Below are 1,153,433 nucleotides of genomic sequence, written 5' to 3'. Positions count from 1 at the left end.
GCCATAACATTAAAACCACCTCCTTGTTTCTACACTCACTGTCCATTTTATCAGCTCCACTTACCATATAGAAGCACTTTGTAGTTCTACAATTACTGACTGTAGTCCATCTGTTTCTCTGCATGCTTTGTTAGCCCCCTGTCATGCTGTTCTTCAATGGTCAGAATCACACAGGACCACAACAGAGTGGGTATTATTTGGGTGGTGGATCATTCTCAGCACTGCAGTGACACTGACATGGTGGTGGTGTGTTAGTGTGTGTTGTGCTGGTATGAGTGGATCAGACACAGCAGCGCTGATGGAGTTTTTAAATACTGTGTACCTAGTTGGTCCACCCTGTAAATGTAAAGTCAGAGACGATCGCTCATCTAGTGCTGCTGTTTGAGTTGGTCATCTTCTAGACCTTCATCAGTGGTCACAGGACTCTGCCCACGGGGCACTGTTGGCTGGATGTTTTTGGTTGGTGGACTACTCTCAGTCCAGCAGTGACAGTGAGGTGTTTAAAAACTCCATCAGCATTGCTGTGTCTTATCCACTCATACCAGCACAACACACACTAACACACCACCACCATGTCAGTGTCACTGCAGTGCTGAGAATGATCCACCACCCAAATAACACCTACTCTGTAGTGGTCCTGTAGGGGTCCAGACCATTGAAAAACAGCATGAAAGGGGGCTAACAAAGCATGTAGAGAAACAGATGGACTACAGTCAGTAATTGTAGAACTACAAAGTGCTTCGATATGGTAAGTGGAGATGATAAAATGGAGAGTGAGTGTAGAAACAAGGAGGTGGTTTTAATGTTATGGTTTATCGGTAGAACAGGAATCTGGGCTGTAGTGGACACAAACATAGCCACCAAAACTAGACAGTTAAAGATGGAGAAAAATGTTGTGTGGTCTAATAAAACTTAAATTTTGCTGCACAATGCAGATAGTGAATTCAGATGTTGACATAAACAGCAAGAATCCATAAACACAGCCTGGTTTGTATAAACAATTTAGGCATTTGGGGGTAATGTAGTGTGCATTATCCCACTGCCTATTTCTGCTTATTTCTATAGCCACAGTTTACCCATCATATTAGGGCTACTTTTAGCATGACAATGCATCATGTCACAAAGCAAAAGTCACCTCAAACTGGTTTCCTGCAGTTGGAACAGCTGTGGCACTAAAATGCTGTCAAACTGTCCCCTCTTAAAGTACTGCAGAAGTTAAGAAACAAAAATGAAAATAATTGCTCAGAGTTAAAGTTGCATCCAGCAAACAGCACATAGAGGGTATCACCTAAACAAAATAGCTTATTATTTAAGCAAAATGCAAATCCTCCTTACAATCAGTCACATTATAGTACACAAGCTCCATATGCAATAGACACATGCAATGTGCACACTGTTTCATTCTGTTCTCTTATACTCCTAAATAAACTAAAATGTTTAAATTAATTGTCTTTCTTTTCCTTACAAATATTCACTGAATATAAATGCATCCATAAGTACAGCCATAACTACCAGTCCATGTGTCATCTTACTATACTGAAACTTGTGTTACACCTATTATTTCTCCATGGAAACCATCACTACTTACAATTCTAGATTACCCCTGTCCACACAGCAAGTGTATTGTTTGGTCATGTTAGTGATAACAATGCCTGTCCATTTAGAAGAAAGGTGTGATTGGTCAACTTTACTGGCATTTAAATTTGGTTCTTCATTAAGTTGAACTGCTTCGGCCCACTGAAAATAAATAGCTGAAGTCAGGCGTCTTTGCATTTACATTTTTTTTTTTTTTTTTTTTTTTTTTTTAATTTTCCCCACTTTTCAATTACCCTGATTGCGTCCTCTATACTGATTCGACCCTTCACCGCTGACTGAGGACGCCTCTCAACTGACAAACACCCCCTCCGGGACGTACAGTCAGTACAGACTGCATTTTTTATCTGCACGAGTCGAGTTCATACACTTCACGGGCACTGTGTATGGAGGGCCTGTAGGCTTTGGAGTTGCTTGTAAGGTCAGGCTAACGCAAGGGCCTGTCTTGTAAGCAACATTCCAATTTATCTGAAAAGTGTTCATACCAGTCTTGTTAAACTTGTTAAATGTCAATATGGCCCCCGCTTTGTTGTTGTTGTGTTGTGTTTTATCGCCATTATAAGCTCTGTACTTAGAGCCATCTCTATGGCGTGCCATTTGTATGTTCCCCCGCTTTGTAAACAGTCATGCTCACACTGGCATTTAACTTTTAACACATTGTGTTTCAGCCACTGCTAAAAGTTAAATGCCAGTGTGAGCATGACTGTTTACAAAGCGGGGGAACATACAAATGGCACGCAATTTTGCATGCACTCTGTCCTTATAAATACTTTTATTTTTGGTCCTCTAAAGTGTGTAAGACTTTGCCAAAACATCCCATTGTTCTTATTTTAATCTAAAGTGCTTTTTTTATTAGCTTTTTAAAGTGCTTATTGTGCAGAGCTAAGACTCCATTAGAGATATAGATCCAGCCAGATGTGCGTAGGCACAATACTCACTTATGGTCTTAGTGGCTATTAATAAAACATATAATGTCTGTATACCTTACTGTACCACTGCCAAACAGGTTAATTCGGTTAAGTGTTTAAATCAAAATGAGTGGCTTCGTTTAATTACAAGCATCCTTTGTTCAGTCAGTAAAGAAGAGTGTGTCTACGAAATACACTGCCTGGCCAAAAAAAAGGTCACCACCTGGATTTAACTAAGCAAATAGGTAAGAGCCTCCCATTGGATAATTACTGCATGGGTGATTATGTTTCAGCTGGCAACAAGTTATTTAACCCTAACTGATGCAGTGAGTAGCTTCTCATTTGTTAAACAACCATGTCGAAAGACACATCCTGTGGTCGTGGAAAATATGTTAATCTGTTTCAGAAGGGTCAAATTATTGGCATGCATCAAGCAGAGAAAACATCTAAGGAGATTACTGAAACTATTAAAATCGGGTTAAGAACTGTCCAACGCATTATTAAAAAGTGGAAGGACAGTGGGGAAACATCATCTTCGAGGAAGGAATGTGGTCAGAAAAAAATCTTGAATGATCATGATCGGCGATCACTTAAACGTTTGGTGAAATCAGATCGTAAAAAAACTACAGTAGAACTCAGGGATATGTTTAATAGTGACAGTAAGAGCATTTCCACACGCATAATGCGAAGGGAACTCAAGGGATTGGGACTAAACAGCTGTGTAGCCTTAAGAAAACCACTTGTCAGTGAGACTAACCGGCAAAAACGGCTTCAATTTGCTAGGGAGCATAAAGATTGGACTCTGGAGTACTGGAAGAAGGTCATGTGGTCTGATGAGTCCAGATTTACCCTGTTCCAGAGTGATGGGCGCATCAGGGTAAGAAGAGAGGCGGCTGAAGTGATGCACCCATCACTTCTAGTGCCTACCGTACAAGCCTGTGGGGGCAGTGCTATGATCAGGGGTTGCTGCAGTTGGTCAGGTCTAGGTTCAGCAATGTTATGTGCCCAAGAATGAGGTCAGCTGACTACCTGAATATACTGAACGACCAGGTTATTCCATCAATGGATTTTTTCTTCCCTGATGGCACGGGCATATTCCAAGATGACAATGCCAGGATTCATCAGGCTCAAATTGTGAAAGAGTGGTTCAGGGAGCATGAGACATCATTTTCACACATGGATTGGCCACCACAGAGTCCAGACCTGACCCCCATTGAGAATCTTTGGGATGTGCTGGAGAAGACTTTGTGCAGTGGTCCAAATCTCCCATCATCAATACAAGATCTTGGGGAAAATGCAACTCAGAAATAAATGTGTGACATTGTAGAAGCTTGTGGAAACGGATGCGTGCCGTAATCAAAGCTAAAAGCGGTCCAACAAAATATTAGAATGCGTGACCCTTTTTTTTGGCCAGGCAGTGTATTTTAATTTGCTTTTTCTATTTTCTCCAAAGGAAAATCCTGTTTGACATAAGCAGCATTATTAATGTCATTATATAGAACAAAGTGAATGATCTTATTGTTCCAGCATATAGGTCATAAAAATAAATGCCAAACCAGTAGACAGTATAACATGACGTACAGTACAAAATGCATTGGAAGGGTTGAGTGGTATATGCCCTTTGGATAGGCCTGCAGAGTTTTGGGAAACAGTTCTATAGTGTGATGAATCAAAACTGTAACTGTTTGGCCATGTGGATCAAAGGTTTGTCTGGTGCAAGAAAGGCAAGAATTCCAGAAGAATTCTATCCCCAAGTATAAAGATGGGTTTGAGATGATGTATGAGTGTGTTCCTGCTGCAGAAACCATCAATCTTGACCCAGTGGCTGGTATCATGGATTCACAGAAATACCAAGGCATTTTGAGAGGGAATGTTATGTCTTTGGTGGTGAACATGAATCTTGGTGATATTTGGACTTTGTAAGATAATGATCCCAAATCAACCAAAGTTTGGTTAAGGAATCAGTCCTGGAATGGCCTTTTCAGTCTCCAGATTTAAATCCCATAGAAAACATTCGGTGGAATTTAAAGAAAGCAGCTGCAGAATGAAATCCATCAAACCTCAATACACTGGAAGCTTTTGCGTGAGAAGAATGGAAGATTTCACAAGAGGAAAGAAAGTAAGTTCAACCAAGTATTGAGGCTGGGGGTTGAATAATAGTGCACATGCACATTTGTCAAGAGAACTTGATGTTTTTTATTTAAAATAAAAAAAATTCAACTAATGTCATGGCTCAGTGGGTAGCACTGTCGCCTCACAGCATAAGGGTCCTGGGTTCGATCCCCAGGCGGGGCGGTCCGGGTCCTTTCTGTGCAGAGTTTGCATGTTCTCTTGTGTCTGCGTGGGTTTCCTCCGGGAGCTCCTGTTTCCTCACAAGGTCCAAAAACATGCAGAGAAAGCAGTTCTTAACAGGCTTCTAGGGGCAGAGCTGAAATCATGCAAAGCTTAAAAAAGCTTTTAATCAATGAGAAGCAAGAAGAGCCAGGAGCAAAAGATTGAAAGGATCTGCCGGACAATGCTCGATGACACATAATCAGGGTGTAGATGGAGGACCACCAGATCAAGAATCTGTCGAGGCCAGCCAAATCTCATGTGTGATCAAGAGGAAGATGGATGGTCACAATCCATCAAACACAGCCAAGCCGAGTTTTTGCACCAGGAGGGGTATAAAGTCGCCCAATGTGAAAGACAATGTGGTGGAGAGCATGCCAAGACTCATGAAAGCTGTGAATAACAATTGGGGTTATTCCACTAAATATTAATGTCTAAACTCTCTGTAAGTTAAAACAATAGTAATGTGTTCTTCAGGAGTAAATGTGAACCTGTTTTCTTGCATTATATAAAAACACGGCATCTTTTATTGTCTTTCTGACCACTTCTCATTTTCACCAATTAAATGCTCAATATGACTATTTCTATTTGAAAAATCTTGTCAGTAGTTTAAAGAATGAAACAGAAAATGTGAAAAGGTTCATTTTTCTAAAACACATACCTATAAAAACCCACACACGAAGGAACTGCAGTGATCTCTTATTTTCTAAAATAAGATCTAAATATACAGTAAAAATGGACCTCTTTACCTTTGCTCATAACTTTGGCAAATGGTGATGAATTTTAAAAATACTTAAAGATGAACATTGCTTGTAAACAGCTATGCAATGTTAAATTTGGTAATAAATTGACGTTTTATTGCTCACAATGAAAACTGTCATTTATCATTAAAATGAAAATATCTTTGTAAAAATTTATCATTTTACCAGATATTGCAGTAAAGTAAATAGCAGTAAAAGAACATATATATATATATATCTATATATATATATATACAGTGTATCACAAAAGTGAGTACACCCCTCACATTTCTGCAGATATTTAAGTATATCTTTTCATGGGACAACACTGACAAAATGACACTTTGACACAATGAAAAGTAGTCTGTGTGCAGCTTATATAACAGTGTAAATTTATTCTTCCCTCAAAATAACTCAATATACAGCCATTAATGTCTAAACCACCGGCAACAAAAGTGAGTACACCCCTAAGAGACTACACCCCTAAATGTCCAAATTGAGAACTGCTTGTCATTTTCCCTCCAAAATGACATGTGAAATGTCGTGTTACTAGGTCTCAGGTGTTCAATTTAGTAGTACAGCTCTCACACTCTCTCATACTGGTCACTGAAAGTTCCAACATGGCACCTCATGGCAAAGAACTCTCTGAGGATCTTAAAAGACGAATTGTTGCACTACATGAAGATGGCCAAGGCTACAAGAAGATTGCCAACACCCTGAAACTGAGCTGCAGCACAGTGGCCAAGATCATCCAGCGTTTTAAAAGAGCAGGGTCCACTCAGAACAGACCTCGCTTTGGTCGTCCAAAGAAGCTGAGTGCACGTGCTCAGCGTCACATCCAACTGCTGTCTTTGAAAGATAGGCGCAGGAGTGCTGTCAGCATTGCTGCAGAGATTGAAAAGGTGGGGGGTCAGCCGGTCAGTGCTCAGACCATACGCCGCACACTACATCAAATTGGTCTGCATGGCTGTCACCCCAGAAGGAAGCCTCTTCTGAAGTCTCTACACAAGAAAGCCCGCAAACAGTTTGCTGAAGACATGCCAACAAAGGACATGGATTACTGGAACCATGTCCTATGGTCTGATGAGACCAAGATTAATTTGTTTGGTTCAGATGGTCTCAAGCATGTGTGGCGGCAATCAGGTGAGGAGTACAAAGATAAGTGTGTCATGCCTACAGTCAAGCATGGTGGTGGGAATGCCATGGTCTGGGGCTGCATGAGTGCAGCAGGTGTTGGGGAGTTACCTTTCATTGAGGGACACATGAACTCCAATATGTACTGTGAAATACTGAAGCAGAGCATGATCCCCTCCCTCCGGAAACTGGGTCGCAGGGCAGTGTTCCAGCATGATAATGACCCCAAACACACCTCTAAGACGACCACTGCTTTATTGAAGAGGCTGAGGGTAAAGGTGATGGACTGGCCAAGCATGTCTCCAGACCTAAACCCAATAGAACATCTTTGGGGCATCCTCAAGCGGAAGGTGGAGGAGCGCAAAGTCTCGAATATCCGCCAGCTCCGTGATGTCGTCATGGAGGAGTGGAAAAGCATTCCAGTGGCAACCTGTGAAGCTCTGGTAAACTCCATGCCCAGGAGAGTTAAGGCAGTTCTGGGAAATAATGGTGGCCACACAAAATATTGACACTTCAGGAACTTTCACTAAGGGGTGTACTCACTTTTGTTGCCGGTGGTTTAGACATTAATGGCTGTATATTGAGTTATTTTGAGGGAAGAATAAATTTACACTGTTATATAAGCTGCACACAGACTACTTTTCATTGTGTCAAAGTGTCATTTTGTCAGTGTTGTCCCATGAAAAGATATACTTAAATATCTGCAGAAATGTGAGGGGTGTACTTACTTTTGTGATACACTGTATCTATATATATACAGTATATATATATACAGCGATCAGGCATTACATTCCTAATATTGTGTTGGTCCCCCTTTTGCTGCCAAAACAGCCCTGCAACTGTGATACACTGTGTATTCTGACGCCTTTCTATCAGAACCAGCATTAACTTTTTCAGCAATTTGAGCTACAGTAGCTCGTCTGTTGGATCAGACCACACGGGCCAGCCTTCGCTCCCCACATGCATCAATAAGCCTTGGCCGCCCACGACCCTGTCGCCGGTTTACCACTGTTCCCTCCTTGGACCACTTTTGATAGATACTGAGCACCCCACAAGAGCTGCAGTTTTGGAGATGCTCTGACCCAGTCGTCTAGCCATCACAATTCGGCCCTTGTCAAACTCGTTCAAATCCTTACGCTTGCCTATTTTTCCTGCTTCTAACACATCAACTTTGAGGATAAAATGTTCACATGCTCCCTAATATATCCCACCCACTAGCAGGTGCCGTGATGAAAAGATAATCAGTGTTATTCACTTCACCTGTCAGTGGTCATAATGTTATGCCTCGTCGGTATATATAAATATGAGGACCACTACCTCCAAAATCCAAATGGTATTTAATCTTCTATTAGGCAGCCTGCTAGAAAAACCTTGTATACCTTTATAGACTTTATTTAAAATTTACTGATAAACATTGTCTTTACTTATTTATTCTTTTTTACATTTCATTGCTGCCACATAACCAGCTGTTTAAATAATGCATAAATGAGCAGGTGTATGATAAAACTAATAAAGCTTCATTGACTTTATGTACATAATCAAGTCCCGATTCTGAGAGCTGATATATTAAAACAGGTAAGTATGTTTCAATATAGTAAAACACAACATGAAGGCAGAACATAGTCTGCATGTATGACTGAAAACATTGCATCCTGTTTAGAGAGACAGGACCACATGAGCACTGCTGCTAATATGCTGTGCAGTAGAGCCTGATGTGATATAGCCATATAGGGTAAATTCACCATCAGAGTAAAGACTGGGGAATAAGACTGTCTTGTGCATATCTACCTTATGAATTTTTCTCCATTGATTTTACATTTCAGAAGTGATCTGATTTTCTAATCCCGCCCTTGGCAACCTCATATGATGCTATAAACCCTGCAGCAAAGCTAAAGTAACAGGAAAGGAATTTTATTTACCTACAACCAACCGGGAATGTGGTATATATTATAGAACTCAGTCCCAAATTACCAAACTGTGCAGAATGAAACAGGGTTTGCTTTGGTGTCTGACTGAATATAATACACAAGTCTACTTGAATACACATATTTATGTATATCTTTGTATAGATGAAAAACCAAACGTTGAAAAAATTACTTCAACATCTCAATCAACGAGAAGACCCTAGAATGTGTGGACCACTTCCCGTATCTTGGCAGCATCCTGTCCACCCAGTGCACATCATCTAAGGACGTAGAGAACAGAATCCAAGCAGCACACCGAGCCTTCGGAGGACTCACCAGCCGTGTCTTCCATAACAAGGATCTGACCCATCAAACAAAACTTATGGGAGCGAACGACTCCCATGGGAGCGAACGACTCCCATGACGGATCCTGTTTGGTGAACTCGCATCGGGGAAGCGGCCCCACTGAAACGCTACAAAGATCAATTAAAGCGAACCCTAAAATCCACAGGCATCGACCCCAAGACCTGGGAAGCATCGACTCAAGAAAGACCTCTGTGGAGAAGAGCGGTCAAACAAGGAATTACACTCTTTAAAGACAACAGAAGGAAGCGGATGTGGAAGCGAGATGACAACGAAGGAAGGAAAGAGCATGGCAACCTCGAGCTCTTACAATACCCTGTGAAAAATGTCCAAGAATGTTTGCCTCAAGAACTGGCCTCATCAGCCATCAGAGAGCCAAACACTGACGGAGAAACAAGCATCGCACTGGAGATCTATCCTCGGACTACGAGGGGATGCCATCATCATAGATGAAAAACATAATGTCATATAAGGTTTTTCATCCATAGATATTTTAATGCAAAGAGATATAACAATATTCAGGTTAACAAATACATTAAGGATTAAATGAAACATTTAATGACTAAAATATACATGTTGTGTGGCACTAAATGCTAAACTGTTGGAAAATACACAATGTGCAGACTCCTCAAAAAAATAAAGCAAACCCTCAGCATTTTTTCATCTTCCATACAGCAGGATTGTGCATTACTGTGTGGTTTGGGGCGGTGCTGGGGTCTGTAGGGGGGTTCTGGCTTCATTAAGTGTAATGCATTTTTACTGCAGCTGGTGGGTAAATGCATGAGAAATGTATGAGATCAAGCCTCACCACCCTGAAGCCCATCTGCTGTTCTGTGACAGTAAATAATATGGAGCAAATGACTGGGTTTCAGGGACTTTTGCCAAGTCAGTCGCACTGAAGAACGTACGATGTACACGAACAACTGAACCAAATGAGTAAAGTCAATATGGAATAGCCAACGGCCTATTCACCAAACAACAATGTGGATAATGTTTATTTAGACATCTACATTAGATATCCTTTGCAAGAACAATAAGCCTAATGCCAAGTATTGTTTTAGATATACTGCCTTACACTTTTTTATTTCTGTTCACAACAAAGTGCCATTTTCTTTTACCAAAACCATGTCACTAAAACCATATAATTTCAAAAACACTACATAAATCCTAAAACCCCATCAGGTTGTAACGTAAGTAAAAACAAAGCATATAGATGAACCCAGCTGAAGAGCATTCAGACCTCTTGGCTTTTTGCAAGCTTTATTGTGTTGTGGATTTAATTTTGAATTAATGTAATTGCCATTTTAACAATTCAGTATTCAGAACCTGTATTTAATACTTTGTATAAACACGTTATACAAATTACGTCTGCAAATCTATCTGGATATGTCCGTGTAAAGCACACCTGGATTTAGGCAGTTTATACCATTCTTCATGGCAGATCCTTTCAAATGCTATCTGATTGAATGTTGATTGTAAACTGATTGTTTGTAAACTGTCATCTTTAGGTCTCTCCACAAATAATTGATGGTGTTTTCAGTCTGAGATGGACATTTACAGACCTGCACCAAACCACTGGTTGCTGTGTTTGGCTACATTTCTCCATTCCTCAGTTAAGAAGAAGAATGTCTTTGTTTGTCATATACACCGATCAGCCATAACATTAAAACCACCTCCTTGTTTCTACATACACTGTCCATTTTATCAGCTCCACTTACCATACAGAAGCACTTTGTAGTTCTACAATTACTGACTGTAGTCCATCTGTTTCTCTGCATGCTTTGTTACCCCCCTTTCATGCAGTTCTTAAAAGGACAGGACTCTCCCAGAACCACTACTGAGCAGGTATTATTTGGGTGGTGGATCATTCTCAGCACTACAGTGACACTGACGTGGTGGTGGTGTGTTAGTGTGTTGTGCTGGTATGAGTGGATAAGACACAGCAGCGATGATGGAGTTTTTAAACACCTCACTGTCACTGCTGGATTGAGAATAGTCCACCAACCAAAAATATATCAGCCAACAGTGCCCCGTGGGCAGCGTCCTGTGACCACTGATGAAGGTCTAAAAGATGACCAACTCAAACAGCAGCAATAGATGAGCGATCGTCTCTGACTTTACGTCTAAAAGGTGGACCAACTAGGTAGGAGTGTCCAATAGAATGGACAGTGAGTGGACACAGTATTTAAAAACTCCAGCAGCCCTGCTGTGTCTGATCCACTCATACCAGCACAACACACACTAACACACCACCACCATGTCAGTGTCACTGCAGTGCTGAGAATGATCCACCACCTAAATAATACCTGCTCTGTGGTGGTCCTGTGGGGGTCCTGACCATTGAAGAACAGGGTGAAAGCAGGCTAAAAAGATATGTAAAAAAATAGATGGGCTACAGTCAGTAATTGTAGAACTACAAAATGCTTCTATAAGATAAGTGGAGCTGATAAAATGGACAGTGAGTGTAGAAACAAGGAGGTGGTTTTAATGTTATGGCTGATCAGTGTATACTGTACATAAACACATGTACAGTACAATGAAATTCTTTTTCCGCATACTGGGAAGCTGGGGTAATAGCACGGTGTCAGCCATTGTACAGCACCCCTGGAGCAGACAGGGTCAAGGGCCTTGCTCAAGAGCCCAACAGTGGCCGCATAGCAGAGCCTGCATTTGAACCGACAATCTTCTGACTGGTAGCTCAAAGCTCTACCTACTAAACTACTACTCATTATTACCAGTCTCCCTGTTCCTGCTGCTGAAAAGCACCCCTATAGCTAACGCTGTAACCACTTTTTTTTTTTTTTTACAAAAGGGATGGTATTAGCAAGGTGATGTGCAGTGTCTGACAGCATGTCTGCCTCTTTGGGCTAAAACAGAGTTCTCTACACATGCCATTTTTAGCAAACTCCAAGTGGGCTGTCATACGCCTTTTCTCAACAGAGGATTCCACTCTTTCCCATAAAGGCCTGATTCATGGAGTGCTGTAGAGATGATTTCTGTCCTTCAGTTTACCTATCTCAGTACAGGACATTTGGAGCTCTTTTAGAGTGACCAGTGGGTTCTTACTTACCTCTCTGACTGCCCATTTTTACACTGAAGGCTAACTTGGTTGTACCAAGCTTTTCCATTTCAAGATTTTTGAGGCCACTGTGATTTTGGAAACATTTAAAGCTTTTGATATTTTTGGAGACAAAAAAGGCAATTGAATCCATGTAATACGAGGGATCTTCAAAAAGTTTCCACACTTTTATATTTTCATTGGATACGGTGAGGGCAGGAGGAGTAGTAATTGGTCGTGTCTGAGAGACGCTTATAGTCCGGATTTAGCGCCACCTGATTCTCACTTTTTTGGACCGCTCAAAGAAGCTTTTAGGGGAAGAAGATTTTCATGTGATGATGATGTGAAAGCAGTGGTGCATCAGTGGCTACCAGGTTTATTATCGTTAACGAACGAACGAACGAAATAGCGAAAACTGAAATTGAAAAAAACATTTTCGTTAACTGAAATAAATAAAAACGATAATTAAAAGAAAAACAATAACTAACTGGAACTGTATTATGCGTTTACAAAACTAACTAAAACGTACAGAAATTATAGATAGAATACCCTTAGTTTTTGTGCTTGTCAATTTATTTATAAGCCTTGTGAACTAATATGAAATAAAAAAATTTCCACTCGAGCAGTTTTACGTTAGCTGCCGGCACCGTACGGTACCTCATGGTCCCTGACGGCATTTCTTGTTTACAGTCCATTTCTGCTCACCACGCTGGCCTGCAAAATGACGACAGCAAAAGTTGGGAGAAAGCGCCAAAGTCCTATATGGGATTTCTTTGAATATGACTGCAAGAAAGATAAAAGCAAGTGTCTTGTAGTGGAAACGGGTGATAAAATATGTGGAATACTTCTCAAGGGGAAAAATCCTACGAATCTCAAAGTCCATTTGAGAAGCTGGAGCAGCGTGTTTTCCTCAAAGTCAACAAGAAAGTGTTGATTGACTGAAGTACACCCATACCTCTATCTCTCTCTCTTTGTGTGTGTTCACTTTCTGATGTTATATACAACATGCAAGGTACAGTATTGTTAGTTCTACTGCACTGATATGCCAAAAAGCTGTACCTGCATCTAGTGCTGGGCATTCCACTTCCTAATTTATTTTTGAGTTGGTAATTTTGGTCAAAAATTTATAAAACCTGTAGAGTTCATTGGGTTTTTGAGTTTATGTTTTTCTCAGACTGATCTCCCTGATGTGTGTCTCATAAATAAGTTTATATGCAGTATTACACACATTTTGCACTTAAGGCTGCTATCTTGTGGACTGTTACAGTTTTTGTGGACAGTTGGTTGTTCAACAGTAATTGAATACATTTTTTAAATGGTATCTTTTGTTGAGTTTTTATTACACAATACTTACTCTGACCTTTTTGAATCCTGCACCTGAAAAAAACCCAAAGTATGAAAAAACTAAAACTAATACTAGAACAAATGAAAACTAAAATAAAACTAAGCATTAAAAAAATAATAATAACTAATAAAAACTAGCAAACCCACTCTAAAAACTAATTAACACTAACTGAACTAGAGAAAAAAAGTCACAACGAAATTAAACTAAACTATAATGAAAAATCCAAAACTATTATAACCTTGGTGGCTACGCGATCAACCAAAAACATTTTTTGCTGATGGCTTAAAAAGTTGGTACGACACTGGGAAAAATGCATCAGAGGGTGACTACTTATATAGAGGAGTGATGTCATTTGTTTTAGAAATTCCTAATAAATAGAGTTGTAAAAAGTGCGGAAACTTTTTGAAGAACCCTCTTACAATAATACATAAGTTTGTATAAGAATTTGGCTCATAAATGTGATTTGTTCTGCAAAATGTGTTGTTTTATCACAGTGTGTGGAAAACTTGTACTGTTACCAACTTTGACTGGACCCTGGAAACAGCAGCATGACTGTACGTCTACCCAGCACACCAGTCACTTTCTAAACCACTTATCCTAATCAGGGGTGGTGGGGTAGGGTGCGCCTATCTCAGCTCTTAATCACACACACATCTAAGGGCATTTTTTTAGCATCTTCTATTAACCTGACTGCATGTCTTTGGACTGTAAGAGGAAAACTGAGCTCTCCAATGAAACCCACACAGACATTAGGCGAACATGCAAACTCAACAAAGAAAGGACCCGGACCGCCCCACCTAGGAACAGAATCCAGGACCTTCTTGCTGTGAGGTGACAGTGCTACCCACCGTGCCGCCCTGTTACACTCATCTGTAAAGTACTAAATCTTGCCCCATTTAGAAACTACAAGGCTTCTACCAATATGCATTTTTAGTATGGGTAAGCATTGGAAGAAACTAAGACTGGACACACATTGCACAGACAAAATACTAGCCTATTAGTTTTGACCCACATTTAAATTGATAATTATTAACAAGTATATTTATTATAATTTATTGTAAAACCCTAAAATATTTTCCTTTGGGATTATTAAAGTAAACATCCATTCATTCATCCATACAATCTGCAACACTGAAACAAATAAGGTTGCCAAAAATGACATATGGATTGCAAATTGGACAATCTATTTAGCATTCTTAGAATACATGCTAGAGCTTAGCTGGGGTTGTGTGCATACCCTGTTGAAGCTTGATCTTTCTGTTTTCATTATTTGCAACTATGTTCTGTGATATACAGTGTATCACAAAAGTGAGTACACCCCTCACATTTCTGCAAATATTTTATTATATCTTTTCATGGGACAACACTATAGAAATAAAACTTGGATATAACTTAGAGTAGTCAGTGTACAACTTGTATAGCAGTGTAGATTTACTGTCTTCTGAAAATAACTCAACACACAGCCATTCATGTCTAAATGGCTGGCAACATAAGTGAGTACACCCCACAGTGAACATGTCCAAATTGTGCCCAAAGTGTCAATATTTTGTGTGACCACCATTATTATCCAGCACTGCCTTAACCCTCCTGGGCATGGAATTCACCAGAGCTGCACAGGTTGCTACTGGAATCCTCTTCCACTCCTCCATGATGACATCACGGAGCTGGTGGATGTTAGACACCTTGAACTCCTCCACCTTCCACTTGAGGATGCGCCACAGGTGCTCAATTGGGTTTAGTCCATCACCTTTACCTTCAGCTTCCTCAGCAAGGCAGTTGTCATCTTGGAGGTTGTGTTTGTGGTCGTTATCCTGTTGGAAAACTGCCATGAGGCCCAGTTTTCGAAGGGAGGGGATCATGCTCTGTTTCAGAATGTCACAGTACATGTTGGAATTCATGTTTCCCTCAATGAACTGCAGCTCCCCAGTGCCAGCAACACTCATGCAGCCCAAGACCATGATGCTACTGCTTGTCTTCAGCAAACTGTTTGCTGCCTTTCTTGTGCGTCAGCTTCCTTCTGGGATGACGACCATGCAGACCGAGTTGATGCAGTGTGCGGCGTATGGTCTGAGCACTGACAGGCTGACCTCCCACGTCTTCAACCTCTGCAGCAATGCTGGCAGCACTCATGTGTCTATTTTTTAAAGCCAACCTCTGGATATGACGCCGAACACGTGGACTCAACTTCTTTGGTCGACCCTGGCGAAGCCTGTTCCGAGTGGAACCTGTCCTAGAAAACCGCTGTATGACCTTGGCCACTATGCTGTAGCTCAGTTTCAGGGTGTTAGCAATCTTCTTATAGCCCAGGCCATCTTTGTGGAGAGCAACAATTCTATTTCTCACATCCTCAGAGAGTTCTTTGCCATGAGGTGCCATGTTGAATATCCAGTGGCCAGTATGAGAGAATTGTACCCAAAACACCAAATTTTAACAGCCCTGCTCCCCATTTACACCTGGGACCTTGACACATGACACCAGGGAGGGACAACGACACATTTGGGCACAATTTGGACATGTTCACTGTGGGGTGTACTCACTTATGTTGCCAGCTATTTAGACATTAATGGCTGTGTGTTGAGTTATTTTCAGAAGACAGTAAATCTACACTGCTATACAAGCTGTACACTGACTACTCTAAGTTATATCCAAGTTTCATGTCTATAGTGTTGTCCCATGAAAAGATATAATGAAATATTTGCAGAAATGTGAGGGGTGTACTCACTTTTGTGATACACTGTATCGCTGCATAATACCTTAAGATGGTTTCAAAATTAATCTCTTAATAAGGCAGCAGATGTTAACACACAAATGTTTAGACCTTAATGTTAATAAGAGATTAGTCATAGAGAAGCCTGGCAGACATGCCTTTACTGCAGTCTAGAGTCAGGAGCTGTTTTCCCCCCAATGTACTCTATCTTGGAACATATCCGATTTCCATTTAGAAACCTAGTGCGGCAACATATTTATTCAAAACCTGTCCACAGAAAACAAATTCTTCAGTGCATGGGCTACAATCGGAGCAGAGAGGCTGTAATACCCTGTGATCACAGTGATTTGAAGTCAGGAGAAAAAAATATTCATACACACACAATTCAGAAACTCGTTTGCAGTAAAACACATCAGGCTTTGCTACATGGCAAAATAACTCTGCATTATTCATCAAAAAAGCAGTTAGAATATAAAGAAATAGCCCTGGGTTCATAATACCTGTTTCTGATGAATACGTATAAATCAATGCTCTGATCTGAATGAACTTTCGCTGTCTGTGGTCTTCTTAATCTCGTACACCCAACAAATTCTGTAAAAGAGAGAGATAGAGGAAGTGTTAGTAGAATATTAGTGTTTCATTAATTTTGTAAGGTATTATTATTTGACTTAGCTTTCACTAATTCTCTTTCTAATTTTTGTACCTGCCTGTGTGGTTCTGTGCTTCAGTGTGGGCTTATTACTGTTGTTTGTGAGGCAAATTTTCGAGTTAACTGGCAACAAGGTCAAGTAGTAGCGAACAAAGAAATGATGACAGAGGAAAAAGAGTAGAGTGATATTATCAGAGAGCTACACTTTTGTCTGTTTTTTTTTTTCAAAAGCAAAAATACGGGCCTAGAGGGCTGGTAGGATTGTGTATCTTAATCCAATGTGATTGGGAAATAGCCAAAAAAAAAGCCCTCTTTTGCCCTCTCTCTCTCTCCCATTGTATTCATTTACATTTTCGGGATTTAGCAGACACTTTTATCCAAAGTCACTTACAGTACTGTGACAGTATACAGTCTAAGCAATTGAGGGTTAAGGGCCTTGCTAAGGAACCTAACAGTGGCAACCTGGCAGTAGTGGGATTTGAACCAGCGACCTTTGGATTACTAGTCCAGTACCTTAACAACTAGGCCACAACAGTCCCTATTCAGACTATTAGCACATTTTAGTGTAACGTTTCTGAAACAAAGTCTCCATTAGAGTCATTACTAACTAATCATTTAGTAGGTAGCTCTATTCAGCCAGCTGGTGCCACATACATTGGGACTGACAGATCTTGAGCCGAGAGACAGTCAAGTCATGTTGGGGTTGCAGGGTTACTTCTGTATTCAAGTCTCAGAATTACAGCTGAAGTATAATGTATGAGATTGGGTTATGGTACCATTTCACAGCCTTTTTAATAGTGACTGAACACAGGAAACAAAAGAATTGTATACTCAGAATAGCCCACCAATAAAAGAACTGTACACTGATCCTTAAATAAAAACTGTACCATATACACTGGAGCACAGATAAAAATAAATTAAGCAAAACTAATAATATTTTAAAATGTTAAAGCTATGTAATTCGATCACACATGGAATTATTAAATAGTAGTTTGATGAATAAATCACATTCAAAGGGGTTTTATATGGTTAACATTTCTGACAGTGGAGAAGAAGCATGATGTAAAAAGTCGTATCACTAAAACATCTGTTTTGGGAACGGCTATTTTAGTTGATTTAGTTGATTTTATTTGTAAAAATACCTGTTAAAGAGTATTATGTAATAGGTTTACAACAAAGCCATGCTTGCTAAATGGAGTATGTTTCATACGATTCAGACTCCATGCTATGTTTAAGTATGAATAGTATGAAACTTGCTTGTTTTGAAATTGTAACATAGTATAACATTGCTAACTTGCAAGCAAGTATAGCATTTTAAGCTTAATATCAGTGGAAATTGTTGTATTTTTACTTTTTTGTTTTCCTCCAATTTTCCTTCCAATCTAGTCATATCCAAGTACATGATTGCATTATGCTTCCTCTCTACTGATGTAGACCTCCACTCTGATTGAAGAGAGCCGTGACTAACACATGCCTCCTCCGTGTGCAGTACCATCTGCATCGTTTCAACTGCACAAGGCGAGTTCATATGTGGATCAGCTGTGTGTACGTAGAGTCACACCCTGATCCCATTATCCCTCATCTTTGTGCAGGCACCATTAATCAGCCAGCAGAGGTTGTAATTGCATATGTTCTAAGGAATCCTCTCCGGCACTCTCCTTTTAAAAACAAGTCAATCGTTGTTTGTGTAGGCGCTCAGCCTGACGATAGCAGAGCTGAGATTCGAACCAACGAGTTCGAGATGTCAACTCTGGTGTTTTACTGCTGCACCACCTGAGCGCCCACTTTTTTATGTATATTAGTTTATTACTAGACACTGTTGACACCTTCTCTGCCATGCTTGTGCATTTGCTGTCCCACTCTATGTCATATCAATAAAGCCTTTAAGCAAAGTAGGTTTTCACTTTTTTTACATTAAGCTCTCAAAATATCCAGAAGGAGGATCAGATGCTCTAAATTGCCGCCAGGTTTAAAGTGTGGGTGTTTCGCCGCAAGGCGGACTTTGAAGTCATTACTGACACCTTTTAACAATACTTTGAGGATTTAAAAATGGTTTTAAATTCAATAAGCCAACATCTGCTATTATCTTTTTAAAATCCCAGGAACTCATTTTAGCATAGCAACCCAAGAGATCCCAGGAGAGAACATAATACAGAGGCCAGATGATCCTTGGTCTGGAGGATAAGCACACTTAAAGATATGATAATGGACCTTATCTAGATTGTTGTTTCAAATTGGCTGTACTTTTAAGAGATTAAACAAGCTATTGGAATAATGAAATTTATACACATATTTAGTATAAAATAGATTTTCACAGTTTTTAACACTGTTAGGGTGAGAGGCATGTCTTTATCGGATGTGGCTCTTAAGGTATCTTACATTATCCTTTATAATTGGTTAAATAGTCATTTATTATTAAAGCATAGGAAGCATAATACATAAAAAAGTCACTGTCCTAGAAGAGTCACCACTGACACCTTAAGGTTTTGATAAATAATTCAGAATCCAACAGTTGTACACGTGTCATTATCCATGTTGGTTCCCAGACACTTGAAGCTTGCACATGATTCTGCCTTGGCCTAGTTAGAGGACAGACAGGCCAGGGCAAAAGACAGGAAGTGAAATAGACAACGTGATTGTTACAGCACCAATTTGTGTCTTTTCCTGTAGATCATTTTTTCCATCGATGCACCATGACCTGCTCTTCAGTTTGCACCAATCTTCCATTCATCAAGCCCTGCATATCAACCCTTCATCCTGAATCCCTGACGCAATCTCTCTTCCTCTTCATCCATGTCCTGCCCTCCCCCTCTCCTTTTCATCATTGTTTGTTGCTTTGTTCTCTCGATGCTCTCCTTGCCAATCATGCTCCTCCTTGGCAACAGCTTCGGAGGGGCCGCAAGGATGGAGACGTCCACCGGGGCTTCCATACTTTAGCACATCAGAGGATTTAGGAACAATGCTGCCTGACTAAAACGCCTGTGCATTTGTTTAGACTGATCACTCCAGAATAATAGCAAGGCGATGGAGGTGTCTCAGGGATAAGATAAACATTTGTTACTTAAGGTTTGTTGTGGATGCTAATAAGCATGTTTATTATCTCAATGAAATTAAGCAGCTGAGTGAAAAGGCAGAGCTGCGAGTGATTAAATGCATGAGACGCATCAGACCAATTACAAAGGGAGAAGATAAGAGTTGAGCGCAAACAGACGTGCACATGCTCGCAGCACCACTTCATTAATAAATAAAAATAATGTATGCTAATGAATTTACTGAAACCATATAGTTGGACCTCACTTTGCTTTTAACAACTCAACCTCCACTTACTCATCCACTTCTGTCTGATGTGTGTAATGTTAAAACACTGTGGATCTGAACTGTATTCTGGAACTCAACCATCCCTGTCGATTGCCAACTGGCTGTTCAAAGTGTTCTTTCTGCACGCAGCTGGAGGGGGTAGGGTTTAAATAATCAGAGCCTATTACATGACATTCCAAATCTCAGAACTTACACTTCATGACTCGCTTGCAATTAATCATCTCTTGATCATATTATTTTATTTAAGCCGTACTCCCCTACCTCAACTAGCTTTTAAATGGTGTTTGCTATAGTTATGCATTAACAGTTCTTCAATGTTACATTAAGGTTGCTGTAAATCACCACACACTGTTGTCTATGAATAAACATGTATAATACAACTAACAGTTTAACTACAATACAAACAGTATAGTTCATTATAATACAACCCCAATCAGAAAACAGTTGGGACAGTATGGAAAATGCAAATAAAATAAAAATGCAGTGTTCCTTACATTTACTTTGACTTTTATTTGATTTCAGACAGTTTGAACCGAAGATATTTCATGTTTTGTCTGCTCAACTTCATTTCATTTGTTAATATACCTCCATTCCTGCATTTCAGGCCTGCAACACAATTTAGAGCTAGTAATGAGGTGAAAAAACTAAATAATGATGTGATTCAAAACAGGTGATGTCTACAGGTGATTGTAATCATGATGTAGTACAAAAGCAGCATGAAGGAAAGGCTGAGTCTTTGATGAGTAAAAATGAACACAGGATCTCCAGTTTGTCAACAAATGTGTGAGAAAATGATTGAAATGTTTAAAAACAATTTACCTCAAAGAAAGATTGGAAGGGATTTGCATATTTCTCCCTCTACAGTTCATAATATCATTAAACGATTCCAGGAATCAGGAGAAATTTCAGTGCGTAAAGGCCAAAGGCGCAAGCTTAAGCGTAATGCCCATGATCTTCGATCCCTCAGACGGCACTGCATCAAGAACCGCCACTCAACAATAGCTAATATAACGACATGGGCAAGGGATTACTTTGGCAAACCTTTGTCAAACACTACAATACAGAGTTACATGCACAAATGCCACTTAAAACTTTACTGTGCAAAAAAAGAAGCCCTATGTTAACCATGTCCAGAAGCAGCGTCGACGTCTCTGGGCTCAGAGGCATCTAGGATGGACCATCAAAAAGTGGAAACGTATATTGTGGTCACATGAATCAGCGTTCACATTACAAAGACATGGCTGCGGAAAAAGAGAGTACGCATACTGGACTGGCCTGCCTGCATTCCTGACCTGTCCCCGATAGAGAATGTGTGGAGAATTTTGAAACAAAAAATGCAACAATGATGACCCCGTACTGTTACACATCTTAAGATGTGTTTGCAGGAAGAACGGGACAAAATAAAAGCTGAAACACTAAATCACTTGGTATTCTCTGTGCCAAAACATCTTTTAAGTGTGGTGAAAAGAAAGAAAAGTCAAAGTAGTAAGAAACTGTGTGTTTTTATTATTTGCATTTCCCATGCGGTCCCAACTTTTTCTGATTTGGGGTTGTACATAAAAGATAAAAACTTAAAATATAAAATTAGATGTTTTAGTAAAGAACAAATAAACAGCAAATCTATGTCCATTGGAGCCACATGCTACTAAGTCTGTTACCAAGTCCAAAATCATTTTCTATTTTCTTAAGAAAAGAACAATAAATATGCACTGTGTGTGTGTGTGTGTTTTGCCCATATAGTTTCTCAGTCAGACATTTACCTCCACAGTACTCACAAACTGTTTTAATAGTCTGGGGAACATGGGTTTTAGTGTTTTGAGGAAGAATTAAATGAATTCCCCCCTGCCAGCATTGACAGACCTCACAACAGGCGACCGTAAGTGATTATCATCACTGCTTGCCACTCAAACCAAGCCTGCCAACTACTTACATTTCAACAGACAGCATTTACTCACTGGCAAAGCCACTCAAAACCATTTCCTAATGCACTTTATGGTGTGCCCCCATCACATACAAAACTGAAAGCATACCAAAAGGCATGTGATCAGACCATTTCAGCTCATATTCAGCTTTTTCAAGTGCAAATCTTTTTATCAATAAGCCACATTAAGTCTGTTGCTAATCTATTTCCGACTTAACCCTTACAACTCAACACTCAATAAACAGCTTTTATGGATATGCAATATGCAAAATGGGATTTTTATTGCAGGATGTTCAGTGTGGGTTATCAAGTGATGGTAAAAGAGTGGCAGGGTAGGAATGGATTAGCCCTTTCAAACACAGTTTGTAAATCCATGGTATTATCTGAAAGAGGCTCTGTGATCTCCTTGTCAGCATGAGACAACTACTAACTGGCTGTGGGGACAGATTTAAGACTGAGACTGGCTCGTGTGAAGCCAATGTAGCAATCTTACTCAAAATAGTCTATGAATATAAGTCCCAAATGAAAGACAGTGTTTTTGAGCTGATAGACGTAGAGCAAAATGTCCCAGCACCATGCATTCTGCTTTTCTCTAACATTTGCACTCACAAAGTCCTCTTTGGTGGCCAAAAAGACAATCCGTTAAAAAAAAAAAAAAAAAAAAAAAAAAAATAAATAAATAAATAAATAAATAAATAAATAAACACTGTGGCCTAGGACAGTAAATGCATTTAGCAAGAAAAATGGCATTCAAGTCTGCTGTTAAGTGTTTGACAAGCTTAAATTTACACTTAAAGTCAGATGTTTTAAAGGATGTCATAGTTTGTTTGTTTACTTGGATTTAAACATGTTTTACTTTTTGGTTACGTTCATGACATGACATAAATTATCAGTTCAAGTTTAACGTCAAAGACCGTCAAAGGCAGTTTTGTATCTCCAATTCACCTCACTTGCATGTCTTTGGACTGTGGGAGGAAACCAGAGCTCCTGAAGGAAACCCACACAGACACAGGAAGAACATGCAAACTCCAGAGAGAAAGGACCAGGACCTCTCCACCTTGTAATAGAACCTTCTTGCTGTGAGGCAACAGTGCTACCCACTGAGGTGCGCATATATCATGGTAATGGTTGGGTTTCAATTAAACTAAGAATCTCTTCTAGTAATACCTCTTACCAACAAACATTAAAGTAATAAGTCAGTCCTTGAATACGTTTGATGTCTACACGTATATAGCATTGAAATAATGAAATGTCTTATCAAGGTATTAACAGCGGGTTAACAAAGATGTCAATCACACAGCTTTGATAGGAATTACAAAGCGGAGCTGTTCAGGACCAGTTTTTATTCTATTCGAATTCACTACAGAATTATCCTCAGGGCATTAAAGAAAGCAGCTATAAGAGCAGTGCCTTTTGATCTAAGCCTTTCTGTTTCTTGTGTTGATATCATGCAGGTGTCTGGGTATCCACTTATATACACCTACAAGCTTTAAAAACAAATGCTCCATGCAATACACATTCTATTAGTTTACTTGTAACGGTAGTAAGAATGTTTTAAATGCTTGCAAACCTGTCTTGAACTTACATTCATTGATTATTTTATAATATACCTACTATACAGACTAGGCGGAACGGTGGCTCAGTGGGTAGCTCTGTCACCTTACAGCAAGAAGTTCCTGGGTTTGATCCCGAGGTGGAACAGTCCAGGTCCTTTCTGTGTGAAGTATGCATGTTCTCCTAGTGTCTGCGTGGGTTTTCTCCGGAAGCTCCGGTTTCCTCCCACAGTCCAAAGACATGCAATTGAGATGAATTGGAGATTGGAGCGCTGCTGGAGTTTTTAAGTACCCTGTCCACTCACTGTCCACTCTATTAGACACTCCTACCTAGTTGGTCCACCTTGTAGATGTAAAGTCAGAGACGATTGCTCATCTATTGCTGGTGTTTGAGTTGGTCATCTTCTAGATCTTCATCAGTGGTCACAAGACGCTGCCAATGGGGCGCTGTTGGCTGGATATTTTGGTTGGTGGAATATTCTCAGTCCAGCAGGCACAGTGAGGTGTTTAAAAACTCCATCAGCATTGCTGGGTCTAATCCACTCATACCAGCACAACACACACTAACACACCTCCACCATGTCAGTGTCACTGCAGTGCTGAGAATGATCCACCACCCAAATAATACCTGCTCTGTGGTGGTCCTGTGGGGGTCCTGACCATTGAAGAACAGCATGAAAGGAGGCTAACAAAGTATGCAGAGAAACAGATGGACTACAGTCAGTAATTGTAGAACTACAAAGTGCTCCTATATGGTAAGTGAAGCCGATAAAATGGACAATGTGTGTAGAAACAAGGAGGTTAAGCTATAAGTATACAACCACTAACTGTAGCTGTACCCCATTTATTAATCAAAAGGGACCCCCAAAGAACCCCCACTGACCAGATGGTCAACCATTCTAAGCATTGCAATGACACAAAAATAGTATGTTATGGTAGTGTGTGATTTTAAATGCCCTCTTTATTAAGAACACATGTCCAGTTTGCACTTGTTGTAGCTGTATATTTGAAGCCTCGGGCTATTTTCTTTTTTCGTGCATGAAGTGTTAATCTTCCTCTAGTCTTTTAATCAATAGACACTTTCTGATCACAGTACACTGTAAGCTTGTTTATTTGGTTGGATCTTTATTCTTCTCTCTGCACATGTTGATGGCCATATAATTATTGTAATAATAATAATATAGTTGGCTAGGCATCTATACAGACATGATTTGATATGTCTGAGAGGGAGGGGGGTCACCGAAGCCCTGTGATGGATTGGAGCTCTGTCCACGTTTTTTCTGCCTTGTGCCAAGTATTTCTGGTGGAATCAGACCTGCTGTGACCCTGACCAGAATAAAGTGGTTGATTAAAAACAATGAAACAATATATTTATTATTTATTTAATTACGTATACTTAATGTAAGACAAATAATGCAATATGTAGTATCTTTTTTCCCCTAAATTTTTCTCCAATTTTTCCCTTCAATTTTAATCCCTAGTCTAGTTGTATCCAATTACCCTGATTGCATTATGCTTCACGTCTACCAATACAACCCTCCACTGCTGACTGTGGACGGCAGAGCTGAGAATCAATATGATGTATTCGAAATCCCAGCTCTGGTGTGCTAGCGTGTTTTACCGCTGTGCCACCTGAGCGACCTAGTATGTATAATTTTAATGATGCTTTACTCGAGTCTTACATCAAAGCAATCAAGAACAGAAGAAATAACTTGATAGTACATAATGCCTTAGACACTTCCCAAAGATTCTCAATGGGGTTCAGGTCTGGACTCTGTGGTGGCCAATCCATGTGTGAAAATGATGTCTTATGCTCCCTGAACCACTCTTTCACAATTTGAGCCTGATGAATCCTGGCATTGTCATCTCGGAATATGCCCATGCCATCAGGGAAGAAAAAATCCATTGATGGAATAACCTGGTCGTTCAGTATATTCAGGTAGTCAGCTGACCTCATTCTTGGGCACATAACATTGCTGAACCTAGACCTGACCAACTGCAGCAACCCCAGATCATAGTACTGCCCCCACAGGCTTGTACGGTAGGCACTAGAAGTGATGGGTGCATCACTTCAGCCGCCTCTCTTCTTACCCTGATGCGCCCATCACTCTGGAACAGGGTAAATCTGGACTCATCAGACCACATGACCTTCTTCTATTACTCCAGAGTCCAATCTTTATGCTCCCTAGCAAATTGAAGCCATTTTTGCAGGTTAGCCTCACTGACAAGTGGTTTTCTTAAGGCTACACAGCTGTTTAGTCCCAATCCCTTGAGTTCCCTTCACATTGTGCGTGTGGAAATGCTCTTACTGTCACTATTAAACATATCCCTGAGTTCTACTGTAGTTTTTCTACGATCTGATTTCACCAAACGTTTAAGTGATCGCCGATCACGATCATTCAAGATTTTTTTCCGACCACATTCCTTCCTCGAAGATGATGTTTCCCCACTGTCCTTCCACTTTTTAATAATGCGTTGGACAGTTGGATTTTAATGGTTTCAGCAATCTCCTTAGATGTTTTCTCTGCTTGATGCATGCCAATAATTTGACCCTTCTGAAACAGATTAACATCTTTTCCACGACCACAGGATGTGTCTTTCGACATGGTTGTTTAACAAATGAGAAGCTACTCACTGCATCAGTTAGGGTTAAATAACATAATCACCCATGCAGTAATTATCCAATGGGAGGCTCTTACCTATTTGCTTAGTTAAATCCAGGTGGTGACCTTTCTTTTGGCCAAGCAGTATTATAAATAATATGTATTATAAATAATAATAAAACATTTTTTTTACCTCTTCTACGAAGAGAAAATGCTACATGTGTATTTTTAAAATGTGGCTATTATTTAAATGATTATATTATGTAAGGTTTAAGGTTTGCATTTGAATAGTGGAAATAATACTTTGGATTCCTGTTGCTCTATGTGTAAAATGTCCTGGCTCTTTTTGTTCTGTAAATGCTACTTTCCAAATATACGAAAACACAACAGTTGGTTGTTCAAGTTTAGAACTTTGAACTTTAAATGTCAAGCTATGAGCAACCTAAGTTCATGTCTGATCACCAGTTTCAGATATTTTCATCCTTCACCCCAAAATATCACACAGCATTTTTAGAAATGCCCAAATTTCCAGAAAGCAGCAGCTTACCATTGCTCAGAGAATCGAGTTACGTCAGGAGTTACGTCAGTAGTGGAGAGTGCAGAATATACCCACAGCTGCCATCTTCTCCGAACTTTAAATTCTGATTCACACATCACTGCCTACTGATTATTTTAGTCTTTATTTCAATAAAAAAAAAAAATGGATTTGCGCAGACATAAAGAACGAAAAATAAAGCAGGGCAGGCAATTAACTATCTTTTTTTACAACAGTAAGGCCTGTCTGCTATTTATTCAGTACATCTTAATAAAGACAACAAATTGTTGAAAAGGCTTATTTTATTAAAAAAGAGATAAGACTTCTTTTAGCTGTTTTAGCCCTCTATTTAGTGAACTTATCCAAGTAGTAAATGTACATGGGTTATTATTAATATAGCATAGTTTTTTAAGTGATAAACAGTTTTTGGCTGTATTTGAAGGGGAATAAGTAAAACTTTATATTTATGTTTATTTATATATTTTTTATAAAGTAATACCCTGACAATGTTCACCAAATGTGCATAGTGGATCAATAAAAACTTTTTAGTATAGCTTTTTTTATATTCTTTCTGGCTTGGTTAGGACATTGAAATATATTTAAAAACTAATTAGCACAGTAGACTGTATACAGTGTAATGTATCTCAGTCACAAGCTTTCCCTATGCAGATCAGAGGGCAACAACAGGGGCAGCTCCTTACACATTCACAGGAGATAAACCTCAGTAATTTGTCACCTGGTAATGTGAACGCAGATGTAAGAATTAGGAAAAGTACAGGGGATGAGATATTTTATTTATATGGCACTCTAGCTAAATACGATTAAAATGTATTCTGTAAATATAGTTTGTGTTGTAAAGATGTAATACTAAGCAAAAATATAAAGCAAAAAAACTATATCTTGATGTACAATTACAGTAATATATAATCACATATAAATTATAAATATAAATTAAATATAAATTATATACATATAAGATTCAACTGTCAAATTACTGTGGTTTTTTTGGCATAATGGATGACACTGACTATGAGCTGCATGATTCTTTATAATATGGTACTTTTACATGAGTTAAAATCAGTTACTTTTCCATCCTTTATTTTTATGTCGTTTGGTGTTTTAAAACAGTAATTCAATGACAAATATGTTAAAGATTGCAACAGATTTAGTTTTTATTCTTTTTTATCTTTGCTTCAGAGATTAGTCAATCATTATTTCCCCTTTTTCCTCACATTGTAGTCATTAGTAGTAATTTTCTTTTGCCGCTGCACCATTCCTGCCCTGTTCCAGAAGAGCTGCAGATTATTACTTTCCTCCTCTGACACACTTGCAGTTGTTGGCTGCTTCGTTTGACAAAGTCATTCAATGCTGTCTGTAAATCTTTCATCTCTTGGGCAGGCATCTCAACCAGACAGTAGAGGCTGCAGTTGCAGCTGAGTAACCCCTTCAACCTGCCCTCTTTGGGTACAGCCACCTGTGCCTGTCGGACACCCGGCCAGGTCAATAACACATCAGAGATTCAACCTCGAGGGTTTAAAATCTCGGTGGTGGTAGGATAGGGCATTGGATTGCTATGCCACCTGAGTGCCCTCTAAATCATTCATTTAAACTAACTGCTTTATCCTGATCGATGCATGCTGCTCTGTAGGCACCATGAAACACTAACAGCAAGATGTGAAAACACACTGGTCAGGGCATCAATCTATTGAATGGTGACAATCACAAATTTACTCACTAACACATACCTAGGAGCAGTTTAGTGCAGACAAGTTATCTTTTGCATGTTTGAAGTTGGAAACCAGAGTTCTTGGAGAAAAAAAGAAGGAATACTTACTCTATGGAATAATGTTGCTATGAGGCATTCCCTCTACTAACAGCACCACTGTGATGCTAAACTAATTCATGATTCATTATTTTAAACACAAAAGAAATCTATTTTATATAATGAAAGCAAAATTATGTAACAATGGACAGTGGAAACCAAAATCCCTAACCCATTTAGGTCCAGATTCAACATCATACAGATAAAGATAAATTACAGGCTGATCAAATTTGCATGACTTTCATCATGGCAACTCAGCTCAGTAGAGTGTATGGCCCTCACATGCCTGTATGCACTCCCGGCAATGTCTGGGCAATGGTATCCTAGGGGATCTTCTTCCAGACCTGGACCAGGGCATCATTGAGCTCCTGGACAGTCTGTGGTGCTACTTTGCAGCATCGCATACACTGATACATAAAGTCCCAGAGGTTCTCAACCAGTCATAATTTCCTTCATCATCCTGAAACTGCCTTCAGCACCCTGGCCACATGAGGCCGGGCATTATCCTGCATGTTTACATTTATTTACATTTGCAGCACTAAGAGGACACTTTTATCCAAAGTGACTTACAATTGTGTTTATACAGTTTAAGCAACTGAAGGTTAAGTGTGTCCTGCTCAGGGGCCCAACAGTGGCACCTTGGTGGTCGTGGTGAGGCTTGAACTGGCAACCTTCTGATTATTAGTCCAGTACCCTAATCACTGAGCCACCACTGCCCCTTCACTTCATGTGGAGGTTTGTGCAACCCTCCAGGGATATGCCTCCCCAGATCATCACTGACTCACCACCAAACCGGTCACATTGGATGATGCTGCAGGCACCATAACATTCACAAACCATACCTAAAACTAGAGAAAAATGTCTGTAAGTCTGTAAGGATAGGGAGAGAGTAATTGTTTGTGGCCACCACCTGCAATACCATTCCCTTTTTGGTGGTCGTCTTGTTGTTGCCACTCTAGTGCACATGTACACCAAAGCAGGTGAAAATAATTCACTACCACAATCACTTTTGCTTAATAACTGGACAGACTGATATTGCTGGAGTTTAACTGACTTTGTGTTATACTGTGTATATCAGTGGTCCCCAACCACCGGGCCGCGGACCGGTACCGGTCTGTGGGTCATTTATTACTGGGCTGCACAGAAAGAATAAATAATTAGAGATTGCTACCAGAGCAATTAAATTTCCAACATTCTTCGGGTGTTAATGTCCCCAATCACCACTAGGTGGGGTCAACGTTTCGTTGCATCAAAAAAAGCTCAGGATTTACACACATTTCCCATTCTATAGTTATTCTATTTTAAATCCTCCTGCCCCTGCCGGCCCATGAAATTATATCTTACATGAAACCGGTCCGTGGTGCAAAAAAATTTGGGGACCACTGGTGTATATTTCCTTTCCATGTTCAATTACTGCTACCCTGGTCAGAGTCGCATAGGGCTGTCTTCCTCAGAATCACCAGGCCGCAGTGCAGCAACACAACCCACCAATTCATTGCAATGCTATTCCTTCCCACAGACATAACCAATCATGTCTGTACGTAGACGCCTGACTGGCCAAAAGCACTATTATATGGCTCATGTGTACAGAATTTTCCTATAATCCAATTCGTAAAATCATTTAGTTCAAGTACATGTTTTAAATTGCAAATAAATTGATAACCATTCATAATGGTTTTGAATTCTACATACACCGATCACGCATAACTTTAAAACCACCTCCTGGTTTCTACACACACACTGTCCATTTTATCAGCTCCACTTACCATGTAGAAGCACTTTATAGTTCTACAATTACTGACTGTAGTCCACCTACTTCTCTACATACTGTTTTAGCCTGCTTTCACCCGGTTCTTCAATGGTCAGGACCCCAACAGGACCACCACAGAGCAGGTATTATTTAGGTGGTGGATCATTCTCAGCACTGCAGTGACACTTACATGGTGGTGGTGTGTTAGTGTGTGTTGTGCTGGTATGAGTGGATCAGACACAGCAGTGCTGCTGGAGTTTTTAAATACTGTGTCCACTCACTGTCCACTTTATTAGACACTCCTACCTAGTTGGTCCCTCTTGTAGATGTAAAGTCAGAGACAATCGCTTATCTACTGCTGCTGTTTAAGTTAGTCATCTTATAGACCTTCATAGACGCTGCCAACAGGGCGCTGTTGGCTGGATATGTTTGGTTGGTGGACTATTCTCAGCATTGCTGTGTCTTATCCACTCATACCAGCACAACACACACTAACACACCACCACCATGTCAGTGTCACTGCAGTGCTGAGAATGATCCACCACCTAAATAATACCTGCTCTGTGGTGGTCCTGTGGGGGTCCTGACCATTAAAGAACAGGGTGAAAGCAGGCTAAAAAAAGTATGTAGAAAAACAGATGGACTACAGTCAGTAATTGTAGAAGTACAAAGTGCTTCTATATGGTAAGTGGAGCTGATAAAATTAACAGTAAGTGTAGAAACAAGTAGGTGGTTTTAATGTTATACCTGGTCGGTGTATGCTAGCCTTTAAAACTACATACACATTTATTTTATGTCTTGTTCCCATGCTGTGCTATAGAAGTGCTACATTATGCTCTACAAGAACATAAGAAAACTGACTTCCATAAAAATGAATCCCACATCTGTTTTAAATGTCTTTTTTTTATTTTTATCATTTTTGCTACTGTGAACAGCATCTTAACATGGCAAGCTTTTCCTCATTTATGACTTAATGACTTCATAGAAGCATCTATTTAAAATCTAGCTCTATCTCAACAAATTACCATAGCAACATTAACATGACATTTATCATCTTGGTTTGTCTTGGTTTGCAGCCTACCTCAGTGGCCCTCAACGATTGTGTATTAATGAATGGTACGAACGAATGGAATATGAGTGTTAAATGTTAAGTGCTATTAGGGCTGTTCACCTTTCCAACCTGCTTTTTCACAGTATCAGGCTTACACAATGTTTCAAAATGGTTTAATAAAGGGTGAGTGGGCAGGGGGTCATGGGTCTAGCAGAGGTGGTAGTAATAGATGAGGAGTAAGGTATGGTTAGCAAATTAGCAATAAAATGCAGCAGGAAAAGAACAGATATTTTAAGTGGTGAGTAAAATTGTTAAGGTGGTTTGGGAGTGTGGAGTCTGCTGCAGCTATATGGTCGACCTAAGTGTTCTTACAAAAACAAGAAACATTTTCTTTTGAAATCAGAATTAAAGTGCTAAAAACACCAAATGCATTGCAATCTCCAGTGCATTTTAATGTTGTTATATTCACACTGTTTATATTTCATATAAACGGTATTGTTTGTATGTTTATTAGGATTTTAACGTCATGTTTTACACTTTGGTTAGATTCACGACAGGAACGGTAGTTACTCATTACACAAGGTTCATCAGTTCACAAGGTTATATCAAACACAGTCATGGACAATTTTGTATCTCCAGTTGACCTCACTTGTATGTCTTTGGACTGTGGAAGGAAACAGGAGCTCACGGAGGAAACCCATGCAGACACTGGGAGAACATGCAAACTCCACACAGAAAGGACCCGGAGCGCTCCACCTGGGGATAGAACTCAGGACCTTCTTGCTGTGAGGCGACAGTGCTACCCACTTAGCCACCATGCCGCCATATAAACAGTATTGTGGTAAAATTAGTCAATATGGTTTTTTCATTACTGAATACTTTTCCCTCCTTATTCAGTCTCTTTTAATGACACACTAAATATCTTATTACAAAACTTCCACCAGCCTGTAGGGGTGAAGGCTAACACATGCTTCCACCAAGATGACGACACTAAGCTCTGAGTTTATTTATTCATTAGGATTTTAACATAATGTTTTACACACTAACATTCATGACACACTGTAGTTACTTGTTACACAAGATTCATCAGTTAGTTTAATGTCAAACACAGTCATGGACAATTTTGTATCTCCAATTCACCTCACTTGCAGGTCTTTGGACTGTGGGAGGAAACCAGAGCTCCCTGGGAGAACTGGGAGAATATGCAAACTCCATAATCAAACCCAGGACCTTCGTGCTGTGAGGCGACAGTGCTACCCACTCAGCCACCGTGCCTTCCCCTTCCATACATTAAAGCCCATTTATGCCTACCTTGACTTGCTTGTGATTGATAGAAATGTAACCCCACCCATCTAGAAAACAAAACTTATTACACTGTCCTAGACTTCTAGGAACTGGTAGCTATGGCATTGCTGGAAATAAACTCACAAGCTTTGACAGGATACACAATTAGCTCTTGTAACAGGCAGGAACCCCCCAGTAAGTAGGATTTTTGACAGCTTCATGATCAAGTTTTGACAGATTTTTTTCCAAGAACCATGGTACTTTAGTTAATAAATATTATTAAATGTAATTTTAGATATGACATTTCTTAGTAATTTACGAATATAGAAAACTGTCAGTGTTAACTAAGTCCTATTTCCACTCTCACTGCCTTTACATTGTATTGACATATCCCTTAAGAGGTAACTGTCAGCTAGCGTATTCATTAGTCTCAATCAATAGACCCTTACATAGCAGAACAGTGCAAAGGTCTTTGACACCCATACTGTTTTTATTGTTTCAACCACTTAAATGGCAACAAATTAGATATATACAGTCCAATTTTACACAATCCTAGTGTAACATTTTTTAAACTATAAATCATTAAATTTTTCAGAGGAGTTTTTTAATCAGCCACAACTAGTACCTCTATATTTGGTGATCTCTGAGGAGCAAAATCAATACAGAGTACACAGTACACTCTGTTTTTTGCTTTAAGATATTTTAACAAATCATAATGATGAACTGCCCAAATAATCAGTAATTACCCCCACCAGGCAATAACACACTAGATACAAAATGTTACACTGGTAAAGAACATGTACTTTTTCAGTTCCTCATATACACATCTTATTTTCTTTGAGCTAATTTACTATAACACTTAATAAAGAATTACTTCTGTTAAATAGCCATGTTCGTCTTATTTAATATTAATTTTGGGGCATTTTTACTTGGGTGCAACATAAAAGAGGGTTCCATTGCAAAAAAATTCATTGAGCACATATAGTGTGATTAAGTCACACTCATTATTTTAAATAACAGAAATGATGTGTATATTACCCTTTAATGGTCTTATCAACAAAATCATGTTAACTTTTTTTTTTTTATTTAATTAACAAACAATTCATACGTTTTTACTAGTGCACAAAGTATCTTTAATGAGTTCTATCAAACAGTTGAGGTGATCACAAAAATGATGAACTTTCATGGATGAGTTTTCAGCTGGAGGCTGTAATTTCACATGTATGTGTCTTAAAACCATCTATCAATATTTTTAAATTTAACACACAAACAATTAGTATATATGGCCCAAATAAGATTATTTTAAATACAGCTTATTTTTACCCAAATGTTTAGACTCAAAGTAAGCTCAACCAAATGATTGAGCAGACCATTACAGAGTTAATACAAGAACCAGTTAATAATCTGATGTACAAATTGCACATTAGCTGTGATTCGTGTGGTAAAAAGAATATGATGTAAATGAATGTAGGGAAGAGGTGTAAAAGCTGTCAATGGATTTTTCCAAACGCTCACATTTTTTACGTAAACACATAGTCCACAGTTCAGCTGTATCCTACTTTTGCCTGCAGTAGACCAATGAAATGCATTTTAACATAATATTAGACACTAGATAATATAGACTCAGAAAGCTAATATAAACAGGTATTGTTGTGTAGAATATTATAAGATCATGTTGATATCCGTTTTCTATAACAAAATTAAAGGTCAGCATAATGATAACAAAGACCTAAATTATGGGATTGCGCAGTATCAGTGTTAGTGTTCAGACTGCTTTCTGCTTTTTCAGCTCTCATTCTTCTTTATTCTACTATCAGTAAAAACAAAAACACAAACCACAAGTATACAAAGCAAGGGGATGCTCACTGAGAGTGCAGAAACCTTTACCAAATTCTCCTACTAATATTTTGTTAAAGGACTGGTTTGGAATGACAAAATAAAATCATAATATTAACAATAATAAATGATAGTTAAATAGATTTCTTTCCTTCCTCATGCATTCAGTTCTAAATGTCAGTGACCATGTATCAGACAATGGTCTTGAATACAAGCACACAGAGAGGCACAATAATGTGATTAATAATAGTCATTAAAGTGGAGTAGACTTGCTGAATCTTATCAGCCATAGTGTACATTCACTGCACCTAAAACACAGATATGTTGGAAGCACAAAGAAGAAATCTGTCAAAAAGTCTCAGCAGGGTGAACAGTCCTGTAACGTTCAGTTATTTAATTGAGTCTCACACAGTGCATTGTGGCATTTTGTTTCTTTTATATACCAACTGAAACAACACAAGATGGAGAATAAATTAAATGTCTGGTTAGGGACTGTGAAATTACTTAAAAAAAAGAACATAAAAAAAACATGGTAAACATGGTAGTTTTAAAGGGTAAAACAGTAGTTGTTTTTTTGAAAGAGCTGTTAGCAATCCTCTATGACTTTGCATAATTCAATGATAGACTTGATTTACATAATATTATAATATTATCGCAAACTTTTTACTGTATAGAAAAATATAAAGAAGTAAAACAAAAAGAGAGAAAAAAGAAAATGACAAGAACATGAAAAGCAAATACCAAGAACCACATCCAGCAAGAAAAGAACAGTCCACACAAACCAGATTAAAACCTATGGAGGACTTTCTTATCAAAAACAACTATAAGTATATGGGCAGTATACACCGATCAACCATGTCTACCATGTCTACCGATCAAGTAGGCTAAAAAGTATGTAGAGAAACAAATGGACTACAGTCAGTAATTGTAGAACTACAAAGTGCTTCTATATGGTAAGTGGAGCTGATAAAATGAACAGTGAGTGTAGAAACAAGGAGGTGGTTTTAATGTTATGGCTGATCAGTGTATGTTGCATGTGAACAAAAGCTATAAATTGTCTTGAAGTCTATGTGTATTACCTCGTTGTTTAGCATCACGTAGAAACAGAAGCTTGCAGAGAATCAGCTTGGTTACTATAACAATGCCAGTATAGTGAATGTATCAGCTGTAGGCTAACACTCATATTCCTGGATTAACTCATCCAGAGTCCTTGATTATTATTCTCAGGAAATATATTGCCTATATTTTATTTGCATTTATTTTATGTGATTTGAACATAACATGTTATAAGCATCTGTGATTGTTAAAGAAATGCAAGAAGCATCTCTCACTAAACTGTGACTCTTTTTAAACAGGTTAATTTATGTAATGCACTTAATAATAATGTGGTTTGGATAAGACCCTGAGCAACCAGGTTTTACCATGTTCTGAACATCAGATCTGATTTTGGTGAATTCACAATCATATGTAATTTTTCAGCACCAACAGCACAACTACAACTGGCCCTAGAATTGGCATGATTTCCACAAATTTGAATCACACATTAATACACATTGATCCAACATAGAGGAAACACTTACTAAAGCTGAATACCAGCTGAGATTTAATACAATATAACTTAAACTGACTATATTTCACACACATGTAGCAGTATGGTCTGCAATCAGTCAAGAGGCTAAATTAAATAAATTAGAATGTGTGAATGTTGTATTTTATTGTTTAAGGGCTAATTTAGTTTACTAACAGCAACTTGGACAGGTGAGGTTGATTGTCAACAAACTCTTTATTAAACTTTGTGTACACAAAGGGTCGTTCAAATTACTTTACTTTAAATTACTTTTACAATTTACTTTTATAAGACTGCAAAACCAAAACTATAAGTTATGCATGTGTAAAAATTATAAAGCACTGTTAAATTGCTAACTATACTATACTGCTGGATGTTTTTGGTGTTAATCTTTTCATCTCAGTCTATGCACACCAACATGGCAAAGCAGAAAGCAAGTTGATGGCATAAACTGGGGCTTAAGCAGGTGTAAAGAAAGCACATGTAGAGCGTAGAGCTTTCTGTTTTGTTCAGGCTTCTGATTTTAAAAGAGCTGATGAGAGTTATAATCAGGTCAGTCCCTACTGAGAGGCAGGGGTAATGCTCTCAGTGGAGTGGCTGCTGTCTTCACTACTTATTACAGTTAGAATTTTCAGTATCCACAGGAGGTATTCTGTGCTCTTTAAAGTTCAGTTTGCAGTTTCATTGTAAACATTTAATGTATATGTTGTTATTTAAGTGTTACAATTACAATTAAGTGTTACAATATGGCACAGCTGGTATATAGGTGCTGCACATAAGTCTCCTTGAGTCCATGTCTTTTTTTTTTAGGTACAATTTTAAAAAAAAAGTTTAAGTGTATATACACCATTTAGCCAAAATATTAGGACCACCCACCTAATACCCTGTTAAAACAGTTCTGATGTCCAGTTAGATTTCCTTTGTGCCCATGGAAGGTGCTATAATGGACAAAAGTTAACATGGGCACTTTGACTGGCCTGTGATTACACAGCCCCACACACAGAAGGGTACAATGCACTGTGTTGTGACACATTCACATTATCACAAGTATTAAAATTATCTGCAGTTTAAGTCACAGTAGTTTTTCTGTTGGTCCATACCAAACACCATAGCCTTCATGTCCTCTGGCATTTTAACGTTCTTAAAATCTGTCAGCAATTTGTGGCTTGTCCATCTTTTGACCACTGTCAGCGAGTATTCATCCCTTGCTGTTTTGAAGAAACTACAACCTAGCTGTTTGGCCATAATTATTTGACCTTGATTAAATGCACTCAGGTCTTTGTGTCAGTCTTTATCTGCTGTGATTAACAAATGTAAAAGTTACTACCATCAGCCTAACAATTAAATATTTATTACATTTTTTACATATACATTATTTTTAACAGATCAAAACATATAATTCACAAAATTATTCAGACCATTTTATTGCAGTTCAATACTTTGTAGAAAAGTATTTGTCTCCAAAAGCTTTGCACACTTGAATTTGGTTAGTTTATCACATTCTTCCTGGCAGATTTTCTTAAGCTCTGGTAAACTGGATGGCATGCGCCTGTGAAGTGCCATCTTGAAGTCTGTCCATAGATGATCAATAGGGCTTAAGTCTGAGCTTTGGCTGTGGCATTTAAGGACATTTAAGAAGTTGCCCGTCTGAATTTAAGTGTGAATGGGAGAAGGTTTTCTTCACAGATGCTCCTATATTAATTCATTTTGCAATTCCTACCAGCCTTCCTGTCCCTGCTACAGTGTTATGCTGCTATCACCATGTTTCACCATAGTGATAGTATTAGGCAGGTAATATACAGAGCCTGTTTTTTACAAGAGTTTTTTTTTTTCCTCATGTTTCCAGAGTCCTTTACATGCAGTTTAGCAAACTTCAGGTGGGATGTCATATGCCTCTTCCACAGCAGTGACCATTCTGTAATTAAGACCTAATTAATAAGATGCTCTTATCTCTACACAGGATTTTTGGGGCTATTTTAGAGTGACCATTGGGTTTTTTTTACCTCCTTGAAGAAGGCCATGAATGTGGATATTTAATATGGCCAGACAGTCAACTTTAGGAAGGTTTAAGATTGTGCCAAGCTTCCTCCATTTCAAAATTATTAATGTCACTGTGTTCCTGTAAACTCTTCAAGCCTTAAATATTGTTTATATATATATATATATATATATATATATATACAGTGGTGTTAAAAAAATAGCAGTGATTAAAAAAAAGTGAATAAAGTGCAAAATCATTATAATAACTTTTATTTCCATAAATGCAAATGCACTGAAAATACTACACTTTAAATTCTAGATCAAAACATTAACAAAATGTAGCCAGTTTGTGTTCATCCTTTACAGAAAGTTAAGAAAAATAAATATTAGGCTGTTAAAAAAAAATAGCAGTGCCAGCATTTTTCTTTAAAAACTCAAAAAATGTATCTATAAACTGAAAATGTTTGAGGTTTCACTTTACTTTAAATTACTGAACTAATATTTAGTGGCATAACAATTGTTTCCGAGATCTGTGTTGCATGGAGTCGACCAACTTCTGGCACCTCTGAACAGGTATTCCAGTCCACCAATTTTGGGTTTTGACTCAAAAAAACATGTTTCAGACGTCAGCCCACAAGTTCTCTATGGGACTGAGGTCAGGGGATTGGGCTGGCCACTCTATTACCTCAGTCTTGTTTGTCTGTAACCAAGATGTTTTGGGTCATTTTCATGTTAAAACACCCTCTGACATACCGTCTACGGCCACTAGACGTAAAAAGAACAATTTTGCTTTCACCAGTCCACAAAATGTTGAGCCATTTCTCTTTGGACCAGTCAATGTGTTCTTTGGGAAATTTGAACCCATTCAGGACATGTCTTTTTCTTAACAACGGGACTTTGCAAGGAGTTCTAGCTGGTAAATTGGCTTCATTTAATCATCTTCTGTACTCACTGGTAACTTCAGATGTTCCTTGATCTTTCTAGAGGTGATCACTGGCTGAGCCTTTGCTATTTTGGCTATTCTTCAATCCATTTGAACAGTAGTTCCACACTTCCTTCTGCGTCTTTCAGGTTTTTGTTGTCACTTTAAGGCATTTGAGATCATTTTAGCTGAGCAGCCTATAATTTGCTGCACTTCTCTGTGTTTTTTCCCTCTACAATCAACTTTTTAATCAAAGTACGCTGTTCATCAGAACAATGTCTGGAACAACCCATTTTACCCAGTATTTCAGAAGGAAATGCGCTATGACCAACCTGTGCAACATTTGCCACCATCCTACCTTAAATAAGGACCAAAATTGACACCCGTTCTTCTGCAGAATGAATGACTTCACCAATTGAACTCCTCACTGCTATTATTTTGAACAAGCCCCTTTCAATCAATGCTTCAATTACTCAGAATGAGCAGCATGCATGTCCTAATTGTTGGTAGAATATTTTCTACTAAAAACAGTGATTTATTAGGTTAATGGTGTTGGACTGCTATTTTTTTTGAACACCACTGTATATATGTATATATATATATATACAGTGTATCACAAAAGTGAGTACACCCCTCACATTTCTGCAAATATTTCATTATATCTTTTCATGGGACAACACTATAGACATGAAACTTGGATATAACTTAGAGTAGTCAGTGTACAACTTGTATAGCAGTGTAGATTTACTGTCTTCTGAAAATAACTCAACACACAGCCATTAATGTCTAAATGGCTGGCAACATAAGTGAGTACACCCCACAGTGAACATGTCCAAATTGTGCCCAAAGTGTCAATATTTTGTGTGACCACCATTATTATCCAGCACTGCCTTAACCCTCCTGGGCATGGAATTCACCAGAGCTGCACAGGTTGCTACTGGAATCCTCTTCCACTCCTCCATGATGACATCACGGAGCTGGTGGATGTTAGACACCTTGAACTCCTCCACCTTCCACTTGAGGATGCGCCACAGGTGCTCAATTGGGTTTAGTCCATCACCTTTACCTTCAGCTTCCTCAGCAAGGCAGTTGTCATCTTGGAGGTTGTGTTTGGGGTCGTTATCTTGTTGGAAAACTGCCATGAGGCCCAGTTTTCGAAGGGAGGGGATCATGCTCTGTTTCAGAATGTCACAGTACATGTTGAAATTCATGTTTCCCTCAATGAACTGCAGCTCCCCAGTGCCAGCAACACTCATGCAGCCCAAGACCATGATGCTACCACCACCATGCTTGACTGTAGGCAAGATACAGTTGTCTTGGTACTTCTCACCAGGGCGCCGCCACACATGCTGGACACCATCTGAGCCAAACAAGTTTATCTTGGTCTCGTCAGACCACAGGGCATTCCAGTAATCCATGTTCTTGGACTGCTTGTTTTCAGCAAACTGTTTGCTGGCTTTCTTGTTCGTCAGCTTCTTTTTGGGATGACGACCATGCAGACTGAGTTGATGCAGTGTGCGGCGTATGGTCTGAGCACTGACAGGCTGACCTCCCACGTCTTCAACCTCTGCAGCAATGCTGGCAGCACTCATGTGTCTATTTTTTAAAGCCAACCTCTGGATATGACGCCGAACACGTGGACTCAACTTCTTTGGTCGACCCTGGCGAAGCCTGTTCCGAGTGGAACCTGTCCTGGAAAACCGCTGTATGACCTTGGCCACCATGCTGTAGCTCAGTTTCAGGGTGTTAGCAATCTTCTTATAGCCCAGGCCATCTTTGTGGAGAGCAACAATTCTATTTCTCACATCCTCAGAGAGTTCTTTGCCATGAGGTGCCATGTTGAATATCCAGTGGCCAGTATGAGAGAATTGTACCCAAAAACACCAAATTTAACAGCCCTGCTCCCCATTTACACCTGGGACCTTGACACATGACACCAGGGAGGGACAACGACACATTTGGGCACAATTTGGACATGTTCACTGTGGGGTGTACTCACTTATGTTGCCAGCTATTTAGACATTAATGGCTGTGTGTTGAGTTATTTTCAGAAGACAGTAAATCTACACTGCTATATAAGCTGTACACTGACTACTCTAAGTTATATCCAAGTTTCATGTCTATAGTGTTGTCCCATGAAAAGATATAATGAAATATTTGCAAAAATGTGAGGGGTGTACTTACTTTTGTGATACACTGTATATAATTTTTTTTTTTTTTTTTTTTTTTTTTAATGCATTTTCTCCCCTTTTTCTCCCTTTTTTAGCACGTCCAGTTGCCCCATTGCATCATGCTTCCTCTCCACCAATGCCGATCTCTGCTCTGATTGAGGAGAACGAAGCTAACCCACGCCCCCTCCAACACGTAGGCAGCATGCCGTATGCATCTTATCACCTACACTTTGACGAGTGTAGCCTAGCTGCGTGTACGGAGGGACACACCCTAAGAGCACTCTTTTCTCATCTCTGTGCAGGCACCATTAATCAGCCAGCAGAGGTAGTAATTGCACCACTCATGAGAGAGAGACCCATATCCGGCTTAGTCCCACCTATATGAACAACAGGCTAATCAATGTTCACGTGGCCGCTCAGCCTCAGCCAGCAAGGCAGAGCTGAGATTCGATACGATGTATTCGAGATTCCAGCTCTGGTTCCAGCGTGTGTTCTTACCGCTGCGCCACCTGAGCGGCCTAAATATTGTTTTATTCCTATGCCCTGATCTATGCCTTGTCACAATTTGACCATGGAGTTCTGACAATGCAGTACAAATGGTGGAGACCCCGATGTGTGCCTTTCCAGACTATGTCCAATTAATTCAAATTGCAACAGGTGGACTTTAGTTGAGTTCTAAGAAACATCTTAACATCTTAAGTAGAATTAAAGCAAACAGGGTGCACCTAGCCACAATTTGGAGTGCCACAGCAAGGGTCTGAATACCCTCTTGAATGAGAGATTTCAGTTTTTTACAAATTTTAAAAAACTCAAAAACAAAATCACTTTGTCAGTATGGGTGATTAAGTGTAGATTGCTTGGTAAAAACGGACACCCATCGGAACACCAATGACAAGATCTTATTTGGGTGGTGGGCTATTTAAAGCACTGCAATTACACTAACATGGTAATGGCCTGGTAGTGTGCTGTGCTTGTATAGTATATTTTGAAACTTTTTACTGTCAATGCTCAGAGAAAAATGATTCCAACCAAAAAATATAAAGCCAACAGTGTCAATGTCATCAGAAAGTGTCCATTGATCAAGATTAACACACACTGTGCCTGAAAAAGGAAAGAAATCTCTAGGCTTTAGACTCTATACAAACAACAAATGCCAACAAACATCATGTTTGTAAGAAGGACTTTTTAAGGTTAATATGATGTGACAGTAAAGTGATAAAAATAGTTACCAGAGAGAGGCAGGCTGACAGTATATGACATAAAGAGAATATGGAACAGACAGAACTAAAGGAGATACAGAAACAGAAGAAGAGAGAATAACTAGAACAAGGGAAAAACCACAGCAGTAGGAGAAAGTAAGACTAAGCAAGATGTTTCAACCTACTATCATAACAGTACTATTTAATAACAATACATTTTTTATCATTATTTGTTTACTCTTAAATAAATATAGTAAAGGGAAGAATGTAACCACTTTGTCTTTAATATTTAATGTACTTTTATTAAAATAGGCAAAGAACTACTTGTCCAATAATCTCAGTTGCTCAACTCTGCTAAAATGCACAAAGATTTCAATCTAAATGTGTACACAAGCATTCAGACAAATCTGAAAAATGATCAGATAACAGAATGTAGGAGCTCCTAGCCAAAAAAAATTAGTTATAATATTCAGAAAAATAAGTTTTGGGCCTTCAGTCCTAACAACATCATAGTGAAGTAAACAATAAAAAAAAAAGTATTGCAAAGACAACATACATTTACAAATGTATAGAGGCATATTAGAAGAAATTCAGAATGGTTTCAAAAAGGTCCATATGGTGCTTCGGATATAAGAAAATTTTTAAAAAATGTAACAGTGTTATGAGAAAAGCAATTAGCTTTTGAAATGGGAATTAGCTCATAGGATTTAACCAATATAGTAACCCATTAAAATGTTTAATTTATTTATAACTGCTTTGTTCTGGCCAGGATCATAGATGTTAAGCACTGGCCAAAAGGACATGACACCAATTCATTGCAGGGCAACACACTTGAGGGCAATTTGCAGCAGGGAAAACTTAGTCACGTATAACATACCAAATGTCGTACAAGCAGTGACCAAGACAATAAAATCTAACCCAGCTTGTTAAGTCCAGTGTTACTGTGACGCACTCAGTATGGTGGTGTGACTTTCAAATGAATTGGAACATTGATTAGAAGTCAGGCACTTTTTTTGTGTGACAACAGTGCCTTAGATTACAAAATGATTGGGCCCAAATTCTCACAGGAACACTACAAAATGTTACAGTGAGCCATCCAGAAGCGTGGAGGCTGTTATGGCTGCAAAGGCAATGTGGGCAGGACCATATTAATACCTATGCTGGTGGCCAAATACACTTTTGGCCAAATATTTTAAATACTGTGTTAAAGTATCGGAGGAAGAGCTTTTAAAATTGGCCCTTGTAATTGTCAAGGATTGTATTTTCGGTGTACCAGGAGATAATGCCAAGCATCCAGCTCATAGACGCTGGTCCATTTTGTTCAGTCCTTTAAATGGGACGTGTTCTCAGATATACTATGGTCCTGCACACATCCATCACTGCTGTGTTTGATCTGAAGTAACAGCTATACTGAGACTAGTTTTTAATTTGATTGAATTTTATAAAAACATATCGGTGAAAGAGTGCATATACTGCGCATATGATCGGAAATACACCACCGATACCCAACAGCATTAAAGCGCACAAAGCAGCGCTCTTTAGCACATGGGATAACTTCAAGAGAGCTAAATGCACATTGCGGCAAATGAAACAAAATGCAAAAAGACCACACCTGACAGTCCAAAGCTCAGATTTCTCTAATATCCTCCAGTATCAAACACATCAATGATTGCAACAATGGTTAAGCTAGAAGTCCTATGTCGAAAGCAACCCGCAGGAACACTTACCTTACCCTGCATTTGCGAGGTCAGGCTAGTATCCGAGCTGTGAATGAGTAAGTGAATATTCCTGTAGGTGCAGAAATGTGTAAATTGATGTAAACTGAGCAGCAGAGAAATCCGCAGAGAAGCGCAGAGTGCTGCAGGTTGGTTATGTGCGGCTGCTTGCAATGTTAAGCGCACAGGATTCCCCTCCGTCCCGAAGCTGCTGCACGCTGATTGGTTCACAGCTCTCTCCTCTCTTCTTACTCACGGTACCCAGAGGAGGAGCAATGAGGCTGTTCAGAACCTCAAGTCCGATGAACATTATTAGAAATTTAGAAATGCAAACCACATTTGCAGAAAAGTTGGGACATTTTGTAAAATGCAGTAAAAAGAACTACACTCTAAAAAGTCATGTGTTAAAAACGACACACACTGTGTGGAATTTCAACACATGTACGGAGTGTGCTCAGGGACGACACATACTGTGTTGATTTAAACACAGTGAATGTGTCATCCTGTTTTTGCACACCCACCGTGTTAGGGTACTTAACACACACAATGTGTTGTTCTCACACAATGTGTGTTGATTATGTGTAATCAAGAAAATGGGTAAAATAAAGACTAATACAAATATAGCCATTTTATTTTACTGTATAATATTACAAATGTTTAAATAACATTCTTTTTTTTTTGTGACAATACATTAAAACAAGATTACAAACAGTTTAACAGTAAATGTACAAAATATATCTTCCTTGAACTTTCTTTTCCATTCTTAAAGATGGTTGCAAAAACTCGTAAAACGACTGCTCCTCTGTCCTAAAAGAAAGACAAAAAATATCATTACAAGGTACTGTGTAATCACAATACAAAATATTAACTAAGACATTTACAACATTTAATATTTTGAATAACATTCTGATTAGTCAACCAACCAAATGAGTAATCAGCTAACTACTAATATTCCTCCAAATTTGTCATCAGATGTCTCTGATTATTCACATAGGCTGTTAAACAAATTATTAAACAAGTCACCTGAAAACTACAGTTACAGAATACAAGCTAAAATGTTTCCTTTACCAGAATAAAGTAAATCGGATGATGAATTTTGGAAGAGTTGTGCTTTACCCTAAATACGTATATCCACCACTACTACTTTAATGCTAATAACAATAAGCAATGTTTCTAACGATTCGATTTAAAGAACCGATTCTTCCGAACCGATTCTGCACTTCGGAACCAACTGCATTAGGACCACTAATGAATCAATCGATTCAGTTTTTCGATTCGTTTGAACGGATGATTTAAAAGAACCGATTCGGTCAAACGAACTGAGCTAAACTAAGCTAAAACAAATGTTAAAATGATTAAAATTCGCTTCTCATAATGACATTTAACTTAAATAATGTTACTCAATCACTGTAATCACACAGTCCCAATAGGTCAGTTAAGTAAGTTACCTTGAGAAAACGAAAAACACAGAGGGTTGCTGAGGTAACCTTATCCACAGTCATTCTGTTGTGGCGCCATTTTGACCAAACTAAAAGTCCAATTTACGGTTAGCCAGTTAGCTAACGATAAATAATACCAATAAAAAGAAAGACTAGTCAGGTTTAACAGAACATTTATTACTGAATAGGAACAGAAAAGCAAACTTAGGTTTATATTAATGTAATTCAGTGCCTCCTTTTTTACTTAACTAAGTCAATTGTGAGTCTATTGTAAGTTAAAACAGGTCACAAGGTTAAAACCTACTTTTTATAGCTTTGCTTGACTTCATAAAACACACAACAAAACACTGATAAACATGAACTAAATAAAGATTAATAAAACATACTCAATACTAGACTATTTTGAAACCCCACTGCTTTTGCAACTTACCAATAAGGATGAGTCCTACTCCTTTCCTTGCATGGTCCAAAAAGAGGGAATCAACCATGAAACACAGATATACTTGATAGGAGAAATGTGATTGGTTAACGCATATTTTTTTATTTATTAATTTATTTTTAATCTTCCATGGGAAATAATCTATGTTTCTAGTCAGAAATGTCATTATTTTATCCAACAAATTTAAGTAAAATTGAATAAATATATTTTTTTACACAATGTATTTTCTCACAGTTCTACACATAAATGTGTAGAATAACTATTAGAGTTACTTTACACGTGTCTGTGTAAGAAGTGGCCAGAAATGACACAAAACATGTTACAGACCACAGGACACAGTAGTTGTGTAGAAAAAATGACACATTACTTTTTAGAGTGTAGGGCTGGCTTGATACCACTTTTTTATGTCCGATACCGATACCGATACTGCAAATTGAGTATCTGCCGGTACCGATCCGATACAGTCATTTCTCGCCTTAAACAACTAAGCAGTAATAATACATGTCTCAATGCACCATGGTTAAAGTAGCTTTCTAAATAACAATGCTCAGACTGTGAAACAAATATTCTAAAGGAATAAATAAAGCATAATACGTGCAGCCAATGGGGGGGCAGTGAGGTGGGTGGTTGAGTTCATGTCATGGCGGGCCCCCCCCTGCCATGGACCCCAGTGCACCTGCCCCCCCTGCACCCCCTGTAGATACGCCAATGAATACAGAACCTACAACATCACACTTATAAAAAACTGCTGTTTTTATTTTACCTTTTACACACAGAACATTTAGCAGCATTTTTGGTTTCTCTTACGTTCGAGCTGTTGTTCACATGACACATCTCGCTTTACGGCGTGTCATCCAAAGTGTCTACAATTGGAAGATGTGGATGTCAATCTAATGCGATGGACCAATTAGAATTGACACAGAGTTGAGATTTTCCGTTAGTTCTGTCACGTTTTTAGATTATTAAACCCTGCTGGATTTTGAAGAGGACGTCTGTGGCTAAACGGGAAACAGTGTAGTTTGTTTTATTTCATAACACTAATGGATTAATCGTTGAGGATGTGAGAGATCTCCAAGCCGTGACAAGATAGGTTTTCTTTATCTCAGGTGAGCGATTTATCATTTATAAAGCGATTTTTATTGTGTTTAAACAGTGTTTTTAGATGTGGCAGTAGTAGATTTTTTTTTTTATGCTAAAAGTTTAAGTAGATCAGTGTGTTTTAATTTCTGAATGGCTGTTGCAGATGAGTTGTAAATCAGTGGCACATATGTCATATATGTTAATGATGTCATCAAGATGCACCCTGTTACGGCAGTTGCTGAGTGAGCTGGCAATAAATGGCACTCTGTTGGAACGTATCTTCATGTGTTATTTGCTTTACACACAAACAATGGCCTCATTTACATTAAGTGTTATTTACATTAAGCAGTAGTAACAGATCGGATTACACGTTTTTTGCATTCCGATATCCGATCCAGTGATTTGGGCCAATATCGGACCGATACCAATACAGAGTATCAGATTGGTGCCAGCCCTAAAAAGAACAATCTGTGAAAACCTTGAATCTTTATTTAACAGAAAAAAGCAGAAAGAAGATATTTACAGTATTTTTACTGATCAACTTAATAGCTGGCAGTGCTAGCTCAGTGGTTAAGGTACTGGAATAGTGTTCAGAAGGTTGCTAGATCAAGCCCCACCATCAACAAGTTGCCACTGTGGGCCATAAGCAAGGCCCTTAACCCTCAATTGCTCAAACTGTATTCAGTCATAATTGTAAGTTGCTTTGGATAAAGGTGTCTGCTAAATGCTGTAAATGTTAATTGTATTTTATGAATATATGCGTTCAACACTCTCAGAAAAAGTTGGAACAGAGGCATGTATAGCACTGAGTTCCATCACCTTTTAATCTTTAATCTAATCCTATTAATCACACTTTTGAATTCTGTTTGGGAACAGATGACACTAATGCAGTTTTGCAAGTATAATTTTTCTTGTTTGATACAAGACCTCAGCAGCTCAGTAGTCCATGGTTTCTGTGTGTTCACAGCACACGTTTCCACTGTCCTTCTTTCCATCTGAGATGAGCTCTGGCCCAAAGAACTTGTCTTTGTGTAAAAGAGTTTCAGATTGCATGTCTTGATGCAGCGGTAGACTTTGTGAAGTGACAACAGTTTTTTGAAGTAATCCTGAGTCCACGTGGCTATATTTATCAAAATAGCATGATGGTTTTTCATGCAATGCCATTGCATCATTCCTCGTAAAGACTGACCATTTGGTTATCCCATGTTTATACCCAGTCATGATTCCTTTAACTGTTACCAATTTAGCTACTTATTGTGGATTTTTCAAAACACTGTAACTTCAATATTCTATTAAATACTGTCCCATCCAGTATTTTTTTTGTTTTTTATTTTATTGCAGACAGTATGAGCCCAAAATGGCATGTTTTGTCTGGTCAACATTGTTTCATTTTTTAGTATACATGCATACCTGCATTTCAGGTCGGCAACACATTTCAAAAAAAGTTGGGACTGGCACAATTTAGGGCTAGTATGAGGTTAAAATATAAATAATGATGTGATTGCAAACAGGTGAAGTCACGTGACAGGTGATATTAATCTTTCCTTAAAGAAAGATTGGAAGGGATTTGCATATACAGTGGGGCCAAAAAGTATTTAGTCAGCCACTGATTGTGCAAGTTCTCCTACTTAGAAAAATTAGAGAGGTCTGTAATTTTCATCATAGGTACACTTCAACTATGAGAGACAAAATGAGAAAAAAAAAAATTATTTGTAAATAATGGTGGAAAATAAGTATTTGGTCACCCACAAACAAGCAAGATTTTCTGGCTCTCACAGACCTGTAACTTCTTCTTTAAGAAGCTCTTCTGTCCTCCACTCGTTACCTGTATTAATGGCACCTGTTTGACCTCGTTATCTGTATAAAAGACACCTGTCCACAGCCTCAAACAGTCAGACTCCAAACTCAACCATGGCCAAGACCAAAGAGCTGTCGAAGGACACCAGGAAGAAAATTGTAGACCTGCACCAGGCTGGGAAGAGTGAATCTACAATAGGCAAGCAGGTTGGTGTGAATAAATTAACTGTGGGAGCAATTGTAAGAAAATGGAACCAAAGTAACAAAGGCTACCATCAGTAACACACTACGCCGAGAGGGACTCAAATCCTGCAGTGCCAGTACATGTCCAGGCCCGTCTGAAGTTTGCCAGAGAGCATATGGATGATCCAGAAGAGGATTGGGAGAATATCATGTGGTCAGATGAAACCAAAATGGAACTTTTTGGTAAAAACGTCGTGTTTGGAGGAAGAAGAATGCTGAGTTGCATCCCAAGAACACCATACCTACTGTGAAGCATGGGGGTGAAAACATCATGCTTTGGGGCTGTTTTTCTGCAAAGGGGACAGGACGACTGATCCGTGTTAAGGGAAGAATGAACGGGGCCATGTATCGTGAGATTTTAAGCCAAAACCTCCTTCCATCAGTGAGAGCACTGAAGATGGAACGTGACTGGGTCTTCCAGCATGACAGTGATCCCAAACACACCGCTTGGGCAACGAAGGAGTGGCTCCGTAAAAAGCATTTCAAGGACCTGGAGTGGCCTAGCCAGTCTCCAGACCTCAACCCCATAGAAAATTTGTGGAGGGAGTTGAAAGTCCGTGTTGCCCAGTGACAGCCCCAAAACATCACTGCTCTAGAGGAGATCTGCATGGAGGAATGGGCCAAAATACCAGCTACAGTGTGTGCAAACCTGGTGAAGACTTACAGGTAACGTTTGACCTCTGTCATTGCCAACAAAGGTTATGTTACAAAGTATTGAGTTGAACTTTTGTTATTGACCAAATACTTATTTTCCACCATAATTTACAAATAAATTCTTTAAAAATCCTACAATGTGATTTCCTGGATTTTTTTTTTCTCATTTTGTCTGTAATAGTTGAAGTGTACCTATGATGAAAATTACAGACCTCTCTCATCTTTCTAAGTAGGAGAACTTGCACAATCAGTGGCTGACTAAATACTTTTTGGCCCCACTGTATCACCCTCAACAGTGCATAATATCATTATCATTAATATCAATAACAATTTAAGAAATCTGGAAAAAAAATAAAGGTCAAGGGCACAAACCTAAGAGGAACACCCATGATATCTGATCTCTCAGACTGCACTACATCAAGAACCGTCATTCATCATCAATAGCTGATATAGTCACAAGGGCAAGAGAATACTTTGGTAAACCTTTGTCAGATACTAAAATATGGAGTTATATTCACGAATGTGCAAATAAAAAGCCTTATATCATATTATAAATACATTTTCTTATTTACACTTTGTTAAGCTTATAAACAGACTTAGAAAAATGGTAAGTGTTAATATGGTCAGACCATGCTATTTAATGTGTATACCACAGGTCTAGTAGATTATACAAGTCTAAAGCTTTAATAGACTCTGTTATTTACTATTTATTCACATTTCACGAGTATGGTGTTGACACTGCTGAATGAATGCCAGAGTAAAATGAGGTTTGTCAGACAAATGTGATTTTTCTGCTCTGTTTCTGTTCATCCTTCAAGCTGTAACCTAATTTGGATTCAATGCCAGCTGCCTCCTGAGACATCGGTCCAGTATAACTGAACACAACGGGTTCTCATTCCCAGACATAGGCAGCCTATTTTCTACCAATAATTAACACTTAAAAGCTGATAAGTAATAAGATCTATGCTGCAGTCTTCACTGAAATGGCTCAAAGAGGCTCTGCTCTTTTAAAACAGAAGTCTGAAAGTTGGAAAGTCATTTAAAAGCTTTCAATTATTCTACAATATTTAAAAGCACTGCCAATATGACTTAGTGTTGTTAAACAAAAAAAAAAAATAGATATACTCTCCCAGAAGACACACTCCCACACACATGGACACATACAATTTACCTGAATTGATCATGAGTAAACTCCTTCTTATTCATTCATTCATTCATTGTCTGGTTTACCACCACATTATCCTATTTAGGGTCTATGTGGGTCAAATTCACTGGGCCAAATGTAGGAAACACTCTAGACAGATCGCCAGTCCATCACAAGGCAAACACGCACACACAGGGCAATTTTGTAGCTCCAAATAAATCTAAAACTACACAGAAATGGTTTAAAAAATAGTGTATTTTTAAATTCAGAATTTTAAAAGAGAGTTTTCAGGCACAAATCCTATTTAGATGCTTTGACATTACTTGACATGACAGCAGAGAACTGTTCATGCAGGAAATCCCACATCAGTCAAAATGTTGAGTGTTAGCAAATCTGATCTGCAGCCAAATGTAACACATTGAATAAAGACATTAAAAATATTTTTTTAGGTAGAATGCGTTTGTCTATTACGACTCAAATAAAGATGAGTGTTTATTGCAGAAATCTACTGTATTCGGAAGGATTCACTGATGTATTCCTGCAAGTGTAATCTAAAAAATCAATAGATAATGATTTTTTGGAAATGTGGCCTTGTAAATCTCCATCTGTTAAACAGAAGTATGAAAAAATACTGATATTGTATGTATGTAACTAGAACTAAATACAGCCAAACCAGTCCCAAATGACTATATAAGAAAATACACTGATCAGCCATAACATTAAAACCAGCTCCTTGTTTCTACACTCACCGTCTTTTTTATCAGCTCTACTTACCGCATAGAAGCACTTTGTAGTTCTACAATTACTGATTGTAGTCCATCTGTTTCTCTGCATGCTTTGTTAGCCCCCTTTCACCCTGGACTCTCCCAAGACCACTGAAGAGCAGGTATTATTTGGGTGATCATTCTCAGCACTGCAGTGACAATAACATGGTGGTGGTGTGTTAGTGTGTATGGTGCTGGTATGAGTGGATCAGACACAGCAGCGCTGATGGAGTTTTTAAACACCTCACTGTCACTGCTGGACTGAGAATAGTCCACCAACCAAAAATATCCAGCCAACAGCACCCCATGGGCAGCGTCCTATGACCACTGATGAAAATCTAGAAGATGACCAACTCAAACAGCAGCAATAGATGAGCGATTGTCTCTGACTTTACATCTACAAGGTGGACCAACTAACAGTGAGTGTCTAATAGAGTGGACAGTGAGAGAGTATTTAAAAACTCCAGCAGCGCTGCTGTGTCTGATCCACTCATACCAGCACAACACACACTAACACACCACCACCATGACATTGTCACTGCAGTGCTGAGAATGATCCACCACCTAAATAATACCTGCCCTGTGGGGGTCCTGATAATTGAAGAACAGGGTAAAAGCAAAGTGCTTCTATATAGTAAGTGGAGCTGATAAAATGGACAGTGAGTGTAGAAACAAGGAGGTGGTTTTAATGTTATGGCTGATCAGTGTATATCACAGTAACACATAAAAGCAGAACTGAAGCCCACTCTTAATTCTTGGTTATTTACTAATTTAGTATTTGTATAGTATGTGTATTTTCTTAGCAAGCAGTACATCTCCTTATAAATTGGCATGACATTTTCTCAGCCAATATTCACCACCTTAAGTGACAAAATTCTCAGATGTTGTGCAAATGAATGCAGCACAGAATCACAGACTGCGCTACTGTACGCACACACATTTATTAGAAAATCTTTATTATATTTTATAGTCCTTAACATTTATTTAGAATGGAAAATTAAAATACATATGGTCAAAAGTATATGGACACCCCTCATAATGAGCAACTTAAATAGCTGTTCCTAAGCTACATCTATTGGTAACATGTTCATGAAAGATATAAATACCCATGTTTTTGGAATGAGATAACCAAAAGCTTATGGACAGGTGTTCACATACTTTAGGCCACATAATGTGTTTTTGTTTAAATGTGCTCACAACATGTATGGAAAAACATATGGTCTATTTAGGTTTTGCACCTTGGCCAGCAACCAATCAAACAGCAGCTACAGGGACGGTAAGCTGTGGCTGCATTCCAAGCCGAATACTGCTTAACTAAACTAGTACATAGTACACCAGTAACTTTTATTAGAATAATCATATTATTGGCTCCTTTAGACTTAAACGACAGAGAATGGTTAGTGCCAATATGGCCAGACAGGAATGCTAGGTCCCACCCTGAGTAAGACTGTGTAGTTAGACTAGACTAGTTAGACTCGCTTGGACTCCCAGCCACAGTTAGCTATATTATCTTAAGATTTTCAAGCTGACTATTTAATTCTCATTTTTCTTTGCATGTTTACCCTTTTCTCCCAATCTAGTTGCTTTCCATTGCTTGCAACTTCTCTGGAACGTGTACCACCAATACCTTGACCAAGCAGAGCTGCAGAATAGCACGTGGCCCCTCTGACTGGCCACAAGTCACACTATGCTTTCTGTGAGCACCTAGTGGCATTTTTAGTGTATATAGTGTTTTTTTAGGCATAAAAAGAAACTTGAGTACCCAAATGCTTTGTGGCACCAACACTTACTATGCCTTCCACTACCACAGTTCCAGAAATCAGACATGAAGCAGTTTGTTTATCATTCTAAGCATCTCAGAATGCCCTTGTGTTCAAATTTTGATGCACAAGTGCCAATAAATATAAAATGTTTTCATTTGTTATAAAAAACCACATTTTTTGTTATGGATCCTTTGCTCAGAAGTGGCCTTTTCTCCATTATTTTCTTGAACAGCAAACAGGCCTGTTATATGAGTAACAAACTCATATACATTTGATAAAGAAACACCCGCAGTCTTTAAAACAGACTGCAGCTCAGGGTAAGATACCATCATCCACCCTGTACTTGCATGCAATTAAAGTATTCAACAACCTACTCAACCTAATCATCAATCATTACATGCTTCAATTTCGTTTCACTCATGCATGCTTTGCATAAGGTACACTATATTGCCAAAAGTATGTGGACACCCCTTTGCAGAGCATTTGTGAGGTCAGGAACAAAATGTCAACCAACGTTCCAATTCATCCCAAAATTTTTCACTGTGCTTGAGATCAGGACTGTGCGCAGACCACTAGAGCTTCTCAACATCAAACTTTTCAAACCAGGTCATTATAGACTCTGATTTGTGAATATGGGCAAAATCATACTTCCCCAAACTGTATCTATATACTATATACATGTATCTATCTATATATTTTTTTCTGGTAAAAACTATGTGTGTGGCATAAACACACTCAATAACAGTTAAACACCTGAACATAATTAGAAGGCATATTTACACAATTTTGGTAATATGGTATAGCATTCTAGTCTTAACACTGCAATTTAATAGACTTAAATTAAAAATAAAAGTAATATATAGTTTATATATATATATATAGTAATATTTAGTTAAATATTCTTGATTAATCCCTTTAAATTGCAAGAGAATTATTAAAAAGGTATTGAAAGGTATAGAAAACTTTTAAACACATTTTATAAAGATTTATTTGAAAATTTTAGACCTTAGATACTTAGATTTTTGCCCACTTTTCCCCCCAATTTTTCTCCCCTTATCTAGTCGTGTCCAATTACTCTGATTGCGTCCTCTATACTGATTCGACCCCTCACCGCTGACTGAGGACTTGATACGATGTATTCGAAACCCCAACTCTGGTGCGCTAGTGTACTTTACTGCTGCGTCACCTGAGCAGCTATATGCTACTATTTTTAACCCTGAAAGATTTGAAGTTGATTTCTTGCACAGATATGAATTTATTTGAATTAGTGTAACAATAACCCTGTACTTTGATAATTTGATATGATTTTGATATACTTATTTAGGGATATAAAACTTTTCTGCCTTTCTGGCAAAAATTTGTCACTGCATGCAATTAGCTTAAAATAAACTTGATGCATGATGTCTGAAAAAACAGATGCTGCTTTGAATTATTATTTTAGGCTTTCCTAAAAAAAACTCACTGCAGCAAGAGCACTCTTGTATTAATTATCTAAACGTACCTATTTACATTATATGGTAAAAAGTATGTGGACACCCTTAATTATTGAGTCTAGGAGTTTAACCATTTACAGAATAGTTGGGACATTTAGTAACATGCAGTACAAAGAAGAATCTATAATTTGTAATTATTCACTGATAAATTCTTTTGTAGTTTGTAAATAGAAACACATTTAGAATTAGATTCCTGCAGCACACTTTAAAAAAAGTTGGGACAGAGGCAAAATTAGAGTTAAAAGTTTATAGAATATTGAAGTTACACAATAAGCAGGTGAATTGTTACCCAGTGAGGGAATCATGTTTGGGTATAACAGGACGATCAACCAGAGGTTTAGTTTGTACAAGCAGTGATGTGTTGTGGCTCACCACTGTGTTCTAAACTTTGTGAGAATTGTCAGTCAGTTCAAATGGAACAATTCTTAATGAAAGATTGCAAATGATTTAGGTATTTAGGTCTATATCTCTATTAAATAAAGAGAAAGCCATCAATTTTATACAGGAAAAGTTATCTGGGCCTGAGCTCATCTAAGATGTTTCAGCTTGTTTTCTGGAAAAAGGGCATTGATTTCTCCCTGACAGAGACAAAAAGGACCACCCAGACTGTTATTAGCAAAAGATGCAAAGCAATTGTTTATTGTATAAAGCTAATTCTATAAAATTAATGATATGCTTGACTGTGCCCCTGTGCATAAAACAAGGTCCATAAAGACATAGCTTGATGAGTTTGATGTTTGGGTAATCACCAGACCACATACGTGCTTTTTGTCTGAAGGCACAAATTACCCAAGACACAAAATATCATGGAAAGCCTTCCTAGAAAAATGGAGGCCACAGGGGCCACAGTTGCTGTTGTCAACATATTTATGGCCATATACTGCAATTTAAAATAAACTAAAACAAGAGTCCACTGTATGTGGTCTTATATAAGGGGTTTCTCAGAACTTTAAAAAGGTATCTCTGAAAATCTGGTCCCAGAGAAGGGTTAACATTGGAACAGTGATTCAGAATATATTAATAATATGAGGTGGCAATATTCTTTCCAGCAGATAGCTAATGGGCAATAATATGTGTACATGATAATGGCGTGATGCACCAGAGAGAAGATAAAGGATGATCACTGCAGCGGAAGCTGGAATAATGATCACATGGGGGAGGAATAATTGTTTAGACTGCAGTGATATAGACTGCACAAACCATTTTAATACACTATGCCTCCATAAACACACACATACTCACGCTCACACGACCACATTTTCCTCCCCCCACAAATCAAACTGAGCTTCATGACAAACAGACCATATGATTTATTTAATTACATGCAATACATGTCCAAACAAATATGGAGACCAAAAATCATTTATATGTGTAGTTTAATCATTTTCCCCCAAATAGTGGGCATTAAAATTAAATTGTTTCAGCTTAGTTTAACTTAAGTATTGCAATAAAGCACAAGCGCATTAGTAAAATTAGGCACTTGCTTACTTAGCATTCCAATTAGATGAAAAAGTGTTGGACTGGGGAGAGATCTTTCACAACAAACCCAACAACTCATTTCTTTGTAGGTATCAGCTGTACACATACTAAAATACCTTCCCTAAACTAATGCTACGCAATAGCTAAATATCATAAAAAACAGCCCATAAACTTCACACTTACTTATTTTAGCAAGTACCATTTTTCTACCATCTGTCAAACCCAGATTTATCTACTAGGCTGTCAGATAGAAAAGGGCATCATAATTGTGGAGAACATGTTCTACTGCTCTTTAGTCCAACAGTGATGGGGTTTACATTTTAATCAACATGTGTCTATATACTGTTGGTCATAGGTCAACAAGTTTTTCTTTCTCATGCCCTTATAAAACCCTTATACCTTAACTATTCTGTCCAAATACACCTGGACTTTCACACCTCACACACATGACAAGTTTATAATTGGGAAAAAAATAAATGAAACCTCTTGAGGGCTCACGTCTGATCCTACTTAAAGGTCACTTCTGAATTTATTGCACAGCCATGTCCTGTTCCTCTCAGTCACTGCCTTGTGGACTACAAAGCCTTCTAAACACAAAAGAAAATAAACAGCTGTCCTGTTAAATAACCCTCTGCTGTTCTGTTTATACCTGGATAACTATAAAAGATGATGTATTTACAGGTTACTCTCGAATATGTATCATTTATGAAGATGGACTAGCAGGCATCACATAATTATTTCAAATTTTTCATTTCCTCATAAAAAGAACCTCTATTTTCCTGCAAAGAATGGCCTTATAATGACAACCTGCAGAGTGAATCGGATTGATTCACTGCCAAGTGAATCTGCAGTCACCTCAAATGCGGCCATTCATATTCAAACAAGCTTAGCTATTGACATTTTGATGATGAGTTATTGAACTTATAGGCAACCTGCTACTGTAAACATTTTTTGTTTTGCAAAATCACCAAGAAACATGACATTTGATTGGAGCCAAAATGATGTCTGAGAAGGTTATGACAAAACTTCTTTTACACAGAACAACACAGAAAATCCAATTATCACTAAACGGTAAATCCAACAATGCATGGAAAAATAATCAGCCTTTGAAAATAATAAAATTTGAACAGTTGAAATTTGAGTTAATACATTAGTGCCCTTTCATGGCATGTTAGATAAAACATTCAACCTGTTATGTTTCATATGTTCAACATGTTCACCAAGCATAAATCTATTAATTTAATGTACATGGTTAAAATAATGACTTTTAACATGAAGCACAACCACAATATATTTTAATATATATTTAAAAAACCAAATGTCCTCATATCTGTGCAAACAAATACAAAAGTAACATTATTTGCAATAACTGTTTCTATAAATAATACACTTACTATCAATTAGGAGGGCGGCACGGTGGCTAAGTGGGTAGCACTGTCGCCTCACAGCAAGAAGGTCCTGGGTTCGATCCCCAGGTGGGGCGGTCCGGGTCCTTTCTGTGTTTGCTAAGGCTGAGCGACCACATGAACAACAATGGCCTGTTGTTCAGATGGGTGGGACTAAGCCAGATGGGGTCTCTCTCTCTTATGGCTGGTGCGGTTGCAACTTCTGCTGGCTGATCGATGGCGCCTGCACAGAGATGAGAAAAGAGTGCTCTCGGGGTGTGTATCTCCGTACACAACGCTGAGCTGCACTGCACTCGTCAAAGTGTAGGTGATAAGATGCATACGGCATGCTCCCCACGTGTCGGACGGGGCGTGGGTTAGCTTCATTCTCCTCAATCAGGGCAGGGATCGGCATTGGTGGAGAGGAAGCATGATGCAATCGGGCAATTGGACGAGCTAAAAAGGGAGAAAAAGGGGAAGAAATATATATATATAACTGTCCATAAACTACAGCTTATAAATATTGGGCTATTTAGCAGAACGATGATTTAAAATGCAAAAGAAGGTTCCTTCAAATTCAAAAAAGAAGCTTTGGTGTGGCCTAGTCAACGTCCTGACTTGAACCCAAAAGTAAAGCTATAGCAAGACCTTAAATGAGTATTTAATTGCTAAAAGCCAGCGGTATGTTTGATTTAAAGGTGTACTTTCCCTTAAAGTAATGTAAAAGACAACTATAAAATTATAAACATTATACATTTTAGACATTATACATGTTACTGGGCTGCAACCATCACTTAGATGAATTAATTGACTTACCAAATAAATAACAATAAATAACTAACAAGATGGAAATTACTTTAATATTTTTTAAGGAGGAAAAGCACATTAGAGTAACTTCGGTCCTTCAGTTAACTGTCAGCTCCATCCTGCATTAAATGTAACATTGTTTGGGAAATTGAAAGATGTTTTCTTTGGTTTGGTAAAACGTATCTGTCATGGTTTTTGTTTTGAGTGCGCCATTAAACAGTTGTGGCCTAGCGGTTAAGGTACTGGACAAGTAATCCAAAGGTTGCTGGTTCAAGCCTCACCACTGCCAGGCTGCCACTGTTGGGCCCTTGAGCAAGGCCCTTAACCTTCAATTGCTTAGACATTTTACATTTACATTTTCAGCATTTAGCAGACGCTTTTATCCAAAGTGACTTACACAATGAGCGGAACACGATGAGCAATTGAGGGTTAAGGGCCTTGCTCAAGGACCCAACAGTGGCAACTTGGTGGTGGCAGGGCTTGAACCGGCAACCTTTTGTTTACTAGTCCAGTACCTTAACCACTGAGCTATCACTGGCTTAGACTGTATACTGTCAAAGTACTGTAAGTCACTTTGGGTAAAGGTGTCTGCTAAATGCTGAAAATGTAAATGTACTGTATATTAAACGCTGATGTTGGGTAAATAAATGAATCCAGAGCGACACCTGGTGGAAGATTAATGTTATGCATATTATGCAAATACATCTTTCCATCAAAACCTTGAGCACATGTAATAGTTAGTATAAATAATAATTAATTACCCACCGCTTTACCCTGGTCAGGGTCGCGTGTTGTTGTGAGTCATGTGTTGTTGGATTTACCCTTTAGTGATGGTTGGATTCTTGAATGATTGTACTGTGTAAAAGGAGTTTTGTAATACTTTTTAATAACCTTCTCACACACATCGGTTTTTGGCTCCATTCAAATGTCATGTCTCTTGGTGATTTTGCAAAACAAACAAAAAAATGTTCACAGTAGCAGATTGCCTATAGTTTCAGTAACTCATCATCAAAATGTCATTGGGCGAAAGAAATAATAATAATAAAATGTTATTAAAAATGAATTTACATTAACAGCATTTAGACACTTTTATCCAAAGCGACTTACAATATTGCGCCTGCATACAGTCTAAGCAATTGAGGTTTAAAGGCCTTGCTTAAGGGCCCAACAGTGGCAGCCTGGAAGTGGTGGGGCTTGAACCAGCAACCTTCTGAATACCAGTCAAGTAGCTTAACCGCTAAGCTAAAACTGCCTCATGAATGAATAAATTGTTTTTTTTTAATTAAATGACTTGTTAAAACTGAACTGATGTACCTGTCTTAAAAAAACACAGCATTACACATGAATAATAATAACAAAGCTTACATTCCCCAATAACAACATAACAGCATAATGCTCACATTTAAATTGACTCTCTAAAACAAACTGTGGCTATATTAGTGGTCCTCAAAGAGGTAATTACATCACTATTACTTTTTTTCTTTCTTTCTTTCTTTCTTTATTTATTTTTTTTAGGTTTACTTAGGGCACTTCAGTTTGATTCTTCCTCCCTACAGAATTACTTTAAGTAAATGACAAATTGCCTCTACTATTTGAATTGCTTCTAAAATGTTTCTACAATTTTAGTGTTACAGTGTTAGCGTGATGCAGTGATGGACTAAAATAAACTCTTGGACCGTATGTCATTAAAATCCTAATAAAAGAGGTGACAGAGAAGGTGCACAATCAAAAAAGGACATCACATCATTCAATCATTCAGTATGATTCATCATTTTAGATGTTCTTTTGTTTCCAAAAACATTTTACTGCTTAGTCCAATACCTTGTCAGTGTTGTCTGTTGTCTGTGACTTTTTCTGAAAATATTTGTGCATATAAATGGAGATTTGCTTGCCATTGTAATATGTATTAGTCTTCCTATAATCAGAAAAATATATATATATATATACAGTAGACCCTTGAGTTGTGAATGGTTTACCATACGAACATTTTGGGTTACAAACAATCTGTTTCAACTTAACGTTCGAACAAATTTCAGATTACGAACCAAAATTCGCGAAACACGTGACGTCACGAACAAGTTGACTCCAAGCGTCTCTCTCTCTCAATATATATATATATATATATATATATATATATATATATATATATATACATACCGTGAGCGAACATTCGGACAGCGGACAGTGTTTTTTCGGTGTTGTCTTTATATTTTGTAAAATTTAATATTAAAATGGCCCCAAATAAGGTGCAGAGGAAGCGCAGTGGTGAGAAAATGAACAAATCTATTACATGTGTTGTTGTATAATTACTCCTGCCAGTAGCTGTCACTGTGTATCAGGCAGAGGGGACAGTGAGTGAGAGAGAAGAAGGAAGTCCACTGAGTAAAGTATTCTTTCTTTCGCGCAATTACACCTACAAAATACAACACTATTGAAATAAAGAGAGAAATAATAGAGAAATATGAGAGTTATTGTTGTTTCTGGTAAATACATTTTATAAAAAAGAAGGAAATGTATTATGGTGTATGATACAGCACACGTACTGTACTGAAATTCGATGTGTGTTTTTATGTACAGTACTACTGTGTATTGTTGTTTATTGTCATTTATTACAGTATTATCTATTCTATAATTTAAGATTTAGGGAAAATATACTTGTATTTATAACAAAAAAGACCATTTAAGACATTAGAAAGGTTAGGTAAGGGGGTTTGGGAGGTCTGGCACTGATTAATTCTATTTACATTATTTCTTATGGGAAAAACTTAGGTTTAACTAACGAACATTTTGACTCAAGAACAGCCCTTCGATGCTTGTAAAGTTAAAAGGAACAGAGATAAAATGTGAACCTTCTCACCGATATTGAATGATGCAAATACTCACCAAAAAGTTGAAAGTTAATTTGTAATTATGTTCTGTAAAAATATACATTTTTTGTTTTCAATAATTGATAATAATTTTAATAATGATTCACAAATAACTATTAAAATTCTTTTTTTGTTTGTTTCTGCAAACATACTCTTCTTCACTCACATGAATACACACATACACACTTAGCTCTAAATAACTAATCATGTGCATCTTTTAAGTTTGCTCCACAGGGTTTTAATGTCTGGAATAGCAAATACTCAATACTGATACAAACAAATCTTGTTTTCAACCTCTAAAATTGACAATACATAAGGATTAAAACGAAATAATGCAAGTTTCTTCTGTTGATCACAGTGAATCAGGGGTTCTGAACATGCAGGGCTATCTGTGGCCTAAAACATAGAGGTACAGTGTAAACTTTTTATGTATGAATAGATGTATGCAGCCAACAAGACTGTGTCAAAAAGAAAAGAAAAAAACACTTCAAAAGATGGTTGGCTTCCTGAAGTAAAATCCCATACCAAAAAGAAAAAGAAAGTGCATTTCTTTTAAATTAGATTAATCAGGGAGAAAGTTGAGCCTAAAACTGAAAATGAAAATCAGGAGGAATCAGGAGACTTGGTGGGGGTGGAAAGTGCACATGGCCTAAGGGTTAAAACTCTCCATAATGACGTTGTGCCTATCCAGAGTTTTCAACTTAGTAAAACTGGGCTATTTTTGAAAGCGCCCACCCCTTTTCCTGGACCAGGTTCCTGTGGGAGGGCTTGGGAAAGTTCCTCTCCACCCGTTTTCTTTTTCCTAATAAGAGAAATCAATAGGCATCATAACGGTCCAGTAAGCTCCAGAACGGAGACAGTTATACAGGACCTTAGGATTAACAGAAAACAACCAGCCAGTGACAGGTAAGAGAGCATGGGTATAACTCTTAAACAGTGGTAAATCTACAAAGCTAAAATGCATAAAACTAACTAATAATGGCTTCCAAATATGCCACACTGAAATGTCTATCAAACACTGGATGTACCTCAATGTACAGCACTGTCTCTAACTGCTTCTGCACTGTTACACAAAAAAAGGAATAGCAAAGTATCACATGCGGTCCATACATTAGAAAACCCAGCTAGCAGCAGTTAGAAGATTCACAATTCTGTATGACTGTGATAACTAGATTTTGTGAGAAATGGTTTGTCTAATCTAATGGACAATAGATTTAAATACTGAAGCACCATTCACACATAAAGATTTTACTTTAACCCAAATTAATAAACATACAGTGGCCAGTGGCAATCAAATAACCCTTTTTTTTTTTTATATGTATTTAGATTAATGTCTTAATGTGCTCTAAAATCAAAGCATAGATGTACCAACAAATGGACATTAAAAAAAATCATGGAGCTGTTTTGTTAAACAAAATTTATTTAGATTTTTTTGGCTTACAAACCCAATTTTCAGAAAAGTTGGGACGTTTTGTAAAATGTAATTAAATAAATAATATCTTGAATCTTTATTTAACTGAGAGAAGTACAAAGAAAAGATTTCCAATGTTTTTACTGATCAACTTTATTGTGTTTAGAATTTGATGCCTGCAACACACTCAATAAGTTGGGACAGAGGCATGTTTAGCACTGTGTTCCCACACCTATCTTATTAATTAGGCTTTTAATGCTTTAGAAATCGAAGACATTAACTGTTGCAGTTTTGCAAATTGAATTTTGGCCCATTCTTGCTGTATACACAGGGTATCTGCAGGTATTGGGAAATTAAATTTAAGACTTTTTAAGACTTTTTAATACCACTCTGAGACAAAAATTAAGACCACTGTTGCAGTAACAAAGCAGCAAAAAGCACACATCAACATTATGTTTACAGACTTTATTGTAAGCATGCGAGTGCTGTATTTTCTGTTTAACCAATATTTAATGATTTAAACTTAAATGAACAGTTTTGTATAAACCAAAACCATTTATACTTATATTTTGTATAAACCAGAACCGTCTGTACACTGAAAACGGGGTCTCAATTTTCTCAAATTTTTCAAATACATACACTATATTGCCAAAAGTATTCACTCACTCATCCAAATCATTGAATTCAGGTGGTCCAATCACTTCCATGGCCACAGGTGTATAAAACCAAGCACCTCGGCATGCAGACTGCTTTTACAAACATTTGTGAAAGAATGGGTCACTCTCAGGAGCTCAGTGAATTCCAGCGTGGTACTGTGATAGGATGCCACCTGTGCAACAAGTCCAGTCATGAAATTTCCTCACTACTAAATATTTCACAGTCAACTGTCAGTGGTATAACAAAGTGGGATTCGGAACGACAGCAACTCAAGCCCCGAAGTGGTAGACCACGTAAAGTTACAGAGCGGGGTCGCCAAGTGCTGAGGCGACTGCATAAAAGTATCGAACGCTCTGCTGTATAACTTGTAGCCAAACTGGGCTTACATTTCAAGCTTAAAAAAACCCAATTAGAAACACAAAAGTAATTAAATTGCAGCATTCAAAAAAACACGTTCTCTGACTTCACTCGATTTCTCAGCTCGGGAATAATCTGTCCTGTTACATGTTAGCATAATTAAACAAGTTTATTTCTTAATTATTTGTCATTATACTAACAGCACTGCTTATTTTCTGCATGTTCTATCTGTAGCTCCGTTACGTCTCTCTCTCTCTCTCTCTCTCTCTCTCTCTCTCTCTCTCTCTCTCTCTCTCTCTCTCTGTGTGTGTGTCTCTCGCTCGCTCTTTATTATGACTCTCATTATGACTGATTAATTCCCTCTACTGATGGAAGCTGAATGGGTGGATTACAGTCGATAAGAACTGCGCAAAAATAAAAAATACACCTAACGGCTCCCAGAGGCACGACTCAGTTCCTTTCGTTCATTTTAAAGAGCCGTTCAATAGAATCGGATTGTTAGCGAACGACCCATCACTAACACCCACTGTCTCTTCGGGGGACGGGTCACACATGAATACTGGCAGATCGCACTCACACACTAGCTGTCGGTCGCGAACGAGCTCTTTGAGCGAACTATTTTTTACGTATACAATGGGAGCCGACTCCCGTCCAAGAGCCGTTACTTTCTTTATTTCCTTTTGTAACTTAAAACAAGGCAGAATGTTAGGGTGATCTCCGCGGCACGGGCAGGCACGGGCAAGCACTCCACAGGCAGAAGTGGTAAAATTGAAGAGCCGTTTTGGAGCAGAAAGAGCCGGCTCTTCTCGGTGAGCTGAGCCAAATGGCTTACCAAAAAGAGCCGGAATTTGCATCACTCTTACACACAAGAGCAAGCAAGGTGCAGGTGGAGCAGTTTTCATTTTAGGCTCTGCGACTTTTTTATTTCTCTAATAAGCGAACTATTCGGTCAGATAGCTATTTGTAGTGAAAGAAATACTGTTACGATTTCAAGCATTTTCAAGCACGCGTACGAACCCTGTTATTAAATTTACACTTCCCCATGCCAGCAGTGGCGTTTAACAAGTAATGAGCGTAAGGTTACCTCAAATTAGCGCCCCTCGGAACCATTAAGACTGCCGTTGGCTCCGCTTAGTTCAGTCCGCCGTTTAAACAGTTAAACAATTTGCAAACGAAATCTGGAAATTACGAGATACAATTTGCGAAAATAAAACCAAAATTATATTTACACTCTGTGGCATTTTTAAGACCAGTGGCAGATGAATTTACCCTCATTCCATGACAGATAACAGTGATAACAGTCTGAATGGTTACTTTAATTTCTGGCACAAAGAACTTGAAAGTCCTTTTTCCTCATCTGACCACAGCACGTTTTAACTGTCTTTTGGACCATCAGAGATGAGCTTGGGCAGAGAGAACTTAAAGGAGTCTTTGCAAAGAATTGATGTATGGCTTTCTCTTGTGTGATAGAGTTTCACTGCATTTCTTGATGCAGTGGTGGACATTGAGTAAAGTGATAATGATTTTTTGAAGTACTCCTGAGCCTATGTTGCTATGATGCAATGCTATCTGAGAGCTCAAAGGTCATACACATTCAACAGTGGTTTCTGACTGTGCCCTACGCTGACCAAGATCTCTCCAGATTTGCTGAATGTTTTAACGATATTATGAACAGTAGATGGTGAAAGACAATTATTTGCAATCTTGCATTGACCTTGCACTGATTCTCTCACAAAGTTTGACACAAAGTTCTAAGCCACAACCCATCATCAGGTGAATCTTCCTTTTAAATCCAAAAATTATTCAATTTACCTGCTTATTGTGGATTGCTGTAACTTCTATAAATGTTTCACTCTTATTCAGCCCATGTCCCAACTTTTCTGAAGTGTGTTCAGTCAGTAAATTCTACATTTGTGTATATTAAAAAAAGTCGATCACTTAAAACATTGGAAATATTTTCTTTGTACTTTTATAAGTAAAATAAAAAAATTCAAGATAATTAACCAATAATAGATTTCTCTTTTTGTTGCATTTTTCAAAAGATCACATCCATTTTACTGAAAAAATGGAACACCCTCAATGCATTCTTTCTACATTACAAATCTAATGTCGTTATTGTTTAGAAAGTTCTTCATAACACTGGTGCAGAAGTTCACACAGATGTGCCACACTTGTAGGTTGTTTTGCTTTCACTCCTCTGTTCAGTTCATCCTAAAACAGCTTGGTGGGGTTTAACTCACAGTGCTGATTAGTACCTACCATCTTGTTTTTGTCCTTTAAGGTAGTTCAGACTTTGTCTGGATGTTTGTTTTGGGTCATTGTCTAGCAAATGAGTCCCAAATCACCACACTTCCTCTGCCATATTTCCTAACAAAACGAGGAACCACTCTTATGCCTACTTGGTGACATACTAATGACTAATAGAAACATTTCTTCTGACGTTGTTGTGGCTAGAGACATGTTAAAGACAATTAAGGTGGCCTGCCTCTCTTCTTTTGTCTTTTTCATGCCCTTATAACAGCAATATAGTACTATATGCTGCAGTGCAATGTTGTCTGCACCAGAGGATATAGGAAGTAGGAAGTTTATTTATTTATTTATTTATTTATTTTTTATTAGGGGTGGTTTAAAACTTTTGACCAGTAGTATATATGCAGTGTTGCAGTATATGCAGTATTCAGACAACTTTAACTTTTTTTTTACTTTTTCCATTTTTTTTTCACTCTATTGCCATTTAAATCATTACTCTACATTTACTTACCCATAATGATGAAGTAAAATACATGGTAAAACATGTTATTTGAGTTTTTCTAAAATTAATAAAAAAACATGCTGTAAAATACGCTGGAACACAAGAGCTGGGATTTCTAATACATCGTATGGAATCTCAGCTCTGCCATCCAGCTCGGCTGGGCGGCCACATGAACAATGATTGGCTGTATGTATGTAATTTAGACTCTTTGTTTATTTACTCCTTGTAAAAAATATTTGGTAGCAATTACATCTGAAAGGTTTTCTCAGATACATTTCTACAATCTTTGCATGACTATATTTGGGCAGTTTATCCCATTCTTCATGGCAGCTCCTTTCAAGCTCAGTCATGTTTAATGGCGAGTGTCTGGCAGCTGCCATCTATAGGTCTCTTCACAAATGTTTGATGGGTTTTAAGTCTGGGCTTTGGCTGGGCCATTTAATTTAGAGACTTGCATCAAAGTCATCTCAGCATCAGTGTCAATTAACTGTACACCCAGCATTAATTGGTGTATGCTCTGGAGGATAGAATAGAATAGAATGCCTTTATTTGTCATATGTACATATATAGATGTACAGTACAACGAAATTCTTTCTTTGCATATCCCAGCTTGTTAAGAAGCTGGGGTCAGAGCACAGGGTCAGCCACTGTATGGTGCCCCTGAAGCAGACAGGGTTAGGGGCCTTGCTTAAGATCTCAACAGTGGCTGCATGGCAGAGCTGGGAACCTTTCAGTTGATAGCCCAAATCCCTACCCGCTAGGCACCATAGCACCTCATGAGATTTAAGTTAAGTAATTTCAAAAGCTTAATTTTGTTTCTTTAGAGCTATTCAGGAGTAAACTTGCTTGTGTGGTTTGTGTCATTACACTGCTGTATAATCCGCAACCTTGAGCAAGATAAAACAGTGGTGAAACAGACAATGAATGAATGGGTTAATGCATATATATATACTGTATATATATATATATATATATATATATATATATATATATATATATATATATATACAGTGTATCACAAAAGTGAGTACACCGCTCACATTTCTGCAAATATTTCATTATATCTTTTCATGGGACAACACTATAGACATGAAACTTGGATATAACTTAGAGTAGTCAGTGTACAACTTGTATAGCAGTGTAGATTTACTGTCTTCTGAAAATAACTCAACACACAGCCATTAATGTCTAAATGGCTGGCAACATAAGTGAGTACACCCCACAGTGAACATGTCCAAATTGTGCCTAAAGTGTCAATATTTTGTGTGACCACCATTATTATCACTGCCTTAACCCTCCTGGGCATGGAATTCACCAGAGCTGCACAGGTTGCTACTGGAATCCTCTTCCACTCCTCCATGATGACATCACGGAGCTGGTGGATGTTAGACACCTTGAACTCCTCCACCTTCCACTTGAGGATGCGCCACAGGTGCTCAATTGGGTTTAGTCCATCACCTTTACCTTCAGCTTCCTCAGCAAGGCAGTTGTCATCTTGGAGGTTGTGTTTGGGGTCGTTATCCTGTTGGAAAACTGCCATGAGGCCCAGTTTTCGAAGGGAGGGGATCATGCTCTGTTTCAGAATGTCACAGTACATGTTGGAATTCATGTTTCCCTCAATGAACTGCAGCTCCCCAGTGCCAGCAACACTCATGCAGCCCAAGACCATGATGCTACCACCACCATGCTTGACTGTAGGCAAGATACAGATGTCTCGGTACTTCTCACCAGGGCGCCGCCACACATGCTGGACACCATCTGAGCCAAACAAGTTTATCTTGGTCTCGTCAGACCACAGGGCATTCCAGTAATCCATGTTCTTGGACTGCTTGTCTTCAGCAAACTGTTTGCTGGCTTTCTTGTGCGTCAGCTTCCTTCTGGGATGACGACCATGCAGACCAAGTTGATGCAGTGTGAGGTGTATGGTCTGAGCACTGACAGGCTGACCTCCCACGTCTTCAACCTCTGCAGCAATGCTGGCAGCACTCATGTGTCTATTTTTTAAAGCCAACCTCTGGATATGACGCCGAACACGTGGACTCAACTTCTTTGGTCGACCCTGGCGAAGCCTGTTCCGAGTGGAACCTGTCCTGGAAAACCGCTGTATGACCTTGGCCACCATGCTGTAGCTCAGTTTCAGGGTGTTAGCAATCTTCTTATAGCCCAGGCCATCTTTGTGGAGAGCAACAATTCTATTTCTCACATCCTCAGAGAGTTCTTTGCCATGAGGTGCCATGTTGAATATCCAGTGGCCAGTATGAGAGAATTGTACCCAAAACACCAAATTTAACAGCCCTGCTCCCCATTTACACCTGGGACCTTGACACATGACACCAGGGAGGGACAACGACACATTTGGGCACAATTTGGACATGTTCACTGTGGGGTGTACTCACTTATGTTGCCAGCTATTTAGACATTAATGGCTGTGTGTTGAGTTATTTTCAGAAGACAGTAAATCTACACTGCTATACAAGCTGTACACTGACTACTCTAAGTTATATCCAAGTTTCATGTCTATAGTGTTGTCCCATGAAAAGATATAATGAAATATTTGCAGAAATGTGAGGGGTGTACTCACTTTCGTGATACACTGTATATATACAGTGGGGTCAAAAAGTCAGCCACTGATTGTGCAAGTTCTCCTACTTAGAAAGAAGAGAGAGGGCTGTAATTTTCATCATAGGTACACTTCAACTATGAGAGACAAAATCAGAAAAAAAATCCAGGAAATCACATTGTAGGATTTCTAAAGAATTTATTTGTAAAATATGGTGGAAAATAAGTATTTAGTCAATAACAAACAAGCAAGATTTCTGGCTCTCACAGACCTGTAACTTCTTCTTTAAGAAGCTCTTCTGTCCTCCACTCGTTACCTGTATTAATGCCACCTGTTTGACCTCGTTATCTGTATAAAAGACACCTGTCCACAGCCTCAAACAGTCAGACTCCAAACTCAACCATGGCCAAGACCAAAGAGCTGTCGAAGGACACCAGGAAGAAAATTGTAGACCTGCACCAGGCTGGGAAGAGTAAATCTACAATAGGCAAGCAGGTTGGTGTGAATAAATCAACTGTGGGAACAATTGTAAGAAAATGGAAGACATACAAGACCATTGATAATCTCCCTTGGGGTCAAGATCTCATCCCGTGGGGTCAAAATGATCATGAGAACGGTGAGCAAAAATCCCAGAACTACACGGAGGGACCTGATGAATGACCTGCAGAGAGCTGGGACCAAAGTAACAAAGGCTACCATCAGTATACACACTACGCCGAGAGGGACTCAAATCCTGCAGTGCCAGGCGTGTCCCCCTGCTTAAGCCAGTACATGTCCAGGCCCGTCTGAAGTTTGCCAGAGAGCATATGGATGATCCAGAAGAGGATTGGGAGAATATCATGTGGTCAGATGAAACCAAAATGGAACTTTTTGGTAAAAACTCAACTCGTCGTGTTTGGAGGAAGAAGAAAAACCCAAGAACACCATACCTACTGTGAAGCATGGGGGTGGAAACATCATGCTTTGGGGCTGTTTTTCTGCAAAGGGGACAGGACGACTGATCCGTGTTAAGGGAAGAATGAATGGGGCCATGTATCGTGAGATTTTAAGCCAAAACCTCCTTCCATCAGTGAGAGCATTGAAGATGGAACGTGGCTGGGTCCTCCAGCATGACAATGATCCCAAACTCACCGCTCGGGCAATGAAGGAGTGGCTCCGTAAAAAGCATTTCAAGGTCCTGGAGTGGCCTAGCCAGTCTCCAGACCTCAACCCCATAAAAAATTTGTGGAGTCCGTGTTGCCCAGCGACAGCCCCAAAACATCACTGCTCTAGAGGAGATCTGCATGGAGGAATGGGCCAAAATACCAGCTACAGTGTGTGCAAACCTGGTGAAGACTTACAGGAAACGTTTGACCTCTGTCATTGCCAACAAAGGTTATGTTACAAAGTATTGAGTTGAACTTTTGTTATTGACCAAATACTTATTTTCCACCATAATTTACAAATAAATTCTTTAAAAACCCTACAATGTGATTTCCTGGATTTTTTTTTCTCATTTTGTCTCATTTTGTCTCATTGAGAGAGAGAGACTGGTGCAAATTCCTATTTCTTAGAAAAGACACTTAAGCGATGTTGAATTTACATAGAGAAGGGGAAACATCTCAATAATACAGTTTCCCCAAATGACCCTGTCTAAAATTAACTCAATGTCCCTGTAAACCCAGTTCTCTCCTGATGTTTTCCCTGAGGAAAATGATGTATATGTAAAATTTAGAAACAATTTACATGCACCCTCAGTGTTGAAGCTGTCAGACCAACTATGTACATCAGTTTTGTTTCTCTGCTGCTGGGCTCTTCTATTTTAAACATACAGTTAAACATCACTTTAGTGGAATTTGCACTCTTTACTTGGTATTTATATCACCTTATTTGGGCATATAAATCATATTCTCTAAAACAAAGCACAGCAGATTAATTCTATTAATGTTTCAAGCTTAATATTTTAGTTATAATGTTTATTAGTCCATAAACACAAATCATGTATTTAGTAAATCTAAAAACTTAGTTATTGGTTTGCCCATAGTGTGCTTTTTTTATTTCACAGTCCAGTGTAGTAGTTGCGTGCACTCAAAACATTTTGCACAAATGACGCAGTTCCTCAGGACAGAAACATCTACAGAGATAAGGCCACAATGATAATGACTTAGAACAGAGAATGTTTACACAGATGCAAATCATAGCAAACACTAAAAAAAAGAAGACTCTTGAGTTCATGCTAACCCCTTAGAGAAAACACACTAGTTACTGTTGCTGTTCCAAATGTCACTTTAAAATACATCAGTGAAATGCAGACCAGAAAGACAGAAAAACTTTAGGATAGAGGTTAAAATCAATGCAGCAACAATGGCAATTTTGTAGAATAAAAAGGTTTAGGTTTTTATATAGAGGTCTGTGATGGTGTCCTGTCTGAGATGTGTTAATACATTGCGCCAAGTTATTTCGGGTAACGCGGACCCACCATGACTATGACTAGGAAAAATAAACAAACAAACAAAAGATCCCATCAAGGATGCAGGTTTTAGATGCAACTTGTTACTGTGGTTAATCTAAAATGACATCCTCTGTAATATAATAATATCATTAAGGCACTTAGGTGGTGCAGCGGTAAAGCACGCTAGCACACCAGAGCTGACATTTCGAACTCGTCGGTTTTAAACTCAGCTCTGCCATCCGGCTGGGCCGGGCGCCTACATAAACAACGATTGGCTGTTGTTCATACAGGGTGGGAGCTGGATAGGGAATCGTCATAACTGAGGCAATTACGACCTCTGCTGGGTGATATATGGTGCCTGTACAGAGTCGATAATGCATTAATTGGGTGTGGCTCTCCGTACACAAAGCTGATCAACATATGAACTCGCCTTGTGCAGGTGAAAAGATGCAGTCGGCTACTGCACACGTGTCGGAGGGGACGTGTGTCAGTCTCGAGCCTCTCAATCAGGGCGGGGATCAGCATCAGTAGAGAGGAAGCGTAATGCAATTGGGTAACTGGATACGCTAAAAGTCGGGAGAAAAGGGGAGAAAATGCAAAAATAAATAAATAATAAATAATATAATATAATTTAAAGTCATAATAAAGCTTGATGGTGATAGAATGGTATGTCATACCTGGTAGGATGAAGATTTTCTTTACTGAATTTACTGGATGATTTTTTTTTTTACTTCAGGGTACTTTTGGGGGGAAATTTTAATTATTAAAAAAAAAACTTCAGCTGAAAATAATGTGTTGGAAAATGAAAGAAATATTACAATGTTGTAATAAAATATTAATAAACAAACCAAGTAAATATATATGAATATTTGCCCACTATAACCAGTCAAGATTTTTTTTCAATAAATAGTGTCTCTGCCTATGATAGAGCAGATAGAGCATTTAATAGTGCATTTTTAAAGTCAGGCACTGATGTTAGATAGTGTTGGAAGGCCGGGTACACATTTTAAGAATTTGTTTAAATGAGGTTGGGAATTAATGCTCAGTGCAATGTATTGGAACTCCTTCACATTAAACTTGTCAACCAATGCCTTTATGGACCTTGATTTGTGCAAAAAAGCGCAGTCCATACCTTCCTTAAACCGTTGCTACACATTTAAATTTACATTTTCGGCATTTAGCAGACGCTTTTATCCAAAGTGACTTACAGTATACAGTCTGAGCAAATGAGCATTCAGGGCCTTGCTCAAGGGCCCAACAGCAGCAACCTGGCAGTGGTGGGGTTTGAACCAGCGACCTTCTGATTACTAGTCCAGCACCTTAACCACTAGGCTTTGGCTTGCTTCTACACAAGTAGAAGTATATAATTGATTTTGAGGATAGCTCTTCACCCACAAAATAACCCTAGATATTTAAAACCAATTTCTAATAAACCAGCCTAGATTTAAATGCTTATAGAATTACCACAGTCATGGCTAAATATCCTAGTTAGTTAATTTATCTTCTTTGTCAACAAATTCTTATTTGGTGTCTTTGTGATTTAAAATATGTAGAATATGTAATACGTGAAACATGAAACAATAAATAAATAAATAGAAATTATGTTCTGTAAAACTTTTACCACACAAATATAGACAAATTAAACTTTCTGTGTCTATTATTTTCATATTACCCACTGTTTCTACTGTAATTGACTAGACTGTAATTGCAACCATCTGCAATAAAATAATATGCAAATAATCAGAACAAGGGTGATAACAGTAGGACAAAACAACGTTGGAAACAGGAATTACGCTGAAGAACAACTAATAAACATTTGTAAGAACAATAACTTCTTTATTACTTATACATGCTTCAATATACATGGACCTGAACATCACCAGATAGAGTTTACTTAAACCAAATCAACTACATTCCTTGCACCAAGAAATGAAAAGCTGACATTTAATTAACTGGTCTAGAGCATGAACTTCTACTGTGCAAGCTCTGAGAGAAGCTGAGGAAAAACGGTCAAGCCAGGCTTTCAAAATATAACCTGGAGTACATTACACATGTAATCAAGTAAAACATCAGGAACCAGAGAGGCTATGGATGGAAATCAAAGAGGTCATCAAAGAATCAGATAAAAATCTGAAAGAATGAAAAGGATATAATTAGATGACCAATAATATGGTGGTCAAACTTTTAGGGAAACCAGATTGTTAATTCCAATAAGCTGCAAGGAAGGGCAACACCTGTAAAGAGAGAAGAGAGATCAGAAATACATATGAATTTCGAATTTGTATCTAAGGGATGTCCATGCCTGGCCAAACAAATAAATGGACAGAAGATCTCTACAAACAAGACATCAGTTACTAAGACACTGAGGATGAAGTAAGACAGGCCTTAAGATCACTGCAAAAAGATAACCACAGGAATCAATAACATTACAACTTCTTCTTCTGAAGAAAAAGATTTGGTTAAACTGATGATCAAATTATGACAACAAATCCTGAAAGCAATTCAACAACTAGCAGATTGGAAAAGGTCAGTTTATATCACAATATCAAAGACAGGAGACAAAAAGGGTGCAAAAGGTCATGCAGTTTATTCTCGTATTACACAGCAGTAAATTTATGCTGAAGATTTGTCATTGCAATGCTTTAAATTGAAAAAAAACTGTCAGATGTGCAAGGAGAAGTCAGAGGAACAAGAGATATCAATGCAGATGTATGCTAGATCATGAAAGCCAAGGAATTCAAGAAAGAAATCAACATGATCTTTATTGACTACAGTAAAGCTATTGTCCACACAAAATTATGTAATGCCCTCAGGAAAATAACATAACATTTTATTGTTCTAATGAGAAATCTCTAAACAGACTGAATCCACAATGGCGAAGAGATACAGTGCCTTGCAAAAGTATTCAGCCCCCTTGAACTTTTCAACCTTTTGCCACATTTCAGGCTTTAAACATAAAGATATGAAATTGTAATTTTTTGTGAAGAATCAACAACAAGCGGGACACAATCGTGAAGTGGAACGAAATGTATTGGATATTTTAAACTTTTTTTAGAAATAAAAAACTGAAAAGTGGGGCGTGCAATATTATTCAGCCCCCTTGCGTTAATACTTTGTAGCGCCACCTTTTGCTGCGATTACAGCTGCAAGTTGCTTGGGGTATGTCTCTATTAGTTTTGCACATCGAGATACTGAAATTTTTTCAGTAACAGGTTTTCTTCCAGAATGGTCCTGTATTTGGCTCCATCCATCTTCCCATCAATTTTAACCATCTTCCCTGTCCCTGCTAAAGAAAAGCAGGCCCAAACCATGATGCTGCCACCACCATGTTTGACAGTGGGGATGGTGTGTTCAGGGTGATGAGCTGTGTTGCTTTTATGCCAAACATAACGTTTTGCGTTGTGGCCAAAAAGTTCGATTTTGGTTTCATCTGACCAGAGCACCTTCTTCCACATGTTTGGTGTGTCTCCCAGGTGACTTTTTATAGATATCTTTGAGAAATGGCTTTCTTCTTGCCACTCTTCCATAAAGGCCAGATTTGTGCAGTGTACGACTGATTGTGTCCTATGGACAGATTCTCCCACCTCAGCTGTAGATCTCTGCAGTTCATTCAGAGTGATCATGGGCCTCTTGGCTGCATCTCTGATCAGTCTTCTCCTTGTTTGAGCTGAAAGTTTAGAGGGACGGCCGGGTCTTGGTAGATTTGCAGTGGTCTGATACTCCCTTCATTTCAATATGATCGCTTGCACAGTGCTCCTTGAGATGTTTAAAGCTTGGGAAATCTTTTTGTATCCAAATTCGGCTTTAAACTTCTCCACAACAGTATCTCGGACCTGCCTGGTGTGTTCCTTGGTCTTCATGATGCTCTCTGCGCTTTAAACAGAACTCTGAGACTATCACAGAGCAGGTGCATTTATACGGAGACTTGATTACACACAGGTGGATTCTATTTATCACCATCAGTCATTTAGGTCAACATTGGATCATTCAGAGATCCTCACTGAACTTCTGGAGTGAGTTTGCTGCACTGAAAGTAAAGGGGCTGAATAATATTGCACGCCCCACTTTTCAGGTTTTTATTTCTAAAAAAAGTTTAAAATATCCAATAAATTTCGTTCCACTTCACAATTGTGTCGCACTTGTTATTGATTCTTCACAAAAATTACAATTTTATATCTTTATGTTTAAAGCCTGAAATGTGGCAAAAGGTTGAAAAGTTCAAGGGGGCTGAATACTTTTGCAAAGCACTGTACACACACTGTCCATTTTATCAGCTCCACTTACCATATAGAAGCACTTTGTAGTTCTACAATTACTGACTGTAGTCCATCTGTTTCTCTACATACCTTTTTAGCCTGCTTTCACCCTGTTCTTCAATGGTCAGGACCACTACAGAGTAGGTATTATTTAGGTGGTGGATCATTCTCAGCACTGCAGTGACAATGACATGGTGGTGGTGTGTTAGTGCAAGGGTTTTCAACCTGTGGGGTGCACGAGTACTTGTCTGGGGGGGTACTAAGCAATTAATTTTTAATTTTTAACTAAAGCAATTCATTTTTCACCCACGGGAGACATATTTGATTAGTCTCACTGACCACGCACACACGCACGTTTAATGTTATTCAGTTCAGTTTGATAAAAACCTTCAAAATAGAGCTATTAGCAAAGATAAACCGGTGACAAAAGCAACGACCGCTGTTATAGGACGTGTGTGTGTCTTTAAGAGAGAAGCTCTGTTCACAGTATCGATATTAGTGATTCAGGAGTCGATTCATTTTAAGCGCAGCGTAAGTTTCTTTTCTCAGTCATCTCTCTGTTTTTACTGTTATAATGAATGTTGCGGTTTTAAATAAACACCAACTACTACAGACAATTTTGTGTGACTCGCTTACCTTAAAAAGCTCAGGCTTAATTAAACTGGTTATTCCCACAGAGCGGGAGCCGACTCAGACTCGTTCTGTCTGTGGAGCTAAACGTTTTCTGTCAGTCAGAGCAGATGATCCTGAACTAACCAACTTAGTAATTGATGAACTTTTGTCTATGCTTGACTCTGTGAAGTAACGTTTTCTGCTCTCATCTACATCAAAAAGCAAGAACCGCTTACGTTTTACCAAAGTGAACCATGAATTTATATAATGTGCTGATAGAATCGGCTCAGATGGGATCGGGAAGTTTTATCTTTTTAAAGTAATATTTTCAATCAACAAAATCATATGTATGATGTGTACAACGTTAATTACGTTTTTTTAGCTTGTCAGAAGCTTTCTCAATGATTTCTGTGCGGTGGTTGACGAAGGGGAGGGGGCGTGGCACAAGTTGGGGGGGGGGGGGGGGGGGGCACACGAAGGGGGACGCATGTCCAAAAAGGTTGAAAACCCAACCCCTGTGTTAGTGTGTGTGATGCTGGTATGAGTGGATCAGACACAGCAGCGCTGCTGGAGTTTTTAAATACCGTGTTCACTTACTGTCCACTCTATTAGACACTCCTACCTTGTTGGTCCACCTTGTATATGTAAAGTCAGAGATGATCGCTCATCTATTGCTGCTGTTTGAGTTGGTCATCTTCTAGACCTTCATCAATGGTCACAGAACGCTGTTGGCTGGATATTTTTGGTTGGTGGACTATTCTCAGTCCAGCAGTGACAGTGAGGTGTTTAAAAACTCCATCAGCGCTGCTGTGTCTGATCCACTCATACCAGCACAACACACACTAACACACCACCACCATGTCATTGTCACTGCAGTGCTGAGAATGATCCACCACCCAAATAATACCTGCTCTGTGGTGGTCCTGTGGGGGTTTGACCATTGAAGAACATGGTGAAAGCAGGCTAAAAAGGTATGTAGAGAAACAGATGGACTACAGTCAGTAATTGTAGAACTACAAAGTGCTTCTATATGGTAAGTGGAGCTGATAAAATGAACAGTGAGTGTAGAAACAAGGAGGTGGTTTTAATGTTATGCCTGATCGGTGTATAATCAGAGAAGAAGGACTGAAAACATGTCATTGAGGATTCAAGATTGGTGGAAGAAACATCAATAACCTTTGATAGCAGATGAAAACACTCATAACAGGAAATCAGGAAGACCTAAAGGCCCTTTTATAAAAAACACAAAGAAACAGGAAACAAAAGGAAAAAAAACACTAACCTATTACAATTCATGGACAAGATTTTTCAAGTGGTGGACTGCTTTTGCCTACTTAAATATTTTTATTACAGCAAATGATTCAGCAGGAAATGACACAGACTGGCACTTGGGAAAACAAAAAATGAAGAAACTGAAAGATTTTTAGATGTAACCATTTGTCTATAAGAATTTTCCTTATTATGTTTTTTTTTTTCCTGTGGTTCTTTAAGGATGTCAAAGCTGGAAAATATAAAAATGGAACAAGAAGAATTTCAATGCCAAAAGAACCAAACTGAAGCTCATTTGAGCTTATTTTAGACACATTAGAAAATCAGTTCATTGGAAAAGACTTGGAAGAGTTGAATCTAAATAAAGAAGAGGACTGCCAGAATCAGCCAGTAAGAAGCCCCAAATAGAAGACAGGATGTTATGGTTGTCACGAGTCAAGTTTGACTTGACGGCACTTAATACTTAATAATAAATGCAAATGTATGGGTTTTGTTTGGATTGCACAGTGATCTATTACACTAGCCCACCACTCCTGAGATCTAAGGGTGTGTTCGAAAACCTAGTGAGCTCTCTACATAGACAGCATTTTACTTCACCCTACGCACACTCTCGAGAAGAAGGCTGTCTAAATTCTTAGATGCCTTAAAATGCTGCCTGGTAAGATACCTTAAATTTTTATGGTATTTTGACTGAATAATGAAGGAGCATTTGATCCTTCCTTAGCGCTGAAGTCAATCTCAGCATTCGGTGCGGCACAACTTTTTTTCTCACGGATGGCGGATGAATGTGGAGCAACAAACAGAGTTACTTTTAAACGTAAATAAATGATCACTGATATTTAATTTGTATAAACTTCTACAAGTGTATTTATTTGTAAATTCAGGCTTGTCAACGACAATTTAACCATTTTCAGTACACGGAGGGAGATATTAGTTGACATGCTAGCTGTGTTGTGCCACCTCATCCCATTGGTTTGAATGGAATGAGGCTAACTGTGTTAGATTAGTAAGCGAAAACTGATGGACTCGCTGTAATCGCTGTCTAAGTAGCGCGTCCGATGACTTGTTAGAATCCTCTCTATGTAGGCAGTAGACAGCAGAGTAGCTCACTAGGTTTTCGAACAAACCCTAAGTTTGAAATTCAGCAGTGCTATCGGCCAACCAGGTGTTCTACGGGCCCTTCACGACCCTGCCTAGGATAAGATATAATACAGCCTAATTGAAATTAAAAGTGCAATCTTTATAAACTGCTTTACTGAGAATGTGCTGCACATGTCTCATTTTAAAAGTATAATTCAGTACAGAATTAATAATAATAAAAATTATTATACATTCACATTCTTTTAAATTGTTATTTTTTTTCATAGGATTTTCTTATTTATTTATGAATGTTTTATACAGTTTAGGTTTCGGCAAGACCCCAAAACAGAAGCAGATCTTAAAAAATAACAAAATGCTTCATTGTTTAAATTAAGTAATGGTATTAGTGTCATTTTATTCATCAACCACTTTTTCCTGGTCAGGGTCGCCCTAGGTCTGGTTCCAGTAGGACACACTGGGTGCAAAGCAAGAATATCATGAACAGGGGTACCAGTCCACTGGCTTCAGCCATCCCTCTTTAAGACATAGCCAAACATGTCTGTAAAGATGCCCACCGAGGTTGGTAGCTGAGTGGAAATTCAACCCCAGATATTATACACTGTTTAGGGAGAAATATGCAAATAACTTCCAATCTTTATTTAAGGAACATAATTTTTAAATATTTCAATATTTTCTTGCACATTTCTTGACAAACTATAAATCCTCTGCCCATATTAGTGACTCAAAAGTGTTTGTGGATATTGCTTTTGTTCCAAATCAGGATCACAATCAACTGTTGACATCACATCATTACTAGCCCTAAACTGCCCCTGTCCCAGCTTGTGTTGCAGGCCTGAAATGCAGGAATGGATGTATATTAACAAATGAAATTAAGTTAACCAGACAAAACATGAAATGTTTTGGGTTTATCATGTCTGCAATTAAATAAAAGTAAATGTATGAAACACTGATTTTGCCCTCCATACTGTCCCAACTTTTTCTATTTAAAGTGCATCTTGTGTAATACAAATGTCAAGAGTATTGGCGATAACAAGAACAGTGAACATATTACTAATTACATTAGTTATCTGTTTGTTTGTTTATTTACTTAGTTATTTATTAATTCCTTTGTATGCATGTGTGTGGTTGCAGGTACAGAGGATGTCAAGAGCTGACTGGGGTTTTTTGGAGCGCCTGCTAGAGGAAGGTCAGGAGTACTCAACCAGCATAGGACGTGTGTGGCTCACTGTGCTTTTTCTCTTTCGTATGCTCGTTCTGGGCACTGCAGCAGAGTCTGCATGGGACGATGAGCAACTGGACTTTATCTGCAACACCAAACAGCCAGGCTGTGAGTCTGTCTGTTACGATAAGGCTTTTCCTATCTCACATTTCCGGTACTTTGTTCTGCAGGTCATCTTTGTCTCCACACCCACTATTTTTTATTTCGGATATGTGGCTCTTAGGGGCCGCCAGGAGGCAAAGTCGGAGAGTGTGGAAGAGGAGCGTCATGAGAGACCAAAGGTTAAAAAATCCACTGAGATGAATCTAGAGGTGATACAGGAAGAAGATGAAAATGAAACAAAAGAAGTAAAGAAAACGAAACTTCCAAAAGGTCCTCCTAGACTTAAAGGGAAGCTACTGGGGGCATACGCCACCAGCTTAGCCCTGAAAGTTGTACTCGAGGTGGGCTTCATTGTTGGACTGTGGTTTCTCTATGGATTTGTAGTTCCAGCCAAATATGAATGCCAGAGAAGCCCCTGTCCCCACACGGTAGATTGCTTTGTCTCCCGGCCCACCGAAAAGACAATCTTCACAATATACACTCAAATTGTTGCTGCCATTTCTGTGTTACTGAACATTGTGGAGCTATTTTACCTTCTTCAGTTGGCCATCACACACCACCTGGAGAAGAAGTACCAGAACCAGGAACTAGTAATAGCAAAGTCTCAGACAAAATTGCAACCGAGTGAGCTTCAGGATCCAACATACCAGAACGGGCATCCTTTACCCTTTGAAAGAAATGACAGCTATACCCAGTCTACTGTTGCACAGACGGAGACGGACCATGCTGACAACACACTTCCTTCATATGTAAACTGTATTGGTGTCAGGACTCATAGAGGTTACCACCACAAACAAATACGCACCAAACACAATAAGAGTAATTCTACTGAGAAACACTCTACAGAAAAACATTATGTGTAAATGGAAGAAAAAGACAAATTTGGTCCAGTGTCATGGATCCTGTTTTGGAATCCTGTGTTGTGTAGGTCTCAGTGAGTTACTGTGAGGAAATTCATGGTGCTATAAGCCAAACTACCATTTTTTCCACATAATTTATAAAAAATAAGGCTATTTAAATGAAAGACTGTGCTTCAGTGCTAATTAAATGAATATTTCAGAGATTTAAGGTTATTAACTGTCCTAATGCTTGCTGCCACTGAGCCAGTATGTTTTGTACACACTTCATATACAAAACACTCAATTATGTGTTTTTTTTTCCCCTTGACTCGCTTTTAGCCAACTGATTATAACATTCTCAACTCCTACCCATTTTATGCAACATCAATCTCAAATGGTAAGATTTTACAGATGGTAAGATGGATATTCCAAGATGTGAAGCCAGCCATGTGGAAATCAATGCAGGATCTTAAACTGTTTTCTTCAACACTAATGACCCCTCCGACACACAAGATTGTGAAGCCTTGCTTTGATTGATAAGGTAATAAGAAATGCTATTCCTTCCACGCAGAAGAAGGGCCAAAAATAATCCCTTGGATTTTTGATCATATGTGGTTATGGCATAGTTATGGACCAAACACACATTTACATTTTCGGCATTCTAAATGAGCTGCAAGGGTTTAATAGTGGACATGGGAGCACCTGCCAGGAGGGAGTTGCAGTAGTCCAGCCGTGAGATTACAAGTGACTGCACAAGAATCTTAGTAGCTTCCATGGAGAGAAATGGCCGAATCTTCCTGATATTGTAGAGGAGGAACTGGCACGCTCTCGTCATGTTGGCTACATGAGGAAAGAAGGTCAGTTGGTTATCCAGGACGACACCAAGGCTTCTTACATTATCAGTCTGATTTGAGGTCTGAGGTCTTTGTAGATATACTCTTCCTCTTCCATAAGCACCAATACTAGTGTGATCCATACTACTATGATACATACTAGTATGATCACAAACATACTTTAAAAGCACTTAAACCATGAGCAATTTAGTTTTTTTGGACTCCTAAGAATTATAAATTGTGGCAAAGTCAGTAATTGAGCTCACAGTTTCCCAAAGTTAAAAGTCATATTTTTGTGCAATTTTGCGCAAATTGTTTTGTTACTTGACAGTAAAATGTACTGGTTATGTTAATGGACTAGTAATCAGAAGGTTACTTGTTCAAGCCCCAAATCTTAAATTGTATTCAGTCCTTATTGTAAGTCGCTATGGGCAAAAGCATCTTCTAAATACATAAATGTACATTTCATTTACCCCCAGTATCTTATTTTCCTTATATTTACTGTAATATTTATTTTCAAATGTTACCTTAACAAACAGCAGAAATAACTGTAAACTATGCACCAAACGTGAATTTAAATAGATGTAATTTATAAAGATGTATTTAATTTATTTTTTTGTGCTAATAAACTATTTAATGCAGATTGCCTTTCCATGTAAAGTGTTTTTGTCATACAGCCTCATTAATAAAGGGAAATGCCAATCCACTACATACTATAAAGGTACAATAGAAAATGCCTGACAGTGAACGTGTGTGCTTATTAATTTTACTAGTCTGCAGAGGTGGAAAGAGTACAAAAATATTGTACTCAAGTAAAAGTACTATTACTTTAATGAATGTTTACTTACGTACAAGTAAAATTACTAGTCTAAAAATCTACTCAAGTAAAAAGTAAAAAGTAACTCAGTTAAAATGTACTCAGAGTAAACGTTACTTAGTTATTTTTTTAACAGAAGGAGGGGGGGAGGGGTCTCTCCTGTGCAACAGGACAAGTGGATATAAATCTCACAATAGTTATTTTTAATTAAAATATAATATAAACAAACATGTTGATACAACATTTAAAACATTTAGGGATGTGTCATTTTAGTACAGACCATCCCATAAAACCTTTTCAAACTTTATAACCACTGAAGTTGGCATTAATTGTGGACGCTATAGACCAGCCTTCTTTTCATCACCAACAAATACCAAAAAAACAGTCATACTGCAAATCAAGTCAAGGTTACAAGTGTTGTGACTTTCACTAAACGACCCAAAGAAAACCTTCAAGATGTAAGATAAAACTTTGCCATTCTTTGACATCAGACTATGTTATCAAATAACAAAACATCAAACTCCAAACATGTTAAACTTTTAAAATCACCTTTCCCTCCCTACTCTATACCTAGATTACAGCTCCTTTATTTTAGTACCCGTTTATTTTCCATCGCAGAATTCACTGCAGCAGTTTCCCAGACGCGATTTTTTTACTCAGTAACGGATGTTATTTAAAATGTAGCGAATTACAATTCTTAAAACTACGGAGCCCCCTACAATACAATACAGTAATCCCTCCTCGATCGCGGGGGTTGCGTTCCAGAACCCTCCGCGAAAGGTGAAAATCCACGAAGTAAAAACCATGTGTTTATATGGTTATTTTTATAACCCGATTCCATCGGCTTTAGCATCTTGTCATTAAAACCAATGGATTGAGGTAGCACAGCATGCTAACGTCAATATAACATTTCCCTTCATGTAACGATAACGGTTACATTTCCTGACAAGCCTGAACTTGCAAATAAAAACACTCGGTACAAGTTTATACAAGTTAAAAATCAGTAATATTTTATTTACGTTTGAAAAGAACTCCATTCGTTTGTCCGCACCGTCAGCCATGTTTGAACAGCCTCCTTATCAGGAGCGCGCACAGGATGACGTAAAATGCGTCTATTTAGAGAGAGAGCTAGCTTTTCGAACACACCCCCCTTGTCTGCAGAACTTTATCAAGTTCTCTCTCCTGTTTGTGTGTACGCTGTCTGTGCACGCCACTACGCATCTTGACCAATCACAGAAAAAAAAATGGGAAAAAAAAGGGAAAAAAAAACGAATCGGCTCCCAACCAGGAGCCGAATCCCATCGTTCACTTTAAAGAGCCGGCTCTTAGAGCCGGATCGTTCGCGACCGACCCATCACTAGCAGAAATCCGCGGTTTATATTTAGACATGCTTGCAAATAAAATCCGCGATAGAGTGAAGCCGCAAAAGTCGAAGCGCGATATAGCGAGGGATTACTGTACTCAACATCTACTTGTATTTATAGTCATTTTACAGCCAGTACACTTTAATATTGCAGATTTGTAAAATGGGTATATTTACTGGTATTGATTTTTTTTTTCATTCATTTGCGACACAACCCAGAAATGTGTCAATTTGCTACAATTTAATTTGAGACTGAGACAGTTTCTTGGACTTAGTTTATGTAGTTTTTGTCCTGACAATTGCAATGTGAATGGTAATAGAATAAGTGTGTTCCATTCCAATCTATGTCCAATCAATTCAAATTACAACACATGAACTTCAGTTCTAGAGTTCTAGACACATCTTAAGGATAATTCAAGCAAGCAGGATGCATCTGAACACAACTTGAACTTCAGTAAATTGGACTTTTTTGACTATTTTGACTAGCCTTGGGGCTTTGTTATATTTGTTCAATCATCTTATAACTATCATTATACAGTATTTACTGATGATAAGTCATCCACTAAGTTTTCTATTTGGTGAAAGAGATCATTTACTAGGTGGACCAGTTAACTACACACTTTTTATACATCCAACCTACCGGGAGAATATCAAAGCAATGAATGCTAAAAAATAAAGTGTAAAGAACATCAGCAGTTTATTTATTTATTTATCAATTTATTTATTTTTAGCATAATAAAGAGTCTTTGCATTGTGAAGTTTGCAGCAGTTGTCTGGAACGGAAGTGCTTTGAGAGTGCCCCACAGGATGAGGTCAGCAAACAGTTGGCAAAACAAAAGTTAATAATAATAATAATAATAATAATAATGGATACTGAAAACCTAGGTTTGATCCCCACTGTCTGTCATTTTTTGTGAGGAGTTTTGCATATTTCCTCAGTATTCACATGAGTTTTAGTCAGAAGCTACACTGATCAGCCATAACATTAAAACCACCTCCTTGTTTCTACACTCACTGTCCATTTTATCAGCTCCACTTACCATATAGAAGCACTTTGTAGTTCTGCAATTACTGACTGTAGTCCATCTGTTTCTCTACATACCTTTTTATCCTGCTTTCACCATGTTCTTCAATGGTCAGAACTCCCACAGGACCATCACAGAGCAGGTACTATTTAGGAGGTGGGTCATTCTCAGCACTGCAGTGACAATGACATGGTGGTGGTGTGTTGGTGTGTGTTGTGCTGGTTGTGCATGTCCACTCACTGTCCACTCTATTAGACACTCCTACCTAGTTGGTCCACCTTGTAGATGTAAAGTCAGAGACGATCGCTCATCTATTGCTGCTGTTTGAGTTGACCATCTTCTAGATCTTCATCAGTGGTCACAGGACGCTGCCCACGGGGCACTGTTGTCTGGATGTTTTTTTGGTTGGTAGACTATTCTCAGTCCAGCAGTGACAGTGTAGTGTTTAAAAACTCCATCAGCACTGCTGTGTCTTATCCACTCATACAAGCACAACACACAATAACATGAACCACCCAAATAATACCTGTTCTGTAGTGGTCCTGGGAGAGTCCTGACCATTGAAGAACAACATGAAAGAGGGCTAACAAAGCATGTAGAGAAACAGATGAACTACAGTTAGTAATTGTAGAACTACAAAAAGCTTCTATATGGTAAGTGGAGTTGATAAAATGGATGGTGGTTTTAATGTTATGGCTGATTGGGGTAGATTGGTAACAGCCCACAAGCTGATTTTTAATAAACTTAATTGTATTGGTCAGAAAACAAGTGGGACATCAACATAAAAATCTTTTTGTATTTTTACATTTATAGTATTTTTATAGTAAAATGTCAAAATATGTATGCTAATCAGGCTACTGGCATTGTTTACAGGCAGAAAGTTCTGGAGTTGCCAGAGACTTAGTATTCATGTACTGATTGTTAAAACATCAGAGCAAATTAATTCATAATTTTGAGCTTAGATAGTGATCACTCTCGATGTATTGCTGTTTTAAACAGAAAAATAATTTTTGCTCTATTATAATTTATCTGAGCCCAAGAACAACCAAGAAAGATATTTCTACATTAATATTTGGTTATATTAATTGTATGGTTATTGTATATTGGGTACCCATAACATACTTTTTTTTTCTGTCATAGCACAAACTCATGTGTCATATTTCCTGTATCCTGATTTGGTTGTACTAACTGCTAATGCATTTCCCTCTTGCATAAATGTACTTTCTAGACATCCAGCCAAAGGAAAGAGGCAAATTTCTAGTCTGCCAGAAAAAACGTATTCCAAGCCTTGGCTAAAGTGATCAAGCTGTGTTGGGTTTGGGTGTTCCAAAAGTGTCTTCTGAACAGATGGTAGCTCTAAACTGTTAGTCATCCTGCTCCCAGTGAGATTTGAACACCAGTATCAGTCCACTAATGGTGATGACTCGGGAGGGTGCAGTTCCTAACTAAAATACCTACATGCCAACATGTTTTTTTTTAATCTTTTTTTTTTTTTTAAACAGCAGCATCCAGCTTATGTGCCATCCAAATGTTTTTACAGAAAAAAGCACTAAGATTATTATTAAATTGTAAAAGGGGGTTATAGACAAGTGAATGAATGTATGTTTACCTACATGATACATTATATTTTTAGTAATTATCTTGTAGCTAATACATTGCAAGCTCACTACGCTAGCACACATGTATTAAATACATTCTGATCCTTTATAATTAAAATATTTAATTTAAATGTTAAAATTAAATATTATATTTTAACAGTTTTCACTGTTAAAAGAAACCAGGTAATTAAAAATGCTTCACTTATTTACATCACCTCTTCAGGATCTCTGGGCAAGAATGCACCACAGACAGAACACTAGTCCATTGCAGTCACCACACCCACACATTTATGTCTGCTTACATCTGCTGAAAGTAAATATCCATACTGAGATCATTTTGGGAGGGTGAGGAAAGCACAAAGTACACAAAGCAACTGGAGGTGAAAATCAGAACTATTTTTGGACGTGGTCTTAACGTCACCCGCTGTGCCACCATACCCAATTTCTAATAATCAAAATCTCTTAATCAAAATGGGTACTTTTTAGCACAAAAAACAAAATAAGTTTTACCTCTAGACCTCATTTAAAGAAGGCAGTGCAAGACATCTAATGCAGGGACCCTTGGGTGGGTCGTGAGCCAAAAAAATGGAATGCAGATAATAATAATAATAATAAAAATAATAAGAATAATAATTTTCTTTTTCTCTATTTCCCCCTCAATTTTCTCCCTAATTTAGTCCTATCCAATTACCCTGATTGCGTTACACGTCACCTCTACCGATACAACCCTCAACTGCTGACTGAGGAGCTTTGCAAATGACACACGCCCTCTCCGACACGTGTCTGCACGTCTGCATCTTTTCACCTGCACGAGGTGAGTTCATATGCGGATCAGCCTTGTGCACGGAGAGCCATGATCAGCATTATTCCTCAACTCTGCTCAGGCACCATCAATCATCCAGCAGAGGTCGTAATTGCACCAGTTATGAGGAACCCTGGTCTAGCTTATCCCACCCTGTGAACAACAGCCAGTCGTTGTTCATTCGATACGATGTATTCGAAATCCCAGCTCTGGTGTGCTAGCGCATTTTACCGCTGTGCCACCTGAGCAGCCTAAATAAATGAATTTTAACAGGCACATAAACACAAAATGAACTTGTACACGAACACCCCCTTGTAAACCACGGTGGGACCAGATTGCCACCAATTTTATTAATTAAGTAAATTTCGTTTTGTGTTTAGTTTTGATGCATTGTTTGTGATGCACGAGTCGCAGTAAAAATCACGGACAAAATGTGGGTCACTTGGAAAAAAGTTTGATAAACCCTGTGCAGTTATTTCATAAATAATATACAACCCAAAATATACAAAGGGGATTAGAACAGCAGGAATGAGGGCAAATGATAGATTGTATTTTAGAAATCTCAATCAGAAAGGACACAAAAATACCTTGTTGCGTGAGCTATTGATAAGACACTAATAAAACCTAACACACTCAATAGCCTTGGTGTTATTAATAATATTTCCTTCTATATTTTTTCAAAGGGTATGCAAACTTCTGTATTTAATTGTAATATCAAATATTAAACATATGAACTCTTGATTCAGGGCATATTTATTATTTACAGATTTACTTATTAAAGTCCTTAGTTTAGACAGTTAAGAGGAAATGCTCTTGTGTCTGCTTCCTGACTTCAGCGTTTCTCTCTCCAGGGATTGGTACAGAGAATTGTTCAGCATGACAATGAAGCAGAGGTGGGCATTGTTAAAATGTTTATAATGAACTTCCACCAGCACCATTGTACAACTGTCAAAGCAAACTCATCAAAGGCCTGTGATGAATAAATCTGTGGGAAAGTGAATGAATATATCAAACACATAAAAATGCTAAATTGTTTTGTAATGCACTTGTGAAAAAGAACATTAGGTCAGCACTCTAAAGTTGTTTAAAGGGTTGGCAAACAGTCAACAAAGGGCCAAATCCATACCTGTTTTTTTTGCTGTTTCAATAAGAATCACATTACCACACATTTTGTCCAGTTACTTCACTGACAATTTTTACACGACAGTAGAATCGTTCTTATGTCAACCAACCTAGGTGGTGAGAGGGGATTGCACCTTCTTCATCCAAGAAGCATGATGCTAGCTTACACCTTTTGAACTCTTCATGCAACCCTTTGGCAGCTCGCAAATAGACCCAAATACCCAAATAGACCCAAATCCCATTGGCTGGGATGCCAGAGAATAGGATTGGTAATTTTATGTACGGAGGCAATGTTTAAAGTCATAGGCTGTGTTACATACAAAGAGATTGAATTAGTGCCTATTATAACTTAAGACTGAGGTGTTTAAATGTACCCTCTACTCAACAATCAGATCAAAATCTCAGTTCGCATGCACAGTCCAAGTAATCCAATCCAAAATGACATGCAAAATGAGTACCATTTGATGTTTGTTACCATGATACCAGTCAAGAGTAAGAGGAGCAATAGTATTTTACCTGAGTTTTCAGTTGGTTTGTTTGTTTAAGCATTTTGGCAGACTCGCTTATTAAAAAAGGGGAGAGAGACACCTAAAACTAACACCTAACTGGTGATAAGTGGAGTCTTCCAACACTTGATTGCACTTGTGGATAGTGACCTCTGCCGTATAATGTTCTGGCACACCTCTGAAGTTGTGTGGTTGATTTAAGTCAGCATTGCTATTCTCTGTTAAGTCTGAGTCACTAGAATGGTTGGATCTTTACATGTAATTAGTTTGTCACTAACTCTATTGTTGTAATGCAACACAATGAGTAGGAGGGTTCTTTGATTTACAGGAAACAGTGTTTGCCTTTAATTCTCATATAGAACATAAAAAGTAAAAAGAAGAAATGCTAAAAGCACTTATAAAGAACTTTAGGTGGTCATCCATTATCAGTATCTTTCCCTCAAAACATGCCACTGTACTTTATATTTTATAGGTAGTATTTGGGTGGTGGATCATTCTCAGCACTGCAGTGACACTGACAAGGTGGTGGTGTGTTAGTGTGTGTTGTGAGTTTTTAAACACCTCACTGTCTCTGCTGGACTGATAATAGTCCACCAACCAAAAACATCCAGCCAACAGCACCCCGTGGGCAGAGTCCTGTGACCACTGATGAAGATCTAGAAGATGACCAACTTAAACAGCAGCAATAGATGAGCGATTGTCTCTGACTTTACATCTACAAGGTGGACCAACTAGGTAGGAGTGTCTAATAGAGTGGACAGTGAGTGGACACGGTATTTAAAAACTCCAGCAGCGCTGCTGTGTCTGATCCACTCATACCAGCACAACACACACTAACACACCACCACCATGTCAGTGTCACTACAGTGCTGAGAATGATCCACCACCTAAATAATACCTACTCTGTGGTGGTCCTGGGTTGGTCCCAACCATTGAAGAACAGGTGGAAAGCAGGCAAAAAATTTATGCAGAGAAACAGATGGACTACAGTCAGTAATTGTAGAACTACAAAGTGCTTCTATATGGTAAGTGGAGCTGATAAAATGGACAGTAAGTGTAAGTCGTATATAAATACACATTTAAAAATCTTCTAAAGAATTTAGGACATACAATCAGACATTTATTTAATACTGTAGAATCCCTAATCCTAAACTGTACTTGGGTCAACGGGACAGTAATGAAACTCTAGGGAAGTTTGGAGATGAATCCAAGTCATAAATCCCCAAACAAGTTCAAAGCAGGACAGTGTATCAAGCTGTGGGAACCAAACTGTACAGCCCATGGGAAAGGGGAGGATTCCAAGCGCTGCTCGATTGTTTTTGTGGCTGATGGGAATCTTGGTAGTGAATAATCATGGCGACATTGTGCACTAGATTTGTATACTTCCTGGCTGAAGAGACTTTAACAAAGCCGACGCCGTCGCTCCCTCTTCCCATTGCTCAAAAACAATGGAGCAGCCCAGTCTTACCTTTTCATGCCAAACTCCTTGTGTACTTTACCTGTACTTTCACCTATCTGCTCATGACCATATTACTACAGCAGTTCATGAACCTTCTGTGTTGGTCATGTAAACGGCATCATCTGATAACTAAAGCAGATGTGTGGCTGTTCACCAATTTCGAGAAATCTGATAAAGAAAGCTGAATTTTATGCCAGTAAGGTACTCAGTGAATGTGATGTCATTTGGTCAGTACTATAAGTTCTCAGATAAAATCACTTGTAGTAAAGCTTATTACTGTATAGTAAGGCTGGGCAGTATGACCAGTATATTTATCACAGTAGTTTTCACGGTATATCACGGTATGTTTGATTTTTTGTATGACTGGGACTTTTTATATATGTATCTGTGGCTGTCATAAGTACATAGAATATAAAAAAAATTTATTTCACCATGTACAGTATATAATGAAGGTTTTGAGTACTATAAGCTTTGCTTGTCCCCACAAAATAACACAATATATGATAGAATCAGTATGCATGAAACAGGTGCAATGTTTATTATTAATATAATATTTAAGTATTGAACAATTACCTTTAGCTCTCCCTTTAACAAATAAAACCATGGTTGCAGTCTCCCAGTCACCACTAATGAAGTGCACAGTTATACTGTTATACTGAGGTATGACTCCACTGATTGCACAACCTGATCACAGGTCTGTTGTAGAAAAGTGGATGATTTTACAAATTTACGCTTCCAGCTTGCTTCGGTGTTGTTGGTATTTCGGTATAGCAATTAAACTGAAGCATTTTCGCCCCAATAGTAACGTCACTTAACCGTTTGCTTTTTGCAACAACCGTGCCCTGACAAACCGTACAGTACATAGTGTTTTAATCTGTCAGAACAAAAAAAACTGACACAGCTCATTTCTTTGCTGTTTTTGTTTATTTTTTTTCCACCATATTGAGAAAACCTCTCTCATCTGTTAACACTGGTTAACACTGGCAGTTGTAGCCAGCTCAATAAAATTGGGCTGAACAGTCATGTGCTCATACGCCTAAGGAACTAACCTGATCATGAAGCCACAACAATAAAAGCCTCAAACACGGTTTCAGTGGGTGAACATTACAGCACAGAGTCTCACCATGTACTGAATGACAGAGTGATGTAGATCCACAGAACATACATAACCAGTCAGAATCAGTCAACACTTTAGATAAGTCCAAGACAAGCTAGCACTTCTTTGGTCGATTCCTCTCCAGCAATGCCCTTGGGGTACACTTAAGTTTGTCTTTTAGACTCAGGACTTGTGTGCTGTCCTGACCCACAAGCTCCTCCAATTTCCAGTCCTCATGAAGCTCGGCAATGCCCTTCTCTTCTCTGGGTGTTTTCGGGGTGCCCCTGATAAACCACTCCAGGTGATACTGCCGCCCCATGCTGATAAAATGGACAGTGAGTGTAGAAACATGGAGGTGATTTTAATGTTATGGCTGATCAGTGTAAGTAAACAAACTAAAATGGAAACTATGAATTATTACTAACATCTGTCCAATTCCCTAGCACCCCACCTGGAAACAAAATATTTTCTATAAACAAGACCAACAATGCAGATATTTCCAGTTCATGTTCATTTATTACCTGTTATTATTCTGATGCACAAACTAAAATATGCATTTAGACAAACACGTGTTTTCAAAAATAGTCCAATTATAAATAGACAGCATTATCACTTCAGTACCACTAAACAAAATACACCAAGCATTCTTGTCAAAGTGGGAAAATTACATATTCTGAAAGACTTTCCCCATGTTCCAGTCCCTTTTACATCAGAGTTCGCTTCTACATACTTTTAACTGGTCACGCATTAGACAAATGTGGCCTTTCTTTCATGGTGGGTCACATGAAAGTAGATGGGACTGCATATAAACAGAAGCTATTAAAAGTTTTTTACCAAATTGGGCTGAAAAGTCATGAGCTCATACGCCTAAGGGACTAACCTGATCATGAAGCCACAACAATAAAAGCCTCAAACACGGTTCACAGCACAGGGTCTCACCATGTAGTGAATGACAGAGTGATGTAGATCCACAGAACATACATAACCAGTCAGAATCAGTCCAAGACAAGCTAGCTCTTCTCTGGTCGATTCCTCTCCAGCACTGCCCTTGGGGTAAACTCAAGTTTGTCTTTCAGACTCAGGACTTGTGTGCTGTCCTGACCCACAAGCTCCTCCAATTTCCGGTCCTCACGAAGCTCGGCAATGCCCTTCTCTTCTCTGGGTATTTTCGGGGTGCCCCTGATGAACCACTCCAGGTGATAGCCAACAGCACCCACTACGAAGGCCACAGGGAAGGTAACGTAGGGTGCATAGGCACGCATGGCGGTCCACATAACTGGCCACATGGTGGTATTCTTGACCCAAAGTTCAGACTGTTCAAATAAAAAAAGATGATATGAAATAGGTGATTATGCATGGACTATAGTGTTAATGACAAATATCATTAAAAAAAACTGTCTGATTACCAATAATTGGCCAATCTGTACAAACCTTAAACTATTTTAGTAGGTACACATAACTGAAATCAGCCAAAATTGGCTAGGTTAATCTTAAAATGTTTTAGATACCAGTACCTGACAAGTTTACTCAGAATCTAAAGCTACTGTTGGCATTTAATTTATTTATTTATTAGGATTTTAACATCATGTTTTACACTCTTTGGTTACATTCATAACAGGACAGGTAATTACTGGTTACACAAGATTTATCAGTTTAAGTATTTAAAGTCAAACACAGTCATGGACAATTTTGTATTCAATTCACCTCACTTGTAGGTCTTTGGACTGTGGGAGGAAACCGGAGCTTCCAAAGGGAACTCATGCAGACACGAGGAGAATGTGCAAACTCCACACAGTGCTACCCACTAAGCCACCGTGCCGCCAAAAAAATAAGCCAATTAAACATGCCTATATTTGTTTTTATACCTATATAAAAACAAGTATAGGCAATTAATACATACATATATCTGAGATTGAAGCCCTGTAGAACTTCAATCTCATATTTATCCTAAACGTATTTAAGCAACCACCTTAAAGCTTCTACAGTACCACTATACCACAATCCAAGACAAATCCACAATAAAAGGAACCAACTGTTAACAATCAGAAGCATTAACATTGACCTTTCATTTGCAAACAACTATCTTGATCTACAAACCTTTGGTGATAACACTCTTTGGACAAACAAATTAAATATGAATCTTTTAGACAAACTGGGTCTATTATTACTAAACAAGTGCAATTGTGGTCAGTTGTAATTAATGATGTGTAATTAGCAGACATGATATGCATGTACTTTTAATGTAGTTAGTTAGCTTTGTTTTTCAGGGTTGCTGTGGTGTAGCCGAGCTACATTATTGTGTAACTGTTACTTAGATAACATTTCAAAAGTAGCTTATCCAACAAAGCACAACAATACAAATACACATAAAAATCGTCAGTCTACAAACATTGAACGTTGAATTGTACATATTTTATGCACTGATAAAGGAGAAAAAAAGCTGTATATTATAAAGTATTTTTGCATTATTTTCTAGAGAAGCCAAAAAAAGAAAATTATATGTATGATGATATGGACTAAATATATATATATATATATATATATATACACCGACTAGACATAACATTATGACCACTGGTAACACTGATTATCTCTTCATCAAGGCACCTGTTAGTGGGTGGGATATATTAGGCAGCAAGTGAACATTTTACCCTCAAAATTGATGTTAGAAGCAGGAAAAAAGGACAAGCGTAAGGATTTGATCGAGTTTGACAAGGGCCAAATTGTGATGGCTAGATGACTGGGTCAGAGCATCTCCAAAACTGCAGCTCTTGTGCCGTGTTCCCAATCTGCAGTGGTCAGTATCTATCAAAAGTGGCCCAAGGAAGGAACAGTGGTAAACCGGCGACAGGGTCGTGGGCGGCCAAGGCTCATTGATGCACGTGGAGAGCGAAGGCTGGCCCGTGTGGTCCGATCCAACAGACGAGCTACTGTAGCTCAAACTGCTGCAGGAGTTAAGGCATCTTACAGGAGTTAAAGGATCTGCTGCTAACATCTTGGAGCCAGATACCACAGCACACATTCAGGGGGCTAGTGGAGTCCATGCCTCGACGGGTCCGGGCTGTTTTGGCAGCAAAAGGGGGACCAACACAATATTAGGAAGGTGGTCATAATGTTACGCCTCATCGGTGTATATATAATGGTACATTTTTTTTCTTAAATAGTTTGTATATGCTAATTGTGTTTCTTTCACAAAAGCTATGGCATTAAATACCCTTTGTTTGCTTTATAAACAATCGAACGTCACTGTTTTAGTGTATTTAATTTTGGCTAACGTGAGATTTTTGAGGTCACAGTGTTTCGTACATCAAATTGTGGTGAAGATTCCATCAAACTTTCTAATGTTTCGTCTAATTCGTGCTGAATCACATCAGTGATTTAGATGTTATAACAATAAAACGCGATGATTAAAGTTGTATCACGTGGTATAGGGAACACCGTAACCTTACTGTATGACCCAGTGTAGGTAAATGTGACTGTATAAGGACATGCGTCTAATACATTAGAACTACGCAACAACCGTATAATTTCTATTAGTAACAATCCAACATATCTATACAACATTAAAAATGTACTACTACTAGTTTTACCTACTAGAGGTGAATTAGATGTTCACAGCTCTCTCATCATGCTGATTTCAGATGTAGCATCAATAAACATCACTTCCTGCTTCTAAATACCGCCCAATTCTGATTGTCCGAAATCCCACCCTATTCACTATGTAGTGCACTATTTTTTTGTGAGGTCAGGCTAGAACAAGTGATTCAAACTTGTTTCGATTCGTTTGAAGCGCAGATCCAAAAACAAGAGCTTAATGTACTATACTGAAAAATACAACTAAACAAAAGGCTAGATACATTTATGATACAGGATTTTACATTTTATCGTACGACTTGATTGTTTTAATAGTGCTTAATCCATTACTTAAAATACGCCCGACTCATAGCGATGGATATATGGATATACTGTATATGGATAGTGCTTCTCCAGAACATTCTGTATAAAACAGTAAATAAACAAACAAACATGCATACAAATAAAGAACATAATGTAATTTACCGTCTATAATTAACTAGCGATTCATTACATTTACATTTTGTAGTTTCATTACAGTTACTCTGCGGTTAACAGGGCTGTGTGATTGTGGCGAGTCGAGCGTTCGATTCTTTTTCCGATTGAATCGGTTCACTTAATTTTGTTTCTCAAAAGCCCTGTTCTTTCTTTCACTACTACTTGAGGAGATTTCTTCTCTTTATTGCATAGCATACCAGAAAATACCTGTTATAAGTACGAACGCTGTAAGGAATATCTATCACTGCATATAGTGTTTATAGTGGATAGTGAGTAAGACGCGAATTGAAACACATCCAGAGTCGCATTACTGTACAATACCAGTCCTAAGTACGAATTGTGTAAGGAATAGCTATCAGTGCACGGTTTTATAGTGGATAGTGAGTAAGACGCGAATTGAAACACATCCAGAGTCGCATTACTGTACCATACCAGTCCTAAGCACGAACGATGTAAGGAATAGCTATCAGTGCACGGTTTTATAGTGAATAGTGAGTAAGACGCGAATTGAAACACACCCATAATACCACTACTGTACCAGAGCGGTAGAGAGAACAGAGTGGCGACACTCGCATAGGGAACCGTTGGAAAGGGGGCGGGATATTTTTTTGCGCAGCTTCCGGGTTGTGAAGCTCTGAAAAGTTCCAAACATCCCATAGAGCCCCATTCATTTTCACTACTAAACAAGCATTTTCAGCTGTATGTTGCTTTGTTTAAAAAAATAATGAATTTGATGTCATTAATATACTTAATACTGTTATTGTTTAGCATTTGCTCAGCACTAAATGTTACATGTTTATCTTAATTAATAGGTATAACCGAATTTAGCTTAGTCGGTTAAGCTAAATTAATGACACACGAGTCTTTTCACCTAAAATGAGTTGATTAATTAAGAGTCTTGTTACAGAAATGATAATTAAACATTAGAGCCATAAAAAATCATGCTACTTTTACTTTCATACTTAAGTACATTTGAAGGTAAATACTTTAAAAGTACCTCCACTTTTCAAGTGGAGGTAAAGAGTATTTTTACTTTTACTACTACTTTTACTCAGCTACATGGTTTGTGTACCTTGTCCACCACTTGCATTAGACAAAATGAACTAGTGCATATTCATAATGAATTCATTAATGTATTACATGTAGGAATCAATGATTAATCACTCATGAAATAAGACATGAATTAATGCTTTTTCATGTACCTGCACTACAGTATAATGTTAAAGGTACGGTAGTGTGTTTATGAATCTGTTCATTCAGTGCAGGTAAACCTTATGAATCCAGCCACATGGCTTAGTGTTTAACCAAAATGATTATTATTATGAATCCTCAGGAAAGTGAAGGGAGGTTAGTTTATGTAAAAAACAAAACATAAAAAACTTTAATCTCTGTACTGTATATTGTCTCTACTACTTAATGATATCGCATTATGTAATGTATGCTAATATAATGTACTGTGTGTTAACAAGAACGACCTGTTAACAAGTCATTATAAACATCAATATTCCACTTCATATACCAAATTGACATTAAAGTAGATGCAGTGAATGTAAAGGCAGTTGAAAATACCCAGAAATTGTACAAATGTTTATTATTTAGCGTTTAATATTTCATTCACTGCTGCCTGTCCCATATGAGAACATGACAGCGCCGGGTTTGTTTGGAACTATTGGAGGGTTACATGAACCACGTGACCGCGTAGCGGCGAGATCAAGGAGTGTCGCAACTCTCTCTATCTATGGCTCTGTACTGTACCATTTAGATTGACTGGCATTGACGTTACACTTTCTCATTCGTATAAAATGCTGTCAGTTACAGTGTATCATTATGACATGACGACCTGTAGTGTTCGCCCTGTATAACAAGCCTACATCGCCCTCTTCAGTTCTGTTTTAAATGGCACAGATCTCTATGAGGGTGATTCTTCAATTGGGGGAACTTTTACGTCCCTAGGTTATAAATTTGTGTATTACAAAACAAATATTTTAGGTATTAAAAAGATCATTCATTGCATCACTAAAAAATTACATACCAAAATAATTATGATTTCCATTTTTTATGATGATTTAAACATCAATATTTTGCTTCTTTGGCCATGTCCCCAACCCAGACTTTAAAACTTCTCTGCTCTAATAAAATGCTAAAAAGTGAGCAATTCATTATAAAAATCACAATATCAGTTTTATAATAACTTAAAAAGAAACTTTTTCATATTTGTACAACCTATGCATATTTTTGAGCAATATATTACTGTCCCCAGCATTATCGTCATTACCGCAACAGTGTATGGTTTCTGTAGGGAATCATTTGAAGGTAACACTTGTTTATGTTGTAACCATGGAAACAAAGACTTGCAAGGAAGCACATGCCAGCCATGAGAGAAGATTGACATTTTAATGTCTGGAAATCTTAGTAATTTAATAATGTATTCCTCCTGATCATAGAGTATATTTATTCAGCGTCATTATCATTTACATCAGTATGGCAGTACTTCACCAAAAAAAAAAAAAAGTTTACACATTATTTATATGTATTTAAAGTGCATCTTGTACTAGCTGTTGACTAGCTTTAGCAAATCCATGGCCTAGCTAGTTTTTTTCTTAAAAAAAAGTAAAATGTCATTACCGCAACACGTCATTACCAACACATAATGACGTTTTGTTATGCCACTTCGCAAATAAATATGAAATATTAAAATTCTATGTAAGCTCAATTGTGGCCATCATTAAGTCTTTGCTCTAAAACATGCATTATTTTGACATAATTAAAACTAAATTATTACTAATTTTATTTTTCAAAAGTTAAGATGGTAAAAAGAGCCCGCAATTGAAGAATCACTCATGAATGTTTTGTGGCGTTGTTTTAACCACCGTACACATTCACAGAGCACGTTATGTCCAGCCATGTGGTATGCACATTCATTCATTATTTTTGAAACCTCACCTACCATACAGAGCTGGGATTCGAACTCTCAACCTTTCAGTTGATAGCCCAAAGCCTAGTGGGAAGGGCTTTGGACTATCAACTGAAAGGTTGAGAGTTCGAATCCCAGCTCTGCCATGCAGCCACTGTTGGGCCCTTGAGCAAGGCCCGTAACCCTCTCTGGCTCTGGCTCTGACTCCAACTTCCAAACAAGCTGGGATATTCGAAGAAAGAATTTCGTTGTACACATCTGTATATGTATATATGACAAATAAAGGCATTCTATTCTATTCTCACTCACTAACTTTCTTAATTGCTTATCCAATTAGGGCCGCGGGGGTGCTGGAGCCTATCGCAGCTTTTCAATGGGCACAAGGCACACAGTAACACCCTGGACGGGGTGCCAGTCCATCGCAGGGCAAACACACACATAACACACACACACACACATATACACACATCCATTCGCCTATAGGGCAATTCAGTGTCCCCAGTTAACCTGACTGCATGTTTTTGGACAGTGGGAGGAAACCGGAGCTCCCGGAGGAAATCCACGCAGACACGGGGAGAACCAGACCGCCCCACCTGGGGATCGAACCCAGGACCTTCTTGCTGTGAGACAACAGTGAGCCGAGCCACCGTGCCACCCCTATTCTATTCTATTCTATTCTATACAGATTAACTTCTTGATCATATAATTATTGACTGTAGCTCATCTGTTGCTCGGTACACTGTCCCCTGTCCCATTTATTAATTAAAAGCTTATAGAGGCCACACTTGCCAGATGTTGTTTGTATGGTGGATCATTTTCAGCACTACAGATTCAATGTGCATGTACAAATACGCACCAATAAGCCAAAATATTCTTCAGTATGCCAAACACATTTCAGTTGGCGGCTTGGCTAATTAAAATCGTCATGAATTGTGAATAAGTGTGAACAAGGATTGCGTTCCTGCTATGAACTGGTATCCCATGGCTTATCAATAATGGATTCATGAATATAAAGTATTTTTTAAATTCACAGTTTAAAATTGTTACTGTCAAGAACTGTTCCTAAGATTTTGAATAATGATAACCACATGTGAAAGAAAGTTAATCACAAGAGAGAGGTATTGGCACTGAGATCATTTTTGTACCTGTAGTGACCAGTTATATTACTGCCATGCACTAATGACAACAAAGGGCTAATACTAAGCCCTTTGTGCCCAGTTAAAGACTGAATTGGGCTGTATTCAGCACAGAAGATCTCAGTTGTCAGCAACTTGCAAAGTGCGCCTTTCACCTTAATAGCTTGGCAAAAAAGAAAAGATTGTGCAAAAAGTGGAACGTCAGCTAAAAAAGAAAAAAAAATGTTAAAAAACAATGGAGTTATTGGATGTGTGCCTCAATACATATTCTGTTTCATTTATTAAGTTCTAACGATATGTTCGTCCACCTGTGGAAATCAGTGTAAAGACATCTGCAGCCAAGTTGCTTGGAGCAGTTGCCAGGTCCCTTTTTATTCTACAGATTTTTTTACTTCTTGGAGTGGAGCTTGGCCGATTTAACTTGCATTATATTAATTAACTGGACAATATAAAATTCATACGGGTTGCAAGCACATGCTGCAGTCACAATCTCACATTCATAACTTTGTCCATTTGGTCCTTCATTAAGTTTGCACACTCACTTAACTACACACACAGTTTATGCACAATAACAACTCCAAATCAGAGAAGTTGGGACAGCATGGAAACAGATTATTTATATGTTTTTGTGGGGTTTTTTCATATTGCAGATTTCATTTCATTTGTTAATATGCATCCAGGCCTGCAACACATTCCAAAAAAGTTAGGACAGTAAAGCTTTACCACTTTGTAATGTTTCCATTCCTTGTCACAACACTTTAAATTAGAATCAGGCTTTATTGGTCAAGTATGCTCACACACAGAAGCTCACAGTGCATGAAAACACAACACATTTATAATGTGTGCAGCATGTGGTTTTCCATTGTCTTGTTGAAAAAAGCATGGCTGTCCCTGGAAAAGAGATCTACTTGAAGGCAGCATAGGATTCTCTGTTATGTACTTGTCTGCATTAATGCTGCCATCACAGAAGTGTAAATTACCTTTGCCAAGTGTGGGTGTTCAACTTAGGTTTGCACCTGCTCTTTAAGCACTGAAATTTCTCCACATTCCTTGAATCATTTAATAATATTATGCACTGGAAAGGAGAAATATGAAATTCCCTCCAAGTATTTCTTTGAGGAACCTTGTTTTTCAATAAACATTTAAATAATTTTCTCACACATTTGTTCACAAACTGGAGATCCTCTGGTCATCGTTGCTACTCAAAGCCTTTTGTGGATAATACTCTTGTACCAAATCATGATTACAGTCACCTGTTTGAAATCACATCATTTCGTTTTTTCACCTCATTACTAGCTCTAAATTGCCCCCATCCCAGCTTTTTTGGAATGTGTTTCAGGCCTGAAATGCAGGAATGGATGTTTATTAATAAATGAAATAAAGTTAAGGAGATAAAACATGAAATATCTCAGGTTCATCCTGTCTGCAATCAAATAAAAGTCAAAGTAAATGTAAGGAACACTGCATTTTTGGGATTGCATATGTATATACTGTACATTTAATATATTGCCCCAGCCCCAACTTTATTGGAATGTTCTTCTGCTTTGGGGTTGTAGTTAGTTTTGTTCTCTCTTGTTGCATCTGTAGGTCCTGAAAGAGCAGTGTTTCATTTTAAAATTTACTGTACACACTGTAGAAGGGTAAAATGACAATCAAAACCAACTTGACTTCATTTTTGGGTATTACTAAAATTGAATATAAGGAAACTGATTATAAGTAAATATAAGAAAGTCAACAGAAAATAAATTGAAAATGGTTTTTACACTTTACAATTTTTATGACGATGACTTGCTAGCTACAATTTTCAAATCATGACAGGCACACTTCAGGGTGTATTCATGCCTTGCAGTGTGAGTCTCTGACCAGAATAAAGCAATTACTAAAGATAAATAAATAGACTTTAAAAGCTGTTTAAATTTGCATTTCACACAGTACCATACAACGATTCACCAGACAAGATATGTGGGCATAAATAAAGTTGTACTAATCAAAAAGCAATAATATACAAACATCTCACTAAATCATTTTTCTTTTTCACCAGCATTCATCTTTTTATTTTTGGCACTTTAGATTACAGCTGAACACTTTTATTATAATTTTAACATAAATGTGTAGTACAAAAGCTTAGTTGTGCATAACCAGAAAAAAAAAAAGTGGCTATAGGTATTTGTGGCACTTTGTTACTGAACATACACAATACACATCGAGTTTTGAATTCATGCCCACCCAAGAAACTCTTCTGTGTACTTTAGTACTAGAAGTGCTTTACTATAAGCAAAATATTTAGTAAGAGCAGTTAAAATATCAAATAATATTTATAAAAGGCCCCATGAACATAATATTGCAACACAGCTTCATATTGCAACTCCATAACTAAGCCTCTTAATAATAAATTCAAGCCACTTTTCAAGTTCCACTGGAATGCTTCTTGTTAGCATGTTTCCACAGGTTTTACAGACAGGTATATAAACAGCCTTTTGATATGTCCAGAGAAAGGCCAGAGGAACAGGCGCAGCTGTACAGGTCATTTGGCGTGAGTGAGATGCACTGCGGTTGCAGCTTGGTCCTTGGCATCAACAGGCAGACGACGTCTTCCACTCATGAAATCATTCTGCCACTGGAACTGCAAATCTTTACATGAGTCGTGTGATGGTGCTGGACAGGAAGTCCTCATAGCTTACGCGGATGTTGCCGCTCATGCTGGTGTCCTTCTCCCGGAAAGCTTGGGTAATGCTTTGCAGTTTAGTGCACACCTGGATGAAAGAGTCGAGCTGGAGGGTGTTACTCATACCACTTCCGCCGTGGCTGGTCACCAGGCCTTGAATGAACTGTGGGCTCAGGTTATAACCCAGCTGAGAGAGTGCTGAGGGTGGAAAAATAAGAAAAGGATTATGGTAGTTAAATATAATGATATGAATATGCTTAGATAAGCTCTTGGGAGATGCAGCCGACAATTGCACTAGCCCACAACCAACTGGATACCGTAACTGTAATGTAAGTTGCTTTAGATAAAGGCGTCTGCTAAATGCTGAAAATTAGGGATGTCCCGATCCGATCTCGAAGATCGGGATCGGGGCCGATCAAGGCATTTTTTAATTGATCGGAATCGGCTTTACTAAACCCGATCTTAATCCCGATCTTTTGTGTTACGTCAGCATGTCCGCTGTGTGGAAATAGTTTCAATTGAAAAGTAAAACAAGTCCAACAGTGAAGTGTAACGTCTGCAGTGTGAGCGTTTCACGAGGCGGTGGGAGCAGAGCTGCGTTCATGTGTGAGAGTGTGTGTGAGTTAAGGATCACACCGGTTTACAAAACAACGTAGTGATGCACTCTAATAAAGAAATAAATGCACGGTATATTCACATATTGTCGGGAGCAGATCACTTTATTAACTTCTGTTACGGTACCGAATAGCCGACAGTTGAGTCAAGCACGCTATTTCATGTTCTATGGAAGGCCTAAAGGGTCAAAACACACTCACTTCGTGTACAAACGTCCATCAAACCACTGTCACAATACAAGCACTTTAAGAACTGGCTTTCCTTCATAACAAAAGAGCCTTTCCATTTTATTTTGGTATTCAGGTTTTACTGTAATGCTTTTAAGTAACTTTTTTTCTTATATTCAAGTTAAGCTGCTACACAGATTTCTGTTCATTTTTAGTGCATCACTGCATTAAAAAAATTTTTTTTCTTTGAATGTAAAGTTTAAAGTAAAACTAATTATCTCACTCATTTTGATTGATTTTGTAAAAATACAAAAACATTAAGCAATAGCTTGGATGCAGCATTTTTCCCTTCAGCACTGCAGAGATATTCAGTTGTTAAACATATACACTGGATTAATTTGAATAACTGTAATGTACTTGAAGTGTGCACTGTGTGAACAGTATTATCTAGTTCTTATCTAGACAATATCTAGAAAATACAAGTATCGGTTTGAGAATCGGTATCGGATCGGGATCAAAATTAATGATCGGGAACAAAAAAACGTGATCGGGACATCCCTACTGAAAATGTAAATGTAAAATCTATAATGTAAATGTAAATGTATTATCTATATACAGACATGATTGGTGTACATGGGGACAGTGACAAATATACTGGACTGTTGAATTAAAGGTTACTAGTTCATGCTCCACCACCGCCAAGTTGCCACTGCTGGGCCTTAGAGCAAGGCTGTCCCTTAATTGCCTGCATTGTATTTAGTCACACCAACTACTGTAACTGCACTTAGCAAAAGTACAGAAAGGGTTACTGGGACAGAGCATCTCTACAACCAAGCATAATTGCACCTTGACAAAACAGCAGCATAGTGTTTTCTAAACAAAGAAATAGATAATTAAATAAATAAATATAGCATATATCATGTTTTGAATTTTAACACGCTCTGTTTAAATATGCGCTCCAGTCTTTGGTTCTTTAATGAGCATCTGTCAAAAGTGCTATTAGGCTAAAATTACTGCTTTAGTTCTGTAAGGATAACTATGATGTTTGTTATTGAAACGTAATTTACGCGCCATGCACTCTAAATCTGCTCAATTAAACACAACTTTATGGATTTACCTTGTTTACACTTAGTTAATTACATTGCTGTGCAAACAAAATGTCTTTGGACAAGCACATTGGAGGATTTATTTGCCTGTTGAGCCAGCTAAATAATTTCTAGTATGGTCACTGCCATACAAATTCTATTCTATCTGCCAATCAGGGTCTCTACACAGCTTTTCAAGACCCCACCCACATAGTCCAGTCATCCCGCCCTAGCAGAACCGTGTCTGCTGCAGGCACTGCCAATTATGCCCGATAGATGGCGCCCAGCCGACCGGTGGCAATGTCGAGTTTCGAACCGAGGAGTTCAGAATCTCTGCGCTGGTGTGCTAGAGGAATATCCCACTGCACCACCTGGGCGCCAATAATTTTATACTTGTGATTTTATTATGTTGTTTCTGAACATAACTGTCGCCTCACAGCAAGAAGGTCCTGGGTTCGATCCCCAGACGGGGCGGTCCGGGTCCTTTCTGTGCGGAGTTTGCATGTTCTCCCCGCGTCTGCGTGGGTTTCCTCCGGGAGCTCCAGACACTGAATTGCCCTATGGGTGAATGGGTGTGTGTATGTGTGTGTGTATCTGCTCGGCGATGGACTGGCGCCCCGTCCAGGGTGTTACTGTGTGCCTTGCGCCCATTGAAAAGCTGGGATGGGCTTCAGCATCCCTCCAGCATTCTTTTTTTTGCAGTCATTTTTTCACACACTATTTTTAGCCCTTTCCATGCCTTACTCACCTTGATGCAGCTCACTGGTGTTGATGGAACCTGAACGGTCACGGTCAAATTGGTGGAATATTGCCCTCCACTGCTGCAAAAACATCCAGAGAGCTGAGAAGCCATAAACGTCTATGCGGCCAGTTTTGGTCTTATCGAACATATCTGGGGGAAAATAAATTCAGTCTGTCAATAGCTTTGTATGGTTAGTGGAATCAACCACTTTTGTTCATTTAAAAACAAAAGTCGAATCCCACATTTAGCATCAGAGTTGGAAAACAAGAGCAACAGGTACTAACTGAGCATCATCAGGCAGGTCTCATCATTAAAGGCTGAGTTGTTGGAGTTGAGAAGCGCTTGCTTCAGCTCGTTCAGACTGATGTAGCCACTGCGATCGGCATCAACAGACTGAAACCACTGATGGGCTTCTGGGTTAACTCCTGGTGGAGTGTTACCTACAACACACAATAAACATACTTATTTACTTGTAAGACTCTGTGGTCATTCAGCTAACAGAGCATTTGTGACTTCACAGGAAGGTCTGCCTCACAATCAGTGGATCCATGTGAAACTCATTAAACCATGTCTTATGAAACTAGAGAAGGCCTTCCCAAACCCAAACTACTACAACAAATTTAAAGGCAAGTAATAATTTTTATACACCTGTTGGCAATCATTTATATTATTATTATTTATTAGGATTTTAACTTCATGTTTTACACTTTGGTTACATTCATGACAGAAACGGTAGTTACTCATTACACAAGATTCATCAGTTCACTAGTTTAATGTCAAACACAGTCATGGACAATTTTGTATCTCCAATTCACCTCACTTGCACGTCTCTGGACTATGGGAGTAAACTGGAGCTCCCAGAGGAAACCCAAACACACACAGGGAGAACATGCAAACTCCACACAGACAAGACCCAGACTGCTCTACCTAGGAATCGAAGCAAGGACCTTCTTGCTGTGAGGCGACAGTGCTACCCACTGAGCCACCGTTCCGCCACGCAATCATTTCATAAATTGGTGAACATGTACATTTGTGGTATTAGCACGTCTGACATGTACATTTTCCAGGTATTGAACTCCTTTTTTGGCCTGAAGCATCCACAGCTTTAATGTCAGGTTTGCATGGAGCCCTAAATTTACATTCAGTTTATAACAATTTATTGACTAATCTTAACTAACCACTTCATCCTTTGACTCAGTAAATCTTGTGCAGTAATACATCCTGTACAGGGCAACACACTAGGGATGGTAATGATTAACCCAATAACTGACAACCATCAAGGAAATCACTGTTTGTTTAATGCTGGCGGTTAAAAAATTATTCCAGTACAGAGCACAGCTACAAGAATGCCAGGTTGCCAATTTGAAACTCACCCATCCACCAACTGGCATGTTTTGGAGGGGGGGTAGTCGGTAAAATTAATACTGACATGAGATGATCATGTAAAACTTTTGACAGTGACTAAAGGCAAGATTTGAACCCAGGTGTGAAGAGGCCTGAGCAGCACTACATTACTACAACATCCCTTTGATGCTGACAGGCTAAACTGAAGCATAGTATTAGTCTTGCTGATATGGCGCCATACCCGCATGGTGCTTGGTTTCAAAAAATTCTTCAATCTAAAGAATGTTGTTGAATTTCACCCTTGTATTAAAAATGACTATAGAAATCAAATAATGAAATTTGATCTGAATCATTAATCCCCAAACAGCTAAAGGTCTTTTTAAAAGGAGGACATTTTAATTATGTGCACTACTACACCCATTTAAGTCAAGTTAGTTTGTACTACTTAACACGTCAGTATTTAGTATGTAAAGAAATGAACTGTTTATACTGTAAGCAACACTGCATATGTCCAAGAATATACAGGGGTTGGACAATGAAACTGAAACACCTGTCATTTTAGTGTGGGAGGTTTCATGGCTAAATTGGACCAGTCTGGTGGCCAATCTTCATTAATTGCACATTGCACCAGTAAGAGCAAAGTGTGAAGGTTCAATTAGCAGGGTAAGAGCACAGTTTTGCTCAAAATATTGCAATGCACACAACATTATGGGTGACATACCAGAGTTCAAAAGAGGACAAATTGTTGGTGCACGTCTTGCTGGCGCATCTGTGACCAAGACAGCAAGTCTTTGTGATGTATCAAGAGCCACGGTATCCAGGGTAATGTCAGCATACCACCAAGAAGGACAAACCACATCCAACAGGATTAACTGTGGACGCAAGAGGAAGCTGTCTGAAAGGGATGTTCGGGTGCTAACCCGGATTGTATCCAAAAAACATAAAACCACGGCTGCCCAAATCACGGCAGAATTAAATGTGCACCTCAACTCTCCTGTTTCCACCAGAACTGTCCGTCGGGAGCTCCACAGGGTCAATATACACGGCCGGGCTGCTATAGCCAAACCTTTGGTCACTCGTGCCAATGCCAAACGTCGGTTTCAATGGTGCAAGGAGCGCAAATCTTGGGCTGTGGACAATGTGAAACATGTATTGTTCTCTGATGAGTCCACCTTTACTGTTTTCCCCACATCCGGGAGAGTTACGGTGTGGAGAAGCCCCAAAGAAGCGTACCACCCAGACTGTTGCATGCCCAGAGTGAAGCATGGGGGTGGATCAGTGATGGTTTGGGCTGCCATATCATGGCATTCCCTTGGCCCAATACTTGTGCTAGATGGGCGCGTCACTGCCAAGGACTACCGAACCATTCTGGAGGACCATGTGCATCCAATGGTTCAAACATTGTATCCTGAAGGCGGTGCCGTGTATCAGGATGACAATGCACCAATACACACAGCAAGACTGGTGAAAGATTGGTTTGATGAACATGAAAGTGAAGTTGAACATCTCCCATGGCCTGCACAGTCACCAGATCTAAATATTATTGAGCCACTTTGGGGTGTTTTGGAGAAGCGAGTCAGGAAACGTTTTCCTCCACCAGCATCACGTAGTGACCTGGCCACTATCCTGCAAGAAGAATGGCTTAAAATCCCTCTGACCACTGTGCAGGACTTGTATATGTCATTTCCAAGACGAATTGACGCTGTATTGGCCGCAAAAGGAGGCCCTACACCATACTAATAAATTATTGTGGTCTAAAACCAGGTGTTTCAGTTTCATTGTCCAACCCCTGTACATGTAAGTATGCTTGGTAAGCATCAACACAAAGGGAGCATAAGAACTCGTTGCTATACTGCAAAAAGCCAGTGCTAAACATAATTAAATGCACATGGTGAATTAAATGACAGACTGTATTCTTGTCACATCATGGCCCACACAGGCCTATCATTTTGGGATAAACACAGATGGACCATGTCCTTCTGGGAATAAAGAATCACTCTGTTTAAGAGCAATACTGTGATTTAGGGCCTGTTGGGGACTATAAAAATCACAGCACATTTTTATCAACTCACTCACACACACACTATCATAGCTATCAGGTTGATCCCCAAACCTGTTCCAGCTGAAGATACTTATAAAGTTCCTGGACACCAGTCAGTCATCAGTCATGAAGTGAAGGACATATGTCACAGCAGCTTTAAAGCAGAAGAGAAGACCTTGTCTACAGAGACTCATAAATCCCACACCCCTAGGCCATTGCAATACCTGATGCAGAGCCTACAGCTCAGTGTCCATGCTAATGAACTAGGGTGATACTACTATAGGATATTGCAATACATTAGCACACTGATACACTTTTCTCTAATCTGTTTGACCAGCCATACAATCAACAAAAATTAAGCAGGCTTTAACAATATAGGATGTGCTTGTTAATACCAGGTAGAGGATATGAAAAACTAAATAAAGTATTTAACTACAGTTGTATCTTTTTGAGGCTAATACCAATTTTCCTTTTGAAAGATCCAATTGTCTACATCTATTTCTAGATTCAGGGTTGAAAAATGCAAGGGAGAGATCAAAGTGTTGCCAAGTCATAAACATTTATGTTACATTCATGTTCTATTACACTAGCCCATCATTACTGAGATCTGGGTTCAAATCTCAGCAGTGAGATTTACATAATATAAATGCATAAATTAGTGCAGGTGCACTGTACATGGATGGTGAGAGTGATTCAGAAATGAACAGTGCTCCTGCAGTCTCTATCATTTAAAGACAGAAATGTTTTGTTACCTCCAGGCATATGCTGACCGTACGGTCCTCCTTGAGGCTGTCCATATCCTCCATAGGGGCCTCCGGGAGCCTGACCCCCTCCATAAGGTGCGCTAGGGCCACCAGGACCTCTACCACCTGGTGCAAACTGACCGCCAGGACCAGGAGTTCCATAAGATCCATACTGTCCTCCATACTGCCCTCCTGGTACTCCGCCGTATGGTGTACCGCCAGGTGAGGCGTGACCACCATATGGTCCTCCTGCTGGTGCACCACCCCCATAAGGATTACCTGGAGATGGGTTTTGTGGAATGCGGCCTCCTGCTCCTGGATAACCCTGTAAATCAGAAGAAAAAAAATATAAATTTTCTGTTTTATAAATGCAGATACTAAGTATTGGTAAAAATGCTGAATTGATTCTTCCATTTTACCTGTATTAATAGAACATGTTACCATTACACTGCAAAGTATGCATGCATGCATGCAGGGACCACTGACCTTCTGAGATCTGATATTACCTGCAGTTTAATTATAGCTTTGATTTTTTTGTGGTTTTAATAAGATTTTCATTTCTTATTTGATTTTCAGCTTAGTTGTAGTTATTTGTTATTGTTCCTTTGTTAGCCTTCGTTTTTTTAGAGACTGTTTAAATGAATTACAACTATATATTAACTATAATTGTAAAAGGTTTTTGACAAATTTGTACAGTAAAATAATAGTTACAAAAGTCCCAGGACATCTATTAAATGCATGTCCCTTATATTGGTGAAGGCAAGCTTTTAACTTATGAACGAGTCCTATGAATTACCATTAAGCCACAACCTGATTACACAATGTCACCATGAAAATACTGTAAATTACCTTTAATATTTGATTACTAACTAATATTAACACATAACAATAAATCACTGGTCAAACTGAACCAGTATTCAAACCACTACAACTATGTATTTACAGACTTAAAGACTTTACTTTAACTCTTGAGTAAAATCTGTCATAGTAGTCTTTAGATTTTAATGACTTTTGAACTGCTTTTTTTTTAGACTAAATAAATGAAACACACTCCTTGTTTCATAACACAACATTTATGAATTTTATAAATGTAATGTGGGTGTTGAATTATTTCACAACCACATCTTTAGTAGACAAAAACAATGGGTCGCAGAGAATAATAATAATAATAATAATTCAATAAACTTGTACGCCGCTCAGGTGACACAGTGATAAAACATGCTAGCACACAAGAGCTGAGATTTCAAACACAGTTTCGAATCTTGGCTCTGCCATCCGGCTGGGCTGGGCAGCTACATGAACAACGATTGGCTGTTGTTCACACAGGGTGGGCAAGCCGGACCAGGGTTCCTCATAACTGAAACAGCTACGACCTCTGCTGGCTGATTGATGGCACCTGCGCAGAGTCGAGGAATAATGTGGACAGGGTGTGGCTCTCTGTACACAAAGCTGATCGACACATGGACTCGCCTCGTGCACGTCTCGGCGGGGGCGTGTGTCAGTTGCGACGCTCCTCAGTCAGCAGTGGAGGGTAGTATTGGTACAGAGGAAGCATAATGCAATCAGGGTAATTGGATACGACTAGATTAGAGACAAATTAGGGGGAAAATTGCAAAACATAAATAAATAAATAAACCTGTACACGAATGCCTCCTTGTGGAGGCTTTATGTTACATTTTGTATAGAGAGAGTATTGCCTTGGTCACGTAAAAAAAAAATTCATGGACAAAATAAGGGTCGCATGAAAAAAAGTTTTAAAAAACCCTGTAGTATAGTATGATTATGCTTCCTTAGTTATTTACAAACAGGTAAATGTGGTAAATAAATATGCTATAACAGCTGGAAAGGCTTTGTACAAGATTGTGTCTATGTGGAAATTTTTGCCCATTCATCCAGAAAAGCATTTGTGAGGTCAGACACTGATGCTGGACCTGAGGGCTTGGCTCACAATCTCCATTCCAGTTCTGTTACTTTATGACTGAGTTGATGTGATTCCTAAACGCTTTCACATTTCAATAATACGATTGACAGTTGCTCGTGGAATATCTAGGAGGGATTTTTAACGAACTGATGATTTGTTACAGCCGTGGCATCCCATCACACACAGTACAGCGCTAATTAAGTGAGCTCTTTAGAAAGACTCATTCTTTCACAAATGTTTGAAAAAGCAAAGACCTGTGGCTTTGTGATTAAAATGATTAAGAGGTTTAAGAGCTGTGTCCCAATATTTTCTGTCAATATAGTGTGTATATATATATAAACATTACATGTGTCAATCAAATACGTTGAGCGGCATGCTAGCACACCCAGCTAGCATGATATGTATATTAGCTTAGGTTTAGTTTTAGTATCACAACTTGGTTTAAACAAATGTAAATTTCTCTATAAATAACCAAACCACACTAACAATAGAACATACTAATATTAAAACAAAATAAACACAAAATTCGCAAACCCGGAAGCTCTATTACCTGCCCGTAGAAACTCATCTCTCGGTGTGTATACTTTGGTTGGAGTGCGTCGCGGTCAATTGAGTTTGTTCAGTCCAGCCCCTCGCTGCTGATTGGTCCAGGTCGATGTTCGTCAAATACGAAATTCTCTCATTGGCTGTAATAATGGAAAGTTTCTGCATCTGAGTACACGAGTCATGTTCAGCAATGGACACACCCTTGGTGACAAGAAGTTCGAGTCACAATAAGCATTATTTGTAATTTATTAGGATTTTAACGTCATGTTTTACACTTTGGTTACATTCATGACAGGACAGGACAGGTAGTTATACTCATTACACAAGGTTGATCAGTTCACTAGTTTAATGTCAAACACAGTCATGGACAATTTTGTATCTCCAAATCACCTCACTTTCATGTCTCTGGACTGTGGGAGGAAACCAGAGCTCCCGGAGGAAACCCACGCAGACACGGGGAGAACATGCAAACCCCGCACAGAAAGGACCGCGAACCCAGGACCTTCTTGCTGTGAGGCGACAGTGCTACCCACTGAGCCACTGCGCCGCCCGAGAAGCATTATATGTACATTCCTGGTTTGATTTAAATCTATTTTGAAATGCAATTTAATATATCATTGACTCTTTCAAACCCCCTGCAATGCATTCATGAACCTCAGAGAAATCCCACCATAAGATGGTTTCTTAACCGCTTATCCAATTAGGGTCGCGTGGGGGTGCTGGAGCCTATCCCAGCTTTTCAATGGGCGCAAGGCACACAGTAATACCCTGGACGGGGCGCCAGTCCATTGCAGGCCAGACACACATACACACACACAGGGCAATTCAGTGTCTCCAATTAACCTGACTGCATGTTTTTGGACTGTGGGAGGAAACCGGAGCTCCCGGAGGAAAACCCACACAGACACGGGGAGAACATGCAAACTCCACACAGAAAGGAGCCGGACCGCCCCGCCTGGGGATCGAACCCAGGACCTTCTTGCTGTGAGGCGACAGTGCTACCCACTGAGCCATTTAAAATGCAATTTAATATATAATTGACTCTTTCAAACCCCCTGCAATGCATTTGTGAACCTCTAGAGAAATCCCACCATAAGATGTATTTACATTTACATTTTTGGCATTTAGCAGATGCCTTTATCCAAAGCAACTTACATTACTGTACAGTATACAGTCTAAGCAATTGAGGGTTAAGGGCCTTGCTCAAGGGCCCAACAGGAGCAATCTGGCAGTGGTGGGGCTAGAACCATCAACCTTTGGATTACTAGTTCAGTACCTATTACCACACAGTAATACCCTGGATGGGGCGCCAGTCCATTGAAGGGCAGACACACATTCACACACACAGACACACCCAATTACCTATAGTGCAATTCAGTGTCTCCAATTAACCTGACTGCATGTTTTTGAACCGTGGGAGGAAACCGGAGCTCCCGGAGGAAACCCACGCAGACACGGGGAGATCATGCAAACTCCACACAGAAAGGAGCCGGAGCGCCCCGCCTGGGGATCGAACCCAGGACCTTCTTGCTGTGAGGTGACAGTGCTACCCACTGAGCCACCGTGCTGCCCATAAGATGTATTTATTTTATTTTTATTAAGTGTTAAGTCAATTTCCAATCAACTTAATGAAATTATAACTTATTTCTGCATCTGGTGTTTAAACCACTTTTGATGTTTTATGTAGGCCTACTTTACTGTTTCCTGTCCTATGGAACCGTACCAACCATGACCCTGACAAGAAGAAAGCAGTTGATGAAAAACATTTGATGCAAAATTATAATTGTATTTCTTTCAAAGTGTGTAGACAATTTAAAGGCATTCTAGCATTTTTTATTACCATACAATACACTCATTTGTTTGGTAATTTTCACATTTTCAAAACTTGTAGGCTACAAAAGTGGCTTCATAAATGGATTTAGTTATGCTGGTTTTGAGAATTAACAAATAGGCAGAATGGTTGGTGAACCCATACTTATATGAACCCACAAATTTTTTTTCAGTGCCTTTTATTGAAATTGTGAGTATTATATCAAGAAGAACTTGATATACTGTGGGTGTCCTTGTGGTCATCTACAAAAGGGGAGTATGTACCTTAAGAGTGAAATGGGAGCAATCTTGACCAAAAATCTGCTCACAAATCTAAAAACACTGACCACATACAAAGATGACACTGCTATATGCTTACATCATACACTACTACCACTACTACTACTAATAATAATAATAATACAGAATTTCTTTTTGATGCTTTGTTAGGTAGCAATGCCTGACTGAAGGTTAGACCCAATGACCTGCCCAGGTTTTCCCACCTTTTGGTTTTTCCCACCTTTTAATGTGGTTTCCCAGGAACTCAGCCTGTGGTGTGGTATACTGCTTTTTTGATGTAGCCATCATGAGAGAATCATCCTGAATGTAATCTGCCTCCAGAAGCAGTGATGCAGCATATCCTGCGTGCAGCTTTCACAGGAAACCCGTCCTTCACGTTAGTGGTCAAGTGATGGTGTGACAGTCTTTTTTTCCCATTTGCTCCCATCTAGTCATCTACAATTCACTCCCACTGGAATCATGCACCGCTTGACCGAGTAGAATCTGTCACAAGCTCCCTCTGACACCTGCGTAGATGCCGAGTGCAATTCTTTACCTGCAAGCAATGGAGTCTCAGAGACAGCTGCATCTAAGTTCTTCAGATCATCCAATGTTAGCGCCAGCACCTTGACCAGACAGCAGAGGCCACAATTGCCTGTATGTGTGTGGCCGATTTTTCCATATTTTCTAATGGCGGCAGCTGGTTTTGCTTTTTTAGATTTTTTGTGATGTAATTATCATGACTAAGCATATTGTATTTGTCACAGGGTGCCTTGCACCTTGCTGTGGAGATGCTAGGTGTAACCCTGCACTTGTGATGTTAAATAGAATAGAACCATACTGCAGGTTACTTAGCCAAGGCAGAACCCTGTGTCCATGTATGTTTCTTTTGGTTACTCCCAAAAATGTTGTATTTGATGCTCTGTAACAGGCTGTGTCCTGTTCATGGTGAACCTTTAAGAATAAAAAAAAACATCCACCACAATGTGAGATCAGGAACTAATGTTAGACGAGATGACCCGAAGAAGACAATTTAATAAACCTCAGAGGTTTTTATTAAGACAATCGGCACTAATACATCCAAGTTGGAAGTATTACTATTAAAAACAATGTTTTTTGCATCCTTCATGGCAAGCTTTTGCTCACTAACCTAACAACAAGTTGAAAACCCTTATTTTATAATTATATATTTATAATTTATATTTTTGCCATCCACATAACTCAGTGTCTCATAATGAATGTGTTGCACATTTTACAAGTTGTATAATGCAGTTCCACTAATCACAGTATTTCATGTGAAAAAGATTAGTAGTCCCTGATAGCTCAGTTACTATAACTAAGTTCAACAACCGTCTCCTTCTTGTCTTTGCAAATGCTTTGGGTGGAGGAAGCAGTAGGATCCACCTTAAATTTACACCTCGATCTAGAAATCCCAAGTTCATGCCTCTCAGCATATCGCATACCTTCTCGCTTCAAACGCTTATGGAATGCCTTGCTGCAACACTTACAAACCAGGTAGATTATCTCAATGATACACATGAGGATGCACAAGGCAGATGTGACAACCATAAAGAAAGTGAAGATCTTCTTTTCTGTGGGGCGAGAAATGTAGCAGTCTACCACATTGGGACAGGGTTCTAAATGGCATTTTATGAGACGCGGCATGTCATATCCATGATAAATATAGTACAGTATGTAGAGGAAGCCAGTATCAATGACTGCTTTGAATATCAGACTGAACAAGTATGTCCACCATAGCCCACCACGTTTCTTGCCTGGGTTGGCATACACCTTCTGTTTCTGATTCTTTTGTTCACGGAACTTCACATGTCCCATTACCAGGAAAGAAGGGCAGGTTACTAATATGAGTTGCAGGGCCCACAGACGAATGTGAGAAATGGGGAATGTATGGTCATAGCATACACTACTGCAGCCAGGTTGAACCGTGTTACACACAAAGTCCTTCGTCTCGTCTCCCCAAACTGGCTGCGCCGCAACCACGAACACCAGCACACGGAAGATGAAAACCATAGAGAGCCAGACACGACCAAAAGCAGTGGAGTATTTGTTTACCCCACTGAGGAGGGCCTCCAAAGATATCCAGTTCATCTCTGCAGCTGCCAGTTAGCTCACTCACCAATGAAGTTAGCAAACAGCTCCTACAAACAGATTAAGATGAATGATTAATGATCTCTTATACAACAGTTAACAGTTATACAACAGCCAATCTGATGATTCAAATGTTCCAGCTGTGCTGTTGTTTTCAACCATACACTTATGACAACTGGTAATGGTAATGGCCCTCTTACCTTTGGAAAACAGTTTAACCATCAGTTAAAAAATAGATAGACTAAACTGTGTGGATTGTTGTGCACTGTAGTTTGGTTATACTGCAAAGAAAAATGTACTGTTAGTAGGGTAAATTTCTGGCACACTGTTAAATTACACTAGCCCATTACTACTGAGATCCAGGATTCGATCCAGCAATGTTATCGGTTGGGCATTTACATACAGACATGGAGGGGGGTATGGCCAAGTTTAGATGCTTTTTCGTCAAAAGTATTTTTATAGGAATTACTGCAGGTAAATTCACAAATAAATTAATTAACTACATTTAAACAAATCAGTCCATAATTTTGTAGTGTCAGTATTTCTCTCAGTGGGATGCTAGTTACGCTCTGGACAGGGTAGTACACTCTGTCTAAGGATTTTATACCCTCACATGTATAAATTTATATACTGTATATTTGGAGGCAGAAGAGAGCATGAAAGTGAAAGAAGATAACCCACTTCTGGGGACCTACAGCAGCCCTACAAACTGCTTTGTGTAACTGATCCACCTGCTGTGAAAATCAGTAGGGGGGCACAGAATCATGCCGATCTGCCATACCATTTATAGCCAGCAGACAGGGCATAGGGGCACAGATCATTGATGTGCTGGTTTCTCTTAACTGGCAGTCACCTATGTATTGTTGGCATAGGTTTTCACCTAGCTCCCCTGGCTCCTTTGTTGGCAAACTGCCTTTTTGCTTGGAACCCAGCTTATTGGCACTTTTTGGTCCTTTTCTAAGCAGGCCTCATCCAAAGAACTGCATTGGGCAGTCCTACTTAGTTCATTGCCCTGCCCAGTTTGGGTTTCGAAAATTGGTTGTCACAGGATTGTGGGATGAGCCTTAGTGTGACAACCACTTCATTCTTAATATCTCCCTTTTCTATCTATTTCCCTGCTGCAGATTGTGAAAGTTTTGCACTTTTAATTGATTACTTTGTTTCAGTTATTTTGGCCACTTCCCTATTTACCATTGCCTGTTCGTTTGTGGCTTTTTATCACCATCGCTTCATTTCAGTTATGCAGCACATTTCCATTGCTCGAGGATGCTTTACAACCAAATAACATAAACACATTAAACAGACATACAACAAAGGATACTATTCAACTACAGTAGAAAACATAATGTAAAGTACACCATTAAAACATAATGTAAACAAGTAAATCTTTAACAGAGATTTAAATGAAGAAAAAGAAGAGGCATCACATATAAATTCAGAGCATTCCACAATTTAAAAGCTACAACACTAAACAATTGACCACAGTATTTTAGCCACAGTCCTGTTCTACCTTGAATAAGCATCCTGCAAATTAGGTTCATTTTCAGTTCTTGCTGGTGCGGGGCTACACCTGGCACCTTAGTGGCGAGGCATGACTCACACCCTTACACTGTGCCACCTTTATCTATAATGTGTAATTTATAATTTGATTCTGATGCATTACCTCAAGACTGTTCATGCTTCTTTTTCCTGTCTTGTTTGATATGTTTTATGGATTTACTTGTATGTATTTTGCAACATACATTAAGGGCACATGATTTAATTAAAGCTTTCTCAGAGGGAAAGTGAGATGTTGGTTCTGGATCATCTAGCTTTCTGTTTTGCCTCTGCATTGTATTAGCACTTGATTTCCCAGAGGCTAAGACAGGGTATGCTGCTTTACCAGAAAGAATGAATGCAGAATTGTTTTCTCCTTATTTCTCGCCTTATTTGTGTTAAACGTGTATAGATTCGTATACTGCTTCTATTGACTGTTTTTTAGTGTAATAGTTGCTGTGCAATTTTCCAATCATTTTGAATATACATTTCAAATAGAAGTTGTTACAGTGTAGGTGTTGTTAGCTGTTGATGAACCAAGACTGAGGGCTAGATGTAATAAGGAGTGTACTTCTACATCTTGGAGACATTGATCATTTAGACCTACTGCAGTGGGCAGTAACACTTTGAATCCACATAATTCCACATATACATGCATTAAGCATGTTGATCCCTACCGTGACATCACATATTATGAAAGGTGCATAACAATTGTTATTAGTGGTGATAAAATATTTAGTATTCTGCTCAATTTCTTAGGATTGGCAGTGTTTGCATTTGATTTTTGTAACAGGCCCAGTTGCTGAATAGACTGATGGGGGCACTGATTACAGTATCATTCCCACCTGTCATGCCATTATGGCCAGCAGGGGTCACAGATGATGCTAATGAATGCAGATAGCTAAAAGTGCTGGCTTTTTTCCTTATCTAAGCATTCTTCATCTATTGCTAGGGAACTCAGCTTAGAAATAGATAAAGCCATTTTCACTTTTATAGCAACTGCCAATTAGTTGAGTTTCCTCTCTTCATTTTATTTTTTATTTTTTATTTTTTTGGAAACTTGGGTTGTCACATTCTTATAGATTGAGTAGCTGGTATTAAGTTGACGACTATATTCTTATTCTATTACTTCTGTCCTACACTTTGTGCTGCAGTTTATAATTTTGGTTTCCTTTGTTTAAGCCTTGTTACTTTTAGTATTAGTATTTTGTTATTAGTTTTCCCATTTCTTCTGTAGTTTTTTAACCACTGCATTGTTTTTGCCCTGGTTGAGTATCCTGCAATTTGGCTCACTTATTCCAATCTTGCAGGTGCTAAGCTGCACCTTATGCCACATGGTGAGGCATGACTCTGTTACAATTTTATTTTGTGTAGAGACAAAAAAAAAAAGAGAAAACATTCTAATTTTTACTGTAAGGTAAAGAATATATGATAATTTGTGGCTGTTTTTTCTTTTAAAATTCTTGAAATCCTTGTTAGTATGCATGACATCCTGGACTCCATGAAGTAGCATGAAGAGATTTTGTTTTGGGCAATGACCTAATACAGAACTCTTATATCACTAGCTTTTAAGCTGTATTGGAGATTTCTCAGTGCTGTTTCGTTGACAAAGAATGTTTGCACAAACTAATGCAACTGTGCCAATAATTGTGACCCATGGTTTCCTTAAAAAACTAATTGACTGTATAAAAATTATTAAGATAGACTGAGTTGGACAGGTTAAAATTATTAAGATAGACTGTTTAAGTATCAGCTTCCAAAACAGCATAAAATGTCCAATTTGTAATACAGAACATGGCCCCATCTTAAAGTAAATTATTCCTTCAGTATTGTAAAGAAAACATTGTGAACTTGATGAAGGCCTGGAAATTTGACACATTTTATTCAAATTATATCTATTTCTTCGCACAGTTGAAATGATTACTATTTCTTCTCTCCCTGACAGCTCAATGTTTTTCTTAGAAAGCAAAAAGCTGTAAAGAATCAATTTTCTCTAACACAATGTCCTTCTCAGTACAGCCCTGCTTTTACTTAAACAAGCAAACAGCAGCACAAAAACTTCTGCTTTAGCGGGAAAACAACATTATAATTATAATAGTTTATAAAACATTTATACAGCATAACTTAGTGTATATAGCTAACAACTTTGTGGAACCCCGACCTCGACCCCACAGAACATCTTAACAATTCATTGAAAGAACATACACCGATCAAGCATAACGTTATGACGACCTTCCTAACTGACTGGTCTTCGGCTATGCAGCCCCATACGCAACAAACTGTGATGCACTGTGTATTCTAACACCTTTCTTTTAGAACCAGCATTAACTTCTTCAGCAGTTTGAGCACCAGTAGCTCGTCTGTTGGATCGAATTATGCGGGCCAGCCTTCACTCCCCACGTGCATTAATAAGCCTTGACCACCCATGACCCTGTCGCCGGTTTACCACTGTTACTTCCTTGGACCACTTTTAATAAATACTGACCACTGCAGATCGGGAACACCCCACAAGAGCTGCAGTTTTGGAGATGCTCTGACCCAGTCATCTAGCCATCACAATTTGGCCCTTGTCAAACTCGCTCAAATCCTCACGCTTGTCCATTTGTCCTGCTTCTAACACATCAACTTTGAGGATAAAATGTTCACTTGCTGCCTAATATATCCCACCCACTAACAGGTGCCGTGATAAAGAGATAAGTTATTCACTTCACCTGTCAGTGGTCACAATGTTATGCTTAGTCGGTGTATGTAAACCAGACCTGCTCCTCTAACATCAGTGCCTGACCTTCTTAATTCTCTTTTTATTAAATGGACAAAAATTCAGACATACACTCTTCTAAAGCTTGTAGAAAGCCCTCCCAGCTGTTATAGACGCAAAGGAGGTAGAGGCATATCTTTAATTGTACACATATAATGTTTTTGTACTTGTATAAATGTAACTATTGTTAAATATATAAAAATTTTGATAAGTAGCAATTACAATCATAGTGTGACATGCAAGACAATGTGCTTCCAGACTAATGATATGAAAGGTTAAAGAGAAGCCAGAAGTGAAAGCTAATTATTTCTTATGACACACATATTGAAGCTATGATAGCCAAGGGCTTTGCAACAAATGACTAGCATTTATAATCTTTATATAATTATAATCTTATAATCTAAATTATTTTTACATATTTCCTTCAAAACTATATACTTGTTCATGCTTATTAATTTATACATAGTCGAAAGATGTACATTAAACTGGGACGTGCAAGAAACCTTAGTAATATCTGATGCACATACTTACATTATATATGTTATTACATATACTTACATATGTTATTACAAATACTTACATATGTGTTTGAGGTAGTGTACACCCATTTAGCAGATGCTTTTATTGAGAGCAAGTTATAGTAGGGCTTTCTTAGTAAACATTTACTTACTCTAGTACAAGTAGACAACAGTCTAAAAACACAAATCTGCTGATACCATGTTAGAACAAAAGTATAGTTAGAAGTGTTTTTATATATAGTGTAGTCTGTTTGTTTGTTTATTAGGATTTTAACGTCATGTTTTACACTTTGGTTACATTCATGACAGGAGCGGTATTTACTCATTACACAAGGTTCATCAGTTCACAAGGTTATATCGACATGGACAATTTAGTATCTCCAATTCACCTCACTTGCATGTCTTTGGACTGTGGGAGGAAACCGGAGCTCCCGGAGGAAACCCCCACAGACAGGTGGAGAACATGCAAACTCCACACAGAAAGGATTCGGACTGCCCCACCTGGGGATCGAACCCAGGACCTTCTTGCTGTGAGGCGATAGTGCTACCCACTTAGCCACCATATAGTGTAGAAGATTAGTAAGTGCAAGTTATTTATCAGTTTACATGCTTAGTAAAGAGGTGGGTCTTTTACAGACGGTAAAATAATCAGTTGTTTGAACAAACAGGGGAAGTTAATTCCACCACCTGGGTGCTGTACAAAACACATTTTGTTTGAGCACATTCTGCAACAAAAACATTGATGCTCTATAACATATTTTAAAATACAGAGTGTAAAGAATAGTGAGTTATAACATTTTGTAACAGACTAAACAAAAATTAAGGGCAACAATCAAATTGATATAAAAATCCTCCCATCCCATATGATTTATGCATTTAATCTCTTAATTTCCCTAATTTTAAACATTAGTACATGCATAAGTAATGATTAATAATCATATATTTTAGTAATTAATGTGTGCCTTATGCATTTTCCAAGTTAATTACCCTTCTGACGAGTTGCTCCTTATACAATTTTAGTTATTGACATTTCATATCACCTTATATATATATATAACCTTAGTGTTAGCAGTTTAATTTAGTAGTAGATCAAATCTTACCTTTACAGTTCTTTAGAGAAGTGGAACAGGAATTTGGAAAGCATGGATATGAGGTTCTCCCTTTAGTTCACATTTCAATTTAAAGTGATATAATAGAAAGCTTCCAGGATGCATTCTTTACTGTAACCACAGAACAGGTGGGTGAATTCTTAGGCAGCCGGTTAGACAAGTCAGAACAACTACAACAGTTCTATAAAAGCATGAAAGATAAATTAATAAACTTAGAAAAAATAGAAAAGAAACACGTTTAACAAGATAAGCTTAGTTCTGTCATATCACTATCAACTGCACAATATTTATTATTTAAATGTCACTGGGCACAGGTCTTGTTAATATCAGACTGGTCTTTTACACCGATCAAGCATAACATTATGACCACTTCCTTGTTTCTACACTCACTGTCCATTTTATCAGCTCCACTTATCATATAGAAGCACTTTGTAGTTCTACAATTACTGACTGTAGTCCATCTATTTCTGTACATACCTTTTTAGCCTGCTTTCAACTGTTCTTTAATGGTCAGGACCCCCACAGGACTACTACAGAGCAGGTATTATTTAGGTGTTGGATCATTCTCAGCACTGCAGTGACACTGACATGGTGGTGGTGTGTTAGTGTGTGTTGTGCTGGTATGAGTGGATAAGACACAGCAACACTGATGGAGTTTTTAAACACATCACTGTAGAGCCGCTCAGGTGGCGCAGCGGTAAAAAGACACGCTGAAACCAGGGCTGGATTCTGAGTACGTAGTGTCGAATCCAGCTCTGCTTCACCGGTTCGAAGCTGAGTGGCTGTATGAGCAACGATTGGCCGGTTGCTCAGTTGGGGGGTGGGACAAAGAATCGGATGTGGGTCTCTCTCTGTCAGAATGCGATTACGACCTCTGCCGGCTGATTAGAGGCGCCTGCACAAGAGATGAGGAAGAGTGCCATCAGGATGTGTCTCTCTGCATCCAACGCTAGGTGGCGCCAAACTCATAAAATGTGTGGGTGGCAAAAATGCATCCGGCTGCTGCTCATGTTTCGGAGGGGATATGGGTTAGCTTCGATCTCCTCGGTCAGGGCAGGGTTTGGCATAGACAGAGAGGAAGCACGATGCAAATTGAATAATTGGATGCGCTAAAGGGGGAGAAAAGGGGGAAAAATTATAAAAAACAAACAAAAAAAAACAAAAAAAAAAACACATCACTGTCACTGCTGGACTGAGAATAGTCCACCAATCACAAATATATTCAGCTAACAGCGCCCCGTGGGTAGCGTCCTGTGACCACTGATGAAGCTCTAGAAGATGACCAACTCAAACAGCAGCAATACAAGGTGGACCAACTAGGTAGGACTGCCTAATAGAGTGGACAGTGAGTGGACACGGTATTTAAAAACTCCAGCAATGCTGCTGTATCTGATCCTCTCATACCAGCACAACACACACTAACACACCACCACCATGTCAGTGTCACTGCATTGCTGAGAATCATCCACCACCCAAATAATACCTGATCTGTGGTGGTCCTGTTGGGGTCCTGACCATTGAAGAACAGGGTGAAAGCTAAAAAGGTATGTAGAGAAACAGATGGACTACAGTCAGTAATTGTAGATCTACAAAGTGCTTCTATATGGTAAGTGGAGCTGATAACATGGACAGTGTGTGTAGAAACAAGGAGGTGGTTTTAATGTTATGGCTGGTATATGCCTTATTGCTTACATCTTTACTGGCTTTCCATTTATTGAATTATGAGCCTAAATTTTCTCATGTAAATACAATGAACGCAACAATGGATATACAGTCAGTCAGTCACAAAGAGATTACTTCACATTCCCAGGCAACGCTTTGTGTTTTAAAAGTGGTGCTGCATTGTTAGAAATAATGTCCCATCCCATATTTCATTGTTGAAGAACAGGGTAATAATCACTGAGTTGAACAATAAAATAAGATGAAAACAAAAAAAACCGGACAAAAACACATGGCTTTAAAAATGCAATATACTGTTTATATTATGGCCAAAATATGTGGATACCAGACCATGAGCATGTTGGACACCCCTTTCCCTATGCCAATTATGGGCATTCATTCACAAGTACCATGATAAGAAAGGACCTTTCTCTACATGTTGCCACAGATATTAAAGCATATATTTCATTTTAATATAATTGATATATACACTATTAGCAATTATTGCGGCTGAAATGCCTAAAGGTGTTTGCATACTATTGCACAAATAGTAGACAAAATGTAATAATGTCATACAATTGTCATCTAATCACTGTATAATAAATAAATAAACACTTATCTGAATGATAAATAGATTTTCATAAATTTTCATTTAGTTTAAATTAAAGAATCTGAGCTGCACTGACCTGTTAAGTGGGCCAGAATATCTACTGCCACCCCTTGCCTTTACCATGCTGCTTAAAGGTAAGAAAACCTGAAGCTGCTTTCGATTTTATGTAGTGCAATCAGACAAGTTAAAGGCTGTACAAATCTGACCAAAAAAAAAATGCAAAATAGTGTATTTGAATTAAGGTGTGTGTGTATGTGTTTGCATATGTTGCTCAGCGTGAATGAATTGTGTTACCGAAAGTGAGTAAGGGTAAAATATGTCCTTTATCTATCTTTTGTTCAAGTCTAAAGGAGTGTTAAAATAAAACCAGACCACACACACACTTATATATATATATACAGTGTATCACAAAAGTGAGTACACCCCTCACATTTCTGCAGATATTTAAGTATATCTTTTCATGGGACAACACTGACAAAATGACACTTTGACACAATGAAAAGTAGTCTGTGTGCAGCTTATATAACAGTGTAAATTTATTCTTCCCTCAAAATAACTCAATATACAGCCATTAATGTCTAAACCACCCGCAACAAAAGTGAGTACACCCCTTAGTGAAAGTTCCTGAAGTGTCAATATTTTGTGTGGCCACCATTATTTCCCAGAACTGCCTTAACTCTCCTGGGCATGGAGTTTACCAGAGCTTCACAGGTTGCCACTGGAATGCTTTTCCACTCCTCCATGACGACATCAGGCGGCTGGCGGATATTCGAGACTTTGCGCTCCTCCACCTTCCGTTTGAGGATGCCCCAAAGATGTTCTATTGGGTTTAGGTCTGTAGACATGCTTGGCCAGTCCATCACCTTTACCCTCAGCCTCTTCAATAAAGCAGTGGTCGTCTTAGAGGTGTGTTTGGGGTCATTATCATGCTGGAACACTGCCCTGCGACCCAGTTTCCGGAGGGAGGGGATCATGCTCTGCTTCAGTATTTCACAGTACATATTGGAGTTCATGTGTCCCTCAATGAAATGTAACTCCCCAACACCTGCTGCACTCATGCAGCCCCAGACCATGGCATTCCCACCACCATGCTTGACTGTAGGCATGACACACTTATCTTTGTACTCCTCACCTGATTGCCGCCACACATGCTTGAGACCATCTGAACCAAACAAATTAATCTTGGTCTCATCAGACCATAGGACATGGTTCCAGTAATCCATGTCCTTTGTTGACATGTCTTCAGCAAACTGTTTGTGGGCTTTCTTGTGTAGAAACTTCAGAAGAGGCTTCCTTCTGGGGTGACAGCCATGCAGACCAATTTGATGTAGTGTGCGGCGTATGGTCTGAGCACTGACAGGCTGACCCCCCACCTTTTCAATCTCTGCAGCAATGCTGACAGCACTCCTGTGCCTATCTTTCAAAGACAGCAGTTGGATGTGACGCTGAGCATGTGCACTCAGCTTCTTTGGACGACCAACGCGAGGTCTGTTCTGAGTGGACCCTGCTCTTTTAATACGCCGGATGATCTTGGCCACTGTGCTGCAGCTCAGTTTCAGGGTGTTGGCAATCTTCTTGTAGCCTTGGCCATCTTCATGTAGCGCAACAATTCGTCTTTTAAGATCCTCAGAGAGTTCTTTGCCATGAGGTGCCATGTTGGAACTTTCAGTGACCAGTATGAGAGAGTGTGAGAGCTGTACTACTAAATTGAACACACCTGCTCCCTATGCACACCTGAGACCTAGTAACACTAACAAATCACATGACATTTTGGAGGGAAAATGACAAGCAGTGCTCAATTTAGACATTTAGGGGTGTAGTCTCTTAGGGGTGTACTCACTTTTGTTGCCGGTGGTTTAGACATTAATGGCTGTATATTGAGTTATTTTGAGGGAAGAATAAATTTACACTGTTATGTAAGCTGCACACAGACTACTTTTCATTGTGTCAAAGTGTCATTTTGTCAGTGTTGTCCCATGAAAAGATATACTTAAATATCTGCAGAAATGTGAGGGGTGTACTCACTTTTGTGATACACTGTATATATATATATATATACATATATATATACCGATCAGCCATAACGTTAAAACCACCTCCTTGTTTCTACACACATTGTCCATTTTATCAGTTCTACTTACCATATGAGCACTTTGTAGTTTTACAATTACTGACTGTAGTCCATCTGTTTCTCTGCATGCTTTGTTAGCCCCCTTTCATGCTGTTCTTCAATGGTCAGGACTCTCCCAGGACCACTACAGAGCAGGTATTATTTGGGTGGTGGATCATTCTTAGCACTGCAGTGACAATGACATGGTGGTGGTGTGTTAGTGTGTGTTGTGCTGGCATGAGTGGATGAGACACAGTAGCGCTGCTGAAGTTTTTAAACACCTCACTGTCATTGCTGGACTGAAAATAGTCCACCAACCAAAAATTAATCCAACCAACAGCGCCCTGTGGGCAGCATCCTGTGACCACTGATGACGGTCTAGAAGATGACCAACTCAAACAGCAGCAATAGATGAGCGATCGTGTCTGACTTAACATCTACAACTTGGTAGGAGTGTCTAATAGAGTGGACAGTGAGTGGACATGGTATTGAAAAACTCCAGCAGCACTGCTGTGTCTGATCCACTCATACCAGCACAACACACACTAACACAACACCACCATGTCATTGTTACTGCAGTGCTGAGAATGATTCACCACCTAAATAATACCTGCTCTGTTGTGGTCCTGAACATCAAAGTGCTTCTATATGGTAAGTGGAGCTGGTAAAATGGACAGTGAGTGTAGAAACAATTATATATATATATATATATATATATATATATATATATATATATATATACATATATATATATTAGGGCTGTCGAAGTTAACGCGATAATAACGCATTAACGCAATCTCAATTTAACGCGATTAAAAAAAATAGTGTCGTTAACGCAAATTCTAGTTAATGTTGAGACTTGACTGGTAGAACAAACGTTTTAATGTCGGACTTGCCACCATTTTTCATTTGCGGTTTGTTAACATAATGTAATTATAACGTAGTGATGCACTTGCATAATAAAGAAATAAATACACGCTATATTCACAAGTTGTCGGGAGCAGAACACTTTTATTAACTTCTTCTGTTACGGTACCAAATACCGGAAAGCTGAGTCAAGCACGTTAGTCCATGAACTATGGAAGCCCCAAAGGGTCAAAACACACTCACTTCGTGTAGAAACGTCCATCAAACCATTGTCACGATACAACCACAGAAAAGTCTGTTACAATAACTACGCCTTATCCCACCTAAAGCACCGCTGATCTACAATGTTTGCTGATGGAGAAATTTTAACCTACAATCTGACATTTACTGCCTAGTATGTGAGTGAATAAAACTCCCTTACAGTTTTCTCTTGTTCCAGCAGTTTTTAACATAAGGACATTTAGCATAAAATGTGTTCACCATTTTAACTGTAACATTTCACTTAAAAATCCTTGTTTTCTATAACATTTACACAGATTTTTTTTATGCGATTAATCGCGATTAACTATATGAAATTCTGAGATTAATCGCGATTAAAAATTTTAATCGTTTGACAGCCCTAATATATATACATACAAATAGACAGAAAAACCTATAAGCCATTATCAATTCTCAGTATTCAAAGGGTACACCACAATAGAGCTGGTGGCCATGACAGGAATGACGTAGCACGGCAGAGGACTGAGCATTTCTATTTTTCCGCTGCATCATTTTCCACTTCATGCTGCTGGTGCCATGGTTACAGCAGAGCGTGTGGTGAATCAATACCTAGGGATTATTGTCAACTGCTCCACTGATTCTTCTAAGCTGTAATTGGGTGAAAATTTTACCCTTCCGTCACAGGCAGGTAGTCTTCTATAATAAACTTTGTCATCTTTGTATCAGTCTGACTAAAACATACTAAAAAATGTGTATGTAAAACAAAGTGTTGAATTCACTTTCAACAAAATAGGTTTACTATAGAAAATATAGCTTTTTTAAAACAACTTCTGTTAAACATAAAAAACATGATTTGTGTAACATTTTTGAGCTATGACAAGACAAGAGGGGCGGGCACACGCAGAGACATTTTACAAAGTTTAATAAAACACAAGACAGGGTAACTAAACAGATTGCCCTAACACCTTGTGAGGAAACCTAATATCATATTTTACTGAAAATGATGTCGGACCCTACATTTGTAAGGTGTTTCCTCTATTCTCCTTTCCTAGCTGCACTTCCGTGGAGTGTCGTGGTTGAGTGTGCTCTTATGTTCACTCGCTGTTGGAGGGTTTTATAGTCCACTCCCCCTCCGGAGTGGCGAGGCGGAGTGAGTAGGGAGCGGATTGAGATTGGGGGTGAGAGTGCTCCCAGAGAGAAGGGTGTGGCACATAGGAGCACAGGAGCTCCAGCAGGAGCACACAGAGGCTGGATTCGTGACAATTTGTAATTGGTTAAATTTAAGAAGTTTATCTGAATCTGTAAAAACACAACTGGTTCTGATTCTAATTCTAATTTTTTACCATATTGAAAATTTTACTATTAAAATATTTCATTATTGAGATGGGAAAACACAAACACACAATTTTTTAAAGTGTGTCTGGGGTAATTTGTGTTTATTCATATAAAAAAGCATTGTGTAAGTTCAGGCATTTCCAAAAGCAGCTTGCAATAAATCCATCAAATCATCCCAAAAGCTATTCAATGATGTTAATTTCAGGGCATTGTGCAGTCCTCATCAAACACACTATATCACACTAGTGCATATATGCGTATCAGCCTTGTGTACCACAAAGTTGCATATTATTATTTTTCTTATATATATTATTATTTTTTATATATATATTTTATATATATCCCGACTTTTTAGCACGTCCAATTGCTCGATTGCGCCATGCTTCCTCTCTACTAATGCCGACCCCCGCTCTGATTTGAGGAGAACGAAGCTAACCCACGCCCCCTCTGACACATGGGCAGCAGCCATATGCATTTTGTCACCCACGCTAGGAGAGTGCATATATGTGAATCAGCCTTGTGTACGGAGAGACACACTCTGATCCGGACCCTTTCCCCGCCTCTGTGCAGCTGGCATCAATCAGCCAGCAGAGGACGTAGTGCGTGAGTAACGAGGAGTCCCTATCCGGCTTAATACCCCACCCTTATATGAACAACAGGCCAATCGTTGTTTGTGTGGCCGCTCAGCCCAGCCAGATGGAAGAGCTGAGATTTGAAACGATGTATTTGAAATCCCAGCTCTGGTGCACTAGCGTGTGTTTTTACCGCTGTGCCACATGAGAAGTTTACAATTATCTGAATGTGTAAAAACACAACTGGCTTTGATTGTAATTCTAATTTTATACTGTATTGAAGAAATTACCATTACATTAATTTCATTATTATATTATTATACTCTCCAAGGAAAAACATAGACAGTATATAACAAATTTGGAGTGTGTTTGGGGTAATTTGTGTCCATTCAGTCAATAAAGCATTTTGTAAGATCAGGCATTGATAAAAACAGCTTACAGCCAATGCATCAAATCATCCCAAAGGTATTCCATGAGGTTAAGGTCAGGGCACTATGCAGTCCTCATCAAACTTTTGGCAAGACACAGACTCAGTACAAAGCATATTATTTGTTTTATTGCATTCACTTGTTAGCAATAGATCTTTTTAAAACATCTGGCCACACAGGGTAGCAACCACTGTTTCCAGGACAGACATCCAGGTCACAGAGACTGACAATAAAGAATTAAATGGAGGATCAAATAAATTCTGATTAGCACGTGTAATATGTTCCCTTCATGTTCTCCGGCTGATAAAAGCTGTGCCATTTGGCAGCTACACTGTCTTGACTACCTTTAAGTCTCATTCTTTCTCTTGCCTACATGTTTTATAATAGGGGGGCAATTTGAATTAAAATTCTGAAGGGCATATAGCTATTAAACTTGCTGTCAACTCTGTCATTTTGAGGGATGATACTGTCTGCAGAAAGAAACAAAAAAATCCTATCAGCTTTCTTTGTTAAAGTCACCACTAGGGAGGCCTAAAACTCAACTCAGCGTTCTTAGTGGTGTCTTTGAAAGGACCTGGTTACTGCTGCAACTGTGGTGGACAGACAGAAAGCTTTTTTCTGAGGCTAAAACTCCTTCACTGCTAAATAACTCTATTCCCTGTGGTCACTATTATCAAAGAGAACCAAATGGGAAAAAACACAAATAGTTCACATGCGGTATGAATAAGCCAGAGACAGCAGCAGTCAAAACTATGGACTTGAATGGTGATAGAATAAGGCATCTCCAGAAACATCTGACATTGTTAAAACCATCATCACATCACAATTTGTTGGATGTTACCCACATCACATCTTCAATTTTTTGCATTGTCTGTAAAGTTTTTTTTTATGTATTACAAGAATCACATATTTTAAACTAATATAAATTATTAAACCAAATAAATTTAAGTGTAGGGTCACTCAGGTGGTGCAGCAGTAAATTATGCTAGCCCACTACCACTGGGATCCATTATTCAAAACCCCAGCACTGCTATCAACTAGTTGGGCGTTTTTATACAGACATGATTGGCTTTGTCTGAATTGGGCTGTTGGTGTCCGAGGGCCAGCAATGGATTGGCGTCCTGTCTGTGGTGTGTTATTGCATTGTGATTTTGGGGAGACCCACCATGACCTTGATCGGCATAAAGTGGTAGTAATACATGCAGTGAGGTTTATTAAAGATAGTAAAGTCCCCCTGGGTATGAGGGTGTGTAAATGTGGTTATGAGCTATTTGCCCGGTGAATCAGACCCACTGCGATCCAGAATAGGATAACGCAGTGATTAAACAGGCAATAAATAAATGAATTACTCCCTCTCTCTTTGCTAATGTCACACTGAATGCTTTTATTACATTAAACAAAAACATGTAAATTCAACAAAGGAAACTTTGATTAAAGACACAACACATGGCACTCAGGTGGCACGGTGGTAAAATACTCTAGCAAATCAGAGCTGGGATTTCGAATACATCTTATTGAATCTCAGCTCTGCCATCACAGGGTGGGAAAAGCCAGACCAGGTTCCTCATAACTGGTGTAATTACGACTTCTGCTGGCACAGAGTCGAGGAATAACGCTGATCAGGGTGTGGCTCTCCGTACACAAAGCTGATCCACATATGAACTCGCCCTGTGCGGGTGAAAAGATGCAGTCAGTACTGCACACGTGTCCGAGGGGCGTGTGTCAGTTGCGAGGCTCCTCAGTTAGCAGTGACGGGTTGTATCGGTGGAGGTGAAGCATAACACAATCAGGGTGATTGGATATGACTAGATTAGGGGAGAAAATTGGGGGGGGGAGTTGGAGAAAAGTAATTGTACTCATAGCACTCTTGTGAAAGAGTACCCCACATCTAACTCAAAATACTGATGCACCATTTGTAGCAGCAATCACTGCAAATCAGATAACTTGACAGTTTATTTTGCCTTTTGGATAATCTTCTGTTACAGCTACAGCTTATGGACATATAACCTTTCATTTTACACAATAACTTTCTAATATATTATGAAATTTAACCTCTGAGATAATCACTTTTTCACATGTCAGATGGTCTTGACGTCTCTCTTTGTTGGCTTTCCTCCTTCCTACCATGCAATAAACCCTATTTTGTCTCATTTGTATTATCTGCTGAAATGAGCATCTCCACATATTAATCAAATTCCCTGATTGTCATAAAGTAAACTGCATGCTCTGCAGTTGTTGGGAAGAGGTTGGGATAGGGAGTTATTGCTTTATTAGTCCGAAATGATATGTTCTGTAAAGAAAATAAAATCTAACCAGTCAGCACAAGGGGGTGCTGTAAGATGGGGGGTGGAATTGTCCTGTTTTTTTATTATATTATTATTATTTTTTTATTAAGACTTAGTTAGCTTCAGGCACACTGTCCAGGGTAGATTCCTGCCTTGTGTCTAGTGTTTATGTAGTGTCTGGCCTATTTTGACATTAATCAAAATGAAACTGAAGAAGTTTTAAAGTAGTTATTAATAAAGTGTGTCCTCATTTCTATAAGTTGACATAATAGTCACCTATACTGGCTGATTAAGAAGCACCAAATATGTTACCCAACGGTAGGTTGCATAAGAAATCAAGCCTGTTGATGGAAAAGGTGCTAACATAATAACTCTTAAAGAATAAAGCATGTGGCATATGATATTCAAAGTGCAAGGCTTGCATACTGATAATTACACTGTTCAGCTAATCTCACTCATCAGAGAGCAGTGCAGATGTTTCTGATTAGCTGCCATAAAACAATATAACAAGGTCCAGTTTGAAGACTCTCTGACTTTTAAAAGGCTAATTGGGTTGTAGAAAGTGATGAGTAGGTGCATCTGGTAAACACCACCTTGTGATCGTCCCCTCTGGGTGCTTACTAATAAAAATACAACAGAATATGCTACTCTATATCATTTCAGATCTGATCAGGGATGCAGCATTTCCTCAGTCCTGATCTCACTAGCTGTTAGATGATCTGTATTTAGGAAATATTAAGACACTGCATGTTGCCTGGCAACTGCGTGCTTAGCTTTATATGAGGATCTTAAGTTAACCAGTTCAGGATCAAGCCTACTTAGTAGATTGGTTAAAATAAGGGATTTCATTAGTGTTAAAAGCTGCATAAGCAAATAGACCAAAATGCATTGTCTTTGTGTATAATTAAAAGCTGTAATGGTAAGTGCTGGGTTTTTACAGCACACTAGGGGGCAGTCTTATCCTGCCAGCTGGTTGAAAGAAAAAAATGGCAAAATAAAGAAGCCCTGTTGCTAATATAAGTTAATCTTTTTGTACCATTACCTGCCATGTTTTAATATAGCTTGTACTGTAGCATGTACAACTTTGAAGGAGATATTTGGGGACATAGAATATGTGGTTAAGGTGGTTGAGGTGTTTTGCCACACTTACTGCTAATAGATAAGTTATATGCTATACAACATATGCATATAACAATGTGGCAACAGCTTGGTAAACGACCTTATCTGTTCTACGATAACTAAACCATTGGGCAAATTTGGTGTGGAGGAACTCCAGGGGCCTGCATGGGGCCCTGACATCAGCACCCTTTGTTAGGAGAATTGGATTTTCAGCCAGGTTTTCATTTTCAATATCATTGCTGGATTTAACAGATAGAACAGCAAGCACCATATCAGTTGAAAAACAGACAAAGCACATTCCCTGACCAATACCATCCCTACAGTGGTGGCAACATCATGCTGTGGGGGTGCTTTTTGGGAAAGGAGGACAGTAAAAAACGAAAATCCTCTCCAGAGCTCACACAAACTTATGTTTGTGTTGTAAAGACCATGGCAATAACCCAAAGCATACAGTCAAACAACACTGGACTTAAACCTCATTGAACATGTGTGGAGAGACCTAAACATCACAGTTCACAGATGCTCACCATCCAATCTGACAAAGCTTGAGTGAATCTACTCTGAAGTATGATTAAACTGCCTAAATCCACTTGTTTAAAGCTTGCAGAGTCATATCTAAGAAGATAAGTTGGAATTACTGTCAACAGGCTTCTATACTCTTAACGATTTCACATTGTAACTACATCTTCTGTTGTTTTACCCCGAGGTGGTTCTGACGGAAACCTGTTCACCCTCTCGAGATTAAAGACTGCAAGTCGAGACTGCAGTGCCAACAATGCTGCTTCTACTGGATGTGACAGGGACCTGGCATGTTTGCACAAAAAATGTCCAGAACTTACAATGGACTTTATCACAGACTGGACTGAATAATGAAGAATACATGCGAAAGGTAGGAATACAACCTGGACAGGGTGCAACACAGTCATTTACTCGTGTAATGAATTTAATCTCATTCATGTTGCAGTAAATGAAAGGATGAAATTGGACTACCTAGAGAAAATGTACATAAATAAAGAGATTTTATTTTTGTTTCAACTATAAATTTAAATTGGCAGCACGGTGGCTCGATGGGTAGCACTGTCACTTCACAGCAAGAAGGTCCTGGGCTCGATTCCCAGGTGGTGCGGTCTGGGTCCTTTCTGTGTGGAGTTTGCCTGTTCTCCCCGTGTCTGTGTGGGTTTCCTTTACAAAATTGTCCATGACTGTGTTTGACATTAGAACTTAAACTGATGAATCTAGTGTAACCAGTAACTACCTGTCCTGTCATGAATGTAACCAAACTGTGTAAAACATGATGTTAAAATCCTAATAAAAATGATAATAAAGAAATACATTTAAAGTTGTTCTTTTTTATTGTAGTATTGCTTTCATTTTATTTATTTATTAGTTATTATAATTTTTTAAAAACATATTTCCACAGCAGCACCGGCATCAGCATTGGTGTAATGATTAAAAACATCAGGCTATCCCAGTTGAAGTCAAAGTTGTGTTTCTATTCCAGATAATTTTTCTTCATCAGCGTAAGTACATTATGTAATTCACATAATACTGACTGGAAAAAAATGATAAAATGAAGTCAGATTCAGCTACAGGCAGGCCAAAGCCAATTAGTAATTTCTAAATGGTTTTTGAGAAGTGAATGCCACTTTAGCAATTAACACCAATACCAACACACTTAACACGTTTAATCTCTGTCTAATGGTGAAAAACAACATTTACCCTGGTAGGTGAGCTTGAGATAATTAACACAAAGTACATAATAAAAAAGCCAAAAGAAAAAAAAAAAGCCTCTTTTTTTGACTTACATTAAATATGATATCAAATATGTACTTAATTAGGGCCAGTAGAGGTGAAGGAGAGGGAAGTTGAAACCATTGTGACCTAAAAAGCTTATAACGATGTTGAAGCAGAACTCACCTCTTTTCATATTGCCACAGTTCTAAGGATGGAAACCGAGCCTCTTATCTGCTGTTGGCATGACCTGAGAGTCATGATGTAGCTGGGATAAGGAAAATGACTGCAGACTGTTAATTATGTATGTGTTCTGCTACAGGGACTGAGAAAAAAAACTAAAGATGATTAATGGATAATGACTTTTTGCTGTCACTCTGTATCCACGTGAATCTCCTGACAGAACATAACATTAGGGCCTGTGTTCTCCTTAGTTTTTTCTGTAGTTTTAACTGGTTTAAATACCCATGCCATCATCTGTCATTACCATCAGCTAGGCTTACATTTTTTTCACTCTATTTAGACTGTAGAGATGGAAAAACAGTAGACAACATATATTATATATTAAAAAGATTATGTTTAATTATAATTTTTTATACAACCCTAATTTTAACAATGCCAGCCTGGCAAGCAAATACTCAAGTAAGAAGAATCTATCTGTCTGTCTGTCTGTCTGTCTGTCTGTCTGTCTGTCTGTCTGTCTGTCTGTCTGTCTGTCTGTCTGTCTGTCTGTCTGTCAGTCCGTCCGTCCATCCGTCAGTCTGTCCGTCCGTCCGTCCGTCTGTCTGTCCGTCTGTCCGTCTGTCAGTCTGTCCGTCCGTTCGTCCATCCATCCATCTATATACCGATCAACCATAACATTAAAACCACCTCCTTGTTTCTACACTTATTGTCCATTTTATCAGCTTCACTTACCACATAGAAGCACTTTGTAGTTCTACAATTACTGACTGTAGTCCATCTGTTTCTCTGCATGCTTTGTTAGCCCCATTTTATGCTGTTCTTCAATAGTCAGGACTCTCACAGGACCACTACAGAGCAGGTATTATTTGGGTGGTGGATCATTCTCAGCACTGCAGTAACACTGACATGGTGGTGGTGTGTTAGTGTGTGTTGTGCTGGTATGAGTGGATAAGACACAGCAGTGCTCACTGTCACTGCTGGACTGAGAATAGTCCACCAACCAAATATATCCAGCCAACAGCGCCCATGTGCAGCGTCCTGCGACCACTGATGAAGGTCTAGAAGATGACCAACTTAAACAGCAGCAATAGATCAGTCGTCCCTGTCTTTACATCTACAAGGTGGACCAACTAAGTAGGTGTGTCTAATATATATAGGGTTAAGGGCCTTGCTCAAGGACCCAACAGCAGCAACCTGGCAGTGGTGGGGCTTGAACCAGTGACCTTCTGATTACTAGTCCAGTACCTTAACCGAGAAAAAAACAACAACAGGTGTCCGTTATTTCATTTTATAAAAATGGAATAAAGTGGTACTAGTCATTTAGCAGCATAGTTGTTTTATTAAACAACAAAATATTGATATGATTTTATGATTGGGTTTTAATTGGGTCTCTTGACAAACCACTCCAGTTTTTTTATTTAAGAAGCATGCCGCTATATTAGCAAATAAAGAACATGCCATTCCAGTGGTTTATAAGCACCACACACATTGAGGTATCTTAAGAAATGCCATGGGTTGTTAGCATTAGCATTTGCATGATGCCAACCCCTGGTGTTTTCTATTTAATTTAAGCCAATGGCTGCACTAAAATCACCATGTGACACAGAACATGCAGTTTACACTGTCTATGGGTAAATATACTTTTCATCCCATTTAGCCCCGAGGACTAGCAGGGAAAGTCTGGCACCATCTGCTGGTAAGGCAGTGATATTGCTTGTATTGTATAACGTTTAAAAACCTTGTTTAAGAAGCCACTGTGTTGTGTATTATGTAGTGCACAGATTATGTAGTGCACAGAAAGCCCTGATATGTACAGTATCAGTATAATGTTTATTTATATTTATTTTTACATACAGATATTTCATTAACGACAGCACAAAGTAAATATTTATTTGTTTGCTTTTACAATCTTAGTTGATTTTAGTAAATCTATTTTTTACTAATCTGATGCCTGAAACACATTACAGAAAGTTGGAATGGGGCAAATTTGTGAAATGTCAAAAATCCCCTGAAAAACGTCCAACATTTTAAGAACAATGGTTCTCATGCGTCCATTTAGATAACCTCTGTCTTGGGGAAGACCCTACTTGTTTCAACAAGACAATGTCTAGTCACATTATGCATGCGTTACACAGCATGGCTTTGTAGTGTTTGTTTACATAAATGTTTACAGAATGTTGCAAACAAACAAAAAATACAAAAAGTGACAAATTTATAATTAGCTTACATATGAAAAAAACAACATTGTGTAATGTAGCAGCTGCTATATGTAGTTCGGCAGCTGACTCATGTTAAGAGTCATATCCATCTGCAGTGTCGCAGCAGAAAGGGCATGGAGGTGCAGATGATTGTGCTCCATTGTTGGCACACTTGCTTTTCTCTACAGCCAGGAAGCTGGGCCGCCTGCTCCGGTCTGGTCTTTTGCTGGTGTTTAAACCCAGCATTCTTTTTGAGCCACACTATGGAATCACCCTGGGCGAGTGGATTGCCCTATATATATAATATAATATATATATATATATATATATGTTATATAAGAATTTCAAAAACAGCGCCGTACCAACTTTTTAATGCCATCAGCAAAAAAATTTTTTTTGGTTGAGCTTGTAGCCACTGATGCACCGTTGCTTTCACATCATCATCACATGTAAATCTTCTTCCCCTTAAAGCTTCTTTGAGCAGTCCAAAAAGGTGGAAATCAGAGCGCTAAATCCAGACTATAAACTCATTCTTAGTCTCTCAGACACGACCAATTACTACTCCCCCCTCCCCCTCACGAAAATATAAAAGTGCGGAAACTTTTTGAAGATCCCTCGTACTTGGTCCGAGTAGTAATTGTATGGACTGAAGTGTTCTCTGAAGTGGTAATAACCAGATTGTAAGCCCTCAAAATACAGAGAACCTAATGATTAGATACCTGACATTCCTGTATTCTTTCTGCAAAATTGACCTCTGTTTGTTGATATCTCCAAGTTGGCACCTATAAGTAGTTCATATTTTGTTATGCTGTCATATCCAATTAACAATAAACAATAATCAACAATTAACATCTCCTGCAACTATAAGCCATTTCTGAATAAGACAGGTGAGGCTGATTTGTTCCATTCATTAGTTTCCCTGGCTTTCCAATGTCTCCCCGTGCCCTTGTGCATGACTGGTAGACTTTGAATGAATCTCCCTGCGGCACCACAAACCTTTATTAGAAACGTACTCTATCAGGTTATCAGTGCTTTTAATGTGAAAATGCAATAAAGTCATTTCACGGCATGTTGAGCAACATCCACTCGTTATTCCAGGCCGTGTGTGAAATGACCTTCTCTTCCGCTGATAGCCTTAGCATTTCCGTCATTTAATAGGTGAGTTTACACATAACACTATAAGAAATTAAGAAACTCAGGTTTTCAATTTGAAAAGATTATAATGGGTATTTTACCGTTTTGTTTGTGGCCATGTAGCATAGCTTTTAAACATAAAGGCATTATAAGAAGTAAAAAAGTGGTTAGAATTAGGCATTATTTATTTTAATGGGATGTACTCACAATATCTACACTCCTACTCTTTATTTAAAAGAAAAAAACATAATTAAAGCCAATACATTTGCATTTCTGTAATATCACATTAGACATGCATGAAGTGTAATGACATGAATGTTTTAGCTGGCCTAAAACAAACAATTTATTGTAATAAATTAAATAGATTAAATGAAATAGATACAATTTACTTAAATAAATTGTTCTGCCAAAGCATTTAGCTAATCATCAGTGTAGATTTAAAAGATTTGCTGAACATTTTTTTTAAATCAGGGAATAACCTGCAAGCATGTAAGTTTTGTTGTAACTGACATTTTGGTCAAAAGCAACATAGGGTGATGCAGTATTACCAAGTAAAATATAGTGAAATATCACATTTAACAACAATAACATGAAACCAGTTCTATATTTTGTGAGCTTTTTTGACTAACAAGAATAAGCTTATACAGATAAAATCTAAAAACTAATAAAAACTGCTGCCTATATGGATAAGGTAGAGATCTAATCAGACCCTTCCATATTGCTAACCGAATCCCATAAACCTGTTTCAGCTCCTGTGTCAATCATACAAAGTGTATATATATATATATATATATATATATGTATATATACAGTGTATCACAAAAGTGAGTACACCGCTCACATTTCTGCAGATATTTAAGTATATCTTTTCATGGGACAACACTGACAAAATGACACTTTGACACAATGAAAAGTAGTCTGTGTGCAGCTTATATAACAGTGTAAATTTATTCTTCCCTCAAAATAACTCAATATACAGCCATTAATGTCTAAACCACCGGCAACAAAAGTGAGTACACCCCTAAGAGACTACACCACTAAATGTCAAAATTGAGCACTGCTTGTCATTTTCCCTCCAAAATGTCATGTGATTTGTTAGTGTTACTAGGTCTCAGGTGTGCATAGGGAGCAGGTGTGTTCAATTTAGTAGTACAGCTCTCACACTCTCTCATACTGGTCACTGAAAGTTCCAACATGGCACCTCATGGCAAAGAACTCTCTGAGGATCTTAAAAGATGAATTGTTGCGCTACATGAAGATGGCCAAGGCTACAAGAAGATTGCCAACACCCTGAAACTGAGCTGCAGCACAGTGGCCAAGATCATCCAGCGTTTTAAAAGAGCAGGGTCCACTCAGAACAGACCTCGCGTCGGTCGTCCAAAGAAGCTGAGTGCACGTGCTCAGCGTCACATCCAACTGCTGTCTTTGAAAGATAGGCGCAGGAGTGCTGTCAGCATTGCTGCAGAGATTGAAAAGGTGGGGGCTCAGCCTGTCAGTGCTCGGACCATACGCCGCACACTACATCAAATTGGTCTGCATGGCTGTCACCCCAGAAGGAAGCCTCTTCTGAAGTCTCTACACAAGAAAGCCTGCAAACAGTTTGCTGAAGACATGTCAACAAAGGACATGGATTACTGGAACCATGTCCTATGGTCTGATGAGACCAAGATTAATTTGTTTGGTTCAGATGGTCTCAAGCATGTGTGGCGGCAATCAGGTGAGGAGTACAAAGATAAGTGTGTCATGCCTACAGTCAAGCATGGTGGTGGGAATGCCATGGTCTTGGGCTGCATGAGTTCAGCAGGTGTTGGGGAGTTACATTTCATTGAGGGACACATGAACTCCAATATGTACTGTGAAATACTGAAGCAGAGCATGATCCCCTCCCTCCGGAAACTGGGTCGCAGGGCAGTGTTCCAGCATGATAATGACCCCAAACACACCTCTAAGACGACCACTGCTTAATTGAAGAGGCTGAAGGTAAAGGTGATGGAATGGCCAAGCATGTCTCCAGACCTAAACCCAATAGAACATCTTTGGGGCATCCTCAAGCGGAAGGTGGAGGAGCGCAAAGTCTCGAATATCCGCCAGCTCCGTGATGTCGTCATGGAGGAGTGGAAAAGCATTCCAGTGGCAACCTGTGAAGCTCTGGTAAACTCCATGCCCAGGAGAGTTAAGGCAGTTCTGGGAAATAATGGTGGCCACACAAAATATTGACACTTCAGGAACTTTCACTAAGGGGTGTACTCACTTTTGTTGCCGGTGGTTTAGACATTAATGGCTGTATATTGAGTTATTTTGAGGGAAGAATAAATTTACACTGTTATATAAGCTGCACACAGACTACTTTTCAATGAGTCAAAGTGTCATTTTGTCAGTGTTGTCCCATGAAAAGATATACTTAAATATCTGCAGAAATGTGAGAGGTGTACTCACTTTTGTGATACACTGTATATATATATATATATATATATACAGTATATATATACAGTATATATATATATATATATATATATATATATATATATATTTATATATATATATATATATACACCATAAACCTGTTTCACAGGAGCTGAAACAGGTTTATGGGATTCGGTATATACATTATGACCACCTTCGTAATATTGTGTTGGTCCCGCTTTTGCTGCCAAAACAGCCCTGGCCCGTCGAGGCATGGACTCCACTAGACCCCTGAAGGTGTGCAGTGGTATCTGGCACCAAGATGTTAGCAGCAGATCCTTTAACTCCTGTAAGTTGCGAGTTGAGGCCTCCATGGATCTGACTTGTTTGTCCAGCACATTCCACAGATGCTCGATTGGATTGAGATCTGGGGAATTTGGAGGCCAAGTCAACACCTCAAACTCGTTGTTGTGCTCCTCAAACCATTCCTGAACCATTTTTGCTTTGTGGCAGGACGCATTATCCTGCTGAAAGAGGCCACAGCCATCAGGGAATACCGTTTTCATGAAAGGGTGTACATGGTCTGCAACAATGCTTAGGTAGGTGGTACGTGTCAAAGTAACATCCACATGGATGGCAGGACCCAAGGTTTCCCAGCAGAACATTGTCCAAAGCAATGAAATCCCAGCTCTGGTGTGCTAGTGTGTATTACCGCTGCGCCACCTGAGCGGCTTCCTTGGACCACTTTTGGTACAGATACTGACCACTGCAGACCGAGAAAACCCCACAAGAGCTGCAGTTTTGGAGATGCTCTGACCCAATCATCTATCCATCACAACCCAAGGGCTAACCCTTGTCAAACTCGCTGAAATCCTTACGCTTGTCCATTTGTCCTGCTTCTAATACATCAACTTTGAGGATAAAATGTTCACTTGCTGCCTAATATATCCCACTCACTAACAGGTGCCGTGATGAAGAGATAATCAGTGTTATTCACTTCACCTGTCAGTGGTCGTAATGTTATACCTGGTCGGTGTATATAAATATGTATATTTGAGCGCATTGCTGCACTCATCCATCTATTTGCTAATCCTGTACTGTCCCTCATTTCTCAGTTGCAGGTTATGGACCTTATACTGTATTTTGTATTGTTATTTTTTTTGTTTGTTTCTTTGTATTTATACACTCGCCATTTTGCTTTCCAAATTATCCGACTTTTAGTTTGTTATTCAGCCACAGTATTATTCAACCTTAAGATTCTGCATAATGGGTTTAATTTTTTATCTACTAGGTATGTGGAGATTTGCCCTACTCGCTCTTTAGTGAGGCGCCTCTCTCCAAAGTACAGTATGGTTGACTAAAAATGATGTGGTATTTTGATGTGTATTGCGGCAACATCGGAAGTTAAAGAAGAGGGGGGCGGCACGGTGGCTTGGTGGGTAGCACTGTCGCCTCACAGCAAGAAGGTCCTGGGTTCGATCTCCAGGTGTGGGTCCTTTCTGTGGGAAGTTTGCATGTTCACAGTCATTGTCCATGACTGTGTTCGATATAACCTTGTGTAAACTGATGAACCTTGTTTAATGAGTAACTAACGTTCCTGTCATGAGTGTAGCCAAAAGTGTAAAACATGACATGCTAATAAACAAACAAACGAACTAAAGAAGAGCATATTTGAAATTTGTTATATATTTTATTCTTTATTTTATTAAATTCAATTTACTTAATTCATATTGCAGGTAAAGGTGAAAATAAAGTCCAAAACAACAGAACTACAGTACCTATACAAATGAATAAAAATGATGTCTTGTGTTTGCAAACCATTTCCTTTTAGCCCCCAAAAAATGTAAAGACCTGTTGTTAGACCTGCACTCAGCTACACCTTTGTTTTCCAGATCTTGGCCCATTAGCAGAGTATTTACCCCCTTCAACCTGATCAGAAGATTTACTGAAAACATAGATTCAAACAGACAACCTGGCAGCGCTTTTTAAGAGCAGGCCAAAACCAGCCCTTTCCCAGGGGTGTACCCATGGCTGTTTTTCAGACAGCAAGGAACTGGTACTGCATACTGAGCAATGACACTAGCAGGCATGTTTCCAGAGGCCAGAAAAAAAGGAACATGATAGCTTGAAGCATAGATTGGACTTCAGTTCATGTCAATGTCTTGTAAAAGGTAGTATTCCATTTTCAGAGTTACATTTTCTCTCCCATTTCACTAATAGCATACATTTTGTTATGGATACATTTGTGCATTAGCATACTAATATTAATGTATGAATGCGTTTGGCAGTTAATGTTGACATTAATGTATGAATCTTAACTAATATTTATATCTGATTTTAAATGTACAGTTTATTTTCAGTTTACAACCTTTCTAATTTCTTCTGTTCTTCTAATTTTGTAAGTCAGTTGTAGCCTAGCAGTTAAGGTACTGGACTAGTAATCAGAAGGTTGCTGGTTCAAGCCTCACCACTGCCAGATTGCTGCTGTTGGGCCCTTGAGCAAGGCTCCTAACCCTCAATTGCTCAGATTGTATACTGTACTGTAAGTCACTTTGGATAAGGCCGTCTGCTAAGTGCTAAAATGTAAATGTTTGCATAGTAAAAAGTGGTAAACCTTCCCAGGAGTGGCTAGCCTAACAAAACGTCATCAAGAATAAATCAGCAACTCATTCAGGAGATCACAGAAGAACCCAGACAAACATCTAATGAACTGCACTTGCCTTACTTGCCTCAGTTAAGGTCATTGTACATGACGCCACAATAAGAAAGACTCTGGGCAAAAATGGCATCCACAGGAGAGTTGCAAGGTTCAAAGCAATGCTAACCAAAAAGGATTACAAGGGTTTGCTTTTTACGGAACAGCTAGGAACAGCTAGGAGCGTCAAGACATTTGGGACAATATTTTGAGGACTAATGAGTCAAAAATGGAACTTTTTGGCACTCATGGGTCCCACTACATCTGGTGTCTACATCTACGCACCACATTCCACCATAAGAACGTCATACCAGGGCGCTCAGGTGGCACAGCGGTAAAACACGCTAGCACTCCAGAGCTGACATTTCTAACTCGTCGGTTCGAAACTCAGCTCTGCAATCCGGCTGGTCTGGGTGCCCACATGAACAACGATTGGCTGTTGTTCATACAGGATAGGAGCCGGATAGAGACCTAGTAACTAATGCAATTACGACCTCTGCTGGCTGATTGATGGCGCCTGCACAAGAGTCGAGGAATAATGCTGATCATGGTGTGGCTCTCTGTACACAAAGCTGATCCACATATGAACTCGCCTCATGCAGGTGAAAAGATGCAGTCGGCTACTGCACACGTGTCGGAGGGGATGTGTGTCAGTCTCATTCTCCTCATTCAGGGCATGGGTCGGCATCAGTGGAAAGGAAGCATAACGCAATTGGGTAATTGGACGCGCTAAAAAGTCAGGAGAAAAAGGGAAGAAAATGCATAAAGAAACAAAAAATATATCATACAACAGTGGTGTTAGTGTGATGGTCTAAAGCTGCTTTGTATTCGCAGGACCTTGACAGCTGATGACTGGTTACTTATGTTACAAATACTTTTTAGGAACATAGTTAGAGCACTAGGATATTTACAGGCAGTTCTTTAGACATTTTTCTTGGAGCCCTTTCTTGGCAGCATTTCAGCAGGTTGTTTACTCCTGTGCAGATTTACCACTGTTTCCTACATTTGAAAATAATGGGTCTCACTCTGGTTCTATAATTCACAGGCCTTAGACATGGCGTTGTTGCCTTTTTCAGACTAATAAATTCAGAACAAAATCTTCAAGGTTGGAATCAAGCTTAAGTTTTTTAGCTAAATTGGCCCACCTATAAAATTTGGTGAATTTCCTGGTTAAGTAATAAAGAGGACGGTTACACTATATGGCAAAAAATATCTGGACACCTGGCCACGAACTACACAATGTATTTTAAACTTGTTTTTGTGGTCATGGTTTGTTTCATGATTATTACCTATTTAGCATAATAAATAGGCAATGAAAAAGGCAACCAGGAGGAGGACTTTTATTTTTTTACATTTTACTCTTAACAATTTCACATTTTAACTATATTTTCTGTTGTTTTACCCCAAGGTGGTTCTGACGGAAACATGTTTATCCACCCGAGGTTGTCGAGACTACCATGCCAACAATGCTGCTCCTGCTAGATGTGACGGTTACCTGGTGTGTTTGCACCAAAAATCATGAACCCACTATGGACTTTATCACAGACTGGACTGAATAATGAAGAACTCCAGTTATTATTTGCTAGTTATAACTTTTACTCCCGCGGGTTGGGCTGCTGGCCTATCCCAGCAACCCAAGTGCAAGGCACACAGTAACACCCTGGACAACGCGCCAGTCCATTGCAAGGCAGACACACATACACATACACACACACACACACATACACACACCTTTTTTTCCTATAGGGCAATTCAGTGTCTCCAATTAACCTGCCTGGATGTTTTTGGACTGTGGGAGGAAACCGGAGCTCCCGGAGAAAACCCACGCAGACACAGGGAGAACATGCAAACTCCACACAGAAAGGACCTGGACTGCCCCAGTCCAGGGGATCGAACCCAGGACCTTCTTGCTGTGAGGCGACAGTGCTACCCACCGAGCCACCGTGCCGCCCAGTTATAACTTTTAGTTTAATTTAATTTTGTGTATGTATGATTTGTGTAGATTCTGTTCATTTAAGTTGTCCTCCAGCCCACCCAAGGAGGATGGGTCCCTGCTGAGTCTGGTTCCTCTCAAGGTTTCTTCCTGTACTTTTAAGGGAGTTTTTCCTTGCCACTGTCACCCTCGGCTTGCTCAGCAGGGGTTTTTGGTCTGTTGGTCCTGGAGTCTGTAAAGTTGCTTTGAGACAATGTCCATTGTAGAAAGCACTATACAAATAAAATTGACTTGACTTATTGACTATATTGACTTACTGACTATAGTAATTGACTACTTTTTCAATACAACACACAGCTTGCACAGTTTGGTGATGCACAGCTTCAGCATCATTTGGCTCTCTTCACTGTCTGTGACTTCATCTATAGCAGATTTGAAATGTTTTAAAAACACCTGAAATCAACACAAAAAGACAGTAGATGCTGATGCCAATTCCCAAGCAGACTTCTAAGTGATCATCAGTGAGTGTGGACTGATATTTGGATGTAATTTGTTTCACGAGGGAAAAGGATGATTCACATAAGAAGATTAATCCAAAAATGAAAATAAGTGACACATTTGTGTCATATGTTTGAATACTTTCCTTCAGCCAGCAAGTTCCAAAATTGTCCAGCAGAGGCCCTTGACGTCATATAAATGTCAGAAGGCAGGGTTAAAATTTCATCTTCCAGAGCAGATGGGTCAATGTGGAACAACGATGCAGTTTATGAAGCTAGCACATCAGCTTCAGATGTACAACCAATGGAAAGCTTTTAAATGTTGCAATCGGCTCAAGTAAACTAAAATCTTGAAAGTGCTGTTTAAAGTCTGATAGCACATTTTGAATTTGTTTAGTGTACCATGCACTTTTAAGGTGTGTGCAAGATGTTCTCTGCTTTTCCAGCTCCGGTGACATCTTTTGGAGAGTCTGTAAGTTGTGATGCTGCAGCTTTTTGGAAAGGTTTTGTCTGAAAGTGTTTACAGAGATGATCATGTCCATCACACATTTGTCTTTCCTTTGAAGCTCTAAATTAAGCTCATTCAACATGTTAGTTAGATCTTTCATAAATGCCAAATCTAAGAGCCACTGTTTGTCGTCCAGCTGGCTGTATTCTGTACTGTTCGAGACGCAAAGAAGCTCTTTGATATCAGGTAAAAGATCCTAAAAACTCTTAGCCATCTGACATCTGTATGTAGCGTAAGATCAGAATACTGTCCGTCAGCTTATTCAACAATATAAATGAAACAGCCATCTCTTAAGAGGTCTTGCCCTAATTGAAGAGGCATTTTTTGTTAATGCATCCATCTCTTGCATGTTAAACATTTTTGAACATACTGCATGTTGGTGGACTATACAGTAATAAATAATGCTTTGTCCTTCCTGCATTTGGCGATAACACCCCCCCCCCCATCGGGCAGATGCCATCAGGAATAACAGATACAAGTTTAGACACTGGCAGCTGTAGTTTGTCAATAAACTTACTGAATACACAAAAAATGTCCTAACCTGTGTGTGTTTTCCAAAGGTAAAACTGCAAGAAGCTCCTCTTTAGCTGAAATGTCATCAAATATCTCTTGATGCATGCTCAAGAGATATTTGAGCAGGTTCACAAGGTTGAATTAGTTCATGTGGACACAAGTTTGTTGTAGAGATACGTTTCGACACTCATCCAAGTGACCTCTTCAGTCTGAGCTGGTGTTCAATAACCCAACCTTATATGCAGCCATAACGACCGATCACAGCCCATTGCATTACAATGGAATCGGTGATCAGGTCTATATGCAAATCACAATGACCATTAATTACAATGGCCATGTGTGCCTTTCACATATGATTGGGGTATAGCTCCTATCACAGCGTTGTAAGATGGTGAAAGATGTACTCGGTTCAGGGATGGTCGTTCCCTCTTAACTACCTGCTCAGACTGAGGAAGTCACTTGGATGAGTGACGAAACGTATCTCTGCAACAAACTTGTGTCCAGATGAACTGATTCAACCTTGTGGGTCATCAAATATCATTCTAATAAAAACTGTACAGTATTGATAACCTGTTGACTCGTCGAATCTGAGTAAAAATCACATGCATTCGTCTTTTTTCCAATGTCATCACTGTGCAGTGTGTAACTGCCCAACACATGAACATATAAAAAACTGAAAAATCTCTGTTTTGTTTTTAAAATTCTGAAATAATGAGGTTTCTTTGACCATTTCCTCATCCTGAAACAATTTCTCGATAGCCTGACTCACACGGAATGATGCTACAGTAGCAGCTTTTATTTTTGAGCTGGGCTTTGTGAAGCTCAACTTCTGGTCAATTAATTGCGATTTCCTGAGTTCACATTTACCTGGGAATTCATTGTCATAGTTTCTGTGTATAGTTTAAAAATGCCTCTTGACATTCCCCTACTTCCGAAGTGTGATGGCTACCTGGCAAATCAAGCAGATGCATTTGAAGTTTGACGTTATAAAAATTTGTCCTTTTCCTGCATAAATTTGTTGGTTTCTTTGTGCTAAGTCTCACACTCTTCTGTGTAGATTACAAAAAGGCACCACGCGAATTTGCTATAACGGTCCTATAAAGGTACACACACACATACACACACACAACAGTGCTTTTGGCAGGATGTGGCATAGCTATGGTAACAAACAGTAAATAAAATAGACAGTGACCTATCCTATGGGTCGATCACAATCAATGTATTAGGCAACTCTTATCTATAGCCTCCTTTCCACTCTCCAAAAAATGCAAGAAGGTGCAAAAAGGTGTTCTCCGTCATTCATCTATCTTTGATAACCAGTTTAACCTGATCAGACCTAAGGATCTAAGGTGTTTCAAAAAGAGGGAAGGCTGGATGGAAATGTACTGTGTGTGGTGCATTTGGCAAATAAACTGCAGTGGCATACTGGGAATAGCTAGTGGGACCATTTCTGAAGGACACAGAAGCACTATGCCAAATTTCATGTCAATCAGACAATCTTTGTTTGCGTAATATTACCCTGTTTGTTAAGGCAGCACCTAGCACCACAGGTACCCCATTTATTTGCCATAGCCTAACAACCCCTATGCTATGTGCTTTCAAAGTTTTGTGACAATCTGTGCCATGCTTTCTGAGTTTGAACAGTATATGTGTGCTTTATGTGTGTCTTGCTCTACCCATGTTTTTAACTCCCATCTGTCAACAACACTGTATAGAAATCCAACATTTCTTTGGTAATTATTAAAATTCAAGTTCTCACGGTTCCTTTAATAGCACATTTGTGTTTGTGGAGTGAATATTCAGAGACTAGTTTGCCCCTTAAAAAATTGTTTGGTTTCACAATTATAAAAATTAATTTACAATCGAAGTGGACAGGATTATATGGTTCTTGAGGCTTTTGGTAGGGCATGAGATAAGTAATTGGGGAGAAATTTTATCTCTATGTCATACAGGATAGGAGTTACGGACCTTAAAGTTTGACGCTATGCTACAGCACCACAATCAGGCCAATCAGGCTGAGCTTGAATGTCTGAGTAGCTGGAGGGACTACTACATGTTGACCAAGTCTCATATCTGTACAACAAAAAAAACTCAGACAGATTCAAGTCAGGACTTTGACTAGACCAGTCCAAAAGGGCAATAGAGTATAAAAATATTTATTATTTGTTATGAGCAGTGGAAAAACAATTTAAAAAACCATAAACACAGGGTGCACGGGTGGTGCACTGGTCTAACACACTAGCCCACCACTGCTGGGTTCCAAGTTTTAATTTCCCTTGTGCTATAAACAGGCCGGGTGCAAACACAGATCAGTTGTGTCTGGCAGAAAGGGGCAAAGAGATTCCTCATTACTGCTGCAACTGCAGTCACGCTGGCTGGATGAAGGCGCCTGCACAGATATAGTGAATAATGGAGAGCAGTGTGTGACTCTCCTTACACAATACTGCTCTTTGTGTGAATCTGTCTCTAGCAGGTAAAAAAAAAATTGGTTAGCAACTATGTATCGGAGGGGAGCGGGAGTATGTCTCTCCTCTGTCTGGATAGGAGTAATCAGCAGTGAAGCAAAGATACAACAGGGTAATTGGATATAGCTGGTTCACGACAAAAAGGGGAAATATCCAAAACACAGATAAATTATCAGTTACACTGAATGTGCTCTTTACCTGTTAGATGAGCAGATTCATTCTAAAACACTTCTTAACAGAGGTATAAATCGGCAAAAGAATTGCACTGCAAGCATGCTAAGTGATCGGTATTTAAACATTGAAAAAACCAAATACTTTTCTTTTAAATGAAAAAAAGCAAAATAAAAACTGCTTGTCCTCTTAGAAAGAAGCAAATATTAGCCTCAGTCATTTTTAGAAATGTTTAGAAATTTTGTAATTTGTTAAAAAAATGAGCATTTTAAGTCATCCATCTTCAGAGTCAGGACTTTTCTATTTCATTATGGTCTAATTGGACCACTGAATATTTATAGATATTTATAAGCAGAAAAAAAACATTACCATGCCTATTCATTGGTCACCCCTTTGGGCCAGCCTCCATTCCACTGGGAGGATATTACACATTATTTTGGACCCTTTTCTAGGACTCTATGCCCATTCAGACAAAAGAACACTTGTAAGATCAGACAGTTCCTCCACACAAAGAAATGGCTTCATGAGGTGCTCAGGTGGTGCAGCAGTAAAACACACTAGCACACCAGAGCTGACAATTTGAACTCATCGGTTTAAAACTCAGCTTTGCCATCCGGCAGGCTGGGCGCCTACACGAACAACGATTGGCTATTGTTCTATGGGGTTGCTGGACAGGACCTGATAACTGATGCAATTATGACCTCTGCTGGCTGATTAAAGGCAACTGCACAGAGACAATGATAATGAGGATCAGGGTGTGGCTTTCCACACACAAAGCTGATCCGCATATGAACTCGCCTCGTGCAGTTGAAAAGATGCAGTCAGCTCTCCTCAACCAGGGTGGAGATCAACATCACCAGGGTCATTGGGAAAAATACAAAAAAAGAAATGGCTTTATGGACCTGGTTTGTGTATCGGAGCCCAGCAATGATGAATCAAAAAAGGGACCTCCTCAAACTTTTGCCACAAAGTTGAAAGCCCATAATTTATTTTATGTAATTGATTTTATACACATTAGCAATGTGTGACTAAAACACCTGAACTGAATAATTTAAATGAGTGTCTAAATGAGTGTCTTAAATTAGTGTATTACTAGGGATGTAACGATGCACCACAAGACATTTAAAAATCGGAGCACATGTGCCACGATTTGAATCAGTTATTTATTCAAATTGAATCGATATTCATTTTAAACAGCAGAAGGCACTGGTGCTATATATTTTTTAAAAAGGGCATTCATTATTTAGATAAATAAAAGATAAGCACAAATACATTATTTTATTTTATTTTAAAGAGAAATAATAAAAGGAAACTGTCATAATTTGTCTTCAATTTCATTTTGTTTAAAAAATCAGAAAAAAATTGCATTGTAAATCCAGTATTGTAAATCGTATCGCATTGTGGGTAGAGTGTATCGTTACATCCCTATGTACTACTGCTGCAAAGAAAGTAATACTAAAAACCTCCACACAGTGAGTAACAAGCAAGGTAAAGGTGATCTAAGGGATGGAAGCTACAGAGCCATACAAAAAACCTCAATTGGGAAATTCCTGAAACTCACTTAATAAGGCAGATAACATGCAAAGACAATTGAAAAGCACATACATGTTTCACAGTCTATAAATTAAAGGTATAGATTTATCAGCACCAATTAAGATGGAGGAGAGACAGGAGGGAATAGAAAAAAAACCCCAGTAAGATTCCAGTATTGTGCAATTACATGCTTCTTGCTTCTTATCGAGCAGATCCACTGTTCCTGAGCCATGAGAATTTATAGTTGTCCAGTATGGTATTGGGGGCATTTGGAGGTAAGGTGTCAGTGATGCTTAACAGCTGTGACCATATGTAACCATTCAATATTTATGAGTACCAGACCCCAGAGAAGTGAGATGCAGAGAGAAAAAAGACAGATTGAAATGTTATAGTGTAATCCTAGCACTGTACATTGGGTAGAATATGATCAGTCATGTAGTTTAAACCTATAAAAGTGGGATTAGTCAGTTCAAAAAAATGTTCAAAAAATCTTTAATTTTAATAAAAATGCAAATGAACCTGTATTTCCAATAACCCATTGTTTTTCAAAAATTGTACAATGATGAGAAAAATAGCAGTAAAACGTGCATAGCTATGAAATTTATCAAGTTGGATTATACAAACCAAACCTTAATGTTGGGTTGAGTAGTAGATGAAAAACTGCTATTGAGAATAATTACTATGACCGATTTGGACTGGTCTAGTCCAAGCTTTGACTTGAACCTTACTAAGCTTGTTCTTTTTTTTTGTAAATTGTAAGTTGTACAGATTTGGGGTGTGTTCGAAAACCTAGTGAACTCTCTACATAGACAGCATTTTTTCCCTTCTCTTTTCATTTATTATTATTATTTTTTTTCTTCTTCCTGTTGTCTGTTCATTCTGTTTCGTCTTTAACTTCCGCTCTCACCCCCCTTTTTCTGTTTGTTCATTATTTTGCTTATATTATTGTTTCCTTATTATATGTAATGTATATCTTCCCTCTGCATAATGACCACACTTACTAGTACTTTGTATTAACACTAATAAATAGGGATGTCCCGATCACGTTTTTTTGTTCCCGATACCGATCCCGATTATTAATTTTGATCCCGATCCGATACCGATTCTCAAACCGATACTTGTATTTTCTAGATATTGTCTAGATAAGAACTAGATAACACTGTTCACACAGTGCACACTTCAAGTACATTACAGTTATTCAAATTAATCCAGTGTATATGTTTAACAACTGAATATCTCTGCAGTGCTGAAGGGAAAAATGCTGCATCCAAGCTATTGCTTAATGTTTTTGTATTTTTACAAAATCAATCAAAATGAGTGAGATAATTAGTTTTACTTTAAACTTTACATTCAAAGAAAAATTTTTTTTAATGCAGTGATACACTAAAAATGAACAGAAATCTGTGTAGCAGCTTAACTTGAATATAAGAAAAAAAGTTACTTAAAAGCATTACAGTAAAACCTGAATACCAAAATAAAATGGAAAGGCTCTTTTGTTATGAAGGAAAGCCAGTTCTTAAAGTGCTTGTATTGTGACAGTGGTTTGATGGACGTTTGTACACGAAGTGAGTGTGTTTTGACCCTTTAGGCCTTCCATAGAACATGAAATAGCGTGCTTGACTCAACTGTCGGCTATTCGGTACCGTAACAGAAGAAGTTAATAAAGTGATCTGCTCCCGACAATATGTGAATATACTGTGCATTTATTTCTTTATTAAACGAGTGCATCACTACGTTGTTTTGTAAACCGGTGTGATCCTTAACTCACACACACTCTCACACATGAACGCAGCTCTGCTCCCACCGCCTCGTTAAACGCTCACACTGCAGACGTTACACTTCACTGTTGGACTTGTTTTACTTTTCAATTTAAACTATTTCCACACAGCGGACATGCTGACGTAACACAAATGATCGGGATTAAGATCGGGTTTAGTAAAGCCGATTCCGATCAATTAAAAAATGCCTTGATCGGCCCCGATCCCGATCTTTGAGATCGGATCGGGACATCCCTACTTATAAAGTTTAATTGGTCCCCCGAAGAGGGGGGGTGGTCATCATACACACTCTAAAGAAGAAGGCTGCTTGAATTCTTAGATGCTTTAAAATGCTGTCTACTAAGGCACCTTAAATTTGAACTGTATTTTGACAGAATAACGAGGGAGCATCCTATGCTGTCTTAGCAGTGAAGGCAATCCTATTATTTTCTCACAAAAAAATTTTAAAATATGGTGGACGGTGCAGAGGCACGAACGGAGTTGTTTTCAAACATAAATAAATTATCATAGATTTTTAATTTGTATAAATTTGCACAATTGTCGTTTATTTGCAAATTCGGGCTTGTCAGTGACAGTTTAACCGTTTTCGGTACACGAAGGGAGATGTTAGTTGACATGCTAGCGCATTGTGCCAGCTCATCCCATTGGTTTGAATGGCACGAGGCTAACTGTGTTAGCTTAGTAAGCGAAAACTGATGAAATCGCTGTAGCATGTTCGACTAACCTGCCTTATAAGTCGATAACTTGTTAGAATCCTCTCTACTTAGGAAGCTGCCTATGTAGGCAGTAAGACAGTAAGGCAGCTCACTAGGTTTTCGAACACACCCTTGGTCAACAGGTAGTAGTCCATCCAGCTACTCAGGCATTCGAGCTCAGCCTGACTGGCCTGATTGATATATCATTGATACAAATTAGAGCAATGGTTCAAAACCTTTCGTCAGCTGTGCTGACTATTTGTGGACAGCATCAGTATTTGACATACTGCCTTGTAAACTATACACTGTGTAAAGGTATTACCTAAAATAAAGTTGTGCAGGTGAAACATTTACATCTTATAGCCACAGGTTGAGAATCTCTGCATTATAGACTAGCATTACCACGAGACAGGGTCAGTTAACACAGTTAAAAAGGTATCTAAATACTGTGAAATATTCCAGTGAAACAGGTGGATTCCAGTGCAACGGCACAATTGTGTAAAGGGACAGGTTGCGCCTCACCTTTGAACCACAAAGTGGTTGCTGCCTATGATGTATGCTTGTAGTTATGTGTAGTCTTTACATAGCAGTGCATTTTTACAATCTGCTGGTAAGATCTGAAAACAGACTTAAACTGTTAAATATGTTATTGTTGGTAAGAAAGATCACAGTTAAGCGGTTATAAGCCTTATCTACAAAGCAGTTTATCTACAAAGGCAAAATTAAAATTTGAACGATGATGCTTTAGAATGGTTATATCATAGCCATTTTTTAAATCAAGGAAACAAAGTAGACATTAAAGGGCAACAGGAACAGAACCAGAAGCAACAGATAAGTTAATGAAGTGACAGACAGAAGCAGAGATAAGTGAGAGACACTGGACAAGAAGTGCGGCAGGGGTAGGGTCAAGTTGACAGGTAGATGAATTAGATTTAGCTATCAAATCAGAGATAAATGCAGGTTTAAGAGAAGTGAAGGCAAACAGAGGTTAAACTGCAGATGTACGTAAGAGATGTACTGCTAGAAAGAGGTGTAGAGGTGGCATTTATTAATACACATCCACTTCTGCATTTCAGACCTGCAACACATTCCAAAAAAGTTGGGACAGGGACAGTTTAGGACTAATAATTAGGTAAAAAGACACCAAATAAATATGTGATTTTAAACAGGTGATGTGGAACAAAAGCAGTATTCACAAAAGGCTGAATCTTTAAGAAGCAAAGATGGGCCCAGGCTCTCCACTTTGTCAACAAATGTAAAATAAATAATTACAATGGTTAAAAACAATGTTCCTCAAAGAAAGATTAGAATGGATTTCATTGTGTCTCCCTCTACAGTATATAATATCATTAAATGATTCAATGAATTTAGAGGAATTCCACTGTGTAAAGGGCAAGGGCGCAAGCCTAAGCTGAACACCAGTGATCTCTGATCCCCCAGACGACAGTCCATCAAGAACCGTCATTTATTCAGTCCATCCAGGCTGTTTGCAGCAGCAAGTCCAAAAGCCAAGGTCTGTCATGGAACGGGTTTTTGTCAGTGCCCTTGGTAAAGGTAATTTATCTGTGATGGCAGCATTAATGCGGAAAAGTACATTAAGATTTTAGGTCAACATAAGCTGCCTTCAAGACGACATCTGTTCCAGGGACCTCCATGTAAAACCACATGCTGCACAAATTACAAAGGCATTATTGTGAAAGAAAAGGGTACAGGTACTGCAATGGCCTGTCTAGAATGGGACAAAATGGCCTTGCTCAGGTCAGGAGTGGCAGCATGGTATAGGGCTTGATTCAGGAATGTTCTGATTAAGTCCAGGTAGTTGCATGGTACATGGTAGTTAGTGAAATCTGTGGTGTTATTTGTTACATTTGCAGGTGGATATAAAATGATATCTTAAAGTTGTTTTAGCCAATTTTAAGATGCCAATGGTAATAAACTTATACGTATACAGTGTACTGATATACTTATTCAGTTCCCTTTTGTTATTCAAAATCATTCATCATGACCTGCTTCAGCTTATCATCTATGCAGCGATAATGTAACCACACTCAGGGAAGAAAAACTAGAAGCACAATTGCTTGAAAATTAATTACAGTTTAATATTTCTGTAGGCTAAATATTCTTGTGTAATATGTTATGTTTATCTCTGTGAAGTATTTATTGCTTTTATTATCAAGTGCTATATAAAATGTATCATAAGTATATTATTATTCCAATTGTCTATACTAGAACATAACCATAGACTACATTTAATGTATTGCAGAAAAAAAGGTTTTTAAAAAGCATAGATTTTAATCTGTTTCAAATGTACTGTGAATTGCTAATACTTAAGTTAAAGAATGTAACTTTTTGGTAAACCATTTGAGAAGCAGTATCACTGAGCCAGTGAATGAAAAAAATCATGTCATAACACAAAGTCTGGCAGTACTTAAATGTGTATAGCACACTTTGTGGACTACATTAGGTAATCATTTATATATTTTAAATATTCAGTTATTAAACATTGTATGTACTTGGCAAAAGTGCTTTTAAGGAAACAGTGACCGCTTTTGAAAGTGACATTTGACCACCATTTATTGTGATGTAATTAGCTAAGTAATGAAGACATAAAATACATTAATAAACCAAAACAATACCTTTTCCGTATGTTGTTATGGTATGTCACTTCTTGACCAACTAACATCAGCCAACATTAAATATATCTCTGCAAATACATGCAAAGAGATAGTCCAACACACTTCAAAAAAGTTATGAGGCAAAATAATGGTGTAATGCTCATACAATATTCAAGGTACATCATTCTACAATTAGCAGCCTTATTGGTTACAGGTGATGGAATGATTGGTATAAAATTTTAACCACTAGTCCATCAGTCTTCACAAGCAATGATGGGTCATTGCTCACCACTTCGTACAAAAGCTCAGAAAAGAATGACAGTAATGTGAAAATCAAGACATCTGGAGGAATCTCAGTCTGTGTAGGGCAAAACCAGAAACCACTGCTGAATGGGTGTGACCTTTGAGTTCTCAGATGGCATTGCATGAGAAACCATCATGCTACTGTGATAAATATAGCAACATGGGTTTTGAAGTACTTAGAAAACCACTGTCACTTAACACAGTCCGCTGCTGCATCAAGACATCCAACCGGAAACTCTATTGCACATAGAGAAAGTCATATATCAGTTCTATGCAGAAACACCTCAGAACTCTCTGGGCGCGTGCTCATCTAAGATGGTCCAAAAGACAGTGGGAAAGTGTGCTGTGGTCAGCTGAGTCCACCCTTCAGTTTTTTGGTAAAAATAGACATTGAATTATCTCTGCCAAGGTTGAAAATGACAATCTAGTCTGTTATCAGTGAAAAGTGCCAAGGCCAACAACTGGAATGGGGGTGCTTCAGTGCCCACTGCATGGGTAACTTGCATATGTACACATAAACACACTCACACCCACACACGCACTTGCACATGCACATACTGTACATACACACACTCGCACACACACACAACCACACACACACAACCAGCTTGTTCCCTGGACTCTGACAACTTCAACACATACAACTACTTGCGACTGTATTACTTGCATATTTGCACAATTTCAATTTGCACAATATTCCATTTTGCACCTTGCTGCTATAAAAACCATACACCTTTTTTTACCTTACCTATTATTTACTCAGTACCATGTACTGGCCAACACTTGTCTCTAGTCTTGTCTCCCTTAATTAGTTTTTTTTATTGTAGGTCTTTCTGTATTTATTGTACTGTTGTTTAGCTACACTGTTTATATAGTATTGTCTTGCACTTTTTGTTCTATGTTGCACCCTTGTCCTGGAGGAACGTTGTTTCATTTCAATATGTACTTGTATATAGCTGAAATGACAATAAAGCCTCTCTTAAACTCTTGATATGTGTGAAGGTACTATTGACATGGAGGTAAATATTGGGATTTTAGAGAGACACAAAGGAAGTGCCTTTTTCTGGGAAGTCCACAACTATTTCAGCAAAATTATGCCATGCAAGCCTCATTTTGTATGTGCTACAACAGCAACAAAATGTGTGTGCTTCTGCTCTTCTCTGTTCTCTGCAGAACAAACAATCCTTGCTGGTTCACATAACCTGGTGATAGATTGTGTAGTGTGTGATCCCCATTGCTGATCAGTCGTGTAGTTTGAAACCACAATGACTTAAAAGACTCCTGATTACATTACATTTTCATTTTCAGCATTTAGCAGATGCTTTTATCCAAAGCGACTTACACGATGAGCTGAACACAATGAGCAATTGAGGGTTAAGGGCCTTGCTCAGGAACCCAACAGTGGCAACTTGGTGGTGGTGGTGGGGCTTGAACCGGCAACCTTCTGTTTACTAGTCCAGTACCTTAACCACTGAGCTATCATTGCCCTACAAGAGATTACAAGAGATCAAGTTGTGTAGTGTGAACTGTACAGCGATCTAAACACTTTGAAAGTCATGTAGAGTGAACTTAGCGTAAGTGTATGTACAGTGCCTTGCAAAAGTATTCAGCCCCCTTGAACTTTTCAACCTTTTGCCACATTTCAGGCTTCAAACATAACGATATGAAATTGTAATTTTTTGTGAAGAATCAACAACAAGTGGGACACAATCGTGAAGTGGAACGAAATTTATTGGATATTTTAAACTTTTTTTAGAAATAAAAAACTGAAAAGTGGGGCGTGCAATATTATTCAGCCCCCTTGCGTTAATACTTTGTAGCGCCACCTTTTGCTGCGATTACAGCTGCAAGTCGCTTGGGGTATGTCTCTATCAGTTTTGCACATCGAGAGACAGAAATTTTTGCCCATTCTTCCTTGCAAAACAGCTCGAGCTCAGTGAGGTTGGATGGAGAGCGTTTGTGAACAGCAGTTTTCAGCTCTTTCCACAGATTCTCGATGGGATTCAGGTCTGGACTTTGACTTGGCCATTTTAACACCTGTATACGTTTATTTGTGAACCATTCCATTGTAGATTTTGCTTTATGTTTTGGATCATTGTCTTGTTGGAAGATAAATCTCCGTCCCAGTCTCAGGTCTTTTGCAGACTGCAACAGGTTTTCTTCCAGAATGGTCCTGTATTTGGCTCCATCCATCTTCCCATCAATTTTAATTATCTTCCCTGTCCCTGCTGAAGAAAAGCAGGCCCAAACCATGATGCTGCCACCACCATGTTTGACAGTGGGGATGGTGTGTTCAGGGTGATGAGCTGTGTTGCTTTTACGCCAAACATAACGTTTTGCATTGTGGCCAAAAAGTTCGATTTTGGTTTCATCTGACCAGAGCACCTTCTTCCACATGTTTGGTGTGTCTCCCAGGTGACTTTTTATAGATATCTTTGAGAAATGGCTTTCTTCTTGCCACTCTTCCATAAAGGCCAGATTTGTGCAGTGTACGACTGATTGTGTCCTATGGACAGAGTCTCCCACCTCAGCTGTAGATCTCTGCAGTTCATTCAGAGTGATCATGGGCCTCTTGGCTGCATCTCTGATCAGTCTTCTCCTTGTTTGAGCTGAAAGTTTAGAGGGACGGCCGGGTCTTGGTAGATTTGCAGTGGTCTGATACTCCTTCCATTTCAATATGATCGCTTGCACAGTGCTCCTTGAGATGTTTAAAGCTTGGGAAATCTTTTTGTATCCAAATCCAGCTTTAAACTTCTCCACAACAGTATCTCGGACCTGCCTGGTGTGTTCCTTGGTCTTCATGATGCTCTCTGCGCTTTAAACAGAACTCTGAGACTGTCACAGAGCAGGTGCATTTATACGGAGACTTGATTACACACAGGTGGATTCTATTTATCACCATCAGTCATTTAGGTCAACATTGGATCATTCAGAGATCCTCACTGAACTTCTGGAGTGAGTTTGCTGCACTGAAAGTAAAGGGGCTGAATAATATTGCACACCCCACTTTTTAGTTTTTTATTTCTAAAAAAAGTTTAAAATATCCAATAAATTTCGTTCCACTTCACGATTGTGTCCCACTTGTTGTTGATTCTTCACAAAAAATTACAATTTCATATCGTTATGTTTGAAGCCTGAAATGTGGCAAAAGATTGAAAAGTTCAAGGGGGCTGAATACTTTTGCAAGGCACTGTAAATGTGTGAATCTGCAATGGATTAGCGCAATGTCTAAGGTGAGTGTTTTCCTGCTTTATAGGTGGCTTAAAGCCAACACAGTCTTGACCAGGATAAAGCTGTTAGTAAAATGATTTATTAAAAAATACTTTACTACTTTAACTCTGCATATTTACTATATGGCTAAAATAGGATGGCTTTAGGATATTCTTAAAGAGAGCAAAATCCATGGTTTAATTAATTATAACCAGACCATCACACTAACATTATGTTTGGATGTTGTTATGATAATCTTATAGTAGAATGCAAAGTGTTAGCTTTATGCCAGATGTAATGGGACTCATGTCTTCCAAAAAGTTCCACCTTTGACTTGTCATTCCTCAGAGTATGATCCCAAGTCTTGGAGTCATATAAATGTTTCTTGGCAAATGCAAGATGAAACTTTGTGTTCTTTTTGGTACAGCAGTGGTCTGTGCCTTGTACATTTTCAGTGGAGGCCATTTTCAGTGTATTTCTTATCATGTACATTGACTTTAACTGAGGCAAATGAAGCCTGCAGTTCTTTATTGTTTATCTTGGTTCTTTTGTGACCTCCTGAATGAGTTGTTAAAGCGTGTCTGGTGAAAATCTGGTAGGCCAGTCACTCCTAGGAAGGTTCACCTCTCTTCCAAGTGTGTGGATTATGGTTGTCACTGTGGTTTGCTGCCTCAGAGTCCAAAAGCCTTAGTAATAGTCTTGTAACCCTTGTAAACCCTGGTAGATTTTAGTGATTTGTTCACATTTGTATGTCAATCTCTTTAGAACATGGCATCATGTGCTGCTTTTTGGACATGGTAAATGGTAAATCATGATGTTCTGTACAGTCAGTTCCCTATTTTTTTTTAAATAAAACAGGTTATAGACATTAACACAGTCTAATGATATGGGAGAAATAACAGCTAATTACTTTAACTTTGTTATTTCCAAACTGAAAGCATGCAGAGTGACCTTGTCTATGACTTATTGCCTAGACATACGCCTCAGGCACTCCAGGCATGAAGAAATCAGCTTTGTCTATGAAATCTCATCTAACCATTGAGACGACATCTAAAAGAAAAAGACCAACAGCAACAACAAATTCTGGCACATTTGGGAGTCACATACAATTCTAGGTATTTGGAAGCATTCATTTAATTCACTGGCAGATATTTTACTGTTTTATGTATTGATCATTTTTTTTTCTCTTTTTCTCAGATCCCCCCCCCCCCAATTTTCTTCCCTAATCTAGTTGTATCCAATTATTCTGATTGCGTTACGCTTCACCTCTACCGATACAAGCCTCCACTGCTGACAGAGGAGCTTCGCAACTGACACACGCCCCCCTCCGACAGCCTTGTTCACGGGGGGCCACAGCCTGATCAGCATTATTCCCCAACTCTGCGCAGGCGCCATCAATCAGCAAGCAGAGGTCGTATTTGCACCAGTTATGAGGAACCCTGGTCCGGCTCATCCCACCCCTGAACAACAGCCAATCGTTGTACATATAGCCGACCCAGCCCAGCCAGATGGCAGAGCTGAGATTCAATACGATGTATTCGAAATCCCAGCTCTTGTGTGCTAGCGTAGTTTACCGCTGCGCCACCTGAGTGGCCTATGTATTTATTATTTAAAAGTGACATTTCTTGCCCAAGACTAAATCTCATAAAATATGTGAAATATATGACAAATTTTCTTATATTAAAAATGATATTACTTCCTAACAAAATTGCTAGGTTACCTTTAGTACATTGTAAGCCAGTAGTTTAGTAACAATGATACTGAGAAAAAAATACAGTTTATCATAAACAGTCTTAACTGAAATATAATGAAATGATTATGACATAATTAAGCATAATTACATGCATGTAGGCCTGCAGTATCCAATCCTCTAAACCGTACTGTGTAAAAGTGTTAAGCCACCTTTAGATTTATGGTTTTACCAATAGTGTAACAACCATATGTATTTATTACTCAGTCTCTTTATTATAATACAATCTAAATCAGTGTTTGTCTTACTATTTCATGTCAAAATTACTACTATAAAAAAGGTATTTTGCACCAGGTTTGAACAGGACATGCTTAAGCATTACATACACATGTTGTATGAGTTTAATTTATTCAAGCTTGCCAATATGTATAAGAACAACTTTCAATCACATCATTCCACTCAAAATGCCAAAGATGACAGAATTTCAAAGACATAAAATCAAGCATCAGCAAGGTCACTCTCAAAAGGAAATAAGTAAACAAACTGAATACTCAAGATAATGTATTCAAACTGTTATGAAAATTTTTTTTAAGAGTTAAAGGACAAAAAAGGACTGGAAGGTCAATAAAACTTTTAAAATCTAAAAAGAAGTTTTTCAGAGTTTCGTCTTTGAGAGCATAGATGAAATCCAGCAAGGACCTGGCTCAGCATCTGGCAGCTTCATTGGTATGCCAAGTTTAGCTTTCTACAGTCCGAAGTAGCTTAAACAGGTATGGTCTTTTTGATAGAGTAGCAGCTGAGAACCACTTTTATGGAGGGGAAACAGGGTGGAAAGGCTAATATACACCGATTAGGCATAACATTAAAACCACCTCCTTGTTTTTACACCCACTGTCCATTTTATCAGCTCAACTTATCATATATGAGCATTCTGTAGATCTACAGTTACTGACTGTAGTTCATCTGTTTCTCTACATAGCTTTTTAGCCTGCTTTCACCCTGTTTTTCAATGGTCAGGACCCCAACAGGACCACTACAGAGTAGGTATTATTTGGGTGGTGGGTCATTCTCAGCACTGCATTAACACTTACATGGTGGTGGTGTGTTAGCGTGTGTTGTGCTGGTATGAGTGGATAAGACACAGCAGTGCTGCTGGAACACCTCACTGTCACTGCTGGACTAAGAATAGTCCACCAACCAAAAATATATCCAGCCAACAGCGCCCCATGGGCAGCATCCTGTGACCACTGATGAAGGTCTAGAAGATGACCAACTCAAACAGCAGCAATAGATAAGAGATCGTCTCTGACTTTACATCTACAGCGTGAACCAACTAGGTAGGAGTGTCTAATAGAGTGGACAGTGAGTGGACACGGTATTAAAAAACTCCAACAGCGCTGCTGCGTCTGATCCACTCATACCAGCACAACACACACTAACACACCACCACCATGTCAGTGTCACTGCAGTGCTGAGAATCATCCACCACCTAAATAATACCTACTCTGTGGTGGTCCTGTGGGGGTCCTGACCATTGAAGAACAGGGTAAAAGCAGGCTAAAAAAGTATGTAGAGAAACAGATGGACTACAGTCAGTAATTAAAGAACTATAAAGTGCTTCTATATGGTAAGTGGAGCTGATAAAATGGACAGTGTGTGTAGAAACCAGGAGGTGGTTTTAATGTTATGACTGATGGCAGAGTGGCGACGAATCCATGTTTAAAATGTTTTGGTCCAATGGTCGATAATATGAGAAGAAGAGTTGGAGAGAGATGGAGGAATAAGTGCTTGCGGCCTTCAGTAAACTATGGTGAAAGGTTTGTCTTGGTTTGGGCCAGCGTTTCAGCCAGTGGTGTTGGCGACACTGTCTAAACTGATGGGATCATGAATGCTGAAAAAACAAGCAGGTTTTAATTCATCATGCCATTCCTGTACCTAAATGGGAATGGTTTTACTTTTCATGTTAACATGTTAACAAAGCCTGGTATAAGATACCAGAAGATTACGTTAGAAAACGTCAGGACAGTCTTCCCAAAAGAGTTCCCACATGAGTTCCAACTAAATACTTGCCTGTAAAAGCCATTTTGTTCTGATTTTTCCCTAATAAACATTTTCCTGTATTTCTGTGTGTATCTTAATAAAGAGATTGAGGAGTAAATATGGATGGTCATTAAAAGTTAGCTAAAGCAACAAAGTTAGTGATGGCCTAAGACTTTTGCACAGTGCTGTAGCTGTGAGTCTAGGATAACAGGTTCATGCTGATTAGATATAAATATGTGATCTCAGACCTGTGTATGTGCATAAAAAACAAAAATATACTAGCAGTAAATATACAGATTTGGTAATGACGGACGTCCTCCGCTGTAATAAATAATCTCTGATGGTAGATAAGAACAGAAGTTGTGCTGTGCTAACAGAAGTCCTGCCTCGTCAGGCTAGCAGATATGCAGCTCAGTCCTGTGCAGGTAATGAAGATCAATAAAACAAAGGATAAGAACAGGCTGTGATCCAGGAACTGTCTCATAGTTGAAGGCCAAGGCACTATTGATCATACTGGCACCAACACCATCTGTTAAAGAGCCTTTTAGGTTTCTTGTGTGATGGGGATATGGAGGACAAAAGCTAAGCTGAATCAATGTTTTTCAGTCTCCACCCTCTTTCATGTATATATATATATATATATATATATATATATATATACAGTGTATCACAAAAGTGAGTACACCCCTCACATTTCTGCAGATATTTAAGTATATCTTTTCATGGGACAACACTGACAAAATGACACTTTGACACAATGAAAAGTAGTCTGTGTGCAGCTTATATAACAGTGTAAATTTATTCTTCCCTCAAAATAACTCAATATACAGCCATTAATGTCTAAACCACCGGCAACAAAAGTGAGTACACCCCTAAGAGACTACACCCCTAAATGTCCAAATTGAGCAATGCTTGTAATTGTCCCTCCAAAATGTCATGTGACTCGTTAGTGTTACTAGGTCTCAGGTGTGCATAGGGAGCAGGTGTGTTCAATTTAGTAGTACAGCTCTCACACTCTCTCATACTGGTCACTGAAAGTTCCAACATGGCACCTCATGGCAAAGAACTCTCTGAGGAGCTTAAAAGACGAATTGTTGCGCTACATGAAGATGGCCAAGGCTACAAGAAGATTGCCAACACCCTGAAACTGAGCTGCAGCACAGTGGCCAAGATCATCCAGCGTTTTAAAAGAGCAGGGTCCACTCAGAACAGACCTCGCGTTGGTCGTCCAAAGAAGCTGAGTGCACGTGCTCAGCGTCACATCCAACTGCTGTCTTTGAAAGATAGGCGCAGGAGTGCTGTCAGCATTGCTGCAGAGATTGAAAAGGTGGGGGGTCAGCCTGTCAGTGCTCAGACCATACGCCGCACACTACATCAAATTGGTCTGCATGGCTGTCACCCCAGAAGGAAGCCTCTTCTGAAGTCTCTACACAAGAAAGCCCGCAAACAGTTTGCTGAAGACATGTCAACAAAGGACATGGATTACTGGAACCATGTCCTATGGTCTGATGAGACCAAGATTAATTTGTTTGGTTCAGATGGTCTCAATCATGTGTGGCGGCAATCAGGTGAGGAGTACAAAGATAAGTGTGTCATGCCTACAGTCAAGCATGGTGGTGAGAATGCCATGGTCTGGGGCTGCATGAGTGCAGCAGGTGTTGGGGAGTTACATTTCATTGAGGGACACATGAACTCCAATATGTACTGTGAAATACTGAAGCAGAGCATGATCCCCTCCCTCCGGAAACTGGGTCACAGGGCAGTATTCCAGCATGATAATGACCCCAAACACACCTCTAAGACGACCACTGCTTTATTGAAGAGGCTGAGGGTAAAGGTGATGGACTGGCCAAGCATGTCTCCAGACCTAAACCCAATAGAACATCTTTGGGGCATCCTCAAGCGGAAGGTGGAGGAGCGCAAAGTCTCGAATATCCGCCAGCTCCGTGATGTCGTCATGGAGGAGTGGAAAAGCATTCCAGTGGCAACCTGTGAAGCTCTGGTAAACTCCATGCCCAGGAGAGTTAAGGCAGTTCTGGGAAATAATGGTGGCCACACAAAATATTGACACTTCAGGAACTTTCACTAAGGGGTGTACTCACTTTTGTTGCCGGTGGTTTAGACATTAATGGCTGTATATTGAGTTATTTTGAGGGAAGAATAAATTTACACTGTTATATAAGCTGCACACAGACTACTTTTCATTGTGTCAAAGTGTCATTTTGTCAGTGTTGTCCCATGAAAAGATATACTTAAATATCTGCAGAAATGTGAGGGGTGTACTCACTTTTGTGATACACTGTATATATACAGTGTATCACAAAAGTGAGTACACCCCTCACATTTCTGCAAATATTTCATTATATCTTTTCATGGGACAACACTATAGACATGAAACTTGGATATAACTTAGAGTAGTCAGTGTACAACTTGTATAGCAGTGTAGATTTACTGTCTTCTGAAAATAACTCAACACACAGCCATTAATGTCTAAATGGCTGGCAACATAAGTGAGTACACCCCACGGTGAACATGTCCAAATTGTGCCCAAAGTGTCAATATTTTGTGTGACCACCATTATTATCCAGCACTGCCTTAACCCTCCTGGGCATGGAATTCACCAGAGCTGCACAGGTTGCTACTGGAATCCTCTTCCACTCCTCCATGATGACATCACGGAGCTGGTGGATGTTAGACACCTTGAACTCCTCCACCTTCCACTTGAGGATGCGCCACAGGTGCTCAATTGGGTTTAGTCCATCACCTTTACCTTCAGCTTCCTCAGCAAGGCAGTTGTCATCTTGGAGGTTGTGTTTGGGGTTGTTATCCTGTTGGAAAACTGCCATGAGGCCCAGTTTTCGAAGGGAGGGGATCATGCTCTGTTTCAGAATGTCACAGTACATGTTGGAATTCATGTTTCCCTCAGTGAACTGCAGCTCCCCAGTGCCAGCAACACTCATGCAGCTCAAGACCATGATGCTACCACCGCCATGCTTGACTGTAGGCAATATACAGTTGTCTTGGTACTTCTCACCAGGGCGCCGCCACACATGCTGGACACCATCTGAGCCAAACAAGTTTATCTTGGTCTCGTCAGACCACAGGGCATTCCAGTAATACGTGTTCTTGGACTGCTTGTCTTCAGCAAACTGTTTGCGGGCTTTCTTGTGCGTCAGCTTCCTTCTGGGATGACGACCATGCAGACCGAGTTGATGCAGTGTGCGGCGTATGGTCTGAGCACTGACAGGCTGACCTCCCACGTCTTCAACCTCTGCAGCAATGCTGGCAGCACTCATGTTTCTATTTTTTAAAGCCAACCTCTGGATATGACACCGAACACGTGGACTCAACTTCTTTGGTCGACCCTGGCGAAGCCTGTTCCGAGTGGAACCTGTCCTGGAAAACCGCTGTATGACCTTGGCCACCATGCTGTAGCTCAGTTTCAGGGTGTTAGCAATCTTCTTATAGCCCAGGCCATCTTTGTGGAGAGCAACAATTCTATTTCTCACATCCTCAGAGAGTTCTTTGCCATGAGGTGCCATGTTGAATATCCAGTGGCCAGTATGAGAGAATTGTACCCAAAACACCAAATTTAAGGGGTGTACTCACTTTTGTGATACACTGTATATATACAGTGTATCACAAAAGTGAGTACACCCCTCACATTTCTGCAAATATTTCATTATATTTTTTCATGGGACAACACTATAGACATGAAACTTGGATATAACTTAGAGTAGTCAGTGTACAACTTGTATAGCAATGTAGATTTACTGTCTTCTGAAAATAACTCAACACACAGCCATTAATGTGTAAATGGCTGGCAACATAAGTGAGTACACCCCACAGTGAACATGTCCAAATTGTTCCCAAAGTGTCAATATTTTGTGTGACCACCATTATTATCCAGCACTGCCTTAACCCTCCTGGGCATGGAATTCACCAGAGCTAAACAGGTTGCTACTGGAATCCTCTTCCACTCCTCCATGATGACATCACGGAGCTGGTGGATGTTAGACACCTTGAACTCCTCCACCTTCCACTTGAGGATGTGCCACAGGTGCTCAATTGGGTTTAGTCCATCACCTTTACCTTCAGCTTCCTCAGCAAGGCAGTTGTCATCTTGGAGGTTGTGTTTAGGGTCGTTATCCTGTTGGAAAACTGCCATGAGGCCCAGTTTTCGAAGGGAGGGGATCATGCTCTGTTTCAGAATGTCACAGTACATGTTGGAATTCATGTTTCCCTCAATGAACTGCAGCTCCCCAGTGCCAGCAACACTTATGCAGCCCAAGACCATGATGCTACCACCACCATGCTTGACTGTAGGCAAGATACAGTTGTCTTGGTACTTCTCACCAGGGCACCGCCACACATGCTGGACACCATCTGAGCCAAACAAGTTTATCTTGGTCTCGTCAGACCACAGGGCATTCCAGTAATCCATGTTCTTGGACTGCTTGTCTTCAGCAAACTGTTTGCTGGCTTTCTTGTGCGTCAGCTTCCTTCTGGGATGACGACCATGCAGACCGAGTTGATGCAGTGTGCGGCGTATGGTCTGAGCACTGACAGGCTGACCTCCCACGTCTTCAACCTCTGCAGCAATGCTGGCAGCACTCATGTGTCTATTTTTTAAAGCCAACCTCTGGATATGACGCCGAACACGTGGACTCAACTTCTTTGGTCGACCCTGGCGAAGCCTGTTCCGAGTGGAACCTGTCCTGGAAAACCGCTGTATGACCTTGGGCATTATGCTGTAGCTCAGTTTCAGGGTGTTAGCAATCTTCTTATAGCCCAGGCCATCTTTGTGGAGAGCAACAATTCTATTTCTCACATCCTCAGAGAGTTCTTTGCCATGAGGTGCCATGTTGAATATCCAGTGGCCAGTATGAGAGAATTGTACCCAAAACACCAAATTTAACAGCCCTGCTCCCCATTTACACCTGGGACCTTGACACATGACACCAGGGAGGGACAACGACACATTTGGGCACAATTTGGACAGCAAGTTAGCAGCAAGTTAGCAATCCTAGGAAAACACTAAATAACAACAGGCAATGGTAATACAGTAAAGGTTTAGGGTTCCCAGTTAATGTTCTTTGTTTTATATATATATATATATATATATACAGTATATATATATATATATATATATATACAGTGTATCACAAAAGTGAGTACACCCCTCACATTTCTGCAAATATTTCATTATATCTTTTCATGGGACAACACTATAGACATGAAACTTGGATATAACTTAGAGTAGTCAGTGTACAGCTTGTATAGCAGTGTAGATTCACTGTCTTCTGAAAATAACTCAACACACAGCCATTAATGTCTAAATAGCTGGCAACATAAGTGAGTACACCCCACAGTGAACATGTCCAAATTGTGCCCAAATGTGTCGTTGTCCCTCCCTGGTGTCATGTGTCAAGGTCCCAGGTGTAAATGGGGAGCAGGGCTGTTAAATTTGGTGTTTTGGGTACAATTCTCTCATACTGGCCACTGGATATTCAACATGGCACCTCATGGCAAAGAACTCTCTGAGGACGTGAGAAATAGAATTGTTGCTCTCCACAAAGATGGCCTGGGCTATAAGAAGATTGCTAACACCCTGAAACTGAGCTACAGCATGGTGGCCAAGGTCATACAGCGGTTTTCCAGGACAGGTTCCACTCGGAACAGGCTTCGCCAGGGTCGACCAAAGAAGTTGAGTCCACGTGTTCGGCGTCATATCCAGAGGTTGGCTTTAAAAAATAGACACATGAGTGCTGCCAGCATTGCTGCAGAGGTTGAAGACATGGGAGGTCAGCCTGTCAGTGCTCAGACCATACGCCGCACACTGCATCAACTCGGTCTGCATGGTCGTCATCCCAGAAGGAAGCTGACGCACAAGAAAGCCCGCAAACAGTTTGCTGAAGACAAGCAGTCCAAGAACATGGATTACTGGAATGCCCTGTGGTCTGACGAGACCAAGATAAACTTGTTTGGCTCAGATGGTGTCCAGCATGTGTGGCGGCGCCCTGGTGAGAAGTACCAAGACAACTGTATCTTGCCTACAGTCAAGCATGGTGGTGGTAGCATCATGGTCTTGGGCTGCATAAGTGTTGCTGGCACTGGGGAGCTGCAGTTCATTGAGGGAAACATGAATTCCAACATGTACTGTGACATTCTGAAACAGAGCATGATCCCCTCCCTTCGAAAACTGGGCCTCATGGCAGTTTTCCAACAGGATAACGACCCCAAACACAACCTCCAAGATGACAACTGCCTTGCTGAGGAAGCTGAAGGTAAAGGTGATGGACTAAACCCAATTGAGCACCTGTGGCGCATCCTCAAGTGGAAGGTGGAGGAGTTCAAGGTGTAACATCCACCAGCTCCGTGATGTCATCATGGAGGAGTGGAAGAGGATTCCAGTAGCAACCTGTGCAGCTCTGGTGAATTCCATGCCCAGGAGGGTTAAGGCAGTGCTGGATAATAATGGTGGTCACACAAAATATTGACACTTTGGGCACAATTTGGACATGTTCACTGTGGGGTGTACTCACTTATGTTGCCAGCTATTTAGACATTAATGGCTGTGTGTTGAGTTATTTTCAGAAGACAGTAAATCTACACTGCTATACAAGTTGTACACTGACTACTCTAAGTTATATCCAAGTTTTATTTCTATAGTGTTGTCCCATGAAAAGATATAATGAAATATTTGCAGAAATGTGAGGGGTGTACTCACTTTTGTGATACACTGTATATATATATATATATATATATATATACTGTATATATATATATATATATATAAAACAAAGAACATTAACTGGGAACCCTAAACCTTTACTGTATTACCATTGCCTGTTGTTATTTAGTGTTTTCCTAGGATTGCTAACTTGCTGTGTGCTGTGGTTAAGAGGTTGAGTGTAAACCTAAGAGTGATACAATCCTGGTAGAGTCACCCTTGATGGTCAGGTTAAAAAGGAGGTTCCAGACAAAGAGCTATCACAACCCCACCCATGGGGAATTAGATCTGTGCGTTGCAGTGCAGTTCTTAAAAGCTTCTAGTGTAAGTTTTTAACACCAAGTCGCATTCTGGGTCAACCTAGAGATTGGGATGCTGACAAGAGATCCATCAATATATTTGATCCCACAAAGCACAAATAAGTAGTCCAAAAAAAATGCCATACTGGCTCCAATGTTGCTCAGGTTAAAAAAAAAGTCTGTGGTACCCACTGTGAAATGGTGGGCTTCAGGTGTACTACTGTCTTATCAACATTTGCAAAAGAGAGAAACAATAAATCACAATAGAAAGATGATGCAAAGACCAGAAAGTGAAAGATGCAGAGATGCACAAGTGAAAAATAAGATTTTAATGCAAGAGTCAAAGAAGAAATGAGGTTCTAGGGAAATATGGTCACTGTGTAAGAAACGATAGGGGTCAGACACTGATGGGTTTCTTTGCTGAACATTCTTTGCTGTTGAGTTGAGTTTTCCTCCTCACCAGCTCACCTTGTTGCACAAAAGAGACCTGTTTGGTTGGTGGGCCATTCGTAGCATTGAAATGACACTAACATGGTTATAGATGATAAAGTGTGTTGTTTGAATGAGATTCAGCAGTTGTTATGATTTTTTTTTACCTCACTGTTGCTGGGAGGAAATTAGAGTGCCAACCAAGTTCTAACATGAAGAGGCTTGTGTGTTTAACATCACAGCTGTACCTGATACACTCATTCAAGAAAAGCAGACCTTATAATTACAATATCAATGTCACTGCAGTGCTGAGAATGGTCTACTAGTCAGTAAGTCTCCCAAGGTGGTCTCTTTTAGTAGAATAACAAAATGTACAGAGCAACAGATGAGCTACAGTCTGTAAGTGTATTCCCACCTAGGTGTAGCTTCTAAATTAGAATGTTTGACACACACGCAGAGATGTTCAAACAAAAGTTTTCAATAACAAAAGACACGACAGGATTACACAAGACGGGTTAGAACAAAACAAGACAAACAAACGATCTATTTTAAATGCTAACTGCTAACTAAGCTAAACACACAATGCTAAATCTAAACTAAGCTAAATGCTAACATTAATGCTAATCTAAACTAAACACACAAACAAAGCTGAACAGAGCTAAACAGAGCTAAACAGAGCTAAACAGAGCTAAACAGAGCTAAACAGAGCTAAACAGAGCTAAACAGAGCTAAACAGAGCTAAACAGGACAAAACAGAGCTGAACAAGCCTAACAGAGCTAGACAGAACTAAAAGACAAACGCAAAAGCAAACTAAATCAAAATAGTCTCCGATGAGCCTGCCCCAGCTCCCCTCTTAAATGCCCTCAGATGTGGGACAGCTGGGGCTAATTAGCAGAGTGGACCAATCATGAAAGGGGGCATTGGCTCAGGACTGAGAGTGAGAGAGGGGCGTGGCCCCTCTACAATGGAGCACAGGGCTGAATCCGTGACAGTGAACTGGGTTTGAGTAATTTAAAAATACCAGTTAAAAAGGGAAAGATTTATTCACTATTTGTTTAGGTGAAAACATAAAACAGACTTATTGAGAATTCATTACATTTTGTTTAAATTTTATTTCACTAACTGCTTTATCTTGGTCACTGTTGTGGCAGGCATATGCCACGTGGTAACACTATTACCAAAATGGAAATGTACCCTGATATTAGGAAATGTAAATTTGATTTAAAACATGCCTGTTTTGATGAAAGTGACTTTCTAAGGACACAGCTATGCGTATGCAAAAATAAGAAAGGCATAATAGAGTTTCTTTGAGTTATTATAATTTGTTCATTTATTTCTATACAAATTAGTGTGAGCTTTTACATCAATTTCAAAAGGTTTATCTAAAAGTCATTTCTGTGACAAAGATTTGGTACGTAAATACTAAAAGCCAAAGAAATGTCATGGCTCTTTTGCTACAAAATTGAATTAATTGAGTCGAAATTACAATTAATGACTAAAAAGCTATTTAGTGTGAGCTGTATAGTCGACTAATGTGAACTCCGCCAAAAGCTTGTAAGTGCTGCACGTCTATTTGATTAATTGGTCTAATTAGTGTGGTGGCAATCTCAGGAATGCTTTTAGCCAGAGGTGATGCTGTTCGCTGTTGGCTTGTATTCGTAAACAAAGAGACTGGAGGGTGAATATTACTGCAAGGCAGAATTAATGCTATTAGCCCGTGTTCCAGGGCATCAGATTCTCTGTCTAATCCCATTTGAGTGGAAATGCAAACCAAAAGATTGTAGCCAAAAAACGACTCTGTTCAACATTATCTGTGTTCCTAAACATCAACCTTGATGGTAAGAGATGTTGCCCCAATAAGTGGGTGTCTACAGGTGGGCTGGGGTGGGCATTACCCACCCAGAGTTAAGAATTGCCTACCCATCCAAAAAAACACTCGAAGGCAGGACAGAACTAGCTATTGGAAGTACTGGTACAAATCCACTGCCACTGATAAAGAAAAATAGAATCTGATTTAAGTATTCTAATATTGAATTGTGCATTGGCCCACAGTATCATCAGAGCATGACTATCAGCCACTTACAAAAACGCTGCTTCCCTCAGGATAAAACATAATCACAACAACCGGGAAAGATTTCTGAAGGACAGACTTTGGGCTGGATATTTTTGCTGAGTCTGGCAACCCAAACCACAACACTACCTTGTTGTTTGCACATTGTGCAATTGTTGTTGCACACCTAAAAAATTCAAGTGACCACCAAACATGATGTCCTATTAATGCATCTGGCCCCAATTAAGACAAATAATTTTTTTTTTACAAGATTCAACATATGACATGTCCAGTCGTCCTGACTTCCACAACGTCATGTTAAGTATCTTTTCTATAAATTTATTAGTTTAATGTTATTTATCTGCTCCCTGAAGCTTGTTTAAATATCTTGAAAGCATCCTGTCAAAAAGAAGTACCCAGATTACTAAATACAAACAAAAGTGGTTAAAATTTATTTTGGATCCCACATTTGCACAGGGCATTCTGTTCAGAGACGAGGCCAATTTTTATGTCAGTGGTGAGGTCAACCGCTAGAACGTGAGGTACTGGAGTGACGAAAACCCTCACTGGATGGCAGACACCAAAGTCATAGGTGATGTGAAGGTTATGGTGTGGTGTGGAATATGGGGCACCCGTGTAATCGGACCCATTTTCATCGACCAGACCCTAAATGCTCAGTGCTACCTGACAATGCTACAGGAAACAGTGTTCCCATCCATTCTGACTGAAGATGGCAGTTTCCCCTGTTATTTCCAACAGGATAGGGCTCCACCACACTACGGAGCAGGTGTTCGTCAGTGGCTGGATATTCAATTCCCTGGTCATTGGATTGGCCGTCGTGGTCCTGTGAAATGGCCGCACAGATCACCTCACACCACTCGACTTTTATCTCTGGGGTCATCTCAAACAAATTGTGTATGCTGAGAAAATCCGCAACAAACATCACCTTCAGCACTGCATCGTGGAGGCTTGTGACAGCATTTCTCCAGAGATTCTCAAGCCAGCATGCATGTTCTCCCTGTGTCCATGTGAGTTTTCTCTGGTGCACTGGTTTCTGTCCACAAATCCAAAGACATGCAGTCAGGCCAACTAGAGTTACTAAAAAGTGTGTGTTTCTGCCTGTGATGGACTGCCGACCTGTCCGGAGTGTTTCCTGCCTTTCTTGCCAATGAATCAGACTCACTGTGATAAAGGAGTTGTAAACAGACAATAATTGGATAAAAATAAATCCTTAGCTAACTGTACATGGATTTTAATAACTAACATTTTTATTTAATTCTGAACCATGGTACCCAGGACAACGCACAATATTAATATACTGCATGATTTCAATGTGTAATCAGTAATTAATTCTATATGAAACTATTATGTTATTTCTGCCTCCTTGAGGAACTCCATCAGCTACTCCACCATTCAGTCTTTAATAAGCCAACAGAAAAAAATCGGATTGGGCTGCTTGTTGTTTGCTTTCATTGCACCAGACCTAATGCAGGATACTGCTCCACATCCATACTAGATCTCATCCAGCACAAGCCATTCCTTGGGCAAGGTAACTGTGCATGTCACAGTCAAGGATATATAAAATTTTGGAGGTAGCAGATATGATCAGGCATAAAGACCTGAGTGACTTTGATAAGGGCAAAATCGTTATGACCAGACTGTGTTAAAGTATCTCTGAAACAAAAAGAGCTGCAGACAGCTGTGGTGAGTGCCCACTAACAGAGTTTAAGGAAGGGACAAGCCATGAATCACAGATGGGTTATTGGGCGGCCAAGACTTACTGATGCCAGAAGGCAATGGCATCTGGTACAGACTGACAAAAGAGAATTTGAGATGGCTTAAATTGTAGCTAGTTTTAATAATGGTGGTGAGGTGAATGTATCACGACATACTGTATATTGCATCAAATCTTTTGACTATGGGGCTGCCTATTTGCAGACCATTTAATTCCTGTCCACCACCAAAAAGCACCTACAATGGGCATGTAGGCATCATGTACATTGGATCAGTAGAAAAAGGTTGACTGGTCACACAAATCTTGTTTTCTCCAATATCATGTGCTTAAAAATTCCTTTTTAAGCCCCTTAAGTCCCTTAAAAAGGGCTTAAAAAGATGCCTTGTGCAGTCCATGTTTTAACAGGTCAGAGCTTTTTTTGTCAAAATTTATGTGAGCCATAACATTAAAACCACCTCCCTGTTTCTACACTCACTGTCCATTTTATCAGCTCCACTTACCATATAGAAGCACTTTGTAGTTCTACAATTACTGACTGTTGTCCATCTATTCCTCTGCATGCTTTGTTAGTCCCCTTTTATGCTGTTCTTCAATGGTCAGGACTCTCAGCACTGCAGTGACAATGACATGGTGGTGGTGTGTTAGTGTATGTTGTGCTGGTATGAGTGGATAAGACACAGCAGCGCTTCTGGAGTTTTTAAACACCTCACTGTCACAGCTGGACTGAGAATAGTCCACCAACCAAAAATATATCCAGCCAACAGCTCCCCGTGACCACTGATGAAGGTCTAGAAGATGACCAACTCAAACAGCAGCAATAGATGAGAAATCGTCTCTGACTTTACATATACAAGGTGGACCAACTAGGTAGGAGTGTCTAATAGAGTAGACAGCAGCGTTGCTGTGTCTGATCCACTCATACCAGCACAACGCACACTAACACACCACAACCATGTAGAAACAAGTGAGTGTAAAAACAAGGAGGTGGTTTTAATGTTATGGCTAATCAGTGTATATAATATGTGGTCCTAATATTTTGACTGATCTGTAAATATGCACTGATACACCAAAAAACTATGGCCTCCAACCTAATATGCTGTCAAAACAGCTCTGATCTGCCAAAACATGGAAGATATCTTGTGGTAACTGGCATTAGGATTAACAAGCAACTCGGTTACATTCCAGTCATTCGGTGCATCCTAGTACTTTTACGGCATTTAGCAGATGCTGTTATCCAAAGCAACTTAAATTATGACTGAATACAATTTGAGCAATTAAGGGTTAAGGGGTTTGCTGCTGGGCCCAACACAGAAGTGGGGCAAACCAATTGCCTTGTTGTTGCCTTAGCTATGATTTATGGTTACTATTTTCTATTTTCTATCAGCGTCTGGTGGAAAATGCTGAGTAGTCACAGAACATTTAAAGGCCTCTTTTCTATTGCACAGTACCCTTCTGTACAATACGATATGCATTTAAATCCAGAACTGTCTGTACCTACTACGAACTAACCATACTAATGAGCTAATATCAGTTTCCAATTGCACAAGGGTACTCATGAAAGTAGGAGAACTTTGCTGAAGGTGACTGCATAACTGTTATCAAATAGACATAGCCACTTGCATTTTTGTAAGGTGGTCATATTGTTTTTCTCATTAGTGTATAGTTTAATATTAATACTTGTAGTGTATACTGGTTCATAAAAGCTGGGTTAATTAAATGTTTATATATACACACACAGTCAAGTCACATTATTATTATTATGACCACCAGCTTATATCCAGAGTAACCGCCGTGTGCAGCACGGACAGCAGCTAGATGGGCTGGAAGTGACTCAATAAGGTCCTGGTAGGTTGTCACAGGTATCTGGAGCCATGCTGGCTGCAGTGGATACCACAGCTGCTGAAGGGTGCATGGGGGAGGATCCATAGAGTGAACACGACGATCAAGGTGGTCCCACAGATCAAGTCTGGGGAATTAGGGGGCCAGGGTAGTACTTGGAAATCTTGGTAATGCTCTTCCAACCAGTGTCGGACATTTCTAGCCATTTGACATGTCGCATTGTCTTGCTGGAAAATCCCTTCCGCCCCTGGGGAGAGAATTTTACCCATGGTACTTTCACCCATGACAGCAACGAGGGATATATGTGCATCTAATAAAACAAAATTTTGTGTTAGGTTGCTTTGGCTTAAAACATGCCTGGTTCCTTATATTTGTCCCATAGTACAACATACTGAATCTCAGCAGGACAATGTGTTGTGCATTTTTACAGTCCACCATGGTTTCACACTAAATGCAGGTGTCAGGGCTGTTGGGCTCTGTAACCTCGTGTAATATTGTTCCAGTGTCTGAAAATGGGTTTTATTTTGGGCTGACAATGAGATAAGCCAGTGTCAAGAATGCAGAAATTCATCGCTGACATTCGCTATGGGTTGTTATAATGGAACAGTTTTACATTCTCTCACTCTCCCTTCTTCATCTCCAATGTACAGAACCCTAACCTTCTTTTTCATCTGTTCTGCTTCTTTATCCCTCTCCATTTTATTTAGTTTAGTACCATATTTCCACTCATTTCAATTTTCATTTTTCACAAAATCTTATTACATCTTTGCCTTTTATGTCCTATCACTCTTAGCATATCTCAGCCCAAATGTTTATCTTCTCATTTCCTTTCTCCATGCCAGTCCTCCTGCATGGCTCTAGCTTTGTGCTTGCTGTTGTAACAATAAAATATGACAACCTCAGAAAATTTGCTCTTTTTATTGCATTCCTTGTACCTGCAGAAAACCATCAGTGCTTGATATAAATGTATCAAAAAGAACAGTAATGTGAAAATTATTCCTACAATTGCTCTTAGATCTCAGTATTGGGTGATATACTTGATTTGTTTTTATTAATTTTTTATTAAGTTCTCCTCTTATTGCTATACTATAATATTGCTATACTAGTCTATACAGCAAAAATAAAAAAATAACCTAACAAGTTAAAGAATAATGGCCAAACACTAAAATATTTGGATCATCATAGATCTAAACAAATGTACAAATTTATTTTGTAATAATGCATAATTTATTTATTGATATTTATTGACCTTGAATGACTTAAACTGGCCCCAAAGGTTACATAACTATACATAACTATATACACAGTGTGTACAGTATATATAGTACTATAGTACTATATATAGTACTATATACTATATATACACACTGATCAGCCATAACATTAAACCCACCTCCTTGTTTCTACACACATTGTCCATTTTATCAGCTTCACTTACCATATAGAAACACTTTGTAGTTCTACAATTACTAACTTTAGTCCATCTATTCCTCTGCATGCTTTGTTAGCCCCCTTTCATGCTGTTCTTCAATGGTCAGGACTCTCCCAGGTATTCTCAGCACTGCAGTGACACTGACATGGTGGTGGTGTGTTAGTGTGTGTTGTGCTGGTATGAGTGGATCAGACACATCAGCGCTGATGGAGTTTTTAAAACACCTCACTGTCACTGCTGGACTGAGAATAGTCCGCCAAACAAAAACATCCAGCCAACAGCGCCCCGTGGGCGGCGTCCTGTGACCACTGATGAAGGTCTGGAAGATGACCAACTCAAACAGCAGCAATAGATGAGCGATCATCTCTGACTTTACATCTACAAGGTGGACCAACTAGGTAGGAGTGTCTAATAGAGTGGACAGTGAGTGGACACGGTATTTAAAAACTCCAGCAGCGCTGCTGTGTTTTATCCACTCATACCAGCACAACACACACTAACACACCACCACCATGACAGTGTCACTGCAGTGCTGAATGATCCACCACCTAAATAATGCTGCTCTATAACACATAATAAGTATAAAATATTGATGCTGGATACAAGGTTGGACCCAAAAAATTTATAGACATTACAAGATTGGCATTGATGTGCTATGCCTAATGGCAAAGAAATGAGGCACTCTGTAAAAGGGTCACACGAAGATTGCAAGTGACTGATTTCTACAGTTTCAATTAATGCACACATAAAATACAACTAATAGAAACATTTAAACTGTAAATCTGTTTGTGTGTAAGGAATAAACTTTTAGCTCCTTGTTGAAGAATTAACTTTTATTTGTTGGTGCTTTAAATTAAACAATTTACTGTTTTGGGATCGACTAACAACCATTTGTTTTGGTACATGTGCTAACCTAAGTGTACAACTCCAGCACTGAATAAACTGAAATGTGTGTGTTGTTGCCTATGGGATAATAAGTAGGACTATTGATTTTAATAGCACATCATGTAGGTGTAGTGAAGTCTGATTTAATTTCATGTCATGGTAAATGTTACAATATAGGCATGTTAACTACATGAACATGATCGAGAGCGCTGGATGTAAGTTCAGGTGTTGTGTACAGACCCCAACACGAACCCCCTAAAGCTACAGTTGTTGCTATGAAAAGGTCTTCATTATGTGCTTTTGTGATATTCAAGCTGTGCACTTGTTTTTCCCTTCAAATCTCTCTGTCTTTTCATGTCTGAGAGAGCGTTTAACTTGGCTGACATGTCAGGAAAGGATTAATATGCCATTCTGCCTCAGAGAAAGCAATGGGAAAAGAAAGAAGGAGTAAGAAAGGGTAAGTAGGTATGTAAGTAAGAGAGTACGTAAGTAGGAGAAAGAAAGAAAGAAAGAAAGAAAGAAAGAAAGAAAGAAAGAAAGAAAGAAAGAAAGAAAGAAAGAAAGAAAGAATACGAAAAACTCTCAGGCATTTTGCAGTTGATATGCTGGTCAGCTCCGTTGGCCTTCACTAGCTTCAGATCTGTCAGGATTTTTTTTCCTTTAGCCTACGTTCTCACTATCTTCTATTTATTTTTTCACCTTGTGGTATCAGTGTTGCATAAAGGAGATGTGATGTGCGTTTTAATCACACTCCTGAGGAGAAACAACTTGGTGGTTGCTGTGGAAACACCTGTTGAGATAAGTAATGGATTTTACTTCCCAGCTTTGTAACTGACAAAATGGTCTTTTGTTTATTGATTTTGGGAAATATGTTCACAGTTGTAGTTAAAACTGTGCATATGCTCAGAAGACATTCTTTCAATAACATCTGCAAATTCAATCATTCTGCAAATGTTGTTATTCTCTGACTTATAGCATGGTGGCCCAGGGTCCAGGGTTCGATTCCCAGATGAAGTGAAAACATCAGAAAAAATTGGGACAGCATGGAAAATGCTAATAATAATAATAAAAACGTAACTTTTATTCTATTGCAGACAGGATGAACCTGAGATACTTCATGTTTTGTCTGCTCAACTTCATTTCATTTATTAATAAACATCCATTTATGCATTTCAGGTCTGCAACACATTCCAAAAAAAGTTGGGACAGTAAAGCATTTACCACTTTGTAATGTTACCATTCCTTTTTACCACACTTAAAAGACGTTTTGGCCAGTCCAGTATGATTTGGGCAGTCTGCAGCCATGCCTTCTGCCCCAGTCCCATCTTTTTTTGTAACGTGTTTCAGGCCTGAAATGCAGGAATGGAGGTATATTAACAAATGAAGTGAAGTTGAGCAGACAAAACATAAAATATATTGGGTTATAACTGTCTGCAATCAAATAAAAGTCAATGTAAGGAACACTGTGTTTTTATTTTATTTGCATTTTCCATGCTGTCCCAGCTTTTTCTGATTTAGGAAGCTCTTTCAGAACGCCACAACACAAGCAAGTGCTAGCATATCACACAACGTAAAAGTCTCCCACATACAAGCAGGACCAGGACCCAGTATGTAAATAGTTGCACTGCATCTTAGGAACTTACCATCTTTAAAAGTTTATATCATTCTAATAGTTTTGTTACTGTTGTTAAACGCCACCTGCAAAACATTTGGTGTCAGAAGTGGGATCCACTCAACTATTAAAAAACGCAACAGCGAAGCTGCCACTATGACGAAAGCTTGATGGGTTATCTCGAGTGGCAGAGGGAGGCAATGCTTGTGGAGGAATAAAGAACACCATCCATAAAGAACCAGGTTAGACTTCCTAGGAAAGGGTATGCTTTCCCCAAGATGCCACAAGCAAACAGCAAGCCGAAGTGAAACATGGGTGACCGCTGGGTGCCACATATCTGCATTCTCCTTAACATGCTCAATGTGCTTAGAGAAAGTGTCTCTCCCCACTGAGAGGTGGATATTAAGACATTTAGAAGTGTGGTTGTCCTCCAGCACCTGTCAGCATCATCAGCTTTTGCCACCATCACCATCACAAAAGTGCCAGAGGTACTGAGATACAATAGTAGCAGCAATTGGCCATTTTAACGCTGTGAAATTTTACTGGTGGCAACAGTGATGAGTTGGAACAGTGATACAGGCTCCCATAGGGGACAGTCATACAGGCTCCCATAGAACTTCTGCCAGAATGACGCATGTCATGGAAGCAGCTAACAGAAAACTTGCATCAGGAGTGGATACTAGACCTCAGGCACCAGCTGCTATTATGCCAACACTAGCAAGAGGAGAAGCTTGGCTGCCTTACAACTGACATAGAAAGTATAATTGACAAAGCATACCAGGAGTTTTTGGGAGCCACCCCTAACAATCGGCAGATTCCTCCAGGAAGTCCAACCTCAAAAGCTACATGGACATGCTGTCAGAGTCCACCTGGTGTGCCAAAAATGCCATTTTCATTAGCCAAGAAACTGTGGCAATTTGCCACTTTACTATATAACAGTCTAGCAATCTTTGAGCAGTTAATAGAGAAGGTTCTGAATGGCACAACCCCAAGTTTATAGTGTATCTTGATGATATTCTGGTACACAGTACCAACTTTCCCACAGTCCTACAGAGACTTGAATCAGTGCTTTGTCAAATTAAGTGTGCTAACCTGTCTCTAAATGATAAAGTCCTTATTCAGTGGGAGGTGGAGTTTCTTAGTAATTTGATGTGCTCAGAGGGGATATCCACTGACCCAAAAAAGACCAAAACACTTATGAAATGGCCTACCCTCCCCACCACCAACCAGGTTCAGAGCTTTCTAAGACTTGCCTTCTACTACAAGCCATGACCAAAAATATTGGCACCCCTGCATTACCTTAAGAAAAAATACCACAAAATACATTTGCAAATACAAATGTGTTGGTATTCACATGTTTATATATTTATTTATTTGGGACGGTGGTAGCCCAGTGGATAGGGCTTTGGGCTATCAAACCAAAGGTTGAGAGTTTGAATCCAGGCTCTGCCATGCAGCCACTGTTGGGCCCTTGAGCAAGGCTCTCAACCCACTTGGCTTCAGGGGTGCTGTACAGTGACACTGCGCTCTGATCCCAGCTTCCAAACAAGAGGATATGCAAAAAAAATCATTTTGTTGTACTGTACACATGTATGACAAATCAAGGCATTCCTCTATTTGTTTTTGATTCAGTTGAAACAACACAAAAGGTAAAAAAGTCAAATCTAATATCATTCTACACCAGGGGTCACCAACCTTTTCGAAACAGAAGGCTACTTTGTAGACTGAGTCAGCCGAAGAGGATACAAACTTCCTTACAAACGTACTGCCGCTGTCTGCCGTCTCCAGTCGTCCCGCAAATAAAACACACACTTTTCCTACCAAACACTGAAAATATTATGTTTTTGTTTTTTTTCACTTTTCTGACTATTATTTTTTTTGGGGGGTAAAACCCACATCTCGCTCCCCATCGTAGCTGTGCTTGCTTGCTTGTGCCTCGCTCAGGATATAAAACCCTGCACCCAGACAAGATCAGAGTTCATATAAACATAAAACATGTTTGTTAAAATGTTATATTCAGTATTGTCATTTTCAAATGTACATCAATGCAAGTGTTATTGTTTCAAAAAGATCAGCAACACAAATATAATTTTTAGATTGAGCTCTACGGTCACTAGTGCTGTTTTTAGAACAATGTAGAAATTGTACTTGCAGCCAGACCAAAACTTTGTTTCAATCTCTGTGTTTTTATTAACCCCACAATTCTTAATCTTATTCCAAAAAATTCTCTAAGGAAGAAAACCCCGAAATTGGGCAACAGCATGTACAAGCTACAAGTCCATCTCCAGAGAACTAAAATGTACAGCCAATGGCACTGCAAAACCACAATTAACCTTCTAACAAAATCTAGCTGACCTGCAGAGACAGTGTACAATAGTGTCAGAAAGCTGGGTCTCTGTCAGAGGTCATGGGTCTTCCAGCAGGACAATGATTCAAAGCATACTTAAAAAGCATAAATAAATGAAGACTTTATGCTGGGGAATTCTAGAGTGGCAAACAATGAGCCTAGATTTAAATCTTATCAAACACCTACATCTAAATCTTAAAACAGCACTGATACACTGATACAGCACTGATACACTTGGAGCAGTTGTGAAGAAGAATGGTCTGACGTTTCAGTAGACAGTTGTAAAAAAACTCATTCATTTTCAGGGAGATTGATTTCTGTTGCTGTTTCCAAAGCGTGTGCTGCAAAAAAAAAGTTAATGATGCCAATTATTTAGTTATTATTAAGCACATGCTTTATTTTATTTTTATTTCCAGCTTTAACAACCAACAGTGTCTTGTACATTCAGTCAACATGTTTCTTGGAGACAATTTCACTGCCATTTGCGCAACACTGTCTGTGTTTTAGTTGAAAAACACTCAAAGACAGCATTATGGTTTCAGTGGATCACAAAGCATCGTTCTGCGATTTAATGGCACACCGCTCATTTTTATACCTCTCATTAGAACAACTTGTGTTTTGCCTTGTGTTGCTAATGGCAACACCCCATTAACAACTTCACATACCATCCAAGGTCATGGAAGATCAGCAGATGGTTGCACTAATGGTCATTATCGGAGAGATATCAGTTTTCCGGCTTGAAATAATAATTTGAACAAACAAGTGCTATTATTCAAACAATAGCTAATTGGACTACTGTTGGAAAATATGTAATGGCCACACAACATCTTACCTAGCAGTGGCAAGTTTTATTTCATTCTTATGCTTTATGCTGACTACAAAAACACAGTCATTTTATGCCTTCATTTAAATTCTGTACTATTTTAATGCAGTACAAAAGGCTGACGCTACTCTTACAGTTTTCTGCAACAATTATAAAAATCTACTTATGTCATACACAAACACAAAACATGCATTCTTTTATTTGTAACTGAAGTTTATAAAGCCTATTCCATACCGTAAAACAACTTTCTGTCTTCTTTATATGTACAGCTTTTTATAGCTGCTGTTATTCATTTCTGCTGAATAATTGCATATATTAGTATATGCAACAGACGCTTGGGTGGTGCAGCGGTAAATCACACTAGCCCACTACAGCTGGGAGCCAGCCGTTTGAGTCCCCAGGGGTGCTACTGGCCAGTCGGGTGTCTACATACAAACATGATTGGCTATGTTTGAGGGGTATGACCATGGCCTCACGGTGAATTGACATCCTGTGTTGCTGTGTTGATAAAGTGGTGGTAAAACATTAAAATGAAATGTCTGTCTTTAATAAATGTATAAATAGTACAACAAAATTAAAGCTTCATAGCTTTATGTGAAAACTTTATAGCTATAACATTTCTTCTGTACTTTACACCAGTTTTACTAGTAGAACAAATGCTATGGATGGTAATTTAAGGCTTAAAATTATACATAATTATTTGGACAAACTTTGAGAGTGGGCACTACCATAAAACATTATTAGTGCTTAAATTCTAACTGTGAATCATAAAGCACACAGAAACTCTGTAAATAATTCTCACAGAATAGTTTCTGTGTAAATGCCCAAGCAGTTATTAAATACAAAGCATATTCTCTTTTTAATGTGTACAACTTTTAAGCTTTCACTAACATAACTGTATTCTGAATATGGTGCATTATGCTATTTTCCTATTTTGTCAATGCATTTAACTTACAATAGTTCATAACCATATTAGAGTTTAATAAAAGCTGGTACGTAATCACAAGTTTCATAAAAGTGTTTTACAAGAGAAAGAGCAATTGCTTTGCTTGCATAAAAATATTAACAATAATAAATAATATATGTGTCAGACAAATGTGGTCAGACGATTCTAAATTTTTTAAAAGGGCCACGGTGTGCTTCAAGACAGCATCATTTCCAGGGTTCATTCATTTTTCACAAGACAATGCGAAACCACATGCTGCAAAAATTACAAATCTAGCCCATGCTTTCTCTGACAGCCTCCTATTTATACAAAGTTTACAAATCCTCAGGTTTAGCAGGTGCTTTCTCCTATCTAAGTTTTGGCCAAATGTCTATGCCTTCAATTTGGCTTCAATTTCTGATGATAGACTGAACAATTTTCTGTTGTCCTGTACTGTAAGTATGATAAAAAAAAAAGAAAAAAAAAAAAAAAAAAGAAATAAACTCACGGTAGGTGAGACCGAGCCTCCATATCAACCTGCCTTGTGCAGGGGAAAAGATGCAGTCAGCTACTGCACATGTGTCGGAGGGGGTGTGTGTTAGTCATGACTTTCCTTGGTCAGAGTGTTTCAAGTCAGCAATAGTAAAGAGAACGCAAAATGCAATTGGGTAACCGGATACGATTAGATTGGGAGGAAAATCTGGAAAAAATGCCAAAAAACCCAATTAATAATAATAATATAGAGAGCATGTGGGCATAATGAGGAGGGGAATTACAATGATACTAATTAGAAGGAGAGTGGTCATGTCTTATTTACAGCCAATGCCAATAATGCATATAAATTCTTATTTACAAATACCAACTGGTAAGAGTATATTCTGAAGCACTGTATATTTTCCAATTCGATGACACAATGTGACTTGAGGTGAACATTAGTAGATTAATTAAAGCCTGGCAACCAGTTAAGTGACTAATGTTTTCAATAAGTGTACCTTCACCCACTGATGTATGAAGGACTTTTTTTCCATTCATGGTGCCCCAGGTCAAGCTAAATTTATTAGCCTTCATTTTTGACAGAGATCTAGCTTCTCGGGTCTGTTAGCTGTTTTGGTAATCATACATAATGAAAAATATGACAATAAGGAATGACTTGAGAAAAAAGTCAGATTTGAAAACTGACATTCCTTGGCCTGGTACTGACCTTATTTAGCATTGATTTGTCTTTGGTATAATTATAAGTGAAATAAGAAAGAAAAATGCAAAAGCAATTCAACATAAATCAATTTTAATTTGAGAGGTTTTATCAGCACAGTCAGCTTATCATTGCTGTGGCATTGCCTTGTCTTCATCTTCTTTGCTGAAGGTGGAGCACATCCAGCATGGCCTTTCATCAGAATTTCACATACAGGAGCATTATTTTCCCCACTATCGGATTTGGGGACATATAAGTCAATGAGTACCATTCTTCATATGAAGACATCGGCTGACAGCTGCCATGGTCTCCTGAGTTGTGTTCCCACTTTATTTAAACTGCTGGATGTCATGCTTCAACTAGACTGCCAAACTCATAGTGCTTGGTTTTTCATGTTTACATTTCTGCCCTCTGGACCAATGCACAAGCTAATAATATGTGGGAGACCTACATGGCACCACTGGGCATTGCCTAATGGGAGGTGCAGTGGGTGTGAAAATAATGCATCAGCCCATTGCAGTTGTTTCTTCTCTCACAGCTGCACTGCTTCTACTATGAATGGTTGGCTGGTAGGTGGACTGGCTTCTCTTCGATATTGTGACTGAGTGTGAACAGGTATGTGTATGTATTGAAATTTGTTTGGATATTGTGTTGTTAGAGCACATATTTTCATTAAAATAAAGACAGATTTACATATAATTGCCACATGGCCCGCCGACCCCAACCTGATTCGTTAACCGACTCTCTCAACTAACCCATGGGATTCTTCGAATCAGGGTCTACATGTCCCAGTAGTCTACTGAGGGTGACATGACACCACCGACAGCTAAAGATACCAACCAGAAGGCTTTCAAGTATACCACATCACCATAGTTCCTTATCGAACCTGTTTCTTATCAGCTTGTTTGCCTTTTTAATTATACACAGTCGAGTAACATTATTATGACCACCAGCTAAGAGTAACCGCTGTGTGCAGCACGGACAGCAGCTAGATGGCTGGGGGTGACTCAGTAAGGTCCTGGTAGGTTGTCACAGGTATCTAAAGCTATTCTGACTGCAGTGCATCCCACAGCTGCTGGAGGGTACATGGGGAGGATCCATAGAGGTGATCTCACAGATGCTCAATTAAGTTCACGTTTGGGGAATTAGGGGCCCAGGGTAGTACATGAAAGTCTTGGTCGTACTCTTCCAACCATTGTCGGACATTTCTAGCCGTGTGACATGTCACATTGTCTTGCTGGAAGGTCCTATCCGCCCCAGTGAAGATTTGACCCATGGTACTTTTACCCATGACAGTAACGAAGGATATATGTGCAGACAGCCTATCGCACACCATATATACCCACCAAGCCAGCTCACAAAATTTGACTTTGTTCATGAGCTACGTGTTGCCGCCTTTGAGAGTAGTAAGTGGTCATAATAATGTATCGACTGTGTATATACTCTGTTTATATTTAGTTAATTCTAAGTATAAGTATTTCCTTGTAAGTAGCGTATTGATTGTTCTGTTGTTAGTGAATTACAGTGTAGGACCTTTTTCTGCTCATGGACTTGCCCTGTTTCTTACTCATGTGAGCGTGTTTGGAATTCCGACCATGTCTGGCTTTTTATCGACTACGTTTGGATCTCACTTAATGTAATGTTCGCTGATTGTTATTAAACTGCTGAACTAATTTCCCAAGCACTTGGATTTCTGCACACTTTCTGACAGAATACTTCACCATCATTTTATCAGGAGTGTCTAGTCAGGGACATCTATTAGGAGAACACCACCATATTGTGTTTTTTTTTTTTTTTTTCTATTCTATTTCTATAATTTCAAGAATTCCATTTTAGCTACCCCTTTCTTTTGAGGCAATGTAAAAAATTTATAAAGTGTGGGCAAAGCTTCAGACTTAATGATTTACTTACAGTGCCTTGCAAAAGTATTCAGCCCCCTTGAACTTTTCAACCTTTTGCCTCATTTCAGGCTTCAAACATAAAGATATGAAATTGTAATTTTTTGTGAAGAATCAACAACAAGTGGGACACAATCGTGAAGTGGAACGAAATTTATTGGATATTTTAAACTTTTTTTAGAAATAAAAAACTGAAAAGTGGGGCGTGCAATATTATTCAGCCCCCTTGCGTTAATACTTTGTAGCGCCACCTTTTGCTGCGATTACAGCTGCAAGTCGCTTGGGGTATGTCTCTATCAGTTTTGCACATCGAGAGACAGAAATTTTTGCCCATTCTTCCTTGCAAAACAGCTCGAGCTCAGTGAGGTTGGATGGAGAGCGTTTGTGAACAGCAGTTTTCAGCTCTTTCCACAGATTCTCGATGGGATTCAGGTCTGGACTTTGACTTGGCCATTCTAACACCTGGATACGTTTATTTGTGAACCATTCCATTGTAGATTTTGCTTTATGTTTTGGATCATTGTCTTGTTGGAAGATAAATCTCCGTCCCAGTCTCAGGTCTTTTGCAGACTGCAACAGGTTTTCTTCCAGAATGGTCCTGTATTTGGCTCCATCCATCTTCCCATCAATTTTAACCATCTTCCCTGTCCCTGCTGAAGAAAAGCAGGCCCAAACCATGATGCTGCCACCACCATGTTTGACAGTGGGGATGGTGTGTTCAGGGTGATGAGCTGTGTTGCTTTTACGCCAAACATAACGTTTTGCATTGTGGCCAAAAAGTTCGATTTTGGTTTCATCTGACCAGAGCACCTTCTTCCACATGTTTGGTGTGTCTCCCAGGTGACTTTTTATAGATATCTTTGAGAAATGGCTTTCTTCTTGCCACTCTTCCATAAAGGCCAGATTTGTGCAGTGTACGACTGATTGTGTCCTATGGACAGAGTCTCCCACCTCAGCTGTAGATCTCTGCAGTTCATTCAGAGTGATCATGGGCCTCTTGGCTGCATCTCTGATCAGTCTTCTCCTTGTTTGAGCTGAAAGTTTAGAGGGACGGCCGGGTCTTGGTAGATTTGCAGTGGTCTGATACTCCTTCCATTTCAATATGATCGCTTGCACAGTGCTCCTTGAGATGTTTAAAGCTTGGGAAATCTTTTTGTATCCAAATCCGGCTTTAAACTTCTCCACAACAGTATCTCGGACCTGCCTGGTGTGTTCCTTGGTCTTCATGATGCTCTCTGCGCTTTAAACAGAACTCTGAGACTGTCACAGAGCAGGTGCATTTATACGGAGACTTGATTACACACAGGTGGATTCTATTTATCACCATCAGTCATTTAGGTCAACATTGGATCATTCAGAGATCCTCACTGAACTTCTGGAGTGAGTTTGCTGCACTGAAAGTAAAGGGGCTGAATAATATTGCACGCCCCACTTTTTAGTTTTTTATTTCTAAAAAAAGTTTAAAATATCCAATAAATTTCGTTCCACTTCACGATTGTGTCCCACTTGTTGTTGATTCTTCACAAAAAATTACAATTTCATATCGTTATGTTTGAAGCCTGAAATGTGGCAAAAGGTTGAAAAGTTCAAGGGGGCTGAATACTTTTGCAAGGCACTGTATATATAAACCACCATGCCAACATTTAGGAAGGTATGTAGAAAAGCCTTAATCCTATCCAGTCAATCTATCCACTGACTATTCACTATTTTTGCATTACTTAGTAATTAGCCTTGGCATTAAATGAGTCTGCTTGTCCAGTAATCATAAATAAAATTTTATGACTCTGGTGCACTGATTCTAGTAAAGCTTGCTCTTAAGTTTAGCCATGCCACAATACATGTCGGCCTGGGCTTTTGTGGAGTCTGCTTTTCTAGAGGTTGCAGGTAGAGTGGGTTTTGCTATGGTGTCCCCTTCTTGTAATGATACATGCTGAGATTACAAGGAGATTAGCTAGGCTTAAACTGCTGAAGATGTAGGCTGATGAAAGTTCAATACAAGCTCACACCAGAGTCTCAAACAACCCTGAGGTTAGTGATCAGTGGTCCTGAATAGACTATCAGATGCTCAATCCACATATTTTTGTAACTGTTTCAAATTTTTACTCCTAGGTGATGAGTTTTCAGAAAAGAAAGCAGATGTTGCTTATTGGTCCTGGCTGGTCCTGGTTGACAGGGTTGAAATTACATCACCCCCTTTCATAGGCAGATAGAGGAAATATTAGGAAATGCATTTGTATTATTACTGTGTACACATATAAAATCAGTTTTAGAAGGCATTTAAAACCAATCATGAAAAATTGTCACGAATCAAGCCTCTTTGTGCTCCTGGTGCTCATGTTCATGTTCCACATCCATCTCTCCAGGAGCACATGTTGAAGGTGGTTTGTTTGTGTTTTGTTATTATTAAACGTTGTTCAACATCTCTGCGTGTGTATCCGCCCCCTCTTGTCACGTTATCCCATTCGTTACAAAAATGCATTGCATTTTCTGAGCATTTGAAACAGAGAAATTAAACAACTATAAAATACTATGTATATAAGTAACATAAAGCATATGGTCTTATAAATGTCCAATAAAGTTCTTAGATCTAGATGTATAAAAAAGTGCTTAGTTTTTAGAGCGCTAAGATTATTATCTTTATGGGTCAGACAGAGGAGTATACCTGCTTGAGTGTTTGTTGATTAATGGGTGACATAGCATGTATTCTTACTTTGACTCTTTGTAAGAGTACGCTGCTGGCAGGTAAAAAGAAGTGGCCATTGACTGCACAAATGTGAAGGTGGCGTGTATTAGTCCACAGCTCTCCACAGTGTCACGCTTCTCAGTTCCTCTACAGACTTATCCGCTGTAACAAACTCCAACTCCCAAAATGCACCAGTCAGTCCCGTGACTCATCCAGCCAATCCAAGCTTGATTGCGAGATCAGCCTCACCTGAGTTCTACTGCACTTCCTGTATGAATACCTTTTTGTTTGTGAAGCGCGTTGCAACTGTTATCCAGCTGCATACTGAGCATTCTTTCTCTGTTTGTTGATCTCATGCATTTACCCGTTTTTGTATATCCACTTTGATTTTTGGCTTGCTCTTTTGTACCGTATTTTCCGAGTGATCGTCTCTGGTTTTCGATCCTGTTTCTGTCTACTGTTAATCTGACTTTGACACGCGCTTGTACTTTGACTACGATTTTTGGTTCAGCCCTACACATTAAAGTCTATTCCATTTTACACCGCAAGCATCTCGTTCCAGTCTGTAAAGTTACACACAGACAGTACAAGAATGGTGCATGTGACAGAGGAATTGGAATTGGGAATCAAAAAGGCTTATATTGGAACAAACGGGAAAATAATTAAATAAATAAATAAAACTTTGGAAGATAAATAAGTTATCTTCCAAAGTATTTTGATGTACTTAGCTATGGCTACATGACCTTTTTGGCTGTTTCTTTACATACAGTTAATTAATATTATCCCTTCACCATCAATCTGTTTATGGATGTTATTAATTTTTTTTTTTTAATAAAAGTGGATGACATAAAAGGGTATTTTATCTTTATTTATATTTTGTCTCCTAAACCCCACCTCATTACATGTTATGGATAACTGATCGCCAGTGTAAGGAATTAATCATTATTTTCTGTGGATGACTACAATACTGTAGCGTTTCTACGGCGTCGAAGACGAAATGGGATGGGAAATCAGCTCTTTCAGTGACCATGTGGACAAACATCCATTCACACACATAGACATTCATACCACATATACATAGCCACACAGCTAATAACTGCACAGCCCAAAACCCAAAGCCATCTGCTGCATTACTCAGCACAGCCAACCCCATTCCCAGTGCTGAATAACACGGTCACGGTGGATCTTGTAACCATAGCCGCAAGTCCTTCTGGGTAAAGCTCCGCCCCCTTCTCAGCCACAGCAGCGGGTCGCTACAATACTGTATACAGTGTATCACAAAAGTGAGTACACCCCTCACATTTCTGCAAATATTTCATTATATCTTTTCATGGGACAACACTATAGACATGAAACTTGGATATAACTTAGAGTAGTCAGTGTACAGCTTGTATAGCAGTGTAGATTTACTGTCTTCTGAAAATAACTCAACACACAGCCATTAATGTCTAAATAGCTGGCAACATAAGTGAGTACACCCCACAGTGAACATGTCCAAATTGTGCCCAAATGTGTCGTTGTCCCTCCCTGGTGTCATGTGTCAAGGTCCCAGGTGTAAATGGGGAGCAGGGCTGTTAAATTTGGTGTTTTGGGTTCAATTCTCTCATACTGGCCACTGGATATTCAACATGGTACCTCATGGCAAAGAACTCTCTGAGGATGTGAGAAATAGAATTGTTGATCTCCACAAAGATGGCCTGGGCTATAAGAAGATTGCTAACACCCTGAAACTGAGCTACAGCATGGTGGCCAAGGTCATACAGCGGTTTTCCAGGACAGGTTCCACTCGGAACAGGCTTCGCCAGGGTCGACCGAAGAAGTTGAGTCCACGTGTTCGGCGTCATATCCAGAGGTTGGCTTTAAAAAATAGACACATGAGTGCTGCCAGCATTGCTGCAGAGGTTGAAGACGTGGGAGGTCAGCCTGTCAGTGCTCAGTTATGAGTTATTTTCAGAAGACAGTAAATCTACACTGCTATACAAGTTGTACACTGACTACTCTAACTTATATCCAAGTTTCATGTCTATAGTGTTGTCCCATGAAAAGATATAATGAAATATTTGCAGAAATGTGAGGGGTGTACTCACTTTTGTGATACACTGTATATGGGTGAGGAATATATCGCTTGTTGTATCTTCTACTGGCAACTTTCAGATACACAAGGACCTTCAGAGCTGTGCTTCAGAGTCGGCTAAACACACCATGGAATTTCAAATCACTGAAGAGAGCTGACTCAACCAAAGTAACACACTCAATACATTGAAAAGATTACAAACAGTGCCTTTTTGTCATTTCATACTCCAACAGGCACTAATCTTGTTTATGTTTTCTGTGTTTGCTTCAAATAATCCATGGCATAACATGGCTGAGATGAGGTAGTATTGCATCAGTGCCAAAAATTCCAAGTTAAGATTTTGTTCTACATGTGGGGTGGAAAAAGCAAAATGCTCTCTAGTATTCATTCAACATGTGCTTTTGATTGAGGATTTATTGGGCAAAATGTCAAGGTTGATTGGATTTCCAGATTTATTAGGCAAAGATTAAATCCAGGCGTCCGATAGCAGATGACATTGCCCTTCTTTCCAACCCCAGTAGGCTATCACTTTAATGAATTCATAACACAGTGCCAATAAGATGTATTCAGAAAAGGAAAGGAAACTTAAGTCATCAGATCTACAAGCAGATAACAGTTCTGCTTCCCTGCAGGGCATTAAACGAAATATATAGGCTATTTATTTCAGACAAAAAACTAAAATCATACTCAGCTGACCATGTATTAGGTTTATAAGCTACCAGGTACAGATAAACCTAACATCTAGGTCTTCTTTCCTAAAGAGCTTTAGCCTATTCAGAGAAGGTTGATTTAAGAAGGTGTTTTTTTATATATATTATATTTAGAATTCAAAAATAAACTTGGGCATACTGCAAGGTTCAATTCTGGGTTCCTTATTTTATATGCACACTGTAACATAGGTTTAAATATATGCATGTATTAATACCATGGCAAGTAGTCTTATTATAGACAAGGCAAATAAATGTAACAAGCATAATTAATGTTACGAATACAACAAAAGAAAACAGGGGTCGACACAAAGTCATTCCAAACAACATATCATAAATATCATACAAAGCATAGAGGCTACTGCACTTATTAGCACTAATGTGCCACACCTGAGCTCACTATAAAATGAGCTCACTATAAAATGAGGCTCTCAGATCAGTGCGGTGCTGATTCTTTGCTTTATGTTTGACTAAAGCTGGTAAGGTAGACAGCCAGTGTAGCATTTACTTTTCTCTTTAAGAAATCTCAAGTAAAAATTCTAATCTCAAGCATTTACCTGCCTATAGGTATATGCAATTCCTATTCCCTTTAAAGTTAGGGCACAGGGCAAAGTAAGAGTGATGGGTATTATCATCAAGCGCAATGCAAAGCGTCGGATGCAGTGGTGTAAAGCACGCCACCACTGGACTCTAGAGCAGTGGAGACATGTTCTCTGGATTGACGAATCATGCTTCTCCATCTGGCAATCTGATGGACGAGTCTGGGTTTGGCGGTTGCCAGGAGAACGGTACTTGTCTGACAGCATTGTGCCGAGTGTAAAGTTTGGTGGAGGGGGATTATGGTGTGGGGTTGTTTTTCAGAAGTTGGCCCCTTAGTCATTCTGACAGAGAGAGTCCCACATCCGGTTCTTTGTCCCACCCCCCCAACTGAGCAACCGGCCAATCGTTGCTCATACAGCTGCCCAGCCTCGAACCGGGGAGGCAGAGCTGGATTTGAAACAATGTACTCTGAATCCAGCTCTGGTTGCAGCGTGTGTTTTTACCGCTGCGCCACCTGAGCGGCCGTGACAGGAATTCTTAATGTTTCAGCATACCAAGAGATTTTGGACTGATTCATGATTGATTTCATGCTCCCAACTTTGTGGGAACGGTTTGGGGATGGCCTTCCTGTTCCAACATGACTGCGCACCAGTGCACAAAGCAAGGTCCATAAAGACATGGATGAGCAAGTTTGGTGTGGAAGAACTTGACTGGCCTGCACAGAGTCCTGACCTTAACCCGATAGAACACCTTTGGGATGAATTAGAGTGGAGACTGCGATCCTTCTCGTCCAACATCTGTGTCTGACCTCACAAATGCGCTTCTGGAAGAATGGTCAAAAATTCCCATAAACACACTCCTAAACCTTGTGGAAAGCCTTCCCAGAAGAGTTGAAGCTGTTATAGCTGCAAAGGGTGGGCCGACATCATATTAAACCCTATGGATTAAGAATGGGACGTCTCTCAAGTTCATCTGCATGTGAAGGCAGACGAGCGAATACTTTTGGCAACATAGTGTATGTATAACGGCTCCCAGAGGCGCGACTCGGTTCCTTTCGTTCATTTTAAAGAGCAGTTCAATAGAATCGGATCATTCGCAAACGACCCATCACAACAAAGTAATGGTAATATTTGTTTGTAGCTTACTCTGTAGTTCATTCGACTCAAATGCCACCATATCAAATCCCACCTCAGGTTATTGAACTATTTTTTTTACCCTCCTTTTGTTTTTGTTGGCTGCTTTTTGTCTGTTTCTGTTCACCCACTCCAGCCAGCAAGCTCTGAGCTCAATTGTAGGTAGTATCCATTCCAGGGAGGGGGACCTGTGACATAAAAGAAATTTGCTTCCCAGACCTCAGGAGTTTTTCTAAAAGCTACTCTTGTTTGGTGGGGGCCTTTGTAAATTCCAGAGTTTTATTGACACTGCTGTGGCCAGGGCCCTAAACCTGCACACAAAACCTTGGGAGGTCCCACTACCTACAGTATATCGGTCATTACCAGCTGATTCTTGGGATCTGATTACTTGGATCGGTGAGCTTTTGACAAAGTTAAGAAACCATCAAAGGCCTAAAAAGTTCTTGCATTACCAAAGTTTCCTTTAGCAAAACACACTGTCAAGATACTCTTAGACAAGATACTCTGTGTCCATGGCTTACCCGTGTCAGATCAGGGACCCCAGTTCACAAGCCAATTCTAAAAAGCCCTTTGCTGGCTCTTGTGAGCCTCTGCCAATCTTTTCTCTGGATGTTTCTATTTTTGCATCAATCAGTTAGTGTAACACTTGCCTGATGCATTCTATATTCTTTATCCTTATCCTTTTGTTTCCACGGTTTTGGCGATGTACTACTGCGTTCCCAATGGGGAAATCTTCTGCTACTCTAAAATACTACATCATTTATTTTCTTTGTTCATTTGCTGTATCATTAAACTTATAGAGACACTCAAAGGAAAATCAAGCTCTGCAGAAAAGTTTAGGGTTTAAATCCTTATTCTTATCCTGTGGGGGATTAAATAATTCCATTGGCAACTGTTTATCATTAGCATGTTTCTAAAATTACCACTTCCTTTTAAGTTTGTATTGAAAGTGGAATTCTGATATTAAGCTGCTTTTAATGTTTAATTATCAGACCTAGCAACCAAAACCAGGCATGAAATAAAATCTAAATGGCTGCAAATGGGATATATTTCAATCTATGTTTTATGTTTTAACATTATGTGAATTAAAAACAACCAGATGGCAACGATAAATTCAAACAAAATGGGCAGCAGATGTTTGCCCAAGCTGTACATGTATAAACACAAAGATTTTACTACTATTTCTACCACTACTACTACTACTTCTGGGCGGCACGGTGGCAAGAAGGTCCTGGGTTCGATTCCCTGATGGGGCGGTCCGGGTCCTTTCTGTGTGGCGTTTGCATGTTCTCCCCATGTCTGTGTGGGTTTTTTCCGAGTGCTCCGGTTTCCTCCCACAGTCCAAAGACATGCAAGTGAGGTGAATTGGAGATACAAAATTGTCCATGACTGTGTTAGATATAACCCTGTGAACTGATGAACCTTGTGTAACGAGTAACTACCATTTCTGTCATGAATGTAACCAAAGAGTGTAAAACATGATGTTAAAATCCAAATAAACAAACCTTCTACTATATCAATTACTAATTCTACTAGAGGTAGTTCTATTAGTGCTAGTTTTGGCACTATTGCTATTATGACTATTTACTATTTATGAGTGTGTACTGTATTTATCACTACGATTTCTATTACCACCACTACTTTCTCATTTGTTCTCTCATTGTATTGTTCTTATTATTTATTTACTGTCTGTTTTATCACTGCTTTATTCAGGTCAGGGTCACTTTGGGTCTGACTCAGGCTGGACAGGTTGCCAATCACTTCTCACAAAATCTAAAAGCAGTGAAGCACTTCAGGTGGTTTTTTTTTTTGTTCCATGCTTCCTGCAAACATGTCTCAAAGTGTGCAACGGTAAAGGATTGTCATTGTCGCATACACAGTTCCTACTAGAGTAGACAGGCTGGCCATTCCAGTACCCATACTTCTTCTACAGCCATTTCTTTGTAATGTGTGCAGCATGTGATTTTGCATGTTTTTGTTAAAAAAATGCATGGACGTCCCTGGAAAAGATGTCGTCTTGAGGGCAGCATGTGTTGCTATGAAAACTATATTAACTCATGTATTTACGGTGTCACCTCTGTCAAGCATGTGAAAATCTATGGTTCAAGTTCGGTCCCCTTAATTAGAAGCCTTGGATGAATGCTCAGGTTTGCTCTCTGTTTAATGCAAGAAACTTTGCTTTCAGATCTGCAGACACAGCTCAAAGGCCTTCTGCTCAGCCAGCGCAAACTTAAACAGGAAGGACCATCTATCTTCTCAAATTCTCACAAACCTTTACCGCTTTACCATCAAGAGCACACTGACCAACTGTGTGACAGTGTGGTTCGGCAGCTGCAGGAAGGCCCTAAATAAGGTGGAGAAGACTGCTCAGTGCATCATTTGGCACACAGCCCCCTACCATCTGAGACCGTTACCACCTAAACTGTGTGCACAGAGCACACGACATGATCAGGGACTCCTCACACCCCAGCCACACACTTTCTGGTTACAGGGTATTACAGGGAATTTAAGGCCTTATACCAGCATGATTATAAAATTACAAGTGTATTGCGTTTTGATATGATCCTAGAATCAGACAGTCATTTTGCTAAAGTAGAGGTACATTAACGCATAAAGAGCCTAAAAACATTAAGTAAGGACTGTAAATCAAACTAAAAACATCAATCCAAAACCTGTCAAAGAGCTTAAATAACACATGTAATATAAAGCTTTATTTTAGGCTACCTGCCATAAAAAGTATAAGCACACCATCAGCAATGGAAAATCATCAGTCTTTAGACTTTGAAACTGTGACGACTACATGGATTTATCTATTAGAAATACAACATAACATAAAATAGCTTGTATGTTGCAGCGATGAACTCAACATGACAGTTTGCTACAGGATGAGAAATTATCCTAAAGCATAATTAACTTGATCCTGGGTGTTGTTTTTATTAATCACAGATGTCTTTGATCAAATGCCTTTGAATCACAGCTGTTATTTCTTTTAAACAATCCTAGTATTATAATAATGTATGTCTTATTAAATAAAAGAGGACTTTAAAGTTATGTTGGTACACTACATAAGAAATAAAAAATAAATAAGAACTTATTACACACATTACAAGCAAAATTAAAGACAAAATAAAATGCAGTATGATGTGGCTGGTAAATTCTGAAGAAAAAAACAGTACAGCATCACTGCCTTTTTTATGCAACAATTCATTTGTATTTTGGTTTTATGATTTTGTAGTAGGTAGTGCTGAAAGTAATAGTTCAATCTTTTCCATTAGGCAAATGCACTGAATTATAAACTGAAAAAACAAACAAACAAACTTCGGACTACCCTCTTACTCTTAAAGAATAATGGAATAAAATCCATATTTTGGCATGAAGCAGTCAAAGGAATTAAGTCTAAAGCGATTAACTGATTGTATGAACGTAAAATAATAAAGCTTTATAGAACTTTATTCTGACCTACAAAGTACAAAGTTAGACCCTGATCTCAGCTCTTCTAAACACCTTGATAAATTGTAACACCGATTGCAAACCAGACCTTCTCGTACAGCATGAGTGCCTCACCTCACCTCACCTTCTATGATTTTTTCAAATTTGGTATGCAAAAAAACATTTTTGAATGCACAACATGTCAAACTTAAAATTGATGGGTTACAACATCAGAATACCAAATAAGGATTATACACTTATGCACCAGTCCAGGGTACTGTAAATTTCTACTTCCTTCAAAATGACTTTTAATAACTGCTTGCTAAATTCTGCTTGTATTCTTTAATCTACAGTTAAGAATAGTCAGTCTACCTACTGACATGTTTTTGTAGGTGTTAGGAAAGAGGAGTATAAAACAGGCAGTTGTTGAAAGGTTAAATACGTATATCTCTATTGTCTTTTCTTTTTTACTGAAATGTACAACTTTGTTTTGGATATTGACTGGTTAATGATTTTTTATAATGACTGGGGTTATTTTAAATTATTGGGGTTATTTTTTTTAATTATTTTTATCAAAGTTAGGAAAGACTTGTTTACATTTATACTGTAATCAGCAGCACATTTTTATCTACCAGAAAAAAGAGGAGACAGAAGAGACTTGAAAATGAGCCCATGTATACTCTACTCTAGACTGGTTCCCTTGCTGTATACACATGAGGAAAATGTTACTGTAAAATGCCACTGATTTTACTGTGCAAGGTATCTGAACTTGAATGAGAAGCTACACAACATAAACATTGGCTGCATTCGAAATCGCATACTTCCATACTGAACAGTACACGAAAGCAGTATGCGAGAGCTGTTAGTGTCCAAATATATAGTATTCATTAAACAGTATGCGAAAAGCACCCGGATGACCTATTGCCTGGGCAGCCATTTTTGAGTATGCAAACAATGCACACTTACAATCTGATAATCTATCCCATAATTCAGCTGAAGCGGCAAAGGTGTTCGTTGAAAGATGGCGGAATGCGGAGTAAGACAATCATTAAAAATGTTATGAATAAATACAACCCTGAATAACGTTATCAGTAGCTTTGTGGAGAATGACTGAATGAATTTTGTCCCATTTTAAAATTGTTATAACTGTGACGATGAGACGTCATGCATCACGTGGCATTGGTAAGATGGCGGACGTACAGTAGTACGTACAAGGTTGTGTGCATACTGCACACTTAAGTACTGAAAGAGCTTACTGCTTTACCGGCTAAGCAGTGCGCACTGCCTCGAATCTAGTACGTTCTGTTTAAGTATGCGATTTCGGATGCAGCCATTGACTAAGGTTTTCTTATTTCATAATTTTAAGAATAGCTAGGCTGCAGGTGGAAGTCACAAGCCCTTAGTAAATTAGGACCTATGACATTTACTACTGACATGGTAAAGTACTTATAACAAGGCAATGTTATGCAATTCTATTTTTTATGTTTTTTGGTTCTATCAATGTGTTGCATACTACACTCATAACCATGACACTGATACATTGCACTGACTAAATTATATCAAAGTTTGGCCCCCTATATCTGGTTAAGCAGGGGTGGGACACATGCCAAGGACATATCATAGTCTAAATAAAGGACATAGTTATCACTTCCACCTCAGACTATAATAAAACTACATTGAATTGGGTAAAGTATAAAGCAGGTGTGGGCAATACAATTTTCCAAGGGGCCACATAAGAACCTGGGACTGTTGTGGAGGGCCGGACTACTAGGCTGAACTTAATTCTGCTCAATATTAATTGTATCTCTTTATAAAATGTAGTAAATTGTACAGTTTTAATAAGCTGTTACTGTTTAGAGTAGATGTTACAATCAGGCAATACAAATTTTTACTCAGGCGGAGTAAAAACCACATTATTTCACTATTTAATCATAATTTAAACTTTTTTGTAAATAGGTGTGAACAAAATGTGCAGGTTTTAAATAAACTACACACAAAGTGCTATTGCTATTTTTTAAATTACCTTATTTTCTGTTTTTCCAGTCATTTGTTACTATTGAATATTCTTTTTGGAAATCACAAAGCTGATCTTGACTGCTCCAGTCCTGAATGTGTAAAACTTAATTAAAAGTCCTTGTTGTTTTTTACATGTTTGCATGCAAAGCTGATGTAAGCGTTCTGCATCATTCTTGTATTTCTCTGTGTTTAGTTCCGTAATGGTGATTTAAAGCCTAGCTTTAAATTGTCATCCTTAAACAGCTTTACATCTGACTTCAGTAAAGAAATACTTAGAAGTTCATGTCATGATAAAACTTTAACGTTTCTATCAATGACGCACAGTTTTGTTTGCCAAAACTTTACTGTGAAGCTGGATACACTTGCACAAATGTAAATCAAAACTTGCATAAATTTAAAGAAATAGCGGTCGCTTCAAAATAAAAACAATCCTGCTGTATTGCATGTGTGATGTTACGACGATGTATTAGGGCCACTGTAAAAAAATATTTTTAAGTTTTGATTTCGAGAATAAAGTCGTATAAGTTTTGATTTTGAGATTAAAGTCAAAATATTATGAAAATAAAGTCAAAATACTATGAGAATAAAGTCGAAATTATTTCGAGATTAAAGTCAAAATGATTATGATAATAAAGTCGAAATATTATGGCCAAAGAATGTGCAGCCGTGGTAGGCTTGTCAGTTCAGAGAAGCACCGGTCTCACTACCTGGATCGGCATGCAAGCGCCGAGGGCAGCTTATAATGATTGTTTATGTGGTTATCCAATAACCCGCAATTATTTTTTTGGTGGCTGTTTGTATTGTACACTTCCATCCACATGACATGACGACTATACTGTACATGTCAATGCAACCATTTATAGCGATGCCATACCACTTTAGTCTATCGTACTAGTCCATAAGGCTCGGTTGAAGTACTGCTGACGCCGCAGACGCCGCACGTTCTTCTAAATAAACACAGTTTATTGCAAAGCCATTTCATCGTCCTTATACTAATAACAAACTGGTGCTGATGTGCAGGAGATTGGGGATTTCTTTATTTGTGAAACCAATATGAAAGTATAAATCATGAACATCCCTCAATTTAACACAAGGAGGTTGCTATGGCCATAATATTTCGACTTTAATCTCGTAATTATTTTGACTTAAATCTAGTAATTAAGCTTAAAAAAATCTTTTTCTTTAAAGTGGCCCTAATACGCCATCGTAGTGATGTACATTTATTTATGTCTGATTTTGAATTGCCAATGACCTCATGCGGGCCGGTTGTGGACAGCCAAAGGGCCGTACAGTGCCTAGGTCTGGTATAAAGCATGGGCTACACATACACAGAGCCTACTTAATTAATATCCATGTTTAGATTTTCTTTGCTTGGGCTTCTTTAGCTGTTTGTAGAGCTGTCACATTTATGATTCTTCATTCCTGTTGATGATGATGTCTATTCTTCATGATTAATTTTATGTGCCCCTGGTTGAACAGAGCTGAATTGAGACAGTTGTTTAAGTTTTCCAAAGAGTCAGCATGAGGTTGTGAATTAGTGTACCATTAAAAATACATTTTGGAAAGCTGGTCAAATTTTTGATAACACAGACCAATTATGTCTTTTTCTTTAGCTCCTCTTTAATCACTCAGTTACATTTTCAGCAGTCTTTTAACTTATAATGCATTAACAGCATTTGATGTTTGCTTGCGTCAAGGCTGAATTCACTATATTTGCACTATATTTCATTTTTTTACTCACAATCTAAAAATAACTAGAAGTAGAATGGGGATATAGTAATGCATTTTGACAACATGTGTATGGGTAAACTAAACATTATTTTTACTTCATCAAAATAACAGATCAGCAAGTGTACCAAGGACACAGTTGTAATTCCACTTAATCACAAAAAAATGGATAGAGCAAGGTCATGGCTGTGCATAACACTTAAGTTCTTTTACACAAACTATTTTGGACTTTTTGGACACTAATTTGTAGCACATGTGAAGAGAAGAGAATTGGTGCCAAATTGAACTGAATGAATAGCTAGACAAATTATTTTAAGATTCTTTTTGAACTCTAATTTCTGCTAATATTATTGCCATAGCAACCATAGCCTCAAACTGCATTCTTTAGAATTTCATTTTTTCCCCCAGTAACATTAGCTTTCCTTTTAGCTGGAAATATGAGGGCTAGTCCATACTTCATGAGAAGAAGTAGCACCTCAACCATTAATTAAAGCAAGATGTCCCTACAAAAGCCAGGTAGTTTAACAAGATGCTATAGATCTTATTTACATTGCTCCAGAGTCCAATTGTGCTGTGCTTTACATCTCTCTAGCAGATACTTAAGATTGCATATAGTGAGCTAAGGCTCAGGAGAGGCTGGCTGTCTTTGAAGCTCAGCCTATTAATGCCATGATAAGCAGTTTGTAAGGCACTTGGGAACTAAGTAATGAGGTCTGCAACAGTGCACAGTCATTTTTATGTAATAATTGCTTCTTAAGATTTTAGTGTTACAATAAGAGCACTTTTTTTATTATAAGAAAAATATGTGGAGCTTATTGACATTCAATGTCAGATGATTACTACTTCTGGGCAGGGGGTGGCCAATGCCCTGTGATGGACTGATGCCCTGTACAGAGTATGCCTGCCTTGTGCCTAGTGTGTCCTACTAAAGTAGGAGACACTATACTATATCACACTCTGTAGGAGACCTGTGTTCTTTCATTGGTGCAACTAAATATCTTTACAAAGGAAAGGATCTATATCCAAAGAGATAGACATAGAAACAATACATCGCCAGTTATTTTTATCATAACACTATAGCAGTTATTCTGTAAAAACAGTATTTCTTGAAAATTAAAGCTGCCATTTTGGTAATCTATGGTGTGTATTTAGTGAGCAAATGAACACAATTGAAGAAATACAGAGTTAATTTAAGGTGCATACATACACCACATGGCTGACTCAAATGAGACTCATTAAAATACCTCGTTAACAATAAGTGTCTTTTTATTATCATCCAGGCAGGGAGTGTGAAAGTTACAGAATAATTCTTTAGACAGGAAAGCAAGTAAAGAATAACTTTTTTTTTTGTATTTTTTGTGTACTGGAACTTTTTGTGAGTATTTTTTTAAGAATTTTACTTAGACAGGAAAATTAACAACATTAAAGTTGTTAAAGATGTTAATGTTTTTTTAAGTAAAATTCTTAAAAAAATACTCACAAAAAGTTCCAGTACACAAAAAATACAAAAAAAAAAGTTATTCTTTACTTGCTTTCCTGTCTAAAGATGTTAATGTTGGGGTATTTTTAGTTCAATACATATACAGGGCTTCCAATACCCTTGACCCCAACTGTACCATGTTTGTATTAAATCTCACATTAAGTTGATAAATAGGTTGTATTACGAGTGATAGGAGTATTAAGGATGCCATGAGAATTATCAATATAAGCCCAGGGTTACTACGTTTCATGTGTCTAGCAATCTTCAATACAAACCTATGGCTGATGCCATTTTTCCACACCAGGTGTGTACTATTTAAGCAGTTTATTTAGAACCCCGAAATTGAAAAGGTTGGGACAGTATGGGCAAATAAATAAATTAGTAAATAGTTAATACACATCCTTTTCTGTATTTAAGCAACACATTCCAAAAAACAAAAAGATTAAAAAAGTTGGCAGAATTTGTGAAAAAAAACCTAAAAATGTTTAAAAACAATGTTCCTTAGAGAAAGATTTGTATACTTCTTACACTACAGTGTATAATATTATTAAACAGTTTAATGAATTTGGAAGAATTGTAGTGCATAAAGGTCAAGGGCACAAGCTTAAGCTGAACATCTGTGGTCTCTGATCCCTCAGACGGCACTGCATCAAGAACAGTCACTCATCAATAGCTGATATAACCACATGGGCACGGGATTACTTTGTTAAGCACTACAATACAGAGTTACATTCACAACTTAAAACTTCACTGTGCAAAAAAGAAGACCTGTGTTAACCAGAAGCAGTGTCGAGTTTTCCAGGCTCTGAGGCATCTGTGACTGATCATCACAGAGTGGAAATGTGTATTGTGTTCAGACGAATCAGTATTTAAAATCTTTTATGGAAGAACTGAATGCTGTGTGCTCTGGATCAAAAATGACTATCATTTCTAATAAACCCATAAGCAGTTTAACATATTTAACAAAATTTCACAACCACTTCAAATACTCTTGCTTTTTGACTTTATTTTATTTGTGGATCCATACTGATTTATGTCTGGTGTAAAATAGGCATGATAAATTGATTTTCTTTGCAGCAAGTGTTTACGTTAACCCTCCAGTTCTGAGTAAACACATCATCTTTTCTTTCTCTATATCCTAAAATGCCATTTGACTAATAAACCATTGATAAATTTTCCAGTACCTTGTTTTTACCAGATTGTGATTTGCTTTTACGTGTGCTACCTACATTTTGAACAGTGACTTATCAATTCTAAGCTTTCATTAATCAGGCGGGTGTTTTTGCAGAGCTTCTGAATAACCTCATGGCTCCTCAGTGCCCCTGCTGTAATAGCTCTAATTAAGCTTGTCCTGCCGCATTAGGTTGCTTTGAATTTTCATCCCCTCCAAAATTCCCTTGCTTTCACCTTGGAATTTTACTTGAGGCTACACCTCCACACTGCAGCCTATTTTTTTCTTTCAAACTTTGGCCCCTGTTGGGGGGGGGCACAAGAAAGAAACCATGGTGGCCTTAGTAAAATGCTGATTACTGAAACACTATTATTAATCAAATAATATATATTTATTGCCAGATAAATAAATAAGGACCATATTTTTTCTTTATTAGTATATTATATGTAACTATTTATAATAATATTTAATATTATAATGTTTTGTGGAAATAATAATTAGGCACTAGAGAAAAAAAGTCTTAATGAATGTGTTTAGAGCAGGTTACTTACACCTCCGTCAAGCCTCTCCTGCTCCACAATGTACATTGTCCTTCATTCATCCCATTTTACTAACTGTCCTCAAATTCAAGGGTAATTTTTAATCACTTGGATAATGAAAGTTTTTAATGGCAATCTCAATGATCGATATATGAGTTTATAGGAGCTGACAAGAGACATTACACTAGCTGCATCACAGCTGGCATACTGTCAAACAGCACACTGGAAAATGCTCAAGAAGCTAAAGAGAAGAATACAGAGGAGCTTTGCTCTAGGTCCTTGGCCAGTGGACAGGTCCAACCTGCAACCCATCCAGTCAGTCAAATTATACTGGAGCGGAGAGGATGAATTAGTCTGATGAAGGGAAAAAAGTCAATTAAACAAGCTTTCTTAAATTGCCAGATGGTAATTACTCCAAAAATGTTTGTGTTTGTGAGGTGTGTGCTTTACATCACTCCTGGCAAAATTTGGCATTGCAGGCTTGTGTCTAGCCATTCTGTCATAGAAACCTAACAGCTGATGCTGCACTTCAAAATCAATTTAGAACCAAACATCAAGTGATGCAACTAAGAGTAATTTATTTTATGTGCTAAATGCTTTTATTCTCAATGGATTAATCAGTTTTCTCGTTGGCCTACTTCTTAACAGTAGCTGTTGTTGTTTTTGGACATTTTAGTTGGCCTACGCAAATCTGGCAAGGCAGAAATTTGACTAAATATATTGCTGACATTTGACCATGCTTCATCATGCATTTACTAACCAAGGGTCTCTGTGGTTCAGAAACTATACACCATGGGCAGGGTGCACATTCAGTCATAGAGCCCACTTACTTGCGCATACTAAAAATACAACTTAAGAGATGGCAGTCCACCTTCTGCATGTTTTCGTGAGTTGGAAGAAGACCCATGCAGATACAGGAAAAAGTGTCAGGTGTGAGAGTCAAATCCAGGTACCCAGCTGTGCCACCATGCTCTTCTGTGACTTGCACTTATCACAGTCAGCGCTTAATTCACCCACGTTGAGTTATTGATGGCTGATGCTGACACAGGCCATCTTTCATTTTCATAGATTCTGTTGTAGAGAAAAAATAATTGGACAAGATCATTATCTCTGTGTCTCCTAAAGATGTGTGCAAACAAGCAATAAAGATTGTGCCCTGTTCCAAGAGTCCACACAATGCACTCACATGCAGCCATACAATGACAGGGAGCTTTGAATGAACCCACAGAAATACTATATAATTAATTTGAAAGGTGTGGGAGCTGGACATATCCAAGATAAACTGAAGACCTTTTTAAGGTCATTGATAACCCTAGAAAAACACTGATTAGACAAAACATTTTGACGAACAACCTAATATGGTTTTAAAATCCATGGACTCCACAAGACCTCAGAGGATAGCCTGTTGCATCTGGTTTCAAAGCTGTACCAGCAGTTTTTGTACATTGTGAGATGGATCTGGTGCCATTTCTTGCCCAGATAACATTCCTCTATCACCAGTCTTAAAATAATCTGCAATCTGGCCTACAGTAGCCCTTGCCTTACCAGGAGCAATAGCCTTTGTTGTTACCTAGCATTTATAAGTCTCGTCCGCTCAACACCCTGTTGGCAGTTTGTTGTTTGTTCCCTCTCAAACTATTGTCAGTAGGTAATAACCATGGCTTCCTATGAGCACCCCATGCTGGGGAGAGTTGTTTGCAGTTAGCAGTGGTTTGCTAGATTGCTCATTGGCTTATTATCTACAAAGAGATCTTAGCACTGACATTTTTAGTTAATAAAGTGGATAGACTCATGATTTAAGAACGTGTCGTGTAAACAGATACTATCACTGTATGAATACTGTACTGTAACAGGGTGGGTTATGCATTGCGAGGTGCCAGGTATAGCCTAGCATGTACAAGAATTAAAAATAAACCCAGTTTGCAGGATGCTTAACCAAGGTAGAACAATACTGTGGCTAAAAGCCACAAAAGCCAAAATAATGGGGACAAAGTTACAAGCAAAAAGAAAAACAAAATCTTTCACAGCCTGCAACAGAGAAATGGAATAGAAAAGGAATAGCACAGAAATGAAAACTGATCACTGTCACACTATGGCAAGCTGCTCAGAGCGACTGCAACAACCAGGTTCTTGGAAAAACAGTAAAGGGGGCCGGCTGGAACCAGCTGAAATGAAGAACTGGATTGATGGATGATGGTCCAAGTAGGCACCGGATGCCGAACGACATTCACAGTGACCACTGGCTGACGCATGGACACTGGGAGCCAGAGAAGAATGGACTCTGGGTGGCAGGCAATGTCCCTAGCAGGCACTGGAAGCTAGGCAACTCCAGAACCAAACTCCAAAAAAAGAGCCATATCTGCCAAAAAACGTCTTTATGCAAGTGGGCAGCATATAAGGTTGGAGTATTCACCACAAGCTCAGACTGAATGAGTCACTTGGATGAGTGACAAAACGGATCTCCACACCAAACTCTATGTCCAGATGAAGTGCTAACGCTTATGCTAATAGCTGCAAAACAAGTAAGAGGTAAACTCCAGACAAACAGTAAGTGCTAATCCATATGCTAAGATACTTAATGTAATATCACTTTCATAACATAATAAAATATCAGCCTTTCAACTGTAATGAACATGCTTGACCAATTTTCCATTCCATAGACTACAATTTCGCCCCAGATGCCATGTTCAGTCACTCTCGAATACAAGTTCTCTCAAATGCTCTAGATCAGCTTGTTTCCCTTAGAACATGTACTGTGACCTTGACTCGTTCTGCTTCTTTGTTTAATTTGCCATTTGAAATCTACTGGCCGCTGACTAAAATGCTTGAATGAAAAACTGGCCTTACTGTCCATGCTCTTGGCTACAAAGATCATATCTTGTGAGGCACTTGAGAAAGCCAAGACTGACCACTACATCACTGTCATGGTAAGTAATCGTCATGATAATCCTAGAGCATTTTTCTCCACTGAGCATAAACTGTTGTTTTGACCTGCTAACAGTTTTCCACTAACTCCCTCACCAGACCTTTGTTATACATCTCTGAAATAATGAAAACATGTATATGCAACTTCATAAATCTTTGATCCCTGCAAATAATTCAGAACTTTTCCTACCACTGGTCAACAGATATTTTTCTGCTTTTCGAGTTCTAGAAAAGAGTTTAGCTTCTGCTTGTCAACTTGATCCCATGCCTATGTCTAGTGGTGGATGGATCGATCCAAATATCGATATTATCGATACCAACGTTGGTATCGGAATTGGATCGATTCTAGCTTGATGGGATCGATACTTTAGTTTCATTTTTTTCTCTGCTACATTCAGTACGTTCCTCCCGTTTTATCCAAAAGTAGACGTGTGTGTGTGCGTGGGTGTGTGCACACAGTTTGCTCCTTCTTCTTCTTCTTCTTTTTGGTTTACTGGCGGGTGACATCTCTTTGGTGCATACCGCCACCTACAGTACAGGAGTGTGTAACGGGACTTCGCAGGCTATGTTTTTCTAGGTATTAGATCCTTTTAATTAAACCTGTATCATTAAGGAAAATAACTAATGATTTTATTGTCATACTGTATCCCTTCTTCTTTAAGAATATTTTCTATTCCATTCCCTGCCTCCCTTTCTTGCCATTGGTGTCTATATTCTGTGTATTTATTGCAGCTAAATAAGACATGATCTACATCCTCTTGGACTTGACATATATTACATAACCCATTGCCTTTCCCTATTACACCTGTGTGACCCAACCTTAATTTACTATATACAATCTCTTCCCTTCTGTTGAGGCCTAGTGATGTTGTCCTTTTCCCCCATAACTTTTCCTGGATTGTACGATATTGCCTGGCATTATATTCTGCTTCCCATTCAGTTTGCCATTTCAGCAGAACTTCAGTTTTGGCTTCCCCCTTCCCTATTGGAATATTAATTCCTATATGTTCCTTTTCTAGTGCTTTTTTTTAGCTAATTTGTCAGCCACTTCATTTCCTTTAATACCAACATGTGCTGGAACCCAACAAAACTGAACTATTATTCCAAGATTCTTCAGATTCAATAAAATATGTCTAGCTTCTATAACCAAATCCTCTCTTACTGATTTTCCTGTTTCAAAGCTTATCAAAACTGCCAGTGACTCAGTACATATAACTGATCTTGGTATCGGATCGATACCAAATTTTGCAGTATCGCACACCACTACCTATGTCTCTTCTTTCCTCATCATGTCCACTTGTAACAATAACAGTCAATGCTTTCTTAGCTCTGGCATAATCCCCCCTAACCTAAAACTAGCAGCATTCACTCCCGCCCAGACTGAAAAGCCTGGACTTGGCCATGAAGAGCTAAGCAATTGGTTTATTTCTAACCTTCCTTTCTTGGGCAAGCTTCTTGAGCGTGCTGTTGCTACACAGCTCAAAAAAACATCTTTCCTCCAATGATTTGTTTGAAGAGTTCCACTCGGGGTTTAGGGAAAGTCACAGCACTGGAACTGCACTTGTCAGGATTACTAATGACCTGATCGTGGCAGCTGATTGTGGGTTATTGAATATCCTCTTTCTGTTAGACCTGACTGCTGTCTTTGATATAGTATGCCATAAAACACCTCTGCAATGACTTGAAAAAGCTGTTGGCATTTCTGGTACTGTCCCTTCCTTTTTATAGATAATCTCTGACAGACAGCAATTTGTCTTACTAGACAGGTTTAGGTCAGATTCATCTCTACTTTTCTGTGTTTTCAGTTTTTGGCCCATTGTTATTTATTATTTACATGCTCCAATCCACTTGTCGTGTCATCCAAAAGCATGGTGTGCAGTGTTATCAAGTCAAAGTTGCTTTATTGTCAAAACTGCAATATGTACAGGACATACAGAGGATTGAAATTGCGTTACTCTCTGACCCATGGTGCAACATAAAAACATTAATTAACAATAACCTAGAATAAAAGAATATAAAATAGAATAAGGATAAACACTCTCTGAAGCGCAAATATACAGTGTATCACGAAAGTGAGTACACCCCTCACATTTCTGCAAATATTTCATTATATCTTTTCATGGGACAACACTATAGACATGAAACTTGGATATAACTTAGAGTAGTCAGTGTACAGCTTGTATAGCAGTGTAGATTTACTGTCTTCTGAAAATAACTCAACACACAGCCATTAATGTCTAAATAGCTGGCAACATAAGTGAGTACACCCCACAGTGAACATGTCCAAATTGTGCCCAAATGTGTCGTTGTCCCTCCCTGGTGCCATGTGTCAAGGTCCCAGGTGTAAATGGGGAGCAGGGCTGTTAAATTTGGTGTTTTGGGTACAATTCTCTCATACTGGCCACTGGATATTCAACATGGCACCTCATGGCAAAGAACTCTCTGAGGATGTGAGAAATAGAATTGTTGCTCTCCACAAAGATGGCCTGGGCTATAAGAAGATTGCTAACACCCTGAAACTGAGCTACAGCATGGTGGCCAAGGTCATACAGCGGTTTTCCAGGACAGGTTCCACTCGGAACAGGCTTCGCCAGGGTCGACCAAAGAAGTTGAGTCCACGTGTTCGGCGTCATATCCAGAGGTTGGCTTTAAAAAATAGACACATGAGTGCTGCCAGCATTGCTGCAGAGGTTGAAGACGTGGGAGGTCAGCCTGTCAGTGCTCAGACCATACGCCGCACACTGCATCAACTCGGTCTGCATGGTCGTCATCCCAGAAGGAAGCTGACGCACAAGAAAGCCAGCAAACAGTTTGCTGAAGACAAGCAGTCCAAGAACATGGATTACTGGAATGCCCTGTGGTCTGACGAGACCAAGATAAACTTGTTTGGCTCAGATGGTGTCCAGCATGTGTGGCGGCGCCCTGGTGAGAAGTACCAAGACAACTGTATCTTGCCTACAGTCAAGCATGGTGGTGGTAGCATCATGGTCTTGGGCTGCATGAGTGTTGCTGGCACTGGGGAGCTGCAGTTCATTGAGGGAAACATGAATTCCAACATGTACTGTGACATTCTGAAACAGAGCATGATCCCCTCCCTTCGAAAACTGGGCCTCATGGCAGTTTTCCAACAGGATAACGACCCCAAACACAACCTCCAAGATGACAACTGCCTTGCTGAGGAAGCTGAAGGTAAAGGTGATGGACTAAACCCAATTGAGCACCTGTGGCGCATCCTCAAGTGGAAGGTGGAGGAGTTTAAGGTGTCTAACATCCACCAGCTCCGTGATGTCATCACGGAGGAGTGGAAGAGGATTCCAGTAGCAACCTGTGCAGCTCTGGTGAATTCCATGCCCAGGAGAGTTAAGGCAGTGATAATAATGGTGGTCACACAAAATATTGACACTTTAGGCACAATTTGGACATGTTCACTGTGGGGTGTACTCACTTATGTTGCCAGCTATTTAGACATTAATGGCTGTGTGTTGAGTTATTTTCAGAAGACAGTAAATCTACACTGCTATACAAGTTGTACACTGACTACTCTTAGTTATATCCAAGTTTCATGTCTATAGTGTTGTCCCATGAAAAGATATAATGAAATATTTGCAGAAATGTGAGGGGTGTACTCACTTTCGTGATACACTGTATATACACACTGACACAAATATGAAAATATAGAAGTAAAAATTACCACTTGAAGAATTTTAAAAATAGAAGTCCCAATATAAAAACACTAAAGTGGCAGTGCAGATTATGAAGTCTTTATTAAAAACCAGTTTAATTACGACGGCAGTGCAAAAACGATTATGTTATATTGTAGATTAAAGTGATATGTGCGTTGAAAAGATAAATGGGGATGTAAGTTATGGTATTGATGGGGGGGGTTTAGGTTCGTGAGAGGGGGGGCAGAACAGGAAGCGAGTTGAGGATCCTGACCGCCTGGTGGATGGTGCTGTCCCTCAGTCGGCTGGTCTTGGCCCGGAGACTCCGCAGTCTCCTTCCTGATGGCAGCAGACTGAAGAAGCTGTGCAGTGGGTGGGTGGAATCACCTGCCATGCAGAGGGCTTTTCGGGTGAGGCGGGTGTTGTGAAGTTCGTGGAGGGTGGGGAGAGAGGTGCCAATGATCTTCTCAGCTGCTCTCACGATGCGTTGGAGGGTCTTGCGACAGGACGCGGTGCAGGCGCCGTACCACACAGTAATGCAGCTGGTCAGGACACTCTCGATGGTACCTCTGTAAAAGGTACACATGATGGGGGCTGGAGCTCTGGCTCTTCTCAGCTTGCGGAGGAAGTAGAGACGTTGATGAGCCCTCCTGGCTAAAGATGTTGTGTTATTAGTCCAGGAGAGGTCCTCAGTGATGTGCACTCCCAAGAACTTGGTGCTGCTCACCCTTTCCACAGCAGCACCGTTGATGGTCAGAGGAGCATGTTGTGTGCATGATCTTCTGAAATCCACAACAATCTCTTTCGTTTTTTCAACGTTTAAGGAAAGATTGTTGTGTTTGCACCACTGGGACAGGCGACTCACCTCACTCCTGTAGTTTGTCTCGTCATTGTTCTTTATGAGACCCACCACAGTCGTGTCGTCCGCGAACTTTATGAAGAGGTTGGAGCTGTGCAATGGTGTGCAGTCGTGGGTCAGCAAAGTGAATAGGAGAGGGCTCAGCACACATCCTTGGGGAGCCCCCGTGTTCAGAGTGATGGTGTTGGATGTGTTACTGCCGACCCGTACTGCCTGTGGTCTTCCAGTTAGGAAGTCTAACAGCCAGTTGCACAGTGAGGTGTTCAGCCCCAGCCTGTCGAGTTTGAGAATGAGCTGTTGGGGGATGATCGTATTGAATGCAGAGTTGAAGTCTATAAATAGCATTCGTACATACGAGTCTTTAGAGTCCAGATGAGTAAGGGCTGAGTGGAGGACAGTGGAGATGGCGTCATCAGTCGATCGATTTGACCGATATGCAAACTGAAAGGGGTCCAAAGAGGGGGGAAGGACCGATTTGATGTGTTGCATGACTAGCCGTTCGAAACACTTCATGAGGATGGGGGTGAGTGCAACAGGGCGGTTAAACAGGAGGGCGACGCCTTCTTCGGGACAGGGATGATGGTGGTGGCTTTAAAGCATGTAGGAACAACAGCCTGACTCAGCGAGATGTTAAAGATGTCAGTGAAGACGTCTGCAAGTTCCCCCGCACAGTCCCTTAGCACACGACCAGGAATGTTGTCAGGACCAGGAGCTTTACATGCGTTGATCCTGCTGAATGATCTTCTCACGCTGTCCGGGGACAGCTTCAGCACCAGGTCGTCAGGAGGGGGTGGGGATTTCAGTGCAGGCGTGTTGTTGAATGCTTCGAACCGAGCGAAGAAGACGTTCAGCTCGTTCAGCAGAGTGGTGGTGCTGTCGCAGGTCTGCGAAGGGGGCTTGTAGTCCGTGATGGTCTGAATCCCCCGCCACAGGTTCCGCGTATCTCTGCTGTTGCTGAAGCGATGTGCTATTCTCCTGGAGTACTGCCTCTTGGCCTTTCTGATGCCGTGGGATAGGTTCTTTCTAGCTGTCCTCAGCCCCTCTTGTTCTCCAGCTCTGAAGGCAGCATTTCTATCTTTCAGAAGTCCGAAAACCTCCCCTGTCAACCATGGCTTCTGATTGGCCCGAACGGTGATGGTCTTAAGGTCCGTTACGTCATCAACACATTTGGTGACGTAGGCACAGACAGTATCTGTGTATTCTTGGAGGTCAGTGGTGTTGTAGGTAGCAGCTTGTTTAAACATATTCCAGTCTGTGGTGTTAAAACAGTCCTGAAGTGCTTCTGAAGACCCTTCTGGCCACACTCGTATCTGTTTGCGAACTGGTTTGGTAACTTTAACCAGTGGTCTGTAGACTGGCATTAGCATAACAGTGATGTGGTCAGAGGCGCCGAGGTGGGGGAGGGGGAGGGCTTTGTAGGCTCCATTCTGGGTAGTGTAAACATGGTCCAGTGTGTTGTCACCTCGTGTTGGGAAGTTTATGTGTTGGTATATTTATGTTATAGTTATGCTGATGATACTCAGCTTTTTATACAAACAGAGTCGTCAACAACATATCTCCTTCTTCTCTGGTTTATATGACCATACAACAAGATAATGGATGAGTGCAAACTTATTGAGGCTAAATAATAAGACAAAGACTTAGTCATTGTTAATTGCATCCCCAGTCACCTTAAAGAAAATAAAACATCAATCCTTGACCATCCCAAACTTTATAACATCCATCCCAATACAGGTAAGAAGCCTCTGTGTCACCTTGGAATTCTTCCATTCCATTCTCACATTAAAAACACCACCAAAACAGCTTTCTTTCATTTTAAGATCTTCACTAGACTTTACCCCCTTCTTTCCCTCTCTGCTGCAATTAAACCTGTCCATGTGTTTGTCACATTTAGACTTGATTAATGCAACGCTGTACTTCACAAACTCCTCGCTCAGAGTCTGAACAGGTTACAATATGTGCAGAGCTCAGCTGCTAGAGTTCTTACTTACACTAGACCATGGTAACAAATCACTTCCTCACTCAGACATCTATACTGGCCCCCAGTTTGTTTCAGAAACAATATAAAATACTTTCCCTGCATGGCCTGGCCCTTACCTATTTTTTCAGTCTATTCCAACCATATTTACCTGTGCTCACTCTCCCATTCTCTGACACTTTTTTTTTAGCTGTTTCTTCTTTTAGCTCACACACTTATAGAGACAGGAATGTTAGCGTGGCTGCCCCAAAACTATGGAACTCATTTTTCTTTTCTCATGCGGTCATGTACCTCTTTTTCCCACTTCAAAACACATCTTAAAACACATATTTTTTAGTTTGCTTTATACTGATTAATACTGTCCTTTCTTCTTTTTAATTCGAAATTCTATATATATATTATATTTCTACAGCATTTGCATTACTATTTATTACTTAATTCTTTTAATTCTTTTTAACTGTTGATTTTTCCGAAAGAATTAAGACACTTTCTAGAAATACAATAAAGACTGAAATCTGTAATTTGCTTTCATCCTGTTCTTCAATGGTCAGGACCCCCACAGGACCACCACAGAGTAGGAGTGGATCAGACACAGCAGTGCTGCTGGAGTTTTTAAATACTGTTTCCACTCACTGTCCACTTTATTACACACTCCTACCTAGTTGGTCCACCTTGTAGATGTAAAGTCAGAGACTATCTATTGCTGCTGTTTGAGTTGGTAATTTTCTAGACTTTCATCAGTGGTCACAGGATGCTGCCCATGGGGCGCTGTTGGCTGGATACATTTTTGGTTGGTGGACTATTCTCAGTCCAGCAGTGACAGTGAGGTGTTTAAAAACTCCAGGAGCATTGTTGTGTCTTATCCACTCATACCAGCACAACACACACTAACACACCGCCACCATGTCAGTGTCACTGCAGTGCTGAGAATGATCCACCACCCAAATAATACCTGCTCTGTGGTGGTCCTGACCATTGAAGAACATCATGAAAATTCTATTATTATTATTGTGTTTTTATTATGCTAATTAAAATGTCATTACAAATAAATTGTTAAAGCATGGTTGGTACATGGAAGCTTGGATCATTCACCCTGCTTTAACTTTAAAATATACCGGACCTATTCTGGACAAAATACAAAGGCTTGTTAATTTCTGGGGCTATCGTTATATAATTACAGGGAAAGAAATATCTCCTCATTCAGTGACTTTCCCCCTTTCATTTCTCTGTTCTTCAGCCTCAAATTTATGACACCCAGCTAATTTGCAAAGTAATTTAATGAACCAGAAATTAACCTGGCCAGATAGCCATTTCGGCTTTACTCTTTCCCAGATTGGCTCGATAATGTAAAAGTATCAACACTCAAGAGCTGTGGATTTCAAACTGTGATGCCTGCAACACTGCTGTGAATTAAAAAGAGGGATGACAACCAAATTACAAGCAATTACAATCAGGTAATCACATTGTCGGCATGTCCATTTCCACCCATTGTGCTTGTGGGTAATTGAAACAGGGTTCATTAGAATGGCTAGTCACAAGATCTCACTGAACAAAAGAGATGCACATTCCATTAGTGCACTGATTTATCCTACCCCTCTCCAGCAGTGGTTCTTTCTTAAAATACCTCACATTCAAATCACACCATATTGTTAACATGACAGGACATTTTATGTTGTATGTTTTAAAATATTACACACATCTTGTTATATGCCTCTGCAGACATTCAAAGTCCCATCCATCTGTGTCTGCATATTTACACACACACACACACACACACACACACTATCAGATGTATTTACTTGTACTTGTGTTACCTGCTAGCTCTCCGTTTTAGTTATACTGTAACTATTAGGGTGGCCAGAGTCTCATTCTATTCTCTGCAAAACTGATATTTTACTCTTAACGATTTCACATTTTAACTACGCTTTCTGTTGTTTACCCCGAGGTGGTTCTGACGGAAACCTGTTTACCCATCTGAGGTCGAAGCCTGCAAATCGAGACTGCCGTGCCAACAATGCAGCTCCTGCTAGATATGACAGGAAAATGTCCAGAACTCACTACAGACTTTATCACAGACTGGACTAAATAATGAAGAACTAATTGTTTACATTATTATTATTATTCTTGCTAGTTATAACTCACTCACTCTCACTGATGCCTATCCCAGCTTTTCAATGGGCGCAAAGCACACAGTAACACCCTGGATGGGGCGCAGGGCAGACACACTTACACACACACACACACATAGCGCAATTCAGTGTCTCCAATTCACCTCACTTGCATGTTTTTGGACTGTGGGAGGAAACCGGAGCTCCTGAAGGAAACCCACACAGACACAGGGAGAACATGCGAACTCCACACAGAAAGGACCCAGACCGCCTGGCCTGGGGATCAAACGCAGGACCTTTTTGCTGTGAGGCGACAGTGCTACCCACCAAGCCACCGTGCCTCCCGCTAGTTATAACTTGTAGTTCAGTTTAATTTTGTATCTATGATTTGTGTAAATCCTATTTAAAGCAAAATAAATCTAAATAAATAAATAAATAAATAAATAAATAAATAAATAAATAAATACATAAATAAATAAATAAATAAATAAATAAATAAATAAATAAAAACAAGCACAATAAATCCTGTACTGACCCATCAGATTTAATTTTGTGGTATACCATATGCACAACACTCATTCATAAAACATTCATCTTTACTGTCAAATACTAATTCATGTAAATATCCACTGTAACATTGTTACTGAATTTGCATGACGAAAAAATCGCAAACATAGAACTTGACAGTATAAACACATGCTACCAAAATATGATAACAATTTTGTGCATTGTTATCTAATGCAATTTTTGAAAGTAAGTAAAAATAAATAAGTATTTTGCTGAAATAAGTTCTAAAGGGTTGGAAAGGAAGCCATTCTCTGTACTATTTTAGTAAAAATATTAAATTAAATAAGGAAATGAGAATTTAAGGTTTAATATTTATAAAAGATTTACATGAATTAATGAATTTAAAAAATAATAGCAATGAAGTAATTAGAATAACTGCAGTGACTCAGGTTTGAGTTCATCATACTAACTATGTTAAGTATTATAAATAGCACGGAAATGGTAAAATGGTTCATATCTTGTCAGATATGTGCAAATACAACCAAGATGTCATTATCAAATCAAGTACTCAAGATCCACTTCTGAAAACTAGCCCCGACAGATTTCCTTTAATAAATTTGTCAGCACTAGACATTAGGCACTTAATCCAAGTGATATGCTGACAAGTGGCCTTTTAAAACAAAACCCATTGTCCTAATTCTCCTTTAGAACGGCTATTACTCAAATCACTGCTGCCAGTCTGTCTTTAATATATGTATAGTTGGCTGGAGTTGCGAGTGGAAAAAAAGGTCTTTCTTTCTCCTGTGCCCTTATCTTTATTTTATGAATAGTCTGTTTTAAATTTGGCATCATTCTTAAGTAAAAGTAAAAGCTTAATTTAAAGAATTTAATGTAAGCAAATGTGGGAAGTAAAATTAACCTAGGATCTAGTCAATATAAACCAAAGTTTAAATTAAATGGTCAATCTAACAACCTATTATTTTAGAGTAAAAATGTTTGGTAAAGGAAGATTTTTTTTTCTTCTCAGACCTTGACCCTTATACTTTAGGTCATAAATTATACACTTTAAATTAATTTTAAAAACTGATTTTTTTGTTGTTGTTGTTTATGCATTTTCTCCTCCTTCTCCCTTTTAGCACATCCAATTGCCCGATTGCATCATGCTTCCTCTCCACCAATGCCAATCCCCGCTCTGATTGAGGAGAACGAAGCTAACCCACGCCCCCTCCAACACGTGGGCAGCAGCCGTATGCATTTCGTCACCTATACAATTTGACGAGTGCAATGCGGATCAGCACTGTGTACGGAGAGACACACCCTGACAGCAATCTTTTCCCCGTCTTTGTGCAGGTGCCAGCAGAGGTTGTAATGGCAATAATTATGAGAGAGTCCCTATCCAGCTTAATATCCCACCTATCTGAACAACAGGCCAATCGTTGTTCATGTGGCTGCTCAGCCCAGCCGGCAGGCAGAGCTGAGATTCGATACGATGTATTCGAGGTCCCAGCTCTGATGTTCCAGCCTGTGTTTTTACCCCGGCGCCACCTGAGCGGCCTAAAAACTGATTTTTTTATATAAAGTCCCCTCCACAATTATTTGCACCTGGTAAAAATGAGTAAAAAGGGTTATAAGAAATTCCCCTTTTGGTTAATTAGCTTAATTTAATAAAAAACTAATTTGTAAACCTTTTTTTGCCAATAAAACAGCACAGTCCACTCCTATAACATGGACAATCTTTATAACGCTTTGAAATAGTCACACAGACTGAAGTCTTTCAGCATGGGCCATTTTCAGGAGCGACTTCTTTCTTGCCAGCCTACTATACAGACCAGCTTTGTGTAAAGCTTGTGAGATTGAGGTGTTGGTGAAGCCATACACTCAGAGGTATAGTTAAAACCAGTGAAATATTTTTGCCTCCTCTTAACTTGTGTTTTTCCACAACTTTATCTCAAGGGCCTGTTGAAATCACTTTCCACCCAAAATAACTACTAGTAGTGCATTTCTAAAGGATCAACTGGTTTTACTTTATTTATGTATTAATTTATTGCAGCTATTACTTCTTTACTCACATTTTCAGTTACTTAGAACTTTACATACATGTCACCGTTGCTTAGTTGTTCCAACTTTGGTAAAACATTTCAGGTAGCCTTCAATAAGCATCCAACAATAATTTGCCCATACTTTTTCTACAGGATTGAGGTCAGTGCTTGTTAAAAGCCACTCCATTACCTTCACTTTGTTGTCCTTAAGCCATTTTGCCACAACTTTGGATAAAAAGTTTAAGCCATTGTTGGAAGACCCATTTGTATACCCATGTTTTAATTTCCTGGCTGATTTCTTGAGATGTTGCTTCAATATCTCCACTTTTTTTTTTCCCTTATACTGTAATGTCATGTTTTAGTTGTCCACCAAAGCACTCCTGATACTGCCTTATGGTTGGGATGGTGTTATATGGCTTGCAATACTCCCTCTTTTCTCTCTACACATAATGATTATTATGGGCAAATAGGGGACATTTCTCCAAAAAGTAAAATCTTTGTTCCCCATATGCAGTTGCAAACTGTGAACTTTCTCCCTTATGGCTGTTTGAAGCAGTGGATTAATTGCTAAATGATTCCTTGCTGAGTGATCTTTTAGGACATTTCTATATAGGACATGCTTTAAAGTTGATATAGATAATTTTTGTACCTGTTTCCTCCAGCACCTTCACAAGGTCATTTGCTGTTGTTCTTCAAATTATTCATATTTTTGTTACCAAAGTACATTCATCTTTAAAAGTAAGGACATGTCTCCTTTCTAAACAGTATGATGGCTATGTGGTTCCACGGTGTGTAAACTTAAACATACAACCCCAAATCAGGAAAATGTCCAGAAGCGACATTAAGTTCTCTGGGCTTGGAGGCATCTGGAATGGACTATCACACAGTAAAAACATGTATTGTGGTCAAACTAATCAGTATTTCAGATTTTTTGTGCATCAGAGCAAAGATGAAAATGACCATCCAGACAGTCAAAGCCAGGTCATTAATGCTGAAAAGTACATTGAGGTTTTAGAGCAGGGATGTCTAAACTACGGCACGCGGGCCCGTTACCATTTTTAAAAATAAAATTTTTGAAATAAAATTATAGTTGGCCTGCTTGAACTCTGGGTGTCGCTATCACATCTCCTCTCCCCCTCCTTTACACCTACGTTAATGTTCCCGAGTTTTAGACAAACATGGAGGCTTATTACATTAAATGCTCCATCAGTATGTCATTTCTTAGATGCCACTTAGATTATAAATTCTGTTCTCTTATGTGACATATAGTTTAAACAGGCAAACAAAATATAAATGAGCAAAGTTGGAGATTATTTAAATATTTTATATTCTGGTATTTGCTTTAAAGCCAGTTCTTATTTTTCTCTTGACAGCCACACATACATAGCACCACATAGTTAAGAAGACAGAAAAATAAATTGTACATTTAATGGCAAAATGTGTTATGACACGGCTGAAACACAGTTGGGCCGAAGCACAGTTCATGTCCTGACAAATCTACATAGTGTATGATTAAGAGAAGAGTTCTGAGCCATTAAACTTGTTCCAGTTCCCCACCCTCAACACTTTATATAATAATTTTAGCTTACTTTAAATTTTTAGGAGGGCACTTTGGGATATTTTTTGCTTAAATGAATGAACTATGTCAAATAAAATACTCATTAACTAATTTAAACAGTGCAGCCCATTTTTCTTATGACACGCTAAAAGCTAGAACGATATGACCTTTTAGTAATGACACCCCTTTGATAAAGGGATACCCTGTACACTAAGTACATTTAGGCATGCTAAAATACTCTATGGACTAAACTAGAACTTGCGTATGAGCCCAAAGGCACACTTTATGTAACAGGTACATGGCAAGATGCAAATGAGATCTCTTTACCACATACACATCCAAAAAGGAAGGATAACACAGAAAATGCAAATACAAGAGTAGATTTACTGATAGTATGAATTATTACATATTCCATTTCAATAACTAGGGTTTGGTTAATTACTGTAGTGTGGCTACATTCCCATACCTATTCAATTCTTATCATTAGCTCTGAGCTTTTATGTTGATATATACATGTTTTAAATTTTTTTAAATGTATGCTTGTTCTGTGGATAGTAGCATTTTTTTTAATTGGTAGAAGACCAGTTATGTGCATTAAATTAGTTTATCAGCCATGTCAATGCTCCTCACACATACATATACACATATCAGCCATAACATTAAAACCACTTCCTTGTTTTTACACTCACTGTCCATTTTATCAGCTCCACTTACCATATAGAAGCACTTTGTAGTTCTACAATTACTGACTGTAGTCCATCTGTTTCTCTGCATGCTTTGTTAGCCCCCTTTCATGCTGTTCTTCAATGGTCAGGACTCTCCCAGGACCACTACAGAGTAGGTATTATTTGGGTGGTGGGTCATTCTCAGCACTGCAGTGACACTGACATGGTGGTGGTGTGTTAGTGTGTGTTGTGCTGGTATGAGTGGATAAGACACAGCAGTGCTGATAAAGTTTTTAAACACTTGTCACTGCTGGACTGAGAATAGTCCACCAATCAAATATATCCAGCTAACAGCGCCCTGTGGGCAGAGTCCTGTGACCACTGATGAAGGTCTAGAAGATGCCCAACTTAAACAGCAGCAATAGATGAGCGATCATCTCTGAGTTTACATCTACAAGGTGGACCAACTAGGTAGGAGTGTCTAATAGAGTGGACAGTGAGTGGACACGGTATTTAAAAACTCCAGCAGCGCTGCTGTGTCTGATCCACTCATGCCAGCACAACACACACTAACACACCACCACCATGTCATTGTCACTGCAGTGCTGAGAATGATCCACCACCTAAATAATATCTGCTCTGTGATGGTCCTGTGGGGGTCCTGACCATTGAAGAACACCATGAAAGAGGGCTAACAAAGCATGCAGAGAAACAGATGAACTACAGTCAGTAATTGTAGATCTTTAAAGTGCTTCTATATGGTAAGTGGAGCTGATAGAATGGACAGTGTGTGTAGAAACAAGGAGGTGTAGACGTAGACGTGTTTAAAAATATATCTATCTATCTATATCTATCTATCTATATATATATATATATATATATACTGTATATATATACAACCCCTGGCAAAAATTATGGAATCACCACTCTTGGAAGATGTTCTGTCAATAGTTTATTTTTGTAGAAAAAAAATAAATCACAGACATGCCACAAAACTATCATTTTTCAAAATGTCAACCTTCTGGCATTAAGAAACAATAAAAAAAAAGAAACAAATATAATAGTTGTGGTCAGTCACAATTGCTTTTTTTAGATCAAGTAGAGGAAAAAAATATGGAATCACTCAAATCTGAGGAAAAAATTATGGAATCACTCTGTAATTTGCAGTTTAAAAACAAAACATCTGCAGCAGATTAGATTTGCTAATTATTCTTCAGTTTAAAAAGAGTGCTTACACCTCGGAGAGCTGTTGTACAAAGCAGATTGTCATGAATCATGGTTCCAACACAAGATATGTCAGTTGAAACAAATGAGAGGATTATAAAACTATATAGATATTATAAAGATAAATCATTGTGGAATGTCGCAAAAGATGTTGGTTGTTCCCAGTAAGCTGTGTTTAAAATCTGGACCAAGTACAAACAAAATGGGAAGGTTGTAAAAGGGAAGCATACTGGTAGACCAAGTAAGACATCAAAGCATCAAGATAGAAAACTTAAAGCAATATGTCTTGAAAACAGAAAATGCACAACAAAACAAATGAGAAACAAGTGGCCGGAAAGTGGAGTCAATGTCTGTGACTGAACTGTAAGAAATCACCTAAAAGAAATGGGATTTACATACAGAAAAGCCAAACAAAAGCCATCATTAACACCTAAAAAGAAAAGAACAAGGTTAAAGTAGGCTAAAGAAAAGCAATCGTGGACTGTGGGTGACTGGATAAAAGTGATCTTCAGTGATGAATCGCGAATCTGCATTGGGCAAGGTGATGATGCTGGAACTTTTGTTTGGTGTCTGTCCAATGAAATTTATGAAGATAACTGCCTAAAGAAAACATGTTAATTTCCACAGTTGTTGATGATATGGGCCTGCATGTCGGGTAAAGGCACAGGGGAGATGGTCTTCAATAAATGCCAAAGTCCACATTGAAATTTTGGACGCTTTTCTTATTCCATCAGTTGAAAGGATGTTTGGTGATGATGACTTCATTTTTCAAGATGATAATGCATCTTGCCATAGGGCAAAGGACGTGAAAACTTTCCTTCAAGAAAACATATAATGTCAATGGCATGGCCTGCAAATAGTCCGGATCTCAATCCATTTGAAAATCTCTGGTGGAAATTGAAGAAAATGGTCAATGACAAGGTTCCAACCTGCAAAGCTGATCTGGCAACAGCAAGAGACAGTTGAAGGCAGATTGATGAAGAATACTGTTTGTCATTAGTTAACTCCATGCCTCAGAGAGTTTAAACCATTATAAAAGCCAGAGGTGGTGCAACAAAGTAATAATGGTGCAGTGTTTTCTAATGATTCCATAATTTTTTCCTCAGATTTGAGTGATTCCATATTTTTTTCCTCTACTTGATCTAAAAAAAAGCAATTGTGACTGACCACAACTATTATATTTGTTTCTTTTTTTATTGTTTCTTAATGCCAGAGGGTTGACAGTTTGAGAAATGATAGTTTTGTGGCATGTCTGTGATTTTATTTTTTTTCTACAAAATCTTCCAAGAGTGGTGATTCCATAATTTTTGCCAGGGGTTGTATATCAGTGGCGGCTGCTGGTCTTTCAAAGAGGGGAAGCTCATTGTCGGCTTACATCATAAAATTTGTCAATTTATTTATACATAAATTCTGCTCTCCGTTCCTTTTCAAGAAAATGGCCTGAAATGGGTTGCAGTTTGTCTTTCGACTTCACTCGCAAAATCCGCGATGGGACTGAAGCTCCCAGTGATTAAGTGACTAATGAAGTGTATTGCTTTGGCAATATGAATGTCCCTATTTGTCATGCCAATAAAGCTTCTTTTGAGTTTGAGAAGTGACGGTGTAGCGCTCAAACTAGCTGTCAATCAAAACGGGATTCAGCCTTTCCACTGATCCTCCAATCATCTTGCAGAAGCTCAGCGTCCAGACCCGCCCACAGCCCCATTCACCCACAGAGACGCTCAGCGTCCGGGGGAGGGACAAAATCGAGGCATTTATCCAATGACCGGCGAGTTTCGGAGCATTAAAAAAAAAACCTCAACGCAGTCCCATAGAAGTGAAGAGACGCTCAGCTTCTGCGGGCAAATGCATTGACGCTACGGGAATGTATGAGTTAAGTTAAGAAAATCGAGTCGATTTGTGATAATTAGCTGATTCTGAACGAACTCGTCTTTGAGATATACGTGTTCTAACGCATTTGTAGTCAATGAAATGTTAACACAACTGTACATATTTGACCATTTAATTTTGGACATTTTAGGGGAAGCTGAGCTTCCCTTGCAGTCTTAGAGAAATCGCCACTGATATATATATATATATGTTTCAATCACATTTAAAAATAAATTACATGCTTTAAACTTTATAGCAATAGTAAAAGACTCTTTCCTGTCCAGAAAAGTGAAGCCTGCTATTGGACAAAAAGAGGTGGGTATTTTATAAAATTGAAAGCAAGGTTATGTGTATCTTGATAAGATATTTTGCTAACTTGTAGTTTTATAATAGTGGTAACTAATGCAATTTTAACATATTTTAATCATTTAGGAAGTGTATAACATTTACAGCAACATTAAACAGATTTCAAAATCAAAAACATATAAATTCATTTAAAGTTCAACAGGATGCACTCTACTGTAAATGGCTTTTATGAGATAGGACGTGTACAGGAAAGACAACCACCTGATCCTGACACTGGCAGGAGAGATAAGGGTGACTTGATTAGTGTTTTACTGTCTCATTTTCAGATTCCTTGTAGATACATTAACTTTAGCACTGATCTCTTGCAAGAGGCAGAGTGCAGCATCCGAGAAGTCACTATTGGATATGGATGTGGGTTGTTTGCCTGGAACAGCTATGGAGTAATGGTGGTGGTGGAGATTACTTTTGTTTGATATAGGATTTAAGTGAGCGGAGACTGCATTAGGCTGTCCCAACTGGACTGGACAGAACCTCCATGCCCAACAAATGCTTTGTTTGACTATATGGCAGCGTTCACATAAAAAAAGAAAAAAAAAAGAAATAATAAATAATGTTAATATATAAAATAGTTGCATTCTTTGCCCAAAGATACCAACACTTTATTTGACTATTTGGCAGTGTTAACACTTAAATAATACAGTGGAACCTCAATTTAATGGACTACAAGGGGGAGCACTGGTCCATAAAATGTGATTGTCCGAAACAGCAAGGTTTTTTTTCCAGAGGGTGCAAAAATTTCATTTACCTTCTGTGGTGTAGGAGATGTTTTTTTTGCTGTGATCGTATAGTGGGGACTATATATAGTGGTGGCTACTGGAGCAGTGCTGGTGCATAACTAACCACTAGAACTTGCAAAGATTAAGCATAAAACACAGAGAAAAAGGCGAGAATGAAGTGAGCCTCCCAACAAAATAAAGCCTATTACTCATGTAAACAGAGAGATGTGCGCCGCCTAGCGGACAATTTCTGAAGTACTGGTCTTGGTACGCTTCTCGCAAGAAGACACTTGGTCGGACACTTGGTCGGACACTTGGTTTTCCAGATTTTGTCAGTTAAATCCGAAATTCATAAATGAAGGTCTGTTAAATCAAGGTTCCACTGTAATTAACTAATTACTTGTTGCAATGTTAGTCTTGCTTCTACAAAGCATGTCTGTTACTGGCTTGAGAATCCTGGTTGTTTTTTGTGCATCCATTCAAAATTCAAAGTAAAAAATGAATAGCAGCACACAACCGGCATAAAGAAAAGATACATCACACAAGGTTAATCAGACATACAGTGTATCACAAAAGTGAGTACACCCCTCACATTTCTGCAAATATTTTATTATATCTTTTCATGGGACAACACTATAGAAATAAAACTTGGATATAACTTAGAGTAGTCAGTGTACAACTTGTATAGCAGTGTAGATTTACTGTCTTCTGAAAATAACTCAACACACAGCCATTAATGTCTAAATAGCTGGCAACATAAGTGAGTACACCCCACAGTGAACATGTCCAAATTGTGCCCAAAGTGTCAATATTTTGTGTGACCACCATTATTATCCAGCACTGCCTTAACCCTCCTGGGCATGGAATTCACCAGAGCTGCACAGGTTGCTACTGGAATCCTCTTCCACTCCTCCATGATGACATCACGGAGCTGGTGGATGTTAGACACCTTGAACTCCTCCACCTTCCACTTGAGGATGCGCCACAGGTGCTCAATTGGGTTTAGTCCATCACCTTTACCTTCAGATTCCTCAGCAAGGCAGTTGTCATCTTGGAGGTTTTGTTTGGGGTCGTTATCCTGTTGGAAAACTGCCATGAGGCCCAGTTTTCGAAGGGAAGGGATCATGCTCTGTTTCAGAATGTCACAGTACATGTTGGAATTCATGTTTCCCTCAATGAACTGCAGCTCCCCAGTGCCAGCAACACTCATGCAGCCCAAGACCATGATGCTACCACCACCATGCTTGACTGTAGGCAAGATACAGTTGTCTTGGTACTTCTCACCAGGGCGCCGCCACACATGCTGGACACCATCTGAGCCAAACAAGTTTATCTTGGTCTCGTCAGACCACAGGGCATTCCAGTAATCCATGTTCTTGGACTGCTTGTCTTCAGCAAACTGTTTGCGGGCTTTCTTGTGCGTCAGCTTCCTTCTGGGATGACGACCATGCAGACCGAGTTAATGCAGTGTGCAGCGTATGGTCTGAGCACTGACAGGCTGACCTCCCACGTCTTCAACCTCTGCAGCAATGCTGGCAGCACTTATGTGTCTATTTTTTAAAGCCAACCTCTGGATATGATGCCGAACACGTGGACTCAACTTCTTTGGTCGACCCTGGCGAAGCCTGTTCCGAGTGGAACCTGTCCTGGAAAACCGCTGTATGACCTTGGCCACCATGCTGTAGCTCAGTTTCAGGGTGGTAGCAATCTTCTTATAGCCCAGGCCATCTTTGTGGAGAGCAACAATTCTATTTCTCACATCCTCAGAGAGTTCTTTGCCATGAGGTGCCATGTTGAATATCCAGTGGCCAGTATGAGAGAATTGTACCCAAAACACCAAATTTAACAGCCCTGCTCCCCATTTACACCTGGGACCTTGACACATGACACCAGGGAGGGACAACGACACATTCGGGCACAATTTGGACATGTTCACTGTGGGGTGTACTCACTTATGTTGCCAGCTATTTAGACATTAATGGCTGTGTGTTGAGTTATTTTCAGAAGACAGTAAATCTACACTGCTATACAAGCTGTACACTGACTACTCTAAGTTATATCCAAGTTTCATGTCTATAGTGTTGTCCCATGAAAAGATATAATGAAATATTTGCAGAAATGTGAGGGGTGTACTCACTTTTGTGATACACTGTACATGGGCAATCTAAAGTTTTTTTATTTTTGTTTTGCTACCACTCAACATAGGAATACTGTTTGTATTAGGGTTAATTCTGGGGAAAACAAAACCATGTGCAAATACGTGAGCCACACCGACCAGATGAGGTTGAGGAGATGGACTATTCTCAGGCAATGTCAATGAGTCTAACATGGTAACACTGTCATGGTAGTGCATGCCCTGGGTGTAGTAACGTTCAAAAAAAGTATCATCTGCTGATTGGTGACTGTGTTTGGTGTACTATTTTGGGGCATAATGGTGCTATTCTGTTTAGGAAGGCTTTGCTTGATCAAAATCAGACTCTACCACGCTGGTTTCCATTTACATTTGCAATGCTTTTTTGCTGTGGTTAAATGAACGTTGAACCTTTTCTTCTTTTCAAGAATTTCTTAATTAGCCAACACTGAACAGAAATGTCTTTTTTAGAAGTCTTATGGATTATGCGGACCCCTAATGTGTGGCTTCTCACTGATCTTTTATACTTTACATCTGTAACAGATTCCATTGTTAAAATCCTAAGCATTATAAGATCTAAGCCTGTGTGCTTTACTGTTTGAAAGGAAGCAAGCTGAACAAAGTACATAATGCTTCATTTCACTTATCATGCCACATTTTCAAATATTTCTCAGCAAAGTAGTTGCTATGATATTTTAAATATAACTGGTTTTTTTTCTGTTTTTCCCCACTTTTTCCCCCCAATTTTTTCTCCCCTAATCTAGTCGTGTCCAATCACCCTGATTGCGTCCTCTATACTGATTCGACCCTTCACCTGCTGACTGAGGACGCCTCTCAACTGATATACGCCCCCTCTGGCACGTACAGTCAGTATAGACTGCATTTTTCACCTGCACGAGTCGAGTTCATACACTGACAGGCACTGTGTATGGAGGGCCACACCCCCATCAGCATTATTCCTCAGCCCTGTGCAGGCGCCATCAGTCAGCCAACAGGGGCCGCTGTTGCACCAGTTATGAGGACCTATGATCCAACTTTTTTACCCTCTAACCCTGAACAACAGCCAATCGTTAATCATGCTGCCACCCAGCCCAGTCGGAAAGGCAGAGCTGAGATTCGATACGATGTATTTGAAACCCCAACTCTGGTGCGCTAGCGTACTTTACAGCTGTGCCACCTGAGCAGCAAAATATTACTGTTTTTTATCTGTGCTTGATGAAACGTACAGAAAAAAATCTACATAACAATTACAGAAGTCAGTAGGGTAGTGTGCCAGACACCCAAAAAAGACAAATTAGTAAACCCAAATAGTAAGTGGTCCTTAGTATAGATTAATAAAGACTGTCATGTCCAATGGACATTGCCATAAATAAAGTAATTTAAAGAAAGCTAGTAGTAGGAGGTGATGAAGGACATCCATTCTAGAAAAGATTATCCCACCTATAAGAGCATTGGCATGAAATCACTTGGCTCTGCTTAACAGTCATGGAACAATGCTGTGTAATTGGGTGTAGCTGTGCCTATTTTTTACTCAGCCATTTTCCTGTGATGTAATTTGAAATCAATTTTCCTCCCCGGTATTTTGTTCTTTTTATTAATGGTAGGTCATCAGTGATATTGTGATTCATTCATTCAGTCATTTTTAGTAACTGCTTTATTCTGGTCAGGACTGTGGTTAGTCACAGAAAAAACTATAAGCCAGGTTGGAATACTTAAACAGGTTAGTGTTATTGGATGCTCATAATTAAATATATTACAATTAAACATCAAATAGCCTATAAAGCTCACATACGTAAACCTAAAGTGGAAGATATGATGTTTGTTTGTTTGTTTATTAGGATTTTAACGTCATATTTTACACTTTTGGTTACATTCATGACAGGAAATGGTAGTTACTCATTACACAAGGTTCATCATTTTACAAGGTTATATCAAACACAGTCATGGACAATTTAGTATCTCCAATTCCCCTCACTTGCATGTCTTTGGACTGTGGGAGTAAACCGGAGCACCTGGAGTAAACCCATGTGGACACGGGGAGAACATGCAAACTCCACACAGAAAGGACCCGGACCGCCCCACCTGGCTTCTTGCTGTGAGGCGACAAAGATATGATGTAGACAAAAAGTAATGCACAAACAAAAGCAAACAGAAAATTAAATAAAAAATAATAATATAAATTTTAATAAGAAGAAGAAGAAAAAGAAGAAGAAAATGGGTTTTCAAATGTGGGTAGTTGTAGTGGTTAAGGTACTACATTAGTATTCGAAAGGTCACTGGTTCAAGCCCCACCACTGCCAAGTTGCCACTGTTGCCTTAAGCAAGACCCCTAACCCTCAGTTACTTAGACAGTTAGACAGTATACTGTCACAGTACTGTAAGTCGCTTTGGATAAAAGCATCCACTAAATGATGAAAATGTAAATGTGGGTAGATAGGTATGTGTCCACCTAAGGTAAGATTAATGACTTCTACAATCATTTGAAGACCCTTATAACTCAATCCATACTACGAAACATAATAGGATAAATGCTCCATTTACACCGTATTGTCTTGTGCATTTATAGTCAAGGGATTGTTGAATCATATTATGCATTGCATCATAATAGTAAATGCTTTCATTATTTCCATGGTCCAGACATAAGACATGAAAGTGGATAGGGTATTCACATTGCTCTTATCAGATAAAGAAGGATAATTAGAAACTCAGCGGTGTGTTTAATTGAGCAAATGAAAAATGCTACCACTTACTGTGTTCCTGCGCTATATCCGGCCCACATGTCTTTCTGTACACTGTGCTATCCTAGATCATCTCTTTTTTACTTTTGAGTGTGTCAGCATGTCTCTCTCTCAGAGCTGCTTATTCACAGTGAGACTGTGGTCAGGTATAGAAGCAAAAATGAGTGACTAGTGCAGACAGTTTACATTTATTTACCAAACTGATAAAATGCTGGCTTATTTCTTTCTTTTTGCATATAGAATGTTATAAAATATTTTCATTTAATTATTCCCTAATTATTTTGTTTATTTATTTATTAATTTGTCATTAGTTAATATTTATTTATTTATTTAAATCCAGAAGTGTATATTATTATTATTATTATTATTATTATTATTATTATTATTATAGAATAGAATGCCTTTATTTGTCATATATACATATACAGGTGTACAGTACAATGAAATATTTTTTGCATATCCCAGCTTATTTGGAAGCTGGGGTCAGCCATTGTACGGCGCCCCTGGAGCAGAGAGGGTTAAGGGCCTTGCTCAAGGGCCCAAAAGTGGCTGCAAAGGCAGAGCTGGGATTCAAACTCTCAACCTTTTAGTTGGTAGCCCAAAGCTCCAACCTCTAGACTACCATTGTAGCTAGGCTATCACTGTTATGTGGTCATGTGCAGCTTTAAGAATGTACTTGACTGGTACATGATTGGTCAAAACAGTCATGTCAGGTTTTATACCAGTGTTATCAGTGATTGCCAGGACAGCCTTTATAATTAGTGTTATCTTATAGATTATGTCAAATACTAAAAAAACTATGGTATTATGGTATTACATATTATGAAAGCTGGTAGGAAATTTCCAGTACTTATAACACTCTTAGTGTAAAGGGGCTGGACATAGCAAGAAGAATCCACACACACACACACCTTCAAGGATGGAAACAGAACCCACGTTGCAAATGTTTAATAAAAGTGGGATAATAATGTGGCTAAAAAGGCACTAACAAAAAGTTAAAATAAATAAGCTCCCAAATTAATAGAAATCGAATATAAATGTAATAGAAACTGAACAAATGAAAGACACAAAAATATACCCTATTAGGATGCCTGCGATAGCTGGTGAACGACTCCCGGGTTCCCAGCGAAGCAGGCGTTACAGAGCTCAGGAAACAAAGGCTTCATATAGGAAGCCATCTAATTAGTGCTGATCGCCCGCAGCTGTGAGCTGGCTTATTTAAGCCAGCTCTGCGCAGCAGCGGGCGTCGCACCTTTTGTTCTTTTCTCTCTCAGTGGCAGTTCGCCCACGCTCCTTTTTAGGGTCAGCAGGTATCCCCGGGTGGCAGTTAGGCCAGTCGGGTGTGTAGACTGAAAGGTCGAGGTAAATAGCGTTGCTTTTCTCTTCTAGGGCCAGTGTGGTGCGACGCCGTGCAGTCCTCGCACTGCTTTTGTTTTTTCTCGTGCCGGTTTTGCGCTAGCGGCTTGGCTAACCGTTAGCACCGTGTGCCGGTGAAAGCCTCTTTTAATAGCGTATAACCGATATTGTGTCCCGATCTCGCAACCGCTGGGTGGCGATGCCGTAAAGCACTCGGCTGACAAGCCTTCATCCCCGGATCGAATCCCGACCTTAGCTGTGTCTGTTCTCGCTATTTAACTTTTTGTCTTTTTCAGATCGGCGTGTTCCCCGGCTGTGAATTCCAGCGCTGTGACCGCCGATCGCGTTCCGCCCAGGCCAACAGAGTGACCGGGGCTGGCTCTCTACGAGCCTTTCTTTTCTTCGTGTAGCGGTTCACCGCAGCGCTTAATAGCGCCTTCTCTCTCTCGCTCACCCACGCTCAGATAGCGCGGTGGTAACGCAACCGGCTCGCGTCTCCGCGACCCGGATTCGCGCCCCACCTTGTTGTTTATTTTTCATTGTCAGTTTTTGTTGCCCGCAGCGCCCGCGGCTTCCATCGGGGTTCCCGATTGGTTTTCGTTTCTAGTTTTTTTTTTCCCATTTTTGTTATTTTATTTGCCTTAATAAATAAAATTATTATTTCCTTTAAATCTGCATTTGAGTCCTCCTTCTACCACGTAACATACCCAGCTTGCAAAGGATAGACGAGGGATAGTGCAGACCTGAGAACACACAATATGACAGGTTGCTCTAGCCATCTGCGACAGGCCAAATGTACATAATTTATATATAATTTATACATAATGTATATAATTTACAGATAGAGTCTGCTTGATGAAAGGGACACACCTCATCTGCTATATATCTGTCTACCATGCAATTTCAGTCTTTAGTTAAATAACTAGTTTGTATTTAATAGCACATATATAAAAGTAATCTTTTTCAGTAATCCCTTCAGTAATCTTTCTATTCTGGTCTGAATCACAGTGAGTCAGAAGCCTATTAAAGAAACTCTGGCTATAGACTTGCAGTCCTCTACAGGCAATTACACACTTATTACACATTATACATTTACTTTAACTCCCTAAGCACAATTTATATATGGCATGTTTATATGATATAGGAAAAAAAACAGTTCAAGAGTACCAGGCAGACAATAACTGTAAACATGTAAATGAATATGGGGGCATGTATATGAGGGTGGCCTACTAAGCTTTACTGTGCTAAAATTCAGGTAGGTCTCATTACAGAGGTAATTTTTTCAGTACATTCCTTGAATAATGGGAGATGATGATAATGATGTTTTAATGGCTTGCACAGTGCCCGGTGGTAATACCTCGATTTGCCTTTGCAGCTTGGTGAGAGGGAAGATTAATAGAAAAGAGAGCACCATTATATCGACGCGAGAAATCAAATCAGATCACAGTACCAATCTCAGATTTTTCTTTCTATCTCTCACCCACTTGCCCTGGCTCTCTTTATTCATTTCTCATCTTCCAGAACATCCGTTCTCCTCTCTCTGGTGCTTTTTTTTTTCTGGTATGTGTTTCCCTCTTTATACAGCAATTCTATTTCAGTTCAGATATCAAAAGATGCTAGTAGATTGGATTTTATTTGAGTTCCGCTTTTAATGGGTCGAGGCAAAGGCAGTAGAAGAAGGGAATCAATGTTACTCAGCTAAATGTAGGATGAAAATATGCAGATTAAATTGACGGTAGTTTTGAGCAGGTATCACATGATACAGCCTGAACGTATGTATTAACGTTTTAAACAGTTTTTCAATTGCATTGTGATTAGAGGAAAATAAGGCACACTATTATATATGTTAGGCACACCATATATGATAGGAGCCACCTTTTTGGAAAAACTGCATTAATTATTTGTGTCACATTTTTCACAAAATTAAATAGAATACAATAGAATGCCTTTATTTGTCATATACACATATACAGGTGTACAGTACAACAAAATCCTTTCTTTGCATATCCCAGCTTGTTTAAAAGCCGGGGTCAGAGTGCAGGGTCAGCCATTGTATGGCGCCCCTAGAGCAGAGAGAATTAAGAGCCTTGCTCAAGAGCCCAACAGTGGCTACATGGCAGAGCTGAGATTCAAACTTCAAACTCTCAACCTTTCAACTGATAGTCCAAAGCTCTACCACTGTCAACTGTGGGCTGCCACTGTCCCTCTTTTTTGAATACATTTGTAAGACTTGGTTTTAGATCTAAACTATTTGATCTTTCTATTAGACTCAGATCTGGTGATTAAGAGAGGGCACCAATTGGTAACCTCAATTACCAAACAAGTGGAATTAATAAAACACAGTAACACAGTTGTAAACATGCACAAATCCATTTTTTAAGCATGTTGCAGGCATCAAAATTATTAATCCTTTATATATACAAAAACAATTAGGTTGGTCAATGAAAACATTGGAAAAAGTGAAAACATTGGACACTGGCATGCTTTAGCTGAATTAAAGATTTGTAGATCTGCAGTGCTGAGAATGATCCACCACCCAAATAATACCTACTCTGTAGTGGTCCTGTGAGTGTCCTGACCATTCAAGAACAGGGTGAAAGCAGGCTAAAAAAGTATGTAGAGAAACTGATGAACTACAGTCAGTAATTGTAGAACTACAAAGTGCTTCTATATGGTAAATGGAGCTGATAAATTGGACAGTGAGTGTAGAAACAAGGAGGTGGTCATAATGTTATGCCTAATCGGTGTAAATAAGCATTCAAATTAATAGAAACAACTGTACAAATGAAAGACACAAAAATATTCACAGCCTGCAATGGTAAAAAAGTATAGACCAGGGATAGTGCAGACCTGAGAACTTGATGTTGCAATATGACAGGTTGCTCCAGCCATCTGTAACAAGCCAAATGTACATAATTTAAATATAATTTATACATAATGTATATAATTTACAAATGGGGTCCACTCATGAAAAGGGGCACACCTCCTCTACTATACCACCTGTCTACCATGCAATTTCAGTCTCAAGTTAACTAAAAATTTATCTGAAATATAAGCAATTTATTTAATAGTACATATATAAAAGTAATCTTAACATTCACAAATCCATTTTTAAGCATGTTGCAGGCATCAAAATTAAAAAATCCTTAATATATACAAAAACAATTAGGTTGGTCAGTGAAAACATTGGAAAAGTTGAAAACATTGGACACTGGCATGTTTTAGCTGAATTAAAGATTTGTAGACTTTATGCAGATGTTATTATTACACTACTTCATTAGTTTAATTAGGTGTTTAAAGTCACTTTAATCTTTCATGTTTGCAGTCACCAATGTTTGGTGGCAAATGCCAGTGAAACACCCACCTATTTCTACAGCACATCTCTTTTCCACTTTATTTTAGAGCATTTTTCACACTGAATGCTGTTTGATTTTATTATGTCTATAAACGGATTGATTTGATGGTTAAAAAGACAGATCTTATTAAAACCATATGAGCGTGATGTGTGATAGTGAACCACAGATCGTATAGCACCTTTGCTCTATTAATTCTTACTAATCATCTCAAATGTACTCCCCAGAGTGCAACTCACAGCTCTCAAATAGACTGTAATATGTGAATAACAAAAATACAAGAGACAGAGCTGCAAGTATTATACATATATTAATCCAGATTGTTTGTTAAACCCACAAAATACAACCTTTAAAATGAATTATAAAAACGTTAATGTGTTTTTGATGATTACATTTTGGTTATCACAATGGCTGAATCAGTGTCATCACTGTGCACAAACTGTAACGAATGGGCTAACTTGACAAGAAATGGGGCGGACACACCTGCACAGATGTTTCAGGACAGGTTTGCACAAGACACACAAACACATGACCTATGCTATTAGCTAATCAGAATGCTAAATGCTAAGCTAACTGCTAATGCTAATCTAAACACACATGAACAATACTTACGTTAAACATGAACCCTATGCTACTGTTAAACATGAACCAGACTACCACAAGACATGAACAAGACTAAACCAAACAAGACTTTTAAGCAGGAGCATGAGCAAGAGCATAATTTAAAACCATAAGTAGCAAAATCAGGACATGACAACCAAACCCCACTACATGAACATGAAAACCAAAGACATGACAAAGTCAAAATAGCCTCCGCTGAAGGATCCACAGCTGTGGATTATAGCTTCATTGACCAATCAAAATGTGGAAGTGTAGACATAAACAAAAGCCTCCCCAACCATGTGCTCCCTCAGACCGGGGCGTGGCACATACACAAACATCAACTCTGGGAGCACAGAGAGGCTGGATTTGTGACATAAACTTTGACTTTGATATGTTGGACATAGCTTAGAGCTTAGAGAGTCTATAGAACTTGATTACGCTTAAATTAGGTCCTTGTCAGTTAAAGTATACATCAAATGAACAAAGAAAGTAAATGATGTAGTATTTTAGAGTAGCAGGATATTTTTTTTTAATACTGCCTAGTCACAATTATGCAACCCCTACAAAATATTGCTTAGTTTAAAACCTACTGTCTGTATGACCTAAAGTTGTGTTACAACATGATTACACCACTGAGAACTCAAAAAACAACCCCTAATTTGCTTCAGCTGTGACATATAAACATCACCCAGAGATTTGAGTGTGTTGCAACCATGGTAAGAATTAAGGAGCTGGCATAAAAGCTGAAAGAGGAGATATTTTCATTGCATCAAGAATACAATGGGTAGACCTTAAACATTCCAAGATACACCACTGGGAGTATTGTCCGGTATCTCCAAACTTATGGCGCAAGAACACATAAAAGCTAAAGCACAAGCACTGGGATATTTTACACACATGAAAGCGGGCGGCACGGTGGCTAAGTGGGTAGCACTGTCACCTCACAGCAAGAAGGTCCTGGGTTCGATCCCCAGGTGGGGCGGTCCGGGTCCTTTCTGTGTGGAGTTTGCTTGTTCTCCCCGTGTCTGTGTGGGTTTACTCCGGTTTCCTCCCACAGTCCACAGACATGCATGTGAGGTGAATTGGAGATACTAAATTGTCCATGACTGTGTTCGATATAACCTTGTGTACTGATGAACCTTGTGTAATCAGTAACTACCGTTTCCTGTCATGAATGTAACCAAAAAGTGTAAAATATGATGTTAAAATCCTAATAAACAAACAAACAAACCAACATTAAAGCAAAATCACAAAAACACTGTTTGTGTGTGTGTGTGATGAATTTTTTAACATGCAAGTCCAATGAACTGTCTATGGATCTCTGAGATCAAATTGTGGCAAGGCATGGATCAAAGCAAGAATATTAAAGTCTTTAGTGTATCCAGACTGATAAGAATTGGCTGCTGGATGAATGCAGCCAAATACAGGAACATTCTTGAAGAAAACCTTTACAAGTGTGAAAGCAAACTCAAAATGGCAAAAGAACAACAATGATTCTGTAAAGGGGTTCTATTTTCTTTTCTTCAGGTGTGTCGAGATGCACGCGCCCGAATGCTCTTGCACTGAGGCACGTCTGCCTGTTTTCCCCGTTACAATCAAAATCACAACACAATAAAGCATAGAAATAGTTAAAGCTCTAAATACTTTCTGTATCCATTGTATTACTGACACTGAGGGGGTTTTGATGGTGGTTTTGATCGACTTAGATGACCTGAGGAAATTAAAATGACTGACGAGGAATATTAGAAACCAACACAGTTATTCCAGTATGTTTTCCAGCAGGTTAAGCAATCTACTTTTTGTTTCTGAGTATCATGATCACTGATGCCTTTTTGCTTAGCCCACTACTAAAAAAATCTGTCTTTATTATACAGACATTACCCAATCTGCTATTACAACTGTTTAAACAGCCTTGGTATTACTACCTAGTTTCATCAGGATATACTTTGCTCAGCACTGTTTTAAATGTTGTCTTGAAGGCAGCATATGTTGCTCTAAAATCTCAGTGTACTTTTCTGCATTAATGCTGCCATCACAGAAGTGTAAATTACTTTCGTCAAGGGCACTAACACAACCCCATACCATGACAGACCCTGGCTTTTGGACTTGTTGCTGATAACAGTCTGGATTGTCCTTTTCGTCTTTGGCCCGCAGCATGTGGCATCCATTTCTTCCACACAGATCTGGAATACTAATTCATCTGACCACAATACATATTTCCACTGTGTGATGGTCCATCCCATACATACCTCAGAGAACAGGGAACTCAACACCACTTTTGGACATGGTTAACATAAGGCTTCTTTTTTGCACAGTAAAGTTTAAGTGGAATATGTAAATGAAAGGTTTGCCAAAGTAATCCCTTGTCCATGTTATTATTTCAGCTGTTGGTAACTGATGGTTCCTGATGCAGTGCTGTCTGAGAGATCAGAGATCACAGATCACAGGTGTTCAGCTTAGTTTAGCTTGCATCCTTAACCTTTCCACACTGAATTCCTCCCGATTCCTTGAATCATTTAATGATATTATGCACTGTAGAGGGAGAAATATGCAAATCGCTTCCAATCTTCCTTTGAGGTACATTGTTTTAAACATTTCAATGATTTTATCATGCATTTGTTGGCGAATTGGAGATTCTCTGCCACTCTGTGCTCCTCAAAGACTCTTTGAGCCTTTCCTAATCATGATTACAATCATCTATTGACATCACCTGTTTAAAATTACATTGTTATTTAGTTGTTTATCTCATTACTAGCCCTCAATTGACACGTTTTTGAAACGCGTTGTAGAACTGAAATGCAGGATATTAACAAATAAAATGAAGTTAACCAGACAAAACATGAAATATCTTGGGTTCATACTTTCTGCAGTAAAATAAGAGTCAAATTAAGAGTAAGCAAATGTAAGAAACTGTGCTTTTTTATTTGCGTTTTCCATGCCGTCCCAACTTTATCTGATTTGGGGTTGTATTAATATTGGTTACTTAAAAAACTATTATTGTTTACAGAAGGCTAATGGTTTAGCCCAAAGGCATTATTGTAACACACTAACCATTAAATACCGCCATGTCCATTGTTTTTGTCCAAACACTGACTGTACTAACAGCATGTGTAGTTACCACAAAGGACACTTTTCTCTCACTGGGTATACTGCATGCATCAGATCCATCTAATTAAGGCACTAATGAAGTTGGCAGGATGCCTGCTGTTAACACCAGTGACCTCTATGCCTTTGGGGACTGGAACCTTATCCGTCTTCCCATACATTACAAAGTATATTAACAATACTCTAGTTAGCTAGTGGAGACTAAAGCATATAGCTAAGATTAAATTTAGATTAGAGATTCACTAGCATTTAGCATCAAATTCTTCTGTCACGATCTTGTAATTGTCATATTGTATGTTTTGTATATACTTGAATATGGGCTGTTATTAGTATAATGGGTTTAAATGAAAATGGCCAAAATAGAGTTGTATTATCACTTTATTAGAAAAGCAGAAAACAAAATTAATCTGTCCTGCCTCTAACTTAGAAAAGTCATATATCAATAAGAAAAGTAATATACAAGTGACACTAATAAAATGTAAATTTTAGACATATATTTTCATTTTATGTGACATAACTTAGTTGCACAATAAGGCCTCTCCCGAGCACTTTCTGACGTACTTGTGGTTTATGGCTTTGTGGTCAGAAAACCCTGCTATAGATTAACTTTCTTACTTAACATTTAAAGTCGATATGTTCATGTAAACTTATTTTGTACGCCGATGATTCAGCACTCTTATTTTCTGATAAAGATAAAAGTATTATTGAACGTACATTGAGTAATGAATTATTGAAGGTTAGTAGGTGGTTGTCCCGAGAATAGGTTGTCACTTCATTTGGGGAAATCAGAATCAATTTTATTTGGTACAAGAGTGAAATTAAACAAGAACTCAGTTTTTAATGTGGTAGTAGGGGACATTGTGCTAAAGGCTAGGGATTCAGTTACCTATTTAGGATGTATTTTAGATAGGTATATATATCAGGCAGGGGTCAGGCAGATAAGATTTTAACTAAGATTAATCAAAGAATTAGGTTTCTTGCAAGAATTCCAAAGTTCTTAGATAGAAAAACTATGATTACCTTGTCCGGGGCTTTGGTTCAGCCTTTTCTTGACTATGCCTGTTGTTCATGGTATAATGGCATTGCAAAACAGATTAAAACTAGGCTTCAAACATCTCAGAATAAATTAGTTAAAGTTATTTTAAATCTCCCAATGAAAACTTATTTGGAAATGAATCATTTTCAAATGATTGGGTGGTTAAAAGTTCAGAATAGGGTTGCTTTGATAGAATTGTGTAATGTGTACAAGATGTTCAAGATGTCCAGGATGTTCATGGTTACTTTACAAGAAGATCATCCACAGATTTAGTACTTCCATGCTGTAAAAGTAAAGTGGGTAGGGATTCTTTCAGGTTTATAGCAGTATCGTTGTGGAATCGATTGCCAGGACATTTTAAAATATGTGATATTTTGCAGCTTCTCAACTTCTCATAGCAGCCAGTGCACAGGCTGAATTAATAAACTGTAGAATATGCGGATAAACATAAGTCTGGTTGTAATTGTGTTAGATCTATCCGTAATGTGTATAATGATGTAAGTTGTGTTGTTTCCTGAGTACTTGTTTTTATTTACTGTTTTCATGTAATTAGCTGTTTTTCATAACCCTAACTGTGTAAAAGTCAGTCAAAAACAGTTGTCAGTCAAAAATAGAGCATCTTTTCCTTTACCCAAATAAAAATTTGGCCATAAATAATATTTTATATTATTATATCGTTAAATAATAGGATGTAAATGATTTCATGGTGTTCTGTATGTGAAAATGTTTAATTAAAAGTTAGAATAAATAGTACATACATAGCACAATAATACAGTAGGTTACAGGTCGACACTTTTAACAAACACAAAACACATATCACTGGTTTTGAATGTAAATGAATGTGCAATTAAATAATTAATCACGGTGTTTAATGTACATATTTGTAGTCTTGCAAACGCTCTACCACTCAGCCAAGCAGGCTCTGTAGATAGTGCCTTCACTCAGGTCGGTTAAAACCCAATACTCAAGAACACACAAAAGGACAATACTAAAAACCACCCTTGTTGGGGAAATGTTTGAGCGGAAAAAACGGAACAAAGGACTGCCAGGGGAAACACTCGCCACCTCAAGATTCAAGAGGAAAAGAGGAAATTATAACAAAAGGTTTTCCCAACAGAAAAGTACAACTACAATAAATTAACTGAGAGAATAAAGATCTAATATTTTAATATTTACTAACTAATATAAATTTATTCTCTTTTCTTTTGCAAGAGAGAGAGAGAGAGAGAGAGAGAGAGAGAGAGAAAGAGAGAGAGGAACTTGAGACAAGAGATAAATAAGGGTTACCATTCAAAAGCTTTACATTACTTAAAACAAAGACATTTCTACATTAAGCTAGATAGACAGATTTTTGGTTTTACATTTACATTTTCTGCATTTAGCAGATGTTTTTATCAAAAGTGACTTACAGTAGAGTGACAGTATATTGTCTAAGCAATTGAGGTTTAAGGGTCTTGCTCAAGGGCCCAACGGTGTCAACCTGGCAGTGGTGGGGCTTGGACCAGCAACCTTTGGATTACTAGTCCAGGACCTTAACCACTAGGCCACAACTGCATAGGCATAATACAAATTTGGATTTACTTCATCAGTTATGACAACAATGTTTGGCAGTTTGCACATCTTTGGCTCTACCAGGTGTGATTATTTACTAAAAATTAAAGAGGAAAGTTCTATGTAACACACATATTTTAACATGTTTATACTTAACTAAATGTACAAATCCTCTAAAACAATCAAATGTGTGCAAATATACAAACAAACAACACACCACCAAATAAGAATGTGGCCTGAAATAATTTCAATCAAGTTTATCCTTTCTCTAACAACATTCAACCAGTCAAAACTAACACAATCAGTAACATCTGGTGTATTAAATGTCATAGCACATCATCAGTGTAGAGCTAACAGTGAACACCACCAAGCATCTGCTCCAGAATGACAGTAAATGATTAATGTTATCCTTTCTGTGGTGTGAGTGACATGGGGGCACACATTTCAGATAATCAATGTCAGTCTGCTGACGGATCGCAGATGAGTGAAGCACCAAAGATTGCTTAAGCATTGATTCAATTTTTTTTGCCTGCCCTCTGTCTGAATTGTCACTCTTTTTTGGATGGTTTAGCAGATAGGTCAGAGACACATGCGGATGCAAAGCCACAGCTTCAAAACACTCTTTGAGTATGGTAAACTTTTATTGCGTATTTTTTTGCAGTGCTTTCAAAGCTTTGGAATTAGAAAGGCATGATTGCTACTAAATAGCTTAACATGACTATTCCTTTTTTAAGAGATAATTAAATAAAACAGGAAGAACTAAGATTTAAAGAAGTACTTAGTGTCTTGGTATGTGTGTTACTCATTTAAATTATATGTTTATCATTAGTTTCAGAGAATAATAGTTCTTAAAATGCTCACACTGTGTGTCAGGTTATACAGTGCTGTGAAAAAGGATCTGTTTCTGTCCCAATTTCTCATATTTTTGCATGTCACAAATATGACTTAGATCATCAAACTATGCTGTTAAACAAAAAAAATGCAATTCAGCCCTACCTGTCTCTATGAGAAAAAGTAATTCTAATAAATCAACCAATTAACCAAATTCAATTAACAGTATAGTTTAGTGTCACTTCAGTCTAAACATCTAATAATAGAACCTGTGTGAAGCAGACTAAAAGGTCTCAAACACCAGTATGTGATGCTTTATTTTAAAGAGATACAGATCAAATACAGATCACTGAAATCTACCAGTCTGTAAAGTATTACCAAACAATTGCTAAAGCTCTGGGAATTCAGCGAACCACTGTGAGAGCCATTAAACACAAATGGAGAAAACTTGTAACAGTGCTTAATGTGATCAGGAACACATTGACTACTGATCTAGAATTTAAAGAACTACAGGCCTTACTTGACTTAAATAAAGTCAACTATTACACACACCCAAAAAAAGGTGTGCTAGCGTAAATTTACTGCTGTGCCACCGGAATGGCCTAATTCTGCTGTCTTCGAAAAAATCCTGAAGGAGAATGTCTGCTTGTCAGTTTGTGACCTTAAGCTTAATTACAGTTAGGTTATGAAACATAGCAATGATTCCAAGCACACAAGCACATCCAACTCTAAATGGCTTGAAGCAGAGTTTATTATACAGTTATTATTATTATTATTATTATTATTATTATTATTATTATTATTATTATTATTTTAACTGAATTTGATGGTTTTAACTGAATTTTATGTATGTGTTTACACTTACAAGTGTGGTATAACATTAATTACAATTAAATTGCTTTGATTCTAACTTTCTGCCTAAAAATCTTCAGTTAATTTTAATTGATCCACACTTACTGGATAAGTTGTATAATTTGTTCTGATATTTACCTCTACAGTTGCACCAGAAACTTTTAATTTGTTAAACCACTTTTCCCTTTTTCCTGACTCATTTACTTTTACACAGTGTAGCTTCAAGATGAGCTATAAATCCTGAGAATGCAAATTCACTGCTTTAAAGTATCGTGGTGTAAAAAGAATTTTTGAGTCCAGGCAATAATGTTTAATGAAAATATGCCCCATGGTTGACTATCCAATATATCCCAAAAATGTTTAATGGGATTGAGGTCAAGTTCTTATTCAAAGGCACAATCAAACTGGAACAGGAAATGCAAGTCATTTTTTTATATAATTGTTTTATTCACATATTAGCAATCTGTGTGACTAAAACATCTGAACTCTATATAGAAGTGTCCACATACTTCTCCACATAGCTTACATATACTGTAAAGCATTAACAATACTTATTCAAATTTATCACAATTGTCAGGACAGCTTTTCAAATTTTGCTTTTTAGAAAAGGAGCCTGAACAGAAGAATTTTGAATATGTGTATGTGTGTGAGAGAGAGAGAGAGAGAGAGAGAGAGAGAGAGAGAGAGAGAGAGATCCTGGGGAGCAGAAAAAAGGCAAGGCAGAATGATAGAGAAGGTGTAATGAGGGTCCTCTTCAATTTTCTGTTTCTCTCCTCATTTCTTGCCACCCTCCAGCCCCAGCATTTAACCCTTTTCTTTGCCATGCACAGATGGAGAACCAGTCACACTAACAAAGTACAGGGCAAACCTTACATGCTATAAGCAGCTGTTGTGTACTGTTTATCTGTTCTAATATCTACCCATTTTTACAAACTACCGACTACTGACAGGAGGGAGCTGCATTAGTAAATGACTAGAGACTAAACGGTAATATAAGAGGCTTACATAAAGAGGATGGCTGAACTTTTCTGATGTTGTAGAGGAAGAGCCAGCATGAACGGGTCAGCTGGCTATTCAAGACATCAACAAGGTCTCATATATACTGTGTGGACAAAAGCATTGGGCTTGTTGGACATCCCATTCCAACAATATGGGCATTTATATTAAATTGCACCCTTTTTCCTTTGCAGCTTTAAGATTCATCCACTCTTCTGGAAAGTATTTCTTTGTGCCCAGTCAGTCAATAGAGTGAAGTCAGGCACTTATGTTGGAAGAGAAGGTATGGCTTGCACTCCAGGTTTAATTAATTTCAATAGTGTTTATTTGGTTTGCATACAACTAGTCAAACCATATCGTTTTTGGGGCATTTTGTTGTTCTTGGGGTTAAAATCATGCTAAAAGAGAATTTCCCAAACATCAGGTACTGATGTTGAATAAGCAGACCTGATTAACAATTACTGTTTCAGATCATTCCAAAGGTGTTTAGTTGGGGTTGAAGTCAGGGCTCTGTGCTGGCCACAAGTTTAATCACACCAAACTAACACAATTAATGTGACTAAAAACATTTAAACTTAGGAAGTAAAAATTTCTCATTTCATTTTTTTTGTGTATATGTAGATGTGTATGTGTGATTTAATGATTGAAACACCTACTTTTTATGGTAGATACTTTCATGTCATAATAGTTTACTGTAGCTTGTGACATACACCGATCAGGCATAACATTATGATCACCTTCCTAATATTGTGTTGGTCCCCCTTTTGCTGCCCCATACACAACAAACTGCAATGCGCTGTGTATTCTGACTGTGTATCTTTTCTATTAGAACCACCATTAACTTCTTCAGCAATTTGAGCTCCAGTAGCTCGTCTGTTGGATCAGACCACACAGGCCAGCCTTCGCTTCCCACGTGCATCAATTAGCCTTGGCCGCCCATGACCCTGTTGTCGGTTTACCACTGTTCCTTTTTTGGACCACTTTTGATAAATACTGACCACTGCAGACCGGGAACACCCCTCAAGAGCTGCAGTTTTGGAGATCCTCTGACCCAGTTGTCTAGCCCATTACAATTTGGCCATTGTCAAACTCGCTCAAATTCTTACACTTGCCCATTTTTCCTGCTTCTAACACATCAACTTTGAGGATAAAATGTTCACTTGCTGCCTAATATATCCCACCCACTAACAGGTGCCATGATGAAGAGATAATCAGTGTTATTCACTTCACTTGTCAGTGGTCATAATGTTATGCTTGATCGGTGTATCTGTGTCCGTATAAACAAGACTAGTTTAAATAAACACATTAAAAAGTAAATGAAACATTTCCCTCTTCCAGAATTGGGTAGAGAACCCAAAGTCACAATATTCGGAGAGAAAACATGTTAATAAGGTTTAATCCGGGTTCATTTAATCCAAGAACCACCAAAAAATAGGTCTTAAAGTTGGAGGCTGCTGAATCATGGATAAATGTGTACACAAGCAAGCAAGTGAATTTTGAAAAAAAAGGAGAAAAGTAATGTGAAACATTGTATTTAATAACTACTTTTTGAATAATCGTAATTTTTAAGTGCTGTTAGTGTACATTTCAGATTCTCCATCAGCTGGCCTATCACTTACAATATGCACTGTATGATTAATATGAACCGTTTCATAGCCTGTGCCTGACTGCTGTTAAAAATATTCCTACGCATACTGTGGTGCTTTTTCCTGTGCCAGTATGCCAGTGCAGAATAACAACATCGGTGCCAATCTTCTAGAATGCAAAAATTTGACAAGTGCCAGGGCTTTCTTCTTTTTTTTTCTTCCCCTCCTTTTGGGACTTGTATAAATAGATGGGCAATGGGCCTCAATGGCTGACAGTCTTTGAATAAATTTACACTCATTTTACTCTTTTATTGAAGTGAAATGCAGCATGATGATCTAGTGTTCTTTATTTTAGGAGAAATTATTAATTAGTAAAATTCCTTTATTACATCATTTTAAAGATTTGATTTACAGGCTGACTGATTCATTAGTTCTAAGTGATTTTACACATCAGTCCTTGATGTGTGTATGAGAGGAAAAAAAAAAGTCTAGCTGTGGTTATGAAAAGGGACAGGTCATGGTTGATTTCAAGGACAAACACAGTCACATTTATTGCAATACAACAACTGAAATAAATGCTTCAGATGCATGGGGTGTTTGCCTACCTGTAAAGCATGCTATTTATTTAGCTATTTCTTGCCCAGACACCACTGTCTCTTGAACTGTTACAAACTGTAAAGGAATATGTAAAAAAGAGGGAGGAAAGTGGGGAAAGGTTAAGGCTCATCACACAATATGGATGACTGAATACGTGAGGAGAGGCAATTCCCTCTAGTTGCGTGTCTAATGCTTTAAGTGCAAGGCTAATGCTCCTGCACATCACTGTTTCTGTTCCATGTCAGAGTGCAGGTGCCAGGAGCAACCAGGTGTAGGACAACGAAGAGAGGGAAAACTGAAGCAGAGAAAATTCACAGTAGACATTATGGAGGTCAAGATGGCAGTGTAGTTTTTTCTTGTTTTTAATTCATGGAGAAAGGTTAACACCTCCTGGAATGCCTCAATAAGCATTTCATCTCATATTGTGCAACACTTAACAATCACCTCCTCTATTGTTACTTAATCTTTTTATGGATTCAGATGAATAATTTACACTGGGAATTAATTATCGTGTAGGGAAGCTGTATTAGGCAAAATGCAGTTGAATTTACTGACTATAATGATAAGGAGCTTTAAGGCATGACCAATATTTAAAATACACTAAATGTTATTTGACATTAATATAGTAGTGTTGTTGTTTGATTGTAAGTATTAAAATATATTAGCCTTATTACAATACCACATGGTTTGCTATAATTATCTATCTATCTATCTATCTATCTATCTATCTATCTATCTATCTATCTATCTATCTATCTATCTATCTATCTATCTATCTATCTATCTATCTATCTATCTATCTATCTATCTATCTATCTATCTATAGCAATATGAATGCCTTGTTGTCAGTAAACTTTATAAAACAAATGTTTTGTATTTTTGTAAAATGTGATCATAATGTGATCATCACAAAACATAGAATAATTATATTCTACATTATTTTAAATTGTATTGACTAAAACATCAATTTAAATACTGTTTCTAAAGTACACCGACTAGGCATAACATTTTGACCACTGACAACCGACGTGAATAACAACTGATTATCTCTTCATCACAAAACCTGTTAGTGGGTGGGATATATTAGACAGCAAGTGAACATTTTATCCTCAAAGTTTATGTGTTAGAAGCAGGAAAAATGGGCAAGCGTAAGGATTTGAGCGAGTTTGACAAGGGCCAAATTGTGAGTTGTTGGCTAGACAACTAGGTCAGAGCATCTCTAAAACTGCAGCTGTTGTGGGGTATTCCTGGTCTGCAGTGGTCAGTATCTAACAAAAGTGGTCCAAGGAAGGAACACTGGTAAACTGGCGACAGGGTTATGAGCGGCCAAGGCTCATTGATGCACCTGGGGAGTGAAGGCTGGCCCATGTGGTCTGATCCAACAGACGAGCTACTGTAGTTCAAATTGCTGAAGAAGTTACAACTGGTTCTGATAGAAAGGTGTCAGAATAAACAGTGCATCACAGTTACAGGGCTGTTTTGGCAGCAAAAGGGGGACCAACACAATATTAGGCAGGTGGTCATGATGTTATGCCTCATACCGATATATGCAATATATATATATATGCAACATATAAAGTCAGACATTTAGACACCTGACATTTGTAATAAAAATCACTTTCTCTATCAAACCATCACATCTTGCATATCTGTATATCAGGTAATGGCAGTATTGATCTGTTTACACAGATAATAAAAGGATCTTCTGGAATGATCAATTTGTGTGCACCCATATAACTTAAAACTCACAAAATAATAAATAAATAGATAAAAAGTAAAAACAAATCCTTCATCTAGTAAGTGTGGAAGAAAATGGCTTATTGATTATTTTTGAATCCTACTGAATTGTGATTTTAACTTTTTAAGTATCATTTAAATGTTACTGACCATAATATTTGTTTAAAAAAAAAACTAATTTTTTTTTTTTTTTTTATTCACTGGTGTAACACACAATAACTTATTAACACCTCAAATTGGCATTTCACAGTTATGAATAATAACAGTGTTAACTGTTTAAGATAATGATTACTTGATATTTAGAATATACAGTACAATCCTACATAAACAATTATGAAATTAACATCTTTAATTAAGTAAATAGTTTTGTTAATTAAATCAGTATTGGCTGCAAATTATAAGTCAGTTATTATTTAAGATATATATTTCCTAGAGCTCCTACAGAACATGTTTTTTTGCTGTGCTACTCCCACTTTACCAGCTGCTCTACCACACTGCTCTTATAATATAATATAATTATATATAATATAATTAATTTAATTGATATTATACAATTATACATTATTATACAATACCTATAAAGCATGTCTTAGTCAGAGATATATTACATATTGGGCTAATGAAAGTTATTTATAGCATGCATGTTGAATGCACAAATAGGCAACCTGAGTGACTTTGATAAGGGCCAAACTGTTATGGCCAGACAGCTGGGCTGAAGTATCTCCTAAACAGCAGGGGGTGCTCATAGGAGCAAGAGGGCTTCTGGTATGGACCAACAGAGGAGCTACTGTGGCTCAAATGGCAGATATTATTAATACTGGTGATTGAATGAAAGTGTCACACATATTGCACCAATTCCTTTTGTGTATTCCTTTTGTGTATAGTAGCAGACCAGTCAAGGTGCCCTTGCTAATTCCTGTCGACTGTTGAAAGCACCTACAATGGGCATGCAAATATCTTAACTGGACATCGTAAACATAGAAGGTCAACTGGTCATAAAATTGTTGTTTTCAAGATCATGTGGATGGCATCAACATGCACCTCACACCATACAAAAGTTAAAAGACTCGCGGGGTTGTGGGTTAAATTCAGTGATATACTCAGCTCACCATATGTTCAGAGCAGTGATATTTTTGAGTAATGCTGGCACAGTGGCTGATGCCACTTAAGACACCATGTTTTATTGATCAGCATCAACCAAGGATGAATTGTAAACTCTCCACATGCATAACTGCACACACAAGCAAATACACTTTTGCTGGACTGAACCGAAGTAGTTGTAACAGTGGTTGTAATTCCTAAAGTGCCTATTAAACAGTGTGTAAAGCTCACAGAGCTTGAGAGAGATCATTAGCATCGTGGTAGCTCCTCACAGGCACTATTATCTTTCATTAGAGCACTTGATAGTAAGCAGACTTTTCTGTGAAATCTAGATTTGGCTTATGCTCAAAATGTCATGTTTCTGTTCACAGTGTGATTACTATGAAATACCATTTTTACACACCTGATGCAGGCATTGCAATCAAGGCTGAGATAATAGGAAGGTCTTAATCATTCCCTCAATATTATAATCTAGGGTAGAATGAATAGGCAATATGTGTGTTTTGGGAATGGCCTATAGGTCAATCTATTACATTTAATAATTTTTCAATAATATAAACTTAAATTGTCTTACATTGCAGGTACTCGGAGTGAAAGAATGTGTTGTGTTTTAAAGGCATCCTTTCTGTGTGTGTGTGTGTGTCTACATGTCTTTTCAGTTGTCTCTGTAAAGTCCTAGATGCTTAACCAGGGCACCGCCATAACCCCCACCTGATCAGGTGAAGCCAACATGCACCTCCACCACCAGCTGGTCTAAAACTCAGTCATAGACTATTTATTGCAATATCATTTGATTGTTCTTAGTTTGGAAAGACACACACTTTGGTCTACAAGGGTCCACAATTTAGACTGCATTGACAAGACAAAACCATAACCAAGCCATGTAGGAACTGTCAGACTGGGGTTACAGTTCACCCTTCAACCCCACAATGACACATCACATAGTATTATTTTGGCTGTATGCTTCAGGTAATACCTGTGTTAAAAAGTAAACTGGCACAGTCAAATTTAAGGTTTTCTTTCATTTTACTGTCTCAATTCTTACCAGTTGCCCTGATCCTGCTGCTGAGAACCACCTCATAACATGCTGCCACTACCAACGTTTCACCATAGGGATGGTATTAGCCAGGTGATGTACAGTGCCTGTTTTTGCCAGACTGAATGCTTCATGTTCTGCCCAGAGAGTTCAATTTTCAACTCATCAGACAAGAGAACCGTTTTTCCTCATGTTGCCAGAGTCCTTTACAAGCCATTTAACAAACTCCAAACAGGCTGCCATATACCTTTTAGTTCCTTTCTCTTGACATTCTTGCTTAAAAAGCCTAATTTATCAAGTGTGACAGAAATGGTTGTCTGTCTAACACTTTGTCCACATAAGACCTTTAAAGCTCTTTTAGACTGACCATTACACTCTTTCTTACCTTCCTGACTGAAGCCCTTCTTGCTTGTATGCACAATTTGCCAGATGGCAAACAATTATAGTACCTAGGTTTCTGAATACACATAGAACCTATTCCTATGAAGGAATATAATCATAATAATAATGTAGTGTGATTTTGCCAATTTGGTTACTTAACCCTTGTGTGGTGTTAGGGTCTGTGGGACCCGTTTTTAATGTTCTCAGAGTCCTTGTCTTTGGCTCATTTTGTGTGAAGAACATATAAAATATTATGTTTTTAATGAGTTTACACTGTACACCCCTACACTGTACACCCCCCCTACACATTTATATTACACATGAGGTGCAGGTCAAGGTATAAAAGTGTGTCCCTTTACTCTGTCCTACTACATGTCCTGCTGTGAGTGTGCGTGTCTCTGTGTGTGTGAGAGAGAGAAACAGACAGACAGAAAGACAGACAGAGAGAAACAGACAGAGACACAGAGAGAGAGAAACAGACAGACAGACACAGCATACATGCATCAAACTAATGTATGTAACACAAACACAGTAAAGCTGACCTTAATATGTGTTGTACAGGCTAGCATGAATAGACTGTTCAGTGGGACTGATGTGTAGACTGATACAGATACTGTATCTGTTCAGGCTGGTGTTTCTTACACTGATAAATGTTTGTCTGGAGGTTGTTTAATTTTGATTTGTTCAAAGTAAACACGTTTTTCCAGCCATATTTTGATAGTGATTTTTCCTTTTTTATATTTTATCACAACAAACGGACAGCACTGTTATTTATAAATATGATCCAACATAGGTCAATAGTAAATGTTAACCAAATATGCTGTCTTTATTGGTTGTAAACATGATTTAAAAACACAATATTGCAGTGGGTCCACCAGACCCGCAAACATTGGCTGAGTAACAAAACTACGAACACCACACAACGGTTAATTTATGACTAGATTTATAGACCTTCCAAATTTTTTGTAAGTTGTTGACAAGGACTCTTTACAAGCACAGTAAAAGCAGTAACTTCTCAGTATATGGCAATCTATTTAACAAACTAATGCTATATAACATAAGGTCAGTGAATAATAAAACAAGCTATTGTGTTTAAAAGCAAGCTTTTTTGTGTTTCTCAAAAAAAAGTAGTTTGACGTGTTACACTGTGGTGATAAAATATATTCTACATTATGTCACAACTTAAGCACACTATTCTACTGTATACTGTATATACTGAGTTTAAACTCTTGCATAAAGCAAGAATTGCTGCCCACAGATTTTACAGCAAAAAAAAAAAAGAAAATAATAAAATGCATTGCTGTACAAGATTTATCCTTTCTTTAACGACCACTGAGACCTCTGAACAGACAGTAATTGATGGCCTTCAAGACAAGTTTTATATTTGTAGAAAAGAGCTATTATGTAACCCTAAGTACACTGTAGTCAAGCTTTTCAATATGTCTAATGTGTTTCTACTGTGATGTACCACTGTGTTATTCTGGTTAGGGCTGCTGTGGGTCTGGCTTCCCCTGAATCAGTGAACTCAATGCAGTAACACACCCCGGAAATGCCAAAATGCCAAACTATGGCAGCAGACAATATTATTTGCATTTACATTTGCGTCACTTGGCAGGCGCTTTTATTCAAAGCTTTTTTTTAGCTTTATCCTGGTCAGGATCGAGGTGGGTCTGACGCCCCTGAAATCACTCAATGCAGTAACAATCACTCACAGGCCACTATACAATATACTAATTAATTACTACATAAATAGCAATTAATATTTAATTGATTAACATTTTAATTGATTCCCAAAATAACATGAAAGGTTCATGAGGAGATCTTCATTTTAATTTAATTATTATTATTATTTTCATTTATCGCTTAATCCTGATCAGAGTTGTTGGCGGTCTCATTACACTAGATAACACTGCACTTCTCTCTAGTTGGGCCATGAAATGGGCCACCATCATTTGGAAGAACCTGCTGGATCTCCTCTATATTTGGAAGGGGTGACACACTGTATCCGTATACACTATTGATTTCCGCACTCGAGAAGCCTAGAGTGTGTGGAGTTCAAGGCTGTCTTTTAGAAAGGGTTGTCTCAGGACCTCAGATATGCGTTATCCACTAGAGACCCACCACTATCTTTGTAGTACCTGTATGATCTGGTCATCCAGCTAGACAACCACCTTCAGTCCCTGCATAGACTACTGTGATTTCAGCAAGCTCACTGTTAGAGACTGCTACTCCCTGACACTTGTAAGCTCATGTTTGAGTCACTGCAACAGGCCTCAGTTTTTACCAAACTGCACCTGTGCAGCGCTTATATTCTGATTGGGGTTAGGCAGGGGGATAAACGAAAAATGGCATTTACCAGCCCGTCAGGCCATTACAAGTACAGGGTATTGCCCTTTGGGCCTCATGAATGTCAAAGCATATTTTTTAATGAGGTACTTTACGAGGCACTGGGGTGCAAGGCAGTCATCTACCTAGATGGCATCCTAATATTTAGTAAGACTTTGGATGAGTGTGCAGCATTTCTATCATTCTTCATCCCTTCAGGAGCCTGACCCTGGTACTAGCACACTTGGACATTATTTGAACCTTCTTCCATTAGAACAGTGAGGACACTCTTCCCCTTTGCCATAACAACCAAGGGACAACCATGTGCTGACATTTTTGGTAGCCAAGGATGGACAAAGATGTAAGCAGGGCTATGTTGCCTGCCAGCTGTGCACCTGCAACAGGGAGCAAACAGCTTACTGTACCTGCTGCATATGCTATTTCAACACCATAATTCTAGTCATTTTGGGCATCTGTTCAATGTTTGCAAAGTCAAGAATGGGTCCCAGTATATGAGTGTTTGGAAGGGATATGGCCCTGAAAAGGTAATATGACTCACAACTCATTTGTTAGTTTCGCTGCAGCCAAGCAGCACAAAAGGGTACTTTGGGAGCAGGTCCTAAGGCTACTGTAATGGGTCAACCTGAGCCGAACATCATACAGCCCCTCCTCACCACTATCTAACAATTTCAGTGTGAGTCACAGTTTGAATAAATTTATTAAGATATTTATTTTATCCTAGCAAAATCATGTTTTACATACTTCAGAAAAAAATCAGTTTAAAACAGACTAAAACATGTACAATTTAGCCTTTAAAAACACACAGAAGGGTATTACATAGTATGCTAAACTACCTGCTGTTTTTTGCTATTGATTTTATGATATAATAATAATAATTTTAGTTTATTATTTTTTATTATTATTATTTGTGCCATGGTAACTTATTGGATTTAATAAATTATTGAATTTAAGAAAAAGTTCAAGGGTACTTAGAAAAACCCAGTGATGCCATGCAGTATAGAAACCTTCTATGCCACGCAGTATAGAAAACTATGTTTAAATAAATGAAATTAAGGCATGCTTTGAGAGTTTATGATGAAACTGTCATCTCTTGGACTACACCCCACCATCTGTGACTGGCTTTTAAACTTCCTGACTGGTAGGCCTCAGTCTGTTAGGATTGGAAACAGGACATCAGCCAGCATAATCACCAATATTGGTACCCCGCAGGGCTGTGTCCTCAGCCCTATCCTCTACACCCTGTTTACCCACGACTGTGTCGCCTCCCACCCCGACAACATCATCCTGAAGTTTGCTGACGACACTGCTGTGATAGGTCGTATCACTGGAGGAGAGGAGGCAGCCTACAGGAGTGAGGTGAACAGTCTGGTTACCTGGTGTGTGGACAATAACCTTACATTCAACATAGACAAGACCAAGGAGATGATAGTGGACATGAGGAGGGAGAGGAGACCTCATCAGCCACTGTTTATCCGGGACCTTGAGGTGGAGAGGGTGAACAGTTTTAAATACCTAGGGGTCCACATCAGTGATGACCTCACTTGGACACTAAACACCACACAGGTGTTAAAGAGTGCTCAGCAGCGGTTGTATTTCTTGAGGAGGCTGAGGAAATTTGGCATGTCACCCAAAATACTCAGCAACTTCTACCGCTGCATCATTGAGTCCATCCTGACCAATTGCATCACCGTGTGGTACGGCAGTTCTACTGTGAAGGATCGCAAACGCCTGGAGAGAGTGACAAAGACTGCTACGAAAATCACCAGGACGGTACAACCCTCTCTCCAGAGCATCTACCATCACAGAGTCCACAGGAGAGCTGCGTCCATCATCAAAGACCCCACCCACCCCCAACATGGACTATTCACACTTCTACCCTCAGGCCGGAGATACAGAAGTGTGAAATGCAGGACAACAAGACTAAAGATCTCTTTCTTTCCCACAGCTATCAGACTCTTAAACAGCTGAGCTGATTATTCATAGACACTATCACACTTGCACACAATACTTGCACTATACCACATATGACTGTTTACAGGTCTACATACAGCTGCACATGTATGTTTACACTACTGTCTTTACATTTTGCACATGTAACTATATTGTCTGATGGCAATATATCTGCTCTTTTCTTGCACAATGTACATAACTTATACTCAGCGTGTTTTTTTTACTATATCTAACTTTTATTTCTTAATTTGATTTGATTTTATTATTATCTTTGTACTTTGTTACATCATGTGTGGACAGCAAAATAAGAATTTCATTTTACAGGGAAACACGTTTCCTACTGTACATATGACAATAAAGCTTTGAAATTGAAATTGAAATTGAAATTGAAGAGCTTGAAACTAATTTAAGTGCACAAAAGCCAGTTGTTACCATAAACTACTCTCACAGCCAGGTTTAAGCTTTCTTTATTTGATCAAGCATCTCAACTGTTCCATTTCTCACTCATTAATGAAAAGATCAATAAGCCATTTATCTCTGTGTAATTTACTGATAAATAAGTTAAGTCAAAGACTACTTACTACTGCAAAACAAAGTAATACAAGGGAAAAGGCAAAAGAAAGAGACAGACAGACAGACAGACAGACAGACAGACAGACAGACAGAAAGAAATTAAGAAAGAAAGAAAGAATTGTCCAAAGACGTACAGTCAGTCCAATGGTGCTAAAAAATTTTTTCTAAGCATGAATCTGTCTGTATCTTTGCCCTCTGATGGACTGCCAACCTGTCCAGTGTGTTTCCTGCCTTTCGCCCAATGAATCAGACCCACCGCGACCCTGACCAGATTAAAGCTGTGGTAAAACAGACAATGAATACATCAATTAATGAATAGTAGAGTGTTAAGACAGAAGGAGTATGACACATTACTTATTTACACTTTTTGTAAGGTACTCTGACAACATAAGGGAAAAAATTCTCTGGTCTACTGAGATAAAAATGTAAACTTAAGGGCAGAACTATCCCTATGGTAACACATGGAGGTGTCAGCATCATGCTGTGGTGGTGCTTCTCAGCAGCATGGTCAAGGATGAATGAATTCAACCAAATACACAAACATCCAGCCACATACAGCCAACACTGAAGTGGCTTCAGGACAAGTCTTTCAGGAATGTACTTCAGTGATCCAACCAAAGATCAGACTTAAACCTGTTCAAACATCTGTTAAGGGGTCTTAAGATCACAGCCTCTTACTTTTCAATCTGACAGATCTAGAGATAATCTTCTATGAAGAATGAGTTGAAATGCTCAAATCCAGGTGTATAAAGCTTGTAGAGACATGCATTCTAGCTGAAATAAATAGAAGATTTTATCATGTTGAAGTAAAATGGGCCAGCTACTTTTCTTAAGTAATATTTTTTTGCATTTTCCTTTTCATTTTAAAGATCATCATGCGCATGATCATGAAACATCCATTCTTTTTGTAAACAAACTGAAAAAGCTGAAATATAGACCTTTGCTGAGGCTGCTGTGAGGCAATTAGCGATGCAGACATTCATCACTAATAATCCAGCATCAGGAAGCATTAATGCTAAAGTGTAATTACTGAACATTTACTCTGCACTTATGCGACCAATTCTTTCAGACTCTAAGAGCGGTCCACTAATGGCTACTCTACTGAGCTTTGACATGAGTTACAATTATAGTCATTACTGCTTATTTCAGCATTACATGTGTTTGGGCTGCAACAAGTAGTGATCAAAATCGATTAGAATCAATTATTCCATATAAAACATGGCTAAATAAAAAATTCCTAAAGTTTTGCTTATGGTCATGCAAGATTAAGCAAATTCCAAGTTCATTTTTAGTATGTACCATCCACACTTTGTGGTATAATTGTAATGGGTCCAGCTTGGCCTGGATGCAGAATCTGGCTTCATCTGCCATGCCAGTTATGGCCAGCACAGGGTTCATTTGGTTGACATGTCAGTTTCTTCTTAACTGACAATTCATTGGTGCCTTGTGAGCAATAATACACTGTGAATGTGAAATTGTTTCTATAAATCACGTTTTTTAACTTGCCAGGTCCTCTGTTAGGGAAACCTGCATTCTTGAAAACCTTTATATAGTCTGGTTTTCCACTGACATGCCAGGACACGTCAAAGCAAAACTGCCCTGGATGAGCAAGTTGCCACAGAAGCAGCTACCACCTGAAAATCCACATAGATTGGAGGGCTCACGGTGCAAGAACTGGGTTGTCACAGAGCAGTGGGTAGTACTGCTGGGTTTTATGCCCAGGTGGAGCAGTCTGGGTCTTTTCTGTGAGGAGTTTGCATGTTCTTGCATGTTTCCTCCCACAACTAGGTTGGAGGAAATACACCTCCCACAGTTAAGTGAATAGGAGATACAAAATAGCCTATGACGTGTTTGATATTAAACTTAAACTGATGAATCATGTGTAAACTAACTAGTGTTCTATCATGAATGTAAACAAAGTGTAAAACATTAAAATCTACAAAGCAATGTTATTTACACTCTAAAAACTCAAAATGCTGTAAATTCAAAATACAGCAGTGGCTCAATTAAATAAATAAATAACACAACATTTTACTGTGTTATGCCAATTGCTGATGACATTACATTGTTTCAACACAATATTTAAAGTATGGTCAATTAGCTTTTCATCTATGATAAAAAAGAATTTTTAAGTAACATACACTTGATAACTGTCAACATGAACAGACGTTTTCAAGCTAACTGCATCAAGTTACAGCTGGAGCTGTCACATACAGCTGTAGCCCACGATTTCTACAAGTTAATTAAAATGCTCATGTTGACTAGTTTCTAGCTTTGCAATGTTCGTATTATAAATCATTTTTCACCCCAGGGTGGGTTTCATTACATCTGGTGTAAAGTTGATAGCGTATTCCACTGTTAAACATTGGTGCTGGTACTGTGATGGTCATGAACTGATAAAACCATAAATTCTGCTCTCTGTCAGAATAATCAGGAGAATGTCTGTTTGTGACCTAAACGGTTTGTGACCTAAAGCTCAAGTGCAATTGAGTTATGTAGCAGAACAATGATCCAAAACACACAAGCAAGTCCACCTCTGAATGGCTCAGAAGAAACAAAACAGGACTTGGCTAAGTGCAAGTTCTGACCTGACACCTATTGAGATGCTGTGGCAAGCTCTCAATTAATACAGCTCTCAATTAACCCTCAGATGTTTTCAGTGCTTTGAATTTAAACTGAATTGAAACATTTTTTTGAAGCTAAAAGCCTAAAAAAAGAGTTAGCTGTCTTCATAAGCACCTGCTAGTTGTATCTCTGTCACCCCAGCTTCTTCTCTATAGTTTTTTTTACAACTGACAACAAGCCAATTTAACACCAGCACCACATCAATGACGCAGGTTGTATTTGATTGTAACAAGCCATTGTTATTTCTGTTTTATGTTCTATTGTTTTTATTATAATAATTAAACATCTTTTACATGAGCATCTAGGCAGGATGCTGTCAGGATTTTGGGATTTGTGGCCATGCATTCCAATTAAATCTAAAGCTGTTGAATGGGGTTGATGTCAGGACTCAGCAAACCTGTCAAACAACGTCTTTATGGACACAGTGGCACAGTCACGCTAGAAGAGGACATTCCCCAAATTGTTGCTACAAAGCTAAACATTATTTTATTTATTTGTTTTTACGTACCTGTTCTCAATGAATTGGATAAAATACATGAACTCAGTTGTTGGTATAATGTGTCTACATACTTTCGGACATATAGCATAGTTTCTGACCATGTGCATACTTTTGATATCCTTTAAGCTTAAAGTTCTTCTAGTCATAACTACACTTATTTCAGTCTGTGAAAAGGTCAGTCTATAATGTCTCAATTGAAACAGAGAAAGTTGAGGTGCCTTTCTAACGCATGAAAGAAAATGGAAAATGTCTAAGAACTTAATTTGACATTTGTCAGGGTTCAAGTTCAATTCCCTGGGAAGGGATGTTTTACTGTGACCATTTCAGTCTCATTAAGTGCTTCCTGTGAGAAATGACTTCTCCTGGCCGGGTTAGTGACTCCAGTCATAACATTATGAGTTTGATTAAGAATTGCTGGGTGAACATCACATGGTGATGGAATAAGAAGGAAAATCTTCACAAATCGGCCAATATATCATGCAGGCTAGGTTAATTAGATGCTATTATGTAAACTAGCCATGTGCAAAAATAATCATTACACTTCAGTCAGGCAGCCCTCTTTATCTAAATTTTCAGTGCAATGTTCTTACTTTGTTATAGCTTGTCAGTGGAACCATTAGTTTCTGATTTTTACACTGTTCATGAAAGTTATTCCAAAGAGATTTAAAAAGTAGGTATGACTTTGGCCAGTTAGCATGAATACAGTATTATATAAATAAAACATTAGGGTCAGCATAACAAGGTAATATGTTTTTCATATCTACTAATTGGCAGCACAGTGGCTCAATGGTTAGCACTGTCGCCTCACAGCAAGAAGGTCCTGGGTTCGATTCCCAGGTGGGGCAGTCCGGGTCCTTTCTGTGTGGAGTTTGCATGTTCTCCCGTGTCTGCGTGGGTTTCCTCCAGAAGCTCTGGTTTCCTTCCACAGTCCAAAGACATGCAGTCAGGTTAACTGGAATTACAAAACTGTCCATGACTGTGTTTAACATTACACTTGTGAACTGATGAATTCTAATAAACAAATACATAAAATAAATATCCAGTAATTACACTTTTTTTGTGTAAGTTATCAGCCACTGATGACTCACTTTATGCATCCTATCAGTTATGACAGTAAATTTGAAAAGACTAATAATACAACTAATGGAGTTGTTTTGTTTTTTTTGTTTTGTTTTTTTTGTTGGGGGGGGGGGGGGGGGGTATACCCTCAGTGCATTTAAAACACTTGTCTTTTTTTTTTCTTTGCATTCATAAATGATTGACATTTTGCAACCTCTAAATGTAGTTTTTTTGGCTGATGAAATGAGTTTCTTCTTTATTATATTAATCATTGCATTAATTTTTCCTTGTAATAACATCTAATGCTTTAATAGTTTTGGCATAGAAGAAGCCTAATATCGTGATGCTCCAATTTTAATATTTTATTGTGAGTACAATGTTTTACAATTAATCTATATGAGCTTATATAAATACTTCTCTTTTTTGACCATTGTTTGTATGTACAGTGTATCACAAAAGTGAGTACACCCCTCACATTTCTGCAGATATTTAAGTATATCTTTTCATGGGACAACACTGACAAAATGACACTTTGACACAATGAAAAGTAGTCTGTGTGCAGCTTATATAACAGTGTAAATTTATTCTTCCCTCAAAATAACTCAATATACAGCCATTAATGTCTAAACCACCGGCAACAAAAGTGAGTACACGCCTTAGTGAAAGTTCCTGAAGCGTCAATATTTTGTGTGGCCACCATTATTTCCCAGAACTGCCTTAACTCTCCTGGGCATGGAGTTTACCAGAGCTTCACAGGTTGCCACTGGAATGCTTTTCCACTCCTCCATGACGACATCACGGAGCTGGCGGATATTCGAGACTTTGCGCTCCTCCACCTTCCGCTTGAGGATGCCCCAAAGATGTTCTATTGGGTTTAGGTCTGGAGACATGCTTGGCCAGTCCATCACCTTTACCCTCAGCCTCTTCAATAAAGCAGTGGTCGTCTTAGAGGTGTGTTTGGGGTCATTATCAGGCTGGAACACTGCCTTGCGACCCAGTTTCCGGAGGGAGGGGATCATGCTCTGCATCAGTATTTCACAGTACATATTGGAGTTCATGTGTCCCTCAATGAAATGTAACTCCCCAACACCTGCTGCACTCATGCAGCCCCAGACCATGGCATTCCCACCACCATGCTTGACTGTAGGCATGACACACTTATCTTTGTACTCCTCACCTGATTGCTGCCACACATGCTTGAGACCATCTGAACCAAACAAATTAATCTTGGTCTCATCAGACCATAGGACATGGTTCCAGTAATCCATGTCCTTTGTTGACATGTCTTCAGCAAACTGTTTGCGGGCTTTCTTGTGTAGAGACTTCAGAAGAGGCTTCCTTCTGGGGTGACAGCCATGCAGACCAATTTGATGTAGTGTGCGGCGTATGGTCTGAGCACTGACAGGCTGACCCCCCACCTTTTCAATCTCTGCAGCAATGCTGACAGCACTCCTGCGCCTATCTTTCAAAGACAGCAGTTGGATGTGACGCTGAGCACGTGCACTCAGCTTCTTTGGACGACCAACGCGAGGTCTGTTCTGAGTGGACCCTGCTCTTTTAAAACGCTGGATGATCTTGGCCTCTGTGCTGCAGCTCAGTTTCAGGGTGTTGGCAATCTTCTTGTAGCCTTGGCCATCTTCATGTAGCGCAACAATTCGTCTTTTAAGATCCTCAGAGAGTTCTTTGCCATGAGGTGCCATGTTGGAACTTTCAGTGACCAGTATGAGAGAGTGTGAGAGCTGTACTACTAAATTGAACACACCTGCTCCCTATGCACACCTGAGACCTAGTAACACTAACAAATCACATGACATTTTGGAGGGAAAATGACAAGCAGTGCTCAATTTGGACATTTAGGGGTGTAGTCTCTTAGGGGTGTACTCACTTTTGTTGCCGGTGGTTTAGACATTAATGGCTGTATATTGAGTTATTTTGAGGGAAGAATAAATTTACACTGTTATATAAGCTGCACACAGACTACTTTTCATTGTGTCAAAGTGTCATTTTGTCAGTGTTGTCCCATGAAAAGATATACTTAAATATCTGCAGAAATGTGAGGGGTGTACTCACTTTTGTGATACACTGTATATACAATATGTATATGATTTTATAAAAGGTTTAGCCATTCATCTTGTTTCGCAATAGACCTGCAATATTTTTTATTGACTGATCGCTTTCCTTTTACCTACATCATCATACATCTACATCATCATACATCTACACCTTTCCAAGCTTTTAAATACATACTTTTGTTTACAAAGACAAATTAGATCATGTGTGTAAATAAAAGTGGTACCTTGTAACTCAACATCCCCTAAAATCAAAACCTTTGAAACTCAACGCCTTTCATCGAGAAATTTGTACCCTTGAACTCAACTTTTCCCTTAAACTCAACGTGGTCAGATTGTTTTTTAAAAATGTATTTAGTTAATTTCAAATTAACAGTGAACAGTCGCTTTGTTCAGCACTCGGCTTAAGTGGTGTGGTAATTGTCATCAAAGTGTGCATATGAGACGAATCTGCATTTGTGTGAAATAACCACCAGATTCACTCAGTGTCCACATGTATCAGTGTTTTGCTGGATTTTCCTCACTGTTTCACTTTTAAACTTGTGTTACAGGTTGGGGTTCTGAGAAATTGTAAGAATCAGCTTTTTATTTCAGTGTTTTTATATTATATTTGTGTTTGTGTATTTTCAGTATATAAGTGTCAAAAACAACCCCCCTATTTTACATTAGCCTAAAATATATGCAGTTCCATGGGACCATGAAACACATTAACAGGTTTCCCATACATCCTTATGGGAAAAAAATACCTTGAAACTCAGCGCATTTTAAACTCAACGCCACTCCCAGAACCAAATGACGTTGAGTTTCAAGGTACCACTGTATATGAATTAAAAGATCAGAATAATTTTTATTTCTATCCAGCGTGTGGAATGTGCTTAATTCTTGCACAATTGTGTTCGGGTTCTGAGTCCGAGTGCAAAAACATTGAAAATAAATATAAAATCTTTGTGTAAAACAAGTCAAAAATTTGCCAGTATTTGCTTAATATGGAGGTAAAATGTTTAATATTTTACTTATATGACCTTTCAAAGACAAAGAATTTTGTCACAAAAACAAATGCTTTATGTGTCAACAGGCAACATTTGCAATTTAACACTCTCAGAATACAACACACAGAGGTGGTTCCAATGATTTACAATAATATAGGTCAGTTTTATAATTTAAAGCAGAATGACAAAGGTCACAAATGTATTTTGTCAACTATTGTTTAACAATATTATTACAGTTAGCTGAAGCAGGTGTAATTTCAAACACAAGTGAGGTGGCTGAATACTCTTCTAGCATGCTGAGCTTACAGTATGTACGCTTTCCGTTACCACAGAAATAAATAATGCATATACATGAAAGCAAATCTTCACTTAAAAATTTGAAAAGAGCAGACACACCTACAGATGTAACGGGACCACCTTCCATGAAGATTGGCAACTGGGCATTGATATTATGCCCAGTTATATCCCTCTATCATGCCAAGTGTTTCTATTTATCATGGTTTCTTCCCTACAGATTTGCCAGCTCCCTCTGGAAACCTTCCTGTTTTCTTAAAACCATGATGCCAAGCTTGATCCGGTCCAGTTTTCGGCTGGCATATGATACCGGAACTGTATATCTTTTCCTGGGAGCCCTTTCTTTGACCCTTTTCAGGAGCAAGCCCCATGTTTGGACCCACACTGGTAATGGGCTATGGCAGTTGGTAGGATGGTGTGCCATTTATGCATTGCCATTACCAGCTTGTTCTGGGTTCTGAGGAGCTTGCCATATTGTGACAACCAGTTTTCTTTTATTTCTGTGCTGTTCCTTTTCTATCCACTTTCTTAATTGTAGGCTGTATCTGTCATTTATTTCTGTTATCTTAGCCACTGCCTTTATTTATCTTTTTGTTTGTTACTACAGTATTGTTCTACCTTGGTTAAGCTTCCTGTAGTTTGGATTCATTTTCATTTGCAGGTGTTGGGGCTACACTTGGCACCTCTGTGACGAGGCGAGACCCACTCATTACAGCTGGTATGTTTTCGGAATGTGAGAGGAAACAAGATTTCTAAAAGAAACCTTAGCAACCATGGCTAGAACATTCCAGCACACAGGTGTAAACATCACATGTTGGAGCTGTGAAGAGGAAAAAAAACTTGAACTTATGCAGAGAAGACCCTAGCAAGTAAACACAAGTAAACAAGAGATAAGAGAAACAGATAGCAGAAATAGGCTTGTTAAATGTGCTTCTTATTTATATTTACCAAATTAGGATTTAGTCTACCGGCAGGCTCCACAAAGCCCTAAACATTATTTATTTTACATAATTTATTATTTTAACAGCATTTGTGTTACATTATTATTGGGTGTAAATTTTTGCCCACTTAATTTAATTGAACATTTAATAAAACATTTATTCCAGAGGTGCGCATACTTTCGAGCTTTGAGATCTACTATTTTCAGTCGACAGGTCATCGCAATCTACTTTTTAAAAAAAGCTTTGTAGCTTTTTAAAATGTGCTTCAGTTGCCTATATTGATATTCAGCATTACCGGGCAAGTGACTGAAAAAAATCACACTAACCTTATTCTGATGATTTGCACTGAATGGTGTCAGCCAGGTTTATGTAGTCTGGACAGTAGATTCTGACGCCAATTCTCAAGCAGGCTTCCAAGTGTTCATCAGTAAGGGTGGACCGATATTTAGACTTAATCATTTTCATGTGGGAAAAGACTGATTCTCACAAGTAGGTTGATCCAAAACATGCTGTCAAATATGTGGCACTTTTTCTTATGTTTGGATATTTTTTCCTCTGCCCTTGACTTCATATGAATGTCAGATTGTAGGGTTAAAATGTCATCTTCAAGAGCAGATGGATGCATGTGGAAGCTCCACTAACCTTATTCTGATGATTTGCACTGAATGGTGTCAGCCAGGTTTGTGAGTAATGCTATGGGCTATGACAAGACAAGAGGGGGAAGACACACACACATAGATGTATTTAATAAAAGAGTTTAATAATAACAAAGACTAGACAAACGACAAGGTTACACAAGACAGGTAGGAACAAGACAAACTAACAAGATCTATGCTAAATGCTAACCTAAACTAAACATATATAAACGATACTGTTCTTGAATACACCACTAGGTGCTACTTGGACACATCATCAGTGATGAACCCGAGGTCCTTGGGTGTTTCGGGTCTTTGATCATCAAACACCCTCGCTCGGGCGACCCAGCCGGGGGTGATCAGCCCCCAACTTGTGTCCAAGTGGCCTGCTACTCCAAGGGTCCCCCCTCCGGATCCATAGCCATCTTGAGGCTTTCTCCGCAGCCTCTATGATGTTCCTAATGGCTTTTCTGCACAGCTGACCCTTAACTCCAAGGAGCTTCAAGGTGCGGGGTAGAGACTGGCCAGCAAAACCCCTGCACCCCACCTCGACTGGTTCGCATCGGGCTTTCCAGCCTTTGCTCCGACACTCAGCCACTAACTCAGAGTATTTGGCCCTCTTACGTTTATTGGCCTCCTCAACTCTGTCTTCCCAGGGAACAGTCAGCTCCACCAGGACCACTTGCTTTGTTGACTCCGATGTCAACACCACGTCTGGGCGGAGTGCAGTGGCCAAGATGTGCTCTGGGAACTTAAGCTGTTTCCCCAGGTCGACTTGGAGTTTCCAGTCTCGTGCTGTGGTGAGAAGCCCTCCAGAGGAACCTGGCTGATTTTGTGCCTGCTCTCCAGCTCTGACGAAGGTAATGAGCTTCTTTCGGGGGATCTGGTATCTGCAGTTGGAGATTGCTATGCTGAGCGTATCTGCCAGAGCCCTAAGGACCTGGTCATGTCGCCAGCGATAACGCCCTTCCCCCAAGGCCTTCGGGCAGCAACTGAGGATATTCTCTAGCGTGGCTCTCCTCTCACATAACTGGCATGCCGCGGTGTCTGCCATACCCCAGCGCTGCAAATTGGTTGGGCTTGGAAGAACGTCATACACGGATAGGATGAGAAACTTGAGGTGCTGGGGCTCCAGTCTCCAGAGCTCTGGCCAGGTAATTTTCCGCTTTTCGGCGTGTTCCCACCTTGTCCAGGCGCCTTGTTGGTACATAGCCACCATCTTGATCCGCCGATTTTCCTCCACTTCTACTCGGATCTCATCCTGTACCATTTGACGTCTCTCCATTCTTCCAGCTTTATCGTAGCGACTTTTAGAGAAGCTACCAAGCCCAGCCCGACCCACTGCTGTGTTACCCACCAAGATGTTGTGCTGCAGCCGTGCCTCAGCTCTGTCAATGGCTTCGTGGGCCTTCCACTTCCTCCCCGTTTTCACTTGGATTCCTGCGGTGGTGACTTTTTTGTCAGCGGAGTCCCTGTACATCATCAGCTCCCTGGAACGTGTGACCATAAACTCCTCTGACAAGCCGCTGATTGGAAGCTGCAGCATTGTGGAATGGCCATACAACGCGATGCTGCTAAGGGATCGGGGAAGCCCCATCCACCTGCGAAGAAACTGGCTGATGGTTCTTTCCAACGTCTCCACCATTGTTATGGGCACCTCATAGACAAGCAAAGGCCAAAGGAGTCTTGGCAGGACTCCATGTTGGTAAATCCAGGTTTTGAATTTCCCTGGCAGCCCCGACTTGTCTATAGCTGCAAGCCATGCAGTCAGGTCAGCCTTAGTTTGCTGGAGTGCACCGGAGTCCCTCAAGGAGCTGTTAAAGACCTTGCCCAGGCTCTTCACAGGTTTGTCAGTCACTGATGGAATTGCTGTCTCTCCTATGGCAAAGCGAAACCGATCGACCACCTTGCCTTTCTTCAAGACCAAAAACCTGGACTTGGCGGGCTTGAAGCTCATCCTTGCCCACGAGATGAGCCGCTCAAGCCCCTGGAGTAGCCATCTACAACCGGGCACAGAGGTTGTGGTGACTGTGAGATCGTCCATAAATGCTCTTATTGGGGGCTGCCGCGTTCCAGATTTTGACAGAGGGCCTCTGCACTCCACCTCAGCAGACTTCACAATCATGTTCATAGCCAAGGAGAAGAGTGGCACCGAAATGGTGCAGCCTGTAATAATACCCTTCTCCAGGCGTTGCCAGGCAGATGTTGATGATCCTGATGTTACCCTCAACTGGAAGTTGTTATAATAGTCCAGGATGAGGTTAGTGATAGCTACTGGCACATGATGTCTTGTCAACGCTGTTTCCACGAGTTTGTGGGGGATGGATCCATAGGCGTTCGTTAGGTCCAGCCAGAGTGTTGCCAAATCCCCTCTGCTTGCCTTTGCCTCCCGGATGAGCTGCGAGACCACACCCGTGTGCTCTAGGCATCCTGGAACACCAGGGACTCCACCCTTCTGCACTGAGGTGTCAATATAACCGTTCTTCAAGAGGAAGTCAGTCAGCCGTTGGGACACTATCTTAAAGAAGATCTTCCCTTCGACGCAGAGCAGCGAGATGATGCGGAATTGGTCGATTTTACTCGCGTCCTCTTCCTTTGGGATCCAGACTCCCTCTGCAGCCCGCCACTGGGCGGCGACCTTCTTCCTATGCCAGATCACCTTTAAGATCTTCCAGAGTCGCACAAGCAGCTTGGGACACTGCTTGTAGACTCTGTATGGGACCCCACTAGGGCCTGGAGAGGAGCTTGATCTTGCAGCCATCACTGCGTCTTTGACCTCTTTCAGGGTAGGCTCTGCGGTATTAAACTGCACCACGGGCACTGGTGGCTTTACCAGGGCCTCACATGGGCCTAGATCTTGCTCCCTTAAAGGATCGCTGAAGGTGGTTTTAAGGTGGTGGTTAATATCCTCTACCGAACACTTCAGGGTGCCACTGTTCTTCTGCCCCAGTAGACGCTTAGTGAAGCTGAATGGGTTGGTGATGAATGCCTTGCGCTTCTTAGCCCTCTCCTTCCCCTTCCTCCTGTGCCATTCAGCTCGCCCAAGTGTGATTAGCTTGCTCCTCAAGATCTGCCTGAGTTCGGACAAGGCACCTCTCTCCTCCTCGTTTGCTGCCCTGAACTGACGTTTCAAAATCTTCAGTTCTTGTCTCAGATGGCTGATCTTAAGCTCCCGTCGGTTGGGTCTCGATGTTTGCCTGCTCGCGGGCCTTTCTGTCACCCCAAACCGCTCTGCACCGATTGATGTTATCAAGGTGCACATAGCCTGGAGTTTATGGTCCACACATCGCCCTTCACAGTCTCCAGGATCTTGTCTAAGTCCATATCCAGGTGAAGCCACTCCTTGTTGTTTGCGGCAGGCCACTTAACCCGGTGATGTTCTGGTTTTCCACCCTGCGGGGGGACTGATGCAGCTTGGAGGTTCCGGACACTGTGGGGTAGTTCCGGGCCCGGCTCCTCCTCCGTCTGACCAGGGTTTGTGACTGGCACTTTATCTATAGTGCTAGCCACTGCCCCTGAGCGTCGCCCAGGCAGGCCATCTTGGTCTGATGGATTTTGAGACCTGTCGGGTTTTTGCACACCTTGCCGCAGATGCAGACTGTGCTCTTTGTCGATTGTCCATTTGCTAGGGTCAATGCTGGTAAATCAGTCCGATTGGGATTCTCATCCTCCCCCCCTCTCGGGAATCCCTGGGGGTATGATTCAGAAGGGTTCATCGTAGCTTACTTTGGGTGCTCCTTCACAGGAACTGCAGTTCGGGGTGCTAGCCCTTGCTGCCCCGGTTGCCGTCTTCCCGCGCTGCCAACTGTCTCTCCAGTCGTCACCATTCTATTCATGGTCGTCATCCGGTCTTTCCCGATGGTCACTGGCAAAGCCAGATACGTCAGTTCTTGAATACACCACTAGGTGCTACTTGGACACATCATCAGTGATGAACCCGAGGTCCTTGGGTGTTTCGGGTCTTTGATCATCAAACACCCTCGCTCGGGCGACCCAGCCGGGGGTGATCAGCCCCCAACTTGTGTCCAAGTGGCCTGCTACTCCAAGGGTCCCCCCTCCGGATCCATAGCCATCTTGAGGCTTTCTCCGCAGCCTCTATGATGTTCCTAATGGCTTTTCTGCACAGCTGCCCCTTAACTCCAAGGAGCTTCAAGGTGCGGGGTAGAGACTGGCCAGCAAAACCCCTGCACCCCACCTCGACTGGTTCGCATCGGGCTAACCCTAACCCTAACCCTAACCCTAAGCTATACTAAACCCGAAGATAAACAAGAACTACATGTAGATTAAGACAAACAGGAACAAAACTAAACAAGGCGTGAACAGTTACTAACAGACAGGACAAACAGACAGGGGATAACAGGAGCTAAGAGCAGAATTACAAAACAGAACTAAGATAGAGGGCTAACACACAGAGCTAAGGCTAACAGACAAAGGCTAAACTGACAGACAGACCTAAAGTAAATTCAAGCTCGCCTGTTCCCCAGCTCCCCTCTTAAATCCTCTGAAATGAGGTGCAGCTGGGGCTAATTAGCAGCAGGGACCAATCACATTAGGGGCGTTGGCTCTAACATGTGCTCCTGGACAGGTGGGTGTGGCAGGTGCACCTGAGTTCCAGGAGCACATAGAGGCTGGATTCGTGACATTATGTAGTCTAGACAGTAGATGCTGATGCCAGTTTTCAAGCAGGCTTCCAAGTGTTCATCAGGCTTGGTTGTGCACTCATCTTCACAAACAGTGTAGGTTACAAAAGGAAAAATGCAAAAATGGCACAAACTGGCTACTGATAAATAAAAACTTTCTAGATTAGCAGTGCTGATTACAGTGACATCTGATTTTCCATCTGATCTGCCATGAACACCTGATGAAGTACTGCATAGATAATTGTCCATTCAGCATGTTCTCCCAGGGCAGGTCCACACTCACAGCCTCAGATATAGTTATAGTCCATTTCTTGATTCATGCCCTGCCACAATTTGATCTCAGATAGCAACAGACTGACTTTTGTCCTGACAATGCAGTGTAAGTTGTCTGCCCTTATAGACCCAGGTGTGTGTCTTTCCAATATGTCCAATCAGTTCAAATTGCAGCAGCTGTACCCCAGCTAGAACTCCATGACACATCTCAAGCATAATTAAAGTAAACAGCATGCACCTGTCACAATTTGGGGTGGCACAGCAATGGCCCTATATTCTGTTGTAAATAAAAGCGATTAAAAAAAGATTGTATTGAAATCTATTGTACAGATAGTTTCTTCATTTTAAATATTTTTAAATGTTGAAAAACCTCTGAAAACAGGTTCATCGTTATGAGTGATTAAGTGTAGGTTGATGAGTAAAAATGACAATTATGTCAATTCAAAATCAAATCCATAACAAAACCTACATGGAGTGGTGGAGCACCACCATCTGAATCCAGATAACAAGCAGGTAATACAAAAGAGGCTATTAAATGTCAACATTGGCTATTAAATCATTTAATTATAATCTGTCTGTCTGTCTGTCTGTCTGTCTATCTATCTATCTATCTATCTATCTATCTATCTATCTATCTATCTATCTATCTATCTATCTATCTATCTATCTATCTATCTATCTATCTATCTATCTATCTATCTATCTATCTATCTATCTATCTATCTATCTATCTATCTATCTATCTATCTATCTACACACCGATCAGCCATATAATTAAAACCACCTCCTTGTTTCTACACTCACTGTTTATTTTATCAGCTCCACTTACCATATAGAAGCACTTTGTAGTTCTACAATTACTGACTGTAGTCCATCTGTTTCTCTGCATGCTTTGTTAGCCCCCTTTCATGCTGTTCTTCAATGGTCAGGACTCTCCCAGGACCACTACAGAGCAAGTATTATTTAGGTGGTGGATCATTCTCAGCACTGAGGTGACACTGACATGGTGGTGGTGTGTTAGTGTGTGTTGTGCTGGTATGAGTGGATCAGACACAGCAGCGCTGATAGAGTTTTTAAACACCTCACTCCCACCAACTAGAAGTGTCTAATAGAGTGGACAGTGAGTGAACACAGTATTTTAAAACTCCAGCAGCGCTGCTGTGTCTGATCCACTCATACCAGCACAACACACACTAACACACCACCACCATGTCATTGTATTACCGACTTCACCATGGCAGACCTTCACCTCAATTATTCCCTGTCACATTGTGTACACAGAATCAATCAGCCAATATAATTTTTTTATGAAATGTACCTTTTAAAACTTTTTTTATGTATTTTTTTGGCTTTTGTAAATATCACTGTTAAAACTTTTTTAAACAATACTTATTGTACAGCAAAAAGGATTATTGCAACTAAATAAAGGTTATGACTATAACTGTTTCCCTAAACACTATGCCATTTAGAAACTTCTTTTTCTAAGATACATTTTCTCAAAATGCCTGTTATATAACCCCAAGCAGCTTAGAAGCTGTATACACACACTATAATCAGCTTCAGCACTTTAATAGTGCACAATATACTGTACTGTAGTTAAAATGCCTTTAGCAGATCGAGTCAATCAGTATCAGCTGTCTGTCTGACTGAAGAACCTGTGAGCCCTCTTGACACTCACTAGTGGAGAATGCTGTTGTGTCCACTTTTGGTAAACAGAACAGTGCACGTTCAACTCCATCAACAACTTTAGGAAAGAAGTGTCAATCATCCCTGAGGCAGACATCCACTTTACACCCTGTGCCACAGGTGAAGGAAGGATTTGAGCTTGTTGTGCCTATGTAGGCTTTTTGTTGAAAAGTATGTGTTTTTAAGCAATCTTGGGACATTTTACCTGCCAAATATAGAGGCAAATGATAAATGGTGATGATACTGGCACTACTAGGAGATTTGTTGAGACTGCACTTGAGCATGTTGTGGTGTGAGAAGAAGGCTTCCTGACAGTAAAAGGTGATAAATGCATGTAATAGGATGGTACAAATCAGTTTTTTTCTGTAGGGATCATTGAATTATATACATTTTGATATGTCTTCTTTTAACATGCCCAGGAGAAGCAAGAATGTCAGCAGCACTACTTCTAATCATCTCATTCCCATTGTGCCAATTTCACTCATTTTTATCCAGCATTTTTTTTTCTAAAAACACATTTTAATTAAGAACACAGAATAAACATTATAACACCACATTTTTAAGAAGAATAAACATCTTGAATTTCATTTTAAATTCATGATACTGAAGATCTAAAATGTAGCTAAACATAGACTCATAGACATGTTATGGTATCTAAATGTACACCGACCAGGCATAACATTATGATCACTGACAGGTGAAGTGAATAACACTGATTATCTCATCACGGCACCTGTTAGTGAGTGGGATATATTAGGCAGCAAGTGAACATTTTATCCTCAAAGTTGATGTGTTAGAAGCAGGAAAAATGGGCAAGCGTAAGAATTTGAGGTAGTTTGACAAGGGCTAAATTGTGATGGCTAGACGACTGGGTCAGAGCATCTCCAAAACTGCAGCTCTTGTGGGGTGTTCCCGGTCTGCAGTGGTCAGTATCTTTCAAAAGTGGTCCAAGGAAGGAACAGTGGTTAACCAGTGACAGGGTCATGGGCGGCCCATCCAACAGACGAGCTACTGTAGCTCAAATTACTGAAGAAATTAATGCTGGTTCTGATAGAAACGTCTCAGACTCCATGCCTCGACGGGTCAGGGCTGTTTCGGCAGCAAAAGGGGGACCAACACAATATTAGGAAGGTGGTCATAATGTTATGGGTAATTGGTGTATTTACACATCACTACTACAAAAATCAGCAAACATCCTTTATATTCCTAAACACGTTATGGGAAATTTATTGTGAGTAAACATTATGTATTAAGTACACATAGCAGATGCTGCTGATAGTGCCATCAGCATCTGCTGTTGTGTGTTATTTGTACTCTAGGGTGTTTGCAGGACTACTACACTAATTAGTTTCTAAGAATTGCCTTTACCCTGGTGACAAAGTGTCCTTACTTTCATACAAATAAGCACTATGTAGCATTGGTATTTGCATGCTTACAAAACATCCAGTAATACTGGTGATCATATCTTTTTTTTTATTTGATTCATGGTGCTCTTGTCTAATATTACATATTTTAGCATATGCATAGACCTCTAACCTAGTAGTAGTAGTAGCAGCAGTAGTATATTTGTTTTTATAATTTCTTATGTGGTGCATTTGTGGATTTGTCACAAATCCAGCCTCTATGTGCACATGCCATGCCCACCTCTCCAGGAGCACATGTTTAAAATGTTTGTTTTCAGTGTTAAGCCAAAGCCCCTTCATTATGATTGGTCTACTGCTAATTATCCACAGCTGCACCTCATCTCAGGTAATTATGCTTATGGCATTTAAGAAGACAGCTGTGGATCCTTTGGTGGAGATTATTTTAATTTTCCCCAGCTCATGGCTTTTGGTTAGTTTGCTTGGTATTGATTGTTTGGTTATCATGTTCATGAGTATTATGGTTATCCTGTTTGTGGTATCTTGTCTTGTAGTCTGATTAAGGTTTCTATTTGGAAGTCTTGTTTAGTGATTACTGCTGTAGTATAGTTTAGTGATGGGCAAATGAAGCCTCATTAAAGCTTTTGAAGCTTCTTCCTGATTGCGCTGAAGATGATTTGGAGCATTGAAAGTGGACATCAGAGCAGAGTGACACCTGGTGGCTTTAAGAATGTATTGCAGCCTGCAGCTACTCAACACTGTGAAACATACAAACCCTCTGTGGTTTAATGGACAGTTGTAGCCTAGCCTAGCGGTTAAGGTACTGGGCTAGTAATCACAAGGTCACTGGTTCGGGCCCCACCACTGCCAGGTTGCCGCTGTTGGGCCCTGAGCAAACCATCAATTGCTCAGACTGTATACTGTCACAGTACTGTTAGTCGCTTTGAATAAAAGCGTCTGTTAAATGCCTAAAATGTAAATGTAATGGATCACCAGGTATTTGTTTTAATCTGCAAATAATTATATTTACTTATTAAAGCATCGTGTTTAAATTTTTCATTGTTGATTGATGAAACACTATTATTATTAATATTAAAGGGGTTTGACTGTCTCTTAAATAGTCAGTGAGATCAGCACCAAAGCTTTGACTTGGTTACGCCCATTTCTGGTGGTTCATTGACGTTTCGAAGCTTCCGATGTCATTGTCATGTGAGGGTAAGGACTTCAATTCAAGCTACGATACACTGAGTCAACTCTGCGATTGTTACAAAAGTGAAACAAGCTACGAAGCCTCGGTATCGAAAGTCCCATCCCTAGTATAGTTCATGTTCTTTGTTAGCATGTGTTAGCTTAGCTTAGGATCTAGTATAGTTCATTTAAGTTTCTTGTGTGTTTAGATTAGCGTTAGTGGTTAGCTTAGCATTTAGCTTAGTTCATGTATTTGTGTCTGGTGTTGTCTTTTGTACCCTTGTCTTGTCTTTTGTTATTGTTAAACACGGTTAAAACATCTCTGTGTGTGTCCGTCCCCTCTGTGTCCGCAAAAACATGAGGTGAATGAATAAACACAGATAAAATTTGTCCATCTCCAGGGACTAAACAGCATAAACTGTTCTTTTAAATCTTAGGGCTGATAATAATAATTTGATAAAGCCAACTCGATTTTAGTCTGCTTTAGCTATTTAGTGCATGTAGTATCTACAACTGCCCTTAACTGAGCTATGACATGATGATTCTAGGCTTGTGTAGAACTGCTTGGCCTTAAAAACCAAATTTATGAAGCTCATGATAACCAGTTTTTGTGCTGAGTTTGCTTTTTATTAGCAATGTGGAACTTTGTACTAAGTGACAAAAAATGTTCCATTGCAGAGTACTGGAAGCACCACTCACAGCTGACATACATACATTTGGCTATGCAGTGTAGATACAGAAACTTAGATTACTAATTTGCTGGTGACAAAGTTCAATACTGACTTTATACTTTGTGGTATGGTCTTTTCTTTTCTTATTAGTGATTATAACTGACTATCTCAAACAACCTCCTAGCTGACTCTCAATGTAGTGCACTGATCAGCCATAACATTAAAACCACCTGCTTGTTTCTACGCTCACTGTCCATTTTATCAGCTCCACTTACCATATAGAAGCACTTTGTAGTTCTACAATTACTGACTGTAGTCTATCTGTTTCTCTGCATGCTTTGTTAGCCCCCTTTCATGCTGTTCTTCAATGGTCAGGACCACCACAGAGTAGGTATTATTTGGGTGGTGGATCATTCTCAGCACTGCAGTAACACTGACATGGTGGTGGTGTGTTAGTGTGTGTTTTGCTGGTATGAGTGGATCAGACACAGCAGCGCTGCTGGAGTTTATAAATACCGTGTCCACTCACTGTCCACTCTATTAGACACTCCTACCTAGTTGGTCCACCTTGTAGACGTAAAGTCAGAGACAATCGCTCATCTATTGCTGCTGTTTGAGTTGGTCATCTTCTACACCTGATCAGTGGTCACAGGACGCTGTCCACAAGGCTGTTGGCTGGATATATTTGGTTGGTGGACTATTGTCAATCCAGCAGGGACAGTGAGGTGTTTGAAAACTCCATCAGCGCTGCTGTGTCTGATCCACTCATACCATCACAACACACACTAACACACCACCACCATGTCAGTGTGCCATGGCAGTGCTGAGTGACAAACCACCCAAAAAATACAGTTACAGTTGCTCTGTAGTGGTCCTGTGGGGGTCCTGACCATTGAAGAACAGCATGAAAGGGGGCTAACAAAGCATGCAGAGAAACAAATGGACTACAGTCAGTAATTGTAGAACTACAAAGTTCTTCTATATGGTAAGTGAAGCTGATAAAATGGACAGTGAGTGTAGAAACAAGGAGGTGGTTTTAATGTTATGACTGATCGGTGTATATGGTCTATATATCAAAGTATATGGTTTCCAAGTCAGGACAGTTGTCTGTAATTTTCTCACTTTATTTTCATCAGTTCAGTTCTATCCTGTTTTAAAAAGTGCCAGACATAAACAATTACAGCCATATTCATATATAGTTAATGACCATATCTAAATAGATTCCTGCGGGCTTTTACATTATCTTGTATTTGAAGAGCTGCCATATTGAGATAAATAACCACTACAGTCTCCTTCCCGCTGCTTGCTATCTATCTCTTCTTTATTTCCTGTACCCTGACTCCTTTGTCTAGATGACTGATAACCTAATTTTATTATGCATCTTAAGTGATGGACACATTCAAAGTTAATGTCTTTTTGACTGTCCAGACATTTGGTCTAACAGAACCCTGCTGTGTCATGTCTTATTAATTTTCCTTACTCTGCTGTGCCCCTTGTACACAGATTAAAAAGTAATTAACCTTTAAAGTTGGATGCTGGACAGACATTAACTATTTTCAGCACACCACAGTAAGCACTATTTTCAGGTAAAAAGAAAAAAAAGTTAATTACTTCATTACAATGCAGTCTGACAGTTGGATTGTGCCAACTTTTATGTTTGGTATAGTTACAATCATATATAGTGCAGATTTTTTTGGGATGGGCCTTTTAGTTTAAGGGAATGTTTATTCTTAGAGCTATAACTGAAATATTAGGCAAATGTTTGCATAAAAACACTATCTTGTGGCTAAGTATTGTGCAATATACTGTACCTTATTAATTCATCAATTCCATTATTTTTACTACCCACTTCATCCTGGCTGCAGTGGGTTTGGCACCACCTGGAAGCACTGGGTGCAAAAAATAAATGCACTGTAGAGTGGGTGCCAGTTCATCACAGGGTGCAAGACACTCATTCCTTTATAACATCAATAATGCTTTTTGTTGGCAAATGGCAATCTATTGCACCCATTCACAAAGTTGAATCAGTTCATCTGGACACAAGTTTGTTGTAGAGATACGTTTCGTCACTCAATCCGAATGACTTCTTCAGTCTGATTGCACCCATTCTGTCTTTTCTGTGTTGCAGGTGAATGGCATGCGCCTTTAGTGATTTTTTTTTTCTCTCATGCACAAGTTTAATATGTTTATATTTATAATTAGGACAGTGGTAGCCTAGTGAGTAGAGCTTTGGGTTTTCAATTAAAATGTTAAGAGTTCAAATCCCAGCTTTGGTATGCAGGCACTGTTGGGCCCTTAAGCAAAGCCTTTAACCCTCTCGGCTCCAGGGGTGCCATACAATCCCTGGTAAAAAATAAGTAAACTAGTATACTAATCTTTAATATGCCACAGTGCACTATAGTGTATTGTTGTCACTCCAGTGATCAATGCACTTAAAAGGTGCTAAAATGGAACAATTATTTTAGTACTTATTATACTTTAATTGTACAAAAATAATACAAAAGCTCAACTTTAATTGTATAAAGTGTACTAAACTGTACTAAATTGGGACTGTTTTGAGTATATTTAATTCAACTTATAGTACTGTATACTACAGCATGTGTATTTCACTCCTTGTGTCACATGAACTTTTAGTCAGCACATTTAATCAGTATTTCAGTGCACTTGGAGTACATTTACATATTTTAAAGATAGACTTCAAATATATGTGCTCTAGAGTAAAAATTACTTCCACTTCTTAGACCGATTCTTTGTAGTGCATAGTAATATACAGTGGGGTCAAAAAGTATTTAGTCAGCTACTGATTGTGCAGGTTCTCCTACTTAGAAAGATGAGAGAGGTCTGTAATTTTCATCATAGGTACACATCAACTATGAGAGACAAAATGAGAAAAAAAAATCCAGGAAATCACATTGTAGGATTTTTAAAGAATTTATTCGTAAATTATAGTGGAAAATAAGTATTTGGTCAATAACAAACAAGCAAGATTTCTGGCTTTCACAGACCTGTAACTTCTTCTTTAAGAAGCTCTTCTGTCCTCCACTCGTTACCTGTATTAATGGCACCTGTTTGACCTCGTTATTTGTATAAAAGACACCTGTCCACAGCCTCAAATAGTCAGACTCTAAACTCAACCATGGCCAAGACCAAAGAACTGTCATACTACACCTGGAAGAAAATTGTAGACATGCACCAGGCTGGGAAGAGTGAATCTACAATAGGCAAGCAGGTTGGTGTAAATAAATTAACTGTGGGAGCAATTGTAAGAAAATGGAAGACATACAAGACCATTGATAATCTCCCTTGGGGTCAAGATCTCATTCTGTGGGGTCAAAATGATCATGAGAACGGTGAGCAAAAATCCCAGAACTACACGGAGGGACCTGATGAATGACCTGCAGAGAGCTGGGACCAAAGTAACAAAGGCTACCATCAGTAACACACTACGCCGAGAGGGACTCAAATCCTGCAGTGCCAGGCGTGTCCCCCTGCTTAAGCCAGTACATGTCCAGGCCCGTCTGAAGTTTGCCAGAGAGCATATGGATGATCCAGAAGAGGATTGGGAGAATATCATGTGGTCAGATGAAACCAAAATGGAACTTTTTGGTAAAAACTCAACTCGTCGTGTTTGGAGGAAGAAGAAAAACCCAAGAACACCATACCTACTGTGAAGCATGGGGGTGGAAACATCATGCTTTGGGGCTGTTTTTCTGCAAAGGGGACAGGACGACTGATCTGTGTTAAGGGAAGAATGAACGGGGCCATGTATCGTGAGATTTTAAGCCAAAACCTCCTTCCATCAGTAAGAGCATTGAAGATGGAACGTGGCTGGGTCTTCCAGCATGACAGTGATCCCAAACACACCGCTCGGGCAACGAAGGAGTGGCTCCGTAAAAAGCATTTGAAGGTCCTGGAGTGGCCTAGACAGTCTCCAGACCTCAACCCCATAGAAAATTTGTGCAGTCCGTGTTGCCCAGCGACAGCCCCAAAACATCACTGCTCTAGAGGAGATCTGCATGGAGGAATGGGCCAAAATACCAGCTACAGTGTGTGCAAACCTGGTGAAGACTTACAGGAAACGTTTGACCTCTGTCATTGCCAACAAAGGTTATGTTACAAAGTATTGAGTTGAACTTTTGTTATTGACCAAATACTTATTTTCCACCATAATTTACAAATACATTCTTTAAAAATCCTACAATGTGATTTCCTGGATTTTTTTTTCTCATTTTGTCTCTCATAGTTGAAGTGTACCTATGATGAAAATTACAGACCTCTCTCATCTTTCTAAGTAGGAGAACCTGCACAATCAGTGGCTGACTAAATACTTTTTGGCCCCACTGTATTTATCAGCCACATATTGATCTCTGTTAGTCAGTTTATACAGGCTACTATTTAAACTCTGCAATTACACTAAATAAATATTTATGTAGTGAATTCTTTGCAATTATAATTACAGCAACATGTGGAATTTATTAATTACATGCAAAGTAAAAATACTTAACAGTATTTTTTTTTTAAAGTACTTAAATGTGTTCTTTTATTAATTTATTTTTCATATTAGAATTAGATAACACTGAAATATAATAATTATTAACTTAAATTATTATAATATATTATAATATATATTATAATATAACAAAAATTGCAAAAAAGTTTTACTGTTGTACCAATAACTAACTTTAGGAAAACACTGCTCTTAAGTAAACCTTTGTAAAATGTGTTAAAAGTGTGCTTTAAGTAAATTACTACAGCGGTTGTTTAACATACTTTGCAAAAATATATCAAACAACTATTTAAAAACAAGTATTTAAGAAATATATTAAATTAAATGAAACTTAATTTTAACTAAAAGTTTACTTTTTATAATTTTCGAATAGTATTATAAAAGTGTACTTGCAATCGTTTGATAAAAGTATGACATTAATATATTTTAACATGTTTGAAATAAGTACAGACATATGCTAGTTTATTTATAGTTTATATATATTTTAAATACACTTAAGTGCTTTTTTTTCACTGCACTCTGACCTCAGCTTCCAAACAAGCTGGGATTTGCAAAAAAATTATTTTGTAGTACTGAACACCTGTATACACCGATAAGGCATAACATTATTACCACCTTCCTAACTGACTGGTTTGCAGTTATTCAGCCCCATAGACAACAAACTGTGATGCACTGTGTATTCTGACACCTTTCTATCAGAAGCAGCATTAACTTCTTCAGCAATTTGAGCTACAGTAGCTTATCTGTTGGATTGGACCACACGGGCCAGCCTTCGCTCCCCACATCAATGAGCCTTGGCCACCCATGACCCTATTGGCAGTCCCTGTTGGACCACTTTTGAAAGATACTGACCACTGCAGACTGGGAACACCCCACAAGAGCTGCAGTTTTGGAGATGCTCTAACCCAGTTGTCTAGCCATCACAATTTGACCCTTGTCAAACTCGCTCAAATAGAAGCATTTTTTTTGCTTCTAACACATCAACTTTGAAAATAAAATGTTCACTTGCTGCCTAATATATCCCACTCACTAACATGTGCCGTGATGAAGAGATAATCAGTGTTATTCACTTCACTTGTCAGTGGTCATAATGTTATGCCTAGTCAGTGTATGTATACTGTATATAACAAATAAATGCATTATATTCTATTCTGTTCTTTTCTATTCTATTATAATCTGTTTTGGTTCTTAAACCTAAAGCCTTCCAACCTTCATTGAAAAAAAAGATGCTGGTTATGTGTCCTTCACATCAATGCACTGCTTTACTGAATATCATTATCATTTTTATGATATTTATAGTGTTCACATACATCACTGTCAATGGCTTTGACACATGCATTATATTTACATCATGTAAATCTCAATGATGTGAATTTAAACCTGTGATTTAACCAAGAGCAAGGTCTGCACTTTTCACACTCATATCTAAGCATTTTCATTTATACATGCACCGTGATCCACAGCTCATCTAACCCTTGGTACAGGTATTAATCATTGTGTTTATTCATTGAAAACATTTTTAACCTTTCAGATCAGCTATTAAAACAGGTAAAGCTTAGACCAAATGAAAAAAGGATGTTATATAAAAAGACTGTGTAACTAGAGGACATATTAGAAAAAAAGACCTAAGGGAGACAGGATTCCATGTTTTAGCATCATGATATACAGTATATGTAGTGTGTTTTCCAAAAGGTTCTGGTGAGAATGAAATATCAACATCACTTTTTTATATGGACTTTATGTAGTGCATCTTTGTAATGGCTTATCTTTGAGATTTGTTATCCAACCCTGCAACCCACTCAGTAAAATTAGCAATTCACTCATATTGTGCCGACAAATTATGATTGGGTTATTTTTTGTGCATGTGCAATGTTTAACCTTACCTTCAGAAAGTTCAGAAAAACTTTCAATGGTGTAAAATTGTAACAAAAAAACTCTACAGCTTTGATATTAACTCATACGATAAGGTTGAGACTTATACGATAGAGGTTAAGGGTGTAGAATATATTTAATAATGAAAAGTAATTCTCACTCCTCTCCTTCATGCTAGAATTGTTACAAATGTTCTAAAGATTGACCTTTAACTCATAATCTATTAATTACACACCTACTTAGTGATTTCAATCAAATCCACTTTACATGGGGTGTTATTTCTTAATTAGAGTAATAAGGCAATTAATAACAACACTCGTAAGGTCATAACCTCCTGGCACTCAATGGCCATTTAACAATCATGGGGACAACATAAAACACTTAGAGGCCATAATGTGTATCTCATCTGTGCTCATCCCACATCTCTTCCTTTTCCCCACCCTTTGGGCTGAATGACGGAGTGCCCTTGCTGGGTAATTATATTAGGTTTGGTGATGCTGGGTCGTAAAACTTAAAGTAGTCTACCTGGAAATTGGCTTTCAGTAGGGTTGTGCGTCTTGCTGTCATGTTCTCTCAGCTCAGGGTCTCTCTCCTCATGCCCTGTAAATATCACCATCATGCTAAATAAATAGAAGGCAAAACAACTAGCACTAAATCATCCACCTTACTAGAGCAATGCCAAGCATTGCTTAGTTTTTTCTTTTTTTCTTTTTCCAGGTATCATGGTCAAGGGGATAATGCCCACCTTACTGCCAACATAAACATTTCAAACAAATGCCAGGCTCTTCAGCACCCCTGCTTTTAGAGATAAGAGAAACCAGTCATTATCACATTACAATCAATCAACTATTTCGGTATATTTAATAAAAATATATGTATGAATGTATACACCAATCAGCCATAACATTAAAACCACCTTCTTGTTTCCACACTCACTGTCCATTTTATCAGCTTCACTTATCATATAGAAACACTTTGTAGTTCTACAATTACTGACTGTAGTACCATCTGTTTCTCTACATACTTTTTTAGCCTGCTTTCACCCTGTTCTTAAATGGTCAGGACCACCACAGGACCACCACAGAGTAGGTATTATTTGGGTGGTGGATAATTTTCAACACTGCAGTGACAATGACATGGTGGTGGTGTGTTAGTGTGTGTTGTGCTGGTATGAGTGGATCAGACACAGCAGCGCTGCTGGAGTTTTTAAAATACCTAGTTGGTCCACCATGTAAAGTCAGAGACGATCGCTCATCTATTGCTGCTGTTTAAGTTGGTCATCTCCTAGTCCTTCATCAGTGGTCACAGGACGCTGCCCACGGGCGCTGTTGGCTGGATATATTTTTGGTTGGTGGACTATTCTTAGTCCAGCAGTGACAGTGAGGTGTTTAAAATTCCGTCAGCATTGCTGTGTCTTATCTCATTCCAGCACAACACACACTAACACACCACCACCATGTCATTGTCACTGCAGTGGTGAGAATGACCCACTCCCCAAATAATACCTGCTCTGTAGTGGTCCGTTTACACAGACAGAAAAAAAGCATTACATTTAAATGTTAACAATAACAAAAATGACACATAGCAATCAATACATCTCAGGAAGAAAATCTTGTGGTTAACTAATTTTTAAATCACTGACAAAATTTTGGGAGCTGTGTGAGCCTCCCCACTTAAACTCAAACTCAAAAGAGATGCAATTTAACAGGGTGTGATCACAAAGACTCATTGTCTCATTGATCACTTAAAATCACTGGCATCTGTAATAGAGTGTGAACAGCCCAATTAAAGTAGAACATTAAAATATTTAAAATATTCAGTCTAAAAATGTGGACACCATTCATACTTATTATGTCTAGGTGTTTCAGACAGACCACTTGATAAAAGATTGTATAAAATAATATACATTAAATTGTGTTTCCAATTTTATTACAACAGTTTAGTAAAGACCATTTCTTTTATGACTGTGCCTAAAGTAGACCTCAGTCAGTAAGTTTTTAGACATTAACATTATGCCATAAGAAATACCAAAAGATTTATTTAAAATAATAATAATAATAATAGTCTGTAAAGGGTTACAAAGCCATTATGAAGTTTTAAAACTACAATTACAATCAGCCATTAGATCCAAATTGAAAAAAACGTCTAAATGACCAAATATCAAGAATGTTTTGGCAGATTTTTTTCTATCATCCAAAGACAGACTCTGTCTGTCGCTGTCTTAAAAAGACGATTAAAGACCCACCTCTTCACTAAACACTTAGGCTGAGCAATAACATGCACTTACTAACCATCTATAGCATCTTTTTTGAAAACAAAAAAAAGACCTTTGTTCTAACAGTGTTTCAGCAGATTTGTTTGCTTGAACTGTTGTTGACTTAAACTAGAGTAAGGAAATGTTTACTGTGGAAGCTCTTCTGTAAGTCGCTCTGGATTAGAGCATCTGATAAATTCCAAAAATGTAAATGTAAACAGACAGACATACATACAGACATACATAATGCTAGAAACCAACACAAGTCTACATTTGAATATTTGGGGAAACTAAATTATAAAGCATTTTAATGATGCAATTTTATTCCATTTTATATCGAGCCCTACATTTTTACAGACATTTTGTGCACTAAAGAAGAAAAATCTAAGAAAAAAAATGCAGATTGAAGTGAAGTGGTTATTAGCTTTTTGCTCAATCAGAATTAAGGAGATTGAGGTTCATGTTTAATGGTTAGAGAGGTAGACGGTAAAATTTGTACTTAACTTGTGTCGTGCTGGGAAGCCTAACAACACTACAGTTACATATTAATATTATATATATACAGTGTATCACAAAAGTGAGTACACCCCTCACATTTCTGCAGATATTTAAGTATATCTTTTCATGGGACAACACTGACAAAATGACACTTTGACACAATGAAAAGTAGTCTGTGTGCAGCTTATATAACAGTGTAAATTTATTCTTCCCTCAAAATAACTCAATATACAGCCATTAATGTCTAAACCACTGGCAACAAAAGTGAGTACACCCCTTAGTGAAAGTTCCTGAAGTGTCAATATTTTGTGTGGCCACCATTATTTCCCAGAACTGCCTTAACTCTCCTGGGCATGGAGTTTACCAGAGCTTCACAGGTTGCCACTGGAATGCTTTTCCACTCCTCCATGACGACATCACGGAGCTGGCGGATATTCGAGACTTTGCGCTCCTCCACCTTCCGCTTGAGGATGCCCCAAAGATGTTCTATTGGGTTTAGGTCTGGAGACATGCTTGGCCAGTCCATCACCTTTACCCTCAGCCTCTTCAATAAAGCAGTGGTCGTCTTAGAGGTGTGTTTGGGGTCATTATCATGCTGGAACACTGCCCTGCGACCCAGTTTCCGGAGGGAGGGGATCATGCTCTGCTTCAGTATTTCACAGTACATATTGGAGTTCATGTGTCCCTCAATGAAATGTAACTCCCCAACACCTGCTGCACTCATGCAGCCCCAGACCATGGCATTCCCACCACCTTGCTTGACTGTAGGCATGACACACTTATCTTTGTACTCCTCACCTGATTGCCGCCACACATGCTTGAGACCATCTGAACCAAACAAATTAATCTTGGTCTCATCAGACCATAGGACATGGTTCCAGTAATCCATGTCCTTTGTTGACATGTCTTCAGCAAACTGTTTGCGGGCTTTCTTGTGTAGAGACTTCAGAAGAGGCTTCCTTCTGGGGTGACACCCATGCAGACCAATTTGATGTAGTGTGCGGCGTATGATCTGAGCACTGACAGGCTGACCCCCCACCTTTTCAATCTCTGCAGCAATGCTGACAGCACTCCTGCGCCTATCTTTCAAAGACAGCAGTTGGATGTGACGCTGAGCACGTGCACTCAGCTTCTTTGGACGACCAACGCGAGGTCTGTTCTGAGTGGACCCTGCTCTTTTAAAACGCTGGATGATCTTGGCCACTGTGCTGCAGCTCAGTTTCAGGGTGTTGGCAATCTTCTTGTAGCCTTGGCCATCTTCATGTAGCGCAACAATTCGTCTTTTAAGATCCTCAGAGAGTTCTTTGCCATGAGGTGCCATGTTGGAACTTTCAGTGACCAGTATGAGAGAGTGTGAGAGCTGTACTACTAAATTGAACACACCTGCTCCCTATGCACACCTGAGACCTAGTAACACTAACAAATCACATGACATTTTGGAGGGAAAATGACAAGCAGTGCTCAATTTGGACATTTAGGGGTGTAGTCTCTTAGGGGTGTACTCACTTTTGTTGCCGGTGGTTTAGACATTAATGGCTGTATATTGAGTTATTTTGAGGGAAGAATAAATTTACACTGTTATATAAGCTGCACACAGACTACTTTTCATTGTGTCAAAGTGTCATTTTGTCAGTGTTGTCCCATGAAAAGATATACTTAAATATCTGCAGAAATGTGAGGGGTGTATTCACTTTTGTGATACACTGTATATATAATATATATATATTAGTGAGGGAATATTATGATAAATTAAAACATCCTTTTTTATTATTTAAAAAATGCTTTATAATAATGGGATACACAATTAAAGCAGTGTGGCAAGAACTATGACTTTATTTTTTAGATTCTTATGTAATTGCTCCAAGACTGTGTGTCTCAAGGGGGTAAAGGAGACAACAGAGGTGTAAGAGATTCTTGCTCTCTGCCAGTCATTCAGTCTTGTTAGACATTGCTTCATGAAAAGAGACAGCAATTACATTAAAACACCTGCTGCTCCCTGGAACCCTCAAATACCTTCCTGAAAGAGCCATGGCTTTAATCCCGAACTATCAAACTCTGTCTTCAAAAGCCTGTCCTTTTTTTTAACTTAAACTGCAACATATCAGAAACTGATTTGCAGCAAAATGTTAATGTTTCCAAGATTTGATCATAACTCCACTGTATTTATTTTAACAACATTCACAGTCTGTGTTTCTTTAAGCTTTGACTGGCATAGAGTCATTTGTTACATCTGAAAACTGGTTCTAATGCATTGTCTGCCCAAAGACACCATCTGAATTGATCCCAAATGCTATTATTTTAACATAAAAATCACCATCTAAATATGTTTTACAGGATTTTTTACAGGTGCAATGCTTAATTTACACTACACATGGTCTGCTGACAAAGAGCAAGATATAGTGTTTGAGATAAGAGTATTTTTTAAAAATACTGTAAATGTAAATTTAAACTTAAATTCTAAATATAATTGTTTTAGTATGGGGTGGCACTGTGGCTCAGTGGGTAGCACTGTCGCCTCACAGCAAGAAGGTCCTGGGTTTGATCCCCAGGCGGGGCGGTCCGGGTCCTTTTTGTGTGGAGTTTGCATGTTCTCCCCGTGTCTGCGTGGGTTTCCTCCGGGAGCTCCGGTTTCCTCCCACAGTCCAAAAACATGCAATCAGGTTAATTGGAGACACTAAATGGCCCTATAGGTGAATGGGTGTGTATGTGAATGCGTGTGTGTGTGTGTCTGCCCTGTCATGGACCGTCCAGGGCGTTACTGTGTGCCTTGCGCCCATTGAAAAGCTTGGATAAGAGGTTAAGAAAGTGAGTGAGTGCGTGTTTCAGTGTGGACAAGATCTAAATGACGTCTGTTTAATTTACTGAGCGTATGGTAATTTTTCAAGTTGAAAATACCATGCTTTTATGTCAACAAATACAAACCATGCAACATTCAGTTTACTGTGGCTGGTTTGTTCAACATCATTGTACTTGTACAAGGTTAAAAAGCAGTGTAAAGCTGAGAAGGAATGAGTAGTACACATCACTTTTAATTCACTGCTTGCTGAGTAAAAGCTTATCACCACAGGCTTCTCCTACTTTTCTTTTCTCACTGAGGATCATAGGACCTTGGACATTTCTAATAGCAGTAAATTATTCCCAAGAGCCATCTTACATACTATTCTGACTGCTAATCTATGCTATAATGACCTGCATGGTTGAGCATTTAACCAACAGGCTGAATAAATACATTTAAGCTGGTACATGGGGGTTATCTTTTTCACCTTATAGATAATACATTACTCAAAATATCTTTAATTTCACATTGTAAATTGTGAAATTTCACATTGTGAACCACTAAAACCACTAAAATACTGTGGTAATTTTGAATTTTACAGCAAATTGCATATTACGGAAAACAGTAGTAATGACCAATGATAATTAATTTATTAAAAAAGATATTTTTTTTCTTCCACAGTAATTGGCAGTTAACATTTAGAATGTAGTATAATTACTAAATTACTTAATTAGGTAATTTGCCCCAAGTCTTACATTATATTTAAAGCACCAAATATCCTCCAAATGTCCTAATTAAACATACGCGGTAGCATCCGTACCCTCACCATTCTGTCTCAGAATGTTTATTTGATGTTGACGTCTTCCCTTTAGTGTGTAATATAATCTTATTTCGTCTCAGCACTTTATTCCCCCTGCAACCTGTGCATCAAATCGCAAATGTGCATTAGCAGACCACACTCACAGAACCTGTAAGACAAAAATGGAGAAGATGAAATGAAATGAGCAGGATCCAAAAATATATGTCTATCAACCATCTGCTTTGTTATGAAGTTGGATGGGAGCCTCTGCTTTAGAAAGACTGCAAGAAAATAACATTTTAAACAACCCCATGTCCCAAATGTACATGCTTTTTAAGCCATTGGATATTGCAGTCTACTTACTGGATAGGGCGGCACAGTGGCTAAGTGGGTAGCACTGTCACCTCACAGCAAGAAGGCCCTGGGTTGGATCCTCAGGTGGGGCGGTCCAGGTCCTTTCAGTGTGGAGTTTGCATGTTCTCCCCGTGTCCGCGTGGGTTTCCTCCGCACACACAGCGACTTCAGACTCGACTCGGACTCGTTTCAAATGACTCAGACTCGACATACATATACATATATATATATATATATATATATATATACAGTGTATCACAAAAGTGAGTACACCCCTCACATTTCTGCAAATATTTCATTATATCTTTTCATGGGACAACACTATAGACATGAAACTTGGATATAACTTAGAGTAGTCAGTGTACAACTTGTATAGCAGTGTAGATTTACTGTCTTCTGAAAATAACTCAACACACAGCCATTAATGTCTAAATAGCTGGCAACATAAGTGAGTACACCCCACAGTGAACATGTCCAAATTGTGCCCAAATGTGTCGTTGTCCCTCCCTGGTGTCATGTGTCGAGGTCCCAGGTGTAAATGGGGAGCAGGGCTGTTAAATTTGGTGTTTTGGGTACAATTCTCTCATACTGGCCACTGGATATTCAACATGGCACCTCATGGCAAAGAACTCTCTGAGGATGTGAGAAATAGAATTGTTGCTCTCCGCAAAGATGGCCTGGGCTATAAGAAGATTGCTAACACCCTGAAACTGAGCTACAGCATGGTGGCCAAGGTCATACAGCGGTTTTCCAGGACAGGTTCCACTCGGAACAGGCTTCGCCAGCGTCGACCAAAGAAGTTGAGTCCACGTGTTCGGCGTCATATCCAGAGGTTGGCTTTAAAAAATAGACACATGAGTGCTGCCAGCATTGCTGCAGAGGTTGAAGACGTGGTAGGTCAGCCTGTCAGTGCTCAGACCATACGCCGCACACTGCATCAACTCGGTCTGCATGGTCGTCATCCCAGAAGGAAGCTGACGCACAAGAAAGTCCGCAAACAGTTTGCTGAAGACAAGCAGTCCAAGAACATGGATTACTGGAATGCCCTGTGGTCTGACGAGACCAAGATAAACTTGTTTGGCTCAGATGGTGTCCAGCATGTGTGGCGGCGCCCTGGTGAGAAGTACCAAGACAACTGTATCTTGCCTACAGTCAAGCATGGTGGTGGTAGCATCATGGTCTTGGGCTGCATGAGTGTTGCCGGCACTGGGGAGCTGCAGTTCATTGAGGGAAACATGAATTCCAACATGTACTGTGACATTTTGAAACAGAGCATGATCCCCTCCCTTCGAAAACTGGGCCTCAAACGACCCCAAACACAACCTCCAAGATGACAACTGCCTTGCTGAGGAAGCTGAAGGTAAAGGTGATGGACTAAACCCAATTGAGCACCTGTGGCGCATCCTCAAGTGGAAGGTGGAGGAGTTCAAGGTGTCTAACATCCACCAGCTCCGTGATGTCATCATGGAGGAGTGGAAGAGGATTCCAGTAGCAACCTGTGCAGCTCTGGTGAATTCCATGCCCAGGAGGGTTAAGGCAGTGCTGGATAATAATGGTGGTCACACAAAATATTGACACTTTGGGCACAATTTGGACATGTTCACCGTGGGGTGTTTACACATTTAGACATTAATGGCTGTGTGTTGAGTTATTTTCAGAAAACAGTAAATCTACACTGCTATACAAGTTGTACACTGACTACTCTAACTTATATCCAAGTTTTATTTCTATAGTGTTGTCCCATGAAAAGATATAATAAAATATTTGCAGAAATGTGAGGGGTGTACTCACTTTTGTGATACACTGTATATATGATCCAACATCATTCTGATCGTATCATTTTCTGCTCTCTAATAACGCACGCAATGGGTAAATGTTCCAGCTTCCGGCAAAGTGATGAGGCGTCGCTCCCTACTTAAAATGGTGGAATACCCTACGTAGTGTACTTCACAGTAACAGATGATGTGAATGGAACACACCTACAGAATTGGCGCTAATGATTTTAAGAACCGTTTTCTAAACCAATCAGACCATCTGATTTTAATTGTTGGTAAGATATGCTGTTATTGCATGTATTTAGTTTCCAGCGTCACACAGATGATTGTCAATGAAACGCTTAATTGACTTTCTAACGAGTTCGTGTTTTACTTCACAACCGGGAAAAAGGTTTTTAATTATTAGCACATTTACAGAATAACGGATTATATTTCTAATGGGACACACGGTTATAAATTTAATAACATCTGGAACAAGGTAAGGTAAGCAGTATTATGGATTTTTTGCTGTGTTTGGAATTTTGGCCACTGTGCCGTAATTTGCAATAAAAACAAAAAATCCGTTTAAGCTTTTAACTGGTACCTAGGAAGGTAAAACGGCAAAATACAGTTGCTAATCTGTTGTTGTTTTTTTATCTGAATTTACATATTATTTGTTTATTTCTAAGCTACACTTGCAATATATGTTTTGTGTAGATTATATTGACTCGTGACTTGACTCGGACTCTAGCCTAAAGACTCGTGACTTGACTCGGACTCTAGCCTAAAGACTTGTGACTTGACTCGGACTCTAGCCTAAAGACTTGTGACTTGACTCGGACTCGTATTTTGTGACTTGTGAACATCTCTGGTCCAAAGACATGCAATTGAGGTTAATTGGAGACACTAAATTGTCCAACACTGTGTTTGATATATACCTTGTGAACTGATGAACCTTGTGTAACGAGTAACTACCGTTCCTGTCATGAATGTAACCAAAGTGTAAAACATGATGTTAAAATCCTAATAAATAAACAAACAAACTTACTGGATACAATGCACACACCCACACATTATGTGGATGCCACAAATTGTTATAAAGACAAGTGTTGAGGTAAGAGCTCTGTGCAGTTCTGTCTTATTCAGCACCCAGAGTGACAAGCTATTTCTTTATTGACCAGCAATTAAGACAAAGCATTTTTAATAATACAGGGTTCAAAAAAATACTTTACACCAATTTAGCCAATCCAGCCTTAGGTCTGAGTCTGGTTCCTTGGCCATGTAAACTTATTTTATGAAGTTCAATTCAATTACTAACAAGTGCTGGAATTATGGATTTGACTGCACTGGATCATCAGGTTTAGTGATTTTGTTTTGGTTATTGTTTTACAGTTAACCCGTTGTTCCTTTTAGATGTTTTTATTTCACAATAACAAAACTACATAGCATCTTAGTAACCCCCTAGTGACCCATTTAACCACCAGTGCTGGTCTATGTTTTGATTTGCAAGTGTTCATTTAACAGAAGTTCATATTGCAAGACATCTTACACATCTGATCATCAGCTATAAAGTTTTATCACTGACACAGATGTAATATTTTGCACAGGGCTGAGTATTCAAGACTGCAATGGTAAGAAACTGTCACGTTCTGGTATTTGAGCGGAAAGCAGCAGCACTCATACTAATAAGGTGCAGGCCAGAGTGAGCCAGCCAGAGGATTTATGATCCAACCTGGATGTTGTCCAATCAGTTATACATGCTCTGCAGAAAACATTTGATGAGCCCCAAACAACTGCCCAGGGTTATGACTTAGTCACTTAAGAACTGGATTCACTACTTTTGGAGTATCTATGCCTAAATATGTTACATTAAAATGCAGAAAGTAAGTAAACCAGTAGGTAGATTTATCGTTCCAGGGACATCTCACATCTCTAGCATCTTCTCCAGGAGAGTTGTTTATAAGTTGTCTAAGAAATGACCAGCTGAACCTCCATAATTAAATACCACATCAAATTGAATCCAGACAGCGCCCTACAGACATCACCTCACAATGTATGCGAGGCTTGGAAAGACTGAAAGGCAAAATGAAGAGAATTAGACAGATGGGCATTAACAAGGAGTTCATCAACCAATGGTCCATTCATCACTGGCATGATTCCAAAACCCTATGGCAGCTTCTGATTTGTAATGACCCTGGGATCTTCCAGTGTCTAATGGACATTTTACTGCAGCCTATCTTAACATTATTTGTCATGGTGGCAGAACTGGCAGAACACCAGGTTCACCATTGAAAGTTACTGGTCACTTATGTATGGATGTCTCTAAGCTGAACTGAGTGAGCCAATAGCTCGATTTACTGTTTTTAGACTCTTATTTTTAATGAAGTTCTGAGGGAATATGTGGCAAATGGTTTGTAGGTCTGTATGTGTGGGTAGTAGGCTGTACTGGGCTGTTCTATTTATTTTTCACTACACTACCATAGTAACCTTTGTAATAAAGACATGGGTCATTATTTTCTTCTGTGATACTTCTGTGACATGACTTACAGTTCAGTTTTGCCACTATAGAACATTACAGTTCACCATGGTAGAAGGTAGATGAACTGCTAACCTAACAGCTTTTATATAGCATATCCATAAGGAAGCCATTCATTGCCCTTGTGTTTGGATGAATGTTTTATTACACTGCTAACATAAACATTATGATTAAATCCTGGCTGTCTCTTTTTAAGCATAACCACCTTAGTTAAATTAAAATATTTAAAATAAATGTTAAATATAATAAAAAGTGAAATAAAAATAATAATAAAACTGTTTTTTACAAAATTTAAGATCACAAATGTCATTCCTAAACAAAACAACTAATATACACTTTGGACTTCAAATATTTACTTAATATTAACTTAGGGCTCTACCCATACAACTATTTTGCACTATGCACTTTACTTACTTGAACTAAATCCACCACACCATATAGCCATAGTTGTATATAATTTATATCCTGTACATCTTGAACTTTATAATAATTTCTCTAAATTTTAAACATTTACACTCCTCATTCCCTTTTCCTAACCACGGTCCCACAGTACAGCATACTGTAATTTTTGTACATCTGTACATTATTAGTTTAACCTGTATATATATTGAACAGATGGTGCCAGTGTATGTACTGTAAGTAAATGTGTATATTTTGTATTTAATATGTTTTACAACTGTGAGGGACTATGCACCTAAGATTTTTACTCACCGTTCACACCTGTGTAAATGTAACGTGACAATAAAAGTGATTTGCTTTGATTTGAAGATTATTTGTTTAAATTTTTAATTAAAAAAAAGATAAAATCACAGACAGACGGTGAGTATATGTATAATGCGATATAAATTTGAAAAGTTGCACTTTTAATATCATTTTTTGGCTTTAAAATTACATTGAAGGTATGTTCAAAAAGGCTGTTCCATTTCAACTTCAAAACAAGCCCTTCAGGGTCTTTACTACAGAGAGTTTCCTTTCGATGAATTGGGGCACAGTGATGATCACGTTATAATGGATTGCAGTCCATATGAAATTTGAATAATGGGGTCAAACTTCTTGAATATGGTTAACATTTTGGGCCAGCTGAAACTTTTTTAGTGACACCTAAATATACCTGAACTAGAGTAAATAAATCGTTAAATCATAAATGAATTATATCTATATTTGGCTATTTAATGCTAGTGAGAAAAAGATGTTACATTTTCTATTATTATTTTTTTTTTAAATAATTTTTCCCACTTTTTTCCCCAATTGTCTCCCCTAGTCTAGTCGTGTCCAATTACCCTGATTGTGTCCTCTATACTGATTCGACCCTTCACCGCTGACTGAGGACGCCTCTCAACTGACATACGCCCCCTCCGGCACGTTCAGTCAGTACAGACTGCATTTTTCACCTGCACAAGTCGAGTTCATACACTGACACTATGTATGGAGGGCCACACCCCCATCAGCATTATTCCTCAGCCCTGTGCAGGGGCCGCAGTTGCACCAATTATGAGAACCTATGATCTGACTTTTTACCCCTAACCCTGAACAACAGCCAATCGTTGTTCATGCAACCGCCCAGCCCAGTCGGAAGGCAGAGCTGAGATTCGATACGATGTATTCAAAACAACAACTCTGGTGCGCTAGCGTACTTTACTGCTGCGCCACCTGAGCGGCACATTTTCTATTATTAAATTAAAAAAGGAAACACTGGGAATAGGATGTGATCTAATATTATCCAAACAAATTTAGCTTATTGGTAAAAGACACCAGAGTGAGTTTACTGTCAAAAAACATGCAAGCTTACAACAACAATGCAGTGATAGACTTATTGAAGCATAAAGCACACAACGTTTGAGCAGAGTAAATACTCTAATTTCATGTGTGGCATCTGAAGCAATCATTGGTTAATTAATTAGTTTATATGAGCCAGGTAATTACAGAATAAATGTATCAGGGTAGAAAAAAAAGCCTCCACCTGTGTTTAATGCTAAATCACTATTAGCCTTTAAGCACGCTATACATGACACAAAATTACCTCTACAGAGTCCCATTATTATTCATTCATAAACACACTTTCATAATCGCCTCATTCATTGTATTACTGTATTATGTCAGCATTTCATGCCTTTATCAAATATTCTTCAAATTTAATTTATGATAATAAATAATGAGTGCTGGGGAAATGCGATTGATCATCACCTCCAGTCACTTAACATCTGGGAAGTTTGGCATGTTCTACCTTTCTAAAGATAAAACATGCCCCCCATCGCAGACATCCACCTCTACGATGAAAGGTACCTCAGGATCGAGCAGTTTCAGCACTGGGCCTGTCTTTACCTCGTTAAAAGCTTTCTGGGCTTCCAAAGTCCTTTCTATTTAGGGCAGTTAGAGGGGCAGTACTAAAATGCTAGCTAGTGTGAGAAGCTTAACCCAGCTTAAACCAAAGTGGAAGGAGACCATTCATTAAGGACCTTTATCTTGGCTGGGTCCATTTGCTGACATGTGCAACTCCTGGAAACCACAAACACAAGGTAGGCCACAGAGTTGGTGGGAAACTGGACTTCTAGAGTTTGACATACAGTTGTTTTTTTCAAGAGTAGTTGCAAGATATGCATAATGGAAAGTGGGAGAAAAACTCTGCAGTGATCTGATTCCCCACCATATTATACAGGAGCTGGTAGCTGAGGTTTGAGGCAGGGAATGGTGGGTTGACTGCTGACTGCAGCCTGAGGCTTACTAGCCGAACTGACAGTGTGGGGGGGGGGGGGGGGGGGGGGGGTTTGGGCAGGGATGGTGTTCTGGGAACTGAACAAAATTTGAAATTGGTCCACAATCTGCTGGAGGGCTTGCCAACTCAGAATGGCTCCCTGCTTTTGTATGACCTCCTTAATGCTGTCCAGCACTGCTGGGTCTATGTTAAGCTGAGTCATTCTGTAACAGGACAGGCTGTTACAGCAACAACTCACCAGTGCACAGGTTCTGGACCCAAGGGAACCAAGCAAAAGGACCAGGCAAAAGAAAAGAAGCAACACAAAAAGGTGTCAAGATAAACCTACACAGACAAGAGTGTGCATATGAAGAAATGATGGCCCGACACAAAATCCAATACCTCACTGTAGACTATAAGACATTTGTGTGTGTGTCCAACTTGCTATGTTATTTTAGTTTATTTGCTAGATAAAAGTACCCAAAGATTATTTTATTATTTATTATGATTTTTTTTTCTTCATAAGGATGTTAATAATTGTTAGCATAATTATGGTCCAGTTTATTTCAGCCTATACACACATTTTATTATATAAGTAGAGCAATTTATTTTAACTGAGTTTAAACTAATATTTAACTGTTTAGTAATGATTCATTCAAAACAATGACCATTCAAATATTTTATTATTTTTTATTTATTTTTTATTTACTTATGGTTACTTGATGATAATGAAATATCTATCGAATAGTAGAAAGACTATTTCTATATACACCGATCAACCATAACATTAAAACCACCTTTTTGTTTCTACCATATAGAGGCATTTTGTAGTTCTACAATTACTGACTGTAGTCCATCTGTTTCTCTACATACCATTTTAGCCTTCTTTCACCCTGTTCTTCAATGGTCAGGACCCTCACAAGACCACCAAAGAATTATTCAGGTATTATTTAGGTGGTGGATCATTCTCAGCACTGCAGTGACAATGACATGGTGGTGGTGTGTTAATGTGTGTTGTGCTAGTATGAGTGGATCAGACACAGCAGTGCTGCTGGAATTTTTAAATACCAAGTCCACTCACTGTCCACTCTATTAGACACTTCTACCTGGTTGGCCCACCTTGTAGATGTAAAGTCAGAGATGATCGCTCATCTATTGCTGCTGTTTGAGTTGGTCATCTTCTAGACCTTCATCTGTGGTCATAGGACATGGGGCACTGTTGGCTGGATAATTTTGGTCGGTGGACTATTTTCAGTCCAGCAGTGACAGTAAGGTGTTTAAAATCTCCATCAGCGCTGCTGTGTCTTATCCACTCATACTAGCACAACACACACTAACAAACCACCACCATGTCAGTGTCACTACAGTGCTGAGAATGATCCACCACCCAAATAATACCTACTCTGTGGTGGTCCTGGGAGAGTCCTGACCATTGAAGAACAGCATGAAAGGGGGCTAACAAAGCATTCAGAGAAACAGATGGACTACAGTCAGTAATTGTAGAACTACAAAGTGCTTCTACGTATATGGTAAGTGGAGCTGATGAAATAAACAGTGAGTGTAGAAACAAGGAGGTGGTTTTAATGTTATGGCTGATCGGTGTATAATCTAGATTATTTCTATATAGATATTTAGATATTTGCTTTATGAAAAAGATTACTGGATAATGTATGGATGATTTAAATCTTCAGTTTTATTAAAGCATAACAAGATGTGTACCATGCATTACATGTTTGTATGTATATAAGAGAAAACAAAATATGTTTTGATGTCTTGATGAAACTATCAGATTGGGGTCTTAAGTAGAACACAAACAACAACAGAAAGGAGACCTAGATTAGTTTTGGTTTTCCAATCATTCATGGGTCTCCTACCATATTGATTAAAATCACAGAACCCTCTGTGATTCGATCCCCTCTACCCAACTCCCTCCTTCTTGGCACCTGCCTATTCTCAAGAGAAATAACACATAATCTCTGTCTTACTATCAAAGATTCTCTGACAGAAAGTCCATCATCCTGACCTTAACGTTGAGCCTTTAATTTTTATAAAACCTATCAATCACTTGAAGAGTGTGGAGAAAAAGGCTGTATTATATTTGCAACTAAAAGAAATTGCCTTTAAGCTGACATTTATTCTCTACAGTTGAATGTTTTTGAAAAGGTTTGTCATGAAGAAATTCAATAATTTGGTAAAGAAGAAATTGGTAAACACACATTGTAAAGTCACATTTAAGGAAGATTGCCTCTTCAAGGTTGTATTAAGGTTAGCAGTTAGCCAGTGGCAGATGCCAGTATAGAAACGGGACCTTGTTTCTCAAAACATAAGAAATAAAAGAAGCAGCTTAACCACCTACTGCACAGACTTCCCAGTACAGCATTAGTAAGTTTGGGCTCTGATACTGGGTGATAAGGCCTGGTTCAATGGCTGAGTTTGCATGCAAGGATCTTTTACTCACTCACTGACATTCTTAATCGCTTATCCAATCAGGGTCTCGCGGGGTGATGCTGGAGCCTATCCCAGCTTTACAATTGGCGCAAGGCGCACAGTAACACCCTGGACAGGGCACCAGTCCATCGCAGGGCAGACACACATACACAAACCCATTCACCTACAGGGCAATTCAGTGTCTCCAATTAACCTGACTTCATGTTTTTGGACTGTGGGAGGAAATCAGAGCTCCCGGAGGAAATTGTATCTGGAATGGCCTCGATCTGACTAATGTACGTATTACGATTGAGGTGTATACATGTATGTGTTCTATTCCGATTTAGCTGTTTTTTAAATTTATTTATTTATTTACTTATTTACTGTGAATCTGAGGGGCCACCCAAACCATCACAACTGGCCCCAGATCATTACATTTTACATTTTCAGCATTTAGCAGATGCTTTTATCCAAAGCGACTTATACAATGAGCTGAACACGATGAGCAATTAAGGGTTAAGGGCCTTGCTCAGGGACCCAACAGTGGCAACTTGATGCTGGCGGAGCTTGTTTACTAGTCCAGTACCTTAACCACTGAGCTATCACTGCCCAATACTAATTCTACACCACACTTTAAAAATGACACTAACCATTCAGCTAGTGCTATTACAGCATCCACTCATTATAAGTTTGTTAGACACACTCTTAGATGGTAATGCATGAATTGTCCCTACAGAAAATGTGTGAGCCCAGTGCCAGTGCGCCTTACACCACTTTAGCCAATGCTTAACTTTGTAAATGGTGATAGCATTCAGTGAATGCTTTTATCTAAAGCAGCGTACAATTATGACCAACTACAATCCAAATAACTGATGGCAAAAGGTCTTTATTCAATGGAAACTTGGCCATGGTGGGGCTTAAAGTGGTGACTTTTCGATTACAAGTTTGGTACCTTAACTGATAAGCTACCATTGCCCATATTAGCAAACAGATCACTAAACAATAATTGGAAATAACAGTGGGTCCAAAACTGATTTATGAAATGAATGATGCAAGCTTCTATATTTAAAAGCATATTTATTTTAATGAGCTACTGGAATGTCCTCTTAATGCTAGTGATTATAATAAATGAATGAAGTGCTCCAAGGAGGGCAATGAGGAAACAATTGTTAGAAGGGCTTTACCAGCAGGGAGGCAAATTTTCAAACCCTTGACTCCTTGGTGTTAAAGGTGTCAAATGTGTGTCAACATCCCTTGCACAAACACACACGTACACACATAAAGATCCTTGAATATTAACCTCATTAGTTGTATTTGCATTTGAGTTAAGAGGAAATTAAGGGCGCAGCAGTGTAGGATTAAAAGAGCACAGCGGAGGGTGGAAAAACTGATGGTCACACCAGCAGTTTTCTTATTCTTTGTTTATGCACTGCAGCTCCAGTCGAGCTTATACTTTAATAGAAAAATGCAGGAATATGTTTTAATGTTTCAAGGTCTAATTCTACATTTACACAGCTATACACAAACCATTTTATTTTTCTTTAACTAACAAACATGTTCTTACTTGCTGTTATACACATCCTGCATAGTTTGTGATGGAATTTTAAAGCATAATTAATACATTTAGATTAAATGTTATTAAGTTACACTTTTTAGTCTGCAATCCCCACTAGACCATAAAGAAAGGATTTCTATTTAGGTAAATAAAGTCCATCCATACATCCAGATAGATAGATTAGATGGATGGATGGATGGGTAGGTAGGTAGGTAGGTAGATAGATGTTTAAATCTGCTAATTTGAGAGGCGGTTGGAGCTTAATTTCATCATAGCATCTATCATCTACCATTCTTAAATATTTTTAGCAGTTTAGGGGAACAATATTGTCCGGACAAATTGTCTGCAACATAGTGTGCACCTCATGCTCTGAAATGATATATTATTTAGTAGCTGTTATAGAACAATGCAAATCATCCAAGAGAATGTATGACTTTATTAAATGGCTGTAATTATCTGTATGTATTCCTCACAGTTCCAAACAATTGGCAGCAGATATTCTATGATTAAATACATCATTTTGGCTTCACTCAAAGACAAATCCAGTTAGGTGTCGAAAATACAGTAAAAGTTACAGTAAAATCTAACCATCTTACCAATAATGTTTTATTATTATTATTATTATTATACATTTTAGGGCTTTGTGTGGACTTCCACACTAAGCTTAGCAAACTATCTAATAATATACTTTATCATGCATAGCAGCATAATCATGCTACAACACCAGAGGGCCTATTCTATGTTTAAATGCACAGATTCTTAGAATATACAGTATACTGTGTTACTTTATTTATTTATTCATTGATTGACTGATTGATTTGTAGCATCCTTTCATTATCAGTTTGTTAAACAGACTATCAGATGGTAAGCATGATTTATTACTTTAGAAAACGTGTGAGCCCAGTGCATGTAAGGGTGCAGCAGTGTAGGATTAAAAGAGCACAGTGGATGGTGGGAAAACTGATGGTCACACCAGCAGTCTTCTTTTTCTTTGTTTATGCTCTGCAGCTCCAGAACTAATGTTTTAATAGTGAAATACAGAAATATGTTTAATGTATCAACATCTAATTCTGCAGTTACACAACTACACACAAACGATTTTATTTTCCTTTAACCAACAAAAAATGTTCTTACTTGCTGTCATACATGTCCTGCATAATTTGTGATGGGATGTTAAAGCATTATTTATAAATCAGGATTAAATGTATTTAGGTTCCACTTTTCAGTCTGACCCTGGAAGTTCAATCATGTTTAAATCTGGTAATTTAAGAGGTTGCTGAAGGCGCCTAATTTAATCATGGCATCCATCATCACCATCAAACAACTTTTAAATATTGTAGCAGTATAGAGGGACATTTGTTGGCTGTTATAGAATGACACAATAGCATAAAACATATGACTTTAGATACCTGCAACTATCTTTATGTATTCCTTAAAGTAAAACAATTGGTTGCAGATATTCTGTAGTTAAATGCATCCTTTTGGCTGTATTTCTGTATTACATCCTTTTGGCTGTATTTCTGTATTACATCCTTTGGCTGTATTTCTGTATGACATCATTTGGCTGTATTTCTGTATGACATCATTTGGCTGTATTTCTGTATTACATCCTTTTGACTGTATTTCTGTATTACATCCTTTTGACTGCATTTCTGCATTACATGCTTTGGCTGTATTTCTGTACTACATTCTTTTGGTAATCTAGTAAAAGTTACAGTAAAATCTAGCCATCTTATAAAAAAAAAAATTCATTGCAGAGAGAGTACATGGAATGCATGATATCTGGATGAAGTGGTGGGGACCCTGTGTCTTTAGAAATAAGAGTCATCTGCCAACAGTGTTACACTGCAGCTACTGCAATCTAAAATAAAGCAACATGGGATTCTGACTATAAACCTTTGCATTACCAGCATATAAATAAACCTATTTTTTACCAAGAAAAGTAAAAGGGACTATTTACAGGACCCAACTTTATTCCCTCAGGTTTGCACATTTATTTGTGTAATACAATATAAATTGAATCATTTTAATATTTTTTTTTAATGTCTCCTATGTAGAATTGTAGACCTGTAGTATATTATTTTTACTAAACTCAAATTAAATAGCGTGAAGGTAATGTCACATCGGGTATTTGTCAAATATTTGTTCTAGAAATGTATATTATTCCAGCCTATTAACACATATACTGTAGGTACTCTATTACCTATTCACCTGTTCATGAAAATTAATAAATAAATACATGTCTTTTATGTTTTAGGGCATGATCTTTAAAGGTAACACTAAAGGAGAGTTTAATTAGCCAATGATTTTCCTTAAAATGTTCCCTTTTGAGAGACACAAGCAAGGTTTTTTTTTATTTATTATTTTATTAAAGTATTTATTTTCAATAAATGTTTTTATTTAATAAATAGATTTTAAATGTATTAAACTTTAACTTTTAAATTTGTCTCATCAACCAATTTCAAAGCTGTTTTGCTGGCTTGCCTTCTGTACACTGGGTTGTCCTTTGTGCAGACTTTTACACAGCATAAAATGTGTTTATTGAATAATTTTTACTAATTGATTAGCTTTTTAGTGTTGTGCTGGGTCCAGCTTCACTTGAAAATACTGGGCACACAACTGGGAATACACTTTGTAGTACCAATCCATCGGGTAATAACACTAACATATTTACTTACTTACTCAAACCAAGGTGTGATATAAAGCAGCTAATCCACATTGTTTTGTGAAGGGAAATCCAGAGGACTTATTGACACTGAAAACTAAAATTGCACCCTGATTCTCATAACCCAATATTATAACAAAGTTCATTCAAAACAAAGGAGGCTCTAACTTTAGTAGTGTAAATTACGATAAATGAACCAGCACTAAATTTCACAACTGAAGGACAGTCATGCCAAAAAATGACATTCCTTTTTAATTGTTTCAGACTTGCAACCCTAACATTTATATTTACAGTGAATTGGGGAACTATTTAGACCCCTTGATTTTTTTAGCACTTTATAGTGCTGTGAATTTGATGTAGAGCAAATATAGTGGCAAATATAGTGGCAAATGTAGTGGCAATTGTAGCCTAGTGGTTAAGGTACTGGACCAGTAATCAGAAGGTTGACGGTTCAAGCCCCACCACTGCCTGGTTGCCACTGTTGGGCCCTTGAGCAAGGCCCTTAACCCTCAATTGCTTAAATTGTATACTGTCACAACTGTAAACATGCTAAATGGCAAAAATATAAATGTAAATAAAGTGAAAACATCGATCTCGGTGTGTATTAAACTGGCTACTAGAAACTGATCTCAATACACTTGATTTCACTGATAAAGGCTTGATAATTAGCTCTATTGGATCCGGTGTGTTGGAAGAGGAGAAAGTTTGGTTAATCTTCTACAATGGAGTAAAACATTAAAAATATTAATCAATCAATTAATTAATCATTACATTAACAGTAAATACATGCTGCTCTGCACAGTGATAAAGCATGGCTGGTTTTTTAACAGTTGTGTTTTTTCAAGTATTCCTTTTACAAAGTCAAAATGTATTACATGGTTTACAATCTATGGGCAGGGTTTGGATTCCATGTATTTTTATTTCAAAATACAATTTTCAGAACATAATGTCCTTCTGTTGCTGTTTTAACAGAAAGAAAAAACTGTTTTATTTAGCAATTTATTTAGCGATTGTAAATGAAAAATGTGTAGTTATATGTATAATTAAAAAATAGCACAATGGTACAGCTGGTAAATAGCCTGCTGCACACATACATAATAAGTTACAGCCAATTACCACATTTGTCTGGTTCCGTAGTGTCTTTTGTTCCCATCCACTTCATTATGTTCTGAAAATGTCCTTTGTATTTATTGTAGTTTTCTTGTATTTATTACACATTTTGTCTGCACTGTTTATATTGTGATGTTTGCACTTTTTGTGTTTTGTAAAACTACAATTTTCTACATAGCTGTAAATAATAATTAAATAAACTGTACAGCTGTTAAAGTGTTTTGAGAAGCAGGTGTGAAGGATGCTTAACATTATCAACAATACATTTAAATGTGACTAGACCCCTTCATGCACCTATATTCAACATTAATTAGTAGCACTCAAGCAGTTACAAGAAAAGTGTCAAAAGGATTTCTCCTGAATTTGTTCCAAATTGATCCACATTAAAATTTCACAGCATTTAATTAAATATCATGTAATTACCCTTCAGTTTCATTTCAGTTTGCTTAAGGTGTTATCCAATTCCTGCACTGCAGTGTAAATAGAAATTGATTACAACCTTAATGTGAATTTAACACTAAACAAGGGCTTCAGCAGAAGCATTGGTGCGTTGGCAGTGCTTATAAAACTTACTTCTTTCTGGGAGAAAAGATGGTGCACAGTCACGTCTTCACCCATACTCTTTTATGTGCAACTCCAATTCCAAAAAAGTTGGGACGCTTTGTATAATGTAAATAAATGTAAATAAAAACAGAATGCAATGATTTGCAAATCTCATAGATTCATAGATTCATGTTTCATTCACAATATAACAAAGAACATACACTGACAAGGCATAACATTATGACCACTGACATGTGAAGTGAAAAACACTGATTATCTCATTATCATGGCACCTGTTAGTGGGTGGGATATATTAAGCAGCAAGTGAACATTTTATCCTCAAAGTTGATGTATTAGAAGCAGGAAAAATGGAAAATATCCATGACCGCCTGCTGGCAACATGCAATTTTTATTCAACCAGGGCATGGTTCACATCAACCAATATTTCCCATGAATGGATATTTGTTCTTTACACACATGTAGCCTTTGTTGTAAAGTATGTCATAACAATTAGCTGTTCTTTTCTGCTGGGGAAACACACTAGCCTTATAAAATCAATGCTGGCTCTAAATAATTATGATATTATGTAACACAGAACCAGACTGAAGTAGGAAACCACTGAGTACCAGTGCATGCTTAGTTTTCTAAGAAGCTGTCCCCAGAGAAAGAATGAAAAATGAAGCTATTCTCGTATGGCATGATCTCTGCCCTTATGTTCTATCCCTCCCAGCATTTAAATTGTCTAGACTGCTTGGTCTCTGGAAACTGACTTTAAATGAACATCTATGCGTGTGTAATTAATGCCTAAGGGAGTGAGTGATCATTCAATAATTCTAATTTGAATAGTGTTTGTCTTATAGGATGCAGCTTGGGAAGCAGATATTGGCAAGCATAAAAACCAGAGTGAATTTAATGAGAACCAAATTGTTATGGCCAGATAACTGGGTTGAAGTATCTCTGAGACAGCAAGTTGTTACAGGCGTTTAAAGTAGGAAGAATTGGCCAGCCTAAAGATCAGAATGGCTCGTTGGTCTAGGGGTATGATTCTCGCTTTGGGTGCGAGAGGTCCTGGGTTCAAATCCTGGATGAGCCCAGTTCTTAATGGATAGTGGTAGCCTTGTGAGTAGAGTCTTGGGCTACCAATTGGAAGATTGTAGGTTCAAATCCAGGCTCTATTATGCAGCCACTGTTGGGCCTCTGAGCAAGGTCCTTAACTCAGTCTGCTCCAGGGGCACCGAACAACGGCTGACCCTGCGCTCTGAACCAGAGATGTTCACGAGTCTTTAGGCTAGAGTCCAAGTCATGTCACAAGTCTTTAGAGTCTGCGCGATAAATCACGGCACAGCCGCCAAAATCCAAAACACAGCAAAACAAAAAAAATCATAACCACTGCTTACCTTAGCTTATGTTCTTCCAGATGCTATTAAATTTATAACCGTCTGTTGTCCCATTAGGAATATATTCCGTTATTTTGTAAATGTTTGCTTATAATTAAAAACCTCCAAACTTTTCCCGGTTGTGAAGTAAAATACTAACACATTAGAAAGCCAATCAAGCGTTTCATTGACAATCATCTGTGTGATGCAAACTGAATAAATGCAAATAACAACATTTCTTACAAAAAATTTAAATCAGAAGGTCTGATTGGTTCAGAAAGCGGTCTTTCAATCATTAGCAACAATTCTGTAGGAGCGTTCCAATCACCCCAGTTGTTCCTATGAAGTGCACTACGTAGGGTATTCCACCATTTTAAGTAAGATTCCAATCCAAAGGTAATGAAAATGTTCAAATGAAGTGAACTTCAAACTGTGTAGGGAGTAGGGAGCGATGCTTTATCACTACGCCGGAAGCTGGCTGTAACATTTACCTATTGCGTGCGTTGCGGGTTAGGACAGCTGAAGCGTTATTAGAGAGCAGAAAATAACACGATCAGAAAGATGTCGGATCGACGTTTCATTCATCTTTAATAAAAACTAGCAGTAATGTGAGAATAACCAGTGAACGTCCAGAAACGCTGCACAATCCACCAAAAACGCAAATGTACCTTGTTAACTTTTACACCGTTAATTACAAACAATAAAACACCACGTGATGACATCACAAAGTGGCTGTACGATGATAAAATCAGGTTTATTCCCAGATGACATCACAATATGATAGACGGCTGAGCTTCATTAGTTTGATAGTTTAGAAAGTAAAGAAATGCTCAAACGCTCAAAGAAATTTCGGTACCAAGACGCTGTCATGTACTTGATGGTGTTGAATTTGAATTTGTTTAACCTGCTTAAGGTCCCATAGGCAAGATCACGTGATCAGTGTATAGGGAACACAAGGGCACTCAGTAGAGACCATGTGGCTAGGGACTCTTGTTGTTGTTTTTGCGATCATGAGTCGAGTCCGAGTCATTTGAAATGACGTCCCCATTTCTGCTCTGACCCCAGCTTCCAAACAAGCTAGGATATGTGAAAACAGAATTTCATTGTACTGTACACATGTATATGTAAATATGATAAATAAAGGCATTCTTCTTCTTTATTTCCAAAATGACAAGTCTTGTGTGGTGTTCTTGGCTTGCAGTGGGTATAACTTAGCATTATACAATTATTTATGCATCTTTGCTGATTATTCAACTGTGGCAGACCTTTAAAATGCTGTGTCTCTTTTCAAAAAGTCCCCTTCTGATCTAACCTGTTCAAATAAGATCATAAACAGCTCTTAAGCCAGAGAATTATTCGTGTATACAGGAAAGAGTTGCACAAGCGGACAAAATTACATTTGGCTAAATTAAATCACAAAATTTTATTAACCTATTTAGAGCAATTAATGTTTAAGTCAATTACTGTCAGCAAGTTTTCCTAATTAAATATATACAAATACATTTCCCTTTTTAAACTCAATAATTTTACTTCCTGTCTTTCAGACAACATATTATTGATTTTAAACTTTAGATTGTTAAGGATAAAGAATTAACTAATCTTTCTGAACCTTTTAGTAAGTTAACAATTACCCAAAAGGAAATGCTGCATGCAGCATAAATATTCATGGATAAGTGAACTAGCTGACATGGCATTGAGAGCATTGTACATATTTATTAAACTGTCATAATAGTCTATGTAGTGTTCCAGCTTTATATTAATAAGAACTTTGATTTGCTCTTAAAAACACTCAGTATAGGGCTTTTTGCAGATGATGGCTCATCTATTGCTGCTGTTTGAGTTGGTCATCTTCTAGACCTTCATCAGTGGTCGCAGGACGCTGCCTACGGGGCGCTGTTGGCTGGATATTTTTGGTTGGTGGACTATTCTCAGTCCAACAGTGACAGTGAGGTTTTTAAAAACTCCATCAGTGCCATGTCAGTGTCACTGCAGTGCTGAGAATGATCCACCACCTAAATAATACCTAATCTGTGGTGGTCTTGTGGGGGTCCTGACCATTAATAAACAGCATGAAAGGGGGCTAACAAAGCATGCAGAGAAACAGATGGACTACAGTCAGTAATTGTAGAACTACAAAGTGCTTCTATATAGTAAGTGAAGCTAATAAAGTGGAGAATGTGTGTAGAAACAAGGAGGTGATTTTAATGTTATGGCTGATCGGTGTATAGTGCCCTACAAAAGATGGACAACCTGTGTGTTTTCAAGTAGAATCAAAATTTTATCAGGATAAAACGGTACAATAAACATCTTTAGATATAACAATTTGCCTCTCCAATCAAAGATCAGACCTGTCTAGACTATGGTCTTATTATTATTTTTTTTGGTTGTGAAAGCTGGACAATAAAAAAAGCATGACAGGACCAATATCAATGCCATTGAACTTTGGTGATGGAAGAGACTTTTGAGAATATCTTTTATAGCAAAGTACACAAATGGATTCATTGACCAAATCAAACCCAGACTTTCACATGAAGCCCACATAACCACACTAAGCTCCCATATTTGGACACATTATGAGAGAAAACAATTAATTGGAACAGACAATTATGCCTGAAGATCAAAGCAAAAGAAGATAGCCAGCAACTAGGTGGATCAATATAATTAGAGGAATAACAAGCAAGCATAAAGACCCAAAAAGAAGACAGAATGTTTTGGAAAAACAGTATCCATATGTCTGTGTAAATTAAGTATTTAGTCCTGCAAAGCACTGTGAACTGCTGATGTATGATTTTGTTCATTGTTTTTGATCATTGTACTTTGTAAATATAAAGAATTAGAATCTGATTATTATTATTATTACAGTGGTATCTTAAAACTCAACATCAGTTGGTTCTGGGAGTGGCGTCGAGTTTAAAAGACATTGAATTTTATGGTATTTTTTAGCTGTTAATGCATTTTATGGTCCTGTGGAACTGCATATATTTAGGCTAATGTAAAATAATGGGGTTGTTTTTGACACTTATACACTAAAAATAACACAAACATAATATAAAAATACTGAAATAGGCCTACAATATAAAAACAGTTAAATACAATAAAACCTGCATTTAACCTTTACTTCTTTGTTGTTTTCTTACGCTTAATCGTCGAGATGTTTGATCTTGGAATATCGTATTCCATTCAGTAAGCGGCAAAACAGCTTTTGCGATGGCTGTGCCGTTATTTTCTAGTTTGTGTGGCGGTGCACTAAACTTATTGTTCTAAACCAACGAGCAAGGATTTTAATTAGTGTAAAGAACTTATGAGCAGTAATAATTGAGAAGTTTAGTGTCTCTATGTCGTTCTTTTAATGTATTAAGTCACGTTAAGCTTTTTTTTAAAATGATAAGCATTTTAGACTCTCTCAGAAAAGCTGATTCTCACCATTTTTTAGAACCCGAGCTATAACACAAGTTTAAAAGTGAAACAGGAGAAAAATCCAGCTAAACACAGATACACGTGGACGCTTTCAGAGTACATCTGATGGTTATTCAACACAAATGCAGATTCGTCTCATATTTGCACTTTAATGACGTTTACACTGTTTAAGTTGCTCAAGCGCTGAACACTACAGCAGTCGCACACACAACAATTTTAAGGAAAACGTCGAGTTTAAGGGTAAACATTTCTCAACAAAGGGCGTTGAGTTTCAAAGATTTTGAGTTTAGGGGACATCGAGTTACAAGGTACCACTGTACCTAGTATTATTATGTTGGCTTTTGGACACTTTTGCTAATAACAGTTTGGATGGTCCTTTTCATCTTTGGCATGGAGAACTCCACCTCCATTTTTCCAGAAATAAGTTCTAACCAATCTAACCACAGCTCATATTTCTACCGTCTTTCAAACAAGGTGACATGACCTCAGGCACAAAGAAATTGGCAACATTTCTGCATTTATGGCTCTCTGATTTATGGCTCTCTCTTTGCATACCAGAGGTTCAGGCTGCACTTATTGTGACATTTCATGCTGTGGTAGTTGATAACAGTTTTCCAAAGTATGTACTAGCAATCTCATGTGGCAAAATGTATCACAAAAACATGATGGTTTCTCATGCAATGCTGTCTAAGAATGTTCAAAGGTCATGCATAGTCAAAACTGGTTTTTGGCCTTGCCCCACACAGACAGATTTCTCTCCTTTTTCTTTTTCCCCACACATACACCTTCCTACACATACCACATCTGTTCTACCATCAAACTGACAAGGACAGAATGAAATAAATGGTAGTTCATGTAAATATAAATCTTTAAGCTGACAAACAACCAGACAAAATGCTATTTAAAGAGCACCAATAGCAACTCCTACATAATAAAGTCTGTATTGCAAATGCTAAGTTTTTTTCTCTATACAAATGTGAGATAAACAATAAGATTTGAGACCCATCATACATAGCTGAAGGAAACACAGCACATCTCAGATCAACCCCTTCTTATCTGAAAATTAACACCAACAGATCAATGTTCTCAGCTCAAATCCAGTCTTCGCCAGCCAAAGGACTCAATGCAATCACAACATAAAGTAATCTGCCTTTAGCCAGTGCAAGCCATGCAGTCCAAGCTTGGAAAAAGAGCAATTTTTACTGGCAATGGTCACCAGCAAAATAATTTGAGAGCAATATCACCATTATGAAAATATTAACTGCAGTTTTTACATAGTCTGCTCTACAGTAGCAAATCGTGACTCTTGAACCTATCCCTCTATCCCCTAAACAAAATAGCTAATTTCTTCAGCAAAATGCAAATCCACCTGATATTATCAAACAAACAAGCTCCAAGTTCAAGAGAGATTGGACGGTTAAAGCAAAAGCCCACCGATTTAGAGGAAACATGATATTCTTTTTTACATTCATTTGAAACTGATCTTTTAAAAAGTTTAATTTATATAGCGCCATTCACATACTCAAGGATGTTTTATAAAAGGAATCGTGAAGGAGCAAAATAGCACAAACTGAGACATGGAGGAAGAAGAGTAATAAGCAGTAAAGAGTTTTTAGTCAGAAGAGATGGAAAAGCAGTCACAAAGATATTGTGAGTTTGGGGAAAGGCGCAAGTCTAAGTACATGGGACAGCCAAATGTCCAGAGCCAGAGGATCTGAAAGAACAGTTAAGAGAAAGAAAGAAAAAAAAAAAAATAATAAAAAAATAAAAAAAAAAATATATATATATATAGAGAGATATATACAGTATATATATATAGATATATATAGAGGTAGGTAGGGGCGAAGCCATGAAGGGCTTTAATAGTAAGTAAAATATTTTACATTTGATACAGGAAGATACTGGTAACCACTGGAGCTAATGGAAGAAATGTGGCCAGAACACTTAAGGACTCTGGCTTAATGGGTTTAGCAGACCATTAAAAAAAGAGTAGCAAAAATCCAAGTGTAAAAATATGAAAGTGTTTACCAACAGTTTACCTTCGTCACCACAGAGCACAAGGGGAAGGCATGCAATATTGCATGGTAGAAAGCAGTCTTAGTGAAAGACTTGATTTGTGGCTCAAATGAAAGAGTCGAATTAAATGCTACAAGTTGTAGCCCAGCGGTTTAGGTACTGGACTAGTAATTAAAAGGTTGCTGGTTCATGCCCCACCACTGATAGGTTGCCACTGCTGGGCCCTTGAGCAAGGCCCTTAACCCTCAACTGCTTGAGCAAGTTGTAGCCCAGTGGTTGAGGTACTGGACTAGTAATCAAAAGGTTGCTGGTTCAAGTCCCACCTGTGACAGGTTGCCACTGTTGGGCCCTTGATATCTAGCTTGTCAAATATCTGTATTTGAGTTGGCTGACTGGCAATGAGTGCTATGTCGAACAGCCAATGAGAACGCAAGATACACACAGGGGAGAAGTTGTAAAAATGTGGGACAGGGGCATAATATAGTTTATATCAGAATACATCAACACACACACACAAGTTTTACAGTATTTCTGATCTTATTATTCTCTACAAAACATAACACCAACGTTGCATTGCAAAAATAATAATAATAATAACCTCCAACTCACTATAGAACAATCCATGCTGTCCGCATAGCCCAATCGACTCAGAATTTTGATCGCTCGCTACTTGTTGACGTGCATTTTTGGACATAGTATAGTTAAACCCCTCGTCACTTCTCGCGTTTGTTTTCGTGACAAAACGTAGTTTGGGAGACCAGAGAAGCTCGCCTGTGATTCCAGTTGATGATAGACTGTGTAGTGTGAAACCCCTTATCGCCGATCAGAAATGCACACCAACTTGAAAGACTCCCGATTACAAGAGATCCAGGTGTGTGGTGTGAACTGTACAGCAACCTGACAACTTGGAAAGTCGTGTAGTGTGAACTTGGCATAACACACGCCTTCTTTGACACGTTTGCAGTAGCCTTTTGTACCAGACAGGATCATATGGAGATCTAATTTACTTATGGACAGTCAGCACTGATTTCCATTATCCCCCATCTATGTGCAAGCACCATCGACCAGCTAGCAGAGAGTGTAATTGCAGCAGTTATGAGGAATCCCTCCAGCCCCTCCTACTGGACAATAATTAGACAAGCCAATTGGACAAGCCAGTTATTGTCCATTTAGTTGCTCGGTCAGTGCTCATGTTAGCCCAGTGATCTGCAGGTCATGGCAGAGGTCAAGATTTATCTGACCTGATAACATTTCTCCAATCCTCAACTGTCCTCAGCTAACAGGAGAGGCACCTGATTTTGTACTTACAACAATATGTTGAGTTCTGATGGGTGAATTAAGATGAGTCACAGTGTTACCAATATCTAAACTGGTCTAAACTGCTCACCAGTAATATGATTATATGGTTATTTAAATCACCATAGCCTTTTAATCAGCTTGAACCAGTCTGGCCACAATGCCACAACTGGCTTATTGGATTATTTCATGACTAAGCAGGCACATATCTTCTTTTTTCCATATCTCCATCACTTTTGCTCTCTCTCTCTCTCTCTCTCTCTCTCTCTCTGTCTCTCTCTCACTCACTCTTCCTTTCTCAGATACTCATCAGTAAGGTTTGCAGTGAGATGTTGAATAATGTATAGGCCGGCATGAAGTGCACACAATGCAATCACACACAGTGCTGTGCACAGTGCACATGTTCATGTTGGACTGTCAACCGGTTCTGTGCAGCCAGTTCTATTTATTATCAGCCACAGTGATTTTTTTTAAGGTTTTTACTTAGCTGTACTAAAATCCCCTGACTCCCACTTAACCTCAGATTTGCTCACATTGCCTCCATGCCCTCTCATATAAATGCTTTCCTGTGCACGTAGCAAGAATGCTGTACAATTATGATCTAAGTCACTTATTTTTATAACTGTTTGTGGACATCCTTGCCGGTTATTGAGCGTACTGTGTATACCTCTGACTTTGTGACAACAATTCAAAGTACGTCCTTTTCTGATCTAGCATTACCACTGCTCTATGGACACAGCAAGGTGCAATCCAGAGAATACGTACATTTGATATGAGTTGGAATACTGATTGTGAGGCTAGCTTTCTGGTCTGACATCATCTCTGACCTCACAAAAGTACTTTGGTCTAAATGTTCACATATTACCTCAAGCACTTCCAAAATTCTTGATAAAAGCTTTCCTTAAACAGTGGAGTTCACTGGAACAGCAAAAGAGGTATAAAGGAGGCCTATACATATGCCCATGGTAAAAGAAAACAAAAAATACTGCCTTTTTTTCTGACCACCTCAGTTACAGCATCACTGAAAAAAAATAAAAATAAGCAAATTAATAAATTAATTAATACATCCATACATAATAATAATTATTATTCTAATTGTTGTTATTATTATTATTGTTGTTGTTATTATTATTGTTGTTGTTGTTATTATTGTTATTATTATTGTTATTATTATTTTTATTAATATTGTAATTATTATTATTGTAAATCTTTATTTAAAAAGAACAACAAATTTATCTAATAACAACAAAAAAACAACAACAACAACAAAACAATAATAATAATAATAATAATCATTTTAAATAAATACATTAGCCCACTTTTTGTTAAACTGGTGATAAGGTATAAGGTTTAAATAAGGTTTAAGCCAGGACCAGGCAACTAGTCCTGCAAAAACCCTTTTTACTCATTTTTATCGGCTGTCATAATACTTATAAAGGTTATGAATTTAGACTGTGAAAGATAAATTATCAGGATGTTTTTTTGTTGGATTTTACTACTTAATAGTCTATAATAATAATAATAATAATAATAATAACATATTATATATAATATATTTTTTTTGTATTATATTTATGCATTTGCTCCCATTTTCTCCCAATTTAGCATAGTTAATTTGTCTCCTGCTGCTGGGGGATCCCTGATTGCAGTCGAGGTGGGTATATTTCTGCTCACGCCTCCTTCGACCCACGTGCAGCCCTTAGCGGAACCCTTTTTCACCCATGCACTCTGCACAGGTGCCTCTATCTGTCAATCAGGGTCCTTACTCAGTTTGAAGACCACACCCACATAGTCCCGTCATCCCGCCCTAGCAGAAACGTGTCTGCTGCAGGCACTGCCAATTATGCCCGCTAGATGGCGCCCAGTTGACTGGTGGCAATGCTGAGTTTTGAACCGAGGAGTTCATAATCTCGCCACTGGTGCACTAGCGGAATATACCGCTGGCCACCTGGACACCCATAATAATTATTATTTTATTAAAATGTACATTTTTTTGCTACTTTTTGCCAACCAAGATAGCTGATCATTCTGGGTCAACTATATGACTTTAACTTTACATTTCTTTATTTTCTTTTTGGATTTCTTAAGATCGGCTTTTGGCACCAACACACTGTTTTAAAAAGGTAAGTGTGTTAAAGAGAAAGATTCAAATAGAGCTATATGTTTGACAGAAAGACAAGTTCCCAACATTGTAGTGGTCTTTGATCGAGTAATTGTGTTCAGCTTCAATGCCTCTTTTATTTATGGGTATAATTCCAACAGCTTATTTGAACCATACTGTGTTTTACACCAACCAGCCCAGTAAAAGTGTGTTACTGGGATCACTGATGTGCTTCAACATGCAACAACCTTTCCTAATCTTAATACCAAGGTCAGGCTTGGTAATCAGCAGTTCTTTCACAGAACAGCTGCAGATAAGCTTTTAATGTAACACCAGCAATACCTTCCTGTGCACACTTATACTGTACACTTATACACCTGATTACACACACATACACACACACACACACACACACCATTCTGTGAAGAATAAAGAATGTGAAAAGACATTTAGGGGGGAAAGGCAAATGTGGACTTATCAAACTATACCAGTTTTTGCCATGCACTGCCTAGGGATGCATCATTCATTTATTCATTCATTCATTCATCCATCTAACTCTTATACAGTACATGATCTTTACCTTGTGGATAACAATAGATTTATTATGATTTAGTTTAAGTATAGTCTGTGCAAGAACTCCAGTGCAAAGAGCAGTAAACAGAGCCCTGACCTTAAACACCTTTGGGACGAACTGAAATCTTATTCAACGTTAGTGCCAGACCTCAAAAAGTTCATTTTAATTTTTTTGAATGAACTGGCACAAATTCCTACACACATTCCATAATGCTATTGAAAATATTTCTAGAAGAATAATAGCTGGAATTGTAACTTCATATTATTCATAGTGTCACCAAGCTTTGGAATAATGTCCAACAAGCTTACAGTGAACATTTACATTTTCTGCATTTAGCAGACGCCTTTATCCAAAGCGACTTACAGTACAGTTACAGTATACAGTTTGAGCAATTGAGGGTTAAGGGCCTTGCTCAAGGGCCCAACAGTTGCAACCTGGCAGAGGTGAGGCTTGAACCGGCAACCCTCTGATGACTAGTCCAGTACCTTAACCACTAGGCTACAGCTGCCTCTGTCTAAGCTACTAAGGATTAAGGGCCTTGCTCAAGGGCCCAACAATGACAACCTGCCAGTGATCCAGTGATCCTGGCAGTAGTCCAGACCTTATCCGGTAGGCTACAACTGCCCTTTTTACAGCTGCCCACTGCACCTAAGACATCCATATTTTTGTCCATAACATGTATCACGTATGGGTACTATGGTTGGTATACAATTAATGGACTGTGGTTCAGTTCAGCTGTTAGCTAAACATAGACCAGCATTTGTCCACCACTGACCAGACTTATTTAGCTAGAGGGCCATTTTTGCAAAGCAGTGACACTGGCATAAAAGTGATGTATTACTGGCATAAGTGTACCAAACTCAGCACTTTTGTAGTTTGTTTTAGAAGGTGGTAAAAAGTGATTTGCAAAAAAAGGGGCTGACAAAGTGGATTGCTATAAGGGGCAACAATTAATAGAGTAGCTGTTGAAATATATATTAAACATATTTATACAACTGGGTGGAGCGGTGGCTCAGTGGGTAGCACTGTCACCTCACAGCAAGAAGGTCCTGGGTTCGATCCCGAGGTGGAGAGGTCTGGGTCCTTTCTGTGTGGAGTTTCTGTGTGGGTTTCCTGCGGAAGCTCCGGTTTCCTCCTACAGTCCAAAGACATGCAAGTGAGGTGAATAGGAGATACAAAATTGTCCAGGACTGTGAACTTGTGAACTGATGAATCTTGTGTAACGAGTAACTACCTGGTCTGTCATGAATGTAACCAAAATGTGTAAAACATGACGTTAAAATCCTAATAAATAAATAAATACATAATATTTACACAAATAAGGTATAAATCGATATACACTCTATTGAAAGGATTTTCTACAATATTTTGGATACACTCATGTAGGCAGTTGTAAGCAGTGTAGCCTACTGTAGCCTACTGTAGCCTACTGTAGGCAGTTGTAGCCTAGCGGTTAAGGTACTGGACTAGTAATCAAAAGGTCTGTTGGGCCCTTGAGCAAGGCTCTTAACCCTCAATTGCTCAGACTGTATACTGTCACAGTACTTACACAGTAAGTCGCTTTGGATAAAGGCGTCTGCTAAGTGCTGAAAATTTAAAATGTAGATACATAATCCGTGTGTGAGCTTTAGCCAGTTTAATGAATGCTTTAACATAATGTGCAACATATATTTATATGTATCTATATTTTTCCTCCTGTGGCATAGCCGCATGGTTTAAAATCCACCAAAAACCTAATGGACTTGACTTGACCTGTGGATGGACTGTCTGAAACCACTCACTCACACACATGCCCCTCCACACACAGTTCTAACACCCTGTCTGGTCCTAAGCACTCAGGCACTGCTTTTCATCTCCCACTGCTGATAAAAATGCAGCTTCTGGATTAGAGATTGGGACAGTTTGTCTGGCTCATATTTCCCTGGTGTGCCAGGATTTAGGATTCAAACCACTCAACCTTAACCTCTGTCAAAGCTGTAGATACAGTGTGGGAAAACAAGCATTAAAACACAATATTGTTTTGATTATTTAACATACTTTCTGTGCATATATCCACTATGTATACAAAATGTCTTCATTTTTATTGGTTGAACATTTCAGTGGTTTGAGCACTTTTTACATTGTTTAAACCCAGGTTCCAGGTCCCTTGAGCTGTGCAACACCCATACTACCTGCTGCACCAAACTGCCACCCACTACTACTGATATTAATATTACTATAACTACAAATGTCTGACCAATACATTATTAAAATATAGTAGGTGCTCTACTAGGTTTAGACCTGGTGACTAGTGCAATTAAATATAGTAAACCCTTTGTTATTTCATTTACATTTTTGGCATTTATCAGATGCCTTTTATCCAAAGCGACTTATATTACAGTATACAGTCTGAGCAACTGAGGGTTAAGGGCCTTGCTCAAGGGCCCAACAGCAGCAACCTGGCAGTGGTGGGGCTTGAACCAGTGACCTTCTGATTACTTGTCCAGTACCTTAACCTCTAGGCTACAGCTTGTCCCTATTTCATCAAATCCATCTTAAATTATTTTTTCCTCCCAGTCTAGTCATAACCAGTTACCGACCTGTAACTTTCTTCACTGCTCCAGACCCACACCTTGATGAAAAAAAGTCACAGACTATGATGCACCCCTCCGATATGTGGCTAGTCCTCAAACACCTTTTTTCACCTGACAGAGGCAGGCTCTTTCAGAGATCAATGCTGTGTACCAAACCTCATAATCCGTGAATCAGCCATCTCTTGTGCAGGCGTCTCCACAAGCCAGCAGTTGCCACAATTGCAGCAGAATTGAAGAACCCATTTTACCATTTTATCACATGTAGCAGAAGGTCCTGGGTTCGATCCCCAGGTGGGGCGGTCTGGGTCCTTACTATGTGAAGTCTGCATGTTCTCCCCATCTCTGCGTGGGTTTCCTCTGGGTGCTCCGGTTTCCTCCCACAGTCCAAAGACATGCAAGTGAGGTGAATTGGAGATACTAAATTGTCGATATACAGTGGGGTCAAAAAGTATTTAGTCAGCCACTGATTGTGCAGGTTCTCCTACTTAGAAAGATGAGAGAGGTCTGTAATTTTCATCATAGGTACACTTCAACTATGAGAGACAAAATGAGGGGAAAAAATCCAGAAAATCACATTGTAGGATTTTTAAATAATTTATTTGTAAATTATGGTGGAAAATAAGTATTTGGTCAATAACAAAAGTTCAACTCAATACTTTGTAACATAACCTTTGTTGGCAATGACAGAGGTCAAATGTTTCCTGTAAGTCTTCACCAGGTTTGCACACACTGTAGCTGGTATTTTGGCCCATTCCTCCATGCACATCTTCTCTAGAGCAGTGATGTTTTGGGGCTGTTGCTGGGCAACACGGACTTCACAAATTTTCTATGGGGTTGAGGTCTGGAGACTGGCTAGGCCACTCCAGGACCTCGAAATGCTTTTTACGGAGCCACTCCTTCATTGCCCGAGCGGTGTGTTTGGGATTATTGTCATGCTGGAAGACCCAGCCACGTTCCATCTTCAATGCTCTCACTGATGGAAGGAGGTTTTGGCTTAAAATCTCACGATACATGGCCCCGTTCATTCTTCCCTTAACACAGATCAGTCGTCCTGTCCCCTTTGCAGAAAAACAGCCCCAAAGCATGATGTTTCCACCCCCATGCTTCACAGTAGGTATGGTGTTTACTCAGCATTCTTCTTCCTCCAAACACGACGAGTTGAGTTTTTACCAAAAAGTTCCATTTTGGTTTCATCTGACCACATGATATTCTCCCAATCCTTTTCTGGATCATCCATATGCTCTCTGGCAAACTTCAGACGGGCCTGGACATGTACTTGATTAAGCAGGGGGACACGCCTGGCACTGCAGGATTTGAGGCGTAGTGTGTTACTGATGGTAGCCTTGTTACTTTGGGCCCAGCTCTCTGCAGGTCATTCATCAGGTCCCTCCGTGTAGTTCTGGGATTTTTGCTCACCGTTCTCATGATCATTTTGACCCCACGGGATTGGGGGAGATTATCAATGGTCTTGTATGTCTTCCATTTTCATACAATTGCTCCCACAGTTGATTTATTCACACCAACCTGCTTGCCTATTGTAGATTCACTCTTCCCAGCCTGGTGCAGGTCTACAATTTTCTTCCTTGTGTCCGTGGACAGCTCTTTGGTCTTGGCCATGGTTGACTGTTTGAGGCTGTGGACAGGTGTCTTTTATACAGATAACGATGTCAAACAGGTGCCATTAATACAGGTAACGGGTGGAGGACAGAAGAGCTTCTCAAAAAAGAAATTACAGGTCTGTGAGAGCCAGAAATCTTGCTTGTTTGTTATTGACCAGATGAATCTAGTGTAACATGTAACTACTGTTTCTGTCGTGGATGTAACCGAAGGGTGTAAAACATGACAATAAAAATCCAAATAAACAAACAAACAAACAAATCACATGTAGCTATATTATTACAGTAGCATGACAGTTTCTCTTACTTATGAGGGCTTGAAAGCCATGCAAATTTAGCAGTAGTTTCTGACCTTGCCCTACATGGACTGAAATGTGTTTGTACTCCCTGAATCTTTTCACAATATTATGTATGGTAGATGGTAAAATACCTAAATCATTTCAATCTTGCATTGATATACTTTTTAACTGATTTAATAATTCTCTTACAAAGTTGGCACAAAGTGGTGAGCCATGATCCATCTTTGGCTGCAAAGACTGAGCCTTTGGTGGATCTGCCTTTTATGCCCTTATCTGTTATAAATGTATCTGCCTATTGTTACAAAATGAAGTAACATAAATTCTTTACAAACTTATCACACTTATGAGGGTTGGAGGCAGTTAAAATTTTGTTTATATTTTAAAATTACTGAAAGTCTTTTTTTACTTTTAGTTAGTTAAATAAAGGGGTAAGAGAATCAAATAATAAATAGATTTGTATAATAAGTGTGTAACAATTACACACTGTTACACACAGAGTTACACACTGTTAAATAAAGTTAAATACTGTTATTTAAATATGGGTTTAAGTTTATCATAAATTTGCCTTACAATAAATCTAATGACATTAAACACTATAAATTAATAATGTTATTATAATTTATGAAGGAGCCTGCCTAGTAGTAGATTTCTGCACCATTCACACTCCTCAGCTTATGTTAGTCTTTAAACAAAGTGCTAGCTAAATGAAGCAAATTGACCAACACTTTCCAGACAGTCTATTAGGAGATTGAAGAAGTCTCACTCATTAAGGGGCCAAACCTATTCATTTGTCTATTTCCTTATCACAGGTAGTTTATCTTGTAGTAACTGAGACCAAAAAGTCAATGCTACTCTCTTTCCTTCTTTCTCTCTTAGCAATCTTTAAATGTGTTTCACGTCTAGAACTGAGTATAAGGGAAGATAGCAAATCAATTGCTTTTTCACAGTACTGGAGGACAGTGTAGTGGAAAAGCAAGTGTGGGAATCCAGGGTACCTGGATTAGTGCAGCCGATGACCCGTTCACTGTCCTTTACTCTAAAAGCCTGTCATATCTAGCCGTAGAATGTCCTGAGGTAATCCAGATGATATTTACAATTGGTAAAGCTCACACCTTAATCTTTGTCATGTTACACGAGTGATAAATAACCTGGCTGCCTTTTCTCTCTTTCTTTTCTTATTTCTTCGCTCTCTCTACTGTACTGATTTTAGACTGAAATGGCAGAAACGGTCAATTCTGCAGCAATTATTTAGATCACAATAATCACAACACAATATTTTATAAATATTTAATCTCGGTACCAATTATGTCCTTTTTTCAGTCATAAACTCATTTGGATGAATATTTCTAAGGCGTGGACTCCTGCTAGATTAGGTTACTTGCAGCTAGCATAATTTAACTGTTTGGGGTCCCTGTGACCCCAGAGCCTCTTTATCAGCTCACAAAATATCCAAAGTTTTTATTTTTAAATCAGCTTGATATCTGGCATGACTTTTCCTAATGTTATGGAAGCCTGAAGATTCTTTTTTTTTTTCTTTTTTTTGTGTCTGTTGTTGAAGGTACAGCTGACTCTCTCTCTCTCTCTCTCTCTCTCACACACACACACACACACACACCACTTTACAAAATCCTTCACGTCTCTTTCTTGCTCTCCCATTTTAATTTGATTAATTTTGAACTCAGTGTCATTTTATTTTACCCACTCAATACTAGTGTCTCTGGGACCCCAAAGAATAAGGCAGGAAAGTCAGTGTCAACAGAGCACAAAGCAAAAGTTAAAGCAGCCAATCCACACTCTGCATATGCAGAGTGTTGCTGTCCCCGAAATTTGTCCACTCTCTGAAATAAGTCATTCTATTACATTTGATGTTATTTATGTATTTATTGTTATTTTGTAGCCTGGCTATTCAAGAAATTAGACTAAAAGACTACAACACCTTTTAGTTTAAACCTGGAGATAAGGGGAACTCCAGTCCAGGACAAGAAATACAATTTAAATGAAAAAGAAAATCAATATTACATTCGTTACACAACAGTAAATAGCAACGGTTCCTTCAAATTATAAAAATCTTCCCTTAGCTTGCTGTAATCAAAGTAAAGAAGCAGCTCCACTAGTCCACCCCTAGCAAGAACAATCATACCAAAGTACCAAAACATACTCCATTCACGGCATCAAAAAAATACTCTATTGCACTACAAATCTCCAAGTCCAATACACTGCAAGACCACTACACAGTTGAACATCAGATCAGGAATATAGTAAATTATTCCCCCACACACTTCAATGTTTTTTACTTAGGGTGGAACCAAGTTGGAGCTACCCACTTTACTCTGGAAGTGGCTTTACATTTATAATGAATAAAAAAAAACACATTAAAATGTTGCATAAGTAAACTGCAAAGTTTAAAAATACAGTAAAAGAAAAAAGAAAGAACAAAAAAGACAATGGGCAAAACAGAACAGTGGCTGACGACTCTGTATCAAGCAGCCTTAATCACCGGTCAGTAGCTTTTGGGCTACAGTTTATGGATGCACACAAACAAATGAGTCCCAGTTGTATTCGCTTCACGCAGGATGAACACAAATGAGTTATATTATCAGTTATATTCACGTCACGCACACAAAAACTTCAAAATGTTCACCATATAGAGCCAGTCTGCACCACATCAAAACACCTCATTCAATCTAGGCATTTCACCCAATCTGAACTCTGCAGAGCAAATATGCTATATAATAAATATAATATAAATATAATATCATTTATTATTCGCTGGCTTTTTTATACCCACACCTTGGGTCAATAATGCCCCTAGCGATGAGGCCACTCACTACAATTTTAATTTTTGAAATATGTGACATATTATATTAACCAAAAATACATACAGCAGATTAATTGATTAACTGTTGGTGTAAGAGAATTGATCATCTTATTTAAAGTGGCTTTGACACATTTCTTGTGTGAGTAATCATGATTCATTATAGCTAGTAACTTAGTGTGTTCATATAAATAGGGCTAGATTGATTGGACCCACTAAAAAGTACATGGAACAGTGGTTTCTTACCAGAGTCTGGGAAAATGTAAAAATTTATAATAATTATTATTATTATTAAAACTCTGTTGAGTCTTTGAAAGTGAGTTTTTCACACAAAATGACAAAATCATTAAGTAAAAAAAATAGTGAATGATTTATTATTATTATTATTTATTTAGCATTTTACCCCCTTTTTCTCCCAATTTAGCGTAGCCGATCTGCTGCTGGGAACCCCAACCGTGTCCAAGAAGGGGGTGTCTTGACTGACACACACTCCCTCTGATGTGTGCGTAGTCTTCCCTTCTTATTCACCCACACGTCAGTGAATTTGTGCGTTTGGTCGGCTTCGCGCATGAAGAGCCACGTCCCGACCTCTGTGCTTTTCCACTTCTGTGCAGGTGCCCTAAGCAACCAGGGTTCTTACACAGCCCCACCCCTTTTTTTAATCCGGTCATTCCCACCCAGCAGACTGGGGGCTAATTTTATCTGCTGCAGGCATTAGCCAATTATGCCTGCTTGAGGGCGCCCAGCTGACCGGTATGTTAAATGATTTATGGCCAAAAATGTATTTATTTAAAATCGAAAGACAATCATAACATATATGTCTCTTTTAAGTGTATCCAAATTTTCACTTTAACTGTAACTATAAGAAGGTCTCATTTGCTTTCTGTTCCAAACTTACTTGAAATGCACCACCCACAGAGAAAACCCAAAAGTGATTGAGACTGAGACAGCAGGGATCTGATTGAGCAAGGATCAAAATTACCCATCCTGAAACAGTTTTGTTCTTTTTATGCGTCTGGAAACTTCCAACGTTAGTTACGCAGCCAAAGCACATTTCAGAGAACACCACTGTCAAAGAAAAAAAGATCAGATTCTTTGAGATTGCATTTCGGAAATATAGAGAGCAGTTGATTGTATGTTGACACAAAAAGTAATAAAGAGGCTGAAAAAGTGGAAATGGAGAAAACTCAGACAACTTGGCATAAACACAAATCCATTTCAGATTTATTTCTCTGCTCATCCAGCCTCCGCTATTCTAATTGCCCTTCAGCTTTGATAATCATCAGAAGGATAAAGCTACATTCAGTAATGCAGTCAAGAGATCATCAAATCTGCACCAGAAACAAACAAACAAGATGGCTTCGACAGGCAAAGTAAGAAACTTCAACAGTAAGTATCTAGTGAGACCTGGAACTCTTTTTCTGATGACTACCCTGAAGTTTTCTGAAGTAATCTTTTGGTATATTATAGCAGGCTTCTTTCGGCACCTCTAGGAGTTCTTCTTTAGATTTAGACACTCTTTTATGTCTTTATGCTAAACTGCCTATACCGATCCTATGCTTTTTTTATCAACTGTTTTTCATTGGGCTTGTTATTATACTGAAAAATAAAACCATTCCCAGTCAGGCATTCTCCAGAAAGAATGGCATAATGAACTAAAACCCGCATGTACTTTTCAGCATTCATGATCCCATCAATTCGGACAATTGCGCCAACACCACTGGCAGAAATGAAGCCACAAACCAGGACACCCCTTTCACCATGTTTCAGTAAAGGCACCAAGCACTCATTTCTCCACCTTTCTCAAACTCACATCTACTTACATATTGTTGACAATTGGACCCAAACATTTCAAACATGGATTTGTCACCCTGTAATACTCTTTTTCACTGATCTTCATCCGAATGCTTTAGAATATCTTAGCCTTTTCACCCTGTTCCCCTTCTGTAAAAGTGTTTTCTAGGCTGCTACCCTTCCAAAACGACCATTCCTGATCAACGTTCTTCTAAATGTAGAAGAGTTAACTTGGCATCTTAATTAAGCTGCCAGATGCTGAGCCAGGTCCTGGCCTTAAAGAAGAAACTCTGAAAAACTTCTAGCGCCACTTTACTGCAGGCAGAGAACCTTGTTGACCTGCGGCATCACTCAACTTTGGTCCAACTTCTACTCCTAAGAAATGGGCGGGGGGGTCTTCATGTATTGTTGTTGTTTGTTTATTAGGATTTTAACATCATGTTTTACACTTTGGTTACATTCATGACAGAAATGGTAGTTACTCATTACACAAGGATCAGATTCTTTGATCACAGTCCTGGAAATTTTAGTATCTCCAATCCACTCCATGCAATCACTTGCATGTCTTTGGACTGTGGGAGGAAACCGGAGCACCTGGAGGAAACCTACACGAACAAGGGGAGAACATGCAAACTCCACACAGAAAGGACCCGGACCGCCCCACTTGGGGATCGAACCCAAGACCTTCTTGCTGTGAGGCGACTGTGCTACCCACTTAGCCACCGTGCCGCCACTTCATGTATTGAATGGTTGTCATTGTTTATGCTGTCTCACTTCCCTGTCAAACTTTAAGCCCATGGGCATGGAGCCGGCCTAGAGGAGGCATTGGGCGAGGAGGAGGGCAGTAGTTCTGCACCTAATGTCCCTGTCAGTGCCGCTAATATATATGTAGGGGAGGGACGCCACATTCCTCCGCCCAGAGTGTCGCTAACTGTGTTTTGAAGAGCCATAAGTATGTGCCATGACTGCAGTCAACCTGTATCATGATATGAACCAGCCATAATCCACTTCTTTTCTTCAGATCCCACATTATTGTTACTTCATTACAGCATGTAAGCACTTTTATCATATTTTGCATTTTATTTGTTACGTACACAGCTCTATACAGTATACAATCTACAGTGAAATGTAAAAATGGTCCAAATCTTTAGACTGTGAAAGAATGAGCAAAATTAAAGACATAATAATAATAATTAATAAATAAATAAATAAATAAATAAATAAATAAATAAATAAATAAATAAATAAATAAATAAATAGGTACATAATGGGAAAAAAGAGATTCGATGAATCAGTTATGTTGAGTACAATACTACACCGACTAGGTTAAGAGGTTAATGCTGGTTCTGATAGAAAGGTGTCAGAATACACAGTGCATCACTGTTTGTTTCATATGGGGCAGCAAAAGGGGGACCAACACAATATTAGGAAGGTGGTCATATTGTTATGCCTAATGGGTGTATATTGTGTGGAGTGTGCAAACATTTGACTTTAACTGTAGAAATACACTAAGATGTGAAGTTCAAAAGGTGCATGAACAAGTGCTGAGTCTTCAAGTTCTTAAAGGTTGTGAGCGTGCCGTGTTAAAAATGCTGGTCAATTATTCAAGCGTTGCTGAACTGGCAGTATAAAAAGTCTGTTTTTGGATGGAGTGATGGTGTCAATGTTAAGTCAGACGAAAACAATCAAGAAGGAACATAGGCCCAGATGCTTCTTTTCCATAAAAGCAATTATTTAAGACACCTTAATGTGTTAAATTTGCAACCACTCAACAATTAACTTTTTCCCTCTCCTCTGTTATCCTTGTGGTCTGCTTTTGCAAAATATGCCAGTGTGTTGGTCATTAGAATAATAAACTAGGCAGCACCAGTTTATCCTTATTAAGCAGTTTCCAGATTTGAAGTTCACTCTCTGCCCGTCAGGATCTCCAGCCCACCAGAACAAGCCAACATTTTCCACAGCACTACTGATGTATATCTGACCTTTGATGTTGTGGTTCTGTGCTCTATAGCCTGAGGCCTAATTAAAACTAACAGCTCGTGAATCCACTGCAGCACTGCATCCTTGCTACACATGTTATCCACTTCCTGCTCTGATTCAGGCATGACTAAAGGACAAACTATACCTCTGCTGTTCCATTAGCCCAGAAAGCCTAATATAACAGTAAGTGGCAATGTGTATCAAGGTAAAACAAAGGTATGTGGCATTAGTCTTACCCAATGTCATTTCTCCCAGATACATTCTGCTGCCTGTGCACTTACAGATGTGCGACATTGAGATAAATTAAAGAAGCATAAAAGAAGCAATCAGTGCATAAAAAGTATTTACATTTTTAAAGTATTTAGAAGCCCTTGCCATTTTGCTCAATTTATTGTGTTGTGGATTTAATTTTGAATAAATATAATTGTCATTTTTACCCATCATTCTACACTTAATCACCAGTAAAACATGTAAAAGATCCCAGACTGTTTAACTGTTTACCTTTTAACATGACAATGACCCAAAGCATACAACCAAAACCACACTTACGTGGCTTCAGGGCAAGTTTCTGAATGTCCTTGAGTGACCCATCTGTAGAGTGAAACATATGTAGAGATACCTATTTAGCAGTTCACAGATTCTTATCATCCAATCTAGAGGAGTTTAAGGAGATCTGCCATAAAAGATTGGATAAACTGCCCAATTCCATGTCAGAATGCTGCGACACTGGGTGAGTTCCAAGAAAGAACCAAGTGTGTTGGCATTGCAGACCAACAGAAAACTGAACCAGACCAAGCATCCCAGTATCACACTTTCAGAGAAAAGCATGTTTGCCAACGAAGAATCGGGTAAATCTGAGAGTAAGAAACCACAATATATAAAAACTCCTATAGAGCAAATTAACACTCACAAGGCACAGGTGATTGTCAATTAAGAGAAACTGATACATGAATCATCTGTGCCTTCATGCCCTCTCTGCTGGCCAAAACTGACAAAGCAGAAGGACACAAATCCCACATGACTCACTGACGAACTGATTCAGCAGCTGAGCCACGTTACAGAGCTCCCTTCCAAAGGGAACAGCTCAAAAAGTTCCCAAATCCCTAACAGAGTTTTATTTAGAACACTTCAGAAGCTGAACATTCACCTATTCAAGGCAAGAGTGTGCTCCGGGACACATGCCTATCAGCTGCTCTTGCAGGGGCACCTCCTGAACATGTGTGTGTTTGTTTACTGCTGGCTGCAAAAAAGATGTGTGCAAACAAAAGAAAAAGATGTGTGCAAACAAAAGAAAAAGATAACTTTTGATGGGAAGTTGGCAGCTCACCTTGGTTAAACACTGCTGATTTCATGTACTGGCTAGCTCCATCTGTAACAGGGTGGGTCGCGCCTCACAAGTAAAGTTTTCACCTGCAAGAATGAAAAAGCCAAGAGCAAAAATGCTTAGCTGAGGTAGAACAATACCGTGGCTAAAAATGGCAAAGCAGAAGGACATAACTCACATGTGACCTACAGCCAAACTAACTTTACAGTATAAAGCAATAAGCCACGAGAGGCCGTACGTTACTGTGATTTTAGCACGGGGATGACTTCTTTCCCCGTGCTAAAATTATAACAGTAACGCACGGTCTCGAGTGGCTTATTGCTTTTATAAAACGGCGGTCAACATAAAATATAATAAATACAACAATGTTTAATTCATAAATGTATTTATTGTGTATAAACTTACAATAAAGCATTCTTCCGCGACGCAAGGTAGTTCGATTAATAGTGTTGCTAGGCAACATGAGGGCGAAAATAACATTCACTTGTTCTTTTCAGTGGCGTATTAATATGGAATGATGTGAGGTGGTCGTAGGTGTGCGTTTATCGGGGATTTTACAATGGCTTCAAACGCGGCTCAGCCAATCAGATTTTAGGACCGGAACTATCCGTTTTATAAGAAGAATTTTATTGACCTGCATAGTTACCTTAAACATTCCACTTTTATGCAAACGTCAACTTTTAAGCAAACTGAAGTGCAAACTGCAAGCAAGTTTTTTTTTACCTAGCACCTGTTATGAATTCAGCCCCTCTGTGCTCCCAGAGCATGTTTAGTGTGTATGTGCCACGCCCATGTCTCTGAGAGTTTATGTTATAAAGTTTTTGTTTATGATGTCAGGCCAATGCCTCCTTATAATGATTGGTTAATGAAGCTAATGATCCACAGCTGCTCGTTGCAGGTAATGCTCATTTGGATCCTTCAGAGGAGACCATTTTAGCTTTGACTTTGTTTAGATATCTTGATCGACTTTGTTTAGTTATCTTGATCGACTTTGTTTAGTTATCTTGATCAACTTTGTTTGGTTATCTTAATCGACTTTGTTTGGTTATCTTGATCGACTTTGTTTGGTTATCTTAATCGACTTTGTTTGGTTATCTTGATCGACTTTGTTTGGTTATCTTGATCGACTTTGTTATCTTGATCGACTTTGGTTATCTTGATCGACTTTGTTTGGTTATCTTGATCGACTTTGGTTATCTTGATCGACTTTGTTTGGTTATCTTGATCGACTTTGGTTATCTTGATCGACTTTGTTTGGTTATCTTGTTCGACTTTGGTTATCTTAATCGACTTTGTTTGATTATCTTAATCGACTTTGGTTATCTTGATCGACTTTGTTTGGTTATCTTGTTCGACTGGTTATCTTAATCGACTTTGTTTAGTTATCTTGTTCAACTTTGTTTGGTTATCTTAATCGACTTTGTTTGGTTATCTTGATCGACTTTGTTATCTTGATCGACTTTGGTTATCTTGATCGACTTTGTTTGATTATCTTGATCGACTTTGGTTATCTTGATTGACTTTGTTTGGTTATTTTGATCGACTTCGTTATCTTGATTGACTTTGTTTGGTTATTTTGATCGACTTCGTTATCTTGATCGACTTTGTTTGGTTATCTTGATCGACTTTGTTTGGTTATCTTGTTCGGCTTTGGTTATCTTAATCGACTTTGTTTGGTTATCTTAATCGACTTTGTTTGGTTATTTTGATCGACTTTTTGGTTATCTTGTTCGGCTTTGGTTATCTTAATCGACTTTGTTTGGTTATCTTAATCGACTTTGTTTGGTTATTTTGATCGACTTTTTGGTTATCTTGTTCGACTTTGGTTATCTTAATCGACTTTGTTTGGTTATCTTAATCGACTTTGGTTATCTTGATCAACTTTGTTTGGTTATCTTGTTCGACTTTGGTTATCTTAATCGACTTTGTTTAGTTATCTTGTTCAACATTGTTTGGTTATCTTAATCGACTTTGTTTAGTTATCTTGTTCAACTTTGTTTGGTTATCTTAATCGACTTTGTTTGGTTATCTTGATCGACTTTGTTTGGTTATCTTGTTCGACTTTGGTTATCTTAATCGACTTTGTTTGGTTATCTTTATCGACTTTGTTTGGTTATCTTGTTCGACTTTGGTTATCTTAATCGACTTTGTTTGGTTATCTTTATCGACTTTGTTTGGTTATCTTGTTCGACTTTGGTTATCTTTATCGACTTTGTTTGGTTATCTTGTTCGACTTTGGTTATCTTTATCGACTTTGTTTGGTTATCTTGTTCGACTTTGGTTATCTTGTTCGACTTTGGTTATCTTGATCGACTTTGTTTGGTTATCTTGTTCAACTTTGTTTGGTTATCTTAATCGACTTTGTTTGGTTATCTTGATCGACTTTGTTTGGTTATCTTGTTCGACTTTGGTTATCTTAATCGACTTTGTTTGGTTATCTTGATCGACTTTGTTTGGTTATCTTGATCGACTTTGTTTGGTTATCTTAATCGACTTTGGTTATCTTGATCGACTTTGTTTGGTTATCTTGTTCGACTTTGGTTATCTTAATCGACTTTGTTTAGTTATCTTGTTCAACTTTGTTTGGTTATCTTAATCGACTTTGTTTGGTTATCTTGATCGACTTTGTTATCTTGATCGACTTTGGTTATCTTGATCGACTTTGTTTGGTTATCTTGATCGACTTTGGTTATCTTGATCGACTTTGGTTATTTTGATCGACTTCGTTATCTTGATCGACTTTGTTTGGTTATCTTGTTCGACTTTGGTTATCTTGATCGACTTTGGTTATCTTGTTCGACTTTGGTTATCTTAATCGACTTTGTTTGGTTATCTTAATCGACTTTGTTTGGTTATCTTGAAACACTGTAATGTTCAATGTAGTGTTTAGGGTATAAGGCTACTAAATGGAAAGTTTAAGGCAGAAATCACCCCCTTCCCCCACCACCACCAAGCTGCGGTTTCCAATGTTGGGCCCTTAAGCAAGCCCCTTAACTAATTTGTTCAGACAGTATCACATTTCCCAACTTATATTAAATCTGTACTTTTTTATTTTAATAATAATAAGTAATATAGTAATACAATAATCTCCCTTTTTTTATTGTGCATTTTGCCATTTTTTCAATTTTCTTTTTTTTATGTATTATTTACTGAATTATTTACTTGATGTATTTGCATTTAATAGACTCTTTAAATGTTTAACTGTACAGTCTTTTGTAAGCACTGCAGTCAACTGTCCCAGCCTAGGCACATCTCAACCTGCATCGTTTTTAGCTGCCACCAGATGGCATTTCTATGCTGTGAGTGATATGGGAGTCTTGAGAAGTTTGTAAAGTCGAAGTTTGATGTACAGTGCTGTGTGAAAAGCATTTGGCCCTTCTTAATTTCTTCTACAACCCCAAATCAGACAAAAAATAAATAACTTATCCAGAAGGTCACAAAAGAACCCAGATGGACATCTATATAGAACTGCAGGGCTCACTTGCCTCAGTGATTTGACTGTAAGAATACACTGGGCAAAAAAGGGAGAGTTGCACAACCAACTGCTGACCAAAAGATCACAAAGGCTCATCTCACATTTGCTAAAAATCATCTAAATGTCCCCAAGACCTTTGGGATAACATTCTGTTGACTAATGAGTCAAAGGTGAAACTTTTGAAAAACATGAGTCTAGTTAAATCTGGCTTAAAGCTAACACTGTACACTATAAGAACATCATAACAACAGTCAAAAATGATGGTTGGTGGTAGTGTAATAATCTGGGGCTCCTATACTTCTGCAGAAACTGGACGATTTGTCTTAATTGATGAAAAAATGAATTATCCTCTCTATCAGAATATCCATAAGAAGAATGTCTGTCAGTTTGTGGCCTAAAGCTCAAGTGCTGTCAGGATATGCAGCATTGGATCATGATGCAGGACATGCAAGTACACAAGCAAGTTCACCTGAATGGCTCAAAAAACAAAATAAAAAAAATCCTGACTTGAATCCCATTCAGATGCTGTGACAAGACCTTAAATGGGAAGTTCATGCTCAAAAATGCTCAAATGTAGCCAAAAAAAATGTGAAGAGGGCCGAAATTCCTTAAAAGTGATGTTAAAGACTCATCACAAATAACTGCAAACAGTTTATTGCAATTTCTACTGCCATAGGTGGGACAGTCAATTATTAGGTTTAGTTGCAATTGCATTTTTACATGGGTGATATAGGTTTTGAATAAATTTTTATCTTCAATAAATGGAAATATCATTTAAAAGCTGCAATTTGTGTTTACTCATGCTGTCATTATCTTATATTAAAATTAATTGGAATATCAGAAACATGTAAATATGTAAAATATTGGTAGGGGCAAATACTTTTTTCACTGGACTAGGTATTGTATATTTTGCATCATAGTATACAGTGGTAAATGTGAGACTAACCTAGTACTAAAACAATGGCACATTTAGCAAATGTCATCATATTGATCAGTTAGTTGTTTTGTTCCCAAAATAATGGAATGAAAATGCTAAAAAGTCAAAGCAACAACCAATACAATTGTATTAATAACTACTCTGTAAACTGCAGACTAAAGCAATCATTGCAGGATTACTAGTGTGGGACAAGTACACATGAAATAGAAACAAGAATGTTCATATAGCCATATTAACTCAATTTTTGACTGCATCCTGTGTGGTTGTTTAAAATTATTTTAATATAATTTAATCAGGCCGCTCAAGTGGCGCAACAGTAAAACACTCTAGCACACCAGAGCTGGGATTTTGAATACATCGTATCGAATCTCAGCTCTGCCATACAGCTGAGCTGGGCGGCCACATGAACAACGATTGGCTGTTGTTCAGGGTGGGATGAGCCGGACCAGGGTTTCTCATAACTGGTGCAATTACGACCTCTGCTGGCTGATTGATGGTGCCTGTGCAGAGTTGGGGAATAATAAGTTGATCAGGGTGTGGCTCTCCGTGCAAAAGGCTGATCTGCATATGAACTCGCCTCGTGTAGGTGAACAAAGGCAGTCGGTACTGAGCATGTGTCGGGGGGGGGGGGCGTGTGTCAGTTGCGGAGCTTCTCAGTTAGCAGTGGAGGGTTGTATCGGTGAACGTGAAGCGTAACGCAGTCAGGGTAATTGGATTCGACTAGATTAGGGGAGCAAATTGGAGAAAAAATTCGGAGATAAAAAGAAAAAAGAAAAGTAGTACATTAAGATGTGTTTCAGTTAGTTATGCACAAATTAGTCCATCCACCCATGGGTAAATTCACTACTGTTTCAAGATTCCACTCTTTTAACATTGTGTCTTTCTTTCTGACTTACAGTGGCAACTGTCAGAATATAAAAAAAAGCTATAAAAGTCATCACCAAATATTTTCTGTAGTTAAAAAGAATAAATTGTCTTTTTTGTGAATTTGCTACAAGGCATATGATTGAGCAAACAGTTTGTTGTTTGAGATTTACTCAATAACAGCTAAATCTTTAAATGATCCTCAGTCATTTAAATTTACTTACAGAATTACCATTTTTAACATAACTATCAGACTGAAATGCTACCTTTTTTGTAGTCCCTGTTCGCTTTTTGTGTTAACATGTTTACTTTTACAACCTTAGAGCAGAAAAATGGTTTCTTACATTTACTTTGACTTTTATTTCATTACACACTGTATGAACCCAATATATTTAATGTTTGATTAATATACATCCATTCTTGCATTTCAGCTCTGTAATGTAATGTAATGCTTGGGGCAGCACAGTGGCTAAGTGGGTAGCACTGTCGCCACACAGCAAGAAGGTCCTCGGTTCGATCCCTAGGGGTGGTCCGGGTCCTTTCTGTGTGGAGTTTGTCTGTTCTCCCAGTGTTCGCGTGGGTTTTCTACTGGTGCTCCGGTTTCCTCCCACAGTCCAAAGACATGCAAGTGAGGTGAAATGGAGATACTAAATTGTCCATGACTGTGTTCAATATAACCTTATGAACTGATGAACCTTGTGTAATGAGTAACTACTGTTCCTGTCATGAATGTAACCAAAGTGTAAAACATGATGTTAAAATCCTAATAAACAAACAATGTAATGCTAGTAATGGAAACAAAAATAAATAAATAAATAAATATGTAATGTAAAAAGCAGTATTCATGAAAGGTCATGAAAATTACTAAAATGTTTAAAAACAGTGTTCCTTAAAGAATGAATCTGGAGGAATTTAACTGTGTAAAGGGCAAGGGCACAAGGCTAAGCTGAACACCCATGATTTCTGATTCCTCAGATGGCACTGCATCAAGAAACATCATTCATCAATAGCTGATATAAACACATGGGCAAACATTTGTCAAGCACTACAATACAGAGTTACATTCACAAATGCCACTGAAAACTTTACTGTGCAACCATCTGTTAACCATTTCCAAAGCAGCATTAAGTTCTCTGGGTTTGGAGGCATCTGGGATGGACCATTACACAGTGGAAACTTGTACTGTAGTTAACTGAATCAGTATTCAATATCTTTTTTTGAAAGAAATTGATGTTGTATGCTCTGGACCAAAGACGAAAAAGACATTTCAGACTGTTAGCAGCAACAACTCCAAAAGCCAGGATCTGTCATGGTATGAGGCTATGTCAGTGCCCATGGCAAAGGTAATTTTTACTTCTGTGATGGCAGCATTAATGTACAAAAGTACAGTGAGATTTTAGAGCAAGAAATGCAAAACCACATAATGCACGTTACAAAGGCATGGCTGCCGAAAAAGAGGGGATGGGTGTAGGACTGTCCTTCCTGCAGTCCTCATCTCTCCCAAATCTTCTTCTTTTCCTTGGCCTTTTGTCCCGTTCGGTTGCGGGGTCGGCTCTCGGTGGATCATGATCCGCGCATCGATTTGGCACAATTTTTACGCGGGATGCCCTTCCTGACACAACCCTCCCTATTTTATCCGGGCTTGGGACCGGCACTACAATGCACCGGTTTGTGCATCTGGTGGCTAGGTGTCTGTAGCAGGGGTTTTCAACCTTTTTAGGCATGCGCCCCCCTTCGTGTACCGAGCACGACTTGCGCCCCCCATCGCACCACGCCCCTCCCCTTGGTGGAACAGCACTCTGTCGCGTGTACCAAGCGCTGCTTCCGCCACGCCCCCCTCCCCTAGATAAGGCACAGCTCGAGCACGGATCCCAGGCACGGTTTACGCCACGCGCCCCTCCCCTTAGTGGACCACGGCTCAATCGCGGATGCCTGCCACGTCCTCCGCCAGTCTCGTGTGCCACCGGTTCATAATAATAATCTCGTAGTGTCACCCCCCCCCCCCCCCCCGGACAGCCGCTCGCACCCCCTCGGGCACGTACTCCAATTGTTTCCAATTAGCCTGGTGGTATGTTTTTGGACTGTGGCAGGAAACCGGAGCACCCGGAGGGAACCCACGCGGACACGGAGAGAACATGCAAACTCCGCACAGAAAGGACCCGGACCGCCCCACCTGGGGATTAAACCCAGGACCTTCTTGTTGTGAGGCGACAGTGCTACCCACTAAGCCATCGTGCCGCCCCCTCATCTCTCCCAAATAATGTGTGGAAAATTTTGAACAATACGACGTCACAGTGGCTCGGTGGGTAGCACTGTCACCTCACAGCAATAACGTCTTTTAAGTGTTGTGAGAAGGAATGACATTACAAATTGTCTTGTTGTCCCATACTTTCCCAACTTGTTTCTGATTTGGTGTTGTAGTAAATCAGGGACTAAAAAGATTTAAATTCTGTAGAATAATTTTTTTAGATTTAGTGTGATAATGGTAATCTAAACTCCAGTATTGACTTTCAGTGCTGTCTGCAGAAAAGGACACAGGTCTAGGTAAACTGCCTGCACTGGTGGTTTGAGGGCAAACTTTGTGTTATAATATATCCACACAACCTTTTTGTTGGTGACCCAGTGGTGCATTGTGAGATGATGCAAGGTTTTGCCTTGGGACTGTGAGAGGGCTGATTTATAAAGATCAACCCTTGGTGTGGCAGAAGCAAACTGTGACAATCTGCTTTTTTAGGAAGGTGACACACCCCAGCACTGCGGCAGTAGGGAACAGGGGACATGCCAACTTTCTTACAGAGGCACATTTCATTTAGAGTACTCAGTGATCTTGCGCAAATATATAGTCATATACTGTATATCAAAATGCAATTGTTTAAAACATTAAAAATTAGATTACAATGACTACCAAATGTTAATAATATAATAGATGTATTTCAGAGATAGGGAATAAAGTATACATACTTTTGTTAGTGTATGTATGTTTTAAAAAATATTTGTTGCCTGTGTTGACTAAAGTTAATCTATATACACTGGTCAGCCATAACATTAAAACCACCTCCTTGTTTCTACACTCACTGTCCATTTTATCAGCTCCACTTACCATATATAAGCACTTTGTAGTTCTACAATTACTGACTGTAGTCCATCTGTTTCTCTATATACTGTTTTAGCCTGCTTTCACCCTGTTCTTCAATGGTCAGGATTCCCACAGGACTATGGTCTATTGCTGCCATTTGAGTTGGTCATCTTCTAGACCTCATCAGTGGTCACAGGACGCTGCCTACGGGGCACTGTTGGCTGGATAGCTTTGGTTGGTGGACTGTTAGTGTCACTGCAGTGCTGAGAATGACCAAATAATACCTACTCTGTAGTGGTCCTGGGAGAGTCCTGACCATTGAAGAACAGCATGAAAGGGGGCTAACAAAGCATTCAGAGAAACAGATGGACTACAGTAATTGTCAGTAATTGTAGAACTACAAAGTGCTTTTATATGGTTAGTGGAGCTGATAAAATGGACAATGTGTGTAGAAATAAGGAGGTGGTTTTAATGTTATGAATAAATACAACCCCAAATATGAAAGTTGGAGCAGTGTAGTAAAAATCTAACATTTATTTGGACTTTTATTTGATTGCAGACACGATGAACCCAGGATATTTTATGTTTTGTTTGCTCAACTTCTATTTATTTATTATTAAACATCCATTCCTGCATTTTAGACCTGCAACACATTCCAAAAAAAGTTGATACAGTAAAGCATTTACCACATTCTATTGTTGCCATTCCTTTCCCCAACACTTAAAATGTTTTGGCACAGAGGATAGGAATTGTTTCAGTTGTTATTTTGTCACATTCTTTACAGGGTGTCATCGTCACATTTTCCAGTCCACACATTACCCATACCTTCTTCTTCAGAAGCCATTTCTTTATAATGTCTTTATAATATAGTGGTTTTGAATTGTCTTGTTGAAAAATGCATAGACATCCTTGAAAAGGTAGTGGTCCTGAAGGCAACACATCTCAATGTACTTTATTAATATGCGTTAATGCTGCCATCACAGCAGTGTCAATTACCTTTGCCAAGAAAATAGACAAAACCCCATACCACGACAGACCCTGGCTTTTGGACTTGTTGCTGATAAAAGTCTGTGTCTATTTTGTTGATTGTTGTGTATTGTTCTGACCACATTTTGAATGCGTGATGGTCCATCCCAGATACCCCAAAAAATCAATGCTGTTTCCGGACATGGTTAACATAAGACTTCTTTTTGCACAGTAAAGTTTTAAATGGTAATTGTAAATGTAATTTCATATTGTAGTGTTTGAAAAAGGTTTGCCAAAGTAAGCCCTTTCCCATGTGGTTAGATCAGCTGTTGATGAATGATGATTCTTGATGCAGTGCCATCTGAGGCTTGTGCCCTTGCCCCTTACACATTGAATTCATCCAGATTTCCTGAATTGATTAATAATATTATGCACTGTTGTAATGCGTTAGGGCTCGGACAAGACACGAGAAGAGATGTATAAACAAAAGTATTTAATAATAACAAAAGACACAAGGTTTACACAAGACGGGTAGAACAAGACAAGCAAACAACATATGCTAAGCTAAATGTTAATCTAAACATGCATGAACAAAGCTAAGCTAAATGCTAACACTAACTAATCAAAAACTAACCAAACAATGCTAATGCTAAACTAAACATACAAGAACTGTCACGGGGTGCACTGGTGCGCCAGATGGTGGGAGGCTCACCAGTAGGGGGCTGGACCCAATTGCAGGGAAGGAGAGTGCTTGTGCAACAACAGAAGTGAACTTATTACGTGGATGAAAGGTAAACTCCACCAACCTCTCACCGTGGTAGGCCACGAAAACAGAATAAGAGAAATCAGAGAGCGCTAGGTGGAACCATAACCATGGTCAGTACCCCAGCTACTCAATCCACCAGGATACCAACACACAGTCGTGGCCCCAGTGCTTCTCTTCTATTCTAATCAGAAAACAAAAGTAAAAATCGCGAGGGAGTCGATTACGGTATCGACTCCGAATCGATTCGCGCAAAACGACTCCGAACTAGGAGTCGACTCAGCAGCGGAATCGCTTGCGCAGAAAAAGGACTTCCTAAATGCGGAAGTGAACGCTAAACGCATTCGTATCTTGCGAGCGTTAACAAACCGCTGGCTTAAGTATAAAGTTACGGAAGTAAGGAGGAACGCACACCGGCCAACTACCTTACCGACTGAGTATGTCTCAGCACTGATCGCGTGGCTAAGGATCTCTTAAATAGAGCGCGATCAGGTGCTGCCAATTAGCGCAGATTGGCGCTGGCGCGGCTCCTGGGATTTGCAGTTCCTTTAGGACTACAACGAGTCGACCTGCGCTTCCGACTACGTGTGGAAATGGCCGCAGGTAATCGACCCGTTACAAGAACAAATGCAAATCTAAACCCTAAGCTAAACAAGAACTAGACCAAGACAGAAACAAGACTAAAAGCATGAACAGTAGCAAACAGACATTGACAAAGACAGGAGCTAACTAATAGAAATCAAACAAACAAACCAAAACAAGGCAAATGCAAAACAAAAGGTAAGCAGACAGACAGACAGAGTAAAAGTCAAAATAGTAAAAAGGCAAAATCCAAAAGCAAACCGAAATGACAGGACAAAGTCAAAGGCAAAAGTCAATCAAAATCCAAACAGAGTTCAAGCGCAAAATAGTCTCCAAAGACCACCACTAGTCCACCAGTGGGCTAGTCCACCACTGCCTTCTTTGATGTCCTATGCTTCCCCTTAAACGAAGTGCAGCTGTCGGTAATTAGCAGCAGGGGACCAATCATCATAAGGGGCGTTGCTTCACTGACAACAAGCTTTACATGTGCTCCTGGAGAGGTGGGCGTGGCAGGTACACCTGAGTTCCAGAAGCACAGAGGCTGGAATCGTGACAACTGTAGAGAAAGAAATATGCAAATCCCTTCCAATCTTTCTTTCCAATTTGTTTTTCAATATTTTTTTCAGGCATTTGTTGACAAACTGTAGATCCTCTGTCTATCCTTAAAAGACCACTTAAGGATACTGCTTTTGAACAAATCATGATTTCTGTCACAAATGGGTGGCTATGGCGAGACAGAGGGGCAGACACACGCAGAGATGGACCAAAACTTAGATATTTATTATAAACAAAAGACAAGACACAGGAAAACAAAACTAAACACAGATAAACAATGACAAACTGGCTAACAAGGCTAAGGAACTAAGGAAAACACGGCTAATAAAGCTAACTAAGGCAAACATGGCAAACTTAGATAACACCAAAAACTAAACATGAACAGAAATCCAACATACCAAAACACATGAAGCATGGAAGCATGGCACAAGGAAGCATGGCACAAGGAAACATGGAAGACAAAACAGTTCACCATGTGTGTGCTCCAGTGCACCTCTTAAATGGAGGGCAGCTGGAGCCAATTAGTTCAAATGAACAAACAGAAGCGCCGTCGGGGGGCGCCAACATGGAAACAGAAGCGCCATCAGGGGGCGCCAACTCAGGAACAGAAGCGCCGTCAGGGCGTGCTAACATGGAAACAGCAGCTGCGTGGAGCCTGGCGAAGAGGCTTCCGGAGCCAGCTGCGTGGAGCCTGGCGAAGAGGCTTCGGGAGTCAGCTGCGTGGAGCCTGGCGAAGAGGCTTCGGGAGCCAGCTGCGTGGAGCCTGAAGATTCGTCTTGAATCAGTTGCTTAGAATCTGAAGATTCATCTTAAATCAGCTGCTTGGGACCTGAAGAGGCTTCTTGGATCAGCTGCTTGGGACCTGAAGACTCGTCTTGAATCAGTTGCTTGGAATCTGAAGATTCGTCTTGAATCAGTTGCTTGGGACCTGAAGATTCGTCTTGAATCAGTTGCTTGGGTCCTGAAGATTCGTCTTGAATCAGCTGCTTGGGACCTGAAGATTCGTCTTGAATCAGCTGCTTGGGACCTGAAGATTCGTCTTGAATCAGCTGCTTGGAACCTGAAGATTCGTCTTGAATCAGTTGCTTGGGACCTGAAGATTCGTCTTGAATCAGTTGCTTGGAACCTGAAGATTCGTCTTGAATCAGTTGCTTGGAACCTGAAGATTCGTCTTGAATCAGTTGCTTGGGACCTGAAGATTCGTCTTGAATCAGTTGCTTGGGACCTGAAGATTCGTCTTGAATCAGTTGCTTGGAACCTGAAGATTCGTCTTGAATCAGTTGCTTGGGACCTGAAGATTCGTCTTGAATCAGCTGCTTGGGACCTGAAGATTCGTCTTGAATCAGTTGCTTGGAACCTGAAGATTCGTCTTGAATCAGTTGCTTGGGACCTGAAGATTTGTCTTGAATCAGTTGCTTGGGACCTGAAGATTCGTCTTGAATCAGTTGCTTGGAACCTGGTGGCGGCAGCATCAGAGCTGAAGGAGAATTGTCTGTAGTAGACTGTGGCTTGAACTCTGCAGACTGGAACATAAAGCTTGGAACTTTAACAGGAAACAAAACTAGAGAGAACTTGGAACTGTTTGACTCTGCCTGGGCAGCAGGAGGGCCTGAAAGTAGACAGACCATCTCTGAAACCCTGACCTGCTGACTGACACCTATGACCGACAGAGACAGACGAACAAGGAACAGGACTAGACAAACTAGAACTCATGGAACCTGACTTAGAGACATGACTTGAACAGACGGACAAGACATGACAGGCTGACTGACCTGAACCTGAATACCTGGAACTGGCGAACATGACATGAACTGGCAGGGTACGGCCATGGACTTTCTTAGACATAGACTTAGGCTGACTATGAGTCAAGGAAACAGACGGGACCAGCAGAGGACTCACCTGAACTTGAGTACCTGATACTGGAGCCGATGAACAGACAGAAGGATCCCTGGAGCCATTGGGATCTTTACAAGGAACATGACTAGACAAACTAGAACTCCTGGAAACTGACTTGGAAACATGACTAACTTGAACAGACGGACAAGACATGACAGGCTGACTGACCTAAAACTGAATACCTGGAACCGGCAAACAAACAGAAGGACCCCTGGAGCCATTGGGGTCTTTACAAGGAGCATTACTAGACAAACGATCCTGACTGGCTCCTAACATGGACATGGGATGGTCACGAGCATTAATAGCGGGCACTGACACCCGAACCACATCAGCAGTGGGCACTGGGGGAAATTTAACATCCCCAGTGGGCACTGGATGCTGGGTATAAGCTGCAGTGGGCGCTTTGCTGCGTGTAGCGTCTCCAATGGGCATGGGGCGGTCACGAGCATTGATAGCGGGCACTGGCACCCGGACCACATCAGCAGTGGGCACTGGGGAAAATTTAACATCCCCAGTGGGCACTGTATGCCGGGTATAAACTGCAGTGGGCGCTTTGCTGCATGAAAATTTGGCTCTCATGAGGCCCTCAAACACCTTAACCGAGTTCAGCACAGCTCCCCTGTCAGACCACAGCTGCCTGGCCCACTCACGAGCGGCACCCCTCAGTCTAGACATCATGAATCGTACCTTCTCGATTTCAGCTGGCTGGGGGTCCAGAAGGTGCTGCAGATAGAGCTGGCTCTGCAGAAGGAAGCCATCGACAAATGAGTCGCTTCCATCATATGGAGCTGGCCTACTAAGCGGTAGAGTCTGAGGAAACCTCATGGAGTTAAACTCCGGGAAGACATGAACAAAAAACATCTCGCTGTGTCCTTAATTGGTGAACTGTTATGTCACGAATGGGTGGCTATGGCGAGACAGAGGGGTGGACACACACGCAGAGATGGACCAAAACTTAGATATTTATTATAAACAAAAGACAAGACACAGGAAAACAAAACTAAACACAGCTAAACAATGACAAACTGGCTAACAAGGCTAACTAAGGAAAACACGGCTAATAAAGCTAACTAAGGCAAACATGGCAAACCAAAAACTAAACATGAACAGAAATCCAACATACCAAAACACATGAAGCATGGAAGCATGGCACAAGGAAACATGGAAGACAAAACAGTTTACCATGTGTGTACTCCAGTGCACCTCTTAAATGGAGGGCAGCTGGAGCCAATTAGTTCAAATGAACCAATCATGAGCTTGAGGCGTGGCAGGAGACAGAGTGTGCTCCTGGAGCACACAGAGGCTACAACTGTTACAATTTCAATCACCTGTTGACATTACCTGTTTGAAATCACATTATTTATTTATTTACTTATTTATTTATTCATTTATTTTCTTTGCTTTTTTAACCTTACTACTAGCACTTTATTACCTCTGTCCAAACTTTTTTGAAATGTGTTGCAGGTAGAACTGGGCAGTTCCTGAATCCAGGTTAATGATTCGATTCTTCATACTGAATCAGGAATCACGAGTCCCAGGTCTCAATTAACCCCGATCCTATGAGTCCTCTGACTGGCTTATAAGTACACAAGGCGAGTGAGCAGACTCACTAAAAACACCGCAGACTTAAGATGATTTGGCTGAACCGGCTTCACTCCAGTCCGTGAATCTAAGTAATAAGTTAAATATTCTAATAAAAAAGTGGTTAAACACGCTGGTGTTTGTTATGTGGCTGATTTTATGTACATGCTATTATTATGATTAATTATCAGTCTTGACTGGGTCAAGTTACCATGGCAATTTGTTGTTGACCATCCCCCTTGAACCATTGACCCATTAATATACCAATCTGGTTGGTAGGTGAGTCCACCCCCTTTCCCCCACTTCTTGTCCCTATCCCCCATGATCAAGATTCCACTTAGAAAAAAGTGTCAATTTGTCACTGACAAGAGAAGTGTGAGGTGATGAGAATTAAGAGAGAAGGATTTATTTACAGAAGATGAGTGCACAGAAGACAAGTGATATGGATGCATTTTCATTTTGTGTTTGTTTATTGGTGTGTGGAATTTAAATTATATATTAAAAAAAAAAACATCTGAAACCTAATAATGTGTCTGTGGATCCTTACAGTTGTAATTTATTTTATGTATTGGACGGGTGGGTGGGGGTGACTCAAGTGACCCAAGTGACTCAAGTGAACCAGATCACATTACTGAGTGACTCAGATTAACCCAGAGTCCTTTAAATGAATCGAATTTACCACCACTACTTGCAGGCCTGAAATGCAGGAATTGATGTATATTAATAAAGTTGACCAGACAAAACACTAAATATATTGGGCATTATTATATTTATTATAGTTGCTTTATTATTGTTGCTAATTAATTAATAAATTTATCGTTTGTTTGTTGTTTGCATTTTTTTTAATTTTCCACTGTCCCAACTTTTTTTCTAATTTGGAGTTGTTGTCGTTCATTACTAAATTAAAGCTAAATATCATTGTCTTCATACACAGCCACTTTGTTCACCCCGCTGCTATAGCTGATCTTTGACAGGTAAAAATTAATGTGTTTGCACATTAGTATTCTCAGCGTTGTCCTGATTTGACCAAACCTGTCTTCTCAGTCAGTCTAATGGGGGTGCACAGGGTTTGGTATTCTCAGCATAGAAGCCCACCTAAACCACTTATTCATATTTGAAATGCAAATCACTAAGGGCAGATTGTTCTAATGACATTGGGAATCACAGATAAATAGCACACTGGCAATGACTTTGCCTGTCACCCAGATAAAAATCATTATGATTTATTGTTTATGCGTACACTTTACTGTCAACATTCAAGCAAACTGTTGACCACAAGGGGACAAAATTACATCAGATATTAGGTATCAGAGAAAATGTTTACCACTTTACCAACCATGAATATGAAAAAAAAAAAACAGTGTTCATGCACCTGTAGATCCACAGATAGCATTATTATTTGCATAATTGTGACTCATTATGACATAATTATAACTGGTTGAATCAACCCAAGTTTTTACAAATCTGCTAATACATTTATTAATCCATTTGTAAGATGACTAATCATAAAAGTAATTAATTTATCAAATTATGGTTATTCCTTCTACAGGTCAAAAAGTCCAGATAGCTTAAATCGAAGTTACACCACAACTCATAATTGGAGGGATTTACTGCAATTTATCTGAAACAGAATGGTAAATGATAAATCTACATTATTTGGCAAGTCTGCTGACAGGAAATTAGCTAGCAAGCTGATACAGAATGCAAGAAATCTAATTTGTTTACGTAAGACTTAATCAGTGTGCCCATTACATTAAGGTCCATATGCAAGTTAAGGTATTTTCTGTATCATATATTCTCGATAAACAAAGTACTATTTGTAAGCTTAGAATGCCTACTTTTTAGCAGTTTAAATATTTTATTTATAAGTTGCCTTTAGTACCAAGTACATTGTGATAAATTATAGTATTTGTATTTTGTAATATTACAAAGCTGTTTTTGTATTACTACTGATAAGTGTTTATATATACAGTGGTACCTTGAAACTCAACATCAATTGGTTCTGGGAGTGGCATTGAGTTTAAAAGGCATTGAGTTTCAAGAAACCTGTTAATGCGTTCCATGGTCCATAGGCTTATGTAAAATAATGGGGTTGTTTTTGGCACTTTTACACTGAAAACAACATGAATATAATATAAAAACACTGAAATAAAAAGCTGATTCTTACAATTTCTCAGAACCTTGAGCTGTAACACAAGTTTAAAAGTGAAACAGTGAGGAAAATCCAGCTAATTATAGATGCATGTGGATGCATTGATTGTTATTTCACACAAATGCAATTTCGTCTCATATGCACACTTTGATGACATATTACCGCACCGCTCAAGACAAGCACTGAACAAAGCAACTGTTCTTTGTTAATTTGAAATTAAATAAATAAATTTTTTTTAATAAACAAACTGAACACGTTGAGTCTGAGGGAAACGTTGAGTTTAAAGGTTCAAATTTCGAAGGGAGTTGAGTTTCAAAAATTTTGAGTTTAGGGGACGTTGAGTTACAAGGTACCACTGTACCTAACTTTTTTTTCTATAAACATGTGTGCTCTCTTCCTCATCTTCCTTAGCAAGGCCACCGAAAACCTTGAATTTTCACCTGTCAACTCTGCACTCTTTCCATAGCGATATTGTAGCCAGACAACAAGCCCGCCCCCATCCCCCCCTCCCCCCCCCTGGTTACTAGTCCAGTTCCTTAACCACTAAGCTACAATGTCCCAAATGTTTCGGTAGGTGTGTTTTCAGTTTACAGCAAAAAAATGCTGTCATTATTATTTGGTTACTATTATTTGGCTGTGCTTCAATTTGGCATAATATTTATTTTATTTAAAGTTTGAGACAGTGCATTACTGCTTTGAATTGTGTTCATCTAATCAGCAGAGACAAAGGTCCACCCTCATTTATTTATATGTCCGATGGTCAACCACTTAAGTGAGTGGTGAGTCTGAATACAAAGTGAGTTTTTTCATCTTCTTTATACTGTTTAAACTTTACCGTAATCCATGCTTTAGTATGTCAGGAAAATGTCTAGCTGATTGATGAGCAAGAATGAAGAAAAGAAACGGGGTGAAATCCAAAGCAATACTTTTTCCCCTGTGTCTCAAAAATTTGGTGCACTCTGGGGATTTGAAAAACAGCAAACTGTTTCCAAAAAAAATAGGCTGGGGTAGACTGTGGGAGCATAAACAATATTGATATATCTATATGATAAGGAAAAATGGCATGATTGATGGTAGCATAACAGTGCAAGGATAAGAAACTGGCACAAGACTGCTGAACGAGCATTAGGGAGCCATGTAAGAGGAAAACCAATAATGAAGCATTTTATTTACATGGATACATCAATGTATTTAACCAGGTAGGTGGAGGAAGGTGGAGAAGTTAATGAGATTATGACAAAGTTCTCAGACTTTATAGCGGTCGAAATGAAAAGGAAAATTTTCCAAGGCTAAAACTAATATAAAATATAAACACTGATGCATCAATGTGGTTGGGATGTTTAAATACACTTTAAATGTCAGAGCTTATCTTGGATTAATCACAAGACACTGGAAATGTGCTATGGTCTAGAGTCCACGTTTCAGATTTTTTTTGGGGAAAAAATAGACTCACAGTGCCTGTTAAGACTGTTAGCCTCTAGGCATCAGCGGTAGGGATGTGTGAGTGTGTTGTGACTCAGTTTAGATGACTTCAATTCCCATGATGCACCAGTGATTGACTGGCTAAACCAATCAGGAGAAAACAACTCAGCAAAGCGATGTTTAAATACAGAGAGGGCAGTAATCATGGCCGTGATAGGATGTTCATATGCATTACGATTGTGGTGGTAAATGAATTGGCTGTGTTCATCTGCAGGTTATCTCGGTTTATTGGTTATTTGGGTGTTGGGTAACTCCTGTTTTGGACAGTTAGTAAGGTTTAGAACTGTTTTTAGATTAGCTTGGGTTTTTTTTTTTTTGTTACAGTTAGTTGTAGCTAGTTGAAGGTATGACCCCAAATCAGAAAACGTTGGGACAGTATACAAAGAAAAAAATGTCTGGTCAACTTCATTTTATTTGTTAAAATACATTCATTCCTGCATTTAAGGCCTGCAACACATGCACATAAGGCCTTGTATTCATGGTAGCTAAGGAGGACACTGCAGAGGTAAAGCAACTGCAACGGTGTGGCTGAACTGAGGCCTGCTCTCTCAATGCAACCTTTTGATCCATTATCTTCCAGTTCTTTTGGATTAAGGCTATGAGTCTTGTCTAGCTTGTTTTTAGAAGGAAGCAGATGAAAAGTCAGTGGAAATGAACTTTTAATTGGAGATTGAAAGAATAAATAAATCCGGTAACTGGAGTTAAAGGCACAAGGAATAGTCTTTACTTTTTCTTCCTCTGTCCCAGGTTCCAGTCCAGCTCTACCCATTTTTAAGTAAACAGATGATTATTGTACTTTATGTTTTGTGAATCTGAATGTGAAGTAGACAAGTAGACAGATATTTTAGTGCATTTGAGAAAATGAGGGAAGAAAGGCTGGTGTGTGAGAACAATCTGGAACGACATCAACAATGGAAGAAACTTGCAACCCCAAAAAAGCGGGATGTCTCATAAATACTGAGGGGACATATGTAGAAATTTACATTATTTAGCAGACGCCTTTATCCAAATCTACTTACAGTACTGTGACAGTATACAGTCTGAGTAATTGAGGGTTAAGGGCCTTGCTCAAGGGCCCAAAAGCAGAAACCTGGCAGTAGTGGTGCTTGAATCAGCGACCTTCTGATTACTAGTCCAGTACCTTAACCACTAGGCTACAACTGCCCTATGAAAACTATAACCTGAAATAACTATAGAAAACTATAACCTGCCATTTAATAACCCTTGGGTTGAAATGGCATTAAACCATACCACCATACCATACCACACCTGGTGATTCTGGATGCATCTCTTCATCCTATTCCAGCTATTGATAAACCATTTGAGCAGGTGAAGTTAAATTGTGTGGTTCCTTTACTTAGGTCACAATCTGGTATTCAGTTTTTACTTACTATAATGTGTATTGCTACTCATTTTTCTAGGCTATTCTATTGAGGATAATAACCGACAGATCCTTTTTAAAAGCCTTTACTAAGATTTTCATAACGTTTGGTTTTCCCAGAACCATCCAACCAGACCAGGGAATTAATTTCCAGTCTAAAGTATTTAAGCAAGTGCCAAACTCATATGGTATAAAGTCTTCACAATTCTATCAAAGTGCACTTCAGAGTGCATTAGCCATTAAATCCATAATTCATAAATATTGTCTTGAGTCAGGAAGAATTTGGTATACGCTTGTGAAACAGTACAAAAAAACCTTGGGATTCAGTCCTGCTGAACTGGTAGTTCATTTAGTTTATGTCTAAACCCTCTAACCCTGATACTAATGTCCTTTACTGTGTTAGTAAATTCAAAGAACGGCTTCATTATACTTGCTTCTTAGCCAGAAAAATGTCTGTTTTACAGAAGTCCATGAAACAGTAATATGACTAAAAAGCACAGGCTCGCTCTTTTAAAATTGGTGATAAGGCTAGGATTATTTACTTGGGATTGGTTTGGCAGTACCCAGTTTTGTGTGTGGAGCTTGCCATGGCTTTTAGAGATAAAGGTGATGGCAGTCCAAGATTTTTGCACTGACTACTATAAGGTTAATGCAGTTAGAATCCAAGATTCTTACCCTTTGCCAAGACATAAAACAACTGTTTTGACATTTGGGTACAGCTAAATATGTCAGTAAACTTAATCTGCTGAAGGGGCACTGGCAGATTTCCACTGAATCGCTGAGATTCCACTAAATTGCTGATGTCTTTTCAGTACACATTCATAAGGTTTGGCATGTGTAATGCACCTGCCACCTTTCAGTGGTTGGTTGATGAAGTTTTAGTTGGATTTCCTAAATGCAGTGCATACCTAGATGATCTTATTATTTATTCGCGTACATGGTCTGAGCATTTAGATTCCCTTAGGTTAGATTGAGCCAACACAACATTTACATTTTTCTACATTTAGCAGACGCTTTTTAGCAGACTTACAGCTGTTTTTTTTATATATATTTTGTTTATGCATTTTCTCCCCTTTTTTCTCCCTTTTAGCACATCCAATTGCTCGATTGTGTCATGCTTCCTCTCCACCAATGCCGATCCCTGCTCTGATTGAGGAGAACAAAGCTAACCCACGTCCCCTCCGACACGTGGGCAGCATGCCGTATTCATTTTATCACCTGCACTTTGACGAGTGCAGTGCAGCTCAGCGTTGTGTACAGAGAGGACTCTTTTCTCATCTCTGTGCAGGCGCCATCAATCAGCCAGCAGAGGACGTAATTGCACCAGTCATGGGAGAGAGATCCCATCCGGCTTAGTCCCGCCCATATCTGAACAACAGGCCAATCGTTGTTCATGTGTTGTTCAGCCTTAGACGGTAGGCAGAGCTGAGATTCGATACAATGTATTCGAGATCCCAGCTCTGGTTCCAGCGTCTGTTTTTACCGCTGCGCCACCTGAGCGGCCGACTTACAGTACTGTGACAGTATATTGTCTATTATCTTAGAGATTAAGGGCCTTGATCAAGGGCCCAACAGTGGCAACCTGGCAGTGGAGGGGCCTAAACCAGCAACGTTTCGATTATCCAGTACCATAACCACCAGACTACAACTGCCCTTTAATTTGGCAAAATGTGATTTTGGTAAATCCACAGTTACATACCTGGGCAGAAACGTAGTACAAGGTGAGGTGTGTCCTGTAGAGACAAAAGTTGCTGTGATAGAAGACTTTCCTGTCCCCACCACCTACGCCGCTTCCTGGTTATGGCTGGAAACTACCAGTGTTTTTTTCTATTAAAATTTTTCAATGTTGTTAATCTTTCAACCAGTCTGCTCAGCCCAAAAATTAAATTGCCCGAACAGCCCAAATGCCCAAACAGCTTTTGAAAATGTTTTTGCTGGCACTAACTCAATTATTGAACCATCGAGAATGAAGCCTTGGTTTTGGATTTTTGGATTTGCTAATGCACTGTCCTGTGTGTAGTTAGCTCTTTAATAAACCCTAGGTATTTTCTTATGGGGGTGGCAGGAGGTTACGGCTGTTCAGCAGTAGGGATTTGTGAGGGTGCTGTGACTCTTTTCAGATGACTACAATTTTCATGAGTAGCAGGATATTTTGTTAATATTGTCACATCACAATTATTTAACTCGTACATAGTATTGCTGATTTTAAAACCTACTGTCAGTCTCTATGACCTAAAGTTGGCTTACAACATGATCAATCCATTGGAAACTGGGCGATCAGGTGGTGCAGTGGTAAAACATACTAGCACAAGAGTGTTGGTTCGAAACTCAGCTCTGCCATCCGGCATGCTATGCGCCTACATAAACAACGATTGGCTGTTGTTCAAGGGCAGGGTACTGAAGAGGATTTCTCTTAACTGATGCAATTACGACCTCTGCTGGCTGATTGATGGCGCCTGCACAGAGTCGAGGGATAATGGGATCAGGGTGTGGCTCTCCGTACACAAAGCTGATCCACATATGAACTCCCCCTTTGCAGGTGAAAAGATGCAGTCGGCTACTGCTCACGTGTGGGGGCATGTGTTAGTCACGGCTCTCCTCAACTAGGGTGGAGATCAACATCACTAGAGAGGAAGCATAATGCAATAGGGTTATTGGATACAACTAGATTGTGTGTTATTTAAACACCACCCAGAGATGTGTTCAAGGTGTGTTGCAACAATGGTGAAAACTGAAGAGCTGAGAGAGGAGATCATTTAATCACATCAAAAGGGCAGTGAGTATATTAAGATTTTTATCTCCCTAGAGATCCCTAGAAACACCATTGTGAGTATTGTCGGGGAGTTTCAAACTTATGACACAGCAGCAAATCTACATGACTGTGGAAGAAAGCCCAAAATTTTGTTCAGATGCCTCTCTTCAGGACAGTGTTTTACTTTAAAAGACTTACAGAATGACATAACAGAGGCTGGGACACGTGTCAATGGCAGTCATAATAAGATTATTTAACAACAAAGAACGTAATGGTGGTGGCATTTTATATACAGTGGGGAAAATAAGTGTTTGATCCCCTGCTGATTTTGTAAGTTTACCCCCTTACAAAGACTTGAACAGTCTATAATTTTTATGGAAGGTTTATTTTAACAGAGAGAGACAGAATAGCAACAAAAAAATCCAGAAAAAAACATTAAATAAAAGTTATAAATTAATTTGTATTTAATTAAGGGAAATAAGTATTTGATCCCCTACCAACCAGCAAGAATTCTGACCCCCACAGACCGGTTATGTGCCCATGAGGCACACAAATTAGTCCTGTCCCCGTATAAAAGACTCCTGTCACAGAATCAGTTTCTTCCGTTCAAATCTCTCGACCACCATGGGCAAGACCAAAGAGCTATCAAAGGACGTCAGGGACAAGATTGTAGACCTGCACAAGGCTGGAATGGGCTACAAGACCATCAGCAAGAAGCTTGGTGAGAAAGAGACCACTGTTGGTGCGATCATTCGAAAATGGAAGAAATACAAGATCATAGTCAATCACCCTCACTCTGGAGCTCCAAGCAAGATCTCACCTGGTGGGGTAAGAATGATTCTGAGAAAGGTGAGGTCAGTCCAGAATTACACGGGAGGAGCTTGTCAATGATCTCAAGGGAGCTGGGAGCACAGTCACCAAGAAAACCATTAGTAACACACTTCGCCGTAATGGATTGAGATCCTGCAGTGCCCGCAAAGTCCCTTTGCTCAAGAAGGCTCATGTACAGGCCCGTCTGAAGTTTGCCAATGAACACCTGAATGATTCAGAGAAAGCTTGGGAGAATGTGATATGGTCAGGAGGAGGAGCTTGTCAATGATCTCAAGGGAGCTGGGAGCAGAGAAATGCTGGATATGACCCCAAGAACACCATCCCCACCGGGCATTTCTCTGCCTCCAAACACGGCGAGTAGAGTTGATGCCAAAGAGCAAAATTTTGGTCTCATCTGACCATATCACATTCTCCCAAGCTTTCTCTGAATCATTCTTACCCCACCAGGTGAGATCTTGCTTGGAGCTCCAGAGTGAGGGTGATTGACTATGATCTTGTATTTCTTCCATTTTCGAATGATCGCACCAACAGTGGTCTCTTTCTCACCAAGCTTCTTGCTGATGGTCTTGTAGCCCATTCCAGCCTTGTGCAGGTCTACAATCTTGTCCCTGACGTCCTTTGATAGCTCTTTGGTCTTGCCCATGGTGGTCGAGAGATTTGAACGGAAGAAACTGATTCTGTGACAGGAGTCTTTTATACAGGGACAGGACTAATTTGTGTGCCTCATGGGCACATAACCGGTCTGTGGGGGTCAGAATTCTTGCTGGTTGGTAGGGGATCAAATACTTATTTCCCTTAATTAAATACAAATTAATTTATAACTTTTATTTAATGTTTTTTTCTGGATTTTTTGTTGCTATTCTGTCTCTCTCTGTTAAAATAAACCTTCCATAAAAATTATAGACTGTTCAAGTCTTTGTAAGGGGGTAAACTTACAAAATCAGCAGGGGATCAAATACTTATTTCCCCCACTGTATGTATTTTTTATTTATTTATATAATTTATTTTTCCCCCCAATTTTTATCCCCCAGTCTAGTCATGTCCAATTACCCTGAATGCGTTTTCTATACTGATTCGACCCTTCACCGCTGACTGAGGACGCCTCTCAACTGACATGCTCCCCCTCCGTTAAGCACAGTCAGTACAGATAGTGCATTTTTCACCTGCACGAGTCGAGTTCATATACTTGACAGGCACTGTGCACGGAGGGCCACACCCCTATCAGCATTATTCCTCAGCCCCGTGCAGGCGCCATCAGTCAGACATGATCTGACTTTCTTACCCCTAACCTTGAACAACAGCCAATCATTGTTCATACTGCCGCCCAGCCCAGTCGGAAAGGCAGAGCTGAGATTCGATATGATGTATTCGAAACCCCAACTCTGGTGAGCTAGCGTACTTTACCGCTGTGCCACCTGAGCAGGTGGTGGCATTTTAAATGTGAACGTCCTTTATTGGCAAATCTATTATTTTTAATAAGAGATTTTTTTATTTTTTTTATTTCAATTTTCTGAACAGATATTTAAGCAACACATAATAATAGCTGCCCAAAATTATGTGTTGCAAATAAAATGTTTGGGGGATGTAGGGATTAGAATACACAGGCTGTTTAAAATGCCAAATTATCAGATATGTAATTTAAAACACAGAAAACAGAATGGTATTTGTAACAGAACAACTTCCATTTGCTCTATGTGCAGTCAAATTTCTGGTCTTCTAATCAATCTCATCAGGTTTATATTTCCATTCTCTATGAGAGAGAGTTTTTCCCTCTATTTTTATATATACTCATTTATTTATTTATTTTTTTCTTCAGGAAAAATTACTATTTCAGAAATTAATCAAACAAAATGCTAGAATGTAAGAAATAAATAAGCCGAGCAGTGTGATGCACATTCCACTAAGCTGGTGGGTGGCTTTGATTGTTCTGTCTCTGACTGATAGACAGAGGTGTAAGATTATGCACTTATTGCTTTTCAGCCACTTCACTATACAGTTCATTCTGTTCCCAATGGGAAAGTGTTGTTTGATGTGTCTAACAGTGTTTTATTATTCCATTTGATCAAGACTTCAGTGAGGCATTTAAGACATCTAACAAGACTATTTAATCTACCTGCTTAATAATAATAGTAATAATAGTAATAGTAATAATAATAATAATAATAATAATAATAATAATAAGAGCTTTGTTTTTGCCAGATAACGCTCTGCTGATGAATTGTAGCATCCTAGCAGTTGCAGTGTTGTGCCTTTTAGACCCATATTCAGAACAGCAAATTGAGTAGGTTTACTATAATGACAATGTCTCTTTTTATGAGTATTTAAGCAAGTAAGTATTTATTAAGCTGCAGTATATAGTTGCTTCTGATTGATGTGGCAACACTTTGGTGTAATATGTGCATTTTTAAGTTTTATTTAGATGCTATTACTTTTTGCTATATTGAAGCTTATTTAAACAAATGATGATGAGAATTATAATAATAATAATAATAGGGCGCTTAGGTGGCGTAGTTGTAAACGGGGCAAAAGGGAAACGTAAAATGTAGAGCGAATGATTTGAAAACTTCTTTGCTGTTTTTTTTATTAAAAACAGCACAAACAAAAGATAATGCTTTAAATCAGCTTTATTAAATCATGGCATTAAATTGGCATAAAATATTAAATTGGTAATCTTTTTATTGACACTAATTCATTAATCAGAATCATTATACATAACAAGGGTCGTGAAACAGTCAGAGAAAAAAAACTCATTTATGATGTCATTAAGTAACAGTTAATGTCAGGATTCTGGATTTTAATATTATGAAATTTGCCAAAAAGTTGTGGTTTCATATGTAATAATTTCCACACAGTCCACTTTTGATAGCGGTATGATTTAAAGACAGTTTTCATTTACATAAAATTTTTTTTTTTAAATAGACGTATCAGGTTTCAAACAGCATTTGACATGTCTCATTGTCTTTAATTGGGGTCAAGTAGCTCAGTGTGTGAAGGGACTACAATTACAACAAACACCATAAACGCATGCTGCATACAAATGACAAAGGTTGTTTAGTTTACAGTGACACTTCTGATTAAAGAAAGTGAGATGTCAAAAACCTCCTTTCTAACTTCTTCTCTAGGATAACCAAAATCAGAATCAGAATCTTTTTATTCGCCAAGTAGCAGATGTACAAGGAATTTCTTTTGGTGCAGGTGTCAACATACATACAAGTTAAATAATAAAAGGTACACTATATCTAAACGTATAATAAACAATAAACAATGTAACAGCAGCATGAACAATACAACATCAGGCAAAGTGTGCACTGATGGTACACTGACAGAGTAAGTAAAAAAATAAAAATAAAAAATACAAATAAATATGGATGCTTTGGATGTTTGTTGTTGTCAAAGGGAGTTTTCAGTCAGTGAGCTTTAATGATGTAAAATCTACAATTATATAAAAAAAAAAACTAAATAAATAAGTTTACATTTTAAACATGAAAAATAACATATTATTTTGATGCTAAACCATTTAAACACCCAATAAACAAATGTGTGGTATACTTTATTTATTATGGCTTTTAAATAAGGGGTCAATAAATAAATAAATGAATGAATAAATTTATGAATGGATAAATGAATAAATAAATAAATAAATAAATTAGTTAATGAATAAATAAATGAATGAATGAATGAATGAACGAATGAATGAATAAAAAAATGAATGAACGAATGAATAAATAAATAAATTAATTAATTAATGAATAAATAAATTAAAAATGAATTAGTTAATGAATGAATGAATAAATAAATAAACATATTGTTAGATAACAGCACAAAAAATAGCACACATGTACACAATTAGGTAGTCAAATAAAAAGCCCTCTATGTAAATGCACCATTTTGTTTCAGTTTATACAAAAAAGTAATAACTCTTTTAGCAAAACTTAATTCAATTTTTTTTCAGGTGACATTACTTATAAATATATGATAAAATCTGCTAAAAAAATTAATAATAATAATAAAAGCATATGATCCATTCACAGCAACTCATAATGTGACTCAGTAGTGTATATGGCTCTCATATGCCTGATAACGTCTGTCCACGCTCTTGATGAGACTGCAGATGGTGTCCACATACTGTCACCTCAAACAACCAGTGGCAAAGCCTAAAGTCAAAGGCGCCCACAAGCTATCAGTGAACCGCTATTTGGCGAGGTGAGACAGCAAATTGCTGCAGGTGTGAACATCATATAAGCGAATACAAGGCATTCAAAAAATCAAACCTGAAAAACAGTCAGATGAGACTGATCTATCTCACTGTGTGATTGAAGTAATCTGTTTTCTATCTGATCTCTCTGAAAATTAGGCTGCACTCACACAGTCCTTGTTATTTCATGCACAAAGGTTGTGATTGCTGTTAGTGCTGTCACATCTCTTGAGTAGCACTTCACTGAAAAATGCTATGAAAGATGCTATGAAAATGTCTGTGGTTTTCTTTCCCATTACAAAAGAAATATTTATTGTTCTTTATAGCTGAAAAGTTTTATCTGTTTAAATTCACATGTAGTAAAAAGCATGATTTACTTTTTTCTTTTCAAATCAGTTCATTCTTGTGCTGGTTTATCAACTACAAAAATGTATTATAACATGGCAGATTTGCCATGCTACTATAGCTGCAAGAATTAAAAATTCAGTGGATTCTTGGATTATCAAGGATAGCAAGGATTATCGTCTTGCTGAAACAATTATGGAATTTTCTGGAACAGAATGTCCTCTTGATGGCAGCAGGTGTTGTCCTAAAATTTCCATTATAAAACGGATAGTTCCGGTCCTAAAATCTGATTAGGACGTGACTGAGCCGCGTTCGAAGCCGTTGTAAAATCCCCGATAAACGCACACCTATGACCACCTCACATCATTCCATATTAATACGCCACTGAATAGAAAAAATGTATGTTATTTTCGCCCTCATGTTGCCTAGCAACACTGTTAATCGAACTATTTTGTGTCACGGAAGAATGCTTTATTGTAAGTTTATACACAATAAATACATTTATGAATTAAACATTGTTGTATTTATTATATTTTATGTTGACTGCCGTTTTATAAAAGCAATAAGCCACTCGAGACCGTGCATTACTGTTATGATTTTAGCACGGGGAAAGAAGTTTTAGGCACGTGTCGTGCCAAAAAGTCATCCCCGTGCTAAAATCACAGTAATGCACGGCCTCTCGTGGCTTATTGCTTTAATATACACCTTTGGGTCAATGGTTCCTTCACACATATGCAAGTTACCCATGCCATGGGCACTGATGTACCCCTATACCATGACAGATCTTGGCTTTGCACCTTTCACTGAAAACTGTCTGGATAGTCATCTTTGGCACAGAAAACTCAACGTCTATTTTTCTTATCTGACCACGGCACATTTCCACTGTCTTTTGGACGATTTGAGGTAAACTCAAGCCAAAATAACTAGGAGACATTTCTGCATAGAACTGATGTAAGGCTTTCTTTTTGAGTAATAGAGTTACAGGTGGCATTTCTTGAAGCAGAGGCGAACAGTGTTAGGTGACAATAGTTTTGTGACGTACTCCTGAGAGCATGTGGCTATATTAATCATTGTCATATTTATCAGCATGGCAGTATCTCAGTTTCTTTTTTAGAAATGGGGTTCGTCTTGCAAGATTGCAAATAATTTATATCTTCACCATCCACCACACCTGATATTGTGAAAAGAAATCTATAGAAATCCTTGTGCATGTAGGGCAAGGCTAAAAAGCAATGTTAAATATGTGTGACCATTTAAGTCCTCAAACAGTCATGCCCTTGTAATACAGCCACATTAGCTCAGAAGTTTGAAAGACTGTTGTCACTTAATGCAACTACATATCTGCATAATCCATACTATGCTGTGATCAGAGGAATCCAATTTCATCTTTCCAGAAAAAAAAAGTTATTGTGTCAAAGATGAAAAGGACCATCCAAACATCAAAATATGCAAATGGCAACATCTGTTATAATAATGGGGTGAATCAGTGCCCATGACATGGGTGACTTGCAGTTGTTTTAATGTACCATTGATGCAGAGGCATACAGTATATATATATAGTATATATAGTAGATTTTAGAGAGACATATGTTGGCATCAGAGCAGTGTCTTTTCCGTAAGGGTACATAGTACCATGTTGTGTCATAAAGACAGAAGAAGTGTACTTCACTGATCTGTCTGCTGCCCAAATCTGCCTATTATTGAAAATGAACAAGAAAATCAGACAATGGTATGCATTGAACTGTTTAGCAGATGAAGCCTTTAATCAAGCAAGAATGGGAAAAAATTCACTTGTAAAACTGCAAAACAATTGGTATCCCCAGCTCCCACCTGAACGATCAAACAGTGCTAAACTATGTAGACGCCCAACCACCCTACTGCAGGGAATCATTACTGCAGACTGAAATCCACTAATATGTGCATTAAAGTTTTACCCACATAGTGGTAGGAAGAGAACATTTGCAAAATGCATACAATTTAGTTTTTTTTACTTAATTTGTGCTGAATACACATTTTCAATTGATTATAGTTGAAACAGCAAAAGTGTGTTGTAAATGGGATAACACTGTTAAACTTTTCAGTGCTACTGGTATCCAGAACCTTGACAGCACCCACCAGAAGTATACAAACAATGAAATAGCAAATTATGCCAAAGACAGAAGCGAATTATTTGTTTGGTATAAAACCATGTTCTTGTGTTTACTGGAGATAACACTTTCTGCGTTTCACTTTGCTATTGTCCTAAAATAATACAATCCTGATTTTTCTGTGTATTTTGGTCACAAGCTGAGGAAAGAATTTTAACACAAAGGGCCTTGATTGAAATCTGACTTAAACCAACACAGACACAACATAATAAAGGCCATTATAAGAAACAAATCCATTTCTCTTTGTTTTGATTTGAATTGCAGGTAGTTCAAAGTGTTCTATTATGTCTGCTTCACTTGTAGAGCTCTGTGAGTGCTAGGTAATCAAGGTTTTAGGGTCTGTAAGACTAAATTGTATTGAAATTGTAAAGCAGAGTTTTACTTGTTTCAAGTCAGTGTAACAATATGACAACAAACAGTGAGAAGGAAGTTTAAAATTGCTAGAAATATTAGACAAAGAAGTGCAAATATTCATGCAATTAATAGTCCAATTAAAGGAATTAAACAATTAATAGAAAATCCCTCTTAAATTGCACAAAAAGACATAATTTTAAGGTTATTACTTTAGATAAGCATTTGCACCCAAAGGATACTTTCAGAATACAAATGTTATTTATTTATTAGGATTTTAACGTCATGTTTTACACTTTGGTTACATTAATGGCAGAAACGGTAGTTAGTCATTGCACAAGGTTCATCAGTTCACAAGTTTGATGTCAAACACAGTCATGGACAATTTTGTATCTCCAATTAACCTCACTTGCATGTCTTTGGACTGTGGTAGGTAACCAAAGCTCCTGAAGGAAACTCATGCAGACACTGGGAGAACATGCAAACTCCACACAGAAAGGATTGAACCCAGGACCTTTTTGCTGTGAGGCGACAGTGCTACCCACTTAGCCACCGTGCCATTCCAGAATACAAATGTTTTTGGTATATAAATAAATTTTTTGTTATTTTGGTGTTAAGCAATGCATTACATTCATCTACACTACTGGATTAAAACACACCCTTTTTTGCTTTAGTTTTATGCAGATCCATGTTTTAATGTAAAAAAAATAAAATAAAGTAAAATATGGATTTATTTTATTAAACAAAACTGAACCCATTTTTTGACTTCCACCTTCCACTGAAATGACACCTGAACACACTTGAGGCATTCTTTATGCAACACAAATCTAATATTGTTCACAAAGTTCTTTCCAACACTGTTGCAGAGTTTCCACAAAAATGTTGCACTAGGTGGTTACTTTGCTTTCACCCTTTTCCCAGTAAATTCCAAGCCAGCTTGATAGGCTCAAAGTCTGAATACTGTGCTGGATATTCGATGTTTGTAGCAACCATCTCGTTTATATCCTCTGAGATTGTGCTGGCATTGCCTGAAGGTAAGCTTTGTGTTGTGTTCATTTTATGTTAGAGGATAAACCTCTGACCAAATGATGTAGACCAGGAGCTGCGAAAAGCTGTGGTAGCATCTGGTTTCAGCGACTCTGGTTTCAGCAAAAGAGCATGTTTGACAATTGGTATTATACGCTGAGGAACCATCCTTTTACCTAATTGGCAGCATACAAAAACCTTACTTAAAAATCTTCTGTCAAAATACCTTCTACCTTTCATTAAGAGTCCACTGGAGGTGCTGTTTGGCCCATATGCGGCTTAAAGAAATGGGTTTCTTACTGTCAGTCGGTCAAGTCCTTTCTTCCCACTTGAAACTGAGACTTGCTTACTTTGGTTTTGTCCCTAGAGCTCTTAAGATGGCACTTACTAAGAATCCACACTGGACACCACAAACATATACAGCTACAGAGCAATATCACTTTTCTTTTTTCTGTTCAAAATTCACGAATGGGCTGTCAATATCAGTTATCTTTGCCAGAATGTCCTCCAAGATCACAATCAGTTTGGCTTTAAGGCAGCACAGTTCAAAGGAATAACCCTTGTTGCTGTTATTGAGAAGCCTCATGCTGCCAAAACAGCAAAACTGTAATCAGTTCTAATCTACTTTGATTTTTCTGCAGGCTTTGATACAATAAATCACAGCATTCCTCTGCCCACCCTCTTCAACCTTGAAAAAAACTGGTTCAGCATGGCAGTGGATGGCTTCCTAAATGAAGGGGTATTATTATCAGGCAATCTTTCAACTGGAGTCCCACAGGGTTTTGTACTTGGTCCTCTTCTGTTTTCCATAGAGATCCGAGTTCTTGGGAAAGTCATATCCTCTCACTTGTCTTTTCATTCCTATGCTAATGATACTTAATGATTCCCTCCTTCAGACACTCATCTACAACATTAGAAAGATAAGCCACTCAGATTCTTGTTTAGTCACTTGTCATTTCAAAGCTGGATCATCACTGCAACGTCCTCTTGGCAGGTCTTCTCATCAAACCCCTGCAAATGATTCAAAATGCAGCTGCCTAGTTTGCTACTCACACATCACACCACTGCTGTGTTCTCTTCACTGGCTTCCAGTAGCTGCCCGCATTCAATTTAAAACAATAATGCTTGCCTAAAACTTTCAAAGCTTAATTTACTTCTATTGCTGCAAAAAGCTGTACATTGTTATTAACTTATATGTTCTTGATGATTCCCTTTTGCTATAAAATAATGAATTGAAATGTATTTACATTTACAGCATTTAGCAGATGCTTTAATCCAAAGCAACTTACAGTCATGAATGAAAACCATGCATAGGCATCAGAAATTTAGTAATGACCATGCTTTAAAGGTATACAGTAGACAAAGTAATTAGATTCCATAGAATTTTCACTGCTTTCACAAATCTCATAAAAGGTAAAGTCCCTGTGCAGAAAGTCTCACAGATTTATAAATAGTCCTATTTTGACCACTGCTGTTTTTCTCTTTCACTCTAGCTGCGCTCTTGTCTGAAATATCGAGGTTACAGTGGGGCCAAAAAGTATTTAGTCAGCCACTGATTTTGCAAGTTCTCCTACTTAGAAAAATGAGAGAGGTCTGTAATTTTCATCATAGGTACACTTCAACTATGAGAGACAAAATAAGAAAAAAAATCCAGGAAATCACATTGTAGGATTTTTAAAGAATTTATTTGTAAATTATGGTGGAAAATAAGTATTTGGTCAATAACAAACAAGCAAGATTTCTGGCTTTCACAGACCTGTAACTTCTTCTTTAAGAAGCTTTTCTGTCCTCTACTCGTTACCTGTATTAATGGCACCTGTTTGACCTCGTTATCTGTATAAAAGACACCTGTCCACAGCCTCAAACAGTCAGACTCCAAACTCAACCATGGCCAAGACCAAAGAGCTGTCGAAGGACACCAGGAAGAAAATTGTAGACCTGCACCAGACTGGGAAGAGTGAATCTACAATAGGCAAGCAGGTTGGTGTGAATAAATCAACTGTGGGAGCAATTGTAAGAAAATGGAAGACATACAAGACCATTGATAATCTCCCTCGATCTGGGGCCCCACGCAATATCTCATCTCGTGGGGTCAAAATGATCATGAGAACGATGAGCAAAAATCCCAGAACTACATGGAGGGACCTGATAAATGACCTGCATAGAGCTGGGACCAAAGTAACAAAGGCTACCATCAGTAACACACTACACCGAGAGGGACTCAAATCCTGCAGTGCCAGGCGTGTCTCCCTGCTTAAGCCAGTACATGTCCAGGCCCGTCTGAAGTTTGCCAGAGAGCATATGGATGATCCAGAAGAGGATTGGGAGAATATCATGTGGTCAGATGAAACCACAATGGAACTTTTTGGTAAAAACTCAACTCGTCGTGGTTGGAGGAAGAAGAACGCTGAGTTGCATCCCAAGAACACCATACCTACTGTGAAGCATGGGGGTGGAAACATCATGCTTTGGGGCTGTTTTTCTGCAAAGTGGACAGGACGACTGATCCGTGTTAAGGGAAGAATGAACGGGGCCATGTATCGTGAGATTTTAAGCCAAAACCTCCTTCCATCAGTGAGAGCATTGAAGATGGAACGTGGCTGGGTCTTCCAGCATGACAATGATCCCAAACACACCGCTCGGGCAACGAAGGAGTGGCTTCGTAAAAAGCATTTCAAGGTCCTGGAGTGGCCTAGCCAGTCTCCAGACCTCAACCCCATAAAAAATTTGTGGAGGGAGTTGAAAGTCCGTGTTGCCCAGCGACAGCCCCAAAACATCACTGCTCTAGAGATCTGCATGGAGGAATGGGCCAAAATACCAGCTACAGTGTGTGCAAACCTGGTGAAGACTTACAGGAAACGTTTGACCTCTGTCATTGCCAACAAAGGTTATGTTACAAAGTATTGAGTTGAACTTTTGTTATTGACCAAATACTTATTTTCCACCATAATTTACAAATAAATTCTTTAAAAATCCTACAATGTGATTTTCTGGATTTTTTTTCTCATTTTGTCTCTCATAGTTGAAGTATACCTATGATGAAAATTAAAAACCTCTCTCATCTTTTTAAGTAGGAGAACTTGCACAATCAGTGGCTGACTAAATACTTTTTGGCCCCACTGTATCTCTTATCAACTTATTCTCAATAAAGAAATTATGATTCCCTTTGGTCAGTGCTACTGTTAGCCTCTGAGGAAGCTGCCTGCTTTGTCTCTGACATTTGCTTTTTTGACACTGCATTCAGCTTAGATAACTAATAAGCATTTCATCAAAATCCCCCTAAAGCACTAGGCACTGACCATCGCAGCACATCTCTAATCTGCACCTTCCAATTTTAGCTCTTCATTAAACCCCACAGCTCAAGTGTCAGGCTCACCGCTGCTTTGGGGGTCACGCATTGAACAGTGTATTCCCTAAACAGCAAACCACACGTCTCTATTATTTCATTATCAGTCAGATGAATAAGCATTGTTCCTGCCTGGGCCCGAAGCCCTTGAAAAGAGAGAGTGGCTTTATATTGGAAACTGAACAGCATGGATGCACACTGTGCCTAACACTTAGCTACACCGCTTCTGCTCTAAACAAAGTCAAGGCACATCATTTGTTAATTCCATCTTCACTGGCAGTCACCTTGCTCTAACTCAGGGATAGGGACATGAGGAGATGGAGGGAAGGTGCTAGCTTTAATTGCTGGCCCTAGAACAATAGAATCCTGCACAGAGAAAATTCACCCAGTCACTACCAAAACCCCAACATTCCACTTGGTGTACACTCGATTATCAAATTAACAAATAAGTAAAAATTATATATATATATACTGTATATATATTTATATATATATATATATATATATATATATATATATATATATATATTAGGGCTGTCAAAGTTAACGCGATAATAACGCATTAACGCAATCTCAATTTAACGCGATTAAAAAAAAAATAGTGCCGTTAACGCAAATTCTATACAGGAAAAATTTACCTATACAGGCAGTGAGTGCCATGTAGAATTACATCACGAAGACCCGCATTGTTATGTTTTGTACTTAACCAGGAAATACAAATGACACTAGTTATGTGGAGAACGTGTTTGTCTTTATTGCTTAATCCACAACTTGGAGCATCACACTTAAACATAACACACCGTTACCCGCTGGTCACCTGATACACATATCAGCTCAGTGACGTACAGTGGTAACGTGATGCGCAGATCACATAAATGATATACTGTATATTACACGCATGATAATAATAAGCTTTTTTCTCTCTTAATTTTCCCTGACAAGTGAAAAACCAAAATATAGCAACCTTAACATTAAGAGGAAGAATTTCAAAGATATTCCTTTGCAATACTTTATCATTTCAAGAATATGATACAGACTGACCAACACTATTAAGCCAAATCAGCATTGAAAACTGACTTTACTTTTAATAGCCTTCTACAATGCTGGTGCTTCTTAAAACTGAATATTTTCTTTTAAACAGAAGTGTTATTTAAATGCTATTAAATTGTTTTCCAACAAAATCCGTCCAATTTGGCGGATAACCACCCAATCTGGCAACACTGGAACGCGTTGTTATTATTATCGCGTTAACTTCGACAGCCCTAATAAAAATTTATTCTGATATCCAGTTAGCAGCGTAGGGTTTATATAGCAGCAGGTAGAATAAGGTGAGAATAAGGTGCAAAAACAATGCAATATTGTGCAAAGATGCAAGTAATATAGTCACTAGTATGAGTTGTCAGAACCCAGGGAACAAGACTGTGTTGATTGTGAATGAGTTTTTGTGTGTTAGTGTATGTACATCGAGCAGCCATAACAATAAAACCACCTCCTTTTTAAAATTTTTTTTGATTAATCGCGATTAACTATATGAAATTCTGAGATTAATCGCGATTACAAATTTTGATCGTTTGACAGCCCTAATATATATATATACTGTATATATATATATATACAGGTCCTTCTCAAAAAATTAGCATATTGTGATAAAGTTCATTATTTTCCATAATGTAATGATAAAAATTAAACTTTCATATATTTTAGATTCATTGCACACCAACTGAAATATTTCAGGTCTTTTATTGTTTTAATACTGATGATTTTGGCATACAGCTCATGAAAACCCAAAATTCCTATCTCAAAAAATTAGCATATCATGAAAAGGTTCTCTAAACGAGCTATTAACCTAATCATCTGAATCAACGAATTAACTCTAAACACCTGCAAAAGATTCCTGAGGCTTTTAAAAACTCCCAGCCTGGTTCATTACTCAAAACTGCAATCATGGGTAAGACTGCCGACCTGACTGCTGTCCAGAAGGCCATCATTGACACCCTCAAGCAAGAGGGTAAGACACAGAAAGAAATTTCTGAACGAATAGGCTGTTCCCAGAGTGCTGTATCAAGGCACCTCAGTGGGAAGTCTGTGGGAAGGAAAAAGTGTGGCAGAAAACGCTGCACAACGAGAAGAGGTGACCGGACCCTGAGGAAGATTGTGGAGAAGGGCCGATTCCAGACCTTGGGGGACCTGCGGAAGCAGTGGACTGAGTCTGGAGTAGAAACATCCAGAGCCACCGTGCACAGGCGTGTGCAGGAAATGGGCTACAGGTGCCGCATTCCCCAGGTCAAGCCACTTTTGAACCAGAAACAGCAGCACTGGACTGTTGCTCAGTGGTCCAAAGTACTGTTTTCGGATGAAAGCAAATTTTGCATGTCATTCGGAAATCAAGGTGCCAGAGTCTGGAGGAAGACTGGGGAGAAGGAAATGCCAAAATGCCTGAAGTCCAGTGTCAAGTACCCACAGTCAGTGATGGTCTGGGGTGCCATGTCAGCTGCTGGTGTTGGTCCACTGTGTTTTATCAAGGGCAGGGTCAATGCAGCTAGCTATCAGGAGATTTTGGAGCACTTCATGCTTCCATCTGCTGAAAAGCTTTATGGAGATGAAGATTTCATTTTTCAGCACGACCTGGCACCTGCTCACAGTGCCAAAACCACTGGTGAATGGTTTACTGACCATGGTATTACTGTGCTCAATTGGCCTGCCAACTCTCCTGACCTGAACCCCATAGAGAATCTGTGGGATATTGTGAAGAGAAAGTTGAGAGACACAAGACCCAACACTCTGGATGAGCTTAGGGCCGCTATCGAAGCATCCTGGGCCTCCATAACACCTCAGCAGTGCCACAGGCTGATTGCCTCCATGCCACGCCGCATTGAAGCAGTCATTTCTGCAAAAGGATTCCCGACCAAGTATTGAGTGCATAACTGAACATAATTATTTGAAGGTTGACTTTTTTTGTATTAAAAACACTTTTCTTTTATTGGTCGGATGAAATATGCTAATTTTTGGAGATAGGAATTTTGGGTTTTCATGAGCTGTATGCCAAAAGCATCAGTATTAAAACAATAAAAGACCTGAAATATTTCAGTTGGTGTGCAATGAATCTAAAATATATGAAAGTTTAATTTTTATCATTACATTATGGAAAATAATGAACTTTATCACAATATGCTAATTTTTTGAGAAGGACCTGTATATATATATACAGTATATATATATGGTCAGGACGGGAGCATGCCTTTGGGGGTAGCACTGTTGCCTCACAGCGACAAGGTCCAGGGTTTATTTTCGAGGTGGAGTTTGCATATTTTCCCAGTGTCTGCGTGGGATTCCCTGGGTTCTCCTGTTTCCTCACACAGTCCAAAAACATGTAGTCAGGTGTCAGGTTAATTGGTTAAAAGTCCCTTAAGGTATGCATGTGTGTTTGTTCTGTGATGGACTTGCAATCTGTCCAGGGTGTTTTCTGCCTTTTGCTCAGTGAATCTGACCCCATGTGACCCTAAATAGAATAAAGTGATGATGAAACAGGCAATGCATGAATGGGCAGGATTTTTAAAAATTGTACTAAGGGGCTGAGGCTTATTTATTTGGGAACTGACACTAATTGTTGCAGTTTTGTAAGTGGAATTTTTGTCCATTGATGCTTGATACAAGTATACATCATCTGATTCACCTCTTCATGCTGTATCTTTCCAGATCTTTTTCACAATATTATAAACAGTAGATGGTGAAAGACTAAATTATTTGCAATCTTACATAGATATATTTTTTTAATTGAGTAGCAATTTTCTCCTGAAGTTTGGCACAACGTCTTGAGTCATGACCTGTCATTGGTTGTGAAGACTGATTCTTTTGTGGATACTTCTTTTATATCTAATCATGAAACCTTTTATCTGTTACCAATTCACCTGCTTGTTGTCGATAGTTGTAGCTTAAATATTTTATAAACCTTTTACTCTTATTTTGCCTCTGTCCCAACCTTTTTGGAGTGTGCTGCAAGCATCAAATTCTAAATGTGTTTATATTTATGTAAAATAATTTATTTATTTATTTATTTTTTTTACTTTTATCAGTTTTCTATTTTCTACAAGTATTCTTATATAAACTTTTTTTTTTTTACAACCCCACTCATGTCACCTACCATTCAGTAAGTCACATTATATTCAATCACAAATCTTGAATCTTCTATTTAGCCACATAAATAAAATATATATATATATACAGTACAGTCGACCCTTGACATACGAACTTAATTGGTTCCAAAGGGCTGTTCTTAAGTCAAAATGTTCGTTAGTTAAACCTATTTTTCCAAAAAGAAATAATGTAAATAAATTTAATCCTTGCCAGACCTCCCAAACCACCCCCTTACCTAACCTTTCTAATGTCTTAAATGGTCTTTTTTTGTTATAAATGAAGTATATTTTCCCTTAATCTTAAATTATAGAATAGACATTCCTGTAATAAACAATAATAAACAACAATACACAGTACTGTACATAAAAACACACACATCACATTTCATACATTAAAATACACCATCACATACACCATAATACATTTCCTTCTTTTTTTATAAAATGTATCTACCAGAAACAACAATAACTCTCATATTTCTCTATTATTTCCTTCTTTATTTCAATAATATTGTATTTTGTAGGTGTAACTGCATGAAATAAAGAATACTTTACTGAGCCGAATTCCTTCTTCTATCTCACTCACTGTCCCTTCTGTCTGATACACAGTGACAGCTACTGGCAGGAGTAATTACACAACAAGAAATATAGTGACGCTCGGAGTCAACTTGTTCGTGACGTCACGTGTTTCACGAATTTTGGTTCGTAATCTGAAATTAGTTCGTATTTTAAGTTGAAAAAGATCGTTTGTAAACTGAAATGTTCGTATGGTAAACCATTCGTAACTCAAGGGTCGACTGTATAGGAAATTAATAAAAACAGCTGTAAGACAACAAGTCTTGGGAAGTGTCTTTATTTCAAAAGCCTCTCTAGGCAACTGTCTATACTCACTAGGCCATGTTGGCCCTGCCATTCTCACAGGAATAAGACATATATGGGAGAAAGATACAACAGGACAAACAAGAAAGACAGAGGATTTCTGTAAAGAATGTAATGTCTTTAATCATGGGGAAAGCAGGGCCATGCCACCCTGCTGAAATCAGACCCAAAAGGAAAATGCTTTTCCCAAAAGAAAACCAAAATACTATCTAAGATAAAGATCAGTGTGGCAGAGTAGGTTAGTGTACTCTATAGTGTGTTCAGGCTCTATTGCTGAGAGCTTGCTGGCTCCTAATGGATTTGTTATGATAAAGCAGTGAACAGAGGTGGAAAGAGTACTAAAATATTGTACTCAAGTAAAAGTATATTACTTTAATGAATTTTTACTTAAGTACGAGTACAATTACTAGTCTAAAAATTTACTCAAGTAAAAAGTAAAAAGTAACTCGTTTAAAATGTACTCAGAGTAAACGTTACTTAGTTACTTTTTTAGCAGGTGGGCGTGTCTCTTCTGTGTAATGCAAACAGGACAATTGGATATAAATCTCACAATAGTTGTTTTTAATTAAAATATAATAGAAAAAAAAACACGTTGATACAACATTTAAAACATTTAGGGATGTATAATGTGTAATTTTAGTCCCATAAAACTTTTTCAAACTGTATGACCACTAGTGATGTGTCGTAGAATGATTCGATTCTATTGAACGGCCCTTTAAAATGAAACAAAGGAACCAAGTCGCGCTTCTGGTAGTCGTTTTATATACAGTGTATCACAAAAGTGAGTACACCCCTCACATTTCTGCAGATATTTAAGTATATCTTTTCATGGGACAACACTGACAAAATGACACTTTGACACAATGAAAAGTAGTCTGTGTGCAGCTTATATAACAGTGTAAATTTATTCTTCCCTCAAAATAACTAAATATACAGCCATTAATGTCTAAACCACCGGCAACAAAAGTGAGTACACCCCTTAGTGAAAGTTCCTGAAGTGTCAATATTTTGTGTGGCCACCATTATTTCCCAGAACTGCCTTAACTCTCCTGGGCATGGAGTTTACCAGAGCTTCACAGGTTGCACTGGAATGCTTTTCCACGACATCACGGAGCTGGCGGATATTCGAGACTTTGCGCTCCTCCACCTTCCGCTTGAGGATGCCCCAAAGATGTTCTATTGGGTTTAGGTCTGGAGACACACTTGGCCAGTCCATCACCTTTACCCTCAGCCTCTTCAATAAAGCAGTGGTCGTCTTAGAGGTGTGTTTGGGGTCATTATCATGCTGGAACACTGCCCTGCGACCCAGTTTCCGGAGGGAGGGGATCATGCTCTGCTTCAGTATTTCACAGTACATATTGGAGTTCATGTGTCCCTCAATGAAATGTAACTCCCCAACACCTGCTGCACTCATGCAGCCCCAGACCATGGCATTCCCACCACCATGCTTGACTGTAGGCATGACACACTTATCTTTGTACTCCTCACCTGATTGCCGCCACACATGCTTGAGACCATCTGAACCAAACAAATTAATTTTGGTCTCATCAGACCATAGGACATGGTTCCAGTAATCCATGTCCTTTGTTGACATGTCTTCAGCAAACTGTTTGCGGGCTTTCTTGTGTAGAGACTTCAGAAGAGGCTTCCTTCTGGGGTGACAGCCATGCAGACCAATTTGATGTAGTGTGTGGCGTATGGTCTGAGCACTGACAGGCTGACCCCCCACCTTTTCAATCTCTGCAGCAATGCTGACAGCACTCCTGCGCCTATCTTTCAAAGACAGCAGTTGGATGTGACGCTGAGCACGTGCACTCAGCTTCTTTGGACGACCAACGCGAGGTCTGTTCTGAGTGGACCCTGCTCTTTTAAAACGCTGGATGATCTTGGCCACTGTGCTGCAGCTCAGTTTCAGGGTGTTGGCAATCTTCTTGTAGCCTTGGCCATCTTCATGTAGTGCAACAATTCATCTTTTAAGCTCCTCAGAGAGTTCTTTGCCATGAGGTGCCATGTTGGAACTTTCAGTGACCAGTATGAGAGAGTGTGAGAGCTGTACTACTAAATTGAACACACCTGCTCCCTATGCACACCTGAGACCTAGTAACACTAACAAATCACATGACATTTTGGAGGGAAAATGACAAGCAGTGCTCAATTTGGACATTTAGGGGTGTAGTCTCTTAGGGGTGTACTCACTTTTGTTGCCGGTGGTTTAGACATTAATGGCTGTATATTGAGTTATTTTGAGGGAAGAATAAATTTACACTGTTATATAAGCTGCACACAGACTACTTTTCATTGTGTCAAAGTGTCATTTTGTCAGTGTTGTCCCATGAAAAGATATACTTAAATATCTGCAGAAATGTGAGGGGTGTACTCACTTTTGTGATACACTGTATATACGGCTCTTTAAAAAGAACCGAGCCAAAAGATCCGACTCCCCATCGCAGAATTCACTGCAGCAGTTTCTCTAACGCGATTTTTTTTTTTTACTCAGTAACGGATGTTATTTCAAATGTAGCGAATTACAATTCTTAATACAAAACATACTTAAGTAAAAGTAAAATTACAGGCTGTAAAATCTACTTTAAAAAGTACAAGTACATTTACATTTACATTTACATTTTCAGCATTTAGCAGACGCTCTTATCCAGAGCGACTTACAGAAGTGCTTCCAAAGTGAACATTTCATTTCTCAAGTTTAGGTAAACAACAGTCAAAGAACACAAATCTGCTAAAACCTGTTAGAACCAAAGTGGTTTTTTTTTTTTTTTTTTTTTTTTTTTTTTTTTGGAAATGGAAAAGGATGGAACAAGATGTTAGTAAATAAGTACAAGTCAGCTTAAGTGCTTCATAAAAAGGTGGGTTTTTAAACAAGTACACAAAAAAACTACTCAATTACAGTAACGCGAGTAAATGTAACTCGTTACTTTCCACCTCTGGCAGTGGATATACTGTTCTGTACACTCCCACTGTTCTTCACACCCACAGAAGCATTACTTTTTCTCCAGGACTCCCAGGATTCGGTTGCACACAAAGCAAATCAGTTTTAGGACATTTACACTTACAAGGACATTTTTGTTATCCGTCGAAATGCACTGGTACCGTTGTTTTCAATGAGAGACATGCATTAACAGAGCATACACAGCAACACATGAACATTCTGTTAAAAGATGCACCCAAGTTAAACCTTCATAAGATATCAAACATTTACAGATTTAGTCTTTGCTGTTAGTACAGAATATTAATGGAAAATAAATTACATTAAACTGTATTAAATACATAAAAAAGTAGAACAACATTTATTTACAAACCTGAGAACTTTCTGAAAAAGTTGGGACATTTTGTAAAATGCATTAAAAAAAAATCTGTGATTTGTTCATTTTATCTCAATTTTTATTTAACTGATAAAGTAGGAAGAAAAAAAAATCCAATATTTTCACTGATTAACTTAATTGTTTTCGCAAATATAAACTGGCGTTTTTAAATACCGTGCCCACTCACTTTTCACTCTATTAGACACTCCTTCCTAGTTGGTTCACCTTGTAGATGTAAAGTCAGAGACAATCGCTCATCTATTGCTGCTGTTTGAGTTGGTCATCTTCTAGATCTTCATCAGTGGTCACAGGACGCTGCCTACGGGGCGCTGTTGGCTGGATGTTTTTGGTTGGTGGACTATTCTCAGTCCAGCAGTGACAGTGAGTTGTTTAAAAACTCCATCAGCGTTGCTGTGTCTTATCCACTCATACCTGCACAACACACACTAACACACAACCACCATGTCAGTGTCACTGCAGCACTGAGAATCATCCACCACCCAAATAATACCTAATGTGTGGTGGTCCTGAGAGAGTCCTGACTATTGAAGAACAGCATGAAAGGGGGCTAACAAAGCATGTAGAGAAATACAGTGTATCACAAAAGTGAGTACACCCCTCACATTTCTGCAAATATTTCATTATATATTTTCATGGGACAACACTATAGACATGAAACTTGGATATAACTTAGAGTAGTCAGTGTACAGCTTGTATAGCAGTGTAGATTTACTGTCTTCTGAAAATAACTCAACACACAGCCATTAATGTCTAAATAGCTGGCAACATAAGTGAGTACACCCCACAGTGAACATGTCCAAATTGTGTCGTTGTCCCTCCCTGGTGTCATGTGTCAAGGTCCCAGGTGTAAATGGGGAGCAGGGCTGTTAAATTTGGTGTTTTGGGTACAATTCTCTCATACTGGCCATTGGATATTCAACATGGCACCTCATGGCAAAGAACTCTCTGAGGATGTGAGAAATAGAATTGTTGCTCTCCACAAAGATGGCCTGGGCTATAAGAAGATTGCTAACACCCTGAAACTGAGCTACAGCATGGTGGCCAAGGTCATACAGCGGTTTTCCAGGACAGGTTCCACTCGGAACAGGCTTCGCCAGGGTCGACCAAAGAAGTTGAGTCCACGTGTTCGGCGTCATATCCAGAGGTTGGCTTTAAAAAATAGACACATGAGTGCTGCCAGCATTGCTGCAGAGGTTGAAGACGTGGGAGGTCAGCCTGTCAGTGCTCAGACCATACGCCGCACACTGCATCAACTCGGTCTGCATGGTCGTCATCCCAGAAGGAAGCTGATGCACAAGAAAGCCCGCAAACAGTTTGCTGAAGACAAGCAGTCCAAGAACATGGATTACTGGAATGCCCTGTGGTCTGACGAGACCAAGATAAACTTGTTTGGCTCAGATGGTGTCCAGCATGTGTGGCGGCGCCCTGGTGAGAAGTACCAAGACAACTGTATCTTGCCTACAGTCAAGCATGGTGGTGGTAGCATCATGGTCTTGGGCTGCATGAGTGTTGCTGGCACTGGGGAGCTGCAGTTCATTGAGGGAAACATGAATTCCAACATGTACTGTGACATTCTGAAACAGAGCATGATCCCCTCCCTTCGAAAACTGGGCCTCATGGCAGTTTTCCAACAGGATAACGACCCCAAACACAACCTCCAAGATGACAACTGCCTTGCTGAGGAAGCTGAAGGTAAAGGTGATGGACTAAACCCAATTGAGCACCTGTGGCGCATCCTCAAGTGGAAGGTGGAGGAGTTCAAGGTGTCTAACATCCACCAGCTCCGTGATGTCATCATGGAGGAGTGGAAGAGGATTCCAGTAGCAACCTGTGCAGCTCTGGTGAATTCCATGCCCAGGAGGGTTAAGGCAGTGCTGGATAATAATGGTGGTCACACAAAATATTGACACTTTGGGCACAATTTGGACATGTTCACTGTGGGGTGTACTCACTTATGTTGCCAGCTATTTAGACATTAATGGCTGTGTGTTGAGTTATTTTCAGAAGACAGTAAATCTACACTGCTATACAAGTTATACACTGACTACTTTAAGTTATATCCAAGTTTCATGTCTATAGTGTTGTCCCATGAAAAGATATAATAAAATATTTGCAGAAATGTGAGGGGTGTACTCACTTTTGTGATACACTGTAGATGGACTACAGTCAGTAATTGTAGAACTACAAAGTGCTTCTATATGGTAAGTGGAGCTGATAAAATGGACAGTGAGAGTAGAAACAAGGAGGTGATTTTAATGTTAAGGCTGATCGGTGTATATTGGGATTTCAAAGAGACACATGTTGTCATCTAGGCAACATTTTTTACCCCCAAGTCTATGATTATTTCAGCAAGATGATGCCAGGCCACATTCTATACACACTGAGCAGTCTCATAACAAGCAAGAATGGCCTAAAATTTCACCTGCAAAACTGCAATGATTAGTGTTTAGTGTTTCCTAACCCTTTAAATGTCATATTAATAGGAGAGGTGATGGAACAGGAGTAAACACATATCTGTCCCAACTTTTTTGGAGTGTGTTGCAGGCATCAAATTCTAAATGTAATTGAATAAATGTAAATGAAATTGATAAGTAAAACCTTTGAAATATTTTCTTTCCACTTTTATCAGTTAAATACATGTTTAAGATAATTAACAAATCTAGACTTCCCAATTTTTCTGAAAAAAGGAGTTTGTAGTTACTATATTAAATTAACACTTTTGGTATGTGGTATGAGACATGATTTTCAAGTGATGTGAGAAAATATTCTCCACCCACTACACCATCAACACAACAGAGTATTTTCAGATGGATGCCACAAATGTTTTTAAAGCATTTAGATTTTATCATTCATTATTAAATAGAATGGCGCCTATTAATAATTACATCAATACTTTGCGTTAACTCTGTGGGGATTTTTGCAAACTCTGTCAAAGCACTTGTGAAGTCAGGCACTGAGAAGGCCTAGCTCAGAGTCCAATGTTCCATTTAATCTCAACAGTGTTCTTCAAGTTCTCTAGGGCTGAGCACACGGAGGCCCAACAAAGGCCCTTTCTCAAACTGTTGCACAAAGTTGGATGCATGTTATTAATTTTATTGATTTTATACACCAGATACCTGGGTCTGGCTGAAATACCAGGACTTAATAGCTACAAGGGCTGTCCACATACTTTTACCTGTATAGTGTATTTATTGGTGTTTTTATTTATCTAATTTTCATTTTTAAAGAAATACAGCCCCTGGTCTTGTTACCACAGAAACACTAGTAATGAGCCTCTGAATTACAACAAAAGGTAGCAACCGCATGAAAGTGAACGTGTGGTTCAACATTAACTTGCTCCCAGAGATTTTTGCAAAGTAGGTCAAAAACAATGCTGACAAGCAATATAATGACACAGATCCAAATGTTCAAAGCTATTTCAAAGGCTTTCACAAACACACTGCTACAGCCATGGCTTAGCTAATAGTCGCTAATTAATGCAGGGATCACCATAAACAGAGTCTTACTACAGAGTGAATCCCTCTAGGTCCCATAGGCAAAAACAAAGAGACTGTGAAAAAAGGGGGTGGGATAATACACCAGCGTACATTAACAAGCTTGACAAGCTCATTTAGATGCAGTTCTGATAAAAGGAATTCTTGACTTCATCAGATGTAAAGCACTTGAAATTTTTGACAATGAATTGCATCATATTGAAGAACCACATGACACTGAAGTGGGCAGTATCATACTCAATAAGAAAATGCTTTTTCACAAGGGCATGTCATTCACCTAACAAGACCTTTAATCTTAAAATCAACATCTGACAACACATGAAAAACTCTCCATCATCACTAATCGTTATTAAATAAATGACTTAATCAGTCCTGACCAGACTGTCAAACCTTGTTGCTCAAAATGATCCCAACAGTGTGATGCCACTGGGGCAGTGGTAGCTCAGCAGCTAAGGAACTGGACTACTAATTAGAAGGTTGTTAGTTCAAGCCCCACCACTACTAAGTTGCCACTGCTGGGTCCTGGAGCAAGGCCCTTAACCCTAAATTGTTTAAACTGTATTTATTCATAACTGTAAGTCACTTTGGATAAAAGTGTCTGATAAATGCCACAAATGTGTATGCTACCACTGCCATGTTTTACACTGGAGATTGTGAAAACCTGACTAGCCATTACACCCTGTCAGAAAACCTACCCTTTTCACATTACAATCTAAAAATGTAATTAAAAGAATTTTTCCAGCTGCATTTAACACACACTTAAAGTCAACATGAACACAACAGAAAAACTACAACTACAACTAATTATCAAAACTAAATGAAGGGCTTTAAAGGCTTAAGAAATCAGTCCCTTAAAGTAACCATTGTAAACTTGCTCAGGTATAAAGAATCACCTTCCAGATCACACATCAAAATAATTGGTTCCAGCCTGACATTAATTGCAATGATTATTACTACTCAAGAATAAAGCTTTCTGTTTGTTACCTTTGGTTAAGTTTTAGTCTGACCTTTTAAAACAAAAAGAACAGTAGCTAAATTGTGTAACAAAGATGACCAAATGTGCTTATAATAAAGACATGAAAGGTGTAATAGCTTTTTGTTATTATTGTAGGTGTTTTTTTATGATCACCTGGAGAAGAATCAGACCTCCTTGTTTCTACACTCACTGTCCATTTTATTAGCTCAGCTTACCATATAGAAGCACTTTGTAGTTCTACAATTACAGACTGTAGTCCATTTTTTTCTCTGCACACTTTTTTAGCCTGCTTTCACTCTGTTCTTCAATGGTAAGGACCCACCACAGAGCAGGTATTATTTAGGTGGTGGGTGATTCTCAGCACTGCAGTGACAATGACATGGTGGTGGTGTGTTAGTGTGTGTTGTGCTGGTATGAGTGGATCAGACACAGCAGCACTGCTGGAGTTTTTAAATACCGTGTCCACTCACTGTCCACTCTATTAGACACGCCTACCTAGTTGGTCCACCTTGTAGATGTAAAGTCGGAGATGATCGCTCATCTAATGCTGCTGTTTGAGTTGGTCATCTTCTAGACCTTCATCAGTGGTCACAAGATGCTGATGCAGGGTGCCACGGGGCACTGTTGGCTGGATATTTTTGGTTGGTGGACTATTCTCAGTCCAACAGGGAAAGTAAGGTGTTTATAAACTCCATCAACATTGGTGTGTCTTATCCACTCATACCAGCACAACACACACTAACACTTCACCACCATGTCAGTGTCACTGCAGTGCTGAGAATGATCCACCACCCAAATAATACCTGCTCTGTAGTGGTCCTGTGGGGGTCCTGACCATTGAAGAACAGCATGGAAGGGGGATAACAAAGCATGCAGAGAAACAGATGCACTACAGTCAGTAATTGTAAAACTGCAAAGTGCTTCTATATGTATAAGTGGAGCTGATAAAATGGACAGTAAGTGTAGAAATAAGGAGGTGGTTTTAATGTTATGGCTGATCGGTGTATATAATTCCAAAAGGTTCACAAAGTTTACATGTATAATGTATAACAGTTTGTGGTGCAGTTATAAGCTACTGTTTAGGTATTTGTCAGACATCCAATAGTGTGGGAAATTGTTTTCTACAAATTATATTTTAATAGGTATCATTTATGTTCTTAGATTTCTTACTCCCACTCTACTGATGAACATATCTCATTCACTCGTCCTCTGCAGTGTTTCTTTAAAACGACAGTGCCAGGTGGCATCAGGGGCACCATGGGCCAAGTGAGGTGGTGCAGATGGCATCACAGGTGTGAAACTGCCACCACATCAAGCCTAGTGATTCAACTCATCTAAATACAGACTGTCTTACCCCTCCTCCATCACTTCACAAACCTCCAGCCAAAAGAACAGACATAAAGTTTCTCTGTAGCTAATTACCCCCTGCTGGTTTAGGGCCTCTGCTTATATTCTCTGTTAGCACAATGGGAAAAACATAGACAAATAATTTAACCAAAATTAGAAAGGGACGTCTGAAAACATCCTTATATTCAATTTCATGGCTCATAAGCTATAACAGAGTGTGTGCATACAATGCCTTGCAATGAGTGAGATACATGTACTGTCTTAGTGACTTATGGGAACTAGTCAGAGTGTGCATTATCACACAGTCATGGTGTTTTATAAAATCTATGTATGAATAATAGAACAGGTACATCACATCTAATGTAAAATATGACATAGGGTTCCGCTATTCCAGTCCTGTGACCAGGTCTGTTTGGTAGTTTGGTGATTTCCCCACTCTAACACAATCTCCCTGCCTCTGTCCAGAACTCGGACACAGTCTCAATGTTCAAGTCTAGATTGAAAAGATATTTATTTACTCAGGCTTTTGATTAGTCTTCAGACTAAACAAGCTAACTTAGTTATGCTGTAATAATTAGGGGTGCCGGAGTCTAAAGCTACTCTCTGTAAAACTGACATTTTACTCTTAACGATTTCACATTGTAACTACGTCTTCTGTTGTTTTACCCCGAGGTGATTCTGACAGAAACCTGTTCACCCTCTTGAGATTAAAGACTGCAAGTCGAGACTGCAGCGGCAACAATGCTGCTTCTACTAGATGTGACGGTAACCTGGCGTGTTTGCACTAAAAATGTCCAGAACTTACAACAGACTTTATCACAGACTGGACTGAACAATGAAGGACTCCAATTATTTTTTGCTAGTTATAACTTTCAGTTCAATTTAATTCTGTGTTTGTATGATCTGTGTAAATCCTATTTATTTAAAATATCCTCCAGACCACCAAAGAAGGATGGGTCCCTGCTGAGTCTGGTTCCTCTCAAGGTTTCTTTCTTTCTTTCCTTGCCACTGTCGCCCTTGGCTTGTTCAATAGGGGTTTTTGGTCTGTTTGTCTGATTCTGTAAAGTTGCTTTAAGACAATGTCCATTGTAAAAAGCGCTATATAAATACATTTGACTTGACTTGACTAACAAATAAATTATGGGTGATAATTACCCAGAGAGTTGGTACCATGGATGTATTGTGGCTCAGCTGCTGTCCGTGTGCATTGCCATTTTTAGCCGGCAGAGGGGGCATGGAGGCGCAAATGATTGATGTGTCAGTTTCTCTTAATTGCACATTGTTAGGGTAAGATTAATCAAAAAATACTGCAGAGCAAAAATACACTCTGGATAAGGTTCAGATAAATTAATTAATTGTTGTCAAACGTGTGTGTGTCTGGGGGGGTGAGTAAAGGTACACAGGGATGCAGAGTTGATGTACAAAAGAAAACTGAAAAAAATTTTTTTGCAAAAGTACTATGCGTTTGGTTACTTAGGTGTTTAAGGTGGTTCTGGATTTGATTCCCAGGTGGAGCGATGCAGTTCCTTTCTGTGTGAATGTTTGCATGTTCTCTCCATGTCTGTGTGGGTTTCCTCCCACAGTCCAAAGACGTGCAAGTGAGGTGAATTCGAGATACAAAATTGTCCATGACTGTGTTTGACATTCAAACTTAAACTGATGAATCTTGTGTAACCAGTAACTACCTGTCCTGTTATGAATGTAACCAAAGTGTGTAAAACATGTTGTTAAAATCTTATTAAATAAATAAATAAATAAAATATTTAGGTATTTATAACATCTGTGTTTTCTAGCTAAATTTTTCTCTGGACATTCTTGGGAATTGCAGGTGATGAAACTGAGTTTGGGCCTGAAGCTATGTGAGTGTTTATCAGCTATTTAATTTGGGTAGATATCATTCTCTTGCTGAATTCTCTTGGTGAATGCAATGCTAATTATATAGTTTCTTTTTTTTAGTTGCCACACTGGATGCAAGGCAGCAATATTAATCTCTTAGGGCAGGGGTGTCAAACTAATTTTCACTGAGGGCCACATCTGCATTATGGTGGCCCTCAAAGGGCAGATTGTAATGTATCCTGCTGTGATTGCAGTCTGCCTTTTAAGCCTTGGACAATTAGTTTTTTTTTACCCTCACTCACTCACTTTCTTAACCGTTTATCCAATTAGGGTCATGGGGGGTGCTGGAGCCTATCCCAGCTTTTCAGTGGGTGCAAGGCACACAGTAACACCATGGATGGGGCCCCAGTCCATCGCAGGGCAGACACACATACACACACACACACAAACACACACCCATCCACCTATAGGGCAATTCAGTGTATGTTTGCATGTATTTGGACTGTGGGAGGTAACCGGAGCTCCTGGAGGAAACCCACACAGACACGGGGAGAACATGCAAACTCAGAAAGGACCCAGAACGCCCCGCCTGGGGATCAAACCCAGGACCTTCTTGCTGTGAGGCGACAGTGCTACCCACCATGCCACTCTTGTTGTTTTTCTTGGAGGCTAAATTCTGTGTTTGGTGTCAAAATGCCAAATTTATACTGTATATTTATAATGTATATCTGCATTTATATTGTGCTCCTTTACCACAGACATGGCCTCACAGGAGACGTGCCGATTTTACTTCTTAAAGCACAAACTTGTATTCACGTTCCCATCTTTCATTAAATTACTTTCCTTCTGCGTCAATTTTCTCTTGTTGTACATTTTTAGATTATTTGTAAATATTTCTCAACATCACTTGTTGGAAAACTGCCTCAGCTAAATGCTATTGTGGAAACACTGCCATCTAGTGGCGGGATGCAGTCACTTTGCGATCGGCATGCATTGTGGGAGATGCAGTTTATGTACCATTTTACAATGCATTTTAAGACAATCATACATCTTTTAAGCTCTTGCAGGCCACATAAAATGATGTGGCAGGCCGGAGTTTGACACGTGTCTTAGGGTAACTCACACTTAAACATTCACTCACTCCCATACTCACTCATATATTGTTTAGAAGCAGACACTACATGTATACTTACCATACTCTCAGATAGAAACAAACAAACAAAACAAATAAAACATACTTCTATTTTGTATTTTATTTTCATGATTTACCACAGCTTTTATTATGGTCAGGGTTGCAGTGGAATCGGTTCCCCAAAAGCACTGGGTGCAATGTAGTAACACAACCTGTACATGCTGGGGATTCAAAGCCTGGATCCAAGCAGAAGAGGAGACCTAGTGTAATTTACAGTTGCTCCACCCCAAGTGCCTTACATATTGCCTATGTTACCTACTACACATTAAGACCTGAAAATATGATCTTACATCCTGAATGCTTTTCTAGGTGTTTCTAGCACATCATATTACAAAATTCACATCCACAGTGGTCCAGGGCTTCATTTGCTGTCAGCCACTGCAAAAATGATTTTTTTGTCACTATTATAACCCATTACGCTGCCAGCTTATGTAAGAATGGTGTTAATGGATTAGTCATCATTTAATTAGTATTTTCCCATTATTCCCAATTAAGCTAAAATAATGTATTAACCTTGCCTCATTGCTAATTTGAATACACAAATGCAATTCTCAAAATTGTAAAAAAAAACAGTTACTGTTTTATTTATTTATTTTCATGCTAAAAACTCTCAGACAAGACCTCTAAAATCTGAGATAATGATGACTGCACTCTGACAACTCCATCAACCAACCATTTAATAGGGATTTACTTGGGTTAATGTATTCTGTCAGATGTATTTTTGTGATTAAATGACAGAATAAATACCTCAATGAAGGCATTTGCATGATCTTGTAAAATTACCACAATAAAAGCTTTTCAAAACAAAATAAAAGTGCTGACAGTTATAAATAATATTAATTTCAAAGTTCAGTTTTTTTCAAGGGTGGCACAGTGGCTCAGTGGGTAGCACTGTCGCCTCACAGCAAGAAGGTTCTGGGTTCGATCCCCAGGCGGGACGGTCCAGGTCCTTTCTGTGTGGAGTTTGCATCTTCTCCCCGTGTCTGCGTGGGTTTCCTTTGGGAGCTCCGGTTTCCTCCCACGGTCCAAAAACATGCAGTCAGGTTAATTGGAGACACTAAATTGCCCTATAGGTGAATGGGTGTGTGTATGTATGTGTGTGTGTGTCTGCCCTGCGATGGACTGGCGCCCTGTCCAGGTAGTTACTGTGTGCCTTGCGCCCATTGAAAAGCTGGGATAGGCTCCATTTATTTTGCAATGCATACTGTTTTACTGTATTTTTGTTATTCCTTTGTATTGTGGATATAACCTGCCATTAGCCTTGCCACTGAAAAAAATTTTTAATTTACCCTTACAGTGGATGACTTGTCATCCTCCCACATACACACCCCTCCCCATCCCTTTACTGCTCCTTCCCTTAACACAGTTGCCCATTCGGTTTTATCTTCCTTTGTGTGCCATTGATTTCATCGATTGGTGCAGATGATGGCTGAGCATTGTTTGCCATAAGATAATTGCTCCATCATTGGCTTGGTGATGGGTGCTTGACTGCTCTGTCTTTATTTATTTATTACAAGGGTAAAAATAAATGTGCAGTGACTTCTTACACATTATATGCTTTATTTGGTAGGAGCGATAAGTAATGCATACAAGATATCTGTTATTTATTTATTTTTAATCAAAATACAAGTTAATTTAAAGGCAGTAAAGGATTGTAGTGCACAGCCACATAGTGGAGCAGTGAAATCAGGTTATTTATTGGTAGATTAGAGCTCCAATCAACTACTGCAGCGTCATGGAGTGAAAACTGTGACTTTCATTTAAAGCTCCCAAATTGGACCTGTGATAGTTTTTGTTTGATGCACTTTCTAAGCAATGAGGGTGGGGAGCAGCCTTCTGGATAAACACTGTTCTAAATACAGCACTTAAAAGACACACACACACACACACACACACTGTATTTGTATTGTATCAGTTCCACTTACCATATAGAAGCACTTTGTAGTTCTACAATTACTGACTGTAGTCCATCTATTTCTCTACATACTTTTTTAGCCTGCTTTCACCATGTTCTTCAATGGTCAGGACACCACAGAGCAGGTATTATTTAGGTGGTGGATGATCTCAGCACTGCAGTGACACTGACATGGTGGTGGTGTGTTAGTGTGTGTTGTGCTGGTATGAGGGGATCAGACACAGCAGCACTGCTGGAGTTTTTAAATAGTGTCCACTCACTGTCCACTCTATTAGACACTCCTACCTAGTTGGTCCACCTTGTAGATGTAAAGTCAGAGATAATCGCTCATCTGTTGCTGCTGTTTGAGTTGGTCATCTTCTAGACCTTCATCAGTGGTCACAGGATGCTGCCCACAGGGCACTGTTGGCTGGATATATTTTTGGTTGGTGGACTATTCTCAGTCCAGCAGTGACAGTGAGGTGTTTAAAAACTCCATCAGCATTGCTGTGTCTTATCCACTCGTACCAGCACAACACACACTAACACACCACCACCATGTCAGTCTCACTGCAGTGGTGAGAATGATCCACCTCCCAAATAATACATTCTCTATATGAACTGTTTAATGCTAAGTGCTGAGACTAAAATAGAAAAAAGGTGACTATTTCTTTATTTTCAAAGTCTAATAAGTAATAAGATCTAATAGCTAGTAGTTTTTCAGGAAACAAATTCTTTGTCTTTTGAAGGATATAGAAGAGACAGAGCTGCACTCATTCCAACCTTCTGTTACAGGTTGATTATGTTTAATTCTGGTAAGTGGCAAGGCCATTAGAAGAGCTTAATCTTATTCTGGTGCTCCTTAAACAGCTATTGAACCATATTGGCAGTGGTTACAGTAGCATTATCATTACAGAATGTCATAAGGCACCATAAGGTGAGGTGCATCTGGCTCTTCATAATTGCCTTGTATTTCTTAGCTGTTAAATGAACAAGTAAAACAATTATTGGGCATCATGCACAGAGCCTTGTTGTTGTTGCCTTGTTGTCAAATCTAGTTCCCAACCTCACAGGTTTTTACATTTTCATAGTCACTTTTTAATCTTGTAAAAAGTCTAGAAAGCCTGTTGTAGTTTTAAAGAGGAGGGGCAATTCCTTATTAATGCCTATAGTAAAGTGGCTGCATATCTTTGGTCATATAGTATAATGGGAACCTCTATGTATGAATAGCTAGTGATTATTTCTGTTACATAGTATTAATTAAGGTATGGAACTAGTAATCAGAAGGTTGCTGGTTCAAGCCTCACCACTGCCAAGACGCTACTGTTGGGCTCCTGAGTAAGACTCTAAAGCCAAAGTTGATTATATTGTATTAGGTCAGCTTTGGATAAAAGTATCTGCTAAATTTAATTGGCAATGTAAACGAATGCTGGGCACAAGGCATGAATACGCCATGAATACACCATAGGGTGCTCATACCTCATGGGGCAACACACAGACCTACAGGCCATGTAGTGCATGATTTTATGCAACTCCACAGAAATGACTCCATGATTTTACAATTATTGAAGGCAAAAATCCAACCCAGGTCACATAAACCCATATTTCTGCACAGCACCCACCTTGCCTCCCTTCAAGTTTTGAAATGTAGTGCAGGCAAGTTTTAGTTTAAATTTAAAGTCTCCTTGTAAAAAGAGCATTTTAAAGTAATGTTGGTATATAACCTGTGTTTGCGTTTTCCTCTGTGTGTGTCCACTATCCAAACCTTCACCAGGACATGCATTTATTTCAAAGTCTTGTCAAGCCAGCCAGGAAAAACTCGATATTCTGTTATATCAGCAATTCTTCTCTGACTTTGTTCCCATACTAAAATTTCAGTAGAACTCTAAGCAGCACTTTTTTACACCACCTCATGGATTTACTGAGCCCTCAGACACTCAGCCAAATAAGGTCCTTGCACTTTTACCCACAAACTGAACTTTAAGTGGAGTTTGATTGTGAATGCCACTCAGAGTCAAAATCCCTAGGAGAGTAATGAAGAAGCTTTATGTTTAAAGACAAGTACAGTTTACAGGTAAACTAGAAGCAACACTAATCAAAACTAAAACATTATTTGTAAAGTATTAATAATGTATTATAGGGTTTTTGGTTTTTCAGTCCTGGATGCTGTAAAGTTGCTTTGAGACAATGTCTGAGTGTCTAAAAGCACTAAATAAATAAATTTGACTTGATGACTTGACACCTTCTGACACACTGACATGTAAAGTCTTTGTTTTATGGTGGAAGATTTCAAACATCAGTACAAAAATGAACAGAAACTACCAGAGGACATGTCTGCAAATTGAAATGGGTCAAAAATGTTTGCAGTTCATGCCAATGATGAAATTCCACCAAATCCGTTCTATATACAATGTATGCCATACCACAGTGGTCCCCAACCACCGGGCCACGGACCGGTACCGGTCATTTATTACCGGGCCACACAGAAAGAATAAAATAATTAGAGATCGCTACAAGAGCAATTAAATTTCCAAAACTCTTTTGAAGTTATTGTTTCCAATCACCACTAGGTGGTAGCAGCGTCTCATTGCATTGGAAAAAGCTTGGGATTCGCACTGATTTTCCATTCTATAGTTATTCTACAGTATATTAAATCCTCCAACCCCGCCGGTCCATGAAATTATATCTTACATGAAACCGATCCGTGGTGCAAATAAGGTTAGGGACCGCTACCATACCATACATCAGTGGTTCTCAACCAGGGCACCTAGGCTCCATAGAGGGCCTCAGTGAGCCTAGAGGGGGGTCCCATTGCATTTAATTGAGAAGAGTAAAAATGAATCACACGTGATGGGACAAGAAAATCAATAGGCTGTTGACATGTAGAGGATTTCTTGTGATGTCATATAGATCTATTTTAAGCTGCCTACGTTGGGTCTTGAGAATGGACACATATGTAATTTGCTCACCACAAAAGTGCAAAGGTCAGTGGTCGCTCAGTGGTTAAGGTACTGGACTAGTAATCAGAAGGTTGCAGGTTCAAGCCTCATCACGGCCAAGTTGCCATTATTGGGCCCCTGAGCAAGGCCCTTAACCCTTAGTTGCTCAAACTGTATTCAATCACAGTTGTAAGTCACTTTGGATAAAAGCGTCCAATAAATGCTGCAAATGTAAATGTAGGTCAATAGACGGCGACTATGAAAGATTCCGATTCAGTTGTTGATGCAGATCCCACTGAAGTAGACCCAGATACAGACACTCCACCACCAGTTTACCAGAAGTAAACCCACTACACCAATCAAAATCAGAAATTACCAAGATTTATATCTTCATTATTGATTCATCAAATTTCCATGAGCAAGAATAGAACATCTTTTGTCATCTTTTTGGGTCTAGGAGAAAAAAAAGGTTGAGAACTGCTGCCATGCATTATGGATTTCACATGTTAAAAAGTGGGGCCTAAACCAGCGATGTTTTGATTGCTAGCCCTGTACCTAAACTGCTGAGCTATCACCTTCCAGTACATTTCCATATTTGCAGAAAAAACATATACACCGATCAGCCATAACATTAAAAACACCTCCTTGTTTCTACACTCACTGTCCATGTCATCAGCTCCACTTACCGTACATAAGCACTTTGTAGTTTTACAATTACTGACTGTAATCTATCTGTTTCTCTGCATGCTTTGTTAGCCCCCTTTCATGCTGTTCTTCAAATGGTCAGGACTCTCACAGGACCACTACAGAGTAGGTGTTATTTAGGTGGTGGGTTATTCTCAACACTGCTGTGACACTGACATGGTGGTGGTGTGTTAGTGTGTGTTGTGCTGGTGTGAGTGGATAAGACACAGCAATGCTGATGGAGTTTTTAAACACCTCACTGTCACTGCTGAACTGAGAATAGTCCACCAACCAAAAATATTCAGCCAACAGCGCCCCGTGGGCAGCGTCCTGTGACCACTGATGAAGGTCTAGAAGATGACCAACTCAAACAGCAGCAACAGATGAGCGATCGTCTCTGGCTTTACATCTACAAGGTGGACCAACTAGGTAGGAGTGTCTAATAGAGTGGACAGTGAGTGGACACGGTATTTAAAAACTCCAGAAGGGCTGCTGTGTCTGATCCACTCATACCAGCACAACACACACTAACACACCACCACCATGTCAGTGTCACTGCAGTGCTGAGAATGATCCACTACCTAAATAATCCCTATGTATGTGGGGGTCCTGACCATTGAAGAACAGGCTAAAAAAGTATGTAGAGAAATAGATTAACTACAGTCAGTAATTTTAGATCTTCAAAGTGCTTCTATATGGTAAGTGGAGCTGATAAAATGGACAGTGAGTGTAGAAACAAGGAGGTGGTTTTAATGTTATGGCTGATCGGTGTATATAAATCACACATTTACCAATGCTGGGCTTTTAAAATATTTTTAATAGGGCATTAAATAATTATTTGAGAATAATTGTTACTAAAGAGCAATTATTCATATTATTTTGCTGTACAGTTAGGATGTACTATTGTACAGTTTAATGTACTGTATGTAAATGTTTTCTACCCAGAATGAATGCTTTGTCTAATGAAGCACCCTGCTGGTTGCATCCTCAGCTGTCTCCACAATGACAGGTTTTATTGCTGACGGGTTGACAAAGGAAAGACAGAAATAATAGAAATGTAAGTGACTAAAATGATTAAAAAATATGAAAAAGAGCAGAACGTGTGACATTGAGTGAACAGGTAAATGATAAATACCTTAAGACAAGGTGCTGCTCTTGTTCTGGTGTGTGTGTGTGTGTGTGTGTGTGTGTGTGTGTGTGTGTGTGTGTGTGTGTGTGTGTGTGCATGTATGGTGACAGCCAGTAATTGGGTTCAGCAGACAGACTCGATAGCCAGGGCTGATAGTTCACAGTGATAGGTAGCAAAGGGTGCAGTTTTTCTGGGCATTGATGGATGGAGTTTCTATTGGTCCTGATTGAGGTGAAAGCCAGTCGATGAACAGCTTTTTGGGTTTGGTCGGACAACCAAAAGATGGTGGTCAATATCAAACAGGGATTTGTGACATAGCTTTTGTTCTCACAGTGACATTTTACATTTAAACAAATCATTCACTTTCTCGGTTCACTTTCTCTCTGTGATACTATCAGTCTGGATGCTCTGCCACTTATCACGATGATGTTCTTGAAGGGAAATTGTTCCAGCCATTTGCTTCAACTAACAGTGCAATCTTTTAACCAAACTAATCAATCTGACCACGTTTTAGACAAAGGGACCCTGTCTCTTCTAGCCAGGTTTGTTAAAGGCATGGTTGATATTATTTCTCAGTTAAATAAAGGGAATAAAATTATGAAAGTGCCATTTAAAATACCGGGTGAGTCAAAATTATGTTAACACTAATGGATCTATTCCCCACGAAATGTGTGTCCGGGCTTTAAATTGTACTGTTGCTGTTTTTTGTGTATTGAACATGATGGCAAACAGGTTGAGACTGTCCTGTAAATCATCTTACACTTATACATGAAGTTTGTTTCGTGAATAAATGGTTTCCACCATTCAAGTGTAAACATAATTTTGACTCACCCGGTACATTTACAAAGCATCTTATTAGGTAAATCTAACTGGTACGAATGAACTTTGTGGGTAAACAATTACTGACTGTGGCCAAAACATAGTTCTAAAAACTTTTTTTTTTTTAAATATGTTTGTTTATGCATTTCCCTTTTTCTCCCTTTTAGCACATCCAATTGCCCGATTGCGTCATGCTTCCTCTCCACCAATGCCGATCCCTGCTCTGATTGAGGGGAACGAAGCTAACCCCACGCCCCCTTCAACATGTGGGCAGCATGCCATATGCATCTTATCACCTGCACTTTGACGAGTGCAGTGCAGCTCAGCGTTGTGTATGGAGAGACACACCCTGAGAGCACTCTTTTCTCATCTCTGTGCAGGCTTCATCAATCAGCCAGCAGAGGTCGTAATTGCACCAGTCATGGGAGAGAGACCCCATCCAGCTTAATCCCATATCTGAACAACAGGCCAATCGTTGTTCATGTGGCAGCTCAGCCTTAGCCGCCAGCGTGTGTTTTTACCTCTGCGCCAGATATGTATGTATTTTAATCTGTGTTCTTTAAATTTATCCAACTATTAGAATGTTTTGTTTTTTTGTTTTTACAGCATTCATATCAGGTGGCATGGTGGTTCAGTGGGTAGCACTGTCGCCTCACAGCAAGAAGGTCCTGGGTTCGATCCCCAGGCGGAGCGGTCTCGGTCCTTTCTGTGTGGAGTTTGCATGTTCTCCCCGTGTCTGAATGGGTTTCCTCCGGGAGCTCCGGTTTCCTCCCACAGTCCAAAAACATGCAGTCAAGTTAATCGGAGACACTGAATTGCCCTATAGGTGAATGGGTGTGTGTATGTGTGTGTGTGTCTGCCCTGCAATGGACTGGCGCCCTGTCCAGGGTGTTACTGTGTGCCTTGCGCCCATTGAAAAGCTGGGATAGGCTCCAGCACCCCGCGACCCTAATTGGATAAGCGGTTAAGACAGTGAGAGAGTGAGTGAGCATTCATATCTTATACTTAATTAACTTATAGATTACTGTTTATAAATGCCTTTTGCTTTGAATTTATAAGTGAAGTTAAAGGCATTGTATGTTAATTTAAAGTGGATATACAACATGCAACAGACCTATATTAAATATGCTTGCTTTCTAAAAAATATAACAAAACAATTAGATAACATCTTTACCCAGCTCTTAGACAGATGCTAGAATAAAATGTTTCTCGGATGTGTGATAGGTACAGTAAAGAATGTACTTACTTCAAAACTAGTAAATGTAATGAGGTGGGGACGAAGGACCCAAGGATGCAGAGGATAGCAAAAACAGGTTTATTAAACAAATTATACAAGACAAAATACAATAAAAAAACAAGAAATAAGGAGAACAAATGAACCTCGGGGAATCCCGAAGGCAGCCGCTGACGTCAGGAGCTAGGAAGGAAAAAGAAAAACACAAATAACAAAAACGGGGACCGCGAGGCACGAACCCTGGGCACTTAGTTCCTGGCTGGGAGCTTAAGCGTCCTGCCACAGCGGGGCTGAAAGCGAAATCGCTCCCAGCGCTAAAGAGGCGAAGCGCGGGTTCGCGAGGTGGAGTTCCTCGAGGCGGAAGGACGGAGAGGGAGGGAAACACGGGCTTTTAGGAGCCCGGGTGGCACGATCGCCAGCTAGAATTGCTGGAAGGGAACCGTGTCATTTAGAGAGCGCGAGTTATTAGGAACGCAGCACTGTCACCAGCGGGCATGGCTGGGAGGGGACCGCGTCCCTCTGAAAGCGCAAGGGAAAAAAACGCAGCGGCGCTGTTACCAGCCGGCATGGCTGGGAAGGGGCCGCATTATAAAGGAACGCTATGGGGAAGGACAACGGTGCTGTCACCAGCGATCATTGCTGGGAAGGGGCCGCGTCCTTCTGCGCGCGTGAAAAAGGAAAAACGAGCTGGCCAGGTATTTAAGGCCAGCTCGTATCTGCTCTGTAAGGCCTGTGGCGTCAGGGAAAGATGGTATATTCCCCAGACGCCACAGAGCCTAACAGTAAACATATAAGCTAAAGCTCTGACTTTTGTGCACTTTGCAGTACAATTGTTTATGAATGTTTCTGCACAGGTTTTAAACAGCAATATCCGTGCTATACTGCATTTTTACTCAAATTATTTGAAACATAACTCTCTTAAATATAACTCTATGATTTGAAATTAATACTATGATTGATCGAAAAGTGTTGACGAGATTAAAAGCAGCTGCAAGACAGGAACTTGGTTCACACAGAGAAAGAATGAATGACAGGTCTTGCTGTGTAATGAAAATGGTAATTTTGTCATCAAAGACCTTTGAATATACAATTAAGTGCAAAATAGGTTCAATTAAACTATCGATGTTTGTGCAGATGTTTTTAACATAAAAAGACTGTGTTGAAATAAATCAATGGGTACTTTTCTTAAATTAAGTGACATATGTGGATATATGTCAGGCTGTTTTACAATCAGTGATTATTACTTTTGACAGTATTTGTTATTCATTTATTTCCACTAACTACTTCATACTACTTCTGAGTGACACTGGGTTTAGTGCCATACCAAAAGCACAATGCAGAAATACACCCTGAGCTGGCGCAAATTCATCATTGGAATGTCCACTCCTATTCATTTATTTATTTACACCAAAGGACAATTTATTTTCAATTTTTTTAAATTTTGTATAATAATAATAATATTAATAATAAGTTACACTTATATAGCGCCTTTAACCAAGCTCAAGGACGCTTTACAGAGAAAGTTCTACACAGGCAAATAAAGTAGAAACAAAGAAGCATATGAATACGTGTACACACATACACATACATACACATACATGCACATACATATACATATAAGCACACACAGAGGGATTATGAAATGTTCAGAAAAGAGATGCATTTTATGCATTATCTCCCAACTTAGCATAGTCAATTTGTCTTCTGCTGCTGGGGGATCCCCGATTGCAGTCAAGGTGGGTATAGTTGTGCTCATGCCTCCTCTGACCCGCATGCAACCCTTTTTCACCTATGCAATCTGCACAGGCGCCTCTCTATCTGCCAATCAGGGTCCTTACACAGCGTTTGAAGACCCCACCCACATAACCCGGTCATCCTGCCCTGGCAGAAACATGTCTGCTGCAGGCACTGCCAATTATGCCCGCTAGATGGTGCCCAGCCGACAAGTGGCAACATCGAGTTTCGAACCGAGGAGTTCAGAATATCGGCGCTGGTGTGCTAGTGGAATATCCTGCACCAAAGGACAATTTAGAGTAACAAATCCACTTACTGCCATTCTGTATTTTTGGCTAGTGGCATACATGGGGAGAACATACTGTACATATATTTTCTCATTAACAGGTTTTATTGCCTCGCTAACCATTCTTCTCACATGGTTTGGGGACAATGTCCTTTTTCAGGCTGTTTTAATACAGATCCAGTTGTTTTAAACCACTAAGTAACCTGTCCGCAATTGATAGGAATGTACTGTAAGTTGCTTTGGTTAAAAGTGTCTGCTAAATGACAAAAACATAAATGCATAACTTGCAGTATGTTGGTCTCTGTGAAAAAAACAGTTGCTAACTAATTATTTAGTCCAGAAATTACCACTTGAAGTAATGTGGTTACCTTCTATTGTTAAATTGTTGTCTGTATCATGCTTAAACACTGGACATAATTGTTTTTGTGTAAAACTGTCATGTTTTAACCCTCTTTTTTTTCCCCAAAGCCCAAAGTACACATATCATCATTGATTTCATGCAGTACAGGAAGATTTTAAATTTTATTATTATTTTTTTAATAACAGAACTTTGTAATGATGTCTGTTATAAGTACTGTAACTTCTAAGACATTTTGAGAATCCTGCCCCTAGATTGTAGATTTCAAAGTGATGACCAACTCTGAACAGCATGGTAAAGTGGGTGGCACAAAGCAATATGAGATTTGTGTTTGTTCCTAGTCTTAGGTCATGGTCTGTAAAGAGTTTTGCATGTTTTCTCAATGTCCACCTTATCAAAAAATGCAGAAGGTGAATGAAAGTGTCAGTAAGTGTGGCCTTGCGGTGGATTGATGCCCTGTCTAGGCTGTGTTCTGCCTTGCACCCAGTGTTTCATAAGGGCACCGAATCCACTAAATTCTGACAAGGACATTGACAAAAAAAAATAAAATAAATAAATGACCAAGCCTGTCTCCAGTCTAAACTCTGCTGTGTATATCTTTAGATATTAAACAATTTGTAACTATTTTTATTGCTTAAAAATGCTGCTACTCTCTCAGACAGCCTCTTAAATCACATCTGATGTTTTTCTTTTAGGCAGGATAGAAATGAAATTTTGACTTCCAATTTTCTTTCATTTGAGACTACTCTTTTAAAAACCTGATAATGATAATGGTTTTTGAACAGTGTGTATTGTAAGTATTATGTTTGTTTATTAGGATTTAAACGTTATGTTTTACTCTTTGGTTACATTAATGACAGGAACAGTAGCTACTCATTACACAAGATTCATCAGTTCAGTTCAGGTTATATCGAACACCGTCATGGACGATTTAGTGTCTCCAATTCACCTCACTTGCATGTCTTTGGACTGTGGGAGGAAACCGGAGCACCCGGCGTAAACCCACGCAGACACGGGGAGAACATGCAAACTCCACACAGAAAGGACCCTGACCGCCCCACCTGGGGATCGAACCCAGGACCTTCTTGCTGTGAGGCGACAGTGCTACCCACGTAGCCACCGTGCCACCCGTGTATTGTAAGCATGTTAAAAAAATTTTAATACTGAGCAAATGTAGAAGACATATTTATCTATCCAATATCAGTGCAAAAAGATTTACTCCTAGATTGAGTTCTGAAAATGCTGTGGCTGTATTTCTGTGTGATCGAGAATATTGTTTGGCTTATATGTGTTGTGAATATAAACAAACAAAATTAAGTTGATCAGACAAAACATGAAATATCTTATTATTATTATTATTATTATTGTTATTATTAATATTATTATTAATATTATTATTTTCCACACTCACCTTTTCAGATTTGGGGATGTATATTGAATTATGACAGGTGTCCAAAAAAATAAAAATAAAAAAACCCTCTGTATAGTAGCATTACTGTCTGCATGTACAGTATAAATATGTTAATGTGCCCCTAACTACTAGTGCATCCTAATTTATTTACACCCCCCATTAATTAGAAGGCTGTTTGGTTTAGAGACCTGATTGACATTTATTGACATACTCATTGACATACTCGTAGTGTTTTTTTTCTTATTATAGCAAAATGAGTCATTAATTAATTAATTTATTTATTTGTAATTGACCATAACTTACAGTAAATGACAATTGATACAAAATGACGATACATAAATACATATAGAATTGGGGTTGGTTTTAAAGAAAATAAACTGAGGTAAGGCAACATTGTAAGGATTTTGTTTAGTGTAAAATTAAGAATGTATATACACCAATCAGCCATAGCATTAAAACCACCTCCTTGTTTCTACACTCACTGTTCATTTTATCAGCTCCACTTACCATATAGAAGCACTTTGTAGTTCTACAATTACTGAATGTAGTCCATCTGTTTCTCTACATATCTTTTTAACCTGCTTTCACCCTGTTCTTCAATGATCAGGACCCCCACAGGACCACTACAGAGCAGGTATTATTTAGGTGTTGGATCATTCTCAGCACTGCAGTGACATTGACATGGTGGTGGTGTGTTGTTGTGTCTTGTGCTGGTATGAGTGGATCAGACACAGCAGCGCTGCTGGAGTTTTTAAATACCGTGTCCACTCACTGTCCACTCTATTAGACACTCCTACCTAGTTGGTCCACCTTGTAGATGTAAATTCAGAGACAATTGCTCATCTATTGCTGCTGTTTGAGTTGGTCATCTTCTAGACCTTCATCAGTGGTCACAGGACACTGCCTACGGGGCGCTGTTGGCTGGATATAATTTTGGTTGATGGACTATTCTCAGTCCAGCAGTGACAGTGAGGTGTTTAAAAACTCCATCAGCGCTGCTGTGTCTTATCCACTCATACCAGCACAACACACACTAACACACCACCATTATGTCATTGCAGTGCTGAGAATGACCCACCACCCAAATAGCTCTGTAGTGATCCTGGGAGAGTCCTGACTATTGAAGAACAGGGTGAAAGGGGGCTAACAAAGTATGTAGAGAAACAGATGGACTACAGTGAGTAATTGTAGAACTACAAAGTGCTTCTATATTTTAAGTGAAGCTGATAAAATGGACAGTGAATGTAAAAACAAGGAGGTGGTTTTAATGTTATGGAATCGGTGTATGGTATCATTGCTCAGTCTGGCAGTGAGCCACATTAGTCATGTCCTTCTGGATTTCAATGTAATGCATGGAGGCATTGATTTGTTAGTTTCTTTTAATTGACAGACACCTGAACCTCATCAAGAAATCATTTGTGCCAGGTGGGAGTTTTTCTATATATCACAGCTTCTCTCTTTCAGACTTGGCAGTTTGTCAGACTGGCAAACCTGCTTGTTTCTCTAATACTGTGATTCCAGGTTTATATTTCCTATTTTTTACTTATTTTTTTTTATTCTTGCATATGTGGGGCTTCAGATCACACTTCACTCATAATGCACAACCAGACTTGTTACATATATAATTTTAAAGGTTACATTTATTATATAAAACTTATTTAGCTGAAAATAAATATAAAAACATGTGTGTGTTCTTTGGTGGACTCTGCAATGTTAGCGTTAAGTGATGTAATTGTTTCACTGTCCTTAAATAGTGTGATTGGTGATAATCAGCACCAGGCTAAGTGGAAGCTTTGGGCTTTGTCAGAAAAATGACAGAAGAAGTAGAAAGGTTAAAAATGCTATTGCCCTCTAGAGAGAAAGCAAAATGCCATTAAAATGTCATTCGTCTTTGTGACTTACTTAAGCAGAGCAGAAAGACACAGATTTGTCAAGAGATTCTTCTCCACATGCACACACACACACACACACACACACCCTGCTTTAAAATCTTCAGTTTACCCTCAACTGTAGTTTGTTCTTGTCTTGCAGGGACTTGCACGTCAGCCTCTAAGCCAAAAGTAATGTAGTAATGTACAACTTTGTTGATTGTGCACAGTGCCTCCTTACTTTAGCTTATTATTATTTATAGCATACCTGATGTTGGTACAGTCAACCCTTGAGTTACGAACGGTTTACCATACAAACATTTCGGGTTACGAACGATCATTTTCAACTTAACGTACGAACAAATTTCGGATTACGAACCGAAATTCGTGAAACACGTGGCGTCACGAACAAGTTGAATCTGAGCGTCTCTCTCTCTGTCTCTCTCTCTCTCTCTCTCTATATATATATATATATATATATATATATATATATATATATATATACAGTGAGCGAACATTTGCACAGCGGACGTTTTTTTTCCGGTGTTTTCAATATAAAAATGTCCCCAAATAAGGTGCGGAGAGAGCGCAGAGCTGAGAAACATTACATTTGTTGTTGTATAATTACTCCTGCCAGTAGCTGTCACTGTGTATCAGGCAGAAGGGACAGTGAGTGAGGGAGAAGAAGAAAGTCCGCTGAGTAAAGTATTGTTTCTTTCGTGCAATTACACCTACAGAATACAATACTGTTGAAATAAAGAAGGAAATAATAGAGAAATATGTTATTGTTGTTTCTGGTAGATACATTTTATAAAAAAAGAAGGAAATGTATTATGGTGTATGTGATGGTGTATTATGGTGTATGAAATGTGATGTATGTGTTTTATATACAGTACTACTGTGTATTGTTTATTATTGTTTATTAGAGGAATGTATATTCTATAATTTAAGATTTAAGGAAAATATACTTGTATTTATAACAAAAAAGACCTTTTAAGACATTAGAAAGGTTAGGTAAGAGGTGTTTGAGAGGTCTGGCACGGATTAATTCTATTTACATTATTTCTTATGGGAAAAATAGGTTTAACTAACGAACATTTTGACTTAAGAACAGCCCTTTGGAACCAATTAAGTTCGTAAGTCAAGGGTCGACTGTAGTTGTTGTATTACCTATGACCAGATGGAGTATTTTCCTTCCAGCAGCTGATGACTGTTTAGTTTTTTCTTTCTGATCCTGGTAAGATGTTACATGTCCCATGTACTTTTTAAATGTTGTGTCAAACTAACCTTATTTATATGAGCACAAATAAATTACCAGCTTCATTTAAAGAAATGCAAAGTCCATGCTATAACGTTACATACATACATTTTTTTTTCTTTTTAGCATATTGTTTTATACCAACACATTTAGAAATAAAAATTCCATCTAAAAACTAGCAGTAAACATATAAAAGAACTTGAATTTGTGGACAGTGTCTCTTTAAATAATTTAGTCACAGAAAAAAACAAAATGTGGAATTCAAAATCCCAAGGCATGATATTCATGTTCCTTACAAGTGCATGTAAACCTTTAATTGTATCTATTGTGTAAATAAATCTCAAATGATGAAAAAAGACTAAATGAGTATAGTATGCTAATAGTTGTGAGTGCTCATACTGAAACTGCAGTGAGGATCAAATGCTTTATATCTTACAGCGCTTGCAGAAGTGTTATAAAAGTGCTATCCTTCCATTTATTGGTCCAGTGGCATGTGGGCTTGATAGACATATAGACCTAATGGGTCTGTTCGAAAACCTAGTGAGCTGCCTTGCTACCTACTGCCTTCCTAGCCAGCTGCCTAAGTAAAGAGGATTATAATAAGACACACTACTTAGACAGCGATTACGACATTTACATTTTCAGCATTTAGCAGACACTTTTATCCAAAGCGACTTATAGTACAGTTACAGTATACAGTCTGAGCAATTGAGGGTTAAGGGCCTTGCTCAAGGGCCCAACAGCTACCTTAACCTCTAGGCTACAACTGCTCTAGGCTACAACAACGATTATGTCACCGCTGTTTTTGCTTACTAAGCTAAAACAGTTAGTTGGCCATTCAAACCAATGGGCTGAGACGGCAATACACACTAGCATGCCTCCTAACATCTTGTTTTGTGTACCAAAAATGATTAAATTGTCACTAACAAGCCTGAATTTGGGGCTGCTCAGGTGGCGTAGCGGTAAAAACACACGCTGGAACCAGAGCTGGGATGTCGAATACATTGTATCGAATCTCAGCTCTGCCTACCGGCTAAGGCTGAGAGGCTACATGAACAACGATTGTCCTGTTGTTCAGATATGGGCGGGACTAAGCCGGATGGGGTCTCTCTCCCATGACTGGTGCAATTACGACCTCTGCTGGCTGATTGATGGCACCTGCACAGAGATGAGAAAAGAGTGCTCTCAAGGTGTGTCCTCTCCGTACACAACGCTGAGCTGCACTGCACTCGTCAAAGTGCAGGTGATAAGATGCATACGGCATGCTGCCCACGTGTCGAAGGGGGCGTGGGTTCGCTTCGTTCTCCTCAACCTGATTTATTTGCAATTGCCCCTTGTGTGTTTGTGGTTTGTTTTATATTGGACCAGCTTCCTGCAATTGGGTTCATTTTCACTCGCTCCGTTACTGTACTCGCTCTGTTACACATGTAGTGCAGTGGTGTAAGCACTGTTTCTGCCTCATTGCTTCAGGGTCTAGGGTTTAACCCTGAGCTCTGTTTGTGTCTAAACTATTTTTAATGCCATAAAAACCTTCCAGTTTCCTTTTAAATTGGTAAACCATGATGCGAGTGTACAGGCTTCTGAGCGGAGAAATGGCAAAGCTAGAAGAACGGCTGCTGAACAGCAATATGCACCCTAAGGAACTACTGTCAATACTTGACTCTGGTTATTTATTTATTATTTTAAGTTTTGCATGTTCTTGTGGTCTGTCTGACATTTCTTTATGTACTCTAAATTTCCCCCACCTCTAAAAAAAGATTCACAAGGTGGACTGACTGCTCTGAATCACCCAGAGGAATGAGTGGGTGAGTGAATATGTGTGTGGTGCTCAAAGATGGATTGGTGCCCTGTCCAGAATTCATTCATGCTTTGCATCTGGCCCACCACGTTCCTGACAAGGAATTAGTGGTTAGCATCATGAATGATTAATAAATCTACTGGCTTCTCTAAATTGCCCTTGGGATTAAGTAAACGTATGTGAATGTGTGATGTCCTGCAGTGGACCTGAATATCAGCCAATCTAGCTCACAGTGAAGTTATTTTATTAAAGGCTTATCAGTATACTGTAAAAGGAAAGTGCTGATAACTAGGCACTAGAGAGCATTATGTCTCAAGGTTATTGGACCTAATGGGTTCTCGTGAGAATATTGGTGTGTGCATCTTTAGAAAGCAATGAGGTAGGGCTAGACCTTTAGATAAAGCTATACATGCACTAGCCTACACTGACTCTCATGTTGTATACATAAAAAAGACGTGTTTGGTTTACTGTGCTAGGAGTTTTTGCTTAAAATCTGGATTTAGTCTTTCGAAAATAATAGAAACAAATACAACCCAAAATCAGAAAAAGTTGGGACAGTATGTAAAATGCAAATAAAATAAAAATGCAGTGTTCCTTACATTTACTTTAACCTTTATTTGATTGCAGACAGTTTGAACCCAAGATATTTCATGTTATATCTGCTAAACTTTATTTCATTTGTTAATGTACCTCCATTCCTGCATTTCAGGCATGCTACACATTCCAAAAAAAGTTGGGACGGGGCAATTTAGGGCTAGTGATAAGGTAAAAACTAAATGATGATGTGATTCCAAACAGGTGATGTCAACAGATGATTGTAATTATGATTTGGTACAAAAGCAGCATCCAGGAAAGGCTGAGTCTTTGATAAGCAAACATGGTCATTAGAGTGTGTAAATTATTAAATTGTTTAAAAACAATGAACCTCAAGAAAGATTGGAAGGGATTTTCTCCCTCTACAGTGCATTATATTATTAAACAATTCAAGAAATCGGGAAGAATTTCAGTGCGTAAAGGCTAAGGACGCAAGCTTAAGCTGAACACCCATGATCTTTGATCGCTCAGACGGCACTGCATCAAGAACCACCACTCAACAATAGCTGATAAAACCACATGAGCAAGAGATTACTTTGGCAAACCCCTGTCAATCACTACAATACAGAGTTACTTACACAAATGCCACTTAAAACTTTACTGTGCAAAAAAGAAGCCTTATGTTAACCATGTCCAGAAGCGGTGTCGACTTCTCTGGGCTCAGAGGCATTTAGTATGGACCGTCACACAGTGGAAACGTGTATTGTGGTCAGATGAATCAGTATTCCAGAAGCATTCCAGTCTTTTTTGAAAAAAATGGACGCTGTGTGCTCTGGACCAAAGACGAAAAGGACCATCCAGACTGTTATCAGCAACAAGTCCAAAAGTCAGGGTCTGTCATGGTATGGGGCTGTGTCAGTGCCCTTGGCAAAGGTCATTACACTTCTGTGATGCAGCATTAATGCAAAAAAAGTACATTGAGATCTTAGAGCAACATATGCTGCCTTCAAGACGTCATCTTTTCCAGGGACGTCCATGCATTTTTCAACAAGACAATGCAAACCACATGCTGCACACATTACAAAGGCATGACTGCGGAATAAGAGGGTACGGGTACTGGACTGGCCTGCCTGCAGTCCTGATCTGTCCCCAATAGAGAATGTGTGGAAAATTTTGAAAGGAAAAATGTGACAACGACAACCCCGTACTGTTGCACATCTTAAGACGTGTTTGCAGGAAGAAGGGGACAAAATAAAACCTGAAACACTAAATCACTTGGTATCCTCGGTGCCAAAACGTCTTTTAAGTGTGGTGAAAAGGAATGGCAACATTACAAAGTGGTAAATGCTTTACTCTCCCAACTTTTTTTGGAATGTGTTGCAGGCCTGAAATGCAGGAATGGATGTTTATTAATAAATAAAATGAAGTTGAGCAGATAAAACATGAAATATCTCAGGTTCATCCTGTCTGCAATCAAATAAAAGTTAAAGTAAATGGAAGAAACTCTGTGTTTTTTATTATTTGCATTTTCCATGATGTCCCAATTTATTCTGCTTTGGGGTTGTAAATGAAACAAAAGGTGACAACTAAAAACCCACAGCCCAGTGAGGAAAAATAAAAGAACAGATAGATAAGTGCATTGGTGGAGTAGGGGGTATCACACTCAACATGCTCACCCAGAAAAAAGCAACATTTGCTTTACAGGGACAAAAGGCTACTCTGTCTCAGGTATTGACAAAAAACTCAGTTGGCTGTGCACTCATCCAAAAAAGCAACAACAATAAGCCCCTGCAAAATGCACAACAGAGAAAAGTAGGAAAATTAGATGAAAATTGAGTTATCCTAACAGTAGACACTTGGTCCACCAGCATATGATAACCTAGAAAAAGACATAAAGGTAAGAAGAACTCGGTACAAAAAAAGGAGCAGAAGAAAGCCATCATGGTGCACTTCCTCCAGGGGTGGATTTTTGTTTTTCTTTTTCTTTGAGCAAGAAGTGCCGAAACAATAGCAGAGTTCCTCAGAAAGAAGAGCAAAGAATGTTAACATATGAACCAGTGGAAAAAAGTACCATGCAGATGTCAAAAAGACATTGACACCATACAGCACCCAGCAGCAAGGAGACTGTCATTAAAGAAATCATCACTGAGAGTCCTCTGCTCCTCCATGCACCCTGCTGAATATAAATTCATAGCTGGTGGGCATTATTCCGCAACTTGTGCCACATTATGATCTCCATGGCAGATGAAACTGTTACACCTTGGTGTTTGTGCTTTACAATGTTTTGATGTTTTAGATCATTTATGTCATGAATCAAGCCTCTTTGTGCTCCTGGAGCTAATGTGTATGTGACACGCCCGTCTCTTAAGGAGCACATGTTGGAGGTGGTCTTGTTTTTAGTTTATTCGTAATTATTGGTCAATGAAGATAATGATCCACAGCTGCTCCTTGTTTCAGGTGTAATGCTCAGGGCATTTAAGGGAGCAGCTGCGGATCATTCGGTGGAGGCTATTTTGACTTTGTCATGCTTTTGGCTTGTCACGGTTTAGACTTTGTCATGGTCTATTGATTGAGAATTTTGATATTTTGCTCTTGCTCATGTCCATGCTCTTGCTCATGTTTAGAAGTCTTGTTTAGTGTTAGTCTAGTTCAGGGGTGGGCAAACTTTTCGGCTCAAGGGCCACATTGGGTTTTAAAAATTGACAGAGGAGCCAGGTGGGTGTGGGGGTGGGGGTTTTGAACTAATTTATTTTCGTGATTAAAAGGTGAATTTTTGAATAGAAATGAAATGCCAGACTCATCCCATTATGTGCACGTTTACACATGCGTGAATGTGATTTTTAATGTATTTTTTTATTATTTTTATGTTTGTTTCTACTTGGTGTATCGTCGTCTAAACAAAACCAATTCCGCGTTTAAACCAACCAAGTGGTTAGATCACGCTGGCGTGATAGGGGACTCCAGAGGGATAGCAGGGCTCGGTGCGATGGCAAATGTGTAGACCAGATAGACTCGGCTTTAGCAAAGATCGGTAGTGTTTGGCGTGCGCCATCTATTGGAATCAATTGAAACGCAGGGTATTGCAGGAAAAAGGTGAAATTAATGCAGTTTTAGGACAATTTTGTAAACAGCCTAACAGCCTGTATGTGGCCCGCGGGCCGTAGTTTGCCCACCACTGGTCTAGTTCATGTTTTGTGTTAGCCTCTTAGCTTAGGGTCTAGTATAGGTTAGTCAGGTTTCTTGTGCGTTTAGATTAGTTTTAGCATCTAGTTTAGTTCATGTGTTTGTGTCTGGTCTTGTCTTGTGTACCCCGTCTTGCCTTTTGTTATTATTAAATATTGTTGAAACATCTCTGTGTGTGTGTCCGCCCTCTCTTGTCAAGTTAGCCCATTCGTTACAATTTAGAACTCAATCCTTTCTTTGTTCAAACAAGCAAAACACCCCTACAACATTTGTTCTTAACACTGCATGGGCACCTCCTAATGATTAAGTCCATGTGTGTTTTTGCACACCTATTATTAAGAGGTATACAAAATCAGTTTTGCTTTCCAGTTCTTGGAGCTCCTGTGCACAAAGCAAGGTCCATAGAGACATGTGATGTCCAACAGGCTCATGGTCTGGTGTCATATATAATCTATACCATATAGTATAGATTATTCTGCTTAATATCTCAAAGGTTAAATCACACCGAATTGGGGTGAATTATTTAATGTATACTTCCAACAGCCACTTTTCAAGACTCACTGTGCTGTGGTAACTTTAAGAATCTGGCTGTTTATCTTGTCCATTATTGGTTTACACATTGACCTTTAGTGTAATTAGGTATTTGAGAGGCTATCAAATGAGCCCTGACATCTCATCGTTGCACACCAGGATGAATATATAATAGTTAAATGTTAATAACAGGCAGTAAAACTATGCAAATGAGGCATTAGTCATTTCCCAGTGGATATCTGGAGCACTGGACCATACTTTTTAGGTTTTCTATCACTTTTGTACGGAATTTTGTCTATCACAAGTTAAAGAAGCTGGTGCTAATGTCCTGGTACATGTCCTTTTTCTGATAATTTATTCAGGTACAGAAATGCCTAATAAATCTTTATTTAAAGAGGGAACATCTTATATAAGCTTTGTTTATTTATAATTATCTGAAGAGTACTCTTAAGCATCAGTGTAAGTGACGAGTGGCACTTAAGTCTTAGTCTGAAGAGATGTTATAGGGAACTATGCTCACAACATGCAAATACACCTAAACATGAAAACCCCTTTGCACACAAACACACACACAGAGAACACTAGGCTCTTGTGTATTTGATTTTCATTTTTTTACTGAAATGAAAAAAAAGGCTCCCAACCCACAGGTCATGCCCATCTGATGTATTTTAAATTGTGCTTTTATCTCAACCTTTAAAAAAACTGTTCCATATTCAACCCTTCTTATCTGCTTTTAATTTTAATTAAAGGCATAATGTTCTCATACTGGTCACATGACATTTCAAATGACTATGCAAATCGAAATATAATTGTGAAATGAGACTTTTGTGTAATATTACTTGTTATTAGTTCAGTTCCCATGTTATTCGATGGTAGAATTTAATTGCTGAGCTGTAAATCTTTACATGTTAGTTTCTGGTGAGCTGGGCAAAACACCTATTAGGTCACACAAACAGGTTCCAGATGAGCTTTAAAATGATTCAAATGATTGATCTAGTATTCTTATTGAAAATTAGTTTTTATCCTTTTATTGTTACTTGTCATTTTATCTTAATAGAAGTGATAATAAGTCTGACATACCTGAAAATACTAGTCACAAAGAAAGAATACAATGTTGACAAGGTATCACAAGTTTACTCATTCACCCAATCAGAGGCAATTCAGAGAAACCAATTCACTTTCTAGATAATTTGAGGTGGCAGAAGAAAACCAAACTATCTGGTTAAAACCCATGCTGACACAGGCAGACCATGCCAAACTCATGCAGAGAGAAATCAAAAGTGAGAATCAAACCCTGGTCCCCAATACCTACAGTATGTTGTTATGTGCCACGCTGCTGCAACACTGATAAATAGCTTATCTGCTAATATTGCCTGTTGGCTGCACAGCAGTAAAAATATGATTTTATAAAGCATGTATTGTTAAAGAGAGTACTGTATGAAAATTATTGAGAAATGTATCCTGATCACATTAATCCCCAACTCTGCGCAGGCGCCATCAATCAGCCAGCAGAGGTCGCAATTGCACCAGTTATTAGGAACCCTGGTCCAGCTCATCCCATCCTGAACAGCAGCCAATCATTGTTCATGTAGCTGCCCAGCCCAGCCAGAGGCAAAGCTGAGATATGATGTATCTGAAATCCCAGCTCTGGTATGCTAGCATATTTTACTGCTGCGCCTCCTGAGCGGCAATCCTGGAACATTTTTTCAAAACAGTGGTTGTGTGTGCTACCTGGAGCAATGCTTGAGGAATTATTTCATATAGTGCTGCTGACCTTAAGTAAACCAACTCAGTGGCAGCCTGTGCCAGGATTATTATGCAACTACTGTACACTCGGTTGTTAATTTATTAAATACAGTATATCTAATAAACCTTGTCTGCCATGTTTGTAATTTTTTGCGAGAAAAGTTGTGCAGCACTGAATGCTGGGGATTGCCTTCATCAGTAAGGAAGCATCGGATGCACCCTGGTTATTCAGTCAGATTATCACTTCAAAATAAGGCACCTCATAAGGCAGTATTTTAAGGTACGTATCTAAGAATTTAAACAGCCTTCTTCATGTGAGCATGTAGGATGATGTAAAATGCTGTCTCTGACCCATAAATGTTGGTATACAGCTACTGACTGTAGCCCAGCCTCTCTTTACCCATTCATGAATGGAAAGAGGACACTAATAGACCACTTTATGACCAGATCTTATGAACAGATAATCATTAATATTAGCACAGTGTTAATACTCACATGGTAGAGTCAGCATTATTTGTAGTATTTGATTCAAGTCTGTACACATACTGCTTAAACTAATAAAACAAAAAGAAATGTCCTTATTGGAATGTATTTTACTGAACGTTTTATTAACCGTGCAGTCCAGGATGAGAAAAAGTACAGTATGTGAACTACTGGATAACAACTTCAAAAGCATGGTGTTCTAGTCAGTAAGATGAGATGCAAGGTGCAACAAAACATTCCCAGAAGTCTAAATATTCTGTTTTCAGGATCCGTTGATGTAAATATTCTCTAATCAAAAATGTCAAAAGGCTGTAGATAAAGAATGTTGTGTGGATATAAAAAGTGGTGTTCATTATTTATTTATTTATTTTACTTTTCTTTACTGCTTGATCCTGGCTGGTGCTGCAGTGGGTCTGGCACCACTCAGAAACACTGTGTGTAAGGCAAGAACACAACCAGAGAGGGTGCTAGTTTATTTTAGGGCTACACCTTTATGCACTCACTCATTCATTCATACCTGTGAGCTATTTAGTGCAGCCGTACAAAATGCAGAAATCGTGGTCTTTGGAAAGCAGTGACTTTTTGCTTTGTCAACCATGACCATAACCAAGTGTTATAGTGGACAAATGAACAGAGATTTTTTTCAGATTCAAAGATTTTTGGTGGTCATTTGCCTTTGAGCATTGGTGGGATCTGTGTCCTTGAATTTGTAGTACTGAATATTCTCTCGAGTCAAATTTTTACCCAATTGCGTCATGCTTCCTCTCTACTGGTGCTAACACTCGCCCCGATTGAGGAGAGCGAACTGACACATGCCCCCTCCGACACGTGAACAGTAGCCAACTGCATCTTTTTACCTGCACAAGGTGAATTCATATGCCAACCAGCTTTGTGCATGGAGAGCCACACCCTGATCAACATTATTCTTCTTTCTGTGCAGACACCATCAATCCAGTAGAAGTCATAATTGCATCAGTTATGAGGTCCCTATCCGGCTCCCTTCCTTGGATGAACAACAGCCAAACGTTGTTCATATAGCCGCCCAGCCCTAGGCTGTATTCGAAATCCCAGCTCTGGTATGCTAGCATATTTTACCGCTGCACCACCAGAGCAGCCTCATTAAGAAGTTTTTTAATTTTTTCCACATGTCCATGTAGATTTTCTCCAGGTACTTTAGTTTCCTTCCACTCCCTAAACACTTGTTGAAGGTGAACTGGCTGAAACAATTATCTCTTTTTATTTTTTTATTTATTTCACACGTACAGCTTCATTGAACTTCTGATAAATAAGATTTGCTTACAGTCATCTACGATACTGTCCTTGCAGGTTTTAAGAAAAGACAGTGTTTTGGATAAAGTTGTGCAAAGCTTCTACCATTTGCAGAGAATAATAGTGTCGCAATCGGCAACAAGACAAACAACATGTTAAGTGCAACTGAATTAGCTAAATTACAATAGCTTAGTCGATGTTCACAAATTAGCAATAAACAGGGGTTGCAGAGGAAATCTATAAACCTTTACTACAACTTACTGAACTGGAACAATGCCTCATTTTATTGTTAATAGGAAACATAACAAGACTAGTATTAAGTGTTTACATGCTGGCATTGTTTTAAAGCTTTTTGCTTTACCCTTTAAATTAACATATTTTATGATCAATGTACACTGATCAGCCATACCATTAAAACCACCTCCTTGTTCCTACACTCACTGTGCATTGTATCAGCTTCACTTACCATATAGAAGCACTTTGGAGTTCTACAATTACTGACTGTTGTCCATCTGTTTCTTTACATGTCAGTGACACTGACATGGTGGTGGTGTCCAACCAAATATATACAACCAACTTGCCCCGTGGGCAGCGTCCTGTAACCACTGATGAAGATCTCAAAGATGACCAACTCAAACAGCAGCAATAGATGAGCGATCGTCTCTGACTTTACATCTACAAGATGGACCAACTAGGTAGGAGTGTCTAATAGAGTGGACAGTGAGTGAACACGGTATTTAAAAACTCCAGCAGCGCTGCTGTATCTGATCCACTCATACCAGCACAACACACACTAACACACCACCACCATGTTATTGTCACTGCAGTGCTGAGAATGGTCCACCACCTAAATAATACCTGCTCTGTGGTGGTCCTGTGGAGGTCCTGACTATTGAAGATCAGCATCAAAGAGGGCTAACAAAGCATGCAGAGAAACAGATGGACTACAGTCAGTAATTGTAGAACTACAAAGTGCTTCTATATGGTAAGTGGAACTGATAAAATGGACAGTGAGTGTAGAAACAAGGAGGTGGTTTTAATGTTATGGCTGATCGGTGTATGTAGTACTTTCAATGTCCCATGGTAAAAAATTAATTAATTAATTAAATTAAATAATATCACTAAAGCAGAAAGACCCTGCTACCTAGAAACTCTTAGTAATCGTGATTGGTTAACAAATGTTGCTCCCACACATGATTTGATAAAATGTGTAAGGAAACATCACTATCAAACAAGATATGTTAAAAATAACCAAGAATAGGGCATATACTTATCACTGCTAATTTTATTCTTTTGATATTTGAAACCATTTCAATCCCCCCATTAGCATTATTATAACTTTGTAAAGCAAATGAAAAGGGTATGCTAATCTGAAACAGAATACAGCGAGTGTGTTGGAAAAAGATAAGAATTCGGCACAAATGTGGTGAAGGGTTTAAAGGAACAGATTTTAGGCTTAAGGGCTAAATCAGCAGAATAAAAGTAACAGATAGTACAGTTGCTGGGAAGGCAGGAAATGTAAGAGACATAAGGGGTAGAAAATTTAAAGGGTGTCTGTGGGAGTTTGTGCTTATTCAGACAAAAGTGCACTTGTGAGGTCAGGCACTGATGTTGGATGAGAAGTACTGGCTTGTCATTGACATGTTTCATGGGGTTGAGGTCAGGGCTCTGTGCAGGCCACTAGAGTTCTTCCTTACCTAATTTATCAAACCTTGTCTTTACTAACCTCGGCACAGTGGCACAGTCATGCTGGAACAGGATAGAGCCTTCCCCAAACTGTTACCAGAACATTTCGAGCATATTGTTTATTTTATATAATTATTTTTTTTGTCCAACACCTTTTAGCAATTAGTGTGGCTGAAACACCTAAACAAGCAGCACAGTGGCTCAGTGGGTGTCGCCTCACAGCAAGAAAGTCCTGGGTTCGATCTCCAGGTGGAGTGGCCTGGGTCCCTTCTCTGTGGAGCATGTTCTCCCTGTGTCTGTGTGGGTTTTCTCCAAGAGCTCCGGTTTCCTCCCACAGTCCAAAGACGTGCAAGTGAGGTGAACTGAAGATACAAAATTGTCCATGACTGTGTTTGACATTTCAGACTTGAACTGATGAACCTTGTGTAACCAGTGATTACCTGTCCTGTCATGAATGAAACCAAAGCGTGTAAAACATGTCGTTAAAATCATAATAAATAATAAGAAACACCTAAACTCAACAATTGGAAGGAGTGTCCACATACTTTTTGGGCCCTAAACTGTACAAACGTACTTGATTGTTCATAATTTAGCACTCCTTGTCTGAGAAATACTAATACCCTAAATAAACATTGCTAAATCCTTCGTGCTATTTGGCTTTCTTGCATAGTGGTTGTTACACCTGTGACCATATATTGACTGCGGATGGTAGCACTCAAGTTTCAGCAGGTCTATTTATTATTATTATTATTTTGGTTCTTAGATTACAAATCTTACCATCCATACAAATTTAGCCTCAGCATATGGTGGTCTTGAGGTTTTTTTTTCTAACCTTGGCAGAGGACTACTGATCTATCTACTTTTTAAACTAACCATATTTATACAAAAAGGTATAGTCTTTTATAATTATATTTGTGGTCAACATTATTGACCCTTCTGAATATTAAGCACACCATGTAAACAATCTGTTTGGTAGAACTGTTTTGGTGTAAATAAACACAGATGTCTGATACAGAAAAGCACAAGAGAGAAGAAAATAACAAAATAAAACTCTAGAGTGCTGTCTGACCAAACCAGCAATGCTATTTTCACCAAACACAAGCAGTCTAAAAGGTACAGAACCATCTCCAAAGAAAGGTGCACCCTACATACAGTGAAACATGGTGGAGGATCCATAATGTTATGGGGCTGCTTAGCTGCCTTTTGAATTAGAGGCCTTAAACATGTTACAGGAACAATGAAATCAGAAAAGGTTTGAGGGTTTGAGTCCTACAGAGGGATAATGACCCAAAGCACACATCCAAAAGTACACAAGAATGGTTAAAAAATTATAATTTGGACTAAAGTGTGCAAAGTCAAGTGGTTCTTTCTAAATCCAATGCATGTGTCCTTTACAAGTGTTTGTAAACTTTTAATTATATTAAACATTAAAATGAAATGACCACTTCACATTGGTATGGATTGTTAATGCCCATTAGTCAATCAGGTGATTGTGTACAGATAGCTGTGCGCTCCTGCAATTCTTTATGCTCATATTCATGGTCTCACGCTCAATGAAGCCTGTAGTTTAGCTCATAATAAAATGCTCTCTTCACCCTGACACTTGCTTCTCTCCTACACCCGATGCCCAACTCTCACATACACATCCTATTGGCACAAGCATTTGCTGATGAGTAATGCACAGAGTGAATACTCTTCACCACTGCACACATTTCAAGTCTTTTTACAATCTATATCTCATGAGCAGGTTAAAGCCACTGACATTAAGTGGGCAGTGCTGAGTTTTTTTTTTTTTTTACTTCCCTAGTCTTCAGTGTATTCATTCTTAACCCTTGTATTCATTCAAAATTACACATTGTGGTCTATTAAAGGTATGTGTTTGTTAAATGGAAAATGTGTCTATTTAAATGACGTGTGTATTAAAATGAAAAAGAAGCCTGGTAACAGGACTATCAGGAACATGCTGTAGAATGTGGGACACTGCATGTTTTGTTTAACTAATTGGAGTACAATTGACAACATAAAAAGTATGAACATCATTCAACGTAGGTTTATCTTTTTTAGGGGGAAAAGGGAGGGAAAAACATGAAAATTGTGTTAGTTTAACAGGGGCACCAAACATACTATAAGCAGCACTTACCAGAGAATACACTGCTTAACTGACCATTTTCATTACCACTGTCCATCAGCATTCTCCTAAGAGGTGGATGTTGCCTGTTAACGTAACTAGCCTCCACAGCTAGTACGACAGGAGCACACAAAACAGTGTGGTTTTTATGAGCCAAATGTCCCAAGAGCAAATAAAATAAAGAGCAGTGGTTTGTATAGCCTCTTGAAAATAATGACTGCATACTGAGTGATGACTTCAGGCTGGACTATCTATCGATCGTTCTAGCTATCAGAAAATCAGCCAGGACTGTCTACTGATCAAATGGCAAAAAATATAAGCAACTGACATTATACAGAAATCCTAGCAGATAGGCAAAGTAATATCTTAAAAGAAGATTTACATTAATTGTAATCAGAGGTGGAAAGTAACGAGTTACATTCACTCGTGTTACTGTAATTGAGTAGTTTTTTTGTGTACTTGTACTTTTTAAAGTACATTTTACAACCTGTAATTTTACTTTTACTTAAGTATGTTTTGTATTAAGAATTGTAATTTGCTACATTTTAAATAACATCCGTTACTGAGTAAAAAATAAAAAACTCGACATTAAACCGGCCCGTTAGGCTGTTTGATCCGGCCCGCTGAGCATTTACGAAATTGTTCTTCAAAGTAGGGCTTGAGAACTGAATCACTGAGTTAACGAGTCAGAAACGACTCACTCTGTTTCATTACGATGTTGTGCATAAACAACTCCATGAGTCGGTTCATTTGGTGAAGAGAGTCAGATGTATAAACCAATCAGAGCTTCAGAATTCACATTCTGGGTGGAATTTCAATCTTTTTCTTCATTGGTTGTTGTATAAATGACAGTTTAGTGAACGAATCACCAATTTAAGCTTTTTACCGGGAAAGCCGAGAGAATAAATGATCCACAATAGTTTTCATTAGTTAGGTGGATAAAACAGTTGGGTATGGATTTATATATTCTGGAAACATACAAGATGGTCTTATATAAAGTGGATTATATCCCTAATGGAACAACACATGGATATAGATCAGGAAAGCAGATAAGTGGTTATGATTTTCTGCTGCTGCTGTGTGATTGATCTGGGTCGCGGTTCTGCTGTTTACGGTATGCTTTCATTTTGCAACGATAGCAAAGCATTATCAAATATTGTGATTTTTTTTATGTTCATTTATTTCAGTATTTATTTAAGTAAAACGGACAGCATAAATGTGATTGTGAGATTCTGCTGGTTTGTTTTTGATTATGTTCCTATGACGGTGTAAGACCCGTTATATTTTCTATAAGTGCAACCCTAAAGGCCTACCCCCCCCCCCCCCCCCCCCCCATTTTAGAATAGTAATTTTACTCGTACCTAAGTAAAAAATCATCAAAGTAATAGTACTTTTACTTGAGTACAATATTTTAGTACTCTTTCCACCTCTGATTGTAATAGTAATTTGAAACACAAAAAAGGCCACTGTAACAGGCCCACCTGCTGTAGAGATTGGCTGGAGGCTTTGGTTAGAGAACCATGCCCACCTGCCAAATCATTGTATCTAGAGGGGGGTATGGAGCTGCGGATAACTGGGAGTGGTGATATTTTTAATTGTGTAGAAACTGCACCTCATCGGTGTTTATCTGTCGCAGCTGGAAGAGCCAGCTTCGTTGGTCACACCCAAAACCAGGACCTGGCGTGTTTGCACCAAGAATGTCAAGAGCTCACTACAGACTTTATAACAGACTGGACTGAATAATAACTCTATTGTTATTTATTTATTTATTGCTAAATCTTATTCATTTAAAGTATCCTCCAGACCACCCAAGAAGGATGGGCCTTGCTAAGTCTGGTTCCTCTCAAGGTTTCTTCCTGTAATTTTAAGGGAGTTTTTCCTTGCCACTGTCGCCCTCGGCTTACTCAACAGCGGTTTTTGTATCTGTTGGTCCTGGATTTTGTAAAGTTGCTTTGAGACAATGTCTATTGTAAAAATCGCTATATAAATAAATTTGACTTCACTTCACTTGACAAATTGTCACGGCCGTGAACAGAATAGTCAGACACTCGCGGATAGTGTTATTAAACAGTTCAAAGCACAAGAGGAGATCCAAAGAGAAGTCTAAACCAGGCAGTAGGTCAACACATAATTCACTAATCCAAACACAGTCCAAGGGGAAAACCGAAATCGTCATCGTAATTCAAAGCACAAGGGTCATACACTGAAACACCATAACACATTCAAAACGCTCAGTACGCAAAAGAAACTGGCAATACCTCGTGAAGTTGCCAACACGCTTATATTCATTCATAAATTGGCTTCAGGTGTGTTCATTAGTAAGCTGGTGACGCAGACTCCTGCTGCGCTGTCTGATTGGCTGCTTGTTCCACTTGATCGCCCACTGTCTCCTGGGGAATGCAGTTCTCCACATTACAGTCAATGGTATCACTAGGAACCGCAGGCAGTGTGACACAAATTAAAACATTGCAGACTCCCTTGCTAAACTGCTTTTATGAAAACACACTGTCCATGTAGTTAATTTTGTAACCACTAGAGGCAAAATTCGACACTGTGCAACTTTAATAACATTACCAATAATATTAAACAAATCTAATGTCTGGACATGTTATACTGTAGTACACTGTTACTGTACAGCCATCTGTGTCAACTATGCTTCTGTAAAGTTATTCCTTTTCTGTAATGTATATGTTGTTTACACCATTATAGATAAAGCAGTCTAACTGATAGCATTACGTAGCGAGTGATACTATAGATGAATGATGTGTGCACTTTGGAACTCTGTGAGAAAATCATTTTCATTCTTGATCTTTCCCAGATCTAGCAGCCTCCCTGATAACGTGGCACATATGTCACTGATCAGCATTAATGTATTACTTTAATGATGAGTTTAAATATTTCAGGAACTTTAAATCAGAAGGAAACGTGTGTTATGGCTGTAATATGTTTTTAGAATCCTGCCAAGAGGTGAGGTTATCAATTTACTTTGCTAACATTTCCTAGCCAGTATTCATAAAGCTTTATGATTTTTATGTGCTTATAGTTCTGTAATTTACCAGCAATGGTGTGTAAGCATTTTTATTGCCACATAAATCCCCAATAAAAAAACTATAATCAATTGATGACTTCAGTAAAGACAAAATGGAATTACATTTTGTACATAGGGAGTGCATATTCAGATTGGCTTGTGAACAATGTTCAGAAAAGAAAATACAGTAATTATACTATTAAATACATAACTTGACTTTATAAGACATTTGAGCTTATAAAATTGCTGTTGATTGAGAGCTGAAAGGCTCAGCAATGGCAACCTTGCAGTGGTAGGGTGTGGGTCGAAGCTTTTGATTAATAGTCCAGTACCGCAATCACTGTATGTCATGGCAGTCTTGAGGTTCAATTATTTCCGCAAAATAAAATTTTTCTTTGAATAAATAATTGGAACCACATTTTCTGTTAACCACCACTTTCCTCTACCTGTCTAAAGTACATGTCTAGTCAAGGTTGGAAAAAACTGTTACCTTATGCTGACAGAAAATGTGTCTGGATGGAGAAATGTAATTTAAGAACCATAAAACTGGTCTGCCATGAATTAGAAGTTGCTTAAACATTGATGACACTGTCCACAGCCAAGCAAGATTTACATCGCCTTTGCTGCTTTCTTCTTTGACTAGCAATGAACTTCTTTGGTTATACATTTTCTTCCTTTTTTCTCCTGACTTTCAGCGTATCCAATTACCCAATGGCATTATGCTTCCTCTCTACTGATGCTGATCCCTGCCCTGATTGAGGAGAGTGAGACTGACACAAGTAGCCCACTGCATCTTTTCACTTGCATGAGGCGAGTTCATATGCGGATCAGCTTTTTGTACGGAGAGCCACACCCTGAATCAATACTTTATTCCAACGAGTTTGAAATGTCAGCTCTGGTGTGCTAGCTTGTTTTACCGCTGCGCCACCTGAGCGTCTACTTCCAACCTAGCTTTGTGTACGGAGAGCCACACCCTGAATCAATGCATTATTCCTCGACTTTGTGCAGGCGCCATCAATAAGCCAGCAGAGGTCGTAATTGCCTCAGTTATGAGGAGTCCCTATCCAGCTCCCATCCTGTATGCGCAACAGCCAATTGTTGTTGTTGAGTTTTGAACCAACTAGTCTGAAATGTCAGCTCTGGTGTGCTAGCTTGTTTTACCGCTGCACCACCTGAGCGCCTACTAACAACAAACTTAAGTCAAGCTTTAGGTTTTACTTTTGGTGCAGGGGCTTTTGTTTTAATTAATTATATATATATATATATATATATATATATATATATATATTAAATATATACTGTACATGTACAGTAATTACATTTACATTTAAGACATTTAGCAGATGCTTTTAACCAAAGCGACTTACAATTGTGACTAAAAAAGTGTTTTTAGGGGCACAAAAGTGGAAACTTGGTAGTGGTGGGGCTTGAACCAACAGCTTTTTCATTGCTAGTCAATAATTTAACCATTAGTCTACCAGTGCCCATAACTATTAATTTTATGCAGTCTTATTTTAGAAGCAAAGAACATGTCCCTATTTGCACATCAGTGCTTGATCTGACTGGCTGCAATTACAGTGATGTTAACAACTGTTTTAACAAATTTTGAATTTAAAGAAGATTGTACCCAAAATTCATAGAAGCACCCAATTATTTATAACAGGCCTCATTTATAATCAAAATTAATAACACCGTAAAAAGTGCTTTTTAACAGTTATTCAGTTGCTTAATCTAAGGCTTTATTAAAAATAAAGGGGACAGCAAATGAGGCAAAAATTAAAGTTTTGTTTCATTTTAAAGTGTTAGCAGACATGCCCACGTTTATACGTAATGCCTCTCTTGGTGGTACAATGTAAAAATGGCATATTTAAGAAAGATACAAATTTCGCACACGAAATAGCCTAAAGCTATAACTGATGTCTATATTTGAATGTCTTTCTTATATTCTGCTTTATTTGGTCGATGTTTCATTTCATCTTCTTCCCACCTGTCTTTATATTGTGATCTTCTTATCAGTATGACACAGCTTACTATGGAAGATTTAATAGATTCTGTGCTCAGGTATCTGAAATAAAGGAAGTGACAAATTGATTTTATATGAGATAATAAACAAAGGTAATAATAACTCTCATCTGAGTACTATATGACTTTATAGCTTGAAGCCTAAAACAGAATGAAGTAGGACGATCTATATTTAAATTCAGTTTTTTAAGCAGATGCTTCTATTTAGAGCAAGTTACAAAATGTGGACTGGAATGACTGGAGCCTGTATGAAAATCTAAGCAGGTCATGTGGCCAGAAAATGATGTACTCTTGTAATATTTTGAAATAAAAATCAGCAGGATCACCTAGGTGGCACAGTGGGATATTCCACTAGCAAGAATAGGAATAAGGAGAATATGCATAAGTAAATAGAAAAAAATCAGCAGGATCTGGTGGTTAAATTAACTAGAACGCTTACCAGAATCACACAAAGTTGCTTAGTTCTACTTTCTGAAGAAACAGCAAAGCTTTCAATTTTGATTTTTTTTTTTTCCCAGCTTGGTGCAGATTTAGTTTCAAGTACTGTGTCATCATCTTGGAAGATGTCCAAAAGACACTTTTGTGACACATGAAAAGTGAATAAAGTGGGTTTTCATTTATCAAGTCAACATTAACAAATACAGTTTGTGCCTAGTTTAGTGTGCATTACTCGGATTAGATGGCAAATAAAAGACAGGTTTTAGATTGAATGGAGCCCGTAAAGTCACGTTGCTGATTCAATATAAAGTCACCAAGTTTACCCCATTCTTTTAACACTTGTACCATAATCAAGACTGCAACCAACACAAGCTGGGTGGATTCACAAAGGGAACATATATATATATATATATATATATATATATATATATATACAGTATATATATATATATATATATACTGTATATATACAATGGGGAAAATAAGTATTTGATCCCCTGCTGATTTACAAAGATTTACTTGAGATCATTGACAAGCTCCTCCCGTGTAATTCTGGACTGACCTCACCTTTCTCAGAATCTTTCTTACCCCACCAGGTGAGATCTTGCATGGAGCTCCAGAGTGAGGGTGATTGACTGTGATCTTGTATTTCTTTCATTTTCGAATTATCGCACCAACAGTGGTCTCTTTCTCACCAAGCTTCTTGCTGATGGTCTTGTAGCCCATTCCAGCCTTGTGCAGGTCTACAATCTTGTCCCTGACGTCCTTTGATAGCTCTTTGGTCTTGCCCATGGTGGTCGAGTGATTTGAATGGAAGAAACTGATTCTGTGACAGGTGTCTTTTATACAGGGACAGGACTAATTTGTGTGCCTGATGTGCACATAACCGGTCTGTGGGGGTCAGAATTCTTGCTGGTTGGTAGGGGATCAAATACTTATTTCCCTTAATTAAATACAAATTAATGTATAACCTTTATTTAACGTTTTTTTGTTGATATTCTGTGTCTCTCTGTTAAAATAAACCTTCCATAAAAATTATAGACTGTTCAAGTCTTTGTAAGGGGGTAAACTTACAAAATCAGCAGGGGATCAAATACTTATTTTCCCTACTGTATATATATATATACACCAATCAGCCATAGCATTAAAACCACCTCCCTGTTTCTATACTCATTGTCCATTTTATCAGCTCCATTTACTATATAGGACCACTTTGTAGTTCTACAATTACTTACTGTAGTCCATCTGTTTCTCTACATGCTTTGTTACTCCCCTTTCATGCTGTTCGTCAATGGTCAGGACTCTCCCAGGACCACTACAGAGTAGGTATTATTTAGGTGGTGGATCATTTTCAGCACTGCAGTGACACTGACATGGTGGTGGTGTGTTAGTGTGTGTTGTGCTGGTATGAGTGGATAAGACACAGCAGCGCTGATGGAGTTTTTAAACACCTCACTGTCACTGTGGACTGAGAATAGTCCACCAACCAAAAATATCCGGCCAATAACGCCCCGTGGGCAGCGTCTTGTGACCACTGATGAAGGTCTAGAAGATGACCAACTCAAACAGCAGCAATGGATGAGCGATCATCTTTCACTTTACGTCTACAAGGTGGACCAACTAGGTAGGAGTGTCTAATAGAGTGGACAGTGAGTGGACATGATATTTAAAAACAGCACTGCTGTGTCTTATCCACTCATACTAGCACAACACACACTAACACACCACCACCATGTCATTGTCACTGTCACTGTCACTGCACCATAATACCTGCTCTGAGGTGGTCCTATGGGGGTCCTGACCATTGAAGAACAGGGTGAAAGCAGGCTAACAAAGCATGCAGATAAACAGATGGACTACAGCCAGTAATTGTAGAACTACAAAGTGCTTCAATATGGTAAGTGGAGCTGATAAAATGGACAGCGTGTGCAGAAACAAGGAGGTGGTTTTAATGTTATGGCTAATCGGTGTATTACATTAATATTCTTTATTTGGAAAGAAAAAAATAATCAGCGCACATGTTATGTAAAAATCCTTAATAAATCCTTCGGGCTCAACTATCCTCATTTCATTTCATTTCAGCTGATGGTTTGACCTTTTTAAGTATGCCCACATAAAATGGAAAGCACACACACACAGTGTAAAGTTCTGTTAATAATATTGTTCAATTATTGTTTATGCAAGTCATGCACTTATTCTGTCTTAAATGAATAAGACAATAAGGCATTTTGAAAAAAAAAATCTTTATGCCTCAAGACAATTCTGACCACATTAAATCCTCACATTAAGAACAGGACCCCCCTTCCCCTTAGGTGTGCGGTTTCCCTCAAAGAACAGAAGTGGTAAGCTTTTTAGTGTGGTACCTAAAACACAGCTTGTTTGCTGATTGTGGATTTGCAATGTCTGGAAACTTGGAGAAACATAAAAAGTCCATAATTAAATGTAAATGTTATCTATGGAAAACAAGGGGCACCCCTGACTGGTCCCCAGAACATCACAGGGCAGACACACACACAGTTACACTTTTTTATAGTTCACAAATTTTATACTTCCAATTGGACTGACTGATGTTTTTTGGACTTGTGAAAGGAAATCGGAGCACCCAAAGGACACCCCCTCGGACACAGGGAGAACACTTAAACTCCACATAGAAATGACCCTGTTTAGCAAAGGAATCTAACCCAGACAGAGAGTGGATAGTAAAAAAAAAAAAGCTGTGCCATGGCAAGACTACTTTTAATTCCTGATTTTTCTTTATAATTTGGTTTTAAGAATTACATTATGTAAAGACAGCTGACAACGTTCAGATAAAAACGATACTGTTTAGTATATAAAATTTAAGTCTATAAATTTCCTTTGGGATTCCTTAATTACCTTCGGGATTAACAAAGTATCCATCCATCCATCCATCCATCTATCTATCTAAAATATTGGGCCATCACAAGTTGCCAGACCATCTTTAATGCAGCATTGCATTAATTATATTAGTCTTTGCAGTGGTGTTTACAAGATGACCCCTAAACAGCATAATAAAACCATTTATAACAGAGTCTTTTACATTATTGTGGATAATGTTTTGCCCAAACTTCTATGCAGAATGCAAGGTTTACATGCATGAACTGCTTGTTTTATTCCGTGCCATATAAACTCACCCAACTGGGTTTAAGTTAAGAAGTTGGCTAATCCAATTAAAATGGTTATTAATCAGTTATGCTTAGCATTTGCAGAATGAATTTTCACACACTAGAACCATGTTTAACTGGTGCTATTACTGACTTACTCACCTACTTTCTTAACCGCTAATCCAATTAGGGTCGCTTGTGGGGTGGAGCTATCCCAGCTTTTTAATGGGCGCAAGGCACACAGTAACACCCTGGACGGGGCACCAGTCCATCACAGGGCAGACACACACACCCACCCATTCACCTATTCAGTGTCTCCAATTAACCTGAATGTTTTTGGACTGTGGGAGTAAACCGGAGCTCGCGGAGGAAACCCACGCAGACACAGGGAGAACATGCAAACTCCGCACAGAAAGGACCCGGACCGCCCCACCTGGGGATCGAACTAAGGACCGTCTTGCTGTGAGGCGACAGTGCTACCCACCGTGCCACCGTGCCACCCTACTGACTTACTATGAAATACTATATTTATTTTTATATGATGGGGCTAGTTGTCAAAAACCTTGACTGATGTTGGAGTGTCACAGAAGATTTGGGTGTCATACAGTTTAAGATGAGTTATAGCTTTGAAATTATTTCCAGACAAAAACAATACAATTCTTAAATTGTGACATAATAACCCTGCAGAAACTTGAAGATTTATCTTACTAAGCTGATTAAAATTAAGCCTGGCTTAGTTTTAGCCTGGCAAATTAAAATAACTTGGGACGGTATGGAAATGCAAAAGAAAAAAAAATGTTTCTTACATTTACTTTGACTTTTATTTCATTACAGACAGTAAGAAGCCAATATAATTCATGTTTTGTCTGGTCAACTTCATTTCATTTGTCAATTTACAATGGCAACCACATACTGTTGCACAGCTTAAGACGTGTTTGCACGAAGAATGGGACAAAATAAAATTTGAAACACTAAATCGCTTGGTGTCCTTGGTGCCAAAACATCTTTTATATGTTGTGGCAAAATTATAAAGTGGTAAATGCTTTACCGTCCCATTTTTTAATTTTTTGCAAGGCCTGAAACGCATGAATGGATGTATATTAACAAATGAAATGAAGTAGACCAGACAAAACATGATTTTTTTAAAATATAAAGTAAAAGTCAAAGTAAATGTAAGAAACACATTTATAGACTTTTGAGATCCTAGATGCTGGATTAAAAAATGCTTAACTTATGTCAGTCTTTTCAAAATAAGCAGAAGAGTTACCTGTTATGGTAAGGGCCGTCGGTGAGCATCTTTATGAGTGAAGAAGGGCAGAATGGGGAGCACTGGGGTCACAAAAGACACTGGTATGCACAATGGTGGCGTCACACCACAACTGAGCCATAAGGAGACCATCGCCACACTCCGTGGGCTTAGCTGTGGAATAATGGGAAAGAACATAGTATAATATTTTAATTATAACTATATTTATTTATGAAATAATTATAATGTAACAATAAATATAGTAATAGATATTTACTGAAGACACAAACTTTAAAATCCAGACTAAAAACATTCATATTTCAGCAGTTTTAGTCAATATTATTGGGTCTTATGAAGGTATTTTGGAGATGGGCTTAAATTCTCCTAGAATTCTGGGACACAAATAGCTTAGAATTCTGGGACAAAAATCACATGCAGATTTTTAGTGTTTTACTTGTGTTTTTATATCTACTGTTTAATTATGCTGTAATCATGTTTTTTATATACAGTCGACCCTTGAGTTACGAACAGTTCACCATACGAACATTTCGGGTTATGAACGATCTTTTTCAACTTAACGTACGAACAAATTTCGGATTACGAACAGAAATTCGCGAAACACGTGACGTCACGAACAAGTTGACTCCGACCGTCTTTCTCTCTATATACATATACAGTGAGCAAACATTCGGACAGCGGACAGTGTTTTTCCGGTGTTTTCTTTATATTTTGTAAAATTCTATATTAAAATGTCCCCAAAGAATGAGCAGAGGAAGCGAATTGGTGAGAAAATGAAAAAATCTATTACTATTTGTTGTTGTATAATTTCTCCTGCCAGTAGCTGTCACTGTGTATCAGACAGCAGGGACAGTGAGTGAGAGAGAAGAAGGAATTCGGCTGAGTAAAATATTCTTTCTTTCGTGCAATTACACCTACAGAATACAATACTGTTGAAATAAAGAAGGAAATAATAGAGAAATATGAGAGTTATTGTTGTTTCTGGTAGATACATTTTATAAAAAAAAGAAGGGAATTTATTATGGTGTATGGTACAGCACACGTACTGTACTGAAATGTAATGTAATGTGTGTTTATGTACAGTACTACTGTGTATCGTTGTTTATTACAGTAATGTCTATTCTATACTTTAAGATTTAAGGGAAAATATACTTGTATTTATAACACAAAAGGCCATTTAAGACATTAGAAAGGTTAGGTAAGGGGGTGGTTTGGGAGGTCTTGCACGGATTAATTCTATTTACATTATTTCTTATAGGAAAAATAGGTTTAACTAACGAACATTTTGACTTAAGAACAGCCCTTCGGAACCAATTAAATTCGTAAGTCAAGGGTCTACTGTATTCTTTTTTCATCTTTTACAATTTTAATAGTTGCCTCTGTATTTTCTAATTTGCAAAGCACAGCATATGAAAGGTGCTATATAAATAAACTTGCCTTGCTTTGCATTTATTTATTTATTATGATTTTAACATCAGGTTTTACACACGGTTACATTCATGACACAACAGGTAATTACTGATTACACAAGATTTATCAGTTCAAGACTTTAATGTCAAACACAGTCATGGACAATGTTGTATCTCCAATAAATTTGCACTTGTATGTCTTAGGACTGTAGGAGGAAACCAGAGCTCCCCATGTAGACACAAAGGAGAACATGCAAACTGCACACAGTGAGAACACGGACCGTTCCACCGGGGAATCAAACCCAGGATCTTCTTGATGTGAGGTGATAGTGCTACCCACCAAGCCACTGTGCCTCCCAAATCAAAAGAAAGGTTTAATAGAACGACATGAGAATTACAATAAGAATTAGTACTTGAACAGGTGTAATATATTCTGAAACGATGAATAACATAATATATTCCAGATCAGGGATTATTCTCACTTCAGCCTGCAAGCATTCTCTATTTTCACCCTGGTTCTGTTTCATCCAGAATATTTCTCAGCAAGAAAAGATGATGTTCCTCTGTTCTTCACACTGTGTGGCACATTCATTTTCCTTCTCAGCTTTTAAATTATATTTGAAAGGGCATGGATGTGTGACAGGACATGAAAGAGGCATGATCGGAGGCAATCTACCCGTCTACATTGTGTGTTAGATCTCACATGAGTCATACAGCAGAAACAAAGACTCCACTGCATACATGTACATGGCACGACAGCATGAACATAGTACACACTGTTCATAATGTGATTTAGGAGTGAGTTCTGTGAGATTAATTCTAGCTAGTGTTAACTTGTTTATTAGGTCTGATAATTTAGGAAAAACAATGGAAATAACACACACACACCTACCAATAAAATAATTAATAATAACAATAATGGAAGTGTCCCCCAAACAAATAATAAAAGACATTTATTCATTTATTCATCCATTCTTTGTTTGTTTTACCACTGCTTTATCCTTGTCAGGGTTGTGGTGGGTCTGAGTCATTTGCCGAAAGGCAGGAAACACCCCAGACAGGTCGCCAGTATATCACAGGGCAAACACATACACACACACTCACTCACAATTTTGTAGCTCCAATTGGCCTGACTGTAGGAAAAACAAAGCAAAGTGCACTCACACACACCCATATATACAGTATATATAAACTCTGGTTTTGTCTGAGGAGGGTATTTTTGCCTGCCTCACGCTACCTCCGAAGCGTGCACAGTCCACCGACCCCTTCTTATTCGCCCACACATTCTGTGAATTCGCACGTGAGAGCTCCTTGACTTTCTGTACAGGCACCCCGGGCTACTAACCAAGGTCCTTACACAGCATCGAAGAGCCCACCCATTTTTCAGTTCGGTCTTTTATCCTCTTGGCAGACTTTTAATGGCCAATTTTGTCTGCCTGGGCGCCCAGCCGACCGGTAGCAGAGCTGAGGTTTGAACTTGGGAGTTCATAATCCCAGCGCTGGTGTGCTAGTGGATTATCCCGCTGTGCCACCTGGGTGCCATATGTTTTTAATTTTTGATAGTCAACAGGAGTACCAATACCAATAGAGTAAAATACATCAAAAATTAATAATAATAATAACAGTAATAATAATTGGGGAGTCCCCCCCCCCCCCAAACCTTGTTGCCAAAACGTTCTTCTTTTCCACCTCTCTACCATCGTCCACCTTCATCACCTAAACTCAAGTAATGAAGATGATCATTTCTACTAAACTGAATAATGCAAAGTGACAGGGTGAGAGTCAGTTAATATAGGACAATTTGTGCTCACCTGCACTTGTCTTACCCAGCTCTCATCATTTTAATAATTTCTTGATTTATTTAAAAGCCCACACACATACACACACAAACACACACTGCCCAGTGAACACACCACATGCACAAAATCTACTAAGTGTTTGGGATGATGAATGAATGCAAATTATAAAAACAAATGGCCATGTGCGAGTGAAAGAAGACTAATAATTCACTATAACCAGCGTGCCTTAAACCCCGACTCACTGAGCCTAAGCACCTCACTAAATAATACAGCCCGATTAGAGCAAAGTGCTGATTCATTTCGACAGCCCCGAGGCCCTGGGGTTAAGTTAAAACATACACCTCCACTACCGCTCAGGTTTAGGCACTTCCAGTCATTACATTTAGAACAAGGACACAGATTCTGTATCTCAAGGGCAATGCATCAGATTTCTTTTTCTTCCAGTCATTTCAGCCACGAGTCATGGTCAGACAGAGATGCATGTGTCTGCGCACTCGTCAAAACACTGTCTTGTTGATCTATGATCAGCGGATAACAGGAAAAGCAAGCTGAATATAAGGTGAAAACAAATGACGCTGAATGAAGCCAACGAGAACGGCAGCATGAACAGATAACAGATGTCTAAAGAATGATCCAGAATCTCCTCACGCTTATGAGGGGCATCCATCACTGACGACAGTCAAACAAACAGCATCTCCTATATTCAATTAGTTCTGCCAGCAGGCTATGTACATGTTCGTCAATTTGGGAATTTTTGAAAGTACAGATTACATTCACATCCATATTTGGATGAATGTACTAAAATATAGAGAAGGAAATACAAACCCTGTTTTTACAAAAGTTGATATACAGTGGTACCTTGAAACTCAATGTCAATTGGTTTTAAAGCCGTTTTAAAGGAGTTTCAAGGTATTTTTACCCGTAATGAGGTAAAAAAAAAAAAAACTAAATAATGATGTAATTCCAAACAGGTGATGTCAACAGGTAATTGTAATCATGGTTTGGTACAAAAGCAGCATCCAGGAAAGGCTGAGTCTTTGATGAGCAAAGATGGCCAGAGGATCTCAAGTTTGTGAACAAATGTGTGAGAAAAAAAATAAAAAAATTTAAATGTTTAAAAACAATGTACCTCAAAGTAAGGTTGGAAGGGATTTGCATATTTCTCCCTCTACAGTGCATAATATCATTAAACGATTTAAGGAATCGGGAGGAATTTCAGTGCGTAAAGGCCAAGGGCGCAAGTTTAAACTGAATGTCTGTGATCTTCGATCCCTCAGCATCTGAACCACCACTCAACAATAGCTGATATAACCACATGGGTGAGGGATTACTTTGGCAAACCCTTGTCAAGCACTACAATACAGAGTTACATGCACAAATGTTGCTTAAAACTTTACTCTGCAAAAAAGAAGCCTTATGGTAACCAAGTCTAGAAGCAGCGTCGACTTCTCTGGGTTCGAAGGCATCTAGGATGGACCATCACACAATGGAAACCTGTATTGTGGTCAGATGAATCAACATTCCAGGTCTTTTTTGAAATGTGTTGCAGGCCTGAAATGCAGGAATGGATGTTTATTAATAAATGAAATGAAGTTGACCAGACAAAAAGAAATAAATGTAAGAAACTCTGTTTTTTTATTATTTGCATTTTCCATGCTGTCACAACTTTTTCTGATTTGGGGTTGTATATACACTACAATCTGCACTACAATCCTTTTTATCCTTTTTTTGCTAGGTATATCATTGGTACATACCTCATACCTCATTTGTACATAAATTCCATATATACCGTAAACATCTGTTGACCATGTCATATATATACATTCCTCTATCATGTCCATAGCACCTTAATCTGTATCACTTTAACCTGCATAGCACCTTAATCTTAATCTGCACCTTCATCTGTATATTGTTTTTAGCTGTATATCTTGTTTATAGTACATTCAGTAATATATTCAACTTCATAGATCTTGTTCATACCACTACTATTTACCCACTGTAAATAATGTATATCATAGATACTGTATATCCTGCACTTTTTGCTTATTGCACTTCTGGTTAGATGCTAAACTGCATTTCGTTGCCTTGTACTTGTTTATGTGTAATGACAATAAAGTTAAATCTAATCTAATCTAATCTAATCTAATATAATATAATATAATGTAATATAATATAATATAAAGTAAAGCCAAAAATACATTAGGTGGATCACCTAGTTCTACAGTACATAAGGAGGATAATAAAAAGCGTTTTTGACAGTAATTTATTTGAATGGGGACATGAGGGTTAAATACTTTCTTAAGGCACTGTTGGTATGATAGCAGTGCACTGAAGTAAAAAGCTTTGCAAACTGTCCATGTCAAAATAGAGAAATGGATTAGCGTAATCTGTCTATTATGACTTAAATGGAAGTCTAATGGCACATGAATGTGAGATAAATGAGGGCCAAAAAAATCCTTTAGAGGGTGGGAGATTGCCAGCCAGACAGCATGCCTACAGAGACAGCAGGACTTGGGCACACACACACACACACACACACACACACACACACACAGATCGACAGGATGATGGGGTAACTATTTATCCCAAATCCTTTTCCACATAAATGATTGTGACAACTTGTGTTGTAATGTTTATATGTGAGATGCTGAATATAATTAATTCTGATGTGAATATAATTTTAAGTACCAGTTACATTACCATATAGCCGTTAATATATAGAGCTCAGAGGGTGGGGCTAGGCCTCTTCCTTCATCTCGCCACCAGCAGAGCATGTGCAACGGCGGCACAAAAGGATGTGAATGCGGGCAATATGTTAAAGAGACAAAAGTAATACCTTCATTGTGGTGTATGTCTCATTCATATACCACAACACATTCAGGTAATAATTTGGTCAACACACTTGTGATTGAATAGTCACACACAGGAAAGCTGCATATATGTCTTGATATAAGAAAACCATAAATCAACCTTTTAATTCACTACCAACACTTAGAGACAAAGCAAAAGCTGCTAGTAGCATGGTTGGTTCTTCAGTGTTGTAGATGCAAGGTCTAGCTAGTGGGCAATCAAGCTTTCTAAAGAATCATGAAAGCTGATGATATTTAATGCAGTTTTCGATTACTACCAATTTTTCCATGTACCATTTGGCATTATATCAGCACAGAAATTTCAACAGAAAATCATGAGATATATGAAGGCCTGAGTAGTGTCACAGGGATTGTGGATGACTTTATATTTCCCCACAAGACTAAAGGCAAGCATGACAGTAACCTATAAGGTCAGTTACCTATACATGTGCTTACAGCTAAGGTTGTGAAACTGGACCCAGCACAAAATGCAGCCAACTAAAGACAAAGCTGAGATGGAAACAGTTCAAGGTCTGTTCAATTAATTAATTTGCTCCATGTCTGTCTGAGATAAACATCCTACTATGCAAACTCTTGAGAGTCAAGAGTCAAAATTGCATTCAACAAAATAAAATATCAGTCTACTGTAACCTCAGCAAATAGCTTTAGCTGAAGGTTGATGGTTCACAACATGGCCTGGAACCCATGCTTCTGCAAGAAGGCAAGCCCATTGATAATGCATCCAAATCGCTTGCAGACATGAAGATCAACTAGGCGCAAAAAGTAAAAGAGCTATATGTTGTACTCAGCCAATGTGACAGTCTAAATGAAGGCATGGACATAAAAAAGCATTGCTTGTTCAACAGTTGCCAGTAAATGATGCCAAACCAGCTGAGATTTGAATGGAGACAGTAAATGATGTGCAATTTACAACCTTAAAAATAAACCGTTTAAAACAGATGGCTTTAGAAAAGAAGATAATATCCCCATTGTGGAGTTTTGGAACCAGATTTATCAACTGACAAAAATTTATAGCTTTTTAATAGTGAAAAAACTTTCACATTACTAATACTAATATTACTAAATGATCATGAATTCATACTGATCACATAGGAATAAAAAAGGTAACAGGGCAGCTCAAAATATTCTGGCCAGACATGAGATAGAAAATTGAAGACACGGTTGCGAAGTGTGCTGTCTGTATTGAACATCCTTAAATACCAAATAACCAAAACACTGCCACAAAATCCCTGATAAGCCATGGCAGATAATACCAACTGATTTGTTTACTTGGAGCAATGACAACTATTTGTTGACTACTACAACACCACATCTTCTACTGTAATATACAAGCCAAAGCAGCTTTAGCACAACACAGCATAGACCTTGATATACTTTCAAGGTAAGTAGTGTTGTGCAACAATTCTGAAGTTTTAGTAAAGATGTTTAATGAGGTTTAGATTAAGTTGAGATTGAGTCTGGCTGGGCCACTAAAGACAATTTAAAGCCACTTGTTTTGGGAGTGTACTTATGCCAAAATTAATACATATTTATATCTTAAATAAACCTAATGTCACAAAGTTTAAAGCTTTTTTCCTAATGAATTTCATTCACCTGTTAACAATGGGTGTGACTTAAACCACTCAACTATTTATTAATTGTCTATATGTAGTGTATACAGTGTTGGAGGTTTTTACCTCCCTAACCAAGGTTCTTCTTGCCCAGTTTCCCAATTTGGCAAAATGGCCAGCTCTAATTGTGCCAAACTTATTCCATTTCAAAATTATTTTGGCCATTTTGGTCCCGGGAACACTCAAGCCTTAGATAATGTTTTATTTTTTTTGTCCTGGTTCATGCTGTGTGATCACACAGTGTGATCACATAAATCCACAGACAGTTCTTTGGACTATATACGAGGGATCTTCAAAAAGTTTCTGCACTTTTATATTTTGGTTGGAAACAGTGAGGACAGGAAGAGAGTAATTGGTCATATCTGAGAGACTGAGAGCGCTTATAGTTTGGATTTAGTGCCATCTGATTTCCCACCTTTTTGGACCGCTTAAAGAAGCTTTAAGGCGAAGAACATTTTCATGTGATGATGATGATGTGAAAGCAGTGGTGCATCAGTGGCTACATGCTCAACCAAAAACATTTTTGCTGATGGCATTAAAAAGTTGGTACGACTCTGGGGAAAAATGCATCGGAAGGTGATTACATAGAGGAGAGATGTAATTTGTTTTTGAAATTCTTGATAAATAGAGTTTAAAAAAAGTGCAGAATCTTTTTGAAACAACCACATAGCTTGTTTTTTGTCCTGTTAATGAAGTGTAAATTGTATGCCCTTATAGAACCAGGTTTATATCTCAATATTACAAACAATAGCTGAGGCTTTGAGTGTTCCCAGGACTAAATGAAATCTAAATCATTTTAAAATAGCATAAGCTTGGCACAAACTTGAACTTTCTGAAAGTTGTCTATCAGGCCAAATTGGAAATCAGGGCAAAAAGAGCTTTGGTCAGGGGGAACACAACAGTTTTTCTAAAAAGGTAGCAAAACTATTGTGCCGAGATGATCATGCACCTGTTGGTCAGACAGCCATCTCTGCAGCCAATTTGGCTCTATAGAAAAAGTTCGGCTTTTTATGGCAGAGCTGCAAGACAGAAACCACCGTTTGCTAAATGCCATGTAAAGGAAACATAATGAAAAAGATACAGTGGTCTGATGAGATGAAATTTAAGCTCTATGTCTAGTGAAGAACAAGCACCTCACATTACAGAGTTATTATTGTCCATACAGTAAATCATGGCTGTGATGGCATCATACTGTGGGGGTACTTCTCAGCAGCAGTGACAGGGAAACTAAAGAATTGAGGAATGGATGCAGGAACATCCTTAAAAAAAACAACTCTGACTGGGACAACAGTAGCTTCCAGTATGACAGAGTGTTGCATACAGCCAAAACACAACTACAATAGTTTCCAGGTTACCCCGTCAAACATCTGTGGAGAGATCTGCAGATGGCAGTTTACAGATGTTCACCATCCACTCTGATGGAATTTAATAGAATCTGCCCTAAATAATGTAATAAAATGCTTAAATTGTTATGTGCAATACCTGTAGAGATGTATCCAAAAAAGACTTGTAGCTGTAATTATTGCCATAGGGGCTTCCACAAAGTGATTATTTTGTGAATTTAAAATGTGTGAAGTTTTGCGCAAAAGAAAACAGGGTATTAGATCTGTTGTATGCTTATTTAAAGGATGCATTAAATCCCTTAAAGACTGTACTGCACAACTGGATACATAAATGTTTTGGTTATTTTCCATCGTACCCTCCAAAAAGATTTGTTGCTTTTCCTATATTAACCTAGCATCAACAGTGACCTAAAATCTCCCATGAAAAGAGAAGAAATAAAAGATAGAGAGATGATAAGGAGAGTTCAAAAAGGTGATATTTAAAGAGAGCAAAAATGAATACAGGATTAAACTGGAAAAACTGGAACAGAGAAATGTTTGTGATGTTTGAAGATGTATCACAGGCATCACAGGGCACAATCACAGCAGCTTAAATCCAGCAGAAGGTAGCAATGAATGTGCAAACAAGCTGAATGACTTCTTCACACGCTTCAACAACACTCCTGCTCCTGCATATTTATCCTTTCCACTGCCTCCCCCACAGGCTTACACCTCTGAACTGCAGCTGACACAATCCTCAATGTCCCTCTAGGCCCATCTTTACTATAAAGACCAAGAAACAGCTACTACATTTCACAGACTTAGACTTAACATCAGCGCATACTTTACCTCTTCAATCACAAACTACCTGTCACAACACCAGACTGACACCAGTCAGACAGACTATGTGCTGATAAACTGACTGCATTCCTGATCTTCAATCCAACTATCCAACTTGCAGCCTGGAAAAGGTTCCAGCTATATAGAAGACATCATGTGTGGTTCCATTTCCCCAAAGAACAGCAACATAAAGTCTTAAAATGATTGTAAAGTGGTCCTCACATCACACATAATGAAGACCATTAAGAGACTGATACTAGCTAATCTGCAATCAATGGTCAAATCATCAGGATGACATAGGAGTTAAAAATGTTATCTACCTCTTAAACAGAGCATACACCCATCTACCCACCTTTAACCTTCATTGCATTTAACATGAGAGTATTATGTCTATGCTTTTGTGGTAAAAGCTTTGGGCGATTCAGGATGAAGCCATCATCTTATGGATTATGGTCTAGCTGACTAGCAGACCAGTTTGTGAGGCTGCAGGACTGTATGTCAGACATGGCTATGTGCAGCACAAGAGCAAAGAACTGCAATTACTCAATTTCTGTACACCACAGATTTTGCACACAAGACTCATTTTACCTGCAGTTTTCAGATAACAATTCTCGGATGACAAGTCCATTGTGGGTTTTATTAGAGATGGTGAATACAGAACCCTGGTGAAGGACTATGTTGAGTTGTGTAAAAGAAACCAGAAACCCAAGGGGATGGTGGAGGACTTTAGAAGGTCTATGCCTCATCTATCCCCAATCCCCATCAATAGTATGGTTGTCAAAATGGTAAGAGCATTCAGATATAACCAATAGACAAGACTGTGTGTGCAAGACTGCTGTGTTTTGTTGTTGCCAGTTTACTGTTCTGTGATGTTGTATGTTGGGGTAAAAGCATCACAACAAATGCAGTAAACAAAATTAATGAAATAATTAGGAAGTCCAGCTCTGTCATAGAAGTCAAGTTTGATTTCCTAGAGGCTATAGCACTGCCAAGGAGTGAGGTCATTTTTACCCACTGCCATAAGACTCTATAATGAGTCTCCATAGTTTAAAAGGTACAAAGTTACTGTCACACCTTCTGCTGAGGAAGCTCTCTCTCTCTCAAGCTAATTCTGAGGAGTCACTGTACTTTGATTTGGACTCAAGTTCCCAGAAACCCACAAGTGGTCACATGACTCCTCCTTCCTCTCCTACATCCAATCAAAACTCAGTCATGCTCTCCAGATCACCTGAGTTTTAGAACAGTTAAGTATTTAAGCCTGTGTTTGGCTGTGCCTCTTTGCGAAGTATTGCCAACCTTGCTGTTGCATACAGAGTGTTATTTGTTTGATTTCTATATTTTGTGTAGGACCTGTTTTCCCTGTTTAAGAGTTTTGAGTTTTGGATTTCCCTTTTGGTGCTTTTGCTTGATACTGTATATTCGCTCTTCCGGTTTGTTGGATTTTGAACTGTTTGTGGATTCCTCTTTTGCTGGATTTTGTATATTCTTTGTGGGTTCATTTGTTTGCTGTTTTTGACTACACTGCTCTTAGTGTTGTTGTTTGAGTTATTACAGTAAAGCTTCTATGTGTTTTTATCTGCTAGCGTCTGATTTGTTCCTCCAGCGTAACAGTTACCCTTATGCTGGACTAATGATTACAAAACTGTACTCTTCGATACTCTCTCTATTTGTTGTCTTTAAATATGTACACCTGCTGTCCTTCATTGGATTTACCCTATTACATTTAGACAAATATGTTTAAATATGCTCTCTTGTACCTGTAATTAAATTTAATTGTTCTTGGACATACAGTGTATCACAAAAGTGAGTACACCACTCACATTTCTGCAGATATTTAAGTATATCTTTTCATGGGACAACACTGACAAAATGACACTTTGACACAATGAAAAGTAGTCTGTGTGCAGCTTATATAACAGTGTAAATTTATTCTTCCCTCAAAATAACTCAATATACAGCCATTAATGTCTAAACCACCGGCAACAAAAGTGAGTACACCCCTAAGAGACTACACCTCTAAATGTCCAAATTGAGCACTGCTTGTCATTTTCCCTCCAAAATGTCATGTGACTCGTTAGTGTTACTAGGTCTCAGGTGTGCATAGGGAGCAGGTGTGTTCAATTTAGTAGTACAGCTCTCACACTCTCTCATACTGGTCACTGAAAGTTCCAACATGGCACCTCATGGCAAAGAACTCTCTGAGGATCTTAAAAGACGAATTGTTGCGCTACATGAAGATGGCCAAGGCTACAAGAAGATTGCCAACACCCTGAAACTGAGCTGCAGCACAGTGGCCAAGATCATCCAGCGTTTTAAAAGAGCAGGGTCCACTCAGAACAGACCTCGCGTTGGTCGTTCAAAGAAGCTGAGTGCACGTGCTCAGCGTCACATCCAACTGCTGTCTTTGAAAGGTAGGCGCAGGAGTGCTGTCAGCATTGCTGCAGAGATTGAAAAGGTGGGGGGTCAGCCTGTCAGTGCTCAGACCATACGCCGCACACTACATCAAATTGGTCTGCATGGTTGTCACCCCAGAAGGAAGCCTCTTCTGAGGTCTCTACACAAGAAAGCCCGCAAACAGTTTGCTGAAGACATGTCAACAAAGGACATGGATTACTGGAATCATGTCCTATGGTCTGATGAGACCAAGATTAATTTGTTTGGTTCAGATGGTCTCAAGCATGTGTGGCGGCAATCAGGTGAGGAGTACAAAGATAAGTGTGTCATGCCTACAGTCAAGCATGGTGGTGGGAATGCCATGGTCTGGGGCTGCATAAGTGCAGCAGGTGTTGGGGAGTTACATTTCATTGAGGGACACATGAACTCCAATATGTACTGTGAAATACTGAAGCAGAGCATGATCCCCTCCCTCCGGAAACTGGGTCGCAGGGCAGTGTTCCAGCATGATAATGACCCCAAACACACCTCTAAGACGACCACTGCTTTATTGAAGAGGCTGAGGGTAAAGGTGATGGACTGGCCAAGCATGTCTCCAGACCTAAACCCAATAGAACATCTTTGGGGCATCCTCAAGCGGAAGGTGGAGGAGCGCAAAGTCTCGAATATCCGCCAGCTCCGTGATGTCGTCATGGAGGAGTGGAAAAGCATTCCAGTGGCAACCTGTGAAGCTCTGGTAAACTCCATGCCCAGGAGAGTTAAGGCAGTTCTGGAAAATAATGGTGGCCACACAAAATATTGACACTTCAAGAACTTTCACTAAGAGGTGTACTCACTTTTGTTGCCGGTGGTTTAGACATTAATGGCTGTATATTGAGTTATTTTGAGGGAAGAATAAATTTACACTGTTATATAAGCTGCACACAGACTACTTTTCATTGTGTCAAAGTGTAATTTTGTCAGTGTTGTCCCATGAAAAGATATACTTAAATATCTGCAGAAATGTGAGGGGTGTACTCACTTTTGTGATACACTGTACATCTATTTCTATACATTTTTTAAAGGCATGTATTATATGATGTAATGTTTATAATGCTCCATGTTATTACTGCTGTAATGGCACAATATCCATCCATTCAATCCATCCATCCATCCATCCATCCATCCAATCCAATCATCCATCTATCCATCCATCCAATTCATCCATCCATCCAATCCAATCCAATCCAATCCATCCACCTATCCATCCATCCAATCCATCCATCCATCCGATCCATCCATCCATCCATCCATCCAATCCAATCCACCCATCCAATCCATCCATCTATCCATCCATCCATCCAATTCAATCCACCCATCCAATCCATCCATCTATCCATCTATCCATCCATCCAATCCATCCATCTATCCATCCATCCATCCATCATCCATCCATCCATCCAATCCATCCATCCATCCATCCATCCATTCAATCCATCCATTCAATCCATCCATCTATCCATCCATCCATCCATCCATCATCCATCCATCCATCCATCCAATCCATCCATCCATCCATCCATCCATCCATCCATTCAATCCATCCATTCAATCCATCCATCCATCCATCCATCCAATCCATCCATCTATCCATCCAATCCATCCATCCAATCCATCCATCCATCCATTCCATCCATTCCATCCATCCAATCCAATCCATCCAATCCATCCATCCATCCATCCATCCATCCAATCCAATCCAATCCAATCCAATCCATCCATCCATCCATCCATCCATCCATCCAATCCAATCCAATCCATCCATCCATCCATTCCATCCATCCATCCATCCAATCAATCAATCAATCAATCAATCAATCAATCAATCAATCAATCAATCAATCAATCAATCAATCAATCAATCAATCAATCAATCAATCAATCAATCAATCAATCAATCAATCCTGGCTCTTACATTTACATTGATGGCATTTAGCAGACGCTTTTATCCAAAATGTCTTACATCTTACAGTGACAGTATATTGTCCAAGCAATTGATGTTTAGGGGCCTTGCTCAAGGGCCCAAAAGTGGCAACCCTGGCAGTGATGGGACGTCACCAAAATACTACAGTCCACCAAAGCCGGCCTAACTACATGACGACTGGTCTCATCTAAAAATTCACTTAAGGAAACATGAAACAATGCAAAATGACCAACAAATAACTTGTTTCCTAAAAATCCAAGTCAGCATCTTCAGAAATTGAATAATTCAATGTTACTTCCATCCACTTTGAATATGACAAACCAAAAGGTTAGTGAATATAAGTGCCTCTGCCATTCTCTTTCTGCTCTATCCGCATTCAGATGGGGAAAAAAAACAATGACTAATGTACCGTCATGGCCAAAAATACTGGTACTCCCTCACTTCTGTTAGAATATGCATCACTTCTCCCAGAAAATTGTTTCCATTACAAGTGCTTTGGAATTCACATGTGTATGACTTCAGGAATCAAAGTCAAATCTAATATCGTTCCACACAGATTTTCAGAAACTGATTGGATAAAATTATTGGCACCCTCAATGCAATATGTGGTAGCACACCCTTAGGAAATATTAACTAAAATCAATCAAACTACACCCCTCTCCTAAATGTTGGACCACTCTTCTATTGGCAAGTCTCTCAGATTTAAAAGGTGCCTTCTCCCATTTTCTGTTTTGAGATCTCTGCAGAGGTGTTTAATGTGATTTAGATCTGGACTTACTGCTGGCCTCTTCAGAACTCGTCAGGACTTTATTTCTGGGTGCATTTCTAGGTACTTTTTAAAGTATACCTTGGGTCATTGTCCTGCTGGAAGACCATGAGCTCTAAATGAGATCCAGTTTTCTGACACTGTGCTCTAAATTGCACTTCAAAATTATTTGGTAGTCTTCATATTTCAAAATATCATGCAAGTAATCAAGGCATTCAATGCCAGAGGCCAGAGTAACCCCATGATATTATGGTTGTCCTCCACCATAATTCTTAGGTTCAAACATGGTAAATGTCCACCATGTTTTATGGACAGTGTTATTTATTTATCTATTAAAGGCCTAATATTATTTTCTGTAAATGGTACACTAATTTGCTTTACCGAAAAGGAGACATGGTACATTTTCTAAAAAAAAAAATGCAGGGATGCCATTATTTTGAACATGACTGTATTTGTTGGCCCGAGTTTAAATTTATTCCACTTACTGAAATCTAACAGACATATCAAATAAATAATTCATGATACAGTAATTTCAACACTGATTGTCCAATATAAAATTATTCTCACACGATGGCTGCAGATAAAAATGTTAATTGTCGAAGAACAAGGGGCGTTTGTAGCCTAGCAACAGTACCCAGCCGTAAAAATGTGATTGATCCAACTGTTGTATGGACAGCCTGAAGTCTTCCTTTATAACCATTTATTTTTCAAATTACTCATGCCTGAGCAATCCAAGATCAGACTGGACTATTACACATTTGACCCTTTTAACTCTTATCTGCATGCTTCAGTGGTTAAAGCAATCTGATCTAAATGATTCCATGGCTTTTTATTCTACTAAAGTTATAAAGATTCAGGGCAATGGAACTGAAAGATAAAGAGATTTGTTACGTATAGAGGGTGGGCAAATTAAAGGAAACATCACATACAACACCAAATCAGAAAAAGTTGGGACAAAATAAGCAATGCAAATAAATTCTCTATTGAGAACGGATCAGGACTGAGGGATGCCAGTATTCAAACCCTCTTCTTGCGCAGCAATGCCTTTGTATTGTGTGCAGCATGTGGTTTTGGATTGTCTTGTTAAAAAATGCATGGATGTCCTTGGACAGCATATGTTGCTCTAAAGTCTCAGTGTATTTTTCTGCATTAATGCTGCCATCACAGAAGTGTAAATTACCTTTGCCAGGGGCACTGACACAATGCCATACCATGACAGACCCTGGCTTTTGGGCTTGTTGCTGATAACAGCCTGAATGGTTCGTTTTCACAGCACACAGTGTCCATTTCTTTCAGAAAAGACCTGGAATACTGATTCGTCTGGCCGCAATACATGTTTCCACTGTGTGATGTTCCATCCCAGATGCCTCCAAGCCCAGAGACTTTGACTCTGCTTCTAGACATGGTTAACATAAGGCTTTTATTTTGCACAGTGAAGTTTTAAGTGCCATTTCTGAATGTAACTGTACTGTAGTGCTTGACAAAGATTTGCCAAGGTAATCTCTTGCTCATGTGGTTATATCAGCTATTCTTGATGCAGTGTCATCTGTGGGATCAGAGATCATGGACATTCAGCTTGCCCTTTATGCACTGAAATTCCTCAAGATTTAATTTAACATAATATAATTTAATGATATTATGCACTGTAGCGGGAGTAATTTTTCTCTTAAAAATCCTCTGAATTGAAAGTTTCTGTAATATTGGTAACACTGTCCATGTTTATGATTTATGTGAGCTTGATATTGCAATAGCTTTAGAGACTGCAATATAAGAAAGAAAAAGAAGTTCCTGCTATATTTTTATTTTCATTTTAGTAGGGATCTTAGATGCCAGTTCTGTAAAAGGGGCTTGTAGTGTAGGGCACTAACTCACTTTTAGAGGTAGCTTAGAGCAGTCAATTCATCTTGGGCATATTTTAAATGTGGTGGTGGGGGGATGTTCCTGGAGAAAATCCATGTGGATATGAGATGACCTTAAGTGCTATTCCGTCAAATCCTGGTGAACAAAGCTTCATTTTGGTTATCTGCACCAAGGGTCCATTTGTCTTCATTATTAACCAAGGTATATTAGTTATTACTAGCACCAAAGTCCAAAGACATCAATAGTCTTCCTGTCCCACTTTTAATTGTTCAGCTTTAAAAAAACCACAGAGAAAATTATAATCTGGACGATTCTAATATTTGTCTTCTTCTGTGTCAGTGCCAGTCTGTGTCATATTCCCTGATAGCTGGATCATTTGTTGTTGGTGCAGTGGGGTCAGTGGTAATGTTAATTGGGTCTTTGGTAGCCTAGTGGATACAGCTTTGAACTATCAGTCAGAAGATTGTCAGTTCAAATCCAGGCTCTGCTCTGCAGCCACTGTTGGGCCTTTGAGTGAGGGCATTAACCCTGTCTGCTCCAAGGGCACTGACCCCAGCTTCCAAACAAGTTGAGATATGGAGAAGAAGAGTTTCAATGTACTGTACACCTGTATATGTATTTATGACTAATAAAGGCATTATTTTACTTCATCTAATAACTGATCCAAGTAGGCAAAAGCTGTCCACCACTCTGACAAGTTATTGGTCTTTCCTGTTTTCATGATCTTTGTCTTCTTCATATTGAGCTGGATTCCCATCTATTCACTCTGTTCTTTAACTTTCCTTATAAGGGTGGACTTTTAATAGTGATTCAACTAAATCACACAGACTTGCTTGGGAGACATTCTGTAATATTTAATAAGGTAAGGTAATAATGATCAAAACATGACTGTGTCAAATGTTATGCTGATACTTTAATAGTCTCAACTCGAAAAACAGAGGAAAAAGGGAAATATACGCTCATTGAGCATTTTATAAGGTACAACATTAATTGATTATATTATAAGCCACACCTACCATATATGGTATTAAATTACTGACTGTAGCCAATATATACTTTGTATACCACGCATAGGACCCCTCACTTATCAGATATTATTTTGGCACTGCACTGACACTAACATGGCAATGTGTTGTACTTGTATAAGTATGAAAGGTGCAGCTGGTTTTTGGTTTTAAGATACTGTATAACTTACTGGGCACTTCATCAGGAACACATACCTTGTTTGCACTTGTTATGCATTTAAAGACTTTTCTTTTGTTGTCTTAATTTCAATGCTGGAAGGAGAATAGTGCATTAACCAAAATACTAGGAATCTTCAAAAAGTTTCCACACTTTTATATTTTCATTGGAAGTGGTGAGGACGGGAGGAGTAGTAATTGGTCATGTCTAAGAGACTGAGAGAGAGCTTATAGTTTGGATTCAGCACCATCTGATTTCCACCTTTTTGGACCGTTAAAAGAAGCTTCAAGGGGAAGAACATTTTCATGTGATGATGATGTGAAAGCAGTGGTGCACTCAACAAAAACCACATTTTGCTGATGGCATTAAAAGTTGGTATGATGCTGGGAAAAATGCATCGGAAGGTTACTGTAGAAAATTGATGAAATTTTGTTTTTAAAATTCTTAATAAATATATTTTTTAAGAACCCTCTTTTAAACTGTATAAAGCTCCTTTTAAAAATGTACTCTGAAAAAAAGAATAGAGAAAATTTTAAAAACAAAAAAAGAAAACAGCTCTGGTCTCTAACTGAAGAACAACACTGCTGTACCTTATTTAATCCTACCAAAACAACACACACCTCTTTAAACAATAATCAATGAATGTATTTACCCGGTAAGTGTACTGAAGTGCCTAGTGGTTATGTGTATAAATTGAAGTGAACTGCTTACAGCATATAAAATAGATAGAAACAAACCTGTATTTTGCAATAATACATGTAAAACAATGACAATAATAATTGTGTAAAAATGTAAGGCACATTTTGGAAAGTTGTCATTGTAACAGTAGAATAACAGTAATCAAAAAAAAAAAAAAAAAGGTCAAAGCCTCTCAGGTGGCGCAGTGGTAAAATACACTAGCGCACCAGAGCTGGGATTTCAAATACATCGTATCGAATCTCAGCTCTTTCATCCGACTGGGCTGGGCGGCTACATGAACAATGACTGGCTGTTGTTCACAGGATGGGTAAGCCGGACCAGGGTTCCTCATAACTGGTGCAATTACAACCTCTGCTGGCTGATTGATGGTGCCTGCGCAGAGTTAAGGAATAATGTTTATTTGTTTATTAGGATTTAAACGTCACACTTTTTGGTTACATTCATGACAAAAACAGTAGTTACTCATTACACAAGGTTATATCGAACACAGTCATGGACAATTTAGTATCTCCAATTCACCTCACTTGCATGTCTTTGGACTGTGGGAGGAAACCAGAGCACCCAGAGGAAACCCACGCAGACACGGGGAGAACATGCAAACTCCACACAGAAAGGACCCTGACCGCCCCACCTGGGGATCGAACCCAGGACCTTCTTGCTGTGAGGCGACAGTGCTACCCACTTAGCCACTGTGCCGCCCCTGAGGAATAATGCTGATCAGGGTGTGGATCTCCGTGCACGAGGCTGATCCACATATGAACTCGCCTCTTGCAGTCAGTACTGCACACATGTCGGAGGGGGCATGTGTCAGTTGCAAAGCTACTCAGTCAGCAGTGAAGGGTTGTATCGGTAGAGCTGAAGCGTAACGCAATCAGGGTAATTGGATACGACTAGATGGGGGGGGGGTTGGAGAAAAAGAAAGAGAAAAGTCAAAAACGGAAAACACAAATGGAAAAAACAAGGCACGGAAAAGAAGAACCACAACACCAGGACATAAAAACAAAACAGAACACAGGAGAAGCATTGCCATAGGGAGGGCAGCGCCAGAGGGGAGATCAGGGAGGATGATACAAAATCACTTTTGACCAAGCAGTTATATAACAGAAAAATCTATTTTAGGGTGATTAATAGCCTCATGAAATCACACCATCTAGTTGGTGATTATATTCTTTAGCAGCGTGTTCCCTTGTGTTTTTTACCTTATGCTTGCTATACATTGTATTGTGCATTACGATTTTAGAGGCCTGAGAGCAAAAGACAAGTGATTTATCAAATGTTAATGGACACTTGCTGATGCATTGACCAGTGGTTTCCAGCCGATATTGTCAGAATGGAAGATAAAACACAAACTATCAAAACAGTTTGCCTCTTATTTTTGCTGATGCCTGGTCGTTAATGTTTTATAAGCTGACTGAACGCTACATAAAGGTTGAGAATGAGGCTTGCATTGGGTGAAGGTGTAAATAATATTAATATGCACTCCAGAACAGTGTTAGAGAGGCAGAACAGCTCACTCAGAGAAACAGATGATTAATTTTTATTCAAAGTACTTACTTCAGCTGTTTTCTGCCACAAGTAAATCCTTTACAGGGTTTCTAAGGCCTTGACATCATATCTTGTCATCCCTTTCTTATTTTTTTTTATGTTCTTTACCTAATTCTAAATTCACAGTAGGTAGAACAAGTGGACCCTGCCATCCTTCTAATAAATAGTTTCATGCTTAAGTTGTAAAACATGGGTGAGTGTAATTAAAAACTGTACAACTAATACTGTATTTTTTATTAAATAATGTATGTCACCTTCAAATATTGTAATAATTTAATCATTTTAATACAGCATAAAGATAACACATGTAAATAAAATGCAGCTTTTAAATGATCATTCCATTTTATGAAGATAAAGATTTATTCTAAACCCATATCACCCATGTGAAAAAGTAATTGCCCCCCTTAACCTAATCACTGATTGTGCCACCCTTGACAGTAATGCAATCAAGTGTTTGTGATAGCTTGTGACAGCTTTCACATTGCTTGGTAGGAATTAAATATATATATAATTTTAATTTATCTGTGTTGGAAGGTTTTCAAGCATTACCTGCCTGTTTAAGGCCTTAAATATTCTCTCAAAAATCCTGTAAGTTACAGTACCTACATGATGTTATTATTGGTCAGCTGTGTTTTGCGCCTTGCAACCTTCTCATGGATGCCATTTTTGCTTAGTCTTTCTTACTGTGGAGTCACATACACTGAACTTAATTGAAGCAATTAAGAGGCCTGCAGTTTCAAGATGTTGGCCAAGGTTCTTCTGTGACCTCCTGGATGAGTTGTCCACTAGCAAGTTTTCTCTTCATTAGTGGATAACTGTTCTCACTGTGGTTCACTAGAGCCTTTGCAAACTTTGTTTACATTTGTATTTGACTCTTTGTTTTTTGCTTGTTGTTTGCTTCACCTTTCCAGATAGGTTCTATTTAATTGATGTTTATATTACACACACCTGTTTACTAAATTTAATTAACTGATTGATTTATGGGGCATATACTTTATCACAGGGTGATATAGGTTTTGAATAACTCTTGATCTTTAATAAATGGAAATGGAAAGATCACTTAAAAGCTGCAATTTGTGTTTACTCATGTTGACTTTATTTATTTATTTATTTATTTTATGAACTGGAAGATCTAAAACATTTAAATGTGACAAATTAGTAAAAAAAAAGGGGGGGCACATATTTTATTTTAAAAACTAGATAAATAAAGGTGTTTTTTTTATTTTGTAAAAATTAATAAGTATACATAATTAAGTAGTCCTCCATGTCATCCTGCTATCTCATAACAGAAGGGAAAGTTAAAAGTACTAAGTATGACCCATGTGTGTTTCAAACCACAAACTCTAAATACACTAAATAACACATCAAATTCTGTATACAGATACCTGACAGGTGGACTCAAAGTTGTTATTCCAATGGGCTAGTGTAATTTTAGCCCTATGCCTCCCAAGTACCTAAATTCTTGATATTAGTTATCAAAATTTCATTTTATGTATTAGTAGCCAAAAATGTTAAATACACCTAATAACATAATTTAATATGATAACATGAGCACACTGGTAGCAAGCTGGCTAACAAGAAATTGTATCCATCTGCAACAGGCACAAAACATGGAGGCAGGACCCCAAAATTTCCAGTGTTTACACTGATCAACTTTACTGTGTTTTGTAAATATAAACACATTTAGAATTTGATGCCTGCGACACACTCCAAAAAGCTGGAACAGAGAAATGTTTACATCTGTGTTCCATCAACTTTTAATGGTTAAGGAACCAAAGACTGATTCTGGTGTACCTTTTGATGTTTGCTTTGGGTCATTATCCCACTATAAGACCACTTTTGTTTGCCTCAAACCTAATTTTTTACACTTGTAAGCACATTTTGCTCTAAAATGCTCTGATAATCCTCTGATTTCATTGCTCTTGTAACATGTTCAAGGCCTCCAGTCTCAGTGCAGCAAAGTAGCCACACAACATTATTGATCCTCCAATATGTTCCACTGTAAGTAGGGTTCCTCTTTATAGGCTTTATTTTGTTCTCAATAAACCTCTGGTATGCATTGCCAAAGACTTCTAGTTTCATTTCTTCTGTACATGAAACATTGCCTTAGAATGATTGTGGCTTTTTAAGCATCGGAAACATCCTTGCCATTTGCCCATAGAGCCCTATTTTTATGTATGTATGTATGTATGTATGTAAATCATATTCAGTATGCAGCGTATGTTATTGGTCGAAACCATCACTTCAGGTGTCTCCAGCTCGGCCTGAATTTCTGTGGATGTTGTGCATGGTTTCTTTGCCACATTTTGAACAACCTTTTGTATGGTTTTCTCATTCATTTTCCATAAGCAGCAAACTTCTTGTTAAGGTCTTTGGAGATAATCGTGTACCCTTTGGACTGCTTGTGCTTGGTGATAACAGCATTTCTGGTCTGGTCAGACAGCTATCTTGTCTTTGCCATTGTGAATAAGGACCTTTTTAAGCATCAAAGCCACCATTCATATGCAAATAAAAGTCATCGCTGACAGTGATCACCTACAAGGTGAGTCTAATTTCTAATTAAATACAGCTAGGTCTGATCTTAGTTTAAAACTAAATAAAAGGTAGTAGTAATCATGTATTTTTAATCTTTCTTCACTTTTTGTGCCTTGTGCATATTTTATATGGTGTACTTAATATTCAGAGCATTTTATGTACGCGGGATCTTCAAAAAGTTTCCGCACTTTTATATTTTTGTTGGAAACGGTGAGGGCAGGAGTAGTAGTAATTGGTCGTGTCTGAGAGACGCCTATAGTCCGAATCTAGCACCATCTGATTTACACCTTTTTGGACTGCTCAAAGAAGCTTTAAGGGGAAGAAGATTTTCATGGTCTGATGATTTGAAAGCAGCAGTGCATCAGTGGCTACACACTCAACCAAAAACACTTTTTGCTGATGGCATTAAAAAGTTGGTACGATGCTGGAAAAAAATGCATTGACTATGTAAAAAACTGATGCCATTTGTTTTTAAAATTCTTAATAAACAGAGTTAAAAAAGTGCGGAAACTTTTTGATGAACCCCTATATATTTATTTACATTCATACATACATACATGCATAAGTTTCTTTTGTAACCTCTTGTAACAGGGATGAAACATGCCTTAAATACCCATACATCTGCAAGAATAAAAATAGAACCCATTTGCAACTATAAGTCCCCGTGTCCCATCTGGCAGCGAGAAGAATACAGGGCAAAGGTTTTGTCACATGGAAAACGTTTACAAATCAACACGCTACTGTGCCTCCATGCCCCAACTGCTGGCCAAACTAGTCTGTTAAGAGGGACACGAACTTGGGCGGCTGCCACCATGTTACATCTTATAATTAAAAATGCCAGTGCATGGCAAACTGGTAAATAACCCTTCCACCATTCCACCCACACCTTTTTTCCTTCTCTAACTTAAATTTTGTTTCCGTTTTAGCATACCTGAGGTACATTAAAGCCTGGTGGGGGGAGTACGGGCCGGGGATAACTTGAAGCAGGCATGCCAATGACTAGAGCATAGGCCCGAAGATCTGGTGCTGCCAGCTTCTCTGGAAAACACCTGCTGCTCATCCCTGACTCAACCTTCTTATGCTGGCCGGCATGTGTCTGGACCCTGGCCATATGTCCTGCTTGAACACCTGCTAACAGTAGGTACACAAAGATTGAAGAACGAACTCATTAAAAAGCCATAAAGTTCATCTAGGTGAGAAAAAGAAAAAGAAATAGAGAGTAAGAGATGGAAGATATTTCACCTTTATCACCATCTGAACCTCGGGTCTTCCTCCCCACCACTGTTACATGCTCCTGGAAGAGGTGGCTTTTGGCATATTTGGGAGAGCCAGCTGCCTTCCGCACACTCTCAGTGTCAGCGCCAGCCGTTTTGTGTGTTACACAAGCACCATCTGCACCAGTGCCCTGTGGCCGAACTCCACCTTTAGGAAGATAAGACAGACACTCGGATGAACAGAGAATGTAAATTGTTTCATGTGGTTGGATTACTTTGGATTTCGTAAGAAAGTGGTGAAAAAAGATTAAACTTTTTTTTATCCCTAACCTTAACCCTTTGTAGGTTTTACAGTACCTGTGGCTCTGACTTATAAGAAGACAGAAATACCACGGTTTTCACCCAGACACCAGGACCCATGATGCTTGCTGGGAGACCCAGTCACAAATTTATAATGCAAAGTTTTACAAATTTGCTACTGTGATATGTTTTCTACTGTGAAGTACACCGATTAGGCATAACATTATGACCACCTTCCTAATATTGTGTTGGTCCCCCTTTTGCTGCCAAAACCCCCTGACCCGTCGAGGCATGGACTCCACTAGTCCCCTGAAGGTGTGCTGTGGTATCTGGCACCAAGATGTTAGCAGCAGATCCTTTAACTCCTGTAAGTTGTGAGGTGGGGCCTCCATGGATCGGACCTGGTTGTCCAGCACATGCCACAGATGCTCGATTGGATTGAGATCTGGGGAATTTGGAGGCCAAGTCAACACCTCAAACTTGTTGTTGTGCTCCTCAAACCATTCCTGAACCATTTTTGCTTTGTGGCAGGGCGCATTATCCTGCTGAAAGAGGCCACAGCCATCAGGGAATACCGTTTCCATTAAAGGGTGTACATGGGTTGCAACAATGCTTAGGTAGGTGGTACATATCAAAGTAACATCCACATGGAACATTGCCTCCGCCAGCTTGCCTTCTTCCCACAGTGCATTCTGGTGCCATGTGTTCCCCAGGTAAGCGACACACATGCACCTGGCCATCCACGTGATGTAAAAGAAAACATGATTCATCAGACCAGGCCACCTTCTTCTATTGCTCTGTGGTCCAGTTCTGATGCTCACGTGCCTATTGTTGGCACTTTCGGCGGTGGATAGGGGTCAGCATGGGCACCCTGACTGGTCTGCGGCTATGCAGCCCTGTACGCAACAAACTGTGATGCACTGTGTATTTTGACACCTTTCTATCAGAACCAGCATTAACTTCTTCAGCAATTTCAGCTACAGTAGCTCATCTGTTGGATCGGACCATCAATGAGCCTTGGCCGTCCATGACCCTGTCACCAGTTTACCACTGTTCCTACCTTGGACCACTTTTGATAGATACTGACCACTGTAGACCGGGAACACCCCACAAGAGCTGCAGTTTTGGAGATGCTCTGACCCAGTCATCTAGCCATCACAGTTTGGCCCTTGTCAAACTCGCTCAAATCCTTACGCTTGCCCATTTTTCCTGATTCTAACACATCAACTTTGAGGATAAAATGTCACATGCTCCCTAATATATCCCACCCACTAACAGATGCCGTGATGAAGAGATAATCAGTGTTATTCACTTCACCTGTCAGTGGTCAGAATGTTATGCCTCATTGGTGTATGTGCCATATTACTTTCCTTGCAGCTGGCTAGCTAGATTGACTCATATCTTCATATCTTTAAATAAACAAGAGTATGTAAATTATTAAGTAGTATATAAGCTAATGAGGATACAGTATAATTAACTTGACATTTTGTAGATAATGTAAGCACAAAGCAAACAGGCTGGTACCTAACAGCTATTCTAGCCCAAACAAAATTTGGAATTTTTAGCATTAGTGCTTTAAGTTAGATAATTGTATCCTTGATTTTTTTAGTAGACTACATATAAAGTAATGTGATGTCATGCTCAGGAATATAATAATTGTTGCCTAATGGAAGCTAGTATAATATACACGTTGAATTCAGCACATACGGGCAGCAAAAAGATCTGAGTAAGTTTGATAGGGGCCAAATTGTTATGCTAGATGAGTGGGTTGAAGTATCTCCGAAACAGCAAGGGGTGCTCAGAGGGTGGCCAAGACTTTGGCAGCAAAAGAGATGGCACCAGGATACAATGTCCACAGGATGCAACAATCCACCTCACAACAGGCCAGAGGAAGCTTAATGGTTAAGGTAAAGTCAAGTAGTAGTCAGAAGGTTCCTAGTTTAAGTCCAACATCTGTCAAGTTACCAGTGTTGGGTTCTTAACCCTCAATTGCTTGCATTGTGTATGGTCATAATTGTAACTCGCATTGGATAAAAGCATCCACTAAATGCCATAAATGTAAAGCAATGTGCAGATGTTAAAGGCCATACTGCTAATGTTCTGGAAACAAATACCACATGACACTTTCATAAAAAAATATCTTATAAAAGCCATGTGTCTGTCAGCCAGAGCTGTCAGCTGACAGCATATTAGGCATGTGGTCCTAATGTTTTGCTCATCTGTGCAAAATACCATAACTAGGAAGCTAGAACCTTTAGTAAAGTAAGTTAACTGCATGTGCTAATTTTGCAGCATGCGTTTTGTCTCAAAAACTTATTGTAACAAAATAAATTGTGCATCCTATACAGCTTAGCCTTTAGGATACAGAAGTACAAGGTAACAACAGAGAAAAATGCAATTGAAAATTGATCGTTTCAAGTCAAATTCCATTACAAATCGCCCCATTACTAAAAGGAAAATAGCCATATTGATTTGACCAATGTTCTCTATTTCATGTTTGTTTTTCTTTCATTAAAAAGTGACTACTGGAGTTTGTCTATTGTTCCAAGACAGTAGTTGAGAAAGCACTGTCCATTGATCTTTTTCCACAAATATTTTCTGCACAGTCCTAATGTTTATGATGCATCAAAATCTTGATGAATCTTTATGTATACTTTAAATATTAATCAATGTTGACAACACTATTGACTTTCTGATGGTGATTTTTATTCAGCTACTGTTCACTGTTGCCATTTACATCAATGGCCATTTGCATATGGGCCAGTGATAGCTCAGTGGTTAAGGTGCTGGACTAGTAAACAGAAGGTTGCCGGTTCAAGCCCTGCCACCACCAAGTTGCCACTGTTGGGTCCCTGAGCAAGGCCCTTAACCCTCAATTGCTCATTGTGTAAGTCGCTTTGGATAAAAGCGTCTGCTAAATGCTGAAAATGTAAATGTAAAATGTGCACCTGAACTTTAAAACATTGTCAAAAGTATGTAGACACTGAAACTGGCTATTTCAGCCAAAACTTAAAAAAACAAATAAAAGTGATGACCAAAATTGTGACCAAAAAAGTGAAAAACGCAAAAACATCTGCAACCCACAACAGAGAAAGTGGATAAAACAGGGATCGTGCTGAACTGAGAACTGGTTGTCACGATTATGCAGCTCACCAGCTCAGGGTGGTTTTAAGTGTGACAACCTCCTGTGATGCAGAATCTGAAAATAAATAAAGTATATATATATGGTCAGTACCACCACAGAGTAGGTATTATTAAGGTGCTGGATCATTCTCAGCAATGCAGTTACAATGACATGGTGGTGGTGTGTTAGTGTGTGTTGTGCTGGTATGAGTGGATCAGACACAGCAGCACTGCTGGAGTTTTTAAATACCGTGTCCACTCACTGTCCACTCTATTAGACACTCCTACCTAGTTGGTCCACCTTGTAGATGTAAAGTCAGAGACGATCGCTCATCTATTGCTGCTGTTTGAGTTGGTCATCTTTTAGACCTTCATCAGTGGTCACAGGACGCCGCCCACGGGGCGCTGTTGGCTGGACATATTTTTGGTTGGTGGACTATTCTCAGTCCAGCAGGGACAGTGAGGTGTTTAAAAACTCCAGCAGCGCTGCTGTGTCTGATCCACTCATACCAGCACAACACACACTAACATACCACCACCATGTCAGTGTCACTGCAGTGCTGAGAACCCACCACCCAAATAATACCTACTCTGTAGTGGTCCTGGGAGAGTCCTGACCATTGAAGAACAGCATGAAAGGGGGCTAACAAAGCATGCAGAGAAACAGATGGACTACAGTCAGTAGTTTTAAAACTACAAAGTGCTCCTATATGGTAAGTGGAGCTGATAAAATGGACAGTGAGTGTAGAAACAAGGAGGTGGTTTTAATGTTATGGCTGATCGGTGTGTATATACGTCTGTAAACTTGAACTGGACTTCAAGCCAAGTTTTTCTGTCCAGCATTACCCTGCTTATACACTTGCCTTACTGCTTTACAGATGCTCAGTGTCTAAATGAAATCGAATTCTAATAGTCTTGTTCCAAGTTGCAATATATGCCAAGATTGTTGTCTAAAGGGTTGAATTGTAAAACACTGTATTGCATCAATACACCTGACTAAATGACTAAATGACCTAAATCTACATTGTGTGGATGTACAATACGAGGACACTCATCCTAATTATTAGGTTTAGGTGCCACACTAATTGCTAACAGGTGAATAAAAACGATATAAAAGAAGAAAAAATATGCTTTTAACAGCTTGGAGAAAACCATTTTCTGTTCTGTAATGACTGTTACTATAATTATCACAACAAAAAAAGTTATAATATAATAATAATAGTTTAGTTGCCACACTAATTGTACATTTGTGCAACCAATTGTTTTGTTCAACCTGATTGGAGATTGATTTACAGAATTGGAGAATTGTGAACCTTAGGTGGTGGTTCTGTAAAAGTCCCACATGCCATGGAGATCAACAGGCGGGAACAAGTTAAAGAATCATGCTGTCTGCCATGTCAATTACAAAAGGAATTGAAATGACTATAATGAGACTGGCTTGATAGTCAAACATTGGTGGCTTAACTATTGCTCTTATGACTGTGGAAATGAATGCTTGCAGCTGTGTTTTAAAATCTAGTAAAAAGCCTGTATTCTCTTGTGTAGGCTTTGTGAATTCACAAAAAAGTAAACACAAAGTCTTATTAGAGCAGGTTGACTAGCTTCAGTGGTAGCTCAGATGTTAAGTTAATGGACTAATGAATGTAAGGTTGCTGGTTGAAGCCCCACCACTGCCAAGTTGCCATTGGTGTGCCCCTAAGCAAGGCCCTTAACCCCAAATTGTCTGAATTGTATTTGGTAGCAGTTGTCACTTTGAATATCAGGTGTCTACATATTTTTGTCCGTGTAGTATATACACTGAAAGTAGAAAAGCTTATCATAGCCCAAAATAAATAGTTTGATCATGTGACTTATTTCAGAGATTAATGTTTATGCTCACAAAGTAGGTAAGGTAGTCCAATCCTCAGTTCTGCTTTTTCTATCTGGAATCTGATATGGTTTCTCCCAATTATTAAATAAATGCCATGGTTCAGATTGGCTACTCTAAATCTTCTCTAGGCATGAGTAAGTACAAATGCCCTGCGAAAGACTGGTGCTTTGTTAAGGGTGTAATTTGTCTCATGCCTAGGGGTAGCCTATTGGCCCGCCACAACCCTAAACAATAAATAAACAAAAATAATTATGACCAATTATTATAATAATGCACTAGTAAATTAAAAAATTTTCAAAACTGACTCACCTCCAAGAGTGGACTCTGCAAACACTGGCATTTTGGAATGCCCATGCTTGTTTATATGCCGGCCATCAAACACAGAATCTTTAGTGAACGTCTCTACGGTATCTGATTCCAGGTTTGGACCCAGCAGCTTGCTGCAGAGCTCATTAAGGGCTTTGGAGGACCGAGTTGCTTGAATCTCCTCTATTATCACTGCTTCAGTGAATGCCGCAGGATTGGCCCTCTGGCAGTTTGACCACCTTTTGCTCCTCTGTGCCTCTGAACCCATCAGGTCATCAAATGCTTGGTTTATAGAAGCTAAAGGGTGGATATTGGAGGAAAAGTCTTCTTTAATGAGGGCTCTCTTAGCTGGATTGTCTTCCCTTGGTAAGCTGGTGGAAGAGAGTGGGGAGGAATTGTCTAGTGGGGATACCTGGGAAGCATCCTTCATTTTGCTTTGTTCTTTTGTGATAAGGGCATCCTTGAGGAACTTTTCAATACTTTTTAGATGTGCCTCCTTAATATCCATGATATCATGTGAACTTTTAGGATTTTTTCCATCGGAACATGTGATTGTCGTAGAAGAAACAATTCCGCCATGCTGCTGAAGGATATGCTGAATTTCTTTCTGGACCATTAAGTTAATCTCATCCACCCCTTGCTGATTCTCATCACTAGGAGCAGAGAACAAAAAGCAATGTTAATATAAGCAATTTATTAGGTAGACATACTGTATCTGTTCTGTCCATTTGTTGATTAGTTTATTTTATAAGCTTCATCCACCATACAGATGGTCTATGGTAAGTAAACAAGTACTGATTGCTGCCCAGGGGGATAGCTACTATTATTAATTATCATTAATAATAATAATTAATTTTATAACTTTTATGTGGTAATACTTATAGTAATAGTCATTACAGAACAGAAAATGATTTTCTTTTTTCTTTTATATCAATGTTTTATTCACCAGTTGGCAATTGGTGTGGCACCTAAACTTAGGATGTGCCCTCATATTGTACATCCACACAATATCCAGTCAAGTGTATTAATGCAATACGGTGTTTTACAATTCAACCCTTTAGACAACAATCTTGGCTTCTATTGTAGCTTGGAACAAGACTGTGAGAATTCCATTTCATTTAGCCTCTGAGAATCTGTAAAGCAGTAAGACAAGTGCATGAGCAGGGTAATGCTGGACAGAAAAACTTGGCTTGCACTCCTGTTCCAATTTATTTCAAATGTGTTGGATGGTGGTGAGACCAAAACAATGCAAGCAGGTCATGTTCTTCCCCACCAAACCTTGCTTTATTTTATGGTCCTGACATGCTAAAACTGAAAAGGGCCTTCACCAAACTGCTCCCACAAAGCAAACAATTATATTAAAAGAGACTCTGCCATTATGATCCCCCTATAACTAAAATGAAAGGCCCAGGAAAAGTCATTAAAACATTCACAGACGATTATTGCCCCCATTATTGCCACTCCATCACAAGTTATATTCAGCACTGTTTAGGCAGAATGTAGTCTTCTTCGTCTCATTGCCCCCGCCAAACCCGGATTTGTCTGTCAGAAAGCCATATGGTAAAATCATAATCATCTATTCAGAGAGCACATTTTCCTTATTTTAAGGTCCAAATACAGTGTGCTCTACACGTAGACAGATCAACTGTATTGTTAATGCTCAGTACAAGTTCAAGGCAACAATGTCTGTAGCTCAAGGTTTTTCAATTTTTTTTCATGTGACCCCAATTTTTTGTCCATGATTTTTACCGCGACCCAGGAAACACAAACAACGCATCGAAATAAAACTCAATGGTGATTTACATTTTCGGCATTTAGCAGACTTCTTTATCCAAAGCGACTTACATTACTGTGACAGTATACAGTCTAAGCAATTGAGGGTTAAGTGCCTTGCTCAAGGGCCCAACAGCAGCAACCTTGCATTCGTGGGGCTTGAACCAGCAACCTTTTGATTACTAGTCCAGTACCTTAACCGCTAGGCTACAACTGCCCTACAACTACAACTGTGATTTCTGTGGTTTACAAGAAGTTCCATAGTTTTCACAAGGGGTGTTCGTGCACAAGTTTATTTTGTGTTTATGTGCCTTTAAAAATTTGTTCATTTAGTTATTATTTTTCTCTGCAACCTATTTTTTTTGGCTTGCAACCCACCCAAGGTTCGTGACCCAGGGTTCTAGCTCTAGCTGACACTTACATTTGTGCAAGTCAGTTTAAGGTTTGTGTTTGGTACTTTGGCCATGGAATCCCAAATCTACAAAGCTCCAGATGAGTAATTATTGTACATTTGGGGCCATTTTGAACTTGGTAGTAAGTGTTTCAATTGAATAAAGATATTTTTTATATAAAAAAGTAGTGATGTAAAAGTTTACAAATACTGAGAAGCTTGTGTGATAGACTCTCAAGCTCATTTCAGAAGCTCAGTTATGTTGTTTACAAAAAACCTTTTGGGTTAAAAGTATACATACATGAACTAGTGATTGACTACAGCTTGTGACTTCTTTGAGTCCATATAAATAGGGCTAATTTGTCTTCCTATTACAAAAAAAGAGAAATATTTAAATTTTTATATTTCAGGAGTTCATGCAACTTCATGCTGAGATGAAATGTAATCATAAAATAATTAAAACAAGTCTGGAATTAATTAGAACCTGTTGGAACAAAACAAAACACAGTCCACAGTCAAGTAGGCATTATGCCGCTTTGTGTTTAGCATCTACCATGCAAGAAAAAAATCCCTGCTCATTCCATTGCTAGCGGATCTCTATAGCATTTGCATTAAAGGATGCTTTACTATGGGTGTGTTCGAAAACATAGTCTCTACAGAGACAGCACGTTACATCATCCTATGCACACTCCAGAGATGAAGGCTGTTCGAATTCTTAGATGCTAGTAAGGTACCTTAAATTTGAACGGTATTTTGACAGAATAATGAGGGAGCATCCAATGCTGCCTTAGCGGTGAAGGCAATCCCAGCATCCAGTGCGGCACAACTTTTCTCACAAAAAAAAATTACAAATATGGCGGACAGACGTGGAGCAACGAACAGAGTTATTTTCAAACGTAAATAAATTAACATGTACAAGTGTATTTATTTGCAAATTTGGGCTTGTCAGTGACAACTTAACCATTTTTGTTACAATTTAAACATTTTTGTTGTGGTTTTGGAGATGTTAGTTGACATGCTAGCGCATTGTGCCACCTCATCCCATTCATTTGAATGGCATGAGGTTAACTGTGTTAGCTTAGTAAGCGAAATCTGATGGAATCGCTGTCTAAGTAGTGCGTTTGAATAACCTGACTCATAAGTCAATGACTTAGAATCCTTTCTACTTAGGCAGCTGCCTATATAGGCAGTAAGACAGCAAGGCAGCTCAATAGGTTTTTGAACAGACCCTATATGTACCTTATTTTAGGACAAGCCAAATTAATTTAAACGAGAATTCTATATTGGTTTAATAAGTATTGGACCCCTATTGTAAATCTACTGTACCTGCTGGTATTTTAAGAGTTAAATTACTGTGATTAAGCTGTAACAGGTCTGGCATTAAGAGCCAAAAGTATTTAGTCCTTTATAGCTACTTTGTTCATAGTCTGAGATATGGCATATTATAAGGAATTATTCTGCACAGTGAGCTAAGCACTTGAGCCTTGTGCAGCTGCCAAGAGGTTCTGTGTGGGCCAAGCTGCAGGACATAAAGCTGTTGTAAGCAATATTTTTAAAAACACTTTCGCAAAGCTCTCTTTAAAATCTTACCTTTATCAAAAAGCTTTATGAACATAGACATTATAAAGGCAGAAATAGCATGAGAGTTGTGTTTTGTAATATATACATGTTTCCATGTTATTCAGCTGTGTTCGGCTTTACCCCCTTTGTCCTGGTATCTCCTTTATGCTCTTGAGGCTGTGCTGGGAGATACAGGAAACCTTCTTATGCATCTACCAGTAGTGACAAGGAAACTAGCATAAACACAAACTAGAAAAGAATCAGTCAGGAAGGATAAGGGGAGAGGTATAGTCTGTGGCCACCACCTGCAGAATTACCCCTTTTTGAGGGTTGTCTTGCTGTTTCCTTTTCAGTTCACCTGTTTGTCATATATATATATATATATATATATATATATATATATATATATATATATATATATATATATATATATATATATATTAGGGCTGTCGAAGTTAACGCGATAATAACGCATTAACGCAATCTCAATTTAACGCGATTAAAAAAAATAGTGCCGTTAACGCAGATTCTAGTTCATGTTGAGACTTGACTGGTAGAACCAACGTTTTAATGTCGGACTTGCCACCGTTGTTCATTTGCGGTTTGTTAAAATAATATAACTGAGCGTCGTAGTGATGCACTTGCATAATAAAGAAATAAATACACGGTATATTCACAAGTTGTCGGGAGCAAAACACTTTATTAACTTAATCTGTTACGGCACTGAATACCGGAGTCAAGCACGCTAGTCCATGAACTATGGAAGCCCCAAAAGGGTCAAAACACACTCACTTCGTGTAGAAACGTCCACTTTTCACATTTCACTTAAAAAACCTTGTTTTCTATAACATTTACACAGATTTTATTTAATGCGATTAATCGCGATTAACTATATGAAATTCTGAGATTAATCGCGATTAAAAAATTTAATCGTTTGACAGCCCTAATATATATATATATATATATATATAAAGGGTGTCCCAAAATTCACGCAAGAAGTAATTTTGATAGAGAACACAGGTTTTTAATTACAAATTGTAAATTTTTAATTGATTCATAAAGTATACAGTATAGGGTTATGTATGGAATAGCATATCGGGTAAATGGCCTAATGTTATGGCTAAATGTGACATACAGATGAAAACCATAAAAATAATTGCTTATAATAATAAGCCATCAAGATGAAAATTAGCCTCATCGCTAAAGATGACTTTGTTCTAAAAATCGGCATCCACTTGTTGTTCCAAAATCCATTCAACGAACTCTCTTCGCTGTGCGTGGTCAGTAGGCTTCAGTTCTTGACTCAATTGAACTTTGTAAGCATGAAGATGCAAATCTTTCGTGAGAATACACTGTAGAGTGCTTCTGGAAATGTGCCGAATTGATGTGCCGAAACCACGGTGCCGAATTGATGTTCCTGGACTCTCAGTAACACTCTCATGAACTGCTTCGATGTTTTGTGTTGAACGACTTGTTGAGGGACGGCCAGAGTGTCTAAGATCACTAACTGATCCAGTCTCCCTGAATTTTTTAATTAATCTCTTCTTAAAAAATTCAAATCTTGCGTGAATTTTGGGACACCCTGTATATACAGTATATATATATATATATATATATATATATATATATATATATATATATATATATATATATATATATATACGAGATATACATATATATATATATATATATATACAAAATATGTATTCAAGCTAGCAACTATTGCACTAGTAAACATAACAGAAAAAAACATGACAGTAAATGTCACATGACGTGATTTAGCCTCCCACTGTAAACTGACTGCTAATGAAATCAAATAATCAAAAAAAAGTAAGCACTTCCCATATTTTGGATAGTGTGTGTTGCAATCTGTTTACAAGTTAACATAGTACAAGAATAGTAGAACAAGCCAAACAGATGTACCATTGGGCAACAATAGCAATGTGTGTGTGTGTGTGTGTGTGTGTGTAACCTTTTTCTTTTTTTTCCCCTTTTTCTCCCACTTTTAGCGCATCCAATTTCTGCCCGTCAATCATCCTCTTACTAATGCTGGTCCCTACTCCTGATTGGGGAGGACGAAGCTGCTCCACGCCCCCTCCAACACGTGCACAGCAATAGAATATCATATCACCTACACTTGACGAGTGCAGTGCAGTACAGCGCTGTGTACAGAGAGCCACACCCTCTACCCCACTCCTTTCCCATCTCCGTGCAGGCGCCACTAACTAGCCAGCAGAGGTCGTAATCGCACTAGTCTGAAAGAGAGTCCCATTCCGGCTTAGCCCACCCCTATCTGAACAACAGGCCAATCGTTGTTCATGTGGCCGCTCAGCCTTAGCCGGCAGGCAGAGCCGAGATTCGATACGATGTACTCGAGATCTCAGCTCTAGGGAACAGCGTGTGTTTTTACTGCTGCGCCACCTGAGCGGCAATGTGTTACCTTTTTCTGAATTAAAGTTCATGCTGTTTTGTACAAAAATGTAACTTCTAAGAATGTAATTCCAATACATCCACCATTGCTTAATGAAGCTGCAAAATGTTTCTGATAATATAACATGCTAATATGACTGGGGCTGAAATCTCCTACAGAGAAGGCTGACATTAACCTACAAATTCTGTAAAATGTTGGCCTGCAGGACCTGCAGGAGTCAGTGGCAACACTGATGCAACTGTACAAGAACAACGTGTCACAGACAATAGTCTCAGAAAGAGGTTGTTAGTGATATTAGATCTATGAGACTAGGCAATCTATATTCCCCAATCCCAAACAAGTTGCAGCTTCCCAGACCAATAACATCTGTGGAAATTAGTAAGCAAACTGTGAATGCTAGTAAAAAATAATAAGGGGTGCCAAACAATGCATTCAAACCACAAAATAAAGAGTGAGGTTAAACTAACAATTCCAAACCAAGTGTGACAGTGACCATGGGTTCATAGACAGCAAATACATTCAAGCTATGTTTAAAAACAAATAAGCCATGGTGTTCAGAATATAATGCAAAATGTGAGAGCTGTGGCAAGAAAAGTGACTTTGCATTGGTGTCCTTGCCTAGCAATAACAATACAGAAATAAGACACATAAAAACATGAGGTGCTGTATTTACTGACAGAATACATACTGCAGACAATTGTACACCAGGCTGAATTGGAGAGCACAGCATGATCAGTTCAATTTGGGCACTGCAGTGAAGTGAATGTTCTGCCCAGAGCCTCAGCGGACAATTTGCACATGAATCTTAAAACAGCAGTTCACTGTAAGCCAAGGGGAACTACTTTGATAATAACGAAATGTCAAAATGTCTACAGTCGGAGACCCAAGTTTGTGAGTCAAACCAGTGGTAAATGGTTACAGAAAAAAAAAATATAAAAAATTAGTGTAGAAACAAAATGAGAGATATAGTCTTTTTCAATAAAAAATGATACTAGCAGAAAAAAAATAGAAGATCTGCTAACCTATATGCTTTAAGTTTTCCGTATCAGATCCAGCAAGGTATTGCACCAAAGTTATTAACTGTATGTATATTTTTGGCAATACAATTACTCTAGCTTATCTGTTGTTACTCTAGATTATCTGTTGTTCTGTACACTTACCCCATTGAACAATTGTAAATGAACATAGGACATAGGACGCCCAGTGAACAGATGTTTTTTTGGGATCATTCTCAGCACTGCTTTGACAATGCAATCCCAACAACACTGCTGCACCTGATACACTCATACCAGTGAAAGTTTTATGGTGGTCTCTTTTGATTGCTAAATGGTGTACAGAGGTGTAAGGTATACAGAGCAACAAATGGGCTACAGTCAGTAATTGCATACCCACATATACACTGATCAGCCATAAATTTAAAACCACCTCCTTGTTTATACACTCACTGTCCATGTTATCAGCTCCACTTACCATATAGAAGCACTTTCTAGTTATACAATTACTGACTGTAGTCTATCTGTTTCTCTGCATGCTTTGTTAGCCCCCTTTCATGCTGTTCTTCAATGGTCAGGACTCATCCAGGACCACCACAGAGCAGGTATTATTTGGGTGGTGGATCATTCTCAGCACTGCAGTGACACTGACATGGTGGTGGTGTGTTAGTGTGTGTTGTGCTAGTATGAGTGGATCAGACACAGCAGCGCTGCTGGAGTTTTTAAACACCTCACTGTCACTGCTGCACTGAAAATAGTCCACCAACCAAAAATATCCAGCCAACAGCGTCCTGTGGACAGAGTCCTGTGACCACTGATGAAGATCTAGAAGATGACCAACTCAAACAGCAGCGATAGATGAGTGATCGTCTCTTACTTTACATCTACAAGGTGGACCAACTAGGTAGGAGTGTCTAATAGAGAGGACAGTGAGTGAACATGGTATTTAAAAACTCCAGCAGCAATGCTGTGTCTGATCTACTCATACCAGCACAACGCACACTAACACACCACCACCATGTCAGTGTCACTGCAGTGCTGAGAATGATCCACCACCTAAATAATACCTATTCTGTGGTGGTCCTGACCATTGAAGAACAGGGTGAAAGGGAGCTAACAAAGCATGCAGAAAAACAGATGGACTACAGTTAGTAATTGTAGAACTACAAAGTGCTTCTATATGGTAAGTGGAGCTGATAAAATGGACAGTGAGTGTAGAAACAAGGAGGTGGTTTTAATGTTATGGCTGATCAGTGTATATGGTAGGTGAAACTTATATACCGTACACCTGCTTATTCATATAATTATCCAATTACCCATTCATGTGGCTAGCGGCGTACTGTAAAAAGTCAGACAGAAAGGACCATGGTTGTTGGACAGTCTAGTTAAGTACCTAAAAAAGCCTTAAAGATATGTCAAAGAAGCGTTGTCAGATTGGTTTGAGCTGACAAGAATCCCCACCAGATTTCTATAGTCCAAATTTGTCATAAACAGCATAAATGGACCTAACCTGTTTTGTCTCTACAGTACAGACTTGTGGTGGTAATGGTGTAAAGAATGTTTTCTTGGCACACTCTGGCTCACCAGGAGAGCACATGTTTAAGAAAGTACTCCAAACGCTCTATCTATGTCCTTCTGTGTCATTAAATCACCCAGCCATAATTTTAGATCTCCCCTATTTGAAAGGGTCAAATAATTGCTTGGATCATTGTCACTAGTACCAGTGAGGCTCTACAACCATCAAAAGTCCCCATATACTCATGTGTATCAGCATTTATTAGAAGTATTTAGTGAGAACTGAGCCACCCAACTTTCACCAGACAGATCATGGCACTGTCCCATCGATCTTCTGCCAAGGCCCCTTCTTCCCAAATATACCGTTTATCACCAAAGAAATCCGCAGACATAAAAGAAGATATTCAAGAAGGGTCCTAGAGCTGGGTGTCATACAACCCTATGAATCACCCACTTCTGCAACCTTATGGGAGCTTCAGACTTTCTTGGCTTCTACAGGACGCAGATGCTTATCTCCCTGCCAGGCTAGGCGGGTCCTCCTTTTTACTCCCTTCAACTTTATCATATCTTACAGACCCAGATCCCTTGAGCAGAATCCAGCCTTACCCCTTTCTAGTTCTATCTGGGATACCAGCCAACCTTATTATACTGGAAACTTAACTACAAAGAAGTCCCAGCAGTGGACGAGTAGTAGCAGATGCAGTAGGGGGGGAGGTGTAGAAGTCAGAGTATAAAAAACTGGAGAGGTCCATCAGATGAAAGAAAACCAAAGCCAGTGATCACTACAGATAAGCACCAGAGTGTCAGTCCGAGGAAAGAGTCTGCCTATCAACCAAAATCCTACAATTCCCTTTCCACAAACTCTCACCACATGAGATGCTTCAAGATCCTTTGGCATATTATCATTTCTTAGGCCTTTGCAGGAAGCAATTCCCTCTGAAATACCACCACCCACCTTTATGGTCGACAGAGCTCACACCTATGCAACAAGGGCACTTCTGGACTTACTCAGGAGAGGGAAATGGACATTTAGCAAAGGAGGTTCTTGAGCGCATCCAAAAATTAAATTTCCACGTTCACCGATCTGATCGTCCAGCACCAGATAGAAGATCAATGGGCTAAACTTGTGTTGCTTCAGGAGCAGCCCCTGGGAGAGTGGTTTTAGTAAAGAACTCCACTTCCCAAGATGCAGATCACCTTACAATAGCAGTTTGATAATCTGTTTAAGTGTCAGTCCTTATAATAACCCTTTGGGCTATTCAGTAGACAGACAGACACCAGACAGAAACATATAATGCCAAGTTCACACTACACGACTTTCCAAGTCGTCAAGTCGCTGTACAGTTCACACCGCACAACTGGATCTCTTGTAATCGGGAGTCTTTCAAGTCACTGTGTATTTCACACTACACAACTGATCGGTGATAGGGGGTTTCACACTACACCATCTATCACCTACTGGAATTGCAGGCGAGCTTCTCTGGTCTCCCAAACTACGTTTTGTCATGAAAACAAATGCTAGAAGTGACGAGAGGTTTAATGATACCACGTGCAAAAATGCACGTCAACAAGTAGCGAGCGATCAAAGTTTATGATCTGATGTGCAGCGTAAATCACTGACAAAAAATAAACAAATCTGAGTGGATTTGGCTACACGAACAGCATGGATTTTTCTATAGTGAGTTGGAGGTTAATAAATATTTTTGCAATGCAACATTGGTGTTATGTTTTGTATAGAATGATAAGGTCAGAAATACTGTAAAACTTGTGTGTGTGCCGATGTATTCTGATATAAACTATATTATACAACAGGTAGTTCCGACCTTACAATCTTATTGGTTGAGAAGCGTTCTAGCCGTGCTGATATTCGTGACAACAGCACGGTCTTTTCACACCACAATGGTATTACTCCGCTGACGCGTTGCCATTAACGACAAGCTTCATGCACACAAACGCGCACGCAGGCGACACAGACTTTTTTTCCCGGTCACGTTTTAAATCCGTTATCTGATATACAATCTAGCGCACTGTGTAGGGAACATAACCAATTGTCTAATTCACTATCTAGTGCACTATGTAGGGAACATATATCCATGATCTGATACACAATCTAGTGCACTATGTAGGGAACATATATCCATGATCTGATACACAATCTAGTGCACTATGTAGGGAACATTAATGTGTTTGTAACGCGAACAGTTAGCTTAATAGCCCTGTTAGCAGCATCTAGAAGGTCTGTTTTCACCTATATCCTTTGGTGTGTGCGAGAGGTTTTTTTATTTCTTTTTTTTCCTTCGGAAGTTCTTGACTTCTTCTTCTTGTTGTTCTTACCTCCCTGAAATGAGTTTTTGCAACTTGGGATGTCTGCTTTGTAGTGTTAAACTTTATATTCGTTGTGGAACTACTTTTTGGCGGAAGGTATTGTCAATATTAAAGCATATTTATTATGAAATTCAGGGCTTCTTTGATTTATTTTCTTTCTTTATTTTGTAAAAACTGTTGTATAAAAGCAATAGAACACTCGAGGTTGTGTGTTATGTGTGTTATTCGCAATAACACACTCCCTCTCGTGTTCTATTGCTTAATTATGCCCCTGTCCCACCTTTTTACAACTCCTCCCCTGCGTTTCTCCTCACCCCGTATCTTGCGTTCTCATTGGCTGTTCGACATAGAACTCATTTTCAGTCGGGCAACTCAGATCCAGATATCTGACATTCTAGAAATCTCGTTTCGGATCGAGTTGTTGAGTAGTTCACACATAGTGATTGAGAGCCGAGTTTCGATCGCAGAGCGAATGCCGAGTTGCTCCCGAGCCGGCAAATCTAGCGCCGACCAGTCGGCGAGCAAAAATCAGGGCAAATGCAGTGTAGTGTGAACTAGGCATAAGGGAAACTAAAGTACACGAGGTAAGCCAAGTCTCACATGGCCCTGCCATATAAAATATGTTTATATAGGGTTTTAAATCAATTTTCAAATGGCCTAAAATGTAAATGTTTTATTTTGACATGTAATCTTGTTTCCTCTCACCTCACTTAACTTTACCAGCGTGTATTAGTGTTTTGTTTCTGGGATTTGCTCAAGACCCGCTGTAGCCACATATTTTCAGTCTGCTGCATGTTGTGCCTCTACAACAATTAATTAGTTCTGAGTACTTAGGAATTCATTTATTTTCTTATCATCATAATCCATTACAGTACAAAGGATTTCATGATTAATCACCAAAAAAAAAACAGCAAGGTGGGAAGATGACAAAGAAAAATGAGTAGCCAAGCAAAGAAATCAGAAAAAAATCAGACTGCTTTTACAAAATAATGTTTAAAAAAATGACCTATGATTGATGAGGGAAGGCAGTGGGCTGTGCTTAGTTGTGGGGTTTGTCTTCATTTGATGGCTGTGTAGCAAAAAGTAATTTAAATATTAAAAACAACGTTAACGGTGTCACACAACACCACAATTAATTAAACTAAAAACTGGTGCAAGATTTAAAAATAACTTATTCTTTCAGTGGTATTTTTTGATATTTCGTTTGTATAGCTTAGATACAATTTTAGATGTATTATTAATATATTTTATATTCAGTTTTAACTTTATTTACAGTTTTGTTTCTCATAAAAACTATCTGAATTTTTTTTTGGGTGGCATGGTGTCTTAACAGGTAGCATCAGAGGCCCAGGACCGGCTTCAGTCTAACTTTATTTCAGTCTGTAAGGAGTTTCTTTGTCATGTTTTCCCTATGTCTGTTGTTTCCAGGTATTTCAGTTTCCTCTTAGGTCGAAGCATATTAACATTTACAACCCCACATCAGGAAAAGTTGGGACAGTTTGCAAAATGCAACATTTTATGTATTTATTTATTAGGATTTTAACGTCATGTTTTACACACTTTGGATAGATAGATAGATAGATAGATAGATAGATAGATAGATAGATAGACATTCATGACAATACATTCATGACAGGACAGGTAATTACTGGTTACACAAGATTCATCAGTTCACAAGTTTAATGTCAAACACAGTCATGGGCAATTTTGCATCTCCAATTCACCTCACTTGCATGTCTTTGGACTGTGGGTGGAAACCAGAGCTCCTGAAGGAAACCCATGCAGATATGGGGAGAACATGCAAACTCCACACATAAAGGACCTGGGGATCAAACCCAGGGCCTTCTTGCTGTGAGGTGACAGTGCTACCCTCTCAGCCACTGTCCCGGCCCGAAATGCAAAAGCAATAAATAAAAAATAAATAAATAAATGCAAATAGTATAAACCCAGGGCGGCACGGTGGCTCGGTGGGTAGCACAGCCTCACAGCGAGAAGGTCCTGTGTTCGATCCCCAGGTGGGGTGGTCTGGGTCCTTTCTGTGTGGAGTTTGCATGTTCTCCCTGTGTCTGTGTGGGTTTCCTCCAAGAGCTCCATTTTCCTCCCACAGTCCAAAAACATGCAGTCAGGTTAATCGGAGACACTGAATTGCCCTATAGGTGAATGTGTGTGTGTGTCGGCCCTGCGATGGACTGGCGCCCTGTCCAGGGTGTTACCGTGTGCCTTGCGCCCATTGAAAAGCTGGGATAGGCTCCAGCACCCCTCTGCAACCCTGATTGGATAAGCAGTTGAGTGAGTGAGTGAGTGAGTGAGTATGAAGTACAAAGTTTGTAATCGTTAGTCAATATACAGACTGCTCAAGTATAGACACACATGATTACTGATAGATAAAGTGCACAGGTGACTTACACTGGTGTTGAAGTCTCATCAGCGAGGTTCTTCTGTTTGCTGGTAATGATACAATCCTGCATTATCGGATCATCCATAAACCTGTGAGCATTTTCAGCCAGGTGTGGCCATATAGATCCCTGTGCCAAAACAGAGCGCCTCCAGATCCTGAAACACACTTGATCCAGCTGATCCTCAGGGGTGTCGGAATGGATCCACACTGATCTGGGGAAAGGTCCCAATGCAGACCTCCTCACCCGCTTACTGTCCCTATTCTGTCTGTCCAAGTGAGCGTCTGTCATTCTTTATTACTAGTTATAATTTAGTTAAAAACATCCAAATACTTTATCGTTTTTCAGTGTTGCTTTATAGAGTGATTATCTATGCTGAATTCCTGGGTTGAGTCTGATGAAGTAATACATTTTGAAAATAAACAAAAACAATTAGGCAACTTCAAATCAAAGCAACACTATATGATGTCATGGTGAATTTATGGTTTCACAACATCTTAGTCCATCTCACGCTTTCACACTTTTTATTTCTCAGTTTGCTTTAGGATTTTGCTCAAGCACTTAATGTGAATTAAGGACCCAGGGAATTAAACAAACTGCACTAACTGTTAAGATTGTCTCCTGTGTGGGTTTCCTCCAGAAGCTCCGGTTTTCTCCCACAGTCCAAAGACATGCAAGTGAGGTGAACTGGAGATACAAAATTGTCCATGACTGTGTTTGACATTAAACTTGTGAACTGATTAATCTTGTGTAAATAGTAACTACTGTTTCTGCCATTAATGTAACCAAAGTGTGTAAAACATGATGTTAAAATCCTATAAATAAATAAATAAATCTCAGTCCCCCTAGAGGTTTAAATATTGCTCAGTATGGCTCAATATTTCTTCTATTAGGCTGGCACGGCCAAGGCAATCAGCATTTTGGATCCATTGTTTGTTTGAAGGTGATTTAAAAAGATGAACTTTAAACTGTAAAGAAACTTAAATCTGCAATTAAAACTAAATGGGTATTTGTGTTCACAGGGCCCGTGATGACAAAATCTAAGGGTGTGTTTGAAACCTAGGGAGCTGCCTTGCTGTCTTACTGCCTACATAGGCAGCTGCCTCAGTAGAGAGGATTGTAATAAGTTATTGACTTATAAGGCAGGTTATTCGAACGCGCTACTTAGACAGCGATTCCATGGGGTTTCGCATTTAGCATCTTGCCACTCAAACCAATGGAATGGGGTGGCACAGCGTGCTAGCACGTCAACTAACATCTCCCTTCTTGTACCGAAAACGGTTAAATTCGCTGACAAGCCCAAACTTGCAAATAAAAACACTTGTGCAAGTTTATACAAGTTAAAAATCAATAAGAATTTATTTACGTTATTACAGCCATGTTTTTTTTTAATTTTTCTGTGAGAGAAGAGCTGCCGCACTAAGGACGCTTCCAATGCTCACTCATTCTTGAGTCAAAATAACATTGAAATTTTAAGATGCCTAACTAGACAGCATATTAAGGCATCTAGGATTTCGAACAGCCTCCTTCTCGGGAGTGCGCCTAGGATGGCGTAAAATATCCACCACCAGCTCAGACTAATGAAGTCATTCGGATTGAGTGACGAAACGTATCTCTACAACAAACTTGTGTCCAGATGAACTGATTCAACTTTGTGGATTTGTGTACCTGGATTATTGAGCATGCATCAACAGACCCTAAGATCTGTGCCAACCAACCCATCTTTTTAAAATTATGCACTACATCGCATTATTAAAAAAATGCGTATACAGTGGTACCTTAAAACTCGACGTCAGTTGGTTCTGGGAGCGGCGTTGAGTTAAAAAGACGTTGAGTTTCAAGGTATTTTTCCCATCAGGATGTATGGAAAACCTGTTAATGCGTTCCATGGTCCCATAGTAAACTTCTCATGTACTTCTCCCTAACGCGTACTCCTTTGTTTACCTCGCACGCATGTCAAGTTTAAGGGAAATGTTGAGTTTAAGGGTACAAATTTCTCGACGAAGGGCGTCGAGTTTCGGGGACGTCGAGTTACAAGGTACGACGACTGTATAGGCTAATTTGTGCGATCGCGCGTGCGTATGTGTGTTTGGGTGAGCGAGAGAGAGAAAGAAAGAGAGAGAGAGATGCTCTGGCTTTCTGCAGTTGGACTTTCAGCGGTGTTCAGACTACTAATTCAGCGCCTAGCCTGAACCTGACGAAGCCTGAAGAAGCTGCGGTCCCGGAATACCTTCCCCCTCCACTTCCACACCTCACAACCATCCAGCCGTTCACTGAAGCTCCACACTTGTGTGCGGAGGTGTCGGGTGCTGTGTGTGGTGTATGATTCATGCCTTAACGAGTCGCTAATTAATTGAAAACAAAACGAAGGGACGCCGAGCTGAGCCCTGCCGAAGGGAGCGCAGGTGCTGGTTTCTGCATCCTGTCTGCCTGGCTTTCAGACCTGACAGTCATTTTTTTGTGGTTTAAAACACTATGTAAATCTTTTTGGGCTGTAGAGGGAGAATTCGCCGTTGTAGAAGCATCTTCCTTCTAGGTGCTGTTGCTGTGAAATCGTGCTGCAGCGTCATTGAACCCCGCTTTGTGCTCGAGATGGTTCAGTCCGCGTGTGCGAGAGCGCTCTTGACGCGTGGGGATTTTTCCGAGCGCCGACGCGAATCCAATCTTCCCGCTAAACGCGAGTGATAAGAGCGATCGCCGCCGATAATAAGAAGAATACAAATCCCCGCCATGGGCTCCACTTTGAATTCGGACGTAACGGGACTTGGAAGGACTGCATGTGAATGTACAAGGAAATCAGGGGGAATACGGCTTTTGGTGTTAATGAAGGCGGGAGTATTATTGCGTCCATGGAGCCGGCTTCTGCTCGTGTATTTTGCGCTGATCGGCGCGTCAGTCAGCGGTAAGTTTTGCGCTTTGCGCACGCTAAAGCGATGCATGCTGTTGTCTCAGTACCATATTCCGATATGCACAGCTGAAATGTATTCTGTTCCTGCTGCCAAGCAGGTGCTTTTTTACGCATTCTGGCTTTGAACCATTTATTCTTATATATATGATATTATTGCTTTCTTTGTTTATTTTCCTTTTCAACATGAGCTAAATGACATGGAGTTTTTTCGAATAAGATAAAGATGCTTTAGGTAGTCTGTTGCTGTTTGCAACCCGTTGGATTTAAAGACAAGCTATACGTGCTGTGTATTTGAGTGATTGTAAATGCTCATTAACATCACCTCCAACTAAAACATACAGTAAAGTGCCCACAATGTTTAATTCAACTGGTTTCGATCGGGTTTGTATGTGCGTATGCGTGCCTGTATATGTGCGCCAATGTGTGTGTGTGTGTGAGGAGGCGAGAGAGTTTAGGACGGAGGCGTGTATGCGGGGGCGTCTGGCATTAGTCTTACAAGCGGGCTAAACTACATTCTAGTCCTAACTTCATTCAGATGGCTAAATCCATCACACATTATTAACCACAGGCCAATTGTGAAATCGTTGTTCTGCGTTAGCAATGCATGGGCAAGAGCATAACAGACCAAAGTTCGGATTGTAAGACCAACTTTTGAATGGTTATTTAGAACATGGATGAAAACATAACAGCAATGCATTTGAATTAGATCAATTGTACCCCTTGTGCTACCTGATTTCTCAAATTCATTGACCCAACTAGTTTCAGGTGAGTCCAATCACGCACAATCACTGCAAACTATGTAGCCCATTTTTGCACTCATCAATGATTCATAACTAAAACGCTCAGATTAAACCCACTAGTTTAACCCCGTTACCTAATGTCTCACAGCCTGCATAGTCATGCTGTTTTACATCACCCGGGTTTTGCCAGTCGCTCAACAACTGCACATTTCTCATATTAAGTGTTTTGTGTTTGGTGTTCCTCTTCCGATTGGACCGAAGCAAACCAGCCCCCAAGCAGTTGCCCTCCTTTCCCATTGAGCGGCACCAAAGCTTCACCATACCGCAATAAAAACAGAAATAAACCCTTATATTGACTGAGTTTATATACCTAACCCTCGTATAAAGAAAGCCGGCGATCTTAATAGGAACGTTTGAAGCAGAGATAACACAGCAAGAGTCCAGTACAGTTTAGCGATTTTCCTGCTGTAGTAAACCTACCAAACCAAGTTATTACCTGGTTAGTTGAATGAGGTGTTTTTGAGCAGGAAAATTACCAAACTGTATTGAATTACCAAACTGTATTGAACTGTCGACATCCCGAACAGGAGTTGTGCCTGGTTGCCTGGTTTAACGTGACTTGAATTGACCAGCGGTGATTCAGCACCATGGACAGAGACGTTTGTGGTTATTATAATGAACCGTTAGTGCATGGTGATCACATTTCTCAAAGCCAAAGAAAATTCAATACCCATCACCTTGATTTAATCAGAAATGCATATTTTAAATGCACAGCTAATAATTCTAAACACATGCTAATCCCTAACACTCAACTACGGCCAAGTAATTATAGTGGTGATACGTGTTGTGCTATGTATCTGTCATTAAGCTATTTGAACTTGTTACACTGTTTTTTTTTTTTTTTTTTATATACAGCTCATTACATTTTACTATTTATAACTGTTTTTGAACGAATTTACAGCAAAGATTCGATGACGTTAAATGTAAATTATATTAAGTGTTTCTATACTTTTTTTGTTCACATTATAAACTGTTTTTAAGCTTAATTTGAGTTAACATTTAACCAAACCGAAGACAGACAATGTAGTTAATGTAGGTAATATTTTTGCAAGCAAGTAGAAGACAAATAGTCTTAGTAGTGATTCAGTTATGGTGAAACCAATACAACAACATCTTCCTTGGATGATCTTTTTATTATGTACTTAAAATAGATCTGGAACTAACAAGAAAACAGAACTTCAGTTGGTTACGAATTAGACACAATTATTTATTTAATTTATTATTATTATTTATTTAATATCTATTCACTTTTTATGCTAGTAGTTGTATCATTTAATCATTTAAATCAGGACCCACAGTGTTATATCTTGCACATCTTATTAATAAAACATGCCTTAATTAAATAAGCCAACAAGTTAGACCTGTTAGTCATGCAGCTTATTAGAAGACCCTGCTGAGTTTCATTTCATGAGGCTTGAAAAGTATTGTAGAATAAATTTTAGTTTTGTATCTGGCTGTTTAAAGCAATGTGGGTAGCAGTCCAGAACCCTTACTGGAGTTTGGTCACTGGCACATTGCCCCACAGGGAGTATTGGTTCTGGGTGCTAAGAGCTTAGGTTAACAAGTGCTTTTGTTGCTGTACACATGATTTAAGACAGTGATCTATGTCCCAAATGTCATAATTTGCGATACTCATATTATTGAATGCCTGATGTTTTTGAAAGCTTTATGCCGGGACCAATGCGAAATACTGTGATATACACCAACAAGGCATAACATTATGACCACTGACAGGTGAAGCGAATAACACTGATTATCTCTTTATCACGGCAACTGTTAGTGGGTGGGATATATTAGGCAGCAAGTGAACATTTTATCCTCAAAGGAAAAATGGGCAAGTGTAAGGATTTGAGCGAGTTTGACAAGGGCCGAATTGTGATAATGAAACGACTGGGTCAGAGCATCTCCAAAACTGCAGCTCTTGTGGGGTGTTCCCGGTCTGCAGTGGTCAGTATCTATCAAAAGTGTTCCAAGGAAGGAACAGTGGTAAACTGGCGACAAAGTCATGGGCGGCCAAGGCTCATTGATGCCCGTGGGGAGCGAAGGCTGGTCCGTGTGGTCCGATCCAACAGACGAGCTACTGTAGCTCAAATTGCTGAAGAAGTTAATGCTGGTTCTGATAGAAAGGTGTCAGAATACACAGTGCATCGCAGTTTGTTGTTTATGGGGCTGTTTAGCCGCAGACAGTCAGGGTGCCCATGCTGACCCCTGTCCACCACCAAAAGCGGCAACAATGGGCACGTGAGCAATGGAAGAAGGTGGCCTGGTCTGATGAATCATGTTTTCTTTTACATCACGTTGATGGCCGGGTGCATGTGCATCGCTTACCTGGGGAACACATGGCATCAGGATGCACTATGGGAAGAAGGCAAGCCGGCGGAGGCAGTGTGATGCTTTGGACAATGTTCTGCTGGGAAACCTTTAGGTCCTGCCATCATTGTGGATGTTACTTTGACATGTACCACCAACCTAAGCATTGTTGCCGACCCTGTACACCCCATTCATGGAAACGGTATTCCCTAATGGCTGTGGCCTCTTTCAGCAGGATAATGCGCCCTACTACAAAGCAAAAATGGTTCAGGAATGGTTTGAGGAGCACAACAACGAGTTTGAGGTGTTGACTTGGCCTCCATGATATGAAATATTTAATTGGCTGAAATTCAATGTCAATAATTGGACTTTTGCTTTTATGTTCTGGGTTTTTCACATATATTCATTATGTTTATATTTAGTTAGGTCAATAATACAACATTTGGCATAAAGACATTGCTTTATTTGCATTGACCTTGTCATCAGAGAGAAAAAAAAAACAACTTAATCATAATGTATGATACCCCATTTAGTGCACCTGATCAGCCAGTTACTCCAACACCCCCCACGGCTTAGTAAGAGTTTTATATTAGTAGGCTATGAAAGTCAGTCAATTTATGACATTCTCTTCTGCAGATGCTTTTATTAACACACTTCATATTATATTTTCAAGGTTTCAACAGTCACTTAAAGAATGGTTTGACAGATAGTTTTTCTAGTGGTTGACACATTAAAGTGTGGCCTGCACTTTAATAATGTAGATCTGTTATTACTGTACATTAATTGCAGACTATTACATACAGATAATGCAATCCTATATACAGTGTATCACAAAAGTGAGTACACCCCTCACATTTCTGCAAATATTTCATTATATCTTTTCATGGGACAACACAATAGACATGAAACTTGGATATAACTTAGAGTAGTCAGTGTACAGCTTGTATAGCAGTGTAGATTTACTGTCTTCTGAAAATAACTCAACACACAGCCATTAATGTCTAAATAGCTGGCAACATAAGTGAGTACACCCCACAGTGAACATGTCCAGATTCTGCCCAAATGTGTCGTTGTCCCTCCCTGGTGTCATGTGTCAAGGTCCCAGGTGTAAATGGGGAGCAGGGCTGTTAAATTTGGTGTTTTGGGTACAATTCTCTCATACTGGCCACTGGATATTCAACATGGCACCTCATGGCAAAGAACTCTCTGAGGATGTGAGAAATAGAATTGTTGCTCTCCACAAAGATGGCCTGGGCTATAAGAAGATTGCTAACACCCTGAAACTGAGCTACAGCATGGTGGCCAAGGTCATACAGCGGTTTTCCAGGACAGGTTCCACTCGGAACAGGCTTCGCCAGGGTCGACCAAAGAAGTTGAGTCCACGTGTTCGGCGTCATATCCAGAGGTTTGCTTTAAAAAATAGACACATGAGTGCTGCCAGCATTGCTGCAGAGGTTGAAGACGTGGGAGGTCAGCCTGTCAGTGCTCAGACCATACGCCGCACACTGCATCAACTCGGTCTGCATGGTCGTCATCCCAGAAGGAAGCTGACGCACAAGAAAGCCTGCAAACAGTTTGCTGAAGACAAGCAGTCCAAGAACATGGATTACTGGAATGCCCTGTGGTCTGACGAGACCAAGATAAACTTGTGTGGCTCAGATGGTGTCCAGCATGTGTGGCGGCGCCCTGGTGAGAAGTACCAAGACAACTGTATCTTGCCTACAGTCAAGCATGGTGGTGGTAGCATCATGGTCTTGGGCTGCATGAGTGTTGCTGGCACTGGGGAGCTGCAGTTCATTGAGGGAAACATGAATTCCAACATGTACTGTGACATTCTGAAACAGAGCATGATCCCCTCCCTTCGAAAACTGGGCCTCATGGCAGTTTTCCAACAGGATAACGACCCCAAACACAACCTCCAAGATGACAACTGCCTTGCTGAGGAAGCTGAAGGTAAAGGTGATGGACTAAACCCAATTGAGCACCTGTGGCGCATCCTCAAGTGGAAGGTGGAGGAGTTCAAGGTGTCTAACATCCACCAGCTCCGTGATGTCATCATGGAGGAGTGGAAGAGGATTCCAGTAGCAACCTGTGCAGCTCTGGTGAATTCCATGCCCAGGAGGGTTAAGGCAGTGCTGGATAATAATGGTGGTCACACAAAATATTGACACTTTGGGCACAATTTGGACATGTTCACTGTGGGGTGTACTCACTTATGTTGCCAGCTATTTAGACATTAATTGAGTTAACATTGTGTTGAGTTATTTTCAGAAGACAGTAAATCTACACTGCTATACAAGTTGTACACTGACTACTCTAACTTATATCCAAGTTTTATATCTATAGTGTTGTCCCATGAAAAGATATAATAAAATATTTGCAGAAATGTGAGGGGTGTACTCACTTTTGTGATACACTGTATATATACTGTATATATATATATATACAGTATATATATATATATATATATAGTATATATATATATGTAGCTCATGAAACTTGCTTTTAGTTTGTGTTATAGAGAAATGAAGTATATATTACATTAATGTTAGTGCTATAAGGACTAATGTTTTCAGAACAGCTTTATTACTTTTTGAAATTCTGCCATGCAGGCTCTTAATGCCTAGTGCTGGTATATTAAAGCATTTATATGAAGGAAGACTAATATCTTATAGATAGATGAAGGAGGTAAAAAGTTACTTTACAATTTGCAATACAGAACTCTTTTTTTATCCGTTTTCCATTGTTTTCCATCTTGTTCACCCAATCCAGTCGTGTCCAATCGGAGCTTATTGCTCGCCACTGCTGCAACCCCCTCCTTCAATCAAGCAGGACTGATGCTGTCACGCACCCCATCCAGTCATCAATCGCTTTTCACCTACCAGGGATGGGGTGCATACTGCCATCTATGATCAGCCACCTTACTGCAGGTGCCTTGACCAGTCAGTGCCAACCAAGTGCCTCAATCTATAACTTAAAATAGAGACTGTTAGTGATGTTTAATTCTTAGTGAGGTTTAACTCTTGTGATTGCAGAGCCATGAATGGTGCTTTGTCTTCTTGAGGTTATCAAGCTATTTCAAATACCAGTAGCAGTAGGTAGGTAGATATTGTTGACCTAAAATTTGAAAACATTATCAGGAAGGACTATTTGCACTATAGTGTGAATGTAATCCTGCAGATCTGTAAAGCTGAAGTATGAATATGCAATAGTTTCCATAGAAAACTGCCACTTCAAAGATAGATAGATAGATAGATAGATACAGTGTATCACAAAAGTGAGTACACCCCTCACATTTCTGCAGATATTTAAGTATATCTTTTCATGGGACAACACTGACAAAATGACACTTTGACACAATGAAAAGTAGTCTGTGTGCAGCTTATATAACAGTGTAAATTTATTCTTCCCTCAAAATAACTCAATATACAGCCATTAATGTCTAAACCACCGGCAACAAAAGTGAGTACACCCCTAAGAGACTACACCCCTAAATGTCCAAATTGAGCACTGCTTGTCATTTTCCCTCCAAAATGTCATGTGATTTGTTAGTGTTACTAGGTCTCAGGTGTACATAGGGAGCAGGTGTGTTCAATTTAGTAGTACAGCTCTCACACTCTCTCATACTGGTCACTGAAAGTTCCAACATGGCACCTCATGGCAAAGAACTCTCTGAGGATCTTAAAAGATGAATTGTTGCGCTACATGAAGATGGCCAAGGCTACAAGAAGATTGCCAACACCCTGAAACTGAGCTGCAGCACAGTGGCCAAGATCATCCAGCGTTTTAAAAGAGCAGGGTCCACTCAGAACAGACCTCACGTTGGTCGTCCAAAGAAGCTGAGTGCACGTGCTCAGCGTCACATCCAACTGCTGTCTTTGAAAGATAGGCGCAGGAGTGCTGTCAGCATTGCTGCAGAGATTGAAAAGGTGGGGGGTCAGCCTGTCAGTGCTCAGACCATACGCCGCACACTACATCAAATTGGTCTGCATGGCTGTCACCCCAGAAGGAAGCCTCTTCTGAAGTCTCTACACAAGAAAGCCCGCAAACAGTTTGCTGAAGACATATCAACAAAGGACATGGATTACTGGAACCATGTCCTATGGTCTGATGAGACCAAGATTAATTTGTTTGGTTCAGATGGTCTCAAGCATGTGTGGCGGCAATCAGGTGAGGAGTACAAAGATAAGTGTGTCATGCCTACAGTCAAGCATGGTGGTGGGAATGCCATGGTCTGGGGCTGCATGAGTGCAGCAGGTGTTGGGGAGTTACATTTCATTGAGGGACACATGAACTCCAATATGTACTGTGAAATACTGAAGCAGAGCATGATCCCCTCCCTCCGGAAACTGGGTCGCAGGGCAGTGTTCCAGCATGATAATGACCCCAAACACACCTCTAAGACGACCACTGCTTTATTGAAGAGGCTGAGGGTAAAGGTGATGGACTGGCCAAGCATGTCTCCAGACCTAAACCCAATAGAACATCTTTGGGGCATTCTCAAGCGGAAGGTGGAGGAGCGCAAAGTCTCGAATATCCGCCAGCTCCGTGATGTCGTCATGGAGGAGTGGAAAAGCATTCCAGTGGCAACCTGTGAAGCTCTGGTAAACTCCATGCCCAGGAGAGTTAAGGCAGTTCTGGGAAATAATGGTGGCCACACAAAATATTGACACTTCAGGAACTTTCACTAAGGGGTGTACTCACTTTTGTTGCCGGTGGTTTAGACATTAATGGCTGTATATTGAGTTATTTTAAGGGATGAATAAATTTACACTGTTATATAAGCTGCACACAGACTACTTTTCATTGTGTCAAAGTGTCATTTTGTCAGTGTTGTCCCATGAAAAGATATACTTCAATATCTGCAGAAATGTGAGGGGTGTACTCACTTTTGTGATACACTGTAGATAGATAGATAGATAGATAGATAGATAGATAGATGCTTTATTTATCCTGGAGAAATTATGAAATTATATTAAAAATATGGATCCTTTACTGTCTTTACCAGTTGATAGACATTAGTAGGTAGTTCAATAGTAGGTCCAGATATAGGAATGGTGAAACTTGACAAAGTATTATTTTTTTATTGTATAGAGGTCCAGATTTTGTGTCCTTATACTGAGTTATATCTTCTTACATCAGCAAAATGCTTTCTGAATCACAACTCTGTTTGTGAATCTCATTATGTAGTGATTATTGAGACTTATTTATGTGAATGCAGTTTTGGGTCTGTTAAGTGCCCATCTAACCCTGTCAGTGACCTTGTGACCACTTTTTTTGACATAGACACAGTGCCATGACTTCTTTTAACATTCATTGACTTAGTTCCTTGTGATGTTTTCACCTGCAAATCTGGCTTCCACTATCTGGCTTCATTAGAAGTCTGTTAGTTGCCTTATGTTGATGCAGTTGCACGACTTTTAGAGTGCAGGTTGTAATGCCAGTATCAACAGTTGCAGTCTTTAGTACAACGGACAGCTCTTTCTTCAGGGGGTTTTCACAGCTGAATGTCAGTGCTAAATCCAAAAGGCTTTAGGGGCCAGCGCGGAGATCCAAACTGTGCTACACAACTGGTGGTAGAGATCTGTCCTGACAGCCGTACAATGTTGTCCTCACTAGGAGAATTAACACCTGGCCCTGTGTTTGTTCTCAGTGGAATGGTATAGAATACTAAACAGGAAAAAATACTGAATCAGTCTAATCTGAGATGAGCTTTATTCATCTGACATTCCCAATTGTATGAAAGTAACCTTTACACAGCTTAATCACTCTTGTTTATTTTAACCTTAAAGCATTAGGCTGAGTTAATTAAACGCCTAAATTTGCCATGTCAATGACAAAAAGGCAATACGTGGACGTGGGTGTTTCTATAATTTAGTAATAGGCATATACTGAATACTATACTGTTTTATACTGATTGTGCAGTGATTTGTTTCACCATTCATGACTGGTCAAAAGCTTAAACAGCTGATTGTAATGAAGTTAATTCACATAATTTATAGAATAGAATAGAATGCCATTATTTGTCATATACACATATACAGATGCACAGTACAACAAAACTCTTTCTTCTCATGTCCCAGCTTGTTTGGAAACTCGGGTCAGAGCGCAGGGTAAGCCATTGTATGGTGCCCCTGGAGCAGAGAGGGTTAAGGGCCTTTTTCAAAGGCCCAACAGTGGCTACATGGCAGAGCTGGGATTCAAACTCTCAACCTTTTAGTTGGTAGCTCAAAGCCCTACCCACTAGGCTACCACTGTCATTTAATTGAATAAATGATTGTTTGCGAACAAATACAGCATATGTAAGAAATTTATGACTGTTAGGAAAATATTCATGGTTAAATATAGCAAATAGCTTTTGTCTTTGATTTTCTGCTGCAATGGCACATGCGTGATGCGCACACATACACACAGTTGCATAATATGGACTACATGGAATTCTTATTTATTCATTCATTTATCTTCATTAGATCTTGCTTAGCATTGTGTTGGGATATGAACCTACCCAAAAACAAGGAACATAAGATGGAAACACATTCTGGACAGTGCCAGTTCATTACAGGGCATCACATACTGAACTATTAAGCCAGGAAAAATGGATAAAGGGCCTCTGTCACCCAGTTAAGGGACTATTGTCCCCTAATCTAGTCATATCCAATTACCTTGATTGCGTTACGCTTCACCTCTACCGATACAACCCTCCACTGCTGGCTGAGGAGCTTTGCAACTGACACACGTCCCCTCCGACACGTGTGCAGTACCAACTGCCTCTTTTCACCTACATGAGGCGAGTTCATATTCGGATCAGCTTGTGCACGGAGATCCACACACTGATCAGCATTATTCCGCCATCAATCAGTCAGCAGAGGTCGTAATTGCACCAGTTATGAGAAACCTTGGTCTGGCTTTTCCCACCCTATGAACAACAGCCAATCGTTTTCCATGTAACCGCCCAGCCCAGCCAGATGGCAGAGCTGAGATTCAATACAATGTATTTGAAATCCCAGCTCTGGTGTGCTAGCATATTTTACTGCTGCGCCACCTGAGAGGCTCATTATTATTATTTTTGAATTAGGCAGGTAATTAATATCGGTTTTGTATTTAAAGTGATAACCTAGCAACAGCAGTGAAAGTGAGACCAATAATAACAGATTTTTTTAAATCTGTATTTGGAAATGCAATAAAAAGTAAGGCATTATTTTTACTATTTTATTTATAATGTAGAAAATAAATTAAATAATGTAAAACCACATTTAACATTTTGAGCATTAAATACTATATTTTTACTATAATGCAGTTACCATTATCAACTTTAATGGTCAGCATTATTAACAATAAAACCCTGACAATGAGGCTGACTTGATACACTGATAGACTTGGCCCTAGTCACCATCCGTAAGAAGTTTTGCATGTTTCCCCCCCAAGTTTCCATGGATTTCATCTGGGTACAAATGCAGAATGTGAACTGGTGACCCTCATATGGTCCCATGTGTGAGAAAGTAAGTGAATATGTCAGTGCTTTTGTTCCTGCCTTTTGCACCCCTAGTGTTTTTGAGTGGTAGTTAGTGAGAATAGATGAATAAATGATTGACCCTAAAAGCTCTACACATAACTATATAACAGTTTGCTGATTGTGCTCTGCGTAATTGCTGTTGTGTTTACTGGGAAATGATGATGACATAGTCATTATGCCAAAGTGGGTGTGTATATGCAGAGATTAAACCTAAGGACAGTCCTTTCACAGCATTACAAATACCTTCTGAATAATTCCTAAAGATAACAGCATCATACCCTGAGCTTGTATTATTCCATATTTGGTTTTTGGTTTCATCCTGTCATTTCCTCTCAACTTTCACATTTTGCATAATGTAGAATGAGTAAGGTCTAAGTGAACCACACTGTGAACTAACCAGCTTAATGGTATTTTCATATAGCCTTTGTAAAAAGAGAAAAAGCAAGGTCACTTTTATTGCTATGTGCCTGTGCTGCACAGAGCTCTGACTTTAACCACTGAACACCATAGTGTGGAAATGGAATGTTGATTGCAGGCCAGGCCATCTTGTTTGATGTTACGGCCTGACCACAAATGCTGAACCAAAGCTTGGGTAAGGATGCCCCCTTTTATATAATGATGAGTTTTTTGGAATGAGATTTCTAACCAGCTCATGACCAGGTGTCCACATACATTTGGTCATGTGTATGTTAGAGTACACTATTTATTTCATCATGATTGTCAAAGCACAGGGATGCTACTGGGAAAATAAGTGCTGCACAGTAACATTGTTTCCATTCACATCTCCAGTCACTGACAGGGCTTTGCATGTTTTTTCTGCCTCTGTGTAGGTTTTCTGTAGATACTTAAAATAAGCTACTCTTGATGTAAGTGAGTAATTCTGACAGTTGCCAGGCAAAAAGTCGTCTTTCCAGTGTTTCCAGTTAGTGCTGGGCCAAACACATCCTTGGACAAAATTTCTGTTAATAAAGTGGTCTTTTTTATAAAAAAAAAAGACCTGGAATGCTGATTCATCTGACCACAATACATGTTTCCAATGTGTGATGGTCCATCCTAGATGCCTCCGAGCCCAGAGAAGTCGACGTCGCTTCTGGACATGGTTAACATAAGGCTTCTGTTTTGTACAGTAAAGTTTTAAGTGCCATTTGTGCATGTAACTCTGTATTGTACAGTAGTGCTTGACAAAGGTTGGCCAAAGTAATCCCTTGCCCATGTGGTTATATCAGCTGTTGTTCAGTGGTGGTTCTTGATGCAGTGCCAGATCACTTTGGCCTTAACGCACTAAAATTCCTCCCAATTCCTTGAATCATTTAATGATATTATGCACTGTAGAGGAAGAAATATGCAAATCCCTTCTAATCTTTTTTTTGAGGTACATTGTGTTTAAACATTTCAATAATTTTCTCACACATTTGTTGACAAACTGGAGATCATCTGACCATCTTTGCTCATCAAAGATGCTGCTTTTGTACCAAACCATGATTAAAATGACCTGTTGATTTCACCTGTTTTAACCTCATCACTAGCCCTTAATTGCCCCATCCCAACTTTTTTTGGAATGTGTTGCAGGCCTGAAATGCAAGAATGGAGGTATATTAACAAATGAAATAAAGTTGAGCAGACAAAACATGAAATATATTGTGTTCAAACTGTCTGCAATCAAATGAAAGTCAAAGTAAATGTAAGAAACACTGCATTTTTATTTTAATTGCATTTTCCATACATAAACATAACCAGCTTAGCTGCATCCCAAACCAAGCTGTGTACTACATTATATGGTATAATAGTAACCACACTACTAGAGCTGGCACAGCAGGTAGTGTAAGTCCTGTAAAGCTCCATAGGTGTGAATGAGTAATTGAATTGGTGAGCGTTATTTACTGTAATAAATTATTTTCCATTTCATTGGTGTTTCTGGGTAGGCTCTAGACCGGGGGTGTCAAACTCATTTTCACCAAGGGCCACATCAGCATTATTGTGGCCCTCAAAGGGCCGATTATAACGTATTCTGCTGTGATTGCAGTCTGTTGTTTTTCTTGGAGGCTAAATTCTGCATTTATATTGTCCTCCTTTACCACAGACACAGCCTCAAGAGACGCACCGTTTTCTCTTCCTGAAGCACAAACTTGTTTTCATTTTCATTAAATTTCCTCCTTCTGCTTAATTTTCTTACTTATCTTCTTGTACATTTTGGGATTATGTGTAAATATTTCTTAACATCATCTACTGGCGGTATGTGTCACTTTGCAGGTCACAAAATCAGCATGCATTTTGAGAGATGCAGTTAATGTAGGCTTTTACAGTGTATTTTAAGACAATTGTTCTGCCCTCACTAATAGTTTATCCCCCTTTCTCAGCTAGACAGACAGACAGACAGTCCCTTCAGAAGCTCCCTTCAGAATACAGTCGGTTTTATTTGCTTCCCAGCTGTGTGATACACTGTGTGCACCGGAATGAAGTAAAAATACAAACAATAAAAACAATAAAGAACTTAATACAGTACAAGCACACAGCTGTAGACACTAATATACTATATAGTATACTAATTGCTATAGTAACGGTAACAATTGTATTTAATTACGGTAAATTTGTAACTAAAACGCTGTGATATACTCACTAAACATTTACAAACAACTGAGAATATAAACGCCACTACTTACAGACGATGCTTTGGTATTATATTACAAGATAATTATTTATATTTATTATTATTGTTTACATTACTACCCGCGTTCTTTTGCCGTAAAAGTCACATGGCTTCTCAGCGAAGGTCAAAGTTAGTTGCCATGACTACGATGTCACGGTTGCCGTTTAAAGGCGCAGGTGTCCTATTAAATTATAAGTGCGTCTCTGTAACGACTCGAACCATCACAACAATCATAGTCCTTTAAGCTCTCGCGGGCCACATAAAATGAGGTGGCGGGGCGGATCTGGCCCGCGGGCCGTGAGTTTGACACCCCTGCTCTAGACCCACTGTGACCATAATGAAAATAAATCATAGTATTAAATATAGCATAATATGCAGCACAATGTTTTGGTCACCTTTACATATTATACAATGGTAAAATATCTAAAATGTGGTTAAAAAAATTAAATAAATAAATAAATAAATATATGCTGCCGGGAAAGATTGGCAGCAGTGATTTCAATTGGCCCTGGGGCTTCACCAGTCTTTTTAAACACACTGATTTACTGCTTTTTATCTTTGATCTACTGTGATTAGATTCGACTACACATTTAATCCATTTGTGGCACCACCACCAGTACATTTTTTTCCTGTCTTCTCTTTAGTGCTGAAATTTTCTATCCCTGCTAATTAGCTTCACATTAATTATTGTACACTTTAGATATGCCCAGTTGTCTCTGTGATCATTTATTTCAAAGGCATGCATTTTCATGTTTCATATGAATTCATGTGTAAATCACGGCCAGGCAGCACAAAAAATAGAGATAGAAATAAGTGGGTATTCAGTAAGATAGAGATAGAAATAAGAGTGTATTCAGTTATGTGGAATGGACAGGAGAAAAGGCAGCCGGAGGAAACTGGCTGTCATGTTTTAGTTGGCTGGCTGGAGCAGGTTGTTAGCTGCTCTAATCCCTGTCATTGCCGAATAGCCATCACGATCTTCATGCCTTAAATTCCAGATGCTCCTTAGTAGAACTTTTCAACAGATGAACATCATTGTCCAATCTTTACAATAAGATACCATAAAAATGGCTAAATACAGTCAGGCTGTTTACTTATTTACAACATTTAGCATCCAAATTAACTACTTGCTGAAATTGCTGGTCAGCATGTCTGGCAAATACATTTGCTTAAATGTAACTAATTTCTCAGGTCTTAAAATGGTCATTAAATTGGCTTAATGGATTTTATGAAATTAATTTAAGTGCCTTAATGCAATTATGACTGAAATTGCCATTGGTGTTAGATAATGTATGAAGCCCTTTTTTCAGTACAGTGTGGCACATAATTTAATACTCTTTTAATATGACTATTTTTATTTAAATTGGCTACACTATGTTAACATTAGAATATGCTTATAAATGAGGTAAATTATACATAATTTGTTTAATATTGCCATATAGAACCACTTTGAAGTTCTACAATTACTGACTGTAGTCCATCTGTTTCTCTACATACTTTTTTAGCCTGCTTTCACCCTGTCCTTCAATGGTCAGGACCCCCACAGGACCACCACAGAGCAGGTGTTATTTAGGTGGTGGATCATTCTCAGCACTGCAGTGACAATGACATGATGGTGGTGTGTTAGTGTGTGTTGTGCTGGTATGAGTGGATCAGATACAGCAGCGCTGCTGGAGTTTTTAAATACCGTGTCCACTCACTGTCCACTCTATTAGACACTCCTACCTAGTTGGTCCACCTTGTAGATGTAAAGTCAGAGACGATCGCTCATCTATTGCTGCTGTTTGAGTTGGTCATCTTCTAGACCTTCATCAGTGGTCACAGGATGTTGCCCACGGGGCACTGTTGGCTGGATATATTTTTGGTTGGTGGACTATTCTCAGTCCAGCAGGGACAGTGAGGTGTTTAAAAACCCCATCAGCGCTGCTGTGTCTTATCCACTCATACCAGCACAACACACACTAACACACCACCACCATGTCAGTGTCACTGCAATGCTATATAGTCTATATAGTTTAAAACTCATTTAGCCCTATTGCTATAAACTCCTAAGTTAATTTTGGTGCAGCTAGTCGTTGGCAGACATCACATGATTAGTCAAATAGGAGCTACTTGCTTGTAACAATCGGGTCTTAAAAGGTCTAAAAGGAAATACATCTGCTTTTAAAGGTCCCAGAGTTTGTTGCATAGTATAACTGAACAAACATCATTAAGAACAATGAGCTCAAAAACAAGTCCAGAAAAAAATATATATACAGTGGTACCTTAAAACTCAACGTCAATTCTGGGAGTGGCTTTGAGTTTAAAAGGTGTTGAGTTTTAAGGTATTTTTTTGCATAAGGATGTATGGGAAACCTGTTAATGCGTTCCATGGTCCCGTGGAACTGCATTAATTTAAGGCTGATGAAAACTAACACAAGTATAATATAAAACACTGAAATACAGTTAAAAACAGTTAAAATCAATACAAATACAAAAACTGCACTTTATCTTAACTTCATTGTTGTTTTCTTATGCTTCTTAATTAGTGGATAGAACTTATGAGCAGTAATAATTAGGAGACGTTGAGTGTTTTTTAAATTTTTTTAATGATACAATTTTTTGACTCTTTCAGAAAAGCTGATTCTCACAATTTCTCAGAACCCCGAGCTATAACACATAACTCGCGTCTTCGCGAGCTTACAAGCTGGCATACTTCTAGCGGTTTCGTTTTGCCTGTCGCGTCTGCTCCACAGCTGCATGTGACGCGGTGACATTTATAATGTAAAGACAAATTCATGTAATTTAAATTTAGTAACTACCGAAAAACGATGGCTGTGTCCAAAATCGCATAGTAAATAGAGGTAGTGTGCACTGCTTGGCCAGTACAGAAGTAAGCTCTTTCAGTACGCAAGTGTGCTGTGTTTGCATACACAAAAATGCTGCCCAAGCAGTAGATTATCCAGGTACTTTTCGTGTACTGTTTAATAAATGCTTAATGCTTAATAATGATTAATAACTGCATACTGTTCAGTATAAAAGTAGTGATTTCGGACGCAGCCGATGATCACAGTTGAGACGCTCCTCAAAATCTGTGTTTGTTTTCATGACACGCCTCTTTTTTTAACCGACCAATCACAGGTGTTGTCGCGGCGTGACGTCGTCCGCGGAGTTCGCCCAGCTTCCATGTGTACGACAAGGCGAGCGAAGCCTCTGCGCGACGTCCGCGGGTGTTCGTTTTCTCCGCGATTACGTCACATCGGTCGCCGAAGCCAGGCGAACGTCGTTTCCGCATGAAGTATGCTGAGGCCTTAATGCAGATTCGTCTTGTATTCGTACTTTGATGACGTTTTACCTCACCACTTAAGCCAAGCACTAAACAAAGCAGCAGTCACACTTGTTGAGTTTAAGGGAACTGTTGAGTTTAAGGGTACAAATTTTTCGATGAAGAGTAAAGTTTCAAAGATTTTGAGTTTAGAGGATATTGAGTTACAAGGTACCACTATATAATAATTTAAGGCTTGGCAATTAAGACGTATTTCAACTTTTAAACATTCCATAAAATAAATTAAATCCATTATAAATGACGAAATGATAATAAACAGAATATAGGTCAGCAGCAGCTCCGCTTTAAGTAGCTGTCCACAAAAACTCAGGGTAAGAAGAGGATTAGCCAGAAAATCAGCCAAAAGAAACTGAAAAGGAGCTGAAGATATCTGCAGCTTAGATGAGAGAAGCTCATCGGAGACTGAGAACAATGACAGCCAGAATACTCCATAAATCTGGGCTTTATAAAGCATGTTGGAGAATCTGCATACATGGAAAAAGTCTCTCTGGTCAGTATGAGGGATGGTTGAATCACAGATAGTGGTGTACTATCTACTAAGACTCATCTTACATTTACATTTTTAGCATTTATCAGACCCTTTTATCCAAAGCGACTTACAGAACTGTGACAGTGAACTGTCTAAGCAATTGAGGGTTAAGGGCCTTGCTCAAGGGCCCAACAGTGACAACCTGGCAGTGGTGAGGCTTGAACCAGTGACCTTTTGATTACTGCCCTACAACTGCACCATCTTTGACAGATGAAACCAAGTGGTCAGTGACTGCTTACGTGTTTGTGGGCAAGATAAAGTGTGGCTCTACTCGGTCAGGGTGGGGTTCTGGAACAACAGTGAATGTTACAGTTGGGGAATTAGACAAGATTATTTATTTATTTATTTATAAACATTGTGGTTACATTCATGACAGAAACGGTAGTTACTCATTACACAAGATTCATCAGTTCACAAGTTATATGTCAAACACAGTCATGGACAATTCTATATCTACAGTTCACCTGACTTGCATGTCTTTGGATTGTGGGAGGAAACCGGAGCTCCTGGAGGAAACCCACGCAGACACAGGGAGACAAGATTAAATTGGGAGGAAAAAAAGCAGTTTCTTCTGCCTAAAATGTAGCAATATGTTGCAAGTTAGTCTCCAAAATGAAGATGTAGTGGTAGATTAGTGTAGTAGATAATCTATCTATCTATCTATCTATCTATCTATCTATCTATCTATCTATCTATCTATCTATCTATCTATCTATCCATCCATCCATCTATCCATCCATCCATCCATCCATCCATCCATCCATCCATCCATCTGTCTAACCATTTATGCATCCATCCATCAATCTATCTAACCATTTATGCATCCATCCATCCATCCATCCATCCATCTATCTATCCATTAATGCATCCATTCATCCATCCATCTGGCTAACCATTTATGCATCCATCCATCCATCTAACCATTAATGCATCCATCCATCCATCCGTCTAACCATTTATGCATCCGTCCATCCATCCATCCATCCATCCATCTAACCATTTATGCATCCATCCATTCATTCATCCATTCATCTATCTAACCATTTATGCATCCATCCATCAATTCATTAATCTATCCATCCATCTATCTATAATGGCCAGTGGCATTAGTCTTGTTTAGGGTCACAAAATAAAATCTGGAGCCACCCAAGAACACTTGCATGCGGGCTGAAATACACAATGGACTGCAAGTCTTTTGCAAGGCTTTACACACTTATTCATTTACCTAGGGGCAATTTAGAACAGCCAACCGAATTTCTGAAAGTTTTAACAAGATAAAAGAACACCAGAGTACTGTGACTGACAGCCAAGGTTCCAACCCAGGTCCCCAGGACCCCGGTGCTGTGTGGCATTGCAATACCTGCTGCACCGATGTACTACTCAACAGAATATAAAACTGAATATATTTAGGACAATGTAGTCAGTATTCAGCTATGAATGCTTTTCTAAAGCTATTCTACCCATCCCTGGTGTTAGTGCAGCCTTCTTAGATGAGAAATGAAGATGAGAAAATAGAATGGAATAAGCAGTGTGGCAAAGCTGGTGATTTTGTGAAAAAAAAAGAGAGAGAGAGGGAAAATCTAGTGCATTTCCTTATTAAGATTCTGTCCTCTACCTCTTCCTTTCCATCCACGTTGTCATGGGGATGCCATGAAAACCTCTTTGGCCTGAGCAGTCAACAATAAACAAACAGGGCCACGGTGGTTGTTTTTCCCCTCCTCTTCTCCGACCCCTCGGCCCTCGTTTTCAAGGAGTGGGAGGATTATTTAGAAAGAAGCTAAATAAACTTGCTCACAAACATGACCTTGCTCCAAGCAGGGAAAAAAGCCTGTGCTCTACATGGCTATGAGAAGCATGCAGTCTCAAAGCAACAAAAAATACTGTTCAGGAGTAAATTAGTTAGATCCCAATGAGTATACCATTTTGCCGTAAGCTTGTGCACACCTCTTTTAATTATTTAGTTTAGGTGCTTTAGCCACACACACTGGTAGCAGATGCATAATTTAAATTCTTTAAAATAAATGATTCCGTGGCAGCAGGTTGGGGAGGGTCCAGTGGAGGAACACCAGTGGCCTGCACAAAACGCTGACTCCATCCTAGTGCTAGGCGGTATGACGGTACATTCGGATTTTTGGAAAACCGCCATACCAAAGCATAGTTAATACAACAGCTGTGGGCTTTGAATCCTATAATACTGTTCGTCGCTATGGAGTGCTGTGCAGATTAGATACAGCTCACAAGTTAGCCAGGTAGTGTTAGCATGACAGTGTTAACAGATGAGAGAGGTTTCCTCGATATGGTGAAAAAAAATAGACAAAAACAGATGGAGGATGAAGAGAGGAAGACCAAATATGCACCAAATATGAACCTGCCAAAGAAATGAGGCAGTTTAGAACAGACTAAAACACTATATACTGTATACCGCTGTCGCAAATTATGAACGCCATTATGAACGCAGTAACAATCCACATATGCAAGAACACGATTTATCTACAGAAAGTCGAGAAAGAAGCTTTCAGAGCAATACTTAAAACACTGGATTCCAGGTATGTCTTACATGGTGAAAACACTTCAGGTCAGTTGCTAAACCAACGTTATAAGCAAACTGGAAGCGGAGATATATAAAGTCGTCCACTTTACTACAACAGACCAGAGGTCAGGACCCCCGCAGGACGGCTACAGAGCAGGTATTATTTGGGTGGTGGATCATTCTCAGCACTACAGTGACACTGACATGGTGGTGGTGTGTTAGTGTGTGTTGTGCTGGTATGAGTGGATCAGACACAGCAGCGCTGATGGAGTTTTTAAACATCTCACTGTCACTGCTTGACTGAGAATAGTCCACCAATCAAAAATATCCAGCCAGCAGCGCCCTGTGGGCAGTGTCCTGTGACCACTGATGAAGGTCTAGAACAGGGTTATTCAACTAAAATTTAAAGAGGTCCAGTTAGAGAAAATTTCTTAAAGCAAAGGTCCGGAATGTTTAAATATATATATATATATATATATGATTGTCAGGTGTCCGCATACTTTTGAGCACACAGTGTGTGTCAGAAATGAAATGTCAGATTCACCCCTTCTTAGAAATTCTACTCTAACAAAAAAGCTCAATTCTTTTAAGTTCCCCCTGTGAAATTAATTTGCGTATATCCGAATCACCTTGACATGACTGACATCATTTGCGGTTCAGATGCATACTGATATAAAGCATTCACCTCATGTCGGTAAGAGTGTATCTGATTAGCCGCTCGACATTGTGGATGCATAATTAATGTGAACCTGGTACAGAGGTGTCTGAGTTAATGTGTGTGTGTCTGTGTGTACATGGATGCGTGGTAAATTAAATTATACGGAAGATATCGAGTTAAACCATTAGCTGCAATGCAAATACTTTTATTGTTTTTTTTCTCTTGGTGTGTGTTTGCCCTATTAGCCACCCAATTCACTGGAAGAAAATGACACCTCACTGAAGTACAGCCAATATTTTGCCTTTCCACTGCATTTGCCATGCTATGCTATGCTATCACTTGCCAACACCATTACACAATACACATTAACTTAATGTATAGCCTAGCACTGGAAAGCTGAGCTTGCTGATATTCATTCTAATGGTAAACATTCTTGGGCTAATCTTAGAATAATGTAGTTTGGAAGTAAATGTCCTGGCACATTGATTGGCAAGTAGTTGTACTCAGGAAGATTTGTGGTCTTGAGTAGGTCATTCCTTTCCCTCGGGATGGCAGATTTGGATCCAACTTGCCTTTTTGGATTTGGCCTGTTATAGTGGGAAGCAACTGAACTGAAGGTCATCGATTGCTGAGCGTTAAAAAGTAGAGACAAGACAGATGGAAAGCACTTGGGGACAATTGTCAATGGCCATTTGCATCAGGGTAATAACTAGAGAAAGGACTCCAAGGAAAGACATTACTGATAAGTAAATACGTCAGACAAGATTGGTTTGTGCTCACTATTTGGCACAGAATAACAGGCTGCTATGGTTTTGTCTTTGGAAACCAAAGTAATTAGAGAAATGCCCTTAAGACACTGGGTAAACATGTAAAAACCTGGCACAGTGACAAAGACAGTGGGTGCAAGTGGGGGGGTAGAGTGGTACCCCAAGACTAGCTGGTGAAAAGACACAAGGAGAAGATGTGTGGTGAGGCTCTCCTTGATCAGACTGAGGGTTGTGCAAGCGGCAGCTCATTCACATTTGGGAATTGGAAATAACTAGATTGGGAGATAAAGGTTGGGGGGGTGAGGTCTAGGAAACAAGCTTCTCTAAAACAGCTCCTTTAGATGTCTTTTTCCCCCCAGTTTTCTCCCATAATCTAGTCATATCCAATTACACTGATTGCGTTTCGCTTCACCTCTACCGATTCAACCCTCCACTGCTGACTGAGGAGCTTTGCAACTGACACACGCCCCCTCCGACACGCGTGCAGTACCGACTGCATCTTTTCATCTGCACAAGGCAAATTCATATGTGGATCAGCTTGATCACACCCTGATCAGCATTATTTCTCAACTCTGTGCAGGAGCCATCAACCAGCCAGCAGAGGTCATAATTGCACCAGTTATGAGTAACCCTGGTCCGGCTTGTCCCACGCTGTGAACAACAGCCAATCGTTGTTCATGTAGCCTCCCAGCCCAGATGGATGTCAGAGCTGATATTCGACATGATGTATTCGAAATACCAGCTCTGGTGTGCTAGCATATTTAACTGCTGTCTTGTGAAGTCCATGTTTCAGTGGGTCAGAGTAGTGTTGACAGCATTTTAGGCAGGTGGTCTTAATGATTAAGACCAATGAAAAATACCAAGAGGTCTGGGAGAGCATAATATACTGACATGTCAGATATGGCTTTTTGCCAAAGTCAGTCCACTCATCTGATCATACCGGTCCTTCATGCCATCTTAAGAGTGAAGTGAGCATGAAATAACAGAGCAGCGACTGAACCGAGAGACTAACTTTAATATGTTGCCTTGGTGAGAGGATTCATGGATGGAAACGCAATTTTGTCTCATGAATCTTATTATCTGAAAAAATCTCTCGCAGTGCAGTACAGATTCTGAGTCAACATTGGCAGCGCTGTGTTTTGCAAATGGATTATTTAGGTGTGTGTGCATAGAGTTTAGAGATTTATCCAGGTCAACAAACCAACATGCCACCCCCGTAGAGTGGCGTTCTCCTACAGTGAATGTCTTTGTGTTGAGTACTTTGGCATAAAAAGGGTTGACAAAACACAAGCTGTTGGAAACCCATTAATTTAGTTAGCTTATTATTTTTCCAGCCATTTATTTATAATCTCACCACTTTCTAATAATTTCTACATATCTCTCTCTCTCCCTTTCTGTCTCGCTTTGCTCCGAGTCCTGGCCGTGGACACTCTAAAGGATTGCTGTCCTGCCGGTGCGTGGCACGGCAGCGATCGATTCATCAAAGTGTCATGCCAAGACGCTGCGAGCCTGTAGCAACAAAACAACAGCAGAAGCAAAACAAACATGATCAGGCTCTAGAGGTGGTCTCAAAAGTCTCGCTGAGCAAGGTCAAAGTGCTCCCTAGCATTCACTGCAACGGCACTTACAGGTTAAACATCCAAACCCATGAGTGACCAGCATGCACTCATGACTCTTTTTTTGCCACACATACACTATATGGCCATAATATTTGGACACCTGATCATGAGCTTGTTGCAACCATTTTAAAAACAAATTATACTGAAGTAGAATGAACTCTGTGTTATCTGTTTAGCAATAACAACAGCTCTTCTGAAAAGGCTTCCCACAAGAATTTAAAGTATGTCTGTGTGTAATGTGGCTCATCTGCTGAATGAATTGACAATGAGTCACATTAAGAGTCATGTCCTTCAGCTGACAGAGGGACCATGGAAGCGCAGATGATTGATGTGTCAGTCTCTCCTGATTGACAATCATCTGCGCCTAGTGAGCGTTCATTCGCCCCAGTTGAAAGCCCTTCTATATATCATGGCTTCTCCCTTTCAGATTTGCCAGCTCCTTTGTCTGGCAAAGCTACTTTTCTCTGCTGCCGTGCGAAACCAGCATTGTGTTTTTTTTAGGAACTCATGCTGGGGTCAGAGCGTTTTGGGCCTCACAATGGATTTGTCCTGGGAGAGTGGATTGCTCCAGACACGGTGTGATGTCTCATTTCCCTTAAATCCACATTATGCACTGGATGCACCAGTTGGTGGGGTTGGGGTTCCACTCGTGCATTGCAAGAACCTGCAGGTTCTGAAGGTTCCCTGAGGCAGATGGTTGGAGCAGCCTGTCATATTGTGAGAAACAGTTTTTAGTTCTGCACTATCCTTGTTTTATCCACTTTATCTGTTGTGGGCTGCGGATGTTTTTGTGTCATTTGTATGTTGTTTTGTTATTTTGGCCTCCTTATCTTTGTGGGTGGATTTTGGGCCACCCTACCTTGATTAAAAATCTACCACTTGGGCTCTTTTTATTCTTGCATGTTTGAGGCTTTCCTTTGCACTTCAGTAGTGAGGCACGACATAGCATGTTACCCTGTGGGAATTTGTGTCCACTCACTGTCCACTCTATTAGACACTCCTACCTAGTTGGTCCACCTTGTAGATGTAAAGTCAAAGACAATTGCTCATCTATTGCTGCTGTTTGAGTTGGTCATCTTCTAGACCTTCATCAGTGGTTACAGGATGCTGCCCATGGGGCGCTGTTGGCTGGATATTTTTTTGGTTGGTGGAGTCCAGCAGTGACAGTGAGGTGTTATCCACTTATACCAGCACAACACACACTAACACACCACCATCATGTCAGTGTCACTGCAGTGCTGAGAATGATCCACCACCCAAATAATACCTGCTCTGTAGTGGTCCTGGGAGAGTCCTGACCATTGAAGAACAGCATGAAAGGGGGCTAACAAAGCATGCAGAAAAACAGATGGACTACAGTCAGTAATTGTAGAACTACAAAGTGCGTTTATATGGTAAGTGGAGCTGATAAAATGGACAATGTGTGTAGAAACAAGGAGGTGGTTTTAATGTTATGGCTGATCAGTGTATACTTTCAGCTTTAACACAAATCACTTGAATGTGCGGTCTAATTTTAGAATGCATCACTTCTGGTTGGGAATAATTTAACTTGCTTGGCAGAGGGAGTCAGTCACTTAATCAGATGTTAATGCATGCTTTCTCTTCACAGACTTTAATAGCTGTATTACTGTGTGTTACCTGAAGCCTACATAATTGTCTAGACACTTTCATATAAATATTACTTGCTATTAAATGTCAAGAATCTTGCAGGTTGTCTTCATATAACAGCCTTCACTTTTCTAGGAGGGCTTTGTAAAAGACCATGAAGTGTCTCTGTGGAAATTTGTTCAGTGAAAAGAACATTTGTGACGTCAGACAGTTATATGGGACAAAAAGACCTAAATTGCAATTGATGTTCCAGTACATCCCAAAGGTGTTCATAAAGGTTAAGGTCAAGGCTCTGTGCCGCACACTTGATTTTCTTCCACACCAACCTTGACAAACTCACTAAAAATGTTTTATAGATTTGATCCCAAACTGTTGTGATATTGATTATTTTATACACTTGAAAGCAATGTGTGCCTCATCTTCATTGTTAGCAGGGGTGTCTATATACTTTTAGCCACATAAGACAGCTTAAACAAGAGTAAGTACAGTGCCAGTGAGTCTAATAGGAGACTAAATAATAATAATAATAAAGTTCTTCTTTGTTCTTATTATTATTTACTCTCCCATTCTGTAAGTTCACATCCCATCACATCCTATATAGCAGCGATTCTCAACTGGTGGGTCGCGACCCAAAAGTGGGTCGCGGACAGCTTGTAAAAAATAAATACATTAAAAAAAATTTAAAAATAATTAATGCTCATCTGATTTTGTATTCGTCTTTTATCTGGAAAAAAAAGAGACAGAGAGAGGCACGCATCAGACGTGCACAGCATTCTCGTTGCCATGGTAACCACCATTCGTTTGCCGGTTACCCTTCTCTTTAAATTTGTGATGATGTTCGGAGGCAAGATGGCGAAACGCAAATATAACCCGGAGTATTTGAAATGTGGATTTTCGTTCATTGAGGACAAACACGGACAGAAACCCCAGTGTGTTATTTGTAATGCTCTCATGCTGGCACATGAGAGCATGAAACCATCCAAACTAATGCGACATTTACAAACGAAACATCCCGCATGTAAAGACAAGAAGGTGGAGTTTTTTCACAGACGACTTCATGAGCTGAAGGTATCACAGAAGTGTCTGACAGCATCTTGCTCCAAACAAGAACATGCACTCCGGGCGTCTTACCTATCTTTGTGAAAGTGGCTTTTCTACCTTGGTCCAGCTCAAGTCAAAGCAGAGAAACAGGTTGAACACTGAGCATGATCTAAGAGTAACTCTGTCTACTGTCACCCCAGACTTTGAAACTCTGATCAGAAGTAAAGTACATGCCCAACTGTCTCACTGACTTCCACAAAAGACAGGTTAGGTGAAAGCATCTTGTTTTGTAGCCTTATTTATTTTATGCAGTTTTGATATTTAAATTTATTGTAGTAACTTTTATACATGCAGTTGGCATGGTCCTTCTCAGTTTCTTTAAAAAAATGCTCTTAAATTCACTTTGCATGCATATGTACAGTATGTTTAAATGTGTTTTTGAAGGCTATTTTTCAAAAATAATTTTTTTTGGTTTGTATTCTATAAAAGTGGGTCGCGACTTAATGACCATGAGAAAATGTGGGTCCCGGGCTGAGGCCAGTTGAGAACCCCTGCTATATAGTACAGCTATGTTCTGCCTGAAAAATGAAAAGATGTACATTTTCAGCATTTAGCAGATGCATTTATCCAAAGCAACTTACAGTACAGTTACAGTATACAGCCTGAGCAATTGAGGGTTAAGGGCCTTGCTCAAGGGCCCAACAGCAGCAACCTGGCAGTGGTGGGGCTTGAACCAGTGACCTTCTGATTACTAGTCCAGTACCTTAACCACTAGGCATACAGTCATGCTTGTCAAAAAAGAATGGATCAAACTGCAGCTTAGAACTTTAGTCACTTGTTAATAATTGGAAGGTTTAGCCGCTCAGGTGGCGCAGCAGTAAAACATGCTAGCACACCAGAGCTGACATTTCAAACTTGTCGGTTCGAAACTCAGCTCTGCCATCCGGCTGATCTGGGCAGCTTTGTTGGGCTTGTTGTTCATGCAGGGTGGGAGCCAGACTCTGCTGGCTGATTAATGGCGCCTACACAGAGTCGAGGGATAATGCGTTGATCAGGGTGTGGCTTTTCGTATACAAAGCTGATCCGTATATAGACTCGCCTTGTGCAGGTGAAAAGATGAGGTCGGCTACTGCAGAAATGTCGGAGGGGGCGTGTGTCAGTCTCGCTCTGCTCAATCAGGAGTGGAGATCAGCATCAGTAGAGAGGAAGAGTAATGCAATTGGGTAACTGGATATGACTAGATTGGGAGAAAAACTGGTAAAATGCAAAAAAATATATAATAATTGGAAGGTTTTAAGTTCATGTTCCAGCACTGCCAAACAGGCACTGTTGGGCTTCTTAGCTTTGCCTGGTTTGTATCCTGCTGCTTAGTGTAAGAGTGTCTTGCCAAAATAATACTTCCCAACTTCAAGCTAGATTCAGTTACTACTTCTACAGCCAATGACATATTCTACAGCCTTAAAATAATTAAAAATGCACATCTGGCATCTACTGGCTCAACAGTAATTGCTAGTGGAGGGAAAAAAAATCACTTTAACACTCTCTATGATTGAAGTAACCAAAAACTGGACTGCCATAAAATAGAATTCATTAAAACATGGGTAACACTGTCCCAAATCAAGTAAGCTTTACATTTCCTTTGGCTTAGATGATCTCATGCAAGAACTACACTTATGCTTTAAAATCTGCATCCCAAAACACATGGATAAGAAAACCATGGCAATGAAGTTGTGGTAAGAGTAGTTGCTTACTTCAGTCATGTGCTGAGCTGTCAGGATTGCAACTACTTTGTGACGCAGAGGAAATTGTTGGCCATAGTGGAAGCCATTAAGTAGTTCAGGTCCTTTCTGTACAGTCAACATTTTACCCTCCGCTTGGGCCACTCTTTGCTTCGCTGGCTGCTGAGTTTTAAATCACTGGTGGAGCAGCTGGCAAGATGGCTGGAGGCCTTGAAAGCCTTCCAGTTTGACATGGTACACTGAGCGGGCCAAAAGTATCCCAACACAGATGGCTTGTCTCGGCGGCCGTGTCTGACTGAAGGCTGCGGGAAATGCATGAATAGCGTGCAGAGGGCTGCAGAAATTGCCCCAGTGACAGAGGTGTCTAAAGCTGTACTGGAGCTCTTGAGGGGATGGGGCTTAGCTGAACTGGTGGCAGAACAGCACTGCCAGTAATAGGCTGGGTGGTAAGGTAATTAGAACAGCATTAATGACCAGAGTGCTTCAGAGGACCGAGAGGGTTGCTCCAGCATGCCACACAAATTCAGTGCTGGTAAGATCCCAGTTTGGTAGTCCAGACAACAAAACTGCCCACTTTAAAGACTTTGTGGGGGACTGGACAGTGGCGAGGGTTCTGCCTGAGACTTGTGGGGGGCAATTTAGGATGTGTGTGATAATTCCACACCCCACTCAGACTCCATTGGTGTATATATATAGTGTATATTGTTGTTTGTGGATAACGTTAGCTTCTGCAACTTACCGTTTGTGTGTTTGGCTGTAGTTCTATTTAGTCTTTGTGTGAGTGTTTTTCTTTTATGTTTTTGGCTTTCCTCCTGCCACAAAAGAGCACCTTTCTTCCCTTTGCTCAATAAAAGCCTTTAAATGGGCAATCAGACCCTGACTTTGCCCAATCTATTTGCAACCCCACATTATAGCCTTTTAAAGTTTGCTTTTCTTTGTATTGGAAAAAGGGCACTAGAAGATTAAATGTGACAAATCAACAATTATATTTCTACACATTCAATGATCCATGACAAAGCACAAATCTTCCAGCAAAGCCTTTTCTTTCAAAAGAAAAGTAAATCTTGTGAAGCCTAGTAGGCATGAAAGTTGTATCAGGTGGCATAATCATGACCACTTTTGATGAGAAAGAATGCAGACAAGCGCACAAGTTGACAGAGGGAAGGCAAAATTAACATTCAATTCAGAGCTAACAAGGTGTCACACAAAGTAAATGTCAAGTCGCATATGGGTCACATGGTAATGCTGGGTGGTAGCCATGGACAGACATGGTGTAAGTGATAATAAACATGCTAGCTAACTGACAGGAAAGATTCTACAATTAGACATGGTACTTTCAAAATCAGGTACATCACCATTTAAAACCATTTTATTTTATTTATTCGGTAATTAATATACACTGATCAGCCATAACATTAAAACCACCTCCTTGTTTCAACACTCACTGTCCATTTTATCAGCTCCACTTACCATATAGAAGCACTTTGTAGTTCTACAATTACTGAGTGTAGTCCATCTATTTCTCTACATACTTTTTTAACCTGCTTTCATGCTGTTTTTCAATGGTCAGGACCACCACAGAGCAGGTATTATTTGGGTGGTGGATCATTCTCAGCACTGCAGTGACACTGACATGGTGGTGGTGTGTTAGTGTGTGTTGTGTTGGTATGAGTGGATCAGACACAGCAGCGCTGCTGGAGTTTTTCAATACCTTGTCCACTCACTGTCCACTATATTAGACACTCCTACCTAGTTGGTTCACCTTGTAGATATAAAGTCAGAGACGATCGCTCATCTATTGCTTCTGTTTGAGTTGGTCATCTTCTAGACCTTCATCAGTGATTACAGGACGCTGCCTATGGGGCGCTGTTGGCTGGATAGATTTTTGGTTGGTGGACTATTCTCAGTCCAGCAGTGACAGTGAGGTGTTTAAAAACTCCAGCAGCGCTACCAGCACAACACACACTAACACACCACCACCATGTCATTGTCACTGCAGTGCTGAAAATAACCCACCGCCTAAATAATACCTGCTCTGTACTTGTCTTTGGAAAGTCCTGACCATTAAACAACAGCATGAAAGGGGGGTAACAAAGCATGCAGAAAAACAGATGGACTACAGTCAGTAATTGTAGAACTACAAAGTGCTCCTATATGGTAAGAGAAGCCGATAAAATGGACAATGTGTGTAGAAACAAGGAGGTGGTTTTAATGTTATGGCTGATCAGTGTATGTTTCAAGTTTGTGATACAATGTCAAATTAAATTAAATATCAATGTTAAATTAGAAAAAAAATACAATATACATTTATTTTATCTTCTTTGTCTTACAAGCTACTTTAAAATAATATAATGAAAAAAATAATAAAAATTGTAGTACTTGAAAATATAGCAAAACATGTAGATGCATTACATTCTATTTGAAAATACTGGAAAGCTCAACAGTATTACAACTGACTTTGTTTGTAGGGCAGTTGTAGCCTAGTAGTTAAGGTACTGGACTAGTAATCAAAAAGTCGCTGGTTCAAGCCTCACCACAATCAGGTTGCCACAACGGGGCCCTTGAGCAAGGTCCTTAACCCTCAATTGTTTATACTGTATACTGTCGCAGTACTGTGAGTCACTTTGGATAAAAGCGTCTGCTAAATGCCGAAAATGCAAATGTTTAATTTACTGGACATCCAGAATGTTATAGCCTCTTTCTATATTTTTGGCAGCACTGTTAAAGATGACTAAAAAGATTATAAGAAATTCACCTTGAAAATGACAGAAATCCAACCATGTTTGCTTGCCAGATGAAAATAAAAAGAGCTTTTTGGCAACAAACACTTAAGCTGGGTTTGGTGTAAACAGAAGTATGACTAAACTGAAAAGAACCTGATGCCCACTGTTAAGTATGGTGAAGGATCGTTGATGTGACGAGGCTGTTTTTCCTACAAAGGACCTTGGAACTATGTTAGGGTAGATAGCATCATAGACATGAAATACCAAATCAAATGGGCATTTATTAGACCTTCCAGCAGGAAAGTGATCCAAATATATGTTCGATTCAACACAAAAATGGTTTACCTAACACACATTAAAGTGTTATGGCCAGCTCAGTCCCCTCATCTAATCCCCATAGAAAACCTGTGAAATAAGCTAAAGAGGAGAGTGCACAAGAGAGGACCTATGACCCTGAACAATCTGGAGAGATTATTTAAAGATGACTGGTCTCAAATTCCCTGCTCTATAATCTCCAGTCTTATGTTATATGAGAGGACTAAGATTGCTCAAAATATTGAATGCCGGGGTGCCAATAATTGAGGCACATTTATTATGTGTTTACTCTCATAAATGAAACACTCAATTATTATGTTGTAAGAGAGCCGATCTATGATGGAAAAACTGAGTGAGGATCAGGGATTTGTAATGCAATAATGGAGATTTATTTATCCAAGTCCAATGACAGGGTGCACAATATCATACATAAAGAAAAACATAATATAAAAACTCAAATAAGGCCTAAACTTATTAACAAATTTTAACTAAACACAGGCTAAAGTGCTCTCAACTACAGCACCACATCTCTGTCTTTACATTGGCTACAGTCTGCTCCTTAAATACTGGTATTGGTATTGGACAAAAGCAACTATACAGTGTATCACAAAAGTGAGTACACCCCTCACATTTCTGCAAATATTTCATTATATCTTTTCATGGGACAACACTATAGACATGAAACTTGGATATAACTTAGAGTAGTCAGTGTACAACTTGTATAGCAGTGTAGATTTACTGTCTTCTGAAAATAACTCAACACACAGCCATTAATGTCTAAATAGCTGGCAACATAAGTGAGTACACCCCACAGTGAACATGTCCAAATTGTGCCCAAATGTGTCGTTGTCCCTCCCTGGTGTCATGTGTCAAGGTCCCAGGTGTAAATGGGGAGCAGGGCTGTTAAATTTGGTGTTTTGGGTACAATTCTCTCATACTGGCCACTGGATATTCAACATGGCACCTCATGGCAAAGAACTCTCTGAGGATGTGAGAAATAGAATTGTTGCTCTCCACAAAGATGGCCTGGGCTATAAGAAGATTGCTAACACCCTGAAACTGAGCTACAGCATGGTGGCCAAGGTCATACAGCGGTTTTCCAGGACAGGTTCCACTCGGAACAGGCTTCGCCAGGGTCGACCAAAGAAGTTGAGTCCACGTGTTCGGCGTCATATCCAGAGGTTGGCTTTAAAAAATAGACACATGAGTGCTGCCAGCATTGCTGCAGAGGTTGAAGACGTGGGAGGTCAGCCTGTCAGTGCTCAGACCATACGCCGCACACTGCATCAACTCGGTCTGCATGGTCGTCATCCCAGAAGGAAGCTGACGCACAAGAAAGCCCGCAAACAGTTTGCTGAAGACAAGCAGTCCAAGAACATGGATTACTGGAATGCCCTGTGGTCTGACGAGACCAAGATAAACTTGTTTGGCTCAGATGGTGTCCAGCATGTGTGGCGGCGCCCTGGTGAGAAGTACCAAGACAACTGTATCTTGCCTACAGTCAAGCATGGTGGTGGTAGCATCATGGTCTTGGGCTGCATGAGTGTTGCTGGCACTGGGGAGCTGCAGTTCATTGAGGGAAACATGAATTCCAACATGTACTGTAACATTCTGAAACAGAGCATGATCCCCTCCCTTCGAAAACTGGGCCTCATGGCAGTTTTCCAACAGGATAACGACCCCAAACACAACCTCCAAGATGACAACTGCCTTGCTGAGGAAGCTGAAGGTAAAGGTGATAGACTAAACCCAATTGAGCACCTGTGGCGCATCCTCAAGTGGAAGGTGGAGGAGTTCAAGGTGTCTAACATCCACCAGCTCCGTGATGTCATCATGGAGGAGTGTAAGAGGATTCCAGTAGCAACCTGTGCAGCTCTGGTGAATTCCATGCCCAGGAGGGTTAAGGCAGTGCTGGATAATAATGGTGGTCACACAAAATATTGACACTTTGGGCACAATTTGGACATGTTCACTGTGGGGTGTACTCACTTATGTTGCCAGCCATTTACACATTAATGGCTGTGTGTTGAGTTATTTTCAGAAGACAGTAAATCTACACTGCTATACAAGTTGTACACTGACTACTCTAAGTTATATCCAAGTTTTATTTCTATAGTGTTGTCCCATAAAAAGATATAATAAAATATATGCAGAAATGTGAGGGGTGTACTCACTTTTGTGATACACTGTAGGTAACTCAGCATTTCCATAAGTTCACCATTAACGATCCAGAATAAACCAATACATTACATAATTACATTAATTAATAACTTCATATTAATTGCCTTAAGACAATATCACTAACACAACATACAAATGATAATTTACAATCCCCCCCACATACATTCAAAATAGTACATTCCCAAAATGGTACAGTCCAAGGACTTCAAATACCATCAACCATTAATGCTCAGGTCCTTTGACTCTCAGCACAGCTTCACGCATGCCTGCTGAAAACCTGTAAGTACCAAACTTAAAATTATCCACACTTTCAGTTGCATTGTTTACCAAGCTAATGATTCTGGTGTTTGTACATTGCAGCGGTCAAACAATAGTGTAGGGCAGAGGTGGGCCACATGAGAAACTGGGACTTTTGTGGAGGGCCAAACCAATAAACTGAACTTAATGCTGCTCAATATTACTTGTATTTCTTTATAAAAAGCAGTGAATTGTACCAAGTTGATGAACAGTTACTGTTAAGTCTTGATCCAATCAGGCAATAAAATGAGAAGCAGGCAGAGTAAAAACATCAACATTATTTCATTTCTTTTTTATTTATATTTCCCCCCCCAATTTTATCCCCCAGTCTAGTCGTGTTCAATTACCCTGAATGTGTCCTCTATACTGATTCAACCCTTCACCACGGACTGAGGATGCCTCTCAACTGACTTGCGCCCCCTCCGGTACGCACAGACGCACACATTTTTCACCTGCACGAGTCGAGTTCATACACTTGACAAACACTGTGCATGGAGGGCCACACCCCTATCAGCATTATTCCTCAGTCGCACCAGTTATGAGGACCTATGATCCGACTTTCTTACCCTCTAACCCTGAACAACAGCCAATTGTTGTTCATACAGCCGCCCAGCCTAGTCGGAGAGGCAGAGCTGAGATTCGATACGATGTATTCGAAACCCCAACTCTGGTGAGCTAACGTACTTTACCGCTGCGTCACCTGAGCGGCCATTATTTCACTATTTAATCAACTTTCACAAAAACAGGCATGCACAAAATATGCTGGTTTTAAATTAGCTTAATTACACACAGTCCTGTTACTGTTTTGTTTGGAGTTTTACCTCATTTGCTGTTTTTCAGTTCTTGTTGGATATTCTTTTTGGAAATCACATATCTGGTCTTGACCGCTCCAGTTGTAGATGTGTAAAACTTAATAAAAAGTAATTTTTGCTTTTGCAGTTTAGCTAGCAAAGCTTCAGATGTTTAAGTTCTTGTGTTTCTCTGAGTGTGTAGTACTGTAATGGTGATTTAAATTGTAATCCTTAAACACAGCGATCTCCTCTCCACAAACACAACACACAACTTTAATACTTAGAAGTCCATGTCTTGTTAAACTCCGTCTCCATCAATCACACTCAGTTTTGTTCGCCACAACTTTACTGTGAAGCTGGATACACTCGCTCACACAAACATAAATTGAAACTTGCGTAAAATGATAAAATAGCAGTCAGCTCTAAATAAAAACAGTGCTATTGTATAGCATGTATGATGTACACCTATTAAGATCTGTTTTCTAATCAATCAGGGACAGCCAAAGGGCCGGATGTGGCCCGGGGGTCATGCAATACCCAGGTGTGGTGTAGGGGCTGTGTCTGTTTTCTTTCCAGCTTGTTTATACCATAAAAAGGACATTAGCTCTGTTACATATTAGCATTACTCAATAGCATTACTCAATATGTAACAGAAACAATATTTCCTACACTGGACATAAAAATGGTCTTTTAACAAATATAAATTATTTAAGGCCTTTAATCAAAGGAACAGTGAAACATTATGGATATTGACAGAATATACAGTATGATGGTATATTAGATGACAAGACCATGACTTCTTTGTATAAAAAGGTGCGTGATAGGAGGGATTGTGATAGAAAAATAGAATAAATGTGCAATTGAATAGTGTCAAGTTGCTTAACAAGGTTGAGTCAATATGTATATGAGTGTATTGAGTCATAATGCCAAAGAGTTTGCAGGCAGACAAAGGCAGTGAAAGTGATCAAAAATATGCCATCCTGACAGCAACTGACGGCAAAGATCTACAACACCCAATAAGTAAGACTGATTATCTGACAAAGTTCTTACCAAATAAAGGACAGCACCCTTGAGAGAAGCTACTGAGAAGATATTGTGTAGATTTGTTCTCATAAGCATTAAATGCATATAAAGCACATTATCAAAAAAGACTTGGAGCTAAGCTGTTACAACTCTGGATAGTGTTTAAGGATAGTCTTGTTGCATATATTGATAAAGGCTGAGCATGAACAGTTTTTATAGCTTCACTGTAATGTTTATACTGTATTATTGCAATTCTAGGCCATAGCATTTTGTTAAAACCATATTTTGGATTTCAGATACAAACAAATTTAGGAAAATAAACATTTGGGTATACGTCGAAGAACCATAGGTAAGAGATGCAGAAAGGCACTTTGGAAGCGTTTTTGGACCCATCACCATCCAGTGTAGTCGAGATGTCTTGATAACTAGATGACGGAAGCAGCATTTCCCTAAAAATCAGAGCACTGCCAGGCTGTCTGACACTGCCATTTACGTAGTTTGGAGTGCCTATTGTATTGAATCAATATCTGACAAAACAGCTAACACAGAAATGTAATTATAATTTATGAATTACAGTGGTACCTTAAAAACTCAGCGTCAGTTGGTTCTGGGAGTGGCGTTGAGTTTCAGGCAATTTTTTTTCCCTATTAGGAAGTATGAAAAAACTGTTAATGCGTTCTATGGTCCTGTGGACTTGCATATATTTAAGGCTTATGTAAAATAATAGGGTTGTTTTTGACACTTATACACTAAAAATAACACAAGTATAATATAAAAATACTGAAATAAAAAGCTGATTCTTACAATTTCTCTGCACCCTGAGCTGTGACACAAGTTTAAAAGTGAAACAGTGGGGAAAATCCAGCTAAACACCGATACATGTGGATGCTTTTAGACTGTTCCACACAATTGCAGTTTTGTCACACTTTGAGTTTCAAAGATTTTGAGTTTAGGGGATGTTGAGCTACAAGGTACCACTGTATATAATATAAATTACCAAATGCTCATATATTTGCCAGTGCTGAGATGCAACTGGAGTTTTTCATGAAGTTGTGTATAAATAGAAGGGAAAGAGACAATGGCTGTAGTAGTCTCCAGAAATCTATTTGTGGTAGTTGTAATATTATACATCATATAATCATTACCAAACAGTACAATTAGGAAAGTGACCAATGATTATAGAGAGTTTGGGCTGAAAACCATATTTATGTCTATATGGCAAACCAAGAGTTACAAAAGTAAATACTGACTTTCTTAAGCACAGCTGATCCTGGTACCATTGCGTACTTTCACAAAAACAAAAGTAGCTACGCAAAAAATATTAACTTCGGGTTTAATAAAGTATCCATCCATCCATCCATCCGTTTTTCTCCATACATCACAGCTTGTTGATGTTTGAATCAGGTTCAGGGTCTCTGAGGCAGACAGGGTAAGGACATAACAGTGGTTGCTTGATAAATCCTTGATTTCAACACACAATCTTTCAATCTAGTACTCTGGTTTTCTCCCACCTTCCCAAATATTGCCTGTAAAAACCAGTGGGTTGCCTATGACTGTTGGTAGTAGTGACACAAAATAATAAAATGCAAGTAGGGGCCTGTCAGATTTAGGATAATCAAAAAGGTGAAATATTAAAGTGAAGTGTCTTGGTAAGGTGCCATCATGAGCCAACATGCACCACAGCTTCAATGCTCTTTGGCAGTTTTATAAGCCTTTGCTGTACTACACAAGTAAAACACCATTCTGTTAAAATATATTCCTTTATGTAGTATTTTGATGATGATGAAGATGAGTGTCTAGTCCAAAATCGTACATGGGTGTAAGAATACCAAAACCTTTTTTTATAGTTATCAAATCATTCATTATGAGAATGATACTGCCACCCAGACAGAAGCCTATCCCCTGAGGACCTAAATTTGCTTTGTATTGATCAGGTGTTCATTTACTGTGACCCTTTTCTCTAAGAAAGTGAGCATGTGGGCCAAACCCTGAAATCTCACCATAGAACCTTACACTGGATGGACCACCTCGCTGTATGGAGTTATTTAGATCTTTTTCTTCAGCCAGCTTAATACAAAATTAGGGTTAATTTAGCCTGTTTGTCATCGCAGTGGTAGCTCTGTGGTTAAGCTACTATACTATTGATTGGAAGGTGTCTAGTTTAAGCCCCACCACTTTCAAGTCTGGGCACAGAACAAGACTTTTAATTGCTTGCATTGTGTATTCAGTCACAATTGTGATTTGCTTAAATAAAAGTGCCTGCTAAATGTCATACGTAAATGTCAAATGCACAGAGCACAGTAGAATGACTGCTTTACTGCATCATGCACAGAAGAATCTGGACTCACTATAGTTAACGCCCTTTTTTTTCTTTCATTGTCTTTTTTTGTTTGTTTGTTTGTTTATTCTATTTTCAGTTTTAAAATGATCCTTACTTATTTTCCAATAGCTAGTCAGAACACTCAGTTATTACATTCCGATTGACAAATCCTGTAAAAAATGCTCTATGGATCTTGGCACAGTAAAGAGGTTTTCTATTTTTTTTTAATGCATTTTCTCCCAATTTAGCATAGTCAGTTTGTCTTCCCCACTGGGGGGATCCCTGATTGCAGTCAAGGTGGGTATATTGCTGCTCACGCCTCCTCCGACCCACGCACAGCCCTTAGCGGAACCCTTTTTCACCCATGCACTCTGCTAATCAGGGTCCTTATACAGCGTTTGAAACGTGTCTGCTGCAGGCACTGCCAATTATGCCCGCTACATGGCGCCCAGTTGTCTGGTGGCCGAGTAGTTCAGAACCTCGGCGCTGGTGTGCTAGGTATATCCTGCTGCGCCACCTGGGCGGCCGCCAAAACCTTTTCTGTGTGCAGTTTGCATTTTCTCCCTGTGTCCGCATTGGACCTGTCCATGTGTTTCCTGCCTTTTGCATAATGAATCATACCTACCATGACCCTGACCAGGATAAAATGGTGGTAAAACAGACAATGATTGAATAAATAATAATTTAGTTTTTTTCTTTAAATGTTCATTAACCACTCTACTCTGACGTTACATTATTGTTTTGTACGTCGTTTGTTGTTGCTGTCCATCATTAAGATAGGGGTAGACATCAAAGTTCATTTCTGTCAGAAATTATGCATTTAAGTTAGATGCTTTCAAAAAGCAGACACGCTCTGCAGTCAGTCTGACATGGACAGCACAAAAGAGAATTGTAAACGCTTTGCCAGTACTTTCTGTTGCAAGCAACAATAGGCATAATTCTGTTATTTACTCACTTTATAGATTTTGCACTTGTGAACTAGATCTGCTAGATCTGTTTTTTTTTCTTTTCTTGTGTAGATGTGATGTTGCAGACATGTGGGCTTCTCTCTGTGGTTAGATATGAAAGTACATTATAAACACATGGTTTTTTGGAATGCATTAATCCACAGGGCAATTTATCTAAAATAAAAAAAAGCAACTTTATAATGTGACAATTTTGTCAGGTGCACATTTCAAGTGTAAAAGATAACATGCACTAAAAATGTATGACTTTCCAGTCCTTGGATTTTAATTTCTACAGCTGTTTTTTCTGTGACTAAATGATTAACCCAGGTTTCCACCTGCAACATCATCAAAAACTAGACTAATGACGCTCGGGTGGCACAACGGCAAATCACGCTAGCACACCAAAGCTCTGCCACCTGGCATACTGGGCGTCTACATGAACAATGATTGGCTGTTGTTCATACAGGGTGGGAGGCTGATTGATGGCGCTTCTCCGAGTCGAAGGATTCGTTGATCAGGGTGTGGCGCTCCGTACACAAAGCTGATCCGCATGTGAACTCGCCTCCTGCAGGTGAAAAGATGCGTTCGGCTACTGCACGTGTCGGAGGAGGCATGTGTCAGTCATGGCTCTCCTCAACCAGGGTGGCGATCAGCATCAGTAGAGAGAAAGCATAATGCAATTGGGTAATTGGATACAACTAGATTGGGAGGAAAATTGGGCAGAATGCAAAAAAGAAGAAAAAAACTAACTTTACTTAAATTAAAATTATTAAATGCATTAGATACTATTGTAATGCAAATTGAGGCTCTGGCATACACCTGCCATAGTATGTCATTTTAAACATAGTTTTTCTTTTGTTTTCCACCCAATTAAAGCATATCTTACTGTTGTAACAAGCTTTCTTGTTTTTTTTTTAATGGGCCATTTTTTAATGGGCCTGTGGTAGCCTAGTGGGTAGGGCTTTGGGCTATCAACCGGAAGATTGGCGGTTCAAATCCAAGCTCTGCTATGTAGCCACTGTTGGGTCCTTGAGCAAGGCCCTTAACCCTGTCTGCTCCAGGGGCGCCGTAAGTTGGCTGACCCTGCGCTCTGACCCCAGCTTCCAACACCAGCTGGGATATGCGAAGAAAGAATTTCATTGTACTGTACATCTGTATATGTATATATGACAAATAAAGGATATCTTTCACACTTCTCAGGTGACCTTCTTTTTGAGCTGTAGTCTTTCATGGTACTAGCAGAAAATAGCCACTGTTCTCATAAAGTGTCTGTGTACAGAGGTCAAATGCTCTTTTGGTGCTGATCCATGCTCACTTCTGCTTGAGATAGACTCTCCCGCAGGGTCAGGTGAAAATATGATGGATTGCTTGTAGCTAGCTCACATGGCATTGGAGAAGGTTTGCCCTTTTGTTCTGGTCTGAGATCAGCTGTATTCAAGCCATACATTGAGTTGAATTTACTGAGGGGTCATACGAGTTAAACTTCCTAACACCCACAAGAAATGTCCTGTTAATTACCAAAGAAAGAAAACTAACAAAAAAGAAAACATTTTGTCCGTTTTGTGTGTTTGCTATAAAATATTTGCATTACACATTTCCAGGGTGTGTGAAAATATACACAGCGCTAAGGTCTTACAGCACAAAAGTGCTAAACATGTACATATGATAAACAGTAAAATGAACAACCTAAATAGATATGTAATTATGTAATAAAAAAACCTGTAAATAAATATTAAAATCGGTGTACTGTACTTTTTCTGAAAAGTGACTACGTCTGAAGCACTGCTGGTGCCTACTGGAGCAGTGCTGGTACATAACTAAGCACTAGAACCTTCAAAAATTAAGCATAGAACACAGAGAAAAATGTGAGAACAAAGAGAGCCTTCTGACAAAATAAAGCCCATCACTTATGTAAACAGAGAGACATGTGCCGGCTAGCGGACAATTACCGAACTGATCTTGGTACGCTTCTTGCAAGAATTTTAAACTACCGGACTGGACATTTGGTTGTCCATTTATTGTCTGTTAAATCCGAAACCCGTTAAATGGGGGTCTGTTAAATTGAGGTTCATTGTATTTACATAAAAAAGTAAATAGAAAGCAGCCAACAAGTGCTTAGCTTACACCGATCAGCCATAACATTAAAACCACCTCCTTGTTTCTACACTCACTGTCCATTTTATCAGTTCTACAATTTTTGCAGTTCTACAATTGCTGACTAAAAAACAGGGTGAAAGCAGGCTAAAAAAAAGTATGTAGAGAAACAGATGGACTACAATGGTCAGGACCCCCACAGAGTAGATATAATTTAGGTGGTGGATCATGCTCAGCACTGCAGTGACACTGACATGGTGGTGGTGTGTTAGTGTGTGTTGTGCTGGTATGAGTGGATAAGACACAGCAGTGCTGATGGAGTTTTTAAACACCTCACTGTCACTGCTGGATGGTTTTGGTTGGTGGAGTATTGTCAGTCCAGCCAACAGCGCCCCGTGGGCAGCGTTCTGTGACCACTGATGAAGGTCTAGAAGATGACCAACTCGAACAGCAGCAATAGATGAGCAATCGTCTCTGACTTTACATCTACAAGGTGGACCAACTAGCTAGGAGTGTCTAATAGAGTGTGTGGACACGTTATTTAAAAACTCCAGCAGCGCTGCTGTGTCTGATCCACTCATACCAGCACAACACACACTAACACCACCACCATGTCAGTGTCACTGCAGTACTGAGAATGATTCACCACCTAAATAATACCTGCTCTGTAGTGGTCCTGTGGGGGTCCTGACCATTGAAGAACAGGGTGAAAGCAAAAAAGCATGCAGAGAAACAGATGGACTACAGTCAGTAATTGTAGAACTACAAAGTGCTTCTATGTGGTAAGTGGAGCTGATACAATAGACAGAAAGTGTAGAAACAAGGAGGTGGTTTTAATGTTATGGCTGATCAGTGTATGTTTGAACTACTTCAAAACTTAATGAAAGAATTCCAGGCGACCATATAAATCAGGTTTAAAGAATTTGGAAGCTGATATTAAGGTGTCCCTGTTTTAAAGAATTTAAAAACCATGTTTTTGTTTAGTTTCTCATTAGGTTATTTATTCATTTATTACATTTTTATTTTATTTATTACATATTACTGACCGTCTACACATGTATGAAAATAAATGAGTACTCTTTATATGAGATCTTGGTAAATCATGGACTCGGTTGTAAAAGTGAGATTGTAGACCCTGGTGCAGGAACAGCTTTTCAAATGTGAATTTCGCTCAAAGTACTTTTCCCTTTGTCACAAATACTAATCATCTTTTGAACAACTTTGAGGTCTGTCATGCCACGCTTGAGAAAAGCTCAATTAGTTTTCATCGAAGAAGCTTTTATCGTGGACACCATGACTGTGAAAGTGTTGTCATTTTTCAAAACATTAGTAGTTCATTCCTTTTTAGTTCAGGACTGTGCACAGCATTTTGCTGCCAGCCAGAAAAGGATTATCTAAATTACACTCCACAGGCAGTTTTATACTAAATATAACTTCTATAGGAGAAATTCTCAGATAAAATGCGTCGGTATTTACTCATAAATGTTTTAGTTTTGTCCATGTTGGGCATTTTAAAACAATAGCACTTACATAGCACTAAGCTGGCTTTGAATTACCTCTAGTTGTAAGTGGGTGAGTTAATGTGTAAGCGAGTAACCATGTCCAGGGTGTAATTCCCTCCTTTTTCCCAGTGTATTCAGGTGGTAAGCACTGGTAGGTAATAAAAATAAATGATATGCAATTGATGAAAAATGCTAAAGGTTCAAACTAGTAATAGAAACTTCTCTATAACTCTTGTATTTTGACAGTCATTTTCATTTCATATTCATCAACCTCAAAATCCACCTTATTCCTCATCCACATTACCCTGACAGGGTGCAATTCTATCGCAGGGCTTTGAAAATACACCAACGAGGCATAACATTATGACCACTGACAGGCAACGTGATCAACACTGATCTCTTCATCAAGGCACCTGTTAGTGGGTGGGATATATTAGGCAGCAAGTGAACATTTTATCCTCAAAGTTGATGTGTTAGAAGCAGGAAAAATTGGCTAGCGTGAGGATTTGAGCGAGTTGAGCGACAAGGGCAAAATTGTGATGGCTAGACGACTTGGTCAGAGCATCTCCAAAACTGCAGCTCTTGTGGGGGGTTCCCGGTCTGCAGTGGTCAGTATCTAATAAAAGTGGCCCAAGGAAGGAACAGTGGTAAACCGGCGACAGGGTCATGGGCGGCCATGGCTCACTGATGCACGTGGTGAGCGAAGGCTGGCCCATCTGTTCTGATCTAAAAGACAAGCTACTGTAGCTCAAATTGCTGAAGAAGTTAATTAATGCTGGTTCTGATAGAAAGGTGTCAGAATACACAGTGTATCGCAGTTTGTTGTGTATAGGAACTGGACCACGGAGCAGTGGAAGAAGGTGGTCTGGTCAGATGAATCACGTTTTCTTTTTCATCATGTAGATGGCCGGGTGCGTGTGTGTCACTTACTTGGGGAACACATGGCACCAGGATACACTATGAAAAGAAGGCAAGCCAGCCCACATCAGTGTGATGCAGTGTGATGCTTTGAGCAATGTTCTGCTGGGAAACCTTGGGTCCTGCCATAATGTTATGCCTGATCGGTGTATTAATCTCATTAGATAATAATGTACTAAATGTGTCAATTAATTGACAGAAATGTGTTAAAGAACTTAAGAGATGGAGAAAGTAAGAAGTAAAGAAAAAAGTACTAGTTTTAAAGAGAGATTTAAAGAGTCACAAAGAGATTTTGGGAGTGTGTTCCAGAGTTTGGAAGCAGTAGAACTGAAGAACCTGTCACTCATTGATGCAAGTGGGGCAACCAGCAGTATGAGACAACCAGAAGTATAGTCCCAGAGGATTTAAGAGATTCTTACTAAGATATATAGGGGTAAAACCATAAAGGAAGGTAAGCAAGATAAGTTTGTACTTGAGAGAATCCTGAAAACCAGTGAAGCTGATGGAAGATGGGGGTGATCTGAGCAGAAATCTTAGTAAGTGTGAGTTGTCTTGCTGCTGAATTTTGAATGAATTCTAGCTGGTTCAGTAGTTTAGCTGGGAGACCATCAAATAGGGGGTTGCAGGGATCTTGTTAAAGAAAAGGGAAGGTATTTACCAGCATTATGGCATCATTACTGTGCATGGGGTGGAAGTGTGAAATATTGTGCAAGCGATAAAATGCAGTCTAAGTAATACATGTGATGTGTGGAGTAAAAATGAGGCCAAGGTTTTTAACTTCTTGTACAGGTTTAACAGACTAGAGAACTGAGAAACCAATGTTTTGGGGCAAACTAACACAACTTCAGTTTTGTCTATATTAAGTACATGCAATTATTAGTTAACCAGTGTTTTAAATCAGTAATGCATGCTGGTGTGAAACTGTGCATCATATGTGCATCTGTGTAAAACTTCAAGCCATGATTATGAATGATCTAGCCAAGCGGAGAGATGTGTAGTATAAATAGGAAGGGTCTGAGGACAGAACCTTGTTGCACTCTGAGTAACTGTAGCAGTAGATGAGTTGTGAATATCAATAGTGATAAACTGTACCTGTTTCTGAGATAAGTGGGTAGCACTGTCACCTCACAGCAAGAAGGTCCTGGCCTTGATCCCCAGGTGGGGCAGTCTGGGTCCTTTCTGTGTGGAGTTTGCATGTTCTCCCCATGTCTGAGTGGGATTCCTCCCACAGTCCAAAGACATGCAAGTGAGGTAAATTGGAGATACAAAATTGTCCATGACTGTGTTCAATATAACCTTGTGAACTGATGAACCTTGTGTAATGAGTAACTACCGCTCCTGTCATGAATGAAACCAAAGTGTAAAACGTGATGTTAAAATCCCAGTACACAAACAATAAAACCTGTTTCTTAGAAGACCAGAACCAATCAAGAGCTAAACTTGAAATACCAAATGATGAAAGTCTGGAAGTACTACAATGTCTGCAGTAAGGTCTAGGAGAATACGGATATTTAGCAACCCATCATCAAGTCCTGAAGCTGTGAGGCCACAACTCTTCCCATGACCTTAGCTACGAAAGGGAGGTTGGAGATGGGCCAGTAGTTTGAAAGTAGTAGGGTATAAAACTCAGGGATTTTTTTTTTTTAATGGGTGTAACTACTGTCGTTTTAAGAGCAAGGGGACAGTTCCTGGGAAGAGACACTTATTAATTACTGGGTTATTGAAGATGAAAGGGCAGACACTGGCTTTGAGTAGAGCAGTAGCAGCAGGGTCAAAAAGACAAGAGGAGAAAGAATAATTTAAAATTATCTCAACAATTAATGTTGAATAAATCAGGTTGAAAGCAGACAGATTTAGCGCTGTGAGGTTGGGTTGATTGGGAGACTAAAGGTCGTGCTACAAAAGGGAAATGCTGGTAGATGCAACTTATTGTATCTGGGAAGGATATAATATTTTAGCCCTGAAAAGGGCCTGACATATGTGGAAAGAGATGCTTTGAGAGGTTGAAGATGTTTATGTATGGCCCACAAGGGAGTCCTCAGCCTAGAGCTGCCACATTTTATAACAGAGGAGTAGTAGGCAGAGTGGGCAGTGTTAAGGGCATCCCTAAAAGCAGACATGTTCCCTAAAGAGTAAATAATGAGTAGTGATTCCTGTTTTTTGTAAAGGTGCTCAAGACATGTTCCTGGCCCTTAGCTCAGACGTGAACCATGGGGAGGTTCTAGAAGCAGGGACCAGTATAGCTTTAAAATGGGCATAAGTTCAATATAATGCCATTGTAAAGTAAAACCATGTCATCAGGGGAGGAGTTCTTGAAAGTTTAAATTAAATTATGTCTGAAGGGAGTTGGAGAACAGCTGCAGATCAATAGGCTTGGAAGTTGTGGAAAGAGACGGAGGTTTTCTCAAGAGCTTTGAGTGGGGACCTAAGGTGACATTCAATCAGCTTATGGTTGGTGAAGCCAACATCAGGACCAGTAACTAACATTATTCAGTTCAGCAGAGCATAGCAGATTCAGCATTTGACCATTATAATGCGTAAGAAAACCAATAAGCTGAGCAACACTGAAACATTCAAGGACTTCCAGAAACTTATTAGAAAGTGAGCATTTGGTTCCAACATTTACTGACTGTAGTCCATCTGTTTCTCTACATAACTTTTTAGCCTGCTTTCACCCTGTTCTTCAATGGTCAGGACCCCCACAGGACCACTACAGAGGTATTATTTAGGTGGTGGATCATTCTCAGCACTGCAGTCACACTGACATGGTGGTGGAGTGTTAGTGTGTGTTGTGCTGGTATGAGTGGATCAGACACAGCAGTGCTGCTGGAGTTTTAAATACCGTGTCCAATCACTGTCCACTCTATTAGACACTCCTACCTAGTTGGTGCACCTTGTAGATGTAAAGTCAGAGATGATCGCTCATCTGTTGCTGCTGTTTGAGTTGGTCATCTTCTAGACCTTCATCAGTGGTCACAGGACACTGCTCACGGGGTGCTGTTGGCTGGATATTTTTGGTTGGTGGACTATTTTCAGTTCAGCAGTGACAGTGAGGTGTTTAAAAACTCCATCAGCATTGTAGTGTCTTATCCTCTTAAACCAGCACAACATACTCATTACACACCACCACCATGTCAGTGTCACTGCAGTGCTGAGAATGATCCACCACCTAAATAATACCTCTGTAGTGGTCCTGTGGGGACAGGGTGAAAGCAGGCTAAAAAGGTATGTAGAGAAACATATGGACTACAGTCAGTAATTGTAGAACTACAAAGTGCTTCTATATGGTAAGTGGAGCTGATAAAATGAACAGTGAGTGTAGAAACAAGTAGGTGGTCATAATGTTATGCCTGATTGGTGTATGTATATATGTGTATATATATATATATATATATATATATCTATATATATCTATATATATATATATATATATATATACTGTATATATATATATATATATATATACTGTATATATATATATATATATATATATATATATATATATATATACTGTATATATATATATATATATATATATATATATATATATATAGATATATATAGATATATATATACACAGTGTATCACAGAAGTGAGTACACCCCTCACATTTCTGCAAATATTTTATTATATCTTTTCATGGGACAACACTATAGAAATAAAACTTGGATATAACTTAGAGTAGTCAGTGTACAGCTTGTATAGCAGTGTAGATTTACTGTCTTCTGAAAATAACTCAACACACAGCCATTAATGTCTAAATGGCTGGCAACATAAGTGAGTACACCCCACAGTGAACATGTCCAAATTGTGCCCAAAGTGTCAATATTTTGTGTGACCACCATTAATATCCAGCACTGCCTTAACCCTCCTGGGCATGGAATTCACCAGATCTGCACAGGTTGCTACTGGAATCCTCTTCCACTCCTCCATGATGACATCACGGAGCTGGTGGATGTTAGACACCTTGAACTCCTCCACCTTCCACTTGAGGATGTGCCACAGGTGCTCAGTTGGGTTTAGTCCATCACCTTTACCTTCAGCTGCCTCAGCAAGGCAGTTTTCATCTTGGAGGTTGTGTTTGGGGTCGTTATCCTGTTGGAAAGTTTTTGAAGGGAGGGGATCATGCTCTGTTTCAGAATGTCACAGTACATGTTGGAATTCATGTTTCCCTCAATGAACTGCAGCTCCCCAGTGCCGGCAACACTCATGCAGCCCAAGACCATGATGCTACCACCACCATGCTTGACTGTAGGCAAGATACAGTTGTCTTGGTACTTCTCACCAGGGCGCCGCCACACATGCTGGACACCATCTGAGCCAAACAAGTTTATCTTGGTCTCGTCAGACCACAGGGCATTCCAGTAATCCATGTTCTTAGACTGCTTGTCTTCAGCAAACTGTTTGCGGGCTTTCTTGTGCGTCAGCTTCCTTCTGGGATGACGACCATGCAGACCGAGTTGATGCAGTGTGCGGCGTATGGTCTGAGCACTGACAGGCTGACCTCCCACGTCTTCAACCTCTGCAGCAATGCTGGCAGCATTCATGTGTCTATTTTTTAAAGCCAACCTCTGGATATGACGCCGAACACGTGGACTCAACTTCTTTGGTCGACCCTGGTGAAGCCTGTTCCGAGTGGAACCTGTCCTGGAAAACCGCTGTATGACCTTGGCCACCATGCTGTAGCTCAGTTTCAGGGTGTTAGCAATCTTCTTATAGCCCAGGCCATCTTTGTGGAGAGCAACAATTCTATTTCTCACATCCTCAGAGAGTTCTTTGCCATGAGGTGCCATGTTGAATATCCAGTGGCCAATATGAGAGAATTGTACCCAAAACACCAAATTTAACAGCCCTGCTCCCCATTTACACCTGGGACCTTGACACATGACACCAGGGAGGGACAACGACACATTTGGGCACAATTTGGACATATTCACTGTGGGGTGTACTCACTTATGTTGCCAGCTATTTAGACATTAATGGCTGTGTGTTGAGTTATTTTCAGAAGACCGTAAATCTACACTGCTATACAAGCTGTACACTGACTACTCTAAGTTATATCCAAGTTTCATGTCTATAGTGTTGTCCCATGAAAAGATATAATGAAATATTTGCAGAAATGTGAGGGGTGTACTCACTTTTGTGATACACTGTATATATACTGTATATACAGTGTATCACAAAAGTGAGTACACCCCTCACATTTCTGCAGATATTTAAGTATATCTTTTCATGGGACAACACTGACAAAATGACACTTTGACACAATGAAAAGTAGTCTGTGTGCAGCTTATATAACAGTGTAAATTTATTCTTCCCTCAAAATAACTCAAAATACAGCCATTAATGTCTAAACCATCGGCAACAAAAGTGAGTACACCCCTAAGAGACTACACCCCTAAATGTCCATATTGAGCACTGCTTGTCATTTTCCCTCCAAAATGTCATGTGATTTGTTAGTGTTACTAGGTCTCAGGTGTTCATAGGGAGCAGGTGTGTTCAATTTAGTAGTACAGCTCTCACACTCTCTCATACTGGTCACTGAAAGTTCCAACATGGCACCTCATGGCAAAGAACTCTCTGAGGATCTTAAAAGACGAATTGTTGCGCTACATGAAGATGGCCAAGGCTACAAGAAGATTGCCAACACCCTGAAACTGAGCTGCAGCACAGTGGCCAAGATCATCCAGTGTTTTAAAAGAGCAGGGTCCACTCAGAACAGACCTCGTGTTGGTCGTCCAAAGAAGCTGAGTGCACGTGCTCAGCGTCACATCCAGCTGCTGTCTTTGAAAGATAGGCGCAGGAGTGCTGTTAGCATTGCTGCAGAGATTGAAAAGGTGGGGGGTCAGCCTGTCAGTGCTCAGACCATACGCCGCACACTACATCAAATTGGTCTGCATGGCTGTCACACCAGAAGGAAGCCTCTTCTGAAGTCTCTACACAAGAAAGCTCGCAAACAGTTTGCTGAAGACATGTCAACAAAGGACATGGATTACTGGAACCATGTCCTATGGTCTGATGAGATCAAGATTAATTTGTTTGGTTCAGATGGTCTCAAGCATGTGTGGCGGCAATCAGGTGAGGAGTACAAAGATAAGTGTGTCATGCCTACAGTCAAGCATGGTGGTGGGAATGCCATGGTCTGGGGCTGCATGAGTGCAGCAGGTGTTGGGGAGTTACATTTCATTGAGGGACACATGAACTCCAATATGTACTGTGAAATACTGAAGCAGAGCATGATCCCCTCCCTCCGGAAACTGGGTCGCAGGGCAGTGTTCCAGCATGATAATGACCCCAAACACACCTCTAAGACGACCACTGCTTTATTGAAGAGGCTGAGGGTAAAGGTGATGGACTGGCCAAGCATGTTTCCAGACCTAAACCCAATAGAACATCTTTGGGGCATCCTCAAGCGGAAGGTGGAGGAACGCAAAGTCTCGAATATCCGCCGGCTCCGTGATGTCGTCATGGAGGAGTGGAAAAGCATTCCAGTGGCAACCTGTGAAGCTCTGGTAAACTCCATGCCCAGGAGAGTTAAGGCAGTTCTGGGAAATAATGGTGGCCACACAAAATATTGACACTTCAGGAACTTTCACTAAGGGGTGTACTCACTTTTGTTGCTGGTGGTTTAGACATTAATGGCTGTATATTGAGTTATTTTGAGGGAATAATAAATTTACACTGTTATATAAGCTGCACACAGACTACTTTTCATTGTGTCAAAGTGTCATTTTGTCAGTGTTGTCCCATGAAAAGATATACTTAAATATCTGCAGAAATGTGAGGGGTGTACTCACTTTTGTGATACACTGTATATATATATATATATATATATATATATATATATATATATATATATAATTCAATTGCATTTTTTTTATTATTTTGTAAGTTACGATTTTTAAAGCAAAATGTTTGTCCAAAGTATAATTATTTTCTTATTTTAATTACTAAAGTCCAATTGCTGTTTGTTTCTTTTTTTATTATTGTTATGATAAAAAGGTCCCATTAAACTTAAATACCTCTGGGAGCAGTCGTCTTGTTCCCTGTTTGTCAAGGGAATTGCCTAATGGCATACAAGCAAAAAAAAAAAAAAATTAAAATGTAAGCATGGATCTGACCGGAACAAATCACTTAAGGACAGGTTTTCTCTGATGGATGGAGGCAAACACAGTTATTAAAATTTCACACGGGGAACAATATTTTACAAGTGGCCATTGACAAGTGCGCAGAAGAGAGGTGCAATTAATGTCATGGAGGGAAGTCAGAGCTGTGGGCAATAGGAAGTTATTAAAATTACTGGCATTAATAACCATCATGCTTTCTCTGCACCTTGTGTTACTGTGGAACATTTTGACCAGTGAAACAAAGACACTCTGGTTCATTTAGCTGTCAAGGCTTTATCCTGTTTAGTGAATTTACACAAAACAGAAATCAGCACTTAGTAATTACATTTCTTTGTGTGCTGTGTACAGTGCTTAAAAATCTCTTCATTTCCCAATGCATTCACAAATTATTTCACCCTGATGTTTGTATTAATTTTATTAGTGAATAATTAGGCCCAACTGTTTCTTTTAATATTGGTTTAAATATTGGTTTGTTGCTGATCACACTGACAAAATAAAAAAAGGCTGGAGAATTGGTTTCTTTCTTGCATAATAACCTTTAAACCTGTGCCAACATAAAGTTCCCTTGACCCTTAGTGGTATTAACCTTAAAGGGGGACATGAAACACGAGATGAAGTTAGCATTAAAAACACACAAGATTAATTTACACTAAATCACAAAATCCTTACATTTTGTCCTAACCTAGCATGTGACAGCAGCATGTTGGTTGTCTTGGAAAACCTACACTAGTTTACATTAGCTTGAATTGCATTTGATTATCTGGAAAAATTCTCCTTCAGCATAACATGACAGTTTGTGTTTTATTGGTAAAGAGAATACTTCTCATGTACATTGTAATAGGTGCAGTCAAACTAGTCACAGAATGATGACTAACACGGATTTAGGAGGCCACATGCCAAAAAAGTGACACATGAATGTATGTAAAATTTCGACAGCTCTACACTACACTGTAAACCAACAACCCATGCTAACAGGGTATATGTTTTTAATAAACCAAGTTTAAACAGTATTTAACAATATCAATAAAACTGCTGGACCTAATACACTTATACCAGAACATACATTAGCACATACTTACCATGTTAGTGTAATCTGACCCAAATAACATGTGGTCAGTAGGGGACCAATACGTCTCCCTTTTGATTGATAAATGAGGTACAGGGGGTGACATACTGAATAGAGCAAAAGGAAGACTACAGTAATTGTATATCCACAAAGGTTACCTGTATGGTGAAAGTGGTTTGCAAAATATTTAATGAATGTACTTACCAGAAAGGTGTACCTAATAAACTGCCTAAAAACTGCAGTTGTCTAAATGAATAAATAAAAATTAAGAAATATAGAAGAGGACTGAACATATTGTAAATAAGGTTTATTTTTGATTGCTGGGGTAAATAGTCAGATTTGTGCACGTTCACGTGAGTTTCTCTCCTCAGTCAGCTCTCCGTTTTTACTGTTATTAATGAATGCTGCGGTTTTAAATAAACACCATCTACTACAGAACATCAAAAGCAAGAACCATTTACGATTTACGACTAACTGACAATCAGCAAAATTGCAGTGTATGTATGATGTGCACATCGTTAATTATATTTTATATTCTAATGTAATATTATTATACTGTTTATTATTTTAGCTTGTCAGGCTAATAAAAGCTAAGTTGATGGGGTCGTATGGCGGGTTTGTGGGGGTTTAGGTTGGGGGGGTGCAAGTTCAAGGTCGGCACACGGAAGGGGTATATAGTATAACCCGTGACCCTGTGTTAACTTGGATGATTTAAGCCTGTTATTCCAATATGTGTACCTAAAGGAGATTCCATGACTAATTATATACATTTTCTCTTTCTTCCTCAGCTCAAAACTGTAGTTACACACTATATAGTCCAAACGGGACGATAGAAAGCCCTGGATACCCATATGGATACCCAAACTATGCCAACTGCACATGGGTGATTGTGGCACAGGAGCACAACCGGATACAGCTGGTATTCCAAGGGTTTGCTTTAGAAGAGGACTTCGACATACTATCAGTCTACGATGGGCAGCCAAGCCCTGGAAACCTCCGAACCCGGTAAGTAGTACTGCTCCTTATATGTATTATCCATACTGTATAGGGATGTGTAGTGTAGGGTATGTAGATATCCATACCTAATTATCAAGTGCAGCAAATTCACCTACTTCATGTTTTATTTGAGGTAAAATAGAATAGAACATGGGCACAGGGAGAACACACAACATTTCCTACCTGTCTTAGTAAGTTTCCATTGGTTCCCCTTGTAATACGGTTATGTGTATCAGGGGCTTGGTGTTGATGAGTGGCTTAAGTGATTTTTTTTTCACAGTGTTTACCTACCATGTGCCACTTCCTAGCACAGGATAAATTTACTCTTATCATTTATGTATGTGCCCTGTCATGTCCAAGCATGTTTTAAAACATTCATGCCACACACCCGGTGAAAGCTATTAACTCATTCACTGCAGTAACTTTTGTAGACGCTGGTGAATAAGAAATATTTGTTTTGTTGCTTGTTTGTACTGATGTTAGGGGATTTGTTGGTGAAGCAGCTTTGCAAAGATCTAATAGCTCAACTGTGGGTTAGACACAGTGCTGTGACTGAAATGCTAAACTGCATCTCTTAGTTGACACTATCTCTGGAATTGCAGGTTAAGCACTGTAAAGGTGAATGACATTAAATATTTGGCTTTAGTAGCTCTAGCATTTACACGGCAATTAAAGCAATAAATTGAGATGATAGCCATGATTGACAGTAAAGTCTGCCATGTTTGCATTTGTAGGAGGTAAAGTTGTGAATGGTGCTAATGGCTTTTCGAGAGGAGTCTATGGCAGGACTGTATTACATGACGTAAACAAGACAGACCTTTCCTATGTATTTCAGTTGCTGGTTCTCATGCCTGTGATGAATTTGGTTTAATCACATTGCTTTAACAATTTAACATTTTATTTTTTATAATTAAGGGATTGTTTTAGTTAAAATTTCTTGTTTTATTAAGAGTACAGCAAATGTCTTTCTTTGGATACTTGTGAAAGCAAAAAATATTTAAATGGTAAACATGCTAGTACATTTCCAGCGCCGTGCAAATAGATCAAGGGACTGAAATGGCCATGGCAGATGGTCCTGGCAGAAACGTAATTTTTAGTCTTGTGTTTGTTCTGAGGACGTTTTTGGATCACTGTCTTGCTGGAAGATCCAGTGAAGACTCTTTTCTTGATCGCTGACAGTTGTGATTATGTGCGTATGTGTTTGCTGTATATTTGCTGAAGCAAATAAATAACTATATATTTATAAAAATAAAAAATAACTAAATAATATACTAACAAACTGATGCTGCTGTGCCAGGACATTTAGTATTGCTTAATTTGTGAAAGTATAACATATAACACATTGGGTCTGTTAAAAAACCTAGTGAGTTCTCTACATGGACAGCATTTTTACGTCATCCTACACACACTCCAAAAAAAAAAGGCTGTTCTAATTCTTAGATGCCTTAGAATTCTGCCTAGTAAGGTACCTTAAATTTGACCAATATTGGGCATCTGATGCTTCCTTAGCAGTGAAGGTAATCCCAGAATTGTAGACACCATACCTAATTATCAAGTGCAGCAAATTTACATACTTCATGTTTTATTTGAGGTAAAATAGAATAGAACATGGGCACAGGGAGAACACAAAACATTTCCCACCTTCTTTAGTAAGTTTCCATTGGTTACCCTTGTAATACGGGTATGTGTATCAGGGGCTTGGTGTTGATGAGTGGCTTAAGTGATTTTTTACCTACCTTGTGCCACTTCCTAGCACAGGCTAAGTTTACTCTTATCATTTATTTATGTGCCCTGTCATGTCATTCAGTGAGGCACAACTTTTCTCACAAAAACATTTTTTTAAATGTAAATATTTGGTTTTTTGTTTATTAGGATTTTAACGTCATGTTTTACACTTTGGTTACATTCATGACAGGAACGGTAGTTACTCATTACACACGAGGTTTATCAATTCACAAGGTTATATCCAGTGATGGCATAGTTACCTTGAAAAAGTAATCTGATTACTGATTACTCTTTTAAAAAGTAACTTAGTTACTTTATTGATTACTTGATTTTAAAAGTAACTAAGTTAGATTACAAGTTACTTTATTAGTTACATAATGCGGTCCGCTAAAGTATCCCATAATGCAACTGGAGCTGCGTAGGCGATTGAAGCGGAATAAGAAACAAGAAACATAGCGGAGTCCTTTGTTCACAAGTGTAAGATAAATAAAAAAAAAATTTTTAAAGACAAATAAATAACAAAAAGATAAATGATAACTATCCAACATTTTGGCGAGTGGGGTTTGTAATGAGTCTGTAACTATGGTGATATTACGTCATCACGTCCCCACGTCATCACTTGACGTTGGTAAGATGACGGATGTAGTACTTTTTTACCGGCCGAGTAGTGCATACTTACTCCAATCTAGTGCATACTCTGTAAGTATGCGATTCCGGACGCAGCTCGTGACTTAATTGTCGCATAGGCCAGACGTCACTCCCCGAGACGCAAAAAGAAAGCAAAAATATATCTTTTTACTAAGGAAAATGACAAAAATAGTAACGCACAGTAACTTGGATAAGTAACTTTAATCTGATTACTGGATTGGAAATAGTAACGCGTTAGATTACTTGTTACTGAAAAATGTGGTCAGATTAGAGTAACGTGTTACTAAGTAACGCGTTACTGACATCAGTGGTTATATCAAACCAATTCACCTCACTTTCATGTCTTTGGACTGTGGGAGGAAACCAGAGCACCCAGAGTAAACCCACGCAGACACGGGGAGAACATGCAAAGTCCGCACAGAAAGGACCCGGACCGCCCCACCTGGGGATCAAACCCAGGACCTTCTTGCTGTGAGGCGACAGTGCCACCCACTTAGCCACCGTGCCGCCCAAATGTAAATAAATTATCATTGATTTTTAATTTGTATAAACGTGTACAAGTGTCATTTACTTGCAAATTCGAGCTTATCAGTGACAATTTAACTGTTTACGGGGGACGGAGGGAGATGTTAGTTGACATGCTAGCACGTTGTGCCACCATATCCCATTGGTTTGAATGGCATGAGGCTTAGTAAGCAAAAACTGATGGAATTGCTGTAATTGCTGTCTAAGTAGCATGTCCGAATAACCTGACTTTATAAGTCAATGTCTTATTAGAATCCTCACTACTATGATAGCTGCCTATGTAGGCAGTAGACAGCAAGGTAGCTCACTAGGTTTTCAAGCAGACCCTTTGATTTCTTCTGTTCTCTTATTCTCTAAACAGAATGGATAATTAAAGCAATTTATTTATTTATTAAAGTATAGCCATAATCACTGTGTGTGACTTCCATATACTCAAACTTGTGTTACACTTGTGTGAAACATACAGTATATAACATATGTGTATTCGTTTTATTCTGTATTTTGGGGTAAAAATTAAACATGTTCTACTTTCTGAAACCACCAAAAACAGGTCTGCTTTGAATTGGAAGTTTATTTTCTCAACATAAGGTATTACTCCCAACATATGCCCAATGTAGCCATATTTTTTTCTTTAACCTTGTTTATTGTACTTCCAGTTGTTTTGACCTTTAGAGTTTGAGTCCCATTAGAAGTGCCTTGGTTTTTATTAAAGATATTCATCTGAAATTACTAGGGGGCATTTTGTGTGTGACTGGGTATATGTAGTAGCTCTGTAAAGAGAGAGAAATGAAGCACAAACTCTCAACTGTGCGTCATCTCTTCTGCGTCTTTATGGCAAATTAAGAGACACACAGCGAGAGCCTCCCTCTTGGCTAAAAGAGGCACAAGTAATTGATATTTTCAGTCTGGTATAAGCCAAAAGAAAACACATAAACTTTTACAAGTACAAACGTGATATTTTAGGTCAAATTAATTTTAATATAATCTTCAATTTTAAAGCTAATTGCAATACAGACATCAAGGGATAAATATAAGTCACACACATACATTTTTTTTTCAAGGGTGTCATTTTTAGGGTTAAATGTTCAGCTGGTTACATTTGCTCTCTGCTACACTTATTATTTGTCACAGTGATGCTTAATTTGGATTGGAACAGAAGCACTGTCCTTACACTAGATGGTTGCAGCTCTTTGTAGCACTTGCAAAGTCATGACCCTAAAATATTCTCATCTGCATAGCACTAACACTCCGCTCTCTGTGTAAATGAAGTGCCTTTGACATGCAAGCACCTTAAAATTGGTGCTGGTTTCATGGAGGGTGACGTAGCAGCGAGTGAGCTTTACAAGGGAAGATTTTTAGCTGGAGGGAGTAGACCAAATGAGGCGCCAATGAAGCATCGCTACATAGAGCTCAGCCTCGGTGCTGGTTTTATGAGAGCTACTTTATGAGAGGTACTTAGTCAATAGAGTAGCATTGACTTGATTATGCCAAAATGCAGTGCTCTTCTCTGTACAGTTTGTTGCAGAAATAGTCCGTATTCTATATCACATGCTATCAATTAAAAAATTCATCATTTTTATAGATGAACCTAGCTAAAGCCCATCTACCTTACTTTATAACATGTGATGAAAAGTTTTAAAAGCTTCTGAGTGCTTTCTATGATAAAAACTTCAATTAAAAAGGGTGAGTGGGAGAGCTGGATTCTGGTGTTGAGGTGTGTAGGAGATATAGAGCTAGGTGAGAAGTAGTAGCCACTCTGTTTAATTGCTCATATTTATTTGTTTAACCTTAGGGCTGAGTCTCCTGATAATATATAGCTCCTCCTCAGCCAGATTTTACTCACCCTTTCACATGAGCATAGCTTGGACCTGTACAATCCAATCCCATTAAATCACACCATGTCATCTTTTATGGAACCCCCTCTTCATGTCTACCCATCTCCCTCTCTTTCTCTCTCAGTTCAGAGCTCTTTTCTCTGTTAGCACCCAGCATGATAATAGTAACACATAGCTCATTACACAAGTTTAGTACGCCACAGAGTAAGTGTTGTGTTTTCAGCAGTTTGTTGTTCTGTGCTAAATTAAATTAGGTGTATTGGACAGGGTTTGCAGTAATAGTCACAAAACAACATTGTTTAAATAATGATATAAAGTGACACATTCACCTCATTACCAGTTAATTCTGTTGTGAGTCAGTTGGTGAGTCACAACAGATTGAAGTTATGAACACCTAACGACATAATTTCTTCTCATTTCAAGCCACTGCAGAGTTGCTGTACCCTTTGGCAGTATGGGTCTGTTTGAAAACCTAGTGAGCTCTCTACATAGATGCATTTTTTTTTTCATTCTACGCATGCTTCTGAGAGGAAGGCTGTTCAGATTCTTAGATACCTTAAATTGCTGCCTTATTTTGAAGCTATAAACTGCCTGAATAATGAGGGAGCATCCAATGCTTCCTTACCAGTGAAGGTAATCCCAGCATTCAGTGCAGCACAACCTGTCTCACAAAAGGTTACAAATATGGTGGACGAATGTGGAGCAACAAACAAATGTAAATAAATTCTTATTGATTTTTAATTTGTATAAGGATTATTTACTTGCAAATTTGGGCTTGTCGGTGACAGTTTAACCGTTTTCGGTACACAGAGGGAGATGTTAGCTGGCAGAGGGAGATGTTAGCGGATTGTGACGCTTCAGCCCTTTGGTTTGAATGTGTTTGCTTAGTAAGCAAAAACTGCGGTGACATAATCGCTGTAATCGCTGTCTAAGTAGTGTGTCTGAATAACCTGTATTATAAGTCGATGACTTATTAGAATCCTCTCTTAGGCAGCTACCTAGGGAGGCAGTAGGCAGCAAGGCAGCTGACTAGGTTTTTGAACAGACCCTATATTTCTATTTATACGTAAAGTATGTCCCAATGGTAATCATACGTGTGTCTTTTATCTAGTACAGCTTTGTATTGATTATTAGAGTTGCCTATATAATGAACAGCAAGGGCCTAGAAACCAAGACAATTTATAATACTTGTCACATTGTGGACATTCCTGTTTTGTCTGTATTAATTCTCCAATGGTTCTCCAATGTCTAACTTGTTCTTCTGACATTGATGAGCAGTCTGATTACATTTTTTCTGGTATTAATATTATAAAAATTCTATTACATACAGTTGCATAAATAAATATTTATGACTAAGAATTTCTGTAGAGGTTAATTTTGCTTTAAAAAAAGGCTTGTGCATTTTCATTCAATTCTATACACATCAACATAATACCTTGTAAGGTGGGAGGGTATTGAATGTTGCCAATTGCAAGTGTAAACCATCATCTGTAATGCTTCATTTTCTCAGGGTGGCATGAGCTAAGCTGGTACTGTGCTGGTACAAAGCCAGATTCTTTTCCCTCAACCAATTACTGCAAAGTTTGGTATGCTTTCTCTATGGTATGTCTGTGGTTCATTTCCCAAGGCACTCTGGTTTTCTGGCATCTAACAAGAACATGGCAAGGATTGCCCCTAGTTGTGAATGAGTCAGTGAATGTGTGTATGTGTGGTGTCCTGAAGTGGTTGAAGTGGTTCTTTTCTCAGTATTTCTGCCTAACTCCCAGTGTTTCCAGTATAGGCAGTATAAGTAAGCATCTGTGAGTAGGATAATGTGTTACTAAAGTTTGAATGACAGTGACAAGTCTAATACTACTGATAAATGATTGGGAACTTTTATTAGGACATTTCATTGCAAGACTACACTAACACTTTAATAGGTTAAACACTTGTGTGTTTGCTTGGTTGAGTTGATGGTGGTATACAGTGTGTTGTTGTTGGTGTCAGTGCAGGCTGTAGCTCACAAGCTAATACACTCCTCTGGGTTTATTGATTGCTGGGTGAATGCTCAGGCCTTTTGTTAAGGAGCCAGAGAAATGAACAAGGCAATGATGAGCTAGGGGGCTGTTGATTACCATTACGTTTTGCTCTGTGTGTGTTTAAAAGATTGTGTATAGGCTTTACGTTTTCCCATACAGAAAGTATTTTAAAGGTTAGATGAGGGAAATAATTGGCAGCTGATAAGTATATAATAAGGATTTTTACTTTACAGCGTGTGTGATGCAGTATACATAAACGTTGCATTAGGGCTGAATAGGAACTGTAGACATAAAGAATACATCCAAGGGCTGGACAGATGGAAACTTTCCGTGCTTTTAGCTGTAAATCATTTCTCCCACCATCCTCCATTACTGTCTCTGGCTTGTCTTGTGAAGTGATTTATTTCTTTCCAATCCCAGCTTCTTGATGGAGATCTTACCACTTATCGAGGCAGTAAAATTGACAGTGTCGTAAAAGTGGTACAGAAATGATGCTACCCCCTCTTCTTGTCCACATCCCCATTCTCATGGTCTGTTGGTGCTTAATACCAAAGCCAGGAATTTGGACTTGAAGTCTTTAAATTCATTCTGATCAGCTATCAGCATATGCAATTTGTTGAGGGGGCCCAACATTTTTTTTGCACTGGGGCCCATAAGCTCCTAGTTATGTCACTGGTGTTGCATCAAGAATGAGAGTGTTTTCAGTAGCAGGGTTATGAACAGGAAAAGATCCTCACTTTTGTCAGATAATGTGAACAGACTTGTCATTTTAAATAACTGGGTGAAAGATGGGTAGCTGTTAACAACTCTATATAGGCATTGGCTAACTTTCTAAAAATAATTTAGAAGTAATAATTTTATCATAATTTTATGAATGTTTTTATTGGTATGTTCTTGCAATAAAAATGTGCATAACTGTTAATTTTGCTTAGTTATTAGTTTTCAATTAATTGCAATTAATTTGGTTCTTTAATCGTGATTAATCTAGATTAAAAATTTAAATCGCATGACAGCCACTTGCTACCAGAGTGTCATATACAAAACTAAATGCGAAATGTCCAAACGCACATGCATATACCGGGTGCTACATTCTGATTGGCTGAGCTGAATGTCACTCGCATAATGCCGCTACAATATTGTAATATAATAATAACAACCTAGCGAGTGCAGCCAATGAGTGCGGTGGGGGTTGACCCCCCCCCCCCCCCAGTAGTTATGCCCCTGTGGACCAATCAGTTGTTGTTTTTTTTTATTGTTATTGATTATTGACACATATGAGAGGGCTCATCAGCTCATTTTAAACACATTGGCTTTGTACCAGTGCCTGCCATACCAAGGCACGTTTAAGCATAAATTTGTTCAGTACAGTTATTTTGAGTCTTCCTCATGGTTTCGGGCTGTACGGTGGCTCTGTTAGTAGCACTGTCACCTCACAGCAAAAAGGCTCTGGGTTTGATCCCCAGGTGGGGAGCTCTGGGTCGTTTCTGTGTGGAGTTTGTATGTTCTCCACGTCTGTGCATTGGTTTCCATTAAACTTGTAAACTGATGAATCTTGTGTAACCAGAAACTACCTGTTCTGTCATAAATATAACCAAAGTGTGTAAAAAAACACGACGTTAAAATCCTAATAAATGCATAAGTGAGAGGAAAAGTGTGTGTATGTGTGTTTGTCTTGACATGTGATGGATGTGTGCCCTGTCCAGGGTAAAAAAAAACCAACTAAAAACAATTTTTCTTCGTTTATGCTGAAAATAGTAAAAAGTAAAAATAAAATAATCTAACTAGCATTTAAACCAACAATGACTAAAGAAAAGCATCATTTAACTGCTTGTCCTTGTGGTTGAAAAACTGCTTCTGTATCCTTAGAATTGAACAAGACTGTTGCTGGCTATTTCAGGCTAGATATTAACAAATACATTTATAAAATAATAAATTAATACACCTCTCCAAACTTCTACCTCAATGTAGGGGTGGCACAATGGCTCAGTGGGTAGCACTGTTGCCTCATAGCAAGAAGGTCTTTCTGTGTGGAGTTTGCATGTTTTCCCTGTGTCTGTGTGGGTTTCCCCCGGGAGCTCTGGTTTCCTCCCACAGTCCAAAGACGTGCAAGTGAGGTAAACTGGATATACTAAATTGTCCAAGGTTGTGTTTGACATTAAACTTGTGAACTGATGAATCTTGTGTAACGAGTAACTACCGTGTCTTTCACAAATGTAACCAAAGTGTGTAACACATGACGTTAAAATCCTAATAAATAATAACTGTCTCAATGTAGTCTACCTGAATATGGCCTACAGCCTGTGCACAAACTAGCCCCATTTTTTAAAATTAATTTTTAGTCCTAATACAATATAAAAATGCAATAACAATAGAAACTGATTAGATCAGACATAAGAAACATTGATTTGGTTTGCAAAGTATACAGCAATGTAAAAATCATCTGCTTACTCCTAGTATATTTATGTGGCAACCCACACAAAGCACAGTTAGCCAAAATGCAAATTCAAATGTTTTATTGATTTTTATAGTTATCTAAATATTTCCAGTCGAGTCACACTATTATGACTAATTCCTATTTTCGATGGTGGCTTGGTGGGTATATAAGGTGTCACTCCCATCCTGTTTATCTGCTGTTTATGCTGCACTTGGCGGTTACTCTGGATATTAGCTGGTGGTCATAATAATGTAACTTGACTGTGTCTATAACAGAACAAAAAAAAAAAATAAAAGCCAAAATAGCAAATGAAATATGTGAAACAGGGCTGAAGTGTGTATTTTATTTAGTAATCACAAATAATAGCAGGCTTAGCAATTGCCATATTGTTTGTCTGGATGACATTTGAGTGTGATGAGATGTGACATATTGCTTCATCCCCCCTGGCCTTCCTGTGATCTGTTATTTTCCCTTTTCTTGTCTGCGCCCTTCTACTGGTATAGACTGGTATAGTGTGAAACGGCGTTAACAAATTAGGTGCACACCTCCAGATGGTTGAGCGTCTCTCTAAGCAGAAAGTGTAAACTAGCCTAATTGATTGGGGTTTTCAGCAATGAGATTCTGTAGGAGTTGTCTGGAGATGATTGAGGTTTGGGGCTTGCTGTCTGTAGCCTGTCTGTTGCTCTGTTACACTTTGTCAACTTCTGTACCCCCTTTATCAATACCCCCCCCCCCCCCCCCCCCCAACCCAAACTGACCAATGTTTATGGGTAATAAACTATTCTCGGCACTGTGTGTAGTGTAGTGTTCTGGAATGAGTGTATCAGGTGTAGCATTGTTGGTTGTTTTAAATACTGAATACTGTTCAAACCTACTGAGACTTACTTGATAGGAAGGAAGTTTTCTTCAAGGATGTTCCTGTATTTGGCTGCATTCATCTGTCCCAGAGTTCTTACCAGTTATTTGCTCTCTGCAGGTAAAAGCACTCCCATATCATGATGTTGCCACCACCATTCACAGTACATATGGTATTAGCCAGGTAATGCCAGGTAAAAACCCTCTACAGTTTTTTACACCACAGATTCTCACAGACATACATCTCAAAAAGTGTATGCTGTTATAGCTGCAAAAGGACTCAACAGTTTAAAAAATACCCATTTTTGAATGTGATGTCCAACAAGGTCATTGTGTTCATAAATGTCCTTCAAGATACATTATATTTGTGCATCCTTCATTTACCTTAGACAATTTATCTCAGAAGTCCATAATTTACCTTGAGAGTCTGTTTATTCTGCCTAACACTGTGTGTTTTGTTTATTAAAAAAGCAGTTGCACCATGTTAATAATAGAGAGAGGGAGAGAGAGATCTGTATGGGTGGCAAGCTAATGCAGACTTATGTGGTAAGCTTGTTACATGCCAGGAAGAAGTGTCTTCAATTAACTCCTTTAACTGAAGCACTTGTCATATTGCTCTGGTGTGTCAGGGTGATGCTGACCGGGGCAAACCGTTTTTAAAGGAGATATCAGTCAGAGCGCCCAATGCATTTTACCCAGCCTAATATATCAGTACTTTCATCAGCTCCATCCAGCTGGTTTTACTGCCTCTATAAACATTTCAACATGACACATGCAATGAAAAAAGTATTCAGACCCTTAACCCTTTTTATATTTTATTGTCTGAGTGCACATTTAAAATATTGTAAACTACAGTTTTTACAGTTGGGCTATAAAACATTGTGCATTTAGTTAGATAAAAATAACAAATCTAAAGCATTTTAACGATGACAAAAATTTATAATAAAAAAAGTATCCATACCTTATGTAATTGTGAAACTAGCTTTGATTAAAGTCTTCAATTTAAAAAAAAAGTCCTCGAGTTCCCCAATCACATTCTGTTGTGAACATTCGTGGCAAGATCTCAAATTGACTGTAACCCAGTATATGCCAAACAAATCTGGCAGAAGGAATGCTATACAGAAAGAGCCAAAATTGCTGCATAACATTATAAAAAATAATAATAATTAATTACCCAAAAACACTGCTCACTGTAATATTTACCAGAGGTGACAACCAAGTGCAAAAATACTTACGAACTGTTAACATTTGATTCATTAAATTTTTATTAAAAAATAATAATAATTGTGACATTAATGTTGGGAACTGATTCTTTTCAAGGCAACATGCATGCAGAGGAGTGAAAAACAGGCTTTAAAAAAAAAACATGATTAAAAAGCCCCTGCTGCCCATTCAATCCAGTCAAATCTGCAGCTAAACCACATTCATATTTTTTTTCTTAGATGTCCAGGAAAGTGCCATGGGATGAAAAGGGAGAAAAAAAAATTCTAAATAATAAAAGTGCAGGAGTAGCCTAAAACACTGACTGGAAGGAGATGAAGAAAGCCCGTATTCTCCTCCCCGATCTACTCTTTGGCAATGAAGTCAACATTTGAATAATTAATCTGGGGTTTTGCAGGGCCTAAAGCTCAAAATGAAGGAGGAGATGAGGAGGGCAGGGGGGAGGGGTGACATGAAAGAAAGAAAAAAAAAAAAGTAGAAATGTGGATAAAGTTTGGACTCGAGCAAAGCAAGGACAAAAATAAAGGATTGTAAGCAAAATGATGAAATAGACCAAACTTATATTAGTTGACTAGTTATACTAGCCAATTTCAGAACACAATAGCTTTACTGTCCTTGAAATAAAACATTCACTCTGCATTCATTCGTTCTCACAGTGGGTCCGGCAAACAAACCCTAAGCATGCCAACCAGTTGCAGGACAGCACACACTTACACATTCACTGAATTGTACACATACCTAAGGGGGCGGCACAGCAAGAAGGTCCTGGGTTCGATCCCCAGGTGAGGCGGTCCGAGTCCTTTCTGTGTGGAGTTTGCATGTTCTCCCTGTGTCTGCGTGGGTTTTCTCCAGGAGCTCCGGTTTCCTCCCACAGTCCAGAGACATGCAAGTGAGGTGAATTGGAGATACAAAATTGTCCATGACTGTGTTCGATATACCTTTGTGAATTGATGAATCTTGTGTAACGAGTAACTACCTGTCCTGTAATGAATGTAACCAAAGAGTCTAAAACATGATGTTAAAATCCAAACATTTCTTTTGTTGATGGGAAGGAAACCAGAGTACCCAAAGGTAACCCTTGTAGAAATGAAAAACATGTAAATCCTATACAGACAGCAACAGTGACCTAAGACCTCAGGAATCATGTTGCTGTGCAGCACTTGTTCTCTGTGCTTCATCATTATGCACCCTGCTCTGTACACTACACACCTATTTATAAATGTATATTTAAAAAATAAATGTATAAATAATACCAGGTTTGGTAGCATAGTTGCACAGTAGGTACTGTTAGTTCCTTACAGCTCTAGATTACCAGGTTCGAGCTTGAGCTCCAGTTACTGTCTATAACACTAAACCTTCACCCAGTTTTTGTTCTGTGTTGTTATTGTGCACGGTCCTGCTTATTTACTCAGTAATGCTCAGTATATGTATTCTTCTGTGTTTACACTGATTTCTGTGCTACTGTATTGTTATTATACCATGGGAGTGAGAAACAGTTCATTCAACCACGTACAATATGTAGAAGTAATATTTATTTTGACTTAAGTAATGACTTGGGTAATACACCAGAGACAGTAAATCATAGCTAACTGTAGCTTAACTAGCCACTATCTCATTCTGTTATGTTTAACCAAGCCTATTGTATTCTAGCAATACCAAAACTTTCATTGTGGAACATAAAATGCATTACTTGGTTTTATTAAAACGAACCCTGGTGTGATTGCTCTGTTGATGTAGTTTCCTTTTAAACTCTGGTATGCACCAAATTAGCTGCTCGAGATTGCTCAAGCTACGGGGTCCTGGCCCGTTTCTAAACAACCCAATATAAAACCAAAGGCATCTTAACAAATCAAACACTACATAATGTCACAAAATGCGACACAAAAGGAACCTTGAAAGTACAGAGTGCATTGAAATAAACTATTATTATCATAAATGTAAATGTGGAGGAATTTCTGATGCTTGACTTCGGGCGACATGGTGGCTCGTTGGGTAACACTGTCGCCTCACAGCAAGAAGGTCCTGGGTTAGATCCCCCAGGCAGGGCGGCCCGGGTCCTTTCTGTGTGGAGTTTGCATGTTCTCCCCGTGTCTGCGTGGGTTTCCTCCAGGAGCTCCAGTTTCTTCCCACAGTCCAAAGACATGCAGTCAAGTTCATTGGAGACACTAATTTTCCCTGTAGGTGAATGGGTGTGTGTGTGTCTGTCTGCCCTGCGATGGACTGGCGCCCAGGGTGTTACTGTATGCCTTGCGCCCACTGAAAAGCTGGGATAGGCTCCAGCAATTTATTTATTTAAAATGTATTGCCATTTTAGCTGTATACCAGTACATATTGAAACAAAACAACGTTCCTCCAGGACCAAGGTGCAACACAGAACAAAAGTGCAGGACAATACAATATACAGTACACAGTGCAGATAAACAACAGTACAATAAATACAGAAGACACAGTGTCTGTGATGTATGAAATCAAGAGCAGTGGGTGGGAATTATTAACACAAAATGCATTTGCCAGTGTTTAAAGGGACTTCAGTTTTGTAAGTATATCAAATGTCTAAGATCATGTACATTTATGTGTACACACATTGCTTACTGAGAAGAACATGCTGCAAATCACCATTTTTTTCTTTCTTTTTTTTATTTTGCTAAATTGTATTGACCAAAATTTGTTCATGTTTATTGCCTTAAGATTCTAACATATTTTACTGCACTCAGTCCAGCAGCATCAATGCTTGATCACTTGCCACATTTTACTTGGTTTTAATTGTCCCATTCATTGTTTATTCAGCTGATTTATCAATTTATCAATCATGTGACTGAACCTAATGTGCAGTCACATCACAGAACTTAGTCAATTTTTATGGTTCATCGCACATCTTTATTATATTTCCTCAGCTCAGTGTTGATTTACTGTGTTTCTGTGATGATGAGTCCAAATGTCTTGAAGTCTAGAGCATGTAATAAACTGACAATGCTCCTTCTGTGTGCTTGAAAGACATTATCCATTGATTCCTAATGGAAAATGTAATTGCATTCTGTATTTGTAATTCACTTTACCCACTTCAGCTCCCTGAATGAGGCCTGTTGAGTTCATCTAGTGAGCTTGTTTGCTAATAGTTGTTCTGTCATTTATCTGTGTGCTGCTCAGCATCATTTAAATTCTGCTTGTGGTTGTGGCTACAGCCAAGGCTGAAGGGTCTTGAAGCCTGGATTACAGTATCTGGTAAGTGTCTGTGTGCTAGGGGTATAGAACTGAAGATAATGGTTTGTGTGGGCCTCTGTTTATTTTAGTTATAATTTAGTCATAGCCATTTTTTTGTTCATTTTCTCCCAGAGTACAGTCTTGGCCACACTGGATTTTGAACAGTTGGATACTAGGTCTAGTTGGGTACATCTGACCAAAAGAATTCTAAACACCTGGGTGCAAATAAGTGATTGTGTGTCCAATGTTTCCAGGGGCCACACTGCTCCAGACCCTACATAGGGTAGGGTAGCTGCTGTTCAAACCTAGGTTTTGTACCCACAACAAACATGCAGGGGTTTTATTGGCTATTCAAACTCATTTTTTTTTTCCTCATTTATCCTTCTCCCTTGTCTTTAGTGGCAAAAGTAGCTGTTTTTAAAGATTAATGAATGCATAAACAAATGAATAAATAAAAATAAATTAGTTAATTTAAATCCACATACATTTAGCAGATGTATTTGTTCTGCCTTTAAGCATTTCCCATGCTGTGAGATATGGTCCAACTTCCCACATTGTTACTATTTTACTTTTACAGATAGAGGCAATGATGTGAGTTTAATTATTGAGGTTAATACTTGAACAAAACATTTTTAATCCATTGTAGTGACATTAACTGTAGTCACCCATACGGCACGGGACACTCAGATATTACATTTACACAATATGTGCCTGGTAAAAAAATCTATTTTCAAAACCAATAAGCCTTCATATGAACATATGTCTTTGCTACTAACTAACTAATTAACTAACTTAATAAATAAAAACACAGCTTAGCTGTTGACATTATAGCTCTTGCAGTTAGGAAGACCTAGCTCAAGCAGGACATAAATGAAATGAATTGACTCATAAAATGTTATTCACTATGCTTTAAGTATGAGTTTTTCTGCCAGGTGTGTCCACAAAGATTAGGCAGTGTGTCGTCCAACCCATATTTTGTATTACCCTAACTGAATGTGATGTTAATTAATCAGATACAACTCAATCACAGGAACAAGGTAGACAAATAGCCTGAAAACACATCAAAGCCATCATTCCTCTGACACCTTGTATAAAGTGCCAACAGAGAGTTGGCTTGGTTCCTGTGACGTATTTGATCAGCGCTGGAATCAGCTCAAACATAGCCCATCTGTGAATTGGTAATGAAAATAAAATTTTTTTGACTAATAACATTGCAAAAATGGTCAAGTATTACCTCTATAAACAACACTAATTTTTCATTCATCATTTAGCTGTATCCTAAACGCAGTGGCAGTATGTCCGGCATTGCCTGAACACATTATTCAAGGCAAGAATGCATCAATTCATCATGGAGCATCACAGCCACCTACTTAACAGATCATTTAGAGTAGCCAGCACACATGCTGGAATGTTTGTGAGTATTCTACAGAAACTTTGGCATTTCCTATCTACCATATAGGCATGGTAAGAACAGGTAGTGAACAAGAAACATAAACAGCTGGAATGTTTTGCAGGCCTGAAATGCAGGAATGAAGGTTTATTAATAAATGCAATTATGTTGAGCAGATAAAACATGAAATATCTTGCGTTCATACTGTCTTCAATCAAATAATAGTCAAAGTAAATGTAAGGAACACTGCATTTTTATTTTATTTGCATTTTCCATACTGTCCCAGCTTTTTCTGATTGAGGGTTGTAAGTCAGCTATGATGGTGAAAGCTGTGGATTGTTAGCAGCAATATAAAGGACTCCACAGCCATTTAAAACCACCATTACACTTGTGATGAGTTTGGCCACTCGTTCAGTGGCAACTCATCATGTCTGCTTTGCACGTTGGCCTAAATGTCCCCCGGCATGATGAGCACTGTATTATATCACTGCTTCCCCACGTTCTATAATTCAAGCCTGTGCCACTATTATTCTTCTCACCTTCTTATTGCATTCGCTCTCACTAGCATTCGCTATCATTCACTGTTTTAATGAATTTTCTTTATAAGATGCCCTTGCCTAAACCAACCATTGTAAAGTTTAGACATTTAAAATTATATATAAATAATTGATATAGCCACTGACCTGAAGTATTTTTGCTCCGTTAAGACATCCCTCGTTGCGCTTTAATCATTGCTCTGAAAGGTTATTTCTTGACTGTCTATTAAGGAATCATGTCCTCTCATTGGTGGATTATTACTTTGTGAGTAAGGTCGCTCCACTGTTTGCTTTTTTGCCACAGCCGTGGCTCAACAAACCGTACAGTATATAGTGTTTTAGTCTGTTCTAAACTGCCGACACGGCTCATTTCTTTGGCGAGTTCTTCCGGTTCATATTTGGTCTTCCTCTCTTCATCCTCCATCTGTTTTCTGTTTTTGTTAATTTTTTTCACCATATTGAGGAAGCCTCTCTCATCTGTTAATACTTATGCTTACGGTACCTAGCTAACTAGTGAGCTGTACCTAATCTGCACAATGCTTCATAGTGGTGAACAATATTATATGATTTGCGCCCTATTGAAGGCGGTATATGAACTATTCATACCATACAAGGATTTAAAGCCGGTATACCGAATGTACAGTCATACCACCCAGCACTAGTTAATCTTATTACATAGTTTTATACTCCCAATTATCAAGTGCCTCAACACATTAGAAACATTGCCTATAATTGACATCACTGACTAACTGTTTAGGAAAAGGTGTAGAGATGTGAGGTTTGTTGCTGAAGTGATAGCAACTTTTGCAAATAAGAAGCAAACAGGGTGACCAGTCAGGGGCAAGTCTATTTTTTTAATGAACTGACTGCCTGTTTATTAATCTTTAAGCTGCTTTTCTGGATCTGACAGCAACCACTGTGAAAAGAAATTGGGGTGAAAGAGGAGCGCATTTTCATAACCATGCTCTGGATGTTTTGAGAAGTTGCCTTCTGCTGGCAGTTTGTTTTGGCACCACAGTAACAAATCCAAACAGGCTAATAAGCTTTTAGTGAAGTAAACTGATTGGAGTTTTTCACCCAGTTCAGAAACATCCTAATAGCACATCACATCAAAAATAGGACACATTTTGATTTGTGCTTGCTGAGCATCACAAAACATTAAATATTAATAATATATGGTTTTGGTCATCTATTTGTTACTTAAATTTTGAACATTTTAAAACATGACTGCAACAATTAGCTTTTTTTTTCCATCCACAAGAGCAGTAACGAGGACGCACATTGATTTTGAGCAATAGAACTCAGTCATAGTTGGTGTTTTATGTGTCACATAATGTCAGGTCTGGTTCTTGTGCAGACCAGTCAAGTTGTTTCACCAGCTTTCATTGCCAGAAGATGTGATTTACACTGCATTAACTGACACTCAAAGGGTGATTTAGCATTGTGTGTGGATGTGAAGCAATAAAAACTTAATTCAACTCTAGACAAACTGTTCTTGTGCTCAGGTTGCTTTTGGAAGCAGATTAAAAATGGGAAGTGAGGACTGCAACCAAGAACAGGTGTGGTACCCACCAGTCCTGTGCTGAAAGCTTGTGAGCTGTTGCTGCTAGACATTTTCACTTTGCAAAAATTCTTGTCCACATTGTTTATGGCTGTTTTCTCAATTTTATACCTGTGCTAGCAATGAGGGTGGCTAATAAGCAATATAAATGACTGTCTACATACTTTCTATTTTTAATTTTGTAGTTCTTGGGATTTACACCGATCAGCCATAACATTAAAACCACCTCCTTGTTTCTACACATACTGTCCATTATATCAGCTCCACTTACCATATAGAAGCACTTTATAGTTGTAAAATTACTGACTGTAGTCCATCTGTTTGTCTGCATGCTTTGTTAGCCCCCTTTCATGCTGTTCTTCAATGGTCAGGATTCTCCCAGGACCACTACAGAGCAGGTGTTATTTAGGTGGTGGATCATTCTCAGCACTGCAGTGACGATGACATGGTGGTGGTGTGTTAGTGTGTGTTGTGCTGGTATGAGTGGATAAGACACAGCAGCGCTGCTGGAGTTTTTAAATACCGTGTCCACTCACTGTCCACTCTATTAGACACTCCTACCTAGTTGGTCCACCTTGTAGATGTAAAGTCAGAGACGATCGCTCATCTATTGCTGCTGTTTGAGTTGGTCATCTTCTAGACTTTCATCAGCGGTCACAGGACGCTGCCCACAGGGCGCTGTTGGCTGGATATATTTTTGGTTGGTGGACTATTCTCAGTCCAGCAGTGACCGTGAGGTGTTTAAAAACTCCATCAGCACTGCTGTATTTTATCCACTCATACCAGCACACCACCAGTGTCAGTGTCACTGCAGTACTGAGAATGACCCACCACCCAAATAATACCTACTCGTAGTGGTCCTGACCATTGAAGAACAGGGTGAAAGGGGGCTAACAAAGCATGCAGAGAAACAGATGGACTACAGTCAGTAATTGTAGAACTACAAGTGCTTCTATATGGTAAGTGGAGCTGATAAAATGGACAGTGAGTGTAGAAACAAGGAGGTGGTTTTAATGTTATGGCTGATCAGTGTATTTTACGCATTAGAATATTACAACATTCCAACATTTCCATAAACCATGGATTTTACTGCTTCTCTCAGCTGCTGTAGGCAGATGTCTGTGGTTTATGACTGAATTTTGGGTGGTTTGTGTATTAGCTCTTCCCTCAATATGTGCAGTAATCCAATTTCTAGCACAAAATCACTTACTGCACCCAATACTGAACATGATTTGCCAGGAAGACATCATTGCCACAGTGGTAAAGAAAAAATAACCTGGCATGGAGGCCAGCTGAACGAATGTGTGTGGGAAGTGGAGATATGTATTTATAGAGCCTGGCTGAAGGCTGGATATATGGACTGGGAGAATTTAATTGGGCGAAGCTCACCCAGGGCGTTAGTCGGTTTAGGTCGCCCCGGCCCACGACGAGGCCTTGAAGAGCTGAGAGTTACAGCCATGATTGTGTCAAACACAGCAGCTTGCACTGACAGCACCATCAATCGAACCAAGCCTGACTAAAAAGATCAGGAGGAGGATAATGGTGGGAAATGATGTCTTCAGTTGGGAGTCCATGGACAATGGAGAGAGAAGACAATGGGAAATAAAAATGATGGAAATCTCATTATCCCTATCGTTTAATGGTTTATTATATGTGCATCAGGGTTATTACAGTTAACGCTTGGTCCAAATACTCTAACAATTTACGATTGAGGGCTTTGTTTGAAAGTGGCCGTTATAAGGCAGGGTTTCTTTTACATATACAATGTATTTATTTTTAAATCTGGATTGATTTTGTAATTATTGCTTTGTGTACTGAGCAAGAACTCTTTATAAAATGGCAAATAATAGGTACTTCCTTCAAGGTTCTTCAATGTTCAAATGAATGTTTGCATTACAAATACTATAGTGAATAAAAATATACTTAGTTAAATACATTTTTCCAAATGTCCCAATTTGGATTCCAACTGAGAGTCTTAATAGGTACAAGAGATCTTTGCTTTACATTTTTCTGTCGCTTGTGCTCAGTCAAACAGCCTTTCCTACCTTGGAAGAGCATTTGTGTTATCTGGCACCATGGATTACTGCATTTTTGGTTTTGTTGGTAGACTTGTGTAATAGGCTGCTACACCTCCTATACTGTGTAGGTTTAAAAATAAGTAAACTATTTAAAAAATATACACTTATCAGCCATAACATTTAAACCACCTCCTGGTTTCTACACTCACTGTCCATTTTATCAGCTTCACTTACAATATAGAAGCACTTCTGTTTCTCTACATACCTTTTTAGCCTACTTTCACCCTGTTCTTCAATGGTCAGGACCACCACAGAGCAGGTATTATTTGGGTTCTGGATCATTCTCAGCACTGCAGTGACAATGACATGGTGGTGGTGTGTTAGTGTGTGTTGTGCTGATACGAGTGGATCAGACACAGCAGCGCTGCTGGAGTTTTTAAATACCGTGTCCACTCTATTAGACACTCCTACCTAGTTGGTCCACCTTGTAGATGTAAAGTCAGAGACGATCGCTCATCTATTGCTGCTGTTTGAGTTGGTCGTCTTCTAGACCTTCATCAGCGGTCACAGGACGCTGCCCACAGGGCGCTGTTGGCTGGATATATTTTTGGTTGGTGGACTATTCTCAGTCCAGCAGTGACAGTGAGGTATTTAAAAACTCCAGCAGCGCTGCTGTGTCTGATCCACTCATACCAGCACATCACACACTAACACACCACCACCATGTCAGTGTCACTGCAGTGCTGAGAATGATCCACCACCCAAATAATACCTACTCTGGTGGTCCTGGGAGAGTCCTGACCATTAAAGAACAGCATGAAAGGGGGCTAACAAAGCATGCAGAGAAACAGATGGACCACAGTCAGTAATTGTAGAACTACAAAGTGCTTCTATATGATAAGTGGAGCTGATAAAATGGACAGTGAGTGTAGAAACAAGGAGGTGGTTTTAATGTTATGGCTGATCGGTGTGTATATATAAAACGTACTCGTACACACATTCACACAACGTCCTTGGATGTTCTTTTCATTGCTTAATGCTTAATGTCGTATATCTGCTTACATGTCAAAAATGCGCAATTGTTCTTCCAAACCCATCCCCCTCTTCATCCGTCTAACTGTAAAACAGCTGCTTCAGCATCCCTTCTGCACATCTACAGAATGAGATTAGAGGGAGGACAACATAGACAACCTACATTCATGGTGTTTACAGGTTAAGAAACAGTAGCCCAGTTTTGGAGGAGGGTTTTGTTCATTTAAAACAATTTGTCTCAAATTACCAAGGGCTTTAAACAACAAAATGCACGGGAAAAATGAAGTGAGCTTTTAATACCAGACAATCAGCAGAATTTATGGAAACAACACAGAAGGCAAACGGAGGCTAAAAAGTTTTCAGTCGATACATGTATTTGTATGTGTGTGTGGTTTTTACGGCTCTTTTCTCTGGTTGAATTTACCATTCTGGAATACACTGTGCAGATTCATGGCACCGAGTGTGTCTGCTGGCACAAGGCCACTTTCCGAGACCCAAGCAGAAACCGCTATGCTAATGCAAGAAGTTGATTTAACCCATGCTGGACTGTAAGCACTGATAGGAAAGTCATGGCCTCTGGTGTGTTGTGACAAAATAACCTGGTGCATGGACTCCGCGACTCATTATTCACTGCCTGACACTCCATTTAATCACATTTTATTATAGAGCTGTGCTTGCCTGCAGTAAATCAGCGCTTGTGTGGATATACTGAAGGCTCGTGGAGCAGTGGGCAGGGGGTAGCGCTGACATTTATGGATAGGTTTAATCAGTTTCTGCAACAGGAAAGTTTTCCTTTTACTGTATAAAAATCTAAACTTGTTTTGATAATGGGTTATAAAGATATACAGCAATAGTACAGTAGTTACCATATATCCTGCGGTGCAATGTGGTCAAAGATTTTGAAGGTTAAATGTCTAAGACCACATTCTAATAAATAAATGAACAAATGAATGAAATAACTGGCATAGCAATTTTAGCGAAATGTTCCATATTAAAGAAATACATCATTTTTAGATTGTTTGTGTTTATCACTAATTAAATGCATGTAAGCGCATCTATGAACTTGACCATCTTAATCCCCTTGTACATAGGGTCAAATTCCTTTGCAAATTCCTATGCACATGCTTGTAGTGGGTGCATCACAGCACCCAGTCCAAAATACCTGGGTTTAATCCTTGCCTCAGGTCACTGTCTGTGAGGAAACGCCTTACAAAAACATGCAATTAGTGGAATGCCTCTAGGTGTAAATAAATGAGTATGTAAATATGTGTGGTGCCCTGCAACAGATTATCTTCCATGTACACTATACACTGATCAGCCATAACATTAAAACCACCTCCTTATTTCTACACTCACTGTCCATTTTTATCAGCTCCACTTTTTATATAAAGCACTTTGTAGTTCTACAATTACTGACTGTAGTCCATCTGTTACTCTGCATGCTTTGTTAGCCCCCTTTCATGCTGTTCTTCAATGGTCAGGACTCTCCCAGGACCACTACAGAGTAGGTATTATTTGGGTGGTGGATCATTCTCAGCACTTCAGTGACACTGACATGGTGGCGGTGTGTTAGTGTGTGTTGTGCTGGTATGAGTGGATAAGACACAGCAGTGCTGATGGTGTTTTTAAACTGCTGGACTGAGAATAGTCCACCAACCAAAAATATCCAGCCAACAGCGCCCTGTGGGCAGCGTCCTGTGACCACTGATGAATGTCTGGAAGATGACCAACTCAAACAGCAGCAGTAGATGAGTCTCTGACTTTACATCTACAAGGTGGACCAATCAGGTAGGAGTGTCTAATAGAGTGGACAGTGAGTGGACACGGTATTAAAAAACTCCAGCAGCGCTGCTGTGTCTGATCCACTCATACCAGCACAACACACACTAACACACCACCACCATGTCAGTGTCACTGCAGTGCTGAGAATGATCCACCACCTAAACAATACCTTCTCTGTAGTAGAGAACAGATGGACTACAGTCAGTAATTGTAGAACTACAAAGTGCTTCTATATGGTAAGTGGAGCTAATAAAATGGACAGTGAGTGTAGAAACAAGGAGGTGGTTTTAATGTTATGGCTGATCGGTGTATGTACAAAAGTATTGGGACAGCACTTCTAATTTTTAAAATTGTGTTTCAGCCACAATAATTGCTACAGATTTAATCAGTTAATGATATGCTTCCAATTTTGCAGCAACAGTTTACTGAATGCCCTTTGCTGTTTCAGCATTTCAGCACAAAGCAAGGTCTATAAACACTTGAAGAAAAGCTTGGTTTAAATAAACTCAATTGGCCTGCACAGAGCTCTGACCACAGCCCAACTGAACAGATTTAAAATGAACTGGAATATCAGTTGAGGCTTTCTTCAACATCAGTGTCCAGCCATACAGCTAGGCAGTAGCTTTTTGTGGTAGCAGGTTTTTGTTAGGAGGAGGTGGTACTTGTGGCATTGGGGGAGGGTTGAGACATATGGGGAATAATGAAGAAAATATGGGTTATGTCTAATAATGCATGAATATAGAATGCATAGTGCATGAAAAGATTTCTACTCCATCTGTCTCATTGCGTTTTATACCGCACATTCAAAATAGGAACCAATGGACCCAAGATGCAAAACAAATCAAACTAACAGTGATGCTATAATACCTCCCCTGTGGACCATCAGTTCCTGTTGATGCCAAACCTAAACTGCTGCCTAGGGAACTGGAACTGGAAAGCTTAGTATAGAACTGGTGGCCAATAGAAAAGCATAGTTCCAGTATCCTGGTTCTAAGAGTCAGTAAATTATAGATGTCACTGCAGAGTATAAAACTCATTGTACTGCATCGTGATCCTAGGAACCTGACATAAGCATGACAGTAGGTGTATTGGCTGCTCTAAATTACCTCTTGGTGTAAATGAGTAAATCAAATATGAGTGATGCATTACAATAGATTGTTACCCCATTCAAGTTGTATAATTACTTTATGATTAGTGTTGCCAGATCAAACTATTAAGTCGACATTCTATTAATTCAATGTCTGTTTTAAGATCACTTTATCCTGGTCAGGGTCACAGTGGGTACAATTCCCCAGGCAAAAGGCAGGAAAGACGCATTTAGGACAATTTTAGATTCTCCAATTAACCTGACTGGATGTCTTTAGACTATGGGAGGAAACCGGAGCAACTGGAGAAAATCTATGTGGATACGGGGAGAACATGCAAACTCCAAACAGAAATGACCTGGACCGCTCCACCTAGGAATAGAATCCAGGACCCTCTTGCTGTGAGGCGACAGTGCTGAGAATTATGAGAGTGCTGGACGTGTGCTGTGACAACAGAAACAGCAGTAGCAATGGTCAGCCACCACTATTTTGCCACCCTAGCAACACACTGGAGGATAATTTGGGCCAAACACATGGTTAGGCAGAACATAAAGAGACATGCTCCAGCATCAGACTCATTCATAAGCAGACTGTGTAATGTCTACTCTTTGTAGAGTTGAAACAATGGGGAGATAATTAGCTTTTCCTCACATTTAATGAGGCCATGACTGTAAATTTTACACCACACAAAAAAAAAGGTATGGACATGTTTAGTAGCATAGCATTACCATTAACATGTCTACAGAGAGTGAGTCATTTTTTTATCTGTAGATCTCTGAAAATAAATCTCATCCATTTCCAGGCTTGTATAAACTCTGCCCTTTTGAAAGGGGTTACAGAATTATGCCCACCTTCTATGCCATTAAGGTCAGCAGGGTACATGGAGGTGCAAATGACTATCTGATTAGATTAATCACTATTGTCAGTCACTGAGCCTCATCAGCTTTAATTTTCTGCTGCTAGGTGAGCCTTTGTTGGTCACCTCGCCACAGGCTTATTGCTTTGAACTGTATGGTGTTGGTGTTTACAAAGCTTACATACTCTGTGAAGCTGGTACTTTTGTTCCTACCGGCTCATGTGCCAGCATTTTTAGATCTTCTTTTCAAAGGAACGTTGATGCCTCTCAGCCTGGATGGGAGAGCTGTTTCCATTTGTTTGTGTGGAGCCCCAAGGATAGTGGTATGGGCTCCTGGATAGTGGGAAAGTGGTAGCCTAGTGGGTAGAGCTTTGGGCTATTAATTGAAAGGTTGAGAGTTCGAATCCCAGCTTTGCCATGCAGCCACTGTTGGTTCCTTAAGGCTCTTAACCCTCTTGGTTCCAGGGGCGCCGTGCAGTGGCTGACCCTGCGCTCTGACCTCAGCTTCCAAACAAGCTGGGATATGCAAAGAAATAATTCTGCTGTACTGAACACCTGTATATGTATACACCGATCAACCATAACATTAAAACCACCTCCTTGTTTCTACACTCACTGTCCATTTTATCAGCTCCACTTACCATATAGAAGCACTTTGTAGTTCTACAATTACTGACTGTAGTCCATCTGTTTCTCTGCATGCTTTGTTATCCCCCTTTAATACTGCTCTTCAAAAATCAGGACCTCCACAGGATCACCACAGAGTAGGTATTATTTAGGTGGTGGATCATTCTCAGCACCGTGTCCACTCACTGTCCACTCTATTAGACACTCCTACCTAGTTGGTCCACCTTGTAGATGTAAAGTCAGAGACGATTGCTCATCTATTGCTGCTGTTTGAGTTGGTCATCTTCTAGACCTTCATTAGTGGACACAGGACGTTGCCCACGGGGCACCGTTGGCTTGATTTTTTGGTTGGTGAACTATTCTCAGTCCAGCAGTGACAGTGAGGTGTTTGAAAACTTCATCAGTGCTGCTGTGTCTGATCCACTCATACCAGCACAACACACACTAACACACCACCACCATGTCAGTGTCACTGCAGTACTGAGAATGATCCACCACCCAAATAATACCTACTCTGTGGTGGCCCTGTGGGGGTCCTTACCATTGATGAACAGCATGAAAGGGGGCTAACAAAGTATGCAGATAAACAGATGGACTACAGTCAGTAATTGTAGAACTACAAAATGCTCCTATATGATAAGTGGAGCTGATAAAATGGACAGTGAGTGTAGAAGCAAGGAGATGGTTTTAATGTTATGGCTGATTGGTGTAAATGACACAAAGGTATTCTATTCCAAGGATGGCTTCACGTTGGACGTGGGTTGCGGCAGTTAGTGGAGTGGTTGTTTCGCTTCTGGTATGCGTACCCTCGCTTTTACTCTCTGTTTACACTTTTTCTGGGTTTGTGAGTTATTATATGTTGGTGGACCGAGTAGCTAGCGTGTCTAACTCCATTTTTGACTCTTTAGTCTAATTTGCTCTTACCCTTTCATGTATTTTGCTGTGGGCTTACTGCTGATGCCTCTGTGGGACGAGAGCATGATTCGGCTGTTTTGCCCATCTGTAATTTGGTTTTCTCCTTTTTATTTATGGCTCTTTAGCCACAGTATTGTTCTTCCCTGATTAAGCATCATGCATTTATTGTTCTGCCCTGATTAGGCATCATGTATACTGGATTTATACACTAATACCTTGCCAATGCAGGGCTTCATCTGGGAGGTACCTGGGTGTTAACCCTGGTCTCTATCTCAGTTTACATAGTTGAATGGTTTGAATACATTTTGAAGTGTTTTTGCTGCCTCTAAACTGTTTAAACGTTTTTACTGACTCTTTTGTTTTTCCTCTTTTGTAGGTTCACAGGCTTCCGGCTTCCATCGCCTATAGTCAGCACTGGATCAAGACTCACGCTATGGTTATTGTCGGACTATGCTGTGAGTGGCCAGGGCTTCAAAGCCGTATATGAAGGTAGGTGTGAAGTGTAATTTGCTGGCTGATTCCTCTCTGTCTCTGCCTCTAATTTTGTCTCTTGACACTTGCTCTTTTCCCTTTGCGTCTCTCTCTCTCACTCTGTTTGCTATTAATTTGTTGTTTTTTTACTTCATTACACCTCTCCAGAGTTGCCCCTGTTCAGAGCGCTGTGCAGCTCAATTGTGTGTTGGCAAAGTCGGTTGGTTCTGAGCTGAACTAATTCATTAATGGATGCCTGCATTAGCATTAATGCCAGAACTTTGTTCTGATATTTGTAGGCGTATTGTATTAATATTAGGGCTGTCAAACGATTAAAATTTTTAATCGCGATTAATCTCAGAATTTCATATAGTTAATCGCGATTAATCGCATTAAAAAAAATCTGTGTAAATGTTATAGAAAACAAGGATTTTTAAGTGAAATGTTACAATTACAATGCTGAACACATTTTATGCTAAATGTACTGATGTTAAAAACTGCTGGGACAAGAGAAAACTGTAAGGGAGTTTTATTCACTCACATACTAGGCAGTAATACTATCCAGTGGTTTAATGGATGTTTCTACACGAACTGAGTGTGTTTTGACTAGGGTGGCCAGATTCATAGTAACAAAAAGGAGGACATTACACCCCAAAAAGCCGGACATCATATTAGGAACAGGGGGACATGCTACTGCAACACACAGAATGAATCCAGAACCCATATAACAGAGTTTTTGACCAATTTAAGCAAGAATTATTATAACAAATGACTGTTTTACTCACTAAATGTTGTGTCTTTTCATATTTAGGTCCGTTCATCGCTGCCTCAAAAGTTTACTTTTTGGCATTTTCACCGCGTTCCTGATCATGTTTACAAAACAGAGAGGGCGGGCGAAATTCAACCACCCAATCACAGACTAGCATTTAGAGGGCGGACCTTCTCTGATTGGCCAGTGGTAGCGCTGTAAGCAGTGAAATGAGGCTGTTAAACCAATGAAATACAAAGCATTTGTTCTGACATGTACCTGAGCCAATGGTAAATAATATTGATCAAAAATGAAACCAGTTCACTCCAAAAGGAGGATTTTGAAGTGAGCGTTACGTGAATGGAGGACTGGCAGCTTCTTTATTATGCAAGTGCATTACTACGACACTACCACGCTCGGTTACATTATGTGGCAAGTCCGACATTAAAACGTTTGTTCTACCAGTCAAGTCTCAACATGAACTAGAATTTGCGTTAACGGCACTATTTTTTATAATCGCGTTAAATTGAGAATGCGTTAATGCGTTATTATCGCGTTAACTTCGACAGCCCTAATTAATATGCATGGTTTGAAGCCTAAAATCTGACCAGGGCTTCTGTGCTTAACTGCTATAAAGAGACAATGATGAATGTGAATTTCTTTGTCTAAGGGGTGGTGTGACTGGGTGACGGGTGATTCAGCCTTCTGGCAGTCGGATGTGTGACACACTAATACATCAGTTTCATCTGATAGAACGTGAAAGCTGCACAACTTACTTTACTAAAGCCTCTTTCATACTTAACTAGGATGAATATTGAGCTACCTTTATTGCTAATGGCACAGCTTTGTGTAAATTACTCATGACAATTTTCTTTATAGCAGGTTTTTTCTTATGTATGACTGACCTGATACATTATGTGATGTAGTAGCGGACTAAACTAATACAAAGTTTTCATACAAAAAAAAAAGATCCTGCCTTGAAAATGACTCACCAGAGTAAACAAGGCATTATAAAAACCAACCAAACAAACTAAAGTAGTAGCGACTTTAATTCCATTTATTACAGATAACCTAATTTTTTTGGCCTGAAAGTATAAACTATACATCATACTTTTGACCATTAATAAAGTCAGCTGTAGGGCACTAAAAACACACCAGCGCACTCATCAGTTCGAATCTCAGCTCTGCCACCCATTTGGGCTGGGCGCCTACATGAACAACGATTGGCAGTAGGGACGCTCTCATAACTGATGCAATTACGACCTCTGCTGGCTGATTGATGGCGCCTGCACAGAGTTGAAAAAGAATGCGTTGATCAGAGTGTGGCTCCCCATACACAAAGCTGATCTGCATATGAATTCGCCTCGTGCAGGTAAAAAGATGCAGATGGCTACTTCACACGTGTCGGAGGGGGCATGTGTTAGTTTCGTTGTCCTCAGTCAGGGCGAGGATCGGCATCAGTAGAGAGGAAGCATAATGCAATTGGGAACGTGCTAAAGTCGAGAGAAAAAAAGGGGGGGATGCATAAACAATAAATATATAAAGTGAGCTGTAAAAATAACACCAGATAATACATTGAACTAATATGCTAATTTAAGTTTTACATAGTCCTTATAAAGTTTAAAACTTTACTGTGTAAAAAGGGACTTCCATATATTGTTAACAAGAGAATGCAAATCAACATTCTGTACACATTACCAAAGCATGGCTATGTAAAAAGAGGGTACAGGTACTGGACTAGCCTGCCTGTGGTCCTGACCTGTCCTCAGTAGATAATGTGTGAAGAATTTTGAAAAAAAGACATACGACAATGACAACCCTGTACTTCTGCACTCATTGTAAGGCATGTTTGAAGGAAGAATGGGACCAAATATGTAGAACACCTAATTGCTTGGGAGTTTTGGTGCTTAAACATCGTTTAAGTGTTGGGAGAAAGAATGGCAACATTACAATGTGGTAAATGCTTTACCCTCCCAACTTTTCTAGAATGTGTTACTGGCCTTAAAGGCACAAATGGTTGTATGGAAGTAATGAGCTTATACTGTCTGCAATTAAATTAAATTCAAAGTACCTTTTTCTGTCCCAGCAAGTCCCCAAATTCTGTCCCAACTCATTTTAGTTGTACATCCAGCTTCTTTTATTCCCCAATTTTACCTTCTTTACTTTTTTCCATTTTGAGCTCCAAGTGCCACACTTCTCAGAATTGATGACAAATCATTATTGATATTGTGTAATTGGAAGGTATTGAGCTTCTATGTTTCTATAGCTTAGCAGACTTTTAATTGGAAACCGGGCGTGATTGAACAAATGGTAGGTAGAAAAAGAAACTGCACACTAATTAAACACTGATTCTGCATTTGCTATAGTGTGTGTGCAGTAATTACTCTGTATTTACCATATACTGTATATGCTTTGTCCCATTCAGAACACACTCTGTACACAATGTGAATTACCCCCTTTATTTGTATATATGACAAATAAAGGCAAAGTGCAGGGTCAGCTATTGTATGGCGCCTCTGGACCAGAGAGGGTTAAGGGGCCTTGCTCAAGGGCCCAACAGTGGCAGCATGGCAGAGCAAGAATTCTCTACCTTTTTGATTGACAGCCCAGTGCTCTTCCCACTTGGTTACCACTGTACACACCATACACGCAACTGTGTACACTCTGTATACGCTAAATTCTATACACAGTGCACACACAGTATACACTCAATACACACTCTGTATACAGTAAGTACACACTTTGTGTACACTCCAAAGACTCACTAAATGCACTGTAATAACTTACCTACTTTGAATAGACTATGATACAGATTTTGACTACATTTTTACACTTTGTACACACTGTAGGCACTCAACACTCTGTTTACACATTGTATGCACACTGATTAAACACTTTGTATACACACAAACACTCTTTACACTCTTTAAATATACTTCATACACGCTCAGTACACACTGTATGTAGTAACATTAAAATCCAATTTGGCAATAAATACACAGTAAAAGCCACTTAGATCACAGTTTTTTGCCTATTTGATATAAACATTAAGAGTAGCAACACACCACCTTTATTACAAAGAAAGGTAGTTAAACTAGTATCTTCACTACTGTCTCACATAGTGGCATGGCTGTCTAACACTGTTATATATACACTGTACACCTTCTGTACACACGATGAAGTGGACCTTTCAATATTAATACAGTCAGGCCTTTATCTGACCCACATGGATCATTCTAAATCATAGTGAGGCTGTAATTATATGTCACTATCAGTCACATGACCTGCTGAGGGGGTTGCTGAATTACAGAGGGTGATGGATGCAGTACATGCCCCTGGTCTGACTTTTACTAAAGACATGGCCATAATGAGAACCCTGTGAAAGCTTATCAATCCCAGCCAGCCAGAGTGATCTGCAGTACCTCTGTCCATAAGAGCCTCAGATAAAGTCATGAAGGCGAATTTAGGAACATCCAATTATACTCCACAGTCTCTGTTAATGGTGGACCTTAAGCTGTGAATGTGTTAAGGCTTTGTCATTGCATACTTGCAGGGACAGGCTGGATATAATAAAAAAAGGTGTGTAAATGCCTTTACACATTTTGTCTTCATTTTTTTTCTATTTAAATAGCAATAACAGAATGAAGGTGAATTTTGGTCAAATAATATAGATGACTGAACAAACTGAATCTTAAAATACAAACCCAGTTACAAATATGTTGCGACAGAGACAAATTAGGAGTAGAAATGCTGTGAAATGTTATGTTAAAGCATGCTATACTTTCATGATTGAGCATGAAAGGAGCACTCACAAAAGCTTCAGTCATCTACAAGGATGGGTGGGTCAGTTGTTCAGCACTATGTAAGCAAATGGTCAAACAGTTTAGTTCAGTGAGGTCCTGGGTTTGATCCCCAGGTGGAATGGTCTGGGTCCTTTCTGTGTGGAGTTTGCATGTTCTCCCCATTTCTGTGTGGGTTTCCTCCCACAGTCCAAAGGCATGCAAGTGAGGTAAATTGGAGATACTAAATTGTCCATGACTTATCCCGTTCACAAGTTTCATGTCAAACACAATCATGTGTATTGAGTAACTACCTGTCCTGTCATGAATGTAACCATAGAGTGTAAAACATGACGTTAAAATCCTACGACCTCTGCTGGCTGATTCATGCCGCCTGCACAGAGTTGAGGAGTAATGTGGACAGGGTGTGGCTCTCTGTACACAAAGCCGATTCGCATATGAACTCGCCTCGTGCAGGTAAAAAGATGCAGTCAATACTGCACATGTGTCGGAGGGGGCGTGTGTCAGTCTTGCTCTCCTCAATCAGGGATGCAATTGGGTAATTGGATACACTAAAAGTCGTGAGAGAAAGGGAAGAAAATGCATAAACAAAGAGATCAAACAGAATCAATTAATTATGCCTGGCATTAAAAAAAATATACAAGTTCACTTGTAAACACATTTTCACTTAGCATATTAGCACACTATCTAGCTTCTCTATTCATGTGATGATTCAGGATTATTTAATTTTTTTACCACAAAGAGACAAACACATATCTACATCTGCACTTAATGTTACCCAGTTTGGTGTTCTGGAATGACTTCTTTTGTTTATATCAATTCTAGCAGTAAAATAAAGAATAGGTTGTCCCTGTGAACCAAGGTGTTCTCTGTGGCCCCCCTGGCTGCTCCTGATTGCACTGCAAAAAAATAAATGTGTGAAGTGAATTGGTTTTGGTGAAGGGATTTAGGTTGTTGCGCTGTGAATGTCTGTGTATGTACATAGGGAGTTGCTGCAGGGAGGATGTGATGAAACACTGTAATGTAGAGTGCAAAATGCATAAACTTAGCTTTTTTTTCACCCATACTGCTATCAGTGAACGTGCAAAAGCACATACGGGGGTGCATAAGTGCCCATGGCATGGGTGGCTTATGTATGGCGTATGAATTGATGGTACATTTACATTTCATTTCCATTTTTGGCATTTAGCCGACGCTTTAATCCACTTACAGTGACTTACAGTACTGTGACAATATATACTGTCTAAGCAATTAAGGGGTTAAGGGCCTTGCTCAAGGGCCCAACAGTGGCAACCTAGCAATCATGTAACCTGAACCAGCAACCTTTTGATTACTAGTCCAGTACCTTGACCTCTAGGCTACAACTGCCCTTCCATTGGTAGGACAACCATTGGTAACATTTGATGCAGAGGTGTATATTAGGATATTAGAGTCATATGCCAACATCAAAATCAGATGTTTACATATGAAGCCCATGGTTATTTCAGCAAGAAAATGCCAGGACTCATTCTGCATGTGCTACAACAACATGGCTTTGTAGAGAAAGAGTGCTAGTGCTTGATCTTCAGTCCAGATATATAGTGCATATACAGTGGTGCGTCATGAGGAGGAGAATCAGACAACATTTCAATAACTCCTCTAATAGTGCCACGGGGCGCTGATGGCTGGATATTTGTGGTTGGTAGACTATTTGGTTGGTGGACTATACAGTCCAGCAGTGACAGTGAGGTGTTTAAAAACTCCAGCAGCGCTGCTGTGTCTTATCCACTCATACCAGCACAACACACACTAACACACCACCACCATGTCAGTGTCACTGCAGTGCTGAGAATGACCCACCACCCAAATACTACCTACTCTGTAGTGGTCCTGGGAGAGTCCTGACCATTGAAGAACAGCATGAAAGGGGGCTAACAAAGCATGCAGAGAAACAGATGGACTACAGTCAGTAATTGTAGAACTACAAAGTGCTTCTATATGGTAAGTGGAGCTGATAAAATGGACAGTGAGTGTAGAAACATGGATGTGGTTTTAATGTTATGGCTGATTGGTATGTATGTATGTATGTATGTATTACATTTATTTAGCCAGTAGGCCAAACTTAGCCAGCTGCGCTCTTTCATATACAGAAAAATGCTGAGTAGTGTCACTTATATAAATAAGGTAGATAGGAAAGACAGCATCATCTCCCACAAAAGGACCAGTTTTATTCTCTTGGGGTCCTAGCCAGTGCATGTGGCATTGTTTGGGAATCAAACTTGTCATCTTCTTATGACTGAGATGAAACCCTGTCATACCCCTCCACCGATGGTGTTGGTACCTTTACAAAATAGTAAGGAAGTCACTGTTACCATGGAAAAGGAGACTCTGAATTTTTAGTTTTTCTTAACTTACATGGCTGCTTGTGTGTGTAGAGTCTCTTAGTGCACTATCCTTCATTCATTCATCTTCAAAACATGGGTAGCACTGTCCCCTCACAGCAAGGTCCTGGGTTCAATCCCCAGGTGGGGCGGTGCAGGTTCTTTCTGTGTGGAGTTTGTATGTGGGTTTCCTCTGGGAGCTCCTGTTTCCTCCCACAGTCCAAAGACATGCTTTGTTTGACATTAAACTTGTGAACTAATGAATCGTGTGTAACCAGTAATTACCTGTCTTGTCATTAATGTAAGACTGAAAGTGTGTAAAACATGATGTTAAAATCATAATAAATAATTAAACATCTTCAAAAAACAGTACACAATTTACAGAGAAAGCAAATGCAGACAAGAGAATGGGCAAGGTTCAAACCCACAAACCCAGGTCCTCAGAATCCGTGCATCCCCAACACTACCTGCAGCAGTATTTATTAGTTCAGTGGTACACACACACACACACACACACTCACACACACACACTCTGCCACTGTTCTTCACAGTCTGTTGCTTGTCATGCTGATCTAGTCCCCCAAAATCCTCCTAATCTGTGAGCAGATGTCACATCTAAAAGGCCACAGCGTCTTTTGTAGCAAGGGCACAGACTCCCTATATTTCTCCCTCCCATTCTCCATCCTATCTTCTTCTCATTCCCCTACTCCTCTCCAGGTCAGTAAGCCACATTTCTGCCTGTTTCGGTATCCTAGAGACCCATCATGGAGGGAGATAATAAGCGTGCAATTCCCTGCACTGTCTTGAATCAAGGCATACATCAAACCAGACTTGGCTCTATGTTCTCCGCCGCCCACCCGCTCTGCCTGCTGAGATGCTGAGTGGGAAGAACCTCATATATACACAAACAACATACTAATACAAATCTATTGTTTATTTTAGCCATTCACTGCAGTCTCAGACTCATTTTATGCATTTTTTTCCTGTTGACTTACAGTATGTGGTGGCATTTCTGGCCATGCTATCTTCTTTTGATTATTATTCAAATAATGTCTTATGGTCGACCGAAGAGATAAAAAATACCCAACAGAAAATACGATTATGCTAATTTATTTAATCTATCATTTGATTAAATTAAAAAGATTAAAGCTGTATTTAGCGGCTTTTGGATTTTCCCCATGCATGTGGATTTCCTCCAGGTTCTCTGGTTTTCTTACTATCTCAGAAATCATCCCAAATGTTGGTTTAACTAGTAAGTTGCCCATAGGTGTGAGTGAGTGGATTGGTAAGTAATGCCATATGGTGGATTGACTCCCTGTTTAGGTATATTCCTGGTCAAAAAGGTGTGGTCACACCACCTTTGGAGGCAGCATTGCCAATTCAGTGTGGTTACTCTGTGATGGCCAAAGGGTGCCGCAAAAGCGTCTAAGCAGGCATAAATAAAAGATACTGGCCTCGCAAAGTGTGCAGGTGTCACTAAAGCATGGACCAACAAGAAGCCCAACAAGAATGGCTTTTAAAAGGATCTCCCAGGTGCAGAGCATTACTACTGATTACACAGAGACTGTCTAATTAAATAAACCACCACCAACAGCCATTAGTGGCAGGGCAGATGGAAATGATTCTGTAATCTGAGTGGGCCAATTACAGGTTTCCAATATTGTACAGTATTACTGACAAATCATGAGGACTGTATTTGTCTGATTGTAAAAAATCAAATTTCATTAATTAATTCATTTGTTGTCTGTTTTATCACTAAATTTATATATAAAAGACAAATTTAATTGTTTGAAATCTTCCCAACCAGTGGCCACATTTTTAGAATTAAACCAGGTGCAGTTTTTATAAATAAAAAAAAACGCTTTTAGCATTTGTAATGTTAGGCACTGATTATGGGACAAAAACCTGGCTCAAAGTCAACATCGTTGGGATTGAGCTCAGGAATATGTCCAGACCATTGAAGTTCCTCCACATTTTTGCCCATGTGGTTATATCAGTTATTGATTAATGACTGTACTTGATGCAGTGCCGTCTGAGGGATCACAGATTACAGGTCTTTAGCCTAGGTTTGCCCTTTACACACAGAAATTCCCCAAGATTTCTTAAATCATTTAATGATATGCACTGTAGATGGAGAAACTTGCAAATCCTTTTCAATCTTTCTTTGAGGTACATTGTTTTTAAACATTTCAATAATTTTCTCACATTTGCAGACATACTGGAGATACTTTGGCCATCTTTGCTCCTTAAAACTCAGCCTTTCATGGACACTGGTTTTGTTTTAAGTCGTGATTACAATCACCTGTTGGCATCACCTATTTGAAATCCCATTTTTATTTGCATTTTTTTATGCTGCCTTAACTTTTTTTTTCTAATCCAGGTGTGTAAATTGTTACTATTAATAAACATAATATTGCCTTGTGATGGACTGGCAACCTGTCTCGGGTGTTTTCTACTTTTTGACCAATGAATTGCACTCACCTCAACCCTGACTTGGATAGTGGTGTAAAAACAGACAATAATAATAATAATAATAATAGATTAATAATTTATTACTGGGGTGTCAGTCTGTGTAAAAAAACATAGAATGTTAAGATCCTTATCTTTTATAGGATATACTTGAATTGAGATGGTCATGAAGAGCAAGTACTATACTCCACTGAAATCAAGTTAAGGGTAGAGTTCATATAGATCCACACTTTCTGTTAATAGATGAGGATGGATAGCATTTGTCCTGCTGGCAGAGCTATAATCAAGTTATAAAGCATCCCTGCATTGGTATGTAGTAGACTAGGATTATTTTTTATTAGTTTGGTTATTTCAAAAGAAAAGTACAGAAGGTAAAACACAATAATTTAATCCCATTCAGAATTTGAAGTAAATCTACTATGAGCATAGCTTAATTAATTTATTTCAAAGTAGATTAAGAATATATGTTTGTAGTTTTTTATCAGTAAGATTGTTATTACAGCTCTATGCCTTTAACGTTTGATATAGTTTACAAAATATTTACAAACCATTAACACTATGCATCCAGAGATGCTTAGGTACTTAATAATGAGACTATACTTTTTAAGAAGAAGAAGAATGCCTTTGTCATATATACAGTGGTGTTCAAAAAAAAAGCAGTCCAACACCATTAACTTGATAAATCAAAGTTTTTAGTAGAAATGCTATTTCTACATAGCAAAAAATTTACTTGAAAGTGTAGTAGAGTATTGAAAACAAAACAAACCCAACAAGTAGGACATGCATGCCGTTCATTCTGAGTAATCGAAGCATTGATTGAAAGGGGGTTGTTCAAAATAATAGCAGTGAGGAGTTCAATTGGTGAAGTCATTCATTCTGCAGAAGAACGGGTGTCAATTTTGGCCCTTATTTAATGTAGGAGGGTGGCAAATGTTGCACAGGTTGGTCATAGCTCATTTCCTTCTGAAATACTGGGTAAAATGGGTTGTTCCAGACATTGTTCTGATGAACAGCGTACTTTGATTAAAAAGTTGATTTTAGAGGGAAAAAACATACAGAGAAGTGCAGCAAATGATAGGCTGCTCAGCTAAAATGATCTCAAATGCCTTAAAGTGACAACCAAAACCTGAAAGATGCAGAAGGAAGCGTGGAACTACTGTTCGAATGGATCAAAGAATAGCCAGAATGGCAAAGGTTCAGCCAGTGATCACCTCCAGAAAGATCAAGGAACATCTGAAGTTCCCAGTGAGTACAGAAGATGATTAAGTGAAGCCAATTTACCAGCAAGAACTCCTTGCAAAGTCCCGTTGTTAAGAAAAAGACGTCCTGAATGGGTTCAAATTTGCCAAAGAACACATTGACTGGTCCAAAGAGAAATGGCTCAACATTTTGTGGACTGGTGAAAGCAAAATTTTTCTTTTTGGGTCTAGTGGCCGTAGACGGTATGTCAGACGACCCTCGAGCACTGAATTCAAGCCACAGTACACTGTGAAGACAGTAAAGCATGGTGGTACAAAATGATGATATGGGGATGTTTTTCATACCATGGTGTTACACCTATTTATCACATACGAGGGATCATGGATCAATTTAAATATATCAGAATACTTGAGGAGATCATGTTGCCCTATGTTGAAGAAGAAATGTCCTTAAAATGGGTGTTTCAACATGACAATGACCCAAAACATCTTGGTTACAGACAAACAAGATTGAGGTAATAGAGTGACCAGCCCAATCCCCTGACTTTAATCCCAGAGAGAACTTGTGGGCTGATATCTGAAACGCGTTTTTTTGAGGCAAAACCCAAAATTGCAGAAGAACTGTGGAATGTAGTGTAATCATCCTGGACTGGAATACCTGTTCAGAGGTGCCAGAAGTTGGTGGACTCCATGCAACACAGATCTCGGAAACAATTGTTATGCCACTAAATATTAGTTCAGTAATTTAAAGTAAAGTGAAACCTCAAACATTTTCAGTTTATAGATACATTTTTTGAGTTTTTAAAGAAAAATGCTGGCACTGCTATTTTTTTGAACAGCCTAATATTCATTTTTCTTAACTTTCTGTAAAGGATTAACACAAACTGGATAAATGTTGTTAATGTTTTGATTTAGAATTAAAAGTGTAGTATTTTCAGTGCATTTGCATTTATGGAAATAAAAGTTATTATTATGATTTTGTGCTTTATTCACTTTTTTTTAAAATCACTGCTATTTTTTTGAACACTACTGTACATAAACAGATGTTCAGTGCAACGAAATTCTTTCTTCGCATATGCCAGCTTGTTTGGAAGCTGGGGTCAGAGTGCAGGGTCAGCCATTGTACAGTGCCCTGGAGCAGAGAGGGTTAAGGGCCTTGCTCAAGGGTCCTCCAGTGGCTGCATGGCAGAGCTGGCATTCGAACTCTTAACCTTTCATTTTATAGCCCAGAGCTCTACACACTAGGCTACCACTAGGCTAGTTTAGAATCTAAACTGATAAATACCATACTGCCAAATAAAAGAAAGAATTTAAACTAATCTGCTTCATTTTTAGAATTAAATGTTTTTTTGTGTTTTGGGTATCATCCATGCTTAGTCTTTATGTAATGAATTTAGGCTAACACTACCATCATAACTGTCGCAAATAGAAGTTGGATCTTTTCCCTTTTTCTTCCCCTATAGCGCATCCAATTGTTTAATTTGCATTGTGCTTTCTCTCTGTCTATGCCGAACCCTGCCCTGACAGAGGAGATCGAAGCTAACCCATATCCCCTCCGAAACATGAGCAGCAGCCAGATGCATCTTTGCCACCCACACATTGATGAGTTTGGCGCCACCTAGCGTTGCATGCGGAGAGACACACCCTAAGGGCACTATTCCTCATCTCTTGTGCAGGCGCCTCTAATCAGCCGGCAGAGGTCGTAATCGCATTCTGACAGAGAGAGACCCACATACGGTTCTTTGTCCCACCCCCCAACTGAGCAACCAGCCAATCGTTGCTCATACAGCCGCCCAGCCTCGAACCGGGGAGGCAGAGCTGGATTCTGGTTGCAGCGTGTTTTTTTACCGCTGCGCCACCTGAGCGCCAGAAGTTGGATCTTTTTAAGAGAACAAAATGTACCAGATCCAAAAAAGAAATCCAAACTTGCAGCATACGCTTTATTTTTTCTTCTACTTTTAACACATTAACTCTACTTGCTACATTGTTTTTATTATGGGTGCCTTTCCTGTCAGCTTTAGAAGAGTCTTGTATGATTGTATGACGATAGTCTCCCCCTGTTACTAAATGACTTTATAAAATTCACTGGATTATTTTAACCTTTGCATTTATTACTTTGGTACATTTATTGCTTGAGGATACGTACATGTGGATGCTTTAAATTCTGGTGTAGTCCACAATGCACAGCATTTTAACAAAACTCCTTCATCAGTGCATGAATGCCTTGGGCATGAATACATTATCCAGTTGGAAGAAGGTTCACGCAGAGAGTCTCTTTCAAAGGTCAGTTTTTGTATTTTTCTTAATGCTTCTGTTCACATTACGTAGTAATATTTTATCTCAGAATACTCATTCTCAGTATATTCTTCATTCTGGTCAAAATCATAAACCATCAGGATCAGATGCAAGATGCTATTTCATGAAAGGACACACATTCATTTTCTTCAGTCACTCACAACTAATGGTACAGTGGTAGCCTAGTGGGTAGAGCTTTGGGCTATTAATCAAAAGATTGAGGGTTAGAATCTTAGCTCTGCCATGCAGCCACTGCTGAGCCCTTGAGCAACCCTCTCGGCTTCAAAAGCACCTTACAATGGCTGACCCTGTGCTCTGACCCCAGTCTTCAAACAAGCGGGGTTATGCAAAAAAGAAATATATGTCAAATAAAGGCTTCTATTTTATTGACGGTAATTAGGACTAACATGTACATGGTTAGAATATGCAAAGCTCCTCACAGGTACCCACTTCATAGCCAAAAGTATGCAGACTTCCCTTTGACATATACTTTTCAGGACATGTATACTATGTGGCCATATGTACAGTATGTTGACACCCATCCTAGTTATTAAGTTCAGTAGTTTCAATCACACCTACTGCTAATGGGAATATAAAATCAATAACATTAATCATATGCTTCCAACTTAAGGCAGCAATTTGGGGGAGATCCTATTCCAGCATGTGAAGGAACTTCTGGCCTGCACGGAGCTTAAATATTAATCTCAAAAATTTTGGACGAATTAAATTATTGATTGTGAGTCAGGCCTTCTTGTCTTTTGTTGTTGCTTCCATATTTAGGGTAAAGCAGCTGCTGGAGTTAATTTGCACTGGTATTGTCACCCTTTTATCACTTGTTAATTGTCTGTGTTATTTGTCTGTTTTATTAGCGAATAAAGGGTCCACTAAATAAAGCAAACCTATATTAACTTGTTAGTGTTTATTTTCTAATGTTTATTTAATGTCAATTTAGTCACTGGCAAGTATGCTGTATGGTTTGTTTGTTTGGTTATTAGGATTTTAATGTCATGTTTTACGCTTTGATTATATTCATGGCGAAACAGGTAATTACTGGTTACACAAGGTTCATCCGTTCAAGTTCAATGTCAAACACAGTCAAGGACAATTTTGTATCTCTAGTTCACCTCACTTGCATGTTTTTGGACTGTTGGAGGGCACTGGAGCTCTCAGAAGAAACCCACACAGACATGTGAAGAACATGAAAACTACTCATTGAACATACATTGGCCAAACAAATGTAGACAACTGGCTTGTTGGACATCTCATTTTAAACCCATAGAGCATAATATACAGTTGGCACATCTTTCGCATCTATAACAGCCTCCCTTCCAAAAGGGGCATTTCATAAGATTTTGTCTCAGTAAAATCAGTGGAAATGCAGTTGGCAATAAAACTGGTTTAAACTCAGTAATTAGAATAATGACACATTAAACTGGGAATTATTCAGCCATTAAACTGTAGATGCTAATACTGGGTATTGAAACGAAAATGCAACATGTATGTAATACTGAATTATTTAATAGCTACTGGAAAATGCATTTAAACAGCTACTTGAATGATGGATTCTTTCAACCCTTACAGATTATTAAACTGAATTTGTGTTTTTATATATACACCGATCAGCCATAACATTAAAACCAACTTGGTTCTACACACATTATCCATTTTATCAGCTCCACATACCATATAGAAGCACTTTGTAATTCTACAATTACTGACTGTAGTCCATCTATTTCTCTACATACTTTGTTAGCTCCCTCTCCCAGGACCGCTACAGAGCAGGTATTATTTAGGTGGTGGATCATTCTCAGCACTGCAGTGACACTGACATGGTGGTGGTGTGTTAGTGTGTGTTGTGCTGGTATGAGTGGATCAGACACAGCAGCGCTGATGGAGTTTTTAAACACCTCACTGTCACTGCTGGACCGAGAATAGTTCACCAACCAAAAATCTATCCAGCCAACAGCGCCCCGTGGTCAGCGTCCTGTGACCACTGTTGAAGGTCTAGAAGATGACCAACTCAAACAGCAGCAATAGATGAGCGATCGTCTCTGACTTAACATCTACACGATGGACCAACTAGGTAGGAGTGGACAGTGAGTGGACACGGTATTTAAACATTCCAGCAGCGCTGCTGTGTCTGATCCACTTATACCAGCACAACACACACTTATCACCACCACCATGTCATCGTCACTGCAGTGCTGAGTATGATCCACCACCTAAATAATACCTGCTCTGTAGCGGTCCTGGAAGAGTCCTGCCCATTGAAGAACAAGGTGAAAGCAGGCTAAAGAAGCATGCAGAGAAACAGATGGACTACAATCAGTAATTGTAGAACTACAAAGTGCTTCTATATGGTAAGTGGAGCTGATAAAATGGACAATGTGTGTAGAAACAAGGAGGTGGTTTTAATGTTATGGCTGATCGGTGTATATATTTTTTGGAAGTTAATTCATGATAGATAAAACGCACCCTGGACAGCATAATCAGCATAATTTGCATGTTTTGGGTGCCAAGAATTAAATGCGCAAAATAATTTGTCTGTTTTGCATGGTTACCTAAATCAGTGTGTTTTTTAGAGTGTTTATAACTAAATGTTGAAAACAGAAGGTGGTGGCAAATTAAATAATTTAGCACATGCAGTATGATTTATCATGCGTTAAAGTAATTGCAGAGCTGGGCATATTCATATTAATTAGTTAGGTAACGGGCTGAACAAGTTAATTCGTCAGTATGCTTATCCAGAACCCTGTTGAACTAGGCCAGACAATGTTAATGTGTTAGTAATCAGTAGCTTCATTTATTTTCCGAAGAAATATATGAACCAATTAGATGTGCTGGATTAGAAAATGTACTGTATATTAAATGGTGATGAAAAGCTGAGGTTTGTTTTTTCTGGATAACTATAGTTAGTTGTAGCCTAGCAGTTAAGGTACTGGGCTATCAATAAAAACATGGCTAGTTCAAGCCCCACCACTGCCAGGTTGCAAACTGTTAGGCCCTTGAGCAAGGCCCTTAACCCTCAATTGTTTAGAGAACATACTGTCAGTGTTGTAAGTAGCTTTGGATAAAAGTGCCTGCTAAATGCTAAAACTGTAAATAGATAACTGACTGGAATAAAATTTATTAATTTTTAAAATATTGTATATTATTAAGGCACTTGTCTTCTGGGCAGGTACAAATACAAAACTAATAGCACAATCAAATAAAGCACTCAACTTAAGAACCTTGGTTACTGATTTATCCATCCCTGAATCACAAAGATCGTAAGTATGAAGTGTTATGAGTGATCTGGCACATTTAATAAAAACACATTACATTTACACAAACACAGTGCACAGTTTTGCTCACGGTTATGACTTTGTCTACACGGGCTGTGTAACATAGGTAAAGCATAGCCTGCATTAGATGAAGATAATAAGTGACTATTTATTTGATCATGTGAATAGTGTGAGGTTGGTCAGGTTGCACAGCAAGTCTTTGATAGGATATATTTGCATCTTACAGCTTTCTGCAAAACTGGCCACCATCAATATTGTGGAATAGATTAAGAAATAATATTTTGTGCCGCCCTATCGATTAAGCTTTATTTGTCCTGCAGGAACACTGGGAGTCATTAGACGGTCATCAAACTTACATATGTCAGTTTAAAATTGCATTCACTTTTGTTCTAATGCTTAATCATCTTTTCTTGTATTTTCCTTTTTTTTCTAATGTTTTGCTAGGAGTAGCCCTGCCTAGTAAAGTTTGATTATTACAGATGACTTTCCATCAATCATTGTTTTAGAATGACATTATGGCCAGTTTTTATTCATCATTAATGCCTGATCTTAGATGCTCTTACCTCGTGGATGCAAATTCCTACAGACAATGTTGTGGAAAGCGTTCCCAGAATAGAGTAGACTGTGACATCCACAAAGTGAGAGCCAACATTACACTTACACCCATGGTTTTAAAATGGGATATCCACCTAGATCATATTTGTGTGTCCACATTGGTTTGCAGCAATAGATGAGCGATCGTCTCTGACTTTACATCTACAAGGTGGACCAACTAGCTAGGAGTGTCTAATAGAGTGTGTGGACACGTTATTTAAAAACTCCAGCAGCACTGCTGTGTCTGATCCACTAATACCAGCACAACACACACTAACACACCACCACCATGTCAGAGTCACTGCAGTGCTGAGAATGATCCACCACCTAAATAATACCTGCTCTGTGGTGGTCCTGTGGGGGTCCTAAACATTGAAGAACAGCATGAAAGGGGGCTAACAAAGCATGCAGAGAAGCTGCTTTTAAGTGGAGCTGATAACATGGACAGTGAGTGAAGAAACCAGGAGGTGGTTTTAATGTTATGGCTGATCGGTGTATGTAATAGTGTAGTTGCTAAATGTGAATTGGTGAAGCAGTTGTATGTGGTCATTTGGAGGTTTACACTTGCCACCTGTGCTCAATGTGGGAATTTGTGCTCAAAAAGAGTATTTGTATGACTGGGCACTGATTTTGTTCAATAAAATCTCAATTGATGTTCGTTTGTTCCAAAGCTGTTCAGTGAGGGTGAGGTCAGGGCTCTGTTTATTTATAGACCTTGCTTTGTGCACAGGGTCACAGTTATGCTTTAACAGATAAATATCTTTCTTAAACTGTTGCTGCAAAGTATAATTTCCTTTATATAATTGATTTATCACACAATTGTTACGCCATTGTGCCTGAAACATATGAATCCAATTAGAGAGGGTGTACCAAATCTTTTGTCCATGTAGTGTTTGAACATCCTCCACATAAATGTGCAGACAGATCTCTCTAATGCACACCAGCAGCAAAAAAAAACATTTCAGCCATCATTTCTTATGACAAATATGTTTGCTTTTAAGAGCATTATTAGGTACACTACATGGCCAAACATTCCTTTAACTAGTGGACCTGTTTTTTATAGTCACATTTGCTTGCAAGTGTATACAATAAACAGCTATACAGTCTATAGATAATAGCAGCAGAATAAATTGTGCAAATAATGCAACACTGCAGGTTCTTTTCCCCAATAGTATACATATACAGTGTATCACAAAAGTGAGTACACCCCTCACATTTCTGCAAATATTTCATTATATCTTTTCATGGGACAACACTATAGACATGAAACTTGGATATAACTTAAAGTAGTCAGTGTACAACTTGTATAGCAGTGTAGATTTACTGTCTTCTGAAAATAACTCAACACACAGCCATTAATGTCTAAATAGCTGGCAACATAAGTGAGTACACCCCACAGTGAACATGTCCAAATTGTGCCCAAATGTGTCGTTGTCCCTCCCTGGTGTCATGTGTCAAGGTCCCAGGTGTAAATGGGGAGCAGGGCTGTTAAATTTGGTGTTTTGGGTACAATTCTCTCATACTGGCCACTGGATATTCAACATGGCACCTCATGGCAAAGAACTCTCTGAGGATGTGAGAAATAGAATTGTTGCTCTCCACAAAGATGGCCTGGGCTATAAGAAGATTGCTAACACCCTGAAACTGAGCTACAGCATGGTGGCCAAGGTCATACAGCGGTTTTCCAGGACAGGTTCCACTCGGAACAGGCTTCGCCAGGGTCGACCAAAGAAGTTGAGTCCACGTGTTAGGCGTCATATCCAGAGGTTGGCTTTAAAAAATAGACACATGAGTGCTGCCAGCATTGCTGCAGAGGTTGAAGACGTGGGAGGTCAGCCTGTCTGTGCTCAGACCATACGCCGCACACTGCATCAACTCGGTCTGCATGGTCGTCATCCCAGAAGGAAGCTGACGCACAAGAAAGCCAGCAAACAGTTTGCTGAAGACAAGCAGTCCAAGAACATGGATTACTGGAATGCCCTGTGGTCTGACGAGACCAAGATAAACTTGTTTGGCTCAGATGGTGTCCAGCATGTGTGGCGGCGCCCTGGTGAGAAGTACCGAGACAACTGTATCTTGCCTACAGTCAAGCATGGTGGTGGTAGCATCATGGTCTTGGGCTGCATGAGTGTTGCTGGCACTGGGGAGCTGCAGTTCATTGAGGGAAACATGAATTCCAACATGTACTGTGACATTCTGAAACAGAGCATGATCCCCTCCCTTCAAAAACTGGGCCTCATGGCAGTTTTCCAACAGGATAACGACCCCAAACACAACCTCCAAGATGACAACTGCCTTGCTGAGGAAGCTGAAGGTAAAGGTGATGGACTAAACCCAATTGAGCACCTGTGGGGCATCCTCAAGTGGAAGGTGGAGGAGTTCAAGGTGTCTAACATCCACCAGCTCCGTGATGTCATCATGGAGGAGTGGAAGAGGATTCCAGTAGCAACCTGTGCAGCATTGGTGAATTCCATGCCCAGGAGGGTTAAGGCAGTGCTGGATAATAATGGTGGTCACACAAAATATTGACACTTTGGGCACAATTTGGACATGTTTACTGTGGGGTGTACTCACTTGTGTTGCCAGCCATTTAGACATTAATGGCTGTGTGTTGAGTTATTTTCAGAAGACAGTAAATCTACACTGCTATACAAGTTGTACACTGACTATATTATACTACTAAGTTATATCCAAGTTTCATGTCTATAGTGTTGTCCCATGAAAAGATATAATGAAATATTTGCAGAAATGTGAGGGGTGTACTCACTTTTGTGATACACTGTATCAGATTTTATGTCCTGCTCCTACCCAGGGATGGTTGCTACAATTAAGTCCAACATAAACACACCCTATACAATACTGGGTTTTGTAACTTAGTACTGTATTTTCCTTATAGCCATAGTATGTGCAGCAGTAATATGTGAAGTTTTAAACAATGTTAAGTTACTGGTCTCCTTATTACAGTTGGAGACTAGAGCTATTTTTATTTTCATGCACGATAAATGTGTGGTGACCATTTAATCATGTGCGTTCTTGTAATATGTTATTAGTGCGCGCTTTGTGAGTTCAAGTTCAATTTGGCCCTTGTCAAACTGGCTCAAATCCTTATGCTTGTCCATTTTTCCTACTTCTAACACATCAACTTTGAGGATGAAATGTTAACTTGCTGCCTAATATATCCCACTCACTAACAGGTGTCGTGATGAAGAGATAATCTGTCACCTGTCAGTGGTCATAATGTTATGCCTAGTCGGTGTGGTCTTGATAGTGAAACTTTTATTTAATTATTTAGCTCTAAATAGTCTAAAATATTTTCTACAATTATATATACAAACTCTATGTTCAGAAAAGTTGGTACATTTTGTAAAATGTAATAAAATGAAGAATCTGTTGGTTAATTCTCTCAGATCTTTATTAAACTGACAAAGATAGGAAAAATGATTTTCAATGTTTGCACTGAACTTTGTATTTTGTAAATGTAAACATAATTAGAATTTGATGCCTGCAACACAATTAAAAAATATTAAATATACAGTATTTTGCAACGTTCAACAATGCATGGAGGAAATCATGATTTGATATAAAAGGTGGAAAATGAGAGAATTGTCAATCAATAAAAAAAAAACATTTTTCAATGCAGGATTGTAAATAATCTAGGTCTTTCACCATCTATCTTACATAAGATAAAAATATCAGATAAACTCAAGAAATCATAGTTCGTTTTTGGCAAGAATGAAAACCTTTACTGAATGTGCGTGACTTTCAAGCCCTCAGATGACATTGCGTGAGAAACTGATATGATACTGTGATAAATTTGGCCACATGGGCTTAGAAGTACTGGCACTACTGGTCTGTTGCTGCATCATAAAATGCAATATTTAATTATTAAACAAAGAGAAAGCCAGACATCAATTCTTTGCAGAAACACCATAGAGTTTTCTGGGCCCGATCTCAGATGGACTACGCTGTGAGTAGATGAGCCCACATTTCACCTTGTTGTGTGGGAAAAAGAACATTGAGTTCTCTGTGATAAATACAAAAAGGACCATCCAGACTTATAAGTAAAAGCTGCAAAATCCAACAACTGTCATACTAAGGAAATGCATCAGTGCCCACAGCACGGGTGACTTGCATATGTGTGAAGGTATCATTGATTCAAGGAAGTCTGTGGGTATTTCAACAAGATAATGACAGGCATCATTCTGTATGCGCTGCAACTTAGTGGCTTCATAGGCACAGTGTGTGTGTGACGTGACGTGGAGAATCGGATGACTGCGACCACGGACTGTTGAGCAGCTGAAGTCTTGTATCACGCAAGAATGGAAAGAAAATTCCATGTGCAATCACTAAAGTATCTTTAATAAGAAAGGGACCACAGTCCTAAACATGCCTCTGTCCCAACTTTTTTGGAGTGTGTTGGGAATAGTTGAGATCAGTGTGTGACTCTCTTTAATGTCAAGTTCACACTACACGACTTTCAAGTCGTCAGATCACTGTATAGTTCACACTACACAACTTGATCTCTTGCAGTCGGAAGTCTTTTAAGTCGTTGTGGTTTTCACACAGGGGCGATAGGGGATTACACACTACACCATCTATCAACAGGAGGAATCACAGACGACTCTCTCTAGTCTCCCAAACTTATGTTTTGTCATGAAAATGCATGTGAGAAGTGACAAGGGAGTCACTTCTAGTGCTACCACATCCAAAAATGCATGCCAGCAAGAATCGAGCAATCAAAGTTGTTTGAGCGCTGATATGTAGCGTAAAAGCAAGTAGGAAAAACAAATGAATCGGGGTAAATGAGTGGATTTTAACTATGCGGCCAGCAGAGATTGTTCAAAAAGAGTTTGAAGTCAAATATTTTTTGCAATGCAATGCAACGTTGGTATTTTGGTTTGGCGTGGACGATAAGTCACAATGTATTTTGATATAAACTATATTATGGCCCCCTTCCACATATTTACAACTCATCCTCCAGGGTTTCCCATTTGTATTTTGCTTTCATAACAATTACAACCTGATCGCAACACCTTTCACACTACATGGTTTTGAGTCGCTGACAGGTCCAGATATTTAACATGCTAGATATTTTTGTTGAATCTGCGAGCACTCGGCGAGCCGCTTGGATCGAGTCGTTGGAACAGTTCACACATAGCGATTAAGAGCCGAATTTCGAGCCCCGAGCGAACGTCAATTTGCTTACGAGCTGCCACATTTAGTGGCGACCTGTCGGCAAGCAAAATCAGGGTAAAAATCATGAAGTGTAAACTAGGCATAAGCAATATTAATAAATGTGTGAACTTGTCCCATGGTAGCTACTATACATGTGTTGGGTATAGCCCTAAATTGTAAAGATACAACTGGGCAATTGGATATGACTAGATTTGGTGATAAAGGGTAAAAGACATAGATAGCATGTAAAAAACTATACTGACAGTGGTACATCGCAAAGTCAGGAACCAACTTCATGTTAAAGCTGATAATTTTAAATGTGAATCTGTGTTGGACATCTACAAACATTTTGCTAATTTGTTCATTTGTTACATACTCTGGTTTTGGTGGTGACGCTGTACAATAGCCTAATTAGAATTGAATCCCACTACTGCGAGTTTTTTTAGGTCTAAGGATAGTTCTTACAGTCTAAGTTATTAAATACACAGGAGTGGTAGCTCAGTGGTTAAGGTACTGGACTAGTAGTGGGAGAGTTTCTGGTTCAAACCCCACCACCACCACTGTTAGCCCCCTGAGCAAGACCCTTAACTCCCAGTTGCTCAAACTGTATTCAATCATACTTGTAAGTCACTTTAGATAAAAGCATCTGCTAAATGCTGCAAATGTAAACACACTCCCACCTACAGTCCTTATTTGGAAATCTGAATGCTGACTTGTGGAAAATGTGTTTAAATTGTCCAAGCTCAGCTTTTTAAAAGAGTAGAAAGCTCTAAGATAGGAACTATGCTTTACCTACATATACCCCTGGGACTATAAAATAGGAACAGGAGATGCATATTGCACAAAAAAAACTAGTTTAGATAAACAGAAATGCTTTTAAGTAGATGTATTCTTGGCATCATAATGATATTGTCATGGCCAACGTCAGAACTTTACGCTTTAGAAATAGTACAGATATAAATTTGAGTCTTATTTTAGAGTAGAGAAATTAATTATAGGGAGCTTCAAACTTTTTTTTTTGACACACATCAGCTTAAAATGTAAATGTGTGTGCCAGTTTGATTACCCATCGTTTAGTTCTATTATTCCATTTTTTTAAACAAACAAAGGAGGACAGGAAATGTATCAATGATATCACAAAGGTCACTTCCAAAGGCAAGGAAAACATTTGTTAAATCATTCATAAATTTTACATTTATTGGCATTGTAAAGCAGCTTAAAGTTTAAATGCTGTCCGAGTCCATTCCCCACCCTTCAGTGACTGTAAGAAGTTATTGTTCATCCTGTGTTTGTGTGGGTTTCTTCCAAGTTCTTTTGGTTTGCTTTTACCCTTCATTAAATGTACAGAAGGTGGGTTGGCTGATCTAAATTGCCCTTCAGTGTAAGTGAGTTAATCACCTCAACTGTAATGCTCTGTGATGGACTGCCTTGCTGTCAAAAATATATTTCTACTTTGCTTTTAGTGAGTGGCATCAGACCCAGTGGGGGTGTGTTGCGCTGCAATAAACGTTGCCCTATCCAGGGTGTATTTCTGTCTCGTGCCTAGCGTTTCTAGATTTTAGGTGCAAATAAATTAAGAGTGAATAATAAAGAATTTATCACCAGTAGCCACTTTTAAATTATTAGGATCACAGTCTGAGAGGCAATCCCAGAAATATTTGGCAAATGACGGAAATAAATGTTGAACAAGCACCGTTCTATTGCAAGGCTTACTTATACCTAAGGACAGTTTATACTAATTTCACTTACTGGCATGTTTTTGTGGGAAATTAAATCAGACAACATATGATATATCAAACCAAAGAGATGGCAACCTTAGCTAAAGACATTGGACCAGTGTGACAAAAAGGCCTAATTCCAAACTGTGCCACCCAATAATAAACATCTTAAAAAATAATAATAAATAAATAAACAATTGGCGGTTCCAATAGATTCTGTTTTCAGAGTTAGACATCTACCAGGTTTGAACCCCATATTAAATGAAAAGTTGATGGCCAGCAGTGCTGCCGAAAGGGTTCATGTGTAGATGATTGAAAGGCAGCAGTGTGTGGGGTAAACACAAGGGTTTGCCAAATGAAAGCAAACCTTAGGAAACTTTTGGATATTTTCCCAGTTTCTAAATGTGCTGTAATAAGGGAACAGTGAGACACTAGTGCAGTTTTTATTACAAAACTAAATTAAATATATTGTCGCTGTCCGAAAAACACATATCTCCAAAACCCCAACTTTTCAGAAAAAGGAACAAACTTTTTTCCCTGACGGTAATGGTGCAAACAAACCACAGATTTAGATACAATTCAGCACAGAAATAAAAATATATCTTTATCAGGTCGTCAGTCAGGCGGTTTCATATGTAAAATGGACTTACGTGTATTGTAGACAGCAAACAGGGACATACACAGATTTTTTTTGGTGAATTCCAAAGAGCACATCCAACTTCCTGCAAAGACTGTTGTGTGTTCTTTTAAATACTGCCGGTATGAATGCATGTTTTAGCTCGAGCAGAGTCTAATATTACTATACTAGACTATATCTGGTCAAAACCAGCACATTTAATCTAGATTAGATTAGATTCAACTTTGTCATTACACATGTACAAGTACAAGGCAACAAAATGCAGTTTAGCATCTAACCAGAAGTGCAATAAGCAGCAAGTGCAGAATAAACGGTATCTACGGTATACATTATGTACAGGATATGTACATACTTGCTCTGGCAATACGAATGTCCTTATTTGTCATGCCAAAAAAGCTTCTTTTGAGTTTGAGTTTGAGATATGGGCAGTGGTATGAACAAGATATACAGGTGAATATATTATTGAATGTACTATAAACAAGATGTATAGCTAAAGACATAATATACAGATGAAGGTGCAGATTAAGATTAAGGTGCTATGCTGATTAAAGTGATACAGATTAAGGTGCTATGAACATAATAGAGGAATGTATATATCAAACATAGTAAACAGATGTATACGGTATATATGGAAATTATGAACAAATGAGATGTACAAATGAGGTATGTACCAATGATATATTATACTAAGCAGAAAGACAATAGAGATACTCATTAAAGAAATTGTGTGATTTTTCATCTTTTCATTGGTGATTTTGATATTAGCTGCTATGGACAGACAGATTTATACCCACAATCAACACATGTAAAGAAGTGAAAACTGCTAAAAGTGGAGATACGTGTTTTTCATCGGACAGCGACGATATACAAAACAATATAATGTAAATCACCACCAGGTAAATGTAAACAGCATGAGTTATAAATACACACATACCTGTACACACACGCCCATAGTCATGAGATGCTAATGAATGTTAATAACAAATGTGCACTAACTACTGTGCTAATGCTAGAAGCTAAAGCTAAGTGGCTAATGGTGCTAATGTCAGTACTAATTGCTAATATGTCTAAAAGTTAGAACTATAATAAATACTAAACCAGACAGTGATACAGAAGAATATATCTATACTATACTACCATGAACTAGGAGGTTCCCTTGGCTTGAGTTTTCTGCAGTTCTGATTTTTATGGCTAGAACTGCATCAGAAGAGGGGCGATATCCAAAAAAGTACTGGAGGGGAGTAAAACCAAATTCTGGGCATAGTCAGCCCAAGACACAAGTTATTCTGTTAATCACTGCAGTAGCTTCGATTGAGCCTCCCCATCTGTGAGGTGAATTGTAAGCCTACATAAGAGACAATGTATTCTGGCAGTCCATAGCATTGAAAAGACATGTTGGAAAATAATTCCAGCCATGAGGTATGCAGTAGAGCCACCTGAAAGAGAGCTAAGTCAACAACTTTTAGAAAAATCTCCAGTATAGTGGTTTTACTTTAAGTTTCTGGGATGTCTGTGAAGTCCACAAAGAGTGGTGCATGAAAAGCCACTGAGAAACAGGGAGAGGTTCCAGGATAGCAGCAAGGAGTAAACTAGGACTATTTGATTGGGCACAAACACAACATGAAGAAACATTAAGAAACATGAAAAGGTTAGCCACCGTACTTTTCTGATAGGAGATGGCGGATCTTTGAAACTTCTAGGTGGCTTATAGCTAAAGAGCTATGGGCCCAAGTAATATGATTAACTCTCACACAAGTGGTAATTTCCCAGGTTCATCTGCGGCTGCTTTGACCCTCTCCCTGTTGATATCCAGGAGGATTAGAGCAACTAAGCAGGGGGTCTAGATAAGCGGGTGAGAGAATCATGTATGCAGGACAGGGAGTCTGCTTTGCTGTTCTTGAAGCCAGGTCTGTGGGAAATTGTGAACTGAAACCCGGTAAAGAAGAAAGCCCATCTGGCTAGATTAGGAGGTAGATGTAGGGTCAGTAAATACTACAAATGGATTGCCTACTCTAGGTCTGGGTCCTTTCTGTGTGGAGTTTGCATGTTCTGCCCGTGTCTGTGTTCTCTCCAGGTGCTCCGGTTTCCTCCCACAGTCCAAAGACATGCAAATGAGGTAAATTGGAGACACTAAATTGTCCAAGGCTGTGTTCGATATAAACCTTGTGAACTGATCAATCTTGTGTAATGAGTGACTACCGTTCCTGTCATGAATGTAACCAAAGTGTAATACATGATGTTAAAATCCTAATAAACAAACAAACTGACATGTGCAGAGGAATATTTTAGAGTAATATGCAGTGGGGTGTAACTCCAGGTTTACCTTGCTTTTGGAAGTATGGCCCCTACTTCAACTGTTGAAGTATCCACCTCAACTACAAATGAAGGTTCAGGTCTGAATGATGCTGGATGGGAGCAGTGGTGAAAAGCTTGAGGGAGGTAAACGCTTTATCAGCAGCTGATGACCAGGTTCATTAATTAATAATGCACTAAATAATTAATGCACTATGTGCCACACATATAATTTAGTGTAGTATGCAGCAGCATTAAGCAACATTCTTCAGTGAAATGACTTTTTAGCAGCTTAATCCTAACATTAATTTATCTGGTTCTGCTGTTTCAAGTTAAAAAAAATACTTTTAAGCTCCTGAGTGGTGTGAAACATCTGCACTGTCATTAAATAACAGGATTTCATGCCTAGGAATGCACTGGTAGGAGATCATAAGAGCATTAACCACAATAATCATTCATTACAGTCTTGCAACTTGATTCCCCCCAGTGAAACCTCATAAGTAAAACTTTGAAAAAAAAACTGGTGTCTGGCTTCAATAAATGGTAGCTGTTGAGTTAGAATTAATAATAAAATTTATAAATACTTAAAATATACACTCATCTGTCAGTTTATTGGGTACCTATAAACAAAGCCTCTGAAAAAAAAAATAGGAGGCTGACAAGACGTTTTCTCCATTTAGAGATAATGGCTCTCACAGTGGTTGGGTAGGGTCCTCATATCTTAGATATGATTATGTAACCATATACATTCTGTTATACTTTAATGATTTCTTTTCCTATCTTTAGACTGTTGAATAGTGTTTCTGTAGTTCATTTATGATTTAAAATCCTAAGTGTATGAAATCTCTGTATATCTCTAGAAATATCTAATACACTTGAAACCCACACTACACAAACTACCACTTCAGAGTTAGTGTTGTACTCTTAATAATTTCCTACTAAAATATAGTGCTGCACTATATGCCCAAGAGTATGTGGACACCCTTCCTACTGGTGTTGTCCTTGTGCACAGAGTGAGGTGCATAGATACATGGTCTGATAATCTAATTGTGAAAAAAACCCTGCCTACACATAGCCCCGACCTAACACATGTTCATTTGACTAAAAGGGCACCTATTTACACTGGCATACTCCAAAAAGCCAAAAGACAGCCTTCCTAGAAGACTGTTACAGGAGGTAATTGCCAACTCCAATTTATTGTCGATGGTTTTGGAATTGGATTTCCACTTTCCACTTTTAATTATGATGGTAAGGTGTCCACATAAGTTTGGGCACAGAATGTACTATGGTACAAAATTCCATCCGTTCACCAATATGCTGTAGCTAGTTGGTTAAAAAACTGCCATCTGAATGTTCATTTGTATGCCGAACAAACTTTAAATTAAATTGAACTGCGTCTTGTAAAACTTTAGAAAAGACAGGCGTGTTTGTGGACATAGGCACAAGTAAAAGCACAGTGGTGGTCTAACACAATTCCGTCTATGCAAACTAGTTAAAAAGGACCACATGCTGGCATCACAGGTTGCTTTCTTAGCATTCCTTTACATTGATCTTGGCTTCTAAGTAGCAATGTGCTCTGCTCAGTGTTGACTTTTGCATGGAAGTTGAAGTCTATAGAGTCACACACCTGACACCTCTCAAGAGCAAGAGGCCTGTTTAAAATGATAGTATAAAATGTTTTATTCGTGTTAAAGTACTTTTGTATTTCCATTGCCTGTACGTTAACTGCTTCACTGAGCTGTGAGATTATGCAGCTCTTTTAGAACTCTCTTTCACACACTTCAACAGAGTCTGACTACCACTCTGCATCATCACTATTTCATCATAATGCAAATAAAGTTTGGGATTTGGCATTTCTGTGTTTGCCTGGATATGAGTGTTTCACAACGCGCTTTCTGGTGTATCTGCATGCTAACACAATTTCATACTTTGAAAGAGAAAACAATAGCTTTAAAAAAATTTTAGGGAGGCAGGTAGTTATCTGATGTGCAGGATGCAATGTGCAGTTTGTTTTTATATTTGAACATAATATTAATTCATTTATATTTATTCATTACAACTAAGCAGCAGTGTAATTCATACAAGAATACAGATGAGTCAAGAGCTTTAGCTTATGTTTACATCAAACATCAAATAGAGGAAAAAATGTTAACTGAGTGACTTGACTGTGACAGATGTTTCCCAATCTAGTTGTGTCTAATTACCCATTTTCATTTTGCTTCCTCTCTACTGTTGCTCTTGATGGAGGAGAGTCAACACACCCCCTCTGACAAGTGTGCAGTAGCTGACTGCATCTTTTCACCTGCACGAGACGAGTTTATATGGGGCTCACGCACTGATCTCCATCATCCCTCATTTCTGTGCAGGCACCATTGATCAGCCGGCAGAGTCCACAACTGCATCACCCAGCCTGTCAGCAGCATAGCTGAGAATCGAACTCCCTCGATTTCCCTGCCCAACAGTCTCTGGAGTTTGGTCAAAGGGGAATGATCAGACTGGTTTGGACTGACAGAAAGGATAGATTATTTAAATAGCCGCCCTTCATAACTGCAGTGAGCAGAAAAGCATATCAGAATGCAAAAAAAGGACATTTAAACAGATTATCCCATCAGATTCTCCTGTAGTGGAACTTCTTCGGTCAGACAGCAAACTCGGACACAGAAGAGTCTTCTCTCTCAGCTGGATTGAAGTTTATTGAAGCACAATTGTGGATCCTCATATACAGCATAAATCAGTGGCGGCTGCTGGTCTTTCAAAGAGGGGAAGCTCATTGTCGGCTAGCATCATAAAATTTGTCAATTTATTTATACATAAATTCTGCCCTCCGTTCCTTTTCAAGAAAATGGCCTGTGATCCTATCGTACCAAGTAGGCATCTTTTCCAGGGACTTGACCAGTGTCCTCTCAATGGCCAGCAAATAGCTGTCAATCAAAACAGGATTGAGCCTTTCGACTGATCCTCCAATCATCTTGCAGAAGCTCCGCGTCCAGACCCGCCCACAGCTCCATTCACCCCCAGAGACGCTCAGCGTCCGGGAGTGGGACAAAATCGTGGCATTTATCCAATGACCGGCGAATTTCGAAGCAATGAAAAAAACCATTCCATGCAGCCCCATAGAAGTGAATAGACGCTCAGCTTCTACGGGCAAATGCATTGACGCTCCAGGAATGTATGAGAAGTTAACAAAATCGAGTCAGTCGATTTGTGATAAGTAGCTGATTCTGAACGAACTCGTCTTTGAGATGAACGTGTTCTAACGCATTTGTAGTCAATGAAATGTTAACACAACTGTACATATTTGACCATTTAATTTTTGACATTTTAGGGGAAGCTGAGCTTCCCTTGCAGTCTTAGAGAAATCGCCACTGGCATAAAGGCATGCCACAGTAAGAATGCATAAGCAATTTTACATAGGTCTTTTTATACTTTTCCTGGTCCCCAAAATTGTTAAACCCCCCTCCTAGAAGCAGGATGTTCAGAAAGAAGGAGGATGTCAAAAAACAAGTAGGCTAGTCCCTATCTAATTCTGGACCTGCGGTGATATGATTACGTGCTTTCTTTCATGGTTTCTTCATGGTTTGCACATTCTGTTTGCACATCCTCATGTTCTGCATATCTGTACATTCTGTTCTTGTGACACAAGGCCACGCAGGATTACACAGATAGGAAGAACACTTACTGAGTGTCTGTGTGTATACAGTGTATCACAAAAGTGAGTACACCCCTCACATTTCTGCAGATATTTAAGTATATCTTTTCATGGGACAACACTGACAAAATGACACTTTGACACAATGAAAAGTAGTCTGTGTGCAGCTTATATAACAGTGTAAATTTATTCTTCCCTCAAAATAACTCAATATACAGCCATTAATGTCTAAACCACCGGCAACAAAAGTGAGTACACCCCTAAGAGACTACACCCCTAAATGTCCAAATTGAGCACTGCTTGTCATTTTCCCTCCAAAATGTCATGTGACTTGTTAGTGTTACTAGGTCTCAGGTGTGCATAGGGAGCAGGTGTGTTCAATTTGGTAGTACAGCTCTCACACTCTCTCATACTGGTCACTGAAAGTTCCAACATGGCACCTCATGGCAAAGAACTCTCTGAGGATCTTAAAAGACGAATTGTTGCGCTACATGAAAATGGCCAAGGCTACAAGAAGACTGCCAACACCCTGAAACTGAGCTGCAGCACAGTGGCCAAGATCATCCAGCGTTTTAAAAGAGCAGGGTCCACTCAGAACAGACCTCGCGTTGGTCGTCCAAAGAAGCTGAGTGCACGTGCTCAGCGTCACATCCAACTGCTGTCTTTGAAAGATAGGCGCAGGAGTGCTGTCAGCATTGCTGCAGAGATTGAAAAGGTGGGGGGTCAGCCTGTCAGTGCTCAGACCATACGCCGCACACTACATCAAATTGGTCTGCATGGCTGTCACCCCAGAAGGAAGCCTCTTCTGAAGTCTCTACACAAGAAAGCCCGCAAACAGTTTGCTGAAGACATGTCAACAAAGGACATGGATTACTGGAACCATGTCCTATGGTCTGATGAGACCAAGATTAATTTGTTTGGTTCAGATGGTCTCAAGCATGTGTGGCGGCAATCAGGTGAGGAGTACAAAGATAAGTGTGTCATGCCTACAGTCAAGCATGGTGGTGGGAATGCCATGGTCTGGGGCTGCATGAGTGCAGCAGGTGTTGGGGAGTTACATTTCATTGAGGGACACATGAACTCCAATATGTACTGTGAAATACTGAAGCAGAGCATGATCCCCTACTCCGGAAACTGGGTCGCAGGGCAGTGTTCCAGCATGATAATGACCCCAAACACACCTCTAAGACGACCACTGCTTTATTGAAGAGGCTGAGGGTAAAGGTGATGGACTGGCCAAGCATGTCTCCAGACCTAAACCCAATAGAACATCTTTGGGGCATCCTCAAGCGGAAGGTGGAGGAGCGCAAAGTCTCGAATATCCGCCAGCTCCATGATGTCGTCATGGAGGAGTGGAAAAGCATTCCAGTGGCAACCTGTGAAGCTCTGGTAAACTCCATGCCCAGGAGAGTTAAGGCAGTTCTGGGAAATAATGCTGGCCACACAAAATATTGACACTTTAGGAACTTTCACTAAGGGGTGTACTCACTTTTGTTGCCAGTGGTTTAGACATTAATGGCTGTATATTGAGTTATTTTGAGGGAAGAATAAATTTACACTGTTATATAAGCTGCACACAGACTACTTTTCATTGTGTCAAAGTGTCATTTTGTCAGTGTTGTCCCATGAAAAGATATACTTAAATATCTGCAGAAATGTGAGGGGTGTACTCACTTTTGTGATACACTGTATGTGTTTGTATATGTGTACATACACACACACACACACACACACACACACACACATATATATATCAGTGGCGATTTCTCTAAGACTGCAAAGGAAGCTCAGCTTCCCCTAAAATGTCAAAAATTAAATGGTCAAATATGTACAGTTGTGTTAACATTTCATTGGCTACAAATGCGTTAAAACACGTTCATCTTGAAGACGAGTTCGTTCAGAATCAGCTACTTATCACAAATCGACTCGATTTTGTTAACTTTACTCATACATTCCCGGAGCGTCAATGCATTTGCCCGCAGAAGCTGAGCATCTCTTTGCTTCTATGGGGCTGCATGGGCGGGACTTCGAAACGCGGATAAATGCCACGATTTTGTCCCGCCCCCAGACGCTGAGCGTCTCTGGGGGTGAATGGGGCTGTGGGCGGGTCTGGAAGCTGAGCTTCTGCAAGATGATTGGAGGATCAGTCGAAAGGCTGAATCCCGTTTTGATTGACAGCTGTCGCTGGGAGCTTCAGTACCTTCGCGGATTTTGCGAGTGAAGTCGGAAGACAAACTGCAACCCATTTCATGCCATTTTCTTGAAAACTAACAAAGGGGAGAATTTATACATTTATATATAAATAAATTGACAAATATTATGATGTAAGCCAACAATGAGCTTCCCCTCTTTGAAAGACCAGCAGCCGCCACTGATATATTTATATATATATACACACCAATCAGCCATAACATTATCAGCTCTACGTACCATATAGAAGCACTTTGTAGTTCTACAATTACTGTCTGTGGTTCATCTGTTCCTCTGCATGCTTTGTTAGCACCCCTTTAATTCCTGTTTTTCAATGGTCAGGACTCTCCCAGGACCACTACAAAGCAGGTATTATTTAGGTGGTGGATGATTCTCAGCACTGCAGTGACAATGACATGGTGGTGGTGTGTTAGTGTGTGTTGTGCTGGTATGAGTGGATCAGACACAGCAACGCTGCTGGAGTTTTTAAATATCATGTCCACTTACTGTCCACTCTATTAGGCATTACTACCTAGTTGGTCCACCTTGTAGATGTAAAGTCTATAGTCATCTATTGCTGCTGTTTGAATTGGCCATCTTTGAAATCTTCATCAGTGGTCACAGGACGCTGCCCACGGGGCGCTGTTGGCTGGATATTTTTGGTTGGTGGACTATTCTCAGTCCAGCACTGACAGTGAGGTGTTTAAAAACTCCAGCAGCGCTGCTGTGTCTGATCCCCTCATACCAGCACAACACACACTAACACACCACCACCATGTCAGTGTCACTGCTGGACTGAGAATAGTCCACCACCCAAATAATACCTGCTCTGTAGTGGTCCTGGGAGAGTCCTGACCATTGAAGAACAGCATGAAAGCAGGTTAAAAAAATATGTAAAGAAACAGATGGACTACAGTGAATAATTGTAGAACTAAAATGTGCTTCTATATGTTAAGTAGAGGAGGTGGTTTTAATTTTATGGCTGATCGGTGTATATATATAGTGTGTGTGTGTGTGTATATACAGTGTATCACAAAAGTGAGTACACCCCTCACATTTCTGCAAATATTTTATTATATCTTTTCATGGGACAACACTATAGACATGAAACTTGGATATAACTTAGAGTAGTCAGTGTACAGCTTGTATAGCAGTGTAGATTTACTGTCTTCTGAAAATAACTCAACACACAGCCATTAATGTCTAAATGGCTGGCAACATAAGTGAGTACACCCCACAGTGAATATGTCCAAATTGTGCCCAAAGTGTCAATATTTTGTGTGACCACCATTATTATCCAGCACTGCCTTAACCCTCCTGGGCATGGAATTCACCAGAGCTGCACAGGTTGCTACTGGAATCCTCTTCCACTCCTCCATGATGACATCATGGAGCTGGTGGATGTTAGACACCTTGAACTCCTCCACCTTCCACTTGAGGATGTGCCACAGGTGCTCAATTGGGTTTAGTCCATCACCTTTACCTTCAGCTTCCTCAGCAAGGCAGTTGTCATCTTGGAGGTTGTGTTTGGGGTCGTTATCCTGTTGGAAAACTGCCATGAGGCCCAGTTTTCGAAGGGAGGGGATCATGCTCTGTTTCAGAATGTCACAGTACATGTTGGAATTCATGTTTCCCTCAATAAACTGCAGCTCCCCAGTGCCAGCAACACTCATGCAGCCCAAGACCATGATGCTACCACCACCATGCTTGACTGTAGGCAAGATACAGTTGTCTTGGTACTTCTCACCAGGGCGCCGCCACACATGCTGGACACCATCTGAGCCAAACAAGTTTATCTTGGTCTCGTCAGACCACAGGGCATTCCAGTAATCCATGTTCTTGGACTGCTTGTCTTCAGCAAACTGTTTGCGGGCTTTCTTGTGCGTCAGCTTCCTTCTGGGATGACGACCATGCAGACCGAGTTGATGCAGTATATTTATATATATATATATATATTTTTTTTTATTTTATTTTTTTGCGTTTTCCTCCCACAGTCCAAAGACATGCAAGTAAGGTGAATTGGGGATACAAAGTTTTTCATGACTGTTTGCCGTTAAACTTGTGAACTGATGAATCTTGTGTAACGAGTGGCTACCGTTTCTGTCATGAATGTAACCAAAGTGTGTTAAGCATGACATTAAAATCCTAATAACATCCAGCCCCTCCTACTAAGGGATAAACTGACCAGGATGCAAGTGGACCCATACCTGGTATCATGGATCACGGACTACCTAACTGGCCGACCACAGTATGTCAGACTGAGGGATTGTACTTCAGAGACTGTGGTTAGCAGCACTGGAGCACCACAGGGGACTGTGCTTTCCCCTTTCCTGTTTACACTATACACATCGGACTTTAATTACAACTCAGAGACTTGCCACATGCAAAAGTTTTCTGAGTTTCAGGGTGTTAGCAATCTTCTTATAGCCCAGGCCATCTTTGTGGAGAGCAACAATTCTATTTCTCACATCCTCAGAGAATTATTTGCCATGAGGTGCCATGTTGAATATCCAGTGGCCAGTATGAGAGAATTGTACCCAAAACACCAAATTTAACAGCCTTGCTCCCCATTTACACCTGGGACCTTGACACATGACACCAGGGAGGGACAACGACACATTTGGGCACAATTTGGACATGTTCACTGTGGGGTGTACTCACTTATGTTGCCAGCTATTTAGACATTAATGGCTGTGTGTTGAGTTATTTTCAGAAGACAGTAAATCTACACTGCTATACAAGCTGTACACTGACTACTCTAAGTTATATCCAAGTTTCATGTCTATAGTGTTGTCCCATGAAAAGATATAATGAAATATTTGCAGAAATGTGAGGGGTGTACTCACTTTTGTGATACACTGTGTATATATATATATATATATATATATATATATATTAATATATATATACAGTATATATATATATATATATATATATATATATATATATATATATTTATATATATATATATATTTTTTTTTTTTTTTTTTTTTTTTGCGTTTTCCTCCCACAGTCCAAAGACATGCAAGTAAGGTGAATTGGGGATACAAAGTTTTTCATGACTGTTTGCCGTTAAACTTGTGAACTGATGAATCTTGTGTAACGAGTGGCTACCGTTTCTGTCATGAATGTAACCAAAGTGTGTTAAGCATGACATTAAAATCCTAATAACATCCAGCCCCTCCTACTAAGGGATAAACTGACCAGGATGCAAGTGGACCCATACCTGGTATCATGGATCACGGACTACCTAACTGGCCGACCACAGTATGTCAGACTGAGGGATTGTACTTCAGAGACTGTGGTTAGCAGCACTGGAGCACCACAGGGGACTGTGCTTTCCCCTTTCCTGTTTACACTATACACATCGGACTTTAATTACAACTCAGAGACTTGCCACATGCAAAAGTTTTCTGATGACACTGTGATTATTGGGTGTGTACGGGATGGACAGGTGGAGGAGTATAGGAACCTGGTGGATGACTTTGTTGCTTGGGTCCAGTGTAACCATCTACAGTTAAATTCATCGAAAACTAAAGAGATGGTGGTGGACTTTCGTAGATCTGGGCATCCCTTTCAGCCAGTCTCTATTAAGGAGTCTAATGTGGAGTTAGTAAGGACCTACAAGTACCTTGGACTGCAGCTGGATGATAAATTGGACTGGTCTGAAAGCACGGACATTATATACAAAAAGACACAAAGACAGCTTTATTTCCTGAGAAGGCTGGGGTCCTTCAGCATAGGTAGGACACTCCTACAGATGTTTTATCAATCTGTGGTTGCTAGCACTCTCTTTTATAGTGTGGTGTGCTGGGGAGGCAGCATTAAGAAGAGGGATGCAACACGGCTGGATAAACTGGTCAGGAAAGCTGTAAAAGTGGTCGGAATAGAGCTGGACTCACTTGTTACTGTAACAGAGAGACGGACTCTGAACAAAGTGCTTTCCATTATGGACAACCAAAACCATCCACTGTACACAACTTTTCTGCAACAGAGAAGTGTGTTTAGTGGCAGGCTACTGTCACAGAGCTGCTCTACAGACAGACTCAGGAAATCCTTTGTTCCCAGAGCCATTAGGCTCTTTAACTCTACGCAGAGGGGACGGGGAGGAACTGAGGACTGAATGTAACAGAATTGTGTCACTTGTACATGTACAATAATATGTGAATGTGGGTGAGCACGTAAGTGTTCACATTTGTGGGCACTAATGTGCACATGCACTGACAGCACATCCGCACCTTATGTACATAAATCTGCACATTTTCGTACTTTTTCTTACATTTCCTATATTGCACTGTGGTTTCACTTTATACTCTATACTTTATAATTCACTTTAAATTCTTTTTATTATTTATATCTTACAACTGTGACTAATAATCCATACTAGCCTTGCAGTGTTAACTGAAATAACACCTTCATATGTATCACATGTACCATATGTACCCTCAGGTCCTGTTTTTGTTGTGTGTTGTGGCTATACAGATACTTTTTTGTATATTGTAAATCTCTGTAGTGTGTACTATTACTTACTTTTTGACTTTGATTTATGTAACTTGCTACTGAGGCCTCAATTTCCTTCGGGATTAATAAAGTATCTATCTATCTATCTATCTATCTATCTATCTATCTATCTATCTATCTATCTATCTATCTATCTATCTATCTATCTATCTATCTATCTATCTATCTATCTATCTATCTATCTATCTATCTATCTATCTATCTATCTATCTATCTAATAAATATATAGCAGCCATGACACCTGGCTTAAACATACTGTGAACCCATAATTTATTCCATATTACATATATAGTTTTTAGACCAGCTTAGACCTTACTTACACACTGATTCAGCACTTTGAATCTTTGGAAAATAACCCCCTAATACAATAAATAATGATGCAAATATAGTATTATTTATTTGGGATTATTACTTTTATCCCTGCACCAACAAATATGCATGGTAACCTTTACTGCCCCTATAAGTGAGACCCAGTTCCTATATGAAACCCTTAATACCCCTCTGTGAAAAGTTTATGCTGAGACAGATTTTACAGTTTATAAAATAAAAATGGCTGCTTGGGCGTCTCAGGAGGTTAGAGACAGCCTAGTCTATCTCCTGCAGTCTTTTTAAGAATGCAGCAGGAATAAAGGAGGCTAATTTTACATCGGTGAGAAAGCTACGTCATTGTGGCATCCTGGGAAGGCCAAAGCACCACTCCCCCACAGACACCCTCCTTTATGACTGACGTCACCAAGCTGGTTGTAGTAAGCGCTTTTCAATCTGCGGGATGCCAGCCATCAGGGTTTCGTCTGACGCTGAATCTTCTTATAAATTGGAGCCTTTGAATGGCGTAGTGTTTTCACGTTCAACGGATCAATCGCTCATGTCTTTTATTTATTCCGTTTTATTAGCCAATTTATCCAGGCCACGGTCACAGCAGGAGTCCATCCAGAAACACAAGGTGCAAGTTAGGAACACAGCGGCTTCCAATCCAGCACAGAGCAACATCCAATTATACATTAACCTTCTCCCTCCGTACATCCCTCCCTCACGCACTCATGCGTTCACTCACTCAATCCTGCACTCACTCACTTACCTAGGGACTATTTAGGGCTTTTCTCCAGCTACTCTGGTTTACTCCTTATGTAACAGGGTGGGGAATGTCTCGCCACAGAGGCACCAAGTTAAGCCGCATAACTGTTACACAGTGCTAGGTAGAACAATACTAAAAAGCCACAAAGCAAACCATAAACCTTAGCTCAATGCAGGGAAAAAATAGGAAAGGTGAACACATGCAATCGCCAAGAGAGAAAGATAGGCGTTTGCCCCGGAGGGAGATAAACAAAACTGCCCCCAGCAAATGTCAGTTAATGCAGATGGCCATGCTATCTCTTGCAGGAGCATTATTGATAAAGCCCTCAGAGAAGCACAAGACCACACATCAAAGAATAGTTCAGACAGAAATAGAGATATAGATCAGAAAGATGAATAGATTGAGGAATAGATCAAAAATAGAACAAGTACAACTAGATTGCCACCTATTAAAGCTACTTGATCCACCAGAAAGTGACAACCCAAGATCTCAAACAAGCACAAAGATAAGGAACTCAGTAAAACCAGCAGCAGCTAAGTTCCCGAAAAAGACCAATACAAATCCATTGTGTTGGCAGTCAATAAGAAGAGCCAGCAAAGAGCTGGGTGATGAGTCCAGTTTTTATAGGCCCCCACTTGCTGCAACGAATTAATGCTTAATGAAGTACAGAGACTGCCAATTAAACTGGCACTGTCAATAATCTGTGCCTCCATGCACCCTGCTAGCCCATAATGGCATGGCAGGTGGGCATGATACTGTAAACCATGTTACTGTTATCCAAAGGGAAAAGTGGAAGGGAAGGAAATCAAGTCAAAGCTTCTCAGCCATGTTTATTAGCCTCTTGTATAGAAATTAGATGATCTGAATCCCATAGCCACTGGATCTCTTACTACTCTATGTACTCTGCTGGCCCATAATGGCATGGCAGGTGGGCATGATACTGTAATCCATGTTACTGTTATCCAAAGGAAAAAGTGGAAGGGAAGGAAATCAAGTCAAAGCTTCTCAGCCGTGTTTATTAGCCTCTTGTATAGAAATAAGGTGATTCTTGGTCTGCTAACCAGGGTTCTTGGACAGCATTTGAAGACCCCACCCAATTTGTCCGGTCTTTTCCCACACTGCAGACTCGGTGGCCAATTTTGTCTGCTGCAGGCACTGCCAATTGTGCCTGCTAGATGGTGCCCAGAAGATTGAAAGCCAATATTTGAACCAGGGTAATTTATTTATTTATTTATTAAATTTCCAAGTTTAGAGTACATATAAACAGTATTTATTAAGGTCTGTCCACTGTGAGCCCTGATTAATAGATAGACTGAGTAACAAACAGGCAATGCTTTGCACAATATCTGTATTATATTTGCATATCCCGCTTTAACTGGACATTTTTTTATTAGATTTAGTTCAAAGAGAGAATATAAAATGTGTATCTGTTGTTTGTTGTTTAGCCAGTGTCTTGCCCTACAATATGTTTGTATTATAAGTAGACAGCTTTGACTTATTGTTGATGAGCATGAAAGTACTATCTGTAATTTGATTTGAAGTTGCAAAGCCACGATCATTTGTTTGAGTCACAGCGCTGCCTGACCCACATTTCTGTAAGTTTGATCTCCCTTTGTCACATCACAGGGGATTTATTCCTGAATTTTTTTTATCTAAGACGTTCTTGATACATTAAATAAGACCTAGATCTTTCATGTTTCTTTAGATGGTTCTATTATTTTGTCACCATGTGATCGGGTGACTGTATTGTCTGATCTATACCTGTGCTGTCACTTCAATTCTAAGTTAGTTGAATTTTAGGGTTGTGGCATACTGTATTTTTTTTTTCCTTATACATACACCCAAATCAACCCAAGTTAACCTATATCACATGTGACCTAGGAATAGGGCTTCTGTAGTGCAAAACAATGATACAAGAACAGCTTATGCCAAGTTCACACTACACAACTTTCAAGATGTTCCGATCGCTGTTCAGTTCACACTACACAACTGGATCTCTTGTACTCGGGAGTCTTTTCAGTCATGGTTTTTACACTACACAACTGATCGGCGATAGGGGGTTTCAAACTACACCATCTACCAACAGGAGAAATCGTAGATGAGTCTGTCTGGTCTCCCAAACTACATTTTGTCACGAAAACACACACGAGAAGTGATGAGGGGTTTAACTATACTACGTCCAAAAATGCACGTCAACAATAAGCAAGCAATCAAATGTGCAGCATAAAAGCAAAGCAAAGAGAAAAAAAGAAATGAATCTGAGTGGATTTGGCTACGCGACAAGCAGGGATTGTTCTGTACTATAGTGAGTTAGAGGTTAATAACTATTTTTTGCATTGCAACGTTGGTATTATGGTTTTTCGAGAACGATAAGGTCAGAACTTACATACTGTAAAATGTGTGTATGCTGATGTATTATGATAGAAACTATATTATGCCCCTGTCCTACGTTTTACAACTCCTCCCCCTGCCAGTCGCCCAACTGATATACAGATATTTAGCATGCTAGATATCTCTCTTCAGTCGGCGAGTGCTCGGCAAGCTGCTCGGATCGAGTCCTTGAGCAGTTCACACGCAGTGATCGGTAGCCGAGTTTCGATCGCTGAGCAACAACGCCGAGTTGCTTCCGAGGCGGCAAATCTAGTGGCGACCTGTCAGCAAGCGAAAATCAGGGCAAAAATCATGTCGTGTGAACTAGGCATTAGTGGGCAGGTTCCAAGTGGATGGCCCGACTTTGACCATGGTGATAATGGAAGTTATGCACCTTTTCTATTTCCTCTGCAGAATCCATCCTAATGAGGCAATCAATTGTAAGAGGTCACACTTTTACTAACCTACTTGCACAAGCCCAGTTTCAAAGGTGGAAGGCAACTGGTGTTTCCCAGAGTAAATCCACATAAAAATGGAGCCTAATTATTAAACACCTGTTCCCCTGGTCCATTGCCTGCTGGGCACCCACTCTACTTACAGTGCATTTGAGCTATACAGACATTCATAGTTCTTGTTTACTCTATTGACAAGATATGCATGTGCTGCTACATTGTTATCCGTGTTTGAAAACACCTCTTATTTAGTAGACGTATTATTAGTGTTAGTCCATGTGTGATGACTCAGTGTGACTTTCCTGAGGAAGTGTATATCTGACTGTATGTATAGATATCAGCATTTTTATTTGTGAGTGAGGTATTCTGATTGACCAGACACTGTAGCATGTGAACATGTACTAGACTTGTAATTGTTTACTTGTAATTTGTAAACTTGTTTACATTTACATTTTGGGCATTTATGAGATGCTTTTATCTAAAGTGACTTACAGTTGTGACAGCATACAATCTAAGCAATTGAGGGGCCTTGCTCAAGGGCCCACCGGCAAATTTCTGATTACTGGACCAGTACCTTAACCACTAGGCTACAACTACCCCATGTTAAATGAATTGGGTCCAGCTGCAAGGGAATCTTATTTATTTATTTATTTATTTCCTAGAGTAGAATAGTAGAAAACGTGCAGATAGTGTTATTCATAGCAACCTACCGTTAAAAATACTTACTTACAGAACCCAGGTCGGCATGGTGGCTCGGAGGGTAGCACTGTCGCCTCACAGCAAGAACGTCCTGTGTTGGATTCCAAGGTTGGCCAGTCTGGGTCCTTTCTGTGTCTCCTTTTTGTGTGCTCTTTTCCCAGTGTCTGCATGGGTTTACTCCCACAGTCCAAAGACATGCAATGAGGTGAATTGGAGGTACAAAATTGTCCATGACGATTAAACTGATGAACCTTGTGTAATGAGTAACTACCATTTCTGTCATGAATGTAACTAAAGTGTGTAAAATTACATTAAAATCCAAATAAATAAATAAACAAGTAAATAAATAAATAACTCACCGAACCAACTGTTTGGAACCAAACTCTGACCCTAACCCTGATTTATTTTTATTTTTTTATTTTTTTATAACCTGTCGGACACCCTCACTAAAATAAAGTAGTTCATAATAATATACATTCTGTATCTTTTCAATATCAGCTGAGAAAATGCTTTTTGAGAGCTTCAAATTTGTCTTAGGTGCTAGGATTATTTATCTTATAATCCCAGCTCAAAACATTTCCTTTGAACCTCCAAAATCAATTTGAAAGCTAACCTCCGACATTGCATTGTGTTGTTCCTTGTATTTTTGTGATAATGCTTTTAATTGGATGCTGTGTTCTTTTTAATCATCCCTCTACACTTGTAATGAAGTGTGCTCAGAGCTAAGTGGTAAACACCACGAGTGGCTCTGTACGTAGACCGCTGTATCAATGACTTTCATTATCAGTGACCCATAAATAGACTTTTTTAATATGAACACGTGTGCCTGCATTTCTGAATTTAACTGTGTTGCATAATTTATTTATTTACTGTCACAATTCTTTCATGCTGTAGCTGCAATTAGAAACCGGACCCATGCGCTTCTGGCTAAATACGTCTGACAGTTAATTACTTCTTGATTGTTTTTTTTTTATTGTTTTTTTATTCGTCATACTCAACTGAGCTAATGAATATAGTCTGGAGGGTTGAGTGCTCAGTGACGCATTCATGCTTCTTTCAGAATGTTTTTAGCTGGTTAAAATGAAGACGTGTTGAAGCATGGCTGAACTGTTTTAATGAGTAAATACTTTTGCAATGTGTTTTTCATGTTCCCATGTCATATTTTAAAAGCCACTGTGAGCAGACTAATATGACATCATGCATCTATCTTTGTCATGGTTTGGTGTAAATTAATGTTGCACCTTGTAGTGCATTTAAGTGCTTTAATTATTTATTAACTTTATTCAGAAAGACTGCTTTTTGGTTAATTAATTTGGTTCATTTTAAACTCAATGTTTTCTATGTAAATACACTGTGATGCTCACCTGTTCCCGTTTCCCCAACAAGTCTAGCACAAGACAAGTAAAATTAATGCCAATCTAAGTTATGTAAATTCTGAATGATATACCTAATGATTTGCTGATACCGGCTGATACACATTCCAACATTGAATGAGCGGAGTACCTAACTTCTTTTCTCACTTTAAGCACTGAGCATACCAAAAAACTAAAATGCCTCACTCAAGGCTACTCCTCAATGAGAAACTCGCAATAATTACCAAGGCTGGCACACTCCACTTATTCAGAAAGGGGGAAAATGTACAATGCTGATTTAATTGAATTAATATAATATTAAAACCACCTCCTTGTTTCTACACACATTGTCCATTTTATCAGCTCCACTTACCATATAGAAGCACTTTGTAGTTCTACAATTACTGACTGTAGTCCATCTGTTTCTTTGCATACTTTGTTAGCCCCCTTTCATGCTGTTCTTCAATGGTCAGGACCCCCACAGGACCACTACAGAGCAGGTATTATTTGGGTGGTGGATCATTCTCAGCACTGCAGTGACACGGACATGGTGCTGGTGTGTTAGTGTGTGTTGTGCTGGTAAGAGTGGATAAGACACAGCAGCGCTGATGGAGTTTTTAAACACCTCACTGTCACTGCTGGACTATAACAGCATAGAATAGTCCACCAACCAAAAATATATCCAGCCAACAGCGCCCCGTGGGCAGCGTCCTGTGACCACTGATGAAGGTCTAGAAGATGACCAATTCAAACAGCAGCAATAGATGAGCGATCATCTCTGACTTTACATCTTCAAGGTGAACCAACTAGGTAGGAGTGTCTAATAGAGTGGACAGTGAGTGGACACGGTATTTAAAAACTCCAGCAGCGCTGATGTGTCTGATCCACTCATACCAGCACAACACACTAACACACCACCACCATGTCAGTGTCACTGCAGTGCTGAGAATGATCCACCACCTAAATAATACCTGCTCTGTCCTGTAGGGGTCCTGACCATTGAAGAACAGGGTTAAAGCAGGCTAAAAAAGTATGTAGAGAAACATTTACATTTACATTTTCAGCATTTAGCAGACGCTTTTATCCAAAGCGACTTACACAATGAGCTGAACACGATGAGCAATTGAGGGTTAAGGGCCTTGCTCAGGGACCCAACAGTGGCAACTTGGTGGTGGCGGGGCTTGAACCGGCAATCTTCTGTTTACTAGTCCAGTACCTTAACCACTGAGCTATCACTTTCCCCCCCAGATGGACTACAGATGGACTACAGTCAGTAATTGTAGAACTACAAAGTGCTCCTATATGGTAAGTGGAGCTGATAAAATGGACAGTGAGTGTAGAAACAAGAAGGTGGTTTTAATGTCATGGCTGATCGGTGTATATGTGTGTGTCTGTGTATATGAGCTAGCCCCTGCCTTTACTCCTACACACGGTTTGCTTTCTTTTTTTCCAGATTCTATTTGTTTGCAGGGTCAGCGGGCAGTGAATTACCTTTTTTGTGAAGATGAAGAAAACTGTTGATGCATGTGTGGGTGAGCAAGTGGTAGTATGGTACAGTAAATAGATGTGCAGATGTGGAAAAAAACCAGTGGTGTTTGTTTGGACCCTTCTTAGATACTGTTCTTTCACTCTGGGTCTGAGTCTGGGTTGAGTGACAGTCAGAAGATGGGGTTAGGAAAAGAAGTTAGAGGAAGCAGTTGAGGCTTGGTGCTTTGTTGTATGTGTATATAAAGGTAAGGTATGAGAGTGAAAAGTGAGAGAGGCAGGCTGAGTAAAGAAAGCGATTGAAGAGTGGCAAGATTACTTCTCTTAACTAAGAACTCTCAACTCCCTGCTGTTTTCGATCCATCAGGTAAACTACAAACGGATTGACATGGTGACATGAGTGCTTTTCAGTTCCAAAAAAATCTACAGAACTGGGAAAGGAACTGTTGCCTCAATTGACTTGTATAACTTTTCAGCACTGCCATTTCCCAGCCATGTGTTTACAATCTGAAGGGGTATGAAAGAAAATACAGAATGTGCACGTAGTCACAACCCTTTATATATTTATGTATTGATTTATTAGGATTTTAACATCATGTTTTACACACTTTTACATTCATGACAGGACAAGTAGTTACTGGTTACACAAGATTCATCAGTTCTAGTTCAATGTCAAACACAGTCATGGACAATTTTGTATCTCCAATTCACCTTACTTGCATGTCTTTGAACTGTGGGAGGAAACCGGAGCTTCCGGAGGAAACCCATGCAGACATGGGAAGAACATGCAAACTCCACACAGAAAGGACCAGCACCGCTCCACCTGGGAATTGAACCCAGGACCTTCTTGCTGTGAGGCGACAGTGCTACCCACTGAGTCATGTGCCGCCCCATTTGAGCTTAAGTACAATTGTGGGTAGGGCTGTGTGTTACCTACTAAAAGGTTGAGTTTGAATCCCGTTTCTGCCATGGAGCCACTGTTGCGCCCTTTTTGATGTCACTGTATCAAACGAATGATAACTGAATGATATATCGATGTGTCAGCATAAAATACAAAATGATTTAATTGAAAGGCAGGTCTGTGGAATACATTGTTCTTATCTTATTTAATATTGATGCGGTAATGTCAGTGGTCATGTTTTTCTTGGCTTTTTAAGAATAAGTATTAAGAAAAAAAATGACACTGTTTTTAAAACTGTTTACCTTAAATTTACTATCCACACTGAAGAAGAGACACGATTCTCTGAGGCAGCAGCATCTTCAATAGTCAGCTTTAATTACTAACAAAGGCTTGTTTCTGTTCCAACATGAAGGTTCCCTTGTGCACAAAGGTCTATAAAGGTCCAAAACTCTAAAAGCCCTGGAATAAATTGAAATATTGATTTTAAATAGCCTTCCTAAAAAAGCTGGAAGCTGTTATAGCCACAGAATAAAAGGAGTTGAGTTAGGTAGTTTACTGTTCACCTTTTTTGACCTTATAGTATTGATATACATTGAACTGCCAGCAAGAATATATGTGCAATGTTTTTGTTTATTTAAATTTAAGCATTTGGCATAAGTGATATACAACTGAGACTGCCTCCACCATCTGTGTATGGGATTTAAAAGCTAAGCTACAGAATGCAACTCAAATGCTAATACCCACAAAAACATTGTGTGACAGAGTGAGCCACACTCCAGCATATATCTCAGGGGCTAAACTTTCTTATATTGCAATTATGCAAATGTGTTGTGGTGCTCCGTTTAATTGCCCAAGGAGTTCTGTGCTCAAAATATTGATATAGAACTGTGCACGATTTCACCTCTCACCAGGGAAAATCTTGGAAGCCATAATGCTTGTATCAATATATATTTTTGAAGTGCTTTTATAGCCTTTTGTTGTCCTTGTCATTAGTGTTTGACAATTATATAATCATAAGTTCTGGGACTTAAACTAATCCAATAAATGTCACAGGGTGTTACCCAGCACCTGTGATTTTTAAAGGATTGAAACCATTAAAACAATGTAGAAAGCTGCCATGTCACCCATAGAGTAAAACAACTACACACAGGAACTCCTACACGTACTGCCTACTGCCTTGACCCCTCAAAATCCAGAACAAGAAGCCAAGCAGGTCTTCAGGTCAGACCTTCAACCAGGAATATGAGCTAGACAAACAAAGGATTAATAAACTAAACAAACAAACCCACAGGAAATCAGAGAACTCGGCCCTGAGTCCATAGTACAGTTATAAAGAGCCCCCCGGTTCAGCGAGTGATGTTTGACTAGGAACAGAGAATGTTCTAGTGTACAGAGTAAAGAGAAGAGGTGGGCAAGTAATATTTTATTTTTAAGTGTAAAAAAAAACAATGTAAAACTATATTGGACTAAAGCAGATCAATTGCATATATTTTTTAAGGGTTATTTTAAATAATACATTTCAGTCAGCTTGATGTGCGTGAGCCTTTGCTCAAATTCCTGCTTTTGTTCAGCACTTAGCTTGAGCGATGCGTTAAAACGCCATTAAAGTGCACCACAACACGAATATGCATTTGTGTGAAATAACCGTCAAATAAGCATCCACATACATCTATCATTTCACTTTTAAACTTGTGTTATAGCTCGGGGTGCTGAGAAGTTGTGAGAATCAGCTTTTCCAAGAGAGTCTAAACACTTAGCGTTAAAAATGCTTAACGTGGTTTAATGTTTTAAAAGAATGACATTGGAACACTAAACCTTCCTTAATTATTACTGCTCATAAGTTCTCTCCATTATTGGAATTCCTCGCTCGTTGTTTTAGTACAATAAGTCACGTTGTGTTGTTCACGTTAAGCATTGTTCATACTGCCCGAGTCGCTTTTACAACGGCATATCAAACAGTTCGTCTCATTGGAGGAGCTTTGAAAAGGTCAGCACCAAACTGGATCAAAATTCAATCAGGTGAACTTTGAGTGTCACGGCAAACGTAAAAATCACAAACCAACATGGCAAAAGTGTGCGGTGCGTGCCACACTCCACAGGAAACAAAGGCACAGCCAGCGCTTCTCAAGATGCCGTTTTCTGGAGCAGGCCCCATGTTTGGACCAATTTGGACTAACTGGCTGCACCAGTTAGTAGAGTAGGGTCTCTACTGCTTCTGAGTTGCCTTATCTATTCTCTTTTTTGAGAACCTGGTTATCGCAGGCACTCTAAACAGCTTGTCATATTGTGACAACCACTTTTCATTCTGTTCTGTCTCTGTTCTATCCCCTCTCACCATTGCTGGCTGTGGATGTTTTCGTGTTTTTCATTTATTACTATGTTTTTTTTGTTCTTTTGGCCACCTTTTTATTTTTTGACTTTTAAATCTCGCGAGGCGTAACACGTAATGTAATTTCAATGCGATGTAATGCATGTCATTTCTTAAGTAACAAGTGAGTGAACTCACACGCAGTGTAATACAAAACCCTGGAAACAAATACATTAATCAATTGGAATCAGATTCATTAGAATCAACACTCATTTTAAAAAATGCATTTGTACTTAGTAGTTGAGCAGAAATGCAAAATAGAAGCATGTTCACAAGAAGACTTTTTGCCTTTACTGTACAAGTCATACAATTGTTAGTAAATAAACAAAAACTCCAGTAGCATGTGGTCGGGCTGGTGAATTTCAAATGTTAAATAGTTATGTAACATGGCACCACCTGTTTTGTACCCCTGTAAGATTGAAACAATGCAGGTGCTGCTAACTTCTGGCTGTCGTTGCTCTCCACATGTCGCCCTGCCTGCCTGCTGTTAGAGGGCGTTGAGCTTTATTGTGCTTGTATTATTGGATAAGTGGAGAGGTGCAGGTGGTTTATGTATAGGGTAATAGAGGGGTACAATGCCTTTCTGTCTGCACGGACAGGTCTGTCTTGGCGCTGCCAGTGTGGGAGGCTGGATTGACAGTGTGTTGGATGGTTTGTGCAGAGAGCTGATTTTCCAAGCACAGTCATTAGCCTTGGTAATGGAACACTGTCATTCTCCCCCTCAATCCCAGCCTGCTACAAATAGACTGAAAGGCCTCCACTCATTTGCTGGAGCTAAACATGGCTCACTTCACGCTGTGTCTTTCATTTCTTTCTTATGGGGGATGTCAGAAGTAGGTGTGAGAATTCATTTGTGAATGAATTCTCTTGAATTCGCTTTTGCTCTCCCCTCATTTTCCATTCCTAATTCTCTCTCAAAATATTGCATTTCTTTTGTAAGAAATCTCTTATACTTGGTGTGGTGTGATAATGGTCTTTTTGTCTTCTCATTAGATGTGGATGTTATCATTGTCTCTCAGCTCGGTATCACACATTAGGATTAGCTGTGCTGCTTGGCGGCTTAGTCTTTTCCACTCTGATGCAGTTCTCAGTACCTTTGAATTTCTGTTTTATGAGGATTAGAGCAGTGTTGTGCATGGATTAGGCTGGAGCTGGGCCTCAGTTTAAAGTCTGGACCCCCTCAGTGAATTAACACTAAACTTGGTGTCTGGATGTAAATGACAAATACACACTTTGTAACACCTGCTAACTAACATAACTGGTACCACAGACACAATGTAGATTACATAAAAGATATTTCCAATTCTTTCTTAAATGCTGAATTTTGATTGGGGGCAACACTGTGGTGAACTGGGTAGTGCTGTCATCTCACAGCAAGTAGGGCTTGGGTTAAATTTTTTTTTGCCAGGCAGCCAGGGTCCTTTTTGTATGGAGTTTGCATGTTCTCCCTGTGTCTGTCTGTCTCACAAGTGATGGACTGGTGACCTGTCTGGGTTTTTCCCTACTTTTCGTCCAATTAATTAGACCCACCATGACCCTGAACAAGATAAAGCAGTGGTCAGACAATAAATTAATGAATGATTGGGCATTTTAGGAAATTGGGGGACAAAATCCAAATTTACACTTACAAACCTTAAGTTCAATTGGAATGGTTTTTAGGGTGACATCTGTAATTCATTGAACAATAACTTTGAAAGGCATTTCTTTATGAATGCATCCTGGACTCCAAAACCACAAAAACAACCCCAGTCAACCCAAACAACCCAACTGTAGTGGTGGGGAGGTGGCACAGTGAGTAGAGTTGTCGCCCTACAACATTAAGTGCCTGGGATTCATTCCCCAGACTGGTGGCCAGGGTTCTTTCTGTGTAGCGTTTGCATTTTCTCCATGTGCCTATGTGGGTATCCTCCGGGTGCTCTGGTTTTCTCCCTGCAAAAACATGGAGTCAGGTGTGTGTGTGTGTGTGTGTGTTTTTGTGTGTTTGTTTCTGCCCTGTGTTGGACTGGTGATCTGTCTGGGGTGTTTCTTACCTTTTGCCCAATGAGTCAGACCCACTGTGTACATGACTAGGAATAAAACAGACATTAAATGAGTGAGTGATGGACTACTGTATAGTAGTCACCACAGCTTTTTTTCTAGCATGTTCTAATGTTTTACCCACTTTACAGATTGTGTTTTAACTACTCCAGAGTCCAACAATGTGTTTTATATCACTCTAGATGGAATTGCACATGGTATTATGTACACCCTCATGGAGTCTGTTTCTGACAGTTTGTTCAGAAACATGCACACCAGTAGCCCCCTGGAGGTCACTTTGTAGGGCTCTGGCAGTGCTCCTACTGTTCCTCCTCGCACACCGGTCCTGCTGCTTGGTTGATGCCCTTCTGCGGCCCTGTCCTGCTCTCTTCGTGTAACAGCCTGTGTCCTGTTGTCTCCTCCATGCTCTTAAGACTGTGCTGGGAGACACAGCAAACCTTGCGACAGGATGGATGTGCCATTCTGGAGGAGCTGGACTACCTGTGCAGCCTGAAAGGGTTGCAGGTACCGCCTCATGCTGCCTGTAGTGACAAGGACACTAGCAAAAAAAAAAAAAAACTAGAGAAGAATCAGTCAGGAGGGATAAGGAGAGAGGTTTAGTCTGTGGCCACCACCTGCTAAACCATTACCTTTTAGGGGGTTGTCCTGCTGTTTGCTCTCCGGTGCACCTGTTGCCACTTTCATTTGCACCAAAGCAGGTAAACTTGATTCACAATCGCTTATGCTTCCTAACTGGGCAGATTAATATCCCTAAAGTTTAACTGGCTTTGTGTTATACTGTGATAATTAAGTGTTCCCTTAATTTTTTGAGCAGTATATGAATGAATGAATAATTTCTTTTCAGGTCCTCATAATTCCTCATCGCTTTTATAATCTACCACCTCAAGCTCCTGTTGTTACTGATAAATGTTTTCATTTGATTATAACAGCAAGTGCAAATAATTGGGCTCCTGTAAAAAAGAATCAAATTTAATGAGCTAAATAAAAGTAGAATTTCTCAGCAGTGCCATGTTTAAAGTCACTGTTCTTTCCAGTATGAGTCATTTTGCTGCCAGTGTTTAAGAGTAATTTTGTGCCTTTGTTAGCAATCCATGTGTAAAGCTGAGTCCAGCCGTCTACGTGCATTTGGCCACGGAGTGTATGGTCCCGTCATTACTTTGTGTAATTAAATCCACATTGATGTAATTAGCACATGTTCACATAAAGTATGGCTTTTGTTAAAACAACCCGTTGAAACAGCTTGCACATTTTTTACCGCCCTCATCCTTGAACCCAGCAGTTTTCAAAACAACATTACACCCACAGCTGATGCCATTTTAACTGGCAGTTTGGCAGTGAGAATTAAAAGTGCTTGCCACATGTGTAGTTACAAATTGAATTTGAGGCCTCTCTAAACTGGTGCACTTGTTACCGAAGCAGCCAGTGTTCTCCTAATGACCTCAATGATATAAGAAACATTGCAGCATTCAGCAAACTGGACACAGAATGGATGCATGGGCCAGCTGAAAGAGATGAAATGTGAGCACTGTGCCATTTTCAGATCTGCGGCTGATTTAGAGTGCCAAGTGCAGACTCATAGATCCAGCAGAGACCCTCTCTTGTCGGTCACTGAGCTTTTCTGCTGATGCTGAGTGCAGCAGGAGGGGGATTTACCGAGATGAAAATCAGAGCGTTTTGCTTTCTGTGCTCCAGCTCTAATCCCACACCTGCCCCGGCCTGCCGTGTTTGCCAAGGAGAAAATACAGCTCCACAGATACATCAGCATCTGCGTGTTAGGAAAAGGGTTGCATCCAGTGTCTGTGCCAAGAGAGAGGAAAAAGAGATGAAAATGCACAGACAAAGTGAAATTGCTGATACTTATTAATACAGGCAAATTAATTCAATTAATAATTGATCAACTGACAAGATCATAGCATAAGAAAACAAAACACGTGCGTTCTCCATTGACCCACCATCCTGTTGAAAAGCAACCAGTAGGAACACTGGCAGCCTTGATATTCTGTCATTTTCATTCTTGGGTGCGTTGTTCCATTGCTATCACCACAGCTCCCGGAGCAACAGTGGAAATCTGAACACATGGTCATAAGCTGACTAGATTCACATGGCAAGCCCATTACACTAGCTAAACAAACTAAATGCTTGCACTCTCAAGATGCCCTTCCAAGAAAAACCCATGTAACCTTGCCTGGCTGGACCACCAGCAAGGAGCATCACAGTTGCAGTAAAATAAATACATGAATAAATTGGACAAACATTTGGACACACAATTCAAGATTTGAGGGTCAGCAGATAAATCAGGTTTTACCTTGGTGCTGATGAATTGAGAAAATCTCTACCTTAACTGTGTGATATCATTTATCACAGGGTAGGATCGATCAGCTCTCATTTTCCATCCAATAGTCTATGCAAGTAAGTCTGTAAAAGATGGGATCGAGAACAGTGTCAATTAAGAGCCTGTTCAGGGTTCGAATTCAGGCAGAGGGCTAATTGACTGTGCTAATTCTTGGTTCCATTAACATTTTCTCTTCTTAGTCAATGAAGTGTTTTTTTTTTGGCTATGTAGAGCTGTGATGTGGAGTGTTTAGTTTTGGTATTGATTCAATAATTATTGGAAAGATCTGAGTTTTTGTTTAACAAATAGCCTTATTAGGCTGCACAGTTTAGTGCATATCCTGGTTTATGCTTCGTCAAAAATAATGTGGACAGTCACCTGAAATGTTTATTAGAACAGTAGCATTTGTCCAAAAAACATGGTAGCAGTTAGTTTAAAGGAACAGCAAAGATTATCATGCACATTGTGCGCACACACACACTACTAATGGTTCAGGAATAGTCTGAGGAGCACAACAACGAGTTTGAGGTGTTGACTTGGCTTCCAAATTCCCCTGATCTTAATCCAATCGAGCATCTGTGGGATGTGCTGGACAAACAAGACAGATCCATGGAGGCCCCACCTCACAACTTACAGGAGTTAAAGGATCTTCTTTAGCAACAAAAAGCAGCCACAAGAACAACGATTGGCCTTTTGTTCAGATAGGGGTGGGATATTAAAGCCAGATAGGGACTCTCTCATAACTAATGCAATTATGACCTCTGCTGGCTGATTGATGGCGCCTGGAAAATAGTGCTGTCAGGGTGTGTCTCTCCGTACACAGTGCTGATCCGCATTGCACTCGTCAAAGTGTAGTTGACAAAATGCATACGGCTGCAGCCCACGTGTCTGAGGGGGCGTTGGTTAGCTTCGTTCTCCTCAATCAGAGCAGGGAAGAAAATGCATAAACAAATATATGTACAGTACAGGCCAAAAGTTTGGACACACCTTCTCATTCCTGTGGTTTTTCTTAATTTTTTTTAATTTTCTACATTGTAGATTAATACTAAAGACATCCAAACTATGAAGGAACACGTATGGAATTATGTAGTAAACAGAAAAGTGTTAAACAAACCACAATATGTTTTATATTTTAGATTCTACAAAGTAGCCATCTTTTGCTTTAATGACAGATTTGCACACTCTTTGAAATTTTCTCAACCAGCTTTATTAGGTTTCCACCTGGAATGGTTTTCAATGAATGTTTGTGCCTTGTCTAGAGTGAATTTTTGGAATTTGTTGCTTTTTTAATGTGTTTGAGACCATCAGTTGGGTTGTGCAGAGGTAGAGTTGGTAAAATATAAAACATATTCTGGTTTGTTTAACACTTTTTGGTTCACTACATAATTCTTCATAGTTTGGATGTCTTCAGTATTAATCTACAATGTAGAAAATAAAAATAATCAAGAAAAAACATTGAAGAGAAGGTGTGTCCAAACTTTTGGCTGGTGTGTCCAAACTTTTGGCCTGTACTGTATATATAAAAAAAAGGATGTGGACACCTGATTATAAGCTTGTTGGACATGCTTTTCCAAAACCATGGGAAATAATATGCAGGTACCCACCTTCTCAGCAATAACAGCCTCTGCTGTTCTGAAAATAATTTACACAAGATTTTGGACTGTGTCTTGGAATTTGTGCCCAAAAGAACATTTGTGAGGTTAGGATCTAATGTGAAATGAGAAGGTCTGGCATGACATTTTTTTATTTATTCCAAAGAAGTTTAATAAGGTTGAGGTCAGACCTCGGTCCAGACTATGACATTTATGCAAGGACAGGAAAGTGCACTTCCTAAACATTTTGCTAAAAATTTGGAAGCATAGAATTTATTTTATAAAACTGAATGTATACACCTGTTAGTAAGAAGTGTGACCAAAAAAACACAAACTTAAGTCAGTGGGTGTGTAAACATGCCTTTGGCAAATACTATATACACACAAGTATTAGTCATAGCCCGATTTAGTTTTAAGTAAACTAGTCAGGTGTCTTGGGCTGATTTCCCCAAAGGAGGCCCAGATGTGTGTCTAGAATTAAACAGCCCAATGTGTGCCAAGAAAATATTTTCCACACCATAACACCACTGCCTCCAGTCTTAAATGGTTGACATGAGGTAAGTAGAGTGAATGGATTTATGCTGTTTATTCTAAATTCTAACCCTACCTTCTGAATCTCATAGCAAAAAGTATCTTTGTCTAGCCTCTAACTTAACATATCAACATAATATTTTTTTTTGCATACAGAACTGCTGTTTACTAGATGACTTTTTGCATCACTTTATATAATTATCTAACAAATTAACTGAATAAATATTGATAGAAAATTATGAGTAAGGGGCTTCTTATCAAATCATATAAAAGTACTGTATTTCACATATTTAAAGTGTAAGATGGTTTTCACATATCCAGTAAGAAGGTTTTTAAGAGCACTGCAACCAAGGTCACAGAAAAGAACAGAACAATCAGATAGAACGTGCAAACCTAAACATAACAAGGACAATTTATCACATCACAAGACCAGAATTATTTAGAACATACAGTAGCAGACTCTATAGCGCTATGGCACCAAGATGTATCTTCTTATTTTTGAATAACACGTGTATGTAAGAATCATCCTCCTAATGATTATCTTGTGTCCGACTCCAAAGAGGAGGGGTTGGCGATGAAGAGGGCGATAGAGTATAAAGGACCTATGTAAATTTACTTAGGTTGTTCTTACTGCGGTATGCTTTTATGCTGTATGTAGGAATCCACAATTGTGCTTTCATTAAACTTCAATCCAGCTAAAAAGAAGAAGTCTGAGTTTGCTTTCTGACAGAAAAGTTCCACCACAATATTGACCTTTAATAACTCTGTTATGGGTGAAAATTCCAGAAGAACAGCCTGTCATATTCCAGAGGCCAAACAGATAAGGCACTGGGCTCCTAAATTAGGGGGTTATTAGTGTGTGTTCCATTTTCAGTAAACAATTAGCAGTGGTGTAGCAGAGGCTATCCATCCTACAGTAAAATAATTTTAATTCATTGTATTTCATGAAGTCTAAGAGGTCAGTGGTACCTGTTAGAAAACAGCCAAACCCACTAGTGATAATTGGTCTCCAAAATTGTGTGTGTGTGTGTTTGTACGTGTGTTATTTCACCCTCTATGATCAGTGCTCTGTTTGGTGACTGTGTAGTAGCTCCAGGTGTTAAATGACAGAGCTCCAGATGCTCGCACATCTGATCTGCATATCATTGTGTTTGTGTGTGTGAGAGAGTGAGAGACTGAATTAAGCAACAGTTGAACACACGTCGCGTTCATGTTCGGAAATATTTTTTGTGGGCTGTACCCTTGAATGCAGTGGGTAGAGTAGAGAGTAGGCAGAGATTTTTCACATGATTTTTGCCCTGATTTTTGCTCGCCGACTGGTCGCCGCTAGATGTGGCAGCTCGGAGGCAACTCGCAGTTCGCTCAGGGACCGAAACTTGGCTCTTGATCGCTAAGTGTGAACTGTTCAACGACTCGATTTGAGCGGCTCGCTGATCGCTCGCGGACTCAAGAAAAATATCTACCATGTTAAATATCTGAACCAGTCGCTGACTTAAAATCGTAAAGTGTGAAAGGTGCTGTGGCAGGTTGCGAGTGGCAGCGAGTGCTATGTCGAACTACAGCCAATGAGAATGCAAGAAACGGGGTGAGGGGAAACCCGGGGGAGGAGTTGTAAAAACGTGGGACAGGGGCATAATATAGTTTTTTATCAGAATACATCAGCACACACACACAAGATTTAAAGTATTTGTGACTTATTATCCATGCCAAACCATAATACCAACGCTGAATTGCAAAAAATATTTATTAACCTCCAACTCACTACAGAACAGACAATCAGCGCACAAATAACTTTGATCACTCGCTTATTGTTGACGTGGTATCATAAAATCCCTCGTCACTTCTTGCGTGTGTTTTCGTGACAAAATGTAGTTTGGGAGACCAGACTCCTGGTGATAGATCGTGTAGTGTGAAACCCCCTATCACTGAACAGTCATGTAAATACACAACGACTTAAAAGACTCCCGATTGCAAGAGATCCAATTGTGTAGTGTGAACTGTGAGTCGCGGTTTACCTGCATGCTTAAAAGCAAATCTTGTATAACAGTCTTAGGTCCACCATAAAACTGGAGTCTGAAATTTTCTTTAAATGAGCCTAGACATCAAGCAATGTGATTGGTCAAACCAGTTTCCTTTAGGGACATTGTGTGGGACATGACATTGTAATTGTGTTTAGCTCTGTGTGGTCTATATATATATATATATATATATATATATATATATACAGTATATATACAGGGGTTGGACAAAATAACTGAAACACCTGGTTTTAGACCACAATAATTTATTAGTATGGTGTAGGGCCAGCGTACAGCGTCAATTCGTCTTGGAAATGACATATACAAGTCCTGCACAGTGGTCAGAGGGATTTTAAGCCATTCTTCTTGCAGGATAGTGGCCAGGTCACAACGTGATGCTGGTGGAGGAAAACTTTTCCTGACTCGCTTCTCCAAAACACCCCAAAGTGGCTCAATAATATTTAGATCTGGTGACTGTGCAGGCCATGGGAGATGTTCAACTTTACTTTCATGTTCATCAAACCAATCTTTCACCAGTCTTGCTGTGTGTATTGGTGCATTGTCATCCTGATACACGGCACCGCCATTGGATGCACATGGTCCTCCAGAATGGTTGGCAGTGACGCGCCCATATAGCACAAGTATTGGGCCAAGGGAATGCCATGATATGGCAGCCCAAACCATCACTGATCCACCCCCATGCTTCACTCTGGGCATGCAACAGTCTGGGTGGTACGCTTCTTTGGGGCTTCTCCACACCGTAACTCTCCCGGATGTGGAGAAAACAGTAAAGGTGGACTCATCAGAGAACAATACATGTTTCACATTGTCCACAGCCCAAGATTTGCGCTCCTTGCACCATTGAAACCGACATTTGGCAATGGCACGAGTGACCAAAGGTTTGGCTATAGCAGCCCGGCCGTGTATATTGACCCTGTGGAGCTCCCGACGGACAGTTCTGGTGGAAACAGGAGAGTTGAGGTGCACATTTAATTCTGCCGTGATTTGGGCAGCCGTGGTTTTATGTTTTTTGGATACAATCCGGGTTAGCACCCGAACATCCCTTTCAGACAGCTTCCTCTTGCGTCCACAGTTAATCCTGTTGGATGTGGTTTGTCCTTCTTGGTGGTATGCTGACATTACCCTGGATACCGTGGCTCTTGATACATCACAAAGACTTGCTGTCTTGGTCACAGATGCGCCAGCAAGACGTGCACCAACAATTTGTCCTCTTTTGAACTCTGGTATGTCACCCATAATGTTGTGTGCATTGCAATATTTTGAGCAAAACTGTGCTCTTACCCTGCTAATTGAACCTTCACACTCTGCTCTTACTGGTGCAATGTGCAATTAATGAAGATTGGCCACCAGACTGGTCCAATTTAGCCATGAAACCTCCCACACTAAAATGACAGGTGTTTCAGTTATTTTGTCCAACCCCTGTATATTAGGGCTGTCGAAGTTAACGCGATAATAACGCATTAACGCGATCTCAATTTAACGCGATTTAAAAAAAATAGTGCCGTTAACGCAAATTCTATTTGGCTCTGCGAGTCATCCGTAGTTCATGTTGAGACTTGACCATGCACGACATCTCTCATTAAGGCAGCGTTTCTCAAATGTAACTAAGCGTCGTAGTGCTGCACTTTCTTAATAAAGAAATAAATACACAGTATATTCACAAGTTGTCGGGAGCAAAACACTTTTATTACTTCTTCTGTTACGGTACTGAATAGCGGACAGCTAAAGTCGTTAGCCAAGCATGCTATTCCATGAACTATGGAAGCCCCAAAGGGTCAAAACACTCACTTCGTGTAGAAACGTCCATCAAACCATTGTCACGATACAACCACAGAAAAGTCTGTTACAATAACTACGCCTTATCCCAGCTAAAGCACCGCTGATCTACAATGTTTGCTGATGGAGAAATTTTAACCTACAATCTGACATATATACGAAGTCAAGGGTCTCTGATGGATAGTATTACTGCCTAATATGTGAGTGAATAAAACTCCCTTACAGTTTTCTCTTGTCCCAGCAGTTTTTAACATAAGTACATTTAGCATAAAATGTGTTCACCATTTTAATGGTAACATTTCACTTAAAAATCCTTGTTTTCTATAACATTTACACTGATTTTTTTTTTAATGCGATTAATCGCGATTAACTATATGAAATTCTGAGATTAATCGCGATTTAAAAAATGTATCGTTTGGCAGCCCTAATATATATATATATATATATATATATATATATGTATTTATTTATTTATTTATTTATTTAGTAAGCATGCAGCTTTGACTGAATGGCTTCACACGAATGATCAATCAGGAGCAAATAATAAATAGGCACTCAATGCAATTAAAAACGCAATGCATTAATTAGATAACTAACAGTAACACTGAAGAGGTTTGTTTACATTTAATGTTTTTTTAATTTTGCAACAGGTCTGTACATATTATACATAACTTTAAGAAATTGCACCAATCAAGCCAGGGTTCTGAAGTATTATGTGTATGTGTGACCCGCTCTCCACCAAAGGAGCCCAGAATCGAAGTTAATTAGATTTTACAAACTAATTAAACAAAGAATGACATCAGTAACAGTGTACGTCTCCAGTGTCCTGAATTACCTTTACATCTAATTATCTGGCATATGATTGCATCTTCGACAACTTACAATTAAAGCAGGTATACAATTATATACAGGAGTCAGATTTAAATGATTGAACACTTATGCTTGGATTTAAACAGTGAGCTTTGTCACAGAAGTTATTTATGTATTAAATTAATTACAAAAAACATTACAACAATTAGGCATAACATTATGACCACCTTTCTAACTGACTGGTCTGCAGCAATGCAGCCTCATACGCAACAAACTGTGATGCACTGTGTATTCTGACACCTTTCTATCAGAACCAGCATTAACTTCTTCAGCAATTTCAGCTACAGTAGCTCGTCTGTTGGATTGGACCACACGGGCCAGCCTTCGCTCCCCAAGTGCATCAGTGAGCCTTGGCTGCCCATGACCCTGTCTGCCCTGTGATGGACTGGTGCCCCATCCAGGGTGTTACTGTGTGCCTTGCACCCATTGGGATAGGCCCCCCCCCCCGCAACCCTATTTGGATAAGCGGTTAAGAAAGTGAGAGTATGCTAATGCTTTCTTGTGGAGGTTTTATGTTACATCTTGTGTAGAGAGAGTATGATGCATTGTGTTGCCTGGGTTGCTTAAAAAAATCATGGACAAAATGTGTTTCACTTAAAAAAAAAAAATTTGAAAAATGCTGGTCTAGACCACTTAATGACGTTTAGATATTGATGTCGTAAATGTTGTTTTGGCTGCATGCTTTGGGTTGTTGTCTTGTTAAAAGAACTCTCACCTCAGTCTATGTATGTGCTCCAGAGAAAGCTTTCCCTTAATGATGTTTCTGTATTTGGCTGCATTCATCTGCTAAGGATTACATAAAAGCATGATGCTGCCTCCACCATGTTTTACTGTAGAAATGATATGTGTAGAGCCTGATTTTCATCAGACATTGTTCTTGCTGTTTTGCCCTATAAATGAGAATTTCATCACCAAACTCATTCGCTCTCATATGCCACCCAGCAGTGGCTTTTGTTTTGCCACTCTGCCATAAAGGACTGGTGTTTGGAGTGCTGCACAGATGGTTGCCAAGAGGTTTTCCATCATTGCACAGGTCTTTTGGAACTTTTTTTAGAATGATTGTTGGGTTCTCTTTTACCTCCCTGAAGCTCTTTTTGCATGGGTGTCCAATTTGCCGGAACAACCAGCTCTAGGAAGATTGGCACAGGATTGTTTTAAGTTACAATGATTAATTCTCCAGTGGTCCTGGGAACACTCAAAGCTGTAGATATTGTTTTATTTTCTATACCCTTGCCCTGATCTATGCCTTGATCGCAGAGATCCACAGAAAGTTCCTTAGTCTTTATGGTTTGGGTTTTGTCTTGACAGTACAATGTTAATTGTGGGCTGTTATAGACCTGGTGTTTGCCTTTCCAAACTTTGTCCAACTAATTCAAATTCTAACAGATGGACTCCAGTTCTGGACAGAGTTTAAGCACAATTATGACAAACAGGATGTGGCAATTACATCCATTCAAATTCAAATCCACAACACAGTAGTGTGCCAAAGGTTATAGGGGCTGATTCATTTCTAAATCCATTATACTTTGGTCATGCATTATGAATAAAAGTCCAACTCTATTCTGGATTACTGTCTAAATTTGTTTGGCATTTTGCTGTGATTCTAATGAATTAAATCAGATATTTACATGCCTGAAGCTTCCCACTGTGTCTTTTAATTACAGAAATTACTTTTATTAACATTTAGCAAGTGTAATTTAGACTTTGGGGTTGAAATGCTTATAATAACTAAAAAACCTTCTAATACAAAGCCCTGTAGTGAGAGCCTTTGAAACCGAAACACATTCACCTTGCTCTTATCACTAATACAGTAGACCCTTGACTTAAGAATTTAATTGGTTCTAAAGGGCTGTTCTTAAGTCAAAATGTTTGTTAGTTAAACCTATTTTTCCCATAAGAAATAATGTAAATAGAATTAATCCATGCCAGACCTCCCAAACCACCACCTTATCTAACCTATCTAATGTCTTAAATTGTCTTTTCTGTTAAAAATACAAGTATATTTTCCCTTAATCTTAAATGATAGAATTGATAATACTGTAATAAATAATAATAAACAACAATACACAGTAGTACTGTACAGTACATAAAAATACACATCACATTTCAGTACAGTACGTGTGCTGTACCATACACCATAATACATTCCTTCTTTTTTTATAAAATGTATCTACCAGAAACAACAATAACTCTCATATTTCTCTATTATTTCCTTCTTTATTTCAATAGAATTGTATTTTGTAGGTGTAATTGCACGAAAGAAAGAATACTTTACTCAGCCGAATTCCTTCTTCTCTCTCACTCACTGTCCCCTCTGTCTGATACAGTGACAGCTACTGGCAGTGTTAGGTTCTGTGGCGTCAGGGGAATGTGCCATCTCTCCCTGACGCCACAGGCCTTACAGAGCAGTGAACGAGCTGGCTGATATACCTGGCCAGCTCGTTAGGGCGAACGGGCTGCACCTGTGCCTTCCCTTATTTAAGGGATAGGTGCAGAGCTGCAGCCGTCGCATCTTCTGCTTGTGTTGGCCACTTTCTCTTTTCTTTCTTTCAGTTTGTTTGGCACTGCGGTGCCCTTTTATGTTTACTTATTTTTTTATCTCTAGGTTGTGCCGCCGCACTGTGCCGCCGCCGCCGTGCCGCTGCCGCCGGGCCACCGCTATTGGGGCGCCACCAGGCCGCCGCCGCCGCCAAGCTGCCGCCATTGTGCCGCCGCTGTCGAGCCGCCGCCGCCGCCTGGTCGCTGCCTTCAGGTCGCCGTCAGGCCGCTGCCGTCGAGCCGCCGTGCCGCCGCCACCGTGAGATCCTGTTATCGCGCCCAGAGGAACGCGACCCCCTCCCAGCGTAAACCGCTGGTGACAGCGTCGCGTTCCGCTTTTCGGGAGCGCAGTTACAACGGCCACTTCCCAGCCAACCTGGCTGGTGACAGCGCCGCTGTGTTTTTTAGCATAATGACGCGGTTGCGTTCCAGCAATCGTTGCTGCCGACCGTAACACCCGGGCTTTTAAAAAGCCCGTGTTTTTTCCCCCTTCTCCGGCCAACAGCGCGAGGTTTTCCACCTTTTTTATGCATTTTCTCCCATTTTTCTCCCAATTTAGCGTAGTCAATATGTCCTCCGCTGCTGGGGATCCCTGATTGTATTCAAGGAAGGAATATTTCCTGCTCTCCCCACATAGTCCAGTCATCTAATTAGTGTCTGCTGCAGGCACTGCCAATTATGCCCACTAGATGGCGCCCAGCCGACCGGTGACAATGCCGAGTTTCAAACTAAGGAGTTCAGAATCTCGGTGCTGGTGTGCTAGCAAAATATCCCACTGCGCCCAATGGGTATGTCCAAATAACGTCGAAAGAAAAAATTGTTTAATTAGTGTATAAATACGTTTTGCTGTGGTCATCCCACTTCCTGACCTAAACCATATGGCAAATCTGTATGGTCCAAGAGGTTTGAAGGACTTATCAACTTGTCTTGTGTACGTAGATTAATTGTGCTGTATTTTCATGAAGCATTATAGGACTTTAAGACTGTGCAACATCCTTTTTCCATCTTATTAGCACTAAGTACTAAATCTAGGTGTACTAGTTGTTTTGTTAATTACAAAATAGCGTCACCAAATAGAATTTGAAAAGAATCAAATTCTGTAATCAAATAATGCAGGGTGCTAACTGTGTAAAAATTAGTTTGTGCTCTGTCCAATAAAGCTAATGCCAAAAATTGCTTTAAATGAGCTAGCAATAGTGTTAGCAGTCCAATATCTACTACCTTTGGGTAAGGAATATCCAGTATAAAGCTGGAGAACTCGCACCACACACATCCACCCTCACAATCTTATACACTCACAATCACACCTTTTACCCCCACACTTCATTTCACACCCTCCTGCCTCAGTTCCTCCAACTCATCCACTTCTCCAATAGTTCCCAAGTGGGCCTGGGCTTGTTTCCGTGGCAACCGTGTGAATGGCAAAGATCGCAGCGCAGATCAGATCCCTCTGTTTATTTGTTTGGTCTTTCACACCATGTCAGAGATTAAATCAGGTAATTCTGCGTCTGCTGAGGTTTAGGGTCTGTTTATACTGCTGGAGATGCCAGCCAGCTGCGGTGCTTGGTTGGATGTATGGTTGTATAAAATAATAATAATAATAATAATAATAATCGTAATAATAAAAATAATAATACTTATAAATGAGAAAATAAAAACTAATAAAATAATAATAATAAATATAAAAATAATGATACTTATAAATAAGATAAAATAAAAGCTAATATATTAATAATAATAAAATAATAATAATTCGTATAAAAATAATTAGATCAAATTAAAACAATAATAATAGGGCTGTCGTTAATCAAGATTAAAATTTTTGATCTAACTATTTTTATTTGGCTGTTTGTGCCACATACATGTGTGTCTCTGTGGTAATTAACTGTATTTCAGATGAATTAGGATATAAAGCACATGAACTGTCCGATGATAAACTACTTTTAGCGGTTTTCACTTTTTTTACGTGTTGATGAAAAGATGAATGAAATCATGCAGGCTTTGTAACGAGTATTTCCATTAGCTGCTAGAGCTGTCCATCAAAACCGTGTAGCTCCGCCTCCTCCCCTCCGGTAAAAAGTGAACCTCTGTGTTTCATCTCTACATTTTATTCAGGTTATTCTATCACATGGTTATATACATGATTTATATTTGTGATGTTTGTAGTTTTCTAAAAACACATTTGTATCTGATATTTATATGGACTAAGCGTTTACATGGACTGTTTTAATTAACACTTTTTTTTTTATAGCTACAGTCAATTACTTATAGATAATGTCTGCTAACTTGACTGTTTCAGGTATTTATAGATGTTTAAATGGTAATTTAGAACAGTATTTCCAAGTATTCTTTCTGTACAAACACAGTATTAAAGGGTTTTCTTAATAGATCTATGAAATAATCATATCTGTGTTTTGATGCTTTATTGATGCCTTATATTAGATCAAAACATTATGGTTGGTGCACATGTTTTCAGTGTCAGGGTCATGAACAGGAAAAGATCCTCACTTTTGTCAGATAATGTGCTTTCTAATAATAATAATTTTAAAAAATTGTCATGGTAGCTGTTATATCTTTGAGTAATATAAAAGGCAATATGCAGCATAATTCTTGACAAACTCAAAAAAGGATTCCCAGTGAGCACATAACATAAATGCTGTTGCAAAAACAGGACTGTAGGTTCCCTTTCAACAAACTGCTAGCTGGGCGGCATGGTGGCTCGGTGGATAGCACTGTCACCTCACAGCAAGAAGGTAGTGGGTTTGATCACCAGTTGGGGCAGTCCAGGTCCTTTCTGTGTTGAGTTTGCATGTTCTCCCTGTGTCTGTGTGGGTTTCCTCTGGGAACAAAGAGGTGAATTGGAGATACAAAATTGTCCATGACTGTGTTTGACATTAAACTTGTGACCTGATGAATCTTATGTAATGAGTAACTACCATTTCTGCCATGAATGTAACCAGTGTAAGTGCGTTAAACATGACGTTAAAATCCTAATAAATAAATAAATAAATAACTGCTAGTTAAGTTATGCCTAGTTCACAATAAATGATTTTTGCCCTGATTTTTGCTCACCGACTGGTCGGCGCTACATGTGCCGGCTCAGAGGCAACTGTGCGTTCGTTTGGCAATCGAAACTCGGCTCTCGATTGCTATGTGTGAACTGTTCAACAACTCCATCAGAGTGGCTCGCAGAGTGCTCGCCGACTGAAGACAGGTATCTAGCATGTTAAATATCTGGATCAGTTGGCCGACAGGCAGTGAGTGTGGTATCGAACTACAGCCAATGAGAACGCAGGTTACGGGGTGAGGGGAAACCCGGGGGAGCAGTGTAAATATGTGGATCAGGGGCATAATATAGTTTCTATCAGAATACATCAGCATACACTCAAGTTTTACAGTATGTGTGACCTTATCGTCCACGCCAAACCATAATACCAATGCTGCATTGCAAAAAATATTTATTAACCTCCAACTCACTACAGTACAGATGATCACTGCTGGTCGTGTAGCCCAATCCACTCTGATTCATTTATATTTTTTTCAGATTTTACGCTGCACATCAGCGCACAAACAGCTTTGATCGCTCGCTTATTGTTGACATGCATTTTTTAACATGGTATCGTAAAATCCCTCGTGTGTGTTTTCGTGACAAAACGTAGTTTGGAAGACCAGATAGACTTATCCTGGTGATAGATTGGGTAGTGTGAATCAGTCGTGTAGTGCAAAAACCACAACGACTTAAAAGATTCTCGACTACAAGAGATCCAGTTGTGTAGTGTGAACTGTACAGCGACCCGGCAACTCTGAAAGTGGTGTAGTGTTAACTTGGCATTATCTACTTGCCTCAGGTGGTCAAGTGACCTCAACATCTACCTCATTGTGGCGTCTTCAGAAGGCCTTCTAATTTTTTCTGTGATAACCCCCAAATTTTATTACTAGTGAATTTTCTGGCTTCCATCTGTGCCTAAAATGGAAATTGGCAATGTATGCAGCCTTTAGTTATTTAACACTATCCTCTTATAATTTCATAATGCTGTTGCAGTGTGAGTATCCAGTGAGAATCAACAGGGTTTAGCATGTAAGTGGAGTGGTGTTAATGGTGGGGGTACAGTACCGAATATAGACATAACACACACTACTTTTTCTTGCGTCCATGAAAATTAAATCAGTAACATTCTAGACTGCTTACTGTGCATGTGTGTGTGAGTGAATATTTCTTCAGATACATAATTATGAGCCAGCCTTGCTTGTAATCACTTGACTCTGTTACCACACAGTCAGTGGCATATAAAAAAGCATGTCTCTAGGCAGCTGTTCAACCAGTAATGGGTGCATGATGTTACCAGCAGCTTTATTCCTCACTAAAAGGCTCAGGTGCAGTCGCTTTCTTATTAAGACATTTGTAATGTGGACCTCCTGCTGATACCTAAGTAGGTCTGGGTAACACCTAACACCAAAATGTCTTGCAGCCTTTTTACATTCATTTAACTGTATACTCATTTTCATAATTACTAGAAATCCAGTGAGCTAGTTTTTGTTTGGTCATTTGTACATTAGCTAGCACTAGTAACCAAAGGGTGTAAAATCAAGGTAAAATGGTAGGCAACAACACTCTCATTGTGATATTATTAGTTAAATATATAGAAGTACCTATATACAGTATACAGTGGTACCTTGAAACTCAATGTCAATTGGTTCTGGGAGTGGCTTGAGTTTAAAAGGTGTTGAGTTTTAAGGTATTTTTTTCCCATAAGGATGTATGGAAAACCTGTTAATGCGTCCCATGGTCCCGTGGAACTGCATATAACACAGTTTGACACAGTGGGAAAATAATTTAATAAGCAGTAATAATTAAGAGAGCTTTAGTGTTTTTATGTCGTTTTTTTTTTTATACATTACGTTACATTATTATTTTTTTTAATGATAAGCATTTTGACTCTCTCAGAAAAGCTGATTCTCACTTTCTCAGAACCCTGAGCTCTAACACAAGTTTGAAAGTGAAACAGGAGAAACACAGCTGAACGCAGATACATGTGAAGCTGTCATAGTGAATTTGACGGTTATTCCACACAAATGCAGATACGTCTCATGTTTGCATGACGTTTTACCACACCACTTAAGCGAAACGCTGAACAAAGCATGAACACACGTTGAGTTTAAGGGAAACGTTAAGTTTAAGGGTACAAATTTCTCGACGAAGGGCATTGAGTTTTAAAGATTTTGAGTTATGGGGACGTTGAGTTACAAGGTACCACTGTAAATTAAATAATAAATTAAAGGTTATATATGAGGGATCTTCAAAAAGTTTCCGCACTTTTATATTTTTGTTGGAAACGGTGAGGGTGGGTGGAGTAGTAATTGGTCGTGTCTGAGAAACTGAGAGAGAGCTTTTAGCCTAGATTTAGCGCCACCAGATTTGCACCAAGGGGAAGAAGATTTTCATGTGGTGGTGATTTTTAAAAAGCAGCGGTGTGTCAGTTGCTACACACTCAACCGAAAACATTTTTGCTGATAGCATTAAAAAGTTGGTACGACGCTGGGAAAAATGCATCAGAAAAGGAATGTAATTTGTTTTAAAATTCTTAATGAATAAAGTAAAAAAAAAAAAACTCGTAATTGTGATTCTATTTAAAATAATAAAAGATCATAATAAATGCATAAAGAATATACAGTATATTAATAACAACATTTGTGTAAGGTAAAATATTTAGTCATAAATAAAAAAGGATGAAAAACAGTTGGATGTTACAAGAATCCATATTCCGTATTTGTAATATAGATCTTTTTGCTATAACCACACATAGCAAAATGGCTTAAGTGTGGGATTTGACATTATAATTAATTGCTTTCAAACTATACACTTTAAAATCTGGTTTTTAATTAGCTTCATAAACCTGCCAATGGAATGTGAATATATGTAGCCAGAAAAATCTAAAATCCAAATTTATGTACACATATATAATGTAGTAATAAATAGGTTGTTTAAAGTGGAAAAAAGTGGAGACACTATTATTTTGATTCATCTGCAAACTTTTAATTGGGTTTAAAAAAATAATAAATAAAATAAATAAATAAAAAGAAGGCTGTAATGACTGCAGTACTTGGAGCTTTTTTCACTACTTTTTCATCATGATTTAGCTTTCAGGTAGGGAAAGTCTTTGTGTGTTTTTACTGCTTATCAGTTTTCAACCAAGTAAACAGTCACAACTGCATTCACTGTGGACAAACCACATGCATTATACTATATAGATAAGGCCCTACCTAATTCATGGCAGTGAAAATGGGTCCTTTCTGTGTGGAGTTTGCATGTTCTAACCGTGTCTGCATGGGTTTACTCCGGGAGCTCCGGTTTCCTTCCACAGTCCAAAAACATGCAGGCAGGTTAATTGGAGATACTAAATTGTCCATGACTGTGTTTGATATAACCTTGTGTGAACTGATGAACCTTGTGTGAAGATAAACTACCATTTCCTGTCATGAATGTAACCAAAAGTGTAAAACATGACGTTAAAATCCTAATAAACAAACAAACAACCTTCACTGAGTACGATGCAAGCAACTGAGGGTTAAAAGCCTTGCTCAAGGACTCAATACCAATAGCTAAGAACTGGTGGAGCTTAAATCAATATCTGGGTTATTTCTCTCTACCACAATGATAGACCTCGTCTAGAAATGGGCTATTTATTTTTGTATAGTAAATAACAGCATTTGATCCACACATTTATTAAACAGGAGTCATCATGGTGTATTGCATGAGATAAAAAATGGTCCTAACATAAAATTTCAATATTTTTGCTGTACGAAATTGGTGAAAGGCTTTGGCCTTCATCCTTTTACTTGTTGTAACACAGTTTTCAATAAACAACCTTACTTGGATTTATTTACTTAAAGTGTGCAATCCAAGACAAATAAATATATGAAAAATAATACAGAGAGCTGAAGTCTTTTTAAGGCATTGTATTTATTTGAATAATGTTTGAAACTCATTGGTAATCTGCTCCAGCCCAAACCTGTAGCAATATAATCATTGCTAAAGCTGCCAGCAGTCGGCTCTGGAAGTCATTACTCTGGAGCTACACTTCCATTGTATAGAATATAATGCCTACAGCATTGCCTGGACTTCAAAACCTCTGGAATAGCGCTCCTCTCGTTCAATAAGATTGCACCTATTGTTCTGCAAATGTAAGGGGTGAAGAAGCTTCTAAATGGATAATAGATCACTCATACATGTGTAGTGGAATAGAAAATAAAATAAAATCCTTTATGAAAACGTATGAAAACATAATTTATCTGGCCATTTTAATTGTTTTGAATATGAGTGCCTTATTGGAAATTGCCCGCACACTTACTCAGCCTAAATTCCACAAACACAATTTCACATTTTTTTTTGTTGCTTGATGCAGACCAACTGGCTCTCGGAATTATGATTATGCAATGCATTACACCACATTATCAACACACACTGTCCAATTTAATCAGCTCCACATATAGGAGCATTTTGTAGTTCTACAATTACTGACTGTAGTCCATCTGTTTCTTTACATACTTTATTTAGCCTGCTTTCACCCTGTTCTTCAATGGTCAGGACCACCACAGAGCAGGTATTATTTAGGTGGTGGATCATTCTCAGAACTGCAGTGACACTAACATGGTGGTGGTGTGTTAGTGTGTGTTGTGCTGGTATGAGTGGATCAGACACAGCAGCGTATTTTCTCCATATTTTGTTGGAGGTTGGAGAGGATAGTTATTAACACTAATTACTTTCAGCAAGTATAAATAATCAACTTTGAATTCTGCAGGGTGAAAACAGACCTGTGACGGATAACATGATTGCACCTGAATATACTCGGTGAACTCGCTGCAGGCCAATTGCTTGTCTTCTCGGCTGTGTGGATAGGTGATGAATGGTCCCTGCAGTTGTCCTGTAGTTGTGCACAAAATATGCATTGATTGAGCTGGTGCTTGTCAAAGCAGAAACTGCTTATTGACCTAATGTGCTTGTGCATCGCGATCGATTACGCAATGTCACATCTAACAAAAAGACAGGAGTAAAGAAGGGATGTATTAATGTTGAGAGCCAAAACATTGCTGTTGCTTGCAAGTAAACATACTCCTGTTTATTCAGCTCACACTGAATGTTTAATCGACGTAGATTTTGTGGACAGATGCTTTGGAAAGTAATTATAAAAGCAGACTGCGTATGTTGAACTTGGAGGTTCTTTGTAATTACTGTTTATTTTTTTTGTCACTACTGCTGATTTCTAGTTAGCCAGCAACAGGAACACAGAATCAACCCTAGTTCCTTTGAATTTATGTTGTGCAGAACACTTTCCCAGAAATTCCACCATTTGTTTTTCTCACATCCTCCAAACGAGGGTGTAGATCAGCCATATGTGTTGCTAGAAGTGATTGGCAGGTACCTGTTACCCCACACATTTAAATTACTTTTTTCCCTACCTTTTCTTAGAGTTTGTTCATTATTTAGACTATTTCAGAGCTTTTTAGGGCAAGAATATTGTTTTAATTTATTTATTTTTATTTCTTCTATTTTATTTATGCATTTTCTTCTATTTTCTCCCAATGTAGCTTAGTCAATTTGTCCTCCGCTGCTGGGGGATCCCTGATTTCAGTCGAGGTGGGTATATTGCTGATCATGCCTCCCCCGACCCTCGCACAGCCCTTAGTGTAACCCTGTTTCACCTATGCTCTCTGCACAGGTGCCTCTCTATCTGCTAATCAGGGTCCTTACACAGCGTTCGAAAACCCCACACACATAGCCCGGTCATCCCGCCCTAGCAGAAACGTGTCTGCTGCAGGCACGGCCAATTATGCCCGCTAGATGACGCCCAGCCGACCGGTGGCAAAGGAATGTTGTTTTAAAACTCCAGACTGCCATGAAGTTTGCACAATGGTTAAAAAAAGAAATGTTAATTCATTTTGCCTCATAAATGTATAGATCTTTTTATTTTCAGTGTGCAAAGTAATAATATAATCTGGCAAGAATATCTTGTATTCAATAGCTTTTTACTTACAAACCAAAATAAATTCTTTGTATTGCATCTATAAATGTTAATTAACTAAATTCATCTTTTACTTGCTTATCCTGTTAAGGGTCACTAGGAATCCAAAGCCTATCCAATAAACATTAAAAACTGCACATTACATGCTTCTAAGAATCAAAGTGGAAACATAATGTCGATTTTTAATGCATTTGCGCTCAATTTTCCCTCTAACACATTTCACTTCCTCTACTGCTGTAGACCTCCACTCCTAAATAAGGAAAGCCGTGACTAACACATGTCCCCTTTGACTCGTGTGCTGTAGCTGAGTGCTTCTTTGAACCCACAGAATAGCCAATCATTGTCCGCAGAGGCACCCAGCCAAAAATTACAAAGCCATTTTTCATAATAATTGTGCATGTCACGATCATGAATATATGAAATATTGGACTGATGGTAGTTAATCATGGAATATGTGTTGAATATGATCAAACATAATGACCTGAGTGACTATAATAAGAACCTAATAGTTATGGCCAGACCGCTGGGTTGAAGTATTTCAGAAACAACAATGCGTGCTCAGTCAGCGGTTGTGAGTTTGTTTGTTTGTTTGTTTATTAGGATTGTAACATCATGTTTTACACTTTGGTTACATTCATGACCGGAACAGTAGTTACTCATGGTCATGGACAATTTAGTATCTCCAATTCACCTCACTTGCATGTCTTTGGACTGTGGGAGGAAACCGGAGCATCTGGAAGAAAACCCACACAGACACGGGGAGAACATGCAAACTCCACACAAAAAGGACCCGGGCCGCCCCACCTGGTGATCGAACCCAGGACCTTCTTGCTGTAAGGCAACAGTGCTACCCACTTAGCCACCGTGCCACCCCCAGCTGTTGTGAGTACACACTGACGGTGGTCCAAGGAGGGCCAAGCCAGGTACCGCCGAGAGATTGTTGGGTTTGTCAAGACTCAACTAATGCTAGAGGACATGAAGGCAATAGAATTTGGTATCAGTCAACAGAAGCTTTACTGTGGTTTAGATTGCATGAAGCACCTAGATTGGGCACACAGTCATCAGAACTGGACATTGGATTAACGGACGAAGGCCAACTGCTCTAATAAATAATGTTTTCCTGTAGATCACATGGACGGCTGGGCACTTGTAAATCATTTACCCACAAAAAAGAAAGAGCACCAGGATGTAATGTAGGAAAGTCCATCTTACTATAGAAGTTGAAGGACCTGCTGGTAATTACACCTGGAATTCCTTCAGATGTCTTGTGGAGTCCATGTCTTGATGGGTTAAGACCTGTTTTGACAGGATATTGGGCGAATAGTCCTGACGTTTTTTGGCTCATCAGTGTAAATGAAAATATATATGTATATTATTATGTATATACTATTATTATGTCTGTATATCATACGGTATCATACTTATGTAAGGTTATCATCTTTTAATAAGGCTTAATAAGGTTTGGTATTTAAGTGTATGTTCATATTAAAAAAAAAAAAAAACAAAAAAAAAAAAAACAGCATTACAGCTTACAGCATTTCGGTGATATAACAACAATATACTACCATGTGTGTGGGTTCGGTTTGAAGCTAGAACTGCTTTTATCTCAACAAATTGTTAACAGGCCTGTTTTACTGTGGTACTTAATTTCCCAAAGCAAACAGTTGATTTAAATTTTGCTTTGATTTCAGCCTCAAAATGCTGCAGTGGGTAGCACTGTCGCCTCACAGCAGGAACGTCCTGGGTTTGATCCCTAGGTGGGGCAGTCCGGGTCTTTTCTGTGTGGAGTTTGGATGTTCTCTCTGTGTCTTTGAGGGTTTCGTCCAGGAGCTTCGGTTTCCTCCCACAGTCCAAAGACATGCAAGTGAGGTGAATTGAAGATACAAAATTGTCCATGACATTGGACTTGTGAGCTGATGAATCTACTGTTTCTGTCATGAATGTAACCAAGGTGTGAAACATTAAAACAACATTAAAATCCTAATAAATAAGTTAAATAGCTTCAAAATGCTGCTACTTACAAGACAAAAAAAGTTGGGAATGGCGTAACTTAAACCTGTGGCCTTCTTACCTCAGCAAGTTCTCTAAATCAGCCATATGTCAGTGTAAATTAGGTACTACTGCACTGATCCACTGATTGGTGCACAATCTTTAGTTCACAGCTATGTTGATGTGGATGTTTGGGATGACATACTGTGGTGAGTTTTTTTTTTTTTTTTTTTTTTTACTGACAGCACCACCTGACCACCTGTGCCGCCTTTGTAGTGTGGATTTCTTGCAGCGTTAATTAATCTCCATCTGTTAGGTACAATGACAGGTTGAACATTAAATTTTCAGCTAATTGACAGCCTATTCACCACTTTAGATTATCCCTCAAACTCTGTGGCTGTGAAGTTTATGCATAGTCACTGGTCCACCTTAAATGAGTTATTAATTTTCACTCCATTTTTGCTCATTAGTCACGTTTCTTTAACAATTTATGCATTGTTAAATCATTATTGCACTCAGTTACTAGTCTGTAGGAATAAACATCCAGAATGAGTGAGCAACTGTTCTGGATATGTGAGTGGGATCAGTTCAACATGAATTCAGTTGTTCAAAATTTGAAAAAGCAAGCTGTTTTTGCTCTTAGCTTCTGCACATTAAGCATTTCTAAGCTTTTTGTGTTTAGAATGTGTCTTATAAATGTGCACTTTCAGTCCTGACTGTTTACTGCCTGTCAGGTCTGAGTTCAATCTGCTTTTTTAGAAGTTGAGAGATCATGGCAAGCAATGCTGTACTATGCTTCTTTAAAAGTACATCCGGAAATAGACATGAAGGAATGACAATGATTTTTTTTTTTTTTTTAAGTGGAACAATGGGATTTTTTTAGCCATTTATCAAAGTGATGGACAGTAAACAGTCCAGACTGCAAGTGCACATTTGTGAGACAAATTCTAAACACAAAAAGCTTAGCAATGCTCAATGTACAAGAGCTAAAAATAAAATGCTTTTTTTTTTTTTTTTTTTTTACTTTTTTAACAATTGAATTTGAGTGTTTCCATCATAACAACTGCTAACAGATGTAATAAATCAGTTATTTATTATTCATTTTAACTTTCCCCCCAATTTTCTCCCTAATCTATTCATATCCACTTACTCTGACTACTTTATGCTTCCTCTGTACCAATACTACCCTCCACTGCTGACTGAGGAGCGCCACAACTGACACACGCCCCCTCCGACATGTGTACAGCACCGACTGCCTCTTTTCACCTGCACGAGGCGAGTTCATATGTGGATCAGCTTTGTGTACAGAGAGACACACCCTGTCCACATTATTCCTCGACTCTGCACAGGCGCCATCAATCAGCCAGCAGAGGTCGTAGCTGCATCAGTTATGAGAAACCCTGGTCTGGCTTTCCCACCCTGTGTGAGCAACAGCCAATCGTTGTTCATGTAGGCACCCAGCCCAGCCTGATGGCAAACCGAGATTTTAAACGATGTGTTCAAAATCTCAGCTCAGGTGTGCTAGCGAGTTTTACCGCTGACATTTTAGATTTTTAACTTTTGAGCCTTGGACAGGGCCACAAGCTGTTCCACTTCCAGTTCATGTCTGTTTTTTTAGAACCCCCTTAGAATGTAGAGCACATTGTATGTCTACTATGGTTCAATAATTATACCCATTTCTTTGCGCATTGTGCAGCAGTATGCACACGTCTGACTGCAAAATAAAGGTGATCATAGCCTTTACATTCAAACACTGTTGCATAAAACTGTAGTAGTGACAGGAACAAGGGGTTTAATTGTAATCTTCATCCAAGAATGCATACCTAAGGCAATGCCACAACAAGGCTGCTGATGTGTCTTTGTTCAGAGTATATCATTTTGATGTTTATGCAGACCAGCTTTGCTGCCAGAAACTGGAATGATAAAAAGTATAAAGACATACAACTGAGTGTACAAAAGTAAGTTATACAACCAACTATGGAACTGATGAAAGGGTGACCATAGTTCCCTTTCAGAAAAAAGAAAAAAAGTCCTACCATCTTCTGGCCAACTGAACTCAGTATCCACCATCCACAAGGTTAACTGCATAGACCCTCACTTTGTGGCTGTAACAGCTTCAACTTCTGTTTGAAATAAAATTTTCACAGACACACCAACTTTCTGTGAAAGACCTTCAGTCATTCTAAAAACATTTGTAATGCAAGTCACTGATGCTGGGTGAGAAGACCTAACTAGTATGCCATTACTAGTACGAGTATTTAAATGAGATGAAGACGCACAAAAGAATAGCCCATTACACTATCCTATAGCCACTCACTTACAGCAACACTTTCAGGCTGTTCAATTATTTAAAACAGTTATATTCCAATTTGGTTCTGTTCAAATTCTGTTAGGCTATTCTGTGTTTAGCAAAACAACAAACAACATTTATTGGCATATTTTGTACAGCCTCACTTTGCCAATAAAACAGCACCACCTCTTTTGTTTTTTTTATAAGATCTTATTCAGGTGGAGAATACAGAGTGGGGTATTTAAGGCCATTCCTTTTTACAGGATTTCTTCAGATGATCCTGGGTCCCTAGCTCTCTGCTGTGTAGTATCTTCTTTTGCCCTCCTTACATTAAATGGGGATTACATCTGAGGACTAAGATGGTCTTGGTAGAAGCTTGATTTTGAGTTTAGTAAACCGTTTTTGTGTGTATCTGGACATTTTACTTATTTATTTACTTGGGGTGCCATGGTGGCTCAGTGGGTAGCACTGTCACCTCACAGCAAGAAGGTCCTTGGTTTGATCTCCAAGTGGGGAGTGTTTTCATGTTCTCTCCGTGTCTGCAAGGGTTTCCTCTAAGTGCTCCGGTTTCCTCCCACAGTCCAAAGACATGCAAGTGAGGTAAACTGGAGAAAGAAAATTGTCAATTACTTTGTTTGGTTACATTCATGACAGAAACGGTAGTTACTTGTTACACAAGATTCATCAGTTCACAATTTTTATTGCAAAGTGTGTAAAACATGATGTTAAAATATTAAATAAATACATTTATTTACTTATTAATGTATTGATTGGTTGATTCATTAGTTTGGCATTTTCAATACTTTGCCAACTTTTTCTTTGGGGTTGTAAAACATAAATGGAAAAAAAAAATGGGTGCCAGTAATTGTGGAGGAAGATTGTATTAGTTACAATAATGCACATGGTAAACAATGTCCACACAAATGGTTTACTACACTCAAAATCAAGCTTCTGCCATGGCCATCTTAGTTCTCAGATCTAATCTTTATTAGGCATTATCTAAAGGTAGGCACCCCTAAAGGTTGACTTTTTGGTGCTTTGTGTGAAGATACCAGAATGAAACCTACAATACAGTGCCCACACTTAAGACATGGAACCAACAGTTATATCACGTATGTAGACATTTTTGTTCGTGTTGTATATTACCTTCCAAGTGTATTTTTAAAATAGTTTTGTGTTGCTGGGTCAGAGAAGACAGACGCATAAAATCCATAATGATGCACCTCACTAGCTATTTTATAGGTTGAGCCTGAGTCCCTGTATGAATTTCACAATCTTAGATCTCCAAAATTGCTTTCCAGGTGGGCATCTTTTGTTCATGATTTAGCCAAAGGTAATATAAAATATGATTATTATACACACTATTCAAGGGCTTACATGAACAGCCTGAGGTAAAAAAGAGAGCAGCTTACGATGAAATCATCATTCTACTACCCACTGATTTTTTTTCACATTGTTCTTAGTAAAAAATCTCAGTGCCAAGATGACCTTAGCTTTGTACCACAAGATTTTTATTTTTTTAATTTTTATTTTTTTAATTTTTTTAAGCATTTTCTCCCTTTTTTCTCCCAATTTTTAGCTCATCCAATTTTTACCTAATTGCGTTATGCTTCCTATTTTACCGCTGCACCACCTGAGCGGCGATTTTTATTTTTTAAATTTATTATTATTATTATTATTATCATTATTATTATTATTATTATTATTTTTTTTTTTATCAAATCTATTTACTAGCTTCTTTAACACAGATATTGTGTGAGAAGCCCATGTAGATATGGGAGAACATTTTATGTATTTTGATTAATATTTAAGTTATTACATAACCACTTTGTAGAATTCAAAGTGTGCACCCTGGGCAGTATAACACTAATTGAAGTTTAGTCATGTGAAACATTACTACATGTAAAAAAATCACTTATTTATTTAAGAGTTCTGCCTGTTGTCAAATGTTTTCTTCTGCTTTACCTGTAATAGTCTGTTGACTGGTGTTTACTGTTTGTCCTTGTGGAAAAGACCATTTTCCTCTGTATCTTGTGCATCGTTTTCATTCTACATCTCTATTGTGAACTAATCTAATATGCCTGCATCGTATTGGCATGTTGTGCACTGTGTGGTCTGAATATGATCGTATAAATAATGCCCTGTACAGAGAGTAATTATAGTGAAAATGACGCTGCTTGGGATTTCTTTAAGATTGATTATGGGTAAATAAATAAATCTAATCTAAAACATCATCATATATTCTGTTTATGATTTTCTTTGCTTGAGAAGGCAATGCACAGTTACTGTTATCAAACTGTATATTATTTTAAAATAACGACAGAGGACAAACTTCTGACTGTTAGTCTTATTGGAAAGAACATGCTTGTATACTGTCTTTGGATAAGTGCACTCTTTTACCTGCCATTCTCGTTTTATCCCCTTTTTTGTCCTATTTACTTCTATTTATTTTTGGAAAGGCATGTTGATCCACATTCACTCTCATTTACCCCAAACACAAAGCAATATACATACATAAATTCAATCAGATATCTGAGGAATAATGTTTACCCCCCACATACATACATACAGTCTCAAAGTGACCAAAAGTATTTACCCCCACATACATACATATACTGTACATACAGTGTATCACAAAAGTGAGTACACCCCTCACATTTCTGCAAATATTTCATTATATCTTTTCATGGGACAACACTATAGACATGAAACTTGGATATAACTTAGAGTACTCAGTGTACAGCTTGTATAGCAGTGTAGATTTACTGTCTACTGAAAATAACTCAACACACAGCCATTAATGTCTAAATAGCTGGCAACATAAGTGAGTACACCCCACAGTGAACATGTCCAAATTGTGCCCAAATGTGTCGTTGTCCCTCCCTGGTGTCATGTGTCAAGGTCCCAGGTGTAAATGGGGAGCAGGGCTGTTAAATTTGGTGTTTTGGGTACAATTCTCTCATATTGGCCACTGGATATTCAACATGGCACCTCATGGCAAAGAACTCTCTGAGGATGTGAGAAATAGAATTGTTGCTCTCCACAAAGATGGCCTGGGCTATAAGAAGATTGCTAACACCCTGAAACTGAGCTACAGCATGGTGGCCAAGGTCATACAGCGGTTTTCCAGGACAGGTTCCACTCGGAACAGGCTTCGCCAGGGTCGACCAAAGAAGTCGAGTCCACGTGTTCGGCGTCATATCCAGAGGTTGGCTTTAAAAAATAGACACATGAGTGCTGCCAGCATTGCTGCAGAGGTTGAAGATGTGGGAGGTCAGCCTGTCAGTGCTCAGACCATACGCCGCACACTGCATCAACTAGGTCTGCATGGTCGTCATCCCAGAAGGAAGCTGACGCACAAGAAAGCCCACAAACAGTTTGCTGAAGACAAGCAGTCCAAGAACATGGATTACTGGAATGCCCTGTGGTCTGACGAGACCAAGATAAACTTGTTTGGCTCAGATGGTGTCCAGCATGTTTGGCGGCGCCCTGGTGAGAAGTACCAAGACAACTGTATCTTGCCTACAGTCAAGCATGGTGGTGGTAGCATCATGGTCTTGGGCTGCATGAGTGTTGCTGGCACTGGGGAGCTGCAGTTCATTGAGGGAAACATGAATTCCAACATGTACTGTGACATTCTGAAACAGAGCATGATCCCCTCCCTTCGAAAACTGGGCCTCATGGCAGTTTTCCAACAGGATAACGACCCCAAACACAACCTCCAAGATGACAACTGCCTTTGCTGAGGAAGCTGAAGGTAAAGGTGATGGACTAAACCCAATTGAGCACCTGTGGCGCATCCTCAAGTGGAAGGTGGAGGAGTTCAAGGTGTCTAACATCCACCAGCTCCGTGATGTCATCATGGAGGAGTGGAAGAGGATTCCAGTAGCAACCTGTGCAGCATTGGTGAATTCCATGCCCAGGAGGGTTAAGGCAGTGCTGGATAATAATGGTGGTCACACAAAATATTGACACTTTGGGCACAATTTGGACATGTTCACTGTGGGGTGTACTCACTTATGTTGCCAGCCATTTAGACATTAATGGCTGTGTGTTGAGTTATTTTCAGAAGACAGTAAATCTACACTGCTATACAAGTTGTACACTGACTACTCTAAGTTATATCCAAGTTTTATTTCTATAGTGTTGTCCCATGAAAAGATATAATCAAATATTTGCAGAAATGTGAGGGGTGTACTCACTTCTGTGATACACTGTACATACAGTACATACAGTCACTAATGTAACCAAAAGTATTTACCCCTACATACATGCATACATACATACGGTCTCTAATGTGACCAAAAGTATTTACCCCCACATACATACATATACATACATACTGTCACCAATGTAACCGAAAGTATTTACCCCCACATACATACATATACAGTACATACATACTGTCACCAATGTAACCGAAAGTATTTACCCCTACATACATACATACGGTCTCTAATGTGACCAAAAGTATTTACCCCCACATACATACAGTCTCAAATGTGACCAAAAGTATTTACCCCCACATACATACAGTCTCAAATGTGACCAAAAGTATTTACCCCCACATACATACAGTCTCAAATGTGACCAAAAGTATTTACCCCCACATACATACATACATACATACATACTGTCACTAATGTAACCCAAAGTTCCCCCCCCCCCCCCCCCCCCACATAAATACATACATTCAATAACATACCTGAGCAAAGGTATTCACACCCCCACCAAATACATGCTTGGACACACACAATCACCTGTCTGAGCAAGATTATTCACATCCCTCCCCACACATACATTGGACACACCCTAGCAACCACCTCGCAACAGCTTAGTAACCCAAATACACCATTTCCCTACACTGTAGCATTTAACCTGTTACCATAGCAACTGACTAGGAACACCTTAACAACCACCCGCTATATTTTACTAACCACTTAGCAACACTAAAGGAACTACATAGCAACACCCAGCAAACACTCTGTATACCTTGGCAACCACCTAGCAACACCTTAGCAACCAACTAAGTTATTTTTATTTATTATTATTATTGTGTTTCATCACTTCTGTGTCCTGGTTACACAAACACACACATACTTGGGCCAATTTTTAGTAGTAATTTAATAGTAATTGGCCTGACTGCATGTCTTTGGAGATGGGGGAGAAAACCAGAGCACCTGTAGGAAACAACAAAACATGTAAACTCCACACGGAAAAGACGCTGGCTGTCCGGCCAGGGAATCATTTTAAAGTGTTTGACATGTTTACCTTTTATCACTGCGAACTCCAACAAATACAGTAAAGACTAGGGTAAGGTCAAGTAGACAGTACAGGGATACTGGAGAGCTTTATTTCAGTATAGTGAATTTCCTGTTTAAATACATATGATTCGGTTTATAGGTGTAAAAGAACAAGTATAGCACTAAAATAAGCTAGATCCCCCTGTTATGCTTAAGTGAACTTTCTCATATCTAATTTATGAAGCTGGTGAATGACTTTGCTTCAAGTTTAAAAGCAAGTTGCTTGTACTGTGAACATGTCACATCTGGTTTTAATTGACTGCTAGATAAATTTTTGTATCTTAAGATGATCTTTAAATAAAATAATAAATACATTTCAGTGTGGTTCCAAAAAGTGTAGCATCTCTTTTTATATAATATAAAAAGAAAACTAATGTAATGGTGACAAACTCCAGTCCTAGACGGCCTCAAGCTTAAAGAGTTTTGTTTTCTTTCTTTCAACACCACATTTGGCTCATGATGACCTTGATAATTAGCTGCCGAGATGAATCAGGTGTGTTAAATGAGGTAGGATGCTAAACTATGCAGTGTTGTGAAGTTTGATATGCCTGAACCAAAGACCTACATAATGGGTGAGATGTGGGTTTGTTAATGGGGCATGGACTGGCACATTCGTGTTTTTTTTTTTTGCAGTGGTATGCACAGCCAATTATAACGCTCACACATTTATTCTAATTCCTTAAGGCTCAAATACATTAGACAGGAATCTTGGAGCAGTGAATATAAAGTACCGGAGTTAATGTAGTTCATGTGAAGAAGGTAAACCTGTTGTGGGTTCATTTGAATTCTTAATTCAAACGTTCCATCCATAGAAGGTTGTTGTTTTTTTGTCCTTAATGGTTCCCCTATGTTCTCACCCCATTCATTTAGTGTAAATGCAGCTCTGATTAACATGACGTCATTTCTTTTGTGCATAGAAATCTGACATCTTTTTCTCTTTTGACAGCTCTCCCTAGCTACACCTGTGGAAACCCTGGGCAGCTACAGAATGGCCTACAGCAGGGGTCCACCTTTAATATCGGAGATAAAATACGCTACAGTTGTAGTCCGGGGTTCGTCCTGGAGGGTCATGCCGTGCTGTCCTGCCTGGCCACATCCTCCGGCACCGCTGCATGGGACTTTCCCCTGCCCTACTGCAGAGGTAAGCTTGAGCTACACAAGAGACATAGGAGTAGGTTAGGACATGTCTTTATCAGGGATGACAGGCATCCTGGTGTTAAACAGCGTGAGGCTGCCACCAGCCATTTTTCTTAGTTGAGTGAGAGCAGAGACACCCACTGTGTTGACACCTGCCAAGGTGGAGCAGCGTGGGCAGATGCTTTGTCAGCTCCATCAAATTGAACGGTTACTTTTAGGGGGAGAGAGTTCAGCACACTTTAATACTGCCTGAACACTTCAGAATGTATAGTGCATGCTGGGATTTCTATATTTACATTGATATTTGGCATTGTTCTTTTTAAGCGCATACTTAATTAAAACCACTTTTAGAAGTTATGTCTCAAACAGGATGTATGTGCATAGCATTAGTGGTTTACTATTTAGAAACAGTGTTTGCTACAATAGTGTGTAATCTGGGACACAGCACATTTTATTTGCCATCCATGTTTTGAACTCTGCCTTTAGGAGGAACATATTGGCTTAAAAATTTAAAACTGAGTTTGGTCTTGCCCTTTATAAAACATTAATTGCACCCACCTTAAAGCCTTATCTTGCTTTTTCAAAGGTCCAGTTTGATTTGAGAAAATGACTGAACCAAAAAAGCTATTTTAAAAACTGGACTGTGTTTTGTGTAGACAAAATGTTCTTCTGTAGAGATGTATGATTAATAGCACAAGTAAACGTCTTTTTAGACGTCATATCCATATTGAAAACATGTTACACTCAATATTTTTAATAGGATTTACTTTGTAAGTCATGCAGACACAGATTTAATCACATGAAAATCCATGTTTAACAATTATTTTTAGTCTAAACAAAGTCCAAAGATTATTGGTGATAAATTGATAAAAAGCAGCTGCAACATGTCTCTTAAACCTCCTCTTATATGTTGTGTGTTTGTGCATTACGTGCCTATGCATCTAATTGTTGCTCTCTACCAGAAAATCCTAAAAGAAAATGTTGTCATGAGTCTGTGATCTAAAGTTCAAGAACAATAAGGTTATGTAACAAGACAATAATTTAAACTACAAAAAAAAGTCCACCTCTAAATTTAACCTGCTCCTAATACAAGAGCAAGTCCACCAATTTATGGATCAAAACCCTCCAGGTGAATTTAACTTGCTCTAAATACAAGAGCAAGTTCACCAATTTATGGATCAAAACCCTGAAGCTGACTTGAAGCAGTTGCAAAGGAAAGTGGGCCACAATGCAAAAGCAGCAGCAGTTTTTTGTTGTTTCTACTAAAAGGACACCACTGGTTAAGTTTAGTTTTCCACATTGGTAAAATAGATAGAACTTGATAGAAAATGATTATTTAAGTACTTTTTCTCACTTTTCATATAAGGATCAAAAATTAATTACATGCAAAAAGTGGATTTATAAAAGTGGAAGTAAAAAGTGGAATGGGTAAATGTGCTGCTTTTATACAGTGGTACCTTGAAACTCAATGTCAGTTGGTTCTGGGAGTGGCGTCGAGTTTTAAAGTATTTTTTCCCATAAGGATGTATGGGAAACCTGTTGATGTGTTTCATGGTCCCGTGGAACTGCATATATTTTAGGCTAATGTAAAATAATGGGGTTGTTTTTGACACTTACACACTGAAAATAACACATGCAATATAAAAAACACTGAAATACAATTGAAAAGCAGTTAAAAATCAATTAAAAATACAATAAAACCTGCACTTTACCTTTACTTTATTGTTTTGTTATGCTTCTTAATCATGGACATGCTTGACCTTGGAATACCGTATTCCTTAGCGAGTTCAATAAAGGCGCATTCACATGATAAGCGGCAAAACTGTGATTGCGCCGGCTGTGCTGTTGCTTCCTATAGAGTGTGATGCTGCACAAAGCTTAACGTGACTTACTGTACTAAAACCACGAACGAGGAATTTCATTAATGGTGAGAACGTATGAGCAGTAATAATTAAGAGCGGTTTAGTGTTCCTATGTTATCTTTCTTTTAATACATTAAACCATGTTAAGCATTGTTTTAACGATAAGCGTTTTAGACTCTCAGCATTTTCGCACTTTGATGACATTTTACCGCATCGCTCAAGCTGAGCGCTGAACAAAGCGACAGTCACACATGTTGAGTTTAAGGAAAACGTTGAGTTTAAGGGTACAAATTTCTCGACAAAAGGCGTCCAGTTTGGAAGATTTCGTGTTTAGGGGACGTCGAGTTACAAGGTACCACTGTAGTTTAAAACTGTTTTAATTTTTAAAAGGATATCATACATAAAATGTGTTCCTATTCATGCCTGATCTAACATGCTTATTTACTCATGATAATCAGGAGTTCTATTTTTCTTCATTCCATCTAGCATATTCCAATCTGAAAGTTGCAGGCTTGTTCCTCAGAACATGCTTCACACGTGTCAATCGTGTGTGATGGCTGCTGTATGTTTCTGGGTTGTGCATGCTTTTTGAACAGCCTGCTATGAAGCAATGCCATCTGTGCCCAGGCTGTAGGAGTCAGGAAACTCACGTTTCAGTCCCACATGCTCAGACATGTAACGCCAGAAAGGGACCCCCACCATTCCTCCTAACCCTGCTGATGACACTCGTGAGATATCTTGCATTGATGTCGTTTTCATCTGTGCTCGTATATAAATTATTTGGTGGCAGTATGTACTTTATTTGATTTGGGTGATAATGTATTTATACATGTGGAAATCAGATTATGCCAGAGATTGTACAAGCCAACATTTTCTGCCTCTGCTGTTTAGAATGAAGTAAAACCAAGAACACCAAGCCCGGCCATAAAATACACTCTCCCACTACTGCTGGGATTGTGAGTTTAAATCCCCAGTGTCTACATACAGACATGTTTGGGTATGTGTTAAGGAAAGGGGGTGGCTTAGGTTATGCCATGAATTGGCTTGCTGTCTGGGGTGTGTTTGTGCAATGCGCCCAGTGATTCTTGGGAAACGGGACCCTGGACAGTGAACCCCCCACCTTCCCACCCATCCTCCGTGACACCTAGCTAACCATGTCTCTATTTATATGCCCAACAGCATGACTGTGCCCCTTTGCACACAAATGATTTTTAAATGCAGTGTCCAACTAGCTAATGGTTAGGTTTTAGGCCATTTGTAAACTGTAACTGGTTGATAGATACTGAGTTCAGTTAGCCACAAGGTGGCAGTTTTTTTTTCCTCCACAAACCTAATTAAACACACACACATACACACACATATTTTTTTTCCTCCTCATTAGTGCCAGTCTTTCAGACCTGCATGTGTAAACGCTCTCATCACAATTACTGGCTCGCCATGCTAATCTGCTGTGCGTAAACATTCTTACACCTAAAATATTCATTCCGCTGTAGTATTTTTTTAATCGAGTACCAATGTAGCTCCCTTACATAAAGGCACCATTAGTGAATGAATTATTACCATTCATTAATTATTTTAAATTCATTGTTATATTTATATAATGGGGGACCCGTCTTATAGACAACATATCTTAAAATGAGATTGCAATCACATCAAGTAGATATGAATCAGAATGAAGCATGAAAGGGGGCTAACAAAGCATGTAGAGAAACAGATGGACTACAGTCAGTAATTGTAGCACTACAAAGTGCTTCTATATGGTAAATGGAGCTGATAACATGGACAGTGAGTGTAGAAACAAGGAGGTGATTTTAATGTTATGGCTGATCGGTGTACGTATTACTGGCTCAGTGGGTAGCACTGTTGCCTCACAGCAAGAAGGTCCTGGGTTCGATCCCCAGGTGGGGCGGTCCGGGTCCTTTCTGTGTGGAGTTTGCATGTTCTCCCCGTGTCTGCGTGGGTTTCCTCCGGGAGCTCTGGTTTCCTCCCACAATCCAAAGACATGCAAGTGAGGTGAATTGCAGATACAAAATTGTCCATGACTGTGTTTGGCATTAAACTTGTGAACTGATGAATCTTGTGTAAAGAGTAACTACCGTTTCTGTCATGAATGTAACCAAAGTGTGTAAGAGGTGGCACAGACAGAGGAGCAAGCCAGCACCCCTAGACCTGACAGCATGGCTCAGATAGAGAGAAGGATAATGAGATTAGGTACATTTCCTTAAAGAAGTGATCTGGTTTAATCCTTGTGTGGTTCTTTTCTCATGCTGAAGAGATCACATGACGTTAAAATCCTAATAAATAAATAAAATAAATGGACATCTTAGTAAACAAAAACATTTCCTTTGTCTTTTATTTAGGGATGGTCATGTTGACCTATAGTTCCTACACCACACACGTGTTAATATAGATACACCCAACCTACATTAAGCATCCCTTCTTTGCTCTTCCCCAGCTTGTTTCTTGCTCGCTCAGTGAGAGCATGTTTAAAATTCTGCATTTAAAATGCAACAGCAGCCTGCCAGCATCTTGCTTTGCCAGAGACGACAAAGTGATCTCTTCAGCATGAGAAAAGATAACCACACAAGGATCAGACCAGATCACTTCTCTAAGGAAATTTACCTCATCTCATTATCCTTCTCTCTATCTGAGCCATGCTGTCAGGTCTAGGGGTGCTGGCTTGCTCCTCTGTCTGTGCCACGTTGCCATGGTAGCCGCAGTGCTCGAGGAAAGCGATGCACAGAGGCAGGGAAGCCGAGCCGATGGTCTTCAGGAAGGGACTGGATTTCTGCTCTCACAAGGCTTATATTAGCAAGCAGATTGCCGGCTTTGGTGCAGAACAAACGGAAGCTGTTTTTGGTGGTTGTGTGTGAGACCTTACGAAGCTAATAATAAAACTGTTTGTGATTAATTTGCCCAATTAATTTACTAATTGAGTGGAATCAGTAGTTTAATTATTCATATGGTATCTCCAAATGCATGGGAATCAATTTCCGCTTATGCCTAGGCTATCTAATTATGTTTTTACATCCCATGAACTTCAACGACTCCCTGAAATAATGCATTTTTATGCTGGAAGTTTAAGTATTGCTTTAGGAGCCACATTAAATAAATAAACTGAGACGAAAATGAAGCCACAGTCTTTCATCAGCAATTTCTTGTGTTGGGCTGATTGACCGTTCCTTTTTTCCAGTCCTTTTTTATTTTATTTTTGCCAACCTTCCCTTTAAGAAGCTTGCTAAAGTGCCAAGTCTATCAAGGGACTGTGAAGACTGACAGGTCTACTGGATGATTGACAGAACCCAGGGTATCCGCACTGGTTATCATATGATTAGTGAGCCGTCGCTAATGAATCCCCTCACACCATGGCAAAGAGGATCTCAATGTCCCAAAGACAAGTGAGATCACCCACCTGTAATTAAACATACAGGCAAAAATACGCACAATTTTCAGTTTTTGCACCCATTTTCCAGATGGTAGTGAAGCTTTGAAGATTTATTTTACCTATGTTTTTCCTCCAACACATTTTTTACACTCATTCTATCCATATAAATCTCACTCTCTTGTTCTGTCCTAAGCTAGAAAAGACATTATACAAGAGTTCTTTACATTCCAGCAAGATGACTTATAGATTTGTCATTCTCCCAGGATCCCTCGCTGCAGTGGTGCTGCTAGAATAGAAGCATTTTAAGAAAGACATGTTTATGTCTCACACACTGTGCTGTAATACACCGCAAGTAATTGCCGTCTTCTGGGTGCTTGGTCTCTTGTGCTAGCACATCACCACTGGGATCTGGGTTCAAATCTCAGCAGTGCTATCACCCAGCCTGACGTCTACACAAATATGATTGGCTATTTTAAAGCCCTGTACAGGGGATTCCTTCCCTGAGCTAAGTGTTTCCCAGTGGAAGCAGACCCACATCGAGCCTGACCAGAGACAGTTTGATTACAATAAAATAAAAGAATGATAGCCCCATTCTTTTGTTGTTTTTGGTGTGTGGCTGGTAACACAACTGTGGCAGTCAAGAGGTTAAGGTATTGTGTCACAAATGCCAGAGGTCCCATCTTTCAACTGATTAAACTATAACCAATAACTAAAATCTGAACCATGTGTTTGAAATGGCATATTATATACTGCCAAACTAACATCTTTATGCCATAAATACCTGCATGATGTGCTACATGTACTACATTCCCCACAATACAATGTGACTGAAGTACTGCTGTTTCCTGGTTTCCTGGAAACAGTGAGGGCAAGAGGAGTAGTAATTGGTTGTGTCTGAGAGACTAAGAGACGCTTATAGTCTGGATTTAGTGCCTTTTTGCACCACTCAAAGAAGCTTTTAGGGGAAGAAGATTTTCATGTGATGTGACTACGTACGTGCTCAACCAAAAACATTTTTTGCTAATGGCAAAAAGTTAGCATGATGCTGGAAAAATGCATCGGAAGAGGACTATGTAGAAAAGTGATGTAATTTGTTTTTGAAATTCTTAATAAATAGAGTTAAAGTGCAGAGACTTTTTGAAGAACCCTCGTATATTGTTTACACATAATTCTAGGAAAACTGTGTTTCCACATTACTACATGGTAGTGGAGTATACAAAACAATAATTTACATACTGCATTGTGTCATTGAAGCAATATGCAGTATACAGTTAAATATCAAGACAATACTGCAGTGACACTGACATGGTGGTGGTGTGTTAGTGTGTGTTGTGCTGGTATGAGTGGATCAGACACAGCAGCGCTGATGGAGTTTTTAAACACATCACTGTCACTGCTGGACTGAGAATAGTCCACCAACCAAAAACATCCAGTCATTAATGCCCTGTGGGCAGCGTCCTGCGACCACTGATGAAGGTCTAGAAGATGACCAACAGCAAACAGCAGCAATAGATGAGTCTCTGACTTTATATCTACAAGGTGGACCAATTAGGTAGGAGTGTGTAATAGAGTGGACAGTGAGTGGACACGGTATTCAAAAACTCCAGCAGCACTGCTGTGTCTGATCCACTCATACCAGCACAACACACACTAACACACCAGCACCATGTCAGTGTCACTGCAGTGCTGAGAATGACCCACCACCCAAATAATACCTGCTCTGTGGTGGTCCTGTGGGGGTCCTGACCATTGAAGAACAGGGTGAAAGCAGGCTTAAAAAGTATGTAGAAACAGATGGACTACAGTCAGTAATTGTAGAACTTCAAAGTACTTCTATATGGTAAGTGGTACCTTGTTTTATCTGGTTTTAGTAACTAGTACTTCCTGGAAAAACCTACCTATTGAAAGAGTTCATGTCTAATGTCTTACTTATGCTAAAGTTGACTCAATGTAAAAATCCAGATAACGACCAGTTGGGCCTGAATGTGCAAAGACCATTTTAGTTTCCACAGTTCAGCTATCATAAACAACCTACAGGATTATGGTACGAAGTCCCTAGATGGATAGATGGATACTTTATTGATCCCGAAGGAAGACGGACTGCTGATCCCAAACCAACAGTAATTCAATTAGGACCAACTTGGATACCAATAATAAAAACAGCATTACTTGTAGTAATGTCCCATTCAAAATTGGGACAGTGGTGGCCTAGTGGGTAGGGCTTTCGGCTATCATCTGAAAAGTTGAGAGTTTGAATCCCAGCTCTGCCATGCAGCCACTGTTGGGCCCTTGAGCAAGATCCTTAACCCTCTATGCTCCAGGGGTGCCGTACAATGGCTGACCCTGTGCTCTGACCCGGCTTCCCAACAAGCTGGGATATGCGAAGAAAGAATTTGGTTGTACTGTACACCTGTATATGTATATAAGACAAATGAAGGCATTCTTCTAAAATGCTAGATCTAAGCAGTTTGCCACTGTCTGAGTTGTTGAGGAAATCTCATCATTGTCAGGTATTTGGGCTGAAGTCCTTCAGAAGCTAGACTGTAATCTGTGAATAGACCACCTGACAGGAAGTAAAGGTATTGCATCACTTCTCAAATCTCTTTATTCACAGGCACTGGACTATTGCCTTTAATTAGAGCCCCTGCCTGGATGTGAATGGATTGCGTCATGGCTGCCAGAAATCTCAACGTTTATAAGCCAGCTAACACAATAAAATCCACACAAATTCTGTTCTTACAATTACATCAACCACCACTATTTCTTATTCAGGTTTGCCACTATCCCAGCTGTTTCTGAAACCTTACAACTCACAGGCTTTTTAGGATTTTTTACACAATTTTCTCCAAGATCATAAGGATAAATAGACATGTGTGCATTGTTTATCTGCTGATGTGATCAGGATCTACTGTAGGAAAGTCCATCTCACAACATACAGAAATTGAAGGACCTGCTGTTAATTTCCTGGTACAAGAATCCACAGGACACTTTCAGATGCTTTGTGGAATCCATGTCTTAACAGGGTAAAGCTACATTAATGTGTTCACTTCATCCAGACTTTGATTTACTTTAAGGTTTTGGCAGCATATTAAATAGTCTTCATTTCTCTGAAACTGACTCTGACGCAGCTGTTTTCGAAGGCCATTCCCACCCCACTGAACAAAAGTTTACTTCGGAGTCAACACCCTTAATCAAAATAGCATGCTCTTGGTCGTAGACAGTAGGTGACAGTTTTCCAAAGTACTCATGAGCCTAAGTGACTGTTCATCACTTGTATCATGAGGTTTCTCTTGCAGTGTCATCTGAGAGCTCAAACATCACACACATTTAACATTGGTTTCTGTCCTTGTCCTACACTAAGATTCCCTCTCATCTTTTCACATTATGTACAGTAGATAGGTAAATACCTTAGAGTTGTACATTAAGGGATGTTCTTTTTTAATTGATTGATAATTCTTTATAATGATAAAGTTTGGCCCAAAGTGGTGAGTTAGTCTACCTTTGGTTGATCGTTCTTTTACACCCAATCATTATACTCTCATTATACCAGTTCACCAGCCTATGGAGTCCTTCAAAACATCAAAAGTCTTACTCTGGAGTTAACACCTTTAATCAAAATAGCATGCTCCTGGTCGTGCAGACTTTGTTTGTGCCCATGAAGTCTACAAGACAGTAGGCGAAAGTTTTGGTTTCTGGCCTTGCCCTACACAAAGATTCCCTCAATCTTTTCACATTATGTAAAGTAGATAGGTAAATACTCAAGTAATGCTCATTAAAAAAATTTCCTTTTGAACGGATTAATAATTCTTTATCAAGTAATCAAGTTTGACACAAAGTGGTGACCTATACTCGCTTGCAAAGACTGCCTTTGGTTGAACTTACTTTTATACCCAATCATGATACCCTCACCTGTTACCAGTTCACCCAAACGTTGAAACTTTTTTTTGCTTCTTTACCAATTTTTAGGGTAAACATTGTTCATATTCTCACAATACTAATCCATTAAAAGTAATTTATTTGTTCTTTTGTTAGTTGAATGAATGTTTAAGAGAATTAACAAAGATTTTTGTCCCAACTTTTTTGGTAGTAGAGTTTGTATTTGGCACGGTGGCAAAGTGGGTAGCACTGTCGCCTCACAGCAAGAAGGTCCTGGCTTCAATTTCCAGGTGAAGTGGTCCGGGTCCTTTCTGTGTGGAGTTTGCATGTTCTCCCCGTGTCTGTGTGGGTTTACTCCGAATGCTCCGGTTTACTCCCACAGTCCAAAGACATGCAAATGAGGTTAATTGGAAACACTAAATTGTCCATGACTGTGTTCGATGTAACCTTGTGAACTGATGAATCTTGTGTAATGAGTAACTACTGTTTCTGTCATGAATGTAACAAAAGTGTGAAACTTGACGGTAGAATCCTAATAAATAAATAAATAGTAGAGTTTGTAGGGCAGTAAGGGGTAGGGTAGACAAAATAACTTGTTTCTGGATATAAAATGTTTTAAAGATTACTGAAATGCATCCACATAAGCAGTTGAAATGAAAAATGATAGTGTGACCTTGTGACTTCACTGCAGGTATTAAATGGAAAGCCATTACCATTATCATCACCACAATTAACACAATAAACTGCAACATATTGTACTGATATTACATCCCGAGGACAGAATAAAATACCTGCCTTTTCCTCTTAAAGGCTAAAAAGGCTTACACCCTATTGGTCCAAACCTTTGTGACCCCATTAAAGTCCAGTCTTGGCGGAGGACCATAGGGCTTAGGTCACTATTTGGGACAGAACTAGAGTCTGCTATGTCTAGACTGGCTTGCTATTTGTTACCACTGGATGCAGGTGAGGAGAGACTGTCGGTATGTAGGTGAGCAGGGATTTTGCTAAAGAAAAAGGAGGTCAGATCCTCAGGCTCATTTTTTCTCCCTGACAAAGTTTTGATCCTTTTCATTTTCTTCACATAACAAAAAAAAAAAGGGGGGGGGGGTGGATTTGGGTGAGGGATGTGGATAGATGGTTTCACTGGCACTTTCACTGCCTTCTCTCTCAATCAAACTGTTTCAATACTTTCAGCTTAGACCAGACTGAGAGAAGGAATGACTGAAGGAATTTAGCAGAGCCAACAGGCTTAATTAACCTTAAAACAATATTTAAGTGGCGTCACATTGTGATTACAATTACCAGAAATTTAAATTAATCTCAGTTAATTAACCCCATATTGCAGAGGGTTACATCAACCCCTCCAGTGATTTCCACAAGTCACCCGCTAGCACCATGTGGTACTTTTTGCAAATTTTAATCCAGCAGTACATGGCCTGTGAATACAGTACAGTACCCATTAATCCCTCTTTCTTTCCCTATTTCTTTCAGCGGACGATGGCTGCGGTGGTACACTAAGAGGTCAAAGTGGCATCATTACAAGTCCAAACTACCCACAAGACTATAACAACAATGCAGATTGTACATGGACAGTGCTGGCCGAACCAGGTGATACTATTGCCTTGGTCTTTACCGACTTCCAACTGGAGGAGGACTATGATGTCCTTGAGGTCAGCGGAACGGATGGCTCTTCACAATGGTGAGTGTGTTTGTCTAGTTTTTTACGCTCCACTACAGCTTTTTGGATACACCACATTTTGAAAGCACAATCATTAGCATTACATGAGGTTAAACTAGATAGGACGCAATCCAAATGTGGTTTACATAAGCAGATCTCACAAACTGAACTAGCAATATTTATGGCAAATATGGTAATATAATAAATGTCAAAAGATAATTACAAATCTATAAAAATGACTCATAAATGGTACATTTAATGACCAAATCCATTAATATGCTGGGTTAAAACATTTAAAATGTAGATTTCAAAATATTTGAATTTAAAGTCATTAGGCTTTGATATTATATATCTTCTTGAGACACTTATGGGATTTAGGAACAGCACAAGAATATAAGATGTTTTCTGCTTATTGACATGAAAAAAAATTATGGATGGCTTATACAGCAAGTAATCGGAAAGCATCTGGTTCACCCCACTACCATAAAATTGCTATAGCTGGACTCCTGAGCAAAGCACTTCTCCCTTAGTAGATTTATTGTCACAATTGTAAGCAGTGGCGGCTGCTGGTCTTTCAAACAGGGGAAGCTCATTGTCGGCTTACATCCCCTGTTCCTTTTCAAGAAAATTGCCTGAAATGGGTTGCAGTTTGTCTTTCAACTTCATTCGCAAAATCCGCGATGGGACTGAAGCTCTAAGTGATAGCTGTCAATCAAAACGGGATTCAGCCTTTCGACTGATCCTCCAATCATTTTGCAGAAGCTCAGCGTCCAGACCCGCCCACAGCTCCATTCACCCCCAGAGACGCTCAGCGTCCGGGGGCGGGACAAAATCGTGGCATTTATCCAATGACCGACGAGTTTCGAAGCAATGAAAAAAAACCCTCCCACGCAGTCCCATTGAAGTGAAGAGACGCTCAGCTTCTGCGGGCAAATGCATTGAGCTACGGGAATGTATGAGAAGTTCGAGTCAGTCGATTTGTGATAAGTAGCTGATTCTGAAGAAACTCGTCTTCAAGATGAACGTGTTCTAACGCATTTGTAGTCAATGAAATGTTAACACAACTGTACATATTTGACCATTTAATTTTTGACATTTTAGGGGAAGCTGAGCTTCCCTTGCAGTCTTAGAGAAATCGCCACTGATTGTAAGTTACTTTGGATAAGTGTCTGCTGAATGTATTTTTATTTGTCAACTGTACATGCCTACACCAAATCAGCATTATACATCATTATTATTATTTATTTATTTATTTATTTTGTGCACACAGCCTGATTTCACAATGAGTAGAAATTACGGAGCAAGCTACATTATTACACATTATTAAGAACATTAAGGCTCAATCTAGTCAGACATATAGACAGAAATGGCAAAAACGGCAGAAACATACACTGACATGCAACTGAATGTACTGTTTGATTGGGGGGGGGGCAATGTCAGGAAGAGATACTGATTAGCAGATACATTTAGATTGCAGCTCTGTCTCAGTGGACAGCTGTGTGATGAGCACAGAGAGGAGAGGTATTTTGAACTAGGTAGAGTCTGGACTCTACCCCAACACTTTGGCACCATGATGAGGACTCCTAACTGACCAGAGCACACCGGTTTGGCATAATTCATGTACTCATGTGCTGCTGCATTCTGTCTTTACTAAAAATCAATCACTGTCATATTCAATCATTGAGTAAGGTAGTTTTGAAAATGGCTTAATCTGGACGCCATGTCCCTGTACCTCTTGTTCCCAAAAACATTCTTTTCGTTTTGAGCAGCTGCTGAAATAGGATAGTAACAACTCCAAGAGCACACAGTTCCTCTCTCAAGTACACTTTGGGTTTGGCTGTGATTAGCACTTTAATGGCAAGCCTGTGGTCTCTGTAAATTATCATTTTTATTCATTTCTTTTCTTTTTTTCTGAAAGGTTGAACTTCAGGTAGCATGTTATTTGTTATCATTGCAATTTATTAGACATTTACCTAGTTAATGACGGACACACAATTTTTAATGAGTTTTATAACCATATAGTTGTACTTTGTATAACTATTTTTTGCTGCATCACACTATGATATGGTGGTGTAAGAGGCCCTAAATAAGAGTATTATTGCTTCTTTAAATTGGCAATACTGCTTTGACTATGTAAATCCCAGTGCACCATCTTTCAGTGAAAAACTGCAACTATAGTGCAGTATTTGGCCAGATACGTATTACATGGGTGATCGTATGTTCTAGCACACCAGCTACACTGGCTTAAAATACCTGGATTGGACTCTAATCTGGAACGCACAGTTTTCCTATTTCATTTGTTCATATGGGTTTCATATCTTTCAAAAACATGCAGCGGGACAATTGGCTCCCTAAATTTCCAGTAGGTATTTCTTGGTGGCTCCAGACCCTCCACATTGTTAAAGTTAAATGTAGATGTTAATGACAAAATTGATGAGACTGGGGAAAAGGAGAAAAATGTGCTCTGTATGGCTAAAAGTATGTGGAACCGCCCACTAATTATTGAGTTCAGATGTTTCAACTATATTTAGTGAGAAACTAAGTATAAAATCAATTAGAATTATTAAATTATATTATGTGTGGCGCCCAGGTGGCGCAGCGAGATATTCTGCTAGTACACCAGCGTCGAGATTCTGAACTCCTTGGTTCGAAACTCGGCGTTGCCACCGGTTGGCTGGGCACCATCCAGTGGGTATAATTGGCAGTGCCTGCAGCAGACACGTCTCTGCTAGGGCGGGATGACCGGACTATGTGGGTGGGATGACCGGACTATGTGGGTGGGGTCTTTAAATGCTGTATAAGGACCCTGACTGGCAGATAGAGAGGCGCCTGTGCAGAGTGCATAGGTGAAAAAAGGTCCGCTAAGGGCTGTGCGCAGGTCGGAGGGGGCATGAGCAGCAATATACCCACCTCGACTGCAATCGGGGATCCCCAGCAGTGGAATGGGGTAGAAAATGCATAAATAAAGTTGAATATATATATATATACTGTATATATATATATATATATATATATATATATATATATATATATATATATATATATATATATATGTGTGTGTGTCAACAGGGGGACAAGTAGCAGCATAAAGCGAGGTCCATAAAGGCATACATTTCCCCAGCCTTACTTCAAAAACCTTTCCAAAAAGGGGATATATTATACTGTTATAATTTAATAATGCACATTGGTTTTGAAATGGGATGTCCAACAAGCCTTGTATGGCTATTAAAAAGCCAAAATATATTCGATATATATATATATACATGAACTGAATTACTGTATTTATCCTATTGTAAGTATAGATAAATGACGCAGATACTAACTGGATTATTGCCTACCTTGCCTACACAAACACGGGGTCAGAGTCGAATGGGACTGGCCTGTTATTGGACTTGCTTGATTTGGACCTCTGAACCTCTGTCATGCTTGTTTTCCCTCTCTGCCCTCCCATCTTCTCTATTTCATGAGACATGGGGTCACAGCAGGGCCTTTAATTAAGCACACAATTATCAAATAGAGTGGACTGAGCACTGACAGAGGGTAGGATAGCAAGGTAATGACGTTGTATTTTGACCTTGGAGTGCTCTGGACACTGCAGAAAAAAAATATATATACAGAGCCAGAGCTCACTGGCCAGCACCCGGTCTTAAACAGCCATGGGCAATTAACTTATGAATATGCGCCAAACTCAGAAGGGAAGTGGGCATGAAGAGTGTCAGCTACAATGATTTAGGGCCAATTACACCACAGCTGGGACAACCTGCCTTGATTTCTCCTCCAAATGGACTGGATGGAGACTGCAAAATGTAGGATGTTTTCAAAACAACTGTGTAATACTGAGGTTTATACAGTCTTTATTAGGAATTGTGCTGTTTGTAGCTATTCTAGCTGTTGTTTGCTGCTCTATTACTGGTGATGCTGTAGAAGAGAAGGCATCAGGTAGATTATATTTACCACATGCTTTAGTAAGGAACTGCCCAGCAAAGGTTTAGTGTAGTGGAGGTACAGTATAAATGTATTTATCGATTTATTTATTCATTTTCGCCATTTGGGTACTGAGTACAACAGTGATACTATATGGTTTAAAGTACAGACCTCGTTCCCATTGAACACCTTTGAGATGGTTCCTGAACTTATCGACACTCCAAACCTATGTGAAAAGCCTTCCTAAATTAATGAGAGAAGACTATTATAATTGCAAGGAGGGGCATGTCCGTAATGATGTACAATAATGGCTTTGAAATATAAATAACAACAAGCACTGTCGCCTCACAGCTAGAAGGTCCTGAGTTCGATCCCCAGGTGGGGCGGTCCGGGTCCTTTCTGTGTGGAGTTTGCATGCTCTCACCGTTTCTGCGTGGGTTTCCTCTGGGAGCTTGGGTTTCCTCCCACAGTCCAAAGACATGCAAGTGAGGTAATTTGGAGATACTAAATTGTCCATGACTGTGTTTGATATAACCTTGAGAAGTAATGAACCTTGTGTAATGAGTAACTACCGTTCCTGTCATGAATGTGACCAAAAGTTTAAAACATGACGTTAAAATTCTAATAAACAAACATAATTAACAACATGCTCATGGATAGGTGTCCACATACCATTTTAAGACCATTTAATATATTGAGGAATTGTGTGGGTCCACTCAAAACTCCATACATTTGATACCTTTCATTATTTTTAATTGAGAAAAAATCTAAGAATAAGCATCTGTAATATTTTATTGGTAATACCTGGCAACCTCTGGCAACTTACGGCTGTAATATGGCTTCATATTAACAGCTTTGTTTGATCTTTGATCTTCATTTTTGATCCTATATATATTGTTATCTTTTTTTTTCTGTGCATGTCCTTTGACTTCTCCATTTTCCCAATAAGCCAGTGTTTGTGTGGTGACTTTGAATCAGAAATTTCATTAGACTTCAGTGACTAGGCAAAATAGTAAACAAATATATATATGGCTGGTGGTGGTGTATCTAAAAGTTGCTTTTATTATTATTATTAGTTTATTAATTAAATAAGTATTTTATTTTATAAATCCTGAGAATGTGTACTGAACATAAATGTGAAGTCTATATGCTGTTGGTCTCTTGGAATCAACCCAACTTGTCTCCCTATTACTTATTGGGTATACTTATTGTGACTGTGCTAGCCTAGTGGGTAGAGCTTTGGACTATCAATTAGAAGATTGTCAGTTCAAATCCAGGCTTTGCTATGCAGCCATTGTTGGGTCCTTAAGCAAGGCCCTTAACCCAATTTGCCCCAAGGCACCATACATTGGGTGACCCTGAGCTCTGACCACACCTTCCAAACAAGCTGGGATAGGCAAAAGAAGTATTTAATTCTTTGTTTTCTTCTTCTACCATGCTTATTGAGTTTGCCATTAAGGCCTTTAAATTAACTGAATAACTATAGTCCACTGAATCGATGTTAAGTGTCGATCAGTGTTAAGCCATCAAAAAGTTTGAGTGAGTATAGCAATAACATATGCTTAATGAGCAGTGAAAACTACCAGGGCCCCAGGGTGGCAATATGGCTTCCCAGGTTTCTGAGTTTAATTATCATCTCCATCACTGTCTGTGACAAGTGTCCCATGTTCTCCATGGTTTTCCTCCACCTCCCAAAACATGCAGAATGTGGATTGACCATTGTAACTTGTCCCTAAGTTTGAGTGGGTGAGTAAATGAATCACTGTACCGTGGTGGGTGCGGGGTCCAGTGTGTATTCCTGCCATGCACCTATTGTTTCCAAGAAGTGCTGGATCCGCCACAATTCAGACCAGGATCAAATATTGTAAATTAGAATTAAACAGTAAGTAAAACTACTGTATGATTGAATATAGTGTATTAGTTTAGTGTGTTGATAGCACAATCATACACACAGCGAATTGACTAAATATTTGCCAACGTCATCCGTTTAGACATGCATGATTACAATTGTTTGAGGCAGTGGTAGCTCAACGGTTAAAGTAGGGTATAAGTATAGTAGGTTTCCCATAGTTGCCATTGTTGGGCCCTGCCACTGTTGAAACCTTCAATTACTCAAAGTCATAACTGTAAGTCACTTTAGATAAAAACATCAGATAAATGCCTTAAATGTAAATGTATAAAAAAAATAAAAAAAAAAGCAAAAAACACTGGTCACTAATTTAACCAAATATGGTTTATTCCATCACAGTGAGTTGAACACTTACTGGTGCAGACCTACTAGTCACTTTGAATAAATGATTTGTAAATGTAAAATTAAATATAGTTTGTGAAAACTCTTGTAAAAGCATCACGTCTTGATGTGTGACTGCACATGAAAGTTACATTTTATTTTGCAAATAAATTCACAAATAAGCATTTATTTAAACATGAAGAAAAAAAAAACACTAAGAAAAAAAGGCATCTGTGATAACACGTGGTCATTCTGACATTTACGATTTCTTTTACTTTGCTGAGACCATGTCCGTAATTTATCAGATTAATTTTAGATAACCTTTTATTTTCAGGTAAAACTATCTTTAGTTATATCCAGGTTGAGAAAAGTCAACACCCAAGAGTCCCTGAAGCACAAAACACAATGTCTGCATCTTGACTGTTAGGTTCATTAAGTGATCTCCAGGACCAACATATGCTGCACCACCATAATATGTTATATAATATGTTTAACTCTGCAATGGCAAACCTATCCACTTAAAGAGTAGAGCAGTTACACTTTATTAAAAAAAAAAAAAAAAAAAAAAGATTTTTTTTCTGTAAAATTCTACTGTACAGTAGACCCTTGACTTCTGAAGGGCTGTTCTTAAGTCAAAATGTTTGTTAGTTAAACCTATTTTTCCATAAGAAATAATGTAAATAGAATTAATCCGTGCCAGACCTCCCAAACCACCCCCTTACCTAACCTCTCTAGAGTCTTAAATGGTCTTTTTTGTTATAAATACAAGTATATTTTCCCGTAATCTTAAATTATAGAATAGACATTACTGTAATAAACAACAATACACAGTAGTACTGTGCATAAAAAACACACATTACATTTCAGTACAGTACGTGTGCTGTACCATACACCATAATAAATTCCTTTCTTTTTTATAAAATGTATCTACCAGAAACAACAATAACTCTCATATTTCTCTATTATTTCCTTCTTTATTTCAATAATATTGTATTTTGTAGGTGTAATTGCACGAAAGAAACAATACTTTACTGAGCCGAATTCCTTCTTCTCTCTTACTCACTGCCCCCTCTGTCTGATACACAGTGACAGCTACTGGCAGGAGTAATTATACAACACAAATAGTGATTTTTTTTTTATTTTCTCAGCACTACGCTTCCTCTGCACCTTCTTTGGGGACATTTTAATATTGAATTTTCCAAAATATAAAGAAAACACCGGAAAAACACCGTCCGCTGTTCGAATGTTTGCTCACTGTATATACTGTATATACTGTATATATATATATATATATATATATATAGAGAGAGAGAGAGAGAGAGAGAGAGAGAGAGAGAGAGAAAGAGAGCAGTGGCGATTTCTCTAAGACTGCAAGGGAAGCTCAGCTTCCTCTAAAATGTCAAAAATTAAATGGTCAAATATGTACAGTTGTGTTAACATTTCATTGACTACAAATGCGTTAGAACACGTTCATCTCGAAGACGAGTTCGTTCAGAATCAGCTACTTATCACAAATCGACTGACTCGAACTTCTCATACATTCCCGCAGCGTCAATGCATTTGCCCGCAGAAGCTGAGCATCTATTCACTTCTATGGGACTGCATGGAAGGGTTTTTATCATTGCTTCGAAACTCGCCGGTCATTGGATAAATGCCACGATTTTTTTCCTGACGCTGAGCGTCTCTGAGGGGTGAATGGAGCTGTGGGCTATTTTGATCTCTACACCATCACTTAATCACTGGGAGCTTCAGTCCCATCGCGGATTTTGCGAGCGAAGTAGAAAGACAAACTGCAACCCATTTCAGGCCATTTTCTTGAAAAGGAACGAAGGGCAGAATTTATGTATAAATAAATTTACAAATTGTATGATGTAAGCCGACAATGAGCTTCCCCTCTTTGAAAGACCAGCAGCCACCACTGATATAGAGAGAGAGACAGTCGGAGTCAACTTGTTCGTGACGTCACGTGTTTTGCGAATTTCTGTTCGTAATCCAAAATTTGTTCGTACGTTAAGTTGAAAAAGATCGTTCATAACCCGAAATGTTCGTATGGTAAATTGTTCGTAACTCAAGGGTCTACTGTATTATACTTTTATTATTAAAATGTCATGGGGGCACTGTGGAGCAGCTAATAAACTGGCATGTTGGCCATAGGTATAGTGTGTGTATGTGCATGTACTGTATGTGTTTGTTGCTCTGAAATACATTGATGCCTTGTTCAGAGTGTTTTCCTTTATTGTGCTGAATTTTTTGGTGCAACCCCACTCCACTCCTGACCAGAATGAAGCAGTCCAAAATAAACATGCAAAAGCACTTGGTGTAAGTAAATAAGTGATGTGTATGTCACACCATGCAGTGGATTGACACCTTGTCCAGGGTGTGTTTCTGCATATTTCCCATTGTTTCCAGGTGATGCTGGACCCAGCACAAGTCTGAGGTAGATGAGGCAGTTAGTTTAAATGAATAAATAAATGAAGTGTGCTAGTTAAAACTGACTCCTTTTGCTCATCTCTAATGCAAATAATCAAGCTGAGATCATTTGATCTTGATGGAAGACGATGTGCCACACTTTCATAACAATACACTCATTCATCTTCATTTTTCCTCTGAGAGCCACTGCATCGCTGCAGTCTCCTCTCAAACTGCTCTCTTACTGGCCTCTGACAAACTACTTCTTGTTCTGACTCACTTATTTGTGCTGTGACCTCAGATTCTTTTGTTTCTGGCCTCACTGCATCTATCATTTCCTGCCACTGACCACACTCACCAGGCCCTTGTGCTTTGAGCTCCGGTGAAAAATCACTTATATTCTTATATTCAGCCTGGAAAGACAATGAGTGCTGCACACTTCTCTTTGCACTTAATCTCGTCTGGATTATTTGCAAGTTATTGTTATGCTCTTTATAAATTTAAACCTAAATTCACAGGACTTACAATGGAACTTACGCCAATCAGGCATAACATTATGACCATTATGTCCATTTTATCAGCTCCACTTACCATATAGAAGCACTTTGTAGTTCTACATTTACTGACTGTAGTCCATCTGTTTCTCCACATACCTTTTAGCCCCCTTTCATGCTGTTCTTTAATGGTCAGGACCACAGGACCACCACATAGTAGGTATTATTTGGGTGGTGGATCATTCTCAGTACTGCTGTGACACTGACATGGTGGTGGTGTGTTAGTTTGTGTTGTGCTGGTATGAGTGGATAAGACACAGCAATGCTGATGGAGTTTTTAAACACCTCACTGTCACTGCTGGACTGAGAATAGTCCACCAACCAAAAATATCCAGCCAACAGTGCCCCGTGGGCAGCATCCTGTGACCACTGATAAAGGTCTAGAAGATGACCAACAGCAAACAGCAGCAATAGATGAGCGATCGTCTCTGACTTTATATCTACAAGGTGGACCAAATAGGTAGAAGTGTCTAACAGAGTGGACAGTGAGTGGACACCGTATTTAAAAACTCCAGCAGCACTGCTGTGTCTGATCCACTCATACCAGCACAACACACACTAACACACCACCACCATGTCAGTGTCACTGCAGTGCTGAGAATCATCCACCACCTAAATAATACCTGCTCTGTGGTGGTCCTGTGGTGGTCCTGACCATTGAAGAACAAGGTGAAAGCAGGCTAAAAAGTATGTAGAGAAACAGATGGACTACAGTCAGTAATTGTGGAACTACAAAGTGCTTTTATATGGTAAGTGTAGCTGATAAAATGGACAGTGAGTATAGAAACAAGGAGGTGGTTTTAATGTTATGGCTGATCGATGTACATGCCTTTGACTTTTTAATTAACAGTATACAGCCAAAAGTATGTGGAAACCCTTCTTTATCTTTAAGTTCAGATGTTTAAATCAAGCTGTGTCCAACTTCTTCATGGTCGGCTGTCTGTATACCTTTGGCCATTTAGTGTGTGGCTATATAGAGTGTTTTTTGGTTTACAAGAGTTGTTGTTCTCCTTGTACCATGCACCTACCATGAAAAGTAGGCATTTTTACCTACATGTTTTTATGACTTAAAGACCCTGAATTCTTGCCACGAAGACATAATGAGAACAGTTTCACAATTTTTGGTACTGTGATTTCATTTACCCTTAGTTTCCCATTAATCTTTGTTATTGGTGCTACCATTCGCTTTTAAGCTTGTGTAACATAGCATCTTTCACTTCCCACTGGACATCATTAGGATTGACTGGGGTAGTTCTTTTGGGGCAGAAAAGTGCCACACTGATTTGTCAGCAAGCTATTCAGTATGACCCATTCTACTCCCAATTCATCTGTTAGCAATAGATGTAGCTAAATGGCCAAAATCAGTAGTTAACTATAGAAGTATAATGAGTATAATGTGTACAAATATTGCGTTTTGTAATTTGGAATGCCCCTTCTGTTGTCTTAATATCTCTCACTTTCCTTCCCCAATGCTCGTCCTTCTGTCCTGCTTATTATTCAGATGCCATAAAACATCTGGATGCACACTGCCCTCTCTAATTATCTGATGAAAGTGTTTCCTATCAAAGTTATTCACTGAAAGTGCAGAATCATGCTCTGTAGCCCTTCAGCCAATCCAATCCATTTAAAAAATGACACATGGCCTGGCCAAGACAAATGCTGGATATACTGTAGTTCCATGGCACATGAAAATCTAAAGAAAAGTGCTGCAAATGTCGACTTGTTCATGGCTCATATACATGCCACAGATAATTAGATCAAAGAAGAAAGCAAGCCAGTGTCTTCCTCTGGTGAATACTGTCACTACTGGTTTTTTCTACTGATAGCCTTCCTTGTTATACACTCTGTTTATGTCCTTTTTGTGCTTCTGCCAAGTGTCAACAGTGATTTCACTTAATCATGTCCTGTGCGGCACTGTGGCTCAGTGGCTCAGTGGGTAGCACTGTCGCCTCACAGCAAGAAGGTCCTGGGTTCAATCCCCAGGTGGGATCCCCAGGTTTATTGTCATTGCACAGTGCACAACGAATTTTTTTGAGCATCTCCTTGACGGTACATGTATGTACACACAGACATATACAGTGTATCACAAAAGTGAGTACACCCCTCACATTTCTGCAAACATTTTATTATATCTTTTTATGGGACAACACTATAGACATGAAACTTGGATATAACTTAGAGTAGTCAGTGTACAACTTGTATAGCAGTGTAGATTTACTGTCTTCTGAAAATAACTCAACACACAGCCATTAATGTCTAAATGGCTGGCAACATAAGTGAGTACACCCCACAGTGAACATGTCCAAATTGTGCCCAAAGTGTCAATATTTTGTGTGACCACCATTATTATCCAGCACTGCCTTAACCCTCCTGGGCATGGAATTCACCAGAGCTGCACAGGTTGCTACTGGAATCCTCTTCCACTCCTCCATGATGACATCACGGAGCTGGTGGATGTTAGACATCTTGAACTCCTCCACCTTCCACTTGAGGATGCGCCACAGGTGCTCAATTGGGTTTAGTCCATCACCTTTACCTTCAGCTTCCTCAGCAAGGCAGTTGTCATCTTGGAGGTTGTGTTTGGGGTCGTTATCCTGTTGGAAAACTGCCATGAGGCCCAGTTTTCGAAGGGAGGGGATCATGCTCTGTTTCAGAATGTCACAGTACATGTTGGAATTCATGTTTCCCTCAATGAACTGCAGCTCCCCAGTGCCAGCAACACTCATGCAGCCCAAGACCATGATGCTACCACCACCATGCTTGACTGTAGGCAAGATACAGTTGTCTTGGTACTTCTCACCAGGGCGCCGCCACACATGCTGGACACCATCTGAGCCAAACAAGTTTATCTTGGTCTCGTCAGACCACAGGGCATTCCAGTAATCCATGTTCTTGGACTGCTTGTCTTCAGCAAACTGTTTGCGGGCTTTCTTGTGCGTCAGCTTCCTTCTGGGATGACGACCATGCAGACCGAGTTGATGCAGTGTGTGGCGCATGGTCTGAGCACTGACAGGCTGACCTCCCACGTCTTCAACCTCTGCAGCAATGCTGGCAGCACTCATGTGTCTATTTTTTAAAGCCAACCTCTGGATATGACGCCGAACACGTGGACTCAACTTCTTTGGTCGACCCTGGCGAAGCCTGTTCCGAGTGGAACCTGTCCTGGAAAACCGCTGTATGACCTTGGCCACCATGCTGTAGCTCAGTTTCAGGGTGGTAGCAATCTTCTTATAGCCTAGGCCATCTTTGTGGAGAGCAACAATTCTATTTCTCACATCCTCAGAGAGTTCTTTGCCATGAGGTGCCATGTTGAATATCCAGTGGCCAGTATGAGAGAATTGTACCCAAAACACCAAATTTAACAGCCCTGCTCCCCATTTACACCTGGGACCTTGACACATGACACCAGGGAGGGACAACGACACATTTGGGCACAATTTGGACATGTTCACTGTGGGGTGTACTCACTTATGTTGCCAGCTATTTAGACATTAATGGCTGTGTGTTGAGTTATTTTCAGAAGACAGTAAATCTACACTGCTATACAAGTTGTACACTGACTACTCTAAGTTATATCCAAGTTTCATGTCTATAGTGTTGTCCCATGAAAAGATATAATGAAATATTTGCAGAAATGTGAGGGGTGTACTCACTTTCGTGATACACTGTATATACACATGTATTTACAAATAAACATATACACATCTAGATACAAAAATAAACGTGTGGTTTAAAGAACTTTACAGAAAAAGAAGGTTATTGCACAGTCCCTATAAATTGCACATTATTTTCTAGGATGTAAAGTTTGATAGTTTAGTGTTTTTATGGCGGAGGGGTAAAAGCTTTTCAGGAGTCTGGAAGTACGGGCCTTAATACTCCTATAGCGCCTACCAGAGGGCAACAAGGAGAACAGGTTGCAACAAGGGTGAAATGAGTCCTAAATGATGTTTGTGGCCCGACGCAGGCATCAGGTTTTGTAAATGTTCTCTAGTGAAGGCAGCTCAGTGTTGATGGTTCTCTGAGCTGATTTGATGACCCTCTGAAGAGCCTTCTTGTCAGCCTCAGAGCAGCTGGCATACCACACCAGAATGCCATGGGTGAGTATGCTTTCCACAGTGCTGCGATAGAAGGACACCAGTAGCTGCTTGGACAGGTTGCCTTTTCTTAGTGTCCTTAAAAAGTAGAGTCGCTTCTGTGCTTTTTTCACTAGAGAGGTGGTGTTGGTAGTCCATGTGAGGTCCTGGGAGATGTGTGTGCCTAGGAATTTGAAATTAGACACTCTCTTTACTGTGTTTCCTCTGATGTATAAGGGAGTAGGTTCCTCTCTCTGTCTCCTGAAGCAGATGACCATCTCTTTTGTTTTAGAGTGCCAGGTTGTTAATGGAGCACCATTCAGACAGTTTGAGGACTTCTTCCCTGTAGGTAGACTCGTCTCCATTCTGTATTAGTCTGATTACAGTGGTGTCATCTTGATGATTGAATTTGTGCTGTGGGTTGGTGTACAGTCGTGGGTGTAGAGGGAGTAAAGGAAAGGGCTCAGCACACAGCCCTGTGGAACTCCAGTACTCAGTGTCAGAACAGAGGAGAGATGGACCCCCATCCTAACAGACTGTGGGCGGTTTGTTAAAAAGTCCTTAAGCCACCTACATGTGTGCTGACTGACACCCAGGTTTAGCAGCTTGGATACCAGTCTGCTGGGAATAACTGTATTAAACACCGAGCTGAAGTCCACGAACAGCATCCTCACATATGTTCCCTGATGTTCCAGGTGAGTCAGTGCCACATGGTTGATGGCATCTTCTGTTGACCTGTTGCCTTTGTAGGCACACGGATGTTGGTCCAGGGTGGGTGGGAGTGAAGTCACTCTTAATAATAAATCTCACTGCAGACTTGACTTACTAATGGTTTACAAAAGGTTCAACCACTGTAACAAATACTCACTCCTCACTTTATTCAGAGTGCTAATCCAATTGTAGGTGTGCTCTCAGAACAAGTTTTGGTGCATGTAAATACTGTAGATTTGTGACCTGCACATTGATTTCCAGTTCTGCCACATCCCAAATGTGCTCTAATGGATTCAAATCTATTGACTGGAAAGGTCATTCAAAAACTGTGAGCTAATTATCATGTTCAGTTAACAACTTTCAGATGTGCTTTGTAACAAGGTGCATTATCATGTTGGGTAAAGGCAATTATAATATTGGTATATTGTGGCCATAAATGGTTGAACATGATCAGCAACAATTCTCAGATAGACTGTGGCATTCAAATTAGGCTTGATTGCAGTTATTTGATTAACTGTACCCTTCCTGTCAGCTTGAACCTGTTTAGCCATTCTGCTCTGACCTTTTACACCAGCAAGGCAATTTTTCTACTCTGTGTGAACTCTTATGTAGACTCTGTGTAGACTGTTATGTATGTAAATCCCAGCTCAACAGCTTCTGACATATTAAAACCAGCCCGGCAACTACCATGCCACAGTCAAAATCTTTTAAATCACATTGTTTGATGTAAACATTAATCTCTTGACCTGTGTATGCATAATTTCATGTATTGTCCTAATGTGCCACAGGAATGGCTGATTGCGAAATTACATAAATGATCAGGTGTAATGTTGATTTGGTGTAATGTTAATAGGCTTGTACTGCCAAACTTCATTTTAGTCAGTTTCTATCTTTATAACCTGACTAAAATGGTTATAGTAGATTAAAAATAGGTCATAAATCCTGCCATAATCATTTATCCAATACAAAATTAACACAAGCTATTGTGTATGTCATATAAGGCCAGATTTCTTCACAATTTACATACATGTACAATAAATTTTACACCTATCTTTAGTTTGAACATCCCTCATCATGACAGCTTTACACATTGCTCAAACTAAATGGGTAAGACGTAGGTTGAAGGACAATTTCAGATGTTGACAGGCTGATGAAAGTTGAGAACACTGACATCATGACATTGATTTAGAGTGCCTGTAATGAAAGCCATTTTACATTATGCTAGTCTTGAATACAGCACAGAAACTGAGCCAGTGATTAGTATGCAGAGTGAGTCTTACTCATTCACCAAATAAAGATGCTTGGGGGAAAATATTCAAACCTTTTCTGTGGAGCTAGATTTTGCTTTAAATTAAGACTTTATCAGTTAAACGATACAGCAAATAAAGAAAGAAAATTATGTACTTTAAAATAGCAAAAAATGTTGTAAATACTCCCATGTCTCAGTTTTTCAACCACTGCATTATATTACTGATCTGAAAAACTATTGCTACTAGTCTGTATGACCAAAAGTTGGTTTACAACATGATTGAACCATTGGGAACACCAACCAGAGATGTAAGTGTTCAAGATGATCACCTAACAACCAGGGACTTTATGGCCGGACTCCAGAGTGCATCCCTCTTTTCACCAAGAAGCACAGAAAGGGTAGACTGGTAAAAGGCAGGAGGAGTTTGGAAAGGTCTGCAGAGTTCTAGGACACCGTTTTATGGAGTGAGAAATTAAAACTGGAACTGTGTGGCCATATGGATCAGGAAAATAATATCCGATCAGTCAAGCATGGAGATAGGTTAGTGATGGTGAGGGATTGTTTTTTATTGCTGCAGAAACCAGCAATCCTGACCATGTGACCTGCGTCATTGCCTTAGAAGTATAAAGGCATTTTGAGAAGGAATGCTATGCCTTATATTGTGACATTAAACCTTGATGATAATTAGAATATGAAAATGATCCCAAGCACACTTCCAAGTCAACCAAAGCTTGGTTAAAAAATCAGTCCTAGAGTGATCTTTTTAGTCTACAGATTTGAATTCTTTGGTGGGATTTAAAGCAAACCCCAAGGAGCCAGAAGCTTTTGCACAAGAAGAATAGACAAAGATTCCACAAGAAAGCTGTCAGAAGCGCATTAGTACTTATAGAAATCGCTTATAAGAGGTTATCAAGGCAAAAGGATGTTCCACCAAGAACTGAGGCTAGGGCTAAATAATAATGCACATGGACATTTGACAAGAAAATTATGGTAACTGTATGTACAGTCATAATAGGCAATGGTAACTGTATGTACAGTCATAAGCAATGTTTAACTGTATGTGCATTTGTACGATGCATTTGAAATCCCAGCGCTGGTGTGTTAGCGTGTTTTACCGTTGTGCCACCTGGCCGGCTTGAATATCTATTCTGATCAAGTAACACTTTTTCAGGATGACCATGCCCCCCACTCCACAGGTCGTGAGAGGTTACTGATTATTTTGATAAATATTTAAATGGTTTAAATCAGTTGTTATTACCTCAGTAGTCAGCAGACTGCTACCCAGCTGACTATCTGTGAGAGATCTGGACCTATATTCACTCTGATGATTCTTAAATTATGCTTTTTGAGTGCTTTTTTAATCTTAAGCTTCTCTTCCCATCAGTTTATGTCTCCTTCCCTCCTTCTGTTTAATCAACTGCTGAGGCAGCAGACTAAGTCTTGAAACTATATTTTGGCCTCTTATCCAAGATACGGCGAAATCAATAGCTGTCTTTTTCCTTACCGCAAGGTACTCTTCATTGTGCCTCATTGTGCAAGTCAGGTTTTATTTAGGTCTGCCATGGCTTAGTGTCTCAATTCACACCACACCATCCATCAAAATTGCATGAACTTTGCTTAGCTGGACTAAGGATGAAGTGCACCACTGTCTGGTTGTATTAAAGCCAGCCACACCGCAGTGATGCAGTGCTGTCAGGATTCGCTGTTTGGCATCCATCTGGCTTACTTAGCATTTACCCAAATCAATAATTTTGCATTCTATTTTGCTGTTTTGTATATGAAAGGAATATTAAAATTTATTTTAATAGCAGTGTACTGAACATTCGTGTTTTCGAACAAAGTGGAGATTTGTAAAGCAGACATTGAAAATCTTTCAGGCCTCATGGTGTGAAGGTGAACTGTGAAGCTATTGATTTTGGCCTCACACCTTCTCTATTGGCCCCTATGGTCTATTTAGTTCCACATGCTCTGCTTGCACAGCAACAGGCCCACGCTGCAATACACTGTGGTTATGGATCAACAGCGTGGCTCATAATGTAAGTGTTTGTGTAAGCATGTTTGCTGCTGTGCAGATTTTGTCCTATATAATGACAGATGAGGACAAGAAGTGAGAGAGAAAAGCTAATGGATGAGATCGGTGCCCCTTGGCTTTAGTTGCACATGGGTTACTTCTCATAACTAAGCACACTTAGTTTTAACAAAAGGCTGACTACTTGCTGTATCAGTGAGTAGGTGTTATATGTAATATTTTACAGACATTTGGGTCCCTTGCATTTGCTATAAGAGACAGATCAGTCTGTACGGCCTTAGTGTTTGACATTTGTGCTGGGCATTTCATCAGAAGGTTGTAGACTTAAAGCTACCTCTGTTTAGTTCTTAAACTTCTTAATCATCAACTGTTCATTTATTTATTTATTATAAAAAGCTTCTGTCAAACATTTAAATGTAAAAACCATCTAGTTTCAGTTAGTTAATTCAGTTAATAGCTGAATTTGACATCTAAATGTAATCCAGCTGTGTAATTTAGCATTTTTTATATTTGTATAATATAAAACTGTTATAAAGTCCTGTTATTGACCACACGAATGTTTAATGTATTTCTGTAAAAGTTTACTAGTTGAAAAATTTAAAGGGAATGTATGCATTAGTATACTGTAAAAACTGACGATGATACTAATCCTATGCACAATTTGCGCAGTAATGCAGCTGTGCAATTTAGCATTTTTTATATTTGTATAATATAAAATTATTATAAATGAAGTCGGGTATTGACCACACGAAGGTTTAATATATTTCTGTAAAAGTTTATTAAAGGTATGCATCAGTATGCTGTTAAAACTGATGATAGTACTAATTTTATGCACAATTTGCGCAGTAATGCAGCTGTGCAATTTAGCATTTTTTATATTTGTACATTATAAAACTATTATAAATGAAGTCGGTTATTGACCACACAAAGGTTTCATATATTTCTGTAAAAGTTTAATAAACATGTGCATTAGTATTCTGTCAAGTGATAATAGTACTAATCTTATTCACAGTTTGCACAATGGCACAATGGTCAAAAAGCAGAATGAATTACGCCTTCTGAATCTGTGGCCCATCTTTAAAGATTTTGAACATGTAGATGTCTTACTGGCCTTATTTTTTCCTTGCATTATACAGTATACTGTATTTATATAGTAATTTTACTTATAATCCAGCATAAACATAACTATTAAAAAAGATGTTACTTCTAACAAGGCAAACAAGATGTATTTGTGTGTAACATATCAATTTAAATCTATTTTGGGTTATCTGCTGTGGCATAATTATGCATGATAAATATTCAGTTCTTCACAGGGGCGGCACAGTGGCTCAGTGGGTAGCACTGTCTCCTCACAGCAAGAAGGTCCTGGGTTTGAGCCCAGGTGGAGTGGTCTGGGGCCTTTCTGTCTGGAGTTTGCATGTTCTCCCCGTGTCTGTATGGGTTTTCTCTGAAAGCTCTGGTTTCCTCCCACAGTACAAAGACATGCAAGTAAGGTGAATTGGAGGTAGAAAATTGTCCATGACTGTGTTTGACATTAAACTTGTGAACTGATGAATCATGTGTAATTAGTAACTACCGTTCTTGTCATGATGTAACCAAAGTGTGTTAAACATGTTAAAATCCTAATAAATAATAATAATAATGTACATTGTTCTTCACAGTAAGCATGGTCATTTTATTTTAGAGCTTGAAAAGTTTCTGGTTTTCAACTGTACTTCTAATTCATGATGCACAGTTAAGTAATCTTAATATTTAACTTGGTCATTTCACCAAGAAATAAACAGACCTTTGCCACAATAATCATGTTTACAGAACCATCCGTTCTAATCATTCCTTTTTACTTTTAAGAAACTTGAAGTTTCTTGCCTAAAATTCTCATAGTATTTGTCCTGGGTTGCTATTGTTGGGCAGTTGTAGCCTAGTGGTTAAGGAACTGGGCTAGTAATCAAAAGGTTGCTGGTTCAAGCCACACTACTGCCAGGTTGTGACTGTTGGGCCCTTGAGCAAGGCCCTCAACCCTCAATTGCTTAGACAGTATACTGTCACAGTATTGTAAGTTGCTTTGGATAAAAGTGTCTGATAAATGCTGAAAATGTACATGTTGGGCTGCTACAGTAAATGGTGGCTGATGTGTGGAGCTATATGTTATTCATACATAAGAATAATGTTTTTTTTGTTGTTGTAATTTTAAATATTCCTCTATTACAAAACACAGGCTAAGACTGTCTGCCTAACACCAATTTTTAGCACTTTCGCAAATTGGCTTTGTAAATCCTTTAATGCAAACCTGAAATTACAATAGAAATGCAATAATCAGTCTAACACCTTCCTCAGCACAGAATTAGGGCTTAAATTACAGGTTGTTTAGAATGATTTCTGTGGTTTTGTTTAACTGAAAAGGAAACAATTTATTCAAAATGCTATTTAGCTATGATTGAGCTGCATTGTATTTCTTATATCGAGTTGGACCTGAATTGCTTATGGTTGACCTCATAATTATTATTGCCAGGTATTAAAACCCATGCGTTTATTGTCTTTTGGTTGTTTTCTATCCAATATTGATCTTGGAGGGAGGGAATGAGAAAGCAAGCTCTTTTTTTAGTGTTGCTCTTGCTCTGTGTCCTCGATTCTGCATTATACATCACTCTCTAATCTCACCCGCACACTACCACACATTAACATGATTAATTCATTTTCATCCAAGTAAGATTGGAAGGATATTTGCATAATATTACTGGTACAGTACAGTGCTTATAAAATATGTAGAAATAGCAAAAGCTAGTGTGAATCCTCTCATGCAGTGTCAGAAAAATGGTATTTGAAACGAGCATTTGTTCCCCTAGGTACAATGTAAATGTGTCTTGAAAACAAATTAGTAACCCTAAATTTACTTATAAAATAGAAATAAATATATATTATGCTCCTACACCCAGGTATTCTGGTTTTCTTTCAGGCTATATCTAACGTAGTACCACTAATCTGGCCTGATTCTATACAGCCCTGGGTCTGGAATCATCTTGGTGGTGAGTCAGCTATACAGCTACTACTCACCATCTCCTTACACTGGATACTACAAATAGCCTTTAGGTGTAAGTGTGAGTGAGTGATTGTGTGAATTCCAGGAATCATTGGATTCCCGGTACAGAGTGCATTGTTTCCTATGATAGTTATGAACCTACTGCAACCCTGGTCATAATGAAGTGGTTACTGGGAATGCATGAATGATTATCATTGATTTATAAAACTGATTACCATAGCAATCAATTTTTACTGTGAACGGTCATGACTAAATTAGGGAATTAAGTTTATTAACAAATTAAGATGTTTAGCATAAATATTATGAACATATCCTTTGTTCCTTTGTAGCCAATTTGTAAAGCAACCAGCAAACTGATAAAAAGTAACTGTTTGTTCAGACAGTGCTTAAAAGATCCAGGGCCTATTACAATACAATATCATTGAATTCCATGAACTTCCATGGCCACAGGTGTATAAAACCAAGCACCTAGGCATGCAGACTGCTTCTACAAACATTTGTGAAAGAATGGGTTGCTCTCAGGAGCTCAGTGAATTCCAGTGTGGTACTGTACCGTGATACATTTACATTTATATTTTCGACATTTAGCAGACGCTCTTATCCAGAGCGACTTACAGAAGTGCTTCCATAGTAAACATTACCTTACTCTAGTTTAAGCAGACAACAGTACAAGAACACACGTCTGCTAAAATCTGTTAGAACCAGTGTTTAATAATAAGTGTTTTTTTTTTTTTTTTTTTTTTTTAAATAATTAAGAGCATTAGTAAGTACGTCATCTTAAATGCTTACTAAAGAGGTGGGTTTTTAATCGTTTTTTAAAGTGATAGGATGCAACAAGTCCAGTCGTGAAATTTCCTCGCTACTAAATATTCCACAGTCAACTGTCAGTGGTATTATAACAAAGTGGAAGCGATTGGGAACGACAGCAACTCAGCCACCAAGTGGTAGGCCACGTAAAATGACAGAGCGGGGTCAGCGGATGCTGGGTTTGGCGGATGGCAGGAGAACGGTACTTGTCTGACTGCATTGTGCCAAGTGTAAAGTTTGGTGGAGGGGGGATTATGGTGTGGGGTTGGTTTTTAGGAGTCGGGTTCAGCCCCTTAGTTCCAGTGAAAGGAACTCTTAATGCTTTAGCATACCAAGAGATTTTATAAAATTTCGTGCTCCCAACTTTGTGGGAACAGTTTGGGGATGGCCCCTTCCTGTTCCAACATGACTGTGCACCAGTGCACAAAGCAAGGTCCATAAAGACATGGATGAGCGAGTTTGGTGTGGAAGAACTTGACTGGCCTGCAAAGAGACCTGACCTCAATCCGATAGAACCCCTTTGAGATGAATTAGAGCGGAGACTGCGAGCCAGGCCTTCTCCTCCAACATCAGTGTATTGACCTCACAACTGTGCTTCTGGTGGAATGGTCAAAAATTCCCATAAACACACTCCTAACCCTTGTGGAAAGCCTTCCCAGAAGAATTGAAGCTGTAATATGGTGGGCCGACATCATATTAAACCCTATGGATTAAAAATGGGATATCACAAGTTCATATGCGTGTGAAGGCAGACGAGCGAGTACTTTTGGCAATATAGTGTATATAGACATGTGATTGAGTTTGTCGGTCATTCCTTTCTAAAATGATAAACGTTTATATATATATATATATATAAAGGCCCTCAGAGTTCGAATCAATAGAGGTGCTGTCGGTTGGTTGGGCATACACACAGACTTGATTGGCTATGTCTGGGGTGGTTGGCTGAAGCTCCATGACTTTATGGGGAAAATTAATTAGTAAATTGGGGAAAATGTTCGTCCTGTAGAAAAAAATCGGCCTTTTTAACTAGGTTGACTGAGCTAGCCAGGATTATTGGGCCAGCCAAATGCTGCTTTTTGGGTTTCAGTCCAAGACAGAATAAAGGCCAAAAAACCATCATACGTGGACTTTCTCTCTGTGTTATATGTCTGAAATCTTCAGTATTAGATAAGAAGAAAATGAACTAGGTAAAATAAAACAGGGACATTAAGGGCTTCTTAGGGACTCTTCATATCTAATGTAATACAAGACATTTTTGGAGCCCTTTAGTGTCAGTATCAAGCACATCTTGCTTGTCTTTTCAGCAGTCCAACACGTCTTCTCACAGTGGACTTCAAATAGCATTATTTATTCTCATCTGGTGCTCTGGTGTAACCTGCTATTGCCTGGAGAATTACCACCTGTGTCCCAGAAACTTTGTGTGGGGGTGGATAAGTGTATGAGCAAGAGTTAGAGAGCATAGGAAAAAGAATGAATGATTGATGTCAGGATGTCAGGAATCAGGTTTATCTATTAATTATTTATTTAGTGTTATCTATTATTATTTTATGTATTATATTTTTTATTTATTTATTTTTTCAACAATACCGAGGAACCAATTGTACCAACACTGACTAGATACGCTTGGCATTCACAGCAACTTTGACATGATAGTGGTGTGTTAATGTGCTTAGCACTGGCAAGTGCAAAGCTAACCTCCACTCCTGATCAAGGAGAGCCGTGACCTACACACGCCTATACATGTGATGACTGCATCTTTTATTTGTTGTTTAGTCTTGCGCCTGGAGAGTCTCCACTGCACTCCACTCTCTAGTCTAGTGTGGTCTAACCTGTCTGGACTAACTAAAACAAGTTCCCAAAAAAAAAAAAAACATATATACGTAGACATATAAAAGTTACAAATAGGCAATATCCCTAGTACAGTGCTGTTAAATGGTATTTGCCCCACACTTGATTTCTTGTATTTTTGCTAATTTTATTTTATTTTCATGTTTTACAACCACTTTATACTGGTCAGACTTGTGGACCTGCCTTAAATCTCAATGAGATTCAAGTCAGAACTTTGACTCGGCCACGCCAAAACCTTATTTTTGTTTCTTTTGATCCATTGAATTGGACTTGCTTGTGGTCCTACTGTCCTACTTCATAACCCAGCTGTGCATAAGCCTTTATCTCATGAACTGATGGGCTGGCATTTTCCTTTAAGAGTTTTTTATAGAGAGCAGAATTCATGGTTCCCTTAATTGTGATCAATCGTCCGGGTCCTGCAAAGCAGCCCCAGACCATCACAGTAACACCGACCTGTTTAACTGCATGTCTAATATTCTTATGGTGGAATGCAGTGTTAGCTTTATGCCAAATGTAACCAAAGTCTTATAAAAAGTGCCACCTTTGACTCATCAGTCCACAGAATACTATACCAAAGGTCTTGGGGATCATCTTGAAAAATAGAGTAGATGATCATAAGCACACAACATGCAGAAAACACAGTACTGTATTGTCTAAAATGTAGGTCCTTGGAAGAATTGTCCCTAGCAATGGAGGATGCTGAAACAGCAAGCTTTACCCTTCCAGGCATGTTTAGACCTCAGAGAGGGACAAGCCAGGCACCCTAAAGCTGAAGGTCTAAGGTTGCTTGCAGGTGTGTAGTTCTAAGTCAAGTGTAAATAATCTGAAGCAGGAGGTAGGCATGCTTGATAAACTCTTATCACTTGTAGTGCACTGGGATTCACACTCGTACTGCATTGATATTCTACTAGATATCTTTGTGTTCAAAGATGTGGAACAGTATTTTGGTTATTTATGAATCGTGTTCTTCTGGAGTTTGATCAAAGTTAGAATTATGAGCTACAATCAGATGACCTTGTTTAAACCTTTTATGTCTGTAATTTTTTCATACACTCCATAATTTAGGATTGAAACATTTACCACCACCATTGTATACATTTTTACACTATGGTCATATGTATGTGGACACCTGACCATGACTTGTTATATGTTTCATTTTAAATCTATGCCCAGTGCAAATGTATGTGACAAAATCAGCCTCCACTCTTATTGGAAGACTTTGTAGAAATTTGTGCCCATTCAGTTAAGTGTTTGTGAGGTTGGGTTATAATGTTAAACAAGGATGTCTTTTCTAATTCAAAGGGGGCGGCACAGTGGCTAAGTGGGTAGCACTGTCGCCTCACAGCAAGAACGTCCTGGGTTCGATCCCCAGGTGGGGTGGTCCGGGTTCTTTCTGTGTGGAGTTTGCATGTTCTCCCTGTGTATGCGTGGGTTTACTCCGGGTGCTCCCGTTTCCTCCCAGTCCAAAGACATGCAGGTGAGGTGAATTGGAGACACTAAATTGTCCATGACTGTTCGATATAAACTTGTAAACCGATGAATCTTGTGTAATGAGTAACTACCATTCCTGTCATGAATGTAACCAAAGTGTAAAACATGACGTTAAAATCCTAATTAACAAACAAATCTAATTCAAAGGTGTAAAATAGGTTGACAGCAGAGTTCATCAAACCATGTCTTTATTGACTTTGCTTCATGCACATGGGCACAGTCATGCTGAAAGAAGGGCTTGTCCTAAACTGTGTCCACAAAGTGAAGCATTTCATTCACTTAATAACTTAATATAAATCATTTGATACAATTATATTAATATAATATGTTAATATAAATAACTTAATATAAATAACTTAATAAAGCCACACCCATTTCTAACAGGTACAGTGTATCACAAAAGTGAGTACACCCCTCACATTTCTGCAAATATTTCATTATATCTTTTCATGGGACAACACTATAGACATGAAACTTGGATATAACTTAGAGTAGTCAGTGTACAACTTGTATACCAGTGTAGATTTACTGTCTTCTGAAAATAACTCAACACACAGCCATTAATGTCTAAATAGCTGGCAACACAAGTGAGTACACCCCACAGTGAACATGTCCAAATTGTGCCCAAATGTGTCGTTGTCCCTCCCTGGTGTCATGTGTCAAGGTCCCAGGTGTAAATGGGGAGCAGGGCTGTTAAATTTGGTGTTTTGGGTACAATTCTCTCATACTGGCCACTGGATATTCAACATGGCACCTCATGGCAAAGAACTCTCTGAGGATGTGAGAAATAGAATTGTTGCTCTCCACAAAGATGGCCTGGGCTATAAGAAGATTGCTAACACCCTGAAACTGAGCTACAGCATGGTGGCCAAGGTCATACAGCGGTTTTCCAGGACAGGTTCCACTCGGAACAGGCTTCGCCAGGGTCGACCAAAGAAGTTGAGTCCACGTGTTCGACGTCATATCCAGAGGTTGGCTTTAAAAAATAGACACATGAGTGCTGCCAGCATTGCTGCAGAGGTTGAAGACGTGGGAGGTCAGCCTGTCAGTGCTCAGACCATACGCCGCACACTGCATCAACTCGGTCTGCATGGTCGTCATCCCAGAAGGAAGCTGACGCACAAGAAAGCCCGCAAACAGTTTGCTGAAGACAAGCAGTCCAAGAACATGGATTACTGGAATGCCCTGTGGTCTGACGAGACCAAGATAAACTTGTTTGGCTCAGATGGTGTCCAGCATGTGTGGCGGCGCCCTGGTGAGAAGTACCAAGACAACTGTATCTTGCCTACAGTCAAGCATGGTGGTGGTAGCATCATGGTCTTGGGCTGCATGAGTGTTGCTGGCACTGGGGAGCTGCAGTTCATTGAGGGAAACATGAATTCCAACATGTACTGTGACATTCTGAAACAGAGCATGATCCCCTCCCTTCGAAAACTGGGCCTCATGGCAGTTTTCCAACAGGATAACGACCCCAAACACAACCTCCAAGGTGACAACTGCCTTGCTGAGGAAGCTGAAGGTAAAGGTGATGGACTAAACTCAATTGAGCACCTGTGGCACATCCTCAAGTGGAAGGTGGAGGAGTTCAAGGTGTCTAACATCCACCAGCTTCGTGATGTCCTCATGGAGGAGTGGAAGAGGATTCCAGTAGCAACCTGTGCAGCTCTGGTGAATTCCATGCCCAGGAGGGTTAAGGCAGTGCTGGATAATAATGGTGGTCACACAAAATATTGACACTTGGGCACAATTTGGACATGTTCACTGTGGGGTGTACTCACTTATGTTGCCAGCCATTTAGACATTAATGGCTGTGTGTTGAGTTATTTTCAGAAGACAGTAAATCTACACTGCTATACAAGCTGCACACTGACTACTCTAAGTTATATCCAAGTTTCATGTCTATAGTGTTGTCCCATGAAAAGATATAATAAAATATTTGCAGAAATGTGAGGGGTGTACTCACTTTTGTGATACACTGTATATCACCTGAGGTCAATAATTATCACATATATTGCCTAATATATTGTTCACATACTTTTGTCTTTTGATATTTGTTATTTAGGCATTTAAGCTACCACTGAACAAAACCATTCACTCTTAGTTGCTTGTATTGTATACTGTCACAATTTTAAGTTTATCTGTGTTCATGCTGAGTGCCTAAATGGGCAGTGGTGGCTTACTGGGATTGTAATATTATTTAACAGGTAAGGGTTCAAAGCCCTTAGCTGCTTGAATTGTGACTTGTTTAAATTGTGAATCAGTTGGGATGAAGCATCTGCAAAATAGAGGACCAGCTCCATAACAGTATTCATACATTTGGGTGTTAGATGTCCTTAAACTTTGTGTTGTGTTTGTATATACAATAGATTCAAAAAGTATTCATACCCCTAGATGTTTTTAACGTTTTTGTGTTGTGGATTTGATTTTGAATAGCTATGCTAGCCATTTTACCCATCAACATTATTTATTTATTTGAAAATTAATCAAAAATTGAAACCTCCTATTCACAAAATTATTCAGATCCAGTTTTACATTCTTCGTAGAAGCCAATTGGCAGCAATTACAGCTGCATGTCTTTTTGGATACGTCTTTGCACACCTACATTTGGGTTTATCTCATTTTTTATGGCAGATGCTCTCAGGCTCTGTCAGATTAGATAGTACACATCTGTGAACTGCTATATTCAGCTCTCTCCACAGATGTTTGATGGGGTTTAAATCTGGAATTTTTTGGGTCAGCCAAGGACATATAAATACTTATATGGAAGCACCTCATTGGGCTATTGTTGTATTAAAAGTTGGACTATCATCAGTGTTTGCATACACTCATAGACACATAGAGATGTTTTCTTCAAGGATTTTCCTGTATTTGCTGCTGAAAAGCACCCCAGAAACATAGTCCTGCCACCACCATGTTTCACTATAGGGGTGGTATAACCAGGTTATTTATAGTGCCTATTTCTCACCAGATACAGTGCCTCAGTTCAGGTGTTGTCTCATTAGACCAATATAATCTTTTTCCACAACCGTAACATTAAAACCACCTCCTTGTTTCTACACTCACTGTCCATTTTATCAGCTCCACTTAGCATATAGAAGCACTTTGTAGCTCTATAATTACTTACTGTAGTCCATCTATTTCTCTGCATTCTTTGTTAGCCCCCTTACATGCTGTTCTTCAATGGTCATGACTCTCACAGGACCACCACAGAGCAGGTATTATTTGGGTGGTGGATCATTCTCAGCACTGCAGAGACACTGACATGGTGGTGGTGTGTTGGTTTGTGTTGTGCTGGTATGAGTGGATCAGACACAGCAATGCTTCTGGAGTTTTTAAACACCTCACTGTCACTGCTAAACTGAGAATAGTCCACCAACCAAAAATATGTCCAGCCAACAGCGCTCTGTGGGCAGCGTCCTGTGACCACTGATTAAGATCTCAAAATGACCAACTCAATCAGCAGCAATAGATGAGCGATCGTCTCTGACTTTACATCTACAAGGTGGACCAACTAGGTAGGAGTGTCTAATAGGGTGGACTGCTGTGTCTGATCCACTCATACCAGCACAACACACACTAACACACCACCACCATGTCATTGTCACTGCAGTGCTGAGAATGATCCACCACCCAAATAATACCTACTCTGTAGTGATCCTGGGAGAGTCCTGACCATTGAAGAACAGGGTGAAAGCACGTTTAAAAAAAGTATGTAGAGAAACAGATGGACTACAGTCAGTAATTGTAGAACTACAAAGTGCTTTTATATGGTAAGTGGAGCTGATAAAATGGACAGTGAGTGTAGAAACCAGGAGGTGGTTTTAATGTTATGGCTGATCGGTGTATGTGTCATTTACATGCCATTTATCAAACTCAAGCAGGCTGTCATTTGCCTTTTATTTAACAGTGACTTCCATTGTACCACTCTGCCATAAATGTCTGATTTATTTTGTGCAGTAAAACACGGCTGATCGTTCAACAGGTTCTCCCATCTCTGCACCGGACTTTTTGAGCTCTTTTAGAGCTATTGTTTGGTTCTTTCTCACCTTCCTGACCAAGGTCCTTCTGATCAAGGTCTAAATTTAATTTGGCCAGACATCCAACTCTGGGGAGGTTCAATGCTGCTTTCAAAAATATTGAGGCCACTCTTGACCTGGTTACACTCAGAGCCTTGTTTTATATGCCTGCCCTGATCTTATACACTCCCACAATTTGATCAAAGAGACTCACAGACACTTCCTTGAAGTTCATGGCCTAGTTTTTGTCCTATTATTTCAGTGTAAATTATGGAGACTTAAAGATCTAGATGGTTGCCTTTCTGAATGATGTCCAATACATTTAAATTGCAACAGATCAACTCGAACTCTGAGTTCTAGGCACATCTTAATGTAATGTAAGCAAACATAATGCTCCTGACTACAATTTGCCACAGTGAAGGCTCTGAATAGTTTGTAAAAATTATTAGTTTATTTTCAAAAATTGGGGGGGGGTTGTGTGCTGCGACTTATTATATGGTGCATTGTGTGTGTGGGTGCTGGGTGGAACAGAGCGTGGGGTCAAGAGGAAAGGTCTTTCTTTGCTTTTTCTATCATACTAGGAAGATGTATGTTGTGTATTGGCTTGCTGAGCAATTTGTCTTTGTCCAATCGCTAGCAGTCAGAGGACATCTTTGCCTACTGCCAACTCACCCATGTGACAGAGGTCAAGAATACAAGAGAGAAGGTGAGAGAGGAAGAGATAGAGAGATGCTTACATCATTTTAACAGAAGACAAAGCATTGTTTAGACATGCATCAGTATGTACACGGATCAGCCATAACATTAAAACCACCTCCTGGTTTCTACACACACTGTCCATTTTATCAGCTCCACTTACCATATAGAAGCAATTTGTAGTTCTACAATTACTGACTGTAGTCCATCTATTTCTCTACATACTTTTTTTTAGCCCTCTTTCTTGCTGTTCTTCAATGGTCAGGACCCCCACAGAGCAGGTATTATTTGGGTGGTGGATCATTCTCAGCACTGCAGTGACAATGACATGGTGGTGGTGTGTTAGTGTGTGTTGTGCTGGTATGAGTGGATCAGACACAGCAGCGCTGCTGGGGTTTTTTAATACTGTGTCCACTCACTGTCCACTCTATTAGACACTCATACCTAGTTGGTCCACCTTGTATATGTAAAGTCAGAGACGATCGCTCATCTATTGCTGCTGTTTGAGTTGGTCATCTTCTAGACCTTCATCAGTGGTCACAGGGCGCTGCCCACGGGGCGCTGTTGGCTGGATGTTTTTGGTTGGTGGACTATTCTCAGTCCAGCAGTGACAGTGAGGTGTTTAAAAACTCCATCAGCATTTGTGTCTGATCCACTCATACCAGCACAACACACACTAACACACCACCACCATGTCATTGTCACTGCAGTGCTGAGAATGATCCACCATCCAAATAATATCTGCTCTGTAGTGGTCCTATGGAGGTCCTGACCATTAAAGAACAGCATGAAAGCAGGTTAAAAAAGTATGTAGAGAAACTGATGGACTACAGTGTATAGTCTAATAATGCATTATTTTCATCACAAACATATTGTGACAAACACCACAAATGCCCATATGAAGGCAGCAAGGGATTTAGAGTAGCCAGTACATCAACTGACATGTATTTTGGTCAAGGTGTCTTGCGGTCTTGACCCATTTTTTTCCCCAAGTCTTTTGTGTTGAGCTAAAAGCCACCTTAAACCTCTTTTCTTTCTGCCAACTTTTCAATTGGTGTGGCACGCACAGAAATTAATAAGAATCCCAAAAATTCCTGGCGCATTTTTTAATTAGATGAGATGATTAGGAAATCAGAGGAGAGGAAAATTAAAGAAGGGATTAGCAGGGACTTAGACACTAGGAGACAAAGCTCATGTTATCGCCGCTCATCAGCAACAAGCTCCGATCTTTAGTAGTCCCTCTTCTCAGTGGGCAGCCTGAGATTACAAATCAGAATTTGGCCACTGAGCTGGGTAAACAGAAACACACATATGCTTAAATAAATAAGGACAAACTCCAGGTCATTATGGGAAATGAAGCGAATCAGGTGGGTGGGTCATTCTACTACGCTAGGTTGAACTGTGACAAGTAGAGGTAGAAAACAGGTCAGGGCCCACGGCTTGAGTCAGAGTCTTATGCTTCATGATTTCTGAGCCGTTCATCCATGGAGTGCTGCCATATCGCACACTCTAGTTAGGTTATGTTAGGTTTGATCCATTTGGCTGGAGGCATACCAGTAAAACTGAAGAACTGCATGGTTGGTGGTGGATATGTTTATACAGTAAGAGGAAAAAAAGTGTTAAGCTTTTTGGTATTAAATATCCTTCCAGTCCAAATATCCACTACAAATTTACATACATATCTTTTTTTTTTTTTATGGGCGTAATATCTTTTGACTTCGTGCTTAATTAATTTACTTTGACTTGTATTTCATTGCAGACAGAATAAACCCATGTTTTATCGGGTCAACTTTTTTGTTAATATACAGTACATCCATTCCTCACAACACTTTACAGATCAGAGGTGTTCAGCTTATGCCTAGTTCACACTACACGATTTCTGCCCTGAATTTTGCTCGGCGTCTGGTCGCCGCTAGATTTGGCAGCTCGGAAGCAACTCGGCGTTCGAAACTCGGCTCTCGAAACTCGGGTCTTGATTGCTATATGTGAACTGTTCAATGACACGATCCGAGCGGCTCACCGACTCAAGAAAAATATCTAGCATGTTTAATATTTGGACCAGTCGGCGACTCTAAATCGTGTAGTGTAAAAGGTGTTGCGAGTGATAGTGAGTGTGGTGTCAAGCTACAGCCAATGAGAATGCAACATACGGGGTGAGAAGAAACCTGTGGGCGGAGATGTAAAAATGTGGGACAGGGGCATAATATAGTTTCTATCAGAATACATCGGCACACACAAGCTTTACAGTATTTGTGACCTTATCATCCACATCAAACCATAATCCCAACGCTGCATTGCAAAAAATATTTATTTACCTCCAACTCACTACAGTACAGAACAATCCCTGCTGGTCACGTAGCCCAGTTCACTCTGATTCATTTATTTTTCCTACTTGATTTTACGCTGCACTTCAGAGCACAAACAAGATTGATCGCTCGCTTCTGCTGGTGTGCATTTTTGGACGTGGTATCATTAAACCCCTCGTCACTTCTCGCGTGTGTTTTCGTGACAAAACATTTTAGTTTGGGAGACCAGAGAGACTCATCTGCAATTCCTTTCGGTGAGAGATCGTGTAGTGTGTGACCAGTCGTGTATATGAAATCCACAATGACTTAAGACTCCCAATTGCAAAAGAACCAGTTGTGAAATGTGAACTGTACAGCGATCTGACAGATCCGAAAGTCGTGTAGTGTGAACTTGGCATCAACTTTGCGCCCCTGCCCTTTTTCACACTGAAATTCCTCCAGATTCCTTGACTCATTTAATGACATTATGCACTGTGGAGGGAGAAGTATGCAAATCCCTCCCAATCTTCCTTTGAGAAACATTTTAAACCATTTCAGTAATTTTCTTATTTATTTGTTGACAAATGGGAGATCTTGCAATCTTAGCTCCTTAAAATCTCAGCCTTTGGTGGATACTGCTTTTGTACCAAATCCTGATTACAACAACCTGTTGATATCACCTGTTAAAAATCACACCATTATCTAGTCCTAGGTTACCCGGGCCCAGTTTTTTTAAATGTGTTGCAGGTCTAACATGCAGGAATGGATGTTTATTAACAAATGAAATTAAGCTGGTCGACAGCACAGCTGAGTTTGAGATTTGGCGAAAAGATTCTTAAAAAACTAAATGATTTATAAAAAAAAGTGTTTAGACACAACTACTTTGTTGCAAAGCCTTTTTTGGAGATTGTCTATTACTATTTTAATATTTACAGCATAGTGGTTTAACACCTGGAAAAGTGTGGATTTATTTTCTCATCCAATCAGGTTGAATTTTGCTTATATTTACTGATACATTGCTTCATGTCTCTTTTGATGATGTAACATGTCCAGTAGCCTTTAAGACAAGCACCTGTAAATTATGATGCTACCATCTGGATACTACACTAAGTATGATATTTTTAGAATTCTTATACACAATACTTACTTCTCCAAACATGATTATCTGAGTTATAGCAAAAGCATTGTTTTGTTAAGATGTTTGTCCCACACCTTAGACTCATCTGCTAGAGTAAGCACAAACATTACAACTATAATTTGGATGCAAAGATGATTGCAGTGTAGATAATTACTTTTTGTTTTATGTGTAAATGCTGTTCCTGCTTTTCTGCAACTTCTTTCTTAGTGATTGACTTTCATTAAAGCTGAGAGCATGTCAAATCTTGTGTGGCTGGCAGGATCTGTCCAGAGATGTTCAGGATTGAATGGATTTCAGTCTTAAACAGATTGTTGAACCAATCGTACCCTACTTATTACGTGAAAACCCTCCCAACCACTGGTTCCCATTACACACACAATTGTGTAAATCAACGTTATTATTATGTATTGTAATCAAAGATAATGTACATTGAACGTTCACTTAGAGGGTGTGTACATGTTATAAAGAAGCCAGTAAGTATGCACAGTATATAATGATCAGTGCTAGTAACCCAAATAACACAACAGTCAGTAATAGATCTGTGCACCACCAGATAGCTCAATAATACTAATAATAATAATAATAATAATAGTGTTTGTATTGCCATCACCTGCATAATTCTGTGTAACAGTTATTGTTATCTAATTAGAATACATTCTCTGTAGGCATTTGGATGGCATGGTGGCTAAGTGGGTAGCACTGTCACCTCACAGCAAGAAGGTCCTGGGTTCGATCCCCAGGTGGGGCGGTCTGGATCCTTTCTGTGTGGAGTTTGCATGTTCTCCCCGTGTCTGTGTGGGTTTCCTCTGGGAGCTTGGGTTTCCTCCCATAGTCCAAAGACATGCAAGTGAGGTGAATTGGAGATACAAAATTGTCCATGACGATGTGTGTCGATGTGGCCTTGTGGGCTGATGGACCTCATGTAACGAGTGACTACCATTTCCTGTCATTAATTTAACCAAAAGTGTAGAACATGACGTTAAAATTCTAATAAATAAACAAACAAACTCTGTAGACATTTAAATCTCTCCTCTTAGGCTTTTTTTATTACCTAGTATTGACCACTGTGACTTGGATGTAATCAAAGTTATTGCCCACTGCCACAGCGTCTGTGTGCCCAGTGCCTCCAGGTGTGTTGGATTAGTGTCTAAAAACAACCTTGTCTCTTTACTTTTCATCAATAAAATCAAAGCCTTTACTTATAAAATAATCCTATTTTGTTCTTTTTTACATTTTAACGGTTATTTACATTAACAGTTGAACTCTACCTGAAGCTGTCTCTTACTCTGTTGCTCTGTCAATAATGATTTAGTTTTCAGAATTATAGCCATTCTGTCCTTTCCATCAAACTACAGTTTGGAACCAGAACTATGTTGGTGATTGTGCTGTGGGCTTTCTTTTCATAGGCTTATTAATATTTCATCCTTTAGATTTTCATGCAGCACTTCACTTTAGTGCTTGGTGATGATGAGAATGATTTTCAATATAGAATCAAAGATCTCTGCCAGTTTTGTAGGTAATTCAGAAAGAAAGGGGGTATTCTGGAATGAGCTAGATATTTTAATAGAATTTGGGATGGGAAAAAAAAGTGAGCATGATGTGGAAGGCAAGGAAATTGGGGGCAAATGAAGGTCACTGCTAATTCTAGGTATCCAATAAGCTTCCACAGTGGTAAAGCATACATTGTTGGAAAGGTTTGCTCTCTAGTGAGGAAAGCTGCTATTAGTCACCGCTTTTTCCATTAATGTCTTGTCTGTGTGGTCTGATATAATATTATACAAGGGCCATGAACAATACTTGTTTCTAATTGGGTAGCATTTGTGCAATAATTCTTTATAAAAGGATTCCTTTCTCAAATCTAATGATTTAGCCAAAAGGCCAGAGCTCACAGTTCTAAATTAATGTGACTTATTATATTGGAGCATAACAATTACGAAAGACAGACAAAGCACTTTATGCTAGACCTGTACTTACATTATGCTGTGTCAGTACAAGGGATGTCAATGATCTATTGATTAACCGATAACCAACAAATAAATCATTGTTTGATTAATGCTGTCAGTTAAAAATCATCATTTAAATTTATCTTCATTATTGCTGTTTTGTATCAGTACTATAATAACATTGATGTCACGAAATATTTAAAATACTAATTGCCTCTCAGTTACTTATGATTGTTAGTGCTTTTACTTTTTATAAACTTTATAAAATACATTCAAAATCTACATTCTAAATGCTGAACATAAACTCACTGTGTTCATCTTACTGTATAATATTACTGTAGTGTATTACATTTACATTTTACATTCGGCATTTAGCAGACACTCTTATCCAGAGTAGAGTATCCATAGTAGACATTACCTCACTCTAGTTTAAGTAAACGACAGTCCAAGAATATATATCTGCTAAAACCCTGTTAAAACCAAAGTTTTATTTATTTATTTATTTTTTAATAAGAGTGAGTGAGTAAGTACATGTAAGCTTAAGTGTTTAGTAAAGAGGTGGGTTTTTAATCGTCTTTTGAAGACAGTGAGAGACTCAGATGTTCGGACAGAGGAAGTTTGTTCCACCACTTGGCTGCAAGTACAGAGAAAAGCCTTGATGCATGTTTTCCTCGAGTCCTGGGTGGAGGATCAAGTCAAGCAAGACTAGTGGCTGGGAGGTTGCGTGGTACAGAGCAGGGTTTTATTAGACCTCGGAGGTAGCTTGGGGCTGGTTCATTTTTGGCTTTGTAGGTGAGCATCAGTGTTTTAAACTGAGCAGTGGGGTGATGTGGCAATGTTAGGTTGGTTAAAAACCAGGCAAGCAGCTGCATTTTGAATGAGTTGCAAGGGTTTAATAGTGGACATAGGAGCACCTGCCAGGAGGGAGTTGCAGTAGTCCAACCGTGAGATTACAAGTGACTGGACAAAAATCTGAGTAGCTTCCATGAAGAGAAATGGCCGAATCTTCCTGATGTTGTAGAGGAGGAACCGGCATGCTCAGCTTTCGACAGTACTGAGCCTCACAACCACCCATAGTTATAGTTTGGAAAGCGATTGCATTATGATTAGTGAGTTCTTTTGCCTCAGGTTAGTCTAGATCTACACACAGTTTTGTATGCTTCTTTTCTTTCCAAAACTTCATTGAACTGCAGTTATAGTTCTCCGTTTCTCAGTTTGAGTTCTTATTACATGTTGAGGAAATAACAATTGTGACCATGTTCACTGCATAACATGTGAAGCATTAAGACTTGTTGATATGAAATTGTGATGTTTTACATGGTTACCTGGCAGGGGCGAGACAATGATCAAGAAGGTGGTTCACCCAGGGCGAGGCTCAGCCATTGCACTTCGGTTGTGCTGATCCCTGCGAATTCCTCAAATGTGGGAATCTTTTGTGCTCTCCCCTGGTATTTGGGACAGTAGTAGCCTAGTAGGTAGATCTTTGGGCTATCAATCGAAAGGTTGGGGGTTCAAATCTTAGCTCTCCCACATTGCCACTGTTGGGCCCTTGAGCAAGGCCCTTAACCCTCTTGGCTCCAGGGTACAATGGCTGACCCTGCGCTCTAACCCCAGCTTCCAAATGAGCTGAGATGTGCAAAGAAAATAATGTCGTTGTACTGTACACCTGGAAATGTACTGTATATATGACAAATAAAGGCATTTTATTCTATTAATTCTAAATTCTGACAGGAGGCTGTAAGCTTGTCACTCAACCATTGATCATTGATGTTTGGTTATTGGTTAAAAATATTTGGCAAAATTGGAATTCCTAGTCACCACTGAATGAAAATTAAAGAATGAATGACATAAGTCCCCACAACTTCCCACAAACATCTTTTAAGCTGGTATGGAAAGTCTGCACCTATTTACACTGGACACATTACCCTATTGCAGGGCATCACACAATTACCGGGTGACACGGTGGCTAAGTGGGTAGCACTGTCGCCAGGTGGGGCGTTCTGGGTCCTTTCTGTGTGGAGTTTGCATGTTTTCCCCGTGTCTGTGTGGGTTTCCTCCGGGTGCTCCGGTTTCCTCCCACAGTCCAAAAACATGCAAGTGAGGTTAATTGGAGATACTAAATTGTCCATGACTGTGTTACATATAACCTTGTGAACTGATTAACCTTGTGTAATGAGTAACTACCTGTCCTGTCATGAATGTAATCAAAGTGTAAAACATGACGTTAAAATCTTAATAAATAAATAAACAAACACACAATTACCACTTATTCTGGAGTAGTTAAAGAAGTTCAACTTCTGCATGCTGTTAGGTCTGGAAACTCTTGGAGGAATACTTGAAGGAAACCCATGTACACACATTACAAACATACAGAAGAGGTGAGGATCAAACCCAGAATTAAAACGACCAGTGCTGCTGTTCTTGCTGCAACACAGTGTCAAAGGCTACAGTGTAGAAGAGTTGCACTATGAGACTTAAAGTCCCAAAAAGGTACTAAAATTTCTCTTAATCAGCCCCTGGAATTATGCAAAATCCTTAATGGGAATTAAGGGAGCTTAAATTTGGACTCTAATAAAGTGAATGGGTGCCCTGGGTTTGTGTTGCCTTGCAGTGTGTTGGCACTCTGTTCAGGTTGTTTTTCTGCATTCTGCAGAACTAGCACTGAAGATGAATTAATAAAACTACGCAACGTCTACTAAAATAGGGCATAACCTTTAAACATTTTGAACATAAATTTACCATTTTACTTTGGTGCAGTGTTTTATTCAGTAAGTGTTTTAATGGTATTAATAAAATTGGCTCTGGATCATTTTGAGTTGACTGTTTAGAAGGGTCAAAGCCAGAGCAGGGTGGGAAGGATGCCAGATCCAGTTAAATTATTCACCTATTCACTTTGGTCTACTTTCCTTTTAATTTAAGCCTTCATATTACCTTCAACCTTTTATCCTTTTCCAAGACTTGCTGTATTTAAAAGCTTTTTTTAATCTAAAACAAATACTTTAACCACACTGATCTAATTTATTTGCTTCTGTGCCATGTTCCTTTTAATTACACTGGACAACAGTTTCTGTTTCCTTGACATTTTTTGGTGATTGTGACAGACCCATTCAAACTGAACACAAATGGAGTTTCTGATTGTCTGTTTCTCAAATGTTTCTCAAAACAAGTGGTTTATCTGCCCTGGAGTCAAATTCTGACGAATTGGCCAGTTCTTTTTAGCGTAATATGACTTTTTTTATGGCTGTCCCAATTGCAAATGAAGCAGCAATACTTGGTATACTGGTATAGCTGAGCTGCAATCCAAGAAGCAGTGCCACTCTAAATCTCCAGATGATTCAGTTGTAGTTGCTGTACTTGATGTGTTTCAACACCAGTTCCATGTTCTGATATGTTTCCTTCATGTGTGCAGCATACCAACAGGTACTGAAGGATAGATAGTGCCACTGAATAACAAGACAGCCTTGAGGCTTAACAATCATGAATCAATAAAATGGTACGTGATAGGAAAACTTTAAGGTGATTTTTGTTATCAGCAGCTCAAAATACATAAGATACACACAAAAGTGTTCAAGAAACAAAATCTCTGTTGCCCAGTGTTATGACACAATACATGATCCTCTTAATTATATACTTTTTGTTGCTCTGAAAAAAATATTTGCTGACTTGATTTCTGCTGTTTTTTATTACTATTTTTTGCTAATGTTCCTTCTTCAAGTGATGTTTAGATCGAACAGGTCTGGCAGTAAATTGTCAGCTGGTTAACCAGTTGATTTATTAGCTGATTTAGGGGGCAATTACTTTAGGTCATTAAGGGGGGCTGAACAGAATTATTCCTTCATTATTCATTAAATAAAATCATCATTTAAAGAAAAAGTAATTTGGGTTATCTTTGTTTAATATTATATGTAGTGTAATGCTCTAAATATGCAAAATTAGAGGAAATTGGGAAGGGGCAAATACATTTTTACAGCAGTGTCTATTTAGGAAAAATAACACAAATTAAAGTCAGAAATCAATATTTGGTCACAGCTTTCATGCATTTTGGGATGCTTTTGACATGAATTTTGGGTGGCTTTCAGCCACTCTGAGTGCAAAAATTCAAGCAGCTAGGCTCTGTTTAATGGCTTGAGAATGATTCATCTTCCTTTTGATTATATCTGATAGGATTTTACTTAGGTACAGAGTTGAAGATTGGGCTGATCATGACAGGGTCTTGATCTGGTGGTACTCCATCCACACCTGGTTTGACCTGGCTATGTGACATAGAGCCTTAAAAAAAAAAATCAGAGAGAATGTGAGACATGGATGGCCAGGTTAAAATTGGATTTATCAGAAAAGACCTTACTCCAGTCTTTTACTGTTCAGTTCTTATAGTCAGTTGCAAAGCTGAGCCTGGCTTCTCTTTGCTTGTCATTGATGAGCCCTTTTCATTGATTATTCACCTTCACTTTAATTAAAGATTTTATATTGTCAACATTTATTATTTTTTTTAAGACTTGCTGTTTTTAAAGGCTTTTTTTTTTTAAATCCAGAACAAATACTTAACCATACGGATCTAATTTACAGTGGTACCTTGTAACTCAACATCCCCTAAACTCAATCTTTTGAAACTCAATGCCTTTTGTCGAGAAATTTGTACCCTTAAACTCAACGTCTTTTTAAAAAGTTTCTTTTAATTTCAAATTAACAATAAGCCGCCTCTTTGTTCAGTGCTTGGCTGGAGCTGGTGCAGTAAAACATCATCAAAGTGTGCATATGAGATGAATCTGCATTTGTGTGGAATAACAGTTAAATCCACTCTGAAAGCGTCCACATGTATCTGTGTTTAGCTGGAATATTTCTCCTGTTTCACTTTTAAACTTGTGCTATAGCTCGGTGTTCTGAGAAATTGTAAGAATCAGCTTTTTTTTCGATAGAGTCTAAAACACTTATCGTTAAAAAGCAGTGCAACATCTAATGTACCGCTTCTCATGTGAATGTGCCTTTTCTGAATGGAATACAGTATTCCAAGATCAAGCAACTCCACGATTAAGAAGTATAAGGAAACAATTAAAAAGTAAAGTTAAAGTGCAGGTTTTAGTGTATTTTTATTTATTTTGAACTGCTTTCAATTGTAGTTTAGTGTTTTTATATTATATTTGTGTTATTTCCAGTGTATAAGTGTCAAAAACAACCCCATCAGTTTACATAAGCCTACATTTACATTTTCGGCATTTAGCAGACGCTTTTATCCAAATGAACTTACAATTATGACTGAACACAATTTTGAGCAATTGAGGACCTTGCTCAGGGGCCCAACAGCAGCAACTTGGCGGTGGTGGGGCTTGAACCGGCAACCTCCTAGTTACTAGTCCAGTACCTTAACCGCTGAGCTAACACAAGCCTAAAATATATGCAGTTCCACGGGACCATGGAACACATTAACAGGTTTCCCATACATCCTTATGGGAAGAAATACCTTTAAACCCAACTCCTTTTAAACTCAACACCAATCCCAGAACCAATTGACGCTGAGTTTCAAGGTACCACTGTATTTGCTTCTGTGCCATGTTCCTTTTATTTATTATTAGACTCACTTACCTCTCTGTAAAGAAGGCCTGAGTACTCAGAACTGCTGAACCAAAGCACAGAAATGTGGCTTCTGATAATGAGAAATTTTGGGTCAAAACAACCAGCAATTGTACTCATCTTTGCTCTTTTTTCTGACGGTCAAGCTCTCTAACCCTGCAACCCTTCAACTTTTCTGTAATACACAATATGTTCTTTAGAGCATAGAGCTGTTTTTTATTGCTAAACTTTAGAAGGTGAGAAGGTGCTCCTTATGTTCTCTGGATATTTCTGTGTCTCTACTTTTGGGACATTTAGCAGCTATGAAGTACCTTTTTTACCTTTCAGTGAACTTTGAGTAAGCAGCCATAGATCTTTTTTGCTGCAATTTTAGCCAAGTTAGCCAATTATACCCTGCTGCAAGTTTGTCAAAAACATGATACACATCACAGTGAAGAATGCTCTTAGGAACATCTTAGAAACAGCTTTCTGATCCTCATTTGAAATTCCACATACCAAAGTACTAATTGTAGGAGCTCTTTTATAGATGATAAATGCCGTTAATTAGCAATTAACCTTATAGGACTCACCCGTACAGCTGTGCTTTAATGGTAGATTGGGTATTACCTTTTAGGCTTACTGCTTTTTTATTGTGGACCTTTTTGAATGTTGTTAACCCTTGTATAAAGAGTTATCTTAAAAATGGGTCAGCTTATTGGTGCAGTTGGTGAAGTGGGTGCTTCAAAACACCAGGGTCCTGAAAACCTGGGTTGGATCTGTTTTTGCTGCATTTGTGTGAGTTTGAAGTACCTCTCACCTCCCAAAAACATGCAGAAGGTGGATTAGCTGTTTTAAATTGTTCCTAGGTGTGATTTAGCGAATGAATATGTGTTGCCCTGCAGTTGATGACTGTTGTTAGAATACAGAATTTGGCATACAGGAGTCGGGAGACCTGTTCTTCAGGGGTCGAGTACTGTAGTTTATTAACACATACAGATGTATAGGCGCAGCTTGGAAGACCAACAAAATCTAACTAGACATATTTTTGGGGACACTTATCTACACTAGAAATGAGGGGAGGTATTAAGAAAAAGAAAATGAAATGACAATGCAGAGGGGGGCTACAACAAGAATGGGGAAGTGTGATAAAAGGGTGTTGGTTTTATAGCAGGCAATACAGGATACAAGGTGGGGGAATCAGGAATACAGGATGAAAAGGGTCAAACTGGAAGTGTCCTTTCAATATACAAAAAGGTGTGAGGAGACAGGATTTAGGGGTATATAGGAGATGGGAAAAGGGAGTAGGTGAGGGGTGAATCTCTCACTGTCCAGGATAAATGAATTAATTAAAATTATTGAATTTTTTTGGCAAATGTTAAACCTATTAAATGAAACGTCTGCATAAAATGTGTCATGTTAAATGTTTTAAATCTGGATTTAAAGAATTTGGGGTCAATATAGGACATATGTGTTTCTCCTGGCAAAACTGTAGGTGATTTTTAAGGATTATCAGAAGTCTTGCCTTGCCTGAACAACATGCTTAAGATGGGCTAAAATTGAAATTGGCTAAATAAAAATTGAGATGGGAGCAGGAGGAAAAATATTACTAAGGTTTCCACTGATACATGTTCCCGGGTGTCCTGTTGCTAAAAAAATCACCCATAAAGCACAGCCTCTGATTGTGTACTCTATTTCTCACACTAGGAAACTGCATTGGTAATTATCTATCCAAACCACCAACCCAGGTGTGCTTTTAACATGTGCTTTGGTGCTTCAGTTTGTGCTAGGCATTACACAGCACACAGTAGGGGGAGCATGAAAATAACAGTTGTTAACAAAGCAAAGGCACTTTAGTTGTTTAATGTGAATCAACATGATGCATGTGGGGTTCGACTTGGAGTACAGTTGGAGAAGAGTGAGGGGAAATAAGTGCTGGAATATATGGAGACAGGCAACATCTTTGCTGCATTATTTCCCAAATGTTTTGGTGGATTTATTTATTTATTTACTTGCTTGCTTACTTCTTTCTTACTTACTTCTCACTTACTTACACATTTGTTTATTCTTTTATATCTAAGCTTATAAAAAAAGGAAGGAAAAGATGCCAAAAGCTTTAGAGAGAAAAATGTGTCATTGTTTCCTTTCATCTTTTAGTCAGACTGAATAAAACATTCCAGCCCTGCCAAAGCTTTCATAGCTTAAGATTATAGTGCTTGCTAGGTGGAAGCCTGGGCAGAATTATAATGAAGTTTAAAATAGTTCCTGTGTGATTTTAGTGCTTAATTAGAGCCTCCTCATTTGCAGCATGAGTCACTGACCAAGTCAGTCTTGGTCAGAATGCTGGAAAAGTTTTTTTGGTAGATTAAAAATATCTTATGTGTTATTTGTGTGTAGCAATATGAAAATGCAACCATACCCCTTTTCCACCGACGCGGCACGGAGCCCGTTCCAGTTCCCGAACTTGATTTTGAACCGGTTCCGCATGTTTCCACCGGAAAAAAGCGGTTCCAGACAGTGAACTAGCGGGCCAATCTGGCACCACAGAATACTTGGTTTTTCAACCCGAACCGTGACGTCCGTCAGTGGGCATGTCATACTGCATAGCGCGTTAGCAACAATGCCGTCCGCTGGTGTCTCGTATGGAGCTTAATGCTGCATTTTTATCTTTTAAACTTCACCTGATTACATTTTGAGCCAGTTGGCCGCTTATATTTTCAAAGCGCCTGTAAAAAGGTGAATTGTGTGATATTACGAGATAAAAGTGACCCGGACAGAACGAAACACGCTTAACGTGAAAAATAAAGCGTGAAGCTTCTTCAACTCCTCGAGCTGCATAAACACCACACGTGCACATGTGAAGTGAATCCAGCTAAACACAGATACATGTGTTTTTTTTGGACTGGATTTAATGTTTATTTCACACAGATGGATGTTCGTGTTGTGGAACTTTAATGATGTTTCACCGCTCAAGTCGAGCGCTGAGCAAATCCGCTATTTGTGCCGAGTGTCGCGGTGAAAGCGAAGCGCAAAACGCTTCTCACGTTAATGAACTAAAGTAAACAACAACTAAAACAAACACGTCACGTCTTCTTATCACTGATAGTTAGATCGATGCTTTTTACATTAAAAAAAAACATCTGTAACAGCAGCACAAATGCTCGCACATAATCTACACACTCCGCCATGATATTACTACTCTTAACTTTCGTTAAGTAACGCCCACCGATGATGCTGCTTGGTTCTCAAAAACTGGTGGAAACACGCGTCGTTCTTTACAGAACACCAAGGTTCAGAGAAACCCGAACAGAACCGGTTCAAGAACCATGGTTTTTTTGGTGGAAAAGGGGTACCAGAGGTTTTTATCCTGGCCAAGGTAATGGCATGTCTAGTTTTACTTGGAAACACTGGGTGCAACATTAATATTATTATTTTATTGTTATTATTATCAATAATCAATATTATTATTATTATTATTATTATTATCATTATTATTATTAATAATAATATTAATATTATTATTATTAATAATATTATTAGCAATAATTGTATTGTTATTATTATATTGTTATTATAGTTATCATCATGAATCAATATTAGTATTATTAATATTATTATTATGATTATTATTTTTAATATTATTGTTATTAATACTATTATTATTATTATAAACAATAATAATATTATTATTTTTATTATTAATATTATTGTTATTATTAATAATATTATAATTAATAATATTATTGTTACTATTATCATCACTAATCAATATTATTATTATTATTATTATTATTATTATTATTATTATTATTATCTGCCAAGGCAAATTACAGCCAAATGGTAGTGAAAGGTAGAAACAACTGTGATAAATTCCAAATATAAAATATTAGCATTGCATTCTAATATTTCTCACACTTAAGTCATTACAGGTCAACAGCAGTAAGTGTTAATTATGGTTACATGCAATATTGAGCAGAATTGTATAACTTACATTTTTATACTCTCAGCAAGTACAAAAACATACAAAACTGTAACTAAATGTTTTAAAGTTTGCACAGATACACCGATCAGGCATAACATTATGGCCACCTTCCTAATATTGTGTTGGTCCCCCTTTTGCTGCCCCATATGCAACAAACTGAGATGCGCTGTGTATTCTGACACCTTTCTATCAGAACCAGCAGTAACTTCAACAATTTGAGCTACAGTAGCTCGTCTGTTGGATCAGACCACACAGGCCAGCCTTCGCTCTCCACGTGCATCAATGAGCCTTGGCCGCCCATGACCCTGTCGCCGGTTTACCACTGTTCCTTCCTTGGACCACTTTTGATAGATACTGACCACTGCAGACCGGTAACATCCCACAAGAGCTGCAGTTTTGGAGATGCTCTGACCCAGTCGTCTAGCCATCACAATTTGGCCCTTGTCAACTCAAATCCCTATGCTTGCTCATTTTTCCTTCTTCTAACACATCAACTTTGAGGATAAAATGTTCACTTGCTGCCTAATATATCCCACCCACTAACAGGTGCCATGATGAAGAGATAATCAGTGTTATTCACCTCACCTGTCAGTGGTCATAATGTTATGCCTGGTCAATGTATACTGTAACATGCCAGCACTAAATCGACTATGGAGCTTACTCCTACTGTACTTTGATTGGAAATAAGTGATGTTTATTAGCATACATTTTCAGCAATGTATTTATCAGTGGCTAAGCATGTCAAAAACTACCATAAAACTAATACAAAGTATAATATAAGCAATAATAATAATAATAATAATAACCTGCACAACTACAATTTTTCATAAAATTTAATAATACAAACTATATGACAATGGCATTATTGTACTAATGTAGTGGGATTTTTAAGCAAAACTATTAAAAATGTACACAGAAAAGTGCAAAATATGAACTAGCATAAAACATCTAGTTAACATCGGTTTTCCAAATGAAGAGTAATGAGAGAGGTCAGAATAACCAGATTAGTTTGCTACAGTGAGCACAGGTTTGGATAAAATATCTGCCAAATGCCAGAATTGTTAATGAGTCCAATGTGCCCCAAAATGCTGGGTGAGCATTAGACACAACAGCCTGTCTAATTGTTGGTGGCATATAAATACTTTGAAAGATAATTGATAATTTTGGATTTGGCCATAGATTTATCATTAGCTGTGATAGGGAGCAGTGGAAGAGCTGAATGGTTTTATGCACACTGTACATTACAGAGACAACTGACATACCCCTACACACATGCTACACACCCATGTACACTTATGCAGTTGCTTCAGAGATGTAATTAAGCAAATATCATAATGAATCTTGTGTTTAAATAATGTTTCACGGTTATGTTCTACTCACTGTGTCATTACGTTGGAAGAACCACTGAACATAATGCCTTGTGCTTTTTTATTTCCTTTTTTTTCAGTGGTCATGAAAGTGGTCCTTTTATTACTCTAGTGTGTTTTCTCTCTCTTTTAATGAACTCCAGAGTATAAGAGGTGTAAGAAAAAGCAGAATGTACTGTAAGTGCATTCCTAGCTGTTGCTTTGTCCGATGTCTTCCCCACTTAATCTATTCTGTGCTGCCTGCTGGAGGGAGAGGAAATAATGAGGGAACATTAAAAACAAGGCTGGCATTGCCTTAATCTTGGCTTAATTAACAGATGCTCATTTTGATATTGTTGCCATTTGTATTACATTTTGCTCCACTTATGAAGATTTCAAGAACAGCATTTTGTGATTTATGATGAAAGCTTTTAAGCATAACATTTGTTATTCCCACGCCCCCAGCCGCCAGTTGATTTGAGTTGATTTGAGTTGATTTGCACACTTTACTGTGTCTATTGTTATCCCCCAATGCTCAGGACATGTTTTAAGCACAACAGTGTACATATTCTAGACTGATTAATTATTGATGAATTTAAAATACAGTGTGATTCCAGCACTTATAACCTGTGTTGGGTTCAAAAGAAATAAAAAAAAGGTTATAATTTAATCATATTTTTATATTTTACACATTGTGTATATAGCTTGTCTAAATATAATTTGTATGTTGCGTGTTTATTGTGTATTGTTTGTAAATTATATACACATTTCTGTATATTCCATGTAATAATAGAGTGACACCAAGGACCAAATTCAAATGCCTTGTGTGTCAACATTTTGGCCAGTAAATCTTACTCGGATTCTGATATGTATTCAACGTACATAGCCAAAGATATGAAGTGACCCAGACATCACATGCAGTTGTCCTATAATAGCCTTCACTTGTCTGCATTTTCCCTCATTTTTTTCTCCCAATTTAGTTGTATTCAATTACTCGATCAGGACGGCATGGTGGCTCAGTGGGTAGCACTGTCACTTCACTGCAAGAATGTCCTGGGTTCGATCCCCAGGTGGGGTGGTCCAGGTTCTTTCTGTGTGGAATTTGCATGTTCTCCCCGTGTCTGCGTGGGTTTCCTTGGGGAGCTCCGGTTTCCTCCCACAGTTTAAATACATGCAAGTGAGGTGAATTGGAGATACAAAATTGTCCATGACTGCATTTGACATTATACTTGTGAACTGATGAATCTTGTGTTAGGAGTAACTGCAGTTTCTGTCATGAATGTAATCAAAGTGTGTAAAACATGACGTTAAAATCCTAATAAATAAATAAATCTGATTCTGTTACGCAGTCAACATAAATAGCCAACGATATCACATCCAAATGTGCTATAATAGCCTCCACTTAACTGCATTTCCCCCAGCAACACCTCCCCTCCCCAATACGTACAGTAGCTGGCCGCCCTTTTTCTCCTGCACCAGGCTGGTTAAGCAGTGATCTCTGTTATCCCCTATTCTATTAAACAGGTGCTATTAAAAAGGTAGCAGATATTGTAATGAGGAGTTATAAGGAATCCCTCAGGCCCTTCCTCTCTCGGACTAGAAAATCATTGTCCATGTAGATCTGAGATTCAGAGCTGAGATTTGAACTTCTGAGCTTAAGGTGTCAGCACTGGTGGGCTAGCATGCTTTACCACTGCCCCACCCGAGAGCTCGATTTTGGAACTTTTGAATGACTGTTGAGATTAGCCACAAGAGCTTTACTTGTTTTCAGGCAGTATTGCTGGACTGTAAGGGTTGGTTTACTGGCATTTCAAATGTAGGGTGGTGCATTGGGTTGGGTTCTGGGCTCTGTGCAGGATAGCCCAGTATACAATATATGGACAAAAGCGTGTAAAGTTGATATATTCCACAAATGTCAAAGAAATTCAGAAAGATAAACCTTGACCTTCCAAAGCCTTTCAATTAGCTGCAAAGTCAATTTTCAAACACATTTTATGTGTAAATTTGGCTTCTGATATTTCATACACTGTATTCTCACACTTCCACTGCTGCAAAATAAAGTCTGCAGTTGAGTGCTATAGGTGTGTTATCAGTAGAGCGAGGGAGCTGTAGCTTGCTGGGCGAAAGGCTTTGTCAAGCTGATTGAATGCAGACAGATGGCTAAGCACGGATATCAGAGTCTTAGTGGTGTAAGGGGAAACATCTTGGCAATAGCCGTAATGTTTTTGCCCTGCTGGTAGCATTGACGTTTAGTGAAATGGGGTGGGTGTGGGTCTGCAGTGTGGTAGAGGTGATGGTGTTGAGGATAACAAAGCTGTCAGCAAGTTTTAATGGTGGAAAAGCCTTTAGGGAAATCTCTGTAGTGCTTACTAACAATGTGATTCTGTGCTTTCGGCAAACTAATTTTACCTTGGCACTGTCTGACTGGTAAAAGGCTGCTTTTGTGCTTTGTTTGTGTGGGTAGGTATGGAAGAGAGTGCTTTTACTTGTTCCTGTTGTCTGTTTGGAAATCCTCAGAGGAATATGCACAGCAAATGCCACTGACGGTAGAATATCAATCAACTAAAGTGTGAAAGCATAGCTTGCTAAATTGAGACACAATGCACTGAAAGGAGACTATGACAAAGGCTATTAGTCATAATAAATCCCAACAGTTTACTGGGTTAAGATTTTTAATTATTTAATTTAATACTTTTAATTAGTATATTAAAGTTCATCAAGTCAGTGATGAACTGCATCTTTCTGTCTACAGTAGCATGTACAAAGCATGATACTAAAAGGACAGTATTGTGGTTACAGATAACAATATGCACATATAAGGTATAGATAGTGTGCACTGTATATGTAAATTAATCATAGTGGAATTACAGTGGTACCTTGAAACTCAACATCAATTATATATAAGTATAATATTAAAAAAAGCACTTAAATACAATTGAAAAACAGTTAAAAATAAAAATAAAAATACAATAAAACCAGATTTTTAACTGTTTTTCAATTGTATTTTAGTGTTTTTAATCTAGACTTATTGTACTAAAACAACGAGAGATGAATTTCATTAGTGGAGAGAACTTATGAGCAATGATAATTAAAGGAAGTTTAGTGTTACTTTGTCGTTCTTTTAGTACATTAATCCACGTTAAACTTTTTTTAAATTTAAACTCAGAAAAGTTACAATTCTTAGAACCCCCAGCTATAATGCAGATTCGTCTCATATGCGCACTTTGATGACACACTTTGTATTACCGCATGCTCAAGCAGAGCACTAAACAAAGCGACTGTTCATTGTTAATATGAAATTAAATAAATAATTAAAAAAAAAGAAAGGCTGCACATGTCGAATTTAAGGGAAGAGCGTTGAGTTCCAAAGATTTCGAGTTTAGGGGACGTCGAGTTACAAGGTACCACTGTACTTTGAATAAGCAGTCTATGAAGCTTAAATTTATTGTGGGTGTGGCATGGCCTCCTAGTTTGTTTAATCAATTAATATTGATTAAAACTGGTGACCGCTCTGTGTCCACATAATATGCCTAGTTTAAGTTTTAGAAATATCACTTGTAGCAATTTTTAACATATTACAAAGGTGTCACTATCCACAGCTTTTATTACTTTATTGTTATTATTATTATTATTATTATTATTGTTATTGTTATTGTTATTATTATTATTGTTATTATTATTATTATTATTATTATTATTGTTATTGTTATTGTTATTGTTATTATTATTATTATTATTATTGTTGTTGTTATTATTATTATTATATTAGTATTATTTTTATTGTTATTATTGTTTATTATTATTATTATTATATTATTACTATTATTATTATTATTATTATTATTATTATTATTATTATTATTATTATTGCAAAAAGTTACTCCTTTGTAAGTAAACCAAGAAACGCCATGGTTTGCAAATGAATGGTGAAAATGAGTGAATGACATGAACTACAGGTTTTTATTGTGTTAATGCAGTAATGCAGAGTCATTAGGTCATGTGTGCAGCAGAATCAGCTGTTCTGCTGGATGAAGGGTTTCTGCACATGATCAATAAACCGTGTAAGATGATCAATTTAGCAATAATTATGTAAGTGAGTAAGACGGGATGACTAATGTGATGTGCACGCGCACACACACACACAGCACCATAAACTCCAGACTGACTTTCCATGAGCTCTAAATTGATTCAAGATGCTAGATAGGAATGATTCCCCTCAGTGCTTCTGTGCAAAGCCAAGTGTTGAAAATGTAAGGAGGATCCAAATAGGTATGTGGTGATTAAACAGGCAACGTGTGAGCAGTGAGAAATGAGGACCATAATTAACCACCAGGAAGGGCCGGAGTGAAAATAGAAAGAGCCACCAATTTATCTGCGATAAGGAATGGTTTTCTTGTTCTCATGCATAATGCAAATTAAATACTTCATTTGGGTAGAGACTGCATATAATTCCACTCTGTGGAACATGTGAGAGTGATAAAGGTTTTCTAGTGTGAATACCCTTTTTGAACGGGATGCAATTGTGGATTATCTTGTCTAAATTGCTGACTAGAATTTATTTATGCTATAAAATCTGTTGGCTTGATTACTGGGCAGCGGTGGGAGGAGTAACAGTGAAAATGTTTCTTAAAAGATGCATATACACCAATCAGCCATAACATTAAAACCACCTCCTTGTTTCTACACTCACTGTCCATTTTATCAGCTCCACTTACCATATAGGAGCACATTGTAGTTCTACAATTACTGATTGTAGTTCATATGTTTCTCTGCATGCTTTGTTCGCCCCCTTTCATGCTGTTCTTTAATGGTTAGGACTCTCCCAGGACCACCACAGAGTAGGTATTATTTAGGTGGTTGATCATTTTCAGCACTGCAGTGACACTGACATGGTGGTTGTGTGTTAGTGTGTGTTGTGCTGGTATGAGTGGATCAGACACAGTAGCGCTGATGGAGTTTTTAAACACCTCACTGTCACTGCTGGACTGAGAATAGTCCACCAACCAAAAATATATCCAGCCAACAGCGCCCCGTGGGCAGCGTCCTGTGACCACTGATGAAGGTCTAGAAGATGACCAACTCAAACAGCAGCAATAGATGAGCGATCGTCTCTGACTTTACATCTACAAGGTGAAACCAACTAGGTAGGAGTGTCTAATAGAGTAGACAGTGAGTGGACACGGTATTTAAAAATTCCAGCAGTGCTGCTGTGTCTGATCCACTCATACCAGCATAACACACACTAACACACCACCACCATGTCATCACTGCAGTGCTGAAAATGATCCACCACTTAAATACTACCTGCTCTGTGGTGGTCCTGTGGTGGTCTTGACCATTGAAGAACAGGGTGAAAGCAGGCTAAAAAGTATGTAAAAAACCGATGGACTACAGTCAGTAATTGTAGAACTACAAAGTGCTTCTATATGGTAAGTGGAGCTAATAAAGTGGACAGTGAGTTTAGAAACAAGGCGGTGGTTTTAATGTTATGGCTGATCAGTGTATGCTCATATTTAATCACTGATTATTTTGATAAGCTTTACTTACCATACCCATAAATCAGACGTTACTTTGTACACTTTGTTACCCCCCTTTAGTCCATTTATAAATCCCCTATATAAGAAACCCCATAGGTCCTCCACTTATCTGATAATAATTTTGTGGTTGACCAATGTCCGCACTGCAATAACCTGTTCATGGTAATGACTTGGTAGTGTGTGTTGTTGTGATTTGGCCTCTTAATGAGCCGCTCCCCCCATCTTAGCACACTTTATAGGTGTACATTTAATATGATAATCGACCTCTAGTTCTTTAATTCGACATTTTTAATTACAGGACAGTGTTGGATTTATATGATTGGTTGGAGCAATATTCTTCTCTCAGTATTGACATTGGGGTGTTTAAAAATCCCAATAACACTGCTACACCTGTTACACAAATACAACACATATGACTACATATGTTATTACCACATTAGTATCATTACAGTGATGGAAATGGTTTACCACCCAAATAACATCTATTAACTGTGGCCTCTTCCATAAATAAATGTGGTAGAGGGAGTAACGGATTGTACAGAACATCAGATGGGCTGCAGTCAGTAATTGTTTACCCACAAATAAATATACATACCAGATAGGTTAAGCTGATGAAGTCTACTTAAGCAATAGAACACGAGAGGGAGTGTGTTATCGCGAATAATATCACGGCTGTGATCCGGTCACAGGCACGAGCGATCCGGTTATTCGCGATAACACATGACCTCAAGTGTTCTATTGCTTTTATACAACAGTTTTTACAAAATAAAGAAAGAAAATAAATCAAAGAAGTCCTGAATTTCATAATAAATATGCTTTAATATTGACAATACCTTCCGCCAAAAAAATTGTTCCACAACGAATATAAAGTTTAACACTACAAAGCAGACATCCCAAGTTGCAAAAACTCATTTCAGGGAGGTAAGAACAAGAAGAAGAAGAGGGCGAGAACCTCCGAAGGGAAAAAAAGAAATAAAAAACCTCTCGCACACACCAAAGAATATGGGTGATAACAGAACTTTTATGAGCTGCTAACTGGGCTATTAAGCTAACTGTTCGCGTCACAAACACATTAATGTTCCCTACATAGTGCACTAGATTGTGTATCAGATCGTGGATTTATGTTCCCTACATAGTGCACTAGATAGTGAATTAGACAATTGGTTATATTCCCTACACAGTGCGCTAGATTGTGTATCAGATAACGGATTTATGTTCACTACATAGTGCACTAGAGGTGAATTAGACAATTGGTTATATTCCCTACACAGTGCGCTAGATTGTGTATCAGATAACGGATTTATGTTCACTACATAGTGCACTAGATAGTGAATTAGACAATTGGTTATATTCCCTACACAGTGCGCTAGATTGTGTATCAGATAACGGATTTATGTTCACTACATAGTGCACTAGATAGTGAATTAGACAATTGGTTATATTCCCTACACAGTGCGCTAGATTGTGTATCAGATAACGGATCTAAAACGCGATAGGGAAAAAAGGCTGTGTCGCCTGCGTGCACGTTTATGTGCATGAAGCTTGTTGTTAATGGCAACTTGTCAGCGGAGTAATACAGTTATGGTGTGAAAAGACCGTGCTGTTATCACGAATATCAGCATGGTTAGAACGATTCTCAACCAATTAGATTGTAAGGTCGGAACTGTTGTATAATGTAAGTTAAATAGTTACAAGAGAAGTATGTTATGAAAAATCTAGCCATGTAGTTCATTATTGGTAACACAGTATTAATTGAAATAATAAAAAGAAAATATTTTATTTAAATGGCTATTAAATGGCCATTTACAAGCTAACAAAAGTTAAAAACACATAAACCCCCAAATGACTGACTTATTACCACTACTATGCACAGCATGGGACAGTGGCAGCATAGTGGGTAGGGCTTTGGGCTATCAACCGAAAACATTGAGAGTTTGAATCTTGACTCTGCCATCCAGCCACTGTAGGGCCCTTGAGCAAGACCCGTAACCCTCTCTGCTCTAGGGGCGCCGTTAAATGGCTGACCCCGCTCTCTGACCCCAGCTTCCAAACAAGCTGGGATATGTGAAGAAAGAATTTCATTGTACTGTAAATTATATATACATTGTATATGTATATATGACAAATAAAGGCATTCTATCTATAAAGTTTATGACAATTAATGCAAAAAGAACTGCAAATGCAGTGTAAATGCAAAATTTAGCCATAGTGGTAAACTATCCTTAACATGTATAAAGTTATTAAAAATATAATAAAGTTATTAAGTTACAAGTTTTAAAGTATTGTAATACAGAATGTGCACACCTGATAAGTAGATGTAAAATACTACTAGACAAAACATGACTTAATCAACATAATCAGTCATGTGATCTCTAAAATCAGGATAATCTGATTACTTGGAATTAATGTTGAATTAATTCTAGATTAAATCTTTTTAATTTGGTTCAAAATACTCTGGGGTAAGACTTTTTAATTCAACGTCTTTAAGTCAATAACCCTAAATCAATCCTAATTTGATATATATCTGCATGTTTGCTAATGGATACCACTTCTGAATGCAGAACTTGATTAACAGTACCTTGAAGAAGCAATAGAGATACATCAGGTGGAGACAGAACAAGGACGGATCTTTTAAATGCCCCTAGGCGGTTATTTCCACCTACCAAGTGGAAATTCAAAACAGCAAGTCAAAAAGAACTACTCTGTATACATATTTGTTTCTGTGTTTTCAGCTTCCAAGAAGAGTTAAAACCCACATTGCTTCCTGCTGTCTACATCACTGCTATTTATAGGATACAACAAACTCATCATAACACTACATAGTTCACATAGTGAAGCAAATGGGGAAATATTCTATCTTCCTGGTTAGCTTATAGCCGTAGCAATTCTTCAAATACAGTGGTACCTTGAAACTCAACATCGCTGGTTCTGGGACTGGCGTTGAGTTTAAAAGGCGGTTAGTTTCAAGGTATTTTTTCCCATCATGCTCCCGTGGAACTATATATATTTTAGGCTCATGTAAAATAGAGCTGGGCAGTTCCTGAATCACCCGGGTTAATGATTTGAATCTTTGTACTGAATCAGGAATCATGAGTCCGAGGTCTTAATTAACCTGGATCCTATAAGTCCTCTGACTGGCTGCTGCTAAGTACACAAGGCGAGTGAGCAGGCTCACAACACGGACTCAGATGATTTGGCTGAACCGACTTTACTCCAGTCCGTGAATCTAAGTAATAAGTTAAATATTCCAATAAACAAACGTTAAACACAGTGGTGTTTGTTATGTGGCTGATTTTATGCACATGCTATTATTAATTTTATTATTATTATTATTGTCAGTAGTAGTGCAACAAAATATAGTTATATTATTATTAAAATGCAAATGCTTACAGGCTACTTTAGGACTAGTACCACTTAAGTAGTATCATAGACCGTCCCCCATGGTAATGTATTGACTGTTTGTTTTGGTGCCACTGTGGCTGCCTGACTGGGTCAAGTTAACATCGCAATTTGTTGTTGACCATCCCCCTGGAACCCTTGACCCATTAATATACCCATCTGATTGGTAGGTGAGTCCACCCCCATCTCCCCCCTCCTTGTCCCTATCCCCCTAACCCCATTTTTACAATTTCTCAGAGCCCTGAGCTATAACACAAGTTTAAAAGTGAAACAGTGAAAAAAAAATCCAGCTAAACACAGATACATGTGAAGTTTTCAGAGTAAATCTGACAGTTATTCCACACAAATGCAGATTTGTCTCATATGCACACTTCGATGATGTATTACCGCACCACTCAATTCGTGCACTGAACAAAGCGACTGTTCATTGTTAATTTGAAATTACATAAATAAATTTTTTTTAAAACAAACTGAACACATTGAATGTAAGGTACACGTTGAGTGTCAGGGTACAAATTTCTCAATAAAGAGCGTTGAGTTTAGGAGATGTTGAGTTACAAGGTACCACTACTGTAAAGCCTGTACTATATTACTTGTGCTGTTCTGCACATATCCACACCTAAGCAGATGCTCTAGACTAATATTTTTTTTTTCCGCTTTTTCTTTTGTTTGCTCTTTCTCCTCAGCGGGTGTTTATTCACATACACAGATATTTGTTCCGTTTTTTTTCCCCTCACAGTGCATTTAAGTAGGTGCTGAAGTCTGGGTGATTGATTGCTTTAATATGAACTTCAGTTGGTTCACTTCAGCTTGTGTATAAATTCCTCAGAGTAAGACACAAACAAGGCTTTCCTAAGGTAGAAATGTGTGAGCAAATGAATGACAAAATGCATACTGAAAAAAGGGACAAAGTGATCTATCGAAAATTCACTTAACTTCTCTACTGTATATAATGAAATAAATGGCTTTCCTGTGACCTTGTGTGCTGGGCAGAGTTGTAGCAAATTAAACAGTCCATTTCTTACATTCTCTTTACTGCTTTTATATAGAAGAGCTATGAACTGAAAGCTTGTGCTACATGATGCATTCAGCGCTTTCGTACGCTTAGTGCAGTATGTCCTAATAATTCGTGGAGTGTTTTATATTTTAGACTGCTATGGTAAGTGGGTCTGATAGTGGATAATAATTGAATACATATATTTGCTTTATGTTAGTCTAATAAAATGCTGTGGGTTTGTGTCGAGAGCCTGTAATTTCTATTTTTTAACATTTTAAAATATTACTTTTTTGCCAGAAAAGGTAGGTCAGCTGAATGATAAACAGCACTGCTGCTACAGAAATTATGTCCTAAAAGAACTTTTATAAAGTATTGCTGGGTGGGTAGCTGAGAAGCTTTAATGCAATAAAAAAGCAGGGTTCAGGCGTCATGTAATTCCATTTAATTGACAGATGATGAAGTTCATATAGTTGAGCATAGGGCTGGCTTGATACCACTTTTTTATGTCCGATACCGATACCGCAAATTGAGTATCTGCCGATACCGATACCAATCCGATACCATCATCTCTCCTCTCAAACAACTAAGCAGTAATAATACATGTCTCAATTTACCATGGTTAAACTAGCTATCTAAATAACAATGCGCAGATTGTGAAACAAATATTCTGAAGGAATAAATACAGAACCTACAACATCACTTATACAAAACTGCTGTTTTTATTTTAACTTTTACACAAACATTTAGCAGCATTTTCGGTTTCACTTACATTCGAGCTGTTGTTCAAGTGACATCTCACTTTACAGCGTGTCGTCGAAAGTGTCTACAATTTGAAGATGTAGATGTCAATCAAACGCGATGAACCACTTAGAATTGACGCAGAGTTGAGATTTTCCGTTAAAGTTCTGTCATGTTTTTTCTCTTTAAAGTTCTGTCACGATTATTAAACCCTGCTGGTTTGTAAAGAGGACATCGGTGGCTAAACGGGAAACTGTATAAAAGTTTAAGTAGATCAGTGTGTTTTAATTTCTGAATGGCTGTTGCAGATGAGCTTTAGATCAGTGGCACATGTTAATGATGTCATCAAGATGCACCATTTTACAGCAGTTGCAGAGTGTGCTGGCAATACACAGCACTCTGTTGGAACGTATCTTCGTGTGTGCAAACCATGACCTTATTTACATTGTGTTATTTACATTAAACAACAGTATCGGATCAGATTACACGTTTTTTTTTTTCTTTCGATATCCGATCCAGTGATTTGGGCTAATATCGGACCGATGCCGATACAGAGTATCGGATCTGTGTCAGCCCTAGTTGGACAGATGGTTGTAGAAAAGAACCTTATTGGCTGTGCCACATTTTGCAGCTATAAAATTGCCCCTAAAAGCAACAGGGGTTAGTTAAAATGTGACTGTATTACAATCCCCCAATCAACCAAACTGTTTAAAAAAATCAAGAATGCTGGTCAGAATCTTTAAATTGCTAGTGTTAACTATATTTTATAAGGGGTAGTTCCTAATTCATAGCAAGATACTAGTGTGTACAAGTTCTCAAATGCTGGTCAGGATTTATAAGCTCTGAGTAATATATCTATTACTGCAGGCAGTCAGAAGAGGCAGCATGTATGTGGCAATCTTTTTTATCAGGGTTAATCCAATAATCAGAGTCATAATCCATAGCAGGAAACAGGCAGACAGAGTAAAAGCAGACAAATCCACAATCATAGCCCAAAGAACAGACAAATGTCGAAAATAAAAGAGCTTTAAACAATGGAACGCAGAACCAGAGAACAAGGAACAAACAGAGATTAAGGAACATGGCCATTGAACAAGTATCATGAACAAGAATTATGAAGGATTTGTGGCAATGGCAGTGAAAAGGCATAAAATAAAAATATGAAAACAAGACATGTGTAGGGTAGACCAGGCAGGTTGTCCTTTGTATTTTTTAAAAGACAATGTTTGCTGTATACTATACTTAAACCTAATCTGGTTATAATTTTAGGAAATCACCTCATCACAGTGAACAAGCTAACAAAAGCTGAAAACCCAAATCTCATGTTAACATGATTAAGAGTCATGTTCCTCTAAATTGCCATTTTGGCCGACAGAGGGGGTATGGAGGTGCAGATGATTGTCAAATAACACAAACTGACACATCAATCATCTGTGCCTCATGAGCATCAATTCATTCCATGTGGAGGTTTTTCTATATATCAGAGTTACTTCAACTCAGACTCACCAGCTCCTCTGTTGGCAAACCTGCTATTTCTTCAAAGCCGTGATACTGGGCTGCCTGGTACTGACTGATTTTCTGCTACTGTGCAATACCATCACAGTAATTTTTGAATTTAAGGGAAGTCACCCAGTGTCACACATTTTGGGCATCACAAAGGGACCTCCCTGAGAGACTGGATTGCCCCAGAGGTGTTTTAACATCCATTTTTGGAGCAACCACTGGCTAAATCTTGAGTATCAGATACTGTTGAATGTGCTGGCAAAGTGAAGTCAAAAATGGCATTGTGCATGTTGGTGATTGCCAAATTGACAAGGTGTGAAAAAACAAGTCAATTACCACAACCACCAAGCTACGAGTGATAGAAGCCTTGGTCTCACCAGTAGCCACATACAGATGTGAAGTCGGAACACTAAAGAAAGACACATTCAGGCTTTTGAGAACAAAACTGATAAATCTCATGGTGGAAGATGATGACCACTGAGCATGTTTACCACATGGCCAGAACAGAAAATAATCAACATAACTACATTAAGTCCCACAAGTTATGTTACTTTGGGCATGTCATGAGGCACCCACATGACTTGAATTAAAGGCAGTGTTATGACAGGACTCGTAGACGGACCAAGAATTAGATAGATTGACGTAATCCTGATGTGGATTTCATTATCAGGAGCTAGTCTGCTACAGGCGACACAAGACAGAAGACATTGGAGAAAGCTGACCCATCTGTGCAGCCAACCATCACAAAGTGAAGCAATGACGGCGTAGTGATAGTGTGACAGCTAAATCTTTCATCTTTCTTGGTATGTGGTTTGGGTCACAAGTATTCTGTTATGCCATCAATCTAGCTATTCTATTTCAATCAGATTACTTTCTTTGACCTCTAAAGTACCTCATCCTATGGGTTCATATCATGTTAAAATGAGCTAACCAATCATTTTCCATGTGTAAACAGGTAATGTCCTTTCAACCCTCTTTTTATATGCCTCCGCAGCATGCGTATTGACATTTGTGAGGTGTCCTTACCACTTATTATCACAGCCAAGGGTTGTGAGTGCTTTGCAAACGTTAAATTTCATCACCACCAGGCCCAGCTGTTCCTCTGCAGGTGGCTCTATCTGAAATCCTCTCAATCTGGCTTGTCATCCAGAATCTGTCTTAATTACAGCAGCACATTTCTGAGATTTGACAGAGCAGAATCACTCACCTTAATAAGAATAATGCACTACATGGGGAAATTGTAAAGCCCACATTCTGTATTTCTCAGTTTTCAGGAGAGTATAGCTTTTTGCGATACAGAATTGCGTTTGCAAGTTTCTCTCAGTTGTATGGCAGACTCCCCTCTGTGCTGGCACACCGGTAAACAAACAAGTTATCTTCACTCGGATGGAGCCGGGGCCGAAGGGATAGAACCAGAGATGCAGGTGGAATCTACATGTTTCCTGTGCTTTGTGATCTGTAGCTGTTCTCTTATCGCTTTGGTTTTCTCTCAGCCTCTAAGAGCAGGGTGGGTTAACTTATGGTGTAAACTTCCAGTCTCAGGAGACACAGCCTTTCAGTGGGTTCCAGAAATAACCCAAAGAAAGTACACATCAAACGGGCATCTGAAGCTATAGCAGCATGGAACACCTTCAATGGCCACTTTAGATTGCAAAGGCAATGGTAGCAACATGTCAAGTGGGTGTAATAATGGTTTAGAGAAACACTGTTTATCTTTTCATATTGTCACTTCTGAAGTACTGAGAATGGTTTTGGAATGTCATGTGTAGTCAATGATGTAGGTGAACAGGAACATCAAGCAAGGGAAGCCCACATTTATTGTCTGCTTTGTTTTATTATGATTTGAAACATGGAGTGTACATTAAAATAAAACAATAAAAAATTGGAAATAAGGCAGTTAAACACACTAGCTTAAAAGAGCTGACATTTCGTACTCGTCGTTTCGAATCTCAGCTCTGCTATCCGGCAGGCTGGGCACCTACATAAACAACGATTGGCTGTTGTTCAAACAGGGTGGGAGCCGGATGGGGATTCTTCATAACTGATGCAATTACGACCTCTGATGACTGATTGATGGCACCTACACAGAGACGAGGAATAATGCGTTGTTCAGGGTGTGGCTCTTCGTACACAAAGCTGATCTGCATATGAACTTGCCTCGTGCAGGTGAAAAGATGCAGTTAGCTAATGCACATGTGTCAGAGGGGGTGTGTGTCAGTCTCAGCTCTCCTCATTCAGATTGGAGGCCAACATCAGTAGAGAGGAAGCATAATGCAATTGGGTAATTGGATACACTAAAGTCGGGAGAAAAAAGGGAGCAAATGCATAAACAAAAATAAAAAAAAGTAAAATAAAAAATGGATAAACAAATAAAACAAATTGAAAAAATGGGAAAAAATACAAAAGAATAAAGAAAAAAAAAATAAAACAAACATGAAATAAAAATGGGGGAAAAAAATAAATGGGATTAAATACACTACAGTATATGGAAGTATTGCGACATCCCTGCTAATTTTTCAATTCATGTGCTTCAGCCACAGCAATTGCTAACAGATGTATTAAATCAATTAAAGTAAATGAATGCTTCCAAATGCAGCAACAGCTTAGGAAAGGTCCTTTTTTGTTCCAGCATTACTCTGCCCCTGTGCTCAAAGCAAGGTCTATAAAGGTTAAAGAAAAGATGATTAAAAAAAAAAAACTCCAGTGGCCTGCACAGAGCACTGACCTCAGCCCCACTAAACAGATTTAGAGTGAACTGGAACATCAGCTGAGACTTTCTTGACCCAGCCATACAAATGCTGTTTAGACTGAATGGGCACAGATTCCCACAGACATATTTTAAAGTCTTGTGAGAAGCCTTCTCAGGGGAGTAGCTGTTATAACTAAAAAGATCACATAGAGGTCACTTTATTTTAATACCATTTGTTATTGAGATGAGATGTCCACCAAGTTTATGGTCAGATGTCTAAATACTTTTGGCCATATAGTGTATGTTGTCACTGTGCCTTTGTGTTTTTTTTTTTGGGTACATATGCTTTCTTCCTCCTCCTAAAACATGTAAGCAGATTTAGGTAGATGTGCTGGCATTATGTCCAGGGTAAATTTATCCAAGAATCCAAGAATATGTAAGCCTGACCAATATGAAGCGATTACTAAAGATGAGTTAATAAGTTCTATTCTTTTTTTTTTATTGTAGGTAGACAAAATCTTTTGTGTCAGTTACATTAGGCACATTTAATATTTTTTTTATATATGTTCCTCAACATTTTAAGTCTGTTAACATACTGTACTTTTAACAGATATCTCAGTTATTAATCTGTATTAATTGGCAGCAAAACAACCCTAGAACATTATACTAACACCACTATGCTTGACACTAGGTACAGTGTTGTCAGGCTTTAATGCCCAAGACCCACAAATACACTTTTCTCCTTCAAACATACCTTTGTTCATTTATGGCCAAATCCACAAAGCTTATTTTTCTATTCTTCTTTGTGTATGTGGTTAGCCTTGAACTTCAGTTATGGCTCGTGTGAATTTGTATTACATTTGTTAGAACCTGAACAAAACCAAACATTGCTAGCTTATTTTTATAGAATTCTAAATTATGCAAACACTTTATGCAGTGAAAAGCATTTCTGTTTGTCTCATGAAAATCCCATAATGGGACTTTCACCATATGTCTGTTATGAAAGCCAATTCAACTGCATCTGCTGGTTTGCTAGAGTGGATTTCATTGCTTATATATTTACAAAGTATGACTAGTGCTCGTGTATATTGCTTGGATTTATTTTTCTCTTTATCCTCACTGTTTGATTTCCCTTTTTTTTTTTACATCCCAAGATTCTGGTGTTCTGATGCCTGGGACACGGCCAAATGCTCCACCACTTGATTTCACTATCCCACTGATTACTTTAAGTAAAAGAGACTGTTAGGGAAATGGCAGGTAGATAAGAAAGTAGGCGAAAATTTAACAAAGTGAGCAGTACTGTGATGAAGAAGACTCGTTCAGCTATATCGTGGCTCAGTGACTGGTTTGAGGGATTTTATGTTCAAGATAAGCCTTTGTGGACAATTTACTCTTCGATTAAACTGCTTTGTGAGTGCCCATTGCAGCTTTATTTTTATTAAAGCACAAACGTGATGTTGCTTGGTTATTGGATATTGGATACACAAAAGAAGTTGCAAAAATACACAAAGTCCTTACAAGTACAAGTGTTAACTTTAAATTAATACAGCTTAAGTTAAAGTTAATTTTGTTTTACACAGGGGGTGGCAAATTGTGCATTGCAGCAGATAATAGATAGAATGCCTTTGTCATAAATACATATACAGATGTACAGTACAACAAAATTCTTTCTTCACATATCCCAGCTTGTTAAGAAGCTGGGGTCAGAGTGCAGGGTCAGCCATTGTACGCCTCTGGAGCAGAGAGGGTTAAGGGCCTTGCTCAAGGGCCCAAAAGTGACTGCATGGCAGAGCTGGGATTCGAACTCTCAACCTTTCCGTTGATAACCCAAACCTCTACCCAATAGGCTACCACTGTCCATAAAGACAGCCCAGCGATTCGAACCTGGGAGCTCAGAATCTCAGCGCTGATGGGCTAGCGGATTATTACCTAAGCACCCAGATAAGCCACAATCAGTAATCATATGTTTGAACAATTCTCCTGTAGATTACATCTATCTGATTGAATAACTGATGGGTGTTTATTCTAGATCTCATGTGTCAAACTCAAGGCCCGCAGGCCAAATCCGGCCCGCCACGTCATTTTATGTGGCCCGCGAGAGCTTTAAAGACATCTCCCACAATGCATGCTGAGTTTGTGACCCGCAAGTGACTGCATCCATCCTGCCACTAGATGGCAGTGTTTTCACATCAGCGTTTAACTGAAGCGGTATTCCAACAAGTGATGTTGAGAAATATTTACAAATAATCTTAAAATGTACAAGAAGAGAAAATTGAAGCAGAAAGAGGTAATTTAAAGAAAGATGGGAAAGTGAATACAAGTTTGTGCTTCAAGAAGAAAAAAACGGTACGTCTCTTGTGTTATGAGGCCGTGTCTGTGGTAAAGGAGTACAATATAAATGTAGATATACATTATAAATATACAGTATAAATTTGGCATTTTGACACCACACACAGAGTTTAGCCTCCAAGAAAATCAACAAATTGTCCAAGACTTGAAAGGCAGACTGCAGTAACAGCAGGATACGTTACAATCGGCCCTTTGAGGGCCACCATAATGCAGAGTTTGACACTTCTGTTCTAGATAAAGAGCTTTGTTTTCTTTCCATATTCCAAACCCCTAAAAGGTAAATCTGCCTCTCTAAATAAATTATAGATGTAAGTTATATCTGAGTATTTGTATGTTGGCCCCTAAATAGGCTTAAGCTGTTTCTGAAGATGAATAGCTGCCTAAACCTTTAGCTAGTTCAGCTCACTGACATTCCGAAAGAAAAAGAGTTGTTTTTTGTTTTAGCCAGAAATACTTGTATATATAATTGTATTATGGCTTCTTTCTCAATGGTATTAACCTTGTTTAAATGATGAATCTATGTGCAGAGCAGACTAAACCATTTGAGAAAGGAGATACCCCCAAAGCTTCCAATATATTTGATGGATTGGAATTTCCGTCTTTCAAACTAATTTCTCTAGAAATAATACTTTATTTATGACTTTTTATTCAGGCAGCATCTTCATGTTGTGGTGTTGTGGTTCTAGGTTGTTTATTCTAATATTAGCCCAGCTCTGACATCCCTGACTGTGAATCTGTACTGGTTACTGTTGCATTAACAATGATCTACTTCTCTGTTAGGATCAGAGATCTAAATATCTAGCTATGATATACATTTTACACAGAATTAAACCAATCTACCACATGCACTAAGTATGATGTGCTATAACTGTATGCATTCCTCCCCAGATTTTAGGCACTTTTCTAATTGAATGGTTTCTAATGGTTAAGGTGTCACATTAAGGGTGGATGTAGCTCTATGAAACTGGTGAAGATGTGCTTAGCACACAGATGTGCAGAGCACACAGGAGGTCAGTCAGGCAAAGCAGAAGCTGAGGATGGTAATTGGTAGACACATAACACAACACTAAAATTTTACGTGTCCTTTTTTTCTTAATTACATGAACTGCTTCTTTATACTGTACCTAGGCATCATCCTTTCTTGATGCTGTTAATGTTTCTTTATATTAGGCATGTATACATTCAATACTGCAGGGTTGGAATCTATACACCTGAATTAAAACTCATTAGGGTTGGATTCAATTGGTTGCTGCATGTCTCAATAGGGTGCATTTAATGACTGCTTTGCTTTGCCACTAAGTATCTGTCATAGCCGTGCCATACATTTTATCCTCAAAGATGATGTGTTATAAGCAGGAAAAATGGGCAAGTGTAAGGATTTGAGTGAGTTTGACAAGGGCCAAATTGTGATGGCTAGACAAGTGGGTCAGAGCATCTCCAAAACTGCAGCTCTTGTGGGGTGTTCCCGGTCTGCAGTGGTCCAAGGAAGGAACAGTGGTAAACCAGCAACAGGGTCATGGGCAGCCAAGGCTCATTGATGCATGTGGGGAGCGAAGGCTGACCCGTGTGGTCCGATCCAACAGACAAGCTACTGGTCCGATCCATAGAGGCCCCACCTCTCAACTAACAGGAGTTAAAGGATCTGCTGCTAACATAATGGTGCCAGATACCACAGCAAACCTTCAGGGGTCTAGTGGAGTCCATGCCTTGACAGGTCAGGGCTGTTTTGGCAGCAGAAGGGGGACCAACACAATATTAGGAAGGTGGTCATAATGTTATGCCTGATCAATGTATATATACAATTCTTTCTTTTTCTCCCCATTTAATGTGGCCAATTAGTCTTCCGCTCCACTTCTGTACAGGCGCCTACACTCTACTAACCAGAATCCTCACACCGTGTCGAAGACACCACCCCCTTTTTTAGTCCAGTCTTTTTTTTCCACCTTGCAGACTAGTGGCCAATTGGTTCTGCTGCAACCAATGCCAATTGTGCCTGCTAGGGGGCACCCAGCCGACCGATGGGAGAGCTGAGATTTGAACTCTTATGAGAATCCCAGCACTGGTATGCTAGCAAAATATCCATATGCGCCACTTGGGTGGCTGCTATATATTTTTAAGATTGTTTAGATACACAATCTTACGCCTATTCCCACACCTGCAACACATCTTCACAAGTATCGACCCTCACCTTGCCCACTGACCCAAAACCTAACCATGATTCTGTTATATGTTCAATAGCAATAGATCATTTTTATGAGCATATTTTATGATTTCGTTTGGGAGGCTCAATTACCATATCCAAGTGACCTTGAAAACTAATTTGTTTTTCTCCTGTTAACTATAAATTCAATGTAATAGGCCATAATAGTTGGTGTGATAAAGAAATGCTTGTTATGTGTGCAGTCATTTATTTGTTTTTATATGGCGGGAACACAGGTGAGGAGATGTGAGGTTGGTGTGGTTATTACCTTGAGAAAAGGAGGGAGAAAAAGAGAGAGCTATGCATTTGTTTAGTATGTGATTCAGTTTTAGCTTTTTTCCACCAAAAGAACCTTGGTTTTTGAACCTGTTCTGTTCAGGTTTCTTCAAACCTTGGTGTTTTGTAGAGAACTGACCCACGTTAACACCAGTTTTTAGAAACCAAGCCTGCGTCATCATCGGTGGGCGTTACACTGCGAAAGTAAAGAGTGGTAGCATGACGGCGGAGCGTGTAGGTTACCTGCAAGCATTTGTGCTGTTGTTACAGATTTTCGTTTTTATGCAAAAAGCATTGCTCAACTATTGGTAAAAAGAAGACTTAGACGTGTTTGTCGCAGTTGTTGTTTGCTTTAGTTCATTGACGTGAGAAGCGTTTTTCGCTTCGCTCTCACCGCGGCCCTCGGCGCAAATAGATGATTTTCTCAGCGCTCGGCTTGAGCGATGAAACATCACTGAAGTTCCATGACACGAACATCCATCTGTGTGAAATAACCATCGAATCAACTCTAAAAGCTCTACATGTATCTGTGTTTAGCTGGATTTACTTCACGGGTGGTTCTGCAGCTCGGGGTTCTGAAAATAGGCTTGGGAGAGTTGAAAAAGCTTTACGTAAACAAAGCGTAACGTGGCTGAATGTACTTAGTACTAAGTACTACATATAAACACATAGTGCTCTGTACTGGTTAAGTGCTCTGTAATGCCCAAATTCATCGGTTGTTTTTTTAGTACAACAAGCCACGTTACGCTTTATTTTTCACGTTAAGCATTTTTCGTATTGTCTGGTTCGCTTTTACCACATCATATCACACAGTTCATCTCTTGAAATTATCAGCGAATATCAGCGACAAACTGGCTCCAATGTAATCAGGTGAACTTTAAAAGATGAAAGATTAACCCCAAAGCGGTTTAGAAGCTTAAGCATCCAAACCTCTACACTGTGATGTCACGATTCACGCTGAAAAACAGATTAGAACGCTAGTTCGCTGTATGGAACCTCTTTTTTTGGTGGAAACCCACTGAACCGTGCAATTATGAATGGTGCAATTATGACCTCTGCTGGCTGATTGATGGCGCCTGCACAGAGATGAGAAAAGAGTGCTCTAAGGGTGTGTCTCTCCGTACACAAAGCTGAGCTGCACTCGTCAAAGTGTAGGTGAGAAGATGCATACGGCATGCTGCCCACGTGTCAGAAGGGGCGTGGGTTAGCTTCATTCTCCTCAATCAGAGCAGGGATCGGCATTGGTGGAGAGGAAGCATGACGCAATCGGGCAATTGGATGCGCTAAAAGGGGAGAAAATGCATAAATAAAATATATACAGTATATATAAAAAAAAATAATCAAGTTCGCGAACTGGAACGGAGCCAGATCCGCGTCGGTGGAAAAGGGGTATTTGTGAATTTATCACATTTAGTGAAAAAAAAATCAACATAAAAAACTGTGTGATAAAGATTTATGTACTGACTGACCATATACACTGTGTGTGTAAATATGAGGTAGGAAAGTTGATGGGAGAATCTATTGGAAGTACAACCATCTCCATAGCACTCTATAAATCAGGTCAACGGAGAAGTGGTAAGACGAAAGCCAGTGTTGAGTAACAGGTATATTACAGCCCGCTTTACTACAAGCATCATAAAAGGCATCATAACAGTTTGCTAAAAAAAAATCATTTGAAGGAAGATAAAAAATAAATGTCTGCTCTGATAGGACAGCAAGCAACATGTCTGGCTACAACAAGCACTATATATAATCCGGCTAATACCACTCACTCACTCATTTTCTTAACTGCTTATCCAATTGGGGGGGGCTTCTAAAGCCTATCCCGGCTTTTCAATGGGCTAAAGGTACACAGTAACACCCTGGACGGGGCACCAGTCCATTACAGGGCAGACACACATGCACACACCCATTCACCTATAGGGCAGTTATGTGTCTCCAATTAACCTGACTGCATGTTTTTGGACTGTGGGACGAAACCGGAGCTTCCGGAGGAAACCCACGCAGACACGGGGAGAACATGCAAACTCTGCACAGAGAGGACCCTGACCTTCCTGCTGTGAGGCGACAGTGCTCGCCACTGTGCCACCGTGCCACCCTGGCTAATAACATCCCTGCGATATACAACATAGTGGTAGCATTAAGCTAATATTATACAACCTGATATTATACAACCTTTTGCACCATACATTAACATCAGTTCAAATGAATAAGTTAATGCATGTATATTTTTGACCTAGTGTATTTTCTTAAAACCTCTGATTAATGTAACTCAATCGGAAAAGTTTGATAAATAAATTCATAAATTAATAAATATTGGTATATGTCAAAAACACCAGTTGCCACATATTCCACTAAAACAATTGTGACTCCTCTTGTAACATTTCTTCAACACGCTATGGCCGAAGGTTGACCAGAAGCTTACTGGACACTTCATTTAAGACCATGGGTATTTTCTTGAAATGCTTTCCACAAGATTTCCAAGGGATCAGGCACTTGATGTTGTACGGCAAGTCCTTTCTTGCAGTTGATGTTTCAGTTTATCTTAGGCTTGTTTAATGTGGTTGAGCTCAGGTCCATGTGCACACTACTGTAGTTTCGACACACTGAGCTCATTAAGCTATGCCATTACTGAACTCATTTTGTGATCAGGGACTGACAGTTGGCGGAATAATAATGAAGGAACGGGAAAATATGTTCAACTATAATGATTTGTTTGTCAACAAAAATCACGATTTTCCCAACTGTGCTCTTGTCTTTGCTGTTTATGGAGATGAAAGCTGGACACTGTAACCAGAACACGAACATCATTCCTTTTGAACTTTGGTGCTTGCGAAGATGTTTGAGAGTACCTTGGATAGCGAAGAACATGTACAATGGATTCTTTTTATTATTATTATTTTTTTTTTTTTTGCATTTTCTCCCATTTTAGCACATCAAATTACCAAATTAACATAATGCATCCTCTCTACTGATGATCTCTATTGATCTCCAACCTGGTTGAGGAGAGTTGAGACTGACACATACCCCCGTCCGACACGTGTGCAATAGCCGACTGCATCTTTTCACCTGCACGAAGCAAGATCATATGTGGATCAGCTTTGTGTACAGAGAGCCACACCCTGATTAACGCATTATGCCTCGTCTCTGTGCAGCCGCCATCAATCAGCCAGCAGAAGTCGTAATTGCGTCAGTTATGAGGAATTCCCATCTGGCTCCCACCTTGTATGAACCGAGCCAATCGTTGTTCATGTAGGCGCCCATGCTGCCAGGTACAATGGATTCTTAGCTAAATCAAACCTAACCTCATACTTAGTTTGGTTATTGGCTAAATAACCAAACTAAAATTCATTTGTTTTGGGGAAGTAAACAATGATGGATACAATAAGATAGACATTGAACAAGCCATTAAGAAGAAGATGAAAACAGACAGATGGATGTGTCCACATAACTTTGGCTATATAGTGTATCTTCACATAATGACTGTAGAGTTTGCACAGTGTTTGATGTTTACTAGGTCACAAACGTTTTAAAAGCCACAAGTCACCTTTGTTAGCTCAAAGCTGCTGCTCCAGTTCTAAGTGAGTTTAATAGCAGTGCTTGTTGTTGAACGATCTGGAAGTGAAGGTCAAAGCTTTCGCCAGTGCCTCTGCCTCACTACTCTCAGTTCTAATTCCCAGAACTGGACTCATTGTCCAGACAGTCTGATTTGTTCTGTCACTTTGAGGGGAAACCATTTTTATGCTTCACAGTCATTAAAACGCTGGAACTTTGGGCCATGAGAGTGCACCTAACCTTTGCTCTCTGCCAGAGGGTATTCACTGAATTCAAAGCAGAAGAACGATTGATTTGCCTAAGTGGCTGCAATTAGGCTAGCTTCTGTGTGAAAGACACATGCCCTGCTGCCCTACAGGTCAACGTTTATATGGATGATTTCCCATTATCAAATTAAAATTATAGGGATCAAATACTTGTGGCTTTATGTAGTACAATCATGTCTCCTGCATACAAAAAAAAGATTAATTAATTAAATTGATCAATTAATTGTTTGTGCTTTTCTTTAGTTGCTTGGACTGATTATTCTCTTACATTTTGTTTTAATTATTATTAATTTGGCCAAAGTACTTATAACTTAGATGTACTTAAAGCACTTAAATGCAGTATTATTTGCTTTGTGCTTTTCTCCCTGACACCCAAGATTTTTTCGATTAATCTAGGAAGTTCATTGGACTGGGATCAAGAACTCATTTACAGTGGCACTCTTGAGGCTTGTCCAGGGAAAATCTAATACTGAGGACGAGAGTATTAAGAAAGAAGGGTATTGAACTTGCAATAACGCCTTTAAAGAGTGCTTTATCAAACCATGCTGGCCCTGTTTGACTTTCAGGAGTTTTTGCTAACTGCAAAGCTTGTTTTATGGAGTTAAGTAAAGTGAAGATATATAAGCAGGAAAGTGCTTTCCAATTGATTCCCTAATGCCATGTTTGTAATTGCTCTAATCTGTATTGACATGTCCAATACTTTTCTCCTTGTTTTACTTATCAGATTCAAAGATTGTTTCTGAAATAATCATCATATAAAAAATGGACAGTGATTTGGCTTAAAATTCTATTAATTTCAGGGAGAGCAAACAGATTTTTGTGTTTTGGGCAGAGATGTTCACAAGTCACAAAATACGAGTCCGAATCAAATCACGAGTCTTTAGGTTAGAGTCCGAGTCAAGTCACGAGTCAATATAATATACATTTACATTTTTACATTTTCAGCATTTAGCAGACGCTTTTATCCAAAGCGACTTACACAGTGAGCGGAACACAATGAGCAATTGAGGGTTAAAGGCCTTGCTCAGGGACCCAACAGTGGCAACTTGGTGGTGGCGGGGCTTGAACCGGCAACCTTCTGTTTACTAGTCCAGTACCTTAACCACTGAGCTATCACTGGCCCAAATAGTGTTTAATATACACAAAACATACAGTATATTGGAAATGTAGCATAGAAATGAATAATATGTAAGTTCATATAAAAAACAACAACAAATTAGCAACTGTATTTTGCCATTTTATTTAGTGCCTTTACTTTCGTAGTGATTGTGCAAATGAATGTAATTTCCATAACAAGAAGGTACCAGTTAAAAGCTTAAACTGGTACGTTTTGTTTTCATTGCAAAACAAAAATGCGTGATAAATCATGGCACAGCGGCCAAAATCCAAAACACAGCAAAAAATATCATAACCACTGCTTACCTTAGCTTATGTTCTTCCAGATGCTATTAAATTTATAACCGTGTGTTGTCCCATTACGAATAGTATCCGTTATTTAGTAAATGTTTGCTTATAATTAAAAACCTCCAAACCTTTTCCGTGTATGAGGTAAAACACCAACACATTAGAAAGCAAATCAAGTGTTTCACTGACACATCATCTGTGTGACGAAAACTGAATAAATGCAAATAACAGCATTTCTTACTAAAAATTAAAATCAGAAGGTCTGATTAGTTCAGAAAGCGGTCTTTCAACCATTAGCACCAATTCCAATCACCCCAGTTGTTCCTGTGAAGTGCACTACGTAGGTGTGTGTATATACAGTGTATCACAAAAGTGAGTACACCCCTCACATTTCTGCAGATATTTAAGTATATCTTTTCATGGGACAACACTGACAAAAAGACACTTTGACACAATGAAAAGTAGTCTGTGTGCAGCTTATATAACAGTGTAAATTTATTCTTCCCTCAAAATAACTCAATATACAGCCATTAATGTCTAAACCACCGGCAACAAAAGTGAGTACACCCCTAAGAGACTACACCCCTAAATGTCCAAATTGAGCACTGCTTGTCATTTTCCCTCCAAAATGTCATGTGACTCGCTAGTGTTACTAGGTCTCGGGTGTGCATAGGGAGCAGGTGTGTTCAATTTAGTGGTACAGCTCTCACACTCTCTCATACTGGTCACTGAAAGTTCCAACATGGCACCTCATGGCAAAGAACTCTCTGAGGATCTTAAAAGACGAATTGTTGCGCTACATGAAGATGGCCAAGACTACAAGAAGATTGCCAACACCCTGAAAGTGAGCTGCAGCACAGTGGCCAAGATCATCCAGCGTTTTAAAAGAGCAGGGTCCACTCAGAACAGACCTCGCGTTGGTCGTCCAAAGAAGCTGAGTGCACGTGCTCAGCGTCACATCCAACTGCTGTCTTTGAAAGATAGGCGCAGGAGTGCTGTCAGCATTGCTGCAGAGATTGAAAAGGTGGGGGGTCAGCCTGTCAGTGCTCAGACCATACGCCGCACACTACATCAAATTGGTCTGCATGGCTGTCACCCCAGAAGGAAGCCTCTTCTGAAGTCTCTACACAAGAAAGCCCGCAAACAGTTTGCTGAAGACATGTCAACAAAGGACATGGATTACTGGAACCATGTCCTATGGTCTGATGAGACCAAGATTAATTTGTTTGGTTCAGATGGTCTCAAGCATGTGTGGCGGCAATCAGGTGAGGAGTACAAAGATAAGTGTGTCATGCCTACAGTCAAGCATGGTGGTGGGAATGCCATGGTCTGAGGCTGCATGAGTGCAGCAGGTGTTGGGGAGTTACATTTCATTGAGGGACACATGAACTCCAATATGTACTGTGAAATACTGAGCAGAGCATGATCCCCTCCCTCCGGAAACTGGGTCGCAGGGCAGTGTTCCAGCATGATAATGACCCCAAACACACCTCTAAGACGACCACTGCTTTATTGAAGAGGCTGAGGGTAAAGGTGATGGACTGGCCAAGCATGTCTCCAGACCTAAACCCAATAGAACATCTTTGGGGCATCCTCAAGCGGAAGGTGGAGGAGCGCAAAGTCTCGAATATCCGCCAGCTTCGTGATGTCGTCATGGAGGAGTGGAAAAGCATTCCAGTGGCAACCTGTGAAGCTCTGGTAAACTCCATGCCCAGGAGAGTTAAGGCAGTTCTGGGAAATAATGGTGGCCACACAAAATATTGACACTTCAGGAACTTTCACTTAGGGGTGTACTCACTTTTGTTGCCGGTGGTTTAGACATTAATGGCTGTATATTGAGTTATTTTGAGGGAAGAATAAATTTACACTGTTATATAAGCTGCACACAGACTACTTTTCATTGTGTCAAAGTGTCATTCTGTCAGTGTTGTCCCATGAAAAGATATACTTAAATATCTGCAGAAATGTGAGGGGTGTACTCACTTTTGTGATACACTGTATATATATATATATATATATATATATATATATATATACATATATATATATATATATATACCGTATATATATATATATATATAAAATTGTCATACATTACTAATGTTAACACACGCTGACGCTAAGGACTCATTTTTTTGCGGCATTTGAGTCATTTGAAACGAGTCCGAGTCGAGTCTGAAGTCGCTGTGTGTCTAGTTTTGAGTGTTGGGTTTAGCGCTTTTATAAAAGTGTTTGGTTCTAATTTCATTTAATCTATTAACATTTAAAGAAATAGATCTAAACAAATATGTAAATTAATATGATAAATCATAAATAACTGTTACACAAAGCTTAACACGACTTATTGTACTAAAATGAGCAAGGAATTCCAGTAGTGGAGAGAACTTATGAGCAGTAATAATTAAGAGAGGTTTAGTGTTTCTATGTCATCATTTTAATACATTAAGTTACGTTAAGCTTTTTTTAATGATAAGCGTTTTAGACTCTCTCAAAAAAAGCTGATTATTTCAATTTCTCAGAAGCCCGAGCTGTAACACAAGTTTAAAAGTGAAACAGGAAAAAATCCATCTGAACACATACATGTGGAGCTTTCAGTGTGGATTTGACAGTTACTTTACACAAATGCAGATTCGTCTTATATGCGTATTTCAATGACGTCTTACTGCACCACTCAAGCAAAGCGCTGAACAAAGTGGCTGTTCATTGTTAATTTGAAATTAAATCAAGCATTAAAAAAAGGTAAACACGGTGAGTTTAAGGGAAATGTTGAGTTTAATGGTACAAATTTCTCGACAAAGGGTGTTGAGTTTCAAAGATTTTGAGTTTAGGGGACGTTGAGTTAGAAGGTACCACTGTAATAAAATAAATTAATATCTGCCTGATCATTTTGTGTTGGATTTAAAGAGTTAATTTAAAAAGGCTTGCTCTCTGCTGTTGCTAGAAAGATTGTTGGGCTGCTTAGTGGTCCAGCTATAGATTTTCCGAGGGCCAAGCAACAAGAATTTAATAAAAGATCACTTTCAAATGACAGTAAAATTGAGTATAATCTTATGTTCCTTCTTAATGGGTGATTTTTGTTATCGCTAATTTAATAACAAGTTCCACACTGTGCCATCTTTAATAATTTACAGCTATGGGAGTGTGACTCATGCATTTTGAACCCCGGGTTGTTGTCACCATGTTCCTCTGAAGTGCACACGAAACTTGTGTTATGTGCTTATTTTACATTACATTTCTAATGCTGAACTATCGTCTTAATTTTTGATATAGATATAAATTTTCATTTTGAAGAATACAAGCTAAGGTTTGTTGTTTTTTTATGTCTTTTCTTTTTTTTTGGCACTGCAATTTATTGCAGACTTTTGTTTTACAGTAAAAACAAAGCACAATGATTTTTAATGCACATTTAATTTAAAACAAATAGTACTGGGATTTTAGTATACAATTGACAGGGTTGATAAAGATACATTATTAGAAAATATAAATGCTATAATTTATCAGAATTTACTTTTTTTTCTCTTTTTCTCTTAATCCCCCCCCCCCCCCCAATTTTCTCCCCTAATCTAGTCGTATCCAATTACCCTGACTGCGTTACGCTTCACCTCCACCGATACAACCCTCCACTGCTGACTGAGGAGCTTTGCAACTGACACACGCCCCCTCTGACACTTGTGCAGTACCGACTGCATCTTTTCACCTGCACTAGGCGAGTTCCTTTGTGGATCAGCTTTGTGTATGGAGAGCCACACCCTGATCAACATATTATCCCTCGACTCTGTGCAGACGCCATCAATCAGCCAGCAGGGGTTGTAATTGCTTCGGTTATTAGGTCCCAACCAACTCCCACCCCGTATGAACTACAGCCAATCGTTGTTCATGTGGCCGCCGAGCCCAGCTGGATGGCAGAGCTGATATTCGATACAATGTTGTAAGAGGTCAAGCCATACCACCGGCCACCAGCAGGGGGCCGGGGCGGCGCAGTAAGAGAGCAGCTGGGAGCAGCTCTCAGAGCTCCAGTTCCCAGAAGCCTTAGCACTGATTAGTGCTAATCAGGCACACCTGCAGGGTGCTGCATAAAAGACTCACACAAACCGTGCTCAGTGCTGCACCTTTGTAGAGGGGCAGACGGTAAGGTACTTTGCAAAAGAAGAAAGAGAAAAGAAAGAGAAAAGAAAAGTAAAAGAAAAGTAAAAGAAAAGTAAAAGAAAAGTAAAAGAAAAGTAAAAGAAAAGAAAGAGGAAAGGAAGAGAAAAGTAAAGAATTATAGACTGAGATATTTATTAACAAAAAATAACAGTTTTAGTTAAGAGTATTTCCAGCCTAGTGGCTGAGGGTTATTTTGTGTTGATTTAGTTAGCAGTAGCTCCCTTTGTTTGAGCACGCCATTTTTTGGCGTTTCCTTTGTTTGCCGTTCCCGCCTTTTTTTTTCATGTGCTTTGCCACTCCTCTTGTAGAGTAGTGGTAAAGTGCAGCTCCCTGGTTCCCTGAGTTGCTGGTTCGAATCCAGCCTCAGACACATCAACTCAAAGTACACAAGCACACTCACTACACCTCATACATCAATTTTATTATATATTAGTAAAAATAAATTAATCTAGAGCTCTGCTCTTGGGTCCACCACCCACCCTTCCCGTAACAAATGTATTCCAAATACCTAGCTCTGGTGTGCTAGCGTGTTTTACTGCTGCACCACCCGAGTGGCGAGACTCTTTGAGGCAACAAATAAAGTAAGCTATTTTTTTACATTGCTCAAAAGTAGGTATTCTAAGCTTTTACATCCAGAGAAAACCATGACTTTTAAACAAATATGCTTACAAACAGAGGGACATTGAGGCATCTACACATTACATCTACAGAGGAGCATTCTACATCCATAGGCATTAATGTATAGTTGCTCCCTCTTTGTAGCTATAATAGTGTCCACTCTTTTGGGAAGGCTTTCTACAAGATTTTAAAGTGTGTCTGTGAGAATTTTTGCCCATTCATCCAGAAGTAAAAAGTAGAAGATAATTACTTTAAGCTTCTAAATTTAGGAAGATAAAGTGAAATTCTTGTTACAATCCATTTATTGTCTTGCATTGGATCTTTACATTGTTATACGCCCTAATAATAAAGTAATAAAACAATCTGAAGTGAAACTTACTTTATCTGTCCAGCAGTTGGTATCGTAAATCACGACTAATATCATGTGACAAGTTGTCAGAACTCAATGCCACTTCCATTATTTCGGCAGCTCTCAAAGGATCGGTGGGGGTACAGCATTAAATAAATAAATAATGTGGACCCGAAGAAGAAAACTAATTTCAGTAAAGCTAGACCTGTGGGTGATTGATTCTGTGGAAAGGATTAATCTTGTTCTCGCCATCTCTCCATGCCTGCCAGTTATTGTATGAACAATTTTCCCAGTACATCAGAGAGCACCAACTATCCTCGAAGCATTTTGAAGAAACAGAGATGGGGCAAATCTGTGTAAGTTTGAACTTTAACCTGTAAGACGGTCATGAGAGCTGTCAGAACGTGATTATATCATGTCAGTGGCTAAAGTTGTATATCTCTGTCTTTCCACTGAATTGCCTCCAATATAGCCTCAGTCCCAGATGCTTCAAAAATAAATAAAAAATAAATAAAAAGTTTTGAGTTGAGGGGAAGAATGGTGGGCAGCCAAGCATTGCATTGCCCTTTATCAAAGTTGCGTACAGTCAAATCTGATCACAAACTAGCTATATGCAAAATGTATTTATAGCAAATATTTGTAAGATCGCACTAATAACTGGAGAGCATGTAAGCTTAAAGTTTAATTTAAAAATACATTAAGAATAACTTTTATATTAATATCTACATCCAGTACTGCTACTACTACTATTTCTACTACTACTACTACTAATAATAATAATAACCTAATATTAATGCCAATAAAATGATTTGAGAAACTACTAACAATAATAATAATAATAATAATAATAATAATAATAATAGAAGACGAACCAATATTAATGAAAATTAAATTACTAACCTTTTTTTACTTTGCTGACCTGAAAAAACTATTTTCAAGTAAACAATTAAATATAATAATAATAATAATAATAATAATAACAATGACCTAATATTAATGCCAATAAAATTACTTGAGAAACTACTTTTAATTAATCAAATGTATTTAAACTGTAACAGTAATAATAATTTTAATAATAATAATAATAGCTATATTAATAATAATAAAATAATAATAATAATTTTAATAATAATAATAATAATAACCTAATATTAATGCCAATAAAATGACTTGAGAAACTACTTTTAATTAAACAATCAAATGTATTTAAACTGTAATAATAATCATAATAATAATAATAACAATATTAATAATGATAAGAATAAATATAATAATAATAATAATAACAAAACAATAATAATAATAATAATAACAACTTAATATTAATGCCAATAAAATTACTTGAGAAACTACAATCAAATGTATTTAAACTGTTATAATAATAATAATAATAATAATAATAATAATAATAACAAAACAACAACAACAATAATAATAATAATAATAACCTAATATTAATGCCAATTAAATGACTTGAGAAACTACAATCAAATGTATTTAAACTGTTATAATAATAATAATAATAATAATAATAATAATAATAATAATAATAGAAGAAGTCGAACCTAATATTAATGCAAATTAAATGACTAACCTTTTTTTGCTTTGTTGACTATTTTCAAGTAAATGATTAAATGTAATAATAATAATAATAATAATAAACAATAGTAATTGCAATGCAGTCATTATTTAATCTGTAAAGGTATATCAAGAACTGCAAACAAACTCTTTACTTTTATAATCATTGTTATGCACTCGTTTTAATGTGACTTTGAACGAGGGCCTCATTTCTCAGGAGCATGGGTTTTGTTTTAGTTAATAGGCTCAATTCTACTAATGTTTATTAAAATGAGTATTTGTGGCTTCCTGTGGTTTCAGCCTCACAGCAAGGCACCGTGGTGGTCGTAGCGTTCAGGGAACATTTTATTTTCCATTATTATTTCCCTGTGGTGCTGATTTATCTAAACAACAATTGTTCTTTGCTGCCACCTGCTAATAGTGGACTTACTATCTACATAGAAAATTGAACGGTGCATTTTGGAGATGTTTCTATAAGACAGCATTGTAAAACATTACAGTCAATAAAGCAGCTTGACAATGGACATTATAATAGAGATCAAGAGAACGCCAGCTACAACTGAAATTCAAAGTATATATATTCCCCACCTGTGTTCCATTAAAAGTGCCAATGCGATTGTAATAATGCTTTCAAACGTGATTGACAGGCTAGTAGAATGCCAATATAAATTGATTAATGTACAAGGTTTTCTACTTACTGTGGTTTGGGGGAGTCTTACAGAGTCTTTCTTACAGATAGCTAAGATAACCCTTTCCTGACTAATATATTTTAAAAACATTTTACTGGAATTTTCTTTGATCTGTGTTAAGTTGATAGACCTGAAAGCATGACAATAAATTAAACATTCTTTCTGTAGTGAGCAGGACTCTTTAGTGACAAATAACAATAAAATTTAATAAGCACTATGACAACCTGCACATACTTGATTGGCCCAGCATTCTATCAAACTAAATTCATGAGACAGTTCTTATCTTTTGTGTCATTCCTAATTTTGTGTACCCGGATAAAGTGTCCCCTTGTGTCTGTGATTCCTCCCATCACTTTTGTCAGCGTATCTAAAGTCATATTGGTAGTTAATGAGGATAAGTCTAAGATTAGAGGCTGATTACACCATCAGCCGAATCAGTAAATAACAGAGCTTCAAGAAAAGCTGGCCAGCTCGAGCACAATGCTCTAGATCCTTCTTTTCTCTCCAGACTCTCTCTCAGTTCTGCTTTCCTGCAGTCGCCTGTTCTCGTCAAGGAGCCCGTTGAGCCAAATCTGACGTTTGGTACACACGTTGAGGCTCAGTCTCTGCATTTCTGTCAGGAAGCTTTCTGTTTTCCCTTCAGCTTATGTGCTTAGCATTCGACACACTGAAACATGGCTCACAATAATTATTTAATATACAGTAACAGCTTTGTCTTAATAATAAGCCCCAATTCATGTAAACCCCTTGAAACTTCTTGATTTGCTTGTATAAAGATGGGCTTTAGTATAGTGTATGCTTTTAGTAGATTGCATAATCAGTGTTTTATAAGAACAAAGCTTCTTTACAAATGTAATCATTCAGAATAACAGATGTGTAGTGATAGAGCGTTTATGTTTAGGAATTTACAATTTACATCTGTATTACGTCCCTCCCCCCATAACAACCAAACATGCCTTCCTCCTCTTATAATGTAGATTTTATACATAATATGTAGGTTGGCACTGTTGGGCCCTTGAGCAAGGCCCTTAACCCTCAATTGCTTAGACTGTATACTGTCACAGTACTGTAAGTTGCTTTGGATAAAAGCGTCTGCTAAATGCCGTAAATGTACATGTACATGTACATGTGTAAAGGCAGTACCATTTTTTTGTGTTAATTGTGCATGTTGGGCTGATGGTAGTTACTGCAAATGTTAAAAGCTGTTGATATGATCAGCATAAAGACCTGAATGACTTTGATAATGGCCAAATTGTTATGTCCAGTGAGGTGTTTTAAAGTATTTTCAAAATAACTTGGTGTACTTAAAAACAATTGTAGTATTTTGGACCACAGACAGTGGTCCAAGCAGGGACAAGCCAAAAACCACTGACAGGTTGTTGGGTAGCCAAGACTTGTTGATGCCAGAGGACATTAAGGGTATGGGATTAGGTATGGACCAACAGAAGGGCTAGTGTGGCACAAATTGCAGATCATTTTAATACTGGTGATGAAGTGAATAGGTCATAACACACACTGCCTTAAACCCTTCTATACTCAAAGAGCCCATGCTCCTTTCCACTGTTGGAATCACCTACAATGGACACACGGGCATCAGAAATTGACAGTGTTGCAATGAAATAAGGTCGACTGCTCCAATTAATCCTGTTCTCTTCAAGGTCATGTGAATGGCTGTACACTTATACATAATTTACCTCCGGAGAGGATTGCACCAAGATGCATTGCTGAAAGATTCACATTGCAATAAGCTGTAACGTGCCAATTGTTGTTGCTGCTCTCTAAATTGTGCTTTTTAAATTGTGTGTTGCAGGTTTACAGGTCCTAACCTCCCGTCTCCCATTATAAGCAGTAAGAACTGGCTGCGTCTCCACTTCACAACTGATGGAAATCACAAGCTGAGAGGCTTTAGTGCACAGTACCAAGGTAAGGGTTGCCTAGATGCATTAAAATGGAATAAACACTGGAATTCCAGCTGTTCACAAAAAAAACAGTGATCATTTATTACCAAAATCCGAAGTTTGTTTTATATATTGTTAGTTTGTATTATACATTATTTAATTTAATGCTATTTTTTTTCTTTTTTATTTATGCATTTTCTCCCAATTAAGTGTAGTAAATTTTGTCTTCCATTGCTGGGGGATCCCTGATTGCAGTCGAGGTGGGTATATTGCTGCTCACGCCTCCTCCGACCCGCGTGCAGCCCATAGCGGAAACCTTTTTCACCCATGCACTCCACACAGGCGCCTCTCTATCTACCAATGAGGGTCCTTACACAGTGTTTGAAGACCCCACTCACATAGTCTGGTCATCCCGCCCTAGCAGAACCGTGTCTGCTGCAGGAACTGCCAATTATGCCCGCTAGATGGCGCCCAGCCGACCGGTGGCAACGCCGAGTTTCGAACCTCGGTGCTGGCATGCTAGCAGAATATCCTGCTGTGCCACCTGGGCAAGTTAATGCTAATTCATTAATTTATTAAAAAGCACATGGACAACCACAGTAAAGCAGTTGTTCCTTACCAGTTAAAGTTTTGGGATGTTGTTGCTGATTCAAGTTTTAACATAGCCCTATGTGTTGGGGGTTTGATCCCTGCCTTTGGTTACTGCACTCTTTGTAAGTCTGTGTGTTCAAAAACATGAAGAAGGGTACATTTCCTGTAGGTGAAAGTGTGTAAGTGAATAACTAATTTGCGGTCATCTGTGATAGATTGCAGCCCTGTCCAGGATGTATACCCTGCACTGCAGTCAGTATGTGGATATGGGTTACGCCATATCTGCCATGACCAGTGGTTAGTAAAAAAGGAATAAAACAATGATCCTCCTAATTTATTGCTTCATGTACAGTGCGGTGACAAAGATAATCGAATCATCCATTATAGTACCAGCTTAAAGTTACAGTAGTAAAAAATAAATAAATCCATGTACCATTACATTACTTCACAGACTGCATTTTCATCACATTCCAATGATCAGATGATCTCTTTAAAGAAGATGAGCCAATAATCCTAATTAGCACACTCAACTGCAATAAAACAGAAACAGAATCTGGAGGAATTTTATCTCCTTTATAAGCAGATCAGAGCGATCAGATAGGATTACAGGTCTGCAGTTTGATACAAATACTGCCAGAAAATGTGGAAGAACAGAAAGAAGAGCTAAGCCTTTAATTAGATGTTCCATTGACCCTCCTTCTTTATTCCCTCTTCCCCTGATGCGAGCTTGCCTCACGTGTTAACAGTTAATTTCCATTGAATATTGTTCACCAGTCACTTACACATCCGCTTTTTATATGAGAAAATATTGTAGTCATTCTAGGTTGTGGAGGAGGGTATCTGGATCTCAAGGGCTTATTTAAACAAGCTTGTTTATTCTCTTAAAAGTTAAGAATATATGAACTACATGTCAAATGTAAATGGCCACCCCTTTAACTGTATATTGTAAAAATATTTAGCATGTTTAAAGGCAACATTCTGGCAGAGCATAAAAACTGTGTTGGATTTCATAGTTCCCTCTAAACTCCCTGTAAAATCCCTGTAAAGTAGAATTAATGGTCAGGGTCTGTATTTTAGACGCATCATTTTCCCACCAAACACCCTTGAAATAACTGAAATCCCTGACTTTACATGCAATTTATAAACAAACCTATGCAGTAGGTTGGATTTGTCCTGAAAGGTTCTTTTTCTGTGCAACTTACTGAATGGGACTTCCAAGGGCTAAAATAATAATAATAAAATAAAAATCGCTCAGGTGGCGCAGTGGTAAAACAAACTAGCACACCAGCTGGGATTTCGAATGCATCGTATCGAATCTCAGCTCTGCCACCCGGCTGGGCTGGGCGGCTGCATGAACAACGATTGGCTGTTGTTCATAGGGTAGGGTGAGCCGGACTGGGTTCCTCATAACTGAGCAAATTACGATCTCTTCTGGCTGGTTGATGGCGTCTGCACAGAGTCAAGGAATAATGCTGATCAGGGTGTGGCTCTCCGTGCACAGAGCTGATTGGCATCGCACAAAATGCAGTCGGCTACTGCACACATGTCGGAGGGGGTGTGTGACAGTCTCGCTCTCCTCAATCGGGGCAGGGCTCAGCTCCAGTAGAGAGGAAGCATAACGCAATTGGTTAAAAATTGGACGTGCTAAAAATAGGGAGAAAAAGGGAAGAAAATGCATAAAATAAATAAATAAATAAATAAATAAATAATTAATAATATAATAAAAAGAATTAAAAATTTGTCTGTCCTAGATTGCAGCACTGACTACAATGTTCTAAATATGATGAAAGTTAAACTTTAACTATGTAATTTGTAGCACTGTATACACACATACATCTATAATCTATCTTGCCTGTTTGATAGAAGGACATGGATGTTTTGGAAAGAAATGTTTCATGTAGTACAAGAAATCAATTTGACAAACATACAATGTAATTTGTCAACTGAAGCCTTAAACATTAATGTAACTGATACTTTTATTTGCAAATAAATTATAACTGAGAGATAAGCATTATTAAAAATTTGTTTATATTGGTATACAAATATTTTGAAAAGAATCCACCACCCCATCTATCCACCAAACTAGCAGTGCCCATGTGCAGCCCTTTCCATAATAAAGTACTTAGTGTTAAAGGTAATTCATAGTTTTATATAACTAGTGCAGAATACCTGCAGTTTGTATTTATAGTGCCTCAGCAATGGTTTTTTGTTTTGTTATTATTAATTTTATATATGGAATGCTGTGAAGACAGCTGGGAAATAAACCGTCTCCCTTAGCCAACCGAACAAATACCCCGGGTTTAGTTTAAACACAAATCAAACTTAAGTCGCTAAACTTTAATGCCAGCAAATGCAGTTAGTCATTTTTCTTTCTCAGTCGTGATTGTTGTAGAATGTACTGCTGGAAGCACCTGTGTGCTCTGACTCTAAAAATAATCTATGTTCATTGATATTTACACACACACACTGTATATTACTGTTGTCCTCATAATGTCATGATGAACCATGCATTTTTGTCTTGCAGTAAAGAAGATGACAGAGCTGAAGTCCAGAGGAGTGAAGATGCTCCCAAGTAAAGACAATCACAGCAAGATTTCTGTGTGTAAGTATTGTGATGACCTACCTTCATGTTGGCAGACACCAGCCTTCCATTTTCTATACCTTATTTTCCTACAATTTTATATTGAACAAAACTTACATGACAAGGGCACAAGAACACCACTTTTGCTAGGGTCTACCATCTTTTTGACTAATATCAGTCCCCGTGTCTGTGTGGGTTTCCTCCGGGTACTCCGGTTTCCTCCCACAGTCCAAAGACATGCAAGGAAGGTGAATTGGAGATGCTAAATTGCCCACGACTGTGTTTGATAAAACCTTGTTAACTGATGAAACTTGTGTAATGAGTAACTACCGTTTCTGTCATGAATGTAACTAAAGTGTAAAACATGATCTTAAAATCCTAATAAAAAAACAAACTAACTAATATCAGCAGGTAAATCTGCTGTAGTGACTCCATTGCTGTGATTCTTCTGCATATTTCTCTGTTGCAAGAGTAACAGTGGGACCTTAAAGACATAATTTGATGAGTTTGGTGTTAAACTGAAGATCTTTTACATTTTTTATTAATTGTCCTCCAAATCTAATCATATCAAAATATCAGATTGCATTTTCCTTCCTCTCTACTGCTGCTAACCTTCACTCCTGATCCAGGAGAGCCGTGACACGCCCCCTCCGACACGTGTGCAGTAGCGACTGCATCTTTTCACCTGCACGAGATGAGTTCACATGGTGCTCAGTCTCGCACACGGAGAGTTATGCACTGATCCTATTATTCCCTGTCTCTGTGTGAGGTCGTAATTGCATCAGTTATGAGGAATCCCTCCAGTATCCAACCCTTACGAACAAGCCAATCATTGTTCAGATAGGCGCTTTTTCTGAGCCAGACCATGTCTAACATCAGAGACTGACCTCACTGGACACTAATTTCCACAGAGACTCCATTATGATGCCCATGTTTTTTGGAGAATGGAATGTCCAATTACATCTGCTGTTAAGCTAACACCACATTCTACCATAAGAGCATAATACCAGTAAAACATGAAGGTGTAGTGTGACGGTCTGGGGCTATTTACAGTAAGGGGAGGATGTCTTACTGTTAGTTTGTGACCTAAAGCTCAAGCGCAGTTGGGTTATGCAGCAGGACAATGATCCAAAGTATACAAGCAAGTCCAACTCTGGCTCAAAATAAAAAATACAACTAATAACAATATTAATAAAGAGGCTGAGTCAAAGTTCTGACGAGTTGGAGATGTCAGCTTTGGTGTGCTGGCATGTCTTACCGCTGTGCCACCTGAGGGCTCTCTACTGAACATTTTTGGGATAAATTGGATTGCTTTTTCTGAGCCTGGCCTTCTTGTCCAACATCAGAGACTGGCCTTACGAATCTTTTATCACTGAGTGGACACTAATTCCCACAGAGATCCCATTGGATTGGATGTCCAACACTCTATTGGAAAGTGTACACAATTATTTTAGTGTATAGATCATATGGCACGGTGGCTCAGTGGGTAGCACTTTTGCCTTACAGCAAGAAGGTCCTGGGTTCGACTCCCAAGTGGAGCGGTCCAGGTCCTTTCTGTGTAGTTTGCATGTTCTCCCAGTGTCTGCGTGGGTTTCCTCCGGGTGCTCAGAGTTCCTCCCACAGTCCAAAGACATGCAAGTGAAGTGAATTGGAGATATAAAATTGACATTAAATAGTTAAGAACTGATGAATCCTGTGTAACGAGTAACTACCTGTTCTGTCATGAATGTAACCAAAGTGTAAAACATGACGTTAAAATCCTAATAAATAAATACAATGGGTGTGTTCGAAAACCTAGGGAGCTGCCTTGCTGTCTTACTGTCTACATAGGCAGCTGCCTTAGTAGAGAGGATTCTAATAAGTCAGTGACGTATAAGTCAGGTTATTCGAACGCACTACTTAGATAGCGATTCCATCGGGTTTCACATTTCGCGTTTAGCATCTTGCCATTAAAACCAATTAACTGAGCTAGCACAGCACGCTAACGTCAATATAGCATCTTCCTTCATGTACCGATAACGGTTAAATTTCCTGACAAGCCCGAACTTGCAAATAAAAACACTCGGTACAAGTTTATACAAGTTAAAAATCAGTAATATTTTATTTACGTTTGAAAATAACTCCATTCCTTTCTCCGCCCCGTCAGCCATGTTTATTTTTCTGTGAGAGAAGAATTCTGGGATTGCCTTGATCACTAAAGCAGCGTCGGATGCTCACTCGTTCTTGAGCCAAAATAACATTGAAATAATAAGATGCCTCAGAAGTGAGGATTTTAAGGCATCTAGGATTTCGAACAGCCTCATTCTCGGGAGCGCGCACAGGATGATGTAAAATGCTGCCTATGTAGAGAGCTCACGAGCTTTTCGAACACACCCAATATGTATAGGTCATATAGTGTGTAAACCCATAAGTTATAAATTCATGACCTTATAGTTCTACAGGGGTAAGCCCTGGCAAGTGTATATATTAATGTATGTGTGTAAATGTGTTGCTGACTGTTGAATATGTCTTTTACAACACAATTTCTATGAAAGAAGTAAATACAAGTTATGCTTTGTCTAGGTCAAATTGCACATTTTTATACCTCAAGGCCATTATTTGTACAAAATGTTACATGAGGAAGCAGATATCATAGCCAAAAGAGCAGCAGAACAACCAGTCACACCAATATACATACCACCAACAGACTTAAGACCCCTCATAAGGAGCTATATACAAGAAAAATGGCAAGAGGACTGGGATTTACAAGAAAATAACAAACTCAGGGAAATTCAACAAAGTGTACAACCAAACAAAATTAACTATACTCAGAAGAGGGAGGACCAAGTAGCCCTCACACGGTGCAGAATAGGACACTCAAACCTTACACACGGACACCTGCTAAAAGGAGAACGGACCCCAAAGTGCCCTCATTGCTCAATTACTTTAACAATTAAACATGTTCTATGTGAATGCGAGTTTTTTACCCAGGACAGAAATCTATACCTAATTGGATCAGATATAAAATAAATGTTTAGAAAAATGGCTCCTTCAAAGATTTTAAAATTACTGAAAAGCATAAAACTCAAACATCTCTTGTAATCTCAACCTCTTTAAACATCTTTTGTGTAGTTAAAGTGTTCTCAAAAAACATACAAATGGCACGCCATAGAGGTGGCTCTAAATACAGAGCTTATAATGGCGATAAAACACAACACAACAACAACAACAAAATGTTACAACACAGCCTCGACAAGTGAAATGCAGGTAACACATTTTCCTCAGGAACAGAAAGAAAGAAATGCAAAACAGCTTGACTGTTCAGTTCTGATAAACATGGGGAAAAAGCCTGCAGAGGGCATTTGTAATTGTGCCTTAGTGTCTCAAGCCCTAACCAACCTCCTATCCTCTTTCAGTCTGTCAACATCAATTTCTTATTTACTTTTTTTTATTTGCAAAAAATGTCATGTGTGCATGAGAAAATGTCATCATGTGCGAGCTGTGACCATCATCAGAGCATCTGGTATGTCTCAGTGTCAGCTCTGACGTGTATGGCCTTTTGTCTCACATCAGTATGCAGGAAGCAAATCAGTGCATGTCATTTTAGGAGTCCTGCCACCCTTATCCAACAGAACCACGCATCACCAGCGCCCAGACTCCACAGGGCTTCTTAACCTCAATTCTGAAGTAGATAGCATTGTTTCACTGTTACTTTGTCTATAAGATGGCTATGTGATTGCATAATGATAAAATAAATGTCACATGCAAATAAAAATTGTACATTACACCATCAAAGGTATGTACATTCCTGATCAAAAGCTTTTTGGACATCATATATTAAAATCATGGGCATTACTATAACATTGCACCAAGCCTTATTTGCCACTATAGTAGTGTCCTCTCTTCTAAAACGACTTTCCACAAGACTTTGGACTGAGACTATCAAGAATTTTGGGATAATATTTTGTATACTAGCAAGTTAAAGGTGAAAGGTCCCATTACATCTGCAGTTAAGCTAACACCACATTCTATCATAAGAACATAATACAAGTAAAACATGGTGGTGGTAGTATGATGGTCTGGGGCTATTTTGCTTTTACGAGACCTGGGAAACTTGTCACCATTCATAGAACCCGCTCATAAAATCCTGGAGGAGGATGTCTTACTGTTAGTTTGTGACCTTACGCCCAAGCGCAGTTGGGTTATGCAGCAGGATAATGATCCAAAGTACACAAGCAAGTCCAACTTTGACTCAGCCTCTTTAAACGTTATTTATTTTTTCTATTATTTTGAGCCATTCAACGTTTTGACCTGAATCTCAATGAGATGATGTGGGAAGATGGGCATTTCATGCTTGAAAAACCTCCAATGTAGTCAAATTAAAACTATTTTGGAAAGAAAAGTAAACAGTTCCTTTACAGTAAAGTTAAAGGTTCATATCAAGTTATTGCAAACGTTTGCTTGCAGTTGTTAGTGCCATAGGTGCCACAACCAATTATCAAGTTCAAGGGGGCAGGTACTTTTTCATATGGGTGATAAAGGTTTTAAATAAATATCCATCATTGATAAATGGAATTATGCTTTAAAAGCTGCATTTTGCGTTTACTTATATTGTCTTTATATCATATATCATTTTTAGGTTTCTTCACATTAATATTCACCCAAATATCATTGGAATTTTAGACAGCAAGATCAATTTTATTAGATTAGATTTTTTATGAAATGCATATAGCATACTTACAATTTTCATTTGAGTCTGTTTGTAGTATTTTAAACTCATTTACTACTGTTAAACAGTGCATCATGAAAAATATAATAATAATGATAAATTCAACAAGTCAGGGATCTAATCTAAGATAAGCACAAAAATTTTTTTTACAGTACCATCGTAAAGGCACTTAACATACCTTAGAGATAACTTCCTAGTACACATGGACTACATCTATATTATAACCTTTATGGACAAAGAGTGTTTAAAATATTATTTGAAACACTCCTAAGAAAAGTGCCTCAGTATCAGGGTGTGATAATACTAATATTAAATACTACTATTAATCTGTAGTCCTTGTTTGTAGACATGTAAGTGTTTTCCACATATTTAAAGTACCCCATTTCTGTTCCCCCTTCAGTGTCCCAGATGGGAGTAGCACAAGGACATAACATGTGCCTGGACCCTGGAATCCCTGACAGAGGAAAAAGAAAAGGTTCAGACTTCAGGTGAGAAATTAGTTTATGGATTGCTAATTACCATGCCTCATTCAGAGGACGGAGAGGAGAAAAGGAATAAGAATGAAGTTCATTTCATGTTTGTAATGCCAGTATGATTAATAGCGTAAGATGGTGAGAGTTAGCACCTACTTAATTTCTCATTGGCCCTTTAAGTCTCATGGCTCAGTGAGGATATTTGATCAGAATAAACATGGGTTTGGGATCTCAAATGTCAATAAGAGGAGAGGGGAGAGTAAAATAAGACAGAGAGGGCAGGGAAAGAGTCAGAGTCTGAGAGAAATACCCAGGGGAACGGCTGGAAGAGATAAATATAGAAAATAAAGTGAAGGGCTAGTAATATAAGACAGAGATGGAATGGTGGGTGTTTGGATGGAAGCGGTGTTGATAGTAGTGCCCCAAAGGAATCTAATGGAGACAAAAATGAACATTTTTTACACTTTCCCCTGCTTTCTACCAGCATATTTTTAGCTCTGCTACCTGAATGCTCTAGCACACCCCTGTTAAAAATGCCAGGTTTTTGTGGTGTAAAAAATAGACCAAGATGAATCATTTTAGATTCATTTCCACCGTCACTGTGACATATAATTTGTGTAATTTAGTACATTTTTATTACTATTTTTATAGTCTTTATAAATTGAATGATACAGTAATGTATGTAGTATTTTACAGTACTTAATGCCATTTCCTAGTTATTTAACCCTCATCTTAGAACATACTGCTAGTCTGTATGACCTAAAGTTGGGTTAGAACATGATTAAACAATTGGGAACTCAATAACAAATCTTAAGTTGTTTTAACTGGGATGTTATATAAACAGCACCTAGAGATGCACATGTTCAAGATGTGTTGCAACTAAGGAGCTCTCACAAAAGCTGAGAACTTCACTGCACCAAAAGGGCAATATGTATGTAATGGGGCGTAGGACTTCCACCACTCCACCAAGAAACAAGATGTGTGGAGGAATGCCCCATAGATCGATTGGAACTACATCAGGCAGAACTTTGACACCTCATTGGTAAGGAAGGAGTCAGCTTTGTACCCTCCACATTAGGCAGGGCTCCGTTCTGTAGCTAATTATGTTATTGAATAATAATTATTCAATAGCACATAGGTGAATTTCACACCCTATGTGCAGGCAGTGGTAGATCAGTAGTAAAGGTACAGGCCGGTTCAAGCCTCACCAAGTTGTCACTGTTGGGCCACTGAGCAAGGCTCTTAACCCCCAATTACTTGAATTAAACTTAGTCATAATTGTAAGTCACTTATGGATAAAAGTATCTGCTAAATGCTGCAAATGTAAATGTGCATAGAGCAAGTGGAACCTACAACCCCAAATCAGAAAAAGTTGGGACAGTATGGAAAATGTAAATAAAATAAAAATGCCGTGTTCCTTACATTTACTTAAACTTTTATTTGATTGCTGATAGTTTGAACTAGGGATGCATCTATACAATTTTTTCCCAATCGAGTACAAGTACAAGTACATGTATTTTTGTACTTGCCGATAATGATACCAATACCTATTTAGAATACCGTTTTTTTTTAAACAAAAACACACGTGAGAAGTGACGAGAGGTTTAATGATACCACGTCCAAAAATGCACGTCAACAAGTAGCGAGTGATCAAAGTGTTTGTGCGCTGACGTGATGAAATCAAGGAGGAATAATAAATGAATCTGAGTGGATTTGGCAACATGAATAGCATGGATTGTTCTGTAGTGAGTTGGAGGTTAATAAATATTTTTGCAATGATGGTGTTTTGTTGTTATGTTTTGTAGAGAACGATCATGTCAGAAATACTGTAAAACGTGTGTGTGCCGGTGTATTCTGATATAAACTATATTATCCCCCTGTCCCACCTGTTTACACTCCTCTCCTGCGTTTCCCCTCACACCGTATCCTGCGTTCTCATTGGCTGTTCGACATGTCACTCATTCCCAGTCGCACATCTCAGATCAGATTTCTGACGTGCTAGAAAACTCGAGCGCTCGGTGAGCCGGTCGGATCGAGTTGTTGGATAGTTCACACTTAGCGATCGAGAGCCGAGTTTTGATCGCCGAGCGAACGCCGAGTTGCTCCCGAGCCGGCAAATCTAGCGCCGACCAGCCGCCGAGCGAAAATCAGGGCTAAAATTGTGTAGTGTGAACCAGGCATAACGCAGCAACGTGCACTAGGCACACGGTATCGGATGTTTAGTATCGGAGCCTCGTTTGCGAGTACGAGTACAAGTTAATGAGCGCGGTATCAGGCAAATACCCGATACCAGTATCGGTACTCATGCATCTCTAGTTTGAACCCAAGATATTTCATGTTTTATCTGTTTAACTTCATTTAATTTGTTAATATACCTCCATTCCTGAATTTCAGACCTGCAACACATTCCAAAAAAAAAAAAAAAAAAAGCGTCTTTTAAGTGTGATGACAAGGAATGGCAACATTTAAGTGGTAAATGCTTTACTTTCCCAACTACTTTGGGTTGCAGGCCCGAAATGCAGGAAGGGATGTTTATTAATAAATTAAATAAAGCCGCTCAGGTGGCGCAGCGGTAAAAACACGCGCTGCAACCAGAGCTGGATTTCGAAAGTTTCGTTTCGAATCCAGCTCTGCCTTCAGCCGGTCTAAGGCTGGGCGGCTATATGAACAACGATTGGCTGTTGTTCAGGTGGGGGGTGGGATTGGAGACCGGAGGGGGTGGGTCTCTCTCTGTCAGAATGCGATTACGACCTCTGCCGGCTGATTAAGAGGCGCCTACACAAGTGATGAGGAAGAGTGCCCTTAGGGTGTGTCTCTCCGCATGCAACGCTAGGTGGCGCAAAACTCATCGATGTGTGGGTGGCAAAGATGCATCCGGCTGCTGCCAGTGTTTCGGAGGGGATGTTGGTTAGCTTCGATCTCCTCTGTCAGGGCAGGGTTCGGCATAGACAGAGAGGAAGCACGATGCAAATTGAACAATTGGATGCACTAAATGGGGAGAAAAAGGGGGAAAAAAAAATAAAAAAAAATAAATAAATGAAATAAAGTTGAGCAGAAAAAACATGAAATATTTCAGGTTCATCCTGTCTGCAATCAAATAAAAGTCAAAGTAAATGTAAGAAACTTATTTTTTTGTATTATTTGCATTTTCCATGCCGTCTCAACTTTTTCTGATTTGGGGTTGTACTAAATCGCATAGGAAATGTTTGGTAAGATTTAAAGACAACAGTTGCAGCCTGAAAACCATCAAACCTTAGTGAGCCGGAGGCTTTTGCACTAGAAGAATGGATAAAGATTCCACAAGAGAGGTGTCAGAAGCATGTTAGCACTTTATAGAATTACTCAGTGGATGTTATAAAGGCAAAAGTGCTGAGGATGGGGGTTGAATAATAGTGTACTTGACCATAAGCTGCAGCCCAAAGTGGGACTCAAAAACAGAAAAGACAGGCCATTGCATTACTTGAGCAGAAACACTATATTGAGTGTTTATGAGACATGATGGCTGGTAACATGGAAAACACTGGGGCAGATTCGTAGAAAACAAATGTAGAGTGCTGGGTTGCAATTCTGTCAACTACGTCATCCACCAGTAAGTTAACACCCAAATGTTCACCAGGGGAACAGGCATGAGAACCGGTAGTAGCCACAGAACCCTTGGACATAAGTTGAATTAGAAGGATACCATTTTCTAACTGATTTCCTAGAAAACCAAAAGAAGGTTGTTAGCAAGCTAGCAGTGGATCCAAAGAGTCAGTCACCTAGACAATGAGCTCAGCTCAGAGCTGAGCCCTAGGTATGCTTTTGAAGCATTTTCCCAGGTGTAAAGGGTTGCAAATGATGAGGCACAGGGAGTACTATGAAATGTAGTTCAGACAGAACTACAGTTTCCATCAACCTGTCCCTTCTCCTCCTGGCAGCCAGATATTACAGTTATATATGACCTGAACATTTCTGTTATTGATTTGCAGACGTGGTGCCACGGTGCACTTCTCCTGTGATGAAGGTTATGAGCTCCAGGGTTCCAAAAGCATAACCTGCATGAGGGTCACTGACAACTATGTGGGATGGAGTGATGACCGACCCATATGCAGAGGTACGGCTCTGAATATTTGTACGCCGATCAGGCATAACATTATGACCACCTCCTTGTTTCTACACTTACTGTCTATTTTATCAGCTCCACTTACCATACAGAAGCACTTTGTAGTTCTACAATTACTGACTGTAGTCCATCTGTTTCTCTGCATGCTTTGTTAGCCCCCTTTCATGCTGTTCTTCAGTGGCCAGGACCCCCACAGGACCACCACAGAGCAGGTATTATTTGGGTGTTAGTGTGTGTTGTGCTGGTATGAGTGTATAAGACACAGCAGCGCTGATGGAGTTTTTAAACACCTCACTGACACTGCTGGACTGAGAATAGTCCACCAACCAAAAATATCCAGCCAACAGCACCCCATGGGCAGTGTCCTGTGACCACTGATGAAGGTCTAGAAGATGACCAACTCAAACAGCAGCGATAGATGAGCGATCGTCTCTGACTTTACATCTACAAGGTGGACCAACTAGGTAGGAGTGTCTAATAGAGTGGACAGTGAGTGGACACGGTATTTAAAAACTCCAGCAGCAATGCTGTGTCTGATCCACTCATACCATCACAACACACACTAACACACCACCACCACGTCAGTGTCACTGCAGTGCTGAGAATCATCCACCACCCAAATAATACCTACTCTGTGGGGATCCTGTGAGGGTCCTGACCATTGAAGAACAGCATGAAAGGGGGCTAACAAAGCATGCAGAGAAACAGATGGACTACAGTCAGTAATTGTAGAACTACAAAGTGCTTCTATAGGGTAAGTGGAGCTGATAAAATGGACAGTGAATGTAGAAATGAGGTGGTTTTATGGCTGATCAGTGCATATTGCTTATTTATTTATGTATTTATTTACTTTTATTGGTGATATTAAAGCAATTTAATTTATACACACATAGGGTTGCATGGGGTAACAAAGAAAATTGTGAAGATAAGATAAAGGAAATGAGATAAAGATCTGTGTGGCCTATTTCCATAAAGGAATAAGATTCTATCACTTCTTAATCAACTTATTCGACCCCAATCTGCACTGAGTAATTACTTTATTAAGCTTTACTAATTTTCTGATTGTGATTGGCCTGGAGAGTCTTCAATTACTTTCTTTAAAGGAGTGTTTTCGATACCACTGTAGCCATCTCAAAGACCACTCTTTTCTCAAATAGCTTTGTATTAGTGTGCATCTAATGTTGAGGAATATCCTTTTTTTGTTTGTGCACAGTGTGTGTTAATCTTCATCTAGTATTTTATAAGAGCACATTTACTGATCACATGACACTGTTGGTTTTATATTTTAGTTAGAGCTTTATTTTCCTTCCAGCATTGATATTGAGTTGTTTGAATATCCCAATAACACTGCTGCATCTGATAAACAGCAACACACACTACAATGTTTATCATGTTAGTGTCACAGAGTACAGTTTAATCAATGCTTCTTCTTACTTTCTAACTGAGCCCTGAAGGACACATGAGTCATCTGAGGCATGTACATCCAGTTTTGGATGCAAGTTTTTAAAGCATTCTATATTTAATCTTAATCTATAGCATGTGTTTAAACAATAACGATTATCCCATAACAGATGTGAGTATGGTAAGGGTGTCATAAAGGTTCATGTATTTTTTTAGGCCATCCATAGAGATGCAGAGATGTTTGCCTTGCAGGCTACACATTCCTCTCACACTTCAATTTTCTCTTCTAGGTGACACAGTACTAATGTACCTAAGTACTAATACACACAATCCTACACACACTTGTTAATAGCTGCTCCTGTGTGATATCGATTCATTTCGCCAAAAGCATTCATCAAACTGGGAACTATTAGTCTTTCATTATAGGCCTCCATCCCTTCTATTACAGCAGCAGCCTTGAAACAGCCAATGCATCTGCACAACAGACTTTAGAAGAAACTTCTTTGAACATCTTTGATGTCCAAACTTTAGGAGAAACTTATTTGGACAGAATACTGAAGTTGCAGATTTGTATTCAATCAGTTTTGGATGGTTAGTTTCTGCAGCATATTGTATGGTGCACTTGTGCAGAAAAGTGGAATAGATCTTAAATTAAGGATGTTCTCATCTACTACCTTGGAAACACATCTTCTCTTTGGATGCCTATTAGTTTTGTGAGGAGTGGTGATATGTTTCAATGCCTCATTTCTTTGTACCAGTGTACTAAAATCGAAGCATTCATTTTGTTTTAATGAATAAATAATACAAAATATCAGGTGGTTACCTAAAAAATTCTGTTATTTTGGAAATTAATTCATTCAACAAGTTGAAATTCAGTGAAGACTGTAGCACTGCGTTTTAGAAATAGAATTCATACACAGAAGTGTTGTGAAATATGTTTAGTGGACTACACATTAGTGTTCTGCATCATCCCCCCCCCCCCCCCCCCCCCCCCCAAATACTTGCTCACTGTTAAAAACACACTCTAGCATACCAGAGCTGGTATCTCGAATACATCGTATCGAGTCTCAGCTCTGCCATTTGGCTGGGCTGAGTGGCCACATGAACAGCGATTGGCCTGTTGTTCATACAGGGGTGCGGTATTAAGCCGGATAGGGACTCCTCGTGACTGGTGCAATCTCGTCCACTCGTTCATTAACTGGATGCACAATTTAGCTAGAGCATGTGGATGTTTATTTCAGGATTTCACCTGCTGTACTTAATGGGATTAAGGTCCATGCATTTTGCTGGCCAGTCAGAGTCCTAATGTTTTGTTATGCCCAATGAATTAGTTCTATAACAGATTAATCCTGTACACTCCACAGTCTGCGTTCAGAATAATTCAGAATAATTTGAATGACACTCCTACCGAAGCATTAGCTTAATTGTTGTAGAAACAGCCCCAGTAGTGACACAATTGAACACAATCCAGATAAAATGCCGTCTTAATGACGTCTTGGCTTTTCAGTTCAGTGACTGTAGGCCACTAAGGTGTGAACTAAGGTCTCCTACAGGCAGCTCTGTTCCAGAAGTTAAGGGCATGCAGTTCTTCTCCAGGGTTCTATTAGTAATTGGTCTGTGTTGCTCCTTCAGTAATTGTCTTTATTACTTGCAGTAATATCTGCCTAGTTTGTAATCAGTTGAAAGCCGGCAAGCAACAGATCTAACAAGGAGCAATGGCTATCATGCATGGCCCTGTTGGGCAGTGTGTTAAGAATTAGCTTCTGTTAATGTCCATTTTTATGACAACCTGTGATGTCCTTCATCTGACCCATTTGTGTGCTAACAACTGAATAAACATACAGAACCTGTTGACAGGGGAGAAAATGCTAATTGTGGGCATAATTTTCTTTCTTCCTTCCCTCCCTTCCTCCCTCTTTATATAAATCTAATAATTAATTTATTCATTTATTATTTAAGGTAGTTTAAAATATCAAGGTGTAAAAAAAACTTTTAACAAATTTCCACTGTCCTTGGAAATGCCAAGTAAAAAGGCTTATTTCAATGATTTTCAGAGACAATGATAGTCTCTTTTGCCACCAATAAACTATATGGAGCCCATAATTTGAGATTTATGTTTTTTATTAGATTAAGTGTTGAGAGATAAGTGGTTCATGGGCTTCTGCAACTGACCACATCAACAAAAATCTACAAACCATAAGAGATGAGCTACAGTCATCTTAGATGAGCCACTTTTACAAAAAGCCAATTACTTGCTATGATTTCTGGCCCAGTTAATAAAAAGCCCAATGGCCCAAAGTGGCTCTTTGGCACTGAGTCTCAGCAGGTTTAAGTCAAAAGTAATCTCATCATTTCCTGCACTTTATCCTGGGCCTCTACAGTCTACTGTACAATATTTCCACACTTTTATCCCCTCTAGTGCTTCGAAAAACACTCAGCTCTGAGTAAGAAACCCTGCTGTTACATTTCACACTGATTCTGCTCAACCAGGATGGGCCATGAGAAAACACCTCCGGAGAGCAGGGGGCGATTATCTAATTATTTTATCTAATCTCTAGGTGCTCTTCTCACTGTTCACATGAGACTCATTCCTTCCTTAAGTGATTTCTAGCTTCAGGCTTGTGGTTAATACCTTCAGGCACAATTAATTTAATATCACTTCTGATACATGCAAGAAAAATGGTTTGGGTACAGTACATGTGCAAAATGATCTAATGATCAATTAAAGGAATTAGTTACATTTACTAAGACATTTATTCATTTAAAATACACATTTTAAAGGGCTTTATTGTACACATTAGGTACTAATTAACTCAGATTTAGAATACATTTACATTTATGGCATTTTAGCAGTTGCTAAATTTTATCTTTCTAGGCAATTGAGGGGTCATCATTTACATTTACATTTTCAGCATTTAGCAGATGCTTTTATCCAAAGCAACTTACAGTACTGTGACAGTATACAGTCTGAACAATTGAGGGTTGAGGGCCTTGCTCAAGGGCCCAACAGTGACAACCTGGCAGTGGTGGGGCTTGAATCAGCAACCTTTAGATTACTAGTCCCGTACCTTAACCACTAGGCTACAACTGCTCATCACACAGCTCAGGTGGCAAATCTGGACATGGCCATGGTTTATTTGCTACTAGTTGATTTTTTAATAACAGTATTTGCAGAGGCACTTACACACACACACACACCTCAAGGCACAGCTGATTGGGCCTGTCAGGGTGTCCAACCAGGTGAAATAGTACTGCATGGGATTCAAACTTAAGAGCTAAGCATCTTACCAGTGTTGTGCAAGCACATTAGATCACTGTGCCACCTCAGCACCCCTAGACTTTCATGACTGACCATGAGTACACTAGATGTGTTCACCACAAAATGCCCTGACAAGCATCAGTTGAAGTGGTGTAAAGCACACTGCCAGTGGACATTTTAATAATGCTTTAAAATCTTGACTAAGAAGTCTGGAGAAAAGGGGATCAAGGTTTAAAAAATACAAAAAAATTCATACTGTCCAAATTGGAGCAGAACAGCAAGAAATGGTTTTGACAAGCTTGTTGTTTTCCTAGCCAGATCTTACCCTCATCCAATTAATGCCCATTATTTTGAATTAGATGCTCACCCAGCACATGTGCATGTAATGTTCAGGCAGTCACTTGCTAATGTCTGTTAGACACCATTACTGTTACTCATTAGAGATATCTAGTCCAGTGCTCGATTAAACAAGGAGAGCAAACAAGCATAGATAGGAGCTTCCAAATGGGCAATCTTAAAGTTCTTTTTATGAAGATTGGAGGTGATGGAGATTGTCTTAGACTGTCAGTGGAGAGGGGATAGAGAGTGTCTTAAGTGGTCAGGCTTTCTACTGTTGACTCTCTATAGCTAAAAAAATAGCTAATTTCCTTATAAAAATTGTACCACAATACAGTGGTACCCTGAAACTCGTCAGTTGGTTCTGGGAGGGCGTTGAGGTGTTTAGTTTCAAGGTATTTCTTTCCCATAAGGATGTATGGGAAACCTGTTAATGCATTCCATGGTCCCATGGAACTGCATATATTTTAGGCTGATGTGAAATAATGGGGTTGTTTTTGACACTTATACACTGAAAATAACACACATACTGTATAATATAAAAACACTGGAATAAAAAGCTGATTTCTACAATTTCTCAGAACCTTGAGCTATAACACAAGTTTAAAAGTGAAACGGCGAGGAAAATCCAAATAAACACAGATCCTGTACATGTGGAGCTTTTAAAGTGAATCTGAAAGTGTGGTTATTCCACACTAATGCAGATTTGTCTCATATGCACACTTTGATGACATATTGACCGCATTGCTTAAGCCGAATGCTGAACAAAGCGAACGTTGAGTTACAAGGTACCACAGTATATTTGATAGAATTTAATAGAAATACAATATTAATGGAATCAGTTGATTCTGTTTTAATAAAATAAGTTTAAATGAAGGTCACTTCATTTATTTATGTTTAATTGGTTACTGTGCTACTGCCGTATTTCTTGTTTTACTGCATTTCATTTATTCATTTCCTAACCATTCTCTTAATTTTCTATTTGTATTTTTATGTAACTCTATATAACACAAAATTATATATCCTGCTCCATGTTGCACATTTGTCAAACGTGATCATAATCATTAACCCAAAATGAGTATAACCTCTAAAGTCTTTAAATGAAAATTTGGATCAAATTAGCCTTTAGAGAGAAATTAGGTTTAATACCAAGGAACAGCGATTATACATGATATAATATGAAGGTGAAAACTGTAGTCAGTGGGCCATGGTGTTAATTAACTTTAAAATCAAGATTTATTTTTTCAGTGGCCACCTACCTTAAGAATGTGTGTGTGTATGTGCGCACCTCACCCCCAGGAGCTCACCTCAGACATAGCTCATTAAACTGTAGCTATAGTCCCAGACCTGAAGACATGTTCATTTACTGCAAACACACTGCCTGTGCCCTCCCTCCTCATTAAGCAGTGGGTGGCTCTATTTGGGGAGGACTTTGAAGTACTTCTAGAGGACAAAAGTGTCAAATAGTAGAAGGAAATTTAAACAGAAAGTCTGAAAAAAAGTGAAGTTGCAAGCAGAGAAAACTTCAAAAGGTCTGTGCAACTGCAGGACGCGTTTTTGTGAGCCGAAAACAACAACATGAAATAAATCATTTTTGGCAACTTAGAAAATTAATAGTTACTGTAATTTTCCAAATATTGGCTCTATCCCAAGCCTGTGCTTTTGTGATTGCCTTGCTTTAATCATTGAAGGTGCTGCCATGTTGCATTAGGACACTCAGACTGGCAGGTTATTGCACTTAGCCCTAGTGAACTGTTTGTGGAGGAGCTTGTTTTATCTCAGAGCTTAGCTGGAGAGCTCAAGTGGAAACGTATGACCTCCTGAAAATCTGAATACAGGGGTTTTTGTTCTCCCAATTAGACACATTAAACGGCATAAAATAGGTTATTAAAATGCCATGAGAGATAATGATCTACATTATAAATGTAAAAGATGAGAAATGTAACCTTTAATTATAGAATTGCAATGAGTAAATAGAAGAAATGTATATATTGGCACTCTTGCATTTGTTTCTTTGTGCACCAACAGTGCTGAGTCTCCTCCTTTAATGCATGATGAGATGGAGAACACAGAGCAAGGAATCTATAAGAGATTCTCAGTACAGTGTCTCTCTAGACCCTTCAGCCTGTTAGATCTTTTTTAGTGAAGTCTCTTTTTCAGCTCAGCCCACAGGTTTTAGAAAAAGAAGAAGAAAGCCTTTACTCTCATATATATACAGACAGGTGTAGAGTACAATATTTTATTTTCTTAACACATCCCAGCTTATTTGGAAGCAGGGATAGGAGCACAGGGTCGGGCTATTATACAGCAGAGCTTTAGTGGGGCTGGGATTCATACCCTCAACTTTCTGATTGATAGCCCAGAGCAATAATGAGCTATCATTAGGTAATTTAATAATATTAATAATCAATCATCATCATCATCATCATCATCATTATCATCATCCTTCGTTACAATGTTCCTTTACTTTTTCTTTTCCATTTATGTCCAGGAAACTCAGCTACAATGCAATTTGGCTGTGTACTTTCTAATGAATTACAGTGGCCACAAACATCAAGTTCTCTGGAGATGGATTTGAATAACCTATAAACCACCACCCTTGGCAGTAACAACTGCAATTAAACATTTGCAATAACTTCCAATGATTTATTTATATTTTTACATCACTGTGGGTGAATTTTGGCCCACTCCTCTTAATTCCACTATGCTGTAGGTCTTGCCACATCTCAATAAGCTTTAAATCAGATTTTTGAATCAGCCACTTCAAAACCTTAATTTAGTTTCTCTTGAAACATTCAGATATGGTCGTTCTTGTGTACTTTGGATAATTGTCCTCTTGTATAACATACCTGTGCTTTACCTTTAGGTTACAAACTGATGGGCAGACTTTTTCTCAGGATTACAGAACAGGTTTAATCAATTATGGCAAGTTGCCCAGGTCCTGCAAAAGTAATATAGCCCAATACTACTGTTGTTTGATGTTTGTGTATTGGAATGCGATGTTAGCTTTATGCCAGATGTAACAGGACCCATGTCTTCCAGAAGGTTTCACATTTGACTTAAGAGTCCATGGAATACTATCCCAAAAGTCTTGGAAGTCTTTTTTAGCAAATGCGAGATTAGTCTTTCTGTTCTTTTTGGTCAGCAGTGGTTTGCCACCTACAACTCTTTCACAATTACAAAGACACTGGGCATTGAATCCATGGAATTGTGTACACTGACTTAACTGAGGCAGATGAGGCCTGCAGTGTTTATTTATGATGAGTCAGTGATGTGTTCAATGGCTCTCACTGTGGTTTGCTGGAGTTCCAGAACCTTAGCAATTGCTTTACAACTTTTTCCAGACTAAATGTGACAAATATGAAAAATTAGAAGAAATCTAAAAGGACAAATACTTTTTCCACAGCATTGTATCTCTTACTCTCTGATTCTGTCTTTCTCTTTTCATCTTCAGCACCCATGTGTGGTGGACAGCTACGAGGACCCAGTGGCGTCATCACATCTCCCAACTTTCCAGTCCAATACGATAACAATGCCAACTGCACCTGGATCATTACTGCTTCCGACCCCTCCAAGGTACCTCCTCTATGCAACACCATTTCTCTTCTCATGACTGCAGTTGTAAACCCCATTTGTTATGATTTGTTGAGATCCTTTCTTCATGGGTATTACTTATTAGTATTGATGCTGAAAGGATATTGATCGCATAATGAAGGCAGAAAGTAATGAGGGTGATGAGGAGAAACAATAGATGAAGAGGGGTCACTATATTTAGTGTCCTGTTGAGGGAATGACGTAGCCATAGTGTTGACTTTGGAGCCCAGTTCAAGGCCACACTCCTGTTCGCTTGCCAAATGGTTTTACAAATCTCTGCTCTTATCACGCTGGCTCAGAGGGGACGGAACTTCACACTGCCTGGGCTTGGAGCAGATGAAGATGGAGCATAGCTGTTCCCACACTTTACAGTTGTAATGACATTCTATTTTTATATTGCCATAGAGGTACCTAGAGGAGATGTGGGGTCAGTCATGATATTGAAGCAAAACTGAGGCCATATGAAATGTACCTGACAATGAGCTTTTCAATCACACAGCAGGACTGGCTCCCAAACCTTGCTTTCTGTGCAAAGGAGATATCAGCTGGGTTGACATCTCATAGTACTGAAAAAAATGAAAGTTAAATCTAAATGAAAACTAAATGACTGAGGATTTAGTGACTAAAAAAAAAAAGGTTATTGATCAAACACCATCACAGGCAATTTTGTATCTCCAATTCACCTAACTTGCACGTCATAGGACTGTTGGAGGAAACCAGAGCTCCTGGAAGGAACCCACACAGACACAGAGAGAACATGACACTACACATAAAAGCCACTGTGCTGCCGGTTGACATTGCACTGTATGGTCAAGACAATATAGACACCTGATCATTGACCAGTTGAAACATCATAGTTAAAATAGTGTTAAAATATAGAGTTGCTTACATATAGAATTGCAATTTAATTCAGGTGTGTAATGCAGTTGAGGTCAGGTTACTAGTGTTCTTCCACATCAAATTGTCAACCCTTCTAAGTATATTATATCTGAATGCAATAAGTATAACTAAAACACATGAAGCACTCCATATGTAAAACGGCTGTTCATATAGTTTTTGACCTGTACTGTAAATGTCTACTATGTGTTTGCTAAAAAATCTGAGCATCTTTTATAAGTACAGTAGACCCTTGACTTACGAATTTAATTGGTTCCAAAGGCCTGTTCTTAAGTCAAAATGTTTGTTAGTTAAACCTATTTTTCCCATAAGAAATAATGTAAATACAATTAATTCGTGCCAGACCTCCCAAACCACCACCTTATCTAACCTATCTAATATCTTAAATGGTCTTTTTTGTTATAAATACAAGTATATTTTCCATTAAATCTTAAATTATAGAATAGACATTAATGTAATAAACAATATTAAACAACAATACACAGTAGTACAGTACTGTACATAAAAACACACATCACATTTCAGTACAGTACATGTGCTGTACCATACACCATAATACATTTCCTTCTTTTTTTATAAAATGTATCTACCAGAAACAACAATAACTCATATTTCTCTATTATTTCCTTCTTTATTTCAATAGTGGTGTATTTTGTAGGTGTAATTGCACGGAAGAAAGAATACTTTATTCAGCCGAATTCCTTCTTCTCTCTTACTCACTGTCCCCTCTGTCTGATACACAGTGACAGCTACTGGCAGGAGTAATTATACAACAACAAATGTAATAGATTTGTTCATTTTCTCTCTGCACATTCTTTGGGGGCATTTTAATATTGAATTTTACAAATGTAAAGAAAACATCGGAAAAACACGGTCCGCTGTCTGAATGTTCGCTCACTGTATATATATATATATATAGAGAGAGAGAGACGGTTGGAGTCAACTTGTTCGTGACGTCACGTGTTTCGCGATTTTCGGTTCGTAATCCGAAATTTGTTTGTATGTTAAGTTGAAAAAGATCAATCATAACCCAAAATGTTCGTATGGTGAACCGTTCGTAACTTAAGGGTCTACTGTAGTTAATGCGCAAGTTTGTAGGTTTGTAGTTTTTAAACCACAGACTTCACTGACTATCAGTTGAATGTCTAGAAAAGTCATCATGAATCAGCACAAAATCATATAGCAGTGTTGATGAAGTAGGATTTAATGAATCCTCCTTATTGTGTCAGTATTTGAAGGTATGAATGTGTATTTATTTTAGTATGAAAACATAAAATTAGATTGCCATGTTCATGGGAAAGTGGCTGATGGCTTTCATTGTTTGTCACACCTTTTAATTATCAGCCTGTCTTTTTCCTGTGTAATCATTATCCAATTGCATTAGATCTCTCGCTCTTTCTCTTCACACACTATTATTTACACACTAAGTAACACAGTATACACACTAAATGAAAAAAAAAAAACATTGGGACACAACTCTTAATCATTTAATTCACATATTTCATTTAGTCTCATTTCCACATGTATATCAAATCAAGCAGTTAGCCATGCTGTATTTCTTTACATTTAGAATTTAAGCTTACTGTAATAAGATGCAGAGATGTTCACAAGTCACAAAATACGAGTCCGAGTCAAGTCACGAGTCTTTAGGCTAGAGTCCGAGTCAAGTCACAAGTCTTTAGGCTAGAGTCTGAGTCAAGTCATGAGTCAATATAATATACACAAAACATTTATTGCAAGTGTAGTGTAGAAATAAACAAATAATCTGTAAGTTCAGATAAAAAACAACAACAGATTAACGACTGTATTTTTTCGTTTTACTTTGTACCTTTACTTTCCTAGGTACCAGTTAAAAGCTGAAACTGACGTTTTGTTTTTATTGCAAATTATGGCACAGCGGCCAAATTTGTAAAATCTGTTCTTCATAGATATTTCAGTGTCAGCTGTAAGTGTTATTAGTGATAAGTGGAAGCGTTTATTAACCACAGCACCTCAGCCAAGAAGTGGCAGACCAACTTCAGACACACAGACATACTCTGAAGTCTTGTTGAAAACCTTCCCAAAGGAGTGGAAGCTGTTATAGCTGCAAAGGGGGAATCAACTTTATATTAATGTCTATTGATTTTGAATAGAGTGTCATAAAAGCTCCTGTGGGTCTAATGTCTTCATATAGTTTGTATTTGTGTGTGTGTGTGTGTATACATGCATTATGCCAAAGGGGTTTACGGCCTTGCTCAAGGGCTCAATAATTCAGGGCATTCAGGGTAATTGGACACTAGATTAGGGGAGAAAAATTGGGGGAAAAAAAATAATAATAAAAAATAATGGCAACTTTAGCCCCGAGCACTGAGCTTTTAATCTATAGATAAACTTACAGAATATAATAATCAAATGTAAATGGGATGTAAGAATAAATTTTTCTTTATTACAAAGTTTATTTATGAATATAAACTTTAGTCCAACTAGTCTAAATATATTTAAATTTAATAATATTTTACTAATTTTTATTTCCTAATGAGCTTTAAATTGTGACCTATCATGCTGATCTCTTCTAGAAGAAGAATGCCTTTATTTGTCATACTGTATATACATGCAAATGTATAGTACAGTGAAATTCTTTCTTCGCATATCCCAGCTTGTTTGGAATATGGGGTCAGACTGCAAGGTCAGCCACTGTACAGTGCCCCGGAGCAGACAGGGTTAAGGGCCTTGCTCAAGGGCCCAGCAGTGGCTGCATACCAGAGTCTGGATGTGAACCGGCAATCTTCCGACTGATAGTTCAAAGCTCTACCTACTAGGCTAGCACTGTTCTAAAAGCTGTTGTTCTCTGTAAATTGTACTATTTTACAATATAAATTTAGTTCCTAAAAACGTTTGTGTTGTTCCACTTGTGCCGCAGTGTAGGCCTTCACTCCCAGTATGCTATACTATGTGGCAGAAGACCTCAGGATATTACAAGCTCTCAGAAACCCACAGTGAGTCCACTGTGTTTGCTGTACCCCAACTGAGCTGTCAATCAATACCACAAGCACTGTTTCCTTTGCCACGGGAAAGCATGGACATCACCTGCTGAGGATGCTATGGCAAAGTAAAACGGAATAGAAAAAAAAAGGACAGAGTGGGGGGATGAGATAAAGCAAGTTGAAGCTTTATTTATCCAGAATCTGACCCAGAATGCTGCCTTCTTACCTCTGGCAATTTTCATTACCCGTGTTGTGTTTACCATAGGACAGAATGCAATTTGCATTTATATAAGCTTTTTCATTAGGAGTCACTCTCTGAACATTAGGAATTTGGCAGAAATGTGGCATACAATTTAAAACAGGAGACCAAACAGCACTTTTCTTTTTACTTATTTCTTACTTGTTTACTAGTTGCTGTAAAACACATTGACAAGTGCAGTTTTTCTGTGTGATTTTCCCCCCTAACGCCTCTGTTCACAGCATGCCTCAAAACTCAAGCAGAAAGAGCCACATGGGGGTAATTCATAATTGCAAAAATCAAAAATACATGTCAAAATCAGGAAATGCACTAGACAATAAGAAGCAATTCTGAACTGACATTAATTAGTTGACATATACACTGATCAGCCATAACATGAAAACCACCTCCTTGTTTCTACACTCACTGTCCATTTTATCAGCTCCACTTACCATATAGAAGCACTTTGTAGTCCTACAATTACTGACTGTAGTCCATCTATTTCTCTACATACTTTTTAGCCTGTTTTCACCCTGTTCTCTAATGGACCACTACAGAGTAGGTATTATTTAGGTGGTGGATCATTCTCAGCCCTAAAGTGACAATGACATGGAGGTGGTGTGTTAGTGTGTGTTGTGCTGGTATGAGTGGACCAGACAGTGCTGCTGGAGTTTTTAAATACCGTGTCCACTCACTGTTAGACACTCCTACCTAGTTGCTCCACCTTGTAGATGTAAAGTCAGAGACAATCGCTCATCTATTGCTGCTATTTGAGTTGGTCATTTTCTAGATCTTCATCAGTGGTCACAGGATGCTGCTCACAGGGCGCTGTTGGTTGGATATTTTTGGTTGGTGGACTATTCTCAGTCCAGCAGTGACAGTGAGGTGTTTAAAAACTCCATCAGAGCTTCTGTGTTTTATCCACTCATACCAGCACAACACACACTAACATACCACCACCATGTCAGTGTCACTGCCGTGCTGAGAATGATCCACCATCTAAATAATACCTACTCTGTAGTGGTCCTGGGTGAGTCCTGACCATTGAAGAACAGCATGGAAGGGAGCTTACAAAGCATGCAGAGAAAAAGATAGACTACAGTCAGTAATTGTACGTAGAACTACAAAGTGCTTCTACATGGTAAGAGGAGCTGATAAAATGGACAGTGAATGTAGAAACAAGGAGGTGGTTTTCATGTTATGGCTGATCAGTGTGTATAATAGCTCCAACCTTTTCACAAATCACCATACACTGGTCAGGTTTGTATTTATTTAGTAGTACCTTTAAACACTGAGAGCAAAGACTACACCCCATAATACACCACAGCCAGTCCTCTACAAAAATCACTTACACTTAGGGGCAATTTAGAGCATCCAAACCACTTCTGTGGGTTTCTGAAAGGTTGAAGGATGCCAAAGTACTGTACTTAAAATAGACTTACGTGCTTATGTGAGACTTATGAACACTAAACTGTTGACCAGGTCCCCAAGACACATGCTGCCGTGAAGCACCCACTCTACTCTATCAGATGACCCACTGTACCTCCCATGTAGAAATATAAAGGCTTTAAATGCTAATTATGGTAAACAACAGACATATAATCATAGGAACATAATCATAACATTTACTAGATGGAGCAGGGGCGGGTCTGAACAACAGGCAGACACATGATGTTGTCACTATTAAAACTCAAAGAGGGGAGAAGGTGACATTGTAACAATTGGCCCTGAAGGAGCTTTGTATTAATGTTTATTTTGCAAGAGCCCAGTACCCTTTATATGTCACCTTTTACTATGATTACTACTGATAGTATACTACACTACCCTACACTACACTTTAATATAGTATGCTTTACTACTACTACTCTAGTAAAAAAAAAATTATTATCATTATTATTATTATTAATAATAATAATAATAATAAAAATAATATAATATTATTATTAATAATAGTAATAATAATATTAATAATAATAATAATAGTATTAATAATAATAATAATAACAATAATAATAATAATAACAACAAAACGACAATAAAATGCTTTAAAATGCTATTTTGCAACAGTGAAAATATAATAGAGCAACAAACAATTCTTGGAGTATTTTATCAAAATAAATATAAAAATGATTTTATTTATTTATTTATTTTATTATTTTTACTATTATTTCTAATAAAATAATAATAATAATAATAATAACAAAAATCATAATAATAACAACAATAAAATGCTTTAAAATTTTATTTATTTATTTTATTATTTTATTTTTTGTGCAGTCCCATATTAACCAAGTTATCGAAATTTGTGGAAATGTACTTATATTTAAGAGGTTCATTTCACATATATGAACAAACGTTGTCAAACTTTCACCAAATACATACTTGCATACACATAATCACCTCTCTAAGCAAACATATTCACATCCAAACATTCACATCAACTCTCTCACCAAAAGTATTCAACCCACCACATACTCAACTACTGCTGAGCTGCAATCACACTCACATTTGCTTCTGATAATGCACCTCTCTATTTAAATGTGGTACTGAAAATGTTCAAAATAGTGCATTTAGTATTAAGCTATATCCAAATAAACATCTCTCTAAAGCTTAAATTTATATATTGGTCTGATGTGAAAACTGACTGCTGGTAAGCTGGCTAGGATAAGAACAAAAATTAAAAAAAGGAGGTGGACTGATATCAGCATGGTATAGTTGAGTGCTGTAATACAGTTGATGGGTCTGTGTGCAGGTGATAAAGCTGACTTTTGAGGACTTTGACCTGGAGCGTGGCTACGACACTCTGACTGTGGGCGATGGGTCTATAATCGGGGACCAGAGGACCGTCTTTCATGTGTGAGTAATATATATATATCTTTTTTTTTCTTCTTTTTTTTATATGGCTTGTCAGTTCTGCCCTCACACTTTTTTTTTATTCTTGTGCGTCCTTGCATCCCTCTTGGTCTCTCCGCCTTCTCTCACTTGGTTTCTCCTCATTTCATCAGCTGTATCGGTAGCAGGGTAGCAGTGCATGGGAGGAATACCCAACAGTTCACTGCCAATCTTGTTGGCTCTCAATGTTACTACAAGTTCACAGGCTTTCTGCATATTGATGCCCATAATGCATTTTGCTGGACCAGATGCTCTAGAATGTTTCTTAGAGTGTTGTTATTAATTGTGCTGGAATTTATGACGTACATAAAGTTTTATCGATGCCGTTTTATGTGTTGCTCTTTGGCTGACAGGGCAGTCTGAGTGCTCATGCAGCAAACAGGAGCTATAATGTCCCTTTGTGATCACTCTCTCTCTCCTTCTCTCTCTCTAGCTCATTCACACTTGCACTCTTTTTTATCTAGGTGCTCAGAGGCCAAAATAGCATAATATGCTCAATTAGTGGGCCCCATAAGCCCAAAGAACTCTGTAATCAGCCAAACCTGTTGCAATAGAGTGCATCAGAAGCATGGCACACTAAGCTCATCTAATGTGTTATGTTTCAAATCCATTTCCAGCCTTTCAGGGACTAGCACTCCAGACCTGATAGTCAGCACCAGTCATCAGATGTGGCTTAATTTCAAGACTGATGATACCAGCGGCTCTCTGGGTTTTAAGGTGTCTTATCAGGGTGAGTTATAATTATTTAATACCATATAATGATTCCTCTCTGTTATTGGCATTGATTGGTTGTCTTCATGTGGTAGAACATATTGCTTAATATGTCTTAATGGTGCACTTTTTTTTTGCTTTATTGCTATGCTCCTTATTTGAAGAGTGATTAGGTGAGATATGAAAGAAGTGCCTAGTCAGGTGTTTCTACAAACAAACAAAATAATAGGTCTCCATTTTGAAATTGATACTCTAGGTGTTTTGCTGTTGTGGTTGCCTCTACATTTCTGTGTTGGGTCAAAGAATACAATAAAGTTGGGTGCATGGGTGGCACAGCAGTAAAACCCGCTTGCAAGTTCAAATCTTAGCTTTGATACTCTCAGACTGGGTGTCTATTTGGAAAATTATTGCTTTGTCCATGGGTGGGACTGCCAGTCTGGCTGGGAAATGTGAAAATACAGGTACTGACTGAAGAAATAACAAAAGAGCAGATAGTGTGCAACGCCGCTAGTTGCTCAGTCTGCCAGCAAATTATAGCCCAAATTCTTACCGCAGAACCAGGCAGGGAACCCAACAAAGCTAGTAGCAGCAGGAAACACAAAGCTGCCACGCCACTTATGGACAAAACTGTCCCCTTGCCAGACCCACTGGAAACTGGTGGGTGGTGCAGGACAGAGGCACCGGATGTAACCCTGCTCCTGTGATATTAAACAGTAAACCCACTCACAGGAGGCTTAACCAAGGTAGACCAATGCTGTGGTTGAAAACCCACAAAAACGAAAGACAGAAAAATAATAATTGATACCAAAATATAAAACCAAACCATAAGCCGCAGCTGAAATCACGACCTGAGAATAGAAAAGAATGGTGACTGCATCCCTGAAACAAAAACACTTCACTACTTGTTTTGCAGGAAACATGAAAAACACAGGTATAGACTCAAGAAAAAAAGCAGTTTGGTACAACTTTGCCACCAGCAAGTCACAATCCAAACTCTCACCAAAAAAACACAGACAGGAGAACCCAGCAAACCAAAAGCTGCAAAAACACAAGAAGGCTACCATACCACACATTGACAAAACTCAATGAAGGATGCCTATGTCAGCCACAATACAGGAATGACCCCACTGTCCACTAGCTGGGGCCCTTAGAAATTAAAACATAGTAACGTTATCAAAAAAAATATAAAGCTAACTAACAAAGCTAACAAACAGAGCTTATTGCCACCATTTTACATTTACATTTTTGGCATTTAGCAGACGCCTTTATCCAAAGCGACTTACAGTACTGTGACAGTATACAGTCTAAGCAAATGGGGGTTAAGGGCCTTGCTCAATGGCCCCACAACAGCAACCTGGCAGTGGTGGGGCTTTAACCAGTGACCTTCTGATTACTAGTCTAGTACCTTAACCACTAAGCTACAATGTCCCTCCAGGTGTATTAGGTAATGTTTATTCAGGTGCACCATATTGACCAGCAGATGGGCACATTGAGTGGGCAGTTTTGAACCTCATTTGCTAACTTAAGTTAGAAATTCTAAATTTAGAACCTGTAAGGTCAAAAGTTGGAACTTGGAATAATGCAGTTTACCACCTTAGTTTTTTTGAGTTAGAAAGTACAAAAATCTTGCCTCCAGTGTGATGTTTGGTTTTTAAAGTATTAAAAGTTAGTGCATATATTTAAAGTCCACACATTATAGTTGTTACTGTATCTGCATGTTGATCGGTTTAAAGCAAATGCTACAGTAATCTTATTTAAAAGTAAAAAAGTAGTATTTGACTAGTGTTGATGGGATGAGCAACCATCTTGACATTCCATTATGTGGTCAACGTGGGGTTAGGAATGCTATCTGAATAGCCCTCTGCCTTTAAGGTCAATATATACTGTATGGATAGTGAACAACCCTTCTAAATATTTAACCACACCTTCTAAAATGCCTCAGGAGAATAAAATCAATTATTATTAATAAAATTTATTTGTTTTAAACTTTGTGGAAACAGTTTGTGAAAGGTCCATTTCGTTTATTCCATCATGTCTGTGTCCCTGTGTACAAAGCAAGGTTCACAGAAACGTGGAGGCTCCATTTAAATGCCCATGGTTTTCAAATGGGATATCCAAAGAGCTCATTGTCAAACAGCCACACAGAGGACACGAATAAGGCCAATTCTGACTGGTTAATGTTGTGAGAGAACCAGGGCAGGTCATGCCCCCTTTTACCAGTCATAGAGAGAGAAAATTGGGCAATGCCCCTTTTACCAGTCATAGAAAGGGAAAATTGGGCAATGCACCCTTTACCAGTCAGAGAGAGGGAAAATTGGGCAATGCCCCCTTTACAAGACGGAGAGAGGGAAACTAGGCTATTTTAAAACCTATTTTTTAATACATCTTGGGAGTTTTGTGTTTAGAAATCTGAAACGTATGACATTTAGGTAAAATTGGAAGGCCTATTACTGCAATTTGTTATGGCATTCAGTATTATGTAATAACAGCAAGGTTGCATTAAAAGGTTTTGAACTAGCTGAGGTTACTGAATACTTTGCTTGGTTATAATTACAGTGCATTCAGTCTTACTCTACCTTTTCAGCTCATTATGTCACGTGGGAAGAAGGGAGGACTCACACGCAGAGATAAATACAAATTATATTTTATTTAATAATAATAAACAGAAAAATAAACAGGGAAAATAAAAGGGCAAAAAGAAAAACCGATCGGAACCTCCGACGGAAGAAGCGAACTAAAAAATGACAAAAAGGAAAAAATGAAGAGAGCTGACGCGAACCCCGGTCTTCTAGGCGAGAGCCGGGAGCGTTACCACCGCGCCAACCTGGCGCAGGTTAATGAAACGCAGGTTAATGAAACGCGCGTAGGCGCTGAAAGCGCTACGGTGAGCAGTTGCGGCAGAAAAAACCTCCGCTGACTTCTAGCCCCAGCACAGCGGTAGGCTAGCGTAGGAATCAACCGGTGAGAGATCAGCTTACGGTCGCTGTAGCTGAAGCACACCGATCTGAAAAAGAGAAAAGATGCAAGTTCAGTTTTAGGCAAGCTCAAACATGCGGATTCGAACCTGGGTTGCTGGCAGACCAACCGAACGCCTTACGGAGTCGCCACCCAGCAGTTGTGGAACCCAATGATTCAATAAGTGCAATATAGCGGAGCACCGAACCAGCGCCGTATCACGGCGTGCATGCAACCGCTAATGCTAAATGCTAAACGAATTAAACAAACGGCAGTACGAGGACTGCACGGCGTCGCACCACGCTATGTCAAAGAGGAGAAAGGAACACTAACTACCTCGACCTTGCGGTCTACACACCCTAATGGCCTTGTGCCACCAGGGGAACCACCTATGTCTACGAACAGAGCGTGGACGAGCTGCCACCAAGAGAGCGAAAACAAACAAAAGGTGCGACACCCGCTGCTGCACGGAGCTGGCTTAAATAGCCAGCCCCACAGCTGCGGGTGATCAGCCCTAATGAGCCACCTACCACTTAAGGCCTTGTTTTCTGAGCTCTGTAACGCCTGTTTCGCTGGGAACCCGGGGCACGTTCACCAGCTACTACAGGCCTCGTTATAGGACCCCCTCCTCTAGGGACAGCTCCTGAGGTCCCAAGACCCGCAGCTCGGTTCCTATGGAACTCGCGGATCAGTTCAGGGTCCAGGATCTGACGAGCCGGTACCCATAAACGTTCCTCAGGGCCGTAACCTTCCCAATCCACCAGGTATTGGGTGCTACCCTGGACCTTCCTGCTATCCATCAGCCGGCGGACAGTGAAGGCAGGGGCACCTTGGATGATACGAGGGGCGGGAGGTTTGGGAGGGGGTGAAACTCCCCCGTACATAAATGGTCGGATTTGGGAGACATGGAAGGTTGGATGCACTTTCATCTTGGGAGCTCCAACCTATACGTCACCGGGTTGATCCGCTTTACCACCTTGAACGGACCAATGTACTTGGGCGCCAACTTGTGAGGGGCACCTCGAACGGGGAGATCCCTCGTTGAAACAAGTACTCGTTGGCCTGGCCGGAAGGTAAGAGCCGGCTGCCGCCTGCGGTCAGCTTTGCGCTTCACAGAGCGCTGGGTGGCCACAAGTGCCTGCCTTGCTTTGCGCCAGGCGGCGCGGCAGCGGCGGACATGAAGCTGTACAGACGGGACCGCTACCTGCTGCTCCTGCTCAGGAAAGAGCGGCGGAGGGTACCCGAACTGAGCCTCAAACGGTGACATACCAATCGCCGAATGATGCAGGGTATTGTGAGCAAACTCTGCCCACAATAGTTTGTCCGACCACGTGGTCGGATTCCCTGCCATCAGGCATCTAAGATCCTGGATCAGCCTCTCCGACTGCCCGTTCGACTCGGGGTGATACCCCGAGGATAAGCTGGCCTTAGCGCCAATAAGTTGGCAGAAGGCCCGCCAGCACTGGCTCACAAACTGCGGGCCCCGATCAGACACAATGTCTGACGGGACCCCATGTGCTCTCACCACATGTTGCAGAATGATTTGCGCAGTACTCATGGCGGATAGTAGCTTGGGCAGCGGAACAAACAGGCAAGATTTGGTAAACCGGTCGACAATTACCAATACCGCCGTGAACCCTCTGGACTTTGGCAAGCCTGTCACAAAGTCCAGGGCAATATGGGACCACGGTCTAGCAGGTATCGGCAACGGATGGAGAAGGCCCCTCGGGCGTTCTCTGGGACTCTTATTCAGAGCGCACACAGAGCAGGCACGGACGAAGTCACGTACCTGGTTCTCCATCCCCGGCCACCAAAATCTTCGGCGCAGCAACTCCAGGGACTTAGTCACGCCTGGGTGCGCCGCAAAAGGTGACTGGGGCAGCTATCTGGGTCGAGGGGATCACGGGATCAGGTCCGGTCTCCGGCCTAGTCGGTTCCCACTGTCTAGACAGGGCATCCGGTTTAGTGTTTCTGGATCCCGGTCTATAAGACAGTGTGAAGTGGAACCTACCAAAAAATAAGGACCACCGGGCCTGACGTGAGTTCATCCTTTTTACTTGCTGGATGAACGACAAATTCTTGTGATCTGTCCAGACAAGAAAAGGATGTTTGGCCCCCTCGAGCCAATGTCGCCACTCCTCTAAAGCCAACTTAATGGCTAAAAGTTCCCTGTCTCCGACCGGGTAATTCCGCTCAGCCGGAGTCAGGCGGTGCGAAAAGAAGGCACACGGATGCAGCTTCCTTCCTGGCCCCACTTCCTGGGACAAAATTGCCCCTACCCCGATCTCTGAGGCGTCCACTTCGACCACGAAGGGTTCCTCAGGATCGGGCAACTGCAAAACTGGTGCAGTCGTCAGGAGAGCTTTTAGCTTGTCAAAAGCCTGTTGGGCCTGCACCGACCACTTGCTAAAAACCTCCCGTAAATCATGGTACACAGGAGGAACTGTGGCCAGATCCGGGGTCTCCATCTTGGGTACTGGCGGGTCGTGATTCGCGCCAGCCTGAAGCAAGCACGAACCTCGGCACCGTGTTCCCCAGATGAAGATTGACCCGGAGGCCCAGTCGATCTGGGGGTTGTGACTTTGCAGCCACGAGTGCCCCAAGACCACCTGGAGGTGAGGAACGTGAGTCACTAAAAAGGTGAGCCGTTCCTCGTGGTCATTCAGGCGCAACGTCAAGTGTTGCGTCCGGTGGGTAACCGGGCTGCCCGCTACGGCTCGGCCATCAACTGCATGGACCGGGACCGGCCTGGTTAGCGGTTGGACCTCTATCCCCAGCCTGCTTACCAGATTGATGTCCATAAAGCTCTCCACCGCCCCCGAATCCACACAAACCCTAAGGTTTGTGTCTCCCGAACCCCAAGACAACCGGGCCGATAGGAACAGGCCCTGAGTAGGGATGTTAATAGGGCCCTCTCTCGTCTCCCTGGCACGAGAGCGGCCTACCTGTTTAAAGGTCGTCGATGTTGGGGAGATGAGCCAGATGCCGGAAGGGCATCAGGTCCCGTCGACCCAAGCTGCATGGGTTCGGGATCCGGTTCGGGTGGAGAAGCTCTAGGAGGGACCTGTGCACGAACAAACGGAGGACAGGTACTCCGTTCTCGCGCACGCTGGCGAAGGCGCGTGTCGACGGATGTCGCCAGCGTATAAAAGGCCTTTAGTGTAGTGGGTGGGTCCCTAGTGGCGAGCTCGTCCTTGATCTTACCAGAGAGACCACGATGGAAGATGGCGGTAAGGGCTCCCTCGTCCCAACCACACTCTGCTGCTAGCGTTCGAAACTCAATAACATAATCCGCTACTGATCGACTACCTTGGGTGAGCTCGAGAAGGCGTGGACCCACCTCGCGGCCCCCCGAAGGGTGAAAAAAGGTCTCCTTAAGGGCTTCCTTGAAAGCACTTTCGGATGAGCACTCGGGGGCATTTTGCTCCCAGAGGGCAGTAGCCCACTCTAATGTTCTACCTGACAACAAGGACACGATGTAGGCGACTTTAGAACGCTCGGTAGGATAGCGAGAGGGTTGTAGTTCGAACGCTAGTGCACATTGAAGGAGAAAGCCGCGACACCTCTTAGCGTCCCCCGAAAATCTTTCGGGGGGAGGTATGGGGGTGTCGCGGACTCCAGACTCCCCAGAGTGGGTCACGGGATTTGGGATGGGCTCAGAGGTTGGCGGATGCCGGGTGAGCGTAGCTACCCGCTGAGCCAACTCATTAAGGGCCACCTCATGTCTGCCCAACGCCACACCTTGGTGGCGTAACACGTCCGCGAGCTGTTGGGGCTCTGCTGAGTCCATAACTGGTCGCACCTTTCTGTCACGTGGGAAGAAGGGAGGACTCACACGCAGAGATAAATACAAATTATATTTTATTTAATAATAATAAACAGAAAAATAAACAGGGAAAATAAAAGGGCAAAAAGAAAAATTGAGTGTGTTAATTCGGGAAGAAAATGGGGAGAAAATGCATTAAAAAATAAATAAATAAAATTGTATGTAGTTTTTAATTAGGTTGTCTGTCCTATGAAATATTGTTTGGAATTTTAAACAAGACAAATATGTAAACAATAGAAAAACAATGGCGTATATTTTAGGGATGTCCCAATCACGTTTTTTTGTTCCCGATCCCGATCCCGATCATTAATTTTGATCCCGATCCGATACCGAGTCTGAAACCGATACTTGTATTTTCTAGATATTGTCTAGATAAGAACTAGATAATACAGTTCACACAGTGCACACTTCAAGTACATAACAGTTATTCAAATTAATCCAAAGTATATGTTTAACAACTGAATAGCTCTGCAGTGCTGTAGGAAAAAAATTGCCTGCATCCAAGCTATTGCTTAATGTTCTTTCATTTTTACAAAATAAAAGTAAACAAACTTAGTGCAGCATTGAAGTAGAACACTCAAAATGAGTGAGATAATTACAGTTTCACTTTTAACTTTACATTCAAAGAACACAATTCTGTTTAATGCAGTGATACACTAAACATGAACAGAAATCTCCACTCAAAAGTGGTGTAGCAGCTTAACTTGAATATAAAAAAAACAAATAAGTTACTTAACAGCATTACAGTAAAACCTGAATACCAAAATAAAATGGAAAGTCACTCTTTTGTTATGAAGGAAAGCCAGTTCTTAGAGCACTTGTATTGTGACAAATGGTTTGATGGACGTTTCTACGCGAAGTGAGTGTGTTTTGACCCTTTGGGGCTTCCATAGTGTATGGAATAGCGTGCTTGGCTAATGCGATGACTCTAGCTGTCCGCTATTTGGTACCGTAACAGAAGAAGTTAATAAAGTGTTTTGCTCCCAACAATTTGTGAATATACCGTGTGTTTATTTCTTTATTAAGCAAGTGCATCACTTCGACGCTGGGTTACATAACTAAGCCAATCAGAGTGCTTGATACTGAGATGTCATTCAGTCTTGTAACATGGTAATGCTGTATGTTATGGTCCTGAAGTTTTCATACTCGGATTAAAAGTTATTGTTTTGTAAACCGGAGTGATTCTTGACTCACACACCATATAAACAGTAAAATTCTACAGTAATGAACGCAGCTCTGCTACTACCGCCTCGTGAAACGCTCGCATTACAGACATTACACTACACTGGACTTGTTTCACTTTCCAATTTAAAGTATGTCCACACAGCGGACATGCTGAAGTAAAACAAAAGATCGGTATTACTAGGAAGTCAGTGACTTCAAAATTGCAAACGAAAACAGTGACAAATTAATACATCAGTGGAAAATGAAACTATGTACATAATAAATGTGTCAGCTTCTTGTGTATGTCAGCTTCTAGTAAGAGAGAGTTTGTTTACTACCAGGTGAAGGATGTCTGCTGTAACCAAGTTTTGCTATTACTGACTTGGGTATAAAAACTATAATAGTTCAGCAGTGAGCCATGTTAAGAGTGGTGTCCTTCTAAGTTCCAGCAGAGGGGGCATGGAGGCGCAGATGATTAATGTGTCAGTTTCTCCCAATTGACAGTTACCTGTGCCTTAATTAATGGAGTGAAGCATTGATTCAACCCATTAATTTACTCCAAGTGGAACAAGTCTGGGGAGAAAAAAATTGTAAATGAGTTATATACACCGATCAGCCATAACATTCAAACCACCTCCTTGTTTCTACACTCACTGTCCATTTTATCAGCTCCACCTACCATATAGAAGCACTTTGTAGTTCTACAATTACTGACTGTAGTCCATCTGTTTCTCTGCATGCATTGTTGGTCAGGACTCTCCCAGGACCACCACAGAGCAGGTATTATTTAGGTGGTGGATCATTCTCAGCACTGCAGTGACAATGACATGGTGGTGGTGTATATATACTGTATATATATATATATATATATATATATACAGTGTATCACAAAAGTGAGTACACCCCTCACATTTCTGCAGATATTTAAGTATATCTTTTCATGGGACAACACTGACAAAATGACACTTTGACACAATGAAAAGTAGTCTGTGTGCAGCTTATATAACAGTGTAAATTTATTCTTCCCTCAAAATAACTCAATATACAGCCATTAATGTCTAAACCACCGGCAACAAAAGTGAGTACACCCCTTAGTGAAAGTTCCTGAAGTGTCAATATTTTGTGTGGCCATCATTATTTCCCAGAACTGCCTTAACTCTCCTGGGCATGGAGTTTACCAGAGCTGCACAGGTTGCCACTGGAATGCTTTTCCACTCCTCCATGACGACATCACGGAGCTGGCGGATATTTGAGACTTTGCGCTCCTCCACCTTCCGCTTGAGGATGCCCCAAAGATGTTCTATTGGGTTTAGGTCTGGAGACATGCTTGGCCAGTCCATCACCTTTACCCTCAGCCTCTTCAATAAAGCAGTGGTCGTCTTAGAGGTGTGTTTGGGGTCATTATCATGCTGGAACACTGCCCTGCGACCCAGTTTCCGGAGGGAGGGGATCATGCTCTGCTTCAGTATTTCACAGTACATATTGGAGTTCATGTGTCCCTCAATGAAATGTAACTCCCCAACACCTGCTGCACTCATGCAGCCCCAGACCATGGCATTCCCACCACCATGCTTGACTGTAGGCATGACACACTTATCTTTGTACTCCTCACCTGATTGCCGCCACACATGCTTGAGACCATCTGAACCAAACAAATTAATCTTGGTCTCATCAGACCATAGGACATGGTTCCAGTAATCCATGTCCTTTGTTGCCATGTCTTCAGCAAACTGTTTGCGGGCTTTCTTGTGTAGAGACTTCAGAAGAGGCTTCCTTCTGGGGTGACAGCCATGCAGACCAATTTGATGTAGTGTGCGGCGTATGGTCTGAGCACTGACAGGCTGACCCCCCACCTTTTCAATCTCTGCAGCAATGCTGACAGCACTCCTGCGCCTATCTTTCAAAGACAGCAGTCGGATGTGACGCTGAGCACGTGCACTCAGCTTCTTTGGACGACCAACGCGAGGTCTGTTCTGAGTGGACCCTGCTCTTTTAAAACGCTGGATGATCTTGGCCACTGTGCTGCAGCTCAGTTTCAGGGTGTTGGCAATCTTCTTGTAGCCTTGGCCATCTTCATGTAGCGCAACAATTCGTCTTTTAAGATCCTCAGAGAGTTCTTTGCCATGAGGTGCCATGTTGGAACTTTCAGTGACCAGTATGAGAGAGTGTGAGAGCTGTACTACACACCTGCTGCCTATGCACACCTGAGACCTAGTAACACTAACAAATCACATGACATTTTGGAGGGAAAATGACAAGCAGTGCTCAATTTGGACATTTAGGGGTGTAGTCTCTTAGGGGTGTACTCACTTTTGTTGCTGGTGGTTTAGACATTAATGGCTGTATATTGAGTTATTTTGAGGGAAGAATAAATTTACACTGTTATATAAGCTGCACACAGACTACTTTTCATTGTGTCAAAGTGTCATTTTGTCAGTGTTGTCCCATGAAAAGATATACTTAAATATCTGCAGAAATGTGAGGGGTGTACTCACTTTTGTGATACACTGTATATATGACAGCCAATTATAACAGACAGGACACAAATGTAACACACTTTGATGAGTTTTTACACATTTTACAGATAAACTACAATTATTAATTACAAGCTATTAACTTTACTTGTGTCCACCCATGTAATGACATTTCTATAAGGGCATGCAAAAGGTGGATGTTAGGAGGGTCTGTAATAAACAAGCAACAGGTTACAATCGGTGCTGATACAATAGGTGTACCTAATGAAATGGCAAAAGAGTATACAAGTGGTAAATGGCACAGAACACCCACATTCACCACCTTTCAAAGTATTCCACTGAAGCTCTTTGCACGGAATGTTTTCAGTTGTATGGTGTTATTTTAATTTTCACTCTCCATAGAGACAAGCCTCTCTCCCACAATTTTTGTCACCCATCACTGCTCTCTCAATACCTTCCCCGCCATTCTGATATAGCCTTTCACTCACAAATGAGGCCCTGCACACTGAGACAGGTAGACCTAAGAGGGTGAGAGATAGAAAAGAGGATTCATTAGAGGTGCAGGCCAGTCCTAGACAACAATACTGACAAGGCTAGCTCCATGCATGTAATGGGCTCCTGGTGGGGAAAAAAGACAAATAAATTCAGAATATAAGAGATAAAACTGACTTGCAATGTTAATGTGAATGAGAGATAGCAAAATACAAAGGTGGGTAGCATTGCACTACATTTGATTTGTTACTTTAAACAAATTATAAAACATTTTAGACAAGTAGTTTTAATTTAAGATACTATTTATATTTACCTGAGGAACTTGTAATTATAAGAATCGGCTTTTCAGAGAGTCTAAAACGCTTATCATTTAAAAAAATAATGTAACTTAATGTATTAAAAAAATGACATAGAAACAAACACTAAGCCTCTTAATTATTACTGCTTATACACTAATTAAGAAAACAATAAAGTAAAGGTAAAGTGCAGGTTTTATTGTATTTTTGATTAATTTTAAACAGTTTTTTAAATTGTATTTAAGTGTTTTTTGTATTATATTTGTGTTAGTTTCAGTGTATAAGTGTCAAAAACAACCCCATTATTTTACATTAGCCTAAAATACAAGCAGTTCCTCGGGACCATGGAATGCATTAACAGGTTTCCCATACATCAATATGGAAAAAAAAAAACCTTAAAACTCAACGCCTTTTAAACTCGATGCCACTCCCAGAACCAATTGATGTTGAGTTTCAAGGTACCTCTGTACTGAAATATACTTCATATTCCTCATCTCTTTTTAAACTTCCTCTGATTGGGCAGTTGTGTGCTGCTGGAAAATGGTTTGTTTAATGTTCTGTAATACATTATCACTACTTGTCCTGTTGTGTTCCACTTTAGACCCCCTTCTTAGTTCTGTATTTTGCTTTTCTTTGATAGTTTACTAAATCAAAGATTGTTTCGTGCATCTGCTCACTTATGTCAAACCTATTCACCCAGCCTTTTGTTACAGACAGCACCCATTTGGCAAGGTCAGAATTGATGATTGATTATAAATTGATTAAAAAACACTGATCTGCTATGAATTAATTGCTACTGGATCATGGGTCAAACTGTCTGCAGTACAGCAATTTTGACATTGTCATTGGGTTTAAGGCTAAGCTGTAAAAAAGATCTGTATTTTGCCAAATGTTGGTGTAAATTTTGCACATCCGTCTTTATTTCCATGGTAATGTGAAGCTTGCTTAGCTGTGGACAGACACACATGTTCTAGCAGCTTCTTATTCTACTAAATATGACAACAAACAGCTAATTGAAAATCCTACAAGTGTAATCTTTTGACTTGACTTAAGCTTACTGTGCATTGCTTTTATTTCAGTCAGCTATAGAAGCAGAATCTTACTTTGTGTGTTTGTGATTCCTCCCTCTCCTCGCTCCTTGTCCAGACGCTGTCTGTCACCTTCTGACCACTCGCTCTGTCATTATGGAAGCCATCATTTTCACTTGACTTGCTCTTTGGACAGAGAGAGAATCGGATTGTAAGAGTAGAAAGATGTCTGTATGAAAGAACACCACTGATCATTCACTCCACTGATTCCACTATTCGGTTTTAGCTACTAGAAGGCTTTTCTACCTCTAGCAGACAGTTGTTTGGATCATGCTTTATTGACTTCTGAATCCTACCTCAACACTTTGCAGAACTTGGGTTAAGGGTCGAGGTACTAGTAGTCTTTTTTGTATTTATTTATGATATACCTTCAAAAACCTGCTTCAGCAAGACCCAAGGCTCAAACCCACCAAGAACTGGGACGAGTTCTCAAAAACAACAAAAAGACTAGGGCAGACTGAGACATCCAGTGTCAGCTTTAAAAGATAATAGGTGTGCCAGCTAATGCACTGACATAGAATACAGAAAGAAGTCATGATATTTATAGAAAACCATCCCACTTGGAACGTATCAGCGCTCACAAGTCACAGGTGACTGTCATTAAGAGAATGACGGGTCACACTGTGACTCCATGCTCCCTCTACGTGGGTGGACTGTCAAAACTCTATTTAGCATCTACTCTAATACAAAAAAAACCCTACAGAAATGGTATAAATAGAGCCATTTCAGCCAGTGGATGTCAGTTGCCCTATGCTACACATTTCAGCCTCAGTAAATACAGGCACACACTTCATATTTCACATCGCAGCGCATTAAACCTTTCTATGTATAGACGTATAATCACAGGCAAGACAAATTGCTCATGTTAACTCCTGTCCACGGTTAAATGGCACCTATTATAAGCATGTAGTAAGATTATGCGGATGGTCAGGCATGTGTCCATCATTTAGAAGAATCTGATGGTAATGTCTGGTACCAGATAATACAGGACTTCTTCATATGCCTTGTGGAGTCCATGTCTTGGTGGGTCTGGGCTGTTTTGACAGCATATTATTTATGTGGACAACTGACCATGAGCTTATTTCAAAAGCATAATTTTGCAATCACAGTGGTTGACCAGACACATTGAATTCTACCAAAGTGTCATTATTTTATTGTTACTTTTGTTCAATTTGTTAGAAATTGACCAGGGAAGCTGTGGAGACCCTGGAATCCCAGCCTATGGCAAGCGAGAAGGAACAGGCTTCAGACATGGGGACAAGCTGTATTTTGAATGTCTACCTGCTTTCGAGCTGGTGGGGAAAAAGAACATAACCTGTCAAAAGAACAATCAGTGGTCAGCCAAGAAACCCAGCTGTGTGTGTAAGTACAAGTATTTCTCTTTACTTGAATGTGCTGTGTTCCCATTCTAGTCGTGTTCTACTGTATGAGTTTCTGTAACTAAACAGCTATAGTTGATCTCCAGCCAATCATTTTTGATCTGCTTCAAAGCTCATTTTATCTCCATGTTACACTTTCAGGTTTAATTTAAATGTAAATAAAGTAATGCTTTATCAGTAATTGCAGCATCAGCATCAAGTCATGCAAATCAGTGCTGACAGTGTTCTTAGGTAAGAGAGGAGAGATACAAAAATGTGAATCTACTGTTTATACCTTTGGTCAGTTTTAATGAGAGACTGATGGCAAATATTTGTATAAAACTTCTTTGTAAGTCACTTGTCACTTTAAATTAAACTACTGTATATAAAATGTCTTGCTTTCGGCAGCTAATGTCCAACAGACACTCTGCTGCTACTCTGTTTGCAAAGGCAATGAAATAAAATAAAAAAGCTAACTTTGTTTGTTATACCAGCAGCCACCAGCAAACTTCGAAGCCTTTAATCATACTTATTTATCACTAGTTATTTTGGTACTTTTTTGTAGTTTTACCATCTGGACAATCTTTCTCCCAGCAGCATATAGAAACAATTTGGCTTTTCTTCCTGACCTTGGCAAGGAATTAGGAAGAATAGTCAATCATAATAAATAATAAGGGAAAAGAAGAAGAAGGCCATGCCACAAGTTACATGGCATTATTTGTGTAGGTTACATGTTCTCTATAGGTGTATTTAACTGTAAATAGAAGTTATTTTTATGATGGTTTTTTTATGCTTTATCCTACCACAGCCAGCACATGCTGTTTCTGTTAGTGTCTCTTATTAACCATTTATTATTCTTAAAAAAACAACAACAAAAAAACACATTCAAAACTAGCATTAAAAGTAGCATAGTTAAAAAAAAAGTACAGTTTACACTAAAGTATAAAGCAGTAAAATAATTGTTTTTTATTTTTTAGTAATTACTGATGCATTCAAATACAAGTCAAATATTCAAATAGTTATTACATGTATGTTTTTATATATGTTTTAAATATTAAGTATAAGTATTAATCTGTAAAACGCATTAGCTTACAGCTCAAGTCATCCCCAATATATCTTGTTTCTGCAGATTTTTCTGACATGGGGGGGTAAGGTATAAGTCCTGAAAGGTGCCGATAGAAGTAAAATAAAAGAAAACAATAATTGAATAAATGAACAAAATAACAGAACTTTAGAAATACACAAATGGAAACATACCCAAGCCACTGCACTTCATACAATCAGAAAACCAAGAAATGTCAGCCCAGTAAATTGGCAGTAACAAAAAGAAAGCTGCCACATCACACATGGACACACAACCTGAGACCAGAAAGGACTCTGTTCTGACCAGTAAAAAACTGACACCAGTAAAAATGCCAAGCTATGCCCAAATAAACCCTGCCAGCCAATAACTTTTATTTTTACATAAATAAAAAAAAAAACTTTAATATTTAAAAAACAACATTATGTTAATAATTGTTTAGACAATATAAGATAAGTTTACAATATTTACCTCTACATCATTACAGCATACAAACCGTGTGACTCGCTCGTTGACATCCATCCATGGTAAGGATCCACTATTTCAGGCATTTGCGTAGTTATAAACCACTACATAGTGCACAGCAGGCATGATATTTCACTAATATTTTTTAGAAAGGAATGAAAAAAAAGTTAATTGTTGATAAGTAAGTGAGTGAGTAGGTGCTGTCCTATACAGGGTGCATTCTTGCACCAAGAAATAAATAGAGCTTTGGTTTTATCTATTTTATGATTCTATTCTATTCTAAATTAACATTGGAATTTTCTCCCTAAATAGATCATAACATTTTTTATTATTATTATTTAAATGTATTTTTTTATGTTTTCATATGCATTTATTTCTTATTTCCTCAGTCTCCTGCTTCTTTAACTTCACTACCTCATCTGGAGTTCTGCTGTCACCCAACTATCCTCAAGAATACAGCAACAACATGCACTGTGTGTGGCTGATCATTGCTAAGCCAGAGAGCCGGATCAACCTGGCCTTCAACGACCTAAACATGGAAAAGCAGTTTGACTTCCTGTCAATTAAAGATGGAGGCAAGGCTGAGTCACCCATTTTGGGCACCTTTTCTGGGGATGTGTTGCCATCGCCCATTACCACTAGTGGACATGTGGCTCGGCTTGAGTTTCTCACTGACCACACTTACACGGACCGGGGTTTCAACATCACTTTTACAAGTAAGTCCTGACTTCTGGTGCTGTTAGCATTTATTTTAGACTGTTTCTTTTGTTTTCTAGGATGTTCTCTGTTTATTTTATTTACATGCAATATTAATGGTGGTGGCTAGATAATTAAAATCAATAAAAATATAATCACTCAATTTAATGATTCATGTTTTTATAAATGTGTAACTGGATGAGACGAGCCTTGCCACTGAGGTGCCAGGTGTAGCTCAGCACTTTAAGAATTTGAAGTGAACTCAGTTTGCAGAGATCATACACAAGGTAGAACAAAACTGTGAATAAAAGCTACGAACAAAAAGGTTAATCTGACATAAAAAGTTTGCCAAAAGAACGATTACAAAGTAACAAATGAAAGATCCAAAAATATGCAGCACGCAATGGAGAAACGTGATGGAAAATGGATAGAGCAGAAATTAAAACTGGTTGTCACAATATGCCAAATTACTTCGAGCACTTGGTCCTGGGTTTGATCCCCAGGTGGGACGGTCTGGGTCCTTTCTGTGTGGAGTTTGCATGTTCTCCCCATGTCTGTGTGGGTTTACTCCGGGTTCCTCCCACAGTCCAAAGACATGCAAGTGAGGTAAATTGGAGATACTAAATTATCCATGATTGTGTTTGATATAACCTTGTGTCAACTGATGAACCCTGTGTAAAGAGTAACTACCGTTCTTGTCATGAATGTAACCAAAGTGTAAAACATGACATTAAAATCCTAATAAACAAACTTGGAGCACCTGGAACAACCAAGTTCTCTAAAAAGTTCTCCAGGATGGCCCGAAACTTGGTGGGTTCCTAGGAAGAGTACTGGAATCTGTTTCAAGAAAAAGCAGGTTGCCAAAAGATGAACCAGCAACTCATCTTCCTCTAGTGGGGGAAGCAAACCTGATGAATAGAAACACTTCCAGCTGGAGTGAATTAATGCTATAATTAGGAGGAACTGAAACGTCAATCATCTGTGTCCCCATGCTGGCACCGGCCATATTTGGCAAGGCAGGTGGACATAATTCTGTAACTTGACCCCAGCGCCAATCTCCACAGTCAAACCAACCACAAAGTAAAATGAAGTCTCTTTATTTTAATCTTTATTATTGATGTTCATTTGCCATTGTTTCCTAACAATTTGCTTTTAAGTGTAGAATGTTTTCAAACTTCTTTCAAATAGCTAGAACTTATTTTGCTCATGGCCAGGCTTGATATTGTACAATGTATCTTTGAAGATGGAAGTGTTTGAGTTAAAAAATTCCCACCTTTTTGTATTAGACAGCTTTGATTGTGAGTTAGTATTACAAGAATCCTATTGCTGTGGCTTTACTGGCTAATATCTGTTGATAACATGCTGTAGGCTATGGGAAATTTTGTGTGGAGTAGCAGGTACTGATGGATGCTATGCTCTTCTAGTTGAGACAAAAAGAGAATCTAATTATTACGATTTAATGCTTTATATATCTTGGGAATTACATCTTGTAGAATATTACTACAATCGTGTTTCTAAAATTTGCCTGATGTCTGGATTTGACAATCTCTTTGATTGATGTGTAGACTGTCTTAAATAAATTAAGCAAGCCACCTCCCCTTCAACTTTCAGGGAAGTTGTAGCCTAGCGGGTAAAGTACAGGACTAGTAATCAGAAGGTAACTGGTTGAAGCCCCACATCTGCCAGGTTGCCACTGTTGGGCCTTTGAGCAAGGCCCTTAACCCTAAGTTGCTTAGACTGTATTCTGTCGCAGTAATATTAGTCGCTTTAGATAAAAGCACCCACTAAATGCCAGAAATGTAAATATCATAGGAAGCCCTATAATTGCATACAGCATACAACTGCAAACTACAAAACAATGTGTCAATTGAGAACGCACCAGTCATACACTAAATGGTCACCCTTCCTAATGAATGATTTAAGTTTTTTTTTTTTTAGCACCCACCCATTGCTAACCGGCATACTCATTAATTATATGAAATACATTATAGGCTTTTAACTATGCAGGCGGTCCTTCCCTCTTCCTGTATGACTGTGCCCTTGCGCACAAAGCAAGCTCAATAAATACTCCAGGGGTCTGTACAGAGCCCTGACCACAACCACTCCATAAGCTTAGAGACAACTTGGAACAAAAATTGCGAGCCAGGCCTATACATTGGTACCTGACTTCACAAATGGTACAAATTCCCACAATCAATGGCAATGGCAATGTTGGGGCTTGAACCACGGACTTTCTGATCATTAGTCCGGTACCTTATTTACCACTTTGTAATGTTGCCATTCCTTCTCACAACTTAAATGACATTTTGGCACAGAGGATACCAAGGGGTGAATAGTCTTAGATTATATTTTTCTCCCATTCTTTCTGCAAACACATCTTAAGATGTGTAGCAGTATGAGGTTGTTGTTGGTCCCTTATTATGTTTCAAAATTCCCCACACATTCTCTACTGGGAACTGCACGCGGGCCAGTCCAGAACCCATATCCTCTTCTTCCACAGCCATGCCTTTGTAATGTGTGCAGCATGTGCTTTTGCACTTTCTCGTTGAAAAATGCATGGACGTCCCTGGAAAACATGTTGTCTTGAAGGCAGCATATGTCACTCTTAAATCTGAATGTACTTTCCTGCATTAATGCTGCCATTACAGAAGTGTAAATTACCTTTGTCAAGGACAATGACACACAGACTCAGCCTTTTGTAGATACTGCTTTTCTACCAAATCATGATTACAATCACCTGTTGACATCACCTGTTTGAAATCACATCATTATTTATTATTTATTTATTTATTTATGTATTCTCTTTTTACAAAGTAATGTAAATGAGGGAGACAGTTACTCTGCTGTAAACATACTTGCACAGGACTGACTGTAAACACCATCTTAATGCTCACCAGACTGCTCTGTCATCTTTATGTATGACTTTAGAATACAATGCATGTCGTAATGATGTTTTCTGCTGAAGGCGCTGATAGTACCATTTACCCTTGCATCATTTTGTCAGGGAAAATTACATTTTGCAGTGACAGGCGTTTGCTCAATTTGCCAGATTTGCCTGCTCTGCCTACAAGTAAAATTCAAACTGTGCTACTGTTTTATTACTTTTCATCTATATAATATTACTACATCTATGTTCTTACTATAGTTCAATGATATAGCTGATTTACTTTTTTTGTCCTTTCTTTGTTTGGCAGCATTTCGACACAATGAATGTCCCGATCCTGGAGTGCCAGTCAATGGAAAGCGCTTCGGGGAGAGTTTACAGTTGGGCAGTTCAATCTCTTTTTTGTGTGAAGAGGGGTTTGTGAAGACCCATGGTTCTCAGACCATTTCCTGCATTCTCAAAGACGGCAACGTAGTGTGGGACAATGCTGTGCCACGCTGTGAAGGTTGGTGTTTAAGATTCATTTATTAGATTTACAAATCAACTTTTTATTAGGCTCTCCAAACTAATCCTGATTGTTTGCTCTTAGAAAAGCTACTGGTTTATCTGGCATAGAAAACAATGTGTTGAAAAGATTGCTTTAGGATTTTGGTTCATATTAACATGACTACATCACCCACTGCAGTGCCATGACAGTGCTGCATGGTTGGAAATACAGTGGTACCTTGAAACTCAACGTCAATTGTCTCTGAGACTGGCGTTGAGTTTCAAGGCATTTTTACCCATAAGGATGTATGGAAAACCTGTTAATGCGTTCCATGGTCCTGTGGAACTGCATATATTTTAGGCTAATGTAAAATTATGGGGTTGTATATTATATATTTTATATTATGTATATATATTTTATATATATATATATATATATATATATATATATATATATATACACACAATATATTGGCAATAAGTATAATATAAAACACTATAATTCAATTGAAAAACAGTTCAAAATCAATAAAAAAAATACAACAAAACCTGCCCTTTATTCATACTTTATTGTTTCCTTATGCTTCTTAATCATGGAGATGCTTGATTTTGGAATACCATATTTCTTAGTGAGTTCAGTAAGGGCGCATTCACAAGAAAAGCAGCAAAACAGCTTTTGCACTGACTGTGCCATTATTTTTTTATGGAGTGTGGCAGTGCAAAAAACTTAACGCGACTTATTGTCAACAAGCAAGGAATTTGGCCGCTCAGGTGTCGCAGCGGTAAAAACACACGCTGGAACCAGAGCTGGGATCTCGAATACATCGTATTGAATATTGGCTCTACCTGCCGGCTGAGGATGAGCGGCCACTTGAACAATGATTGGCCTGTTGTTCAGATATGGGCGGGACTAAGCCAGACGGGGTCTCTCTCTCTGCTGGCTGATTGGTGGCGCCTGCACAGAGATGAGAAGAAAGTGCTCTAAGGGTGTGTCTCTCCGTACACAACGCTGAGCTGCATTGCACTCATCAAAGTGTAGGTGATAAGATGCATACGGCATGCTGCCCACGTGTCGGAGGGGGCGTGGGTTAGCTTTGTTCTCCTCAATCAGAGCAGGGATCGACATTGGTGGAGAGAGAGCATAACGCAATCGGAAAATTGAACGCACAAAAAAAAGGAAGAAAAAGGGGAGAAAATGCATAAAAAGGAAAAAAAAAGAGAATCTTGAAATATTTTTATTGCAACATTATTAATTCCTGTGACTTCTTTTTTTGGTAGTGATCTTAAAGCCTGTCTGACTTTATCTTCAAGCATTGAAGGTTTTTTGATGTAGAGGTTTCCACTTTTCGACTTCAGTATCTTTAGAAATGTTTAAATGTAGTACTGGTCCTTGTCCTTACTTGCAGCTCTCTTCAATTCCCTTAAAATATCTTCATCCTTGTTGATTTTGGTCTTGATCTTTTCTTTTATTTTATCTGCCATACAATGTAATTTCTTTCTCCTATTTATTCTTCACAGGTTTTCTCTTATTTTTTTATTTTTTTTGATTACCTCTTTGAGCTTTCATCCATAGCTTCTCTGATTCTCTTTCAATTATGTTTAGCTTTCAAAGTCATTTACTAATGTTTTCCTTGAAGACAGGTGGTTCAAGTCATATTTGGTTGCTTGAATGTATTCTTAATAAAAAAAGTAATTGTACTTGCAATAGTTATTGTTCCACCTTCATTCCTGTTTCCAAGTCAGTGCTGTCCATCTGTATTGGACATTTTAATTTCCAACTCTGCCATTTACTAATGCTTTTTTTTATACAGGTGAACTGATGCCATTGCTGTTATTTTATTTCATTGTTATTTCTGTCTTCTTCAGCTCCTTGTGGTGGAGATTTAAAAGCCCCTAGTGGCATCATTCTGTCCCCAGGCTGGCCTGAGCTCTATAAAGAAGCTCTCAACTGTGAGTGGATCATCGAGGCCCCTCCTGGATACCCAATCAAGATTATCTTTGACAAGTGAGACCAACATTTAAAATCTATCACATCAAATTGTTGTACAGTTGTGATACATAAAATGGCAAAAATTATTATGGAATAAATAAAAATAATAAAACAGTTGACAGGAAACAGTGGCCATGCCATTATGCAAGTGAATGTACATTATGTATGTGCAAACCCAAATCATCAGGCCATAAACATTTTTAAATGATAGCTTTCTCTCATAGACATAATTATCCTATTTCTATAAGAGATGAATATGACAAAGAACAACAAAAATAGTAGTTCTTTTCATGCAACATTAATAAAACATTTGGTTCTGCTCCATTTGGCAGGCTGTTCCCAAAAATAGCTCATTTAAGTTATAACACTCATTAGTACATTAGAACATGTCATGCCATGCTGGACTGAAACAAAGCACAACCACAGAATGTGAGTAATATAATTCTACAAACTATGTTATGCAATGTAAGCTGTGTATAATTCCAGTGAAGCAAAGCACTTACTCATGCTAAAAAAGAGAGGCAGCCTTGAGCCTTCCACTAACACTAATGTATATTTAAACATGTGCACGTCTCCTATGATTATTTATTTATTTGGGACCAAGATTCTTAGCCCAAGATGCAAAGCTGCTGTATTTGCAGCTGAAAGTAGCCAATAGCTTCAGCAGACTCATACACTTTGCTTTTTGTCTGAGCATACCAAATTTACAGTCTGAGTGATGTTGTACCTGTCCTGCAGTTGTTATGTTACATAAGGTGCTTTTTGTGGGAAACAGAGAAAGGAAAATGTTCATTGTTTTGCATCTATCTACAGGTTTCGGACAGAGGTAAATTATGATATACTGGAGGTACGGGACGGGCGCTATCCCTCTTCACCTCTGATTGGTAGCTACCAAGGTACCCAAGTCCCCCAGTTCCTTATTAGCACCTCCAACTACCTGTACCTGTTGTTCTCAACGGACAAGAGCCATTCAGACATCGGCTTCCGGATCCGATATGAAAGTATGCAATTTAAAACATTCATAATCTTGTTTGCTTATGTTAGATAATATTTAATGTGGAATGATGCATGTAAAGTGAAGACACCTCCTACCTCCAGAACACCTACCATGATCAGGCATATAAGGGGTTATAAGGGGTAAAATACTATAAAAGATGCGGCACAATAAAGGATCCCTACCAGCTAATTACAGATAAATTCCAATTTATTATGCATTAATTGGTTTACATATCGAAGGCAGATTAATACAAGACATACAATTATAAGTACTGTATAAGAAATACAGTACAAGCGAGAAAGTTAACTGCAGAAGAGCTTAAATAAACGATGTAATATGTGTCAGGTCTAAATAACGAACAAACTAACCCATCTGCGAAAAACTGTAAATATGAAACAATCAGAAATACCACTAGAGAGATCCCAGACTACAATGATTATCAGTAAGGTGGGCATTTTGTAAGGGCGGAAAAAAATCACATAACTTTACACTTGGCAAATAAATGAAACATGGCCAAATTTTGGGAAAAAGCGCCCTTGCATAATCTGCACATACACCGACGAGGCATAACATTATGACCACTGACAGGTGAGGTAAATAACACTGATTATTTCTTCATCATGGCATCTGTTAGTGAGTGGGATATATTAGGCAGCAAGTGACATTTTATCCTTAAAGTTGATGTGTTAGAAGCAGGAAAAATGGGTAAGGATTTGAGCGAGTTTGACAAGGGCCAAATTGTGATGGATAGATGACTGGGTCAGATCATCTCCAAAACTGCAGCTCTTGTGGGGTGTTCCTGATCTGCAGTGGTCAGTATCTATCAAAAGTGGTCCACGGAAGGAACAGTGGTAAACCAGTGACAGGGTCATGGGCAGCCAAGGCTCACTGATACACGTGGGGAGCGAAGGCTAGCCGTGTAGTCATAGCCCACCGTGCAATGGGCATGTGAAATGGTATTCCCTGATGGCTGTGGCCTCTTTCAGCAGGATAATGCGCCCTGCCTCAAAGCAAAAATGGTTCAGGAATGGTTTGAGGAGCACAGCAACGAGTTTGAGGTGTTGACTTGGCCTCCAAATTCCCCAGATCTCAATCCAATCGAGCATCTGTGGGATGTGCTGGACAAACGAGTCCGATCCATGGATGCACCACCTCACAACTTACAGTAGTTAAAGGATCTGCTGCTAACATCTTGGTGCTACAGTAGATACCACAGCACATCTTCAGGGGTCTAGTGGAGTCCATGCCCCGACAGGTCAGGGATGTTTTGGCAGCAAAAGGGGGACCAATACAATATTAGGAAGGTGGTCATAATGTTATGTCTGGTCGGTGTATGTGCAGATTATGCAAGGGCGCTTTTTCCCCAAATTTGGCCATGTTTCATTTATTTGCCAAGTGTAAAGTTATGTGATTTTTTTCCGCCCTTACAAAATGCCCACCTTACTGATAATCATTGTAGTCTGGGATCTCTCTAGTGGTATTTCTGATTGTTTCATATTTACAGTTTTTCGCAGATGGGTTAGTTTGTTCGTTATTTAGACCTGACACATATTACATCGTTTATTTAAGCTCTTCTGTAGTTAACTTTCTCGCTTGTACTGTATTTCTTATACAGTACTTATAATTGTATGTCTTGTATTAATCTGCCTTCGATATGTAAACCAGTTAATCATAATAAATTGGAATTTATCTGTAATTAGCTGGTAGGGATCCTTTATTGTGCCGCATCTTTTTATAGTATTTTACCCCCTTATAACCCCCCCCCCCCCCCCCCCCCCCCCCCCCCCCAGTATTGCATTTGTATAACTTATAAAATCTCCTTTGTACAAAATAATAAAATATAATTATAATATCAGACGCTTTTAATTACAGCAGACCACTTTATTTGTGGCTGTGAATCAAGGGCTTAAAGGAAACTTGTAAGGTACTGTTATTTATTATCTCCACTGTAGGCCTGCTGTAACCATGCTGTGCTTTCAATCATGGGTTATAATTACAGAATAATGTGATGCTGATTATTTTTCTTTATTTCTGTGCTCTCCAAATGAAAACACTAATTGCAAATGCAGGTTTCTAATTCATGTGCTACATACATGGGTACAGGCAATATCTGTATTTTGTTTTGGAGCTGGCATATTTTCTGCGACTCATTTTATTAAAACTATTGTTGCCATTGAAGGAATTCCTGTTTAAGTTTACTTAAGAGTATCAATCAAAGCAAAAGCTGTTAGGACTTATTTGCTGTGTGTAAAGTTGGCATAGGAATGGCAATCTTAGTAAGAAATCTGACAAAACCGGAAGATCAACCAAGAGCAGTGCCAATCGTTGGCTGTTTCAGTGTGAATAACACCGGATTTAACACTGCAGCTATGGCAAATGATTCTTTAGAATTAGAAATTACACTACAGTCTCTGGCAATCTGGGTTTGCATTATGTAGACTGTAAAGTTTGGTGGAGGAATAATACTGCTTTGGGTCAATTTTTAATAAATAATATGGATTAGGGTTAATGTAAAGGCTTTGTATAAATAATTTTAACACAAGTACAGCCAAGCTTAACACCACCCAATAACTTCAATTAATAAATTAATTAAAATTGTAAAAGAAAAATAATAATAATAAAAAGCATAATAATATAAGAAGGGGCAGCACGTTGGCTCGGTGGGTAGCACTGCTGCCTCACAGCAAGAAGGTCCAGGGTTCAATTCCCAGATGGAGTGGTCTGGGTCCTTTCTGTGTGGAGTTTACATGTTTTTCCCTTGTCTGTGTGGGTTTCCTCCGGGAGCTCCGATTTCCTACCACAGTCCAAAGACATGCAAGTGAGGTAAATTGGAGATACAAAATTGTCCATGACTGTGTTTGACATTAAACTTGAACTGATGAACCTTGTGTAACAAGTAACTACCTGCCCTGTCATGAATGTAATCAAGTGTAAAACATGACGTTAAAATACATATATAATAAATATTATAAGAAACTTATAGTATAAGAATCAATCGCTGAGATTACAAATACTGCATAGTATGTGGACGTATGTGAAACCTGGAAACTAAATGAAGTAGGATGGGACTGTACTCTTGTCTTATAGCTTGTCATGACACCTTGCCTATCAATAATATGCTTGTACTAAATAATCTTGTTTGTGAACTACTCCATAGCCCTGCAGCTGCAGTCTGACCACTGTGTTGATCCTGGCATCCCTGTCAACGGCCAACGCCACGGCAATGATTTCTATGTGGGGGCGCTGGTGACATTTAGCTGTGATGCAGGATACACGCTCAGTGATCCTGAGCCTCTAGAGTGTGAGCCTAACTTCCAGTGGAATCGTCCCCTCCCCAGCTGTAATGGTATGATCCATTTCTAGTGAAATAAAATCACTACTCTTATAAGAAAAGGACAAATTTGAGACAGGTCATTTGTTCTATCTGCGCCACTGCTTTAAGACTCGAAAAGACTTTACAGACTGAAGCAACCTCTCCACCCTTTAGCTCTTACTCCACCGTAAATGCTTTAAGGCCATTATTGATTTTTCCCTTTGGGTAATGATAGAAATAATTTGCCTCCATATGTTTGTCCTTCAGAAGGGCACATCTTTTAAACTCAGTTTTAGTGCATTGTGAAAGCCTAGAAAAGTGCTGTGGTTTATGGTCTTTTCCTATTTCACAGCTCTCTGTGGTGGGTATATACAAGGAAACTCTGGCACTATTTTATCACCTGGCTTTCCAGACTTTTACCCTCACAACCTCAACTGTACCTGGATGATAGAGACCTCACATGGCAAAGGTAACCAAGCTAAACTTGTTTGTCCTAATTAACAAGTGTGTGTAATAAAGCAGTGTGGATGCAAACGTATTAATGTAAAAAGAATTGACTTACTCCTACACACTACACACTTGTGATCAGAGATTTATTTATTTTTTACAGTTGATTAGATATCACTATTACAGCAAATGTTGTATAGTATTTTTAACTGCATACTTAAATCTACATTTACAGTTATAGTCTTTTTTCTACATAAATCCTATAAAAATATAAAATTATTAGGATAAAGGACCACAGCCTATCTGTCAAATGCAACATAACCAATAACCTACACACAAGACTAGATTTACGAAGACAACAAGACACACTGTACAATCTGCGACTGCTTGGCATTATAGTGTTGAATTTAGGCTGTACCCAATCATACACATTTTTAATGCTGCCAAATAATGCAGAGCACCTTTTTTAGCCTTTCATTAAAAAAAAAAAAAAAAGTAACAAGTAGCAATCATATTGAAGATTAAATGAGCTTTAAAAAAAATGGGGGAAAAATAGCATAACAAACACCTTATATATCACTGCCAATGCAGTTGATTTAATAAATAAACCGAATATCTAAATAAATTAAATAATCAAATAAATAAATTAATTAAATAATTACATTAAATAAATATTTAGATTAAATACATAATTAGATTAAATAAATATTTAGATTAAATAAATAATTAGATTCAATAAATAATTAGACAGTAGCAAGACTCCAAACATGGCAAAAAATACTGGTTCCTAAAAACGTGTTATATCTGTGTTAATTATTAGAATAATATAGCTATATGTTTTTTGTGTGTGTTCTGAACCATAAATAAAAAAGTTTTCATTTCCATTTATTCATCAGGTGTCCAGTTTACCTTTCACACCTTTCATCTGGAAAGCCCTCATGACCACCTCTTGGTAACAGAGAACGCCAGTTTCTCCCAGCCTCTGTGGAGACTGACTGGTTCCATTCTGCCTCCACCTTTAAGTGCCGGCCTTTTTGGGAATTACACTGCTCAGATCCGCTTTCTCTCGGACTTCTCTGTGTCCTATGAGGGCTTCAATATTACTTTCTCAGGTATGGTCATAAAGGACAATCTTCTTAATTTATCTCATTTTATTAAAACTGCACTATATGAACAATATATTTGGACACTTAACCATGAGCTTGTTGTTTAAATCGAGCTTTTCTTTGTCTTTATATACTTTGCTTTGTGCCAGGGGCACAGTGATGCTGGGACAGAAAAGGGACTTAATCATAATTGTTAAAGTATAGTTGGAAGCATAAGGTGCTCAGGTGGCGCAGCGGTAAAAAACTCTATCACACCAGAGCTGACATTTCGAACTCATTGGTTCGAAACTCAGCTCTGCCATCTGACTGAGTAGACAATCATGTAGACTGGGCATCTACATGAACAACGATTGGCTGTTGTTCAAGAGCAGGGTGCCGGAGGGGATTTCTCATAACTGATGCAATAACGTCCTCTGCTGGCTGATTGATGGCGTCTACACAAAGTCGAGGGATAATGAGGATCAGGGTGTGGCTCTCCGTACACAATGCTGATCCACATATGAACTCGCCTCGTGCAGGTGAAAAGATGCAGTTGGCTACTGCACACGTGTCGAAGGGGACGTGTGTTAGTCTCGGCTCTCCTTAATCAGTGCAATATGATAAGATAATTCTTTATTAGTCCCACAGTGGGGAAATTCACAGTGTTGCAGCAGCGAAGGGATAGTAATGCACTCAGTAGTAAGGTACAAAAATAGACAAATAAGCAGTACAATGTATAACAATATGGACATTTTCAATAATAATAAAAAAAAGTAATTGCACATGGGAAAAATGTTGCACATTGTTATAATTTCACATGATAGGGTGATTGGATACAACTAGATTGGGGGGAAAATTGGGGGGAAAGTGCCAAAAAAGTGAGAAGCATATAATTTTCATAACAATCGATTATTGTGGCCTTATTGCAATTACTGTGCATGAAACACATGAATTATGCAATTAAAAGGGTGTCTCAATAATTTTGTCCATATAGTCCATCTGCATGTAGTTCTGCTCTTTTATTGTTATTGACGAAAAATATATCCTGGTATAGAATTAACAAGCCATCAGTAGACCAATTTCCACTACACTAAATACACTTGTACATGTTGCTTTTTTAGAGTATGATCTAGAGCCATGTGAGGACCCTGGTGTGCCCCCTTTCAGTACCCGTAAGGGACTGCAGTTCGGTGTGGGTGATGCACTGTTCTTCTCATGCTTCCCTGGGTACCGGCTAGATGGGCCTGTGAAGGTGGTGTGTTTAGGGGGGCGGCGGCGGGTCTGGAGTTCCCCTCTCCCAAGGTGTGTTGGTAGGTGGTCACATGCTTTTCATTTTAATTTGTTTACTAATTATATGAGAATATCTCACTCGGCAGCACTGGCACAGAAAGTGAAGGACATGGGGGGCAGTTATGTTTGCACACAGACAGTCTGAGTCACAAAACTGCAGATTAGATCATAGCATCAACATCATATTAGATGCTCTCAGAGGTCTCAGCCAGATTTTCTGTTCTGTTCGCTGGCAGTGTCTGAATGTGCTAAAATTAGAAAATAATTGTTTTTATTAAGTTTTTGACATTTTGTCTAAGCATGCAATTAGATTTCATGTTGTCTTGGCAATGTCTGACGAGGTCTGTTTGTTTGTATTGCTTTTGGAACAGGGTCAAGTCATGTTTTATAAAAGATTTGTATTTTTCCCTGGTAGCTATTCTGCTGTGTGCTGGCACATTTAGCTAAGCATAATATTTGTGAACTGTAATCAGGATGTTCAGTGACGTAAGGTCAATTTGCTCATATAACTGTCCACCCACATTCTTTAATCTAAGCCAGATGAGTGTTTGTTCTGTCAGTGGAGTCATGTCCCATTCAAGGGTCATGTATCATTTGACCTCTCTTGTGTTTAGCTGAATGTGGTTCCTCTGTGACTGGAAAACAAGGCGTCCTTCTCTCTCCCAACTACCCTGGGTACTATGGCAACAATCACGAATGCATCTACTCTATCCAGACCCAACCTGGCAAAGGCATCCAACTTCGAGCCCGAGACTTTCGTCTAGAGGACGACGACGTGCTCATGGTGTGTGTGCGCATGCAGAGAGCTTTTACAATTTTCTATGCATTTGACTATTTACTAAGTTGACATAAGCTGTGTAATGCCTGTATATCTGTGTGTTCATGTCAGGTTTATGACGGCAGCAGTAATCATGCCCGCCCGCTAGGCGCCTTCATGGGGACGGAGCTAATGGATGTGACGCTGAACAGCACATCTAGCTCTATGTGGCTAGAGTTTATCAGTAACAGTGAGAACACCAGCAAAGGTTTTGAGCTGCACTTTACCAGTGAGTACCAGCTATGTGATCTGAATAACCATAAGGTAACGCCAATCATACATTGAAGCAAATGCAAAGTTTCTTATTTACAGGGTTGTAATGTGAAACATAGCAGGATTCTAAGGTTTATTTTTAGTCTTTTTCTGGAATTAATATTGCCATAATTGCCCGGATGAATATTAAGTATGTTTAGTATTTACAAATGTTGTAGGGCAGTTGTAGCCTAGTGGTTAGGGTACTGTACTAGTAATCAAAAGGCTGCTGGTTCAAGACCCACCACTGCCAGCTTTCCACTGTTGGGCCCTTGAGCAAGGCTCTTAACCTTCAATTGCTTAGACAATACACTAGCAAAGTACTGTAAGTTGCTTTAGATAATATATGGAACCTTTACTATTAATTTTGGTTATTTAGCACACATTTTAGAATATCAAAGCTTTTTTGACCCTGGCTTCAACTTTGTTTTCTTTATTTTGCTATTTTATCTATTATGACTAATGAATGATACCTCCACCACACACACACACTCACACACACACACACACGTACCTTTGTATCTTCAAAGTTGATGTGTTAGAAGCAGGAAAAATGCGTAAAGTTTTTAGCAAGTTGGACAAGGGCCAAATTGTGATGTCTAGACGACTGAGTCAGGGCATCTCCAAAACTGCAGGTCTTGTGGGGTTTTCCCGGTCTGCAGTGGTCAGTATCTATCAAAAGTGGTCCAAGGAAGGAACAGTGATAAACCGGCTACAGGGTCATGGGCGGCCAAGGCTCATTGATGCACATAATTTGTCAATATATTTATAAAATAATAACTAATTAATTCATTACTGATTTAAATAACTACAAATCCTAAATGACAGGTTGAATATGCGTAGGTATATCAATAAAGCTCACATTTTCAATATAAAGTTTAGGGGCAATTTTTTGCTTGCCAGGATATAAGTGATCCTAAGGATTAACAGAAATAAAATGCTTAAATGCTAAAGATTGAGTATACTCATATATGTGATAATAATGATTAACAGGCTTCTATTTCATTTTTATTTTACTCTTTAATTAATTTTATAACCTTAAATTTAAAATTATTAAATTTAAATTAAATTTAATTACCTGCAGTAGTCAATTCTAGGGTAAGTAAAGACATGAAGTACTTTTCTAGTGTTCATGGATAGCATAGGTCTGATCCTGACTATAAATCAGTGCAGTAGCATATCAAATGCATATATGGCCACAGGCCCTTACCTACGTCCAAGCTTTTACCAGTGTTCTGTACAGCAACCTGAGTTAGACATGAATAATAAAGGACAAGCCACTGGCACTACACGGTTCCTCTCACGACGCATGAGTCAGATTGTCTGTTAGACTGAGGCGTGGACAGCTCTTTTTTATGCTTTTTTTATCCCCTCCTATTTCTGTAAAGAACTTTAATCTTGATACGTAGCTGCTATGAAATGGCATCAAGAGACCATTCTCCTGGTATGATTATCTTTCTGTTCTCTCTCTCTCTCTGTTTCTCAGGCTTTGATTTGGTGAAATGTGAGGATCCAGGCATGCCTCAGTTTGGCTATAAGCTTGAGGATAAAGGTCACTTTGCAGGAAGCACGGTGTCGTACAGTTGTGATCCTGGATACAGCTTAAAGGGCCTTGCAGTGCTGACATGTCTTAGGGGTGAAAGAAGAGCCTGGGACAGCCCTCTACCACAGTGTATAGGTAAGTTTTGCTTATCTATGTCACTATACTTTACACATATTTCACACACGCATTTTATACAGGCATTGTAGAAATAATATGATGATCGCCTTCCTATTTACTCACAGTAATGAGCCAATTTAGCTAAATAAACACAGTCAGCCATGAATTTAGGCAGCTCTGTAGAATTTAAATTACACTTAACTTAACGAAACACTGTTTGTAAAGCTTGCATACAGATCACTCTGAGAGACATTTTTGTCAAACACAGAGGAACTAAAACAGTAGTGAATCTACCTAGTAGTAACCAACCTGCTCATTTAAGAGCTTAGCAAATGATCAAGAACGTCCCAAGATTTCTCTAGCTTCAGTTAAATTAGTGTTGATATCTTCATAATACAGTATTGTCAATTAGAAAACTATTAATTTCACTCTGTCAAAAGCTATTAAGGTAACTGTAAGGTCTAATTAGGTTATTTGACCTTGTGCAGGTGAAAGAAATGCAGTCGGCTACTGCACGTTTCGAAGGGAGCGTGTGTCAGTCTCACTCCTCAATCAGAGTGGAGGCCAACATCAGTACAGAGGATGCATAATGCATAAACAAAAATAATAATAATAAAAAAATTATGTATATGCTAATATTAAATTCTAAAAATAGTTGTTATATTCATTCCTGATCAATAGGGCAGCACAGTGGCTAAGTGGGTAGCACTGTTCGGTTCGATCCCCAGGTGGGGCGGTCCGGGTCTGTGTGGAGTTTACATGTTCTCCCCGTGTCTGTGTGGGTTTACTCCGGGTGCTCCAGTTTCCTCCCACAGTCGAAAGACATTCAAGTGAGGTGAATTGGAGATACAAAATTGTCCATGACTGTGTTCGATATAACCTTATGAACTGGTGAACCTAGTGTAATGAGTAACTACCGTTCCTGTCATGAATGTAACCAAAGTGTAATAAATGACGCTTAAATTTTCTACTACTACTAATAAAGTTCTACTACTTAAATCCTAATTAACAAACAAACAAACAAACTCTGCTGGTTGATTAATGGCGCCTGCACAGAGTTGAGGGATAATACGTTGATCAGGGTGTGGCTCTCCATACACAAAGTTGATCTGCATATGAAATCGCCTCGTACAGGCGAAGAGAGGCAGTCGGCTACTGCACACTTGTCGAAGGGGTGTGTGTCAGCCTCGTTCTCCTCAATCAGAGTGGAGGCCAACATCAGTAGAAAGGATAATGCAGTTGGGTAATTGGATACACTAAAGTCAAGAGAAAAAGGGGAGAAAATGCATAAACAAAAAACTATGTATATGCTAATATCAAATACTAGAGATATTAGTTATATTCATTCCTGATAAAAGTGGTGCAACCTTTTTACAAGGGTGATAATGAAGTTGGTGATTCCTTCTTTCCTAATATTGTTCATAAAAGTGTGTTGGGCTTTTACTCAGTTTTCTTTGTGTAAAAAAAATAAAAAACTTTGCTTTGTGATCTGAAGTCACTCAGTGTGACAAATATGCAATAACAGAAACAATTCGAAAGGAATAAAGGACTTTTTCATTCCATATTTATATTGATGAAATATCATGTGAAACACTCTAAAATAGGTCAGACAGTCTAGGTCTCTCTGACTCTGTATGATTCTGCCGCTGCAGTCAAAATGTCCATGTCGGGAAGGTTTTCCGAGGACATGAGCGGAATTTTCTGTCAGTAGATCACATTGTGGGACAGGATGAAGCGTAAAAAGCTGTTCAAGCATGCTCTCTGACATGTAAGCAAATTCCATCACAGCCTAAAATTTGGAGTCTTGATGGTACAGACTGACAGCATCCAAAAAATAACAGTTTTTGCCCTGATGCCCATATGCACTTGTATGCAGTTTTGTTCCACTCAAAAGCAGTCCAGAGAGACATCTCTTACTGACTGAATGACAAGCTTTACTGACTGGCAAAATTCCCACTGTGCCAAAGCACAATAGTTTCAAGGGGAAACACTATGTTTACAGCACATTTTAGACAACGTGACTGTCATTCATTTATTTGTTTGTGTGTGTGTGTGTTTTTTTTTTTTCGCTCCCTTGACTGGGTTACTGTTGAGCATTTTGGTTGCAACTTGCTGGTGGATTGTGTAGCTGGCAGTGTTACATCCAGCGTTAATTTGTTTTTTACTTAAGATCTGGTTGCCTGTGTTTTCTACACTTAAGTCCCACTTCAGAATGTGGCTTTGGTTTGGGTTTATTTTGTGTACATCTTACTTTTTTTATTAGTTTATTCATTCTTTCAATTATAATTTCTTATGTTATTTTTAGGGCTGGCTCGATACCGCTTTTTTTTGTCCGATACCCATACCGATACTGCAAATTAAGTATCTGCTGATACCGTCATTTCTCCTCTCAAACAAGCAGTAATAATACATGTCTCAATACACCATGGTTAAACTAGCTATCTAAATAACAATGCTCAGACTGTGAAACAAATATTCTAAAGGAATAAATACATAACCAACAACATCACACTTATGCAAAACTGCTGTTTTTACACAGAACATTTAGCAGCATTTACAGCGTGTCGTCCAAAGTGTATACAATTGGAAGATGTGAATGTCAATCAAACGTGATGGACCAATTAGAATTGACGCAGAGTTTGGTTGAGATTTTTTGTTAAAGTTCTGTCACGTTTTAGATTATTAAAAACCAAAGTGCGCTTATTAAAAAATCCTGCTGGATTTTGAAGAGGACATCTGTGGCTAAACGGGAAACAGTGTAGTTTGTTTTATTTCATAACACTAATGGATTAATCGTTGAGGATGTGCGATATTTCCAAGCTGGGACAGGATAGGTTATCTTTATCTCAGGTGAGCGATTTATCATTTATAAAGCGATTTTTATTGTGTTTAAACAGTGTTTTTAGATGTGGCAGTAGTAGATAATTTTTTTAAATTCTAAAAGCTTAAGTAGATCAGTGTGTTTTAATTTCTGAATGGCTGTTGCAGATGAGTTGTAGATCAGTGCACCTTGTTACGGCAGTTGCCAAGTGGCAATAAACGGCACTCTGTTGGAACGTATCTTTGTGTTCTTTGCTTTACACACAAACAATGGCCTTGTTTACAGTAAGTGTTATTTACATTAAGCAACAGTATCGGATCGGATTACACGTTTTTTTCCTTCCGATATCCGATGCAGTGATTTGGGCCAATATCGGACCGATATCGATACAAAGTATCGGATCAGTGCAAGCCCTAGTTATTTTATGTGGCTTTTCAGTCTCAGTATTGTTCTGCCTTAGTTAATCCTCTTGCATTTTGGTTCACTACTTAACATTGCAAGGTTCCACACAAGGTCACAAGGCACTCCTGTAACAGGTTTCTTTTGTCGATGTCTTTAGCAGGTAATTCTAATACTGTTAATGATCCTGCTATAATGTGCTAGCGTAGCTTGTTTCCAATCCAACAGAGAATATGTATGATTATGGATTGACTGCATGATTTAAAAGCTTTAACAACAATAATTGAATGTGTAGCAGAGAATGTGGTTTATAGTGTGAAGCAGCAGTCTGATAAACAAATCTGTGTTTTGTGGATTGCATAATGTAGTGAAGCAAACTGTAAAATTTAATGGAGAAGAAACTTTCAACTAAAACTCCTTAATTCCAGTAAGAAGACATCTTATTGTTACAGCATACAATTGCATTCAAAATACTTTGCAGTACAACTTCATCAGCTTGGGAATGGGCCTTTTGTATTTCAGTTTGACAATACACCAGGGCTTAAAGTGAGGTCCAAAAAAATGGTTTGCCAGGATTGCACAGAAAGGACAAGATCTTCCTTAGCACAGTGTTGAATTTAGCCCCATCCCACATGTTCAGGGTAAACTGAAGCACCTATTGCGAACCAGGAATTAAATAATTAATGAAATAATTAAATAGGGTGGCACGGTGGCTCAGTGGGTAGCACTGTCACCTCACAGCAAGAAGGTCCTGTGTTTGCTCCCCAGGCGGATCGGTCCGGGTCCTTTCTGTGCAGAGTTTGCATGTTCTCCCCGTGTCATGCAGTAAGGTTAATTGGAGACACTGAATTGCCCTATAGGTGAATGAGTGTGTGTGAATGTGTGTCTGCCCTGCGATGGACTGGCGCCCCGTCCACGGTGTTACTGTGTGCCTTGAGCCCATTGGAAAGCTGGAATAGGCTCCAGCACCCCCCCACCCTGGCGACCCTAATTGGATAAGCGGTTTAGAAAGTGTGAGAGAGAGATAATTAAATAATGAATCAATCAAACAAATCAATGAATAAATACATTAAGTTGTAACTCACAATTTAGTGGAACATTTTTAGAAAAGTAAAGGCTATTTTAAATCCATATTTTAGATAAATTTTAGGTCAGAAAATATTACAGGTCTCTAAGGGACCCATCTCAAAACTACTTTGCAAGGGGCCGCTCAGGTGGCGTAGCAATAAAAACACACGCTGGAACCAGAGCCGGGATCTCGAATACATCGTATCGAAGGCTGAGCGGCCACATGAACAACGATTCGCCTGTTGTTCATATATGGGCGGGACTAAGCCGGATGGGGTCTCTCTCCCATGACTGGTGCAATTATGACCTCTGCTGGCTGATTGATGGCGCCTGCACAGAGAAAAGAGTGCTCTTAGGGTGTGTCCTCTCCATACACAACACTGAGCTGCACTGGCCTCGTCAAAGTGCAGGTGATAAAATGCATACGGCATGCTGCCGGAGGGGGCGTGAGTTAGCTTCGTTCTCCTCAGTCAGAGCAGGGATTGGCATTGGTGGAGAGGAAGCATGACGCAATCGGGCAATTGGACGCGCTAAAAGGGAGAAAAAGGGGAGAAAATGCATAAAAAATCTACTATGCAAATACTGCCGGTGTGCTTGGCATACAGAGAGGAATATACCCAGGCTAAAACCTGCAAGACTAATCATGAGGAACAGGTGAGTTTAGGGCTCTGCTGCAACAGGAGGAAGCCAGCAAGCACAAATGTGAATTTTGTCTGACTTCCAAGCACCCTGCAATGCAGCTGATTTTTTTTTTCTATTGCTATACTGGCGGTCCTAGGCTCCTGAAAGAAGCAATATCTGAAAAAGCCTGGGCTTGCTTTAATAGTGTTTTTCATGTAAGAAAACAGTCATTCGGTCCTTTTGTAAAAGAGGGGGAGAGTAGTGTGGTTTCATGACTTGCCAAGCAGGTCATCTCTAGAGCTGAAGAGGATGGGTTTGTTTCATTATGATTTATCGCCTCAACATCTACACTCAGTACACATTTATCAGAGAGAGGTTTAGAGAGAAAAGTTGAGAGAAAGGTCAAAGTACTAAAATATATATAAGATTAGGTACACATCATATTTCAATGGTCTTTTGCTACTGTTAAAGTCAGTTGCAAAAAATAATTTTTGGTCAAAATCTGACGGTACATACAGCTATTTGTTTATTATTTATAAGTTATAAGTGTGCATTACATTTATTTATTTTTTTAAATGAATTTTCTCCTCATTTTCCTCCCGATTTAGCACAATCAATTTTTTCCGCCAATCAGGGTCCTTACACAGCGAATGAAGACCCACCCACCCACACATAGTCCGACCCCCTCCCTGCAGATATGGTGGCCAGTTAGTATCTGCTTCAGGCACTGCCAATTATGCCCAGCCGACCGGTGGCAACACCGAGTTTCGAACTGAGGAGTTCAGAAACTCTGTGCTGGTGTGTTAGTGGAATATCTCGCTGCGCCACCTGTGCGGCAATTTTTATTAATTTTTTTAAATGTATTTTCTCCTCATTTTCCTCTTGATTTAGCACAATCAATTTTTTCTTCCGCTGCTGAGAGATACCAGATTGCATCCGAGGAGAGCATGTCGCTGTACACGCCTCTTCCAACACGTGTACAGCCCTCCTCTTCTCACCCCTGCATTCTGCGCAGGCGTCTCTTCTGCCAATCAGGGTCCTTACACAGCGAATGAAGACCCACCCACCCACACATAGTCCGACCCCCTCCCTGCAGATATGGTGGCCAGTTAGTATCTGCTTCAGGCACTGCCAATTATGCCCAGCCGACCGGTGGCAACACCGAGTTTCGAACCGAGGAGTTCAGAAACTCTGTGCTGGTGTGCTAGTGGAATATCTCGCTGTGCCACCTGGGTGCCAATTTCTTTTTTTTTTTTTTTATGCATTTTCTCTCTTTTTCTCCCGATTTTCCAGTTCTCCATCCAATTTTTACCAAGTTGCATTATGCTTCCTCTCTACTGCTGACCTCCACTCCGATTGTGGAGAGCAAACTGACACACGCACCTTCCGACACGTAAGCAGTAGCTGACTGCATCTTTTCACCTGTGAGGAGAGTTCATATGCGAATCAGTCTTGTGCATGGAGAGCCACTCCCTGATCGCATTATTCCTCTACTCTGTGCATACACCATCAATCATAAAGCAGAGGTTGTAATTGCATCTGTCATGAGCTCTCTATCCAACTCCCTCCCTGGATGAACAACAGCCAAATGTTGTTCATATAGCCGCCCAGCCCAGACGGATGTATTCGAAATTCTAGCTCTGGTGTGCTAGTGTATTTTACTGCTGCCCCACCTGAGCGGCACATGTTGCATTACATTTAAAAAATTTTATGTTTTAGCATAGTGATTGTGATCTCTGTTCATCCAAACAGGGTTTGTTAAATGGGCTAATTGGAGCTTCTAAATTACTAAAAATGGGTGTGCATGGGCGTATGTGTGATAGTGTGTGTTTGCTTTGTGATGGACTGGTGACCTGTCTGGGATGTTGCCTAACTTTCGCCCAGTGATTTGTATCCACAGCAACTCTGAATAGGATAAAGCAGTGATAAAACAGACAATGAATGAATTAATTAATGAAATGATTAAATGAAGGAAACAAAATAAAACTAAACAGTGGTCTCTGCATAAAGACAATACAGACTGACAGTTCACAGATGGAGATTGTTTCAGTGTTTAAATGAAAATGCTTATGGTGTAAAAATCAAACTCAAAATCACAGCTCTTCTCTACAAGGTATTACTCTATGCTATTTATGTACTAGATATAAATGGTTTAGTTAATGCTATGGTTTTTTTATGGTATGATTGTGCAGGGCACCCAGGTGGTGCAGCGGGATATTCTGCTAGCACACCAGCGCCAAAATTCTGAACTCCTTGGTTCGAAACTCGCCGTTGCCACAGGTCGGCTGGGTGCCATCTAGCGAGCATAACTGGCAGTGCCTGCAGCAGACATGTTTCTGCTAGGGTGGGGTGACCGGACTATGTGGGTGGGGCCTTCAAACGCTGTGTGGCCTTCAAACGCTGCAAGGACCCTGGTTGGCAGATAGAGAGGCACCTGTGATGGGTGATAAAGGGTTCCGCTAAGGGCTGTCCGCAGGTTGGGGGAGGCGTGGGCGGCGATGTATCCACCTTGAGTGCAATCAGGGATCCCCCAGCAGCGGACAAATTGACTATATACTAAATTGGGAGAAAATGGGAAAAAATGCATAAATAAAATAATAATAATAATAAAAAAGTGCAGGTTTGTTAATGTAGACCACAGTTTCTGGCAATTTCTGTACTTGTATGTATGTGTTCTGTATGTAATCGTGTTATTCACCTCCCAGTTGAAACTGACTGCTATCATAAGTTGTGTGGGTATGTAGGACAATCTCATACATTGCATTGTAACCCTTGCTGTGCTTTTTGAATCACTTTATTCAGTAATATAGAGATTCATTTACATAAACCATTAGTTTTATAAATACATTTTACCTGTGGGATGGACTCAGTCCTCGCAGACACAGACCTCTTGGTATCTTACTGTGAGTGAATGAATGTGTTCCGGGTTTCACTCGGTCTGCCTCTGCATGGGTGTACCGTATGAAGAGTCATCTATTTGATCAGTGTCACCTCAGGGAAAGTGAGATGGGCTGAGAGGAGTTCACTACTTCCTGAAGCGTGAAACTCAAGCTGTGGTGCCCATTGGTCCCTGGCTGCTGACAAACTCGTGATTTGTGCCCCATGGCATGACACAACTACCATTCCTCCTGTAAGATGAATGGCTATGCCTGGCAATGGAGATATTACTGAAACCCTATCAGTGATATTAGCCAAAGGAAATGTGCCCTCCCCGGGGATGTCTCAATGACGACTGTGATATATGACTGCACCATTCTTGCCTATCCCTCATATAGCTCAGCTCTATGTGAAATGTATTATTTTAAAGCAGGAAGTTAGACTGGCCTTGGCCACAGGACAATGCATCAAATTCAGCACACTGTGTCCCGTTCCTGCTGAAAGTAATGTGGAGCTTCCAGTGAGGTCCACCTGTGGATGAAATACTCTACTCTTTGATCTCCAAAATAAACCATATAAGGAATTGAGAGTACACGTTCACAAGGACTATCTCTCTTGTGCTCCCTCTCCCTTTTTAAACCCCTTTTTTAATTTATTTTATTTTTGAACCATGCTTGTTAATCAAAATCTGGTGGTAATTGTTCATAGTTACCTGTGATCTTGTATAGAAGAATAATATTTAAAAAATAATAATAATACCAAATGATACAGTGATGATAATATGTAATATGAGGCATTCAGACTCACCTCCTCTAAAATCCAGTGGTATTAAATCCCCAGTGGAGTCACCGGCCTGTTAGGCATCTACATACAGACATGATTGGCTTTGTCAGGAAAGGGGGGTTGTCCAAGATCCTGTGATAGATTAGTGTCCAGGATATGATGAAATATGAAAATTAAATGGAAAAAAGGAAGGTATAGCAGCAAATATGTAGAAAGTAGAATGAAAGGTAGATAGAATAGAAGGACAGGAAGGGTGTAAGTAAATCTGGAGGAGGTACATTATAAAAAAGACATGATGGAACACATGAATAAAATATGGAAAATAAAAATGTAGAGAAGATGGTAGCTAAAAAAATAAAAGTTTTGAATGGGAGGGTGCTATTTGGGCTAGGATGCTTTTATTATTATTATTATTATTATTATTATTATTAATTGTTTTGTTGTTGTAATAATAATAATAATAATAATTAACAAGTTTGTTATTATTATTATTATTATTATCAATCATCATTATTATTATTATTTATTATAATTTTTTTGTTATTTTCAATTATTGTTATTATATTTTTAAATATTGTTTATTATTATTATTATTATTATTATTATTGTTATTATTAGTATTAATATTTTATTTATTTTTAATTATTGTTTATTATTATTTACGTTCTAACTAGCAGAACATTTTAGTTTTGTGTTAGCTTAAATACAACACTGTTTTCAAGCTGACCTCTCTGCCATGCTGGACTACAATGCACTGGTGCTCTGGTAGCCTTGTATTATACATTATAAATGTTGGTTTGTACAACTCTGGGTGTGAGTTGACAGAGCAAGTATTTATTTTTTTCCACCTTGCTTAACACTGACATAATTGGCTAAAGCTTCACCAAGGTTCTGCAACTGGTGGGTTGCACTGTCACCTCACAGCAAGAAGGTCCTGGGTTTGATTTCCAGGTGAAGCGATCCAGTCCTTTCTGTGTGGAGTTTGCATGTTCTCCCTGTGTCTGCATGGGTTTTCTCCGGGAACTCTGGTTTCCTCCCAATGTCCAAAAGCATGCAAGTGAGGTGAATTGGAGATACAAAATTGTCCAGGACTGTGTTTGACATTAAAACTTGTGAACTGATGAATCTTGTGTAACCAGTAACTACCTGTCCTGTTATGAATGTAACCAAAGTGTGTAAAACATGTCGTTAAAATCCTAACTAATAAATAAATAAATACATTTACTATTTTTCCCATTGTTGAGTTCTACCCACTAGCCAGTTTTCTTACACAACAGCTTCCAATTTAGGAGGGTAAGGACATGTTCTCCTTCCAAAACATCTAAAGCCTATTCCACCACTTATTGCAACATCATAGATGGGAACTGATGAAGGTCATTTTTGCAGAGAAAGGATTCATATTGTATCTTGTTATAAACTAGGGCCAATTTGACTACATTGTATAGATGAGCATTGTTAGGGTTTGAAAATATCAAAAAACTCCTAAACTAGGTTAAACTGCTTACTGCTGTTTATTTGGGAACCCTTATGTGTTCATTATGATTATGTAATCCACAAATCCTTGCACAGATGCACATTAATCACATATTACAATTGCATAGCATCATTCTTGTTCGTCATATTGATTGGTTTAATTAGCTATTGTACTGACTGATTGTTTAAGGGACTGATTTACGTAACTGCCACTGTTCCTATGCTATTTCTGTAAAAGTTCACAAAGTTTTTCTTTTTATAATGCCCCGTGTTGAAAAAAAGAATGGCAGAATGTCCTAGCAGATTTTTGGTGAGGGATACATAAAGTCTGCAAGTCTGGGGATGATTAGGTGTGTGTCTTTTAATAGTGGGTCTAAATAATATTGTGTTTGTCGTTTCTCCATCTGCAGCTGAATGTGGAGGAACGATTAAGAATGAGCCTGCTGGTCGGATCCTGTCTCCAGGTTACCCAGCACCATATGAGCACAATCTGCACTGTGTGTGGACCATCGAAGCTGCACCTGGAAGCACCATTGGGTCTGTATGGCTGCTGTATTACCACCACCTGTTCTCTTTCTTCCTGTCCTATCCTTCATTTTTGACATAATTAACTCCTATTTGACCTTCAATTTCCAACCATTATCCTTTAAGAAATGTTCTGACACTGTTGACAGTGTTCTCTTTTTGCTTATCGTATAAACTTTGCTGTAATTGGAAGGTTGGCTGGATCAGCTCAGTAAGCGATTGGCTGTCAGTATGGTCACAGTGTCAGTATGTGTGCCAGTTTTCTTGCAGGATGTTATCTAAGTCATCAGGACTGAAAGATGCTGGGAGGGTTTTAGCATTTTGGCAGTCCTACATGTTGACCTTTCCCCTTCCCTGTAAATCGTTGCAAATGACTGAACAAGCTCTCCAGCTAATTGCAGCTTGTTTCACCAGTGTAATTTTGCATGAAAAGAGCTGGGTTTTGTTTAATTGGCGCATGGCTCTAAAGATGCTGTTTATGAGATGCCACCCACTGTCCTTCAGCTGCACTCTGGACCAATCCCAGAGTTTTCCTGTGGCACTGTTATGTATTTTTTTTTAATGATTTTTACTCTGGGCATCTGAGCTAGATTTGGTAAAGCCTATCTCACGGAACCAGGCAGATTAAATGTCTGCTTTTCTGATTTTTGTTTACGTGTAAATTCATGTTATTGCTGAAGTAGGAGAAAGTTATTATGTTAGATTGCTGTTGGGTACTCAAGGTCTTCTGTTCTTCACAACAGCAAGTGTCTAAATATCAATAGAAAGACGTCCTTTATTCTCAAGCTGCTTGTTAGATATGAAATACAGAAGGACAAATCTGTTAAAATTGAAATTATCTGACCTTGTGTTTCTTATTGTCTTATCAGGCAGCACATATACAGTATAACCATATATGTGTAATATCCACATATATTGAGGACATACTGTATATGATAAGAGCTTAATTTGATGTAAACCCTCAGACCTTGCAACAATGTTGTTGGTAAAAACTGATTCTGACTCAAAGTAATATATACTTTAATATATATATACTGGTGCTGGTCATAAAATTAGAATATCATGAAAAAGTTGATTTATATATATATATATATAATGCACCCAATAAAACACATTTAATGCTTCTAAATGTTTTTATTTCATTGAACGTATAATTTGTCTTGTAAACTAAACTCAAGCTCTTCAAAATCTGCTCAATTATTCTAGACTTCAGAGCAATATTGATTGAGTTGGCATGACTTTAAATTTGGGCAAAGAGGCATGCTGCAACACAAGCACTGAAACCTTGTTTTGAGTTAAAAAAAAAATGTTTTTTTTGGTAGTATTAACAGATCATCTCTAAGATGCTCAGGTGGTGCAGCGAGATAATCCGCTAGCTCACCAGTGCCGAGATTCTGAGCTCCTGGGTTTGAGGTTCTATATATTATATAAAAATAAGCATTTTTGACATAAATGTTACATATGTCTAATTTCTAATATGTTTCATATATAGTTTGCACCAATATGGGCATATACAGTATGTTATATATGAAAATTTTATATATGTACTGTATCTATTACATTTGCGTATTGGTTGTACAAAGCATTTTTATTATTATTTACTTTATTTACTTTATTAGTTTAACGATGGGGCAGTGGTAGCTAAGCATAGGGTGACGGACTAGTAACTAGAAAACTCAGTCTCCACCACCTCTGGGTTAGGCACCTGAGCAAGGCCCATAACCTTCAATTTACTGGATTGGATTTAGTGATAATTGTATGGTGCTTTGAATAAAAAACGTAGTGTTTTTTTTAGTTAATAATTGTGTAGTGTCCACTATTAAAATTGACAACTGAATGTTAAAATATCCTTGACAGTAGCAGCTATGGTTATTTTACCAACATTCTACATGGTGGCAGTGCTACAGCAGGCAGTGTCAGCCTCACCATCCTAGTAGCCTGGCTTTAAACTATACCATTGGTCACTTGGCTTACATTAAGTTCCCCTGTCCCCCTTTTTTTATTTTTGCATTTTTTCCCAATTTTCCTCCCAATCTAGTCGTATCCAATTACCCAATTGCATTGCACTTTCTCTCTACTGATTCTGATCTCCACTTCTGATTGAGGAGAGGGAGACTGTCACATGCCCCCTCCGACACGTGTGCAGTAGCCGACTGCATCTTTTTACCTGCATGAGTTTATATGAGGATCAGCTTTACTTGCTGATTGATGGCGCCTGCACAGAGTCGAGGAATAATGTGTTTATCAAGGTGTAGCTCTCCGTACACAGAGGTTGTGATTGCATAGTTAAGAAGTCTCTATCCGATTGAACAGGCAATCGTTGTTCATGAAGCAGAGCTGAGTTTCAAACCGAATTTGAAATGTCAGCTCTGGTGTGCTAGCGTGTTTTACCGCTGCGCCACATGAGCGGCGACTTTTTTTGACAGTTTTTTTTTGCCCTACAATAAATTGGTTTCTTTGCCCTGGTGTATTCCAACCTTGTGTTCATTGTTTCCAGATGGCACCTGACCCACTGCTTTAGGTTTTGTATTCATATAAACCTACATTCCAGTAAGTCCAGCAGTTGAAGGATGTTATTCTAGGAATGTTATTACAAGCGTATCTCCATTTCTGTCTCAGGCTTAACATCCCTACTGTAAGGTATGCGTACATACCTTTGATCCTGTCCTGTGCTATCAATTATTCAGGAACATTTGCAATGCATTAGAACTGGGATGAGCACTAATGCAGGGATTCTAATAAGGCAGCTGTGTGTGTGTGAAAGAGAGAGAGAGCAAGCTGTAACAGGCACACTGCACACAAACGGACAAAAGTTAGCTGAGCTTAAGGGAGATGACTGCATCAAAAAAGGAAATATTAAGTAAGAGGACAACCTTCGAGCAAGGACCTTTCATGTCATGAACAGAAGTGGACACATCCCTGATGAGAGGGTCTTTAGTTGTAGGATTATGATAGAGCACTGCATTGTGGGCATGGAGCATACTCTTGGGCCTAGGGGAGAGAAAATAGAAGAGCATGGTTTATCCCTCTTTCATCTTTCATCACAGGCTGATCAGCTCTGATCTAACAGTGGTTGGCAAAGGTGATAATTACCTTCAAGAGCCACTTCTGACTGACAGACTCACTCAGACATACTCACACATACTCTCTCTTTATGTCTCTCTCTCTCACACACACACAAACACATACATCTGAGTTCCAAATTCTCTTAGGCGTGTAGGATTAAACAGTCGGTAAAGCCACTGTACCAAAACTGGCTTTGCATGCCTGAGTCAGTGCTCAGATCATCCACAGTCTCAGCTGCAGTTGTGAAGGCAAAATTACACGTTCTTTCTGAGGCAATATTTGTTTACTTTGTTTTTCTCCAGCCTACTCATTTCTTTTTCCTCCGTCTGTAAGCTTTTACTTTATTGTTGCTTTGTGCCATGCTATATTGTCTCTTCTACATTTAGCTTTATTCATTCCTTCCTCCCTTTCCATTTACTTAACTTTGCACTCCTTCACCTCCTTGTCCTTGCCTTCTCTTTTTATTATCTTTAGTTTTCTTCAATTATTTTCAGTTTGCTTCTCTCTACTTCTCCTCCTCTGTGTTTCATTGCATTTTATTGTATTCCTTTTTATTGTATTTGCTTTCTGTTTCTGTCAAAAGAAAAAAAAAATACATAACCTTATAATATGACTGCATTTACATGAAACACTGCTTTTGCTCTGAGCTTGTTGCTGTTTCCTATTAAGTAAGCTGGTGATACTATCCCTGCAACTGTGTGTCCTTGAGCATCGTGCAATGCTTAGATTTACTGATTTATGACTCGTGTTTACTACTTGCAGATGTGCTCAAAGATCAACCTTTGATTGAACCCTGTTTCCTTCTTTTCAAAGTGCCACCAATGAAACTAATTGTTTATATGATGTAGACAGTAGCAAAACACAAACATGGTGAAGAGAAACTGCTCCTCACTGTTTCCCAAAGCCCTGAACTGATGTATTTCACTTTCAGTTAGAATTATGGCAATGTAAAATATCAAATATGAAGATCAGGTTTAAATTTTGGATAGCGTTAATGCATTTACTATTCTTGAAATCCTTTTTTAGGGTTTTGTAGATCATTAATAAGAATTAATGCACCTTTTGATTGAAGCAATAAAGTTTTATTAACCCATTTCCTTTTTTATCTTCTCGTTTCCAAATGAGGACCAATGCCAGAGTTTAAATGTTTGGTAGTAAAATATACTTTTAAAATGTATGTCAATAAACTGTCAATACTGCCAGTCAAGATTGTGTATTATTTTTGAGGTTGCCACTCAGTACCTTAAGAGGACATTTGTTTGGTGGTTGATTATAATCCAGTTGCTACAAGCAGAGGGGGAAATATATCTGAAACATGCAAGAAAGAAGCCCTTACTTCAAAATCAGCACTTCAAAGTTGATCTGTAGCAATCTGTTTCTCTACATATCTTTTTAACCTGCTTCCACCCTGTTTTTCAATGGTCAGGACCACCACAGAGCAGGAATTATTTAGGTGGTGAATGATTCTTATCACTGCAGTGACACTGACATGGTGGTGGTGTGTTAGTGTGTGTTGTGCTGGTATGAGTGGATCAGACACAGAAGCGCTGCTGGAGTTTTTAATAATCGTGTCCACTCACTGTCCACACTATTAGACACTCCTACCTAGTTGGTGCACCTTGTAGATGTAAAGTCAGAAATGATCGCTCATCTATTGCTGCTGTTTGAGTTGGTCATCTTCTAGATCTTCATCAGTGGTCACAGGACGCTGCCCACGGGGCGCTGTTGGCTGGATATATTTTGGTTGGTGGACTATTCTCAGTCCAGCAGGGACAGTGAGGTGTTTTGAAACTCCATCAGCACTGCTGTCTGATCCACTCATACCAGCACAACACACACTAACACACCACCACCATGTCAGTGTCACTGCAGTGCTGAGAATGATCCACCACCTAAATAATACCTACTATGTGGGGGTCCTGACCATTGAAGAACAGCATGAAAGGGGGCTAACAAAGCATGCAGAGTAACAGATGGACTACAGTCAGTAATTGTAGAACTACAAAGTGCTTCTATATGGTAAGTGGAGCTGATAAAATGAACAATGAGTGAAGAAACAATTACTTCCCCCCACCATCTCATACAGTGCTGGTATTAGGATGCGAGTTAGCCCAGCTGTTTGCCAGCTGTCTGTCTGAGCCCACAGATCCACAGCCTAGTCAGGAGAGATAAGCTGCATGCTGACTGATTCATGTCAGAGATGAGCTGTATGGACCTGATTCACTGGCGAGTGTGACAACTGGCTAGATGGGCAGAACATTGATGCAGATGGACTTAATGGTTACTCCGTAAGAAACGGAGCCCATTGTTCATGTCATCTCTCATTTGTCCTGTCTGGCTGCGCTTTTCAGAGCTTTTTGTACTTGAATGCTTACATCTTGTTGTCGCCTCGGTGGGTGAGAAACACACACTTGCATGTAGAGCCGATTAGGTTTGGAAAATGCATACGGAATTGTGAAACGCACACTAGGGCAGCCTGACAGAGGTCACTATGTAAACATTTTTTATTACCTACTCCTCTGTCTCATGGGAGCTGATACAGGATACAGTACAGTAGTCCGTGTGAATAAAGCATGCCCAAGAGTTCAGATACGCTGACTCAGCTTAGGCTCTGCTTTTTATAACCAGACTGTCTGCCACAAATTGAATTAAAATATTGCATCAGCCTAAATTGTGGATCTGGTATACATTTTTTCTTTCTCAATGCTATAAAGTGCTATGAACAATATCAAATCTTCCATACCTTTTTTTACATAATTATATCTTGGAATTCGTGTCAACTTAAACAACAAATATTAAATTAGATACTTATGTATAGAAAATTATACCGTTGCATTTTATTATCTGAGTATATTTTACTACTTTATATTTTTTTATAGTCAGTTCAACATATCACTAAGACATTTCTAACTAAATATTTTGTCCTTTTTCAGAGAATAATAAAAAGCGCAAGAAAAACATTTTGACCCCAAAGGGAGTTTAATCAGTTTAATGGCAGGGAGTTTTCTTCCTTTCATAGTGGCTGAGTGGTATTTCTTGACATTTCTTTCAGGCATACAAACCAGTCACAAACCAATCATTTTACATGGCCTTTATAAAGCACACACATTTTTCCAAATTAGCCATTCAGTCTGCTATGGAACTTGTATGCAGCCACCACAACACACAAGGTTTAGTCCTTTACCAGCCCACTAAGAGGAAAAAGCAAAAGAAAATTGAAATCAGTGGTGAATAGAAATACACTTTAAGGAAAGAGAACACACATTGAAGTGACAACAACCCAAAAATAACTGCCATTATATTCTATTATTTTAGTCTGACTTGAAAAATGTAATTTACTTTAATCGGCATGGCATGGAATAAAAAGTGAAGACATAAAGATCAAAATCCCACAAACTGGTATTCCAGCCTTAGTTACTGTGAACAGCAGCTTCTAATTCATGGTAGGCCTGTTTTGGTGGGTTTAGATTACAACTGGCAAACCAGACAAACCACTGCCTGCAGGGCAGAGAGACACTGTACAGGGTATCAATCTTTTACAACTTGACACACATTTACACATTTACTCACATTTAGCCAGTTTACCCTCTTTATGTATTTGAAAGTGGCAACCCATTATAAAATTACTTTCAAACAGTTGTTTTTAGTAGTTTCTTGTACAGTGGTCAGTTTTTGAGTGTGTATTTTGCTAGATGTTTGGAGTAATAACCAAGGGGTCAGGCAATCACATGATCACATTACATCTTTTAGCAGTATTACTTTTTGTTTGTTCTTAAATGTTAGTTGAAACTAGTCAGGATGTTTCCCCATTAGCTGCATATCCATACAAATGTCTAATAATAATAATGATAATAAATCCATCAGTGTTTCTAAACTGTAGACAATAAAGTCTGTCCTACCAAACTGTCCCAAAAGGATGGACTTTAACAGGCTCTGGACTTTGTCAGGTCTGACCTAACTGTCATATTTACAGCAGTAATATTCCATATACAGTATGTGTTTGATATTGTTTGATGAGCTAATGGTGTTTATATTGGGGTGAAGAACAGTGCTGGCCTATAAAGACTCTGTGTTAGGGCCATGTCCTTGGTATATTTCAGAAATCTCTAACTTAAGGAAACAGGTTCTGTTATAATGCAGTTTCCTATTATAATTTGTAATCTTTAAATTCACTTTTGGGGGGCTTTCACATACTAAAATGTATTTGTACATTTGGATCCAATGTCCCAGTCATAAAGATTAGAACTTTAGGCAAGAAATCCCAAAGTGAAGTGCTTACTTAAACTGAACAATTATGATATACAGTACTTGTCCATGGTTACATATTAAAACTAGTACATGTACTAGAACATGATTACATACATTACATTACATACTACAGAGCAGGTATTATTTGGGGGGTGGGTCATTCTCAGCACTGCAGTAACACTGACATGGTGGTGGTGTGTTAGTGGGTGTTGTGCTGGTATGAGTGGATAAGACACAGCAATGCTGATGGAGTTTTTAAACACCTCACTGTCACTACTGGACTAAGAATAGTCCAACAGCCAAAAACATCCTGCCAACAGCGCCCCATGGGCAGCGTCCTGTGACCACTGATGAAGGTTCACAAATTCAAACAGCAGCAATAGATGAGCAATCGCCTCTGATTTTACATCTACAAGGTGGACCATCTAGGTAGGAGGGTCTAATAGAGTGAGTGGACACAGTATTTAAAAACTCCAGCAGCGCTGCTGTGTCTGATCCACTCATACCAGCACAACACACACTAACACACCACCACCATGTCAGTGTCACTGCAGTGCTGAGAATGAGCCACCACTTAAATAATACCTGCTCTGTGGTGGTCCTGGGAGAGTCCTGACCATTGAAGAATACCATGAAAGGGGGATAACAAAGCATGTAGAGAAACAGATGAACTACAGTCAGTAATTGTAAAACTTTAAAGTGCTTCTATATGGTAAGTGGAGCTGATAAAATGGACAGTGAGTGTAGAAACAAGGAGGTGGTTGGAAGGATGGATGGATGGAAAATGTAAAGAAGCCAAACCTTAATGATCTTAATATGAAAGCCTATGCTCTAGAAGCATTTACATTTAGCAAACACTTTTTATCAAAAGCGACTTACAGTATTGTGACAGTATACAGTCTAAGCAATTGAGAGTTAAGGGCCTTGCTCAAGGGCCCAACAGCAGCAACCTGGCAGTGGTGGGGCTTGAACCAGTGACCTTCTAATTACTAGTCCAGTACCACTAGGCTAATGACAACTTCTACCAGTGGATCACCATGTGTCATTTTTATTTGATCATTCTGATTAGATTTTGACAGGACACCTAATACGTTTTAATGCAACAATGTAGGAGCATTCGATTAAACAGGGGGTCGTCTGGGATTTGAACCCGGGATCTCTCGCACTCGAAGCAATAATCATACCCCTAGACCAACGAGCCAGCAGTTCTTATTTTGGGACACTTTTAGAATTCAGTGCTGTGCGTTTCTTATGCCATGCAGTATAAAACACCAGCGCAATACTTGTGGATCATCATCTGCAGCAGCTGCCTCATTTAGACCCCCGTGCCCCATGCTTCAGCAACACTTTATTTATTTCATTCACATGTTTGAATTTGCCATCTGTCACTAAAACATTTCATCACCCTGTGCATCATTCTCTGTCTTTTTGTTTACCTAGAGGACCAAGTGTCACTTTTCAGCCCAGCTGTTCCCTTTCCTACATTATTATCCACATATCTTTAAATCTGCAGCAATAAAAACACAGCAGAAATGAGATTGGATACATTTTTTGGATACATCCAGTCATTATTTTGTCAGCATAGTCACAGTTTTTATATCAGCTTCTGATAAATGATAGTATTGGGTTTTAGCAAGTGTTTTATCATTGCTTATTTTTTATGCCTGTTTGCATCTTCAGTCTGCACTTTCTGGTGTTCCACACCGAGGAGGTACATGATGTATTACGGATCTGGGATGGGCCTCAGGATGGTGGCGTGCTTCTCAAAGAGCTGACTGGGTCCAGTTTACCTCCAGACCTCCACAGCACCTTCAACTCTGTCAGCCTGCAGTTCACCACCGATTTCTTTACCAGCAAACAAGGCTTTGCTCTGCAATTTTCAGGTAAGCTGGGAAAAAATTTGTATATATACGTATGTTCACAAAGTCCACTTTCTGGAAAGGCTTTTCACAAGATTTTGAAGTATACCTATGTGTACCAGTGCAGTCTAAAAGAAGCCCTGGCTTGCAATTGACATTCCAGTTCATCTAAACAGAGTTCTTTGAGTTTAAGGTCAGTGCTCTGTGAAGGCCACTGAAGTTCCTCGACACCAAACATGTTAAACCATGTCTTAGGCTTTACTTTGTGCTCAAGGGTGCAAGTCATACTGGCACAGGGAAAGGCCTTTTCAAAAATGGTTTCCACTGGGTTTAATATATATTATTTATTTTATTGAATTATATTAGATTAGAAAATATTATGCACCTGTTATCAATGGGTGTGGCTGAAACACCCAAGGTCAATCTTTAGGAGAGGTGTCCACACTCCATGAAGTGTATACATACTGTATGTTTATACTTTTCTAAAATGTAAAGAATATTGTATTGTTAAAAAAAGAAAAATCATCAATGCCACCATTATAAGGCATGTGTCTGAATATGATAATGTTACATCAGATAACAGGCTCTAGAGGTTTGGATTCATCTAATCAGGCTGACTTGTTTCCAGCAGTAAGCAGTTTTGCAGGAACAGCTGGAAATAAAGCAGCCACAATCTGCAAGTCTGGAAAAGATTGGGATCTTATTGGTTTCAGCCAGCACAAATGGCATGAAAGATTTGAGTGACAACAATATGTTTCTTTGGTAGATTGCCATCTGTTAATTTTCCCATCACACCTGTTTGTTTGTGCAATGTACTAGAATGAGAACAGCAGAATTAGTTTGTGTATTCTGTGGCATTCTTCAAAGAAGAGGGTCTTTTGCTAGTATAGATGAGCAGTAATCCAAGTAAATATTTTCACCATACACTGACTAGGCATAACATTGTGACCATAGACAGGTGAAGTCACGGCACCTGTTAGTGGGTGGGATATATTAGGCAGCAAGTGAACATTTTATCCTCAAAGTTGATGTGGTAGAAGCATGAAAAATGAGCAAGCGTAAGGATTTTAGCGCCAAATTGTGGTGGCTAGACGACTGGGTCAGAGAATATCCAAAACCGCAGCTCTTGTGGGGTGTTTCCGGTCTGCAGTGGTCAGTATCTATCAAAAGAGGTCCAAGTAAGGAACAGTGGTAAACCGGCAACAGGGTCATGGGCAGCCAAGGTTCATTGATGCATGTGGGGAGCGAAGGCTGGCTCGTGTGTCAGATCCAACAGATGAGCTACTGTAGCTCAGATTGCTGAAGACGTTAATGCTGGTTCTGATAGAAAGGTGTCAGAATACACAGTGCATGGCAGTTTGTTGCGTATGGGGCTGCATAGCCACAGACCAGTCAGGGTGCCCATGCTGACCCCCTGTCCATCGCCGAAAGCGCCAACAACAGGCACGTGAGCGTCGGAACTGGACCACGGAGCAATGGAAGAAGGTGGCCTGGTCTGATGAATCACGTTTCACTTTACATTACGTGGATTGCGTGTGCGTCACTTACCTGGGGAACACATGGCACCAGGATGCACTATGGGAAGAAGGCAATCCGGCGGAGGCAGTGTGATGCTTTGGGCAATGTTCTGCTGGGAAACCTTGGGTCCTGCCATCCATGTGGATGTTACTTTGACACGTACAACCTACCTCAGCATTGTTGCTTACCATGTACACCCCATTCATGGAAATGGTATTTCCTGATGGCTGTGGCCTCTTATAGCAGGATAATGCGCCCTGCCACAAAGCAAAAATGGTTCAGGAATGGTTTGAGGAGCACAACAACTAGTTTGAGGTGTTGACTTGGCCTCCAAATTCCCCAGATCTCAATCCAATCGAGCATCAGTGGGATGTGCTGGACAAACAAGTCCGATCCATGGAGGCCCCACCTCACAACTTACAAGAGTTAAAGGATTTGCTGCTAACATCTTGGTGCCAGATACCACAGCACACCGTCAAGGGTCTATTGGAGTCCATGCCTAATATGACCTATGCACTTTGGCTGAAGAATCAGATAGCTCACCACAAGGTTAATCTGTCTGCTTTATAGTGCTATGATCTTCCAAAGATTTTGTTGTACTGCATTCTACTCAGGTCTAAATTACTTTGCTAAAGTTGTAGCACATCACATTGGTGAGGTTTAACAAAAGTAAGTGCCCAAAAAAAACATTTCAACCATCAGATCATTAAAGGAAAATGGAATTGAAACCATAAATCTAATTTCTATGAAGCATTTCAACTTGAGCTATGAAAGCTTGATTCATTGGGATACCATTACAAAACCAAACATGCAAATACTGACTCTTGTTCTTACTTTTCCTTGCAGTGTCCACAGCCACGTCCTGTAATGACCCTGGCATTCCCACTAATGGCACCCGCAGTGGGGACAGCAAAGACCCAGGGGACTATGTGCTATTCCAGTGTGATCCTGGTTATGTCCTACAGGGAGCAAATAAAATCACCTGCACTGAGATCAACAATCGTTTCTTCTGGCAGCCTGAGCCACCCACTTGCTCAGGTGAGCATGTGCAAAAATACCTTCCCAGTTTACCATTAACTTTCAATAATGTACATTTAAGTAATTTCTTTGTTTTACATATACACTGATCAGCCATAACATTAAAACCACCTCCTTGTTTCTACTCTCACTGTCCATTTCATCAGCTCCATATAGAAGCACTTTGTCATTCTACAATTACTGACTGTAGTCCATATGTTTCTCTACATACTTTGTTAGCCCCTTTTCATTCTGTTCTTCAATGGTCAGGACCCCCAAAAGACCACCACAGAGTAGGTATTATCTGGGTGGTGGATCATTCTCAGCACTGCAGTGACAATGACATGGTGGTGGTGTGTTACTGTGTGTTGTGCTGGTATGAGTGGATCAGACATAGCAATGCCGATGAGTTTTTAAACACCTCACTGTCACTGCTGGACTAAGAATAGTCCACCAACCAAAAATATCCATCCAGTGCCCCGTAGGCAGCATCCTGTGACCACTGATGAAGGCCTAGAAGATGACCAACACAAACAGCAGCAATGGATGAGAGATCGTCTCTGACTTTACATCAACAAGGTGAACCATCTAGGTAGGAGTGTCTAATAGAGTGGACAGTGAGTGGACATAGTATTTAAAAACTCCAGCAGTGCTGCTGTGTCTGATCCACTCATACCAGCACAACACACACTAACACACCACCACCATGGCAGTGTCACTGCAGTGCTGAGAATGATCCACCACCCAAATAAAACCTGCTCTGTGGTGGTCCTGTGGGGGTCCTGACCATTGAAGAACAGGGTGAAAGCAGGCTTAAAAGCATGCAGAGAAACAGATGGACTACAGTCAGTAATTGTAGAACTACAAAGTGCTTCTATATGGTAAGGGAGCTGATCAAATGGACAGTGAGTGTAGAAACAGTGAGTGCGGTTTTAATGCTATGGCTGATCGGTATATATTATTATTAATTAAATAACCAATCTTTGAAAAATGTCAGACTTTTGTAATTAAGTAAATAATATGGTACAATAGTTTAATTATAAATAAAATATTATATTTGTCAGTGCTGTTTGTTTTCTCTAAAGTGATGGTAATTAACAACAATAATTAAGCATTTGTAATTAGCTGCCTTGTTTGGTTAGAGACACTAAATTTTCATGAAAACTAAGTCAAACCACAAAAAAATCTAGGGGTGTTTCTAAGGTTATATGTATAAACCTTTCACCAGATGTCAACAGTCATAAGCATCTTCCACCCAGCTTTTATGTGCAATTTGAATCAGATTATACCAAGATTACACTGTTAAATCCAGGTTGATTTGACCAGCTATAAAATTAATGTAAGTTAATAAATTATGTCATAATAATCTCATAGCTATTTGCTGCAGGTATTCACTTCCATTTAGGCACAACAGAGATGGTCTTTCCCAATTTGTAAACAGTTTTTTGAACGAATAATTATTTGTTGTAGAATTAAAAAAAAAAATCCCTGACTGAAAGCTAAGGCTCCAGCTCAACCATCTAGTAATAATCACCCACCAGCATGTATAGGTTGCACTATGCATTTGGGCAGGTATTGTTTTCATGTAATACTTGGGCAGCACAGTGGCTCAGTGGGTCACGGTGGCCTCACAGCAAAAAGGTCCTGGGTTTGATCCCCAGGTGGGGTGGTCCGGGTCCTTTCTGTGTGGAGTTTGCATGTTCTCCCTGTGTCTGTGTGGGTTTCCTCCGGGTGCTCCGGTTTCCTCCAACAGTCCAGAGACATGCAAGTGAGATAAATTGGAGATACTACATTTTCCATGACTGTGTTTGATATTGAACTTGTGGACTGATGATTCTTGTGTAATGAGTAACTACCGTTTCTGTCATGATTGTAACCAATGTGTAAAACATGACGTTAAAATCCTAATAAATAAATAAATTTCCTGAAATTCTACTTTTTACATTGACTCTATTCTGTATATTAATTGTTGTCTGTGATAAGACATGAAAAATTCTGGCAATCAATATGTTCCTGCTTTTACAGTATGTGTTTTAACAGTAACAGGACAGCTTTGGAAAATCTGATATTTAATTACTTTAAACTTTATGGAAAATATTGTGTCATGCATGTACAGTCACTGTGCTGTACAACCAATTCTGCTGTCAGTGTTTGTCTATAGATCTGTACCTGTTAGCACTAGATGTGAATAAAATAACTAAAATAGTTAGACAGGGCTTTGATCTCTTGTTGTGTATGCTTTAATATGTGTCAAAAGAACAAAGATTCACTGTCAGTACCAAAACCTTGGCATCCAAATAACTGAGATGGCAAATGTATTAAGTATGGTTTGAATCTGTGGCTACAAAAGAGTTTCAGTCGTCACGAATCAGCTTTAAAAGAACAGATTGCTAGTTTTGTTAAACTTACTGTGGTGCGTCTTTGCCAAGGCCATTGCATTAAAATTCTTTTTTTTCTGTTCCAGCTCCATGTGGGGGAAATCTGACTGGTCCCAGTGGTTTTATTCTGTCTCCTGAGTTTCCAGAGCCTTACCCTCATGGCAGAGAATGTGACTGGACAGTCACTGTTACCTCAGACTACATCATCTCCCTCAGTTTTAACCAGTAAGCCAAAACGTTTTGCTTTTATAATACTGTGATTAGTTGTATTTAAAAAGCTAATAACATTCACAATCTTCATACCTGTAATAAGTCATTGGTAAAATAGCCATGGCCAGAATGCTAACAGCACCCAACTTAATAACTATTATCTATTTATACAGTACACTGATCAGCCATAACATTAAAACCACCTACTTGTTTCTACACTCACTGTCCATATTATCAGCTCCACTTACTATTTAGAAGCAATTTGTAGTTCCACAATTACTGACTGTAGTATATCTGTTTCTCTACATACTTTTTAACCTGCTTTCACCCTGTTCTTCAATGGTCAGGACCCCCACAGGACCACCACAGAGCAGGTATTATTTGGGTGGTGGATCATTCTCAGCACTGCAGTGACAATGACATGGTGGTGTGTTAGCGTGTGTTATGCTGGTATGAGTGGATCAGACACAGCAGCACTGCTGGAGTTTTTAAATACCGTGTCCACTCACTGTCCACTCTATTAGACACTAACCTAGTTGGTCCACCTTGTAGATGTAAAATCAGAGATGATCGCTCATCTATTGCTGCTGTTGAGTTGAGTTGAGTTGAGTTGAATTGGTCATCTTCTAGACCTTCGTCAGTGGTCACAGGACGCTGCCCACGGGGTGCTGTTGGCTGGATGTTTCTGGTTGGTGGACTATTCTCAATCCAGCAGGGACAGTGAGGTGTTTAAAAACTCCATCAGCGCTGCTGAGAATGACCCACCACCCAAATAATACCTGCTCTGTAGTGGTCCTGTGGGGGTCCTGACCATTGAAGAACAGCATGAAAGGGGGCTAACAAAGCATGCAGAGTAACAGATGGACTACAGTCAGTAATTGTAGAACTACAAAAGGCTTCTTTATGGTAAGTGGAGCTGATAAAATGGACAGTGAGTGTAGAAACAAAAAGGTGGTTTTAATGTTATGGCTGATCGGTGTATAATGTACCATGAACTGCACCTTTCTGCATCGATAGTAGAAGTAAAAATGATCTACATTTTTTTTCTTTATTTTGTTTAGTTTTAGCCTTGAGCCCAGCTATGACTTTCTGCACATTTATGACGGGCCTAACTCTCTCAGCCCCCTGTTGGGAAGCTTCTATGGCACTGACGTTCCAGATCACATTGAGAGCAGCTCAAATACGATTTTCCTGGCCTTTCGAAGTGATGCTTCACTTAGCAGCAGTGGATTTGTCCTGCAGTACACAGGTATGCCATTTTAAAATGTATTTCAAGAAGCCACATTTAATGTACTTATTTTAAACCATTTTCCACTGACAGTTTAAGTACTAGTCACAGATCATGTGTCTTTTTACCATTTATATGCTGGTGTAAGAGCTGCCCTACCAGCACCAAGCTGCCACTTTTGGGTGCTTGACCAAGGGCCTTAATCCATAGTTGCTTGTTTGCCAAAATGTAAACGTAAGGCAGAGACCAGCATTTTACTAAGTAAATTGGATTCTACAAGGCACATTTTCTTGGATTCAGCTTTGTCTTAAATTCCATTTTACATATGGATAAATGCACTTTTTCGAGTCACTATGTAGTAAAGTAGTGTAGTGTGTTGGGTATTCACATAAACTTCCACTTGCTTATGTTAGTGCAATTAATGAATATTTCTGGTCATCTTTATCCAATTTGTTAATATACTGTAAATCCATTGTTGCATTTTAAGAAAGTTGAGTCGGTAAAGCATTTACCACTTTGTAATGTTGCCATTCCTTCTCAAAACACTTAAGACATTTTGGTGCCAAGGACACAACACAGTGACGTGTTTCAGGTCCAAGGGTACTGACACAACCCCATACCATGACAGATCCTGCATTTTGGACTTGTTGCTGATGACAGTCTGAATGGTGTTTGTCTTTGGTTCAGAGCACTCAGCATCAGAAATACTTTGTTTAACCACAAAACACATTTTCACTGTGTGCTGGTTCATCCCAGATGCTTTAGAGCCCAGAGAACTTGACGCCACTTCAGGACATGGTTAACATAAGGCTTATTTTTGGGCCGCTCAGGTGGCACAGCGGTAAAAACACACGCTGGAATACCAGAGCTGGGATCTCGAATACATCGTATCGAATCTCAGCTCTGCCTGTCGGTTGAGGATGAGCGGCCACATGAACAACGATTGGCCTGTTGTTCAGATGGGCGGGACTAAGTCGGATGGGATCTTTCTCTTATGACTGGTGCAATTACGACCTCTGCTGGCTGACTGGTGGCACCTGCACAAAGATGAGAAAAGAGTGCTCTTAGGGTGTGTCCCTCCGTACACAACGCTAAAGCTGCACTGCACTCGTCAAAGTGTAGGTGATAAGATGCATACGGCATGCTGCCCACGTGTCGGAGGGGGCGTGGGTTAGCTCCGTTCTCCTCAATCAGAGCAGAGATCGGCATTGGTGGAGAGGAATCGGGCAATTGGACACGCTAAAAAAAGGGAGAGAAAAAAACATAAGGCTTATTTTTGTACAGTAAAGTTTTAAGTGACATTTGTGAATGTAGCTCCTACGTACTGAAAATCCTTTAGATTATTTGAATCTTTTAATGCTATTTTGCACTATATGTGGAGAATTTTTTATATATATTGCTTTGTGCACAGTGGAACAGTAATGCTGGAACAGAACAAAACTGTTGCTGCAAAGCTGGAAACATATAATTTCTTGATTGATTTATCACACCTGTTAGCAAGTGTTGTGGCTGAAACACATGAATTTAAAAAAAATTATAATGAGTGTCCCAATACTTTTGTCCATATCGTCCATTTTACAGTGATGATAATGTGACTTGAATGATTGTGCCATATTAGGTTTACTTCTCACATACTACATATTTATTTTTAATTGCGAGATATATAAATATTTTCTAAATAACAATTTTGTGTTATTCTAAAAAATTTTTAAAGACGTTGGGACTTGTTTCATGATGCATACTGGTTACAGATCAACAGGAAAAGTCTCTGTGAGTACTTTTGGAGAGCAATGTGTACTCGATTGTAGCTGACTGTGGTGTGGGTGATTAAACATCCACTCACTTTTCATCCAATTTATTGATTTGTTTCTCTCCCTTTGTTTGGCATTGGAATAGGGACAATATTTGTTATAACTTAGGTTTATTTCAGACCAGGCTTGCTTTATTTATTTATTTATTTATTTTTATTTACCTGATATGAGTAGCACTGTCGCCTCACAGCAAGAAGGTTCTAGGTTTGATTTCCAGGTAGAGCGGTCCGGTAAATTAGTTGAATTGGAGAAACTAATTTATCAATGACTGTGTTTGACATTAAAGACTTGAACTGATGAATCTTGTGTAACCAGTAACTACCTGTCCTGTCATGGCTGTAACCAAAGTGTGTAAAACGATGTTAAAATCCTAATAAATAAATACATTTACTCTGATATAGCCAGTTTGCTCGTTTATGAGGTATAGGACAAATGATACATCTTTAAACATAAGCATCTCTTATGAATTAACATAGGAAATAAGGTTTACACAAACAAGCCAATACAAACCCTCCTAATGTTGTCAAAACAGTTTTGACCTCCAGAGACTTGGACTCCACAAGAAATCTAAAGGAGTCCTGTGGTATCTGGTACCAGAACATTACCTGCAGGTCATTCCGCTGCATAATGAGGTGGATCATCCCACAGTAAATCCTGTTGCAATACCTCCTGTGGGTAAACGATGCGCACATGCTTGGCAGACTACTTGAACTAGGAAAAATCATGATTCTTTTTACCATTCTTTTCCATTGCTCCAATGTTCAGTTCCAATGTCCATTCCAACGTACCTGCTTTAAAGGAGTTGATTGAAGCTCTTTGACTGGCCTGCAACTATGCAGCCCACTGTCAGTAGGTACTTATTTCATGATTGTCTATAAGCACCCTTTGCTGTTTTGGAAATACTTCAGTGTAGTTATCTGGCCATAATGACCCTTATTAAAGGCACTCAAGTCTTTTAGCCTCCCCATATCTTCTGAATTTAACACGTGCAGTGTAAGTAATTACCAGCAGGCCAACATTTAACATATCTGTGATTGTGACAAGCATAATTACTACAATTAAACATTGCCAGGACTGTGTCTTTAATTATTATTGGTTATTTTTATTAATAGGTTTTATTTACCTAGGTTACTTATTTACTTCAAATAAATAATGTAAGTTACAAAATGAATTAATAATTATAATTCATTTATTTAATTACAACCCCAAATCAGAAAAAGTTGGGACAGCATGGAAAAAAACAAATAATAAAAAAACACAGAGTTTCTTACATTTACTTTGACTTTTATTTGATTGGTAATTACTAGCCCTAAATTGCCCCGTCCCAACTTTTTTTGGAATGTGTTGCAGACCTGAAAAGCAGGAATGGATGTTTATTAATAAATGAAGTTGAACAAATAAACATGAAATATCTCTAGTTCATCCTGTCTGCAATCAAATAAAAGTCAAAGTAAATGTAAAGAACACTGCTTTTTTATTTTATTTGCATTTTCCATACTGTCCCAACTTTTTCTGATTTGGGGTTGTATTATTGAGTGAGCAGTAATGAGAAATATGTTGGTAAGATCTGAATAATTTGTTACATTTGTTAAAACACTACTACTATTAATGAAGATAATAATAATAATAAAATAATAATAATAATAATAATAATAATAATAATAATACATTACAATAATGAAAAAAAAGTTTTAACTTTTTTAATTAATTTTATTTATTTATTTATTTTTGGTTACAGTACCACTAAAAGCTCTCCAGCCCTCTGATGCTACAAATTAGTCTTAAAATTTTGTTATCCCTTTGAAAGCCAAGTTACACACCAGGTTGAATACCTAAGGTACATCCTTTTTTTCCTTTGGACTGCTCCTGTATTTAGTGGCCACAGCGGATCTAGTCTGCATATCACACTTGGCACAGTCTTCATGCCAGATGTCCTTCCTGACACAACCCTTCTACCTTTCTGTTTTTTGCTGTGACTTGGCTTATCCTGTTGTTTAGGCCAGTGTTGTTGGATCAGGCTTTAGGTACTGTCAGCCTCTTAACAGACAAATCATATTTTCCCAAACTTCCAGCTGGGTCAAATTGGCCTTCAAGGTGCAATCAGAGAGCCAAGAGTCCTGCATGCTTGACTGATAGTTATATTAACGCAGACACAGATGAAGTCACAACTGCTCTATTATATCTGTATCCACTGCCAGATCAAACGCTTAGAATGTACAAGCTAACGTTGGCATATGGCTTCCCGACACACACGCACTCACAAAATACTCCTCAAGGCTAAAGCTGCAGTCCAGTCTTAATTACAGATGAGTCCTGGGCATGTCTTGTGAAAGTGCATTAAGACCAGGTGCTTCTTTGTCAACTGTCAGGCTGTGGGTCATGCTTGGCTCTGTGAAACAGGTTGCAAACCAGCATGAGGGCTCTTGTATATAAGGACTACTAGCCCATTCCACTCATATATACTATACTGTGATGTAACTAAAACCTTAAAGATTAATTAGCACAATTCACATTCATTTGCGTAATTAGGGACATCAATTGTTGTGCATTAATCAGATTAAGAATCAGATATGGCCAGCCATAAAAACCTGATTGACTTTCAGAATCTTTCAGAAACAGCGAAGTGTTCATACAAGCAGCCATGTTAAGTACCCACTGCCAGCAATTTGAGGAGGGACAAACTACAGATCGTTGTTGGGCATCCAAGACTTACTGATGGCTATGGCATTTGTAGTGGACCAACATATTGCTACTATGGTTCAAATTGCAGATCATTTTAATACTGATGATGCACATTGAACCTTTCTGTGTCAGGGACTGCAGAGTTGCAGACCAGTCAATGTGCCCATTGTAATCCCTGTCCACTGTTAACACCTACAATGGACATGCAGGCATTGGAACTGGACATCTGAGCACTGGAAGATTGACTAGCTTGATGTATCCTTTTTTCTTCATGATCATGTATATGGCCATGGGTCTTTTATTGACAGATGACACTGGCACCAGGATGCACTGTCAGGTGATCCACCTGGCAACATACAAAAGTTGTCCTAGTACTGAATATCACTGGTCTCCTTCGGAAGTTCTTTGGTGTTTAGATATGTTTTGGCAGTATATTAGGCATTGGTTTACTTGTAAAACCATTCAAAAAAGTACTGTTTACTGAGAGTTTATTATGTGCAGCTTACTTTGATTACTTATTTATAAAAATGTGAATTCATCAGTAAATGGTTTTGATCTTAATCATGATCATGTATTTAAAGAGCTTTTCAGCCATTTTAAAGGGTGCAAAATGAATATGTGTAGAGTATGATTGAACAGCATTTACAAGTTTGCTTTATTTATGTATTTATTTATGTTTTTGTTAATCATTTACACCAACTAGGCATAACATTATGATCACTGACAGGTGAAGTGAATAACACTGATTAGCTCTTCATCACGGCACCTGTTAGTGGGTGAGATATGTTAGGCAGCAAGTAAACATTTTATCCTCAAAGTTGATCTGTTAGAGGCAGAAAAAATGGGCAAGCGTGAGGATTTGAGCGAGTTTGACAAGGGCCAAATTGTGATGGCTAGACGACTGGGTCAGAGCATCTCCAAAACTGCAGCTATTGTGGGGTGTTCCCGGTCTGCGGTGGTCAGTATCTATCAGAAGAGGTCCAAGGAAGGAACAGTGGTAAACCGACGACAGGGTCATGGGCAGCCAAGGCTCATTGATGCACATGGTCCAACAGACGAGATACTGTAGCTCAGATTGCTGAAGAAGTTAATGCTGGTTCTGATAGAAAGGTGTCAGAATACACAGTGCATCACAGTTTGTTGTATATGTGGCAGCAAAAGGGGGACCAACACACTGTTAGGAAGGTGGTCATAATGTTATGACTGATCGGTGTGTATATTGTTTGCTTGTTGTTTTTTGGGGTGCCCAGGTGCCAAAGCAGTTTATTACTCATTCTCAGCTGTGTTATCGGTCAGCCGAGCAGCTACACAGGCGTGATTGGGTATGTCTGGAGGGGGGGCGATGGCAGAATCCCTGCAATGGATTGGCTTCCTGACCATTGTATTCTTGCCATATGCACAATGTTTTCTGTTGAAACCCTGAGCCTCACCAGAAAATGAAAATGAAATTAAAATGTTGTTATTTTGGGACATGGCACTGTATACTTCTCACTGGATTTTAATAAAACAGCATTCTAGTATGATAATAGTCTTGGCAATTTTTCAACTGCCACCTGACTATCCTCTAACAGATGTCCAGAAAATAATAAAATAAAACAGTGTATATTTTGTAAGGCTTTTATTTCTGTTTACAAAGTATACTCAAGGAATGGAGCTAGAAAACACTCAAAAATAGACTGGAGCTATAAGGCTTTTCTTCACAGAGGTATAAAGGAATGGAAATTGATTTCTAATTTAGGCTCAAATCATCGCTCACAGTTGGATGCACAGGTGATAGAACCGTGAGTGACTGTTCTGTGTAGTCAGCAGGCCTTCGTCCAGCGTAGTGCAACATTCAATCTCTCCTGTGTCTGCTTTCAGAGCAACCATGGGGGGTGAGGGGGAAAGCAAGTCCAGGCGTAACGAGAATCTCTATGCTTCTCTGCATGTCCATCTGTACCCACTTTAATTTTCCAGTCCACATATTTATGTGCACTTATGTATAGAGAGTACATTGACTGTTTTCCCTAAATGATCAGCATAAGTGTTCCGGTGCTGATCGTTATCTGAGTTTTAAGACCTTGCTGTTCATTATCTGTACATGATCACTGACTTAACAAACAGTCATAAATCAAACACATTTGTCTTTGCTGTCTCCTGCTAATGACTCTCTCTCTTCTTTCTCTCTCCTATTCTGTTTCTTCCACAGAAAACCCAAGAGAATCATGCTTTGACCCTGGTCTTGTCCGTAACGGGACTCGGATAGGGACTGATTTAAAACTGGGCTCCACGGTCACCTACTATTGCGACAGTGGCTATACCCTGGAGGGAGACGCCACTCTGACCTGTACCATGGGTACAGACAGCAAGCCCACCTGGAACAAACCAAAACCAGTTTGCATAGGTAAAATCACCTTCATCTTCGGGGCTCTCGGGTGGTTCAGCAGACTAACATGCTAGCGCACAACTGCAGAGTGTCGGAACACATGAGTTTGAATGGTAAAGCCGCTGATCTGGCCTGGTGTCCACACAAACACTATGTGTTCAAGGGAGAGAAGGTTGGACAGGGTGTGTTCCCACCTCTGCAGCAACAAAAATGTGATCTCTGGGAATGATCCAGGTGCATGCATGATTGGGGGGAGGGGGTGGTCTCATGGAGCTTAGTGTGTCTCTCCTTCTCTGGAACAGCTCTGTGTATCACATAAGGAGAGCAACAATGGCAAGTGATAAGAAGTGGGGGAAGTGTGTGGTGCTCCAGCTCTCCCTGATTAGATTAGAGGATGTCCAAGTGGCGGCCTGTTCACTATTGGGAATCAGAAATTACTACATTTACAAATAAAAGTGAAAAAAATCCAAAAAAAAGAGGTGTTATCCTAACCATTGCCATAATGAAAATAAGTATTCATGATTGTGTTGTTTAATTACCTATGAATAATTACGTTTTTTATGATTTTAGAATACACTTTGTGTAAAGGTACAAAACTTTACAGTGTTGTGAGAATGGACGGTGTACAAAGGGTGAACAGTAGGGGTGTGCTATATCGTATCGTTCACGATAACACCGGTATAATTTTTAAAACGATACAAAAAGTACCATATCGTAATAAAAGCGATATTCTGCGAACTTTGCGTAATGACGTCACACAGCTACGCAAATGGCGTACGTTCGTTACGTGGGTCATTTGGGTACAGTAACGAGTATGGCGGAAAGCGGCTCTGCGGTGGAGGAGCTCGTTCCAAAAACTCCAAGTCCACCATAAATTAATCTTTGGCAACCCAAATCCCAACCACAGCTTTGCCGGCGACTTTTTTGCGGAAGTATTTCTGCTCGCAGGTTTACACAGGGACGCAATACATCAGCGCACCTCCACCAAACAGTGCAGCAATACTCTCAACATTAATGTCCACTACCAACACAGATGTAGTACTACTACTGCTTAGTACTAATACTACTGTACTTAGTAGTAATTGTGGCGCGCTACGAGTAAAGTCCCACCGGGCTCTGCGCGTTCTAGTGTTGCCAGGTTGGGCGGTTATCCGCCAAACAATTTAATAGCAGTTAAATAACACTTTTATTTAAGAGAAAATATTCCGTTTTAAAAAGCTCCAGCATTGAAGAAGGTTATTAAAAGTAAAGTCAATTTTCAATGCTGATTTGGCTTAATAGTGTTGGTCAGTCTATCATATTGTTGAAAGAAAATTATTTTTCCATGCATTCACACTGGCATGTTCTGGGGTTCAATTGAGTCTCATCATTATACACAAGTTGGCAGCCAAATGATAAAGTATTGCAAAGGAATATCTTTGAAATTCTTTCTCATAATGTTAAGGTTGCTATATATATATATATTTGTTTTACTCGTCAGGGAAAATAGAAAGAGAAAAAAAGCTTATTATTAGTATGCGGGTCTTCGTGATGTAATTCTACATGGCACTCACTGCCTGTATAGGTAAATAAATGAGTGACCACATAAGAAAAGGTATCAGTTTCTGTGCGACCCCTGTGTGAGCAATGGTCTCAGTCTGGCCACCCCTATGGAAATTGTCTGACTCTGCCATTACATTATGTAACATTATTTTTACTGGAAGGAAAAAATAAAGAAAAGTGTTATTTTTTTTGCAATAGTGTTTTCTCGAAATAAATAAAATATTTTTCAGTGTTTTGTTATATCGCCAAAAATATCGTTATCGCAAAAAGAACCTGAAATATCGTGATATCATTTTAGGGCCATATCGCCCACCCCTAGTGAACAGTGTCACTGTTTCAACAAAGTCTTGATACAACCTCTCACTCCTGGCCCCTGCAGATATCCCAATCTCAACTTAGAAGTTATATTATTAATTTCAATTTGCTAAATGTGGTAACATGGTAGTGGTGATTATAATGAATGCAATACAAATATCTATATTTGCCATGCCACTAAAGCTTTACTAAAAGTCTAAAACCTAAATTGCAAATGTTTAACGATACATATGAGGTGTACTGGACAAGTCACATGTTGCAGACATGTCTTGTAAAATTGTGCATGTGTGTTGTCAATACTGCATGAATATTTGGTTTCTTTATTACACACTTTTATATACACCGATCGGCCATAACATTAAAACCACCTGCTTGTTTCTACACACATTGTCCATTTTATCAGCTCCACTTATCATATAGAAGCACTTTGTAGTTCTACAATTACTGAGTGTAGTCCATCTGTTTCTCTGCATGCTTTGTTAGCCCTCTTTCATGCTGTTCTTCAATGGTCAGGACTCTCCTAGGACCACTACAGAGTAGGTATAATTTAGGTGGTGGATCATCCTCAGCATTGCAGTGACACTGACATGGTGGTGGTGTGTTAGTGTGTATTGTGCTGGTATGAGTGGATAAGACACAGCAATGCTGATGGAGTTTTTAAACACCTTACTGTCACTGCTGGACTGAGAATAGTCCACCAAGACTGAGGATCCTCCACCCAGGACTCAAGGAAGACAAGCATCAAGGTTCTTCTCTGTACTGGCACCCAAGTGGTGGAACAAACTTTCTCTGTCTGTCCGAACATCTGAGTCTCTTGCTGTATTTAAAAAAAGATTACAAACCCACCTCTTTACTAAGCACTTAAGCTGACATGTACTTACTTACTAACACTCTCATTCATTTCTGGAAAAAAAAAAACTTATTCTATAGGTTCTAACAGGGTTTTAGCAGATTTGTGTTTTGGACTGTTGTTTTCTTAAACTAGAGTAATGAAATGTTTACTATGGAAGCACTTCTGTAAGTCGCTCTGGATAAAATAGTCTGCTAAATGCAAATGTAAATGTCCTGTGACCACTGATGAAGGTCTAAAAGATGACCAACTCAAACAGCAGCAATAGTTGAGCGATCATCTCTGACTTTACATCTACAAGGTGAACCAACTAGGTAGGAGTGTCTAATAGAGTGGACAGTGAGTGGACACGGTATTTAAAATCTCCAGCAGCGCTGCTGTGTTTGATCCACTCATACCAGCACAACACACATTAACACACCACCTATAATACCTGCTCTGTAGTGATCATGTGGGGGTACTGACCATTGAAGAACAGGGTGAAAGCAGGCTGAAACAGTATGTAGAGAAACAGATGGACTACAGTCAGTAATTGTAGAACTACAAAGTGCTTCTATATGGTAAGTGGAGCTGATAAAATGGACAGTGAGTGTAGAAACAAGGAGGTGATTTTAATGTTATGGCTGATCAGTGTATAGTTTTGAAGCATAAATAGTAATTGTTCAATTCAAATACTTAATTTTATTAAGCACTGTCCTGAATGCAAACACTTCATTTTTTAATCAAAAATTCATATTGCTAATGATATCACTGCTTTCCAGCCCTAGTCCTTCTGTTTTCTGTGGTCTTATTTATTGCTTATAAGCTGCATTATTTAGTTTTACCATAAATTCTTAATATAACTAGAAGACATTGATACATAAAAATACATATATTAGATGATTTTGCCAGCTCAGTAGTAGATTGTTCTGTCATAGGCTATTCTTCCCTAGAGAATAGGAAAAGCACGTCTAACCCATAGAGACTCTCGGAAAACATTGCAATTTCACTCTAGCAAACACTGGGGACATCGACAAGAGGAGCTCTGCAATCAGACAAGAAAAGTAATTTAAGATCAGCAGAATAAGGGAGCAGTGGAGAGGAGATGGGATAGACAGAAAATTAGTGTCCTAAGCTCTCTCACTCTCTCTTTCTTGCTTTCTCTCTTTCGCTCTAGCTCTGTGTGGAGGTCAGTACTCTGGGCTGGAGGGGGTAGTGCTCTCCCCTGGCTATCCTGGAAACTACAGCAGTGGGAGAACCTGTCTCTACTCGGTGGTCGTTCCTAGTGACTATGGTATTTAAGAATATTATATAACCTGCAAGACATGTATTTCTGTTTTAAACCATACAATGTCTGTTTCATATTGAAACATTAAAATGACATATTTAATTTTTAATTAAAACTCCTTTAATTAAACATTAAAGACTTTCAACATCAAAGTCATTTAGATTCCATAAGACATATTTTATACATGCAGTTTGTCAAAGAAAGATTAAAAATAAAGTTAAGCAATCATAATTTTTTTAAATAACAGGAAACCCAACATGAGCGGGTATATCCCGCAATATCGTCATACTGCCCAACCCTAGTGAGGGTGTTGAGTGAAAGTGTTGAGTGAGGGTGTTGAGCAAGGTTGGGTTGAGCGATCATGTTGTTTTGTTAGCCAAATTTGAGGGGTGGAAAAGTACAAACTCTGTTTCCAAAACTATGGTGCAGTTAGCATTTTTACTATTTTTTACTTTCTGTTTAGCTAGCTTCCTAAATGCAATTAAACATTCCATTATTTACCTAATTAAGTGGTATTTATTAACATAGAGTCTGTTCTAATACCTAGTGAGGTACCTTGCTGTCTTACTGCCTACATAGGCAGCTGCCTAAGTAGAGAAGATTCTAATAAGTCATCGATTTATAAGTCAGGTTATTCAGACGTACAACTTAGACAGCGATTGCATCAGTTTTTGGGGGGCTGCACAGTGGCTAAGTGGGTAGCACTGTCGCCTCACAGCAAGAAGGTCCTGGGTTTGATCCCAAGGTGGGGCAGTCCGGGTCCTTTCTGTGTGGAGTTTGCATATTCTCCCCGTGTCTGCGTGGGTTTCCCCCGGGTGCTCCAGTTTGGTCCAAAGACATGCAAGTGAGGTGAATTGGAGATACAAAATTGTCCATGACTGACTAATAAATGACACTTGTAGACATTTATACAAATTAAAAATCAATTATAATTTATTTACATTTGAAAGTAACTCTGTTCATTGCTTCGCATTTGTCATTTTTGTGAGAAAAGTTGTGTCACACTGAATGCTGCGTCAGATGCTCCCTTATTATTCAGTCAAAATACTGTTTAAATTTAAGGTACCTTACTAGACAGCATTTTTAAGCATCTAAGAATTCAAACAGCCTTCTTCTTAGGAGTGCACATAGGATGACGTAAAATGCTGCCTATGTAGAGAGCTCACTAGGTTTTCGAACACACCCAAAGTGTATACATTACCATTCAGCCTTGTAGCATCTAAGTCTGTGTTCTGGAAATAAAATAAAATGGTAAAGCATATTGCTATATTTTATTATTAAATAATATAAAGTTTGACTGGGCAATCATGTATTGCAGTTGGTTCAATGTTATGTGCCATGTTTATATGCAATGATATGAATTGTTTTGTCCTTTTTTGATTTATTGCATTGTGACATAAAGCATTGACCCTTTAAAGGTCAAAAACAGCAGAGTAGTTTTTTCTTCCCTAATAAACATACCTTTCTAAACTCTCCAAATTGTATTGCATTATTACAGCTCTTCTTGCTTCTCTGTCCTTTTATTAGCTGAAAAGGGTAAACTAAGTCATTGACCACTGAAGTGATTGTAAAGGCAGCCATAGCTCGTTTCACACCAGCAATGCTACTTCACTACAGCATATTGTTGTCTGTTTTATGGGGGGAAAAAAGATAGAGGTCATTATGGTGATTCTGAAGGCTTTGCAGTACGGCAGCATTTCAGAAAAATATGTATTTCTTGACTCAGCAACCAGTGTAAAACAGAATTAAGGCAACGTCATGAACGTAACTGCTATATATGTTTTTTATGGTTTGTTGTTATATTAAAAAAACACTCCTGGATGTATGATTGAGTTTTTCATTTTTGTATTTTGTCCCTAGTGGTGTTCAGTCAGTTTGCAGTCTTTCAGACGGCTCTGAATGATGTGGTGGAGGTTTATGACGGCCCTACACAACACTCTCGAGTCCTGAGCTCACTCTCAGGGTCTCATTCAGGTCAGTACAACTGACAACTCTTGACAGGGTAAAGCCAGTGCTGGGCAGGTATTTGTTACTAAATACTGATGTACTGATATCCACTGAGGACATGCTACAGTAGGAGTACTTGTCCAGGGGGGCGTGACATTATGAGATTTTTTTACTTCTAAAACTAAAGCAATTCATTTTTCACCCACAGGAGACATATTTGATTAGTCTTGCTGACCACACATACACACACACACGCATGTTTAATGTTATCCAGTTCAGTTTAAAAAGAAAGGACCGTTTGCTTGCAAAACTTAAAAATAGGGCTAACAGTGAAGATCAATCGGTGACAAAACAATAACTGCTGTTATAGGACGTGTGTGTGTGCCTTTAAGAGAGGTGTATAGTGGAAGATGCTCTGTTCACAATATTGCTATAAGTGAGTCAGGAGTCGATTCGTATGAAGCGAAGCGTGTGCACATTCTTTCTCTTTTCAGTCATCTCCGTTTTTACTGTTATTAATGAATGCTGCGGTTTTAAATAAACACCAGCTACTACAGAACACCATGTGTGACTCGCTTTCCTTACTGGTTGGAGGCTGAATTAAACTGGCTATTACCACAGAGCTGTAGCCAAGTCAGACTCGTTCTGTCCGTGGAGCTAAAAGTTAGCTCACCTGAGTTTTCTGTCAGTCAAAGCAGAGTATCCTGAACCAGTGAACTTAGCAATTGATGTACTTTTGCCTCTACTTGGCTCTGTGAAATAACTCTCTCATCTACATCAAAAGCAAGAACCGCTTATGACTAGCTGTAATTGAAATTGAATGACGAATTTCTATAATGTGTTCGCAAAACAGTCGTCAAATAGAATAAGATACAGCTGTATTATCTTTTTAAAGTCAATATATCAATCAGCAAAATCGCAGCGTATGTATGATGTGCACAACGTTAATTTTATTATTTTACCTTGACAAGAGCTTTCGCAATGGTTTCTGTGCGAGGGTTGATGGGGTCTGTGAGAGGTGCAAGTTTGAGGTCGGCACGTGGAAGGAGGCGCATGTCCAAAAAGGTTGAAAACCCCTGTGCTACAGGACATTCTACTCAATAAACTATGCACCACAATTTTCATTATTTTCTTTACTTAAGCATATCAAATATGAGATGATATTTATATTTCAAACACCAAAGGAAGCTGTTACCTAAGACATCTCTGGCATTCTATTTTAGTCCTGTGTACCCAGCATAACGGTCCCACTGCAGAATGCAACAGGGCTGATAATAATAGGATGGCGGAAATAAGCTGCAGGTGTAAATAAATCAGCCTTCAGGATTTTCTTACACCTCGCTCCAGTCTGGATTATTAACTGTCAGCTTGACAGCTGCTCAAAGCATCCATTTCTAATAACTACCCAGCATGCCCACAGCTCAGGCGGTGGTGTTTGAGAAAGCCACTGTATGTCACAACAGTGCATGTACTCTGATCCTGAAATCTGGGCCCAGGGAAACTCTTACTGAACCATACAAAAGCCTCCGAGAGCTAACTGTAGGTAAAGTTACATTCTCTGTGGACCCATATCTGCCTGACACTCCATAAAAACACTCAGCATATGCTGAGTAAAGACATATACCTCAGATCCATCAGATGAAGTACTCAGTAGTAGTTATAAACCATTGTCTTCATTGAAGAAATTTGCCCAGCCAAAGAAAATTGGATTGCCATTTTTTCATGAATTTATGGGGTGGAGAAATGAACTGTTGCTCCTTGAATGGGAGGTTATTAGGAAATATGGTGATTTTTATTGCCTGAAAGCAATGATTTTCTCTATTTAATTGCCTTGTTTCATTTCCAGTCTTCTTTCTCAATCTTTCAATAGATTATATCTTCCGGAGAACCTGGAAATAAATGCCAAGTAGTTTTTTATTCCTGACATTTAATATATTGAGGAAACTTTCTGATAGATTTAATTAAATTAAGAGCCAACAAATGTTATATATGAGTTGCAAGTTTAATATATTTATATAATCTTATATATGCATAGGCCTGGTATATTAATAATTAGATGTACAGATGTAGAGGTTTTCTATCTTTAAGACTGTCATGTCTTGTGCAGGTGAATCCCTTCCACTGGCAACCTCCAACCAGATCCTGATCCGCTTCACCTCTAAAGGGCAGTCCTCTTCCAGGGGTTTCCATCTGGTCTACCAAGGTACTGATGAGAAATCTGCCTAGTGTTTATGTAACACCGGTATCATACAGACGGTGATATTAACATCTGTTTTTAGAACTGAGGATGCCAAAGGGAGGAAAGAGCTGAACTGTCAGTACTGAATAACCAGTTACACACACACACAGAGTTTGATACATGACACAGAATGTGGTTCACCTCAGTGGCTGCTTTGAAGCTTCCCAGAAACATTACCATGCATGTTTTAACTCTATAATAGGTTACTTGGCTTTCAAGATTTGAGGTGGTGCTGCTGTTTTCTTCATCAGTGCACTGTAGCTTAAGGTCAGCAGCACATTTCTGGCACACGTTTCCAGGAAAAGTGTTATAATTACTTGATTTTATAGTGTGTTGTATATACAGTGTATCACAAAAGTGAGTACACCCCTCACATTTCTGCAAATATTTCATTATATCTTTTCATGGGACAACACTATAGACATGAAACTTGGATATAACTTAGAGTAGTCAGTGTACAACTTGTATAGCAGTGTAGATTTACTGTCTTCTGAAAATAACTCAACACACAGCCATTAATGTCTAAATAGCTGGCAACATAAGTGAGTACACCCCACAGTGAACATGTCCAAATTGTGCCCAAATGTGTCGTTGTCCCTCCCTGGTGTCATGTGTCAAGGTCCCAGGTGTAAATGGGGAGCAGGGCTGTTAAATTTGGTGTTTTGGGTACAATTCTCTCATACTGGCCACTGGATATTCAACATGGCACCTCATGGCAAAGAACTCTCTGAGGATGTGAGAAATAGAATTGTTGCTCTCCACAAAGATGGCCTGGGCTATAAGAAGATTGCTAACACCCTGAAACTGAGCTACAGCATGGTGGCCAAGGTCATACAGCGGTTTTCCAGGACAGGTTCCACTCGGAACAGGCTTCGCCAGGGTCGACCAAAGAAGTTGAGTCCACGTGTTCGGCGTCATATCCAGAGGTTGGCTTTAAAAAATAGACACATGAGTGCTGCCAGCATTGCTGCAGAGGTTGAAGACGTGGGAGGTCAGCCTGTCAGTGCTCAGACCATACGCCGCACACTGCATCAACTCGGTCTGCATGGTCGTCATCCCAGAAGGAAGCTGACGCACAAGAAAGCCCGCAAACAGTTTGCTGAAAACAAGCTGTCCAAGAACATGGATTACTGGAATGCCCTGTGGTCTGACGAGACCAAGATAAACTTGTTTGGCTCAGATGGTGTCCAGCATGTGTGGCGGCGCCCTGGTGAGAAGTACCAAGACAACTGTATCTTGCCTACAGTCAAGCATGGTGGTGGTAGCATCATGGTCTTGGGCTGCATGAGTGTTGCTGGCACTGGGGAGCTGCAGTTCATTGAGGGAAACATGAATTCCAACATGTACTGTGACATTCTGAAACAGAGCATGATCCCCTCCCTTCGAAAACTGGGCCTCATGGCAGTTTTCCAACAGGATAACGACCCCAAACACAACCTCCAAGATGACAACTGCCTTGCTGAGGAAGCTGAAGGTAAAGGTGATGGACTAAACCCAACTGAGCACCTGTGGCGCATCCTCAAGTGGAAGGTGGAGGAGTTCAAGGTGTCTAACATCCACCAGCTCCATGATGTCATCATGGAGGAGTGGAAGAGGATTCCAGTAGCAACCTGTGCAGCTCTGGTGAATTCCATGCCCAGGAGGGTTAAGGCAGTGCTGGATAATAATGGTGGTCACACAAAATATTGACACTTTGGGCACAATTTGGACATGTTCACTGTGGGGTGTACTCACTTATGTTGCCAGCCATTTAGACATTAATGGCTGTGTGTTGAGTTATTTTCAGAAGACAGTAAATCTACACTGCTATACAAGTTGTACACTGACTACTCTAAGTTATATCCAAGTTTTATTTCTATAGTGTTGTCCCATGAAAAGATATAATAAAATATTTGCAGAAATGTGAGGGGTGTACTCACTTTTGTGATACACTGTATATATATATATATCCCTTTTTTCTCTACAAAAGTTTAGAGGCACAATAACATAAATAATAACCTGTCTATTTGTGTCATTTTGTATTTTTTCTAAATCATCTATGATAATATCTTACCCAAAATAATCAAATCTTGCACAAATAACCCAGATTTTATTAAATATCTCTTTCTAATTGCATAATTTAGTAATAATTTAATGATCATGTGTATAAATAATAATACAATAGCTTAACCCTTTAATAATTATCCTAGCAATGACCTAATGTAAACATCTCTCTTTTTTGCTTTTACTAGCTGTTCCCAGAACCAGTGCCACTCAGTGCAGCTCAGTGCCGGAGCCCAGACATGGAAGACGCACAGGGAATAACTTTGCTGTCGGTGCTGTGGTGCGCTTCGAGTGTAACGCAGGCTATGTGCTGGAGGGCCCTGCTGCTATCGAGTGCCTGACAGTGCCTAACGCCCTTGCACAGTGGAACAACACCATCCCCAGCTGCATCGGTGAGAAACCACCCTTGAGACTGGTACCATGTATTGCCACAGGCCCTGGCACTTTGAGCTTACTTACAAAGTACAAGATGGGCATGTTGGAAACCTAGTGAGCTCTCTACATAGACAGCATTTTACGTCATCCTACGTGCACCATGTATTCAAACAGTATTTTAACTGAATAACAAGGGAGCATTCGATGCTTTCTTAGTGGTGAAAGCAATCCCAGCATTCAGTGCGGCACAACTTTTCTCACAAAAAAATGAATATGGTGGATGAATGCAGAGCAACGAGTTATTTTCAAACGTAAATAAATTGTCAATGAGTTTTAATTTGTATAAAGGTGCAAATTTGTGCTTGTCAGCAACAATTTAATCATTTTCGGTACACGGAGGGAGATGTTAGTTGACATGCTAGCGCATTGTGCCACCTCATCCCATTGGTTTGAATGGCCTGAGGCTAACTGTGTTAGCTTTGTAAGCGAAAACTGATGTAATCGCTGTCTAATTAGTGGGTCCGAATAACCTGGGGCGGCACGGTGGCTAAGTGGGTAGCACTGTCACCTCACAGCAAGAAGGTCCTGGGTTTGATCCCCAGGTGGGGGGGTTCGGGTCATTTATGTGTAGAGTTTGCATGTTCTCCCCGTGTCCGTGTGGGTTTCCTTCGGGTGCTCTGGTTTCCTCCCACAGTCCAAAGAAATGCAAGTGAGGTGAATTGGAGATACAAAATTGTCCAAGACTGTGTTCACTAGCTCACTAGGTTTTCGAACAGACCCTATATCTCACCTGTTGAAGATGTGGTGATGTGTAACATACATGTTGTATGGTGCTTTGATTTGGATTTAGATCCCCTGATTTTAAAAGTTACGACACCGGTTTTAGCTTGACATACAAGCTCCAACTTGACCGCCAGTTTACATTGTCACTTAGGGATGTAACGATGCACCACAAGATAGTTAATAATCGATGCAAATATGCCACGACTCAAATCGATTGAGATGTAAAATAAATCAATATTCACTGTAAACAGCAGAGTGCACTCGTGCTATCCACCTTGCCTGGTTGACGTCACTACACAGAATTTTTAGGTTTGGGGATTTCCAACCAAATTGGACTTAATTCAAAATGGGTGAAAATTTAAAAGTTATGGGGTAGTGATTTTTGCCTGACCTGGCAACCCCGTCACTACACTGTTTTAGTAAAATTGCAAAGGCAGGTAAAGATGTGGAACTTGAGGATGCCCCCTCCTGTTTCAAATCAGAAGTGTGAACCCAGTATCATGAATCATATCGCATCGTGGGTAGAGTGTATCGTTACATCCCTAGTGTCACTTATATTATAGTGCAGATTATGACATTAGAATAGGAATAAAATACCAAAAAGCATGTGAACGTCTGACTTCAGGTTTCACCCCAACTCCCCCTCATCTTCCCTTTCTTTGTGACTATTAAATTGCCACCTTTCTGACAACTTTATATTAAGCCAGACATCATAAAAATCTGTATTATTTTGAATGTTAAATATTTTAAGTTCCATTTTTATTCTTATTTTATTGGCTTAAAATTACAGCAAACATTTGCAATGTGCCTTTATTTACTTGTGAAGAATCTGTCAATAAGAATAGACTTTGCTGACATACTAAATATACATAACAACAGTACTTGAAACCACATTTAGCCCAATTTATTCTAGAATATTTAAAAAAGGTTGCAGAAGGAATTATGACACAAAAAACATAAACATGACGAAAGGATAGACCCAATCCATGTATTGTTGATGTTCAGAAATAGTAAACAATGTTTACAGGTAATAAATAATGAAATAATGAACAATACTGGAATGTTTTTGTAAAATACTGGAATGCTTATGCCTTTACAATCCTAGTTTATAGTGTCGGGCTGAGTAGAAATTCCATATTTTCAATATGTTTAAATATAGCAAGTAAATACCATGTTTTCATCCTCATGTGAATGGAAGTGTATAAACCAAACTGGTGGCACACATCACCCTTACGGTCTCATGCATTTTCGATTCACCATGTGTCTGAAACAGTTATATTTGGACCACTTCAGCTGGCACACTTTCATGTTGGCTCCGGGAGGTAAGAAATGGCAAATGGGCTGGATGGTTCTCCTCCTGAGAAAAGTCTGTCTCACATAACTATCCCCGCCTGCCTAACAAGCAAGGCGTAGCCTCTAGCACCACGCACACATGGGCGCAGATGTCACTGCAGGTACGCTAAACACACCGTGGTAACAAAGCTAGTACAGATGCTTACCTGCACGCATCACGGCAGCTGCCAGATGTTTGGTCACTGAAGCTCCTGCAGAGAAGCTGGATCCTGACAGAGTTGTCTGTGTGATTGTGCTTTTTTTGTGTAAAGTTGTATGAGTTTAATTTTTATGTCTTTTTTTGCTCACCTTAGTACCGTGTGGGGGGAATCTCACCCAGCGCACAGGAACCATTCTGTCTCCGGGTTATCCTGAACCATATCTCAACAGCCTAAGCTGTGTGTGGAAAATTACAGTGCCGGAAGGATCAGGAATACAGGTAAATATTCTACAAAGCTTTATAATTCAGGTTTGGTATAAAAAGCCAGTACATAAGGAACAGGCTTGTTAGTCCTTGAATCTGTATAGTTGCTTTAAAACTATGACAATGTCTGTAAAAAGCGCTATACAAATTAATTTTACTTGACTTAACACCAGGTCCACTGTATAAAACAGTATGGTATATACAACATTAACAGTCAAACATATAAATACATCAGGGGGCATCATGTTAAATAGTGTCTGCAATTTCCATGGCAATGTAAAGCTCACTTGACTGTGAGACATGATAGAATAAGACTTTTGATACCCATAGAGAAATGAACTTACTCAGATCCAGCGGCTTCTGATTAATAGTAAACCTGCTGTTTGGCAATTCTTGTCAACTAGCTCTCATTGTATGGGCAATCACTAAGAAGGCAGCCAAGTTAAATTACAATATATAATTTATTGTTGGGTGGCTTGGTGGCTCGGTGGCTCAGTGGGTAGCACTGTTGCCTCACAGCAAAAAGGTCCTTGATTCGATCCCCTGGTGGGGCAGTCCGGGTCCTCTCTGCATGTTCTCCCCATGTCGGCATGGTTTTCCTCCTGGAGCTCTGGTTTCCTCCCACAGTCCAAAGACATGCAAGTGAGGTGAACTGAAGATACAAAATTGTCCATGACTGTGTTGGACATTAAACTTGTGAACTGATGAATCTTGTGTAATGAGTAACTACCGTTTCTGTCATGAATGTAACGAAAGTGTAAAGCATGACGTTAAAATCCCAATAAACAATCAAACAGTTCTTATTATATGGGCAATCACTAAGAAGGCGACAAACATTATATGAGGGTTCCTCAAAAAGTTTCCACACTTTTTAATTCTGTTTATTAAGAATTTCAAAAACAAATTACATCACTTTTCTACATAGTTACCTTCCCATGCAGCTTGCAATGTGCGTGGCCACTGATGCACCGCTGCTTTCAATTAGTCATTACATGAAAATCTTCTTCCCCTTAAAGCTTCTTTGAGCGTCCAAAAAGGTGGAAATCAGATGGCACTAAATCCGGACTATAAACTTTCTCTCAGTCTCTCAGACACAACTAATTACTATTCCTCCTGCCCTCACCGTTTCCAGCAAATATATAAAAGTGCATACATATGATACGTCAGCTACCAGTGGAGTGTTGGTAAGAGTTTTCTAAATACATTACCTCTTTAAAGTAGGAGGATCATTCTGGAGCTTACAAATTGGTGAGCATAAGTAGTATACTAATGGATATGTGTGTAATCACCTACTTATACATATAGTAATACTAATAATCTCACAAATCAATACAATACAATGCAATCTTTATAAAAGATCTTTTTGTGGTTTTAAATTCAGTTCTAATGTAAAGTCTATTTCACTATGTACAGTATTATTCAGGGCGGCATGGTGGCTAAGTGGGTAGCACTGTCGCCTTACAGCAAAAAGGTCCTGGGTTTGATCCCTAGGTGGGGCGGTCTGGGTCCTTTCTGTGTGGAGTTTGCATGTTCTCCCTGTGTCTGTGTGGGTTTCCTTTGGGTGCTCTGGTTTCCTCCCACAGTCCAAAGACATGCAAGCGAGGTGAATTGGAGATATAAAATTGTCCAGGACCTTGTGAACTGAAGACCCTTGTGTAATGAGTAACTACTGTTTCTGTCATAAATGTAACCAAAAGTATAAAAAAATGACGTTAAAATCCCAATAAACAAACAAACAAACATCACCTACCCAACACAGATAACCAGTGGAGTATTGGTAAGCGTTTTCTATTGCATAACATTACCTCTTAAAAGTAGGAGGATCATTCTGGAGGTTACAAATTGGTGAGCATAAGTAGTATTCCTAATGAAGTACTCAGTGTGTAATCACCTACTAATACATACAGTAATACTAATAATTACTTCTCACATTATCTGACAGATCAATATAATATAATATAATCTGTATAACAGGTCTTTTTGTGGTTTTTAATTCATTGCTAATTTGACTATGGACAGTATTATTCATGATTTTAGCATCTAATTAATATCAAACCTTTGCTGTTTTTACCTTTCTGGTCTTGTATTACCACTTACCATTCTGCCTGCATTTTCTTCTTATCCTTGGCAATTGACAAAGACTATTTACATTTAAAAGGATTCAGTTAATCTAGCCCATTTATATGCAAACTTAGAACTCACCAGCTCTACTCAATTATAAACATTAACAAAGATTAAGAGACCTGAGAAATCCACAGTAAACTACTTTTTAGGACTGGCAACCATAGCTTATACAACATCCCTACTATTTTTTTTTCTTTCTCCCAATTTTTTTTAACAGCTTATGCCTAGTTCACACTACACGATTTTTGCCCTGATTTTCGCTTGCCGACTGGTCGGCGCTAGATTTGCCGGTTCGGGAGCAACTCGGCATTCGCTCGACCATCGAAACTCTGTTCTCAGTCGCTATGTGTGAACTACTCAACAAATCGATCTGACCGGCTCGCCGAGCATTTGGCGCCCAAAGAGAGATATTTAGCTTGTCAAAAATCTGGATCTGAGTTGCCCAACTGGCAATGAGTGCTATGTCAAACAGCCAATGAGAACGCAAGATACGGGGTGAGGGGAAACGCAGGGGAGAAGTTGTAAAAAGGTGGGACTTGGGCATAATATAGTTTATATCAAAATACATTGACATACACACAAGTTTTCTGACCTGATCATTCTCTACAAAACATAACACCAACACTGCATTCCAGAAAATATTTATTAACCTCCAACTCACTATAGAACAATCCATGCTGGTCGCATAGCCAAATCCACTCAGATTTGTTTATTTTTTTCTCCTTGATTTTACACTGCACATCAGATCATAAACTTTGATCTGACATGCATTTTTGGACGTGGTATTATTAAACCCCTCGTCACTTCTCGCATTTGTTTTCGTGACAAAACGTAGTTTGGGAGACCAGAGAAGCTCGCCTGCGATTCCAGTTGGCGATAGATGGTGTAGTGTGAAACCCCCTAGCGCCGATCAGTCGTGTAGTGTGAAATACACAGTGACTTAAAAAGACTCCCGATTACAAGAGATCCAGTTGTGTAGTGTGAACTTGCCATTAGGCTTATTTCCTTTATATTGTGAGGTAAAAGTAAAAAAATATAGCTATGGCCAGCATGTATTTTATCTCTATACTTACCTGGGCTCTTACATTAAAAAAATTTTTTTAATTAGGTTATATTTATGCTTCATCTGGTGCTCACTGATTTCAGGCTTTTTATCCACACTTCACAATTTGCCAAACAATGTGCTGGTGCTCTATTTTGCCAACATAGCATCTAATCCTTAATGGGGCCTATTCACACAAGCAGTGGTCTTGATTTTCATATTAATTAGAGTAAGGGATTAAAGATGTAATGCTAAGGCCCCATACCAAGCTAATAATTATGTTTTTATTTTGTGCCAAAATTGACAACAGTCATATTGTGGCCATTTTTGGCTTTGGCTAGAAACCTTCCCAGGTGGAGTGGTCCGGGTCCTTTATGTGTGAAGTTTGCATGTTCTCCCCTTGTCTGCGTGGGTTTCCTCCTGGAGCCCCGGTTTTCTCCAACAGTCCTCAATGCAAGTGAGGTGAATTGGAGATACAAAATTGTCCATGACTGTGTTTGACACTGAAGACTTAAACTGATGAATCTTGTGTAACAAGTAACTACCATTTTTTTCATGAATGTAAGCAAAGTGTGTAAAACATGACGTTAAAATCCTAATAAATAAATTGGCGACAAACCTAAAATGGTCAGAGCTGTAAACATAGTTTTTTTTTGTTTTTTTGTTTTAGCCAGTACCACTAAACCACGGTTAACAAATCAATGGTCGATAGTTATAAGGTGATAAGAAACCATCTGGGATTTTATGTAGTTTAGAGGGCTGGAATAAACATAGAAAATAGCTAAATATCAGGCATAAGAAATACAGTGCCTTGCAAAAGTATTCAGCCCCCTTAAACTTTTCAACCTTTTGCCACATTTCAGGCTTCAAACATAACGATATGAAATTGTAATTTTTTGTGAAGAATCAACAACAAGTGGGACACAATCGTGAAGTGGAACGAAATTTATTGGATATTTTAAACTTTTTTTAGAAATAAAAAACTGAAAAGTGGGGCGTGCAATATTATTCAGCCCCCTTGCGTTAATACTTTGTAGCGCCACCTTTTGCTGCGATTACAGCTGCAAGTCGCTTGGGGTATGTCTCTATCAGTTTTGCACATCGAGAGACAGAAATTTTTGCCCATTCTTCCTTGCAAAACAGCTCGAGCTCAGTGAGGTTGGATGGAGAGCGTTTGTGAACAGCAGTTTTCAGCTCTTTCCACAGATTCTCGATGGGATTCAGGTCTGGACTTTGACTTGGCCATTCTAACACCTGGATATGTTTATTTGTGAACCATTCCATTGTAGATTTTGCTTTATGTTTTGGATCATTGTCTTGTTGGAAGATAAATCTCCGTCCCAGTCTCAGGTCTTTTGCAGACTGCAACAGGTTTTCTTCCAGAATGGTCCTGTATTTGGCTCCATCCATCTTCCCATCAATTTTAACCATCTTCCCTGTCCCTGCTGAAGAAAAGCAGGCCCAAACCATGATGCTGCCACCACCATGTTTGACAGTGGGGATGGTGTGTTCAGGGTGATGAGCTGTGTTGCTTTTACGCCAAACATAACGTTTTGCATTGTGGCCAAAAAGTTCGATTTTGGTTTCATCTGACCAGAGCACCTTCTTCCACATGTTTGGTGTGTCTCCCAGGTGACTTTTTATAGATATCTTTGAGAAATGGCTTTCTTCTTGCCACTCTTGCATAAAGGCCAGATTTGTGCAGTGTACGACTGATTGTGTCCTATGGACAGAGTCTCCCACCTCAGCTGTAGATCTCTGCAGTTCATTCAGAGTGATCATGGGCCTCTTGGCTGCATTTCTGATCAGTCTTCTCCTTGTTTGAGCTGAAAGTTTAGAGGGACGGCCGGGTCTTAGTAGATTTGCAGTGGTCTGATACTCCTTCCATTTCAATATGATCGCTTGCACAGTGCTCCTTGAGATGTTTAAAGCTTGGGAAATCTTTTTGTATCCAAATCCGGCTTTAAACTTCTCCACAACAGTATCTCGGACCTGCCTGGTGTGTTCCTTGGTCTTCATGATGCTCTCTGCGCTTTAAACAGAACTCTGAGACTGTCACAGAGCAGGTGCATTTATACGGAGACTTGATTACACACAGGTGGATTCTATTTATCACCATCAGTCATTTAGGTCAACATTGGATCATTCAGAGATCCTCACTGAACTTCTGGAGTGAGTTTGCTGCACTGAAAGTAAAGGGGCTGAATAATATTGCACGCCCCACTTTTTAGTTTTTTATTTCTAAAAAAAGTTTAAAATATCCAATAAATTTCGTTCCACTTCACGATTGTGTCCCACTTGTTGTTGATTCTTCACAAAAAATTACAATTTCATATCGTTATGTTTGAAGCCTGAAATGTGGCAAAAGGTTGAAAAGTTCAAGGGGGCTGAATACTTTTGCAAGGCACTGTATACTGAGAGTAAATAAAAATGGTCAGTAAAAGATATATTATGGTAATTAAAAATACTTTTGTAGCCTTTTAGGTTTCAACATTGCACTTTGGGCATACTTCCAAGTCCTTCCTTTTTCACTCTATCAATTTTTACTTCAGTGTTGGCAATGAAAGTGTAACAATCTATGGGACAAGGTAAAAATGTCCTCCATTCTGGATTTCGACCACTATCTCCCAGGTCTTTAATTCCTGCTGTCATGCTTCGTAAATCTGTCCGATATTGCCTCCCTGGCACCTTCAAAGTTTAGTCATAAAGAGTTCTCTAATCTGTCTAGCTTCATTTATTTCACCCACAAAACATTCACTCCTTTGTATGAATTATCTATATTACACCAGAGTGCATATCCATAGTGCTGTCAATTCTGTGTTGCTTCTTTTACCTCATGCAAGTAGTAGATGTCTTTCTTGTTTTTGAAAAAAAAAAAAAAAACTCCAGTTGGGTCCAACATTTGTTCTCGCTTCACAAAGAATAAAGCATATTTTTATGCAAGTATTTAAGTGCCTGTCAAGACCTAGAAACACTGACAGTTGCAGAAACAAACAATGTTGACTTGGGAAAAGTTCACTGGTGAAGTAAAATCTGTTCTGGTAGTGAAATTTGTACTGTTTAAATAAAGCATAAAAATAAAAAGCATATATGTATATGATTTAGTATTTGTGGTTGTGACATTTGAGAAGATTAATGGGTAAATAATTGTGCTGAGTGATGTGAAAGGCCTAGAACATTACGATTTTTTTGTTAAAGCAGGAGCCTGCGTCCTATTAATTTATATATATATACACACACACACACACACACACACACACACACACACACACACACACACACTCCGGTCAACCATAACATTAAAACCACCTCCTAGTTCATCTATTGCTCTACACACTTTTTTTAGCCTGCTTTCACCCTGTTCTTCAATGTTCAGGACCACCACAGACATATTATTTAGGTGGTGGATAATTCTCAGCACTGCAGTGACACTGACATGGTGGTGGTGTGTCAGTGTGTGTTGTGCTGGCATGAGTTTTTAAATACTGTGTCCACTCACTGTCCTCTCTATTAAACACTCCAACCTAGTGGGTCCATCTTGTAGATGTGAAGTCAGAGATGATCGCTTATTTATTGCTGCTGTTTGAGTTGGTCAACTCAACTTACCACACCATGTATAGAGTTAAAAAAAACCTTATAACACCTTATAAGTGTGAAATTGTTGAAATGTATTGGAATATATATATATATATATATATATATATATAGATAGATAGATATATATATATATATATATATATATATATATATATACAGTATATAAACAACCAGCTGCTGTGTAACAACATATTCTGCATCTCAAAAATATCAAGTCTGACATACAATTCATACATAATACATCATCATAAAAAGATATGAGGGGGGTTAAAGAGTGAAAGAGATGCAGGCAGGTTGATTGTAAGTGGTAGAGATATGGAAAGAGTAAAGAAAGGCCATCTGACTTCTTAATCTTAGTGTAGCCCGTCTACAAAAACATGATATCTTTGCTTAACATTACAACTGGTCATGTGACTTTGTTGTTGTTATTATTATTATTAGTAGTAGTATTTTTATTGTAACTATTGTTGTGTTGTATAAAAATAAACAGCAATAATAATAATATCTAACTACTTAGAATAGACCAATCATATCTGGGTAAAATGGTTACTTAAAAAGAATGAGAGAAAGAAAGAAAGAGAAAACTTTACTGTGTTACTGTCTAAGCCTAGCACAAACCAATATATTATTTAACTGCCAGGCTACAGGACATGGGAGTCGTTCTGCAGTACCTATAGCTATGCCTCTGTGACTGTCCAATCTTTCTTAACCAGTTTGAGAATGGGGTGAAAATAGATACCTGCCAAAATATTTACTGTGTTGCACTCTAACAGTCACAGTATGGAAACGAGGCATATATAGAGCTTATGTAATGCAGAAAGTTGGCAGCAAAGGGAAACTGTTTTTAGATTTCAAAAGCACTGGATGTGCAGTTTAAAGCTATGTGTCTGTCAGTTTCTCCATGAAAATTTTCAGCTCCACACCGAGGGCTGTGAGTCATACTCCAATTAGCCGATGCTCTATGCTAACCCTGGGCGAATGTGTTCTCCATCGTCTCTTGCAGATCCAAGTGATCAGCTTTGTGACTGAGCAAAACTGGGACTCGCTAGAGGTGTTTGACGGGGGTGACAACTCTGATGCCATGCTGGGAAGCTTTTCAGGTGAGCTGCCTTTTTCACCCCCTAGTTTATTCATTACTGCCATGCTCAATAACAGTTATTGCTTTTTATACAAATAAACAGGCTTTTTTATAACAATATTGAAGCTGAATTGACATGTTGGCTAATTGTTCATGTATTTTTAACAAAGTATTTACTGGCAATACTCACCATTAGTAAAGAATTGATTAGTAAATGTTCAGCCATTATGGCCAGCTGCACTTTGAAAAAGGGTAAGCTGCTTTGTTTATAGATCACATACAGTCCTGGTTTAATGGTGCTGTATGTCTTTGTCATGCATTAGGAGAAATATGAGCTGCTGTCACAATGGAGGTTTGTGTTTACTTACATTCTGCTTGAATTCAACCTGGTACAAATGTTACAAGTGCCCTGGAGAGATGGGTAAATAATAAATCTGCAATTAATAAATTACTCAAGTCTTAAGACAAATAAGGCAATCGGATTCATACATACTGTGCTTTAGCATGTGTGCAGGCAGCCTTCAGATAGTACAAGGGTGGACTTGGTTTATCTGGTTGGAATTTTAATTTATACAATTTTTTATTATTCATTTATTTTTATTATTCATTTATTTTTTAATGAATGAATGAATTAACTTATTTATTTTTGTCACATATTGTGACAGCAGTCCATAACAGCACATAATTTTGAAGTCAAATGTCTTTTGGGACATGTGCAGTGGATTCATGAAGCTCTCAAGCATCATTACTTTTAAGTACACTATCAGTGGATCGCCTTGCAATACAGTTGTGCCAATGTATAATTCAGGGCAAGGATACAAAACAAAATTTAAGTTTTATCCTAGTACCACAGTGACCTCTATCATTTCGAATGGAAGAAACGTCCATTAAACACCCACATTGTACCTTTGTAGAGTTGATTGTACAGCGATGTTGGGCACCTAGGCAGGAAAAGTCTTGGTCGTGAAGAAAAGAAAGAACCCAGTGATTACTTTCAAAGAGCTCCAAAAGACCCGTTGGGAGAACCTGTTAGATGGACTACCATCTCTGTCAAGCTCCATAAATCAAAGCTTTATAGAGGAGTGGCAAGATTGATAGGTGTAGCCAAGCTGTCTTGTCCAACGTCCGTGTCTGACCTTACAAATGCTCTTTTTCACTGATTGGAGACAAACTCCAACAAATACAACTGCAAAATCATACTCTTTGGCCAATATTCCTAGAATCTTAGATTATATGTATAAAGTATCAGCTGTAATTTATTGGCACAAAAGCATCAGAAATTGATGTAATTTTGATGAGAAGCTTTTTTGTGTGTTATTTTCTGTCTATAGGAACGTCAGTGCCAGCATTGCTAAACAGCACATCCAACCAGCTCTACCTGCACTTCTTCTCCGATATCAGTGTATCGGCGGCCGGCTTTAGACTGGAATACAAGAGTAAGAGCCGAGAACATTGTTCAGTCTCATCTGCTTCATATGACTTTTATATATAAAGCAATCATTACATTTACTGCCATTGTATAAATGTCTGAATACATATATACTGGTTTCTACACACATTGTCCATTTTATCAGCTCCACTTACCATATAGAAGCACTTTGTAGTTCTACAATTACTGACTGTAGTCCATCTGTTTCTCTACATACCTTTTTAATCTGCTTTCACCCTGTTCTTCAATGGTCAGGACCCCCACAGGACCACCACAGAGCAGGTATTATTTAGGTGGTGGATGATTCTCAGCACTGCAGTGACACTGACCGGGTGGTGGTGTGTTAGTGTGTGTTGTGCTGGTATGAGTGGATCAGACACAGCAGCACTGATGGAGTTTTTAAATACCGTGTCCACTCACTGTCCACTCTTGCTGTGTCTTATCCACTCATACCAGCACAACACACACTAACACACAACCACCATGTCAGTGTCACTGCAGTGCTGAGAATGATCCACCACCCAAATAATACCTGCTCTGTAGTGGTTCTGTGGGGGTCCTGACCATTGAAGAACAGCATGAAAGGGGGCCAACAAACCACGCAGAGAAACAGATGGACTACAGTCAGTAATTGTGGAACTACAATTAACTACTGATAAAATGGCTAGTGAGTGTAGAAACAAGGAAGTGGTTTCAATGTTATGGTTGATTGGTGTATGAATGCACATTTACTGAGAACTTTATTAGGTAGACCTATCTGGTACATACATTTTTTGATTATTTTATATGCTACATCTACCATACAGATAGACTTTGTGGGTGAACATTTATTGACTGATGTTTGTGTGATGGACCATTCTCATCACTACAGTGACAATAACAGGCTAATGACATTGTGCTTGTTGTAATGGTACAAATGTATCAAGTGCAGATACCTACCAGATACAGTAGGTGTACCTAATAAATTGCTCATCCAGTGAGTACAGATGGTGTTCGGCTGGTACTAAAGAGGTTTTTATGCCATCATCAGCTCAGCCTGCTTCTTTGCTTATTTATTTACTTCCATGTGTTATGTAAGTACAGTGCATGACTTTCTCTGTGAGCTTTTATCTGAGCCCTTTTATTCGTTCTTTATCTCTCAGCTGTGTCCCTCACAAGCTGTCCTGAACCAGTTCTACCAATGAATGGATTCAAAGTCGGGGAGCGTTTACAGATGAACAGTGTGGTTTCTTTCCAGTGTGACCCTGGATACACTCTTCAGGTAAGCGTGCTAAGTGTTTACCACTTGGTTCAGAAGCACTCAAGGTAAAGAAAGTCATTGTAAAGCATTCAACCTTACTGCGATCTCTTGAGTTTCACGTCTGAGAGGAGATGAACAAATGGCAAATTTGTAGCTTTAAGTCATCTGTAAAACCATTACCAATACCAAAACTCTACACACACCTCCCTAAAGTAAGGAATGAATTACATGTATGAGAAAAATACAATTTATTTGATGATGACACATTAATTAATTATAATCATTCATTCATTGTCTGTTTATCCACGGCTTTATCTGATTCAGAGTCGCGGTGGGTCCGATTCACTGGATAAAAAGCAGGAAACCAGTCGCCAGTCCATCACAGGGCAAACACACACACACACATACAACTAGGGAAATTTTTTTGTATCTTCAAGTAGCCTGACTGCATGTCTTTGGACTGTGGGAGGAAACCGGAGCACCCGGAGGAAACCCACGCAGACATGGGGGGAACATGCACACACAAATGACCTGGACCGCTCCACCTGGCAATCGAACCCATTTGTGAAATGGCGGTGACCTACTCTACCCTAATTAGCTTCATGCTGTGAGGTAACAGTGCTACCCACTGAGCCACCATGCTGCCCTAATTATAAAATAATTAAATGAAATAATATTAATTAACAAATCTATGATTCATTAAAACTGGAGTGCATACTTTAATTTAGAATCTTCATCTCATAATAAAGAAAATAAATACAATTGGAATAATTTAGATTAAAATTAATTAATTATTTTAATAAAATTAATTGATTGATTAATTAAAGGAATTTATCCATTAATGGTTAAATATAATTGGTATAACTGAATATTTAAATAATTAAATTAATAAAAAATGAGTGCTATTAAATTAATGAATGGAAATAGAAAGCATACACCGATCAGCCATAGCATTAAAACCACCTCCTTGTTTCTACACTCACTGTCCATTATATCAGCTCCACTTACCATATAGGAGCATGTTGTAGTTCTACAATTACTGACTGTAGTCCATCTGTTTCTCTACATGCTTTGTTAGCCCCCTTTCATGCTGTTCTTCAATGGTCAGGACCACTACAGAGTAGGTATTATTTAGGTGGTGGATCATTCTCAGCACTGCAGTGACAATGGTGTGGTGTGATAGTGTGTGTTGTGCTGGTATGAGTGGAGACACAGCAGTTCTGCTGGAGTTCTTAAATACCGTGTCCACTCACTGTCCACTCTATTAGACACTCCTACCTAGTTGGTCCACCTTGTAGACATAAAGTCAGAGACAATTGCTCATCTATTGCTGCTGTTTGAGTTGGTCATCTTCTAGACCTTCATCAGTGGTCACTGGATGCTGCCCACGGGGCACTGTTGGCTGGATGTTTTTGGTTGGTGGACTATTCTCAGTCCAGCAGTGACAGTGAGGTGTTTAAAAACTCCATCAGCATTTGTGTCTTATCCACTCATACCAGCACAACACACACTAACACACCACCACCATGTCAGTGTCACTGCAGTGCTGAGAATGATCCACCACCCAAATAATACCTGCTCTGTGGTGGCCCTGTGGGGGTCCTGACCATTGAAGAACAGCATGAAAGGGGGCTAACAAAGCATGTAGAGAAACAGATGGACTACAGTCAGTAATTGTAGAACTACAAAGTGCTTCTATATGATAAGTGGAGCTGATGAAATGGACATTGAGTGTAGAAACAAGGAGGTGGTTTTAATGTTACGGTTGATCAGTGTATGTCCAACTAAATAAAACTACTTAATGTATGAACAAACTATTGAACAAAATAATGAAAAAATAAATTGCAATTAGTGTAAATGAATAATTGTTAATGAGTGTAAATGTGTTTTGCTTTGCAGGGAGTCTCACACATCACCTGTATGCCGGGAACTGTGCGGCGCTGGAACTATCCTCCACCACTCTGCATTGGTACAAATCTCTTTACCATCTCTCATCATTTTCTTATGTGGTACAGGTTTCTTGGGAGTGATAAATGCAATATTAGGCAGAGCAACAGGAGTAATGAGTAGTTTATTGACGTTGCGATTGCTTATGCTGCATGAACTACTTATACTATAAACCCCCTTTCTTATTCAGATCAGCGTATACAGCTTTGTCCCTGTAAGTCCTTTGCTTTGAAATGTTGCCTACCATTAAACAAGGGTGTTTGCTTTTACTTTATGGTTAAAACCTACTGAGTATTTCATCAGTGTACAGTTTAGCAGCATTTGGTGTGCCATTAAGACACCCAAAAGGCCACTCATCTATCAGTCAGCTCTCAGGAGGGACCTTTACACACCGTAATAACAACACAAGGCCTTGTGCAACAATAAGCACTAATCAAACCATGACCGTTCCACTGCGCTGCATGAGTTACTTTATGTGAATTAGAGAGAGGAAATGAATATGCGTGCTGCGCATGGCTCTTGACAAATGTGAAATGGCGGTGACCTACTCTATACTAATTAGCTATGCTCATGCTACGATTGGCGGAACCGCTGCAAACAGTCATGGCTCGCTCTGGCATCAGCACTTTTTTTTTTTGGACAGCCTTTGATTGTCTGGACGTGCAGAACAGTTATATCTCCATAGGGGATCAGCAGGTCATTGAATGCTGTGAGTTTTGCCAAGGTTTTAATCAAAAGTAATATTGGACTTAATAAAACAAAGGAAAGGGTTCGCATTTTTCTCAGTAGGTTTTAACTGAAGGCCAAGTTTGAACTGAACTGCTTGAGTTCCTTGATATCCTAAAATTGTCAACTTGAACTTCTTTGTATGGTGATCCAGACTCTACCGACATGCATGTTATTTAAAACTGGTGATATATGGTAAATGCAACTCTATTCTAGAAATAGAATGCACATGTATTCTGTTTGTGTACATTTACATTTTCAGCAGATGCCTTCATCCAAAGCCACTTACAGTACAGTATACAATTTGAGCAACTGAGGGTTAAGGGCCTTGTTTAAAGTTGCTATATAGCAATGGTGGTGCCTGAACCAGCAGCCTTCTGATTACTAGTCCAGTATCTTAACCGCTCGGCTACAACTGCCTGCATACATTTATAGCATTTAGCAGACATCTATGTATTCAAAGTGACTTGCAATCATGACTGAATACAACTGAGAGTTAAAGGCCGTACTCAGGGGCACAACAGTGGCAACTTGGCAGTGGTAAGGATTGAACCTGTGACTTTCTGATCACTAGTCCAGTGCTTTAACCACTGAGCTATTGCTGTTTATAGTCCATAGTACTGCTGATGCAACAATTTATGAGCCAAACAATTAAAAATTACTCTGCAATAGCACTATGAGTTTAAATATGTGTGTAGTGAGAGGTTAATTTCCAAATTGTAAACATTTAGAAAGGGGAAGCAGAAAGCAGTCATTAAAACTTACGCTTAGTGTAAATCAACTTTTTAATTGTGAAACACCTCATGAACTCGACTTTTTATTATTTGCTCAAGATCATTGACACAGTTGTTGAAAAACTCACCCCGGTGGCGCAGCGGGATATTCTGCTAGCACACCAGTGCCGAGATTCTGAACACCTCGGTTCGAAACTCTGCGTAGCCACTGGTCAGCTGGGCACCATCTAGCGGGCATAATAAGCAGTGTCTGCAGGGAGGGATGACGGACTATGTGGGTGGGGTCTTTAAACGCTGAACACAAGGCTGGAACACAACAGGGCAAGGGAGCAATTTATTATAGGGCACCATACACTCACCAATTTACTTGATCACGGTTCTGCTAGGGTGGGATGACCGGACTATGTGGGTGGGGTTTTCAAATGCTGTTTAAGGACCCCGATTGGCAGATAGAGAGGCGCCTGTGCAGAAAATGGGTTTCATGGGTGAAAAAGGGTTCCACTAAGTGTGTGTCAGAGAAGGCGTGAGCAGCAATATACCCACCTCGACTACAATCAGGGATCCCCAGCAGTGGAAGAAAAATTGACTACACTAAATTGGGAGAAAATGCATAATTAAAAAAAGAAAAAAAAGTCATAATTCTTTTTTTTTCTTTATGTAAAGCACTTTGAATTGCCACTGTGTATGAAAGGTGCTATACAAATAAACTTGCCTTGCCTTGCCTTTACAATCTGTTTTCTTGCATGATTTGTTTTCTTTGTTTTCCACTGATGCAGAAATTGAAAACTTGGCCAAAGTAGCCTGTTTTATATTCTCACATTATAAGCAACTTCTTCATTAATGAACAAAATACTTATCTACTCACTTTGTGAAAGGATAATCAGTTTGTGGTGAAATATTAGCTCTAGACTTGCATCTTTATTGCAATTAATAGTTACTGGTTTTAATTTATGTTTTGGCTTATTTTTTTAACAATGTTAAACTTGTTGCAAATGAATCATTAAAATGTAGTTAGAGACTAACACTCTCTAGGTATTATCACTGATGTACTGTCTCAATTGTAATCCTTTGTGCAGCTCAGTGTGGAGGGATCAGAGAAGAAATGGAAGGTACCATCCTGAGTCCTGGTTTCCCAGGAAACTATCCTAGCAACAGTGACTGCACCTGGAGGATTTACCTTCCTGTTGGTTATGGTAAGAACAATGCATGACTGCAGTCAACTAGATCTTATGATTGCAAGTTCACCATCATTCCAATGAATGGTTAAGCATACAGGGGTTGCGTTAATGGTTGTATTTATTTATTTAGCAATTTATTTACATTCGATCAAACGTTAGTTAGTCTCGGATAGTACTAAAGACATACGTTCCTTATAAAGGCCTTATGCTGTGGTATTTAACATTTTGTATCATTTATCAGAGTGAATTAGATAAATCTGATAAAACACATGGCTAACTATGCACCCTGAGACCATGCAAAGAAAATCATTTTATTGTTGTATTGTATTGTAAGCATGTGCATACTCTATAATGTCGACAATCCTTTATGATTACATATTCATCTAATCCTTCATCTCAACAGGAGCTCACGTACAGTTTCTAAATTACTCAACTGAAGCCAACCATGATCTTCTGGAGATCAGGAATGGCCCTTTTGACACTAGCACTGTGATTGGGCGGTTTAGCGGGCAGGATGTGCCACCATCGCTTCTAACCACGTCGCATGAAACTACAGTGTATTTTCACAGCGATCACTCCCAGAACAAACCAGGGTTCAGATTCGATTATCAAGGTAAGTACAGATGTTTATTTTTAAATAAAGTTTAAATTTTAATTTTTTTTATTTAATTGTTTTCAAATGTGCACCCCCAACACAAGTGTATGATACACTGATCAGCCATAACATTACAACCGCCTCCTTGTTTCTACACTCACTGTCCATTTTATCAGCTCCACTTACCAAATAGAAGCACTTTGTAGTTCTACAATTACTGACTGTAGTTCAGTTGTTTCTCTGCATGCTTTGTTAGCCCCCTTTCCCCCTGTTTTTCAATGGTCAGGACCCCCTTAGAGCAAGTAGTATTTGGGTAGTGGATCACTCTCAGCACTGCAGTGACACTGACATGATGGTGGTGTGTTAGTGTGTGTTGTGCTTGTATGAGTGAATCAGACACAGCAGCGCTGCTGGAGTTTTTAAACACCTCACTGTCACTGCTGGACTGAGAATAGTCCACCAACCAAATATATACAGCCAACAGCGCCCCATTGGCAGCGTCCTGTGACCACTGATGAAGGTCTAGTAGATGACCAACTCAAACAGCAGCAATAGATGAGCAATCGTCTCTGACTTTACATCTACAAGATGGACCAACTAGGAAAGAGTGTCTAATAGAGTGGATAGTGAGTGGACACTGCATTTAAAAACTCTGTCTGATCCACTCATACCAGCACAACACACACTAACACACCACCACCATGTCAGTGTCACTGCAGTGCTGAAAATCATCCACCACCTAAATAACACCTGCTATGTGGTGGTGCTGTGGGGGTCCTGACCATTGAAGAACAGGGTGAAAGCAGGCTAAAAAAAGTATGTAGAAAAACAGATGGACTACAGTCAGTAATTGTAGAACTTCAAAGTGCTTCTATATGGTAAGTGAAGCCGATAAAATGGCCAATGTGTGTAAAAACAAGGAGGTGGTTATGGCTGATTGGTGTGTATATATACAGGGGTTGGACAATGAAACTGAAACACCTGTCATTTTAGTGTGGGAGGTTTCATGGCTAAATTGGACCAGTCTGGTGGCCAATCTTCATTAATTGCACATTGCACCAGTAAGAGCAGAGTGTGAAGGTTCAATTAGCAGGGTAAGAGCACAGTTTTGCTCAAAATATTGCAATGCACACAACATTATGGGTGACATACCAGAGTTCAAAAGAGGACAAATTGTTGGTGCACGTCTTGCTGGCGCATCTGTGACCAAGACAGCAAGTCTTTGTGATGTATCAAGAGCCACGGTATCCAGGGTAATGTCAGCATACCACCAAGAAGGACAAACCACATCCAACAGGATTAACTGTGGACGCAAGAGGAAGCTGTCTGAAAGGGATGTTCGGGTGCTAACCCGGATTGTATCCAAAAAACATAAAACCACGGCTGCCCAAATCACGGCAGAATTAAATGTGCACCTCAACTCTCCTGTTTCCACCAGAACTGTCCGTCGGGAGCTCCACAGGGTCAATATACACGGCCGGGCTGCTATAGCCAAACCTTTGGTCACTCGTGCCAATGCCAAACGTCGGTTTCAATGGTGCAAGGAGCGCAAATCTTGGGCTGTGGACAATGTGAAACATGTATTGTTCTCTGATGAGTCCACCTTTACTGTTTTCCCCACATCCGGGAGAGTTACGGTGTGGAGAAGCCCCAAAGAAGCGTACCACCCAGACTGTTGCATGCCCAGAGTGAAGCATGGGGGTGGATCAGTGATGGTTTGGGCTGCCATATCATGGCATTCCCTTGGCCCAATACTTGTGCTAGATGGGCGCGTCACTGCCAAGGACTACCGAACCATTCTGGAGGACCATGTGCATCCAATGGTTCAAACATTGTATCCTGAAGGCGGTGCCGTGTATCAGGATGACAATGCACCAATACACACAGCAAGACTGGTGAAAGATTGGTTTGATGAACATGAAAGTGAAGTTGAACATCTCCCATGGCCTGCACAGTCACCAGATCTAAATATTATTGAGCCACTTTGGGGTGTTTTGGAGAAGCGAGTCAGGAAACGTTTTCCTCCACCAGCATCACGTAGTGACCTGGCCACTATCCTGCAAGAAGAATGGCTTAAAATCCCTCTGACCACTGTGCAGGACTTGTATATGTCATTTCCAAGACGAATTGACGCTGTATTGGCCGCAAAAGGAGGCCCTACACCATACTAATAAATTATTGTGGTCTAAAACCAGGTGTTTCAGTTTCATTGTCCAATATATATATATATATATATATATATATATATATATATATAGCTTGACCTATATGTCATATTAGTTTCTGTCTGTTAGATATTTTAAGTGTCCATATACTTATGCTGCTGGACTTTTTGACCAATAAGCTGAGAGTACCATTTTGCACTTCTGTTTCTGCAGATAACGTCATTCTGATCTGGTTCTTTTTCTATCTCACTTCCTCTAACTAAACGTTAATCCTATTCTAGAGAGGTGATGTGTCTATATAAACTCTTGTAGTACTCAGAATGAACAAAGGCATCTCAAACTCTGACCTTGTCTCTTGTCTGAGTGCTTTCCCGTACAGGAGTCACAGAGTTCTTCCTCTCCTGATCTGTGTCTATAAAAGGGAGGTCTGTGTAGTTGGATTTAGACTGCACCTTACTCTTTCACAGCCAAGGTTTTTTGACTGTTCACTTTCATTTAGCCACAGGAGTATTGGTCAGGTCAGGAATTGATTTTTGGTGACAAGGTCTGGCTTTTTTAAAATCCATTTTATGCTTAAGGTGTTAAATGAGGTTGAGGTTAGCGCTGTGCAGGTCTTTCAAGGTCCTACACACCTTGGCAAAATACTTCTTTATTAAGATGACTTCATCTGCATGTTGCAATATTAAAAACCAAAATGCTTCAGTGTACAGTGATACTGTTGACTGTTGTTTGTTTCTATCACTAGAACTTAGTGACCCAGTCCAAACCATAAAAAACAGAGACCATTGTTTTCCTCTTTACCAAAGCTACTATGATAGCCAATTTATGAACCAGCTTTCTGTAAGCCACCACAATCAGTTTAAAGTATTCATTTTCTCCCAGGCCTGGTAAGCTGTGTGCTTTACATGACTAAAGCGGATGTCTTCTATTGCACATTGTGACCACAGGCTTTTGTTCAGCCATGTGGCCACAGAAAACCATTGTTTAAAGATCCTGACAGTTCTTGTGCAGTAGAGAAATAACTACTGCTGATATACACAGATCCGCCATAACATTAAAACCACCTGCTTGCTTCTACACTCACTGTCTATTTTATCAGCTCCACTTACCATATAGAAGCGTTTTGTAGTTCTACAATTACTGAGTGTAGTCCATCTATTTTTCTGCATGCTTTGTTACCCTGCTTTTATGATGTTCTTCAATGGTCAGGACCCCCACAGGACCACTACAGAGTAGGTATTATTTGGGTGGTGGATCATTCTCAGCACTGCAGTGACACTGACATGGTGGTGGTGTGTTAGTGTGTGTTGTGCTGGTATGAGTTGATAAGACACAGCAGCACTGATTGAGTTTTTAAACACCTCACTGTCACTGCTGGACTGAGAATAGTCCACCAACCAAAAATATATCCAGCCAACAGTGCCCTGTGGGCAGCGTCCTGTGACCACTGATGAAGGTCTAGAAGATTAAACAACTTAAACAGCAGCAATATATGAGCAATGGTGTCTGACTTTACATCTACAAGGTGGACCAACCAGGTAGGAGTGTCTAATAGAGTGGACAGTGAGTGGACTCTGTATTTAAAAACTCCAGCAGCGCTGCTGTGTCTGATCCACTCATACCAGCACAACACACACTAACACACCACCACCATGTCATTGTCACTGCAGTGCTGTGAATGATCCACCACCTAAATAATACCTACTCTGTGATGGTCCTGTTGGAGTCCTGATCATTGAAGAACAGGGTGAAAGCAGGCTAAAAAGTATGTAGAGAAACAGATGGACTACAGTCAGTAATTGTAGAACTTTAAAGTGCTTCTATATGGAAATTGGAGCTAATAAAATGGACAGTGAGTGTTGAAACAAGAAGGTGGTTTTATTGTTATGGCTGATCAGTGTACACTATACAACCACACAATACTATGTTTGTGTGTAAAATTGCTTATAGAAAAGAAAAGTCTTGCTTCCAACTTTGTTTGCAACAGTATGGGGAATGTGTGTTCCTCTCACAGCACAGACATGAGTTTGTTGTGGTGGGGGGGGGCAGAATTTTTTACAGACACACCTGAAATTTTCTCAGCAGAGTGATGCTGTCATTTTCATGCCCATGGTTTTAAAATAGGATGTTCAACAAGCTTACGGTTAAATGTCCACAGGCCAAATACTGCATGCATATTACATACTATGTTCTTTAGCAATTGAGAATGTCATTCTGTAAAACTGTGTGGCTTACTGTTTTACTGGTATGGAATGGAATTAAATGGCTTGTTGGAAAGCTAGAATCCTATGACGATGCATGTTTAATACTGCCAGTGGTTGACTATAAAGATTTCATGGCTGTAATATTACATGCACACGTAAGCAAACCTGCGAGGAAAAAGCACATTCTTAAGACAAATCCAAGGATAAAAGTTTAATCACACTATTTTTTTTAAATAAATGACATTATAAATGTTACAGTGTAGCTGTTTATCACTGTCTAAGCACAGATTTGCATGGGTAAAGGTGCAACACAAAAATGTATTAAATGCCAGTATAATTTAGATGCTTAGTCAGTCAGTCACCCACTACAGTAATGCCACTGCCTTTATAAGCCTGTAAACAATTTAGTGGACTCATGACGTATATTTTACATTCACTGAGTCTAATGCATTTTATGTCTGTATGTGTGAATCTAAATTTAAACCTTATCTCCAAAAGGGCAACTATGATCAGTGCTGGACTAAACGTTTGCAGAATTGAAATGTTACATCTATATTTACATATTTATGTGAACAACAGCATATAAATCAGACATATACAGTATCTATTAGTCCCTATAAACACTGTGATTTGCTTTGACTCTAAATCCTGCATGCAAGCTCTTGACTCCATGAGAACAGATCAGCCAATCATCCAAGAACTGCTTGAATTGGACAAAGAACTTTACAGCTGAGGAGTTTCCATTGTCTACTGATGGATTCCCAGTCATAGTGGCATAGAAGGAAATGAAAAAGCAGACAGCTTGGCAAAGGAAGCAAGAAACAAAGATATTGCTTAGAGATACATCCCAAAAACTGATGCCTACCCAGAAATCAAAGATTACTGCAGAATAAAATGGCAAGAAGACTGGTCCATCAATACCCAAAACAAACTGCATGAAATAACTCCCAACATCAATATTAAACACAACCGAGACTTCTTAAATAGGCAAGACCAGCCAATTATAACCAGGTGCCGAATTGGTCATACTGCCCTCACCCACCAACACCTGGTTGGCGAGCAGGCACCAACCTGTCAATTCTGTGCTACACCCCTAACAATCAAACATATTTTATTAGAATGTCCTACAGTTTCAGCCACCAGAGACCATTTATATAAGGTTGAGAACATGAAAGAATAGTTTGAGAAGATTCCTCCAGTTAAAATTCTAAACTTTTTAGAAATATAAAACAAATGATCTGAACAGATAATGATTTACAGTTCCAATATCTGTCTATGCCATAAAATAGCCAATATGTTGCTGATATGGCAATAAACCCAAACAAACGTTATATTCACTAAACAGTTTGGTGCTTGCTAAAGATGCTTAAAACCATTGAAATCAATCACTTTAGTTAGATTTCTATCCCAGAGTCTCATTTCCAAAAGCAAGAATCAATTCAGCTTTGTGTATGGATTTATTAAACCCCAGAATTGTTTGTTGAATCTGTTTAATTATGATATCTTAGTGAAAATTACATTGATTGTTCAATGCAGTTTTTAATCCTGCCCCATCTTACAAATTGGAAAGTCTTTCAAAATATAGGTATTTTTTATTTAATTAAATAAGTTTTTAATATAGTGTGGATTAAAATACACTATATTCCACACTATTCCCAGCGTTATACATGTAAAATACAGTAACCAACCATCAAAATAAAAGTCAAATATAGTGTTTATCTGGTAATTTATTTTACCCAAAATTTTATTTATTTAATCAATTTAGTATCTCCCAAGGCGGCATGATGGCACCGTGGGTAGCACTATTGCCTCACAGCAAGAAGGTCCTGGGTTCGATCCCCAGGTGGGGTGGTCCGAGTCCTTTCTGTGTGGAGTTTGCATGTTCTCCCTGTGTCTGTGTGGGTTTCCTCCCACAGTCCAAAAACATGCAGGTGAATTACAAAATTGTCCATGACTGTGACATTAAACTTGTAAACTGATGAATCTTGTGTAATGAGTAACTACCGTTTCTGTCATGAATGTAACCAAAGTGTAAAACATGACGTTAAAATACTAATAAATAAATAGTATCTCCCAAAATATATATAATTCAATATTTCACTGTTTATTAAAAGTCATGTACATAAAATGTACATAAAATGTTACAAGTTAGCCGCTCAGGTGGCGCAGCGGTTAAATACACTAGCACACCAGAGCTGGGATTTTGAATACATTGGACATGCTAAAAATCGTTATTTGAAAATGTAATGGTTGAAATTGTGGAAAACTACTACATACAACCCATCTGCAGTTGCAGTCCACAGTGGTTTTATTATTTCCTTTTACTTAAATGTAAACTAGATGTTAGATTTCAATAGAGAGCCAAAACTGTTATTTAATTTTCTTCATGGTCATGGTCACTTTAGCCCTACTGCACTTTAAAGAAAAATCATAAACCTTTTGTACACGAGTCCTTGCAGTTAATCAAAAATAGGCATCTGTATGGCGCCAAGCCTCATATTGATTGAGACTGCAATTACAAAATACATTATTACAGAAGCACCCACCCATCCCCAGACCCTGAAAAAAACTTATTTTGATGGACCTAAACTAAAATTGGTTTTATGTCTGCTTTTTTTTCTCTCTCCTCTCGTTCTTTAGCGTATGAGCTCCAAGAATGCCAAGATCCTGAGCCTTTTCACCATGGTGTGGTGGTGGGTGCTGGGTATAATGTAGGCCAGTCCATCTCTTTCGAGTGCTACCCTGGATATCAGCTCATGGGCCAGTCTATTCTGACCTGCCAACATGGAACAACTCGGACCTGGGATCACCCCTTTCCTCGCTGTGAAGGTAAGTTTTGTTTATTCAGTGTCAAAGGGGACAGACAAATATGTAATTGTCCAAAGTTGATCAAGGTAAAAATGTTGAATAATGGCAAGATTTGATATGGCTCCACAACTATCTAGTGAAGTTTAGGGTATTTTTTAACAAGGTTAATGTTTTAAGGTGTTACATAACTACATAACTAAAGGCTGGTGATTTAATAAATGCTGAACAGGTCCAAGTGAACTTGGTTTTAGATTAAGATGGCAAGATAAAAACAACAACAGTTATTGATGGTTTATTATTGGGATATTGATGGCAGGAGCTTCAGTCACATATTGTTTAACTTGCTGTTTTAATAGTATTCTATATTTTCAGCAAGTGGACTAAAGCTTAATTGCATAGACCTCCAGAATAGTCCAGGGATGAATTTTAGACACCCTACAGTGAATGGGTCTGGTAACTTTATGTCCTTATATTACCCTGACTAGAGAGGTCACAGTGGTTACATCATTGTCTCTGTATAAAACACTTTGTATAAGTACTTTTTTGTAGCTAAAAGTTTTATTTATAAATAAAACACTGGAGAGTTTATGGCCAGGTAGTGTTTGTGCTTTGGTGCTTAAATGTTTAATCCTGAGCAGTGGTTACTGTGTGTGTGTGTGTGTGAGAAGCTTGGCATGTTCGGCTGTGTTATTTTGGGTTTGGTTTTTCAGCATATTTTGGTTTTCTTTCAACTTTCAACAACGTGCCAACAACAACAATGTGACTTTCTGATGAACATAGATGCACCCAGTCCGTCAAGATTATGATCAGGGTAAAGTAGCTACTAAGAATAATTAAATTAAATAAATGAGTACATGGCAGTAAGTTAGCTACACATCTCCAATTCTGTCTGGTGTGTGTGTGTCTCTCTCAGTCTGTGTCTTTGTGTGAGGAAGGGGGGTTATTTAGCATAACTATACTGAGAGACAAAGGCAGAAGGTTAATAGGAAGCTTATCTGAAATGTGGGGAAAAAACCAAAGCAACTTGAGTCAGCATTTATTTTTAGAAAATGGCATAGATACTGTATATTCATTCTGCTATTTAAATGCATTAAGGGGTTTTAAGGGATATGTTTTGAATCACAAATAATCTATATCAGTATGATATAAACCTCATATAAATCAAATAATACCTGTACAAACAAAAATGCCTGCAATCAGGAAAAAAAATCAACCCGCCTAAGGAAATAAGGGTCTATATTTATCTATATGTAGATCTATATAGTTAGGTATAGTTGGTATGGTATAGTTAGATCTATATAGTTAGGTATAGCTGGTGTGGTATAGTTAGATATATATAGTTAGGTATAGTTGGTATGGTATAGTTAGATCTATATAGTTAGGTATAGCTGGTGTGGTATAGTTAGATATATATAGTAAGGTATAGCTGGTATGGTATAGTTAGATTTATATAGTTAGGTATAGTTGGTATGGTATAGTTAGATATATATATATAGTTAGGTATAGCTGGTATGGTATAGTTAGATCTATATAGTTAGGTATAGTTGGTATGGTATAGTTATATATATATATATAGTTAGGTATAGCTGGTGTGGTATAGTTAGATATATATAGTTAGGTATAGCTGGTGTGGTATAGTTAGATCTATATAGTCAGGTATAGCTGGTATGGTATAGTTAGATCTATATAGTTAGGTATAGCTGGTATGGTATAGTTAGATCTATATAGTTAGGTATAGTTGGTATGGTATAGTTATATATATATATATATATATATATATATATATATATAGTTAGGTATAGCTGGTGTGGTATAGTTAGATCTATATAGTCAGGTATAGCTGGTATGGTATAGTTAGATCTATATAGTTAGGTATAGTTGGTATGGTATAGTTAGATATATATATAGTTAGGTATAGTTGGTATGGTATAGTCATTCCCCTGTCATTCCATCTCAGACTTAGTTTAATGGGCTGGCTGTCTCGTTGTCGAATACAGTTTCAGTAACAGATTAGGTGCAGGAGCCTGCTATGTGTGCTGTTACATATTCAGTTTCCTCTTCAATGCATTACAAGTCTGATTAATACTCAGCATTGTGGTCACATCGCGTATCTTATATTTACACACATGTATTCATACAGAGTCACTGTAACCCTACCTAACCTCCCCACAAGCCTCCACAGATCAATAAAATCACTGCATGTCTCTGTGTGGTGTACTTTTGATCAGTGCTCTGATCGATACTTCATTTAGCAGGCTAGGTGATGGGAGAAAGCAAGCTGAATTAGTAATTAACAAAGCAATGAGAAGAAAGTCACGAAAGAGAAAACGGATATTAGAATACCCCAGAATAGCTTTTTTTAATCATAGTTATTGTGGAATACTTACGATAAGTATGATATTGGTAAATAACTGGTAAATGCAAGTATTGAAATTTCCACTGCACTATTATTAGCTAGGTTGCTGTAATGTTAATGTGAATTACCCCATTTATTCTGAAATGTAAAACTACTAATAAATCAATGGATATTGAAACGCCCATATTGAAACTGAACTAGTTACCCAATGTAAGTAGCCTACTTGCCTACTTAGAGGCATTTAAAGTCACACACTGGTACTGCTTTGGGTCAGAGTTTAACATTTTGGTACAGCACTAATTTGACATTTGTTTAGTATTGTTGTGTGTGGTTTAGAATACAGCCAAACTAGTGGATGTTTCGTTCAATTAAAGCTTGTCCTATTCTGATGTAAAAAAAATTGAAATCTGTTTTATCATAATTTGTATTACTTTATTATTATTATTATTTGCATTTTTTTTAATTTTCCTCCCAATCTAGTCATATCCAATTACCCGATTGCATTACGCTTACTGATTGAGGAGAGCCAGACTGTCACACGCCCCCTCCGACACGTGTTCAGTAGCCGACTGCATCTTTTCACCTGCACGAGGCGAGTTTATATGCGGATCAGCTTTGTGTACGGAGAGCCACACCCTGATCAGCACATTTTTCCTTGACTCTGAGCAGGCGGCATCAATCAGCCAGCAGAGGTCATAATTGCATCAGTTATGAGGTCCCTGCTCCGGCTCCCACCCTGTATGAACAACAAGCCAATCATTGTTCATGTAGCCGCCCAGCCCAGCCAGATGGCAGAGCTGAGTTTTGTACCGCTGAGTTCAAAACGTCAGCTCTGGTGTGCTAACGTGTTTTATTGCTGCACCACTTGAGCGGCTACACTTTATTACTATAACTTCTGAATTTTACACCTTGATATATTACATATACACTGATGAGGCATAACATTATGACCACCTCCTTGTTTCTGCACTCACTGTCCATTTTATCAGCTCCACTTACCATATAAAAGCACTTTGTAGTTCTACAATTACTGACTGTAGTCCATCTATTTCTCTACATACTTTTTTTGCTGCCTTCACTCTGTTCTTAAATGGTCAGGACCCCACAGGACCACCACAGAGTAGGTATTATTTAGGTGGTGGATCATTCTCAGCACTGCAATGACTCTGACATGGTGGTGGTGTGTTAGTGTGTTGTGCTGGTATGAGTAGATCAGACACAGCAATGCTGCTGGAGTTTTTAAATACCGTGTCCACTTACTATCCACTCTATTAGACACTCCTACCTAGTTGGTCCACCTTGTAGATGTAAAGTCAGAGACGATCGCTCATATATTACTGCTGTTTGAGTCGGTCATCTTCTAGACCTTCATTAGTGGTCACAGGACGCTGCCCACGGGGTGCTGTTGGCTGGATATTTTTGGTTGGTGGACTATTCTCAGTCCGGCAGGGACAGTGAGGTCTTTTAAAACTTCAGCAGTGCTGCTGTGTCTTATCCACTCATACCAGCACAACACACACTAACACACCACCACCATGTCAGTGTCACTGCAGTGCTGAGAATGACCCACCACCCAAATAATACCTGCTCTGTGGTGGTCCTGTGGGGGTCCTGACCATTGAAGAACAGCATGAAAGGGGGCTACCAAAGCATGCAGAGAAATAGATGGACTACACAGTAATTGTAGAATTACAAAGTGCTTCTATATGGTAAGTGGAGCTGATAAAATGGACAGTGAGTGTAGAAGCAAGGAGGTGGTTTTAATGTTATGACTTATTGGTGTATATGATGTTATATACAGTCTAGTTTTAAGGTTAAATCACTAATTTTGCTACTTAAACTGTGAAAATTGTCTCCTTTAATGGAAAAACAATAACAGGAATTATTAATAAAGGGAAAAAACTAGAAAGCAGGTAACATTTCTGACAATTAAAGTGATTAATAAGGGAGCTTTTTTTAAGGTAGTGAAAATGAAACGGATGCAAAGGAGCAAGGGAGCTGGTGCTTAGTTGAGTAAGTTTGTTTGCCTAGCGGGTTTCTGTCTAAGATGGTATCTGTCGCTCCACCTCTCTTGACTCCCTGTCCTTTATCCTGCTGCTCTGGAAAAGGTTATGCTCTTATCTTACTGAAACAAACTGACCCTTGCTTCACTTGCTAACAGGCTTTCTTACTTAATCTTCAACCTTAGCAGGTCACATTAAAGAAAAAGTGTGGCATAGAACACAGCCTCTTTTTTCCCTGGTTCCCCTTGGAATCTGCTTTTGTGGAACTCTTATTCATACTGTCATTTATTACACTCTTCTGTTGCTTCATAGTGCCTTGTGGAGGGAATATTTCATCCGACAACGGAACTATCTTTTCTCCTGGTTACCCGGAGGAGTACCCCAGCTCAGCAGACTGCACATGGCTAATTACCGTGGCTCCTGGTCTAGGTGTTCGTCTTAACTTCACCCTGCTGCAAGTCCATGGGCCACATGACTTCATCACTGTATGGTAAGCTAGCTATCTCTTGTGCTCTTTTATTACTCTCTAATGCCTGACTAGATGGATAGGCTCACTTTTCACCCTAAAAACTATTTGGTTGTGATTTGTCTGTGTTTTTTCCATGATGTTTTTTGCTTGTGTAATCAAAGTCTGCATGCTCATGCACAGAAGATAGTTGTAACAATAAATAGCTTTTTGTTTTTGGTTATGCTGCTTAATTCTTAATTGTTGTTTAAATATCAGTGGTGCTATTATTTGGCCGGCATCTGCACAGACATTATTGGCTAATGTTTTACGGGTTGTTTATGGCTGAAACAGCCTAGCCATTAGGAGGTGCACTTGTCAGTGAGCCTCCTAAGTGTTGGTACCAAGCCCAGATAAAAAATAGGAGGGTTGGGTCAGGAAGGGCAAGACAGGGTGACTAGAGTAAGGGGAAAAAAATCTAACCCAAAACTAGTTATACTGCATTTAGCATTACCTAAAAAATAAAAAGACTTAAATAAAATTTTTAATATCTTGTTTGCCAATTATTTTTAAAAGTGTAAATTAACATCCCTAAAAATAAATAAATAAATAATAAAAAAAAGCCAATTAAATGGTGCAGTAGTCAATGGTACCAAGCTACCACCAGCATGGTACTACCGACTGTGTCCATGTCATGACCAACCATGACAAATATGTCACACTAGGCACCAAAACAAATATATAAAAAATAGTGTGTGTGCTTCTGGTTTAAATAAATAATAAAAAGTTAGAGAGGGATGAAAGCCAGGTCTCAATCCAAAGATTAGCAGTTTAAAGATTAGCAGTTAAAATGAATCCAAAGATTAGCAGTTAATCCTGGTTAAACTCTGCTAATTTTCACGTAATGGCTTAGTCTTTCTGTCACAAGGTGATGAGCACTTTACGTTAGAGGTGCCAGGTGTAACCACACCAGAAGGCTTAACTAAGGCTGAACAATACTGTTGCTGATAAGCTACAACATCTAAAATAAAATAATAATAATGAGTCAAAACTCAAAAAATACATAAAACAAGACCAAACCAAAGCTGCAGCCCGAAGTTGGACTTGAGAATAGAAAAGAAAGGGGACCTCATCACTAGGCAAAACGTGTATAGACTGGAGAAGAAACTAAAGGAACTCGGTGGTGCAACTGAGCCAGCTACTTAATACACCAGCGAGTTACAGCCCAAACTCCTGCTAGAGAACCTGACAGTGAACCTCAGCAATCTGGCATCTGCAAATGCACAGGAAAGCTGCCACACAACCACTGGACAAAAGTTCAGGATGAGTCCCTGTGACAGCTACAACACATGAATGACTCCAGTCTCCACTGGCTGGTCTCCTAGAAACCAGTGCCAACCAAAGAACAATGGAAGAGGTCAGGTAGATCATCAAGTACTACCTTCAGCCAGGCATATCAGCCCAAACCATGAAGGGACTAATGAACAAGACTAACAGACAAAGAAACAGACATGAAGGAGACTTAGAAACAGACATTGAGTCTGAAAAGGTCACACCTAAATGAGTTTTGGTAAACAGGCTATATTATCTTTCCCAGCACCCTCAGTGCATCTCTGTAGTTTTATACAAAATTGGAATGTACTGTAATGGTACTTTCCCACTGCTTATGGAAGAGTGAAATAGGCAGCCAGCAAAATCTTTCCTCCTGGCAGCATGATTGTAACTCAGCCAAGCAGCCCTTACTCAGCCAGCCTGGCTCCTTCTCTGAATGCACAGTACAGGATGTAATCTCTAGTGTACACTTAGAGACACACTGGCAAACAGGTTATAAGCTGAGTGACTGGTCTAAATCGGGTTCAGGATAAAGGCCAGATTGACCTAGCTGCATGCAAAGATAGCCAGGGTGGCTGGAAATCCTCTAAAATAATTGACCCTAAGTCACAAAAGAACCTTTTAAGGCAACAGGGGCCAGGAATAAGTGAAGAATAGCACACATTTCCTCAGTGTTAAGGAATCAATGGGGATCTTCCTTTGTGGGAGCTACAAAGGAATCAATGGGGATTTTATTTGTTTTAAAAATGTTGGATGCATGTTGGATCTGCTAAAGATTTTGCATCAATCTAGACTAAAACAAATATCTGATCCGAACCAAAAATGAGGCTTCTAAGTAAAAACAGCAGTAAATAATTCACTTTGTTTTCAGGTCATGCCAGTAACCTAAACGAGTGTAAATTGATGAAAGGGGTAGCAGTTCTTTATTTTCTATTCATTGTTGAGTAAATGTAAGGTTTTTAGAAGTAAAAGTAAAACAAAAATGTGATTAAAATAAATGTAGTGTCTGACTACATTTTAGAGAGAAAAGAGAAAGAGAGAGATTTTTTGTATTCATACCATTAATATAATTAAGCTACTAGTCCAACAGTTCTCAACCCCCAGTGGATTTTATTGCATTACTTTGCTTCATATGCATAAAGTTAAGGTCTAGTGATTTTTTGCATTAGCAAAGGACATACTGGCTGCTTTTGATAGTTGCTTTGTCATAACCAGTATAAAATCGAGGTAAGATCATTTGTCTTTATTTACTTGGGTGGCACTGGCACTCAGTGGGTAGCACTGTCGCCTCACAGCAAGAACGTTCTGGGTTTGATCCCCAGGTGGGGCGGTCCGGGTCCTTTCTGTGTGGAGTTTGCATGTTCTCCCTGTGTCTGCGTGGGTTTCCTCCGGGAGCTCCCACAATCCAAAGACATGCAAGTGAGGTGAATTGGAGATACAAAGTTGTCCACGACTGTGTTCGATATAACCTTGTGAACTGATGAATCTTGTGTAACGAGTAACTACTGTTCCTGTCATGAATGTAACCAAAGAGTAAAACATGACATTAAAATCCTAATAAATAATACATAAATACTTGATATGTGCTGTCTGAATAAACACCAACATTTGGATATCTGAAAATATGGAATATCTAGTCTGATTTTCATTTTGGTGGGCATACTGTGCCAGGGTATGTCTTTGCTTTTTGGTATATTAGATGCCAGAAATATTCATCCATTGTTCTATTTCTTTTAGGGATGGACCACAGGAGAATGCTCGAAAGCTCGGTGTGTTTACCGACAGTGAACCCAACGGACCACCTAGCAGCACGTCCAATCAGATTCTCATCCGCTTTCGTAGCAACTCTGAAAAAGGCGGACTCTTCAAGATTAACTATCAAGGTGTTTTCTTATGACCTTTGCATCTTCACTGATTTTAAAATGGAAAGTATTTGTTTTTATTTACACATTGTATACTTTTTGCCCTCTTTCTAGCCTACAGACTGCAATTTTGCTTGCCCCCTCCCATCATTCCTAATGCAGAAATTCTGATGGCCAGCAAAGAGTTCAAGATAGGTATGTGTTATATATGCTCACGCTCACAAATGCACACTCATTTAGTCCAAAATTTATCGAGTGCCAGACTCTGGTGTGCGTGTGGCCGCTGCCAATGTATGCATAGCATTTTGAACATAGACCCAGACTGCCAGTTCATTTTCAGGCTTGAGTGCCTCTCATTAATAATGTTCCCAGAATAGCAGAGGCAGACACACACACACACACACACACACACACCACAACACACTCCCTTCTCGAGAACTCACTATGAGAAGGGAAAGCTGTGTTTGTGCCAAAACAACAAATCCCACAGGGTTGTGCTGATATGCTGATTCATTGCCAGAGCTGGCAAATTGATTAATACAGAATTTAAAGAGGGGGGTCTCATTGTGTTAGCGTGATTATCTTTTATTTATTTATTTTCTGTTGATTTCCTTTTCTGCCTCAATTTCATCATCCCAGTTGCAGTGCAAATGTTCTTTTCTTTTTGGAAATTTCTCATGCATTTTCCCCCTAAAATCACATTCATTTGATACTTTTTTTTTTGTTACAGTCCTTTATTCATTACTTCATTTTCATCTGCTTCATGATGGGAAGAGTCACGTTGAGTGGAGATACTAAATTGTCCATGACTATGTTTGATATAACCTTGTGAAGTGATTATTCTTGTCTAAAGAGTGATTATCATTTCTGTCATGAATGTAACCAGTGTGTAAAACATGATGGTAAAATCCTAATAAACAAACAAACATGTCAATGAAGCACATACACTAAACTCAACTTTAACCTTCTATCAGAAGCTTGTTTTTAGTTAATACATTAGCAGACATTGGTCTAGAACTAGAGTCTAGAGACTAGAGTCTATAATTTCTCAAATTTGAGAAAAATGTAAAATAGAAACATACTAGTGGTCTCACATTTCTGGGCTCCACTATATATGTTATTTGGATCAAGTGCAATTGGTAAATCATACAGTGATAAGCCGAAAAAATCTTAGCACCTTATAAAATAAAAAATAGCAGCAGCTGGTTTGTTGCAACTGTGCAAGGCATGGTCTGGAATATATTAAATGTTGAATAAATGTTGTTATCGGAGAACATATGTAAATGTGCAGGTCTGGGTGATTCTGATAACATCCAAATTGTTATGGCCAGATCATTGACAGTGGTTTAAAAATGAAAAACCACGGTGTTGAGCTGCCAAGACTTTTTGTTGTGATAGGACAATAGCTACTGTGTCTGGTGTAGACAAACAGCAAAGGTACCGATGCTCAAATAGCAGTTTAATACTGGTTATGAGGTAAATGTGTCACAAAACAAAGTGCATTGAAGCCCTTATGTATATGTGGCTGCACACTAGCAAGCCAAAGTACTTATGATGGCAAGTGAACATCAGAACAACACAGCAATGAAAGAAGGTCATGCATTTGTTTTGAACGTGCTCAGGTGGTGCAGTGGTCTATTATGCTAGTCCACCACCACTGATATCTGGGTTTGAATGTCTGAAGGGGAGTGGCAAAAGCCCAGCAATGGATTGGTGTCCTGACCAGGGTATTGCCCAGTGTTTCCGGCCACAACTTTTACCAGCACAAAGCAATTGAATAAATACTATATAAATAGATAGATATAGAGACACACACACACATCATTTAGTAACATCTCAAAATGTAAAATCATTTTTTTCATTTTTATTTAACCTTTATTTAACCAGGCAAGTCATTAAGAACTGCTTCTTATTTACAATGGCGGCCTGGCAAAAAGCAAAGCCTCATGCTATGATAGAATGAATTCATGCTGGCCTAAGCAAAATTTAATAATTCATGTTGTCATTAAAACAATAGGGGGAACATGCTGAGTTTTGAAATTCATGTATCATGTAAATTTTTACTTACATTAAAATGCTGACTATATTATTTGGAATGAAAAAAACGAGATGCAACATAGAAGCATGTTAACTAGTAGTCTTAAACTTTTGGCCCTCAATGTAAGTAATGATTTGCAAGCATTCAGTTGTAATTAAACAAATAATTAAAATATTGGGAATAAAAAAAATCTTAACAAATATATGCTTCATATAGCAGGTTTGGATATAAGTAGTGTTATGTGACCTAAAATACTATCTCTAACACTGCCTGTAATTTGTACAGTCAGCAGCACTAGTCTGAATTGGTGTAAGCGACTTTTTTTGTTGGCCTGATACAAATGCAACATGTAATCAGGACTCCATCGAGGTTTAAATAATGTCACCTCTGGCACTAACTCACACAGATTCATGGCTGTTTTGATCATTGATTATGCACCACATTAGCTTAATTCACTGCTATAGCAAAAGCTGGTGTCTGTGTAGACAACACACATACACACAGCATCTTCAGGTAAATAATTATTCTCCGTTTACAAGTTTGTTTACTGATCCTGTATTAAAGGGTCGATTAAAAATGCAGCAAAATAGTCTCGTCCATGGGTGTTTAAATGTAATATTTCACAATTAGTTCATGCATTATTAAGAACAGTATGATTTACCATTTTAGCTTTGTTGCTGTATTTGAATGCATGTCTGTAAAATCATTTACTCTAAACACAACATATGGCCAAAAGTATGTAGACAACTCTTTTTGTTAGTTTTTTTTATTTAGCATTTCCTTGTGTTCCAGTCACATTTCTGGCTAGCAGGACATTACATTTTTAACATGTTTAACATTAATTGTATGTTTCCAACATTAGAGCAACATTTTGGAAAAGGTCATTTCCTTCCTAGATTGTGCCCATTTGCACAAAGTGAAGTCTATAAAGCACGTGTCAAACTCAAGGCCCGAGTACGTAGTATGTACGAGTGCTAAAATCGTACATAAACCGCATCTCCCAAAATGCATGCCAATTTTGTGACCCGCAAAGTTCACAGCATCTCGCCACTGGACGGCAGTATTTCCACATCAGCGTTTAACTGAGGCGGTTTTCAAACAAGTGATGTTGAGAAATATTTACAAATAATTCCAATATTTACAAGAGAAAATTAAAGCAGAAGGAAGGTCATTTAATAAAAGATGAGAAAGTAAATACAAGTTTGTGCTTCAAGAAGAAAAAATGGTTGTGTTATGAGGCCGTGTCTGTTGTAAAGTAATACAATATAAATGTAGATATACATTATAAATATACAGTGTAAATTTGGCATTTTGACACCAAACACAGAATTTAGCCTCCAAGAAAAACAACAAATTGTCAAAGACTTAAAAGGCAGACTGCAATCACAGCAGGATACGTTACAATCGGCCCTTTGAAGGCCACCATAATGCAGATGTGGCCCTTGGTGAAAATGAGTTTGACACCCCTGCTATAAAGCCATAGTTTGATAAATTGGTGTGGAGGAAATGCAGTTACTAACCTTAAAGACATTTGGGATAACTGGGAGCACTGATTGTGAGCCAGGCATTCTTGTCCAAGATCAGTGCCTGACATCACAATGTTTTTTCCCCCTTTGAATGAGCAAAGGGAAAGTTTTCTCTGAGGAGTGGAAGGGTTTATACTGTAGATGCAAAAGAGCTGGGACTTTATAATAATACTTATTGTTTTGGAATAGGATGTCCAACAAGCTTATGGTTAGATGACCGCATACTTTTGGTCCTATAATGTATCTACAACCAGTCTTATAATCCTTAGCATCTCAGTTCTGGCAAATCCCTAGACATTTGAGTGAAAAAGAATGTTTTACCACATCCTTAATTACACTGCATTGCAGCTCAAGTACGTCAAGTCATCTTTTGTCTTTTTCCTCCCTCCTTGTATCCGTACCATGATTATATCAGACAGTGAAAAGAAATGTCCTTCATCAAGCCTTGAGTCAGACAAAATTCACCAGTAATTGCTCTCTCTGATATGCACCCTGCTCCATTTTCTGGGCTCATGCTCTCCATAATCAGTTATGGAGTTTGTCATGTCCCAGACATCCACATTATTTATTTATTAAAAAGGATATAAATAAATGATGGAAAAATTTCAACTCAATCTCTGTACCCCACCCTCTTCTCTGTTCTCTCTTTCTATTCACTTCACAGGTGATATAGTGCGCTACAGGTGTTTGCCTGGGTACCAGTTGAATGGAAACAGCATTTTAACCTGCCGCATGGGCACTCACCTTGAGTTTGAAGGACCTCCACCTTCATGTGATGGTAAGACTTAGTTATGGTAATTATGAGCTGCCAAGCATTTATGGACACTTTAGCTCTTGCTGCACTTCTGGAAGTAACATTTGAATTACAGTTGAAGATGCAAAAAATGCAACTCGTAACAATAAATCATCAAATGTTAAAATCCACTGTTTTTATTCCTTTATTTGTAACAAGTCTTATTTGTCATTTTTATAAAGAACACTATAGGGCCAAAAAATCCCTTTTAGCCATATCAACGGCTTTCATTGTTTCTGGTAAGACTTTCCACAAATTTTCTTTTTTACCCTCTGCTATCAGACTCAGTGAGTCTCCCTACAGTCAAGGCAGCCAGACCTAATGTTGTTGGACTGATTAGGGTTGTTTTTCCTAGAACTTACACCACTTACATACACTTTCACTTTATTTTCTGAACTCCTAATTTGCTGTCATGTATTATTATTATTATTATTATTATTATTATTATCTATCTATCTATCTATCTATCTATCTATCTATCTATCTATCTATCTATCTATCTATCATCTGTCTGTCTGTCTGTCTGTCTGTCTGTCTGTCTGTCTGTCTGTCTGTCTGTCTGTCTAAAATGTGCATTGTTTGTTAGAATATTGTTCAAATTCTTTTGAAAAAACTCTTGTGAGGTCAGAAACTGATGTTGTACAAGAAGACCTGGCTTGCAAACAACATTCCAATTCATTTCAGATGTGTTCAGTGGGGTTAAGGCCACTTCCTTTACACCAAACTTTCCAAATTCATATCTTTATATACCTCACTTTGTTCTTAGAAGTAAAGTCATGCTGGAAAATGCACTTATTCATTCTTTTATGTAATTGATTTTATAGTCTTGTCTGCAGTGGGCTTGGCTGAAACACCTGAAGCCAATAATTAGAGGTGTTTTTTATCTACTTTTGATCTACTTTCGGCCGTTTTTTGTACCTTGTCATTACACCCTCTTCCTGCATTTCACCAATAAAGCATCTGTTTATAAGATGGTTGAACATGTGACACATTAGAAAAAGAGAAGGAATGATGTGCTCACTCTGTAGCTCTCATTTAAAAGGCCAATTTAGAGCACTTCTACACAGCAGTTCAACATCTTAGACGGAAAAGTTCTGCTTAATTGAACCAAAATAGCTTTTTCATGTTCAAGAGTGCTTGCAATTAGCCCTCTGATTTCACTTGCACACAGACCCGTTTACTAAAGGTAGTGGTGGTGTGGACTTCCAGAGTTGTTTTTAGATTTGGTCATTTGTCAGCTGACCACAGTTGTTGTTAAGACTAAACACCAATAAACATGGACAGCACACCAAATTAGTTTGAATTATTTATAAGACCCAAATCATTAGGAATAGGGGTAATGAATAATTCAAATCAGTTATTGATAAATCACTGGGAGGTCAGTTTTTTAATGCATGGATTACTGTGTGTGATTCAGCATTAAATTATTCCTGAGGTGAACTGTAGTAAGCAGTTTCTTTATAGATTTCTTATTCCGTCTAATAATTCAAGCTAAATTTTTCACCAAAGCTAAATACTTTGCATGAAAAAAGGAATGCAGTAAAACGCCTTGTAACAAAAACTCGTTAATTTATTTAACTCTTTGGTAATAACAAGAAAGACAGGCATACAATGTTGTTTTGGTGCCTTACAACTTAACAGCCTAGGGTTCAATCCTCATTTGCTCTAGATTTAGACCTGTTTTAACCCTAAGCAGAATTGGAGCAGTTTTCCAGTTTGGTGGAATGGTTTTCTATTAAACAAAATCTAGAATTCTGTCCCCCCCTTCCCCCTATATTGATGTAGGACTGCTCCCATCTCCCCCAAAAATTCTTTAAAGTTTAGTTTTAAATCTTAGTGAGGTTGTTCTTGATTTTAAGCCTAATAATGCATAAGGCATATGAATACAAAACAGCTAAGTTCTTTCTTTCTTTCTTTCTTTCTTTCTTTCTTTCTTTCTTTCTTTCTTTCTTTCTTTCTTTCTTTCTTTCTTTTTCTTTCTTTCTTTCTTTCTTTCTTTCTTTCTTTCTTTCTTTCTTTCTTTCTTTCTTTCTTTCTTTCTTTTTTCTTTTTCTTTCTTTCCTTCTTTGTTTCTTTCTTTCATTCTTTTTTTTCCTTTTTTCTTTCTTTCCTTTTTTCTTTCTTTCTTTTTTTTCTTTCTTTCCTTCTTTTTTCTTTCTTTCTTTCTTTCTTTCTTTCTTTCTTTCTTTCTTTCTTTCTTTCTTTCTTTCTTTCTTTCTTTCTTTCTTTATTTATTTATTTATTTGTCTTTTTTTCTTCTTTCTTTGCTTCTTTCTTTCTTTATTAATTTATTTGTATTTCTTTTTTCCTTCTTTCTTTCTTTATTTATTTATTTGTCTTTTCTTTCTTTCTTTCTTTCTTTGTCTTTCTTTTTTTTCTTTCTTTATTAATTTATATGTATTTATTTGTTTCCTTCTTTATTTCTTTATTAATTTATTTGTATTTCTTTCTTTCTTTTTTCCTTCTTTCTTTCTTTCTTTCTTTCTTTCTTTCTTTCTTTCTTTCTTTGTTTTTCTTTTTTTCTGTTCTTTTTTCTTTTTTTCTTTATTTTTTCCTTCTTTCTGTCTTTTAATCTTTTTTCTTTCTTTCGTTCTTTCTGTCTGTCTTTCTTTCTTTCTTTCTGTAATTCTTTCTTTTCTTTTTATTTTTTTCTTTCTTTTTTTCTTTCTTTCTTTGTTTATTTGTTTTTTTTCTTTGCTTAGCATATGTATAAATAATTTTCTGTTTACTAGCGCTGCATCATGGAAAGAATTGTAGCTGCATTTCCGACTTTTGAAAGCCTGCTGAAGAGGCACAGCCTATTAGATGCACCTAATTACAGTGGGGCCAAAAAGTATTTAGTCAGCCACTGATTGTGCAAGTTCTCCTACTTAGAAAGATGAGAGAGGTCTGTAATTTTCATCATAGGTACACTTCAACTATGAGAGACAAAATGAGAAAAAAAAATCCAGGAAATCACATTGTAGGATTTTTAAAGAATTTATTTGTAAATTATGGTGGAAAATAAGTATTTGGTCACCCACAAACAAGCAAGATGTCTGGCTCTCACAGACCTGTAACTTCTTCTTTAAGAAGCTCTTCTGTCCTCCACACTGTATAGACAGGAATCAGTAATGCTCCTGACATATGCACGGAAAAAGAATAAAGCAGATATAACCAGGGAAATAAAAAATTATGAAAGTTATTGCTATGGTTGATATTGCTCTCTTTTACTATATTTTAGGTCTGGCCATGACCTCCTCACTCTTCACAGCAGAGTGCTTTTTTTAATGAGGGTAATTAATCTTAAAATTAATTAGGTGTCAACAGTCTACTGTACCCGCCATATCATAAAGCCTTTATATTAAGAGCCAACAGAGCTAGCTTACACTTGTTACGGTGTGTTTGACTGCTACCACTGACTGTCAGTTATATAAATAGACTACTAGAAATCTTTAAATAAAAAGAGCAGAGAAATAGTTTAGGCGAGTGGGAAAGGTATTTTTAGGAATGTCTGTTGGCCTTTCCCATATATGCTCATTTGCCAGGTTATTAATTCTGCCACAATGAGCTTCTGCACAGGTATAACATTTCAGCCAAACTCACTCTACCTTACCAAATGAAGCTGGCTATAACTATTAAGCAATTAAAATGTTGTTACCTAATGGTCCATATGGATGGTAAGACTGTTCACACCTGCCTGATGTGATCAAAACCAAAAAAGAATGAAAGAAACTTTATTTGCAAACACATTGCAGACTATACCAAATAACATTATTACCACTGGGATCCAGGATTTTAAACCCCATCAGTGCTATCAGCTGTCTACATACAGACATGATTGACTATGACTGAAGGGGGATGGGCAAAGCCCAGTGATGGATTGTTGTCCTGTTCAGGGTGTGTTACTACACTGAGCCAAGTGATTTCAGGCAAATCAAATCCATTGTGACCCCTACCAGGATAAAGCGATGGTAAAATAAAATGATGTACAATTATAAAAAGGCATAGCCAGAAATAGCCAGTCTCACTGCTAAGATTCAAAATAGTTTAATAGGATGATGCATGATAGTGATACCATATTCTATTTTTCTATTGCACCATTACTGATTGATTTGAATGAGTGGTGGACCATTTTTAACACAGCACTAACACAGACATCATATTGCTATGAGAGTATTGGTAGATCTGATTAAGGTGTGAACACTTACCAGTCGCATTACTAAACACAACCTTGTTGGTTCCCATACAGATGTACAGCTGGATTGTAGCTCATATTTTTCATACAAAATTGGGTAAATTCATTTTTAATTTTTTGACAGCAGAAACAGGAACAACATAATGTGAAGAGGTGATTCCAAGGACACCACACAAGTTCTAGTAAAAACATTTGTCTTGGGGAAGTTAATGTTGAGGCATAATGTATTATATTACTTTGCCAGACTACCTACTAATGCCCTTGCACTTGATTAGTTGTATTTGTTGGCTGGTCTATTTCTAACCCAGCAGTAAGATGTTAAAATACCCAGACAGTGTTGATGTACCTGATAGTCTTGTTCCAGCACAACACTAACATGTCAATGTCATGTCAGTGTCACAATCATGCTGAGAATGCTCCCCATAACATCTGGTCAGCACTGGTACTATGTTGGTTCTTTTTTATTTATGGCTGAGGTAGGGGGTGATGATTTATATCAACAGAGCTACTGTGGATTAAAGTACACATATACTGTATGTTATATGTATTAGATAAACTGATTAGTAAATGTACATATATAAAAATAAGCATTATGAATAAAGGAAAAGCTCATTCAGTTAGTATGTGTATGAATTAAGCAGGCCGTGTTGATGCTTCACTGCTGAAGAGTCTCAGGTTAAATCCTAAACTGTCTAATGCCTAGTTCACACTACACGATTTTTGCCCTGATTTTCGCTCGCCGACAGGTCACTGCTAGATGTGCCAGCTCGGAGGCAACTCAGCGTTCACTCGTTATGTTTGAACTGTTCAACGATTCAAGTGGCTCGCAGACTTAATAAAAATTTGTAGCATGTTAAATAGCTGGACCAGTCGGCGAGTCTAAATCCTGTAGTGTGAAAGGTGCTGCGATCAGGTTGCTAGTGGCAGCGAGTGCTATGTCAAACTACAGCCAGTGAGAACGCAAGATGGGAATCCCAGGGGAGGAGTTGTAAAACAGAGGCATAATATAGTTTCTATCAGAATACATCAGCACACACACAAGCTTTACAGTATTTGTGAGCTTATTGTCCACGCCAAACCATAATCCCAACGTTGCATTGCACAAATATTTATTTACCTCCAACTCACTCTAGCCTCATACTAGCCCAATCCACTCAGATTCATTTATTTTTCCTATTTGCTTTCACGCTGCATATCAGCTCACAAACAACTTTGATCGCTCGCTTTTTGTTGACGTGCGTTTTTGGACATGGTATCATTACACCCCTTGTCACTTCTCACGTGTGTTTTTGTGACAAAACATAGTTTGGGAGAGCAGACAGACTCATCTGATGGTAGATTGTATAGTGTGTGACCCCCTATCGCCAATCAGTCATGTAGTGTGAAATCCACAATGGCTTAAAATTCATAGATTCTTCTTATTACTTCATCTTACAAAATGTTCCAACATTTCTGGAATTGGGGTTTGTTTAAATTGACAAAAATGATGATGCAGGTAGTGGTGATTACTTACACTTTCAGTGTTTAGATTAAATCCTTAGCTCCAGTTATTGTTTTCTTATACTATGGTCATACTTTTGTCCATGAATCATATAATTTACTGAGCATCTTAGTAAATGGTGGCAAAGCAGGTAGTGTTGGTGCTCTAACATTCCAGGAACCTGTTTTTGATTACTGTCTATGTATAGTCTTGCGTCTTATTTACGTATGCATGGAGATTTCTTGCAAGTACTGATTTTTCCTCCAGCCTCTGGAAACATCCCAGTGGATTTCTGAGATTTGCACTGCCCAGTATAAGGGGTTAGTCAAGATGAATAAATGAATAAATTAACAAATTAATAAACTAATTATATCGTTTAGTCTAGACAAACCAGAAAAGGGCTTAGTAGAAAATTAACAGCAAATGGTTTGGGGAGAAAGGGAGAGTAGTGGGTTGAATAAAAAAAAAAAGAAACAGCTCATTGAAATGCAAGGAATATACAGGCTGCAGCTGCAACACTACCCACCCCACCCCCACCCACCATCACAGTTCACAGTGGTCCACCACACTCTCTCCCTCTTACCCTCTTGCTTTCTCATCTCCCTCCAGGTCAGCCATTCTTTCTGTTTGTTATCTCTGCTCTACAGAAAGCACCACACTTACTTTGAAACATACTGTACAGTGACCAAACAGAGTTGGAACAATACTTGTACCGAAAAAAGCATTGTCCAAGAAAATAAAGTATTGCTGAAGTTAAAAAGGTAGCGGTAGTAATTTAACTGTAGGTAAATATTGCCTTCACTTGTGCCAGTGTGACTTATAAGCATTACAAAACAGTCAATGACTGGTGTTTTATTACATAGCAAATCAGCCAATGCCAAGGCAACTGCTCATCAAAAGCAAAACGTTGAGTGGACCAGACAAGCCAAGATAATTCATGCATTTAAATGCCATTTGTAATAAACAATGCAGGGCTTTTATTGGCTATATGCACCACAGTGTTTTTGAGAGAACTGCAGTCAGGCCATTCTATCACCTGCACTTTGATTATACTCCCATGCTGCTGTAACATGCTGAATCTGTCATGTGGAAATAAGCATTGATGTTTCTTTAAGTTATTTCATCTGAAAGGAAGCATATGCTGCTCCAATATGTGGATATACACCGATCAACCATAACATTCTCCTTGTTTCTGCACTCACTGTCCATACTTACCATATAGAAGCACTTTGTAGTTCTACAATTACTGACTGTAGTCCATCTGTTTCTCTGGATGCTTTGTTAGCATGTTACGATCGTCTCTGACTTTACATCTACAAGGTGGACCAACTAGGTAGGAGTGTCAGTGGGTGGACACGATATTTAAAAACTCCATCAGCATTGCTGTGTCTGATCCACTCATACCAGTACAACACACACTAACACACCACCACCATGTCAGTGTCACTGCAGTGCTGAGAATCATCCACCACCCAAATACTACCTGCTCTGTATTGGTCCTGTGGGGGTCCTGACCATTGAAGAACAGCATGAAAGGGGGCTAACAAAGCATCCAGAGAAACAAATGGACTACAGTCAGTAATTGTAGAACTACAAAGCACTTCAATATGGTGAGTGGAGCTGATCAAATGGACAGTGAGTGTAGAAGGTGGTTTTAATGTTATGGCTGATCAGTGTAGATTTTATGCCATGACCACCAATATTTCCTTATGCTATGACAGACATTGGCTTTCAAAATGAAATGGTGACGAGAGACGGCTAGGATGACTCACTGCTGAGCTTATTCCTAACCCAAGTGCTGTGGCTGAACAGAATCAGAACAAAGGGATGCTTAAAAACTTCACTTCTAATGCCCAGGCCCTTGTTGCTGTGAGGCGACAGCACTACCTACTGCGTAAATGTGTTGCTGTGATTTGTATTTAGAGATTAGAGAACTCTCTTAATAGACATCACAAACACAGAGCTTGCTGTTTACTTTACCAGCTAGGTCAAAACACCAAGCAAAGACTCAGCACTGCACTGAGATGAGAGTTTGTAGTGCTTAGTACAGGTATAGTGACAGTAGGGTGGTGTCTTATGGTAGTTTTGGAGACTTTGTGACCACTGACAGACACTGACTGACTGACTGTGTATGTACAGCATATATACTGTGTGTATGTATTCATTTTAATGTATTTATTTTGCACACATCTTACTATTCTCCGCACTGCCCTCAGTGTATATATACACCAATCAGCCATAACCATCTCTTTGTTCTACACACTGTCCATTTTATCAACTCCACTTACCGTATAAAATCACTTTGTAGTTCTACAATTACTGACTGTTTCTCTGCATGCTTTGGTAGCCCTTTTTCATGCTGTTCTTCAATGGTCAGGACTCTTCCAGGCTGGCTAAAGAGCAGGTATTATTTGGTTGACCACTGATGAAGGTCTCGAAGATGACCAACTCAAACAGCAGCAATAGATGAGCGATCGTCTCTGACTTTACATCTACAAGGTGGACCAACTAGTGTCTAATAGAGTGGACAGTGAGTGGACACAGTATTTAAAAACTCTAGACAGCGCTGCTGTGTCTGATCCACTCATACCAGCACAACACACACTAACACACCACCAACATGTCATTGTCACTGCAGTGCTGAGAATCATCCACCACCTAAATAATACCTGCTCTGTGGTAGTCCTATGGGGGTCCTGACCACTGAGGAACAGGGTAAAAGCAGGCAAAAAAAATGCAGAGAAACAGATGGACTACAGTCAGTAATTAGTAACTACAAAGTGCTCCTAGTGTGTGTGTGTGTGTGTGTGTGTGTGTATATATATATATATATATATATATATATATATATATATATATATATATATATATATATACTGTATATATATACAGTATATATGTACATACACTTTTTCACGTTAGTTTTGTGTAAATGAACACAAAATATCTTTTAAGAACCATTGTTAAAAGTCTGTTTCAGGTAGCTAAAGAAAAGGAAAGCCAGGAAAGGAAATGCTTAGGTCTCCTGTAGACAAAAGAGTTGCACTAGTCTATTATCAAGATTACTAGACACTTAACAGCAGTCTTGTGTAAATCCCATGAAAAGAATTCATCAGATGTTAAAACGACGGGTCCCACCCAATAGTGACAGGTTAGCAGCATTAGAAGAACAGTAGAACAGAAACTGGCTATACAGAACTGCTCTTGCATTTTCAGATGCTGCAATCTGAATGTCATTTATGGAGTAAACAAGAGTGCCTTCTTTAGGGTGGCATTCATATCTTATTTAACAACTTTCTTTTCTTCTGTTCTCTTATTTGCAGCAATTAAGGTGTATTTTTAAACCTTAATGCATATCTTATTTTTTGCTCCTGAAATTGAAGAAAATCTTTGATCCTCCCTTAAGCGTCAGAGGCATTACGTTACATTAAGCTTTGTTTTGCCGTGCACATACATAAATACAGCCATCTGTCTATCTGAGCATCAGGCACACAGATTGTCTATAACTTTTTGTCTAGTTTCAAAAACTGGTCTGGTCATTTAAAAGTGGACTAGAGATTTGATTGTACAAATATTACAAAGTGATGTACTCATTCATTCATTGTCTGTTTTACCACCGCCTTTTTCCAATTAGGGTCACTGAGAGTACAATTAACTGGGCAAAATTTAGGAACCACCCTGGACAGGTCGACAGTTCATTACAGGGCGGGCACACAAACACACACTCACACTTAGGGCAATTTAATAGCTTTAATTAACCTTACTGCATGTCTTTGGACTGTGGGAGAAACCCGGAGCACCCTGAGGAAACTCACACAGACACAGGGAGAACATGCAAACTCCACACAGAAAGGACCCAGACTTAAACCCAGTGCATATTATAAGAAAATAATGCCCACACTGCTAAGTCAGGCATGCATGTATTGTTTGGTCTGCAATGAAGCCATTGTATACTTACACCGTTTGTTGTTAGCCCCTTGTCATGCTGTTCTTCAATGATCAGGACCCCCACAGAACCACTACAGAGCAGGTATTATTTGGGTGGTGGATCATTCTCAGCACTGCAGTGACACTGACATGGTGCTGGTATGTTAGTGTGTGTTGTGCTGGTATGAGTGGATAAGACACAGCAGTGCTGATGGAGTTTTTAAACACCTCACTGTCCCTGCTGGACTGAGAATAGTCCACCAACCAAAATATATCCAGCCAACAGCGCCCCCGTGGGCAGCGTCCCGTGACCACTGATGAAGGTCTAGAAAATGACCAACTCAAACAGCAGCAATAGATGAGCGATCGTCTCTGACTTTACATCTACACGGTGGACCAACTAGGTAGGAGTGTCTAATAGAGTGGACAGTGAGTGGACACGGTATTTAAAAACTACAGCAGCGCTGCTGTGTCTGATCCACTCGTACCAGTACAACACACACTAACACACCACCACCATGTCATTGTCGCTGCAGTGCTGAGAATGATCCACCACCTAAATACTACCTGCTCTGTGGGGGTCCTGACCATTGAAGAACTGGATGAAAGCAGGCTAAAAAAGTATGTAGAGAAACAGATGGAGTACAGTCAGTAATTGTAGAACTACAAGTGATTTTGTATGGTAAGTGGAGCTGATAAAATGGACAGTGAGCGTAGACACAAGGAGGTGCTTTTAATGTTATGCCTGACCGGTGTACATAGAATATCAGTCTTTACTGCACAGTCAAACTTAGAAATGTTTTTGTTGTAGGTAGTAAGTATTTTTCAGTTTAATCCTAAGGGTCAGGTAATGAAAGCTTATTTTACTTTAAACATTATCCTTTATGCAGTGATGATGGGTCAGCGTAAGCATACGTGTGCTGCTGTAATCATTTTTGTGACTAAATAAAACACCATGCAGATTTTATATTTCCCTGGAACACTACAGAGATTTGCATGCCTCTATATTATACCCTCGTAAATGGAATTTGTCAAAGAACATTAGTGCAGTACACTTTCCTGGGCATGATATTTGCTTAGCACACAAATGCAAAGGCTGAACAGATCTGCTCAATGAGTAACAGTTAATAATATTTTTACTCCTTTATGACTGTGACATTTTTATAATTGAATTTTCCTTCCATTGTGGCTTTTAAAATTCACAACTCAGAGTTTATTCCCTGAGGGACTGGAAGAAGTCCAACAAGGACCTAGCTTAGCATCTGGCAGCTTCATTGAGATGCCAAGTTGGCCTTTCTATAGTCCAAAGAAGCTTGATCAGGAATGGTTTTTTGGAAGGGTAGCAGCCAAGAAACCACTTTAATGGAAGGAAAACCAGGTGAAAAGGCTAAGATATGCTAAAGCTGACAAATATTGAAATAAAGATCAGTGGAAAATCCAAAAGACACTGGCCACTGGTTGCCTCAAGGCAACAGCACTACCCACTGCGATATTATGCCACAAAGATAAGAGAAGTCTCTTAGTAGAGAGAGAACAAACACAGCACTTGCTGTTGATTTTTCCAGCTAGGTCAAAGCACAAAGAAAAGACTCAGCACCGTACTGAGATCAGATATTGTGACTTTATAGTGTGGAGTACAGGTATAGTGAACTAGCACTAGGTTCATCTGTGCTTTCTAAACAATTTGTTGGCATGAAGGTGGCGCCTGATGGTAGTTTGGGACACTTGGTAACCCCAAGATGCTATTTTATTTTATTCTTATGAACTCTCCAGCAGCACAGTGGCTCAGTGTGGTAGCACTGTCGCCTCACAGCAAGAAGGTCCTGGTTCGATTCCATGGTCCTTTCTGCGTGGAGTTTGCATGTTCTTCCCGTGTCTGCGTGGGTTTCCTCCCGGAGCTCCGGTTCCCTCCCACAGTCCAAAGACATGCAAAGTAAGGTGAATTGGAGATACAAAATTGTCCATGACTGTTTGACATTTAACTTGTGAACTGATGAATCTTGTGTAACCAGTAACTATCGTTTCTGTCATGAATGTAACCAGAGTGTGTAAAACATGATGTTAAAATCCTAATAAATAATAGTAATATTAACTCCAACAGTGATCCCTTTTTCTCCAAAAGTGATTTTACCTCTCTTACCATCCTTTAATGTAGAATTTAAATGTTTTCACTGTATCTGTGTGGGTTTCTTTTGAGACCTCCGGTTTCCTCCCATAGTCCAAATACATACAAGTGAGGTGAATTGGAGATACAAAATAGTCAGTGACGGTGTTTGACATGGAACTTGAACTAATAAATCATGTGTATTCTGTAACTACCTGTCCTGCCTTGAATGTAACCAAAGCGTAAAACATGACATTAAAATCCTAATAAACAATGAGGGAACTCAGGTTGCCATGTTGTAGGAAGCATATTTATTGTGCCTCCTGTTTACATGATTCTCATGCAGCGATGATAGCAAGTGTGAGCATTCATATGCTGCTGTGATTGTTTTTTGTGACTAAGCACCATGGTCATTTTATATCCTGCTATGCGTTCTTACGTGGGCACAAATCATGCATCATACAGGGAAGTTTTTGTTTAGAGAAATAAGCAACGTTTTATTTCAACATAATGCTGTCAAATGCCTAAATCAAAACTTTAAAGAAGTGATTTGTTTAGAGAAGAGAAGTGTGAATCGATGTAAAAATACAAGGGTGCATTTACCAGTAATGACTTTTGTGTAATTAAATCTTGGCTTGACATGTACATTTACCAGCACTATTTCACACATAACCAACCTTTTAAACAATGATGTATATCACTATACACTGATCAGGCATAACATTATGACCACCTCCTTGTTTCACTCACTGTCCATTTTATCAGCTCCACTTATCATATAGAAGCACTTTGTAGTTCTACAATTACTGACTGTAGTCCATGTATTTCTCTACATAAGTTTTTAGCCTGCTTTCACCCTGTTCTTCAATGGTCAGAACCACCACAGAGCAGGTATTATTTAGGTGGTGGATCATTCTCAGCACTGCAGTGACACTGACATGGTGGTGGTGTGTTAGTGTGTGTTGTGCTGGTATTAGTGGATCAGACACAGCAATGCTGCTGAAGTTTTTAAATACCGTGTCCACTCACTGTCCACTCTATTAGACACTCCTACCTAGTTGGTCCACCTTGTAGATGTTAAATTAAAAGATGATCGCTCATCTATTGCTGCTGTTTGAGTTGGTCATCTTCTAGACCTTCATCAGTGGTCACAGGATGCTGCCCACATGGCACTGTTTGCTGGATATTTTTGGTTGGTGGACTGTTCTCAGTCAAGCAGTGACAGTGAGGTGTTTAAACACTCTTATACCAGCACAACACACACTAACACACCACCAAGGAGGTGGTCATAATATTATGCCTGATTGGTGTATATCCTGTATAGTGGATTTCTACAATGCATATAATCAAATTAATTCACCTATAGTTCTCTCAAATGAGTTATCATCAAATGCGCATTATGTGGCTACAGTGGGGTTTTTTTTTCTTATTAATTTAAATGTACAGATATTTATTCCCTCTTATGTTCCCTTCCCTGTTTTGTTCCCTGTTAGTTTGACATGATGAGATGGTTAAGAAGTCATTACCAGAGTAACTTTGATGGAAAAAAAAAGACGTTATTTCCTTATATAATATCCTTATTAAAAGAGACTATAGAGACATCTTAGGAAGCACTGTTCATACTCTTTCCACAGAGATTAAAACACTGAATAATACATTATGGATGTTTAGCTTTTTTGCATGGGTAATTTGCAGTTGCATACATGTTTAATTGCCAGTAGCTTAACATTTAGCATACAGATTAAATGCCCAGATAAAATGCTGTGTTTATTCAGCATTTCTACTGTAGGGTGCAACCAAAGCACATACCCAGTGTTTATTCATTTATATATGTATTTATTTATTAGGAATTTAATGTCATTTCATGCTTTTGTTACATTCATGACAGGATAAGTAGTTAGAGGTTACACATGATTCATCATCTCTATAGTTCAATGTCAAACACCATCATGGGCAATTTTGTATCTTCAATTCATTTAACTAAGGAAACCCACATAGACACTGGAGAACATTAAAACTTCACTCAGAAAGGACACAGACAGCTCCACCTGGAAATCAAATCCAGGGCCTTTTCTCTGTAAGGCAGCACTGCCTGAGTAAATGTGCATGTGTAAAAGGGACTACAGAATTAAATAAGAGACTTTAATACTAAACATATATTATAGCATGACATTTACCTGGATCCAAGGCATCTGTTTTATCTGCTTTTCTACTGAGATCAGTATTTGCATTCTTTGATTACTACATTCAAAAGATTTAGATGCAAATATATACAGTTCTTAGGCTTTGTTCAAACAACTGGATATCAGTTTGTTCAGCACTCGACTTGAGCGTGCAGTAATACGTCATCAAAGTGTGCATATGACACGAATCTGCATTAGTGTGGAATAACCGTCAGATTCACTCTGAAATCATCAACATGTATTTATGTTTGGCTGGATTTTCCTCGCTGTTTCACTTTTAAACTTGTGTTATAGCTCGGGGTTCTTAGAAATTGTAAGAATCAGCTTTTTATTTCAGTGTTTTTACATTATATTTGTGTTATTTTCAGTGTATAAGTGTCAAAAACAACCCCATCATTTTACATAAGCCTAAAATATATGCAAGTCCATGGGACCATGGAATGCTTTAACAGGTTTCCCATACATTTTTATGGGAAAAAATACCTTGAAACTCAACGCCACTCCCAGAACCAATTGATGTTGAGTTTTAAGGTACTACTGTATTGTCTATTATCTCTGTGTCTCTGTTCAAAAATAAGATGAGATATTTATAACATGTCAGAGGTAGGACTTTATCCTTTTATGTTGTCATTTTTACTTGTATCCTTACTGTATATTCAGCTATTCACAGCACAAGTAAGAGACAGAATTCAAAGATTAAAGTAAAACGATAAGATCAGGAACCACATAAAGCTGTGTAGTTATATAGGAAATCAAAGGAAAATGTCATAGCTATATAAATCCAATTGTTTGGATGCCATATGTATTTCTGTTGTGTGGTGTAGTGCACACACACACACACACACACACACACACACACACACACACACACACACACACACACACACACGCATAACGCAGCCAGTGTATGAATCATTATTTTCTAAAAATAAATGAAGCAGAGCGTTCAGTGGAAACAACAAAGAAAATGGCCTATATGATGTTTTACAGCAATGCACCCATTCATTCCATAAAGATACATAAATTAATGGATGGATAGAAAGACAGACAGAAAAGGAACATTAGGTTTGGCTTTAACAAACAATATCTTAATAATGTTAAAATGTGTTTAAAAAAATTATATTGTTTTGATTGATAAGACTGTTAAACAATAATCAAAATCCTAAGAATAATTTTGTTTTGTATCTTGGAGAAACCAGTTAACAATCCATGAATAGCCTTTCAAGAATTTCTTTAAAGTACTTAATTTAAATAACCTTTTTTTTTTTTTTTTTGAACCATTAAGAGTTCTTTATAAATCTTAGAATTTAAACCAGTGTTAAATCTTTATTATATATAATCTAACTATTTTTATTTGGCTGTTTGTGCCACATACATGTGTGTCTCTGTGGTAATGAACTGTATTTCAGATGAATTAGGATGTAAAGCGCATGAACTGTCCGATGAAAAACTACTTTTAGCGGTTTTCACTTTTTTTACGTGTTGATGAAAAGATGAATGAAATCATGCAGGCTTTGTAACGAGTATTTCCATTAGCTGCTAGAGCTGTCCATCAAAACCGTGTAGCTCCGCCTCCTCCCCCTCCGGTAAGAAGTGAAACTCTGTGTGATGTTTCATCTCTACAGTTTATTCAGGTTATTCTATCACATGGTTATAAACATGATTTATATTTGTGATGTTTGTAGTTTTCTAAAAACACATTCGTATCGGATATTTATATGGACTAAGCGTTTACATGGACTGTTTTAATTAACACTTTTTTTATATAGCTACAGTCAATTACTTATAGATAATGTCTGCTAACTTGACTGTTTCAGGTATTTATAGATGTTTAAATGGTAATTTAGAACAGTATTTCCCAGTATTCTTTCTGCACAAACACAGTATTAAAGGGTTTTCTTAATAGATCTATGAAATAATCATATCTGTGTTTTGATGCTTTATTGATGCCTTATATTAGATCAAAACATTATGATTGGTGCACCTGTTTTCAGTGTCAGGGTCATGAACAGGAAAAGATCCTCACTTTTGTCAGATAATGTGCTTTCTACAATGAATTTAGATTTAATAATTTTATCATATTTTATGAATGTTTTATTGGTAAACACGTTCTTGCAATAACAATGTGCATAACTGTTCAAATTTTGCTTAATTTGCGATTAATTGAGATGAATACATATATATTAGGGCTGTCACAAGATTAAAAATTTTAATCGAGATTAATCGCGATTAATTTTGTTCTTTAATCGCGATTAATCTCGATTAAAAATTTTAATCGTGTGACAGCCCTAATATATATATATATATATATTTATTTATTTATTTTTAAACAACCCTAAATTTTATTTAAAGATATGTCCACTGAAATGTTTTTTAGGAAACTGAGGAACTCTTTTAAGAATTTTGTATATAGATCTTTATGAATCATTGCTGATCTGTCTTGTGATCTTTGTTTTCTTTATAATGATGTTAATAACTAACTCGACTCTTCTTTCTTCTACAGTTACATGTCCTATGAATGAGGTGCTTACTGCCTCTACAGGAGTGATTCTGAGCCAGTCCCCAGGCAGTGGCTTTCCTCACTTTGAGTCATGCTCCTGGGTAGTGAAGGTGGAGCCGGGCTTTAACATTACCTTCACTATTGAGTACTTCCAGACCAGCAGGCAGTTTGATGAGCTTGAAATCTTTGATGGTGAGTGAAATAAGTGCATTTCAATCCCAAATGTTGTTTTTTTTACAGGACCCTTTGATTGTCATTTTGAAAATGTTATGTGCGAAAAGCGAAACTATCAGTATGAACATGTTAATGCCTAGTTGTAAGATTTTGGTGATAGCATAAACCATGTTTTCAGATAAGTTTGTAAAATTCAATATATAGAATGTGTGATTTATTTATCTTGAATGTGAAAGATTTTTAAAATATTTTTATAACCAACTTATCTGTAATTTATAAATATAAACACATTTAGAATTAGATGTCTGCAACACACTCCTGCATGTGTACCACTTTGTTACACTTTTTAATCGTTTGGGAACTAAGACAACTAATTGTTGCAGTTTTGCAAGTGTTGTTTGCAAAGACAGTGATAGCCTACTGGGTAGTGCTTTGGGTTATCACTGAATTCTGGCTGTGCCAAGTAGCCACTGTTGGCCCCTTGAGCAAACCATATAGAAGCACTTTGTAGTTCTACAATTACTGACAGTAGTCCATCTGTTTCTCTGCATGCTTTGTTAGCCCCCTTTCATGCTGTTTTTCTATGGTCAGGACCCCCACAGGACCACTACAGAGCAGGTATTATTTGGGTGGTGGGTCATTCTCAGCACTGCAGTGACACTGACATGGTGGTGGGGTGTTGGTGTGTGTTGTGCTGGTATGAGTGGATCAGACACAGCAATGCTGCTGGAGTTTTTAAATACTGTGTCCACTCACTGTCCACTCTATTATACACTCCTACCTAGTTGGTCCACCTTGTAGATGTAAAGTCAGAGACGATCGCTCATCTATTGCTGCTGTTTGAGTTGGTCATCTTGTAGACCTTCATCAGTGGCTGATATTTTTGGTTGGTGGACTATTCTCAGTCCAGCAGACAGTGAGGTGTTTATAAACTTCATCAGCGCTGCTGTCTCTTATCCACTCATACCAGCACAACACACACTAACACACCACCACCATGTCAGTGTCACTGCAGTGCTGAGAATGATCCACCACCCAAATAATACCTACTCTGTGGTGGTCCTGTGGGGGTCCTGACCATTGAAGAACAGGGTGAAAGCAGGCTAAAAAGTATGTAGAGAAACAGATGGACTACAGTCAGTAATTGTAGAACTACAAAGTGCTTTTATATGGTAAATGGAGCTGATAACATGGACAGTGAGTGTAGAAAAAAGGAGGTAGTTTTAAAGTTATGGCTGATTGATGTATGAAGTTATTGAAAAAGAGAAACTGAAATATGTAGTACTAGAGATAATGTGCCAACAGGTTAAATATGCATTGTTACTACCAAAAATACATGGTTATATAAAAAGCAAATATGTTTTAGCATTAGTGTACTGCAGTTTGAAGATGCATGCTCTTTCACTTGGGTCACACAGTCACATCCTAACTTGAAAAGGCAAAGGAAATTGCTTTAGTTTGTCAGAATAGCATGGGGCATATAGCAGGTCATGGGCCATGTTGTGGGTCAATATGCTCCCATTTAGGGGAAGATTAGAAACTGAATTAGAAATGAAACAGGTCAGTGCACATACAGGAAGGGTCACCACTTTGTAGATGCTATTAACACAAAAAAGATCACTGTATGTTGGAGACACTGCAAAAGAAAAGGTAGTGTAACATCAAAATGCTTCAATTTTTTGTTCTTATAATTTATGATTCTATAAATGAATTACATGGGTGAACTTAAATGCAATTTTATATTTTCCTATTCCTTTTCTTTGTCAGTGACCAAATAAATATGACACTACATTTACAGTTATAGCATTAAGCAGATTATCCAGAAAGTAAAGTCACTTTATCCAAAGCAACTGACAAATGAGACTTTTACAATGCAAGCAACTAAATGTTAGGGGTCTTGCTCAGGGGCCCAACACTGGCAACTACCCAGGTCTGATCTTAAAATGTATTTAATGACTTAAGAGAAATAGGCGAGCAGTGACAGCTTAGCGGTTAAAGCATTGAAATAATGACCAGGAGGTCAGTGGTTCAAGTCCCACAACTGCCAAATTGTTACTCTTGGGCTCTTTAAACAAGGTTCTTAATTCTGCTTGCATTGTATTCAGCTTGAATAAAAGCATCACACCTTAAAGGCAATAGGTGTGAAAAATAAATACTAATAAATGAACAAATACTTATAATAATTATAAAGCCTGTGTGTGTGTGTGTTTGCATGGCATAAGGGCACAGTTTTGGCTACCCCTTTAGCAAACTGGCATGTTTGCCAGTGATTACAGCTTTGTATCTTCCACTGAGCTCATAAACTGCCAGAAGGACCTAGTTCCAACCTGCAGTCCATGCTAAATTCTAACATAACTATCTTGTTCTCAGTTCTCACACATTGTGTTTAATGTCCCATGATGCTCAGTATCAGCTGAGGAGTTCTATTCATTAATGTAATTAGGTTTAAAAAAGTGAGCCTGCAGTTGCTGAAAGTACTTATGATGTTCGATGTGCATGTATAATGTGCAATATTTTGGACATTTCTTTCATTAAGCATTACTTTGAGTTACAACATTTACATGGATGTTTTACAGAAATACTTTAACGTTTAACTCAGTCTTTATGGCAGTTTTAGTGAGGATTTTATTTAGAATTGCTGATGAAAAAAGACACTATAAAACTAAATGGAAAATCATTTAAGCATGTGCTAAACAGTTCAAATGAAAGAGGTTCCAGATCATATGAGAAATATGGATGTAAAAGGAGCCAGGGATCCAGTGAAGAAGAAATGCATAGCTGTTAGTTGTTAGTAGTATTTAAAAGATTTACTAACTCATTTGCATGTCGCCTAATAAAATAAGTAAAGAAATATTTATCCATAGGCTGAATCACAAGCTCTACATTCATGTGTCTGTCTGATGTCATGGAAAGATGTGGTAAGAATGCAAAAGAAGTCGAACAGTACCAATAGACTGGATTGAAGAAAATTGATTAAAACACAATTGTGGGTTTTTACAGCAGTATGTAAGCTGATGAACAAAGAACAGTAATGTGGTCCTCTTTAATACTACTCTAGTCACATTACGATTTCAACACTTGGGTGTTGCACTTTGGAACCTCCATTTTCCATTCTCTGTGCTGACTGTTGTTCTTTATCTGCTTACAACATTTTACAACAGCTTAACGACAGACATGTTGCTTATCTCTGTGCGTTTCACTCTAAGCCACACCTTAAGCACCTGTAGGGCTTTAAGGCTTTAATGCACAAAACAGCATAACACTAATATTCACATTATACTAAGCATCAAATCTAATCTTTCCATAACACTGTCCAATCAGATCATGCTCTGACATTTCACTCCTCCCAAACACTAAGAGCTAGATGTACAAAGGCGTAGTAAAAATCTGTGCATTATGCCATTGCTATCTGCACTACCGTTGTATTTAACAATGTTCAGTTTACTAAAGCTGTAGCTAGTCACATAAACTGTGCCACCTGATAAGTTCAGAAACAAAGACCACTTGTTCTGGTGTTTGGAGAGCATTAATGTGGCTTTTATCTTATTTGGTGTAGATATTTTTTATCCTTATTAAACACTACTGCAAACATAATTAACTATGGCATTTATAAAAGTGTTATATAAGTATTCCTTCAGTCTCTTTTAGCTTTGAATCCTTTGAGTGTTGGCATAATCAGTAGTGCCAGATATGCATGACACAAGCTTGACATAAATCAGCCTACTTAATAAGCAGTGTTAATACCTTTTTACATTTATGGCATTAAGTAGATGATTTTATTAAAAGTGTCTTAGAATTTATACTGAATGCAATCCAAGCTAGTTAGGGTTGTCTGCCTTGCTCAGGGGCCCAACACTGGCAATTTGGCAGTGCTGAACCAGCGACCTTCTGATCTAGTCTAGTACCTTAACCACTAGGCCACAGAGATGTTTTAAACAGTATAAACTGACCCACTGTTTTGACTAGATTAATTTATTGCATAAATAGCAATGTTACAATGTAATAAAATGGGGAAATGCCCCCCGGATCAGTGTGTATATAACTATGTGCCCATAACAAAGATTTAATAATATAGTTACTTGCTAGCAATAAAAATTGTCATTTAATTGTTGTTATTATTATTGCCAGATAACAATATGGTATTATGAAGAATTATAATTGCAATATTAAATGAATTGGGATTTTAATTCTAGACTTTATCACTCACCCCTCATTTTTATATTAAGTAAAGATTTGCTATTGTTATTGCTTTGATAACAATTGATATATCTTAACCTAAAAGTGGGGGCAGCACGGTGGCTCAGTGGGTAACACTGTCGCCTCACAGCAAGAAGGTCCTGGGTTAGAACCCTAGGTGGGGCAGTCTGGGAACAGTCTGTGTGGAGTTTGCATGTTCTGCCCAAGTTTGTGTGGGTTTCCTCTGGGAGCTCTGGTTTCCTACCACAGTCCAAAGACTGTGAGGTGAATTGGAGATACAAAATTGTCCATGACTGCGTTTCACGTTTAATTTATGAACTGATAAATCTTGTGTAATGAATAACTACCATTTCTGTCATGAATGTAACCAAAGTGTGTAAAACATGACGTTAAAATTCTAGTTAATAAATAAATAAATAACCTAAAGGTGTGGTCAGGTCTTTTGGGATGGATCAGAACGTGTTCGCAAGCTAGGCCTTCTTATTCAACAGTATCTGACCTCTCAAATGCTTTTAGTTCCACAGACGTACACCAAAATGTTTTGACAAGCCTTAGCAGAACAAGTGGACCCTGGTGAAAAAAAAGTATACTTACGTATACTAATCTTCAATATGCTAAAGTGCACTAAAGTGTATTATTGTCAAACTAATGATCAGTACACTTAAAGAGTGCTAAAATGGAACAACTATTTTTGTACTTAATATACTTTAGTTGTACAAAAATAATACAAAAGCTCAACTTTAATTGTATAAAGTGTACTAAACTGTACTAAATTGAGACAATTTTAAGTATATTTAATTCAACTTAAGTATACTACTGCTTGTGTATTTAATTCCATTTCACATACACTTAAAATAAAGTTGAAGCACATTTAATCAATATTTCAAGTGCACTTAGAGTACATTAAAAATAGACTTTAAATATATTTATTTTAGAGCAAAATTCTGACACTTCTTTGTAGTTCAGAGCAAAGCTTCACGGCCAACTGAATTGTAACCAGCAACCAGTAGGGGTCGTTATTTTTTTATATTTTGAGGTGGTGTTCAGACTTTTAGCAGACTTTCACATGTCATTTCTTATGTGTTAGTGTGTTTTACCGCTGCGCCACCGGAGCGCTATAAACACAGGTGTAGTAATACCTACCTTATGGATTCCTTATGACTAGCTATGTCAAGATGTTTGTTGTTAACGCTTTATTGTTCTAGTCACTTTAAAATACATTTGAAATGTAAATTTTAACTCGTTCATTCAAGTACACAAAACATTTTTATGTAGTGAATTCTTTGCAAGTATAATCACAGCATCATGTGAAATCCATTAATTACATGCAAAGTAAAAACACATAAACTAAGTATTAAAAAGTACCTGAATATGTTATTTAATATGATTAATTTATTTTCCATATTAAAATTAAAGAATAATGAAATATTTTTAAAATAACAAAAATACTATTAATGTTTTACCAATAAGTAACTTCATGTTAAAAAATACAAATTGTTTAACATTCTTTGCAAAAATATACCAAACATCTATTATGAAAACAAGTATATGAGATGTATATTAAATTTAATGAAAGTTAATTTTAACTACAAGTATACTTCATGGTAATGTATTTATTAAAAGTATAATTATAAGTATATCTATATAAGGTTGGTATTACTACATATGTCATTACAGTGCTCATAAATAAATATACTGATGAATTTGTATTTGAAAACAAGTATATGAGAAGTATATTAAATTAAATGAAACTTAAATGTAACTAAAAGTATACTTCATGGAAATGTATTTATTAAAAGTATACTTTTTGTATATATGATATAATATGATAAAAGTTTACTTGCTCAAAGTATGATATTAATATATTTTTAACATGTTTGAAATAAGTACAGACATTTGCTAGTTTATTTATTGTATACTTAGATGAATCTTAGTATATTTTAAGTACATTTAAGTACATTTTTTTTTCAATAGGGGAGGCACAAGAGGGTGGGGAATGTGTTATATCAAGTCTAATGGTTTTAAATCGGATGTCCAACAAACGCATGATCAAGTGTCTACACACTTGTGGTGAAATCTTAGAAAGACCCAAGTTGCTAACTGTATTGTTAGGACAGGAACTAGACTAAATCCCTGGGAGAAAGGACCCTTGTGATTTGTCCTTGCGATTTGTTTTTGTAGTTGTTCAAACTCAGATACCTGAATGACACTTGAATTAGAAGTACAATGGATATGTGTAATCGAGTCCATCTCTCTTTTTCCTGCAGGTCCATCCAGACAGAGCCCTCTTCTTATCACCCTTAGTGGGAACTACTCATCCCCTTTGAGCATCACTAGCTCCTTCAATAAAGTCTACCTGCATTGGTCATTCGATTACACCTCCAGCCACAAGGGCTTCCGAATTCGCTACTCAGGTGAGCCGTGATAGCGACAACGCTCCTAGCTAATGCACATATACATTAATCTTTCCGCCGACTGTAGTTTTAGAGATGACTCCTGGTGGGACCTGCAGAGTGCTGCATGATATATTGTTGTGTAAATATTTAAAGCAGGTCCATATGCTCCTGATCATTAGAAGTCTGATGATAACCAGTTTTGAGAGAATGGCTTATGATTTATCGTTCTCACAGTGAGACACAGTCTCTCCTGGCTCCTTTTTAATGGAGTTTGAATAGTGGAATCAGTGGCAATGAAGCAATAACTCTGATAGGGGAAAAAGTAAAGCAGATTTAAAGCATTCTATGGTTTTCTTTATCAGTCTGTGTTTTGTCTCCACAGGCTGGCACTTTGTCAACAGTTGTGGCACTTTTTCTACTTTCTGGCTCCCCTTTTCTTTTCCTGTCACTCATGCTTGTTAATATATTCGGTTTGTTGACTGACTGGCTGTAATTGTTGTACGAGCTGTAATTCCCATGGTGCTGTGAGAAAAGGTGAAAGAAAAGGTGGAAATTGATAGCCAGACAGGTTTCGCTACCGTCAAGAAGAGACGTAAAGGTGACACCGAGATTTGTTTTCATTTTGATTTTATTGAACACAAGGTTCTGGACATTATTTCTTGCCAGGTGAGGTAATAAACCATGTCTGGGTGTATGGCAGTTGGATAGGCTAAACTTTTTTAAGCCTTTCTTTCAACCGAACTGTCAGAGGCTGAGCGCCAGAGCCACTCTGACCTGCTTTTCAAGCCTAGCAGAATGCAGAGCCTCACAACCTCACAATTTTACACTGAAAAAGTGTGGTTGGTTCCATATTCAAGGTCTCACTTACTGTGTTTGTGCCAATGCATGGATGGATCATTTTGAATGTACTCATTTTCTGTCTTGACAGTGCAGTTTTTTGAAAGCCGCACCACTTGAAAACCCACTGTCTACTGTTTTAGCTTCTTTATTTTTTATCTGAGTGGACTATTCATTTCCAGTTGTCTGTAGGGTACCAAAGCGCTTCAGTACCAGATGATAGAGAAAGAGCTGCATGTGGTGTTTGTCTGGAATTACCATTTTTATGGAGATGTAATATGGTCATAGCAATTTAACTTAATGGATGCCAGACTCAATTTCTCTGCCAGACTAGCTTCCTGTCTCATATTCTAATACACTTTTACGACATTATAGCCCATATAATTTTTTTATTATATGGAAATATTCCTCTTATGTATTTCTGTTTATTTATTTATTTAACTTAGAGTCTATATATAAGGAAACAATGCAATTTTGAGATAATAACAATCATCATATACACTGACCAGGCATAACATTATGATCACTGACCAATGAAGTGAATAACACTGATTACCTCTTAATCATGGCACCTGTTAGTGGGTGGGATATATTAAGCAGCAAGTTAACATTTCATCCCCGAAGTTGAAGTGTTAGAAGCAGGAAAAATAAACAAGCGTAAGGATTTAAGTGAGTATGACAAGAGTCAAATGTGATGAGTCACGTTTTCTATTACATCACGTGGATGGCTGGGTGCGTGTGCATCGCTTACTTGGGGAACACATGGCTCCAGGATGCACTATGGGAAGAAGACATTGCCTTTGGCAATGTTCTGCTGGGAAACCTTGGGTCCTGCCATTCATGTGGATGTTACTTTGACATGTACCACCTACCTATGCATTATTGCAGACCCTTGTTGCATGACCCTTTTATGGAAACGGTATTCCCTGATGGCAGTGGCCTCTCATCAAGATAATGCACCCTGCCACAAAGCAAAAATGGTTCAGGAATGGTTTGAGGAGCACAACAATGAGTTTGAGATGTTGGCTTGGCCTCCAAATTCCCCAGATCTTAATCCAATCAAGCATCTGTGGGATGTGCTGGACAAACAAGTCAGATCCATGGATGCCCCACCTCACAACTTACAGGAGTTAAAAGATCTGCTGCTAGCATCTTGGTGCCAGATACCACAGCACACCTTCAGAGGTCTAGTGGAGTCCATGCCTCGATGGGTCAGGGCTGTTTTGGCAGCAAAAGGGGGACCAACACTATATTAGGAAAGTGATCATAATGTTATGCGTGATTGGTATATAGATGGTTTGACAAATCAAAAGAATTAAACAGAATGTAAAATGGCATAAACTATGAAGAATGTGGTCACTATAAAGGGCCAGAGCAGCTTTAATGTACCTTAGCAATGATTTGGTTTGCTTCTGAACTTCTACTTTATATCTTTCAATTGGTGTTTTAATAATGGTGAAACTGCACACATTTATAGAATAGAATAGAACAGAACAGAACAGAATAGAATAGAATGCCTTTTTGTCATATATACATATACAGGTGTACAGTACAACGATATTCTTCCTTTGCATATCCCAGCTTGTTTGGAAGCTGGGGTCAGAGCGCAGGGTCAGCCATTGTATGGCACCCCTGGAGCAAAGAGGGTTAAGGGTCTTGCTCAAGAGTGGCAGCATGGCAAATCTAGGATTCGAACTCTCAACCTTTTTTTGATAGCCCAAAGCTCTACCCACTAGGCTACCACTGTCCCCAAACCCACACAGACACAGGAAACTCCACACAGAAAGGATCCGGACCGCCCCACCTGGGGGTCAAATCCGGTACCTTCTTGCAGTGAGGCGACAGTGCTACACACTGAGCCACCGTGCCGCCCAGAACATTTGTCTAGAACATTCTAAATCAAACAGGAAAGGCAGGGTTGGCGTGACAGTCTCTAACCTACAGGCTTTAGCCTCAGGTTGGTAAAAGAGCAGAAGTGATACAAACAAAATAATTAGTAATGTCAACAGCGAAGATTAGAGCATGAGACTCCGCCCCTTTATTTATTACAGCTTAAATGAAAAAGAGAACTTTCCTAGTTTGCAAAGACTAATCGAAAGCCTGTTCACACAAAAAGTTCCCTCAATAAGTTCACTCAGTAATTTCAATAAGTTCAGTAAGTTCTCTCAAATACTGTGGAGCCAGCCCATGTAGTGCTTTATAGGTTAATCAAAAGATTTTATAATTAATGAAGAATTAACCAGTGCAGAGATGATAGAATAGGACTTTACATGCTCAGACTTTACTTCAAGTTAGCATTCGAGCTGCTGCTTTTTGAAATAACAGGATCTTGTTTATGGATCTACCAGTGCATCCAGTCAGAAGTGCATTGCAATAATCTAGCCGAGAAGTTCTGAACGCATGAATAGAAGGTATATATATATTTTTTTCATTTTAAAGATATTACACAGATGAAAGAAGCAACTCTAGTAATATTACTAACATGTGCATCAAAGGAGATGTCTGAATTTATTCTGATGCTTTTTACAACTGAGCTGGGTGTTGTAGAGAAAGCATTGAATACCAGATAAGACAACACACACTATATATAATAAGATGGATTTGTGATTTCTTATTTTTCTTTCATGTTTATTTCTCTGACAAAAGTACAGCTAAACAAGTTCTGTAATAGTTCTTTAAATCTATACTTGTTCATCAGTGGTAGCTAATAAACTAACTTAAACTTATTTGAATGTCACCCCCTTGTTGGCTCATTTTAGAAAAAACCTGGCAGCCATGCAGTCATTACATCTATGATCTGGACAAGTTGTGCAGAAAATGTACATTTTCAGTGACCTTATATTACATGTCAGGTTATATTACGTGTGTGTGTTTGTGTGTCTGTGCATGTGTGCATGTGTTATTACAGCGGCCTATTGCAGCACCCCTAACCCTCCAGTAAATGGATCAGTGCACAGCCAGACGGGCACAAAGCTGGGCAGTACGTTGCGCTTCAGCTGTGACCAGGGCTTCCGCTTGATTGGCCAGAGCAGCGCCACCTGCACCCGTACACCGCAGGGCATCTACCAGTGGAACGCTCCAGTGCCCCTGTGCCAAGGTAAAAAAAAAATTGGTTTGCATGCTATTCACTGACTTGATTTCTTTTATTTAAAAAAAAAAAACTGTTTGCATTTTGCAGTATATTTAAGTGTTATGTTTCAAACTGAGCAGGTTATGTATTTGTCTTTTTTTGAGAATTATTTAAGGAATGGCTTAAAGGTTCATTTTTGCAAAGGCTAAGACTGTAACTGCAAGGATTTACTATATTGTTATTTGTCATACCCACATTGATTGCTGAGAAACTAAGTAAAGCACATTAAATAAGGAATTATTGTCTCATTGCAACAAAAACTGGAAATTCAAGCTCAGGTATAATTTCACTGTATTTCACTCTCCAAGTGTCACAAATATGCTGGTCCAAGTGTGGTTAATGTCTGTGTCCACTACATGGCCAGTAGAATTGTAGAATATATGGGTAAATTTATTAATTCACGAATTACCAGGCGCCGGGGCAGCGCGGTGGCTTGGTGGGTAGCACTGTTCCCTCACAGCAAGAAGGTCCTGGGTTCGATCCCCAAGTGGGGCAGTCCTGGTCCTTTTCCCCGGGAGCTCCTGTTTCCTCCCACAGTCCAAAGACGTGCAAGTAAGGTGAATTGGAAATACAAAATTGTCCATGACTGTGTTTGCCATTAAACTTGTGAACTGATGAATCTTGTGTAACCAGTAACTACCGTTTCTGTCATGAATGTAACCAAAGTGTGTAAAACAATAAAATCCTAATAACTAAATAAATTACCAAATGCCCTACATTTTACAATCATCTCAACCTAAGTAAATCCTGCCATAACGATCAGAATTTATGCCTTCTAGAAGAAGCGAAACATCTAAATCATGGAAATAATGGGAAAAAAAAAAAAACATCTAAAAGACATGTTACAGGGCATTCATAAGGCCCTATACTTTGAATTCTCAATTATATAATTACAGTATAGCTTATTTCATTTGTGTTTTATTTCTCTGTTTTACTCAAATGTCCAAGAGATGCACTCTGTATGTCATGTTTTTCTGGGGCCAAGAAACTAGCTCCTCATTACCTAGGTGTATAAACTTGTATAAACAAGCACTGCACAGTCCACCAAATGTTTTTGACTCACACTCTGGCTCATTTCACGTTGATCTATATTCACCACCACAAGGAGAAACATTTCCAAGGAGAAATTCGAAACTTAGGTGTGAGCTGGATTTGGACTTTCAGCAGCCTGTATCTCCAGCTCTTTATGTCTGATCTCTCACTGATCTCACCCTGCACCATCACAAGAAGAGCACAGCAAGGGAAATATTCAGTGCGATCTCCTTTGAAAACCAGTGCACAGCATGAGATTCTAAGAATTTAGCTGTAATTTTCAGGAAAGCAGACTGCACAGAAGCTCAGCATGGCTAAACTAGTTCAATCACAATTACAATCAGTGCAGAGTCATAAGACTTCATTCACAAGCAGACTCATCTAATGACAGTTCTAAGTGATGCAAGAGGTGAACGTTCAGTGTGATCTCCAGACAAATCATCATACATCGCAACTGAGGACACATTCTGGATCATCTACAATCAACAACTCACAGCATATCAACTGAATGTAACTACTGAGATTCTCTACGTACCTATAAATTCAGTACATCATTAAATATAGGATATAGGGTGCTTGTATGGTGCAGCGATTAGTCACGCTAGCTCACTACTGCTGAGATCCAGGGTTTTAATCTTAGTGGTGCTATTAGCCGGTCAGGCATCTACACAAACATGATTGGCTAACATGTTTCAAATAGCCAAGGGGGAGATGGCCAAAGAGCTTAGACATTAGGAGGTGCACTAGTCAATATAAGTTTAAAATAGGAGTGTTGCATTAGATAGGGGCAGCTTAAATGGTGCCAAATCAGGTATGTGGTTAGGAATGATCCACAATAAATAAATAAATAAATACATAAACACACTAAATCAGTGTACGCTATATGGCGAAAGTATTTGGATGTCTGACCATGAGCTCGTTGGACATCCAATTTCAAAAGCCAATAGTATTAAAACAGATCTATGTAAGAATTTGTGCCCATCTAGTCAAAATGCATTTGTATGGCTAAGCACTGATGTTGGTCAAGAAAGCCTCAAGTGATGTTCCAGTGTATTACAAGGCTGTTCAGTGTGGGTGAGGTCGGGGCTCTGTGCAGGCCACTGGAGTGTCTTTAAATCAAGCTTTTCTTCATGTTACAGACCTCTGTGCACAGGGGCACAGTCATGTTGAAGCAAGAAAGCGCCTTCCCTAAACTGCTGCTGCAAAATTGGAAGCATATAATTTCCTGTATATAATTGCATCATTAGGCCTGTTAGCATATGTGTCTAAAACAAATGAGTTTAAATTTTAGAAGGAATGTCTTTATACTTTTGTTCATATAGTGTCTGTTTCCTATTTATATTCATTCAGCCTGTCGTACAATTCTTTCATTACTTATCTTGTTTTACTTTCCACTCTCTATATATTCCTCCATGTACTTTTAATTTGCTCATCTTCTTTTACTATCATTAAACTCCTCATATGTTTTACTTGTGTGTTTCTCTCTTTTGACAAAAAAAGTTATACAAACTAACAAAGGCATCAAGGCTATTCTCTGTTCTAGCACCTAAGTGGTGAGACGAACCTTCCCTGTCTTCAAACAGACTCTAACCATCTTCAAGGCCCACTTCTTTACTGAGCACTTGAGCTGAGAACTAGCATGAACTTACTAACCTTCTGTAGCATCTCAAAAGTCTTCAACCTATTTCCTTGTTATAAAATGGTTAAATATTGGAACTTCAAATATATCTATATATACTGTATATATACAGTATATATATATATATATATATAAAATATCTCATAATGAGATAAACTTGACTACAGTAAGATCAAGTAGATCAAGTATTAAATCGTAATTACTTGCCTTATATATATTTGCTATATATATATTGATTGCTCAGATTTGAAGATTTAAGAATTATTTGTTAATTTGTAGAACTACTTTGTAACAAAAGACATATAATTAAAACATGGCATGATGCTGCCACCGTGCTTTACTCTAAGGATAGTATTAGTCAGGTGATGTGCACAGCCTGTTTTAGCAGACGCAGTGCTTGCTGGTTCATTGCTGTGCCAAGCTTCTTTCATTTTAAATCACTGAGGCTGTTGTGTTCCTTTGAACACTCAAAGTCTTAGATACTGTTTTTTATTTATGCCCTGAACTATGTTTTACCCCAGTCTAAATGCAGATATCCACAAACAGTTCTTCATGGCTTGTTTTTCCCCTGACAATGCACTAATTGGGAAAATATTCCCAAAAACATACTCTAAAATCTTGTGAAAACCTTCACCCTAGAGCTTAGGTTGTTGAAGCTACAAACCGTAGGGGCAACTTAATATTAATGCCCGTGGTTTTGGTATGTGATGCGCACATATAGCATAACATGCACAATGTGGCAAAAAAGCATGTTCACATCTGACCCTAACCCTGTTGGACAGCCATTCCACATACCCCCTTCCTGAATACAACAGCCTGCACTATTTTGATAAGGCTTTCCTTTAGATTTTGAAGTGTGTGTGTAAGAACATTTGCCATTTGAGTAGAAAGAAAAGTCAGATACCTATGTTGGATAAGAAGGCTCAGCTTGTTGCAATCAGAGTTCTTTGCAAACCAACCTCAACAAATCTTGTCTTAATGGACCTGTCTTGGTGCACAGGAGAACTGTAATGCTGGAAAATAAATGGTTTTACAAAACTATTGGCAACAAACTGTTGTTCCCATAAGTTAAAAACATGTAATATATTTTTAAAAATTTATCCTGTATGTCTGTTAGCAAAATGAGCTCAGTAATCACAAGGGGTGTTTTGTACTTGGTTTTGACAAGATTTCTTGGTAAAATTTGGTAGAATTTATTTTTCTTAAACAAACTTAACGATTTAATTTTAAAACTTGTGAAATAACACTACAAAGTCAAAAAAATCAACTGGCTTTCTGTGTCCTGATAATATCTTAATTGAGTGCTTGCTGTGTGGAACAACAAATATTAGCTAAAACAGTACTGTCATCTTTCATTCTCTCTCTCAGTGGTGTCCTGTGGTATGCCTGTGGCCCCAGTAAATGGAAGTGTGGTTGGTCAGGATTTCACTATCGGATCCAAAGTCACATTCAGATGCAACCCAGGTTTCCAGCTGGCCAGCACAGTGCTTGTGTCAACTGTTTGTCAAGAGTCAGGAAGATGGAGCCCAATAGAAACACCACCCCGCTGCATACGTAAGTTCACTCTAAATGTGACTAATTAAATGTCTGCTAACTTTCCATAAAGGACCCAGTAGATCATTGTGACATGAAATGCAATTTGCTTCTGTTTATTTTGCTGGCTTTTGTTTGTTTTTACTGCTTTGATTTCCAGCCACTAATGGTTAAATTAAAGTTTGATCTTTGCCCTCCAGCTGTCACCTGCCCTGACATCGGTCACTCTGCGGTGGAACATGGGAGATGGAGACTTATCTATGGCATGCTAAATCAGTATGAGGCCATGATGATGCTTACCTGTGACCCTGGGTACTTCTACAGGGGGCAAAGGGTCATCCGTTGCCAGGCCAATGGCACTTGGGATTACCCAGAGCCCAGACCCACCTGTGAAAGTAAGAGTTATTTATTTCTATGTAAATATGTAAAAATATATAAATAAAAAATACACGTCTGTTAATGTGATATATGCAACGTAAAAGCACTTTTTACTACAAACATCCAGCATTGGAATATACAATTTGAACCTTTTTCTAATATTCAGTGTACTAGACGAAACATAGAAACTGTTCACACTTCTTTTATTGTCATTTATTTATTTAATGAGATAAACCTTTCATAATGTATAAAAGTATTGGATTATATACACAGTAAAACAGAGTGCAGTTATTTTTAGGTCCTGATTTTTACACTGATCTAAATTAAAATTGTAACTGAATAGACTCTAAGCAGTTAAGCTTCTAAATGCCTTGTTTAGAGACCCAACAGTGGCATTTTTGTGGTGATGGGGCTTGAACCAGTAAATATCGGATTTCATGTTTAGTACTTTAACAACATAACCAGTTTATCCAATTAAAACATAGGCACTCGTTACTTTACAACTAGGTGTATTGGTATAGGGATAAGGGGTATACTGAGGAATAAAAGACAGTGAGTAAAATATTAGTGATTAGATTTAAGGAAAATAATAAATGTTTAATTATGAATGCTTTGTGGAAGTGAATTACAATTCTTGGAAGGCGGGATACTGAAAAACCTGCCATCCATAAAGTCTAAATCTAGAGCACATGAGTGAATGGAAACACTGAGCTAAATAATAATAATAATATAAATAGGGAAAACACACAGTAACCAGTACACTTTTTTTTTAAATTGGAGAGTGGGTGCGATGTAGACATTATTTACTATATGTAGGAAAACTCTTGAACCAATGGTTTGTAACTGTTGCAATCTACATAGTGTTTTGACAACAAATGTTGCAATGATCGAAGCAGAAGAATATAAAGGCATGGTCTAGTATTTAGGTTTTTGAAACTGAGTATGCTGTTTTGCAGAGATTAAATAAAATAGACTCACAAAGAGAACATATATGCATCTTAAATGGAATATTTAGATGTAAGTGACATTTAGACCTTTAGTCATAGGCGTTAAGTTCATCTGAGTAGAACAAATGTGTCTATGAACCAGAGATGTTCACAAGTCACAAAATACGATCCGAGTCAAGTCACGAGTCTTTAGGCTAGAGTCCGAGTCAATTTATAGTCAATAATTTTTCCATATGAGTGACAACCCAAAATTGGTACATAGACCACAAGTGACTGGATTTGTTAGACATCACTTTTAAAAAGGACACATTGTATTGTACAACGCAACAGATGAGATACATTCAGAACCTACAAAAAGTACCTATGAAAGACATCTAGTACATTTGCTCTTTAGAACAAAAAATAAAATAGAATATTTTCTGCAAATGTGTATTTTCTTGACATGTTCTCATATGCTGGCTTCACTCATAATATATTTGATTTATATTATCTCATATCTAGTTATCTCCTGTGGAGACCTTGGAACCCCTTCCAACGGACATAAGATCGGTACCCTGACTGTGTTTGGAGCAACAGCCATTTTCTCCTGTAACACAGGCTACACTTTAGTGGGCTCCAGAGTCAGAGAGTGCATGGCTCATGGATTATGGAGTGGATCCGAGGTCCAGTGTCTTGGTACGTCAACAACACTTTATCAAACAGTCAGTTTAATTGTCTGAAAATTGGTTTGCTGTTATAAGTTATTATATGCTGTGCATCAAGATAATCTCTTCTGTGGGTGGTGTGCTGTTTTTTTTTTTTTTCCTCAGCTGGGCACTGTGGCTCTCCCGATCCCATAGTAAATGGCCAGATTATTGGTGAGAACTATAACTACAGGGGCAGTGTGGTGTACCAGTGCAATCCTGGGTTCAGACTTATTGGTGTTTCAGTGCGCATATGTGAGCAAGACCATCGGTGGTCAGGAAAAACCCCTGTCTGTGTCTGTAAGTACTGTTTAATGATATATACAGTATGTAATGCACTGTAAATTCCACATTTAATTTATGCGTTAAGAACTATAAGACTTATTATCAGTCAGATAATAAGTCATTGTTAAAATCTAAGCCTTGTAAGTTTGTTTTTGATAGAGTTGACACATGAGCTGAAAGTTTTTATAATAAATATTACTCCACAATCTGCTTTTGATTATTTTTAGCCATTACGTGTGGACATCCAGGCAACCCTGTCAATGGTTTGACCCAGGGAGCACACTTCAATCTCAATGATGTGGTACACTTTGCCTGCAAAATTGGATATGTTCTACAGGGAGCTGTTAAGTCCCATTGCCAATCCAATGGGCAGTGGAGCAACACCCTGCCAAAATGTAGAAGTAAGTCATATTTGGTTACTTAAGAATTCTGATTAAATAAACAACAACATATTTTAAGTATAACAAGGCAGAGTGCTCAGCAGTAAAGGTAATGAACTACTGATCACAAAATGTATTCCCTAAATGCTAAGACTATTTTTTTTCTTAAAAAAAATAATAAATAAATAAATAAATAAAACTGCTTTTGGCCAAATGACTACATGTAAATTATTGCAAGAATACACACTATTAGCCGCTCAGGTGGCGCAGCGGTAAAAAGAAACGCGCTGCAACCAGGGCTGGATTCTGAGAAGCGTGGTGTCGAATCCAGCCTTGCTTTACCGGTTCGAAGCTGAGTGGCTATATGAGCAACGATTGGCCGGTTGGTCATGTGGGGGGTGGGACAAAGAACCGGATGTGGGTCTCTCTCTGTCAGAATGCGATTGCGTTCTCTGCCGGCTGATTGGAGGCGCTTACACAGAGATGGGAGAGGGTGCCCTTAGGGTGTGTCTCTCCGCATGCAACGCTAGGTGGCGCCAAACTCGTCAATGTGTGGGTGGCAAAGATGCATCTGGCTGCTGCTCGTGTTTCGGAGGGGATACGGGTTAGCTTCAATCACCTCCGTCAGGGCAGGGTTCGGCATAGACAGAGAGGAAGCACGATGCTAATTGAACAATTGGATGCGCTAAAAGGGGAGAAAAAGGGGTAAAAAAAAATAAATAAAAAATACACACTATTTAAATGTATGGTTTGTATAGATCTTATTTACTTAAAATTAATACTGTTCTGAAAGCATTTGAAAGTATAATGATGCAAATTTTCCATTTCGAATAAAATGTAGCAATATTACCTTTTAAGCTGGATCTTATCCAATTTGAGAAAATACAGAACATCTTGGAGCCACAACAAAACTGAAGGTGGTTTCATGAACCACAAAAATAAAATACGGCTTATTGCCAATAAAGAAGTGAAAGCCAGAACATACACCGATCAGCCATAACATTAAAACCACCTCCTTGTTTCTACACTCACTATTTTATCAGCTCCACTTACCATATAGAAGCACTTTGTAGTTCTACAATTACTGACTGTAGTCCTTCTGTTTCTCTACATACTTTTTAGCCTGCTTTCACCCTGTTATTCAATGGTCAGGAGGACCACCACAGAGCAGGTATTATTTGGGTTGTGTGTTGTGCTGGTATGAGTGGATCAGACACAGCAGCGCTGATGGAGTTTTTAAACACTTCACTGTCACTGCTGGACTGAGAATAGTCCACCAACCAAAAATATCCAGCCAACAGTGCCCCGTGGGTAGTGTCCTGTGACCGCTGATGAAGGTCTAGAAAATGACCAACTCAAACAGCAGCAATACATGAGCAATTGTCTCTGACTTTACATCTACAAGGTGGACCAACTAGGTAGGAGTGTCTAATAGAGTGGACACGGTATTTAAAAACTCCAGCAGCACTGCTGTGTCTGATCCACTCATACCAGCACAACACACACTAACACACCACCACCATGTCAGTGTCTCTGCAGTGCTGAGAATGATCCACCACCTAAATAACACCTGCTCTGTGGTGGTCCTGTGGGGTCCTGACCATTGAAGAACAGGGTAAAAGCAGGTTAAAACAGTTTGTAGAGAAACAGATGGACTACAGTCAGTAATTGTAGAACTATAAAGTGCTTCTATATGGTAAGTGGAGCTGATAAAATGGACAGTGAGTGTAGAAACAAGGAGGTGGTTTTAATGTTATGGCTGATCGGTGTATGACAAAGTTAATCTAGTAGATTATCATGATAGAAGGATTTGTACTAATGTTAATGCCTACAACCTGTGACCTTATCTCAACATAATCAAATCAAATTCTTTCGGAGCATAGAACAGAAAAAGAACATGTGACTTGCATAATAAGGCAGATCTTTTATTAGAGTGATCACTAAAAACATAAGGGTACAGTTTAATCAGCTGGGACTTAGACTGGTGAACTGGTTTACTAAAATCTAGCACAAGGCTGATTTGAACATATTTTGCTTTTTGCTTTGTACCACAGCTGTTCTGTAAATATAGCACCCAACTCGTATTCCTAAGCGCTCATATTAACAACTAAGATAATGTGCATCCAAAGCCATAAGACACACATATGTCCTGAATATTTTTGGGAAAGGGTTGCCAGCAGAAAGACAGGTATAATGGGAAGATGCAAAATGCCTAATTTGGAAATGTCTTAAAAAATTTTTAATGATTAAAATTAGCAGATAATTAACAGTTTCACAGCAAAACTGTGAAAGGCACCGTCTTTATAAAGATCACTAAAAGACTTGACACCTCACTTATGCCACATTTTAAAAGCTGTATCATTTAAAGCTGGTGGTAATAAGTGATTATCTTAGTGTTGCTTTCCTTCCTCTCTTTCTTTCTTCCTTTTTTCCTATTTTTTAAAATACTTTATTTATTTATTCCTTAACTGGTTTCCTTTAATTTCCTTTTCAAATAAGACAATTAATGCTGCATTAATCTGATTATGTTTGCAGTGGACCTTGGAGCACCGCTAACAAACTGAATGCAGGGTATCTTATTCATACTCACGACTTGTAGCTATTTATTGTAATACCTATTTATACTATTTGGTTTTGTGATGTAGTGGCGCAAATACCATTGTATCCACCTACTCTTACCAGTAATTGTTATAACATCTTATAACATTAGATTTTAATTGTTATTGTTACAATAGTTTATAATTGTTAAAAAGAAATGTTTATGTAGTAAATGTCATGATGCATATCATGACTGCCATAATATGCCATACTGACTGAATATATTTTGAAATTTTATTTTTTATTTTTTTAATAACACTGTATAAATGTTATTATATGACATACATTATCGTCCATGACTTTATAAAGGACTTATTATGACATCATTATATGCACCAGGGTACATTGTAGAATAATCCATTTCTCACTGTATAGAAGTCGAGGGACATACTAGTAATTACTTGGTAACATACCACATGACACCTTTCAATGTTTTGTGGAGTCCATGTCTTGAGCTGTTTTGATAACATAATAGGTGGTCCAAATGTATTGGCTTAATGGTGTATATTGAGAACTAGATTTATTACACTTTATCATCAAAAGTATGTGGACACATAACCATGATCTTGTTGGACATCCCATTCCAAAACCATAAGCATAAGTGTAGTGTTGACCCCCACTTTGTGGAAATCACAACCTACTTTATTCCGGGAACGCTTTGAATTATTTCCACAACACAACTGCATCTGCAGGAATTTGTGTCTTTTAGGTAAGAAATGTTAGGCACTCATGCTGGACTGGAGGTATTACCTGCAGTTGATGTTCTGATTTCTTCCCAGAGTGTTTAGTAGCGTTGAAGTCAGGGCTATATGCAAGCCACTAAATTTCCTTTACAACAAACTCTTCAACCCATATCTTTATTAACCTCAAACCTCAAAACAGTCAAACTGGAGCAGAAAAGGACCCTTCTCAAATTCTCAAAGTTAAAAGCATAAAATCCATTTTATTTTTCAGTAAATACAGTTTATCCTCAAAGCATCTGCTGTGACATATGTGTAATGCAGGGATGTTGTAAATTGTTCCCTGTATATCTTCCTGTAATGTAAACTGCATAATTAAAGATTGCAGCTCTTTCTGATCTGCTGTCTTTGGATTTAGTTAAATGCTGAAGGCTGAGTCTCTATGACAGGTTTAAAAAGGGGTCGTGTCCTTATGCTGACAACCAGGAGACACTGAACGCTCAGTCTTTGATGGTTCCTGACACCTTAAAAGACTTGACCTCTCATATATCAGAAATGTTGCTATTTATGAGACAGCTTTAGAAATACCAAGATTTATATAAAAAGAGAGCTGGGTGGAGGATAGTCTTTATGTAGGACACAATGTTTTGTCTATATACAATACTAACTCCATGCTGTTAATGTAGTTATGCATGTGTGGGTGAGTAGAGAAGGTGGTGATGAACACTACAATGTTAATGAAAAATGCGGAAACATGAGAGGATTAGCACGTTTAGTGTTTGTTGCATCAGACTGATCTTGCTAATTATTAGTCTTTTTTTCTGCCAGGGTTTGATTAAATGTGTGTTTACTCTAGCTAAGGGAACTTAAAAACATCTAATATCCTGCTTCTTTCCCCTTTCTTGCAAGGCCCATCATTAGCACTAAGAAGACTAAAATCACAGCTAATGGGCCAAAAGGAGCTCATCTGGAAAGACATAAACTGTGAGCTGCATAAATAATTCATAGAAAAGCTCATAGCCCCACTAATCAGGACAGGTTTTTTTTTCTTTTAATTCAGACCAAGACAGTGCGTTCTTCAAAATGACCTCCTAAAACTACAATGATAGGTTTATGGCGAGGCTGGGAAAATAATCCATCAAATGGATACTGGCGAGAGGCTAAAATGATTCTAATATTCAATTGTGTTCAAGAAAAGATAAATTGGGTGTCTTTTTTTTTCTTAATTTAAATTCCCCCCTCACACCCTTACTTGTAGGTTACCCATCTTTTTATGTTAGCTGACAACATTAGCTGTTTAGTACACATAATGCTAATCCGTTTAATGACCATAGTAATATTGTAGAGTTAGGTATTAAGTAACTAAAGACCTTAAATTGTTCAGAAGTTTTTGCTATTATGCAAGTGTTCCGCTATGTAATTGTATGGGGTTTGACTATGGTATATCGAACTTTAGAATATGTCAGTCTTTGGAAAAAAAAAAAACTTAAATTTGATCATTAAAAGAGGCAACACCTCTTTTACTTTGCTGATGCCTCTCATTTATTAATCAACTGGGTGCAACGGTGGCTAAGTGGGTAGCACTGTCGCCTCACAGCAAGAAGGTCCTGGGTTCAATCCCCAGGTGGGGCGGTCCGGCTCCTTTCTGTGTGGAGTTTGGATGTTCTCCCCGTGTCTGTGTGGGTTTACTCCGGGTGCTTCAGTTCCCTCCCACAGTCCAAAGACATTCAAGTGAGGTGAATTGGAGACACTAAATTGTCCACGACTGTGTTTGATATAACCTTGTTAATAACAGATTTAATAAGTTTGGTGTGGAGAAACCTTAGTGGTTTGCACAGAGCCCTGACCTGAACACCATTTAAAACCTTTGGGATAAAAAAGTTTCTCTGGCTGTGAACCAGTTTTCCAGAGTAAAGGAATGACATGTAAATGTAAGTTTTCCCAAGAGGAATGCATCACAGTTCTGTTTTATTTATGTATTGTATTTATTTATTCAGTAATTCATTCATTTATGTATGTATGTACAGGGGTTGGACAAAATAACTGAAACACCTGTCATTTTAGTGTGGTAGGTTTCATGGCTAAATTGGACCAGTCTGGTGGCCAATCTTCATTAATTGCACATTGCACCAGTAAGAGCAGAGTGTGAAGGTTCAATTAGCAGGGTAAGAGCACAGTTTTGCTCAAAATATTGCAAATACACACAACATTATGGGTGACATACCAGAGTTCAAAAGAGGACAAATTGTTGGTGCACGTCTTGCTGGCGCATCTGTGACCAAGACAGCAAGTCTTTGTGATGTATCAAGAGCCACGGTATCCAGGGTAATGTCAGCATACCACCAAGAAGGACAAACCACATCCAACAGGATTAACTGTGGACGCAAGAGGAAGCTGTCTGAAAGTAATGTTCGGGTGCTAACCCGGATTGTATCCAAAAAAACATAAAACCACGGCTGCCCAAATCACGGCAGAATTAAATGTGCACCTCAACTCTCCTGTTTCCACCAGAACTGTCCGTCGGGAGCTCCACAGGGTCAATATACACGGCCGGGCTGCTATAGCCAAACCTTTGGTCACTCGTGCCAATGCCAAACGTCGGTTTCAATGGTGCAAGGAGCGCAAATCTTGGGCTGTGGACAATGTGAAACATGTATTGTTCTCTGATGAGTCCACCTTTACTGTTTTCCCCACATCCGGGAGAGTTACGGTGTGGAGAAGCCCCAAAGAAGCGTACCACCCAGACTGTTGCATGCCCAGAGTGAAGCATGGGGGTGGATCAGTGATGGTTTGGGCTGCCATATCATGGCATTCCCTTGGCCCAATACTTGTGCTAGATGGGCGCGTCACTGCCAAGGACTACCGAACCATTCTGGAGGACCATGTGCATCCAATGGCGGTGCCGTGTATCAGGATGACAATGCACCAATACACACAGCAAGACTGGTGAAAGATTGGTTTGATGAACATGAAAGTGAAGTTGAACATCTCCCATGGCCTGCACAGTCACCAGATCTAAATATTATTGAGCCACTTTGGGGTGTTTTGGAGAAGCGAGTCAGGAAACGTTTTCCTCCACCAGCATCACGTAGTGACCTGGCCACTATCCTGCAAGAAGAATGGCTTAAAATCCCTCTGACCACTGTGCAGGACTTGTATATGTCATTTCCAAGACGAATTGACGCTGTATTGGCCGCAAAAGGAGGCCCTACACCATACTAATAAATTATTGTGGTCTAAAACCAGGTGTTTCAGTTATTTTGTCCAACCCCTGTATGTATGTATGTATGTATGTATGTATGTTCATGGCTTAACCTGACACAAGCCTTTGAAACACAGACAGCTAGCCCTACAAAAATAAATGTTCTACTCTTTGCCATGCATCTCATGATAAGTGAGGGCCACCTGAGCTGAACTGGTGTCTGAAAGTAGTAAATAAATCACCATACCGTGGTAGGAGGTAAAGTGGCACAGGTGCAATCCGGTATAACATGTGCCACCCCAGTAGCTGTTAGCAGAAGGGCATCTCCCTTGCAATGGAGCCCATCTGTTTCTCCCCTCTTCTGTCTCCATCATAATGTTGATGCGGTAAAAATGACGTGAATCCCCCTTCGCCTATGTGCAAGTGCAGGACGAATGGCTTGTTGAGAATATCTGTCATGCATTTTAATGGCAGCTGCAGTACCAAGGCTTGTTTTGCTTCCTGCTCTTTTTTATTCTCCTCAGCATCATCTCTTATGCCAGATTGATTTGGGCATCGGGGGCAGTGGCACAATTGGTATTGGAAACAGGGTTTAAGACAGGAGAAACACAGATTGATTAGGAACAAGCGCACCGCTAATTCCTGCCTCTAGTGCTCCAATTTGATCAAGTGCCCTCCTTTCGCTTACTAGCTCTACCCATCTGCCACAGAACTGACAGATGCTTATCTCTCATGCTTTTTCTGTTCTTCGTTTCACTTCACCTTCAATCTATCACTCTCTCCCTATGGACTTTATCTCTATGGACTTTAAACTTTCATTCTTTAAAAGTGGATTTTTAGACTAAGTATTCAAGTAAACTTTTTTACTTTTTAATGCATGTGCACTCCATTGAAAATGTATTAAGAATGTCAAACAACCAGTTGTGGTGGTTGCTATGTGCAGTTTGTCAGCCAACTAATATCCTATTCTTCAATGGAAAGAACTGACCATTGGACCATTGACTACATATTATGTATGTTGTGGACCATTCCTATCACAACAGTGACTCTGACATATTAATAGCATGGTAATAAATGTGTACCAGTGTATGAAAGGCAGCACTTTGTGAACAGTGTTTAGTTGTGTTTATTATTCTCTGTCTTCATTATTGGTTAAATACAATTAGGTGGGAAATGTCCATGTTACCTACATATTAATACAGAAATGTATTGAAAGCAAGGTATCTGTGGAACATCTACATTTAAAAATACATTGCTAAAAGACATACAAAAACTGAAATGCAGATCTGAGCATAGTGGCATTTTCTGTATTTGTGGAATGATGTTATTTAAGCTAATCAAACTATTTGGTCTTTTTTTCTCCTCAGTTGTGAACTGCACAGAGCCTGGCCATGTGGAGAACAGTGTAAGACAGGTTCTGCCCAGTGGACCCCATCGCTACAGCTTTCAAACCACAGTCTCCTACTCTTGCAATCCAGGATACTATCTACTGGGCACCAGCTCTCTGACATGCCAAGGGGATGGCACCTGGGACCAGTCACTCCCCAAGTGTCTCTGTGAGTCTCCTGCTTTTCTTCAGCACTTTGTAATTAAACACAAAGCCTCATAATTAGCACAAGGTTATAAAATGTACCCCCATTTGTCAAATGAAATTAAGACTGTGTTTTTGGTACAGTGGTACCTTGTAATTCAACATCCCCTAAACTTAAAATCTTTGAAACTCAACACTCTTCATAGAGAAATTTGTTCTCTTAAACTCACCGTTTCCCTTAAACTCACAGTGTGTGCGACTGCTGCTTTGTTCAGCGCTCAGCTTGAGCGGTGTGGTAAAACGTTGTGCGAATATGAGACGAATCTGCATTTGTGTGGAATACCTGACAAATTTACTCTGAAAGCTCCACATGTATCTGTGTTCAGCTGTGTTTCTCCTGCTTCAATTTTACACCTGTGTTACAGTTCGGGGTACATTTGCCTTAAATATATGCAGTTCCACGGGACCATGGAATGCATTAACAGGTTTCCCATACATCCTAATGGGGAAAATATACCTTAAAACTCAACGCCTTTTAAACTCAATGCCACTCCCAGAACCAATTGGCGTCGAGTTTCATGGAACCACTGTATTTCATATTAAGCTACAATAACTACATTTCAAATGTGATTACAATATAACAACAGCTACTCCTTTAAGAAGGCTTCTTACAGCACTGAAGTATGTCTGTGGGAATTGGTGCCAATTCAATCAAAAGAGCATTTGTATGGCTGGGCACTGATGTTGGTCAAGAACGCCCCAATTGAGATTCCAGTCCTTTCCAGAGCTTTTAAGTAAGGCTGAGTTCACTGTTCTGTGCAGACCCCTGAAGTTTTGTGTGAAGTGAGTCTTTTAAATAAGCTAAATAAAACATTTTACATTAAAATATAAAAAAAACAGTGTACGTTTTATGTCCATGAAATATTCAAATGGTATAAAAACATTCTTTATGAAATAAATATTTTAAAAGGCTTATATCATTATAAATTACATTTAAAATTCCTAAATCAAATACTCAGTTTTTAAGATGTAGTGAATACAAATTAATAAAGTTCATAGTTTATTCCTAAAGTTTATATCTTATACTATTTTCCACCTAATTTCCCATTTCCATATTTTTAATAATCAGATGCTAAAATAATAGAATAAATGTTTTGACATATATTATGAATTCTGACAATGATTCTTGGATCTTTTATGAAATTTTTAATTGGTACAGTCAAGCCTGGCCTATTAGGCACAAAAAGGCATAATGAGTAGTCAATCATAATCACCAATAAAATGCTATGAACGAACATTATAGAACTTTTTACATTTCAATTATTAATCTTTAAAGCTCGTTAATAGAACCTAATGGACAAAAGTATGGAGACACTAACTACTAAGAACTCTGCACAACTAACTACTGAGACCTCTTCACAAACTGAGGTTCAGTGGCCTGCACAGAACCCTGAACTTAACCTTACTTAACAACATTAGCTGTTTTTAACATCACTGCATGACCTTACAAATGCTTCTTAGATTGAATGCACAGATACACTCCAAACTCTTGTGGAAAGCATCTAAAAAAAAAAGTGTCAAGTCAAATTTATTTGTATAGTGCTTTTTACAATAGACATTGTCTCAAAGCTACTTTACAGAATCCAGGACAGACAGACCAAAACCCCCTGCTGAGCAAGCCAAGGGTGACAGTGGCAGGGAAAAACTTCCTTAAATTACTGAAAGAAACCTTAAGAGGAACCAGACTTTAGAGAACCAAAGTGGAGGATGTCAAAGCCATAGGGACTGGCGACTTTATACTAATGCTTAATACTTTTGTCCATATAGATTATATTTGTAATGCAGCATCTTTTTATGTATTTTATTTTCACCTACAAGTAAACATCAGTTTTTAACTTCAGTTGTAAACAATGCTATGTCCATTACCATGCCACTTACCCTAACCCCTGTGTCTTTATTGCAGTGGTGCTGTGTGAGCATCCCAGCATACCACCGTATGCACAAATCTCAGGAGACCGCCGAACCGTGGGCTCTGTAATCCGCTACAGTTGCATGGGTCAGCGCACCATCATAGGCAACACTACCCGCATGTGCCAGCTAAACAGCCAATGGAGCGGCTCTCCGCCACACTGTACAGGTAACACCAACTGCAAGACCATTTTCCACTAGTACATCAGCATCTAATAAGTTTATAATCTCAATGATACTCTATAATTGCAGAAACAGTCTGAGACTGAGGATCATCAACCATGTGGTTTGTCTTACCATAAACACTATAATCTCACCATATCAGCCCTGCAATATGAACCCCCACATGCCTGCCAGCTTAGAGCTGTCCTGCTTCACTGTAAAGTCATTGTGCCTACACAGCTCTCAGATATAGCCTGGTTTTACAGCACAGGATGAGGCTGACGGGTTTATGTCACAATTTATGACATTTATACTTCTGAAAAATTGCAGATTTCTCGCATTTTGCTCCCAGTGCCCAAAATGGCCGTTTTATTACAAAACAAGCATCATTGCTCCAGGATTAAACCATATCTCAAGTGCAAGCAGACAAGGAAAGAAAAAAAAAATACAGGTGTCTATAAATAGTTTATTAATTTTAAGGAGCCATCTGGGATTTTAGTTGTTTGTGTTGCAGTGTTCATGGACGGATTTAGGACTGAGGATCATTTTAAATGCCTCAGTAGAGGACAGCAGATGAGTTCATATGATGAACAGATGAGTGGAAGGAAATTTGCTGTCCCCATCAGGTCCTTATCTAAATTCTTTTATCACAAGACATACTGTAAATCTAGAAGATTTCTTTTCCTTCTTTTTTTTTTTCCATCGGCTTGTGAGGGAACATATTTCTGAGGGTTGTTGTGTAAGCATAAATGTAAAAATCCACAAGAAAAATGACAAAGTTGCCATACTTACTCATCATTCCACCCTTAATAACCCATAATGACCAAGTGCACCCTGGTGAAAAAAAAGTATACTTAAGTATACTAATCTTTAATATGCTAAAGTGCACTAAAGTGTATTATTGTCACACTAATGCTCAATACACTTAAAGAGTGCTAAAATGGAACAACTATTTTAGTATTTAATATACTTTAGTTGTACAAAAATAATACAAAAGCTCAACTTTAGTTGTATAAAGTGTACTAAACTGCACTAAATTGAGACTATTTTAAGTATATTTAATTCAAATTAAGTATACTACTGCTTGTGTATTTAACTCCATATTTCAAATACACTCAAAGTGAAATTAAAGCACTTTTAATCAGTATTCCAAGTGCACTTGAAGTACATTAGAAATATTTTAAAAATGGACTTCAAATATATTTACTTTAGAGTAAAAATATACTTCCACTTCCTGTCTTTCTAGACCATAGCAAAAATTATCAGCCACCTACTGATTCCTGTTCTTTGAATTGGAACCATCAACCAGTAGGGGTCGCAATTTTTTTGAGGTGGTATTAAGGATGCGAGGATCAAACACACGACCCCTACTGGTTGATGGTTCCAATTCAAAGAACAGGGATCAGTAGGTGGAGTTAAATATACATGCAGTAGTATACTTAAGTTAAATTAAATATACTTAAAATAGTCTCAATTTAGTACAGTTTAGTACACTTAATACAATTAAAGTTGAGCTTTTGTATTATTTTTGTACAATTACAGTATAATTAGCACTCTTTAATGGCATTGACCATTAGTGTGACAATAATACACTTTAGTGCACTGTAAGATTAGTATTCTTAAGTCTACTTTTTACTAGGTAAGTAACTTTATGGAAAAATACACTTAAGTAAACATTTGTATAATGTATTAAAAGTGTGCTTTAAGTGAATTACTACAGCAGTTGTTTAACATACTTTGCAAAGATATACTAAACATCTATTTGAAAACAGGTATATGAGGAGTATATTAAATTAAATGAAACTTAAATTTAACTAAAAGTATACTTCATGGTAATGTATTTATTAAAAGTATACTTCTGATAATTTTTGAAAAGTATGATAAAAGTTTACTTGATCAAAGTATGATAATATATTTTTAACGTTTGAAATAAGTACAGACATTTGCTAGTTTATTTATAGTATACTTAGATGAATATTAGTATATTTTAAGTACATTTAAGTACACTTTTTTTCACTAGGGCAAACAAATTTTCAGAGCTTAAACATAAAAAAAGAAATCTTTTATTCACAAATGTATACACACGCTTTACAATGGCACTCCAAATTGTGGCCAGGTGCATCTTGTTTGCTCTAATTATTCTTGACATATGTCTAGAATTCACCTAGAGTCTAGACTCCACCTGTAGCAATCTGAATTGATTAGACACAATATAAAAAGGCACTCACACGGGTCTATAAGAGAGCATAATTTACCCTGAATTGTGAAAGCAAAAAAACAAGCCATGAAGTTCCAGGAACTATCTGTATAACTGAAAAAAGCAGACTAGGGCAAGAATATAAAGCAATATTGAATATTTTAAGAGGTTCCTGGAACAAAGTAGTCTCTAATGTTTAATGTAAGAAACTTTTCACATCCTTCCTAGAGTTGGCTGTCAGACAAAAAAGACCTTGGTCAGGGAGGTAAGAAAAAACTTAATAGTCACTCTAAAAAGCTCCAAAAAAGTCTTGTTCAGAGATTGGAGAAGCTGTTAGATGAACAACCATTTCTACAGCACACCTTAAATCAGGTCTTTATGACAAAACTGGCAGCTGTTGAGTGTTGTTTTTAAGATTTTAACATCATGTTTACCTTTGTTGAAAGGTGGGTAATTTACACATTATTTATTTATCAAGTTTAATGTCAAACACAGTCACAGACAAATTTGTATCTCCAATGCACCTAAATTACATGTCTTTGGACTGTGGGTGGAAACTAAAGCTCTCTTAGGGAACCTACGCAGTAGCAAAGAGAACATTAAAACTCCGAGCAGAAAGGACCTGGAATGCTCCTTCTAGGAACTGAACCTAGGACCTTTTTGCTGTTTCACTGACGTGACAGTGATACCCACTGAGCCACTGTGCCACCCTCATCTGTTGAGTAAAAAGCAATTAACAACCTGCTTAGACTTTGCTAATCAATATGTAAAGACTTTGATGGGATGAATATTTGGGAAGAATATCAAGTACTATACATAACCTGCCTAATATCATCTCTACAGTGAAACATGGTGGTGTAAGCATCATACTATGGGGGTGTTTCTTAGTGGCAGAGATAAAGAGGCTTGTAAGAATTTAAAAAAGGCTGAATGCAGCCAATTGAGGAAAAATATTTGTAGAAAACCTCATCCTGTGAGGTGAAGACACCTGAAGAGTCCACAGATGTTTGACATTCAATCTGACTGAGCTTGGAAGGATTTGCCATGAACAATGGGATAAACTGCTTAAATCCAGGTGCACAGAGCTTGCAGAGATATATTCAAAAAAAAATTTAACTTTTACAGAAAACTCTAGAAAACATGTTTAACTTCATCATTACGGGTGATTGAGCATAGACTAATGGGTAAAAATGACAATTATATCAGCTCCAAACCTCAGCACAATAAAGGGGGCAAGTACATATACATTGATCTGGAGAAGCGTACATGGCCACCCTAATAGCATTGAACATATTTCAGATCTCAGTTCAGTCTTTTATAAAAAAGTGAAAAAATACAGCCATAATGCCTAGATCAGGCCATCTGTTCTTGTATGTACAGAAAGTTTGATGGTGTTTGATTCTTTTAATTCTTTTCATTAGTTACTGATAAAGAAATGTTTCATATTGTAATATAATATGAATAGAGTATGTTGTAAATGTTTAAAACTGACAGTGATACAAAGTTTTGGCATGGTTGGCACTAAAATGGTCTTGGTAGAGTGTCAATCTGGTACAATTTTGGAACAAATTAATTTGAAATGTTTTTGCAGATGTTTCAGACTCCATTCTTAACAGTCAGTGTACTTTATTTACATTTGTAAAATACACAGTCGAGTCACATTATTATGACCACCAGCTTATATCCAGAATAACCGTCGTATGCAGCACGGACAGCAGCTAGATGGCTGGGAGTGACTAAATAAGGTCCTGGTAGGTTGTCACAGGTATCTGAAGCAATGCTGACTGCAGTGCATCCTACAGCTGCTGGAGGGTGTGTGGGGGAGGATCTATAGAGCGAACACGACAATTGAGGTGTCTCAGAGATGCTCAATTAAGTTAAAGTTTTGGGAATTAGGGGGCCAGGGTAGTACATGGATGTCTTGGTCATGCTCTTTCAACCACTGTTGGACATTTCTAGCCGAGGGACATTTCGCATTGTCTTGCTGGAAGATCCCATCCGCCCCTAGGAAGACAATTTTACCCATGGCACGTTCACTTATGACAGCAACGAGGGATATGTGTGCAGACAACCTATCGCACACCTTATATACCCACCAAGCCGTCATCAAAAGTGGTCATAATAATGTGACTCAACTGTGTAGAAATTAAAAGTAAAAAGGAGAAAAACATGCCTGTTAATATTTGTCTACATGAAAAGAAAGCCTTGCATTTGTTTAAAGTATAACTCTAAAAGTATTTCTATTTATATGCTTGTATTATTTCAGGAGATTTAAGTGGGAGGTGTGGTGACCCTGGTATTCCGATGCATGGTATCCGTCTGGGAGAGCAGTTCTCCGTAGGCAGTGTGGTGCGCTTCAGCTGTGAGCCAGGTTATGTGCTTCGTGGTTCTTTAGAGCGGACCTGCCTGGCCAATGGCACCTGGCTTGGCACACAACCGGAGTGCCAGGGTAAGTGCTGTGTGATGTGGAATATATGAAACATGGATGCATGTTCGGGATGAATTATCACAGCAGTATCCGATAGAAAACATAAGCAATTGTGAATAATTTTTATCTGCTTTGGAGATGTAACAGAAAGACAACCCTACAAAAGGGAAAAGCATTGCAGGCAGTAGCCACAGACAATTCAATGACTTCTTCTAATCCTCCCTGACTGATCCATGACTGATCATGAGTGTCCTTGTCACTGCTGGTGGCAGGAGGCAGTGCCTGCAGCCCATTCAGATTGCACAGGTAGTCCTTCTTCTCCAGGATGGCACATCCATATATGTCATTGCAGGAAGGTTTGCTGTGTATCCCAACACAGTCTCAAGAGCATAGAGGAGATAACAGGACACAGACTATTACGTGATGAGAGCCGTATGCTGGACAGGGCATCAACCTAGCAGCAGGATCACTATCTGCTCCTTTGTGAGTAGAAACCTCTGAGATGTTATGTATCATTGCTTCCAGCGTTGACAAGTATTTAGGAGTTTACTGATGCCCTGATACAGGTGTGGAAGGACATCCCCTAGGACAACATCCGCCGTCTCATCAGGAACATGGTATTGTCGGGAGTGCATGACACAAGGAGGCCAGACACACTACCGTAATGAGTTGCCGTAACGAAATTCAAGCAAATTGGATCAGACAGTAATTTCAATTTTTTACATTGATTTTTGGTGTGATTTTGAATCCAGACCTCAGTGGTTTAAAGATTTTTTTTTTTTTTTTTATACTTTTGTTCAAGATTCAAAGCCAAGTCCTAAACCTAAAACCAATCTAAACATCTAAAACCAATAACATGAAGTTGTGCATCTATACTACCTTCTACACCACATAACCACCAAATCTTCATCTGATAAAGCACATATTGTGATTATTATTTTATAGAGATGCATAATGACGATGTTGGAGGTTGGAGGTTGGCATGTTGACCTAGATGGAGAAATGGGTCTTGGGAAACTGTATTTTTACATGCATTTCACTGTACTTACACCTCACCAAAACTTACAAATCGTGAATTGGTTGCTCTTAATCGCCTCTAGGTGCAAGTTAGTAGGTGAGTGTGTAAATGTGTGTTGCCCTGTTAAGGGTGTTCTCCTGCCGCTCAGGTGGCGCAGTGGGTAAAAAACACATCCGGCTGGGCTGAGCGGTCACATGAACTACGATTGGCCTGTTATATATATACATGATCAGCCATAACATTAAAACCACCTCCTGGTTTCTACACTCACTGTCCATTTTATCAGCTCCACTTACCATATAGAAGCACTTTGTAGTTCTACAATTACTGACTGTAGTCCATCTGTTTCTCTACATACTTTTTTAGCTTGCTTTCACCCTGTTCTTCAATGGTCAGGACCCCCACAGGACCACCACAGAGGAGTTATTATTTAGGTGGTTGGTCATTCTCAGCACTGCAGTGACAATGACATGGTGGTGGTGTGTTAGTGTGTGTTGTGCTGGTATGAGTGGATCAGACACAGCAGCGCTGCTGGAGTTTTTAAATACCGTGTCCACTCTATTAGACACTCCTACCTAGTTTGTTCACCTTGTAGATATAAAGTCTGAGACGATCGCTCATCTATTACTGTTTGAGTTGGTCATCTTCTAGACCTTCATCAGTGGTCACAGGACGCTGCCCACGGGGTGCTGTTGGCTGGATATTTTTGGTTGGTGGACTATTCTCAGCAGCGCTGCTGTGTCTCATCCACTCATACCAGCACAACACACACTAACCACCACCATGTCAGTGTCACTACAGTGCTGAGAATGATCCACCACCCAAATAATACCTATTCTGTAGTGGTCCTGTGGGAGTCCTGACCATTAAAGAACAGATTGAAGCAGGCTAAAAAGTATGCAGAGAAACAGATGGACTAGAGTCAGTAATTGTAAAACGACAAAGTGCTCCTTTATGGTAAAATGGACAGTGAGTGTAGAAACAAGGAGGTGGTCATAATGTTATGCCTCATCGGTATGTATATATATATATATATATTTGTTCTGCTTTGTTCTCCTCAAATCAGAGCGGGGATCGGAATAAGTGGAGAGGAAGCATGATGCAATCGGGCAATTGGACGTGCTAAAAAGTTGGGAGAAAAAGGGGAGAAAATGCATAAACAAAATACATAGTGTTCTCCTGACCAGGATAAAATGGAAGGTGAAAATAGCTACATAAAAATGTACATGGTTGAAGATATAGCTAAATAAAGAGACAGTAAAGAGACTGTAAGGCTCTTTTTTAGAGCTGGACTTTGACTAGGGCTCTAGGGCTTAACAGTAGTATAGTATCACCTGGGGTGTACACATGTTCCACAGTCCCACTACTTGCTTTTTTTTTTGTCTGCCCTTTTTCTATCTGCACACTGCTCTCACTGCAGTGTGAATGCCACTGTGTCCCCCCGGTCCTCTTTCTCTCCTCTGCCTCTCTGATTATTCCTTGCTTTCCAATTCATTCTCTCTTCAGCTGCATTGCCACTCTACTTTCTTGTGAAATGCTTGCACAGTAAGGTATGTCAGGAGAGCAGATGTACCTGAGTTAATTACCTGTGGGGGCATAAGTGCCATTTCTCGCACCTCTAATTATGTCATTTATTTAAAGGCATGGCCAGAATATTTTCTGGAAAATATATTTACATTTGAAATGTATAACAAACAATTTTCCTCACTGCTCTTTTGCTTTCAATTACTTACAGATTTATAAGGTTTTGTAAGTACATGTATGTACTCAATCAATACTCAACACTGATACACATGTTTATGTTTATATTGATTTAATTGGGTTATTTACTTCTTACCAATGGATCCCTTTTTTGGAGGGGGGTTTAGCCATAGTTCATAGCAGAGGTGAGTTCACATAAGGACCATCATAGACAAATTGGTAGTCGTGTTTAAGAAAAAAACAAATACAGGAACATGCCAAAGAGCAGGAACTGAACATTAGAATCAGGAACAAGATCAAGGAACAGGTTATTAGATACAGATCCTAACATAATGTTCAGTACAGGATTTGACCCTACAGTGTTTATTAGGGATAACAGGGTGGCATGGTGGCTCAGTGGGTAGCACTGTCACCTCACAGCAAGAAGGTCCTAGGTTTGATACTTAGGTGGAGCGGTCCATGTCCTTTCTGTGTGGAGTTTGCATGTTCTCTCCATGCCTGCATGGGTTTCCTCTGGGAGCTCCGGTTTCCTCCCACAGTCCAAAGACATGCAAGTGAGGTGAATTGGAGATAAAAAATTGTTCATGACTGTGTTTAACATTGAACTTGTGTAACCAAAGTGTGTAAAACATGACGTTAAAATCCTAATAAATAAATAATATTAGGGGTAACAGGGTTATAAATACACAAGCTAAGCAAGAGGTGATATGAAACGGGAAGACAATGAACAAAAGAACAAATCACAGTGGGAGGCAGTGACAGGGTGTGTTCAATGTCAAACATAGTCATGGGTTTTTGTATCTCCAATTCACCTCACTTGCATGTCTTTGGACTGTTGGAAGAAACTGGGCCTCCTGGAGAAAATCCACACAGACACAGGGGGAACATGCAAACTCCACACAGAACGGACCTGGACCACTCCACCTAGGAATCTAACCCAGGACCCTTCTCTCTGAGGACACAGTGCTATCCACCGAGCCACTGTGCTATAAAGTAGCAGTGTTATCAAGCTTTTGCTTTGATATGTTGTTTGTTAGTTTTCACCACACTCTCTTTTAAGTTACATCCAAGCAGAACTGCTGATAATGAACTTAATTTTGATGCACCCCATGTCAATTATTTTTTGTATGTATGACTTCTACTTAAGGGGCCAATTTGCACATGGGGGGGGGGAATAACCATCTAATTAGAGGGGAAATTGCTAGGAAAATGGCTTTCATATATAATTAAAACCGATCCCCTGTGTGTTTTCTTGTTAGCTGTTCTTCTGGCCTTTATGAGTTTGTGTTCACCTGCTCATCACTAAAGTACAGTCAGTCTAAAGCCCCAAAGTGCCAAGGTGCTAAACTACTCTATGGATTAAAATCCAAATAGATGATGAGCTTCCAAGACTGGGCAGGGGTTTTGACATGAGCTAGGTGGGTTAGGACTCTACAGCAGTGCTGCTGGTTTTAATCACAGTAAGGACACCAGGGATCTTGATTCATTAACACAGTCCTTGCTCTTTTTTGACCTATGTCACTGTGCCCTTGAGCTGGGTTATTATCGCCAACATGGCCACACTTGCTGCCACTGCTCTACCTTTAGTGTAGCAGCCAGGAAAAGAGTTGGCTCAGTGGCATTGCTGTGATTAAATAAAGGTTAAAGCAAAGGGGATTGCCCATTAGTGATTGGAACTCTTGCTAACCATGTATCTCTGATCCACCAAAACGTTCAGAATCTCAGTGTGTTTACTTTTTTGTTCTTACGCACATTAAAACACAAACAAGCTTACACTGATCAGCCATAACATTAAAACCACCTCCTTGTTTCTACACACACTGTCCATGTTATCAGCTCCACTTACCATATAGAAGCACTTTATAGTTCTACAATTACTGACTGTAGTCCATCTGTTTCTCTGCATGCTTTGTTAGCCCCCTTACATGCTGTTCTTCAATTGTCAGGACTCTCCCAGAACCACTGCAGAGTGGGTATTATTTGGGTGGTGGATCATTCTTAGCACTGCAGTGACAATGCTGAGTTAGTGTGTGTTGTGCTGGTATGAGTGTTGTGCTGGTAGACACAGTACAGCACTGATGGAGTTTTTAAACACCTCACTGTCACTGCTGGACTGAGAATAGTCCACCAACTAAAAATATCCAGCCTACAGCATCCCGTGGGCAGCATCCTGTGACCACTGATGAAGATCTAGAAGATGACCAACTCAAACAGCAGTAGATGAGCGATTGTCTCTGACTTTATATCTACAAGGTGGACCAACTAGGTAGGAGTGTCTAATAGAGTGGACAGTGAGTGGACACAGTATTTAAAAACTCCAGCTGCGCTGCTGTGTCTGATCCACTCAACCAACACAACACACACTAACACACCACCACCATGTCAGTGTCACTGCAGTGCTGAGAATGACCCACCACCTAAATAATACCTGCTCTGTAGTGGTCCTGTGGGGGTCCTGACTATTGAAGAACAGCATGAAAGGGGGCTAACAAAGCATGCAGAGAAACAGATGGACTACAGTCAGTAATTGTAGAACTACAAAGTGGTAGTATTGTTATGGCTGATCAGTGTATTTTGTACTTGTAATTATTTTACCCTAGCACCATTCTATGGGGCAATGGGGTCCAATCTCACTCACAAAAGGCCTCTGTGGCTGCAGGTCTTTGCAATCCAGAATGAAGTATTGCTTGTGCAGGGTTGGTATAGATTGGACCTCCCTGCTCTGGGGGTTTGCATTTATAGCACCTATTCTCTTCACACTTCTCTCTATTTTCCTTTTAGTGGTCTCTTGTGGCAATCCTGGGACCCCTCGGAACGCGCTGATTCAGTTCCACGATGGACTGGTTTTCTCCCGCTCTATTACATACACTTGCAGAGAGGGCTACTATTCAACTGGCCTGCTCACACGCCACTGCACAGTCAACGGAACCTGGACTGGAGACATGCCTGAGTGTACAGGTACTCTCACAACCTTAATGTTACTACAATAATATAATTACAGCTTTTACTGCTTTGGGAATACTTTTTACAAGATTCCAAGAAGTGTGTGATTTATTTTTAAGATCAGGCACTGATGTAGGGCGAGAATGTCTGCCTATTAATCAACATTATAATCCATCCCAAAGGTGTTTAAAAGGGTTGTGGTCAGGACTCAGGCTGGTAAAACTCCTCCATAGTGGCATAGCTGTCAAGAAGGTAATGCACAGCAGCAGGGGTCCTAGGGCCCTAGGTTTGAGCTTCATGTATTTCTGTCCGACCCACAAAGAAGTTAAGCAGGATAAAGCCATAAAAATGAATAAAATAATAATCAAATAGGTTTAAAAGCATTTAATATTCTAACAATAGAGAGAATTTATGATATGCAGTGTAAGGTATAACACATTTTCAAAGCTACATATAGCCAAACAGTAGCAAAACTATGTACTAAAATAATTAGTAATTAACAGTAGGCACAGTAGGGCTCTCGTTGTGATAGGACAGCACAGCTTCAAAAACCTGGATTATTTTATTATTTATTCATTTTTGCTATTTTATTTATGCATTTTTCTCCCAATTTAGTGTAGTCAATTCGTCTTCCGCTGCTGAAGACTCTGGTCGTGTCCAAGCAGGGTATATTCGCCTGCCTCACGCTCCCTCCGACGCGTGCGCAGTACACAGACCCCTTCTGATTTTCCCACACATTCTGTGAATTCGCACATGAGGCCCGTATTCACTTGTACAGGTTCCTAGGGCTACTAACCAAGATCTTTACACAGCATTAGTCCAGTCTTTACCTTCCCAGCAGACTTTAAATGTCCAATTTGTCTGCTGCAGGCACTGCCAGTTATGCCTGCTAGAGGGCACCCAGCTGATCAGTAGCAGAGCTGCGGTTCAAACTCAGGAGTTCAGAATCTCAGCGCTGGTGTGGTAGTGGAAAATCCCACTGTACCACCTGGGCGCCCTTGGATTCATTTCTTACTTCTAGATACTGTATGTTGTAAACATGTAAGTGAATTGAATGCTCTGGAATTCTTAGTTGGTGTGAGTGGCATCCAACTCTCGCATCCAACCCTCTGATTCTAAAGATGAATGATGGAATGAATAGATGTACAGATTTAAAATATGCTTGACTTGTTAAAACAAATGCAGTGAATTTTGTAATTATACTCACAAAGATCATCAATCTAACAGACATCAGGATTTTTCATGTCATGTCTGGTTTCTACCTTTTAACCTACACTATTAAGTTGCTTGCCACATAATGGCACCACTCGAAACTAACTCTGAACACATACTTTCAAATACTCCTTTTTTGCTATATGTTTAAGGATTGTATAAGCTTAGAATGAAAACTATTTGTCCAGATGAAGCCATGGACAGTGTTTGGGAATAGTCTGGGACATTGTTTCGATTTTTTTTAGCCTTGAATATAAGCTGATCATAGAAACCTAAATCTGCTGTGTTGAAGAGATAGAGATTAGCCTTGTTCTTCCTCTTAGTATCACTCCTAAAACACAATGGATACAGCTCGAGCTAATAGAGGGCATACGCAGCCATTGTATTTGCTAGAACACTTATTTTCAGAGTATTTTTACAGAGGATAATCTGGTTGCGCTGTCAGAAAAAAGTGAATATTGTCGTAACTGCTGACACTTCACAAAATAATGTTTTCATTGTTCAGTGATATACACTTCTTGTAAAATGTGCCATGAAAAAGCTATTAAACTAAATTAAAAAAATCTAATTACATTAGAGATATCAGGGCTGGGGTTGGAAAAGGATTAGTGTGATAAAGATGTTTTCTGTAGTTAGTAGGAAAAAGCTTTTTACCCTTCCGTTTTTAATAAAATAAAGCAATTATGCAAAAGTATTTATTGTATCTATTTATCATGTATTTAAAATGGCCCAAAATATTAAGATAAAATTAACAGACAGAAACATAATACCGCTTTCGCCTTTAAATGACACACGTGTTAAACATGGCGTTAAAACTCAAATAAATAAATAAATAAATACATATACAGTGTATCACAAAAGTGAGTACACCCCTCACATTTCTGCAAATATTTTATTATATCTTTTCATGGGACAACACTATAGAAATAAAACTTGGATATAACTTAGAGTAGTCAGTGTACAACTTGTATAGCAGTGTAGATTTACTGTCTTCTGAAAATAACTCAACACACAGCCATTAATGTCTAAATGGCTGGCAACATAAGTGAGTACACCCCACAGTGAACATGTCCAAATTGTGCCCAAAGTGTCAATATTTTGTGTGACCACCATTATTATCCAGCACTGCCTTAACCCTCCTGGGCATGGAATTCACCAGAGCTGCACAGGTTGCTACTGGAATCCTCTTCCACTCCTCCATGATGACATCACGGAGCTGGTGGATGTTAGACACCTTGAACTCCTACACCTTCCACTTGAGGATGCGCCACAGGTGCTCAATTGGGTTTAGTCCATCACCTTTACCTTCAGCTTCCTCAGCAAGGCAGTTGTCATCTTGGAGGTTGTGTTTGGGGTCGTTATCCTGTTGGAAAACTGCCATGAGGCCCAGTTTTCGAAGGGAGGGGATCATGCTCTGTTTCAGAATGTCACAGTACATGTTGGAATTCATGTTTCCCTCAATGAACTGCAGCTCCCCAGTGCCAGCAACACTCATGCAGCCCAAGACCATGATGCTACCACCACCATGCTTGACTGTAGGCAAGATACAGTTGTCTTGGTACTTCTCACCAGGGCGCCGCCACACATGCTGGACACCATCTGAGCCAAACAAGTTTATCTTGGTCTCGTCAGACCACAGGGCATTCCAGTAATCCATGTTCTTGGACTGCTTGTCTTCAGCAAACTGTTTGCGGGCTTTCTTGTGCGTCAGCTTCCTTCTGGGATGACGACCATGCAGACCGAGTTGATGCAGTGTGCGGCGTATGGTCTGAGCACTGACAGGCTGACCTCCCACGTCTTCAACCTCTGCAGCAATGCTGGCAGCACTTATGTGTCTATTTTTTAAAGCCAACCTTTGGATATGACGCCGAACACGTGGACTCAACTTCTTTGGTCGACCCTGGCGAAGCCTGTTCCGAGTGGAACCTGTCCTGGAAAACCGCTGTATGACCTTGGCCACCATGCTGTAGCTCAGTTTCAGGGTGTTAGCAATCTTCTTATAGCCCAGGCCATCTTTGTGGAGAGCAACAATTCTATTTCTCACATCCTCAGAGAGTTCTTTGCCATGAGGTGCCATGTTGAATATCCAGTGGCCAGTATGAGAGAATTGTACCCAAAACACCAAATTTAACAGCCCTGCTCCCCATTTACACCTGGGACCTTGACACATGACAACAGGGAGGGACAACGACACATTTGGGCACAATTTGGACATGTTCACTGTGGGGTGTACTCACTTATGTTGCCAGCTATTTAGACATTAATGGCTGTGTGTTGAGTTATTTTCAGAAGACAGTAAATCTACACTGCTATACAAGTTGTACACTGACTACTCTAAGTTATATCCAAGTTTCATGTCTATAGTGTTGTCCCATGAAAAGATATAATGAAATATTTGCAGAAATGTGAGGGGTGTACTCACTTTTGTGATACACTGTATGTTGTATCCACATTATGTTGCTGCCATTTTGACTCCTCTTGTTGTGAAAGAGCTGACAAAGGGTCATGGTTAGCATGTGCTTTTTTCTTTGACAAGCATAGCCACTGCTTATTTTTGAGAACAACATGGTGGCTAAGTGGGTAGCACTGTCACCGCACAGCAAGAAGGTCCTGGGATCGATCCCCAGGTGGGGTGGTCCGGGTCCTTTCTGTGTGGAGTTTGCATGTTCTCCCTGTGTCTGCATGGGTTTCCCCCGGGTGCTCCGGTTTCCTCCCACAGTCCAAAGACATGCAAGTTAAGTTAGGTGAACTAGAGATACTAAATTGTACATGACTGTGTTCGATATAACCTTGTGAACTGAAGAATCTTGTGTAATGAGTAACTTCTGTTCCTGTCCTGAATGTAACCAAAGTGTAAAACATGACGTTAAAATCCTAATAAACAAACAAAAGCTTATTTTTGAACTAAGGTTCTTGCAACATCATTTGACAGATCAGCACACTTGTAGAAGGGGTAAACTGTGCCCTTCCCTACACGTGAGCTTTAAGATACCCATTATGAGTATTGATTATTTTAGGGAGAGACAGGAATGCCATTCATTCCACTCAAAGATTATGGTCAATCATGCTTTCTAGGCTTCTTGGACACTGATAGCTATGGCATCATTGGGAAGCCAACTGTTCAGACGAATCAGACGAACGCTCTACTGTAGTAGCAATAATGTTTAATAATTTAGGTGCTACTATTTTTATCTTTGTAGTTGTCATTTTTCCATAATTCTGTTCTTTTTCTTGATGCAGTTATTAACTGTGGAGACCCAGGAGTGCCTGCAAATGGTATCAGATTGGGAAATGACTTCACATACAGTAGCTCTGTTAGCTTCCAGTGCTCTCCAGGCTTCACTATGGACGCCGATCGTGCCTCCATGCTCATCTGCACAAAGGATCGCACCTGGAATGGAACCAAGCCTGTTTGTAGAGGTAAAGATTAGGCTATTTTGATAATGTCCTACAATGGTCACCCTTATATTGACAAAAAAGGTACAGTGTAGATTCTTTGTGTATGTGCTGTAATTGTTAAAATCAATGCACTCATCATTTTTAAAACATTTGAACTGATGTGTAGCACTTTTTAAAGCTTACAACTTACTTGCATACAGCTGGCAGGTGAAAGTTTCTCTACAATGGCGATCTATTGGCACGCATTTATAATTCTTGAAAACATTATTCCTCACTAATATTAGTATATATTCAAAGCAGTATTACTGAAAAAGCATACTAATTATTAGAGGAGTGCAAAAGTTCTGTCCGAATATAATATTGGGGCAGGGGCTGCACAGTGGTTAAAGCTCTGGGCTAACGATTGTAGGGTAAAGGGTCCAAATCTCGGCTCTACCCAGTAACCTTAGTTGGGCCTTTGGAAAAGCCTATAACCTTTTCAGTTATGTAAAATGGTAAAGTCTGTACTCTGACCCTGTCTTCCAAACAAGATGGAAAATGTATTTTAGAATGTGTGTATACTTGTCAGCTTTGGTTCGATTAAAACGAACCCTGGTGCGGTTGCTCTGTTGGTGCACTTTGTAGCAGTAAGTATAAACACGTCCTTTCAAACTTTGGTGCGCACCAAATAAATGGACCGAGATCACTTAAGCAAGGTGGTCTCGGTCCATTTCTAAGCGTATTTTGTGCAATTTATTTCAGGTGTGAGCTCAATAAGAATCAAAAGCATCTAAACTAATCAAACATGACATTCACAAGATGCCTTGGCGAGAGAACCGTGTAACCTATTAAGTGTGCAGTGGAGGAATTTCTGGTGCTGTTTTTACACCTTCATCTATTTTACCACCCTATGATGTGTTTCCAGGTGGTAAAATACCACCAGTTATACCCAACCCCAATAATTGCATTAAGCCTATCAGGGTGCATTGCACAGGGTGCAGACTGTAACCGAGCACATTTAGGGCTGAACTCATAAAGTAAGAAATAAACTGTACTGAGACAGAATTATGGGGAACATAACTGTACTTTACAGACTGTTTTAAGGCACAACACAGAATACAGAGAGAAATGAATGCTACCGTGCAGCCGAACACACTTTCCCATCGATTGTGGAAACCCCAAAGGGACAAAATGTGTTCAATATGCAATACAGTGAACATTCACTGTGTACTGCATTATAGAAAAGTCTGTTACATGACCACTGGCTTGTAAAATACGTCATATGTGCATCATATGCCAGATTTTTGGTTTTATTTTGATTGTAAATTTAGCTAAGCAAACCAGGACTAAAAATGCAGCAATATATCATTTTCTTGGTTGGTCCAGACCAAGGGAACCGAACTCAAAGTTTAAACACAGCACCATACTAGTGTAAACGCATACAAGACAATAACAATGACTTTAGAACGGATCAAATTTACATTTTAAATCAAGCAGTGATTGATATTTACATTTACGACATTTAGCCGATGCTTTTATTCAAAGCGACTTACAATTATGAGCATATAGAGTCAAAACAATAGAGGGTTAATGGCCTTGTTCTCTGGCCCAACAGAGGCAACTTGGTAGACATTGAGCCTGAACCAGTGACCTTCAGATTACTAGTCCAGTGCCTTAACTACCAAGCTATCCCAGCCCCACATATAGAACAATTATGAGATTTAAACAGAATGCATTAGCATATTTTTTACTTAATACATCAAACACTCATATATATATACTTACAGACTTACACCTAGGGATGATTTAGAGTAATGGTTCTTGAGAAGTGGAAGACAAGATTATTAACCCTTGTTCTGTTTGGGGTCCATGAGAGTGCCTTTTTGATGGCTCACAAAATACATACGCATACAAAGCTTTACATAATCTTCCACCTCTTTCTCTTTGGTTAACTTGGTTAATTAATTTTGTTAGGGGTGGCACGGTGGCTAAGTGGGAAGCACTGTCTAGAGTAAACACGGCGTGGATGGATGGATGGATGGATGGATGGATGGATGGATGGATGGATGGATGGATGGATGGATGGATGGATGGATGGATGGATGGATAGATAGATAGATAGATAGATAGATAGATAGATAGATAGATAGATAGATAGATAGATAGATAGATAGATAGATAGATAGATAAGCACTGTCGCCTCACAGCAAGAAGGTCCTGCGTTCGATACTCAGGTGGGGCAGTCTGAGCCCTTTCTATGTGGAGTTTGCGTGTTCTCCCCGTGTCTGCGTGGGTTTCCTCCAGGAGCTCTGGTTTCCTCCCACATTGGAGATTGACTCCACAATTGTCCATGACTGTGTTCAATATAACCTTGTGAATCTGATGAATCTTGTGTAACGAGCTACCATGTCTGTCATGAATGTAACCAAAGAGTGTAAAACATGACGTTAAAAATCCAAATAAACAAACAAACAATTAATTTGGTTAATTTTTAACTCAAGATAATTATATTTCACCCACACAACATTAGGCTCTTTGGGACTGCAAAGAACAAAGCAGTAATGTCAATATTAATAGAATGTAAGTGTTAATAAAAATATACAGTATATATAAAGTTAATTTTTGTATAATAAATCATATCTTGAGATTTCTTCAAACTGAATTAAATTATAATGCTGGATTTAACAATCCCTAATGGTTTAATTTTACTGTTTATGTTCTCTGTTCATGGTGGAATGTAATGTCATTTAGGAAATTAAACAATGCCCAAAATAATGTTATTTCAAAGTGGACCAAAAAAACATAGCAGAAATAGTTTCGACACATTTTCACAAACAAGATTACATCTAAATGAAGTGAGTAATGACTTTTAATACATTAAGTAAAATGATGCTTACTTAGTATCACACACTAAACACTTTCTGCTGCTGCAGTTAACAATCAGCAAAAAAATCTGATATTCAGATAAGACACATATACGGTGTGTGTGTGTGTGTGTGTGTGTGTGTGTGTGTGTGTGTGTGTGTGTGTGTGTGTGTGTGGTAGAAACGTGTTTTTGTACTACTGTAAAATGTTAGTGACTGTGCACTGTGACCTACTTTATTCAAAAGCAAATTTCTTGTATGTGTGTGCATACCTCAAAGGCAGACCTATATATTGACCTCTGTCTGTAATGAGAAGCACAAAACAGTGAGAGTATTGGAAGCATTCATGAGCCAATGAAATAAAACTTTTAAATACTCTCAATTTCTTCATGATGTGTTTGGTTGTATTTATTTGCAGCAATTGTTTGTGGACTCCCACCCAGCATCCCTAATGGCCAGGTGGTTGGTAGTGACTTTCAGTGGGGCTCCAGCATTAGCTACACCTGCAACCAGGGCTACCAGCTTTCTCTGCCCACTGTTCTCACCTGCCAGGGCTCAGGCAACTGGAGTGGTGAAAGACCACAGTGCTTCCGTAAGTCTCACTTATTATTTTTAAAGCTTTTAATTAGCCATGTTAATTTATTTACACATACACACAGTCTTAGCTGAGACAAACACAATTGTACACAGTAGAGATGTGATCTGCTTAGTGTACAATGTAAGTACACTACAGATTCTACTAACCATTCCAGTGTCCTAAATCTTCTTATTTTCCTTTTTTTTTATAGCTGTATTTTGTGGGGATCCAGGAATGCCAGCTCAGGGTCGACGCGAGGACCTAGGATTTACCTACCTCTCCTCTGTGTTCTTCTCCTGCTTTCCACCATTCATACTGGTCGGCTCCACACAGAGATACTGCCAGTATGATGGAACCTGGAGTGGCACCCAGCCCTCCTGTATAGGTAAAGGGTTTAGCTATACAAGAATATTTAATCTGAAGCTAACAGTAGGTTTTTTTCTAATTAAGACATGGTTTAAGATTTAAATTAAAGTTGCTTTGCATATTTTTTGTATTTATTTAAAGACATTTAAATGTATTTTTAAACTGTGTGTTGCTGCTTTATGTTGTTTTGTTCTACCTTTTTAAGGCACATATCTATGTTTACTATTGGGAATTCCCTCAAGTTAACACAGCCACACAATCATAACAAATCAGGAAAGATGAGGTCCAATATGTGCTTTATCTTAGTTGGCGATATTCTTGGGCTTTCAGCCATAAACTGCCATGGCATTGTTGGAAATGAGGATTTATTGTTTCACATGGGACTCCCTTGCAATTTCATCCACCTCTACATCAGCCACATATGTAAAGGGCCTATTACAGGACCACCTTTAACCCAATGGTATTTGGATTGTGGACCATTTGAACCACAGCTTTACACCACAGTGTGTAATACTAATATTTGTGTTTCAGGTACAGCACCAGTGCTGAGTATTGAAAATCCAAATGGCACTACTATGTCCCTCAACACAATCAGTAACATTCTGACTCTGATGAGTTAAAGCAAGCTTATTAACTACATGCCAAATGAAATTGTCCTTAATCAAGTTTTTTAAATCTTTGCTGGGCTCAGTGGGTAGCACTGTTGCCTCACAGCAAGAAGGTCCTGGGTTCAATCCCCAGGTGGGGAGGTTTGGGTCCTTTCTGTGTGGAGTTTGCATGTTCTCCCTGTATCTGCGTGGGTTTCCTCCGGGAGATCCGGTTTCCTCCAACAGTCCAAAGACATGCAAGTGAGGTGAATTGGAGACACTAAATTGTCCATGACTGTGTTTGACATTAAAACTTATACTGATGAATTTTGTGTAATGAGTAACTACCGTTTCTGTCATGACTGTAACTATGTAGTCGTGTGTAAAACATGACGTTACGATCCTAATAAATAAATAATAAATTCCTGCTGTACTTCCACACCTGTTGCACTTGTATCAGCACCTCACAATTAATCTGTCAATGTCACTGCTAAGCTTAAAATGTCTCGCTTTCTAATATATGGTCAGTGGTGGCTTTAGGGTGCTTTTTTGTATTAATTACATGGGTAGAAGTGACCAACTAATTGTAAATGCAGATAGACACTTGTCAGCAAGGTAATGCCTATCAGGTTCCCCAGTATAATAGCCATACCCAATCAAAGGTAGAAAGTAGGTAGATTTAATTATGTTTGGTTACATAATTATTTGAACTTAAATATTTTTTTCAGATCCCAGTCACACCAGCTGTGTGGATCCTGGTACACCTCTGTTTGGATCTCAGAATAACACCCAGGGCTACCAGGTACCAAAACACACACAAACATGAAAGTAATTTATTTGTTTTGTACTGCACCTTGATTCACTGACAATTTGGTTTGGGGTTCAAACAGATTGGCAGTATAGTGTTCTATAGCTGCAGAAAGGGTTACCTGCTGCTTGGTTCCATCTCTCGTACCTGCCTGCCCAATCTCACTTGGAGCGGCATGCAGCCAGAGTGCATCGGTAAGTAATATTTACGTGTAATATAAGACAGTACAACACGATTGTACTTAAAGTGCAGTAAATTACTAATTCTCAAAACTAAATTTAGCTATTACAGCCACACCCACTGCTAAAAAGGACTTATAGTAAATCATACATTCAAAGAAAAAACTCTTTTAGAGCTTCAATGGCAATTTGTATGTGAAGTTGTTGAGTTTTAAACTTTAAGCTTACACTTTTTTTACTTACTCATTCTTCTCTCAGCTCATCACTGCAGTCAGCCTGAACTTCCAGCACAGGCAGATACTCGAGCCATAGAGCTGCCATCGCTGGGTTACACTCTCATCTACACCTGCCAGCCAGGCTTTTATTTAGCGGGAGGCTCTGAACACCGCACTTGCAGACCTGATGGCAGCTGGACTGGCAAGTCGCCTTTATGTGCAGGTATCTCAAAAGATTCTCATGCAAAACTAACATTTATTGTTACTTTAATCTGTTGCTTTTTTCCATTTTAAATGTTTTTCCTAATCCTCAGCACGTGTCTAATCCCAAAATATTGTCTAGTTAATTGCTCAGATTTTGAGTATTTTGCGCTGTTCTCATGCTTAGAGAAGCTGATGAATTGCCATGTGCACCTGTTTCATCTCAAAAGGTCTGATCAGGACATGCAGTTAATTATATTGTTATTGAAATTTTATACATTTAGAGTACTGATGAGCTCATTGCAAGATGTTAATTTGGTAAGATGCAAAATCACTTCTGGAACACGTAGATTACAATTAACATCATCTGGTACATAAATGGACCAAATTTGGCATACAAGGCACAAAAGTAAATAATAAGAAGAAGATTCTGACAAGCAGTTTCATTCTTATTGTGCCTTGAATGTAGAAATAGTTCCTGCAGATTTCGGCTTTAATGGATCTTGAGCTGAAAGTGGGTGAAATACGGTGCTGATAGTTTTTTAAAGCCAGGCTATAAAGATGTAGGAGAGGAATGCTGTTGGCCTTTCACGATGGAGGGATATTAACAGTGCCGGAGGGAAAACTGACAAAGAGTGAGTTCAGGCTTCTGACAGCTAATAAAGCTTCAGCTGGGCTGGTTGGTAGGGCTCTATCACTTGTATTAGTACACAAGTGTTGAGAAACTCTTTTCTTTTGGATTTAGAGTTAAGGTAATGTTGCTCACATGTCTAGGAAGGGTGCAGTAATGATACAACATGTTCTAGGTATTTTTGCCACATCTGTTTCTAGCTGGTGCAAAAAATAATGCTTTAAATGCTTTGTGGCAGATGTTTGGAAAAGCTCTCTTCTTGTTTCTGCATTACTGTGCTCCTGAGCACAAAGTGTGGTCCATAAATACATGACGAGTAAAGAAACTTCAGCATTACATAAAGCAACACTATTTTTCACTATACCTGTATCACAGAATGTGTGAGGAATGTAAGGATTTTGCCATCTACACTTCACATTCTGTAGAAATCTCTGTGTGTAAAGGACAAGGCCAAAAACATGCGTCGTTTGCTTCTTCAGATGGTTCTGCATTAAAAATCAACATACTTCTGTAATAAACAAACAAACCTCCATCACATGGGCTTGGGAATATTTCGAAAAATATTTTATTTTTATTTTATTTTTATTATATTTTTATAAGCCACATTCTGCATGTGTTACAACAGTCTTGCATCATGAGTGCAGGCCTGCATAAAGTCCATACCTGTCTGCAAAAACATGAAACATGAAAACATGTGATGCATTATGAGGCACAATATACAGTGGTATATGGAAACTCAACGTTGATTGGTTCTGGGAGTGGCATTGAATTTAAAAGGTGTTGAGTTTCAAGGTATTTTTTTCCCCATAAGGATGTATGGAAAACCTGTTAATGCGTTCCATGGTCTCGTGGACTTGCATATATTTTAGGCATATGTAAAATAATGGGGTTGTTTTTGACACTTAAACACTGAAAATAACACAAATATAAAGTAAAAACACTGAAATAAAAAGCTGATTCTTACACTTTCTTAGAACCCCGAGCTGTAACACAAGTTTAAAAGTGAAACAGTGAGGAAAATCAGCTAAACACAGATACATGTGTATGCTTTCCGAGTGAATCCGACGGTTATTCCACACAAATGCAGATTCGTCTCATATTCACACTTTGTTGACGTATTACCACACCGCTCAAGCCGAGCACTGAACAAAACGACTGTTCATTGTCCATTTTAAATTATTCATTCATTCATTCATTCATTTATTTTCTTATCCGCTTATCCAGTTAGGGTTGCGGGGGGAGGGGGGGGGGTGCTAGAGCCTATCTCAGCTTTTCAATAAAATCACAGTAACACCTTGGATGTGACGCCAGTCCATCGCAGGGCAGACACACATACACACACCCATTCACTTATAGGGCAATTCAGTGTCTCCAATTTACCTGACTGCATGTTTTTGGTCTGTGGGAGGAAACCAGAGCTCGTGGAGGAAACCCATGCAGACACGGGGAGAACATGCAAACTCCACACAGAAAGGACCTGGACCGCCCTGCCTGGGGATCGAACCAAGGACCTTCTTGCTGTGAGGCGACAGTGCTACCCACTAAGCCACTGTGACGCCCTAATTTGAAATTAAATAAATAAAATTGTTAAAAACAAACTGAACATTTTGAGTTTAAGAGAAATGTTGACCTAAAGGGTACAGATTTCTTGATGAAGGGTGTTGAGTTTCAAAGATTTTGAGTTTAGGGGACGTTGATCAAGAAGGTACCACTGTAGGTTAATTCGAGACCTCAGACTTTTGAGCAGATAAATCTAACATCAGGCAAGAATGGTTAAAAATATTTACTTTTACAACTACAACAATTGGTCCTTAGTTATGATTCCTTAAACTGATTTTTATTTTACTAAATAAGACACTTGTGTTATATTGTTGCATAGCAACAAGCCATTTGTGTCATTTGTGGTTTCTTTGCTTTATTTCTTTACTTGCAAAACTGTTGTATAATATCAACAGAACACTTAGGATTGTGTTATCAATAATAACATCACAGCTGTGGTGATATACGACTCATGTCTGAGGCCTAATTACAGCCATCTTGCCATTCCAGTAACACAGTGCCTCTTAAGTTCTATAGCTTAAAAGCAGAACAATCACAATTTTCTGTTAAATGACTTAAATCACTGCTTTAATCTTACATTAAAATAAACATTATCTTGTTTACTTATTTATTTATCTTTCATCTTCAGTAACACTGGGTGCCAGGCAGGAACACACCCTGGCTCCAGTCTATTACAGGGCACCAAAGATGCACCCATTCATTCACCAAATTCCAACCCATGGGGGATGGAAGCTGAAGAATCTAAAGATCTACCATAAGGCTTTTACTAAAAACACAGAATAAAACACAAGTAACAATGTCTTTATTAAAGTGATTTTTACAATTCTATCTGAAAAATGTTTAAAAAGCATTTAATTTAAGACTTGTTACTTGTTATCTGTTCTTTTTGTAGTGAACTTCTGCAGTTTTTTTTTTTTTTTTCATGCAGTTTGATCTGCAGCATGACACATCTTTTTAGGACTTACACTCCTCAGGAGACTCTTACTGAAGATAAAAATCCAGGTTTTTTAAAATGCCTTTGAAGGCTTTTCCATCCATCCAGCTTTACAACCATTTTCCTACTAAGGCCATCTCATTACAACTTAATCTTCGAATGACTGCTCTGTATAACTGAAACACACGGTGGCTAAGTGGGTAGCACTGTCGCCTCACAGCAAGAAGGTCCTGGGTTTGATCCCCAGGTGGGGATTTCTGTGTGGAGTTTGCATGGTTTCCTGGTGTCTGCGTGGGTTTCCTCCGGGAGCTCTGGTTTCCTCCCACAGTGCAAAGAGGTGAATTGGAGATACAAAATTGTGTTTGATATAACCTTGTGAACTGATAAAGCTTGTGTAATAAGTAACTACCGTTCCTGTCATGAATGTAACCAAAGTGTAAAACATGAAGTTAAAATCCTAATAAAACAAACAAGTATAACTGAAAAATTATAATTATGAATGTTTGTATTTTTTAGGTTTGAGCTGAATTTGTTTATCTTTGATTAGGATTTGAGTACATATGAAATTACTTATTATAATTAGAATAATACGTATAAACAAATGCTATTTTCATTGGCTTCATGTTATGCCCAGATGTAGGTATTTATTAGATTGTAAATGAAAAACTGTTGAATTAAAGGCAGCATCGTCTCTTTGGGTGGTCTATTACACTAGCCCACCCCCGCTTATATCCGGGTTTAAATCATCAGTCGGCCAGGATTCACACAGACATGATTGGCTACATCTAAGGGTCGGGTGGAGGGGGTAGATTTGAGCCCTGTCCAGTGTATTCCTGCCTGGCGCCCAGTGTTGCCCAGTGTTAAAGTAATTGATGAAAATGAAATGGAAAATGAAACCAATGAGCCTTTTTAGTGCTTTTCTCAGCCTGACTTATTTTTATTTTTCTTTCATGTGTACAAAGGTAATGAACAAACCGTAGAACAAATGTGTAGCTTGCAGTGCATTACCAATAGTATTACCATTACCAATCTCTTGCTTTTTCTTTCTTTTATAGCTGACAACAGACCAAGTGGAAAAACGGTTGGAACAGTACAAGAACCACCCAACACTAAACTCCAGGGTAGGTCTTAATTTTATTTATTATTGTATTATTTAATAAATAGTTATACCATTTATGTGTTAACCCTTTATTCTCTGTCGTATCCTTCCAGTGCCTAGTGGAGTCTTTGCTAGGAACTCGCTCTGGAGGGGGTCCTATGAGTATCTGGGGAAGAAGCAGCCAGCCATGCTGAGCATAACTGCTTTCGACCCATTCAGCAACCGAGTCAATGGCACCCTCATGGACCATAGTGGAGTTCAGCTCAATCTGGCAGGTGTGTATTTTTTTCCTAAATATTAGTTTTATGTAATATGTTCATTTACCTTCTCCTTGCATATGATGCCTTAACAGAAGGATAATGCTCTTTTGCATTGCACATGCTATAGGGTTGTTTTTGTTTGTTTTCTTTATGATGTTTCTGAAGCAGTAATGATCCGCTTAAAAAAAGATCTGTTCTCATTTAGGTATCTACAAGAGGGAAGAGGCCCATCTGTTGCTGCAGGTCTATCAGATTCGAGGACCTGTGGAAATCTTTGTTAACAAGTTCAAAATTGACAACTGGGCACTGGATGGACATGTAGGTAGCCTTTTTGTTCAGGGTGCACTTTAGAGGTTATGGACCTGGAGCTTGTTTTTTTTTTGTTCTAATAGCACTGAATAAATACATTAGACTTTACTGGATCTTCTCAGTCCAGACATGGTTGCCAACCTGATTCAAAAATCATGTCGCTGCAAACATTATTGCAAAGTTAATTAAGAAAAAAAGTACATTATTGTTGACTTGTTTTATGTCAGTTATTTCTGGGTTAATCCAAAATTTATAATGACCTAAACATTATTTCAGAGTAAATAATAATTAGGAATGCCATTATGATGAACACTGAATTGTTTTTAGGAATTATATTACTCTCATTGACAAATTAACTGTTTCACTGTTTCCCAACCTTTTCCGGGTCTCTACCCCTTTTTCAGTTACCAAGTAGGCTGCGACCCCTGCCACAGCTACATTGGGAGGCATTATTGATAAATCCTAAAAGGTCTTAGACTTGGAGTCCTTTAGCCTTCTTAGGTCTTATAGAACTAAACAGAAACACAGTGAAATAGATTTTTCAAAATACAATTCTTTAATTTAACAGTTCGAAACAAATATTGAATTGTAACAGAACTAATATTAAACTTAACAGAACTAACATTAATTAAATAAAATTAAATAAAGTATTTATCGGAATTATTGATGACTAATCATTGCTATTCATTCATTGTTAATCATCTTTGGCTCTGCATTTTGGCAGCCAGAATTTGGTATTCGAGTATCCGAATAATTAAGTTTTTTCTCCATTGGTGTTAATTTCCATGAGAGCGTATGCAATTAAAATTTACAAGCAATCGTTTTTCACTATTTAGGGCAGAGCATCAATGAGAGTATGTGTTAACGTTCAAAGCAATGACCATTAGAAGTTCTCAGTAGAAACTAACTAGTTTCTCAGAGCCAGTTGTAAAAAAGATAAAAGTCTAAACAAGTGAAAGAAATATTGGCTTTAAAATATTACCAAGTTGATTTAGGCGGCACGGTAGCACTCTTGCCTCACAACAAGAAGGTCCTGGGTTCGATCCTCAGGTGGGGTGGCCTGGGTCCTTTCTGTGTGGAGTTTGCATGTTCTCCTGTGTCTGTGTGGGTTTCCTCTAGGAGCTCCAGTTTCCTCCCACAGTCCAAAAACAAAGCGAGTGAGGTGAATTGGAGATACAAAATTGTTCATGACTGTGTTTGACATTAAAAGTAACTACTGTGTCTGTCATTAATGTAACCAAAGTGTAAAACATGACGTTAAAATCCTAATAAACAAATCAAGTTGATTTAAGAATTAAGTCAGTCTAAAGATTATTTCAGAGTAGATTTTGTAATAACTTAGATCCACATATTATTGCCAAGCTGATTTGGTCATTATTACAATATAAACATTATTGGCAAGCTGATTTAGGAGTGGGCAACACAGTCATGTAGCAGATCCTGCAAACCACCAAGAGAACTTAAACACTATGTCTATTTTTAAAATATCATTTTAAACACTTGGCTGGTTTTTACTTCTGGGACAATTCTTGCAAAAACTTCCTCAAGTGTTTATTCCCATTTTACCAGAACATGTCTGACTGTGCAGAACTATGACTTGCAGAATTCTGTGTCTTTTCTAAACTCAATGAACAACTTTGAACAAATGTGCTTTGAAAATTTGGAGCTCACAGTAAAACTTGAGTTCAAAGAGTAGAGAAGTGAATAAGTCTGTCTTTTCCCTGCAGCAAACACAAATCCAGTGCGTTTGAAATGTTTAAGTGCGAAGCAGATTTAAAAGTGGAAATGTGAAGTGCCATTATGAAATTAAGTACCAACACGAAAGAAAGTTACTAACAAACGTCAGAACTAAGAACAAGTCAGGTTTTAATCTACAATAATGTTTTGAAGAATATAATGAATAGTTTAAACTGGCTTTTAGACTAACATACACTGATCAGCCATAACATTAAAACCACCTCCTTTTTCCAACACTCACTGTTTATTTTATCAGCTCCACTTACCATATAGAAGCACTTTGTAGTTCTACAATTACTTACTGTAGTCCATCTATTTCTTTGCATGCTTTGTTAGCCCCTTTTCATGCTGTTCTTCAATAGTCAGGACCCTCACAGGACCACCACAGAGCAGGTATTATTTAGGTGGTGGATCATTCTCAGCACTGCAGTGACAATGACATGATGGTGGTGTGTTAGTGTGTGTTGTGCTGGTATGAGTGGATAAGACACAGCAATGCTGATGGAGTTTTTAAACACCTCACTGTCACTGCTGGACTGAGAATAGTCCACCAACCAAAAATATATCCAGCCAACAGCGCCCTGTGAGCAGCATCCTGTGACCACTGATGAAGGTCTAGAAGATGACCAACTCAAACAGCAGCAATAGATGAGTGATCATCTCTGACTTTACATCTACAACTAGGTAGGAGTGTCTAATAGAGTGGACAGTGAGTTGACATGGGATTTTAAAACTCCAGCAGCATTGCTGTAACTGATCCACTCATACCAGCACAACACACACTAACACACCACCACCATGTCATTGTCACTACAGTGCTGAGAATGATCCACCACCTAAATAATACCTGCTCTGTGGTGGTTCTGTGGGGGTCCTGACCATTGAAGAACAGGGTGAAAGGAGGCTAAGAAAGTATGTAGAAAAACAGATGGACTACAGTCAGTAATTGTAGAACTACAAAGTGCTTCTATATGGTAAGTGGAGCTGATAAAATGGACAATGATTGTAGAAAAAGGGAGGCTGATCAGTGTATGTTCAGTAACTGCTTCATCTTGACCATGATCACAGTGATCCTGGCACCACCCAGAAACACAAGGTGCAAGGTGAAAAAAACCCCAAACAGAGCGCCGGTCTATTGCATTGCATTATACAAGCACTTTATCTCACGTATACATACCTATGGGCAATTCAGAGCAGAGAGACCGCTTTCTGTTTGTGGTAGTAGTCATTAAAAGTTTTTTGTTGAATTTGCAAAAAACACTTGTTATATTTGTTGTGTTGTTTCAATTGTTCCTGTTTAACTTGATTATTGCAAACAGCTAACAGTTTGCAATCTTTTGATTGCAACTGTAAGTCAGTAAGTAAGCAGTGGCTTTTGACAGACTAGTGCCCTGTCTAGATGGTATTTCATCCTTGCACCCTGTGTTCTCAGGTGAATGTGGACCCACTTTGAGCTTGCTCTCAATTAAGCAGTTATTGATACACACAAGCAGTTATATATACACGATCACTCTTGGGCATAGGGGAGCTGAGAAAGTTTTGGCTTTTAATTAAAATGTCAGTTAAATCATTTCAGAGTAATCAAGGCCAGACGTCCCTCCCCCGAAAAGAACCGTAGACAAGCAGCTGGGAAAATGTAATTAAAAGTGTGGGTCATGGGGACTTGTGTGTGAGTGTGTGTGGGCGGCTGCTGTGTATGGGTATGACCATATGAGCTGTTTTTCCATATGAAAACTAAATGTCAAGTGTAAAAGGTACACCGCACAGCTGACACATTTTAGCTATCAACAACTCATTCCTGACATTTTAAAATATTCAGCTTTATAGCATGAAGCTTTAATTGTTTGTTCTCTTTCTTCTTGCAGGTGTCGTATATGCCTTCATCAAACTCCTTTGTGTATCAAGGATTTGTTCGGGGGAAAGGATTTGGCCAGTTTGGGCTTCAAAGGCTGGGTATGTGTTTTCTCAATTATTTACTGTTGTACTATTTTTGTCAGAGCATATAATGGCTGGGCTAACTTGCAGCTGGCTTTGTATTGTCATTCTTGATGTTCAGAGTTGAATAAATATTTAGGATTCAGTGTGAACAAGGAAAACACAGATTAACAATGTACATTTGTACATACAGCTCTGACCTAGACCAGAATAAATACGTTATAAAACTGGGAAAACACAAACTTATAGTTTATGCATGATCTGACGAGTTTAGTGTGGAGGAACTCCAGGAACCTGCTCAGAGCCCTGGCCTCAGCCTCATTGAATTGGAACGTCAATTGCAAGCCAGGCTTTCTGGTCCATCGTTAGTGTCTGACCTTACATTCTTGTTTTACTGAATGAAGACACACCAAAATCCTGTGGAAATCGATCTCAAAAGAGTTGGGGGGCGGCACGGTGGCTCAGTGGGTAGCACTGTCGCCTAACTGTAAGAAGGTCCTAGGTTTGATCCCCAGGTGGTGCGGTGCTGGTCCTTTCTGTGTGGAGTTTGCATTTGTCTGCGTGGATTTCCTCCGGGAGCTCCGGTTTCCTCCCACAGTCCAAAGACATGCAAGTGAGGTTAATTGGAGATACAAAATTGTCCATGACTGTGTTTGACAATAAACTTGTGAACTGATGAATCCTGCTACCTTTAACTATCGTTTCTGTCAGTTAGGGGCTGCACAGTGGGTAGTGGTGTCACCCATAGCAAGAAGGACCTAGGTTCAATTCCCTGGCCTGGCTGGGTGGTTTTTGTTCGGAATTTGCATGTTTTCCCTGTGTCTGTGTGGGTGTGCTCCCGCTGCTCCAGTGTTCTCCCATTAGTCCAGAAACATGCGGTCAGACCAATTGGAGCTACTATTAATTACCCTTAGAGTGAGCAAGTGTGTGTCTGTGTCTGTGTGTCTGTGTGTCTGCTCTGTAATAGACTGGCAACCTGTCCAGGGTTTTTCCTCCCTTTTGCTCAACGAATTCGACCCAATGCAACCCTGACCAAGAAACAGTGGTGGTAAAACAGACAATGAATAAATGATGAATGTATATTGTTAGCGTACCTGACAAAATAGCTTTCAAGAATTTATAACCCCAAACACAGAGTTTCTTACATTTACTTTAAGTATTATTTCATTGCAGACAGTATGAACCCAACATACCCATCATTCTTGTGTTTAACACATTCTACAAAAAGTTTGGACAGTAAAGCATTTACCACTTTCTAATGTTACTATTCCTTCTACACTTAAATACCAAGCATTGAAGTGTTTGAGATGTTATTTTTTCCTATTATTCCGTCAAACACGTCTTAAGGTGTGTAACACTACAGGATTGTCATTGTCACATTTTTGTTTAAGAATTCTCCACACATTCTCTATTGGAGACATGTCAGGACTGCAGGCAGACCAGTCCAGTACCCATACTCCTTTTTCCACAGCCATGCCTTTGTAATGTGTGCAGCATGTGGTTTTGCATTGTCTTGTTGAAAAATACATGGACGTCCCTGGAAAAGATGACGTCTTGAAGGCAGCATTTCTTGCTCTAAAATCTCAATGTACTTCTCTGCATTCATGCTGCCATCACATACATGTAAATTAACTTTGTCAAGGGTGCTGACACAACCCCATATTATGACAGACTATGTCGTCTTTGGTCCAGAGCACACTGTGTCAATTTCCTCAAGAAAAGATCTTAAATACTGATTTATCTGACCATAAATGGTTAACATAAGGCTTCTTTTTTGCACAGTTTAAAAAAAAGTTTTAAGTGGCATTTGAGAATGTGTCTGTGTTGTAGTGCTTGACAAAGGTTTTCCAAAGTAATCTCTTTCCAGTGTGGTTATATCACCTATTACTGAATGGTGGTTCTTGAAACAGTGTCGGCTGAGCGATTGGATATTACGGGTATCCAGCTTAGACCTGCACCCTTGCCCTTTACACACCGACATTTCTTTAGATTCCATGAACTGTTTAATGATATTATGCACTGTAGAGAGGGAGATATCGTTATTTGAGGAAAATTGTTTTTAACATTTTAATAATTATCTGGAGATCCTCCACCCATCTTTGCTCCTCAAAGACTCAATCTTTCATCAATACTGCTTTTGTGTTGCCTTTTTACTTTTCCCCATTCCACCTTTTTTAATGTGTTGCAAGCCTGAATTGCAAAAATTGATGTATATTAACAAATGATTTGTGATCTTTTAAAAAAATTCATACTGTCTTAACTTTTTCTGATTTGGGATTGTATATACAGAATGTCTATTTTTTGTGAGATTACAGTTCAGCATGACTGAAGGAAAAAATAGCCTTGAGGCTTTAGCTGAAAAATGATTTATCTTTTAGTAGGTTTTGGGGAGTTATTGTTTAGGTAATGATTCGTAAGTCTACTTAAAGGTAAAACGAGGCTATTTCCCCTAGCTCACGTCCCAGGAGATAGGTAATTAACCTCTACTAACACTACTCTCAAATAAGGCCATGTTATAATGTATCATACATAATTTACAATAGATGAGGCAAGAGCAGAGAATGATAATTACACAAATACTGTGTGGACTATTCATAAGAGAGACAAAGTACAGAAATAGACTAAACCCCAGTGTTTGTGAAAAAAAATAAAGAAATAAATACATTATAGAAGAATAATAAATAACTACACAAAGCTGTTTGCATTATCAACATCTTCCAATCACCAGTTGTGTGTGCTCTCATAAAGAGAGAGTAAGCTAAGTGACATTCATTAAAAAAGCAAGGGGGTGGGGGCTCTTTAATGTTGTATGTGTATTATGAGTAAGTGGCCTCATTTGTTCTTAGCTCAATAAGCTTGTTTTGTTGGGTAATTTAGGAAGTTAATTGAATCTGCTGCACTTGTTTACCTTGAGTTGCACTTGTTAACCTTGAGTTTTTTTTCTATGTATTATTATTTATTTATTTTTTGTTCCATTGTATTATTTCCATTTGCCAAAACACTTTAGAAATGATGTAGACTCTTCATAGTAATAATTAAAAAAGCCTCATTCAGAGAAAATATAAAGCTTTTAAGATGTTTTTCTACTTTGAAGTACATTCTGTGAAATGTATATGTTCCTCCAACAATAATAGCAGATAGGTAATATTGGACATAGCCCAGTTTACTTGAAATCTTATCAGGCTTTTTTCTACTTTGCTGTGTTTTAAAGTTTCACTGTGTTTTATGTTGTTACTTTTTATGTTACAGAGGGGCTGGACCCAAATGCAGAAAATCCTGGCTACAATTTTGCCTCCAACAGCAGTTCAGTGGCAGCAGCCATTTTAGTGCCTTTCATAGCAATGATTATAGCAGGATTTGCTTTGTATCTCTACAAACACAGGTAAAGTAATACCATGGCTTTTTTGTTTGTCTTAGCATAGTTTGTACTGTATATATATACTGTATATATATATATATATATATATATATATATATATATATATATATATATATACCATTGACATGAACACATATATTATTTTAGAGAGACACATGCTGCCATCAAGGTGACATAGCTAGTATATGTTAGTAATTTAGCAAGACATTGCCAACAGCATGGCTTTATAGACACAGAATTTGTGTGCTGGACTGGCATATCTGCAGTCCAGATCTGCCTCCTATTGAAAATGTCTGGCACATCATGAGAAAGTAAATAATACAATGTTACCACTGGGTGTTAAACAGCTGAAGTCTAATATTAAGCAGGAATGGGGGAAAAAAACATTTCATGTTTTCTACTGCTAAATCTTAATCAGAATCTTGGTGGGTCCGGCATCCTCACAATCACTGGAACCCCTCCGCCCCCAACTTAGACACAGCCAATCATCTCTGTTTATTGACATTCAACCAGCCAATAGCAGCACTGGTGAATTGAACCCTGAATTCCAGCTGTAGTGGCTTGGCACAGTTTACCATTATGCCACACTACACACTCAATGGCCTAAAAAATCAAAATGCAAAACAATTGATATCTTCAGTTCTCAAACCCTTAAAACTGTAATTAATTGGAAAGGTGATGAAGGTAGATAGCCAACTTTGTGTGTGTGTTGCGAATTTGTGAAGTCGAATTTATTTGTATAGCACTTCTTACAATGGACATTGTCTCAAAGCAATTTCACAGAATCCAGGACCAACAGACAAAAAAACCCTGTATAGCAAGCAAAGGGTGAAAGTGGCCAGGAAAAACTCTCTTAAAATTACAGGGAGAAACCTTAAGAAGAACCAGACCCATTGGGTGGCCTGAAGAATAATTTGAATGAATAGGATTTACACAAATTATACATACACAAAATTAATTTGAACAAAACGTTATAACTAGCAAAAATAAATAAATAAAATAATAATAATGATGTAAACAATTATTCATTATTTAGTCCAGTCTGTAATAATGTCCGTAGTGAGGTCTGGGCATTTGTTTATATATATATTATATTATATATATATATATATATATTAGGGCTGTCGAAGTTAACGCGATAATAACGCATTAACGCAATTTCAATTTAACGCGATTAAAAATAATAGTGCCGTTAACGCAAATTCTAGTTAATGTTGAGACTTGACTGGTAGAACTACAACGCTCGGTTACATTATGTTAACAAACCGCAAATGAAAAACGGTGGCAAGTCCGACATTAACGTCGGACTTGCCACCGTTTTTCATTTGCGGTTTGTTAACATAATGTAACCGAGCGTTGTAGTGATGCACTTATAAAGAAATAAATACACGCTATATTCACAAGTTGTCGGGAGCAGAACACTTTTATTAACTTATTCTGTTAAGGTACCAAATACCGGAAAGCTGAGTCAAGCACGTTAGTCCATGCACTATGGAAGCCCCAAAGGGTCAAAACACACTCACTTCGTGTAGAAACGGCCATCAAACCATTGTCACAATACAACCACAGAAAAGTCTGTTACAATAACTACGCCTTATCCCACCTAAAGCACCGCTGATCTACAATGTTTGCTGATGGAGAAATTCTAACCTACAATCTGACATTTACTGCCTAGTATGTGAGTGAATAAAACTCCCTTACAGTTTTCTCTTGTCCCAGCAGTTTTTAACATAAGTACATTTAGCATAAAATGTGTTCACCATTTTAATTGTAACATTTCACATAAAAATCCTTGTTTTCTATAACATTTACACAGATTTTTTTTTAATGCGATTAATCGCGATTAACTATATGAAATTCTGAGATTAATCGCGATTAAAAATTTTAATCGTTTGACAGCCCTAATATATATATATATATATACAGTATATATAATTGTCAGTGAAAGCATTGGAAATCTTTTGTCGGTTAAATAAACACTCAAGAGAATTAGCCAATTACAGTTTTTATTGCAGTTTTTAAAATGTCTCAGATTTTCTAGAAATGGCAATCTGTAAATACTTTAATATAAATACTTTACTTTATTATATTATATTTTTAATGTTTGTTGTTGCAATGAATACAGTTATTTTTGAGGCATAGATCTCTATAAACATTTTTCCCCCACAAAAATATGGTAATGTGAACCATGCCCCCAATCAAAATGCATATCAGATCACAGCTAAAAGAATGCATCTAGTTGAAATAGGGCAGCAAAGTTTTTGGAAACCTGATGTACTGTATATTAATTCAAAACCAAAATAAATGTTCACAAACGGTGCAAATTCAGTACAGCTTCTCTGGGAGGGGGTATCATGGGGATCACACCAAGACCATAACGTGCAACATACAAAAAATAAATAAAGAAGATAAATAAAAATAACCACCAACAACAAAGAACCTGCAACAATTCTTAAAACTTGAACAGTTTTGTGTTGCCTCTAAAAAAATAAAAAGAACACTGGAGAGCAATGAACAGCACAGAGATCACTGCTCTCTGAACAAAGCTGCATCTCTCAAGTTTGTAATAGAGACATTAATACTAATGAAACCTATTATTACCCATGATTAATGGTTCACATACTTCACCTTTGAAGAATAAATGATTAATTATTGTCTTTGTTGCTAATTATGACATGTACAACTGTGTTACTAATTTAGGCAACATATATTTATCTATTATTTTCATGCTAAAGATAAGACCGCATTGTATGCATAATGAATGCAGAAAATTCCACATATTCATGCATGTTCTGTACATGGTGTTTGTTGGTGTCTTCTAATTCCACTGTGTATATGTTCCAGCCAAAACAGTTCAGTCAAAAATCAGTTTTAGTATTCAGGTCATCTCTTGTCTTACCAACAGGAAAAGACCCAAAGTACCTTTCAATGGCTATGCTGGCCACGAAAACACCAATGGAAGAGCAACGTTTGAAAACCCCATGTACGACCGTAATATCCAGCCCACAGACATCATGGCCAATGAGTCAGAGTTTACGGTCAGCACAGTCTGCACAGCTGTATAGCCCCTGCTTTCTTTACAGGTAAGTCACCAGTCAAAATGCATTCAGTTATAAAATAAATGGGCTTGTCTTTCAAAAACATTATGAGCTTTAAAAATATAAAATAATCAAATATGGAGCTAGTTTCCTAATTGGTTGTCTTTTATTTTATTAATGCTGTTTATAAATGTCATGGATAAATGTGGTGAGAATGCAAAAGAAGTCAAACAGTACCCATAGACTGAATAAAGAAGATTTATTAAAACACAATTGTGGGTTTTACAGCAGTATGTAAGCTGAAGAACATCAAACAGAAATGTGGGCCTCCTTTTATACTACTTTTGTCACATCCCTGTTTCAACACTTGGGTGTTGGACTTTGAAACCTCCATTCTGTGATAACAGTTGCCCCTTATCTGCTTACAACATTTTACAACAGCTTAACGACAGACATGATGCTTATCTCTGTACTTTAGACTTCCAGTCACAACTTAAGCACCTTATAATTAGGGATTTAATGCACAAAACAGCATACTACTAACCATTAGATAATATTAAGGATTTAAGGCACAAACCAGCATACTACTAACCATTAGATAATATTAAGCATAAAATCTAATTTTTCCATAACATAAATTCATTATTTTCCTTATTAAATGTAATTACTATATTAATTATTATTCACTGTTTTACAAAATGCTAGGATTATTGCATAAAAAGTATGTTTGTTATACAGGTAATCATTTTTAATAATTATAATAAATGAACTTTTAATCAAATTGTTATTTATATGTGTTTGATGTGATTGTGACACAAATAAATTAAGTGTTGATTGAACCCTGATAATCCCCACTTGTGGCCATACATTTGTTTTAAAAATGGCTTTTCTAGCACATTTACCTATTTGTGAAATGGCAAACCTCAATTTAGCATTTTACTAGTTCTGTTTCGTTTTACTTTATCCTCCCTTATTTATTAAGGCGCATACCAGGGACTCAGGTTAGATGATGTTTTAAAATGACTAAATGATGCTACTGACTCCGTCCAAATAATAAACTAAAGTGCTGTGTTGCACTATTATGCAGTATTATGTTATTTTCATGCCATAGACATTTTCTCCCTCTCAAATACAGGGCACTGGCTATGAAATGAGACACTAAGAGTGTGCCTAAGCTTTGGGGCATGTGATAATGCCTAGTGTTCAATTACCATTCACAACTTTCATCTGTGCCCAGCAGGACTTGAATGGACACTGTAGGCATGAGTCCTACACTGGGAATTTTACACAGAGGAATTATTATTGTCAGCAATAAATCTTAATTTAATTACATTAATGTTGGCTTTGACCTAACCTTGATGTTATGTTAGGTAACATAGTAATGTGATGATAGACTAAGCAGCAAAAAAGAACTGTTTGTAAATGTTTAAATGCAAACATAACCTACCTCATGTACAGTTGCATCAATTGTTTCTCTGAACAAGCTGAGAATAATCCGTACCTTAATTTCCTCAGTTTTCTATTTGATTGTTGGCTTCAGTTCTTTTTATTTAAAGCTTTGTTTTTACATTTAGTGTTTATAATTATTCATAATTGTAAGAATCTCCAAGGAATTATTTGTAACTGCAGATTCTAAATAAATATGACACATCTTCAGTTTTTTCTAATGATAATAACCTTATCCTTGCACGTTTCTTTGTCCTTCATCCATCATTACATCTATCTTTATCCCTTTATTTTCTATTTCTCCTCTTCCTTTATCTTTTTATGTACATTGTATCATCATTGTCATCACAGGTCAACAGAGTTTTCTTTCTTCTCCCACCCACACAAGTGCCCCCACACACTGGAACTGAATGCGTGGGTGGGCTTAAAGACATGAGTGGAAGCTTATTTCATTTTTCTTAACACGATTCCAGCAATTATAGTAAAAATAAATCACACCCTGATGACAATGCTGGAAACTTGTAGAAAATCCAACAAGAAAAAACTCGACTTGACGATGACCACAGCAGTGTCTGTTACTGGAGAAAAACTCTACATGCCTTTGTTTCCCTTTTTTCTGGATGTAGCCTACAGTGGACCTTTGGCATGGCAGAGGGGACGATTGTAAAGTCGTGATTCTGTCATTGTCAAAAAGGAAGAAAAAGACATGGTGGAGGATACTTCCAGCAGGGTGTAAGTAGCCAGAAGCTGGCTTTCAGGATGAACAGGGATTTGTGAAGAGTCATGCTCAGAGTGGAACTATTGAAAACACCCCTGCCAGTCAGAGTCCCATTTTGCTTTTTCTACTTTTTTTTTCATGGAGTGCATTTTGGCAGTTTTTTTTCTCCCTTTGCACACTGAAACTGCAAGATTAAGGATAAGTGCAGACTTTGTTCACATTACTGGGTCTCTTTGGCTGACACTTTCACTATCGATTCCGGTGAAATTTTCACCTGAAGCCACAGAACCTGAATGGAGGTAGAATGAGATTCTCAGCTTATTAGAAGACAAGGATTCTATCATTAGCACCTCTCTGAATGTGTTACAGCCTGGAGCATTAAGTGTTCTCTTTCTGCTGCAGCTCACTAGGCTGGCTTATATTAGACAGGCCACACATGCTCCTGGGAGGGCATTGGGAAAAACATAAAAAGGAAGAATATGGGCAACACTAGCTTCGGGCAATTTGATGTTTATTTAGCCTGGCATTAACAGGAGACAGTGTAATTCACATTTAGACTTCAGTGGCATCTGGATGGCATCCCCTGAATGACAAGGTTGCCCTTTTGTGAGTCATTAGTGTGCAATGAATGTTTAAGTTTTATTCAGTGATATAAAAAAATGAAGTATCTGGGTGTTTAGGTCTGAAAGAGTAAAGAATATGTGCGCAAAACATTGCTTTTTACTTTTAGTGGCGTGGACTCTTATTAAATTTTTTGAAACATAAGGCTTTTATTCCACCCAACTTTTTCTCCAAATACCACATATAAGAGTAGTCTTCCCAATATTATGGCAGATACCAGTCTGGGAAGACAAAGGCCGTACAAATTCTTTCTCGCACACATATAGCCAGATTCCATCTCCTTTTTTAATTCACGCAATATTATCAGCCAACTGAACACAAGTGCTAACTGCCCTTTTTGTATAAATAAGCTTACAGATGTCTGTAATTGAGCAGTGTCACTTTGATCAATAAGGGAAATTATCCCCCTGACCCATACAACAGGAGAAATTAAACTCTCTTGGATTAATTGATTGTTTATTCTTAGGATTTTACAAACAAAAGAGTGTGATTGCTTTATTGTTTCTCTAATTATGAGCCCCACTTAACGCATATTGAGCATTGATGTCATTGATAAAGGTGTGCAAAAATCAATAATTAGTAGTTAAATGTCTGCTTTAGTAAAGGTGTTTTAAGATCAATTTGAGGAATTTATATAATGTCACTTTTCATAACTACAGTTAAGTAATGTTAGTGTAAATTATGTTTTAAAAATTTGGGTTTGTTGAGGAATAAGTTCTTGTTTTGTGGTAATTTTGTACAGTTGTGCACCTACTAATGACCATACTAAGAGGATATTACACCCCCCCCCCCCCCCCCCCCCCATCCTCTTAGTATGGTCATTAGTAGGTGCACAACTTTACAAAATTACCACAAAACAAGAACTTGGTTTACTAAACTCAAAGTCAAGGTTCTGCCATGGCTATCTGACTCCTCAGATCTAATCCGCATTGAAAACCTGTGAGGTGAGTTCTAGAATAGAGTGCACAAGAGAGGATGATCAGGAGAAATTCCCTGCTCTGCATTCTTCAAACTTATTAGACAATATAAAAGACTACGAATGCTGTTTTACTTGCATAGAGGTTGTACAAATTATCATCATCTGCAGGGGTGTTAATAATCAAATTTTCTTAATCTTAATCCCATTACACACTTTCTGAATAAATTAGAACATTTTTAATGAGCCAGGCCATCTCATCCAGTATCTGACCTCAGGAATACTTATGAAATTTCCTCCCAGATTTTTAGGCCACACATGGTGCTAAAGTTTGCTTGTCACCTATTTTGCAGTTAGGACAAACTAAATTATGGCTCTGGGCATAATTTAAAATGACAGTATAATGTAGGTCTTTCTTAATATTGAAAATTGGTGAATATAGACTTAAGTATTTGACAAATTGTTGTGTTTATACTACAATTTGATTGAGCTGGAGGGGGACACCTTCATTTAAATACCCATGGATTTGAAATAAATGTAATATTCAACAAGGTCATGGTCAGCTGTCCACATACTTTAGAATGTATGTGTGTATGTGAACTTTTGACTCTTACTGTATGGGGAGACAGTGCTGCACATTCACTTTTATGCCACTATTGAATTAAAATTCCTAGTTGTCAGATGATACTTTGTGTTTTTAGTGCTGTGCATCTCACAGCCACAGTGTTACTTTTCATGATGTACAATAATTGTACATCACAATAAGAAAATAAGTATTACCAGAAAGATGATTGTGTTTTAATTGCATTGCCAGTTTAAGATAGTAATAGATGAAGATAGAGGCCAAATATTTGAGATCATGGTGGCGTGGCCAAGAATATTGTACAACTTAATAAGTATTTATCAGATTAGGAAACCACACAGTCTAGTGAATGTGTTTATATGCTTAGATTTCATGATAAGCCATGCTTAACCATGTTTGTGCCTGTCATACTTGAATCCCATCAGAACAACAAAATATGCTCACAGTTTGCCTGCTTTATTTATGTGCTAGTTTTCTCATCTAATGCTAAAACCTTTATAGATTTCAGATTAGCATACAAATGAGAAATATTAAGTACATACAGAATACATTGTCTCATTCTGCTTTTTAAAATCTCCTACATAAATGACTTAATCACCTAGTGCCTACTATATCAGGCCTGCATTTTCATCAAGCGATAAAAATCACTATGGATAACAGCTTGTTCTATGTATAAAAGAATCACTGTATTGTTTCTTCGATCTAGTTCACCTCTTGGTAATTGCTTTTAACATTTTTCATTACTTTAAAGCTGTAGCTTATTTCAGCTACATGAATATCATATTGCACAGTGCCAGTTTCAGTTGTTGAGTTGATTGAAAAAACTAAGATTGTATTTCCCCTGGGATTTCAATAGCAAAATGGTTGGGGGGGCACATTATGTAAAGCCTGTTGGCAATCACATTGTGGAGTATCATGTTTTTCTTTCTGTCTTTCCAACACATGCTTTTATTTTCACTGCTTGATCAGAGTTCCTGAATTGTAATTTTAAGTTCAAACATATTTGATAGTTATAATGGTTACTAAAAAAATATTCTTTTTTAAAATACATGTCCAAGATCAGTTTTATGAATGGAAAGGAGTGTCACAATGGTCTGAGTTGAAATGCTTTCTGAAGTCTATGAAATACTGCATGAAAAATATGTGGTTTTCACAAGAGAAGTATGGTCAGCTCTGGAATTATTGGTGCCCTATATACATGTGATTTAAAAATCTTAAGTTTAAAATGAAGCTTAAGTTTAAGAAAAATGTTAGTGCTTAAATTATTTCTATCTTGAGTTTGACGTCTTACTGTTTATCACATTAACTTATTTAGCTCTAACTTGACTAGACTGGCATCACATCCAAGCATAGATTTATTTACATTTTACCTATATATTTTATGATCTCAAACCAGATAAAATAGCAATTAATGTGGAAAAATCATCAATACAAATATTGAATGTAACATTTCTGCACTATATTAAAAATATTTCCCTTTAATAGACACACAAAATCTAAATCTAGTTATTTTCAAAGGGAATAAATAAAATATTCACAAAACTAAACTAACATTGGAACAGAGAACACATATTTATTTTAAACTGTACAGGAGCTATATTATGTTTTTATTCATCCCCAGAGAATGTAATGTAATAAATGAATTAAAAAGTAACAGGGAAATTTATTGAACGTAGTCTGCACCCCTCAAAATACTGCTTTTTTTTTTTTGTTTAAATACTAGTTATAAAAACCTACAGAAGCAATGCATTCCTCTCCACTCAGCAAGAGCATAGTGTCCAACCTTGAATGACTTTCAGACCTGCTTTGTCTAGCCAAAGCCTCAAGGGACAAAGTGAGACTGCAGTTTGATGGTCTGACCAAAAAGGTTGTGTTGAAACAGAAGTGTAAAAATGTGAGAGGACCTAAATGGACTGGCCTGCTGTGAATTATGCAAGGAGAAAAGAGGACAAACAAACATATAACAAATAAATAAAAACAAAAATAAAAAGGGGAAAACATTTTGTACAGAGATATATTTTTATGACAATACATTTGTAATATAAAAAGAGAAAATGGATTGACATATCTGTAAATGTTTTTCATTATTGTAGTACAAAGCTAGTGGGGAATATAAAATATCTATATACAAAGATAAAATAGAACCATAGTTTTTTTGTTTGTTTTTGTTTTTCTTTCTTATTTGTAAATGTAAAAAAGATGTAAATAGAAGTTTACATATTGTACATATGTAATACTCAACATGGCTTGTCTGCAGTATATAAAAATGTATTTTATCCGTCTGTATATGATGCTTTGCATTGTGTTTAAACTTATTCTACTTTCTTGAACTTGAATCATATTTTGAAGGCTTTTTTGAATAAAAAAATAAAAACATATGCCTAGCTGTCTTTTATTAATAGAAATCAATATCTAATGTTAATTAAAATAGATTTAGATTATGAGTTAAATGAATATTTTAAATAAAAATTTAAATGTAGATTAACATTTCTTTGAAGCTATAATGAAAACAAGCAAAAAATTGGTATTCACTGAATTACTCATTTGTTGACATTATTGGTTAGAACATTTCACATACTCTTCAGGAAGTAGACAAAAAGGACAAGATAGTAAAGCTGGAGATCATGACAGGGCTGATATTTAGAAACTTTTTGATATTAAAGGCAAATGTACAATGTCCTTAAAGGGTGGCACGGTGGCTAAGTGGGTAGCACTGTCGCCGCACAGCAAGAAGGTCCTGGGTTTGATCCCCAGGTGGGGCGGTCCGGGTCCTTACTGTGTGGAGTTTGCATGTTCTTCCCGTGTCCGTGTGGGTTTCCTCAGGGTGCTCCGGTTTCCTCCCACAGTCCAAAGACATGCAAGTGAGGTGAACTGGAGATACAAAATTGTCCATTACTGTATTTGAAACTAAAACTTGTGAACTGATGAATCTTGTGTAATGAGTAACTACCGTTTCTGTCATGAATGTAACCAAAGTGTAAAACATGATGTTAAAATCCTAATAAATAAACAAACAAAACTTCCTAAATCTCAGGAAATAATTAGGTTGAAAAATTGCATTACATGATCATATAACAGCTGATATTTTTTTTATTATTACCACAGTACAACCATTCCTTGATATGTGGCAACCCATTAAAAAAACCTAATCAACAATTCTACTTTTTTTTATTAAGAAGAAGTATCTTCATGCTTTTTACCATTATCATTTTCTTGATTTACCACTGCTTTAAGTTCAAATAAGTACCAGACATTGTCATGCTATGAATCTGTAGTTCTTTGACATTTACATTACATTAACATGTATGGCGTTTAGCAGATAAGTTTATCAAAAGTGACTTTCTGATGAATCTTGTGTAACCAGTAATGGGATATCCCAGTGGATGGGATATACAGTGTATCACAAAAGTGAGTACACCCCTCACATTTCTGCAGATATTTAAGTATATCTTTTTATGGGACAACACTGACAAAATGACACTTTGACACAATGAAAAGTAGTCTGTGTGCAGCTTATATAACAGTGTAAATTTATTCTTCCCTCAAAATAACTCAATATACAGCCATTAATGTCTAAACCACCGGCAACAAAAGTGAGTACACCCCTAAGAGACTACACCCCTAAATGTCCAAATTGAGCACTGCTTGTCATTTTCCCTCCAAAATGTCATGTGATTTGTAAGTGTTACTAGGTCTCAGGTGTGCATAGGGAGCAGGTGTGTTCAATTTAGTAGTGAGAGCTTCACACTCTCTCATACTGGTCACTGAAAGTTCCAACATGGCACCTCATGGCAAAGAACTCTCTGAGGATCTTAAAAGACGAATTGTTGCGCTACATGAAGATGGCCAAGGCTACAAGAAGATTGCCAACACCCTGAAACTGAGCTGCAGCACAGTGGCCAAGATCATCCAGCGTTTTAAAAGAGCAGGGTCCACTCAGAACAGACCTCGCGTTGGTCGTCCAAAGAAGCTGAGTGCACGTGCTCAGCGTCACATCCAACTGCTGTCTTTGAAAGATAGGCGCAGGAGTGCTGTCAGCATTGCTGCAGAGATTGAAAAGGTGGGGGGTCAGCCTGTCAGTGCTCAGACCATACGCCGCACACTACATCAAATTGGTCTGCATGGCTGTCACCCCAGAAGGAAGCCTCTTCTGAAGTCTCTACACAAGAAAGCCCGCAAACAGTTTGCTGAAGACATGTCAACAAAGGACATGGATTACTGGAACCATGTCCTATGGTCTGATGAGACCAAGATTAATTTGTTTGGTTCAGATGGTCTCAAGCATGTGTGGCGGCAATCAGGTGAGGAGTACAAAGATAAGTGTGTCATGCCTACAGTCAAGCATGGTGGTGGGAATGCCATGGTCTGGGGCTGCATGGGTGCAGCAGGTGTTGGGGAGTTACATTTCATTGAGGGACACATGAACTCCAATATGTAGTGTGAAATACTGAAGCAGAGCATGATCCCCTCCCTCTGGAAACTGGGTCGCAGGGCAGTGTTCCAGCATGATAATGACCCCAAACACACCTCTAAGACGACCACTGCTTTATTGAAGAGGCTGAGGGTAAAGGTGATGGACTGGCCAAGCATGTCTCCAGACCTAAACCCAATAGAACATCTTTGGGGCATCCTCAAGCGGAAGGTGGAGGAGCGCAAAGTCTCGAATATCCGCCAGCTCCGTGATGTCGTCATGGAGGAGTGGAAAAGCATTCCAGTGGCAACCTGTGAAGCTCTGGTAAACTCCATGCCCAGGAGAGTTAAGGCAGTTCTGGGAAATAATGGTGGCCACACAAAATATTGACACTTCAGGAACTTTCACTAAGGGGTGTACTCACTTTTGTTGCCGGTGGTTTAGACATTAATGGCTGTATATTGAGTTATTTTGAGGAAAGAATAAATTTACACTGTTATATAAGCTGCACACAGACTACTTTTAATTGTGTCAAAGTGTCATTTTGTCAGTGTTGTCCCATGAAAAGATATACTTAAATATCTGCAGAAATGTGAGGGGTGTACTCACTTTTGTGATACACTGTATAAGCTCTTGTAGGGTGTTCCCAGTCTGCAGTGGTCAGTATCTATCAAAAGTGGTCCAAGGAAGGAACAGTGGTAAACCGGAGACAGGGTCATGGGCAGTCAAGACTGTCATGAACGTAACCAGGGTGTAAAACATGACGTTCAAATTCTAATGAATAAATGAACATGGAAATTTGAACCTTTCTGACAACAAAGTTAATAAACTTGTATAAGCAGTAAACAGTCACACTGACTGACACACAACTTCAGTCGCATGAGCCATGCTCAGGTTTGGCATTACTCAAACTGTGATGAAATAAAAACTATAATTAGGTATCCAAGACCAGATCACACAGGTGGAAAAGTGTCTGGAAGCCAGCAGTATAGCAATTAATGCCACGTCAGAGAAGCTATTTTCTTCTCGAGTGGGTGAAACAATGGTTTTCCTGTAATTTTTCACAGTAAGTAATAAAAAGCCATTTACATGCTATATGGTACCTGCACTGAATTAATGTTTAATATTTACAACATACTGTATATGCGAAGCTCCCTAATCTTTTTTTTCAACAGGTAAACAAAAATAGTTAATTATTTAGACGATGAGTGCTCGGTTTGGGCATCGCTAAATTAATTGTGGTAGCCCACTCCCCCTGGGAGCCAGGATTTGAATCCCCAGCAAGGCTATCAGCTGGTTAGGTCTTAGGTCTCAAGGCTATGTCTTAAGTGAGGGCCTGCCTGGCATCCCTTTTTTCTGGATTCTGGGGGCCCCAGGTTGTTAACAGTGGCACTCCTGTGCTGTAGCTGCCTGAGGCATCCTTTCTGTTCTCAAGTTTTGTTTATGGGTGGCCTTGCAGCTTTCTGTGTTTTATGCTGCTTCTGGTTAACTGGGTTCCCTTGTTTGGTTCTCCGCTAAGCTTTGGGTTGTAATTTGTGAATCTTTTCTATTCTTGAGTTTTGCTTTGGGTGGTGGCTTTTCTGTCTTTGTTTGTGTAGCTTTTAGCCACATTGTTGTTCTGCCTTGGTTAAGCCTCTCACATTGCATATAGTCCTGAAGACCTGACATATCTTTAGTGCTGATTGTCAACCATGTTCTTAAAAACATACAATATAAACTGTAACAGGGAGGGTCACACATTGTAAAGCCCCACATCTATAGGAATGAAAATAGTGAAGTCAAGTCAAATGTATTTATATAGCGCTTTTTACAATGGACATTGTCTCATAGCAACTTTACAGAATCCAGGACCAACAGACCAAAAAAACCCTATTGAGCAAGCATAGGGTGACAGTGGCAAGGAAAAACTCCCTTAAAATTACAGGAAGAAACCTTGAGAGGACTCAGCAGGGACCCATCCTCCTTGGGTGGCCTGGGGGATACTTTAAATAAATAGAATTTACACAAACAATACAAACACAAAATTAAATTGAACTGAAAGTTATAACTAGCAAAAAATAATTGGAGTTCTTACTTGTTCAGTCCAGTCTGTGATAAAGTCCGTTGTAAGTTCTGGACATTTTTGGTGCAAACACGCCAGGTCCCCATCACATCTAGTAGAAGCAGCATTGTTGCCGCTGCAGTCTCGACTTGCAGTCTTTAATCTCAAGAGGGTGAACAGGTTTCCGTCAGAATCACCTCGGGGTAAAAGAACAGAAGATGTAGTTACAATGTGAAATCGTTAAGAGTAAAATGTCAGTTTTAAAGAGAGTAGCTTTAGACTCCGGCACCCCTAATTATTACAGCATAACTAAGTTTGCTTGTTTAGTTGCCTGAGTAAATAAATATGTTTTCAATCTAGACTACAACATCGAGACTGTGTCCGAGTCCCGGACAGAGGCAGGGAGATTAATCTAAAGTTGTGGAGCTTTGTAATAAAATGCTCTTCCACCAGCTGTGATCTTTTTAATTCTAGGAGCTATAAGTAACCCTGCATCTTGTGAACGAAGTGAACGTGCTGGCTGTAAATAAACCAAAGTGATGAATGTTTAACCAAGAACAATATCGTGGAAATGAATAAAATGGCCAAAATAATGGAAACAAAGTAATGACACAACAATGACACCAAAAATCTGCAGCCTGCAATGAAGAAAGTGGATAGAAAATGGATAAAATAACTGAGACATGGTGTGCCAGTATGACAGGCTCGTCCAGACATTCTTATGAACTGCATTAGCCTGCACCCAGCCTGCTTACATAGAAAAATGACCATATAACAGCCTGGTTATAGAAGTTAATTCTTTTGTTTTAAATGTCCTATATCCACCCAAGAGATTTTAAATCTTTCTCTCCTTATAGACTATCATTTTGCTGTATTTTTTTATTTATTTTAGCATGCAGCTTATTAACCTATACCATGGGCTATTTTTTTTTTATCCCTAGAGGCTCTTTCCACAGGTTTTCACACTTTCTTACCTAAGCAGTATGCTGGCATCTCAAACGTGTACATTTTCACAGCTTCTAGACCTTGGTTTTTTTATGCAGTGAGCTGGCTTCAGTTACAGATACAGTACATATACGCCCCCACTCCCAAAACTTGTAAACAAAAGTTTCACAGATATACTGTATACATATCCTGCCATGTACAGTAAAATCTCACAATGGCTTATATTTGTTACATGTGTTTTAAAGCCCAAGCTTTATGCAGAGAAGATAAAATTATTATTTTGGTATTTATTCATTTAATTGGGAAATATAAATGTATGAGTTTGGATAATTACAAACTACCTATCCTCAGTTAACCAGCAGTTTAGTCAATCAGTAGTCAACAGTCATTTAAAAAAAAACAAAAAATTATAATAATTATAGAGCTGGCGACAAAGTTAAATAGCATTTTCTTTTACTTTTTCTCTAATTTCCCCCCCAATTTTCTCCCCTAATCTAGTCATATCCAATTACCCTGATTGTGTTACCCTCTACCGATACAACTCTCCACTTCTGACTGAGGAGCTTCGCAACAGTCACACGCCCCCTTCAACACGTGTGCAGTACCGACTGCATCTTTTCACCTGCACGAGGCGAGTTCATATGCGAATCAGCTTTGTGTACGGAGAGCCACACCCTGATCAGCATTTTTCCCCAACTCTGCTCAGGTGCCATCAATCAGCCACTAGTCATGAGGAACCTGGTACGGCTCATCCCACCCTGAACAACAGCCAATCATTGTTCATGTAGACGCCCAGCCCACCCGCAAGGCAGAGATTAGATACAATGTATTAGAGATCCCTGCTCTGGTGTGCTAGCATATTTTTCCGCTGTGCCACCTGAGTGGCAATTATATAGCATTTTTAACAACCAAAGTTATAATCCAAGTTGCTAAACTGTATGTATATTTTTGACCTAGCAGATTTTGTCATTAAAAAAAAAAAAAAACACAATAAACATATAAATACAAATACATTGTTTCTAGTAAGGGTGAAGTTTTGATCAATCCACCAGCAGCTTCACACAATATTTTCAATTCTCCTGGAATTATACTCATATACATGTCAAAGAGCAGACATAAAACTATGGTAAGTTTGCTTTGTAAAAACAAAACATGGCTGCCGGTTTTCACTTGGTTTCTTCACAAACTCCACTATTTTATTTACTAAATTAATGTATCAGTCTAACGTTTCAAGCATCAAGACAATTTTATTTTGGAAGTGGAAAACTCTTATTTATTTGCCATTCACAGTCTGATCTGTAAAACCATCAGAAACGTATTCGCTGCTGTTCCAGTGTGTTGGTGACAGCTGAATAACCAATGAGACAGTTAAATAACCAGGATGGCAATATATCCCGGTATCTGAGATAAGTCCCTGACATGTCCTGCTGCATTGTCCTTGAACATCCTCATCTTCTGCCATCCTGTAGAGCAGACAGACCCGATATTACCTGAAACTTTCCAATAATGGGAATAATATAAAAGTGACAGATGACAGGAACTGGTGTTATGGTGTTATATTCTTTTCTGAATAGGGATCAGGACTGAAAATAGCTGTTAAGATGTCATAAAAGGTGCACAGACCCAAATCTCTCTGGTACAGTGGTGTTAAGCTCCTGTCCTAGAAAGCCAATGTACTGCAGAGTTTAGCATTTTACTTCATTTAACACAACTGTTTTGACATGTCCAGGTTCTCTATACCCTTGTTTAATACAGTCCACACTATGCATGGCCAAATGCATTTATCTATCTAGTAAATTTGGCTACATAGCTAACAGGTGCAAAAATGTACAACACCAATTCTAAAAGAAAAAAGTTGGAGAAAAATTTATATTTTTTATTATTTGTTTGTATATTATTATTACAGTGGACCCTTGACTTACGAATTTAATTGGTTCCAAAGGCCTGTTCTTAAGTCAAAATGTTTGTTAGTTAAACCTTTTTTTCCCATAAGAAATAATGTAAATAGAATTAATCCATGCCAGACCTCCCAAACCACCCCCTTACCTAACCTTTCTAATTTCTTAAATGGTCTTTTTTGTTATAAATACAAGTATATTTTCCCTTAAATCTTAAATTATAGAATAGATAATACTGTAATAACCAATAATAAACAACAATACACAGTAGTACTGTACAGTACATAAAAAACACACATCACATTTCAGTACAGTACGTGTGCTGTACCATACATCATAATACATTTCCTTCTTTTTTTAATAAAATGTATCTACCAGAAACAACAATAACTCATATTTCTCTATCATCTACTTCTTTATTTCAATAGTATTGTATTTTGTAGGTGTAATTGCACAAAAGAAAGAATACTTTACTCAGCGGAGTTCCTTCTTCTCTCTCACTCACTACCCCCTCTGTCTGATACACAGTGACAGCTACTGGCAGGAGTAATTATACAACACAACAAATAGTGATTTTTTTATTTTCTCGCCACTGCGCTTCCTCTGCACCTTCTTTGGGGACATTTTAATATTGAATTTTACAAAATATAAAGAAAACACCAGAAAAACACTGTCCGCTGTCCGAATGTTCGCTCACTGTATATATATAGAGAGAGAGACGGTTGGAGTCAACTTGTTCATGACGTCACATGTTTCGTGAATTTCTGTTTGTAATCCGAAATGTGTTCGTACGTTAAGTTGAAAAAGATAGTTCGTAACCCGAAATGTTCGTATGGTAAACCGTTCGTAACTCAAGCGTCTACTGTATTTTATTATTATTATATGTTGTATGACTTTTGTATGACGTCCCCCTTTCCCAAGGTATATTAGAGTATTTTACTTTTAGGTGACGCCTGGCAAATCAATTTTCTTTTTAAAAATCACTAACACAGATTGTTGCCTAGCAACAGGATTTACTGAAGTAAATCTGAAGATACCATGAAGGATTTTTTTTAAACTGCAGTTGTGTCAAATGACATGACCATGTTTTATATCTCTTAGTTAATGAGTTTGCTGTCTGGTTCATTTTTTAGTATTGACATTTTCAGCCCAGGCCGTGGTTTCAGCATGGTCTTGTTTTAAAAAGCACTGCTGTGCGCTACACAGACAAGTTCAAACATCAATTGTATCTACAATGTTTATCTTGTCAGGTAATGTCTGACCTATTCACCAGCCTGAGTGCAAGAGATGGGGGTGGCACTGATATAAGAAGGAGAAAATTAATGTTTTCCTCTAAAAGACCAAACTATGCCTTCTTGTAGTGAATGAATTATTTATATAATATTGATCCACATTTGTTGCTTTGGTTAACATAATCTGACATTTTATTAGTGGTGTATTACAAATTGTCTGTACTGTCCAGTGGCATATACACCGATCAGCCATAACATTAAAACCACCTCCTTGTTTCTACACTCACTGTTCATTTTATCAGCTCCACTTACCATATAGAAGCACTTTGTGGTTCTACAATTACTGACTGTAGTCTATCTGTTTCTCTGCATGCTTTGTTAGCCCCCTTTCATGCTGTTCTTCAATGGTCAGGACTCTCCCAGGACCACTACAGAGTATGTATTATGTGGGTGGTGGATCATTCTCAGCACTGCAGTGACACTGACATGGTGGTGGTGTGTTAGTGTGTGTTGTGCTGGTATGAGTGGATTAAACTACCACCCACTGGTACAGAAGTGGTACAGAAGTCATTCCATTGTGCTTCCATGTATGGTGCACAATGGAATAACTTTTGTACCAGTGGGTGGTAGTTTTATTTCTACAGCAGGAGCTGAAATGTTTTACTCTTGCACCCTTCAGGCATGTGTTGGTGATTGGTTGGCTTGTTCTTGGCATCCTGCCGTTTGTTGCTGCTTGGTATCTGGCAATGCCTCCTGTGGCATTGTGTTTGTGCTATTTTGGAGTTTTTACTTTTCATCTAATCATTCCTGCCCTCCTGTCATGGCACTGATATGCCAAATGTACAGCTTGTGGCGTTTAGGTGTCATCCTTAACTTTACCTGTGGTTTTGCAAAGCATTTGTTGTTGGTTTTCTCAGTTTAGTTATAGCTTATTTACCAGTTGCACTTGCAGCACTTGCAACCTCTGTGGCATGCACATACATACACTCTCTCTCACACACACACACACTTATATACACCGATCAGCTATAATATTAAAACCACCTCCTTGTTTCTACACTCACTGTCCATTGTATCGGCTTTACTGACCACATAGAAGCAGATGACCAAGATGACCAACTCAAACAGCAACAATAGATGAGCAATCGTTTCTGACTTTACATCTACAAGGTGAACCATCTAGGTAGGACTGTCTAATAGAGTGGACAGTGAGTGGACTCGATATTTAAAAACTCCAGCAGCGCTGCTGTGTCTGATCCACTCATACCAGCACAACACACACTAACACACCACCACCATGTCAGTGTCACTGCAGTGCTGAGAATCATCCACCACCTAAATAATACCTGCTCTGTGGTGGTCCTGTGGTGGTCCTGACCATTGAAGAACAGCATGAAAGCATGCAGAGAAACAGATGGACTACAGTCAGTAATTGTAGAACTACTAAGTGCTCCTATATGGTAAGTGGAGCTGATAAAATGGACAGTGAGTGTAGAAACAAGGAGGTGGTTTTAATGTTATGGCTGATCAGTGTGTGTGTGTGTATACTGTATATATATATATATATATACAGTGTATCACAAAAGTGAGTACACCCCTCACATTTCTGCAGATATTTAAGTATATCTTTTCATGGGACAACACTGACAAAATGACACTTTGACACAATGAAAAGTAGTCTGTGTGCAGCTTATATAACAGTGTAAATTTATTCTTCCCTCAAAATAACTCAATATACAGCCATTAATGTCTAAACCACCGGCAACAAAAGTGAGTACACCCCTAAGTGAAAGTTCCTGAAGTGTCAATATTTTGTGTGGCCATCATTATTTTCCAGAACTGCCTTAACTCTCCTGGGCATGGAGTTTACCAGAGCTTCACAGGTTGCCACTGGAATGCTTTTCCACTCCTCCATGACGACATCACGGAGCTGGCGGATATTCGAGACTTTGCGCTCCTCCACCTTCCGCTTGAGGATGCCCCAAAGATGTTCTATTGGGTTTAGGTCTGGAGACATGCTTGGCCAGTCCATCACCTTTACCCTCAGCCTCTTCAATAAAGCAGTGGTCGTCTTAGAGGTGTGTTTGGGGTCATTATCATGCTGGAACACTGCCCTGCGACCCAGTTTCCGGAGGGAGGGGATCATGCTCTGCTTCAGTATTTCACAGTACATATTGGAGTTCATGTGTCCCTCAATGAAATGTAACTCCCCAACACCTGCTGCACTCATGCAGCCCCAGACCATGGCATTCCCACCACCATGCTTGACTGTAGGCATGACACACTTATCTTTGTACTCCTCACCTGATTGCCGCCACACATGCTTGAGACCATCTGAACCAAACAAATTAATCTTGGTCTCATCAGACCATAGGACATGGTTCCAGTAATCCATGTCCTTTGTTGACATGTCTTCAGCAAACTGTTTGCGGGCTTTCTTGTGTAGAGACTTCAGAAGAGGCTTCCTTCTGGGGTGACAGCCATGCAAACCAATTTGATGTAGTGTGCGGCGTATGGTCTGAGCACTGACAGGCTGACCCCCCACCTTTTCAATCTCTGCAGCAATGCTGACAGCACTCCTGCGCCTATCTTTCAAAGACAGCAGTTGGATGTGACGCTGAGCACGTGCACTCAGCTTCTTTGGACGACCAACTCGAGGTCTGTTCTGAGTGGACCCTGCTCTTTTAAAACGCTGGATGATCTTAACCACTGTGCTGCAGCCCAGTTTCAGGGTGTTGGCAATCTTCTTGTAGCCTTGGCCATCTTCATGTAGCGCAACAATTCGTCTTTTAGGATCCTCAGAGAGTTCTTTGCCATGAGGTGCCATGTTGGAACTTTCAATGACCAGTATGAGAGAGTGTGAGAGCTGTACTACTAAATTGAACACACCTGCTCCCTATGCACACCTGAGACCTAGTAACACTAACAAATCACATGACATTTTGGAGGGAAAATGACAAGCAGTGCTCAATTTGGACATTTAGGGGTGTAGTCTCTTAGGGGTGTACTCACTTTTGTTGCCGGTGGTTTAGACATTAATGGCTGTATATTGAGTTATTTTGAGGGAAGAATAAATTTACACTGTTATATAAGCTGCACACAGACTACTTTTCATTGTGTCAAAGTGTCATTTTGTCAGTGTTGTCCCATGAAAAGATATACTTAAATATCTGCAGAAATGTGAGGGGTGTACTCACTTTTGTGATACACTGTATATATATATATATATATATATATATATACATACAGAGAGAGAGAGAGAGAGAGAGAGAGAGAGAGATGAATATGAAGATTCCCATTTATTTAAATGCCATCTCAAATGCTGACTAAACATGAAGCCATTAGCTCATTTTATAAATGAGCCTGAAGAGAGCATATGTCACGTTGCCATTTTTGTGTGCATTTTTCCCTTGTATTGGTGACTCTCTGTGCACAGCAGTAACTTGGGTCATCCTAGTCATAAATTATGTCCAGTGCAATGAGGGATGGTAGCATTCATCAATATAATTAAAATGCTGTATACAGAGCCCAGTTAATGAGTGCAGGATTGAGATAGATCTCTTTTGTGAGGGCTGAACTTGAGACAACCTGTGCTGAAAAATCTCTTGTAGGTCTAGGGGCCAGCACATTTTGGGAGTATACATTGATCATTTTAGAAGAGTGCTACAGTAATTATGGAGCACAACGCTTATTGGCATGGGAGAAGGATCAAGTCAAAACAATACTGCTAATGCAGTATAAAATACAACAGCCCCAAATTGTTACAAATAGCAATAAAAGTAGTTACCACAGCATTTACTAAAAGCCTCTACTTTGGTTTGCATCTTTTAAAAAACACACATTATCTGTTTTGTGTTTCTGCTTATCAGTAGGAAAACAAAGTGGGGTAAATGTTAACTTAAAATAAGAATAAGATGTATTTAATGGCAACTATTATGCTTAAAGGCCACAATTATGGAGATATGAAGGTTTTGGGCTACCACAACAACACCTTGACATGCAAAATTGTGCACGTCTTTGAAATTAAACTAGAGGGGATGCAAAACAACTCATTCATTATACCTCAGTTTGGTGTTTTGTTAATAGTTGATTTAAGCATCTACTGGAAAACACTGAAAACACTCCACATATGAATTGCATTTATGCATAAATTTATGCATTATGTACCTAACCCTCTGTTGCCTGTGGATAGGCACATTTGTCTGCCAGGAAGATAACACTGGTGTTGATACTACCTTACTTTTACGTTACATACAATTAAAATAAAAAATTTTACATGAAAAATGCATGTCATGGCAGTCTTGGATTTTTTTCTTATAATTAAACCAAATGCTTTTGTCAAAGAAGTTTATACATTTGAATATGTTTAGTTTTTATGCTAGATTAAAACTATACAATTTGCCTTTTTTTTTATATGGCCTGTAAACAGCCTGGTAGACAGTGACCTGAAAGTATCCATTTGCCACACTTTGATCCATTTTGACAAAAGTGCTGAAAAATAAAAATTAAACTACATATTTTTCTATTAAAAAGAAGCAACAGTAGTCAATCCACCTTCTAACTTACTAAAATTCTTTTTAGGTAACAATATACTTGGCAAAAATAGATTAATCGAAGGGCAGTAAGAAAATGGCTACTTACAAAGATAACTCTCAGTGTTAAAACATGTTTGGCTAAATCAAGACATGGGCAACTTACAGTTAAAAAGGGTAGGATAAATTCTATGCCCAATGAGCAACCTTAAAGAAGTTCATACCCAAACAACTACCATTGTGTTTGACGCAGTTGTGCAAAGAAGGGTGACCTAGTATTTCACCATAGCCTTGTAAAACCAAAAAATAGCAAAGTACAGAAAGTATTTAGTTGCAGTAATTTGTTTTAAAGCCGGTGCAACTGCTTATTGCTACATTGCTTTCCCCCATGTCTCTGGCAGCTATACAGTCTTCCACAAAGTCCCTAAACTGACCCACAATATGCCGGTTCCTCCTTTTTGATGCCCATAGTGGAGTTGGAATGTTTCTGGCTGTCTGTCAAGACTCATACTTACCAATGACCTTTGGTCATACCAGGCTTATCGTTGGCATATTCCAACCGGTTAGTCTTCAGAGCAGAGGGTGATTTGCCAAGTGTCCTCCTTAGCATTCACACCACAAGGTAACCCTTGGCTAACAGTTACTCATTTAACAAGCTCCACCTTGAAGTCAGCCTTGTAACTGCCATAATCCTCCAAGATTGGCTCTGGATCTTTTTTTTTTTTTCACTTGCAGGAGAGCTTCTCTCAACATTCCCTGTTTTATCAGCCTCAGCAGGATGGACAAAATGCTTGGACTGGCTGATACCCATTAATTTCTATGCTACCTCTGACTCAGAAATCAAGCAGGTACTCCTTATATACCATCCCAACCAGGCTCTCAATGTTACTGTATAGTAGTCCCAGCTTCCTGCATGCTGGTGCAGCTGTTGTCAGACGTGTGCTTGGCAAAATCAGTGAACCCGTCACAGATGACGCTGCATTTTGGCAGCAGATCATCATGGTCCTGTAGTGCTAGTCTTTTTAATGCTGTTGCCAGATGCATAGTTTCCACTTAATTCCTCCAGCTGCTTAACCCAGATCACATTGCTGTCGATATGCCATCCAGTTGCCGATGCCATCGTAGTGACACTACACACTTCAGAGCACAGGTCTGGTTCTTGGCAGCACTAAAGTCTTCATGCCTTCCACTGGCATCTTATGCTCATCTTCTGAACTTCTTCTTTTGTGTTGAGTGCCAGCCTGAGTCTTCTTAATCTCATTCAATCTCACTTCTGACACTAATGTACCATGGGGGTTAGATGTACAAAAACAGTTCAAGGTCTGCATACAACACTCTAGGCTTATATTGAGTAAATCGAGGTGCTCCAAAGGAATGATGCTCTACAGGCAAATGAACAAATTCATCCTATAGCAAGCCTTACAAAACACATGTGAAAACACACAGACAGTAGATTCGATAAAGCACCTCAAAACCTGCATTTCAACTATTTACAGCCAGTAGCATTTAAGTAGGCATGTCCCTGTGTCTACACTTCAAAACTATTCAATTACAAATTTAGAAAATTAAATTAAAAAAATATATAAAAGTAAATGTATCATGCACATGACACATAATCTGCTCACTAGACCGCATGGTTGTATACAGACCCTGAAGACAATGCACTATCAATTAATAAGAGAACTTTTATTGTTCATATGATTAATTAACTTTACTTCTTTGGTAGATATTTACTGTAATTAGTAAAACTAAGGCATGAAGTAATAAGTCTGAGTAATAAGTAAGCTATAGCGCACTCAATTTTTGTCTTCCGCTGCTGAGAGATACCAGATTGCATCCGAGGAGAGCATGTTGCTGTGCACATGTTGAAACCTCTTCTCGCCCCTGCATTCTGCACAGGCATCTCTTTCGCCAATCAGGGTCCTTACACAGTGTATGAAGACCCACCCACCCACACATAGTCCAGCCCCCATCCTGCAGATACAGTGGCCAATTAGTATCTGCTGCAGGCACTGCTAATTATGCCCGCCAGATGGTGCCCAGCCAACCGGTGGCAACACCGAGTTTAGAACCGAGGTGCTGGATAAGTAAGTTATAGTTTGATTAAATATGAGACAACTCTTGAATCAATGTTATTCTTGTGGGGTGGCTCTGTGGGTCCTGCGTTCAATTCCCAGGTGGAGTGGTCTGGGTCCTTTCTGTGCGGAGTTTGCATGTTCCCCCTGTGTCTGCACAGGTTTCCTCCCTCCAGGAGCTCCGGTTTCCTCCCTCCAGGAGTGTTAAAATCCTAATATAATAATAATAATAATAAAAAGAAGAAATGTAATTCTTGTATTACATTAATGTTGTAATGGAGTCTTTTTTTTTTAACCTTCTGATACAGCGACTTATGTAAATGTATTTTCCCAATTCCATTTGACCTTTCTGTGTAAAACTAAACGTAAACATAACACTATGTAAAACGATTAAATTCCTCATCTTGGTCAGGTCACCTTTGGCTCAAGTTCACCTTAAAACAATTTGCTCAGTGTAGGAACACATCCTGGACAGCAAATTCAAAGCGACTGCCTATCCCAGTGAAGAGCAATCAAGGTTGACAGTGTTCTGCTGATAACAAGAATGTGTCCAGTCATGCCTGGATAACTGATGCTGACCTTCTCTCAGTATTGCACCGTATCCAGCTCTGCGTCTTTTTAGCTAACATTGTAATTTCATTTAGGATTGCTTTATGCCTAGTTACACTTCCCAACCAGAGGGCTTGTTTTCTGTATCTGATTGGTTATGCTGACTTGTTGACTTTTATGTCAATGACAAAGGTATGAAAAATACATTCAGTTCATGTCTCCTTTATCTTCATGAGATAGATGATAAAAATGATATGTTTGCCGCTCAGATGAATACATTGTATCGAGTCTCAGCTCTGCCTGCTGGCCTGTTGTTCATATAGGGTTGGGGTATTGAGCCGGATAGGGACTCTTTCATGACTGATGCAACTACGACCTCTGGTGGCTGATTGATGGCGCCTGCACAGAGGCATGGAAAGAGTTCGGATCAGGGTGTGTCTCTCAGTACACAGAGATGATCCGCAGCTGATCTCGTCTGGTGTAGGTGACAAAATGCATATGGCTGCTGCCCATGTGTCGGAGGGGGCTCAATCGGAGCTGGGGTCAGCATTAGTAAAGAGAAAGCATGACGCAATGGGGCAATTGGATGCTCTAAAAGTCAGGAGAAAAAGGGGAGAAAATGCATAAACAAACAAAGAAAATGATGTGTTCTTTGTTAGGCACTGCAATGTGTAATGCACTGCCATTTTATAAAGCTTTTAACTTTTTTTGGGACAAGCATCCCTCTGTTCATCCTTCTTAAATGTTTGAGGGGCATTACCACAAAATTTAACTACTAATGTAAATACGCTAATATTGTAAGCATGTTTCAACTCAGCTCACAGATTTTCTTTGTGATACTATAATGACATTTGGTCTTATATTAAAGACCCCCTGCCCCTTTCAAACAAGACCAAGAATACCTTATTTGATTTTATTACTTTACCCTTAGAAAATAGAGCCAATATAAGAAATGCGGGGGGTATTTCATCTGAAACTTGTGTTTTACCACCATCTACTGTATTTAGCCCCACTGCCCCTGAATACTGCCAAACATCCCAAAGATTAAATGCTGTTATTAAATAATCTTTTTTATTAAAGATTAATGCTGTTAGAAACTACTAAAGAACTCAACTGAACTCATTTATTGGTGGTTATTCTGGTACGAATAGCCAGTGTTCGTCTTTGTCCATTGGAGGGTATGCTCATAAATCTACCAAGCAGAATAGCGTCTTATGTAAACACTTTTAGGATTAGCTTTTTAAGTTTATGGCAAAAACAACAGCACTTTTTATCTTTATTTATTTATGTATTTAATCTCCAGTGTAGCACCTTTGAAGAAAAAATTAATCAATATTTTGTTAATGTCTTTTCTTCCCCATTCTGTTTGACCAGAATTTTCTCCTTCTTACAAATGTGTTTAGAGACAGCTAAAAGTGTTTATGCACTTTATTTTTTTGCAGTCACTGGCTCCAGACTGCCAAAGCCCTGTTTATTAGACAGCCTAATACTCTGGGGTGTCTGGTGGGCCTTGGTAAAAAGTGAGTTAAAAAGGTAGGAACAGCATTCACCCCTACAGTGCAAAACGTATAATTTGAACAGGATGTGAAATTTACAATTTTACTTGCAAATGATCAAGAAGAACTCTTAAAAACTGGGACATTCTTAAAAAGTACATCTCAGAAAATTACCATATAAATCTAATTAGGTAAGTGGTAGAAGGTTACAACGCTGGTAATAAAACAAATAGTGACCAGTTCTCTGATAACCAGTTTTAACTGTTTAAACAGTCAGAACTAGAGAACATAGTGGTAATAGTGAAAATGACCATCTGCCAAGAAAAGCACAACTATATGTGTTTTTGGGTGTAAGTAATGAAGGATGTAAATTAACAGCTGTGTGTGGTGTTCCGCGATGGATTGGGACCATGTTCAAAGTGAATTTTGAAATTCCTTGCGTCCTGTGTTTTCTTTTTTTCCTTCAATTTTCCCCCCAATTTTCCACCCTAATCTAGTCGAATCCAATTGCCCTGATTGCGTTACGCTTCACCTCTACTGATACAACCCTCCACTGCTAACTGAGGAGCTTCGCAACTGACACATGCCCCCTCCGACACGTGTGCGGTACCAACTGCATCTTTTCACCTGCACAAGTTCATATGCAGATCAGCCTTGTGCATGAAGAGCCACACCCTGATCAGCATTATTCCCCAACTCTGCACAGGCTCCATCAATTAGCCAGCAAGGGCCGTAATTGCACCAGATCCAGTTGTTTAGCTTAGTGTGCAGGCATAAAAAACTGTAAGTTAACAAATTCCTACAACCATCCATTTATTATGTAATAGATGCAAGACTAATGCCTAGTTCACACTACATGATTTTTGCCCTGATTTTCGCTTGCCGACTGGTCGGCGCTAGTTTTGCCGGCTTGGGAGCAACTTGGCGTTCGCTCGGCGATCGAAACTCGGCTCTCAATCGCTATGTGTGAACTACTCAACAACTCGATCCGAGCGAGATTTCTAGCTCGTCAAATATCTGAATCTGAGTTGTCGGACTGGCAATGAGTGCTATGTCGAACAGCCAATGAGAATGCTTGACACGGTGTGAGGGGAAACGCAGGGGAGGAGTTGTAAAAAGGTGGGACAGGGGCATAATATAGTTTATATCAGAATACATCGGCACACACACAAGTTTTACAGTATTTCTGACCTTATCGTTCTCTACAAAACATAACACCAACGTTGCATTGCAAAAAATATTTATTAACCTCCAACTCACTACAGAACAATCCATGCTGTTCGTGTAGCCAAATCCACTCAGATTCATTAATTTTTTCTCTTGATTTTACGCTGCACATCAGCGCACAAACTTTGATCGCTCGGTACTTGTTAATGTGAATTTTTGGACGTGGTATCATTCAACCTTTCTTCACTTCTCGCATTTGTTTTCATGACAAAACGTAGTTTGAGAGACCAGAGAAGCTCGTCTGAGATTCCAGTTGGTGATAGATGGTGTAGTGTGAAACCCCCTATCGCCGATCAGTCGTGTAGTGTGAAATACACAGTGACTTGAAAGACTCCCGATTACAAGAGATCCAGTTGTGTAGTGTGAACTGTACAGTGACCTGATGACTTGGAATGTTGTGTAGTGTGAACTTGGCATAATAAACCAGTTTAAATGTATTGACTTTCTCTTAACTTCCAGATGATTCTCTGTGTACAGAAATAATGAGTAGCTTGGAGAAATGCAGACATGGTTTTTCAGTTATTAAATTTTATGGTTAATAAATAAAGAATAGTATTGTGCTTATACAAGAAGAAACACTGCTTTTAGACACAGATTTCTGTAAATATGTATGTTGGTTTATGTGACAGACACCTTTGCAAAACTGTTGATGCAGCAGTATAATAGAGCCTTTACTTTAGAAAAAGTAAAAAATGCACTTGTTTGTGTTTCTGAGGCTGTTATTGCATTCTGTATTTGAAACAGTAAACCTGCTGTTTTTGTGCTTTTGACAGCTTCTTTCCTAAGTTGCATCTCGATGACTGTGATTGACTTTTGGCTTTGATTCTTTCCTGATTTTTTTTTTTTCCTTATTATTATTTGAAGAGCTTAAAGCCTAGTGTACACCTGTGTTGTTCAATATTTCTGGTCCTAAGAACTGTAAAGAGTCTTTAGCATGATTGGCAATGCCTTATAATTAGAGTATGTGCAATTTATTATTATTTGTAACATTACTAACTTTCATTTAGTTAAACCATGCAATACATTTCCCTGGCAGTATTTTTATGAGTGGGCCAATTCAACTCTGCTAGATTTTCTTTTTATATGCCATTTTACAAATAGAGCCATTGGCTTTAGGGTAATGCACTCAACCACACTCCACAATAATCTAAGCTGTTTTACTGAACTAGCTACAAAAGGCACAGTTTTTCTTTTTTTATGCACTTTGAATGTGAGGGAGGATCAGTTACACAATAAAATGTTTATGATTTGCTGAACACTCTACTAAACAAATGTGTAGGGAGGAAAAAATGTTTTTGAGATACATCACTGTTTTATTTCAAATGCTACTGCAGTGTCCTACTGCATTTTTTAAGATTGCCTTGTATTTTATTTTTTTTGCATTGATGCTTTTCATGGTCCAGTTTATGCTCTCTAAAATGCAATTAGATCATTTAAATTGTAATTTCTGTCATATAAAGTTTCTTAGTAAAAATACCAATTTTAGAAAAGCTAAAAAACTGTAAGTTAACAAATTCCTACAACCAACTTGTACAACCATCCATTTATTATGTAATACAGATGCAAGACTAGTGCCTAGTTCACACGAAACGATTTTTGCCCTGATTTTCGCTAGCCGACTGGCTAGATTTGCCTGCTCTGGAGCAACTCGGCATTTGCTCGGGGTCGAAACTCGGCTCTCAATTGCTATGTGTGAACTACTCAACAACTTGATCCGATTTCTAGCTCGTCAAATATCTGAATCTGAGTTGTCGGACTGGCAATGAGTGCTATGTCGAACAGTCTATGAGAACGCATGATATGGTGTGAAAGGAAACACCGACGTTGCATTGCAAAAAATATTTATTAACCTCCAGCTCACTATAGAACAATCCATGCTGTTCATGTAGCCAAATCCACTCAGATTAATTTATTTTTTTCTCCTTGATTTTACGCTGCACATCCACCATGCCTACCACGTCAACAAATGCTACTGCAGTGTCCTACTGCATTTTTTAGATTGCCTTGTATTTTTTGTTTTTTTACATTGAGGCTTTTCATGGTCCAGTTTATGCTCTCTAAAATGCAATTAGATCTTTTAAATTGTAATTTCTGTCATATAAAGTTTCTTAGTAAAAATACTAAATTCAGAAAAGCTCAAATAGAATGTAAAATACAAATAAATACAAAAGCAGTGGTTATATTTTTATATAAAAAAAAAAAAGTAAAGTATTGCAAAAAGACAGTTATTTACAAAATATATTCCAAACTAATTTTAAATTTGACACTTGCGACACATTGGACAACTGTTTACTGATTCAGATTTAAAAGCAGATTATGCTTGTGTCCTTTGTGCAAGGATTTGTTATACATATTTTAGAATTAGATATAATTCAACAATTCATTGTTTCTTTGTATTTTATTGTTGTGGTGATTGTAAGGTGTCCTTGGGTGTCAGAAAGGCGCCTATGAAATAAAATGTATTATTATTATTATTATAAAGATTTTTGATATTGCAAATAAAAGTATATTTAAAAGTATGTACATAACGTATAATTCTGTCTCCAGTATCAATGTTACTGTGCAACATAAACTTGACCAGACTTGCCACTGTGCCACCACAAAGTAATATAAACTATAATAATGATAAACTATGTTACTTTTTATATATACACTGATCAGCCATAACATTTAAACCACCTCCTTGTTTCTACACTCACTGTCCATGTTATCAGCTCCACTTTCCATATAGAAACACTTTGAAAATCTACAATTACTGACTGTAGTCCATCTGTTTCTCTACATACTTTTTTATCCTGCTTTCACCCTGTTCTTCAATGGTCAGGACCCTCACAGGAACACCACAGAGTAGGTATTATTTAGGTGGTGGATCATTCTCAGCACTGCAGTGACAATGACATGGTGATGGTGTGTTAGTGTGTTGTGCTGGTATGAGTGGATCAGACACAGCAGTGCTGCTGGAGTTTTATAATTTCGTGTCCACTCACTGTCCACTCTATTAGACATTCCTACCTAGTTGGTCCACCTTGTAAATGTAAAGTCAGAGAACAGCTGTCATCTATTGCTGCTGTTTGAGTTGGTCATCTTCTAGACCTTCATCAGTGGTCACAGGACGCTGCCTATGGGGCGCTGTTGGCTGGATATTTTTGGTTGGTGGACTATTCTCAGTCCAGCAGTGATAGTGAGGTGTTTAAAAACTCCATCAGCGCTGCTGTGTCTTATGCACTCATACCAGCACAACACACACTAACACACCACCACCATGTCAGTGTTACTGCAGTGCTGAGAATGACCCACCAATGACCACCCAAATAATACCTGCTCTGTGGTGGTCCTGGGAGAGTCTTGACCATTGAAGAACAGCATGAAAGGGGGCTAACAAAGCATGCAGAGAAACAGGTGGACTACAGACAGTAATTGTAGAACTACAAAGGGCTCCTATGGTAAGTGGAGCTGATAAATTGGACAGTGAGTGTAGAAACAAGGAGGTGTTATGGCTGATCGGTGTATATACTGTATAATGCCAAAAAATTGGACACCTGACCATGAGTTTGTTGGGCATTCCAGTTCAAAGCTATGAGCGTTAATATACTGTAAGCCTCTTTGCAGGAATAGTAGATAGGAAAAGAAGGAAAAAGTAGAAGTAAAAAACACCCACTTTTCCACTTGTATGATTGGCTTTAATTGTGCACTGTAATTCTTAGCCTTTAAAGTACAAGAAAGAAAAACATATTGAGCACTGTAGAATAAACTGATAACAGGGCCATCAAGAGTTTGTGAATTCATACAAAATACAAAGAATGGACAAAGTTTGTTTATTATTATTTTAACGTCATGTTTTACACTTTGGTTACATTTATGACAGAAATGGTAGTTACTCATTATACAAGGTTAATCAGTTCACAAGGTTATATTGAACACAGGCATGGACAATTTGGTGTCTCCAATTTACCTCACTTGCATGTCTTTGGACTGTGGGAGGAAACCGGAGCACCCGGAGTAAATCCATGCAGGCACAGGGAGAACATGCAAACTCCACACAGAAAGGGGATCTTCTTGTTGTGAGGCGACAGCGCTACCCACTTAGCCACCGTGCCGCCGAATGGACAAAGTGACAGAAATTGTTAGTAAACATAATTATTTTCACAGGATTTCTGTCCATGTCATTAGAGATCTTTCAACATACCTAACAGTAGACAACAGGCACTGTGAGATTGTATTTGTGTATATTTGTGTAGATTCCCCCCAAACATTAAACTGCCCACTTGTAGAAACACGCTTTAAATGGTGGATTCACAAGTATTTGGACACACTGATATTTTGCACACTTTATGTTGTTGTGTATTTAATTTTGAATTTATATAATCAACATTTTTACCCATTAGTCCCCCATAATGGATTTTTTATATTGCTTATAATCAAAAGTTATACATTATCTGGCTATTGGAGCACTTTCTAGCAGTAGGGACATAAGATTCAACCAAAAAATTCAACCAAATATAAAAACACTGACCTTAAAAATACAGCTAAAACAACAACAGAGTGGCGCTTGGCTGGGGTTTTAAATGTCATTAAGTGACCAGATCTCAGAACTAAACTCTATTGAACTGTGTAGAGATGGAGTGGTGCAGTTTAATAAAAGGTTCCTCCAAAGTATTGAGGGTCTGAACACTTCTGAATAAGAGACTTTAGTTTTTAATTTTTGAATAATAATATAAACTTTAAAAATGTTGTTACTTTGACACTGGCAATAATATCCAATCAAAATCAAATTTCACAACTAAATAAATTGTCTAATATGTCAAGAGGACTGAATACTTTCTAAATGCTAAATATATGATTTATTTATTTAACAATGAAGGAAATTGAAGAATAAAATACAAAATATAATCAATTACACTAGTGGTCTCAGTGTACACATATATGTTGTCTCTACTGTATTCTGTATTTTTCTCTTGTAGCGTGCCACTTATAAATACATTCGATTTTTAATATTGAATGTATCCTTCAGTTAGACATTCACAACAGCCAGTTTTATTTTGCTACGTTGGAACTAAAGGCAGCCCTCAGGTCCCAGCCAAAGTTCCTTGCTAATCTAATGCTCCTATAATGGATAAAATAAATGAGGTGTTATTTGCATAAGAACTATATTAAATATTAATTTATTGAGGTTTATGGTATTACCTTTCCACTGAGAATAGATCCACACAAACTCTGTTGGACTGGGTGCCTGGAGCTAAATGCAAATCCTTTTACAAAAACCATTTTATGAACCCCTTACAAGGGTAAAATTGATTTTACCATTAATATTTAAGTTCAGTTTTACAATCCTACAGCAATAATAAATCAATTGAATATATGGTAATGACCTGAATAACATTAGTTGGAAAAGCATTATAGTTTAGCAGTTGTGTGAAGGATTTTGTTAAAAAAAAATAAAAAGGTTATTCACACTCCTATATACATTTATGGAATTTAGCAAATGCTTTTATCCAAAGCGACTTAAAATTAAATACAATCAATAGAATGCAAGCAACTGAGGGTTAGGCAGTGAAGCTTAAAACAGCAATCTTCTGGTCAAACCTGTTTTTCAGTTATTACTATATTACTTAAATCAAAATTATATATATATATATAAGTTTATATTATTATTCAAAAATTAAAAACTAAAGTCTCTTATTCAGAAGTGTTCAGACCCTCAATACTTTGGAGGAACCTTTTATTAAACTGCACCACTCCATATCTACACAGTTCAATAGAGTTTAATTCTGAGATCTGGTCACTTAATGACATTTAAAACCCCAGCCAAGCGCCACTCTGTTGTTGTTTTAGCTGTATTTTTAAGGTCAGTGTTTTTATATTTGGTTGAATTTTTGGTATATATATATATATATATATATATATATATATATATATATATATATATATATATATATATACCAACTAGGCATAACATTATGACCACTGACAGGTGTGACGTGAATAACACTCTTCATCGCGGCACCTATTAGTGGGTGGGATGTATTAGGCAGCAAGTGAACATTTTATTCTCAAAGTTGATGTATTAGAGGCAGGAAAAATGGGCAAGCATAAGGATTTGAGCGAGTTTGACAAGGGCCAGTTGTGATGGATCTTGGTGGTGGTGTGTTAGTGTGTGTTGTGCTGGTATGAGTGGATCAGACACAGCAATGCTGATGGTGTTTTTAAACACCTCAATGTCACTGCTGGACTGAGAATAGTCCACCAACCAAAAATATATCCAGCCAACAGCGCCCCGTAGGCAGTGTCTTGTGACCACTGATGAAGGTCTGGAAGATGACCAACTCAAACAGCAGCAATAGATGACAGCTGTTCTTTGACTTTACATCTACAAGGTGGACCAACTAGGTAGGAGTGTCTAATAGAGTGGACAGTGAGTGGACACGGCATTTTAAAACTTCAGCAGCACTGCTGTGTCTGATCCACCCAGCACAACACACACTAACACACCACCACCATGTCAGTGTCACTGCAGTGCTGAGAATGATCCACTGCCTAAATGATATCTGCTCTGTGGTGGTCTTGTGGGCATCCTGACTATTGAAGAACAGGGTGAAAGCAGGCTAAAAAAGTATGCAGAGAAACAGATGGACTACAGTCAGTAATTGTAGATTTTCAAAGTGCTTCTATATGGTAAGTGGAGGTGGTTTTAATGTTATGGCTGATCGCTGTATACACACCGATTTATGAGTTGAAATTGTTAAATGTGTTTGTAAAATTGCTAAAATTGGCAGCCTTGATCAAAAAACATTCAGCTGCATTTTTTAAAAATAGAAAATAAAGGCTGAATGCACTGTTTAGAAAATGTAAACCAAGTGTTGCTAAGAGTTTGGCAACCAGCATGTTTTGGAATAAGATGGGGTGAGAGTAGTGGTTCAAAAAACATATTTTTCTTACTTTTCTTTTGGAAAGACAAAAATCTTTTTTCCCCACACTGGTTGGTTTAGTACTGGAATAATTGTGTTCATGCTGGCATTATACTTTATATATACATATATACTTTATTATACATTATACTTTTACAGCTTCAACCCTGCATAAAGGAAACAAATGTACAGAATGAGTGGATCGTGTGGACAAATAGAAATCCTTCACAAAACTGTACTACTGAAATAGAGGTTGTTACTTTTACTCATATGAACCAAATTTATCATTTACAACATTAAGAAAAAATGTAAGAAAAAATACAATTATTTAATTTATTACCACAATTTTAATTCTAAAGTTAAATGAGTGCAACTGTACAAGAATCTTCATTATAACATCCCCTATGACCTACTAGCAAAAACAACTAATTGATTAAAATGTCTTGCCAAACGACTATTACTTAATTGGTTAATAATGTTGATGGCTGGTGGCCTGTGTTATTTTATTTTAAAACCAAGTATCAAATGGACAAGTAATGCTTCTTGATGGATGCCTAGGTTCGGTCAACCTTTTTATATTGTTACCAAATTCTATTTACTTTCCCATTATGCCTTAGTAATTTAATGATGTACACCTACACAGTGACCAGGCACATGTAGTGCAATTAAGGGAAATTAACCTGTGGGATCCATGGCCCATTGACCAGGATATTGACTTCAACTGCCACCACAAGCAATTAAGCTTAAGCAGCTCTGCATTTATTGCCCAAAACAAACTCCTTTACTCCCACTGAAACCACAGAATAAAGTCAAATGCTTTAGGGCAGAACAATACGGATGGATGTGATGCATGATGGTTTGGAAATGCATAATAGTCCTCTTTTTATAGATGCAAATGGTAGATACAAATATTAATATAAGCCACCACATAAATAGCTCAAATTTGAATTAAATCACAATTACAAACACAGATATACAGGTTACTGTTATTAGATTGCTAATAAACAGCATGTAGGAGATTTTAAAAACAAAATAGGACTTGATAAAGAACATTGTGTTCACAGGACGAATTTGAATTTGATTATTCTGATTGTTACCAACACAAAATTTTTAAGCCAGCATCTGTCATGGTATGGGGGTGCATGATGAATGCATCATATTAAAAATGTACAGCACATCATGAAGAGGAAAGTAAGACATTGTATGTTGAGCAGCTAAAGTCTGGTTATCCATCACTGGTCATGCTATACCATGTTGAATGTTTTTGTAAAATCAATAAAACATAAATACATTGCCTGGTTCCTTTCTCTTGCTTTTTCCATCATGATCCAGAAGTATTTTTTAGAGTTTTATTTGATCCCATGTACCTCTTCCTGGCTCAAATCCAGCTTGTTCTTCTTCTGATTTCTTCAAGCTTGGGTTTCTTTTATTTTAGGATTACTCGCTCTTGCTAGCATGTGAGACCAGTGCAATGATCCTGTAGTTGCTGCATTGCAGTTAGTCACCTTTACCAGACAGTGAGATGAAGACTGATTGTGTCCAATATTTTGACCAGATCCCAGTCTCCCACACTTTCCTGCAGACCTTATGCAGCTTGTTCATCTCTCCACCAAACCTGCCATCTGGTCAGAGTGCCTTTAACTTAGCCAGTTCTAGCATGGTACTTGAACATCAGTCTGTATCTTCACAGTAGTCTTTTAATCTTTAACACACCTTCTTTGGTTTGACAAGTCTCTTCCAATTTCTGTTCCTGATGGCTGTAGGTTAAGGCTAGAATGGTTTGGTGAGCTTCTTGACTACTGGGAACACAGGTCTGCTGTTGCTTTTCTTTGCATTTATTTTCCCGCTCAGTGCTAAATAAATTCAACTCAGCTTGTTTATCTCTTTTGAGCATTTTCTGCACTTTATGTCAATGTTTTCTGTATTCATCGGGGGACTTTGTTTTTGTTTTCTTATCCACTCAAAAATGTCACTGAAAATCCAGTCCTTGAATTGCACAGCTGTGATGTGTAATATAAACAACTCCCAGAGATTTAAGTGTTGAAGGTGTGTTGCAACCATGGTGACTTGATGACACAGCCACAAACTTGCATAGCCAAAGAAAAAAGACAAGGATTTTGTCCTAAGGCCTAAGCAATCAAAAGAAAATCAAAAGAAAAAAGTACTTGCTGCTGTGAAAGCTATACTATATGACCAGATGAACTCTGGGACCAATGTGTCAGTGGCAACCATAAGAACATTACTTAACAACAAAGGACTTAATGACTGTACACCACAATGCACACCACCCTTGACCAAGAGACACAGGAAGATTCAACTGGAATAATCAAAATTGGCCATATGGATCAGTGGAGCAAGAAAGGCATGGCTTATAACTAAAAGAATACTAGAATACTGTACTGTCAAGCATGAAAGTGGGTCAGTGATGATGTGGGGATGTTGACCATGTGACTGGAATCATAACTTCCCTGAATTTTATGTCAGTGGCTTTTTAGCCACAACATTTTCATACCTTGTTCAAGCATCCTGCACTTGGGTTTATTTACAATTATTGCAGGTGTGGGGAATCACTTTTGTGTCTCAGTAGAAAGGTGCATATGTCTGTTCATACTTACAGTGTATCACAAAAGTGAGTACACCCCTCACATTTCTGCAAATATTTTATTATATCTTTTCATGGGACAACACTATAGAAATAAAACTCATGTGTCTATTTTTTAAAGCCAACCTCTGGATATGACGCCGAACACGTGGACTCAACTTCTTTGGTCGACCCTGGCGAAGCCTGTTCCGAGTGGAACCTGTCCTGGTAAAATGCACTAGCCCACTATTGCTGACATCCATGTTTCGAAACTCAGCAGTGCTATCAGTTGGTCAGGCATCTACCAGACATGGTAGGTTATGTCAGGGATGGAGGTTGCTGAACAGTCTAACCATTGGGAGATGCACTTGTCAGTGCACTTTCAGTGCCTTTTTTTCCAAGCCTGGATGAAAATAAGGAGGGTTGCATCAGGAAAGGCATCTTTTAAAAAAATAAAAAAAGTGTCATCATGCGAAGCAGAATGGTCCAATGTGGTGACCCCTAAAAGCAAGTGTATATTGCAATGGATAGCACAGTGTTATGCTGTTTTAACCAAATGTAACTTTATAATAAAATTTAAATACATTATTATAGCTTTTCATAAATATTGTCAGTAAATACCACTAGCATGACATAAACCCATTATGTATCTTATCATTCATAAAAAGATTTTTAGGTTTTTGTATACATCAATTTGTATTTCAGACCATAGACTGATGATCCCACATTCTGGTAGGATTTTTGGTTGAGAGCAGATGTATAGCAAATAGTCCAGGCCTTGAAACAGCAATGTCTTTTATGCTATTACCACCATTTACCATTTGTTTATTGGTGTGGGGTTATTGTAAAATGTTGTGATAGTTTCTGGGCTGATGTAGGAGACCAATATCTTAAAAAATGTTTCCACTTTTGACTCATCAGTCCACAGACTGCGATCCCCAAAGGGTTTAAATGTCATTGTGACAGGTTGGTTGATGTTTAGCTGTGATTGGTTTGGGAATAAATGTGAGGATCAAATAGTTTCTCTTCAACTTTTCTTTATTGCAGATATTTACTGTGGTCTGGTTTGAGTCTTTGAGCCAAAGAAACGGCTTTATAGCCGTTTGTTTCTGTTTAGGAGCTTTGTAGCATATATTCCAACTGCATGCCAAGCCAGACCTTACTAAATGTAATGTATTCAATTAAGCTAAATGTACTTTTCCACAATCCAGCAATCTTATTTTTCAAAATAACAGCAACAATGGCTTCCTTGAAGGTCATTTAAAGCTGTTTTAAAGTTACAACAGCCTCTTTTAGAAATTTTTCCATTCCATGTTGCTATATGTACTCTATCTACATAAAATAGAAAGAAAATGTAATGCTTTAAGTTTATTTTATGTTTATTTAGAAACCAAGTGGAATATAATTAGATGTACATTTACTAGTGTTATGAGTTAAAAAAAAAAAAATATTGTTGCTGTAGTAACATTGGATGAGGAAGAGGCAAACAGTGATTGATACTTAGCCAGCTGTGCCAGTCCCCTCAGGACCATTTGCAGTTTTGCACGCTCTGATTTGAAAGCATGAGAGAGCCAAGAACTGGTGTTCAGGGACAGGGTTAGACTAGAGACAGAAGAACAGAATGAGTCAAGACATGATGAAAGAGGAGAGTTTAGAGTTAAAGCTGCTGTATCAGTGGCTTTTAAAAATAATGTATTGATTGGTGTACCAGAGCAGAGGTGTTTGTGGTTCCTTTTTTAAAAGAAACAGTCTTTTTGTTGTAAGCCTTATAAGCAGTGGATGACTCAAGAGTGTGTGCAGTTGAAGATCCAAGAACAGGAGAACTGGGTTTTTATTTTACGCCTACCAGATAAGTTCAGAGTATCAGAGTATTGTTAAGTGCCTGGTAGATAAAACAACTTTAATATAAAACCGGTCTCATAAAAATGTATATAAATATGAATGCGTTATGAACCTGATGTGTGACTAAGTTTACGCAAGGCAACAGTATGTCAGACTGTTCATAAAGCATCACACAGTATTCCTGGCATAATCTCTGGACAGTTTTTGGTGAAAATGAATTAAAAAAAGAATTAATAAATATTGTTTCATAGAAGTTATTCTAAAGTAAACTGATATTTATATTTAACATTATGCAAAATTATAAGTAACAAATATTTTATCCATTAGCTTAGTTTCCCATTCGCTCTTTTTCTTGCCCAAAACAATTTATAGTCAATGTTGCATTTACAGTGGATTCAGAAAGTTTTACTAGTTCAGTACCTTAACCACTGAGCTACAACTGCCCACCCTTACCCCTTGACTTTTTGTGCACTTTGTTTAATTGCAGTTCTGATTCTTAATTACAAATCACTCTACACATATTCACCCATAATTTTTTTGGACAGTTAATAAAAAAAATTTAAAACTAAATTCACTTATTTACAAAATATTCAGATCATTCATTCAGTCCTTTGTATAAGCCTTTTTGGCAGCAATTACAGCTGCAAGTGTCCTTGGATTTGACTATGAGCTTTGCACATAAATGTGGGCATTTTATCTAATTTATTATGGCAGATACTCTAAGACAAAGCCTTTAAGTGAACGCCATGGAATATCTGTAGTCACTCAATGAGTTATCCCAAAGCCATTCCAGTAATGTTTTGGCTGTGACAAGTGAAGTTACACAGCCGTAACATTAAAACCACCTCCTTGTTTCTACACTCACTGTCCACTTTATCAGCTCCACTTACCATATAGAAGCACTTTGTAGTTCTACAATTACTGACTGTAGTCCATATATTTATCTACATACCTTTTTAGCCTGATTTCACCCTGTTCTTCAATGGTCAGGGCCCCCACAGAGCAGGTATTATATAGGTGGTAGATGATTCTCAGCACTGCAGTGACAATGACATGGTGGTGGTGTGTTAGTGTGTGTTGTGCTGGTATGAGTGGATCAGACACAGCAGCACTGCTGGAGTTTTTAAATACCGTGTCCACTCACTGTCAACTCTATTAGACCCTCCTACCTAGTTGGTCCACCTTGTAGATGTAAAGTCAGAGATGATCGCTCATGTATTGCTGCTGTTTGAGTTGGTCATCTTCTAGACCTTCATCAGTGGTCACAGGACGCTGCCCACGGGGCACTGTTGGCTGAATATTTTTGGTTGGTGGACTATTCTCAGTCCAGCAGTGACAGTGAGGTGTTTAAAAACTCCATCAGCGCTGCTGTGTCTGATCCACTCATACCAGCACAACACACACTAACACACCACCACCATGTCAGTGTCACTGCAGTGCTGAGAATGATCCACCACCCAAATAAAGCATGCAGAGAAACAGATGGACTACAGTCAGTAATTGTAGAACTACAAAGTGCTTCTATATGGTAAGTGGAGCTGATAAAATGGACAGTGAGTGTAGAAACAAGGAGGTGGTTTTAATGTTATGGCTGATCTGTGTACATGGAAGGAGGTTTTCTTTAAGGATGTTCTTGTATCTATATTCATTCATTCATCCCTCAAAAGTCTTCCTGTCCTTGTCACTTAGGATTATCCCAATAGCATGATGCTGCCACCACCATGTTTCAGTGTAGAGATGGTATTAGCAAGTTGATAAGAGGGTGTTCCTGCTCTGCCCAAAGATTTAAGTTATCTCTCTGACCAAGCCCCCTTGCCTTAATGTAGAACTTTTTCCATTTCAAAATGATTGAGTCCACTGTTCCACTGTCCTGGAACACTCAAAGCCATATAAATTATTTTATATCCTTGCCCTAATCTTTGCCTTACCACAATTTAATTGCAGAGATCCACAGAGAGTTCGATTAAACTCCATAGCTTATTTTTGTCCTTATAATGCAGTGTAAATTGTCCCTTATAGACCCAGGCTTGTGCCTTTCCAAACTCTGTTTATATTTCAACATAACATCTAGATACATCTCAAAGATAATTGAAGAAAAGAGGATGCAACTCATCACAATTTGGAGTGTGACAGCAAAGAATGTGATGTGAATGTGAACAAGAAAATTACATTTTTTATTTTTAATTGATTTAAAAATTACCCTATTATTATGGGTAATTAAGTGTAGATTGATGCCAAATGCCAAGGGCTAAATACATCGTTTCTGAATACATTGCATATCTTTCCATTTCTTCGTAATACATGCATGTATTTACACACCTAAAGCTTTGCTTCTCAACCCCATTTACTTTTTCAGCTGCTAAAAGCTACGTGACATCCTTTCAACACAGTCACAAAATGCCTGACACATTATTAGCATTATTCTAGACTAATGCTAACCGTGCTTACAGGCTTTGTGGCACTAAGTGGTTTGTGATGTTGGCTGACTCACATAAAAGAAGATTTTGCCCTTTAGTAGGGGCTTTTATCAGGATCAAACTGTGAAACTGTGGATTAGCTGTTGCCGTGTCAAAAGTCAAATCAGACACTACTTTTAAGTGACAATCTTCTTCAATGGCTAAAATGTTATTTGCTGAAGATGATACACAATACTGCATGTCACACGAATGTATTCTATTTTAGATTTTTTTCCCCCTTTTTCTCCCACTTTAGCGCATCCAATTTCTGCCCATCAATCATCCTCTCACTAATGCTGGTCCCTGCTCCTGATTGGGGAGGACGAGGCTGCTCCACGCCCCCTCCGACACGTGCACAGCAATCGAATATCTTATCACCTACACTTGACGAGTGCAGTGCAGTACAGCACTGTGTACGGAGAGCCACACCCTCTACCGCACTCCTTTCCCATCTCCGTGCAGGCGCCACCAACCAGCCAGCAGAGGTCGTAATCGCACTAGTCTGAGAGAGAGTCCCCATCCGGCTTAACCCGCCCCTATCTGAACAAAGGCCGATCGTTGTTCATGTGGCCGCTCAGCCTCAGCCGGTAGGCAGAGCCAAGATTCGATACGATGTATTCGAGATCTCAGCTTTGGTGAAGAGCGTGTGTTTTTACCACTGCGCCACCTGAGTGGCGCTATTTTAGATACTACATTTAATATAAATTAAAAATGAATTAAAAAGCAAAAGTTATTTAAAGTTCTTAGTCTGGCATTTCAGTAAGTTAAGTCAGAACCTTGACTAGACACTTCAAAACCTCATTTTAAACCAGTCAGGATGGACATCCTCTTGTGTCTTGAAACATGGCCTTGTTGAATAAATGAATAGTACTTGAGTTTCTTATCACAGAAGAAGCACGAACATACTTGTGTTGTACAAAATACTAGCAAGCATATAGCTATATTTATCACAGTAGAGACAGTTTCACATACAATGCTGTTCGAGGGTTCCAAGGTCATGCACATACAACGGTCGTTTCTGGTCTTGCCCTACACAGACTGAGATTCAGATATTTAGATATTTATATTTAGATATTTTTTTAACTGATTGGCAATTCTTTCACAATGTTTGGCACACGTGGTGAGCCACGACCCATCATTGCTTGCAAAGTCTGAGCCTTTGGTTGATTATCTTTTTATTCCCAATCAGGGCTGGCACAGTGGCTCAGTGGGTAGCACTGTTGCCTCACAGCAAGAAGATCCGGCGGCACGGTGGCTAAGTGGGTAGCACTGTCGCCTCACAGCGAGAAGGTCCTGGGTTTGAACCCCAGGTAGGGCGGTCCGGGTCCTTTCTGTGTCCCACAGTCCAAAGACATGCAAGTGAGGTGAATTGGAAATATAAAATTGTCCAAGATTGTGTTCTATATACTCTTGTGTGAACTGATGAATCTTGTGTAATGAGTAACTACCGTTCCTGTCATGAATGTAACCAAAGAGTAAAACATGACGTTAAAATCCTAATAAACAAACAAACAAACAAGAAGATCCTGGGTTCAATTCTGGGTGGGGGCGGTCCGGGTTCTTTCTGTGTGGAGTTTGCATTGTCTTCCCATGTCTGCATGGGTTTCCCCCGGGAGTTCTGGTTTCCTCCCACTGTCCAAAGACGTGCAGGTGAGGTGAATTGGAGATACAAAATTGTCCATGACTGTGTTTGATCTTGTGTAACCAGTATTTACCTGTTCTGTCATAAATGTAACCAAAGTGTGTAAAACATGATGTGAAAATCCTAAAAAACAAATAAACCCAATCATGATACCCTCAGCTGTTACAAATTCAGCTGCTTAATGCAGAGTGTTTCAAAATTATGTAACCTCAAATATTCTATAAACTTTTTCTGAATGTGTTGCTGTCGCCAAATTAAAATGTACTTATAGGTACAACACACAATCAGGTTAACCAGTTAACAGGTGAAACAAGAAACATACACAAGACAAGACACTATGAACACTAGGGGAGCTACACTATGAACATGGATCTTCAGACTAAAAACTAAAGCTATGCTAATGCTAGGCTAATGGCTACATGAATGCTACCTGCTAACTATGGCTTGGAAACACTTAGAACACACCGATCAGCCATAACATTGAAACCATCTCCTGGTTTCTACACTCACTGTCCATTTTATCAACTTCACTTACCATATAGAAGCACTCTGTAGTTCTACAATTACTGTCTGTAGTCTATCTGTTTCTCTGCATGCTTTGTTATCCCCCTTTCATGCTGTTCTTCAATAGTCAGGACCACCACAGAGCAGGTGTTATTTGGGTGGTGGATCATTCTCAGCACTGCAGTGACAATGACATGGTGGTGATGTGTTAGTGTGTGTTGTGCTGGTATGAGTGGATGAGATACAGCAGCGCTGCTGGAGTTTTTAAATACCGTGTCCACTCACTGTCCACTCTATTAGACATGCCAACCTAGTTGGTCCACCTTGTAGATGTAAAGTCAGAGACGATCTCTCATCTATTGCTGCTGTTTGAGTTGGTCATCGTCTAGACCTTCATCAGTGGTCACAGGACGCTGCCCACGGGGCGCTGTTGGCTGGACAGTGAGTGTAGAAACAAGGAGGTGGTCATAATGTTATGCCTGATATCCCTAAACTAATTAAACCCTGAACTAGAACTAAACCAAGAATGCTAATTCCTAAGCTAAAGCTTAGCTAATGGTCAACAAGAATATGATGAACAAGGTGTTAAAGGAAACTAGGACAAGGATATAAACAAGAAACAAACAAAGACGGCACTGTGACTATGACAAAGATAAGCACTGGGACTATACAAAGACTAGGCATTGACAAGATAAAAAAGATCTCAAGGTTATACTATGGCTAGGCTACAACAAAGAACAAGAATCTCAAGGTCATTTGTTATATGTAAATAAAAAGTGGAAGTGGTGTGATGCAGTGGTGTGATACTATTTTGTTGTGTTTCTGCTGCTCCTGTATTCCAAATTCTGAATTTTTTTGTGGTAAAAAAGAACAAAAAAGTGCATTATAATTATCATATAAATGTTGGTGTGCCACTCGTTAACACTACCGTGCGTCATTAAAGCTCCAGAACCACAAGAACCACCATTAAAGGGCGAGCACAGATACACTGCTTGGCTTTGGTGACTATGAGGCAGATTGGACTGCAGTGATTATCCCCAATATACAAACACACCCAGCTACATGCATCAATTCAGGAAAAAGAAGGGCTAGACAAATTGTTACAAGCAGTTCTGCAGAATTCACTACTCAGATTTAGAGCAATCATTGATGGGTACTCAACCAAAAAACATTACATCTGACTGTTACAGCAAGTAATATTTTATAGAGCTTTACATTAAACGATGTCTCAAAGCAACCAAAAGCCCAGGGCAACACAGCATGGGTGGTAATATACACGATCAGCCATAAAATTAACACCACCTCCATGTTTCTACACTCACTGTCCATTTTATCAGCTCCACTTACCATACAGAAGCACTTTGTAGTTTTACAATTACTGACTGTAGTCCATCTGTTTCTCTACATGTTTTATTTTGTTTTATGTTGTTCTTCAGTGGTCAGGACCACCACAGGGTAGGTATTATTTGGGTGGTGGATCATTCTCAGCACTGCAGTGACATGGTGGTGGTGTGTTAGTGTGTGTTGTGCTGGTATGAGTGGATCAGACACAGCAGTGCTGCTGAGATTTTTGAATACTGTGTCCACTCACTGTCCACTCTATTAGACACTCCAACATAGTTGGTCCACCTTGTAGATGTAAAGTCAGAGACGATCGCTCGTCTATTGCTGCTGTTTGAGTTGGTCATCTTCTAGACCTTCATCAGTGGTCACAGGACGCTGCCCACGGGGCGCTGTTGGCTGGATATATTTTTGGTTGGTGGACTATTCTCAGTCCAGCAGTGAAAGTGAGGTGTTTAAAAACTCCATCAGTGCTGCTGTGTCTTATCCACTCATACCAGCACAACACACACTAACACACCACACTGCAGTGCTGAGAATGATCCACCACCTAAATAATACCTGCTCTGTAGTGGTCCTGGAAGAGTCCTGACCATTGAAGAACAGCATGAAAGGGAGCCAACAAAGCATGTAGAGAAACAGATGGACTACAGTCAGTAATTGTAGAACTACAAAGTGCTTCTATTTGGTAAGTGGAGCTGATAAAAAGGACAGTGAGTGTAGAAACAGGAAGGTGGTTTTAATGTTATGGTTGATTGGTGTATATGTAAATATAGTAACAATTAAAAAATAACATATATACTATGTGTGCATTAATATGCAAGTGTGAATTACCCTGCAGCTGCCACTACTTAGCAATTGTGCTCAAAGTGTTATGGTGCATTTAGAAAATACAATTATCATCTTGAAGTAATGCTTGACCAATTTTAATTCAAATGAGTTCAGTTTATTTAATTGAAATTTAGCATGTTTGTGCAAATTGCCAACATCACTGACTTTTATAGTAAATAATATGCCCAGGGTTCTATTCTATTGATAAATCAAATAAAATAACTACTGGTTTTATGTAGTAGTGTGATTAATTATCATTAGGAATAATAATAACCATAAATGACAAACGAACACCTTATCACAGCATCTTGGAGAACAGAAAAAAAACATGTTCAGCTCAAATAGCAAGGACACAATTCATCTATAATTTTAAAGCCATAGGCACAACTGCTTACAATTTCAGTACATCATGTATGCATTACCTTTCATTTTGCTAACTTAAGCAGTTTTCCCAATATCCGTCCTTGCTGCAGAATTCCCATTCGTCATAATAAACTGAGTTGACCATCCATTTATCAAGCCACACTGGCTATATTAAGGCCAGGAACCATGGGGGTGAAAAGGTAGTGATGTTGGTCTGCCCTTTATTGCCCTTTACAACAAATAAAAGCAAATATCTGTATTAGTGAACTTAATCTTATCTTTATGCACATTTAAATATGTATTTTTAATCATCTCATTCTTCTTTACCCCTGCCAAAACCTGTCAGAAGAAACTGTAATGATTTATATTATCGAACTTATCAAATTTAGTCCATCTAAATCAAATTTCACCTAGGTAATATTTCCTGCAAATCCATCAACATGTTTATATATTATATCTATTCTTATGGCCCTGACTTATTTTTTAAAACAAATTTTTATAATTAAGGTTTAATATCTTCTCTCTCCTGATGTTTTTGAGTCCAGATGTTACTCCATTTGTTTCTATTATTTTGGCCACTGGTCTTATTCTCTAGTTACCCTTTTTGTTTGAGTATCATTCTACTTTGATGAAGCATTCTGCAAACTGGGTTCATTTTCAATGACTGCAGATGTGGAGCTACACCTGGCACCTCAGTAGTGAGGCATGACCCTCCCTGTTACACTTTTCAGGTCCACATCACAAACACATTCTGTCTTTATTATAATAATAATTATGCTTTAATAATATATTTAATGTAAAGTTTATCCTACGAGGGATCTCTATTTTGTTGGAAACAGTGAGGGTGGAAGGATTAGTAATTGGTTGTGTCTGAGAGAGCTTATAGTCTGGATTTAGCGCCATCTGATTTCCACATTTTTAGATTTTCATGTGATAATGATGTGAAAGCAGCGGTGCATCAGTGGCTACATGCTCAACCAAAAACATTTTTGCTGATGGCATTAAAAAGTTGGTACGACACTGGAAAAATGCATCGGAAGGTGTTTATGTAGAAGAGTGATGTCATTTATTTTTGAAATTCTTAATAAATAGAGTTGTATAAAAATGTGTGAAAACCCTCGTATAACGAATTTGGCTTAAATGTGGGTGGAAACAAAGTTTAATAAGGCTGGGAAAAAAACTAATTTAAAACTTTAGAAATTAGACTGTACTTTCCTGAAGGCAAAGCCTAAAGTAACAAGTGTGTTGTCTCCCAAACTGCATACTTTTGTACTTAACAGTATGTCAAATTAGTGCCCTATGAATAATGTGTTTGCACACTGTGTAGCACATAATATAGCATAAAGTGTTCAGTTTAAGCAGACTGTGCTGTTCACTTTATTGTAATGCCTAATGAGAGAGTTTTAAAAAAAATATATACCAATCTATATCTAAAAGCCTTAACTAGCTAAAGTTGAGACCATTTCACAAGAAAGCCTTACTTTTTGCATGTGTTATAAAGTAAACTCTCTCTGTGTTTTATTTAAGTTTTTTTTATTGCCAACTTTTGCAATTACTTTTCCTAGACATCAACTCTCATATATAACAATGGTTTATATTAAGTATTATATTAGTATTTGATTAATTGTAAGAGATAAGTGGTAATCTGCAAAATTAGGTTTCTGTGTAGAGGCATCTCATTGGCTAATTTTTGTAGGTCTACTATTGTTATATATTAACAATTATGATTATTAATGAAAAAATGTCAATTTCAACTGTAATTTTATTATATAATTATCGACTCCCCTGCCTCCACAAAGCTGGTGCAGACACATAGACTGTACACAGAGATAAGGAAAGATCGGTGGTCTACTGGCTAGGCTAAAGCTAAACCTGCATTTACCACCAGTTCCCACCATTTGTCTTCGGCAAACATAATGTATGAGTTGTGGGGTGTAACATTATGAATCTGGTGGGGAATATATATTGCTTTGAAGATTGGCGGCATTACTCAGTTATGGAATCATGTCCTTCTGCTTTCTTAAGTATGGCCAGCAGATGGGGTGTGAAGGTGCAGATGATTGACATTGTCAGTTCTTTTGACAGTCACCTGCACCTTGTTGAGCATCTAACCAACAAGAGGTTAAAAAGAAAAGCCAGCTTCAGTCCTGGTATAGGGGTTAGCTAGTGCCAATATCATGGATTACTATAGTACCAGTAATGCTGAGGGGTACATGTATATTTTGAAAAGAAAACCCTGTTTTAGCAAGACAATACCAAGCCACATTCAACATTCAATTACTTACAGTCCAGACACTTTGTTTCATTAAAAGCATGTAATGCATTATGAAGTACAATAGTACAACAAACACCCAAGACTGTTCGGCAGCTTGTTTTTTTTTTTGTTTGTTTGTTTGTTTCCAAAGCTGCCACGTTTATTTTATTTCTATATATTAAAGCCTACACCTTGTTGATGTAGAACTTGTGATGTGTTCAATAATGTATTAAGTCAGTATAAGCTAGTTTTTTATAATAAAAATATTAGGGAATATTATGTACTGTACTGGCATGTTGTGTTAATCATCCTATGTTTGTCATTATCCTGAATCCAAACATTATTATTATTACAGCTTTCTTATCTGCTGTCACTAGCATGGAATGTTACTATCTAAATATAACCTTGTTAAAGCCCTTAGCAGTTCATACATTGGCAAAGTCTACCTTTTTTTTTTTTGTAAATTGGCGAAGAAAATACTCACAGGAGCTAGAGAGCTAATTAATACGATAAGCTTTAGACTTTGCGATGTACTCTATCATGGTGCCATCACAGAGATAGGAAATACACCTGCAAGTAATGAGGCCATCTTGCAGCTCAAGAATCATTGTTTGTGCTAATGATCTTGTTTGATTAGTGCAGTAACAGATTGTTAAGATGCACAAACTAATCAGCTTAAATCAATGTCAATGTCAGTGCAAGTGTAGAAAAGAATGCCTTTATTTGTCATATATGCAAATACACGTGTACATTACAATGCAATTCTGTTTCCACATATCCCAGGGTCTTGCTCAAAAGCCCAACAGTGGCTGCATGGCAGAGCAGGGATTCAGACCCACAACCTTTAGATTGATAGCCCAAAACTTCAACCACTAGACTACCAATGTACCACTGGGTTATGTATTTACAAGCCTTTTTTTCCCTTTTGAATACAAAACATAAGGTACAGTATATCTATCCACACAAGAAGACCATTCGTGTAAAGATGGCTCTACCTAGGTGCTTTTGGGAAAACAATGGCAACCTACAGCAAACATGACATAAATGTGGACAATGTAAAGTTTTGGCCAAGCAGTGTATAAAATTAAAACTTTATAATACTTTATTTACAATTTCTGAATGGCTTAATGTCAAAATGACCAAAGAAGAGATCAGATAATAAAGACTAGGTCTCCTGGTCTCACTTATAACACCAAGTACCTCTCCTGGTCTGACAATGTAACATCACTGACTAAGAAGGCTCAAACCCACCTCTACTTTCTTCGCAAGTTGAGGAGTGCACAAGTACCACTCCCCGTCATGTATTCATTCTACCGGGGAACTATTGAGAGTGTCCTTTCCAGCTGTATCACTGTGTGGTTTGGAGGCTGTACTGCCTCCTGCAACGCATAGTGAACACAGCCAGTAAGATCATCAGTACCACTCTGCCCTCCCTCATAGACATTTACAACTCCCGCCTCACACGCAGAGCCATCAGTATTGCCAGTGACACTTGCCACCCTCTACATTCATTCTTCAGCCTCCTGCCCTCAGGGTAAAGGTAACGGAGCTACCGGGCCCACTCCACAAGGCTGCTGAACAGTTTCATCCATCAGGCCATCAGGATGCTACTCTGTCCACTACCTACCCCCTTTTGCCCCCTACCCCTGGACCATAACACACCCCTACTCACTAACATAAGAACTCTACCTAGGCTGTTTGAATAAGGCTCATTTCACTTTAAATCTAGCATATTGTGCATCTGCTGCTAACTGTATTAATTGCAATTAACTTTTGCACCACTATTATACCTGCTGCTATTGGACAGCTGCACTGTCCATGTACACCTTATATGCTGGTCCTCCAAGAAGTATGTATGTATGTATTGTACTGCAAAAAGAATTGCACTTGCCACTTTGCACATTGGACAATAGTAAATTTTGTATTAAGGTGAGAGAGAAACAATATCTCAATTCTACTGTACGTCTTGGACATGTAGTGAATAAAGAAAATCTTGAATCTTGAATCTAATTGCCTTTGAAGGAAATGTCAGACTGTATGCAGATGAACCTGAAATACTCCATTTATTGAATATATGATAAAAAGATTAGCCTTGTCTGGCTAATGGCTTTGGCAAAACCACAGTTTTTCATCACAAATATGAGTGACTAACTTTCACTTTTTTAATAATGTCTTGTGCTATAAGATTTGTGTTTTTACAGCGCTAAACCCACCCAGTTACACAATACTAAATGACTTAGGCTGAATCTATACTTTAGCAATTAATTATGTGCCTGTTCATCAATGCAGTCTGTCAATGATTTCTTTCTTAATGGAAATATAAAGATTGAATTCATAAAGTATTCAGATTGCATGATTGAATTTTGAATTGATAACTGCCATTTTTACATATCAGTCTAATATGTCTAATGTGCATTCTGATTTCTTTTAATTTAGTTTTACTTACTAGCAATAAATACATTGAGAAGTGATATCTAAGTGGTTGAGGTCCTCAAGTCTTTTTGGATTAAAAAAATCTACTGAACGTATTAAATTTATTAAATCTAAATGTAAATTGCCTTGTGATCAGATTGTGTAGTAATAACATAAACAGCCCTCGTATTTAGCATAGCCCATAGTTGTGAGCGGATCGATCCAAATATTGATATTATCAATACTAACGTTGGTATTGGTATTGGATCAATACTAGTGTGATGGGATCGATACTTTAGTTTTACTTTTTCTCAGCTACATTTAGCACGTTTCTCCCGTTTCGTCAGAAAGTAAAGACCAGACTGTACAGACTCCGCTCCTCTCACATCTTAATAAATGCACACCTTGCTCCTCCCCTCCTGCTCTGCTGTGTTTTGTTGTGGTACCGTCACATTGTTATGTTGTCAATATCCTAACAGACATCAGTACATTGGTAGGCATTGGAAGATGTAAGTTTTTGAATACGTTGCTTTGCAGATACAGAAATAGGAGCGATTTTATGGAAATAATAGTGTAAACTATACATACGTAAGGTACGGACACACCTTACGCACATAAATCAGAGCATGCATAGTGAAGCTCTTATTCCGTGTTAGTGAATGAAAGCTATTTTGTTTTACTTTGTGCAGAATAGCATTGCTATTTATTTTAAATTAACAAGGACACATGTATTCGGTCACTATTAAAAATTTACAAATTTATTCACCCAGCAAACACAACTATGTGTTAGCCGCTTTGTGGTGATACGTCATGATGATAACGTTGTGAGAAAGTAAAGCACCAGAAACAAGAAATCGGACCGTTTTAAATAACTGAATTTATGTACAACCCTACTGAGATCAGCTACTTACAAAAATGTATGTATTACATTAATACACTTAAATGTCATGAAAATTCATTTAGATTTTGCAATTTGAAGATGCATCTACCTTAATTATTAAAAAGAATTGGTATCGGTATTGGTATCGATATCGGTGATACTGGCCCTGTATTTACATGGTATCGGATCGATACCAAATTTTGCAGTATCGCACACCACTAATAGCCTAATAAAACCTTTATATTAGAAATATTCTCTTACTAGAGGTAATGTGGACCTCTGAGCATTTTATGGAACGGCCAGTAATCAAACCTGAACTAATACATTTTTTTTCAGTTTCTTAAAAAGTGCATTAAACTGTAGCTCTAAGTTGTTTCCCTTAAACCTAGGCATTAGTTCACATTGACCCAAAGCACCAGACATAGTGTTGTTTTCAATGTCACTGGTCCCGTAACCTGGCGCTTCACCATTTCTGCCAGTTCTTCTTTACTGCCTGCCAGCCCAACAATATCATCAGCAAATCTGAGATTTGCGATGGTTCTTCCTCCGATGTTGACTATACCACAGTGTTCCTCTAGAGCATCAGTCAATATATGTTCCAGGAAGATGTTGAACAGTGTTGGAGTTAGGATACAGCCCTGCCGAACACCAAATGACGTGTGGAACCAATTGCCTAATAATCCATTGACAAAGACTGCACTGTTGGCCCTCAAAAACAGCTGTTGAATGGCATTAATCATCTTCTGGCCCATGTTATATTTTTCATGGATGCCCACAGAGCATCGTGCCACACTTGGTCAAGCTCTTTCTTGACGTCAATGAAGACGTGGTAGATATCTTGTTGATGCTGGCTGTATTTCTACAGATCTGTTCTGTAGTGCTACGTCCCTTGCAGAACCAAGCCTGTTCTTCTGCAATGATTTAATCCACTTGAGGTTGGAGTCTGTTAAGGAGTACTTTTAGCATCACTTTGCTTGCATGACTTATCAGACTGATGCTTCTATAATTTCCACACTGTTGTAAGTTGCCTTTTTTTGGGTAGAGTGATGAGTGACTTTGTCCATGTTTTTAACTTACAATGGATAAACAAATAATGCCTCAATTATAATAAGATTGAGAAGCTAAGTAAAACCTTTAAAATAAAAGCTTCTAATTTTTAATTTATGTAAGAGTTAGACACCTACTTTGCAGACTTTCATCATCAAAAAATGTGAACTGATTAAAAACAAGCACACACAAAAAATCCCACTGTCCAATTAATTATATACACCGATCAGCCATAACATTAAAACCACCTCCTTGTTTCTTCACTCACTGTTCATTTTATCAGCTCCACTTACCATATAGAAGCACTTTGTAGTTCTACAATTACTGACTGTAGTCCATCTGTTTCTCTACATACCTTTTTAGCCTGCTTTGATGCTGTTCTTCAATGGTCAGGACTCTCCCAGGACCACTACAGAGCAGGTATTATTTAGGTGGTGGATCATTCTCAGCATTGCAGTGACACTGACATGGTGGTGGTGTGTTAGTGTGTGTTGTGAACAGAGTGGACACGGTATTTAAAAACTCCAGCAGAGCTGCTGTATCTGATCCACTCATACCAGCACAACACACACTAACACACCACCACCATGTCAGTGTCACTGCAGTGCTGAGAATCATCCACCACCTAAATAATACCTACTCTGGGGGTCCTGACCATTGAAGAATATGGTGAAAGCAGGCTAAAAAGGTATGTAAAGAAACAGATGGACTACAGTCAGTAATTGTAGAACTACAAAGTGCTTCTATATGGTAAGTGGAGCTGATAAAATGGACAGTGAGTGTAGAAACAAGGAGGTGGTTGTAATGTTATGGCTGATCAGTGTACATGCACATACATACATATTTACTACATACTCACTACCTCTGAATTGTCAGGGCTCTTTTAAGCTAATACATGTTGTTACTTGTTGTTCTGTTCGTTATGCATGTTATGATTTTGTAATTTTTTAACCATGGTCTTTTAACATGTAAATAACTGTTATTTTGTCCACCTCCTACATGGTTATCACCTTCCCAGACTTTCTAATACACAATAACTAATTATATGCAAAAATATGTTTAGAATACCCTTTTCCAAAAAAATTGTTCTAGTTTTAAAATAACCTTTTTGACCCAGCCAACCCCAATGCCAATATGACGCATGAAGCTTACATCATAAGGAGAGTTGTCATCTGGATAGTTAACCTTCTGTTAAAGGACTGGAGTAAACAAGATCATTAAGGCAGGCATGATTAATGTGTCATTATTTATAAATGTCAAATTTATTTACTCTTGATTTACAAATATCAAACATCTAGATTATGTTTTTTCCGCTTTGTCTACACATGAAAATGAATATGTATATGAATATGTAATTAATCGGACAGTGGGAGTTTTTTGTATGTGTTTTCAGTCTTTACACAAGCATATTGGTTTTTAAATGAAACAATGACTAATTACATTTTGCAGAATTAATTGTCGGTTGTTAAGTGAACATCTGTTTTTAGATAAACGTGTTATGCATCACAGTTAAAGATAGTCCAAACATTTGTAGTAATTAAACCTTTGGGTACCCTGTGGTTTCTTTGTTAGATTTGTTTTCATATTATCAAATTGCCTTTTTTGTTTAGATATGTACATTTAAATTTGTGTGCTGATACACTGTATAGAGAGAAGTATTGGGACACCTCTTCTAATGACTAAATCCTTTGACTAAATTGCTAATCTCCTGCTTGTGGATCTTACACTTCTCTAGAGCATCTGTGTGGTTTGATGTCCTTTATACAGAGAGGTTAATGGGTTACCATCATAAAACAACTTATGTCCATTAGTGGCAGCTTAATCACCATTTTATTATCCACATTCCTAGATAACACCCTGATTTAAACATGGTTTATATATAATGAATTGATACAGGACACGGCACACTATGTGGCAGTGGTAGCTTAGAAGGTACGTAGGTGGTAATGAAGCCCCACCAAATTGCCATTGTTTTGCCCTAAAGCAAGGCCCCTAACCAGCCAACAGCGCCCTATATATATATATATATATAAAAAATAACAATTATTACCAAATCCATTACCATTATCCATTACCAAAAATGTATTCCTGTGGTAAATGTTGTTTACAATCTCCATACCAAAGTTTTAGCTCATTTTAGCTCATGTTGGTCTTCAAAGCTTTCCAACACACACACACAAAAACAGATTATACTGCACAAAAAATATGTAAGATGAATTATTAGTACTATTATTAGTACTTAATAGTGTTATTATTTAATCAGTCTGTGCAAAAGCAAACTGAGTCACAAGTCAGAAATGACTCTTTTCAAACAAATTCTTCATTTGAATCGAATCAGGGAGCTGTGCTCTTATTTATGATAAAGAGTCATTTGTTTTGCTTACTCTATTTCATAATGGTGTTGTGCGTAAACAACTCCATTGATCAGTGCATGTGATTTAGAGATTCAGTCGTGGTTTAGGCCTTGATAAACAGCTATATAAACCAATCAGATCTTCCGAATTCAGATTTTGGGCGGAATCAGTTTTCAGTTTTTCCTCTAATCCAAACAAGATATGCTATTTTTTTATTTCTCCAATGTGTGTCATTTAGGTGAGCTGGCAATGTAAACTCTCCCTATATTGGTTGTAGTGGTATAAGTGACAGCTTAGATAACTAATTACCAGATTTAACTTCTTACCGCGAAAGCCAAGAGAATAAATCATCTGACTGAGACAGTCTTCATTAGTTTGATGGACAATTACAATTGGATATGGATTTATATATTCTGGAATTATTCTGAAAATAATCTGGAAACATACAAGATGGCCACCAAGAAGAAAAACAAGTGAATTATATCCCTATGGAACAACACACGGATATATGTAGATTTGGTCTTAATTTGAAGATGATAAGCTCAGGTAAGCAGCGGTTTTGATTTTATGGTGCTGTGCGGTTGATCTGGACTTCTGGATTTTTTATGCTCATTTATTTGAAGTAAAATTGACAGCATTAATGTGATTTTGAGATTCTGCCGAGCACTGAACAAAGCAACAGTTGTACACACGTCAAGTTAAAGGGAAACATTCAGTTTAGGGGTACAAATTTCTCGACGAAGGGCATCGAGTTTTAAAGATTTTGATTTTAGGGGATGTCGAGCTACAAGGTACCACTGTATGTCTACCACCGGAATGGCATTGTACATTTCATGGTCACATCAGAACATACAAAGTTGCCTTATGCTAGGAAAGAGCCACACTCTTTTCAACCTTTAGGTTTGTTTTGGCTATCATGTTGTGCTTTCCTGAACCTGGCCTTGAATGGTTTCTCTGATTGAATAGTCTAATTAAAACTATGGGTATTCAGGGAGTGAAATAAATCAGATGGAGTCAGGCTAAGTCTGCGCAGTTAATTTTGAGGCTGATAATTAAATCTGTTTTCCAGTTTTTGCTCCCCTGACAGTTTAAGATTTAATTACCATCTGCAGAACAAATCAAAAGCAAGGCTGACCCAAAAAACTGAATTTGATGGTTCTTTTTTGTAGAAGTACCTCCAAGCTTCATTTTCTGTTTATGAACTATTCTTTCTTACAAATGACAACTGATTCAAATGAGATTATTACAGAACAGATGTGGACTACATAAAGATTTGTACACCTAAACATCAAGTTCAAATGTGCTTATGAAACTAATTCCACGTTTGTGCTCTTAGGAGAACACTTTTTACAAGATTCTTCATTCAGTCACATAAGCATAAGTGTGTTTAGGCACTGGTTGTGTGATAAAGCATAAATACTCCAGTCATGCAAATTCACCTCAACAGTAATAGACTGGGTTAAGATCAGGGCTTTGAGGGCAAGTGAAGTTATTCCCTGCCAGATCTGCTTAGCAATTATTTATTAGGCTCAATTTGTAAGCTACAAAGTTTCACTGTATGCTGCAGCATTAGGAATTCTGTTCACTGAAACAAATTCACCTAGACAAAACCAACACAAACAGCCATGTTTTATTAAATATCACCAAGCTTCACAGTGAGTGTTATGCATTTGGACAGATAGTGTCATCCTACAGTTTACACATTTAGATTCTTTCTTTTGGCAAGCCAGATGTAAAATGTGTTTCATCAATTCAGTGCTGGTGTGCTTTACGCTACTTCGGGTCATGCTCTGCACTGTGCATGTTGATGCTAAGTGTTGTGTGGCTACTCATGTATGGAAAGTCTATTCAAGAACCTACTGTCAAACAATTCTTGTGCCAACATTGCTTTCACATGCCATTTATAAACTGGTATACTAAATACTTTAATAATACTGCTGCACCAGCAACACTACAGCACACAATGCTTTGTTATGGCCATGTTAGTGTCAATGCAGTGCTAAGAACAGTCATTCATTTATCATAAAATCAAACATAGAATCGATTTTTAATGGACATCCCAGTCCCCTGGCTCAAACCACATTAAAAATCTGTGGAATGAAGTAAACAAGAGAGTCCACATACGAGGACATTGAGCCTCAGGTTCTTTAACACATCTGTTATATGTCTCTCTCTACATAGCTATTCTTGGACTAAAACAGATGTCTTGCTTTACATAGTTAATCATGGACTAAAAAGCAAGGTATGACACTATTGTACCAGGCCTAAAATAGCTTTATTACAGCATGTATTTAACCGCAAAGGTGAACTCAATAAATAAAACTAATGATCTGGAGAGAAGGAGGATGCAGCCGGAGTCGTCTTGGCATTGCTTTTTAATATTGTTTTTGTGTGGGTATGGAACTGTCAGAACAGGCAACATTGAAGTATTATTATTAACCAAAATATTTGCACATCTGGATAACGTTTATTTTATTTGACCTGTACTGTGGGCTCAACTTTCAGAAGGTTATTAACTCACCTCCTCACATATCATGCAACTAATGTACAGAACATACATAATTAGCTTATAATTAGTATATAATTAATTATAAGTAATTTTCTATGAAATATATAACATACTGTGTGGTAGTTGAGGCTGAGTGGTTGTTTAGCTGTCAATATAGTTGATTGAGAGTGGTTTACAAAGGCACCCAAGGTATAACAAGTGGTTCTTGACGTGATTCCTAGGGTGTTGCTAGATGGGTAGTAGGATATAGGGGGTAGTTGCTAAGGTGTTCCTAGGTGTTGCTATGGTAGCAAGTTAATGCTAAGGTGTAGTTATGTGGTTGCAAAGGTGTTACAAGGTAGTTACCAAAGTGTACTGGAGTTACCAAGCTGTTGTTGGATGGTTGCTACGGTGTTTAAGCTGAATGCTGTATGCAGGTATGTACACTGCAAAAAATTTGGAGTAAGATTTACTTAAAAAAACTTAGGAAAGTTTTTCCACGTACAAACTGCTAGTAAATTTAACAGACCATACGGTATATTCAAGTAAAAGTTACTCACAATTCTATCTGGATTTTACTAGAAATTCTTCAGTAACAGTTACTTTTCTACACACTGCTTCAAGTATATTTTAATAGCTGTATCTTGATAGATTTTACTTAAACATTGCAGCACAAAAAGCATTAAAACATGGCTTATAAAATGCTATATTATACATATTATACATTATTAAAATGCTATATTATAAAATGCCAAATAATTTTACATTTTTCAATTCAACATCAATGATTACCATATACAAAAACCACTATAACAGACAACATTTTTGTCAAACTTTTATTTGTGTTGCTTAATTAATGGAAATGCATTTTCACTTACAGTTCAGTGGACAAAATGTCTTTCAAACAGCGTGTTTTCTAAAGTCTCACTCGCTACACAAAAGTAAGAACTGTAAATGGAAAACAAACTATAAAAGTGTCACAGTGTAAGGGCAAAATAAATGATATCAATCCTTCAAACATTTTTCTGAAATCTTGCAGTAAAAAATAAAAATAGATGCAAGTAAAAGTGCAAGAGAAACACTCATTCCAGGTGGACTGTAGTTCTCCTCCTGAACTCATCTTTCACCTAAGACAAAGATTAAAAAAATAACATAAATTAGTAATTATAAAGTTTATGTAGACCTCAGAATGTTATGTTACATATTATAATTCAATTTTACTTTCTCAAGGTTTGCTCACAGGTCGCCTAATAATGCACATTTGTATTTGAAAGACCCGGGACTATACAGCCTCAGACAGATTTATTATTTAAGTAGCAAAATGGGCTTTCATAATCATGAGACAAAAGAACTATTTTAGAAACAACGTTTTAAGCCCACATACATTCAACGGAACAAATTATCACGATTAATATAACTACATAACATTAATTCTGCCATGCTAACAGATGCTAATTTGGAGTCAATAGTGTAGAAAGTTAAACGACTTTTTAAATACTTATAATATTAACTGGCACAGTAATGTAATTTCTTAAAAAAAGACAACTTACCATAAAACAGTCCCCTTTGGCCAAAGTATGTCCTCAACAACAGAAATCTTTGTGGAGAGAAGACTTGAGAAAATTCAAAAATCAGCAGCTCGTTTTGCACTGTGAAACATGTCCGAACTTGCCAGGCAATGCAACATATAGGAACATATAGTAATATTTACTAGAAATTTTCAGTTTTGCTTTGCTTCAATCCAAAAAATGAAAAACATAGTTAATTTTACTTGGTATTTAGAATAAAATTTACTAATGTATTTGATTACAAATAGTTACAAAGAAACACCAAATAACACACTAAATTATATGTGAAATTCTTAAGTAGAAAGACTGTACTAGAATAGTATGCTGCATTTTTTGCAGTGTAGGTATGTGGGGGGAATGGGGTGTGAATACTTTTCCTAAGATATGTGATTGTGTGTAAGAGAAGTAAAATAAATTTAAGCGTAAGATATTTAAACAAGATGGGGGCAGTTGTAGCCTAGCGGTTAAAAGTACTGGACTAGTAATCAAGGTTGCTGGTTCAAGCCGCACCACAGCCAGGTTGTCATTGCTTAAGCAAGAACTAAGAAATAGTTGTTACTAAATGAAAGGCTGATCCTGCAGTCTGTGAAAACTGATTTCTTGGAAAATGGAAATGGAAAGAGCTGTCTGTACCAATCCCACCAACTGGCACAGCATAATATGGATTTACAAGCAGGATCCACTCTGGAAACAGCATGCCAAGCAGCTTCTGATGGAATCCACTCTCCCAGGGTGGTTTCATCGTCAGGTTCAAAAATGCTGCAACACAGAATGAGTTGCGGGAAATAAATAAGTGTGTTGGTATTGCACACCAGCAGAAAACCCGCACAAGAAGCCCAGTATCACAGCTTCAGAAAAACAGCAGGTTTATTAACAAAGAAGTTGGCAAGTTGGCGAGAGGGAGAAACCAGAATATACAACTTCTACCTGTAGTGAATTATGCACACAAGGTGCAGTGGTTGTCAATTAAGAGAAGGTTACAGTAATTTATCTGCACCTTAAGACCCACAAAACGCTTTCAGCATTATGTGACAAGACCAGTGCTATAAATGCCATGTTTGATAGTAATCTGTAAAGACAATTATGTGTTATACATCTTCTGTTTAATCTTCTTTATTGTCACCATCAATGCAAACTTTAAACAAAGATTACAGCACAGCAAATGTAGCAAACTATGAAATCTGAAACAAAAGGTTAAAAAATAATACAAAATTTTATTTATTTCAGGTAAAGATTGGTTATTTACTGTAATGAATTCATAATTGAGCTTTTTCGAAAAGGGCAGTTAATACATGCATCATCTGTGTTGCGTTAGCTAAAATTGTTTTTTGTAATTTCCCCCCCAATTTCCTCCCTAATCTAGTCGTATCCAACTACCCTGATTGCATTACGCTTCCCCTCTACCAATACTACCCTCCACTGCTGACTGTGGAGTGCTGCAACTGACACACACCCCCTCCGACAGTACCGACTGCATCTTTTCACCTGAACGAGGCGAGTTCATATGCGCATCAGCTTTGTGTACGGAGAGCCACACCCTGGTAAACGCATTATTCCTCGACTTTGCACAAGCGCCATCAATCAGCCAGCAGAGGTCGTAGCTGAATCAGTTATGTGGAGCCCTGGTCCAGCTTCCCCACCCTGTATGAACAACAGCCAATTGTTGTTCATGTAGCCACCCAGCCCAGCCGGATGGCAGAGCTGAAATTCGAAACTATGTGTTCGAAATCCCAGCTCTGGTGTGCTGGTGTGTTTTATCGCTGCACCACCTGAGCGGCAGGGTTAGCTACATTTTAATTGTGGTTGCCAGATTTTATGTAAAAGTTTTTATTGATCAGGAGTGGTCTTACTTTATTTAATTTTACTTTATCTGCATATCATGGTTCGGCAATACTACATTTTGCTGTTTATCAGTTTGCCTATTTTTTTTATATAAATAATCAAACTCCTGAGCATTTTTGTCTTTCATTGTTAGTAAGCCATTTACTAGATACCGTTAGATGTTGAAACTAAAATCTAAGTAGATAGTTCTAATTTGTCTGCTGTTTGTCTGCTCACATTTTTCGATTTTGTGTACGTGTTAATCTACTGTTTGCATGTATAGCCCTGATTGAATGGCCCTAGTCTTCATTATGTGTGTTAAGTCAAAAAGTAGATCTTTCTCTGCCCATTTATTCATGTATCTTACTGCTTTTTCTGTGACTTTGTCAATTGCTTGCATTTTTACTAATAGCTCACTACAGATAACCATGGTTATAGTAACAGCATTTGTTTGCCCAATTTGCCCAATATACCAAATAAAAAAATGCGCAGTTTGTTACAGGAATGCCGTATGCCAAGAAGAGACTTTTGGCAAAAAAAAAGCATGATTAATTAATTGGTTAAAGTAGACAACGTTTCATAACAAAGCACTGCGTCATTTTTGCTGCCACTAACTACTTCCAGCCCTGTCTTTAACAGTAAACATCTAGCAATCTTTACTGAATGGATTACAGCTATTACTAAGAAATGATATACACTACTTTTATTGCTAGTATTTGTATGCATCTTTCATAAATTAAACACAGTAAAATGGTTATCCACTTTTTTTTTCATTTGTTTATTGCCAACTCCAATGGATCATAATTATATTTTCATATTCCCGTTCTCTTACAATAATATTGCCTATTTATTTCTTGTGTTTCTATTTTATTGCCCTGGTTGGTGGGCAGAGAGCATGATGCATTTAAAAGAGGTACCTTGGAGATAGATGATAATCATTTTTATCAGTGCAAAGTACAGATGTGCACCACACAAATGAGCAATACATTTTTGGCATCTACATTTATGAGTTTTGAAAATGCGTTATACATACATTAGTACTTTTTGGAGGCACTGCATTATAAAATGCTCTGAAATGCCAGGAGTTTGCATAGAGAACGATATGACACTAGCCTAAATAAGGGTAGAGGTGATGTGACAAATTAAAAGAGCAAAAATATAGAAATATTACTGCAGTATTACACTGAATCTGTTTTGAATGTGTCATAAATTTAAACCAAAGAGCAGCATGGTAAATTGAATTCCGAATAAATTGTCATACATCTTGTTAAAAATGACTAATTTGAACAGTAAATGTCAAAAGAGGGATTTAATAATGTTCTTGTTTATTTCTTCCTATCTACTTTCTGCTTTTAAAATATACAATTATTCAAATTATTTAGGCAGCATAGTGGCACACCAGTCTGCATTGGTACTGCACAGCTTTAGTTACCATTTTGTCTGACATTTAAATTCTAATCCATGGAAATGCAAGAATTAGAGAATTACTTTATACTTTTTTATATTGTTTTATAATCTTTGATAGGTCTTTTAGCCAATCATGCTGGATACTCATTGGGTTTTTGCAGAGCATATTTAACAAGCCAGCAGCATTGTCCCAAACAGTTGCCATCCATATCTCAACTTCTTCCTTAAATGAACATCACAGAGAAAGCAGAACATTTCTGGTCACAGATTCTGGCTTTCTTCTGGAAAATTCTCAGATGATTCAAGATAACTGTAGTATACACCGATCAACCATAACATCAAAACCACCGCCTTGATTCTACACTCACTGTCCATTTTATCAGCTCCACTTACCATATAGAAGCACTTTGTAGTTCTACAATTACTGACTGTAGTGCATCTGTTTCTCTACATGCTTTGTTAGCTCCTTTCATGCTGTTCTTCAATGGTCAGGACCACCCCAGAGCAGGTATTATTTAGGTGGTGGATCATTCTCAGCACTGCAGTGACACTGACATGGTGGTGGTGGTGTTAGTGTGTGTTGTGCTGGTATAAGTAGATCAGACACAGCAGCGCTGAGTGAGTTCCTTACTGTCACTGCTGGACTAAGAATAGTCCACCAACCAAAGATATCTAGCCAACAGCGCCCTGTGGGCAGCGTCCTGTGACCACTGATGAAGGTCTAGAAGATGACCAACTCAGCAGCAATAGATGAGTGATCATCTCTGAATTTACATCTACAAGGTGGACCAACTAGGTAGGAGTGTCTAATAGAGTAGAAAGTGAGTGGACACGGTATTTAAAAACTCCAGCAGCGCTGCTGTGTATGATCCACTCATACCAGCACAACACACACTAACACACCACCACCATGTCAGTGTCACTGCAGTGCTGAGAATGATCCACCACCTAAATAATATCTGCTCTGTGGTGGTCCTGTGTGGGTCCTGACCATTGAAGAACTAAGTGAATGGGGGCTAACAAAGCATGTAGAGAAACAGATGGACTACAGTCAGTAATTGTAGAACTACAGAGTGCTTCTATATGGTAAGTGGAGCTGATAAAATGAACAGTGAGTGTAGAAACAAGGAGGTGGTTTTGATGTTATGGCTGATCAGTGTACAATACCCCAGTGAATCCTGGATCTATCCTATAGTCTTCATTCAGCTTATGTTTGACAGCTTCAGCAGGGGGTATATTTTATAAGCTTTAGTTACTTTAACCTATTTTACTTCATATGCATTCTAATCAGAGGTTTTCCTAAATTGCCAAGTAAATGTAATTTCTTCCACCTGTACCTGCAATTGTATTCTTTCTTTTATTTCCCACAGTATGACATTAGAAAGACACAAACATAAACTGGTTTAACAATGAAAGCTTTAGTCCCGCAACTAAGCTCTTGTTTTATTACCACAAAATGGTACAATGCCCATGAAGTTGTTGTTGTTAACCCAGTTCATTATTTAATATTGCTCTCCCTTTTCTATCACATGGTTTTCTTCCAATAAAGAGTAACCTTGCTGGTAGAAATCCTCATTACCTCAGGACCTAGTCCATTTGTATTGGAAAAAGGGAGCATGTAGCTTACATTTACATTTTCGGCATTTAGCAGACACCTTTATCCAAAGCAACTTACATTACAGTTACAGTATACAGTCTGAGCAATTGAGGGTTAAGGGCCTTGCTCAAGGGCCCAACAGTAGCAACCTGGCAGTGGTGGGGCTTAAACCAGCGACCTTATGATTACTAGTTCAGTGCCTTAATTATTAGGCTACAGCTTATTTATAACATATAGAAACAGTTTACTAAAATAGAAATTGTAAGGTCCAGTTATATATAGTTTTAACATTTACTCATTAATACATTGAATGGACCGTTGTACATAAGTGTTTAATAGCAGCAACAAGCCAACAAGCTTTGTTGACTGTTTAACCACAACTGTGCTTGTATTGGTTCTTTTAGACACAAGGAAAACTATTAAAATAATGTGACATACAAAAAAATGCTTATGTCTTCCCTGGGAATTCAGCTAAGTTGAGGTCTAGTGACTGTGAAAGGCATAATATGATTCATATAATTTTAATACTTATCAAACCATTTATAGATAGAGGCATTGTTGTTCTAGAAGAGACCTAGAATATTGCAGTGGTCCTTCATCTCTTAAAGAGCACAGTGTACCTAAACTATTCAAGCAGAATGTCCTCACAGCATAAGAACTACAGTACACTTTAACTGTAGGGATCGTGCAGTCTGTGTTGTTCTCTTGGTATACATTACACATTTACATTTTCGGCATTTAGCAGATGCTCTTATGCAGAGCGACTTACAGAAGTGCTTCCACAGTAGACATTACCTTACTCGAGTTTAAGTAGACAACAGTCCAAGAATATAAATCTGCTGAAACCCTGTTAGAACCATTTTTTTTGGCAAGAAATGAATAAGAGCATTAGTAAGTAAGTACATGTCAGCTTAAGTGCTTAGTAAAGAGGTGGGTTTTTAATCCTCTTTTGAAGACAGTGAGAGACTCACAGACGAAGCTCGTTCCACCACTTGGGTGCTAGTACAGAGAAGAGCCTTGATGCTTGTCTTCCTCGAGTTCTAGGTGGAGAATCAAATCGAGCGAGACTAGTGGCTCGGAGCCACTCTGTGTGATACAGAGCGGAGTTTTATTAGACCTCGAAGGTAATTTGGGACTGGTCCATTTTTGGCTTTGTAGGCCAAAGTGTTTTGAATGCTGAATGCGTGCAGCTACAGGAAGCCAGTGAAGAGAACGCAGCAGTGGGGTGATGTGGCAGTGTTTAGGTTGGTTAAAAACCAGGCAAGCAGCTGTATTTTAAATGAGTTGCAAGGGTTTAATATTGGACATAGGAGAACTTGCCAGGAGGGAGTTGCAATAGTCCAACCATGAGATTATGAGTGACTGGACAAGAATCTGAGTGGCTTCCATGGAGAGAAATGGCCAAATCTTCCTGATGTTGTAGAGGATTAACCGGCACGATCTTGTCATGGTTACATGGGAAGAGAAGGTCAGCTGGTTATCAAGGATATGGGAGTCATCAAGAGAGATGACTAGATCCTGGGTTGGAGATTGATCTCCAGGAATAAGTAACAGCTCTGTCTTGCTGGGATTAAGTTTTAGATGATGAGCTGACCTTCAGACCAACTTCAGAATTGTTGTCCATTGAGTTTGCCAGGTACTTTTAGATATACCACAGAGCCAAGCAGAATGCTGATTGCTTAACTGCATTATGCAGTGCACCTGTCTGGAAGTATCTGTGATGCCAACTTTTTATTCAGCTTATTCATTTTGCCACTATTCTATCATTTATTTTTACTCATTATTGTTTCTGATTATGCATTTCTTGTGTGCCCACACAGACATCTGTTTATCTTTTGTATCTTATCTTATGTATTTATTAATTTATTAGTTAGTGATATTTATTTTATTAAAAAATCATTTAGGAAAACGGGATATGAGGGCTATGAGAAGATATAAACATCATATTAAAGCAAGTCTGAGAGAGAGAAAAAAGAGCTAGGGGTACCTTGGGTAAATACGTGAGTGGGTCACAAGGGCCATGCATCAGTGGGGTGAGAAATTGTTGTCAGCTTGTCTGGGCAGTGCAGATGCAGAGACTTACCTTCATCAGTAGCCTGGTGTCATTTGTCTGCTGTGGCCTGACGCCCCCTACACTTACTACGTCCTTCAATCTCTATCTGCTTGAGATGCATCACCCTGATGCCTGCCATCACAGCTCCAGAATGGCCACAATCAATGACACTAATTGGATTTGGGATAGTTTGCACTTCTAAATCAATCATTCCTGTACTGATGCTGTTCAAAAAGAATTAAACACAGACATTGCACCTTCTGTTTACATGAATCCTGTTGCTTTTTACTAGGTGTTAATATGCTAAATTGTGCTTTAGCATTTTCTCCTGTCAGATACACTGGTACACTTCTGTGTCACCACTATATTACACATCTGATAGCGCAAAAAATGAAATCAGTGAGATTTTATCCACTTGTCACGTGAGGCTTAATAATGCAGTACCCGGCTATCGTCAAGGAGAAGATGCGTGGGCTGTAATAAAACCGTTATTGTGTTTATGTTTTTTATCGGCCCTCCCATCTGCTGGAGATTTACAATAAATATTCCTTTTATGGCACTCACAGCAGTCTCTGTCTCCACAATACCTTCTGATGCCTCTGCCTCTTACTTAAAGGTCAATAATAAGATGTCGTTTCAGAAGCCGTAAGTGAAAGAACACTTAAATATGCATAAGTGCATATGTGACATCCTAGCAAATGCAATATCTCTCAAGTGATGAGTCATAACATTTTATCTATGCAAGATCTGTCTTCTTCTAAACAGTACTGGCCTTTATCTTATAATCTTTTGTCAGCAATGTACATTAGGGGGTTTATCGTCATTGAGGAAAGTACAGGCATGCTCCCACTGCTCATTAAAATACTGTTCTTAAGGCAGAAGTACAACATGGACATGACAGTTTTATCAAAGGGCATCACTTAGGTGTTCACTTAAATTGACTGATGAACCTTCTGGCAAGTATCTGGAATTTAAGAGGCAACTGGAGTACAGTTAAAGTCAAAAGTTTCCTTCTAACAAACATATGTCATGACAGTCTTGGGACCAGTCTTTTATTTTTTGACTCAATTATTAAAACAAATCTGTCAAAAACTCTTTTATAAAGTTTAGTACGGGTCTAAAATCTGCCGGGTCATAAATATGCTGTATACAGCAACTTTCTATAATTATTTTGATGTACAGTATTACAATTGACCTTTGTTGGGTCAATTGTAATCGGATGGGTCAAAATATGCAGTACACAGACAAGGCATAACATTATGACCACTGGCAGGTGAACTAAATAACACTGATTATCTGGGATATATTAGGCAGCAAGTGAACATTTTATCCTCAGAGTTGATGTGTAAGAAGCAGGAAAAATATATCAAAAGTGGAAAAGAAGGAACAGTGGTAAATCGGCGACAGAGTCATGGGCGGCCAAGGCTCATTGATGCACATGGGGAGCGAAGGCCGGCTCGTGAGGTCCGATCCAACAGATGAGCTTCTGTAGCTCAAAGTGCTGAAGAAGTTAATGCTGGTTCTGACAGAAAGGTGTCAGAATACACAGTGTATCACAGTTTGTTGCATATGGGGCTGCATAACCGCAGACTAGTCAGGGTGCCCATGCTGACCCCTGTCCACCGCTGAAAAAGCCAACAATGGGCACATGAGCATCGAAACTGGACCACGGAGCAATGGAAGAAGGTGGCCTGGTCTGATGAATCATGTTTTCTTTTACATCACATGGATGGCCGGGTGCGTGTGCATCGCTTACCTGGGGAACACATGGCACCAGGATGCACTAAGACAAGCCGGCAGAGGAAGTGTGATGCTTTGGGCAATGTCCTGCTGGGAAACCTTGGGTCCTGCCATCCATGTGGATGTTACTTTGACACGTACAACCTACCTAAGCATTGTTGCTGACCATGTACACCCCATTCATGGAAATGGTATTTCCTGATGGCTGTGGCCTCTTATAGCAGGATAATGCGCCCTGCCACAAAGCAAAAATGGTTCAGGAATGGTTTGAGGAGCACAACAACTAGTTTGGGGTGTTGACTTTGCCTCCAAATTTCCCAAATCTCTATTCAATAGTCTAAGGTGCTACTTTATGGACCACAATATGGAGAAAACACACATTTTAAACATGTGGACATACAGTACATATACACTGATCAGCCATAACATTAAAACCACCTCTTTGTTTCTACACTCACTGTACATTTTATCAGCTCCACTTACCATATAGAAGCACTTTGTATTTCTACAGTTACTGACTGTAGTCCATCTGTTTCCTTGCATGCTTTGTTAGCCCCCATTCATGCTGTTCTTCAAAGGTCAGGACTCTCCACAGGACCAACACAGAGCAGGTATTATTTGGGTGGTGGATGATTCTCAGCACTGCAGTGACAATGACATGGTGGTGGTGTGCTAGTGTGTGTTGTGCTGGTATGCGTGGATAAGACACAGCAGCACTGATGGAGTTTTTTAAACATCTCACTGTCACTGCTGGACTGAGAATAGTCCACCAACCAAACACATCCAGCCAACAGCGCCCTGTGGGCAGCGTCCTGTGACCACTGATGAAGGTCTAGAAGATGACCAACTCAAACTGCAGCAATAGATGATCAATCATCTCTGACTTTATATCTACAAGGTGGACCAATTAGGTAGGATTGTCTAATAGAGTGGACAGTGAGTGGACATGGTATTTAAAAACTCCAGCAGCGCTGCTGTGTCCGATCCACTTATACCAGCACAACACACACTAACACACCACCACCATGTCATTGTCACTGCAGTGCTGAGAATGATCCTCCACCTGTGGTGGTCCTGTGGGGGTCCTGACCATTGAAGAACAGGGTGAAAGCAGGCTAAAAAAAGTATGTAGAGAAACAGATGGACTACAGTCAGTAATTGTAAAACTACAAAGTGCTTCTATATGGTAAGTGGAGCTGATAAAATGGACAGTGTGTGTAGAAACAAGGAGGTGCTTTTATGTTATAGCTGATCAGTGTATGTTCCAATAATTCAGTAACATAAAATGCTCTATGACAGTGTGCACAACATGCAAGTTACATAATTACATAATAAAGTGTGTTTATTAGCCCAGCTAATCAAGTTCTTACTCAAACTGAGTGTGAAACAAGATTGAACAAATGAGTAAAAATGGCTAAATTAGAGCATTATTGATTAGAATAGCACGTTGCATCTTATGAACCCCAGGATTTTCCATGTAATCAGCACTGACTGGTTCCACTTGAGGAAAAGAACTGAGATTTGGGACATGGAATAAACCCACAATCAGCACATAGTAAATGGTGCTATAAGGAGCCATTTGCAGTTCTATAAATCTTGAGCAACAAAATGTGAATTTGCATAATGTATTGTCCTGGGGGAACAGCAGATAGATGAACTCATCAGTAACTCCAGTGGTTTTTTCAAGTCTTAAAGAGACATCAGGTTGACATAATAAGCTTCGTTTAATTTTTTGTGTATTTAACTTCACAACTAAAGCACAATGGTTTACATTATAAGAGCTATGATGCTATTGTCAAAAAATTACTCCAAAACCAGAAGTAAGGTTATTTTGCTACAAGATCACTGTTAGCGCTTTTCCACCAAAAGAACCCTGGTTTTTGAACCGGTTCTGTTCAGGTTTCTTCGAACCGTAGTGTTTTGTAGAGAACCGACCCGCATTTCCACCAGTTTTTGGGAACCAAGCGTGCGTCATCAACGGTGGGTGTTACACAACGAAAGTAAAGAGTGGTAACATGATGGCAGAGCGTGTAGATTAACTGTGAGTATTTGTGCTGTTGTTACAGATGTTCGTTTTTATGTAAAAAGCATCAATCAGCTATTGGTAATAAGATGTAGACGTGTTTGTTGCAGTTGTTGTTTTCTTAAGTTCATTGACGTGAGAAGCGTTTTGCGCTTCGCTCTCATCGCGGCCCTCGGCGCAAATAGCCGATTTGCTCAGCGCTCAGATTGAGCGATAAAACATCACTAAAGTTCCACGACACGAACATCCATTTATGTGAAATAACCACAGCTCAAGGTTCTGCAGCTCAAGATTCTGAATCCACAAAAAGCTTCACCTAAATAAAGCAAATGTACTAAAAGTACCACACAGAAACACTACATTTCTCTCCGTTATTACTAGTTATAAGTGCTCTGTACTGGTTATAAGTGCTCTGTACTGCCAAAATTCATCGGTCATTGTTTTAGTACAACAAGCCACCTTACGGTTTATTTTTCATGTTAAGCGTTTATTCTGTCCGGGTCACTTTTACCACGTCATAGTTCATCGCTTTGAAAATTGCAGCGAGTATCAGCGGCAAACTGGCCTAAAATTTATTCAGGTGAACTTTAAAAGATGAACGTGGTTTAAATTCTATATAATGTTATGTCTCGTGAAAGTGTCCAAACCTCTACACTTTGACACGCCCACAGATGACGTCACGGTTCGCTCTGAAAAACCAAGTATTCTGCGGTGCCAGATTAGAACGCTAGTTCTAATTTTTTTCTGATGGAAACACGCAGAACCGGTTCAAAATCAAGTTCGCGAACCGGAACGGAGACGTATTCGTGTCGGTGGAAAAAAGGTATGTGTTACTGTATTTCTACAGTTATTGGTACTAGATCATATTTTCTTCCTCTCCAATTGTTTTCTAGGTGACGTCTTATTCTCATATCTCTTACTGAAAAAAATATTAAGATCCTTTATTCAATACTTTGTACAAAATGTGGCCTGGCATTGTCTTGCTGAAATAATTATGGACTTGCTGGAAAAAGATGTGTCCTTGATGGCAGAATGTGTCTCTCTAAAATTCCAATATATGCCTCCCTGACCAAGACCTTTCTTTCCCAAATGACCAATTTGGTAGCCAGTTCTAAGAAACTGTGCAAAGCTTCTTCAAACCAGAAGTAAGGTTATTTTGCTACATGACCAGTGTTTTACTGTAGTTCCACAATGTTTTGTACTAGATCATATTTTCTTCCTCTCCAATTGTTTTCTAGGTGACGTTGTATTCTCATACGTCTTTGCCTACTATTATATAGTGGCTTCTGCTTTGTGGCTAGGCAACATTTAGGCCTAAAATGTCCTTTCTATTGATGTCTTTTACATTTTTATGGATGTGGAAACAATAAACAGTAGTAAGCACATACAGTCTGTGAAGGGAGAGCAAACAACAGCCATATTACCCACTGGCATGAACAATTTATCGTTTTTTTATGATGAGGTCTGACAGGTTCCACGTCACAGCTCAGTCTCTACAATGCACCCAGTGGATCGCAAACTGTTAAGATGAGGGAATAGATGGAGGAATTGTACAGGATTACTGACAGTAAAGAAGGCCTTTTTCCACAAGAAGCCTTCACAGAATCTATTGGGTAATCCATGTGGAGCAGTTATATTGAGGGGTGTGGATTGTGGGTGAGTACTCTTCAAATCCCTATCCCATTCTAGCTCCCAAGCCTTTTGAGATATTGCTTGGTATGCCAGTTTGAAGAATTGCACATCTGGGAGCTGTATTGATTGGTGCGATGTCACAGCCGATGAGATGAAGGACGGTATCAGTCATGCAATATTACTGAATGACCTGGGATGGAAAGAACACCTAGCCCACTAGCCAGTCTGCTAGCCCATCTATCTTTCAGCATTACACTCTACTTCATCGACATAAAGCCTCAGGATAAAGTCTGTCTGGTTTTTCTAGGCCAGACCTGGTTATCTAACCACAAGGCCAGACAAATTTACACAGTATCAGTATCAGTACCCTAGCCTCAGCTGTTCTGAAACTAAAACCATATGACTGAGGCAAAAATGTTCATCAGGATCTCAGAAGAATCATATTATTACACCCAAACTCAAATTAAATCCAATTAAGGGACAGATAATGCGAACACTTTACTCCTCAAAAATAAATAAATAAATAATAAATAATATATAAAATATAAAATGATGCATTGATGCATTTATTGGTGTTTCCTTTTAATATTCACAATTCAGAGCAAGATCATTGTAATAAACCACCTATTAGGTTTAAAAAGCCAGATTACGTTCAGTACTTAAATATTCTATATATATAGTGAAGTGAATAACACTGATTATCTCTTCATCACGGCTCCTGTTAGTGGGTGGGATATATTAGGAAGCAAGTGAACGTTTTATCCTCAAAGTTGATGTGTAAGAAGCAGGAAAAATGGGCAAGCGTAAGGATTTGAGTGAGTTTGAAAAGGGTCAAATTGTGATGGCTAGGCGACTGGGTCAGAGCATCTCTTAAACTGCAGCTCTTGTGGGGTGTTCTCAGTCTGCATTGGTCAGTATCTATGAAAAGTGGTCCAAGGAAGGAACAGTGGTAAACCGGTGACAGGGTCATGGGTGGCCAAGGCTCATTGATGCAGGTGGGGAGCAAAGGCTGGCCCATGTGGGCCAACAGACGAGCTAAATAAAAAGGTGTCAGAATACACAGTTCATCACAGTTGCAGGGCTGTTTTGGCAGCAAAAGGGGGACCAGCACAATATAAGGAAGGTGCTCATAATGTTATGCCTGATCGGTATATATATATATTTACTGTATATATACATGTATATATATATATATATATAAATTTACTGGCAGTTGAACCTCCAGAAGTAAAAAAAAAAAGGATATAATTGCTATCTTTGTCCATCAATCCACTCCTTAGTACCAATTGGTACAAATCTTTATAAATTAATTTATTAACAATCAAAAACTTAATCTCTCAATCAAAAATATATAAACATCCTTTATCAAATACATTGTACAGATTGTGGCTTTGCATATTCTTGCTGAAATAATTATGGACTTACCGGAAAAGGGTGTCTCCGTGATGGCAGAATGTGTCTCTTTAAAATCTCAGTATATGCCTCCCTGACCTTCTTGCCCAAATGACCAATTTGGTAGCCAGTTGTAAGAAAGTGAAAAACTGTGCAAAGCATATTTTATTTCAAAGTTACTGACCCAGTGTGGTCCTGTGAACACTGAAAGCTTTAAATATTGTTTTATATCCTCCCCCTTGTTTCATATCAATGCCCTGCCACAATTTAGATTGAGATCCACAGACAGACAATGTAGTGTAAAGTGTGTGCCCTTATAAACACAGATGTGTGCCTTTCCAAACTGTATCTAATAAAATTCAATGAAAGCAAATCTGGATGCATCTGACCTCAATTTTAAGTCCCACAGCAAGGGGTCTAAATACAAAAAAAGCTTGAAAATAGTTTTCAATTCATTATTATGGGTGATTAAGGGTAGATTTATTTGTATTAATGATGATTATATCTATTCAAAAGCAGCATCACAACACAATAAAATGTGCAAAAAGTCAGCAGTCTGACTACTTTTTGTATTTTTACTTATTTACAGTTGTTTTATGAATCAATAATTGGCAGACAATAGGTGGAGTTTTCATGGAAAACATGTATAACCTATATTTCAAGGTTAAAAGAAAACCACCAGTATCATTTTGTTATCATTAGCCTAAGCAGTGCTACTAATGTTTGCAATATTAGAATAATATAAGTGAGTTCGTTTTATGTTATATGGTAAGAATAAGGACACTTTGCAAAGCTGCTAATATTTTGCTTAACTACCCGCAAAATATGCAACAATTTTTACACATTTATTAGCTGTAAATTCAGCTTTAAATTGTGTTTCATGTTCTAAAGTTTTTAATGTTAAAACAGTACCTTTCTGCATACCTAATAGGCTAATTTTCTCAGGTTGTGGATGAAAACAATGTATAAAGCATCACCATTAGCGATAGTTATGTAGCCTAATATTCTTTTTAATTATCAGACTGTTCTCTAATATCAGGCTAAAGTTGACATGCACACCTCAGTCAGAACAGACTGACTAAGACTAATTTAATGAGGGTGGGCGGCACGGTGGCTCGGTGGGTAGTACTGTCGCGTCACAGCAAGATGGTCCTGGGTTCGATTCCCAGGTGGAGCGGTCCGGGTCCTTTCTGTGTGGAGTTTGCATGTTCTCCCCATATATGCGTGGGTTTCCTCCGGGAGCTCCGGTTTCCTCCCACAGTCCATAGACATGCAAGTGAGGTGAACTGAAGATACAAAATTGTCCATGACTGTGTTTGACATTAAACTTGTGAACTGATCAATCTTGTGTAATAAGTAACTACCTGTTCTGTCATAAATGTAACCAAAGTGTATAAAACATGATGTTAAAATCCTAATAAACAAATAAATAATTTAATAAGGCAGGTCTATTCTTTATCGGAATCTTTGGTATATTAGTTTTTAAAATGTACGCATAGAAAAAAAGAACAGATAGGAAGCACAAAATGTTATAATGTCATAAAGGTGGCATGTTAGTGGTCTAACCCACTATTGCTGGTTGGCCAGCATAAGAGATAGCTTATTCACAGATAGAAATGTAGAACTCTCTATATGCTCTCTATGATATCCCATCTATGAAGTGTGAAAAGGAAAGTTTGGCAATTGTGCTTGTTGAATGTGACTGCATTGAAAGAAAAGGGGGAAAGAAGAAAGAAGTCAACCTTTCTATTGTTATTTGCACTGACCCTCCTCCAAGAGGACAAACTGAAAATCAGTGAAATTGGGTACAAAATCAGTGGTTTGGCCAAAAGATCTGCTTGTTATTTAGGATTTATATGTTGTCCAGCTATGTAAGATTAATAAGCCCAGCAGTTTTTGCAGCCTGGTCCAGAGTGTGTTGTATAATGAGAGTCACATTTACTGAATACATGTGGCCAGTTGCACTGAGTGGGACATATGCATTTGTTTTTTTTAAGCAGTTTCTACCTAGAGCCCATGAAAAGGTAAGAAATTGCAATTTTATAGCAGTTTTCACAGAGAAAGTCCTGGTTGGGCACAGGTTATTGTACACAGTTAATCACTGACAGATGTTAATTTCAGACTATACGCTCTGTAGTAAAAGTCTTTTAAAGGCAGGAACAGCTGACCCCTAACTTGCATATAGCAGAAATTGTGGTGCTACAGTCCAGTGAACAGAAACAGGAAGCTTAATGCATTATAATAAGCATTAAAGTCACCTTCTCTCACCTTCTACAAACGTTTTTAGATTTCTTGTTAAAGCAGCACAATCTTCTTTTACTTGTTAAAACACAGAGTAATGTCTATTCTGTTCTTTTCCATAGTACAAGGAAAGGGATACTATACAGTGATACTATACAAATAGGGAATGCAAATAGGGAATGCAAATGCTATACTGTAGATTAGCCAGGTCTGGTGTTTTGCAGTGGTAAAGGCAACTGTGTAATGTGGCATTTAATAGTAGTGCAATTACACAAGAGATCTTAGTTGTATTACAGAGGGGCTACATTTTTATTTATTCCAAAACAGAAAGACTTTTTTATCCTTTAGGTACATTTAATATACTGTACTTTCAACTTGATTAATCATTTATATTTTTTACATTAAACATAAAGCATTCATTCATTATCTGTTTTGCCACCACTTTATCCTATAAGGGGTCACAGTGGGTACAATTCAATGGGTAAAAGGAAGGAAACACCCTGGACAGGTTGCCAGTTAATCACAGGGCAAACACACACACATTCACACTTAGGGCAATTTTAGTATATCCAATTGGCCTGAATGCAGGTCTTTGGACTGTGGGAGGACAGCTACCACTAACTACGCAGATTTTAGTACATCTTATGGAATTTGTACTGTGCTGTCCTTCCCACTTTCTTTCCAAATCTTTTTTTCAGCATACTTCCCACATTTGGTGAGATTACACTAAAATGTCATGTCAAGTAAAGTCAAATTATGGACATTGTCTCAAAGCAACTTTGCAGAATCCAAGACCGACAGACCAAAATCCCCTGTTGAGCAAGCCAAGGGCAACCCTTGCAGAGAAAAACTCCCTTAAAATTACAGGAAGAAACCTTAAGAGGAACCAGACTCAGCAGGGACCCCACCCTCCTTGGGTGACATGCATATTGTGCTAAAGAAAGGCACACTTTGCATGTTGCAGTGTACACAGTGTGTAATTGGTGCTTTTCCATTTGGGGCTAATGGCTCTCACTGTGGTGTGCTGAAGCCATGTTTAATTTTTTAGCATGACATCTTTATTGTAAAATACTTTGGTGACTTAATGCCAGATATAACAGAAGAAAGTACCACTTTTATCTCATCAGTCCTCAGAACATTAAAGGTGCTTTTTTGGCAATGTAATATGAGTCATTAGATTTCTTGGTTTTCCTTTTTGAGTGCCATTTTTGCCCAGTGCTGTTTAATGGTGGCAAAACAAATTACTGATGTTCATCCAGGTTCTTTTGTGAGTTCCTAAATCTGGTTTTTTTTGTAGTGTCCTGGATAAGTTGTTTATGTGCTAATTGAAGACTTTTGTACGATCTTTTGGTGAGCATTTCAAAAACAGCAGTTGTTTTGAGACATTCCTAGCATTGCAGTAGTTCAAGTAAACATGTGATAGAGTCATGGGTGTGTGTTTAAAGCTAATTAATGTGCGTAGGGGACAAAGTCACAAATGAAGATTAAAAGTGAAAGGTGTAAAAATTAAGGTTGGGTAGATGCAGAGTGGCCAGAGCACCTATGCTAACCCATACAATGGGCATCAGCAGTAGACCATGACGTAAGTCTGGAATACGTTACAATAAAAAATAATCTGAAACAAAAAAGTTGGTACAGAGGCGTGTTTCCATCACCTGTTTTCTATCATCTCCTTTATAAATGAGCTATATGGATTGGAAGGACGACACAGTGGCCCGGTGGGTAGCACTGTCGCCTTACAGCAAGAAGGTCCTGGGTTTGATCCCCAGGTGGGGCAGTCCGGGTACTTTCTGTGTGAAGTTTGCATGCTCTCCCTGTGCCCACGTGGGTTTTCTCCGGGAGCTCTGGTTTCCTCCCACAGTCCAAAGACATGCAAGTGAGGTGAACTGGATGAGAACTTATGAATTGATGAATCTTGCGTAATGAGTAACTACCGTTTCTGTCATGAATGTAACCAAAGTGTGTAAAACATGACATAAAGTCCTGATAAATAAATACAATTTGGATTGTAAACTATGGACACTAATTGTTGCAGTTTTGCAAGTGGAATTTGTTCCCATTCTTGCTTGATACATGAATGTCTATGCTCAACAGTCCATGTTTGCTGTCCCAACTTTTTTGAAGTGTGTTGCAGGCATCAAATTCAAAATTTGTTTATATTTACAAAAGCCAATGATCAGTAAAAACCTTAGAAATCCATCTACTTTTGTCATTTAAATAAATATACACAGGGTGTCTCAAAAATATGGAAACACCCTTTTAAATTGAAAATGGTAGACAAGATATTGTTCAAATATTCTTTAGATATTTTGTGAGAAATGATACAATTCAGTGTCTTTATTAGTTCTTTCAGTAGAATCTGTTCACTGAGGGGGAAAATGTTCTTTCTGGCAGATAACAAGAACCAAGAGCCTTGAGAGGAAAGATTAGAGAAGGCAAAATGATAAGGGTCGTGATATGGAAGTGGGAAATCACAGTGACTGCTGCACTCACAGACTCATTTAGTGAGACTAGAGAGTAATAATGTTGTTGCTCAAATGACAGGGTGTTCTTTCTTCCTATCTTAGCTCTTCTAAAGCAAATCACTAGTGCTGCCTGCATGCAGATTATACCCACACTGTTATTTATGTTAATATGTAGGACTTTATGTAGGTCATATACCATATGGCCAAAAGTAGGCGCATACCCTTCCTAGTCAGATATTGCTAGTATGTGCAAAAAAATCACTTATAATAAATTATTGTGCCTCTGACCATAACCCCATTAAACACTTTTGGAATAAACTGGTATATTGGCTGCCTGCCAGGCCCATTTAGGCTCATTTAACATTAATGCATGACACATGCTCTTCTAATAGAAAGAACACAAATCCCCATAGACACTGCTCAGAAGAGAGGAGCTGGTTATAGCTGGATAACTTGCTCAACCTTTTCCTCTGACTTTGTGCCATTGAACACATTCCAGCCATCTCTGCTCATAATACAGCAGTAATAAAAGCATAATGCAGACACAGTGCCACAATAACTAGACTGCTCAACCTGAACACTGCATTACTAGAGTGGAGAAAAGCCTTTATCAAGGGCTTATATTGCAACCCAATTCACTGTCTTATGAGCCATTGGTTTCAGCACAGGGCAGATACGGACTCAGCCATTTGATATGTGCACAGCAGTCTAATAAGCCAACGACTCGGCCATTCACTATACAAAAGCAATTGGCCATGTGTGAGGGTGAAAGGGTCGTATTGAGAGATATCCTCATAATGTTGCAACAACAACAATGTACTGAGGGTATTGTGTGTTTGGGGGGTGGGGGTGGTTATACATGCGTTTATACATTGCCCTTTACTCACTGAAATTCCTTCAGATTCCAGAATTGTTTATGATATTATGTACTGTAGATGGAGAAATATGCAAATTTTGTAAAGTTGCTTTGAGACAATGTCTATTGTAAAAAGCGCTATATAAATAAAGTTGACTTGACTCGTATAATAACAAGTGAGGCTGACCAGACAAGGAAAAAATATTTTGGATTAATTCTATCAGCAATAAAATAAAAGAACCACTGCACTCTTATTCAAATTTTCCATACTGTCCCAATTTTTTATGATTTTGGGTTGTAAAATGACAACAAGTATGAAGATTGGGATGTTTATGGCTTGTGTGGGCTGTAAGGACAGATTAAATTTCACCTTAAACATTTGTAGGGGTTTAATGCTTTTGTGGTCATTACCTTTTGTTAAAGCACCCCTTTAGCAATGCTGTTTAAGAGATTATGAAATATGGCTTTAAGAACAATTTAGATTGGATTACAGAAACTTGATAAGCTTAATAAGATGCAGAAAATCTACCATGAAAGATGCATTGGGTCCCTGCCATTAATAGTATAGCAACAAAGATGGGATATAGTGTAAGTGCAGGTGTTGAATATTGTGCCTGATGATGTGTCTGTATTTAACCATCACTCAGGAAGGCAATGCACTTGTTTAATGTAATCTTTTCTGTGTAGGAAAACAAATACAAGCAATGGTGTGATAAACATGCAGCCTGGCTACTATAAATTAGACAGAACTCAATAACAAGAAAATGGGCTAGGCTGTTTCACAAAAATATGTGAGCTGCCTGAAATGTAAATGTCAGAGTAGTATGGTGTTAAAGTAACTGTGTGACACAGCAAATAAGCAAAAGCATACAGTATTATCTACAAAGCTCTGTAAAATGTGTAATCCTGTTAGTTCAGAATATAAAACGTGATCTTTCTTTCACTTCTAATCTGTGTTTCTCAGCCTCTTTAAAGTTCTTGAATTAATATCACAGCAATTGCATACCTGCCAACCTAACCATAAAGGAAATTTAGAGATGGGTGATTTAAAACCTGAAGAGTGTAGTAATAACCTTAATTTTCCAAACCACCTCCTAAAAAGGGCTCTTTACATTTTCCTCCTCATCCTTTATTCTGACTTTAATCTTGGCTTATAAAAAAATTGCCTCTAATTACTAGTCCAGTGGCATAACCACTAAGCCACCGTGGCTATTGTACAAGTGTGTAACTTGCGTTCTACTGCTGAGCATTTCTGAAGTTATTAAAATTGTAGCACTGTAGTGCATTGTGTTAGTCCCCATAATCTTCCTTGATGAGAACTTATTAAGCACACTGTAAAGTTATTAGAATACGGTTTAAGACACAGCCTCCCAGCTTGCTCATTAAAACAGATCTTCCCCCAATTTCCAATTACCCTGATTGCGTTACGCTTCACCTCTACCGATACAACCCTCCACTGCTGACTGAGGAGCTTTGCAACTGAACACGCCCCCTTGGACTCGTGTGCAGTACCGACTGCATCTTTTCACCTGCACAAGGCGAGATAATATGTGGATCAGCCTTGTGAATGGAGAGCCACACCCTGACCAGCATTATTCCCCAACTCTGCACAGGCGCCATCAATCAGCCAGCAGAGGTCATAATTGCACCAGTTATGAGGAACCCTGGTCTGGCTTACCAACCCTGTGAAAAACAGCCAATCATTGTTCATGTAGCCATCCAGCCAAGCCGGATGGCAGAGCTGAGATTTGATATGATGTATTTGAAATCCCAGCTCTGGTGAGCGGCAAATCTTTGTTTATTATCTCAGTGTCTCCCATTATTGTTTCTTTTTTTTCTCTTAATGTAATATTTAAGTTTTATTTTTATTAAGCCTTTTTCTGATCTGGTTTGTAGTGGGCCTTGAATCAGGATCACTGAGCACAAGCCAGTTGCGATGGTGAGCTAGCGCAATAGACTGCTGTGCCACCCGTGTGCTAATATTTCATTATTTATAATAAAACCAAAAAATAAAGCCAAAAAATCATGTAGTGTAAAATGAACAACAGGTGAGTTTACATAGGTCACTGAACCCATTGGTATTCGAATGACAGTGCAATATGTCACTATTTTGTATAACCTTATATGAAATTAATAATAAATATATAAATAAAAACACCCCTGAGATCTACATTTACATTCCTTAGACGGAGACAAATACAAAAAAGACAAGAGTCAAATTAAGTATGTTTCAGCAGATTAATCATTTTATATGAAGCAAAGTTCAATTGCTACTATTATGCATTTTACTTGAGTATAGTATGATGTTTTTATCATAAATATCAAAACTCAAGTCTTTGCCAACAACCACTTAAAGAATAAAAAAGATCAAGGCGGGTTGATTGTCATGGACATTCCTTCAAAGTCACCTAAACCCCATCAAGCATTTATGGGGACACTTGAAGACAAAGAAAGCCAAACATACACATTTAGAAGCTGAATATTGTGATATGCAGATACAATTTAGAATGCAAAACATTGTATTAAATTTGAGGAAACTATTAAATATAAGCATTTCACTAGTTGTCCTAGACATCTGGCCCCCACTGTGCATAAAATAAAAGTGGGCGGTATTTTTCCTCCTCTGTATGTCTGAAATAATGAACATTTGTGAGTGAGACAATCTGCAATGAGGCTTTTAGAGACAAGGACAAAACTATTTACTCTCAGATGAGAACTGGTATTTGTCAACTTTGGGAATTATATCTCTCGTCCAAGGGTAAAACAATCAAGCATTATTTTGTTTACAGAATCTGTTAACACAGTAAACACATTTACTTTGTTTTAGCCTTTACACAGAGTGTAGCTGATTCTTATTCATCTGTAACAATGAACATGTAATCTTAAACGATTAAATTAAGTTATGCTGAATAAAAATATTTGCAGCATCGAACTGGCAGATACAGTGCTGCAAGTACAAACTACTCTGTACAACAGGACTTGGCATGCCTCTCTCGAATAATGGTGCACTAAAGAAAACACACAGAACACATGTATTATCATAGGTGTTGAGAGGCATCTTTTGTAGAACTTCCACTTCTTTGTTCTCTAGACTGGAGGTGGAAGACCAGGATGCTAAAACTAACTTGCAAGCATACTTAGATCTCAGCAAGGAGCATGCCAGTCGCCACGATGCTGAGCTGGTTTGTAGGTGTTTGATTCTGAATCAAGAAATGTAAATAATATGGAGCAGAGCCCTCTGAGGCATGGAAAGCAGGGACAAATGTATTGAACTTGATCCTGGTTGCTAAAGAAACCAAGTAGAATTATCCTAATGATAAACTTACAGTGGATTCGGAAACTATTCAGATCCATACACTTTAAAACACTTTATTGTGTTGTGGATTTGATTTTGAGTAAGTATAAATGCAGTTTTACCCATCAATCTACACTTAATCACTAATAATGATGAAGAAAAATACTCATTTTAGATGATTTTTTTAATAATTAAAAATCAAAGTAAAGTGAAAATAAAACTCTTATTTATTTATCGTTTTGCTTTTTTTTTTCTAATCTAGTCGTATCCAATTGCCCGATTGAATTACACTTCCTTTCTAATGATGTTGGCCTCCACTCTGATTAAAAAGAGTCATGACTAACACATGCCCCCTCCGACACGTGTGCAGTAGCTGACTGCGTCTTTTCACCTGCACGAGTCAAGCTCATATGTGGTCAGCTTTTGTGTATGGAGAGCCACACCCTGATCCTCACTATCCCTCGTCTCTGTGCAGGCATCAGTAACTGCATCAGTTATGAGGAATTCCGGACCGGCACCCTGCCTTTAAACAACAGCCGATCGTTGTTCATGTAGCCGCCCAGCCTGCCAGAAATGTCAGCTCTGGTGTGCTAGCGAGTTTTACTGTAGTACCACCTGAGCGCCCTTGGTTTAAACCTTTTTAAATACCTTAACTTTGCAATTTTTACCCAACAATACACATAATGAACCATAATGACAGTTAAAAAACACAAATTCACGACACAATTATAGTGGTACCTTGTAACTTAACGTCCTTCGTCAAGAAATTTGTACCCTTAAACTCAACGTTTCCCTTAAACTGTTCAGTTTAACTTTGTTCAGTGCTCGGCTTGAGCGGTGCAGTGAAACGTCATCAAGTTGCGTATATGAGACAAATCTGCATTTGTGTGGAATAACCGTCATATTCAATTTGAAAGCTCCACATGTATCTGCGTTTATCTAGATTTTCTCACTGTTTCACACAAACTTGTGTTACAGCTCGGGGTTCTGAAAAATTTTAAGAATCAGCTTTTTATTTAAGTGTTTTTTGTATATTATATTTCTGCTATTTTCAGTATACGTATAAGTGTTAAAAACAACCCCATTATTTTACATTTGCCTAAAAAATATGCCACGGGCCCATGGAATGTATTAACAGGTTTCCACATACATCCTTATGAAAAAAAATACCTTGAAACTTAACGCCTTTTAAACCCAATGCCACTCCCAGAACCAATTAATGATAAGTTTCAAGATATTACTGTTATTGTTCGAAACATTAAGGGTTCTGAATAATACAGATATACAGTATGTCTGTGTTCTAAATGTTCCATAGAAGATGTATGGAGAATGAGCATGGAAGATGACTTTAAATTTGAGCAGGTACTGTGTTCAGAACATGATGTTCTCTTAATTCTTTAAGAACCAATCTGCATGATCATTGTTTAATTTAATGTGGTCAAAAGATTAAGGGTTGCTGTCTGGAATCACGCAGAATGTTTTGTTTTAGTTAGAGGGACAGTGTGGAAGACTAGCATGATCCTGAAGGCCTTTGCAAGATTTGTTTGGTTTTATCTAGGTTTAGTTTCAGATGATACATCGTAGATAAACAGAATAGATGTTAAAAAAAAAGTAAAATATCTTAATTAAAAGAATAATACCAGGATCTACAGTGTATCACAAAAGTGAGTACACCCCTCACATTTCTGCAGATATTTAAGTATATCTTTTCATGGGACAACACTGACAAAATGACACTTTGACACAATGAAAAGTAGTCTGTGTGCAGCTTATATAACAGTGTAAATTTATTCTTCCCTCAAAATAACTCAATATACAGCCATTAATGTCTAAACCACCGGCAACAAAAGTGAGTACACCCCTTAGTGAAAGTTCCTGAAGTGTCAATATTTTGTGTGGCCATCATTATTTCCCATAACTGCCTTAACTCTCCTGGGCATGGAGTTTACCAGAGCTTCACAGGTTGCCACTGGAATGCTTTTCCACTCCTCCATGACGACATCACAGAGCTGGCGGATATTCGAGACTTTGCGCTCCTCCACCTTCCGCTTGAGGATGCCCCAAAAATGTTCTGTTGGGTTTAGGTCTGGAGACATGCTTGGCCAGTCCATCACCTTTACCCTCAGCCTCTTCAATAAAGCAGTGGTCGTCTTAGAGGTGTGTTTGGGGTCATTATCATGCTGGAACACTGCCCTGCGACCCAGTTTCCGGAGGGAGGGGATCATGCTCTGCTTCAGTATTTCACAGTACATATTGGAGTTCATGTGTCCCTCAATGAAATGTAACTCCCCAACACCTGCTGCACTTATGCAGCCCCAGACCATGGCATTCCCACCACCATGCTTGACTGTAGGCATGACACACTTATCTTTGTACTCCTCACCTGATTGCCGCCACACATGCTTGAGACCATCTGAACCAAACAAATTAATCTTTGTCTCATCAGACCATAGGACATGGTTCCAGTAATCCATGTCCTTTGTTGACATGTCTTCAGCAAACTGTTTGTGGGCTTTCTTGTGTAGAGACTTCAGAAGAGGCTTCCTTCTGGGGTGACAGCCATGCAGACCAATTTGATGTAGTGTGCGGCGTATGGTCTGAGCACTGACAGGCTAACCCCCACCTTTTCAATCTCTGCAGCAATGCTGACAGCACTCCTGCGCCTATCTTTCAAAGACAGCAGTTGGATGTGACGCTGAGCACGTGCACTCAGCTTCTTTGGACGACCAACGCGAGGTCTGTTCTGAGTGGACCCTGCTCTTTTAAAACGCTGGATGATCTTGGCCACTGTGCTGCAGCTGAGTTTCAGGGTGTTGGCAATCTTCTTGTAGCCTTGGCCATCTTCATGTAGCGCAACAATTCGTCTTTTAAGATCCTCACAGAGTTCTTTGCCATGAGGTGCCATGTTGGAACTTTCAGTGACCAGTATGAGAGAGTGTGAAGCTCTCACTACTAAATTGAACACACCTGCTCCCTATGCACACCTGAGACCTAGTAACACTTACAAATCACATGACATTTTGGAGGGAAAATGCCAAGCAGTACTCAATTTGGACATTTAGGGGTGTAGTCTCTTAGGGGTGTACTCACTTTTGTTGCCGGTGGTTTAGACATTAATGGCTGTATATTGAGTTATTTTGAGGGAAGAATAAATTTACACTGTTATATAAGCTGCACACAGACTACTTTTCATTGTGTCAAAGTGTCATTTTGTCAGTGTTGTCCCATGAAAAGATATACTTAAATATCTGCAGAAATGTGAGGGGTGTACTCACTTTTGTGATACACTGTATGAATATATATAAGTATGGAAATTGGAATCACCTTCATGTTTATCTGCCACCCTAAATTACCTACATTAGCATGCATTTGCCACAGTATCTGATTTACAGGTTTCATTGTCATTTTGGCACTTTAATTAACAGGTACCAAACTTGTCCAAAATGCATTTGCATTAATGGGATTTGAGAGAAAACAGAAATGCTTGAAATATATCAGAACCCGGATATGATTGTGCAGTATATTTAATTACTGCAGTACTAATGGTATGGTACTCATTTTTATTGTTTCAAGGTTTTTACCCTGTAGTAAAGTACTAATTTCCTGACAGCTGTCAGTATTGAATGTCAAGAGTGAGTACATTTCTGTTGACTCATGTAGCAATGAATGCACAAATTCTATATTGTTGCACTGTTCTCAAGCTCGTAGTTGCTCTTTTGTGGTTATTCAATCCATACAAACATACAGTAGAACAGTTATTATCTGTCATTCATCCAGAGATGAAATTAATTCACATATACAGTGGTACCTTGAAACTCAATGTCAATTTGTTTTGTGTTGAGTTTAAAAAGCATTGAGTTTTAATCTATTTTTTCCCATAAGGATGTATAGTAAGCCTGTCAATGTGTTCCATGGTCCCGTGGACTTATATTTTAGGTTATGTAATATAATGGGGTTGTTTTTGACACTTAAACACAAAAAATAGCACAAATATAATATATTATACAACAGGTACTTCCGACCTTACAATCTGATTGGTTGAGAAGCGTTCTAGCCGTGCTGATATTCGTGACAACAGCACGGTCTTTTCACACCACAATGGTATTACTCCGCTGACGCGTTGCCATTAACGACAAGCTTCATGCACACAAACGCGCACGCAGGCGACACAGCCTCTTTTTCCCGGTTGCGTTTTAAATCAGTTATCTGATATACAATCTAGCGCACTGTGTAGGGAACATAACCAATTGTCTAATTCACTAACTAGTGCACTATGTAGGGAACATATATCCATGATCTGCACTATTTAGGGATCGTGTTCTATTGCTTAAACAAACACTGAAATAAATCTTACGATTTCTCAGAACCCCAAGCTGTAACACAAGTTTAATTAAAAGTGAAACAGTGAGAAAAATCCAGCTAAACACAGATACATGGAGCTTTTAGAGTGAATCTGACGGTTATTTCACACATGCAGTTTCGTCTTATATGCACACTTTGATGGCGTATTACTGCACCGCTCAAGCCAAGCGCTGAACAAAGCGACTGTTCATTGTTAATTTGAAATAAATAAATATTTATTTAAATATAAAAAAAAAAAAAAAATTCTCAACAAAGGGCGTTGAATTTCAAAGATTTTGAGTTTAGGGGACGTTACAAGGTACCACTGTACATACACCGATTAGGCATAACATTATGACCACCTCCTTGTTTCTACACTCCCTGTCCATTTTATCAGCTCTACTTACCATATAGAAGCACTTTGTAGTTCGACAATTACTGACTGTAGTCCATGTATTTCTCTACATGCTTTTTTACTGCTTTCACCCTGTTCTTCAATGGTCAGGACCCCCACAGGACCACCACAGAGTAGGTATTATTTAGTGGTGGATCATTCTCAGCACTGCAGTGACACTGACATGGTGGTGGTGTGTTAGTGTGTGTTGTGCTGGTATGAGTGGATCAGACACAGCAGCGCTGCTGGAGTTTTTAAATACCGTGTCCACTCACTGTCCACTCTATTAGACTCTCCTACCTAGTTGGTCTACCTTGTAGATGTAAAGTCAGAGTCGCTCATCTATTGCTGCTGTTTGAGTTGGTCATCTACTAGACCTTTATTAGTGCTCACAGAACGCTGCCCATGGGGCACTGTTGGCTGGATGTTTTTGGTGGGTGGACTATTCTCAGTCCAGCAGTGACAGTGAGGTGTTTAAAAACTCCATCAGTGCTGCTGTGTCTGATCCACTCATACCAGCACAACACACACTAACACACCACCACCATGTCATTGTCACTGCAGTGCTGAGAATGACCCACCACCCAAATAATACCTGCTCTGTAGTGGTCCTGTGGGGGTCCTGACCATTGAAGAACAGCATGAAAGGGGGCTAACAAAGCATGCAGAGAAACAGATGGACTACAGTCAGTAATTGTATAGTAATTGCTAGAACACCAGAGCTGGGATTTTGAATACATCATATTGAATCTCAGCTCTGCCATCTGGCTTGGCTGGGAAGCCACATGAACAACGATCGGCTGTTGTTCACAGGGTTGGTAAGCTGGACCAGGGTTCCTAATGACTGGTGCAATTATGACCTCTGCGGGCTGATTGATGGTGCCTGTGCAGAGTTGGAGAATAATGCTGATCAGGGTGTGGCTCCCTGTGCACATGGCTGATCACCATATGAATCCGCCTTGTGCAGGTAAAAAGAGGCAGTCGGTACTGATCACGTGTCGGAGGGGGCGTGTGTCAGTTGTGAAGCTCCTCAGTCAGCAGTAGAGGGTTGTATTAGTAGAGATGAAGCGTAATGCAATCAGGGTAATTGGATATGACTAGATTAGAGGAGAAAATTGGGGGAATAATTTAGAGAAAAAGAGGGGAAAAAATTAATAAATATTACTTAGAAACCAGACAGATGGAATTTATACAAATAATAAATGCACGTGCAGAGATTGGGTAGATTTGGATACGGTTAATTTGAGAAAGTATGAAATTATTCCATCTGATTCATTTCACTAATTTAATTAAATAGTAATTAAATGTTCAGGTTGGGTAAACTATTGCACTATAATGTATAAAATGATGAGAGCACCACTAAACATGGGCCCATAAACATATGGTTTGTGAAGACTTATCAAAAGCCTAAATAAATTTGTATGTTTTTAATCTGGTCTTGAAAGTTGAGATCAAGTTTGAATCCCAAAAAGAAGCATGGAAGTTCCAAATCTGCTGAAACCCAGTGGGAACAGATTAAAGGTAAAATATAGTATAGTACAGATTTATTTTTTTTTCTTAATGAAGGATACATTGATATATTAGAAAGTTAGTTCATATTTAAATGCTTAGTAAAGAGTGGAGTCTTTTGAAGATAGTGAGAGGCTCGTATAAATACTTTAGTACAGAGTAAAGGGCTTAGATGCCTCTCTTGCTTGAGGTCTGATAAGTGGATTTAAGATAAGCTTGAGTCTTGTGACTTGATCCAGGCATAGTACAGATGGGAGCTGGATAAGTTCTCTAAGTAAGATTAGGGCTGGTCCTTTTTGGCTTTGTAGGCAAGCATCAATAAATGTGGGCAGCTGCAGGAAGCCAGTAAAAAGACTGCAGCAGTAGGGTAATCTGACAGTTTGTGGCTTGCCCTTTCATGTAGAAAACCATTCACTGCCACTTACTCTGTTCCTTAACTTTTCTTATAAGGACCTTCAGCTCTTTCTGACTTTCTACAATGAGCATTGTGTCATCTGAATATCAATGTTTCTTTCACCAATCCTGAATCCTTGATCATCTCCCTCCAGTCCTGCTTTCCTCATTATACAGTATGTTCAGCACACAGGTTGAATACTGGATGTCAAATTTGCTGAGATTAAAAAGTGCTCTCACTCCTTAGACCCCATGATGCACCCAGACTCATTTTTGTGCATAAATCTTTTGCATTTATATTCAGGCAGTGCTCATCCTTTCTCTCTGTATATCTATGTCTATTAGTAAACACAGTATTCAAGCTTTTTTTTGTTTTTTTAAACTAAAATAAGCATCAAAGCTACAATGTGATTTGAAGTCTTGGCATAAAATAATCTTTTTCTGTATCTACAAAAATATCTATGCCAAATGCAGATACTTCGCAGCTGTGAAATGCTAAAACACTCTTATGGTGTATCACCTTCACTATTTAGTTTTGTACTTTATTCTGGGCTATAATGACCCATGAGGTGCAATTTTAAAATGTTCTTTTTGCTGTTAACCTTAAATTGATGCTTTTTGAATCATCTGATGAGGAATGATTTATCATGTTTGCTGGGTAATAATGGAATATGTCACTTACTGGGGAAGGAGGTTCGCAGGTGAACTGTTGTTTTTGGTCGTTAGTATTATTATAAATTTGATTATTTCAGATGATTCCAGGCCTTTTTCTGTACATGCCACAACAGCAAGGCTTCAAGGACACAGATTGTGAGTGCTTGACTAGCCTGCCTGCGGTCCAGACCTGTCTCCTATAGAAAATGTATGGAGCAGCATGAAAATGAGACTCAGACAACAGCAACGTTTGAGTGTTGAGCAGCTGAAGTCTTGTATACAGCAATAATGGAGAAAAATTCTACTTACAAAACTAAGGATTACTGTCCTCAGTTCCCAAACTACAACCCCAAATCAGAAAAAGTTGGGACAATATGGAAAATGCAAATAAAATAAAAATGCAGTGTTCCCTTCATTTACTTTGACTTTTATTTGATTGCAGACAGGATGAACCTGAGATATTGCATTTCAGGCCTGCAACACATTCCAAAAAAGTTGGGGCAGGGGCAATTTAGGGCTAGTAATGAGGTGAAAAAACTAAATAATTATGTGATTCCAAACAAGTGATGTAAACAGGTGATTGTAATCATGGTTTGGTACAAAAGCAGCATCCAGGAAAGGCTGAGACTTTGATGAGCAAAGATAACCAGACGATCTCCAGTTTGTCAACAAATGTGTGAGAAAATTATTGAAATGTTTAAACACAATGTACCTCAAAAAAAGATTAAAAGGGATTTGCATATTTCTCCCTCTACAGTGCATAATATCATTAAACGATTCAAGGAATCAAGCTTAAGCTGAACATCCATGATCTTTAATCCCTCAGATGACACTGCATCAAGAACCGCCACTCAACAATAGCTGGTATAACCACATGGGTGAGGGATTACTTTGGCAAACCTTTGTCAAGCACTACAATACAGAGTTACATGCACAAATACCACTTAAAACTTTACTGTGCAAAAAAGAAGCCTTATGTTAACCATGTCCAGAAGCAGCATCGACTTCTTGGGGTTCGGAGGCACCTAGAATGGACCATAACACATGGAATGGAAATGTGTATTGTGGTCAGATGAATCAGCATTCCAGGTCTTTTTTGGAAAAATGGACGCCGTGTGCTCCGGACCAAAGATGAAAAGGACCATCCAGACTGTTATCAGCTACAAGTCCAAAAGTCAGGGTCTGTCATGGTATGGGGTCATACCAGTGCCCATTACAAAGTGGTAAATGCTTTACCGTCACAACTTTTTCTGGAATGTGTTGCAGACCTGAAATGCAGGAATGGATGTTTAATAATAAATGAAATGAAGTTGACTAGACAAAACATGAAATATCTCAGGTTCATCCTGTCTGCAATCAAATAAAAGTCAAAGTAAATGTAAGAAACTCTGTGTTTTTTTATTATTTGCTTTTTCCATGCCGTCTCAACTTTTTCTGATTTGGGGTTGTATTAAAAAGCCTCATTAATAGATAAGGTGATGGAACACAGAGGTAATGGTTCTCATACAACAACGTAATTCTGGTCATAAGCTTAGCCTTTAAACAGCCTTATGTGTATTGATTGGAAAATCTATATGACAGTAGCTCAGTAGTTAGGGCTTTGGGCTATCAATCAGAAGGTTAAGGGTTTGACTCATAGCTACCAAACAACTACTGAGCAAGTCCCTCAGCTCCAGTGATGCCATATAATGACTGGCTCTGCATTTAGATCCCAGCTTCTAAACAAGCTGGGGTATGTGAAAAAACGACAATTATACTGCACAAATGTATACATGACAGTTAAAGAAACCAACCCTTTCTTTTATATTTTAGTCAGTACCATATATTGATTGACATACTTTCTGTATCTGATCAAACTCAAAATTACTGTTGCCAAGTATACAAAGACTGTTATTTAGATTATACCTTCATGCTGACTTAAGCACTGCATGAGCTGCTTGTTTAAATGTAATTCAACTAAGCATGCCAGTCACTTTAGCACATTGTATATTACTTTGCTTTGTTATGCAACCTACCTTAATTTACACTGATCAGCCATAACATTTAAACCACCTCCTTGTTTCTACACTTACTGTCCATTTTATCAGCTCCACTTACCATATAGAAGCACTTCGTCGTTCTACAATAACTGACTATAGTCCATCTATTTTTTTACATACTTTTTTAGCCTGCTTTCACACTAATCTTCAATGGTCAGGACCACCACAAGACTACCACAAAGCAGGTATTATTTGGGTGGTGGCACTGCATTCTCAGCACTGCAGTGACAATGACATGGTGGTGGTGTGCTAGTGTGTGTTGTCCTGGTATGAGTGGATCAGACCATTTTTAAATTCAGTGTCAACTCACTGTCCACTCTATTAGACACTCCTACCTAGTTGGTCCACTTTGCAGATGTAAAGTCAGAGACGATCGCTCATCTATTGCTGCTGTTTGAGTTAGTCATCTTCTAGACCAGGGGTATTCAACTAAAATTTAAAGAGGTCCAGTTAGAGAAAATTTCTTGAAGCAAAGGTCCGGAATGTTTAACTACATATATATATATACTATATATATATATATATATATTAGTAGCCTAGTAGTTGTATCAACATCTGCATGTAATCAATAACTGACTGTCAAATCAAATGTCTGTTTATTTATTAGGATTTTAACGTCATGTTTTACACTTTGGTTACATTCATGACAGGAATAGTAGCAACTCATTACACAAGATTCATCAGTTCACAAGTTCATATCGAACACAATCATGGACAATTCAGTGTCTCCAATTCACCTCACTTGCACGTCTTTGGACTGTGGGAGGAAACCGGAGCACCGAAGGAAACCCATGCGGACACGGGGAGAACATGCAAACTCCACACCTTATCAAACCTTTCTCTTATCAAAATAAGAGAAAATAAAAATACATTGTGCTCCAGTGGGAAGTAAGAACAGAAATTAGTCTCTCCATCACGGATTAAATGCTGTAAATTAAATGCTGTAAGGGGCCAGTGATAGCTCAGTGGTTAAGGTACTGGGCTAGTAAGCAGAAGGTTGCTGGTTCAAGCCCCACCACCACCAAGTTGCCACTGTTGGGTCCCTGAGCAAGGCCCTTAACCCTCAATTGCTCATTGTGTAAGTCGCTTTGGATAAAAGCGTCTGCTAAATGCTGAAAATGTAAATGTAATTTCGCTGTACACGTTTCTTTTTTGGAGAGCGTCATGTCTCCTGTCTCACTCGTCTTTTTCTATAGAAGCGCTCCGTCAGGTTTCAAATCATAACTTTCTGTTTTGGCTGTAGGTCCGGGTCCGTATGGGACAGCTTCTGGGTCCGGACCTGGACCGCGGTCCGCCTGTTAGTGACCTCTGTTCTAGACCATCATCAGTGGTCACAGGACGCTGCCCACAGGGCGCTGTTGGTCTGTGATTGGTCTCCGGCTCATGTATTTGGTCTATAAGCTCATGTATATTGGCTTGCCAATCTAAACAAAACTTCTCTAACATGTGCTCATGGAGAGAGGGGCGTGGCACATAAACACACTCCAATTCGTGACAAATTCGTGACATTATGAAATGACTTATCAACTGGATATAGTTTATAGAAATGCCCAGCTTTTATTTAGTTCATTTAAATAAAGATATAAGTTCTAGCCTTTTATTTCCCTGCTCTGACATCCCGTGTAAATTTTTTTTTCCCTCTTTAGCCCTGCATTGCCCTTCTTTCACCTCCCTCGCCATGCTGTTCCTTGCCCTTCTCGACTTTTCTGTGAACTGCCTAGACTGTCACAGCCTGCACTGCCTTGACCACCCATCTCTGAACTGCTCTGATCACTCTTGCTATTCTCTACATTGTCATGTTTTTTTTTCTACCTTGACATTCTTCCTTTTTCTTTCCTGCTCTACATTACCCTTCCTTAACCTTCGCAGCCTTGAATTTGCTTTGTATGCCCTGAATTACACTTCAAATTTATTTTATCTTGCCTCCCCCTTGTTTATCTTGGTCTAGTTGTAGTTTTCAGGTAGTCCAAGGATAATCTTTACTCCTTGTTTCAATTAAAGAATGAAAGTACAGTACATTTGTTTGTGTGTATTAACCAGTGATGAAACAACATGACTGCTCCAAACTACTGGTTACTTAGGAAATGTTAAGAACACAATCAGACTGTAATTTGTATGAAAACTAATATTAATATACACCGACCGGGCATAACATTATAAGCACTGACAGGTGAAGGGAATAACACTGATCTCTTCATCACGGCACCTGTTAGTGGGTGGGATATATTAGGCAGCAAGTGAACATTTTATCCTCAGAGTTGATGTGTTAGGAGCAGGAAAAATGGGCAAGCGTAAGGATTTGAGCGAGTTCGACAAGGGCCTAATTGTGATGGCTAGACAAGTGGGTCAGAGCATCTCCAAAACTGCAGCTCTTGTGGGGTGTTCCCGGTCTGCAGTGGTCAGTATCTATCAAAAGTGGTCCAAGGAAGGAACAGTGGTAAACCGACGCTGGAACCAGAGCTGGAACTCAGCTCTGCCTGCCGGCTAAGGCTGAGCGGCCACATGAACAACAATTGGCCTGTTGTTCAGATATGGGCGGGACTAAGCCGGATGGGGTCTCTCTCATGTCTGGTGCAATTACGACATCTGCTGGCTGATTGATGGTGCCTGCACAGAGATGAGAATAGAGTGCTGTCAGGGTGTGTCTCTCCGTACACAACGCTGAGCTGCACTGCACTCGTCAAAGTGCAGGTGATAAGATGCATACGGCATGCTGCCCACGTGTTGGAGGGGGCATGGCTTAGCTTCGTTCTCCTCAATCAGAGCAGGGATCGGCATTGGTAAAGAGGAAGCATGAAGCAATCGGGCAATTGGAAAAAGGGGAGAAAATGCATGAATAAAAAAAAAGAAAAAAGAAAGGTGTCAGAATACACAGTGCATCACAGTTTGTTGCATATGGGGCAGCAGAAGGGGGACCACCACAATATTAGGAAGGTGGTCATAATGTTATGCCTGATTGGTCTTCATTCTAAGTAAAAACATTTTACTATAACTACATAATCAGTGTTTCTTTTTGAATTAAGTGCACATGAATGACATGAATATATCCCTGTAGCATTATTACAGATGCTGCATTCAGTGCTTAAACATGTTTTACTGTGCCACATTCTTCCTAAAGTCAATAAATACTATTTTACAATAAAGCTCTTATTTGACATCCAACAGGGTGAGATTAATAGGACGCATTGATATGCTTGTTTTGCTGTCTTTTGGCATGTTGTGCTGTTGATTACTGCAGGAATATAAGTCTATAAGCAACATGCTGGCCAAAATACTCAGCAGCCAACAGATGCTTCAAGATGAATTAGAGATAGCACATCATCAGCCCCAAAACAAGTTCATTACAACCTAGATTGTCAAGTATATTACCTCAATAAAGCAGAAGATAATAACAGAGACATGTTTTTTATTACCCAGCATGGGTGATATAAAATGCTGTGAAAGACTACATTGATCAGCCATAACATTAAAACCACCTCCTTGTTTCTACACTCACTGTCCATTTTATCAGCTTCACTTACCATATAGGAGCACTTTGTAGTTCTACAATTACGGACTGTAGTCCATCTGTTTCTCTGCATGCTTTGTTAGCCCCCTTCCATGCTGTTCTTCAATGGCCAGGACTCTCCCAGGATCACTACAGAGTAGGTATTATTTGGGTGGTGGATCATTCTCAGCACTGCAGTGACACTGACATGGTGGTGGTGTGTTATTGTGTGTTGTGCTGTTTTGAGTGGATCAGACACAGCAGCGCTGATGGAGTTTTTAAACATCTCACTGTCACTGCTGGACTGAGAATAGTCCACTAACCAAAAATATATCCAGTCAACAGCGCCCCATGGGCAGCGTCCTGTGACCACTGATGAAGGTCTAGAAGATGACCAACTCAAACAGCAGCAATAGATGAGCGTCTGATCCACTCATACCAGCACAACACACACTAACACACCACCATCATGTCAGTGTCACTGCAGTGCTGAGAATGATCCACCACCTAAATAATACCTGCTCTGTGGTGGACCATTGAAGAACAGGGTGAAAGCAGGCTTAAAAAGTATGAAGAGAAACAGATGGACTACAGTCAGTAATTGTAGAACTTCAAAGTGCTTCTATAGGGTAAGTGGAGCTGATAAAATGGACAGTGAGTGTAAAAACAAGGAGGTAGTTTTAATCTTATGGCTGATCAGTGTATTAGTATGTCAAGCAAATGCATTTTCCAGTCCATATTGTGTAAACATCACTTGTTTAAGTTGTCTATATCATAGTTACATGCATAAAGTAATTTTATTAATTATTCAGTTTCCTCAAAGACATGCAGTCAGGTTCATTGGAGCTACTAAATTTGCACTGTGTGTGTGATTGCTCTGTTTTGTCCCATTTATTTATTTATTTATTTATTTATTTATTTATTTATTTATTTATTTATTTATTTATTTATTTATTTATTTATTTCCCATCACCACAGTGGATCATACTGGTCTGCATACCTCTTTTGGCACAGTTTTTATGCTGGATGCTTTTCCAGATGCAGCCATCCTTATTTTATCTGGGCTTGAAGTCAGAACTGAGAAGTCCACATCTCATTGGCCAGACAGTTCCGCCAGCTCCCCCCTCCAGTCATAATGTGTGTGTCTGTGATAGACTGGCAACCTGTTTCATACCTTTCACCCAATGAAACAGACCCACCTCGACCTTAATCAGGATAAGTTGTAGTTCTTTTTGCCCCTTACACTCTCCTCTAACACCTCAAAGTTTTCTTGCACCCCTTTCCCTCTTTTAGCCTATTTTCCTCTAACTTTTCTCATAACACAAATGTCAGCAATCATACTAAAAGCTTGTTTTTGTTGCCCCGCTGAACCCAGAATGCAAAGTGGTGTAATTAAGTAGAGGTTGCACGCTGTTGCTACTTTATGGGCTGGCTAAGCAAGAAGGTGGGTGGCTCTCCTGCCAGGAGTTCATTACAGTACTGCTCACATTGCTCTTACTGCCAGCCTCACAGGCTCTGATTTGATCACAGTTTGATGCAGTGGAAATAGCTATAAACTCTTTGCTGTCACACTGTGATTGGCACAAAATTCCAGCATGGCAAGGTGTATGAGAAACACTGAGAAAAACAAAAGCGAACATGGAGGAAAATTAAACCACACTTAGAACTGTTTCCAAAGTACATGTGTGGGAGGCAAACACAGTAAATTAGATGGTTAATCTTGCTTTATCTGCAATATGATTAAAATTATTTATGCTTTTTATGTGTGATTTTCTTGATTTTCACAACTAGCACAAATGCCCTATTTGGATTTTGAGAGCAGTAATCTTGTGACAAATTGTCTTTATTTATTTGGATTTTAACGTCATGTTTTACACACTTTGGTTACATTCATGACAGAAACGGTAGTTACTCATTACACAGGATTCATCAGTTCACAAGTTTATTGTGAAACAGTCATGGAGAATTTTGTATCTCCAATTCACCTCACTAGCATGTCTTTTGGGAGGAAACCGGAGCTCCCGGAGGAAACCCACCCAGACATGGGAAGAACATGCACATGAACATGAAGAACTCCACACAGAAAGAACCCGGACCGCCTCACCTGGTGATCGAACTTAGGACTTTCTTGCTGTAAGGCGACAGCGCTACCCACTAAGCCACCGTGCCACCCAATATTATAAACGTAATCTATTATATTAATAATATAATATTATGGAGGTGCTGCTATTTGACACATGCACAAACCTGCACACACACCCCTTCACACACACACACACAAGATTTCCAATTGTTCACTAAAAACTTAATTGTATTTTGAAAATATAGAATTTAAACACACGCCAATAAACAGGGACAGTGGCATGTTACGCACTGTGTTCCATCACCTTTCCTATTAATTAGATTTGTAATGGTTTGGGAACTAAGGACATTAACTGCATTTCACAGCAGCAATCACAGACTGTTGAGTCTCATATCATGCAAGAATGGAGAACAAATTCCACTTAAAAATGCTTGATAATAGGGGTGCCCAGGTGGCACAGCAGGATATTCCGCTAGCGCACCAGCGCCGAGATTCTGAACTCCTCGGTTCGAAACTAGGCGTTGCCACCGGTTGGCTGGGTGCCACCAGTGCCTGCAGCAGATACTAATTGGCCATCGTATCTGCAGGATGGGGACCTGACTATGTGTGGGTGGGATCTTCATACGCTGTGTAAGGACCATGATTGGCGGAAGAGACATCTGTGCAGAATGCAGGGGTGAGAAAAAGAGGGCTGTGCACGTGTCGGAAGAGGCATGTACAGCGATGTGCTCTCCTCGGATGCAATTGGGTATCCCTTAGCAGTGGAAGACAAATTGAGTGTGCTAAATCGAGAGGAAAATGGGGAGAAAATGCATTAAAAAATGCATGATAATAGACTCAAGTCTGCAGTTATTGTTGTCTGTTTCTTCTCTTCATGATGCTTCATACATTTTTAATAGGAGACAGATAACTGCAGACAAGCCACTCAAGCATGCACACCCTATGTCTACAAAGCCACACTGTTGAAGCATGTGTAGAATGAGTCCTGACATTGTATTGTGGGAAAAGACATCACCTTGATAGTATCATGTGTCTTTCTAAAATCCCAATATATGCCTTCATGTCAATGGTACTTTCACACACATGCAAGTCACTTATGCTGTGGGCATGATGTACCCCCATACCAGGACAGATATTGTTTTTTTATTGATAATGCTCTGAATAGACCATTCTCTCTTGAAGTTTGGTACAAAGTGGTGAGCCACACTCCATTATTCCTTGTAAAGACTGAGCCTTTGATAGATCTTACTTTTATACCCAGTCATGACTCCTTCACCTCTTATCAATTCACCTGCTTAGTGTGGGATGCTGTAACTTGAATATTCTATAAACTTTTCACTATTATTTTGCATCTGTTCCAACCCAAATTCTTTATAATGGTTGTTAGGTTGTATTATTTCTGAGGTGTGTTGACTATAATGTCAGGTAGTAGGGCGGGAAGTAAGAAAATCATTTCTCGACATTGCAGTGAACTCTTGGAAGAGGGGAGCTGGAAATAAGGGGCTTCACAATTGTTTTATATAAAACTCAAACTAACAGGTCTGGCTTTTCATTGTTTTCCAAAATATTTTCTGTCTCGTTTTATCAGTAGACACTCACAGGACAGTGTTTTTTTGATTTAAAAATCCAAACAACCCTGCTGCATCTGCTACACTTATACAAGTATAATACACACTACCATGTTTTACCCTGCTAGTGTCATTGCAGTCCTGAAAATAGTTCAAACACAAACAACATCTAGTCATTAAAGGTCATACTGGGGCCTTTTTGGATTGATAAAAGGGGTAGAGGGGGTGACAAAGTGTACTGAGCTTAGAAAATAATCAATGAATGTATGTACCAAATAGGTATACCTAGTAAAGTACACGATAAGTGTGATGTTTGTTTTGGGATGGTACATAGTGAGGTCCTGATTGGGCCAGGCATGTTTACAGAGAGTGATAGGTAGTGTGGAGGGAAAGAGTGATGGGCAATCATAGTCAAGGTCACTAGCTGCATCCCAGATACTAAGGAGTCATCCACAGAAGCCATTACAGGCCACAGCAGTCATTTAAATCTGCTCTTATTGGATCTGATTTCCCCCACCCTTCCACACTTCACTCTGTCAGAGACAGGGCATTAATCCAACTAAAGGCCTTTACTGATAGCAGGGTCCAAATTTATCAAGGTTGTACACCTTCAAGTGGATGTCCTTTATTGACTATGTTGTACATGCACACCAACAGCCAGTAGGTTAAAACAGTACACCAACACTATTCAGTTTAGTTAGGTTCATTTATATTTGTATAAGAAAGCTGATCGTGAGGAACAAGTGCTAACAACTGACTAAGAAACAAATCACAAGAGACAAGGGGTGAGGACACTTATGAAACATAAACAAGAATACACACAGCATTGTTTTCTTTAGAGATACCAGAGAGGATATTACAGAAACCCCATTGTTAGTGTGTGACTCCCCATGCATGATAGGGTCCCTGGACCTTGGAGCAGAATGTTTTTCCCGGGCAAGTGGACTAGAGAACCATACACCGATCAGGCATTATGACCACCTCCTCGTTTCTACACTTACTGTCCATTTTATGAGCTCCACTTATATATAGACGCACTTTGTAGTTCTACAATTACTGATTGTAGTCCATCTGTTTCTCTACATATTTTTTTAGCCAGTTCTTCAATGGTCAGGACCCCTACAGGACCACTACAAAGTAGGTATTATTTAGGTGGTGAATGATTCTCAGCACTGCAGTGACATGGTGGTGGTGTGTTAGTGGGTGTTGTGCTGGTATGAGTGCATAAGACACAGCAATGCTGATGGAGTTTTTAAACACCTCACTGTCACTGCTGGACTGAGAACAGTCCACCAACCAAAAATATCCAGCCAACAGTGCCCCATAGGCAGCGTCCTGTGATCACTGATGAAGGTCTAGAAGATGACCAACTCAAACAGCGGCAATAGATGAGCGATTGTCTCTGACTTTACATCTACAAGGTGGACCAACTAGGTAGGAGTGTCTAATAGAGTGGACAGTGAGTGGACACGGTATTTAAAAACTCCAGCAGTGATGCTGTGTCTGATCCGCTCATACCAGCACAACACACAGTAACACACCACCGCCATGTCAGTGTCACTGCAGTGCTGAGAATGATCCACCACCTAAATAATACCTGCTCGGTGGTCCTGTGGGGGTCCTGACCATTGAAGAACAGGGTCAAATCGGGCTAAAAAAGTATAAAGTGCTTCTATATGGTAAGTGGAGCTGATAAAATGGACAGTGTGTGTAGAAACCAGGAGGTGGTTTTAATGTTATGGCTGATCAGTGTATTTGAACTGTAACAAGACTGGAGGACTAGAGAATCATATTTGATCTGCAGCATGACTGGAGGACTAGAGAACCATATTTGATCTGCAGCATGACTGGAGGACTAGAGAACCATATTTGATCTGCAGCATGACTGGAGGACTAGAGAACCATATTTGACCTGCAGCAAGACTGGAGGACTAGAGAACCATATTTGACCTGCAGCAAGACTGGAGGACTAGAGAACCATATTTGATCTGCAGCATGACTGGAGAACTAGAGAACCATATTTGACCTGCAGCAAGACTGGAGGACTAGAGAACCATATTTGACCTGCAGCATGACTGGAGGACTAGATAACCATATGTGAGAACCATATTTGATCTGCAGCATGACTGGAGGACTAGAGAATCATATTTTATCTGCAGCAGGACTGGAGGACCGGCAGGGAACAGGGACAGCATTGAAGGACAACATAACTGACAGATTGAAGCTGCCCTAATAGAAGTCAGGTGGGTGTGCAGTGGCAGCCACCAGGAAGCTGGTTAAAGGTGTGGCAATGGCCACTTGGAAGCTGAGTCAAATAAGGCAAAAACACTTCAAAGTTTGACTTATGCCCTTTTTGACTGCAGGGTGGACAAGCATTGCCAAAGTCTGAGAACCCAAATGCCAGCAGGTTAGCAAATTCAGCTGGGAGATCTGGTAAGATGGCAAGGAAATAAATTAAACTGTGCATTGTTGGGTCTTGGCACTTGGCAGGAGGGTCTGGACTTTGTGGGTCAGACATGCTGCGGGTCAACAATTTCAGCATGGTTTCTTGTAGAAGGTGCACTGAATAGGTGTGAGTGAATAAATGAGTGCATTGGATTGGCACCCTGTCCAGAGCATATTTTTGATTCACAGTAAGTGTTTCTGCGTGGAGCCACACCCACACAGACTGTAACTCAAATTAATTATTAATTATTAAAATGTGCAAAAGGGTATGTGAATCCTGTATGAAATGTAATTTCCATACAAGTCTTAACCATGCATTTGAAATGCCCTTCCTGGCTCTATGAATGCTTTTATTAAATTTGTATCATTCACCTTTTTCTGCCTTTCTATTAATTTTACTTAATTTAGCAAGGAAATTTACTGTCATGCATGCTGTCACATTAGTTCTGCCACATTAGTCCTCTTTCACTGGTGCCCTGCAATGCCCCTTTCAGTCTGAAACAGGCTTTTCTAAAAGGTGCATTGGCATTCTTTGGCCTGTAAAAGCACTTAGCATAATAAAGCACTAAGCTTTCAAATCATATTAAGTCTTTGATTTATTGTTTAAAATGAATAACACGTGTAAAGCACAGCACTATAGCATTATACTGTATTTGTGGATTGCAGAAAGCACAGATGTGATAATACTGAACAACCCAAAGCCATCGATGCTTAATTTACCTATCTCCAGTAATGCCACAGTTTTACAAGACCACCAGACGTGCTTGGACTGGGATGCTAACATTACTGGATCATAGACTGAGAGGAATCATGCTGTGATGTTCTCAGAGCTGCTGAATATGACTGCATCTGCTCACAGCTATTTCTTTAGAGAGAGGGCAGAATGAATGTGTGGACAGAGAGAAATGCCTGTGCGACTTCTCAAAATGTTCTCCCCATCCGGCTGTCAGAACGCATTCTCAGCTACACTTTTACACTGAAATTGAAACTGAGATGTCTCAGAGGGCCCCGCCTGGATGACTGGTTGCCTTTTTTTAAAAGTAAGAGATAACTCTAGGCCTTTCTTAAGAAATAGAAAGAACGTTTCCTTACCTTTCATGAATGATTCAGGGCATACTTGCTGAAACTGAGATGATCCACCTTGCCTGCCTGTCCTAAGGGGTCAGAGTCTAACCTCTGCCCCCAAGTCTGCATGAAAAAGCAGTAGGTAGAAGACAAAGAGTTATGAATTATTTTTACCCCACTGCTTAGATCAAGGAAGAGCAATAGATTAGCATTCAGTAAAAGTCCCATATGTCAGGTACAAGGAGAACCGATGGCTTAGAGAGAAACAGAGTGATCTCCTCAGCATTTATTCCATAGAGGTTCAACAGAACTGCAACTGCAAAATTAGCACATAAGTAATAATACTTGAGTGGCACAAGGGGCAGTAGCTAGTGTTTGTGCCACCTATCTCCATGGTTGGTTTTACCTTTATCTCCATTAGTTTGTATGGAGTTTGCTTTTCTGTTCTTGTGTATGCCTGGCTTTACTATGGGTAATATAGTTTTCTCTTAGCTTCCATGCCAATTAACCATGGATTAACCACTTGCCTACTTGCTCTGGTAGCTTTGCTTTTGGAGAAGAACAGGTGCCAGCAGCACTGTAAGGAAGAAACTGGGATTGATTTTACATCCCTGTAACTGAAGCAAATTAACACTGATGGAGTCACAGATGACTGCTAGTTAAGACAAACTGGCACGTCAATCATTTGCATTTTCTCACCCCCTAAATGGCATAGCTAATGCACATGATTTTTGTAAATCACGCCACCTGCTGTTCTGCACTGCAGGTGGGCCATTTACACTACTGTAACTGAAGAATGGGTGAATAAATGAATGAATAAATTAATATATTAGCATTTCTTTGCATCACACGTTCACACTTGCTTATTGATTGAACTAAAAACAATCAGAAATACCAAATACAGTTGACAGTCAAATGTACAGTCAAGCCGGAAAATCTGCACACCCCTTTCACCTTCTCCATGTTTTATTATATTACAGACTTATTCTATAATAGATTGAGTTTATTTTTGTCAAAAGATTCTACGCAAAATAGCCCACAATGACAAAGTGAACGCAGGTTTTTAGACATTTGTGCTAATTTATAAAAATCAAAATGCAAAATATCATATGTACACAGTTGTGCACACCCTTTGATATGACACCCAAAAGTGAGCTGAGGTGCATTTTGTTTTTACTGATACTGCTTGAGATGTTTCTACAATTTAATTGGAGTCCACCTGTGGTAAATTCAATTGATTAGACATGATTGGGAATTGCCAACACCTGCCTATATAAGGTCCCACAGTTGACAGTGCATATCAGAGCAAACTCCAAGCCATGGGGTCAAAGGAATTATCTGCAGACCTCAGAAATAGGGTTGTGTCAAGGCATAGATCTGGAGAAGGGTACAGAAAATTGCTGCAGCTTTACAGGTCCCAAAGAGCACAGTGGCCACCATCATTCGTAAATGGAAGAAGTTTGGAACCACCAAATATCTTCTTAGATCTGGCCGCCAAACTGAGCGATCGGGGAATACGGGCCTTGGCTAGGGAGGTGAGCAGAAACCTGAGGGTTACTCTGACAGAGCTCAAGCGTATCCTTGTAGAGATGAGAGAACCTATTAGAAGATCAACCGTCCAGGCAGCACTCCACAAATGGTACGCCTTTATGGTAGAGTGGCAAGATGGAAGCCACTGCTTAGTAAAAGGCACATGACAGCCTGCTTGGAGTTTGCCAAAAAGCACCTAGAGGACTCTCAAACCATGAGAAATAAGATTCTCTGGTCTGATGAAACCAAAATTGAACTTTTTGGCCTGAATACCAAGCGTCTCGTCTGGAGGAATCCAGGTATCGCTTATCACCTGGATAATGCCATCCCTACAGTGAAGTGTGGTGGTGGCAGCATCATAATGTAGGGATGTTTTTCAGCAGCGGGACAGGGGCAACTAGTCCTGATAGAGGGAAAGATGAATGCAGCTAAGAACACCGAGATCCTTAAAGAAAACCTGCTCCAGAGGGCTCTGAACCTCACACTGGGGCGAAGGTTTACCTTCCAACAGGACAACGACCTAAAGCACACAGACAAGAAAACAAAGTGGCTTTGGAGAAAGTCTGTGAATGTCCTTGAGTGGCCCAGCCAGAGCCAAGACCTGAATCAAATCGAACATCTGTGGAAGAAGCTGAAAATGGCTGTGTACCGATGCTCCTCATCCAACCTGACGGAGCTTGCAAGGATATGCCAAGAGGAATGGGCAAAAGTGTCCAAAAACAAGTGTGCCAAGCTCGTAGCTTCTTTTACAAGACGCCTTGAAGCTGTAAATGCTGCCAAAGGTGCATCAACCAAGTATTAGGCTAAGGGTGTGTACAGATTTGTAACCCCTAAATAAATTATTTTTGCCAGTAAAGTAAAATTGCATATTTTCTTGTTGTTGTTTTCACTTTATAATTATTGGTGATTGTGTGTAGATGTTTGAGGCAAAAAAACCCTCCAAAAACGAACTCCATCTATTATAGAATGAGTCTAACGTAATAAAACATGGACTAGGTGAAAAGGGTGTGCAGACTTTCCGGCTTGACTGTTTATAGACCACATTTCCTATTAGTATATTTGGCCATTTTAGCCACACACACTGCAAAGAGGTGCATTAAATGAATAATACATCTGTTCAAGCTCTTTAAAGTAGCAGTGGAACTAAAATGAGTCATATTTAAGAGCCTATTGATGTTTGGTGTAAAAAGTATAAAAGTACAAGTATCTTACCAGAAACACACTTTGATAGAAGTTAGTCACCTCTTACAATAATCCTTGAGTAAAAGTCTTGATGTATCTGATCTCATGTACTTCAAGTATCAGAAGTAATTTTCTGATATTAAATGTACTTAAGTATTGAAAGTGAAAGTACAAGTAAATGCTGTTAATAAAAATGCAAGCAGTCAGAATTGTGAAAAATATAAAGATTGTTCTTTTCAGTCTGTAAACCACCTTATCAATGGAGCCTACCCTACATCTATAGAAAAAAAGGTCTTTACAACATGAGAATTTACAGAACAAAATACATTTTCTTCCTTTGCTCTGAAGGAATCACCAGTTGTGAAGACCTCAGCTGCATCCAAAATTGCATACTTACAGAGTACGTACTAGATTTGAGAAAGTACGCACTGCTTGGCCGGTAAAGAAGTACGCGCTTTCAGTACAGAAGTGTGCAGTATGCACGCAACACCCCTACGTACTACGTCCGTTATCTTACCAACGTCAAGTGATGACGTGATGACGTATTATCACCATAGTTACAAACCGCATGCTCATTACAAGCCCCATTTTTGGATATTTATCGTCTTTTTGCGCTGATCATAACGTTATTTAGAGTTCTACACAATAATAACATTTTTATTTTGTTTATCTTACTTACACTTCCTTTACACTTACACTTACTTACAGAGGACTCTCCGTTTTCCGCCATCTTTCTTGTTTCTTCTTCCGCTTCGAACGCCTACGCAGCTCCAGTTGAATTATGGGATACATTAGCGGACCGAAAGTGTGCATAGTTCGCAATCTCAAACATGGCTGCCCAAGAAGTAGGTTATCCGGGTATTTCTCGCGTACCTTTTTTATGTATTCGGACATACTAACCGCTCTCGCGTACTGCTTTCACGTACTATTGAGTATGGAAGTATGCAATTTCGGACGCAGCTCTCGTTTTTCTGTAGATGTAGAGTAGGCTCTATTGTTAAGGTGGTTTTCATGCTTAAAAGAACAATCTTCATATTTTTCACAATTCTGATCGTTTGCGTTGTTATTAACAGCATTTACTTGTACTTCTACTTTCAATACTTAAGTACATTTAATATCAGACAATTTTTTTGGATACTTAAATACATTAAACATTGGATACTTCAAGACTTTTACTCAAGCAATATTCTAAGAGATGACTTTAACTTGTATCAAAGTAAATTTCTGGTAAGATCATTACTGGTTATACACCACTGGATGTCATAAAATGCCAACTTCCAGGGTCCTCAGGTGACTGTTTATTGCACTCTCACCAACACAGACAGAGATTTTAAAGACAGCGTCTTTAATGCTGCAACAGCAAATGCTACTGTCTGTATCAGGCCTCTGCATTAGTGGCAGTGGAAAGAATAGTTCTCAGTAAGAATATGTTGCTGCTTGGTGGGAAAAAAATCTATAAGTGTGTTTACATGTGTCAAATAAGGTGTGTGCTAGTTCACAATCCTTCTTGGATAGCATTGGTTTGGTGCATTCGGCAGAGAAACAATAAATAAGTATGACAACAGACGAACTACTGTAGCTCAAATTGCTGAAGAAGTTAATGCTGGTTCTGATAGAAAGGTGTCCTAATACACAGTGCATCGTAGTTTGTTGCGTATGGGGCAGCATAGCCACAGACCAGTCAGGATGCCCATGCTGACCCCTGTCCACTGCCTAAAGCGCCAACAATGGGCACGTAAGCATCGGAACTGGACCACGGAGCAATGAAAGAAGGTGGCCTGGTCTGATGAATCATGCTTTTTTTTACATGACATGAATGGCCGGGTGCGTGTGCGTCGCTTACCTGGGGAACACATGGGACTGGGAAGAAGGCAAGCCGGCGTAGGCAGTGTGATGCTTTGGGCAATGTTCTGCTGGGAAACCTTGGGCCCTGCCATCCATGTGAATGTTACTTTGACCCGTACAACCTACCTAAGCATTGTTGCAGACCATGTACACCCTTTCATGAAAACGGTATTCCCTGATGGCTGTGGCGTCTTTCAGCAGGATAATGCACCCTGCCACAGCAAAAATGGTTCAGGAATGGTTTGAGGAGCACAACAAGTTTGAAGTGTTGACTTGGCCTCCAAATTCCCCAGATCTCAATTCAATCTAGCATCTGTGAGATGTGCTGGACAAACAAATCCGATCCATGAAGGCCCCATCTCGCACATTACAGGAGTTAAAAGATCTGCTGCTAACATCTTGGTGCCAGATACCACAGCACACCTTCAGGGGTCTAGTGGGGCCCATGCCTAGATGGGTCAGGGCTGTTTTGACAGCAAAAGGGGGACCAACACAATATTAGAATGTTAGTGGTCATAATGTTATGCCTGATCGGTGTATATATGATAAATAAAGGCATTCTAATGGAAGCTAATGTTTGGTGGGGAGAACATCCCAGGCTGGTGCAGGCTGTCTCATCATTTCTGTTTAAATGAAATTTTAATGCACCATACAGTAACCTTCTAGAGAATCACAAAAGCTTCTTATCTGAATGCGATCTAACTCTCAGAAAGTAGGACAGGAGAACTTTCTGCTCTTCCCGGTTCACCCTTGGGTGAGCCCCCGCCGACCACTTGTGCTTCACTCGCGCCATTGTGGTTAATTTATGGAAATGCACCTCTGGAAACTGGGGCATTGCGCCACGGCTTGTGGCATACCGTTCTCCCAAAACAAGCATGGCGCAAAGCCCAAACCACCAAAACCAGAGCAAGTTTCCAGGAAAATAAACAGAATTCTGACATCCTTTGTCAGTGACACCTCGAACGACTCGGCACCAGGGCTTTAAGAGAAAAGGTGTGCCAGCTAATGTGCTAACAAAGATGGTAGAACATACAGTATAGGAGCTTTGCACCTGAAGCCCATCAGCGCTTATGAGTCTCAGGTGTCTGTCATTAAGAGAATGACAGCTCACACTGTGACTCTGAGCTCCCTCCACTTGCCAAAATAGGTCGCACAGAAAGACACGTCTCCACACGGGGTGCTCTGCTGAATATGCATTCAACATCCACCCGGTTACATAATACACTGTCAGGAAAAGGTTTGATCTGCCAAATTTATTTCAAAGGTAAAACAGTGGCCCCTAAGGTCCAAATAGCTTAACTTAAACAGTTTTAAAGGTACACTTCATTCTCTAGGCTGTTTAACTAAATAAACAAGAAATGTTATTTATTTTTATAAAATGTGTTTTATTGGAACTTTGAATCATAATTACATTTGCATAAGAAATTCAAATTTCCAACATGTTTGGATTATTTTATTTTAATGCGGACAGTTCATTTCATTTGTTAATTTCATCCTGCATTTAATTTTTTCCATATTGTCCCAACTTTTTCTGACTTAGGGTTGTAAATCTAAACTTTACAAGAAATGTGTAATATAGTTTATAGTAACATCGAGCAATAACATTTGCAGTGTTACCCAGCCAGCATTCAATTTAATTCAGAAATAATAGTAATATTATTAAGAGGATTCTGCTTTATCGAGTGCTGCATAAATTGTTGTCCATCCAACAGGCTGTTCCATCTATGCACGCGACCTTTTAAACTAATCGAGTAACAAGCTTTTAGAGTAACCAGTGGCTTCGTTCTTATCTTCCTGACCAAGACTTGTTTTGCTTGAAAGCCCATTATAGCCTAAAGGCCAACTCTGGGAAGGTTTAATGTTGAGCCAAGTTTAATCTTTTTCAAAGTTATTGGGTCCATTGTAATCCTGGGAACACTTAAAGTCTTGGATGTTGTTTTATATCAAACAAGTATAGTAGACAAGTGTGTCTACAGTTCTTCCACAATATGATGCTGGAGACCTATAAACAGTTTGTTGGACTTCATGGTTTGACTTTTGTCCTGACAATGCAGTGTAAACTGTGGGCCCTTATAGACCCAAGTGTTTGTCTTTTTAATCTGTCTATTTAATTAAAATTGTAACAGGTGGGTCCAGTTGCGTTCTAGATTTCAGTAGTTGAAATGAGTTCATTTACTATAAACTTAAAACACATTTTTTACTTTACCATTATGGGTAATTAAATGTAGACGAGCAAAAATTACAATTGTGTCTATTCAAATCTACAGCAATAAAGTCTACGATATATCAAAAATCATTAATAATTTAACTGAACAAATTAACTAAAATAAGATCTTAAGTGTTGAACTGCCTTTACTATATCTATATTTTCCAATTTAGTAGCAGTAGCTCCAAGGACACAAAAGTCAGGGTTTTTTTAATGGCTCTGGGATTTTATCTGAATTAGCTCAGGTAAAGTAAGGTCTACATTTGCCCATCAGTGATAAAACAATACAGAAAAAGTGAGTGTGAAGTTCCTTCAGTTTTCCTGTTGTACAAAAGCATAGTGATAAAAGAAAAGGTGCACTTTATATAATTTGCACTTAAAGGAACTATTAGAATGTAAGCTTTGTTCCTTTCCTTTAAATCTAAATTCCTTTCATCTTTAGATTTAGAAAATGTCTAGACTCAATCCAATTTTACAATCAAAATAAGTAGATGCACAAAACTTTGAGGCATGTACTTAGCCAGAAAAAGTTGAATCTGTCTCAGTGGGAACAAACCTGAATAATTTGATCAAAGTCTTGTTTGTGACATCATTCTCTATGAGAGATTAAAACACCCTAATCAAATCAGCCATCCATAGTCCAACAAATTGGTGGCTCACTCCAAGAACATCTTGAACTACCTAGGGGTCAAAGTTTCAAGCCATACAACTGCCAAGCTGCCACAATTGCACCCTTGAGCTAGACCTTTAACTTTCAGTTGCTAGAATTGTACCCCTAATTCTATGTATTAATTGTAAGATTGAGCTTTGGAGTAACATGTCTGCCAAAAGACTTGAATTTAAAATGTAAGTTCAAGCTGAGTCTAAATATGAAAAGCCAATAACATGCAATTGAAGATGTCACACTCACCAGCACAAGAGCTTGGTTAAGGACATTACATTCATCTGATTATTAAATAGCTCCTTTACAAGCAAACAATAGAGTGCTAATTAAGAATCACTTAAAAAACAAGTGAGTCTCGCTGCCTCACTTTCTCTGGTCCTCACAGCATAGTCACACTAAAGACCTTATTAAACACTTTATACAGAGAACATGTTACACTAGGCCCATTCATTTGTTCATTGGCAGTTTTTTTCTTCTTCTTTTCCTAAGGTAGAGAATTAAACTTCTTTAAATTGTAATGCACCTATTTAACAGACAAGCATTTTATCATCTGGGCATGTGTCATCTTTTTAAAATATTAAGTAAATATTTTCAGTTGGGTGAGACAAGTAAATTACTTCTGCAAATACCTTAGCTGAACACATATGCCTGTTCTTAGTACAGTTGATCTGTCCTACAAAATTGACAACCTTTGTCACAAAGCCTTGTATCAGGTAATTCCAGAGCCTATATTCATTTTAAATGTCTAGGAACAATCTGCAGATTAGGCAAGGCAAGGCAAAGTTTATTTACATAGCACTTAATACACAACCATGGCTGACCAAAGTGCTATACAGGCTCAGTGTACTATAACATAAAAACTGTCAAAAATAAATCTTACAATACCATGAAAAGCATAATAAATTACTCCACAAAGTTGAATCAGTTCATCTGGACACAAGTTTGTTGTAGAGATACGTTTCGCCACTCATCCAAGTGACTTCTTCAGTTCAAGTGACTTCTTCAGTTCTTCCAGTGTCCAGATGAATTGATTCAACTTTGTGGATTTGTGTACCTGGATTATTGAGCATGCATCAATAGATAATAAATTACATTTCTAAAACATAATACATATTAAAACTATTAAAACTATTAATTACAGTTGATACACCCCTTAACCAGTGTTAAACACCAAAGTAGAGAGATGTGTCTTCAGCCTTGACTTAAAAACACCAAATGATTGTGCAGTCCTAATCTGGGAAGGCAAGTTGTTCCATAATGTTGGAGCAGCTACTGTAAAGGCTGGATCACCTCTGCATCTGAGCTTAGACCTTGATGTTTCCTAAAGCATTAGGTTACCAGACCTTGGGGCTTTTAGCGGAGTCCGAACTTGCAAAAGTTCTGCAATGTATGATGGTGTCATCCCATTTAAGGCCTTAAAAAACAGCATTATTCAATTAATTGTACTGACCACATTTTTGCCATTGTTATACTTCTGTAGCTTTTTAACAGCATTGTTACTTTTTCTCCCAATGTAGTTTCTAGTCCCCTATTACAATGCTTCTGCCACTTACAATATCTTAGTGCTGGTTGAGGACAGCAACAGACCAGCACCTGATCCCTTAGAAAGGTGTGCAGTTTTTGGTGGCATCTTTCCCACATGCCAGCAGTGGATTTGCATAGAGAGCCACAAAGCACATGGAAAACCATTTGAATTCTTCACTATTTGCAGGACCTCAACCATGAAGCATATGTTTGTTGTGACAATATGGAGAAACTCCATCCGACATTCCTTCCTTAAGACACAGTCAATTGTTTTTGTTATGCCCGGCCTGGTTGGTAGTGCCATTGAGAGCACAGGCTCTATGTGGTGATGAGCTTGAGTGACAAACTGCTGCTCCACCAAGTGACCCTAACTTTTCCTTTACTGATTGGCTTTAGCTTTGAACCTAAATTGCATAAGAGAAGTAAAAACTGTAGAAAAACTATACCGAAAAAACATATTTGATTCTATACAACACTGAGCAGTGAGGTAGTTTTCTTGAAGATTTGTAGAAAAACAGTGCGACAGAGAAAATGTAAAAGCGTAATGTTTTAAATAGGCCCTAATGTGAACATACAGTGGGTTCTGTTTTTAGTGTGTGTGTTGTGACACATGGAGTTGTAGCCAGCACTCTTATTCTACAGGCAAGTAATTTGTATTCATTATTGCATGTGTGTAGGCTGCAATACTAAGGTGTTGGCGTACTGCATCCCATTTCAACCTAGCTTATAAAAATAAAGCCTTTATAGCCGCTGGTTTAAAGACACGGCAGCAGTTTTTAGACAGTGTAAAGACTCTGAGGTGTCCAGGTGGGATTATTAATAGTGGCAGGGCAGGCAGTGCAGATGGCTCAATAACAAAGTAGGAGACACACAATAAACACCAATTAATTCTTAAATTGCAATTCTCTGCTTTTCGTCAGGGAAAAATCATACAACTTTTTCTACTGGAAGCAAACAAAAGAAACTAACTGCTATGCACAATGACTCAAGCCGACAAAATATTTGGACCTAAAACAGTCATGTGGAGCTGTTTTAGGACAAAAACCACAGTGTGTAGAGGTTTTGCTTATAATGCAGCAGCACTGCCTTGTACCATCTTAAACCATGCTGTTCCCGCTAAATGACATAATTTATTTATTTGATAAGTTTTTCAATAACCACTCCGATCTGGTAAACATTGCGGTGGTTGCGGTAAGTCAAGAGCATACTCTGGAATGGGTGTAAAGTAAACACACGTTTATAAGATAAAATAGTGCTAAAATCTATTTGGAGGGCAGCTAGCTTTATTTCATTTTCCAAATAAGACTTGCTTATATAATAAAATTTGTTCTTGTTAATTTTGGTTTCACAAAAATGCACAGATTAACTAGAGATTATACTGGGTTTCTGGAGCTGTGGTGTACCAATACTACCTGCAGCACATGACAGGATTTGACTTTGTGTTTAAGTATTGCAACATCTTTTTGTGAATGAATAAATTAGTGATCCTTTACTCTAAATGATTTTCAAAAACAACAGGTGACTAATTTAGACGATCTTTCAAATACAGTGGTACCTTGTAACTCAACGTCCCCTAAACTCAAAATCTTTGAAACTCAATGCCCTTTGTTGTGAAATTTGTACTCTTAAACTCAATGCTTAAAAATGTATTTATTTAATTTCAAATGAACAATGAACAGTCGCTTTGTTCAGCGCTCAGCTTGAGCGGTGCAGTAAAACATCATCAAAGTGTGCATATGAGACGATTCTTCATTAGTGTGGAATAACCATCAGATTCATTCTGAAAGCTCCGCAAGTATCTGTGTTTAGCTTTTTTTTTCCCTTCTGTTTCACTTTTAAACTTGTGTTACAGCTCGGGGTTCTGAGAAATTGTTAGAATCATTATTATATTTGTGTTATTTTTAAAACAGCCCCATTATTTTACACTAGCCTAAAATATATGCAAGTCCACTGGACCATGGAACCATTAACAGGTTTCTCATACGTCCTTATGGAAAAAAATACCTTGAAACTCAACGCCACTCCCAGAACCAACTGTTAAGTTTCAAGGTACCACTGTACACAGCTTGTCAGACATGCCACAAATTATAATGTGAACAATGTGGGATTTGTGACATAGAACAATACTGAATTATCTGTGATAAACAGATCTGTCCTTTGTCCTTTAAATAATATACATTCATTAAAAACACCCAATTTCATTCACATGACCTTGAACAAAATCTGAGACACTAAAATGCATAAGAAATGAAGCAGAGAAAGACAGCAAGATATGCTAAAGACAGGATGACAGATGCCACATTTCAAAAGCTTAGCTGCTTTCATACATATCTTACAGCCCTTTAGAACATTTCTCTTTCTCTGTGACATGCCTTGTGTTTACTTGTTTTGACATGTTAAATGAGACAGCTGATGGGCTTGCTGGTTGAGATTTTTTTTTCTTCATATGACAGCATTAGAAAAGGTCAACAGTAAGGTACATCCCTTTCCCTACTCACCGTATTCACTAAGGCAAAGCAAAATATTGCCCAAGGCTGGACACATGACATATGACATTGCAACATGCCACCCTTTTACTGACACTTAAGGATGGAGGACACTCTAAAGCTACAGTGTAGGGGGCATGACTATGACACTTCAGAAAGTAAACAGTGTTGTCATGCTCTGATCCCTTCACAATCTCTGTTGGCTTATAGCACTGTTGTGACAGGTGATGTATCACTTGTGCCTGCTGGTCACTGCATGTTTTATACTAGAAAGAATCTATTTTACTAGCATTTTACTTGCAGCTAAACTGATCAGGTATATTTGAAATCATTTTGAATAATAGTAATATACATACTTTATCTGCATGTGTTATCCATTCCCCATTGGACCCATGTTTTTTTATTAACATCCCAAACAGTTCCTTTTGGAACAGCTGTGGTTTTGACCATACAATTTTAGGCTTCTTTGGTGCTTACACCTGATGATAATTGCAGTAAAGTATGCAGATATAAGCAAAGACTTATACCTACAGCACCTCTATGCTGTCTGCCAGCCAAAAAAGGCTGCACAAAGAGACACAACTCATAATGTGTAGCAGCTCTTGAACGACTGCCACTGCATTACAAGGTACTCTAGTTTTCACCCATCTTACAGCCTGCTAGTGAGGTGGCTACTTTAAAAAGCCCATAATAAATCTATAAATGACGGGTGATAAATAAGTGTACCCAAATATTCTACTAAAGCAGTTACACAAAAATAATAAAATAATAACAAAATGTCAGGAATCCAGCCCTTCCTTGCTCCCAGAGCTCGTGTTTATGTGCCACGCCCCTGTCCCCAGGAGCACATGGTTGGGATGGTTTGTTCATAGTTATAAGTTGATGCCCCCTCATGATTATTGGACAAGAAAGCTAATGATCCACAGCTGAACCTCACTGCAGGTTGACGTATTTAAGGGCAGTGGTGCGGCTCATTCAGTGGAGGCTGTCTTTATTATTTTTGTTTGGAATAATGGAATCAGGTGTTGTAATTCATGTATATTTACATTTTCAGCATTTAGCGGATGCTTTTATCCAACGCGACTTACAGTACTGCGACAGTATACTGTCTAAGCAATTTAGGGTTAAAGGCCTTGTTTAAGGGCCCAACAGTGGCAATCTGGAAGTGGTGGGGCTTGAACCAGCGACCTTTATATTATTAGTCCATTACCTTAACCGCTAGGCTACAGCTGCCAGCATTATGTACAGTGTATCACGAAAGTGAGTACACCCCTCACATTTCTGCAAATATTTCATTATATCTTTTCATGGGACAACACTATAGACATGAAACTTGGATATAACTTGGAGTAGTCAGTGTACAGCTTGTATAGCAGTGTAGATTTACTGTCTTCTGAAAATAACTCAACACACAGCCATTAATGTCTAAATAGCTGGCAACATAAGTGAGTACACCCCACAGTGAACATGTCCAAATTGTGCCCAAATGTGTCGTTGTCCCTCCCTGGTGTCATGTGTCAAGGTCCCAGGTGTAAATGGGGAGCAGGGCTGTTAAATTTGGTGTTTTGGGTACAATTCTCTCATACTGGCCACTGGATATTCAACATGGCACCTCATGGCAAAGAACTCTCTGAGGATGTGAGAAATAGAATTGTTGCTCTCCACAAAGATGGCCTGGGCTATAAGAAGATTGCTAACACCCTGAAACTGAGCTACAGCATGGTGGCCAAGGTCATACAGCGGTTTTCCAGGACAGGTTCCACTCGGAACAGGCTTCGCCAGGGTCGACCAAAGAAGTTGAGTCCACGTGTTCGGCGTCATATCCAGAGGTTGGCTTTAAAAAATAGACACATGAGTGCTGCCAGCATTGCTGCAGAGGTTGAAGACGTGGGAGGTCAGCCTGTCAGTGCTCAGACCATACGCCGCACACTGCATCAACTCGGTCTGCATGGTCGTCATCCCAGAAGGAAGCTGACGCACAAGAAAGCCAGCAAACAGTTTGCTGAAGACAAGCAGTCCAAGAACATGGATTACTGGAATGCCCTGTGGTCTGACGAGACCAAGATAAACTTGTTTGGCTCAGATGGTGTCCAGCATGTGTGGCGGCGCCCTGGTGAGAAGTACCAAGACAACTGTATCTTACCTACAGTCTAGCATGGTGGTGGTAGCATCATGGTCTTGGGCTGCATGAGTGTTGCTGTCACTGGGGAGCTGCAGTTCATTGAGGGAAACATGAATTCCAACATGTACTGTGACATTCTGAAACAGAGCATGATCCCCTTCCTTCAAAAACAGGGCCTCATGGCAGTTTTCCAACAGGATAACGACCCCAAACACAACCTCCAAGATGACAACTGCCTTGCTGAGGAAGCTGAAGGTAAAGGTGATGGACTAAACCCAATTGAGCACCTGTGGCGCATCCTCAAGTATAAGGTGGAGGAGTTTAAGGTGTCTAACATCCACTAGCTCCGTGATGTCATCACGGAGGAGTGGAAGAGGATTCCAGTAGCAACCTGTGCAGCTCTGGTGAATTCCATGCCCAGGAGGGTTAAGGCAGTGATAATAATGGTGGTCACACAAAATATTGACACTTTGGGCACAATTTGGACATGTTCACTGTGGGGTGTACTCACTTATGTTGCCAGCCATTTAGACATTAATGGCTGTGTGTTGAGTTATTTTCAGAAGACAGTAAATCTACACTGCTATACAAGTTGTACACTGACTACTCTAAGTTATATCCAAGTTTCATGTCTATAGTGTTGCCCCATGAAAAGATATAATGAAATATTTGCAGAAATGTGAGGGGTGTACTCACTTTCGTGATACACTGTATATTGCATAGGACTTTTGGTTAGAGAATCTTCATGTATCAGATTAAAAGAATCATGTCTTGTTAGTCTAGTACATGTTTAGCTTTAGCATTGTGTTAGCTTGGGAGTATCTTAACTTAAAGTTTAGGATAGTTTAGTCAAGTTCCATGTGTAAATAGCATAGCAGTTAGAATAGTTCATTTGTTTGTCTTGTGTAACCCTGACTTGTGTATTGTAATTATGAATAACCTTTATATAACATCTCTGGGTGGCACGGTGGCTCAGTGGGTAGCACTATCTCCACAACAAGAAGGTCCTGGGTTTGTTTACCAGGTGGGGTGGTAAAGGTCCTTTCTGTGTGGAGTTTGCATGTTCTCCCCGTGTCTGTGTGGGTTTCCTCTGGGAGCTCCGGTTTCCTCCCACAGTCCAAAGACATGCAGACATGCAGTCAGGTGAATTGGAGACACCAAATTGTCCATGACTGTGTTTGATATAACTTTGAGAAGTGATGAACCTTGTGTGTAATGAGTAACTACCGTTCCTGTCATGAATGTAACCAAATGTGAGAAACATGACGTTAAACTCCTAATAAACAAACAAACAAACCTTAACCGCTAGGCTACAGCTGCCAGCAATATGAATAGATTGTATCAGATTAAGAGAATCATGTCTTGTTAGCCTAGTGCATGTTTAGCTTTAGCATTGTGTTAGCTTAGTAGTATCTTAGCTTAAAGTTTAGGATAGTTTAGTCAAGTTCCATGTGTAAATAGCATAGCAGTTAGCATAGTTCATGTGTTTGTGTTTTGTCTTGTGTATTGTAATTATGAATAAACCTTATATAACATCTCTGCGTGTGTCCGCCCTTGTCCCTTTTTTTAAGACCTTTGTTACACAAAATATGGGCACGAATTCTACTTTTATTATTCTTGACTGTAAGGAATCCTGTACATATTGATTGGAGGCCATGCAAACTGCTTAAATAAGTATTTCATCTGAAGGCAGCAGCACCAGCTAGAAATTACAAAACAGGCTTTTAAATGCAAACAGAGAACTCTCCTACTCAAATTAATTGATTATTCCTAAACACGTAGTCTGTGTGGCTGGGAAAAGCTCAGATTTGTTACACGTTCTGCCTCAGCTCTTTTTGTTTCCATCATTTTGGCTTAAATGCTGAATAACACATACTGCTTAACAGACGTAACAGGAAAATAGCATGTTTACTGTGGTTCATTATTCTCATAAATACTACTGTCAATTAAATAAATACATACTACATTTTATTATCTATAAAATTATTATATAGGTATTGTAATATGGAGGTTTTTAGATGATTGGTTTTCTAAACCATTACAGACCCCGTGTTTAAGGGAATCTGTGGATCTGTAAGGACTCCTAGTGGTCAGGCATTCAAATTCATGCCCAAGCTTCAATTTTTGACCTACTTAGTTCCCAACTGTGTTTCTCCTCCAATATTTGAAATCACTGGAGCTGTGTGCAGAACTAATTCAAATAGATCCTTCTAGAACAGAGCCACTTTACAAAGAGAGAGTAAATTCATTTCTAGCTTCAGTCATTACTGTAAATAAATACTTTATTTGGAGCAGTGGGTTCTCCCAAATATGCTCTGTAAATAGCGTGCATCTAGTATAATTTGATAAATTGACATAATCCTGTTGTTTTGCTCTTGGTTTAAAGCTCTCAACAGTGACTAATTTTAGCAGCTCATGTTCTGGAAGTCAATATCCCTCTTATCCCTCAAGTACTGTGGTTTACTCCAATCATTTAAAAGCATGCCAGTTTTTGGACTGACTAAAAGTGTGTGAGTGTGTAATGGGATGTAATGGATTGATCGGTTGCCACCTTGCACACAGTGTATCTTGGATATGCTCTGGAACTTTTTAATCCAACATAATTTTTTATTTATTTTTATTTATTTTTCATTATTATTATTTTTGCTAAAAGTAGAAAACATTAGGCATACTTATGTACAAATGTACATGAGGCGCCACAAAACATTTGAAGGAGTGCATTAAGTTCCACCTCACCGGCGCAGCGGTAAACACGCTAGCCCATCAGTGCTGCGATCTCCAGCTCTCGATGGCTGGAGGGATTTCTCATCACTGCTGCAATTACAGCCTCTGCTTGCTGGTCGATGGCACCTGCACGCGATACTGATCCCTGTGTGAACCTGCCCCGTGGAGGTGAAAAGCGGCTGGCAACTACATGTGTGTTGGAAGGGGCGTATGTTAGGTATGACCCTTCTTGGTCAGGGTCGGGGTCTGAATTAGTGGAGGAGAAATATAACCAGGGTAATTGGATACAGAGAGATTTAATAAGAGATTTAATGACAAATACAGATCAATACCTACATTTTAAACAAATTAACCTTAATTATTAAAACTGCCACCGTAAAACATTTATAAAAAGAAGGAGTATTTTTAGAAATGTTAGTACAGTGGTACCACTGTATCACTAACCATGCACCTAACTTTTATCGACACACTAATGAAAGCACTTATAGAAGCATCATCATTCCCAACCCTGAAATTTACAAAGAGTGGTACTGCCCAAGCTTCAGGGTTCATCATATCTTAGTTTTAGTTTCATTTCTGTACTAGATTTTCGGTCCATAAAAAAACTGTCTTTCACAGTAGCTCAGTATCTCCCTCTGGCATAACCCCTGACTCCAGTTTTTTCTGAACTCTTAGCCTCTCAGATTCTTTTCTTCAAGAACATAATGCTTAGTCCTTAATCTCTGCTAGTCTACATCCTATTTTCTTTCATACCCCTGTGTTCTTCTAAGCTTAAACCCAGTTGGCTTAACACTGCCTCCAGTCAGACTGTCTTAGCAGATCCTATTAGAAATACAATAATGTTTACTGTTATAATTTAATATGCTGTTTGTGTGGGTTATCCAGAGTGGAGTTACATGTGTGAAACAATGATTTAATACATTTGTACACATTGAAATTCAGGCAGCAGGTTAATGCTTCACTCAGTCTTAATCAAGTACACTGAGCAATTTTCACATTTTAAATACCACACACTGTTTTGACTATTGCCTGTTTCCTTGATTTTGAGATTTTGCCTAGCCTGTACTATTATTGGATTGTTATTTGGATCTGTTAGTTTCCACTTTTCACTATAAATAAACATGCATCCTAACCTTCCTCTGTAAGTCAGCATTATACAGCACAAGTAACTCTGCAATTAAGCACTGTTTAGAAAACTACTAGATGGTTGTATGTAGGTTTCTCCATCATTTTGTTCTTCACTATTTACAGTACACAGTCTGAGTGAAGTGTTTTTTCCTTAAATCCACATGCATCAGTGAGCCTTGGCCGCCCGTGACCCTGTCGCCGGTTTACCATTGTTCCTTCCTTGGACCTTTTTTGATAGATACTGACCACTGCAGACCGGGAACACCCCACAAGAGCTGCAGTTTTGAAGATGCTCTGACCCAGTCGTCTAGCCATCACAATTTGGCCCTTGTCAAACTCGCATAAATCCCTACACTTGCCCATTTTTCCTGCTTCTAACACATCAACTTTGAGGATAAAATGTTCACTTGCTGCCTAATATATCCCACCCACTAACAGGTGCAGTGATGAGATAATCAATGTTATTCACTTCACCTGTCAGTGGTCATAATGTTATGCCTTGTTGGTGTATATGGACAAATATATGTGGACACCTGACGGTAAAATTTTTGCCTATCCCATTAGAGCACAGTTGGCATTTATTTGAAGTTGATACCTCCTCCTTTGTAGCTATAATAGCCTCCACACTTTTGGAAGGGCTTTTCACAAGATATTGGAGTGTGCCCATTTAGTCTAAAGAGCAATTGTAAGACAAATTATTGAGGCTGTGTGATAAGACCTGGTTCACAATTCCAATTATTTCTCAATGTGTTTAGTGGACTTTTCCCACACCAACCAAACTTGTCAAATCGTTTATTTACAAACCTCTTGTTGTACAGAAGGGCACAGTCATGTTGGAAGAGAAAAGGGCCTTCCCAAAATGTTTGTCACAATGTTTAAAGCATAGATTTTTTTATGTTATTGATTATATACAATAACGATATAATCAAGTCATTTACACATTTTCACCACGATGAAGTCGGGTATATGGCCAAATATGTGTGGACACCTGACCATAAAATTATTGGCTATCCCATTAGAGCAAAGTAGGCATTAATTTGAAGTTGGAGATTTTGGAGTGTGCCCATTTAGTCTAAAGAGCAGTTGTGAGATCAAGTACTGAGGCTGGACGATAAAACCTGGTCCACTGTGTGTGTGTGTGTGTGTGTGTGTGTGTGTGTAGTGGACTTACTGGACTCCTGCACCAAATTTGTCAAATCGTTTCTTCAAACCTCACATTGTACACAAGGGCGCAGTCATGCTAGAACAGAAAAGGGCCTTCCCAAAATGTTGTCACAATGTTTGAAGCATAGATTTTTATCTTATTGATTATATACTGTAACGAGTGTGGCTGAAACACCTGAACTCAATATTAGGATTGTGTCCACAGGTTTTTTCATAGCTTTGCATGGATTTGTCGACTGATAACACATAACACAATGATATCACATTTATTAAATGTCACTAAATATCACTATTCCCAACCCTATTTACCTGTATTTCCTTGAGATTTTACTATGGATCTTACTTAAATCATTTTTTCTTATCAACTTATTCCACAGGAAGCATTTTATACATGCCACCCAGCATGGTATGCTTATTGTATGTACATATTAGGAAGTATACCATTATGAAAAATTATTTAATCAGGGTTTCCTTTTAGCTTTTAACTATTTGTATAAACTTCAAACATGAAAAGGCTGCTCCTTCATTCATCTTTTTGACCTTCACAAACAAACCCACCTAATTTGTTTTGTCAAAGAAATCAAGGTGCAATTTCATTTTGCAGATGATAAACCTTCCTTTAAACTTTAGGAGGGTCAGCAGGAGACATGGCAGCCTTGTTGATGAAAGGCCGGGAACACTTTGACAACTTATTTTCTATGGTATATCCGTCACCCATGTTGATTCCATTAGCTGTTGCTGACAGTGAAGCGAAATGGATTGGGAATATATCAGTCTGGTGTCAGGCAATGCAGAGCAATTGAACCTTTAAAGCATCAGTTTGCGCTTTAACAGGCCCCTTGAGATCAAGTCTGCTATGGAAAATACGCAAATGACTGATGATGGTATCAGTGGCAATATACAAAAATGAAGGCTACTTCTGTCTGCGTTACTACATAGCTAACCTGAATTTAAGGTGAATCTTTCTGGTACTGGTAATAATTCAGAAGCTGTAGATTGAAGTATTTAAACAAAATTAAAATGACAACACATTGCTGCATGAGTGATGCTTGGTATCAATATATAAAGGCATTTTATTTCCCTTTACATTTTATTTAGAATACATTTGCCTACTTGAAATAAAATGTAAGCCCATGTCCATACCAGGGAAATTCCATACATTAAGCATATTACCTCAGATGTGTTTAGTTTACACAGGCTGCCCAATAAATAAGGTCCACATTGACATGCAGTCTTGCTAATGGCCTAATGGTTCAGCCTCTGCATATCTTACCATGATAAAAACAATATAGCCCATTCTGAGCACTTTGTTCAGCTGAAACAGCTTTTTTTTTTTTTTTTTATCCCTAGCACCATTCACAAATCAGCCAGTGGCAGATTTTTGGTTTTATTCCACTTAATAATACCTTTAACATACCTTTATTTATTTCCTAGTAATTTGCATACATTTGTTGTTCACAAATGTTAAAATGTAACATGTTTATAATAAACAAATTTTCTTTTCTTTTCAATTTGTACAGCTCGTAAATGCAACATTCAGTTAACAGGCCAAACCTGTTACAAACCATATCTTTTTGTGTTAGCCAAATATTTCGATTTATTTAATAACAACTGTGATTTTATGTAGTAACATTAACACAGTTAGCTAGCATGTTTTGAGTTTCCTGGGACCTGCATGCAGCAGCCTGAAGCAATGTCAGCTATTAAGGATATTATAAATATTTACTTTAACCGCTGAGCCATCACTGTGTTTTTTCTACTATTTTTTTTCTCTTTTTATCCAAATTTTTCCCCCAATTTTCTCCCCTAATCTAGTTTATCCAATTACCCCGATTGCATCACGCTTCACCTCTACTGATACAACCCTCCACTGCTGACTGAGGAGCTTCGCAACTGACACACGCCCCCTGTGACACGTACTCAGTATTGACTGCCTCTTCTCACCTGCATGAGGCGAGTTCATGTGCGGATCAGCCTTGTGCACGGAGAGACACACCCTGATCAGCATTATTCCTCAACTCTGCGCAGGCGCCATCAATCAGCCAGCAGAGGTCATAACTGCACCAGTTATGAGGAACCCTGGTCCGGCTCATCTCACCCAGTGAACAACAGCCAATCGTTGTTTTTGCTGCCCAGCCCAGCCAGATGGCAGAGATGAGACTCAATATCATATATTCGAAATCCCAGCTCTGGTGTGCTAGCATTTTTTTTTTTTTTACCGCTGCGGCCTTTTCTACTATTTTTGAATAAAAATCAAATAATCTGAAGCTAGTATATTTAATCTGCTGCCAGGTTTTACTTCAGGTGTTTTACACCAAAGTAAAATCTACTTTTTATCTTGTCAGAAAATTAAGATAAATAATAAAAAAATAAGAAAATAACAATTTTAACATGGATTAAGTAGTATATAGCAACCATTTTATTTTCTTGTTATTTTAGAATATTTAAAATTGTAATTGTCATTCTTCACATATTTGTACAATTTATATTAAACTCACCTGTCATTGGTATCTTACTCTTCCTTGTGAAAGATAAACTGAAGGCTAAAGTCTGTTTCAAGTTTTCTGGCTTTTTTTATGGAGTTTTTTGAGGTTTTTGGTTATCTCACCTTAATCTTTATATATATATATATATATATATATATATATATATATAAAGATTAAGGTGAGATAACCAAAAACCTCAAAAAACTCCATAAAAAAAGCCAGAAAACTTGAAACAGACTTTAGCCTTCAGTTTATACAGTATATTGCCTTTAAGAAATACTTAAATTGAATTTTGAGTGAAAGAAAATTGGCCAGGAAACTATATTTTATCTCCTGAAGCAAAACTCATATTTTAGGCACCTTTAGAGTTGGCAACAGGCTGGAATTATCTGCAACCTCGCAATATGTGCACACAAAACTGCTCCTGGAGCTCAGTACAGTTTAGTACTGCATGGATCTTCCCTTCTTTTCAGTGCAGATTATAAAATCAATATTCACATCCTGCTTGACACTTTTATTAGTTCATAAACTATACATATCCTCTTAAATCTGACTTATCTCAATTACAATCATGACTCATGCAGGTAACTGTAGAGTAAAATTATACAATATCTCTTCATTTTAATTAAAGGAATGGCTAAGTGACTGAGCTCAAACTCCTGGCAGTTTTGCAATCTCTACATGTTTAAGCTGCTCTGCAGCTCAGCAGGATTTTAATACAGTCACTGCTCAGTGAAGTCAGGAAGGATCTGCCCCTCCTTTGAGTGGAGATTAGGGAATCAATATTCACATCCTTTGTGACATTTTTTTATTAGCTCCCCATATTCTGCATATTTTGTGGCATTTAGTTTCCCTTCGTAACTATCATGGCACGTTCAGGTAATTCCAGTGCAAATTTATAGGTGGCAGCTTGCATCATTCATAGTTTAAATAAAAAATTTAATATGATTAAAATTTAGTGTATTTAGATTATTAAGGGATATGGTACAATGTTAATTTATTTGATTTTAATTTAATGACCAAAAGGATTAAGGGTATTAAGGAAATGGTATTTAAGGAAATGCTTTAAATCTAGTATAAAATAATCTTACCCAAGACAAAACCAATACCGATTCCAAGACAAGAGCAAGAGCTATACCAACTAGGGATTTTTTTTCTTTTCAGATGATCTCTGGTTGACTTTCTTTATTAAGGTAATTGAATAAAATTTCTTTCCCTATGACACCAAGTTAATTTGATCCTTTCAGGGCTGGTACAGAACCACTTTTTCTGCTTTCTTGTGTTAAAGTTGACTATTTTGCTAGGTGATTGCAACACAAAACGTTTCCCTTTTTGATCTGACTGCCTTGTCATGAATGTTGGTGCCATATATGCCTGTTGATCTTTTAAAGTATAACAGTATATTGTGTTAACAGAATGGTGCAAAAACATCCAGTAATGCCTAGTTCACGATTTTTGCCCTGATTTTCGCTCGCCGACTGGTCTGCGCTAGATTTGCCGGCTCGGAAGCAACTCGGCGTTCGTTCGGCGATTGAAACTCGGCTCTCAATAGCTATGTGTGAACTACTCAACAACTCGATCCAAGAGCTCGGTGACTGAAGTTATATATCTGTCAAATATCTGGATCTGAGTCGGCCGACTGGCAATGAGTGCGGTGTCGAACAACCAATGAGAACGCAAGATACGGTGTGAGGGGAAACGCGGGGTAGGAGTGTAAACAGGTGGGACAGGGGTATAATATAGTTTATATCAGAATACTTTGGCACACACAAGTTTTACAGTATTTCTGACCTTATCGTTCTCTACAAAACATAACACCAACGTTGCATTACAAGAAATATTTTTAACCTCCAACTCACTGTAAAACAATCCATGCTGTTCGTGTAGCCAAATCCACTCAGATTCATTTATTTTTTCTCCTTCATTTTATGCTGCACATCAGCGCACAAACTTTGATCGCTACTTGTTGATGTGCATTTTTGGACGTGGTATCATTAAACCTCTCATCACTTCTCGCATTTGTTTTCGTGACAAAACGTAGTTTGGTGATAGATTGTGTAGTGTGAAACCCCCTATCACCGATCAGTCGTGTAGTGTGAAATACACAGTGACTTGAAAGGCCACCGATTACAAGAGATCCAGTTGTGTAGTGTGAACTGTACAGCGACCTGACGACTTGGAAAGTCATGTAGTGTGAACTTGGCATAAGCAGCAGTCAGGCATTGCATGGCCACAGAAAGAGTTGCACCAGAAGAAATGGATAGCTTGCAGAACTTACCTAAGTAATAGTTCTATACACTGATGAATTAAAACCTGGCCCATATGGATCAGCAGCTTTCTTGGCACAATAAAGGGGAGACCACACGTATACTATCCCGACATTCAAGCATGGAGATGTGTCAGTGACAGTGTAAGGATGTTTTTTTTTTCCTGCCATTTCTGCTGCAGGAACTGGCAATCTTTACCATGTGACCGGAAATTCCATTTTGAGTAGAATTATTAAGCCTTCTGTGGTGAAATTGAATCTTGGTGATAATAATAATAATTCCAAGGAAAAAAATTTATCATGGAATATGTTGGAGTGGCCTTCTCAGTCTTCCTATTTAAATTTCATAGAAAATCTTTGATTGGATAAAAAAAAAAAAAAAACATCAGTTGCAGCATGAAAGCCATCAAACCTCAATAAGCTGGAAGCTTTTGCATGAAAAGATTGAAGATTCTACATGAGAGGTGTCAAAAGCTTGTTATCACTTACCAAAATTGCTTAATAGAAGTTATCAAGGCAGAATGATGTTCCACCAGGAACCGAGGCTGAATAAAAGTCCACAGATATGTCAAGATAACTAGATTTTTTAATTTTTAATTTAAACTCTAAATTGTCAACTTCTCAAAATTGCAATACAGAAGGGAACATAAAAACGTATGAATCAAGATTACAGTAGACAGACAAGATAACAGGACTAGGACCAGGAACAATAACTAGAATTATAACCAGACAACAAGAAACATGCCATTGAATACAAGAAAATAAAAACACAGAAATGTATTGTATGCTTCTAGAAATTGCAAACATAGGTCTATATAGAGACAGTTTTTACAAAGCCAATGGAAAGTAGTTCAAGTTAATAAACTGTAGCTAAATCACAGCAGTAGGCAGAGACTGGGTGTGGGAAACAGACAAGAAAACAAATAGGGTGCAAGCAGAGCATTGCCAAAGAAATAGCAATGCTAGAGGATTGACCGGGGAAGATGTTATACTAGCCACGCCTGCATGCAGCCTAGTAATCCATAAAAAATCTGAGTAAAAGCTTAATCGAATTAAGGTGCTCAGGTGGCGCAGCGGTAAAACACGCTGGCACACCAGATTCTATTTCAATAACTAGAATTATAACCAGATAATTCTAGTTAGATATTGTTAGATATCAATAGCATCAGCAGCATCTCAAACTTGTCGCATATGAACTCGCTTCGTGCAGGTGAAAAGATGCAGTCGGCTACTGCACACGTGTCAGAGGGGGAGTCACGGCTCTTCTCAGTCAGAGTGAAGGTCAACATCAGTAGAGAGGAAGTGTAATGCAAACGGGTAATTGGATACATCTAGATTGGGGGAAAATGCAAAAAAAAAGCTTAATTGAAATAGATAAATCTGATTGAGGCCATTCTAAATACCCTGTTAAATGATCATTTAAATAATCTGTTAAATAGAAGAATAGCCATGTAAGCACCTGTGTCCAATTACTTTCTCAGTCTGAATGTTTAAGTATGTTCTGCACATGTGCATTTGCATCATAGCAGAAGTTTACAAAATTCAACATGGCAGAAAAGATGAAGTTCATGCTCCAAACCTTAAAAGACTTCAAAATAATTAGCAGGATGGACAACCGTAACGAATGCAATAACGAGTCGTTCAGACAAGTAATTAAGCAAATCAATGACAGTGAGATCACACAAACTGTAGAGCAAATTAAAAACAGATGGAAGGCTAAAACCCAGAATGACTCTGATTCATCCACATTTCTATTGTACAACATTATAGACAAATTCATGGGGGTTCCACCTTTTTCTAACATGGATGACAGTGGTAAGATATGGGGTTTGCTCACGGTGGCTCAGTGGGTAGCACTACCGCCTTACAATAAGAGGGTCCTGAGCTTGATTCCCAGGTAGAGCAATGTGGGTCCTTTCTGTGTGGAGTTTGCATGTGTTTTCTGTGTCTTTGTGAGTTTCCTCTGGGTGCTCTGGTACCTAAAATTGCCCTAGGTGAGTGTGTGTGTGTGTGTGTGTGTGTGTGTGTGTTTGCCCTGTGATGGAATGGTGACCTGTCCAACCTTTCACCCAGTGAATTGCACCCACCGTGACCTTGGCCAGGATAAAGCGGGGGTAAAACAAACAATGAATGTATAAATGAATGAATATATGCGCTTATGACTTTGCAGAATCTGGAACAAGAGTTTCCTTCCATTACTAAAAGGCCATGCATACATGGTCAACTGAGCAGCAGTTATTTCTGGAAAAGATGCAGGAGGCACTAAATGTTTGGATGGAAAAAAAACAGCTGGAAAAAAGCCAACAATGTGCTACATGGTAGAGGAAAATCAAACAATTCACAATCAGATAAGTCTTGTAGAGCAACTTCTATCAGGTCTTAGTGTTATCTTTTCTCAAACAACAACCAAATCACCATTTACCCAGTGAGGATCACCACAATTCCAGTACTCCCATTACCAATCTAAGGCAATGAATCCTGTACATCTAATCCTGTTAGACTGTTAGACTTTACTTGGAACACATAATTGCCATGGTAATGAAATCACTTTGAGATAAATTGTACTTTGTGACACTATGGTCAGCACCAATACTCAAGAATAATGTGGTAATAAATTGGTTCCTAATTAGTATTAGGTTCCCCTATTATCTAAAAAAAAAAAACATTCCCCGGTAAAATTTACCATCAGCACTATCCCAAACTGTTGACACTAAGCTGGTCAAGTCCATGGATTCATGTTGTTTAGATCAAATCCTGACCCGACCATCTGCATGTCTGTTCAGAACCTAAAACATTGCAAAGAGCACTTTAATCTAATCAGACCACTAGACTTTCTGCCACTTTGTTGGAGATTTAATTAAAGTGACATTTTGCAAATTAGGTGTGAATAAGGACATACTTTTAATAGTAATGGTTTCTTCCATAAGGGCCCTGATAGTATAACAACTTGGATATTGTTGATTTATGAACATTCCCTAAAAGCATTCCATACATTTTTACGGTAATGTGTATCATGATTGGGTGGGCCTTTAAGGTTTTAGCTTGTGCCCATATGCTTAAAAGGACTAACAGATATTTGCTGCTGTACTTCTTTATATACACACTGGGTATAGAGGTCAAATGCAAATTTAACTCTCTTTTACCAGTGAAAGAGCAAATGACATTTCCCTTACCAAATGTATGATTTTATAGTTCTCCAGCCTTAGCCAGATAGATAAATATGCCACACACATTTAAATGAGCTGCTTTATTTATTTATTTGCTTTTTTGCAGCGTTGGTAAACAGCATTTTGCTCTCTTATTAAAAATCTGCTATCTGCTATTTAGTTTAAATTATGTTTTAAACATCTTATAGGCACCCTTCACCATGCTCTACCCCTTCTAAAATCAAAAAGGCTAAGTGCACTTGCTCGAGAGTCTGGACATGCTTCACTGAAATTCTTTCATATTCTGCCCATCTCCCCTCCACACAGAGCATGAGAGACCTTAAGCGAGGCCACCAGGCTCGACAGAACAGATGTGCTACCCACCTGTATATACTTTGACACCAAACTAACACACACATATCTTTTAACGTGTGCTTTAGTTTGGTCTAAATAAATATCAGCAATGTGTAGTTAGGTAGAAAATAGAAAAAAATTAATCTTGCATTTTTTTTTATCAAGACAATCAGCAGTATTATGAGCTGGATATAATAGGCTGTAGAAGAAAGAAGATATAAACTCTAGTACTGCAATTATACACACATATCACTACTAAATAAACAAGAGAAAGACCAAACATACTGTATGTTAAAGAAATAACCAAAAATTTGTATTATGGTATTTTTTTAAGATTCTGACGGTTTCACAGTATATCACAGTATGTTTAATTTTTTGTATGACTGGGATTTTTTATATGTCTGTGGCAGATTTTACTGTGATAAGTACATAGAATATAAAACATTTTTATTTCACAATGTATATAGTGAAGGTTTTGAGTACTATGAGCTTTGCTTGGCCCCACAAAATGACACAATATATGATGGAAACATATGCAATATATACGATGTTTATTATTAACTTAATATTTAATTATTATACAATTACGTTAGCTCTCCCTTTAACAAATAAAACTACGTTTGCAGTCTCTCAGTCACCACTGATGAAGTGCACAGTTACACTGCTGTACTGAGATATGACTCCACTGATTGTACAACTTGATCACAGGTCTGTTGTAGTAAAGTGTATGACTTTACATATTTACGCTTCCAGCTTGCTTCGGTGTTGTTGGTGTAACGTTGGTATAGTAATTAAACTGAAGTATTTTTGCCCCGGTAGTAACGTTGCTTAACCGTTTGCTTTTTTGCCCCGACAAACCATACAGTATATAGTGTTTTAATCTGTGTCGAAACAAAAACAACACTTTTAAACTGCTGACACAGCTCATTTTTGCTGTTTTTGTTTATTTTTTTTCCACTATATCGAGAAAACCTCTCTCATCTGTTAACACTGTTATGCTAACGCTACCTGGTTAACAAGTCAGCTGTATCTGATCTGCACAGCGCTCCATGGTGCTTTTAGTGGCAAACAATATTATATGATTTGCTGCTACTGAAGCCTACAGCTGAAAGCTGTTTTAAAGTTAAGTCACATTCTTCAGCATTTATTCTTCACCTTTGTTGTTACCTATTAAAGAGCTGGTTCTTCAATTTTCTTATGTTTCCTTATATCCTCAGATATGACCCTCCACCACAATTCACCATGTTCCTACTCTTCTTCTCATTTATTGTCGACAGTTGGACTTTGATTCGTTGAACTCTGATTCCTCACTCATTATACTCTCTTTCACTGACCATTGCAATCTTTGTGAACTTTAGCATATTTTAGCATTTTTATCCTGTTTCCCTTCCATAAAAGTTGTTTCTTTATGGTTTCCTGATCAAGCTGACTGTTAAAGGGTCAGCCTGACATCCCGATGAACCTGCCAGATGCTGAGCCAGGTTCTTGCTGGATATTATCCAGTCTCTCAAAGAAGAAACTCTGAGAAACTTTTCATCGGGTTTTCAAAGTTTTCTTGGCCTTCCAGTCCTATTTTGTCCATGACCTCTCCTGATTGTTGAGAGTAGCCTTGCTGATACAAAATTATGATGTTATGTCTGTCAAATTTTGTGATCTTTGGCATTTTGAATAGAATGATGTAATTGAAAGTTGTTTTTTACATATTAGCAGGCTTCCAATAAATAAAACTTATACAACATGAGTATGTAATGCTTAAGCATGTCTTGCACAAACCTGGTGTAATAGACCTTTTTCACAGCAGTTATTTTGACATGATACAGTAAAACAAATATAGGTGTTAGCAATGACATTAATTATGGTTCAATTTTAGGTTCAATTTTATTTAGGTTTATGAGCCATTTTCCTGGGATGGCTTAAGTGTAAGGGGAGGCTCACTAAATACTTGCCACTTTAGCCCATAGAATTATTTTAGATTTTTTATTTATTTTTCAATTTTTACTTTTTTAATATTGCATTCAAATGTCCTGTGTTTTCTGGCTGTATTTTAATAAAGAGAAATAATTATATATGGTCATTTGTCACGACAGTGAACAGAACAGTCAGACGCTCACGGATAGTGAAAGACAAGATAATCCAAAGAGTAGTCAAAACCAAGCAGCAGGTCAGCACGTAAACCAACGAGGCAAAACACAATCCAAGGGAAAACACATGTCATAGTCAAAATACCGTGCAAAAGGGTCATATACACAGAAATACCATGACACATGCAAAGCACTCAGTATGCAAAGTAAATACTGGCAAAACCCTGCAAAGTATACCAATAGCAATCACGCTTGAATAGACATTCATAAATTAGCTATAGGTGTTCAATGGACCCGAATGTGTCACATGATTATCCGCTAACTCCTAGGAAATGCAGTTCTCCACATCATTATAGTCAGTGAGTACCAGCAAGAGAGTGGCATCGTCATAAACATCAGGCAGTATGACATTATTACACCATAGCTTAACAACAAATCTAATGGTGGCCTAACACTTTTGCACATCACTGTACATATAAATACACAAAATCTACATTATACTGTATGTCATTAGAGTGTATTCTGTAAGGTTTAAATCAACCTACCCTGTTCTTTTTCTTTTGGGCACTAAGTGCACACAGGATGAATATGATTTGAGGCTCTGATGATGACATTATGTTTAGCACAGGAGCCTCAGTGGAAATAAATGTTGTAAAGTAATGAAATACACAACCAAGGAGCATGATCAATAGTTCTGATATAACTCTGCTGGATATGCCACCTTCTATAGTTTTCAATTGTTTTAGAGGAGTTTTTGAGGAGATATCAGCAAGGTGTAGGGAGGCAGGGTATTCTGGCAACTCTCCAATGCCACTCTTTTGTTGCATTGGCTCTTGTTCTTGTGCCAAAGAGCTGGTAAGGAGTGCGGCCTCTAAAGAATACACTTAAAAACTTTTTTCAGAAGAAAATGCTAGACCACATTAAAAATTGATGTTTGGATTGATTGGGGATCAGTAGAGCTTTATAAGGAGAGTTTTGTGGGAATGAGAGAAACTTAAAGGTATTTGCCTTATAGAGATTTAAAGTTGAACATTTTTCTCACCTGATTTAGGAAAACAGTGCCCTATTTTGAGACCATTGAGAGTATTGTTCTATTTCATTATTTGAAAGGTGCATTGAAAAAAAAAGTTATTTTCTAATTAACTGAATCAGTACTGTTTCATGTGTTAATATAGTTACATTACTCCCAAATTAAGGCATTCACACCTTCCAAACAGGTAGTGCAAGTGGCAGTGCAGGAAATAAGATAACCTAAATACTGTAGAACTACGTGATACAACATCAGCTTTATATAAGCATGTACACCGATCAGCCATAACATTAAAACCACCTCCTTGTTTCTGCACTCACTGTCCATTTTATCAGCTCCACTTACCATATAGAAGCACTTTGTAGTTCTTCAATTACTGACTGTAGTCCATCTGTTTCTGTACTTAGTTGTTTTAGCCTGCTTTCACCCTGTTCTTTCCACCATCCAAAAATAACCAGCCAACAGTGTCCCATGGGCAGCGTCCTGTGACCACTGATGAAGGTCTAGAAGATGACCAACTCAAACAGCAGCAATAGATGAGCGATCGTCTCTACAGGGTGGACCAACTAGGCAGGGGTGTCTAATAAAGTGGACAGTGAGTGGACATGGTATTTAAAAACTCCAGCAGTGCTGCTGTGTCTGATCCACTCATACCAGCACAACACACACTAACACACCACCACCATGTCAGTGTCACTGCAGTGCTGAGAATCATCCACCACCAAATAATACCTAGTCTGTGGTGGTCCTGACCATTGAAGAACAGAGTGAAAGCAGGTTAAAAAGGTATGTAGAGAAATAGATGGATTACAGACAGTAATTGTAGAACTACAAAGTGCTTCTATATGGTAAGTGGAGCTGATAAAATGGACAGCGAGTATAGAAACAAGGAGGTGGTTTTAATGTTATGGCTGGTCAGTGTATATTAACGTAAGAGATGGTTTCATTTTGACTTCAAACACAGCTGCACAGATTAAATTTGGATGATTGGCAATTAACAGCATGTATAAGCTATTAAGAGCGCTAACAATTAGCACTTTGAAAAATGAGATTTCCAAGCAAAATAAGGACATTAACAGTGTGAAACAAACCAAATAGTGGGTGCCTGAATAACAGGTGCATCACTCAAATGTCATACCAGCATATGTCAGACATGCACAAATATCAATAAAAAGAGATGGAGTACCAATTCTGAAACCATTTGTGTGAAAAATCAATGGGCTCATCAGTCAAATTTTATTATATTTTGTGCTATCTAAAATATGACAGTAGCCAGACTGGCTATGCTAAATTGTTCTTAGGTCTGAGTGAGTAAAAACAGAGAAAGATCTGCAAGTGTGTGTTGCTTTGCCATGTATGGACACCACTCATTTATATTCCTGCCTTGCAGCCAGTGCTCCAGTTGGCACCAGACCCACTGTGATTCTGATAAAGAGGAAAGGGCTAGTAAAAATAAAAAAATAGATAAAACCTGCTTCCTTGAAGGTTGCTCTCAGCGTGCCCTTAATCATTCTTAACAACCCATCATTTTGTATTTTGTACTTTTGGATGAAGCTAATTGAATAAGAAATAAGACAAACAGACAAATCAATAGTTGCTATTCATTTTTTTATTCTAGGCTTTAAAAGCCCATTACATGCTTCATAAATTCAAGTGTAAACACAAAACATGGGCCCCCAAGAGCACAAAATATAAGTAAATCTAATAAGTTATTTATTTACATTTTTACATTTAAATTTTTGGCATTTAGCAGACGCTTTTTATCGAAAGCAACTTACAGTATACAGTCCAAGCAATTGAGGGTTAAGGGCCTTGTTCAAGGGCCCAACAGTGACAACCTGGCAGTGGTGGGGTTTGAACCAGCAACCTTCTACTTACTAGTCTACTACCTTAAACGCTAAGCTACAAATGCCCATGTTTATATATTTCACGTATTTACCCGTGGGGTGGAATTATAATTTATATTTATTACACGTCTTATCCTGAAGTTATTGATTTTTCACTTGTCTTGCAGAAAAATCATAAACAAGGCAAAGTGAGATCAATGGCAATTATAACACACTTCGCTTTTATAACACTAACTTACATATTGTATTTATTAGTTTTGCAAATTGAATGAACAAGGTTAATACTCTTCAGTAAAAGAGCTGCTTTAGCTTTCTATTATACGTATAGTCATTTGTATGAAATTGTAGAGAATCCTTTCCATTTCTTATGAGAGCGCATAAGGTTAGGTTGCTCGGGGTAATACCAACAGTAACCAGGTACAACCAGAACATTTTTTCTGTGTGTTATTGCTGTAAAAATGCACACTTTAATGGAATAAACAAGTTTAATGTATTCTGGCCTTGATCCACATAGCTACATCAATAAACTGTACCTCCCATTCGACATGCAGGCTTTGTTCAAGAAACAAAGTAATTTAAAACTGAATCCATCATTCTTTCAGCAGGCAGTAATAATTGCAATAAATGGAAGTAGGAAAAGTTGCAGCATTTTTATTTACAAGATTATTTGGCAGCTTATGTGACAGCTGTACCCCATACTTCCACTAAGGACCCCTTATCACACCAGGCAATTTTAGCTCACTGAAATTGGTCCCATTATTCAATCCAAGTAACACCCAGGTCAGAAACATGTAACTTTATTAGATTCATAAGTCCCTTCCAGACAGATTAATGGTGTAATATATGCTCTTTTCTTCTTCACATTGTTCTAAAATGGACTCTTAAACAGTTCCGAGCAGCAGGTAATGTAGGTGCTGCAAGGCTCTGTGGCTTAAGTTAAATCGTGTTCTACAGTTGCAATCAAAATTATTCAAGCTTCATTGCAAATTAGGTTTACTAGCAAAATACACCAATAAACCAAACAAGAACAATTTAAATAGCTCAACACCTAATATAACAAGTTGTTTTTTCCAAATTTAGCAAAAGATGTCACTTATTAATGACTACTGCAGTCATAGAATTATTTAACCTCTTTGTGACTTCCTTTATGACGTCTTCAGTGCTTGCTCTTATGACCGGCTGCAAACACCAGCTTCTGGCAGCACTCCTGAGAAATCTTAGCCCATTTCTCATAGGCAGTGGCCTCCATTAACTAATGTTCATAGATTTTCATGTGGTATTCAAGTCAGGCAACTGTGACGGCCACTCCAGAATCGTTTAGGACTTCTTTTGAAACCAAGCCTTGGTGGACCTAGTGAGGTATGCTTGGGATCATTGTCTTGTTCTAAGGTCCAATGACACCAAAGGTTCAGCCTCCTCACAGAAAGCATGATGTTTTCTCCTAAGATTTCCTGATACTTGATCGAATCCAAGCAGCCCCAGAGCAATTTGGCATAATTACGCATGTTAGCTGTTGCTAATTTAAAATTTGGATTTTATAGATTTTACAACTTAAAAAATCCACACTGTCATTCACATTTTCAAATAAAGGATAATAAGCATATGTACTGGTAATTTGTCTCAGTGGGTAGCCAGGTGGGGTGGTCTGAGTTCTTTCAGTGTGGAGTTTGCATGTTCTCCCCGTGTCTGTGTGGGTTTCCTCTGGGAGCTCCTATTTTCTCCCACAGTCCAAAGACATGCAAGTGAGGTGAATTGGAGATACAAAAATTGTCAATGACTGTGTGTAGAACTACCTGTTCTATCATGAATGTAACCAAAGTGTGTAAAACATGATGTTAAAATACTAATAAATAAGATGGAAAAAATGATTAGGATTATATTCTCTTAGGGTAGTTGTAGCCTAGTGGATAAGGTACTGGACTAGTACGTAGAAGGTTGCTGGTTCAAACCCCACCACTGCTAGGTTGCTGCTGTTGGGTCCTTGAGCAAGGCCCTTAACTCTCAATTCGTTAGACTATATACTGTAAGTCGCTTTGGATAAAAGTGTGTGCTAAATGCTGTAAATTTAAACTTAATGTTTAGGCTATTCTTGCTAGTTGCTACAAAGTTAACAAAGCTAACTTAGTAATTAATTTATTAAACCTTAAAAACTACATTGCGCACAGATTTTGGGTTCAAATCATTGGCGATGCTATTTGGCCAGTGGGGCATCTACGTACAAACATGACGGGCTGTGTAAAGGGTTAAGGTGGGGTTAACCGATTCCATGTGGGGAATTGGCACCATGTCCAAAGTGTGTTTTTGCATTGTGCCCAATGTTCTGAGAAAACTTGGGCCACTATGACCCTGACCAAGATAAAGCAGTGGTAAAATATAAAAAAAAAAAAGCAAAGGTCTTCTGTATCATCTGACCCTCTTTTTAAAACCTCACTGCTAAATTTAGCACTTTCCCAATTTTTGTCCAATGCCTTGCAGTACAAGCTCTTTAGAGGTTTGTACAAAGCACTTGTTTACATTTACATTTGTTGTATTTAGCAGACGCTTAAAACCAAAGTGACTTACAGTTATGTCTGAATACAGTTTGAGCAATTGAGGATAAAGGACCTTGCTCAGGGGCCCAACAGTGGTAACCTGGAAGTGGTGGAGCTGAAAAAAGCAACTTTCTGCTTACTAGTCTGCTAACCAGTGTTGGAATGGTTCATGGTTTACATCCACTTGTCCCCTCAGGAGAAAAAGCAATTGCAAATCAGTACAAAGCTATTCTGACTGATGAACTGATTAGTCTAGTACCTTAACCGCTGAGCTACCACTGCCCTACCACTGCCCTACCACTTGTTCAAATGGTTGACAAACATTTAATTGCAAAGAAATGTACCAATTTATGACACTATGTTTTATAAAAGGTTAATGTTATTTTGCTTACAAGTCAAAACATGACTTGGCTGGTCAGAGAGGTGAAAATTGTATAAACTTGATTTATGGACAAACTGGTTCTTTAAGAGAACATATTGATAACTTCAAATATTTATTTTTGATATACAGTGTATCACAAAAGTGAGTACACCCCTCACATTTCTGCAAATATTTCATTATATCTTTTCATGGGACAACACTATAGACATGAAACTTGGATATAACTTAGAGTAGTCAGTGTACAGCTTGTATAGCAGTGTAGATTTACTGTCTTCTGAAAATAACTCAACACACAGCCATTAATGTCTAAATGGCTGGCAACATACGTGAGTACACCCCACAGTGAACATGTCCAAATTGTGCCCAAATGTGTCGTTGTCCCTCCCTGGTTTCATGTGTCAAGGTCCCAGGTGTAAATGGGGAGCAGGGCTGTTAAATTTGGTGTTTTGGGTACAATTCTCTCATACTGGCCACTGGATATTCAACATGACACCTCATGGCAAAGAACTCTCTGAGGATGTGAGAAATAGAATTGTTGCTCTCCACAAAGATGGCCTGGGCTATAAGAAGATTGAACACCCTGAAACTGAGCTACAGCATGGTGGCCAAGGTCATACAGCGGTTTTCCAGGACAGGTTCCACTCGGAACAGGCTTCGCCAGGGTCGACCAAAGAAGTTGAGTCCACGTGTTCGGCGTCATATCCAGAGGTTGGCTTTAAAAAATAGACACATGAGTGCTGCCAGCATTGCTGCAGAGGTTGAAGACGTGGGAGGTCAGCCCGTCAGTGCTCAGACCATACGCCGCACACTGCATCAACTCGGTCTGCATGGTCGTCATCCCAGAAGGAAGCTGACGCACAAGAAAGCCTGCAAACAGTTTGCTGAAGACAAGCAGTCCAAGAACATGGATTACTGGAATGCCCTGTGGTCTGACGAGACCAAGATAAACTTGTTTGGCTCAGATGGTGTCCAGCATGTGTGGCGGCGCCCTGGTGAGAAGTACCAAGACAACTGTATCTTGCCTACAGTCAAGCATGGTGGTGGTAGCATCATGGTCTTGGGCTGCATGAGTGTTGCTGGCACTGGGGAGCTGCAGTTCATTGAGGGAAACATGAATTCCAACATGTACTGTGACATTCTGAAACAGAGCATGATCCCCTCCCTTCGAAAACTGGGCCTCATGGCAGTTTTCCAACAGGATAACGACCCCAAACACAACTTCCAAGATGACAACTGCCTTGCTGAGGAAGCTGAAGGTAAAGGTGATGGACTAAACCCAATTGAGCACCTGTGGCGCATCCTCAAGTGGAAGGTGGAGCAGTTCAAGGTGTCTAACATCCACCAGCTCCGTGATGTCATCATGGAAGAGGATTCCAGTAGCAACCTGTGCAGCTCTGGTGAATTCCATGCCCAGGAGGGTTAAGGCAGTGCTGGATAATAATGGTGGTCACACAAAATATTGACACTTTGGGCACAATTTGGACATGTTCACTGTGGGGTGTACTCACTTATGTTGCCAGCCATTTAGACATTAATGGCTGTGTGTTGAGTTATTTTCAGAAGACAGTAAATCTACACTGCTATACAAGTTGTACACTGACTACTCTAAGTTATATCCAAGTTTTATTTCTATAGTGTTGTCCCATGAAAAGATATAATAAAATATTTGCAGAAATGTGAGGGGTGTACTTACTTTTGTGATACACTGTATATATTACTTTTGTTCATGTTTTAATTTGCTTATTTATATAGCAATAAGATGAATAAAAATTACTTTATTGTAGGGTTGTGTGCTTGGCATTACTTGGAAACACATGGCATAAAGCAGGAATATAATCTGGACATGGTACCAGTCCATTACAGTCATTTACATTTTTGGCATTTAGCAGATGCTTTAGTAAGTCGCTATCCAAAGCGACTTACAGTACTGTGACAGTATACAGTCTAAGCAAATAAGGGTTAACAGGGTTTATCTGAGATATGTCAATAATCTTGAACAGCATACCGTATATCAAGAGCAATATGCTCTACAAACACTGCCACTTTTTACCACCAGATGTCAGCATCTCTGAATACTAATTTGCTGCCATGGTTACACTGATCATTTCTATCTGGTTGTATTTAAACATTGTGGCTGCATATTTGTCCTGTTTTACTCTTCACTTGTCACAAAGTTGGCTAAAAGTAAGATTTACATGTAGTAAGATGCTGCACAGTCTTTTCTCCTTTGTCTGACCGAGCGATTTATATTTAGTGTTTATTAAAAAAATATTTTATATTATTGTTCTCTAAATGTGATCCCCCCTTGCAAAGTGGAAAGTAATGATGTATGTTTGGTTTCAACATAAGTAGAGAGGACAAGTACATTTTGTTGGAATGGTTCATGATTTAAATCCACTTGTCCCCATAATGTAAGGAAACATAATCGCAAATCAGTACAAAGCTATTCTGATGACCTGATTAATACAATAGAATATTTCTAACCTAAATTAAATGGAATAATGTCAGCCATCAAATGATCAAGATGGCTTACTAAAGGGTTTTTTAAGACTAAATAAATAAATTAAAAAATTCTATGGCCTTTACATATAAGAGATTCTTTTCATCATAATTTTAAAAAACAAAAGAAAAAAGACAAACCACCTTGCACTTTTCTAAGAATTATGAACTGGTCATTTATAATAGTCAGTAAACAGTACACTATGATGTAATGCATACATTTACTTAACAGAATGAATTAAGTAGGGGCTAAAGCTGCCAACAAAATAAAGGTCAACTGTTCATAATTTGTTGCAACAGATTTTAAAGTGTAGCTTTTGCTAAAGTGTATGAGACATCGAGGTACACCAAATGCCTAGTTCACACTACACGTTTTTTGCCCTGATTTTCGCTTGTCGACAGGTTGACGAAACATGTGGCAGCTCGGAGGCAACTCTGCGTTCGCACAGCAATTGAAAGTCGGTTCTCGATTGCTTTGTGTAAACTGTTCAACAAACTCGATCCGAGTAGCTCGCTGAGCGCTCACAGACTCGAGAAAATATCTAGCATGTTAAATATTTTGATCAGTTGGGCGGCTGGCAATGAGTGCGGTGTCCAACTACAGCCAATGAGAACTGAAGATAGTCGGAATACATTGGCACACACACGTTTTACAGTATTTCTGACCGTATCGTTCTCGAAAAAACATAACACCAACGGCGCATTGCAAAAAATATTTATTAACCTCCAACTCACTACAGAACAGACAATCCCTGCTAGTCGCGTAGCCAAATCCACTCTGATTCATTTATCTTTTTTCCTTGATTTTACATCAGCGCACAAACAACTTTGATCGCTCTCTTATTGTTGATGTGCATTTTTGAACATTGTATCATTAAACCTCTCGTCACTTCTTGCATGTGTTTTCGTGACAAAACGCAGTTTAGGGGACTCATCTGCAATTCCTCCTGATGGTAGATCATGTAGTGTAGTGTGAACTGTACAGTGATCTGAACAACTTGAAAGTCGTGTAGTGTGAACTTGGCATTACTGAAACACTGACTCACATAGTGATTCATTGTGGTCGAGTTTTTGCATTTCTTTGCCTCTGCACATTGTAACGTCCTCTAGTACTGACATAACTGTCTTCTTGATTATCACAAGCAATGTTTTAAAAATAATTTCAGATGAAAACAACACAAATATGAAGCAAGATTTAATACATGAAGGCGATTGCAGTAACTTACAAAAATACCTTACATTATGAATTCACAACACATCATCAGTTATTTTATGACTTCCTGACATCTAAAAGGGCATTTTATATTATTAGTTAGCTGTAAGGCCTCAGCTGAACAAAGTTTAGCCTTTAAAAACTACTAAGTCAATTAAATTATGAAGTGATTCCTTTACCCTGACTTTCTACTTAAAGTCTGAAATGAGCAGAAAACAGGGAAACACTGGCTTTGGAATAACATATGCCTTTTATCTGTCTTCATACAATTCTTCTGCTGGTAAAAATAACAATGCATCTTTTCTTATTTGGACCAGATATAGAGCCTCACTTCTTTCATAAACTTCAGAAGCACAAAGAAAATAAAACCTGTAAATGTCAAAGCAGTAATTATTGCTAATTGATATTTCCTGAGGAAATCTGGATGTAGTTTATGTGAAGACAATGGAGTTGTTGAAATAATAGTAATTAAAAATTCATTTTAATAAGCTGTTATTACATAGCTTTGTCTGCCAGAATTTTAAATAGCAGCATTGATGCTAATTATCATAAGCCTTGCCTCTGTGCTGTTTCACGCATTTCAATTAGTATAAGCTACATGCATAGAATAGATGAACAATAAAGGGAGAAATTGATGTATATTTTATAAATACATCCATGACCACATGCAATCCATACATCCACAGATCTGTAGCCATCTCATTTTATTAATAAAGCCAGTGTTAGTGTTTAAATACATGCGTAATTAAAAACTTCTGATGCCTTTCTGCAACTACTATACAAGCATTATAAGATAAAAGAAATTTAGCTTTTATTCATCAAAATTGTTTCTCCTACTTTCAGCATGGTCATCCAATGTTAGAAAGGCAGAAATTTTACAGGTTAAAGCAACAACTTTTTTTTTTTTTAAATAAAGCTGTATAAAATGAAAAATATTAATAATGAGAGTATGAGGTTTCTAAATATTTAAAGCCATTAACTCACGGTCTGCATGCCTCATTAGAATCAAATATTTATTATAAGAACTGGGTCAAGCCAGTGCTATTCTGTGTTCTAAAAATGTTTGATGTAATTATCAATAAAACATTTTATATATGTTATAACAACATCTTAATAAAATTGAACTTATAACATCATATATTGCACATCCATACATCCATCCATCCATTCATTTATGCCTACATACATACAGTGTATCACAAAAGTGAGTACACCCCTCACATTTCTGCAAATATTTCATTATATCTTTTCATGGGACAACACTATAGACATGAAACTTGGATATAACTTAGAGTAGTCAGTGTACAGCTTGTATAGCAGTGTAGATTTACTGTCTTCTGAAAATAACTCAACACACAGCCATTAATGTCTAAATAGCTGGCAACATAAGTGAGTACACCCCACAGTGAACATGTCCAAATTGTGCCCAAATGTGTCGTTGTCCCTCCCTGGTGTCATGTGTCAAGGTCCCAGGTGTAAATGGGGAGCAGGGCTGTTAAATTTGGTGTTTTGGGTACAATTCTCTCATACTGGCCACTGGATATTCAACATGGCACCTCATGGCAAAGAACTCTCTGAGGATGTGAGAAATAGAATTGTTGCTCTCCACAAAGATGGCCTGGGCTATAAGAAGATTTCTAACACCCTGAAACTGAGCTACAGCATGGTGGCCAAGGTCATACAGCGGTTTTCCAGGACAGGTTCCACTCGGAACAGGCTTCGCCAGGGTCGACCAAAGAAGTTGAGTCCACGTGTTCGGCGTCATATCCAGAGGTTGGCTTTAAAAAATAGGCACATAAGTGCTGCCAGCATTGCTGCAGAGGTTGAAGACGTGGGAGGTCAGCCTGTCAGTGCTCAGACCATACGTCGCACACTGCATCAACTCGGTCTGCATGGTCGTCATCCCAGAAGGAAGCTGACGCACAAGAAAGCCCGCAAACAGTTTGCTGAAGACAAGCAGTCCAAGAACATGGATTACTGGAATTCCCTGTGGTCTGACGAGACCAAGATAAACTTGTTTGGCTCAGATGGTGTCCAGCATGTGTGGCGGCGCCCTGGTGAGAAGTACCAAGACAACTGTATCTTGCCTACAGTCAAGCATGGTGGTGGTAGCATCATGGTCTTGGGCTGCATGAGTGTTGCTGGCGCTGGGGAGCTGCAGTTCATTGAGGTAAACATGAATTCCAACATGTACTGTGACATTCTGAAACAGAGCATGATCCCCTCCCTTCGAAAACTGGGCCTCATGGCAGTTTTCCAACAGGATAACGACCCCAAACACAACCTCCAAGATGACAACTGCCTTGCTGAGGAAGCTGAAGGTAAAGGTGATGGACTAAACCCAATTGAGCACCTGTGGCGCATCCTCAAGTGGAAGGTGGAGGAGTTCAAGGTGTCTAACATCCACCAGCTCCGTGATGTCATCATGGAGGAGTGTAAGAGGATTCCAGTAGCAACCTGTGCAGCTCTGGTGAATTCCATGCCCAGGAGGGTTAAGGCAGTGCTGGATAATAATGGTGGTCACACAAAATTGACACTTTGGGCACAATTTGGACATGTTCACTGTGGGGTGTACTCACTTATGTTGCCAGCCATTTAGACATTAATGGCTGTGTGTTGAGTTATTTTCAGAAGACAGTAAATCTACACTGCTATACAAGCTGTACACTGACTACTCTAAGTTATATCCAAGTTTCATGTCTATAGTGTTGTCCCATGAAAAGATATAATGAAATATTTGCAGAAATGTGAGGGGTGTTTTCACTTTTGTGATACACTGTACATAAAGCAGAAATGTACTATTCTTGGTTTAAACATATCATATGTACAGCTAGAGCACAAGATCTACAAGGATGTAAAAAACTTACATCCTAATGAAATCACAAAAACTTTGCAACTTTGTTTATGTCAATACTTTAAGGGAACCTGTTACTGAAGTGTGATGCAAAGCCCAGCACCTGCGAAAACAAAAATGACTCCAGGTGGAGACTGACTGACCGAGGTAGAATAATACTGTAGATAAAAGCCACCTAAAAACAGGAAAAGGGAAAAATAAAACGGAAACGAAGTAACAAATGGGGGACACAAAAACATCCACAGCCCACAACAGAGAAATTGGATAGAAATGGGACAGCAAAGAACTGAGAACCATGAGAAATATGACAGGCCCACTCCAGAAAAGAGATGTCATTCTACCTCTAGGGCAATCCCAGGGCCTCCCAGGGCAGTTCAATAGTCAGGTCCAAAAGCACCACAACCTCTCAGGTTGCTGTGAAAATATAAAAGTAGGCTGGCATCCAGCAGAAAATTGGATCAGATTAAGCCTGGCATATCAGTTCCAGAGAATTAGCAGGTTGCCATAGAAAGGATCTGACACAGTCTGTGACTGAAAAAAACATAATAAATAAAAACACTCCCACCTGGAGCAAATAAATGCTCACTGAGGGACAGGTCAGTTAAGAGGAACTGACATGTCAATCATCTGCACCTCCCTGCCCCATCTGCTGGTCAAATTTAGGAAGGCAGATAGACATGATTCCGTGATTTTGAGCCATGCCACTGATCTCCATGACAGGTGGACTCGCTACAGAAAACACTGTAAAATCAATAAATGAATGAATAATATATGAATAAATGAAGGTAAATAGGATGAAAATGCAACCCTGACCAGGATAAAGGGATGGGAAAACAGAAAATGAATTAATAAATGAATTTTTGTATGTAAATATCAAAAAATGTATACATAATAAGTTTGCAAAAACACTATATGTTAGACCAAAAGTAAAGTTATTGGCAGTTATGTACCAACTCAAAAATCTTTTCCATAAAGGCAAAATCATAGTGAAATGAGCATAATGGCCTGGGGCTTCTTACCTTTTGAACTAACTATAATTTTAACATTTGTATCAAGATACATTACAAGAAAACAGCAGAATATATTATTAACAGAAACTAGATTTGGCAAAAAGACAATAACATAAATCAACCACAAAAACCTTTAAAAAGAAAATAAAGAATGTGCTTTGGACTGGTCAAGTCACAGTCCAGAATTAATATACTGTGACATGACCCAAAGGGGGTTGTTCAGGCAGAAAATTCCAGAACCGCCAAAAGGCTTTCCTCACTGTTGTGCAGATATGATCTCTAGCTTTAAAAACCATTATTGCTGTTTTCTAGCCTGGGTTGTCAATGATTCATTTATGTGTTAAATAAAGACATAAAAAGTACAATTGTTTGTGTGTTATTAGTTTGGGCAGAATGTGTTATAGTTAAGACCACATTAAAAAAGGTAATTAGGGTAGAAATGCTTCTGTAACTTACTCTAAATATTTTATAATAGACTTTATATCACAGCCTCATAAAATGCATGTAAGAAACCAATGGTCTAATTAATATAACCTAAATTTGTACAGATACCAAAGTAAATCATGTGTTATGTTGTGTTACAACATTAATATGTAGAATGTTCTTAGATTGCCTATTGCATTTTGTACAGCAGGTCATTTAAAACAGACAAGCTAATAAAAAGCTTTCAAAACCATTTCACTATGGCTGTATCACTCCACCAACCCCCAGCTGCTAAGTAAAGATCCAAACCTTTAACCATCAGCTTAAAAAAGTTAGCTTGTTAGACTTGCAGCATGTATTTTGGTCTGATCTTATAGTGATATTAGTAGGCTAAATGTTGTACCTGTTCTAGTCCTTAAGGCAAAAGTTCATCAGCGCATGACTGCTATAACTTAAAAAAATATTAGTGGCCCTGCCAATTGGTTAGATAGTTCATTATCCTTCACTAACCATATTGACAAGCTGCAATCAAAAGTCAAGGCCAAACTCAGTTTTCTTTATGGAAATCGCTCTTCATTTACCTGTGCTGCCAAAATCACACTGGTCCAGATGACTATTCTCCTTCTGTTTGATTACGGTGATACAGTTTACAGACTGGCATGTAAAGGTGCTCTTCAGAAGCTAGATGTCCTTTATCATTCTGTTATCCATTTTGTTACAAATGCCCCATTTTAAACCCATCACTGCTCTTTTTATTCTCTGGTTAATTGGTCCTCTTTACACAATCGCCACAGTATTCACTGGTTGACCATCATTTATAAGACTCTTATAGGACAAACACCCCCCCATTTACAGACCCTCATACAACCGATATCTGCTAAAAACAGAGCAAAGCCTTTATCCAAAGCGACTTACAGTTCTGTGACAGTATACAGTCTAAGCAATTGAGGGTTAAGGACCTTGCTCAAGGGCCCAACAGCAGCAACCTGGCAGTGGTGAGGCTTGAACCAGTGACCTTCTGATTACTAGTCCAGTACCTTAACCACTAGGCTACAACATCCCACTATGCTACAATTGTTTCAATTTCAATTTTTAAGAATCATTTAAAGGACATTTTTATTGATGCTTGTAACTGCTTTACCAATAATTAATTGTTCTTAGGCCTGTATTGTGACTATTATAGTGTTATGTTTTATTACTAATGTTGTGTCCTTCACTGATGTTTAAATGTTTCTGCTGCTTGCCAGGCCGTCACTGTAAATAAGAATTTGTTCTTAATGACTTGCCTGGTTAAAATAAAGGTTAAATAAAATAAAAATAAAATAAAAATCGATCCACATGTTTGTCCCTTCCCTCCTTCCTTCCTTTCTTCCTTCCTTCAACCCTCCCTTATTTCCTTCCTTCCTTCTTATTTCCTCCCTTCCTTCTTATTTCCTCCCTTCCTTTCTTTCTTCCTTCCTTTCTTTCTCTCTCTCGCTCCCTTCCTTTCTCCATCCCTCCCTCCCTTCTTCACTCCCTTCCTTCCTGGTCATAATGTTATGCCTTGTCGGTGTATAACTTACAAATAGCACTAATATGCCAAATATGTATACATTTGAAGTTATTCTTATAAAAAGAGGATTTCCTAAGATAGGTAGAATGTAGCTTACCTCTTTTGTAATGCTCTCTAGAGCAGATGGAGAAAAAAAACTTTTAGAAAACTTCTGTTTTATAAACCTTCTTTATGGAAAGCTCTTGTCACTGCTATGGCTGCTTACATTAATATTTCTCTATTGAGACAAGTTATGCAATTAGTTCAGTTTTTTGTTATCAATAAATATGGGTATGCATGAGTCAGGTCTGTTAAAAGTACATATTAAATGTACTTTTAATGTAATGTAAATGTACTCTGTATGTTAGTGTTTTTGCTTGCTCACATACTGTATATAATTAGAAGCATTTCATAAATAGGTTTTTTTGGGAAAGAACAAAGTTAGAAACAACAGTCTCTTGATTTAAATAAAGAATTTGACAGATGAGTGCAACGCAAGGCTTTCTCTTCTTTGATTCCATTTGGAATGTCACAACAGTTTCTTGTTATCTGCTCAGTAGATATGCAAATAATGTGATTTTTGCTGCTAGCTCAAGATCAGAGAGAACCCACAACACCATGTGGGAAAAACCCTGTTTCTTGAAGTGCTAATGTGTTACATCATTACACAGCTAGCTTGGTGGTTTTGACAGATCACTGGTTTCACTGCTGTAGCTGTCTGAGCATTTGCAACAATATGCTTACTGTCTTTTCAGAGGCATTAATGAGATGTTTACTTCTATTTTTCCACAACTGTTGCTGATCATTATTAGAGGAATACAATGCCACTTATAAATAATCAGGGTTTTATTTACATTCACCAGTTTAACCAAGATAATTATAGCTCCAAATAAAGTACTAATTTATATGTGCAACCCGAATGACGCATGTGTTTTATATGTGTGTTATTTACTAAGTAAGAAAACATGTATAAAATAAAGACAAACATATTGTAGTGAAATCCAGCAAATGTACAACTCAGTGTGTAAGTAGGACTAAATTTGTATGTGTACTGTGCTTGTTCAGTGTTTGTAATCAAAAATATAACATCAAACTAATGTTTGTTTGTTTATTGGGATTTTAACGTCATGTTTTACACTTTGGTTACACTCATGACAGGAACGGTAGTTACTCATTACACAAGATTCATCAGTTCACAAGGTTTATATCGAACACAGTCCCGGACAATTTTGTATCTCCAATTTACCTCACTTGCATGTCTTTGGACTGTGGGAGGAAACCCACACGGACACTGGGAGAACATGCAAACTCCACACAGAAAGGACCCAGGCCGCCTCACCGGGGGATCGAACCCAGGACCTTCTTGCTGTGAAGTGACAGTGCTACCAACCGAGCCACCATGCCACCCCATCAAATTAATGTTTAACATTATCTTCTTCAATTCAGTCAGTTGAAGTCACTGGCTATTTTAAGTCCTGTTCTAGTTTGTTGACTGTTTAGCGAGGAGGCCTGGCCTGGTTTGGTCACTGTGGCTGTAGTTTCATATTTTCTTCCACCTTTTTAGATCTACATATAGCATCAATTTGCTACTTCTTTATTAGTAGATCTGACTTGTTTTGATTGCTTCTTTAATTTTATTACTTTTATTTGTTCTCCAAAAACAATATACACCACAAAATAAAGTCTGTTTACCCTGTTAATGTACTTAGAAACAGGTAAGTTACACATTTCTTACACATATAAGTACATTAGTTGGCAAAATAATGCTTTGCACAGCATAAGATCATAGCTAGCCTAGCTATTTCACAAGGTTTGAATATTTTATTCCTATTGTTGTCCTTTAAATGTTAGCAGTCTTTTCTTTATTTAATTTCTAAATCTAACAGACTGCAACAGATCGATCATAAAAACTTTTTAATGTATTTAAAATGTTTAATCTGGGTCAGCGAAGTAAAAAGTATTGGGAAAAAAAGTTTACAGGTGCTAAGTACTTTTTGCTTTTTTAAGATTGTACTTGTGTCTCCTTCCTAGGGCCTCACTCACTCACTCTTAACCACTTATCCAATTAGGGTCACGGGGGGGGGGGGGGGGGGGGTGCATAGGGTGCTGGAGCCTATCCCAGCTTTTCAATAGGCGCAAGGCACACAGTAACACCCTGGATGAGGCGCCAGTCCATCGCAGGGCACACACACACACACACACACACATTCACCTATAGGGCAATTCAGTCTCCAGTTAACCTGACTGCATGTTTTTGGACTGTGGGAGGAAACTTGAGCTCCCGGAGGAAACCCACGCAGACACAGGGAGAACATGCAAACTCCGCACAGAAAGGACCGAACCTGGGGATCGAACCCAGGGCCTTCTTGCTGTGAGGCGACAGTGCTACCCACTGAGCCACCGTGCCACCCCCTAGGGCCTCAATTTTTAATAATAATAAAAATAACAATAATAATAATAATAATAATAATAATAAAATGCTAACAGTAAATTCCAATAGTGCAGCACCTTTTTTACTCAGAAATTTAAATCCTTATGTATAAGCGGTTCATCTTTTTACTGTGACCAGACTGCCCCCTGCTGATGAGAAATGTGTTAAGCAGCCCAGACTATTAAAACGTGGTGTTCTAGAACAAACTGTATTTTGTACAGAAAATAAAAACGTAATAAATATATAAACAAAATAAAAAATAAGGTGTCACAAAACATATTTTAATTTCCTACTTTACATCCATTCGTCCCCTGTTCACTTTTCCTGTGTCCTCAAAGGGCTTCAGTCTGCTGAATCAACAGGAACACTGTGTCTCCAGTATTCATTATGTTCTCTCCCTGACTTCACCTGTCCTTCGTACACCCATGAAGTCTGTCGTGTGAAACAGAGGCTCAACGGTGATTTATGTGCACTGCTTGCATGCCCCTCCCTCAGGCCTCTCAATTTTTCCTTGTTCAAAGAGGTGATAAATTCACGGATCCACTCTAAAGCTCTAGTAGAGCAGAACTCCCCTATTGGTGTAGAGCATCTCATTTATACGCTATACCACCTTGGACTGACTTCAGCAAAGGTGTAGAGGGGAGAGTCACAGGTTCAATTCAACCTGTCAGCTCGATACAAGCCTGGAACTCGATGACTGGTCAGCACTGCAGACCTCCCCATGAAAGCCACCTTATTGGATCCCTCACCCTGGGCAGTGATATACCACAGGCAGCTGGTAAACTCATAATAAAGCTGTTTGTGCAGCGTGGTGTGGCGTGCATATCAATGTGGCCGCGTGCTATTCAGCGCACTGCATTTTCATTCCGGCTCATCTGCACTGGCAGCAGTAAATTACAGTAAATTGCTGGCAAATGATTGTTATGACCCACTCATTTTTTTTCCCACCTCATGATTGGGTGCTGTGCATAGTAAGAACGGCCATGAGGTTGTTATGGGGATCTTGGCACTATACATGGCAGGATATTGAAAGTATTTCTTGTCTCGTGCAAACTCAGCGGCCGTGGATGAATGGCATTATTGAGCAGGGTGGTAAATCAGGACATCTGATGCATGGCTAAGTGCTAAATGTGAACACAGGTCAGCAGTGTGAGAGGGCCAGCCTCTCTGATGTATTTAATGGTAACTGTGTGACCAGTTTATTGGATGATTCATCAAAAGGATTGGCATGGTCACTGGGACAGTACCTGACCTTCCTATCACCCTGCACTGATGGTCAATCACCCAAGTCTGCTGCTGCAACACTCTGAACGGAAGATGCAGAGATTCTAGAGATTCTTATTTCCTACAAATCACTGACAGTCGATTTTATGTGACTTTTTTAATACAAATGTACATTTTATAGAAAATAATGTTCTTGTAAAAACATACACCTGTATCATGCATCTTTTACAAGAGAGATGTCTCTTAAATTTGTATATGCATTTTAAAGAAGATATACCTGTAAAAAATATAGAATTGTAGCATATAGGAACAATTTCACATTTTTAAAACAGGCTCATAACAAAATTCAATAGAGAAAAACATGTCCAGTACTTTGTCATGATGTCCATGGGTATTGTGACTGCCACACAGCTCCAAGAAAACCTTGGTTCGATCTTTGCTTTTAGTTACTCTCGCTATAGGGTTTGCCTTATTTTAACCTTATGTATTTGGGTTTATATTTAAAACTTTAGATGTCTTCCATCCCTCAAATCATGGCACTCGGTGAATAGGTTTCCTGAAACTGTCTTAAGGTGACAAGAAGTGTCTGATGACCTGTGACAGATTGGCACCGCATTTTACCTTGCTCCCTGGAGAAAATGCAAGGCAATCATTTTACATTTATTTTTGGGTGAGAGCAGGCCAAGAGTTTACCCACATAGGGCTTTAGTTTCTCACAAGGCAGCACACACACCTCCACTTACTCATTCATAACCTCGTGAAAGTTTATTGTAGTCAAGATAATATTTATATGAGGGATCTTCAAAAAGTTTCCACACTTTTATATTTTGGTTGGAAATGATGAGGGCAAGAGGAGTAGTAATTGGTCTTGCCTGTTTACTTAAACAAGTAGGTAAGGTAATGTTCACTACAGAAGCACTTCTGTAAGTCGCTCTGGATAAGAGCGTCTGCTAAATGCCGAAAACGTAAATGTAAAAATGTAAATGTCTGAGAGACTGAGAGGGAGCTTATAGTTTGGATTTAGCACCATCTGATTTCCACCTTTTTGGACCACTCAAAGAAGCTTTAAGGGGAAGAAGATGTTCATGTGATGATGATGTGAAAGCAGCGGTGCAGTGGTGGGCTACGCTCTCAACCAAAAACTTTTTTTTTTGCTAATGGCATTAAATTGTTAGTACAATGCTGGGAAAAATGCTTCGGAAAGTGTTTATATAGAAAAGTGATGTAATTTGTTTTTAAACTTCTTAATAAATAGAGTTTAAAAGTGTGGAAACTTTTTGAAGAACCATCATATGTTTTTGGACAAAAAAACTAAATTACCCAGAGGATGTTCACATTAGCAAAGGAAGAACATGCAAAACTCCTAAAATACAGTGACAAAGGGTCAAGGATCGATTCTAGATCCTTCCGACGAGTGCGCAGTCCACCTTCCCCTTCTTAGTCTCCCATATTTCGGTGGATTTGCACGTGAGGTTAGTTTCTGATGTCCGCTTTCCTTTACTTCTGTACACGTCTCGGGCAACTAACCAGGGTCCTTACACAGCATCAAAAGTCCCGCCCCCGGTCCAGTCCGACCTTTTACACCCAGCAGACTTACCAAATACTGTCTGCTTCAAGTACTGCCAATTGTGCCTGCCAGGGGGCACCCAGCCGACTTCTGTGCTACCGGGATTCTGCGCTACCGGATTCAGGGAGTTCAGAATCCCAGTGCTAGTGTTTTAGCTGAATACCTGGGTGCCATAGCTATGCTGTTTGTTTGTTTATTAGGATTTTAACGCCATGTTTTACACTTTTGGTTACATTCATGACAGGAACGGTAGTTACTCATTACACAAGGTTCATTAGTTCACACAAGGTTATATCGAACACAGTCATCTCCAATTTACCTCACTTGCATGTCTTTGGACTGTGGGAGGAAACTGGAGCACTCGGAGTAAAGCCATGCAGACATGGGGAGAACATGCAAACTCCTCACAGTAAGGGCCCGGACAGCCCCACCTGGGGATCAGACCCAGGACCTTCTTGCTGTGAGGCAACAGTGCTACCCACGTAGCCCACCCCCACCCACCCCCATAGCTATACCACAATCTTGCCCTCGTTACAAGTTTGTGTTAATAAATGGGTTACATCAAGGCCGTGGACAGTAAAGCAAAAAAAAAAAAAAAGATTGGATTGTGGGGCCTATATATATATATTTCCAGGAATCGAAATAATCAGACATGCCCGATTTAGAAACAGATGGACAGTTTATAAAAGGTATATTGCAAAACTGAATCAAATTTCATATTATTGGTCCTTTGAGTATAACACACAAGGATATATTTTTATTTAAAGAAAAACCCTCCTGGTGGTGCAGCTGTGTCCTTTTGATCGACACAAATTTTAAAAATGCATAACATTTCTGAGTCACAGCTGTGTCAACAGCAATCTGACACTCTCAGTGGCAAAATACACAATGCTGAATTAACACTTGTACAGTTTACATACTGTTATGCTGGACACCAATGATGTTGACTTTGTGCTCTCTCAATAAACATTCATGTACTGTTCCTAGAAATCCACAGGTCGCACCATCATAGTGGTTGTGGTTACTTTTATGTTTGGTCCTTTCCAGTAGTACCACTTGATGCCATTGTAGCGCATTACATTGGAGATTCCTGAATAAAAAATACCATTTAAATTTGATGGTCCACAGGCTTCAAACCACCATCCTGTAAAAAGAAGAAGAACAGCAGTAAGTTTCACGAATCAAATCAGTTCCCGAGTAACTCATTAAAATATATGGTATGTTATGTTACCAAGGAAACAGCAGACTGTTTGAAAGAAAGTACTTTTATGGTAATTTAATATTTTTTGCTAATGAAGGCATCCAGCCAGTTTTACATAATTAAAGTAATGAAAGGCTTATTTGAGTGTATGTGAAATGAAATGCCAGAAGGAGGCAGACTCTCAGATCTTTACCCCCTGATGCCATCTGAGCACACTTGCAGCTGCAGCGGTCGTTGTCCTGGTCCTTTGTGCTGAACATGGTGCCTGAGTGGGTTAGGCTGCTGATGCGTCCCGCTGTACCACTGAAGCCCTGAGCATGCAGACTGAAGAGAGAGTTCAAAGACACACATATAAGACACCAAATAAAGGGAAAAACTAAAATAAATAGATGAATATGGAAACAATGACTGCAAAAGCGTCTTGTTTTATACAGTATTGTACAATTCAGCAATTACCATCCAACAATACTAAATAAATGCTTAGTAGACCAAGACAATATTGGATAAAGTTATAAAAAAAGGCCCAGAAGATCATCGGCTGCCTACTGCCCAGCCTGGAAAACCTACATACTGAAAGACCCATCTCACCCTGGACATCATGGAAAATGCTTCAGGTCCATCACATCCTGGTTTTTAAAAACAACAGTTTTTACCCCAGGGTCATATGTTAACTGAACACCTCCAAACCACACACTAACAACTGACTCTTATAAAAACACTGCACAAGTAAACTGAACAATAACAAACACTGGACTCCTTTAAAAACACGGCACAATGTTCCATTCTACTCTGTCCATATTTATATTTATTATGACTTCACTATTGTTTCTAGTACATGCAATATATACTGTGCAATATGTTCTTAAGCTATTCAGGGCATGTGCAATACCCTAGTGCTTAGTGGTGGGCGGATTGATCCAAATATCGATAGTATTGATACCAACGTTGATATTTCTCCGCTACATTTAGTATGTTCCTCCCGTTTTATCAAAATGTAGACGTGTGTGTGCAAAAACACCGCTCTTTTACATCTAACCTGCACACTTTGTTCCTCCCTGCATCTCTGTTTTATTGTTGTGCCTTCACGTGACTAAGCGACGCTGAGAGAAAATACAGAGAGGCAGAGAGACAAAGTGGATATTTTCCATCAGTGAATTAAAAAAATATATATTACATTTAAAAAAAAGTTTTTTAAAGTTTATAAACATTTATTCTTCAGTTATAATGTTGTACTGTACTTTGTTTTAAGCCAGAGAAGAAGTGCAGTAAAATGAATAAATGTAGTTTTATTATATTATTGTTTCTGAACAAAAACCTTTCACTGAAAAAAGAATTGACATTCTTTAATATTTTTGTGTACTTTGTTTTACAAAAAGCCAGAGAGTGCAATAAGAAGGGGAATTATGTTTTCTTATTATATAATTGTTTCTGAACAAAAACCCCAGACTTCATTAAAGTTTATTACATTAATAAAATTACTTTTTATTTGCCTAAAAACTGTAGTGGGTTTTCACATGATTAACTAAATAACACAAAATCATTTAGTCGTCAAAGCATATTGATGATACATTCACCTCATAAATCATGACACACTGCTCTTCCCTACATGAAAGTAAATAAGCTGCTTTATAAGTAAAAAGTATGGGTATCGGTATCAGTATTGGCGATACTGGCCCTGTATTTACTTGGTATCGGATCAATACCAAATTTTGCAGTATGGCACACCACTACTACTGCTACTTCACTGCTGTTCTCAACCAATGTCTATTGTCCTTTTTATAATTATACTTTAGTCATTATCCTTTATCCTTTATATTTAAGTTTTTTTTAGGCGTACAAAGTCTTTATTCTTTATATTTAAGATTTTTTAGCCGTACAAAGTCTTTATTCTTTATATTTAAGACTTTTTTAGGTGTACAAAGTCTTTATTCTTTAGATTTAAGATTTTTTTAGGTGTACAAAGTCTTTATTCTTTATATTTAAGATTTTTTTTAGGCGTACAAAGTCTTTATTCTTTATATTTAAGCTTCTTTAGGCATACAAAGTCTTTATTCTTTATATTTAAGATTTTTTTTGCCATACATACATGTGTGTGTTGAGTATATGTATATAATTTTTGCTTCTATGTTTACTTATTGTATATGTAAGCGCCGTAGGATTGCTGCTCAATTTCATTGTACACTTATCTTATTAAGAATTACTAATATAACCCCCTAAATGCAAAATGGGTTTCTAAACAATCTGCACTGGATTACAGAGATGAGTTAGTGTACATATTGAAATACAATATCTCTGACACTTAAACAAAAACATACAGTTAAACAAAGATATTATTCTTTCCTGTGTACACTGACCCTAGCTGGTTATTTTTGAAAGGGTGGCTTTTTGTTGGCATAGTTTTTGCCCATATGCCCATAATGTCATAAGTGTCCATTGACAGAGCAGAAAAAGTCATTGAATGGTTTTATACTTTTTAAGTGTAAATTAAGTGCTATGCCCTTTATATTCATTAGATGTTAACCTGTAAAAATGGTGTTTCATGCCTCAAGTACAGTTCTAAAACCCTGTAAAATGCATGGCAAGGCATGGCAGCTCATGGTTGCCCAAGACCTTACTAATCACTTTCCATTGATGTTTCTTTTAGTTTCCTTGTGTATACAGTGCTGTGAAAATGCTCCCCAGCTTGTTGTAGCATTCAGATTAAATGTTGCAGTGTTGACTCATCAGAGAAGATGACCTTACTTCAGCCTTTACAGACTAATCCTTATTGCCTTCTGTGAAACTAAGCAGAGCCTGGTGATTTATTGATTCTCTTTGCTTAAAGACTTTTTTCAAGCTTTGTACAACATCAGCTCTGCTCCTATGAGGCTGTCATGTATCATTTTCATGCATTTAAACACAGCATTTAAACCCAGCCATTTGCCATTCTTGGTGTCACTTGATGTCACCACGTTTGTTGAGTGACATTTGGATTAATCGGTGGTCAGCCCGGTCAGTTGAGAGTCATTTTCACCCTCTACTGTCTGCAGCTTGGTTTTCCAAATAAAATAAATGCTCATTTTAGAAGAAAATTGGAGTAGTCTCTTTTCAGTTTTTTTCCTGAAGCATACATGGTCAGGACAGGTAGTTTCTGGTTACACAAAATCAGTTTAAGTGATATGTGGTAAACTGGTGGAGAGCATGCCAAGACACATTAAATCCACAAGTACTGATTCCTGTAGTATTTTTATAGGTGTAGTATTTTTTGAACGCATATAATCTTGTTTTCTTTGCATCATTCAATGTCTAAAAAAGCAAAGATGTTCATTTTAATCAAACACATACACTAGTAATGGTTTTAAAGTGGTCTCTTGAATATTTACACATATATATACTGTATATATATATATATATATATATATATATATATATATATACAGTGTATCACAAAAGTGAGTACACCCCTCACATTTCTGCAAATATTTCATTATATCTTTTCATGGGACAACACTATAGACATGAAACTTGGATATAATTTAGAGTAGTCAGTGTACAGCTTGTATAGCAGTGTAGATTTACTGTCTTCTGAAAATAACTCAACACACAGCCATTAATGTCTAAATAGCTGGCAACATAAGTGAGTACACCCCACAGTGAACATGTCCAAATTGTGCCCAAATGTGTCGTTGTCCCTCCCTGGTGTCATGTGTCAAAATCCCAGGTGTAAATGGGGAGCAGGGCTGTTAAATTTGGTGTTTTGGGTACAATTCTCTCATACTGGCCACTGGATATTCAACATGGCACCTCATGGCTAAGAACTCTCTGAGGATGTGAGAAATAGAATTGTTGCTCTCCACAAAGATGGCCTGGGCTTTAAGAAGATTGCTAACACCCTGAAACTGAGCTACAGCATGGTGGCCAAGGTCATACAGCAGTTTTCCAGGACAGGTTCCATTCAGAACAGGCTTCGCCAGGGTCGACCAAAGAAGTTGAGTCCACGTGTTTGGCGTCATATCCAGAGGTTAGCTTTAAAAAATAGACACATGAGTGCTGCCAGCATTGCTGCAGAGGTTGAAGACGTGGGAGGTCAGCCTGTCAGTGCTCAGACCATACGCCGCACACTGCATCAACTTGGTCTGCATGGTCGTCATCCCAGAAGGAAGCTGACGCACAAGAAAGCCAGCAAACAGTTTGCTGAAGACAAGCAGTCCAAGAACATGGATTACTGGAATGCCCTGTGGTCTGACGAGACCAAGATAAACTTGTTTGGCTCAGATGGTGTCCAGCATGTGTGGCGGCGCCCTGGTGAGAAGTACCAAGACAACTGTATCTTGCCTACAGTCAAGCATGGTGGTGGTAGCATCATGGTCTTGGGCTGCATGAGTGTTGCTGGCCCTGGGGAGCTGCGGTTCATTGAGGGAAACATGAATTCCAACATGTACTGTGACATTCTGAAACAGAGCATGATCCCCTCCCTTCGAAAACTGGGCCTCATGGCAGTTTTCCAACAGGATAACGACCCCAAACACAACCTCCAAGATGACAACTGCCTTGCTGAGGAAGCTGAAGGTAAAGGTGATGGACTAAACCCAATTGAGCACCTGTGGCGCATCCTCAAGTGGAAGGTGGAGGAGTTCAAGGTGTCTAACATCCACCAGCTCCGTGATGTCATCATGGAGGAGTGGAAGAGGATTCCAGTAGCAACCTGTGCAGCTCTGGTGAATTCCATGCCCAGGAGGGTTAAGGCAGTGATAATAATGGTGGTCACACAAAATATTGACACTTTGGGCACAATTTGGACATGTTCACTGTGGGGTGTACTCACTTATGTTGCCAGCCATTTAGACATTAATGGCTGTGTGTTGAGTTATTTTCAGAAGACAGTAAATATACACTGCTATACAAGTTGTACACTAACTACTCTAAATTATATCCAAGTTTCATGTCTATAGTGTCGTCCCATGAAAAGATATAATAAAATATTTGCAGAAATGTGAGGGGTGTACTCACTTTTGTGATACACTGTATATATATATATATGTCCAAATTGTGCCCAAATGTGTCGTTGTCCCTCCTTGGTGTCATGTGTCAAGGTCCCAGGTGTAAATGGGGAGCAGGGCTGTTAAATTTGGTGTTTTGGGTACAATTCTCTCATACTGGCCACTGGATATTCAACATGGCACCTCATGGCAAAGAACTCTCTGAGGATGTGAGAAATAGAATTGTTGCTCTCCACAAAGATGGCCTGGGCTATAAGAAGATTGCTAACACCCTGAAACTGAGCTACAGCATGGTGGCCAAGGTCATACAGCGGTTTTCCAGGACAGGTTCCACTCGGAACAGGCTTCGCCAGGGTCGACCAAAGAAGTTGAGTCCACGTGTTCGGCGTCATATCCAGAGGTTGGCTTTAAAAAATAGACACATGAGTGCTGCCAGCATTGCTGCAGAGGTTGAAGACGTGGGAGGTCAGCCTGTCAGTGCTCAGACCATACGCCGCACACTGCATCAACTCGGTCTCCATGGTCGTCATCCCAGAAGGAAGCTGACGCACAAGAAAGCCCGCAAACAGTTTGCTGAAGACAAGCAGTCCAAGAACATGGATTACTGGAATGCCCTGTGGTCTGACGAGACCAAGATAAAATTGTTTGGCTCAGATGGTGTCCAGCATGTGTGGCGGCGCCCTGGTGAGAAGTACCAAGACAACTGTATCTTGCCTACAGTCAAGCATGGTGGTGGTAGCATCATGGTCTTGGGCTGCATGAGTGTTGCTGGCACTGGGGAGCTGCGGTTCATTGAGGGAAACATGAATTCCAACATGTACTGTGACATTCTGAAACAGAGCATGATCCCCTCCCTTCGAAAACTGGGCCTCATGGCAGTTTTCCAACAGGATAACGACCCCAAACACAACCTCCAAGATGACAACTGCCTTGCTGAGGAAGCTGAAGGTAAAGGTGATGGACTAAACCCAATTGAGCACCTGTGGCGCATCCTCAAGTGGAAGGTGGAGGAGTTCAAGGTGTCTAACATCCACCAGCTCCGTGATGTCATCATGGAGGAGTGGAAGAGGATTCCAGTAGCAACCTGTGCAGCTCTGGTGAATTCCATGCCCAGGAGGGTTAAGGCAGTGCTGGATAATAATGGTGGTCACAAAAAATATTGACACTTTGGGCACAATTTGGACATGTTCACTGTGGGGTGTACTCACTTATGTTGCCAGCCATTTAGACATTAATGGCTGTGTGTTGAGTTATTTTCAGAAGACAGTAAATCTACACTGCTATACAAGCTGTACACTGACTACTCTAAGTTATATCCAAGTTTTATTTCTATAGTGTTGTCCCATGAAAAGATATAATAAAATATTTGCAGAAATGTGAGGGGTGTACTCACTTTTGTGATACACTGTATATATATATACTGTATATACAGTGTATCACAAAAGTGAGTACACCCCTCACATTTCTGCAGATATTTAAGTATATCTTTTCATGGGACAACACTGACAAAATGACACTTTGACACAATGAAAAGTAGTCTGTGTGCAGCTTATATAACAGTGTAAATTTATTCTTCCCTCAAAATAACTCAATATACAGCCATTAATGTCTAAACCACCGGCAACAAAAGTGAGTACACCCCTAAGAGACTACACCCCTAAATGTCCAAATTGAGCACTGCTTGTCATTTTCCCTCCAAAATGTCATGTGACTTGTTAGTGTTACTAGGTCTCAGGTGTGCATAGGGAGCAGGTGTGTTCAATTTAGTAGTACAGCTCTCACACTCTCTCATACTGGTCACTGAAAGTTCCAACATGGCACCTCATGGCAAAGAACTCTCTGAGGATCTTAAAAGACGAATTGTTGCGCTACATGAAGATGGCCAAGGCTACAAGAAGATTGCCAACACCCTGAAACTCAGCTGCAGCACAGTGGCCAAGATCATCCAGCGTTTTAAAAGAGCAGGGTCCACTCAGAACAGACCTCGCGTTGGTCGTCCAAAGAAGCTGAGTGCACGTGCTCAGCGTCACATCCAACTGCTGTCTTTGAAAGATAGGCGCAGGAGTGCTGTCAGCATTGCTGCAGAGATTGAAAAGGTGGGGGGTCAGCCTGTCAGGGCTCAGACCATACGCCGCACACTACATCAAATTGGTCTGCATGGCTGTCACCCCAGAAGGAAGCCTCTTCTGAAGTCTCTACACAAGAAAGCCCGCAAACAGTTTGCTGAAGACATGTCAACAAAGGACATGGATTACTGGAACCATGTCCTATGGTCTGATGAGACCAAGATTAATTTGTTTGGTTCAGATGGTCTCAAGCATGTGTGGCGGCAATCAGGTGAGGAGTACAAAGATAAGTGTGTCATGCCTACAGTCAAGCATGGTGGTGGGAATGCCATGGTCTGGGGCTGCATGAGTGCAGCAGGTGTTGGGGAGTTACATTTCATTGAGGGACACATGAACTCCAATATGTACTGTGAAATACTGAAGCAGAGCATGATCCCCTCCCTCCGGAAACTGGGTCGCAGGGCAGTGTTCCAGCATGATAATGACCCCAAACACACCTCTAAGACGACCACTGCTTTATTGAAGAGGCTGAGGGTAAAGGTGATGGACTGGCCAAGCATGTCTCCAGACCTAAACCCAATAGAACATCTTTGGGGCATCCTCAAGCGGAAGGTGGAGGAGCGCAAAGTCTCGAATATCCGCCAGCTCCGTGATGTCGTCATGGAGGAGTGGAAAAGCATTCCAGTGGCAACCTGTGAAGCTCTGGTAAACTCCATGCCCAGGAGAGTTAAGGCAGTTCTGGGAAATAATGGTGGCCACACAAAATATTGACACTTCAGGAACTTTTACTAAGGGGTGTACTCACTTTTGTTGCCGGTGGTTTAGACATTAATGGCTGTATATTGAGTTATTTTGAGGGAAGAATACATTTACACTGTTATATAAGCTGCACACAGACTACTTTTCATTGTGTCAAAGTGTCATTGTCAGTGTTGTCCCATGAAAAGATATTCTTAAATATCTGCAGAAATGTGAGGGGTGTACTCACTTTTGTGATACACTGTATATATATATATATATATATATATATATATATATATATATATATATATAGTTTTCAGTAAACAGCTCCCAAATAAGTGTTCAAAGTATGTTGCAACCATGGTAAAAACTAAGGAGCTGTCACAAAAACTAAGAGAGATCATTTCAATGAACCTGAAAGGCAATGAGTGTTAGAAGATTGCCAAGACCTTGAACACTTCTAGAGAAACCATTGGTAGTACTATACAGAAATTTCAAATTTATGGTGCAGTAAACCTGCCTGCCCATGGGGAAAATAAGCCCAGCATTCTGTCCAGTGGCCATACAAATCTCATCAGATCAACAAAAGACTTACAGTGAGGGGGTTGAATATCTGATAAACCCATTATCTATTTTGTTTCTCTAAAACAGGGGTGTCAAACTCACGGCCCACGTCATTTGATCCGGCCCGCGAGAGCTTAAACGATTTTGTGATGGTTCGAGTCGTTACAGAGACGCGCTCCTGCGCTTTTAAGAGACAACGTGACATCGTAGTCATGGCAACTAACTTTAACCTTTGCTAAGAAGCCATGTGACTTTTACGGCAAAAGAACGCGGGGTAGCGTAGTCAGTAATGTAAACAATAATAAATAAATACAAATAATTATATTGCAATATAATACCAAAGCATCGTCTGTAAGTAGTGGTGTTTATATTCTAAGTTGTTAGTAAATGTTTAGTGAGTATATCACAGCGTTTTAGTTAAAAATTTACTGTAATTAAATACTGTTGTTACGTTACTATAGCAATTAGTATCTTTACACACAATTTTAACTCGTTATTTTACGTTTGGTTAAATCTCATATTGTACCAGATGTAACACTTGACTACAGCTGTGTGCTTTTACTGTCTAGGTTCTTTATTGTTTTTATTGTTTGTATTTTTACTTCATTTTGATGCACACAGCTGGGGAGCAAATAAACCAACTGTATTCTGAAGAGAGATGTCTGTCTGTCTGTCTGTCTGTCTAGCTGAAAAAGGGGGATAAACTATTAGTGAGGGCAGAATGATTGTCTTAAAAATACACTGTAAAATCCTAAATAAACTGCATCTTTCAAAATGCATGCTGATTTTGTGACCTGCAAAGTGACACATCCTGCCAGTAGATGATGTTACACATATTTACACATGATCCTAAAATGTACAAAAAGATAATTAAGAAAATTAAGCATAAGGAGGAAATTTAATGAAAGTGAAAACAAGTTTGTGCTTCAGGAAGAGAAACCGGTGTGTCTCTTGTGTTATGAGGCTGTGTCTGTGGTAAAGTAGAACAATATTAATGCAGAATTCAGCCTCCAAGAAAAACAGCAATGTGACTGCAATCACAGCAGGATACGTTACAATCGGCCCTTTGAGGGCCACCATAATGCTGATGTGGCCCTCGGTGAAAATGAGTTTGACACCCCTGCTCTAAAACAAGCAGAAATGTACGCTGATCCGCCATAACATTAAAACCACCTCCTTGTTTTTACACTCACTGTGCATTTTGTCAGCTCCACTTACCATATAGAAGCACTTTGTAGTTCTACAATTACTGACTGTAGTCCATCTGTTTCTCTGCATGCTTTGTTAGCCCCCTTTCATGCTGTTCTTCAATGGTCAGGACCCACACAGGACCACTACAGAGTAGGTATTATTTAGGTGGTGTCTGATCCGCTCATATCAACACAACACACACTAACACACCACAACCATGTCAGTGTCACTGCAGTGCTGAGAATCATCCACCACCCAAATAATACCTGCTCTGTGGTGGTCCTGACCATTGAAGAACAGGGTAAATACAGGCTAAAAAAGTATGCAGAGAAACAGATGGACTACAGTTAGTAATTGTAGAACTACAAAGTGTTTCTATATGGTAAGTGGAGCTGATAAAATGGACAGTGAATGTAGAAACAAGGAGGTGGTTTTAATGTTATGGCTGATCAGTGTATGTTTAAGTCCACCTGAGATGACTTTACTCCCAAAGAACTGGTGGCATTTCTGCATAGAATTGATGTGCAGATTTGTCTGTGTAATACAGTTTTATGTTGCATTTCTTGATGGAGTGTCTGACTGTGTTAAATAACAGTTTTCTAAAGTACTCCTACAGTAGCATCTCTCACGCAATGTCGTCTCAAAGGTCATGCACATATAACAGTTGTTTCTGGCCTTGCACTAAAGGGACTGTGATTTTTCTGGGTACCCTGAATCTTTTCAGAATATTGACCCTAACCAGGATGAAGCAGTTAATGAAAATTCAATTAAATAAACATTCAATCTGCTGTATCTGACTTTATCATTTACAATGTATTGCCTGCCTTAACCCACAAGGTGCAATTACAAACATTTGGTTGTGAAACTTTCAGGAAAAAAAACTACACACATTTAACTGCTGGCAAGCATTTTGGCTCTGAAATAACCTCCACTAATAGGTCATTTGGCTTCCTGTTTTCATAGAAACACAACAGATCAGAGACAGTGCCAGCAGTCACAGCATGAAAACAAAACTTACAAATATGCTAAGAGGTAAAACAACATGGTGAGATTTGGCAAGGAACACCTCAACAATCTCTGAGGTTGTTTATGTGGTGTAAACCACACACTGACTTGTACCAAGCTCAGATTTAATAAAGTAATGCCACTTTTTTCTAAAAATATATTTCCTATATAAAATCATGTTCCATTTCAAATTGAAAGTAAATGTTTTCTGTTTTTGGTATGACGACACAAGCAGATCTGCACTACAGACTGCTAGGCCAGGCAGCACGGAGGCTCGGAGGGTAGCACTGTCGCCTCACAGCAAGAAGGTCCTGGGTTTGATCCCCAGGCGGGGCGGTCTGGGTCCTTTCTGTGCAGAGTTTGCATGTTCTCCCTGTGTCTGCGTGGGTTTTCTCCGGGAACTCCGGTTTCCTCCCACAGTCCAAAAACATGCAGTCAGGTTAATTGGAGACACTGAATTACTCTGTAGGTGTGTGTGTGTCTGCCCTGCGATGGACTGGCGCCCCATCCAGGGTGCTACTGTGTGCCTTGCGCCCATTGAAAAGCTGGGATAGGCTCCAGCACCCACCCCCCAAAAAAATCTCCAATAGTAGCTCATTTGTTCATAGAACAGTGTAGGCTAGGCTACTTCTTTATAACAGTGGCTCAGTGGGTAGCATTGTTGCCTCACAGCAAGAAGGTCCCGGGTTCGATCTCCAGACGGGGCAGTCCGAGTTTTTATGTTCTCCCCATGTCTGTGTGGGTTTCCTCTGGGAGCTCTGGTTTCCTCCCACAGTCCAAAAACATGCAGTCAGGTTAATTGGAGACACTGAATTGCCCTATAGGTGAATGGGTGTGTGTGTGTATGTGTGTGTGTGTGTGTGTGTGTATGTGTGTCTGCCCTGCGATGGACTGGCACCCCGTGTTACTATGTGCCTTGCGCCCATTGAAAAGCTGGGATAGGCTCCAGCACGCCCCAGCCCACAACCCTAATTGGATAAGTGGTTAAGAAAGTGAGTTTTGATGATGGCCAACATTAAATAAATAAATAAACCGGTTGTTTAAAAATGGCTGTTATTGGTTACTGAAAGTTATTGTAATAATTGATGCAGTAAATAAAAGTGTAATCCAATATTAATAATAAAAAGAAGTAATAAATCTCAACAGACCCAAAATTATGGTTGCCTATAAATACTGGGCGCTAAGAAAAACATATCAGTACCTATATTTTTTTTCCTCTCCATCAATGTAGAAACGGTCATACTGAGAGTAGGCCTGCTTTCCCTCAACATCACCAAGCTGGACCTGCAGAGTGTATTCTCCAGCAGTGGTGAGCAGGTGGATGACATCATTTCCTAACCAATGTTCTCCTGAAGGGTCTCCAAATCCCTGCATAAAAATGAACGGTTAGTTTTGCTTGTCACTGGGGACATCTGTGTGGGACATTTAGTGCTAAACCTTCCAAAAATGATGTTATTCTGTCTGGCTAAGCAGCCAATGAAATTTGGCGAATTTGGCAAATGCTCTATGTTTTTTCTCTCTTTCAAAAGCAACTGAAGACAGTGCAAGTAATTAAGGGATAAGGGCCTTGCTCAGGGGCCCAACAGTGGCACCTTCTGATCACATCTTTTGCAACCATGACATTAGGAGTTTGTGTATATTTATAAAAAGTGTAATGTTTATAAATCAAAATATTAAATATATCTTATTTGGGCTGTTTTCAATTAAATTTGTGTAACAGACAGTTTACAAATCCATGTTTTTTTTTTCTTGTCATTACCATTGTACTCACTGTCCCAGCATTTTTTGAGTGTTTTTAATACTTTTTATTATTTTAAATACTGTGAATGTTAAGACTATAGTCAAGATTTAATCCCTTTAGTTAGCAGGTAACAGACAATGGTGTACATTAACTGGTTGTAACCAGTCTACAGTAAAACACTTCACGCAAAGGTTCAGATGCTTACCAATTTGTACTCTATCCAGCTGCGGTGAAAATCCACTGAACCATTGAAACGATGCTGAATAACAGTCCAACCTCCTCCCTTAGTTTTCATGTCACAGAACACCTAGTGAGACAAAGCTATATAAATCTCTGTTCACTGAATAAAATGGTTAAAAATGTTTGACTTAACAATACTTTAATCTCAGTTTAAAATTCTAAGATTATTATATGTGATATTCTTAATATTTCAGTGTAAGTGTGTCATATTAAAATGTCAGATTATGATAATACTCAGGAAAAGACACATGGAGGCATGAACTACAGAGCTGAAGTGTCACAGTCTTTTCCCAGTTTAGATGTTTGCCCTTGATCAGTTAGCACAACCCTTAATTTGTATTATTATTATTATTATTATTATTATTATTATTATTACTGTTGTTGTTGTTACTGAAATGACTTTTTAAGAGGAAAGTAGATGAAACTGGACATTTGCAGTAAAGAATGTGTCTTTCTGTGTTTTATTATGTTATATCATAAGCTAAATATAAGAGCATGGAAAAAATCTGTATGTACTCTAAACCTGTCAACAAAATGTAGAGCTACTCCAGCAAACGTAAGTCCTAAAAATCTTACAGAAAGGAGGCAAGGTTGGTAGCTCCCACAAGTACTATTTGAAAAGGAAAATTAGGGGGGATTTTCTTTTTTGTATGTACATGGGCAGTTTATATATCTCTTTTTCCTTAAGTTCTTATATAGGGAATAACAAATAGAGCCAATTTCATTTCATGAAGAGTTCAGTCTGTGCAAAAGCTACGAATGATTTACTATGATTTTTGTATGGGAGGTTTCATATTTATTTGCTGAAGTGAAACTTAGTGAACTTTGTCCTAAAAAAGGTTTGTCATAAAAACCTTTCAGTGTTTTTTTAAGGAAAGACAAATCCATGGCCTAATAAAAAGAAAGGAAAAAGTCATTGTCATTTTTGATATGAAATCTAGAATTCATTGGGGCCTTGTGGAAACAGCCTTAACTGTAATAATAATCTTATAAGCATATAACACGTAAGTAAACGTAAGTAACTATTTTTACTGTATGTGATGAAATCTTGTAAACTGGAACAATAAAACATCACTCTGTACTCATAATCCTGTCACATGGCAAAAAACAGGTCATACAAATGTGCTGCCACATAAAGTAAGTTAACACAAAAAGTCATAACACATGTTCAGTGATACATCCAGCACTGTTACAATAATCATTATTATGTTTTAATGAAATGACATCCTACATCACGTCACCACATACAAAAAGAAGAATCTGTGATTTGTTAAGTCTTTTTAATCTTTATTTGACTGTTATAAGTGGAAAGAGAAGATTTTTAATGTTTTCACTCATCAACTTTATTGTATTTTGTAAATATAAACGCATTTAGAATTTGATGCCTGCAATGCACTCTAAAAAGTTTGGAACAGAGGTATGTTTTCCCATGTCTTCCATCACCTTTCCCTATTAATAACACTTTTTAATGGTTTAGGAACTGAGGACACTAATTGCTGCAATTCTGCAAGTGACATTTTTCTTCATTCTTGCTTGATACAAGACTTCAAGCTGCTCAACAGTCTGTGGTCACTGTCGTCTGATTCTCTTCCTCATGCTGCACATTGCATTTTTACATACATACATTTCTAATAGGAGACAAATCTGGACTGTAGGCAGGCCAGTCAAGCACACACATTCTGTGTCTACAAAGTCTGTATAGAATGAGACCTGGCATCATACTGCTTAAATAATCATGGACCTCCCAGGAAACAATGTTGCACTAATGGCAGCATTTGTCTTTCTAAAATCCCAATATGCGCCTCTGCATCAATGGTACCTTTACGCATAGGCAAATCACCAATGTCAAACCATGACAGATGTTGGCTTTTGCACTTTTCACTAATAACACTCCAGATGGTGCTTTTAATCTTTGGCACAGAGAACTCCATGTCTGTTTTTTCCAAAAACAAGACCATCCTAGATGAGCTCAGGCCCAGAAAACTTGGAGACATTTCTGCATATAATGGTGTAATAATTGTATAATAAAGTTTTAGGTTGCATTTCTTGATGTAGCGGTAGGCTGTGTTGTGATAAGGGTTTTATGTATCACTGTCCATTTTATCAGCTCCACTTATGATATAGCAGCACTTTGTAGTTCTACAGTTACTGTAGTCCATCTGTTTCTCTGCATGCTTTGTTAGCCCCCTTTCATGCTGTTTTTAATGGTCAGGACTCTCCCAGGACCACTACAAAGTTGGTATTATTTAGGTGGTGGATCATTCTCAGCCTTGCAGTGACACTGACATGGTGGTGGTGTGTTAGTGTGTGTTGTGCTGGTATGAGTGGATAAGACACAGCAGCGCTGCTGGAGTTTTTAAACACCTCACTGTCCCTGCTGGACTGAGAATAGTCCACCATCCAAAAAAATATCCAGCCAACAGCGCCCCATGGGCAGCGTCCTCAAACAGCAGCAATAGATGAGTGATCGTCTCTGACTTTACGTCTACAAGGTGAACCAACTAGGTAGGAGTGTCTAATAGAGTGGACAGTGAGTGGACACAGTATTTAAAAACTACAGCAGCGCTGCTGTGTCTGATCCACTCATACCAGCACAAAACACACTAACACACCACCACCATGTCATTGTCACTGCAGTGCTGAGAATGATCCACCACCTAAATAATACCTGCTCTGTGGTGGTCCTGACCATTGAAGAACAGGGTGAAAGCAGGCTAAAAAAGCATGCAGCGAAAGAGATGGACTACAGTCAGTAATTGTAGAACTACAAAGTGCTTCTATATGGTAAGTGGAGCTGATAAAATGGACAGTGAGTAGAAACAAGGAGGTGGTTTTAATGTTATGGTTGATCAGTGTATCTTTCATCAACAGAAATCATGTAAAATGCCACAGTGGTTCATGTTACACATGTAACTAAAACATGTTTAATGGCTTAAAAGCTTATGGCATGTATCACAATAAAATCATGATGCACAGACTAAAAAATATGTTTGATCATGTTTAATGGTTTGACAGCTTAAGTCACATGTCACAAAAGAAATAATTTTTGATGCTATGATAGCTTATGTCATGTCACTAGAAATGCCATCTTTAATGCCATAAGAGTTTGTCACACATAACAATGTAATTCAGGTTTAATTCTGTGACAGCTTGTCATGTCACAATTAAATTCATAATTGATGCCATGACGTCTTGTCACATCACAACAGAAACTTTGTTTAATACAATTACAGCTTACCTCATTATCAGAATAAAACGAATAATTAAACTGTGTCATGGCTCTTCAGGGCCTTTGCATTCCCAAATATTTTATTCATGATTTTAACAGATTGATTCTCAAAGCTACATATTAATAACTTTTGGAATTACAGGATGAATTAATTCTATCAGCTAGGGATCATTGTCTTTGCATAATGATGGATGATTTATCTCTTGTTCTATTTACCTATACAAGACCTGTGGCAAATAATTCAACTCTATTCTTTATGACTCTATGAATAACCATGCAGAGGACAGAAGCATAATAAATACCAGTACTGGGGAATGGCTTATTTTTGAGTTTCTAAATTGAAAAGGGAAAAGAGAAAATTGGCCCAAACATTTTTACAACATCTGTTACCATGATCATATGCAAATCTGGTCTTTTATAAAAAGCCATTATGTTTAATCAGATTTATTTACAGACAGTTTTTAGATCAACAAAACCCATTTCTAAAACAGTAGGGACATTGTGTAAAATGCAGTAAAAAGAAGAATCTGATTTGTTTATTCTGTTGAATCCTTATTTAACTGACAAAAGTAAAACGATAAGATTTCCAATGTTTCTCTGATAAATGTCATTCTGAATGTAATAAATTCATTTGTGAATAAAAACACATTTAGAATTTGGTGCCTGCAATAACATGAGGCAACATGACAGAGGCAAAATAAAAATGGAATGTTTATAGGCTATTGAAGTTCCACTTTCCACAATAAGCAGGTGACACAGATGAGGAAATCTTGGTCTTTACAAGCAATGATGGATCGTGGCTCACTACTTTGTGCCAAACTTCAGGAGAGAATTGCCAGTCAGTTCAAAAAAGAACATTTCTCAATGCAAGATTGCAAATAATTTAGTCTTTTACCATCTACTGTTTATAATATTGTGAAAAGATTCAGGGATTCTGAAGAGATCTTAGTCCGTATAGGGACAAAGCTGGAAACCATTACTGAATGTGTGAGATTTTTGAGCTCTTAGACAGCACTGCATGAAAAACCATCATCCTATTGTGCAGCATGAAGAGCATCAGACAATGACAACAAAGGACTGTTAAGCAGCTAAAGTCTTGTATCAAGCAAGTTCCTGAAGCATTAAAACGTTTTATTAATAGGAACGGTGATGGAACACAAAGGTAAACACACCTCTGTCCCAACTTTTTTGGAGTGTGTTACAGATGCATTGCTATTTACAAAAGGTTAATCAGTGAAAACATTAGAACTCTTATCTTTCCAGCTTTATCAGGTAAATAAGGATTCAAGAGAATTAACAAATTACAGATTCTTCTTTTTTATAGTTTTTTTAAAAGAATCACAACATTTCTGCAACTGCAAAATCGAAGACCCAACTTTGGCAAACGACTCCAAAAAACTATGCCAAACACCTGGCTTTCTAACAGCACAGGAAATAAGAGAAAGTTTATTGAAAAAGACTGAATATATAACAAACAGCTTTTTCCATAACTTTTTTTTCTAGCATAACCACAAAATTCATAAATTAGATTTCACTGTAAAAACTGATAGCACTCAAAAATAGCAAGTGAAACCAAATAGTTAGACTCATTTTATTCAGATAGCTTCTTATATTCCAAACTGGCAATACTAGAGCCTGTGGGGAACAAGTCTCCAGCTTCTAATTTTAGTTTTCTCATCATCAGCATGACATTTTACTTATTGCTTTTACAGAACAGGGATCTACAGAATATTGAAGCAGTTTGTCCTGCCTGAATTTAAATGTTGCAGGGAGAATCTATTGCTTCTTAGCAAATCAACGTTTCTAAGTGCTTTACATACAGGGTGAGTAATTTAGGTTTACAATTTGTCATCGGACCTAAATTAAACTGGAAATTTCATTAGAAAACTTTGTATTTGCACTTATTAAACAATGGATTTTGAAGGCAGACCTGTTGCAACGTGTCAGTCCCTTTACTTATTCATTACCGGGAAGGGACCATCACTAAACAGATATTATTTGGGGGTGCAAGTAATGTGATACTGACATGGATCATACCTGATAGTAAGTCTTACACTAGTATCTCAGGTGCCATGTTGGGTTTGGATAGAATAAGGAATAACAAAATAGATAGGCTACAGTATTTGCAGCTTTGTATCATTCACAAATCCTGACTTCTAATATCAGTTTACTGGGAAACTTTTATTGTACACATTTATGCAACGTGACATACAACAATTACACATACAAAAGTAAAGTACAATCTGGTAAAATTAAAATTACTTGGTTTGTTATCAGGTGCATCTTTATTCTGCTTGAAGGCTCACTATCAAAGTAATTCACTTCTAATACACCAATATTTTTTTGTTCTTATTAGATCCTCTTACCAGGTCAATACTATAGACAGTAAAGTAGTAGTTTTTTTAGTTATTAAAAAAAAAAAAAAAAATTTCATGCATTTATTTACATGACAAGGTGGAAAACCTGTTTTTGATAAAGTAACCTTGTCATTTTTAATAAAATTTTTTACCACATTATATATCAACTTCTCGCTTCATGTCTGGAATCCGTTTAGTTACAAGATCTAGTTATCTTTTATAGAAAAAGCTATAAAATAATCTCAGCCATTATGAAAATGACATGACAATATTTTCTACAAAAGGAATTGGGGGTTTTCTAAAGTATAAAGGCACACACCAGAAAGTGTTGTCTGTTAACTCTCTCTACAAACGTAAGTCTTTTTAATAAGCTAAATAAAACATTTTAAATTAAAATAATAAAGTAGAAAGACTTTGTGTATGTTTCTATTTTAAGTTTAGGTTAATAACATATTCATCTGGTATGACAAAAGATAAATGGCATATTCTTTATAAAAATAAATAGGCTTATATCATTATAAATTACATAAAAAATTCCTAAATCAGAGATGCAGTTATTAAGATGTAGTGAATAAATACTATAAAAGGACATTCATAAAGTATATAGCATACACCTAATTACCCATTCCACCTAATTTCCCATTTCCATATTTTTGAACATCAGATGCCAAAATAATAGAATAAATGTTTTGACATATGTTATGAATTCTGACAATGATTCTTGGATCTTTTATGGAATTTTATCCATCTGCATCTTGCCATTTTAACAACAATTTAATTACATTCTGCATGTCAGCCAGCGCTCTAAAGCATTACACATTTTGCAACCCATTAAACTTTAATGAAGGAACAGCATTTGCACACTTAATGTTCTGTATTCACCCTTTTGATGGATGTCTTACTGACCCTTTTTACCATAACATTAGGGTCGATGTAAAGTAATTAGTATAAAATACCTTTAACAAGCTAATTTATTCTTACTAAGACCTTCACTTGTGTGTATTTTTTTTTCATTTACACAACTACTACCTGCACTATGCTAATAACAAACTCATTATCTTTTTCTGTATGTGCAAATTATGACTTGAAATAAATTACCTTAATCGGCTGTGTGCTGTTAATGGGATGAATGTTGTATACTCCATTTGCTGTAATCCCATACTTGTATATATCAGCACAATCTCTAAAGATTTCTGTTTTCTCTTTAGAAGGGCTGGTAATATCTGAAACGATAAAAGATGTGATTATATATATATATATATATATATATATGTATATATAATTATTATTATTTTTTTTATTTTTTTTATTTTTTTTTAAAGCCATATGTAATCTTCTTTTGATTTACTGCAATGTGTTTGTTTGTTTGATTATTAGGATTTTAACGTCATTTTGCACTTTTGGTTACATTCATGACAGGAATGGTAGTCACTCATTACACACAAGGTTCATTAGTTCACAAGTTACAGTATATCAGACACAGTCATGGACAATTTAGTGCCTCTAATTCACCTCGCTTGCATGTCTTTGGACTGTAGGAGGAAACCGGAGCTCCCAGAGTAAATCCACGCAGAAACGGACCGCCCCACCTGGGGATCAAACCCAGGAACTACTAGCTGTGAGGCAACCATGCTATCCACTTAGCCACCGTGCTGCCCTACTGCAATGTGATAAATACAGCAAATAAATAGTTTGAATATGCAAATTTTAGTTTGCTTTAGATGACACATTGGATCCACTGGATTTCCTTCTAGTACTTTAGAAATGTGGAGGACTGGCTGCTCTAAATTGCTCCAAGCTGTGAATGAGTTAGTAAATACTGTAGTTAAATGTGATGGCTACATTCCAGGTGGTTCAATGCAGCCTTGATCATTATAAAACACTTTAAATAATAAACATCATTGCAAAAAACAAATATATAACTGAACTTTTACATTCAAATCTAGGGAACGAAGTGCTTTCTATTTAAACTGCACATTAAACAATGTAACGACTTCTTGCTCTCCCATGCTGAGCAAAGGCATTATTTTCTAATCCTGACACAATGCTTTTGGCTCACATTTACATTTCCCAGAAACACTCAGTGATGCTTTCCAGACAGCCATGTACAAGCTGATTAGAATTTGGCACTGACCGTTGGAGTGGATGATTTTGGCCAGTAGCTGCTGGAGTGTATCTGAGAGAGTAGCTTGCTGATGTTTGAGAAATGTGCTGTTGCGGGTGAAGGTAGCCAGCTGTCTCTCAAGCACTGTGACCATGCGGCTCTGCATGTCTAAGAGTTCCTGCAGCTGCTTCTTTTCCTGTTGGATGACCTGAAGTTCCTGGCTGTGTCTGGCCTCCAGGGCTGCAAAGCGCTGCTCCAGGTAGCTAAGATGCAAAGAAAGATAAATACGTGCTACTATGTATAGTTCTCCCTCGATATCTGTGGCTGTTAGGTGCACAAGACTCCTGCAAAAGTGGAAAACTGACAGTAATTCTGCTTTTGTACAGTAAAACAATACACTACTCAGTCTTTTATGTTTTATACTGTATATTACAGTACAGTAACAATTTTCTAGCATGGTCAGCAACATTTTCTAGCATGGTCATCCCTTTCTTCTCCCTCTTAAGGGCACTTTAAAAAGCACTAGAAGGTTAAGTACACAGATTCTTAGGAATAATTGCACACAATGTATTAACTGCAAAACATTACAACAAGCATGAGATGCAATGATTGCTGCAGAAGAAAAACAGAAGAAGACTTCTGAATGGTAGCAAGACAAGTAGGTGGCATTCTCCTAGTCAGTGGGTGTCCCACAGTTCTTGTGCACATTCAAACATTTAAAAAATAAATTTATTTATGTTTTTATAAACAATTTTTGTATATTTGTATTTTTTTTTCCTTTCTCTGATTTCTTCACCCAATTTTCTCCCCTAATCTAGTCGTATCCAATTACCCTGATTGTGTCACGCTTTACCTCCACCGATACAACCCTCCACTGCTGACTGAGAAGCTTTGCAACTGACACACGTGCGCAGTACCAACTGCATCGTTTCACCTGCACAAGGTGAGTTGTGCATATGCGGATCAGCCTTGTGCACGGAGAGCCACACCCTGATAAGCATTATTCCCCAACTCTGCACAGGTGCCATCAATCAGCCAGCAGAGGTCGTAATTGCACCAGTTATGAGGAACCCTGGTCAGGCTCATCCCACCCTGTAAACAACAGCCAATCATTGTTCATGTAGCTGCCCAGCCCAGCCCAGCCAGATGGCAGAGCTGAGATTCGATACTATGTATTCGAAATCCCAGCTCTGGTGTGCTAGCGTATTTTATCGCTGCGCCACCTGAGCTGCCTGTATATTTGTATGTTATTAAATGATAAATTAGATTAGCAATACATATATTGTGTGCATTTATATTTTGCAGTACTTATATTTTACAATTCTCCCCAAAAAATGTCATTTAATTATCAATGGCAAACTCACAACTAACCAAATCTGTGAGGGTGAATTGTATACACATAATACACATGGAGGGTGAATTTATTATATATATATATATATATATATATATATATATATATATATATATATATATATAAAGCTACTTATAACAATTATAATTCTGAATATATAAATGAGTAAATGAACATTTAATGAAATCGTTTATCATTTCATCATTTTTTAATTTTTAATTGCTGTGTAAAATGGCGTCTCAACATTAAAAGGTTAATACATATATATATATATATATATATATATATATATATATATATATATATATATATATCCCACTCATTAAAGCTGATTATAGTAATAGTAATATAGTATGTAGTATATTGAATGTAGAACTTAACCTATATATATATAGAACTGTATTACCTACTGTATTTATGGGGTTTTTTTTGTGTTTTTTGGTACTCCTACCCTATAAAACCTCAAAATAATAATAGTTTTATTACAAACACGTTGATCACCAGATTGGACTGGCTTCGCCAACTAAGTCTGAAGTGCAGTTTCATACTACTGCCTACTACTGTGCAGCAATCACGTTAACAGCTGTGCCACTGTGTTCTACTGCAATAATTATTTAAGCTACATTTAAGTGTTTATTTTTATTTTTAAAAATGTAAATGGGACATTTTCTGTTTTTCTGTTTTTCTGTAGTTAACTTAAAAATAGGAAATACAACATTAGATATTTAATGTGCAATTAGTCTATTTTTGTATAGGCCACATTTCACATTTTTTAAATGTTAAATTCATTACATAAATAGTATGTGCATACGAATGTAATTTTAGTGCTGGAACTGTAACTCATTTACATTTTAGGCATTTAGCAGAAAGTTTTTATCCAACCAGCGACTTTTTTACTACTAGTCCAGTACCGTAACCACTAGGCTACCACTGCTTTATTAGTTCAGGGTCTCGGTGGGTCTGCTTCACTGGACGAAAGGCTGAAACTTGTTGGGTCAGTTGTAGCCTAGTGAGTAGAGCTTTGAGCTATAAATCAAAAGGTTGTGGATTCAAATTCTGGCTCTGCCATGCAGCCACTGTTGGGCCCTTAACAAGTCCTTAACAAGCAAGGCCCTTAACCCTCTCAGCTCCAGGGGTGCTGTACAATGGCTGACCCTGTATATGTGCGTATGACAAATAAAGACATTCTTCTTTTTTTTTGTGGGAGGAAACCAGTGCACCCAGAGGAAACCATCACGGACACAGTGAGAACATACAAACTCCACTTAAAAAAAAAGATCCTGCACTTCCCACTGCACCACTGTTTGTATTGTTTTACATACATGGGCATAGCTAGCCTAAGTAACCTATTATATGCACCTCTGATGCCAATTGACAGGTGGTAAAAGCTGAAGACGGTATGGGCAGGGATAATTGTATTCACATTATAATTTCTGAGACATTGAGAGCTATACATTTGCCACAGTACATCTTACAGCTCACTGCGTCTTGGGGCAGCTGGGCGATTGCATGGTTGTGAGGTGCATTGAGCAATGTACCCCACAGCAAGTACTGGAGTCTAAAAATGAATAATGTCGAATGGAGATGATGAGTGAGGGGATGGAAGTAAATTGAATCTAAACCTTGAATCTGATTCAGATTTAGAATTAGACTCTGAATCAGAATTGAGTGTGCTGGAGACTCATTTTAAGAGGCAAAAGATGACACAGTGTGGGTAGAGAAAACTGCTGGTAACCCACTGAGTTGAGTATCAGAGTGCAGTATAATAAGAGAAACCCAATGGCCCACGTTATGTCAAGAACAAATCCTATTTTCTTAGAGACAATGTCTCTACATTGATATCGTTAGTTATCATGTGCTATCTGCACTTTGATGACAAAAGCGCAAGATCTGCCCCCACCCCCCGTGACAGATAAATATGCCGTGATATCGGAGATATTTATTTGTTTGAGAAAAACAGTATTGCTCTTTACACACCCGGTGAGAACATAACTGTAGATGAACAGCTGTTCCATACCAAGACACGCTGTCGTTTCACAATGTACACGGCCATTAAACCCGACAAATTCTGTGTGGCCGCTGGTGTTGAAACAAAGTACATGTTGAACAAAATTCCCTGTCTAGGGAAAAATTACAGCAGGCCTGCTGGTCAAAGGTTATTGGACAATATTGTGTTGTGTTTGATGGAGCCTTTCCGGGGGAAAGGAAGAAATGTAATGACAGACAGTTTACTCACCTCATCGGCACTGGCAAACAACCTTTTTGTGAACAAAACCACCATTGTTGGCACAATAAATAAAAATAGACCAGAGATGCCCCAGTGCACACAGACACAGTCTGAAAGGTTATCTATCAATGTTTTGAGGGCTGGAAAAGTTGATAAAGGGTTTGTCTGAAAACCTAGTGAGCTGCCTTGCTGCCTACTGCCTACATAGGTAGCTGCCTAAGTAGAGAAGACATCGAACTTATGAAGCAGTTTATTTACAATTACTAAGCTAACACAGTTATCCTCAGGCCGTTCAAACCAATGGGATGAAGTGGGACAACCCGCTATCATGCCATCTAACATCTCCCTCCATGTACCAAAAATGGTTACATTTATACTTTTAACATTTAGAAGACGCTTTTGTCCATTGCAACTTACAGTACTGTGACAGTATATTGTCTAAGCAATTGAGGGTTAAGGGCCTTGCTCAAGGGCCGTTGGCAGTGGTGAGGCTTGAACCAGCGACCTTTTGATTACTAGTCCAGCACCTTAATCACTAGGCTACAACTGCCCTGACAAGCCCAAATTTGCAAATAACTTACACTTGTAAACCTTTATACAAACTAAAAATCAATGATAATTTATTTACGTATGCAAAGAACCCGAAGTTCATTCCACTGTATTCGCCTGGCATATATGTAATTTTTTGTGCGAAAAGTCGTGCCACACTGAATGCTGGGATTGCCTTTGCCACTAAGTAAACATCGGATGCTCTCTCGTCATTCCGTCGGTTTATAGCTTCAAAATAAGGCATTTTAGTAGGCAGCATTGTAGAGAGCTCACTAGATTTTCAAACAGGCCCAAAGTGCTGTATGCATCCTGAGCACATTTCATTATGTTGAAAGGAATTTAACTTGAGCTGGTCGTGAATCATTTCAGTTTCTGCCGTGGTTATACAATCACAATTTTTTAGAAAGTTGCAGTTGATAGTGGCACAAAGGAACTGTCTAAGAATTATTTCTTTGCTGTGTCAAGTCGGCAGATGTTCAGGGAACAGAACTCATAACATCTGCCAGAAATAAGTCAAATGCAATTTAAGACTATGAATAGTGGTAAAGCTAACCCAAACCCAGATGTGTCATACTTCACCACTTTGACAACGCAGCTGAGACGCAAATGAGACCACCAGCAGAACAATTTTTGCTTTTGCTACTTGTCCAGGTAACTGACTTATATATATATACAGTATATATATATGTACTTAAACGTATTGAGGTTAACATGTATGTTTTTACGGTTACACAACATGTAGTTTAAAAAAAACGTATATGTTGAATGCGAATGTGATAAATACCAGAAAAAGAGCAGTTGTAGCCTAGCAGTTAGGGTACTAGACTAGATTCCAAGTGGGGCAGTCTGGGTCCTTTCAGAGTTTGCATGTCCTCCCTGTGTCTGTGTGGGTTTCCTCCGGATGCTCCATGACTGTTTGTCATTAAACTTGTGAACTGATGAATCTTGTGTAAGGAGTAACTACCGTTTCTGTCATGAATGTAACCAAAGTGTGTAAAACATGACATTAAAATCTTAATAAATAAATACTTGTTAACTGTACATTATCTTACCATTTGATGTCTTTTTCTATATGGGTTGGAACAAACATGGTGAAGTATCTTCACCCAAAAGACTGTAGTGTCTAAGTGTTTAAATGTAATTGTATTTCTTTAAAAACTACGATGTTTTTATGTTTATTTACAGATTTTTTGAACTTTATATTTTCAGCAACAATTAAGAACACATAGTAGTGTTTAATGTTTTAAAAAGTGAGACTAAACTGTTTTTATTGCCTTTTTTTCTCAGAAATAAAATATTTCTCAATCGTATTTGTTACATTTATCTCATTTATCACAGCCTGTATGCTTTACATTTGTAATCAACTAGCTTTTTATTTATTTAAATGCTACTAGCATTCTTACAGTACAGTGTTTCTGCTATGCTGTGTGCCGTTCTCATAGGGGGGTCACATCCACTACAGTAATAATAGCATGCAGATGTGCAACAGGTGGTATGTGAGTGTGTGGTGATCTCTGTTTTTTCAATGGTTTTTGGTTCAGAAGCTGAAATGCTTAGCAACTGAAAAAAGCGAGTAAAAACAAACAGTCCTCTTACAGCCGTAAGTCATGTCCTCCATCCTTTGACCCCTCAGAGGAGCCTCTTTTTTTCTTACTTACCCACTGCAGCGTGAAGAACATTTTCATCAACACAGGGGGGTGAGTTCAGTGATTTACTATTATATAATTAACATAATGGGGTCCCTTAGGCCCCCTGGACTCTTACATGTTTTTGTCATTGAGGTGGGAGACCTCCTGAGTTTGCTGCAGAAGTTGCTTCTCCAATTGCTTGGTGGAAAGAGAATACTCCATCATCTGGATCTGTAGACGACTTGTTTGGTTGAGCACCTGCAAAAAAGTCCACAAATATATTACTTTTATAGAAATACTATTAGTATTTTTAACTGTAGCATTAAACATGTTTAAGACTGAAAATTGTCCTGGATGTACTGTACATATACAGCATGGCCAAATATATGTAGACATTTATCCCATCTTTATGTGCTTATTTATTCATTACTGATTGCTTTACTAAATATGGCTTGACCCAATACAATTTCGAAACACTGGGCGTAAGGCAGGAATACACCTTTGACCGGTCACCAGCACATATTCACTCACACCTAAGACGATTTAGAGTGTCCAATATATCGTCTGCATCTTCTTGAGAGGTAAAAGAAAAGTAAGAACCTGGAGAAAACCTTGCAAACATAGAGAACATACAAAACTTTTTACACTCTTTTTGAAAGGCAATTTAGTCATGACTGCAGGGATTCACTTTTATTCAGCCACAAGTCTTCTAATAAATCCATAGCAATGGCTGATAATGCTGCTATGGATTTGAACCTTGGGCTTGTCAAGCTGTTCAACAATAAGAAACTGATTCATGAAGCCTCCACTCAACTTTCATAGGGTGGAATTGTTTACACAAGCACTTAGAAGCTTTTGATACTTTTGATATGCTGTTTAGCAGATCCATTCTGTGAGCGTCTGTTTCCACTTCATAATAACAGTTACAGGTAACTTAGACAGCTTTAGCAGGGTTAACTTTAATGAACTTACTTGACTTAATAAAAGGAAACATCATTGTGATCTATTCCAACAATGATGTTTGCTAGTGGAGAAAGCATGGTTACATGATACTGATTTGCTGCAATTTATTATTAAAGCTTGTGATTAAAACAGCCAAAAAATGGGCAGTTGTAGCCTAGCAATTAAGGTACTGCACTAGTAATCGAAAGGTCGCTGATTCAAGCCCCACTACTACCAGGTTGCCACTGTTGGGCCCTTGAGCAAGGCCCTTAACCCTCAATTGCTTAGACAATATACACCGATCAGCCATAACATTAAGACCACCTCCTTGTTTCTGTGCACATTGTCCATTTTATCAGCTCCACTTACCATATAGAAGCACTTTGTAGTTCTACAATTACTAACTTTAGTCCATCTGTTTCTCTGCATGCTTTGTTAGCCCCCTTTCATGCTGTTCTTCAATGGTCACGATCTCCACAGAACCACCACAGAGTAAGTATTATTTGGGTGGTGGTGGATCATTCACAGCACTGCAGTGACACTGACATGGTGGTGGTGTGTTAGTGTGTGTTGTGCTGGTATGAGTGGATAAGACACAGCAGCGCTGATGGAGTGTTTAAACACCTCACTGTCCCTGCTGGACTGAGAATAGTCCACCAACCAAAAATATCCAGCCAACAGCACCCCGTGGGCAGCATCCTGTGACCTCTGATGATGGTCTAGAAGATGACCAACTCAAACAGCAGCAATAGATGAGTGATCATCTCTGACTTTACATCTACGAGGTGGACCAACTAGGTAGGAGGGTCTAATAGAGTGGACAGTGAGTGGACACAGTATTTAAAAACTCCAGCAGGGCTGCTGTGTCTGATCCACTCATAACAGCACAAAACACACTAACACACCACCACCATGTCAGTGTCACTGCAGTGCTGAGAATCATCCACCACCTAAATAATACCTGCTCTGTGGTGGTCCTGTGGGGGTCCTGACCATTGAAGAACAGGGTGAAAGCAGGCTAAAAAAGTATGTGGAGAAAATATATGGACTACAGTCAGTAATTGTAGAACTACAAAGTGCTCCCATATGGTAAGTGGAGCTGATAAAATGGACACTTGAGTGTAGAAACAAGCAGGTGGTTTTAATGTTATGGTTGATCAGTGTATACTGTCACAGTACTGTAAGTTGCTTTGGATAAAAGTGTCAGCTAAATGTAAATGTAGCTTAAAAGAAAACATAAATATAAACTATTATCTCAAATGAAAACAGATAACTATATTCCACCATATAGTCCATAGGGCCACATACATTTCGCAGCACCAGCTACTATTAAGTGTAAAAAATCAGAAGGAATAAATTATGTGCTTCCAACTTTTTGGCAACAGTTTGGAGAAGTCTACTTTTCTTTTAGCATGACGCCCCCATGCACAAAGCAGTTATTTAGGCATGGTTTCAAATTTAAATGTCCTCTGTTTATAATCAATTAACATAGTCTTGTCAGAAGATCATGGTTTGTATCACTGTGTATAAGGTTCACTTACTCTATTCTTACAGCTACATCTGTTTTAGTTGGGTCATTTTTGTGGCCTTTTTGTCAGTTATCCGCCTCTACCTGTACCTCTACAATTGCTAAAGTGTACACCAATCAGCCATAACATTAAAACCACCTCCTTATTTCTACACTCACTGTCCATTTTATCAGCTCCACTTACCATATAGAAGCACTTTTAGTTCTACAATTACTGACTGTAGTTAATCTATTTCTCTACATACTTTTTTAGCCTGCTTTCACCCTGTTGTGCAATGCTCAGGACCCCCACAGGACCACCACAGAGCAGGTATTATTTAGCTGGTGAATCATTCTCAGCACTGCAGTGACAATGACATGGTGGTGGTGTGTTAGTGTGTGTTGTGCTGGTATGAGTGGATCAGACACAGCAGCTCTGCTGGAGTTTTTAAATACCGTGTCCACTTACTGTCCACTCTGTTAGACACTCCTACCTAGTTGGTTCACCTTGTAGAAGTCAGAGACGATCGCTCATCCATTGCTGCTGTTTGAGTTGGTCATCTTCGAGACCTTCATCAGTGGTCACAGGATGCTGCCCACGGGGCGCTGTTGGCTGAATATATTTTTGGTTGGCGGACTATTCTTAGTCCAGCAGTGACAGTGAGGTGTTTAAAAACTCAGTCAGCACTGCTGTGTCTTATCCACTCATACCAGCACAACACACACTAACACACCACCACCATGTCAGTGTCACTGCAGTGCTGAGAATGATCCACCACCTAAATAATACCTGCTCTGTAGTGGTCCTATAGGAGAGTCCTGACCATTGAAGAACAGCATGAAAGGGGGCTAACAAAGCATGCAGAGAAACAGATGGACTACAGTCAGTAATTGTAGAACTACAAAGTGCTCCTATATGGTAAGTGGAGCTGATAAAATGGACCGTGAGTGTAGAAACAAGGATTTGAATTATTAATTTTGAATTATTAATTCAAATGTGCAAAACATGATCGACACAGTATTTACAAATATTAAACTGACATTTGACACTTTATTTAGGGTCAGTAAATGTGATGCAGGTCAACATTTATAAGCCTTTTTTTTTATTAAGTTCACAGAGAAATTGGAGCCCAATCTGTGAATTTACATTATTACTTTTGCCTTTGTACTTTCTACGTTATGTGGCAGAATTCCAAATAGCATTTTTGAATTGCATACCATTATTATAAACACTACGCAGAGTATAAATGTAGTGAACAGAAAGTAAATTGTTCTTTTTTACTACAGTCCTTAATAAAGACATTTTGAAGATAGTGAATTGTGGTGAGTAAATAAACAAAAATCTGAAACATCAAACTTTATAATGAAGGTGTGGATACGTCTGCAGTGTGATTTATTGAAACTGTCACATTTGCTGATTTTTAGTAGAACATGCTGGATAATTGTCAAAGTTAAAAAAAATTGCAAACTGCTATTTCTAAAAGGCCGTCAAAAAGAACATAAACTAGCACCGCTGCATAGCTTTTCTGAAATTTCTCTTCAGGGATTAATAAAGTGTTATCTTATCTTAGCTTGTTTCCAAGCTAGTCTGTTATGGATGAAGTACCAGTAATTTTTAAACCCAGCTTTACACTGTGTGATTTCAGAGGTCTTCTGAGATTATTTAGATACTCACACCAATTTTATATGACACAAGGTGCAATATCGTGCACAATTATTCAGATTATCAGGTTCTTTAATGACACACCTGCAAATGCACCATCACATTATATCATCAATCACAAAATCACATTAGCTAGCATGTTATGCCTGGATAAAACTCAATCTAAAAGTGAAAAAGGAAATTTCGAGGCATTAATGGCTCATGGCAGCATTGACAGTGTGAGATTTTGATGTAAAAGTCAGAACATTTTCGTCGTCTGTTACTGTGGCTTAAAACACTGATCCCTGAGCCACCAGTGACATTTATAAATTGTGTTTATATATATATGAAAAAGAAAAGAAACTTTAATCACCGGGATATTTCATCGCATAATTATTTCTCTTTAAGAAACTAACAGAAAACACAATAATGCTAACTGGTATCTTTAGGTATGTCAAATGAGAAAAGCACATTACTTATTGTGTTAAATGCATTACACAGATAGCAGTTTCTTATGATTTTTTTAAAACATACTTCTCATCATCTACAATCCCAAATCAGTATTTCTTACATTCCTGAACACTGTATGTTTTGTCTGGTCAGCTTCATTTCCTTTGCTAATATACATTCATTTCTGCATTTTAGGCCTGCAACACATTGCAAAAAAGATGGGATGGTAAAGCATTTACCACTTTGTAATGTTGCCATTCCTTCTCACAACACTTAAAACAGCACACTGGAGTTCAGTGTGGTCCGGAGCACACAGCATCCAGTTCTTTAAAAAAAAAGATCTAGAATACCGCAATACACCTTTCCACTGTGTTATGGTCCGTCCCAACTGCCTCAGAGCCCAGGGAAATCAACGCCACTTCTGGCCATGGTTAACATAATGCTTCTTTTTTGCACAGTAAAGTTGTCAATGTAACTCCGTATTGTAGTGTGTGATAGAGGTTTGCCAAAGTAATCTTGTATCTATTTGCTAATATGATCTATTGATAACTGATGGTTCTTGATGCAGTGGGATCAGAGATTTTGGGTGTGCAGGCTAACACCCTTGCTCTTTATGCACTGAAATTTCTCTAAATTCCTTGAATCATTTCGTAGTACTATACACTGTAGTTCGAGAAATATGCAAATTCCCTTTCAATCTTTGTTTGAGGTGTTTTTAAACATTTCAATATTTCAATTTTTTCACACATTTATTGACAAACTGGAGATTATCTGACCTTTTGTAAATACTGCTTTTGTTCCAAATCACTACAATCACCTGTTGACATAACCTGGTCACATAATTATTTACATTTTTTAACCTTTTTTAACCTCAGTATCAGCCCTATATTGTCCTCATACTGATTTTTTTAGAATGTGTTGCAGGCATGAAATGCAGGAATGAATGTTTATTAACAAATGAAATTAGCTGACCTGATAAAACATAAAATATTTTTAGTTAATACGGCCTGCAATAAAATAAAAGTCAAAGTAATATAAAAAACACAGGGGTTTTCTCTTTTTTTTTGCATTTTTCATACTGTCCCAACCTTTTCTGATTTGGGGTTGTAGGTGATCTTTTATTTAGGTAATACTTATTTTTTTATTAATTAATTTACATAGGTAGTATGCTCTTTGCTATGGCTCACCTGCGTCTCTACATCTGTAATTTTGCGTGTGTGTTCTGCCGACTGGCTGAGTAGATTGGTTCCTATCTCAAGCATGGTCGCTGTCTGTCTGTTAATGACGTTCCTCTGAATCTCCACCATCTCAGAGCGCACATTTTCCTGGATGTAATTCTCCAGCTGGGAGTATAAAAAAAGAACAGATTAGATCAGATCACCCTCTTTGAAAAAATCTGCTGCTGTTTTTTTGTATAAATGGCAGAAATAGTCATTACAGCAGAACAAGCCAAAGAGCTTTCAACATGAAGCAGAGATATACAGCAAGTGCATTAATACAAAAAATCCTCACATGTTGGAAAAGGAATATAAACATCCTGTATGTACACTTAGCACTAATACCCACTTAATCATACTGAAACATGTTAGTGCATGCCTGTTTATGATCCTCATTTTAAGTATCATTTATAGCCTTTTTTAATCTACAAATCATTTAATGAATTAGTTTAAGGATTTGAAGATTTTGGAGTGCAGAAAATTAAACATTAACACAACCACTGAAATATTAATCATCCTGCCAGAACAGTAATGCTGACAGAAGCATCATCCATCTCCATAGACCTAGTCTCCATAGTAGTCACAGATTTTTACTTTTTTTATTAGTTTTTTGGGGGGTATCACTTCATTACATATTACTATAAAACAGTAAAACAGTTTCAGCCTACATTGCTTGTATTAAAAAAAATGTCAAATCAGCCTCTGGGGATGTATCTCTGAGTTTTTGTATGAGGGAGAGGGTATTTTTATCCTCTACACAGAAGGAAACTATTAAAACTTTTACTGTTCACACGTTACATAGATAAGAACATACATGCTTCATCTTGTTTCTTCTCATTGAATTTTTGATGTGGCATGAATAAACATAAAGCAAATTAACCAATCTGCACTTTTTTCCACTTTCTTGGTTTTCCAGTGCATTCCAATCAAACGGTGATGTTTATAATATACTGTACCCTTGACAGGACACCAGTTCATCGCAGAACCTTGACCACCTCCTTCCTCAGATCTCAGCAGCAGTGGAATACATGGTTCAATGTTGTGTACTTACCGCTGTGCCACCCAAGCACCTAACACAATATTATGTAATACAAATATATAGTATTTTTTATATTTTGTAGAACAAGGGGTGGCAGCGTGGCTCAGTATGTAGCACTGTCGTCTCACAGCAAGAAGGTCCTGGGTTCGATTCCCAGGTGGAGCGGTTCAGGTTCTTTCTGTGTGGAGTTTGCAAGCTCTCCCTGTGTCAGTGTGGGTCTTCTTTGAGAGCTGTGGTTTCCTCCCTCAGTCGAAAGACATACAGTCAGATTAATTGGAGCTAATAAAATTGCCCTAGATTCTTATGCATTTTCTCCCCAATTTAGCGTAGTCAATTTGTATTCCGATACTGGGTATACTGCTGCTCATGCCTCCTCCGACAGCCCTTAGTGGAACCCTTTTTCACCCATGCCCATTTCACAGGCGCCTCTCTATCTGCTAATCAGGGTCCTTACACAGCATTTTGAAGACCCCACCCACATAGTCTGGTCATCCCGTCCTAGCAAAAACGTGTCTGCTGCAGGCACTGCCAATTATGACTGCTAGATGATGCTCAGCCAACCAGTGGCAACACTAAGTTTTGAACCGAAGATTTCAGAATCTTGGAGCTGGTGTGCTAGCGGAATTTCCCGCTGCGTCACCTGGACACTCTAAAATTGCCCTATATTTGAATGTGTGTGTGTGTATGTTTGCTTGCCCTGTGATGAACTGGCGACCTGTCCAGGTGTTTTCTACTATTTGCCCAGTGAATTGTATCGACAATGATCCCAAATAGGATAAAGTGGTGGTAAAACAGACAATGAATAAATGGATAAGTTTATAGAACAGTAATATAGACATGTTGTTTTGATTGATGATTTATTCAGTGTGATATAACACTTAAATTTATTTATAGGTTAAAATCACTTAGACAGTGGTAGGAGTTATTTCAATAGAAGGGTTTCTGCCAGAATGAAAAGGAAAGTTCACAAGACAGTAGTGAGGTCTGATATCTTGTATGACTTAGAGCAGGGGTGTCCAAACTTTTCTTGTAGGGGGGCAAGATGGAGTTAAAAAAAGAATAAAAAGTTTTGTAATAAAACAAATAAAATATAATAGACCTACTTGATTACTAAAATATATTCTTTTCTTTTTATTTGAGTGACTAATCATCTATCTTTGACAGTGTTGCGTAAACTAAGATTCTGCCAATTTCACTCACCAGTTTATAATCCTAAAGGGAAGATTATTATACTTCTTTAAATTAAACATACACAGTTCTCTCTGAACTTAGTGAAAAGAACATTTCCCAGCTCTCTGAAAATCTTACACTGTCCAGATTTCATATTCAAAAACCCGGAGACATTAATGTAGGTGTAATGTTAATGTTTTCAGTTGGGGAAAAGACGATAGGTAGCTTTTTAGATTTGTTATATGCGATAACGACACCCGGAGTACAAACAGTTCAAGCAGTTTAAAAAGAAAATAATAATAACCTGCTTAATAGTTGGCCAAATTTTAATTTTATTTCTGAAATACCTCGCGAGCCATTTCAAAAATGGCAACGGGCTGCAAATGCCCCGCAGACTATAGTTTGGACATCCCTGGCTTAGAGGCAGTGGCACTGACAAAAAGACAGGAGAAGGAGCTGGAGGTGGCAGAGATAAAGATGCTGCTTTTTCTAACAAGATTAGAACCCACTTTGCCATTATTGATGGCAGATTGTATAGAGTAAGTCAGGACACTCAAACAGGTGAAGTATTAACCTAATTGCTGGTTCCAAAGAGCCTCAGTTGCTTGCCATTTGTGAGGTATGCCAGGCTACCACCAGGTTCACCCCCTTTGAACTTTTGAATACCCATAAACATTGGGGGATTTTGGACATTTTAAAGGAAGGTCACACATGCAGCAATACATCTTAGACCAAAGAGCAAAACAACATGCACTGGGTCACTTGTCTATTGAAAATTTGCAAGATTAAAGCAACTGAAATTATTTTAAATTAAGGGATTGGAAATTGTTTATTGTGTTTTGTGCTAATGTATGTTTTTTTACAGGTCTTTCCATCCAACTAAAAACTCAAAGTAATGTTTAGGTTAAGCTTATTTTATAAAATGTTGAAAACTCCATGAAGCCAGAACCAAGCCCAACATTTGTTACCTTTGTCAGAAAAATAAAGCTTTTAGAGAATAAACAAACAACATATTCTTGTTTTTACTGCATTGTACAACATATCCAATATTTTCCAGAAACTGGTTTTGTAAGTAATGAATGAATTCTTGCCAGTAAGTAAGCATCTGTTTGCCCAGTACAAGCAGATAAAGTAAACGATAAACAATAGTTTAAACTTCCAGTTATGCTTCTGCAAATCCAGTTAACTTCCTTGGCCTTAATGACCAACAATCTCCAGTATACAACAGACAGTTTACTTTTCTCTTTCCCACTTTTACCTTTGTACATATTGTGCTAAGTAACAGCCTTTTAACCAAATGTAAACTCATGCTTACTCAGACATGGATGTGTGCATAGTTAAGTGTCCTAGTCATAGTCTGGCATCTCTGTGTACACAGCACGAATTCTGTTACTTTGTCCACATGTTTATATGCTGAGCAATGGAGCCAAAGTTTCCACCTCCCCACACTGGGTGCTGGAGTGGTCTATTTCCAGATGTGACACCTCAAAGACTGGGCCCCCGATTTCCTAAGATCTTAAATATTAGAGTACATCTTTACATGTGTTTGTGTGTGTGTGTGTGTGTGTGTGTGTGTGTGTGTGTGTGTGTGTGTGTGTGTGTTAAAGTGTGATATAATGGTCTATAGGACAAAACGACACCTGAAAAACTTCATTATTTGATATCATCTGTTCCAATTTCCTATCTTTCTTGCAAACATGTGTTAAGGTGTGGGTTATATATACATAAAACCCCAAATCAGAAAAAGTTGGGACAGCATGGGAAATGCAAATAAAATAAAAATGCAGTGTTCCTTACATTTACTTTGACTTTTATTTGATTGCAGACAGAACCCAAAATATTTTATGTTCGATCTGCTTAACTTCATTTCATTAAGCTGAATGCCCGTGATCTTCGATCCCTCAGACGGCACTGCATCAAGAACTGCCACTCAACAATAGCTGATATAACCACATGGGCAAGGGATTACTTTTGCAAACCTTTGTCAAGCACTACAATACAGAGTTACATGCACAAATGTCACTTAAAACTTTATGTTTTAAGCCTTATGTTAACCATGTCCAGAAGCGGCGTCAAATTCTCTGAGCTCGGAGGTATCTATGATGGACCATCACACAGTGGAAACATGTATTGTGGTCAGATGAATCAGCATTCCAGGTATTTTTTGGAGAAAATGGACACCATGTGCTCCAGACCAAAGACGAAAAGGACCATCCAGACTGTTATCAACAGCAAGTCCAAAAGCCAGGGTTTGTCATGGTATGGGGCTGGGGCTGTGTCAGTGTGCCCTTGGCAAAGGTAATTTGCACTTCTGTGATGGCAGCATTAATGCAGAAAAGTACATTGAGATCTTAGAGCAACATGTGCTGCCTTCAAGACGTCATCTTTTCCAGAGACGTCCATGCATTTTTCAACAAGACAATGCAAAACCACATGCTGCACACATTACAAAGGTATGGCTGCAGAAGAAGAGGGTATGGGTACTGGACTGGCCTGCCTGCAGTCCTGACCTGTCCCCAATAGAGAATGTGTGGAGTGGTAAATGCTTTACTGTCCCAACTTTTTTTGGAATGTGTTGCAGGCCTGAAATGCAGGAATTGATGTTTATCGATAAATGAAATATAGTTGAGCAGACAAAACATGAAATATCTCAGGTTCATCCTGTCTGCAATCAAATAAAAGTCAAAGTAAATGTAAGAAACTCTGTGTTTTTTATTATTTGCATTTTCCATGCTGTCCCAACTTTTTCTGATTTGGGGTTGTATCATCTACTTGAAAAATGCATGTTTTTGGTCTGGAGCACACAGTATTCATTTCCTTTTGTGCCCTTACCTTTTGTACACTATAATTTCTTTAAATTACTTGTATCTTTTAATGATATATGATAATTGTTTCAATCTTTCTTTAAAAACAACATTATTTTTTAATTAACTTGGTTTCACTGCATTTCTACCTGTGAAGAGCAGGCTACAGTACCATATTAGTCATGTGTGCACAACTATTCATTCATTTCTCCTAGCTAGTTAGGACTGATTTTCTGGTGGATAGTATGGTACAGACAAAATTGGCAGTAATATTTATAGGGATTAAATTAAAGACTACGGGTATAAATATATTTAAATCCATGTTCATGAGTAGGAAGATGGATAAAGGGCTGTTAAAACTGCAAATGCTATCATTGCAAATATTTTTCGCTGCTTAAAAAGCCCTGTACAAATGGTTATGAATGGTTTCAATGTATTTTACCTCTTTTTATCTTTGCTGTTTGTAGTAAATTAAATTTCATTAAGAGTAAAGTATTGCCACACAGTTTAATTTGTGTGCACTACTATTAATACTAATTCTACTAATACTAGACTGGTTAACAACCTAGCTACTCCTTATGCTCAGCAGGATCCATGGCAAGGACAAGTGGAGTCCCATTGACTTACATTGCAGCTAAACTTACCTATAGATTCATTAACAAATGATGTATGTGATTAGTTGCATAACAAGTACTAATACTAATACATTGGGCTAAAAGCTTCTCAGTGGTCCTAAAAGGCATTTTTGATAATGACAGCATTGTCAGCCTACCTAGAACAATTGTGCATTTGGAAACCAATAACTCCTTAAAACAAGGACAGTATTACCCCAATTATTATTATTATCAATCTAAAAAATTCTAACATTTACCAGTAAATGTGCTGCCATCCTCCAAAATATGATTACAGCTAAATATAGCATGCATAAAGAACATTTTGCTGCTTACCTTTTGCAGCCACTGTGTGTTGTTTTCAGTGGCGCTCTGGAGATTTTCCAGCTTTTTTGCCTGCCAGCTGGACTCAGGACTCTCCTGACTCGCCTGGGCTGTGTCAGGGGGTGATGGCGAATCCCTCTGCAGAGAGTTGCTGATTCGGAAGTTGCCAGCTTGTGGGCACTGCTCCATCTCTGGCAGGATAAAGGTGTAGCTGCAGGCTCCATGCTGCACCTTGTGCTGCCTCCTCTCTGCACTAATTGTCACAGTCATTACCACTGCCAGATACCAAAGACCATGCAGCCTCCCCATGCCAGAAGATATGGGTAGATGGAAAAAGAGACAAATAGATAAACTGACCAAAAGAAAAAAAACACACCTGAAACAGGTCAGGTCCAAAGCAAGATCCTTATTGATGTTGTCATAGGATTTCTTGTTTCTCCACGATTAGCTTCTTTCTTCTAGTTGTTTTGTGAATACTTTTTTTTCTTCTTCTGTTTCTTACCCAGGAGAGCTCTTTTTATGGCATGACACTCAGGCAAATATATACATTGATGTTAAGTGTAGGACAGCCAAGACAGATGGAACAGACGGATCCTATTTTTTATCCAGACTGCTCTCTAGATAGTTCAATACAGGAAACATGCTCCAAAACACTTGAGGTTTATTAGTCTCAGGATTATTTTAAGTCCAGTTTTGCAGAAGCTGTTCTAGTGCAGATGCCTGAGAAGCTGATTTCTGAACTCAAATACTTTTGGACCCAGTTTTAAAGCTTTTTAGGTAGCAGCCTACCTTTACATCCCCAAATCTGACACATAATCAGTCAACCTCTTTCTACTACACACTCCTTCTACCTCTTTTTTTCCCTCTCTCTCTCAGGAGTTAACGGTGAACGCCACAAAAATGCGTCAGACACCCACTACAATAGCCCGAGCAAAGAACATTCTCTTCTCATTAAACCTCCTCCTCCTGTTTCTCTCTTATACACTCACACACTCACTCTCACTTTTCTCCTCCCCCCCATAGCCCTATCACTGCTTACAGAAGTGGGTCTCTGTAGTAGAAGTTATACAGGGCACAGCTGCACTATGTACAGAAAGTTTTATTTAATTCATAACTTCATCTTCATCCACAAGTGATCAGAGATGAGTCGAAAAGGCAAATCACACTGACATAGTGTTATTTCAAAATATTCATTTATAGGTACTTTTTCAAGAAAAAGGTGTCTTGTAACTTTGCTACTTTAGGAGACTATTAGGGGCACAGAGGGTTATGTAATTGCTGCACAGCACTGGAGATCTGGGGACTGGATGTTAATCTTTGTCTCCAATCACTATCTGTGAAAAGTTTGACATATTTTGTGTGTACATGGGTGTCCTGAAATTGGTCTGGTATCAAATCATCAGTATGCCATTCTGCATTCAGTTTTCATATGCACCAAATCTAAGGAATATCATTAAGATAAGAGTGAAACGGTTAAGGTCAGGGTCCTATAGGTTACTGTGCAATTCAAACACAAAGAAATTAAAAAATCCAGGGCAAACGTGACATTGAGCAAAGTTGCTTGAGCAGGCTACATCAATTGTAAGTTGACTTTAAATTGACAATTGTGGGATCAGTAATTAATCAGTTTATAGTTAACCATTGGTCTATAAGTTATTTTTTATAACCCTTGTATTTTACCTAGATTGTGTTGGACAGCTGGACAGGAGTTCTGGGTATCTGGGCATTGTCTGTGATGGGTTTTGCATACACCTACACTAGTTCCTAACACTACACTAACACTTCACATCATCAGAATTTGCGCTTCACTCACTCTGAGTCTGGGTACATATTGCAGCTTACCATGGCTTTTACAGTGTTTCACATGATACACAGCAAAACTGCTTTCAATGAGCAGCAAACTTCAACAATACTTAACACTGACATTACTGGCTGATGGTATTGACACTGTATTTACATGCAGTTTTGTATGAAATGTGTTCTAGTTCAAATTCAATCACAGGGGGGAATTACATCTTATTGAAGAGCTACAAAGCCACAAAAAGCAATTCCAGGATTAGTAAACATGGGATTTCTATCTAAATGCAAACAAGGTGTCCTTTTGTCACAGCTAACTTGTCGCCACAGCATTTTTTTGTTTTTTTGTTTTTGTTTGTTTGTTCGTTATCTTCCCAATATAGTTGTTTCCAATTCCCGGTTGCACATTGCAATCCTCTGCCACACACCACGCACCATCCCATTCTGGCTACACAGTGCCACACACCCCCTTCCTCACGCATGCAGTGGTAGCTAGCCGCGTCTTATTCATCTGTCAGCAGTGAAGCCTCGCACAGAGCTTTATCATGCATACAGATTCAAACTAATCTCCATGTGTATCTCTCCACCACTCAAGTTGGCACCTCAGACATTTGCGGAGATAGAATAAAGGAGAAACCTCGTCTGACCTTCCCATCCACAGACAAGGCCAACTATGTCAGTCGACTATGCTCAGCCATAGAGAGGTAAAGTACATCTGTTTATTGTAAAAAGCTCTATACAAATAATTTTGAACTGACTTTAGTTTCTAGACATTGTGTCCCAAGTGGGTGCAATTACTGCAGTTTCCAATAACATCAAGTAGTCCTTTAGCCTCAAGTATGGCAGTGACATAGCAATACAGACTAATGGCAGTGACTTTGCAGTACAGGTGGGATAGTGTGAACATGCATTGACAGAGCCACCATAGACCGTTTTAGTCACAGTATAACTACAAGGGAGAACCAAAACCCCAAACACAGTAAAATGTGGGATAAAAGAGACTGATGGCTTTAAATAAAGCGAAATTGACACTATGAAGTATAAATCAGTAAATTAATTTTTTAAACACTGTTACTTTAGTATTTCAATTTTTTTATATGAATTTTCAGAACTGTCAATTTTTTTTTGTTATCTTCATGTTATAAGGAAAAATGTGTAAAGCTGTAAAAAGGACATCATGGTGGCTCTGTGGGTAGCACTGTCACCTCATAGCAAGAAGGTCGTAGGTTTGATTCCCTGGTGGAGAGGTCCATGTCCTCTCTGTGTGGAGTTTGCATGTTCTCCCCATGTCTGTGTGGGTTTCCTCCCACAGTCCAAAGACATGCAGTCAGGTTAATTGGAGATACTAAAAAGTGTGTGTGTGTATTTGTGTTTAATCTGTGATGGACAGTCGACCTGCCCAGAGTGTTTCCTGCCTTTTGCCCAGTGATATGGAGCCACCGCAACCCTGACTAGAATAAAGCGGTTGTAAAACAGACAATGAACGAATGAATGAATGAATAAAGCTGTAAAAAACACTCTTAATTATTTTGCTGCATTAAGGTTTAAAGGAAAAAATTACTTTAAAAAACTGCACTAATTGGCACTTGGGTGGTGCAACAATAAAACACATTAGCCCAACAGTTCTTGGATCTCAAGCTCTCGAGTTCAAATCTCAGCTCTGCTGATAGGCTGGGCACCTATACATACATGCGAATGGGACAATGGCTGAAACAGGATTCCTTATTGCTGGTGTAAGTGCGCAGCTCTGTGAGACGCCGGGGTGACACGATGGCTAAGTGGGTAGCACTGTCACCTCACAGTTCGATCCCCAGATGGGGCAGTCCGGGTCCTTTCTGTGTGGAGTTTGCATGTTCTCCCTGTGTTGGGTGCTCCGGTTTCCTCCCACAGTCCAAAGACATGCAAGTAAGGTAAATTGGAGACACTAAATTGTCCATGACTGTGTTTGATATAACCTTGTGAACTGATTAACATTGTGTAATGAGTAACTACCGTTCCTGTCATGAATGTAACCAAAGTGTAAAACATGACATTAAAATCCTAATAAACAAACAAACAAACTGTGAGATGCCACCCCTGGCGGGTGAAAAGTAGCGGTCATCTCCTCACATGACATGCATAGGTTCTTTTCCAGCAGGGGTGGGTTGGTGGCAAAAAGAGAGAGAGATCAGTTCCAACTGGCAACGACTGAATTAGATACAAAACAGGGATAAACTGCACCTATTAACACAATTACTTCCTCTTTAGACAAAAATCTGCCATAACTTTTATAAAGGACATACAGTAGTCAGACAGTTGAAGCTAGTGTAATTATTTTAAGTACACACAGGTATTTTGGGATTAAGTTGTCAACCCATTCACTTGTAGTCCTCTTTAATTTACAAGAACTTTTCTGTCTTTTCTTTCTAATGCCCCTTTCACATCTCAGATTTCTTTGTGTGCCCTTATCCCATATATCCTTTTCCACCAGGGCCACAGATGCTCATATCTGTCTTGTTACATCCTTTACCTCAGCGGTTAAATGAAAACAGTATGCTGGGGCTGGTTAATGAGCCTCTATGTTGTGGTGGTATGGGGGAAGCTGAAGTTAATGTGTTTCAAGCATTTTTTTCATTTTTGTACAACCATACCACCACAATATATCATGAAAAAGGTCAAAGCATGCTGCAATTTTGCACCCACAGAAACGGGAGTATTATTTTTATAAGAAATATTGATAAGTGGTATAATTAGTTATACAGACATGTAGTAATGTTAAAGAAAAAAAATAAATAAATAAAATTGAAAATAACAATTTTACTAAATGTTATTCTTTTAGTGCCAACTACAGAATCTATTGTTTAGTGGTCAGCTAATTTTAGTGAAGTGTCATAGCTTGAACTTACCCATACCCATCATAAGTGCCTTTAAACTGCTAGTTTCCAATTAGTTATTAAGCCACTGTTTTCCAGCAAATGCTCTGCTATCAGTCATATTTACTACCTAAATACTAGCTGCAAACCCAGCAGTTATAAACAGTCAATAAAAGAAGGAAAAGTTGGAATATAAAAGAATGGGAATATAAAAAGAAATAAAAGTATAATGAGTGGTCCACAGGGTGCATGTAAAATACCAGTATAAAACATTCGCAATCATACTCTAAAGTGCACAATGATTTTGAGCTTTTTCCAAGTTATGTAATGTACGTACATTATGCTGTAGTGATATGATAAGGAATAATGAATAATGGTTAGATTGAATAACAGTGACAGACCATATGTTGCATTTTACCTTGAGGAGAGATTGTGAATATTTATTGTTCTTGCAAAATATATACTACAAAGCTGATGGTATGCGCACACATGAATATTACATTAAAATTTTATTTGCTTGTAAAACAAAACTATAAGCATCAACATGGAGTTAGTTCCCTATGGCTTTTATACCAGCCTCCATTGTTCTGTAAGTTTTTCCTAGGAACATAACTCCCCAGGACCCATGTTGCAACGCGACACCTACTCTATCAGCTGCGATACCCTGCTGCCCCATATAAAGTATGTTACCACAATAGGTTTTGGTGTTAATTGTTTGTTTGAGTCTCAAAACTTAGTGTGGGGCACTGAGGTACTTTCTTTTATTTATTTTATCTATGACACTAAGCCTTTTCACAGAAAAAGCAAACATTCTTCAAACTACTGTTTAATGCCTTTAGTAATTTTCCCTCGAATGCTTTATTGAGTCATAAAAATGTAGACTATTGCTATACTAAAAACTGTATCACATCCAAAACGACTGCTAAATTGACCTAAACCACACAAGAACATTGCTTTGAGACCCAGAAACTGAAATGTTAAATCCATTACCCAGCTTCCTTTCAACAACATGAAAATTAGCAGCGAAATTAATCTCCTTGGTTTACATGACTCATAAATCCTGCCTCCAATTCTTCACAACACTGCACAGCCATTATTATAAAAACTACTAATGCTTTTACTTCGTGAACATTTTTCAGACTAGAGGCGATATTTTTTTTTCTAAATCTACTCATTAAGCTACACACATGCTCAACTGATTTTCCTTTTCCCTGCATGAACTGATAAGTGATATAGAGGTAGACCCTACGAGCAATTTTATTTAGTTTAGCCTGTGTTTGCCAGTATTGTATTTCTCTAGCTCCCAAAAGACCCCAAATCTGTTGAGTTGGTCATTTCTCTGAGTGATATAATCCAGAGTGTCTTATAGGGCAAGCAAGGAGTTGACAACCTCCTTGGTCTTAATTAACATTAGATTAATTATGTAACAAAGCGGGTTTGTTGTTTTAACATGGTGGGTAATTACAATAATACACAAACCAAAAATCTTTAGTGAGTAAAAAGTGAGTGCTAAAATGCTTTTACTACAATATGTGTACATGGTGGAGTTGGGATTTCAAATCAATACTCAAGTACCTTTAAACACCACTGTACAACTACCAGACACTGTCCTTGTTGTTGCTCTGTTCTAACACTTTTTCAGGATTTAATCTATTGGTGAACTACTTTGACAGCTGGCTGCTTTATGGCCATGTATTTATATAGCTTTTAATTTTAAATATGTCAAATTGTTTGTGTTTGTGTCAATGTAGCTTGGTACCCATGGACTGTATATGTGAATTTAAAGAAAGTGCAGTTTTCTTTCATTGTATTTCTTAATCAATACAGACAGTATATTGATTTGAACACTGTTAACCAATTATGTGGCACTTGGGTGGTGCAGTGGTCTTATGAAATACCACACACACTCAAACTTGCAAGTTTGAATCTCTGCAGAGCCACCTACCTGGCCGGGCGTCTACACAAACACAATTGGCGATGTTTGAGAGAGGGTAGGTCGGTTGGATGCCACTCCGATATGCGATCTTGAGGGCTTTTCTGGGTGCCTCTGTGAGTGTGTGAGTGTGTGTGTGTGTGTGGGGGGGGGGTCACATAAAGCATAGCGTGACTCTCCACTGGCATGTGATAACAAGCAGCTGTGGCTTGGACAACGTGTTCGAAAGGGGATGTGATTTGGCTCTCCTTGATCGATCTGATCAAGGAGAGCCAAATCACATCCCCCCTTTATCTCCAAATCTAGTCATTTCCAATTTTTGACTGTGAATCTGCTGCCGCTTACACAGCGGCAGCAGATTCACAGTCAAAAATTGGAAATGACTAGATTTGGAGATAAAGGGGGGAAAGACTCTCAGGGATGGCAGTAAATATGAGGGTTACCTATTTCCTTACAACTTTACCTTTCCCGAACGTAAATATGTGTCATTAGTCAGCATCACATTATATTTACACTGCAACACAGTGACCTGTAATCACAATGAAGCGGTTACCGCAAATGACTGGTAATGGATGGTGGCAGAGGAAGATGTTTTGTTTCTGCACAGGTTATTTCCTTATCTCTAGGAATTGCTTTCCTCATATCCAGGTAGGCCTCCTACCATGTTTCATCTTATATTCAAACACATGAGTGTGTGATGCCTTGTGGTGGCCCCTAGCCCAGGGTATATTCCCACCCTGTGCCTAGTCTTCCTAGGGTAGGTTCTGAGTTAAATGACCACCCCTCTCTCCCATTCATTAAAAAATATAGTATCATTTTATTAATCCACTGTAATTGCAACTTCCTGGTAAATTTGGATAACTGGAGCTTTTATTTTCAAAATCAAGGTCTCAGTGAAAAGGAACCATACAATCATTTATTCATTCATTGTCTGCAGTAAGACAGGAAACACCCTGGACAGGTCGTAAGTCCATCACAGTGCAACCATACAATAATTCTAAACACAAATGAAGATGAAAAACAATGGATCTTACATCAGGCAACTAAACAGCTTTGATGTTGCATCAAAATTTATCACAGCTAAACATGTTTACAGGCAGCATTACATCAGCAGATTTGCCAGATGTCTTATTAAAAATGAGCAAGACAATGAGCAATGTAAAAGACAATGAGCATTATTTTCTTGGCATCCAATATCAAGCCATAATGAAAGTTCACATAAAGTCACATAAATCTCTGTGTCCTATATAGTGATGCAAACACTGAAGTATTAAATTTATATCATGCTTATTGCTTTATTTGCTTACAAGCAAGTTTACTCTAAGCAGCCTGCATTAACTAAATAAGGCTTTAACACAAATTTAATGTAAACAATTATCATCTATAAAATCAAGGCTGAAAAACAGAAGTATGGTCACATTCATTTGAGTTAGAGAGGGAGAAAGAGAGAGAGAGAGAGAGGACCATCTAAACTGTCTGGAAAATCTAGAGGTCTTTTTCTTAATGTATTTCTTTATGAGGGCCATTAAACAGTCTGTTTAAAGCACCAGAAAAAGTTATGATTAGATTTAAGGTATTCCGTGAAGGCTGAATTTAGTGGAATAAGCTACAAATTTAAAGCTTATAAAACTACATAGTGGTTAGCATGATCCTCTACTGAACTTAATTAGGTTTACTCCACAGGTTAATGGATTCATATGGCCCAGCTCCTAAACACATAACTTAAGCCAGTGAACATATATCACGTCATGTGACCTAATTTCAAACTTTAGATTTCTTTTTAAAACAAACATGCAAACTATGCAAATAAAATTATTTTACTAATAAAAAAACTAACTGTGACTGTGAGAGACATGTTACATTCTCAGCCCTCCTTTGTGGCAAGCACATGGATTTAATGTTTTTTGTTTACACCGCACACTCCTACAGTCAATGCCCCTTGCCTCTGGTTTGTTCTTGTGTTTATCATACTCACCTGTTCCACATGTACCCAATGATTAGCCAGTGTATATAGTTCATATGTATAGTTGCATGTCTAGCATTTACTCTCCTTTATGTTTGTGTCTCACTTTGTCATGGTTGCTCTTGCTCCTTGTCCTTTCCTCTATTGTGATTCCATGTGTCCTTAAGTTCCAGTATTTCTCTAGTTATTTAGTTAGCTTGATTCCATGTTTCCTGCCTCTCTTGTGTTTATTTAGAAGTTAGTTTTAGCAGTGCAGCTCCATGTCTGGACTGTAATTCAATGAGGTTTTCTCAAACCTGTCTGCTTCGTAGACCAGCCTCATATGATGGTAGTGACTTGTGGGTTGGTGGCTTCTGCCTTTAGTGTGAACTCTACCTTCAGTATCTTAGTGACCTCTAGGCTACAGAAGCAGAAAAAGTACATTTATGATGTCCCAGATTATAGGTGGACAATGCAAGTGAGCTAAGCAGCTATGGCACGACAGGGGAAAAAATTATCTGTTTAAAGTGTATGCTGAAATAAATGCTCGTTTTATTACTGTACATAAATTTAGTAAATCATGAACAGGTCGTCAGTCCATCTTTGTTTTTTAATGCAACATTGGTGAATAAGATTGTGTATTTCTTGGATACATCCATTTCTACCATTGCTGCTTGCACAAACCCTTGCTAATTGTTTAGAGAGAACCTCAACACAAAACAGAGGATCACACTATGCTCTATATATACACCAATTAGCCATAACATTAAAACCACCTCCTTGTTTCTACACACCTCCTTGTTTCTGTCATTTTATCAGCTCCACTTACTATATAAAAGCACTTTGTAGTTCTACAATTACTGACTGTAGTCCATCTGTTTCTCTGCATGCTTTGTTAGCCCCCTTTCATGCTGTTCTTCAATGGTCAGGACTCTCCTAGGACCACTACAGAGTAGGTATTATTTGGGTGGTAGATCATTCTCAGCACTGCAGTGACACTGACATGGTGGTGATGTGTTAGTGTGTGTTGTGCTGGTATGAGTGGATCAGACCCAGCTATGCTGATGGAGTTTTTAAATACCTCACTGTCACTGCTGGACTGAGAATAGTCCACCATCCAAAAATATATCCAGCCAACAGCGCCCCATGGGCAGCGTCCTCAAACAGCAGCAATAGATGAGTGATCGTCTCTGACTTTACGTCTACAAGGTGAACCAACTAGGTAGGAGTGTCTAATAGAGTGGACAGTGAGTGGACACAGTATTTAAAAACTCCAGCAGCGCTGCTGTGTCTGATCCACTCATACCAGCACAACACACACTAACACACCACCACCATGTCAGTGTCTCTGCAGTGCTGAGAATCATCCACCACCTAAATAATATCTGCTCTGTGGTGGTCCTGACTATTGAAGAACAGAGTAAAAGCAGGTTGTATGGTATGTATACACACATAAGTAAAACAAGATGATTGTGCATAATTAGGTTTAATGTTCTCATTACCTGAATAGTTGACCTCTAATTATCTGCTTTGATTTTTGGGTAAAAGAAAATCAGCTGGTTGTAGTTTCTAACACCTGCCCTGTACTACAGTAATGAAGGAGGATACACTTAGGAGAAGCACTCTGTGCGACACAGATTTTTAACACATTTCATGTCTAATTTAATACCAAGATTTTATGTCTAATTTCATTCCAAGACTGAGATTTTAAAACCAACTAAGTAAAATGTATTTTTGGTATAAGCCATAGCCTGAAGCAAGATTTGGCAGGAGAACTGGCAGTAAGTTATTAGTATTTGTGTTAGGTAAAAACATGGTGTTCCTTAGTGCAGCTCAGATCTTTTATTTGCATGAATAAATGCAAAAATATATATATATAAATTCATTCTTTTGAAAAACAATGAAAAACTGCTTAAACTGCAGTATTTATCTGGCAAAATCAATTGTAATAAAACTCTATTCACTTGTCCTGCCCTAAAGGGAGTAATAAAACAGGTTGCAGATGGTGTTTTAACTTGAACTTGCAAGCAGTAAAGTTGATAGAAAACCTGTGTTGTTTCAACAGCATATGTAAATTTTAAAGTGTGTATACATAAAAAAGGAAATCCCAAAGTAATTGCTGAAGTGCATTCATCAACTGCAATCACTAAGCACACAATATAGTTCTGAGCTTTTATCAAAAGCCAAACCAACATTTGAGAGGACTGCTCTGCATGTAACAATAACTATGAAATACCGTGTTAATTAAGAATTGATTAAGAAACAGAGCAGCTGTTACTTATCTAAACTGTACTTTGATGGCTCATTTCACAAAACTAAGAGATTGATGGGAGTAATTAGGTTTAAATCAATAGATTGATTACTGAAAGTGATGCATATTTTCTTAATTTTTGATTCCAGCAAATATACTTGGAACATATTTTAAACTAAAAAACAACAAAACAACCATACTTGTGTACAATTTCAACCAATGATAGAAACTTATGCAGGTAGATATTTATGTAGGAAATCAGTTACTAATGTCAACCTACTAAATCATGCAAAATGTCTATTAGAGCAGACACCTGGCAGTTTTAACATGAAATGAAATAGCACATCCCTCTTCAGTGTACTCCTCAGTTAAATCTTTAACTTATTACACAGTGGTACCTTGTAACTCGACGTCCCTTAAACTTAAAATCTTTTAAACTTGACGCCCTTCATTGAGAAATTTGTACCCCTAAACTGGACATTTCCCTTAAACTTGACGTGTGTGCGACTACCGCTTTGTTTAGTGCTTGGCTTGAGCGGTGCGGTAAAACGTCATCAAAGTGCGAATATGAGACGAACCTTCATTTGTGTGGAATAACCGTCAAATTCTCTGAAAGCTCCACATACATCTATGTTTAGCTGTATTTTCCCCACTGTTTTAAACTTATGTTCCTTTTAAACTTGTGTTATAGCTCTGGGTTTTGAGAAATTTTGAAAATCAGCTTTTTTGAGAGTCTAAAACAATTATCGTAAAAAAAAAATAAAAAATAAAAAATAAAAATAAAAAAAAATAAAAAAGCTTAATGTGACTTAATTTTTTAAAAGAACGATACAAGAACACTTAACTTCTCTTAATTATTACTGCTCATAAGTTCTCTCCACTAATGAAATTCCTCACTCGTTGTTTTGGTACAATCAGTCACGTTATACTTTGTTCATGTTCAGTGTTGTTCATATGGCCTGAGTCACTTGTATTGCGTCATATCAGGCACGCAAATCGGCAAGCTCAAAAATCATAGGGAAAAAAAGGTTTTGCCGCTTCCCATGTGAATGCGCCATTACTGAACTCACTAAGGAATACGGCATTCCAAGATCAAGCATCTCCACGATTAACAAGCATAAGGAAACAATAAAGAAGTAATGGTAAAGTGCAGGTTTTATTGTATTTAACAGTTTTTTAATTGTATTTGAGTGTTTTTTATATAATATACTTGTGTTATTGTCAGTCACTCAGTTATTGTCAACTCCATATTAATGTGCATGATTTGGTAATGAGTTTTTATATCTTTAAAATGCTATATGGTTTTATGTAAATGATGGTAAATTGTGTCATCACATTAAAATTATATGTAAATAAGGATCAGGTGTACCAAATTTACCTAAATCGATGAATTATGCTCAAATGAGACATAGTCTCCCCAGGGTGGTGAGCATCTCATGAAAGAGGTGCCATAATAAAGTGATGAACCCAATTTCAGGAGGCTTAATCAAGGCAGGGCAATATTTTGGCTGAAAATAGTAATAAAGTAATAAAGATACAAAATAATAAATATATAAAACTCTCTAAATTGCAGGCTGAAGCAGGATTTGAAAATAGAAAAGAGAAAAACATAGAAAGCAGAAAGCACAGGTACACACTCAAGACTTAGCTCTGGGCTGAGTCCTAGGTACGCTTTTATAGCGTTTTACCATTAAGTAAAGTTTGATGAAGCACAGAGATTGCTTTGAAGTGCAGTTAAAAAAGAAATACATCTTCTGTCAATTTTGTAAATCCACCTCAAATTATCTGTCCCCTTCCCCACCCCCATTATCCTTTTTTGGGACAGCAGCAAAGCAGCTGGTTGTAGTTTGTGACACTTGTCCTGCACTACAATGAAAAAATAAGAACCTGAACAGTTTAATTTCCTTACAATAGTCCAGTTGTCTTTATCTCTGGGATATCATTGTAACGTAATTTTTTTAATGAATAGATGGATGAGTGGGCAATACAAACGGATGGACATACAAACATCATAGAACTGAGAACTTGATACTGAGTGGAAAAAATAATGTAACCATGTAATAAAGAAAACAAAACAAAGTCATTTAATTATTACTTATGTGTAATAGTACAGAAAGGTATACAGGTAGGTACTGATGTGTGCAGATGACAAAAAACATGCTTTTCCAATCAAATAAACTGGTACTGACAGTCAATAAAGGATTGGTGCTGCCCATGTAGAAATATGCCAATTTATCAATGTGGGCTTCAGTGGGATTAGGTAGGATTTTCCTGGCAAGGTGTTCTATAGAAGAGCACAGGTAAATGTTAATAAATGTGCTTCTTGTCCTGGCTACAGTAGCATGCAGTTGCTAACAGTCATTGCATATGATGGTAAAAAGATTTCTCAGTCCTGTTTATTCTTTCAGTCTGCAGGGTGCCCAGTTTTTCATACTAGAACCAGCCTGTTTAATCAGTATGTTGATTCTTTTCCAAAATGTGATTTTACTGATTTTATATTTTCGGCATTTAGCAGACGCTTTTATCCAAAGTGACTTACAGACTAGGCAATTAAGGGTTAAGGGTCTTGCTCAAGGGCCCAGCAGTGACAACCTGGCAGTGGTGGGGTTTGAACCAGCACTCTTCTGCTTACTAGTCTAGTACCTTAAGGCTTTAACTGCCCTTAACATTATTTAAAAGTCAGATATTGAGACTTGTCAATGTATGCAAATTTGTTTCATTAAAAGCCTTATGTACATAAACAAATATAATAAAAAAAACTTTCAATACAAAAAAACTGAGGGAACTTCAGTAATTGGCTTAAAGATGGTTAAAGGTGGTCTTTTAAACTCCACTTGCAAGTGGTTTAAACAGTATGCGTGAGTTGGTGTGTCTAAATAAAAGGAAATCACAAAGTAATTGTTGCAAAGCCTCCACCAACTGCAATCACTAAGCACACAACATAGTTTTATCCTTTTCTGAGCTTTTATCAAAAGCCAAACCCATATTTTAGTGGACTGGTTTGCATGTTGCAACGACAGAGTGAAAAACCACATTAATGTTGATTAAGAAACATAACAGCTGTTATTTATTTCAACTTTACTTCGCTGTCTAATTTCATGAATCAGAGATATTTGGGTGAATAAAAGTGAGAAACATTTTAAATAGATTGATGAGTTATTAAGTGCAGATTGTTTTAATACTAAGAAAAATGCTTTGGTGTTTAGTGGTTTGGAACAGAGTACAGAAAACAAAATAAATGTTTGACTAATGCACAATAAAGTCATGTCGAAAAGCCAACTAAATCACACACTTGAGTGTAAAGTGTAAACAAAAAAAAAGAACAAAGTACAAAGGTGGCCAAGATACCAGAACAAATCAAAGAAATAAAAGAAGCCAACTAAAATCTGCAGTCCAATGCTGAGAGACAAAAGGAAAGATAGTCACGTTACGCTGTCATGCATAGATGAGGGCATTAGTGAAGTAGTGGGTATCACACTTCACATGCTTGCCCAGAAAATAAAAAGCAATGTTAGGGCTAGGGTAAGAGTTAGTGTTAATGGCTAGAGTTCAATGTATATTTCTGTATAACTATAAGGGGTCTTCACTTCATTTCTGCACTTTTATATTTTGGTTGGAAACGGTGAGGGCGGGAGGAGGAGTAATTGGTCGTGTCTAAGAGAGCTTATAGTCCGGATTTAATGCCATCTGATTTCCACCTTTTTGGACCTTTTGGTTTTAAGGGAAATAATATTTTCATGTTTCATGATGATGTGAAAGCAGCGGTGCATCAGTGGCTACGCGCTCAACCAAAAACATTTTTTGCTGATGGAATTAAAAAGTTGGTATGAGGCAGGGAAGATGACTGTTTTTAATAAATAGAGTTTAAAAAAGTGCAAAAACTTCCCTTACTTTATGTTTAAACCTATGTGGACACCCACCCTGAGTTTAGCTGTTTTTTCCTCGAAAATACATTATATGGTTAAACCAATGAGAACACACACTCTTATTACTTTGTTTAGGTGTTTTTCCTGAAAAGTGCATTATGTGGTTAAACCTACACCGATCAGGCATAACATTATGACCACCTTTCTAATGTTGTGTTGGTCTCCCTTTTGCTGCCAAAACAGCCCTGCAACTGTGATGCACTGTGTGTCTGACACCTTTCTATCAAAACCAGCATGGATCGGACCACACGGGCCAGCCTTCGCTCCCCACATGCATCAATGAGCCTTGGCCGCCCATGACCCTGTTGCCGGTTTACCACTGTTCCTTCCTTGGACCACTTTTGATAAATACTGACCACTGCAGACCAAGAACACCCCACAAGAGCTGCAGTTTTGGAGATGCTCTGACCCAGTCGTCTAGCCATCATAATTTGGTCCTTGTCAAACTCGCTCAAATCCTTACGCCATTTTTCCTGGTTCAAACACATCAACTTTGAGGATACAATGTTCACTTGCTGCCTAATATATCCCACCCACTAACGAAATAATCAACAAGCTTATTGTCAGGTGTACACATAATTTCAACCATATGGTATTTATTCATCATATCAATTCAACACCAATATCAAATTATTTAGCTTGCAAACTCAGACATGGCCTACTCCAGTTACGGTTACTAAAAAAATGCTGCTGCAAAAAGGAATAATGATAATAAACATATTGAGACAATAGTGAAGTCAGCATATGGCTGTCTAAGATGAGAGCATCATACTGTCCACAATTACAGAACCAATCTGACAACAAAGTCAAATTCATAAATAAAACTTGTAATTCCTGGCTCAGGAATATGAATGAATAATTAATTCATGGTACATAAGTGCAGTACATGAGAGTCAAAGGGTGGTGCAAATGTTTGGCTTAACTTTATGCATACTAGTTACCCTGGCACATGTATTTAGCTAACCAGGAGTGGGCTTTTTAAAAGAAAAGACCAAACACAATTAAACCCGATAGACACACCAAACAGCCATGAGCAGAGAAAAGCATTCCAGTGACATGCAGCCAGAGAAAATGCAAGTGGATGCTAAGTAGTGGTTATTATAGTACATTAGTGCTTCAACTAGTTTCTTTAAATCACTCCTACCTAAATCTTTATTCTATTCTAAGACTTATTTATCATTGTGTGAGGTTTCTGAACAAGCAATGTATAAAACAGTTTGTTATTTAACACATCATTGGTAGATTTTATTTTTACAATTAACAGTCCTCCAATTACTACTATACTGTTTTATTACCAGTAAATAATATACGCAAACATTGTTTACTGTTGTTTGACTCTGAGATGTTGGTGTGGGGGCATCACAACTCATATTCAGCCCAAGCCAACATGTAAAGCTGATATAATGAAACCATAAATTAGATTTTAAGGCCTTGGGATATTATAACCATACATTTAATGTGACAGGCTGTAAGATGCATGCATATGCAGAAAATGAGGACCTGTTGAATTTAATGCTGATGTTTGCAGGGTTCAGGAAGGGTTTATTACACTGTCAGAAAGATGTCAAATGATGAGATAGATGAGCTGTGTCTGTGCTACATAATTTATGTAACAGATGGGAAAATGCAAAGATAATACGGATACATCATCTGTATACACTGCATGTGTTATACAAGGACACTGTACTGTGACAATGCCTTTGTAACTTTTTTTTATAGGATGTATTTTCAAAAGTATGTACTTTGGGGTGTGATAAAGCTTCATAAAAACTGCTGAAAACCAGATGGAAAACTCATGTATTGATTTTTAATAGTGGGAAATAAGTATTTCATCACTTTTGTTTTTGTTATTTTATATGTTTAATATTTGGATTAAGCTAAATATTCAATATTAAGTTTCTTAGAAGACCAAGTTTAACTTGTGTTATATTTAATGTCTACCACCACAGCTGAGAAGAAGGTCAGAAAATCCTCTACTTTAGGATTACTTTACCATAAGAATTCTGCTTTCATTTTTCTTGCTGAGTTATCATCAACAAACACATTTAGTCTTATTGCTGTAGTTGGACTTCTTAATATAAAATACATTAATAAAATTGAATAAATGATATCAAAGGGTAAAAATAAGGGGGTTTTTTTACTCACAGATGTCTCCAAAGGGTTTCTGGTTTTGAACAATTTATGCATCAACAGCCTAGACATTTATATACATTTGAAAAGGGTCACTGGGAAGGAAAATGGGTAATCATGAGCAGACAGATTTTAAATTGTTCTCCCCAAGATAAATTAGCTCAGTCAGCAGTGCATGTGCTGAAGCTCAAATTGTTTCAGCGGTTCTGAAAATGTATACCAGCCCTAAAGAGGTTAAGTCAGAAATACAACTGTTTCCATTTAAGTTTATTCAAAATCTACATTTCAGTAATGCTATTTAAGCCAAAAGACTCTAGTTAGTTCTAGATCGTTAAATAATGAATACTAAACCTAATAGTCCCAGTATTTTTAGCATGTCAAACAGGGACTAAATCAGAATTAATAAAAAATGTGCAAGTAATGGCATTAGTCATGACGTCCACCTTACATATTTGATGTGCAATTATTATGTGTATCTTCAGGATCTTTAGGGTGAATTCATCATACAAGCTTCACTGTTTATGTTTTAGATCTTGGCTCAGAGGCGGCTCGGTGGCACAGTGGGTAGCATGGTCACCTCTCAGCAAGAAGGTCCCAGCTTAATTTCTTAGGTGGAGTCATTTTGTTTGCAGCTTGCATGTTCCCCCGTGTCTGCGTGGGTTTCCTCCGTGGGGGGCATCGGTTTCCTCCCACAGTCCAAAGACGTGTAAGTTTGGTGAATTGGAGAAATTGGAAAATTGCCCGTGACTGTGTTTAACACTGAACTTGAACTGATGAATCAAGTGTAACCTGTAACTACATGTCCTGTCATTAATGTAACCAGTGTAAAACACGTTAATATTCTAATAAATGATTCAATAAAATCTTGGCATAGACAGCCACCTTGTGGACAGTACAGTAAAAACATTGTTGGACAATTTTTAAGTCATACATGCTAGCTATAGCCTAGTCAGTGGTTAAGGTACTGGACCAGTGATCAGAGGGTCGCTGGTTCAAACCCCACCACTACCAGGTTGCTGCTGTTGGGCCCTTGAGCAAGGCCCTTAATCCTCAATTGCTCAGACTGTAACTGTAATGTAAGTCGCTTTGGATAAAGGCGTCTGCTAAATGCTGAAAATGTAAATGTATGCATGGCAAATTGCAGCTATATCACTGCTGTTCATTTATTAATTCATTAATTAATTCTTTGTCTGTTTTACCATTGCTTTACCTTGGTTTGAGTCCCAGCTGAAGCACACCACGTCCTTTCTCTGTGGAGTTTGCATATTCTCCCAGTATCTGTGTGGGTTTCCTCAGAGAGCTCCGGGAGTTATGTTAGGTAAATTAGAGATACAAAGTTTCCTGTGACAGTGTTTGGCATTGAACCTGAACTGATGAATCACTGTGATATGTAATATCCACTGCACTGCGCCCACCCACATAATTTCTTCCTTTTTAATCATATGTATCTAGCTCATCTGTAAATTTGAAAGATGAATATTATGCAGTTATCTTTAACAAGTAAAGGAAATTACCATTGAGGTTAATTAAATGTCATGAGGGCAAATTGTCATTTGTTCTGAATTCTGAAACAAAATGTAGCAGAGATAATGTTGTTAAATTAAGTCTTTATCAGTAAGATCAGAATCAGAATTTGATATAGCAAATGAACAAAGAAAATAAATTATATTTTGTGAATACTGACATGTTACAGTTATTCAAGCACTATGTTTGTTTATTAGGATTTTAACGTCATGTTTTACACTTTGGTTATATTCATGACAGACGTGGTAGTCACTCATTACACAAGGTGCATCAGTTCACAAGGTTATATCAAACACAGTCATGGACAGTTTTGTATCTCCAATTCACCTCACTTGTCTTTGGACTGTGGGAGGAAACCGAAGCACCCGGAGAAAAGCCACATGGACACGGGGAGAACATGCAAACTCCACACAGAAAGGACCAAGACTGCCCCACCTGGGGATCGAACCCAGGACCTTCTTGCTGTGAGGCGACAGTGCTACCCACTAAGCCACCGTGCCGTAATACTACCACTATGTAATACTGCTGATCTTAAAACCTTCTGCTAGTTTGTAAGGCCTAAAGTTTGATTACAACCTGATTAAATTATTGAGAGCTCAATAACAACACTTTTTTTTTTTGCTTCAGCTGTAATGTGTTATATAAACACCCTGAGTGTTGTAGCCATAGTAAAATCTGAGAGGCTTTTACAAAAGCTGAGAAAGAAGATTGTGAAAGGGCAATGCATATAAAATGTAAGACATTAATCATTCCTAAAGACACCATTGGGAGTGTTGTACAGTAGTTCCAAACCTGCCTGGCTACAGGAGAAAGTCCAAAATTCTGTCCAGAGGCTTTAAAAATCTCAACTAAGAAAAAATTATGACCTGATAAAGGCTTGAACAAATGTGTAAAGGCAACCAATTACAGGCTGGCCAAACTCCACAAAACATGTCACTCTTGAACAAGAGGCACAGTAAGAGTTGATGGGAATATGCCAAAATGAATTTGAATAGGCCTGCAGTTTAGAGTTCTGGAACACAGCTCTATTGGGTAACAAATCAACACAGAACTGTTAAGCCGTAAGGATTAACAGCTTGTCTGGGGCAAGAAAGACCGGTCTAGCATGGAGGCAGATCGGTGATGATGTGAAAATGTTTTTTTATGCTGCAGGAACTGGCAATTAAAGGAAAAGTGTTATGTCTTCTGTGACAGGATTAAACATTGGTATTAAATAATTTGACTTTGCAGCAGAATAATGATAATGAAAGCACAAGTTAACCAAAGTTTAGGGGATAGTTTAATATTTTCGACCGCAACTGTGCTGCTACTGATGAAAACAAGAGTAAACTCAAACAGCAGCAACAGATGAGCGATCGTTTCTGACTTTACATCTACAAGGTGGCCCAACTAGGTAGGAGTGTCTAATAGAGTGGACAGTGAGTGGACACGGTATTTATAAACTCCAGCAGCGTTGCTGTGTCTGATCCACTCATACCAGCACAACACACACTAACACACCACCACATAAAACATTGGTATTAAACAATTCGACTTTGCAGAAGAATAATGATAATGAAAGCACATATGTACGTTAACCAAAGTTTAGGTGAGAGTTTAATATTTTCGACTGCAACTGCGCTGCTACTGATGAAAACGAGAGTAAAACTACATTACCCAAGATTCAACGCGAAAGATGTTACGCGATATACGGAAGTGCATCAGGAAGTCTTCTGGAAACCGATACAGGAATACGATCTGTGTATTTATAAATTAAATGAATTAAATATAACCTGTTAGCAGTTATATACAGCTGTAATATAAGCCACCATGTCCCGGCAATCCAACAGAACTACAGACATCAAGAAAATGGTAGGTCTATGTATGCTGCTTCTATGTTTATAGAATGTTAGCTTAGCCAGATAGCTGTTAGGCTAATAGAAATCATATACCACGTACGGGCATTTAGCTACCTAGCACAAGTGTTATTATTATTTATTGTTGCTTTCTTTTCTGTCGTGTTTAACGAATAATTCTTATGTAGTATTGTATATTTTAATGTAAATGTACAGCTTGTCAGATACAGTACACCCCCCATAGAGCTGCACCTATAGGTATACTGTTACTGATTGTAGCCCATCTGTTTATATGACCAGTTTAATGCCCATAGTTTTTAAATAGGTCCAAAAAGTTGTCATGCGTCCACGTACATTTGGTGTGTGTATATATTTATAATAAAACGTGTTTTGTGAGTGCTAATATTACCACAACATAAAATATGTTGCCACTGGTTGCTAATTTATGCACCCATTAGCAATCATTGTAATGAATCGTACTAAAGTTTAATCATAAACATCCCTGTTCTATGAATCGGTTCGATAATTTGCGAGTGGAAAGTTCATTACCACACGTTATCGTTTCTGGACAAATGTGCCATGAAGGTTTCATAGCTGTACTTTCAGCCTACTGCTTCAGAAGGAGCGAATCCAGACACTCAGAAAGATACAGTACAAAATAAAAGCATGAGAAATAATCCTATTAACTACATTGCAATCATTTTAGTTGATACACCTCATGTAAAACTGCCTTTTCTAATTAATTGGCTCGGTGGGTGGCACTGTCACCTCACAGCAAGGAGGTCCTGGGTTCGATCCCTAGGTGGGGCTGTCCGGGTCCTTTCTGTGTGGAGTTTGCATGTTCTCCCTGTGTCTGCGTGGGTTTTCTCTGTGAGCTCCGGTCTCCTCCTATAGTCCAAAGACGTGCAAGTGAGGTGAATTGGAGATGCAAAATTGTCCATGACTGTGTTTGATATTCAACTTTGGAACTGATTAAACTTGTGTAACCAGTAACTACCGTTTCTGTCATGATTGTAACCAAAGTGTGTAAAACATGACGTTAAAATCCTAATAAATAAATAATATTTCAATGCATTAAAATTGCACAGCAACACTATGCAGGTCTACCATGTAGTATACTACATTTACTTTTCATTTAGGCTTACACGTTATTTATATCTTAAACCGTTTCACTCAAGTATAATTATAACATGAGGCACACCTAATTCTCTTCACTTTAATTTACATGAGTCTGTGTAATTACAGCATTAATTCATATATTTAAACAGTACTGTACATTTACAATACTTTTAATAAAAGCAGAGAAACTGAAACAGTTGAGAAAATGTTTATGAAACTAAATATTGGACATATACACTGATGAGCCATAACATTAAAACCACCTCCTTGTTTCTACACACATTGTCCAGTTTACCATATAGGAGCACTTTGCAGTTCAACAATTACTGATTGTAGTCCATCTGTTACTCTGCATGCTTTGTTAGCTCCCTTTCACCCTGTTCTTCAATGGTCAGGCCCCATTACAGAGCAGGTATTATTTGGGTGGTGGATCATTCTCAGCACTGCAGTGACACTGACATGGTGGTGGTATGTTAGTGTGTGTTGTGCTGGTATGAGTGGATAAGACACAGCAGCGCTGATTGAGTTTTTAAACACCTCACCTTCTGCTGACTGAGAATAGTCCACCAACCAAAAATATATCCAGCCAACAGCGCCCTGTGGGCAGCGTCCTGTGACCACTGATAAAGGTCTAGAAGATGATCAACTCAAACAGCAGCAATAGATGAGCGATCGTCTCTGACTTTACATCTACAAGGTGGATAGTACAAGGTAGAAGTGTCTAACAGAGTGGACAGTGAGTGGACACGGTATTTAAAAACTCCATCAGCATTGCTGTGTCTGATCCACTCATACCAGCACAACACACACTAACACACCACCACCATGTCAGTGTCACTGCAGTGCTGAGAATCATCCACCGTCTAAATAATACCTGCTCTGTGGTGGTCCTGACCATTGAAGAACAGAGTAAAAGCAGGCTCAAAAAAGTATGTAGAGAAATAGATGGACTACAGTCAGTAATTGTAGAACTACAAAGTGCTTCTATATGGTAAGTGGAGCTGATAAAATGGACAGTGAATGTAGAAACAAGGAGGTGGTTTTAATGTTATGGCTGATCGTTGTATGATATATTTTTTTTCTCCTGGACTCCCTGTGTTAAAAAAAAACAGGTATTGTGATCTGCATCAACAACTGAATCGGAATCTTTTGTACGTTTACATTTTCGGCATTTAGCAGACGCTTTAATTCAAAGCGACTTACAGTATACAGTCTAAGCAATTGAGGGTAAAGGGCCTTATTTAAGGGCCCAAAAGGCAACCTGGCAGAGGTGGGGTTTGAACCAGCGACCTTCTACTTACTAGTCCATTACCTTAACCGCTAAGCTACAACTGCCCTTTTGTAGTCACAGTTTGTGATCTTTGCACTTTTGTGGTGGCAAATCAAATATGTGTCCAAATATGTGTCCCATATGCCAACAGCCTGTTGATTTTACTGTCCCGTCGTTTGTGATTCTTTTTATTATCAATGAAATGCAATGGAACCCCCCTCTAGGGTCACTGATGCCCACTGGTTGAGAGACACTCTGTATAAGCCAGTAAGGTCTGGGTTTCCTCTTGTTGGTTTGTACACTGGGCCACGAGGTGGTGCTCAAAGCTTTAAATAGTACTTGAACAGTTTTTCCATTCTTGTTGTTTCTATGTATAGTAATGTGTTTTGTAACTAAAATCGGTGCTGGGATGGCAGTGTAGCATGCAGTGGTGCTACTTATTGAGATATTATAAAAACAAAAAACGACCAGTGAGCCTGTTTTGTTTTTGATAGGGTTTGCATGTGTCCTGGATACTTTCTGGGATTTGGCTCTTATTTCTGAGGAACAAAATTCAAGTTATTGACCTATAAGTTACAAATGCCATGTGACACCATGCTGAAGGCACTGATTAGTAGATGGCACTATAAGCTTAAAGTGATCACTAGTGCTGAAATTTCATTTAGCAGCTTTTCTTTGCAAATTTATACAGTGAAGCAGATATTTGGCTTATGTTTTAAATACACTTGATTAAGGCAAGTAGAAAAATCTTAACAAGGCAGAATTTGTAAACCTTCTTTCATTGTGCATGTGTGTGGGATAAATGAAATCATATGGGCTTTCTTTAGTTTACAAAGAAATGAAAATCTAATTTATTTTACATTTGGGATTTGCCAAGACTACTACTGCAGTTCTCCATCATCACCTCGTGCTCACACGCTTTAATCAGTTTGTAAAGGTCTGGCAGTCATCAGTGCTAAATCAGTTTTTTACAGTTTGGAAAAAACTAAATTATGCAATAAATGGTTTTGCAAGACAAGGACTGAGAACCATTGCTTTTTCTAGTAATGCATACCTGTGTTAGTTATGTTGACATTTCTTTGCTGTTGTAATTGTATCATGTACACAAGATTGTATATCACATCACTAGTGTTCCAGTGAAACAATTCATTGATTAAAAAAAAAAAAAAGGTAAGATCAGCAGTCATGGTGTATAAATTAAATTCTATATGGTCAACAACTAGAAATGTTTGAACATAAGCTTTTTGGATATCCATTTTGGGCATTATTATTTTGGGCGTATATCCATCCATGGGCATTATTACAGAGTTAGACATGTTCTATTCACCTTGTAAACAGAGCCAAAATTCTGTACACAGGACAGGAATACACCTTGGACAGGGTGCCAGTGCATCATCGGCCAACACACACTAAAACCCTTGTGGTGCCAAAAAGCATATGTTTTATTTTTATACTTTTTATACATTTTTTTTTACATATTTAATTTTTTGTTATTTATTTCAATAGTCACTAATGAACAAACAATATTTGATGTTTATTTTAATGTGACATATAAAAACAGGTTATATTTTGTCATCGCATGGTGGCATCAGCTGTTGAGCATTTCTAGTTTGGTGAGTCACATGACATTATTGGCTAAAATCTTTTGGGTAAATGTGTTTGTGACCCAAAGTTGGCAACGTTCACTATGTTTCCTTTTGGCACACAGCAAAACTGAGCAAGCCCTGTTAAAATGAATAAAATCTAATTAGAATCACTGTCTTCAGTGCTTATCATAGATCCTAGTTAAGACATTTGTGTTAACTATGTGTATTGATGGTGAATAAAAATGTAAAAATTGAAATACTAATTTGTTAATTTTCAGTACCTGCTTCACTCTGATGACGGTGAAGGTGACTAACTTACCTGGAAAAGCTGATTGCAAGGGTGGAATGCACCCTCAAACCTATGACATTGTACTGCGTGGCATACACCTACTTACTCACATACATCTATGCATATACACGTATACATTTATAGTAGCCAGTCATACTAATGTATGCTTTGGGAGGAAAATTAGACCACACACGGAACATGCCAAAGCTTTTAATGACTGACTCAAAGCAAGGTACAAACTCGGGTACCCAGTACTTTGAAGGTTGATTTAAAAGGTTATTGTTATTGGTTGTTCACTTTCTTTCCCTGTTTTACAGAATTCTGAACTGTTTACCCTCACATATGGTGCGCTGGTCACTCAGCTTTGTAAGGACTATGAGAATGATGAAGAAGTGAACAAGCAGCTTGACAAAATGTGAGTCACACTTTTAGTTTCAAACTTGTATAATCCTCTAATGTTACCTTCTTTCATGTAGTTCAAGTAGACTTTTAGTGCTTATTTTAAGCATTTTGTCAGAATCAAGTTGTGTGAGTAATGTTTCATAATTTTTCCATTAACACAGACTGTATAGTGTTAAGTCCATGAGTCTGTTTCACTTCTAGTATTGTCCACATTCTGTCATCAGTAATGCTCTGTGGTTTGGTGGGGTGTTGGTCCACCACACTGGGCGGTTAACAGGAAACGGGTGATCTGTACAACTATAGCCCTTTTGAGACCTCCATTTGCCCACAGCATGATGTAAAATGAAAAGACCAACTGTGTGGCCATCGCCCTGTTCATTTCAACTGACGTCTCAATCCTGCCGTACACTGGCAAATTCCACTACCTCTATGGAAAGAATACCAACAACAAACTGGGCATAATTTATTACTGTTGCCTATTTATTAAATAATTTGTTTATTTGTAGGTTGAAAAGTATATGTTGGTGTTTCTGGGTAAAACAAGAAATTGCTTGTGTCACTGTTAAAAGTGGAGCCACCCATCCATTCATGAAATGAATCAGTTCTTATTTTAAATATTAAACATCAGAAAGCACAAGCAGTGTTTCTTTGCTACCAGTGTAGTTCATTTTCTGCATTAGAGCTGTGTCAGTTCCATGATTAAATGTTAAATTGAATTTTTTTTTTTGCTTTAAAGTTTACCTTTAATGACTGTAGTAGACATGGGCATGAACACCCACAAGTCCTATCCAGCAAATTATAGACACCACATCAAAATTTCAAAGTTCCAGGCTGCTCCGGTGGCGTATCGGGAAAACACACTAGCACACCAGAGCTGGGATTTCGAATACATCGTATCGAATCTCAGCTCTGCCATCCGTCTGGGCTGGGCGGCTGCATGTTGTTGATAGGGTAGGATGAGCTGTACCGGGTTCCTCATAACTGAGCGAATTACAACCTCTGGAAGGAAGAAAATTTATCAAAAAATAAATAAATCAAAGTTCTTTAAGTACATTTTAACAAAGAACATTAAATTAAGTGTTTTCACATCTAAACTAAGAAAATATAAACTGTAAATGTCTGTATAAACAATTATTTAGTTCAAACAACATTCTTCTTTCAAAGTCAAATAAAAGGGGATTCCAAATGTGGAATGTAATACAAACATCCTTTAAAATCCATGTAATTACTTTTCCAATTTTGTTGTAATTCTTTCTTTTACTCTTTTTATTTACTTTTATTAACTTTCAACATTAGATTTTGTTTACCAGAGATGTGTTTAACTACATCAGGACATGGAAGTGGTTAAAAATGATCAGAATACAATCCAGATTGAGAAATCCATGAAATGACTAGGTGTAAACAAAAAGTATATAGACCATGAAATGCATTTACCCATGTCAGGCTTTTTTTTCTTTGGTTTAAATGTGCAGAATCTGAGTGTAATTTAATGGCATGCACTGTTGGGTCAACAGTGCATGCCATTAAATTACACTCAGATTCTGCACATTTAAACCAAAGGAAAAAAAGCAGATGCTGAGGTTGGCCTTACAGGTCCAAACATGCAACCTTGTATAGTAGTAGTAGTATGAATGACAGTTACAAAACACTTTAAAGCCTCTTTATCATTTTTACCTGTATTTTGTTACAGTCTTATGCCAAGTTCACACTACACGACTTTCCAAGTCGTCAGGTCGCTGTACAGTTCACACCACACAACTGGATCTCTTGTAATCGGGAGTCTTTCAAGTCGGTGTGGCTTTCACACTACACGACAGATCGGCAATAGGGGGTTTCACACTACACCATCTATCACCAACTGGAATCTCAAGCGAGCTTCTCTGGTCTCCCAAACTACGCTTTGTCACGAAAACAAACGCGAGAAGTGACGAGGGGTTTAATGATACCACGTCCAAAAATGCACGTCAACAAGTAGCGAGCGATCAAAGTTGTGATGTGCAGCATAAAATCAAAGAGAAAAATGAATGAATCTGAGTGGATTTGGCAATGCGACCAGCAGGGATTGTTTTGTTCTGTTGTGAGTTGGAGGTTAATAAATATTTTTTGTAATGCAGTGTTGGTATTATGGTTTTGCGTGGACGACAAGTTCACAAATATTGGAAAGCTTGTGTGTGTGCCGATATATTCTGATAGAAACTATATTATTCCCCTCACCACACTCATTGCCAGTTGCAACCGACTGATCCAGATATTTAACATGCTAGATATCTCTCCTCAGACGCTCAGATCGAGCAGTTCACACATAGCGATTGAGAGCCGAGTTTAGATCGCCGAGCGAACGCCGAGTTGCTCCCGAGCTGCCACATCTAGCGACGACCAGTCGGCGAGTGAAAATCAGGGCAGCAGTCGTGTAGTGTGAACTAGGCATAATCTGTCCCAAAACTACACAAGCAAATAAAACAGCAGGTTGATGTAAATAATCCCATGGATCCATGCATCTTCAATTTTTGTCACTTGTGTAATCTAAATCATTCTTTAGGGTTTCAGTAAGACATTTATCATCTTTTTCTATTTTTATCTTAAAGTTTATTAACTGATAAAATATTCAGTTTATCCATGAGACTGTACTTAGTCATTTTCCGACAAGATCTGTGAGGTCTGGCAGTGGGCCTTCTGCCTACCCACAGTCCTCAAGTCATCTAGCTGGAAATTGATGTCAGAGCATTCTTGTCATCTGAGAAGAACAACTAAGTTGTTAGCCAGGTTTATGCTCTGTCATAGTTTCTGTAAAAATGCTACAAATTTAGCTGTTTATCATACTAGGGGCAGTGCAATAAAATGTGTTAGTAATAAATAAAAGCATTTATTGTGCTGTCTATGGAAACAAAACAGCTTGACTAATACACCTATCAGCCATAACATTAAAACCACCTCCTTGTTTCTACACACATTGTCAATTTTATCAGCTCCGCTTACCATATAGGAGCACTTTGTAGTTCTACAATTACTGACTGTAGTCCATCTGTTTCTCTGCATGCTTTGTTAGCTCCCTTTCATGCTGTTCTTCAATGGTCAGGACCCCTGCAGGACCCCCACAGAGCAGGTATTATTAGGGTGGTGAATCATTCTCAGCACTGCAGTGACACTGACATGGTGGTGGTGTGTTAGTGTGGGTTGTGCTGGTATGAGTGGACAAAACACAGCAATGCTGCTGGAGTTTTTAAACACCTCACTGCCACTGCTGGACTGAGAATAGTTTACCAACCAAAAATATCCAGCCAACAGCGCCCCGTAGGCAGCGTCCTGTGACCACTGATGAAGGTCTAGAAGATGACCAACTGAAACAGCAGCAATAGATGAGCGATCGTCTCTTTACTTTACATCTACAAGGTAAACCATCTAGGTAGGAGTGTCTAATAGAGTGGACAGTGAGTGGACATGGTATTTAAAAACTCCAGCATCGCTGCTGTGTCTGATCCACTCATACCAGCACAACACACACTAACACACCACCACCATGTCAGAGCTGAGAATGATCCACCACCTAAATAATATCTGCTCTGTGGTGGTCCTGTGGGGGTCCTGACCATTGAAGAACAGGGTTGAAAGCAGGCTAAAAAGTATGTAGAGAAACAGATGGACTACAGTCAGTAATTGTAGAACTACAAAGTGCTTCTATATGGTAAGTGGAGCTGATAAAATGGACAGTGAGTGTAGAAACAAGGAGGTGGTTTTAATGTTATGGCTGATCAGTTGTACATTTTTTTACAGTTTTTTTTTACACTGGATGCCCTTCTTGACTCAACCCTTCCTCCTTTATTCAGAGAGTTTATAAAAAAAATTATATGATACTTTTATTCTAAAAAATCCTACATGTTAATTTTGCAATTTTTGGTTTGCAATTTTTTGCCCAGGTATGGCATGTCTTAACATACATACATGAACATGTAAGGGAAGTAGACAGGATAAACTTATGTAGGCTTATTGGTTTAAATAAATGTTTAATTCTACAAATACAATATGCATTATAAAGCATAAGTTTGCTTTTACATCCTAGAGGTTTTGTTCACTAATATAATTTCTCCTGGTTCCTTTCTAAGGGGTTATAATATTGGTGTTCGTCTCATCGAGGACTTCTTGGCTCGCTCTACTGTAGGCAGGTGTCAAGATTTCCGAGAAACAGCAGATGTCATTGCAAAGGTATCACAATGATTCAGAGCCAGTAAGACCTTAAGTCCAGCAGTTTCCTAAAATGTAATATGAAGAAAAAGGAAATAGGTACAAATAACAAGTTGAGAACACAATATTCTGCATTGATTTTGACCTTTTATATCTTCTGTATATTGTTTAAATTTTTTAATCATGCATCTGTCGAAATATCCTGCCAGCCAATTTGCAGTGCCTGAGACACTTGAGATGCCTCGGTTTCCTCGTGTTTGTTGTCTTAAGCTGATGACCAGATGTACTGTTACTTATACAGATTGCGAAACATTGCACTGCAAAAAAAAGTGTTAGCTGACACTGAAAGAATGACAGTGTTTTGCTCATTCCTTCCTGTCTTGTTCCCTCTTTGCTTTTCTCTGCAAACCACATTTTCAGATGTTAATCTGTTGTTTACTCAGAGCACTGGGCTCCTGATCAGAATACAGAATGTTGGATTGTTTCCCACATCATTGCTCCTCTGAGACAGGTTCAAAAAGCCACTCGGCTGTCAAGAACCCAGATTCTATGCAATTAAAAACAACTTCTTACCCATGTTTATTTTTTCATGAACAGGTAGCATTTAAGATGTATCTGGGCGTCACACCCAGTGTGACCAACTGGAGTCCTGCTGGGGATGAATTCTCTCTCATCCTCGAAAGCAACCCTCTTGTGGACTTTGTGGAGCTTCCAGATAATCACAACACACTTATCTACTCCAACCTTCTGTGTGGAGTGCTGAGAGGGGCTTTAGAGATGGTAAGGTGGCACAGTTGTTCTCTTTTTTTAATGTTGGAGAAGGGCCAGCACTAAATACTAGGGATGTCCCGATTCGATCTCAAAGATCGGAATCGGGCCCGATCAAGGCATTTTTTAACTGATCGGTATCGGCTTTACTAAGCCCGATCCTAAGCCGATCCTTCGAGAGTCCAACAGCGAAAACAATAACTTTTAATCCGAGTATGAAAACTTCAGAACCATAACATACAGCTTTTACGAGTTTACGTGTTACAAGACTGAATGACATATCAGTATAAAGCACTCTGATTGGCTTAGTTGTGTAACCCAGCGTCGTAGTGATGCACTTGCTTATTAAAGAAATAAATACACGGTATATTCACAAGTTGTTGGGAGCATAACACTTTATTAACTTCTTCTGTTACGGTACCGAATAGCGGACAGCTAGAGTCATCGCGTTAGCCAAGCACGCTATTCCATGCACTATGGAAGCCCCAAAGGGTCAAAACACACTCACTTTGCATAGAAATGTCCATCAAACCATTGTCACAATACAACCACAGAAAAGTTTGTTACAGTTACAACACGCATACAAGTACGGTGGCTCATAAGAAACAAACCAGATGTCATTTAACCAAACGATCTACAATTACTACCAATTTGATACGGCACCTAAAAAATAAACACTCAGCCAAATGCAGCGAGTTTATTATTATATGATGAGAAGAGGAACCGGCTGTCCGCTAACACGGCAGATATGCTGATTTTCCTCAAAAAGAACCTTCACTTCATTTTGAGTGTTCTAGTTTTACTACTACAATGCTGCACTAAGTTTGTTTACTTTTATTTTGTAAAAATGAAAGAACATTAAGCAATAGCTTGGATGCAGGCAATTTTTTTCCTACAGCACTGCAGAGCTATTCAGTTGTTAAACATATACTTTGGATTAATTTGAATAACTGTAATGTACTTGAAGTGTGCACTGTGTGAACAGTATTATCTAGTTCTTATCTAGACAATATCTAGAAAATACAAGTATCGGTTTGAGACTCGGATCGGGATCATAATTAATGATCGGGATCGGAAACAAAAAAACGTGATCGGGACATCCCTACTAAATACTTTTAAAACCATGTACCGATACTATTGCTTCTTTTGTTAAGACAGTGTACTTGGTCAAGCAAAACCATTTAGGTAGGCTTGCTTAATAACACAGGTACACAGTAAGTGATTCCACATTAACAGCAGTTATGTACACCATAGTGTTGATTCCTGCTTCATGGTCCAGTTACAGTGTAATTGTTAAAAGATAGATGCACATTACTCATCCCTAAGGGGGCATTTAAAGTACATGGGCTATATGCCGAACCACACTTTATGTAATAATATATTGTTTATGTTTAAACTTTTCTCTGAGAACAGTTGCTGAAATCCTTGAATCTCAAGGCTGCAATGGCACAAAGTGAAGGTCAAAAGTCTAAACAACTAGTGAAAATGCTTCTATTTAGTATTTTCTTGAGTGTAATACACGGTTTTTCATTACAAATGTTAAATGTTAATGCTTTGCAACAACTCTTAAGGACACACAAAACCGAACATTCAGCAACATCACAAGATGTTCTTTGGAGTATTGTGAAATCAAGTTGGGATAACATGGATCATCAGATTTTGTACAAGCTTGTGGAATCTACTCTAGCTTGAGTGTACTCTGTCATTTCAGGGAAAACATAACAAATACAAAAAAAAGTTCTAAACTTCTTGAAGCTTTTTTAAGATTTTTTTATTATTATGCTGATTATATGATTTGTACTACAGCAAAAAAAATGTAAAAGTACATTTTGAAGTTGTTGTATGGCATAATGATAATGTGAACAGAAAGTGCACAGTGTTGCATACCAGTGCATTCTTAGTGCCAGTCCCAATGATCCACTGTGGCAGCCCCTAACCAAAGCAGCCCAAAAGAAATCATTCATTTATTACACATTGTAAAACAAGCCATAGTGGTAATAAGAAATGGCCTTTTTTTTATCAGAAATTGTAATAATAATCACCATTTTCACCATTTAGCCCAGCTCTAGGCGCACAGTCAGGTTATGCTTAGTAAGCTTAATGGCTTATTTCCACAGGTTCAGATGGCAGTAGATGTGAGATTTGCTCAGGACACTTTAAGAGGAGACAATGTGACAGAGATACGCATGAAGTTCATCAAGAGGATCGAGGAAAACCTGCCGGCTGGAGATGAGTGAGGTCACTGCAGTGTTGGTGCTGGGGCAGCAGACCATGCTGTGCTGGTCTGTCGGGTTTGAAAGACTTTGTTGATTCCGGTCAGAGTTATACACCTACAGTTTAGCCAAAAGGCTAGTCTTCTGTCTGACTTTTTAGAAGGAATATCCTGCTTTTCGGACCATCTTATTGTCAGGTACCTGAGGTCTTTTATCTTTTATAGATTAAACTCTTTTTTTTTTTTTTTTGTAAAATATTCTGGTTGGAAAATTCGGTATCATCTTCTAAATATCCTAAACCATGCCAAGTAAATTTAAGAATAAAAGAATGAAGGCAGCAAAAAGTAAAAAGTGTTCCAGATTTCTGAGTCATAGATTTGCTGAATGAAGGAAGCAATGAAAGGATGTACAGACACATTTAAGCAGGCACAGATGTTCATTGTATTCCCTCTGCAGATGATGCATTTATCTTTTTTGGCCCCATATTAAAAGCATTTCAGATATTCAGCATAAATACTTTGTCATAAAACATGTTAAATAAGAAAAGCAACAGAAACCAAATAAAAGGGCACAGTTTGTTTTTTTTAATTTGCTTCTTTTGGTAGCATTTTCATCATGTGAAATGTAGTAATTAATGTACAAATACTAAATCAAATTAAATAACATACCAAACTAAAAGTGAATCCTGCCTTTTCAGTATTTGTCTCATTTACTTGTATCTTTTATTAAGCGTGTGGTATGAAATTTAAAGTCCTTGAACTTTAATTGAAAAACTATTTGAATGGCCATACATTTTTAGCCTGCTTTCACCCTGTTCTTTAATGGTCAGGACCACTACAGAGTAGGTATTATTTGGGTGGTGAATCATTCTCAGCACTGCAGTGACAATGACATGGTGGTGGTGTGTTAGTGTGTGTTGTGCTGGTATTAGTGGATCAGACACAGCAGCGCTGATGGAGTGTTTAAACACCTCACTGTCACTGCTGGATTGAGAATAGCCCACCAACCAAAAATATCCAGTCAACAGCACCCCATGTGCAGCGTCCTGTGACCACTGGTGAAGATCTTAAAGATGACCAACTGAAACAGCAGCAATAGATGAGCGATTGTCTCTGACTTTACATCCACAAGGTGAACCAACTAGGTAGGAGTGTCTAATAGAGTGGACAGTGAGTGGACACAGTGTTTAAAAACTCCAGCAGCGCTGCTGTGTCTCATCCACTCATACCAGCACAACACACACTAACACACCACCACCATGTCAGTGTCACTGCAGTGCTGAGAATGATCCACCACCTAAATAATACCTGCTCTGTGGGGGTCCTGACCATTGAAGAACATGGTGAAAGCAGGTTAAAAAAGTATGTAGAGAAACAGAAGGACTACAGTCAGTAATTGTAGAACTTCAAAGTGCTTCTATATGGTAAGTGGAGATGATAAAATAGTGATTGTAGAAACAAGGAGGTGGCTTTAATGTTATGACTGATCGGTGTATATCTTATCAGCTTGTCAAAAGCTAGTTTCATTATTAATCTAAAAGCTACATGTTAAAAATGAGGCCTGTGTCTGATGGGAACAAAGCTGCACTCTTGCATGCTCCCGTAAATTTGTGAAAAGAGTAATGCTGTGGAAAGGTTACTATAGCTGGGTACAGAATGGGAGCTGTGTTCGTAGTGGAACTGTTGAGCCTGTTGAATGCCCCTCCACACATATGTAATGAAGTGTTGTGGCAGCACCTCGTACCATGTCAGGGGTTATCAAGGAAAGGCCTTTCACTTTGGGGGCCATTAGACCTGCACTGCCGCCAAAGTCTAGCAACAATAACAAAGGCCTAATTTGTCTCAGATGT

The 1,153,433-nt window shown here is 38.9% G+C and overlaps 9 protein-coding genes, 1 non-coding gene and 1 pseudogene across 13 annotated transcripts; 5 read left to right on the top strand and 6 right to left on the bottom strand.

Moving 5' to 3' along the window:
- The first annotated feature begins 79,859 nt into the window (after nt 1-79,859).
- gja4 (gap junction protein alpha 4) lies at nt 79,860-80,903 on the top strand. The gene has a single exon (XM_062990722.1). It carries the CDS (start codon nt 79,860-79,862, stop codon nt 80,901-80,903), a length of 1,044 nt encoding a protein of 347 aa, XP_062846792.1.
- An 11,093-nt stretch (nt 80,904-91,996) lies between these two features.
- smim12 (small integral membrane protein 12) lies at nt 91,997-95,199 on the bottom strand. 2 transcript variants are annotated; one of them, XM_062990721.1, is made up of 2 exons: nt 95,095-95,199; nt 91,997-92,813 (listed from the first exon to the last, which is right to left on the bottom strand). In XM_062990721.1, exon 2 carries the CDS (start codon nt 92,784-92,786, stop codon nt 92,511-92,513), a length of 276 nt encoding a protein of 91 aa, XP_062846791.1. In that variant the 5' UTR covers nt 92,787-92,813; nt 95,095-95,199; the 3' UTR covers nt 91,997-92,510. The 2 variants fall into 2 exon arrangements, with proteins under 2 accessions (XP_062846791.1, XP_062846789.1); XM_062990719.1 differs by having other exon boundaries at nt 95,091-95,198.
- Nucleotides 95,200-101,645: 6,446 nt separating this feature from the next.
- On the bottom strand, nt 101,646-111,659 carry pef1 (penta-EF-hand domain containing 1). The gene is made up of 5 exons (XM_062990718.1): nt 111,495-111,659; nt 109,033-109,348; nt 105,180-105,335; nt 104,902-105,045; nt 101,646-102,484 (listed from the first exon to the last, which is right to left on the bottom strand). Exons 1-5 carry the CDS (start codon nt 111,510-111,512, stop codon nt 102,255-102,257), a joined length of 864 nt encoding a protein of 287 aa, XP_062846788.1. The 5' UTR covers nt 111,513-111,659; the 3' UTR covers nt 101,646-102,254.
- Nucleotides 111,660-114,901: 3,242 nt separating this feature from the next.
- On the bottom strand, nt 114,902-115,687 carry gjb9b (gap junction protein beta 9b). Its single transcript, XM_062986107.1, has one exon. It carries the CDS (start codon nt 115,685-115,687, stop codon nt 114,902-114,904), a length of 786 nt encoding a protein of 261 aa, XP_062842177.1.
- Nucleotides 115,688-264,566: 148,879 nt separating this feature from the next.
- Nucleotides 264,567-267,515, bottom strand: LOC134308837 (uncharacterized). The gene has a single exon (XM_062990717.1). The coding sequence runs from the start codon at nt 267,513-267,515 to the stop codon at nt 264,576-264,578; it is 2,940 nt and encodes a 979-aa protein (XP_062846787.1). The 3' UTR covers nt 264,567-264,575.
- Nucleotides 267,516-303,435: 35,920 nt separating this feature from the next.
- On the top strand, nt 303,436-303,507 carry trnap-ugg (transfer RNA proline (anticodon UGG)). Its single transcript has one exon. It is a non-coding gene; the product is annotated as a tRNA-Pro (tRNA).
- A 107,888-nt stretch (nt 303,508-411,395) lies between these two features.
- Nucleotides 411,396-459,715, bottom strand: LOC134308810 (uncharacterized). Of its 2 annotated transcripts, none has more exons than XM_062990715.1 (6): nt 459,340-459,715; nt 445,950-446,599; nt 440,376-440,555; nt 440,065-440,264; nt 416,343-416,495; nt 411,396-411,558 (listed from the first exon to the last, which is right to left on the bottom strand). In XM_062990715.1, the coding sequence occupies exons 1-5, from the start codon at nt 459,618-459,620 to the stop codon at nt 416,346-416,348; spliced, it is 1,461 nt and encodes a 486-aa protein (XP_062846785.1). In that variant the 5' UTR covers nt 459,621-459,715; the 3' UTR covers nt 411,396-411,558; nt 416,343-416,345. The 2 variants fall into 2 exon arrangements, with proteins under 2 accessions (XP_062846785.1, XP_062846786.1); XM_062990716.1 differs by having other exon boundaries at nt 440,065-440,261; nt 459,340-459,714.
- Nucleotides 459,716-461,891: 2,176 nt separating this feature from the next.
- csmd2 (CUB and Sushi multiple domains 2) lies at nt 461,892-934,504 on the top strand. Its single transcript, XM_063014411.1, has 71 exons — nt 461,892-462,231; nt 513,416-513,632; nt 540,264-540,376; nt 621,255-621,449; nt 632,060-632,267; nt 711,662-711,774; nt 714,865-714,942; nt 720,030-720,117; nt 724,071-724,195; nt 732,655-732,776; nt 739,645-739,748; nt 740,402-740,514; nt 753,970-754,152; nt 756,084-756,410; nt 759,585-759,779; nt 761,627-761,765; nt 762,564-762,751; nt 765,905-766,093; nt 766,413-766,529; nt 767,404-767,619; nt 768,714-768,902; nt 769,497-769,666; nt 769,772-769,928; nt 771,438-771,629; nt 782,064-782,190; nt 791,173-791,375; nt 793,716-793,907; nt 796,351-796,489; nt 797,536-797,723; nt 804,384-804,578; nt 808,424-808,540; nt 810,395-810,508; nt 812,589-812,684; nt 814,952-815,155; nt 817,568-817,692; nt 825,444-825,540; nt 826,850-826,954; nt 828,090-828,208; nt 830,087-830,156; nt 832,671-832,787; nt 833,176-833,385; nt 840,377-840,565; nt 845,216-845,393; nt 848,418-848,563; nt 848,657-848,737; nt 852,771-852,884; nt 869,274-869,462; nt 875,909-876,055; nt 879,783-879,971; nt 884,044-884,229; nt 884,409-884,603; nt 886,035-886,208; nt 886,343-886,516; nt 886,729-886,902; nt 894,729-894,917; nt 896,856-897,029; nt 901,486-901,668; nt 907,148-907,324; nt 911,762-911,941; nt 915,182-915,355; nt 915,552-915,725; nt 917,022-917,095; nt 917,184-917,295; nt 917,539-917,718; nt 921,877-921,942; nt 922,034-922,195; nt 922,386-922,498; nt 926,092-926,179; nt 929,411-929,543; nt 932,446-932,623; nt 934,376-934,504. Exons 1-70 carry the CDS (start codon nt 462,060-462,062, stop codon nt 932,603-932,605), a joined length of 10,803 nt encoding a protein of 3,600 aa, XP_062870481.1. The 5' UTR covers nt 461,892-462,059; the 3' UTR covers nt 932,606-932,623; nt 934,376-934,504.
- Nucleotides 668,004-668,129, top strand: LOC134309312 (U1 spliceosomal RNA; annotated as a pseudogene).
- A 146,885-nt stretch (nt 934,505-1,081,389) lies between the features above and the next one.
- angpt2b (angiopoietin 2b) lies at nt 1,081,390-1,137,643 on the bottom strand. Of its 2 annotated transcripts, XM_062990714.1 has the most exons (10): nt 1,137,610-1,137,643; nt 1,119,581-1,119,869; nt 1,113,591-1,113,746; nt 1,107,999-1,108,120; nt 1,102,135-1,102,367; nt 1,101,099-1,101,223; nt 1,094,380-1,094,481; nt 1,093,635-1,093,801; nt 1,082,081-1,082,211; nt 1,081,390-1,081,830 (listed from the first exon to the last, which is right to left on the bottom strand). In XM_062990714.1, the coding sequence occupies exons 2-10, from the start codon at nt 1,119,836-1,119,838 to the stop codon at nt 1,081,670-1,081,672; spliced, it is 1,455 nt and encodes a 484-aa protein (XP_062846784.1). In that variant the 5' UTR covers nt 1,119,839-1,119,869; nt 1,137,610-1,137,643; the 3' UTR covers nt 1,081,390-1,081,669. The 2 variants fall into 2 exon arrangements, with proteins under 2 accessions (XP_062846784.1, XP_062846783.1); XM_062990713.1 differs by lacking the exon at nt 1,137,610-1,137,643 and having other exon boundaries at nt 1,119,581-1,119,948.
- A 1,963-nt stretch (nt 1,137,644-1,139,606) lies between these two features.
- trappc3 (trafficking protein particle complex subunit 3) lies at nt 1,139,607-1,152,262 on the top strand. Its single transcript, XM_062990711.1, has 5 exons — nt 1,139,607-1,139,774; nt 1,144,340-1,144,437; nt 1,148,525-1,148,624; nt 1,149,201-1,149,383; nt 1,151,489-1,152,262. The coding sequence occupies exons 1-5, from the start codon at nt 1,139,733-1,139,735 to the stop codon at nt 1,151,606-1,151,608; spliced, it is 543 nt and encodes a 180-aa protein (XP_062846781.1). The 5' UTR covers nt 1,139,607-1,139,732; the 3' UTR covers nt 1,151,609-1,152,262.
- Nucleotides 1,152,263-1,153,433: the final 1,171 nt, after the last annotated feature.

Source organism: Trichomycterus rosablanca, chromosome 2 (genome assembly GCF_030014385.1).
Source record: "Trichomycterus rosablanca isolate fTriRos1 chromosome 2, fTriRos1.hap1, whole genome shotgun sequence".
Lineage (NCBI taxonomy): Eukaryota > Metazoa > Chordata > Actinopteri > Siluriformes > Trichomycteridae > Trichomycterus > Trichomycterus rosablanca.
The sequence above is the reverse complement of the archived record's forward strand: the minus strand, read 5'-3'. Positions and strand labels throughout refer to the sequence as shown.

What these genes read in the sequence shown, in the direction of transcription:
- LOC134308810 (XM_062990715.1), bottom strand. Translation starts at nt 459,620, where the DNA reads ATGACAGACGCTCACTTGGACAGACAGAATAGGGACAGTAAGCGGGTG. An exon ending in GATGAGACTTCAACACCAGT is followed by an intron (nt 446,600 to 459,339) that starts GTAAGTCACCTG and finishes CTCTGCTCCTAG; the next exon opens with TGATGAGAATCAGCAAGGGG. An exon ending in TGCAGAGTCCACTCTTGGAG is followed by an intron (nt 440,556 to 445,949) that starts GTGAGTCAGTTT and finishes ATCTTCCTAAAG; the next exon opens with GTGGAGTTCGGCCACAGGGC.
- LOC134308837 (XM_062990717.1), bottom strand. Translation starts at nt 267,515, where the DNA reads ATGTGCACCTTGATAACATCAATCGGTGCAGAGCGGTTTGGGGTGACA.
- trappc3 (XM_062990711.1), top strand. Translation starts at nt 1,139,733, where the DNA reads ATGTCCCGGCAATCCAACAGAACTACAGACATCAAGAAAATG. An exon ending in CTACAGACATCAAGAAAATG is followed by an intron (nt 1,139,775 to 1,144,339) that starts GTAGGTCTATGT and finishes CCTGTTTTACAG; the next exon opens with AATTCTGAACTGTTTACCCT. An exon ending in AACAAGCAGCTTGACAAAAT is followed by an intron (nt 1,144,438 to 1,148,524) that starts GTGAGTCACACT and finishes TTCCTTTCTAAG; the next exon opens with GGGTTATAATATTGGTGTTC.
- csmd2 (XM_063014411.1), top strand. Translation starts at nt 462,060, where the DNA reads ATGGGCTCCACTTTGAATTCGGACGTAACGGGACTTGGAAGGACTGCA. An exon ending in AGGACGACGACGTGCTCATG is followed by an intron (nt 769,667 to 769,771) that starts GTGTGTGTGCGC and finishes TGTTCATGTCAG; the next exon opens with GTTTATGACGGCAGCAGTAA. An exon ending in ACCCAACACTAAACTCCAGG is followed by an intron (nt 921,943 to 922,033) that starts GTAGGTCTTAAT and finishes GTATCCTTCCAG; the next exon opens with TGCCTAGTGGAGTCTTTGCT.
- gjb9b (XM_062986107.1), bottom strand. Translation starts at nt 115,687, where the DNA reads ATGAACTGGATATCTTTGGAGGCCCTCCTCAGTGGGGTAAACAAATAC.
- gja4 (XM_062990722.1), top strand. Translation starts at nt 79,860, where the DNA reads ATGTCAAGAGCTGACTGGGGTTTTTTGGAGCGCCTGCTAGAGGAAGGT.
- smim12 (XM_062990721.1), bottom strand. Translation starts at nt 92,786, where the DNA reads ATGTGGCCAGTTATGTGGACCGCCATGCGTGCCTATGCACCCTACGTT.
- pef1 (XM_062990718.1), bottom strand. An exon ending in CGGTCAGCATATGCCTGGAG is followed by an intron (nt 105,336 to 109,032) that starts GTAACAAAACAT and finishes TGTGTGTTGTAG; the next exon opens with GTAACACTCCACCAGGAGTT. An exon ending in GACCTGCCTGATGATGCTCA is followed by an intron (nt 105,046 to 105,179) that starts GTTAGTACCTGT and finishes ATTTTCCCCCAG; the next exon opens with ATATGTTCGATAAGACCAAA.
- angpt2b (XM_062990713.1), bottom strand. Translation starts at nt 1,119,877, where the DNA reads ATGGGGAGGCTGCATGGTCTTTGGTATCTGGCAGTGGTAATGACTGTG. An exon ending in ACAGCACACAGCCGATTAAG is followed by an intron (nt 1,094,482 to 1,101,098) that starts GTAATTTATTTC and finishes TTGTCTCACTAG; the next exon opens with GTGTTCTGTGACATGAAAAC. An exon ending in TGCTCAGATGGCATCAGGGG is followed by an intron (nt 1,081,831 to 1,082,080) that starts GTAAAGATCTGA and finishes TTCTTTTTACAG; the next exon opens with GATGGTGGTTTGAAGCCTGT.